The sequence below is a fragment of the Hetaerina americana genome, unplaced genomic scaffold (assembly GCF_022747635.1).
Source record: "Hetaerina americana unplaced genomic scaffold, ioHetAmer1.1.p SCAF_5, whole genome shotgun sequence".
NCBI lineage: Eukaryota > Metazoa > Arthropoda > Insecta > Odonata > Calopterygidae > Hetaerina > Hetaerina americana.
The window spans coordinates 38,673,678-39,827,110 of record NW_027287095.1 but is presented as its reverse complement, the minus strand read 5'-3'; the positions used below and the strand labels follow the sequence as shown (position 1 = coordinate 39,827,110).

Genomic DNA, 1,153,433 nt, shown 5'->3' with positions numbered 1-1,153,433 from the left:
ATACTATAGAGTTTCTTGCGTGTTGATTTATTCGCTAATTTCTTTAATGTTATTACTGAGAGGAGGTAGCCTTGTATTTTTGATATTTTACATTTTTGCATGCACGTAATGCACATATTTACATTCATATTTCCTCGGAGGATCTTCTGGCGTTTTTTCTACATTTATTATTTTCGCTGTAATGAATTTCAAAAGGAATTAATTTACGATAGTGTGGCAAAACACATTTAAATTTCAAAAAAGATTTCATTTGTTCTAAATTACATTAATGGTGACTTTTTCTCGATTAGATTGCGATTTGCATAATTTTTACCATGAAAAATTGTAAATGTTTACATATCTGATTAAACGAAGTAATATGGCACAGATGCTTTACAGAGGTTATTTTTCAAATCAGGAGAGGATTAAGATTTTTTCAGTCTAGTCATTTTTTCTCTCTTCAATTATTTTGAAACTAATTTGAGAATTAATAAACGTTTTTCAATGCTTCATGAGCCTCGTTTTTTAATTACAGCAACCAGATGACATGAACACTCTTTTTGAAAATTGATTCTGGGTACTCCCAATATTAGCCGAATCATTTCATCTTTTTTGCTAAAAGTTCTGATATTCATAGCATTTCGTGGGGCATCTTCTTTGCGCCTTCATGATGCAATTTTGCCGCTTCAACGTCTTCTTTAAATATAATCTGCTCACCTAAGGAAAACTATTTATATTTGTCCTCCTTTGAGTAGATTGTGACAAAACGACAGTACTTTTACTTAATATCGCCCGTTGGCAAAATTCGAGAGTTCGATGCTGTGGAGGATTCCATCGCTTCTTAATACCATCTTTCCACCGCGGTGCAGCTCATTGTTTTTCGATATGGTGAGTGATTGCTTGAGCAAGTCCGCTTATACAACATACGTACTTAAACCAATAGCGCCTAGATGTGCGTACACATCCCATGTCGCGCTCGTCGTCTCAACCGTGGCTTGTCCCTCCTCTCTTTTTCCGTCATCCCCTCTGGCAGTTGGTGTATTGGAGAGGCAATAGTTCAACGGGGTTTCGCGAGGGCGACGGAAAGGGTGAGGTCTCGGTGTGGGGGTTTGCGGGGAGAGTGGGCGGCGATAGGGGAGAAGAGGTTTGGGGCCGGTGAGTAAACAATGCGCACAGATAAAATGAGGAGAGCAGGCAGGCAGGCACGCGTCCTTGCTCCACTTCTTCATCCCGACCACCACTAGTGTCGCTCCGTGCATTCGCTCCCCTCTCCCCTTCGCTTCCACCCCCGCACAACGCTCCTGGCGCCGCCCTCGGTCTGCCTCGTACCTCACATTCCCTGTCCGAAGTCACCTATCCGCCACTTTTGTTGAAGGCAGGGAGGATTTTACCGGGTTAACTCCCTCGAATGAGTCGCCCGTCCGTGTGTTGTGCGATATTAATTGACATGCGGAATACCCTCTTGAAAATGAACTGGATAATAAGCATTCGTGATGAGTGGCAGATTTTAAAGTTGTAATTCGCTCTAATGGGAATGGCAGAAGGTGACTGATCGTAAAGAATAAATACCCGGGGTCATCCCAAATCTTAGAAACATAATGGGGTCTTTTCTTCAACTAATTGTTGTTCAACATTGGTCTATAAATCTCCGGAGGAATGTTCTGGGTTGTCTTTAATTGATATCAACGGAACGTAAATTTTTTTAATTATCAATCACACATTCCCAAATTACTCTAGATAAAAATCAACATCGTGTCGTTTTGTGACTATTTGGATGGGCTTAAAGGATTTAACGAAATAAAAGGATTCCTTGGTGAATAAGCGTATATCATACACCTTTGTACATCTCTAATTACATTTAAACGTGAATAATATTTTCATTATCTTAATAAATTACCCTTTTAAAGACTTCTTTTGCAAAATTCCAGTTTCTCATTCAACGGGTCACCATGGAAGGTGAGCGACGAGTGATCGAGGGCGAATATTTAATACGCGGTAGACCTCTGGAGAAGTGAGCGGTTCTAAAGTGGTAAAAGAATTCGATCTGGTGCAATACAAGTGGACTGTTTCGTGGGATAAGAAAAGCAATATTAACAAAGAACAACGCATACATTTTTATTGTGGCATGCTTTTTTTAACCTGTCATCATGGCATTGTTTTTAAAATATAATACTAGGGCAAGGTGCGGTTTTATATTCCCTCTCTGGAGTATTTCCTTTGATATTTTTTTCTAATATGGCTGCTATGCATATGGAAAGGTTGGATAATTGTCGAGTTGCACTTATTTTTTTAATGCCGTGGATGTTGTTTAGTCACGATAGGCTATTAGCCTAATTAAGCCATGACAGCGCTAATGTATCCATAAACGTCATGTTAGAATCATGCAGTGCTGCTCTATTTATGGCTCAATTCATTGCTCGAGTTGGAGATCATATTTGTAGAATAAATATTCAGAAATAAAAATTCAAAAAGAAAAAGATTAGAAATGAAACCCCTGACAAGAAATATCTATTTTTATATTATCATGTACATATCATTTTTATTGAAAAGAGAAGAAACAAATAATTACTATATATTTATACCTTACCTCGAATCGATTCATCTACATCTACTCAATACCCCGCAAGCCGCCGCAAGGGCGTGTGGCGGGGGGTGTTAGGACACCACCCGTAATTTAGAAAGGAAAAAGAAAAAAAAACCGCATGCAATAATCACAAAATCATATACCAAAAAAAAACATGGCATACATTCATGCATGAACACTTACACCCCACACACATGCAAACACTCAAACTACCAACTAACATACGCATGCACCTGAAAGTATACCTAACATCTCTATAGTGTTTAATTTTGTTCCGACTTGTAAATTCAACGTTTTTAATATTTCTAAAGTGACTTCGGTTTCTTACTATTATGATTTCTGATTGTTCGGGGAAAGAATGATTCTTCATCATCAAGCTTCATCATTGCTTGATGATTCTTCATCATCAAGCAATATTCCATTACCCTATATCTGTACTCCAATATTGTTTTCCAAACATTTTTGTTGCACAAATTGGCGCTAACTTAGAGCACTATAACTAGTGAAATTGTTCTATTGTTTAAATTTAAGCGGTGATAATTATAGACTGGGTTACATGAAACCTTACCGCATTACATACATATAATTGCAATTATCTCTTATGCCGTTCTAATGATGTGAATATCCTGAGGCCGTATGTCACTAATGTTACGAAATGTATACAAAATACTCCAAATCAATGGTCATATTCATGAAAAAAATATTGTGTTAAATTGTTTTTTAGTTCCCCAAAGTCAAATATTATCTCAATCTGTTTGCCAAAATTCATCATCTGCTGTTAACATCTTTATTTGTTCCACATGGGTTATTGCGAAGGGTGGGATATTTCCTGGAAGTTAATCACACACACACACTCATATACATATAATTATATATATGCACACACACATGCATTTATATATACTATATACACACACACTCATACATACATAAACATATGTATGCACACATTTAATATTAATATCCTCATCTCTGTTGGAATAAATGAGTAACTATTTACCCCGGTGGCGTTTCCTTTTACACTTTTCCCGTGCTTTAATTTTTGAAAACGTGGTCCACACTAGAATAAGCGCCGTTTCAGTCCTCCTTCATCTGTACCCCCTAATCAATTTTTCTCTCTTCCTTAAAAATTAATATATAGAAAATAAATTTCATCTCTGTCTCTCTCCCCATCCCCACCAAGCTTGCCATTATGAGAAAGAGCGCGGGCGTACACGCGCTCTCGCAGACGGTGAAGGGAAGGACCGTGGGGAGATGGAGAGAGCGAGAGAGAGAAAGGGAGGGAGACCTTCAACACATACCCCTGTCACCGACAGGCATTCATGTCCCCGGGGGCAAAGGGCTTTTGAGGAGAACTGAGGAAAACGAGGAATCAATTAATCCTCTCCTTTTACGGAGCTCAAACCCTCCCCTCCAACCTCCATCCCCCTTCTACTCTACCTGACCCCACCCACCCCCGTGCTCCTTCGCACCCCGCTTCATCCTCTCATTCCTCACCCCACCAACTCTCCTTCCTCTCTCCCTCCCCCGAAACTCAGCCTCCGCAGTGGGGTCTTTATTTCTCGACCTTTTCCCTCTCCACCCACCCGCTCGCTCACTCTTCTCCACCTGCGGACCATTTCCATTTTCCGCGGGGTACCGCGCTTCCCCTCCTCCTTCGGGCATCTTTTCGTCTCCCCCCCCTCTTCCTCCCCCCGCCTTCCGCACCCCCTTCGGCTGGCAAGAGGGACTTGTGGTTTTCTCCTTGGTCGATATCTGATAAGCGTGGTCGGCTCCCTGTCTTCCTCCTCCGCCGCCCCCCTCCCTGTCACAGCCTAGGTCTTTCTCTACCCGCCCCAACCGAGTGTATCTGAGTGTCCCTCCAATGGAGTCGAACCCGCGCACCCCTACCCACGGTCTCCCATTAAACGGCGCGAGCGTTTCCATGGTGGGGATGTCATCCGATGTCGTCTCCTATGGTCTTTCCTGTAAGTTGAGGGGCTCCCATTGTTATTGGGGTAATCTTTCCGTTTCATTTGTTTCAATTAGATACGAAACATTCCACGTCGCGGGTCAGTAGGTCAACGCGCCTTATACTTGACGTGCGTTGGCCTGGGGGGGGGGGGGGGTGAGACTGCTAATTTGCTCCTAGGCCCGAAACCCGTGGCTGCTATTTTTACTCGAAATTTTGGTCAATCGACGCGTGAACTTTGTTCTGAATGCATTATCTGGGATACGATTGAGGTAATCATTTCCATCGTCTCTCGCATGTGCTTATCATTTTGCTGCAAATAAATCTGAAAGTTCCTATTCTTGAGTTCTTCATTACAAGTAAAAATGAGGAAGGTATGCACAACGTACATTCCGATTTAATGTGTAGACAGTATATGTAATGCTCACAAATTATGAAAGTTTACTTGTACTTGTTGGATTGTGCATTAAAATAGCTGAAAAATGAGAAAAAAGTGTGTCGGTTGGTACAGAAACCCAGCGTCAGAATCAGCCCATTGGTTTTAAGTAAGTAACGTTGTACAGTTTGGCGTCGCACCCGACGAAAGGTTCAGTGCACCTATGTTGCCTAAATCGAACCAATGTTGACTGAATCTACACACCTACACGAAAAATGAAATCAATTGGGACGCCTGCATTACAGTGGATTCCGTCTGTTGAGGTCGTCGAGCCTGAGTCCTTGGCGTGGGAAGCGCATGCGCTGATCGCACCAACGCTCAAATTGTCTGTCGTGTCTTCTTCCCATGCACAAAAGTTTCTGATTTGATCCCTATTACCGAGGAGAATCCTGAGTGTACAGAGTGAAGTCCCTCTCCTCGGCCGGAAGGTTCATCTCTTGCAACAATTTCAGTGTAAAAATCATTCGCCTTGACCAGGATTGGAACCCAGGTCCTCCAATGCCCGATTGAGTGATTTAGCCAGTGAAGCTATCGCGGCGTCCTCCTAAACTCTGAAATTTTTAGGAGGACGCTTCGATAGCTTAACTGGCTAAATCACTCAATCGGGCATTGGAGGATCCGGGTTCGAATCCCGGTCAAGGAAAATGATTTTTACACTCTGAAATTGTTGCATTGAAATGCACATTAGCGGATGACTCCGTTTAAAGTTACTGTTGCTGCATCTCCCGCAGTTTTTTTGGGATTCATCTCCTCCTGGATTCTCCTTCAATTTGTTCGCTTTGCTCTTGGGCAGTACATATAGGGAAGAGTAGGCTCCTAAGATGAAGATCCTGTGGAATAATTCAATACAGCGATGGTAGTGGGAGAGAGAAAAAATAATAACGTTGATGCATGATGATATATATTCATGCATTGGTATTATTTATCAAGAGGCGGTATTGGTATTTGATTAGTATAGACAATAGTAATAAATTTATCGGTTGATGAGCACCACAGATACTTCGCTTTAATGTCACTACTCTATTGAAGAATTTGATTGCAGACGTAAAGTAATTTCGTACTTGAATTATTCGACATCAAGTTGTTATTATTTTACAGCTTTTTTTGCAAGACTGCAAGAGTTGTAAATGTAAAAAAAGTACTTTGCTACAGAGTCCTGTAGCAAAGTAATCAACTTGAATATTGGCTTGAAAGGTGAAGGGAAAGTTCACTTAATACTAGGTCCAACAGTATGTGGTATTCATACATAAGCGCTCTAGCCAACGAAATTACCATATCCCCTGTAATTTACGGCATAATAAGCGTTTAACTAATAAACTTAAATACAAGCCAATGGATAAAAAGACATTCTCACCCCAGAAGCACCCGTACTAGGAATACGTGTAAATATCTCACTAAAAATAATTACCCATGGTCGAAATTTCCTTGTTCTTCCATCTCCTTTCGCGGTCGAGTTATCCATTTAAATGTTTTCTCCACTAACCACCACCACCACTGACTATAGCGTTTTCTGCTCATTGGTTTCGTCATTTCCGAAGGGGTTGAGGTAAGAGTTTTCGGCGCAACGCGAATTCTGGTATCAAGGAAGAGGGACATCAAATTAAAGGCACACCTAACCTTAAATGGTAAAAACGACAGCAGCAAATAGAATACGTTTTCTGTGTAACTCTGGTACGTAGTGGGACAGCTGATAATATTGGTATAATATTGGTATAACGGTGGTATTGATTGAAATAGGAAAGAACTCTTGAGTGGTGGGAAAGGGACGCGCGTAACATCAAATTTGTGATTGAAACTCAGTGACAAAGTGTAGCATGAGGAAGAGGGAAGGTCTCACGGATGATTTTTAAAAAATGTATCGGAAAATATGGAGATTTCTTTATCATATCCAACCAGTTGGCGATGGCCAGGCCAGGAATCAATTTTTCGAGTTCTACAGGTCCCGCAAAATAAGTCGTGAACTTGATATAAATTTTTCTGGAGCAGGTGCCCTAAAACCCACGAAGCAAGTGATAAGTTTGTGAGAATTTTCCGCGGAAGGCTCTACATTTACAAAGTAAAAGTGCTTGTGAATTGATTTGTTGCTTCGAGAAAGGGTCCACTCGGCCCTCTGCCTCGAGCATTTCCCACGCTCCGCATCGTACCCCTACCAGGGAATGGCAGGTTCCTCATATTCTCCCCGAGGGTGAAGGGGGACAACAGAGGCGAGTGGGCTTAGTAGGGCTCCCTCCTCCTCCGGCCTGCGATCTGCAAAATGTAGACCCTAATCGATAACTCACCATATCGGCCTTTTACTTTTTTTTCTCCCTACCCCGTATACCCAGTGTATGCCTACATTTTCCCCCGGTTCTTCCATTGTTTTGTTTTGTCAATGCATTCCCCTCTTATTCGTCCATTAGCCCTGCTTTTCCGTTTCCCCTTTTCTCCCCCCTACCCAACCCCGCACTTTATTTCGTTCCTTTCATTTTTTCCTACTTTTGTTTTTCATCCGGGGCAGATTTCCGGGAAAGGGATGTAGTTCTCGATTTTATTCCAAACACTGTTTTGTCCCGTGGCCCATTGTGGGCACGCTCTCTTCGCATTGTCCTGGACGGTTTTTTGTTTCCTGTTTGTTTTGTGGCTGAGAGTTTTGGGTCCTCCTTCCTGCGGTATCGGGAGATACTTCTTAAATTATGCATTACTCTATGTCTTCCTGTTATCAGGATGTATGAAACTTTAAAAAAAACACACTTTTTCACTCTATTTGGAGGAAACTGATAGGTAATTTCGCCATTCAATCGTCTCCTCGAATTTTATTTTAAGCCCAGCAACAGTTATTCCGGTATTTCGAGCCCCACTGGTTCTCATACATGTATGTATATGAGGATGTCAGTAGAATTGGTGTATTTAAAATACATATTTAGCAGATTGGCATACTTAAATAATTGGGTAAATAATACAGTGTCCTTTTCAAATTTTTGTGCCAAACCTAAGATTGTTGAAAACCTAAAGTCTAGGTGAATGATTAATAGATTAAAATTCGGATATCTATTCGATCCTGAAGTTAGATTTCACTTTATAACCACTAATATTCTACTAATCTAATAATACTAATTAAAAAATAAATAAAATAGCCATGCACGGCGTTGGACACATGAACTGGACTATGATAAGGTACGCTAATCATCCCCATTATATTTCTATTATACCTTGTCCACATATTGGAGGAAAGATTAAAAAATAAATTGAAACATCGTTCATAGAACAAGTTCCAATCGCATTCAATCCTGTAAAATGCAAAATTCGAGGATAAATTCTTTATGAATGCCCATGTGGATGTTCACCTTTCAACTTTTTATTTTAATGCGTAAATAGGTTTGGTGCTTTCATCCCAACTAAATGTCCCAGATGTACGAAAATACCCTATAATGATACCATGCGGAACCATGCCTATTTCAGCATGGAATAAATATTAGGACATGAAAATTGGGATTTTTTCCCGTGCTCAATTAAAAAGTGATAAAATCCTATATCCTTATGTGTTTCCTGTTAACCGAATCTGTTAAATCTGCAGATATATACTGTATAACATACTTATAGTAACTTTTTATGCACCTCATAATTGTAAATCACGTCGGCACTGTAAATAGTATGATTTTGCATACCAACCGGAGGTATTTGTCCATAAAAATAAAAAATACTAGTCCATTGAGATAAATGGTCTCCATGCTAATGCAGGAGCTTCGGTATCGTGTTTTTTGTGACCCCTATCCCCTCTTGCTGCAGCCATGGACATCTAAGTGTATGGCTGATTATCTTCATTGAAGTACTAAGCCATACCTCAGCTTCTTAAATTATTTTTAATCGGATCAAATGTTAGAAAACAATTGAGAATTTTAGTTGAATAATGGCATTCTATTCCATATATCAATATTTATTTAATTAACCATCAAGCTGACGACAATGTCTTAGGGGTTGAATAGAAGAGGTGGAACATCGACGGCAGCCTCATCCTACCCTTATCAAAAGACACTTAAGAGTGAATCAGGTGGACTTCTTTAAAAAAATAATATCTAACTTGATGTGAAATATGAAAGTTTGATCACTTGACATACGAGTAAAGAATGATCTCTTTTTTCGAAGGTAAAGAAAAAAAGAGGCAGAACCCAGAAAAATGCATCATTTTTGCATTATGCTTCCCTTTTAAACGGGGCCTTAGCACGAAACCTTGTAAACTCATCTCGGCGTCTGTCCTATCTCCCCGCGATAATTTCAAGTCAACCTGCCGGCAGTTGCATCGAGGGACGAATCCTTCTTTATGTCCTCTTCGTGCGGCGAAATCGATAAAACGTCGTCCGTCGCTGCCTCCGAGACTACGATGTTCTCTCCAACCCTTTTTACCACGGCCCCAGAGTTAATACTGCGGTAACGAGGGAATGAGGAGGATGGGGACGGGGAGGGATGGTGTTGGCGGGTGCGGGGGAGGCAACGCGCTCTAGAAGGCAGCCATTCGCCGTTGCTATTGCGATGCTCGTTAATCATTTCCTCGGCGACGTTCCTTGCGACGGGCACTTCACCCGCGGGGTGGGAGGCGTGGATTCTGCTTTTAATGTCTTTTAGCGGAAAGTTCGCTCGGACGCATTGGGCGCGAGAGAAAGGCTCCTCTTCGCCCTAATCTCTTGTTCTAATCTTTTTTCATTCTTCTTTCTCTTCCTCCCCTCCCCCCCAAAACCGCCAGCCCCTCTCTTTCCCTTCCTATCCCTCTCTCTCCACCCACACGACGTTTTTCGCTTCGTTCATCCATCACGTCCTCCTCCCGCGGATGTTCTCCGCTCCCTCACCGCGATCCCTCCGACGTTCTCACCCAAGGTTCCTCGCACGTACTCGGGGCTCGAAAAAGTTTCCGTCGCCCTACTCCCCCAGCTACGAGAGAACTCTCGACTCCATACTCAACTCCCTCTCCGTTCGTTCGGTGGACCCCCCGGACGGCCCCGTCGCTCCGTGGAAATAAGTACACCTCCGACGACCTGTTTTCCAGTGGTGTCAGAATATCCTCAGTTCGTCTTAATGGCGAGAAAAGAAAATCTCCCCTCCCTCCCTCGCGGGCATCCCGTGGGTCGTGCGGGGATGGGTGGAATGGGAGTCGGGTCGGTCCCTATCCCGGGCAGCGATCATTCATCTCTGCCAGGTATCCTTCGTTTTTTTGCTCACTTTTACGACATTTTCATTTTTGACCGAGCAAAAAGTGACCTCCCCGATAAGTTGACGGATGCCTCAAAGTTTACTCGAGACGAAGACGGTTGGTCGCTCCTGATGGTTTCGAAACGTTCCATAAGGGTGCACGGGGATTCTCTCGGATGCGTCGATGGATATTTTTTTCCCCGTTTTCATGTAGGTCGTCCCCTTGCGGGGTCCCCGAGTGACGTCGCATCCCCAAATCCAAAGTTCAAATTGATTCAGCCTGGCGAGATTTACGTCTAACTCCCATCAGTTCTCCTCCCTGAAGTAAATCTTCACGTTCATAAATTATTGATGAGGGCAGTATAAAAAAAGGGTGGCTCTCATCACTGGGTCAGTAGGCCAATTGAAGGCTAAGGAGAAGGATACGGTTTTGCGGCTCTAAAATCACTTATCCTCAAGGGTCAGACTTTTGCTCCTGCGAGATTTTTTTCTCGGTTCCTATGGGTTGAATTCGGAAGAATTGCATCCTTCTAAGATATAAAGACACTTGTTTGTACCATCAGGTTGTACGCCAGAGCTAAAAATAATGGGAAGTTGAAAGAAAAAATGATTGTCCACCTCTTAAGGCCGCTCTCTTTGTGGACACGATTGAAAATTTATCAAAAATATATTTGAAAAACGTAAAAGCAAAAATTAAAAAAAAATTTTCTCCTCGCAACATTGTTCACAAAGGGCACGCTAGGCCTTAAAGATTTTTAATCCTATTTTTTAATAATTTTATTGTAATGGCTATAGGTACGTACCCCATTTATTTAGAATGGAATGTATAACCTGAAAAATATGAAGGAGAATGGTATTCATGCGATTAGTTTTAATGCAAGCGTTAAAATTTAGCAATCTCATTTAATTTCATATTTGTTTTAATTTACGGACACCTGGTGGTTCGTACACCCCTTGTCGTCTCCATAAACCTTTCGCTTTATCGTCAGATTTCCCAGGAATCAAATGATGAGTTCAATAGAAATTTCATCTAGCTCTCTGTTTCGAGTGACACCACTTCATGCTATACATTTGAAAAGGAAAGATAAGGGAGTGACTTGAATATTGAACAATTTATAAACGTTTTCTGCCTCAAATGAGTGATTTTTTATCTTTTGCTTCATTATCTCATTACCCCGGCATCGATCCCTCAATTTTAATTTTAGTGGATAGTTTTGAATCTTATAAGTACATATCTATTTTTTTAAATTAATTATCAATTTACCACTCTTATGTAGTCAGTGTCGCGCAGAAGGTATTGATTCATCATTTACGCCGGTAGATAAAAATAAAATAGAAATTGACAGTCCTTTGAAGCCTTTTTACAAAGGGAGGATGTCACAAACGATGAAGGAGTCATAAGCAATGACTTGCCCGGAAGAGACCTGAGACCTGGATACTGGAATTGAAAAGGGTAAATCAATAACTGGCACGAGTTTAAAAATACAACTAAAAAGTATGATCGGGAAAAGACGTCTTCGGGGTGAGCATGAGTGAAAAATAAATGAGAGCATGAGAAAGGTGGACCTTTGTTCATCAATGAAACATTGATTTCATTTGAAATGAAGGAGTTTTCGATGAAAACTTGCGAATTTCCAAGAATTAAGTAAGGTTCGAAGAGAGGCGTAGAGAGATATCATTTTATTACAAGGGAACCAAAACAAAAATATTTAAGTGGCATCTTCACTTGGGGCCAAAAATTACTCCTCTTTCCCCTTCGTAAGGGTCCTAAAGATATGAAACCCTACCATCCTTCTTCCTTATCGGCGATATCATTGATTTGAAATCACCACCACCTTTTGTTGTAAAAAAAGCAAATGTTGATGTGACGAAAGGAGTATGTATTTCATTATGATTACTTATATTTATTCAATAACGTGTTCATACCGATAAAATACGCTGACTTGAAGGGCAACTTACTTTTTTCGTTTTAGTGAGATTGGCATAAATACAGCGAAACTAAGCAGGCATTCAGAAAAATTTTAATTTACGCGCAAATAATTATGATAAAATAGTTTCATTAGTATTTGTACATGCACACGTCTTCTATTGCTCATCAATAATAAGGAAAATATTTTCCTCTAGAGCAATTACTGAAATGATGCAATGATAAACTTTACGCAAACTTCATGCTGAAACTCCCCCCACACCATTGACTCACATTAAGGAAAACGTATGATATGGTAGATCCATTACTCCTATCCCCAAAGCGCTTATGTAATTAAAGGAAAGCCTCCTTTAGCGATATATGATTGCAACTTGTTAAAGGTTTCCACTACTCTTCCCTTAAAATCCTATCTGTTTCCACATCCATTTCCATTTGGACTTGCTTCCCCCGCCGTGCACCGTTGGTTAGCGGGCGAAGTTTATAAGCAGATGTACGACGTTGCGTTTTCGAAGGGTGGGGCAAAAAACGATCAAGAGACTCGCGTATGATGCATGATATTTGTAAGGGAAAAATAAAGAGGCAAAACGGAACGCCGACTGAGTGGGTCAACGCCCTACTCCGTCGGGTCTGCGCTGGAGTTAAGAGTTCTGTGAAACGCAGCGGTGCTTAAAAATGTAATTTGCGTATTGCGTCATATTTTCGTGGATCTTCTCCGTTAATACATTTGACCCCCCCCCCCAGTTCTCTCTCTCTCTCTCAGTTGCCGAGTTAGTCGAGTAAGAAGCATTATATTAAGCAGGCAGCGCGCCACCATCTCGCTAGTACCTGTCCCACCGAATCCTTATCACCAAATTTTAACTCCAGCGTAGCGTTAAGGAGTCATGGTTGTTTGGTGAGGGAAGCGAGATGGTTTTGGGGCCCATTCGCCTCGCGACGAAACTAACCGAATTATTAATGTTTCCTGAAAGCTCCCTCAGGCGTTGTTGCAGTCCCGCCCGGTTACCGTTTGCTAGTCACGGAGGATTTGGGAGTTCTTTGGGTGGTCATTCGCATGGTCCATCTCTCCTCATTTTTCGTTCACTCACTCCCGTGCGGGTACATTGTCTCTTTGGAATTCCGAAGTATTCACTCTGCCCGTGTGACGCAATAGGTATCGGAATAAACATTTCCGATAAGACTTGGGGGTGGCACTATTTTTATCGCTTATTGAGCCAATCAACCGCGAGCAGACAATTTCTTAAAATAAGTTTGCTCATTGTTTCTATTTCCAGTGTAGACCTTGTTATATCGAATAGATTAGCGAGAAAAAAAATCTGCTCTGGCTACAGTGAAATTGTGAATTACATAACGGAAGGTATATTGAGTGTACAAAACCCTAGATAAGGTAAGTGATTAATCATGAAATAATCCAGATGTACATGTGACAGGAAAGTTAATTTGGGTGCCATTAGATTTAGGGGGTGCATTAAGATAGCATTTAGACTTCAGACGTTCTTAACTTGAGTGTAAATCGATTTAATTATCATTGAAAAATTTCTTTTCCTCTGGGAGTGACAGTTATAAGGAAACCTCTTGTGGATTCGTCACATCTATGAATGAAATGATAGGTAATTGAACGGCATATTTACACACTATAATTATAAAGCACTAAGTTTAATGTGTGGATTTTCTTGCTGTTAATCTCTGATTCCATCTGGTATTCTCTGAACTAGCCTTTAGCTGATTTATTGCGAAGCGGAAATATCCCGACGTTTATTTCATAAAATTTGGCACGCGCTATTATGAATCGTACATTTTCCTCCTCCATCGCGGTCGAGTGAGAGGAGGCAAGATAAAATAAGGAGAATTAGGTTTAATGTGGCAATATGTGGAAATGTTGGCGGCCTCCTATGACCTTCTCTCTCTCTATCTCCGTTCTTCTCCCCATTGCCCTAACTTAATTTCTTCTCCATTTCCTGGCAGTTCCCCTTCTCTCGGGAAATGTTTAGGCAGGCCCCGCCGACTTTCCTCTGCCATTTCTCGTTTATCCATATTCCTTTTTTTTCGAGTTTCACTGCCGCCCAGACGGATTTCTGTCCCTTCTCTCTTTCTCCACAGCCACTACCTCGACCTTTCTCATGCCACTCACTCCGCATTCTTCCTCTTTACCTAAGTGACCATCCGCTTATTAAACCTATTATCTGAGGCTGTGTGAAACGTCGACACATCTATAGCATAGCCTTAATATGCAATCAATGTATTTCTAATCAACGATTATATATATATATATATATATATATATATATATATATATATATTTATATATATATATATATATATATATATATATATATATATATATATATATTTATATATTTATATATATATATATATATATATATATACATATAGATGATTTCGTTGACGTAACCCGGAAGTGGCGAATAGTAAATTAGAGAGCAACAAACAATATAGAAACACAAAAAAAGGATCACTCACACGTTATTTCTTGATCATTTGGACGGAATTCTGCTCCGTCTTCATCGGAAGATATATATATATATATATATATATATATATATATATATATATATATGCATCGATATGTCGAAGTTCAAAATTTGATACTGACCCCTTGACCATCCGTCAATATATAAGTTTTCGACAACATCTGACACGAGACGTCTTCGGCTCACTCTGATACTCGTCTTCTTCATCATGCTTCGAGGTTCTCTGTTGTCCGATATATGCGGCACTATTAGACGTACATGGTGAACAAAAACAAAAACACAGAAATACATAAAAAGCAAACCTTTAACCTTTCTCAAGGGAGAGAAGGAACTGACTTCTGCTACTGTCCGTTCCTTTTCTCCTTTGGGAAAAGCGGCAGCGCCACCGAAAATTAGGCATACGCGTGAGTTTTCTTTTTTGTATGTTTTGTATGTATTATATAGTATATATAAATATATATATATATATATAAATGTATATATTTATACATATAATGTATAATTATTATAATCTAACATCACTTTTTCAAAATAAAGATGTACTCTGTTGAATGTTATCAAATGTTTTGTACGACATTCTTCATTTTTTTATTTTTCCTGACTCGGCGGTTCTTCGAAAGGGATTTTCCATGACATGAAACTGGAATACTTCAAACAGAATTCCCACATTTTATAGTATATCGAAAATTTTATATTAGCACAACCCTTCCGTTGTGCTTGCCCAGTTCACAGTAAGAAATACTGAACATTCTCTTTGGGGACCACACACACGTTGGGAACAGAAGACTTGCACCAGAGGCGAGCTTCTTCGGGTTGGGTTTCGCAAAATCGCGATCCTATCAAGATAATCATTTTCAAGTGTGTTCCTCGTCCAACCAATGCCCCAGACCTAACCCCAATTGCTCTTCTCAATTCCCCGATGTGAAGAAACACGTGGAAATATTTTTTTTTTAATATTCAGAAGAGGCATGGACGAGGTGGAAATCCTTTAAATGACAATACCTGCAGCTGATATATTACTGAAGTCATATGAATGAAACTCGTACCACATTTAAATTAGGCATTAAGCTATTAATATTACGCAAAAATAAAAGTTTACCCAACGTAGCAGGTGAAAATAAAATTATGAACATCTTACTGAACAGCCTTCTTAGAGATAAATTCAATTTAACGTCATCAATAACTCGTAAAACGTCCCAAAAATTTATAAAACTATAAATCGGAAAGCTCCTATTAAGCTCGTGCTTATTTGGCTTAAAGGAGGGGGAACTGGTGTCGCTAATGGAGTGAGAGCGATGTGGTTCTCAGTGGTCCGGTGTGCGAGTGAGATGGGACTGAGCTTCCTAAGGCTCGGAAAACATGGAGTACCTGGAGGAGTAAGGTAAGTTCATAAAACGAGGGCTCGAGAATCCCATGGGAGGGTTCTTTCGGAGTCTTCTTGTTTCTTGTCACCTGTGGATGGAGCGAATTCTTGGAGGTCGAAAGCGGTTTAGAGGTGGCGTTTTGGGATGGGGTGGGGTTTGGGATGGAATAGAAGGCGTGACTGCTGACGACTTCACGCCCACTTCCTTTCCATCAGCCATCTTAAAAGGCTATAAATGATTCCTTTCCCTATCTACCCTGGCCCCTTCACTTCTCCCACTCCGTTGAATCCGAGTCGCGTCTCCCCACTGCGCAATCTGCGCCGCCACTAGCTCTTTTCGTCACCGCTTCCATTAAGTTATGCCCCCAGATCCGAGTAAACATTATCAAGGACTCGGCTTTAGGCAAAGCACGTTTTACGCATGAATGTTTTAAAACGTCTGCGGTCCATTTCATGTAAGGGGTTTTATTTCTTGAGTTGATCCGTGGAGCAATTCATTCATGTACAAAGACCGTCTTTCATCAGCAGGAAACTTCATTAGAGTGAGCGTATCACAGAATAGGATTCTCGATTATGAACATCGCATTTCAACATCCAAAGAATATAAAAAAAATTCGGATTTTCCTGATTGCGTGTTCAGAGTTTCGTATTAGACATACTAGGTCCGTACAATAAGTATCGTGACTGTTTCGCGGTAGCCTCAACGGAGCGATGGATGGGGGTCCGACCGGGCCCAAATTTTGGACTGCGTCTAGGAAGATGAAGATTTTCTCCACAACGTTATTACCTCAAAGGATAGCTCAAAAGGAGCTCAAAGGATATCGGTTCGACTCCATCGAGGCGGTTCAAGCGGCGACGACAAAGGTTCCCAACAGTATTCCGGAAACCGATTTCCAGCGGGCTTTTGGCGAGTGGTAGACGCGCCGAACTAAGTGTATCGATGATTGAGGAATGTATTTTGAAGATTATTAAGTAATTGTAATGATAACTGCAATACATTTTGATTTTTTGAACCAGTCCCGATACTTATTGTACGGACCCTGTATACCCGCTCTAAATTTTAACACCCGACACATTTTATCTGAAGTTTGAACATTGGCAATGGTATGACTGTGATTTATCTCAGTCGATATCACAAAATGGAATCGCCGAAGGAGTATGGTTCAGGCATCAGACCAAGCCTAAGAAGGGCTCTTAAGCATTGAGGTGTTTTTCTCAAATTTAGAAAAAAACTGAGGAGCCCAAAAAATTAAATTTTATTGAATCCCCGTTCACCAAAGACCCCGGTTGGCGCTCGGGGCATTGGAAATAATCTTACTGACGATTAATCGTTCAAGAAGCATCAAAGAGGAAACGAGTTATTTCTTATTTTTGCTATTTGGTCCATAGTCATTGTATAGTTTACCTCGTGAACAGGCACTTATTGACATTGAACTTCTATGGTGAAATCGGCTTTGTTGCTATTCTACAAATATCATATTTTGTTAAATATAATAATGAATCCCTTCGCAGTGTTAATGAGACGATTTTGTCGTAACGCAGTCATGACTTTTAAAATAGCTTCCTTACTTCAACCCTCTCTGCTTCACTTAGAGCGCAAACAATTATTATAAAATTAAAGTTTATGACGAATTTGTATTTTTCAAAGTAAACAATATTCAGAAGTACTCTTGCGATGGGCGAATTTTTATCCTCGGATTAAAACTTTAATATTTACGCATAATACTCATTTACGATTTCTACCGTAAACTCATTACCTTAATTGACCATTCTAAATCGGTTTTTAAATGGAGGTTTTTATTTCCGAATGGAGCGACCAAAATTTCTATTTTTTCCCATATTTTCGGACTATGATTTCATCTTCTCAGATTGTTCCACCGTGGAAGAGAGAGTAAACACCACCCCCAGTCCTCCCCTTCGTCATATTTCCCTCCCTCTATTACTCACCCCAAGCACGGAACTTAACCTTCAGGGTGCGAATGACCTCAATTTTCGATGACTTCTCGCGCAGGAGACATTATATCCGTGCCGCTTCGGATAGAAGGAAGGTTTGTCCCTACAGTAAGGCGTGTGGGTGGGTGGGTGCCGCTCGTTTGCAGCATTGCGACAGGTGAAAGCTCGTAAATAATTTGCGACTGGCCGGAGAAAGAGATTCCACGCAGGGGAAAACAGAGAGTTTGGGAATCGGGTGACGGTGCCGCGGCGAGAGTGTCGGCTACATCCTCATCTGCTTTCGATGAAAGGGACTCACTTCACGGCGCTGGACGCCGGCAAGATAGCCTAGTGGATGGACATTAAAACACTGACTGCGGACGAACGTTTCATAACAATACGTTTTAACTGAAATATGATTAGGAATGATCAATCCAAAAGATCAAATTCTAAGGATTTATTTATATGACAGCCATTGGAATCAGTTGAGATTGGATAAATCTATAAAATCAAATCCATGTTATATCTAGTGAGATTGGTTATGTCTGTCTGCTGCTGGGTCGATTCGGATGACTTCGATTGTTTGAACTCGAGCATATTACTGTTTTTATTTAGATTTCGATTAATTTGTTCGAGTATTCCGCTTTTTCTGTCACCTTAACAATATTTACGCGAGGTCTGTCCCAAAATCACTTTTAGGGATTCAAATTTCATTCATGGGAACACTTCATCTGTGATCCCTGTCCAACAAAACCTTCACTCTTCCAAGATTTTAGTCACTTCTTGAGGTCAAAGGGCGTTTTGAACGTTCGGCGTCTTTAAAATCTTCTCTACCCTCCCAATACAACTTGTGCTACTTAAATATACCCGATCTACCCATGGCGTTATAACCATAAGCTGGCTTGAGCATATCATTGGTATCTTTTCAGGTTTTGCTTAGTTTCACGCAAAATTTAATGGCGAAGCGATGTTCCAATAACCGGTTCATGACAGGGGGTAACGAGGTCACGTTATAGAGGTTTCGCAAAGGAAAGAATCACATTCTGCAAAGGCTGGGAGGCAACTGCCACCGGCATCTTGGCTTTCCGAGACTTCCCTCAATGAATACAGATAGAGAAACCGCCGTCCCTGTATCCGGGAAAAAATAAGTCATACTACTTTAGGGACAGACCGTATGTTGTGCTGCTTCGGGTCATGTCTTGAAAATAGATGCGGACTGAAGAAAAATGTAGGTATAAGTTCAACCTAAACCTAACTCAAACAGTATACTACCCAAAGAATTATTGCTAATGTTAGGTAAAATCCATCTATGATGTGTTCGCTTACACTTTATCTCCTTCTAAAGAGCAGAAATCATTTATCTTAGGATTTTCATGCACAGGAAAACCATACATTTCCTCATGAAATGTGGTGTACTAAAGGCTTGCCCAGGAAAAACCCTCGTTATACTCGCTTCAGCAGCACAACAGAGTTTTTCCTGGAGATTTTTCTTTATTATTAGCTGTAGTCAACCGTCTAGGGTTGGCTTCTGGAGATACCTCTTATGACTGAACTCCTGACTGAGTCATGCCTAACAAAATATAAAATACTTTTAAACTCATTTTATCTTAAATAATTCTCTAGGAGAGCATTTAAGAAAGATAATTCAATTTCCAATGCAATGAATAAAAAAACCTTTTCGTCTGTTCGTAGTGCTCGTTCGCAGCTCCTTGCAGCGCCAGCTTAGGATTGGGATTTTGTTACGTTATGTTCTCTTTTTATGTACAAAAAGTTAAACCCAAATATGGGCTGTCACATTCGTTTGTAGTTGAGAATGGGAGTGGAGGTTAAGCTGAGGAGAAAGCTGGAGGAGAAAGAGAGAGAGAGAAGCGAGACATGTGCGTGGGGCGGGAGGTCAGAGTGGAGGGAAAACGGGGAGGGGACGCGTCGAGGGTTAGAGCCGGGAGGGTAAGTGGTAGCGGTGGTGGGATCCACGTCGTCTTGGCTTCAGGTCAGAAGTGTTCAGATGACCCCGCAACCAAGCGTGGGATCTCGTCTTTCCCCGCCGTCATCCCCTCTCCCCCTCCCCTCACCGTTATCCCTACTCCGCTCCCTCCCTCAGGACTCCTAACGCTTCGGCATGCTGCTTCTTCCTACTAAGGATACCTCCGTCGCATTTACTGTGTGTGTGCGTATATATAAATATATATATTCCCCCGGGTCTCATTTAAGTTTCTTTCCCTCCGCCTGTTTGACCCCGATTTCTGGTCTACTGCAACACCGCTGTGGCTGCAATCTTTAAAAAAGACCTCGGCCGCCTTCCTCCGATTAAAGACATCCGCAGACATCACTGGAACATTCGATTGTCTCCCTGAGGGGATTCCTCATTTTCCATCTTCGAGCCCATCCCTTTAATCCCATCTGAAGGATTTTCGGCTGGGGATCCACTTGGTAGACTTTTGATGAAGTTATTTCTCGTTAACTCATTGGTTTTTGATTGACCCTGGTCGCAAGGATCCTATGGTGTCTCTTTCCATAACGTCGAGATGTTCAATTGATTCCCATTATATTTCAAGATGAGATTTTTTCTAAACACTCCCATTGAGAACAATTACCCTGCATTACTATTGTACAGTGTATTATTTACGTGACAACGAAATTGCTACTTATTAGCCAAGCAGCTGTATAATTCAAATCCATGATTTTCTGGTTAGCTGGAATTGACTTTCAAGATCATCAAATGTATTGACAGAGTATTACCAGTCCTTCAGATATTGAAATTGGCTTCGTATAATAAATTTATACCTAAATCTACTAATAATATTAGTAGAAATGTTCATATTTTCCATTTACCGTATTGGATGAGGGAGGCTCTTTTTCTCTAGTATCCCTGCTTGCAAAGCGCAGAAGAACTCCTTGTGTATCTCAAATAATGATACTCTAATTTGATTTACTCAGCTAGTTTTTCAGCGACACGTTTTACGCTAAATATTAGGGAGCAAATAGTAGTTGCCCTTTTCTTTCCAGCATTTCCTCATAATTTTTAGTGTTGGGAAATGTCGCCGCTACTTCCTCGATATGAGCGTATTTCCATTTTGTCACCTGATCTATCTTTCAATCTTAGCAATAATAATGGCTAAGTTTTCGTTTTTAGGTCCAACCATCCCCACTAAAACTATAAATAAACAACTAAAACTAGATATAAACAACATGTACAAACATATATATATATATACATACATATATACATACATACATACATACATATATATATATATATATATATATATATATATATATATATATATATATATATATATATATATATATATCCCTCCCCGGACTACAACCTTGACGTGCTGGAAGGGCTTGTGCGTTCCGATGACCCCTAGAGCTGTGCTGGCGGGAGTAATAATTATTGCTCCTGGTAGGGTCACCCATGCCAGATAGGTCGAAGGTTAGGAGCCAGACGAAAGGTAGTCCACGCAGCGTCTGTTCCTCAGTGAGGCGGCTGCAATGGCGTCTGACCCCAGTGGGGCGGCCAGTAAGTGATGGTGTCACGTTAAAAACACTATTGAGGAAGGCAACGGGAAACCACCTCAATTATCATTCCCTAGAAAAATATGATGGACAATAGAGATCATTTGAGTCCTGGCAACCACGGGGCTCGGCCCAATCGGCCGTGTGTCGTGCCCGGCAGCGGGGGAGGCAAGGCTTCCGCGGTCGTCATCCCACGAAACCCTTGCAAGGGAAAACCAGCAGCAGCAGGACAGAAGACGCAGGAGAAGAAGGCAAAATTAGTTAGAATAGGAACGTGGAATGTTAGGACAATGATGAGGACAGGGAAATTGGAGAATGTTAAGCGAGAGATGGAAAGGGGAAATATAGATATTTTAGGTCTATGCGAGGTGAGATGGAAAGATAGCGGGGATTACTGGAGTGATAAGTATAGAATAATATACAGCGGTGGGGACGAGAGCCAACGAGGGGTTGCCATAGTATTAAATGAAGAGGTAGGAAGAAGCGTAGTCAACATAGAGCAGGTAACGGATAGAATACTACTAGTGGAGATAAAAGCAGAACCGACGAACTTAGTTATTATTCAGGTATACATGCCACCGAGCAACCATAAGGAAGAAGAGGTCGATAAGATATACGATCAGTTAGAGGACATGATCGCGTGTGTTCCAGCAGGGAAACATTTGATAGTGATGGGGGATATGAATGCGACGGTAGGCGAAGGAAGAGATGGTGATGAGGTGGGCGACTACGGTTTAGGCACGAGGAATGACCGCGGGGAGAAAGCAGTTGAGTTCTGCAGGAGACAGGGGTTAGTCATCACCAACACTTGGTTTAGACACCACAAAAGACGCAGGTATACATGGAAAATGCCAGGTGACACAGGAAGATATCGGCTAGATTATATCCTGGTTAGACACAGGTTTAGGAATAGTGTGATAAATTCCCACAGCTTTCCGGGAGCGGATGCGGACTCAGACCACAATTTAGTTGTTATGAAATGTAGCGTCCGTTTCAAAAAGATAAGGCAGGGGCGGCGAGTTAGAAAATGGAATGTAGAAGCATTAAATGGGTTGAAAAGGAAGGAATACAAACAGGCGGTAGAGAAAATAATGGAGGATGGTAAAGGGCTTATTACTATCGAAGAAGAATGGGAAATGATCAAAAAAGGGTTGTCTAAAGCCGCAAAAGACACTATTGGAACCGTTAACTCTAAAAGGACTCGTAAACCATGGATCACGGATGAGATGATTACAAAAATGGATGAGCGGCGAAAATGGAAGAATATAAATACAGAATTAGGCAAAATGAAGTACAAAGAATTGAACAATAAATTGAGGCGGGCAACAAATAAAGCAAAGGAAGCATGGTGGAAGACGCAGTGCGAGGATATGGAAAGTCTCCAGAGGAAGGGCGAAATCGGTGCGCTGTACAGCAAAGTTAAATCGTTATCGGGAAGTAAGAAAGGAAGAGCTATGCTAACAGTTAGAGATAAGGCGGGTAAGGTAATAGTTGACGCAGGAAAGATCCAAGAGAGATGGAAGGAGTATATAGAAGAACTGTATAGTAAAGAACTCAGACCAACACAGACATTGAAAAAGAAAATGACGTAGAGGAAGACAGCTTAGGTCCAGGCATACTAGACAATGAGATAAAAAGGGCATTAAGGGAGATGAAACTAAATATGGCCGTGGGGGTAGATAACATTCCCGTGGAACTTTTAAAATGCTTAGGAAAATGTGGGAGGAAGAGGCTATATGGGCTGATCCGTAGCATTTATGAGGAGGGAATCTGGCCGGAAGACTTTGTGAGAGCAGTTTAGTTCCGATTCCGAAAAAGGTAAAGGCCACGCCATGTGAGGACTATAGGACAATTAGTTTGATATCCCACGCAGCTAAAGTTGTTCTCAGGATCATAAACAAACGGATAGAGAGTAGGGCAAATGATTACTTAGGGGATGATCAGTTTGGGTTTAGGAAGGGGAGAGGTACGCGTGATGCCATTGCAGTAATGAGGTTATTAATCGAGAGGAATATAGAACACAACCAGGAGGTATTTGCCCTTTTCGTAGATTTCGAAAAAGCGTTTGATAGGGTGAATTGGGAAAAACTAATGAGTATATTGCAGAAAATAGGAATAGATTGGAGGGAAAGGAGGCTAATCCGCAACCTGTACATGTCTCAGACTGCTCAGGTGCGGGTGGGAAACGGGGAATCAGGATGGGCAGTGTTAGGAAGGGTGTAAGGCAGGGTTGCCCATTATCACCGTTGCTGTTCAACCTGTATGCAGAGGAAATGATCAAAGAGGCATGGGAAGAACTAGAGGTAGGAATGAAAGTGGGCGGGGAATTCGTAAAATCAGTTAGGTTTGCTGATGACCAAGCTTTAGTTTGTCAGTCAGCCAAGGGGCTGCAAGCATTGCTGAGTGAATTGGAAATTCAGTGCGACAGGTATGGGATGAGAATCAACATTAATAAAACAAAGGTTATGCGATTTTCTAGAAAGAAAAATGGCAAGCTTAACATTAAAATAGGAGTGCAAAAAATAGAGCAGGTAGAACAGTTTACGTATCTCGGTAGTATTTGGACCAACACGGTCAAAGTAGTAGGGACGTAAGGAGAAGAATTGCGCTAGGCAAAGAGGCTTTCACGAGGAGGAGGGAGTTGATGACGGGGACTTTGAGTAAGGATGTTAAGAAAAGACTCGTAAAAACTTTGATATGGAGCGTAGCTATGTACGGCGCGGAAACGTGGTCATTGAAGCAGGAGGATAGACGTAGACTGAAGGCTTTTGAAATGTGGGTGTGGAGAAGAATGGAGAAGGTGAAATGGACAGAGAAGAAAACAAATGAGGAAGTACTTGGTATGGTGGGCGAAGAGAGGGGTTTGTTGGGAGCAATCCTATGGAGGCAGGAAAAGTGGATGAAGGGGGTGTTGACCGGGAGTGGGATGTTGAAGACTGTGATAGAGGGTAGAATGTTGGGCAAAAGAGGAAAGGGAAGGAACAGGATAGGGATGTTGGACGGGATGAAGGTAGGAAGAAAGTACTCAGAGATGAAGAGGGACCTGGTGTAGAGTAGAATTTAGGGTTGTGTTTTGTTAGTAGTCACAAAATATTTGTTTGGTAGTTGTGTCCATCGAAAAACCTACCTTAACCGGCAGATAACCTTAAAAAAAAAAAAAAAAAAAAATATATATATATATATATATATATATATATATATATATATATATATATATATATATATATATATATATATATATATATATATTTCTATATAACGTGGGTCGCGGTAGTCCAGGGGCTAGAGCGTTGAACTGCTGATACCTGGGCAAGGGTCTCTGGGTACCTGCAGTTCCACCCAAGCTATGTGATTTTTCGGGGTACCAGATCTTCCTGGGGAACCATAACCGGTACAGGGAAAGGAACTGGCCACCCTACCCTGATGTGTGAATTTCACACGCCTTCGGGCTTAGTACTGGGTGAACTCTACCATCACCTACTAAACCGACCTTCGGGTTGACTACTTTGTTTATAGTTTTTTATATATATAAGGTCAGTCACAAGCGCCGGGGTGAAATATAAAACTTGGAAACACAAATTAAAGAGGCACCCACAGAATATATATACATACGAGACATATGTACATACATTGTAAATGTGTTTTGTGTGGAGATGAATGATTAGCTGGAATACGTATGGGATTTAACAATTAATTTTCTATCTTCCTCCAATTCCCGCACCATTATTTAATGTGTACCTCAACATTTTAGCATTTTGTATATTCGTTTAATGCTGTCTAAATTCGTGGAATTTGGAATTTATTTGAAAGAAAATGATAATATATGACTCAAATTCGTCGCTTTTGACAACTCAAAACATAGGAGTAATGTTTATTTAATTTAAATAACTTTTGAGGAAATGAAAAGGGAATCCATTTATATTTTATAGGAGAAACAAGCTTGTAACTGACCTGCATATTTCCTGAAGCCACACATGCAAGCGTATGTATCATATTTCTTGAAAATTTTATTTTTCATATGTGTTATATTCCATAATAAAATTCATGCCGTCTCTATCGGTCTTTATTTTGATCAAATTACGTGGATTGGGGTCATTGCTGCCACAATATAGTCAAGAATTATTCGAAGTTGGCAACATTAAGGTCTACATATCCGTGAGAGACACGGTGGAAAATAATGTCAGAAAAAAATATTCTGTCGTATTAAAACACAAGAAAAACGAATGCTCCGGACTACCGGTGGGAAAAAATGTACTTTCGGACGTGCCGACTTAAGGCGCTTCCCTTCCATACCCCAACCCCTCCCTCCCCACGTCTTAATTCCTCCCAGCCAATAATGCCTAATCTACAATCAGCTGCTTAAGGAGTTGGGGTTGGAAAAGAGAGAGAGAGAGAGATTTCTCTTTTTAAAAAAATCTAGGTAATTTCAATCCCTTCCTATGTCTATATCCAGACCCAGCCAGCCCCCGAGACATCCTCCTCTCATACCCCGTACACTTCACCCCTGCACCTTCTCGACCCCCACCTCCCCGCCCACCCCCCGTCTCCAGAATTCCCCCGCATCCGTGCACCTAACCCTTTGAAACGGGGGTGAGGAAAGGGGAACCTCTTTAATCGTCGTTTCCAATGACGAGGGGAAGGAGGAGTGGGAGGGGCTTTTTTAACCGCGACGAGATGAGAATTTTAATGGAGTGCACGGGAAGGAAATGAGGCCAGGCCCTTCATTCACCTCCCAGTGAAAACTCCCCCTCTTCCCCGCAGCCTCAGACTCTACCAGCTCTTTCAACCCAAGTCCTCCCCCGAGAGATAAAGAGGGGGGGAAGAAGAGGGAGGCATGCACACATCCACTAGCCCACGCACACAAATACGCAACTCGTGACCAGCCTAGGGCTGTGCGACATTGCGATGTGTCGATGGCCTAACGATAAAGCCGTTAACTCAGTACGGGTAACTCGACGGAAAACGTCAAGTAGTGATGGTGAGTAGTCGCTCTTACCTCCAGCCTTTCGTGAGGAACGCATTTATGATGAAAACTATTGGATGCATTAAGCAGACGACTATTATTATTTGGCAGTCTACATTTTGATGTAGGTTTTGGATGGATGACCGACTTAACGGCGCGACATTTCTTTGCTTAGTCTAACTACATGGGACATTTCTCGTAATTTTAAAGGAATGCTGTAATTATTTACAACCGTCTCGGAGAGAGCTGTAATACAATTACAGGTGAGAATTTAAAGAAGGCCGGCTAAGATTGTAAATATTAGGTTCCGGGCTAAATAAGAGTCATGTGGAGTACCTAAGTAAGAGCTAAAGGAGAGACACTGGAATAGGGCTCGTTTTGATCGCGAAGGAAACTAGAAAAACTAAGTATTTAGGTATGTATTTACGAGCTTCTGCTGACACCGATGGAACTATTGGGACCCCAAACTGTAATTGTACACTAAGCTATCTGAAAAATCTGAGGGGAATCCCTTCTTTACTGATGAGTTTTTAACGTTCATCCTCCCTTTAACACTTAGCGATCGCAACAGACCCGTAGTTTAATGTTCAATATTTCTTATAGAATCGCCAATACCTTTAGGAACGCTTCAGAATAACGTGTCATTTCATAAATCTTAATAGTGAAACGCTGGTTTCCTTCAGCTCCCTGGTAATATAATGGGATCAATGGAGTAATGATTTCTTATGCGGAGAATTATGGTATTCCAATTCATGTATCAAACCGCGGTATAATTGAGGATTTGAGAATTGATTGATTACATTAAGCAATATCGTTAACTCAAGAATTGTTCATTGAAATGGATTAAATTATAGCAAATAGAGAGCTGAACTCCATGGTAGATAAATTTCGTCAAACCGCACATCCCCGTCGCTTACCTGATGCGAGTGCGATTAGGGCGTTTGCGATACCAGCCATTTACTCGTAAATTGGCATTAGGACGCATCAGCAGTTTTGCGATGCTCGGAATTAAGTCACCCTCTTATCCTCGAATTTGATCATGTGCAGCCGTAGCTACAGTCTACAGGCTTAATGAAGGGGGCACTGCCCTCAGACGTTTCGATAAGAGAAGATGCAAAATTTTCTTTGGAAGCTAGCGATAAGTGGAGCGCGATTGCTTGCCCTTTGTCGGAGGGTGAGATAGAGACACGGAGACCCGGGTGGAATGTATTTTAAGAACCCAGAGAAAGTAAGGGTGGGAATTAAGGGCGGACAAAAGGCTTACAGGATGTGACTAGATGAACATAGGAATGGGAGATAAGCGGATTTGCAATCAAGGTGAAATTAACATCCCTTCTCCTCAAAATCCCGCACGGTAATTAGGCTGTCTTCAACGGAAGGTTTAGTATTTGAGTAAAATATATTGGGATCTAATATAAAACGAATTGGGAATTTTCTCAGTTTTTGTGAATTCCAAGAAATTTAGATAATTTCCGTGAAATCTAGTCGCTAATTTACTACAAGACTCAAGTTATACTGAATGCCTTGTGTATATCGATATTTGTAACTTTGCAAAATGAGGAACTAAGAAAATGTAATAATTTTATCTACCTTCCGTTGGTCTGAGGGAGTTATGATTCTGTGCATAGGTCTAATTATAAACAATTGAAAAATAAACCTGTAACGGGGAATTCAAGAGCTTCATGTCAATCACATAATATATATCTCCCCTTATTCTCTGTTAATATAAGCACTACTCTTAGGATTTTTAAAGGAGGTATTACTGCTTAAAGTTAATTTATAATTTTATTTAACGAAAGTAACAAAAATGAGAGACATTCAATATAACTGTCAATTGAAGAAAAGGAAAATATATTATTGATATGCCAGAAAATAATCACCGTATATTGCATCGCATTAGTCGAATTTTAGAATAGAGAAAATTATCTAAAAATGTTGAATGTACTTATGCGTTGTCGGATAATAAGTCGAGTCGAGTAACTAAGCTGAGAAAAAGGTCAATTAATTTTGCCCTTCCTTCGTGCTAGGTGACCGACGTGTTAAATTAGATGATTTGATTCTCAATAACAACGTTCTCATTTTTTTCTTAAATTGGATGCTATAATTTTTGTAAGTTTTACATTTTGGGCCAAGAAATTAGAGATTCCCGCCGCGCGCAACAGTGTATGATTTAGCCTGAATTCTTCATTGAAAAAGTGAAGGTCTAAGCCTTATTCCACCAATGAATAAGTCGCACATACTGTGTGTATCAAGTATATCCAAATAATAATGCTATAATAGAGAAAAACAAACGAAATTAGACATATATGTAATAATACTTAGATGATTAAGACTTATATGATTATTGAAGCTGAAATGGAATGGAATAACTATGGAGAAACTGCATTACTGAAAATGTGCTGTAATTATTTTGGGGAGCGTTCACTGAAGTACACTGAAAGTAAGTATGATGCCAGCAAACCTCGTCGAGTTCCGTTGGGATACCATAGTTTAACCTGCTGTCCATAGGCGGCTCATTGTTAATCCCAGGAACGTATATGGGCATTTGGAAAAAAGACAGAATCGGCGGAAGCAGAAACGCAACCTTTGAGAACCTGAGGTTTTCCTTTTTTCAAACGTTTTTATTCGTCTTTTCCAAGTGACGGTAAATTTTAATTCTATTTATTGACCAATGTCCTTGAAAATGGCATCAACGGTTGATGAAAACAGTTATTTTTCATGGTGTTGTTGATGATGATATGAGAGTAACACAAGATACAGACTTTGGGTTCCACATAAAGCGCACGTGTATTATATGTATATCACGTATGTTTTAATAAATTTTCACTTCATGGTAGCATCTTCTGTAATATATGGAAATAGTTAGTCTCCTGATTCGGGAAGATGCTACAGTCGAATATCACTAGTTGGAGAATAAATATATTTTCTGTGTGAAAGCGAATTGTGTTCATTGTGATACTTTTCTATAATCGTGAATGGAATTCCACAAAATGTCGTCTTCAACCCTCTCACATTGTGTCGTTGACCTTATCCTTTCTTCTAACAACCACCATTTAGAATCCAAGGAGCCCAAATTGACGAAATCATGACAAGAGGTGGGAAAATTTAAGTCTCTTATGTATTAATAAAACAGCTCTGAACGCAACGTGTGAATAATTGAGAAATCTGTGTAGGTGGTATCAAAAGACCACATTCAAGGTGTCAGATGATAATTTCCTACCATAAAATATTATAACCCCGAATAATTTATGGCGAATCGAGTTAATAAATTAATTTCTTGCTTGGTGTCTTGATTTTAGATAAAACAATATGAGGAGAATGAGAGAAGAAACTATGAGGAGAAACCGGGTTCTCACGATATCTCTAACGTGGGAGAATTGCATTTATTTTTCATTTGAATATCACTCGAGAAATAACCATTAATATTAGGTACTACGCGAACATTTTTACTGCCTGAAGTTTTAATATCGATTTATGGGGACTAATGGTGGTTTATAATAGGAATTCATTACACAAAATATCGTTCACGGTAGCTGCGTCGTGAAAATTTCGCGTTGGTTGTGAGAAAACTTTGTTGTTTTTCTCTCTCCCTCTCCCGTTCTTCACTAGTTCATTTCACTCCTCCGCTTGAGAAAAAAGGTTCCGGCCTTCCTTTCCCTTTAGCGGTTCAGAGATTCCGACTCATCGCCGAGATTGCGATCTCATCAGCTTTAGTTAATGAAACATTACCACGTCGAGCTCAGCACCCAACCGATCGTGGGATAGCGTAGAGAGCAGCATGTTGACGCCTTGGTTGCCTCCTCCTTAGCGTGAATGGGAGGTGAAGGCCCTCCCAAGTTCGTCTCCAACGCTGCGATTGATTCCACTTATACTGCCTGCATATCGTGAATGTTTCTTTTGTAATACCTACCGTTAATATGTTGAAGGGACGTAAAACCGGCTGTTGAAACGAACAAGTTTCGAATGACTGAATCAGTACTCCTAAAATGACACCGAACATGCAAAATAAATAAATTAATGGCGGTGTGTGTCACTACCTTTAGAGTGATTCTCAGTAAACAGCGAGTGTTTTTGTGAATATGTGTGTGTGTGTGTGTGTGTGTGTGTGTTTGTGTGTGTGTGTGTGTGTGTTTCATGAACAGATAATGAATACATGATCAGATTTCAGCGTGAATTGCCACACTTAATTGTCACTGCTTAAGTTTTCTAAAAGAATTTTGCAATCGACATTTAATTATCCAAAAATTGAATAATATTGTCGGTGATTTCTTTGAAATCTGTAAACATACGTATACTAATCACCCGTCATTTAGATGAGAGGAGATTCAATCCCGATCTCACATTTGCAGGGTTGGTTTAAACAGTCAAAGTCAGTTTATTTCAGTTCATTTAAAGATGAGGTGTGGCGTAGAATTAGTGGTCGTTTAAATGTTGAATAAAACGTACATGGCATTTTGTACCGAATGAAAATTGTTGGTGTAGTCAAAGGAATCACTCGTATATCCGCTCCAGAATCGACCTATACCTACGAGCATTTCGCCGAAAAACGAAAATTCCATTGTATCCAGTGCACATTGTGAAGTCGGAAACCAGTTGCATCCCATGTTTGCTCATCAGTCATCTACCAGTTCAAAATGCAATACATTGCAATACGTTTGAGGAGATGAGATAACAAGAGTAAAATGTTATGCGCCGTCGCTTCGGGGTATTCCCGCCCACGAGAACGGCTAAGAAAGGATACAATGTAAGGTACGACTGAATGAGGATAATTTCAGTGGTTAATAATAGGCATTTCTTCAACTTCCCCAATCCATTAGCGTGATTCGTGCCGAAAATACTTATGATTTGAAGGATCAAATATTTTATTAGGATTCAAAATTACCTCCCACAGCATACTCAAGAGCCGTGCAGGATTCCCACTCTAGGATACGAACGGTCTATATACGATTGATTTAATCGCTATATATCTGAAGAAAGTTTGCTGCATTATCTTTAGTAAGAACCAAGGCATGCATACATGATTATTAGTTACATAAGAAATGAGCATGAAAAATATTTATATTTCATTCTCAATGAAGAAATCAAATTACACATCGTTATTGTATTTTACCTAGTAAATACATAGGTTTTTAAAATTCGTCGAGCAAAATGATTCGCTCTGGAAAATTTAACTTTATTATTTCTCAATATGGTTCATTTATTTCATTCTAGGTTTTCTACCTATTTAAATTTTGGTTTTTGAACGATCTCGAATACCTTTTTGAATTAAGGTTCACATGCAGGGACTTGATATATCCAGCTGAATCGAATCCCTGTATAATTCTGGATATCAGATATTTCCGAGAAATTATAGACTGTACCTTTAATTTAACTGATCATGAATACTGGATACCCACGCGCTACGTATGAAGCGATAACATTATACCTGTATATGATTATGAAATATATGATTTGCAACAATACAAATTGTTTTGCATATTGGAATGATGCTCTTATGACATGAGTATCTAGAAGAAAATATTTTTAGTGCTTGTGGTAATAAAACGATAGTTATGTTTACTAATGGTCAAATTATACACATTTGAATTGGTAGAGTTGTCGTTTTTTCGCATTGGGCGATTCGTGTAATATGGCAGAGAGAGTCCAAGTGAAATAGAATGGTTTTATTTTCTTTTTTCGTCCACAAACCCTCCGAGAAACCACAAATATTTGAGTACCCCACTTCTGGTTCTCCGTTTGCACCCAAGAGATCCGTTTAAAATTTAAACCTGCCGACAGCCCTCAGGGAAAGATCGTCCCTTAGGAACTCTCACCACCGGAGGCATTCCAGATTTCGATTTTTATAAATAAAAGTTACCTTTATCTTACATTTTTATGCTTCACATTGGCGTTCTTTATATGTATGTATAAAAAAATATATATACGATATATACTCTTTCATATATAGAAATAGATATAAGGAAAAGGGATAGGAATACATATCGTCCTTTATATGTGTTCCTATCCCTTTTCCTTATATCTATTTATATATAAATGAGTATTTGTTCGCCGTTTGGCGGTATTTCGCGTTTGAATGTGTGTATGTATATATTATTATAATTATACGGCAATCTACCGGTTAAGGTAGGTTTTTGGATGGACACAGCTCCTAAATAAATAAATAAATATTTTGTGACTCCTAGCAAAACATCTACATCAGGTCCCTCTTCATCTCTGAGTACCTTCTTCCTCCCTTCATCCCGTCCAACATCCCTATCCTGTTCCTTCCCTTTCCTCGTTTGCCCAACATTCTCCCCTCTATCACAGTCTTCAACATGCCAATGCCGGTCAATACTCCCTCCATCCACTTTATATATATATATATATATATATATATATATATATATATATATATATATATATATATATATATGTACATATATATATAGTATATATGTATGTATGTATATATGTACATATACATATATATGTATGTATGTATATATGTACATATATATATATGTACATATATATGTATATATATACATATATATATACATACATACAATATATATATATATATATATATATATATATATATATATATATATATATATATATATATGTTTTCGTAGACGTAACACGGAAGTGCCGAATAGTACAATACACAGTAATACACAATATGGAAACACAAAAAAAGAAGAACCCTCACACGTTATTTCTTGATATTTCGACGGAAACAATCCGTCTTCATCTGAAGATATAGAATTAATGACTGCTCAGCAGTCTCAGCAGCAGTTCTTCTTCTTTTTTGTGTTTCTATATTGTGTATTGTACTATACATAGATATATATATATATATATATATATATATATATATATATCAAAACCTACATAACTGGTAGATTACTTAAAATAATATTATCTGTATTTTTTGTTTAAAAAACGGATCTATTTTCTTCTTCCTTTGAAGGAATAGTACTCTTCTAGTTGTAGTTCTAACCAAATATACCTTATGCGTATGCGTACTGGATAAAACAATGAGAAAAAACGTTTATTCTATAATATTTACGTCGATTCCATTTGAATACCTTTTTCAATCCTCAGGGAATGAATCGCAGTCCTCCAAACTGATTACCCAATCGCTTTTCAATGATTCACTTCCGTTAAATTTTATATAGGCCTATAAAAATGTCTTGGTGATTGGATGTGTTCATTTTCCAAAGCTCGTTTAATTGGGTTTCTTTGTCAACTGTCAAACAAAATTTCTCTTAATAATAAGCACAAATAATCTTTATTTGTAATCATAAAAATGGTTGCGAAAATTAAATATGTGCATGAGGCCTATGTAACTATTTCCCTGAATACTTCTTTGCATTTTTAAGCAATGAAATGATTTTTTATTGACTAACCATGATTGGCCCTTCCAGAGTTACTAGTTCCGTTCTCCTTTCCATGTACTAACTTTCAGGAGCCAATCCTTTTTTACTATCTGTATTATATTAAATGAGATCTGGATGGCTTAGCTTAGTCGCTGGACTACGAATTTCAACGTTTCATCTTGAAATTATTAACAATATGTATTTTTTCCCATTTCCCAAACTCTCTCCAAATGGCCTCAAATCTCTATTGTTAAAGCAGTGACAATTTGTCTGCCGTATTGCAAATAATAAAACTAAATTTCGAAATTAAAGTTTTTTTAAGTCTGATTATGAACTGTATCTTCAAGTCATATTTATTGATGGGCTGAGTATAAGACTTATCGCTCTGTAAATAATTTCATAGACGAAATATTTTGAGTCATTTACTACCATGTGTATACAGGGGAAATGCTAGCAAAATTTCTATCAATATCCTCTTGCCGCGACCAAGGATGGTCCGCGTATTAATAAATAATGTTAAATATTTATAGCCAACTCAGAACTTTTACTACTACTACTGCTCATTACTAATTAAAATGAACGAAGTTGCTTCTACTGAATTTAATTATCTTTAGTGCTACAGAGTTTATCTACACCATCATGGTTAATGTGGAGTTTTGATAATTAAATTAGCATGTACATGCATTAATGTAAAAAGAAATGTTTAAATGTTTTGAAAACAAAATATTTTTAATCCATCGTAAAACCTCCACTGACATGAAATTTTATGCAGAACGTTAATTAAAGCGAGTATTACAAATTTTTGTTCCTCGTACTGCAAAAAGAATTGACAATCGACATAAATAGGCATATGATGCAATGGAATATTTTACGTTTAAGAGATTTCAGAGAAATTATGTAAATGTTTTACATCGATTATGATTACAACAATTTCGGATTGCACTCAGAATTTCACAATAATCATGCTCTTAGTGGAAGACTGATTGATGATTGGATAAACTGACTGAATATGTGCGGCAGGTGATTGGGACTTAAAATACATTGATTTTTAGAAAAAATTAAGTATTTTCTTTTGCGAAGGGGACAGATTCGAGAGTGCATCAAACGATTTTCGGATCGTCAACTGCTGATGATGCTCCAGAGATATCCAGGTGAATGACGAAAATCGGGTTGCTATTGATCACCATATCAAAATACGTGGTTATTATATTGGTCTAGAGCCATGCAAGTCTTCATTGTGAAAGGAACGTACGCGAACAGGTTTGCCCGTTTACATATTAGCAGGGTTGTCGTAAAAAGACGTCAGTATGTACGCGGATGACTCAAGTTAGGAAACACCGTATTTTTCTCATGCATTAGTCGTACGACTGGGAAAGGGCGTAAGGAAAATAAATACTTTTACTGATTTCCAAAATAAAACCTTTTATGAACCAAGAGTTGAAGGAGTGATTACGAGATACGTTGATACAGAGTCATTCGAGTAGCAGCATTTGAGCCCATGGGGTGAATTTCCTTATTGGAGATGTTGCAAGACGCGCACTCAGGTCATATCATTATCTTAACTCGAAACATTACTTTGAAATAACACAAAAGCGCAGAATAATTTGCTACAAAATGTGGAATGGAAACCCCGCCAGTGTTAAATCATTGTGTTATAATTCAGAAAAAATCAAATTTCGATGAAAAATATTAAAAATAAAATAGCAAAACTGTATACGTAGATTGGTGGAGTGGAAGAGGAAGAAAATGAAGTTTACATAAAAATAGAATGAAATAACAATCTTAAAAAGAAAAGATTTTAAATAATTACAATATTCAAAATAAGAAATGGAAAAGATGGAAAAAGTTTGAAAAATAAAGTATAATATTTTTCATAAGGAATAGGCAAATATTTTAGCGAAGTTGAGAATTGGTCATTTACTGTACATGTGTCCTCATTACAAAAGCAGCGCACACCTCTTTACTTATTTTCTGCAGACGTCATTTCCACCTTGCTATTTGACTGGCAGCGGAGAACGCGCACCGAAATAGTTTGCATACAGGGCTTCGACGCACCCAGTCAATTAGTGTAGATCACACTTTTAATGAATCTAAAATAATCTACACTAGATCAAACCTATAGCGAAGGAATCATTTGTGTGATTTCAACGGCGGCATCTTGGAAATAGACCAAATCTCAAACAACAGCGGCATAGCCAGAAAGATACAGAACAGCCCTGGTGCGAAAGAGGAAAAAAATTGGCATATTAAAGAATTTTAATTCCATTCGTGGTCGTTGACCTAACCCTACCACACGAGCGCTTGCTGCGGGATCCATCTGTGTTCCGGGGCCGTGTGGATGAGAGCTCCATACGAGCAAATACGCCCGACTACGCACGATCAGTTAGTTATTCTCACGACTGGCCTAATCTGTGCCCGAGCGTATTTCAGACGACCGTCACCAGGTTCTATTTTGTGGGGATAATAATTCCCGTTCCGATCACACTCGGCGGCGTCCTCTTACTCCACCCGGGCCGCGGAAATCGCTTCTCCGAATCGCTGGATCATCGAGTGTTGCGTCGCGCTAACCGGCCCCTCCTCACCCACCCTCTCTAGGTCATCACCTCCCGACCCCCGTCCACCCTCATCCTGTCGTCGTGTGCCGTTTGGTCGGACGTCGAGATAATCCCTCAGATCGGTCTCCACCACCCATCACCGCGAGTACGGATTTTGAAGTCTCTATACACTCCTCCTGTTATGCCGTTCCCGCAGCTTGCACTACTAGGACGTCAAAACTTCTCTGTAGTCATTGCTTGATCGCCAAGTGTCCATCCACTCATATGTCAAATATGAGGATGACAAAAGAAGGGGAGAAACGGTAGATATCCGTCGGGAAGTTTCCCTTGGATCCGACCCGAGATTCCGCGACTTATGCGTTCGATGTTCGTTTTGGTCGCGTAGCGTTTAGCTTCGCGCACGCATCAACACGGACGAGCTCGAACTCCCGGCGTTCCCTTCCAGAGCTGCGCAGTACTCGGAAGCGAATATCCCGGAATCAGCGAGTCCCCGCGAATGAGCAAGTCACTTAAATTGATACCTCGCCAAGCAGATGGTTCTAACAGAAGGATAATGTATGCACACCAAGGCGCTCAAATCGGCGGGAGTAGTTTTGCGACGTGCGTCATTCGCATTGACGGGAATATTCAAATGTATTCACTGCAGTTGACTTCAGTTTGGTAAGACAAGTAGCCTTCACGTGGACTTCTCAGTTGCTCTTTTCACCGTCGAATCGAAACCATTAAAATTTAACCGAATTGTTGTTTTTAGGTTTTTTAAATAAAAAAAAATTGTGTATTTTTAATATGAAGGACTCCGATTTGATGGCGATCTGTTAGAATTATCCTCCAAAGAAAAAGTAAGAGCAAAACGTTACTTATCGGCGTGACTCTCTCGGAGATGGTGATGCACGCTTTGGTTGTCACGGTTTTCGCAACAAACATCCTGGTTCCAAAAGAATGAGTGTTTTTTTACAGAAAGTTTAGCACTTGAAAAGTCTCAAAAGTAGGCCAATTTGGGAAGATTAGTTGAATCTAAGCCCCCCTCTCCACTCTCCAATCTTTTAAGACGCCAAATGCTTCCTGGAAACGAGAACTTCTTCGGGAGGTCGTCTTGGACGTGGAGAAGTGGGCGACGTTTTATTTTATTTTTTGTTTGTTGATCAGTTTGGAAGGAAAACGGGCGGAAAAACACAGACCAAGGCAAAGTGGATTTCTCACTTACTCGTAAGTTTCAAAATCCTCCGTATCCCCCTTTTTCGTAATATTTTTTGCCTTTTAAAGGGAGACGGGACATCTTACACCGTGATTCTTTTTGCTTCTCTCTCTTTCTCTCCAACAATTCTCGTCTCGTGCGAAAACTCTCCACCTGAAGCTGTTCACACCACCACCCGTTTGAGGGAGATGGGAGGGGGAAGAAGGGACGTGAGTGACGCGACGAAGAGGTGAAAGTATGGAAAATGGGCCGGAGCGGACCATTTCGGAATTATTTTTTCTTGGGTTCTCTTCTCTCTTTCCTTTTTTATGGAAAAAAAATAGTCAAGATATTAGCTCTGTTATTTTTATTTCCTCCTCTTTCCTATCCTTTAGAATTCGTGGCACGGCGCCAGATGAGAACCTCCCACCATTCCCTTCCCATCGCCCCTTTCCGCATCCCTACGAGCGCTGTCTATCTATCCCCGACTTTTGTCTCCCTCAGCGGGGCCAAGTTCCGGTCCGAAAAGATCACGCCCCCGATCGTAAATTCGCGACATATTTATTGGCCGCGCAAGTTGTATCATCGGAGGAGAATATCGAAGGTCTTCACTTACATAAAGATACCCTTTTCTGTTTTTATGTGAGTGGGTGTAGTATTTTAAGTTCTTTTGTGTGTGAGAAAATATGTGTATGAATATACGTTCTTTCGGAAGTGCACTGTTTACTCCTCGTCCGTTCCACTACTCCGTTTGACGTCTCTTTCTCTTTATTTTATTTGTTTGTCTTAATATCTGAGACTCCTTAACCTCCTTAAGTCTCGGCGGTCTAAATCCCACTCATACATTTTGTTTTTTTTTCTAATTATTTTTTCCCACCCGGACGACCCGAAACCAGAGTATGTTTTTTGCTCATCATCACAAGTTTTTCTCCAGTGGATGAAGATATAAATATGACGACATCCCTTTAAATAGTTGGATGGGGAGGTATTATTTACGCGTTCGAGTGCGCGTGTGTGCTTTGGTGTTCCTTAAGGCGTTTCTCTTTCGCGGGAGCCGGCGTACCTTTTTTATCTTGCGAAGACATCTAGAATCAGTGCCTTTACACTGGCTTCTTATCTCTTTATTTTATGACGAATGTTCGGTTATTCTCCTGACCCTAACTTGATTCTCCAGGCTGATGCGCATGCAGCGAGATTTCCTTCACACCCTTCGCCGGAAACATCTTACCGTAATTGATACTTTTGAATAAGTAATATAAATTGACGTGAAATCGATATTCGTTAGTTGATAAACCTAATTCAAAACCACTGTGTGACTAAAAAACAATTATTTTTCTTTCGCGTATTTTCTTTTTTCACATAATTTCATTTATCCACTGAGAGAACGAAGAGCAGGAAATATTAAACCTAGAAATAATAGGATTTCCTTGTTTCAAAAAATCATTATTTTCTCCGTAATCCTAAATCTACGTGCTTTGTATTGTAAGTCCTCATTTTGAACGTCTAAACCAAAGAGGTCGTCAAAAACTTGAATACATACTCATAGCCAGTATTAACTTTCTACATTTTACTCCGAATAGTCATTGTAACAATCCTATCGCCATTCTTGTTCAAACGAGACTCTCCATCATAGGCTGTTCAAAGGCTGTCTTACCCCGCCACTGTCGGTCTATCGCCATACTTCTTACATTCAGCTTGAAGAATGCGTTAGAACCTCATAGCGAGGCTCTGCCTCCTTTCATCTTATATTCATCTTATTTATCTCTTTTCCTTGCCAACCAATTTGCACCTTTCTTTGTCCGTTTTATTTCTCCTTGCACGAGTAGTCTTTGGCCACTCGCACCTATGTACATAGGATGACATAGACATGTGTACATAGTCCCAAGGATTCAGAGCTATTTACTCAAATCTTGTAGGTTACCCATAAACACTACATTGAGTGAAAATATTTAATCTTTAACTTAAGGAATTCATGTTTACATTTAAATTTTCAGTTCGTGAACAATGATCTTCGTCACACGGTTTATGGGGCAGTTTATATACCCGCAGTAGTGAACTGGAATTGGTGAAATCATATGGAGGAAGCGAATAGAAATTATAAGAGGAAATAGCCAATGCCCATGGTTGAACGGGATTTTATCCTATTTAATAACTTGATTGTGCCTAAGGTAAACTTCTTCAACTCTTGTCAACTCTTGATACCATATTTCACCCATTGCTTTGATTTCCTATGATTTTTAATGTTTATAACATTCTCTGCACATTTAATTGAAGGTGACTGTTTCCATTTGTGTACATAAAGAACGACCCACTTAGTTCAGCTCGAAGGCTTGTGTCGTGTTTTACATCATTTCTGGATAGTGTCATCTCAGCAGGAGAGTTTGCTCTTGACGTGTTCTTATCGGATTACTTCACTCATGCGTTCTGAGGTGATACGCATTATCAAGTGAAGGGATTCCAGGAATTCCCTATTGAGTTTCCTATCCATCCGTCGCAGTCCCGACCACCAAAGAAATTCTCCCTGAGCTCCTAGACGTCTAGGCCCTCCATGATCCTATTTCGTTGGTGAAGTCATCCACTTACTCTCTCTCTCTTTATCCCCGTCTATCTTCCCCCATATTGTCTCTCTAGAGCTATAAACTCACACACAAGCACATTCAGGAGTGTTTGTGAAGCCATGTTTCAGCCCTTCATCCATAGTCATGCGCTTTATCCTACCATTTTCCTAGCATCGTCGGGGACCGCACTGTCGCTCGGTCCGATCAATACGACTTCAACGTCATATTTATGCGTGGGTTACCACCCTCGAGGTAGTACCTAAGTATTCTGAAGTTGATGTTAAGTTTTGAAAATCGTTGGTGGAATATTATGAGAGAATTTCACGTTATTGAGCGAGTTCAACGCACAAAGTTCCTTCGTCTTTTTATCTTACGTTTTATTCCATCTTCATGCATTAATATTTTTTTTTAATGTAGGCATGTATCAGTTTGCATGCGAACGTCGTATTCGCGTTTACTCTTGAGGAATTTCAGTCGTACGATCTAACCGAGGAGGTAACAAAATTCATTTTTGAAAGGAACTGAGTAAAATAAAACATGTTTTCATAGCAATGAAGATTGAGATGTCTTGAATCCGATATTTTTTTCTTTTTCATTTTCCCTTGCATTCATCGACGGTTGTAGATAGAAATAGGATGTTCCTTCTGTTTTCTTATTGCGTGGCAGAATTATGCAAAGAGAGAGGCCCTAAGATGAGGAATCTATTTGACGATCATGTAAGATCTCCCATATATATGCATCGCCCCTGTAAATTTCCTCCCAACTTCCCGTGTTGTTTCGGGAGAGAAGCAAATGGGAATCATTTATCCCAGTTTCTCATTAAATGCGTCTGTTTATCCTTCCCGGCTTCTGCTTCTTCCTCCGTTTTCACTCGATATTTCGACCCTTCCGCTTACCCCTTTCATTCTATCAGCTTTTCCGTCTCCATCATCCTGTTTCAACTCCTAACCAATTGAGTAGCCTTCCATGCCTGGATCCATAGGAGGGTGCTATGTTCAAGTTTTTGAAACAGCGGCAAACAAACCTACGCTGAAATACCGTCAAAATGATTCATATTTTCAACGCAATGCGTACTTTTCCCGCGGGGATGTATATGAACCAGAAATTTGCGAATTCTTTTTCAGCTGTTATGCTGTAAATGCGTAAAGATCGTCCCTTTATTGGCCAATATTAGTTTCGACTATTCATTGTGGAGTTTCACGTTGTACGTTTCGTTAGTAGACAGTAGATCATCTTGGGTAGACTAGACCAAAAAAAGGCATGCAAGTTCTTCCTCAAACACTGAGAAAAACCTCGAAGTTAATTGCATGTTATGACAATAGTAATTTCAAGAAAATCATTAATATCCGAGTATCGTACCAAAACCTCTACCGAATGAATTAATAGCAGAGAATTATGCTCAATAAAGCGATTATGACTGATATCGACAATCCATCAACAATAATAAATGAAATGAAACATCTCAATGCCCTTCATAAAATCGCTAACGAAAAAATGACCTTATAATATCATTGTGATGAACAAAAAAAGAGTTGTAAGGGTTTTCCTAAAATTCTCTGCGAAACTCACCGGGAAATGAAAATCCCCAAAGAATAATACTACCGGCCATAAGGCCTGTGAGGTTAAAGAGTAAGCAAATTTTCAAAAATATTTATCAGAGAAAGCTTATATTGAAATATTTTATGGCCATTGCATGAATATATGGCTTGAACTAATATTTTTTTCTTTCACATCCTTATCGCATCACGTGCGATGCCTTATAGTGATGGCAAAATAAACATCTCCTGAGTGTGTCCATTACCAGCTGGTGAATTGAGTCCCTTAAGCGCGTTGGGTATCGATGGAAAGATGATTGGTGAGCGTATCGATTCTATAACATGCATCGATGCATCGCCACCCCTTCTCGGAGGATCCCAGCTCTTTCAGCCTTCCGCCAACCCTTCATCTCAAATCTTCCCGGCCAACTCCCGACTGCTCGATTCATCCCCCCACCCCCCGAACTCACCGCCAGCACTCCCACTCCGACCCCTGCCCCCCCCTTACTCCCCTCACCATGGGCTTCATTCCTCTCTTCTCCCGAACACTCGCAGCAATTTCCATGCAAATTTTGCCCTCCCGCACTCGACTCTCCAGAGTCCCGCGGAGCGTCTCTCACGCGCATCTCCCGGGACCTCCCGTCCCCCCTCGCGAAGGAGCGGTAACGCCAGTGGGGAAAAAAAGCCGCCGCCTCTCGGTTGGGTGCCGGGTGCAGGTGAGAGGTAGGGGGGTTGAGGTTGGGGGGGGTTAGAGAGGAAGGGATGTGTGAGAGTGGGAAGAGGTAGAGGAATTCGTAGTTTGGGAGAGAGGACGGAGAGGCGGGAAGGGTAGTGATGTTGCAGTGCTTAAGTAAGGTGCGAAGTGAGATGGACTTGAAGAGTCGGATAGCGGACGATGCCGATGGAGTTTATTTTTCAGAGGCCGTGTGTATGCGTGTGGTGAGAGTGAAAAAAGAGAGGGTAGAGAGAGAGAGGGAGAGAAAAAGAGAGATACAGTAAGGGAAAATTTTTCCTGGCTATTCCCTTCTTTTCCGTATCGGGTCGAGTGCCGTTGATGAGTACGTAGATTTGAGGGTGATGCGGGGAATATTCTTTGGTGGTTGAGGGCATGAGCGCCAGGATTTCTTTTACGGGGACGCGAGCGTGGAGGAGAGTATTTTACCCGATCCCTTTGGCGGACATGTGTTGGTGGTGTTTAGGGCCATGGTCCCAAATGGTGTTGTATGCATAAGTTCCTTCAGCTGGCCGGAGGTTAGCTAAAAAAATAAATTCACCGAAAATGTATTGCAGCAGCGTAGTCCACGAGGAAAATAAATGCGCGAATCACTTATTCGCTAATAAAGGAGATATTTGGTAGGTCTCACACCCCTTCCTCTTCAGCGCGCTAAATTTTTACCTCCGCAATGGATTTTTTACTTACCTTTAAACTTTCTTTGAGTTTCGCAAACTCTCCTTTTATGAATGTTTTCTTGATATTGTGTAGTTCTTTCAAACTATCTTTTTCTCATTTTATTTTTTTCTCACCTAAATTTCGTGTAATATTTAATTCCATTTCCCTTCTTCAATGAATTTATTCCAATTAAATGGATTTACCACTTTATATATGCATTAATATGGCATCTTTAAATGTAAGGTATAATAGATAGCCATAAATAAACCACGGTTGGCGAGGTAATTTTGAGCAAAAGAGGAAACTATATAAAAATGTTAACTACGCGAACATTTTCACTGAAAAGCATGCTTCCAAAAAAATTATCCCCGGGCATAGGCGTAGTTAATTACAGCGGTGATGGTAGCTTTCATGCCGTCAAATGACCATCATCTTCATTTACCACGTTTCAGGCAAATACGTCCTGATAGTGTTCTATATTCCTTTCAATTAGCGATCTCATTACTGCAAAGGCATCGCTCGTGCCTCTCCCCTTCCTAAACCCAAAATGCTCATCCCCTAAGTAATCATTTGCCCTACTCAGTATCCTTTTGTTAATGATCCTGAGAACAACTTAAGCTGCATGGGATATCAAACTTATCGTCCTGTAGTCCTCACATGATGTAGCCTTTACCTTTTTCGGGATAGGAACTAAAACTGATCTCACTAAGTCTTCCGGCCAGATTCCTTCCTCATAGATACTACGAATCAGCCTAGACTCTTCCTCCGACATTTTCCTAAGCCTTTCATTAGTTCCGCAGGAATATTGTCTACTCCTTGGCCTTATTTAATATCATCTCCCTGAATGCCCTTTCTCTCTCATCGTCGAGTGTGCCTGGGCGTACGCTATCTTCCTCTACGTCATGTGCCTTTTCTATGTCCAACTTTGTTGGTCTAAGTTCTCTACCATACAGTTCTTCTATATATTCCTTCCATCTCTCTTGGATCTTTCCTGTTTCAAATATTATCTTACCCGACTTATCTCTAATTGTTAGGAAACTTTTCACTTCTTACTTCCGTATAGAGATTAAACTTTCTTGATTAGCGCATCATTTTCGCCCATCCCCTGCAAACTCTGCATATCCTCGCACTGCGTCTTCCATCAGGCTTACTTCTTGCGTACTTCCTTCTGCCTAACTCTGTGTTTACATTCTTCCATTTCCTTTTCTCATTCCCTTTTCTAATCATCCCGTCGGTGATCCATGGCTTTCTTGTCCTGTTCCCATTAACAGTACCTATAGTTTATTTTGCGGCTTTCTATATCCCCTTTTTGTTATATTTCCATTTTTCCTCGATAGTACTCACCTCTTTTCCCTCATCCATGATTTGCTCTACAGCTCACTGATACTCCTTTGTCAATCCAGTAAATGCTTCTACATTCCATTTCCTAACCCGTCGCTCCTGCCTTACCTTTTTGAAATGGACGCTACACTTCATAGCAACTAAATTGTGGTCATATCCCGCATCCACTCCAGGGCATTGATTACGCTAAACCTGTGCCTAACCATAATATAATCTTACTGACACTTTTCTGAGTCCTTTCCTGAGTTTCCATGTATACCTACGCCTTTTGTGGTGCCTAAACCAAGTGTTGGTGTTGACTAACCCCTGTCTCCTAAAGAACTCACTTGCTTTCTCCCCATGATCATTCCTCGTACCTAAACCGCAGTCCCTCACCTCATCACCATCTTTTCCTTTGCCTACCGTCGCATGTAGGCATCTATCACTGTCAAATCTCCCATCTCTATCAAATGTTTCCCTGCAGAAAGACTTACGATTATGTCCTCTTACTGATCTTATACCCTATCGACTTGTTCCTCCGTATGGTTGCTCGGTGGCATGTATACCTAAACAATGACCAAGTTCGTCGGTTCTGCTTATGTCTCGACTAGTAATATTTTATCCGTAGCTTCTTCTATGTTTACTATGCTTCATCCTAACTTTCTATTCAATATTATGGTAACCCATCGCTGGTACTCGTCCCCGCCGCTGTATATTATTCTATTACTGTCACTCCAGTAATCCCTGCGATCCTTTCATCTCACCTCGCATAAACCTAAAATATCTATATTTCCCCTTTCCATCCCTTGCTTAATATTCACTAATTTTCCTGTCCTCAGCATTGTCCTAACATTCCACGTTCCTATTCTAACTACTTTGGTCTTCTTCTCCTGCGTCTTCTGTCCTGCTGCTGTCGGTTTTCCCCTGGAAGGTTTTCGTGGGGTGACCGCGGAAGCCTTGCCTCTCCCGCTGCCGGGCACGATACACGGCCGATTGGGCCGAGTTCCGCAGTTGCCAGGACTCATATTCTCTAAATTCTCTCGTTCTTGGGAATGATAATTGAGTTGGTTTTCCGTTGCCTTCCTCATTAATTTTTTTAACGTGACACCATCACTGAATGGCCAGACGCCTTTGTAGCTGCTGAGGAACGCTGAGGAACAGATGCTGCGTGGACTACCTTTCGTCTGACTTCTAATCTTCGACCTATCTGGCATGGGTGACCCTACCAGGAGCAATTATCATTACTCATGTCATCATATCTCTTGGAATAATCCGAACGCTGAAGCCCTGCCACCACGGCTGTGTTGTAGTCCATTGGAGGGAGGTTGAGATAAAATTATGGGCATTTTAGATTGAATGAAAATAGTAAGAAAGTATGCAGACCTAGAGAATGACTATGAACAATTTTTGTAGTTACAATTGGGTTTCAGGTATAATATAATTTAGGACTTAGGATTTTAGTTATGTGTAGTACTAACACCGATTATAAACATGTCCTTACTCGGGAGACTACTCCAAATAAATATGATTTTAGAACTCTCAACTTACTCCCAACTAACACTCTTATTTTTCGAATAGATACTTTAAATATAATTGTAGCACTGATACTATCTGAGCTGTCTTGTGATCCAAATACGCTGGGAGTAACTAGTAAATTTGATATTTTCATTCCCATGGTCCGTGTATGTTGTTCCTGGTTTATTGTTCACTTTGGCTATCTATTATTGAAGTTGGTTTTGTACCCATATTGCCTTTAACGAGCGAAATAATTACAGTAGGGCACCATCTAAAATTCTCACGTCGCTGGATTATTTTCCCTCACGAATTGGGAAGACGCCTCTCTTTTTATGCTATTTTCCCCTTCGAGCCAGGAGCACCTACTGCAAATCCTCCGCCTGCAATCCTACGCCTCTTGCAAATCCTGCCTCCATTCTCTAGGACCGTAGCGAAAAATAATAATACACGTAGGGAAAAAGCCTCTTGAAAAAAATACCTTTCCAAGTTGGATATCCATGAATGTTCTACCTCACCGCTTTCCAGTACATCACCCCAAGGGAGATTTTTCCTTCCTTTCCTCTCCAAGAAGTATATGGGAATGAATCGGTTTAACGGAGCTTGGAAGGGTCTGGATAGAGCGATGGATATTACTTTGGAATATCGGAAGTAAGAGTGTACCCCTGGATCAGTCCTGGGTTATAAATTTGGAAGTAGTGCAATTCGATTTTCTGGTGACTGGAGCCTACTCTAACCAAAGTTTTTGTATGGAATATTTATTTGGAGAAAGTAGGATATATGGCGGGACGACGATAGTTATTAATACGATTATAGAGAGAGGTGACGTATTCGCCCAATTAGAAGCCCGGGTGGAATTGCAGGGAAGGCGTTATGCACGTGGTGTAGATAAGTTTGTTATTAGGATTTGGAGCTTATGAAGTGATTTTTGGGTGAAGGATAAGGCAGAATTTGCATAGTGGGCGGTTGCAAGTGGATTGAGGGGAAGAAAGAGGAGGGGATGTGCACGATAAGGGCTTTGTTGATTTGAGAATGTCGCTTACGCTCACAAGTCGTCTGAAAGACACGAATGGGCACTTAAGAAGAAAGCCTGACGTCAAATCTGTCATGGTTTATGATAGGGTAAAGTTCTTTTATTATTTTTTCTAATTGTATGGACGCCAGTTAAAAAAAAAAGGTTTGATGAAGTAGACATTTGCAGAATTAAACGACTCGGAGCGTCTTGTATTCAAACAGTTTCCATGATGTTACGCAGACGGAAACGTTACCATCTACGGAAACACTGCACTTCATGATAGATGGTTATTAAGGAGTCTCTTTTAGCTGGCTGACGAATAGTGTAATTACATTACATTCCATGGATATTCTGATGCAAGCTCATTACTTTGGGTTTCGTAAAGGTATATCAGCAAGGTGGAAAACTGCTGTTGACACTTCTTTTGTAATTGACATTTTTCAGCATGAAGAGAAACTCATCCACCTCGTATTCCTGCAATTTAAAAAACCGATAATGCAATTTTTGAAGGCATTTACGGATCCAGAAGCAATGGACAGGGATGATTAGCGTTCGTGGGTGAAACAATAGGGAAGGTGAAATTTTCCCAAAAAATTCTCTTCCTCTCCTTCTTACCACTAGGCTAGACCTTGATCTTTTTGCTTAGAAAGAAATAAGGTACTATAAGAATGCGATAAATTTAAAGCAAAAATAGCGGTCATCACAGTTTTTATTGCACATTAAAACGGATGTATCACCTAGACTGATTAGCTGTTTGGGAAGGTATCTACATCATGCTCTCATGCAAGGAGTGTTGTGCATGCTTTCCCTGAAGTTCAACTCACCTATTCACACGCCATATAAATCAATCGCTTTCAGAAATTGGTAATAGTTCAATGGATATATCCCCCGTGGTTGTGTGACTATTTACACTAGATCAGGTTGTATCTTACTCGTGATGCACATAGGCATAATACGTAATTACACATTCGGAGTTGTTATTTCCGCTGGTGGTTACATTAATAAATCTAAAATAGTAAATCGGCGAAGAGTGGTGAAAAGTTATGCATTTGCTGCCAAGCATTAAACACCAATTTAAGGTATTGTTTTTTTAATTTCATTGTCAGAGTTGTTGGTGAAGAGCCTATCTCTCCAGCATTAATTCTTTCCTTCGAAGATAGTATCTCTTTCAGGGACATCTCTACTAAAACCCACTGAAGATAACGTCTTCCTCCTCTTGTTTGGCATGGATTTACGGCTTTCGTGTCTGTCCATGGCTTAATCCCGGTTCTCGTAAGAAAAAGAGTGTGGCCCCCGACCAGCTAATTCGCACAGGGATTGTCACTGGTCCAGTTCCATCTCTTACGATCGGGATCTGTTTTAGCCGTTACTTACGGTGGAGGTGGTGCCATTGATTATGCGCAAGGTGCCTGGCATCTACATTACAATTCTCTTTAAATAGAATTGCGGGAACTTTTCGTCATCGGGTAGATCGGGCTGTTGATAATAGGGACGCCGATGCCGTTCGACGCTTGTTTACATGTTCTGCTTCATGTTGCTGACTTTCTGGAATCGATTCAAATTGGCTTCGTGTCAAACATTCAGATGATATCGATCGTAGTTGGGAGGAATAAATTTTTTTCATGAGTGCTTCTCGAAGAGAATGATATTCGAATGCTTATTTAAAGTTTTGGCATGCATGATGTTTTGCACACATCGCATGATTCGTTGATTAACTCGCAGTAACTTTGAGACTTTTTAGCTAGATATATTTACGGTACTCCACGGTGGCCTTGGGAGAAGGCCTGTGCTATGTGGTTTGCATTCCATTGAGAACAGGACTTTCATAGGCTTTCATGAACAGCAGTCGAATTTTGACTCTCTTCCTGCGATCATTTAGAGACATCTCCATGGGTGACGAAATATTATATATACTCCTTCAAAGGTTTATTTCGAAAGACATTCAAAAAGGATGATAAATAATTCTTCATCTTATCTTTACCCTCATAATCGTAATGTTACAAATTCCACTTACAGTTAATCGATGAGGATTTAATGGAAAATCTTTTTCATTTAAAAATTTTCAAACTTTTGCTAAGAAATCTTAGCGCCATTACGGTATTGTGGAAAGTGCTGAAATTTCGAGCAGAGGGAAATTTAATGGCTAAACGTAGCGGTACTAAATTCGAAATCGATTTTCATTTTCTCTCTCTTTTATGCATACATATTTTAATTGGAGGATTAGCATGAATTCCATCAAGTATTGTTATTTGAAAATGGGTACACTTGAAATGTTAATTAAATGTTTGAAAATTGCTCTCGCATCCTGATGTGTCAACACATCTAACTCATACCGATGGGCCGCGGGCAGCGTAATGCTGATCATCGAGGTAGTCCCTCCAGAAGAGTTATGAGCTTGCTCAGTGAAGTAAAAGCGACCCTGAAGTTTTACAACGGGTATGCTAAAAGTCAGAAACCGTGCATATCCGACTTTCATTAGTTTTAAATATGATTCAGATCTCATAAAGAAATGTCCACTACAACTGTGAAAAATTATTCAGCTCTTCATTAGTATATTCTTCGTTGTTTCCATTTTTTTGAACGATCATATTTTTGATTTATGCGTTACTCCTGTACAATGCATTTTTCCGCGCTTTAAGGAAATAATAGGCAGGAAAATTCGTATGGGCTCATGAGATAATATGCCCCCACGTTGTCTCCTTTCGAAATTGAGTTATGTTTTTTCGAGTACTTTGTTAATACTTTGTTCAGATATATTATGAGACCGATTTAGACTCAATCTCTGATTACCAAATCCGACTTCTCAAATTTATCATATTTATCAAACTTGGCGTACTTAGCTCCATGATATATTTGGAGATTATGAGATTCGTAACATTTGCTTATTTCATTTCCATTTCTGGTTTCAGTTCCTGTTGCGTTTTCAGATGATTAAGCTACTCATAGCACTTTTGCTATTAATGTTGCCATTTATCCCTGTCTCTATATAATGTCAATGAAACCTATCAAAATTTCAGAATTATCATTGCTAATGATCATAGCGAGTTAGAATATCTTATCATTAATCAATGCGATCATTTTTAGCGCTGAGTTTTTCTTATATTTTTCCCTTTACTCTTAGTAATTTTTTCATATCCCTTTTATATACCCAGGCATCTACCCACTCCCTCATCGACCCCATAACTAATTCTTATTCGTTAAGTTTTGCTTTTTTTGTGTACCCGTAGTTCATGACCTTCAACCCCGTAAAAAATATTACTATCCTTCAATGTAGCAGAGATATTTTTCATTCGAGAAGTCACCGTATTTTGATTTTATTGCGAAAATTATTTGACAAGCGTTTAATTGAACTTGAAGTATCTATTTTTTTGTAAAACATTTCATTTGTGATCACTGTTCAACTCATGATGCATATGGCTCGTTTGATTTTTTAGCTTTATTGGGAACTCATTTCAAAAGAACACAGTATTTTAAATTATTCTCTGGGGAAGTCGTGGAGAGAAAACAGCAACAGTTTTCCGAATAAATGTTCCCTTATAAAAATATGTCATATTTTCAATCACTTCTCTTTGGCTCGTTTTTCACATTCATTAACTTTATTTTTAAATTGAAAAGATGTGCCACGTTGTTTTACCGTTTATCCCGAATGAATAATGCTGAAGTCGTTCCTGAAATATGAATTTCCCTATAAGTGGTCGGTCCTGAATGCCCTCCTCGCATTTGATAACAGGAAGAGTCAAGGAAATAATTTATCCAAAATAATTGCATAGTCGTAAATGGTGCCAGGTAATGAAGACTAGATGCATTAAAAAACATTGTGAAAATAAATCTATTTTTTTAATTGTTTCATTCTCTTGTATGTTTGTTCTGAATGATAATCAGGGAAAGTACAGATGGAAAAGATTTCCTTAGTTACCACTGCTAGCACTGATAAAATGGTTAGCGTATCCTATGCCTGGGATGGTGAACCTTTGGACGATTGAGTGCTAACGTTTATGTACGTAATAAGAGTATACTCTAAGATCGCGCGTCAACTCTTCGAGTGGTCACCGTGGAACGTCCCTAAGCACCCTCTCTCTTTGTGCACGCCTGTCATAGGTACGCCACCCCCGTTCTATGTATGGTGTAACTTACAGGCAAGGGTAGAATGGGAACGTATTTTACACGCTTGTTCAGGCTAGTTGAGCGGGTTGCCTTCAATATAGGATACAAAATCGGTGTCTCATCTTGAATTGGCATTTTCGGAAAATATTAATAATGATCTCAAATAATGACGATGAAGAAAAACATTTTAATTTTTAATATTTTTAATTGCAGGCGACAATTTATTTTAATTAACATAATTTAGATAATAACTTTTTTAAATTGCTCTTAAGAACTTAATATTGTATTTCGTATTAATTATGTTCTTTTATTTTTCAGGTAAGTACCAGATTATATCCTGGGTCCACCCATTAACGTCCGATGGTGATTTGGTGAGCATGCATGAATTCAATTACGCGTAGTGACATCGAGTATTAAAGTTAATTTTTAATTTTAAAAATTATTTGGATTTACCATAGTTTATTCATTGGTTTTTTATCTCGGCAAAGACATTTAGATCGTATTCTTGGGAATATTTCCGTTATGAAATGCTTCATTTCAATCTTATTCTCTTATTATATATTATCTCGAACCCATAAAGTGGGATATATTTCACCCAAATCCCAGCCAGCATCTCCTACATTTCTTGTCTAATGATCACTGTAGACAACTAGTTTCATCGTAGACACTCCCCGAGTGCTTCTTTAATATATTTTGATGGAGACAAAATTTTACTGTCACTAGCTCTTTGCTGTTTTTTCTTTAGGGAAACAAGTAACGTTACATCCACAGCGACCCCGTAAAAGTGGACAAACGTTTATCACGTCTTTAGTGCTTTTATTGCGCCTTTAGTCCTTATCTTATATCAGGAAACCCTGCTTTTCTTCCCCGCCGTCTCCCCACTAGAGAAAAAAATGCCAAACGAACGGAAGCTCTTGAACAGACTGTTATTACTTGATCTAGCAGAAGAACGTGAAAAGAACGCAGGAATAAGCGCCCTTATAGATAAAGGCGCATTTGAATCTAGCGACGGAGAAACGACCTCAAAATATGCCGGAAAAAAGCCGTTGTATTCCGATAATTGTGACATTCTCCAACTCTTCCTTCCCCTCCCGACGCCCCTCGGTTTCCCTCCCTCTCCCACCACTACCACTCACCCCTTCCCCCCGCCCACCCCATCCAGCGCGCGTTATGACTGCTGCGCAGTTTTCATCGGTGTCTGCGGAAAGATCTCATGACTCCGTATTTATTTCTCAGTCTCTCTCTCTCCTCGAAACCCCCTTCTCCTCTTTCGGCCACACTAAAGGTGATAGCGCTGAACGCGGCGAAGCGCCCCGCGACTGCAGCGGCGAAGAAAAAAGAATGAACAAAAATTCATGAGAGAAGGAAGACGAGAAACATAATCTCCGTCGCTGACAGACGGAATGGTTAATATGTGTACGTTCGTGTATTTTTTTACGTGTGCTTTTTTATGCATACGCTCTCGAGGCATTTAGTGGGAATGGTGGAATAGATTAGGATGCATATGATGAAAAACAGGGTTGGTGGGGGAGGTTGCAGATTTTCGGCTAAAAATAATGGATCCATACCGGGAATCGAACCACGGAACATGTTTCGGATTGATGACCTCACCTCTGTCTCACCAACATTGAGTTTTCCCCTATTTGTGGATCCTATGCCTTTCCTTCATTCCAAAAAAGTACTCTGAGAATATGTTTAAGCTGTTGGGTGTAATTTCCTCATGACAAATTATGAACAAGTGTACACTATTTATGTATGTATGTATATATGTACTATTTATGTATGTGTGTATATATATATACACGCGCGCACCATTTATAACAGGAAGATACGTTTTAGTACAGATCACATATGAGGAGACGAATGGGGGTTGGCTAGCGTTTCGCCTTCTTCAGATGAAGACAAGTCTGATGATGTTGACGTGATCGCCGAAACGATAGAGAACGCTCATGGGGTGCCCTCTTTTCTGTATTTTCTGTGTTTAAAAGCGTTCCTCCTGTTATCTATAATTTATTCATATAATATATTAATATAAATATAAAATGTAGGGCGTTTCGTGTTATATTTTGTTTGTTGTTGCTAAGTGTCCCATCCTCAAGTTCCTGGGAGTAACGCCAACCATGGAAATCGGAAATTCTGTTGGAGAAAGGACTAAAGTTGTAAGTCAAAATATAACCTGAATTGCGATCTGATATCCAATCAGTAGAGATGATATTACGAACATATTTTCGATTTTGTTAGTTTGAGTGCCATGAGTGCATATCATTACTTTGCTCCACGCCTGTTCATGTATTCTTGCGTACCTAAGTACATACATGACGGCTTTGACTTACCAATTTTATATTTTCGATTGATCAGCAGTATCGGATAGAATTGGGATTCGGTATCTTTCTCACTATCTCTACTTTAACTTAGCTCAATAAATTTGTACATTTAATAGGTTTTTATGAGAGCAGTTTAGTTAACAGAGCTGCTCGTACTCTTTACCGTTAAGGATATGCCAATTATTGTAATTATGCATGCACTAACATTCTGGGCACGGGTGCAACATTATAAGTGAACTTGGTGGCGCCAATTTCTAAGGATAAGATCCTGTACTTTTGATTTATAAGTAATTAAGGCTTAATTGCAGTCGCACTAATTAAATTGACGAAGAGGAAACTGGTGACGGAAAAATTCCTTCCCGAATCCATTACTCCATGCTTTGATATGAAATGCTTTGACATTATGCTTGTGACTTTATGGGTGCCCTTGTGCACTAAGCAGTCTGATTTAACGTCACATTTTCAATACCGTGTTTATTGCGCGGACGATGTATACTGTGTGTCAATGTGCCAATATATTACTGAGAGTTGCGATGGAAATAGTTTAATTCCATCTAGTTAGTTTAAGTCCATCCATTAATAATAGTTTAAAGCACCATCAAACTTGTAAATTCCTTATTCTTATCATTTTATTTGTTCAATAATTTCAGTTATTTATAATGTTAGTTTCTTTATACAATACACAATCTCAGGCGTTACTTGCAATTTCCGCTGGACTTTTTATTTTTCACGACCATGGTTTTTTGCACGACCCTGATTTTTTGCACGGCCATGGTTTCGTTGCAATGCGTCATCAATGATGGTGCTGCATTGTAACGAAACATTAATCGTAAAAAATAAAACATTCCTGTGGAAATTGCAAAGTTATTCTTCATTCATTTAATAGTTTCTTTGTCAGATATCTTTTACTTTGACCAGCGATTTTTGGAATATAAACCTCCAATAATTTTTTTCTTAATTACCTTATTTTACTGATTTCATCGAGGATTTTTTTTTCTTTGCTGGAATAATATTTTCAATACATTTTAATGGAAACGAAAGATGTGAATATTATGTCTGTTAAAAATGATGAGTGATACCTATAGTTATTTCGTTTGCCTAATTAACTTTGTATTCTCGTAAATAAATTGTTCATTTCCTAATTTAGCCTCCTGACCCTTCCTTGAAAAGACCCTAGTTGCTCTAGTATTCCGTTGACGTAATTGGAGAATAATTCCCGATTCTCTAGAAGCATGTCCCTCCCTGCCTTTCCCACTGTTATTATCTGATTGCGCTAATGAAGGCGCGTTTGCAACATTTTTTTCTTTAACTTTATCCCTTATTTTTAATTTGACACACTTCTCTCGTGTTCTCATTTTGTTTCCAGATTCATTTTTATTTTCCTCATGATCTTTAAATGCTAAGCTTTTCTCTTTGCTTAGCGAGGCATCAGCCTTAATTGGGATGAAAAATGAAAAGGAGTCTCGGAACACGTTGCTTGGCACGCACAAGTAGGCACGAGACGTAGGATGATCGCACGTTTCGTGACGTGCGGGATATTTTTCTTCAATCAAGGTCCTTTTTTTCTCCTTTCCCTCCAATAAATCTCGAGCGTTTCACCTCGTTTTGAAAAAAAAAGAGATTCAACTTCCCTGAGTGGATTCAGTTTTTGGTCCAATTTCGGAGTGAAAGTTGATAACCATCTGTCAAGTCTTGTGACGCATAGCCATCGTCGACTTTTTTATTGCCTGAGGTAAATTGCATACTATATGAATTAATAACTCCCTCACTTGCCGCAAATTACATAGATCTGCTCTTGGAAGTGTTATTTTTTCGCAAATCGGCAAATATTTTACTACCGAAAATCGGCTGGATTCCAAGTAGCGTTTAAAAATTGATATCCAATAAATAAAGACGGGTAGTATTTGCTTTAGAAAAAACATTTAGTCAGCTCATCCTGTCTCAACTTCGGTGTTTCAGTTATATATTTTGGATACCGTTGAAAGCTAAATCACATGCCAATAATCTTAAGGACTCTTGGACATTATATTTTGACTTATATCTGTCTACCTGAATGTTTATCTGTACATTCAGTTGTTACTTAAGGCTACAAATAACACAAATGATGTTTCTAAATAATTCATTATCCAGAGCTTTTTGGTATGATGTGTAATGAAATGAGAAATTCAAAAAATCGGTCGAATCACATTAAAGGTTTTTCAGGGCATTTAAGTGTTTTCTATTATTTTCAGCCTATCCGATTACCCTCTTTAATGTAAAAGTTGATCGTTTTTTTACATTTGGCATAAATCCATCTCGTATCTTGGACATCAAATATTCATACTCTGCTCCTAATGTAATTTTGTTTTGGAAGAAAAATTCATTCAGTTGTGTTGTCCAGTGAAAGTTTGTCAGAGAAAGAACATTTCCTCAATGTATCAATTTCTCAGAGGAGTGAATCGTAAACTTGCCTCGCGATTCCAAAGGCAGAAGCAAATGAAATCAGGAGAAGCATCATAGAATTAAACAAGAAACCTTATTAGTCAACCTGAAGGTTGCCTTGATAGGTGAGGATAGTACTCACCTAGTGTATTAAGCACAAAGGCTTGTGAAATTCACACACCAGGGTGCGGGGGCCAGTTTTCTTTCCCTATACTACCTATAGTTTCCCAGAAAGATACCAAAAATTACACAGTTGACTGAAGCTAACCAAGAGGCGTTACCCGGAATCAAACCCGGTCCATTAGGTCAGTAGCCAACCACTCTGCCCACTGGACTACCTCGCCCCTACAAAAGTAATAAAAAGAAAGCTTCTGGGAATTTAAAGCATATATTTTAAACTTAATTGTCTATAGAATTTTGTAGGGTCGACTTCTTTTCTTTCATTCAACTCCTTAATTAATAAATAAAATTCCTATGATATTGTTTCACATCATTGCTCGCGATATCATGTTTCTTTTAGGTATTTTGTGAGCTTATGATGACACCTAGATTTGAAATCTTTTTGTTTCATAATGTCTCATTTATAATCAATCTGCATTTTGGTTACTTCTTTTCCTAAAACTCTGCCATAAGGAGAATAATGATTTTTCAATTCTTGCGAGTTGCGCAAGAGGTGAAGGGTTTAGCCAAGGGGAAATATCAGTGGAGAGACGGGCCAAGACAGTCCTGAATTAGAACTGTATTCAATTGTCAAGGAAAAACATAAGATGCTGAAGCCTTACAAGCAGGAATAAATGAATTTATTACGACTAGTTTGGCCACAATGTAGCATATTCGGCATCATCTGAACGAAACCACTCGTTAAATATTCATTTATTCCTCTGTGAAAAGCTAAAGTATATATTTTTCCTCCTCAAATGTAATTCTATGAAGTTTCGGCCTCAAACATCAGCCAATGGAAAGGAAGAAGGGAAGAGTCAATCAAAAATGCATGAAAATCCCGTCTTAGGCGCAGCGTTCTACCGTATGTAATGCGGAAGAGTAGGAGAGGACTTTCCCTCCCTGTGCGCTCAATTTTCTGAGCTTTCCGCCAAATTCGGGTCCTCCCCATCATCCCCTCTTAGAAGAGACTCTTGTTTATTCCTCTTCACTTCCCGAAGCCTTCCTCCTCCTCTCTTTTCTATTCAATCCCCTCTGCTACCCATATCCTTATTCCGCTATGTACCCCTCTGGCACGTCATCTTGCCTCCTCACATCATTTCGAAACAAGAGTCTTCCTTTTCTGCTTCTCCCGGAGCTCGAGCCTTGAGAGTTTCATTGTCATTGCGTTGAAACGTCGCTCTTAATACATCCGACAGAGACCATAAAAACCAAACCCACTTCTGAGGATGGTATTTTCAGTTGGCCTTAATATTTGTCCCTATGATATTTTAAGACTTTCAGGCCACTCGTGAACGTTATTTCCAGTTACTCGTTAACGTATCTTGATCCTAGTTTTACTGCACACATTCCATTTACTAGCTACGATTGAAAACATTTTTTATGGCATAGTCAAACGTTAATTATCTTTCCTTTCATGGCGGTTCGAGTTCCTAAGAGTAAACTAATTTGTTTCCTTGGATTTTGCTAAGTTTATCTCGTAAAATTAAGACATTTTTCCATATCGCCGCACTTTAGTTACAACCTTCCTCTAGGATGCAACGCTTTGCCGGACCTCTCACTCCCCTTTCAAAATCGTGTGGGCAAATCTCGAGGGGACCGTTTCTTACAACTAAAAGCCCATTTTAGGGTCATGTTAAATAGCCTTAAAAGGGTAATGGATATACGGAGGAAGAATTCAGTGTATAGTGACAAGAAATATTACACAATTATGGTAAATGAACTGCCATAGATTTTGAGAACATAAAAAATATTTGAAAGTTCTAATAGTAGTCCTCGAATATGTCTAGTATAAGGGGAATATTGGGAATTACGAAGGAATGTAGAAAACTGGAAAGTAAGCCTCACAAAGAGATCTCAGATGTGATAATTTTATGAGTAGGTCATTTGGATTTTTGTTATCAGGCAGCAATTAGTGGTACTATTTTAAATTTTAAATGCAAAATAAACTTTTATAAGCAATTGCATTGTTAATAGATGCATGAATTGGAGAATGGAATAAAAATTTTCACTCGAATAAGTGTCGGCCGTTACTGAATTTATCAACTGGAAAAAATGAATTTCCTTTTTATAAATTCTTTTATGCTTTAACAGTTTGTAAACACAAATCCTTATCCACCTCTTTCATGCAAAAATATGGAGTTTTTCCTCAAAACATTTCTAAAAATGTAATCAAATCACAATGTGAATGGTATACACAACCACAATGTGGTGGCTATCAATTTTTGCCCTAAATCCGGAGAGATATACTCTATCGGTACATGCGAGAATTTTTCCATGTTTTTTTTTGACGATAAAACATGAAGTAATGATTTATCCTGCATTACTGGTAAGTCAAAGATTCAAGCCTAGGTATTTGAATTCGTGTCCCCGTGCCGCAAGCGCATTTTTACGTGCGAAGAGAAAGGCGGCATTCATTCGTACATTTATTACCGAAAGGTGCAGGAATAATGTTTACGAAGAAATATATTCTTTTCCCAAGTGCTTATTTCTACCCCAGCTCGCAGTCTGCATGGTCATCAAGTACTTCCGAGTTCTCCCGTTGCTTCAATACCCTGACTTGCCCGCCGTACCACCGCGACGGTTAATCATTTGAACACACTCCGCTGATCCCTCGAGCACCGCGTTCGAAAGCCCCCCCCCCCGAAAAAGCTTTGCGTGCATTTCTTTTGATTAATTTTCCCCCTAACTGTTTATTTGAAAGTTCGTTGGACAATCGCCGAATAATTCACGCTCGATTGAATTATTGAAGTCGGCGGCGCGGCTATTTCCGTAACAAAAATAAAAATCGTTTATTCCTGATTTTGCTTCGCGGAAATGTTTGTTTTCGTCGACAGCGGTCGCAATTGATTTTTAATCTCGGACTATTCTTAAGGAAATCTTTTGATTCGGCTTTTTTTTATGATTGGCAAGTGCATCTCGATTACGGTAGCTACTGTATTTTTTTGATCGAGTCACATCAAACAAAAAGGTTATTCAATGAATTTTGGTCCTTTCGCGAGCTTTACATATGAGGAGATATTGCTTGACTTTATCATTGCCCATGTGAAGTATTCAGAATTATTAAGGATCGCGAAACCCACGATTACATTTGAGCCTTATTATGACCAATTAGAGCCTCAAATTAGACCTTTACATGTATAAATATGTGTATATAGATATATGTATAAATATGTATGTATATTTTTCATTATGGGTATATATAATATGTATTTTTATATAACCATAACCATTAACGCAGTAATCAACCCGTAGGTCGGTTTGGTAGTTGATGGTAGAGTTCAACCAGTACTAAGCCCGATTGGAGTGTGAATTTCACACATCAGGGTAGGGGGCAGTTCCTTTCCCTCTGCCGGTTATGGTTTCTCAGGAAGATCGTAACCGAAAAATCGGGTGGAGTGCCCAGAGACTTGCCCGGGAATCGAACCCGGGCCAAGCGGCCAGTAGTCCAACGCTATATATTTGTATATAAATTTGAGAAAATACTCCATTATATCAGATAAATGTAATTCTGATTTGGTGCGCAAATGTAAAAAAATGAACATTTATAAACCCGGATATTGTAGTTTAATCTTTGATGTTTAATAGGCAAATCTTATATGAGTTTAAACAATTATTTTTATGGAAGTCAGAGGACAATTAATAGGGCATATTAATGGTGTAAATATCTCATTTCGATGGAAGTGAACAACTGTAGACAAGATGGGGGAAATGATTTGATGCAGTAGGGTGTACATCGTGCAACTAACGAATGATTTTTACTGAGAGTGGCTACATAAATAATTCTTGAATACTCTTTTAATCCCGACGAGATTTAAATCCCCACAGAAGGATAAATTTAGTAATGGAATGAATAAAAATCATGGAAGGAAGAACGAGAAGCGCCCAATGAACTTAATGAAATACTTAGTGGAAGAGGTACAAGAGAAACATGGAGAATAAATACCCTAGGTTTATTGATGGATAACAATAATACTGAGATATTTGTTTTTGTATTTTAGACTATGGATTTTTAACGGACGGTATTTCTCAGAAAATTTTAGTTACTGGAGCACTCCGCAAGAAATCAGTCAATTCCAGCAGCAGTGAGTTCACATCGACAACCGCAATTTTTGTCAGATGTAAATGACTCGGGCGTGTGATCCAGCGAATTAATCACTTCTCCTCGTCCTTTGAACATAAAAATAGAAGCATCCGTTCTCTGTCTGTCTCTCTCCCTGGGCAACACGTCCTTTCCAATTTTAGGCTCTAGCTAGGGTTTGTCTTAACGGTCATGCGTTGGAAATTTCGCAGAAGTCGAAACAGGGAAATTGTCTTTCGGTTTTACAGAACTCCCCAGCAGGTACCCCTGCAGATATGCTGAGGGGGTTGGCATCGCGGAAAAGTCACCGGAACCGTTTCGCCCGATGCTTCCCGATGAAAGAGGGTGTGTTGCGCAGTGGGAGGGCCAGCGGGGGAGGATTGGATGGAGGAGACTAGAGGGTTTCTGCGTGGGAGGGGAGAGGAGCGGGAGTGGGCGGGCGTGGGTTGATGTGTCGTCGGGGTAGCGTCTGGATTCCCCGTTTTAGGCATCGTTGGATTTCCCTCCCAACGCCACCGTCGCCCACCCCAACCCTACCCCCTCTGTCACCCTCCCACACCTCCCCTTCATCATTCCCCTGGATCCCCCTTGCTCGTCCATTAGCTGCGGGGGCTTGTTTTTGCTCGTCAGTTTGATGATCGCCGTACGCGTATATTTACTTCATAGCTCCACGCTTATCAATGCGCGTGTGGACCCTCGTGTGTCAACACCGCATTCAGTCGGAGAGTTAATGTTCTCCAATTTTTTTGAAGAGGCCAATTTTTTTCCTCCCCTCAGAATTTTTGTTATTCTCTTGGTAAGGGAATGATTTCTTTGATTTTTGCTTTTTCAATGAATTTTGGTTGATATTTGTTGCATTCCGACGATAATTACTCTGATGTCTTCAGCCCAATGGGTATTCTATGTATTTCTTCATGGTAAGATCTCGGAAAGCGGTATCAGCCAATCCGCTATAAGTTGAGAATAGTAGTATAAATGGTTTAAAGTAGCACAGAATAATTTAGAACAATTTTACGAAAGGTTCCGTGAACAATATAGGTTTAAATTGTTAGGTGTATGTAACTCATTAAAATTTTTAATTTATATTTCCATATCATGTAATTTTATTCATGTAAACGTGTACTTATGCATTCATTATGTAGTGGGTTTTTATTTCATGGTCGTCCCTGCTCACCTACTTTTGGTCCGATTCTTGGGAAATAGTTGTTTAGTTATTGGATTACTAACAGCTCACATTCCCAGTCTCAAACTGTGATTTGAGCGTCCTTCAGAAGTGTAAATTCATGTTCCTGCCTCGTACACAAAATGTTCTTCGTGTAAGCAAGCATATATGCTCTCTTTCTCTAACTTTCCGGCAGATTTGAGTCAAATTAAAATATGCGAGGCGTACACAACTACTAGTCTGAACTCGTAGTCATTTGAAGATCCCAGAGAAACATTCTCCTTTATGGGGAAATAAATGTATCATTTAATTAATTTGTCATCTTAATGAAATATTCCCTATTTCAGATACATACTTGTATTATGGACCTTTTTCGCTGACCGACTTTAATTACCGAGGGTCCTTGTTGAAATTAATAGGAAACCGTTTAACTAGTACTCAACCATGTGGACAAACTTCAGATAACAGTTATGCGTAGGAGAAGAGGCGGTAAAAGTTGACTGGAGATGTTGATTTGATGATCACGACAATTTGATGATTTTGGTGACTCGAAATTTTATATAACGTTATCTTATGTAACTTTGATGACGCCATTTCACGATGACCCGATAATTTCGATTCTAAATAATTTTTCGAAGATAAGACTGATCCAATAACATGGTAGTTAAGCGGAGGCCACAACAGGTGTTGACTCGGTTGAGACCAGTTCACTAAGAAGGTCGACTTGTGTACATTTGCCCACTCTCATAAGATATCTGTGTCAACTACGGCTGAATTCGATATTTGAATCTGACACCATCCTGTATCGACCCCTAGGTGAATTCGATTAATTGCGGTCAAATGCAAAGGAATTGATTATTTCGGAGCGGATTAGTAATTGGCGGAAAAGGTACGTTTGTATTCACCGTTTGTTTTAGTTTATACGCCGTTACCACTCGAGAAATGTGCCAATATTGTGAACATGGGGATATAATTCCACTCTCAAATCGAGTCGATTTGATTTTCGTTGGAATAGTAATCCATCTGTTAAAAATCCAGCTCCTCTGCGTACATTTAGGGAGAGCGTGACTATCATTCCATCGGTTCGACGTCTCCCCGAATTCGAAGGTTTTGATAAATCAGGGGTTCCGAAGAACCGATGGTTTCCACGATTCGATGACAAAGTGGTTTCGATGTTACGATATTATCTGGGATTACCACGCTACAATGGAGTCAATGGCGAAGATTTCGTCCATCAGGTATTCCCACGCCTGCCGACCTTTCTTCCACCTATTCTCGCTCTAAAAATCCCTCTGGTAGTGCGCTCATCCCAGTAGAGACCCACGAGGACGCTTCCGGCACCACATCCACCACCGCCGCAGGCGCCGACGACTTAAGTATCCATCCCCCTTAATGCACACCAACTACCACCACCAACACCATTGCTCTCCTCCTCCGACCACGCTCCTCTCCGATCCCGCCTCCTCCTCCCCACTCCTTCGCCGATGGGGCGGGAGAGGTATGGGGGATGAAATAGTTCGGCGGGCCCTGGGATGAGGTATGGGTGGTTGAATGGAGGGGGCAAAAAGGAGGAGGAGTAAGAAGGTGGTGGAAGGAAGAAGAGAATTAGGTCGACGAACCTCGACCATAAACATTGCACTCACATTCAACCCGCGCGGCGCGAGAAACAAAAAAAATCTCTCCCCCTCTCTTCTCCCCATAAGCCCCCTACTCTCTCTCTCTCACTCTTCGCTTTTTTCCATGCTCTCTTCACCATTTTTCCCGTCAAACCGACGGAAAAACAGATCCGAAGGGAAGAGAGAGGAATGAACGCCTCATCAAGTAAACGCGGGTGGCGGGAGTGAGGAGAAAGGGAGGGAGAGACGGCAATGTATATCCCGAAAAAGAATATTTCTTCAACCTCCCTCTGCCTGCCTCCCCTCCCGACATTACCCGATCTCCTTCCCAACCAACCCCCCCTCCACACTCCGCGTAGCTACATACCCCACTCTCCTTTCTCCCCCACTCTCGACTTTTCGCAGTCATTCCCCGCCTACCTCTCCACACTTGAACCCCTTTCCTCGGCGAGGAAGGGGTTTGGAGGCGTCGGCCGAAGGGGGGTGAGGGTGTCAGGGGGCGCTTGCGTGTGAGCGCCCCTCCCTCCACACCCACCACCACCCACACCACCCGGAGAGCCCAGCGGATGGGAGGGAGAGGTGTTGGTTCGGCGGCGGGGGATGGAAGAGGGGCGAGTGGCGGCTTGTACGGTCCAGGACCCGGATGCTGGGTGGGGAAAGACAGGGGAGACCAGGGAGGGAAAGGAGGATAGGAGAGAGAGGGGTATTTTCTCCCTCTCTTCCTCTGCTCTCCTACCTCTCTCTCTCTCTCGCTCTCCCTCTCTCCCCCGCGATCGATTTCTCTCTCCCAGTCGGCAACAGCGAGTTCGGGAAAAAGAGCAGGGAAGGAGAGGGGGGATTTGGGGGGGGGTCGGGGATCCCCCTCGGAGAGGAGGAGTGGGGTACCGGGTGGTTTCGTTCGAGGGGCGGGGAAAGGGGCGGCGGAGCGACGTCGACGAGGTCTGGAAGGGAAAAGGGGGCTGGGGAGGGGGGTTGTGGGGGCGAAGCAACGCAGGGGGAAGGAAGTGGGGGGGGGGCAAGGGGGTTGTACTCGGGTGTTGGATGTGATGTGCCGGCGGGGTCATGGTGGTTCTCTCGGCTGCGGAGTAGTTTTGTTGTCGCGGGGATGTGTGGGGGATCCCAATGTGAGAGGAGTGCGAGGGGTGCCGACGGAGACAGAGGATTCATTTCTACGGAATTAAGGAAAATGAAATATTTAGGTCCCATTCTTTTGATATTAAGACGTTCGACGCTGAGTGGTGGGAGAAAAAGCTCAATTCAAAAGCATTGAATTTGCTAGCAATTAATTCAACCGTATGGACTCAAAGAGGCGTATGAAAAAGAGTAGCTCTTTCGAGAACATTCAAGAAAAGGGATTCTAATAAGCCATAGCGTAGCTAATAAAGAAACTTAAATATATTTTGGTAATTTAACAAGTATTAATCGGAAATGAGTAATTTCACTTTAAATCACATTCGAATGCATTCATTTCATTGCACCCACTTGTTAGAGGTTTCCTTCCGAATTGTATTGCCGCCGCCAATCCCACTGCAGCCATTTCTAAAGTTATTCCTTTATTTTGGTGCCAAAAGGTATTCTTTTAATGGATTCTTGTATCTCTTTACAAAATATCTAATTGAAGAAGAGACTACTCAAGCTGTATAGCATTTTGGATATCACCCTTGATGCGAAATGGAATTCAATTTATACATGCATTTACCTCTCTTTTTTACATGAGTCTGTTATCAAGACGTTCATTGAACAATTTCTTTTATCTTTTAACAAAATGCCTTATTGAAAATGAGACTACTGAAGTGGTATTAAATTTTGGATATCACCCTTGATAAAAAATGATACTCAATTTTTATATGCAATTTCATATGTCTGTCATCAAGACGTTCGAAGTTGTCCATAAAAATTTTGGCGATTTGTGTAATTTTCTCCCACTTTCGCTCATTTTAATAACACTAGATACTGTCTGTAAGGAATTGAAAGTTTTGTGAAAAGGACCAGGAAATTTGACTTCTGCCTAATATTGAGAAGCAATTTGTCAAAAATATTAATTATATTTATAATCCAAAAGACCCCACGCCACCTAAAAGCTCATACCTTTTTCCGCAGAATTAAATTTTCGTGCCACGACTGCAATATTCATATGGCACTTAAAACGATCCTTATCTCGATCAAAGCGTGTCTTGATGATATTTCTAGTCGATACGAATCAAGTAAATCTCCAAATACCTTATGCGTTTATATTATATTATATTATATTATATTATATTATATTATATTATATTATATTATATTATATTATATTATATTATATTATATTATATTATATTATATTATATTATATTATATTATATTATATTATATTATATTATATTATATTATATTATATTATATTATATTATATTATATTATATTATATTATATTATATTATATTATATTATATTATATTATATTATATTATATTATATTATATTATATTATATTATATTATATTATATTATATTATATTATATTATATTATATTATATTATATTATATTATATTATATTATATTATATTATATTATATTATATTATATTATATTATATTATATTATATTATATTATATTATATTATATTATATTATATTATATTATATTATATTATATTATATTATATTATATTATATTATATTATATTATATTATATTATATTATATTATATTATATTATATTATATTATATTATATTATATTATATTATATTATATTATATTATATTATATTATATTATATTATATTATATTATATTATATTATATTATATTATATTATATTATATTATATTATATTATATTATATTATATTATATTATATTATATTATATTATATTATATTATATTATATTATATTATATTATATTATATTATATTATATTATATTATATTATATTATATTATATTATATTATATTATATTATATTATATTATATTATATTATATTATATTATATTATATTATATTATATTATATTATATTATATTATGCGTGATTTGTGTATTAACATAGAAACATCCATTTTTAAGTGAGATATTTTTATAAGTGTGCCTATCGTAAGTGTGCCTATCATAACTAATCGCTACACTGCAGAGGAGAGGCGTAAAATATCCACCAGGAGAGAAGTGTTACTTGGGCCTTTTTAATATGTATGGTTTAATGTTGGAAGGATTTAATTTGAATACTCAGAAGAATATATAACCATATTGTGGCATGTCGGAACGCATTATGATAAGATAATTACGTGTATTAGCACCAAAACAGAAGGTCAACGACCTTTCCTTTGGGATACTGAACTGTCGTTTCTTCTAAGTGCAAAATGGAAAGCAGATATATAGATTAAAATATTTTAGATAAGGAATCTAACATCAGCAGAGAACAGAATGAATGTTTTTTAGATTGTCTACCCACTACCATCGCCTTTAGCGAGTGGAGAGGCCGCAAAGTTCCGCGAATCCAAAAAATTAGATCGTCCGATCATGAACAAGAAAACATTATGAGCTAGATTTTGATATCATTGGTAATTTTTAAAATTTATTAGCCAACACTCTGTCTATGACAACGCCTGCAAGATTCCAGACAAGCATTGTATATCGCATCTATTCGTTTAGTTTGTCCTTTCTTCCATCCTTCCAAATGTCTGCTCACCTGATACATATACGAGGAGATATATATTAAATAATGGAAATTAAAAATCTCATGAATCCGATGAACGTTTGCGATATCCGGTCCAGGTGTAGACTGATGACTCGCTATTTCCATCGTCCTGGGTAGGCGTTGGTTATACACGTTATATGCGGGGTTTTATCTCTCGAAAATTTTTAAAGTAAGGCCATGCCGATGCTTCACATATCTGTAGATAATCGGGTTAATCACCACTCTAATAGCTGAAATTGAGAGTCATTAATCATGAAAATTTTAAATTATTCCTAGATAAAAATTGTAGAGAAAAATTCGGTTAGGTGAGGCAGTACCAGCACCTGATCACGATAAATTTTTCGTAATTTATCCTAAAAGATTAAAATACGCCACGCCTCGCAACTCATGAAACATTTCGTATTACCCTCAGGAAAAGCAAGAAAGTAGGAGTGATATTTCCACGGAGCAATATTTCAGGATTAAGGATGTTTTCCGGCCACAGTATTTCGGATTAGTGAGGTCAAACTCACACTTTACGTAATAAGATCAGGAAAAAATGGGAGATTGGCGGACGGTGAAGAGTACAGCAGGAGAGTTACCCGTGTCAAAAAAAAACGAGCACTGAGAGACAGAGGGATAGATTTTTTGCATGGTGGGGGTTGGCTGGTAGGAAATCGTAGGGGGATGGGGCTTAGGGAAAGGCTAGTTTAGGGTTTCAGGGTGAGAAATGGATATTACGAATACAAAAGAAAGAAAAGAATGCTACAATTGTCCCCTTGAAAACTGATAAATAGGATAAACATCAAAGTTAGCGTGACAATCTCGTACTTTTTGTTTTAGCAATCTCGTACTTTTAGCACTGATTATTGATTAAGGCGTGGAAAGAAAAAAGGGAGAGGAAGAAAATAGGCTGATTTTGTGTAAAATTTCAAGAAACTGCGGGAAATGCCGCGACAGTAACTTTTAACGGAGTCATCCGTTAAATGTGCGTTATAATGCAAAGATTTTAGAGTGTAAAAATCAATGCAACAATTTCAGAGTGTAAAAATCATTCGCCTTGACTGGGATCCCAGTCAAGGCGAATGATTTTTACACTCTGAAATTGTTGCATTGAAATGCACATTAGCGGATGACTCCGTTAAAAGTTACTGTTGCGGCATCTCCCGCAGTTTCTTTGGAAGTGTAAAAATCATTCGCCTTGAATGATTTTTACACTCGGAAATTGTTGCATTGTGATTTTGTGTAGTTTGTACCACCGGTATACGTGTATGATTATCTTTAGGTATGCACACACTTTTTTCCGTAAAAAATAACCACAGATGCGTGGCATACAATGATAAGTAAATCAAATATTTACTCCCTCGTGCGAAAGTACATAGTGTTCAGATGAGTTCTGCAAAAATTTAATGATAATTCAGCTTGTCTATTGTCACGGTAAAAGTTCAATGAAGAATCAATATGAAGACGAGAATCAGTCAGAAGGTGATTGCAGGATAGAATAAGCCTAACCTTCGTCTCTCCTCTTTCTGACCCTTCTTTACCGAGTGTTTTCGTGGTAATATGTCAAAACCTTTTAAAAGCCTGCCATCTCCCACCCATTCATTGAAATGATCTCGTAGTTAATTTTATATTTTTGCATCAACGAAGGCGTAACTTTTTTTGCGGAATCAATCACTAAGAAAACGCAATATTATAAGCGTATTGATATAAGCAATCGTAGCGGTGCATAAGATTTCAAAAGTGAAATATAAAAAATATTTAAAGGGAATGAAATCAAAATTCTTTTCTCCTCGATGATCAGTGTTAAAAATTTACGCTAACTCAAAGCGTCAAATCTCTAAAATTAGTAAATAATAATTTATAGATATCAATCTATTTCCTTCCTACTCTAGATATGCAAGAATCAAACTCCTACCAATAGTGAAATGTGAACTATGCTCTTTTTTCACTTCCTGTTATCAGTCCTGTATGCCTTCGTAGGTTTTGAAAACGTTTAGAATTTTAATCGCGCCGGTCTTCCCTCTTATTTTGACTATGTCAATAAGAAAATAATCATAATTCATCAATTGGAATCCGAGCAAATAATTATTAATGAAAATCCGACATGTGAATAAATACGCCAACGTAAATGACAATGACGATTTTGTACAATGGGAAACCTTGGAAGCCCTAATGACATAATGTTTTTTTTTCATTTTTGAAAAAAAATCCCCTTGTCTCCGAAAGTTTAATATTTTTATTTTTTTATATTTGATTTTTCGGCATTGCATTATGCGTCAATGAGCGTTTCAGCGGTTAGTAAATATTGAATAAGCGCCGGGATTTTTGACCTTCATTAGTACGTGGAGTACTAACATTTCATTTTTTGTGAACACTCTTTATTAAATATATAATTTAAATTTTGATCGAGCTGGATAAAATGGTGAGAACATTCTTTCAATGGGTTACAGAATATTTTTACATGACTTTCAGAATTGGGAAATGAGTAAAGGGTTTTATAAGATCAAATAATGCGTAACTAAATGGAAAGGAGAGTTTGCAAACCTAAGTGTAGAACGTGTTGCTCTCCGTTAGATGGGCATTGGACATTTTAGGGGCATATTTTCAAAATGCCTGTTAGGGATCTTTGTGTAGACCTCGCACCTGGAGGCAGGGTCTTATTCTGCCGTTTAGTTTGAATGAAAGCTTGTGACGATAGTTGAGGGAAGGGATGAGTTTCCCCATTGGATTAACTACGGAAGAGATTAGACTAAAGAGATATATCCACTTACTGTTTTGATTTCATTTGGGGGTTCTTTTGGAGATGCATTTGACTACGTTTGAATAAGCACAGGATTCTGCTAATTTATTATTCTAACTCAGTAGATGTCAAGTTATCGTTTTCAAAATGAGTGACATCCACTAGCAATCCCAACTCAAGCTGCGTTGCCTGAGTTTCGTGAATAGAAAATAGAAAATAATTTGAGAGATAAAGAAAATACCAAGCAATTTTTACTGTAAATTTCCCCGTCATAATTTTCTCATCATGCGGCGTTAAATAATTTTCATTTCCATCATCTTAAACAGCAGGTTATGCAAAAACAATCTCGGGGCTCCTATATTTTTTTTTAATAATTCAAACTGCGTTCTTTGTATCCTCTCCAAATTTAGAAGCACGCAAAATAATTTAATCTTCTGGGACTCCTAGCCACTAAGGTCATTAACCATGTGAAATAATTTCGAGTGACTAGTAAATGATACTCTTAAAAAATATAACTTTAGTAATTTTTCAGCCCATTAATATTTTCTTAGTTTTCTTAGGCGCCCACTGGAATAGGTTCGCATATAACCCTATACTCTAATTCCATTCTTAAATGTATTCTTCGAGGAATCATTTCACTCTGAGTTTATTTTCTCTCACCGTTCATTACATGGTAATAAACTAGAGTAGATATTTATTTCTGTGGATTATTTTTTTTCCCCGACTGGGATGCCGCCAGCACGAATTGAGACCGCTAGATGCTTCTCATTTACTTATCTGACTGAGGTTTTCAAGTTGGCAAATAAAATATTTGGCCGCTCCATTCCCTTTTACGACGTTCTGCTTTTATTTCATCGCAATAAACCAAGTGGGCGGATAACCGCAGAGCTCATGAATGGGAAATTCCGCATGTGCCTGCCAAGGAAAATTTTCCGTTTTGCCATTTCACAGTAGTGGTCTGATAGATCATCGGCAGTTTTAACACGGCGTAAACATGTGGTCGCCTTTCAAATAATTCGTTCCCGTGTTTGCACTCTTGAATTAGTTTGCTTAGCAGTCAGAGAAATGTGCTTCCCTCGAGCAGGTTTTCGTAAAAGGGAAAGGAAGGATGTGATGATGGCAGATTCCAAGGAGAATGATGTCTTTTCTTCCAGCAACATCACAGTCCAAAGAAGAATTCCTCTTCCTTAGGCCGTGGCCAAACTTTGGGGAGTGCAAGTGCGGTTTTGATCCAGGGGTTATGGGGGCTCAATGTTGAGTGGCCGCTGTTGGCGTCTCCTTTCCCGCGGCCGGACCTTGGGACGCCAGATGTCACGCTCGCGTGCCCTCCGTATCGTGCGAGGAGCAAGCGTCGCCGTTCCTCTCAGGCATTGTATCTTTTCCTTCCCGCCTCCAACTCGAACCCCGCCCCCCCACCAACCAAGCCTATTCCCCTTCCCCTACGTCGCCAGTCTAAACCCATCGAGGTGCGTGACGTCGAATGCTTTTCCGTGTCGTCTTTCACGTGCCTTCACCGTTTACGAACGATCTTTGTTGGGTTATCCCGCGCGCTAAATGCCTAAAATCCTTCCATTTCAATCTGTGGAAATTTCCCGGATTTATCAGCTTCGTACGATGGAGGAATCAGGGAGATATTCGTTCGCCCCGTGTTGTGTGTGAGTGTGTGTGCCTGCAGAGCTGGATACACCGCCTGAAGGTCTCTATGTGGATAGAGATGAGCGCATGCTTACCGAACTTGTTAGCATGCGTCGCGAATGAAGGAGTTAACCGTCTGCCGAGGGTAGACAACGCAGTGTGTTTTGTAATTCGGTTCTCACAAAGGGCTAGGCTTGGAACTACTAAACCGAAGCTGGCCGACCTATTTATTCATATCCTTTCGTTAATTTATTGGAGATATATCATAGCAGTAATTACGTTACATTCCGTTTTTTTACACCTGCTGTCACAAACATTTCATTAGCACTTATTCTATACCAAGAGGTGCTTAAAATAATATTTTCCAAAATTATTACGGTACTGACATAGCATAAAAATTTCTTCCCGTTGGTTCTTTCATAAAACTTTTACGCTCTACGAATTATTCTGTCGCTCTTACATTTATGCACATAGGAAAATGAATAAATACTCCTTTTTCTCTGCTTACGTCAGGATGGGTGGTTTGAAATAGGTTGCATAGGATATGGTTCGTGAAGCAGAGGAAATTGCGTTCGCTTAATACCGAATAATATGCCGGTGTTTTAGATTTCTTAAGTATACACCAGCAGCAGGTGCAGGACGTGTACACCTTACATTAACTACCAAAGCGTGAAGTGGCATGATTCAATGATCGCTTAGCGTAAACCTCGTTCAATCGACCGTTTCATGCATCCTTTGCCGTTGGCACGTTCGGACGAGAATGGCGAATGATAAATCTCGTTCCAGAGACAACAGTCATCTGTGATTGTAAAAATAAGTTAGATGATATAATTTTCTTGTAATCATAAGGGCTAAAAATCGAGAAAGTAGAAGAGTAATCACTAGAGTGATGATGCTGGCTGAACACCCTTCGATTTCATTTTTAAACCGACACATTAAAAAAACTAACAGTCTGAAACATGCTATGGCAGATTGATATATAAAACAATAGTTCTTTATTTGAATTCATACAGGATTGCACGTTATTCCATTGGATTTTAACTTTCATATTATGTCCGTGATCACTATATTAGCTGTGAGGTGTTTTTAAAATTACCTTTGAAGACTTAATGTGCTCAATAAATTCTAGAATACACTGTTAAAAGTTTTTTTTTAAATTAAGAACAACGTGTGAAAAGACGGTAAACGTCATTGCTGAGGGGTTGAATTTTACCCATATGAGAAGCCATAAAATACTGTTGTGGCATATCATCTTTACTTCCCGTAGGGGGCAGTGACACCACCGTTCCTTATATGGCATCGACTTTAATAATAAGCTATCGCATCAAAATCATTTAGTTAGCACTGAGTATTTACGAATCTTGACCAAGTAACCCTACTAAATTTCTTGGGGTAGCTTTAAATGATCTTCACTCGACTCTTGATTATCTAAAATAACATAGGTAGTCTAACGATTAGAAGTAGTAACACATAAAAAGTAGTAACAGTAGTATCTGAAAAATATTCACAATTTAGTCGACATCCAAACAGTTCCTCCCAGTATCATTTCTAGTTTTCCATGCCTAATATCCGTCTTTCTTCCTAATAGCCTTCATGCCATCAAAATATTTATTTTCTTCCTTATTCATCTCAGTCTATGCAGACATGTCCTTTCTGTCACTGCCCTCAGGAAAAAGGATCTCCAGAATCACGGAGCGTATCGAATAATTTCTCCCGTAAAGGTAACAAAATGGCGTTCCCGATTGGAACCTAGACTCAGCATTACGATTTGGTTACAGAATTAAAGCTATGCGATTAAAAGAGCTCAGGTTTGATCAAAGAAATGGTTCTCTCTCGTTGCCTTCCCTAGGAAAAAAAATTTGTGCGTAGTGAGCGTTCCAAAAAACTTCGCCAAATACGTAGCAAATATTCTGAAAATTGATGATAAGGCAGCATAGCTCAGAAAATTATTCCTTTGTGAAGATATTGTGGGGGTAGGTTATTCAAAATTGAATTCTAAATGGGTGCTCAATTCTGTTTTCCCGCAAGCATTGCCAACCGTCACTGTGGCATTTTGTCTCTGAATTTGCATTCAGCCTACTTCTCCAAGTTCCTTACTCCCCCCTCTCATCCGTCCCTTTTGCACTGTTCGCCTTAACTCTGCGTTTCTCCTCTCTCAAAAACGGCGTGGTAAACCCATTTCTCTCAGACGATAGTGGATAACTTCAAAAGTAAGTATACCCGTCCCCGAGATGAGTACGCTTTGGTGAAGTTTCCGTTGGGCTACTGAGCCCAATTCCAGTGAAAAAAATACAAAATTCTACCTGCACACTCTACATTTTTTTCCCGTTTTGAGGAAATCAAATAATCAAGTTTACCAAAAACTATCGATACCATTTGCAGCTCACCAGCACGTTGCGCCAATCATTTGTTTTTAGTTGTGGTGAGGGAAGAGTGAGGTCAAGGACGGTAGGGTGGGAGATAAAACGGGTTGATACATGGACGAGGTTTAAAACAAAAGACGGGATAAGCAACGATACCGAATTGAAGAACAATGCTTCTAACAGGAGAAACCAGATAGGGAATTTCAAGACAACTTTCATGAGATTTTTTCTTTAATTTAATCAAAATAACTCAAGATGTCGAACTCACAGAGAACGATCCATTTTCGAACCTATTCGTTAGATTCTCAAAACGGTTTCTTTCCTAATTCTATCCCGGAATAGTGATACGTTCGTATTCTTTGGCATTTAATATTGAGATCTCGACTGGAAAAGGAAAGTTTCGCATATCTTAGCAAGGAAAAGTTTCGCATATTAGCTAGACTCTGGTTAGTTCACCAAGAGCAGGGGCAGGGAGAGAACCCTGGCCGTCTGTGGATAACTTGTCCATCTCTAACGCTAACTCACCGATTGATAGGCAGCAAGTGAAGTAGCTTCCAATGTTGATTCCGATCTTTTCTGTAAAACCTTGTACTTCTCAAGTTCGAGGCTGCGAGTTGCGATGTCTGGCAACGTTTATCGTCTTATCAATCTAAATATATGGATGGCAAATCTCCGTGACTAGGCCCTTTTTCCACGAAGCAAGACGCGTTTCGCGCTTGCAAGTTGTGCAAAATAATATGATTCAAATGCCTCGGTCAACGCGTGATAATGACACGAGGATATCCCACAAGACGAAGTGCTGAATTTAGAGAGAGAGAGTGAAAGAGGGAGGGGGGGAATCCAGCATCCCCCGCGCGCGATGCCGTCGACTGTGTTATCACCGTTTCGATCGCGCCAGTCGTGATTGTTTCCCTCCCCTTCGTTTTCGGTTCAGACGTTTCGAAAGCATGGCGCATTCTCCTCCCTTATGAACCCCTATCCGTCCACGCGCAGTTTGAAAAAAAAAATAGAATGGAGAGTCGAAGGAATTATTTCCCGTCGAGCCACGAGAAAGAGGGTGGAAGGTGAGGGGGGGTATGGTTTGAGGAGAAGGGGATTGGGGGGGGGGAAAGGCGGAAGCCAGGGACGTCGTCGACGGAGACCTTTTTGGATCGTAAACAAATGGTCCCCCTCCTTTCCGCGGGTCTGGATCTGAGCGTCGGGCGGTGCAGTGGAGGGCTGTGTTGAGAGTACGATGTGGCGAAGGGGAGAGGAGCGGAGGGGCGAGAGGGTGCATGTGGTTGGTACGTGAGGGGAAAGAGAAAAACGGTAGGGACGGAGTAGCCGCGGACCTCGAGGGGAAATATCGCGAGAGTGCGTCTATGTGCGCGTGTTTGTGTTTACGAGGGGAGGAAAAAATGAAGACGAAGGAAGTGGTATACGTGCGGTGGAATGCCGTAAGGAGAACAAATGAATTAAGAAAAGTGCCATTCTCATACCTGAGCGGCAACCTTTCTCTCGAAAACCACTTACTGGTCAGCTCCAACCCGTCAGCCTATGAGATCAGGCAGAGAATTTAAACGCCTGATCCAAAAAAATTAAAAGAACTATGCTGAAATAGGATTAAGTTTTAAAGTCCATATTATTATTATTATTATAGGTGGTCTACCGGTTAAATTAGATGATGGACACAAGCTACCTAACGGTACAGTTAAAATTTCCTTGGCTCACCTGACGAGCCAACCCAACATCCTCTTCAACAATTAGCCTCTCTTCATTTCATATCATTTCACAAATGCTTTAAAAAAGAGCACGGCCCTCGATGAAGATTGTCATCATTTGGTATCAGTGATCAGGAAGGGTAATCATGTCTCTTTTTAAGTTAATAAATCAGGGTTGGGGACAAAGATACTCTGCATATGCTTACTCTTCTTAATCAATAATACAAGATAACGACGATGTTCGTCAAAACCAATCGTAATTTTTTTTAAATGTACTATTTAAATGAATCGATTGCTCACAGTCGTGCCTGAAACCACCAATTATAAAATGCAAGCTTTTTGTGAAAATGATCAACAATTTAAAACTAATCCTTGTCATCTATAGTTCTTTAACATTTCAAGGCCTCCTCAAATTTTTCTGGTTAATTTTCAACATGAAAGCCGTGGAAATGCTATAAAAGTTTTGTCAATCCTCAGATTCGTGGAAACCAAATTTTTAAAAAAATTGCACAAGTGAAAGTCAGAAAGCAAATGGTACGAAAGTTGATAGGGAAAAAGTGGGTGAAGAAGACACCCTTGCCCTAGAGGGGCTCACTGCAATTTATATGTCGAAATAAAAAATATTTTGGGTAGGATACCTTAATAAACCTAGGGAATTCTCATATCCGGAATAGAGGTAAGCCTGATCGCAAACCTCGCCATCGGTAACCACAATCCCTCCGATAAATGTATCAGTTATAAAGAATTATTTTTTTCATTTAATGGGTCTTTAAACGAAATGTAAAACAGGAATAGCCTCTTTTCAGCTACCTCGGCTGCACTTATATCAGATTACAATCCTTTCTGGGGGCCCATCGATGAATTTTGTAATTAAATAATCAGAGGAAGCTGAAATGACATCGGCGCTAGTTGTCAAAAAGTAATGTAAAGGAAATTAAGTGTTGATAATTGCATAAACTAAGATGAAAACCTCTCCAAGGGAAAGAGAAAAAGCTAGGCGAAGACTTACGGAAAATGCCGACCCCGGTGGCGGCGGAGTAACGTCCTCGTCTGCTATTCCAAGGGTCGCGGGTTCGATTCCCGCCTGGGTGAGTTTTTATCTACCTAGGGCTTGGGTGTTTGTAAAACGTGTTCATTGTTATCGTTGTTAATAGTTCGATGTAAAGGCCAAAATGTGCTGTTTTCGGACTTATACTAAATAAATAAATAAATAAATATTTGGCCAGTCGAGTTTACTCCTGTAAATGCAGACGGAACAAGAAAACAAACTACACGTACTGATTTGTTCAAATTTATTTAAATAAATATATATTCCCCCATATTCCAAAGTGCATGTTAATCACTACTAAACAAAGGAGAAGCACCTGATTACACCAATCTTCGCCAGAAAGATCTTCATGCCATCTTCGAAAAATTAACAAATAAATCTGTAAATCCCTGCTGTTACACCTTGAAAAAGATATTACCCGAACTCTCCCCACAGCATGCAAATGTAGCGGCTTGAAGATGTGATGTAGCTGTAAGGGTACGCGTGTGGATGAATTGTTGAAAGAGAACAAATGAAAGCAGGAATGAGAGTGCGGCGATGAAAACAAGTCCTACTCACACTCATACCCAAGCGGCATTCCCTCGAAAACCACCCCACTGCTCCACTTACAAACCCCTGCGGAATTGCCAGCAAACTTCCCCGCCTTTCCACTTCATGACCCCTATCTCCTCCTCCTCCCCCTTCTCTTCCCTTTGTCTCCGTTTCCCTCCCTCCGAGCGGGAAGGAAAAGTGAAAAAAAGACGGAATTCCCTTTCTCGTCCCCTCCGCTTCTTCCCAAAGCAGTCTCCCGGCAACTCACCCCAGACGTTCTCCCTCCACATCCCACACCACCCAATCCAACTCCCCATCTCTCTGTCCCACCCTTTGACGAACATTGTTGTTAATTTAGCACTTTTTTACCTCTGGGTTTGCATAGGTGGCGATGGCTGATTCGTGTTTACCTCCGTGAACTGGGAACGAGGCACTACAACTCCGAGCATTACAGTGCCCGCAAAGGAAGCAGCTAGACTGAAATATACTCACGTAAAATTAATTTCAAACCCTTCTAAGGTCACATGCCTATTTTTCATAATCTTTCCGTGCGAATTTAGAACAGTTCGTAAATAGCCGCTCTTTCAAAATTGGTGCAATAAATATTTTTAGATGGATTTTAATATGCCAGCTATATTTTTGTCTTTCAAGTTCTTTCAATTTGACCTCAAATTAAGAAAGGAAAGAAAGATATTAACTTCTGGCCAAAAAGGTTTCAGCTCGCTGAATTATTACTTTTTTTGGAATAAAATGTGCTAACTATTTCGTTCACTATTCAATTAAATCCCCCCTTACCTTTTTATCGAATTTTTCGATATTAACTGCTATTATCGGTCAGTTTTCAAAAGTACCGAATTCGTATATAAAATATTTCATATGAAATATATCCGAATGAAAGTTAGAAATGCGGTTTCCTTGAATTCCATGCGTAGCATTTAGATATGCCCACCAAGATATTGTCGTTATCAAAAATTGAAGGTAGAAAATGAAATCACCTGGTTGTGGATTATTTCAATTCAATTGATTTTTTTTCATCTTTAATAATGCAAATTTATATTTAATGTTCAATAGACAGTTTATTTGTTTATTTCTGGGGATTTCGTGGCGTTGAATATTCAGATCAGATTAAAAGGGAATTAAATGTATTTCTATTCTCAGCTGGAATAATATAATTATGTATGCATATGGCATTATCGTAAATATATAAATAAAGCCTTAGACCACAATTGTTGTGTGACACAATATAAAATGATTATTCAAAAAAATGATAATAACAAATGGATAAATCGACTTTAGTAATTTCGCCCCAGTCGGATGCAATCTATATTGTTTAGACTTATTTCGGATACTACTTACAAGGATGGATATGCACAGTTAACTAAAATACAATTGTTCAATATTAATTTTCTTTAGCTAGCTATTTGATATTAATGTCATGATTATTTGGCTCCACTATTTGAGAATTTCATACTCCAGATTCAGCAATAAGCATGAGGTAATTGAATCATAATAATTTTCTACAAATATATGCCCGTAATTTGTGTGTATATATATATATATATATATATATATATATATATATATGTATATATATATATATGTATATATATATATGTATATATATATATATATATATATATATATATATATATATATATATATATATATATATATATATATATATATATATATATATTCAAGGTAATCCACCGGTTAAGGTAGGTTTTTGGATGGACACAACTACCAAACAAACATTTTATTACTCCTAACAAAACACAAAATCCATCATCCTACTCTATATCAGGTCCCTCTTCATCTCTGAGTACTTTCTTCCTCCCTTCATCCCGTCCAACATCCCTATCCTATTCCTTCCCTTTCCTCTTTTGCCCAACATTCTCCCCTCCATCACAGTCTTCAACATCCCACTGCCGGTCAACACCCCCTTCATCCACTTTTCCTGCCTCTATAGGATTTCTCCCAACAAACCCCTCTCTTCGCCCACCATACCAAGTACTTCCTCATTTGTTATATATATATATATATACGAGGGTCATCCGGAAAGTAGTACCCGTTCGTGAAATAAAGACACAAAAGTAAATATTAACAAACATAAAAAATTTTATTTGAAAGAGGATACTTTAAACTACTTCTCAACATAATCTCCAAGCAAATTAAGGCATTTGTCATAACGTGTGACAAGTTTCTGTATTCCTGCTGCATAGTCCTTCGCCGCCAGCTCATTGAGATACGCGAGGGACCCATCTTGCACAAATTTTTGCATAATGCAGATGGTGTTTAACAATTTCATGAACAATTGTTCGAGAAACATTGGGAAAATGCTCACAGATGTCATCAATTGTGACGCGCCGATCGTTCCTCACGAATTCGTCAACTGAGCTCACCAGTTGGTCTGTAATGACAGACGGTCTCCCCGAACGCTCATCGTCGTGTGTGTTCCCCCTCCCCATGTTGAAGTTGCGACACCACCGCCGAACAGACGACTCGTCCATTACATTGTCTCCATACACCTCCTTTAATTGGCGATGAATATCACATGGGCGAACGTTTCTTGCATTGAGGAATTTAATCACTGCCCTCACTTCACAACTGGCGGCGTTCTCAATTTTTTTAAACATTGTAAACAATCACAGAAACAACACAGGCAATGCTAGCGTCACGCAACTTGGCTCAGAGAAGGCAGACAAGCTACTGAAGCTATCTGACCTCGTCCAGCGGCTACTCGCGTCATCAGCACTTCATGCGGCACGAACGGGTACTACTTTCCGGATGACCCTCGTATATATATATGTATATATATATAAATGTCTTATAATCCCCCGATTATCCTTATATATGTGAAAATCAATCTTAAGAAATTTGAATCGTCGAATTTCTTACAATTGATGGTTATTGGTGCAGCACTTCAACGCTATCGCTGATTTCCGCATCCCCAAACGGAACATTCACTCAGAGCCCACTTTCCAATACACACTCCCCTTTCTTCCCACCCGTCCCCAATGCTGAAGACCCTAATCTTTTCCCGGACCCCCGGGGGGTTACTTCTGTTCCCTTCCCCTCCCCCTCTCCGGGGGGTCATCAATTCAGCTTCTCCCTCTTGCAATTCCGTTCTAGCGAGAGCCCCTTGAATGTTATGTAGCACGCCAGTCGGGCTTGCGCAACAGAAATTTGCACCAAGCGAGCCAGGCGACAACTTCTAAGTCCTTATGCCATTCCGTGTTTCTATATTTCTTTTTTATATTTCCTGTTTCTCGTTTTGTTGCTTCGTCCAATAACTTATAGTTTGAATTGTTTGAGATGTTATGCGGAAAGATCGAATTAACCAAGATCGGCTATGCATTGTGAAGTTTAAATGGTTCATTACTTCTTGTAACGCGTGCATCGCACTGTTTGATTAGAGTTTAATTTTGTTTCATTGCTTTGCATTTTGAGAATTGGAAAATATTTTATGTTTCGTAAATAAAAAGGTGAATTTAACTTTTCATTTTAGGTAAGAAAAGGTTAATTTTATTTCATTGCATTACAAGGATACCTTTACATTACATTACAATACCTTGTTTAAGGTATTGTAATGTAATTTAAAGGTATCCTTGTAATGTCCAATCACCTCCAATTTAATATAAGCATAAACAAGGAGGAAATTAGAATTTTTGTAGGTCGAAGAAAGTGCCCGAAGACAGACATGATAATTCAAGGAGTGAAATTAGAGCAAGTGAAATCCTTAATCTTCCTAAGCAAGAGTGTGACTTGGAATCGAAGAAGCTCGACCGGCATCAAGGGAAGAGACTGGCTCAAGCAAAGAAGGTGTTCATGAAAGAGAGACGACTGCTATGTTCAAATAATCTGAAGTTGCAATCAAGGGAGCAGTTCGTCAAAACATTCTCATGGAGCATCACTCTATGGATCAGAGGCATGGCAAACTGTAAAAGTGAAACGGCGAATAATAGAAGCCTTTGTAACGTGGTGCTGGGAGGAAAAGCTGAAGATGAAATGGGCTGAAAAATTGAGGTAGAAAATGCATATAAAAGGGCAGATATGGAAAGGGAATTTTGGTGGACTCCAAAAAAGAACTAAATGGATTGATTGGACGGAATTTAAGGCACAATGGATCAGTTAGAGTCATAATTAAAGGGAAAATTGAAGGGAAGAGCAACTGTTAGGGGGTGAGAGAATTAGCGATGAATAGAGAATAATGGAGAACTTCAGTAAACTTATCTTAGGATCGAGATACTGACACTGATAATTTAAGGTACATCAAGTAAAGTACATGTCAGAAATGTAATATCTTTTATGCCCGCAAGTGATATGAAATTAAAACTCCAAGAATTCTTTGACAAAGAAAAAGTTTATATTGAAGTAATTCCAAAGCTATACTTTAAAAGTGGTAAAATATGTCGAAGCAACTAATTTTGTCCGTTTCAAATCAAATCATTATAATGTTTGTATGTTTTTCAATGTATAAAGAGTAAATTTATCTTATCTCTAATCTCATTTGATACAAAATTACTTCTCAAACCATAAGTTTTCTTGTAATAATGATATTCATTGGCTGGCCATTTTCATTTTCCAATTCCATTTTCTCCGTGCTCTACTTATCTGGCGTCAATTTGGTTTGAGAATTTTATCTAGGTACCATAAAAAACGAGCATCTGTGTTTCGACCAATTATAATGAATCTTCAAATTTTAAAAACTCCGCAAATAAAATCTCCTTCGGTTTATCTTAAGAAAAATGAGCATGGAAAATGTGTACATTTTCCTCGACTCGAGACTGTGGAGCTATGCTTACATAACCTCTTTTATCGCCCCTTATGCTCCTGAAAATCAACAGTCGAGTCCCACTGAAGTAGTATCTTGGGAGAGCGCGCGAACCTTAAGCAGTTCAAGTGGTGCATTGCCGTTCTTCTATTTTCCCGTGTTTCGTTTGAGCCGCGGAGAGTCCTCGAAAAGGACCACGTCGAAGAAAGTTGAAATGAGTACGCACACCATTAAGTCGTTCGGTCTTTATGTGTGGTCTTGCATTTAAAAAAAATACAGGAAAGAGAGGAAATAATGTTGCATTCCCTTAGCAACTTAAAACCAACTCGAATGCCGAGGGGAATTATAGGGATTTTTGTGAAAAATCGAGTGAAAATATATTCGAAGGATATACACTGATATTAATTAAAGATCCTAGTGTTTAATGTGGGCGTAACCTCCTGAACCGGTTAATCAAGTGGGTAAAACTCGCAACGCATAAACCGAAGGTCATGAGTTCTAATTCAACCTTGATCATTGAGTTTTTGCGACGACGTTTAGTCATTCAACATTACTGCTTTTATGGAAAGTTTTATCCAGACATGCTCCAAACCCGGAAGAATAGAGAAAACATTGGAGATTCCGGGAAATTGAAGAATAAATGAGAAATGAGGGAAATTCATCGATGTGGACAGACACGCAACAATTTCAGAGTGTAAAAATCATTCACCTTGACTGGGATTCGAACCCAGATACCTCAATATCCGGTCGAGTGCTTTAGCCACTTAAGCTATCGAGGCGTCCCATAGCTCGCCTCGACGCCTCAATAGATTAAGTGGCTAAAGCTCTCGACTGGATATTGAGGGATCTGGGTTCGAATCCCAGTCAAGGCGAATGATTTTTACACCCTGAAATTGTTGCATTGAAATGCACATTAGCGGATGACTCCGTTAAAAGTTACTGTTGTGGCATCTCCCGCAGTTTCTTTGGAAGTGGACAGACATTTTGGGATTCGAATACTCCGTTGATGTGACGATTATTCGTCTAATAGTCGCTTAGTCGCTTTTATATTTTTGCAGTCATAAATCAGCCCGCAATCACGTATTACTTCTGACACTCGTAATGTGATACACTCTGTGTTCAAAGAAACTGAGGGAGACACCGGGATTGTAACTTTCTACGGAGTTATCCAATAAAGTGCATTGAAATGCAACCATTCAGAAGCGTAAAAATCATTCGTCTTGACCGGGGTTTGAACCCGGATCCCTCGATGTTCGGCCGAGTGCTTCATCCAGGTAAGCTAACGAGGCGTCGTGCCTCGGTAAATCATGTTATGCGCCATGTAAATCACACTCACTTGAAATATCTTCCAAAATAATCAAAGGATTCAGTGGAAGAACATCTTTAGAACAATATTAGAACTCGCACAAGCCTTTTTAAATCTTAAAAAAAATTGAATATCATCTACATATATATTTTAATTTGTTTATGCGTTGGTAGCATGAGAAGGAGCATATGATTTCTTCGAAGAACTTTGATAAGGTGAAAATATTGCTCACACAATTAGGTGTAAATTTGGTCCACGTTGCGTGATAGGTTACCATTACCCTGCAACTAGGCCTTCATTGGAACCTTGCCATGGCATTCTGTTAAAGTCCTGAGTCCGCCAGCCTCTATGGCGATAGGGTAGGATCCCGAATCGCCGGTTTAATTCTCGTATAGGTGGGTTTTCCCCCACCTTAGGCTTGGTTGTTCATGATTCACCTTAATGTTCTTTCTTGTCAAAAATTTAATGATAACGTACATTATCGAGTTTGTACATCTGCGTATCGAGAGAAATATTAAAATTATCATAATACAAGCCTGAAGAAAAAACTTATGAACATCCATATGGTATGTGGTTAATAATTAATTTGAGCCAGAATTTAAACGTATATATTAAATCCCTGAAGTTTGAGTGGAAGATTATTGTGCTGAAGCCCATAACCCTGTGTCATTGTTGATGATCCCTAGGAATATTTTATTTTTTGCCATTTACGAGTCCATCCCATTCTTTCTGTTCCATTTCCTCTTCATTGTGGTCGCTCTCTATCTCTCCCCACCCCAACCCTATCCGACCCACTCCAAGCCGCCGCACGCCAAGTCCCTGGTCCCCTAACTCTCACGCTCCCGGCGAAAGGTCAAAGAAAGGCACAGCCGCCAACCATTGATCTCCCTACCCTCGCCACACGTCTCCACACACACACATACACATGCCACGGAGAAGGAGACAAGCAGGACGTCGTCTATAACCCGGGAGTGGTCGGCAGGGAAGAGAGCAGTTAGAGAAGGGAATCGGTAGGAAGATGTTATTGATGGGAAGTGGGGTGGGTGTGGGAGAAGTGGAAAGAGAGGGAGTACCAAGGAAACGGGGATGGAGGAAAATTGGAGGGGTTGACATTGGGGAGAGGGGGTGTGGTTCATCACGGGATGGGGAGGAAGGAGGGGTAAGGGGTGGAGGTTGGGAGGAGAGAGTAGGGGAAAGAGGGCTGGTGTCTGACACTCCCGCTCCACTCACGCACCCCCCTTTTCTCCCTCCGGCACCCTCCCCTCTCTCCCACCCATTCCCCCCGTGCCCTCCCCAAGGCTCGTCATTCGCACGCGCGCGCGATAGGCGGAAGTGATAGTATACCTTCCTACCAGTAGTTCGCCGACTCACACCTGAATATGACCTCCGTGGCGCGTGTTAGAAATGCAGTCGTTTAATGCTTACATAATTCCGTCGCTACCTGATGCATTAGCGACCAATGAGTGCATCAGCGTGACAGTCAGACACGTGGTTTCGTGAATTTGACCCGGCAGACCCTTCGACTGAGTGGTGGCAGCTGTGCGAGCTAGAAGTTCACGTGCGTTTTCAGCCGACCCCTTATTTAATTTTGCCGCCCGCCATCGAGTCATCAGCGAAGTTGCGGATTCATGAATTTGTTTAAAATTATTCCTTTCTTGTACAATTATTTCCGGTTACGCCAGTTAGGATTCGTTGTGGTCTGCCGCATTTGGAGATGCCCTTTTTTTTAATCCTATTTCTCTCCTTTGTGTCAGCAGTAATTTCGGCTTTAAATTTGTATAAATGGCTTAGTTATAATTAGATTCAATTGTACCAGTTATAACCTACCGAGTTTCGCTGTATCGTGGATGTAAATGCATTATCCCCATGTTGTGAATACGGGCAAACCAACACCTCCAGGTAAGCACGATCTCGTCATGTTATTCGAAATTGGGCACCCAGTTTTCGGGGAGTTTGGAATTCAAACCACGAGGAGGAAAACGCTTTCTGTGGTATAATTTCATCCAAATCCAACTTAATTCTCGGCAATTCGGTTGAAATGTCAACCGCGGAACGAGTACTTCCCTACATAAATGTCGCCTATCTGAGTGCACTAAAATTATCAAAAGTCATTGTATATCAAATCCATGCCTATCATTCCATTGAAACTAATGTTACACCCTCAAATGCTGAATATATGAAAAAATTAATTACATCCTGTCGTGTTTCGTCATTATGATGAGCGCTTGGAAAAAATATTGCCAATATAAACAAATATACCAATAAGCGGTTGTGAAGTCTGAGTCAGGTGCTAGGCTTTCGATCCACACTTCAATTTTATTACTAAAATATCCAAGTGAAATTCAAGTTGAAATATTAATTATCACCTCAATTTACGAGATGTTGGTAAGTATTCTAATTATTTATCTTTGGATGTTATTCCTGCAGGTATGTGCTTTAGTTAGCATATCACAAACCTTGATCACATTGGAAAAAACCAATTGAGCAGGAGTAGTGCTCTTTCAATTGATGAAGTAAATCTTTATCTGGACCAAGAGTGTAAGATTGCAAGTAGTTACAGAGTAGAATCGAGGAATTAGGGTGACGTAACATTTGACGCACAATTTTTTCCTCCCTTACAATGCTTTAGTTTGTAAATCTACGTCCAATAAATACCCTACAATCCACCGCGAAGGTTTTTAGCGGGGGCTTAACACCACCTGTAAAAGAGAATGCTACTGAATGCAAAACAAACAAACATGATAATGCCCACCCCCTCAGACGTATTTATTCATGCAACATTTTTTTAACTTACGCACTAACAAATGTATATACAAGCAACTAATATACACGAGAACATGCACGAATACGAACGAATTTTTTTTACTATTCATACTATGACATAGACTTTTTACTATTATGATTCCTGATTTGCCGAGAAAAGAACGAATATTGATATTTATCTGTCCTGGAGTTTTCCTCCCTTATCTTACCCTTGTGGTATAACCTGCCCAAATAGTGTGGAGCCATGTTAAGACTTGCCAGAGATAGAAAGAGGAACTATTGACTGTCCACCAATGGAGCAACGGCGTTTTCTTCCCGATTCCGAGGAAACATTTAGAGAGGAGAAGAAATATCAACCGGAGATTAATAAGCGAACGTCAGCAATTATTTCATTTTTTCGCGGAAACTGTGGCACGGCTCCAAGAGAATAATTCTACTCAACACATGATAGTGATATTTTTCATTTTTTCCCTTCCACCACGTCATAATTTGTTCATTCGATCAAGTGACATTGACATTCAAAATTTACGACTGGTGTCCGGTCGAAGGCCCACGTTCGTCCCACCTTGCGCTCCAATGCTACTGCGTTGCTATCAATGGTATTCTCTTTGTGCCCTCGCCCTTAAATTCGAATCTCGCTTTACATGTTCTCATTGGTGCCCTCCTTGATGCGTGTGTAGGCAATCTTCCCGGCCTGGCCTGTTGGACGTTGAGCGAATATGCATTCACCTGAAGACCCTCGAGCGAGCACCGGCCCCTTGTATTTGCGCACCATAATGTGATGTGGGATCCTTTCGTCTTGCGCCTACCTCGCGAGAGTGTTCCGAAGTTGAACCGGAAGCTCTTTTATGGTGGGAGTTTGCCGGGCATGACCAGCGTGATGTGACGCTCTGTGTTCATGGGCTCCTGAATGCGTAGTCATTGTTTCAAGCTCTCCGCGATTTCAGTTCCCTCCCGTTGTGAAACTCCTCCTCCACCAGTCGGTTCAATTTGGAACAGTCAGCCAATGAGCCTCCATCATTACCACCTTATTCTTATCATGCTATGCAGTCTACCTTAGTTCTCAGATGTTAATGTACGTAACGGTAGAAATGTTTGATAAAATGTTGAGGGCAGAATTTCGTATGAACAAAATTATTTAATATCATACCAAATCGTTTGCCTTATGTCTCTCACGCACGCGGGTAGACGCTTATGTATTTAGGGATATCTAAAAAAAGGCATTTTTTCGTAATTAATTTCGGAAAGATAACTGAAATGAAGAGAGAAGAAACTGCAATTACTGTGTCAAATGTGGTAATGGCGTAGATGGAGTCAGCTATTCTTATTACTTGCCGAAATCATATTTTCTTTTGAACAAATTAGAAGCACTGAGCTTCATATTTATACTTATGATATTTGATCATTAGATTTTATTTTAAATTCTCATTTAATGCACATCTGAACGAAAGAGTTAAAGAAGTTCCTTTTGGTGCCATTTTTATATGTGGTTGGGCATACTATGACATCTTATACTGAATTTTACAGATCCGTGCCACCATTGTTCGTTCAATCAAAGAAAATGTTACTTATTTACGGTTCTACTCAATAGCAATAAATCTCCCTTTCGAGCGTTTTGACACTGTAACAACACAACTTGAATATCACCATCTGTAGAAAAACCTATATATTTTATTTCATAAACTCCGGGTATTTCTTAGGAATAATGTTCATTTCGAAAATCTTCAGTGGCAATGTATGTAAATATTCAATCTTTAATGCATATTTACTCATTGAATTGTGTTACTACCACCATTCGTTGAAGTGCAGGCTGTTTTGAGTGGTTACCATTTCTTACTCGGAATCATACTCACATACATCCGAAGCAACGAATGTTAAAAGTAGGTTCCTTCGCATAAGGATATTTCAGAAATTCATTTAAAATGAACCCCGAGATCCCTCCTAAAGAACTCCAGAATTCATCGGTCGGTTTTAACCCTCCATGCTATTCTAATATTTAAAAAATAATATCATTAACCCTTTGTTCCGAAGATTATCTCTCTGAAACTCTCCATTCTTTCCTATCCAATGTTTAATGCTCTTACGGCCTGGTTGCTCTTCCGGCTTACGTAAGACCAACCATTTCAAGACCTTTCCCTATATTTCCCCTTCCATTGTGATCCAAACAAATCCGTCGAGTCCAAGCTTCAAAATTGCCCGTTCTCGTTTCATTTGGTTTAACTTTTCCGCATAGCCCTCTACATGGTCTTTTCTCTCCGTTCTACGCTTGTGTGCGCATCGTCCCCTCTCATTTCAACTGTGATCTTTAGATGATTTTTCGCGTTCTACTTCCTTGCGTGTTTTACCTGTTGTTCATCTGATGTATTTTATTTATTAGATCTACCCCCCACCATCGGAAATGATGTGAGAAGAGTTTTTGGACGAACAGAAGGGAATTCTCGGAATACAAAGGCGGGTATCTTATAGCTTGACCCGGAACCGCACGGCCATATTAAAATAATGTTTCCAAAAAAAACCTCAAGAAACCCCTAATCCCGGCAATGATTAAAGTTTGGTTAAATATGTAATTAAAATGAGCATAGGTGGGTGGATATTTGGAGAAGTGCTTCGGTGAAAGAAAGGCATTTACCCGAAGCAGAGATTTGATGAAGCTACGCTAAGTGTAGAGTTAAAGAAAGGATTGATCAAGAAATTTAATGTGAAGCGTATCAGTGTCTAAATTTGAAACCTGGTCTCTGAGACAAGGATCAGTCTAAGGATCAGCATCAATTGGTGGATTTTTGAGATGTGGTTGTGGAGAAGAATTGGGAGAATTCGTTAGGCAAGCAAGAAAACAAACACTGAATTTTTAAATATGGTTGGCGAAGAGTGGTAGTTGCTGAAGGAAATCAGGACAAGGTTGAAGAAGTGGAACGTAGGAATATGGGAAGGCAGTGGAATGTTGAAGACCGTAATCGAAACGAAAACGTTAGGTAAAGTATATTTCAGAAATATGGTTCAGATTTTAGCACAGAACCAATTCGAACTCGTTACTCTATTTTCCTGCTCTGACAGAATGGTCTTGAAAGCAACTTTGAGAAATTCATCGCCAAGTTCATATTGCACAATATGCGACTCGATACCAGAATAGTATTCTCTATCGACATATATCAGAAACTTCGTCTTAGTGAAGATGTCATGGGAATAATTTATCCAAGATTAGATAGAATATAAACCCTCTTTTTGGTCTCCTATATGCGTTGCCGCTCATCTGATTTCTCTTCCGCATATTTCTTCAACACTGCCCTTCCCGTCTTCCACCCTTCTATAGAAGTCCTCGTTTCTTGCTCATCTGTCCGTTCTACTCTCTTCAGCTACCAACCCATCACTATATTTAGAGGGTCTCCATTCCCCCCAGTGTAATTTTTCAATGGCCCATGCCAATAGTACATTTAGAATTACTCCCACCGCACGAATGTCGTTTCATCTTGTTGTTCCTTTTTGACAGCCACATATTTTTGGATATGATTTTGGATTTTCAAAGAAGAGATCAAAATTAAATACCGAAAGAAAAGTAATTAGCATAGAGCGAGTGTATTAATGTGGGGAAAAAACTATATGCCGATGGTAGAATTGAATGCTCATCTCTGACACTCTCCTGCGATGTTTTCCGAAATGACGTGCGTCTGCATTTGTCACTATCTGACTTCATTTGCTTATGTATTTTTCATTCTTCCCCTGCTCTCCGCAACTCCCACGTTCTCTTCTTACCTTATACCTTCACCTTCTCCGGCTGCAAAATTTGAAAGCGATTTCTGTCGTTTACTTGGTGTTTATATTCCTTCATTTTATTTCTCTCTATCTCTGCGTTTTTCCATCGAAGAATGAGAGGGTTCCTTCTTCGCTCGCAGTAACCCGACCGACCGACATCCGTATCTCCACAGAACTGTTGTCCTCGTGTTTCTGCTGATTGCAAAGGGAGTGAGTGGTAAGATGAAGGTTTCGTGCCCGCAGTCGTCAAATGTGAGGGGGGAGGGAAGAGGGAGGGATGGGGTAGATGACCGGATGAAAAAATCACTCGAGACCAGCCCGGGAAAATCGCACACGCGAATAAAAGACGAGACAGCCAAGAAGATTCGTACCCTGACGCTCGGTCGAATACATCCCTAATTCTCCTTCCTTGTGATATTCAAAGGAGAAATTCTCCCTTTTCAACACTCTGGGACTTCCTTATTTTTAACTTGTCAAAACATTGAGTTCAGATTGGAATGAATTATATTTGGACACTTGGGAATTTAATTCTCAAAGGAAAGAATGGTTCGCGTTAACTTAGGCTTAAATATGCACCTTGTATATCAAATGCAACTCTATGAAATATTTTGGTGCATATTTGAACATATAGCTAGTTTGTTAGCTTGTGAATAGTGGTTATAAAATACTAATTCTTTAACACCCGTGGATAAATATTTAACTTCTCTTGAAGTATGAATTTCAGCATTTCCCAAGTCATCAAAAATATTATATAAAACATCACGTATCTAAAAAATCATGAAAACTGCAGTAAGTGGCTGTAGTAGATTCATCATGGTGAAACTTCATCCATTACTATCTTAATCTTTCATCTCTGACTATTGATACAGGAGTGCAGGTAGACGAGGATAACGATACGAGATCACATTCGCCGCCGCCACTTTTCAAGCAACTATACCTTAAGAAACACTCGACAGAGGAAATCATTTCGTCAGCATCAAAAACTTTGCTTGAATAATAACTGAAAAATATGTTTTTACGCTCAAAAAATAGCAATGCCAATGAGACTGTAGATCTTCATTCCACGCCAACGATCTGATTTTGAAAAAAAGTGTAGGAAATATGGCTTTAGTAATAATCTTTTTCCTCCCGTTGTTTAAATACAAATGAAAATACCGTGGCTATACTGCGTTCAAGAAGGCGGTTCATGCGCCCTCGGAATCCAGTCGTGAGGTGATCAGCTCCCGAACACCTCGCGTTCCACTCTTACCACTTAGCAGCTCATATTTTGTTGCCAGATTGAGATACCTTCAGTGATTTCGCAGATCCCTTGAGGCAATTGGAGAGGGAGAGGGCGAAGGGCGGGAAATTACATCTACAGCTATACTATATAATACCCCGCAGAACGCCGCCACCGGTCATGCATTCCCAGCCATTAAATCTCTATGCAGATATTATTTTGATCATGCACTTGAACAAAATTATTCAACACGAAAGAAGCTACTTATATGCAAACATATTCAATAACATGATTATTCAATTGCAGGGGGCATTCAAATCATTCGGGCTCAATGTTATAAAAATGGGTCAACTTAAAATCCATGTAGGATATACATGTACACAAAACATATACACTACCAATGCTATACATCCTCTTCGTGCCATATCATGCTCATATCTTATTTTATCACTAATATGCGAGGAAAAAAAGATATTTAATATATCCGGTCTACTATCTATCTCTCTGATTTTACGCATGTGATCCGATCTACCATAGTAACTCGAGGCTTTTAATGTGTCTTAAGCATCCTCGCATAGCAAAGAACAAAAAGCGGAACGATTACGCTCCTTTGTGAGTCACCCGATGAGACGCTTACTGTATCGGATGATATGCCATTTATAACGACCTTTTGTTCGCAGCCGACTAAAAATTTATGAATTCAGCCTATTACGCACTTATCTATCCCGTAGCTTCCCTACTTTAGGAGCAACTTCCTATGAGGAACTTTGTCGAGTAGCTTTCGAAAATCTAGAAATATAGCGTTGACTTGAGCATTTTTTTCGCTCTAGACAAAAATACCATGGACGATAAATTCCAGCTGCGTCTCGCAAGGTATAACCTTAAGGATGCCGTTTTCGTTTTTTATCGGTAAAATCTGGGAATAGGGAACTCCATGTTTGAATTAATAACTGTATGCTCGAAGATTTCACGTGAGATGGATGTGAGGGAGATGGGTCGGTAATTGCCAGGGTCTTCTCTATCCCCTTTTAAAATATGCGCGTAACATCGGCTACTTCCCATTCCTTAGTTACTGTGCGATCATTTAGGTATTGGTAAATATCAGATCCAAATTAGCAGCTACTTCTGGGCCTGGCGATTATTTTGGTCTGATTTCTTTAAATTGGCGTTTGATTCCAAGAGAAGATATCACAATTTTAGACATAGGGTCATGGAAGCGATCTGATAGAGACTCGAATAATTGAGAAAACTCGAATAATAACGGTGAAAATAGATTTTTAGGGTACTAGTTTTTTCTAAACTGGTGGTAATTTTTTATGCGTTGCTACTGAGGGATGGCACGGTCGACTTATTACCCTGATCCTCTACACATGGAGGGAAGAAACGTAAGCGTCTCAGTAGGAAAATTATCCATATACCCAACAAGACCATTCCTTCCCTCATGATCTTATTCATTTTTTTCCTTCTATTACTTGATACCTGGAAGTCATCCAGCATTCCCTTTTCATCTTTCTTTGAATAATTCCTTTTCTTCAATAATTTTCCTGCCTCAAAATGTTTCCTATTATTTTTTCTTTTCTTGTGAGTTTTCCTTATACATCTCCATAACTTCTTATTAAATGCCTCGTACCTCTCTGAAGAAAAATATCCAAAACTTAGGAGAATAATATCCATGGAGTGCAGAAACAATCAGTTTTCTCTGCATTTATTGTAACGATTTAAATAGATTTATAGCAGGCAACATTGGCCACCCACTCTTGTCACTTTTATCTTGATGATTCTTCGGTAATACTACAGTTACGGTGCTTTTAATCCTCTCTTTTCTGGTGTGACTCTCGTCTGTGTCAAATACGTGCATAAAATAATTAACTCATTGAAAAGGCTTCTGGTATATGATGATATAATATACCTTTTGAAATTGTATCTTCGGATAAAAATTATTCATTCTTTGCGGTTTTTTCTTGCCAAGCGGATACTACTTCCAAATTGACAGAATACTTCCTCTTGTTTATTACCCTTAATTTTATTTCAATATTGTCTTCCTTTCATAGACTATAAGATCGACACGAAAGGGAAACATATCTACAAAAACAGTGTCGGAAAAATGAACTCGCGAAAGCAAAAACTGAATAACTCATTCCGATACGTATTCCCCTCCAATGTTGTCTCTTAACGGTGTAGAGGGGGAATAACAAAGGGTGTCGCCCTTTTTACATTTTCTCATTACGGGTGTGTGTTTGCTGAAGAGAGAGAGGGGTCGGTGGTAAAGGGGTGAAACACGGATTGTGGGTGCCTATTACCAAAAATACAAAGTCGTTTCCTCCCCCGACCAATCTCTCTGTCTCTCAAATATTTATGCTTACTTTTTTCTGAAACGGAAACACGGTGCACAAAAATGTTCCATAGTCATATGAATGGTCATATTTCAGCTGAGAGCCATTGATGGGGTCTTATATATACACGTGTAACCACAGTAATCAACCCGATTGTTGGTTTGATAGCTGAGGATCGAGGTGACCTTGTACTTGAACAGCGTGCGCCATTCAAGCGTCTTGATAGGGGTTAGGATCCTATATCCCGAGTAAAATGAAGTCATATGTTAATTTCTTAGTCTTTATTTTTCGGCTTCTTTCACAGTCGACAGTGAGGTTGATTTATTTATTCCCGGTTAGCTTAAGGGAGGTATCCCTGTTATCATTTATATGTCCCTTAATTTAAAAGCTTCGTATTGAAGTTGGTAGAGCGTTCGGCTACTCCAAAGTTCGTACTGGGGTGATGCCCGTGGCCGCTCCTAACCCCCCCCCCCCGTGTTACTCCCTGGGAGTCATCTTCCTGGGAAACCACAGATGGCACGGGGAAAGGAACTAGCACCTTCCACTCTGACGCTTCAACCTCACTTGCCGTAGGACTTATTACGATGTGAGCACTGCCCCCGCTTATCACACCAAACTTACGGGTTGATTACTGCCGTGATTCCCATCTTCCGGTTCTGTGGCAGGTGATGCCTAACACGTTGCGCCCAATGCGCCAGAACTACTCGCAATAACTAGAGCCCCGTTCTCGGATGATCAAAATAGCATCCCCTTCCGCTCCAAATCCGCAGGGCCACCAACCGAATCCGCTAACTTGCCCCTTATCCAGATCCATTAGCCTTTGAAATGCAGCCGTAATTCGCAAAATTTATTCCATAATTCGATCTAAACTTGGGATGGAGATATTTTTTATGCATATTTTAGATAATTTTTATTATAAGTGATGTCTCCTGCGATTTTCATTTTATTTCTTTGCAGTTAATAATTTAAAAAAATCTAGAGGGTCATCCGGAAAGTAGTACCCGTTCGTGCCGCATGAAGTGCTGACGACGCGAGTAGCCGCTGGACGAGGTCAGATAGCTTCAGTGGCTTGTCTGCCTTCTCTGAGCCAAGTTGCGTGACGCTAGCATTGCCTGTGTTGTTTCTGTGATTGTTTACAATGTTTAAAAAAATTGAGAACGCCGCCAGTTGTGAAGTGAGGGCAGTGATTAAATTCCTCAATGCAAGAAACGTTCGCCCATGTGATATTCATCGCCAATTAAAGGAGGTGTATGGAGACAATGTAATGGACGAGTCGTCTGTTCGGCGGTGGTGTCGCAACTTCAACATGGGGAGGGGGAACACACACGACGATGAGCGTTCGGGGAGACCGTCTGTCATTACAGACCAACTGGTGAGCTCAGTTGACGAATTCGTGAGGAACGATCGGCGCGTCACAATTGATGACATCTGTGAGCATTTTCCCAATGTTTCTCGAACAATTGTTCATGAAATTGTTAAACACCATCTGCATTATGCAAAAATTTGTGCAAGATGGGTCCCTCGCGTATCTCAATGAGCTGGCGGCGAAGGACTATGCAGCAGGAATACAGAAACTTGTCACACGTTATGACAAATGCCTTAATTTGCTTGGAGATTATGTTGAGAAGTAGTTTAAAGTATCCTCTTTCAAATAAAATTTTTTATGTTTGTTAATATTTACTTTTGTGTCTTTATTTCACGAACGGGTACTACTTTCCGGATGACCCTCGTATATTAGTGTATTTGTTCGCCATCCGCAAACTCGTGTGTCCATTATCAGCATATCTTACACTATCCTTAGTCCTAAAATTTATTTCGGAGATTCATCCGCTGATATTTAGGTTTTGCTAATATTTTGCAAACGTTAAAGTTATCATGTAATTTTGGGCTTAGTGGAAATCACAGGCCATTAGTGCGTGTTTAGTTTATTGCTCGTGGGTTTGCAAATTCAGATTTAGAATAAATCATACTAGAAATCGCGGGATATCACATCCATAATATTATTGGGTGGTATTAAGTAAGGAGTCTCTGCAAAAAAGTCCACCTTTTATGTAAAATGTATTCTTGCCGTTTGGTAAATAGCTAATTAAAAATTGAGACTAATCCAAAAGAATGATATTTGTATTCAACAGAAAAATATATAATTATGGCTGGAAGTCACTTCATTATTCTGTTATCTGGCTCTTACTTTTTTACAGATGAATTATAATAATTTATGTTTGTAACAACTTTCATAGCTTACATTAGATAGACGTTATTGTTAAGAAGAATAAAACCTTTATCCGGCGGAGGGAGGAGATTTGACATACTATAATGATGCTTTTAATGTAGAGAATTTAAAGTGGAGAGTGCCGTCAATTTTTACGAGTAGGTAATTAAGGGAATTCAAAATTAGATTTAGCAAACCTGAACATGCAAATATACGCTCTTGTCAAGAGTTTACACAACACAACTTTTATTTGCATCATGTCTATTTCTCGTCTTCGCCGTGATAGGCATACATAAGGATTTTCCCTTTGATTTTTTTGGTTGAGTATAGTTCATTCGATGCTTCTTACGGCTGAATTAGTAGTGATTAACGTCGACAAATGAAACATTTCATGTGTTAAAATTCATTCCTGTAGATGAGATATTTTTCGAAACATTCCCTCGATGTTAAATTATTTAAGAAATCATCTCATCACCCCGACAGTTGCGTTTTTACGGTTTGACTTCAACCGAAATTCTTTGTTTGCCCATGAAACCTATGTGAACATGCCGTGTGAATACGTTATTGTGTGAGCCATTAATTAGTCGATTCAACATTTACATAATAGACGTTAGAGAGTTCTCTCACTGAGTTTTCCTAGCTGCAAGAGATCAAACACGTCACGAAGTTGGTCGTTGAGCGTCCGCTCGTGTGAAGATGAATACTTATTTAGGGTTTTAAAATGTGTGAATTCTCAAGCAATCTCGACATTCCATTATTTTCTGTACAAGCGCTAAAGTGGCGTCAATTTTCCGTAGCTCCTCCATCGGCTACCTACCTCACTCTTTTTATTTTTTGTTCTCTATAGGGCCCGTATATTTTCGCCTCCAGGCTTAAAAGGTGCATGTAGTCGTGACTGAACTGTGGCCTAACTGTGTTAAGAGATTTTTTTTTAATCTCCTTCCCACGGCTGGCGGGATATTTTCTCGTGTGGGAAACGGATCCTTCCCGCCAGGGCAAGTTTTTTATAGAAGGAAATTCCTAAGGATATTTGACTCTGAGTCTGATTCGTGCAACTTGCAAAATGTATACAAAATTTATTTGTACCCCTACTCATGTCGTGTCTTAAATTCTTTTATTGCTAAGGTTTTATAGCTGTGTATCAATTTGGGTACGGGTTCAAAGAGTCCGTCGTGATGCCCAGCTTCTTTGACCTCATCTCCAATTTACTTCCTTGAAGAAGATGCTAAGTGGTCTAACATGTGATGGTGGAACTTTAATTCGTTCTGAAGCGTAATTCAACAGTTTCATTAACTGACACTATGCAGTTTACTCTTTCATACACTGTTCGATTATCCTTCTCAACTAAATGAAATTGTCCTCTTTCGTGTTTTTCTCTTTTCATCTAGAGGTTATCTCATTGGAAATAAGTGTAATAATAGGTAGATACACATAGAATACAGTTACCCGATTTTTCACTATAATTGTAATAATACTAAGTTACGTACCGTAATTCTAATGTATACATTATTTTGAATTCGTATTTCCATTATTCATTACTGAAATATTTTTCACTTTGGATGAGTTCTTAGACTTGGAGAATCTTATTTTATTAATCCTCATAATTAATATAGTGCGATATTCAACTGAAAATATCATTATCAACGTTAATAAATCCCTTTCCAATGATTTCTTTCCTCCTCATTCATTTAGGGTTATGTTAGAAATGAAATTGACTCTCAGTGTGTCCAGTCAAGGAGAAATGATAATGGGTCAAAAATTCCTTCTTGTTCCATATAATCTAATGTCAGTCAATCCTGCTTACGAATGCCAACCTTCATCCTATGCGCTGTCTCAAGCAATCAAACTTGGGCGACTTGACAATCAAAACTGATATGATCCACTCTCGATAATGGGGCAGTAGTAATGTGGTCATGGCTCTCTCTCTCTCTCACTCTTACCATTCGCTTCTTCTTCTTGCTCATACCATGTTGCCAAGTCTGAAGCCCCATGTTTCATAGCAACAGTCCAAAGCAGCCCACACATTTTCCATCTCAACTGATGCGCGTAATTATACTCGATGGGCCGACTGGGGTCTTTCATTCTGAAATGTATATTACTCTCAAAGAATTTGTACCAATTAAATTTTCGCCGTAATTAAAATTTAACACTTCCGAGACTCCAGTTGAAAAATTTAGGCTTGTAGCGACCCCTGAAAATGTCGATTAATACTGCCTTTAATGGGAGATTTTGAGTATGCATATCAAGGATAAAATAAAGCATGAGAATAAGGTAAATATTATTTCTCTCCTTTCATAAAAGATTATTTCTTCGGGTAATATTTTAAAATAGCTTAACGTACCGACACATTGACGATTGTAAAATGTCGTACCATTTTTACGTTTCTCCACGCAAATTACCATGCATTCTTACGGAACTATTTTTTACCCGATTAATATACGACACCCCACACTGTTCGAAGACGCATATTTTTCCCCTATGCGCAAAATAATCACGGATGAAAATTTTCAATCCAACTTATTGGCGGTGTGAAAAAGTACAGAAAATATATTGAGTAGAATACACTTCCGGTTGCATGTAAAATTAGTAATTATATCACATTGCTTTTCGATTGCTAGGAGTTCATATCGCTATTAAAAGTTAAGAAAGTTGATACAATTGACTTGATGAGATCCTCAGCCTTTAACCAGAATCATCTTTAAATGTATTAATAAATAAAATATACCGATATCAATCCACACTGCGCAGTTTCAGTCGGCATCGATAGATCTCTTTATTGTACTTGAACACTGACGATGTATCGGCATTTTTTTGCGATTTACCTCTTGAGTAAAACGATGGCTTTAAAACATTTATGGGTAATAAATCGGAATTTTTTTCTATATCGACCATATTTTACTCTTAGGTACTCGAATAGTATGCAGGGTTGATGGGTAGTGTGAATTTTGCGAGAAATCGTTTGGCAATTTGCCACCTTCTTTCCAACCTGCCTATTTTCCCTCCAAGAGTCTAAATTCCTCAGTAGACGTCGGAAGGGGTGCGGCGCTTCGTCGCCATATCACACAAACACACGCGGGTACCTTTGAGAGGGAATTCCGGTGAGGAAACGGCTGGGTTCCCGAAAGGGATTGTTGCGTTCAAGGTGTGTGCGACAGCCGGAGGGGCAACTTCCTCTACTGCTACTTCCGGTCCCTCCCTTGCCTCTCTCCCTCCCCTTCCCTCTCTCCCTCCCGTAGCAAAAACCCCGAACCCTTGCCCATGACCTCCTCCGCCCGAGACCCCATTCTCCAAGCCGATAAAAAAAACCCCGCCCGCCGGCCAACTCTTTCGCTCTTTATGCTGCCCGCCCACCCCCCTCTCCTCCCTTTTAATGCCATTCCTGTGTCGCTGCGGTGCCATTACAAGGCTTGTGCCAACCCTTTTTCACCGTTGCGCCCTCGAGCCCCCCAATATCCATCCCTTCCCGACCTTTTTCGTCCTTCACCCCTCCAAAGAGCAGAGCGAATTGCCGGCACAATGTGTTGCGAGGTTCCCTCCCCCCTCCTCCTCCTCTTCCTCTCTCGCCATCATTTTCGAATCTCTCACCTGCTCCTTTCATTCGCGCTCGGCGGACTTCCGGCCACGGGGCGAATGTTTTCTTTCTCTCGCCGGATCGTCAGCGAGCCCCGGGATCGTTTTGTCGCGCCCCCTCCATATCTCCTTTCTGTCCACCCTGCACACTCTTATCTTCATCTGCAGTACGTCAGTGGCGGTTTAAGGAGTAAGCTTCAGTGGCTGAAGCGATAATAACTTATATAAGAACGCTAAACGATTTTATAATTTGATCCATCTAGTCCATAGGTTGCGTTTAAGTTTTTTAAATAGACGTAATTGGAAATCCACGGCTGGGCAAAATGCTTTCGTGCTTACTCTCTTATCCTGTTCATGAAATTAACACTGATCCATTGTTCTTTTGTGCACATGTTTTGTTTATCACTGCGGTTCGGTTAAATCGTATTATTCGATAGTCATTTTTAATAATCCCATAGCGTGTGCGGTCAATTTGCAAACAATGTATAGATGGAAAAAGTTAAATTAGCATACTAGTATACACGTAAAACAATTCTTACCATAGGCGCATGCTAAAAGTAGCTCCACACTTTCAATTTGGTCACTGCATTTGTAGAACATTTTCCACCGGCCGTGAAGTGCCCTCGCATCATACTTCAACAACCAGGAAGGTTTTACGAAATAATAACCTTTAAGTATTATATATCTCCCTCATAGTTTGCACAGATTTGGTATTGCGATTGAAATTTGATTTCATTCGGCCCAATTTAATTCAAGCAATACAAACTAATATCTCGGCAACTCCATTCCCGAAGTTTTATGGAGTTAAAAATATCCATTGTCATTTTCCTTTTAGTAAGGCTAGGCTCACCTTTTTCTGATTTACAGTGAAGCAACACAGAAAATTTTTCAGGAATGTGTTTTATATTTTTCTGTTCCTCTGTTTTTAATTATAATGACGTATGGGAATGCTTTCAAAATGAGTGTAAATATGGAAACAGGATCGGTAGCATTGCCATTTAAGAGGGGCAATTATATAATTCCTCGTTTCATCTTTATTACGTGCATAGTTTACCATCTCATGGTATTTTATTCTTTTTTGATAATTAGTGTATGTTTCAAATACTTAAACTTCAGAAAAATATGTTCAGCGGGTAAAATTAATGGACTCCACACACTGGTTTTATGGAATCACACTTCTTTGGGGGGCTTTTCTAATCGATGTTTAACCTGTTCTTCATGCCTATTATTCATAAGTGGATCAAAAAAGGGGATCGGGATTGGTGCGGTGGCTATCGTACTGGCTTCCCACCCAGAGGGCTCGGGTTCAAATCCCACCGGTGTTGAATCTTTTTCAGAAGTATCTCGATCCCTACTTGAGGTGCTTTGTGGAGGGCACTTTGAGTGAGTACGCCGTCCGTCGGATGGGACGTTAAGCTGCGGACCCCTTGGCGCCTTTCTTAAAGGGTAGGTTAATGCCAACACCGGGTTTCTCTCCACCCTTCATACTCTCCAGTCCATCCCCTATGGCGTGAATGCCCTCAGCAGTCGATCGCCTCCCCTAAATACTACTACTACTCGTGGATCAAAATATGTGATGTAATTTTTTAAATGAGAAATAAAACAAGACGTGTGTCTATTGTATGATTTCAGAAAGAGATTGTTATTTTATAGCATATATTTTTATGCTAGCTTTTTAAATCTAGTATCGGCCTTTTCCCCATAAAGCCTATCTTTTCCCTGAAGTTACTACATAGCTATATGAATGGTGATATTAATGATGGATGAGGTTTGGTAACATTGCAGTCTATATTAAATGGTCTCATATATACACTCAGCGTCGCCGAGATGAGTGACGGTATTTTAAACGCAAATACGTGAGCGTTCAGATACTTTTTTCAACTACCTTGAATCCGTCCATCCAGAGGCTCCTTTGCCCCTCCCGCATTTTTTTATATTGGTCACCCATTATTCCTTATAATAGCATTTGTTCATAAATTTCAGCCCCTAGTGCGTTTATTTATTTTTCTTATACTGCTGCTCTGTTACACTGTGGTTTTCGACGCGATGCGGTTTATTCATCTTCATTCAATCGCTCTTATCGCGCATCAATGTTGGTAAATTAACATTAGACATAAAGACAATACTTCCCGCTAGTAACAAAAGCATTAACTCGATAATGAATTCAATTTCTTTTCATTGATCATGCACTTTGTTTACATAATCAAAGAAAGTATTGAAACATTGAAATAAATTCCTTCTGGTTTGCTAAGCCAATCGGCAGATTTTGGCTTCACAGCAGATGTGAACCACATAGACGAGAAAAAATTACAAGATTATACAAAGTATGTAATTACATATTGTTTCAAACATAATTTTAAACTATCAGCTCCTCCCATGCAACAACCACATTTTATAGACCCTAATTGCGACAATTCATTAGGTAGTTCATGAAAAAGTAGAGTTACAGCCACCTTCAATTTTATTTTACCCTGATTAGTGTAGTATTTGTTTATTTTAAACTTCTTATTATCCCTTAGTGCCCCAAGTATAAACAAAGTTCCTGATTGATCAACATTTCACTGTTATTCGGGATAGGGAACTTGATATTCTGCCTCGATTTCGTCCGAATAAAGAGGTTTTTTCCCGTCTCGCAACGATTCACCCCACCTCATCCCTCCCCCATTTTGTACCCTCTCGAAAGAACTACCGCGTTTAACCCATCCCCTGCCACCATTCCCCTTCTCCTCATCCTCCTGCTTTACCTGTTTGCCTCCCCATTCCGATGCCTCCACCGCCGTCACCACAGCACGCGAAGGGAGAGCACACTCTCCTTCCGTCGGATTCATGCTTCAAGGGGCGCAATGCCGCTTAAACGGCGCATTAGTGTGTCCAGCCTCGGAGACCGCGGGTGGGGGAGGGGTGAGACGGCGGAGGGGGATGCGGGGAAGGCGGGAACGGGGAGGAGGGAAGACGGGGTGGTTTTGGAGGAGGAAGGAGGAGGTAGCCGTCACCGCCTAACCATTCACCTTAACCATTCCTTCGGTCCCTTTTACTTCCTGTGCTGATTTACCTTCGATATTTTTTTCTCCTCCCACTCCCTTCCCTCTTCCTCCTCAATGGAGTAAGAGAGCGAAGGGGCCTCCCTTCCTTCCGACCAACTTCCTCCTCTACCTCGTTCTGTTGTCGCCGCCGCACATACACCGGTCAGGTGTTTCGTGTCCGTTGCGTAATTGCCCACCTACTGATACGTATATGAATTCGTTCCCTCGCCTTGAGGAAGGTGTGCGCGATAAGCGTTGCGGTCCGCATATTTTAACCGAGAGGACGTGCGTCGCCATAGGTCCGCGTTGAGGTCGTTGCCTCGCGTGGAAAACCGCCGTCGACGGAGAATACTTCGCCCTCAACTGAGAGGAGGAGAGAATGAAAAAGTCGACTTGCAGACGGATAGTCTCATGAGAAGAATCGTGTCGATTAACATCTCGTCCATTAAATGCCGGTCTTAACTTTGTCGCTCAGTTTACGAAAGGAATGCCTTCCCGACAGCCATATCACGGTGAAGTAGGAGGTTTGGAATTACCAATAGACAGGCCAGCATATTTGTTTTGCCCTATCGTGAAAAATTATCCTCCTATGAATAAGAAATTTAACTTTTCAATGACCTTATGCCTATGCGTGCAATGTGGATGATTATCACGAATGTGGGTTTCACCGATAAACTTATCACCTTCAGCTAACAATGCCATTTAAATAACATTACAGTCCTTGTTCACACGAGTTTCACCCGACATACTTGTATACATGCATTCTGAGTATAGTGTTTACATCTAATCTGCCATGAGCAGCAAATATAATTAGCGATCCATTTCATCATGTCGTTTACATTATGGGTGTACAGGAATAATATTTCACGATATGTCTATTCCACTTTTTGCTGTCGGAGGCCATAATTTTTTCTGAATATATAATTTTTGTTAAGTCTCCTCCCATCCTTGTAAATTTCGAACGAAATATTAGTAAAAATGAAAGTGACGCAGGGTTTACTCCTATTATTCAGCCTCTCTTCTTTGACTCTATGCAGGAGGACTAAATTAAGGTTCACCGTAGATATGGGGGGTGTCATTCTGTGAAGAGTGTAACCTGTTTAAAAAGTTTGAATAAGCCTCGTGAGCTTAGATAACAGAAAGGAAAAATTATTTTGGTAGCCATTTAACAGCCTGATCACGGAACCCCCCTCCTGAATCGGACATTTTATCGGGCAATTCATTTTTCACATCTCTATTTTCAGTGAGGAATAATTGAGCAGAAGTATGAAAAAATTCAAATTGCAGTTTCAGCTAAATTGAAGAGTAACCATGCCTGACATCCTTAGTTCACGAAATTCTCCCAAGGTGAGAAGGACTATCATAGAACTCCGCCAATCACCTCCGCCGAAGAAATAGTTCGTGGCGGAACTATTTCCTCAGCGGAGGGCTTAAGTGAACCTTTGAAGCCAATGTTTATAAAAATGAAAACTAGGAAAACGTAATAAATGTCGATGACATATTAAGCTTCTTATTTCATTCCAGAATCGCTTTAAAAACAACTTCCTTTCGTATTCACTGGTGCGTGTTACGTGGGTGAAGGCACATGAGGCGAAAGGGCGATAGCAAGATTCCGGAAGGCAACGCTTTCTTCATTCTAATCGAGTACGCGAAAATGATTTCGTCCGGATAATTGAAGGCATTCATCTACCCTGTCTCTCTCAAAAACGACGAGTATCCTCTGGCATATTAGGCGAGGAACGCTACGGCAACGGTTCCTGGCAGCGGCGAGTCTTAAAGGCAGAAATTGCTGTCGGGAGTAATGGGGGTAGTAATAATAATAATAATCATAATATATCTCACTCTCACAAACCCCCCCCCCCCCTTGCGAGTGTTGAGTTTCTCGCTCAAGCGAGCTATGCGCGGCATCCTCTACCGCCAGCGTTAACTGGCTGCTAAAAATACAGGAGCGGTTCCCGCACCCGGTAACTATAACGCCGACAACAATAGCCTCGGAATTCTTGACTTGCGCATCACTTTTGCACAAAACCCTTTAACCCTTTCGTCTCCTCAACACCCTTTTTTTTCTCTCACCCCCTCATTTTTTTCCTACCCGTTCCTCCACCTCACCCGCCGCGACCCTACCCCATAAGCCTCCTTCCGGCTCTCTCGCGAACCACCTTATCTTCCTTTTACGCCTGCTTTTCTCCTCGCTCGCGACCCCTTCCCCCATGTCCTCCGTAACCCTTTCCCCCAAACCATTCCCCCTCAACTCAAAACCATCCCCCTCATCCACCCGGCCATCCCAGCTTACCCCACCGCCATATCCCTTTCCCTCGCTTCGTGCTCCATCCACCCCCCGCCCCCTCCTTCCCTTCTGACCCTCACACGCAAAATCCCTCCCTCAACCCCCCGCCCTTATGTCCTCGCTTTAACTTTCCTCATCCCTCCCCCACTTTCCCCAGCCACCCGAGTGCGCGTAAGCTTTCGGGCGTTTTAAAAACGTCCTGAATAATAATTAGCCTCGCTTCCGGTCCTGACTCGCACATGGGCGTATACCTACCCTACCTGCCTGCCTGCTTGTTCGCCCAGCTCGCCCGCTCGCCCTGAACCTCCTCTCCGGTCTCGTCCGCTCTTCCTTCTCTTCCCCCACCTCCACCACCACCTCAGCCCCAAGCGCGCACTACATTTTATTAAAAAAATAATAAGACAACTTTCGAGCGGTAATGCCGTTTGCCCCGCTTCCTTTTTCCCTCCTCACACCCCTTTCCCCTTCGACCCCCAACCTTCTTCTCCTCCCCGCACCCCTCACCTGACCGCCCTTCATAATGAAAACTCCGGAACCATCTTTTCCTTCGCCACGCTTGCACACACTTTTTTGTCCTCCCTGAAGTAACAGCATCCTCCAACAACGCAGTGGCCGTCATTACAGCGTACGGTTATGTAACTTTAATCTTCGTTTCCTTTCTTTATGAGTGCTTTGACTGCGTCGTATTCAATCACTATCGCCCATTTCACCTTCCCATCACGATTTTCCATCATCCGAAAATTTTAAGCCCTGCTACCCTGTGCTAGCCATTGCATTGCGTCCCTCGCCGCTTGTTTTTTTAATAAAACGCCCGATTGCTCCACTGGGAAGACAGACATTTTGATTAGGGCGCACCCGAATTAAAATTGTCAAATAAATAAGATAAGCGATTTACAGTTCTGTTTTCCTAATGCGCAATGCAGTAGTATCCTCCTGCTAATACGAGTTGATTGGGTTTCTATGGAGTTTGCGGAAGATGTATTACAAGACGCATCGGCGCGGTTAGACTTCGGCCATGTTTCGTACACATGATATATTATAGATCATCCATCATCGCTGCTTGGGACTGTAATTTTTACAATCCTGTACCTTGTGTAGTTGTTTTTTTTTGCCGTCCACATTTTGGGACTTTGGAATTGATGGAGTATTAGATCATACACTGCATTAGTTCGCAAACTTGTGTGAGAGTGCATAGCGATCCCTTATTATTGAGGTCAATTAAAGAATATATTCCTTAGATGTAAATTTGATTGACCTTATCCTATGGTTCTCTAAACCTTGTTTCGATGCATAGTTTCTCGATTTTCACCACAATGGAATGGTTCCCAAATGCAAGGGCAAAGGGAGCTTTTGTGTGAAAAAAATCGGTTTTAGAATCCTATGATCGAAAGCTATTACCTAAAATTGTATTTTCGAGGTGCATCGACATTCTTAAAAAGAGATCTGTTGGTTTTTTTCCCATCCAGATTTTGGGACTTATGAATTACTCGAATTAGTTTCCCAATTTGCAGCGCAATGGAATGTGTTTATGACGTAAATGGAGGTGGATTCATTCCCTGGGTTTTCAGCCAGATTTTTCCCAACAAATTGGGACATGACTTCCGAACTGTGTGTCCCGACTCCCTGGGACCCACCCTGGGAAGTGCCAACAGATATAGAAAAAGAAAATACCTGTACATAGTCGATCTAAAGTATTCAATTTTAATATATTCTAAAAGTTTGTTGATTGGTATCGCATTATAGATTTTCACTAATTAATTCAAAGTGGTAAATTTAAAAATGTTTACTCTTTTGTGTCATCACTCTGCTTGCTACCAATTTCGACTCATTTTCGAAAGTACAAAAAAATTAAAGAGCATTCCAATATTTCAATTTTCAAATGCTTTATTTATATAGAAAATTAGGGAAACGAATTAAAATAGTTTAAGGTTAAAGGGAAGTCTGTACGAAATGTTTGACAATACTTGGGAGCCCTGGAGTGACAAAAAGATCAGTTTTAGAATCCTATGATCGAAAGCTATTTCCTGAAACTGTGTTTTCGAGGCGCATTGGGCATTTTTAAGAAAGTGTGTTTAGCTTACGAGTGAATAAAATTAACTCAATAACTGATGCAAATTTAACTTTTTCGGAGGAACACTATTTAAAATGACGCATTAGCAAAAATTATTTTTGCGATTGAGATAACCGTTATCTTCATAGAATGGACAGATGTGACTAGATTTAATACCCAGGAAAAATGACCTAATGACTCAGAAAATGCAACCAGTATGCATACAATACTAATTGATACTTGAATTTTAACTATAAATAATATTTTTTTAGTCAATATACGACCATGTATACGTAGACACGTTACTACCTGGTAAACGAACTAAGCCGCGTCAGGGAGAGCGTGCAAGTACCAAAGAAAAGGCGTAGGGACTCCAAGTGGTTTCCAGCACGTTTTGATTGCGAACAAAAATAAGTCTCCGGATCTGCTTGTTTTGAATGGTATTGATTGTTTAAAGTACCCCAGAAGAAATGACCAGAGTACCACTCCGAGGAATATTTACATAATTAAATACGTGCTACACGTAATGTTAGTCATTGGCTAGCATCCGAAGATCGCAGTCCCGTTAAACATGTTTATATTTATATCAAGAAAAGTATTAATTCCAATTACATTTTCGCTAGTGACGTCTAGAATGAAGTCTCTACTGTCAAAGAGTACAAACACTGTCGAGAACTATTTTCAATTCTCGCTCGTAGAGGAAGATCAAGAGGGGCACTAAGCAGTGAGTGCATGGTCCAAAGGTTTCTCGGGTCTCTTCTTGAACTCGAGCCGTAGCCGGAGCTCATAAAGAGTAAGTCGTTCATCCGAACAATTTCGCTTTGCGCCGTAAAGGGATGCGAAGTCTTCTGGCCTCCGTGTCGTCGTCCGCGTTCGCTGGCTGGACGAGATCTCCCCCGCCCAAAACAGCTAAAATCGTCCCGACCTCGAGTGTATTCCCGCTCCACCTCTTCTTGCCCTCCACTTCCCACCTTTCGTTTACGCATCCCGTCTTTTCCATGCAAGTGTGTCACAAAGGTGTGCGGGGACGGAGATGACGCAAACCCGGGATGGGAGGGGGGAAGAACGGCGGTAGTGACTCGACTCCCTTCCCTTGAGTCGTCGGCGACCGCTTACACGCTCTTTCTCTATCTCTCTTCCCAATCCTCCCCACTCCTCCGGGATATTTTCATTCGAGTGCCGCGAGTTTTTTTTTAACCTTTCAATTCCCCGCGGAAATTATTTTTCATGTCCTTTTTTGAATGAAACTGACCTCAGAGAGAAAGAGATAGGAAGAGAGTACAGGAGAAAGCAGCAGAGTCGGGGGTGTGCCGAAGTTTTCAGTGCTTGAAGAATGGAGGGTGTGTAGTATAAACAGTGATTCTCACAAACGAGGGGGTTTGGTAGTTTTAATGTGGGTGAATTAGCATTCGGTTTCCACCCTCTCCCTCCCCGAGGGCGGTTGAAGCCGCTGGGGTGGGAGCGAACATGAGGAGAGGTGGAAAGAGTCGCCATACTACCTTGATCAAAAAGTTCCCGGAATAACCACCGTGTGGCGCTCCCATCGTTCCGATTTGAGTTCTGTTTTTTTTTGTTAAATTGGTACATCTGTTGTTGATATTCCCTTTAAATCTTAGTGTCATAACTTGACATTTGCAAAAGTTACGTAGCCAAGAGTACATCTATCTCTGTGTGTGTTGGCGATTTTTTACAATTTCAGAAATGGATTTAAATTTGCAACAACGAATTTGTATTAAATTTTGCGTAAAAAACGGATTTAGTGGCGCACGGACGTTGGAAATGTTGGAAAAGTGTTTCGGCAACGATTCTCTAAAAAAAACGGTCGTTTACCAGTGGCACGAGCGGTTCAGAAGTGGTCGTGAGTCAATCGAAGATGATGAACGCAGTGGCAGACCATCGACATCGAAAGTCGGTGAAAAAATTGATAAAGTAAAAGAAATGTTGGTCAATAACCGCAAATTAACCATCAGAGAAATAGCGGAGGACTTGAACATTGCCTATGGATCCGCCCAAGACATTGTGGTTAATGATTTGGGTTTCCGTCGTGTAGCAGCAAAGTAAAGACCTCAATTTCATGCAAAAAAGAGACCGTGTTGACGTCGCAAAAGACATGATTTGCGAGGCTGAATCCGATCCCACATTCATCAAAAGGATCATTACTGGAGACGAGACGTGGGTTTATGAGTACGACACGCAATCCAGACATCAGGCAAGTGAATGGCGTTCGCCAAATGAGCCGAGACCAAAAAAACCACGTCGTTTTCAGTCAAAAAAGAAGGCAATGCTGACGGTTTTCATGGATTACAACGGTGTAGTGCATCATGAATTTTTGCCAGAAGGCCAGACAGTAAACAAAGAGTATTATTTGGGCGTTATGAGACGTTTGCGTGAAGCAATTCGCCGAAAGAGACCAGAAATGTGGGCAGAAAACTCGTGGATTTTGCACCATGATAACGCACCGTCGCACAGTGCTATCATTATTCGTAATTTTTTGACGAAAAATGCAACAAATACCATCCAACAGCCACCGAATTCACCTGATTTGGCTCCCTGTGACTTCTTTCAGTTCAATCGAGTTAAAAAACCATTACGGGGAACGCGTTTTAGCAGCCGAGAGGAAGTAATGGAAAAATCGCAGGAAGCACTAATGGACATACCGAAAACCGACCGTAACTTTTTCAAATGTCAAGTTATGACACTAAGATTTAAAGGGAATATCAACAACAGATGTACCAATTTAACAAAAAAAACAGAACTCAAATCGGAACGATGGGAGCGCCACACGGTGGTTATTCCGGGAACCTTTTGATCAAGGTAGTATATACATGGCGGCGAGCATGTTTTTGGAGAACGAATGAAGGGTGGAATGCGCGAAGGAGATATATTTCCGCGCCGAATCCCAAAACAGATGTTCTCTCGTCACTCGGGCGAGGTCCGTGCGTGGGGAAGATGCAAATTCATTCCATTCACTGACTCACGGGCTCTCGCAAGGTAGGCAGGGAGTAGGTACTCATCCGCTCGAGAGGCCATCCAAAGGACATAACGGAAAGGTAGCGGTGAAATATGTTTTTTTGAGTGTGCACACGAAAGAACGCCGACGCCGCAACTTTTCGAGAAATAAGGGCTCCGCAGTGAACCGTAAACAGTGGTACATATCGTGGGAGTCTGCATCCGGATGAAAATGTGCTACATTACATTGCTGATCGCAGCATTGCATTTCAATCGTGTTTTCATTGAAGTTCTTTGACCCACGGCCTTGTTTTTTTGATGCAACGATTTGAATTCCTATCTTCATAACTTTCAAATATGAATAGGTACTTTATAGGATATTTATAATCTATAATTTCAGGTACGCCAATTTTATGTGATGTTTCAAAAAGTAAGCAATCCTAGTATTGGATTCAGCTCTCCAGTCGCCTATACTAACCTCTCTTCGTGTTCATATTTTCCATTTCAATGTATTCTATTTACTATTCCTTCCGAATTTTTCCACCCTACCACTCACGTTGCCTCCCGCAGTTCTTTCCAACAGCGTAAAACGCCTCCAAATATGACAGATGAGTCGCGTTTTCCTTCGAGTTCCCTGCTTTTTCTTCTAAAAGAATACTTAGCGCTTCTCTGGCTATTCATGCAACGTCTGCGTTGGTTGTATTGTTCTTCCATTTGATCTCCATACTTCTTCAGCACCACTCTTCCCCTAATTCCAATATTCTTTTAGTTACTTGTCTCACCGTCGTGTGTCGCATTCATGGGATATGATGATTCCTCGATGAATTATTTTCTTATTTTTATTTTGCGCTGTTATTGGATTTTTCTTTTAATAGAAGTTGTATCTTGTTGGAATTTTGTCATCCTTTTTTTGCTTGTGCTATTCCACTATAACCTTATTACTTTTTTCATCCATGGAGGTCCCACTTCTAAAATAAAAGGGCCTTTCTTATTTTAACATTACCGATTTTTTCTAGTGTTGCATGCTACTCTTTGGCTACAGACCATTATTTTGGCTCCATTTTTATCTTCATGTTGGAATTTAAATATAACCACAGCCGGCACAGAGAAAGGAACTGGCCCCCCTACCCTGATGTATGAATTTCACAGGCCGTCAGGTTTATTACTGGGTGAACTCCACCATCACCTACCAAACCGACTTTCGGGTTGACTACTGTGTTTATGGTTAACATACTACCTTGATCAAAAAGTTCCCGGAATAACCACCGTGTGGCGCTCCCATCGTTCCGATTTGAGTTCTGTTTTTTTTGTTAAATTGGTACATCTGTTGTTGATATTCCCTTTAAATCTTAGTGTCATAACTTGACATTTGCAAAAGTTACGTAGCCAAGAGTACATCTATCTCTGTGTGTGTTGGCGATTTTTTACAATTGCAGAAATGGATTTAAATTTGCAACAACGAACTTGTATTAAATTTTGCGTAAAAAACGGATTTAGTGGCGCACGGACGTTGGAAATGTTGGAAAAGTGTTTCGGCAACGACTCTCTAAAAAAAACGGTCGTTTACCAGTGGCACGAGCGGTTCAGAAGTGGTCGTGAGTCAATCGAAGATGATGAACGCAGTGGCAGACCATCGACATCGAAAGTCGGTGAAAAAATTGATAAAGTAAAAGAAATGTTGGTCAATAACCGCAAATTAACCATCAGAGAAATAGCGGAGGACTTGAACATTGCCTATGGATCCGCCCAAGACATTGTGGTTAATGATTTGGGTTTCCGTCGTGTAGCAGCAAAGTTGGTGCCAAAAGACCTCAATTTCATGCAAAAAAGAGACCGTGTTGACGTCGCAAAAGACATGATTTGCGAGGCTGAATCCGATCCCACATTCAAGGATCATTACTGGAGACGAGACGTGGGTTTATGAGTACGACACGCAATCCAGACATCAGGCAAGTGAATGGCGTTCACCAAATGAGCCGAGACCATAAAAACCACGTCGTTTTCAGTCAAAAAAGAAGGCAATGCTGACGGTTTTCATGGATTACAACGGTGTAGTGCATCATGAATTTTTGCCAGAAGGCCAGACAGTAAACAAAGAGTATTATTTGGGCGTTATGAGACGTTTGCGTGAAGCAATTCGCCGAAAGAGACCAGAAATGTGGGCAGAAAACTCGTGGATTTTGCACCATGATAACGCACCGTCGCACAGTGCTATCATTATTCGTAATTTTTTGACGAAAAATGCAACAAATACCATCCAACAGCCACCGAATTCACCTGATTTGGCTCCCTGTGACTTCTTTCTGTTCAATCGAGTTAAAAAACCATTACGGGGAACGCGTTTTAGCAGCCGAGAGGAAGTAATGGAAAAATCGCAGGAAGCACTGATGGACATACCGAAAACCGACCGTAACAAATCGTTGACCGACGTTGCAAATGTCAAGTTATGACACTAAGATTTAAAGGGAATATCAACAACAGATGTACCAATTTAACAAAAAAAACAGAACTCAAATCGGAACGATGGGAGCGCCACACGGTGGTTATTCCGGGAACTTTTTGATCAAGGTAGTAAAGGTGTCAGTTTCGACCTGAAGACGATACCTGTAATATTGGCGAAACTGTTGTCTATTCAAGCCAACAAACGCGGTGAAAACCCGAGAAAGAGGCAGAGCTCATCGAATGCATGACGCGGAATCCTCCGACCCAACGTTTCCTTTTTTTCTGGGCACTGATATCTCGAAATCTTCACCATCGTCTTTATCTTCACTATTGTCTTTTATTCTGTTTGTGCGATCATTCCATATCTTTCTTTGAACTTCAGCCCCTTTTTTTATTGGTGTTATTTTAGATACCTCTCATATTGTCATTGTTTATTCGATCGCTTACTTGTTATTTTATCAAGCATTTACTTATCTAACTGATGATTATAAAATGTACGCATTGATAAATTACGCATACTTGAAAAGATTTTATGTATACTTGAAAATATCCCCCGCCACACGCCCTTACGGCGGCTTGCGGGGTCTTATGTAGATGTACTATATTATGTAGAAATGTATACGAGCGATGCAAGACCATCTGTTGAAAAGGTGCTTTTTGATAAATGTTTTATCGTTTGAATCTACTTCATTTTACAATTTTCAACCATTATTAAATTGCTCCCTGTTAAACTATTATGTGTGGTGGATCTTAGTAATCGCCATTAACTATAAGAGCCAAACAAATGATGAAGCGTTAAAGCAGTGAAACACTTCAGGTTGATTACTATGTATATATATATATGTATACATATATATTTTATACACATATATATTTGCGACGGATTTTTTCTGTCCGATTTGAAAAGGTTAGCTGGTGCTCAAAATTATCAATTGAGGAAACTATACGATTTATTTTTAAGCCTGTTTCATTTTGTTAAACATTATCGCTATACACACAAGTGGTTTTCTACATAATACGTGGAAAGAGGGCCATACATCACATATATATCTGAGCTTATTTTATTCTGACGCCATAATTTTTACGATAAATGGATAATTTGATTTAATGTGTCACCCTATCTCTAGTATGATGCTCTTCGTCTTGATTGAAGCAATTCGGTATTTACGACCCTTCCAATTGTTCCAGGTTAAGTAAAGGTGTTAAGAAAATAACATTATTGTAGAGCGAAGTTTTGTATGGATCGGAAACTTTGTTTTTGAGGTAAGTGGTAAATTTTAGATTGGAGGCTTTTGGGATGGGAGTGTGCAGAAGAATAGAAAAATAAAATGGACGGTAAGGAAAACAAACGACGATGTTTAGGCTTGAAAGAGGAAGAGAGACAGTCTGTTTGGGAAAATTTGAAGTCAGAACAAATGGATGCCGGAAATGCTGAGAGGCATTGGGACGTTGAAGGCGGCAAGAGAGGGGAGAATTCTGGAGACTCGATGTAGGGGGAGGAAGAGAATGGTCTTTTCGGATGGCATTAAGGGAGGTAGAAAGCATGCTGACCAACAAAATGATTTATAATAGTGTGTAGTGTGGGATTTAAGGGTATTTTATGCTACGTCAGTTAGATTACAGGAGTAGCGCAGTTTGTACTGCCAGGGTTCATCAAAAAGCTACCCTAATCCGGTAGACCATTACTATTAGTAAAGGAAATCCGCATCCGTTCTGAGTTCAAATACAACACTAAAATCTTTTGGCAATTACCCTATTATTCTGTATATCGTGAGTTTATTACGCAGAAATTGTAATGGGTTTTACAAACAAGGAAACACAACAGTTCTAGCTACGTTTTCAGGATATTTTCCATCGAAATCTTTCTCGAAGTACTTCTCCGAGTGTTATTCGCTCGTGAATGCTGTTTTTGTTTGCAGCGCATATAGGAATGGAATTCAAAATATAATGAGTCAGAGTCAATGCTAAGCCAACACCCGTGGATTCGCGTTTTTATTTTGGCATTGTGGGTGAACGTTCTCTCGCTTATTTTTGTGTACGGCCTTTCCCGGGCAACATTCTTTCGAAAGCGGATTCGCTGAAGTCCCTGGGCATCTTTTCCGCTACCCTGTCCCTACGAGACCGTTACGAGCTGACCGTCGGATCTTAGGGTACACTGGGGATTCACACAAGGGTGCTGATCACGCTACCAGGACTATTATTATTAAACCATTTCCTCGTGGCCTCCCTTTCTGATACCTTCGGAATCTCAGTATTTCATATTCTTCCCCTCAAAGCATCCCGTGAAGGGAATTAATCAGTTTCAGGCGAAGAGGTTATAGGAAACGGATGGGGAGGAGTGGTAGAATAGGAGGAGGGAATAAAGGTACTTATCGGTGGAAAATAGCATTGTTTCCTCAATTCCATTTTGACATAATCAGCTGTTAGGATAAAAATGGTACACAAATCAAGTATATATTCAGCAACTAGCTCAGAAAAGTGTTTCAACATGAAATGGCTTCGTATCACATTTTAATTTTGAGCATTTTGTCTACTTTTCCTCATTTTCATGTCATGGAAATATCAGGATATATAATATATATATATATATATATATATATATATATATATATCCCTCCCCGGACTACAACCTTGACGTGGTGGAAGGGCTTGTGCGTTCCGATGACCCCTAGAGCTGTACTGGCGGGAGTAATAAAAATTGCTCCTGGTAGGGTCACCCATGCCAGATAGGTCGAAGGTTAGGAGCCAGACGAAAGGTAGTCCACGCAGCGTCTGTTCCTCAGTGAGGCGGCTGCAATGGCGTCTGACCCCAGTGGGGCGGCCAGTAAGTGATGGTGTCACGTTAAAAACACTATTGAGGAAGGCAACGGGAAACCACCTCAATTATCATTCCCAAGAACAATGTGATGGACAATAGAGATATTTTGAGTCCTGGCAACCACGGGGCTCGGCCCAATCGGCCGTGTGTCGTGCCCGGCAGCGGGGGAGGCAAGGCTTCCGCGGTCGTCATCCCACGAAACCCTTGCAAGGGAAAACCAGCAGCAGCAGGACAGAAGACGCAGGAGAAGAAGACCAAATTAGTTAGAATAGGAACGTGGAATGTTAGGACAATGATGAGGACGGGGAAATTGGAGAATGTTAAGCGAGAGATGGAAAGGGGAAATATAGATATTTTAGGTCTATGCGAGGTGAGATGGAAAGATAGCGGGGATTACTGGAGTGATAAGTATAGAATAATATACAGCGGTGGGGACGAGAGCCAACGAGGGGTCGCCATAGTATTAAATGAAGAGGTAGGAAGAAGCGTAGTCAACATAGAGCAGGTAACGGATAGAATACTACTAGTGGAGATAAAAGCAGAACCGACGAACTTAGTTATTATCCAGGTATACATGCCACCGAGCAACCATAAGGAAGAAGAGGTCGATAGGATATACGATCAGTTAGAGGACATGATTGCATGTGTTCCTGCAGGGAAACATTTGATAGTGATGGGGGATTGGAATGCGACAGTAGGCGAAGGAAGAGATGGTGATGAGGTGGGGGACTACGGTTTAGGCACGAGGAATGACCGCGGGGAGAAAGCAGTTGAGTTCTGCAGGAGACAGGGGTTAGTTATCACCAACACTTGGTTTAGACACCATAAAAGACGCAGGTATACATGGAAAAAGCCAGGTGACTCAGGAAGATATCAGCTAGATTATATCCTGGTTAGACACAGGTTTAGGAACAGTGTGATAAATTCCCACAGCTTCCCGGGAGCGGATGCGGACTCAGACCACAATTTAGTTGTTATGAAATGTAGCGTACGTTTTAAAAAGATAAGGCAGGGGCGGCGAGTTAGAAAATGGAATGTAGAAGCATTAAATGGGTTGAAAAGAAAGGAATACAAACAGGCGGTAGAGAAAATCATGGAGGACGGTAAAGAGCTAAGTACTATTGAAGAAAAATGGGAATGTATCAAAAAAGGGTTGTCTAAAGCGGCAAAAGACACTATTGGAACCGTTAACTCTAAAAGGACTCGTAAACCATGGATCACGGATGAGATGATTACAAAAATGGATGAGCGGCGAAAATGGAAGAATATAAATACAGAATTAGGCAAAATGAAGTACAAAGAATTGAACAATAAATTGAGGCGGGCAACAAATAAAGCAAAGGAAGCATGGTGGAAGACGCAGTGCGAGAATATGGAAAGTCTGCAGAGGAAGGGTGAAATTGGTGCGCTTTACAGCATAGTTAAATCTTTATCGGGAAGTAAGAAAGGGAGATCAACGATAGCAGTTAGAGATAAGGCCGGTAAGGTAATAGTTGACGCAGGAAAGATCCAAGAGAGATGGAAGGAATATGTAGAAGACCTGTATAGTAAAGAGCTTAGACCAACAAAGTTAGACATTGAAAAGGAACATGACGTAGAGGAAGATAGCTTAGGTCCAGGCATACTAGACAATGAGATAGAAAGGGCATTAAGGGAGATGAAACTAAATGAGGCCGTGGGGGTAGATAACATTCCCGTGGAACTTTTGAAATGCTTGGGAAAATGTGGGAGGAAGAGGCTATATGGGCTGATCCGTAGTATTTATGAGGAGGGAATCTGGCCGGAAGACTTTGTGAGATCAGTTTTAGTTCCTATTCCGAAAAAGGTAAAGGCCACGTCATGTGAGGACTATAGGACAATTAGTTTGATATCCCACGCAGCTAAGGTTGTTCTCAGGATCATAAACAAAAGGATAGAGAGTAGGGCAAATGATTACTTAGGGGATGATCAGTTTGGGTTTAGGAAGGGGAGAGGTACGCGTGATGCCATTGCAGTAATGAGATTATTAATCGAGAGGAATATAGAACACAACCAGGAGGTATTTGCCTGTTTCGTAGATTTCGAAAAAGCGTTTGATAGAGTAAATTGGGAAAAACTAATGAGTATATTGCAGAAAATAGGAATAGATTGGAGGGAAAGGAGGCTAATCCGCAACCTGTACATGTCTCAGACTGCTCAGGTGAGGGTGGGAAACGGGGAGTCAGGATGGGCAGTGTTAGGAAGGGGTGTAAGGCAGGGTTGCCCATTATCACCGTTGCTGTTCAACCTGTACGCAGAAGAAATGATCAAAGAGGCATGGGAAGAACTCGAGGTAGGAATGAAAGTGGGCGGGGGATTCGTAAAATCAGTTAGGTTTGCTGATGACCAAGCTTTAGTTTGTCAGTCAGCCAAGGGGCTGCAAGCATTGCTTAGTGAATTGGAAATTCAGTGCGACAGGTATGGGATGAGAATCAATATTAATAAAACAAAGGTTATGCGATTTTCTAGAAAGAAAAAGGCCAAGCTTAACATTAAAATAGGAGGGCAAAAGCTAGAGCAGGTAGAACAGTTTACGTATCTCGGTAGTGTTTTGGACCAACACGGTCAAAGTAGTAGGGACGTAAGGAGAAGAATTGCGCTAGGCAAAGAGGCTTTCACAAGGAGGAGGGAGTTGATGACAGGGACTTTGAGTAAGGATGTTAAGAAAAGACTCGTAAAAACTTTGATATGGAGCGTAGCTATGTACGGAGCGGAAACGTGGTCATTGAAGCAGGAGGATAGACGTAGATTGGAGGCTTTTGAAATGTGGGTGTGGAGAAGAATGGAGAAGGTGAAATGGACAGAGAAGAAAACAAATGAGGAAGTACTTGGTATGGTGGGCGAAGAGAGGGGTTTGTTGGGAGCAATCCTATGGAGGCAGGAAAAGTGGATGAAGGGGGTGTTGACCGGCAGTGGGATGTTGAAGACTGTGATAGAGGGTAGAATGTTGGGCAAAAGAGGAAAGGGAAGGAACAGGATAGGGTTGTTGGACGGGATGAAGGGAGGAAGGAAGTACTCAGAGATGAAGAGGGACCTGATATAGAGTAGGATGATTGATTTTGTGTTTTGTTAGGAGTAATAAAATATTTGTTTGGTAGTTGTGTCAGTCCAAAAACCTACCTTAACCGGTAGATTACTTAAAAAAAAAATATATATATATATATATATATATATATATATATATTTATTTATTTATAATATGTGCTTTTCTTCAAAATGCACTGCGCACAAGTACGTTTATACAAAATAATGCAAGTGTTACACTTAATTGTCATAAATAGTTGGCTATTTAACCCTGATAACTGTGTAAATCTCTGTCTTTGCTTCATTCTATTAATTCCAGGATCCTCATTTAAGAAACAGTGTTGAGGATGTAACCAATGTAAATAGGTACTAAAGTACAATGAGGTGCCAGCCATGAGTTGCTAAATGATAAATACTTGCGAATATTGGATTGTAATTTCCGATGTAATGTAATATCATAGTTTGATGTCAGGAAACAATTATTTGGATGTTAAAGCACCATGAAAGTGGAAAATATTACACATTTTCTATCTTTCTCGAAATGATGATCTTATAGCCGAAATATTACGAACATATCAAGGAAGTCATTTTAACCGCAATGGATATGTATACATTTTGGTGGCTCAAATCCTGGCGCAGAGTCAAAATTGATAAAGATTATATTGAAAAGGAGTTCACATCATTCCTTACCAACTTGGTATTATATATAAAAATCAAATCGGGTTAGTTCTTATGAAAAATTTGCGTGTATTAAACCAAATCCACGAAAAGTGCTGTGACCCTCAAATGAGTTGAGAAATGTAATGAAACGTTCTAATAATTATTGAAAATGTGAATTACACAGGATTTATTATTATTTCCACCCTTCCAATTTATTTATGGGGTATGTTCTCGATGTATTATGGGTAATTTTCAACCACTGGTGAAGGCACGTTTTTGACATTTTGCAGGAAAGCGAGAAAAGGCAAATGACGCCACCCCGCATACCACATGGAGTAGTTTGAAACTCCTCATGCAAGTCCAGTTTTTACTTTGAATAAAGTCGTACAGTTTAAAAAAATGTATTTCTGTGACGCTTTGTCATTTCGACGAAACGTTTGTATTGGAAATTTAAACGATCCAACAAACTTTTGTCCGAGTGTAAAACACAAAATTCCGATACTCTCTGTCCCGTGAGAACAGAGTTGTTTCAGCTGGACAGTCGGGAAAACACAATAGAATAACAACAGCGAACGCAATAGCCGCCTTTATTCAGTTTAGCCCTCGGAACGTACCAAAAAAAATAGATATAGTGGCGTCACTTTTGGAGTGACTAGGAGAAATGTCCCCTGTTCCTATCAACGCTACTGTGACCTGCCTTGAAAATAACAGTAATCTAACGAAACACTGGCAGATAAATAAATTGGAGCCCACAAAAAACACAGCGCTTTACATTATTTTAGCAGTGGGACACTTCCACCGGCGACAGCCTGAAAAAAATTCATTACATAACCCGTACGGGGGCGCGCTCTCAAAGGCAGCACGCCCCGAGCGAGCGCAAGTAGGGAAGGCCTGGGAGAAAGAAAGGCCGGGGAAAGTCATGGCGCATGATGGGGGAGGGGAAACAATAGAACGTGACGTGTGCGAGGTGCTTGCCTGGTGCGCTCTCTGCTCCCAAGGTCAGAGCAAAGAGCGCCACGGGAGCAAACGCGGCCGATTGTCCACCGCTGATATAACCTATTTTCAGTCAGTCATACGCTTCGAGCTCTTTGGCAAAACCTGGAGCACGATAGCGGACCTTCACAAAGCGCACGAAATGTCGTCATCGTTAATTCCGCGATGCATTGCAAAGACGCTGCGTATCACAATCTTCAAATTTCGAGTTGACGAGGGTATTATTGGTAGTATGAGACCAAGTAAGACTAAGACTATCCTTATCTCTGTACACAGTGTCTTGCCAGGCGTGTAAAGGGTGCATGGCGTATGTGTTAGGGCACCAGCAATTAATGCATAAATACTCACTTATTCACACCTGCTCGTGTATGGTACCCTGCAAGCCATCGCTAGGGTGTGACAGGGACAGGTCCAACAGAAGATGTTCAGCATCAAAAATTAAGTTTCTCTTAATCCTAATTTATAAATAAACAAAGTAAAATTATTTAAACACATGAATTTAGATATGATGATAACTTCGGTTAAATTAACTACGTTATCTGAGTGTAAAATACTTCTCTGCGTATGCGAGACGTGCTGCTAGTGACAAGAAGGACAACACAGAAAGTAAATTGAATAATGACGAAATGCCAGACTACTTAGAGGATAAAAAATGTAAAAAAAAATTTTCTCATAGCGCAGTCGTGCGCAGTTTGATTCTTCGCGGTTTCTGGGAAAAATGATGTAGTTGATCTGTCGGTTAAAAGTTATCGTACATAAATATACGAATGTATATTTCGCATACATGAACACGTACTCTTACATTTAGGTCTGTTTACATCATGCAATAATGAATGTCCTCGAACGAATTAGGAAAATTTTCTTTTTGATTTTGTAAATATAAGTGGTTACATGTGAATTCGTCGTGAAAATTTACAGGTATCATGCAAGGAAGGAACAAGTATTTAAACCTATCAGTGGTGGTATCTATCGCTCTTATTATATCATTGTGGTCACGTCTGAAATGTCGGGCAGTAGTTATTCCCCCGGGGTCTGTAATAAATTCGATTGTTCTGAACCTCTCATATAGTCTTAATATTATTTGCTCTTGACAATAGGCGTTCCCATCGTTTAGCCATTTATCTCGCTAGCATTTATCATTTCACCCTAGTCGCAAGAACCCTGACCGCAAACATAGCGAGAGTGGAAAATCGCGCCATGGGTAACGATGGATAGCTAGTACGACGAGAATAAGTGATCTACATGTACACAATACCCCTGCAAGCCGGTGCAAGGATGTGTGGCAGGGGGTGGTAGGTGACCAGCCATTCTATATACATACATTCACTTGATTGAATGAGTAATTTTACCCTCGATAAATATAAGCGGCGTCCATTGTTGCCGCATCTCTTCCTTGAACCTGATCGAATCCAAGAGCCAAAGACGAAGGGGTGAGAGGATTTCACAAAAATGGACGCCTTTTCACTTGAATGGTGGAGACGGAAATGTTCCACACGAGACGCTACGGACGTCCATGCACGTGGTCTATCCTGTTTCCGAGACTAATGGAAACAGTACTCTCCACCAGAACCCCACTCGTAAGAGTACTAATGCAGGAGCTGTTGAATTGGACAGAAAAGAGCTTTCTTCCCCAGGCGTCCTCGCTCTACTTCCACCATTCCAACACCCCTCCCAGACAGCAGCCACCTCCTTTCTCCCCACCCCCTCCGGCAGCAGTAGCCCTTAACCCCCAGGCCACTCGTGCCCCGAGATCATGGGCCACTCACCCCGTCCAGTTCCTCCAATCCCACTCTCCCCGAACCCCCTTCCAGTTACAGCAGCCATAAGCTTTACCATCACGTCCACCCCCTTCCTTTCGCCCCCCCACACCACCCCCTTGCCCACCGATCCTCCCTCGAATGAGACTGACTCCTTGCAGGCCCCCAAGGGGTGACCTCACCTAACCCCTCCCCTCTGACTGTATGCGCGGGCGCCCTCCAAAATCCCCGACCTCTATTCCTCCTACGCAAAACCGCATACCCTTTCCCCCTCTTCTTCTTTCTCCCCCCCCTTCAGCCGCCTGCATTGTTCTGCAAATCCTCCCTTCCCCTCTCACCTTACAGTACTTCCACATTCTCCATTCTGCTCTCCCTTTCCGCTATCCAGTCATTCCTTCGTGCTCAAGAAAATCCACGTCGTCTTCAATGCAGTTTCTTAGGCCTTGTGCACGCAGTATGCGCTTGTTTGGAAAGCGTTGATAGCGTTTGATTACCATACTGGAATTAATGAATGCTTAACCTCCTTTCACGAGATCATATTTTTTTACCGACTCTCTTGCAAGAAATACAGTGCAAGAGATTGTCAATGATGTCGTAAACGAGGATGCAAACAACTTCATGCGACTCAGTCACCAGATCTACGAAAAGTTCTTAGCCAAAACTATACGTCCCAAGACATGGTTCATAGGACACACTCAGGGACATGAAACTGTTGATTAGAATTATACGCAGTGGAACCGTATGTTTATCGTTCACATTTTACGAGCAAATCGCCTTACTCTATTTATGCTTCAATGCCCCGACGGTAAGGGAAACGTTTTCCTGGTGTATTTCATCTCGTGCAGAGTGCGCTAAGTGTTATTTAATTTTTTTCGAAAATTCTTGGATCATGTGAAAGCTTCATAAATGTTGTGATTCAATTCTTTGATGCTGAATCGCACGAAATATATGTATTCATTAACAAAATATCTTGTTCAGTTTTTCGTGAAACCTTTTGTTTACATATGTTAAAGACTATATTTGACGAAAAACACCATAGCTGCGAAAAGCGAATCCGCTAAGGACCCATGACGTCATCCAAGATTTCAAGTGGCTAATTTCGAGACGTGAAATTCGTTTAAAGTGTAGGGAATCTGCATGGTGCGGTGGCTAATACAGGTTTCTGCGGTCTGTAAGCTGGTTTCTCAAGTTATGTGATCCTCCAGATTTTCATGACCATTACAGGTTTGGTGGCAATCTATAATATGGTATACTCGTACTATGCTCGTTTTCGTTCTCTCCTTTACAATATGCGAGCCTCTTTGTTGGCTAGATTAGAGACTTGTTTTAATTGGGTTTAGCGTGTATGCGTGTGCACGGTGGGGTCGGTTCTTCTTCGGGTGACCGCCTCGCACGTGGTTTTCAACTTCACGTACTTTCTGCCTTCCTTTATTCTGTTCAACTTCTCTTCTATCTCTTTCTCTTTAACTCGGAAATTTTACTTTTATCACAGTATTCAATTACATCGCCACAAAATCCATTTTTCACGCCCTCTTTGAATTTCTTCCAACAACCTTTCCATCATATCTAGAATATCCTCGTTTGAGTATATTTCTATCCATTTCACTGCTCCTATCGTTCTCCACACCCACGTTTCAAAAGCCTTTAATTTATACTCATTCTCTTGCCAGTATGACCAAGTTTCCGTGCCACATTCCACTAATCTTTTCTTAACATCTTTACTTGACTTACCTGTCATCAAGTACCTCCACTTTGTAGAAACTCCTCCTTAAGTATATCCTGAAAAGGTGATCTATTCTAAATTCTCCAGTTTATGCACCCTTTAATCTATCAACTTTAATCTATATCGTATCGTTTTTTTATCAGGAGAGCCGTATTACTTGTGTCGTTAAAACTCCCGATTTGAAGCCGGGATACGTCACTGGTCAGTCGGTTCATCTAATCCCCTTCTACCACGCAAAATCACTTTGCGCAGGGTAAATTATTACTCCAATTATTGAAAGTAGTGATTCTAATTAAATATTTCGTTCTTATTTTGCTGATGCACACAAACTTTTGAGTCTTTGTTGCGACAATCGAAGCCGAAAGGTTATCAATTTCCTATTTAGCCGTCGACGCCAATATGTATTGTCGCCCATTTACTCATTGTTGAAGCTCGAAACGTGTAAACACGTACTCCACAGAGATTGTTTGTTGCATTTGATGACGCGTTGCGGGTGCAAAATTCATTTTCGTTGTCTCGATTTCGTCGAGATAAAAGGGACCTGGGCCGTAAACGCGCATTCTACTTAAATTCCAATTACGGCCTTTGTGTATCCCCCGCTAAAGGATCACACTCGCATAATATCCTTTTTGATGAATTGCCGAGGGATGCACGAATTCCTTCCGCTTCTTTTGTCCGCTTCCTTGCAGCCACTCCCCGGTGATCCTCTCAGCGCTCCCTCGGCGTTCTTTGTACGTATCCGCTACCGTCGGCTGCCTCCCTGGCCGAAAAAGGGGGGCCTGCGGATGGAATGCGCACCTCCATTCCCCACCCTCCTAGACTCTTAAATTTTGAGAAAGTTTTCATGGCAATTAAGCGATGGAATGTTTGAACAGGCCCAAATTATGGCCGAAAACGTAATTTATTTCATTTCTGCGACACGGGCAGATCTAGGAAATTCCCGAGGAGGTTGGGGAAGAGAGACGTATGGAGCGGGTGGCTCAATTCATTCTCTCCTGCGTTTTTGGCCCGCACACTGGAGAACTGAGGCATATGAATCACCTCCATGGTCGGACTGTGACACGGCCTTCTCCTCTTTTTTTTTTAGAACGTATGTTTTATTTCAGGACTCCTCAGGGTCTTTATTCTACACCTTTTTTTTTGAAGAAAAGAGAAATTAGTTTTCGTAGTCGGGTAAATTGATGATAATTTCCCCTCAGTATTTCTGTAGCATTTTTCTGGTATTCACTCCGCCTTGCAGTTCTGGAGAATGGCTAGAATTGTAGGAATTGAAGGGAAAATTTAAAATGACCTCACGTGTTTTGTGCGCATTAGTACAATTGAAATATACTCGTACATTGAAAGTGTTTACATTTTATGGCGGATGTCATTGCGGCATGGAAAAATCATTCAATATGTCAAAATATAAATCGCAGTTAAGGAACATATTGAAATGAAATAAGTAACTTTGTAATTCCACACACACACACCTCGTTCAAATATTTTGTGCGAATGCCATAAAGTTACACCGGAGGCAATTTCATGAAGTTAAACATGTTTGAAAACATTAAAAAACCAATTCATATTTTTTCGATGAATATATCTTATCATACCGAGATTCATAACTTATTTATACCCAGCCATTAAAGCAATATACATTCTAAATTATTATTTCGTTTGTGCACACGAAAAATAATTTCATTTACTCTCTTGTGAAAGGGATCAATATTTCTCAGTAAATGAATGTTTTCTATCAAACAATGCATATACAGCATGAATGTAAAAATATTGCACATTATTGTGTTTACAGGTTATGCGATTTTCTAGAAAGAAAAAGGCTAAGCTCAACATTTAAATAGGAGGGCAAAAACTAGAGCAGGTAGAACAGTTCACGTATCTCGGAAGTGTTTTGGACTAACATGATCAAAGTAGTAGGGACGTAAGGAGGAGAATTACACTAAGGAAAGAGCCCTTCACAAGGAAGAGGGAGTTGATGAGAGGGACGATGAGTAAGGATATTAAGAAAAGACTCGTAAAAACTTTGATATGAAGCGTAGCTATGTACGGCGCGGAAACGTGGTCATTGAAGCAGGAGGATAGACGTAGATTGGAGGCTTTTGAAATGTGGGTGTGGAGAAGAAAGGAGAAGGTGAAATGGAATGAGAAGAAAACAAATGAGGAAGTACTTGGTATGGTGGGCGAAGAGAGGGGTTTGCTGGGAGAAATCCTATGGAGGCAGGAAAAATGGATGAAGGGGGTATTGACCGGTAGTGGGATGTTGAACACTGTAATAGAGGGGAGAATGTTAGGCAAACGAGGAAAGGGAGGGAACAGGACAGGGATGTTGGACGGGATGCAGGGAGGAAGAAAGTACTCAGAGATGAAGAGGTACCTGATTTAGAGTAGGATGCGGGATTTTGTGTTTTTTTAGGAGCAATAAAATATTTATTTGGTAACTGTGTCCATCCAAAAACCTACCTTAACAGGTAGATTACCTTAAAAATATTGTGTTTACATTGAAATGGAAAAATTGTGGAAGGAAATATGTATACACCATTTTCTCATTGTATGTAGATTATATCTACATCTACATAATACTCCGCAAGCCGCCGTAAGGAGTTTTATATCACCAGCCATGCCTACATAATCATTAAATCTCTACGCAGATATTATTTCGATCATACACTCAAACAAAGTCATCACGAAATAAACTAATTGCTTGTAAAGATATTCAGTAACGAGGACAATATTCAAACCATGCGGGAACAGTGTTATGAGAATGGGTCTTTAAGATGTATACATGATGTTGACAAAATATATACCCCACCGATACTAATTATTCTCTTCGCTCCCGCGAATCAATACATGTGCATTTTAATTTTTGACAAAGTAAGATGTCAAATAGCAGATCAAATTACCAGTAAAGGAGATTAAATATGAATATCTGGTCCATAAATGTCTGATTAATTTTGGAATAGACATATCCGGTGCATAATACCTATTTAGACGTAATAATACGAGACGGTCGTAATAATAGACTTTTAGACGTAATAATACGAGTCTCGTGCATAGAGATGGCGCGACGTCTTGGTTACATAATTCATCAATGTGTAGTAATATTGCCGTGACATATATTTATTCTTCAGAAACTTCAAATATTATCAACCTCTTGTGAATTTTTTGTAGCTCACCTTCTTTTGTAGCTCACCTTCAATTATCTATCCGCTCTTTTGGATAATTTCAATCATAGATAGTGTGTAGCTACTTGTTATGAACTTGGTACCTGGTTACATAATGTTTTTTTCCAGATTAATGCCAAACATTGTTTTGAGAGAGACAATATTATTCCAATTGAAATAATTATTTCAGTTATTTTAAGGTATTTTTTTAACATATATGGCAGAGATTGCAATGTTGAGAACAGACTGATCGAAATTCGGAATTTAGGAACCGTCTTCTAGCCTAGACCGAAAAATTGGTGAGATTTCTAAATTTTACATAATCATAGGCAATAGGGGGTTCTAAAAAATCTCTAATGGAGACGCATTTTCATTTGTGAGCAAAAATAATGGAAAAATCTTTTTTTCTACAAATCGATTTGAAAATCATGTTGAATTGAAACTGATACCACCAATTAAGAGGCTGAGATGCAACCTACAAAAGCTAATTGGCTGTAGCACGTTTGCAAAATTAGTTTCTGGTGTCCAAGTATTATTTCTTTTATTAAAACCAATCTTATACTCTGATTCAGGAGTAGCATGCCCTCCTCCTTAGGTACAAAGAGACATCCCAATTAATATTAATCAAGTAGTATCACTGCTTTCTCATAAATGTATGCCATTTCTTCCAGTCCGGTTTTTCCGCATATCTCTCAGGCTCTCACGATTTAAAGCACAGGTGCCAGGACAGAGGATAATGAATGAAAGTTGCAAAGGTCCCATTCTCGAATTTAAATTTGTTTCCCCGAATTTACGGATGTTTTCAGAACTAGAGAAAGTAAAATTTCGCTTGCTTTCTGAGTTATGCTTTGTCAAAATAAACTACAGAGCTATAGCTAGATTGAAAGGGATAATCCTCCCTGCTTTTCCCCTCCACGGCTGCACTGAACACATGCGAAGCCTATAATCTACCGCAAATATTGGCTGAAAACATTGCACGCAAGGACGTCCCCACTGGCGCAGTATCAAAGGTGTGGCATGTGGGCGTGTTCTTTTGCGTCGCTACTCTCATTCTACCCAGTGCGGTAATGTCTTCCATAGTTACGGCAAACAGCTTGGATTTCATTTGGCGCGAGCGGAAAGCTACGAAGAACAGCGGGATTTTATTCATAAATTATCTCGAATGAATCACGACTTACTGATACACGTGTGAACATGAAACGAGAGGTTGTTTGACTTGTTTGTTCACCCACATTGCGTCTGCTTGATTTCTCTTTCCTCTTCCGCCGTTATGCATTAAATTAATATTTTCGTAGTTATTTTAATATGCTTGCTAAGTTACAATTCAGTATGCCACCATGAGCCCTTTAAGTTAATGCATATCGTACCAGTGTTGCTTTTAATATGTAGGCCTAATTTTTTACCAATATTTTATTGGAGTGTAGCTTTTGGTAGATTCGTATACTGCTTATTATTTTGAGTCATTGCCATTTTGCCGCCAGAGACTTCCACTTAGAATGATGAACCAAATAAGTTGAATATCATCAACGTTTTCTTAGAATATAATGAGGTGTATAAGTGCTTCAAACCGATCCTGGAGAAGTTATTGTCCGAGCTTTCCGCAGTTCTCGTTCAGTTTTGGGCTATATTTCCCATTTTTTTTAACATTGCCGTGGGTTTTTTCCTCAACAGAATTAATGCGGAGATGCATGAGAGTGTGACCCCCACCCTTAAAATTGGCTTCCTTCCTTTTGACCTTTACGGTTGACAAGATACTACATGAAAATATGCTGTCTTAGAGATTTTTTCTTGGAGGAATGGATAAAATGATTTTGGAAAGTTCACGCATTTCCTTTAATGACTTATTTAAGGTTATATCCGTTATTCTCTTTCAACGTGAGTTTGTCGCCTGTGTGTACTGCAATGTGACTGATTAGTATAACTACTCTTTGAGAAACATTTTTTTATACATCACATTTTTTTAGTCGTTTATTTTTTAGGTACCTTTCGGTCTAAAGATACGCATTGTTTTACAGATGACTTAAATTACTGAGTTCAAGCTTGCTATGGGTGTGCGTAGTGATTGGTTGTTGACTTCCTTTTTATTAGGTATCTCCGTAAATATATCTTTCTAGGGCTCTATCTTGCATACTTCAATTAAACAAATGGAGTTTCTAGTGGACTACTGAAAACTCTTTATAGAAAGCTTTTGTGATATTTTGCATACTATTGATATAGTGCATAATTGATGCTTTCAGGCGTAGCTTTATGGAATAGAGTCACATTGGTAATGAAAAAATAGTAATTATGTGATTCCATAGAAAATTTATTTCGATGCGACTAGGGTTTCGACGTTCAACGTCATCTTTAGGTTGAAATTACTATTTCATTTCATTTCCAATCTGATATAGTGTAGAGTTATCTTGGTGCTTGATAGTAATGGATAGTATTAATCATTGTTAACAATATTATATTTGTACCTATCAAGCCGCCAATTTCGCTCAGTTCAACGTCTTAGCTGAGTTTCAACGTTGAATGCAGCCAGGTATCATAGTGTTCATTTTAGTGTCCACCTTGGTTGAAGTGAAGCGATTGAAATTAAGAATAAATTATCGAATGGCCTTTCCATACTTTCAGAAAATAATTCGAGTGGAAAAATACATCTCAATCGACTACGTGAGAATCTTAAGCTGGCATCATCGCGGATAGACGAATGTTTTACAGACGATTAACATTTGAATCATTGCGTGTCTATTTTTTTTCCTCCGTTGCCTTTGATGTTCTAGCTCCGAGGGTGATTGAAAGGGCAAGGGGAATACTCTTAGAAGCAGCGCTAACGTCCTCCGATTGAAGATTTTTCGTCGTCATCCGTCGTGCACTTCGCTGATAATTAAAAAGTCGGAGAGAAATCGCCTTTGCCTCCGATAACGTCCACTTATTAATAATGTCGCTCTTTCATCTTCGTACGTGCGCCCTCTTTCCTTAAGAGTGGGGACAGCTCGACTACTCTTTTAACGTTTTTAAGAGGTTCCGAACGAAATGGCTTCTGGCTTAATCTTATCTGCCTGAGAGTCAAGCCGAAGATGGATGCCGTGCAAATACCCTCTCCCATGAGAGCCGGATAAAAAGGCGATGAAGTCATCGTCGAGATTTGATTCCAAGCATTACTGCCTTCGTGGCGAATGGCTTTGCCACCTTCCATACCACCTCCCCTTATTTCTCTCCATTTTCCACCACCTCCTCCTTCTCCTATTTCTCTCTCCCTCTCACTTTTTCTTCTAAAGGAGAAGTGAAGGCCGGCGGCTGTTACTCCGCTAGCCATTCTGTCTTTGGAAATCCTTTCTGATACTCGAAAATTTGAGGCTCTCCTCGTTGTAAGTGACGGCTGCGTATTTAACCCTTTAAGGTGAAAGATAATACTTCGCAGCCTTTAAAATCTCTGAGGATAATAATTCGTCGTAGCTTTGAATAATACATTACTTTTAGCTGAAATGGAAAAATATGAGTGATCATTTAAATGGTGCTGTTATGGGAAAACAATGTATTAGTTCTTAAAATATAATGAGCATATTTTCTTTGGTTATTTAGGATTAAGATGCTGCGGTGTGCAAATTATTTCTTTCTAAGTGTTGTTTTCCGCTGGATCCTGGAAAAATTTACAAATAAATATTTATGAATAGGAGAGTTTTTTAAATAAGAGTCGAAAATATTTAATAATTCTTGAACTTATTGAAAACTTAAAATCTAAGCGTTCTACTTGGAAGAATTTGAGAAGGCGAGTGTTTTTCTTTTGTGTATGACCGTTTGATTGATGTGATAAATAAAGCGATAAATAAGATAGTTTCATTGGTAAGTAGAACTGCAATATACCTACGGGGTAGTTTTACTTCGATGAGGAATTATACCCCGTTAACTATAAGGTCCTCCGTTTTTACATGCGCAGATGACATTACATACGTACTCCAATATCTCTTACTCAAGCCTTCCAATTTATCCTTCCCGAACCCTTACTGTTTTCAAATCTCACCCTCTTTCGCTTACCCACTGAGAAAAAAATATATCTGCTAAAATATCTTTCGTGGATATTACGAAACTATTTTCTAGAGATAAAGCGTTCAGGCCTTTACCAGAGCTGGGGACATCCACATTATCATTTCCCTCAAGCAAATACGTTTCGAAAATGATTGTGGGGATTTTATTTCCCTTCTCTTTCCTCCACTATTATTTAATCTCCTTTAAATGCCACTTTAAATTTATCACATAAGATGATGATCATATTTTCTAATTTAGGAAATGTACTCACTATGATGTGGTAACCCTCGTTTTGAGTGATGAGATTTTTTTTTCGTTTTCCACGCTGAAATGTATAGTTACGAGGACATTTTATATGCAGCGAATATAATTCATATTCAAATAAAATGACGTTAATATTTATGGACAATTGCAGTTGATAATTCTTCAGAAATCATCATTTCATCGCCAAAAAATTCGTGAAAAACGACCGACTGGAATTTAAGTAATTTTTAAATAGTAAAAAAATACCAAGAGCAGTTATGCTTTCCCAAAATGATTATGAAAGAATGAATTAATCGTAATCCTTTAATTCCATGGAAACAAATTAAACAATGACGAGAATAATACGATCTATTATCCTGGAGAACCACAGTTACTATGCCTGTAAAAAGTTATTTCACGTATAAATTGTACCAACCTTAGTTTTAGTGCCATTTATTTCGCACAATTTTTAATGTCAATTTTTCATTTGATTCCCTGTTGAAAATTCAAATAGAATGCTGAAAAATATTATCAACATACGCTTATTTTTTTGTCCTAATAATTTACGAATAGAGTTCAACATTCGGAATAATGCGTTTAATTTGTTTGTCGGGTGCTTCATTTTTGTGCCACAAGGCCAAGGGAAAACTTTTTTTAAATGCTTTCATAGCTTATTTTGTTTCGACAAGATGATTTCGAACGACAAAGAAAATATGAATTAAGTTTCAAAGCTCCCAGTTTGTTTTCGCCTTCATGGCTCGGAAAAAGTCTTAATATTTCTCTCGGTGAGAAAATTGAGTTTTTTTTATAAGGAATTTTGATAATTGAAGGAGGCTCTATATTTCCGGCCGGGAACATATCTTTGTGAGATGGACCTTTTATTCTTCTTCCCCTGTTAGTTGTGCTACGTGCCGCGTATATCTCAAGTCCAATTATTCTTGCAGCTGCTAACACAAAGTGGCCATAAATTTCAATTCCCCAGATATTTCCTCGCTTAACGTTAGGAATGCTTCCGCCGTTATAGGCGTCGCGAAATTCGTTGAGGTTACCAAGGGAACTCGAGACGTACTCGTCGTTCTGGAATGGAAAATTGTGTAGCATGGGCGCAATCAGAGATGATGTGTTTCCTTTCGGAACGAGGAAGGAACCCTACTTTCGTTCATTCTCCGCTCGTTGGTAAATTCCTAAAAATTTTGCATTCTATTCTTGATATAGCTTTTTTGTTCGACATTCCTTTTTTCAGTCAATGTATATTTTTTTAATTTAAATTTGATTTAAAATTAATAATACTTAATTTTTATCGTAGGATGTGTCCACGACGAAATTGTTAATTGGTTAATACACGCTGATTTTTTTTTTTAATCCCTTCCATTGCCGAGTCGAACAATGTCATCATTAGAAATCACTTAAAATCAAATCCAAGAGTATGTTTTAAATTCTAATGGCTGACTTAACAGATAATCAATTGAATGAGACTGTTTCCTTTGCACGTTCATTCATTCAGCGATTGACTTTTGGAATTAATCATTGTAAAAAGGTTTCTACGTAATATGAGTATCGTATGCAAAATTTGATGGGACGAAGAATCGTTCTTTCACGAGTACTTAAGCTCTCTCTTTCGGTATTTTCTAGCTGTTTAACTACATATATGAAACGGCTGCATTGACCCATTCAATACATCATTGATGTCTAAGCCATTTCAAGCCACTAAGAACTTTCATTCTCATGCAGCCGAAAACTACTCCAGTACGAAGAATGAGTGAAAGAGCTGGAACAATTCACTACATCGAATTGAGCACATCGAATTTTCAGTGAGATGTGGCTCACATTCCAATTGGTCAGCGATCATGGTACCCTGCAAGCAACCGCTAGGGTGTGTGGCAAGGGGTGATTACACGCCAGACTACATTTGACACAACAACTTTCCCCATAGCGCGGTCGGACAATGTTATTCCGATCCCTTATCATCCGTGGGAAAAAAATGACATCTTAAATCTGTTCTACACTTAATCTCTCCAATTTTATTTACATGAACTCTCCCACCATAGTGCGATGGGGCTAAAACACATTTGCAACATCACCATGGAAGAGAAATCCTTTTAATTTATGCAAGAGATTTAATCTTAATTTAACCTTCATTCTGTGAGAGATTCTCAACCTAGCTCATATAACAATTTTGATACGCTAATCAGTTCACCATAACAACGTTTTTCAAATTTAGCTCCTCTACGCTGCATGCTATCCATCGATTCAGCATCGTAGCTAGGCGTCGTGCCAAATTTGGTGGATAAATTCAACAGCTGAAATTTGTGCCGTTTGTTCTTGCTCCCCGGTGAGAAACATGCCTGCGGAGTATGCCTAAAATGGTATGTCGAGTCATATCTCATATTAATTAGTATCCTATCAAACAATCTGATGGTTTTTTTACGCATTTCCCAACCTACCAGAAAGTAGCAAGCTGCACTCATCTCAGCGTTATGACTTTTGTAGTGTATGCAATGAATTTTTCGAATGCGAGAATTTAGCGCTGCAATATGGGTACTGCTGTTGCCTTGGGCACTATATCGTGCGAGGCGAAAGCTTGAAGTGGCCAACTGAATTAAATTTGTATTCCCCGCCACCATCTTCAGAACCCAAGGAGTGCGGGTTGCCGGAACTAGTAGTCACCACAACGGTGATCATATCCTCGGTGATGTCGAGGCGACGGTAGTAAAGCACTATGTTCTCATCTCTTCGTCCCCTTCTGGACGGCCCATCCACTGCTAAACTTTCATTCGTCCTCCTACTTCCCCCAAATCACACTTTGTCACCAGGAGGAACACTAGCCAATCCTAAAATTACGTCAAACCCGTCCATGTACTCCTACCCGATTCTGAGTTTTAAAATTCTATTATTATTACCGTTTACTGTGCCTGCAGTTGGCCATCTGCCATGTCTCATTTCAGAAAGCGAAATCCACTCACTGCATCGTCGACTTTTGTGATCACTCCGTTAAATTCGGGGTTCTCCGCGAGACTCCTCACTTCCCGTAGCAAATCCCACGATAAATCGCGAATCTCACAGTCCTTTGGGCTTTACCTCCCCCTTTTGGGAGTAACGCTTTACGGGGTGAGCTCTTTCCCGCTAGAGGGTCATCTCACCTTCGCAGTCCAAATGCGATTGCTTTGATTCGAGGAGGAAGAGTCGTAGTAGAGGGGCTGAAAGAATAATTGGCTCTTTCCCATCATTCCAGTACGTAAACCCTTTATCCTTGCTCTCTTCTCCGCCGCCGCCTATCCCTCCTTCCATTCTTCCCACCCTATCCATTGATGAAGCCCTCCCACTCCTATTTAACCCTTTAAACTTCACCCCCTCTCCTCCCTTCCTTTTTTTAACCCCTCTCACTTCCTCCCGCATTGTCTCATCCCTTCCCTTCGCCATTATTGTCCACAATCCATCCGTCATTCAAGCATCTTCCGGCCCATCCGAAAAATGTCCGGAGACCTCTTCTTTCTCCTTAGCATGCCACTCTTCCGTATTCCTCCCGCCCCTTTCTCTTTTCTACTCTTGAATTCCCCGAATGCTTATAGTCCTCTCCTTTTATTTTTCACCTTACGTTTTCCTACTCATTGGAGTCTGTCGAGGACTGAACTGTGGTCAAGTGTTTTCCAAGTTTTCGGTACTTATATTTTTTTCCGAGTAATCAAAGGCATTTCTCCCTGTAATTTACACAATACATCCCCAAAAAGTTTCAAAGTTCCACTTTGTATTTCAATATGTATTTGTAGACTTAAGTTTTTGCCCTTGGAATGCTATTCTGATGTCTTAAATTGTAATATAAAATTCTCAGATTTTATCCCAATAAAATGTAGGCAAGAAGTAAGCTGCACCAACTATTTCTATAGCCGTTTGTGCAAATTATATGATCTCATAAACTGATTTTTAGCCTTAATCAGCAGGACCAAGTTGTAAGAGCAGTAGTATTGATATATAATTATATTTATGATTAATTAGTAATTTGAGAACCACAGTCATCCAATCTATACATTGAGAGATAGAATAATAACGTAATGAATGTATTAATTAAAAAATGATAATACTCAAGACTTTTATATTACGGTGGTCATAGGCCACCTTCATCCTTCATCAGTGTACGAGGAGTAATTCTTTTTACTATATTTTTTATGGTTTGAATATGTTTTTTCATACGCTTGCATTTATCACTATAAAAATATACAGACATATATGTGTAAGTATGTTTATATATATATATATATATATATATATATATATATATATATATATATATATATATATATATATATATTTATATATGTATTCATTCACATTTTATATATGTATTCATGGATATAGCTGTGCAAGGAAAAGGGATAGGAGCACATATAAAAGACGAACACAGGAATGGTGGGATAGGTGGAATCGAGAAGATCACTAGTGCACTAAAGTTTCCTTAACCGGTACTTTGACCACGGATCTTCGACTTTTCGGGCCGATGCTCTTAACCGCTTGAGCTATCCAGGAAACGTGAAATGTACTCACTGAGTTCAACATCACATAGCAATCTCCAAGTTTCATACTTCGGTTCTCATCCCCATCGCTCATTTCCATTTCCGCCCACTCAGATTTATGTGCACTGTAAGTTGCCCCGCAGCTTTGATGATTTTCGACCACCTTGGCCCATTCAGGTGTTGGGATCCCAGGTGGGTGTTTTGGCTCGCGCCGGTGACTCCCAGGAGTCTACACGTAGTCATATGAGTCAACTCTTTCGTGCCTGTTACGGGATCGCCGCTCCCAAGTTCCGGGAAATTCCATCATTGAGCACGACGGAGGGCAGATACCGCGGATGAGATAAGTTTCCTCCAATGCTTGGCGGCTCGATTGCTCTCTCTGTCAGATGGCCCAGGCGATGGAATTCACACTCGGTACGAGCGTTTTTTGACATGGCCTTGGCTCGAGGAAACAGTGTCCCGCAGCCGGAATCAGGCGCGCGGCGCTTTTGAAGTCCGTCCAAATTCCACCATCCTAAATAATTCGTAGTAATAAAGAAAGATTCTCTGGTCATCAACCCTGAAGTTGGTATATTGGAAGAGCGGGTGGGGCTCAATTCCTGCATACCTTCCGAGACGTGTTCATCGCCGACGACGCTTTCTTATCAAAATACTGTTACCAATAAATTGCGTAGCTGGACTTTACAAAACGCCATTGTTTTTTTATTTCTGTCAAGTGACATTTTAGGCATATAATTCTTTATAATCATGAAATACTTTTACTGAATTCTCTTTCTATGACTAAGCTATATCACTCAAGACTTGAGACAGGGAGTGTTGTCCAGGGCCAGTAATGGAAAAGGGGAAAGGAAGACGTGTTTTGTTTTTCCCCTCTCCTTAATGTAATATCAAGAACAATATAAGGGAAAAACTAACTATCGATCATTGTGGTCGAATCTCTCTCATTTTGCCAATCCCGAATATATACACACGTAATAAAACTTGGGAGTCATGAAACCCTCTGACACACGTACTAGTGGCGGCTGGCAAGTTATGAAATAACTGGGTACGCATTTTTTGGCTGTACATGTGGTAGGGAACTTTTAAACAATCTCTTAAATCCGTAAATAAAATTGCAGCTTTAATATCTTTTCAATGGGCCTACTTTATCTTCAAGTTCTTATTTCACTTTTCGCTATCGGTCAAAGATTGAGTTGTTATTATGCAACGAAGTATGTGTTTTCTAATCAGTTATTAATGGATGGACTTCTTCTTATTGTGTATTTGATTTTATTGTCGAATCCATTGTATGTCTTCACTCCACATTAGGTCGGATATAATATTGGCAATCAATTACTCATTTGAAATTTTCAGAAACTTTCATGTTTCTCAAGTCTGTTCAATTGTTATTTTTCAAACATTGTTTACTGAACATTATTATTATTATTTAACATTAAATGCTACTCATCATTCGCAAATACCGTTACATTGGTTTGAAAGAATTTACGATCCATTTTCTTCGCTTTTTCTCCAAAAATGTTGGCTCTACGGCGAATAACCTTCCATCGGTTTTATTTGCTTATTCATGGAACGGTTCACTTTCGTCCCTATGTTTACCTAATCTTAAAGATATTTTTCCAAATTGTATAAGCGGCTCACAGGAACGGTTCTTACTTTAAAATTCTATCAGATCGTTCCTGCTTTTGTTTCCATTTAATTCTATCAGTGCGTCTACATTTCCGTTTGCAATGTCCCTTCCCCTTTAAATTCCTGTTGAAGTTTGATTTAAAATCAGAAACCACTGAATTATGATCCGCATCCACTTCCTTTCGAGAATGACATTGGAAATGGATACCATTTTCGAATCGCAGAATCGCATCCACGTCGCTTTCCTTGGAAGACAGATGTCTCATGTGCGGAACGGTAGGTCCATAGCCATAGCAAATCGCGGAAAATACCGCACAGCTGTACCCAACAGCTTATCGTCGGTCTCTGCTTCAGGTATCGCCATCGATTTGGCCATCGTAAGTGCGAACATCTCTCTACCTGTACATTGGGATTTGCAAAGCAATGGCGCACCAGGGCCAACGTAATATTCAAGAATGGTAAATAAAGAAATTGGCAATTTTGGAATTCGAATACCAACTTGTACTTTAATAGTAATCCTATTAGTCAAGAAGTGTGATAATATTGTTTATTTTCTCGAAGCTACACTTTTGCAATAAATCAAACATCTACATTTTGTATCCAAGATACCAGTTTGGTCTGACGCACCTTCGTGTCAACAGCCAACTGATTCACCCCTCTCAGTTTGGGAAGTGCCAAAAAAATGGTTCAGAAAAATCTTTGGTACTTAGTAGCGGATTACATCCGTCGGATGATACTTTAAACTTTCTTGAGTTATTTGACGTCTTTTGCTAAGAGGAAGGCTAATGTCAACGTTGGGTTTACTTTTAATTTTCCTCCGATTACTAAACAATTTATCCTCCAGTACTCATGTGTGTTCTTAATGGTTCAAAGAAACTCAGGGTTTGGTCGCCCCCCCAGGTTCAAGTTACTTCCAAATGTATCTTGGAATGTGCCAAAATAGCTTAATAACCTTAGCTATATCTATTTCAAGCTTTCCTGAGTATTTTGACGGAAATAGCGTCGGGATTAATGATTTGAGACATCGCCTAGTGAGGGGTCCGTAGCATATGGACCACGATTGAAACAATGAGTCGCTGCGCTGCTGAATGTGTATTTTTATTGTGCTTTGTATCCATGACGAATATTCTTCTATTCACACGTGCTTCTGTCGTTCAAAACTTAACTGCCTGGCATTGAATACCAACCTAGTCCCTACCGTCAATAGTTTATGGACTGCCAGATCCTAGTACGATATAAAATGATCATCACTATGCCATCGAGTCAGTGACAAAGTTGCGAAAGTGAGATATTATCAAATTTAATATTCACATAAAATTCAATCCCCTGAAAACGAAGTTAAAATGGTAAATTAGTACACTGGCTCCTGTGTGCATCTTTATCGAATTTCAAGTAATATCGAATTTTGTGCTTCTATTAAAAGAAAGGCATTTATCTCTGATGAAAAATTCCTTTTTACATATTGGAGAAACGATAAGCTGAAGCTATAGGATACTATAGAGATGAAGCTCAATACGTTTTGAATTGCCATTGCAAAATTGTCCAGGAGCATTCGCACTACTGTGAAATGTATTCATTGTCATCATCATAGCTATCAAATACGAAGTTAAAAAATATCTAACATATTGCATACATTTTTCAATCATAAATATGTTCAAATGAACCCGAATCTCATAGAGGAGCGGAATAAGCCAGACGTTAAAACAGGGACTATTACTGTATACGATAAGAACCGTAAAATAAAATATAAGCAAATATGCTGATAGAAAGTTGGAAATGAAGAGAAAAGGATACAAATGCAAAATACAAATAATTTTATTCATGCTTATGCAAATCAACATGAATAACGATCCAACAAGAGCAGAATGATAATAAATCAGTGAAGTAATAATCTCATCAGCTCACTACATCCAAATTTTCTCCTTACGAATGAAATATTGGTTCAAATTAATGTCAAAGCTTATAAAACCTTAGGGGAGATAAGAGAAGAGCGATCCTAGTAGTAGTAGTATTTAGGGGAGGCGACCGACAGCTGAGGTCATTTGCGCCATTAGGGAAGGATAGGATAGGATGAAGGGTGAAGAGAAACCCGGCGTCGGCATTAGCCTGCTCTTTGCGAAAGGCGCCAAGGGGTCCGCAGCTTAACGTCCCATCCGACGGACGGCGTACTCACTCAAAGTGCCCTCCACAAAGCACGTCAAGTAGGGATCGAGATACCACTGAAAAATATTCAACACCACCGGGATTTGAACCCGGGCCCTCTAGGTGGGAAGCCACTACGTTAGCCCCCGCACCATTTCGATCCCCAAGAGCGATCCTCCCGGCGTTTCCTTCGGCAAATGGTCCTTTGAATGTTTGTGTAGTTGTATACTTGCGTTCCGTTGTGTAGCCAATTGAATTGAGCGTCATAGCTCCAGTGTTTCTTATTTCGTTCCGTCTCTCAACCCATTGGATTCATTCCCTCCTTTTCTCACTATCACGTTCGGAAGAGCGAGATGTAACCCGCTACAACTCATCGCCGGCGAATCCGCCGCCGTACCCGCCCGCCGATTTCCCCTCCTCCCTCCCCCTCTCATTACACGATTTATTCCCCTTCCTTTCACTGTCACCCGCAGCTCATTACGCCACTTCCACCCCCGCTCCCCTCCGGTATATTCCGGACACGTTTTGAAAACCTCCCCATTCCCACCGCTCACCAACATCCTCCATGCAAACACATGCACAAGGGCTGCAAACACACGTCCAGCAAAAACGAAAGTGGCGGATAAAAAATGCCACGGCCAATTTTTTGGGGAACTAAACCGCTTAAATTAGGTCATTGTGGGAATCGAATTTAAAAAAAAAGAAATCAAATCCTTCAATCGCCGTTGCTCGAGGTGTCAATTTGCGCTTTTTTACCATCCCTGCGGTTATCGCCTCGCCATTTTTTTTTCTCTCGCGAGAGCGAAAAACCGCGGTGGATTGACATTTTTCAAGGACTCACCGGGATATTTTTTGTCTACTACTTTTTTTTTTTTTAATTCCTTCAAAGCTCTTGCGACCCTAGAATTTTTTCAAGGTCCCTTCCAAATGTGTTCGTGTTTAATTTCTGTCAAGCTGATTCCTGCTCTCAAACTTCCAAACTGGGTGTAAATTAGATGAGCATATTTATTTCAATATCCCCACCTATTTGATCCCCGTGTTATGTGGACACTTAACGGAAATAAAAGGCATATAATCACTAGTACAAATAAATTGAAAAAGGTCAGACTTATTGTTATAGTTATTTTAGACACATGTAATTGATGATATGACTAATGGATTATTAATTGTCTTAAATTATCTTATTTTACTTTAGTCGTTTTCTCAGTCTTACAGCATCTGGGGATAAGCATTTTACAAACTGAATATAACAAAGAAGGGGCCTCTTTGTCATGACCTACTTTCCTATGTATGCTCTTAAAACTCAAACACTGTTGACGTAACTCCAGCCGAAAACGTTTAGATGTTGAAATCAGATGCGTAAGGAATTCTATAATTCATTCAAATAGAAATTGCAAACTTTTTCGAGGAATATCAGGACTGAATGATGCTAAGTGTCATGGAAACTGGCTGGAGATAAATCCTGGATAAGCTAAGTTTCAAATTAATTTGAAAAAATGTCAATTTTAGTGGGGAAAATGCCTCAAATGTTGATTTATTCCTTTAAAATAGACTTTTTTCTCTATGAAAACTTCATATCGTAATGTCTTCAATGAAGATTTGTAAATACAAGGAATAAAAATCACGAATAAGGAATCCAGAAGAGAGGCAGAAAATGATTGAAAATGAGGAGAATGAAAATATGAAATTTTTTTCTCTTGTTAGAAAAGTCGCAGTTCAAATATTAAATGAACTTTCAGTGCGAATAATGAAAACTCAACGAAATAGTTGAAATCTTTTTACTAGAAGGTTCATTTTCCCTGAAATGAAAAATACCAAGGAGTGGCGAGAATGCAATTTTTTCTACTTTTTCATTTGACCTTTCTTGAAGAAATCTGATTTGATAACCAGATCACGTGTTTGAACACGTGAACAAAAGCTCGCGCCCATAATCTTAATAAACGCCCCAACTGCCTTGCTTTGTTGAGGAGCGTTGCTACGAAGTATTTGTAATTAGTTTTGTCACGGATAGTAAAACATGATCTCTTTGTAAATGGTGGATTTAGCGAAACCAGAGGGACGCTACCGGACGAAACTGGACGAATATATTTGTGGGCAAATGCCTGTGCACGATTCAGCTTTCTCGCCTTAACTTACGAGGAACACTTAGATCTGGACGCTCCATATTTCCGACTACCTATACGCATTTATTAGTAAGTTTCTCGTATTAATTCACTTAAGACCAGTTTCATTACACTGTGGTATTCCCTAGGATTACAGACGAACGCATTAGTCTCTTTCATAAAAATTATAGCAAGGCCTAGTAGACCGATTATCTCAGAACTTTACCTGAATTACTATATTGAGTAAAATCATTCATCAATTTTTTTTAAGATTTAGAAAAGAAACACAACTACCTTTAAAAAGATTTGAGTTGCAAAAAAGTTTTTTTTGTTTTCGAAATATACCTACACTTGATCTTCTTTTCATGAAATCCTTATTGAATATAGGAAATTTTTTATTTCGTCGTTCATTACAACATTCGTTGTTTCCAAGGGAAACCCTCACTAAAAAACTATTTTTATGACATTACGAAACACCGTAATTACATGATTAATTAGGTATTCGCAGTTGAGGCGTGTGCCAATGCAGTTAAAGGTATGTGTAGACAAATGCAATGCATTTTACTCATACTCTTGTGGCACCCTTCCCTACCTATTAGCTGAACTTTCTTTATCGGTAGTATTAATCACTAATCACCATATTTTATTCTTCATACGACATTTAAGTTCTCATAAATCTGTTTAAATCAAAACAGGTTTGCTTTGTTTGTTTGCAGCTGTCAATGTGTCTGTAATGCGAGATAGACTGCTTTCCTGAGTTCTCACTCAGGGAAGACTCTTTGAGTGCCACTCTCGAATTCATGATCTAGCGACTTGAATTAATTCAGAATTAATTTCTACTTATGGTTATGACTTGTTTTAGACGCTTGATAGGTGATATTGGCCCGTAAGTGAAACTCAAATTGAAAATCAAATGGTTCATTTTGTTTATATTGTGATTGGTCCTTCAATATAGCCTCTTAAATTATTCTCCATGTGCTCATACCAAACATTTTATCATTTATCTAGTAATTGAATGTTATGTGCGAATAAATAAAATATTTTTCAACTTTGAGGGAACCTCAAATACCTGTAGAAAAAGTACTCCTGTTCGCCATATAGTCCACTAATCTAAATCATAGACTTCAACCCGATTCCGTCCGCTTGATAGGTGAAGGTGGAGCTCAAGCCTAACAAAGCCCTATGAAATTGAAACATCATGGGTTAAGGTACTTTCCTAAGGTCGCCTGAGATTTCTCAGATATCATCCGCTACGCCATTCCTATACTGGTGTAATCGTACTTCGGTCGCCTCGCTTTATCTCAATATTACACTGCGAAATGAAAAGTGATCATTGGATTACCTCCGTTTTGCGCGGGAAAATTTGATATCGTAGTATCACTAAAATAGGTGCATTTTGGTTATACCTGAGATAGCTTAGTGATTATTTTTTCGCCAAAAATTATTTTCAGATAATTCCACGGGGCGTGTAGGAATAATAATACTTATGAGACCAATGGAATTATGAGCTTAGGAGCAATGTCCTTGCGATATTTCTTCAGTTTGGTTTCTCTGTTGGTTGGAGGGAGAATGGCAAAAAAGTTTGCAAATCCCTTTTCGGTCTCAAGCCGTCCGTCGTGCACGGTAGCAGGGAAGTCGAAGGGGGGCGTGCACACTTCGTCAGCTTCCGTTACTTTTCCCCTCGTACGCTCGCTTCCCAAAGAAATCACGAGAGGTTGGTTCCACGTCAATAGCCCTCAATCTCCTTCTTCCCTCAGTGGAAACGGAAATGGAAAACTTCCCGGCGTGCCCTCGCCCCCAGAGAGACCTCTCTCGCCTCCTAACTCCCCACCCACCCCCCTTCTTTCCCGGCACCGCTCTCTACATCCCCTCCCATTTCATTCGCTCTCACACGTTTACAATGGCTGATCGACATCCCCTCGGACAACTTTCAGTTCTTCTTTCCGTCCGGCCTCTCGCAACCGCCTGTGTCCCGAGTCTCCTTCCCACCGCACCCTCCTTGATACCTGCACTGCGGTCTTCCGCCTTAGTGCCACGCCACGCTTCTCCCTGTCCGTGGGTGGGCGGAGTGCGGTGGTCGGAAGGGGTAGGTGTCCTCCGCGCCTTCCTAAATTGGCCTTACGCCTTTAATTTATTACCTATTACATCAATTGCCTTCATTTACTGTGCGTACCTCGCCGTGATGGTACCCTGTGTACATTTCGCTTGAATGTGATGCGTGGTTACAAATTCATATGCATTGTATTTTGCATTTGTATTCAGATTAGTTTTCCGTAGTTATGCCTCATGCATGTTACGTGACACTATCTGATCGTGTGCTGTGTATGCCTGGTGTGGATACACCCCCTGCCACACACCTTTCCGGTGACTTGCAGGGCATTATATAGATGTAGACGTAAAATAGTGTACGGATGTAGTACTGCGGTATAAAAGATGGAAAGTAAAGTGCATCGACAATTAGGAGCTAAGCGGCGATTACTGGCACGAGTTGATTGAAATCTGAGTTCACTTGGAAGGTCGACTTTTACCTGTACTACATATACATATGATTCTCCGAATTGTGAAGGTGATATTTGGAAAAGATTCGTTTACACTCGAATGCGGAGCGTGGAAGCATGCTGGTTGCAATTAGTTGTAAGGTCCTATGTAGGAGGCTTTGGAAATTTGGGGTTGGGGAGGGTGGAAAAGTTAAATGGGCAGTAAGGAAAACGAAGAAGAATTAGGACATGGTGGGAGAGGTTTGTTAAAAGAAATCCAAAGGAGGCAGGAATGGTGAATGCAGAGCATTTTAATTGGGGTAGGAATTTCGAAAAGCGCAGAGGGGAGATTGGTGGAGACATAGATTCTCGCAATGATATACCTGTAGAGAGGAGAATGATTGGCAGGCGAGGTAGGGGGGGGGTAAAGGTTGGGAAAAGAAAGGAAAAGACCTATTGGGTGAAATGAAGGGAGGAAGGAAGTATGCATAATTGAAGAAGGGCTTATTGGTTCCTTGTTTTAAGGCTGTGTTTTGTTATAAGGCTAAGAAATGTATCGTTGTTCAGTCTGTGTCCATCCAAAAACTACATTTGTTGGTCTGATTAAAAGGATATGTAGAGTAATTACATTAATTTTCAAAAATTTCCCGCCATAAATCGTCACAAGCTTTGCTACATTGAGGAGTTGTCTAGCGAGTGCCCTGCCCTGTCAGATTTATTAACCACATCGTTATGTTGCAGCTTGATGACTTCAGTATATTGCAATTAGGTATTTAATTATCCCTCTCAAGTGATTCCCATTGGCTGATGAGTAAATTCGCTAATATTTTGCATAAATTCTGTGGATGCATAGAATTATCGTCAAACGGAATGGAAGTTTAAACTTTTAATTTTTTATTGAAATAAATAAAAAAATCATTTTCGTAATTAGTGGTTTATATCTGGCTGCATTTTCAAAGATATACATTATTAGTATGAACCCATGAATATGTTCTCTGTCCAAAATAAATGAAGTATCGGCTGCTTAGAACTCAATTATTAGAGTTCCATGTTTATCTGCTTTAAATTTACAACAAGAATTAGACATATTGCAAATGTTATACATTATCATACTATATACCTATGTACGTATTTTATCATATACATGCCTGTGATATTCCTTCATCATCTTTTCGGCTAAATACTCGTTGAGCACCTAACAGCTTAGGAAGTATCAGCGATATATATATGCTGTTCATTCCTCTTTGTCGTATGCGTCGGTTCAAAGGATTCAGCGAGAACTCCCATAAGCTTAAGCTTGGAGCTAAGGAAAATATATCTTCCATAAAATGAATGATTATCTTGTTCAAAGGTGGAATTCATGCGTTCCGACTGTTCGATTCAGGTTCAAAGTCGTCTGTAGAAGTAGACGGGAGAAGTCATCCATGGGGTCACGTGAAATTATCTCTCCGAAGGACAGATAAGTGCCGCCCTCCGTGTGCTTGCTGAATTATGAATGGATGTGCATATCCGTGGAACTCTTCCATTGATGGCTTCTGTCTTGCTCGAGTGCCCTCACGCTTCCAGCGTCGAATTGAAAGCTATTTTCCAAGGAGATAACCTAATCCGAGTCGGGGAATTAGTAGTAGATATCCCCTTGGGTCGATGGCACTTCCATATCTGTACAGCCTCGCAGCCAGTGATGATGATTCGTCTCGCATTACAATTCCTTAACCCTTAATTTCGAAATTATTTCGATTGACATCTTCGTTGGCGTCAGAAGGGGGGAATTCCCGAACATGACGTTTTGAAGTTTATGGTTTTAATGAGGCTTTCTTTCTCCTCTTTTAACTGACGATGCCTCCATTAGACTTTTCATTTACATTTCCTATCGAGAAATCCTTTTATTTCCTACAGCCCCGCGGGATTACGACACTTTTAAAAAAAAAGGGGGGAAATGCTCTTCCGCTTAACCCTCGAGGTAATGTCTTTTTATCTTTAATTTTATTAATTTTACTGCCATCAGGACCCTTAACGACTAGGAGTTTTATCGATCCCTCAAAACTGGAGGTTTTAATATTTCATTTAACGACCCCATACGATCGGAAGAGTGAGTTATTGCCTTAATTTCGGACCCAAGCGACTGGCCGCCTCCCTCTTCCACCCTTCTTCCCTTCTCTCATCCCTCTGCCTTCTCTCCTTATCTCTTCTCTTTTTCGACACGAATTCACAATCTTAACTGGAATGGCAACGTATTCCGTTCAAGACAGAATTTCGCTAGATATTTTAATTTTTGTGTGTAATTGTGGGAATTCCACGGCTATCTTTTGCTGGCATCTCAAAAATCTTTTCCTTAAAATTGCACTCGTTGGTCTCCTTTGATTAATTAGAAGGCAGCTGGCTCATATTACTTGTGGCGATAATTTACAACGAAACTTCAACTTGGATTACGGTGCGCCCGCTGCTAATTTCTGCGGAAATTCTTACATTTTGTACTATATTTCTTCGTGTCATTCAATGAAGCCATTTTTTATTTCTCTCTGTAGCATTGAATATCTTCTTGTTCTTTTAGTTCCATTCGCTGTTAATGAATTATAAAGTTTCAGGCGTAATATGGTGGAAATCATTTATTATGAAAGAAGACACTTTGATTCCCCTCATAGAATTTTTTTAGATTACGGCCTAGGTTTCGTTACAGCGTAACATCTTTAGGTCGCTATAAAACTGAAGATGTTATACTGTAACGAAACTTAGATCGTGATATAAAATAATTCTACGTACGTGGGCAAAGTGTCCTCTTTCATCCATTCGCTGTGATGAATACAAGAATCATTTCACTTCTGGGTCAGGAGGGAATTTTGCATAGGTAATTTGGGAGGAGATCTGGGAAAATTTAGACGCGCGTTATCGTATTCGCTTAAGGCATATTACGTTTCTTGGAATGACAGGAGCGACTCCTTTCATGGATGGTTGCATTTTAGGCATGCATCAAAGTGAGCGGCCATCACGAATTCATGCTTCGTTTGCAGATTACTACCTATATGTCGCCGCAGCTGTCGGAAACATAGGGTGCTATCTAGTTGAGACGCGGCGCGAATCCTAATGGCCATTATACCTGAAGCCAAGAGTGGATATTCTTTTCATTCATACTTGTTAGCCTCGAAAGATACGGACAGCAGTATCCTGAGAGTGCCCGAAAACCGAAATAAACTTAGGTTAATTGATTTTTCTGTAATATTCGTGGCTTGCCCAATATGGTCAGTCATCGCTATCATTGTTAAGCGGGGAATATACAGGTAGATTCATTTGCTACGCCTTGAATCATTGATATATAAATGAAAACTAAACTTTTTAATACCAGCGCCTAAACAGGATAAATGTAGTATGGTTATTTCAGAATGACTTTAAGAGGCTTTTATGGGTAACTTATCCAGGAATGGCATTTCCTAGAATTCAGTCAATCAAAATATTACGCCTTTTTTAAAGGTAGGTTTTGAATGATCCCTAAGGACCATTCATTTCCAAGTATTGTCGGAACTTATTATTCTTTTCTTCATTTCTTCGTAACTTCTACATGCCTTTACGCTGTCTGTAAAATCCACACTCTTCCTTCCTCTACCCCGATTCCACGATGTCCCTTCACTCACCACCTTCAACATACCACTGCCTATAATGGGAAGAATCAGCCCCAGCCGTACTCATAGAAATGGGCCAAGGATAGGTGAGGGAAATTAGAGAAGATAGATGCAGTAAATCAATAAAAATTGTAAAAAATAAATAACTGAAAATAAAATAATAAAATTCTAAAAATAATTTAAATAAATAGATAACGCAAACGGTTAGAACAATGAAATGGGAAAAAATGAAATAAATTTATTTGCATTTTTTCCCATTTCGTTCTATTTATTTCAATGATTTTTAGAATTTTATTATTATTTTTATTTTCAGTTATTTATTTTTTATATTTTTTATTGATTTACTGCATCTATCTTCTCTAATTTCCCTCACCCTTCCATGGCCCATTTATAAGAGTACGGCTGGGGTTGATTCTTCCCATTATATTCATACGGCCGTAGTTACCGTTCGCTTTATTTACAATACCACTGCCTTCCAATTTTTCTCCAGAAACTTTCTCGGCCTTTTTTGGATTTCCCCATGTTACTTCCTCTCTTTGCCCACCCTATATAGAACCGCACATTATCCATCTTCTCTATCCAACTTCTTTTCTCCTTTCTCTACCACACCCATATCTTAAAAGCCTCCCATCTAGGCTCATCCTCTCGGCTCAAGCACCAGGTCTCACATTCATAAAGCACCACGCTCCATATTAAAGTCTTAGCTAATCTTGTCTTCACATCTTTATTCAGTGCACTCGACATCAATTCTCTTCTTCTTCTTATAAATGCGTCTTTTGCTAACGTAATTCATCTCCTAATGTCTCCATTACAATACCCCTTCTCCTCGAAAATACTGCTCAGATACATGAACGGCTCCACCTGCTCTGGTGTATTCTCTCCTTCTTTAATATTTCACATAGCCCTCCTGTTTCTCCAGAATTTCATTCATTGTTTTCTTGTGATAAACCCTCGTACTATACCTCTCACATTTGTTCCTGTAAATCACTCAGTAACAACTATAATCACTTGGGTGTGTGACCCTATTGCTTCGACATCTGCAAGCCTAGCTGACTTGATCATCTCATCGCCCACTTTTAGTTCCGGCTCCAAACATTCCCCATGTTATTCTTACCGTTTCCTCAACATGTATGTATGTTGAAAAAGCTGTCACTTTTTCAGCTGTACCAGATCTTCCGGGGAAACCATAGGCGGCACAGGAAAAGGAACTGGCCCCCTTTACCATGATGTTGGCATTTAACACGTCATTGGGCTTAATATTAGTTGAACTCCACTCTTTCATATCAAACCGACCTTCGATTTGATAGCTAAGGTATATGTTGAAAAGTTACTGCGATCTTCGGATTCTAGAATTAAACCCACTATTTCATTATTAATGCAAGAAATAAAGTTATTCTGTTTAAAGTAGTTTGCTTGCAATGAGGTGAAAAACCAGATCTATGTACTCGCGTTCCTATGGAGATATTTTTAGGCAAAAGAAAACAAGTTAACTTGGTTTTCTCAATCCTCACCTTCTTCAAAAATAGGTCTAGTTAAGAGTAGTTCTCATAAAATGCGTGATATTATCCCCGTAACGTATATACGGGTGACCATCCCGTTGAATATTAATGGCCTTAAATTGATATTATTCATCTCTTGTTTCGGTAGGTGGCAAGGCGCGCGACGGAGTAACCTTTCGCTTTCTTCCTTTAAATCATTTGATGGAGTTTTTTTTTAAACAAGTGGGGGATGGAATGGAGTGTTTTGTTTTAAACGAGGATATAACCTTGAATATTTATGAATCTAAATAATAACCGACGCCCCTAGGTTTCCCAGGCTCGTGGCTCCGTAAAATGGGGGCATCAATGGACGTGGAGTCAGGAGTAGGGTGAGGGAATGAGGCGTCTCATCAGATCCCGGGTTGGGGGGGGGGAATGCTTGCGCGTTTCCATCGCCGGGCTCCGCTCGCTCCGGCCCCGGCGTTCGCGGGGGATCGTTTCCGCTGGGACCGCCCGCGGAGACGCCGCGAAATCGGTAAGTGTTGGGGGAGGGGTACGTGTGCGTGGGAGAGAGGACTCGTATATGCACAACGAGGCATTTTGAACGCATCGCACCCAAGAGATGGCTTCGCGTTAAATTTGACTGCGCACTCGGGTTCGGGAAGCGACTTTAACGCGGTCGGAAGGCGCGATATCGAGTGGAGGAGCTTTGGGGTCGGAGACGACGGGAAAAATAAGGGGGTCCGTCCCCATATATATCCCCAGAAAGTGTAGGAACCCCCTCCCCTTGCCACCCCCCCCCAATCCACGAACTCTATCTCGCAGGGAATTTCGCTCCTGAAGAATGGGGTCTCCGGAGGAGGAGAAACTTGGGTAGGGGGACGAGGGTAGGCACGAGTGGGGGAAGCTATGGAGGGGAGTCGGTGAGTGGGAGGAGGGGTTATGGAGGGAGGAGAGGAACGGGAGGCAGGAAGGCGGAGGTGGTGCAGAAAAGCGAGGAGAGAGGAGAGTCTCTCTCTATCTCTCTCTTTAAAAGCGGAGGAAGCTAGAGGAGGCGAGGCGGGAGGGACGGTAGGAGGGAAATATTCGGGCGTGTGGAACATTCCTCTAAGGACGAGCATTTCTACAGGAACCACAGTAGGCTTGACGCGGAAATGACCTCAAGATGGGGAGGGGGGTTGAGAGGGGTTGGAGGGGGTGGAAGGGGACGAGGAGGTTGGGTGGTGCCGGAGAAAGAGAAAGAGAGAGAGGTAGGAAATGAGGTTGATGTGAAGAGCAGGGGAGGGAGGCTTAAAGCAGGGAGAGGGAGGATTGAAGGCTTGATGATGTGGAAGGGGTGAGTGCTCGCATGATGAAAGGACGGAAGCGAATAAGGGTGTAGATTGGGAAAAGGGTGGGGAGAGGGAGGGAAGGGGTGATGATTTTGTGCATCAGACCGGCTTGACCTTCGTGTGCTGCGTAAAATGAGCCATTTCTTTTCCTCACGAATCAGCTGTGATCGAACAAGTAATATTCTCCGGGTTATGCCCGCGTACATCGATTGAAATTTCTCGGCTTTTAGTGCCCCCGCCTGCGAAATGACAACGAGTGTCTCCCTCGCTTCCAAATCATTGTTAGGCATAACCCTTCAGAGGAAAATAAATATTGGGGAACTTGAATCCCAAACTTTGGCGTAGCTGGTGGGGCACAAATGATTCGTCTACACCCTTCTACCGGTAGCATCGCAAAAAGATATTTAAAACTCTTCTTTGTAGAAGGTGCAATGCGTCTATATCTCCTTAAAATACTATATTCAACCAGATGTTGGGTAATTTATTCGTAGTCTGTCCTAATTTAGTTTGTCTTGAATGATACTCAAACAAGTCTTTATCCACGTGCCACCGAAGTAGGAGTTCCTGTCTACTTCTTGCAAAACAAGTTTATCAGGGCAAGTAAAATCATTTACACTGATACTTTTTTGACCTGTTTTCAGTTCATCGTCCCATGTTTTGTTATCGTGAATACCTGCAATCTTTCCGGCGTGACTCTTTTCCAACTGGTTTTTTTCATAAAAATTATCAATTATTCTGATAAAGCAGCTGTCCCAGTTCTGGACAAAACCAACTGGACAACTCCTGCTAAGGTTCCTTATCCCATGTCAATAAGTTTATTATCCGCCCATTAAATGAAGTAAGAAACTGGACGGCGAGCATATTATTCATTGAAAGACTGGTAGTACCTATCCTTAAAGTGAAATATCTGTGAACTTCTTTCAAAAAAATTAAAAATCATATCAGAAATATATTTTGATATGGTTTCACTCTATGTGTTTATATACTAAAAAACACCCAATGAAGTATGTATACTATAATTCTTCCGTTTGACGATAAATGTGAAAAATAACTTGAAGAGAGACGAAAGCTGACTTTAAGCATGGCCATGGAATGAAGAAGTTGTTGGACAAAATTCAAAGAAGGTAGAGAAAGGAGGTGAACGAAATATGGAGAAGTAGTGAGATTTTGAAGCCCAATTTTAGACCACCTGAAAGGTAATCATAAGTCATGAAGAAATGAAAAAGAACATATGCGTGTATATATATATATGTATATATATATATGTATATAGTATATATATATGTATATATATATATGTATATAGTATATATATGTATATATATATGTATATGTGTGTATATATATATATACATATATATGTCTATATATAAATATAAATATTTTTTTTAAGGTAATCTACCGGTTAAGGTAGGTTTTTTTTTGATGGACACAACTACCGAACAAATATTTTATTACTCCTAACAAATCACAAAATCCATCATCCTACTCTATATCAGGTCCCTCTTCATCTCTGAGTACTTTCTTCCTCCCTTCATCCCGTCCAACATCCCTATCCTGTTCCTTCCCTTTCCTCTTTTGCCCAACATTCTACCCTCCATCACAGTCTTCAACATCCCACTGCCGGTCATCACCCCCTTCATCCACTTTTCCTGCCTCCATAGGATTTCTCCCAACAAACCCCTCTCTTCGCCCACCATACCAAGTACTTCCTCATTTGTTTTCTTCTCTGTCCATTTCACCTTTTCCATTCTTCTCCACACCCACATTTCAAAAGCCTCCAGTCTACGTCTATCCTCCTGCTTCAATGACCACGTTTCCGCACCGTACATAGCTACGCTCTATATCAAAGTTTTTACGAGTCTTTTCTTAACATCCTTACTCAAAGTCCCCGTCATCAACTCCCTCCTCCTCGTGAAAGCCTCTTTGCCTAGCGCAATTCTTCTCCTTACGTCCCTACTACTTTGACCGTGTTGGTCCAAAACACTACCGAGATACGTAAACTGTTCTACCTGCTCTAGTTTTTGCCCTCTTACTTTAATGTTAAGATTAGCCTTTTTCTTTCTAGAAAATCGCATAACCTTGGTTTATTAATGTTGATTCTCATCCCATACCTGTCGCACTGAATTTCCAATTCACTCAGCAATGCTTGCAGCCCCTTGGCTGACTGACAAACTAAAGCTTGGTCATCAGCAAACCTAACTGATTTTACGAATCCCCCGCCCACTTTCATTCCTACCTCGAGTTCTTCCCATGCCTCTTTGATCATTTCCTCTGCATACAGGTTGAACAGCAACGGTGATAATGGGCAACCCTGCCTTACACCCCTTCCTAACACTGCCCATCCTGACTCCCCGTTTCCCACCCGCACCTGAGCAGTCTGAGACATGTACAGGTTGCGGATTAGCCTCCTTTCCCTCCAATCTATTCCTATTTTCTGCAATATACTCATTACTCATTATACTCATTAGTTTTTCCCAAAAATATAAATATATATATATATATATATATATATATATATATATATATATATATATATATATATATATTTATTTATATATATATATATATATATATATATATATATTCCTTTATACGTGTTCCTATCCCTTTTCCTTATATATGTTTCTGTATATATGAGTATTTATTCGCCGTTTGGCGGGATTTCGTGTTTGAATGTGTATTTGGCCAATGTGGCTCATCTCTTTCTTCTGGCTATGCGTGCCACGAAACGCACTGTTCTTTTCCTGTATGATGTTGTATGAATTCTAACCACTGTCCTTTCCTCTTGTGTATTGTCTATTTCTCCTTTGGTGGGTGAAACAGCCCCCTGACGCCATCTCTTGGCTAAAAGAATCGGGGCGCTTGGCGACATATAAGACCCACGGATCTCAGGGTAAATTACATATCCTCGATAGCTGTGATGTCCGGTAGCCACCCGGTGCCGGACACATTTCGTCCATCGTTGAAGAGTTTTTTTTTCTGAATGACTGATTGAATCGATAATTTCAACCCTGCCATTGATAATTTCTTACAATACATAATTTTCCTTTGCTAGCTAAAATCTCCCTCCTAATATCTGTGGACCTTGTCTTCCTTTCTTTTTTCTTTCTAAATGTTAATGGTCAAATGTACGAGTATGCGTCTGTATGCATATGCTTATGTATGTGCGTGTGGATGTGCATTTGTGCGTATGTATGTACAAGTGGATATGTATGTGGGGTATATGTATCATGTATGTATCCATGTATACACTTATACTAAAGAAAAACATGATATACCCATAATCTGTGACCTGATATTATGCATAATGCTAACAAACTCTGTAATATTCTGAGCCGAATAAAATAATTTATATCATAGCTCAAGTGGTTAAGAGCATCCGCCCGGCAAGTGGAAAGATCCGGTGTTCGAGTCCCGGTTGAGGAAATATTTTTACTCTTGTGATCCGTTCGATTCCGCCTTCCCCACCTCTATTGTGTTCGTCCTTTATACGTGTTCCTATCCCTTTTCCTTATATATGTTTCTGTATATATGAGTATTTATTCGCCGTTTGGCGGGATTTCGTGTTTGAATGTATATGTGTATATATATATATATATATATATATATATATATATATATACATGAGTGTGTGTGTGTGATGAAATCAATAGGAGGAAGTTCTTGCGTTAGATAAAAGATACCGTTCAAAAATCTATCTTCAATAAGTAGAATACCATGAATGAAAATGAAATATTTGCAAAAAGAATACTTAAATTGAAAAAAATGGTCTTCTTTAATTCGACCCCAATTATTTAATAATCCGTAAGAAAAAATACATTTTCATCGATGAAAAAGTCAAATTCCTACTACCAACATTTACAAAACTTCTAATTCTGTTTTAGATTTAATAACAAATTCGTTGTCAAATGTAAGCGTTACTTTATTTCTATTCTAGTGAGGTGTCGGGGAAAAGGTGAGCATAGCAGGGGAAGAGGGGAGGACTATTACGAAACGCAATTGTTCTTTTATCATTGAAAGAAGAAAGAACATTTGAAAACCAAAACGCGTTAAAATTTCTGCGTAATTTGTTAATGCAAAATTCAATAACTGTGAATGTTATGTTCTTGCCTTTTGATTGGCGATGGAGTGTAAAGACAGAGATAGAGTTAAGATTGACGGACAGGCGAGTTAGGGGAGGAAAGCAGTGGATATGTTTGGCGGAATGACGGGAGGCAAAAAGTATGCGGCATTGAAGGTTTTATGGTAATGCATGGGGCCACGTTGCGTAGTGTTAGGTGAGACTTAGAAAAGTAGCGGCGGTTGGTCAGTGTCTCCATGCAAAACTTACTTTAAATGGTAGAACACCGGTAATGGTAATGAGTTTAGATAGATTGTGATATCACGTCTCATATTCTCAATGGAATGCGATTTGATTCACGATTTAAATGACAACTCTTACTCACCCTTTCTGCAATGGGATATAATTATAAGTGTCGAGCTTTTTGAAAAATAAAACTTGTTATTCTGCAACCTTACCTTAAAAAAATTTTAATCCCTACAATATTATATTTTTAAATTCATTTTTGGATAACCTTTTTGGTTTAACTTAAAAAAAAATAGTACATTTTTCGCCTCAGTGTTTCTTCCAACAGATGAAATGCCCACGAAATATGTCCGTTTCAGTTCCTACTTCGGGGCAATCTCTCGGTAGTGTCAGGGCTTCTACCCTGGACATATTTAAATAAGTGCCCGCGCTAGAAATTATTATCTCATTTCCTGTAAATGTTTAGTGAATATGACTCCATTAAAGTAAGCACTTCTAAATGGCGTTTCAATGCGGGTGCGATGCGTGGTGCTTGGTGTCCTAATGGGCGTGCGTGGGAGGGGGGGGTCTGGGTCGGATGTCAATGGCAAGCGATTTGGGGTGGGCCTCCGGGGGAAATGAGAGCGGGAGTTGAGAGTACCGGGGTGATACATATGTATACATAATGTAGTGCTATGGTTGCCGGTGAGAGGGGAAGGGAGAGGGGAGGTGCACGTGCATGCTACTATATGGGAGAGAGATACTTGCAAGGAAATTGCGCGCCACTTTTGGAAAGGGGTTGAAGAGAATCAAAGGTTAGCGAAGGGACTGAGGACTTTATTAAGTGCTGAAGAAGAGGCGATTAAAATGCTTCCATTCACGTTTGAACTCCTCCAATGCATGAAGACGCAAATGGGAAAAATGAGTTTATCGCGGAAAATTTTCAATCATTAAACTCTATAAACGCTTAATGTATAGCGAGGTGTAAAGATTCAATTTGAAATTCTGTCGTAATTTACAGGGTAGACATAATCACCTTTCTCAGTCATGATATATGAGTATTTTAACAAATCATCGATTGAGCAAAGACGAAGGTTTTTTTCATTTTGCAAAGTTACTCATATGAAACACTTCGTATTTTTTATCCAAGTGCCATGAAAGCACTTGACCCTATGGAAGATATTTTTTTTAATTTTTGTTCATAGTATCTTCTTTTCCTGGTAGGCTTTTCAGCCTGATTTATTTTACCAATTCATCATGGTCGCATACGTTCTTTTTATTTCTTCCAAGGTCGTCCAAAAATTCCTCTTCCTGAGGTCTGCAAGTTTCTCGAATTTCTACCGCGTTTGTTGCCTCAGATTGAAAGCAGTTACATAAGGTGCACCTGCTTGAAGAATATTGCCGACAATCTGACGAGACCTATGGGCAAAATTCCTCCAAGTGCACACTAAAGAATAAACCGAGTACCATGCCCTTTCGGAATGCCTGAAATTATAAAAAAAACCTGCATATATCGATGAAATAAAACACTTTGCTTTTCTAAATTGAGTATTTATTATTACGACCTAGCGTTACGCTTATTGCGACCTAAGATGTTACGTTGTAACGAAACCTAGGCCGTAATAAAAATACTCAATGTGGGAAAGCGAAGTGTCTTCTTTCACCATGAAGGATATCCAGCATGTTAGCCTGATGATGTGTTATTTACCTGCAGATATCAATGGGCGTCCGAATGGAGAGAATCAGGCAGCTAAGGAGAAAAAGCACTTCAGCTTATCCATCGTCTACGGATATGCATGGAGCGAACCAGGGCATGACATCAAATTTGAAGAAGCACGAGTAATATCTAAAGAGAAACGATGATATCCTAGATTGAAAAGAGAGGCAATTCGGAATAGGGAAAGCACCAAAAACCTACTACTGATAATATGGGATATCCACCATTTAGTCCGTGGAGTTCTCCTGCAGCCAATCAAACAGCAGGCAGCGATGAAATAGAATGGCCTATATAAAGGTGGCAGGAATTGTAGAAATATACACGTACTTTCGACCTGAAGACGATACCTGTAATATTGGCGAAACTGTTGTCTATTCAAGCCAACAAACGCTGTGAAAACCCGAGAAAGAAGCAGAGCTCATCGAATGCATGACGCGGAAACCTCCGAAGTAACGTTTCCTTTTCCTTCTGGGCACTGATATTTCGAAATCTTCACCATTCCTATTGTCTTTCATTCTGTTTGTGCGATCATGCCATATCTTTCTTTGAACTTTAGCCCAATTTTTTATCAGTGGTATTTTAGGTACCTCTTATATTGTTTTTACTTGTACCGCTTACTCGTTCTTTTATCAAGTATTTACTTATCTAACTGATGATTATAAAATGTACCCATTGATAAAGTAGGCATACTTGAAAATGTATCATGTGTACTTGAAAATGAAATATGTATGAGCAATGCAAGACCATCTGTTGGAAAGGTGCTTTTTTATAAATGCTCTATCGTTTGAATCGACTTCATTTTACAATTTTCAACCATTATTAAATTGCTCCCTGTAAAACTATTATGTGTGGTGGATCTTAGTAATCGCCATTAACTATAAGAGCCAAACAAATGATGAAGCGTTAGAGCAGTCTAACAAGCAGCCAGTGTGCTTAAGAAAGGGCTCAAAAGCAAATGGAAAAGTGTGAAAATCTATTTTAATGATTCATTTCTCTATAGAAAAAATAAAATCGTTTATGTTCTTTATCCTCCAAAAAGCATGCACGGCATTTTTATCCCTCCCCATTTATTGTATCCCTCCCCATTCATCCCACCTTAAGTAAAAACATGGGGTCGATGAGTACTAGAAGAATTGATTCCTTTGTGCCCAGTTTATGAAATTAAAGAAATCGTCCATAGATAAAAAATGTGATAACATGAATATAGTGGAAAATTACTAGTTGAAAATTATGCCAGCCGTGTAGAATAAATATGGAAAACATGAACATTTGTTCATTCTCCCGAGTACCCTTTCAGAGATCCCTCATTTAAATTCGTCTGAGAGGTGACCCTGAGGGTAGCGTGTTTGGTTACTCTCAATAAGGTCTAGTTTTCAAACTCGGGTGATTCCTAAGTGTAACCACAGTAAATCTAAGTTCTGCGACTTCCTGGGCACCAGAACTTCCTCGGAAACCGCAGGCGACCCAGCGGAAGGAACTGACCACGAACCTTGAATGTGTAAATTTCAACGCGTTGAGCTCATCCATCACCTGTTTAAACGACCTTCAGTTTGAAGTAGGCTATTTCGAACCTATGAGACAGTAGTACGCGTTCATCAAACCTGAGTTTCTACATTTTTCAAAGAATACTGCATAATCTAATTCGCCCTAATTATTCAACGTATCCATGTAAAGTTCAAATTTCTCTCTGGGATGATATCATGCAAATGAACCTCTTCAGCAAATCGGAGTGGCTGGCACCCCTGTCCGAAAGCTGACCGCGGCTCGTGGGTTCTGCACCGCTGGTTAAGAGCCTTCTTGAAGATGCGCAGGTGAATAAATTAAATTGTTTTTCGCGCATAAGAAAGTTTAAATTTCCCTGAGCACTTGGATAAGCAGTCAAGGTAGTTAATGCGTGCAGATAGAATTCATCGGGCGTTCACATCGCAGGAGTCATTCCCGGCTTTCTCCTATCCATGTTTGGAAGATGGGAATTTACGAACGAATAGTCTCTTCCACTATTGTTTTTTCCAAATAAACAGTTGTGACCTATTCTAGATTCTCTTACCGTTGCTTCGATCATTTTGAATGATAACTGTAATGATTATGATAATTTGTAGTTATCTCATCTCTATCAATACGTGAATCAATTGCAATGTGAGTGAAATTAATTTTATTTTGGCTCAATTTGCCTTTACATTTTACGCCGTGTTAGCCCCGTTAGCCCGTCTACCGGCCAGGGGTTCTCGACTTCAGGCCTGGTTTATGTCTCTGGTCGCCCCAAGTTAAAAAAATATCCAAGCCTGATGATTTTCTGGAAAAGTTTTGTGGGAAACCTCAGGCGTCAGAAGGAGAATAACTGTCCCTCAATGTGAGAATTCCGCGCACTGCATGGCTTAACAATTAGCGCAATGTGAGCTCTTCTCTCCTCTTTAAAAACGGGCAGACGCTTGAGGGTATTCATATAACGTTTTTTTCTAATTCAGTCCCTCTTATTCCCTCTCGAACGAGGTGGATAAGAATTGTTTCAATTCTGTCCTCCAGTCTTTTTTTGCATGTACCATGGATGCCAATAGTACAAGACTACAACTTTTATCTATATATCTTAATATGAAAATGGAGGGTGTAGACATCTAAGATATGTCATGAATAGCATCTACTCTACAATTATCCTACAATGCATTTTATTTGAACGGTTTTGTTGACACTTTATTGCTGGGCCATTAAGCCTGTTTTTCTTTTTGGGTCTACCAGCACTGCATGTATTTTGGTGGTAATTTTGAGGAAAAGGGTCATCGTAGTGTGTGCATTAGGAGAAGAATTGCGTATGTAAAAGAAACAGTAGTATAAGAAGAAGAGAATTTATGACAGTACACTGAGTAAATACGCGAATAAAATAATGCGGAAAATTTAATATGGAGCGAATGGATATGAAAACAGGTTTGTGTGCCCAAGGCATGAGCGTAGATTTATATAGGTCGTAGATGTATAAGTCTATATAGATGTGGGTGTCACGCAGAATGGAGAAAATAAGTTGGACAGGGAGAAAGACAAAGCCTGAAGTTTTATATAGGTTGGGCGAAGAGAGGAAATTACTGGCGGAATCCGAGAAAGGAAGAGAAATTGAGTGGGTGGAGGAAATATTGGAAAGTAGTTGGATGTTTAGGACGGTGATAGAAGGGAGAATTAGGGTGAGCGAGGTAGAGGAAAAAAGAGGTAAGGTTTTTTACACGGTACGAGGGCAGGTAGAAGTTGCGAGGAAATGAAGAAGAAAACTATGTAGGCTAAACAAGAAGTTCTCGCGATAGGGAGGAGATAATAGGTGTTAGGGACAGTCCAAAAACCTACCTTATTAGGTAAAATGCCTTGACTGAACCGCTGTCTATCCCCGTCGTGCTGTGTCTCGGACGTTACCCCTCTATGCCATTGTTTCCATCCCCTGGTGCTTAGAGTATAGCAATCAGTGCGCGGGTATTAGCAACTTTCTTCCCTCTCGCGCTACTTACAAGGTACGGTGGGCCCGATCCAACCTATGAGAAGCCTATAATCGCCCTCGTTCGCCTCCACTGATATTCGCCTCGCCTTGCGAGCACTGGAGATTAACGAAGTCACGACATAACATGCTACCTTTTCTCGATTCGCCATTCTCCGCCGTCTCCTTAACAGGGTGGCGGCGTTGGGGGGAGGAGGAGTGTTTTTGGACCGAAAGCGTAAAAATAAACTTCTCCTCCACGATTCTATTCCTGCTTCTTCGGGAATCGAAAAAAATGTCCCCCTCATCTCCTTTGCACACTGGGCTCTCTCTTTCTCTCCCTCTCACTCCCCACCGAAAGAATAAAAAATGGAGCCCTCGCTAGTGGAGGATGGGTAAGGGTAGAGAGAGCGAGCGAGGCGTTTGACCACCACATTCAACCGTGTCTGGAGCCCGCGGCGTCTAAATTTAAAAACTACCGAACCATCTCTCTCTCCCTCCCTCCTCCAATCTCCGTTTCCGCCCCATCTCACCCCCCCCCTTCATAGCTTACCCTTCGCCCGTCCAAACTCAAACCGTCTCCCACTTCCCCGACTCCTCCCGATCTCTAACGCCCACAAATGTCTTGCCAAGCCCCCTCCACATCCGGAAGGGTGGAGGGGGCTTGGGCCCCGATGCTCTGGGGGTGACGGAGGAGGTTCAATCCTGGGAGGAACTAACTCCCAGCTGCTGCTTAAAAAAGGGTGCCGCGACACCCTCAAGGTGCCCCGAATTATTTATTTCGTATTTTTTTCCGGAAGAGACAAGATGGAGAAGTACTCGATGGCAGTAGGGGGATGGTGACCTTTCTCCATCCATTCCTTTCAGTGCAAAGTTAAGAGGGTAACGTCACGTGAGGAAAGCAATTTGTTTTCCTTGATCTCGCTTCAATTCGTATATTTTTATTGTGGATGTTTGAACTTTGAGCGTGGAAATTTACAATTTCAATATTTGTTACTGTTTAATGGAACAAATAATATGAGCACACTTATAAATAAAGTTATTGTCTATGCGGATTCTTAAATCAGTATTGTAAAATCATAGGGGTAAACGCAGGATCTGTTTGCAAGGAAAAAGCGAAGTTTCAACGGAGTTTTTTCAGAATAGATGGGTAGAATGCGACAAATATACCTAATTCATTTTGCAAATGTAGACCTGTGAAATTTTTAGATAACCTGGTATTTCGTAAATGTTCCAGGGTCCATACTTTATCCGTTCATTAATATGCATATTCTCTCCCTAAATGTTGCAGATCAGCTCCGTTTCTCCCAAGTTAATTACTTAATATTAATAATTTTTTTTCTCAATGCCATTTTCTCTAATATTTGCGTTCGGTATACGTATAGTCATGCCACGATTAATTGTGTCATAGGCATGACTTGTCAGCTTGACTTTCTCCTAAGTCGTGAGGTGTAATATTTGGCAATGAAACCACCGTTTCATTCCAAATGCATTCATGTATCGAAAATTTATGTGAAAGGCTCTAGTCGAGAACGAAATCCTACTAATCCTAGTTTCTGAAATGATTCTGTACTAAGACCAAAGGCATCTGCTCGAAGTATTTACAAGTACATCATCCATAGAACAGCAGATCAGCAACAGACGTCAACCTATGGCTTTTATTCAACTTGTGCTTATAAGTGGTTGGGTTTTATTGTTCACTCTGTTTTATAGCAAACGCTTCGAGGGGCAGAATTTCGTCGCCAATATAAAATCCTTCCACGGCATACAAACGGTCTCTGCTCCCACAAGCTATTTTCTTGACTTTTCTGCGAGCTCGTTTAAAGGACGAAGGCAGTAAAAAAGGGGAAAGAAAAGGCGAAAGAGAGAGAAAGAGAGAAATTTTTGAAGGCCCTAAGATTTTTAATGTGGAATCCTATTCATGCGATAGCTGGGAAGAGCCTAGAGATCACCCTTGATGTTTGGGTGAACGTCTCCCGATGATGAGAAGAGTATCCAGATTAAGTGGCGATGCCTTGCAGCTTATTTATTTTTCTCTCTTGAAGACCGGCGGTCTTTCAATGCTAAGCCATGCTCATCCTTGCCCTTCAAGTACCGAGGAGGGAGGGAGCAAAGTTATCGCGAGCGCTACAAGGTTCTGAGGAAAGAGAGAGTTTTTAAGTTTCCTGGCACTTCGCCACGCCTCAAAACGGAGTTATGGCTCGTCATTAATAGGTTGATGGTGCGTGGCGGTGATTATTCGACCGCGAACAACGCGTTTGGAAGAAGTAAAACAATCATCGCCTTTTTTTTTGGTGCTGCTCAGTGAGTGCGCATCTCGCACCCTCCCCCCTCTCCAAATGAATCCTTCACTTAGCAGTTTCGCCAGCGGTCTTGCGACCAGTGTACCCATTTTTTTTGCCCTCGCGAATAAACGGAACGATTGCCTGGACGAACTTCCATCATTTCACCTCGTTGTGGTATGTTTTTGCAGAATTTGGAAATCCTCAACTCCACAAAAAGCTGAACCGGCGCGAATGGGATGACATACCATTCCAGGGAGTTGAGATTCTTTTGGTCGATTAATTCAGTTATACCTATACAGTTCCCGACAAGCCACCGCAAGGGTATGTGGCAGGGGGTGTTAGGACACTACCATTTTATATATAAATATTCACTCATACGTTTACATACATACATATATATTTTATCTATTTATTAGGTAATCTACCGGTTAAGGTAGATTTTGAATCTACACAACTACCAAATTAGTATTTGGTTTCTCCAAACAAAACAAAATCCAACATACTACTCTAAAACAAGTCCCTCTTCACCTCTGTGTACTTCCTTCCTCCCTTTATCTAGTCCAACATTGCTATCCTATTCCTGCCTTTTCCTCGTTTGCCTATCATTCTCTCCTCTATTAGTCTTCAACATTCCACTGCCGATCAATACGCCCTCCTTCCATTTTTCTGCCTCTCAATGATTTCTCCCAGCAATCCCCCCTCCTCGCTCACCATACCTAGCACTTTCTCATTTGTTTATTTATATATATATATATATATACATATATATATATACATTATATATATATATTCATATGCATTACATATATATGTGGGTCGCAGTAGTCCAGTGGGTAAAGCGTTGGACTGCTGACCGGAGGGTCCTGGGTTCGATTCCCGGGCAAGGCCCTCTGGACACCTGCAGCTCGCCCAAGCTAAAGTGATTTTTCGGGTACCAGGTCTTCCTGGGAAACCATAACCGGCACCGTGAAAGGAACTGGCCCCCCTACCCTGATGTGTGAATTTTCATACGCCGTATAGGGCTTAGTACTGGATGATCTCTCTACCATCACCTACTAAACCGACCTTCGGGTTGATTACTGTGTTTATGGTGTATTTATATATATATGGTGTATATATATATATATATATATATATGTATATATATATATATATATATATATATATATATGTATATATATATATATATATGGTGTATATATATATATATGTATTTATATATATATGGTATATATATATATATATGTATATTTCTATAAATACACCATAAACACAGTAATCAATCCGAAGGTCGGTGTGTGTATATATATACATATACACACATATATGCCTATGTTTCAAATTCATACTTACGCATGCACGCCTATCTGCATCATAAAATAAAGAGTGAGTTCGATTAATTATAATGAGAAATATCTGACTTATTAAGAATACCAATTCCTTAGGGTAGGTGCAATTGCAGTTAGTGTTTCAACTGGGCAAAAAATACGGGTATGATGCTCGTCTACGCCGCTTAATTTGAGTGGTTAAGGTGCACAATCCTAATACGTTCCGGTGTCATTAAGAGTGCATAAAGCGCCCCACGGACTTAACACTTAATTTTACCACCACAACATTAGACTCGAGATCCTCCGCGTACCGCGACATAAAACGTACCTAAATGAACATTTGTGATGGGGGGAATGGCACATGACGAATAGGAATGAAATGGAATGAATGGGTCGGCGAGAAGGATGAGAAAATTTACTTGTCTGTTACGGCGAATACAAAATCTGAGGGACGAAATAAAATGAAACTACGTGAAACAAGGGAGGGCATAACATTTGCGGAAATGGGCAGGGATGAAAATCAAATAATAAATTATCGAGTGCGTCGTTGTGGTGGAAACAAAAGGAAATACTTTGGGATTAGCGACCGTTTTTGGGCCACTATCTCGAAAGCAGTTCACCGTGTAAACATTTGTTTGGTGCCATTTCACAACTCCGTTTTAATAAAATGCAGGAAAAAACTAATTTCCGGAATGTAAATGCATTCCTATAATTTTCTCCGCTTCTTTACGATGGCAGCGTCGTGCAGATTGATGGCACCACTCTGGATTTGAGCGAACTGAGTATATCACGAAGTAGGACCGAGTGTATCCGTAAAGCAATCAAGATGATGGAGAATATGGGAGGATTCTAAGAAGAACCAGACCTTGTACGCTGATCATTTAGAGCAGGGGTGGGAAATACAGAGTTCTTCAGAGCGCTGCCGGCTCGCCTCGCCCAGCACGTGAAGACGGCGCAGACCCGGCGGCTGCGGGTAATGCGGAGGATCTAATTTTCCATTATATACAAGGGTAGGGCAAGTGAAGGCAGGTGACTGAGCACTGGAGCACTCGGAAAATTTTCCTTCGCCCCTTGACACCAGCGTGGAATCATAGTGTCAGCCTCTGTTGCTTTCGCTTCCCGTTAAAGTTATCGCGAGAGTATATCCGACGTCCCCTCTCAGTCTCCCGTCCATTCGACGGACGAAGAGCTGGCTCCTGTTTCCTCCTCGCGTACTTTTAATGGCCATTTTTTAGCAGATCTGGGGCGATATCTTGGATTTACTGAACGGGTGCACGCAAGCTCTCGTAAACCGATAGGTATTGAAAACCCTAATACCGTTCTTCATATCTCGCTGTACGAAAAACAATAAAAGCTCATCTCTGGTGCTACCACGAATCATCGGAGCCGGGTCGCAGTACCTTTGATCAGAAACTTTGGCAGATGAAAATCGCGTTATTGGTATGCATAGTGATCCATGATTTCGTCTCGAGTGTAGGGTGATGATAAATTGTGAGTGGATGAAAGCAGTGTAAACAATGTTTATGAGATGTCATGGAGCTCCTTCAATGAAAGAGATAAGGAGATGAGCCTCGTCTCCAAATTTACGACGATCTTATTAATAGGATTTTGTTAGTCCAAGGTCAAAATTGGGAAACCAAAAGAGAAAGAGATCTATGGAATTTGCCGCTCTGTCAGAAAAATCAGTGTCTTCACTCAATACCTTACAAGCTGTAAGATGTATGGTCCACCTTTTGGATGTGATGGTAAATTTTTAAATGGATGCATGAGGAATATTTTACAGTTTGGTCCATTTATAAGCGACATTCTCCTACTCCTCTGTTGGGTCGCATAATCGGAGGTTAAGATGCTTGTATTGTGATCTCTCCTCTTTAATTTCATTCAGGGTCTGCCCAGATATTACACGTACATTACCTGTACGTCCAAATTAGGAGGGGTTAGGAAAGTGAACAATTTAATTTACATGATGTTTCCAACTTTAAATTTTTTTTTCTTTTATAAGGGGTTGTCAAATGAAAACCGAACACCCGCAATATCTCACAGAATCCGCGCTAGCAATGGCAGCACTGTTGTCACGTATCGATATTACCATCGCTGTGGTAGGGGAGATGCATAGTGACGACTAATAGGCGCACTTAGTTGTTGGGTTATGTTCTTATTGGTGCGCGGACTGGTATAATGTGTTCGTCCGTTAGGTTTTCATTTGACTGCCTTTCATATACAAGGCTTGTATACGGAGGCTAAATTGGGTGGGTGTCACCTGCTAAATGTTATGGATCCCGGGAAATTTGTAGCATGGGAGAATTAGTGAGAGACAAAATGACAAGAAAACTTGATGCATAGCATATGGAGAACCATCTTTCAGAGCAGATCAACGTTGGAAGATAATCTACAGGAATAAGATCTTACGAGCCCAGTAAATATCTCTTCACCAGTGGTAGATCGTCCAGTGACAATTCAGGGGAGCTGCGACTTTTCCCCAGTCTCAGTAAATATATGTATGTAGTTGCAAACAAACACGGTTGTAATGTGATGCAGGGGACAGAATGTTATAATACGTGATATTCGTTACTCGTTATACATGCGCTTGTAGCAATATTCACTCACATACGTACACACGTTAATTAATATATACTTAAGAAGAGGTGATAAAAATAACAATTATTAGTATTCGCTGTGAATAGGCAGTGAGCAATTTAATCAGTAAATATATGGATTGCATACATACACCGCACCGGTTATTACGCCGTCGTTTCATATCGCGAATTCGGATGAGCAAGGATCTTATTTCCTGGCGCTATAATGGTAAGATATTTGGATAAAAATATTGTGAAACAGACGTATCTTTTCGAATTCCGCTCAGAGGAAGATTTTTACTTGCCTATTTTAACCGCGATATAATAATTAATTAAATGCATTAAATAATTCATTAAAGGCATTTTCCCTTACCGATTCCTCTCGGTATGCTTGTAATAGGCGAGATCCTGTTATAATCATGATCTGCTTAAATAAGTTTGAATGTAGATACATAGGTATATTTTATGGCGTTCTTTTGTAACGACTCGCACTAATTATTTTCGAACTCGATCATTTTATAAATCGGAAAAAGTAAGATACAAGATTAAAATGCAAGCTTTGTCATAAAGTATAACTAAACACTTACCTGCTAAGTGATTTAGCTAGTGCAGAAATGGCACCAATGTGTACCGGCTCAGAATGACATAAAAATACCAAGTACGGATATCATAACATCTGTCAATCGAACTCCAATGAAATTCTAATTTAAATGTAAACAGGTTTCACCGACACATGCAGATGGATTTCTAGCATTATGTGCTGGCACTATTGCTCTCTCAGATTTCTAATTGAATGGCAGAAACCGTTCCTGTCCGACGCCGTCGTAACATATTTTCCTGAGAAAAGATAGAATTTAAAGCAGGGCGATGATGTTGTTGTTAAACCCAGGGCTGCAGCCGATAAGGGTGAATCTGAGTGATTCGCTCGGAAGGAGCTGTCAATTCGGTATCACGGTGACAAACAGCTCGCTCTAATAAAATGATCACTTTATCATTTTATTAGAGCGAGCAGCTTGGAGGTCCTCGTAGAAACAGCTACTCCTGTTCCTCAGGAATAGTGACTACTGCCAGGTGAGTTTGAAAATGCCCCTGCCTGCCATCCTTGGAAATGAACAGTAGGGCCACGAACTTTTGCCAACCCGTCGATCCAATAAAAAAATGTTCACGTCCAATCTTTCACTTCGTAGAGAAAAAAATCTTTCACCTCCTCTCCCCGACACCCTTCTCCACCTCTCTTGCATATACCCGGGCACACCTTTGTCTTCCCACGTCACCGGGGCCTCTGAGATACAGCACGCAACCCAAGGGGCGCTGGTCCCCCCATACCCCTCAAATATTGGCCTCCCCTTCCGACCGCCCTCGTCGTAACGTCTTACCTCGTTATAATAGCTCTTACGGGTTGTACCTGTAAATTGTAACAATATTTTACATGAGTTGACACTCAACGCTTCTCTCTCTCTCTCCCTCACACACATACACACAACCTAGCAAATGCAAGTGAGTACTTTTATATGCTGACGCAAGAGGGATGAAAAGAAAAAATATTAACATAAGTCATGTACGGACAACAAAAAATTCATTCCGGTAAATATATGCAATACACGTAAACACCACACCCCGGTTATGACGCCGTACTGACATTTCCCGGCTTTGGATATATCGCTGTCCTTACTTCCACTCTATCTGCTTGCAATGGCCGAGGCCCAATGATACCCGTACTGGCATACTCCCTCCCCCTCCACACGTTCACCAGGCTAACCTTCTCCGCAGGCATCGCGTCTTCTTTACCGTCGCATACTTCGTCACTTCCGCCTCTCTTCGGGATGCGAGCGCCGTGACCGCCCACTCGCATGGAAGCACGCACCATCCGGTCCACGAGACGCATCAAGGCTGCAGGTGGATGGAATTAAAAAAAGAAATCGCGCCGATTCCCGCTGGCCGGCTGCCTGAGCGTCCCGACTAATTCGATCGAACATTTCCGCGTTTTTGTAGGCATGTACACGTCCGAAATCCGTTTGAGAACACACTTAAAAATTCCCTTTATTCCATATTTGAGTCTTATTGCTGGTGACCGTAAGGCGGGCTTCGTTCCGATGTAGCGTCATCTACGGTTGAAGCAACGGCACTCCTGGATTACCGTAATCCTAATCCTATGGGATGGATCATAATAAACAATTCCCTTAGCATTATGGGATCAAGGTGCCGACTCAAAAAATACCCGAGTCTCTCTTGAAAATAGGGCAAAGGTTTTACGACCCAGGCTTGAAAAATCCCAATGCTGGTACGGAGTAGTCGAGGTTAGTCAAACCTCAAAGCGTCGCAACATTTACGTGTTTCGTATATTGCCGAGGCACGATACTTTTTTGCCTCTCCTGTTTAAGCCCTCAGGGGTGAAGACGCGGGTAAAAATGTGACCAGCATATTTTTTCCCATTGATCTGGTTGACTGCACCGCCGACCTTTAAAGGTGATCGACCCGGGAACGTAAACAACGAGTCCAGGTACACTATTTAAGACAACAAACAAGTCAAAGGGTAAAAGAACTTTTCAAAGGATTTGATTCATACTGCAATAAGGAAACATTTCATTGATAGTTCAGCCAACATTCCGTGGAATAGATCTAGTCAAATTGCAATTATAAAATATTAATCTACAAATTAATACACATAACTATAAAATAAAAACACTAGATGGAACATTGATGTACGACTTTGATTTTTTTAAATCAAGGATTATGATTATGAAGTAATCTACCGGTTAAGGTAGGTTTTTGATGGACAAAACTAAAAAATAAATATTAGCAAAACATAACCCAATATCCTACTCTACAAGTCCTTCATCTCTGTGTACTTCCTTCATCCCATCCAACATCCCTATCCAATTCATGCCCTATCCTCATTTGCCAAACATTCTCCCCTCTATTACATTCTTCAACATCCCACCGCCGATCAATACGCCCTTCATCCATTTTTCCTGCCTCAATAGGATTTCTCCCAAGAATCCCCTCTCCTCCGTCACCACACCCAGCACTTCTTCATTTGTTTTCCTTTCTGTTCACTTCACCTCCATTCTTCTCCACACCCACATTTCACAGGGCTTAAATCTACGCTTATCATCCTACTTCTTCTACTTCCTACAGTTACCACGTTTCTGTACCATGTGTAACTATACTCCATATTAAAGTTTTGGCGAGCCTTTTCTTAGCATTACTCAACGTCCCTATCATCAACTCCCTCCTGCTTATGAAAGGCCCTTTCCTTAGTGCAATTCTTCTCCTTACGTCCCTACTACTTTGATCATGTTAGTCCAAAACACTTCCGAGATACATAAACTGTTTAAACTCCTATTTTAATGCTAACCCGGCCTTTCTCTTTCTGGAAAATCGCATGACCTTTTTTTATATTTAATCATTCTCATCTTGCATACTATATACTACCTTGATCAAAAAGTTCCCGGAATAACCACCGTGTGGCGCTCCCATCGTTCCGATTTGAGTTCTGTTTTTTTTGTTAAATTGGTACATCTGTTGTTGATATTCCCTTTAAATCTTAGTGTCATAACTTGACATTTGCAAAAGTTACGTAGCCAAGAGTACATCTATCTCTGTGTGTGTTGGCGATTTTTTACAATTGCAGAAATGGATTTAAATTTGCAACAACGAACTTGTATTAAATTTTGCGTAAAAAACGGATTTAGTGGCGCACGGACGTTGGAAATGTTGTAAAAGTGTTTCGGCAACGATTCTCTAAAAAAACGGTCGTTTACCAGTGGCACGAGCGGTTCAGAAGTGGTCGTGAGTCAATCGAAGATGATGAACGCAGTGGCAGACCATCGACATCGAAAGTCGGTGAAAAAATTGATAAAGTAAAAGAAATGTTGGTCAATAACCGCAAATTAACCATCAGAGAAATAGCGGAGGACTTGAACATTGCCTATGGATCCGCCCAAGACATTGTGGTTAATGATTTGGGTTTCCGTCGTGTAGCAGCAAAGTTGGTGCCAAAAGACCTCAATTTCATGCAAAAAAGAGACCGTGTTGACGTCGCAAAAGACATGATTTGCGAGGCTGAATCCGATCCCACATTCATCAAAAGGATCATTACTGGAGACGAGACGTGGGTTTATGAGTACGACACGCAATCCAGACATCAGGCAAGTGAATGGCGTTCACCAAATGAGCCGAGACCAAAAAAACCACGTCGTTTTCAGTCAAAAAAGAAGGCAATGCTGACGGTTTTCATGGATTACGCCGGTGTAGTGCATCATGAATTTTTGCCAGAAGGCCAGACAGTAAACAAAGAGTATTATTTGGGCGTTATGAGACGTTTGCGTGAAGCAATTCGCCGAAAGAGACCAGAAATGTGGGCAGAAAACTCGTGGATTTTGCACCATGATAACGCACCGTCGCACAGTGCTATCATTATTCGTAATTTTTTGACGAAAAATGCAACAAATACCATCCAACAGCCACCGAATTCACCTGATTTGGCTCCCTGTGACTTCTTTCTGTTCAATCGAGTTAAAAAACCATTACGGGGAACGCGTTTTAGCAGCCGAGAGGAAGTAATGGAAAAATCGCAGGAAGCACTGATGGACATACCGAAAACCGAATATAAAAAATGTTTCGAGGATTGGATCAAGCGCTGGCATAAGTGTGTTGCAGTCGATGGGGATTACTTTGAAGGGGACAATATAGATTTAGATGAATAAACTTGTATTTTTAATTTTCTGAATAAATTCCGGGAAATTTTTTATCAAGGTAGTATAGCGCTGAATTTCTAATTCACTCAACAATGCTTGCAACCCCTCGGCTGACTGATACTAGAGCTTGGATATCAATTTGAAATTAAGGGCATTTCATTTTTACTTTGCGTTTTTACCGTATTTAAATTTCCTATGGGCAATTATTTCGAAAAAGGCACCCAAAGCAGGGACACTTATGAAAAATTTTACCACATTCAATTTTCGACCCCGTATCGTTGTGGTTGGAAACCAGTGCATTATCTACCGCGCCAGTCCGATCCCCCTACATTAAAAAATGGAAAGTGAATATTATAACTGTTCTAATTGTGACAAAAAAACGCATGCCCAACTACAAAATCGAAAATACATGGGCCGTTACCGATACTTGGCTACTTATTCTCGCATATAGTGCGCATGTATGTAGAAAATCTGCCGTATGTGCAAAACTCGCGTCGTTACCATATGCGTATATTAATTAAAGAACTTAATATGGAATCAAAATCTAATTACATGCAAGTTGAGGAAGGTTTATCAGGTGTCAGTTTCATTAGTTTTTTTCGGATTTCTGTACGCGTCGACAGCATTTGGCTGCAATTCGCTTGGTCGACCCAACACCGAAGCAAATATACCGTGAGCTAGGGGAAAATGGCCGAAAGTCGTCTCACGGATCGTCCGATGTGGCTATTTCCCAAGAACAAATGTGTACATACGCAAGGACCGTTGTGCATCTCTAAGGAAGTTCTCTCTCTCATCTCATCTTCTTGCTTCCTTTCCCCTCTCAGTGAGAGAACTATCTCCCACCCTGCCACCGGACCTCCCCGCCCGCAAGAGCCCCTCCTCTCCCACCCGCAATCCCCAATCCCCATAATCCGCCCGCTAGATGACGCTGAATCAAGCCCCAAACCCGACCCCCATCCCTCCACTTCCTCATGACGAAAGTAACTCACGCAAAACAGCACGGCTCAGGAAATTCCCGGTTGGAGAAGAGAGATGGTTGCTTCAGATTAAAGTGAATGAGCCGCGCATAAAAAAATCGATAGCCTCGCCGAGGTATGACCCATTCCAGTGAACTCATTACAATGGAATGATCGTTACCGAAATCTGGAAATCGCGTTTCGGGTTGGTAGGAAGTAGTAGGAGCTAACAGAGTGATCGGCACGCAGTTACGTTTCCCTAAAGAACCTCTATTCTAGATTTTATTTAGATCTGTATATTTTTTTGTTTGTACTCATGCGTGTAATTTTTAGGTGACTCGAAATGTCTAGCCGCGCTTGAAAGTTTTTATTTTATTTTTATCGATTTAGAAAGTAAATGAATTCTAGAGATTGGAGTGGCAGAAGGTACTTCAAAAAAATTCACGCGCCAATCAATTCGTAAATTGATGCGATGAGTGGTGGGGTGAATCTCACTGCGTATTAAACCCAACTGCGCATGACAATCACATATTGAAGTGCAGGAGAGGAAGTTGCTTTCCATCCGCCCACTGTTCCCGAGATAAGTCTCACTACCCTCAAACCACAATTAGCTGTGTGTATGCAGGGTAATTGGCCGGATTCAAAGACTAAGATCAACTGCAAATGGCTCAATAATCAATTTCTTTCTAAACAAAATAACTACTGAAAACAACTCTTTGGGCACATTATTGGCCATCTCTCCTTGATATGCTTTCATCAAATCTTGAGTTATTTCTTTCCACAATACCATCCATGCGTGTACCTGTCGTATAAATATGTTTAATCTTTGTATTTTCCGATTAAGTTTTAGTGTACAGTGTGTAATTTTCTATTAATTTTGTACATTGTTTCATCAATATACTATATTTCGCACTAACCTAAAGTCATTCCATCATTCACCGCAGATTACTAGCTTTTTCAATCCAGTCTATTTAATCATTGGTCAATGTGGGATTGTTCATTCATTTTTATCTGAGCGACTGGTCCGAATTTTTCCGGGTGTGTTCATCTCAACTTTCCCAGATAAAATAATTTTGTTTCACAAAATAATTGAAAATACCTGTTTCTTAGATACAACCTTGCTCTATTTGAGTCATTTTTGAAAATAAATCGATCCTTATTAAGCCGCAGGATTCGGAAATTCAGCGTTCCCAAGGATTTCGTTTCGTGGTCGTTTATTGTTGGATCGGTGAGGTTGCACATCTCGAAGTAGAAAGGTCCGTCGTGCGGCCATTACTCAGGAGAAGGGTAACACTGTTTTGTTTTTTTTTCCCGGGTCCCGAAGCAATCCTTCGTCTCAGCGTGATTTACGAGCGAAGCCTCGTGTATTACCGGAGTATGGAAGGAATTGGCCCTAGAAAATTATCTGATCGGGAGTAGATGGATAGATATCGATCCATTTTATGAGTTCGTGATACCACACTAGGGCAAATTTCCTTCCTCTCCCCTCCCTCCGCCCCACGAAATTACTGGCTCCTTCGCACTGATTTCCGCTCTTCCGTCATCATTAGCCTTGGGTAATTGCCTTCGAGAGAGCGAGCCGAGCGATGGTTAGCAAAATATTGTTTTGCTAGCTTCAATGACAGAGGTGATTGAATTAATTTTCGGCTTATTTAATGGATTCGCGGTCATCCTCAGCAGACGCTGTTTCTTTTCCATGATTTACACTCAGTTCTGCAAACTATATGCGTAGAGACAAAGAAGAGAGGTAGATAAGGACAGGATTAATGTATGTATGTATTTCGGACTGGCCTACTTACTTGTCCAATATTTATTACCGACGCAGTTTATCAAGGATCCCGGAGATGCTATGGATTCGGAAAACGTTTATTTTGTATCCTTTGCCATCGAGTATTGTTTTCTAGGAGAGCAAAACACGATGAGGAGAAGCCTCGATATCTCCGCAAAAGTGATTGCGGCTTTACTTTCTTCTCTCTCACCCACCAGTTAGGCACAGAACCCGCGCGCTCAACATTCGATGGAGACTTGGCTCACAATCAGAGCGGGGTCAGGTACCGTGGGGCGATTCGCTCCACATCGCCATTTGCTAAGAGCCAACGTGCTTCATTTAATTATCTGCAAGTGCAAGCAATTTGGGAATATTGTATGTTGAGCGTTGATTCCGGCACGAAAACAGCCGATTTGCCGAATTGGCCGAAAATCTTACCCGCCGAATCACCTCGTAGATTTATAAGAACCCAGTCCACGATTTTCCCACCCGGGATTCCCGATTTAGGCCAGATCACCCCATCGTATATCCCGGCCGGTGGATGGGTGGGGATCCGAGGGTTATGCGGGGCAAAAAGGGCAATTAAGCCCAAGAATTCCCGAGTGCTCCCTTAAATCTAGTCCCTGGTGCTGAGGCTGCTGAATTCACTAGATAAGCCAAGGCATACATCCCGAAGGAAGGTTTGATGAGTGGGGGGTAAAGCCTGCCTGGTACTAATTGTAACCCCTATGTCCGTGTGACAAACACGTGAGGATAGAGGGGTAAGTTCCTTTCCCTACCTCGTCCAGTGGCGGATACAGAGCTTGAGGTCAACCGCCCTTCACATTTCATACAGCATCCATATTATGATATTTTTTCTATTTTGCGTTTCCATTATATTTTTTAAGTAACAAGAACCTAAAGATCAAAGTCAAAAAATCGGTAAATATTGTATTTCCTCAAAAATTCTGGAAAAAAAGGGGAAATGAGTCAATTTATTTGAAAAAAATTGATATTCTGATATGCGTATTGTAAACGTTTTACGTATGTTAATCAGGAGTTCCCTATACAACGGCTTTCTTTCCTGTTGCGAGATCAGTCAGTGTTTTCAATAGGTAATCTCGGATTCTGTTCTTGGGAAAAACCGGAACAAAAGTTGGACCGACTTTGTTGCCCAAGCAAAGCTTTTGAAGTGTGATCCACGAAAACTTCGTGATCACATTGCCAGAATATGGGGGAAAAATCAGGAAAAAGGAGGATGTACAAACTTGTATTCGTTGGGAGAGAGTCGGGAATAGGAATCCATAAAATGAGTGAGTACCGTGGCTATAAAACCAAAACGCCCTTCTGGTTTGTGAACATTCAATGTAAACGCAGAGACCGGTAATGCAACGGAGACACGCTGGATCTCTCCCCCACCTCCCTCCCCCCCCCCCACTGCCGGGACGTGTGCGGTTTGAACGTAGTTTTATTTACTATTCTTCACTTAGCACGCTTTTAACTTACAGTGACTCCCATGGTTTACTGTTCACTTAAAGTCCGTTTCTGATGAAAACACTAAGTAAACATTTCATTTACTTCGCTCTGTTAACAAGCTGGAAATAGCGCAATTCTGAAGATGAAGCTTCTTATCCATCTTTCCTTCTTGGGACGACCTTCCCCCATTCGTTCCCCATTCCTCCATGAGGTTGGCTGGCTAAGTCACCGACTGGAACGAACGAGATCTTATCAACGACGTGTTTTTCGGCCAAAACTGGCGTTCTGATGACCATAGAGTTATAAAAAGGTTGGCTTTTTATACCTCTATGGTAGTGACTTAAAAAGAAAAAAATGTTTCAGAGAGCAGGTACTTCATGAAGTTTTTAGTTCCGTAAACCTCCGAGCCAAAAGTTTCTTTCCCAGGGGTTTAAAAAGTGGATTTTTAAGAGCTTTGAGGTAAATGGATTCATTGGATGCGTGGTTCGTTCTGAAGGTCATGGAATAGGTTATACTGCATCATAAATCTATTGCATAAATTGAAACAATTGGTCTCTTAGGCTGTGATGTTTAAAATGTATTACTAATTTCATCGTACTGTGGTAGCAGAGACTATGAGAAGAAGATTAAAGAGATTTCAGGTGCCATTTTTCACGCGGATGATAAGGGTAGAGAATATCTGCAAATGACAGCACTAGGGAAAACTTGTGTCCTAAGTAGCACCTAGAATGATGCTTTTAGCCAGCCCTTATTTCATGTTTTCTTTGCTATCGGTTCGTCTTGCATGCGCAGTGATTATACTTCGATATCGTAGTGCTTATACCTTTGGTTAACATTATCTCCATTGTATAAAATACGTAAAATACTAACAATAAAGCGAAAATGAACATAATATTGCATGCCTTCAGTGCAATCACCCCATGTTACACACCTTAGTGGTGGCGTGCAGGATACAGATAGTTCACTAGATGATGTAGAGAGTTATAGATTAAAGGAAGAGACATGTCATTTTCCACACTGTTTATACAAACACTTGCGATCGGTTGTAGCTTAATGAAGCATCTACTGGCTTAATTGGTGTGAAACTGATATCTCATCATCATCAAATAATCAAAATATGGCATCTAGTCTTTGAAGACTGGAAAAAAGGTGGAACCGGTGCATGGCATCCAATGGGGACTACTTTGAGGACCATCAAAATGTGGAGGTTGAATAAATTTATGTTGTTGAAAAAAATAGTGATCGGCCTTCATTGAACACCTTTCGTAAATGCTGTGGAAAACTACCTCCCATGTCCGTCCTTACTTTGAATGTGCATAATTTTCACAAAAGTTACGATGAAACAACTGCTAAATTTTTAAGATGTTGAGTCGTGTTTAAGATTTTAAATCGTTTCTGCCTGCTTGATGGACGATAAAATATTTTTTTTTCAATTCCAAAAGTCGGCTTCTTGGTTGAAATTGAGAAATGACTGCGCTAGGGGGGAAAAGTATTGCGGGTCAAAATTAGTATGGCGTGCAATTAGTCCCCCCGCCCCCTTGCCTCACAGCCTACCGGTGGCTTTCAGGGTACTAAAAAAGACTAAATAGTTTCATAATAAACATCTGGGAGGAACGTTATAATTTCAGGCCTATAACAATGTGGAAACTTTCCATTTATGAGAGAAATGATTTAAACATTTGTTATTTCCGCCGCACTATTTGTATTCATGCGACCCGGGCTCCGACACTTAGCGTCATTTTCAGGTGATGACACATTTGTGTCGCCTGAGGATGACGCAAAGTTTCGAAATCCGGGTCGTGTCAATAGGAATAGTATAGTTGAAATCGCGAATGTTAAATACCGATTCTTTCCACCATCTGGGAGGCCTGGGAACCACAAATTGTAAAAATTACTCTGATTCAGCGGATCCGTGCAGCGTGCCGTGCATAATCGCGCTGTTCGAGCCTCCGGTTATCAATTCAATTGTGTCAGACGATGTCTCAACGCCACCGGAGATACCGCAATGGGCGGTTGCCAAACTCATAGCTGTTGGCAGGACTGATTCCAAAATGGCCGCGCGCCACCCGGTCGCGCTTCATCGGAGCTTTATCTGAGGGTGCGGGGGAGTTGCGTGTCTCAGCATCAAGGGTCCTGATCCGGGAGAGAGTGTGGGGGATAGGTGTGAAATTCTACCCCGCCCCAAACTCGTCGCCGCGTGACAATGCCTCTCCTAGCGATACCGTTCCTCTTAGTCCCATCTTCAACTGCGCCCTTAAAACAAAAGACGAACCCCTCTCGAGGAATCGCGTACCCCTCCGCTGAAACCTAACCCCCTCTCCTCCCCCCCCACACACACACACCCCGATTCCTTATCTCTTCTTCCCGCCCCCCTTCCCCCCGGGCCGCTCAGTTCGAAAGCACCTTCTCCCTAAATGCCAACTTAACGTTCCTCACGCGACGGTTTGGCCTATCAGCTTTGGTCTTCACTCGGCGGATATATGGGTTCCGCTCAAGTTGATGCGCAATTGCGAAACTAATTTTGTTTTGGGTGAGTAGTGTTTTTTACTGTTTATTTTATCACGGAGATGGGATGATTGATGGAGTCAGTGATTTCGGTTTATGAGGGTCTTAGAGAAATTCAGGAAGCACGCCAGTAATTATCTCCATTTAACTCCCTATACTCCCTAGTGATATGACTGGATGGGTTTAAGGATCTATTCTAGTTCCGTTAATCTCCCAGTACGTGAAATACTCATTCCCACGCATTGAGACGCGTGCATTGAACATGAATCAAGTGTGCCTTTCTCGCGTAAGCCTAATAGAACGCTAACCTGGTCTTAGAGAATGAGGGAAAAAGTCAATACTCCAGGCGTTACGTTATCTCGCATTTTCAAAAATGTTAAATGGCCTCTTTAAGTTTAAGAGAATTTACGCGATGGCGTTGTAGATAAATATGTAAAGTGAAATCGTTTTGATTGATTAATAACAATAATAATCCTTTACCAGAAGGCTTCTCCCGAAATCTTAAGCCTTGGCTTTTCCAACCATTTATTCTCTTCCATTTTTCCTTCCCTCTTATATATTTCATCCGCTAATTCCCGCCAATAAATCCCAGCAAGCTGTAACCCTTCCCTTCGCCTGATCCTTTTAATATCTTCCATTGTTTTTTTCCCTCCTCCTTAGTTGATTCACGCCTGAATTGCATTGCACGCCTGAATTACAAGCCTGGTCATTGAGTCAGTCAGATGACTGACTAGATCCACCACAATCGAATGACGAAGTCCTTCATTGCAAGTTCCTATCAATTGTAGAAATTCCTGCGTTAAACCTCCCGATAACTAATCCCTTACTTCTCCCGCACCAATTAATGTTTAACATCCTCTGTCACACCTTCCTAAACCTAGGACTGCATTATACTGCAAAATATTTTCTTGGTGTTCTTTCGATATTACACGACGAGGTTTGTCCTTCAATGTAATCGTATTTTTTCCGTATCACGCTCCATCTCAGCGGTATCTTATTCCAGCATACTGACTTTCATAAAACGGAAATCGAAGTGATGAAGATAAAGGTATGACGAGGAAAGTTGATCCAATATATGTCCAATCGCTCCGAAATATATTAATATGTACATGTGGAGCCTAGTTTGTCGGTGCGAATCGACACACCGGACGGAAATTCGTAGATGTGAGCAAATGGCTTCAAAACTCCTCAAGGTCAAAATGTTGCGGGCAGTAATTACGGCTCGGATTCCACGTATTTCATTCACACCAGAACGTCGAGATATCGGCCCTTCTTCGCCAAGTTCAACTCGGATCCCTCTGCGACGATCAAAATTGGTTATTAAAAGAATTAAATTTACATTGTTCATATTTTATTCCCTTAAAAACCAGTTTCGAGCCATATACCACAATCTCATCATTCGTATATACCTCAGGCGTGCGTTCCTATATGCTGGAACCGATAGAACCGAACAAATAAGCCACGGGATGCATGTTATACGCCCTTTATGTGACGGAAAAATTCCACAGTGTTGAGCTACCATCTTTTTATTTTATTCCAAAATCTAGCACCGTAGAGCTCCAGTGGTTTTCCCTTCCGCACCGTCCCCTGACCAGGCAGGCAAGCCATTTCACTTCGATCCGCACGCCACCGCCCGCATGGGCCCACCCGCGTGCCCTGTGCCCTCGGCCTCCTGCCCACCCCTTGCCGCATCCGACCGCAGGAAGAGGACGAGGAAGTGAAAGGGGAGACTGGGGGAAGTGAGATATATTTCGTGCTCTTGAGACGGTCGGGTTGAGCTGGGCTGGATGTCCACGGGTGGTCTCTGATCATTACCACTCCGCACGCGTACCTTCGACTCTGAGAGGAATTTGGGCCTTCGTTTTAGGTGCACCGCCACCGATTGCGTGATTTCGCGAAAAGTGCGGGGTTAAACAACTCTGGCTCCAGTCAAGTTTGGTAATTTTCGGAGCAACAGATTTATTCGTGAAATTTTCCCTACCATTCAGTGTTCAGCTACCAAGTGAACCTTCATCATTTGATTTTTCACGTAAAGGTAACTTCATCCTTATTTTGCACCTTCAATTAAATCTTATAGATTATTTTTCTTCGGGGCACATTAAGAACAAAAGTTAAGGATCAAAATTAGGAGTCTACTGAAATGACCTCCAAAACTTCATGGAAACATTTTATATTTCGCTGGAGTACATTTTAGGGTTCCATATTTTCACTTGTCCACACTTTTTTTTGCCTTTATTGGCTTCCATGCTTCATTATTTAAACTTGTGTATTTCAAAACGCCATCATAGATTTTTTTTAATGCGGGAAACGTCGAAGCAGTAACTTTAGCGGAGTAACCAGCAGCATAGGCATATGTGAGAGAAATTTTCGCAGGGAAGAAATAATTCGCCTTGATCGGAATTCGAAACCGATTCCTGGTTGAGTACTTTCGCCAGTTGAGCTACTGAGGCTCTTCCTGTCTAAAGAAAGCAACTACGTCGTTACCTTTAGCCTCGCTGTGATGCTCTTCGTGACACTCTATGCATGACGGCTTACGGTAACTCGTCTTGTTCCTCTAAAACCCGTAAAAATTTAACGCAAAAGAGAACACCTAGGAGGCTAAACAGGAGTTAGTACCCTATGAAATCGAGGGATCCGGGTTCAAATCCCCTGTCGAGGCATTTTTCGAAATGTAAATGTCTCGCAATTGTGCGCTATGATAGAATTTTTATGTTTTCCGAATAATTTTATGGAAGAATGACTTTCATTCATCACTTCGAGGATATTCCATAAAGTGAAAAACACCGTTACTCAATATACACATGCGAGGACTTGATTAAAATTAATGAAGCCGATGCAATAAATGCATTAATTCTGCGTTATATAAATGTTTTCCATCGCGACTTCCTTCCCTCCCGATGTGCATGCGTGAGTGAATACCTTTCTCCCTAAACCTGAACTAAACACCTTCGTTTTCAGGCCGAAGTTTCAGCGGTGATAATTTTGTCCTTGACTCGGAAACCAAGCAAGCGACTCACGTGGTGAGGGTTCTTTGGAGGTCAGCCGACTGTTGACGCAGCAGACCTTTGCAATCAAACTTGGTAATTAGGTTTCGATCATTGTTTAAAGATGACCCTTTCTCGATTCAATTCCAGTGTCACAATTGTTTTTACTGCCTGTAATATAACCACCATGCGTAAGCTATTCTTTGCCTGCGAATGGTTTCACAGTCCTGGGTCAATGGAAACCCACTTTCACTCTTTTCTCCCCTCCTGTGCCACCATTACCATCTCGGAGGATCTCTATCAATACTATCCTAGCTCACTAACGTCATTTTGTTGTTGCAGAAGTATTGTAACTGGCGTGCAATGCGTCTACGTTTGTCAGTCTTATTTTTGAGAGATTACTTCTTTTAAATTTGTCGCATCTCAGATTTAATGCTTGTCGAAGGAAATGAGCGTGTTTCAATGCCAAAGTTCGTGATGGAAGGTATCTGTGCTATGCCAAATATGTATTCCTTCCCGGTTTACCACTGAATATTCCAATCTCTGTATTTGATATTTATAGTTAGTTTTCAATGCCTTACTTCTTGGGCAATGATACAATATTATTAAAGTAATAGCTACGTCTAAAATTTTCCTTAATAGATGATTAGGCATTTGGTTTATTCTGGTGAACCCATCCCAAATCAGTATACCAAGGGCGCAGGGAAGAGCATGAGTGGCTTGATACATCATTGGGCAGAGCATTCGGCTACGAGTTCAAATACGAGTGATACTCCACGCTTCAACCGAGCTCAGTGACTCCTACGACGTCAGAACTTCCTGTGAAAATGCAGGCGAAAGGTGAAAGGAACTGGTTCCCACTACTCCGGTCTGTGAATTAATCACGTCTTAGGGTTTAGTAAGAGGTTCCCAGCTTTTTCTTCACCAATCAAACTAGCCATCGCGATCCGTAGCTCCATGTTCATTGTCGTGTTTTTTTATGGACCACCATAAACATGGGAAAGTAAAATAAACTCTTTAAACAATGTACAGGAACTATCGCTATGTACAATTGGTTATAACTTTCCATCAGCATTTTCCTAACTCATTTTTTAGCATGTGACAACCGAGGAATAGAGTTCATAGAACAAGGGTGAAAATTACTCTCAAAATTTTCATCGCCGAGGTCACTTTTTTTCTATTAACTGAGCGATTTATGAAAATAATGTTGTCGATGAATATTTTAGCAATTTTGAGACTAAAGCTGGACCCGAAATAGTTCGCAAAATTGACCTCAACCCTCGTACACTCTTGTTAGCAATGCCATTTACGAAAGTGTATGTTTTTATTTCTCTTTCAGCCACCAAGATCATGAATTAACTAATGGCACTAATAACTATATCAAACGCAATAACTTCTGCCATTTCCAAGTGTTTAGCAATTATTTCTTTAACTTTGAAACTTTGCATCTTGTTACTCTCTTAATACAGTGAACAACTGAACGAATGGAATAAATCGAATTTTAATGAAAATGTGAGCAATGCTCTTTCTGAAAACTAAAAGCACTGATCTTCGGATTACATTTGATTGATTAGGTGAATATTTTCTCGATTCCTTATCCTTTATATACTCAAATAACAAAGTTGTCACCTTTGAGGAAAACATTCATTATTTCTTTAACGTACTTCCCGAAGGTTGTGTCGGTCTAAATCTACCGTTTAATCAACACACGGTTCAATTTATTCCCTTTTCTCTTTCAGAATCGGCGATTTTCCAATATGTATCGTGATCTGTACTATTGAGTTAAACCTTCTCGGTGCTTTAAATTGCTTTCTTATAATATTTTGCTTTAAAATAATTTCAGGTAAATTCCAAGAAACTGCGGGAGATACCGCAGCAGTAACTTTTAACGGAATCATCCGCTAATATATATTTCAGTGCAACAATTTCAGAGTATATAAATCATTCTGAGTGTAAAAATCATCAACCCGGTCAAGACAAATGATTTTTACCCTCTGAAATTGTTGCATTGAATCACGGGTAAACTTTGCTTTTAGTTACTGTTAACAATCCCTCTTCTGGCTTCACAACTGAGTAGCTAGATGCTTATCTCCAACGTTGACAAGAGTCACTTAGATGTATTCGTGTAATCACTTCATAGAATTGCTTTTTCACTGAAAACTCACCTCCCTAATTATGTAGGCAGGACAGACAATCACCTAAAAATAAGAGAGATAAAATTGCCAAAAAGATAGAGTCAGACATTCGTTAGTCCCACGCACTGTTCGCGACAACAAGAAAGGGTGAAACACTAAGACGGAAATGTGTAAACAAAGGCGAAAATTGTCCGAGACACAAAAGCTGCATTCCCGCTCAGCTCGCTTCATGGTTGTCGTCCTAACGCCACCTGCCACTCGCCCATCAGCTGGGTGTCGCATAGATAAAGGTCTAGAGCGAAGGTATTCATGAATTTTTCATCCTGCACAAGTAGAATACTAACTGGTGATCAGTGACAGCGGTGCATGGGAGTCCGCCCTTTTTAATCCTCATTTGCCTTCTTAGTGCAGTGTGGTATACTATTCATAATGTGTGCAACGGGTGTTGCATGAATGGTGTCCGGTAGCCCCCCTTCCACTCACTCTTTCAGAGGATTGCGGGATGCCATGTGTATGTGGAAGTAGTGGAATAGAGGTAGAAATGGCTGGTAACCTAATACCTCCTGCCACACGTCCTTTCGACGGAATGGAGGATAGTGTAAAGATATAAATGAATTATTTCGTGTCATTAAATTTTAGGGAAATCTATGCCTCGCCTACAGTCTTTCCTGAGTATCAATGTATTTAAGAACGTATTTCTGTAAAGAAGCATTGAAAAATTTACTTATCCTCTTATATTCGATACAGCGGTATCCAGACTGATTATGAGATGAACTCCTTCAGTTGAATTATTATTTAAAACATTACTTCTATGTGGTGTTACTACCTTGATGCGGGTGGATATAATCATTTTACACCTTCTTGCTTGTAAAACTTGTTAATCTGTGACCTACTGTTACCAAGTCTGTCCTCGGATAACGCTTTTGGAGTGAAATAACGTCAGAATCTCGTTTTGAATCTCGGAGAGCCTGAGAAATCGAGATCTCAAAATCGAAGAACGCGGGAATCGCGCTAATACTTCTTTGCTATTCTTGCGATTTTCACCGAATGTGTCAGTCGTAAAGACAGTGGAGTAAGGGCGTGGAAATTTGCACGTTTTAAAAAAATAACAAAGACTTATATTTATGAAGCGAACACTTTTTATAGATCCCTACATTAACGAAAACTTGAAATGACATTAATTTAGTTAATTCAGATGGGAAAAACAGTCACGATTTTGATACATATGATTTTGTGGTTCGATTGAGGGAACCATGTGATTGAGGGAGATGTTAAGAGGCCTTCAAGAATCTAATCGGAAAAAAGAGAGGGTCCGAGGACGGACTCGAGAACATTGGGAAACGGCCTTAGAAATGAATACCTTCACATCACTACGCCTCGTCAGTTATTCGTCATCGCAGACCCATGCGGAAGGTTCATTACCCATCACATGCGGTCATCACTTCCGTGCTATCTCCGAGGGCTATTAACTGAAGGGAGCTTTTTCTTCTCGCGGACTGGCCTTCAAATGCATCTAGATAACGCGCCAATGACCTTTAAAACAATGACATCATTGTAATGCGGGAAAATGGATTCCGGAGACGCTTCAGAATCGTTCATCCGGTTGCAATTTCAACGCAGTTTCTAGGATAATTATTCTGATTGCTGCGATTCTAGGGCGTCCCTAAACGTATCCTGTTATAAGTGCTCCTGCCGAGCATATATGGCAATGCTACAATAGGGAAAACTCACTCCGTGAAAAAGCTTGAGTCGAAGCGATTATTGTCCCAAGCCCGCCTATTTCCTGTTGAAGTTTGTTGAAAATTTAGATATCATTCTTACATAGAAGAAGATGACCTTTTGTTGGAAATAGTACAAAAGTCTTCAAGTTAGGGCAAGCAAACCTCCTTTGTATATCGGGAGAAGAATTAAAGTCTTTTCCTGGTAGAAATGTAATCAGATTCTATTATAATAGAAATTCTTACGGTACCTTTCATGACTTCTGAATTTTTCTACGCTATGTTTCACTTGGAGTGAAAAGGGTTTTGATCAAATTCCTGCTGCCGTTTTTCCTCTAGAATTTTATTTTGCAGGATGCACATATAGTATATTTTTAATGGGACTGATAATCTTACTTCCTACTGAAATTTATCGGCATTTTCGAAAATAAACAATTGGTACCAGGCAAAAATTCGATAATTATGGCATTTTATTAGTATTTGCTATGGTATGAACGATCTGAGAGAAAAGAATGGGATTGCACTTGCTCCCCATATTTGTTATCACTTCAAGTCGTTTGGTCCATCATATGTGTGTCTCTCATACATTCTTATCACCTCGTGATCGACTTACTTGGTGCTTTGAACTTTGTACATTATTCCGACTCACCGACCTTATCGGCTTTAAAGCAGTGTCCAAATGAAAACCTGGTAGTGGTTTGACACCTCCAAATTATAGGGATGAGCTTAATATATTTCTCTGATGAAACATTGATTTTTGATATGGTATTCCTGTGGATGGTTTTACCGTAGCATTGATTTCCGAACAGAGATACAATTGCCACTGCGTTGAACGTTGAAAATAAGGGTCGTGTATTTAAGACTCGCTCATGGTCCAAGAGGAGCAATCTCTCTCTTGTTAAAATACATATATATATATATATATATATATATATATATATATATATTTATTTATTTATTTATTTATTTATACAATAAACATTTAGTCATTGAAACAATGGGGCATATTCGTATCCCAGCGCGAACCATTATTACAATGTCCCTCGTATTGATACCTTATATTATAATAATATACCTCCTATGCAAAATGGTTATACATACCTTTTATTTTATCAAAATGAGCTCCATTAAGAACACCACCTCATTAATTAAATTGGCCAATGGACCTTAATTGTTCTAACGGTTCATTTTTATCCTCCTCTCGTTCCGATTGTATTCGTTCAGTGAGTAAAAATATGAACAATTGAAAATGTGAATGCTCTCGCGATGAACAGAGAAAACATACTTGGAGTTCTACCCGGATCCAAATTGAAAACAAGAAACCAGTGGTCTCATCCAAGCGTGTGCAATGCACCTTAGACCCTTTTACCTTATTTCATCCATTACTTTTATTTACAGAGATTTCCGTAATCATTACCCATCCAACTTTCAAAAAGAAACTACTTCCAATCAGGCATTGGAAAAATTGAAGAAATTTTCGTTGAAAAAATAATTATTTATAAACAGAAGAGCAGTGGTACGTACGAGTATATCAACGGAGCTCCCATGGGAAAGCGCTTTTACAAGAAGGCCGTTAAGACTTCATGCATTTTGAATTTTTTTCACGACATTCAATTAGCCATCCTTTTCTTAAGGTTTCCATGGCGCTACTCGATTAAAATATGAGTAACCGATTAGATTAGGGATATAATGCTGGGGAGATATATTTAAATGGCCTTCTTCTATTCTTATCTAGAATGGAGGAATTCGTCTTTTCACGGACGTTAACATGACGACTTCTTTTCAAAAGATAGCCCCAGATATTCAGTCCCCGCAACAAATGCAGATTATTACTGTCACAAAATTTTATAAATTAGATTCACCGTTATCCCTAGTCGAAGCCCGCTTGGCTTGCGCTTTCTTACTGTAGTAACAGCATTCGTGAATTTTCCTCTTATAAATCAGATTGGCAAACAACTCTCAAGAAACGCAATGTTTTCTTCAGAAACGAGAAATCTGATTTATTCAAGGCAGCGAGATTGCCGTAGACTTTCTCTCAAAATTTCTCCGAAATCAAGGTCTTTTCAAATCGTCCCCCCCCCCCTCTCTTCTTCCGTAACTCCTCTCTCTGATGACAGAAATTAACACTGATCCTCCTTATTCACGGGATCTCTCTTATGGTGATTGCATGCAAAATCCGGGTCTCGGTGTGCGAAACGTTGGAATGTAACTTTATTACGGTTTCTGAGTGACTTAGCTCGTTTTGGTAACTTCCAACGGAACATTTTGGAACCTATAAACACATCAAGTGTGAATTAATTGTTAATATTCTCGTCCTTGGTCATTAAATTCCCGTTATTTTAAGTTCATTCCGAAAAAAGCACTGAGCTAAAAGAGCCCTGCTACTATTTTGTCCTGCTTGTTTGTTCATTTATGTAAACAAGCAGAAATTCTGAAAAACACACGATTTTCATGTAAAATACCTTTGGACTTAAGCTTTGTTTTCAATTGAGCGGAGGTATCTGATTACGTCGCTCGAGAGAGAGATTATATGCGGACCCGTACACCACTTACACTTCGATATTGTTATAGCTAAATAAAGTTTTGATTTTGTTCTTTTTGCGTAGTGCTTTCAGTGACTCAAGAATTTGGTTAAAATACCTCCAAGGTAACAGCTTTCTCGCAGATATAGCGAATGAATCGGAAATCCCTTAGAAAAAAGGATTCCCCATCTCACTCGGTCGGATCTTGCACGTGTGGAAATAGAAAAGTATCGAATTGATTTTTCCATGTCTCGGAAACTACGATTCATCCAAGAGTCAAAACTATCAAGTGTTCTACACTTGATAGTTTTGCCACGATTATAGTCTTTGAGGGATATGAGTCGAGAACTGCAAGTTTTACAAAATTACTTCGTAATTGATCTTGCGATTCCTAAAAGATTTAAAAGAACGTCCTTTGAGTTTGAAGTGCGCTCTGCCGTCATGTAAACCCCGAAGATCGGAGACGGATCGAATTGTGGGCGTTTCTCGCCATCTAAAATGGATACGATCACCATTCAGAGGTGATTGGAACATAATGTGGAGAGGAAATCCTGAGTCGTCTCGTTCCGGTGGGGAAAAGATCCCCATACTTTTTGGCTCTATTTGTCGTAAATCGCCACGAGATTTCCTCGACCAACCGACCTATCAACCCTCCAGGCTCCTTGTGATGCGGCGAACGGACTCGTATCGTTTCGCCGCCTTCGTCGATTTCGGGTCGTTCGGCTCCGCCACCGTAACCACGGTGGCCCAAAGCGGTCGCTCGACGACGTGACGAACCGTGACCGTGTTTTTCTTTTATTTTTGTCGTCTGCCCGTTGGTCAGTCTTGTGGCTCGGGACGAACATCGTTTGCGGGAGCAAGGGTTGGGTCTTGATGAAATTCGGTCCATCGAAATTCCAAGCGAGTGCTGCCGTTTATTTATTTTTTCTCCCCCCGATCTCAATTTTTTTTCCTTGATAGCGGTCCAGGACTGAAAGAACGTGGACGCCAAATTGGTGTGGTTGATTTTCTCTAACCCGTCCTTCATTTGTGATCGTCCCTTGCAATTTTCATGAGTCGGATGAACGTAGTTGGCGCATTTGCTAATGACATTGCTTCGTAAATTTATCATAAATGAGTAAGATTTGTTCCTGTGACCACCGACGAATTTTAATATCCTCTTGAAACTCGTTCCAGGATAGATTTTAACACTCGTAACTTTTGAAATAAACGTCGCTAGCCATGGTTACTTATTATTGGAAAGGTTCAATGGTATCCTAGTGACGTTATGAAATGCTGTATCTTGCATTGCAATAACTGACGGCAGGCGACAAAAAATTGATGCGCGCTCAGCTCGTATGAGTAGCGATAACGTGAATCCGCCTTAGGCGTAATCACTCATTTTTACACCGAATGCACAGCCACGCTTAATGCACCTAATCTTGAAGATATGTACTCAATAATTTGGGTGCGTAAACCTTTTGCAATTTTTAATGAGAGTTTGTTGCATTTATTTTCTGCGTACTCGATGACGTAATTCGCACTAGATCGACAAACGTCTGGTATCTTATTTGTGAGCAAAAATCCCCGACGTCTTCTCTTACTGGCTTTGTGCCTCCTGATCAACGACCCACGATAAGATATCCCAATCTCATATGCCCACCTTGCTGTCAATTCCTTTTTTGCCAATAGTCCCCGCAATAGCTTGTAACTATGTTACGGCGTGACAACTGGGCACCATTCTAGGAGTGCGCTCAAATGCAAAGAACTACATTTATGATTCAGGGATGGGTATTTATTTCTCAGCATCGGATTGAAAATGAATTTAATTCCGGAGGACGTATTTTTATTCTTGGAAAATGTTATCTGATGCAATTTTCTTTGCAAATGTTAATTCATATGCTAGATATATGATGACGTGAATACGAATGGAGTAGGAATAAGTAAGACGGAAACATATTTTCTCAAACATCCAAGCCCTCTTCTGAAGTCTTCGTATAATTTTTCCTTTTTATTCAAGTAGTTGTTGAGGATCTTTGCCAAAGCGATGGAATTCTTTCTCTCGTCGGACCACATTTTGTGCCCGCGTCCAGCGTACGTGATTCGGTTGAGACAAGTGTCATTTGTGGCTCCTAGACGGTTCAACTTAATGCAGAGACCCCTCCTGATTCATCTATCGCAATCAATATATGCCGCAAACGAATCATCTAAAATTAAAATTCGTTTTTTTCTCTTCCACACCATAATCCGCACAATTGCATCGACGGTAAAAGCATCATACCATGTGACACTGTCCGGTCAAAATTTTAACCTCAATATTACTTATGCGATTCTGACATGTCATAAGGGTGCAGGGAGTGGGGAGGTGGACGTGAGCACTGTGGTGGTGACATCACACGACCATTGACTGTCTCACTACTCCGGCAAACTTGTAAAGTGTTTTTCAAATCTGGCTATTACATGGTAGAAATAAATTAACTCATTTCCCATTCCCACCAGGCTCTACTGGATATTGAAATTGCTCATTCAATTTTTCCTAGTCTTTCTAAATTAATGAAAATGATAACTTCTAAAATTTCAAAGTTGAGCCTGTAGCAATCGATTTGTATGCTATGAAGTTTTTCGGAGAGAAATTAGGAACTGGCAGCCTACTCCTATAGCATGAGAACTGCATTCTTTGTCTCGTAGCGAGATATTTACCGAATCGAGCATCCATTCCTTCGGAAATGCATTAATGACCATCCAAGATTCGAAAACTCCAGAGTTACCAGAGGCTACTCCTGAAAAGCAAGACCTCATATAAGTGACCACATGTTCCATGTTTTTGGGTGGTGCTTTTCGATTTTGCGCCATTTAGGCGTCTTTGTTTATTGTCAATGTAAATTCAAAATGATTGATGAGCGATTGATTCTAAAGCGTGAATTAGACAGTTAAATCATTATTAGCCTAACTCTTGGAGCATATTGCCATAGTGAAAGAAATGTTTTAGCAGCTGTAATCCTGACCAATTAGGTCTGTTATTTATTGTTTCCCTTAAGCAACTTAAAAATAAAATATATAAGCTTATTTCTACGTCTATATTTCCCGTTTTTGGTCTGATTGATTTAGTAGACTAAAACAAGAAAACACTATTATATTCCATTTATATCTCAGGAAATTTCAACATTAGTCCCCGCGCAAAGCCTTTCGAAATCATTAATTTATGCGAAAGGACATTAAAATGCGTATTAGAAATATTTCGAAGAAAATGGACTAATATAGTGTTATGAATTGGACTCAAGTATTGTAATGTCTACTACATTCATTAGTCCGATGTTGGTTTGATGCATGTCATGCACCTAATTGAAACTTATTATGGAGGCGAGTACGTTTTAACTTCACGCATCCCAGTTTATGAACGAGACAATCTCTTTCGTGTAAATAGTGTCTCTGTCTTGGAAAAATGGTCCCAGTCGTTTCCTCAAGTTTAAAGAGAATGAAGGGAATAGTCTCTTTTCTATGGGTGCTTTTAGGATTCCGAGACCGGCTGGTGCTATGTGTGCCGCCGTCGGACCCTCTCGCGAGGGAGAGAGAACGATGTTTACTTCGCGGCACGGTGTACGCGCTTCTCTCTCCTTCTTCTGTTTTCCCTTCCCCCACAATTGCCGTCGGCGCTCTCTGATTGGCTAGCTGGCTGCTCGCCCGCCGTGTGCATCCTCACGGAGCCCTAATGAGTGGCCTGCGAGAGGAATTCCACGCTGGCGATCACAATCTCCTAATTTTTGTTTCTTTCCTCCCGTTCCCATTTTTTTTTCTTACATCCCTTTCTCCTATTCCCTTCAGTGACTCCTCTATAACGACCTCATCCCTCTCTTCCTCCCTCCACCCGCACCAGTTCCTTTTGCCCCCTCCTTTTCATCCCCACCCTAATTCCTGCTCGTTCCTCTTTCCTAGCCCTCCTACACAAACGGACGTCGATTGTATCCGTCGCCATTGTTTTGTTTTCAATTGTTGCTACTCCCGTAAAAGTCTGCGCTTGTAAGAGCCGACGAAATGCTTTGTTGCGGCATAGTCCGAGCATGTGTTTCCGTAGAGATTGCTTCCGAGATCAACAATTCGAAGACATTGGAAAAAAAATCGTTGAAACACAGAGTAGGAGGAAGGAACTTCTCCGAAACAAACACTGTGATGTACAAATGCTCAGATAAATTTTATCTGTTCCCTTTTAGGAATTTAATTAACTCAGTTTTATTAAACTCCATTATCATTTTACTTCCTTTTAGTCCAAATTTCTCGCGTTGATTTGTGAACGTATCTAATTAATGGTTTACTGCTTGATGTTTAATCTTTTTCGTCAGAAAATCCTGTCGGGAAAATTGCCTAAACTACTTGCGTCCGTCTTTGGAATTTGATCGCTGCTTCGTAAATATAATTGGTATAATAGTACTAATAGTACTCTATGTGTGCTAGGAATGCCAAAGGCTTGAGGTGCTTCTTTGACAATCAAATAAACATAGAGATCACCGACCACCCAAGTCTCGGTTTCGACATATGTAATTCCCCATTGCCAAGGTGTCATACATTCGTAAAGCATGTTATATATCATTATTTCAATACATTTTAGTGTTTTGCCATTGTTTTCACTTCATGTATCTCCCTCGCATTTAATCTTGATGGGCGAATGAACTGAAAAGTGAATCCATCTGGGACCCGCCTTTCAAAGTCAACATTTAATGTACGTATTCAGCTACATTGCTTTCGCAAAGAATACCAATGGGAAATAATTTACTTCAACGCTGTGAATTTCCGCATTTCACTGGATGTGATTTAGAATGTTTGACGTTAACTTTTAAATTGTATCTCTGAGGAACTTTTATGTTCAGTTGAAGCCTAGGAAACCGGGCTTCTGCATGATATTTTATCAATGATTTGGAATATTTCGACGTTTATCCTATCCATTAGCAAGAATTGACATCTACATAAGATTGCCCCTTCACTTTTGCACCTTCACGTTTTTTAAGCGCGACTTGAGACAGGGAAAACGTCTACCACAGACGTTGCAATGTTCCATATCAAAAATCACAAACAGTGAAACTTACTTTTATCCCTGGGACTTTATGTAATTTTTCGTCTCTAAGTATTTTTTAGCAGCTACCTCTGTCAAATGAAGAGCTGAACATCCCTCTTTACATGGATAGTGCATGCCCGGCATGGAAACGTCCTGCCGTGCACCATAGCGGGTGGTATTCCAAATTCTATGTCGATATTTATTGATTAACGATGTAAAATTTATTCTTAACTTGTTTATTACATCCAAGCAAGTACAGTTGCGGGTCACCGCATGTGTAGGTTTCATTGTTTGAGCGGAACGTAATTCTGGGTTAATATCATGATTGCGCTGAACTATCCTTGAACTCATTTCATGTCCTCTAGACGTAACTGTCAAGGTTTCGTTTCGTCAGTTAGGTTATGTTCTATACCACATGTCCTTATTCCCAGGTGGTCGCAACACATAGAATCAAAGAGCATTGTAGTCTTTATCACTCAACGTGTCGAGCGCCTGTTTGTATAACTACAGATATAGCCATCTGCTCCAAGGTTGCCGATACTTTCAAATTTATGATTTCATTCACATAGCTAGATGGATTCATCAATTAAACTGCGTGCGTTTATTCGCATTGATATCTGCAATATGCGTGGAGCGTTGCATACACTACGGTGTAGACTATGGTGCCATATATTTCATTAAAAAAACAATTAACAACCAAACTCTTCTTTTATCAAAATATCTCTTCGTTAAAAATACGTACATTTGCGGTGTTGGAGCGGACAACGAGCAGTGAAAATCTTTATTCCGGTTCGTATCCTTCCGTATGAAAAACAAATTCCTCTCTCCAAACTAATAGTGTGCCAAGGCGTCAACCTATCGATGCCTTTGACCGTCAAACTTTAGTGCTTGGTGACTTTCGTTTGTTTGTTTATCTAAGCTCTCCGCTCGTGCTCTCAATATAAGGCTCGCACGAGCGGTAGAGTGAGGCGGATGAGGAAGTGGAAGGGATAAGAGCGCCCTCTCCACTCGCGGGGGCGTTGGCCGGCAACGACACCGTTTTGGCAAAGGGTTTTGGATCATCGCCGCCGCCAAGGCTCCAGTCCATTCCCCCTTTCTCCTTCCCCGCACCCTCCACACTCACTCCCCTCCCCCCTCTCTCTCTCTCTTTGAGACCCGCGATTCAAAGGAAAGAGGATCGATTCGAATCAAGTCACGTGGAACGATTCAAACAAAAAAATCAACTTTTTCAGAATCGATTGCAAAGGTTTTCGATTCCAGTCGTATCACCGAATTAGTCGTATAGAAATTTCCCGTTTCAAAATCGATATCGAAAGGTAAAGCTTACATTTAACTGTCTCGTTTTGGTCGAGGCTGTGACTTTGATGGAAATGGGGTTCTAAACGATGAAAAGGAATCATCAACACGGGCTATCGATCCGAGGATTGGTTTGCGGCAGCTTTCTTTACCATTGTGTTCCCTGTCAATTTTATCATTCCTTCATAGTTCCTTGCACCGAAATTTTCCATCCCCTGCTTATCGTAGCTCAACCTTAGCCTTTGTCTGCGTTTTACTTTCAATAATGGTCTTCATTGAACTGCCGTTCCACAGGAAAGGTCTAATCAATTACCTTCTTCTTCTTGTAAGTGTCCTCCATAGGCTGCTTCTCTTTTCGCCCACACTTTTTCATTTGTTACTCTTTCCAGCACCTCCAATCTTCTTCTCCCCCTATGGTACTATTGGTCAAGTCTCACATCCTTAGAAAAGTAGAGTCCATGAATAAGTTTTAACAAATCGCTTCCTTATATCTGCGCTTGTACTATTTGTCCATTAAAGTTGCTTGTCTGGTAGATCTTTCTTCTTCATTCCTATTCTGTTTATTCTGTCCCTCATGCATCTTCCATCAATGGTGATCCTGTTCCATGAATAGTAAAACTCTTCACATGTTCCATGTGTCTGGATGCAATCTTTCATTCGATGAGAGTGAATATTCCTGCAGTCCGGTTCTCAGTTCAGTTTTTTTTTTAGTTTAATCTCTAAAAAATCTTCTAGAGTTTTACGATACCGTCTCGGAGACAAATATTACTCGATATCACCGTGCCCTTGCCCATAATGAAACCCGCGGAATATGAATCCTCTATCATGCTTTCAAGGCGAAAATTTCGTACCTTTAAATTTCTACTTTGCTTTTTCATCATGCGCAAGTTCTTCGCGCAACACACACGGACAGAGATTAATTTACACACATAGCCGAACAATGGATATGCTTATGTATAGCGTGATAAAAAATGTGTACATAACCCGATCTTTTTACATTATTTTGCTATTATGATAAATTCGATCATATAAGGGTTTAGATTTTTATTTAAATACCTCGATTACTGCTTTCGAGACGTGGCCCTACCAATTATGCATATTCCTCTTCTTTGGATATACTTCGGATTTCGAGGAAAAACGGGTTGTAATGCGTGCATAGGTGTTTTATTGACAAACGAAATAAGGAATCGTACTATTCAGGGATTTGTATGCAGATCAAGAAAACTAGATACATAGTTTTCCTAATAGTAAGGTTTCCGGGTATAGATATATCGGTGCCAACAGTATGGGCAGTAATCTTAAGTAGTAGCACCAAGATCAGGAATATTTGAGCATTGGGAATATTGACCCTGATCGCTGAAAGTGTCATGTGTGGACGAAATATGAAATCATTTTTTTTTCAATTAAAGCGAAAACCGTTTGTAATGTAAAATTGGAAAATCAATAACTGATCCACATATGATAACAAGAAAACTATATCTATACCGTTACATCGAAACCAATGTGAAGTCAGAAATCATAGAAAATGCTACCTCGTTCATGATAATTTTCTATCATTTCCAAGTTATGATTGTCCCCACTTATATAGTGGCATATAGCTCTTGGCAATTACGGACAGTTCTTTAAGTATGGTCACATAAGTAATCGTATTTTCTCACGGGTACATAGGTACTGTTGTTTAGGTAACGAAACCTAGAGCAGGAATACTATGTATTTCACGATACTTAAGACATCAGTACCGAGACATTCCCATAATTGTTGTATCGACACTAAACCCTAGCTGAAGAGATTGATTTTCGGTTGAATCGAATCGGAATCGTTCATATTTTGCTGGCTCCCACTCCGACCTCCCGTGCGAACTCTTCACTCCGCGCCCCGCCATCCCTCCTCCTCGGCCCCCGCGATCTCCCGTGCGCCACTCGGCGAGAAGTGCATCCAGGTGACTCGGCTTCTCGGCCAAGTTTCCTCACCCCTCCACCCTCAAAACTCTTCCCCCCCATTCCTCTTTCTCACCCTCCTTCCTCCCAGCCATAACTTTCCTTCGTTCATGAGAGGGAATGTTCGGGAATGCTATCCGGGGTGGTGAGAGGAGGTGGCCAGCGGGGATCCCCTGGCTGGCTAAACGAAAGGTTTTGGCACGTGTCCCCTTTGTTGCCACATCTCCGTTTCGATGTCCCCTCGCGAGAATGGCGTTAACTCGTAATTTGGGCTATTTGACTCGGTGTTGTGCAATTACGTGCGGTAATTAATATTTTTATCTCGCACCTCTTGTTCTATTCTGTAACAAAACGAAACTCAAGTTCTCCGGTCCAAGTCCTGTCGAAGACATAAATGTGGATGGATGTGAATTATGACTGGAATATGAAAATAAGTTGATTTGAGGCTGAAGAGCTAAAGAGAGGAGTTTTGAGAAAATATTATCGGAATCTGTGGGGATGAAGGCTGCAGTCACCTACATTTGAATAGTAAGATTTAGGGAATTAATTTAAAATTTGAGGGAGAGCACAGCATTCTGAGTACATTAGTACTACCATATTACCTACTGTCATTTTATGAGTCCATACTTAGCTATCTCAGAATCACAAATCCTCAGTAAAAGCAATCTGTCGTTAAGAATGGGGAATGGGAAAAAAATGAGGTTAAAATGGCGACGTTTCGGGCCATACTATTGCACACGAAAAATGGAATGTCTAAACGTCCTGGCAAATTATTCTATTATTCTTTGTGGCCCAATATGCAAATTGGACTTAACATAAGTCGTATTATTTTATTTATTTTATTTTATTATATTTACACATTTATTATTTTTGCACATTCAGCGTGAGAAAATATCCATTACAAAATAGAATCCTTCAAAAATTCCACAGTTGTATATGCATATGTAAGTTGTAATTGTTGATATATTGAATGCTTCTCGTATCCAAGATACAAAATAGTAGGGCAGGTAATATTTTTGAAACAGTATTCTGATTGCAATCTGTATCTTTCCTTTTTCTCGTTTGAGGATCCATAAATTCGCTCAAACGTACTGTCGCAACGGGTTTTGGAGCAGGTGGAAGGAGCGCCACATATGAATATCACTCTCGGAAATAATTCACCGTCTATATTAGAACGAAGAATATAAGATGCTTGAAAATTGTTCGATGAATGTCGGCGTAAATGCTAATTGGGCGGTCCAAACGTATCATGTGACCCTCAAGTTCCGAGTATCTCGTTATATCATCAATATCGTTCAATTCCACATGTTTTTATTATTTCCTACTCAAGGACGAATGTGTCATAGTGACACTTGACTCTGGATGTTGCGTAGGACAATATGATGGCAAGTTTTAGGGAATTGAATCTCTCCAATGGGGGATAGCATTTAAGGTATGTATCACATCACCGTCAGAGGGTTGGCGTGGTTCGGAGGGATGTGTCATAACGTGAGAGGTGAGATGAGTCTGGGGTGAAACCCTCTAAATCTTCCATGTTGTGCACAACAGATGTGTACCGTAAATTAAGCTACGTACTTAGCACTTAATTTACGTGCTGAGTTAGCTAACGTGCGTTGATTATGCATAACTTGTTAAGTTTTGAAACTTACTCCAAACATCTTTAATTCACTGGTATCTACTATGTCCCACGGGCGAGAAAAGCATTCTTTGTTAACTTAAAAGTTTGATTAGATTTTGAAACATTTTCTACAGGATTATAGAAAAGGATGGGTGCTGGAAGTTTGTTACCAAGAGTAAAAAGGGAGGGAGTGTCAGGAAATGGCAAAAATATGAGACGAGGGGGAGGGGAAGAGGGCGATGGGATGGGTATTTTAGGTACTCAGCCCACATTTCATCGATGTTTTCCCGTTCCGCGTCTATGTAATTGGCAATATACCATTGTCATCTGTTAATAATTAAATGACTTATCATCACAGCAATCGTATCGATTCTCGATTCAAACTATCAAATTTTTTTAAACTTCAACTTGGTGACTAATCGTGGATTAATGATTTTTCATTGCTTTGTTGGCTGGGCCGTCGTTGATTGCAGATGATAATCGTCCCGGAATAATCTCCGTGTCGAATTTAATGCCTTTGGGATTAAAAATGAAATGAACTGTCGATCAAGTCATAACCTGGATTGGAAAATAAAATATTGTGCGAGCTATATGTTTCTTCCGTGGTTTTTGAAGTCGACGCCTCGGTTTGGAAACCCGACTTTGCCGGATTTTTCCGTAGCATTCAGAGTCCTTATTGGATACCATTTGGAAAGATTTACACTGACCTATTTCCTCCTCCGTAAAGAACTTTAAGCTGAGTACTACATTAGACCTGTTCATTTCAAGTAAGTTAATGCCTCCGTCGATTTTCTTTTCGCCCTTTCTCGTTCCCTTAAATCATGCCTACCACTACTTGCCTTTTGTAGAGGTAATAGCACAGTTGGCCCCAGTAGTACCCTAATTGCCGCAACTGCCTCATCTAAAAGTCAGAGTAATCAACTCGGCAGTTAAAAGTAATGGCCAACTATTACTAATAGCTGTGAACGTGAAAATTACACAACAAGTAGAGGAGAGTCAGATGGTTCGTCTTTGGATAGAAAGATCTGGCCCTAGAAAATCATAAAAACCTAAGTAAAGGTAACCAGTATCGTCATACTTGGATCTGAATATGTAAGCGTTTGCCCCTGAGAATATTCAATATGATAGAAAAAGTTTTACTATCTCTTTATCCTATAGAAACTGAAATGATGATCCAAAAATTACACTTTACCTAAATGTCGTATCAGTTTCTGAGCCCATAATATATTTGGGATATAAGACGTTGGACTAAATATGATAAGCAGGCTCTCAATAAATCCATGGAAGATCCGTGGAGCAGCATTGACGATAAACGTGTTTATCAAACGAATATTGGGGAAATTTGCATGCACTCGTATGGAATAGTTAGGAAAGGTATTCTTTTGAGCTAATTAGACCTCACCTAGAAAAAGCGTCAAGAGTTTGGGGACCACGGACCTCTGCGCAGGATGAATTCATTTCCGAATTAAATAGGGCGCAGAAAACATGCCATTTCCGTAAAAAATCATTGCGTAGGAAAAGATGGATTCATTGTTATTTAATAGCCTTGGTTGTGAGCCTCTGAAAGCATGAAGATTGTATGCATGCCTTTAGATAATTGTTAATCATTCCAGTTTAACACTGAAACAGAAGGAATAATTTTAGCCCCGCATTACATTGATTGGTGCGCCCGCAGCGAGAATTTGAGACAAACTGTCTTCCAAAGAGAATGAGGGAAGGTCTCCTCCTACATTTCGTGATCACAGCACTTGGAAAACACGCGTACCAAGGCACACACACCCACACACGCAGTAATAAACCTGAAGATTAATTCGATAGGCGAGGGTAGAGCTTACCAAGTACTAAGCCCAACGGCATGTGAACTTCACACGTCAGGTAGGGTTCCTTTCCCTGTACCGCCTGGGAAGATTTCCCCGCCTAGTTTCCCAGCCAGTCATCAAACTGCGAGTGGAGATGGTGAGGGGAACACAAGGATGGTATCCATAGAATAATAAAAACCACGGTTATCAACCCGAAGGTTGGTTTGAAAGGTGAGGGTAGAGCTCACCTAGGACTAAACCCAGCTGCTTGTGAAATTCACACATCAGGGTAGGAGGGCCCTTTAATTTTCCCGCGCCGCCCATGGTTTCCCAGGAAGATCTGGCACTCGAGAAACCACAGCTTTCATAAAGCTGAGGGTGCCCAGAGGCGTCCCCAGTAATCAAACCCTGGCCCTTCGATCAATAGCTCAGGGATCTAACCACAAGACTACTACACCCCACAAAAGGCTAATAATAATTTCTCAAATGATTGGTAAACTAACACTCCCTACTGCACGCAATTGTTTTGGCTGGCAGGTAAGATGTCAAGCGTAGAACTTCGCAAAATCCATTAATGGTATATGGAGAATCTAAGCAGATTCAATTGGTTGAAATACGTATGATAAAGTTATTTACTCATTCATATTAAAGATACTCTGGAATGCCTATTGTTGATATTCCAGAAAAACTCTTCCACAAAAAAAATGCGTGAAATAACCAAGAGGTTATGCCTGAATTCAAAAGAGTTAAGTAAACTTTGAAGGCGTTATGAGAATAAAGGTCTAGGCAGGACTCCAGTCGTGTTTTCTACAGTTTGACTACCTAAGTGATGTTTCCCCTGAAAATTCTTCACCCCGACTAACGAGTCGAGGTCACTCCTTCTGCACCGTTTGTGCCCCCCAATCGCAGTTCTCCGTAATGTCATACCTCGCACTCCGAAGCGTCCCCATTGGAGACCATGCGATCAATCCCGAATTGAAAAATACGAGGGTTTCCTTTTTTCCCACCATAACTTCCCTCGCGATTTCCAAGATTTTCCGGACGGAGAAGAGGATCCCTCTGGCAAAGGGTGCTTAATACTCCCATTCGAACTCTTCCCCGGTTCCCTGGCGTATCGATTCGTGAAACAAGGGGTACCTCAAGGCGACTACAAGAACGTTATCTCCGCATCCTCCCCAGATTCCCCTTCCACTCCCACTCACGTCCACCCCTCCAATCTAAGAACTCTTTCAAATTTTCTGTATGTGGGTCGTCAAAATGCATTTCGTTCGGGCATGTCGGATGTGGAAAAAAAAAATCGCAGGGAATGTGTATGAGCGCGACCTCGCCCATCTCCGCGGATTCACAAAGGCATCCTGTCGGACCAGCCCAGTGCAATATTTGTGAAGAAGACGGAAGGAAATGAATTTCTTCGAATGGGATCCCTAGTCGTGGATTCTCCCCGTTCTGTCCCGTGGAATATTGAGTTCAGGTGAAATACGTTGGTCGTAGCCTCCGGAACCATTTCGCTTCCCCGTCTCCTGTGACGCCCTCATCCCTCCTCCTCCTCGACCCCCTACCCACTCCCAACCACCCATCTCCCCGTGTCCCCCATCAAACGAAAGTTCGCGTTAAACCCTTTCGGTTTCCTCGCTCCAAAATGAGATTCGGTCCTAAGATGGTTTTCGCCCATAGCCACCTCATCTCTGGTGTGTTAACGCCTCCATCATTGATGTAATTTCCCTTTCAACTCCGAGGACCTTCTTTGGAGGAAATTAAACGCTCTAATTATACTTCTTGCCCTCGTATAAAACCATGGATGTATTATGAAAGAGGCAAATAGCTCATGAATTTAGGTTGGTAAGTTTTTCAGATGTAATTCATGACGATTTGAACTCCTTTACTGACTCAAACGTACTGACAGAAGGTTGGTGCTTGTAATTTGATTAATATTACTTCCAATATTCCAATGAAGATTTCAAGCGCCAACCTGTTATTTTGAGAGAGTAAGGACATTATTTAAATCAATTTTTCTGTTCCTATTTTTGAACAAGTGAAACAATAAATTCAGCGAGTCATTTTTTATTTCTAAAATCCTTGATGAAGAGAATAACATAGGTGTATATTTCAATAAATAACTTTCAGAATATTAAAAAAAATTAGGTCTTGGCAACACAAAACGTTGGGTATTAAATTTACTTTGATTATATATTAAATATTACAAGTTATTGTAAGCCGTGCATGCCATTATTCCACCATTAGGGAATGAATGTTCATTAAATAGATGTACCTACAGTAATGATATCTTCTTCCTCTTGATTCAAGCCATTCTTCGATTTCGCCGTGAATCCAAATAATATCCGAAGTTTCCTTAGGCTTTCCTGCTTCCTGAAAATTTATACGCACAAATTTTCGAGCCAAAGTTCCGCTATTCTGTACCCCTTTGAAAGCATGCATGCGTACATCTGCTCACTACGGGGAGGAACAAGGGGACGGGGATGCTGGGTTAACAAAAATATCCCTGACTATTAGAAACTTCTTCCTAATTCTAAGCGGCGAAGACAGCAGCTGAGATTCTTCCATTAAGGGAAAAAAAGAGCAAATGAAAAAACAAACCGAACAAAACCACGCTGCCGCCCCCTCTTATTCTTCTGCTGTGTGAGAGGAGACGGAGGGAGGAGGCGCCACCATCCTATTGTTTGATCTCATCTACGGACGGAGAGGGGGGAGGTGCTTTTCTTGTTTTCTACTCTCTTCTCCTCATTTGCCTTCCTTTCCTCCATTCCATCCTCCGCCACTCCGACAACATCCCCGTCCACCCCCTTCACCGACAACCTCCTGTTACCCGCGGTACACGTGAAGGCATTCTCCCTCACTTTCTTTTTCTCTCTCTCCTTTTTCCGTCAGTTTATCATTCTCCCTAACTCCCTCCCTCATTCTCTCCATCCCTCCCCCCTCTTCGTCCATTTCTCTACTCTCAACGCTCCCAGAGCATCACGCGGCTCCCCGCTCATCTGTTTATGAAAGGTTAATTTGTTCCGATCCCTCCACCTCGTCCTCCCCGCCTCTCACTTCGTGGCACATCGCATATCTTCGGAGGCGTGTATACATCCATCCCTTTCCCATCACCCCCTCCCCCCCACACACACCTTCCTCCAGTCCACCCTCGAATTTTTCCCACCCTCATTTCCCATCCTCTTTCTCCTCCCCGCCCTCACACTCGATCCTATTGCGGCGTGCTCCTTCCTACCTCATCTCCTTTCAACCCCTTCTCACCCGACCAACTCCTCAACCACTTCACTCACCCTCGTCGCATCCCGCCAAACGCGCACATTCAAGTACGTCCCCCTCCCCCGAAATATCGTTCATTTTCTTCCTCGGAACAGGGGTTTGGAAACGAGAGTTGGCGAATGGAGGGATGGACGGCGGCGGAGAATGCGGACCGTGAAGGAAAAATAGAGATTGTCGGCAAGCGGTGAGAACCGAGAGCCCCCGCCTCGTCCCGTGTTTTGTTCCGTCTCTCCTGGACGTCGGAATACTTTTTTCTGTCGGGCGCACGCCTGATCCGTAACGTCACGTTGCGGGAAAAAAATTGTTGCGCTCGTAAGTGTACTTGCTTGGCTGATTTTTGGTAGTGTGTACCGTTTATTTAGTTCCTTTTCCGCCGGAGCATCTGTTAAAATCCGCTCCGCTGGACGGCAGTGTTGTCTCCTTCACTCAAATTTCTGATTTACACGTCCGGAAGTGACAGACGCAATACAGATTGCCTCGAACAAGTGGAAAACCAACGTGCTTTATGTTTTTGTGAGCTAATTCTTTGAAAGTTTCAAAGTCTGTATTAAAGTTAATAATTTTCACATTTCCCGATGTATAGGACCGCCTCGATGGAGTCGAACCGATATCCTTTGAGCTCCCTTTTTATTCGCGGAAACAAGAAAACGTCATGTGGTGCCAGGTCTGGGCTGTAGGTAGGGGTGAGGCAACGTTGCCCCGCCGAATTTCGTCAGCAGCTTCTGCACAGCAATCGCACCCTGGCACGTCCCTCGCCCAAGACTTTCGGCACCAGCTTCGCGCACACTTTCCTCATCGCAAGATCCTATGTTACAATGGTGTGGACGGTTCCGACTGAAAGGCCGGTCTTCTCACTGATAAGGGCGATGGTTAAACGCCTGTCAGAGTCCAAAACGTTTTACATTTTGGCCACCTGAGCATCGGTTCGAGCGGTCGTCGGGCGTCCGACGCGACCCCATAAGCCTGTTTAATGAGTTCAAAGGTCTCAGACGCGGATTTCCCGAGTTGAACGCAAAACTTCACAGCGTAGCGTTGCTCCACGATACGCTCCATGCTGGCGCAACGACACCACAAACAATCACGTGTCTAAAAACTCCACCTCCTGTCTCAACGTATGCCCGGAGGCGACTGAACTAAGTGCGCCTGAGTGGTGGAGGACCCCTCTACCGAGCCGACAGGTCGAACCCCCATCCACCGCTCCGTTGAGGCTACAGCGAACCAGTCACGATACTTATTGTACGGGCCATATATTTAGTATTCAGCGTATTTATAGCATTCTCATTTCATTTTTGTTTCTGTTTATGTTTGCATGTCATCAGTGATACTTATAATTCTCAGTATTTTCTATCAAATTGATGGCTAATTGTTCTTAATAACTACATTTTAGATATACTTCTTTTTCTTCAGGTTGATAAATGAAGATAACAACGAAGACGTTAGTCATTCAAGTCGCCCATTTTGATTTATTGTGATTCATCCATAGGCTTCCTTAACTGTTGGGCTAACCAGGATTGGATTTCGGTTCATTGGACCGAAATAATATTCATATTTTAAGCCTTCAGCTTCCATTCTCTACTTGTTGACAAATGTCATAATTAATCAAAAGGGAGCAAGTTGCTCTGAGTTGTGATGATATCCGTAATACTATAGTTGCTGTTGATTTTTTTTCGCGTTTATGTCTCAGAAATCGATCTGACACCCTGAATATAGGTTATTGTTGTCCACAATCGCCGTTTTCAATTAAAAATCCTCCTTAGTTTCTATGAGTCTCCTCATTTACGTCAGCTATCTAAAAAATGTAAATTATTCCACAGAAAATTCACTCCCTTTATTTATTTACATTTTTGGAAATCGTGGCTACGTAGGCATACGCAAATTCTCTTATGCTGAAATATTTCTTTAGATTAAATAAATGCGAATATTTTCAGTGGCGTCAATGACGGAAAGACCATGCACCCGTACCTTTGAAATGTGTTGATTTCCTTTTTTCTGCATCATTTTTGTCTGATAATAATTAATTTCTTTAAAATTAATTTTCCTTCGCGCCTACGTTTCACTTTTCTCTCTCATTACTTCGAGGTTGCCACACAGTCCAACATTTTGCGGCTCTGAAATTTTAGACGCTCGAATGACGTTGGCGAGATGAAGTTTCGAGTAGAGGAGAAATTTTAAGGCAAAGCCCAGTACGAAGCCCTAATTCCACGGCTACTATAATTTGGCATACGTCTAATTTATTTCCGGCAGAAAAAAAAACTCCAGCTAAGTGAAATAACTGCCTGAGTGGCTGAATGAGCAAAGTCAATGGTGCCGTTTAACTGTCATGCCTATATTTTATTTACTTTCTACACTTAATATAAAGCAATTGTCTACACGTGGAGCTCATGTGTATTAACCATCCCACGAAAAAATTTTCCCAATGCTCTAGGGGATCTGCTTTAATTCTATGAGCGTTAAGTTTTTTTCTAATGCGCTGTGAGATAATACGTTAACTTACAAAAGGTAATGTAATTTTTGAACATTTCAAACCCTGACATGTGGTAGTGAACGTAAGCTTTCAGCTAGGAAAGGTTTTTTTTATGAGGTAAAACTTAACTAAAATCAAAACCTCTGCATCCAATTTTATAGTAAAGACCTTTGCCTTTGACATGTTGAGTGACTCTCTCTCTCTGTCAAAAGGAATGCCTGAAGGGACGTATCTTTAATTTTCTGCTCCCGCCGAGGATTCCTTCCCTAATCCGAACCGCTTTGTAGGATCCCCTCGCCGGAGTTACAAAGTTGCATTAACGAATATAATTAACAGATACGTATCCATATATGTACATATGTATGATATAATTATTAATTTTGATAGATCTGGGTTTGACTCACTTTGATTGTTCATATTTTTTTCTTTTCTGATAGTATATGAATTATTTTCCCTTGTCTGATATAAGACATTTCAAAAACGTATTTCCTCTGAAATATAATGCTCTATTTTTTAACACGACTTCGAATTTTCCTCCTTAAGCAACAATTGTATTAATTGTGGCGTTAATCTTGTATTTCCCTATTTTCAAAATTATCCGACCCTAAGAACTACCACTCAAACCTTATTGCAATTTTGTTCACGCTAGCTATAATTACTTCTTCCTTTTTAGGTATGACTTCAGCTATAGCTATAGCATTAACTTCATAGTTTGTCGCTGGAAAAATCCTTTTCATCATGTCTTACGGTGAGCCTTGTTATGCTTATTTATTCATGAAATGATAATTTCTTTTCAAATCAAGAAAACAAGGAAAGACTTACGATCAATAAATATAAATATAGATGCTTACATTTATGTTTCCGGCTTGAGGGAATTGGTTCAAATCGATAGGACTCCAGGGTAACTTAGTCCATTGTAAATTATTACATGGTAGTCGTGCTCTCCTTCCGTATCCTCACCTCCATCCCTCCCTCTAGTTTTTGGTCGTAGAGGGTGGGAAGGGAGGGGAAGCGAGAAGGTGTCTCTGTGTGCACACATGTGCGCCGGGACGGGAAGGGATGCGGGAAGGAGGATTTGGCGGGTGTGGGGGGGAGACTAGTAAGGGGGAAAAGGGTGGAAGGAACGGAGGGGTGGGGTGGGAGGAGGAATTCTTCCCATTGGCTCCTTTCTCGTACGACCTCTCTCCTGGAACGTAAAGCGAATCGATAACCAGGAGAATGGAGAGAGAGAGAGAGAGGGATGGAGTTTGGGAGGGGTTGTGGAGCAGGAAGGAGGGGGGTGAGGGAAAGAGGTAAGGTTCTCTTTTGCTTCCTAGCTCCAGAGCGACGAGGAGGGATCTTGGCGGGAGAGGGGCGAGGCGAGGTGGCAGGTGGGAGGGAGCGAGCGGAGTGGGGAGAGAGAGAGAAAGAGAGATGTACGTGTGTGTGTGTGTGTGGTGAAGGGAGGGAATGGAGGGAGAGATCCCGTGCGGAGTCCTTGAAGGAGGGAGGGGGTGTGGGAATCCAGGAGTTGGTGCTCTTTTCCCAGGCCGGTCGGGAGTGGGATACGTGGTCGTTCCCCTCCTCTCCTGCCATCCCCCGCCGTCCTACCCCGATCCTCCCCTCCCCAATCCCTTCTTCCTTCCGCAATGCCCCCTTCCCCTTTTCTCCCTCCCCCGCCCACTTTCCTCTCGTCTGTACCCTTCGCAGTCTACCTCATCCCAACACATTCCCCCACCCATCCGTTCGCCCCGTCACTTGCCTAAATCAGTGTCTGAAGTGTCTGCTTAGGATAGTATATGCATGTGCTCAGGACGGAGAAGGGTTCAGCCCAGAGGCGCAGGGCGGAGCGGAGTCGGAAATGGGATGTGAGGTGGAGGGAGGGAAGAGGGGTGTTGAAGGAGAGATTAATAATATATTGGATAGAATAATGGATGTAAATTCATAATTCATGGTTGCATTGTAAATCCCCGCATTTCGATGGGACGTGACCCATTAAATGTTCGCCCTGAGACTATGATAAGTACTCGTGATGAAATATGGAGATTTTTTTGACTAGTCTCAATGCATACAGCAGCCCGAAAACCCGAATAATTTTTAACTTGGAGAAAATATACAGACGATTGTTAACTGCGCATCAAATTCGGCTCCGAATGTCTCATTTTGGAATTACAGCGACAGAGCTTTGTCTCAGATAGAGCCAGAGTGATGTTTTCGGACTAAGGCTAAATAAATAAATAAATAAAAATATTCCAGATCGTGAAATATCTATGCCCCTATCTTTTATTTTCTTTCATTTATGTATATTGCTTCAATTGATATTGTATTGTGCCTTTCATTGGGATCCTTTTTTGACCTTGAATTATCACAATAAACGTCCTCTATTAGGCCCGAGGATGGAATTATTTCTCTAGGCCCCCAACCATATTTTAATTGAAAGAGTTTAGCAACATGGAAATAGATTGCATGAAAAATTGTTGTACGTATCGTTGAAAACATATTTAACGATATTCGAATGCGTGTTTACCATGGTCTATTAGTTCCATCTAAAATTGTATTATCATAATGCATTCAGAAATGTCAGGGTGCTTTCATAATTATTTGCACCATCAAAATTAAATATTTTTGGAGCATCATGAAATATCTTTTCTTTTACCTTCACACTATTGCTAACTCAAGTCAGTTGTGTTTATTAAGTGAATCACTTTTGCACTATTTTGCCCACAAGAAAAATTTTCACTTTGTTGAAACAATCAATTCTCTTCCAGGGAAAGAAAATTTAACATTGATCATAGGCTTGCTGTAGGAATGTTTGAGATTATCTCCCTGTTAAACTATTTTTACAATTTTAAACATAATTTAAATGCAAAATCACCATGTCTCCGTGATTTGGCGATAAGAAAAGGCGTTGCTAACTGCTGGTCTCCCTAGTCTAGTGTTCACAATGGTTCACTTAGTGCCATTGCGCTGACCTTTCATAATTATATGCGAATTATTATGCATCACACTGGTGAACGATTGACAGAAAATATTTGGAGGTTATTAGTCAATGTTAGCTATTACGAAGGCTTCGAGCTTTCAACCACCCTTCAAATATCTCTTAACATCCCATTAATCTATCGCATCGCCCTAATGGGAGGTTACCAGTCCTAGATTTTAAAATATTCTTATTTTACAGTAGCCACTCCACTTTCATGCAATCTATTAGTTCCTTCATAAGTTCTCTATGACATGTTTTCATAATTCATTCTTGATCTTCCTCCTATGATATTCTACCCTTCCGTAGTTTCTTCCATTATGGTAATCAGATAATTATTTCTCCTCATGATGTATGCAATTAGTTTTCCTCTCCATCTAACTAGTTTCCTCCGAGCACATTATTCACTCACCTTCCGAAGGATTTATTTATTATTCAGTAAGCCTATCTTTATTAATTTCATCTTTCTTGTTGCAGCTATCTTCATGCGCCCTTTCTTCCTTTCTATTAGTTCGCTAAATAATATCTCGCAGAAAATTGACTCGGCTTCAGAAGTTTTGTGAACCGTTTCCTGATTTCATTTGCTTTTATCATTCGTCCAGTCAAATGAATTTCATCATGAAAAACAGCTGAGCATTAGATATACATTTTTTTATTTTAGAGATTAATTCCCATGGTTGTGTGTGTATCCACAATTTTATTCTGTCGTGACTCCGAATTGTTCAAAGGAAAAAGGTTGCTTCGTATTAGTTTGTAAGGCTGTCAATGTGCCTTTACTTCTCATTTCAAACAAAGCTAACAATTTAATTGTGAGTCAAAATTGTTTCCCCGTAACGCTTATGAAATCTTTTTTTTCCAGTTGATCAGAACTTAAATATAATCTCCGTTCCTTTTGCAGTTCCTGTCTCAGATTTACCAAGATTCGCTCAGCGCGTTCTTGTTCGCTCTTAGCAATTTTCAAAGTAACGGACAGCTTTCTACGGAATTAGTCTGGGGAAAGGGCATCTGTTTTTTTCGTTAATGTTTCACAGACTGTCTTTTCGTTTATTAATGAAACGTTTTCTTCTTTCGCACTCGTTCCCTGATGTTTGAGTTACTTCAAGACGATGTCTCACTAGCATGAAGAGCACCTCAATTCAAATTTATCTTTCGAATATTTGCACAAAATCCCTTTGATGTATCCACTATTCTGCGGTATGCAGTACCGCAGGTATTTCTACGCGTTTCCTCGTAAGAGACCCAGTTTTATGTTGAATGGTGATCCCTTAGTATTATACTCACCCCGGTAAATTTATATCTTCCACTCCGAGTCCAGAGATGCAAAAATGATTTCTTTTTCCGCAACCGCACCGTTTTGAGACATCACTCATGACTGGTAGCGTTCATATAGTGGAGATCGCTTGACAAGAGGCCTCAAAGTTATTTTATCTCATTGATTACGTTCAATATTCGACGATATTATCAGTGCACAGATAGATTCTAGAAGAAAGATAGAGAAAAGAGTAGATAAATAACGTATGCATTGTTTTTTTTCGGGGCTGAGAGGGGGAGAGTTGAAGAATGGAAGTTTCGGTAATCCGCCTTCTTTTCCTCAAAACTTCCTTGACATCACAGGAAGAAAGTTCACAATATCTGGTTTTTTCTCTTTCCCCCCACACTCATCCTCCCACTCCCACCCGCCTCCCGCTAGAGATGAAGGCTTTCGTTTTCTCCCTCGCGAAAATTATTTTTTTTGTTAATTTTCCCTCTCCTCTCTTAAGAAAGATGTAATTAAATCACAGCATGCGGCATCATCTCTCAGAAAACACAGCTCAAGGAAAATCCGCCAAACCGTGTTAATTAAATTTCCCTTCGGAGTATGTTTTCCAATCGTAATGTGCTTGTTAGGGAAATGTGAAAATATTATGTTGATTCCTTCCCCTTTCTCTCGCAATACGCGGTTTAACATCCTTTCTCTCTCTCCCCCCCCCCCATTCTCTCCATGAAACTGGGATAATGAAGAGGTATTCACATTTAAGACCTATGGAATCTCACTCCGTCCCCTGAAGAACGGTATCATACCCGCCATTCTTCGAACAAAGTCTGACTTGTCGCAATAGTCCCGCCAGAAAACTTTCGGAAATATATATCTTCAGACCCGCGGGCCTTTTTGACGACTTTATGGATCTCTCGGGGATCTGCGATGAAACGCAACGTTTGTTCTCTTAGTTGCCCCCGTAGATATTTCTTTGGGGCGGAGTGGAGGGGACTTGGGTGTCGAGTCAGTTTTTAAAAAATAAATATAAAATACGAGCATCAGTTCTGCTGGGAGAGCTCTCCGCTTGAGAGGGTCCGTTCTTCCCCTCCCTCTCTCTCTCTCTTGATTCATGCGTGAGGTTGCCTAGGAATGAAAATGCGCTGAAACGCGAGGAGCTCGCAGGAACGCAATAAAGTTCAGTTCGCCGCCCACTTCTCCGAGCCACCCCTCCTCCTCCCTCAACCCCCGCATCCCCCGGCGCGAGAGAGGACCGACGCCCCCACCCCGCCTTGCCCCGCCGACTAGTAGGATATTGCATCGGTCTTTCCGCGACGGAGAGGCGTGCGAAGTGAATTATGCTGTGACCCAGTTATTCCTTCGCAACGCACGTACATTCTTCCTCCTCCTCGCCGTGTGAAACAAATGCAGCCGCCGCTACCCTTCTCCCCCTCCCTGCTTCTCCCACACCCCCCTATTGCCGGCCCCGAAGCCTCCAAGGAATTTGGATCGAATGACAGATATGCCTCCGCGCCTTCCCGTCCCAGCCACCCCTCCACGACGCGCGCGGCGCTCCCGGAAGGCAGAGGGGATGGCAGAGGTGGGGTTAGGGGGCGCAGCAAAGGCTCGCTGCTCCTCCCTCACCCTCATTCCTTCCTTCCCCCGACTCCTCGAGAATTCGTTCCGTTCCTTGGGCGTATGAATTCCCAACTCGAGGAGTAGGAAGTTCGCGACCCTGGTAATCACGCGCGTCTTGTTCGCGATTTTTACACTCCCGAAAGGTCAGGGTGGTGTGTACTAACGTGGGAAATGTAGATATTCGAAAACGGCAGGAAAATTAAGTGTAAAATCTTGGAAATGAAGAGAATCTCGTTTAAATTACCTGAATTTCTTATATTATTTTAGTAGAATCTGATAAAAATGCACCATTGTCACAGTTTTTATGAGAATATCCGTGTGTGTGTGTGTGTTTGGCGGTATTTAGCGTCAAATTTTCACATAATTTTGAAAATTCGTCATATATGGAATCGTTTGGCAATTCCGAGATTCGCGTGGTGAAATACTTTACCAAATACAAGCGCCTCTACATAACTTCGGAAGTTTAAGGAGATTGCAGATCCTGCGAACGCTAGTAATCTACTGATTTGAAAGAACAAGGGCTCCAAAATTTCCATTTAGATTAAATTTCCTCGTTGAAAATTCCACAAGAAATATTTTTATTTTTGACTCGGAAACCTCGAAGAAATAAATGGATCTACGTAAGTCTATTTGTGTAGTATTTACAAGAAAGTGGTTCTCAAAGTAAGAGAAGTTAGGGCGCTTCTCTGCTTTAGGAGTCACGGCGAATTCATGGAGAAGCCTTAATTTATAATCAATCTTAAGTATTTTCCGTAAATGATATATTTTATTTATGCAGAGATAATATTTCTTATATATCTATATAAAATGCATTTAAGTGCAGAATACCAGACATTTTAACCTAAGTAAAAGCTTACTTTTTGCAGATAAAAATTTATATTAATTAAATAATGAAAAGTTTTCAAATTTCTCCAAAATTTATATTAAAAATCTCTATTGATAACGTTTCATTGATATAAATAATTGATTATTATTCCATAATTAAAATTTCTTACACAGCGGGACTCCACCAGGTTGAAAATCTAAATTCGATGATATTTACAGGAAGAGAAATCGCCATTGGTTGTTTTCATTATTTGCATGGAACATCAATCTTTCACGGAAAAAAGTAAGCCTTGGCGAAAAAGAAATATTCACCAAGCAAACTCGTTCTATCAATACGAAAAGAGTCGTTGTATTAATAAATCTCAAGTCATCAAATTTCTCTGAAAAAACAAATTGCATTAATTAAATGAATCCTGGGATCACGAGATAAGTTTTTTGATGTTCCAGGGAAAACGTAGATATACATAGTCCAAATCGGGAAAAAAATTCCCGGGAAATAAGGACTAAATGCTGATAGTTACGGACATAATCATCATTTTATTTCTTTTATTTTACGCCTGATTAACCATCAATAGTTTGTGGTTCCCAGCAATAAATGTCATTCAAATAGATGAAACAATTGAAGGTTATGTTGTTCCACTAAAGTAATTGAAAATATAAAGGAACTTTTCATGGATAAATTCGCAAATGGCGTTAAAAATACATCAGAAAACTGATATTTTGCATGTGTGTGAGAGAGAAATACCGATATTACTAGACTACGTATTATTGTATTTTTAGAGGTATTTGTATTCCAAGTGGTTACTAACTTCTGAGGGAAATATATGCACGAACACGGGAAAAAATTGTTTAACATACCTCTGTATGTAATATAACGAATGAACAAAGTAGAACTTTTTTACTTTTAAGCCAATTCTTAAGATTCCTCTTATATACAAATCAAATTCCTTGCTTATAATTAACTTCACAATGATAGATAGATTCAGTTCGTTCCTTTGACGACCTTGGGTAATTCATTGCTTTGCCTCCATGAGATCATACGATACCACTCGTATTACTCAACAGCGCCTCAGCCATTCCTGGCAGAATCTAGTCGGCAAGTCTTTGATAGCCTCTGACCACACGTACGCGAAAACAAATAGCGCAGTTTAGGGTCCGCATTTCAATTTTTATGAGTATTTTTGATTCAGTTACAACTCTGATCATAGGCGTTTGTTTACACACTATCTATAACCTCGTGGTTAGAATATTCGCAATTAAAGGTTGTTGAATTCGATATGAAAACATGAAATGCGCGATTGTTCTCCCTTGCAAATAAATGGATCCCCCACGTAAGAGGTAAGCACTTTTTTTTAGGATATTCAATAATTATTTGTCAATTATATCATTTTGACGTGCTAGACCAGTAGTTAGAGAGTTGGGCTCCTGACTGGAGGGCCCGGGTTTGACGCCTCGGAGAACCCTTGGCGGCACGGGGTAAGGAATGCCCCCCCCGCACCCTGAAGAGTGGATTTCACACGCCGTTGGGTTTAGCACTAGGTGAGCTCTACCCTCACCTATCAGACAATCCTTCGGGTTGATAACTGTGGTTTATATTATTCTAAGCATACTCTCCTTATAATCTCCTCACCCTCTCCGCTCGAAGTTTGATGTCTGAGAAAAGAATCCATAAACAGCATATCTCTGTTTTACTGGCTAGCGATTTAGTATTATTTAGATATGAAGCAGGGACTCTTTAGATGACTCTCGATCTTTGCCAAAATGTATGTGGATAGATCCTCCGGCTATCACCAGCGACTTAATGCGCGTGCTCTTGACGGTTGTTTTCGATTGAGGAGTTTTTTTCTTAATTTTGAAATAATTAGAGCGACTCCGTCAAAACTGAGCATCGACCATGCACGAATACTTAAAGTTTCTCTCCTCTCCGAAGGTCACCGCAGCACTGCTAACTCAAAATCGTCTGCCCTTGAAACACTCTTACCGTATAGTCTTGGAACCCGGACTCGGGTGATTTCCGGGAAATCTCGTGAGACCCGGAAAAATGGATTGGAACTGACCCCAGTGCTCCCATGCCTTGGTAAATCGTACCGTTGCGGAGGCTAGTGTTACAAGCTAGTGTTGCATGCTGTATTCTTTGTCGCCATTTGGAGTCGTCTGCAAATAACGTAACACTTCTTTCGGCCACTTTAATTTAACCCTATCCACATAGTCGCACTCGGTGACTCAAGAACGAATCAACCATATTATTTTACTTTTCGGCGTGGAATTGTTTTCTTGGCGTGACGCTTTAAAGTTGTATGGCGTCATATCGTCCGATAAATATCTGCCAGTTTACCGATCCCTAAAAAACTGTTTAAGCAAAACAAAGAAAATTTTAATACAGTGAAATTCGCCGAAGAAAATGGGAAAATTTCGCATTCTGGTCTTTTGCCTATAAACAGAGCAGGTTTAAATATCTTTTAGAAATATTTTAAAGGAAGGTTTTGCACGTTCTCTAACGACTATTTATTTTTAAGTATCGTGGGAACTCCTCTCTTTCTTTCTTCATTTCATCGTAACTTCGGCCTGCCATCATTCTGTCTAAAAATTCACTCTCCTCCTTCCTCCACCCGAACGTTCTTCCTTCTATACGTAATACAGGTATATCCTCCATCGTTCAATATATCCTCCTCCGTCCACTTTTTAGCCCTTAATTGGATTTCCCCCGAGTAACTTCCTTTTCTCAGGCATCCTACTTATAACCTCCGTCCAACTTATTATCCCCGTTCTCCATCAGATTATGGCTATGGAATTAATTATTTCGATTTATATCCAGAGTAAAAGATATTCACCAGCCAGGTTTAAGCTGCCAAAAACGAGTGGGCAAACGATCGTTCTAGCATTAAGTGGTTGAGGGACAGATTACAGGTTAAAACTTTTCTAAAGTGGTCCTTATTAGAAAAATGACGCATTAGACTTTAACGGTTATATGGGTCACTTTTACACGAATACTGGGTATCCCTGTTGGATGACTAACGGCATAGTTTTGCCACCTCTGCCGTGAAAATCCCCCTGAAGAGCGAAATCGCTTAAGGATAGAGAGCGAGTGAGAAGGAGAGAGTTGGCGGGAGACGGAGAGTGAAAGGATTGTCTTGGAGAGTGGCAAGAAGTCGGCGAGAGGTGGAAAGAGTTAAGAGGGGGAGAAGAGGGGAAAAGGGGGTTGGGGTGCGTGAGGGAGTGTGGGGAAGCCAAAGGAAATCCTTAAAATAAATCGCGGCTCATCAGTCCGTCGCGGCTCGCCCCTTCGCCGCCATTTCTGTTGGGAGTGCTAGAGCGCGTATGGCCCATCTCCCTCGTCGGCCCCTTTCGTTCCCTGCCCATTCTTCTTCCTGCGGAAGGCGAAACACCACTGATGCTCTCTCGTTTATCTTTCTCTACCCTTTCTCGGTCTCCCAGTGTTCCAGGATTGTACGGTGCCGGAGAAAACCTATACACACTAGAAAATCTAGGGATTGTCATCCTAAAAATACATCGAAATACTTTTAACTATGACAGCGAAAATCAATATTGAAAAAATGTTAATTTTTTAGCGATTTCCAAATAACTATTATGGTCCAGGTTTTACCCCTTGGATGTTTTCTGTTTGAAAAGAAATATTTTGGCAAATTTGTTAAGAGCACTAAAATGTTACTTTTGGCGAACCAGAATTCATGCCTCGACTACAGCATGATTGTATCGAAGTCACAGTGGCCATTAATTACTTCACCATGGAATATTTCCTCGTATATTTAAATTTTGGTTTTGCTTGCAGTAATTCTGGCAGTTGTAGACACTATGGGGATAGTCCAAAAAAACCAGGCACATTATCGAATTTCTTCATCGAAGTACCGACGGGTAAATAAAGGAAATGTAGTATGAGAGGTTTCTTATTTTAGGAAGGAGAGAAAGTGTGGGTTCGGCGTTGGCATAACCTAACCTATTCTTAACCGAAGGCGTCGAGTTAAAATATTAACGCACAATCCGACAGGCGTGCTGCACTGCATGCGTGCTGTGCTACATGGCACCCGAATCAGGGTTCGAAATACCCCTAAATAATCCACCAGGATTCGATCCCGGGCCGCAAGATTCCACCATCGAAGACCACTGCGGTGTGATCCGATCCACGAGCATTTAAACCATCGTCAATTCATTTTTTTGTGCCACTCTTTTTTTTTGTGGAATGATAAAAATTGGTGCCAAGCGTCGTCTGCAAGGTCCACTCTTATAGAGAGAGACCTGACTGCTTGACCAGTTAAGTCCAATTATGATCGTTCACTTCCTGACCATGAAAAGTAAAATAGTGTATCAGCGAAAGATAAAAAATATTAATTTATTGCCATTACATTTTGCCATAATTTATTTTAAATTGGTCCACCCTTAGATCCCTGTAAAAACTTGTCTGTGAAATATAGACATTTTCAGCTGGTGGCAAAATATTTCGCCATATCAATTCTTCAAAATTCATTGCCTGCAAAATCAACTCAGTTTGATATGTGTGTGTGTGTGTGTATGTGTATACATATATATGTGTGCGTGTGTGGATAATTATGCAACAATTACGTGTACCATGGGGCGTTCTTTTTTTATCATTCCACTCGATAGAACGCACTTCGGAGATGCCATATTGAAATTTTCAGAATATCTTGAATAAGCGACCCTGAGGCCGGAGCGGCGTACTTACTAAGTATCTACTTTCTCCCTTCACACTGGTGCCCTTTGTGGAGTGCTCCTTCTCTTCCCCGTGGAATCCACCGCCCGTCCTTGTCCAGCGTTCCTTTTTCCCTTCCGCGTTGTTTGGAGGATGGGGGGAGGACACCAAAAGAGGGAGGGCACCACCCACGTGGCCGTGGATGGCGTCCTCTGCCGGAATGAAGTCCCCCACAGAGTCGGAATCACGAGCTCCCGGAAACGTACGTTATGTTTGCGTGCATGTGTGCGTTCGTGTCCCCACCGTGTGTGTAGCACGTGTCGTCATCGCGGAAGGTTTTAATTTATTTTTCATTGTGGGCCGGGGATGGATGGTTTGGGTGGACGGGAACAGGGGAGTTGGACGATAAATAAATACCAACCACGCTCCTGGCGCATGTTGAGTGTATCTTTTTCTTCCCCGTCTTATTTTCACAGTTGGGGGTGGTATGTCACGAGTGAACGTGCACGTGCGAGTCTCGTGACATATTGTCGCCCTCGTCTAAGATGGTCATTTGTTTATTTTTGCGTGCACATCCCTCAAGACAATTACGAGGCACCCATCTCAGGCGGACAATGATCCACTTCGATTTTTGGATCCAACTGGAGTAATCCGCAATTTTCAGCGTTCCAATAATTGCCTTCGTTGGCATCCATTGAGTTTAGTAGAATCAATTTAGTTTTCTTTCAGTTTATAACAACGAAAAGAGACACAAAAAGGAAAATGGTGACAGGAAATACATTTGTACGCTTTGCAATCACCTCAAGTCCGGAGATTACAAATTTTGCTTTTTCGTAGCGGCTCTAGGAAGGAAAATTCATCTAGCGGGTCAGGACTAATTTGGATTATTCTTCGTTATCTCTAAAGGCTGGAGTTTATTCAGTTATATTTTCCTAATACAGTGGGATGAATGTACAAGTAAAAAAATATATTAAAGGCAACATTAATGCACTTATGAGTGTTGGCAATAATGTGCTGTGGGTTTGGAAAGATAAAAATATGGACCAGTGGATACGTATGACCTAGTGGTGGTAATCGAATTAGGTGTCAACGGTCGTTTCAAATCATTCAGATTAGGAACCCTTTAGAGTTGAAAAAATTAATACTACCATATTAGGAACATTAAGTGGGCCTTTCTGCGAGGTTAGATTGGGAGGAGAACGCCTATTATATATTTAGAAAACATGATATTAAATGAGTAGTGTATGATGATACCCTAATTATTATCGGATATAAGTTTTATATCCTGATTTCATGGATCAATGAAATTGCTTTTTTAATGGTTATTCAAATACTTGAAGGCACAATCCAATCAATTTCCTTTTAAATTATTTCTAGAGATAAAATCTTTATATCCATACTGAATAGAATTGAAGGGCGTTGAGGTAAGTTTGGGGAAAATGTGACTGTCCGTTTGCCGAAGTGGGTCCCGGCTCAGATATTGGTGATGCGTCACAGACCTAGTCCAAACTGTGTTATTTTCGTGGAACCAAACTTTTATTGGAAACCGCAAGCGAGAATAGCATCCATTTTCCTAGGGTGAACTCCATCTTCCATATCAAACCAATCCTCGGATAGATGATCATGATTTTTAATAGGGATACTAGAACTTATATTTTAGGGGACGATTTGCCGGAGCATTAGTAATTGTGTGGATGCTGGTATCGCAAGGAGGCGTTGATAATTTTCCCGGTCAACATTTTCACATCACTGGATGACATCGCATATACCTTGGGACTTGACTAATCGAGATTTGAAAACATTTTACGGCATGCAAATTTTGCGCCTCCCCTTTCGACTCCTTACGTTGTACGATGCATAGGTATATTTTATAGTCTGCGACTAACCTCTTGAATTTATCGGTATTACTATCGCAAAAAATATTCCTGCTATCTCGAGGATAGTTATCGACTTTAAACTATCAAAAATATCCTACTTTTGACATTTCTTCGGTGAATTAGTATCATTTGAACACGCCAGTTGCAGTAGAAATCACAATAACCTGTCGATCAGTCTTAATTTCTTCCCTCAGGAGAGGGAAAAGGCGAGCTGTGACTTAAACCTGATTTTTAGGTTAGTTAACCTACCACCCTTGCATACCATCCTAACCTGACTACGTACAAAGCTTTCTTTGTATTGGTACGGTTTTCTACTTGCGTGGAACGAGAGTCAGCACATTCTGATGCTCCAAAAACACCATTAATTTGTCTGGATCATGATTTCGCGGTTGAAGAGTGTGGAACTTTTTCCAGCTCCCATCTCGTTTATAAGTGTTAACCTGTGCTATGGTCGCGACACCCGATTACAGAAAGGTAATATAAAGAGTTTTACTCGCGTTTTTTTTATTCCTAATATTTAATCAATTCTTCAAAGCTTTCTTGATTACCTGCATACTACACTTAGTTTGAAGTTCTTCCACACCGGTTTAAATTGAAAATCTTTCTGCAGGACCAGAGCATAATATACGAGGGTCATCCGGAAAGTAGTACCCGTTCGTGCCGCATGAAGTGCTGACGACGCGAGTAGCCGCTGGACGAGGTCAGATAGCTTCAGTGGCTTGTCTGCCTTCTCTGAGCCAAGTTGCGTGACGCTAGCATTGCCTGTGTTGTTTCTGTGATTGTTTACAATGTTTAAAAAAATTGAGAACGCCGCCAGTTGTGAAGTGAGGGCAGTGATTAAATTCCTCAATGCAAGAAACGTTCGCCCATGTGATATTCATCGCCAATTAAAGGAGGTGTATGGAGACAATGTAATGGACGAGTCGTCTGTTCGGCGGTGGTGTCGCAACTTCAACATGGGGAGGGGGAACACACACGACGATGAGCGTTCGGGGAGACCGTCTGTCATTACAGACCAACTGGTGAGCTCAGTTGACGAATTCGTGAGGAACGATCGGCGCGTCACAATTGATGACATCTGTGAGCATTTTCCCAATGTTTCTCGAACAATTGTTCATGAAATTGTTAAACACCATCTGCATTATGCAAAAATTTGTGCAAGATGGGTCCCTCGCGTATCTCAATGAGCTGGCGGCGAAGGACTATGCAGCAGGAATACAGAAACTTGTCACACGTTATGACAAATGCCTTAATTTGCTTGGAGATTATGTTGAGAAGTAGTTTAAAGTATCCTCTTTCAAATAAAATTTTTTATGTTTGTTAATATTTACTTTTGTGTCTTTATTTCACGAACGGGTACTACTTTCCGGATGACCCTCGTATAAGCTGAAAATTGGATTCATGGAACAATTTTTTCTACATTGCATAGGTTCACCTCTTCAAGAATTTTGAAATAGCTTTCAAGGAAAGATAATGAGGGTAATTATTTTCCAATCGTTTTTAAAAGCCATTCGAACTGTTGAGTTTTTAAAAGAATACCTTACCCTTCTGAAGTCAAGGCTTTCCTTACTTTTATGTTTAGTTTTATTCACTATATTTGAATCTCAATATTCTATACTCATTTCTAAAGAATTTTTTCGCTGTAGAGATTACGTCGATGCGTGTAGATGAAGTGAGTATGATTTACCGTTGTCATCATTTATAAAATTGGATTATTACTTCCTGGCTATCATACACCGTAAAATTCTAACATGGCTGGTAAGGTCTAAGTCAATCAGTGGATTATAGAATCATTCATTTGATAATATCTTTATTATAAATAAAATATTTCTCTTTAGTAGTTTGAGTTCTCCATTTCTCTCTGTTTTTATTCAGATACCATTTTCCGTCTGCTGTCAATGGAATGCTTATTCAAAACAAATGCATTATCTTAAAATAGCTTACTTGAGACCTAATTGTATATTTTTACTTTTACTGTTTTAATGTTTTTGTAAAATAATGAAAATATTAGAACTCATAACTTTCTTGTTTCTTTACTTTGAACTAATGATTAATAAGCTGAAAATATAAGCTTATTGCAAATCATTTTTCGCTGGATTACTGGCTAAAATAATGCAATAATTAGGAAGCAACAAAATTTATATAGTATTTAATAAACCATAGAATTATTTCTGGATATTTAAGCCTCTATAATATTGATAATATAAATAACGAAGCTCGGATTACTCGTACTGTTGCCGAAAATACACTCAAGGTTTCCCTCTTGCGTTTGTATACAATTTCAAAAGAGTTAGCTGTCTAGCAGGAGAGGATTTTGGGGATCCTTGCTCACCTCTTCAAAAAAGTACCATTCGACACTTTGTGAAATGTAATGGATTTCGACGGCTGCTTACGATTCGTACCGCACTCTAAACACATATCTTCAGATTTTTAAATATCCTTTTCATTACATCGTGGAAATTTTTATCACATACATATAAATAATATACATATATCTATATTATATATATATTTTATATTTTTTATATAATATATATATACACACACAAATATCTATAAATAGCCATGAGAGTCTCATGGATGTGAAGATATCAAGATAGCATATATATATATATCCCTCCCCGGACTACAACCTTGACGTGGTGGAAGGGCTTGTGCGTTCCGATGACCCCTAGAGCTGTGCTGGCGGGAGTAATAAAAATTGCTCCTGGTAGGGTCACCCATGCCAGATAGGTCGAAGGTTAGGAGCCAGACGAAAGGTAGTCCACGCAGCGTCTGTTCCTCAGTGAGGCGGCTGCAATGGCGTCTGACCCCAGTGGGGCGGCCAGTAAGTGATGGTGTCACGTTAAAAACACTATTGAGGAAGGCAACGGGAAACCACCTCAATTATCATTCCCGAGAAAAATATGATGGACAATAGAGATATTTTGAGTCCTGGCAACCACGGGGCTCGGCCCAATCGGCCGTGTGTCGTGCCCGGCAGCGGGGGAGGCAAGGCTTCCGCGGTCGTCATCCCACGAAACCCTTGCAAGGGAAAAAAAGCAGCAGCAGGACAAAAGGCGCAGGAGAAGAAGACCGCATTAGTTAGAATACGAACGTGGAATGTTAGGACAATGATGAGCACAGGGAAATTGGAGAATGTTAAGCGAGAGATGGAAAGGGGAAATATAGATATTTTAGGTCTATGCGAGGTGAGATGGAAAGATAGCGGGGATTACTGGAGTGATAAGTATAGAATAATATACAGCGGTGGGGACGAGAGCCAACGAGGGGTTGCCATAGTATTAAATGAAGAGGTAGGAAGAAGCGTAGTCAACATAGAGCAGGTAACGGATAGAATACTACTAGTGGAGATAAAAGCAGAACCGACGAACTTAGTTATTATTCAGGTATACATGCCACCGAGCAACCATAAGGAAGAAGAGGTCAATAGGATATACGATCAGTTAGAGGACATTATCGCGTGTGTTCCTGCAGGGAAACATTTGTAGTGATGGGGGATTGGAATGCGACGGTAGGCGAAGGAAGAGATGGTGACGAGGTTGGGGACTACAGTTTAGGCACGAGGAATGACCGCGGGGAGAAAGAAGTTGAGTTCTGCAGGAGACAGGGGTTACTCATCACCAACACTTGGTTTAGACACCACAAAAGACGCAGGTATACATGGAAAATGCCAGGTGACTCGGGAAGATATCAGCTAGATTATATCCTAGTTAGACACAGGTTTAGGAACAGTGTGATAAATTCCCACAGCTTCCCGGGAGTGGATGCGGACTCAGACCACAATTTAGTTGTTATGAAATGTAGCGTACGTTTCAAAAAGATAAGGCAGGGGCGGCGAGTTAGAAAATGGAATGTAGAAGCATTAAATGCGTTGAAAAGGAAGGAATACAAACAGGCGGTAGAGAAAATCATGGAGGATGGTAAAGGGCTTAGTACTATCGAAGAAAAATGGGAAATGATCAAGAAAGGGTTGTCTAAAGCCGCAAAAGACACTATTGGAACCGTTAACGCTAAAAGGACTAGGAAACCATGGATCACGGATGAGATGATTACAAAGATGGATGAGCGGAGAAAATGGAAGAATATGAATACAGAATTAGGCAAAATGAAGTACAAAGAATTGAACAATAAATTGAGGCGGGCAACAAATAAAGCAAAAGAAGCATGGTGGAAGACGCAGTGCGAGGATATGGAAAGTCTGCAGAGGAAGGGTGAAATCGGTGCGCTGTACAGCAAAGTTAAATCGTTATCGGGAAGTAAGAAAGACAGAGCTATGCTAACAGTTAGAGATAAGGCGGGTAAGGTAATAGTTGACGCAGGAAAGATCGAAGAGAAATGGAAGGAGTATATAGAAGAACTGTATAGTAAAGAACTCAGACCAACAAAGTTAGACATTGAAAAAGAAAATGACGTAGAGGAAGACAGCTTAGGTCCAGGCATACTAGACAATGAGATAGAAAGGGCATTAAGGGAGATGAAACTAAATAAGGCCGTGGGGGTAGATAACATTCCTGTGGAACTTTTAAAATGCTTAGGAAAATGTGGGAGGGAGAGGTTGAATGGGCTGATCCGTAGTATTTATGAGGAGGGAATCTGGCCGGAAGACTTTGTGAGATCAGTTTTAGTTCCTATTCCGAAAAAGGTAAAGGCCACGTCATGTGAGGACTATAGGACGATTAGTTTGATATCCCACGCAGCTAAAGTTGTTCTCAGGATCATAAACAAAAGGATAGAGAGTAGGGCAAATGATTACTTAGGGGATGATCAGTTTGGGTTTAGGAAGGGGAGAGGTACGCATGATGCCATTGCAGTAATGAGATTATTAATCGAGAGGAATATAGAACACAACCAGGAGGTATTTGCCTGTTTCGTAGATTCGAAAAAGCGTTTGATAGAGTGAATTGGGAAAAACTAATGAGTATATTGCAGAAAATAGGAATAGATTGGAGGGAAAGGAGGCTAATCCGCAACCTGTACATGTCTCAGACTGCTCAGGTGCGGGTGGGAAACGGGGAGTCCGGATGGGCAGTGTTAGGAAGGGGTGTAAGGCAGGGTTGCCCATTATCACCGTTGCTGTTCAACCTGTATGCAGAGGAAATGATTAAAGAGGCATGGGAAGAACTCGAGGTAGGAATGAAAGTGGGCGGGGAATCTGTAAAATCAGTTAGGTTTGCTGATGACCAAGCTTTAGTTTGTCAGTCAGCCAAGGGGCTGCAAGCATTGCTGAGTGAATTGGAAATTCAGTGCGACAGGTATGGGATGAGAATCAATATTAAGAAAACAAAGGTTATGCGATTTTCTAGAAAGAAAAAGGCCAAGCTTAACATTAAAATAGGAGGGCAAAAACTAGAGCAGGTAGAACAGTTTACTTATCTTGGTAGTGTTTTGGACCAACGGGGTCAAAGTAGTAGGGACGTAAGGAGAAGAATTGCGCTAGGCAAAGAGGCTTTCACAAGGAGGAGGGAGTTGATGACAGGGACTTTGAGTAAGGATGTTAAGAAAAGACTCGTAAAAACTTTGATATGGAGCGTAGCTATGTACGGTGCGGAAACGTGGTCATTGAAGCAGGAGGATAGACGTAGATTGGAGGCTTTTGAAATGTGGGTGTGGAGAAGAATGGAGAAGGTGAAATGGACAGAGAAGAAAACAAATGAGGAAGTACTTGGTATGGTGGGCGAAGAGAGGGGTTTGTTGGGAGCAATCCTATTGAGGCAGGAAAAGTGGATGAAGGGGGTGTTGACCGGCAGTGGGATGTTGAAGACTGTGATAGAGGGTAGAATGTTGGGCAAAAGAGGAAAGGGAAGGAACAGGATAGGGATGTTGGACGGGATGAAGGGAGGAAGAAAGTACTCAGAGATGAAGAGGGACCTGATATAGAGTAGGATGATGGATTTTGTGATTTGTTAGGAGTAATAAAATATTTGTTTGGTAGTTGTGTCCATCCAAAAACCTACCGGTAGATTACCTTAAAAAAAAAAAATATATATATATATATATATATATATATATATATATATATATATATATATATATATATATGAATGCTCGCATTGTACATGAGCAGATTAGAATAAGGCATTAATTAAACTCAATCTCAACAGCAATGAATCAAATTACCGCATCATCCACCGAACGTAATATTTTTAGTTCTCGATTTGCAAGTCAGGGGTTAATTTTGGTGCTTAGTTACCTATTGCAAGCACCTGACTTCTTTTTTTTCTCCATTGAAATCGATCTTCAATGCAACTACATAACTCAAGGCGACCACGTCTCCCTCATGAGTGGAAAGCGAAGGGATCAAGTAAAAATAACGCCTGACATATGCCCGAGAAAGTTTCAACCCTTTTTTTTTAAGATGGGATCCCCGAGTGCGCTCGAGTGTAATATCTCTTTGTGATTGGCCCCGCGTTCGAGGGTCATGTGTTTGAAAGGGCCGTCCGATCCCTTGAAGATCGCCATAATTTTTCTCCACCTTCTTTTTATCTCCCTCGTCCTTTCTCTTCCGTCCCATCTGCCCCTCCTCCCCTCCTCCTCCTCCTCGTGCAAGCGTACCCCTATCATTTCGGCGATTTGGAAAATAAACGGCCGGCCGTTGCGTACACTCGGTGTGACTGCTTTCAGGGACCCCTGGCTGGCTGGCATTTCCATAAAATTGTAAGATGTTGGATGAGACTTTCCCTCGTGGAGGCGAGGAGGTCTATTTAACGGGGCTCGCATATTCCGCTGCCACGCCCTCCACACGCTTGCAAATTCTGACGCTTACGCCGGCCGGTCCTCTCTTGCGAAAGTTTATTTTGATTGGCAAAATGTTTGCCGTCCTACCCGCTTCCCTCGACCCCCTTCTCTCGTCCCCACTCCTCTGCTCTGTCAACCTCTGGTATGACCCGGGGGGTTGCCGTCGTAAGGCGTGTGCCTTTATCTTTGGTAGATAGCGATACTGTTCCATTATTTTTTTGAAATATTTTGTGAAAAAAGAATTATTCCAATGTACTTTTACATGTTCCATTATTATAATTATAGCTAGCTAACCAATCAGGCACAGAAAATATTCGGGTGGATCCTAAAAACTGTTACGCCAGTAGTAAAGCACGCAAGGCATGAATACCTTAGCCCCAGCATCATTTCCTTCTTCATTTTAACATATTTTCTGTTCTCCACCATACCGTACAAAATGGTTGCTCTTTTTCTTCCTCCTCATCATTTTCATTACGTTTTCTTTTCCCTCGCCGGCTTCAACATCTCATTATCTTTTAATATCTCCTCATTCTTGTTTTTTGATTTCTTCAAATTTCCCCCAACTGATTCCTCTCCTCCTCTTATCGTCCCTAAAACCTCTTCGTTTTTCTGATTGCCTGTTCATTTTATTTCCTCCATCTCCGTACGCACAACCAAAAAACCTCATATCCGCGATCGTTCTTTTATTCAAACAGCAATGTGGTGACCAAAACCAAAATCCATAGCACGTTAATTTGGATATCGCGCGATAAGTTCAAGTCAGATTTAATGAAAAACTACTTATTTTTCACTAATATTTCGGAACACGACTTGAATATCACGCATTCGCTTTTAAACCGAGCACCGATTGGGATAATTACGCTAAGTTCCTAATGATATATACATACGTTGCTTATTAGAAGAATTGCCCTATATGTCAATTCATTACTTCAACTCTATAAACTATGCCGCTATAGTTATTTATATTTATAATTATATGTGTACACATTTTCAATATCAGTGCATTTTAAAAAAAGAGGATGTATTTTAAAAGCATCGGTGCATGATGATTTTTAATGCGTATTTGCTGTGTGGATCTCGAACGTTTGAGTCATCAATTTGCGTCCAATAACCGTGTTTACTTTCACGGTTCCTTGAACACTAGTGATTCTTAGTTACAAACACTAATTATAAAATCCAGGCAGTAAATTTTAATACTTTTCGTGTCCTCCTTCCCTTTTGTCGCTCGCTTCATATTTATGAATCACTTAATGTACGATTTATCGCTGCTAAAAGCGGGATTGACCAAGAAACCTTGACGCAATCCGAAGATTAGTTTGAAGAAAGTTCACATGTGGTCGGTTTGCCTGGTGGCACAGTTAGGTTGTCCACTCTTGCTGGCAGAGTAGGCGTGGAGTCAACTGCGAGTATGTATGTATATTGTTTTTAGTTTCCTTTAATGAAGTTCTGAAATGTGTCAAGGACTATTGGTCCACCTTGGGTGGCTGGATAGGAAAAGAAAGCGGCGACCCATACGTCGCCAATACGTGGCGATATTCGCTCGCAGCCTCTCGAGATAACTTCACCGGCTCGATTTCTACGAAATTGCGCTTGGTGACTGCTCTCCGTGAACTAATATTGGAGAGTAGCCAATCACTGAAAGTGTGTCGCAAATTTTGACGAGAAGTCTAGCGAAAACAAAACTTCCATTCTAGAATTGTTAACATTTTTTTCAATGCCTTCGCCTTTCCTTGTGATAATATATGGTTTTGCTACGGGTCCTCTCTTAGACGTATATCCTGACGTCTTGGAGCGAAGTTGCTTATATTTTGGACCAATACTGTCCTTTTTTCTGCTGTTGCCTCAAGGACGTGATATCACCATATTTACTTGATCGTGTAAGGGTTTTCTATTCGTTTATACATTGGAGTTGTTACGCATAAATTCCTGATTATTGCTATTAGAACTGGTTTTGTCTTCAAACGTTTTCAACGCATTAACATATGACATTTCTACTTTAACTAATTACTTTTTGTTAAGTGCACGATAGTCTCACCCCAACAAGCCTTTGTTCTGTCTACAGTAGTTTTTCATAGCATTTTCTTAACCTTGCATTCTATTGGATCATATTATACTTCGGGAAAACTGATGAAAACAACTCAAAAAGTATAGCAGTGAGCTGGTAAAACGCCCTTAAATTACTCTGAGATAGATTGAAATGGATGCGGGGTATCAATTGAGTTTTACGTTCCTTCAGAGAATTATATGTTAAAATAAATAAATTTTCAGTATTGAAAATTTTGATTAGGATTTCATCATTCAGTTAAGTTATATTTTCGTAAGTGGTGTTATAACTCATATTAAGACAGTATATTCTCCCTTCATTTCTAAATTTCAGTTCAGGCCGCAGATTTGTTTCCGTCTTGGTGAAATCAGAAGAATGTAGTGCTTCTTGATTGTTCTATTTATCGTATTGCAACATTTTTAATTTTTAGGAAACTAACCGAATTAAATCTTCACAGAATTACAACGCTTTTTCGATTCATAACTTCTAGTTTTTTTCTTCCAATTGACAGTAAATCCATCAATGCGGTCCGTTCAATTAAGTGACGCGTATACCTGTACATGTATATCTATCTTAGTAGCCCCTTAGATGTAAACTTTATGAATAAGAGTAGCTGTCATTATTTTTTAAAAAATCAGAGGAATGATATTGTTTCTCCGTTTTCTTTTCAAACAATATTAGAATAAAACTGCATTTTGCCATACAGAAGTGAGTAGATAAGAGAATTCAATGAAGAGGCGAAAAACAGTTTCAAAGTATTGATTCAAGTTTTAAAAAATTACACCACTTTTTGGGGGACTTTGGAACACCACGGCTTGCTGAATTAATGTGAATTGAATTTGCGGTATCTTTTGCTTGCGCTCTTGAAGACCATAATTCACCGTGCACAGTAAAATTTTGATCAATTTCGCTTCCCATAATTCATCGAACAGAATATAAATCACAGCCCCCATCAGGAAAACGTGTTTTCAAAGTTTAACAAATATATATATATATATATATATATATATATATATATATATATATATATATATATATATATATATATGAGGGTCGCGGTAGTCCAGGGGGTAGAGCGTGGACTGCTGACCGGAGGGTCCCGGGTTCGATTCCCGGGCTAGGCACTCTGGGCACCATAAAGACATAAAGTGATTTTTTCTTCCTGGGAAACCATAACCGGGGCAGGGAAAGGAACTGGCCCCCCTACCCTGATGTGTGAATTTTCACACGCCGTATAGGGCTTAGTACTGGGTGATTTCTACCATGACCTACTAAACCAACCTTCGGGTTGATTACTGTGTTTATGGTTTAAATATAATATATATATATATAGCAAATATAATATAATAAAACAAAATATAATAAAATATAATTATATCCTTCCTCCCTTTATCTAGTCCAACATTGCTATCCTATTCCTGCCTTTTCCTCGTTTGCCTATCATTCTCTCCTCTATTAGTCTTCAACATTCCACTGCCGATCAATACGCCCTCCTTCCATTTTTCTGCCTCTCAATGATTTCTCCCAGCAATCCCCCCTCCTCGCTCACCATACCTAGCACTTTCTCATTTGTTTATTTATATATATATATATATATATATATATATATATATAATATATTTTCTATATATGGGTCGCAGTAGTCCAGGGGATAGAGCATTGGACTGCTGATCGGAGGGTCCCGGGTTCGATTCCCGGGCAAGGCACTCTGGGCACCTGCAGCTCCACCCAAGCTAAAGTGATTTTTCGGGTACCAGGTCTTCCTGGGGAACCATAACCGGCACAGGGAAAGGAACTGGCCCCCCTACCCTGATGTGTGAATTTTCACACGCCGTATAGGGCTTAGTACTGGGTGATTTCTACCATCACCTACTAAACCAACCTTCGGGTTGATTACTGTGTAAATGGTTTATATAACATATATATATATATATATATATGTACGCATATTGTTTAATTCAAACGTATAAATATATAAATATATATATATATAATGTGTTTTATATCTATCTACCATAAAACACATTATATATATATACAATGTGTTTTATATATATATATATATATATATATAACACACATACATATACACGCACGCACGAATCTTCCAAATAAAATCCCTATCCTCTGAAAAAATACCATACGCATTGCCCCTATAGAATAAATTCCGGGCGTATCGTTCCTCACGACGTGAAGTCACATTCTCGGCTCATAATTCGATGGTGTCTAATAATCTCAAGATGGGATCTCCTCTAGCCCATGGAGTGAGCGTAGGATTTTGAAGGATTTGCGGAAAGGGGCCTGCGGAGGAAACTGCCAAGAAATCATTCCCGAGGGTTTTTTTTCGATTACATTTCTTTAGAAGCCTTTTCTTACTTCTCCTCTCTCTCTATCACTTTTACACCAACCCCGGCCCCCCCAAAGATTTTCCCGAAGTCTAATCGGATGGAGGCTTTGCCTTGCCTTAAATCCATTCTGGTTTGATAGGATGGCTTTCTTTCGTACAAGGTTCCTTTGTGACGTAGGATTTCAATCGCACAAGAAAAAGAAGAGAGAATAAAGTTGGTAGAGATAGCGACATCGGCCTGTATCCAATGCATTTATTGATGGCACGTCGAACCTTAGCTTCCGTCCTTTAGGATGACCGAGACTGTTGTCCCCTAAAAACCATTGCACCGAATTCAGGTACATACGGGCCAGAGCTCTGAATGGTTTTGTTTTTAAGTGATGATGAGAGCAAGCTGCGTGAAATCAAGTTTACATGAATTTTATAGACCCTGCTAGCCGAAATACGATTCTGCCGATTTGCGATTTATAATGGGAAGTATCAGGGATTAAACTAGGTTAACAGAAACAACTTAGCAACTCCTTTGGAATGTTTTGTAATAATAAGGAAAGGAAGAGAATCTTATAAAACGAGTATAAGATGAAAGAGAACTCCAGTTCTCTCAAAATCAGAATACCAAAGATTCGGTATCAAGTAATAATTCAATGATTTCCTGTTCCAATAGTGGCATTTCACATATTTTAAACATCGTTGAAAATTGTAGCAAAACTTATTCGATTTCATAGAGTCATCATGGGCCCATCTCATTAACCATCGAAGGAATGACGGAAATTCTCTATGAATGAATGGAGGATGGATTTGGAAGACGATATCATGTAGCGGAACTGCAGCTTGAAAAGTTGGTAGTCCTAAAAAATTCATATATATCGTATGCTCTTTTTTACGTTGTCTCTCTTTTTTTAGACGGATTATGGAAATTCTTTGAATGGAGCGCTTCATACTCATGTCGACGCAAGACATAAAAATAGAAAAATGAGTCATTATGGTTTAACAAATCCGGAAATGACGTTTCAAGAGGATTGCTCTTGCTCCCTCCTTTGACGGCAATAATAGAATAGCCTAGGGCAACTGGCCGAGTCATGACTGAAGAATTCGTTTTCCCTTCGAAGAGAGAGTTTAGGTTGGACACCAAATTTTGGAAGTCGGTCTCGGGTTAAATTGAGTCTAATGCATTGAAAATGACCGAAATTTATATTTATAAATCGGTATTGGAACCCTTAGTGTCTATAAATTGAAATTTTAAGGCATATTCTAGCGGTATTTTGCTCCATGATTGGGTTTAGCAAAAAGCATATTATCTTCAAAACAAACATAGTAAAAAAACTTCTAGTTGTACTACCCACTTATTTCATTGCATGGGACGCGTTTTCACTCCTAGGCGTTATCATCATGTATAAACTCGATTATGACTGCTAGACGATGAAACGCGTTTCATGAAATAAAACTAGGGGGCAGTACAACTTTTGGTTATGATCTGTAAGAGATACTATTCCACCGCTTCTCACCTGGCGCAGGTTAGATTACACAAGCGGTTTAGGTTTACAAGATTTTCCAATAAATAACTCACAGTATTGATCAAGATAACGAAGTGTAATAAGAATTTTTAATAAATATTGGCCTTAATTGGCGTCTACTTCCCGCAATTGAATACACCGAACGTGATTCGTTTTGATATTATGGTGTAAGCAGTTGAAACTATCATTTTAATGAAGCGTTAGTGCCCATAACCAAAGATACTAAGTATAAATTTGCCGTGCTTCTCCAGTCAGTTAGGGTATCGTCGCTACTCCCAGCTTTCATTAACCTATGCAATGTCACCAAATAACACTGTCTCTGTGTTGCCTAATATTCCCTAATATGTCCCAAAAAATCAGATCGCCTACATTCTGAATCTACATGGTACCCTGCAAGCAATCTAGGATGTGTGGCAGGGGATGATTCCACGTCAGGCATTTAGAATCAATATTTAGTTTTGCTTGAATGTTAGTTACCAGTGAAAATGCAAAGTATTAAAAAAGGACAGAATAATAACAATACGAGTGCATGAACTACGGTAGCTTAGTGCAAAATACTTCCCTACACAGGAGCTATTATTAGCAGGTAGAACAATAAAATAAGCGCAACACGCAATAATTTTGCGCGCATTCCGACATAACATCTTGTTCCTTTAATGTAATTGTCTAAAAGGACACCTCGGTAGCTTAACTGGCTAAATCACTAGGCCGGATAATGTGGGTTCCGAGTTTGAATCTCGGTTAAGGGGGGTGATTTTTACACTTTGAAACATTTGCATTGTAAGCATATAAGCGGATGACCCTGTAAAAAAAGATATTGTCGCGGCAACGCCCGAGTGCCCTCCACAAAGCACCTCAAGTAGGGATCGAGATACCTCTGAAAAATATTCAACACCGCCGGGATTTGAACCCGCGCCCTCAGGGTGGGAAGCCAGTACGTTAGCCCCCGCACCATCTCGATCCCTGCGCATGACTTGACAGTGTGACTGATTTCATTGGAGTTAGTGCTATCTATGATTACCTTGTGTACACGGCCATTTAAAAAGTCTTGAATCCAACAAAGGGTATTTTTACCTATGCCACGTACTTCTAACGTTGTAACTTGCTATGAGACACCTTGTGGAAAGCTTTTTAAAGTTAAAAAAAACCGTGACAGCAAGGACATTATTTTCTCCCAAATCCAAAATATAAACAAAAAGCGCAGGCTGTCTCTCTCTGGATCTACCTTTTCGGAAACCGTCCTGATTCTTCATCCATTAATCCTGGCTCTCGGGATGCCTGATAATCGAGCAGGCAATTATATGTTTCACAACTAAATGATATGTATGGAAGAGAGAGATAGGTCTGTAATTACACGTTTCCTCTGTCTCGTCACTTCTAAATACAGACATTACATTAGTTATTTTCCAATCATGGGAATTATTTGAAGTATTAGGGACTTCATAAGAATAATCTTGTGTTCATCCAAAAACCTACCTTAACCGGTAGATTACATAATAATAAAAAGAGAATAATCTCTGGATCCGGTGCCATTTTCGAAGCTACTTCCTTACATATTCAAGCTAGTATTTCTTTGATCCGTGTCGGAAGACTTATTTGGGTTAATACTTATCAGCAGGCGTTCTTGTTCCACAAAACCAAATTTCAATTTCCAGCATCGAATGGAAAACTGATTAGGTAAGCTTTTGGAGACATTTGGTAAGAACCTGGTGAAAACGCTTTGAAAGAAAGAATTTTAAAAGTTAGCTTTTTTCTGAAATGCTAGTTTCTCTTCCGCATTTATCGTTTTTGAGAGATTCAATTTTGACTTATTTCCATGAACTTCCCTATCATAGCATCAAAACACTTTAGAATTTTCGATCAAATTTCTGCATGATTTTTTCCATTTGAAGTCCTTTTAACGTTTTTTAAAATATTTTATTGGCATTGGGTTTGTGTGTATATATATATATATATATATATATATACTTTCGTAGACGTAACACGGAAGTGCCGAATAGTACAATACACAGTAACACACAATATTGTAACACAAAAAAAGAAGAACACTCACACGTTGTTTCTTGATATTTCGACGGAAATAATCCGTCTTCATCTGAAGATATAGAAGTAATGACTGATATGTGTAAGTAATAGTAATGTGCTGAGTAATGACTATATATATATAAGTGTGTGTTTTTTCAAATAATCGTGAATAATCTCATTCCGTTCGTCGCTAGAGACATTGCATCAATTTTTCATTTTGGCATGGCATAACCTTCGACGCTTAAACAATTTCCTAAATTCTGCGTAATACGATTTATGTTCCGAGTAGTCTTTATTGAATGACTTGGAATGAACTTGTTAACTGCAGACACTGTTTTTACTGTTATTCGGTGGAATTTCTCAGAATCAGAGCCTTAAATATTAGTTGTGGAATTGCTGTGTATCTATTTTCTATATATTGTTAACCGCTGGCTACGTGATGCTGAAGAAATGAATCAACTTATTTTCAGTATTTCGGCATTTGCTAACACTCTCTAAATTATCAAATGAACTCTCTGACATGCATTTTTAGCCATTATATTCCTCTTTTTTGAACTGGTAAATTTTTTATAAGCTTCACATTTCTGACTTGACTTAGAGAATATTTAGCGTTTATTACGTTTTGGTCGCTAATCCCTTTCAAAACTCCAATAGTAAAGACCTTTTCGGTTAAGTTCGTTGCTAACAATTCAAGGATATCATTTCCCCTAATAGAAGTGACAAGTAGATCATGGAGTTCGGGATAAAAGAATGTGAAAGCGCCTTCAAGTTGTCTTCTTTTTTACCCCCTGTTTTAAAACTATTTGTGCTCCAATCAATGGATGGGACATTGCAATCACCGATTATTATGTCTCGTCCAATGTTTTGGAATGATAAGCTTTTGATTCACTCTCCTAGTATTTCAGTGGTTCTAGTATTGAGTTAATTATCCGGCGTCTGTAAAATGCACTTACGTTGATTCTGTTGAATTGACGACTTTTAATTGGACACCAAATACTTTTTCAACTATTATCTGGAATTATCTCAGCTCTGCTATCGTACGAGTTCTTCACTGAAATAAGGATTCTATATACTCCACCCCTGATTCTATATACGCTACCATTTCCGTAAGCGTGGGGTTTCTTTGTTCGATAGCTAATGGATGAAATGTTGTTAAATTCTGTCGTATAACTACTGAAAGCATTGATCTCTTCCTCGAGAGTTAAGTCGAGGGTTGCGAAACTTGGCAACAATGGGCACCCTTTATAAATGTATGGATTGAAAAGTTCTGCCACGGGCATCAAGGGTTTCTATTACGAGACTTCGCGATCAATCTGTATAGGGTGAAATGGTGTTCATTGATGTCGCTTTTTATTGGAAACTTCGATCTGCTTTTCCAACGAAAGACCGCTGGAAGGAAAATTGGTTAAAAATGGAAGCCTTTCCATGGGATACGTGTGAGTCGAAAAGTTTGGCAAAAGACACTACTCCGGACGGGCGCACCATTGGAGTGGATCATGTTCGTGCTAAATGTTGGGAGCAGGAACTGAGCAAGTCCGATATTCCAACTTTTCTGGGGGAGCCGATTTTTTGGGCGGATCTATTTAAAAACTTGATGACGGGAAAACTGGATCTTGCCGCTCAATAAGCGTGGATCAGCATCTGTCAACGTGAGAAGGAGGTATTTTGAATACATTGGGGGCAATCAGACAATGATGTTTTCTTCGTCTTCTCATCACCTTCGTAAATGGGTACAAGAATAACCATGGTAGGCAGACTTTATTTTCTTTGAATTAAGTGTAAGTGAAATGTTTACCTTGATCCATATTTTTATCATTTGAAATCTCCATTACACTCGTTCACGATTTGGTTGCAGCTGCGGATCAAGAATACCTCTTGGGAAGGCTAATATGTTTTATTTATATATATTGTATGTATATATATAAACCATAAACACAGTAATCAACCCGAAGGTCGGTTTGGTGGGTAATGGTAGAGTTCACCCAGTACCAAGCCCGACGGCGTGTGATATTCATATATATATACTATATATATATATATATATATATATATATATATATATATATATATATATATATATATATACTTTTATGACCTATTTTCTAACAAACAAATTTGAAAATCGTTTTAAAATTGAAACTAAGCACGCTAATTTGATGCCCGCAACGCAGCTTGAAGTGAACAATTTTATGCTGGGGTTACGGTTGGTATAGAAAATTATTTGCGGGCATATAAGGATAATATTTTGAATTTTATTCAAGCTAAAAACGTTCCCCAAGGGGGGTGGCGATACCACTCCTTTGTATTCACTCCTGCTTGGTTGGCTATTAAGTCATAAGGGACATCAAAATCTTTTAGTCATTGAGGAGGGGAATGATCCACATTAGGTTGGGAAACGGGGGTAGAGAAAACGAACCAGAAACGCTCTGTAACCAAATGAACACATTTTGTTTGTTTCCTCGTAAGATCACAATCAGACGTAAAAATAACCTAAAAAAAGAGCGGACTTTCGTCGTTCTCGCATTCTCAGTTGACCAACATTTGATTCCGCTCTCAGGGAAAGAGTGTGTTCAACTTCCTCCCGACCGATCGCAGTCATCGTACTGTCGGACGCTGAGCAGCCCCTGATGTGAGTGGCTGTTGTTCTAATCGTGCGTGGGGAGGAAAAACCGCAACGTCCGGCCATGGAACAATAGCTGGCGGGCAAACTTAAGGTTGCCGCTTGCGTGTTTTCCTGTGAGCAAGAGAGAGACATAACAATTTGGAATACTGTCTCGGACTTAATGGTTTCTGGGCTGAGTCTACTAGTTTTTCGAACCCCCACCACGGAAGTGATTAAACGGTGCAATAAGAATAATACCCCCCCGCCACTCGATCCCCAATCGACGCTCCGTCTCACCCCTGCTCAAGTTTCATCAGTGGCACAATTTCGATGATTCTGGGCGAAATCAATACGCTCCACATTCGTGTCCATGGTTTTATTTTTCATTCCCTTTCTTCTTATCGATCGATCGTGAGTGTACCTTGAAACGGGACTACTACGGCGCGGGAAAATCTGGGAAACCGACGAAAGTTGGGGAATTGGCGAGAGTTTATTTCTTCTCTGAAACTTTGCGAAATTTATACCGGTTGTCACAACTCAAAGTGTTCGTTCGTTATTCATTTAAATTAGGTATCTTGTTAAGTAAATGTTAAAAGTAGTGTTACTTGAATTTTTCTATGGTCCGATTTGATACCTTTAAATTGGCATAATTTTGTAAAGCAAACCGACCTGGAACACTATGATAGCGTCCTTATGGATGTCGCCTCATCATTAAATACTAATCTTATTAGTAATGACTTCCATTCCATTTCATTTTCACTCCATAAAATATGGAAGTGTAATGATATGGAGGTATTTTTTTCTCGTGAAATATTTAGCAATCGATTATCGTGTATATATATATATATATATATATATATATATATTTATACATATATACACTTATATATATATATATATATATATATATATATATATATATATATTTATTTATTTATACATATATACACTTATATATATATATATATATATATATATATATATATATATATATATATATATATATATATATACATCCTATACCTGTCGCAATTTCCAATTCAGTGCAACAGGTATAGGATGAGAATCAATATTAATAAAACAAAGGTTATGCGATTTTCTAGAAAAAAATTCTAAGCTTAACATTAGAATAGGAGGGCAAAAACTAGAGCAGGTAGAACAGTTTACGTATCTCGGTAGTGTTTTGGACCAACACAGTCAGAGTAGTAGGGACGTAAGGAGAAGGATTGCGCTAGGCAAAGAGGCTTTCACAAGGAGGAGGGAGTTGATGACGGGGACGTTGAGTAATGATGTTAAGAAAAGACTCGTAAAAACTTTGATATGGAGCGTAGCTATGTACGGCGCGGAAACGTGGTCATTGAAGCAGGAGGATAGACGTAGACTGGAGGCTTTTGAAATGTGGGTGTGGAGAAGAATGGAGAAGGTGAAATGGACAGAGAAGAAAACAAACGAGGAAGTACTTGGTATGGTGGGCGAAGAGAGGGGTTTGTTGGGAGCAATCCTATGGAGGCAGGAAAAGTGGATGAAGGGGGTATTGACCGGCAGCGGGATGTTGAAGACAGTAATTGAGGGGAGAATATTAGGCAAACGAGGAAAGGGAAGGAACAGGATAGGGATGTTGGACGGGATGAAGGGAGGAAGAAAGTACTCAAGAGCTGAAGAGGGACCTGATGTAAAGTAGGATGTTGGGTTTTACTAGGGGTCACAAATTATTTTATTAGTAATTATGTCCATCCAAAAACCTACCTTAACCGGTAGATTACCCAATAGTTATATATATATATATATATATATATATATATATATATATATATATATATATATATATATATATATATAATTTGAGGTGAGAAATAAAAAAATATATTATCTTTCCTTGATATGCTAGCGTCCGAATTAAAAAAAATTATAAATATTCTTTAACGGGACGAACACTTTCATCGGTTTTTCTGATCATTCGAAATTAACAATTGCTCAAAGAACATTGGCTGCGATGAGATTAAATGCTAAGTTCTTTAAAAAGAAGGTGTATGAATTTTAAAATATTTAATATTAGTGAGTTCACGAAGAGTAAATAGATTTTTGGAGGAAATCAGGAAATATTAAGTGATTAGAATAGCTGGCACAAAGAAAACATTCGGAAGGCAAAAAGATTCTATAGCAAACAACAGCACTCGCTTGATATCAAAAGGTTATTCTAAGAAACTGCGGGAGATACCACAACCGTAACTTTTACCGGAGTCATCCGCCAATGCGCATTACAGTGAACATTGCGAAACTTTCTTCCTTAACATGTGTATTGGACATGCCTTGTAATGGAGGTGAAGTCCGGTAATGACAGTTACAGAAAAGGGAAACACACGAGTCGCGGAAGTAATAGAAATTTGATCTCATCAAAGAATGAAGAAGTTTGATGGTCGTAATGAATCGACGATATAAAAGCTTTTATTCCTAGGAAGTATAGGAAAAAATGTCTACTGAAAAGACCGCGGAGATGAGACGAAATTTTAGGACTAATTCCAAGTATGTCCAAGGAAACATGCTATGCCCTAAAACTCCTGATAAAACCTATCTGCCGAATGCTATTCTCATGTCACCTGTCCTCGGTCCCGATCCTCAGCACTTCTGAATACACTCATGTCTTAGCCACCACAACCACGAAGGGTACTACTGATTTACCGAACCAAGTCCCGCCTGGAATTACGTTACCGTGGGAACTCCACGAATGATTAAATCGCATTAAAAGCCTGCGGAGAAACAGTGCATGCAGGCCTAAACCCGTAAGTAAAAATTAGGGGAGGACGGCGAAGGGCGAGTTTAAAAAAAATACAATGGTCCTCGGGGTGAGATGCGATCGGTTCGCTCGTCAACGTCCGTCCTCATCACCCACTCACTCCTTGCATCCCTTGTTTTCCCTAAACATTCAAGTACAATCCCCTCTGTCGCTCCATCGGTACTCCCTCTCGCCTACCACATCAGACGTCAAAACAACCCTCCGCAAGCATTTTATGTCCCCAAGTTATCCCCCCCAGTTTTTCTCTCTCTCTCTCTCTTAACGATCCAGCCCAAATCTACCCCACAACAGAGAAAAACCAAAACCCCTCCAATCCCACCCCACTAAGTCTTATCCCATTTACCCCTCACCCTCTTTTTTGGTTTGTGGTGAACCCACCAGGAGGGGAGCAGGGCGGGGGGATTGGGACTCGGAGTGGAATGAGAAAAAAAATTAAACACGGATGTATGTGTATTCCAGCCTACACGCTACTGGGTGCACACGCGTACGTACGCATGTCGGCCGAAGCAAGGAGAGCAAAGGGTATGGGGCGGGGGTGTGGGTTGGCTTCCGTGCCCCTAAACCCCGAAAACCTTTGGGGGGGGGGACTTGCGGGGCGAAGGGGTAGAGGAGGAAGTAGATGTTATAGGGAGGGGGTACTGCTGGCAGTAGTAGGAGGAGGAGCTCGGAGGGACAGATGCGATTGGGAGTAGGAGTAGGGAGGCCGGCTGCCAGATAGAAGGGAGAGGGGAAGCTCTGAGGGAAATGTGCGTGGAGAGTGAGGTGGGGCGGAGCGGGGAGGACTTTGCTGCGTGAGGTAGGGTGGGAGGGGGGAGCGGCTGCGAGGAGTGAGAGGTTTCGGAAGGGGCGGGGGGCAGCGGGCAGGGAGAGGTGGGGGCCCGAAGAGGGACGGAGCGGGACGATGGTGTGGGGGAAAGGTGGCGGGGAGAGAGGATTTTCCCTTCAGCTGCTTCCATTGGCAGTCAGTCGGCGGGCAAACTCCGAGCCTCTTGCCTCTCTCTCTCAGCAGCTGCCCGCGCCGAGCGGGGACGTCCAGTCGGGAGGCGAGCGTCGGACGGCGAGGTTCGCTTCGTCAAGAGTCTTAGGGAGTAAGCTCGTATTTACGTGTGTGTTTGTGTGCTGGGAGGGACAGTCGTATGTCATGCACAGTACCCGGCAGTAGTCCAGCCATTCTCACGCTTGGGGAAGCGAGTTCGTTTCGCCGAGGATCGAAGAGAGCGGGCGAACCTTCCCCGGTTTTTAGTCATTTATTTTTGTTTTTTTTTTTGCTTCGCGTAATTTCTTCGCGATGCGATCAGTCGCGGAGATGACTAACTGCAAACTCGCGGGGACTAGAGACTCGTGAGGAATCCCCTATTTTTAATTTCTCGTGGATTTATTCCTCTCTACCTCACCCCGTTTCGCGAACGGGAGGCCCGCTCGAGTGTGGATTGTGAACTCTAGAAAATGCCCAACAAGTAACTAACTCTTCGAGGGCGGATGTGTGTGTGAAGCGTTTTTTGGTGAATTTAATTTTTTCGATTTTTGTTCATATTTTGTTTTCCTATTGGCATTCGGGATCGAAAAGAAAAGTTCCCTGGAGAGCAAGAATAGTACTAATTGGGTTAATAAATCCTGAATTTATAGTACGCCGTGCTTTCGACGAAAATAGTGTTGACTCTCCGTCGTTCATAACGCGGAGTGAAGAAAAAGGAATAATAATAAGTGTGGTCGAGGAACTCGCGAAAAACAACGAAACGCCGCACGTGAAGAATCCAAAGTGGAACAAGGAGTGAAGATCAAATTTTCATCAACCCCCCCTGTTTTTGTTTTCTGTGCGCCGTGTGGATATTTCGCTCATCTCTCTACGACCGGAATTACCTACACCCGATATTCACACCTCGTCCGGAATACTTCATCGACGACCGGCCAGGAGACCTGTGGAGGGAAGCCAGGAGGCACGCATATACCGCGAGGAGGGAAGAAACAAACCCTCCGCGGGGAAGTGCTCTTCTCTCTGAAGAGAGCGCGCCGAGTACGACGACGCCTCTTTCCACTTCACTGAGGCCATGGGAGTAGCGGGCGTCGGGAGTCGAGGCGGCGGCGGCGGTGGAGGGCCCCACGGCGGGGGCGGTGGCCACGGCGGGCACGGTGGTGCCGGGGGCTGTGTGGGACTCAAGGGGGGTTGCGGCGGAGGCGCCGGTGGACCCGGGGCTGGGGGTGTGGGGATAGTAGTGGGCGGAGGCGGCGGGGGCGGCGGCTACCACCCCTGCGGAGGCCACCATCACAAGTGCTGCTGCTGCGGCGGGGGCGGTACGACGGTGTTCGTGGGTGGGGGCGGGGGTTGCGTGGGGGTGGTTTCGCGGCCACACTTTTGTCCCCCGCCCAACGCCCAGCACCACCACCATCATCACCACCCGCCGGCACCCCCACCGCCACCCCCGCCACCTCCTCCGCCCCCACCGCCCCCGACCACGTCGAGGGCCCTCCTAGTTCCCATACGGTCGAAGATGAAGGTGCTCAAGAAGATCCGACTCCGCCTCGGACTGCGTGAGTACACAAGCTAATACACTGATAGATACATATCTGTCTGCTTATCGTATAGCGCGCTTCGCCCCTCGCTCAAAGGGTGGTATTCCCGCTGCTTGGGGCTATCTCGGTGGGCCTTTAGAAAGGTTTTATGCTATCTGAACACTATCTGCGTGACCCCAGGTTTCGGCAACTTTTTTTTCTGTGACCTTCTTGACTCCGAGGTGAGATGTTTTCATTGTGCAAAAGGAACCGCCAAGAATATTCAAGGTCTCGTAAATCACCGGAGAAAATCTGTTCATTTAAAAAAATATATAACCTTAGCAGGTAGACAACTGTCGCTAATAATATCCTTCTCTTTTATTTCACATTGGGGTTTTTTAGTCAGCTCTGTCTTCGGCGGAAAAATTGTCGAAATTGCGTGGAAACTATCGGTTAACAATGAATAACGTAAAAATATATAACCGTAGCGTCTAACTAAAGGTCTTTTGAGTTTCACTCTTCAGTGATATTTATGTTTATATTTCGAACTCCCTTGTTTTTCTCCGGGGGAAGTGGTTTCTTTTTACCTAAGCGATAGGATAAGGTCTTATTTAACTCAGTGCCGGCCGGGAGGTCGTTCGTAAACTTGACACCATCTCGGGTACCATCGCCTCTAAACCCTCATGCGTCCGTTTTTGCTTAGCTCTGATACAATTATTGTCTATCTCTTGCACGGTTATGGTCACTGAATGAGACGGTTGCGACCTGATAGAAAAATCCCAGCAAGTGCAAACTCTGGACATTCAGCTCGGTTTCATTTACAGTCTTGCACAGTTAGCGTCCCATTCATTAAGCCATCGTCGAGCCCCGGATGACTTAGGCCAATTGACTAATTTTTTATTTATTCGTGTGCGTGACTTCTTTGTCCATCGCCGGGAAATGCAGACGTGCACAAACTTTGATGTATTTGGTTATCCGTTTTTAGTGTCTTGGGAGGAAAACAACTGTGGCTATCGGTCTGTTCCTCTATTAATGAACAGTCTCATGTCTGAATTCCTAGCAAGGAGTCACCGGCAGTGTTTATCCGTGTTGTTCAGTCGCTTCCTACGCGCGTTTGTTGTTTTTAAATAGGGATGGATTCGACCATTTAAAATTTTTTCCTTTAGGTTAGCGCTCTTCTCTTGGCTTGCGTCTACGTAATAGTTGTATATTGTACGCTGTATATTTAGTCTTGCTGGAATCCCTCTTCCTCCGACATCGGCGCTTTCCAAGTTTTGCTTCGGATCGAGGGGTTCCGCTGAGGAGCTCCTTCCCCAAACATTCTACTTTGCTGTGATTTTGTAAAGTGATATGGTAGGAGTATTTCCGTATGGAGTACCTCCTCCTCTTTCGTGAATAATGCTCTTTAATCATGTACGCTCACCTGAGGTTCATATGAACGTATCCGTTTCATTTTCCGCCCAGCGTTTCTTGCTTTACATTTTTATTCACTGAAGGTTACTTTCATTGAGAAGTAAGAGAGAGAATTGATGAGAGCTATTCGTTGGCTCTCTTGATGAATAATAGTCAAATCAATAGTGGATCCAGACTAGTGCTGTGAAAATTAAAGTTACAAACTGCTGTGCCTTTATAAAGAGTGTGTACCAATGTTTTCGTTGGAAGTTATGGCTTTCCAAGGTAGGTATTTACTTTCCACGTCCCACATTTTGTCTTCGGAAAGAGGATAGATGACCTCACGAAGACCATACGCTTATACTTGGCCTCGAAAGTCAAGACTTGCTTTTATCTTGATTTTGCAATAATTGCTGCGAATGAATGAGTTATGGGATTGATCATCGCGATACCCTTCACTCCATTACGAGTCAGGGTTTCTCCCAAAGGATGACTATCTCGCATTTGCTTATAAAGCAGCACCACTATTACTTACTGGGCGCATTACGCCACTTCTGTTCCCACCGCCGAACCACGAACGCAAAGCACTCATTTCCAACCATTGATTACTTCTCTCCAAGTTTCCGTGTACCTTTGTGCATTTGGAGGCGTTTATCCCGAGAGAATTTGGCAACACCCGCACGAAGGGTCGCTCAAATAAAGAGAGAGGGGGGGAGGGGTGGAGGGAGAATCGGGAGAAGAGCTCGTTAATATTTTTTTCCCCTCGAGATGATGAAAAAAAATTCCCTTTTTCGTCACGCGCGCCACTCGTTCGCTACGCGAGGAGGAAGAAATTGTCCATCGTTTGGCAATTAGCGATGGGAAGTGTCACCGCGGTGCTTCAGACGTGGGTGATGGGAGTCATTGAATGGAAGTAGATTTATGGCTGGATTGAAATCATAATTTTTTTACTGCCGTCCGCATTTGAAATGAAATTGTTTTTCATTATCCGAGGCCCCACTTCTATTTTCCTAACAGATCGCCCGGTTGAAATTTGAAAAAAAATGTTAAATCGGTAGATTTGGCAAGTGAAGCCTAAGTGTTTGAAAAAAATGAAGGATCAGAAAATCATGAAAAGTAAATTATATTAATATTGAGCCAGTTGATTGCATGAGCTCATTGTTTACTTCAATCCCATAGCTCCATCTCTCACTCGTCTACCTTTACCAATGTTTATCTCTCTCTCTCTCTCTCTCTCTCTCTCTCTCTCTCTCTCTCTCTCTCTCTCTCTCTCTCTCTCTCTCACACACACACACACAATGGATCGTAAGTGGCTGGCATAGGATGCCTGCAACTTCGTACGCATGACCGCTCATTTCCAAACAAGACAGAAGACTCCCAATAAATTTCCTCATCACATATTTCCCTGGAGAGAACCATTTCCGCCTATTAATTTTTAAATCTACCCGAACATCTCAATCAATGGCGATTTCGGAAAACACGTAATTGGCCAGCTTTCAACTTTCCATTTCGATAATGTTTTATCAAAATGTGATTTTCGTCGTGAAAAAATACAAATTTGCGCTCTCTATATTCATAAAACAGTGTTCGATTATCACGAATATTTTTTCGTACTTTTGGGTTGCTGGAAAAAATGGGCTAAAATACTTTATGCATGCATAATGCATGAATAATTTTAAGTGTCGCAAAACATTTAATCGATAACCGCCCCTCTTTCGGCTGAAGGAGCTGATAATTAAATACATCTCTTGCCCTTCGTCCTTTTCGCAGATAGGTTATTTTGTTTATTGCGGGGGAAGATTTTCTCAGAAAACGTTCCGAATCATTCCCGGTTACCCCCACTCTTCCCTTCACGTCTGCAGGCAGATGTGAGTGGTCACCGAGGGACCTCTTCTCATTATCCCCCGATTATCGCCCGCTCACTCGCTCTGGGTGGGGAAGCTGACGCTCTCGTGCGGGAAGCTTCGCTTCGGCGCCGGGCCACCCACCCCTCCTCACCTTCCCGCACCCACCACTCCTCACCTTCCCGCACCCACTTCCGCGTGCTTCCTTCCCGCGCTTCTCCCTCCGTCCCCGTGCCGTCCTCTCTCCGCCATCTCTCCTTCCATTCCTCCCTTCCTCTCTCTCTCTCTACCCCCGGCGTGAGCCGTCAACCACCCTCTCCCTCCCGTTCCCCCCGGTCCTCGCACCCCCGCTCCCCGTTCCGTCCTTCAGGCACACCCTACCGAAACCAAGTGGGAGAATTTCGAGAGGACCCGTTTGGCGGCGCTGCGCGTCCCGGCGCCGCCGCCGGCCGCGCCCACTTTTTGGAGTGGCGAATTAAGTGGTGGGGTGGAGGGAGGAACGTTTTTTCGGGGGTGGAAGGAAGAGGAGTGAGATTGTTAAGGGTTTCGGATGGGGAGGTGGAGTGAGTGGGAAAGATAGGGGAGGGGGCGGTGGTCGGAGAGGAAATGAAATAAAAAGGCGACAGAATTCTCTCGGCGTTAATGCTTCGCGCGGAGTTGATAAAGAAAGAGTTTTGAGGTGGTTTCTTTTTGACGTTGAGGCTCATTACAGTTTGGATGTGCTCGCGAAAGAGCGCAATTTGGATGGTCGCCGTGCGGTTTTCACTTCTGAATCATCTTCTGAGGAATTGCGAAGATTTTTAGTCAACTCTGCCATGCTATCATAGAGACGCTGCAAGGGGAATCATTCCCCTTCCCCATCTTTGGATATTATTTGGGTCTGTCGTTCGATCTCTTGGGGAAAACTTAAAGGAAATTAATTCCCCCGCCACCATGGCAGGATTCAAAGGAAACCCCTGCCCTCCCATGGCTCTTTCACTTTTAGATCCCAACAAATTTTCTCCCCAAGGTACTTGGAGGAGGTTGGAAAACAGCAAATAATATTGCCACAGTGACGATATTAAAGGCTGATTGCGAAAAAAAATGAGGAATGGCAATCGCTTGTACGAATATTCAGTGTCGATAGCATTGAAATATAACTCTGCCTGTTTGGGTAAAAGGTCATTAATCATCCCCTCTATCTCACTTGAAATTTATTTTCCGGATAATCCGTACACGGTGCGAATTATCCGGCGAGGATAAAAAAAGAGATGTTGATACACGAACTGATGAATTGAAATATTCGTTTTTTTTCGCGCCACCCGCGATTGTAGCCCATCTCGATGTTGGTGCATAACTGCGCTTTTTCTCCGTCTACCTGTGTTCTCTGGACATACTTCTTATATAGTTAATTCGCAATTCCTGGATGTGATCCCATTCTCCCTTCTCTATGCCCTCACTTTGGGAGAAGGCTTCGGTTGGTCGGAATGGTACGTAAGGGTTATCGTATTTCTCGCACTGTCATCAACTTCCGAAGGGGCGATTTGCGGTTCTTCCACGTTCTTAGCAGCGGGATAAAGGACCTGCGGACCCTTTTGCCGCTGTGTCTTTAAGGCAGATTCACAGAAAACGAGAACTCCATTCCTTCACGCTTGCGGGATCCGCCATTCTCCCTCCAGTAACCGCATCAAACTGTACCCATTTCGTTTGTCATCCTGTTTCACTTCTTGCTCCTCGGATTGCGGGTACGTGTGGGAACGGCGCCAGGGATTGCCTCGCCCCCGCAGGCACCTCTGAGATCTGAACGAATTCCCGCGGTGTCGGTGTCAGAGCCCGAGAGATCCTCCCACTCCGGATACATGGGAGTGGGGTGGATTTCTCCGTAGTCGGTGACGTATTCACTGCACATCGTCATAGGTATTGCATTCAAACATAAAATTAAATGACAAAATCAATGGGCGAAACCAAGTCGTGACATAAGCCCGTACCCTGGGAATGCGTAAAGGTTTTTGGTGGAATTGGTGGGTGGTGAATAGAAATACAGATGTGTGTGATCTTGCTTGCACGAATATCCCGCTCCTGGGCGAAATCAGGGGCGAGTTTGCGACATTGGTCGCACAGAGAATTCCCTCATTTCTCAACGGCGAGAGGCCGAGAATGCTCCCGAGTCCCTGATCGCGAACGGTAACTTATCCGCAGAAGTACTCACGGTCACGCATGTATTTCGAGGGGGAAGGAGGAGACTTCCCTTCTTGACGAAATCAAACCGCATTTCTTTCTGCTTCGATACTCACTTGCTTGCACAATTTCCGATGATGCTGCTCTCGGAGCCCATCGTGCTGCGCGGATAACTTGCGTGAGAGCGGATTCCGTAATCACTTCGTCGTTTCCCTTCCCGGACATGCGTGTGTGACTGGCAGTGAGAATGCTTCGAGACGAGAAACGGGTTCGGGTGCGGCTGAGTCGAGTGCGTCTCACCAAGAGGTTCTCCCATTCCGACCTTGTCTTGCGCCGCGCCAACTCGAAGGAAAGGCGCGCGGAACGTGTGTACTACCCATTCTGGGATGAGCCCGCGAGCCGGGAAAATGGCAGAGAGAGGATGGGAAGTTACTGAGAGAGACCGCGAGCGAGTAAATCTCTCTCCTCTGGACGCGAGGGCGTGCGTCTCATTCATACCTGCACCCGTACGTGCGCGGCAAGCAAGCTTCGCCCCCACGCTTCGCCGCCTGCTCGCTCTACACCGCGCGGAAGGAAGAGGGAGAGGATAGGGCGAGGCATTTGTGTAGAGGGAAAAAATACATATAATGGTTTGGCGGGAAGGGAAGTTGGTAAGGGTATGTGGAGGGGGCGCCGGCGCGGGGGGGGGGGGTATGTGAGTTTTTGAGAGCGAGGGGTGGTGAGTTAGCGGAGGGGTTAAGGGGAGCGGGGAGAGGCGGCCCTCCTGAAATAACCGCGAGTGTTTTTAGGGAAGTGGTGGGAAGAAGGGATTTGGGGTTGTTTTGGGGTGGAGTGGAATGAGGGAGGGGTGGGGGCGCCTAGAAGGCGAGTGTTGTGGATGCAGAGTCCCGCGGGTGGAGGTTGGGGCTTGGGAGATGGGGATGGAGGGGAAGAGGGAGGAGCTTGTGCTTTGCGTCGATGTCTTTTCGCGGACGATTTCTTCGAATGTCGATGTCCTGGGCAATACTTCAAATGTCAATACCGAGAGCGAGGTGTGTGCTCTCGATTGAGTTCAGGCGCAATTTCAATACCCTGCCGGAAGTGGAACAAATTTCACTTTTGTTCTTTACTGAATAATATCATACTTCCAATACATCATGGGTTAATGTCTTACATCATGTGATGCTCGTCATGCATTAGAGAAAAGTATGTTTTTGAATACGTTTTTATTCGAGCTAATGATAAGAAACTTTGGTAAAATGCATTTTGCTCCGCAAGCATCCACCTCCGCGTATACGATAATTAGGTTTTTTAGCGCTAAGTTCTTTTTATAAATAAGGCGATCATGAAATATAATTCAGCACCTTCCATTCCACGAGAGGATCTTCAACACCGCCCGTGAGCCCTGCGGATTTTCGCGTGATTGGTTTAAAATGATAAAACCTACGATAATGTCCTGACATTGATTTTTTTTCTTAGACATTTATGGGCCGGGATTTGGTATTGATTTAAGATTTCTATTATCGTAATTTCGGTGCATCAGCGCGTGTCCGATGTCTCAGGACGATGCTTTCAAGTAAGAGAATAAAACAAAAACTGTGAATGTCTCTCTCGCTCTTTCTGGACCCTGAGTAGTCGAGCGCCATCCCCCCGCGGCTGAAGGAGGAGGCCCCCACGGCTCGTGAGTGCTCTCTCCTCCGTCCCCCAACTCCCTTTGCCCACCATAACCCCCCCCCCCCGTTAACCGCCCTCCATCTTCTCCCCCTCTAAACTTTGAGGAGAATGAATTGAGAGGTGGAAGTCGGGTTTCTGTCGGTGTTTGAGAAGCGCCTCTGGGTGAACTTTTCGGAGGAATCTCTTTATCTCCACTTTTTATCCCGCTTCCCTACCAACCTCGTCGTCTCGGATTGGGTGCTGCATGAATAATAATTCTCTCGTTCCCAGGAAAGAGAGCACTCCTTCTCTCCCCATTTCTCTCCCTCTCTTCCCGTTCGCGCTACATGCGTAACTTTTGAAGGTGAAGACAGAAATTGTTTCGAGTACGGTCGAAATTCGATGCTCCCTTCTCTTACGTGATGGTTGCTCTCGACAGGTAGCGTTTTATTTCTCCGTAGAGTAACAAAATTTCCCAAATATGGTGGTCTAATCATCCTGGCGACCGATTTGTGCCGGTTTTATTAACGATTAGCGTGGTCCAATTTTGCATCTCTCGATTGTTGAATAAGGATTGAATTTCCTGAGGGGCTCATGGAATGAGTCTTAAGGATGCGTCACGCTGGTTCGTGATGGGTGGGAACGAATCGTTCGGTGGCAGAAAAATTACCTGTGGTGCATCTTCGCTCAGGGCTATCTGCCCGAAGCGCATTAGAAATCACGATGAACCGTATCGATGAGATTATATTCAAATTGGGGTCATTGAATAGCCTAAACCATTAACCCGAAAAGAAATGAACTCATGATCACTTTGTACCGATAAGCCGTGAAATTCAAACATTTTTTTGGGAGATCAGTTCCTTTCCCAAAAGTACCTGCGCTTCTGGAAAAAGTCGGAGTACTTATCCTGCAATAAATGCCACAGTCTAGTAGTGGTGGGAGGCCCTAATTTGTGGGCGTTAAAGATATTGAGAGATAAAAACAATTGTAATTTTCCGGTAATATTATATACCTGATGACACTGCCTTGGCTTTGAAGAACCTTGAACGCAATAAATCACCATTGAAAATCGCACCTTTATTATTGCCTAACCAAGCCTAGGTTTAGCTGGAGTCATCCAGAAGCGATTTCCAAATTTTAACCCGGGTCTCGCTCCCTGATAAGCATCCGACGTTCTCCATGCTCGGCTGCGACCCGTCTAGTTGGTAACATGAAGCCTTGTATGCATGTAACAGCGCTAAGATTTAATTTCCCGTACACGTATAAAGTGACAGAGGAAAAAATGTTGTTCAGGCGAGTTAGGGGAATGAAAAGAAGAGGCATGTTTGACGTAATGAGAGGAAAGGAAGTATGTAGAGTTGAAGAGTAGTTCATTGGATTGCAAGTTTTAGAGTAGGTATTTATTTAGAGTCGTCCTCGGTGTTTCTTTGTTATGTAGCAACGCTCATCTAGTGGATTCGTCAAAAACTTACCTTAATCGGTGGAATACTCTTAATAACATGCATTATGCTCCTTGCTCCATTGGTCACCACTGGGATCTCCATTCCGCCCAGCTTTGCCCGATTCAATCGGAATGCACACCGGCAAACTCCAGTTCCCAAGAAGTTGGGTTCACGTCACGAGAGTCCCTCGTATTAAAATAAAGCGCGTACCTGCACCCATCTGCACGCACCGAATGCCGTTCGGTGAATGATGCGGTGACGTCAGCGCTCCGGCAAAGCGTTCTGCGAAAGCCGTCTTCTCTCGCACGAGGGCGAGGGTCCCGGGGAAGGCGGCGGACCCCCAGGGGAGGAGAGGAGGGAAAAGAGGTAAAAGCGTCGTCGGGAAGCAGGGGGAGAGAGATGTGGGAGGAGGAATATGTGAGTATTGGGTGGTATTGGTAGGGGGAGCGCCGTGATTCGCGAGTCGCCCTTAGGACGGAAGGGATGCCGGGTGTTGTATGAGTGGGTCCGGGTGATCATCGGCGGTCTCATAAATCTGCCTCCTACGCGCACATGATCTTCCCAAGGACCATCGAAAAACATCCGCGACGGTTATTTCCGTCTCATCGGTCCCACGGAAGGAAGTGGCGGCCGGTTTGACGTTCTCCTCCACCCCCTCTCCATCTCCCCGCTCCCTCCAAATTTTTCCCACGTCTTTCGGGAAGATTGAGCACGAGAGATCTCTCTTTCTCCACCCCAATTTGTTCTCCTCCCGGCGACGTTCCAGGGCGTGAATGAGCAGGCGGGACCCCACGGTCGCGCGCCTTCCCTCTCCCCCCGACCCCCTCTCCGCATTCCTCCACCAATTTCATTAAAACTCCGATACCGTAGACCCTCCACCTCCATCCGTACCCCTCACTCCCACCCCCCCATACGCCCACCCAGCGGCACTCTCCGTGAAATCGAGGGAAACTTCCTGGAGATTCCGGGTTGTTTAACCACTTCGCTATTTTTAAGTGTTGTTTCCACGGAAACGCCCACCCGAGGCGTGTGCCAAGGAATTAGTTTCGATCGGGAAGCGACCCGAAATTTCTTTTTTTTTCTCTCTCTCCCTCTTCACTTTCGCTGAGTTATTTTATTTTCCTCGGCGGTTTATCTATTCGCGTAGTAGTATTCAGAACCCAGGAGAAGGACTTGATGTTTTATTAATAATTAAGGATTCCTGTGCGTGCCCTTGGGGAAGGTCTCGAAGGATCTGATTGGTGAACATCCCGAAATAGGTTCTGGCCCTCGGGAATTTATAAAGCTCCTATGAAATATTTGCCACCAGTGGTGCGGACCCATTCGTTTTCTTTGCCAACCAGCTCGCGTGTTTCATTACCTCTTGGTTGTCGTCACGAAAGAATGAGTGAATGCAAGCCGTCGAGTTTCCGAAAGAATAATCGATCGTGCATGATGTATTTAGGAATGATCCCGTCAGTTATAAAATGAATAACATTACGAACGGAATGACAGGGAAATGATGAAATTGGCAACATACGAGCAGAATCAGCATGAAAAATTGACGCATTGGGTCTTAATTGCGGACAACTCTTTACAAAACGATGAAAACTACTCATAAAATACGTGTATGCTTAATAGAAAGCATAATCATGAAATGACCAAAAAATGTTCCAACTTCCGTTCTTTTTACTTCCATAATACCACGAGTTTTCAATGACCTTGAGTGAAATCCACAGTTTATTGGCTAATATAGAGAGAAAGGAGTCAACTTGGATCTTTATGTAAATCACTCTGTTAACTTTTCGTATACGGAATCGATGGCAATATTGCACAATTTTCTCAGCCTGAGCTGTCTCAAAAACCCCATGGGTAATATTTCTTTCAGTGCTTCCCGTTTCCGCTCAATTCAATGTCTTGCATCCACTTGGGACGCAGTTCCCCTCGCCTTGAAGGCGTGCCCTCTTTCGGCAAACTCACGCATAAAAGCCAGTTCCGTGAAAAGCCAATTGGCGTCGGGCTTCGGCCGTGCGAATCGCAGTAAAAGCGGATATGGGCCTTGAAATGGCGAGGAAGGCTGGCTCAAGGGGTGAACAATTGACTTCTCTCCCCTTTTCCTCCCCTGCCGCTTTCCTCTCCCCTCTCTACATAGCTTCCTTTGTGCCCCGTCCGTGCACAATGCTCCCGTGAACTAATGGAAGGGTGGACACCACCATTTTCCTACCACTTAGCAGTCAGTCCTACCTCACATTTAAAACGACCATCTGTGTGCGTGCCTTCTGTTTAGAACTTAAGAACGCCAAAGCCTTCCGTCCCGATCAGTGCCACTAAACCCTTCTCTCATACACCTCAACTTTGCTTCCGAGTAAATGAAGTTTCGATTTCCTCGGAGCTGTGCAATATCCGCTTTCGCCTTTCTCTCTTTTAAAATTATGTCCTGGGAGGAGATCTCACGTGGAAAATTTTCGCTTCCGTCGTCCTGCCTCGCGTGATATAATCGCCGAGAAGTCCGCATTCGCGAATTAATGATTATCGCGATGAATTTTGCCCGCTTCGGCGAGCTTCAGGAAACTGACATCAGTCAACTCAAAGACACGAACGTTTCATCACTTTTGGAATCGAATTGGCTCAAAGGAGCCCTTAGGAATATTTCAAGCTTTTTAAGGGAATAAAAGGGTTCACAGAGCAAAGGGTTCACAACCCTTTGCTTTTCGGTACTCTCGAAACTTTATCACGCTGCACACAATGGCATTCCAGAATTGAGTCCAATTGCATGAGTTGGATTTCATGAACGGTATTCGGGATCTGTGATCGGTTTCCTTTCCAAAAATAAAACTCCTTGGACCATTTTTAATGACGACATGACCTAAAACGGAGGGCCTCTCCCAATTCAGACGCGGAAGGTATCCATTACGCCTTTCGTAAAGAATTACCCGGATCAATTTGCATGTAATATCTAGTAATTTGCGCGTCCTCCAAATGTAACATTTCCTTTGGGGCAATTTGGTGGTAAAATCGAGCCATTCCGAATTCCCTTGACTCCCAACTTCTCCCATCACTCAAAACAGTTGGGACTGACGGCCCCGGGCTGTAAATCACTGAAACTTGGGGCATAAAAAAGAAGCGAATCTTAACGATGGTGAGACCTTCGTTTTTAGAGCGCATTCCCCCCCTCAGTGGTTTGTTCTTTTATGATTTGCATTTCCGGTGTGTGCACTGTAAAGCGAGAGTGCTTAACCTTGGATGGATTGATCTGGGTGGAGTACGAAGAGTTGACACAGCCCCGGCCTCGTTGAATCTCGAAGGGTTTTGGATATTTTTCTTAATGTTTTTTTCAATTTTTGTACTCATGTTGCGTTTCCCATTCATCATTACTCGATTTGCTACTATTATGTTTACGTTTAATTATCTATCCATATTAAAGAGAGGAAAAAAAAGAAATAGAGATCCATTTATTTTTATTTATCCCCCTCTTTAGCTCACTTTTATCTAATTATCGTTGTCCTATTCTTTCATCTTACCAATTGATACTATATGTGCAGTATCATCCCAACGTCGTTACATTGCTGCCCTGATCATCTTGAGTGAAGTATGTCGCCAGAATTTTACAAAATATTTCAGTGCCTCCACCAATACGTATATTAATTGTGCTAGGTTAAGAATTAGATGGATCCCTTCATTGCTCATTTCCGCAATACTTCTGACTTTAGCTCTCTTGAAATCGATTAGTTTTATACTATTTTCAGTGTGTAGCCGCCTTCAATATTTCAGGGTCCTCTAATTTGAAAGGCACTGAGTTCGAGATGGGAGGGTGAAGCGGGGAGGGAGGATCGCATCCTATTCAGGCGCCGCTCCACAGATTAAAAGCTAGCGTTCGGTGTGCCCTCCCTGTTCTCGCTTTGACTTCACTTGCCTCCCCTACTTCCCTTCTCTCAGTCTTCACGATTCCCATGGCGTCTGGAACACACCCCACTAAGCTCCCTCACCTTGGTCGTTTTTAAATCCTTTTCGGCTCTTTCCCCGCCATCCACTCTTGTTTGTTTCCCCGAGTTCCCACACACGCCCACCGACCGTTTTACCCATCGACGTTTATGAGTTGACGGCGGATACGTTCCCGAGATGGTGGGGGGAGCGAGAAGGAAGGGGGCGGAGGCGAGGTGAAGTGTGTGGGGGGGGAGTGTTGGCCGACCCCCTTCGACCGCTCCGCGGACCGTGGGAGATGGAGCCGTTGTGAGAAGACGCAGAGATTTCTTGAGAGGAGAATCGGCTCCTTTTGGCCTTTTCAATTTCGTTTTAGTGTGTTTTCTCTCTTACTCTCTCCAACTTCTCCTGTGCCTCCCCTTCGTTTCCAGAGGTGCAAAAGAAAGATCGAAACAAATTCCTTTGGTTTTCTCTTTTCCTCCTCCCATCCCGGATCTCCCTCCGCGGTTTTTGTCAATGCGCTGAGATGAAAACAGGGATTGCGAGCCACGACCCCACCGTCCACGGATGACTGCGAGGACTGAAGGAAGTGAGAGAGAGAAATAATTTGTCCAACTTGGTAGACGACCGACACCTCAGTGTTACCAGAGTCGTGCATTTTTTATAGACTCCGAAATCATGCTGAAATCCGCTTAGTATAGAATTTTAGACTGGAAATTTATAGTCGGAAGAGTGTTTTATGTTGTATCGATTAAATCGCCTGTTTACGCACTTTAACCTCTTGAAGAAGTGCACGTCAAGATGATGTTCTTGTGGTGGACTATTGCCTCGACAATTGTCATGTTCCGCCCTGGTTTAAGATGTCATTTCGTTTAGATGTTATAACATTTCACTATTTCTAATTCAGTTTTATGCTATTTAATATTCCGGTTCGAACATGTAATCCAATGATTGAAGAGTCAGTGAAACTTGCCGACAGATTTACCAGACTTTTACGACCTTCCAAAATTTTAATGGAATCGTTCCTGTCTAAAACTCCCACGAACATAAACTCAATTGTGGTCTTAATGCGAGAGAGGCAAACTAATTTTGCCTTGGAGTTACATGGATGATTCTCAGCAGGTCGTATGAAAGCGATAAAAAGGTGAGGCTTTCCGACAGTACCTCATCCTTAGCCCGGCTAATTACGGTGCTCGGTGCCACAGGATTGATGATCTCCCTTTTTCTTCCCCAATCGATTCGGCAGAATTCTGCGCATACGCACTAACCCGCTTAAAATTATAGTACTCACAACGTTCGTGTTTACGCTGTGAGTTGCGATCGTAAGAAAATCGGTTTCGGACGATCGACACTGGTTGGGGGAAAAAATCGTTCCTAAACGACCTTTAGGAGGGAGAGTTTGGAGGGTAAGGGGGAGTGCATTTGTTTTCGTCGAATTTCATTCTTTCTGTGACAGACACTAGGTCGAACCCGAGACGACGGCCGGTCTTTTATGTGCACGTGCCTCGAAAAGGGTGGATTGGGGAGGTGGGATCGAAGAATGTTCCGCGGTGGAGGTAAGAAAGTCGATATTGTTGGGTTAAGGTCGTACCAAGTGTCGGGTGAGCTGGGGAATGGGCGCCGTAGTGGGCGGGTGTTGCCAGCGATGAGATAATAATGCGTGGAGGGGCGGGGTGCGAGATAATAATGCGTGGGTGTGACCCGAGGAGGGGCTGGGTCAACGACGAGATGGGAGGGTGAAGAAGAGAATAGGTTGGTTGGGGCAGGACTCAGGGCGAGGCGGTTGGCGTTAGCGGATCAAAGAGGAAAATCACACATTAGTCCCATGGTTTGGAAATAGGTGGCGCGGAAAGATTTACCCTCTTTCTCGAGCACATCGCATCATAATGCTAATCCACATTACCCCTGTTACATTATTACCTATCTATTTAAAAATAAGAGTCGCAATATTTCATAGAAAAATTTTCGATACTAACAAAAATTTACCTCTGGATGGGTTAGGAATATTTTCCTGTCTACGAATATGCAACACTTCCGTGAAGTGAAGGCTTAGTTCATCCAACTATTGGCATCGTAAGGTATTTAAAACTTGTTGTTACCATATCTTCGAATTCCGCTCTTCTATTTTTATTAAGAGATTCCGAATTCAAGGAATTTATTTTTCAAAGAAACTATGGGGAATGTCGCCGCAGTAACTTTTAACGGAGTCATCCGCTAATGCCCATTAAAATGCGACGATTTTCAAAGCGTAAAAATCATTCGCATTTATATTAATTCCTACCCAAAATCAAGAGGACGCCCCGGTAGCTTAACTGGCTAAAGTTTTCGGTCGGACAAAAAGAGGGATCTGGGTTCGAGTCCCGGTCAAGGTGAATGATTTTTAAACTGAAAAATGTTGAATTTATTTATATTCGATATTATTATTTAGCTCCCGGATTAAAGCTCCCTTAAGTATTTCCGAGAGATGATACCCAGTAACAGTTAAATTGGGCAAAACGTCACACAGTATCCATCGGTCTAAATGGACGAATACCTGCTACTTAAGCTCATTACAAATGGAGATCGCCCCGAGCCGTACACAAGTTTGGATGGGATGGAAGAAGGCATGGCGGTCGCTATGGTGGTCGTGGAGAACCAGAGCGACTGATTTGACACCCGCTTTGATCGTGATGAATTGGACGGAGGAATGAATGAAAAGAGGACTATTGCCGTGGGATGAAATTAGTGTCCCAAGAGGAAATTGAACCCACTCAGAGAGCCGAGTTGCTCCCTTGCGAAATATGAGGCACGTACATCTATATACATGCATACATGCGAGTTTAGCACGATCGAATCACGAAAGACCGAAACATCAATCAGACATTCAACCGGAAAAAAAGTGAAATCAGGGGAGAAGAAGAAAAAAAAATGGGAATTTGGTTCACGTGCACACAGAGGGGAGAGAGCGAGGGGAGGGTGGGGATGGTGCGGTGGAGCGCAAGAGAGGGTCTTCTGTTGGAGGGAACGGGAAGATTGGAAGGCCGGGGTGAGTTGAGATAATGGGATTAGAGGGGAGAGATAAAAGGCGGGAAGGAGGAATGGGTGGGGTGAGGAAACGGGATGAATAAGTATGTATACATAATGTACGGGGATGAGAGAGTGAATTAGGGTGGGAAGGATTCACTCTCTCTTTCTCTCTCCACTAGTTCGCGGCGGGGGGCTTGGAAGAGAAAGGGATGGGAACGACCCACGGACGTGCTCAATTATATACGTATATAGACGTACATTCACACGCACATATATTTGTGGGAGGGATGGGGAGTCGTATGGAGGAGCTTGTGGTGCGGGCAGGATCATTTCGTCGGCAGAAGGGAAAAGAGCCAGAGACTCGTGAGGAGTGGGTATGGGAAGGGAAAAGGTGGCCGTGGGATGAGGGAGAGGCTGAAATGAGATTGGAGAGTCGGAGGGAATCGTGAAGGCATACGAAAACTAATTGGTAGTTGGTGCGATGCCCGGTCTCTGACCTGGTCAAAGGGCATCCCCGCTTAAGGTCTTCACCCTCTTTTTTTATTTTTGGTTCTTGTCCTCCCCGCCTGCGATCCCTCTTCCTCAATTTTCCATCCCTCTCTTTCCCCTCTTCCCCCTTCCCGTCATTTCCAGAGACCCCGCTCCACTAGGCATTTCCCTTGCAGGTATCGCGTCTACCTCCCAGTCCATTTCCTCGGAAGTCGTTACTCTGTGCTTGTCTATCCCTCGGTCTCTAATTTTCCAAATGCCCTTTAATGAGTGGCGTTGTCAATGGATTGCGTGCTCATGATTCATTGCGCGGTCCCTGGAAGTGAGAAGGGGCGGCGGGCGTGGAAGAAGAAGCGCTGCTTTCTTCTCGGTCGGATCACATGCTGGGGAAAGTATACACATTTTTCTTTCGCCGCTGGGAAAATGAAGTGTGACCCGTGATGCAACGAAATGGGATGATAATCTTCGTATCCCCTCATTTTTCCCCAGCCAGTTCTCAGCGCTTGGTGAGGTGTAGCCTGTGATAGTGTGCGCAGTCCGTGCTATGGCTCCGAGCAGTTGCCCTCGGAGCTTGATTCGATGCGCCTTACTCTCGAAGCCATGTGCTCCTGGCAATGTTTGACACGACTAGTTAGATTTTTCGACTGCAAATTCACGAGTTCACTCCTCAAGAAACGTTGAAGTTTTAATTTCGGGTCCAATAAACGACCTGACGCTCAACACTCTTCGTTCTGTGAAATGCTTACCTCTTCGATCAACTGTACGCTCGCTATCTTTTGGTCGAGGTGGATCAAGACAGTGGGGGGTAGAGTAAGCCTCACCGGGAGATCGTCGGTCCCTTGGCTCCTCTGAAGACTGCGAGCGAAGCTCATTCATTCGGAGGGAGGTCGGCATACCGGGGTGGGTGGCATCTCACGTCTCCTGGAAGGCTTGCGCGCGGTGGCGTAGACGATGATGATGGACCAGTCACGGCGTCAAGGTCCCAAGGCTGTTCTTCCCGCTATATCCTCTAGCCCTGATCCCTTCGCTCGTCGTTTGGAGTTTTTTCGTATCCATCCGCGCCCCGATTTTCTTCACGTTTTTCCCCGAAATTCCCTTCCATCCGTTCGCATCCGTTCCGGCCATCTCCCGATCGGAAAGTTCGGCGTTCCGAAAGAAAGGTGTGAGAACGGGGGAGGGGGGGAAGGAAGGAGGGTGGCGGTTGGATGGAAGTGACTCTTGTCTGTGGGAGTTGGGATGAGGGGGAAAGAAAATCGGCCGTGCCGAACTGTGTGGGGAGGGGGAGAACCCGTTGCTGTTGAACGGGGAGATGGCAGAAAAGATGAAAAGAAGAGGGACTCCTTAGCGTTTAGTCGATAATTAATGATTTCTATCATCCCTTTCGCATCTCGTGCGTTCCAGAGAGTTCGTCTCCGGCTTCCATTATTTATTTAATTTTTTTTTTTAACGGGAGGAAAATTCGGAGATCGTGAAAAGGTGTTGCGCTCAAAATCATTTCCTCTTGCTCGATCCTCACGGTTGGGTCGTTCTCTCCGCGAATGGAGAGAAAGAGACGTATCCAGTATAATTAATGTCGACTCTTACAGCCGTCGACCGAAAGAGTAGTCGCCTTCAGTGACCCAAGGATGCGACCGGTCGTCGTCTTGCGTTAGCTTAGCGGTGCGACGTCGTTTCAGGACGGGGGTGCAGTCGAGCGGAATCGAGAAGGAAAAAAAATAAAAATATTTTGACCGTCATTCGGTTCCCGTAATGCGGAGGATTCGGCGGAGGATATTCCTCGACAGGAGGGGGGAATCGATGTGTGTGGGGGGAAGGGGGTAAAGGGAGGAGACAGGGTGGATGGAGATGGTCGGTCTCGTCGGGTGGTAGTATTTCGGGCACGTTCCCTCCTCGTTCTGCGATCACGCATTCGCTCTCCTACTTTGCTTGCGCGACTCCACATCCGCGTTTGCTGGGCCGTCCTCCCCCGGGGGTGGAAGGAGGAGGGAGTGGGGCAGGAGCCGTTGTTTTTACGAGAGGCACATCCTCTCTTCCCTCTATCCGTTCCCTGTCTTCCTCTTTTTTTCCCTTCCCCTTCCGTTTCCCTCTCTTCTTCTTACTTCTGTGCATTGTGTCGGATCAGTACGTGCTCCCACGTGGCCCGAGCTAATTCTGTCTCCTTACCACTTCCTCCTCCATACCTTGGTGTTTTTTTGGACTCACATCTCCCTCCCATCCCCCTTCCCTCATAAAAACGAGAGCAATGAGGGGAGGGCAAACCCTTTGGCCTGCAGTTTATCATTTCTGACGGCGCGCTTCGCACTTCGTTCCCTAGCGGTTCGTTTCACGGCCCGCGGGGGCCGTTCGCGGTGGCACGATTTTTTTTAACGGTCCTCAGGAGCGGTGGAGTCGTAACCCCTCCCCCCTCTCCCCCATTTTCCTTCAAGCCATCCTCAGCCCGAGTTGATCACGGCCGCATCGGTGATGGCGCTTTACCGTTTCCCCGTTCCACTTCAGGGGTGGGCGCAAATATTACAATTATCCACGACGGGCAGTCAAAAGCGTGGAGAGTAAAGTGCGGGAGAGAGAGAGGGGGGGAGCGGGGGGCCGGTTATTTGGATTCCCGGGGAGGAGTGGACGAATTTTTACCCCTCGCATCCCCCACTTTTATTTGTTTCTTTTTTTCCTCCCTCCCGACAGAGACTTCTCGTTGCGGAGTTCTCTTTTGGTACGAAGCCAAGGCAAAGTGAGTCCGTATTTCAAGAAGAGGAGAGGAGTCGCCGTGCACCGAGGGGGGGGGTGAAGTTGGTTTTTTTTTTAGGCCGAGAAAAAAATGCTACCGGAGGCATAAATTATTTATTCTTTATCCTTTGATCGATCAATTAAGGGAACTACCTGTTGCTTGAATTTTTTTCCTCTCGCGCCCTCTCCTTCACTTCCCCCTTCCCCACCCCACCCCTCACGCCCACCCTCCCCTCCCCCCCGTGAGTTCTCCGGTTCTTTCGTTCCCCGGTGCGTGAATCTCGCGTTAACGACTGTCTTTCCTCTTTCTTTCTGGCGTGTCAGATTTCGGAAAGCGGGATTTTTGTGGGTGCTCTCCCCCCCCACTCATGCATTTCTCTCGAAGGGATTTGCTACCCCTATGAGGGTGAGGGTTTCTCAAAGCGGAAGTAACATCGACGATATGAGAGATTAACAGCAGTTTTTTTAAGCACCAACTGATGCGCGTTCTAAATTATTTTACCGGAAAATTATCACCTAGGTAAGTGAACCTTTGGACGAAAATGAATCTCCTATTCCTTTCAATCTTAGTTAATCACTTTTTGTCGGTTTATTCTGATGGTTTCACGTGTGCAGGAATATGTTTTGGCTCATTATCTCTGTCCTCCGATCGCGATTAATTCTTTTTTTTATGCGTTCGCATTCCCACGAGTGCCAACGCTCCATTGTTTTGTCGCCGTGAAGTAAGGTTGTTGTTCATCGGTGGTTTTCATTGTCTCAAATCCTCCGTCTTTAAACAAACTTAATGGAGTGAAATGACCGAAATACGCAGGGGAAAGGTAAAGTCCGCGAACGATTAGCATTGCGAAAGTGCATTTCGTCTCCGATGGTATTTATTCCTTATGGGACTGGATTTATGCCCCTCATTCCCATCCCCTTTCGGGAATACGCACGAAAGTGCAGCGATTGGGTCTCTCCCTCGCTTCAGAGCGGCAGTCCATTATCGATTGATCGCAGACGGTGGCTTCTCTTCTCGAACTTCTTGTGTTTCGGCTCACTCACAGGATTTGCGAGTGAGAAGGAGGTGCAGTTGTAGGTAGAGTACGGGTGACAGTTCACGCTGCCTACTTTTTTGCTTATCACGCATAGGTCTCGGCGGATTGGCGCCGCTTGCGGCGGGCAAAGGGAGAGAGGATGCGCGAAGTACGCTGTTACGATGTGAATTTGACATTGACGTAGTCACGTTGAGCTTCCATGTCCTTTTTTGAAGAATATCTGAGGAATGAAAAGAGATAGGGTACATGCAAAATTTCATAGTCGTCAGTGTCGCATATGGAGATATTATCCATTCTGATTGTGCCCCGATTGAGGATGGTAAAGAGGAAAGGGGTTTGCGTGTAAATCGATAAAACGCGTAAAATATCGACCAAATGCGCGGAATCATAATGTCAATGCGATATCATCCTTGTGCGTGCATCGCGATGTCGGCATAATTTACGCGGGGATTGAAGGGACGAGAGAATGGTGAGAGAGAGAGAGAAAATGTTTCGCTCTCCGCCCTTCTTCCTGTCTTTCGCCAAGCTAGGCACGAGTGTGCGTTCCAGGCAAGGGAAACTCGGATCAATCCGGATTCCTTGCCTCAGCGGAACGAGAGGAGGAACGAGGGAGGGAGAGATATAGAGGGGGGTACGGGAGCGAGGGAGAATTGCTTTGCTCTCGGCGAGAGATTACACGTCCGTGCGAAATATACACACTCACACACATATACGCGACTGCCTGCGTAGCTCGGGGGGAGAGGGTTGATGGTTTTAGACTCGCGTGCTCACTTCCTGCTGCAGGAAACGGGACTGTTCGGTTTGGTGTGGAGGACGAGTTCGGGAAAAAGAGGATACGAGGAGAAAGACGTTTGAGAAGGAATTAGAAGAGAGAACGGGAACCGGAAGGGACGCTGATAATGAAGGAAAGAGGGAAAAGGATGGAGGAGTGCCGGCCGGGAAGGGGGGGGGGAGGTGGATGCCGGCGTGAAGTCTGAATGGTCGACGGCGTTGAGAGGGTGGGGGGAAGGAAAGGGTGCTTCTCGAAAGCTAAATGTCGGGGATAGTGTTTCCTTGAGGGTGAACGAAGCCAAGGAAGGAACTGTTGGAGGATTCTCATTTAAAGGGGAAGGTAGTGTCTACAGTTAAGAATCCAAGTGTTATCGCGCCGTTATTTTCCTCGTGCTTACAAAATCTGTCGATATTTCAAAGAAAATCATCCTTTACATAGCGCAGTCATTCCCTCGCTTGGATATGCACATATACTTATACACACACACACACACACGCGCGCGCGTTGCCATGCCAATTCACCACCTTGCATCAGATAAACCAAAATAGTGACAGAATAAGTGAGTTGCCCAGGGACAAAGAATATCTCCTGCGAAATGTGGGACATTAAGGCCGCACTGTTATTTGCGTCGCCTCTCCGCCTTCGATGCCGTCGATCGATTTATGAAAGAAAGGAGGCCGTGAAGATTGTTAACCTCTTTAAACCAGTACTCAGTTCAAATCTGCGTTTCAAAATTTCGGCTTCTGTTTCGTATCTTTTTGGGTGAAAAGTTGTTTTTGTCGCCAAATTTTGTACATTTTGGCAAAGGGAGCAGATCAGTGTTTACGGTGGAAATGCGGTAACAATGTATGCCATACCGCGCTTTATCGGCCAAATCATTCCGCAATAGATACCAAAGTTTGGGCGCTCTAACTTAGAGAAGGAAAATTTGTGATTAATATATCATTTTCTGTGCCAGTAAATATCCGCCAGCGACCCGCAGGGCATCGCGAGAAAAGTTTGTCCGGATTCGTCATGGAGAAGTTTTCGAGAACGAAAACACCCAAAGCGTTTTGCTGTTTCTTTTACCCGCAAAAGTTCTCTCCTTTTCAATAATTCAAGGCCCGAGTGGTGCCCTCGTTCCATTATTCCTTTAACCGCAATGGTATTTCAAGTCTCCAAATTGGCGATTTTTTTATTGCTCTGTGAAAAATCATTGCTTCAGGTAATGCCTTAGTGGTGTAACAAACGGATGCTTTCCCCCCGTCAGTGATCATGCTGATTGAGCTCGCGGGGAATGGGAGGGTTATTCCTGAGGCCGGGGAGAGAGGACGCTCACTTACATGGGACGCCCCAGAAGAGGGAGAGAGAGAGAGTGACCTAGGGAGGCTGCCCGTCCTTCTGCGACGGCGGTGGACGGTGGCGTCCTGAGACCGTGGGAGAGATCGCGAGGCGGCCCGGCAGGCGACTCTTGCCGTAGCGGAGCGATCATACACCTCCATTCCTTGGAGGAGCTCCTCCTCCCCACACTCTCTCCCATTCGTCGTCTATCCCACACCACCACCTCTACCTCCCTCCGTGGCTCTCTCTCCCTCCGTCGCCTTCGATTCCGTCCCTGAGTCTTGGTGCCGACGATGCGGCGGGTCGGTCGGTCGCGGTTAGAGAGGGCAAACGGTATCGCACGTTGGGGGCGTAGGCGACGAGGGAGAGACCGACTCTCGATTCGCGTGCTGTTGAATCCTCGGCCGGGGGTTCGTTCTCTGGGGGAGGACACGGGAGGATCTGTCGCGGGAAGAGGGAGGGTGAGCGTGACCAGGAAATCGCGATTGTTTCCCGGCATAGCCTCGTCGGCAGACCCAATCCCCTTCCTTTACCCTTTGCCTCTGATGCTCTCTCCCCGTTCATTCTGCCCGCCCGTTTTATTTCCTCCTCCGGTGAGTGAAGAAATGATATGATAGAAATGTCGGTTCTTTCTGTCACCAACCTTGCTGGTCTCGCGCTCTTATTTTGGTGCCATCATTTGGAGCACCATGGCTACTTTGGGGAGGCATTCGAGAGTTTTACTGCATCTTACGTCGTACTCCCAGATGATGGAATAAGAAAGACAACACATTTTGCGAAAGATTCAGTTCGGTATCGAATTTATCTTCGGCCATTACCGGATTTACATGATGCTTACAAATTTATTAAATATGATAACCCCAAAATGAGACTTTGTTCTTATCTCAGAATATATTACTCATCCTTCATTACAAAGTGCGATATGTGAATCGAACTGATAACGAAATTTTAGTTAGAAAAAAACAGTGAAAATGACTAAAATATTTTATATAATATAAAAAGTTTTAATCGACATAAATATTTGTAATAATGTTGGTTTATAAGGGGATGTGGTAGTCCAGTGGGAAGAGCACTGGGTTGCTGACCGGATGGTCTCGGTTTGATTTCGAGTGACGCCTCCGGGCACCCTCAGCTTCAACCTACCTGTGCGGTTTTTCGAGTTCAATATCTTCCTGAGAAAACACAGGCGGCACTGGGAAGGCCACTGCCCCCCACCCCCCACGATTCTGATGTGTGGAGTTTACCTTATTCTCTTAGAATAAGGTAAACTCCATCCTCAACTATTGAACCAACCTTAGGGTTGACGACTGCGGTTTCGTTGGGTTGGTTCAAAGGTATTCTTAGATGAGATTCCATTTTGAAACAGAAATTGTTAGCATTAAAATATATATATTTATTATTTGCTCCATCTCACATGTGATGGGGATTGTGATCACACATGTGATGGGGAGACAAAATTAATATCCAGTAGGCAAGCTACCTTTTCCGCACATCATCACCCTGGCTCTGCCAAAGTCTCGAGTAGCGTGATGGCCGAAACGCACCCATTACTTCATGATATCCCCACCTTGACGATTTATCATAGTGCCTAATTCCGAATGTCACAAGTGGTATTTAGCTTCCGATCTTTAAGGCATCCTCTTCGGCTCTTGTAAGTTAATACAGCCGAAATGTTTGCTGTTCACTTTGTGCCCCTTCTCTTTCCCTCCTCAGCTCTTTTGACTCGGAGCCAACTCAACGGCATTCCTCATTTTCCTATTAGCTCCTCGCTCTGTTTACACTCTCCAACAGGTGTGTCCCAAGCATGCGGATGGACTGAAATCGAAGTAAGAATTTTTCATGAAATACCGCAAATGCGCCGTACCTCCCCTCCTCCCTTCATGAGGAACACACAGGGCGGGCGACTGAGAGGGTGGGGATAAACTCGAGAGGGAGGCACAGTCGCACGCCCGTCAACAACAGATACCTAACACGCGCTCACTTAGGCCCCAGCGCACATATGACGATCAAAGGAGTACTTCGAGTGAGGTAGTACGCTGCAGGTATTTGTTCGACATCCTACGGAAGAATAGCTTCCTCTTTTTTTTATCTTGTTTGAAGGCTAAAAAAAAAATCGACGACCGCTTTGTCCCATGTCTTTGTTCTTCCATCGGCGACCCCAGTCCGGCGTCCTCGTCACAAAAGCAAGGTTCTCAATGATAAGAGGACGAGAGAGAAGGAGAGTGAGAGAAAGAGAGAGAAGGTTGGGAGTTGTGGGAGGGCCTGAAGGAGGGAGCAAACCTCCCTTTTTCTGACAAAGATAATCCAATCGTTACCCTTCTTTTTTTTCCTTTCAAATCAATGGTGCTATTTTCTCAGTCAGTTCGCGTTCGACCGGGCCTTAAAGCCGACGAGGTGGGGTGGATTCTAGGGCTAATGTGTTTAATCTACCAAATTAAAAAAAAGAAAGGTAGATTGTGGGGGGGGGAGAATTGGTGAGGGATCCGAGAGAGTGCATTGACGAAATGGGAACGCTCCGCCCGCCAAACCCAAACCCCTTGCGCCCCTGCTCTCGCCCGCTTACCTCCCATAGTTGAGTTAATGAAGATCTACTTTTATTTTTTGGGATGGGTCCGCAGCTGTCCGAAATCTGTTGGGTGACATCCGTCTTCCCATTGCTATCTTCCTTCTTGGGAAAGGGAATGGAGGGTGGTGTGGGGTGAGGAACCATTTTGGAGAGATCCGCACGAAAGAAATTTTCCTTTCTGGTGACGCGCGGGTCCGAAGTCCCGGTCGTGAATGCACGGATGGCGCGGGAAGAGGTCGCCGGGTGTCCGAAAAGAGGAGTTAGTGCAGTTCGGGACAAAGCGAGTTGGCCAGCCATAAAAATAATGGCCCCAGGACGGTATTGGTGGTAATTATCCACTTACCGACTTCTCTTCTCCCCCGCCTAGTAGCGGCTCGACGCCAGTCAGAAGATCACAAAGGCGATCCAGTGCTGCCAAGTCAATCCGAATTATTCTCTCGGGCAATGCCTCCTGAATTTTTTATCCGATCAATCCCGTCCCATCCTTCGCCCCCCTCCCCTCCCCTCCCACCCGTCCTCTCCAAACGTGCGTCTTCAGTGCCTTGCATGTGACACTGCCCGAATAACCATTGTATTCGTATGGAGACCGCCCCGTTTCCCCCTCGTGCCCTCCTCCTTCCCCCCCCCGCCCTTTCGACTACTCCTCCCCATTCCCTTTCTCTGTCGAAATCGCCGACGGCAGCCCGCAGCAATTATAATTTAAAAAAAAAACGAAAGGTCTGGTGGACGTTCTTTCTTCTCTCCCGTCTCCGACTGTGGGAAAACGTCGTCCTCGTTTGAACTTTCCAATCTATTAGCAATTCACCAATCACGGAAGCGGGGAGCTTTCGGGATAGCCGTGTCGGTAACATCAAGGGAAATTAGGGAGGGGAAAGGAGGGGGGTGGGGGAAAGGTAATATATGTGTCGGTCGGTGGAAAAAAAATGCGAGGAGATATTGATGCTCTTATGCATGCATTTATTCTTCCGAAAATCTGTTCTTTTTTTTTCCTCGTCACCGGAAATTTTTCCTCCTCAAAATTAATAAAACTTTCTTCTGAGCGTCCTCCGTGTCGGGACTGCCGAGATAGAGGAGAATGCCGTCCAAATTCCTTGTATCAAGCATCCTTCGAGAGACTATTGAGATTGATGACGTCATTCGAAGGATATTGTGCGTAAAATTTGATAACAAAGAACGATAGTGTGATCAAGTTTGGGGAGAACTGCTTCCAACTGGGATCGCTCTACTTTTTCCTGTCTACCATTGGTATTATTTTCTAAAAACGAGGTTAGTTCTACATACTTAAGAAAGACCTACAATCAGCGTAGTCCTTTCTATATGCTGTTTTCCACTGTAGTGTTGAGAGTGACGTCATGGAACTTCATGACGGCGTCATGTTTCCTTCGGGTGAGTTAGGTGACGAGAAGAACGTCGATGCTACGAGTTTTTGATTCCGAAGGCTGCAACACAGTGCTAAGGGAAGAGATTTAAGAGATTGAAACACAAAGGGAAAAAATGCCGCGTGATGTCACGCTGAACTGAGAGCAAACGTAGTATAATTCCAAGAGCCACCATATCATCGTCGCGAGGTCCCGTCTTCACCGGCTAAGAGCGGATTCTTCGGAGAACTATGCCAAAGAGGGATCGTATCATACACACATGCATATATACAATACCTCCGAGCGCCGGAGATAGGGCGTGTGGCGAGGGGTATAATGCCACCAGGCATACATGACTATGAACATATATTTGCTCAAACATATGCTCAAACACGCGTACTCATACACAAATGGCTCACACGCCTCTGAGCATTGTGTAACTTTTTACTCAAAAATTAAATTTTCATTTTAAAATAAATAAACATTCGTGTGATTGGTTCCTGTTTTGTTATGACCGTGTACCGAGCGATGGGAGGAGTACTTGAATCAGTCGTTGACAGTGCCTATCTCTATTATTTTATTCCGGTATTTGAATATAGCTCTATAATTTGGGGGTCACAATTATTTCAATACTCTTGTCTGGACGACAGTGGGGGCTGTGCGAGGATTGTCGAGAATAGAGAACGGAAAGCTTTGCCTAGGCCGGAAAGAAAGGTTTCTACGCAGAAGAAGGTGAGAGAATGGAGAGGGAAGGAAGTAGGATGGAGAGGAGGCGGGGTGGGGGGCTTTCTCTCGTGAGGAGCGGCGAGGTCGGCCGGAGCGTCGGCGGCGGGCGGGCGGGTGGGAAGGAGAGGAGAGGAGTCGGGACGGAGGAAGCGGAGGGGGTTTCTCGCGGTCATGATAGGAAGGGAGGAGGAACACACTTCTCGGCACGCAGTCAGGAGGAACGCTGGTTCGAGCCGTGGGAACCTTCCCTCTCGTCTTCCCCCCTTCCACCTCCCCTCCCGTGCCGACCATTCCCCTCTTCCTCCCCGACCGCCGCGTTTCTACCCACTCCCACCATCCTCCCCCATCATACGGCTCAAAAAGGACCCGACCGTTTCTTTCAAGTTCCCTCCCTCTCTCCACTTCCCCACAGACGAAGAGGGGGGTATTTCCAACCTCCCCCCCCTTCTCTGCCCTCCCCTACCCGCTAACCCGTACCTTAACCCTTTCCATTCACGTCTTCTTCCCCTCTCCTCCGTATCGCCGTCCTTGCGTCGTGTTCTCCGTGTGTTTTTTTTCATTCGTGGCGCGGTGGTTCGTTCGTGTGTGTTGTTTCTTTATTTCCTTTTAAATTTCTTCTTTATGGCGCATTGCTGAGCGCATTAGAGAATCATTGTGATAGTCATGGAATGATGGTCAGTGTTAACGAAACCAAGGTTGCGAAGTTTTCTAGATAGAGGTTAGGTTAGGTTAAATATTAAAATTCTAGGGCATAATATGGAGCAGGTGGAACAGTTTACCTATCTTGCGAGTGCTGTGGGCAAAGATGACCAAAAGTAGTGACATAAAAAGAATTGCATTAGGAAAATAAACTTTCGCAAGGATACGGGAGTTGATGACAGGGGCTTTAAGTAAGGATGACGAGAAATAATAACGAAAACTTTGCTATGGAGTGTAGTTTTGTACAGTGTAGTTTTGAAACTTGGTTTTTGACGAAAAATGATGGGTTTAGATTAGAGGTTTTTGAGATATTCCTGCGGAGGAGGATGGAAAAAGTGAAATTGACGGAAAGGAAAACAAACAAAGAAGTACAACCATAGTTATGGAGGGGGAGGATAGAGGGTTTTTGGGAGAAATCCAGAGGAGGTAGGGAAGATGGGTCCAGAGTATTTTTATTGGTGATGGAATATTGAAGACTGTGATAGAGGGGAGAACGTAAGGCAAGCGAGGAAGGGGCTGGCTAGGAATAGACAATGCTAAACGGAATGAAGGGTGAGTCTTAGATATATATCTGTGTTCTGTGTTCATCTAAAACCAACCTTTCACGGGAGGAGACCAAATACTAATAATAGCCACACACTAGTGCGTACCGTCCCACCAATAGAGAGCATCCTCGCCTCCCGTGCATATGCGTTCTCCCTGGCATGCTTGTGCTTCTTCTCTCGTGTTTTGTTTTTGCGGGGGTTCGGGAGAGAGTGCAAACTTGTTGCGAACGGAGTTCCGTCCTCACTGAGTCCGCGGTGTTTTGCAGGTACACACTTCACCCCTCTCCTCCGTCCAGATTTGTTTCATTTCGCGCGTTCGCACGCCCATGTTCTTCCGCCCCCCCCCCTGCCGCCCCATCCGTTCGTTCCCCGTTTGTTCCAACCGATGCTCTCTCGCCCTCTGCACCTCACCCCGGCCCGCTTCGCGAGTTCCACGGAACTGTCGTACGGAACCGAGGATCGTGTTCGATTTGCGTCGAGAGACGCCGAAGGGCATCATTGCACTAACGTGTTCAAAGAGCTACCACAGTGGTTCATTTTTTATTTCACTTGTTCGTTTCCCTCATTCGCGGAACGCTTAATTGGGTTTTCGGAAAAAGAGCATCAACTCCCGGGAGAAGTGGTCGAGTCTCTCTTTTGGAGCTCTTCCTCTACATAAGTCGTACATGCAATAATGATAATAAAAATAATATTTTTGGTCGGCTTGCCAGTTGAAACTGGACGAGGGCGAATATAAGTCGTGTGTCATTGCCCGTAATTCTTAAAGACACCGAGAAATTTCACCTTGCTATTTCGTGTGAAATATGGGTATTTTTTAAATGAATTTTCAAAAAGTCTCCCTTTGAAGTGTTCCGTCGAAAAATATTTTATTATGGACATGGAGACACCAATTTCTCGACAAATTCGAACCGGCACCCATCTCTCAAAGCTTAAAGTGAGTTGATAAGTCCTTGTATTTCCACGTCCGGAGTCTGCTGATGTAAATAAATGATGCAGCACTTGTTGCTTGCCTGTTTTACACAATATGCAGATTTGTGAGTTGCAAAATTGTATGTTACATTTCATTTTATTTTCCGGGGGCTTGTAAATCGAATTTTAGCTTTTGAGATACCTGATTTTACAGTGATAACAGGCATTTTTCTGGACAAAGTGTCATTTCTGTTCCGTGTCACATCTGAGTCATCCGCGTATTGTTTGAAATCGAGCGTCCGTCGGTGTTCGCAGCTAGTTCGCTATTCTGAATGATGTCGTTCACTTTTTTTAACCCGCCTTTCGCGTTCCGGACGGCGGCGTAGAGAGGGGAACTCGCCGGTCATCTTTCGACACCCGAGCGGCGACGCGGGTCGTAAAAGCATCGGTATTCATCGTTCGGTCGACAGCGGCGAGAGGTGGGCGTTCCTCCGCTTTTATTTTTTCGTTTCTTACCCGTACATTTTCAAGGGTCCCGTGATTCGTGGAAGCGGGAGGCAACTGCACGTGCATTGCCCATGCGTGAGGGAGATGAGCGATGTTGGGAGCGATGCGTCTCATCTCTCTCTCTCTCTCTCTCTCCCTCCCTCCCACACACCTCTCACTCATCAGTCAGGTGAGCGGCGGCAGTCGGAGGAAGTTGTTCAATTGGTGAGATTCCGGACGATCTTCCCCTCCCGTACCGTCGCCGTTTGGGGAGCCTCGAAAGGATTTTACGGATCCACTGAGTTAAGAGGGGCAATGGGAGGAGTAATGGGGGCAAATTTCGGTGGCAGCTAAAACATGCAAATGGTGAGCGCCGATCTCATGGATTTTTATGCGTCCAGTAGCACGCTATGCCTATTATCTTGCACGGAAATAATATTAGTATATCAGGAAATTTTTTTCACCTCAAGTCCATTTCTTGGCTCGTATTTTCTACGACGCCATAACACGCAGGAATTAAAGTACACATCCACCCTTAGGTAAGCGATATGGAGCTAATAGAAACATAACTATTCACACTCTTACCAATATATTCTTCAATACTAGTACAACTTGTTTTCTTTCATCTTTAATAGTCCTCGAGCGATGCTACACTACAAGTTTAATGATTTAAAAAGCATGTTGATAATATGTAAATCTTATGGGCACTAGAAACCAGAGGTATCCTCTTACTTTGAATATTATTTCATATTATTCATCTTCATGAGCAAAAATTAAATCACAGTGTGTGCACTCCAGGAACATGTTCCAATTCTTGCGGAACGGGACTTTGAGATGATTGCGTAATAAATATACTCTGGTAATGTCTGATGGTTTGAGTGAATTATCGGGTGTCTTTTGAGTTTACTACTTTTCATATCAAACTAAGAAATGTGAGAGCCTGATTTTATTTTACGGCTTTGTGTAAGCGAGAGTAAGTGCCACCATACGCTTGGTAATCTATAGGTTTTATGGGAGCATAGTCTTAACGCTGGCGTTCATAACAAGGCATTTTGACCCAGTTTAAACACTTGCGAAACTTGTGAACACAACGAAAAGTTATTTGAGAAAACTCGATAAATGTCAGAAAGTAATGATTAAAATAGCCATTCGGTCCCAAAAGGATATTATGAAGTGAAAATTATTCTTAAGTGCAACGAAAATCCTATGCCTTTTTCGAGGGAAGAAGTCCTTTACCGACTCTATGTGTGGGGCAAATGGGAGGGCGAGGCGATTTTGGAATGGGAAGAAAATTGGAGGAATGAGAAGATAGGTGGCGAAAATATTTCCCACGATCCTCTCTCGGAAGTTTTTTTTCGCATTGATTGCGGTCCTTATTCTTCTCCGGCGAGCCACCCCTACTGCCCTTCCTTCCCTCCCCTCCATCATTGTCATTCTTCCTTTATCTCCCTCTTTCACCCCTCCTGCTCTCTCTTCTTTGCTGATCAATCCTCGAAAGAATCGGTATTGGGAAGGGGGGCTGGGAGGGACATTATTCACCACTCCCTTACCTGAGGTGGAGGCATCCCCCCCCTCCTTCGCTCCCTCCTCCTCCCCTTTCTCCCTTTGCCCTCACACATCCCGCACTCCTTCCCCATGGGTCCCAATTCACCCTATACGTCCTTTCAGTCATTTACGGGCCAGCTTTTTTCCCATGGGGTAAGGGTGTGTGTATTAGCCTTCACCCTCGGGTTTTCTCGGGCGGGATGCTTACAAGGGAGGAAGCAGGGACGGAAGTACAATAGGCTGGGGGACGTTCTAGGTAACTTACGTACCTGAAGATCTCACAGAACTTGGATCCATGGTGATTGGCACAGCATTAACAGGTCGAACCCATTTGAAGCGTTCCTAATGTGTCAGATTTAGAGCATATAAAGGTTGAAGATTTCAGTACCCTAGTGTACCTTTTAGACTTGACCAAAATTCTCTTCCGATGTTCAACGAATAATTCACATTTTCCCATTTGTCGTCGCCATCCTACTTCATTGAGTAACGGTGCCATACCTAAAGGCAGTTAAAGCTGAAGGGGGATCTTTCCAAATGAATAAAATCGACGGCCTTCGGATTGTTTAACTGACACAAGTATAACAGGTTTGACCATCGGCCTTCGTGTACCAGGCGACTTGGACTCATTTCCGACCGAGTCAGTCTCTGCGCTCGTATCTCCTAGTTTCGCAATCACCGCCGAAGCCCCGATGCCCCAGATTTCGAACTTATTAAACGTTATTATATGTGTTTTAGCAATCCCCCGTGATGAGGTTAATATGGGATGACTCGACTGAAATCGTAGCATTGACTTCGCGAGAATAACGCTTGCGTACGTTTATGTGGTACCAACGTTTCTTGGGGTCATACACTTTATTTTTTTTATCGGAGTGTCATCAGCGGAAAAGAAAAGTTAAGACGATTCTTTAATGCGCATTCGTCTTTTATCTCTCGGTGATGGGAACGATATTGTTAGGAGAGAGAATGCGAGGTGCGCCTATTCTTCCTCTTAGGGAGGAATAAAAATTGACCCCCCCACCCATCAAACCTTCCATCTCCTCTCGAGTATTTTTCCTTTCCCTCACGATTCTCCCACGCCGCAGCACCCGCGTCGAAGGGAGAGTGGGAAAGGTGAGGGAGGAGAGCACCTAAGTAAGCGGGAGTAAGAAAAACGAAACGAGCCGGGAGAGAAATAAAAAAAAAATGAAGAACAAAGGGCGCTCGCTCTGCTCACTCACAAGGTAGCGTCGTGGGCAAAGTTCGAGTTTGGAGGCCGACGACCTTACCCCAGCGAACCCACAAAAACACGCATCGCTTAAATTTTTTCCCCTCCTAAGGCTAACGAATACGCATTCCCGCGCTCGGTAAAGGGAGAATGCCTTCAGGCGGCGATCTCTATGCGATGTCCCACGTTACATGTTTTCGTCGATTGAATCGAGGTTATTTGTCGATGTATCTCAGATAAAAAAAAGGTGATAACCCGCCTGTCAAATTCGCGCAATCACTTGATTCGCGTAACTTTTTGAATTATGCTGCATCGCAGTCGCTGATTTGTTTTTCTGAGCACATACGAAGCTGATCGTACGTTCGTAGACCACCTATTGGGACATTGGGATACACGATGTCGTAGTACTTAAGACATCGTGAAGGCTCATACATGTATCAAATGAGGTAAAACGCTTGCGTCGGACTAATTAACTTATTTTTGCCAAAAATGGGGTTTCTTTATATCATAGGGTGGGACCTGCGCCGATTAGTTGCGTAGGTGTCGTTACATTCGTCGTAAATTACTTAAATTGGTTTCGTTCGGCATCTCTAAGTGAAGCCTCAGATTAGCAAAGATGAATATACTACCTTGATCAAAAAGTTCCCGGAATAACCACCGTGTGGCGCTCCCATCGTTCCGATTTGAGTTCTGTTTTTTTTGTTAAATTGGTACATCTGTTGTTGATATTCCCTTTAAATCTTAGTGTCATAACTTGACATTTGCAAAAGTTACGTAGCCAAGAGTACATCTATCTCTGTGTGTGTTGGCGATTTTTTACAATTTCAGAAATGGATTTAAATTTGCAACAACGAACTTGTATTAAATTTTGCGTAAAAAACGGATTTAGTGGCGCACGGACGTTGGAAATGTTGGAAAAGTGTAATATATAGTATTGTAAAAATGAATAATGAAAGGAATACGAAGTAAGAATAAATGTCTTGTTCTTGTTTTGAGGATAAAGATATTTGTTCCTCTGGTACCATTACATTTCATCGCATCATCTAGTTGTCAGCACAACCTATTTCTCTCCGAGGTTTACGATAAGCGCCTACGCCTTCCTGCTGATGCGGCGCCTACGCATCCGAATTTAAGAAACTACTTCCATCTTTCAACTGAATTTGCGTGAGATATTCGCGAAAAAAATGTTCTTTGTTGCACTGACTCAGCGTGCTGTATCGTCGTCCGCGATTCTGGATTTTCGGCACCTTGCGACTGCTGTTCCGGGTCATTATTGACTGTATAAGGGAAAGAATGGGAGAATGATTTTTTTCCTACGCCTTTGCTCGCAGCCTTGAAGGCTGGCTTGTCGTCTCTGTCTCCGCCCCTACCCCTCTCTTCGCCCCCTCTGTGTTTATCGTGGTCGGTAATTCCTTTGTTTTTTCATTGTTCCTCTTCGAATCGGTTCTTCCGCTGGAGGACCTAGTTCCTTTCGAGGTAATGGGAGGAAATGAAGAGATGCGATTTGGTCCGAAGCCAATTGTTGTTTCCGTTGAAAATAAGGCTCTCGAATGTTTCCTTTATCAATTGCGTGACTTCTTTCATGGGGGATGAGGTTAAATGGGAGGATTACTTCTCCTAGATCGTTAGCGGAGAAGGTTAGGAAACGGTTTACATCTTCCCGAGAATCATCATCAATCGAACGTACATATTTATTAATTTTGTCAGGTTGTTACATTTTTTTTGTATTTTCCCTGAAAATGGTACACATTATGGTCCAGCCGCCTAAATTATGTGCGATTCCATCTGGAGCTCCTCCAGTTTTGTTAACATTGGATACAACTGGAGGCACCTGAACATCTTGGTCTCGTGCGTTGTCTCTGACCTGCAAATGGTACTTTGGATTGGATATGGTGGCACGGCAGGTCTATTTCTTAGAAGACGTCATCAGGTATGGTTCAGAAAATATACGAATATCTATTATGGTAGTCTACCGTTCAAGATTGAAGGTTTTGGATGGATACGGACTAACCATCGCTACACCTCTAAGCCTTCCTAAACAAAACACAACCTGACCCGACACTGCAACAAATCCTTCTTCAGTTTCGCATACTTCCTTACTCCCTTCATCCCAACCAAAATGCCTATTCTCTCGTCCACACTACCTCGCTCGCCTAAAACACCCTTCTATGTTTCAACATTCAATCACCAATCAAAATACCTAGCAAAAACATTTCCTGCCTCCTGAGGATTTCTCTAAACAAACCTCTCTTTTCTCTTACCATTCCTAGTACTACTTAGATTGTTTTCATTTCGAATATTCATGAATGAATGTTACAAAGATATCTTTTGTTCAACATTGCGCAGATATTCCACCAGGCAACGCCTGACGGCTTTTATTTTTTCTATTGAGACGCCTAATGGTAGAAGTTTGTCTCCAAGGGGCATTGGCCAATTGCTTGAGCATGGGCATTTCGGGAAGGGAGGAGGTACACGGGCAATATCAGCGTCGTCCGGGTGTGGTGGCGGCGGCATGTGGTTGCGGCCCGCTTGCGGCGTGCGGGTGCCTCCGGCGAGTCCGCGCTGCGGTTTCCCCCGAAGCCCGGATGCGCGCCCCCCGAACCTCCAGAGCCCCTCCCCGATTCGGAGACCGTTGCTCGCATCCACTCACCCTCCCTCCATAGTCTCCATCCGGTTTCCACTCCTAAACCCTTTTGGTCTTCAAGGGTTTAGGTCCGGCCCCACCATGCCACCACCCCTCTTGAATTTCAGCGGGAAGGAAAAAAAATACTTAAATATATCCCCCACTTCCCCGTGCGCTCACGTTCTCCACGTCATGTTGGGGGGAGTTGCCCGCCCCTGTACTCACGTGCAAAGACTCAACCCTCGTCCCTTGCCCTCTCTCCGTAGCTCATGCGTCCTTTTCCACGGGGAGGGTCCTTTGTTACCCATCCCCATCTCGCCATCACCGGGCGTCGTTCTCCCTCTGGACGTCGAGAGGTCCATGTCGATGACTGCGCCAGATACCTGCTTGGCTTCCGTGGTGGTCATTGTTTCCCTTAGGAGCTCCCTCTGGTGATTTACGGTCCAACCCCCTTTTTCCTGTCCTCGCCGCTTAATTGCTTCCTCGCGAAACAGGGGTAGCGCGATGGCTTAAGTTTTGCACAGCATGCGTGTACGCGGACACGTGCGAAATTTGGCTACAAAATTGCCTACGGACGCCGTGCGATTTCCGAGATTCTCATATCTATCCTTGTGACATAGATTATTTTTGCATCCAACAATGCGATTCTCACGAAATTATCTTTCTCGGGAACTCCTTTTCGCTAATTAAGAGATATTTGAATTTTTCTTAATGATTTCGTGGAAACGTCCCAAAACAGTTCTATATATATATTAACCACATTTTTACGCACCCGAAAGAGCTGATCGGTGAGTTTTACGCTGAAAATCTACGGAAGTCAATTGAGATGTGCGAATTTAATTTTTTAGCATTCTGCAAACCCCAAAGTCAGAGTGTATGGCAGGGGGTGCATGCACACCAGAATAATTTTGGCCGGAATGTTTTGACCCCTGCCGCAGTCAGACAATGTTCCCATATCGTGGAAAAATATCTATGCACAACTCATAGTGGGAGAGGAAACTTTCCTAAGCAGGAATCGAACTCGCAAGCTCCAGTTGACTCGGCCTCAAAAAAGGCAAGTAATTTTTTTCCAGACTTGAAGGAGCTGGAGGCTGGTGGAGTGCGTTCATTGGCGAGGCGAAGCATTCCTCGAATTATCTCCGGCCGCGAGTTCTGCGTATTCGGTGACTCGGCCTTTCGCGAGGAATCCGACATGATTCCCAGGAACATGCTAACGATCAACCCGAATTCGTGTTTCTTTTGATTTTTTTTAAGAGGAATACTTTCCCCTGGTCCGGGTTACCGGGAAATGGGAGTGTCCCGCGTACACTAGTGTGGAATTCCGAAGGCGTTTGTCTGCCGGGAGGGGAGTGACTTGGAGCCGGTCTGAGGAGCTGGATGGAGGGGTTCCATCCGTGACTCCGTCTCTCTTATTTCTAGTTAGAGTGAATCTCCCAATCCTAACCGTATCGCAAACCCTGGGATAATCTCTTCTCATGATTAAACCGTGGAGCACTGCTAAATATATTTCGGTGGGAATTGGAAACAATAATTGAGGGGCATCGTTGAGAATCTGTTTCCTTCGTAGCTATGGTAAACGCTGCACAACCCAAAGTACGAAGGATCGAATCGTGGGTACAGTAAATGGCCTTCGAATGATAAACTTTCCCAATATAGTCACCATTTTGTCGGTCCTGGTATTTTTTTGCGAAATCCAATTCTGCTGATTCATGTAAGATACGTTCCGAATTATTGAACATGACTTAATATAATTTTGATGTTCCGAATTATAGTTTAGTTCATGGCTTCTCGTACTTTTTTGCTTGGTTCACAATTATTCCGATGTATTGTGGCCATAAAAGGTACAGTTTTAAAATATTACAAAACCACAACCCAAATTTCTCGAAGAGGTTTTTCGGGATTTCCTGTATCAATACTTCACACCACCACCACCTGAAGGTTTGAGGGTATGAAGCAGATTATTTTGTTCGCCAAAATCGAAATGAAAATTTACCCACGACACTGATCAACCAGCAAGCTACTCCAGTTCTTCCCAACCTTTTCCATTAAGATTGGCGCATTGTAATCTCTTCCCTCCTTTGCACCACCTCCGCCCACTTAATCAAGGGGCACGCGCTCATTCTCGGATCGGCCACTTCCTGGTATTTCCCATCCTCAACCCTCCCTTCCCTCGGTGGTAACGACTAGGACCGCATTTCCTTGGAGAGAAGATGAAGGAAGAGAATTGCAGGATAGTAATTGGAGGCCTTATCGGTGATTAATTCCCCGAAGCAATCTCGGGAAACACTGCTCTCGTCTCTTTAGTCAGAAAGATATTTTTCCTGGTCTTGTTGCAGTGAGTACATAAAGACTGAGTTCTCGATTACCGTCGCCGTTATTGCTTTGTTTCATTCCTCAGAATCAACTGACGAGCAGGCGGGTCTGGGGACGGAAGTATTTTCCGAGACGCATAAATATAGCCGCGAAGGGAGAAAAGGTCACCTCTGCGACAATACCCGAGTGAGATGCTCGTGGGGAAATGAAGTCTTAAGGGGAAACATTCTGACAGTAAGAAGTCTTGTGAGGTTACCGTCCCCCGGCATTGTCTTCGTAATTCACCATCCTCCCCTTGTCTGTTTGGCATTAGTTGCCTGTACTCCCTCAGCCTAGTCGCGGAAGATTAATGGATGTGCAACATTGAATTACAAAAAGTGAAGAGGAAATACTCCAATGTTTCTAAATGTATCATTATTTTTTTCAAGTCTCACACTGCTACAATGTAGTATCATCGTCCACGTTTTTTTTCGATTCGTGCCAAAGGGAGACAAGAGGCGTGACCTCATCCGATTGTTGCCCGGGACATTAATTAATTATGCCCACGGCGTTTGTTGGAGGAGTGAAAAATTTTAATGCCTCGAACAGCAATCGCATGACCTCATGCCCCGAGCCTCTTTTCATCTCGGGAAAGGGCCGAGGAAAAAGAAAAGGCACGCCGCGTGCGTAAATTATCGATGAAAAGACCCTCGGGGGGGGGGGGGAATAAAGGGCGAAGAGATTGGCAAAATTTCACAGCCAATAAACGCTTTAATAATTCGGGTTATTCTTTGAGGAGGGAGTGTTTATCACTTATATCTGTGTTACGGTCTTCCTTTCACGCGTGCCTCGTGAAGTTCGAGGCGGTCGGCGTTTCAGCATGAGCCGGGGGGTCCCGACCGGCTTTTACTCGCCTTGGCGGGTCATTTCACGCCCGGGGGGAAGGACATTGCCGCGAGTTGAAGGCTGAATTACCACTCCACCTCCCCTCAAACCGGGCGTCCGCTCTCTCCCCCCCACCACTAGCAATCCCTCCTCTCTCCTTTACCCCACCCCACTGCCTCTCTTCCTATAACTTCCTCTGGAGGTCCCTTTATTTACCTTGACTATGTGACGTCAGCCCACGCGTTTGGCCGAAAGGACGTGTTTTCCCCTACCTCCTCCCCTCTCCTTCACCTCGTTCTCCGCCCCTTTCTCCCCCCCCCCACACCCCATACTCCGATACACACTCCTTATACCGGCACTATGGTCTCTCTCCCTCTCTCTCCTATAATGGAATTTCAACGGCTTCTGCCTCGCCCCATCCAGACGGGGTGTTCAAACTCCCAACGGAAAAGTTTTACCTGCCATGTTCTATATCCGTTGAAAGCGTCGTGTCCTCGCCAGACGCGTATGAACCCATGTGCTTGCAGGATCCCGCGTGGTCGAGTGTCCCACTTGGTCCGGTCCCGCAAAATCTTAACAGTGGGTCGAAGTCATCGGAGCGAATTAGAAATTTTAGGAATCGAAAGATCTGTCGTCGTCCACTCTTAAGGCGATGGGATGCTGCTTTCTCGTCTCGAATTCGGCTGAATCCGACTCGGGCTTGGTTCTGCGAAGTATTTTCCTCACAAATGAGTTTTCGTCAAAATCGCTAAGGCGCTTCACGCTTAGTTTTTTTTCCAATCAGAAAAAGGGATCTTTCTTGGGCTCGCTGTGAGTAGTCACTGTGTAATCGGTTGAGGGAAATTCGTTTGAATTCTTAGTAATATCATATTAGTGAATGCGTCATGTCTCCGGAAAGTTTTTGAAATTAATGAGAGGTATTAATTTTTAATGATACCCTGGTCCATCAAGGTTGAAACGATAAGAAGCTGAGAAATGGTATTGTAAGAGATACGATGGGTACGTTTTACGTCCATTATTATTAATCAAAATGGCATGATACTATTTCACACAGTTTTATTTCACAGTTTTAGTAATCCACCGTTATGAATTTTCTTATGTGGGCTGCTGCTAAGCGGCAGAACAACACTGTCCGACCGCGGTATGGTCATATTCGAGTCAAAATTAGTCGGGTGTCATCCCCTGCCACACACCCTGGCGGTGGCTTGCAGGGTACTGGAATACATTTAAAATATGATAAGGTAGTTAATACTCTGGCTCGGAAATCCAGAAGTAACGGGTTCGAATCTCACATAGAACATGTATGTATGTTGACAATACACGCCATATTGTTTATTCTAGGGTTATTTTCTTGGATGGAATAGTACGATGTATCTTTAGTCATTGGAGTGGATACCTAAAACTAAAATCTACTGCGACTAAACGGAGCTTATTGCCTGGAAATTTGGCAGAAGACGTTTCAATTATCGGTCCATACTGTAACAGGTATTGGCCCTTGCTAATTTTGGCACATCAGATGTATTATCCTGTTCGCAAGTGACTCAAGATCTGTGTGATATGTTTCGATTTTTATTTACTGCGAGTGAACTGTGTGGACAAGGCGTTACGCTCGAGGGTCATATTGTTGCATCATATGGCCTTCTTCTCTCCCCGGGTTACCGACCCTCTGACGTAAATTTTAGCATTCGTCCCGTCAAGTTGTCTCTACCCCTATTGCAGCTTTGACATTACCAGCGATTTTTCCCCATCAATCCTACAGGTTCAACTTCGAGTGTGCAACTCCCAGAGAAAGTATGTATGTGTAATGAATCGTCTCTACTAGTTTATGACTCGCTGGTGACGCAACTAACTCGAGAAACTACGGCGCAGCGATGATTTATTCCACCGTGATTCCGTGCACTTTGCCGGGCCATTACCTCATTCACTCTCGATGTTCCGAACGAATTCTGTTGACCAGGGTGTTGGGGAAAAAGGGGCGGAATTCCGCGAAAAAAAATAACGAGAGACCGTCGGCTTACAGCCGTAATAGTGTAATTTGTGGTCGACCGTAATCGCATTGTTGAGGGAAAATGAGGTGGCGGGCCCCCAATATCATTGCGGTTGATGTGAGACCGCAATGGAAGGGCGGAGCTTATGGCCTTTCTCGATTTCGACGAAGTTTTTCGTGCCGTACATTCAAACTCAAAAAAATCTCGAACTAGAAACGTTAATAATTTTCGTATTTCGAGAAAGGGAGAGTATTCCGATCGTTTACTGTGCCTAATGTTTATCATTGAATGGACGCGCAAACAAAAGAGTGTTGATTCATCCAGGAAAATTATTTTTGAAGATTAAATATTTCCGATGCTAATTTGTTTTTAATCAAACTTTTTTCATTTCGTATTGCTCGCTTGGAATTTTCGTAAGCTTTGCTAGAGAAGGAATGATTGCGTTCTATTAGAAATGCGAAAACAATGACCGTACACTACGAATTCATCGTTTATGAGCCTCAATCAATGGAATTGTTCATGCAGCTTATAGTTAATATTTCTGTCAATTTCGCAGGAAATTATGGGAACATGATCAAATGCCCCGATTTGCTCCGCGTTTATTACATTTCTACCATGAAACTTGGGGGAGTTTTCGACTTCTACGGTGGTGATTGTGATATGGCTCCCAATTATAATTCTAGTTGTCGGCACGCAAGCGCGTTGACTAGAACCATGGGAGGATGCAGGTGTAAAAAAAATATTTTAAAAAAAGAAAAAATCCTCCGCGCAGTCGCCGTGGGGGAACCCGCATCCCGGGGGGCGACAAAATGGGGAAAACCCGTCTCGTTCGACAACCCGTCGCATGGGCGTCACTTGCGCTAAATTTCTCTCAGAGCGTCCCTTTTTTTCGGCGTCAAACGTTTCAAACTCCCCAGATTCTTCTCCTCATCCCATCCCACCGACTTTTGCCACGCGATAGAGAGAGAGGAAAATAAAGAGGGGGAACTTTATTTTATTTTTTGCAATTATTATTTCCTTTTTCGCGCCAAAGCACATCCCTTCCTCCGTCCGTTTCCTCCTTCATCCCCCCCTCTCGCCAAACCTCCCCCTCCCAACCCCCCTCCCATCCTACCACGCACTCTATATATTTTTTCTACTTCCCCCAACCCACACCCCTCGAGGCTGCTTTCAATCGATGGGTTAATCAAAAAGGGGATGAGGTATAAGGGGGAGGGAGACACGACGGGGAGATGGGCGCGGAGGGGATGAGTGGATTGGGAGGGGATGGCGTGGGATGGAGGGGTGGCGATAAGGACGCCCAGACTGATGGGCCTCGGACCGACGAAGGGAGTCGAATCGCTGATCTCGATCGATATATCGACGACTCTCGTCACGTCCGTCCCTCGATGCTCCTCCTGTCCGTTATTTCCCCTCCTCCTCCATTTACCTCCCACACCTCTGAATGGCACTTCTGCCCCCTAGCTACCACCCTCACCGGCGCCCTCTCGCCTTCCCCCTCCCCACCACCTCCGCCTTTACCCAGCGCTCTAGTCTACCTTCTTCACCTTACCGGAGAAAATCATTTAATGTGCGTAGTGGCACCTTCGTTAAGCAGCAAGACGGTCACGGGTCTTCCAAACCGTCATCCTTAACGAACGACGAAGAGAAGTAGTTATCCGAAGAGCACTCTCGGCGTTATTGTTCGAAACTTCAGACGAAAGACACCTGACTCTTCCAACATTTTGAGCAATGATGGAGTGCGGGGATATTCGGAGGCACGTTTTATCTCATTAGGTAAAACTAATCCTGGTTGTGTTGCGACTCTGGAATATGTGGAGTAACATGTATTTTTTTTATGTATCTTTTTTTTAAGTGCGTGGAAAACGCGTTCTTTTCGGATGAGCGGGGGGGGGGAAGAAATGAGAGAAGCCATCGCTTATGTATGCGCACACGAGAAGAACCTGTTCTGATTCGATGATTGTTTTTTTTGCGTAGCGGGGGCGGTCGTCAAATGTGAGACCTGTGTTGATGTGCGCAGTCATAAAAACAACTGGGTTTCCTATTCGATTGAGGCATAAAATTATTTCATGCGCTAAGAATTTTCCCTACACTCTCCTCGTGACCTTTTTTCATTCCTTTCCTGATTTTCATCCCCTTTGGACTTAAGTTTCGTCCGTAAATGAAATCACAATGGTCGTTATCGTCAACTCGCCACTCCTCACCTTTAACACTGCGTCGGGTTTCAGAGAATTGCAACTGAAATGACATCGTGGCGTTCCCTTTGCCATAATTCCTGCGAAATTCTTTCCTTAGAGCATTGGTTGAAATTCGTCTGATTTATTTACGAGCGTCATGTCGTCCTCGAGATATTCGTGGGTCTCCCCAAGTGGTTTTAGCACCCGCAAAAAATTATTGCATAGCAAAATTTGCGGAACTGAATGGTCGTTCTTGCGGCAAAACCAATCTGCCTGCTATGAAGTAATCGTAAATCTTCAGCTTCAAGGACATTAGGGTTCGTCTGGTGATTTAATTCACTTACCTCTTTACCCACACCAAACGGGACGATGTACCAGATCTTCCCCTCCACCACGGGGTGCGTGAAGTCGTTTGCGAACGGTGCCCAAAGATCAAACGCCACCACTAGGTTGGTACATTCTTTTTCATTGCGATCTTGTTTCGCCTCAATCTCTACCTTCCTTTCTGTTCCTCACTTTCTCTCTCTTTCTCTACTTGCCTTTCACTCTTTCCCCTACTCTCTCTAGTTCCCTCTGTCTCTCTTTCTCTCTCTCTCCAGCACACTCACTCCCCCATGTCTCCGCACAGACATGCGTTTCTGATTGAGTGCTCTTTAGTCGGGGGATTTTTTTCTGGTTGATCTCGGTGATAGAATTCCCAACCGTGGTCGGTTTTACTCCTTCCAGTCCTCGCTCTACTCTTTCGAGAGATCGATTGATTTCTCCTTTCGTGTGCACATCCATTTCTACACGCCGTGCCGCGCAATGGGAGTCTTCCAACCCCCATCGTTTATGTAGGTACATGTACACTTCTCTTTTCACTCTCCTTCCTGCCCGGTCTCGATTTTCCTTCCCGCGATTGCGAGCAGAAAGAAACCTTCCCTTCCCCCCAGTCTCCATTCCCTCCCTGCTTTCTTTCTTTCTCTCTTTCTTTCTGGTCCCAAGCGCTTTCTTCACGGCATCAGGTGATTGCGACGACTGTCGCTTGCCTGCCCATCTTCTATCCCCACGAATTAAAGCATTTCAATAACCACCTCGTGTTGAGGGAATCGACGAGCCAAATGCTTTCTCTTATGGTTGGGAATGTGTCAAAGTTGGAAGGCTTCAGGCGTTCACGAAAGAGGAAATATGTCAGGGTCCAGGGGTCGATTATCTTTGTTCGGTCTTTGATTCGTTGGTTCTTCGTAGCCCGAAGCATTAGTGGTATTTTTTTTAAGGGGAAAAGAAAGAGTATGGTGATTATTTTACTTGCTCGGAGAGAGTATTCTCTCTGTCTCTCTCCTCTTTGAGAGTCGACTGAATTTTTTTCTGACCTCTTCCCTTTCTTTTATTTTGTGAGTTTTCCACCGTCGTCAGATGCCAAAGAGGATGGGTATCACGGGACTGGTTTGACACAGCTTCCCGCTTAGTGTTTCTCTGCCGTTTTAACCGTTTCATCTTTTCAAGAGTCCGCAACTCGACCCAGTCTCACCGAAACATTTTCCGTACATTACATCCTCTTCCTGCCCACGGTTACATCCTCGTCCTCCAAACTTCATTCCTTTCATCGACTCCTTGAAAGTATTTATATTTTTTCGGAAATTTCATTTCGCGGCGCGAGATCAGGGAAGTGCCTCCAGCGAAGGTACGAGGCTCACCGAGTCTTCGTTCTGCCATCCGTCCGTCCAATTGTAAGTCTGTTCGTTGCCGTTTTAATTGCGAGTTCTCCATTAGCGAAGGGAACTTTCGTTCGACTCCATTCACTCGCTGGCTGTGCCCATGTTAATGGACCCATACCCTTTGAGGAGCCTCATCGCCGGGAACTTAGCCTCGTGGGCGGAAGAATGAGGGGAAGTTGCGAACTGCCTTCGATTAGCGATGTTAATTGGCGGAGGGGAAACGGAGCGGAATTAACGCTTTTTCCTATTTATTTCTTCCACGTCGCGAAACCGAAAGAATGCCTCTGGCCCACTTCAAGTGTGTTCCTCTTCGACGGGATCGCGTCATTCCCGAACGGTTCCGTGGGCTCGTAAAAATGTCGGACGGAAGAGTCTTTTGGTTCGTATATTTCTTCGCACGCCTTTCTCATCTGCGATCAGTTTGATTTCCTCATTCTGTATCGAATGAAAAACAAAAAGTGACGCGCTGGGATTAATCATCGTTCCGATCTCGATGTAGGACTATTAATCGTCGATATATTAAAGTGTCCCATCCTCTGGAACCCCGGGTTCGAGGGTTTATTTTTTCACCCAGCACGTTAGGAATAAAAATAAAGGAAAACTTGGGCAAATATTGTTTGTATTGGGCAACATCAAAATCACGGGGAGTGAGATGTCGCAACCTTGACGTTAACTAATTACGAGCGAAACGAAAAATGAAATAAAAAGAGATCGTTCCACCCGAGTTCCCCCCTCTCGACTCTTTTCTCTTCTCGCCTTAAAAAAAAAAAATAATCCCCCTGGGCGTCGTCCATACGTGACCTCCTTCCTTCCCAGTCGCCTGCCATTGCACTCGCTCACATTCGTATATACAGTCGTGCATACATACATATTTATGTGTGAATAAATCTTTTCTCAATCCTCCTTATATCTGCCTTCCTCGCTGACCTCTCATTCCCTCTCTCTCTCTCTCTCTTGGACACGGCTGCATCTCTCTCTTCGTCCTTGCCTTCCTTTCAGGAGTGGCCGAAGAGTTGTTGTTGCTCTTGCAATCTCTAAGAGGGTCGCTTCTTAATATAGGTCGGGCTCATGCGGAGCACAAAAACACAACGCTCCACAATCGACCCTCTCTCACCCTCCCTCTCTCTCTCTCTCCTCATCTCACTCGTGGGTATCGCATGACACCCCTATCTTTAATGCCCGATTCCTTTAAACGCTCGGACGGACATTCTCCTCGCTTCCAGTGGCAGAGCACGATCTTAGTAAAGGGTGATAGAGAAGAAGAAACTGTCCGCGTGCGATACCGGCGGACCGAAATGTCGAAACGTTCACAGCTAATCTCTCGTGATTTTCAATGGCAACAATGATCGGTTTCAAGCACCCCCTTCGGAACTTCAATCTGGGATGGGTTTGGGTAAAGTAATGTCTAATATTGTAAAGTATATAAGTAAATTTGACACAATTGTTATGTGAATGAAAACAGTTATTTTATTTTTCCATTATTATTTTTATTACTGACGTGCCGTGCGAGCGGAGGTTCAAAAAGTCATTTTCGACTGTATGAAAAGTCATGTATGAGTTTTCATTTAGTATGAATTTCCAATAACTAGAGTCTGCTACAGTATCTGTTGTGATTACGAAAAACTGATGGTTTTTCCTGGTCATGTTTTAGTGGCCATTCGTAGATTAAAATTTTTCTAATAATACGGATTGTATACATTTCCAAATGCATGGAATGATTCCAACTGATAGCAAAAGTACATGTGGGTAGGGAGAAGGGAGGGGTTAATATCTTCGCCCATGGTCACGCACCTACTAGTTTCCTATGTGGTCGAGAAAGGCAGTGAATGAGACGGAGAACTTCAGGGAAGCCAGGAGTATGCGTTTTGCTCACTTAAGCCCCACATTTGATTGAAATTTTTATCGACTTTATAGGCTGGCGAGTGATAGCAATTATTAAAAAAACTTGAAAGATAATAATCACTGATTGCGCCATGAATCCCATCATTTCGTTGGTCATTATAAAATTATATGCTTCGAATGGCACAGGTGTACAATATTCCTTCATTTTCTCTCTTTCGAATGTCCATTGAAAACATCGAAGACTACGTATCTTCTTTTTCTACCAATATTTGCTCCCGTCATTACCCCGAGTAAGTTAATTACTCCTCGCTGTGTTCTCTCTCTTTGTGTTATATTTTCTTCGGTCATCCCGTTTTCCCTGAATCTTAAAAAAATTCGGCAGGCATTCGAACAATTCCGCCATGGTTAAATTTTTTTATCCGATGACATTCACGTTTTTTTTAGTCACCAGCTTGCTACGTGTTCCTGTTCGTACAATCTCTCGCGTCGGCCACAGAAGCGAAAACCTTCGGAGGAAATATTTGTTCGAAATGCCGTCTTTACGTGTTTCATCGGGATCGTTTCTCACTCCGCGTCTTATGCGTTCCTCCGTCGACCGCACGCCTTGGAGGTGTGCTTATTTCGAACTCGATCTTCGCCGATGCATCCATTTCCCTCCCCCCCACCACCCACCCCCGCCAAACCTCCCCTCCCCACAAATCCAATTCATTGCCTTTTGCTCATTTTCCCTCTCGCATTTCTCCTCTCATTTCCCCCCCCCCAACCTCCCCCATTCCCTGCGAACCTTTCCCCTCTTCTCCCTCCTCCCCTATCGCACTCTCTCTCCCTTGACTTTAATACCGTGATGGCCATGTAGGGCGCGCGATGCATCACGGCAGCCAGCCACCGCTCTCGCTCTGCCTGCTCCTTGTTTGGGGGGGCGGGAAGGGGGAGGTGCACGCATACGTTGTTGTTGAATCATCCGCGTCTCTCGTGTCCCCGTCTCATTCTCTTCCTCTCCTCTGCCCTTCCCCCATTTTCCACGTTCGGTCCCCTTCTCGTCGCCGCCGTCGACCAACGCATATCTCGATCGGCTCTCCCTGAAATGCCTGTGGTGATTTATCAAGAAGTCGTGACCAAGTTGGCCCCCATCACGATTCAAAACTTTCGTATAGCACCTTTGAATATCTTTATCTCTTTCCCTCGGATTCACTTTCCTCTCGACTCCAGGTACCAATGCATCGTGCATAGAACTGCGCGCAAAATAATTCCTTGATCTCAAAAAAGAAAATACTTTGTTCTTCCGCATATACTTTATTATTCACGACCTAGGTTTCGGCTTACAAAGTCATCAGTCAGAGATCAGGTGATGATGACTTTGTAAGTCGAAACCCAGGTCGTGAATAATAAAATATACGTGGAAGAACAAAGTATTTTCTTTTCCGATATGAATTGCCTCCAAGATTCATCCGAGATTTCCGTTCTTTTGCGTTCAATTTGGACATTATCATGTTGAATAGTTTCCGAATCTTTCCACAGACTATTTTTCATCACTTACAACTTTTATCACTCTTGAAGCGTCGGCCAATTTTTTTTAAATTCATTATTTATTATCCATGCTCTCATTGGAATAGCTGACAAACCCAACTGATTAAAATATTTTCAATCCCTTAAGTTTTCACTGCAGAACTACACAGCGGGATCCTTCAATTTTATTTTCGTCACGTCGCGTTTGTCCGTTGGCCCCTCTCGAGTTCGCCGTCATTATAAGAGCGTTCATTTTTTTTTGATCGCGCGTAGCCTAATGGGAATTGATGGTCGACAGGTTCAAAGAGTTCCCCATGTTCGATTCCAGGACAGAAAATTGTCCAAACCTTTCGTCCCTCATTGCGAAACAAGGGCTCATTTATCTCCCATCGGCGGTCGTTGTCTTGGGAGAGGACGTGAGATATCCCCCTCCCCCCTCTCACTCACTTTTAAACGACTGTCGGTGGGTGGGGTGCCCCACTGCTTAGGGAGGCGGAGAAAAGAGATTATTTGCATACCCACTGCCTTACTTTCCTGGTTTAATTCGAAACCGGTGTCCGACGCCCGCTTGCGCTATCGTTTGTTATCGTGCTCCCTTCGTTAAGGGCGCCCCAGTTACTTCCGAGCCCGCATCTAATTTTACTCACCTGCAGCCCTAAAGCATCTCAAAGACGTATTTAAAACCGACGTCTCCCTCCCTTTATAGACCACCATGTCCTCCGCGAACTTCCAGCGGACTGAGTCGTCGCTCCTTAAAGGAGAATTCTCTGAAATATTTTTTCATCTTCCCCACGACTCTTCCTGTGCCATCTCTTTAGTCCCTGCTGACATTTAACCACCTTTCGGTAATTATTTTTTTCCTCCCACAACCGCCCATCTTTCCCGGCGCTTAGTCGTCGCGGACATTTTTCTCCGTGCCATGGGAGCTCATTTCCAGTTGGCTTGGAATTCCGTTTTCGTCGAATAGGATGGGAGGGAAGAATCTTGAGGACATAGGGTGATTTTATCCACGCTTTTTGAATCCTTAGAGGATTCGTTTGTCTTTCAGAGAAATTGTGACCTGGTCGTTTATTTTATATACATTTCCTTTTGGGGTGAAGAAGTGGTGGTTTTTCTTTAATTTCGCCCCCCTTGGTCTTTTTTCTACGGTGGAAGCCCGACAGAAAACGTTCGCCATTTCATTCGATAATCATCCATCGTAAAGATCCACCCGTAATAGAAACAAAGCGCTACTTTCTATTTGTTTTCTCTCACTCCGCTCCAATTCTCCTGCGATGCATCGAATGTGACGTGGGATATCGCGTTTCGACGTTAAACCGCAGACGAACGCAACACGTCGGTCGCACTGTGACGACAATGTGGTATTTTTCGGTTCGCATTCCTTAACATTGGAATCGTACATGATTGTTAGCGCGAAGTCGGTGGCGTGGGCCGCAGATCTGCATCGAATACAACAGTTGTCATTTCGTGCATTTATGGCGAATTGAAGTTATCATTCGAATGCGATTTCGTCGATTCCATCGAGATCCAAGTTCAAATCTCATCGGGAAAGTTACAGATAAAAAATCCAGCAACCTTCCTCGCTCTTCGGTTCCGTGAACTTGTGTTGAGAATCCTTCCCATTCTGCCAATCGCCCGAGCAAGGCACAATCGTCCTCTTCCTCGTCTCGCCAAATCTCTGTGGTTGAGCGAGCGACGTCGGGCGGCACAGAGCAGAGCCTAGCGGGCTGCGTCGTCGCTCGGCTGGGCGAGAGAGAGGGCGCTCGCAGCCACCACCGCACGCACACAACACCCTGCTGGCTTTCTCGCGAGAGCGTCAGACGGCCGAGCGTCGCCAGCGAGCGAGGAAGAGAGAGAGGTGTTCTGTGTGGCGAGAGAGTGAGTGAGCGAGGGAGAAAGAGGAGGAAGGAAGGTGGTTCGTTCGCTCGTTTCCCCCCCCGTCCGTTCGTGCAGCGCTACCCGAAGTGCCGGCGGGAGGGGCGAAGAGGCGGCGGAGGAAGGAACCGACGACCGGAGCGAGCCCGTGTGAGAGCGTTTCCCACCGCCGTCGCCGGTGGTGCGCCTGGTATATAACGTGGGCACTCAGATGTGCCATCCCCCCCGTCTGGCAGCAGTGAGTCCGTTGACGACGCCAGCGTCTGAAGGAGCGGCGGTTCCCATCGCCCCGCGAACTGTGTTTGGTCCGTGCCCCGTGGCACGGCTATGGAGATGGAGATCAGGTGCAAAGTGATATCCAAGTTTTCCCGAATCCCGCTACTAGGTAAGAAGGAGGCAGTTGACAGAATTAATTTTTCTCTTGTCTGTGTGTGATTCCAATGCGCTCGCTGATCGCTCATACCGGCGTGTTTGTGTACGAATGTAAATTCATCGCCTCTTCGTCGTTATCACCGCGCGCGCAACGACGGTAAGGGCTACAATCCCTTCAGTTAACCGCCCCCCCCTTTCCCCATCGCGCTTCTCACCCATCCCATCGCGTCTGTCAAACGCGTCTTAAACATCCGTTTTGGGCAGGTCGGCCAAGCAGTCTGAAGAAGAAGAAAACCTTTATTAATCCATATCATTTTCTGCTGGGATTGGTCGCTTCGTTTTCTTCCATCCCTCTTTTTTTTCCTCCCTCGACTCCTTTCCATGCGGATCGTCGCCGTAGTCTGCTGGTTATCGAGCGCCGCCGCTGAAGCCTCGTCCTCGCCGTCCAAATTTCTCCGTGTTCTTGTTGTAATTTCAATGATTTCGCTCACAGCTGAAAAATCTCGATTAAAGACGAGCGGAGCTCGTGCGCGGTTAAAGTGGCGGAGTTCAGCGGGTTCATTCTTCCACGGCGGTGGGAAGCGAGTTTGCGTCCCGTGCTCCCGTTTTTTATGCTCTGTGCCCAGGGCTAATCTTTATCGGATTTACTCGAGCATCAGTTGAAAGCAACGTGTTGAAAGAACACCAGGGACTACATTTAGCGAAACATTTTGGTTACTGGTTTGTTCAGTCTTCATGGCATTGAATGATATCCACTTAAAAACCTTCGGAACAAGGGGTGGATGGAAAGCTGTAGTAGCTGATAGTTTTTTTTTTAACTCTGAGGAAAGCTGTCGTTTTGCCCTATCACATTGACAATCTGCTAGGTTTTGAACGCAATCTCGAAAAATATTTTCGTCGTTTCCCTTTGCGAAGGCGGAGATTCATTAAATATTCGTGAATTCTCTATTTTCAATGGATTAATGAACGTTGACAATTGTGTTCTCAATTAAAGCTGATTATGGTTTAGCCCTTGTTATTCTTACAAGAGTCTTTCACTGTGTTTGTTCTGCAAAATTTTCAATTCATTGTCCTGTTCTTGTTTGATAACAGTTCCGAAAACTGCGTTGCCATAATACTCTTCTTGTTTTATGTTGCAAAATTCATTCCTGCTGAACGCCTTTTATATGAAAGTTGACGTTTCTGCCTTTTTATCCTCCTATTTGTGTGTTTCCTTCCGTGAAATGCATCCTTGAATGATTTCTTCTCCTCCTCTTTCGGGCCTAGAAAAAAAAATTTTTCTTCGCTTCGCGGCATAGTCTTTATTTTTTTCCGTTTCCATTTTTATATTTCGAAATTTTGCTGCAGAAGTCTCGAAAATGTAATAATGCCTTTCAAAACCCAAGACATTTCTTCCTAATTTTTCCCGTCCGTTTCGGTTATGAGTGTGTCGTGTCTCGAGTGCCATCGACACGAGAACAAAGCACTCGCTTGAGTCAGGTGATTATATAACTTGAAATGCTGTCCCTCCCACCCTCATCCCCCCCCCAAATCCAGCCGTAAGAATACAACCTAGGTCCTCGAGGAGTTCTGGACGCCATGCAAATGATGTCATTTGTGCTTGCGCGTTAATATATCTTGCACCGAGGAGATAGAACCGGCGATAAAGGTGCGCTCGCTCGTAGTCAAAAGACGCTAAGTGGTTGTCCAAAGGGTAGACAATCGTAATTCCTTCTTGCGGGGTCCGTATCGGTGGTGTTTGTGGTGTGGCTGCCGGCCAATTTCTTCATTTCGGTGTCTATGCCTTTTCCCGAGGAAAAAGTGTGTTCAACAGAGGGGTGAGGGTGTGGATAGCGTCATCATCTTTAAAAGAAACCCACTCCACCCCCGCGCCACCCCCCTTCCCCCCCCCCACCGCCATCCGCATGTCGCGTCCTTTGGTGATTGCGAATCAATGCAAATATATTCTCGGCGCTCATTGACCGCGCCGTTTCCACGCTAACAAGTGGACGTTGCTATTCTCGACTCCGCCTGACTGCGACATGTATGCGCCCCGCGATGGCATGCCACTAATGGCGAGGGATGGGGGGTGACGTTCCTCCGATGTAAACAAACGGCTCGATATTTCACTCCGGATTCTTGGGCTGGCGGATATATATTTTTTTTTTGCGTCTCCCAAGACGTCAACGCCCGCCACCGAAGTTATCTCCATTTTATCCCAAGATAATCCTTGATGAGGTATTTAAAAAAATGTTTTTGGTGCATCTTCTACCTCTACCCGTTTTGCAGACTCCCGGTCAATTTCTCGGGTTTCTTTTTCTGTCGTCGGTATCTCATTTAAAAACCTGTGGCAGTAGATTTCGATTTGAAGTCTTTACTGCGGCTTAAGGTGATATTGCACCGTTAATGTTCCTTGTTCGCCCCCAAGTTGATGTTTACGCCGATACCCCAACAACTTTACGTCCGCATCGAGCTTTTCCTTCAGTAGGAGATAACTCGAGGGAGACTACATTGGCGATTCTTTCTACGATTACGAGTGATTAAATGGAATGAGAAAACTATAAACTATTAGGGCTAGGAATTTTGGTGACGCCAAGGAAAAAAACAACGAATGGCCCCCATTCTCAATTTCGGGCAAGCGGACCATAAATTAAGGAAAAGGGCATTGTGGAAAGGTAGAAAGTTCAAATTCCAAAGAGAAATTATCAACTACGACACTGGGGTTTCCAAAGCTATATGTTATCAACCTAACTTCTCCGACCATCTAATGCGTTTTGCGTTGCATCTAGTTTTGGCAGTGGACGTAAGAGCGCTCCACTGTGATGAATGCGCATTGACTGAATTGTATCGTAAGCCGCGTTCCTCTTTCCTTTCCTCGCCTCTTTTTCATTCCAGAGGGTGCCTGATGCGTTTTAAGTTAAAGACAGCAAATTTGCCATGAGCACACTCTCCATTGATCTCTTTAAACGCTGGTGAACGTACAACAAACTGTGAAAAGGAGTCTATAATCTGTACGCGGAGCCCATCCTTCGTCTCCAGTGAACTGTTGCTGTTTAGAAAAGTTGTCAAATGCGTGACGAATATAAAAAAACATCCCGCCCCTCTGAACCACTCAAACACGAAATTCCATTTACCTTTTCTATTCTTGAGGAGGGTAATTTTAACGATACTGGCACGGCTGAATCTCGGGGTAGTGGTAAAATTCAATTGCTTGGAGTAGTCGACGGGAATTTTAAAAGTTATATCGACCTTTCCACGATGTAGAAAGGCTCTTTAGTTTAATCGGCCCCAGTTCCGGTGTGACCGCTCGACTGTTGTTGATATTCCATCCTCGGCGACCGCGGTCAACGTACCCAACCCCACGACGAACTCGGCTATACAAGTACGGGGGAGTATTTAATTGTAATTGTGAGGCGCCTGGGATCTTTACGGTTCTTCGCCGCATGCACACCCTCTCTCTCTCTCTCTCTCCCCTCCCTCGCTCTCCCTCACGAGACGTGGACGACGCATTTCAATTCCGCTGGCGTCGAGACGACCGCCGTCTGCCCTTCCTCCATTCACGACGACCAGACCATCGCCTCATCACGCGCGGGTCATCGCGAAGCGTTAATTATTCACGTAGTGGGAGGGGTCGGACGGGCGAGGGGGGGGGGTGGGAGTTGAAGAAGGGAGATAAAATGCGAAAACGAGACTAGAATGCCCGAGGCATCGGATTGTTGTGGTGGCCAGTGTACTGGATTTCTACTCGGGGAGCCCGAGTATTCTAGTCCCGATAACTCCGGTGGTTTAATCCCAGATTTTTTTCACTAGTACATAGCCTAGGGATTTTTCAGTGCTCGTAGATCCGAGTAGGCGGTGTGATGATGAGCATTTCAGGTGCGGTAATACCTATGCCTGTGTGGACGTCAAAATGGAATGGTGGTGTCTTTCGTTTTGGGCAGACTAATGTCGACACTGGTTTTTCTATCCTTACGGAACTTTACCACTTATCATTCATTCAGATCCGAATAGGTATTTTTTTCGGGTAGAAAGGGAGCCTTCTATAAACTGAATTCACTGGTTCAGGAAGTGACGATAAGTACAATCGCCGTTTCCCTGTGTTGCCAAATTTATTTTAGCATCCTTGATAGTTTCTATTCATATTAACTCGGGGAGTTTGAAATTCAACAATAGCTTGACATATCTTGGAGTAATTCTTTTCTTGCCAGACACACTAGCGTCTTTGTGTCTATTCTACCAAAAATAAACGACAGGATAGATGCTCTTCGTTCATCCAGAAATCGACACTATTCAAATAGTCCCAAGGATGTTTGAGATCTCCCCCATCTTTCCTCTGTCAATGCTGTAAGCAAGAAACCAACTCTTTCCGTCCTCGAATTAAATAGCTTATTGTTCTACGTACGCTTTCTCCCCGAGGAGTTGTCCTTCTGCTTCAATGCGTCGAAAAAAAATGGTGCGGCCTATTAAACGAGGCGACACGTGCTGGTCGCGTATGCACTCCATTCCATCTCTTCCTTCCCCCCCACCTCGCTCATCTTCCTTCCCGCTTGGTTTGATTTCATTCCTCTTTCGAAACTTTTTTTGCCTCCCTTCTTTCTCCTTCGAATCTCCCTCCCCTTCCCATTTCTTCAGCCCTTCCTCAGTTTCGGTTTCCGGCGGATGTAGCGAAGTAAACCCGCCCACCCACCGCCCTATCTCCTCCACCCTCTTCCTCTTCCCCCCTCGACGGTCGCAGTCGCCTCTGAAAACACAAAGAGGCCCGACCGGCCGCCAGCCAGCCTTCTTCGCTCGCGCGCTTCGGTAAAAGGGGGCGTAACATGGCCTCTTCTCTCTTTCGGTTTCCTCCTCTTCCCTAAGCTCTCCTGTCCTGACTTCCTCTGCACGTGTCCCATTTCCCCTTCCACCTCCCCCCCCCAATCTCGTTTTGGTAATGCGGGAGGGGGACAGGGTCCTCAGAGCGTAATACTAGTTATCATTGGGAGTAATGGGAGGCGCGGAACGGAAAGGATTTATATAAATGCGTCGCGTGCTCCGTTCTTCCGCCTTCGAGCGGGTGGGTGTGTGGAGTATGGTATAAATCACGGTAACCTGTATGGATCATCGGGGAAACACGTCGGCATCTACCTACGCTCGCTTCTCTTTCGGCAGGACGTTTGCGCGTCCCGGAGAATTTAACTCGCTGGCCCACCTCCTCAGGTGCGGCGTGGCCGGGTGGACACGCGTAGATTTTCGAAGTAGACCGTGTGAAATTATTTGCGTCGTCGCGGAATGAGTGAGTGCCGATGAGCGCACCTTAGTGTGAAGTGTGTTTATAATTTAGTCGGGAGTGTGTTTTTGAATTTCCCGTGGGATCATAGAGTTCGTTTGACGTCGCTAGCCGATTTTCTTGCACACACAGGAACGGGTTCACTTTTTTTTGCGTGACATCATCCCATGTTTTCGAACCGCCGCCAGCTGCGCGCACGGACGTCTTAACCCACGCCAAACGTCTCGCTGCCTTTCCCCATAAATCCATCCGCCTATGCGAGTAAGTTGCGCAGAGTTTCCGAAAGGGGGTAGGGTAGTAATCCCACCGTTCTCACTCACCCACCCTATTTCCACTTTCCACGTGATTGAGTATTTTCGAGGTCCCCCTGGTTCTAAAGTCTTCTCGAAAGATCGAGGAGACCTGTCTTGCGCGGGGCAGACTATTTGCCCTCCGGATATAACCCTGGAGGGTTCTTTCTGGCCTGAATCAGTGTGCGCTAGTCGAGTCTCATTGCGTGGCTGGCTGGCTTTGAGAGTTTCGTTTTGGCCGCGATATCTTTTCGCTCGAGGTGCATCGCGAATGGGTGGTGGGCGTCTTTGAAAGGGACCTGGGGGCGATGGATGTGGTGATGGGGAGAGGAGGGTGCGGCAGCCGCGAGATGGGCGAGGAGATCGGCTCTGCACCTTTCGTGTCTCCGTATGCTTCCTCCGATGAAGGTAGGGGGTTCCGGAACCATTGCCAGCCACATTCGCTCCCCCGTTTTCACCTAACGGCGGAAGCAGGGAGTCCTTTAAGTCCTTTTAAAAATCCCTTTCTCCGCCTCCCTTTCACGCCTGGAATGGTTTTTTTCCCTCTCCCCATACCTTCTGGTCTCCCTCGCTGCAATCTATTGGTATGGCCCTATTTCCGGCCCCATGCCCCTTTCCTACTGCCCCATTTCCTCTTTCAAAGCCTCTCCCCTTCCTCCCCCCCTCTCCCCTCGTGGCCGTGGATCTCCATTTTGCCCTCGGGTTCCTGTTTGCTCCTCGGGGACCATCCCTACCCCCTCATCCTATCACTTCCCCCCTTCCGGTTTACTATTCGAATTGCATATTGCCTATGGGGCATCAGTTGAACGTGCACACTCCATCGTATTTGCTTCGGTGTGCATGTGATGTTTTTCGAGAGGGCTGAGAACCCCCCTCCCTCTCCGCTCCCCCCTCACCGAAATACGCCCGTGTCTCACGCCTCTCGCATTCCGAGTGGAAAGTGGCGACTGCCGATTGTGGGTGGAAGGATGGCGGACGGCACATGGCGTATAGGTAATATGAATATAGTGAAATTATGTGATTGGGTGCGTGAAAGCCGACAGAGCTTTGTGAAAACGACCTTTGTTTAGCTGACTTTGTCGTCATTCCGCATTCCTTAACTGTCGCGTATAGATTTGGACGAACATGAAGTTACTAGTTGCCGTATTTTGATTATCCTGCGAATATTTCAAAGATTTCTTTTATCGCCTCTCTCATGTTGGTAAGGCGTTTAGACACCCATCCAGAAATCGGTTAATCCCCATAAATAACATCCCATTGTGAAGAATATCATTTACTGCTGGAGTTTGGCGTTATATCACACCCCTGCATATTAAAGTTGTATTCCTGGCATAGTTTTTGAGAGGGCAATTTCAATATTTTCCATTCAAGAAAGATGGTGGCGGAACTTTTCTTCTTTGGCCTCAGTCAAATTTGTAGCGAAACTCAGGAAATGCTTCGCAATCGTGGTTCAATTATTTCGTATTCCCAACCCCGCTCTCTCTCTCTCTCTCTGCGGGTTTGGTTGAATGCAATGCTCGCGATGAACATGTGTGGCAAATCCTCCGGTTCATGGGAGAGTGAAAACTCTCCTCCCTAAAGCTTTACTCCTCGTAGAGGAATTCCGCCGTGGTGATACCGAAATCCTCGACTCATGTTTGTTATTCAGAATTTTTCGGACCGGTATTTGCGACGGTGTGCATCATCGTGAAGCCCAACGACTCCCCCTCGAGTGTGGTATCCCCGGTTTCTCGTCATCGCGAGGTCGCGTGATTCAGTGCCCGCGCGGGGGTTGGGGGCGGGGGGGGGGGAGTGAAACTTGGTCCTGAGCCATTTCAATGCAGTTCTTTCCCCTCATCATTTCTCACTCCCGTTGTTCCAGACTATTTTCGAGCGTCGGTTGACGTAAGGACGTTTACCCATGTGCGTTGCCAATACGGGAGGAGTCTGGGGATATGGGGGGGGGAATTGTGTGGGAGGTGATCGCCGCGGTGGGTGGGTGCGTGAGGTGGGTGTACTTCTCTCTCTCGTCTCGTCGGGTAGAATGAACCTTTGGCGGTCGCCCCGAGTGGAGCGAGGGTGGGGGAAAGAGTCGTTGTTCTAACACGCGCACCTCGGCGTCCGAGCGGTCTTCTTCGCTCACGACTCTGTTCGAATCTCATACCGTTGTTGTTGTTCCAGTTTCGTCTCGACTAAGCGCCGGCGTCTGCCATCTAGCGGAGGATAGTCGAAACTATTCTCCTCGCAGGAGTTCCGCGAAATTTGATTTTTGTTTGTTTTGCCTAGAGAAGCCTTGACGAAAATTTCTTGGATTTTACAGGCTGTAATGCCTGTATGTACTTGGTCTGATATACATGTTTCCGTACCACCTGAGACTTTTCCGTCATTTTTCGGGTTCTCAAAGACTCCAATAGGAACAGGATGTCGAGGACGGCACGTGAAGCCGTCAAAAATGCATCTGTCGCACATTGTGACAAATTTAGTTATCTCACTTACTGTATTTTCTCGTATTTTGCGTTTCGGTAGGTGGGCGTGTCTTTTCTTCTCGCGCAAATGTAAATTAAAGTCCTATTCCTGTTCAAGGTGAGAAAAAGTAAAACTTTGACATCGTCTGCTGATTAGGAGGGAGCTAGCTGGAGACTCATGAATTCAGGAATAGTTTAAACCGTCGCTATTCCAAGGCATGATTTTTTTTACGATTTACTATAACTCCGGGAGTAAATATGTGGAGAGATTAGGGAAGCGTAGTAATTGCTCAGAGTGTACTTTGCGTGTTGGCAGTTTTCGAATTATTTCGCTGTCCATGTATTTAAGAGAGAAAATGTTTTGAGGGTTACGTCTGGTTTTCACGCTTCTCTCCTTACTTGGACGTGACCCTGTTCCCTAGCAGCGAGCAAACGATCGTGAGAGAAACTCCTCTCCCGTTCGCCGTCACTCATCTTCTCCCATTCCCTCCCCCCCCCCCCTCACCCCTCACGGAAAAACGTCCCGACTTGAACGTACTTAACCTACAGCTTGCGGGGAGCAGTAAGAGTGGTGTGTTTACTCCGAAATGTGAACACAAAATACGCCGCCCCGGAAAATGTTTTTAAAAGCATTTGCGTCCCCCCCCACCTTGATTTTTGTTTGCCCCCTGCCCTGATTCCGAGTGGCGTGAGAGAGTGTTTTTTTATTTAATATTTGCAGCGAGGTTGCCCTGCCGTTCGTGTAGCATTGTTTCTCCGCGGGTTGTACAACCGAGGGACCTCGGGATTTTGAAAACGCGTCGAACTTTTTTTGTAAGTATTGTGTTTTTTTTTCGGCGCGTCGCTTTCGTGGACGTCGACCGGAAATAATCCATCACTTTAGGGGTCACGTTGTTGTTTTGCCTCGATCGCGCTCAATTCCACCGACCAACGTGGAATCACTGCCAGTCTACGTCAGTGGGTAAACGACCCCGCAAGGAATGAGGAAGGATGAGGTGGATTAACGCGACGGTGACTTGACGTCCCGAGTTAATGCGAAATGGAGTGATTTAATCATGGTCGCGGGTGACTCGGAACTTGAGTGAAATGGCATCGTCCCGTGTGAGGTTCCGAGCTCGTCTCTTCCCACCTCGCTACAATCACCTATATCATTGATAGTGAAAATTAATTCATGAATATTGAGCGAATGGACTTTTATTTTTGGGATAAAGTCAGCCACCTCTGTGTAAGAAATTTAAACCAATGGGGAAGTAGGAAGGCATTCCCGTCATCTTTTTAAGGTGTCATCAAAATGGGTTATCGAACGGATGATTGATAAGATGCATGCAGCTTTCAAAACTACCTTTTACCCTGCCAATGTCTTCATTCCCTCGTGTTTCTTTGAAAATACTTTTTTTTGTTACCTGCTTCTCGCAGGTCTCCCTTGACCTCACACTGTCATTCCTCTCCTCATGTTTCCTTTATTCATGGTCTTCAGTGTGTTATCGTCCATCCGAATTTGTCCTGAATATTTCCCTCTTTCTTGTAAATTTCTTACCTCGTCTTCTCTCTTCACCATCTCTTCGAATTAGTTCATTTCGAGACGCTATAAAAAATATATTTGCTGTGGGAGGTCCTGTTGCCCCCGGAATCGTTTGTCGGTTTTAATTATATTATTGCCTGATTGCCATGTTGTTTTTCTATTGGCTGTGGACATGGAGTGCGGAGTCACGTGTCATTTTCTTCGAGAAGGCCATCCTTTTCGCTTAACTACGCGTCCTTCGCACGGAGCATGCAAGGGAGTGGAAGTGATCAGGTGCGGTGGCCGTGTATCCCCTAGCCCCCCCCCTGCAAGCCGCGCGCGCCTTTGCTTTAGACGTATCAGCGGGGAGAGGGGGCAGGGTATCCTCCACCCTCGATCCCCTCCCTCATCGAGTGCGCCCTCCTCCCCAATCGATTAAATTCGGATACGCGTCTTTCAGATGGACCCCCGCGCCCACGAGGGGAAGAGAGGGAGAACTGGTCCTTTCCGTCGCCGTTCTCCTCTTTAAATTAAAAAAAAAATTATTTTATTTCTTCTCGTGTCGCTCTCGTCCCATGCGTTTTTTCCCTCCCCCAAGAATTCCCTCCTTGTCTCCCCCTCCCTCACTCACCCCACGGCCCGGGTTCAAATCCCGGCGGTGTTGAATATTTTTCAGAGGTATCTCGATCCCTGCTTGAGGTGCTTTGTGGAGGGCACTTTGAGTGAGTACGCCGTCCGTCGGATGGGACGTTAAGCCGCGGACCCCTTGGCGCCTTTCGTAAAGAGTAGGCTAATGCCGACGCCGGGTTTCTCTCCACCCTTCATCCTTTCCTATCCATCCCCTATGGCGCAAATGACCTCAGCTGTCGGTCGCCTCCCCTCAAAACTACTACTACAACCGACACCCGCTTCTCCGAATGCGTCGCGTTTCTTTTTTTTCGTCCTCTCCCGTCTCTCTCCCTCTCCCTTTATTTTTTGTCATCATTCCTCCTCCCCGTCCCCCCCTCTTTTTCCTCTTTTACATCCCCCTTTTGTTGTACCCCCCCTCGGTGGGGGAGAGGAGGTAGGTAGGTATGGAGGGGACATGCTTCTTCCTACCAGTTGCCACCCGCCGGAGTATCAGAGCAGGGCATGGAAGGGGTTGAAAGGGGGGAGTGTGGGTAGTTGGTTGGTAAGGGATGAAGCTCCGAGCTGGTTGCAGTGCAGGAGCGTACCTACCCGGTTCGGGTGTGTGTGTGGAAATGTTCCCCCTTCTCCTTTGCGAGGGGTAGGCGATGCACTCTGGGGGTAGGTTGTGGCACAGGAGGGGGGATGGGGGTTGCCAAGGGGTTCGGATGTACCCCAGAGGTGAGAGTGAGGGAGAGGGAGGGTGGAAGAGAGAGAGGGATCCTTATGCATCTCCCTCTCCCTTTGCCTCCCATTGAAGGGTTTAGGAGGCAAGTGTCTGTCTGCACCCGTGATATAAGCTCCGCAAGCACGTCTCCACACAACCCTCTCTCCCTCTGCTCACGGCGAAGAGGCAGGGTTCGAGCCGCCTACTTGTTCTCTTTCGCGTCTCACCTCCTCTCCTCACTCTCCCTTGCCTTCTTTGTAAGGTTACGCTTTCTCGGGAAAGAAAATTGATGTGATTTGTTTTTCCTTCCGTTCCCGATCTTAACCTCGGGTAGGAAATTCACTCGCAGTCCGCGTTCGGGGATTTGTTGTTTTCCCTCACCGTTTGAAATGGTGTTTATGATTCGTTTATCTTGACATAATCTGGCAAGATTGTTTAAAAATGGGTGTTTTCTAGGAGGATGTTAAACTTTTTCGTTAATAATATCTCAAATAATGTAATTTAAAACGAATTGGACTTCTTCAATCCTTCTTGTACATATAGTCGGTTCTTTGTCTGTTGAAAAATACTATATATCCGAAATTGACGCGAGTTAAATGGAAAAAGCTGTTTATCGGCGAACTTTGTTATTTGTATATCCTCTGTGTAATCGCCTTCAGTTCGTTTGATAGCGTTTGAAATTAAGTAGGTCAGCGGTTCTCTATCGGTGGCCTGCGCGGAAAAAAGTTTCCGTCTTATTTGGGAATTTTGATATCGAGGTTTCCACGCGCTCGTCTCACAAGGCTTTCGTCGTGTATCTACGTCAGTCTCTTCGAATGAATTTCCGAGAGGAGTCAATTTTTCTCACCTTCCCTTAAAAAAAGGCACTTCCGATCGAAAAGGATGCGGGGACCGCCGTGGGCGTACATTCTCTCATCTCAGGAAATCTCCCTCCCTCCCCCCGTTCGCCCAGTTTTATTTTAAAGGCTTTTCGCAGCGGTGTGCCGCTCGCGAGACCCCATGCGTTTTCATGGCGGTCGCGCGGGCGTGATACAGAAGAGTGATGGAGAGAGGATGAAGGGGGGAAGAGTGTGTCTGTGGAGAAGTGCGGGGGATGGGTGGGCGGAATGTGTTGCCAGTCAACCACGTGTGGGCATAATATCGCACGGACAGCTGCAAGCCACGCGCGCGCGTTCAATACATTTGGTTCAACAGCAGAGAGGGGGGACGCTGCCGTGGACGCTTGTCTCTTGCACCCCCTGCCCCTCCCACAAACCTTTCAACCCCCCCCCTACCCCCCATATCCTCTCCCCCCTTCCTGTCAGGCCCCCCCGTCCACCCCCTCAACGCAGCTCCGCGAGTGCCTTCGCTCTTGCCCCTCTCGCCTCCACCCACATCGGATTCGCCGCGACTTCAATTCTCCCGGAAACTCGGGACGCTATTCCGGTGATGGAAAAAGTGTTTCGGGAAATCATCTCCCCCTCGAATGTTTAGCGCGTGGATCGGACGGGTGCATTATCGTCGTTGGCCCTTTTTTGGGGTGCCGACCTCTTGTCTTTGCCTAACGGCCCGGATGCGGACATTCCGGAGGCTTTTAAGTTCCTTTCTCGCCTGATGCTTCGTTCCATATTCGGGTTGCCGTGAGAGCTCGCCAGTACGTGGTGTGAGGGAACGTTAAACTCCGGTCCTCTCTTTTTCCGACCCTCGATGAGAGTGGACCAAGGGTGATGATGTGTTTCTCTGCATGCTTTTCCCTCTGGCGGATCCCCTCCTCAACCTCTAAGGCCCTCTCCAGCGGCGGAAATTATAGCTCGAGTACCCCAACCGCAGCGACTTCTGCAGCCGAGTATGCTTTGACTCATGAGCGGTGGGTCGAACGGATCGGCTTTTGCACTTCTGCATCTCAACCTGCTCAATAGCCTGCAAGAAGCCACGAGGGGCGTATGGCGGGGGGTGTTACGGCACTAGTCATTTGTGCTCAAATTCGCGTTCATGGACGTGCAGATGAATATTCATTTGCTCTTACACACAAACACGCTTACGCATACACATGCATGGTAAATGCCTATGCGTGTCTTGTAATAGTAGGCGTTTGTCTTAAAATCTTTAAATTATTTTATATAAAATAAAGATTTTCGGGTGCTAGGGTTAGTGTGTGGCTGTGTATCGTCCGAATGAAAACTCTTTTTGTTTCTGCTTAAAGCTATCGTAACATTTTTTTAATAATCCACTCGCTTTTGAACTCACTCTCGTTGTCATTCGATGGGGCTTTGCTTTGGAATTCCCTGCGGAATGGGAGTGGAGTAATATTTGGTGTACAAACATGGTTGTTCCCTCACTCCATCCCTCCCCACGCCTTCGTGACTCGGGGGATGGGGAGAATCGAAGTCTTGTGCGGGGGAGGGTTGTAGGGGAAGAGAGGTGGCTGGGGAGAGCTAATGGTCGCGATCCGCCGCGGTTGCTAAGGCGACTCCCCCGCGCCACCCCCACGCATCTCTCCGTCTCTCTCTCTCTCTTTCCCCATCTCTCTCTCCCCCATTGACTCGTTGTCGATACGACTTAAGCGATCTCGTTGCGGGCAGTCGAAACCTGTACGTTACCTGCGTATCCGTCCTCTTCTTGCACGCCGTACAAGCTGTTAACCTTAGCCTCGTAGCGATGCCTCTCCGTCAGAGACCAGGTCGGGCGCCGTATTGGCAACGTGTGCCCCCTGGTGGGCGTCCTATTACGGAAATTTTCGACCGATACTCGGGCATGGGGAAGAGTGGCGTCCATTGCTTCCCCGTTTCCACGATCAAACACTGTCGAGGCAAAAGCGCGTGGAGATTCAAAAAACGGCATCCGATGCCTTTTCACTCCTAATGGATGGATCGAAAAGTTCTATGATATTGAGATACCCAGGTCGGTGTTTTGGGGGGAGGGATGGTTTATGGTCACATTGCGCGCACCCAAAAGGTGTGTCGTTCGTGTGTTTATTTTTATTGCTCGTTTCACGAGATCTGCATTTGTTTAGGTTTTCGATGCAACTCTTCTCTAAACTTTTCGGGCCAACAGTGGATTTGGTCGAAAAATATCGTGAAGGCCAATGTTCCTTGAGTGGTCTCCTCGCTCAAAATGCATCGCGGGAAGGTGGATTAGAGATTTTTGTGGAAATGGCGGGTCTTCGCACGCCCTTCCTTTGTCAGAGACCTCCCGCGCCGGAGAGACGTCGGACGTGACGCGATGGAGTAACCTGTACACGTAACTAAGGGACGAGATGCGTTGTGCAGCGTTCGCTCAAGTCTACTTTGATCCACCTCCCTCACGCCCCTTCCCCTATCCACATCGAACGTCGTGTGTGTTTATTTTTTTGTTGCTGCCGCGTTGAAAATGCTTCCCTTTTAACCCGCAGGCGACCGAAAAAACGCTCCGCTTCACAAAATCTGTTTCGCGATGCGGTTCTGTTGCCGCCCCCCTGTCTCCCTCCCCCCCCCTCACCCCACCACCCCTGTCGCCCGACCCGCATCCCTTTATTTCTCTCCCTCACTCCCTCCCCAATCCGCCGTATCCTCCCCTCCATCCTGGCTAATTTTCCACTTCCACTCGGATAAAAAGAGGACCCGGCGCTTGTGAGACAACCGCTTGTTTTTTTCATTATTATTTATTTTTCGAGTGTTGGAAAAGGAAAACCTCTCTCACTCTGGAAAAAAATAGTGAAAATTGGACCAGCCCTTAGCGATAAGTGGCCCTCTGGATCAGAGGTGACCTCTTCAATTTTTCTTTTCCTCTTCATCGTCTCCCTTGCTCGGATGGGACGTCTTGAGGTGCTGGGGCGGGAGGGGTCGCGAGGTTCTCGATACGCATCCTTTAAAAGGTGCGTGCATGACAGATGCAGATGCATAAATGTATCATTGTAGCACTCCCCGAGTGGTCGTTAGGAAGAAATAATGTATTCGCCGATAAATAATGCGTACCATTTTAATATCGAATCAAATGATCATGTTGATATACACGAAAAATGGCGATAACGAATGGATGAGCGCAAGCCTCTGTTTTAACTGTCGAATATCATATTCTTTGGTTGGAGTCTAGTGCCTCGCAGATAAAAAAATAGCCCGGGGGGGGGGGGGCTGGGGGTCAGGATAGGTCGCAAGTTGGGAGATACCATAAAGAGATCACTTAACAACTCCCTGACGAACATCCTCAAAACCCTTACCAGCCCATCGATTCCCCCCTTAAAACCCCGATGCTCTCTTCTCTGTAACACTGCCAGCACCCCATCGCGGGGGTTTTACATTCGGAGGGAAGAGTCATTTTGATTTTCGCCCATTTGCCCGTTTCGCTTATTCATCGTTGCTCTATTCCGCGACCTGTTATCTCTCTTCCCCACCCGTACCCTCACCTGTTATCTGCCCCCCCCCCCACCCTTTCTCGACCCTTGGTCTCCCTTCCGCATTATATGCAACTAAACCCTCGTCCCCCCCTTACCTTCGCCACCTGCCTCCCTCCCGGCCCCTATCTCCCTCCGCGTCCCTTTTGTCACACATTATCCCTCAGCCCCGTCCTCTCGCACGAAGCTTGAACACATGCGAATCTCCCGATCCTCCCCTACGCGAACCACCCTCCCCACTTGGACTCCCTTGTTATAGCCGCCCCTGCGCCCATCTCCCTCCCCCTCCCACACTCCCTCGGCCCCCTCAACCTCTCCCCTTCATCCGCGGAAACTCCCCGACGGGGTCTGCGTCGTCATGGCAACCGTCACCCTGGTTACCGGGGTTTCCGCGCGCGTGATGGTGTTTTCTGGCCCTGCCGACGCGCGGCGTTGTATTGTCCCCCCCCACCCCCCTTCCCTCAGCCTCCCTATAGCCTACCCGTGCCTGTATACATCCCTCTACCTCTCTCTCTCTCTTGCTCGCCTGCCTCCCTTGTGTTATTGCATTACAGAAAAATTCTATATATCCGTCTAACGGCTCTGTATGGGAAGCGGCCGTATAATTTGCGGTTTAGGAAGGAGGGACGGAGGGTTAATGAGTACTGAAGTTATCGCTGGAAAAATTTTATCAGCCTTTTTTAACAACTTCTCCAAAAAGGGGGGTTCCTTTTATTTTTGTGATTTCGCATGTGCTGAGAGAGCGAGTCAGAGGGAGAAACGACTCGATAGGGTTGATGGGATTGTTAAACGAAAAGGGTTCGGTAGGGAGAGGGATGGAGTATTATTTTTTTTTCGGAGCGACATGCAGCGGGTTATATTTTTGCTTGTGTTTTTTTTCTTTCGTGGAAGAGTTCGGAAGAGACGATGTCGTAGGAGGAGGTAAGAGAAAAAGATGGATTTGGGGGTGGAGTAGTTTGTGAAGGAGGTTTGGGTACAGTGTGTGGAAAAGAGAGTGGGGAGAGAAAGTGGGTGGAGGAAGAGAGGATGGAAGAGATTTGGGAGGTTGGTTGGTGGTCGGGTTCCCGCGCTCAATGAAGAGCGTTTGGTTGCTATCCACGTATTGCGACGGATTTTCCACGCTCTCCCCCGTCATCCATCCCCCTCCACCCCCGGCCAGTCAACCCTTTCCCATTCCCACCCCTCCCCCCTTTGCCCGCAACTCTTCCAACCCTCTCTCTCCCATCCCCCCTCCCCCTCGGGCTTCGCCTGCATCGCCATCAACCCGCCGTCCCCCTCTTGCCCCCGCCCCCCTTAACGTACCCCTTCCTGGCCTCTCTCTCTCTCTCTGTGTCGGTCTCCGCTCACTGCCTCCCCCCCTTCCACCGCTCTCCGTCCTACCCCCTCCACTCGGAAGCTCCCTTAGCAACTAAAACTCTTCTCGCCCTCTCCCCCCTTACAAACCCCCCTCGGCTCTCCTTCACCCCCCCCTCCTCCCTCGCCGCACCTTTTTCCATACCCTGTCTCCTCTTCGAGTAGGCACTCATTTGTTTGAGGACTATTTTTCTGACCCTAATGGGCCCTTCTCTTTTTCTTAGACATCGAGTGATGTTGTTTAACGAAGGTTTGTTCTGTTTTTTTTCGTTATTCGGTTGTTTGACGACTCGTGTGCTGGCGTTCGAGAGAATCCCGTCGTAACTAGGTTAATTTGTATCGAGCAGATGAATTTCGCGTGTCTACTTACCTAGAATGTCCTACCGGAAGCGCAACTGCCTTGTTTGTACGCGTTCGTTACTAAACCCCCGCACTGACATTGATGCGATAAATTTTAAATAGCCTTTCAAATTTAAGGGTAACTTTTCCACTTGCGCCATAGTGGGCCGTCGCCGTGTTGTTGAGTGTTGGCTTTCGTTCATTTTGTCCTCGTACGCTTGTAATTAGATATCTCGATGTATTTTTTTTACTACTAGAATAAACTAGTCTTTTTTCCTGTTTTCTCCGTTAATGCTTATTCAGTGATTCAATGCTGGGGCAAAAGGTCTGCCGATTTTTATGAACCGACATTTTCTTGGATCTCCTTTGTTAAAAACCGTGTAATTCATCCTGAAACCCGACTCTTTTTCCATTCTTTGCGTAATTGACTAATGTTTGGGGTTATCCGAATGCGAGTTTATCCATTGTCCTGTTTCTCTTCATCTCAAATCCTCCTCGCGGTCAACGTATGATTTCCAAGGGACCTAACCAAACGAGGAAGCTTTTGGAGACTTCTTCCCGAAATGAAAGGATATTAGAATGGAGCACGATTTTGATGCTCGTTATTTTCTTTGCCGAAAGAGAGGAAGTTTTTGGTGGGCTTTCTCTGCACTCGTCGGGTGTGTAGTCAGACGTAAAAGTCAGAATTTCGAACGATGCTTGATTCGGTTGTGAATTTGGACCAATTCCATTCACAGCGATCCCCGATTCGATTATCCAGGACTGATTGATTATGACATTTTTCCATCCTTCATCGATGAATGGATGGAACTTTATTTATTATATAAATACAGGATACTAGTGTCATTTGTATTGCCCGCCACTGAAAGCGCAATACAGGGTAAGTCGAATAAACTTTCTAAGCTTTCAGTTAACAAAGTGTAATGATTTTTTCTGAAACTCGATGTTTATGATTTTATCGAAAATATCAATCTGCTTGCGTCTGGATGTAAAAAAAAATGTTTTCTTAAGGAGCAACCTGGCAATTACTGTTGTGAATGTGACCATGGACGCTAAATCATTTGGGTACTTGGTAAAAGAGTTCAACTGAAGATGGAATGCAGTATTCATGAGCATTTCGGATTTGCATCTGAGACTAAGTTCATATTCCACTCGATACAAGGCGACTAGTGAGATACTTAATCATGAAGTCTCCTACTTTCGGCGCGCTTTGAGTCAAGTATTTATTGATTTATTAGTTGAACGCGTATGTGTCCTTAGCTGTGGTAAAGCCCCTGCGAATGTTTTCGGTATTCCATGGTGAAAAATGTACGTAGTCCAAAAAAGCACTGGAGATAGCAAGCAATATCTCCCATTCCCCCTGACCCCTCTTAACTAAGCTGAGAAGAAGCCTAACCCAATGAAAATTAACGATTTGCTGTCAAAAGGGGAGACGGAAGGTTTTTTCCACGGCACTAGCCCACCTTCCCCGCCGCACGAATGCTTGGTTTGTGCAAAGGGGGGAATTCTGCGGAGAGAGATACCTGTGCTAACAGCGCGTCGCTGTTATTATTATAATATCTATTGTTTTGTACTCATATGGTTATTTGGTGTGTTGCAGTTTTTTTGAAAATTTTCTTCTCTTCTCTCTTCCACAGCTCAATTTTCGGGCAATTTGAGTAGCTCAAATGCTGTTGCCGGGGGTACGAACAACCTGCCTCCCCTCCTCTTCCATCCGGTCCACGGGGAGAATATCAGGGTGTCGGAGTGCGGGGCTGTTGCGAGGCGCGTCGAGAGCTTCTGCAAGGGCCTCACGTTCAGCAGTCGACCCGTGCGGATAGCAGAAAAGGTAAATTGTTATTTGGCTACGGAATTGGTTTTGCATGGGCTCTGATACTTTTTACTTCTGAGCCCCAAAGACCGATACAATGTGACAAAATGTATCCGCAAACCTCTTGTTAATTATGAAAATAACTCATTCTTAAGCTAAACATCCTTTATACCTCCCTAAATTCCATCCAAAATACCTAATCTCCCTCTCCTTTTCCCTCACTTTCCAAGCATTCATTGTCCCCTCGGTTACCGTATTTGACATCCCATTGCCTCCCAGTATCTTGTTCATCCATTTGTCTTGCCTATTCGTATTTCTCCCTACAGCTATCTCTTCCCCCAAAATGGTCTAGAACATCATTTTTTCCTTTCCACCACCTCATCTCAAACATATGGCCACCTGCAAACCTCCTGCTTATCGAAGTAATATTTAAGCGAATAGTTTTAATTTCACCTTCGATTGAGAAATAGTTTTTGATTGTTCTCGAGAATTCATGCGTGTCTTTTTTTGTCTTCAGGTGTACGTGAAAATCATCGGCGTTTCCAACAACTGGAGTGGAGTCATCAGGTTCGGCTTCACCGCCAATGATCCCAGCACCTTGAGGAACGCCCTGCCCAAATACGCATGCCCAGGTGTGTATGTTGTGCGTAGCTCAAACGTTGAAAGCTATGAGTCGATGCTGGGGTGCAGACGCATGGGCTTTATATGTCCATATTTGCTGACGTAGTCAACAAACCGGAGCTTGGAAACAATCATGTCATCATTTAAAACTGTAATGAATTGCGTTGCGTAATTTTTTATGCCTTCGGTGGTGAATCGCGACGCTTCTCAACATTTTTGCATGAAAATTCATAACTTTAATTAATCTAATGCAGATAAAAAACAACTCGCGTGACGAGGCGGAACACGAATGACCACTGTGAAATAAAAGTAAGGCCTCAAGGTTTTGCAACGAATGGCCACTTAATTGAGATGCTTTTGATGATTAGTAATCAAAGAACTTCCTCGAAATGTACTCCACTATAATGTCCTCTGGACATTCCAGGAGTCTATGCGGAAGTGAATCAAAATTGGTGGTCGCCCAAGCTAGAAAATCAGGTCATGCGTCACCCTATTCATCTCTGATGGCAAACTGTAATAACGCTGTTCCCTTTATTGTTCTCGGCAGACATGACCAATAAGCCTGGTTGCTGGGCCAAAGCCCTTGCTGAGAGGTTCGCAGAGGTGGACTGCGTGTTGTTCTATTACGTCACCCAGACTGGTGATGTCCACTTCGGAATCAATGGAGAGGAGAGGGGAGTGTTCTTCACCGGTGTCGAGACCCGCGGTCCCCTTTGGGCAGTGTTGGACGTGTACGGCAACTCCACCGCGATTCAACTCCTGGGTAAGTAGAGCCTTATCCATTCTTTTCTCGACTTCATTTTTCTCTCGTGCGTAAAGTCCAGGGTGCGGCAACATAACTTCCTTTTTTCTAACGCAAAACGCTTTCAAAAAAGGAACTTATGTTGCCGCACCCTTAACAATAGGGCGATCTTGTTTTCTGCTCAGATAAAAATAACTACTTTCAATCAATGATTGATGAACGATATTTACTGTGACACTTCATTTTTGGGTAATTCGATAAGCTTTTTGATTTTTTAATGAATTTGAGCATGATTTAGAAGACTGTCATGGATTTTAAAAAAATGCCAGTGTACGGTATGCTTAATTTACAAAATGATGCACCATGTAATCAATTCTTTATTTTTTAAATCGGCAGTTATTTTAATTAAGTTCACATCTAATGGCTAGTGATCATAAAGAATGAGATCATTTTTAACTATTAAAACATTTGGTGTAATAATCTTTTTCAATGAATTCCCCAGATCGAAACATTGCTTGCATCCGTGGTTATCTTGCAGTACAGCAGGGCATATTTTCTTGTTTCAGATCCACGGCAGCAGCTCAACAATTCTCGCCGAATCCAAGCCCCTTGCTCGACTTCGTCGGGTGTGTCTGCCTGTCAGCAGGGCCCATCTCCGTCTTCCTCCACGTCTTCATCCTCTTCCTCTTCCTCATCCAACATTGGTATGGTGGACACGGTCTCAGATGTGGACCGCATCATTCCTTCAATTGCTTCCCTAAGCCTGCAGCAGCAACAGCACTTGCAGGTACACCTTCAGCAGCAGCAGAACCTGCAGAGGGCTGCGATGGCGGAGGGGTTCTCACCCTCTGCTGTAACTCCTACTGCGGCCGCTGGAGAATCCGTTGAGCAAGTTCCTGTTCAGCTTTCTCGGTTCCAACCCTCTGGCTCCCACTATTCGCCATTGCCATTCCATAGGTGAGAGCTTCACTTGGGGATTTTTGCATGGATGGGCTTAATTTTTTTCCACTCGAGTGGGATAGGAAAAGCGAGAGAATATATAAAAAAAGTCAAGAATTTTGATCTCCAATATAGTCTAGAAAACTTTTTCCTGGACCCTTTCATTATCGTGATAAACACTTGCCTTTCATAATAGATATTTTACTTGTAATTATGTAGTTTTTGGTATTAGTCTGTATTATTATTTTAAGTTAATTGAGTTGCAAGTTTAAAAGAGGTATTATATTTTACAGGACCCGTGGAAGAAATGTTCGCCTAAGCAATGATAGATGTGTTGCTAGCCGTTTAGATACAGAATTTTCAAGAGGCTACGTGTTCACATCAAGACCAATTGTCCTTGGTGAAAAAATTGTCGTTCAGGTAAATATAAATGTTTTGGTTGATTACTCATAGCAGTTAAATGTTGATCAAGTCTGGATTCATTTAAAAATTTTTATTATTTAGATGATCACCTTTTTCAAAGTAGTGCTTGATTCGATTTTTGGTTTAAAATGGAAGATAATTGATTGATTAATTCATTTTATTGTCTTTTTGAACTTGCTTTTACTAACTATCAATATTTTTATTTTCATAATAGGTGTTGGCAACAGATGCAGTTTATGTTGGTGCTTTGGCATTTGGGCTGACGTCATGTAATCCATCCCAAATACCAGGAGGAGGAGCTGACCTCCCAGATGACTCTGACCTTCTCCTTGACCGACCTGAATACTGGGTTGTGAGCAAAGATGTTGCTGGGGCTAGGCCTGAGAGAGGAGATGAGATATCAGTTTGCGTCACACACCTTGGTAAGGAAATTTCCATGTAACACAACAAATATCCCCAGGTTAATTCTTCGGATTTTAAAATTTAATTTTTTTATGAAATATTTATTATGCCTTCAATTAAATTTATTCTCTCAATTTCAGGTGAAGTACTCATATCTAAAAATGGCTCACCACCTGAAGTAAGAATGCATGTAGACCATACATTAGAACTTTGGGCATTTTTTGATGTTTATGGAACAACTCAGAAGATACGTATAACTGGAAGCTTCATAGAACCACAGCCACCTACGACATCACCATCTCCTGTGCCTCAGATACCTTCATCAACTTCAGGTAAAGTATTCTAATGATACCCTTCACCCAAATTGTAAAATCCTGTCTGACAAGTAATCTGCGGAGAAAAGTTAACTCTGAACCCAAAGCATGGGATGCTGACAAAATTATCTGCACTGAGATGGTTAAGGGAGCCTTATGATTTCTAATCATACTAGTCTGATTGTAAATAAAACATTCATGAACTTTTCAAGTCAGCTAGCTGGTGAAATGCATAGGGTATTTGCGTGCTATTTTTCTAGTTCTGATGGTATTGTCAAATAAAAATGTGACTAAAGTAAAAAAAATGCATTCTTATTTTATATGAACCCCTCTTCAGCCCATTAATTTGTGATTAAATTACAGGAATGTCTTCCTGTGTGGTGTCATCATCTCCAGCTACATCGTGGCCAAATTCACGGCCAGGAGACCAGCAGTTACAAGCTCCGAACCTGAGTAGGCTCAGGGTCTGCTTGCCTTCGTCTTCTGACCACCCAGCCCCCCCACCATATCATCCAGCTCCGAGTGTTGTCCTGACACCCGTGACTTCCATCTCCGGCACCACTAGTCCTTCTCCAGCGCATCCCAATCACCATCCACACCATCATTCCTCACACCACCACCACTCATCATCACACCAGTCCTCCTCGCCAGCATCGTCTGCATCACCAACGCCAGGCAGTGGCGTCCTAGTTGTCAACCTCCCTCCTGCCCAGTCAAATTACCTGAACCAACAGCAGCAGAGTCAGTCTTCCCAGCAGTCTCACGGGCATGGGGCTCAGCAGTCGCATCAGGGATCGCAGCAGCAGTCTGGCCACCATCAGAACCATCGCATGCCACACATGTCGTCCTCGTCTTCCCTTTCTGTGGTGGCAATACCACCCTCAGGCTCTGGGACGCTGCTCTCAACTTATAGCCATACTTACATTGAGGTGAGTAAACTCGGCTATTTGCTCTGCGGAGGATGTTTCCTCTACCATCGCCAGCTCTCAAAGGGTGAATTGAATTAGTTGGTTCAAGGGGATGATTTCACTTCCATTTTTGCATCAGGCAATGAAATTGATTGGAATAGGAACCCACATTGTCTAGTAGGGAATTGATGTACCACAGGGGGAGTCAGTCAGCTGCATTTTAAACCGTGGTATGTCATTTGATAACTCTTGAAGTGCCTTACATCGGCAGTGGATGGCAATGCCAAAATCTCTTTCATTGTACTTAGTGCAAATGAATTGCATAGTTCCAGGCATCATTAATTGGACATGTAGCATATAATGCTGGCCGAATAATTGTAATATTCCACTAGTCATATAATTTATTTCTGACCAAGCTTCAAAAGTATTATAAGTAGTCTGATCTGAGGATGATGTGATACATTAGAACCTGGTTAGAAGTAAGTTTAACAAGTGGAACATTGCTGTAATTTGGTCGGTAATATGTCTATTACAGATTCGTGTGTGGCCAACCAATTTTGATATTTGGTACTACTTAGAGCCTAGCTATAATGAAGTACCTTTCTATGTGTTGTCTACTCCTGAAGTCTTTAAATTTTAGAAAGATACTGCACACTCAATTTTGATTTATAAGTTCTCAAAATCCCACGGAATCAAATGGGTACATACTTATATTCCCCTAAAAGGATGTGATCAATGCTAGGACTTGGTTAAAAAATGCAGGATTGAATCCAGTGTAAGATTATATAATCTTGTGATATCGGAAGAAAAGATTTCTCCTCTAGTTGGATATCTTACTTTGGTTTTGAGAGAATAATTATCACCTGAAGAACTGATGTTTATTAGTACAAGGTCATCATGAGAAATTATTTGATGCTAAATTTTGTTTAACATGATTCATAATACCGTTTTACTAATCTCATGTTGGATTTTACAATAATTAATCAACTGGGGTAATCAGTCAAAGTTCTTTTTAGCCAAACTACTAGTGTTTTGGCATTACATGTGTTCGGAATTGAATTTTTCTAAATGTCTTTTTTTTTATTCTTTAATCCCACAGCCAGTGTCAGCCACAACCTCATACTCTACCTTGGAATCGAGTGGAGGCCGTACTGGTACCATGATGAGTGGTGCCGGAGGAAGTGGTGGTGCAGGGAGTGAGTGCTCAATTTGCTATGAGCGCCCAATAGACAGTGTACTTTACATGTGTGGCCACATGTGCATGTGCTATGAATGTGCATTGCAGCAGTGGAGGGGCAAGGGCGGCGGCCACTGTCCTTTGTGTCGCGCTCTCATCAAGGATGTCATTCGCACGTACAAATCCTGATAGCATTCTGCAAGGCGTGGAGGGCCCTCCACCAGGAAAAGAGACCGTGTTGTTGGTGTAAATATCTCTGCAGGAAGGAGCAATTGTTGACATTTTGCAAAGAGTGCGTTGATATTTGAGCTGAAACTCTCTCTTGAGACGGTTGAATGGTGGGTCTTGTGCTGTGGAGTGGAAGGGCAATGAAAATGAACCAAACGGACCCTTTCATGAAGAGATCTATCTGTGGATGGTTTATGGCCTTGAGAGTGAAGTGTGAGTGGTTAGCCAATGCAAGCTCGACCAGTTGGCCGCATTGCGGAAGACTCCAGCTTTTATGTGAGATACCAGTGGTTGAGCTGTGACATAGAGATAGTGCCTGCTTTATAAGAATGCCAGTACTCCTGTCTGTTAATAGCGAGAGGATTTACCAAAGATGATGTGGAAATGATACAAGAACCTTGAACCTTTTGAGATATATTTATTGTTTATTAACATCTTTCTATTGATATTTATTGGACTTAAATTCAAAACATTCTAGTCATGTCATCGTACCTTCATTGCAGTCCCCTTCTTTCACTGAAGAGAAACTAAGGAAGTAATAGAACAGGGATGTGATTTAGTCCAGAGTTGTGTGCTCTTCTTGAACATCATATGGCTTAAGACATTACCTCCTTCCATTTTTCCTCTATTTTCTTTCAACTTTTTTTATGTGACCAAAAAAATAAGAGCCATGACCCTTAATTGGCCTGGTTTCATGTTCCCATAAGACTTTAAAAAAAGTATTTTGTATGTTTGTGAGCCCTGTTCTAAATGTTCCTGGCTGATTCCACCCTCTTTCATAGACTTTTAATACCTCCCTTTGGATGGGATAATTTTTATTGTGGAATTTTGAGTTTAATTGGGTGTCTTCTTTGTGAACAAATTCTTACCTAAATGTTATAATCTCAATTCTGAGGTAATTTATTCTAAGCCTACAGAAATTAAATTAAATTTGATGAATAGCAATCATCTAACGGATTAACGACTGAATTTCATCATGCCTTGGGATTGGAAGCATATTTACCATTGAAAATTTTGTTTTGGTCCCATGTTGAATTGAAAATCAAACACGAGGGCAAAAAATACGAAATATATCTATAGATGTGAAACATGAGGAGAAAATGATGTGTAATTTGTTTTAATACCAGTGTTATTTATGCATTGTTTATGCCAGAGTTACTTTATTTTTTGGGTAGGAAAATTTATGATTATTCACTGGTGGTTTTTATATATTCGGAATGGAATTGTGAAATCACAGATGGGAGATTCATTTCTAGTGTCTTATTTCATTATTTTTTTGTTTCGTTCACTTGATTGAAAGAGTCTGAGATCTTTTATGAAGCTGTCACAAAGCTCAAATTTGTGGATAGTCATTAGAAACCCTGTATTTCTCAGCACATAGTGTACTCATTCTTTTTTTTTTTTAATATATTTTGCTGTTAAAATCTAGTCATGTTTGGGTGAGGGTAATAGTATCTGCAAACAAATGATGTTTGTATCTCCCATAAAGAGTTATTTTTTTGCAGACATTACCTTTATTTATGTATTTTTTCAATTGAAACTGCAAGATTAAAATCACCAGCAGGGCTATTTTTTATTTGGGAAGATCGAGCATTATTTTGATATATTTTTTGGCATGCGAAAGGGATTCGGCAGATATTGTTTCTGTAATTTTATAATTTGACATCCAGTGGCATTGGTGGTGGTTGTCAAATGCTCGAGCAGCCAACAATTTAAAGTGGACTATTCTGTATGATGGAAAAAAGATGTCTTCCCACTTTAATTCTAATTCTGCCAAGAGCAAGTTGTGACATCCTTCCTGCCTCTCCTCAGCTGACTGTTCATCATAGTGCAATGTTTTCAACTAGCTCATGTATGCAAGTGATGTTGCTGTAGAGTTGCACTAACTCTCATCCTTACAGTACATGATTTTTATCTGTGCATTGTAATGCCTGTCTTGGAGCATATATTTGTAAGTTTTCAGGTTGTATATCTTGAGAATAAAAAATCAGTTTATCATGAAATTCCTTTTTTTTAATCCAATGAAAAGAATAATAAATGGCTACAAAAATATTTAACAAAAATAAATGTCATATTCTAAGTAGGATGACACATAACAGGTGACTATTAATGGATGAGAAAAGCACTGGATTTCAGCCTCTTCCTTTCACCATATCTGCAAAGAAATAACATAATGGCTATCATTAGAATTGACTACTTATTATATAGTTTTTATAACAAAATATTTAGTTTTCTTTGCTCTTCAGATGCCTTGTGTAGTCAGTGTAGTGTGTCCATAGGGTACATATTGATAATTCTTACCTTGACATCAGGTTAACCAGGTGCTGAATCACCAGAGTTTGCACATCGCCCATACCTAAAGGGCAACTGGAACCTACAACCTTTGGGTATGCAGGCAAGCAAATTACCCACCTGACTAACACTGGAGGCAAACACTGAAAAATCCATAGTTAAATGCAAAATAAATGCATATGTATTTTGGGTTTGGGTTAGTTCAGTGGCTTGTACTACTTCTCACCTTTAGTGTCTGGGTTCGAATCCCGGTGGTTGTAGAGTTTTTCAGAGGAATCCCAATCCCTACTTGGGTGCCATGTGAAGGGTACTGGAGTATGGGGTACTGGGGTAATGGAGTATGCCATTCATCCAATGTGATGTTTAACTGGGCGATCCCTTGGCTTCATTTGTAAAGAGTGGGCTAATGCCAAATCTCAGACAAGATAAGCTGGCTAGAATAATTGTCCCCTCACAAAATTACTTCTTCAAATGAAATAAGTAACTTTGTAATTCCACACACACTTTATTTAAAAACACCTGATCTCACACGCTAAAGACAAATTTCCCAAAGACAACGAGGAGCGGAGTGTATGAATTAAAGTGCCCTTGAGTGTTCCACTAAATACGAGCATTGTATGTTGGGCAAACGGGATGGAAATTTAAAGAAAGGATAAAGGACGACAAAACATGTATTAAGAATTGTTTATAACATCTCTCTTGGCCAAGCACCTCTTTGAACGTGACCCCAACTAAAGTGCTTTGAGACTGGAATTCTCCATTTTGAAAATTTACGACCGTAGACTCAATGCCCATTGCTAGAATGAACTTGCTAATGAAATTTCGTATCCCTCCTACTTCCCCATCCTAGCTCTATAACTCTTTCACCTCCAGTGCTCCCTACAGGGGATATCCCCCTCCCAAACAAACCCCCATTAACAGCCAATGATTGACACTGATTGCTGTACTTCCCTTTCCTTTCCCTGCCATCCACATTTTAACCCTTTTACCTCACTCGAACCAACCTCCCCATCGCCTGCTCTGAAGGCATATACACAAAGTTGTTTTCTGTGAGGACCACCTGATGATGACATCAAATGTGAAAAATTAGGTTGTGTTCTAAATGAAGCATATGTGGTATGACAAAGTTACTTATTTCATTTCAATATGTTGGGTAAATTCCATAAAGTTAACCTGAAGACAGCAAATTTTAATAAATTACTTTAATTAATTACTTTTAATAAAAAATTTCTATTGTGCTCAACAATTTCTTTGCCATAAGCATACAATGCTGAAGGCAAGTTCTCCAGAAGAAGTGTATGCTGCTGACCTACTGAGGTAGATTAACAATACTTGCTCCTGAAATTTATTCTACATCTTCTGGGTAAGATTTTAATTTTTGACGATTTTTTTTAAATTATACATTTGTAATTTCACTGCCTAATGTTTTATGGTTTCTAATATTTCAGCCACAATGGAAAATCTGAAGCTCCAGTATCACTCTAAAAGAAAGGAATATTTCACTTAAAAATCATCTTGCAATTGGTAGTGATGATGCTTGAAGTTCTTTGGATAATATCGACCTTGTAAAGCAGTTTTAACTGGGATCATGGAAACATAATGGCTTAAGTGAGTACAATGTGTATTTATCATAGATTAACTATTTTGATGATATCCCTCCTATAATCATTGAGTTACATTCACAGGTCCTGAGTCACTGAACATGGAGGACAGTTAGGATATTTCAATAAAAAATTCGATAATATCTTCCTGTTTAGCCAAAAATTATCAATACAGTTTCCTCCTTCCCGAAAACCTCCTAACCATTTACCATACATTGATTTTCATATCATACCAACTATATTGGTTTTTTAAATGGTCACAGCAATTACAATAGTCCCTGTATGATAGGCTATTTAAAACTTGATCATCCACAATTCTAATTGATTTGAAGAGTCCCCCATCTACTTTCGTTCTAGTCTCCAGCCTTTCCTGTTTCTCACTAACAATTTCCTCAGAATATATATATATATATATATATATATATATATATATATATATATATATATATTTCGGCACTTCCGTGTTACGTCTATATAGATATATGTGTATATATATATATATATATATAGATATATGTGTATATATATATATGTATATATATATACTATATATATATAGTTATATATATATATACTTATATATATATACACTATATATATATATATATATATATATAAAAGATTATTAAAAAAAGAGGTTAAAATGGGTATCCCCATCATTCCCTTTGCCTAGTACTGCCAATTCCAACTCTCAGTTTGCCATCAACACCCATACAGTCTGAGACATGCACATGTTTGAATAAATCATCTATCTCTCCAATCTACTCCTATCATCTGCAAGATGTTCATTCATTTGCCCAGTATTTTTCTTTTAGAGTCTGTATGCCCAATCTCTTCCTGCTCCCTGAGAAATATCTCACTTTCATGTACAGGACACCAATTTAGCAATTCCTTTGTAAACTTCCCATGTCCTTGCAGAGTCCTCCGTGCTTTTTTTCCACCTTAATTTACCAACCCAGTTTATTTTTCTTTATTTGCACTTTCTTATTTCTTCTCCTGTTTACATTATTCCATTTTCCTCTCATTTATATCTCTATTCATCTCATCTGTAATCAATGGTTTTGTGATTCTTTTCCTATTTACTGTTCCATAAGCGATTAATCCAGGTGTTCCCCAGGACTCTTGTTCAGGGGCCTATTCTGTTATTTCCATATATTAATGATCTCCCATATAAACTTGGTAATATTCCCCATTAATATCCTGTGACACTAATATTATATATTTTCCTATGCCTCTACTCAGGAATTCGTTCACCATTGCAGTTTCGCCACACAGAAAATCAATTCGTGGACCCATCACAATCTTCTTAAAATCAATGTCGAAAAGTCACAAAGCAAGATATTTGGTCTCAAAACACACCTACCCTAGTGCTAAATATTCCTTTAGATGGAAAAAACTTTGCCTCAGGCTGAGTCTGCCAAATTTATTGGCTTTAACTTAAACTCCCAACTTCATTGGGATTGTAGACATTCTTTTGATGAGACTTATCTCATTGTATTTTCTTATTCACAATATTTGTTTCACTGCTTCTGACGATTCCCATTGACATTCCAATTGTGATTTGAACAATACATCTTCACTAATAAGGCCATCCAACCAACTGAAGTTACATGGCTTTGCAGTCTCCTCACCGAAGATCAGAAGTTCCATGAACTCCCTTTTATGTGGATCCTACCATTCAACCTAACTGGAATGGGTGGCCCTACCAAGAGAAATTATCATTCATTTCACCAGAACAGATCTAGGTGCCATCAGAAGGCACAATCCCTTTCACCAAGTCATAATTGTAATTAATGGGGAAGGCAATCTGGTTATAATAATCCCTAAATGTCCACTGAACAATTTTGTGTTATCTGGTTAACAAACCAAACTTCCATTTTTTACTAATCACCATTCAATTCTTCCTAGGGGCTATTTTTAGTCAACTGGGAATTATTGTTCCATCATAATGCTATGAAAGATTGTGAACTGCTCCTGGATGTAAAATTCTTTGAAAAATAATACTTAAATATTCTTTTACTTACAGGTAAACCCCATGATAGTTCAAAATATTGAAACTTTGAATAATGATAATAAAATGGTATTAATTTCTGATGAAAGAAAACAGCTGACCAATTAATTAGTTGTAACTGGAAATGCACATTGATCATACAAAGTACCGCATTTTCCAATCGATAACGTGCACCCAGAACTTGGTAGTTGACATGAATTCGTACAGAGACCACGCGCCCAGGGCTTCTCATCTTGAACGTATATAGATGCCACGCTTCTCTAATAAATGGTTACAACCAATGAATATATGAAATCATAATTACATGTGGCTATATCTACCGTAAGTACACAGAAGATAAGAGCCAGGTATTTAAATTCATTCCAACACATCAGGATCAAAATATAAACAATATTCACAAGCCAACACAATATGCCGCCTTCTGCTTTTTCGCTATGATGCTTAAGTCGAAACGAGACACAGGTTTTTGTGCCCTTTTATTTGCCATATAAAGTAACCTCCAGCAAATCAAATACAAAAAAATAAGACAATGAATGAAATAGAATTTTCTTGTTTTATTTCACTTTGTTAGTATCGGCTTTCAGCTGTTCTACACACACACTATGAAAGTGCCGCCTACATGGTAATTGTTTCAAACGTGAATTGAGTTAAGTTTTTGTAATAAATAATTTTCTCAAGATAATTACCCATGGAGAAGAAAATAGCATACACCGATGTTTAAGCTAGAAGCCATCATTTTCGTGAAAGGAAATCGCGAGGTGATTTCCTTTCACGAAATAGTTGGGAAAAGTGGATCATGCCTGGTATGAAAGACTACACAGGATCGAGAATGATTAAAAGTGTGTCTTTTGAAGAAATAAACCGGTGGATCCTGGAAAGTTGGTAGGAAGTTAGAGTGTCTTGTGTAAAAAATGGATTTGAAAAAGCTTTTGGCAATATTTCAACGCCAGTGCTAGGAGATGAGGAAGAGTTAACTTCGGAGAACGAACTCGGTGATGTGCCAGGTGAGATAATAAATGCATTTAATTGTGATTCAGGTGACGAATTTCTTGGATTCGAGTGATCGACCTAGGCTGCCATATATTTATACGTACGTGTGTATAATGTGACGCACTCTCCGATTACGTGAAGTACTATATATTAGAATAAAGATGTACTACGTATTAGATTAAATGAAGTAAAGAAATTATGTTTCTTCTTTATCTCATGGAATTGTGAGTTGAAATAACTGTAAAAGTAGCAGATCTGTATGAAAAAGAATGCAATTAGAAAGGTAGGCTTTCAGACTATTTTTGAGACACACTTCTTTAAATTATTATGTACATGGGTATGTAAATGTTTGGGATCTTCAATTTTCATTACATAACGCGCATCGTCATTTTTTCAATCATCTGAACATTTTTGTATAGATGCGCGTTATCGATTGGAAAATACGGTAAAATAAATAATAAAACACTACCAGACCAAGCTTGGCATCATGCAAGATTGCTGTATACAGCACTGTAATCTTCATGACATTATGGATCATAGCTTGTCAAGGTATGTTTACCATTTTTTTTTGCTTTGCTGAATATTATTACCCGATGGTACTTTTGCTGAGGTATCTTAGCTCTTGACATTTATAAAATTATAATTACTCAAGTCCATCATTACCTACATATAATTTAATTAGACTTTCAATAGTTGGGATGAGATTCTCAATGAATTTGGAAGGCTAAGGTAAGCTTTATGGAAGGAGGGAATATACTGTAATAATGGATTGGTTCACGTATTTTGGCAGAGTTTTGTGGGAAAATCAGCTTAGGAAGAGAAGAACTGTTTTGGCAGAAGAATTTTTCACAAGAATAAGGACAATGACAGAAAAAACTAAGTAAAAAAATTAGCAAAAGATTAGTACGGCTGCATGGTTTGAAAATGTGGTTTTTCAAGCAGGAGGATGAGAGTCAATAAGAGGCTTTTGAGAGAGGTGGATGCGGAGAAGAATTTAAAAAACCAGTTGGACACACATAAAAGATAAATGGTCAAGTTTTAAATATAGTGGCAGAAGAGAGGATGCTGATAGATAAAATTCAAAGGCAAAAAAGTAGTTGGAGGTAATATGAGAAACAGGAGGATGTTGAAGGTTATGATAGAAAGAAGAATATTAATTAGGTCAGTGTATATGTGTGTATATATATATATATGTGTGTGTGTGTGTATATATATATGTATATGTATATATTTATGTAATGTATCGTCCGCTTAAAAAAGATAAGGCAGGGGCTGCAGGTTAGAAAATGGAACGTAGAAGCAATAAATGGATTGAAAAGGAAGGAGTACCAACAGGCGATAGAGGAAATAACGGAGGATGGTAAAGAGCTAAGTACTGTCGAAGAAAACTGGGAAAGTACCAAGAAAGGGTTATTGCAAGCCACAAAAGACACTGTTGCAACCGTTGACATGAGAAGGACTAGGAAACCATGGATCACGGATGAGATGCTTACAAAGATGGATGAGAGGAGAAAATGGAAACAGAGTCAGGCAAAATGAAGTACAAAGAGTTAAACAATGAATTGAGGTGGGCAACAAATAGGGCAAGGGAAGCATGGTGGAAGACGCAGTGTGAGGATATGGAAAGTTGGCAGAGGAAGGGTGAAATAGTTGTGCTGTCCAGCAATGATAAATCTTTATCAGGAAAAAAGAAAGGAAGATCTATGGTAACAGTTAGAGATAAGGCGGGTAAGATAATAGTTGACACAGGAAAGATCCAAGAGAGATGGAAGGAATATATAGAAGAATTGTATAGTTACAAACTTAGACCAACAAAGTTAGACATAGAAAAGGAACATGACATAGAGGATCATAGCTTAGGTCCAGGCATACTCGACGATGAGATAGAAAGGGCATTAAGGGAGATGAAGCTGAATAAGACCTTGAAGGTGGATAACATTCCTGTGGAACTACTGAAATGTTTACGAAAATTTAGGAAATTGGAGAGGAAGAAGCTATATTCGTAGTATTTATGAGGAAGGAATCTGGCTGGAGGACTTTGTGAGATCAGTTTTAGTTCCTATTCCGAAAAAGGTAAAGGCTACATCATGTGAGGACTACAGGACAATAAGTTTGATATCCCACGCAGCTAAAGTTGTTCTCAGGATCATAAACAAAAGGATAGAGAGTAGGGCAAATGATTACTTAGGGCATGATCAGTTTGGGTTCAGGAAGGGGACAGGTACACGTGATGCCATTGCAGTAATGAGATTATTAATCGAGAGGAATATAGAACAAAACCAGCAGGTATTTGCAAGTTTCGTAGATTTCGAAAAAGCGTTTGATAGAGTGAATTGGGAAAAACTAATGAGTATATTGCAGAAAATAGGAATAGATTGGAGGGAAAGGAGGCTAATCCGCAACCTGTACATGTCTCAGACTGCTCAGGTGCGAGTGGGGAATGGGGAGTCCGGCTGGGCAGTGTCAGGAGGAGGTGTAAGGCACAGTTGTCCATTATCACCATGGCTGTTCAACCTATTTGTAGAGGAAATGATAAAAGAGGCATGGGAAGAACTGGAGGTAGGAATGAAAGTGGGCAGGGAATTTGTAAAATCAGTAAGGTTTGCTGATGGCCAAGCTTTATTATGTCAGTCAGCCAAGGGGTTGCAAGCATTGCTGAGTGAATTGGAAATGCAGGGAGACAGGTATGCGATGAGAATCAATATCAATAAAACAAAGGTTATGCGATTTTCTAGAAAGAAAAAGGCTAAGCTAAACATTAAAATAGGAGGGCAAAAACTAGAGCAGGTAGAACAGTTTACGTATCTCGGTAGTGTTTTGGACCAGCATGGTCAAAGAGTAGGGAGGTAAGGAGAAGAATTGCACTGGGTAAAGGGGCTTTCACAAGGAGGAGGGAGTTGATGACAGGGATGTTGAGTAAGGATATTAAGAAAAGACTTGTAAAAACTTTGATATGGAGCGTAGATATGTATGGCGCGGAAACGTGGTCATTGAAGCAGGAGGATAGACGTAGACTGGAGGCTTTTGAAATGTGGGTGTGGAGAAGAATGGAAAAGGTGAAATGGACGGAGAAGAAAACAAATGGGGAAGTACTTAGTATGGTGGGCGAAGAGAGGGGTTTGTTGGGAGAAATCCTTCGGAGGCAGGAAAAGTGGATGAGGAGGTTTTGACTGGCAGTGCGATGTTGAAGACTGTAATAGAGGGAAGAATGTTGGGCAAACAAGGAAAGGGAAGGAACAGGATCGGGATGTTGGATGGGATGAAAGGAGGAAGAAAGTACTCAGACATGAAGAGGGACCTGATGTAGACTAGGATACTGGATTTTGTGTTGTGTTAGGGGTCACAAAATATTTATTTAGTAGCTGTGTCCATCCAAAATCCTACCTTAACCGGTAGATTACCTAATAATAATAATAAAATATATATATATATATATATATATATATATATATATATATATATATATATATATATATATATATATATATATATGAATTATAATGATAAATTTAAAATATAGCAGAAAGATTGTCTTTTCTAAGGTAATTATCCAAACCATGTTGTTTTCTCTGCACATTTTAGCTGCTATGACTAAGAGTAAATATATAAATTACTTTCATCACTTACCTTTCTTTTCTTGATATTCTATTTTTGTTCAATGTATGCAGGCGCTTATCCGGACTCACTTTTGTACATTTATCACCTTCCTTCTTTTTCTTCTCATATTTTTGTCTTCCTCTTTTTGTAGTAATTACTGCAAAAATGGAATTTTCAATCTATTCATTTATTTATAGTCTGGAAATGTTATTATTGTTATTTGTATCTTTCAATGGCTTGTTGAAACTAATTTAGTATAGTGGGCATTGGCATATTTTACATTTAACGCTACACCTTTTCATAGCTCATATACTTGCCAACTACCTCATTGGATACCATTAATTTCAATGTTTTCCTCATTTAATGTAAAAAGCCAGAATTTTTTGTATTCATATATAACCTATGCCGTTCATAATGTTCTATTGATATAAACCAAATTTTGAATAGTTATCTACCTTTCAAGACATTTAGGGCTCAATTGGTTAAATGATATGTCGCCCCTATGCACCATTATTTTACCCCTTGGTGCATCACACTGTCACTAATTTCGATAATGAATCTGTCAATGATTCGGAAACTGAACAGAATACATTTAAAAAATCTCAATTCAAGTGTCAAAACTCAAAGAGGTCCCTTTGATGCAACAAAAACAACATTTTAATGCATTAGAGTCCTAAATATCGTAAACATTATAACACACAAACTTATTTGTCTGAATACAGGTGAAAGTATTCTTTAAGTTTCCTGGCTATCACTCTCCTTCTTTATGCATGTGTTTCAAATGTAATTATATCAAGAGCTTGGATTAAATGCCGATTTTTTTTAAATTAAAAATTCTATTGAACCGAGAGAAAAACTTTTAAAAAACGTACCCAGATAAAATGGGTTATTAGGCTGGTAAATTGTATTTTATATGAAATATATAAAAATGAAAAGAATGAATCATCTGTGTCTACTTCAATCATTGAGAAATGTTATAATATAGTAATACTTAGTGTTTGACAGAATGAGAAATGAAAATGAAGAGGATTCAGATGACCATCAGAATTTTTCATCAAGATATTTTTCTGCCCATATCATTTAAATCTCATTAACTCTCATTATCTCCTTCATTCATTTTAATAACTTCCCCTCTTCTCCTGCCATGAGTTAAGAATTTTTTTCAGACTTCACTATTCAAATAATTTTCTCCATAACCATATTTCTCAGGTCTCTGCTTCACCTGCCTCAAATACCAAGTTTTCAGATCATGCAGCGCGATGCACCATATTTGTCATTAATAATCTTTATTTAAAGTTTATAGATGGCCATCTGTCCCTTTACACTTGGTGGAGTATTACTTCTACCAATTTTATCAGGGTCTGTTTTTTCAACTTCAAGTTTTGGGAGTCATCATACTTTTAGTTTTGCTGGTTTAATTACACTAAATATTACATGAGAGTTGTGCACTTGAGTTCTCGAACATAAATGTGGATGGTAAAAAAAAAAAATTATACTTAGTGGCAAGAGAAAAATAAAAGACTAATTTCATTCAGAAAACTCTGACATATACTCAGTTAAAAAAAATTATATTTTGATTCTTTTTGCCATCCTCTACAGTTAAGGATTTTTTAAAAACACCTGAAATTTTCACGTGACTTGAAATGCATCATCACGATACATGAACACGTTAAACATCCAGTTTGACATATTGCCGTATTTTCCCATCGATAACGCGCACCCAGAACTTTGTAGTTATGATGAATTTGTATAGATACCGCGCGCCCAGGGCTTCGCAGTTATCTTGAACGTGATAGATGCCGAGCATCTGTATTTACAGATATATATTTGCGTAAAAATTATATGTAGTGTGTGTAAAAATACGTCTGTTTGGATTTTTTCAATTTTCATTACATAACACGCATCGTCATTTTACCGATCATCTGAACATTTTTGTATAGATAACGCGTGCGTTATCGATGGGAAAATGCGATAATTTAAAGTAAATGCAAACATTTTTCTACATCTTAGTGCTGGTCAATGCATTAAAACATACATTCAAATATAAATCCTATTCGTGGAGATGAATACTGATAAATTTTATCCTTAACTAACCTTTTGGCAGTTCCTTAAAACACTGAAAGAAAAAAAGTATTGGTTAGAAAGTTAAACATTTCAGTAATGGAAGGATAGATATAATACAATGCAAAAAATTTTATATCATTTTAGTATCTATTGGATGTATTGATATTCAAGAACAGTACTCTTAGTTTACTGATAACTAGGCTCCAATGCAAGGTTTGTATAAAAAGTATTGGTAAAAGCTGAGTTGAGGGTCTGCTTGAGAATACCTTCTGCAATGCATTAAAGAAGATCCCGACTTTTCGGACGATCGTGAATTGGAACCAGCAGACTATTTCCTATTCTCAAGAGTGAAATCCTCCCTCAAATGACACCACCATGGGACCCAAAGTGCCGTCAAAGAAGCTTCCACGAGACCCCAAAGGACCTTCCGGAATCCTCCTACCAGGGAGCCGTCGAGTCATGGAAAAGTTGTTGGCAAAAGTTTGTCCATGCTTAAGGGATATATTTTGATGAATTTGGGGCATTATAGCAATAACTGAAATCTATTTTTCCAATAATTTTTATACAAACCATGCAAATCTTGGGGCATGAAATTGCATTTTGACGTACAAACCAGTGTAATGAAAACACTTACGAATGTGGTTATTTTACCTTTGAGTCTTCAATGATGTTTGACTTGAAATCTACAATGTACCCATTAGAATCATCTTCATCCCATTCTGGTCCTGATTGAAACCCCTCATTTTCTGGGGAAGGTGGTGCATTGTAGTAATCATATGTCTCAAGTGAACAATCCTCTGGAGACATATACTCAGAATCTAAATCAATATACACATTTATTTCCCCCTCTCCTTGTAAAACTTCTTCATACGTTTGATCTTTAAGATTCTCTATAAGAGCTGGGCCTGACATTTTCCTGAAAAATATATGATAACATCATAATGGTCAGGTGTAATGGCAACAAATTTTCTGCCTAGATTAAGAATACTAATTGACCTACATCTGATCCATAGAAGCGGTTACAAATAATAATGTGACTTGGTGCTAAACGAATCTATTTCAAATACAGTGCTTCTACAGTCTTCATACTTCCATAAAGCCAGCAGTTTACGATGGGGTGATGAAGGAGCTGGCTAACAAGCCTTTCACGTTGGCCACTGACTGCCATTGCAACATACACATTGAAACGTGATATGTCAAATCTGCATAGGCGGGAAGAACTGAGCTGATCACAGTGAATTCAAAAATGAGTATAGCTGCATCGAGACACTAAGGCATTAGGAAGCATGCTTTTAGGTGGCTAAATGTTAGGAGCATAATGAAAAGGTATGCAGCAGTATTGCCATCTATGTAGCTAAGAATAATCAAATGATATCCAAATGTAAATATTTTGATAATTAGGATAGTTTGTGCAAACATTTGTGTGTAGTTGAAAGACCGCGTAGTTCTGAGTTCAATCCACAATTCATTTGGCAGTATTTTACATAATTTTTCGATTTATATTTTTAAATTTAGTAACTTGAGAGATTTTTGGTGCCAGGTTCGTATTCGTTTTTTCTTATCGGACTATAGTCAAATTTATAGCTTATCCAGCTTCTATATTTTGCTTCATTTATTTATTCTGATAGTATTACATTTCAATAATTTACAACTTTTTATCGTACTACATGGTATTCTACTTCAGCGGTAATTTATCCTTGTCATTAATTGTTTTAGGATATGTCTAGTATCGGTTGTAGTTAATTGATATTCATGCGTAATTTTCCTGCTAAATGCTTCATATTTTTAGGTTAAGCTTTGTGTCAATTAAATGTATATCCTGCAATTAGTCTTTGTCAGCGCATTTTCATGGTTGCTGGCTTTATTACTTTGTGGGTTTACGCAGTGAAACGGCGACTCCTTTTGCGAAGGTTTGGCGAACGACCAATGAGTACCCAGTTGCATTCATGCAGACAACTACATTTTTACTAAAGGCATTACTAAATACTTAATCTCTCAAAACACAACATTACGCTCGATGATTATTTTCCGTATTGCTTATATACCAAAATAAGATTTAACAAACACACAAACGAGGCGTGGATACAAACACGATGACAAAGGCAAATGTTCTTAGCCAAGAAATGAGGCACCGAATAAAGAAATATGTTCTTACCTCTACATTTCAAATATCTGCATTCAATAATTTGATAAAATGAAGTTATTACGAGAGTTAAACTACAGTCATGCGGAAGACACCAAATTTCTCTTGCCTAAGGAAAGCTCCGCCTTTCCCCACCTCGCGTAAATAAAGCCTTCGTTTTTTCTACAAATAAAAGAGTACTCTCTCAAAGAAATAACGAATGTTATTGTAGCTAACATATATAATACACTCCTGCCATCGCGAAAATTCTTCTACCAGTTGTCTCGCTTTTAGCACTTTGAATTATGGCGTATTTAGGATACACATATTGTGTCATAAATCCGGGCCCCGGTGTTAGGTAATTTACCGGTTAAGGTAGGTTTTGGATGGACCCAACTACCAAATAAATATTTTATTTTTCCTAACAAACCACAGCCGAATATCCTGCTCTACAACAAAGCCCTCCATCTCTATGTACTTCCTTCATCCCATCCAACATCCCTATTTTATTCCTGCCCCTTCCTCATTTGCCTAACATTCTTTCCTAACTCATAGTCTTCAACTACCCACAGCTGATCAGTATGCCTTTCATCCTTTTTTCCTGTCTCTTTTATGATTTCTCCCGATAATTCCCTCTCCTTACCTACCATACTTAGATCTTCCTCATTTGTTTTCCTTCAGGTCCATTACATCATCTCCATACCCACATGTCAGAAGCCTCCAGCCTAAGTCTATCATCTTACTTCTGTGCCATACATTGCTACGCTCCATATCAAAATTTTGTTGAGCCTTTTCTCACCATCCTTACTCAACAACCCTGTCATCAACTACCTCCTCCTTGTGAAAACCTTTTTACCTAGTGCAATTTTTCTCCTTATGTCCCTTCTACTTTGACCATTTTGGTCCAAAACACTTCCGACATATGTAAACTGTTCCACCTGCTCCAGTTTTTTCCTCCTATTTTAATGTTTAGCTTAGCCTTCTCTTTCTGGAAAATCGCATAACTTTTGTTTTATTTGTATTGATTCTCATCCCGTATCTATCGCACTGAGTTTACAATTCACTCAGTAATTCTTGCAACCCCTTGGCTGACTGAAAAACTAAAGCTTGGTTATCGGCAAACCTGATTTTACAAATTCCCCACCCACTTTCATTCCTACCTCCAGTTCTTCCCATGCCTCTTTAATCATTTCCTCTGCATACAGGTTGAACAGCAACGGTGATAATGGGCAACCCTGCCTTACACCTCTTCCTAACACTGCCCATCCGGAACCCTTGTTCCCCACTCGCACCTGAGCATAATGAGACATGTGCAGATTGCAGATTAGTTTCTTGTCTCTCCATTCTATTCGTATTTTCTGTAGTATATTCATTAGTTTCTCCCAACTCACGCTATCCAATGCCTTTGCAAAATCTATGAAACAGGCAAATACATCCTGATTGTATTTTATATTTCTCTCGATTAGTTATCTCATTACTGCAATAGCATTGCGCATGCATCCCCCCTTCCTAAACCCAAACCCAAACAGATCATCCCCTAAGTAATCATTTGCCCTACTCTCTATCCTTTTGTTGATGATCCTGAGAACAACTTTAGCTGCGTGGGATATCAAACTTATTGTTCTGCAGTCCTCACATAATGTGACCTTTATCTTTTTTGGAATAGGAAATAACTGTAGCATCTAGGTGCCTAAATTTGCATCCTCTTGCTGCCTAACAAGGTTGGACACCATTCAAGATTTGAAATTTGAAGAAAAATGTGAAAAAAATGTAATTACTACAGTAAAAATGTAAAGCAGCTTTGTGGATTACCCATGCTCTTTTCAACTCAATTTCACCACAATCAATTCCATTCCTAAGTTTGCACACAGATAGCTTTTAATATAGCATGTGTGTGGCATCCAAAATTAGAGTCTATTTAATGATTTTATTAGTTTTATTTTCAAGCTGTTTTCAAACACTTTCTGCATTCAGAAATTCTTATACTATTTATAATTACATTCATTAAGTTGACAGTGCCCAAAAAGGACCTATGTGGGTTGAACCCAGGTCCTATGGTCAGTATCCCAGCACCATTGTACGTACTACTATGCCCCAATATATTACTTAGATTTAGATGGTACTAAAGTATCTCTAAAACTTCCAAATATAGTATACCATTTTGTGATCATGCAACAATACCAGACACTGCTTCCAGTGTCAAAAAATTGCAAAAAACAATGTTAATACTATTGAGTGAGTTTGTTGGCTACCATAGGTATTTTTTTCAATGGGTTTGAAAGTGGACCATTCAAAATCAAAAGTACTCCCTTTAGGACAATAATTCTTCAATTATCTCTTAACTCACTTTCAAATAACTCAAACATTTTCCTTCTCTTACGAATCACTCTCTGGTGGCATCCAGATAAAGAGTTCAAAACTTGACCACCCTTTTGTCAGTTTTCATGACCTCCAACTCTTCTAGAGATGCCTGAAATCTCAAAAACCACCCCAAACTGTTGAAATGTAATAAATTATAATATTTTCAAAAAATATTTTTTTAATATTACCTACCCATTCCTACTCATGGATTTCATAGGTCATAATATAGGATATTTTCAAAAGAAAATTCATTTAAATATTATCTACCCATTCTTACTCATAAATAACTGGATTGCATAAGTCATATTTTTATGAGGTGATTGATTTGTAGTATTCAATACTGTAAATGACACAGTTTCAGACATAACATGGTAGAAATCCTTCATGATGAAAGAAGACACTTTGCTATTTCACATGGAATTTTTTTACCACGGCCTAGGTTTCGTCACAGCATGACATCATCACCTGAAGATGCTACACTGTAACAAAACCTAGGTCGTAATAAAAAAATTAAGTGTCTTCTTTCATCATTCAATGCTATTAAGTTTTTCTATTGTGAATAACAATTTTTGAAAAAATTATGCTGAATATGGCAAGGAAAATTAACATTCTGAAGAAGAATTATCTTTCATAGTGTTCAAGATATTCTGCCTTAAGGTTTAAAAGTTACTAATTTTTGTCCAACTCCATCACGGATGTGATTTTTCCATTAATCCTCTTGGGTTTTGGGACTGAGTATGATTTGTTGATTTAAATTTCATCGGCCCTTGAATTGTTAAAGAATTGTTACTGCCGAAGTCATCCATGAATACAATTTTTTGAAACACTTTCATAAAACTAGATGCAGAATTTTTCCTTTCCTCAATTTATGGTATAAAAACTGTATAAATCATGTACTTGTGGAACTCAAAGAAAAGAAATTAAACATTCGGACCAATGGCTTGTTCACTATAGCATATCCCCTTATGTATTTGCATGAATACCCCTCATACCCTTCCCCTCTCATGCCAACTCTGTATGTCTTTTCTGAAAGGCACTGGATTATTAAAAACCATAAACACAGTAATTGACCTGAAGGTCAGTTTGGTAGGTGATAAGGGTGACCGGGAATTTAACTTGGGGCATCTGGTCAGCAGTCCAACACACTACCCCTGGACTACCATGCCTCAGTATTATTAAGATTTTTATTTGCAACATGACTGAACCACATATGGGCAACAGAGGTGAGAATTATTTACTGGTGCATTTGAAAACCACCAATGAGTGGTAATTTTCATAGCGTTTCACTAGAATTCTTCACGAGCTCACAAGCGTGGTTTGTCGCGACACTGTGACTAAATCAGCAAGAGTGATAGAGGTTGAGAGAGATGTGACTGGACGAATTTTGTTTAGAGCCATTTATTGAAGCCCACTCAGTACTATTATTTTTAGTACCCTGCAAGCCACCAGAAGGGTGTGTGGCAGAGGGTGAATACACACCAGACTAATTTTGAACCAAATATTTTTAGCCCTAATGTGGTTTAAAAACACTATTCTGATCCCTTATCGTTCATGGAAAAAATGGCATCCTAAATCTATCTGTTGTACACGTAATCTCTTTAATTTCATTTAGATGATCTTATCGTAAAGACTGTAGAAAAGTGCAAATATTGTTTTTCTCATAATTAGAAGGTCTTGTCTACCTTAGCATGGTTGAGCAAATACTACATTTACAACATCATTCCTAAATAGACATCCTTACAATTTATGCCAGAGATTTAATTTGGATTCAAGTTTGATCCCTGATTGATTTCCAGCCTGGTCTCTATGATAATTTTGATTTACTACCAAGTTTATCAAAACAACATTTTACTAATCTAGCTCCTTTATGCTTCACGCCAGTGTCCAATAATCAATTCAGTAATCAATCTAACTTCATGAGAATCCCTATACTAGGAGTACATTCAAAAAGAGATGTAACTAGCAAAACATAACATTTTTCTTTAACCTTGACATCACATTTACCCAGTACTCTTCTAATAAATTCTAATTATTAGTTAGCTTGTCCACATATTCCCCGTATGTGCCCCACCCAGGATAGATCGTTAGTGAGGGTGATGCCTAAGTATTTAATCAATTCCACACATTCAGTGTTCCTGATGCAGTAGGCGTTCGGGAGAGGATTTGTCCTTATCCAAAAATTCATCCAAATGCACTTTTTTAAGTTTAATCCTAATTTCCAAGTATCGCATCAGCTTTGTATAGCGTTTAGGTCATCTGATGAAGCTGCTTTGTCCTCAGGATCACGGATATCTCTGTAAACCGTAAACCACTGAGTCGTCCGCAAATACGAAACTTATCTTACCAGTGACAACGGAATCAATGTCGTTGACGCAAAGAAGGAAAAAATTGGTCTGATAACACTTCCCTGGGGAACACCTGCAGCGACATCTACTGCATTTGAGCTAACTCCATCTATGACTACTCTTTGTACCCGGCCATTCAAAACGTCTTTAATCCAACCCAGGATATTTTTATCTATGCCATATGCATTCTAGCTTTGTGAGTAGTTTACTCTGGGGTATACCTTGTCGAATGCTTTTTTAAAATCTATAAAAACAGCGTTCGCTAAAACATGGCCTTCTCCCGACCTAGCAGCTTTTTTGCGGCCGCAGAGTTTAGTCATTATTTAAGTGTATATATAAGAGCGACCTTATGGCAAATCAGAATGAACGAGTCATAACGGAGTTACTTTTTTAAGGCCCAAGCTTCTGACTTTATATTCGTACCTAAACATCCAAGGATAAAGTACTACATTGGTGACGACTGATTAAGGGAACTTTTAAGCATACGTCCTAAACTGGAGGGTCCTTTCATGAAAAGAAACAAAATATAAGACACATTATCAACGTAAGATGTTCACAGATGACTGTCAATTGCTGAGAAAATTCCAGGAAAAAAGGAAAACATAGACATAAGTAAGTATCTCACTCACTCACTAACGAAAATATATCACTAACGAAAATGTATCATATCTGCTCATTTAATTTGTTGGGCGAATGAAAAGAAACGTAGCCAACTATATACAGCAAATGCGACGTTTTTACCTTCTATCCTGACGTTTCCCCAACTGAATCGGTCAAAAGCGCGCGTAGTGAAAGCCTAAGAAATACTGAGGAGGCACATATTTAAGAATGTGACTCACTCGAAAAGTTAAGCGGGCGGAGTTTCTTTTAGAAATGCGTGGGAACTCGCAAAATGAACCCGGCAAAAGAATGGATTTTAAAAGGCATTTCATTTCACGGGCTACTTCGACGCTAGTTGTATAAGGGGATTAGTATGATGGAATCGTTTACTTGGCCACGATGAGTCATATTTTTAAAGTCGACAATCATGATAAGCGCGATCGAATAGCAACCAAGTATGTAGTGGTGGATCGATCCTCCATTTGGTTCAGTTCCTAGGCAGCGGGTCGTCTGTTGCTATTTATTTGAGGTTACTAAAGTGACGCGCGGCAAGTGACTATTAAGGTTGTCATTTAATAAATGATAATAAAATACTTGTACTTACTATTTTCTCGAGATCGCAATCACTCTTTATAGGAAAGTAGAAAAACTCTGCGTGAGAAGACGGTGATATGTAGTGGATGAAAATCGTTTCATTCACTTTGGGTCGTTTCGTTTTCACCACTAGACTGACCAGATACGGGAATAATAATTTTGACGCTTGATGCTGAAGTTCTTAAATAATCCTTTCCTGATTCCGTAATAATGCCTTAATGAAGCTTTTCGCCTAGAATGCAATTGGCTATTGTTATTTGGAAACCTTGAAAATATATTGTCAATCAAGGAAATTAATGAGTGATGATTAAATGCCTTGACTTTCATTATTATTATTGGGCAGTTCGCTTAATGCATTGTAAAATGAGCAATTTTGTCGGTGGTTGATTGATATTAAAGCAAATTTATTCCTGTTTCGATTACTCCTAATATTTCATTGTTTCGCCTTGAATGGGATTGAGAGAGTATAAAATGCCTACGTAGCAACCTAAAAAAAAGTCTACTGCTTTTGGGAAATTTAATTATTTATTTCAAAGTTCAAATAATCCTTTTGTAAAACCCATGAAATTTCAGTAATTCAGAACAGATGGTATTCACATTTGAGCAGCTAGCACATTTGTTCGATAATCGTGAATATACTTTTATCTGTATTCCCAAGAAAAAGGGAAATTATTAATTTCCGATTACATCTCTAATTTCAACGAAACTGCGGGAGATGCCGCAACAGTAACTTTTAACGGAGTCATCCGCTAATGTGCATCTCTAATGTTTGAAATAAAATTGTTTTAATAAATTTCATGCGAGATATTTACCGGTGAATCAATAGTGGAGTTCGGGGGCGTTTATAGGCAATGACACCCAATAAAAAAGTCGAATGAAAAACAGGGAAGTTGATATTGATGAAGAATTGGGTGAACTCCTTTGAATAAAATAACAACAATGTACTAATGGTTCTGAATATGAACCTGAGTTCTATGAAGACAATGTTCAGACCCGTTTTGTGTTCAAGAACCTACGTTTTTCCACCGTGAGGCCGTTGCTTTTTTATATTCCGTTTACCGTTCAGAGTTGCAATCAACACAAAATATTTCCTTTTTAATTAGAACAAGGTGAATTGAAGGGAAATATAATTATAACATGTATGGAAAGAGAAACAAATATATCATAGATTTTTATTGAATAGTTTTCAGCGTTACTTTGTGGAACTTACATGTGCGCAGGATCGGTAAAGTATATAGTCGATAAACTTTCACAAATTATTTTTTTTATAAATACCTTTCACCCCTGAGGTATCATTCTTTAGAGTGTCTCTTCTGGCTATTACTTTTGCTTGCCATACCTAAATCTTGCAGAAACAATTTTCCAAAAAGTTGTAGGTATGTAGATAATTGTCTAAAAACCTGGTTGGGTACCGATGTATACCACTGAAATTAGTTTTTTTCCAGGTTAATTCAGGACTTCCCCATATGATAACGCTGAGAGTGAGTTAGAGAGGGTATGAAGAAGCGTGAAGTAAATTGACGATTAACCTACTCCTGAAGAAAGGCGCAATGCGGTTCTTAGATCTTAACTTCTTCTGTAATCACTTCCCTGCGTCGGCTGTTGATTCGCAGTCATTCAAGTGTTTTTCACTCGTCACTGTGGAAGCGACAAGAATGCCCCAAAAATTTTCCGAGAATCGAACAAGGAATGTCAACTTGGAAAGCCAACCACGCTTATGTCAACGTCACAACTGCATGCCACGTTGATTAGTGGCTACGTTTGTAGTAGTAGTAGTAGTTTTTAGGGGAGGCGACCGACAGCTAAGGTCATTTGCGCCATAGGGGATGGACAGGAAAGGGTGGAGAGAAACCCGGCGTCGGCATTACCCTACTCTTTACGAAAGGCGCCAAGGGGTCCGCAGTTTAACGTCCCATGCGACGGACGGCGCACTCACTCAAAGTGCCCTCCACAAAGCACCTCGAGTAGGGATCGGCTACGTTTGTCATTAATGAAGAATCGTTTCAAAAATTTCAACACTAGAGATTTCACCTTTTTTTTGGATACCTCTGTTGCCGAAAATAAAATTTTTCCCCATGCAAATCAACTTAGGACACAAAACGCACATAGAGAAAAGCAGTACCGAAGCAAATTCTGAAACTTAGAGTAACGTGCTTACTCGTTGATCCCAGCGGGTTCGGAGACTGTGAGATGATCTTTTCTTCGATTGCTTATCACTTACACCCGGATATTAATCTTTCTATAATCAAAGCCCCCCTAAATCACAACTTTTACTTCGGCAAGGAAGGTAAAAAACTCATTAAACCCCGAAAAACTACCTGAACATAACCTAAACTTTTAAACTGGGATCACATTATCAGGTAATCCACCGTAAAGTCCTAGTAGCACGTATTATCACTGATTAATCTCATTTATCACGGTTCTTTGACAAACCAGCGAACGTCTTCGTCACGAAGAACCATCGCATCCTTTTTCCCATCCTTCTTTATCACCCCTCCGAAGTGCTACAAGTACGTCCGTGCTTGCGGTGATGCACCCGGAAAGAAAATGTTCAGGATCGAATCTCGGTCTTTGGAAAATGGTGAAACGCTCGGACCGAGGACAAAAGGAATCGGATTGGCGGAAAATTTGAAAGAGAATCCGGAAGCATTTCAGCTGTACACCAGAGGTGTTCAGGGAAATAAATCAATAGTTACTTCACTCAAAAACGATAAAGGCGAAAGATTAACGAGCAGTTTGGAAAAGGCCAACTTATTAAATTCCGTCTTTCAAAGCGTCTTCACCAATGTCTCACATAATGTCTCTGTTAGCTTACCAAATTGGGCACTCTAATGCCAAAAATTTATATTCCATATAATGGAACAGAACGTTTGCTGAAAAATATTAAGCCTAAGAAACCCTCCGTGTACGATCAAATAATCGCTAGTATATTGAAGGAATTTTTTGAAAACAGTACAGACCTGGCACTGAAGACTATTTCCTGCTCCCTTAAGTGAAATCCTCCCTCAAAAGACACCGCCATGGGACCCTAAGTGCCGTCAAAGGAGCTTGCACGCTTACTCTTAAGGGCCTTCCGGGATCCACCTACCAGGGAAGGTTTCAATCGTGGAAAGACCGTTGGCAAAAGTATCTCGACGCTCAAGGAATGTACTTTGAAGAATTTTGAGACATTGTTGCAATATCAAACAGATATATTTCCCTATAATCTTTATTCGAACCATGCATAGTTGCTAGTTCCACAGTGGGACACCTGGACAGTCAGGAGTTGTTATTGATGCATAACCGGCACGGTTTCCGAAAGGGTATATCCTACGAGACACAACTTACGATTTTTGTTCACAAATCCTTAGTTCGGGAGAGAGCGATGTCCCAGTGGACGCGTTTTTTGTTGATTTAGAAAAGCATTCGACAAAGTACCCCATAGTAAACTACTCACAAAGCTAGAATGCATATGGCATAGATGAAAATATACTGAGTTGGATTGAAGACTTTTTGAATGGCCGGGTACAAAGAGTTGTCATAGATGGAGTTAAATCTAATGCAGTAGATGTCGCTGTAGGTGCTCCCCTGGGAAGTGTTATCGGATCAATTTTTTTCCTTCTTTGCGTCAACGACATTGACTCCGTTGTCACTGGTAAGATAAGTTTCGTGTTTGCGGACGACGTATTGGTTTACGGTTTACAGAGATATCCGTGATCCTGAGGACAAAGCAGATTTATCAGATGACCTAAACGCTATACAACAATGGTGCGACACTTGGCAATTACAATTAAACTTAAAAAAGCACGTAGTCATAAATTTTTGGAAAAAGGCGAGCCCCCTGGCCGAACACCTACTGTATTGGGAACACCGAAATGGAATGAGTAGGCTCAATTGAATACCTAGGCGTTACCCTCACTCACGATCTCTCCTGGGTGGGGCACATACGGGGAATATGTGGACAAGCTAACAAAAAATTAGGATTCATTAGAAGAATAATTGGTAAATGTGGTGGAAATGTCAAAGAGAAATGTTATCTGTCGTTGCTTAGGCCTCATTTAGAAGATGCTGCAAGTATATGGGAACGAAGTTGGATTAATTGCCGAATAGGATCGCGTGCAGCGTAAAGGAGCTAGATTTGTAAAACGTTTTTACGATAAACTTTGTAGCGTATCAAAAATATTAGAGCTGCTAGGCTGGAAATCCCTCACGGAGCGAGGGATAAATTACAGATTGAAGCTCTTGCATAAATTGGAAGGTCTCTTTAGCAGTGATGTTGAAAATGTATCATCACCCCAATCGTACTGCGGCAGGAGAGATAATGCTACAAAAATTAGAGAGATTAAGTGTAGAACAGATAGATTTAAAATGTAATTTTTTCCACGAACGATAGGAGGTCATAATAGCATTGCTCGACCGCGGTAGGGTCATGTTCGGGTGGAATTATTCTGATATGTATTCACCCCCTGCCACAAACCCAGCGGTGGCTTGCAGGGTATGCATATATAAATAAATAAACTGCATTAGCTTACTAGCCATCTAATTAGATTTGAATTAAAATGGCATACACTGTTTATAAATCAACATTTTTCTGTCTTTCAACGCCATCTTCAGTATTATGTTTTGTTATAGGGGCATGCATGGGGGGTTAACCAGGTGCTAAAGATTCAACAAATGGCAATACGTGTTACTGTATGACCGACTCGTTATCTAGGCAACACTGCAAACCACTTTTGGCTTGGTTAAAATATTACAAATTGTATTGCTTGTAAATTTATAGTAATACAATGGATTTCAAGAAGCGATTAAATACATTCCCCTCAAGGTCAAACATCCATTAACGTAGCACCATGACTACAGGTAGACTTTACAGTGCCTCAATGCAGACTGGACAAAGACACGGGTTCAATTTGAAAATTTTTGTATTCTATTTTTTAACAAGCAACGATAAATAGCCAGAAGTACTTTTCTTAGATTCACAAATGTTATCTCTTCCTGGCTCTCATCCAACGCTCTACAACCTAGTGATAAGTATTCGTGCGAAGGTTTCCGCTGCGTTGAACAGCTTGTCTCTGCACTTCCGGGTTCTCCATCCGCATTAGTTATCTTCAGGTGACCACTGCTTCGCTGGTCATCCTACCTGAGTCTTTAGGTCGAAGGCTGCGTCACCTTCAAAGTTAGCGGAAGTTCAAAAGAATCACATATGATAATTGTTAGGGAAAAAATCATGACTGCGATGAATTATTTCTAACGTGATTGAATCGATACGAGGTAAACTTAAATTTTTCATAGATATGAAAATTTTGTTGAATAGGCTCTGCCAAAAATATTGAAAAAAATTGACTCACCAAATTATTATTTGAGAACGCAGAATTAAATTATTAAGTATTGTATCAAGCTAATAAAGATTAAAAATCAATGGAGAGAGTCGAGTGTGTGGATCCCACTAAATTAACAATTATTCATCTGGAAGAATGGTTTATACCATCGTATTTATTGCTATACATCAATGCTCTGGCGAACATACTCTCTCGATCGCAAGCTTTTAAAGTAATTAGCGTTTAAAAGCAGCCATAGGGGACGATTTTTAAATATTAATGATTTTTCATTTCAAATACAGTGCCCTCCCTTATTGTTGCATTCTATCAAACACCAACTGTAAATGTTCATTAGTTTCATTAATGTCGCTAATGTAAGGAATTTTTAGGAGGCCATATGCGAAGGCTATTCATTACAGTATACATTGATTTTCATCAGGTTATACATTGATTATAAGTTTGATACTAAGAAATAAACAGAGGAACAAAGAAAAAAGCATATTTGATGCTATTTTTTCCTAGTAGGAAAAATATTTATTGCAATGCTTGCAGGTAATTTTACGCAAACATTTTTTCAGGCATATTTACATCCGGTAAGTCATGATCGAAATTATTAAAAGATATTCACATAAAATGTTTAAATATTTAGGCTAAGAATTAAAGAAATTAATAAAGTCCACTCACATAACCTAAAGCTGAGAGGTTTAAACGTCTTAGACGTCCAAACCCGGAGGCCCTCGTGATAATTTGAATCTCCGCTCAATACGGAAAACGGCTGTCATATATTTTTGTGAGTTATCTTCCTGAAAATGGATGCGCCCTCGGAACAGCATGGTAAACGTAAACGGAAGAAATCTTTTCTGCAGAAGGCAAAAAGTTATGGGAAAAAAGGGAAATTTGGTCGGGGAACTCACGTGAGTGAGGATGTTTATCAGTACTTTGTTCGCGTTTTAGAAATGTCACGCCAAGATTTTTCGTCTGAAGATGATAAGGGTAAGCATTCTTACTTTAATAGTTTTTCTTGCATAATATTATTGAAGTTCTGTATTTAATAGCCCAAATTTATTAGAGGTATTCGTCAATAATGCCTTCGATGAGACAGTTGGAGAAGAAATCAATTTGTCCTGCAACCAACTAGTTTCTCGAGCTATAGAAACTCTTCTTCCTTCGGCATCCACAGAAGTAATTCAAAGGTTTACTAAGGCTTTCAGTCAAGACTTACGCCCTCTATTCGGTGATCCGTTTGCAAGCCACGTACTGCAAAAATTGCTGCTGATTGTAGCGAAACAAACAAAGGTAACGTATAAACATGACAATTTCAGGCTTAACTTTGTGGAATTCCCTCATGATGATGGTAGAAAAAGAAACTTTGCACTTCCGCATGGAGTGGATACTTTTTCTACCCTCAACATAAAGGAAACATAAGTTTTTGACCTTAAATCTATGGTGTTGATGTCAAAGACTGAAGTTATTAAGTGGTCCTTCATTGCAGGATTCGTTGGTTGGGAAAGGTGATTCCAGTGGTGTTAAGGATGATTGGGTGATACGTGTTGGCCGTTTTGCCCTAAATAATCTGGAGGATTTTGCATGGGATACGTACGCAAATCATGTCATTAGGACAGTGCTTCTTTGTACTAGTGGCGGAAAAGAATCTGATAATATGTCAAGTAAAGGGGGAGTGTTAAGTGCAAAAAGTATGGAGGAGCTAAAGAGTGAATGTGAGCTGCCAACTCAGTATGTTGACCTTTTGAAGGACTACCATCGTAAGCTCAAAACATGGCCTCAGATTGGTGGTAAGCTTCTCTATTGTTAGGGTGCTTCAAGGTACTCGAGCATACTTTGTGGGATAATGTTAAGTCTTAACGTTTCGTTGACTCCTGTGTTCTTTCATGTACGATTTGTTTTGATTTAGATGGATGGAATAATTAAAAACTTTATTTTTCCATCATAGATATGGCATTTGAGGGAGTGACATCAGGACTTGTGCAGTCATTACTGTTTGCTTTAAAGAGGATAGGAGACACAGCATCGTGTGATGACTTTGTGCAAGTTTTAATCAAGGAATGCTTCAAGAAATATGGAAATGGTGACGAGGAACTTTTCGAATGTGATTATTCTCTACATGTGCTTGATTCTGCATTAGCCACAGGATCTACGGATGTGTTTAAAAAAATATTTGAAGAGTGCCTTCAAGGAAAGATTGCAAAACTTGCCATACACAACAGAGCTAATTTCACCATTCAAAGGCTTTTTGACTTCTGTCCAGATAAGGAAATGGTATGTATGAGATTTAATATACCAGGGTTGAGTGCATTTTAATTTACTGCTTATCAACTTAGTGGTTGGTTTGATAGACGTTGGTCGAGTTTCCTTAGTACTTAGCCCCATGGTGGGTGATAGTCACTCACCAGGGTGGATGGACATATTCTTTTCCCTGTGCCAAATATGGATACACACGGAGACCTGGTACCTGAAAAATCACTGAGCTTGGGTGAAACTGAGGGTAGCGAGAGGCATCACCCAGAATCAAACCTGGGTTCTTTGGTCATTAGCCCAGAACTTTACCCAGTGGGCTACCACCTCCCACATTTCTATTTACAAGTTAGCGAAAATGGGTGCTAAATTTCCAGTTTCAACTATTTCAATGGCATAATCAGGCAGACAATATTGAAGAGAAATCAATATAATTGAAATAACAATATTTTCTTTTTTGGTATTCTTGCTATTTGCAAACTTAACATCATTACATTTCTTAGCCATTTCTAATCAGATGCAAACTGACACCCTACACTAAATAAAAACACTTCTTCAATTCCATGTTCATTCTGTTATATTCATTACGTACATCGTGCATTTCCTTTTTCTCCCTCTATCTTGCTTGTCTAACATACTTTCCTTTATCACATTCTTCAGCTTTCCAGATATAATCAAAAGTCTCTGGTCTGCCAGTCGTCTTTGCATTTCTCCTAATAATCCTGTAACCTTCACGACCATGCCGAGTGAATCTTCCTTTATTTACCTTTCTAACTTTCAATACTTCTTTACATCCTTATTTCAAAAGTCTTCAAACTACTACTGTCTTTCTTCAGAGACCAAGTTTCCATGTTCCACAACACAGCAATCCATATAAAAGTTTTCCGTAAATCTTTTCTTAACGTCCTTACCACTGTCATCAACTCCCTCCTTATTGTGAAACCTTCTTTGCTTAATGTGTTTTTTCTTCTCGCATGAGTAATTTGAAGTTCTCGGAATGAAATAGAAATAAATGACTGGCCTCAGTGAAACATTTTTATTTTTCAATGTAGCCTCCCTGTACACTAATGCACTTGGTCCAGTGATGTTCCAATGTCTTAACCCCATCCTGAAAATTAGATTCCTTCAGGCCTACAAAATATCGGTCTATGTTGGCTGTTAGTTCTTTGTTTGAAGAGAAACTCCGTCCACCAAGGAAAATTTTAGGCTTGAGGAAGAGATGAAACTTGATGTAGCAGAATAAGACTGGTAACAACCATTAACGAAAACCATCAGCAAATTTTATCTTAGCTGTAAGATTTTCACTAGTTGTGGGATTTGAACCAGCGGCCTTCGACTCAACAGGCAGACACGCTACCTCTGGTCTACCACCGTCCTTTATGTCCTTACTATATTGCAAATAAGTATTCCGGAGCATAAGCTATCCCCATCTACACTCTATTGATGACTAATTTTCTTACCTAATATCCTTGCATATTAAATACCTACTGTATGTATTCTACCCTTCTTTCTGGAACCTTTCTAAGATAAATTTATTATTTTCCTGCCTTATCTTTGACATTGTCCATGGATTTTCCTGTCTCACTTCCTGGTAGTATATTCTCCTCTCTGTAAAGCACACATATTTTCCCATCCTTTTGTATGGTTTATATATCTTTACACTGCATCTTCCATCGTGCTTATTTTGCCCTTTTTACTGCTCCTTTAGTTTCATTCGAGGCCTTTAATATTCCTTTTTTGATATTTTCCATCTTTAATCTATTGTATCCATCTCTCTATCCACATTTGTAATTTTTTCAAGTGCCACTAGGTACTCATTCTGTTTTGTTCCATGTCATCATATACGTGGCCTTTTCTTCATCCCTGTGGTTACTTCTTACATGTGCACCTGAATAATGACTAAGTTCTTTGGTTCAACTTTTACTTCTGCTAATAATATTCTATTACTTGTTTACTCTTTGTTCACTTCACAACTTCCTACCTTTTGGTTCAATACTTCTGCCACCCCTCACAGGTTCTCTTCTCCTCGGCTGTGTTTTACTCTATAATTATCGCTCCAATAATCCTCAGTGTCCCTCTATCTCACCTCTCTCAGCCTGAAAATTTCAGTATGTTCTCCTCCTCCTATTTTATATTTTCTGATTTCCCTGTCCACAAAATTATCCGAACACTCGTATTCCCTACACAATCCTACACAAGCAGTCTTCTTAGTTTCTTCTGCTCTTGATACTGCTTTTTAAGGATTTTGTGTGGTAACAGCTGAGGAATCCTCCACCACCACTGGTGCCTGTCACAACTTTTGGCCCAGTAGGTTTAGTCTTGTAGTGTCCAAAACTCTTCTTAATTGTGCCTATCATAAAGGTGTGGAATAAATAATTGAGTTGGTTTCTCATTGCCCTCCTAGATAGTATTTTCTATGTGGCACTGTGACTGTAAAGTTACCTGAGGTTTGATGACTTTGTGGGCAACTCACTGAGGAATAGATGCTGAGCAAACTCATCTTGCTCCCACCCTTGTATCTATCTGGCCCGAGCAGCCCGTCTACCAGGTGCAATAATCATTGATCACATGAGCAGAGCTCTAGTGATCATTAAAACACTGAAGCCCTTTCATCGCATCAAGGTTGTTGTAAATGAAAATAGAATATTGAAAATAAATTTAATATTAAATCGTAAAATTTTACGAATTGACTTTTTTACTACCGTATTATAACGTGGAGATTTTACCAAGCAACACCTGAGAGTTATCATTTTATTATGCATTTCTTTTCATATGCATGGTTAAATAATTATAGATTATGATGCGAGGATGATTACTATGTCAAACTATGTCCAGTATCTAAATGCTTCTAATTTTAAAACATTGAAATGTGAGGTGACCAGTTTTCAGGCACTCCCAATTAAAAACATTTGTTGCTATGGTACATAAATATGTATTTGTTTTCAACTTGGTGAGGTATAATATCCCATAGCTATTGGAGAATTTCACGAGAAATAAGCATTTGAGAATCAATGGTCATTTTTCCTTCTCTTATAAATTGTTTTGACCTTAACAAATATTAATGTACCTCAACTCTGATTCTTCTGCCTTGTCAATGATTCTTTCTTCCAACAATTTTCCTTTCTCCATATTCTTCCCTGTTTTCAAGAACCCAATGCTCACTGCCCTCCATGATTAAGATAGAAAAGGACTAGTATTAAAGAGTTGTAGGTGTTGTGATGTCATTGTAGAAATTTTTTAATCTTGTCCCTTTTTTTGAAACTATTTAGCTGGAAGTGATATTTGATGAAATCCTGGAAGCAGATGGTGGTCTAAGTGCCATTTTCTCGAGTGGATATTTTGGAGTTTTCACCAGTATTTCACGTGCTTGTAAGAGACTTGGACACAAACAAGGGGTTTTCATACAGGTAAGAGAATTGTTCAGCCTTTGCAACTAGTCATCTGTTTTGGGGTACTCCTTGCAATGCTAATGTATGAGTCACTTCTAAAGTCTTATCAGCCATTTTTTCAGGCAAACGGTTAAATTTGATGAAGTAAAAATATAAGGTGATAAGAAGTAATGTTCTCTCCTGATAAGTTTTATTTGGGTGAAGTAGAATAATTCTTTTGATTGTGATAGATTTTCATGGAACTATAACTTCATATCTATAATTAAATTGGCTTAAGCATTACAAAATAGTGTACCTTGCATGAGGCACTATGAAGTCCCTTGGTATGGCAAGATGGGTCAATGATGAGCTTACACAAGTTGTCATGAGAAGAGGAAATACACTTGGAGAAATTTTTTTACCACTTGAAGGGATTGGTCTTTTAAATCAAAATATCAATTGAAATGAAAGTTCGTAAATATGAAACATTTATTATAATTAAACTTACATGCCTAGTCAGTTGTGGCTATAGGAAACTGAAGATAGATTTTCCAAATTATAAAATTTTCATTTCTTTTTTTTTGTTGGCTTAACCTTGTTGAGAGACAATTAGAGTGTAACCTTATCTTCTAAAAAGAAGGGAACACATTAAGGAAAAGATTAATCTGTATTAATGTCATGTTCCTGCTATGTTTCCCTAAGTTACAAAATGTAACAATTTGGTGGACTTATCTCACCAATGCAGCTGCTCTAGGGCTAAAACCAATGTTGATTAACCTAGAGCTCCCCAGTATGGTAGCTTGGGTTTTGCAACTACTGAGAAAAAACCGAGTTCTCTTCTGCTCCATTAATGGTAGTGGAAACGTCTTTGCTGTTATCATAAAGGTGGTCATTGTGGCGTATTATTCTGAGACTGTTGCTGACAGTGCTGGCAGTTTTTGATGCAATTCGGAAGATCCATAATGAAAAATAAGGATAATGCTGGACCAGGACAGATGAACATGACAAAGGCTTAAGGGACTCCATAAAGAATAGAGACCCTCCTTTGAGACATCCACTGCCTGGCATCAATTATTCCACTAGAAGTAGAATCAGTTCCACATGGAGTTGGAAAAATTCATTTAGAATAGAGTATAAGTATGAATAGTTCACAAGGTCAAGGCCTTATTGGGGTCAAATGACATAGAACTCTGACCTTTTATGTATCAGTGGTGAAGTGTATATCCTCAGTCAATTTGAGGAATGGGGACTGCATGCTGCAATGTTTATGAAAACCACATTAAAGGTCTCAGAAGGTTGCTAGGATAATGTTGAACAGTAAAATTAATGTTATATGGCCAAAACAGGAAAGTCTGGAAAAAAGGGTGCTGGAACCACTGGTGATTTTCCTGGCCCTGTAATGCTTTACTATATTAATTGAGCCATTGATTGTTATCTTAATGTGCAATGTATACGTGATATAACTTTGATTCATTCGACTCCAGTCTTGCATCAGCAGAAGCTCTCCATTAGAAATAATGAAATTATAATTGGGTACCACCCACATGTAAGTAGCAGAGCAATTGCTCATGAGACAAGTTTGTTTTTGGTGAGTTCTGTGAAATCACTCCATATAGGGGAATCCTTTGACAAAAATAATAACCAGGAAACAAGCAAAAATGCATAGTTAGGTAGCAGAAAGTTGATTTCTGAAATGCCTCCAATAAAGCTTCCAGATGCCCATGGAGAAAACAGGCCTTTTAAATGTATAAATAAACATTAATATGTGAACATATAAAATAATTTAATATGTATTAATTTTATATAGAATTGCTATTTATCACAAAGTTGAATATTTTTTTCTTCTTCATTATTTTCATTGAATGAATACATTTTTAAATTATGAAACATATTCCTCTCACCCAATTCACTGTTGTTAGATGTAGGAAATTGCTGTTGGCTTGGGTAAGGGATTTTTTGGAATTGGAAGACTATTGAAAATTCTGCAGCTCCAATAGCACTTAGGAACGGATCACTTTAGACCTGTTGAATCTGAATTAAATTAGCATCGCACAGGTAATTGGGTGCCTGGATGTGCTCTCACCTCAATCACTTGGTCATACTTTTAATCTGTGCGTGTAAGTTTTATCACACAATTAATTTCATACCCAGAGCCAAAGCTTAATTTTACAATTCCATGAATGTAGTTAATCCCTTTTAGATAAGGGTCCCCATGATTTTTTCCATTTTTCCAAGTCAACTGTTATATTAGTAGATGATAGGGATCTATTCATTTAGCCCTCTCAAAATTGGGCAAATTTCTTAAGTTTGAACATCATTTTGAATGTTTTTCATCATGACAAAAACCTCTACTAATGTCGTAATGTAAAACTTTTGAAAGACCAATAGTAGCATAAAGTAAAGTTTGAATTTTGTTTCAATCTTCCCCAACGAATGCATAGGTAACCAAATAATGATGGGTAGTGGTTATATTACCATACTGCCTTCTGCTATCAGGTCTCTTATTATCAGCATTAATTAAAAAGAGTATGTTAGTCAAGTTGATTGGCATAGTATATTTTTACATGGATATTTTCATTTCTCTTTCCCTAGAATTTAATGAAAGCCCTTGATTGTTACCAACCAGAAGGTCGTCAAGTGCAATTTGTCCCACTTTGCTTGCAAATGGTTGCTTTTAAAGGAGATGAAAGCAAGGAAGCCACTCGTGATAAATTGCAAGTTAACCTGCATGGATCTCTTATCATCCAAGCCATGCTGCATTTCAACAAACCTATCAAAGTAAGTGTGGTAGATTTATGTAAAATCCTTTTTTAGTTTTCTAAAATAAGAGTAAGCCATCTATGTATTTCCATAAACACAGTAATTAACCCGAGGGTCGGTTTGGTAAGTGATGGTAGAGTTCACCCAGTACCAAGCCCAACAGCATGTGAAATTCACACATCAGGGTTGGGGGCCAGTTCCTTTCCCTGTGCCAGTTATGAGTTATGGTTTCCCGGGAAGATCTGGTACCCAAAAAATCACATAGCTTGGGGGGAGCTGCAGGTGTCCAGAGAGGCTTGCCCTGGAATTGAACCCGGGCCCTCCGGTCAATAGTTCAATGCTCTACCCCTGGATTACCACAACCCACCTATCTATGTATATATTAGGGTAAAATCTGTTATAGTTTTGTATAGAGGACACTTAATGTTCAAAATGGTCAAAAGAAAAGTGGAAATTGTCAGTATTGGACTGTTTACATAGGCACAGGAAAAATATTGGAAATCGGAAAATAAACACAGATACAAGAAGAGAATGAACAATATTACCGATACTGATAGCTGAAGATTCATATTTTGAGTTTGTCATCAAATAGCTCATTCATAATGTAATATAACTTGCTTTGTAACTTTTTACACACGTTTATTTAAAAAGTAAATAAGAAAATAATAGATTTAATTGATTTTCGAAGTGTATTGTAAAGTGGGAAAGTAGAATGGTGAGGTCATCACATAGAACAGGTTAGGATTTGACCATTTAGATGGATATTCCCTCTGCTGTGGGTCATGTAATTATGGGAAGTGTTATTTGTCATGTACAGAGAAGGATTTTTTCCAAAATAGACCAGTGTAGGATTTATTGCAAGTGAGAGAAAGGCTTTCAAGATACTCAAATAATGACTTACCTGAAGATCTATTGGATATACCAAAAATAGCTTGAATTGATTGGTTTTTTAATGAGATGGCTCTAGACTTAGGCCTTGAATTAAGCCAGAAGTCTATACCATTTGAGTGATGTGAGTGAATATTGGCGTGGTGAAGCATTTTTAAGGTTTTAGTCTAGGTTTGTTGTATTTACTTTCTTAGCATGTAATTATATGTACGAGGTTGTTCGAAAGATGATTGCATGGTCCAGTTGAGTTTTTCACATAAGTGAAGGCTCTGGAATTTTACTGTCAAAGAACATTAGATCATATGGTTGTTAATTTTTAATAATGGGCTGCGTAAGGGGGGGATATTTTACAATGGAGCTGCTTGAAACTGATTTCATTATAATTTAACATGAAATATCTCTCTGACACCAAAAGGACGTGTTTTTAATATTTTTTTGTGCTTTTTAATCGCATAGATGAAATATCATCGGAATTTGGGGTAGAAGTAACATCAGCATACAAAACAACAATTCTATTTGGTGAAGAAAGAGTTCATTAATAAATAAAATAAATAAGAGGGGCCAAATGATTGATCCCTTAGGGACATCAGAACTAATTTCAAGTGGCACTGATCTGAAAGTTCTTGTTCTCATGTGGAACTCACATCTTGTACATCCTTATTTAAAAGATACTTGACAATTTGATATAAGCCATGAATGGGCTGTGCCTTAGGGTTTTCAAGAAGTTTGCAACTCCTTCATGGTAGGAAATGTGAGGAAGTTATATTGAACGTATTTGCATGGAGTTTAAATGCTTAGTGAAGGATGTATGGAAACCACTACCAAGTTTCAACCGGTACTATTTGTATGTTGCACTTGTTGTAATATCCTTCGCAAATTGAAACAGCAAAGCAAACATTCCTTACATTGGAGGGTAATGGCAGATGAATGATTCAAAAGGGATGTAAAATACATTTATTAATTTGATCTTGCTGGCATTGAATACTCAGTAATTTTGACACAAATTATCTTTTTTACATGATTCTCATTCTGTGAAATAAATGACATTTAAAACTATGATAATTGGATATCACTGTCATATTTACATTTATGCTCATGTATTCATTCATCAATTGCTGATTAACTTGTATAATGTTATTAGCAGTGTTTCAAGGATTCCATCATTTTTATGTTTTTTTTTAAATTTCATTGATCATTATAGTTTAGATAACTTTAAAAGTCATGGCACTAAAGGCTTACTTGCTATTATGGAATTACCTCGTCACTAATGCAAAACATAATAAGGGAAGTAATTTGAGTAATTGAATTAATTCTCCCTGAATTTTTTGAAGTCCTCTATTGTGTCTGTTAATGCTGTGATTGGAAGTTTTTTAATGTTTGTACTATTAAAAGGCATTTGGTTCATTGTCATTTGGGCATAATTTTATTTAGCTTTATAAGCAGGCCAAAACTAGTTATGTCCAATCATTCATTTTATTTTCAAGTAAGTAACAGGGCTAATATTTATGATTATGTTGACAGTTGTGAAGGGCCAAATGGGGTAATAAATCCTAAAAACTAATCTTTTCTCCATGTACCCTCCTTATCTAAGCTTCTTTCCTCCATTACATTCTTCAACATTCTGTCACTGCTCTCAATATTCTCTGCAACCACTTTTCCTGCCGTCTTCAAATTATCCCAAAAAACTTCTCCCTACCCATACCACTTAGCCTAGCATCTTTTCGTTTTGTCCCTTTCTGTTCATTTCATTTTTCAATCCATCAATCTGAAAAGGTCACAGCTGGAAAAACGTCATTTATATCCTCTTTACATCTTTACTTAAGGTCCCTGTCTCTTTTTACAAACTGTTATGTGATACAGTTTTATCAATGGCCTTTCTTCTGCTTTACCCTTCTTTGTCTAAAACACTTGCTTTCTAGTCAGTGAAATTGTTCTACCTACAGTGGCTTATGCCCAGCAATTTTCATGCTAAACTTAGCCTTCCTATTTCTTGAAAACCTGAATGCCATAGGAATAATTCTCCGTTAGATAAGGAATAAGTTTTTCATCCCATACAGAACCAGTGTGATAATTATGTATTATTATCCATGTTTTATTTAAACCGAGTTAAATGAGTCTTAGTTTTACCAATTATCTGATCCCATTGTACTCAAATGTGTCCTTTTATGATATTTATCTAATACTAGTTTCTTTTAAGATAATCTTTCTCCTAACAGTCATTTGTGATTACAACCTTTTAATAGCCTGAAAACTTTTAGGTGATCAACAGCTTATTAGAAATGAAGCCACCAGATCTTCAGGAAATCTTTTGTGATCCCAAAGGGAGTCACATAATGGATGCCTTCATGGAGAGCAAATATATTGGGGCTAAGAGTCGGGAGAGGCTTTTCAGGTGGATGATGGTATGTAATTATTCCAGGGTTGGTATGCACTATAGGGCTCAAAACTTCCCAAAGATGAATCGGAATAAAAGCATTCTTTCAGGGTTAAATCCATGTCATTAGAATCACCTTGTTGGTCGATATGCACTCAACAAATTAATAATGGTGAAGTAAGATCTGGTGCTTTCCCAGCATATTTGCTTGATGAAGTTTTCTTGGGTCTTCCACCGGGTCAGTGGTTCCATGTTGGCCTACATGGAACCACTGACCCTGGAGGGCAACATGGAACCACTGACCCGGTGGAAGACCCGATAAAACTTCATCAAATTGGTAATGGCTTCTGGGACTCTGTCTCCTAGATTGCAAAACTGTACCCTAGAAGTCCATTTAGTTTACTGTAGTAACTCATTACATTATTGAATACATCTTGGACTAACTATTAGCACTTTGTTACTGTGGATATCATAAGTATGAGTTGGTGGTAAAAACCATGAAGATATGTGAATTTCAGTTTTTCATCAGTATGCATACTTAAGTAATGATTCCGTGTTATTTTGTTTCTATAAAGAGAGATCATAATATTTATTTAGATATGGTAATTCTAATGGCGGTTTTCTACCTGTACAGATATCGTGTTACTAGGCATATTTGAAAATTAAGGGCCTTTTTCTTGTATTAAAATATTGCATTAAAGAATGCATGAAGCACCATCTATTGCTTGTTTTTGAAGCAACTAAAGCCATTGTTTTGATCCAATGCAGATAACAATGTCCGCTAAGATCATTGCCCCCGCCAGTTGCAAAGAACATGCTGTGATTCAATTTTTGTGTGCAAAAGGATCATCAGCTGCCCTAATTCATTGTGAGTTGTGCCTAGTTTATAGTCCTACTGTAATAAGTGAAGGAAAGGTTAGATAATGGTGTCGAGGCTTTAAAAATGGCCACACAAATGTGCATGATGAGGCCCAGTAATCTAGACCAAGGAAATCATTCAATCAGGACCAAGATCTGTGGTCTGATCGACGATTAGTGCTCTGGCTGATAAGTTTCCTCTAGTTGGATGCACCACTATATAACCAATTTATATGGGAAAGCTTGGATATCACAAATTGTGTGAAGGTGGGTTCTGAAAATTCTCACCGACCAACGCAAAGAGCAAAGAATGTTGATTGGATGGGTGTTTTTGGACTGCTTTTCGTCTTTTTGATCACCCACCCTACAGTCTTGACCTGGCACGTAGGAACTATTTCCTCTTCTTCCACTTGAAACAGTGGTTTGGTGGATAATGGTTTGAAGAAGACAAGGAACTCGAGACCACTTTTGTTAACTAGTTCAATTCCTTGGCAGCAAACTTCTATGTTGCTGGCGCAGCAATGCAAAAAGTTATTAAAAGTGAATGATAGTAATTGTGTAGATAAGTGAGGTAGAAAACTAAAACTGGCAATAATGACTCCTTACAATGAATACATTTTTATATGACCAAATGGACCTAGCTTAATAACCCTCACATACAAGGTTTGTATGAAAAGTATCGGTCACAATAATTTCTTGACTTGCGTGTGAAGTGCTGAATTTGGACCATTGGTTAAGTGTGCACATTAGCACAGATTGTATTGGATTTAAGATGACAGTGCACACAATTATCACTGAAAATTTGGCATTGCAAAACATCTTATGATAAACTCATCTCGAAGGTATTGGTGGACTACCAAAGGCAGAATCGAGTTTCTGCTTGTGAAGACCTACAACGACATTGTGACGATTTCCCAACCCCATTATAGTCCCGTCCTGGCATAAGCAGACTATTTTCTATTCCCAAAAGTGAAATCCTCCAAAGGACATCACCATGGGGCCCTAAATGCCAGCAAAGAAGTTTGCACGCATACTGTTGAGGACCTTCCAGAATTCACCTACCAAGGAGCCTTCAAGTCACAGAAAAGTCACTGGAAAAAGTGTGTTGGCGCTCAAGAGATGTATTCAGAAGAATTTTGAGGCATCGTAGCTATATCTGGAATAAATCTATTTTTCTGAAACTTTCCCTGTTATATGTGGATGAAGGCTTCTCGGGTTTCGCACCAGGTCAGGTTGGGTAGCACCAACGTTTTGACAGCTAACTCCGCCATCGTCTTCAGGGTGAAGTGCTTCACCCTGAAGACGATGGCGGAGTTAGCTGTCGAAACGTTGGTGCTACCCAACCTGACCTGGTGCGAAACCCGAGAAGCCTTCATCCACAGTATTCGCCAGGAAAGCCTCAGATCATTCTTCCCTGTTATATATTAAATAAACCATGTAATTTGGCATGATGTCATTTGTGGAGAACTTCAAGATTGATGAGCCAACTATTTTATTGGATTGAAAAGTCAGTTCAGCAACTTAGAAATTTTAAGTATAAGTCTTAGACAAATAATTGGCCAAATGATTACTCATATCATATGGGTTATCATATCATACAGTATTCTATAATTTAATATGGCCTAATGATAAAGTAGACTGATTGTTGCAGATATATATGTAACTCTGTTAGTGTGGAAACTCCTGTCAAAAATATATTACTAATCACCAGCCATTCATATGCACATGGACATTTGCATTTATAGGAAATGTCTGGTAATGTGTACATTTTAAATTAAAGCAGTCAAATCATTACAATTAAACCGTGAAACACATTCCTCCTTTATAAGAGAATATATATCTATCCTTAAGATTACTTAATAATAATAATAATAATATCTCCTCTCATTCACTTTAAACTTTAGGGAAAGCAGCATATGAGTATTAATGTCCATTCTTGTAGCTATCACCTATGGGTCATCTTTTGACGTCAGCCATATCGTGCATACCTAAGTTTTCTATGTACATCCTTGTCGTACAATGTAACAGCCCTTCAAATAACTCAATTCTATGAAGAGGAGATCTCTTGGAGTTGATGCTAGCTAGGTGTTAGGAGAACCCTTTAACTTTGGATCAAAGATGCTGATGTTATGTATGTTCCTAAATGATCCAATTGACTTCACTGCAAGGGTGGGCCAGTGTTAAATATTAATTTTTTCTGTGTTTCAAAAGATGGCATGCTAAAACAAATAAAATGAAAGTAAAGCCTAAGAGGACTCTTTACACCATCATATGTTGATGCTCTCAACTGTGGCAATGCAATACCAATCTAATTGTATGTATTTATATAAGGGGTGGGAGAACTGTTTTACTTCAGTTTTTTCACAATTCAATCAACCACAGCAGTGGCTGCTTTCTTGGTTAAAATTCTGTTAAATGTACACTGTTAATCTATTTTTAGGATTAAAAATCATTATTTACACTTATGTAACTGACATCAGGAATGTTAATTAAATGAAATTACGTTTATTAGCATATTATTCTGATAATATTTCAACTATATTAAATGAGTGTTTAATAATTAAACATGGGCATCAAACAATTCCACAAAGTGAAGCCCGAAAGTGCAAAGTATATTTCAACTTGTTCCGTAACATCTTCAAGCACTGCAAAGAATCAAAGTTATGAAACAAAAGTGTATCCAGTGGTATACAGTGACAGAAAGACTGTATGTACAGAAACCAGAGTTAGAATAGATCGCAACATGCTATTAATTGGCAATTCTAAGAAAGAAGAACATTAATAGCACACCAGAAATTAGCTTTAGGTGCACTGAATGAATCCTTTCTAGTTTGCTGGTTTAAAAATATTATATGTAATGCCAAGTTTTCCAGAACATCAACCCCAGTCTTTACCAAGATTCTGAAGAATGAAGGACTCAAATAGCAAATGGAGCATTTAAAATATTTTGGAAGAACACATTAAGAAAAAGTATTGTGTTGGCTAAATTGGTATTTGTAAAGTGGAGAGCTTTTGTGGAAAATAGGCTAAGTGTACATGTGAAGGAAAAGACAATAGACTATTATATGGAGCTCTGGCATATCTTGTATGTTTCTTAAACCTGGTCTTCGAGGCGAGGAGAATGAGCATAGATGGAGGATTTAGATATGGGCATGAAGAAAACTAGAGAAAAGAAGTTAGGGGGCAAGACAAACTATGATTTCCAATAAAATTTGTTGTTTCAGGCGTAACTTTATGGAATTTGAATAACATATTGAAATGAAATAATTTACTTTAATTCCACACACTTAATTTAAAAAAAACCCGACTCAGGTTTCGATGTTGAATGTCATCATCAGGTGGTCCTCATAGAAGCACGCTGGCTATATATACCTTCTGATCATAGGAGGGGGGTTGGTCAGAGAGGGAGGGAAGTTGGAGGGGTAAAAAGGTTACAATGTAGCTGGGAAGAAAAGAGAATTACATCTTTGACTTAGAAGAGTGGTAGGTCTAGGAGTGGGGAGTGGGAGAGATACAAAATTTTGTTGGCAAATTCATCTTTCCAACAGACACATTTCAAAATTTCTAACTGCTCCGAAGCATCGAGCCTTTGACCTTTATTTTCAAAATGAATTATTTTTGTCACAAAGTCACTTTTGATGAGGTGCTTTGCAAAGAGGGATGTTATGTTCTTATTTTTTACACATGTTTGGTGTACTTAAATTCTTTCTTTAAATTTCCGTCCTGTTTGCCCAATATACTTTGTGTTACATTCTGAACACTTTAACTCATACACTCCACTCCTCTCGCTTTTGGGGACTTTGTCTTTAGTGTGAGAGATCAGGTTCTTAAGGCATGAACATCTGTAAAAGGCACATTTATATAGCCAGCATGCTTCTATGAGGACCACCTGATGATGACATTCAACGTCGAAACCTGGGTCGTGTTTTTTTAAATAAAGTGTGTGGAATTACAAAGTAAATTATTTTATTGCATTTCAATCTGATTTCCAATGTTAGGAAAGTTTCCTATTGTAATGCCAATAAATTGAAATATCCTTATGGCTTCCATTTATTTGTGCTCACTGCTGTGCTTGAAGTTTATTTCTACCCTTAAGCCCATCATTCAAATTATCCAAAATTTGTGCACATTCCTGGTTCCAAAGAAACTGCGGGATATGCCTCAACAGTAACTTTTTACAGAGTAATCCACTAATGCGCATTTCAATGCAACAATTTCGGAGTGTAAAAATCATTCGCCTTGACCGGGATTCGAACCCGGATCCCTCAATGTCCGGTCGAGTGCTTTAGCCAGTTAAGCTATCGAGGTGCCCTCTTTCAAAATTTCAGAGTTTAAGAGGATGCCTCGATAGCTTAACTAGCTAAAACACACAACCGGACATTGAGGGATCCGAGTTTGAATCCTGGTCAAGGTGAATGATTTTTACACTCTGAAATTGTTGCATTGATATATTCCTGATGTGTCATCCAGTAAAAGATACTACATATCCAAAAATTTCATACTGCATAAAAAAATAAACCTTATGTTAAGTTTCCTTCTATGGTAATTGATCCTTTTGGCAATTAATTTTAATGTAAGGGAAATTAATGAGAACTGTACATCTTGACAAAATTTCCTTATTTTAAAAGTTTTAGTGACTCATTTTGCTTTCTTCTAGGGCACATATGTTGCCATGGCCACTTCAAAGCATGGGTCACGTAGCATGGAAGCTGCATGGAAGCAAATGACTGTCAAATTCAGGCAAACTGTGGCAGGCGAGTTGAGTGCTCGAGAGAGTCAATTATTGGCAAGTCCCTTTGGGCGAATTATTGCTGTGTTGGCCATGCTTTCACTCTACAGGCGGAGTGTAGAGGAATGGCGGCAGGTTCAAACGGGAGAGGAGAAAAAACGGGAGATATTCTCTGACATTATTGGCGTATGTGATGAACCTACTTTAGGATCTTCCTCAAAGGGAAAGACAAAAAGTGACTGCTAAGAATTTAATTTGGTGTGATTTGGAAGCCGATACTTTAGAGCATCAATTGTTTTATAGCAAATTAATTCAATGGTTATGAAGGAACATTTTCAAGTGTTTCTTATTGTGAAATCAAATAATTATTATTGAACTGAAACAAATATCTTCTTAAAAGTTTTATTTGATTTTTTAATGTTTGGTAACCTTTTAGCAGCTCATATAAATGCATATCTATGTGATACCTGGAACAGAACCTGTCTGAAAATTACCCAATTATCTGGAAAATTGAGAATTCCAGAGAAAGTGAGGGAATTTATTAGAGAGTTGGGTATTTTTATTAAAGATATTATCATAGAGGTTATTTAATTGAATTAAAAAAACCACTGAAAGCTACAAAAAATTAAAAGAAATGTTAAGGGAAAAGGACCTTGTGTAGTCTCTAAAAGTTACTGTATGACGTTCCTGAAATTCTTATGATTTTTACTAGTATATGAAAACTTTATTATTGTACTTGGAAAAAAAAGTAAAACTCTATTTCTTTTTAATGCCCCTTTTTATAAAGCAAGGCTAATTGTGAGGTCTGATGTAGAGCTCTTTGCTATCATATGGTGTTAGAGATAGATGCATAACTGGGGATCAAGATGGTGAGGTGTCTATTGTATTGGCTTCCCACCCAGAGGGCCCGGGTTTAAATCCCAGCGGTATTGAATATTTTTCAGAGGTATCTCGGTCCCTACTTGAGGTGCTTTGTGGAGGGCACTTTGAGTGAGTATGCCATCCGTCGAATGGGACGTTAAGCTGTGGATCCCTTGGCAACTTTCGTAAAGAGTAGGCTAATGCTGACGCCGGGTTTCTCTCCACCCTTTATCCTTTCCTATCCATCCCCTATGGCGCAAATGACCTCAGTTGTCGGTCGCCTCCCCTAAATACTACTACTAGAAGCACAATTTTAAAATTATTATTCATCTTCATCAACATATGACATAATTTCAATCTATATTGTAGTATTATTTTTATCTTATATAAATGAGTATTATCGTTGGAAATACCTAGTTAAAATTTTGTGAAATATTTGTGCCCCAGGTTACTGTGTTCATTTTACCCAATCCTTCCAACAAGTAATTATGTCATGCAATACTACAAAGGGAACATATAAACACTAAGAATGACATCATGTAGGCGAAACCCAGTTTTTGCTTCTATTGTGATTGATTAAATAAAATGGAATGAGAAAAACAATAATATTAGGTGTCTATTCTACCTAAATAGCTCATTAATTTTTAACTGTGAGAAATTGCAGTAGTGGAAAAATTTTTTTTTACCCTCTCTCTTACAGATATGGTCTTTTGCTCATGATAGTTGATAAAATTTCGCATTGTGTGAGAGTCAGAAAAATACTATTTTATACATTTCTGCCGTGAAACTTGAGGCACCCAGGTTCTGATTGAGAGGCTGAGGCATATATAAATTCACCTGAATGCTTCACGTATTTACACACCATCAATGCGTTTAAAAAAGCATGCTCACCCATAGATTCAAAATAACCCCAATGGATAATCCTTGCTGTTTTTGCTGTCTCAACTACCCTCTATCTAAAAGTAACATTAGTGACAGTATGGATAGCAGTGCAAGAAGTTATAACTGTAGCCATCTGTTGAAGTTCTTCATGCTCATACTCCATATGGAATCAAACCTGCAATCTCTGGCTTGGCAGACTGAGATAATGTGATCCTGCTGTATCCGGGGCCGGCATTGGTTTCTCCTGTGGAAAATGTGTTTTTATGGGCAGCATTTAGGAGGGCTCAGAGATTATTACTCCATCTCAAAAAAATGGTTAAGAATCAGGGTGTGAAGACTATAGGGTATACCAACTTAAGTATACAATGTTTTACTTAGGATTATCAAAAAAGGAAAGAGAAGAGAACAAATGATTTCTAGGGGGATCAACACTTTGATTTCAGAGTTTTTTCAGAGGGAGAGTTACTCATTATACCATAGCTCTGTGGGGTCACTGATAGAAAGAAATAGTAAATACTACAGCATATAATTATATGTGTGGATGTGCTTATTTGAGTATATTGGGTAGATATAATTACTGTATTACAGAAGATGGGAGGGATAAGCGATTTATCTACCACCTGTAAATTCCTCAGACTTCTCAAGGTATGTGTGGAGGAAGGAAAATCTGGATGGGCAGCGGTAGTGAGGGGAGTAAGAGAATGAAGTCCTAAATGGAGAAAAAAAACCCTGGGTAGTTTTTTCTCCATTTAAGGCTTGGGTGTCGTAATTGTTTCAATTATTATATTATTGTTGAAAGTCAGATAGAAAGGCCAAAGTGCTGTTTTCGGATTAATTTGAAATAAATACTGTTTACAATAGTGCGGAAACATTCTCTGTGCAAAGTGCCATCTTGGCTCCTTTGTTTCTTCGCCAGATTAGCTTGAATCAGCCATCTGTAGACTCTAGGTCGTAAAGTTTTGACGACACTGGCGAAGTCCCCGAGTCTTATATTCTTCAACTTTTCCCGCTGTTAGTAGCGCACTAAACGAGTTCCCCTCATCCACGACGGGTGTCGACACAGGCACCACGGGACGAATCCCCCGACTGAAGTCGATCGGTCTTTGTGGTGCCCGGAAAATACAGTCGATAGAGGTCTCTGCGTCTGAGTGAGTGGCGGGAGGGTTGGAGCGTGGAGGGGGAGTTCTTTGGGAGGGAGGGGGTGAAGGACGAGGATGGGAAACTCCTGGTGACGTCATGCCGAGACACCACACTATCCTCTCTGTAGGTGAGCAAGACGACGGGGGAGGGTTGGAGGGGGAAGGGAGTGAGAGAGGGTGGGGGGACTGGCGCAAAAGGGTTTTCAAGGCAGTCTTCACATCCCAGTCTTTGTCGCGGTGCCGTCCGTGGAACATCGTATTTTCAAGCGGTCGCCGTAGATCCGCACGCGGCTACAACCCAGGACTCACGAATTCATTTGTTACCAATTCGACGCCGCATTCTCACACCACCGAGAAGCATCCTGTTGCGAGGGGCAATCATCGGAGTGTACCTCGATTTCTGGCTTACGATTGGTGAGTACTCTGGCAACGTTGTTGGTAGTGTGTGTGTGAGTACCGGGCTCTAGGACATCTATTCAGGATTGCCAGGTAGGCCCCTTCGTTGACCTCGTCGGGAAGGCGTGGTCATTGTCATTCCAAAGGCGGCTATGTTGTTCTTCGTTGTGTCCTGACCATTATAAGGTGTTTGTGGTGAATATCGCGCGTCTTATTTTACCGGTTAGCTCAGTACGGTCGTAAGGAAGGAGTTTTTAGGGGCGAGGTCATGAAAACGAAGGGGTTATTGTTGGCCCATTGAGTTCTGCTAGTTGGCATTAGTTTTATTGTGCTTACTCTAACGATTTACAAAAAAACCGATGCCTTTTTAGCGTACGTGTGCATATTTCATTTAGCTCAGCGTTGGAGGAGTTGTTTCGTTCTTGAAAAATGCGGTCGTTCTTGTTGTAGCATATTGATTGAGTGAAAGGCCGGGAAAAATCCATAAAGTTTTCTTGTAGATTTAATATCTTTCGCCGTCCATCTCAGGGCAATCTTTACGTCGTCGTGTTCCTTAGTGTTTATGTTATTATGTATCTCACAATAATTTGATGTTTTTGGGTAATTGTTTCGGTTACAGATTCCCCGTTATCCTTTTATATGTTGTTGCTGTTGGTGCAACCCCCTTGAATTGCAAGCAGAAAATTTTCAATATTGCATAATATTAGTATATGCATATGAAACGTTGGTTTTTTTCCTCTCGGCTTAATATGTTGGTAACTTATTCATTCTCACATGGCCGACAGTTAACCTCTTATGACATATCACGTGTGCAATTCAGTGTTCGTTGTTTGGCTACTCCGTATTAGTCTCCACAACGGACGTGATGGTATTTTTTAGCGCTGCGCTGAGCGAGACTAATGTTTTTGAATACGACGTTTAATTTATACAACCCAATCACACCTGTGAACCTTCTTTTTACGTATCACAACTGAAAACCGATTCCTCTGGTGGAATTGTTGCACTGCCGAGACAGATGCTGCCGGCCGGCCGGCCGGCTCTTTCTGTCCCATACGAGCGTACGTATATGACGAGCTGCTAACTCCCCTCTTCTGCTCTGCGCTTGCCTTCTCTTTTCCCGCGTGCATGGGATTCTTTCTTTTTGGTTCTCACAAATTTTCCTTGACAATATGGCCCCGAAACGATTTACAGCTTCAAATCCCATTCGCGTGCCCCTCGGTTTTCGCGGATTGTGATTTTATAATCCAATGGCGAGCACGGTTGGAACGTTGTTTTAGTTCTTTAGAACTTTTTTCATTCAGTTTCGATCATACGTTAGAACTTAGGGTGAAATGCTGACGCTACATTCCTCGAGGAACTTCTTTTAACTGCACTGAAACTACAAAATCCTTGATGCTAGATTTTCACCAAATTTCGCAGGAAAGAAACTGCGATATAACCGAAAGGTGTAATTGCATTAGGGAGCTTTAAATATAATAAAGAGCTGAGAGTAATGAAATAATAATTGAGTAAGAGTTTACAGTACTTCTTTAGTAATATACTATTATTTTGTTTGGGACAATGTGTTTTAGAGCTTGAGGTATGCAGAGGTGTAATTTCTTTTTTTAGCTCCTGATTAGTCGCAATTAATAAAAACAGCTCTACATGGCTGTGTGCAAACAGAAGTAAAATGAAATTAGTTGATCGAAAATATTTCGCTTTAGGCGAGAAAGCATTTTTTAATTTAAGGTATTGAAAAAAAATAATTTTCTTGGTGGCCTTGATACTGTCCTGTTTGTTTAATGCAGAAAAAATAATTAATATAATATTTTAGAATTTAGCGTAGAGGGGAAATTATTCATGTAGCTAAGATACTTAGAAATATGATTCAGATTTTTCATGAGAAGATCTGTTAAGTTGCATACATTTCTAGCTTGGTAGTATGCAACTCGAAGAAAATTACAAGAAATGGTGGTGATCCCCCTGTTCATTCCTCTTGGATCTGTTAAGTGGTTGCAAATTGTTTTGCATCTCATGAATTTTTTCTCTGTATATTTTTCATGCATAGTACGTGACTTATCTGTTCGTGTGCTGTGCATACCTGGGGGTTGTTACGTAATTCCTAAGTTGCCCGATGCTATTCTTCGGACGGCATCCGAAAATGGTATCGGTACTTATTCCGTAAAAGCCGCCCGCATCACCATTGGCAAACGGCATTGGGTACGACCGATGCCATTTCTGATGCCACGGGAGAATTAAAGGAGAGTGATGTTAATGCCTTATGCATGATGATCCAGGTTGATGGTAGTTTGACTAAAGAAAAACATTCTTTCGAACAATTTGATTGGTTGAAATGATAGTTCCCTGCAATTGAAAATCCACAGGCGCGGATTATTTATGTTCTCTGAATAACTATATAGTTTTATTTACATAGTCATGGGTTCACTTTTTTCAATCGTGTACCTCGTATTTTATGATCAGTATTTTGAATCGTTAATGGCTTGTGGTAGTTAATACAGTGTAATATGAAATTGTGACAAAATAAATCTTTGGCCCTATTTTTTTTAAGTATTGTCATAGGCCCTTCATATTTATTTGCCTTTGCAAACATCACTCATGTCACAAGCCATTACGGAAATTAGAAATTTCAATTCGGAATTGCATCAAAAAGTGAAAGCAACTTGAGACAAACTTAAAGTGCAGTAAGTTTCTTTCAAATTGAAACTCAAGAAACTCCTTCTAATGAAATTTTATTATTCATTAAATGATTTTTTTAATGACTAGCAATTGCAGTGCATTGTGTTTGTGTTACATACTTTAATGCATATGTTCTTTTTTAAGCATGTTCATAGCGTTGAAATATACCTGTATTTTGTACTTTTCCATGTGTTTGACGACTCTTTTACCCATAAGACATGTGTGACCAGCGGTCAATAAAAATATTATTATTATTACGGTTTTAAAAGCTGACTGTCTACCTGGCACGGAATTTCTGTCTAGCAGCTCGCTGGTATCTATCTTCAGCCATTAATTTTAGTTCGAGCAAATGTAGCTTGTTTGCATAATGCTATTTTGTTGACTTTATCCGGCAATAATTGAATTCAAATTTCATTCCGCAAAAGTATGAAATTATTACGTTATTGAGCTATATTTCGTTACATATTCCAAACTAATTTTGTTAAGTAATGGTTTACAAACATATGTAGTCATGTTGCAAATTGTAATGTACCGTGGAATTTCTTTATGAAATTGGCTCAATTACGAGTTAAAAGTTGCGGATCGGTGCCTCTATCTTAATCGAAGGTATGCCTCAAATTGCTGACTTAGGCATATAGTTATAACGTTAGTGGTACGACCGTTATTATTAATGATAATCCACCGATAAAGTTATGTTTTTGAATTAACGTGTAACGGTTCGATAATGTAAATGTTTGCATGTATTTACATGTATTTTACATGTGTATACACGCATTTACTTGTCTCTTCAACCAAAACAACCTGACATTCGACACTACAATGAGGCCCTCTTCAATGAAGTATACTCCTGACATTTCGTCCATCGTTCCAGTCTTTTTCTTTCCCTTTCCTCGTTTACCTAACGTTCTTCCCTCTTATCACAATCTTCAATATTCGTCCCACACTACAAAATGGTTCAATTGATTCTGTAATATTCTCTTTAGAATTATTAAGACTCACATTTTAGCCTGCAGCAAGCGAATAAAAATCAGCCGCAGCAACTCCCTGTATTCTCTTTAATATTTATGTTTACAATGTGTGCTGCACTACGAATTTGACTACCGCAAAGCAATGCTTTATCGATGCTATTTCAGCGATGCCATTATGTGACATCGCTGCGTTTACGGTGTGGTTTCAACGAGTGACAGCGTCGGTATTGTCTTTTGTCACTCGTTGAAACCACAACGTAAACAATATTGCCCACAATATAAATGGATTTCTTATTGAATTACATATTCTGGTACGTTCACTTCCTGATAGCTGGCCTGTGGATCTTGGGGGTAAAGTCGAAATTTTACCGAGCATGTGCATGACGTTTCAATTATTAATGTACATTCATTTAATTGATAATTATATCCAAAGTGATGTATTGTGCATTGATATAGAATACATAATTTGGTTTTAATGATTTTTTGATTTGGTGCAATATAACGCTCAAATTATGAATGGGTGGTGGCATCGTCAGTGAAAAATATCTTTAAAAGGCAAATATTTACATTAGTAATGACTGCAGTTTTCAGTCTAGTTTGGAATGCTATTGTTATGAGGTCACGATATTCGGGTCATTTGCGAAAATTATTTGTTTGACATATTCGACCGTGAAATGGCATCCATTGTTGTCGCATTTTCACCGTGAACACCTGCGTGCTCTTTGAAACATGGGTGGCGAGGGACGATGTTTCCTAGCAAATGAATGCCCTTTCACTTGACGCTCGTCGCTCTACAAGTTCCGTAATAAAATCCCAGTTGGCGAACTCTACCTCGGGTCTACCTGCTCGTATGATTTATGTACGATGAATATTATAGTAGGGAAATGAGACAGAAATTCTGTGAGGAGAATAAATGGAAGTGACGAAGGCCGCAATTGGTTATAACAGAACCCTCTGCTCTTGGAGAATGATTATTGAATGGAGGAGCTAAGGAAAAATATATAAATGAAAATGGAGCTTAGCTGGACGAGCTGAAACATAAAAAAAACATGGTGGCTCCAAATGTCGTGGGAGATTAAGCGAGAGCAAACCTGGAGGGTATGATCCAACAGGATAAGCCACTCAAACCATGAAAATCGTTATTTCGACGCGAATTTAGAAAACTGCACGAAAAAAGTAAACTAGGCGTGAGTTGTGGGTTCGAGTCTATAACTCGACCATATTTTCGCATCTCGATCATTTTATATAATTATGAGGCTTTCGAGAGTTTTATTTACTCGTGTGAAAACACGTCGGAGCTACTAACTACCGATAGTTATAGAATGTTTCCTGTCTTTGGAAATTTCTACATCTACGTAAATACCCCGCGATCCCCCAAAGATGCGTGTGGCAGGGGGTGCAAGCGCAGAGTGGGATGGGTAGGTATAAGGGAGAGGAAGAGTGCTTAAAGAAAAGGGAAAAAAATCAATAAAAAACCAAAAAAAGACGCGAAAATCCATGTGCGTGCTAGCGGAAACCTTATTATCAAACAAACGTTTATTTCACCGTTGTAAAATTCCTTTTGCATGCGAAAAAAGGAGGAAATACAAATTTTAAAGCGCTTTGTGGCATGATTGGAAAACTAGAGTGGCTTAATAATTATGTTCAAGTCGATTAGTAATGTAAGTAAGATATTTAAATCATTCAAATCAAATAATATGCCGTTTCAAATGGACACATTTCAAATGTGCATTTCATTTTCTGTCGGTACTGGACATTTGTGGCGTCAGAGGTTAATAATGTTGCATAATGTTTGCTGTTTTAAGCATTCAGATTTTTCTCGCGTCAAGATTCATCGTTATGCGACTCGGATGCAGTCACATAATGCGAAGTCGTCTTGTGGCGATGGCATTCAACAGAATTGCACAGCAGTTGTGTTTATCCTTGTATCTTCTCTTTATCCTGATATTGAATTCTTTCTCGTCGGTGCACCACTATCATGGACTTTTGCTTTAACCTTTGCGTGATATCTGGAAAAAGGTCAATCAATGAATAAGAGCTTTAGCTTCATTGCCATCGGGTAATCACTGTAAAATTTAATCTCGGAGAAATAATTCGAGCAATAAATAAATAAGAAAAACAAAGCATGGGTGGAATGTTTTTGACATGTGTGCGGCCATTTGTTTAGAAAAATATCCAAAGAAGATGCACATTTTGCAATGTCAACGTTGACCGATCGCCACATCGCGATACGATGAACGGGAACGAATGGCGAAATCCAGAAACAATTCTTAACTCTGATGGTGGACGTGGAAATACTTTTCCCCCTTAGCGCGGTCGGACAAGGTGATTTCTGATAACTTATTGTTATCCTAAAGAATATCATGTATTTTTTTGGTACCCAGCAAGCCACCGCTAAGTTGTAAAAAGAAAACGTTACTATTTATGCAAGAGATTTAATGTATAATGTAACCTGCACAGTGATTCCCATTCCTCTAATAATTTTGAAACTATACTCGATTTATCGTAACAACATCCGCGTTCTACCATCTAGGTTCAGTAATTATAAATTTACTGGCAATGAACTTTTTGACTTTTTTTATGCATCAAAATACCCTGCAAGCCACCGCTAGGGTGTGTGGCAGGAGTCCGTGATCTCAAGGAAGTGGTTCCACGTATCATCGGTATTTCGGTGATTAATATTATTCTTAAAATTTGCAAATTGACTCTTTAGCCCCTTCCTTTGAACGAGTAAATATTTCTTTTAGGCTTCCTATTTCTGACCACATACAGCGAAAACTTTTCATTTACTGCCCGGTCGTCTCTAATTCCTTTATTACTTTCTATAGATTTTCAGAGATAGGTAGACTTCTTTCGGGTATGTTCGTTGCTTACAAATCAAGAATATTATCGCCCCTAGTTGAAGTTTACTGATATCCTAATGAATCCAATTTTTAGGATTAAATCCTTTATTATTAGTTTGTTCCTATATTCCCCGTCGATAGACATAGATTGGAGGTTTTTGAAATGTGGGTATGGAGAAGAATGGAGAAGGTGAAATGGACCGAGAAGAAAACAAATGAGGAAGTACTTGGTATGGTGGGCGAAGAAAGGGGTTTTTTGGGAGAAAACCTGTGGAAGCAGGAAAAGTGGATATAGGGGAATTGACCGGAAGTGGGATGCTGAAGACTGTAATAGAGGGGAGGATGTTAGACAAACGAGGAAAGGGAAGGAACAGGATAGGGATGTTGGATGGGATGAAGGAAGGAAGTACTCAGAGATGAAGAGGGACCTGATGTAGAGTAGGATGCTGGATTTTGTGTTTTGTTAGGAGTCGCTAAATATTTATTTGGTTGATGTGTACATCCAAAAACCTACCTTAACCGGTAGATTACCTCATTATATAATATTATATTCTCCGTATAGTTTCACCCAGGAGAGGTCGTGAGTTAGGGTAACGTCTTAAGTATTTAATCGAGTCTACACTTTCTATTTCGGTATTTTTAATGCAGTAGGTGTTCAGTAGGTAATTGCTCTTTTCCCATAAAATTCAACACTAGGCACTTTTTTAACTTTTATTCTTATTGCCATATGCCGCACCGGCGTTGTATAGCCATTAAGATCATCTGCTAAAGCTGCTCTATCCTCAGTATTAAGGATATCTCTGTAAAAATTTTTATTTCATTTTGGGATTGAAACAATTTGTACTAATTCATGACTGTTACCATTGCTAAGTTTCGTCGTCAAGAGACCAAAGCCTTCGAGGCCAATTACCGGCTATTATTGCGAATTGCTGCTGCTATGATTTTAAATTAATGGCACATGCAACACGAATTTTCGACAATAGTTATTGATGGCACTGTAATTAAACAATTGGCCGAAGTTTATTGACGAGATGCAAACGGTGATAATTGCAGCCATCGTTAAATTCATATTTCCAGGTCATTGAATTATAAAATATGACCAGAATGAGTAACTAAATCTCAAGATATTCATTTATATGCCAAGGTAGAACAAACACGCAATTTGAATGTGAGCGTGAAGTTTGTATTCATATTGCAGAAAAAAAGATCTGCAAATTTCACTGAATAAAATATTTAAAGTATTTAATTTGTGTAGGGAAGACAAAATTTCTGTTTGCACGTTTGGATTATTGACGAGGCCATCAACCGAAGGGGGGGGGGGTTTCTCGGGCGCAATAATGTATTTTATATATTTTTTATTTTAGTACCCTACAAGCCACCGCTAGGGTGTGTGGCAGGGGGTGATGACACACCAGACTAATTTTGACCCGAATATACTGCGGTCGGACAATGTTACTCTGATCCCTTATCGAAACACTAATCGCTAACGAAACATCAGGATTTATAAGCAGAGTACTGGGTAAATGTGATGAAAAGGTTAAAGTGAAATGTTATCTTTCGCTGGTTAGGCCTCATTTTGAATGTGCTGGTAGTATATGGGATCTTCATGAGGTTGGATTGAATTCTGTATTGGGTGCAGCGTAGTGTAGCTAGATATGTAAAACGCTTTGATAAACTTATTAGCTTGTCCAAAATATTAGAGGAGTTAGACTGGGAATCACTCACGGAGCGAAGGTGAAATAACAGATTAAATCTCTTGCATAAATTGGAAGGATTTCTTTTTAGCGATGATGTTGAAAAAACGTGTGGGTCGCAGTAGTCCAGTGGGTAGAGCGTTGGACTGCTGATCGGAGGGTCCCATGTTCGATTCCCGGGCAAGGCACTCTGGGCACCTGCAGCTTCACCCAAGCTAAAGTGATTTTTCGCGTACCAGGTGTTCCTGGGAAACCATAACCGGCCCAGGGAAGGGAACTGGCCCCCCTACCCTGATGTGTGAATTTCACACGCCGTATAGGGCTTAGTACTGGGTGACTCTACCATCACCTACCAAAGCGACCTTCGGGTTGATTACTGCGTTTATGGTTTATGGTTGACAATGTATTGTTAGCCTCATCGTACTCGGGTAGGAGAGATTATGTACATAAAATTAGAGAGATTTAGTGTGGGGCAGATAGAATTAAGATGTCATTTTTCCAACGAAAGATTAGTAATCAGAATAATATTGTCCGACGTCGCTAGGAGGGAAAAGTATTTTGGGTCAAAAGTAGTCCGGTGACTAAATCACCCCCTGCCACAGCCTAGCGGTGGCTTGCAGGATGTTATGTAAAAAAATGGAGGCACGGAATAGCGGCACAACTACTTGGGTCGGTATTTTTCGGTACCAGGAATGTTAATTAGTACGTGTACTAAACAGATTGTTATGCGCGCTGAAAATTCAAGACATCAGAATTAAATACGAAAAACATCCTCCCGCGGTTGACTTGGTTTATAGAGCACCACGAAGAAAAAAAACCATAACTGCTGCTATTTTACATGTCAAGACCGGTTGCTTAGTGGTGCCCGTCTTGCTTTCGAGGTCGAAAATGTTTTAAGCCGCCAAGTCGCACGTGTTGGCATTCGGAATTTTTGGACTAAGTCTAATGTACAAGGTTTTTGATTGGAGAGAACGTTACTGATGTAATAGGTCCATCTTTATTTCCAGTTTCATTCGTGTCGCTCACCCTTCATCCTCCCCGGCGGACCCCCCGACCGTCTCCAGTATGGGGGACGTGCCTTCAGTAGCCTCGTCCACCCTCAATTCGCAATCAGTCTGATCCCCCATGCGCCGGGAGAGCGAGTGGGCCGTTGCCCGTGCACTGAGGCGCTACGATATTTTTAGTTCAGTACTCCGACATAATGTCGCTGCACACTCTTACTCACTCTCTCCCTCTCTCGTTTTTTTTTAAGTGGGCTGCCAAGTGTCCTCTTTCCCCTTCACTCAGTCGTTTTATTTCCTAGTAGGTTATTTACTACCTTGATCAAAAAGTTCCCGGAATAACCACCGTGTGGCGCTCCCATCGTTCCGATTTGAGTTCTGTTTTTTTTGTTAAATTGGTACATCTGTTGTTGATATTCCCTTTAAATCTTAGTGTCATAACTTGACATTTGCAAAAGTTACGTAGCCAAGAGTACATCTATCTCTGTGTGTGTTGGCGATTTTTTACAATTGCAGAAATGGATTTAAATTTGCAACAACGAACTTGTATTAAATTTTGCGTAAAAAACGGATTTAGTGGCGCACGGACGTTGGAAATGTTGGAAAAGTGTTTCGGCAACGATTCTCTAAAAAAAAACGGTCGTTTACCAGTGGCACGAGCGGTTCAGAAGTGGTCGTGAGTCAATCGAAGATGATGAACGCAGTGGCAGACCATCGACATCGAAAGTCGGTGAAAAAATTGATAAAGTAAAAGAAATGTTGGTCAATAACCGCAAATTAACCATCAGAGAAATAGCGGAGGACTTGAACATTGCCTATGGATCCGCCCAAGACATTGTGGTTAATGATTTGGGTTTCCGTCGTGTAGCAGCAAAGTTGGTGCCAAAAGACCTCAATTTCATGCAAAAAAGAGACCGTGTTGACGTCGCAAAAGACATGATTTGCGAGGCTGAATCCCATCCCACATTCATCAAAAGGATCATTACTGGAGACGAGACGTGGGTTTATGAGTACGACACGCAATCCAGACATCAGGCAAGTGAATGGCGTTCACCAAATGAGCCGAGACCAAAAAAACCACGTCGTTTTCAGTCAAAAAAGAAGGCAATGCTGACGGTTTTCATGGATTACAACGGTGTAGTGCATCATGAATTTTTGCCAGAAGGCCAGACAGTAAACAAAGAGTATTATTTGGGCGTTATGAGACGTTTGCGTGAAGCAATTCGCCGAAAGAGACCAGAAATGTGGGCAGAAAACTCGTGGATTTTGCACCATGATAACGCACCGTCGCACAGTGCTATCATTATTCGTAATTTTTTGACGAAAAATGCAACAAATACCATCCAACAGCCACCGAATTCACCTGATTTGGCTCCCTGTGACTTCTTTCTGTTCAATCGAGTTAAAAAACCATTACGGGGAACGCGTTTTAGCAGCCGAGAGGAAGTAATGGAAAAATCGCAGGAAGCACTGATGGACATACCGAAAACCGAATATAAAAAATGTTTCGAGGATTGGATCAAGCGCTGGCATAAGTGTGTTGCAGTCGATGGGGATTACTTTGAAGGGGACAATATAGATTTAGATGAATAAACTTGTATTTTTAATTTTCTTAATAAATTCCGGGAAATATTTGATCAAGGTAGTATTTCTTTTCCTGGAGCACTCTTCAATTGTATCCGTTAACGCACAAACGAAGGTCGAGAACTCGTGCAGATCGCTGGGATGAGAAATTAGTAAGAAGTGAGGGTTGGTTGGTAAATACTTAGATCAAGAAAACTAGGAACTAGTACTTGGAGCAATTATCTTGGGTGCCGGTACCTCGGAAGTGTTGTCTTGGGCAATAATCCTAAGTTCTCATCGGTTAGTGGGTACTGGACCCGTAATGAACGCTGTTAAATATGTATACAATATCGGTCATTTTTTCACTAGTTGTTGAGAGTTAGTAAATTTATGGAGCAGCATCCTTAGGTGGGGAAGTGGGAAATCATGTGCTGAAGAACGCCGGAAACGGACGAAATATTAACAGTATTTTTTATTCTGGCACAAACCATATGAAATATTAGATCGGCATTAGGACCTGAGGCAAGAAAACTTAGCACCGGCACTTCGGTTCCAGTATCTACTCTGTATATAGGTCGAGAATCGTTGGCACCTACACATAGGTGTATTTATCGGCACCTAAGATAGTGGTACTGGTCTCTGATAAGGATTCTTTTAAGTTTCTTGAGACGCTCCCACTCCCCACCGGGTCGTCCCAAAGTACGGAGGAAGGGGTTCTTTGGCGTAGTCCAATGCAGAATAGTTAGCCATTTTGCTGTCGATTTTCCGATGCTGGCATGGAAAACGGAGTGACGCTAATCACCATTTCGTCATTAATTTCAAACTTCTCCCGTTAAAAATATATTGCCTTTCCCCGATCCCTCCTGCAAAGTTTTATATTCTAATCAATATTCTCGCAAGTTTTGGTCTCTCAGGCCTCAAGGACGCCTGGGTACAAAATTAACACTTTTTATTGCCATCTGACGTTTCAATCGTGAGCAATTGGGGCAGTTTCCTTTTGACGACGTTACAATTTTTTTGTATCTCATTCCACCCCTTGCCGAATTTCGCCGAACTCCAATCCCCCCACTCCCTCGGTGGATGACGTCACCCATGGATGGGTTTTGTGGTTTTTTTTCTATAGGTTTCAGAGCGCTGGTTTTGAAGATCGTCTCCTATTCACTTCTGCATGAAAGAATTTACCGTTAATCAGGCGTAATGCCATTACGTCTGAGTGTTCGTTTACGAATGCTAACTAGTGAAATTTTCGTAGAGTTAGCTCGTTCGCAATTCTTAATAACCTCAAGAGATTGCTGACTCACTAATTTATGCCATATATTTGCTTGATCGCCCGTTGAGAATGGATTTGTGAAAGAAACTGGGTCATGTCCCAGGGTCCAGTAACCCTCAAAATAAATTATTCAGATAATTTTAAGAGTGCGAGATGAGAGGGCAAGTGAGTTTAGCAGACAGCCCGTGGAAAGCAACTGCTCGAGTGATTCCGTTGCCCCGACAGTTTGGCTGACCGGAAACTGCTGGACTTCTGAGTAAGAAAAACATAAATGAAAAACCTCACCAATGAATACCTCTTTATCGATGGATTATTTCACTTAAATTGAAGTAGTGGTATTTAGGGGGGACAGCTACAGGGTTATGTGCGCCATTAGGGATGGACTGGAAAGGATGAAGGGTGGAGAGAAACCCGGCGTCGGCATTAGCTTACTTTTGTCGAAAGGCGCCAAGGGGTCCGTAGCTTAACGTCTCATCCGACGGACGGCGTACTCACTCCGTCCAAGTACCCTCCACAAAGCACCTCAAGTAGGGATCGAGATACCTCTGAAAAATATTCAACATAGCCGGGATTTGAACCCGGGCCCTCAGGGTGGGAAGCCAGTACGTTAGTCCCCGCACCATCTCGATCCCCGCTTAAATTGAAGTTAAATTTCATTCCCTGCGCGATTGCTCTTCTCTACTGATAATCGAAACGTGCAAGTTTTTGACAGAATTTCATTTATTATAATAGGCGTACAAAGTTGTTTCATACACGTAATAAATTGTGTTCTATAAACGTACGCTCATGGGTATGAGTTGAATTAAAACAGCATGTGTCTTTTCAATTTATTGACTGATTTCATTCGTTTTTTTAGGTGAGAGTTGGAATTATCCTATGCATATTCAGTGGCAGTGTTTTTCTCGTATTGAAGCATATGTTATGCAATTTAGACATAACATGAAGTATTGCAAATTAGAATGCCCGTGGAAGAGTTGGACATTTTTGGAAAATTCAATGTGCCCAACCCTTTTTCACACAATGCCTCCCGTCATTTGCATGTCAGGTATTAAATGGTGTGCATTAGATTTCCCACGAATGCAAATGTGTTGCATTGAATTCCTCCTCTCGCTCTCTATCGTCGTATCTACATTTATACTAAAATATGAGGTCTTGCCGAAGAAATAATTATTTTACGCGAGATTTGGCATTGGATTGAGCGTATCTTAACGGAATCTATCTAACGGTATCTAAACCGACACGTGTTTCCTTGAAGTTGACTCTTGCACGCCAGTAAATGTTCCCTATTATTATTTCAGTCTTAAGGTGTATTAATGATTTTTGTCCGCCATCACAAAGGGCGTTTTGCTTCATAACGTGAGCAAGTTTCTGAAGGCCTGTGCAGTGAACGAAGCGAAATATAATGGGGAGCTTTATCTGCGGCTGCTAGCGTAGTAAACCTCTTGAGATTATTTCTGTTTTACAGCGTAACGATAAAAACGTGGCTTCGTTCGAGTATTTGGAAGGGGAATGATTTCATGTTATAATGCATCGGAATTTTTTTTCAATGAAAATTTCATTTCTTGTATTTAAACGTTGAGAGGAAATTCAATGCGCTTTGGAGCTTTTTTTATCCGTCAATCATAATTACTAGTTGGTCATAATTCGTTTGGGAATACTTTCACGTTATTTGGGATTAAGGAAGACTTATTTTTTTCCATTCCGATGTAATGTTCTCCTATTAAAAAATAAATGATACTGTGGTAAACGTCCTAGTTACGTGAACATTTTCCTCTCCTGAATGTGTATATTTTAAATAGCTTGATTGACGGTAAAAAATTTAATTGGGATATATATAATGGAAAGAATATTTATAAATTTTCTCCCCCAGATATAACTATCCAATCCATGCCGCTTCTGATAACGATTCAAGTCAGTGGAGATAAATATAATACATTAAAAATACATTTTCGATATTGGTCTATTTGGGTCTGGAGATATCTTTAGATAAAAAATGTCGCTGAATTCACTTTTTGGAACTGTGACAAGTTGGAAAGAAATTACTTTGTAATATTCCACACAATACCTCGACCGGCCTCAAAGAGCAAACACTTCATTTTCAGAAGGTTTTCACACCTTTCTGATCGGCGTAGGTCTTATATAAGCCTACTGAATACGTGGTGGGAAGAGGCTTTGGGAAAGGGGAGAATTTAGGGATGGGGACGCTTTCAGAGGTGAAAAACCGCGGCCAGGAGAAACGTCTGGTCAAGTCCGCAGAAGGAAAGGGGGAGGAATATGGGTGTTGAACGGTTAACAGAGATGGATTCAAATGAACGAATCCATTTATCAAATTGGAACCCAGTATTTTAGAATGAAAAACTATAAACACTGTAATCAACCTCAAGGTCAGTTTGATAGGTGATGGTAGATTTCACCCAATACTAAGCCCGATGACGTGTGACGTGAAATTCACACATCAATGTAGGGGGCCAGTTCCTTTCCCTGTGCCGGTTATGGTTCCCCAGGAAGATATGGTACCCGAAAAATCACACAGCTTGGGTAAAGCTGAGGGTGCCCAGAACAACTTGCCCGGGAATCGAACCCGTAATATCTGGTCAGTAGTCCAACGCTCTATACCTAGATAACCGTGTCCTTTTGTTTTAGAATATACGTTAAAATTTAAAAACTATAAGATAAATTTGCGCCAATTTATCTTAAACAATTGAAATTTGATGAATGGGGCTTCTAAATTTAATGTTTATTGAATGACGACTCATTGTCACAATATTAAAAGGACTTTAGATGTTCCTTCACTCTTACGCTCACTCTCTCCAGTCTGATGAATATAGGTAGGTAACCTTGAGGTATATGTAAACCTTGAAGACACGGTCCTACATGGGAAGATGTAAGCCAAATTACTAAAACAACTTGTCATTTTCTAAACGTGTCGCACGATATTTCGACACCGACTTTGAGGACATTTTCGGTTGGGTCAATGGATTATCGTCCTTCGTCGCGCTCTCTCCCGCCACCTTTACCCTCAACTCCCCCCATAAAACCTCCTCTGAGCAATGTAAATGGTAATTTTTTCACGAGCGTCGTGCATAAAAATTAATCGCATCACGCAGAGTTGATCCTGTCGTCAAGCGAGAGAGATTCTGAAGAAGCTATCTCTCGCTCTGCGTTATTCGGTGGATGTGTTGGCGGAAGGGGAGGGGGGTTATGCTGGTTCACTGTCACGCCTTCGGACAGAAACCGAAATCTGCGGCATCGGGGAAATAGCTGCCCCGAAAGTAAAATTGTGTTTAATTGAATTTGATGGTTTGAGGCTCTACCTTATGAAAATTTATGATCACCGAATAGATAAACTTGGTCTTTTTTCTCACACAAAAAATTTATTATAATACTACTGATTTCGACGCATAGGGTAGGCATCAGGTATCAAACCTGATGATGTCGCCTATGCGTCGTAACCGGTAGTATTACAATGAAGATTTTTTTTCGCGTTATATACTGTCGCGTTAGATACTGTCGTTTCATGTACCATTCTTTTCAAGTGAATAATTACTCTACTCCTTCTGAAGCCATTCCCACACAATTTAGCGACGAAAACTAATTCGATACATACCCTTTTTCTCCGGCATAAGGAAGCATATAGAACGTGGTGAAAGTGCCTTTATTAACGAGAAAATCGGTGAAAATGTTGACAATTTGGACAAACCAGTGAAAAGAACGTGTAACAGCGATTGTTATCCTTAAAATATCATTACCGCACATATAGTGATAGATATTATAATACTCATTAGATCAAGTAGAAAGTAGTAGAAAGACTATTTTGGTTTTAACTATCTCGTCTCCAGAAAATGACCAGAATCTACTGGATTGTTCCAACGTTGTAAACGGAACGATGCAAGGGCCTTCGATACAGAGACACAAAGAGACACGATAGCTCTTCTCCTTGGGCAAAAGAGAACTTAATCTGAACGTGCTTTTCTCACCAAGAAGAGAAAGATATTAACAAAAAAAAGCACGCTAAGATAGCCTACAGGGTCCCGGCGACTTTTCGCGGAGCCTTTCGATGAGATTGGGATGGAAAGTAGGGGCCTTCTCTCTGCCGCTGCATGTTGGTGCCTTCGGGCGAGATGGAAGGGCTTTGTGGTACCAACGAGCTCTGCACATCTTCATTCCAATGACTAGACGTGGATGCGAAATTTAAGTAATATTTCGTGGAATGCGTTTCACATTTTAATTTATTAATTTTCTCGATGCCTTCAGTACGCTTGGGATTCCGTTTCAACGCACATAGTTTGACAACCGTCAATAAGAAGCGATTTGCTGCAGTCCGCGACTAAATCTATCGTTTTACCACTTAAGGTAAAAGTGAGACCGAGATTGCGTCCGCCACATTCGTTGTGAAAATTGCGAAAAAAAATTTTCGAAAGTAATCACCGAGATGAAGATCAACTGGAGACAGAAGACTATTTCTTACGATCGTAACCTTTTTAATTCCACGTCTATCCTCCAAATGAGGCCCTGAATCGGTTTGATTTTTGAAGGTTTTCGGAGAAAACTGAAGGCGGACCGCGTCTTATTTTTTTTACAAATTTCGGTCATTCTTGGACCCCCGTGGTATAATTTTTTAGTGCGTGAGATCTATTGAAAAAAGATATGCCATACCGCACGTGCCATTCATCTTACGAGAGACCTCGTGAAATTTCGAATTCCGGGCTTCAAAAAAAAAAAAGAAAGAAAACACTTGGGCACTTCGGTGCGCGACTCCGGGAGACTCGGAGCAAAGCAGTCACGCTTGACACCGAGCACGTGTTTGAGTGACACCGGCACGGACGCAAACCGGCACGGACGCAAATCGCGTAAAGACGAGGATGCCCTGTCCCGCTTACTTCCATTCCTCCTCAGACCTTCCCCACCCCCCCAACACCACCATATTTTCGTGTGGGTCATGCTGAAAAATTGACCGACATAAATATAAAGATATGCGATCCGTTATCAGGTTGGGTTTTGGTTTCCACTTCAGGGTTGATGTTATTTCGAAGAGAAGGGGCTAAAAATACGGGAAAGCTCTAGGCGACTGATGGTTTAAGACCTTCGATAAGGATGGGTTCTTGAAGACGTCACGGATACATCGGTTGCGAAAGTTTCAGTCGGTGTTGTGATGCGCACTTGAGTCAATTGCTTTACGCAGATTACATAAGCACAGTGGGTTAAATTATTCCATTTTTCGCGGGTTTTTACAAAGCGTACCGCTGAAGCGCAGCTCTTAGTGATTAAATTCTAAAGAGACAGCGGGAAATGACGCAACAGTAACTTTAAGCGTAGAATAAAATAGTATTATGTCGGCACAGTTTTTTAGGAATTTATATAGAGTACCTTTTGGCTACTAGTCGCAACCGTGCGATAATGTTGAATTGATTTTGTATTCCAGTGATGTAACATGAACGAATAACGAATGAACACTGAAGATTATCATATCACTGATAAGGATGTTGCTTTTCATATCTTTAATTAAAAATTATGTGATATCTGCTTTTTTAATTCACCAAAACAATATTTTTTGTTAACAAAATTTCAATAAAAATTAATCTTTTTTTTAATAGTCTCTACGATATCATGCTCGCTTCATTTAGCCAGTATTGTTTTGTTGAAGTCTGTGAAATTTAATATTTAATGTGAACATTAGTCTTATGTTTTAGGATTGGATTACATTGTTCAGGGCATCGTTAGGGTTGTATTTTTTTCGAATCGCATTGTCAGTGCGACGACTTTCTGAAAGTGACTTTGTTTAGGTGCTTTGAATAAGACTCTTTAAACCGTCTGGAACGTAAACATGACAGTTTTTTTGGGGACCCACGATACTGATAGGAACCCGCATATCTCCAAGTTTTTGTGTTCTTTCAGTAAGATAAAGATCTCTACAGTGCCTAAGCTCATGCGATAAAATTGTTATTGTAAGTCATGATGATCTTCGCAAACTTCAGGCAAAACTTCTGCCACCAGGTTATTGTTTAAATCTGAATTTCCACAATACAGTTGTGTAACGTGCTGTGTTGGTATCTATGACGGGATGAACCTTGCGAATACGAGAATCGCAACTTCGCGCCGTTGAGAAAGAGAAGTGGTGTGATATTGCAGTAGTTCGTGACAGGTTTGCAAATTTCTTCCCGAGTGAAGCGGACAACCTAAGCGATGATGACTACTAAAATTGCATTTGTCTCTGTCTGAAGGAAATTTTTGTGCGGTAACTACTGTGTTTGTGTCAGTAACGTCTGCATAATGTTCAGATTCGTGATTACTGCGAATAAATTACGAGTTAATTGCAAGCTGTTAAAATTCAAGGCATTTAATTTTTAATACTTAAAGATTTGCATCTATTGGAAGTGCCATGAAGTAATAATAGTTCACGTGGCAAAAGTGACCCAGCCATGGTCATTACCACGCTACGCGTAATGATGGAATGAATGCAGCCCTTGAGGTTAATTTCATTTTTTGTGTACTCCCTAAGTTTGTTGCGTAATCGTTTTATTTCGTCATTCCACAGAAATCGTGGTTATGAAAATATCCGGGTCTTTATTCATTGCAGCCGACGTAGGGACAAAATGGTCTGTCTGCCATGTTTCTTGATTAACATTAACTTGGGCTCTTGTTGGCGCGAGTAATTTACATCGGACGTCTGAATTGGATTCTTGTTTCATCATGAGAGGGTATAATATGCGGTTAATGGATTGAAAGTAGCGTTGCTGTGCAATAATCGATGAAGTGGGGACCTTGAAGACTTTGCGCTCTGAAGAGGATAAATCCAGGCTCTTCGGAGTCACTGATGCTTATGTAAACACCGGTTGGCGTTATGGCTAGAAAGAAAAAAGCTTTTCTGGCCGCGGTGAAGTAATGTTGGCATATTATTAATAATAAAATTTTCAGTGATTTTTAAATTATTATTTCTCATCTCTACGATAGTGTACATTATTTTCTAAAACATCTATTTTAACATATTGAAATGTAATGAAATAATTGACTTTGTAATTCCACACACTTTTGTGTGGAATTACAAAGTGTGTGGAATTACAGTCAATTATTTCATTACATTTCAATATGTTATGCAAATTCCATTAAGTTACGCCTGAGACAACAAATCTATTTTAACGTTCCCTGACGGAAAGGATACATTTAAGATTGTGGCTGCGGTCTCACGAAAATTGTAGTTTTAAAATTACGAAATTTCCGATAGCTCGAAGAAATTGTTTCTTTCTAGCCCAAATTGGTGTTGTTTATTTATTTCATTCGTTGTTTTTGTGTTTGGATGCCACTGAATCCTCAGTGGTCCTCGCACCTAAGCGTAAAGAACTGAAAATCCTGCGCAGGGCAGTTTTCTTGTGTCGTTATGTGGAAACGACTATTTTGTTATTGTGCATTGAGAATGCACCAGCCATTAGATGAAAATCGCTGTCTGAAGACCCACGTTAACTATATCCTTTGGAGGAAATAGTGATTATGGTGGATGTCTGTGTATACAAACAATGGGAAGTAACTTGATCTATTGGAGTACGCTTTGTAAAATGTCCTATCCTTCCCAGAGAATTGCTTAAAGATGGATTTCACCGAAGCGGCATTTCATTTCCGGACGGTTAATTCACTCGAACCTCTATCTGTCCAAACGTCTCGCGTCACGGTTTCTATCCCCAGACTCATTGTCATTTCCGACTTAGGACTTTGACGGATCAGTAGCGGCAGTGTCGCGTCTCTTAACGTATTCCTCATCCCCAGACCGATGTATGGAAAAATTCGGGTTCGCTCCGCGGGTCGTTTCTCAACCGCAGAGCAGTTTCGCAATATGGCGCGCCTCCCCAAGGAAGAAGGATGCCCCGCGATAATGAAAAGTCCGTCTCTTCCAGTCACCATGACGAAAAAGATTGCGGTTGCGGCGGCCTCGCGTAAAAAAAGAAGGAACCCGAGATAATGGTTTTCCGATAGCTTCTCACAAGAGGGGAAACTGGAGAGGGTGGGGTGGGAGTGCGAAATTGCGGAACATGAAAGGAAGGCGTTGTGCACTGGAACTGCGTCTCAAAGGGGCTCGCCAAAATCGTGCATTGGTTTATTACTTGTTGGAAGATTCTTTAAGGATGTACTGCTCCATAATTTGCGAATGACTTCCAATCGGGAGGCTAAGAACATCAGTATAACCGTATAGTAGTGAAAGAGTGGCCAAGGTGCCTGGAATAATATAAACTCTGGTAATATTTTCGGACTGGAAAACTCGGAAGAGTTTCGGTATTTTCGGTGAACAACAAGGAAGAAAGGGGTTCCAGAGCGATGTGTTCGGACTGCGTGACGTGGCGTTCCAACACATTTCCGGACTATCCTCACTAATGCCGTGGCGAATGAACTATACGGATTGATGCACAGCATACGTAGCTGTAGCACTGCGTTTCTCTCTCCTCTTCCCTTGCCCATTCGATAACCGCCGCTGCTACCGGCTGGCGATGAATGGCGTGGAAGTGAGAAAAGTTTTTTCTTATAATTGAGAAAAGCATGCTTTGAAAATGGTGTCCCCCATGGAACGTGCGCTCGATTAATTGTTGTATGAGAAGCAACTTTCATCGTAGTTATTGCTTGATTAAGAATTGAAAGTCGCTATAATTAAGATTTCTAACTAAGACCGTCGATTCCTGCGGAAGTTAGATGCGCCTAGACCAATGAAGATGCTTTAAAAAAGTGCTCTTTCGCGATGCTGTTGAAAATGTATTTTTAGCCCCGTTGAATTACGGCAGGAGAGATCATGTTAGTAAAATCATAGAGATTAAATGTAGAACGATAAATTTAAGATGGAATTTTTCCCGCGAACGATAAAAAATTAGAAATTATCTTGTCCAAATGCGTAAGTGAGGAAAAGTATTATGGGTCAAAAGTAGTCCCACGTGTACCTGACATGTGTGACCTGTGTGTATCTGACCCTGCCACACACTCAAGTGGTGGTTTGCTGAGGATTGTCTATTGTAAGGAAACGCGCACGTTATACCTAGTCGGAGTGTGAGTTTCGCGTATAGTTTAAGAGGCTCGCATCCTACTCGGCTGAAAACGGTGTATGAAATACTAAAAGCTACTAAGGGAGTTGTAGAGCGTGATTCCTTTCCCTATGTTATTCACAATTTCCGGGATGCGAATTTAGATGCCCATAGGATGTGAATTTGAACCACGATTTGAACAGGGAGCGCTTCGAGTAGTGGTGGAACTCCTTGAAATTCCTTGCCATTCATCGGGAATGGGATTAATTTTAAATATTCGCGTAAGCCTGGATATGCTTTCACCATCGCCGTGCGAACTAAGTATGGCTAATACGAGTATCCATACCGTGGGCGTCAGTTTTATTTGTTAACAAATATTTTGGGGCTTTATAATTTTTTCCAAGGGTAAGAATATCGTGTTTCAAGGTAAATATATTGTTTTTTTAAAGTAAAAACTATTTATATAGTAAGTCTTTGAGAAAGATGGTCGATTCTCGTGAAAATGGAATGCGAGAGATTCCTCAGGAAGTAGTATCAGCGCGTATTATATTGATCCCAATATTGTCCGTATAAGTGTGATTTTCTGTGGTTCATCATTTGTCTGCATCGCTCAAATATGTATTTCCGGTTTTCAGGAATTCAAGGATCACTGTTTTTCCTGCATTTAGTAACTAAGATTCCGCGATAGTTATGATTAAGATACAGCTAGCTTAATTAAAGGATTTTCGTTACTGTCTTTATTACCTTACAGGATAAAGGAAAAAGAAACACTTTGTTCCAATCCACCACTTTATTTCAGGTACGACTAGTTTCGACGCGAGGGCGTCGTACCTGTCGTAACTAGTCGTACCTGAAATAAAGTGGTGGATTGGAACAAAGTGTTTCTTTTTCATTTATTAAAATGAACTTCCACAAAGTTGAGGCTGAAACTATTGAGATACCTTACAGGATATTTTTAGCCCATTCGATTTGTGTACTCATTTCCATTGAGGAGTCTTTATTGCATGGGAGATACGGCTGAACATGGTGGAAGTATATTTTTTCTTAACTAAATCAATATGTTTGCATTTTTAGCCGTTTTACCTCCAACGTAGCTGCGTCAGTTGTAGTAATTCCCGCTATTAACTAAATTATAAGTGAAATTACGTTTCATACGTGTACTATTTCCATTAAATTAAAGCACTTTCCGCATAGCTGTACTTCGACATTCGCTTTGCGTAGTGTACCCTGTAGTGTACACTTTTTGATGAACCTGCGAATCGTGGAGTCTCATGTACTTATACGGCGCCGTAGTTTGTAATTTTTTTTACGAATAACCTCTCAAAATGCAAAATTTTCTGCGAAAATAATGCCGTCTCTATATATTAGACATGCTTTTTTTGGGAGATTAAAGGAAAACTGGAATGTCGTGCCGTCGTTACTTTTTTGTAGGAACTACTTTTCGTCACGAGAAAAGTTGTTATGCGTCCGACTGTCACGTGTCGGACATCAATCTTCTGTTTTCAAACAACTTCGTGTGGATCGTTGGAAAGTAAATGTCTGGAGTGGGTTGACATACCTACGCTCCGCTTCGAATTTTGAACTTTTATTCCTCTCTCATTGATCCTCGAAGCTTAGTAGTAAATCGGGTTTCCGTCGTTTTCAGAAGAATACCATGTAGACACGTCATTTTCAGTGAATGTCAATCTGACTGATATGTTGTAAAAATTATTATTACCTGCGTCATCATTTAATCTGATCCCTGAAGTCCCCCTTTTTCTCCAGTTTTTTTTTTTTGAAAATCCCTGCGATATGCCTCCTTTCAAAGATTTTTTAAATTACCAAAGGTAAAATTATATACCTCTGAAAAATTTGCTTTTTAATGTTGTTCTTTTAATCAAATTAGTTACATGAGTTAACGATTAAGTGATAGTTAAAGACAGTCAAAATCAACTGGCTTTTATCTCTGTCAAGGGAAATGTTTCATTTTAGTCGTAGCGCAGTGAAAAACAAGCGAAATTTTCTTAGACATAACCACATTCTTGCCTTTGTAAATCATTATGCTCAATATACTTAACCGAAGAGCAGTCGAGCATGTCGGTGATCGTTGGTAGGGTTGTTGGTGATTATAATGTGTAACGAAATGCAATGAATATTTAGTGTGTATTGTTTTAATGTCGAATGTTGTTTTGTGTGTTTTTTAGCCATGTCCAAGTTTCAACAATACTTTTTTAGTTATTCCATTTCGAAGGCTTTGGTAAATTATACACTTCCTTCCTCCTTGATGATATTATTTTTGGCTGAAACCTATGGAATTTGTGGTAAAAACCACCTCCATTATAATTTAAAGCATAGTTCAACGTTCAATGACCGAAATTATTGTGCTTTTGTAGATGTCATTTAAAAAAATCGCGCTAAATACGTGTAGTATCCTCTTTACGTATAAAAATCGTTACGAAGGTCGTAATTCCGAATAGTCCTATTCTACCATCGAAAATTGTCTTACACCTTGACCCTTATTGTATGGCATACATATTTTACCTTGGAAATATGGTAAGCATCAGCACTTCTCTATTGCCGGAACAGTATTGCAGTTACAGTAGGATGTCGATGTTGGCTTTTTCCATGAGACTCTCGAGACATCATTGATCACCACGCAATGCTCTAGTCCTCTATCCTCTTGGGAGTTCCCAGCGATATCCGTCGTTCTTCAGAGAAAATCTTGGTCTTGGCGATGCACCATCCCGATAGCCATCCGCGATCCCTTCTTAATAGTGCATTATTCATCTGGTTGTCCGAGTAAGAGTTGCAAATAATTTTCAATAGTTTTGAAGACTTGATTCTCCTCACTGGGTAGGTACCTTTCAAGGTGAAACCTACCATTTTCTCTCACCCCATTTATCATTCTGAAATTGGTTTCGAAATAGATTGATGATCGAAGATTTCTCGTCTATAGTTGCGTAATAGAATTGGATATCAGCCATTCATTAGCCATTATATTTTACTAAATAGCTTTAACTGTCATGCAGAGAGAGGGTGAGTGAAATTCTTAAGGTCGCGTATCACATCGGTCGACCTTAGACAAAAGAACATCATTTATTCCTGCCGTCCTAGAGTTCCGCGTAGCAGTTTGGAGTATTAATCATAATTATTTTTTGTTTTAATGACTGGGGAAGGTCGATTTTGCCAAAAAATTTAGCCCACCCAATTACAGTTATAGAGAACTACTAAGGACCATGGATGTTCATCGTATCCGAAGTTCTATAAACTGAGTGAGCTAGAGACAATCGAAGGAGCGCTAACATAATCAATGTGGTTCAAATGTATTGACTGACAGTGAAACGATCGATTCTATTCAAATCAAATTCGTTAGCATGTGCATTTATATCCTACCGAAATAAGAAATTAGAAAATCATATTCCTGCTTGAATGTTTTTGAAAGGTTTCTTTTCGGCGAATAATCATGCTATATCGCTAATCTTTCTTGATGTGCCCGTTTTTATGTTCGTTGAATCGGAGTTGAATGTTCATAATATACGAATTGTTAGCTCACTGGAATGAGGAAGCAGGCTTACAAAATACAATTAACCACCACAGCCTGAAGTTCAACGCATCTCAGTCAACTCTAGGGAGATTTATTTTGAATAATGTCGTTTTCGCTATAAGCAGTCACCTTAATTCGTCGCTGCGCTTCGGCCTCTTTGGAAGACTGCCTTCGAGGTTGGAGCTTCCGCTGGAAGATGCGCTTCACCTTTGGAACCCTTTTGGATGTCCGCCTCGGCTCATCCCTTCCTATGCTCCTCTGCAGTTAACCAACATCTTCACCCTTAGCCAACTTCTCCCATTTAATTTTCATCAAGGTAGTCTGTAATTGTCCGTGTGGTAATAGTCTCGAATGGATCAAAGCCGCTCCTTGTTCCTCCTCCGTCCCAGGCTCCTCCACCACGGCGTCACCCGTTCTCTGCCTATGCTTGGTTTAGTCGCTCTTGGACGGTTTTGACAGCCTCCCCCTGTCTCGTCTACCCCCGGCGCCCGTCTGCGATCCATTCCTTCGCACCAGTTCAAAAGGCCCGGTCCTCGTTTGCGGGGTTCTTTGGGGAGGAGTCCAGAAATATGTATGGCCTCTGGGCGCGTGGGCGACGTCGTGACTCAGCACGGCAGGCGTGTTATGTAATGAAACAGGTAGGGCAAAATGAATAAACGGAATGGAAGGGGAGGGAAATTCAGTGGAAATACGGGTGGTTTAGTGTAACTTGATAAACGACGGCCTGCTTGATGGCGGTTCGTTAAAACATCACACTTAAATTTGACTTTGATTAGCTAAAAATACGTTACTTCCCGAACGAATCTCGCCCTCCATCGCTGTTGGATATTTCTCGAATCTAGTATAGTCTTACGGGATTTCTACGACGCTCATTTAAGTATGGATAGGAAATGGACGCATTGGTCTTATTTTCGTGAACATGAATGAAAAATTCTCTTTAATTTTATGCTTCCATGTTCAAGAGTATGAAATATTTTTCATTTCTAGTCTCATGGGCGAGATATGAAGAATATTTCGATGCACGATAGTTGTTGTTAGTAATGTTGATAGCAGAATTTCGTTTCGTCCGTGTAAGGGGGTGGTAAAAGTTGATTGCTACCATTGACCGCAGCTAACCCCCGTCTTCTGTGGGCAAAAGCACCAGGCACCTGTATTTCTTTATGACATTAACATCGATATTATTCTACTGGGGCTTTAGATGATAATTTAAGAGCACCTAAGTTATAAGTTCTGATTCTTTATAGTTCAAATTTCCCATAATATTGGTCCAGTACTAAATATTTATGAGTTTACGTGGCGAGTGACTCAAACCGGATAGAGAACCAGAGCTGATTGAGCAAGAGTGACTTGTTTCAGCCAGTCAAGATTTTTCATAATTTTTGTGGTACGACGTAATAATTGTGCATCGCGAGTAGAGTAAATAACCAGACTCGGTTGTGATAATGGAATCGTATTTTCCAAGGCAAAACGCCATACATCAGCACTTCACTAAAAAAATGTTCTCCGCCATGTTTCTGTCACCATTATAGCCATACTGAGTAATAATTTTCTTTCCTCCCAAAAAAAAACCCATTACGTCAACCGACGCTATTTCTCTTGCCAAAAATTTTTCACGAAAATGGGAAAAATGTGGTTTGATTTCCCTAAAATTACTCATAGAATGTTTTTTGTTTTCTGCTTCCCCACACATTTTTTTACCCATGGAAATGGCTGGTTTCTGTTGTTCCATGAATTTGGCTAAAAAAGTATTCCCTACCTTTGATCTCAATGGACCTCTTGACAGGTGAAACAAATTGTGAGAAACCACGCAAGTGGTAATCTCCGTGTGAATTAATTGCAAAAAATGTTGCTTCCGCCGAGTTCAGAATTGAAAAGGGAAAGGAAAGGATTGGACATTATTTCGATGAACGGAGAAAATACAATGGCGTCACTATGTCAACTTTCAAGAAAATATAATTTGTGTAGCTCAGGTTTAATACAAAATTTTTTTCACCTTTGGCATTCGGCCGTTGTGCATGTGAATAGCCCATCGACTAGATTTGTGTTTCGTGCACCTTATATTTACGTAAGTCATCGACAATCTCTTTTTTTTCTCTGTGTATAATTGATTTGCCGTTTTTGTTGTGAAAGAGAATGATTACGAAACTAGATGTCATGCCATACAAAGGGAGATGTATTTTCCTTGACTGCGTGAAATTTTCCCCCAGCGACGCCGCGCGAACTTTGACCTCGGGTCAACCAGTTGACAAACTACCTCCTCTTAAGTGCCCACCATGTTCACACCGTTTGAAATCATCGAGGAGGGTAAAGGAGGGAATGTGACAAAGAAAATGGAGGCCGGAAAAATGGATGAAGGGCGTATTGAGCGGCAATGGGATGTTGAAGACTGTAATAGAGGGGAGAATGCTAGGCAAACGAGGAAGGGGCAGGAACAGGATAGGGACGCAAGACGGGATGAAGGGAGGAAGGAAGTACTCAGAGATGAAGAGGGACCTGATGTAGAGTAGGATGCCAGGATGAGTAGGATGTAGGATCGCGATACTTGGTTTTGTACAATAAGAAAATTCTTTCGTGCTTTCCGGTGGATAAAAATCACTGTTATATCACTTGGAACCATGAACCCAGCTACTCGCACATTTGAAATTGTGATTAAAAAAATTTATATTAAATAAAAGTTTCTTGTAAAATAATTTAAATAGGTTTTGGGCTAGTCAAGGTATGCAACGCCATTCGCAAGAATGTCACCCCTTGCCGCAAATCTGATGAGGCCTGCGTGAGACTTTTCCTGGTTGCTGAACGTTCCTCTTTATCTTTCCATCTTTTTCGGGTCCCTTCGAGATTTAGTGGCTATTTATAAACGGATGAAATGTAGCCCTCGCCACTGATGGCCCCTCCAGCTATCACATTAAATGGGCACATGTGCCGGCTTGTGACAATGTCACTTTTCGGCTAAATTTCTAGTTTTCAACTGTTAAATAGTGGCACACGACGCTAATATTCCTTACTTTATGGCAGTTGTGATGAAACGATAAATACTTCATGATCGGCGAATTGTTTCTTCTGACATTTAGCAGATTGAAAATATATCTGTGGAAGTCATTTTAGTCGTAACTGGCAAAATCACCATTTCGTCGTCTCTTGTTCTTAGCTTTGTGAAAATCGCTTAAGTAATCCCTGCCTGAATTACTTTTTCTCATTATGTGTACTTTTATTAGCCACTTCTGTTGGTCTGCTAATGATGGTTTTGGCGCGTCAGGAAAGTGAGCTTCATATTTTTAGGTATGACAATAGATGTTATGTTATATTTTGAATGTACTTGTGCTAATTCGTACGTTTTGTGTTGTAGAGGAAGTGCTATTGCGTCATGTATCTGATAGTCATTATGTTTCCAATTATTTTTGCCTCATGGCTGATTGATTTGATTTTCACGTGCTATGGAAACCTTGAAGAATTGGAAAGGTAAAATGGATGGAAAGGAAAATGAAGTGCATGTAGTACAAGGCATTGAAGGGTTGGAGAAAGGATTGTTGGTAGAAATCCAAAAGAGGCAGAAAAGGTGGAATGCAGAGCATTTTGATTGGCGATAGACTATTGAAGACTTGTGATTAAGGGGAGAGTGTGAGGTGAGAGAGGTAGGTGAAGGAAAAAGGCATATGTTTGACAGAAAAAAGGGACTTAGACTGTATGGGGAATTGAAGATCATTTTATTATAGTGGAAGTGTCCGGTTGCATTTTGTTATGGGAGGCTAAGAAACGTAGCAATGTTCAATCTTTGCCCATCTAAACCTACCTTAAACGATAGAATATTAAATAAATTGGAATTCTGAGAGGGAAAGAGTGTCAAAGGGGAACCCCCGTTAAAAATTGAACTCCACAACTCTGCATTGCCGGTCATTCATTATCCTATTTTGTCAAGAACCTATTCCTGGCGAACTTAATGATAATGGTTCTCAAGAATATTCTACTTTCCTCTCGATCATTTAGCCTTTCTACAATTCTTGGTAAGAGATTATTTTTTCTGCTCGATAATCTTCTCTTTAACCCTATGTCAATGTGTAAAAAAATGCAATTTATTATCGTGTGAAAATGTAAATTCAGTAATAATTGATACGAAGACTCATTCATGTAATTACGGGTGAAAGATGTTTGAAAATAATTCATTGGGGAGCTATCACTGCATTAAGTTGATACAGCGATCCAAGAACATATTTCTTTCGCAGCATCTTTCAACTTTTCAACCGCTGCACGATCCATAATGACTGAGGAAGTAATTAAAACTCTTTTCCCTCTGCCTGCGCGATACCGTCCAATCGACCGTCTCTCCAATCTCCGGGCGGTACTCCTCAGTTTTTCATTTCTCTTAGGCATTGCAATCGCTTTGGACGATGGAGTAATTTCCATCAGACGTGAATGGCAGTTCCTGGAATGTAAGGGAACGCTGTACGACGTCATTGAAATGCGTCAATAAACCCTGGGAGATTTTTACTTGATTTTGTGCGCGAGCTAGACCGTGAAAAATTCATCATTGAATTTATGCTGATAGGTTGATCGGTTAGGTTTTGATCGAATGTCAACCTAATTTACCACTCTTCTCAGTATCTTATAATTACTCCCTACCTTGATGTGTGAATTTAACACGCCGTCGGGCTTAGTATCGGGTGAGCTATACCATCACCCACCAAACTGACTTTCGGGTAAATTATTGTGTTCATTATTTTTTTATCTCACTTAGGTAACACCAGTAAAAAATGTTGGGAAGCTCTCCATTACACGTTTAATGCGTTAACAATTACATTTCGTTCTCAAGTAATTAAGCAAAATATACTTGGTCTCATTTCGATACGCTCCTTGGCCCATGACTCTTAAACTCTTAATTCTAGCAGCAAATTTCTTTTTTTTCCAGGTAATAATTAGCTGACAAAGTATGCCATAGATCTACTTCTCTATTTAGTTGATTGTGAAAAGAGAACACGCCATATTTATAATTGGGGCGTTAATATGAAAATCAACTTTCGTGCGTCACACATTTGGGAAACCAAGTCCAAGAAGGATATATTGAACTGATTCCAAGAATGGAGGAAGCGTGTTTGCATTGGATGAAGCTGAATTTCAATATCTGTTAAAATTCATAAGAATTACCCGATAGCCCGATATTACCCGAATTACCCGATATTGTCTTATTTTTTCCCACTGCCATGGAACTGAAATATTAAATTATATAAATGGAGGATTTTCTACTTTTGATTGGCCAGTACAGCACATCTATGGAGTATGGCGCCGGGGCAAGAAGTGATAGTTTTTTAGTTTGAACTTCATTGACTCGACATCAGTCCGTGATCATCCCCAGGCGTGCGAAGGATTTAAGGAATTGTTTTTAAGGACCCAGAAATACCGCCATAGTAATGGAAGGGTGAATATGTGGAGGGGTTTGCAGATTGAGATGTTGATCGCGGATTTGTTTGGAGACCATCACATAATTGTGTTCGGCCTGAACCTTATTTTGTCGTCAAATAAATGTCACGTCCGTCTTCGGTCTTATTTTTTCATGTGTTATGGCTTTCTTTCGACCGCCACCCTTCTTTATCCGGCGGTCATTACATTTGCGCGAGCCAAACCTAACCCCTACTTGTCGATATTCGCTTGTCTCTAGCTAGTCCACCCTTCAGTTCTCTGAATTCATTATCTCCCTCTCTCCCTCTCTCTCTCTCTGGCCTTTCCCTCAGTTTACCTCATCCCATTATGCAAATTCCCCCACCCGCAACACCGCCCCATTCCACCTGTCCCACGTCGGTGGAGTGTAAAGAACGGGAAGGGAGACTGGGGGAGGGAGGGAGGGACATTTATCCCTCCCCCTTTGTTTCATGACCTTCCCACACCCCGTTCACTTTATGTCTCGTCCTCGTCCAGGCGACCGGCGGCTATATAGTGGCCGGGGTGTGGAAATATCTTTTTTTTTTTGCCTCCCCTAACCCCATCCCCGAAGGCAGTTGCCCTGTATACATTAATGCATGTACGTAATATGTATAAAGCTTCTGTCCCTTTCACCTCTCTTTAACGGCTCTCTCAAGTTCTTCCGCGCGTGAATAAATGAGACACGAAGACAGTGATGTGTCTGGACACTAGAAGGGTGTGTGTTTGTGGTATTTTTTTAAATTATTAAGGGGGCTCTGTCGATGTGGGAGTGAGAGGTTCGGGAGGATGAGGGCGGTCCCCTTTCCTCCATCCCTCCTGTCACTCATTATGTGAGTCCCTACGCTCTCGAAGTACCAATTCATCGCTTGCTTGCAAAATATGTAGCAAGTACGTAAATATGGGTGTGAGGAAGGAGTGAATTTGCTGACAATGAATTTTGGATTTGCCGTATTTTACATAGATGTTTCCCCTCACAATTTTGCTGTTTTGGAATGGTAAAATGTTAATTTAGTTGGGACAAAAGATATTTTGTATTAAAGATTTTATACATAGGTCTAGAATTATTGAGTCACCAAGCCGCAAAAGCCCCTGACAGTCGAGTGTTTGAACGGCCATAGTTCCTGTACTAAATACGAAATGCCAAAATTTTGGAAATGTTAAAACTGCTTGCCAGCCCTAATGAGATTTTGCGCGGGTAAGGATGGAGGAGTGTGAAGGTATTTGATCGAGTGGTCGGATTTTCTACTTGATTCTCAGCAAACAATGTTTTCAAACTTTAAAAAGACTGTATTCACTTAGCAAGGTACTCGAACCGGAGAATTGGAAACGGCGTCGTTAGAAACCTTGATTATGTCATGTATTCCGCAAAATTAATTAAAGCTTATATTTTAATTAGCTGTTCTTAATTAAGGGAATTGCAGGTTAGCATTAGTTAAAATTAGAGCTTGTGAGTTTTTCATCGTAATAATGGAAGAAGGTCGTCCCGTTTTACAAAAACTAATACTCTAGATAAATATGTTTTCAGGAAATTGCTATTATAATTAATTTTCTATGCATCAGCCGAACGTTAATTAGTGTTGGTCTAGAAAACCGTATCCTATTACTCTACTCGTTGCGGTGCTCATTAGTAGAATTTATGGGCGTATTGTCGAGTGCAGTGACCAGACTGTAAAATGAAATAACATCCTCACAAATCGTGGAGGAAAATTAGGGATTTTTTTAATTGCAAATACTTTGAATAAGGTTGAATTTTCTTTCCGGGTGGAATGTGGAATGTGTTTTTGTGCGAATGCGAATTTTTTTGCAGTTTATGTTGCGTGAACGAGTTAAGAACATCTGCGTAACAGAAGCTAACCGCACTTTTATTTTTTCTGCTTTGATTGCGCAATTCTTTTTTTATCAAGGTTATGGTGGTAATAGCGGTATCACAAAGCTTTCAGCTCATTAAGACCTCAAAATCTGACCAATTTTGGGTCACAGGAGCGGGTATTTTGTGTATTTGTTTATTTTGTTAAAAGATTTGTTTCTGCTTTACAGCGTTGCAACTTCGGCAGCGTTTTCTATCCATTTTTGCGTCGCCATTTTGCGATACTCTCATCACTGATTCGCCATTTTCAGGAATACAGTAAAAGCAACGTCCTAGGTCGCGAAAGAAGGGAAAGAAATGGGCATTTTGTTGAAAAATATGAAAGTGATTCAAAACTTGAACCTGATGGCTGCTTTGAATTTTATTCTTTCTTTTGAATCTTGAAAGCGTAAATGCTTGTCATCCTACTAGAATAGCTATCAGTTAAGAAATTTCACGAAGTCTTTTCAAATAATGTTTTCGGAGTCTATTATTCTTCATTCCGCTTATGCCAGCATTATAAATCATCAACCGTCGAGGTTGACGGCATCCAGTCGAGTTCGCTCAATAGAAAAAGCGGTAGTATTTAAATTATGTATGCATAATGTATCCTATTGCTTTGGTTCCCATACCATCTTCTTAAATTATATTCCAGATTTCCTTTTGTCCGGGTTAATGAATTAAGTGTCGGAGTTATTGGCTTTGAATTCAATTTGATGATGATGAGAAGCTGGGTGCTTGAGATATATATTTTTTAAAGATTTTCTTTCAAAGTTAGCTAGCGATATAATCTGCTATTTTGCTGCGTTGTTTGGTACAGCCGTCAGCAATATCCGAGCTTGACTTCAGTAATATTGTGCCTATGTAAGTAGAATTCGAATCGAGGTTGATAAGATCGAGATGAATAATGTTCCTGATAAAAAAATGTGTCCACTGTAAGCATGTGGTGGATTGTTGATTTTTTTTTATTCCATTCATGGGTGGGGAGGTTTAATTTCCATGCATCGTTCTATAGGTCAGGGTGTAAACATTTGAATTTACGATATTTTATACCCGTTTTCACCCAAATATGATTACTCAGCTTGTGTTTATACTATTCGAGCTGGAAAAAGAGAGGGCCGCACGCGATTTCCACGAGCCTTTCGCGGCCTTGTGAGGGGTGGGGAATGGATTTTCCCATTCAGAGAACAAAATCTGTGCAAATTTGGTGGCGTCTTCCTTTCTGCGTTCCCCCCCACGGCCTCCTTCCCCCTCTGTGTTCGGTCGTCCAGGAAATCCGTCAAACCCTCCTAAAAGAACTTCCGTGCTTCGTCCCTGTTATTACGACGACATCGCTTTCCGTGGGTTTTAGTAATTTAATCTTTGACCCTCTTCGGCCTCCCGTATCAGCCGTTCCACGGAGTCCCAATGTTTTTATGGTCGATAAAACCCTCCTGGATTTTTGCTACTGCCAGTTGCTTTGTTTACAATGGCAGTCCATCAAGGTGACTTTTTCGAAATTGCTCGAATTGGTAGAGTTGAAATAGACATCATTTTTGTGTCGAAAACACCAATATTTATTATGCTAGTTTATTATGCTGACATAATAGTTCTTATGTTGCATGCGACTGTTAGTTAACACCTTAAGACTTTATTTTTAAAAGCTATTTTTTTTCCGTACGATTCATTATTTATGTTTGCATGGAAAAAATCTTTTATATAATCGAAATTTAGCCTCTTCTCTGTTCATTTTTTTCCGATAAGTTTGAAGGTTGTGTTTCGGTTTTTAACTTTTAACTTAAGTTAAGATTTTAAATCTCTCTCACTCGCAAATGATATTTTCTCCTTGTTTTTTTCTGTTACTTGTCGCGTTAAAAAAATAACATGAAGATAATTGAATGTATTATGAGATGAAATTCTAATATGAGATATATTTTCACTGGGGACGTACGGAGGCAGGCGGACGCGGACGCACCTATTTCATTGCATTCCTCAATTTCCCGGACGGATATTTCTCAGAAAGATATCCCCTAATTTTTTTGATGGCAAGTTAGCCGTAAGCTTTGGTTCCCAACTGACACTTATTTTAAGTTAGAGGATCGTTTGTGGTGGTGGTTATTTACGGATTACGAAAAAATGTTTGCATGTGTTTTGTTCCGTACCTGTATATGAATTGTATTCCAAAAAAATGAAGGAGACCAGGTATCTTCAATTTTAATATATGTACTTGTTCCAGAGATAAGAGTTCACGGCCTAGATAGGATTCTAGTTCAGGGCGTACAGAGATGATGATAGATCGTTGTGTTTTTCGGCAAACCATAGGGAAAAATGAAAATTTTCCTCTTGGTGACCTGGTTCCGTGGCTAAGAATTCCTCAAATTCCGTATTTCCCCTTAGAGGATTACGTCGGGGAAGATTTAATAAATTTCTGTCGGAGAAAATTCCGCACCCTTCGGGCCGAAACTCCTGGGGATTGTAGGAACCTGGGAATGTGTCCGTAGCACAATAGCTGTCGACGTAGTAGATTTGGGTGCTTCGTAAAATAATCAGAAGTTCTTCGATTCCCATTTTAAATCTTAAGCAATATGGTATTACGTTGACAGCTGTGCCAGTGGGGAATTTAATCTGTTACTCAAGGAAAATAAAAAAATGGAAACATTTATTTCACTTGCAGCTTAAAGTCGCACCTGATTTATGTGATAGGTACCAAGTTTTCGCCGATAGGAACTAAAGTCTCATTAGTTCGCTGTCTATTCTTATAAATCTACACTATATATACTCTGTAACCATCTGTAAATTGTTATGCCATTGATTTTTTTATTCACTTACGAATATGAGTGCCTCGTAATAAGGTTAGCGAAGCCAGATCAAACTTCATAAAAATAATTCATAAAATGTTTTTTATTTATGCCTTTTTTATGATCAGTTGAGCATATAAGAGGGCTAAAGGTGAATACCCATCTCGATACATTAATTTACTTTAAGGCCGTAGTTTAAATAGAAAAACAAATTTAATTAAAATTGAATGTAGAACTCCAGCATTCTGAAGGTTAAATAATGAGAAAAATTACGGTCTAGACTTTGAAAGCTCGATTAAACTGTCTTTTCGTATCCTTGGCTTATGATCTCTGGATTTTCTGATCTCATTGCAATTATCGGATTGTAAGTGCTTATTACTACGCAGTTTATCTTGTGAATCGTTCCAAGAGAAGGTTGTGTATGCAATGTTTGCTTTAATGACATCCTGGGTACTCCAGGGTTGTACCTCTGGAGAGATACGTTTGAGGCTGTGGTTTTCTTAAATAGTTAATTATCAATGTAAAAAATCATTCCGGAGAGTAATGGAGCCGACCGAAGGCGTTCATTATCCCATCCTTTTGGGCGCATATATCTGAAATAACCGTAGAGTGACGACTAATTGTATGCCTGAGCTGTCTCCGTTGCAGCCTTTGAATGGACAATTCATGTGTCTTTTGAGAAGAGGAAGCATGAGAAGCCGCCTCGGATATTCATCCGGTAGTATGGCTTGGGCCGTTCCACCTTTATCGACCGGTCGCCGTGGTTACGCCAGCTACGCATTTACAGTGAGAATTTATTCTTTATTTCTTTTTGCTTTTATTAATTCCATAAAGCCCTCTCCCACCCCATCTCCTTCACTCAATATCCTCATAACACTCTTTTTCTATTCTCTTTTGGTAACTACTAACCAGTTTCCGGAATGGGAGACAAATGGAAATGGTTGTGTGCATAGAAAAAAATGATTTTAATAATGCGTTTCAGAGGCGTGCGGCAATAAAACTGGAAAGGAATTCAAAATTGATTTCAGAGTCACTCGAAGCCATTGAAAAATGAATTCTTACTTCAGAGATTTTTTTCACAAGTGCGAGAATAGTTATACCTGCAGAGATTTTTTCACAAGTGTGGTAATAATTATACCTACTATTGAAGATCTGGAATTAGTATCCATAATCCTTCGCCGAATATTGTAGGTGAAACTTCAGTTTGAAGTTTCCATAACCTCACCTAAACGGTACCTTAACTGTATGGCAGTCGAGAGTATTTTTAAGATTTTTTGATCAGATGACATTCTACGTATACATTCTCGTAGTAAGTACATAAATTAATTCTGTCGCCTCACATAAGCATACAGTAATATACAGCTGAGAAGATACCCTGCGAAGGGTGGTAATAATATTGAATTAAAATGTAGGAAGAAGGGAGATAGGTGTGGATTGGAGGGATAGGAGACTAATCCGCAACCTGTTCATGTTCATGAACTCTGTTCATGACTGCTCAGGTGCGGGGGGAGGATGGAAAATCCGGATGAGCATTGTCAACAAGAGAAATAAGACATGGGTTTCCATTATCACCTGTGCTGTTAAACGTATATGTGGAGGAAATGATTGAAGAGACATAAGAAGAACTGGAGGTAGGAATCAAAGTCGGTTGATTCATGAAATCAGTTAGGTTTGCGGATGATCGAGCTTTAGTCTGTCAGTCAGCCAAGGGCTTGCAAGCATTGCTGAGTGCATAGGAAAGTCAGTGTGATAGGCGTGGAATGGGAATATATGTAAACAAGACAAATGCTTTGTGGTTTTTTGAGGAAGAGGAAAGTTAATTTAAATATTAATCCAAGAGTTCATGAACTAGATTTGGTGGAGCAGTTCTGTTTGGAAGTGTTCCGGACCAAGATAGTTAAAGTAATAGGGACATTAGTAGAAGAATTATGTTATGTAAGTAACTTTCACATGGAGGAGGGAATTGATGACCGGGGCTTTGAGTAAAGGTGGTAAGAAAATGCTCGCTAAAGCCTTGACATGGAGTGTGAATATGTGCTGCGCCGAAACATGGTTGATGAATCAAAACGGATGGCGTAGATGGGAAAAGGGAAATAGTCTGAAAGAAAAAGCACGAAGTACTAGACATGGTGAATAAGGTGTAGGGATTCTTAGGGAAATCCAAAGGAGGCAGGAAAGATGGACGCAGAGCATTTTGAAGACAGTGATATTGGGGAGAACGTTCGGCAGACGAGGAAGAGAAAGAAATACAGGATAGGCGTGTTGGACCGAATGAAGGGAGGAAGAATGCGACATTGATGGAAGGGTTTATTGTAGTGTCAGATGTCAGGTTATGTTTTGTTAAGAGAGGCAAATAAATATATTGTTATGCCGTTATATAGTCCGTTCCCATCCAAAACCTAACTTAAACGGTGGAATAATAATAATAATAATGATAACATCCTCCGAAGATTACTGTATTGCATATGAATTATTGGTTTCTTAGGGCTATTTCACTAGTCGATAGAGAAAAACACGTCCCCTGCTACAGTTAGTCTCTTGATTGTTGCCGTCATCGTTGATTTGACTGAAAGTCATACTGTATGTTCATCGTGTTCGTGATCTCTGCCCATTTGCTCCAGCAATCAAGGCGTACCTCTGGTTGCTTGTTTGTTTGATGTAGTGCAGCCATGTATTGTTTCAACCCAAAAATCAAAATTTATTTTTTGAGAAATGTATAGTGACTCATTCTAGATCCCGAGCCAACTATGAATGCGCCTTTGGTATACCTGCATTATTTGGATTTTGTTTCATGACTGCATCGCGTGCCCATTGATCAGTTAGTTCAGGGTAACCGTGTGGAGGTGGGTGTGGTTGACTGGCATCCCCTGGTTTAACTGCTGTCGCTCTCGGAGAATTGTACCGAAGTCTCCGTCCTTGGGAGATTTTTTTCCGGTAGTTTTCGGGGGTTCTTCCAAAATCAAGGTTAAAAGGCGTCTCTCGTGTGGGTGATTACAGGGCTCGAGGGACGGCTGTACCGCAACCCTTTTGCCGTTGCCTTAGGGGAGAGAAGCTTCGTTCTCAAGACGTCGGGCGGGCGTCTCGCATAGTGGCTGGGTCGTTGTCTCTCGCTCTCGTCTGCGCTCAAGGTTGAATGGCTCTGGCCTCGTGCTCACAGAATTTTTTAGGGGACACACGAAAAGGACCCGGCCTCTCCTTGTCCTTCAAGTCGTCTCGAGCGTGATACAAATGCCGTTTTCTTTTTGGGAACCCCATAGGGTGGGTAGCCTCTCACAATTCAAATCGGTGTCTCATCGTGTGGGCCTCGTAAAGGTAAGCTTCAGACGGTTCTTGATTTGCTGTGAAATATCGTGGAATTATTGTGAATGATTGAAAAACACCGCCTTTTCTCCTAAAGGCCTTCATACTAACCAGAATGTCCATTCCCTTCTTTCTACTTTCTCATGTGACTCAAATGGTCCCGTATATTAGTTTCCTGGGTAGCGCAATCTCATTAAATGAGGAACACAAAGTATTTTTCCACTGTTCTATATTTTGATACTACTAGTTTCAACGCTTAGGCGTCATCGTCAGGTACCTGATGATGAAGCCTAAGCGTTGAAACTTATAGTACCAATATATAAAACAGTGGAAAAATGCATTGTGTTTTTCGTTTAATGAAAAAGAACGTCCACAAAGTTGAGCCAGAAAACAACCAATACATAGCTCAATCTCTCTTCGTGTCGTCTCTTCAAATAGCGTTTCATTCTCAAACACTAACTGACTCTGTTAATATTCTTTAGCTTTGCCCCAAACTTATATTTTCCGCCTTTTTGAAACATCCCGGAAAACTCCCAAGTATGTATCTTTTACTTTTTAGTAAAAATATTTGTTGTGACCCTTGACAAACAGATGAATAAAGCACGCTCAACAAATGACTCTTTCGCGATTTTAACCTTGTCGATTTCCATTTTTAATCCAAAATACGGTTCAAGCATGTAAATAGCGATTTCTTAGGTATCTGCCTGCCTGGAAATAAAAAGTTGCTCACTGAAGCCTATTTAGCTGGTGCTGCACCCCCTGCCACACACCTTTTTGGTGGCTTGCAGAGTATTGATGTAGATGTAGATTTATTACTGCTGGTATATTTATCTGGAAGTAGGTGTCTGCTAGAAATGAGTGACAAAGTTTTTATTGGGTAGTTCAATTACTGCTCTTGCTGGACGTCTCCACACTAGGCATCGACGATTCTGTGAATTATGGAATTGATTCTATCCGGTTTATAAAAATGAAAAACTTGCTACTGTTTGTGGAAGACCGGAATAAATTAAGCTGGAGGTAAGACAAGAGGAGCTGTCAGGGTTGATGTAATTAACACTGATAGAGAAGAATTAAGTGCTGCAGTAAACCAATATTGTGATTGAAACTCTGATTATGATGATAATATTGAACTCGTCCTCAGCCTTAACCGTTATCCAACCATAATATTTGGAGAAGTTCTCGGAGGGAATTCCATATAAGGACATAGTATTTGTATGCAATTCTCGAAATTCCATCATTGACCTTAGTTGTGAAGCTGTTTTCGTAGTGTTTCCATCATGAAATTTTGTCAATTTGGTGAGGTTAACAGATCTGTAAAACCTGCACCGAATGACTTTGAGGTTACTGAGAACGCTGTACCAATATTGAGAGGGACGAATTTTAATCTGATAGTCGTTTCATGTTTGAATTTTACTCGCCAGGTATAAGACTCGTATCTATGTAGACAAACATCTGAAGCTACTGAACGGTCGTCACTTGGAATCACGCTTAATTTTATAAATGTTTCCGCACATAAACGCATTGTCTGTCAAATGATAAACCAAACCACAACTATCAACCCGAAGATTGGTTTGATAGGTGAAGGTAGAGCTCACCTAGTACTAAGCCCAGTGGCGTGTGAGATTCACAGATCAAGTTAGAGGGGCCAATTTGTTTCCCTGCGCCGCCTATAGTCTCCCTGGAAGATCTGTACTTATTATATCACGAAGCTTGGGTGAAGTTGAAGGTGCCCAGAGATGCCCCTTGGAATCGAACCCGGTGCCTCCGGTCAGTAGCCCAGGGGTCCACCCATTGGACAATCACGTCCTCCGTCAAATGATAAAATATGCAAAAATCTTGGATCATGAGTTAACCTACTGCTGCCGGCGTAAAAGTTCGAAAATGTTTGAAAAGGAATTAGACACCGTTCAGCACGTCCAATGACACCCGTAAAATAATGGTGATTCGTGCGTACTTCTGTTTACGCAGCAATTTTTGTGGAATCGCGTGCTAGACATATTGAGGATCGCGTTCACGGAAATGACAAAAGAGAAGAAAACTGTTTGCGCTGGTTACCACGTGGTAATTGAACTCTCCTTGTCATTCGTATCTTTCCTTAACGATTGCCTTTACGTGCGTGGTGTTTGTTTCTCTATCGAAAACCAAGTGCGTTAATGAAATTCACGCGTTCTGAAAAATCCCTCGTGTCATTCAGCGTTGAGCGGACGAGGTTACTGACCGCGTCCTGACCGACAGTGGACATGTGGAAGGAAGTTTCAAATTGAGTTCCCTCTCTCTCTCTGTTTATTTGTACTCCTATGCCTTCCTTTAGCTGGTGGACAATCCAAAATTTTGGCGGATCCTTCCCGGCTGAATGAAAAGGCTCATTTGTCTTCCCATCCCCCGCCTTCCCGTGGCATATTTTTTCTCCCGCTTTCTTTCGATATTCAGTGACCTCGCTAGGGTGACACTCGTGTCGCGGAAGGTTATTCTGTCTTTGCCTTGCGGGGACATCTACCTCGAGTGGATGACTATTGGCCGCAGCTATCTCGGCTCCCCGCATGGGAATGAAGGGAAGAGGGGTGGGGAGAGATAGAAAGCTGGTATGTGTCCGTGGTGTGTGTGTGTCAGCCTATCCACAGTCCTATTCCAGAAGCATCACTGTTGCGGGCTGTTCTTTTCGCGGAGCATGACGTAATCCACTCTGGAAACGGAGAGAGAGAGGAAGAGTTGAGTAGGTACTCCTTTTTCAATCTTTTTCTTTTTTCCCGCGCTGCCATAAACGCCAGTTGTCACCGTGACTTGCGAGATTGATACCGAAGCCCGCATTAGTGTCTAAATTGGCGGTTTATGAGCCACAACTTGTAAGATACATTATCTCCCCTTTCTGTGATGTTTCGTAGAGATAGATAACATCTCTTATGTCCTGATGTGTCGTGGATTTTAATTGTTCTCATCGTGCTTTTCCGTGTGAATTGCCGTCGTACCCTTGGGCGAGGGTTTGGAGGCATTTATCGCCATTACATAAATTATAAGAGATTTATCACAGAAGGAAGTTCGGTGTTGATTCTTCGTTACGGATTCTGATGAGGTTTTAAAGTGGCCACTGCGGAAAGCGGTAAGTGGATACAAGTGCTTGTTGCTTATGGGTACACGTGGCATCAGACTTCCATGGTGACAGTCCCATCTTCCCCTCACATGGATGAGGTCATTTCGATCAGTCGGAACTCTTTCGGCAGTCGACGTAAAAAATTCACGGCGGCCCGTAGATAGTGTTTCAGGCGTCACTTCGTGAAAACTCTTAATATCTATATTTGTTTTAAAGTTGGTGTGAAGTTGAATGGTGATTTAATTTCGCAGCCGATTGTCCGTGGTGGTAGTATTTGAGGATACAATTTGAGCCTTCGAACTGTTTGCGAACTGGCAATTCGGTGAAGCCACTGGGTTGAGTCATTCGTGATGGGCGTTGATGCCACGAACACTCTTGACTTCTGGAGTGTCTTGTACGGTACTTGAGGAATTATTTAGTTCGATGGGAAATGAGTCCATTATTGCCAAATAATGCTCCTCGCCACGTCTTGAGTAGCAATTATTGTTTGCGGCAAAATTTCGATAATAACTAAAGCCAATGCGCTCGGAATCTTCCGAATTCCCTACTGGGAACCAGGCTTTGGACGTCGTTTTGAAATATACCCGTCAGCTTATTGTGTTCTATTGTTTTCTTGATGATGAAAATATATATCCCTACTGAGTGGAAATTTTATAATGTGCTGCTTCAATATGCCAACTATTGTATTATCGGATGCACTAATATTCAACCCATCGCAGTCCACAGGCCATTGGCATCTAGTGACATTTAGATCCCAAAATATGCTAAAATACAGGTCTGTAAGCAAGGAATCCTCTTGGGATTCAGGCCGGAGAAGCTTGACTGTTATCCTCGTGACCAGGATGTGTGCTCGCTGCTTCACAGGGCAATGCTTCGATTCCCGACGTAGATCGCAGATCTCGGAGTGATATTCATGAACCTATTGAAATGGATGACCTTAATCGTGGGAGCCCTAATTTCTAACAGTTTACCACCCTCGCAAAATATTCGCAGAGGCGCGAATCAAAGCACACGCCCTTGAAATGGGTTTATGGAATGGGACTAACGTACGCAAGTGTTGAGCTTCTCCCGTGCGCTCCGCGAAACAGGTTGTAGGCGATGAAGGTCGGCTATTAAACCGGGTCACAGGACTTTGTTCGCGGTTCTTCGACCTCCGGTGGTCATCGAGAACCAGTACAGGTCCAAGGATCGCTGTCTCCGGGTGAAGAACAAAATAATTACCAAAATTGCTGAATAAGTTCGCGGACATGCCTTCAGTATTTACGTACTCCATTGACCATGATTGGCCTTTGCACACTTCTTCTGAAAAACCTCTTTTGGGAATGTCAGGGAAATTTATGAGCATGGAGACGTAATTACCAAGCAGTTAAACGATTTCGATATTGCAATTTGTTGATTGTTCCATTTTTTTTAAGGTTCTCAACGTGTAATTTACCGCTGAAAATTTCATGGAGTTAATTGTCCTCACTGTGTGGCCTTTCACTTGGATTAATTTATAAGTTGGACTTCGAGGTTGAGAAAAGATAATGACACTATTAAAATTAGCCGAAGCAGGTTCGTTGGTGTTTCTGAGAAACAATTTCGGCTGTTAAGTGTTCGATTTGCGTGTCCGTCGAGTTCAGCTGTATCGCATGCCGTCGGAAGGGAGTGGCTGTCTTCACAAGACGAGAAGTAACCTCGAATATTAGATGTTTGTTTGACGATGTGAGTGGAAGGTTTCATATTAGATATTCCTCTTCCCCATCACAACAGCCGATGGCTCGTAATTTGTTTTCGAATGCTTTTCATGAAAAGCTTCCATTTCCATTTCCTTGACGGCAGAGAAGAGACGGCTGGTGAAACTTGACTTGCTGGAAATTGGATTACGCCTCAACAGGAAATAAAATTGCTTGCATGTTTCATCAAATTGCTTGTCCATTCCTGAGTATCAAGTGTCAGAATACGTTATTGGAGAGTCCAAGTCCGTGTGTGTGACTTTGCTATTAATGTAATTCTTAGCCTCATAAGATTTCGCTATTCTCAGAATTCGCGATATATAACTTTTCCACGAATTTTCGAAGGTATTCCTAATAATGGAAGGAATGCGTATCTGAAAAATTTCATTGAGTATTCTTTTTCTCGGACAGGTGAAGGATATTAAATCCTGCAAGGCGACACCTAATTGCTCCTGCGGCCGGGCGAATCTTGATGAATGCTCAGGTCTGAGATTCTCTTCCGACTCCGTGCATGAGGACCTCCATGCTGTCATAAAACACCGCGAGTACTGTTAAAAGTGGGCTATCCTATTAACTCTGACTTTTTTAAAACTCATGGAATTCGGAAATCAAGAATATTGGCCGGATAACGTGTTATATCATGTCTGTAAAAATAAAAGATGAGACTGGTTTTTCTACGCGTGAACTGCTTGACGAATCATAATCAGCGAGGTGTCACCTTCTAGCTGCGTCTGTGAGATGTAAACCACCGCCTTGCTCGTGGCTTTATTTCGACTTGTCTCCGCACAACGGCGATTCTTAACGGCTTGCACACTTTTGCTTGACAAATTCTTTTGTCGGTGAGAATGTAGGTGTCAGAGAAGTAGCGCGTGTGCATTGAATTTAGTTTTGAATTTGTTTTAACCTAGGGACAAGTACAACTGAAACTTACGGAATCTTAAAAAAACTTTTCAATAGGCATTCGGCAATGAATCAATGAGTGGGGCACAGTGTTTTCGTACTGCCGCTTCCAGTCTGGACGAACCTCGACCGATGAAGAACCGAGAAGCGGACGACCATCGACGTCAACAAACTACGCCCACGTCAACAGTGTGAATGATTTAGCGTGTGCAAACCGTAGGTTAAGTGTCAGGGAGATTGCCAATGAATTTGACATTAGTGTTGGATCGTGTTTCACCATTTTGACAGAAATTTTGGGAGCGATCGACAGCCAAGAGCTGTATTTTTAAGGTGATATAAAACATGTTTAAAGGATAACTAATAAATTCAAGTATTTATTCAAGCAGTCTCATATTTCTTTTGAAAAGACCTTGTAAGTACATCTAATACTCGAGGCGCCTTGGGGTTATAAATACTGGAGTTGAGAATTAAAAGTTAAGGCAGTAAACTCAAACCAAGAACAAATCATCGCACCACTCTGTTCGCATGGATTAAGCTACCATATAGCTTAATAGGAGAAGTAGAGCCATTAAAGTTCATTCGGATCGGAGGACATCAAATGCCTTTAAAGTCCTCTCAAAACTTAAAAGAGACTTAGGATTAAAAAAGCCGCGGGACAGAAAGCTTGATCGTGGGGCGTACTGATTTTAAGCACCAGATGTTGTATGTGTACCGTCAGGCCTCCACGTAGTAATGCCCATAATAGGCCCGGTAACATTAATGTTGCACGCGGAAACCTTTATTGAACGACAAAAAAAAACATTTTAACCTAAGATGATCACAATAAGTTTATTGCCAAATGCCCCGTGGTGAATTCCAACGTATGTGTTCTGTAGTTTGATGATAAAACTAATGGTAACAGTGGAATTGGGAACACCTGAGAATGTCTAGCTAGAGATGTAGACATTACTGCGTACTCGTATGCCTTGAAGTGAGAAAAGTGAACCATAAAATAACTGAAAACGTTTGAAGCGGTTATTTTTTCATTTTACTGTTTCATAGGATGATGGCCTTATTGAATTTCTTTAACCTTCCATACCTTCCGATGCTCCGTCAAACTTTCACCTGGTTGGTAGACATTTAATATTTAAAAAAATGTATGACGTTCATTTTTACGAGTAAAAAACAAGTTTTCGCGCCGGTTGAATCACTGAGGTGTCAAATGATTGAAGTATTAGGTGTAAAATATTTTAGCATGAATACATATTACTATTTGGTAGTCTTCTGTTTAGGGTAGGTTTTGGATGGGCACAGGCTAAAGATCGCTATATTACTGAACCTCGCCTAGCGAGGCACAAACACACTGCAAAAAACCCTACTTCTATTACGCGTAGTCTGTCTTCCTTCAGTCCCGCTAACATGCCTAAGTTCTTCCTCCACATACTTTGCTTGCCGAATGTATTTCCCTCGCCAATCCCCAATCACAGCGCATCTTTCGTGTCCCCTATGGATCCCTGCCAACAATCCTCCCTCCTCCCCCACTACGCTTAGTACTTAGTTTGCTTTCCTTACCGTCTATTTTACCTTTTCCATCCCTCTCCCACCCGCATCTCAAAAACTTCCGATGTATATAAGTCTGCTGCGCCATCTTGCCTCAGCGACCATGTTTCCGCGATGTGCAAAACCCTGCTTCATATCAAAGTTGGAAAACATGAATAGAGAATGTATCGAAATCCTAAAGAACCTCATTTTGAGTATAAGAAGACAGTGTTCGGAATGGAACGTCAATCGATTTCTAGCAATTCAACAATTTAAAACAATCTTAGCAGCAAAAGGAAAAGGTTATCCAAAATCGAAATCTGTCTTGATGCTTTAAAATAATACCGTTAATAACTTCTCCTTTCCTCCATCAAGTAATAAACAGTTGAGCCATTTTTAGCCCGTTACAATGGGGAAATAACTTGCCACGAGTATCTTTATGGCACCCATGTACTCGTGAAGCGCTTATGATTTAGCTTAATTGTTCGAAATGCATGCACTCAAGTTTGAGACGTTTGAAATTCTTACAATTAGACGCAATTATAAAACGATTCTGCCAGCGCCGAGACTCCTTATGGAACCACTCGTGTTAGGCCATATCAGTGACATTAAATTACCCAAAAAAAATTAATTCTTCCCTAAATTTCACTTCATAATCATGGCGTACTAAAGAAGAGTGCTAAAATCCAAGGAAATGCACTCTATAGACTAATATAAGTAAACTGTTCCAACTTGAAAAAGTGTGTCATCTGCCGAATTATGTATTTAAATTCTGTCACTCTCCGTTATATACGTATCCATCGAGTTAGTTTATCGGGGGTATTGTTTTCAAACTCTTTCATCATCAGTGTAATCATGTCTTAATTAGTTCAAATTCATAAATTTATATGATCTCGTCCCTCCCCGGACTACAACCTTGACGTGGTGGAAGGGCTTGTGCGTTCCGATGACCCCTAGAGCTGTGCTGGCGGGAGTAATAAAAGTTGCTCCTGGTAGGGTCACCCATGCCAGATAGGTCGAAGGTTAGGAGCCAGACGAAAGGTAGTCCACGCAGCGTCTGTTCCTCAGTGAGGCGGCTGCAATGGCGTCTGACCCCAGTGGGGCGGCCAGTAAGTGATGGTGTCACGTTAAAAAACACTATTGAGGAAGGCAACGGGAAACCACCTCAATTATCATTCCCTAGAAAAATATGATGGACAATAGAGATATTTTGAGTCCTGGCAACCACGGGGCTCGGCCCAATCGGCCGTGTGTCGTGCCCGGCAGCGGGGGAGGCAAGGCTTCCGCGGTCGTCATCCCACGAAACCCTTGCAAGGGAAAACCAGCAGCAGCAGGACAAAAGACGCGGGAGAAGAAGACCAAATTAGTTAGAATAGGAACGTGGAATGTTAGGACAATGATGAGGACAGGGAAATTGGAGAATGTTAAGCGAGAGATGGAAAGGTGAAATATAGATATTTTAGGTCTATGCGAGGTGAGATGGAAAGATAGCGGGGATTACTGGAGTGATAAGTATAGAATAATATACAGCGGTGGGGACGAGAGCCAACGAGGGGTTGCCATTGTACTAAATGAAGAGGTAGGGAGAAGCGTAGTCAACATAGAGCAGGTAACGGATAGAATACTACTAGTGGAGATAAAAGCAGAACCGACGAACTTAGTTATTATTCAGGTATACATGCCACCGAGCAACCATAAGGAAGAAGAGGTCGATAGGATATACGATCAGTTAGAGGACATGATCGCGTGTGTTCCTGCAGGGAAACATTTGATAGTGATGGGGGATTGGAATGCGACAGTAGGCGAAGGAAGAGATGGTGATGAGGTGGGGGACTACGGTTTAGGCGCGAGGAATGACCGCGGGGAGAAAGCAGTTGAGTTCTGCAGGAGACAGGGGTTAGTCATCACCAACACTTGGTTTAGACACCATAAAAGACGCAGGTATACATGGAAAATGCCAGGTGACTCAGGAAGATATCAGCTAGATTATATCCGGGTTAGACACAGGTTTAGGAACAGTGTGATAAATTCCCACAGCTTCCCGGGAGCGGATGCGGACTCAGACCACAATTTAGTTGTTATGAAATGTAGCGTACGTTTCAAAAAGATAAGGCAGGGGCGGCGAGTTAGAAAATGGAATGTAGAAGCATTAAATGGGTTGAAAAGGAAGGAGTACAAACAGGTTATGGAGGAAATCATGGAGGATGGCAAAGGGCTTAGTACTATCGAAGAAAAATGGGAAAGTTTCAAGAAAGGGTTGTCTAAAGCCGCAAAAGACACTATTGGAACCGTTAACGCTAAAAGGACTAGGAAACCATGGATCACGGATGAGATGATTACAAAGATGGATGAGCGACGAAAATGGAAGAATGTAAATACAGAGTTAGGCAAAATGAAGTACAAAGAATTAAACAATAAATTGAGGCGGGCAACAAATAAAGCAAAAGAAGCCTGGTGGAAGACGCAGTGCGAGGATATGGAGAGTCTGCAGAGGAAGGGTGAAATCGGTGCGCTGTACAGCAAAGTTAAATCGTTATCGGGAAGTAAGATAGGAAGAGCTATGCTATCAGTTAGAGACAAGGCGGGTAAGGTAGTAGTTGACGCAGGAAAGATCCAAGAGAGATGGAAGGAGTATATAGAAGAACTGTATAGTAAAGAACTCAGACCAACAAAGTTAGACATTGAAAAAGAAAATGATGTAGAGGAAGACAGCTTAGGCTCAGGCATACTAGACAATGAGATAGAAAGGGCATTAAGGGAGATGAAACTAAATAAGGCCGTGGGGGTAGATAACATTCCCGTGGAACTTTTAAAATGCTTAGGAAAATGTGGGAAGAAGAGGCTATATGGGCTGATCTGTAGTATCTATGAGGAGGGAATCTGGCCGGAAGACTTTGTGAGATCAGTTTTAGTTCCTATTCCGAAAAAGGTAAAGGCCACGTCATGTGAGGACTACAGGACAATTAGTTTGATATCGCACGCAGCTAAAGTTGTTCTCAGGATCATAAACAAAAGGATAGAGAGTAGGGCAAATGATTACTTAGGGGATGATCAGTTTGGGTTTAGGAAGGGGAGAGGTACGCGTGATGCCGTTGCAGTAATGAGATTATTAATCGAGAGGAATATAGAACACAACCAGGAGGTATTTGCCTGTATCGTAGATTTTGAAAAAGCGTTTGATAGAGTGAATTGGGAAAAACTAATGAGTATATTGCAGAAAATAGGTATAGACTGGAGGGAAAGGAGGCTAATCCGCAACCTGTACATGTCTCAGACTGCTCAGGTGCGGGTGGGAAACGGGGAGTCAGAATGGGCAGTGTTAGGACGGGGTGTAAGGCAGGGTTGCCCATTATCACCATTGCAGTTCAACCTGTATGCAGAGGAAATGATCAAAGAGGCATGGGAAGGACTCGAGGTAGGAATGAAAGTGGGCGGGGAATTCGTAAAATCAGTTAGGTTTGCTGATGACCAAGCTTTAGTTTGTCAGTCAGCCAAGCTGCAAGCATTGCTGAGTGAATTGGAAATTCAGTGCGACAGGTATGGGATGAGAATCAACATTAGTAAAACAAAGGTTATGCGATTTTCTAGAAAGAAAAAGGCCAAGCTTAACATTAAAATAGGAGGGCAAAAACTAGAGCAGGTAGAACAGTTTACGTATCTCGGTAGTGTTTTGGACCAACACGGTCAAAGTAGTAGGGACGTAAGGAGAAGAATTGCGCTAGGCAAAGAGGGTTTCACAAGGAGGAGGGAGTTGATGACAGGGAATTTGAGTAAGGGTGTTAAGAAAAGACTCGTAAAAACTTTGATATGGAGCGTAGCTATGTACGGCGCGGAAACATGGTCATTGAAACAGGAGGATAGACGTAGATTGGAGGCTTTTGAAATGTGGGTGTGGAGAAGATTGGAGAAGGTGAAATGGACAGAGAAGAAAACAAATGAGGAAGTACTTGAAATGGTGGGCGAGGACAGGGGTTTTTTGGGAGCAATCCTATGGAGGCAGGAAAAGTGGATGAAGGTGGTTTTGACCGGCAGTGGGATGTTGAAGACGGTGATAGAGGGTAGAATGCTGGGCAAAAAAGGAAAGGGAAGGAACAGGATAGGGATGTTGGACGGGATGAAGGGAGGAAGAAAGTACTCAGAGATGAAGAGGGACCTGATGTAGAGTAGGATGATGGATTTTTTTTGTTTTGTTAGGAATAATAAAATGCTTGTTTGGTAGTTGTGTCCATCCAAAAACCTACCTTAACCGGTAGATTACATTAAAAAAATATATATATATGATCTCGTAACGGTTTATCTCAAAAGCTCGGGAAGAAATTGTTTGTCGATATCAGCAAAGAAAAATCTTGTTGACATCGTGACAAGGAGATATTTCTTCATGATTCTTGGCGTGGAAAGTTCCGAAAGGTAATATTTTTTATCTTGAAATGGTGGCAATGAATTATGACCGTGCGTCGGTATCTTGGAATCATTCGTCGTGGATGACTGAATCACTTTGGTGTTTATTTCGTGTTGGGACTTCACTTAATGAAAAAAAGTGTTTTAGGAGAATACGAGTAAAGTAGTAAGGACATTAAAAAAATACTTTTTTCCGGTAAAGTATTTTTTACAATGAGGCGGGGGAGTTGACGACAGGCACCTTAATAAAGAGGCAAAGGAAAGATTGGTGAAAATATGATATTTAGCGCTGTATTGTTCGTTGCGGAAACTTGATCGTTGATCCAAAAGGACAAGCGTGTATTGGAGCCTTTGTGATTGTGGGTCTGGGGAAGAATGGAGAAAATAAAATAAACCGAAAAAAGCAAAACGACGAAGTTCTTGGCACAGAGAAAAACAGAAGGCATTGGAAGAAGCCATGGAAGTGGATGCAGGGGATATTGAGGATGCTGACGACGGCAATGGTCGGGAGAATTTTTGGAAAGCGAGAGGGAGAGGAAGGAAGAGACTACTCGGGTGAAATTTAAAAATGGTACGCAGAGCTAAAGAACGAGTTAATGTAGTATTGGGTTTTAGAATATTTTGTACTATGTTCACCTGGGTTTAGGAGTAGAATTACTTTATCAAAGGAGACATTTGCAAGAAGAATGCAATTGATGACGGGTGCACGAAGTGAGGATACGCAGAAAATACTTAAAAAAATACTTAAATGTAGAGCGTTGTGCTGAATGACTGTGAGAGTTAGTCCTTGAGGTAAGAGGATGGTCGTAGATTGGAGGCTTTTGAGATGTGGGTGTGGCGGAGAAAGAGGAAATAATTTGGACGGAGAGGAAGACAAACGCTAAGATTTTAAATAGAAATAAGAAAAACACAGATAAAGTGGGTGGAGGAAACATTGACTGGCAGTGACATGTAGAAGGCCGTGAGATGGGGAGAAGTTGGGTAAGCGGGTTAGAGGAGGGAAGGTTGTGGCTTTCAAGACAGTCTGCAGGCAAGGAGAAATTATGAAGAAAGAAGTTAATGCAAAGCAAATAAATAGGAAGTAAGAATTGAATAGTCGTTGGGGACCAACCGAAAACTACCTTTAAATAGATAGAATACCTTGATAAACAGTGATAAGGAACTTGGGGACACTTATCGTTATCCAATCAATTTATGTGTGGTTAGGTACGTGTGCAAAGTGTGTTCAATAAATGACGGGAATTTTAGTTAATTGGAAATATTTTTATTTATTCGTCTATATCAATGTTATCCCCTTCGAAGTAGTGTCCACTAGATAATTTACGCTTATGTCACCCCGTTTTCCCAAGCCTGGAAACACTTCTGGAACTCGATCGTTGGTGTAGAGTTAGGCTCTCTCAGCGATGCGTTTTTTATCTCGTCTTAGCTTGTAAGGCGACGGCCCTTAAAGGTTCTCATTATTTTTGTGAACCGTTAAAAGTCACTCAGGGCCATGTCGCGCACGAAAATGGAGGCGAGGACAAAATCTAAGTGCTGTTTTTGGCCAACATTTCATGAGCAAGCGGTGAGTAGGTGCATTATCGTGGTGCATGAATGAATTGTTTCGCCACAAATACGGGCAGTTTATTCGGGTGACTTCAGAAGAACGGCATTGAACTTGTAAGTAGTCGTCTTTATTGATCGTTTGACCTTGTAACACGAACTCATGGTGCACTATGCCTTGCACTATGCGAAATTACATAATATCCCTTTAATTTATGAACACACCGTGTATGTATCCGACTTTTAGGCTATCATATATAGTACATTAAACGCGCGCGTCATGGTTCCATGCTGATCTTAACTGGCAGAATTGATGACGCACGGGGTGGCAACTGCTTTTAAATTCCAATTTATGATAATTAGGTTCTAGGAGCTTCCCCGGACGGAAACTTCGTACGTTTTTGTGAGAGAGCCGCCATCTCCAAGGTGGCCGGATCGATTTTTAATGCGAATACATTTCGATGAAATTATGTATTTTCCCTTAAAGAGCTTTGAGATAAACGTCGGTGTTATATTAATGAGGGAAACTAGTATAGATCTTTCGGTAATTCAAGGTTTAAAAAGAAAAGTCATATCCTTTTGGTGGATGATAAATTTCTGTTTTTTATATCCGTTCTTTTCCGTTAGAATTTCATCGAAAATGGATTTAAAATATGTATAGTTTTTTTTTTAATCGGTGCTCATTGCCAAATTTAATATTCATATAAATTCCTTTAAAGATCTCTTTAGTGTATTCAAATTCCACGAGGATTCAACGGAATATTAAAAAGTTTTCATTAATACTGGAATTCGATATATTGCTCCCTTGCTTTCTTTAAATTCTCGGGCATTTTTTATTTTCTCTCGATAATTTGAAATTTTTTTGAGATGGGCTGAGTTTTTCACATTTTCAAAGTTGAAATAAGAAAGAGAGAACACGAAAGCAATGAAAGACTCGGAATTACCGCCCCAGTCCTGTATTAAAATTCATACTACGCTGTTCTTCATTCGTCGCAGAGTTCTTCCGGGGCGGTGCTTGAAGCTGTATCGCTGGATGAAACTAACGCAGATGAAGCTGACGAAAAAATGGGAGGGAAGGGCACGAACATAAAAAGCTATATCCAAACCCTATTTCGAGTGCGTCATTTTTGTGGTTTGCAGGCGATGGACCATGGGGCGACGCGTGAGTACTAATTTAGAAAACTCTAAAAACTCCCGGATTTATTTTAAGGGTTCTCTTCCCCGCGGGATCGTTGTTCTCGTTAATTTACTTCTGTAGCTTTGCGTACATATCACATCATATCTGCGGACGACTTCCACACACTGTTGGATTCATCCGAACGAAAACGCCGCACAGCGATAGCGCTGAAAACTGTGTCGCAAATAGCACAGCTACGGGGTGATGATTATCAGTTTTCCGAGTGTAGTTTTGTACGCTCCGATTGTGATTTGATGTTTAGCGCGCTTTGGGTGTCTACCCCAAGGTACCATTCCCATGTCGATGCTGAAATATTTTTAATGCAGATTGATTCCTTGACAAAAGTCGTTTAAAAAGTGCGGTAAGCTGTCGATTGAAAGGATCGTCCCGTCCTTCAAGAACCTTGCGCAGGCGTTGTGGAAATTTCCTCTCGCCTCTCATTCCCAATTGCTCTCACGTTCGATCGCCTCTGCTGGATCAGGCCAGTCGGGTACGTCACTCCGTCTTGACGGGAGCAGTGAGGTGAATCGCCGCCACTGGCAAGTGCGCTTTGGTGCGATCATAATGCCACAATTTTTAGACATGTGTTGCATAACCTTTTAAGTCAGGGACACCTAAAAGTTAACGTAAGAGTAATGCAAAAGTTTTGTTCTGACATCTCCTTTCATCCATCCATTTTCCGGAGGCAGTCAAAACTTCGACCTTTTGTTCGATCGGACAAAGAAGACTCGTTCTCTTATCGTAACTTGAATATAAGTATGCATTTCATTTGAAATAAAAGTCATCGGGCCAGGATGGCTCGCTCAGTTTGCCATAAAGCTGGAGTAGCAAAAAGTTTTATTAAAATTCAACCATTTCCCATTTCATTGGGCCTTAGTAATATTGGTTGTAAAAATGTTTTTGAAAAGTCTTTTGACAGCTTCGGATGCTCTTGGTTGTTCAAATACTAGTTCACCTAGGTCCCATCCACCTCCAGGGTGAAAATACGTCCGACTACTATTTTTGGCCGGGTTTAAATATTCCTGCCGGTCTTGCACTCTACCGTGAGTACGGAAGACTGTTTTTGGCTCCGCAGTCAATGCACCCCCTCCTCCCCCCACCCTCGCCCTTTTTCTCTCGCACTCTTCCGCCAATCCGTCCAAGGTAATACGACCCTCCCTTTTTTTCTCCCTTTCGTTGCGTTTAGGTAACGAATAAGTAAAGTGGGGAAGACCCTGGGGCAGAAAGGGTAATTCATTCCATCTATTAAACCTAGGTTTCTCGACTCCCTAACGGCCAAAGTATCGGCCGACGTCTTCTTGTTTATCCTACCTAATTTTTTTCTTGATTTCTCCGTAACCTATGCCTGTCTTCTTGCTGTCTAAAAAACCCACACCATCTTTCTCTATCCCCGCTTACCCAACGTTCTCCATTTTGTCGCGCTATCAGCATCTCACTGCCTTTCAATATTAATTCTCCACCCATTATCTTTGCTGCCTTTTTCGAAAGTCTTCTGGCAACTCACTATCTTCACCCACCAGAAGTAAAACTTGTGAGTTTGTCCTCTGTCCATACTTTTTCTCTCCATTCCTCTCCTCTTCCACACCTCAAACGCCTTCAATCTACCCTCATCCGCTTGCCTCAAAAACCCAAGTCAAAGCGCGTCCATTAAACGCTACTCACCGCATTTTAAGTTTTCACTTCTCTTTTTCCTCACATCTTAAATTAGTGTACCTGGCATCAATTTTCTTCTTTTAAAGTTTCTTTCGCTAACGTAGTTATTTTCCCGGGGAATATTTCGACCGCCCACTTCCCTCTCTCCTCGGAGGGTGGGGATGGAGTTGAAACCCTCCCCCTCCCTCCCGTCTCCTTCCAGTAGGGTGGTGGCCCACCCCTTCTACATCTTTCATATCGCCGCCTCCTCACCCTTCCCTCGTCTCTCGGTCTTCCCGATGAAAAGAAAAATCCCACCACCACTCTATCGTAAGATGGAGCGAGGGAGGAAGAGAGAGTGAGAGAAAAAGAGCCCGCGGGAGAGAAGTCGACGAGGAGGAAGGCTTCCTTACTTGTTTTGCTCGAGCTTCACATCAATAATTACCGAAACCTTTCCCACTCTTTTTTTTTGCCTCGCTTGTTCCTTTTCCGCCATTCGTCCGCCACGGTGTCTCTCCCTCCCTCCCCCCGTCCACCACAATTTTCCTCTTTTTTCTATCATTTCGTTTTTGTTATCGCTCTTGAATTTTACGGGACATCCATTAATATTTCACCGATAAAAATGTTTGTGCGCGCGCTACCGTCTTCCGTCTCCCCCCCCCCTCCCCCCCGCGCACTCAAAAGCAATAAGGCAGGTGCTGTCCTCTTATCGAATTTTCCTACGGTGGCGTGTTTCGGAGAACATCGTCGACCGCATGCCTCGATATCCCCGCATAGCTTCATGCCATCATTTGCAAGGATAAGTTGCAGCAATGCGAACTTTTGTTTGTTTTCGAAAAAATGTATTGACTATTTATTTTTACGCTCGGATAGATTCGATCCGGTGAATTTCCTATGGTAGCAGTCTTCTGGGTTCCGCATACACCTTAGTGATGTCGCGCTATCCTCCTTCGTGTACTCCGATAACTCAATGTGAAGCAAAAAAAAAGGCGAAGGCAAAAAGGAGGCAGGAATTTTGACCAAGGAAATCGCTCTCTTCCTTAATAATTTTGGGAATAAAGATGCTTGAAGGGAGCACATGAAGGGTCGTAAGAGTCATACTGTCGTGTGAAGTGAATCATCGGTTATCGATTTTATCAATAGCAGTCATTAACCCGGAGGATGGTTCGATAGGTGAGGTTGGAGATAGCAAAATATTTAGCCCGGCGTCGCGCCCGGGGCGTGTGAAATTCACTCATCAGGGTATGGAGACCGGTTCCTGCACCCTGTTTTGCCCAAAATATGGTAACCGAGAAACACACAGCTGAGGCTTCTGAGGGTGTCTAGAGGCCTCACCCGGAATCGAACCCGGACCCCTACTGCCAGCAGTCTATATCTATACCCATTGGACTACCACGCCCTTGTTATCGACCTCTCGGCCGTCAACTCTTCCTGGCATTGCTGCGGAATGTCGAGGTTGACTTGTTAAATACATAATACGCTAGTTACTGCCCGTGCGGCGTTTTACGTACCGTAATAAAGTACGAGCTGGCAGCGTGAAGTGGGCGTTACTCCACCCCATCCCATCCCTCTTCCCTTTTCGCACCCGCCCTCGAGCCCCCTCGGCGGTCGTTCCATTGTCCCCATCACCCTCTCGAAACCCCTCTTGGTCGATTCGGAGAAATGAGCATTTTTCTTCGTCTCTCCTCCTCTGCGACCATCCATTAACTACGTGACGTGCTTCGGGGCGGGAGTCGTGACGAGCGGCCTCTTACGTAAGATAAAGAATCCCGCGGTGGGGGAAGCGCTTTAATCCGTCACGTCCCGCACTGTGTTCGACTGCTATGCGAGTCAAGATTTTCGCTCATTGCCCTTCGATGTTTTCCGCTAAAATGACACGATAAACACGCCTCTAGTCAAAGAATGCGGGAGAAATCTTCTCCGATGATTCTCGTGTTTTATGTTCATTTTTGTATTTTCAGTTAACAGTCAGATTTACGTGTTAAAGCCAGCAAGATTAGCCTGGCGGTTACCTGGACGTTTAATCTCTTTATTATTCTGTTTCTTCTATTGGCATAGTTTTTTAGCTTGGTATTCCTTTTTGTTGAAGTAATGATGACTTGGCAAATAATTAAGCAATTGAATTGAAAACAACTCATCCTGATACTTAGGCCTTGCGCTTGATGCCAGTAAGACCACATTGATTATTTAGAGATGAGGAACTATAGATGAACGGGAGATGCGAAGTTCTGGAAAAGCCTACGAGTGACAGGGATGAATGTAGTTGGTTTTTCAAGAATTTCCAAGGAGAAAATCGCATTGCTTGGGATTTTTTGGTTGGGTTGGCCCAAAGGCTTCGTCCGGGATTGGAACTAGCAACTACCCAAACGCCCTACCGCTCTTACTAAAATCCTGAATTACTGTTTTACTTTGGCTCATACATGTATTACTACACGCATCGTAATTGCTCGACCGCGGTAGGGGTGGGAATATTCGGGTTAAAATTAGTCTGGTGCGTATCACCCCATGCCACACACCCTAGCGCTGGCTTTCAGAGTTCTGAGAAAATGAAGCTATCAAGTCTATATACTTCACTATTTTGAGAGACTTTTGTTTTTATTCATGTTTGTACGTATAGCCTCCTGCGCCGTGAATTTTGGAAAGATAGTCTCATTTTTTGCCAAAACACCGCGAGGTTAAGAGTAACGAAAGCAGAGCAGTAGGCAAATTAGCCAACGTAATCGCCCAGGTAGAAAATTTTATGTTTGGAGGCAATATACCTTTTAATGGAGTCTGTAAGACTGTTTTGAAGTTGGAACGTAATTTTAAATGCCTTATTTCTTTAATTAAGGTCATTTTATATCAAGAGTTACCTCGTCAGTTACTCGCTACTTGATGGACTAGCGAGAAGTCGTTACTGTAGTAGTATTCCGGTCTCGGAAACCACTGGAGCGACATGTCGGGAAGATAGATTCTCTATTTTCATCGGCGAAGGAATGCACAAACATTTGTCCCAATAGCGCATGGCTTCTAAGGGGCACGGGTCTCTTTTCGAATGTTATAATCATCTAGCCACACACTGGGGAATATTCATTGATCTATTCGTGGTTTCATACCGGATTTCCTGTATTGAATTGTGGGTTAATATACTTCCGAAACGTGGGGCGCGGTAGTCCAAGGGTAGGGCGTTGGTCTACTGACCGGGCAAACTTCTATGGGCACCTGCAGCTCCATCCAAGCTATGTGATTTTTCGGGTACCAGATCTTCCTGGGAAACCATAACCGGCACAGGAAAAGGAACTGGGCCCCTTGCCCTGTTGTGTGAATTTCACACGCCGTCGGGCTTAGTACTGGGTGAACTCTATCATCACCTACCAAACCGAACTTCGGGTTGATTACTGTATTCATGGGTATATACTCCCGAAAAGGCGCAGTCGTTGATGAACATTTCCGTGAGGATTTGGAAGAAAAGGATTTTATTTTTCAATTGCGTGACATTGGTAATAATCTGGTAATTTTTACTTTTTTAAATTTATTTATGTACCCTACAAGTCACCGCTAGGGTGTGTGGCAGGGGGTGAATACCAGACTAATTTTTACCCTAACATGACCATACCGCTGTTGGGCAATGTTATGATCTCTTATCATTCGTGGGAAAATGACATCTTAAATCTGTCTGTTCTACACTTAATTTCTCTAATCGCCATCGTGTATCGCCAATATCATGCTTTGTTGAAAAAATTGCTCGGTGAAGAATGACATTGTTTCCTAGAGGTCAGTTGCCGCATTATTCTGTGTTAAAACACACAAGATCCAGGCTCGATTTAAAATAACTTTTCCAAAAATACTTCCGAGAAAAGTGTAACGATGGTGCACTTTGAATTTGGTGAACGTAATACGCAAGCATGTAATGAACCAAGTGGATTTTACCAAAGGTTTTTTTATCGTGCTAGCTTATTATGTAATCCTAAGCCCGAGATAAATTTATTATAAGTTCTTATAGTTTAAAGCTTCTATAGTAAGATTTAAGTGTATATACCTGTAGTTTTGTGTAAGATCATAATCGACATGGTTTCCTAGGTTATTTATGTCTTACTCCCATTCCATGCGTGCGTTGCTTCTCCTACCTTAGGTAAAAATTAAACTCCTCTAAGGTTGTCTAGGCTAACATGGTGAATGGCCTATTTCCAAGGGTGTGATTCACGCTGAGTGTATACTATTACATTGTAAATATATATGGCAGTCATTGTATGAGAAATACAATATTACATCTGCATGCCGGAGATACGGAAATAACGTTGGTGATGGATTTTTGCAAGTGTGTAAATTACGTATCCAAGACTTCAAAAAAAATTTTTAATTCGGGAATTTTATATCAGTTATACCGACGTCGCCCTCATGGATGTCGTATGATTCTTGGTAATGCATTTCTATTTCGCTTGTTTCTGAGGAAACGGAAGAATGATCTAGCATTGCCTCGTGCGGCGGTTCTTCTCTTTATTTTTAATGGAATTGCCTCTCTCTATTTTTCTTCGCTTTTACAATTCATCTTCGGGTACGTCGCCAAAGCTTTCCGTTCCCGCGGAGTGAGCCCGATATAGGTCAAGGTCGTCTGAAGTCACCCTTCCTCCCATTTCCATTTTCTCTTCCCCTTGTCTTCTTACCCAACTCGCACCCCACCCACTAGTTTTTCCTTCCGTTTCCCAGTTGTACGTAACTTTTTGGCCTCAGTCCCGGTGTCATAGAGTAATTTACCAAACAGTTGTTGTGAATTCCAAGTCAATTGAATAACTCCCACGCGAGATCCGGGAAGACCAGAGGATGTACTGTTTTATTTTTTCTGTGGGTTTCTGTTAATAGTCTCTCATTAACCGCGTAAAATATTAAAGTTTCCTTAAGTCAATTAGTATTAGTATATTAATGGATGCCATTGTCAGTCTAGGAATTCTCAAGTATGGGCTCTTGAGAGCTGGGAAAAAGTTCGGGGTAAGGTTGAGTAGAAACTATCACTTTATTTGTAGTTCGAAATTTTCGCTTGTCGCAAGGAATGACTACATCAGGTGTTGATAGATTTTTTATTGCGTTTCGGCACCGTCTCTTGCGAAAAGAAGTTGAATTTTGAGGCATCGAGGAGCTGTAACGGCTGTTTACTCATGTGTTATCTTAATAAAAAATTGACTTTGCCAGCTTTGAGTTTTATGAAAATCAAATACAAAATGACTGATGTTTTCTACTTATAATGGAGACATGGTGAGGAAGTTTCCACGTTTGCCGTTCGTCAGTGCGCATTTCAACGAATAAGCTGCTTACGTTTCCTACGCCAACCTTTTCCGTGAATGCACTTTCAAGGAATTTTATTTCGGGTGGCGTAGAGCGTCTCCATTACCGTTTGATCGGAGTTAATATTTTGAGAATAGAATTTTGAGAGAGATTGGCGTGTGTACGCCTATATATAACTTGACAACAATTCGCACTGCCTATCTGAGGGTTTATCGAGGAATTGAAAGCTTTACCTCACGAAATTACAACACTCTCTTGAAAATCGTTTACGGGTATCGTCTTTTCCATTGGGTGTGAAATTTCAGGTCATCCTTCTTGCAGGGTTTCCTCGTGATGTCCTAGTGGAATGGCGTTCTTGGTTTCTCTACGTTTAGTTAATGACAAGTTATAGGATACATGTGCATTCCATTTGTGGTATGGGTACGCGTCATATGAGATTTGACTTCGATCCGTGTGCAGTGTACATTAACTGCTTAGTGTTTTCTGAGGCATGTTGTTACACTGCCCGTACGTGTTCGGGCGGCTTCTAACTATTTATTACATTATTGATTACGTAGATCGTGTACGTGATCCCCAAATTATTTATTTTATTTATTTATGTACCCCGCAAGCCACCGCCAGGGTGTGTGGTAGGGGGTGAACACACACCAGACTAATTTTTACCCGAACATGACCCTACCGCCGTCGGACAATGTTATTATGATCCCTTAACGTTCGTGGACAAAATGTAATCTTAAATCTATCTGCTCTACCCACAATCTCTATTTTTTTTTGACAAGATTTCTACTATCGTAGTACGATGGGGCTAATTATAAATTTTCAAAATCATTGCTAAACAATGCAGTAATATTTTAGGAAACTTGAGCATGCTAATTGAATCTCTTAATGAAATTAATTTTTCTGTCTACGATCTTTTTAAGTAATAGCTCCATTGCAAAATGATAAGTACGGTAATCAATAATTAACTCGATATTCGTTAATGCAATGAAAATTAATAGAGCGGTAGTAGCAGGTTAAGAATTGTTAAGGTAATTAAGACAGGTGTGAAAACCGTATGGATAACCCTGGCAAAGATGACTATATAGAGGCTAACAATTTAGTTTACGACAGATGAATTAGCACTGTAACGTGGGAGTAATTATCACCTCGAAACTCACACAAATAACCGTGATTCTCGATCACACCCTGCATACAGTTCCGACAAAAATTGTATGCGTGGTTCACCGTTCAGCATCATTCTTGGTCGTACGTACGTTTAAAACACTTGAAAGTGATTTTCGGAGAACCAAAATTTATGCTGTTGCATTCGCTCTGGGATGTCACCTCATACCTCGAGGCTTGTTTGCCATGCATGTCACGTGGAATAGAATCCGGATAAGATCTTCGTTCCGGCACTCTTTCATGGAGGACTTCTTGACGTAAAGGATACTTCAATGGTTGCATTTCATTTATTCAGTCGGGGGGTGCGCACTCGGGAGATCTCCTCTGACGCCGCTTGTCCGTCCGGGAACAAACAGTCAACGGAAAGAGAGACATTGCTACCAGTCAACCCGAGGTCGGCATTAGCCTACTTCTAAAGCGCCAAGGGGTCCACAATTTCAAATCCAAACCGAAGGATGGCGAACTCATCGTACTCTAGACATAGCACTCGAAATAAGGATCGAGATACCACTGAAAAATCCTGCGCTCCATCATCCTGACATCCTGAAAAATTTTTTTAAATATATTACGTCCTTTCCTATTAAATGATCCTTCGTCTTATTTCCATAGTTCTGTATGTTGTCACTGGAAGTCTTCATTAAATAGATGGAGTCGCATATGAAATTCCATCATCAATGTTTGTCAATCCTTTAATATGAAGTTTAAAAACGCCGCATATGATGCCGGAGAATAGTGGTGTCGTTCACCCTATCGCGTGATCTCATTTTTATGCAAAAATTGGGTTGACGGATGCAAATAATAATTCGTGGCAAAAAAATCTTTTCTGTGAAATCGTCCCATAAAACAATGCGTAAAATGAAAATTAAATTCCATAACGTTTATCTCCCTCTCGGGAAATACTATTGCTTCGTTCTGGAATTGATTTTCAGCATTTTGCGTCGTTTTCTCCGCCAAGGTTCTGAGATATTATCGACTTAAAAAGCCAAGCCGCTAAGTCTTCAGAGTCCCTCAAGTAAGGGCATCATGCAAATTGGCACACCACATTCATCCTGAGGATCTTACAGTGGGAAATATACGATCAAAATAAATGCCATAACGATTACCTTCTCTTTAAATAAATTTTTGATGCCGATTTATAAATTATATTTTACATTTTTCTGTATAAGCTTCAAGATACATTTCTGTAGGTTAATGCGTTCCGATGAACGTATGCCGGATATTGTTATAGTTATCAATATTGAGGTCCTAAAATATTTCATTCGAGCGAAAAGTTCGTGCACAAGATTTGACCCCTGTGAGAGTAAGAGACATACCCTTTCAGAAACACTCAATATTTTATTAGCAATTTCCAATTTTTTGTGTTATAAAAATATTCGTTTTATCACATTTCATTTGTAATGTATGTAACTTTGAATGCCTTATCTATCCAATAAATTCCCATATCAAGTTCATATTTTCTAATCAAGTCAATTTCTTTTAATACTATTATAATGCGGCTGATTCTCCGCTTTATAATTGATAATTATCTTAAATTCGCTTTCATTATTTTACCGTATTCCAATAAACTGCGGGAGATACCGCAACAGTAACTTTTAACGGAGTCAACCGCTAATATGCATTTAAATGCAAAAATTTCAGTGTAAAAATTATTCGCTTTGACTGTCAAGGCGAATGATTTTTACACTCTGAAATTGTTGCATCTTACCGTTTCCTTTATCGACGTCTTTACGCAGATAACTGTGTGGCAAAGCGTATTTAAAGCGTTATTTCGATAACACTTTTGGCCTGAAGAACGAGTGGGTACTTCTGATAGAAGTAATTTACTCAGCACTTGGTGATTCCCAGTTATAATCCATGCGGAAAACCTGCGATAGGGTGACCTGAAATATTTCCCTAATTGGGAGTTAGTATTTTAACAATGGCTCTCAACTTGGTTCCAGATTTGGTTTTACGCATCGTAAAATCTGTAACTGATAAACATCTACCCTAATTGACTATTTTCGATCCAACCTCATCATTTACTTTAGAAGATTATACATAAACATTCTTAAGATTTTAACGCATGTTTATTCGATGAATGTTTTGTTTCACGCTCGTCTGGACGCCGGGTAAAAATCGTTCACCAGGGAGGGGGAAACTGTGGAAATTTGGATAAAAGAACTGTGTGTTGGGGATCCACTTCCACGGACGCGGTTGGACGCTACTTATCAGGTGTGATGTGCGAATAGTCGGGCGATATTTAGAATGCAGGCCATCCTTAATCGAAGCGTGTGGAAACCACGGGCCTTTTGACTCGTTGCTTGGCTACATTGTTGTTGTTTATTTTGCGGTTGTGCGGTGACGAGCCCTGATCGATGGTGCATGGTTCCGCGACGGCGGCGAATGGCAGTCTGTGTATGTGGCGATATCGACTGCAATCGACCTGGCGTCTGTTATTCAGTCTCTCTCCCGGAAGGAGTCATTGTCATCGAGGTACCACGGATGGCTCAGCAAGAGCTGGGCCGCTCCATTATGTTGCTGTCCGATTGTACTATGTTGCAGCTTCGTCACTGCTTTTCTCGGTCGAATAAGGAATAGGGGAGTGGTGCGGGGTATTTTGACACCTGGGTGTTGGCGGAAAGAGAATTGAGTGATTGGTTTCCTTAGAGGATCCGTGGGCGTGGGAGGTAAAACCATCCGTTTCTCAAACAGGCCACGTCAGAATTTCTTTCCTGCCCACTCGCAGACTTGATGGATTCGTTTAATTTTTAATATCAATTTTCGCTGCTATCATTCTGCCAGCCATCCTTGGAATGTAGTGGAAATTTTATGAGGTTAGTCTATCCCATTTTTCCCTTAGTAAAGGACACTGATTGATGAAAGTGCTCCTTGAGAAGAATGGACACTAAATGTGAATTGGTAAATTCACAGAGTTGCTTTTTCATTTTTGTCTAGAAAACGAGGTATCGGCGGATAAACTGATTGTGTCGTAAAAATGAAACAAATTCAAGGATATGAAGTAATTTTTTACCCTCTTTTTAGGTTTAGTTTTGAATTTGAATATTTGTAACGGATAAAATCCTTTCCTGCTTTTCGTTGATTACATCCTGCCCTCGTTCTTTGACCATTTAATTTTTTTCTAAAAGTAAATCCTGCATAAAAGTTAATTTCTCATCGCATTATTGAATGAATGTGAAACTTGGTTATTTCAAGATTCACACTACAGTCGACTAAATGCTATACTATACTCTTCATGGTAACCAGCAAGCCGCCGCTAGGATGTGTGTGAGGGGGTGATCGCACCCCAGTCAGTCTTCTCTTGACACGAAATACTTTTCTCCACTAGCGAAGACGGATGGTGTTATTCTGATCCGTAATTGTTTTGGGAAAATTGACATCTTAACTCTCTCTCTTCTGCACAATCTCTCTAATTTTATTTACATGATCTCTCCTTCCGTAGTACGATCGAGCTAATAAAACATTTACAACATCATTGCTCTAGAAACCTCTTTCCAATTCATGCAAGAATGTTAATCTGTAATTCAACCTTGGCTCCGTGAGTGATTTCCTGCCTCGAACAATTGCGATACTCTAATTAGTTTATCATGACAGCGTTTTACAAATCTTGCTGCTCGGTGCTGCCCGCGATCTAATTCTGCGATCAATCCAAATTCATGAGGATACCATTTATACTTTCAGTACGTATATTCTCAATGAGGCTCAGCAATCTATGCCGTAGGTTCCCAGTTTTGTGAGTAGTGCTATTGGGTACTTTCTCGAAACCTTTTCTTAAAATTTAGAAAATCACGACCCCTGGAATATTTCACTATAATGAACAAAGAGGTAAATCTATCTCTCGCTCGATTTACCCTTTCGGAATCCAAGCTGTTTTTTTATCAATAGATCTTATTGCAGCTATTATCGAGCTATCGAACTCATTGTCGATTGTATTTTCCCCGACCTTTCATGATATCGATGTGAACAAAATAGACCTGTAATAATTGCGATGAGTATGGAGTACTCGAGGATAGGCAAAGATAGGATGAGGTAAGGAATGAGTTGCGTTATGAAAGAATGTCACTGGTTAAAGATTGGTATGAAAAATATGTGATACCCTGGTTGTATCATGTTGAAATAATGGATGAGAGTCGAATCACCAAATTTATGAGAGTAGAGTGAAAGGAAATAATGGGTTGAGACAGTCAAGGGCGAATGTGGCCGAAGAGTCTCTCAGCACAGGGAATGTTCTATTTCAGGAAGAGAAGAGCCTATATGGAAAAATGTGCGAGGCGACAGAATCAAAAGGATTGTATATTATGGAAGAAATCAGTGAAAAGGAAGTTTCCTGTTATAAACCAAAATCAGGCTTTGTGTTTGAATGTACAAGGAACAGTTTGAAAGGGATGCACTTATGAAATGCCCATTTTCATCTTACACTCTTGGTTGGAATTTCACTCAAAAGCCTCTTCTGCATTTTTCTGAGAGTAAATTAGGCTTGAATTAATTTTTCCATTGGAAACTCTGCATTTGTATTGACAGGAAGTTGTATGGTCTATCTTATACAAATTTTTATCTACGAATTCAGCGTAGAATAAATCATTAATAAATTACCTTACTCTGTCCGATGAGTCACCGTAAGACACTCGGTTATTATGACAACGTTTGTATTACAGAGTTGTCGGAAAGCTTTTCTTCTACGTTTCGAACAATTTTTCTCCTTTGCCTGTCATACTTGAGAGGTCGCTCAGTTCAACTATGGTTCATCAATTTAAATGCTGGTCGGGAAGAATTACGGTTAATGTTTTTAAACTAGATGATATTAATATTATTTATTATCTCAATAGTTTCAGCCTCAACTTTGTGGAAGTTCATTTATTATTTATTATTATTAGTTAATCTACCGGTTAAGGTAGGTTTTTGGATGGACATAGCTACTGATTAAATAATTTGTGACTCCTAGCAGAACACAATATCCCACTCTACATCAGGTCCCTCTTCATCTCTGAGTATTTTCTTCCTCCCTTCATCCCGTCAAACATCCTTATCCTGTTCCTTCCCTTTCCTCGATTGCCTAACATTCTCCCCTCAATTACAGTATTCAACATCCCGCTGCCGGTCAATACCTCCTCCATTCACTTTTCCTGCCTCAATAGGATTTCTCCCAACAAACCCCTCTCTTCGCCCACCATACCAAGTACTTCCTCATTTGTTTTCTTCTCTGTCCATTTCACCTTCTCCATTCTTCTCCACACCCACATTTCAAAAGCCTCCAGTCTACATCTATCCTCCTGCTTCAATGACCACGTTTCCGCGCCGTACATAGCTACGCTCCTTATAACAGTTTTTACGAGTCTTTTCTTAACATCCTTACTCAACGGATATTAATATATTGACATGATATTTCATTACTGGACAGGCATTTTATGAAAATACTATTTAGACGAATTTTCAACAATTTGAATTTCAATATTGTTTACAATCATAATTGACCAGGCAACTAAGTTTGTGGACGGTAAACCATCTATATAACGATTTATAATATCAATCGACGAGTTCATCGTCCAAGACTAAGCTAATAATTTGTAATTATAAAAGGAAATTTTTCTCGAATATATTCCCGTATAACATCATGAAATGAGACTTCTGAGTCAGGCATTACGATTATAACCAAGCAGCTGAAGAGATGACTGTCATTTTGTTCATTCTTCATTGGATCATTTTAGATAGGTCAAGAGAACATTTTCCCCTCCATTTCCCTTTTCTTTAGTAATGCAATATAATATGTGTATTACAAGTATATTAAAATATTTCCTGTGAATATTCTGCTTGTTTGCCGGTAAAAATCGCGCAATTTTACTTCCATAAACGAGCGCTCGCGAGAGAACGATCAGCCTGATGCCTGGGAATATGTACGAAGCTGTCAATTTCCCCGCGCTTCCTTGTAATGATTTGATATCCCTGTTATCTGTTCGCGTATCAGTTCAATCCACCGTCCAAAGATATAATCCTTTCTCTTTGACTACGTTGCTTAGTCGTGATGTGTCAATGATTTCGCAGCAATTGCCAAGCTAGGTATCGGTTTATTTTAGTTAATGCGTTTCTGAGAAAGTCAATTGTTTTTACTGGATATTTATCATCTTACAGCATGTTTTATTCAGCGAATTATATAGGTTAAATCCCTGGTTACATTTAGGGATGCCCGTAACAACAAGTTATGGTAGTTCCAGAAGGAGATTTTGGGAAAATTCAATACCCCATTATCTTGTCATGTTGATCATCATTTGAGACATAATTTTCTGCGTCTATCTGATTACGTAAATACGGGGGGCCCCCAGGATCACGCACCGTCCCGTCAATGGGCAGAGGAGTATTTTTTTTGCAGTGAGGAGTTGAATAACGTCCTTAAACACATCGCCTGTACGAGTATATTCGGATGCGAGCGTAAATGCCCTTTGGTACGGTCCAAGGAACGATGCATACTTCCCGCGGCAGTTTCGGTCATTGCTCCGGCAGCACTTTGATAAGGACGCTTTCTTGCCGATAATGGTCGACGAGCACGAATCAATTCTGGAATCGACCCCCTCTCCCCCCCTCCCCAAGCAGTTCGCAACTGGGGGCTTCGACGACTTTATCTCGCGTCCACTTCCTACGCACGCTCTCAGCCTAAGTACGTAGATAATGTGCCGAAGTTATAGCACTCCCCCCATTTCAGTTGTTTCCTGCATCCGATTATCTCATTTACGTACATTCACCAGCGACGCCTTCCTGCGGCTCATTTCGCCTCATGCTCACCTCATCGAAATATGAATTTCCGTTCAATGCGTGCGCAATACGTTTTCCTGCCACGTTAAGTAGAAGGGATTTTAATTGCCCTTTCATAAGAGGATGTTCAACGAAAAATGCATACGAAGGTCGCATTAGGAGCTCCTCTTGTTACAGAAGCTCTTTTCATGAGTCTTCTTTACGCGGGGTAAAGCTTCCTTCAAACTCTGAAGTACACCTATTGGGTTTAAATTGCTATATATATAATGCACCATGTGTACGTTGAAACGAAGGGCAAATGCCCAGCCAATAGGGTTTCTGGTCTGGTCTGGTACTGGGTGCTTCTTTTAAGGCGTCACGCCAGCTTTATTCTTATCTTCCGCGACCACGGCAAGAATGTGAGAAACTGGATATTGTATAATCGATGAATTAACCTAATGTGTGATAGCATACTCTTATGTAATGGGCTTTAATGCGTACACATGACTCTATGGCATGTCATTATAGCTTTTCAGATAATACTGCTTTAGTGTCATAGTTTTCGTGGGTATTAAATCTATGGGGATGAAAGTTCATGTTATTGCAAAACAGATAAGGTTTTATCGTCAGGGCGTGAATAAAGACTTCATATATATATTATATATATATATATATATTTTATATATATTATATATATATATTATATATATATATTATATATATATTTTATATCTATATATATATACTTTATATATATATTTTATATATATATATATATTTTATTTATATATATATATATTATATATATATATATATTATATATTATATATATATATATATATATATATATATTATATATATATATATATATATATATATATATCTGCCGCGATTAGTTCCGTATTAGACGCTAGGATAAGAAATTATCTCAGGGAATAAGCGCTGGTTTGCTGTACGGTAATTAATTTTGTCGTTCGTACAATTAATTTTCGCTAGGTTAGAGTCATCTGTGCTCACTTCGTCTACGGCCTGAAGAAAAATCTTCTTTAGTTCGGTATTTTAGGTGTCAGCATGGGTTCATTTAGGACATATTTGAATGCAAGATGGTTTATTTGGCCAAAGCTTTCATGGAAAAAATCTTTTAACCTCTCAGAATCGGTAGAAAATGATTTGTGCCTACACAAGATTAGTGAATTGAGGTATCATTGTTCTTACGCGTGTGTCTCATGTTGTGTCAGCATGGTCATGGTATACTTGTTTTGCAATTCTTCTCGACAATTTTCGCTTAAGTAATCCAATTTTTAAATCCCCTATTTTTTTTGTAAGAATTCCTTTAGCCCCTCGTGTGATGATGAAGTTCTTGCTCCTATATTTCGTTACTTCCAGAAATTCGTTCCTCTACCTACTTTTGGACCAATTTTTCATCCCAGTTAGGACTAGCTAATGAGGGTTGTCTTTCTACACCGTGACTAATTAGCAGTGTTTCAGATATGGCAGTCTTATTCCTTCTAGACAGGGTTAATTATATTTTGGGACTAATTTTAATTACGATCCCCGTCCGATCAGGCGTTGAAGGGTTAAAAACTTCGTGTACCTATTCTCTCATTATCTCAATTCTTCCCAGTTCTTTCTACAGGTCAGAAAACATTATAACTACAGGCATTATAATTTTTTTTAATTTATCCTTAATCTTAATTACCTCTGTGAAAAAAGTAACTTTCTAGAGAAATTTACCAGAATTATTTCAGCACGCTTTTATGTTAAATACGGACAGTGAATGTTACATTAATTTTTGTCGCAACATGAAAGCAAGCGTGAAAATTCCTTCTGAAGATCTAGTTGGTTACTAAACCGTCAAACATCTGGTGCGTAACGTCGCATCACTTGCTATCAGCCTGCTTGAGCACCCGTGGCTGCGTGGAGTGGCCTGCAGATGGCCGTGTGAGTCTCGCTGTCATCTAACAGCCGCCCACTCGATAGCCTCTCACCTCACACCCCCACGGCTTGCACGATTCCCTGTGTACCTGTCGCTAGATTAATGGATACTCAGGTTATGACATGAACCTTGAATTCCGTATTTACGCTGGGCAAGGCCTTTGCTACCCAATCTCAGTCTTCGCAAATTATTTGGTTTGAGTTTTACTGTAGTCTGTTTCCAAGTCGTAAAAAAATGCTCCGCTCGTTTCTTTCTCTCGGGGAATTGTTTGATTGGGATGTCTTAATAACTTGATCCATATTTGCAAACCTTGACCCGGTTTTACTAACAGAAATCGGCGATTGATTACGTATCATTTATTGATTGCGTTTCATCGTAATCATTTCACCTTCGCAGTTAATCTTTATTAATTTATAAGGGAAATTTGTTAATAATTCAATTATTTCTGCCGATATTAATTTTCGGATTATAAGTCGTTACTTAAGATCTTTTGAAGATCGTCTTATTGGTAAATTCAATCGCACTTAAGTATTTGTTTCATGATTGCCGATACACAGGCTGGGGAACGGCGAAAAGTTGGTAAAACCTGGCCTCTTGTCCAACGTATATTTGTATAATAGAGTCTGGGAAAACTCCGCTTTGAACTGTTATGTCCTTCGCCATCCGAATTTTAAAAAGCATTAATAGCCTGCAAAAATAGTAAAATCCTATTGCCAAATCCATTCTATTCCCTGTAAGTGATGTGAGAACGACCTTGATGGGTGACAAAGTTATTTTATTTTTTGAAGTGCTCATTTTTACTGTTATGATGTTAATTTTGAGAAGAAATATTTCCATTGTTTTTTTAATATAATTGCATGCCTTTTCTGGCTAGGAGTAGGGCATGGACGGCTACGTCTGAATGCCATGCGAGGAGAGCCTCTTTTTAAATCGTCTCATAGAGGTATTTTTCCACACTCCTAAATAAAATGTGCCCATATCGTCCTCATTCAAGCACCATTATTTCAAATAACTTCAAACTAATAGGAAGTTAGTTGGGCCTCATTATTTTTGTTAATATCCATTTAAAAATTCGCAAATGTATCCACCATCAGTATTGCCAGATTTGAATTGGTTCATTAATTCGAATAAATTATACATTTAGGACACTTAACTGCTAACTGAAGTATCATAGTTTCAAATATCGGTGAATCCTACCACCTTATTCGTAAAAAAAACAGCTCTCCGACTTTGTTGATGTTGAATATGCTTGAGCCCATCTCGGTAATTAGCCAGAAGGTTAATTTTGATGCTTATAGTTCACCTTATGGCATAAAGCATGTGAAATGCATGCATTGGGGATAATGGGGGCGGGGTGAGTGCAGATCTTTTCTTTGTTTCGACTGCAGTTTGCTGTGGAGTCCTGAAGAATAACTCACATTGTCTGGCTGAGTCCATAGTCATAAATCACCCTGACACTTTACTGGGGGACATCCAGCCCTCATTTACTATGACAGTTTACCGAAAATAAACTTTCCTATTTGGTTTCCGTGAGAGAGAGAGAGAGAGGATTTGGAGCGCGGCAAGTATCGTCGATTTTTTCCTTGGCTCCACAAGTGAAAATAAAGCATTTCAAGGGAACTGAGATCACACCGATGAATGGGACTTTTGTTCCCCGTAGCCGCCCTAGTAGTTTCGCAACTAATCCCGAGGAGACGAGAAAAAGATTTCGGCGGAGCCGCCGCGTCAGTTCTTCCTTCGCTCCCAAAGACGCATTGCATCCTTCCCCTCCATCGGAATCTACTTCCCGAAAGCCTTATTCTCCCTCCCCGCCGAGTTGTTCTCGTGCTACACACGTTGTCTGGTCGCGCTGGCGGGTGATTCTGGGGGAAATCCACAGGGTGTCTACGACGGAGGGAGGTGTGGCCACCAACGCAAATCTCTCTCTCCCTCTCGACGAAAGCATTTCAGGATGCGTTCCAAAAGCAATGCAATTGAATGTACCGCTCCGCTCCTATTGGTCGAAGTGGGATCGAACCATTTGGAGTAGGTGTGGGGGACGCTAAGCTTTGCCGCGAAACCGGTCTCAGTGCTCTCCAAGCTGTGGAAGCGGTAGGGCGTCAATTATTGTACAGGTAAATCTCTGCGCGCCGTCCGTGTCACGAAAAAGAATGGAATCGACGATCGAGCAGCGTTACGCGATTACTTAGTTTTGTGCTAAACCATAAAAATCTCTTGAGGAGACTAACAAAATGATTCGTGAGGCTTACGGGGACTCTGCTCTGTCCTACTCACAAGTTTCGAGGTAGTTAAAGGCCTCAAAGGAGGGCCGGGAAGAGGTTCACGACTAACAACGCCCTAGGTGGCCGTCAATCAGCAAAACCGACAACAATGTGGCTCGTGTGCGACAATTGTTAGTCTCTGACCGTCGATTGAATATCAAGATGGTTGTCAATGAACTGAAATTGTCATCTACTATTGTGTTTCGCATTGTTACTGAAGATTTAGCGATGAGGAAAGTGTGCATTCTGTATCCTGTATCTTCACCGCTGAACTTCCTCCATCCCATCCCTCTTAGAGGGCATAATAACGAATGGGCTCCAGCGACGCGAGACCGGTGCGATAAGCTTTTAGTACGCTGTGCATGCCGTCATGGTCAAGGTTACCTTTCAGTTTCCACGCTTGCTCCTGGAGGGAGCGACTGCTTTTCGATCCGCCTCTCGGGATCCTAAAAGAAGACGCACGCGCGTTGCTTCCCCTCGTCGCTGTGTCGTGCTCGAGTGCTTTCATTTCAGGTGTGCAGTGGTAGTTCGGTCGCGTGGAGAAGGAAAGTGAAACGTCCGTTGGCGTTGGGTTTCGGTAGATTTTGGTTTCACCGAGTTGAGGTCAACTTTTCTCGCCGATGTCCATTCTCGGAAGGAATTGATCAATGACTTCGTGTTATAATGTGAGCCCTTATCTTTAAACTGTGAGTATCGATGAATTTGCCATACCGTAATAAAAGTATTCGTTTTTTTTTAAATTTTCTCTACCATTTCCTCACCTTTAAGTGTAGGGGTTACTTATTCCACATTTTTATATAATGAGTCTTTCAGATTGTTTCAAAATTGGTTTACTGTTTTCAGTCAGCGAGGGCTAAATGACTTCAGTGCTTTCGGGTTCCTACCTTGTTTAAATTGGAAGTGTTTTAAGGGAACCCAGGGAAAAGCATTTTCAGGTCATTTTTGGATCGAATGAATGAATTTTTCAGTAAAAACTGGTCTCTGTTTGAGTATAAGCCCGTAATTTATGTGTTTATATATATATTTTATATATATATATATAAATATATATATTTTATATATATATATAAATTCTGAACTTCAGTTCTGTCCCTCTCCTCCTTGATAAAGGTGGCAACGACCACCGAAAATTCGAAAAATAGTGAGTCTCTTTTTTTGTGTTTCTGTGTTTTTGTCTGTGTCCACTAGTGCTAAGTGTTATACATTATATATATATATATATATATATATATATGTATATATATATATATATATGTATATATATATATGTATATATATGTATATATGTATATATATATATATATATATATATATATATATATATATATATATATATATATATATATGTATATATATATATATATATGTAATATTTCTACTGAAGAGATTGGTAAGGTGCGTGTCGTCTCTTGTGTCAAGGAAACCTGGTGAATATATTGAACCAGATTGGTCACCGTGTGCGAAAGCGTTTCCAAGAAAACATTTGGAGTGGAAAAAACTCGTTGTTGAACAAATTCCAAGAACCTTAACCCCCCTCTTGATTGGCGAAACTGGAAATAAAACTTTGAAAAGAAAAAGAACCTCTCTCTAAACTCGATCCTCAAGATAACTGAGGCCTAGGCCAAACAGTATTTCATGGCCACAGCTCCCTTTTGTTCACGAGTGTGTCCGTATCCAACAAGTAGTTTCCGTACAACTCGTAATGCTCCTCAGATTCTTCCCGGAGTGAAGGGGAATGGGGCGAAAGTCTCTTATAAAGTTTCTTATCAATAAACAAATATCATCCTTCCTCTTCTAGTTCTTTTTAACGACGTCGAAATAACGGTACACTGAAGAAATCGTCACCTCAATTTGACCTTAAGCTTTTCAGTTTCCAAGAATTTAGCCCGCTTCATAGCAGTAGTATTTAGGGGAGGCGACCGACAGCTTTGCGCCATGGGGGATGGACAGGAAAGGATGAAGGGTGGAGAGAAACCCGGCGTCGGCATTAGCCTACTTTTAACGAAAGGCGCCAAGGGCTCCGCAGCTTAACGTCCAATCCGACGAACGGACGGCGTACTCACTCAAAGTTCCCTCCACAAAGCAGCTCAATTAGGGATCGAGATACTTATGAAGAAATTCAACCCCGCCGGGATTGAACCCAGGTCCTCTCGGTGGGAAGCTAGTACGATAGCCACTGCACCATCTCGATCCCCGGCCGCTTCATCTACAGTTTCCTGCATGTTTCGTGAGGAAATTATGGTTGAATTATGTCAAGCAGCAGGAACGGGTTATTATATAAGCGCCAACAATAATTTATCATCTTAATTTTAGTTTTTATATTCCAATGCGAAAGACAACGAAGTCCACCGTCGCTAGCGGGAAGAGATACTCTGTTCCTGAAAATAAGCCCTTTCCTCGTGCGCATTTGAAACGGGCTCGCCTAGGTGTGATTGGAGTTGCATATATTCACGGCGACGTTCCCCCGGTTCTTTGTTTTGGGTGTGCACTGAGCACTCGGAACGAGTGGGCAGAATACTGGGCAATGGGGGAACTTCTAAGGTTTGGTTGGCGTTTCGACTGCGGTCGAAATTAACCGCTGCCTGAATCTTTACTATTTTAAGATTAGGCGTCGACGAATTTGTCTATTTTTTTCTTATTCACTTGAGGGAGGCATGAAAACTTACATTTATTTATTTGAAATCTGAATGAGTAGCAAATCAACCAATGGTTATCTTGGTATTAGGCTTTACTTAGCGGTCGTAGCGAAAGAAGAAGCGAATGGTATATGCGGAGATAGGGTGATATGTGTAATAACTTAAATTTCCTTTGAGTAAAGAAAACAAACAAAGTTATCAACCCGAAGGTCAGTTTGATAGGTGATGGTAGAGGTTGCTAAGCCCTACGACGTGTGAAATGCACACATCAGGGGGTCCATTTATTTCTCTGTTCCAGTTATTATTTCCCAGGAAGCTCTGGCACCCAAAAAATCACATCTCGGGTGAAGCTATAGGTGCCCTGAACGTTCCCGGTAATCGAACCCGCGCCCTCAGTAGTTCAGCGCTCTACGCTTTGTCTACTACGTCCCATTTACTTTGAGTAGTAAACGTAATTTGAAAAGTAAATGAAAGAAACGTTTGATGAATTAAAGGAACAATTTCTAATAAGTCCGATGTGGGATTGCAATTGGAGTTACGGCTTTGAGAGTACATTGTCATTGAATTTCATCATCAATATGAATTTTCAGCGAAAATTGTTAATATTATCTTTAGGGCTTGGGTCTGCATTGGGAATTACAGGAGCATAAGTTATGAATAAACATCATATCACTATCATTTATCCCCGAGAAGAATTTTTTCCGTGCAGCATAAATTCAACGCAATGTAATGAATTTAATGTGTGTGTGTTTAGAATATATGATGGATGACAATGAGGAAAACTTCAGCCTTTTAGCGCGAATATAACTTCACTAGTTATATGCCAATTATAATATTTAATTCCAATGCACTTTTTACTAATTTAATTTCACGAAACAAGAATAATTCACGTTCTTGATTTTTTTCCGTTGGTACAACTATAATAACCACTTTCCGTGGTTTAAAAATGCTATTTTCAGGATCTTGAGGCCCCTAGAGGGTTGTAATGCGATTATGGAGCCTCGCTTTAAAAACTTTTAAAGATTTTAGGTAATCCCAGAATAGCAATACGAGGAATAAGATGACTAATTGTGTGCATTCTTACAATGTCGTGATTTCTTAATAAAAGCATTTGCCACTTACTTTCGTGAGAGGGCACTTACGGTAGAACAGTAAGATTCTTCGAAATGTTGGCGGTATTGTGACGACTATTTGAAGAGCTTAGTGATTATTAATGTGAGAACTGCGATATTAGTTCTGGATATTTATTTTAAGAACTCCATCTGCATCAATCAAACTTAAGCAGAAGAAAAAGACCCTCGATCATTAACATAAAGACATTTTATTGAAATATTATTACGCTGTCTATTTGAGGAAACTTGATCACTTTTACTAATTTCTTGTGTGTGTCACCTCATCCTTACATACGTATGTCTCACCTACTTCATATCCATATATTTTCTTCTATTTTCTTCGTATTTCCTTGACCACATCGACTCATGAATTTTCTGTCTACCCGTGCTCTTTCGTAAAATTTACTCTCCTCTTGAGTCGCATGACCAAACCTGCAACACTTTCTTCTTCCAGACTTGGATTAGAAAATGCTTTCAATACGAGTATCTGAAATGTAGTTAATTATATGCCCAAAAACACACATATAGAGGTAAAATGATTATCGAACTGCAAAAAGTTCTCTCATAAAATCCCTGTGGATCTTAAATGAACTGAGTTTTGAAGAAGTTGAATTTTATTTGGCCATAATAATATTTTTTTCTTTTTCGATTACTATACAATCCATAAATCTTGTTCTCATTCGCGCCGCATCGTCGGTCTACTAATCCTTAATGCAATATATGGGATTTGGATCCAATTACTTCTTGACTCACGTCATGATAATATAATGGTATACAGTATGATGCAGCTAGGTATTCCCCCGGGTTTCGGGATTGTGCGGTGGCTAATGTGCTGGCTTCCCAGTCCGATGGTCCGGGCTCGAAACTTGAAGGTGGCACGAATATTTACTGGAAAATCCATCCGTAATTGAGGTACAATTTGGGGAGTCCTTCAGGTGGAGTACGCCGTCCAGCGGATTAGACGTTAATTTGGGAACCCCTTTGGTCCCCTTGTTGTTAAAAGTAGGCAAATTCCGTTTCCTGTCCCTAATATAGGCAGGAAACGCCAAAATGAATCGATTCTTTCGAAATTAGTGTGTGAAAAATATTCATAATCAGCTAAAAAAATGGTATGAGCGCGAAAAACAAACAAAAATTGCTAGTTGTAATGGTGACAACCTTGACTATATCATAATACGGTGGGAAATTCGTCTGGGCAAATTATCTCTCCATCTGTCTGGGTGGACGAGATGATAAGACGACACTTACTCGCGACGATGGTCGACAGGGTGTACTGGGAGTTGGAAACGCCAGCAGAGCACGCGGGATCGCTTCGCTTGATGACCATTTACATTAATTTTAGGATTTCCCCCAAAACCCCTTCACGATGCCTTGATAAATGTCCTCCATGACTAGTATTCATCATTCGTATGCTTCTGGCCTCAAAATCGTGCTCCTACCGCTTTATAATGTAGCCATGAGGAATCGTGATTTTTTTAAACGCCCTTCATGATCCCCCCAGATTTCAAGAAGACACCTTGTTACGCCGGCGCTTTCTCATTGTGGGAGTTAAGATTCTTTTTCCTGTTCACTCTCTCGCTATACACGTTTGTTAAAATTCACGAAACAACGGGAGCATCCTACTTGCATCCCATGACATTCGTCTGTTCGCTCCTATCCCTTTCGGCATGTATTTTTCCTCGTGGCGAGGAGTTGTTTCTTTTGGTATTATCGAGCCTCTTTAAATCTGTGCACGTCTTATTCACACCACACGGTTCTATTTTGTCAGCGCATTGCTATATGAGCGACACTCGCAAGGTTTCTCATTTTTTTTCCCCGTAGCTCGTTTCAACGGTTCTCAACAAATTCTTTTGCTCTCTCTCTATCTCTGGAAGAATTTCAGTTCTATAAGGATCCACTTTCGAAAAAGTTGGGTGGACACAAGGAAAAGTGTCCTCGTGGAGTTGAGGTCGTCCATTCTCGTTCTTTCTGAAAGGTACACGGTCTCGCGTCACCACCACTCAAAGAGCGAAGGCTAGCCGGGTGAAGCCCAAGCGCCCCAACTCCCCACCCCGTCCACCCCATCGCTCCATTACCTGTTTCCTTTTGACCTCTATAAGACAGTGGTTCCCTTCTTCCTCCATCTATCTTCCACGCTCCCTGCTCCCTCTCCTTCCTCTCTCCTCGGATGGGCAAGCTCTCCGGTTCCAATTTCCCCACGTGCGTTATATAACCATGTGTTTCTATGCTTAGTTTCCGAAAGCTTTTTGATTGGCCATCCTTGTCTTGTCCCCAAGGTAGAGGGGCCTCTCGTTTTGGGATTCTTGATCTAAAATACACCTTTTTTTGGCACTCAACGGAGTCAATTAACACAGGCCATGTCATGTGGCCATATCATGGCGATCTTTAATGTATTTTCACGATCCACCGAAATGATACGAGCTCGTATAAATTACGTGAAATGCTATAGTATTGCCTTAAACAAACACTTGATGCATAACGCCGCGGAATGATGCAGGAAGCTGTGTGAAATAATTTGTGTTCTGTGAATTACTGTTGGGTGTAGAAGTGTTTGTTGCATATAAGCGTTTCTTAAATTTTATCGCGGAAAGTGGGAGACTTGTGAAAAAATCGTGTGGAGCGTCGTTCGTGTTCTTTGCATAATTTTAATTTTAAAGGTAACGTTCCCATCTTGGTTTCCAAGTTACAGATTGAGCCAAAGTATTTTAGCTTTCTTCATTGTAACAAGGAGTGTGCAGTGCTGTCAACCGTATCATCGAATGAAATATACCAGGTATTTCTTAATAAAAAAACCATAAACACAGTGATCAACCCGAAGGTCGGTTTTCTTAATAATGAATCGAAAACGTAATTTTTATGTGCAATATAGTCTGATAGTCACTGTTTTAGCAAAGCTTTTTTATGCTATTTATGCTTCTATACTGTTTTAGCAATGATTGTGTATTCCAATTTTTCGTATCAATCTTTCAGTGATGATATTTTAATATACAGGGTTCGTCCGGAAAATAAGTGTACTGAGCTCAGGAAAAAATATTTATTGCACTTTTACATATCTTAAGCTAATATTCCTCAAAATAGGACCCTTGTGAGTCGATACACTTGTTCCAGCGGCGTTCCCATTCCTGGAACGCTCCCGCGAAGGCATCATCGGGAACCTCTCGAAGACTCGTCGTCGACCTCTTCTCTGCCCTCCACGAACATCTTGTGCCACCGAAAGATCATGTTTCTGGACATGGCTGACTCCCCGTAAGCCTGGTTAATCATACCGACAGTTACGGTAGACGATTTCCCAAGCTTTACCGCAAATTTGATGGAATAACGCTGCTTCGGCATCGCGTTCCGTGACGTGGGTCGAGCGTGGAGGTTCGCGTTAACTGAGCTCCTCACTACACCACAGCTCAGAGCCGACTGCCTTTTTCAGCGTCGCTTGCCAACATACCCCCCTCCAATCGCAGCCCGTCAGAGCGGTGCTGGGCGCGCCCGGAGCGGCGGGAAAAAATCAGTACACTTATTTTCCGGACGAACCCTGTATATCTAAGACTCACTGTAATTCACTTTGAATATTTGAAAATCGTCATTTTATAATGTTTCTGGATATTTTAAAAACGCATTCCGTTACTAGTCAATGTTTTCATATAGTTCATTATCGGCCCTTTATTCCTCGAGTTAATCAGATCTTCGGATGCGGAGGGGACAAGAAAGTACCGCTGGTGTATACGTATACGTCGTAAAGTAACATTTCTCCCTGTGAGGATGGACGTTTCGTCCTAGTTGGTCTTGAGTTACGCTATTTTGTGTTGACTGAACTTCCGCATTCCTGAAGAAGGTACAGTTCTATTTTAAAACGCTTAGGTTGGCGTTTAAAAATCGGCATCGGGTTAGGATCATATCAAAATGGTTCCGTTTCCCCGTACTGAACTGCCACCATTCCCCGATATGCTTGGAGGAAGTGGATTCTCGCTTCTGAGCTTGGAGTAACTAACGCATCACTGATTGCATCGTCGGTCCATTTATTCAACCAATCCACTCAAATTTTTCCACTGGGGAACGTAATCGACCTTTTTAAATTGTCTAATATATGATTAATCGTGCCCTGATTTGAGTTTGATAGAGAGTATTATTTTTAATATAATAATAAAAAAGCATTGCTGTGGTAAATCGAATTATTGAAATACCGAAACCACGAAAAGGATAGATGGAAATTTAGTTATTGTACTGCATTGCCGAAACATTCGATAAATGTTAATATTTGTTTTTGAAGGGGATCGAGATGGTGCGGGGGCTATCGTACTGGCTTCCCACCCTGGGCCGCGGTTTCAAATCCCGGCGGTGTTGAATATATTTCAGAGGTATCTCGATCCCTACTTGAGATGCTTTGTGGAGGGTACTTGGACGGAATGAGTACGCCGTCCGTCGGATGGGACGTTAAACTTCGGACCCCTTGGCGCCTTTCGACAAGAGTAGGCTAATGCCGACGCTGGGTTTCTCACCACCCTTCATCCTTTCCTGTCCATCCCCTATGGCGCAAATGACCTTAACTGTCGGTCGCCTCCCCTAAAAACTACTACTTGTTTTTGAATTAAATTTGTTATCAGAATGATCAGAAATGCTTTGGCGTTTAGACTTAAATACTCAGGCCCATACATACCCTCACTCACGACCTCTTCTGGGGGGACATATACGGGGAATATTTGGGCAAGCTAACAAAAATTAGGGTTAATTGGAAGAGTACTCGGTTAATGTGATACAGAGGGAAAAGAGAAATGTTATATTTCGCTGTTTAGGATTCATTTAGAATGTACTGCTATTATAGTGGATCCTCAAGAAGTTGGACTGATTGCCGAATTGGATCGCGTGCAGCGTAAAGGAGCCAGAATTGTTATGATAAACTGGGTAGCGTATCAGAATTATTTGAGAAGATAGGCTGGAAATTACTTACGGAGTGAAGGTTAACTTGCAGATTTAATTCCTTGCATGAATTGGAAGGATGCCTCTTTAGTAATGATGTTGGAAATGTAGTGTTGCCCCATCGTACTTCGGTAGAAGAGATCATGTCAATAAAATTGGAGAAATTAAGTGAAGAAAAGATAGATTTAAGGTGTCATTTTTTCCACGAACGAAGAGGGATCAGAATAACGTTTTTCGACCGCTGTAGGGGTAAAAGTATTCGGGTCAAAATTAGTCTGGTGTGTATTCACCCCCGGCCGCACACTCTGGCGGTGGCTTGCAGGGTACTGAAATACTAAATAAAAAATACTTCAATAATATAGATCGGTTCAATCCTGTGGCAAATTGCTTCTTGCTGGATTCATATCAGATTCCTCGGGTTACGGAATCCCAACAAATTAAAGGTAATAGCATTTTTAATTCACATTCCTATCCACACACATATATATATATATATATATATATATATATATATATATATATATATATATATATATATATATATAATGATTGTCCGGAAAAACTCATACGAGCGGCACAATAATGGGCTGACACAACATAACACAAATAGAAAAGAATAGACACATATAAAAGAACACTTACACGGTAAATTGTTCGAGCTTTCGGCCCTCTCAGGGGCCTTCTTCAAGAGAGACTGAAAATATGCTATGGATCAGGAGAGGGGAAAGAGTTATGGGCGTGGAGGGGAGGTGTGGAGGGAATGCTGGGAGGGAAATTAAATATGGCGGTTAAGGGTGGGAATTTTGAAGGAACGGAAGGATAGTATGTAGGCGGATTCACGAGTTCTCACCTCTATGTTGGTAGCTGAATCAGGTAGGGATTCTAGGATGCTGAGGGAAAAACACTGGTCGAATGAAAGGTTGTGGGAATTAGCGTGTGAAGGGATAGGAAGAGAAGAGAGTGAGGCAGAATTACAGGAGTACCGGTGATTATTCATTCGGATGGATAAGGGGGTAATGCATTCACCTATGTAGAAGGAAGTGCAATGTTTGCATGATAAAAGATAAATAATATTTTTTGAGAGGCAATTAGCGTGGGAACGAGGTGGGGGGGCTATGAGGGGATGTAGGGAGAGGGGAGTAGGCATAATAAGAGGACAGGTTTTACATCGGGGGCGGTTGCAAGTTGGGGAAATATTGGGAAATTTGTCACGGGGGGCGCCAAAGGGTTGGTGGATCTCAGAAGGTTTTTGAGATTGGCGGGTCGTCTGTATGCGATAGATGGGCATTGGGGTAGTAAGGATGAGGTCGCGTCATTGTCATGTAAAATTGGAAACAGTTCTTTAAGGAGGGTTTTCAGTCTGTGTGATCCGGGGTAATAGGTGGTGCAAAGGTTGAGTCCTGCGTCAGATGTGGGCTTGTTATTGTGTGGTGTGTGTGGTCGGGTGGAACGGTGGATTTTATTTCGTAGCAACTTTTCTGGGTAACCGCGTTTGAGGAGTGCAAGGTGTAGATTGGCAAGGTATTTGTTGAGAGTGGCTGTGGTGTTGCAAATTCGGTGTCCGCGGATAGAGAGAGAGTTAGGAATCGAGCGTTTCGTGTGTTGAGGATGACAGCTTGTGTGGTGTAGGTATTGCTGATGGTTAGTGGCTTTGATGTGTACTGAAGTAGTGAATTTGTTGTTTTGAAGTAAGATGTCTGTGTCAAGAAAGGTGATGGTGGAGTCTGAAATGGAAGAGGTGAATTTAACCGTGAAAGATGAATTTAAGGCGGATAAGAAGTTGTTGAGAGAGTCAGAGCCATGTGTCCAGAGAATAAAAATATCGTCTATGTAGCGGACCCAGAAAAGAGGTTGAAGGGGTTGCTGTGACAGGAAGGTCTCTTCGAGATGGCCCATGAAGAGATTGGCGTATGATGGTGCCATCCTCGTTCCCATCGCTGTGCCTTTTGTCTGTGAGCTGTTAAAATGCTTAGGGAAATGTGGGAGGAAGAGGCTATATGGGCTGATCCGTAGCATTTATGAGGAGGGAATCTGGCCGGAAGACTTTGTGAGAGCAGTTTTAGTTCCGATGTTCCGAAAAAGGTAAAGGCCACGTCATGTGAGGACTATAGGACAATTAGTTTGATATCCCACGCAGCTAAAGTTGTTCTCAGGATCATAAACAAAAGGATAGAGAGTAGGGCAAATGATTACTTAGGGGATGATCAGTTTGGGTTTAGGAAGGGGAGAGGTACGCGTGATGCCATTGCAGTAATGAGATTATTAATCGAGAGGAATATAGAACACAACCAGGAGGTATTTGCCTGTTTCGTAGATTTCGAAAAAGCGTTTGATAGAGTGAATTGGGAAAAACTAATGAGTATTCTGCAGAAAATAGGAATAGATTGGAGGGAAAGGAGGCTAATCCGCAACCTGTACATGTCTCAGACTGCTCAGGTGCGGGTGGGAAACGGGGAGACAGGATGGGCAGTGTTAGGAAGGGGTGTAAGGCAGGGTTGCCCATTATCACCGTTGCTGTTCAACCTGTATGCAGAGGAAATGATCAAAGAGGCATGGGAAGAACTAGAGGTAGGAATGAAAGTGGGCGGGGAATTCGTAAAATCAGTTAGGTTTGCTGATGACCAAGCTTTAGTTTGTCAGTCAGCCAAGGGGCTGCAAGCATTGGTGAGTGAATTGGAAATTCAGTGCGACAGGTATGGGATGAGAATCAACATTAGTAAAACAAAGGTTATGCGATTTTCTAGAAAGAAAAAGGGCAAGCTTAACATTAAAATAGGTGGGCAAAAACTAGAGCAGGTAGAACAGTTTACGTATCTCGGTAGTGTTTTGGACCAACACGGTCAAAGTAGTAGGGACGTAAGGAGAAGAATTGCGCTAGGCAAAGAGGCTTTCACGAGGAGGAGGGAGTTGATGACGGGGACTTTGAGTAAGGATGTTAAGAAAAGACTCGTAAAAACTTTGATATGGAGCGTAGCTATGTACGGCGCGGAAACGTGGTCATTGAAGCAGGAGGATAGACGTAGACTGGAGGCTTTTGAAATGTGGGTGTGGAGAAGAATGGAGAAGGTGAAATGGACAGAGAAGAAAACAAATGAGGAAGTACTTGGTATGGTGGGCGAAGAGAGGGGTTTGTTGGGAGCAATCCTATGGAGGCAGGAAAAGTGGATGAAGGGGGTGTTGACCGGCAGTGGGATGTTGAAGACTGTGATAGAGGGTAGAATGTTGGGCAAAAGAGGAAAGGGAAGGAACAGGATAGGGATGTTGGACGGGATGAAGGGCGGAAGAAAGTACTCAGAGATGAAGAGGGACCTGGTGTAGAGTAGAATTTAGGGTTGTGTTTTGTTAGTAGCCACAAAATATTTGTTTGGTAGTTGTGTCCATCGAAAAACCTACCTTAACCGGTAGATTACCTTAAAAAAAAAAATCCACATATAATCGTTACTTATCTACCAACGTCCTCGATGGGTTGCGCTATGAGTAAGTACTAGGCTTTGATATACCCTATAAGACGTCACCTAGACATTTTAAGGAGAATTATGATAGTTGCCATTGAGGTAAATTTTTACGTTGGGTTGTGTGACTTAAAAAGCGAATTACTTTTGTAATGATAAGTTAAACACGTTGTTTGTAATTATTTCTGCTACCAGATCTTACTATTTCTGCTTACTTTGTAGCGAATTGTGCGTAGAAAAAACTATTCCTAGCGTCAGCGAGTTCAACAGCCTAACTTTCCTTATGCCCACCGTATTCCTCTGTAACAATACATTGTAAAAAAATAAAATAATCTGTAAAAACCCATAAACCATATAATATTTACGCATTAAATGGGTCGCATCCCAGATGTTCTGATGATTGCGCGAGTTGTTTGGAAATTTTTTAAAGGAAACGTTGTATTATTTCCTTCGTTTAATTCAAAAACTGAATTTTTATAATTTGTGAATGTCGATTACAAGTGTTCTCCATATCTTCCTTCAACCTGACCCCTGCAATACCGCAATGGTGCAAATCATATCAGTATTCTCGCGCCACTAGGATAATGCCACCACTAATATTCTAGTATTTTATTTTTTAGCCGAAAAAACAATAACTTTGTACGTAAAATCTTGCTCCCGCGGAAACAGCGTAGAAAATCACCGCTCTCAATTGGCGTATTATAGATTCAAATTTGCCCATGAATTACTGGCTTCTGGAAACGTCTCCAGCTTTTTTAATCTTTCTTTTGTTCCCTTAAGGAATAGGTGTTCGCCCGCTGTTAGTGTGCAGCAATCCTCGTGTTCCTCTCGCTTATTCTCCCACTCTCTCCATTTCCTTTCTTCGCAGACCTCTGCTTTTAGGGGCAAAGTGGATATACCCATCCACGTTTGCGTGTTTGGGGCAGATAAAATAAGAGAGTTGGTCGTGTTGGCAACCGTATCGCGGGCGAATAGGCTCTCGAAGCGAGTGAGGAGATGGATCAGTGGCCTTCGCGATTTCCCTGAAATCCTGCCTGCTCCTAGCGTGTCCTCTATCTCTCTTTGCCGCTCCTCTCTGGAAGCGTGAGGGTGACGTGGTCGTTTTTCTCGAAGCGGCCGCCCCCATTTACCGGATTTCGGGTGTTGGGTAGGCGGAGCAAGTCGAGACCCGTCCCTGCGACTCTCTTTTCCTTTCCAGTTGCGTGTCCGAGTTGAATCTATTTCGGAAGGTGTGGCAGGCTTAATCTGGTGTTATTTCGGGCCTTTTTCTCGTTGAACTACGAGGAGTTTATTAAATTGTGACGATGCTAGAGGCCAGTGCACTCCAAATGCCGAATGGGGTCGTACAGCTGACCCTTTGGGGGAGTTCGTTGAGATTACCTCAATACCTCCGATCGTGTGTCTGGAATTCCAAAATGGGTTTCGTTTAAAAAAAAAAGAATGGATGCGAGATATTTTCGTAGCATTCTCTATTCGTGTATTTGGAATCTGTCTTCATGTAAAATAATATGCTTGAGTGGAAGATCTCCATTGTGATAAGCAGAAGGCAACCGTAGCGTAAATTAATCTTGCCTTTTACACTAAAATGAATTCCTTGATATTATTTTCCCCCTTAGAATCTAGTCCTGAGTTAAAGCATAATTCTTTTCACTTTGGCGCCATATTCAGGTGGAAGGTTCGTTAACCTTCAGGGATGATAATGGTTCGTAAGTCTCTCGGAAATTGTCATTTACAATTATTTTGTCAATCTGGTGGTGCTATTGCAATAGAAAAACCGCATTTCCGTGTGATTCGGCATACCTTATTTATCTAGGATACATTGGGAAACTTTCCTTTTATAATATACAATTAAAATTGACGTATAATGAGTTTGAGTTGAGAAATATGTCAATGGGGAAGCCAATCGGAAACAATGAAATTTTATATTTTGGACGCTGTCTGTGTGTTGCTGATAATTCCGTCTCAGGTCACGTCGACAACAGGCATAATAAGCAAAATCTGGTGTAATATTGCTTCCAATTCACTTTGTTCCGTTAGCATATTGGTCGTTTGCTGCCACTCAAGGACCCTCGACATCCATTTTGACCCACTTTACACTCTGGGAAAGGCATGGAAACAGAGTGAGAAGGACGAGAGCGAGAATTATTTTTTTAAAGGCTCTTTTCGATCTCGACTTTTTTGATCGCTCAAGGATCTCCCCCTCCGTACGTTCCCATTGTTTCGATTGGGCATCAGCCGTTTTCTCACGGGTTGACATTCTGCTCGGCCTTCTGTCTTGTTCTTTGGTCATTGGCCGTATATTCTTTCCGCCAATCCTTCGCGACAGATTGACAGGACGGAGAGAGCTCGTGCAAAAATAAATGAGTCGGTCTGAAATATAGGGCGGGCAGTCGTCCAATTCTCCAGCTCCTCGTGCTGCGGTGCTCTTAAATTACATACTACGGCCCCGTCTTTAAGTGTCCGTGGCTCTCTTAAGAACGAGAGTTAATTTTTTCCATTCAGCCAGGTTTAACTTTTTTTTCGTTAGCGGTCTCCTAATGTGTCAAATTAACCTCTCGAAAGTATTATCCTTGCATTCTACCTTATGGTTACCTCGGTAATCTTATTTCATAGAGAGAGAGGAGTAATTTTTTATTTATAATGACGTATTTAGCATTGATAATTTAACAATGTTATTTGTTATTTTACAATGATTTCGTTTGCGTGGAGAGCTTCAGCAATGAAATAATTTATGAAAGCATAATTACTTGTGCCTACATGACAAGAAAATATATCGGTCAAAAATTAAGAGGAAATATTTCTAAGCAGTCATTAGTCCCTTTTGTACGATATGGTTATTTTCAAATATTTTCCACTAGTTGCAGCGTGCGTCAGATCGCGTGCGCTCATTTTTTTAATTTTTTTCGCGTTTTTAAGTTGTATACGAAAGCGCTCAAGAGGAATAACATGCAAGGAATGCATGAGCAAATTACGGTTTCATTTGTTCTGAAGTGGAGAAGTGGCAGCTCGGTGGTTAAAACGCTGGGCTACCACGGACCACGACCGGAGGGTTCGATTCCCGGGAACGCCCCTCTACTTCACATAGGCTGTGTGAATTTTCGGGTATTAGATCTTCCTGGGAATCCATTTGGCGTCACACGTAAGGGAATCGACTGATGTGTGTATTTCATACGCCGTTGAGCTTAGTACCAGGTGAGCTCTACTCACCTATCAAATCTACCTTCTGGTTTGTTAAGTGTAGTTATGATTTGTTTTGAAGTATTGGGTCAGAGTGGACACTCATTCGAAAAACATTGGGATTAGTTCGATTTCTGAAAAACAAAGGTTTGGAGAAAATTGGAAACATGGGTACATTTTTGTTTAATTTGGGTTAATGATACCTAAGATTGATATCTATTAACGATTCGAGAATTCCCAATGAGAACGATGGCCCTTCCAGTTGTGAGACCAGCTGGTGATCAGCTTAGGCCACCGCGATCGCGGACAACAGCGGAAGCCAAGACTACACACGTACTAGAACCGACTCCGGTATACCATTGGAACGCGGGGAAATGGATGACTCACACAAAGTTCCTAATCAGATTCCAAACACTTGGGGAAAAAACGGGGAAAAGAGGACATGCTAAACGGGAATACGTCTGAAAATGGACCCTAGAAATTAAGTGGCCACCCTCAAGGTCGTGAATAAACCTTTTTTGAAAACTCTGTTCCATTTTCTCCACAGTTTCTACTACTACTGCTGCTAAAAATTATTAGAACTCTCATTGAATTAAATCTCCCGATATTCCACATTTTTCATAGACCACAATGAAATTTTGCTGATAATATTTTGGTAAAAAAAGTAGTTTAAACATCAATAAGAATTTTCTCAAGTATCCGGGGCTGTTTTTTGTTTGAAAGAATTGCCTCCCTCTCACGAAATAGTGCTATTAGTGATTCATCTCGCCCATTATACTAGAAATTCTTCTAAAGCGGCTGGCTCATTAACAGTGTACCGCGGATTAAAAAACTACCTTTCCAGTTACAGGTAACTTTATTAAGCATTTTACCTTTGACCCTCGTTGGTTTCTTTCCGAAGCACGCTCTCCTGACGGCCATAAAATGTAATTAAAGAAAGGATGACGATTGAGTTCAGGGAACGTTTTTTCGTGCTACGTATAGCTCTCTCAAGATCTTTTTATGTGCCACTATTACTTTCTTTTGCGTGGAAAATTAAAATCTTTTTAATCGTCTTCCCTTTTATTCTCCTCATTTACATCGTTCTACGTACTCATTTTTCACTGCTCATAAAGGCGAGGAAGGGTGTCTTCCAAACCCCATTGCCTGAGCTGAGCTCTTAGGACGAACTGTAGCCTCACTCAAGCCCGCCTGTGCGGAGGCAATGCGGGATGATGAAGGCAGCTGGAATTACTGCTTACTGACTATCGTTACGTTGGCTTGCGCATAAAAGCACTTGTTATATATGTGCACCTGGTGGTACCGCCCACCTCCCGTGTTGCGCAGTCGCAGGACCCCGCCAGGATCCAAAGCCGAGGTTAAGAGAGTCGGTAAAGTAGTGAGTTGAGCGTTATTGTTCCGTGGGAAGAGTTTCTGTTTAAATACATATAGGGAACTAGAGAGTTTTTTTTCTCGTAAAGAAAATGTTTCTCATTTGATCTCAGCCTCGTATTTAGACCTTCAGTATAGAGTGTGAATTTCAAATAAGCAGAATACCCTTCAGGAATCGATAGGCGGAATATTGATATGGTGTTCGTTTAAGACGAGTCATTAAGATAAAATCAACTAACTTATCTAAGACTGGATATAATACCCATTACTTCTGTGCATTTGAGGATTTCAGTTTGTACGGTGGAGTGTGGGTAATGTTGCTATTCGTGATCCTTTCTCTCTGTATGTATTTGCGCCTTTCAACATCCCTTTCGGTTGAGAGATGATACTTCGAGAAAAAAATAAATCGGAAAAAAATGAGTTACGAGAGGATTAGACCACCAAATGGATGATCATCCTGCCGGGAAGTAGGTACCTTTTGCACTGACGGCAGTGAATTAATTAGATCAACTCCAAAACTATTGTTTTACTCACCATTAAGGTCAATGATTCTCCGGGGCACAAATGTCGGTCCTTTCCAGGTTAGTTTTTTGTTAACTGAGTAAAAGAAATTTTTATCTCTTTTGATAGTATTGGTCTCTAAATTTCCGTTATTTACGTGCGTATCAAAACACATCCGCCGTCGGAATACCTTGGAAAGCAATTAAAAATGTCTATAGGCTGTACATTGATATATCTTCAAACCATGGGAATTGATTATAGATTAAGGAAAATAATCCTCGTGATGAATACCTTGAAAGTGGGTCAAAAGAAAAGAATATCGAGAAACCGACCTCTCTATTAATACGAATATAGAATGTTTTTTTAAAACTGCTTTAAGATTGAACTCTAATTAAATTTTCAAGAAAATATTTCAATGCAATGCTGAGACTCAAAAACCGTCTTACCTGTCATTAATGGACTTCATTCAATCTTTTACATGCCGTCGGAAAGTTCTGTTCTCACTTCATTTATTTCCGAATGCCACCCTGTCCTTGCCATCACGATCTTCGCGCTTAACCAGTTCCGCGTCCTGCCAACGAAGGTCGATCTTTGGTTTACCGCGTGTAGTTCATATCATTCTCATTAGACCTCTGAAGACAGATCGTTTTTATTTCCAGACCTCGTGGGTTTGCGTAATTTTTTGTGCCAAGGTTTTTCAAGCCTTCTTTTGTTATTCTCAGTTGTTGTGCTAAAAAAAATTTAGCTCATGTTGTGTAAGCATGTCACGTTTTGTTATTAGCCGCAACGTAAAGCTTTGAAAAGCTATTCAGAATTTGGCTTATTGAATTTAGACACTGTTTGAAATGCAAACAAATGTGAATAGGGTAAGTGCCAGGCCCAGCCAAGCAACATTAGATATTTTTTACTTAATTCTACAAACAATATGAAAGAAGACCTGAGAAAACTCAGCTTATTCGTCCGACGGAGATATTGTTGTAGGCGGTCGTAATAATTTTATGTTTAAAATCCGTGTACCATCTCTGGCGACCGCTGAGATCTGCTTTGGTCTCCCCGAAGTATAATCAAACTTGACCGTCGTGTTGATCAGTCTGATATCAAATTGAAATATCTGGCCAGCATATATTATCTCATTCATATTTGAGGATTATTCGGACCTACTGATTGACGAAACTTTCTGCGAAATGAAACATTGAAATTGTAAACACAAGTTTTTATTGTTCGAATACTATTATTTTTGCATGCTCTTGAGTGAATTGGAGGGTAATGCATTCTTCCGAGAACTGGGAATTCTTCTTCCTTTTTATCGGGGGTGGAAAGCGCGTAAGTTATAAGAGCAATGATAAAAGTATAAATTAGCTAATCGGCAGTAAAAGTAAAGTAAAATGTACAGTAGAAAAAAACGGTTGGCATGCTTTTGTTTGCGTTTTTGATTCTTTCATTGTTGCATTCATGCGAATTTTTGACTTATCGTTAATCATACATGCTTATTGAGTGCGCAATGTTTTATTTGACAAAATTTGGAATATATTCCTCCTCGAATGATATTACGTGAAAAATTTCAGCGTCAGGCAAATTTAAAATTTGTGATCATTTGCACACTGCCCCGATAATTCTTGGATTGGAAAAAATTGGCCCCATGAATTCCTATGGATTTTACACTCATGAAAAATTAACTCTGTAATCATTGCACCCATGCTTCGTTGTGGAGTCTATTTTAGTGAGAGGAGACTATCTTCCCACCCTGTCGTAATAGGTAAGTAGCCTTGTAATAGTGCAGAATTGCGTAGAGACAACGGACGAATTAAAGTAATGATATCTAATTGATAACATGTATCCATCAACTTAGCAGTAAGTTTTTTATTCATTAGGTATGCCCGAAGGTGCTTTTTTCTTCTTCAAGAATTATTTGATGAGTGCATAATATTGTTTGGCTTCGTTTTTAAAGGCAGGATCCTTCCTTGTCTCGTCATATAATAAATAATTTCGCGAAACTGGATGTCCACTGGTGCATAAACTTGATTATTCGCTGAACACATTGAAACAAAGATAGTGATGATATTATTGTTTTTTAATATTAATTACGGAATATGTACTGACTGTACGTTTTTTTAATTACAGTTCGGAATTGAACAAGCAGTATTCATAAAAGAAGAATTATTTCCTGTGGATTTGAAGCTGCATCTATCTCGAAAGCGCCGAAATGAGAGGATATACCATAACAAACTGTGTCCCTGAGAATGCCATTTATAAGGAAGTGGTAGTTGTCGGTGAGTGCAAGATTTCTCCTTCCTTCGAGAAGGAAATGCATTGGAAGCGATGCTCATGGTCAGACAAGTCTTCAAAGCTGTAAATACATTCTAATATTCATTAAGATATTGTTACCATTATCAATAGTTAAAAGGTCATTATATTTTCATTAATCATTGTATGGGTATCGCATATTGTTATATTTTGAGCTTTTTTTTGGCCAATTTACTGGAGGTATCTGTGCCCGATACGTTTATTGAATATATGTACATACAATTGGGTACTTGGGGAAAATTAACCGGGTGTGTTGTATGTACATACGACCTTGATCAAAAAGTTCCCGGAATAACCACCGTGTGGCGCTCCCATCGTTCCGATTTGAGTTCTGTTTTTTTGTTAAATTGGTACATCTGTTGTTGATATTCCCTTTAAATCTTAGCGTCATAACTTGACATTTGCAAAAGTTACGTAGCCAAGAGTACATCTATCTCTGTGTGTGTTGGCGATTTTTTACAATTTCAGAAATGGATTTAAATTTGCAACAACGAACTTGTATTAAATTTTGCGTAAAAAACGGATTTAGTGGCGCACGGACGTTGGAAATGTTGTAAAAGTGTTTCGGCAACGATTCTCTAAAAAAAACGGTCGTTTACCAGTGGCACGAGCGGTTCAGAAGTGGTCGTGAGTCAATCGAAGATGATGAACGCAGTGGCAGACCATCGACATCGAAAGTCGGTGAAAAAATTGATAAAGTAAAAGAAATGTTGGTCAATAACCGCAAATTAACCATCAGAGAAATAGCGGAGGACTTGAACATTGCCTATGGATCCGCCCAAGACATTGTGGTTAATGATTTGGGTTTCCGTCGTGTAGCATGCCAAAAGACCTCAATTTCATGCAAAAAAGAGACCGTGTTGACGTCGCAAAAGACATGATTTGCGAGGCTGAATCCGATCCCACATTCATCAAAAGGATCATTACTGGAGACGAGACGTGGGTTTATGAGTACGACACGCAATCCAGACATCAGGCAAGTGAATGGCGTTCACCAAATGAGCCGAGAGCAAAAAAACCACGTCGTTTTCAGTCAAAAAAGAAGGCAATGCTGACGGTTTTCATGGATTACAACGGTGTAGTGCATCATGAATTTTTGCCAGAAGGCCAGACAGTAAACAAAGAGTATTATTTGGGCGTTATGAGACGTTTGCGTGAAGCAATTCGCCGAAAGAGACCAGAAATGTGGGCAGAAAACTCGTGGATTTTGCACCATGATAACGCACCGTCGCACAGTGCTATCATTATTCGTAATTTTTTGACGAAAAATGCAACAAATACCATCCAACAGCCACCGAATTCACCTGATTTGGCTCCCTGTGACTTCTTTCTGTTCAATCGAGTTAAAAAACCATTACCGGGAACGCGTTTTAGCAGCCGAGAGGAAGTAATGGAAAAATCGCAGGAAGCACTGATGGACATACCGAAAACCGAATATAAAAAATGTTTCGAGGATTGGATCAAGCGCTGGCATAAGTGTGTTGCAGTCGATGGGGATTACTTTGAAGGGGACAATATAGATTTAGATGAATAAACTTGTATTTTTAATTTTCTGAATAAATTCCGGGAAATTTTTGATCAAGGTAGTATATTTAAACAATGTATGGCATTTAATTTCGGCTCGTTATTTTTGTGTACTTAAAATTTGTCGTGAAATAATATCAACGGAGTGTAATCCTGTTAATCCGCGCAAAGCGGGTCTCACCCAACCTTCGGTTAGCCGAAAGGTCGCGGGATTGTATCTCATGTAGAGGGATTGGTGGCGTGCTCTCCTGAAATGGATTTTTCTCAATCGAGTTCATGGTTTCTGAAGCTGAAATTCGCATGAATATTTTGTCGTTGAATGTATTAGTCATTACCTTTCATGTTAATCGGAAGTTTAAAACAGTTTGGGTGGTGCGGTGTCCATCAAAAGCGAGGATGAAAGTGTGAGGAAGGAAAACCAGCTTCGCCGCACCTAAGCAACCTCGCCCTTAATGCACCCCTGAAATGAGAGAGGTGTGAGGGAAGGTCGTAGTTTCAATTCGATCATCGAATTTGTATTCAACCGTGATTGCAGTTATTCACGACTGTCGCGAGGGATTCCTCCTCGCCATACCAACCACGATCGCATAATCAGGAGTTGGGATTTGTATCGATTATGATGAATTCCCCTCGACTGCTGTGGTTGCCGACATTCCTGTCCCACCAGCAATGTGTGAGTTTCGTGGGAGTTGACATATTTTATTCAGTGTAGGCCAATAGGAACTGCTCCCATCATCTTAGTGATCAGGTTGCCATATGGTGTATTTTAGAAAACTTTGGTGCCGTGATTCGTTCACTCACGGCAAACCAACCGCTAGCGGCGGATCAATAATGATTGTCAAGCATTCTCATTCCAGCAGGGAAGAAACTCGCCGCTTCATCTATGCTCCGAATAATTACACGATGCGTCATATAGCTCTCCTGTCGCCGTTTCTCGTTTCCGAGTACTCTGTTGATGGGTTCTTGGCAACGAGATGGGGGCACACTTAGGCCTTTTAAGTTGTTAAACAGAAGACTCTGGAAAAAAAACATTTTCCTTCTCCATCGTAATCGTGACTCGGCAACTATTCTCCTCGACGGCCGTTGGCGTGCCGAAGTTGGTTCGCCGCTCGCAAAGATCGTCCTCGGTAGCGCGAAGCTGGCATCCACTCAACCTCGTTTGCCTAGGCATTTGAATTCCGCGTCAAACTCTCGTCGCGCCGTCTTTATTTTCATTCACTGTCTTTATTGCCATTTTAATGCAATTTAGTGGAAAGCACAACTTGTAATATTCGTCTTGTGTCGAGGTTCCAGTCCAGTTACTGAGATAATTCCTGCTTAATACGCAATCAGTTTTTTCTTTTAATTCGCTCTAAAAAAGGGATGATGATAATAATAAAAATATTATTTAGAAGGGAGTCTAATTCCGCAACTCCTCAACTATATTACGAATCACAATAGGAATGTTCCAAAAAATGTGGCGATTCAGGAATAAGTAAATTTATAGTTAGACACCTTAGAATCAAACGTTTCAATAAAAATAACTTTGGCACGTGAAAAATAAATACGATAATAGATATTAAAATACCAAATTCCCATCCTTAATGGTGTTAAAAGTGACGCAACACGTTGATAGCCTTCTCCAGTTCTATCGTAGCAGTTGATCGCATACCGACCTTATTTCGGCCTCCTCAACGCGTCCATCAATTGGAGATACAATGCAGCATGAAAATTGGGTGTCGATATGACTGCACCTGAAATGTATTGAGGTCTTTTCATAAAATCATGGCTGTCATTAGGCTAATGGCTGAGTTTATAATTCCGAGCTTTATTTGCATCATCTGAAGGTGTAAGAATCATATTGACACGTATAAATTTGAGAATTGAGAAATAAAATTCGTGATTTCAGGCTTGACTTTGTGGAGCTTATCCATTACGGAATTGGAACATACATAGTCAATTCGTTGGGAGGGCTAAATAAAATGTTATCCCCTGGCGCTTTCAAAAATTTATTTGCCAACAATGAATCAGCAAAATGCGTATTGATACGGTCACAATCTCTTACTTTTCCTCGATAGATGCTTGTAAGGATATTTTAAATGTTAAATGAAACTCTTTTAAAGGGTCGTTGAAACGAGACTAGTGCTCGAAGTGGGAATCGACCCAGCGACAACCTTGGCTGTTGTTTTAAATTCGGCGTGATGAAAGGTAAAGTATCGGGGCACCAATCCTGGGCGATGGTTCTCGAATCCTTCGGAGAAATCCAAGTATCCATGTCATAGGTCATACACGTTTATCTCCCTATTCGCTCTAGGTATGTAATCAACTGTGAGCGATGTAACTTAAAGATAGTTGTTTTTCTTTCTAATATCAATCATTCTTAATGGATGGAGGTTCGTTCGGGTGAAATGGGCGAACGATAACATCCACAAGCGGCATTCAAATTCTTTTAAAATTGTTTGAAGCATGGGCCACAAGGGCCCTAAGCAGACTATGCATTCCTCATCCCGAACTTAGCGATTAAATATTCGATACGTAATTGGTACGGCGGGAAATGTTCTCAAGAGGTTAGGAAGGGTATCCAATGTTTGATGAGTCATGATCTTCTTCTCCTCTCCCGCGGTCCTCACAAGGAATTCGTGCGATATTTGAGGCCGACCTCACTACACGCTGTCTTGAGTCCGCTGGCAAGAGAGGTCGATTAATTCCAGAGTTCCTCATCTGCGCCAGCAGCATCTCATGTGCGGTGTAGGCCCCTTGTGCGTGTTTCGATGGGAGATTGGCTTCAGAACGGCAGCCATCCAATCGTCTGGAGAGGTATTCGTCCCTCACGTGTTCCCGATATCCTCCTCTCTTCGTCTCCTTCCATCACCTCCGCCTTCGCTCTGCCATATCCCCGGACTCTACTGACCGAAATCCCGAGGAGGATCCATCAATGCAGGGTGTACTTACTGCTAAGCTGGGAGAGCGAATGGTCTCTCGGTTCAAATGGGATATGCGGATAAAGTGAAGTGCATTATGTGGGCTTGGCCAGTGGGGCAATTCCGATGTGATTGGGACTAATCGTGTAATGCCCTCGGCTCAAATACTTTGGCAGAGCATCCGAATAGCCTCGTCGCCTGATGAATTTCTGTTAGTGGTGTCGACGGCGCTATTTAACGTCCAAGACACGAATTCGGAATTCCGTAGGTCCGTGTGCTATCATTATGAAAATGTATTGAAGTTAAAATCTAATTTATTTGGTGTACACGTTACTTATATGCATTACGAAAACTGTCACTTTCACCTTTTTTTTGTAAAAAATCTTCTGAAAAAGGGAGAGGGATCTTTTGTGGATAGGATCATCGCGAAGAAGTTAAATTTAAAGGGCTCAACGGTCGTAGTAGTCTCACGCACGGATTCATGCTCCATAGAAAGGAACCTCCTCTGTGTTGTTCGTGTTTGATAATTGAGAATTGATCGGTATATTTAATGTACGGCGATGACAGTCTACATGCCAAAAATTGTCGCCAATTGGTATTTAGCATGTTGGCTTTCTTCGATGGGCCTCTCTTATAGGTAAACTGTATTAAGGTGAAACCCCATCGGCAGACAACACTTCAACAAGCGTCTATGACATGCTGTTGACGCGCCTTCGCCGTGCCGTCTTTGCCTGGCGTTCTGCCGTGGCGATAACACCTCACAGAACGTGTTTTTCGTTCGGTCAAAGAGACATTCAAAATCGCAAAAAAATTATTTAACGGTGTCGACATGTAATTTTCAACAAATATCCTCGCTCCATTAACGCATGTAATGAGGTGGCTGAATATTAGACCTGACTAAAATTTTTAAGGATAATATTCCATGACATTAATGAGGTGGTATTTGGAGAAGTTGGGTCGCGGTAGTCCAGGGGTGACCGGAGGGCCCGGGTTTGATTCTCGGGCAAGCCTCTCTGGGCACATGCAGCTCCACCCAAGCTATGAGATTTTTCGGGTACCAGATCTTCCTGGGAAACCATAACGAGCACAGGGAAAGAAACCGCCCCCCCTACCCTGATGTGTGAATTTCACACGCCGTATAGGGCTTAGTACTGGGTGAACTTTACCAAACCGACCTTCGGGTTGATTACTGTGTTTATGGTTTATTTAGAGAAGATAACTTAATTACACACGATATGAGTGGGGGAAGTTTTTTTAAGAGAAAAAACCAATGAGATTAGATAATTCAAGTGTCTGAATAGCTCTCCCGAATTTTTTGATGCTACTCGTATATTCCACCTCTTTCCTAAAAAGAAAAAAATAATAAATCCCCCTAATTTATGAAAGTCGGCTGAACCCACTCTAGTCATTTCAATGCAAAATTTATATCAATTATTCTACAGCGTGTTGTTCTGTGATCGATCTGAAATTCGATAGTTTATTTTAGATGCTCATTCAGGATCCCAAATGGTTAGTTGGCCAACATTTCTCTACGCCGTCCCTCCTATCCTTCCACGCCCACACACCTCTCGCCCCCGCTTCCCGGGATACAAAAATGTGTATAAGACGGCACTTGAATTTATTTTGTCCCCTGGAGATGATGTAATACCTCGAAACCGGGCCGTGCTATTAAACTTATCTAGTGGAAAATTGTTACTCTATTATCTAAAAATTAACTCCTTCTGAATGTTGGCGTGATTGAGAATATGCGTTAGTGAAAGTGTTTCCTCCACCGTGGAGAAATTTATCTGTTGGCTCATGCGTCGGTGCAAAGATTCGACTTGCTGAATGATTACTAAGTTAACACTGCTAACATAAGAGGAAAATGTATTCTCTTTCGGCGATACGAAATATTTAATTACTTATGCCAAGCGTGGCTACGCAATTCAAATCACAGAAAACGCTTTTACGTAGGATGAGGAATAATTATATATCGCCTAAAATTATATATGTGTCGCCCAAAATATTCCTAAATTGGGAAACGATAGGCGGAAAGTAACATGATGAAATCGCTTAAACCAGACAGTCAGCCGAGTTCTTCGAAATTTACGGCGCGCTATTTCTTTTGGCAGCATTCCAGATGGGAATGGAAAAAATATACGCGGTAATGGAATCAGGGAATCGTCCAAGCCGTTGCATAAGTTCATAATAGTGAACTTGAGTGTGCAATTGACCCTCCATGAACCTTCTTTTGTGTCGTTCGACTGGTTTATTTCGGTGTAACGAGAATTTCCTCCCAAGGTCTGCGGTGACATAACCCGTAGTGAATGGGACGTGGTAGCATGGGTTTGTTTCTCTTAAGTTCAACAAATAAAATTTGCTAGAGTAGTTGGATTTTGCCCAAACAACTCCGTTTTTACGATACCAGTTTTCGCGTCGATCACTTAAATTCTCCCTTAAAATGAGTTCGTTTCATCGTGATGGTGGGGATGCTCGACGTCCAACTGAGCAGCAGAGTGGTTACGCACGAGGGTCAATTATTCGCCTTTGGGAGTAGATAATTGCACACGCACGAGGACAGAGAGAAGCTCGGCAGCCGGTGACAGTGGAGTCGGCGCCTTGAGGGCGCGTGGAAGGGATTGGAGTCACGGTCAAGGTCGACGTCCCCCCCCCCCCCCCCGGGCTTCCCCCCTCTCTCTTTCCTGACTCCATTTTTCCCCCGCGAATTTTGATCCCGCGCCCCTCCCCTCTCCGCGGCGATGCTCGCTATCTCGATCACTCACCATCTTCCTCTCCAGCCACCCTCCCCCTCCCTTCTTGACTTCGTCATCGCCTTATCCCTTTCAGCGTACCCACCTCCATTACTTTCTCCCGCGTAGGCCAGAAGGCGAGTCCTCTCGCGGCAGCGATCCGAAGTATATCTTCTCTACGCAGGATGTGTACTATGAGGGGGCAGGGGTGTGATAGAATCCAGAAAATCATTTCCGATACCCGGCTCTTGTGACCTTGGAGAATACATTACAGTGCGTTCCCGCGAACCGATCGTACTATTTCAAGTCAATAGGCTCAGTCCAAGCGAATTGTATTAGGATTGACGCTTTTATGTCGAGCTGTGCATCTAGGTGTGCATTTATGCATTACGAGTCAATTTAAAAAATCTGTTACTCTTATGCTGAAAGTTTAGATAAAGGGGAAATTTTTAGTATTCCTTCGAGAAAGCGTTTGAAGCTAGGTTTATGTTGCATGAAAAAGTGATGCATCTATAGCGCGGTCAGCCGGCTGTTTAGGGCCTGAGAAGACGTGCCTCGTGGATGTTTCTTAAGAACCTAAATAAATACCTTGCTTAACAATCAACAATATCTTTATGGGTGATGGTTCTCAAAATTCGTACGCAGACGTCATTGGCAAGGCGTTGTAATCATGGATTTCTTACGAAATTCATTTCTGTCGAATGTGTCAATGATCGAATGCACTGTATAAGCAATTGGAATTCACTCTTTGTGACAAACTGACTTGATAGCCTTTAACAGAGTTAGAATTATTTGATGAGTTAGAATGATGTATGAAAATGAAAAAAATTCAGATAATGGAGGTGATGTTAAACAGTAGCGTACACTAAGGAATCTAAGAATAGCATACTTTTCTACGCATGCGAGATGAACTGTTAATAACCAGGAGAACGATACGTAATTTGATCCGCGGGAAAAATGAAATCTTAAATTTGTCTATTCTACACTAAGTTATCGGGGTATAACGCTGTGCATGCAGACAACTATTTACAATAAGATACTTGTACAAGCAGAGTACATCTTTGAAATTATAGTGAAGATAGGACTACAATATAACCATTTAAATACCCTACCTCATCCTTCACCCTTTCTAACTAATGCTTGTACCCCTGCCGCACACTTTTTTGATGGATCATTTGGAATGTTTGTAGATGTAGAATCAATTCTAAATGAATGCTGCGGAGGACATATGATTACATTTTTTAAATGTAATAAATAGATAGATGAAGTGCCCGTAGACACATGAATGAATGATCAATAGCATGTAGAAATATGCAGTGTACTTACAGGGGCTGTATTCTGAAGGACTAGTGAGCATTGACAATTAATTACTCCTCTAGCAACCTCAGTAACGTATCTCTGGGCATGTGCCTAGGCCTACAATTATGATTTGAGAGAAATCTTGTCTCCTATATTCAAAGAGTTACTTTATGGAATGTGCTTCCAACTATCAAGAATACCTGGAAATATAAAGGATTTGTAAATAGGTATGGAATTCCAGGTAAATTCAGGGAATTTAAGGGAAATGGAAGATAAAATTGCATCAGGTTCATTGTCTTTGACCTCTGTGACAGCATGTGGTGCCTATCTCGGCATTTAATAAATCAAGGCTGAGTCTATAACTGCTTGAAAGATTTTAGATTCCATCTTACTAAAATCTAATGAGATCATAAAATTACCTTTTGAAGGGCGCTAATATATTTGTAATCATAAATTTATAAATGAAGATGCTTCATCCTGTCATTGTATTATGAATAATAAAGTTATATTTGTAGTGAAATGTTTGAAAACATATTGTGATTATTTTTGAATGTAAGTTCTTGTAAATTTGTCTACTACTTTGGGGCAGAACTCATTTTATTAGCATAAGACCATTTTTTAATGATGAAAATATAAAAAAGGGTTTATTATTAAAAAAGAGATGTACTGCCTGCCAAGAGGTGTAAGTTTGTTACCCGCTGCAGCATGATGCTCAGGTTTGTCAAAGGAATTTTAGATACTGAATGATTAAAAACATAAAATTACCAAAGTTGTTGTTGCACTGAATACAGTTAAAGTACTTTAAGGAGTAAGAAAGATTCACTTCTAAAACTGGAATGAAATTTTGTTTCTTTCTTGAAATGCATACAAACTTATTTAATTTTTTGTTATAAAAATTGCTTCAACAAATTCGATCATTTTATCCTTTTGATTTTCAAAAATATACTGGAAAAGTATACATTGTACAGGTGCAGATAAATTAATAAATGGTTAAAATTAAAGTGTTTCACTTTTCCGCTAAATAAAAGATTTATTATGATAGAAAATTTGACCTTCTGAGCCGTCATCAGGTACTAGGCCTTCCATCTCTCACTTGCTGATGCTTCAGTCCGGCAAACTGTGTGTCACTATAAAAATTCCATTCAATGGAAAAGTGTAGTATTTTCAATTGTAAATTATAGACTTGTTAAAGTTTGTAACTTCAAATCTGAAACTGTGAACTTTAAACCTATTATATCTGAAGTGGTCAATGCAAGTCAAATTTTAAGGAATGCCATTGCTTTTTTGCCTGGTAAACATGAAAAAGTCAGGAAATATTGAAATGTGGTATAAGTGGCAACCCTTACCTTTCTTCCTATGCAAAACTATAAGTTTAATACCTGGGCGAGTAGTCACAAAAATGAATGTTTAATTTTTTTTATGTTAATAGGAAATGGACCTTCAGGAATCACTCTATCACACATTCTTTCTGGGAATTGGCCATATTATGCAGGCCACAAATTACCTGAAGGTTTGAAGCAACACAGTCGACCTGGGAGAAATCATAGACATCACGGACATTCTGGCATAGCTGCTGACTCATCACCATTGCCTTCAAACCATAGTTTCAACAGAGTGAATACAGATGATGAAGATGAGGATAATGCTAAGTTTCCTGTTAATCATCCCGATGAATATCTTGCCGCTCGACTAAGGGACTCACCACCAAGGTCCTTGCTTCTTCAGGACTTGAAGTTTCTGTCTCAGGTATGAAATTTCTCACATTTTTATACAATTTTTCGTTTTTCATGTGATCTGGTATGATATGAGAAAATCAATAGGGTAGAAAATTGAAGAGGGATTTATAATTCATTTTTGACATAAAAAATTGGCAGATAAATTTAGCTCCTCTTCCACAGCAGAATATTTTCTTTCTTCCTCACAGAGCAACCTATTTTTCATGGTGCAGTTGTCTTTTCTAATCTGTTACTGCTTTATTATGTATCCTAGCATTTGTTATGATAGGGCATACTCTAATTCTTCCTCTTTTTCTCTCTCTGCGGTCTCCTCTCTTCAAAAGAGTGAGCCTAGGAGCAATTCACCATAATAATTTTGCTGTGAGCATTTTTATTATTTCCCATTATGATCTCACAAAGAATTTGGAAGTCATAATTTTTTCAAATGTTAATAATTTAAGTTACATAAAAATTCACAAAACCTATTTTTGCATGCAGCATAATGAATATTTTCATATGGATGCGTAAAAAGTTGTAGTTCTCAAATAATGATGATTCTTAATTATTTCTCTATAAATTATATGGTGTAACCAACCCATGTACCGATGAAGGCCATGCTACCTCGAATGATTTTAATTGGCTGTTTCAAAAAATGGTGATAAAAGTACTTTACCCTCTCTCTAGAGTTTAATTTGGGCAAGAAAGTAACAATGCTACTAGCTATCTATATTGTGAATTGAAATAAATGTATACCTAATAAGCCGATGGATTATCAATTATCTCATTAAATGATCAAAGCTCATTTCTTCACATCATACCCTGATATATTGGATTACTGCAGGTCTATGATCATGTCATTTGTGGAAAGTTTTAAAATCTGGTGTAGCGAGTTGTTTCTATCAAACAGGCCTCGTTTTTCTCCAAAAGTAATGTCCCCATTTCATGAAGCAAATCAATTAATAAGGGTTGGCTGGATACCACCATGGTGGTATCCAGCCAACTCTTTTCCTTTTAATGGCACCCTGTATGAATCCATGATGAAGAGAAGTTTGGGAGACTTGCACTTAAGTTTATGTGGTCAGGAAAGTTGCACTGCCATTGGTTGTAATATCATTTTCTAAATGTTTGGAAGAATGTTCATTTTTCTAAGGGATTGTTTTTTCAATATAATGTTCACTGCAGGATACGTCAGTGGCATAAGCAGTATTTATCTATGCCACAAAATGATTTATTTTAAAAAGTGGGGGATCGAGATGGTGCGGGGGCTAACGTACTGGCTTCCCACCCTGAGGGCGTGGGTTCAAATCCCGGCGGTGTTGAATATTTTTCAGAGGTATCTCGATCCCTACTTGAGGTGCTTTGTGGAGGGCACTTTGAGTGAGTACGCCGTCCGTCGGATGGGACGTTAAGCCGCGGACCCCTTGGCGCCTTTCGTAAAGAGTAGGCTAATGCCGACGCCGGGTTTCTCTCCACCCTTCATCCTTTCCTGTCCTTCCCCTATGGCGCAAATGACCTTAGCTGTCGGTCGCCTCCCATCAAAACTACTACTACTTTAAAAAGTGGTATGTTGTCTTCTCTTGTTGTTCAGGTACTTATGAGAGAAATTTCATGATTCACTTCTTAGGGGCCTGAACTCTTGTTTTCCTCAGCATCACTTGTGGTGGTGGTGATTTTCAATTCTAATTTCTATTTGTGCAACCTTTTGTCTTCCAATAACTTTAGGGCCTGGAGGGGCGCTCAAGGAATCCCATTTCTTTGTTGTTTGATGCCCTTTCTCATCCTGGAGCTGACATGGGATTGGAGATGCCATCCCTACTTAAGTGGAGGTATCACCCCAGCCGTAGAGTAGATCATATTGTTCTTGGAAAAGGACCTCCTGGTGGATCATGGACTGTGAGTCTTATTTTTGTTTGTTGGAACAGTTTTTATGTAAACCTCATAGCTAACGAAAATTCTCCACAATCCTTCTTTTACTTTGACCCCATGACCAAATCAGATTTAGAGTTTTATGCTGGAAACATTCAGCTTAGACAAGGGAGGTAAATAGAAGAGTAAGATTTTTTGAATGAGGAATGACATGTGTATTCATGCCACATGTAGCTTCCACAGTTCATCTTGATAACAGAAATTTAAATTTTTATGGCATTGGTGTATTGTGCAGTTATTCCAATTACACATTAATAAGGCACTTGGAGGTGGTTCAAACTATGTGAATTTGTAGCTAGCAGTTTGATATATCTTTTGAAATTTTCCTTATTTCTTGACTTATCAGTCAGTTGTGTTGAAATAATGTTTAGGAAGTTAATGTTGTTTATCACTCAATGATTAAATGAGTTTTCAAGCAGTCATTATAATTGTTTCATGTTTCATTTCAGTCCATGAACAGCAGTATTCTTACTATAAGTTTGGGTAGCTGGATGGAACTACCTGGTTTAGACTTTCGTACCTGGGAAGCTGAAGCAAGATCCAATGCTGGGGGCATGTCTCCAACAGGACCACGGGATGCAGCTCGTGCATCTGCTTCAAGTGTGGCTTTATATTACCAAGACTATGTGCATCACATGAAGTTGGAGGACAATTTCCAAAGTGGCACTGTGGTCACAAGTGCTCAACCCATTCCATATCCTTCATCATGTGTTGCTTGCTGCCGAAGAAAGTTGGAAACAGCTCAAGAGGATGGTAAAAAAAATATTATTTAAATATAATATTCCTCATAAATTTTAGTGATGTGCAGTCTTACTCAGTTGGCAATTATTTTGCTTCTTTGTTATTCCTCCTTAACATTCTTTGTATAATCTAGGCATCATACTTTCAAATGGGAATATGTATGCTTAGTTATAATCTAGTTATGCACTAACTTTTGAGTGCCAAATTCTTAAAAGTTATTTCATAAATATAATTGTGTAATCTAGTTCTATAGATTATTAATCTGCCAGATGTTGGCATTTTATGTATTGATCAGTATTCCAGCATGTAGGGCTTTATTTTTCTGTAAAATGATTGCACAAACACCCTTCACATGATTCCTTTTGTGGTAGGCACTGTCAAGAGAAGCCTGGTATTAGATTTTGAAAGGAAACTTTTTATAACTATTTACACACCCTCATAACTTTGCACACTTGTGTCACCTTTATAATGTTCATACATTGTTTCATTCACATTCTTCTGTCCCTGGAACTTTAAAAAGGAGGATAATCTCATAAGTAAGGTCTTCAATTTGTTTAGAAAGTTTTTGTATGCTCATGTCTTACTGGCTCGCCACTATGTGGTTGAGGAAGCTTTGTACCTCATCATCATTGCTTGTTATGGGTGATGAAGCCTGGATGTTCCACTTCGCACCTGGGAACAAACAGCAATTACAACTGTTGGCATCAAAATGGCAACTATTTTGGACTCAAATGGGGTACTTTTGGTTGACTTCATGGCACTTGGAACCACAGTGAATGCTGAGAGGTATTGTAATGTACTTAAACAATTCAAATGGGTAATTCAGAACTGGGGAAGAGGAATGTTGAGCAATGACGTAGGCCTACTCCACAGCAACACTCACACCCACATTACCCATCCAAACTGTTGCTATCCTGCAACAATTTGGGTAGCACATCATCAGTCACTATCATCATCAGACTTGGAACCCAGAACTACCACTTGTTTCGTAAGTTGAAAGAACATTTGGCAGGAAGGCACTTCAATGGTGATTATCAGATGAAAGATGAGGTCCAATGCTTTGTTGATGATAAGGTGATGACGTGGTATGATGTGGGAATATGAAAATTGAGCAGTCAAAATGGTGATTGCATAGATAAATAGAGGAATGTTCAAGCTTTCAAATGATACATCAATTATTTAAAATATAAGGATTTTTCTATTTATAAAAAAATTGAAGGCCCTATTTTTGGAATTATCCTTGTAATTCTGGAGCTTCTTCCACTACATTCATGCTGCTCCACTACGATTCATATATTAGGGGCAGTCAAATGAAAACTGAACACTTTCCATAAAATAGTCTGCTAAAAGTTAAATGCTAGCTTTTTACATATCGATACTGCCATTGCTGTGGCAGGAAAACTGCTTAGTGACAACACACAGGCGCACACATTTGTTGGGTTATGTCCTTGTTGATGTGTGGACTGGTTGTTGTAGCAGGTGTTCTGTTTTCATCTGACTACCCCTCATATCGATTTGCTGATTCAACTCTCATCCAGTCTCTTAACCTTAAGAAATGAGATTGGCAAGCTTTTTTCATTATTGTCAAAAGCCAAGAAGTCTTCCAAATTTCTTTGTGACCCACTCATTCCTCACCATGTCTCTCCTGCCAAAAAACACACACTGCATTTAGTTGTCAGTTATGCATATCCTTGCACACTTAAATTTCTTTCATTTGATATAACTCCAATTGAATAATGAAACTGATACTTGATTAGGCATTTGATGCAACTAGAATAAAAAAAGAAGGTTCAGATGCCTATGGAAAAGCAAGATTGCAACTGAAAAAGATTGCTTTAGAATCTTGCAGAACGGCATTGGTATGTACAAAATGACATCAAGGCTGCCGTGTTGCATTTTCTCAATCTAATAATTCTCAAAAAAATTTACTTATGAATAATATAGTTTTTATGCATATAGTATATTTATGATATGCCACTACTTCATTTCCCTGCTGAAATCCAATGGACTGTTTTGATATTAACTTCAAACACCAAAATAGTCGACCCTTTAAATGGGAATGCATGTAGCAATAAGCATAAGTGGTTTAAAAAAGTGAAAGACATTCGAAAATAAAATATTTTACCTCCTCTATCTTATTAGAAGTCATTATTTTTCCAAGATGGTTCTTATCATTTTAAATAATTAAAAATATCCTTGCAGAAAACTATCATGTCTACATTTACTGTTACTTGTTACTTTTCATTTTAAACTATTTAAAAATATAATTATTATTTTGAATTAAATTTTTAAATGAATTTTTACATGTGTTTGTAAACGAGATTGATCCCTCATAGTATGCAATGTTGAATTAATGGGTTGTCATGTTTTCTAAATGAAATATATATATTAACATTGGTTAAAAGATAGCTGAGACACTTAATATATAACTTTTGTCCTTTACAGGATGTTCTCCTGAGAAGTATTGGAAACCTTTGAGTGAGGAAGAGCAACAGTGGTGGTTATCACCATCATTCGACAGTGAAGATAAAGTACAGACTTGTCCGGAAACGGGGGTTTCTCATGCATCTAGCCCAACTCTGTGGAGTGTTTCTGGTTACCAAATAGAAGAGAAAATAGATGAGGATGGAAGAGTCAGTGAGATCTGTCATGACTTCACGTACATCACTCCACATTTAGTACTCGCCACAGGTTGTGTGGACCGCCCCAATCGTTTAGGCATACCTGGAGAAACACTCCCATTTGTCATGCATTCCCTTAGAGACTTGGAGCGGGCCTTGGAGGCCTTGAGAAATGGCTCTGATACGGGTGGATTAGGTGGAATAAACTCAGAAGATCCTGTTCTCATTGTGGGAGCTGGGCTGAGTGCTGCAGATGCTGTACTGGGCACACGTTTTAAAGGAATGTCAGTTCTTCATGCATTCAGGAAGCCGACTGACCCTGGTGCTGCTTCATCATCTGGTATTTTACTCAAGCAACTCCCTGGACACCTGTATCCTGAGTATCACAAGGTTTTGCAGATGATGTCGGAAGGCAGGAATGGGGGATCGTATATAGGCTATCAAGCACTGTGTGGGGGCAAGCTTGTGGAAATTAGACCAGACCATAAAGTTTGTCTGGCTTTTGAAAATGATGATTTGTCTGATGAGAAAGAAATCCATAGGGTTTCATTGGTGGCAATTCTTATAGGTTCCAAACCTGATCTAAGCTTTCTATCTGGCATTGGTCGACACCTGGCATCTGGCTCTTATTCCTCCACTCCGGTGAGCATTGATCCATACACGCATCAATGCCATTCAGCACCTGGGCTCTACGCTCTTGGTCCCCTTGTAGGTGACAACTTTGTACGTTTCCTTAAGGGTGGTGCACTGGCTGTTGCTAGTCACATCCAAAATGAATTAAAGAATGAACAACACTGTTTAAATAGGACACTTCCCTCCAATTCTGATCATTCCTGAGTTTGTACATGAATATTTTATCTTATTTGTGAAAATAATTAGCAGACTCATTGTTCTTATTCCTATAGCAGAGAGGTTGTTGGCATTTACTTTTATGCTAATAGGGTTTTTTGAGATAATGAGTCTTGTGATAAAAATATCTGTGATTATTGCAACTGTAGATTACAGGTGTTCACCAAAGTATTACACTTACAATATGCTGTAAGTAGATTGAAATTAATGAGCATGTTAATAAGCAAGAAGCCCACTATTTTTGTGAGCATTATTGCGATAAAGAATTGAAGAACTGGTAGTAATTCCATCTAGTCTCAGTAGTAATGCAGTAAAACACTTGAGATTTGCAAATTTGTCACAAGTCATTGAATCACAAGAGGAAGTTTTGTAAAAAATATTATTTTGCAAATTATTCAGGCAATATATGTTGCATTACTTGCTCAGCATTTTTTATCCTATAAATGGTTTTAATTATCAATTAAATGATGATAAGTATCAAAATCACAGTGTGTGAAGTATTAATAAAGTTTGTGTAATTTTATAATATCATTTTTTAATTCATCATAAGAAGTAGCGACAGAAAATAATGAATTTTATATAATTTTATCACAAAATAGAAAGCATGTGAGCATTATCTTTACATTAAATATCCCTTATCACTCGTTGAGTCAAATAAGTTATGCCTAAATTATTTGGTGTTATCATTCCAATGCAACCATTATCTGTATAATTTGACCAACAGAAATTTTTGCATAATTTTAAAATAGCTGTAACATTCACGGTGTATTGTAAAACCCATTTCATAATGGTATTTTTCAGTAACAATATTGCAAAAATGTACTGTTTGAACTGGTGAGTTATCAGTTATATGGGTTTTAGAATGATAAAAATGCAATTTGTTTAAAAAATTGTTGGATCTTTTGTATGATATTTTCTACTGAAAGAAATAGTTTTAAAAGATGTTGTATTTTATTCAATTTACTCTCCCCCTTGTAAAACACATGAAAAATGCTTACATAGAGATTTGGAATCCTTTTTTTCACATTTTGACTGTATACCAGATATGATAATAGAAAATTATTCAAAATGCTGAATGGACAATTTACAGAAATGGCAGTAGTTAAGGGTTTAATAAGGATAGGATAAAAGTTTCGAGTACATTCCTCTGATTAATGAAGTACAAATTTATACTTGTGCACAACTATTTAAATTCTTATTAAACACCATGACTAGCTTAATGAAGTTCCTACAAGGATGACAATGTACCTAATTTTGACTCATTTAAAAGTTGCAGCATATGATTATTGGAAAGAAATAGTTTATTATATTTTTGCATGTCTGGTTTACCGAATGAATAAATAAAACAATAATAAACTATTAAAAGGGTAATTGAAATTCATTCTAACTACTTATTCACCTTTTCCCATTGATAAAACAAAATAAAAAGTTGAAACTCAGGGTAAATATACATAATCCTTCCACACAGTTTTTAAGAATAAAATAAAGTAAAATTATTCAATGGTTTTCCATTCCTTAATTATTCCAAATTAAAACCTGATAGCATTAGAATTTTGTATGTATATATGTAAGGATAGGGACAGATTCATGTGTGCAAAATGAATTCTATGCTAGAAAATCTGATAAAAATGAATTGATCTTGAAGTGAAAGTAATTTATGGTTAAAAGATTTTCATAGAAGTTTTTGAACACATTAAAGTATTTTGTCTCCATTAGCATGTCCCTTGTGACATGGCTACAACCTAGATGTGGGAAAAAGCTTGAGCATTTCAAATCAAGCTGTATTGGTGGGACCAATTTACATTGCTCTTGGTAGATGAACCCATGTTGGTGCCAGAGAAAAGGTAGTCCACGTATCTGTCCCTTAGTGAATGGCTGCAAAGGTGTCATTTTGAAATGAATATTGAGTAAACCATTTCAGTTAAAATAATTTAATGAATGAAATGATAGAATTACAACAAACATAAGAATGATTCTTGGAAACTACTGGATTCAGCTCACCTTGGTGACTATCAAGCATCACTGGTGTAGGAAAGGCCTCCGTGGCCATTGCATAAAATTCTTGAATATATGATTTTGCACCAGAGGAAGGGGACAGATTGAAAAATATCAAGCAGGAGCTGGCGAGAGAGAAAAATGGAATGGTGCAAAAACTGCACTAGGTGAGATGAAGGTATTATTGGGGAAGGAGTTGCAGAGTAACATGCAGCGAAGGGGAAGAGAACCAGTGTGAAAAAGCAGTAGTATGAAATGAAAATTTTGAGGAAGAGTTTAAACATAGAGCAGGTGAGTGATGAAATTCTGTTGGTGTAGAGAAAAGCAGGTTCAATGAACTTTGTATTTATTTGGATGCATATGATCTGAACATTTCAATAATCACAAATTTAAATGAAACTCTTGAATGGGTTGAACTCTGTTTTTATTGTATTCAGGTTGAAGCTATGAGAACCACCATTACTTAACTTAAACAATAATATTAGGGGATTGGGATGATGCTGTAGCTAATGTACTGGCTTCCCATTGAGAGGAACCAGATTTGAGACCTGAAGGGGGCAGATTTTTTCAATGGTATCTGAATCCCTACTTGAGGTGCTTTGTGAAGAGCATTTTGGGTGAGTGCACCATCTGTCAGATGAGACATTCAACTGCAGACCTGTTGGTGCCTTTCGTCAAGAGTAGAGTAATGTGGATGCCAGGTTTCTCTCCACCCATTCTCATTTCCCATCCATCCCTATTGGCATTCCTGGCTGTCGGTTGCCTCCCCTTGAGCTACTACTACTACAATAATTGAGTGTTGATAGGATTTTTGGTGACCAATTTTTGCTTTATTTTTATATCATTAACATTTGCCAAAGCCAAAATCTAAAATATTTTGCTGCCCACTTCCAAGTGATATATATTTTGCATGGTTGCGTAATTTACCTGGTAGGGCCACCAAGTTATTCATATTATCCTCAATGATAAGAAATTAAATATTCATTAATAATGTGAAGAATCTCACTTTTTGTGGTTATTCATTCTTGTCAACCTGTCAAACAATATAAAATTTATTGCTTCTTGATAATTTAATTTGACATGCCGTCAGGCTTACTACTGGGTTAACTCTACCATCACCTACTAAACCGACCTTCAGGTTGATTACTGTGTTTATGGTTTATAAAAAAGGGAGTGGCAGAAAGTTTTTTAATTAAAAACAATATTTCAGAATGCCCTACAGTATTTCTCTCTTTCTCTGCTGTTAACAACTATTTCTGACTGGTAAAAATGGGTTTTTTTTAAAGTGAGATGTTTAAACAAGGGTTCATCTCTATTGCTTCCTTATTCCTAAAGTTTAAACTAAGCTGCCCCATAAATGGATATATGACTGAAGATTTTCGACTGTGAGAATTCAAATCAATGTTTCCAACATGGGAAGACAGTGTAGGCCTCATGCTCATTTTGCAAAATCAACAGATATTCATAGTTTATTTTGTTTTATTTAGTACCCTGCGAGTCACTGCTAGGGTGTGTGGCACACCATACTACCCTGGACCCAAAATATCTTTCCTTTCTAATGCAATTGGAAAAAGTTATTCTGATCCCATATTGTTCATGGAAAAAATGACATCTAGAATCTATCTGTTCTCCATTTAATTACTCTAATTTTACTGGCATGATCTCGCTTACCATAATACAATGGGCTAATGATGCACTTCCAACATTATTGCTAAAGAGACCTCCTTCCAATTTATGCATGAGTTTTAATTTTTAATTTAACCTTCGCTCTGTGAGTGATTCCAGCCTAGCACCTCAAATAATTTTGATACACTACTCAGTTTATCATAACAACCTTTTACAAATCCGGCTCCTCTTTGCTGCATGCGATCCAATCTGCCAATCAAACCAACTTCGCGAAGATCCCACATACTGGCATCATATTCTAAATGAAACCCAACCACCAAAAGATCACATTTCTCCTTAAACTTGTCATCACATTAACCCAGAACTACTCTCATAAATCCTAACTTTTTGTTAGCTTGCCCACATATTCCCAGTATATGTTGCCCCCAGAAGAGGAGGTCATGAGTGAGGGTAACAACTCAGAATTTAATTGAGTCCACACATTTCATTTTGGTGTTCCTGATGCAGTAGGCATTTTTAAGTTTAATTCCAATTACCATGGGCTCCAACTACATTGTATAGCATTTAGATCATCTGATAAGTTGCTGTGTCCTCAGGATTACAAAAGAAAATATAGGAAAAGTGCAAGTTGGGTCTCGCAGGATCTGCCTTTTCGGAAACGTGCTGATTTTTCATGAATAACTCCTGACTATTGAGGTGTCTCACAATCGAAGCAGCAACTATATATTCTATGACCTTGCACAATATAGATGTGAGGGAAATGGTGCTGTAATATCTTGGTTCCTCTTTTTTGCCTATTATAAATATAAGTGTTACATTAGCCATTTTCCAATCACCAGGAACTTTGTGATATTCTAGCAATTTGTTAAATATTATTTCTAGATATGATGCAATTTCCAAAGCTGGATCCTTAAATATACGAGTGGGTATTGCATCATGCCCGGAGGATTAACTAGGCTTGATATTTTTCAGCAAGCTTTCTATTCCATTATATGAGATTTCAATTTTGGGCACCAGTCGACCAGCATCAGATGATCTAGTAAGCTATCGGAGGCATTCGGTGAGATATTAGTGAATACGGTTTGAAAGTAGGTATTCAGTAAGTTAGCCTTTTCCAAACTGCTGGTTTCTCTTTCGCCTTTATCATTTTTGAGTGAATTAACAGTTGACTTATTTCCCTGAACTTCTCTGACGTATGGCCAAAATGCATTAGGATTCTCTTTCAAATTTTCCGCCAATCTTTTCCTTTTGAATTCACTTAACGGTTTCTGAAATTCTTTCTTGGCATTCACCCTAGATATCTTGTAATCATGAGTCGTCTCATTCCTTTTATTGCTAGAGGTATCATTCCTAACATTTCATCTTGGGGATACATAGCCTTTGAAGTCATAATGATTTTCTATTATCTGTATCGTACCATCTGGGTTCGGCATTATCTTCTACTAATTTACTTGGAATGAATCCATTGACTGCTGATTGTGTGATGTCAAGGAAGTGATTCAAGGCACTAGCGCACACCCCATACTACAATTAACCCTTTTTAATTCTGCAAACATTACAAGTATATCACTCTTCATTCTGTCTAACATGATTATACAATTCCTCTACCAATCATGCTTACTGAGCGTTCTCCCCTCTATCACAACCCTAAGCATTCCATCGCCAATCACAAGGCTCTGAATCCATCTTTCCTGCCTTCTTTTGTTTATTCCTTTCAATACTCTCTCCCTACCCACCAAGTCGAGCACTTCCTTGTTTGTTTATGATTTCCTTGTTTGTCCATTTTTTATCAGGAAACCTACTGGTTAAGGTAGGTTCTGGATGGACAAAACTACCAAATAAATATTTCGTTTCTCCTAATTAAACACATCTCAACGTCCTACTCAACAAAAAGCCCCAGGTCACCTCTGTGTACTTCCTTTCTCACTTCATTCCGTCCAACAGCCCTATCTTATTCCTGCCTTTTCATCGTTTGCCTAACATTCTCCGCTGTGTTACAGTCTTCAGCATCCCATTGCCGATCAATAATACGACCTTCATCCATTTTTCCTGCCTCCTTAGGATTTCTTCCAACAATCCCCTCTCCTCGCCCACCATACCACTTGCACTTTGCACATTGGTTTGCCTCATTGGTTTCCTTTTGAACCATTTCACCTTCTCCATCCCTCTTCACATCCACATTTCAAAAGCCTCCAATCTACATATATCATCCTCTTGTTTGAAGAGACAATCTACATATATCATCCTCTTCTCTGTCCATTGAGGAAAATTTTGAGCTGGGAAAAGAAATAGAAATCTGATGGAGTCAAATAAGGTGGGTGTGGCAATTATTCGTATCTTGGTTTATGTACTTTTGCCACTGCTCGTATGTGGACGTGCATTGTCTTGATGAAAGATGACTTTCTTCCTTGTGAAACCTGGCATTTTTTCGTGTATCTTTTACTGTTGTTGGTTCAGGGGGTTAGCGTATTATTTTACAGTAATGTTTTGACTTGTGGAATGATTATCTACCGGCGGAATCCCTTTCGAATACCTGGAAATTTATATACCGGCCGACCGTATTGTCTTTGCTTTCTGTGGTAATGGTGAATCAACATTTTTCCACCGATTTGACTGCTGTTTTGTCTCTGGGGTATAGTAGTGGACCCAGGTTTCATCTGTGGTCACAATCCGGTGCAGAAAATCTTGTTGATTGCTCTAAAAACGGGTAAAATATTCTTCGTGAATTTGCATTCTAATGCGTTAAGAGTTGCGGCACCCACCTAGCAGATCATTTTCTCATATCCATTCCATCGTTAAAGTGAGATATGTCCGTTCAGATGGCATCTCTGCTGTCTTTTGGTCTGATGTCAGAGAGATTCAGGGAAATGAGGCTTCAATTAATTCAGTCAAAAACGATATAGGCGGACGGGTAACTGACAGTTATAACCGACTATATAATAATTAGTTCGATAGTGAGACGCATGGATAGTCAAGAGTTATTGATGAAAAACCAGTACAGTTTCCGAACGGGAAAATCCTGTGAGACAACTGGCGCTTTTTGTTCGTGATATCCTTCGTTCGGGAGAGAGCGTTGTTCCGGTGGAGTCGGTTTTCCTAGATTACAAAAACTTACGGCAAAGTACCTGATAGTTAATTATTCATAAAGCTAGAAGTCTATGGAATTGATAAAAATACCCTTGATTGAACGAAACACTTTTTGAATGGTCGCTTATAAAGTTTAGTCCTAGACGGTGTTAGCTCTAATGCAGTAGAGATCACTTCATGCGTTCCCTATGGAAGTGTCATCGGACCAGAGCGTATCAAAATTATTAGAGGAGCTAGGCTGGGAATCACTAACGGAGCGTAAGGTTAAATTGCAGATTAAACCTCTAGCATAAATCGGAAGGAGGTCTCTTAAGCGATGACGTTGAAAATACATTATTAGCCCATCACACTACAGTAGGAGATATAATGTATATTAAATTATATATATATTAAGTGTAGAACTGATAGATTCAAACTGACATATTTCCTACAAACGTTAAGAGATTAGAATAACGTTGTCCAACCCGGTTGGGGGGGGGGGAGCATTTTGGGTGAAAATAGTCTGGCGTGTAAGCACCCCTTGCCACAAACCCTAGCGGTGGCTTGCTAGGTACTATGTAAATAAACAAATTGATAAACTCCCCGTCTATGTAGACTATCTATTTAGGCCTGGTGACTCTATGCATTGGGCAATCTGGAGATATTAGCTCATCGAAGTAATCATGTAGTACACTCTGGTCCTAGAAGTGATTGCTTGAGATTTGCCTGGTTGTCTCCGTGGCGAATGAAGGGGATTCATCTCTCGGCACCGAAAGGAGTAGTAGTAGTATTAAGGGGAGGCGACAGACTGTTGAGGTCATTTGCGTCATAGGGGATGGACAGGAAAGGATGAAGGGTGGAGAGAAACCCGGCGTCGGCATTTGCCTACTCTTTACGAAAGACGCCAAGAGGTCCGCAGCTTAACGTCCCATCCGACGGACAGCGGACTCACGCGAAGTGCCCTCCACGAAGCACCTCAAGTAGGAATCGAGATACCTCTGAAAAATATACAAAACCGCCGGGATTTGAAAATGCCGAGCCCTCTGGGTGGGAAGCCAGTACGATAGCCACCGCACCAATCCCCAACCCCAAAACGGAAAGGATAACGAGGCGAAGGAATGGGTTGTGCATATCCTTTTCAAGTGCGCTTGGGTAAGGGATGTGTGCACAAATGTTTACCCGAGAGATCATCTAGTCTCAGAAATTATGCAGAAACACTCTATAGACCACGGCGTAAAATGTATTTAATAAGAGACAGTGAATTATGGAACATTGAGATGTTAATCGGTGACTACACTGTTAATTTGGAGATCCCATCTGCCGCATTGCATTGTGGAAGCAGCAAGGACTAATATAATTAAAAGTTGGCTCCTTTAAAAATAAATTCCAGAATGTTACATTTAGCCCGCTGAATCACTGTGTCATCCGTTGCCATTTCTACTATTTTCCATTCTCACCGTTCCATCATCTCTGACCATCTCGGTTTCTTCCCCTAATTGTTTGACCCCTTGCTTCACATTCTCCGAGCACGCTTCAGGGTGTGTCTTCACCTAACTCAGAATCCTAAGGACTCGGAATGGTGACCTCGGTTGGATTCATTAGAATTTTCGAAAGGTGTGTCATCGCCACCCGTGGATTCCTTGGAGCAAAGGATAATCGAATCCAACCGGCCTTTCGAGAATAAACGCATTGTACCCTCACCCGTGAGGAAGAATTTCGGAGGGGCGGATTCGCAGGCCCACATCGCCACCTTTCGCATGACGGGTGAAACACACACTCAATCGGTTAATGCACTTCTAGTGAGACGGTGAGAGCAGGAAGGGCTGGATTCACTTCGCGGAGCAAAGAAAAGGTAAGATCATAACGATGTCTTCAACAGTTCAAGAACTGAATATTATAATTCTGAACGTCTGGGGAAAATATTTTAGCGATGTGTGCTCAATTCTTTTTCGATCTAATTTGTATTCTTCATTTTCACAGACTTTATTATAAAGAGCCGAATATAACGTAACACGTGATTTGAATCGGAGGTGAATGCGTGGGACATCGGTGAGTAAATTGCACTCTTTACCAATTGTTCTACTTTATCATAAGATATTGTTAAACATTTGCTCACGAATCCGATTAGAGGCAGACTCCGCCTTAAATGCGATTATCTTTCCCAAGTACTCTTTTCCAACATTTTCACCTCCTCGATTCATCTCCCTCCCTCCCTCTCGCAAAGTGAAGTGGTGGTCAATGGTTTCCAAGTAGGCCCTGTAACTATTGAGACTTAAGTAGTAGATTTTAACCCTCGAAATTCATTTATTCTACGATCCCAAATTACTTTGAAGCTGGTCTTCCAATCAATGAGATGGTAGATCAATAATGTAACGTTCTACTTAGATTTGAAGAGCGCAGAATGAATTATGCGGACTAGCGCGTTTTAAGCTCTTCATCGTGATGATTGAGAAGTAGAATTTTACTTTTGTCTATCGAATGAGAGCTATTAGAATTAAGTAAAGAACTAAAAAAGCGGTAATATGCAATATTTCGAAGATATCTCCCTTGAATGATTGGACACCTAACCCTAATTACGGATCCAGTTCCACCCAATGCTTTGAAGGTACTACATTAATACTCTGGGTGTGGAGTTTAGTCTCCAAGCAGTTTTCCCCGAAATGTTCGATCTTCTCTCCGTAATCAGTGGTTTCTGCTATTGAAGGAAGCGATCGTGAATGACCTCCGTATTATCCAGTTCGGCTCGGCGCACACTCTTTTGTGCAGCCAACAGAATACATTAGAATAAGTTAAGTAACCAAGGTGAGGATAGTTTCTTCTACGAAGGTAGTCTGGAGAATCGGACGGCAGATTTCTGCTGAAAAGGATGACTTCATGGAATTAGCTTCGCCCGCAGTTCCTCCCTTCCCCTTTGTCGTTCAGTTAGGGCATAGCAGAAGGAAGACCGAACGGGGAGGGGTGGGGGGATCCCTCACGCTCCCCGACCCTTTTCACCTTACATTAAGCGATGGGGCCTGCTTTTCGGCTTCCTCTCGTCTCGCCCTTATAATCCTCTTTCTAACAACTGTTCAAATGCGATGCTGCAAAGAGGTGGAATTGAGATTCAAGTACGGTTCCTCTTAGACTAAACTGAGACCACACTTCCATCCGATTTTACCTAAATCGACCTGAAGACCGCCGCAGTCAGGCATGAGCGAACTCCATTTGAGCACGATGTGTACGAAATTCAAATGTAAAATGTGTTTGAAGTCCTAGAGGCCTAGCCATTCGGTCAAAACACGCCATCGACCCATCCCCAAAATGCCGAGGAGGAGAGGCAATGGCAAACTCTCCCGGCAAGGGACTCGATCCCTAGTTAAACGGGTCCGACTACATATAGTACTCGTTGCTACACAGTAAGCTCCACCGTGGCTTATCAGACTGGCGCCTGTACAGACGAAAGCCATCGGAATTAGATGCATCTCAGTCCATGCGATATAGCTGCTAGATGGAAAAGAGGGGGCGCTGTGTTAAGGTTATCTACTTTGTAGACATCAGATTTGCCAGGGGCAAATATTCTTTTGTGTAATAAATCTCGAGTGTGAAAAAAGGATTATCGACAAAATTTACTGTGGAATATTTACTTACAGTGATAGAGAAGGAAGTTGTTCACGTGATACAGTAAAGCGACTGCATACGATATTGCTCCAAACGTGAACGTCTTCTAATATCATCATTTAGTGGCCTTTTATTTCTTGAACGTAAATCCACAAATTTACGATAATTTGTGGATTTTATTCTTACAAAGACTTTAAACGGGGAACGATTAAATGAATTCAAATAAGCGTCATTTCCCGTCATCGAGTTTGCATATTACCAATTCAAGTTAATACTAAGCGGAATCTCGCTACGAAGCACTTCACTGGGTGGTATCCCATCGCACTCATGATGATGGCCCAAGGTCAAGTCTATGATGTTCACCTTAGTATGTGCAGGGTCAGACGAGTCGGGTCGGCTGCTACGCCAACGAGATGGTCCCAGTCAGCGAGGGTAGCCCAAACGCTGATACGAACACTTGTTTCTGAAGGCGTATCTACCGGTCCTAGACGCTAGGCACCATTCGTCCAATACGTGTGACGTCGATCGAGTATCTATTCAAATATTTTAAGCCTCCACATCCACATATACTAAATACCCCGCAAGCCGCCGCAAGGGCGTGTGGCGGGGGGTGTAAGGCCATCACCCGTAATTAAGAAAAAGAATTGCATGCAAAAGCCACCAATTTATACAATCCACAAAGAAAACATGGTATAAATTCATGCAATCTTCACTAAGATGAGCGAGATCTCACTCCCTATTATGAAAAATTCGTATCTGTTAATATTAAAAATACGTTCTTGGAACATTTCCTTTATTTTTACCAACAATGAACCTTCCCTCTCAATTTATTAATTTCTAAAAATAATTACGAATATTTATGTGATAACTGGAACAGAACCAAGAAATCTTGTGTTTATAACCCTTTGAACCACCACCCTAAAGTCATTTACTATAGCAGGTTCATGACTAATCTCATCCACTCCAACCTGTCTCAGAAAATCTTGTTCAGTAGAAATTAAAATATAAATGGTTTGATATTTTAGTAAATAATGTTTTCCTTGATATTGTAGAATGTATCAGTATCTTTGTTATTGTACAAATTATATTTTTAACATCATGGTTCATTCATCTTCTTTGTTCGATGGGTCTTGTCCCAGATCATAACAAATATTTATTGTATTCTAAGTTATTTTCCTCATTCTTGTCATATTCACATTTTTAAGGCCTCTAATATTGTTCATAGACTTTGCCTAAAAGATGATGTAAATAGAAGATGATTCTAGAATGAAACTAAGTAATTCTTCTTCTCCTTTTACTCTTCTTATACTCTTTTTGGTGTGTGCATATCCTTGGAGCTATGGAAGATTGGAAATCATGAAGGAGAGGGAAGGGAAAGGGAATATGCTGTATGCCCACCGACCACCCTTCATCAATGTGGTGGGATGGATTTCCTTTTCTGCTGTGTAAGTTCCTACTTATGCTAATTTATTGTACATATGGTCTATTTAATGATTGTTGGCACTGGTTGAAATAATAGTTGGCTGAAGTGATTTTGAATTTTCATTTGCGAATCCCTATGGCTATGATATCTTGACAGCAATTGCTTCCGGAAGGATTTTTCCTAAAGAAAGAAAACTCTTTTCCTCTCCGTGCCCTAAATTGACCATCAATGTTGAGTTTTCTGTCAACAGATTGAACGAATGGTTATTTTAAACCTAGAGATTGCATTAGATATACGAGCAGAAAGACAAATCCTCTCCAGAGAATTGCATTTCCAAAAAAAATACTAAACAAATTGTTAAGAATTTAATATTGATCATACAAAAATATGAAAGACGCACCAATAATTGAAACTATTATCAAATTTAATGTAAATAAATGCCCATTGTGCTACATTTATACAAACAAATTTGCATTTTTTTAGTTACTTCAGCTTCATTATTTGAAATGAAAATAACTGACACAAGTTAAAAAACTGAATATGTACATGAAAATTTTCAAGAACTGGTGTTCATATTTCACAGAAGCCTTCAAGTAAAGGTCTTAAGGGTAGGGGTTACAGTATTTTACAAAATGCCTGGGGTGCATTTTTTTGTTTGTCAAGTATATTACTCTCACGCACTGATATTTTTAAAGTGTACAACTTTAGAGAAATTTTCTTTCCAATTAGTACCGGCATAAAATGTGCTCAAAAAGTAAGCCAGTTTATAAGAAAGTTTAATAATAGTCGTAGGTCATTTATTAATGATGGCAAATTTTTAGTAGTTGAAGACCTGTAAATAAGAAGAATTATTTATATGTTAAAAGAAAATCCTCAAGTCATCATTCCAATTTAAAAAAAAAACCTGTATCCAATTGAATTACATCAATTTTACTGAGTCAATTGAATTGAAGGTATCTGTCATCTGTGTCAACTACCAATGTTTAATCATTTCTAGTATCCATTGTTTTGACAAAAATCATGCAAAATGACTTCAACCGACTACGTTCAACTAATATTCCAATAAATTAGATTCCACTTTCTGTGATCACGTAGGGGTCAGGGCCAAAGTGAATGAGAGTAACGTACAGAAATGTTTACAAAATTTCCTGGGATTATGATTATCGAAATTGAAAACTTTAGTTTTATTTTATTTGCATTATATTCAGAAGATATAACTTGAGCATCCTTAGTTAAACAATTAAAAATTTACTTATGTGATCTTAATATCAAAAGTGACATTGGTTATAATGAATCATAATCATTATTACAGGTTAAAAGTCTAAGGATTGGCTTGTAGCAGCTCCCCAAACTAAATCTTGTTCCCTGCCAATCTCCTCATTCCCTCACAGCTAGCTCCTTGCACTAATATTTCCAACACCTGCTTCTCATTTTTCATCCTAGGCCTGACTCTCCTATTCTTCCCCTTTCTATGCTTCCTTCAATTATGGTCTTCAGTAAACTATCTTGCCTTGATATGTCCAATCAATTTCCTTCTCTGTAAGTGTCCTCCATAAGCTTCTATCTTCACCCACAGTTCAAAGTACTTCATTTGTTACTCTAACCATTTTGTTTTCACCATTCTTCTAGAGCATCCCATTTCTATCATCCCTGTATCTTCTTCTGTCATCCATAGATTTGACATGCATATTTTTCAACGAATCTCTCCCTTATGTCTATAATAAGACACTTTGCCATAGATACTTGTATCTACTGATGGAATACTTCTTTCAGCATATGTGATCTTTCCTGTTTAAATATTCAAAATCTTCCACTTCCTTTGGTGTATCTTTCTAGACTCTCATTTAAAGATCATCTTCATTGAGATGGCTACAAAATGTTGATTTATTTGTATTCCATTCATCTGGAGTTAGGTTTTTTAAAATCCCCTTCAGCAGTAGTGGTCTTGTAGGATATTATTTCTTCTCTGCTAGTACTCTACTACTACTACTATTAGTTCTTCTCTGAAGTAATGCCATCCACAAATGCAAAGAATGCTTATCCTTTCTACACATTGTATTTAATTATTTACTTGAAATTATTCTGTGCATTACCAATGAGTGTGTTAAAGATCACGATTGATATCATTGAGTAAAGGACCTCACTCTCATATTTTAGCTTTTATTTTATTGCGTCTGCATTAACTGTTACTCAACACTTATTCAAATTCAATTCAGGGAATCAGTTAAAGATCTATTGGTGAATTATTGAGATGAGTTAGTTTTTAAATTAATAATGATACACTACAAATAAGATTGCACTATGATGATGGGATTACTATTTTTTCTTCATTTAAATTTGACTTGTAAACCATTTATTCAAAGAACTAATCAGCGATCACATTAAGTGGAACCTATTGTAGGTGTATCCTGAAAGTAGTTGCATATCTATTGCCTTGTCTACAATTGTCATTTAAATGTAGCTTTCAGTGATCCCCGAAGTTTAAGTGCTCAGGTAACCCTCAGCTTTAAGCATCCAATCATGATGTTTAAATTGCTGATCCATTAAAAATTTAGACAATCAGCCACTTCAGAAGAGAGTACCTTCACTTTATTCAACAATGTGGCAGTTCTTTATGTGAAGAATGTCTTCTTTGTGATTAGTTTCTTGGAGTCCCTATGTATTTATTTGTGGGCCCAAGTTTAATAAACATATAAAATGGTGACTAACAGAAGAGCTATTTTTCAATTTTTCTTTTACGTAAAAATATTTGTTAAGGAAAATATTTATAATTATTCTAGCATAAAGAATGAATTGGCAATAGTTAGAAACTCTCCACTAGCACTTAAAGGGTATTCACTGGAAATAACTAAATAACTTTAAATTAGAAAGCTTTAATTTTATATATTTTCATGAATGGAAGAGTTTCAGGGCTCTAAGTATGTGCAGTCATGCAATTAAAATGTTTAAATTGTTTTCATATTCATAATGCTTCAAGTTTAAAGTCTATATGTAGAAAGCATTTTATTTAAATATACATTCAAATAAATAGTACATTTTAAAGGGCTATAATTTAGACAAGGCAAATAGGAATGGCATTATAGCTAACTGTATTCAACATCTCTGTATGATTTCTTATAGAGTTGAGTGTACTGATTCAGTGCTATTTTTGAAAAATGTTAAGTGCTCACCAATCGTAGATAATGGTGCATTTTTTTAAAACTGTTGTCCTCAAAACTGGGTTTATAGAAATCCTGGAAATGCTTATATCGTGGAAGGTGAGCTTCCAGTGTATAAGCTTGCATTGTTTTGTTTAGGTGACCATGAAACTTTTTGGTGCAATTTAAATGTTGGGATGCCTAACCCTTTTGATGGTGAATATTTCCTGTTAAAAATTCAACTTTTGGTGGCCATTTTAATACTTATAGAAAAATACCTATGTCAATTTCAATAATTATTCATGAATACCTATTTTTCATTACACATACAATTAGCAAGAAATGATTGGGATGATTATTTGTGTTATAACAATAAACCTTTAAATATACCATGAGTTATTAAACAAGGAATGGTGTTCCAATATGCAACCAATATTACCTTGGTGCAATAATTTTTTTATAAAATATGTTTGACAGAATTTTCATATATACGTTTTTAAACCAGTCTCACTATCCCAAGGAAGAAATTCATATCTAACTGGACTTAAGACAACTTCACCTATTCTATGCGAATGTATCAATAATCAATAATAATTTAAAATAGGCATTGCAGTCATTAGTGAATATTGTAGAGTAAGAATTTATATTTTGTATGATCGATGGAAAATTAAATTTAATTTATGATTGATTTATTTTCACATTTGAAACTCTTAGTACCTGGCAACAATGTGATAGTTAAAAGCTCGTAGGAGGTTCATCACTTGAAATTTCTTTGCAAATAAATATACCATTGGGGAAAGTATACTCCTTTTATTGTTTTTGATTTTTTCAGATATAGATTGCATTTTGCATTACTACTCCAGCCAATCACTGATTTCATTTATGTTTGGAAGACAAGTTGCAAGCCCAGTTTACTCTTTCTAACATTAATTATAATTATTAATAAAAATACATGTGCAGATAGTCAATGCCAAAGGACACACAAATCCCTAGCATCACAATCAAATGTGAGAAAATAGCATTAATATAAATAAAAAAAATAAAACTAAGCTGCTGCTTACTAAGATAATCCGCTACTTACTAAGTTAATCAGAGCAAATACGGATGAAGGAAAATACCCACGTTTTTGGTTATTTCCCATTTCCTCCTCAACTTCTTTTAAGTAGCCCTAATTCTGATGGCATGATTTGACAAGCAACAATGTATCAACCACTGAGCAGATTGTGCAAATGGCTTATAAAGACTCCTTTGCTTTGGCATTACCATTTGCCATTGGGCTCTGTTTTCTTCTCTATTAATTCTTATTTCACCTCATTCATTTTATTCTCTTCATTCACATCTTGTCGTGTAGTTGCCTCTTTTGTATATTTTATTTCTCCAAATAAGAGTTTTTTTGGTGACTTTTTATTTTCATTTTTACTTTGGAATGAGTTCATACTGAAATAAGACTGTTAATGACTTCAAAAACTTATCTAGGATATTTCTAGAAAGACTTGAGTAGGTAATGCTTTATGTTCAGTGCTCTGCAGTTTTGGTTCAGATGAACTGAATCCTTTGAAAGAAGTCTTTTTAAATAAGGAAACTGTTTATAAGATTTTATAACAACTGGGAACAGTTCAAACTAACATATGGTAAATGGATTGAAATTATATTAGGTTCATATTTGGAGATTTTTTTGGAATAATAACATAAATGTCATTCATTCCCCTCTTGCGAACACTAATTTCAACAAAAGAATTCTTCTCCTAATGTTCTAAATGCTTACACCTATTTTGCTACACAATTCTGTGTAAATACCGGAACTGCATAGACACATTCTCTTCTACCTTAATGTTTAATAAAATATTCTCCATCTAGCACTTGAGATGAGTGGCATTTGTAACCATTGATTTTCCTTCCCTCTTCTATCTCAAATGCCCTGCTCCTGCCTCTGCCTTTTTCTCTTCTAATTAGGCAACAATGTTTGTTATACAAGTTTCCACTCCTTGCAATCCCTTCAAAATTTACATTCTCCTCATTCTCTTTATATTCTTCTTTGCTTTTAACCTTATCCTCATCCTTCCTCTCCACTCGCGCTTCTTTTCTCTGAATCCTTAGATTTCATTGAATGGAAATAGTTCACTCCATGTGTGGAGTCACTTGCCTTGATTTGCTGTTTGTAATCACTACTTCTTTCATACCTCTACGACATAATTGAACTGCCTGGAAACAGTCTTGGGAGAAATTTTTTTACCCACTTGGTGAGTTCAGTTCAACCAGCTCTCGTTTGAAATACATTCTGACATTGGAAAGACACATAACTGGAAAATATATCAAACATAGTTTCATGCTTCGGAGATTTATGCAATTAATGCCACCTAATGGTACTGTAGTGTCACTCACTAGTGGTGAATACACAGCCCAATGTTTCCATGTAAAATTGTCGATTGAATGTAAATTAACCAAATAATAAATCAACGCACAGCATTGATAACACACAGCCTCGCACAACCTCTGAAATGAGTACCAATTTGTCGCAATTTTTCCTTAGCAATATGTGGACATTTTATTTTCCAAATCTAGCACTGGCTCATTTATATCTTTTTCTAAGTTTATAAAATTTTTAATGGACAAATTAATATTTTTATGATCTAAGATGCTATTTGATGTTATATGTAAAAAATTGTTTAAAGTTGCCATAAATGCTATTGATTTGTATTATTTTTAACCTTTTGCATGTTTTTTATATGTATATTTGTGCTTATATATGTTTTCATTATTGTTTTTCAATGTTTCATTACATTGTTTTGCTCTTAAGTATTGATGGTGTGCATACAATCAATTGAAATGCTATCACCCTTAATTCTTTATTGGAGTGAATAAACGGCACCAACTTTTCTGGTTGCTAAGAACATCTTCTCATTTGCCATTCACCAAAATGATATTGCAGTGTATTACCCTAATATGCATACATAGTTTAATTGAGCTGAAATGACTTAATCATTCCGTGTAACATAGCATCGTTTTTTGATGTTGCATCTACAGTAATTGATGACCTATTTTTATTTGAGATGTTGTATTGACCAGAAGAACACACCCTTAATAGCATCTTTTAGTATAATTAATGGTTTCTGGCATAACTTTATGGAACCGATTCATTATAAATAAATGAAAGGACTAACTTTGTAGTTCCACACGAAAACGATTTATTCACACGACCCAGGTTTCAAAGTAAAAGTTCATCATCAGGTGAGCTCTCTACATTTGCAGCCCTTCTTATATATACAGCCAGGGCGGGGGTGGGGTGGAGATAATCAGGAAGGTTTGGGAGGGGTAAAGTCAGGATTGGTTTGCGTGCCGGAGGGGAGGGCAGTTTGGCGTCCCCTCCGCGATGTTGGTGGAATGTGGAGCGGGAGGGAGAAGTCTACATTGTAGAGCTCTCGTGAGTCAGCGGATTAGAGAGGGTTAGATGAAGGGGAGGGGGGGGGGTGTCATCGGCCACCGTGAGGATTGGGACTTTAAGGAGGGGAGAGTGGGAGGCATACAGAAATTCGTTAACAATATTTTCATTTAAACAAACACTATTTAAAATTTCTAAATGTTCTAAGGCGTCTAATCTATAGCCTTTGCTTTCAACATGTAAAATTTCGAAATCAAAATCACTTTTATGGTTATTATCAATCAAATGCTTTGCAAATTGAGAGTTCATCTTTTTATTTCTTGCACATGCTTGATGCTCCTTCACTCGTTCTTGGAATTTCCTCCCTGTCTGTCCGATGTATATTGCCCCGCAATCGCACTTTAGTTTAAGCTAAAGTGACAGGGGAAATGATCAAAGAGGCATGGGAAGAACTGGAGGTAGGAATGAAAGTGGGCGGGGAATTTGTAAAATCAGTTAGGTTTGCTGATGACCAAGCTTTAGTTTGTCAGTCAGCCAAGGGGCTGCAAGCATTGCTGAGTGAATTGGAAATTCAGTGCGACAGGTATGGGATGAGAATCAATATTAATAAAACAAAGGTTTAGCGATTTTCTAGAAAGAAAAAGGCCAAGCTTAACATTAAAATAGGAGGGCAAAAACTAGAGCAGGTAGAACAGTTTACGTATCTCGGTAGTGTTTTGGACCAACGGGGTCAAAGTAGTAGGGACGTAAGGAGAAGGATTGCGCTAGGCAAAGAGGCTTTCACAAGGAGGAGGGAGTTGATGACAGGAACGTTGAATATGTATATTAAGAAAAGACTCGTAAAAACTTTGATATGGAGCATAGCTATGTACGGTGCAGAAACGTGGTCATTGAAGCAGGAGGATAGACGTAGATTGGAGGCTTTTGAAATGTGGGTGTGGAGAAGAATGGAGAAGGTGAAATGGACAGAGAAGAAAACAAACGAGGAAGTACTTGGTATGGTGGGCGAAGAGAGGGGTTTGTTGGGAGCAATCCTATGGAGGCAGGAAAAGTGGATGAAGGAGGTATTGGCCGGCAGTGGGATGTTGAAGACTGTAATTGAGGGGAGAATGTTAGGCAAAAGAGGAAAGGGAAGGAACAGGATAGGGATGTTGGACGGGATGAAGGGAGGAAGAAAGTACTCAGAGATGAAGAGGGACCTGATATAGAGTAGGATGATGGATTTTGTGATTTGTTAGGAGTAATAAAATATTTGTTCGGTAGTTGTGTCCATCCAAAAACCTACCTTAACCGGTAGATTACCTTAAAAAAAAAATGAATGTTCTGGCTCGTGTTAACCTTGTTAGGTTCAAAATATCTCATTTTTTGTCTGCCCAACCAGGGTATTTTGAAATAGTATATTGTATTGCTTTCAATATTAGAATTTACTTGTTTTTACCCTGGGTTGATTTTCTAAGAAAGGTAACTTAGTCAGTGATCAGTAGACCTTTTAGATATTTGAGAAATTGTGTGAAAATTACACTGTCAAATACATCAAACGATCCAACTATTTTCTGCAACGCATAGGGCCTGAAGTTCAAAATACAATTACAATTCTAATTTCTTAGAATCCTAAGATTTGCATGAGCGTCCCTTTTAACAAGGGGACTATTTTGTAGACTAAAGATGAATTTAGAAAGCTTGGGCAGTCGCCATTAAAAAAAAAAGACTTGCATGGAATTGATGAGTCAGCATTAGTAAACAAGGTGAAATGGAATGTTAGGTTTTAAATTTCATTTTGAACAAGAAAAGTATAAAAATAATGTATCTTAGTGTAATATTTACTGTCGCAGTTCTTAATTTTTACACCCAGTGTATATTTTGTTGGATATTCTCGTTGTTTCCTTTTGCTGGAGAGATATTTTCAAGCTGGAGCACATTGTTTTATAAAGTGGATCATGGGTGCTGACAAGGAATTAGAATGATATAGTCGTGTTTTGACATTTTATACATCACTCCACTCTGAAAAACTTCATTCTGCTTCTGACAATTTTTGTTAATTAAATTAGAATATTTTGTTAAATTACTATAACCGGCATCCTTACTTTATCTAGCGTAGGAACCTGTTTGATGAAGGAGCACATTTAAAATCACATCTACATTTTTTCTATGATTAATTTCAAAGGTCTTCAGATAAGATGTGCTCACATTGGGTGACTCGCTCTTCTGTATTTTTTCTTTCATCAATATTACGCCCTTCTTATGTGCTTATTCACATGCCAGGTAATACATTTTCGTGAATGTCTATTTCATCATTTTGTCACTGTTTATTGTATCTTCTTGTGTATCATTGCAATATGAGGGTGTTTCTGCATAACACCTGACAGCTACAAATTGAGGAACTGGACCCCTCTTTTTCATTCTTTGATTGTGAATTGCACACTCCCATGTACCTATTGCCATTATCAGTCTGCGATCATCTTCTGCTAAATGCATCTCTCTTGAGTTGTAAAACTTGCTATTTACATAATATGCTACTTACATTTACATACTAGGTTATAGTTAGCACCATATTTGCATATTCCTTCATTTTAAATTCTCTTCATGAGCACCATGTCAGTCATTCCCCCAAGTTGTTGCATCCATTATCCCAGAGGATTAATTCAGTATCCATGGCTTTACAAGAATGAATTTCTCTACTGCATCATACTTAGTCATGTCATCAGAGGATCCTCCTGAAAATATTTAACCATTCACAGAACAACCTTGGCAATGCGACTCCAACAGAATTTAAGGGTGATGGCATTTTTCTCTGAAGCTACTTTATTATTGTATTATCTTTTCCACAATGCCTTTCATTGCAGGGGCACATGAAGTTAACCCTCAACCAATGGAATGCCAGTTGGAATACTTGTACTTTTTCAGTTCATCCAGAAATGCAGAGCCAGCAATGGGTGCTGGTTATTCCAGTGATGTTGGACTATCCGTACTCGAAAGACAACATTGCCCTTGGTGCTTCAGCAGCAGGAGGGACTAGAGGACACCACTTTTTGATGTTCCCTATTTAAGGCAGCTGTCAGCAATGAATAGAACATAGAAACTATTTACAAAGCAATTGAATGCTGGTCATATTCTGGGAGCAGTTGACTGCTGCAGGTGGATATCTGGAACTGTTGTCTAGTGGCTTGAACAGGACTTCTTTGATTTAATGTTTGGAACCACTAGATTGCACCCCTCTAGGAGACCCACTTGTGGAAGTAAACTGCTTCTGGTACACCACCTGCATCTTTGAAGGTGTAAATTGTTTTTGTTTTGTTCATAGTTGACAGCTATCTTGAGGGGAGGAACACAGAAATTTGCTTCTCTATAATTTTGTAAATAGAATGTAATCATTTTCAGGTCAAATAAAATTTTTTTATAAACCCTATTAAAATTTTAATTACCAAAGTTTCAACGCTGGACAGAAGCTGCTTTTAATTAAATAAGACTTATGGGATATTTTAAGGCTTTTTTTGACCCAAAAAGCAGCAAGATTGGTGTAAATATGCCATTTTTAGCCATATTTTTACTTTTCTTATTATATTTGCTCAAAAAATTGTATAATTCATGAAATAATTTTTTTATCATCATGAGAGATCATGCATTATATATTATGTATATTGTTTGGCCAGAAGAAAAGTGGGCAGTAAAAATTATTCTAAGTCCAGAGCAAAAAATTCCATGGCCAGGGTTGAAAAAAAATCAAATTGTTCTAAACAAATATTTATTTACATAGTATGAGTACATAGTTTCACCAAAAAAAAAGACAAGGTTAACATTTACAGGTAAAATATGCTTACAACCATGCATAGACATTTATTGGCATGGCAGCTTGCAATACAGTGGTTCAAACATAGTTGCATTAAGTGATGCACAGAAAAGATTCCATTGAAGTTTCAATGGAAGCATTCAGAAGTAATGTGCAAGATGGTTCCCTTTATTCAACAATTCACTATGATCAATTTGGCAGCAGCTTTTTAAAGGTGGACAATGCTGATAATGGAGGTACTGTAAAAAGAAAAAAAATATAATTAGAAGAACAGACAACCAAAAAAGTTTAAGATAATTAGCTGACTATTGTTGGAAGATATTTATTATCATTTTTTATGTCCATTTTGTTATTGATATTTTTCCATCATATTTAATCAAGATATGTATTGATAGTTGATTTTGACAAATTGAGAAAATCTATACATTAACTAACTGCAGAGGGAGACTAACAGCAAATTTCAATCCTTTTCTACAATAACACTTTTTTCCACAATAAATTGGAGAAATACTTCTCATTTCAATATTTTAAGATTCTTTAAATAAATTTTAATTGTCCCAGTAATATCACATCTGAAAAAATGGTTTAATTTCAGGATGTTGAATCTATCATGAATGTAGCCGAATACTAACTAATGTAATAACTATCAAAATATGATAGCATGCAACCAATACAAGAAGGGATTTAAACAGGACAAAATTTTTACCCCGTTAAATATGCATTCAACTACCATTGCGACAGTTTACATTCAAGTAACATTAAGTGACCTCAGATCAACGTAAACCCAACTTAGTTCCTACTTCACTGCAATTCATTAGGTTCCTAAGAATACCTAGCATTAAGGGACAACTACTTAATGATGATGAGAAGCTTTTCTAGTTTTAACTGAAAAGTTGAACAAATAACCATGTGTTTCCCTAAGCTATTGATAAAAATGCACGCACCTATTCACCATAGCATTTAGGGATTCAGTAAATCTCTATGACGAGAGAAAATTTAATTACTACAAAAATGGCCAAACGGTGTCTGCATTAGAGACTATAAATTAAAACTGATCTATGCGGTGCATGCATGATGGTTCTGCAGGGCGACTACCTATTTAGACTAAACATGCATGGCAGTTACCAAACATTAATGGATTAGAATGGCCTATCACAAATTAACTAGATAAAATGAAAAATAAAGAGCACTGGGGCAAGGTAGGTATGTTACAAAAAGATGGCTTTTGAAAATTTAAAAAATACACAACATTTATTGTATATAACATAATAAATACCTTGAATTGCAAATACAACTATATATGCACAAGGAATATGGAGTTTGACAAATTTAAAAAACAAACTTCAATAAACAAATAAAATGTAAACAAACCAGCAAAATATACAGAAAGTTATTCATAGTAAAATTCAAAGACAAATGCAGCAATTTACCCTAACAGTGACAAATACAATATCAACTTCATGGAAATCAGTATGGATTTCATTAGACTTCGTAATTAGTTTTGTCGGCGATATCCGAGATGAGACTAACAGAGTTAACTCGACACACCCATGTTCCTCTAAATAATTCACAGGATGCCTTTGTTTCGTTGGCATTAACCAACTGAGCATTTGGTAGCTAATACAGTTGGGCTCCAAAATGAATGCTCAAACAATAGCGATGGATAAGAACCAAACTATTATCCACTGGATTGGAATGTTTTAAAACAAATCTGCCCTATATAATAAATTTAAGTTGAATGAACTAACAAAAATTTGGAGATCACTTTAAATTCCATTATTTTGAGCTAAGATTGGGCAAATCCTTTAAAATGTTATAAAAAAGAACAAATCATGTGATTAATGATTAACCTGTTATGTGGAGCAAGCAACAATATCTAAAGAATAAAAAGCATTTGAAATTGGGATGTCCTAGTTATTATGCACTTTTAGAAATTTCAGAAGTTTCCCACCAAATTGAATGCAAGTACAGTTTTTAACACTTTTATGGACAGGTGAGATGTGTCATGACATACCAATAAGCAGATATAGAGTGCCTAGTAATTATTTATATAGCCTAGTAGATAGATTTATTGGGTCTATTAGTATAGACCTGATTGGAAGGGGTTCTCTGAATTGTCTAACAAATGGCTCATTTACCCAGGGATTAAGGCAATTACTCAAATGTATATGGTAATCCCCAAGCTGCAAGTTACATCCACGTTCAAGGATTTCTTTTCCTAAATTCACTGAACCTAGAGCAACATCCCACTTAGCACTTGATAACCTCTCAACAGCATCCTCCTCCCAAGGGTGATTAAACCATAAACAGTTATCAACCGGAGGGACTGTTTGATAGGTGAAGTACGTCCACTCAATTCTATGCACAACTGCAAGTGAAATTCACACATCACGTTAGGGGGGCTGATCCTTTCCTTGTCGGCTATAGTTTCCCAATGAGTGCTGGCACTCAAAATGTCACAGCTAGAGAAGCTGAGGGTGCCGAGAGAGGCATGCTCTGAAATCAAACCTGGCCTGTCCAGTCACTAGTCCCAATGCTCTACCACATCCGACAAAGGTGGTTAAGGAAAAAAAAATTGATAGAGAATGCGGTTGATGAAGGCCGATAGGTAGATTAACTATTAACCCATCAATGTTTAAAGCAGGCCCACCTTTTGCCTAATCCGACTGGACATAATAGAATAAATTGCTGAAATCATGTGCAAAACAAAACAAAGAGTTGGTATCTAAGCAAGGTGAATCTCAATCCTGTCTTTTAATCAAAATTGCATTCAGTTGCATAATATAACCCCACATGCATTTCCGAGAAGAATGTTTTAAGGCCAAGTTATCGTAGTGAGTAAAACCTGGTTGAAGGTATTCACAATGGAGGAATGTGATTCACTCACAGCAGAACTTTAAATATTTTATCCGAATGTAACGAAAGTAAATTTACCTCAATCCAATCCTGAATGATTTTTCTGATGTACTTTCCAATAGACTATTTTAAGCATTATTATAATAAACTTAAATGAGCATTCTTAAGTTATGCAAAGGTAAAAATGAATTGACAGACTAATATACTAAATGATTTTGCTCAAAGTAAAATGACTGATGAAAAAGTGAAAGTTAAAAAGACACCAAGTCAAAGATGACCTAGAAGGAAAAAAGCTAGAAGTTGTAAAATGAATTCTTTTAAAACATGTACCTCGGAAAAATAATTACTGCTCTTGAATGTTCTAGGAAGCTATTTCACAGACTATTTGTATGAAGAGCAATAATACAAGAATGACTCATTAAAAAAAGAGACTAACAATTGGGTTTGAACGGGGATTAAAACAAGGATGTCTTAATGTAAGCTACACCTACATAGAAAATATTCTTTTCCTCTTGTTACAAATAAAAAAAGAAAAGACAAGTGATATTTTTCACTCTTTTACGAAGAAAACATAGAAATAAAAGCTACGGAATAACTTGCAAACAGAACACTATTTGCATTCAATATTTTCTGGCTCAACTTTGTGGAAGTTCATGAAATGAAGAAAAATTTATTTTTCCACTCTTCTTTAATTTGGAATATAGAACAGTGGAAAAATACATTTGTGTTCATTTCAAGAACACTATTTGCATTAATTACTTTCTTTATAGATGAAAGGGAGAACAAATGAATTTTTGTTTCGGTAGAATTAGCTGTCATTTGGCCTTCAGATTATTTTCACCCACGGCCATTATCGGAAACATGACGACCATAGGTCAGCTTTCGGAATATTTCAAGTTTTATTTAAAATTCTATGAAACGCTGAGAAAAAATTATGCTCCGTCGCCATGTAGGTACCTTGGTCCCCTTTTTCTGAAATTTCTCCTAAGTCGAAAGCTAGCCCTATTTTAGAGTATTCTCAAAAAGTCATCAATCATTATTACGCGACTGCCTAACTTAAGTCTTAGTTCAGTTACCATCCATAATAAAGTAGATGAACAATTGAAACAAGTGAAATTGATAGTATAAATAGATTGTTTAACGGTCTAAATACATGCCATATATACCTTTAATGCCAAATCTCACGTGATTGTAATATGAAAAAGGCACATGAAGCTTCTACGATTTTAAACTACAGTGACTGAAGTATGTCTGTAGTTTTAAAATATTATATTCAAGTTACCGCACAACTATATTTCAATCTTTTACTCTCCATTATAACTCCTTTAGCATTCTTAACTGGCTATAAAAATAGATTTTTTTAACGCAAATTTTGAAGTGGGCTATACATTAAAACTGACAAACATCAATAATGAATCCATTGAGGTCTGCGGAGCAGAATTTCCGAGAGGAGCTTTTTATTATTGCCAAATTCAGTTTTTAGGAACTGTCGTGCATATTTATTTGCGTATTCTTCTCATTGAATTGGGCATGCATTAAAAGAGTATATAAAAAATAATTACAGTATTCCGAACCTTATCATAAAAATTAAACGCGGTAATAATTCCATGTGCCCTACAAACGAGTTACCTACGCTGGGCATACGAGCTGCAATTCCACAACTTACTTGTAATGAAGCAAAATAAGAAAAATTACAGACTTCCCGTTCTTCAATAGCAAATAAATTCAACTATTTTAAGCACGCGCACAAGAAAGTGACCGATACATTTAAAAAATTATATGGGATGAAAAAGTAAACGAAGACGCGACGAAACAAGTCCACAATAAAGTTTTAAATTATTCTCCTTTTCTATTTTTATAAATATTGTTACTTGAAAATTAGTAGAAGGGGTCACTATGGATTAATTCGGGCGTGGTAATCCCCAAGCTGAAAAATATGTCCAGGAGTTTCAGGATTTCCCAACCTAGAGATACATTCCACTTCTTATACATTTAACGTAGTACCCCTAACGGAATGGTGGGCAGCAGGCAATGATTCAACACTAGTCATGCAGCAACAACTAAGTTTCTTAATTTTTTAGTTATTTTAGTGCGTGTGCGCGTAAAGTAATTCAATAAATTTAAATCATGATAACTAAAGGTAATCCACTTAGTCATATAAGTGAGATTTCTCTACGTATGCTGCGGTACTTGATACTTCAATAACTTTCGCGACAGTGTTCTACAAATTGACATCATTAAGGAAAGAAAATAAATTGCGAATGTGTACAGTGATAGTGGACTGAAAAAATAACTACATGATGGGTCAGATTTTGTTCTCAAAACGCACCTAAAACTACGTTATTTTTAAGAAGCATTCAAGATAAATGTTCATTCTTTTATTTGATTGACAATGTGCAGAACTAATTTCTCACGTCTTGTACAAATAAAAAAAAACAAATAAATTAGAAATTTTTAAGTTAAAATGATACAAAATTGAATGCGAAATTGCTGACAGCAAAGGTTTAATTCCCGAAAAATATAGTAATGCTTGCAATTTCAATGAAATATGCTTCCTTAAAAGAATTCCCTCTAGTTACCACTAATGGTAAAAATATTTTCCGTAAATAAAACTACCTCCTGTTACTAGCAGAGGTGGCTTCTGGATAGCGCGACTAATAATGCACCAAGAGAAGACCCCAGTGTTAAAAAAGTATCAGATTTCAATTATTTCTACCAGGAATCATGTCTATCTTCCAATAATTTTGGGAAACTATTTAAAATATGTATTCAATCACCATTTTGCAATGGATTTCACAGATAGTTCCTAATACTACGTTGTAGAAACCAAATGGTCTAATTACGGAAGACCAGTCAACTGTAGACTATTTGTATTGCGAAGGCCTTTAATTTTCCAGACATTAAATAAACACTTGAATAATTGTCAGACATTCAATAGTTACATATTTTCAAATATACGTGCATATGCAGTCATGGCATAAAAATTGATTGAAAAATTTACCTCAAGGGTACTTACTTTAAGAGATATTTTGATCACGTTTGATTTAAGTAATGCGTTAAATGCACTGAACTAAATGAATCATTCTAGTGAAAGCTCGAGTGGAGGAGTACAGCACTTAAGATAACATTTCAAATAACATCACCACATTTCTCCTTCAATATAGGGCATTGGGAAAGACATATTAGATGAGATTGCCTTGCAAGTAAAACAAAATGAGAATGAGGTTTTCATTCTTCCAGGATTAATGTTTATCTTGCAAAAATTTTGGGAAACCATTTAAAATATGAATCCCACCACCATTCTAGAATGGATTTCACAGGCGGATTAAACTATCCTTAATTTCTTGATATCAGATCACTTAGGTTATGGCATGCCAGTCTCAGCTGTTCAAAAGAACTTTTTTCAACATTGAATAAACAGTTCCTTAATAATTGTCAGCCAGGCAATAATTTCCAATTTTCAAACAGACTTGTCGATGAAATCATTGCGTACAATTATTTGAGACAGTAATTCAAGGGTCTTCATTTATGATAATAACATTCTATTCGAGAAACTCATTAAATACGCTGTACTAATTGGGGAATCAGTCAAAATGTAGTGTGCTTTCCCAGCAAGGTAACTTTCTTGAATTTACAATAGTCCATGCTTGTTCAAGTAAAATATGGGCCATTCTACACAAAATTGAACTGAGCACTTTCCTTGATTCTGATAAATTATACATATAATTAAAGATTTAGGAGAAAATGGGAAATCTAAATTAATAGCTTGATATCTCAGATGTCTTTCCAGTCGTTTCAGTTCAAACTTTCCAAAAATTTTCTTCGATCCAAATTCTTCCTAAAATATACTCCCTAAAATTGAAATATCCCCTTAAGTAATCAACGGTAAAAATGGCTTCTAGCTAAAGTATGAAGTTGACGAAACTATTCATTAAACATTTTAAAAGAGAATCAAATTTTTTTATGTTGTAAAAACTGGACTTCCTACATTTTAATTTAACTTTTCACTGCTGTCCAAAATTGTTAATGCTAATGCGGTTTAATCTACTGATTCTTCACCTCCAAAGTTAAAACATCATTTGAATCATGCTGAAGTATGAGATTTAATTCACATTTGGCAAGTTTTCGTTTGCAATATTCACGATAGGCACGTGACATTTGACTGCAAAAATAATTCCAGCATGAAAAGTTACTAGATCCGCTTATTCCGACGCATTTCCACGAATCTCGAACAGGCTTTAAGGAATACACAAGGAACCTAGTTTTCCAAGTAAAATACTTAGTCTGAATAGTTCAGTCACTGGAAAAGAGAAAACTTGCACCTTCCGTGAAGTAGCGTCAAATTTCGCCTCTCCCAGATGTCTAGTGCTTAGTGCCACGATGCCTAATTCAGTTTCGGCATTACGATATGCGTGCACAAATTTATCCTTTCAAACATGTACCAACATGATTAGGATATTAATTATCTAAGAAAAGATTAGACAAGATTACGAGAGAAATAAAATATGTCCAGGGCAGAATTCCACCACCGCGGGAAATGCGTTTAAACGATATAACTTGGGTATAAAAGTAAGTTTCTCAGGAAACTCACCGATAATCAAGAATACATGGCCACTTACTTGAATTGTCCGAGACACCAGTGATCTTCCATCTCTCTCTCAGAGTAGTTTGCGCCGCACAGGCGTTCGCTCACTATCTCTCTCTTAACTACACCAGCAACGAACATTACCTTCCGAATGATTGAATGACCGCATAGAAGTCTGATCTCCGCCAGGGCATGAAGAGAGTAGGGGGGAATGGTTCGGCGGATGAAGAGGATTGGTGGGCGAAGATAAGAGGTGGCGAATGGTGAGGTTTTTAACTCCTGTGGGGGAGGGTAGGGAAGAGTGAGGGGGGATTTAGATATGGGGGCAGGGAGATGGGTGGGGGTTAATGGAATATCCATAACACAGAAGAAAGAGTCCAAGAGTGGGTGAGGAAAGAGTGACATAAACAGCTGAACGTGAAATTTCATGAGACAAGCATAGAACTAAGCATGAAAAACAAATAAGCGGCAAAAATGAAGTAACTTACGACAGAGATTGGGACACAATGTTCTTATTTGAGGTATACACACTAATTAGTACGCAAGGTATATCGCAAGTGCAAACAAAAGAGCATTTTCTTTCCTATTTTTCCATAAAAAGGACATGCAAGCGAGAGGAGAAAGATATAGATAATAATCAAAACTAAACGGTCACGATAAATTTTTGCAGAAAGATTGCCATTAACTGCTGAAGAGTCACCAAGAAGACCAATAACGCAACTTCTTGGATAATGAACATGCTCTAGGTGATCAAAAGTTATTCAAATTTTCTGCCGAGTATTATTCAGTGCACAAATGTTAACAATAAGGTATTTAACACTGAAAGAGTAGTATACGTTTCAAATATAATTGGGAATTTTTCGATTTCCTTAGGTCTAAGGCGTATTCATTTGGACTGTAGCGTGATTTTCATCCCATTGTCTGAATAACTATCCCCTCTAGGTCGTCTCCGAGCAGACGAAATTTACTCCGTCGGGTCCGATTGACTTGTCAAATATTAGACTGGCTTCCTTTAGGGCGGGTCAGATTTCTACTCGCATCGGCCGGAGGTTTGTTCAAAATGACTCGCTAGACAAAGTCACTGACTAGAAGAGTGCATATTAAAATTTGAACGGAAATGAAAACGGGCCCACTACGACATCGCTTTGAGCGCTTGGCTGTTCGAACCGACTTCACACAGTGTCCTTGCAGTAGGCAGATGCGGGAATACCGAGCAGGCTTCCTTGGGGCTATCGGATCCCGAAAACCCGCCCACCCTCCAGAGGCACATGTGGATCAGATTACCTAATCAATACCTTGATACGCTTTCATTCTTGGTCTCGGAGGTCGTACCAATAAATCTCTCATTTCTACAGAAATTCCTGTACAAAATTTTCAATCTGCTCCATATAGACTAAGTCGTCTACTTATTTTTATAATGACATTATTCGACAGTGCTCCATTCTTTCATTTCAAAAACTTTCAATCGTACAGGATGTATGCTCAACATCCTATTCCAACGCCCAGGTTTTGAATCCAGTCATCACGAAACCCTTCACCTAATTTTTTTACTCACCAAAAAGGAAACTTATCCACCTTCATGGAAGGGAGTAGATTTAATTTTATTAAAAATAATTCCATATAGCCCAAATTAAACCATTATTATCCAAAACTCACATCACATTGTCCAATGCAAATTGTTTTTAGTTGATTGCTGGAGAGCTCTTTGTCATTCTCAAGATATCTCTCAATGTTGGCAGCGAGAGATGGTACATTTCTGAAAACCATACAAATATTAATCACAATGTCCCCAATCCTTACACAGAATCACATCTACAATTCAATACTTACCAGGAGAGAGACAATCCTGCATCATCGCCTTCATTTCTAAAAGCTCTTAAGGGAGTACTTTGCTCCATAAACACACTGAATAGGTCATCAACAAAATCTGCCAATATTTTGAGAAGGTTTATAAAAATATGCGACACAAGTACAACTTCACATCTCCTAGGATATGAAGCACCAACACCCATGTGTTCTCTGAGCTAGTAGTTTGACATCAATTTTATTCCTCACTTTAGTTGAAGAAAAGTTCAGTTGTGTTGTTGTCACCTTCAGTTGGCCCAGGAACCCATCTGTCAGCATAGGGCTTTCGTATGCAGGCAAATAGAAGTACTACTTAGTGTCCTCTTTCAATTTAAAGGAAAAATAACTGTTTTAGGAAATTTCCTAGCATTTTGTGAATTCTATTAGAAATTAGGACTCTTGTCATGAAGTGGACCCTGGATCCTATGCTAGACCATGAGCATAGAATTTGCACGTGCCGTCAATTAGAGGGAGTCCTATTTATTGTACTTTGTCAAGTTTAAAGAGAAAAATGCTCTAGTCTAGTACTTAGTGAATTCTATCTAATTGAAAAGATGACTCTCGTCATGAATAGCAGGCCCTGGATCCTATAGATGGGGTATTTATGAACTAGATGTTTCAATTTTGATGGTATGTGCCTTGTTTACCTAGAGCTGGCAAAGGGTGTCAATCTTACTATAATTATCCTTTTCAAGGAGACTTACTGGAAGTTAAAGAAAAAATAGCTTAATTAACATAGTAAAATAATATTTCATCCATGAATACAGCCTCACCCTAACCATCAAATTATTTTTTCCCCGAGACTGAGGGGCTCTGAAAATAATAATCTACAATTTACACAACCGTAGGTAACCAGAAAAATCAACACCAATCGAGAGATTATTACAATGCCAGGAGCATTTTTCTTGGAAATTCTTTATACATATTAATTCACAAAGACATTTTTTATCAATATCAAATGCACAAAGTACACAAAAACATAGAATATCAAAATACACTTATCGGATGCATAAATATGTTTTCTAATTCACACTTGAAAAATACTACAAATATTATGTTTTCCTTATTTACATGTAACAATAACTGACATTCAATTGTTGGATGTTTAATCTAATCTTAACTGTAGATTATAAAACAATGAAAGGTATAAATTAATTATGCAACAGCATAAAATAACAATTCTTATGATCTTCTTGATTTAGTAGTCATGGAAGCTTTAAAATTTGTCTGGAACAACTGTTATCGCCAACTTGTGTTCAGACCAAACAAAAGTTTGAGGTAGGCACATCTGTAATCAAGCAGAAACATTTGGGTCAAAATGAGGGTGATATTACAGTGTATATTAAGTTTTAGCATTTTTATGATATGATTTTTATTCATTCATTCATATTCTAATGATTTTTTATTCATTTAATTTTTAAGCTGCCCCATTAATTATTTTTTTGGATGTTGTGCCATTGACATGAACATTTTATACCACTTGCAAGCAAGGTCTTTGACAACTACCAAAATATGTTAATTCTAATATCTTCAAAAATCGGACATTGCCAATTTGACCAACAATACAATACCAATAATACAGGGTGGGGAAGAATGGAGTTACTAGTTTCAAAAAAATCACCGAAGAGCGTGCAGGTAAATTAGTGGAGTGGGAGTAATTGCATTAGCTGGGGGAAAGAACATCATTTTTAGTAGTTACCATGCAGTGGTCTAGTGAACATCAAGACTTTGCCATAGAAATATTCTTTAAGAACAAAAATAGAGTGGTGGCAATGCAGAGGGCACCGTGGTCTGGCAATGAAGTGCACTTTCACCTCTCCAGCTCAGCCGCCCGTCGTTCCAGCCAAATCCTGGAAGAACAATTTCCTGGCTGCCTGATCTCCTTAAGAGGGGACATTCCATGGGCCCCTCAATCCCCAGATTTGAGCCCATGTGATTTTTTTGGGGATATTTCAGAGCTGAGGTTTACAAATTTAAACCAAGGATCTTGGAAGTCCTTAAGGAGGTAATTACAGATGTCGTTGCTGGTATAATGCAAGATATGCTGATAAGAGTTTTCGAAAACTTTTTTGAATGACTCATCATATGCATCGCTCACCATGGTCGTCACCTGGATGAAATAATTTTTAAAACCTAATGAAAAAGAATGGCACTGGATGTAGTTTTCAGAAATAAAAACCTTTTTTAATTAGATTGGTTGGTTTTTTTTACAATTCACTCGTCAAATCAGGGAGTCCATTCTCCCCCACCCTGTACAATAACACCTTCATTTAGCAATAGGATAAACATAATTACAGTTCTTTATAGAAGTATAAAAATAGAAATATAAAATGTTTTATTGAATACATAGTTTTTTATTACCAAACTTCACTTGGCAGTTTACTTTCTCATATTTTATTGTTAATAGCAAATTGCCAAATTAATTCATCCATGCATGCACTTAATGAAATGGGAAGGTATTTTTTTTGAGAATATGAATTTATTAAAATTTTTTGCACTCAAAAAACACAAACTGTAAACAGCGTAGTATTTTGCTTTGTTTAAAATATACCAGTCCAATTCCAGATATTCACTTGGTATTTAGTAAGTAGTAAGGTCATGTATTCTATAAGGTGGAACTGCATTGAAAATATAATTGATACAGTGCCTAATCATGGATAATTATTTTCATTTGGCGAAAGCTGTAACTTAAAACAATATTTTAATGTTTTGAAAACTCTGCATTTATATTGAAAGAGGACGGTGAAGATGGGAAACCTCAACTGTGACATGGAGTGAGGAAATACAGATATGTTAAGAGTTGAACAAAGTGAAAAAGAAAGGTACCGAGGATTAATGAAATCTTTAAGATTAGGGTCCACCAATGGAGTTCAATATTTATTTATTTCGCAATAGCCCGAAAACAGCACATTTTGGCCTTCACATCGGACTATTTTCAATGATAAAAATGGACACAATTACAAACACCTAAGCCCTAGGTCAAGGAAAACCCACCAAGGGTCGAACCTGCGACATTTAGGTTGGAAGATGAGGATGTTACCCTGCTGCCACCATGACCCGATAGATAAATTACAAATAGAAAGTTAAAACAAATCGGTGCAACCACAACAGTACTTTCTCCAAAAATATTGAAACACTGACGAAAGAAAGCATATGACACTAATCTTGCAAAGTTAATTTAACATGAGGGATGCAGTAGTCAAAAGATTGAGAATGAAGTAACTGCACTCTGAAAGAGTTACTTCTTATAAGGCATTCATATAACTACTTGCCTACGTCTTGAATTATTATCAGTACAATGATGAAAATACTTTTTGACCATTCCGCTGTGAAAAAGGTATCACTTCAATGTCTATGAGGGTGATCCGAAAAGATTTTGGCCTGATGATGAAAATGACAATTTATGCTTTAAATTTTTTTTTTATTTTTCAACATAATTGCCTTTAATATCAATACATTTCATCCAGCGGTGTTCCAATGCCATTATCCCATCTCTGAAGTGTTCTTCTGGAAGTGCAGCTATGTACTTGTCTAAAGCCATTATCGCTTCTTGAATGGACAAAAAACATTGACCAGTGAGGAACGTTTCTTTTCTCTGCATGCTGGCTTTGGTTTCATGAATTTTTGAGTCCAGTTTCATTAGAAGGCTAGAGTAGTACCCCTCAGTAAGTGTTTTGCCTATTTCATGATAGTAGATCAACAGATTTCCTTCTGCAACCCAAACCACCGACATCATGACCTTTCTCAAATGACACCGAATCTACCTTCTTCAGAGCTGACCAACCGGCCTCTATCCATAACATGGATTGCTGTTTTGCTTCTGACATGCACGTCGCTTGTCACATATCAAAGCATAAAATTGCTCTTGCTTTTTTTTAAAGCGTGGCAAGCACTGTTTGTTAAATGTTGTCTGAATGTGTTTTTGATCCAAAGTGAGCATGCGTTGCACCCATCAAGCTTTGTCATGTGCAATTTCTACGGCAAAATGTAACTGATGCATTCTTTTGATATCTCCACATTATTAGAAATTCTATGCACCTCCATACACCGATCTTCTAAAATCATATCGTGCACTTTTTCGATGATTTCTGGTGTGGTTGCACTATTAAGAAAAGCCCTTCATGTGGATCATCTTGGCTGCTTTCACTGCCACGTTTAACTTTAGTTTAGAAACACAGGTCACCTGCTAGTCATTACCTTGGGACATATAGATACCACAAATTTTTATGTATGCTCTTTCCAAGTTTGCGTACGTTTTACTGCTCAAATGCAATTCTGACCTCCTTACACTAATGACTGAAAATAGAATATCTTTTAGGTTAAATACCTTCATTTCATTCTCAGCAGTGTCACTCTCAATAGGCTCAATTCCACACTCTGGTGACAACTTTATCAGTTTATCAAATGCTTCACCCATCTTCTCAACCATTTGATCATCAATCAGCAGCTGAAGCCAACCACCATGGGCTGCATAAGGGAATTCAGCATCAACCATTGTTCCAGTAACTGAGGGTGCAACTAGGGTGATTGCATCATCCCCTAAAGCTGCCTTGAAGGTGAAATGGCGACCATGCTTTACTCTTCCCCTGTGCCAAAAAGAAAAAGAAGACAAATTATGTAAACTGATACATATTATAGTTTCTACCTTTAATGTGCAGTGTCTCAGGCTTAACTATGTGGAATTTCTCCATATTGCAAGGTATGATAAAAAACTCTGCAACTCTACAATCCGTAATTAATTAACACACAACCATGGTCTTGCTGCCATGCAGTGTCATCACGTCCCTGACCATTGTGCTAGACCTGTCATTGTAAATTGTAGAAATGCTGAGTTTTTTACTCTTCCTTGAAGTTTAATGTGCAGTACAAGAAAGTTCACACAAATCAAAACTCATATAAAAAGTATCGGGACTGAAATTTCACTTAACAAACAATTACCACCTATGTTCTGTAATGATACACATAGTTTAATAACTTAAGACTGTTCCAAAAATATACATTCACTCAACTGCTAATATGACACCAATGTCAACAAGCGCTTTGAATGCCTTGGGGAATAATTTGTCTCTGAAAAGATATGTCAAACATGGGCTGCTTTATCATTTGCATGATTTTCAACAAAGCAAGTATCAAGGGAACTAGCATAAAATGATTAAATTATTTGATAAAAGTAACAGTTTTGGGTTTTACTTGGTTCCTTCTTCAAATTCTGTCATCATAAGGGTAATAATATAGGCACATTGCCATTTCACAAATTGGTTAATTGATGAACAACCAAAACCATGATGCACATCAGCGAAACTATAGTTTTGTGTCAATAAATTATTTAGAGGATTTATTTAATGATTTTATTGGCATGAGATTGAGGCTTTATAGCCCCTTCTTCCACCTAACCCCTATAAATACATGCATACATGAAAGACAATTACAAACGTCCACAGCCTAGGTGGAGGAAACCCCACCTGGGTGGGAATTGAACCCATGACCTCTGGGATGACAGGCAAGGACGTTACCTTGCTGTATATAGGGCTGGCTATGCTGGATCATGAAGTCTCCAAGCATATATGACTTATATTAAATTTTCTTAGGATAATAATACCTTTTTTTTTGTAAAGTAGTAAGAATGTCATCATAAGAAATGGCAAATTTGAAAATCCACCCAACGTAAAAACTATGCTGAAAAATTATGCACATGCAGTTTGAATCAAAATGCACCCTCTGTATATATTATGTAATAATAGTTTAAATATTTTCTGCTTTCCGAACAATGTACATTGAGACTAAATAAGCTGATGTATTCTTTATCAAACAATAAAATGAAACAACTTACCTCAGCGCAAGGGGAAGGATGCAAGCTGCTTCCAAATTTAAAGTGATATGAACACCTTCCAACCTTCGAACTCGCAACAGCTCTGTGGATTCCAGGAGTCCAGCCCCAGCACTTTCACGATCATATGACCCCCTCAGCCGTGTGCTCCTGGGGATGAGTTGATTAATTGTAGATATGGAGACAATACATCAAAGGAAACATTACTTGACTTAAATTATCCATTGGAAAGTAAGAAAATGTATATCAGCACTTCATTACACTTACAATACGTAATAAATATTCAATATGAATATACAAAGGTGCTTTGTCTGAGAGTATACACCGTCACCAAGAGAAGATGCATGGTAAGTCTTACACTCTATTATACACTATTTTAAGCAATACTTACTCATCCACAGCATCTCCTTGTTTCATGAATGACCTATCAACTGAAGGAACAGCAGGTTTTGGATCTAAGCCTCTCTGGAGCTCTTCTTTGATCTGCCTTGACTCTGGCTCTGATATCTTTGGAGGCTGTAAGGCCCATGTTGGGGACTCAGATCTTGGCTCCTTCTTGATCTCCTTGCCCAATGGTTTCTCATACATGGAGTCTGAGGGTGAGGGGGAACGCATGGAGGAGGGAGAATGTGTAGGCGATGCCGTCATAGCAAAAGAAGTGTCTTCTGTCCAGGCACACCACCTGGCACTCACTCCACTCAAGTTAGACCCATCAGTTTCTATGCCATTCTCCACTTCTTCCAGTGCACTTATGTCTATCTCAAACATGGTCTCACCACGGCGCATGTCTGTCACTAACCAAGGACCACCGGCTCTGAAAAATTTCACTATGAAAATGACTTCTTCCATAATACACCCAGGAAAATATCCCTTAACTTAATTCCTCATCATTGCAGTCAACACTTTCTGTTTATAAAATGTACCCATAGGAATAAAAGTACACATGTAGGTTTTCCCTGGCTAAAATCACAGAGTCAACTATATATTCATTTTATTCTGCTCACTTCAGCTTTTAAAACCATGAATTAATAATAAATATAGTGGGGTTGTAGTGCAAGGTAGTGTAACAAGCAAGAATTACATTAATTCCTTTCAATTTGAAGACACCAGGCGAGTCTTTTTACATTATTTAAAGCATTTAACTTTAACGGGCTAAAGTAATTTCCAACATTTAAAAATAATGTACACTTCAATATGAATTTAACTAACAGGATGCAGCGACAACTCATGGCCAACTTAAGCATGAAAGAAAAATAACAAGGATGAATGAGCAGCAATTGAAAAATGCTTCAAGATTGGTTCATTTTTGACATTTTCCAATTCTTTAACTTTATCGTACATTGCAATATGGAAGCAATATTTCAAATCACCATGGCAAATTTTGCTCATTTCTCCCAGAGTGGAACTCCGAAAACTTTCAAAACCACAATATATTAAGTCCCACAGTTTAAATTTTACACCCACAATAGAATCCTTAAAAGTAGAGTGACATTTGAGATTTTTGGTCAAATCAATTGAGGAATTTAAACAATTACATCCCACAGATTGTTTTAATATGATATTATCCATATACTATTCGGCGTAATTTCTGTCCCATAAGATGCACTCGCATATTACGATGAACTTTGATTTTTCAGGCTAGAATTCACAAAAAATACTAGGATCACACAGAAAAGGATAAAATATTTCATTGCTAACACTTTATTTGAATAAAGCGGAATTGAAAATGAGCAACTGTATCAATATTTATTCATTGCAGAAGCCCAGAAATGTGTCATAATGCTAATCAAAAACAGTTACTTTTACACTGGGAGTTTCAGGGACTTTCCTCATACCCAATATATCCTCACTTACATCTAGCACATTGCTTATGCCAAAGTTTTTACAAATCTAAAATAGTCTCAATTAATGGCTTCAAGTTTAAATGAAATACTGTTTGATAATCTTCTCTCTTTAGATCCCATGAGGTTATTTTAGTTTTTAACTTTTTATGCAATACTTACTTTCTGTGTGTAAAAGCAGACATGAACACTAAATAGAAAGGAAGATATTATGCATTGAATGACACTCTCATACTACTTAAGGTTGGGTACCTGTAGACACAAGAGTTTATTGGGAGAGATACAATGTATTAGTATAGGGGTGACCCCATTTGCCCAATGTGTACAAGTTTAACACCACATGTGAGATAAAACTAAATTGCATACATTTACGACTTACCAGAGAATTTTTTTTGGAAGTAAGCTCACGGAAAATGAAACCTACTGCGTATTATAGGCTCCAAATAGTGTCATTATCAAAATTTTGACTTAGGCAGCCATTTTCTATGCCTGAAGTAAGAAAAAATACTTTATAATAAGTATTTTTCCTGGTAAACCAGTTTGTAAAAACAAGTATAGGATGAAGATATACAGGTACACTCTTGGCCCATGTGACGCAGGCTGATTTTAGAGCATATTATTATTACGTAATCTACTGGTTAAGTTGGGTTGTGGATGGACTCAACTACCAAATAAAGTTTCTCCAAACAAAACATAACCAACATCCTACTCTACAACAAGTCCCTCTTCATCTCTGTATATGTACTTCCTTCATCGAATCAAACATCCCTATCCTAGTCCTGCCCCATCCTTGTTTGCTCAAAATTCTCCCCTCGATCACAGTCTTCAACATCCCACTGCCGATCAATATTCACTTAATCCATTTTTCCTGCCTTCTTATGATTTCTCCATACAAAACCCTCTCCTCACCCACCATACCTAGCACTTCCTCATTGTTTTCCTTCAGGTCTATTTCACCTTCTCCAAATCTACATTTCAAAAGCCTCCAATCAACATCAATCCTCCTCCTTCAGTGACCATATTTTCACACCATACATAACTATGCTCCATATCCAAGTTTTGATGAGCTTTTTCTGAACATCCTTACTCAACATCCCTGTCATTAACTCTCTCCTCTCTGTGAAAGCCTCTTAGCATAGTGCACTTCTTCTCCTTACGTCCCAACCACTTTGACCATTTTGGTCCAAAACACTAATGAGATTCATCAACTGTTCCACCAGCTCTAGCTTCTGCTCTCTTATCTTTATATTAAGCTTAGCCTTTCTCTTTCTGGAAACTGGTATAAACTGTTTTATTTATATTGATTCTCATCCCATATGAAGTCAAAAAAGTGCATCTTATGGGGCCCGAAATACTTTTCATATAATGGGAGTCCAAAATAAGTGACTCTGCAGATGTGTGAATCAGAGATAATTATAGGTAATCACCCAGGTAGTCGCCTCAGGATTTCTATGACACCAGGACCATTCCAGCGTTGAGCAGCTTTCAGCTCCTCTGCACACACACCCACTATCTGGACAAACTTTACACAGCCAAAAGAAGTTTCCAAAGGGGTGTTCAGCTGAGGGTCTTCAGCCATTAGCATATGTCGAATGCGAGATTCGCTGCCATCTAGAGGACAGTGCCATGATACATGGTCACCAACACACAATGTGTTCTCTGAAAGAAGAAGAATTTATGTACTCACTGCATATAATACAGCACATGCCAATACAGAAAAAAGTAAATTACCTATGCTTCTGAGTTCAACAATGTAATATAAAATAAAATGTGATACACCATAAAGATGGGTTAAGCATGGTTCATTTTATTAATTCTTGCAAAAAATATAATTTCTAAGGTCTGCTTCTCTTTACGTGCCCACCAGTGAACATTTTGTTTACATTGAAATATTGATTAGGCATATGTGTAGGTTTATGTTGTTGCAATTATTGTTTTCAATTGAGAAGGAAAATAATAGTGAGTACAGATTATATTTTGTAAGCTAACAGAAAATGTCAAAGTTGGATAATGAATTATAAGTGAAAGCAGCTTAATAGTATCTGTTCATAATATAAACCTCATAAACTGCAGAATAATAAACTCACCAATCAAATCTGCCATAAAAGCATCACGTTATTCCTATGGAAGCATGTTAGATTGAAAACATAACATTATGAGTTATTAATTACAAATTACAACAATGATTTCTCTGGGCACCATTCCCAGAATCTATTGAACTATTTTCAAGTCCCTGGAGCTTTCATACGCCAGGAATTATAATGATAAATCATTTAAAGATTCATGGTCATCTATTATTCTTTCATGTGAAAAATTATTTCGTTCAGAACTTTTCCAAATGACAAGATGAACGAACGTATTTCTTCATATGATTGTAATATGACAAGTACTCTGAGCAGAAAGGAATATATGATAAACACTATGAACATAATGGATATTTAAAAATTACAAGGAAAGAGATTTTAATGAAATTTACATGAGAGGCCAACAGCGAGGGCCTTCAAAATATGTCCAGAAATGCACACATACAACTTAGCGTTAATGGAGAAATGTATGCCATAAAAAGAAATTAGCAAAACACTTAAGGGCTAAAGATTGTACCAGTGACTTTATTATCCAGCATGTTTTATTTCTGGTGGAATAAGAACAAAGATGGATGCTTCGAAGCAGCTAGAGATAAGGACAAATTTGAGAACAGGGTACCAGGCCAATGAGTCAATCTTTTCAAGTGCATTCCTTCTCCTCACTTGATGCTCCTAATCAGAGCGGAAACTCCAAACTTAAAGCCTCATCCCTTACTCAGATAGAGCTGAACACTCCATACACTTAACTGGCAACCACATGGCCCCCACTGCATCTCCCTTTCCTCAACTTTCTTACCCAGACTTCTCCTTCCCAAGGAACCTACCCATCACCACACCCACCTAATCACCTGAGCATTCTACTTCACCTGCCTCCCCTCCCTCCATATGGGTATATACAGACGAATTAATCAAAATATTGTATTTAATGATTACCCAATGAAAACTGAAATATTGGCAACAAAATTTTGTGAACTAACATATGGTGCTTAAATAAGTTCAAATGAAGGGATCAAGGCTTGACCCTTGAACCTTCAAATTCAAAGTTATATGCCCCATTTGAGGTGTCAGGATAGCCCACCAAATGCACTTGGCCACAGATCATGAGATCACAGGCTCCAGTTCAATCTGCATGCAACTTAATGGGAAACGTTAAGTAGCAAATGGAAGAAGATGGCCATCCTACCAAGTGATTTTGCCTATTTTAAAATTACATATCAGGATAGCTCCTAGAAACGAGACATGCAGAGGTTTATTTAGAGAAAAGGGTTTTGGAAGTCATGTTTTTCACCATCAAATAGAGCTTTTTTGTGCATCCAGGGAAACTGGATTGTCATTCTGTCTGTCTGATGACTAAATTGACATGACAAAAGTAGCAGCATTTTCATTGAACTCTCTTTCAATGAAGTTATTAAATAATTTATATACCATGTCTGTGGCCTCAAAAGCCTATCTAGCATTAGCTAAAACAAGTATTATAGCTCTGTTTTTATCCTACAAGTAAACCCTGTAACAAGCAGCCACGTAGTTACAGATAAGACAATATTGACTATGATCAAAATCATTGAGAAACTTTTCTTTAAATTATTGCAAAAACCCAAATAAAAATTTAAATAATTGAGAAACCAAACTAAGGCCAGCTTACTGTTCTGGAAAAAATATTTTTGTGATATCAACCAAATGATTCTGACAAGAGAGATAAATGGTCATTACAAACAAAGCCCTACAGAGTTCATGGCGTTCACAAATCTTTGGTGAAGCTAAAGATTTCCATATGCATCACCTAGGTTTGCACCTAAGACCTCCAGTCAACAGCCAAACATTTACACACTAGACAGTATGAGTGTATGTGCAGGTTCTCTTACGATCCATTCTTGAAAATTTTATTCTGTAATGCTATCTTTTGGTGAGTTGTCACATTAAGAGTCACCAGACTTTCTGATCTGGCTGTCTATGGATTTGAAGTGCTAGCATCGTTGAATCATGCGTTCTGATTGTTAATGTAACAGTACTCTTCTGACATTCACTGAAAAATTGCGTTTGAGAAGAGTTCAGCATCAAATTTTGTTTCAAATTAGGCCATACAGCCGGAGAAATGTACAAAATGGGGAAAGTAGTTTATGAACATTTTGACAATTTATGATGTTTTATGATTGTTTGAATTACTCAAACCTTTTTGATAGTACACTCTATTTTGAGAGGGCATAAATGGCACTGAAGACTCTCTGAAGGCATCAAAGGTGAGAACAAATCACACAAAATAAAAAGTGAAAAAAAAGCCCTAAATCCTCGCAACAGCAAGATTTGTTTTTGAAAAACACATCAGGGAACTTTCAGGACTATAAAAAATTAAAGTGAATTTGACAGTGAATTTAGACAATTTGGGCAAACAGAAGTACTGCACATGGTTTGTAACGCATGCCCTTCATTCCATATCATCAAAAACATACCAGAGTGGAACTCAAGATTTTTACAGAACAAGACATGTTATAGTTGACCCAAATTGTATACAAAACTGATTTTTATTGGTGATGGATGATGGTTCTTTTCGTGCGAACATTTCACAAAGTGGCTGAGTACAGTAGGATTGACCCCAAAGAAATTGAAACCAAAGAAAGTGAGCATGTAATGTGTGGGGGAAATATACCACTAAATCTTTTCTTCAATTCCAAAGGAATAATTAATTCACAAGATGATAAGACATACAACTTTGATTATTATTTCACGCCTCAACTTTTAATGGACAAAAAATAGTTCCAATTCAGCAAGAAAATCAAGAGCAAGGTTCCTGATTGCTACTACATGATGATGCCCCAGTCCACTCATCCAAGATTATATGTGAGATTTTGGCTGCATCTTCCATATACATGAGATTTGGCTTTAGCTGGTTATTCCCAAAAGTTTAGTCCGAGATGAAAGGAGACCATCATGACGCAATACAATACATCCAAAGGGAATGTACCATGGTTTCAAAAGTGGTTCCACAAAGGGAACACAGCAATTATTTTCAAAAAGTTTTAAATCGATTCCACCAATGCGGTAGCTATTCAGAGGGAGACTATTTTGAAAAAAAAATAGTGAAATCCTGAAGATAAATTCCAGCCTTGTTGTTTTTGTGAATACAGTCCTAACTGAACCTGAAGACTATCATGACATCATCTAATAATAAGTATGGGAAAAGTAAATATGAATTACAGCACTATCTGAATGGATCTTTGAAAAATGAAGGGCCTTAGAGTGAGAGTGCACAGTGGTTGAGACATGGAATGCATATCCATGGTCCATGTCATAAGCCATAATTGAATTCTTATTGATGCCAATTCATTTTTATATTGGTTATGATACTTCAGTCTTTTATTTTTTTGAAAATTACTTTTAACCCAGGAAAGTGGCAGTGTGTTTTCATGGTTAAGTATTATTAATTATTACTGGTTTCAGTAGTAACCAACAGCTAACAAAAACATATCAATTGCAATTTTAACCAAAACACCCATTACGGATAGCAATTTTGCCACTTTTTGTAATTGTAAAATACATAAACTTTAGAAATAAAAATTATTGCATTTATTGATCTGATTAAGGTGTACTTCATTTCCTCGTTATATTATATAACTTATAAGTGAAGGACAAAAAACATTGGTTTGACAGGTCTATTTGACTTTTTCTCAAGCTTTACATTTTCCGTACCTGAATTAAAAACATATTTTGCTAGTGCTTGCATTAGAGCTGCCGGCCAGGTGGGTGGAGCAGTTTCTTCCGGTTCCCGTTTGGCACGGAATGTCAGTTCAAAACCAAACCCACTGGGTGATCCAGGCACCACTGGTCCTGAGACATCATGAACACGGCCATCTCCATGCAGGTCTGACAGACCAAAGCTATAATAAATAAAATTCTTTTTAAAAAATGTAAACAGATCAATAATATCCTATGTCTAAAGTACTACCGGAGCAAGTTCTTACAGGAAATAATTGAGTCCACAGTTTGTTTGATTAATGAATAAATAATTATACTGATTTATCACCTGATATAGTGCCAGTGTGGTGGTATATCTTTTTCAGGAACTCCAGGATTAGCATACATGCTAATGTAGTCCAATGGATCTGGACCACCCAACCTTAAAATAGAAAATAAAAATTAAGAGAATGTGCCCTAATAATTAAAATATTATTTTTTTCTTGCCATACAATCTTATGAGTTTTGTCAAGTAAATTTCAGAGTTTTACTGTAGGGTGTATATTCCTTTAATATTTGACACACCTCCATAGTCAACATGACATACACAACACATAAGGAAACATACTTCAAAGAATGGAAAAGATTGCAAACCACAGATATTAAAAAACATCAGAAAAAGCCAACATTACTGAACTCATCGCAATATCAGTTCATGTCCACCAATGCCCAAAAATCTCCTAAAACCTCACCACCACCAAGGATAACCTAATACTTCCTGTCTTCATAGTGTCTAGCATGGTAAGATATAGATGAACCTTCATATATCCTCAAAGTTATTTGAATTTTTTATTTATTGACAACTAACCCTTACTTTCCATATCTCCCTCCACTCCTCACCAGCCACACTTGATCATGTTGTGAGTGGCAGTAATAATATATTAGAGCATAAATATGCCACTCCCATCATAATAATGCTAGAATTTTCTTCCCTTTCTTCTCATTGTTCACCTCACTCATTTCCTATCACCTTTCTTTCTACCTTGGTATCTGAAATTGATTATCTGCTTCCATTGTCGTAATCAACATGTCTTTTAACTTAAAAATTCAACCAGGTACAATACAACTAAACAAAGAGAGATATATATACCTCCTTCCACATAACCTCATCCATTCTCTACCAAGATCAAGAAGGTACTGAAGATTCAATTTCAACTTCCCTGCATTTCACACTAAACCATTCCCCTTGATTTCCTTCCTTAACTTTTCCATTTTGGCCAAACCAGCCCAATAAACTTATATTGGTTACACCTATGGGGTCCTTTCATAGGATCAAATTTTAAGAATGATGATATTATTTTTGTGTGCACAGCCTCAAATCTTTAAGTAGAATGAATGTTCTAGGGGAAGAATTTCCAACACATACGGCCAATTTTCAACTTCAAAGAGAAAGTGAAGTAAGAAATATATGAATACATGAACAAGAAAAATAGGGAATCTAATTGGACAAACCATGGGACATTACAGTTTATTGAATATCAAAATCGAAAGACACATTTGGGGGGGGGGCTTGGGAAGAATTACAGAGAAAGTTCAGTAAGGAATTCAGAGAAGCAGGCGATAGAAAATATAATAATGGAGAAATGAAGAGACTGGCAGGTAGCCTGCATACTAATTTTCATATTCATAGATAACTATTGCTGATGGTTGCCCATTTCAGGCATATTATATGAGTATAATATTACTTTCAAGAAAAATGAGCACAAATATGATTTGTTAAAATATACATGTGCTTTAACTATATTAATCGATTTCTTGGGAAATTTTTCAACCAATATTTTTATTGGCACTTCCATTAAAATGAATAATGTTAATGAATAAAATACTACAACCTCTTGTCTTCATAATGTTGACCTTAATACACAAACAATTGGGGGAATATCTAGTCCCTCATAATTGAATACACACTTTCATTCAATCGGAAATTATTGGGCGAAGGTGTCTGAAAAACAACAGGGCGTGATAGCTAAACTTCTATATGATACCCTCTCCTCATACTACGGTCCATTCGTGGCATAAAATCTGTAGGAACATTAGCCTCTTTTTTCCCCTCTTAAAATTGGGAGTGAATAATTTTGCCACCCGAATTATGTTCGGCACTGTGGTAGTTAACAAGAAAATTTGACGAAAATGCACAAGGCACACCGGGCATCGTGTTCTTAAAATAGGATACGGGCGTCTGGAAAAGGGGCGTGTTATAGATCCTTCTGCGAACAGATGCGAAGTTCACTCAAGCATGAAAACATATTTCTGGTCGCCACATCTGAAATAAACTAACTGAATTCCCAAGAAATATCGCAGGACAGAATACAATTCTTAAAACTCCCAATAGACCGACTTTAGGCAAACATTAAATCGAGGCCTATACAATTGAAACTTTTATTGTACTTCACTTCAATTTCAGGAAAATATTTCACCATGTGATTGCTCAGGTATTGATTTGTATGCGAATAATAAACGACATCACACTCAAAGAAGCAATGGAAGTGTCTACGCACAAAATAAGGTACGTGATGAACAAAATGACTTAAAATGAAAAACCGTGAAAAAATAATCAAAATAATAAACTGAAGCATTTCATGAACTCCAAATCCGAGACTGATACAGGAAATGTATGATACAACAGTTCAAAGAAATGGTATTTCAAGCTTTGTTTACAAAACATTCCATGTTTTGCATAAGTAATTTAGGTACAAATGAAAAAATTGTACTTACCAATATTTCACGAGGGCTGTAACTTGTAGAGGGTTCGGTTGATCAGGATAAAGGTTTTTACAAGCGGAATATAATGCTTCCAAGCCCAATGGAGTCGGTGGCAATACATTTTGAGCAATACCCCGGGGAATAACCTTCTCCCGTTCCTCCATTTTTAATTGGAAGACCGTAGCCGGACCAGCCGGAGCCAGTCTTTCTTGAAGAATTTCCACATTCACTTCATAGGTGTCACTACCCATGTGTAAACAACTGCAGGAAAAGCAGTATGGTCCAGTTATTGCCCACAATCAAAGAAAGAAAGCACAATTACCAGCTGTTATTTACAAAAACAAAATTGAGCAGCAGTCTTCATTGGAAAGAAAAAAATCTTCAGAGCAAAGCACTGAGCATTTAAATCGAATCGATTTACCAGAAATGAGCGCACTATTTAAAAACAACATAAATCAAACTACACGATTCATATCTTTTACATCCAAATATATTAGTATAATCCGTTCAAATAGGTACACAGAAACAAACATACAACAAATATTAGATTAATACTGAAAGAATGAGGTAAGCTGTACGCCAGGGTCCGGGGAATGTTCGTCCGATAGAAAAAAACTTTCCATGTTCACTGGGTATTTTTCACTTGTTGACAAAAAATACTTTATATTCCATATAATTCTTGACTAACAGAAGAATATCCAACACGGTTTGAGGAAGAATGACTGCTCGGTGTCAATACTGTTGATGCTGCCAAGTACTGCAACGATAAAAAAAACAATACATTATAATACATCCCTTTGGTAACGAAGATTAGAAAAATATTGATTATACTCCCGAAAAGAAAACCATAATTGTAGCTTTTTAAAAAAGCCAACTTTAAAAAAAATATGATCATATATTTTTAAACACAGGTTTTTCCTTGGTTAGAGTCGTTTCCGATGTGTAAGGGATCGTGATTACCTATAAGTGAGCCAGATGTCAGGAACTTATTTGCATTTTTGGAAGGATGAAACTTAAGTGTTCCTATCGTGGATTACGCGTTATCGTTCTTGGTATCTGCAAGAAATCCGAGGATATAAGAGTTAGAAACCATGCCAAATAATTCTCAAAACCATCGGGCTTGTGCCTGAAAGCTGTGAATACGAGAGTGCACAACAGTGGATAATTGAAAATGTATGAAAATGGAAGAATAATTTTTATCTTGAAGCAGATAAGTAATTAGGGGGCGTCAATCACAAAAATTAAAATTAAAATATAAAAATCATAATTAAAGCTACTCATCAGAATTAGCCAGAATTCAAAATTATCGTAAATTATCATAAAAATCTTAATAGATATGTAAATTTGTACAATACCGAACCTGAATCAAAATCATATTTCTGTGAATAATCAGATAACATCCTTTAGAGCCAAAATTCTTTGACATTGATTTGAAGTCCTAAAATATTGGTTAATTTGGTCATCGACTAAAAATGCAGTAAATAAGAGATAATTGAGCATGAAATTTTGCATATTCGCTCAAGATAGAATTAATTTAGCAATCAATTAAGCATCAAAAAGTTGTGGGGTGGACATTTTTTCCTATTTTTGGAAAATTAGGTGCTGTAAATTGATTCCTTTTTATATTTGCAGCAGTCAATCCATTCAAAAATTTCCATAAATTGTATTCACTATCAATTTTGCAACCCCAACACGAAAAATTATACAACAATGGACACTACCATATTCGAGAAGAATTGCGAATTTTGCAAATGCAATTATGAATTATCTTATGTTAATTAAATGAATACTTTCCCATTTTTCGAATATGAATTCGACGTAATGATGAATATTTAACAAATACTTATTATATCAATCAAATGCATACCGATGGAACTTGGTTCGATTGCGAATTGTTTTTATAACTCCGCTAGGCTTTCTGATTTATATGCACCCCTATATTACGAGCACGCGCCTTAACTCTCAAGTCTACTCCCATATTCCGAAACTTTTATCCATATATTTTCCATTATATTCTTCCACTTTACAGTGTTGAACGGTTCCTAAAATTCCAAGGAACATACAGAAACATCCTGATTATATCATGTAATCTTCTCCATTAATTCCAAGTAACTGCGGAAGATGCCGCAACAGTAACTTATTGACGGAGTCATCCGCTAAAATGTATTAAAATGCAACAATTTCAGAGTGAAATTGTTGCATTGTAATAAAAATTTAAAAGACAAAGTGATCTACGCCAAAGCCATTGTTTGCACTATTTTTCAACCTAATGCGTATAGATAATTTTTATAACTTAAACCTATCTACCCACAATCCAATAATTTCAAAAGTAATGAAGTATTACAAAGGAACGTAGAACTTTTATCTATTTCTATATTTACATTACATCCTGCCACGGTGTTGAACGGTTCCTAAATTCCAAGGAACACACAGAAGATCATGCAATCCTTTCCATTAATGCCAAGAAACTACGGGAGATGCTGAGATGTCCCCTTATGCAATTCAGGTGAGTATCCTCCTAAAGTTTTTGGGTACACGTTTATGCCTTATATATTTTACCTCAAATATATATTTTCCCTCAAAATTTCGACTCCTCTAGTTGTGAGGGGGTTAGCTTAAACCTACATTCTACAAGCACTTGACTTTCTTAGACGACGTTATAATCTGACTAGGATGCCTGATGAGCGTTTCCTGCGTTGATTTCTTCGAATTGCAAATTGACAGCCCCGAGAAAGAAATGCTGTGATTGTAAGCATCAAAATCTTATTCCCATCAATCATCATGTATCAAGACTTCATGGGGGAGTGGTGAGTCAACGCACACAATCAAGAAAGAGGGCGTCAGCCGCAGATCTCTTTCGCAGCCTAAAAAGGCAAATATAGTATACAGACCGTAACGAAAGAGCGGTATCGTAAATTTTCTATTTGGGGGTGCCTTCCCAACCTAAAAGCTATGACAATACAAAGAAAGAGCGCCATCGAAAATTTTGTCTCTCTGCGTGTCTACTAAATTTAAAAATTATCTCACCAAACATATTTTCTTAAACTTGCGTGATGACGGCATTGATGCAGAAAGCATTTAATACATACGCAAAGTAACATATTTTTGCAGTAAAAATCGTAAAAAAGCATAAATAGGTCATTGATTATTTATGCAAAGTCAAATGCATTGAACATTTTTACGGGCTCAGAAATTAATTTGGTTAAAGTAAAATTCTTACTTACATGAAAGTCTTAACCTACATTCGAACACTTTTCCTATTTTGCATTAACTGTTCCATATAACCTCATGTCTTTTCAACGGAAATACTAGCGATTGGGGAAGAGGATCAAAGTATAATGTAAACGTTTACCGGGGTTTTATCCCGATGTTATCAGAAACAACTTATAGAAATAAAGAGAACTGAAAGAGTGGGGAATGAATATACACCGAAAAATAGAAGGGAAGAAAGCGCTACAGAATGATGCACGAAATTAAAAAAAATGCGCATTGGCAGTGACTCGGAACAATGGATTTGCAAGAGGAATAACTGTAGGAAAAATTGATGGGATACTCAAAATAATAAAATATTCGAGGAAAGTTAACACATAAGTAAGAATAGGTAATTGGAAAAATTGAGGATCGTAGTTAGAATGGAAAACTACGGAGGGCGTTAAAAGAAGAATTACGTCAGTTAAAGAAGCTTTTACAAAGAAATTGGAGTTTATGGCGGGCAACTTAAGAAGAGATATGAAGAAAAGACTGGTGAAAATTTTCGATTGGCGTGTAGTTTTGTAAGGATCGGAAACTTGGTAGTTGAGGTGAGATGTTAAGCGTAGATTGGAGGCTTTCGGATGCGGATGTAAGAAAGAACGGAAAAAACAATGTAGACAGAGGGGGAAACAAATGGAGAAGCACTCGGCTTGGCAGAGGAAGAGAGATAGTATTGGAGAAATTAAAAGAAGAGAGGACAAGGGGATGCATGAGAGACTGAAAGGTATTGAGATGCTGATGACGGTAACTTAGGGGAGAATGCTGGGTAGGTAGGGGGAGGAAAAGAATAGGCATTTTTGCGAAATTAAAGGAGATAGAAATCATGTAGAGCTCAGGAACGAGTTGCTGTTATATGAAGTACAGAGAATATTAGTATTATATATAATAATGAGCAAGGAGGATGGCATTTTATCATGTTATTTAGGGCTTAAGAGAAGAGTTGTGTTCAGTGGTAAGATCCATCGAAAACCTACCCTAACCTGACAGACTAATGCTAATATCAAGTGGATAAAATCTTTGAACTGCAGTAAATGTATTCCCGTCTCTTTTTTTCACGTCCTATTCCCTTCTCTTCCCATCAAGATCCCTACTCAGGCTCCACCGCAGAGGATGGACGCTGTTGCGTGCGTGTGCGACCTCGAACTTCTTTGCTCGCATAGTTTCCGAGGCAGAAATTATAGTGCCATTAGCAACTGTACTCATGCCTTCTCGGCATCGGATTCATGCCGCCGTAATACATCTCATGGAGCACAGTTCGGTGATGAGGGAGCTCATTTGGCACTGCAAATGTCGACTATTCCAACAGAGTAATTTTCCTGAGTGCGAACAATATTAGCATATAACGTCTAAAGGTCGATTTTCCATATCATCCCCCTCCTACTCTACACTTCCCATTGCAGCGTAGTTCGAGCAGCGAGGAAGCGGAAGCTGAGTCGGTTAAGCTACTTCCTGCCTCCTCCGCCTCCCTCCCCGATAGGTAGTGTGCATTTCCAGCGCGCCTAGGGATTGGTGCCGGGATTGGACTCGGTTTAGGGGGGGGGGTTGGGGGCAGGGGAAGAGAGGTTCCATGCATGGAGCAGTTGTGCATTTGGACGAGGGATGTAAAACAGGGTATCAATAAAAGACCCGTGTCCAGATTGGCTGACTTGTCGTATTCCCCCGGGTCACTGCTACTCGTTCCGAGTATCCCGTCCGCGGATTTTACAGCGGCAAATGAATCCCAATAAGAACGTGGGCTCGAATCACTATACTATAGTATGGAGGAAATAAAAAAAAGAAACAGGCAATCGAACTGATTTTAAGCTCCAATTTTCCTTCCGTACATTTTGTAATTATTAAAAACTCAGTTGGGACGCTCGGAAGTTTTTAAAACTTAGGATTTTTCCATTTTTGTTTTTTCATTAAAGCGTGCCTATTGCAACAACATATTCTTAGCCAAAAAAAATCTGTTGTCTCTGGCGAAACTTTATGGAATTTACATAAAAGAGAAATAAAATGAAATTTTTGACTTTGTAAATCCATAAAATTTATTTAAAAATACGACCCAGGTCTCGACGTTGAACGTCATCATCCGGTAAATAAACTGTGTTGGAATTACAAAGTCATTAATTTTATTTCAACATATTCTTGGCCTTCTTCTGTAGCGCAATTGAAGCATTTGAAGTCGCAGGTAGAGCCCGGTTAAAAGCCACATCCAAATGCCATTATCTAACCACAAAAATGTATTTAATATGAAGGAAAGAATTCTCCTGAGGTAACTGTATTTTAGGGAACTTTTGCTTCCATACCCCCATTCAAAATAAAAAAATTGTCCCTGTGGTAGAAACATTTCTATAACGCTAATAATTTGTACTTGGATACAACAATATTATCTCTTTTACTAAGTCTTTTACCAATAAATTTGACGACACATTTATGCATGTAATGAAAGTCTTCATTTGTACTTCATGTTCTAATCCTTTCTCTTTCCAATTCTCAGCCTAGGTTTTTCTCTTCCACCGTTGTCATGATTTTTGAAATGGAAAAATCGTAAGAATAACAAACGAGAACACAATAACCGTATTTTCGGTTCTTTTCTTGATTGATCACCTCCCGGAAGATTTCAGCCGAGATTATAGCGTCATATCTGTCTAAATGCGTTCTTCAGGAACGGACATGACGTTATGGGAAAATAAGCTAAAGAATCAATAGCAAACGTTTGGGGAAGAAGATAAATGAAACATTTGGTAAAGAATTGTCTGGATTTAGAAATAAGATTGTTTTGTTCACAAGCGAGAGTGTGGCGCCATAGCGTTAATAAGAACTCCAATAGAAATGATTATAAAACTTCATGATCAAATGAATTTTAATTTTATTTTATGATAAGAGAATCCGCTAAATGGTACGTAAAAATGTATTTTTTACGTTGCGTTTTCGAGTATAGAGTTGTACACTATCTGTACTCCATAATTCTAATAATCCGTAATTGTACGCTGAGAAATTATTTAAGAGATACTTAAAGGACATAGGGATAAAAAGCGGCGAAGAACTGATTTAATCAGTTAGCAGTGTGAATGATAAAGAATTAGTTGACTAGGCAGTCAAAAATATTTTTTTTTATTTTAGAGATAATTACAGGATGAATATGAGAGGTTATGGTAGGAAGAAAACCAAGAAGAGGCAGGAAGTAATGGCATTTAAAATGATTACGAATGTCATTGCGAACAATTTGGAACACTTTGTGATTATGTTCGAAAAATATCAAAGGAGTAATATTATACGAAAGTAAGAATAGGGGTTAAGGCGTAAAGTATTGAGCAACGAAAAATTTTCAATGAATTTCATCTTTTTTTTGTGACATCGCAACCTGTCTAAACGGAAGCAGGATAATAAGAGACTTTTAAAATTAATGATTTTAATTCGATGTAAAATTCTACCCATCTAGATACCAAAAGAGCAACATGCAGTAAGCTACCCTTAGATGGAGAGTGAAAAATAGTGCTCGAAATGGCAGAGGAGGAGAGAGAATCGCGGAAATTCGAAGGCAATAGAAAAATTGGATGGAGGTAGTAGAGAGATTTTATGAGATTAGAAAAACTGTGATGTAGGGAATATCTGGTGAGAGTTGAAAAAAATGAAGTCTTGAAAACGCCAAGAAGAATGCTAGAAAGTATGAACTGAGGAGAGTAAGGGTATAGGCAAATCGTTCTGTTTGTCTCGTGCGAACGGAATTTCTAGTGATCAAACTAAAGCGGTCACGTAATGTTACCACCTATTTACAACTACAAATATCATGGTTTGATTTAAATTGTAAGCGTTTTACAAAAATGTTCCATCTTTGCTGTATTCACTCTTGGAAGAAAAACTTAGGGAGACTAGAAAAATTGAAAACTTTGGACGAGAGAAGGAGAAAATTCAACCGTATTTCAAAAAAACGCTTAAGCGAAAGTTGCAAAGTGAACAAAGTTTCCTGTTTGACAGGAACGACAATAGTTTTCATAGTATATGATGAGATAAAATTGAACCTAGGCCTGATGAATTACGACTTCCCTAATTTGGCTTCGATTATGCTTGGAGACTAAGCTTGATTATGGATTGGAGAAATCAGCCAAAGGAAGAGAAAGCCAAAAAAAAAAAATTAAGACGCTCTGGGAAAATTTCTCAATTCTGACGATGGGGATTTTTTCAATGATGTAAATTGCATGGAGAAACCAATCGAGGCTCCTGAAATATTTCCTGGAGAACTGGCGAGACTTAACAACCCGAGAGACCTCAAGCCTCAAGTTTTTGACGTGGAAGGAACTTGGATTAACTGGAAGTGAATTTACCGGAACTATTTAAGGCAGTGTTTCCCAAACTTTTGTGATCCACGACCCAACAATTTACAACCCGGAGTTCCAGAGATACACCAAACTTTTCCCCCTTTTACTAAGGGGTATATTTTTATATATACACACACACTTAGCTCGAAAATCTGCTGGATAGGAATATAAATATCCTCCGAAGCAATATATTTTGAGTGAGAACTGTCTGTTATCACACATTTCGATATTAAAAACAAGATTAATGATCCCGTGATTCCCATGAAGGTTTTATTATTATTATTATTAAAATTTACATGTGCAGAGAGACTGTCAGGTGGCACACAAGTCCCAAGTAATCACGAAAGATAATAAGTAAAATCAGTCAGTAATAGTGAGTTAATAGATTGAGTGAGTTTATAGATTAAAATAGTTATAGGTATGACTTAAGTAAATGTGAGCAGTTAAAAACAATAGTAATTATTTAAATTATCGCCATAGTTCACAATGCAACTGACCGAAAATATCATCTGCGAACTAAACTTTTGAGGACACAAATTTCTGGAGGGCATTAAAACTGCATATGACAATTACATTGGTTACTTTTCAAAGACACAAAAACTTAATCTCAAGAAAAATCACAAGGAAAAAATTATTTTAAAGAAAATATAAATAAAATTGCAACATATATTATCCCTATAATTTGAAGATATTTTATCTTGGATTATGTTTTCCAGGATTCAGCATAGATGTGTAATGATAAGCAAGCAATCATTTATTTTCGAACAGACTCCAAGAAGGAGATTGTGGTCAATGTAAGAAGCACGATCAATATAGAGTTTTTATAAATCTTACATTGGCATTATTTTCGGAGAAAACAATTACTATAATGTTAAATGGCTACCTTAATGAGCAATGTACAAGTAATAAGAATCCCCCACCATCACCACTTTGAAATAGGTACGAATTATACGAGAGAAGTGCCCGAAACACTGAAAAACTGGTCGAATAAACAGCGAACCAGATAAAATCAATCCAAAATATCCACTCAAGTTGATTGAAAATACTATTCCATTAATCTAATTTTATTCCATAAATATAACAAACTCGATTTTTGTAGTGACAAATACTTTTCCATTAATAGCAAATGATATGTATGCTATAAAATTTCGTTTAAATAATAATCTACATTTCACTGTTCCTTCTAGAAATATACATTCGTAGTTTCGTCTTAATGACTACTATCATAGACAACTTATAGTGGATATTGCAATCATGTCTCTTTCAAATTTGAAATAAATAATCCTTCGAAAATCGAGGAAAGTAAACTTTTAAATTTTGAAATTGAAATTTTTATTATTTTCTACGTAAAAATATACGTTAAAGAAATAGATTGATGGAGGTTTTAATTGACTAAGTTTTTCCATGAGAAACAAAATCGAAGAAATTTGCCACCAATCGACCAACGAGGGAACACAGGAAAAATTAATGAAGAGGTTCAGAACCGGAAACAAATTGGTGCAAAATATAAATGAATAAGTGAAGCATGGTGGTGGATAGAGAGTTACTCTGACCATTTCTTGAAATTAAAGCAAATGATGACACATGTCACTTTCTGGTACACTTGGTTACATGAGTAGTACATTATATTCACATATTTAAATGGCTGTGTGAAACGTTTCATCGCGCCGGTGTGAAACCAAAGCCAAAAACGCAGTATTCAACAGAAGCGTAGGTTCGACAGACACGAGTGGCACTGATTAAGCCGTACTCGACGTGTGATTTTCACATGGCACCGATATAGCATGCCTCTGCCGTCTGTGTATTTTCAAGCAAAATTTGGAGCCCGTTCCTCAAAACTACAAGCTAGTTTACCAGTCCTTGTAATTTGCGAATTCGGAGTTTGAGACAGCAGTGAATGGCGCCGTACTTATTACTAGTCTACACCTTAAACGAATTTGAAAGTTTTCATAGGGCTTGAAATTGGACTTGTAGGCGTGCGAAACGGGACCCTGGTCTCAGAAGAATAGCACTGCGTGGATGAAGCTGCGGGGACCCAGAGGCTTCACCCAGAATTAACGGTCGTTGGGCTACCACGCCTCATTATGGCCAAAGCAAAAATCTTACTAGGAGACTCATGCTAGAAGAGTCATACTAGGAGAATTACTTAATAGGATAAACGAAATCTCTCTAGAATAATCTTGCTTATTTCAATATGACTCCTTTACTTCCAAAAAAAAATTATATGGCTACCGGGTTAACCGGAGGGGAAACTTGGAAGTTTTTCCCTAAATTCGAAACTGTAGTTACCCCCCAGGCAGTTTTCCTTTTCTCCGAAATCCGTTCGAGTGAGCGAGGTTCTCGGGACAAGGGTGGTCTGAAAGGACCCAGGCGGTTGAGAAGTACTCGGCCGTAAATTGCGACACCGACTGCGTTCCGTCCACGTAGGAGAGATATGCGAACGTGGTGTGCCTCAGGCTAGGTTTGATGACCGCCCATCGGCGGCTCGATTCTTATCGCTAATGCGGTTCGAGTCTTCGTTAAACCGATCACGTATCCTTATTCCCTTTCACTCCGGCTGATGGCGGGGAACGAGGCGTCCTCACCTCGCCAACACAATGCTCCCGACTCCATTCACGGGTCTCCAATGATTTCTCTCGAGGAATACGCATTGATACACCCAGAAGAGAAGACGCTTCCCCACGTTTATTTCTCGCGTGCTGACTCCGAAAACGACAGATATATTTTCCCACATCGTGAAATGGATAAGAGATAGGAAGGCGAAGGCATGTGTAATCATCCATGACCTCAATCTTCTGGCCGGCATGTGACGAGGGTCAGGCCTCTCAGTCTTCCTGTGGCGTGGAGGAATGCGGCCGGGGGTTAACCCAGTGTGGTACAGATACGTAGCCCAGGAGTAAGTGGAATATTTTCTTTCGAATGCCGGCGCCGAAGTCAAGCGAGTGAGCTCGATTATTAGCGATCTCGATCGAAGAGTATGGATGGAATCCTCATTTACGTCTTAATAAATACGTGTATGCATGCCCCTTCGAAACTAATAAGACGAAATTGGTCCGCTGTGCAGGAAGGTCCGTCATAAAGTAAGAAGTCAAAGCAGCGCAATTAAGTAAGAAGGGAAAATCCACGTAACATTTACAGTAAAGATTCAAGAGAGATGGAAAGAATAAATAGAGGCTCTTTGTGGTAAAGTTATTAGGGCAACAAGCTTAGACGTAGAAAAAGAATGTGACTTAGATGGTAACAGTTTACAATATTTCCAGGCATATTTTATTGAAAGATTGCGAGGGCCTTACATGAAATGAAATCAAATAAGACTATGGGGTTAGACACGTCCCATTCCCGCGGCAATAATTAATGGTTCAGGAAAACGTGGATGGAAGAGTTTTCACGAGCTAATTGGTATTATTCATGAAGTAGGGATTTCGGCCAAAGATTTCGTCAGATCGGTGTTAGTTTCCATTTAAAAATAGGGAAAGGTAGGACTACAGAATGTGAGGATTACAGAACTTTAAGTTTCATTTGCCCACATATAACGTGGTACCCAGACACAACAACGAGAAGATGGAGAGGAGGGAAAATGGTTACTTACAGGCTGATTAGTTTGGATTCAAAAATAGGAGAGTCATACGTGATACCATGGCAGCTCTGAGGCAACTAATAGAGAGGAACATGGAATACAATCAGGATACATTTGTTTTTGTAGATTTCGAGAAGGCGTTTTATAGAGTGAATTAAGGAAAATTAATCAATGTATTGCAGAAAGTAGGAGTTGATTCGAGGGATAGGCGACTTATCTCCAAACTGTACATTTCTCTGACAGCCCAGGTGGGAATGATGGATTGAGAGATGGTTTGGGCAGGGTAAGAAAGAGTGGGTGGAACAGGAGTTCATATTGCCACCCATGGAGGTAATGGTGAAAGAGGCATGGGAAGAGCTGGAGATAGGGATGAAACTTGGCGGGGAATTCATAAAATCAGTTACATTTTTGGATGATCAAGCTTTAGTTTGAAAGTCAGCCAAGGGGTTAAATACATTGCTGAACACACTAAAATCGATGAGTCAAGTAAGGGATGAGATAAATATAAAAAAACAACGGTCATGAGGATTACCAGAAAGAGGAAGTTTAAGTTTAACGTGAACATAGGAGAGCAAAAACTAGAACAGAAGGGACAGTTTACATATCTTGGCAGAGCTTTGGACCAAGAAATTAAAAGTGGAAGGAACGTAAGAAAAACGATTGGGTTAGGCAAAGAGAATTTCGCAAGGAGGAAGGAATTGATGACATGGACGTTGAGTAAGTATGTTAAGAAAAAACTAGGTATAAGTTGTATATGGAGCGTGGTTTTGTACGGCGCGGAAATATAGTCGTAGAAGCAAGTTAATTAGCGTAGATTTAAGTGTGTGTGTGGAGAGGATTGGAAAATGATAACTGGACAGAAAGAAAACCAAAGAGTGAGGTCCTATGCATGTTTGGGGATGATAGGGGACCGTTGGCAGAAATCCAATGGAGGCGGGAGGAGTGAATGCAGAGGGTTTTGATTGGTAACGGAATGTTGAATACTGCGATAAAGGGGAGAACGTTAGGCATGTAAGGAAAGGGCTAGGCACATTGGACGAAAGGAAGGAAGTATATGGAATTGAAGATTAGTTCATTGTAGCGTCCGATATCGGATCTTTTTTCAGGAAATAAAATAAATGTATCGTTTTCAAGTCTTTGTCCAACCAAAGCCTACATTAAACGGTAGAATATCAATGATAATATGTTATGTACGCATAACTCATCAAAATCAGTGATTCTTTCGTCAAATAATTGTTCATACTACGGTATACTTATTAAATTATTGAAAGTATTTGGACTTTGCACAAGGGTTTTTAGTTCAAACTCGGTATGTCTTTAAATATGTTTTAAATTCAATTCGCATATTGTTAACAGTGGTCCATCTATCAAAAGTAGGTTTTATCATGGCAATGAAAAGTTACACAATACCTATGGGAACGCTCACCGATGAAAATGCGCTGAACTAGCAACATGTTTTCCTGGCTTCCGCCCTTTGATTTATTTCTCATTGGTGACCCTGTCATGAGTAATTATCATTGTTCCCACGTATACAGCCCCAGAGGTCATCAAAACACTCATGTCCGTCCATCACGTCGCGACTCCAGTCCTTTGGGAGGGCTTCGATGCCGAAAATATTTCGTTATGCTATTAATGTGCGGTGTTTTGTTTAAGTCATGCTTGAGACTCACATTTAAGTGCGACACAAAATAAAAATCGATTAATAGTAAATGAAAACCTTTATGACTCTGTAATTCCACAGGTACTTTATATTTACAACCCGGGCTTCGACATGTTATGTCATCCTTAAGTGACAAGGAAGCATTTACATTCAGTTCATGTACGTTAGTAAGTAAGACCGTGGGTGGGGAGGGGACTTTTGACCAATGTCGGTTGGGAGGAGCGGTATGTTGATGTCGGACGTCGAAACCCGAGTCGTTAAAATTAAGCACCGGTAAAATTAAAAAGTTGTGAAGGTTTTCTCTTTTACCTCCACAATGGAGAATATCCACAAAGTGAATACCGCGAACCTTATTACTACATTATTTGAATTATATAATGTTGACTGTGAAAGAAATGAAGGTTTATATTCAACGATGGACGTGAGCACTTCATGCATATGCGTCAAGTAATGGCAACAACCGAAGGAAGACACCATATACTAAAGAAAACTGTCCTTGTATGATTTAACTTTCACATTATTAATAGTCAACGCCGCCATATGAATTAGAACAGTTTACGCTCCAATAAGGATTGTAATAACCTGCTTAAGGCATATGGAAGTTCAGCTTCTATTTAAATAAACTCATTTCTTATGAAATACATTGATTTTAGTGAGATGGTTCATAAATTATTATTCGTTTCTAAGATAATGCCTATTTTACATTTTTTCGAATCTAGTTATTTTATCACGCAAGTCTTGCGCGCAAGTCTTAAGTAGTCTGAAGGGACACATTTTTATCAAGCACTTTCTTCACTTTTTTAGCTTAAAGTAGGTGTATCATCGCTGATTCCCGTGAATCACCACTCTGAGACGATTATGATCAAAGTTTACAGAAACCTACCAAAACCAAGAAGTCGAAGTCAGGGTTATTACACTCCCCTTTCTCAGTGCTACCTAAATTTGCAAGCAAGGCAATTTGAGATTACCGCAAATATTTTGCAAGCACTGATGTACGCGGTTAATTTTCAAAATGCTTGCGCCCTTGGTGCCTTGCGTTCTAACTATTTGTGCTGTAAGTAGCTTCAAATTTTAATGAACGCGTCACGGAATATATTACTAAGGAAGTTTAGGCTTTTTATTGTTTTTATACTTGCAACCCTGAAATTCGTGATTTAATAGTTGAGAGGGGAAATGATAGAGATCGTTATAGGAACTTTGCTCCTTACGAGGTCAAGAAAGCTGGTCGAGTTTTGAGTTGCTCTGATGCAAAACATGGATGCTTGGAAACCTTTTTTTTTTAATTTAATGCGTATTGATAATTACTCGCTTCAAGAAGAAGATTGTTTCCAACTTTATAGAAAATATCATCGGGACCGTTTAGAATTCCAGAAAAGTTCCTCATCAATCGCATCATTCCATTTATTACAAGTATACTAGTCCCGACACATATCGTTCTATCGACAACTATTTGGGTAGCGAAGTATAGAGAAAAGCTTTCGAAACATGGATGTGGTGTCGCGGTACAGCTGATCTTCATAACTTAGTGTTATAGAGTGAAATTCAAAGTTGGAGGAGTTTGAAGACCTTTAAGATCTTTGTAGATAGGCACTAATGTCAGAATAGAGATAAGGGTGATGGCCGGTCTTTTTCACGTAATTCAGTATTGATTTGATGCATGCGACCTATGATACTCAGAGTATGGGAAAATATCAATGAAGGAATCATTTTAAACGCCACATAACACTCAGCCATTGCACGAATTCTGAATAACAACAATATGTTTTCAATGCCAGATACAGAGGATTATATTATAAGTGCCATAGAAGATGAACTTAGGGGTAGAAATAATGGTATAAAAGAGGTGAAACATTTAATTTAAAGTAAACATGAATTTATTAGCAAGAGATTACCAAATATTGAATATTATAATCCTTTCATTGATCTAATTTGTTTATTTGAATTGAAATGTTTATGCGAAATGGAATGCAAATAAAACACCACCGGATCCATATTTACCAGACACTTCGGGTTACAAAAGTCAATGAGAGACCATCTCATCAAAGTAGACAAACAATAAAATTCCTCTATTTATTTAACAAAAACAAAACGGATAATTTATCGGATTTCATCAAAATTCTTAGGCTCAATTTGTAGGTAATATTTACAAAGGTTACTTGCTCTTTGGTAGAGAAAAATTTAATTTTAAAACCTTCTTCAATTGATTTTTATTTGACCCAAAATGTTTTTTTATATAACCTAACCGAAAATCACATGAGATGTTTTTTGAATCATTAATTTGATTCAATTACATAACAAACCACGTTTTTCTTCACCATATTATACACTTATTGTAAAAAAAACTCAAAACGAAAAGAATAATTTTAAAACAAAAACTGTCGAAAAGTAAAACTATAGGGCAGAGAATAGAACGCATACTCTTACAACGATAATTGAACCGAAGGAAACTTGAGTTACCCATTTAGGACATACGATACATTTCATATGCATTTTGAAGCATATAAAATTAATTTACAAAAATACTAGATCTAGTTTGATGCGTTTCTCCAGAACAAAAGTCTAAAGTTAATATGTTGTATAACATTACTTGGAGCCATTTTTTAGCAAAATTTTTTTAACATTTTTTGCTAAAAATGGCTCCAAGTTTACTACCGTTATAATAGTAAATTTATTAATTATGATGAATGAGAACACAAAAAAATTTAATCCACTGTTTAATAACCCCCCGCTACACGCCCTTGCGGCGGCTTGCTGGGTATTATGTGGAATAAAGGATTGTAAATGTCGGAAGGTTGCTTGTGTTTAAAGGTCTTGAAATTGTACTTTAAAATATTCATGGTGTGATTTGTTTTTTTCAGAATAAATTTATTGCACATTATCAATTAAACATGCGCTCTAAGCTCCCAACTCTATGAAAATACTCTATCAATCTACTTACAACTCTATGCGGAGAATTCTTTCGCTGTCTGACGGGATAAAAAATCGTTTGCTTAAACTCTCGAAATTTCTGTTGCGTTAAATTTATATTTAAATTTTAATTACGAATGAAAAATTTACTTACCTTGGGTTCCATATTAAAGGATTTTCCAGTCAGCTGGCGTTATTTGAATCGGATATCCTTCCCTGTTTCAACATCGCTCGCGTCTGTCTCAAAATACAAAATGTGTTTCAATAAAAAAAGGCAGTTAGCCAACAAAATACGTCCGGGAGATAGCACACGGAAAAATTTCACCTATACTCTGGATTACATCGTAATTTATTTATTTTTTTCGTCCTCGTGGGCGGAGAAAGCTTTTGTTTTCTTTTCCCATCCTCGCTTGCTTTGTGGTGGGGTGTCGCACACAAATCTGAACGTTCATAGGTGTCGCCACGGAAAAAAATACTTTGAAAAGTACTGACGTAGAGGAACCAAAGTGTGCACAGCATCCACTACCGAGACCGAAGGTAAACTCATAAAATTTTGGTAATCTAAATTGCAAGCTGCCGCGAACCATACCCCAGAAATAGAGAGCCCGGCGTGCTTCCGCCGTATTAAATAATATTCCGGAGCCCGCAGGAAATATTGAAACGGGAACCGACCTAAGAGTCCCGAGGGGTACTGGAATTTGGACTTTGCACTATGCTTTCGCTACCAGCCACTTTCACTCCCCGGAGACTTTGCGTCCTTCTTTCTCTTCCTCCCCAAGGCGGGAGGGAGTAGTGCCGGTGAAGTGGAGACAGAAGGGGGGAAATAAGGGTGCTTTTAGGGAGAAGGAAGTGGTGAGAGCCGAGGGGAGGGAGGAGGAGGACGAGAAGAGACAACGGCTTGCGTGAAATTTGGACGTAGAGGAAGACATTAATCAAGGTGGAGAAGGTGAAGAGTTTTTGGGGGTGTGGCGAGAGGGCTGGAAAACAAGGGAGTGAGTGGGGGAATGCGTGGGAAAGGAGGGAAAGAAAATTTAAAAATGCAAATAAAAAGTTGGCCAGTTTACAGAAAAAAGAATGGGGGTGAAAGTATCACTCCACGAAAATTAACACGGCGAAATATAAAGATATACGGGTATCTTAGCATAATTTGAACTGAATAGCCTTATTTACCGTGTGGGATTATGCAAGCGTTTTTAAGGATTTCACGGCGTCAAACAAAATTAACTTCTCATCCAGGTTATTTTTTCGGATCAACAGAAGCATAGAGAAAGCAATTCATCTACGAGAGGAATATTAGCAAAAACATTCTCACCTCGTGAAGTCAAATATTTTCCTTCTTTCATATTAGTTTATTGAATTTGAAAAATAAAGTGTTTTGCGAGTATCAAAATTAATGAATGCTGACCATCAGATAACAAAGAGTTGCCATATGGTATTCGCGTTAATTGTCCAACTCGTTTCTTCTTATAAATTCACGTGCAACCAGCAATGCTACACATATTATAGAAATTTCATTTATACGCTAAATTAATACATTGTTAAGACATAATAATTAAATGATTATATTTAAAGTAACGATTACTCGTGAGGTCTCATGAATGCCATAATTCATTGAAAAATAACAGACATTAACGTTACATGGAAATAAATCTTAGAAGGAGAAAATATGGAGAATATCAACTTATAACTCTATCACTCTTTATAAAAACAGACGTTTCAGGCATGATATGGTGGAATATCATTATTAACTAAAATTTGGCAACATTTTACATTTTTTTATTTGTGGAAAGTATTGCCAATTTTTTTATCTAGTACTCTTGTAATAAATACCTAAACCGTTTACTATATTTGCACATTTTTTGACGATTGTAGGTTGTACTTCACTCGTGGTTTCCTCTTACTAACTATATTTAAAGCTTGGTGCAATTATTCTGAACAAAATACTCAATAAATCGTCATTTTAACTCACCAATGATTTCAAATGTGGGCCATTGAAGTCCTAAGACCGAGGTGAAAGATCTATTGTCACGAATAGCAGGAAATCAACGTAAAAATGATAGTTAATATCATGAATGACTGCTAATAGCAGTGAAAATATGAGAGTGTTGCTTCAATAAAACCATGAGAGGGGCCCTTAAGCAATTCTAATACATTGCAGGAGAATTGGAAAGATGTTTGACCGCAGTAGAAAACATCGTCAAAGTGCAACCCAAGAATTCAATCCAGTAAAATTCTTCAATCATGTTAAAAGTCAGCCGAATTTGTTTCATGTCTGCCTTTGAAATTTCAAGGAAATGAATTCCAAACAATATCAGTTTCGATGTAAGATAAAAAAGTATACATTTTTAAAACTGTAATCAGATGTTAGCATTAAAAATTTTGCTAAAAAACTGAGATTTTTATAAATGATCAAGTTTGGATTTGAATAATTAGTATTTCACCTTCTGTATATCATACACCTTTAGTCATCGCCATTGCTAGAATAATCTAAGGGGGCGCTATTTAAAACAAAATAATGAAAACTATATGAAAAAATTGTGCGTGAAAATTGATATAAAATACTATTCCTCCATCAACTTCCCTTGAGAGCACTTTTCGGTCCGTACTAAAAAAATAATTTAGACATGGGCTAGTGTTCTGTGCTTGTTTTGGGATGGGTTCATTTCTTTTGAACTGAATATAGAAATCAAGAGGGTGGATTTTCGGGTGTTCAAAGAGTACCCCCACTGACTCTGACTTCGTTCGCGTGACTGTGAGGAGTCCTTCAAAGAGAAACTACGTGAAATTTATAATCCAAGTGCGTGCTCCTTCTACACGACGTACTATTCATGAAACACAATCTAAATACGGTATACGAGCGAAGCTTCGGTCGAATATCTACGAATCAAACCGGCGATCGAGACGTTTCACCTTTGGGCGCCCTACTCGCTGCTTTTACGTACTGTGCCAAAATGCGCCCTTGACCAGTACGGAAAACATAGAAGAGAAAGACAGCGAGCGTCATCGAATGGTATATGAGACACCTGGCAAGAACTGCTCTTAATTAAGGTCACTTGAAATGGGTCCAAGATTAATCTCATTTTCCCTCGACGAACTCAACAATAGATAAGAATAAAAGGGAGCAAGGTTCGACATTCGAGTTCGATATGCTTCCGTTTATTCCATTCCTTTTAAGTTTCACTTCGTCTGTCTGGTGACTATTTAATCGCGTTTGCTCCGTGTCTATCCTGCACTGACGTTCTCTTTGATACGCCGCTCATGGATCGAACGGATACCTTTTTGGTTTTCGTCTATCCATTAACCTACCTACCCTCCAATGAGAGGTCGGAATTTAGCTGCAAAAATTGTACGACAGTAGGTACTCCATGGGAGGAGTAGGGTGTAAAATATCGAGTGATTAACAAAACGATAAAAACTATTTCATTAAATGGTAAATTCAAATAAAATGATTTCATGAACATTATTTTTATAATATCATATAAATGAGGTTCTTCTAAGAATTATTAAGATTTTCATGTCACCTGTCGTAAAAATATTTTGAAGACTTAACTCGAGAATTATTTAGTGTGCGAGATCAGTTGAACTTTGCTGAATATTATTTATAATTTAATAAACTACAATGCCAATAAACAATAAATATAACAAATGTATTCACACACGATACAGTAAAAAAATGCGGCACCTAATATGAGAAATACAATAGAAAATTTCCAACTTAGAGATGCAAATTTGAGATACATAGGCATGCCTCATACATGTCTATGTAACTTTTAATAAACCAAAGCATAAAGAAAATAGCACTGCAAGAGTTTAGTTATTTACTTTATCCTTGCGAAAGTGGGATTCGGCTTTTTAATCATTGAACAGCGAAAATTAATCATAAGAAATTAATTTTGGAGAGATTGTCTCAGCCCTTTCATTATATTTCAATAGAGAAATTTATTTTCATTAGTAGAAGTGAACACACTCGCCTAATCTTACGTAACTAGACCGCACTTATTATTTTGAAATTTAATTTTTTGAACTCATGGTTCATAAAGACTGATGGGATTTACAATATACGCACATTCTCTGCTCTATGACATATATTTTTCACCAGTATTCTTAGTCGCTTAACTAGGAAAATTAATTGCTATCTCCTCAATGCTATCAAAAATTCGTCCCAGCAATATATTTTCATTTGTAATATCACGATAATTTTAGTGTCGCCTTCGACGAAAGCGCGGAAAAAGAATAATCAAAATGTGTATTATGAGGTAGATTGATTCGGTAGACAGGAGAAAGTAAAAAAACAATGTAAATTTCTTGGAGAAAAATTTGGGGAAGCATTTAAAATTGAAATTTTTTTAGATAAATGAGCTAGGAATAAAAAAACGGCAAAAGGTTTGCCGATTTGAGAATATTAACGAAGGACAGACAAAATTAGTAGTTTGTGTCTTCTGATAAGTTCCTGATATGTGTGCTTTGGGGTCCACCACAAGCCACGGGACGAAAATGGAGGTAATCATCATATCGTTGCCACTGAATTAAAAATTTTTTGGATCCCTCATTGGTGACCCTTGATATAACAAAGCTTTGATTAGGTACAGACCTGTATAGCTTACTGAGCAAGTTCATTCTTATGATTTTTTTGAAGTATAATTACTTATAAACACAATTTGGAAAGTACTAAAGCCTAAAAATATCAGTATGATTCTTTTTTAAATCGTTAAAATCATGTTTTCAGCGGGTTACTTTTATGCGTTGAAAGAATTTTATCAATAACTTAATAAAATGACAAACATCGATACATATTCATCGAAAATCTGGGAAAAATGCTGATGAATTACAACGTGAAAATATCGTTTCCAGTCCATAGCGTGACGGATGGATATTGCATTCTCTCTACTACAGGGAGATTTTCAGTGACTTTTGCCAAGGCCTCTCTCATCGGAAGTACATCACGAGGGTTATGGATAGCCTCCGGTGGGCTCCTTTAAAATATCCCTCCAGACACATTTATACTTCATGAGTTAGAACAATAATCGGAGAATTTCCACTATTCCAAAGATTTATTAATACCGGGAACAATATTTGTTTATCAGATTGAGTTCATAACTTTTGCCCACATGGAATAGAATTTTCTATTGTGAAAATTATTTTATTTACTCAAAACGTTAAATTTATGTCATCACGTATATGCATCCTGTCACATACTGGAAACCTTAACCTAGAATGATTTAGCGAGGGGAAGGAATATTAGAGAATTCTACATCCTACATGCACCTGGCCTGTAATATCACAAATGCAAATTTGTTTGACGTAGGATTTGTGGATTAAACGAATATATGAAAAAAATACATGAATAACTCAACTGTATTTCCCTTTTGGCGATGTATTTCTGTGCAAACCGCGTTGACATTTCATACGTCTTTGTTACGAGGTTTCTCTATGTAAAACTGCGCTTTAACCATATGCATTATATTTTATGCAGTTGTTTGGTCCACTTAGGTGTTCGACGGACTGTCATTACGCAGTAAATAATCATAGCACGAGATGAGCTGATCTGACGCACCAATACTAATTTTCCATTTCTGCGGAATTGCGAGGAATTTCACAAAAATTAAGAAGGGGAAGTCGGTGAACAGCTGTAATGGCTTTGGAATTTCCGAAAATAACACTATCCACTTTGCAGATCACCATCAAGATATGAAACATCAGCATTTATAATCTACTTGCGGGTGAACATTAAGTTACTGCTAAAGGATAAGTAGACGAAAACAAGATTCCGATCACTATTCCAAATCCAAAATCTCCCAGATTCTTTGGTCTCCCGAAAATACACAAGAGTGACATTCCTATCCGACCTGTGGTGTCCAGTGTCTCGGCGCCAGCCCACCTTCTTGCCCACAAGTTAAACAACCTACTCAGGCAATTTACTCTTTTTTCCCCAAAATACGGGGTTAAGAACTCATACGAGCTCGCGAGTAAGTTGTCGGACATGGTTTTACCGTCGAAGTGTGTTATGGTGTCCTTCGACGTCTCTAATATGTACACCAGCATCCCCAGAATGAAAGCCGTCGATCTTGCCGAGATAGCCCTCGTTAAAGCCAAAGCACCACATCCAATAACCAGTGAATTGTGTGAATTGTTAACCCTGTGCGTGAACCAGAGTAGTTTTTTGTTCAACGGGGAACATTACAATCAGATGGAAGGCTTGGCTATGGGCTCTCCTCTCTCTCCTATCCTGGCGGACCTTTATATGGACAATTGGGAAAGAAACTTCTTCGCCTTAAACCATCCCCTCCAAAAAAATGTGTTTTCCTGGTTCCGGTATGTGGACGACATCTTTTGTGTCTGGACGGGATCCCCCAGGCAATTAGACAATTTTTCAACCATGTTAAATGCTTTTGATTCTGCCATACAGTTCACGAGGGAGCTAGAAGCAGACGGTACTCTGAATTTCCTTGATTTGACGTTGAAAATAGTTAACCAAAGGTTCGACCTCTCGATATACCGGAAAAAATGCTACTCCGACCAAATTATCCACTCCACATCCAGGCACCACCATTCACAAAAACATGCAGCCTTCCATTCCATGTTACACAGAGCTTGCAACATCCCAATGTCAACTCACAACAAACACAGAGAACTCCGCATTATAAAACAGATTGCAGTCAACAACGGCTACCCTGAAACATTGATTGACAACATGTACAACAGAAAACAAACGCAAATAGCTCGGAATTCCATATATCACACACCCAAACCGGACACGCACCAATGGCGAAGAATTCCTTTCCTTGGCCATCTCTCACTCAGGACACAACAAATACTCGCAAAAAACCATATCAAAGCCGCTTTTTACAATTCACGTACTTTAAAAAATATAATAGGTTCCACTAAAGACAAAATTGACGTCATGCAACACAGCGGAGTTTATAGACTCAATTGTACAGACTGCAACGCCATCTACATTGGACAGACTGGGAGGACTTTCGACATTAGGATTAAGGAACACCGTTCATGCTTCAGGAAGAAAGACAACAGATCACAATTCGCCAAACACCTCTTAGACTACAATCATTCCAGCAATTTCACAGCAGACATTTTACACACAGAAACGAAAGGTCGGCGGCTGAACGCTCTGGAGGAGTTGGAAATTTGGGAATCCCTTCAGTCCGGTAATCTTGAGGTGGTTAACGATATCCTTTACCTCTCGCGTTCCCCTCTCCTTAATTTCTTGAATACCACCCCACACCATCCCCTCCCCCACCAAGGCAGTGACAGTCACCGACCCTCCGTTAATGAGGGTCAACCGTTGCAAACAACCACCCCCCTTTGTACCGTCTGCATCCATTAGTTCCCCCTCACTTTCCCTTTCCCTTCACCCACCAATGATTGCTACCACCCCTCTCCCTGACTTCCCCTACCTGGCTCCTGGCTATATAAGTTGAATAATTTTGTTATGTTGTACCTGAAGATGATGCGCAGCATCGAAACCATGGTCGTGTTATATTAAAAAAGTGTGTGGAAGTGCAAAGTTGTTTTTTCTCTTTCTTTCACCTCACCATGAAAGAATTCCACCAAGTTAAGCCTGAAACTGTTAGATTCGTCTCGTATTGTGCCGGTTCAGTGAAAGAAGTTTCACTCCTACTGGAAGAGTCTTCAGGTCAAAAAGGAACCTGAGCCTGAAACCTTTAAGATGTTGCTATAAGAAAGGAAGTGAAACTATCGCCCTCACATGAAAAAACACACGAGACAACAATCCGGGAAAAAGTATGAATCCACCAACAAAGCGTCTCAAAAGCCTAACTCTCGCCGGCCTCGGTGGCGGCGGGGCAACGTCCTCGTCTGCCAATCCGAGGGTCGCGGGTTCGATTCCCGCCTGGGTGGGTTTCTTCCACCTAGGGCTTGGGTGTTTGTAATCGTCTCCATTGTTATTCTTTGTTAATAGTCCGATGTAAAGGCCACAGTGATGTTTTCGGACTAAGGCTAAATAAATAAATAAATAACGATCGACACAATAAAACCCAAATTCTTGAAATGAATCTCGCCTCTATCCTAGTTTTGAATGACTCCCGATCTAGTTTCTCCGAAACTCCGTTACGCCTATCTTTATCTGGTAACACATCTTCACTAAAGTATCATTTGAACCAATGCAATTATCTACATACTACTTTCTCATTTAGATCCCAAAAAAATTGCAGTGTATTCAAAATTAGGTTTGGATAGTTCGAAGTAAATCTTTTAATTTAGTTCTTCATAAGACTACCCTAATACTAATGTAATGAAGCAATATCTTTTTAAGAGCGTCCCTGCATACGCGTAATATCCGTATAACTGTCTTTACCCCTCTACATTACCCAGCTCCTTTTTCTATTCCGAATTGGAAAGGTCATTTGATGATGAAGTTGTAAAAGGTTTCTCGATTCACGACCAGTGCTCTTAATCGCAGGAAACTGCAGTGCAGACTTTTTAGAAATAGGGTACCTTGCTTTCTTGCGTGGGACGTGAGTGTAAAAGACCAAGAATCTGGGGGGGGGGGGAAACGGGAGAAAAGGCGAGAGATGATTCAATTCTACGTTGGTGGAGACTCCATCGGTAGTGAAAAAGGACCGCCAAGGAAGCTTTAGAGCAGACGGGCTGAGGGAGGCGAGAGGAGACGGCAAGTCCCCTCGTGGCTTTTGCCTGAACGGAAATATTATTGGAGACAGTATCGGGAAGTAATAAATAGATAAAGAACGTACTACGGCCGAGTGCATGGAAAGAAAGTAAAACCCAAAGCCGTACACAAGTAGTGTACGGCTTTGGGTTTTACTTTCTTTCCAGTATCGGGAAGCTTCGGGCGTCCGAAATTTCTCATAGGAATTTCAGTTATGCCAAGTATTTATTTTGAATTTTATTTTAATCACTGAATCAGGAATTTGAACGTAGACGATATACAATGAAGGGACTGCGGCAATATACGCATTAATAACTGTTGACGCATTGATGTAAGGTGTAATAAAGGTTTTGTAAGAACGTGGATTTTTTCATAATGATTTCCAAAAAATAAAAAAATGTATCCAGGGAGTCAATATAGTATAAAGGTACTAGATATATAATATTGAGGCGGTATCAATCGATTGTAGGGAAGATGCAGCATTTTAATTTCATCTAATCTAATGAAAACTATGAAAAATTCGGTGGGAGGGAGAGTAAAAGGCTGAGCAATGCGACGAAGCTGAGAAGTTTCTTCAGCGTTTATTGGACTCTTTTGTTCTCTGATAGTACTTTGAATATCATTAGAAAAAATATTTTAACCCTATCACTTCCTCATACTGAGATTTATTAACGGTTTTATCAGTAAATGCAGAGTAAAATATTCCCAATTTGATGTTACAATGCCTTAGTTTTCCCACACAGTTACCATCGGGCTCTATGGCCATAAGGTTTTATAAAAGAAAAAAAAATCATTGCACATTACAGCCAGGGTTCGCTCGCAAAAAAACATATTGTCTCTTTTCTTCCTCTCTCAGCTATTTTTATCCTTTTATTACCTTCTTGAGAAACCAAAATGATTTCCCCAGACCGCAATATCTCCAATTTTCATGTTTCATCAAGCATCATTTATCTTACCCCACCAAATCTATCGTTATTGAGTTCCTCCTCTCAGACCAACCAATTTTATTGGCTCTTCGTAAAGTAAACATCGCGAAAGATATTTTGTAAAATGAAATTGAGTGATTCAGTTTCGTCTTCGAGGAGGTTTACTACTCACATACATAGGAAAATTTAACTAAAAATTAAATTATTAGTTTGTTATAGAGTTTTATTTTACATAGTTTTTCCCCTGCTATTTTCTAGTTCATACTTAGATTAGTTTCTGTTGACAACAATATATTCATAAAAATTAAGTGCATAATTAGTTAAATCGTGATTAATGTAAAATTATTTATTCAATGCATATGCGTAATCACAAATTGAATAACTTTATCAGCGAAGGGTTGTGTTCATGTACTTGGCGCCACCTTCACTTTCCACTAATTACCTAATTTACTCCTCTTTCCTAGAATCAAATTTCCAATTTCAGCTCCGTTTGCCTTTTTGGTCTAATTTCCTTCTCTATTCCAAATCCTCGTTTACAAAAACAACCACCGTCACCTTAATCCCCCAGGTGGAACCTTTTTACTGGCCAAGTGGTGGGACATCGTATCCCAGAATTTGGTGTATCGACTGCAAAGTGCAAAGACGTGGGAGATTGTGTGTTTGTCTGTGTACGTGCCTGGATTCCAGGGAGGGAAAGACTGCAACAACTGAGCACAAGGAGGAGGATATTTGGAGAGGGAAAGGGAACGATTGTGCATGGACGAGAAACGATTGTGCAGGGCTGGGGGAAGCGACCCTCATCACACCCCCTGGAAGTTAGGGGGTGTGATGAGGGTCGACGCGGTAGTTATTAGTGTAGTGCCAGTGTAATGCTAGAAGGCGCAGCAGTTTGGGTGGTGGGGTGGGGGGTAACACAAGGAGCAGTTGATAAGGTCCCCCCAATTGCGGGCCGGATCTTCGCGACGGCGCGGGCTGGGTGTGGGAGTGCGCTGACTTCCCTCCTTATCCGCGGCCTCCTTGTACCCTAACTCACCCGACAACATCTCCGACTCCGCCACCGCTTCCACCCTCGCCCACTCGCCCATTCAACCCCCGCACTTGTGGATAAGTTTGTCCCCTAATTTGGCCCCTCCCAGAACTGTTATCCCGCGAAAGTAGGGGGCCAAGTTTGAGGAGTTCTCAGTTGGTTTGCGAGGGTGAAGGAGGGCTGGAATGAGGATTCCACTGAACCATCGGTCGTGTTGGACGCTCGTCGCTATTGCATGGCGCTGTTTGGTGGCAGCCGGAGGGGCAGACTACTTTCGCTAGCTTCAATGGCATGCCGCGGGGTGTAAAAAACGTAAGAATACTCGACCACCTTCGTGGAAACGATTGCTATTAGTACTGAAGGGTTGTCTTATCACAGTGCGACTTGTTTTTACAGTTTGATCTTATCACCAATGCTATAAATGCTCCGATGCTATATACCCATTCTTAAGAAATTAGCAAAAGCTCAATGGTTAATTTAGGGAATAATCCAAGGTCAAAAGAAGATTAATAGAAAATGTCTTTCTTGAGATACTAGATAAGCATTATGAAGCCCGATTTTACCATCCAATCATACCATTGTTACTAAATTATTTAAAAATACTGACGACAGCCACCATTATTAATAGAATCTACCATAATTTACGAGGCGCCAATTTGTTTAGCGGCGTCTTAATCTAATGGCAAAGACGCTTGGCTTTTAATTCCTAGTTCCAAACCGGTGAACAACTATTGTTAACCCAATAAAACTCACAATGATGCGATTTTTTGGATACTAGTCATTTTAGGAAGACGGGAGACATGGAAAGGAATCAGTTCCTCAACCAAATCCGTAAAAGTCACAAGGGAAAGGCTTAGTTTGAGGTAAGAACTATCATGAAATTTAAAAATAAAACCTTTGATTTCATTATTCAGTCGGATTTGAGCTGAGAAAAAAGTTTTCTGACCGACTGCTCTCCACCATGCACTTATATAGTACGTAAGAGGCGCCCATACGTAAACGTGTAGCGTAAGACCAATGCTCCACTCGTATTCGCTTATATTACAGATTCTCGTGGGTTGACGCTTGAGGCGGGTGTTCTGACTGCTAGAAAATTTCAAGACTTCTATTCAGGCAATAGATTATTCATTCTCTGGACTAAGGTCTTGGCATATCGGTGGACGCTCCTTTTCGCTGAAATGGTCGTTTCCGAGCCTTCTATTAATTAGCAAAAATGATATTACAAATTTCACATGATGTTAAGTGTTTTCCGAAGCCAGAATCACAAAAAAGGACTTTTACCTAAGTAATAATGTTTATATGCATCCAAATAACTCTAGGTAAACTTACAAATAATATAAATTGGCATGCATGTGCCAGCCAAATAAAGCTCCCGTTAATTTTCAATGGGTAATTGCGCTAGTAATTTTGGTTTTAATTATCAATTGATTTTTGGGTTTACAATTTATTCTTTTGGATTGATGTATCATGAAATTTAATCCTATTCTATACATACATCACGAAATTTTTTCGTTAAGTCAGAAATAATTGTTTTTATGCCCTGCATTTAATGCCCGTCATTGCGTTGAACTCCGCTTTCATTTCGCGTCAATAGTTCAAATTACTGGTGTTTCCGTTTGAAATTGTATTATTCATATGAAACCCTGGAATTTACAGCTTATGGTGAATAAATAGAAAAAAATTGCAGTCGTAATGATTTTGAATTACTAATATCAATTTGATAATTGAATATCCACATGTCCTTAGCAATTACGAGTTTCGTTCAAGTTCTAAGGTATTCCAATTTTGCCTTGCGACTGTGGTTAGATAGAAATATATAATTGAAAATAAAAGATACAGAAAATAATTATAATTATGAACATATAGATAGATGACTCTGAGGTGCACAGCATTTTTAAAGCTACCACTGGAATGAGTAGCGTTTTCAATACTGGAAATGACGTCATTTAGTGTACAAGGACAGCGTGTTATCATCCGTTTCTTTACTTGTGTGCCTTCAAACCCATGAAAATTTATTATCAATTGAGCGATACATGTGGCAGAGGTATTATGGATGCGAAAAATGTGCGTTCTTGCTCTCGACAGTTCACAAAAGTGTGACAACAAACCCAAGAAACCTCGGCCACAGGATCAGTCAGTTTTTCCAGTGGATAAAATGGCCCCTACTCAAGCGTTCTTGGTTGCCATGGAATAATGACGCTGTGAAAAATGTGTACGTCTACAGAGAGATTATTTTGAGAAATAACATACCTTTGAACTTTCTGCTGTGGGTAGTTTGACAGAAAAGGAGATTGTAGAACTTAAACGCACCTCGCACCAGCCTCGTAACATTCATATTGGACCTTGCCACTAGAAGAAATCAACACTGCTCACGCCCTAGTATTAAGTACTTTCGGAAGTGGCGGTCATACGTCTTCTGGATCGTCTCTGATGAATATGTTTCACATGATATCCTCACGCATTTCAACTAAATGATAATTTACAATGGTCATAATGGAAATACGCAGGGCTATTTAGAAAGAAAAAGTATTTTATTTTGACATCGCGTGGGAAGTAGGCCGGCGAACGATGGAATGATACAGGCTCGCAGGTGATATCACCCTTAACTACTTTTGAATATTCATCGGAAGTACGCGTTCAATATTCCATCCCGGCGCTAACGTGATCATTCCCATTCCGATCTGGGTAGGAACGGCGAAAGATTTTGATCGCACTCCAGCTTGTGCGGGCGCACGCAGAAAGCGAACGGGATATAGCACTTCATAAATTTGGCCCGCGGGGAGGAAAAGATAGAAACGAAAATTGGAAAGGGAAGAGAAATGGTCCCGCAATGGTGCCCTATGACCCGCGCGCCAAATTCACTTCCAGCGGGCCGCGTCGAAAGCCTTCCAATCTTTATCGGTCCCTCGCTTATTTCTGAATGCGCGTGAGCCTTTCCAGTCGAAATCTCCACTATTTTTTATTCACTTTAACTCTACAAACGCACGCCCATGTGTTTGGTCCCTTCCTGCTCTTTTCTCTCGGATCAAACCTCGCCGTTCGTCTGGCCCTCCTCCTCCTCCGCTCCTTCGCTCGCTCCCCACTCCAAGATATCTTCTATTCCCACCCACCCTCCGCATATCCCCTCTCAGCAAACCACCCTCTGGCTCCCCCACAGGTTTACCTTGTATTGTACTCCTGACCCGATTACAATCGTCCCCCCTTCCAGCGGTTTGCATTGTCTTCTGTAATACATAAAAAAAGGACTTGCTCGAACCCTTTTCCTCAGCTCCTCCTTGTCGATAAACCCCCTTTCTGACCCTCTGGCGAAAAAAGCAATTATCACATCGTCTCTCGATCATGGAATGAAAGAATTGAACCATTCTCTAATACTCCACCAAGAAAAGCCAAAACTCTTCGATCATCTCTCCACCACCTTTTGCTATGCTGCCAGGTTCAACGGTGATCATAAACCTGTGATGAACGGAATGAACCTTCATTTTTCCTCCTTGGCACGCGCACTGAAATGTCTTTTTTAACTTTGGTTTCCATCCGTTTTACTCAACTATTTCAAGGATTTGTTTCAAGAGAAAAACTAATCTGTAGGATGTGAGGCAGGAAATTTTTGGAAACACCGAGAATCGGAAAGACTTAGATTTTATAGTATTTTGGAGGTGATTTTCAGTAGTCTCGGGGGTAAATATTAATTTGCTAATTTTTTATTGAGGTAATGAAACTAGAAACTATGGAAGTCGTGATTATCCCAAAAAATATAAATCTGCGTTTAATTACTTCGTTAAATGTGTGACCTGAAAGTAAAATTTGTCACTGTCAACGAGGAGAGAAAAACTTTGGGCCAAACGTGTTATACGAGTGCTATACGCGTGGGACGCGTGGTGCAATAGTGCAAATGAAAACATACATGCATATTAGGTCCAGAAATACTAGGCAGGGAAATTATAAATACACTAAGGTGAGAATAAAGTGAAGATAGCCCAGGGAATAATTGACATAAATGCAGAGATTTAGCACGAAGTTGGCAGAAGAGCTTTTAAATGTATAGAGTTTTCAGGATTTACAATGGAGTAGGTTGGTAGAAAGGCTTCGAAAAATCAATATTAATTCCTAACATTAAAAGAGGAAAGCATTAAGTGAGGGCATGAATTGTATTTTAATTTCAGGTGTAGTAACAGTAGCGGTTTGAATGAATTAAAAAAATTAGAAAAGGTTAAGTTAATACTTGAAGAAATATAATTTTTAGTTCAAAATGGAGAGGGCATGGCCGAAAACTTAGTAGTACAAAGAACAATCTGACACGAAGAAGTTAAAAAAAAAGACCGGGCAGTTTTGTTTAGTTCGTGTAGATGGAAAGATCGTCCGAAAGTGTAGGGAACGTGATGCGTAGGCAGAGGAATGAGAGTCCATAATCACCCGTGCTATTAATTTAAGTTAGATGTTAGAGGTAATTAATTTAAGAGAGATGGTAGTCAGGTACGTAATACTTCTTAGTAACCAATCAGCCATGATACCAGAGCTTGACCATTTTGAGTCATTGCTGACCCTATTACAGCTGAAAACGAATATTAAAATAGTGAGATTATAAAAAAAAGGAAGGCTAGGTACGATAAAAAATCTAAGTAAAAAGCATATATTAAAGATGGTGATACGATCCATGTACAAGCAGAGGTTGTATTAGAGCGGTATTTTCGGCAAAAATAATCACGCAGGAACGACCAAAATAAAAAGGTTTTCAGCAGAAAAATCCCTCGCACGAAGACTCGCCTGCATGGTCCTGGAATATAGCCCTCAAGGAGTGAGGCGTAGAAGCAAAGGTTTTGAGTTAGAAGTATGGATAAAAATGATGGTGATAAAATGTACGGGATGAAAGGCGAGCATAGAGGTGCTAGGTATTGGTAAGAGTAAGAATTTTATTGGGAAAATAAAAAGAAAGCAAGAAAAGTGTACAGAGGGGTACGGAGAGGCAAGGAATGTGGAAATGGTGACCTAAGAGAGGTTTTGGGCATGCTAGGAAGTTGAATTAAAGCTAAATCATTCTGGACAGCAAGAAGGTGTATATATATATATATATATATATATATATATATATATATATATATATATATACATATATTTATATCTTGTTTCACTTAGGTTCAGTGGGAATGAATTTCGAGGTAACTAACTTAACTTCGAGATATATGAAAACTTGTATGTACATTGAGTATACTTCCAGATAATAGTGAGGAAATAATACCAAGAGAAGCAAATGGAAGACAGAATAATGGAAATGCAATGGTAGAGGAGAATGGTAAAGATCAAATGTATCTATCGAATGACAAATGAAGAGGTAATACTAAGAGAAGGAAAAGAAAGAAGCCGGACGAACATCCTGAAAAGATGAAGAGGTTATCTTATAAAACACATTTTGAGACACGATGTTCTATGAGAAAGGATGGTTCTGATGAAGACAGTTTTCCGGAGAAAAGTGAAAGGATGAAATGACAGAGGAATATCCTGGATGATATCTCGCATGAAGTCGACAAAAGAATTAAGTGAATATAGTACCACGTCAAGTCAATCATTTTGATGACCACTGACTAAAGCTATAAAATCCGAAATTGTTAGATATGAACAAAATTCTTTGACATATGCGTGCACGCCTGAGAATTTCTTGTACAGTCTCCTCACAAGCCAACCATAATACCTTGATCTATCATAGCTATCCTGACCTACGCATTGTTGAATTACCTGGATAAATTACATCCCTACAAACCGCAGATTCCATTCCTATATGCTATGATCACACGTATACATTGGATCTTACTCTCTCTCTCTAGCTCCTCTCCAGCCACTGAATACCCCCAAAGAAATAATATAAAATATTTCTTATACATGTATACGACAGCCGACCAGAAAGTAACTTACGTTTCGGTCTAGCGTTGCGTTGGGTAGGGTTAGGGCCACCCTTTTGGTGTCTAAACGTCCCTACGCTCAGTCCGCACCCTACTATGGTAGTGTGCAGACTGTGGTTCTTCTGCGTTGCTCCCTGCGAACTGTTTAAATGTATGCTGAAATAGGAAACCAATCCGAGAGTTGTGAAGTGTGATATGCGATTGGATTTTTTCTGGCAAAAAAACCACAAGCCAATTGAAATTCACAGGCGACTTGGTGAAGTGTACGAAATAAGTAGACGTAATTATTAGTGAAGGCGGAGTGATTGGTACATTCAGTTTAAAAATGGTCGCACAAATTTTCAGGACGATGGCCGTAGTGATCGGCCTAGCTTATTGACAAATCAACGAAAAAATTCGTGGAAATCGCAAATTCACGATCACGGATCTCTCGCTAGACGTGACTTGCAGCACAACGATGTGGCGCCATATTGCTTACTGGTGTAAACAAATGGTTAAAATGTATGGCTTCAGATTTGTTCAGAGATGAGATTTACCTTGTAAAAGCTTGGGTAAAAGCTTGTGTATCGCAATGATAAAGGCCTACATTCGACTGGTGACCATGTAGAAAAATATTTTAAGAATGTGCCTTTCAAATATTTATAATAAAACTTTGTCTTGTCACTAGGTTCATATTTTATTTCAAAACGTAAATTACTTTCTGGAGAGCCCTCGCTGACAACTCGCGGGCTTTTGTATTGCAGCGCACATTTTAAAAATGAGCAAAGCAGTGAGCAAAGTAGAGGGACCACAGTCTGAAAATTGCCACAGCAGGATGTTTCGCAGCAGCTGAGTTCAATCACCAAGATTAAGGTTTAGAAACCAAGATTGTCGCTCTAACCCTACCCACCGCCATTCTATGCCAAAACGTAACTTACTTTCTTGACAGCCCTCGTATAAAGAACATTTTCATTTTAAAACGCTCCTGTCTCACTACTTGCGAAAATGGAAACCAGAATTAGGGAAGATTCCCTGAAAACCTCCTCTCCGCCTTATAATCACAATATATATAAGGTAAATCGCATCACTTCCAATCCCAAAACGTTTATTGATCACCTCTAGAATTCCTTTAAATTCCTCGCTCCAGCGCGAAGTTGCCATTCTAAGCGACCTACTTCTCGCTGACCCATCAGTGACATCTCTGAGAATATATGAAAGCGGTCGGAGTTTTTTCTCCCGCAATAAAAGTGTTTTAGTATTAAAAAATGGTTAAGGAAACAAATTTGGATACGGGCTTTGTAAGTTTTCAAGGAAACATAACTTGTTTGGAATCGAAATAACTTCTGTTTTTTATTGCTCTCCATAGATCCACTTCATTTCTGCAGTTAACCTAAGCAGCTCCCACATTTCATGTTTAAACTGTTTTAAACCAATCAATGTCTTAACTAACTTTCATTAAGCATATTACCTTTTGGCTCAGGAAATATTTCCACTAGTGCCAATGATATATCCCATTTGGTAAAGATTAATTTGATAGAAGCCTTCAGCCGCTTGCATTATTTTCCTTCCAGCCCGTCAGATGACAAGACCACGGTTCTTCTGCGTTCTCTGTAATAACCTTAAGTTCATTCGTGGATTTAGCGTTTTTCATTCTGAGTTCAAATTTACCGCATTTTAATCGGGTTTTGTCTCGGCTTTTGCTATGTATTGACTACAGAAAATAACTAATGATGTATGGAGGATGCAAAGGGAAAAAAGAATGACTGTTACGTCTATACGATACTATTTACCTCTACTGAGCCCTTTGTTCGGGTACGCCATTATTTTTCCACTAGATGAAACGAGAAATTGAATATTTCCTGCTCCATTTTCAACTGGTAGGCCACCAAGGAGTTTGGAACGATATTCCAGTATTCTAACAAGATCTCGGCTATTGAGAACAAACAATGTCGATTGAAAATATTCCATTTTTTTCTCAAAATGTCAGGGTCAAAACGATCAATGTTTTCCGGGTATACTGAGCAAATATGTTTGCCAACTGAACGAGCAGAGGCTGCATTTAAATGCCAAGGACTAAGATATGTGTATTATTGCACAGTTTGTCCAGTGCGTATGACATTTCCCTGGTACTGACGCCTTCCTTCTTCCATGATTCTTGCTGTATTTATGAAAAGATAATTGATCAAAGTTTTTAGCCGACGGCCTTAGTATTTTTAAACAGAATTCGCAAGTTGTGCCAGTATTTATTGTTTTTATCAACTCAGCATGAGTATATGTTTGTTAGCTTGCGCAAGTAAGGGCGGCCGAAAATGTTTTTGGATAAAGGTACACATAGCACATTGCTGCACTTACCTGATAACACGAATTACGGATATCACGAGCAAGTGCCTTCAGTCCCGGGCATCTCGTTGTCACCAGTTTGACTGTACTTCAAATATTATGGCTGATAGTACTCCAATGCTCAATGAACCCAAAGACTCTACATGAACTAATAAGTAACATCTCTTAATACATAATCGTTTAGGATATTCATTTAACACACCAAATTAAATTCTGAAATACTGTAAATTCATACCTACTCGGTCACGGCTCAAGAAAAATACTTCTATTCGGTTTTTCCTTTAGCAAGTGTTAATGCAAAGTAAGCCATTGAAAGAAGATATATAAAACCTATTGAAAACATGACGAATATGTTAATTGCACTGGAAAGTGATTTCATGCCCGAGGCTTCTTTTAGATAGATAGATAATGACGGAAGATGATGGATAAGATGGATGTACAGCTTATAATCATTGAGATTTTAAATACTTAAATGTATATCTTATAATCCTTGAGGGAGCGACCATTCCTTACACTACTTTAACAAACTTCAACTAGTTAAATAATTCAAAATGATTAAATAAGTTCTCCTTCTTCTTCCTCAAATATATGAGTTAAAATATATTAACTTTCTTAATTCTATAGTGATATAATTAACAGTCATATTTTAGATCATATTTTATAAAAGGTATTTGGTCTTAAACAGTCTGGTCTGACGGATATAACAAAATTAAAAAGAGACCAATTTTAAAACTTTTTATCTTTTAAAATTTGGAGCTTTCTCCAGGTGTCTCAGTTACCAAATCCGACACCGATAGTGTGCACGACACAATGTATTCAAAATTGCCGATAATTATTTAAAACAAACGAAAATATTTTTCATAACGATAAAAATCTACCTTCTGGTAGGAGGAATATTTTCTGGATACTTCAGGGTCTCTTTCGGCCAAGATTACGGGGATTATTATTTTGGAGATATATCTGAGCCACAAAAGGACAAAAATACAACCCAGGAAGGGACGTAATCGGCCAACGATCGAGACGCATTACATAGGGATAACGACCTGAGCCCAGAGGTAAATATGAATTGCGACGGGATTTAAAATTCAAAAATCTCAAGTTATATCCCGAAAACGTAAAATTAACTCCACTTGGATATTCGCAAAAGAAACGGCAACCCTTTAAAAATAAAATTATCATCAGGCGACTCTCATTTTCCCCGAAACTCTAGGACGACGCCACAGCACCGTCCCTTTCCAGAAAACCCATTTGCTCCTTTCCCCGACTCACCGGAACGACCAAGGATGCGCCCCACACCAACTCCTTAATTCCTCGAGAGAGAAAGAGATAGTGTCTGAGAGAGAGAAAGAAAGAGTACACCTTTCAGCTCACAGGCTGCAGTGTGTTACGTGCATTCCCTCGAAAGTATGTGACGAGGAGGCGGGGGAGAGGGAAAGATGGGAGAAGCAGCGTGAAGGGGATTGGAGAAAAGAGCGAGGGTTAGAGAGAGAAGATGAGAACATCAACGATTCCATTTCGAGCCAACAGATGTAAAATCAATTTGGGGAAACCTCCTCTACGGCCCTCCTCTTTTGGCCTCCGTACCTCCGGGAGAGCTTGTAATGTGTGATGAAAAGAGCAGAAACGGCCAGTTGAGGCAGGGCTACGGGAATGGAGGGTTACAAGGAGAAAAAGAGGAAGAAAAGCATGCAGATAAAGAGGTAAAGAGATAGAGAGAAAGAGGGAGACTAAGAGGAAGGAAAGAGGAAGAGAGAGGAATGTAGAGAGTGAGTTAGGTGTAGAGGGAAGGGGAGAGAGAGAGAGAGAGAGAGAGAAACTTTAGAATTATACACACATTACGTGACTTTATTTGGAGCTGTTTCACTTCTCCCTCCTCTCCTTATAATGCTTTGAAACAATGGTCAGTATCCCCTTTCTATTTAGTTAACTAAAAATCCTGTTTTAGATCAAGAACGCCGTACGCGTATCTTTTATTTTCCCTAATCATTATGCGTCACACCGAAGTTACATGTAACGAGCAATCTCAATGTAAAAAGTAAAATCTCCGGGTCTACTTCACGGCGGATAACATAACGTCTCCTTGGAGTACAGGAAAATCCGCAGTTTCAATCCGCTTGTTTTACGGTAAAAGCATAATTATATATATGTATATGTATATATATATATGTATGTATGTATATATATATGTATATATATATACATGTATATATATATATATATATATATATATATATATATATATATATAAATATATAAAAACACAGATGTAGATTTTTAGAATATAGAGACACAAAGAAAGGACACTCACAATTTGTTATTTTACGTTTCGACAGCACGGCTGTCGTCTTCAGAAGACGACAGCCGTGCTGTCGAAACGTAAAATAACAAATTGTGAGTGTCCTTTCTTTGTGTCTCTATATTCTAAAAATCTACATCTGTGTTTTTATATATTTGTGTGTCGCCGAAGAGCGATCCATTTCGAAGATATTTTATATATATATATATATATATATATATATATATATATATATATATATATATATTACTTTTTGAAAGTCTCACGGACATGAATAATAATGTATAACACTTAGCCCTAGTGGACACAGACAAAAACACAGAAACACACAAAAATAGTGAGTCTCTTTGTTGTGTGTTTTTGTATGTGTCCACTAGTGCTAAGTGTTATCCATTACATACATATATATATATATATACACACACACATACGTGTGTGTATATATATGTATGTATGTATGTATACATATATATACGTATATATATACATATGCCTGATATATATATATATATATATATATATATATATATATATATATATATATCAGGAAAATCACGAGTGCAAAAATATTTCCCAGACCGCGAGATGAACTCCGGATCTTTCGAATTGCCGGGCGGAAGCTCTCACCACTTGAGCTATTCAGGACACGTAATATATTTTTAAATTCGTGATTTGCCTGATTTCGCCTTCCCCACCTCTATTGTGTTCGTCCTTTATATGTGTTCCTATCCCTTTTCCGTTTATCTATTTCTATGTGAATGAGTATTTGTTCGCCGTTTGGCGGGATTACGTATTTGAATGTATATATATGTGGGTGTGTGCGCGCGCGCGTGTGTGTGTTTGTATGTATGTATGCATATGTATTTTTTTCCTTTTCTTTTTGATGTGCTAATGTGTGCATAATGAATTTGTGTCTGTCTATATGTATTTATGTGCATATGTGCATGTAATTTTAAATTTTAAGCCTGATATAATATGTAATCGTCTACGACGATGGGTTAAATGGAAGAAGGGACCACTAGGTCTCAATTTCGCCCAAATAAAAACCTCTATCTATCTGTTCCACATCAGGCAAATAAATCTCCCAAATGAAGACAAATTTGGAACTTGCTCTCGATTTCTTCATGCTTATAGCCGTTTGTTTCGTAACAATTATGACGATCCCACATTGCTCCTATGCAGTGCATCTTCAAAGAGAAACCAGACCCGTTCAAAATCACCCGGCAGTGCATGGCCCCAGATGGAGATGGCATATTTTTGGACAAGCAATGGAGATAGACGCAGAAATAAAGAAAGGAGGGACAGGGAACGGGAAAAACCAAACGGGAGCGGAAGACAGAGAGAAAGTTGAGAGCAGGATTTACATTTTTTTTCACTGCCTTTGGGCATAAAGTGAGAGAGAGAGAAATGTGAAGAGCAGAGTGCGTGAGCGTGGCTAAAGTTAGAAGGAGTTTGGGGAGAGGGAGGCTTGGAGGGGTTGGAAGGACTCTCCATTACGTAGAGACAAGAGTCATACTTAAAGCATTCATTTATCTGCCCGCCAAAAAAAATGCGAAGAGGGCTTGCAAAATCAAAATACAGTATTAAAAACAAGTGATATTTGGCAGAATTATAGAAACTGGCCTGGAGGAGGGCAACCTAGGGAATTGGCGATGTCCCTTTTCAACTCAGGGGTTAAGAAAAACAGCAATATGATGTCGAGAAACGCGATGGAATCATAAGTGCATACAGGAAAGCACAGGAATAAGTAGAGAGAGAGTAAATTTGGAATATTTAAAGTGAAGGTTGGATTGTATGAAAGAAAAATTTATAATATTAAACTCGCCTTTTACATAATGTATGGCAGTTAATCACCATTGATTATACGCTTTTACAAATCACAATTTCAACGGTAAACCACTTCGGTTTCAATATATCATCATTATTAAAATGGCGATTTTAAGCCATTGAAATACTGATCATGTGTAAGTTTAAAGATCCTGCAAAAGAATGAGGAAATAATAATACTTCATAGCAATTTGAAAAAGAAATTGAAATAAAATGAGCACGAATAGTTAATAAACAGAGCACAAATACAAAGAATTACGAAATAATAGGTATATAAACAAAGAAATGGAAATCGAAGACTCAAATGAGCTAAGAGGAAAGTTAAAGATTGCGCGAATGATGTTTTGCATCAAGCATGTGCTCTGCAGGAAAAACTTTAATTATTTTTCTCCAGAAAATGTTTTCAAGAGTGATGCATAAATGAATCTATCTTTAATTAACTAAGAGATATTCCAGAAATATAAACAGAAATTGCTTCACCAATGATCTTCAACCCGTAACACTTCATGTACAACTACTTACCCGTACATTTATTTTTTCTGATATTCAGAAGTTTTAATATATAATTAATGAAAAAAAATTCAAACGTTATTTTTAAATCACCAGTTTGGCAAACGTCCATCCGTTTAATGAAAATGTGATAACTATGGAGAATACTTGTTCAATTATAAATTGACAAAAGGCTTAAACTTCAGCCCTGGGAGCTGTTTGATATCGATACTTCAAAATAATTTTGATACCAATTTATTTGTTGAAGTTGACCGAGTTTGGGATCAAATGCAAAATTCATTTATTTGTTAAATGGAAGGATTATACGATTAAAAGTAATTTACAGGTGATTTACCATAGGGAAATAAACAGTTCACTAGCTTTGTTGATAAAAGTCACCAGAATATCTCCAAATGAAAATCATTGAAATGAAATTGTATTTGAAGCTTTACCGCGGGAAGAGCAAGCTCATTTAATCTGCTCGAGGGAGCAAAGAGACAGGGAAAATCATGAAATTAACCTGAATTTGAGAACTCATACTTTAATAGATTTTGTCAAGTACTCATTACCAGGTTATATTCAAATCAGATAAATATGAGTTAGTGAAATTTTCATTAAATTTAATTTCAAATATTAATACCTAAGTTATAACGGGTTATTTTTGAATTTGAATTTTCTAGAATATATTTTGGTTTCTTCTATAGTGCTCCTTTATAATAGAAAAAATCACTAAAATATTTTCATATTTCTTGTGCTATTATATTACTATTTAACATATTCATTTGAAGATATATTTGTTTCCGAATTAGTTTTGGGCAATTAAATTAAAATCCAGCAAGCTAGGTGAGCAGTTGGACAACGGATATTCCGGCTAATGGGCAGATTGCAGTACGGAGTTACGTGCAAATTAGGCTGAAAAAACTTTATCACTTTCTTCCCCTTCATATGTTTTTAAACATTTCATCTGTCCGGATGGCGTCCAAACGCTTATCAAAAATAAAGCAGAATAGCAGATTAATAAATAAAGTGAATTCATGGAGTTGAACTAACGCTAAACGCAAATCCAGCTGATAAAAGTATCCAATTAAAGAGTCAAGAATTATTTGGATATTGATACGTACTTAGGACAAAGATCACATTTTTTTCCTTCGCACTATTTTATCAGAAATCTTTGACCAAATATATAGAAAATAAAGATTGATAATTTCTACTGAGCGGGAACGTCTTGGAAATTCCCGTCATTCCTTCTTTCTGAGTGAGGGATAATGCTTTGCCCGAAGTACCTCTTCTGTACAACCTCGGACGATATTACGTTAACATTTGAAGCGAAATATAAGACATTTTGGCTATACCCCGGGCGCAGCATTGTCTGAACCCAAGTCGACCACCTCATTTATCAGCCGGCTTTGAATTACCATCGCGTGGTTGGTTGGTGTTAAAAGGAAACCACATACCTTCTCATAAAAGCAATGAGCGAGATATATCCGCATCAATCATGAAAGGAATAATCACTAAAAGGCTAAGATGAGAATAGAGAATGGTTTACGACATTCCTTCGTAGAATAGCTGCCTAAAGCGAAAATAAGGGCCGCATTATTGAGATAATCGTCGAAGTTGGAATTCCTGAACGTGCTAGCGATTCATAATTAGTACCATTTCATTTCCATGCAGAGTAGATATGGCTTCAAGAAGATATTTTGCCTATATTTGCCTTTGCCTTGCCTATATATTGCTTTCATGATTTAACTTAGTCATTCTCCGAGGCTCGTCTTAATTACTTTCTTCCAGAGCAACCGGTAGTTTGGGGAAGGGACACCCTTGCAAAGTTTTCATCCATTTCCCTATCAAAAAGTATTAAGATTTAGAAATAAATAAGAGATAAAATATTCATTCGCTCCCGTATGTAAGCTCGTCGGGAAGTCTAAACTTTTGGCTTATGCTACAGATATATAGAGATCAGCCGATGCTCGCGAGTGGCGGTCTGATATAAAGTTAATTTCTTAAAAATTAAAAAGAAGTGCTATAAAAGAATCTTTTACGCTAATTACAATATTTCATCTGGTGATACGAGTATTATTAAACGTAATATTAGACGCTCGGTCATTCCTGTGCGCATCAGTTATTTATAAATATGGCATTGGTGAAGAATTTAAACTTCCTTCACTAGACCGCAGTTCTCTCACAGAAATATCTTGACAGACATAATTCAATAAATTCCTCATATAAAATCGCTGGTCCGAAAAATATCTGATCTTTAAACAGTTGCTCCATAAAACTATGGCCATTCTTATTTAATCTTTCGTTCGAATATCTTTTTACTGTCATCTGACAGGGACGAAATAACCACACCTCTGCCATTCCCTATGGGTCGAATGAGGACTCAGTTATGCTTCACATGGCTTAGATTTTCTAAATCCATATTACCTACGCCTTAGCATGATATTACTATCTTGGAAGGACAGTCAGTTACTAGCAACAGTTAAGTTGCAACATAATGCAAGATAGTGACGCTAGACATATAAATGATATGATTGATATTAGCACGGAATTTGTGGGCAGTATACAATTAAAATTAATTTTTTCAGTTGAGGAAGAGAAGCACACCAGATGGCGAAAAAGCACAAAGAATATAATTAATTTGATTGATAATTCTTATAATATAACTTATATTGATATTATGCCGTGGTAGCGTACGTTTTCATATGATTGTATTACTTTAGAAATTACTTTATTTTAAACAAAAACTCGGGAAAAACAATTTTATAATTTGGCATTTTCGGTTGTTCTTAAGGTAAAATCCACCTTTAAAAGTACTCATTTCATTTTATGGACCTAAATTATGATAGTAAACATTAGAAAATTCAGCAAAAAATTGCTTTTATTTGAAACACACTATTGTGTATTTATATACTGTAACAATAACCTAAAAAATATTTACAACCATGAGAACGGAATTTCTCTATACAAAAAGAAATATTTCAGGTTTTTCTTCAAGATATAGAATTGTGAAATTTAATAATTGGATAAAACTCCTGTAATTGGCGACAATTTTGGTAGTTTTTTGCCAAAGTAATTATAATTTTGCTAAAGTAATAATGATTATACTGCCAAGCAACAATTACTTGTAAAGGATTTCAAAACAGTATAAAAATGGAAATAATCCTTCTCCGCTTTTAGGACCGTCGTTTCTTTCTTAAATACTTCGTTAGGATGCAAATGGAAGTTAAAAACAGTGAAAGAACAAGAAATTCATCGCTCCAAGCGCCGAGGGAATGAGTGTAATATTTTAAAAGCTTGACGTCCTCGAAAATAATTCCACTTTCATACACTATTCTCGAAGCGGCTTGGTAGTCTAGTGGGTGAAAGGTGTCCGGCCACAAATAGGAATAATACAAGGTTTACATAAAAAGTATCGGTAACAATTGTCCCTGACTTCTGCGTGAAGTGCTGAATTCAGACCGTAGGTTAAGTGTGACCACGATTGCAGATCGTATTGGCGTGGATAAGATGATAGCGCAAGCCATTACCACTAAAAATTTGCGAAGCAAAAGATCAGGGCTAAACTCGACACGAAAGTCTTGACGGACGACCAAGAGCAGAGCCGAGTATCTGCTTGCAAAGACCTACTGCAACGTCATCGCTTCGATTCCCCAACAGTCCCGACTTGGCACCAACAGACTATTTCCCATTCCCAAAACTGAAACCCTCACTCAAAATACACCACAATGGGGCCCTACGTGCTGTCAAATAAGCTTGCGCATGCAACCTTAAGTACCTTCCGGAATCTCTTTACCAGGGAGCCTTCGAGTCGTAGAAAAGCCGCTGGTAAAAGCGTGACGAAGCTCAAGGGATGTATTTTTCCCGATACTCTTTCTAAAAACCATGTGCCTCAAGTTAATCACATTTTTATTGAAGCTGTGTGACTTTGGCCTTCTATTCCACACATGCTTCAGCTATTTTTCATTTTTCGATCGGTATTAAAATTGATTTAACGATTTCACCCATTGACTAGAGGTTTGAAGTTCGTCACCTGGCGTCTCTGGACAGCAAGACTAGGTGATATTTTGGGTATTTAATTTTCTTCTGAAACCGCAGGCGGCAGAAACATAAACAAGGACCCATTTGCTTGCGAGTGAATATCACTCATCGTAGGTTAGTACCAACCTTCGTCTATCATATCGGACTTTAAGATGTTTACTGCGTATAAATGGGTGATTGTTTAGAGCTTCGTTCTGATTTCTAATCAAGTTTTATCCCAATATGTCTCCAAAAACGAAGGCGAGTGATAATTTGCACATGACATATAATACATGGATAAAAATTCAAATCGACTATGAAAATTTTCTGAACAATTTACGATTTCTTTACAATTTATTTCGTCAGAGTTTATTTATTTCAAAAAATTCTCAGGTCAAGAAAAATATATAGTATACCTATATGGCTTAAGCGGAAAGACAAACAACTTGGGAAATTAATGCCTTAAGCTATGGAATTTCATTTAATAAAAATATAAAATGTCCTTAAATGATAAAAAAGTACTAAGTCTTTATTTGATCTATACACTTTTAATTATTAGTTCATTAGCATTATCCCATTATATTTCATGCCTTGTTTTTTCCCAGATTTAAAAAAAATTAACAGAATCTGACCCTCTAAATGGAAGAAGGGTGGAAAAATTTGTCAAGCGTTGATGGAAGCAGCCGAAGAATTCCCATGTGTTAACTTAAAATTTAGAAGGGATAGATAAACAGCTAACCTTGTTGAATGAAATTTCTATTCGGCATCGAACTGCACTGAATAGCGCCCAGACTGGTGTAATTACGTATGACAACAGAGCGAAATGGAATGAAAAAACAAAGGTGGTCACAAGTATTTACAGGAGAATTTTCGAACGAATGTAAAGCTGATGGATCAAAAATCCATCGCGTCAAAAGACAAATAGCGGCCGTTGCAATTGCATGTGAATAAACACACAATTTGATTTGGTACCATCGGAATTTTGGAATGGAACTGCAGACACGAACCGTAAAGCGGAAATGTGAGTTATTACAGCTTTTTCACACGCGAGGGAACGCGCCAAATTAAATCCCCCGCGGTTCACTTCAATCCGAAACCACTGGAAACAGATGTAATTCTATACCCGGTACATGCGCTTGTTGTTGCTTTAAATTTAGGGATGTATAGGGTATAACTTTAGGATGGCGACCAATAACAATGCTACGAACTCGAAGGAAAAATGTTCTTTGAATCTGGTTGAGAGGTAATGAATTTTAATCAAGCTAAAGAGATTCAATATGGATGACATTGGCAAACTTATTTACCGTAGGAGATCGGTATATTTATTCCAACATTGGCTATCTATTGCAAAAATACAATGTCTACTCCTCAGAAATATTTTTTAAGAACTAAATATAAAAATTTGATCATATTAATTTGGTTACGTGGGGTGTTTTAATTAGTTCTAGACAACAGCTTAATAATAACCATGAATAAAATCATATTTGATGGACCTACGAACGACTTGGTATTTTCCGACGATTTATTATAACTCGCAGGAAGTACTGAAAAATGTTAATACCGACTGCGGCATCTAAAATATTTCATAGATAAACTATATTCAGTACATAACCAACATTTTAAGATTCCGAACCTCCAGTCATCTAATTAAACTTATTCCGCGGTGTGATTAATAACCTTTTGGAGCCAATATTCCGCCTACATTTCTTTTGAATATGCTTAATAAAGAGTTTCGTGTAGATTGGTGATTCAGAGATCAAATTAGTGGAAACGAGATGACTGTTACGAAATGGTAGAATTTCTCTGCCTGACATACCTGGCTAGGCTTCGCCCGCATAGTAGGCCGATGCCTTCTGCGTCTTCTTCGGCGACAGCAAACACAGAGTATTCTTGCGAAGGCGCTGCAAAGTAAAAAAAATATTGATTAGGTAATAATTTTTATTGAAACATTACACACATGAGGTTACATAAAATAAGTCAGTCACATTATCATTAAATGTAGACACTAGTTTAGATTACATTTTAAATCAGAAAGATTAATCAATGTTAGCTTACCAAGGCTCATGGACACTGAAAAAAATAAAGTTACAGTTCTTATTAGGAATTAGTCTTAGATGAAAATAATGTAAAGAAAAAACGTTTCAATAACTGAAAAGGAAGTGGTAATAATATAAAGTAAAAATTACCAGAACTCTTAAAATTATGATAAAATATTTGACCTAATTATCGAAAATAAGTTTCTGATTAATGAAAAGCTCAGTTGGAATTTAAATATTCCAGCTTCACTTTAATATATAATGAATTCAAATAATGAATCCGGTGTTTGCCAATTTTAAATGACACCCGCCCATGAAAATGATCCTCGAAAATTAGCATCAATGATTATACACTTAAATTCAAAGTTTAAGAGAGCGTGTGCCTAAGTAAATAAAAGACATTTTTATTCAAGTCATAAATTGTACTTCTCATTTGATCATAAGCATGAGGGGTCTCGAGTCGTCTTCAGATTTTCATAAAACAAGAGGGAACGAATGACAGACTACACACGTACACATTTTCAGTTTCCAGCTTATGCGGAAGGAACGTTAGAATTTGCGCATATAGGTCTCGGTCCGTCGCTCGTACCCAGAGTCTATGAATAATTTGGAAGATTCTTCAAAGCTGAAAATATTTCATGAAATTAAAGCGATGGAAGGATGAAAACCAGAGAAAAAAAATTACACGAAAAATGTTTGATATATTCCCAATTCCATACATCAACAGCTTGTCAGACTAAATATTCAAGCATCGCAATTACCTCCACCGCGATATACGGTTTTGCTAGGTCCGTGCGCAACTCTTTTGGGTTCCAGGAAAACTTCAAAGGAGTGGAGAAATATACGCTGGTTTCAATGCGCAATCCCCCGAAGTGCAAACGAGATAGGAACTTAAGTGAAAAGAGGGAGAGATAGAGAGAGAGAGAGAGAAATGGAAAAACGAATATTAATCTAAAAGGAAGAAGATACATGGAGTGAAGCGAGGGAATCAAGGATGAGAAGGAATCGGAGTAGATCAATGGGTTCTACTAATAGAAATAGAAGATAAAAATGTATGGGTTTTTCGACTCATACATCGGTTGAATTCGGTTTTCCATTTCCACCACCTAGTACAAAGTTCTCTTACGCCCTAGGGCCCATTTAGCAATGAAAGTCAGTTTAAAAGCTTTTTATTTCGACCATAGAGGCACTTGTGATGAAATCAAATCTGTTGCAACGGTCCAATCATGTATGCTTTTCACAATATAAGTGGTTTAGAATGTTTCATTAACGATTGCATTTAGAGTACTTCCAAATTAAATTTTAACATTGCGAACCGGGTTCTTCATGGTTTTACTTTCTAACTTTCCCCTTATTTTGTCATGGCTCCTCTACTTCTGCCTCTTTGCTTTGTTAATGGATGACTTTCCCAATGTATTCTATATACAATAATGATTAATGCTCGATGTGGTGGAACCGTTCGTTAATGGCAGAAGCAAACACACTAGCTGTTTTTCACTTTTTTAAGTCTTTATCATGTATTTTTTAATCAAACTTTTCATGGGATGCATCATTTTTAAGTTTAAATAATAGTTCCATAATTAATTTATGTTCATTTATTCCGTACAGTTCTTAATACAGCCTTACCTTTATATACGAGGGTCATCCGGAAAGTAGTACCCGTTCGTGAAATAAAGACACAAAAGTAAATATTAACAAGCATAAAAAATTTTATTTGAAAGAGGATACTTTAAACTACTTCTCAACATAATCTCCAAGCAAATTAAGGCATTTGTCACAACGTGTGACAAGTTTCTGTATTCCTGCTGCATAGTCCTTCGCCGCCAGCTCATTGAGATACGCGAGGGACCCATCTTGCACAAATTTTTGCATAATGCAGATGGTGTTTAACAATTTCATGAACAATTGTTCGAGAAACATTGGGAAAATGCTCACAGATGTCATCAATTGTGACGCGCCGATCGTTCCTCACGAATTCGTCAACTGAGCTCACCAGTTGGTCTGTAATGACAGACGGTCTCTCCGAACGCTCATCGTCGTGTGTGTTCCCCCTCCCCATGTTGAAGTTGCGACACCACCACCGAACAGACGACTCGTCCATTACATTGTCTCCATACACCTCCTTTAATTGGCGATGAATATCACATGGGCGAACGTTTCTTGCATTGAGGAATTTAATCACTGCCCTCACTTCACAACTGGCGGCGTTCTCAATTTTTTTAAACATTGTAAACAATCACAGAAACAACACAGGCAATGCTAGCGTCACGCAACTTGGCTCAGAGAAGGCAGACAAGCCACTGAAGCTATCTGACCTCGTCCAGCGGCTACTCGCGTCGTCAGCACTTCATGCGGCACGAACGGGTACTACTTTCCGGATGACCCTCGTACCTTTCCTCTATACTACCTTTTATGATTTTATATTATTGTGATTAATGTGGTTTGTTACCAGTTGGTTGTTTATCAGGTGGTAAAATACATTTAGATTACTTTCATCCATACAATTTCAAACACACACATACAATTATCATTCATGAAATATTTACTTAAAAGGGCTCGAATAGTTCTGCTAATATGTCGTTCCAATCAACGATTCTTTCGTCGAGAAATGAATTATGAAAATATTATTCCTTTGTAACTGGCTTTGTATTGATGGCCAATTCTACCCATAAAATTTGGGTTTCCTTAGGATTTCCTTAGTTCCCCCAAAGCTTTTTCTCCTTTACGTGTATGGAACATTCCACTTCGTTTTCCTAATAGTTTTTCAAGGTTTCCAAGTTTTTTTTAACCATCCTAAATACTTGGTTATATAAGCACCAATAGATTTGCAACCATGCCCATTTGATCTTCAAAAGCCGCATGAAGAACCAGAATTTGAAAATTTTATTTCTTCACTGGTCAATTAATTTATCAATGATAAATTTATCAATGATGAATATCTCCCAACCATCAAGTCGTAATAAAGAAAAATGCCTTCATACAATTATTCCTTTATGCTGTGGTTTTTACATCGAGCGATGTCCGCGCACCACGTCCGCATTCTTGGTTGGGAATAATCTGCATTTATTTTCCGGTAAAATCCTTCAAATCAAAAACTTATTTAAGGAGGGCGGCATCGGGGCGTTTTATCATCTCTCTTCGTCACACAACTCATGTCTTAAGCAAATATTTTCCTTTGAGTTGAATTCTACTTTTTTAACTTTTGCTTAATACAGTCTAACCTTATTCCATTGGTTCAATTATGTCCGTATTTCTTCTCGTTACCTTCTAAAATTCAAATAATGAACTGGAGAAACTAATTCGTTCAATCCCTTGTTCAAATTTTATTTTTACGATTAATGAAATCCTAGAGTCTGATAAATCGGCTGTTTTAGTACAATTGCATTAATATATTAAAAATATATGTATAATATGCCTAAATAATCATCAAAACTGTGGAAATATATATCCATCCGCTGACCAGTCAAAGAGAGCTCATCAGGATCTACCTGTAAATACGTAATGTTTCTTCTGGTAGCTCAATAAGGACAGTCCAATCTTACAGATTTCAACCCATTTATCATCAATTCGCATCGTCTGCACTGATGTTACACGAGGGGTATTTTTCTCACAACCTTGTTTTTTTTGTTGAACACTCCAATTATCCTGCACTTTAAAGTTCGTTTCCGAAACCTTAATTGACATGTGTTGCTCATATATGCATCCCTCCAATGTTTAACTTACCGTCTTCAGTTTGAGTTATAAGTAATACGGTTTATTGTTTAAATATCAGGATATGCATAAGATCAAACAGAAAATAAATAGTCTAAATAGTCATTGTAAACAGAAAATTTTTTCTTTTCATCCAATTATTTAGCATAAGCAGGCATAAAATATTGAAAGAATAGTTACGCAAATTTTTAGTTCTCTCAAGTCATAAGAAATGCCTCTCCAACATACGTTTTTGGGAAATTTTATCGTGAAAATTTGCAAGTTTTAATTTTAAGGCACTGTTGCTAAAATACATACCTATTTTCTAAAGTTAAAAAAAAATTATTATTGAATCGACCAATGTAATTTCAATTCTCAGGTGTGTTTGTCGATCTGAGGTAACTTTTAGGTCTGTATTTATTACTATAATTAATTGTCATATGAACGTGCATGAAATATTTTTAAGGTCTCACCTGATTGAGATATAATAATGTAAGGCTAACTTTTAAATTTATGTTTACAATAAATGTTAATAGAATACATATACATCTTAACTTTAAAATAAGACATAAATATAAATATATATCTTTTAAAATATATATATATATATACATAAATATAAATATATATCTTTTAAATAATAAAAATATTAGAGGATACCCTGATTCTCTCCTCCATAAAAAAATACTTAAACATTCCTACACCCCCAAGCCTGCCCCAACCACAGACTCCCAGCCTCTCTCAATCTGTACTACCTACTTCCCAGGCATTCAGTCTCTCAAATTCATCCTCAAAGAACTATTCCCCATCCTCAAAAATCACAACACTTCCTCCAACCTTCTTCCCAAATGCCCCTCTGTCACCTTCAAACGTCCCGCCAACCTAGCAGATATCCTCAAATCCACCAGGCCGCTCTCAAAATCCCCTCACACCCCCAGAGGCATACCCACTCCATGTCTCGAGCAAGATGCAAAACCTGCCCTATTTTCACCACTCCACCCCACTCCATCCCACCATTTAACTCTCTCCCGCCCTTCCCCTATTCCTCTTGCACTTCCAAGAATATTGTTTATCTTCTTACCTGTAAACTCTGCCCGTCCTTTTACATAGGCCAATGTTCCACACCACTTAACATTAGGATTAATAACCACCGCCCCTCGTGCAATCCCTTCTCCCCGTCCGCGGGTCTCCCCATCCCTAAACATGCTTCCCATCATAATACCCCTTTCAACCAGTGTTACAATGTTTCCGTCCTAGCGTCCCTTCCCACATCCGATAACCCTATAGAATTAAAAACTCTTGAAATGGCATTCATTTACATCTGTATGGCCTATCAGCATCCGGGCCTGAATGTCGTTCACTGATGGGAATGGCCAAAATTTGTTACTTTGTGGAAGCAAAGCATATCGGGGGGTGGACACTGTGTTTTTCCGAATGAGTTTTGGTGTACGTGGCCTTTGTTTTGACTTGCGAGGTCTTGATCAATACTTTGTAGGTTGAAACCTGGGTCTCGTATGTTGCAGTAGTTGCGGTGAGCATGTTGCTCTATTTTCCGATTTTGTTTCATTTCCAACCCCTCCCTCTCCCTTTCCTCTCCCCAATCATTCCTCTCACCCCTCCTTCGCCTCCCGTTCTCCCCTTCCCCTGGCCCCCTTCCCTTTCTCTCGCACCCCTCACCTCAACAATTCCAGCAGTCATTACTTCTATATCTTCAGATGAAGACGGATTGTTTCCGTCGAAATATCAAGAAATAATGTGTGAGTGTTCTTCTTTTTTGTGTTTCTATATTGTGTGTTACTGTGTATTGTACTATTTGGCACTTCCGTGTTACGTCGACGAGAGCATATATATATATATATATATATATATATATATATATATATATATATATATATATATATATATATATATATATATATATATATAGACCATACGCAAGGTCCGTGGTTAAAATTACGCCCCATAAAAGTTTTTTCCGGTTGTGGTCCGCATCCTCCCACTTTACCCACCAATCCTGTGTCTTTCTGTCCCTTTTCATTAAAAATATATGTATATATATATGTATAATATATATAATCCCTTAATGCCCTTTCTATCTCATCGTCGGGTATGCCTGGACCTAAGCTAATCTAATTTTCCATATCTAACTTTGTTGGTCGAAATTCTTTACTATACAGTTCTTCTAAATATTCCATCCATCTCTCTTTGATCTTTCCTGCATCAACTATTATGTTACCCGCTTTATCTCTAACTGTTAGCATAGATCTTCCTTTCTTATTTCCCGATAAAGATTTGACTTTGCCGTTCAGCGCACCAATTTCACCCTTCCTCTGCAGACTTTCCATATCCTCGCACTGCGTCTTCCACCATGCTTCTTTTGCTTTATTTGTTGCCCGCCTCAATTTATTGTTTAATTCTTTGTACTTCATTTTGCTTATCTCTATATTTACATTCTTCCATTTTCGCCGCTCATCCATCTTTATAATCGTCTCATCCATGACCCATGGTTTCCTAGTCCTTTTAGCGTTAAAGGTTCCAATAGTATCTTTTGCGGCTTTAGATAGTCCTTTCTTGATACTTTCCCATTTTTATTCAATGGTACTTGGGTCTTTACCATCCTCCATGATTTCCTCCATAACCTGTTTGTACTCCTTCCTTTTCAAAACATTTAATATTTCTACATTCCATTTTCTAACCCGCCGCCCCTGCCTTATCTTTTTGAAACGGACGCTACATTTCATAACAACTAAATTGTGGTCAGAGTCCACCTCCGCTCCCAGGAAGCTGTGCGAATTTATCACACTGTTCCTAAACCTGTGTTGAACCAGAATATAATCTAGCTGATACCTTTCTGAGTCACCTGGCATTTTCCATGTATACCTGCGTCTTTTGTGGTGTCTAAACCAAGTGTTGGTGATGACTAACCCCTGTCTCCTGCAGAATTCAATTGCTTCCTTCCCGCGGTCATTCCTCGTGCCGAAACCGTAGTCCCCCACCCCATCACCATCTCTTCCTTCGCCTACCGTCGTATTCCAATCCCCCACCACTATTAAATGTTTCCCTGCGGGAACACACGCGATTATGTCCTCTAACTGATCCTATATCCTATCGACCTCTTCCTCTGTTTGGTTGCTCGGTGGCATGTATACCTGAATAATAACCAAGTTCGTCGGCTCCGCTTTTATCTCTACTAGTAATATTCTATCCGTTACCTGTTCTATGTTGATTACGCTTCTTCCTGCCTCTTCATTTAATACTATGGCAACCCCTCGTTGGCTCTCGTCACCCATCTGTATATTATTCTATAATTATCACTCTAGGAATCCCCGCTTTCCTTCCATCTCACCTCGCAAAGACCTAAAATATCTATATTTCCCCTTTCCATCTCACGCTTAACATTCTCCTATTTCCCTGTCCTCATCATTGTCCTAACATAACTGATATACGTAGATTTTTAAAACAAAGAAAGGACACTCACATATGTAGTTTTGACGTTTAGACGGCATGGCCGTCATCATCAGAATGCCGTTCTCGGGAGAAGAGCGGAGAGGATGAGTGTGGGGAGCGATTAGGGTAGGAAAGGTAAGGGACGAATACGAAACGGGCAAGATGGTTGGGAGGGGATATATAGTGGGTCACTGGATGGATTCAGTGGGCTTGATTAAGTCCGGGAGGTTTTAATGACTAGCGCTCCCAGATGTGTGCCACCTCGCGTGTTCTCAACTCTATGCTACTTTGAAATTTGGATATGGTTTCAATCACCGAAACAGAGAAGCAGCCATCCATAGTTTGGCTGTGGGAAGCAGTGTAAGTAGGGATGGAAAAATTGAGGAAGATGGGAGATTTATTGGAATAGCGGTGGTTATTCTTCCTCAGGTCAGTTGATGATCATGGATCTTGCGACTCATCTCCAATGATAAGTAATAGTTCCAGAAGTCGGACTGTGCTTGGTTACAGATTCCTAAATATGAAGAACCGTGATAAAATATCCATTATCCGACGTGCTAATAACAGTAACGAGAGCGTGTGCGCGATATGAAGAACTAGGTTTTGGCCCCTGGTCTCTTAGGTAACGTGATGATAACAGGTCATTATTCTAAGAGGTAGATAGTATCACTGAATGAAGAAGATAATACACGGTGAACAAAGAACAGTTTACGCGTGGGACGATACCACGAGAGATGTAATGCTTATCCATGACCGATCAAAACTTCCCTTTTAGTGGTAGATTACCTGCGATGATTTTGACGTTCGCATTTTGTCAATAAAGGTAATGCGTGTTGAGCTCACATATTTTTATGGAAATATTCATTTGACTTTGGAAATGTAAAAACTATATCTCTGATACAGTAATTGAAACTGTATTTTCCCCTTCCTTACGAGTTTCAACAAAAAACATATTATGGTGATAAAGCATTAATCCAAGAAGGTTATAAAATAGATAATCTTACTTCTATTGGTTTCAGGAGTCTATATAAATGGTTTACTTACTGTAGCTGCCTATCTGAAGTTCCTTAATGACGATCTTAAGGCTAATTTCAAAGAAAAAACACGAATTCCCTCTCTATCACACCTTTATGAATGCAAAATCGTCCCAGCACCTATAATGCGATTTAAACTAACGCCTTCGGGCGGTTGCCGTAACCTGGAAAGACGAAAACGAAAATTCACGACTCATTACAGCTCAAAAAAAGTGTGAGAGAGAAGGTGGAGGTTAAAAATTAACTTGGGAGTCTATTTCGAATGTAATCTTGGAGACAAGTCTCAAATTTGAAACCTTCGGAGGAGTGGAGCGAGACCAAAGATGAGGATGCGGTGTATGAGAACTGAGCTAGCGAAAGCACTTTGGTGCACCCGGACTCGGCTTTAAGGACGAGGGAGAGAACGTAATGAACGAGGAGAAAAATAAGTCGGTTTTCGAAAAGACGAGGGTGAAGTGGAATGGAGGGAAATGAACACCGAGTCAGAAGTTTCATATCTCGTGGAACGAAACCGCAAAAAGATGTCGACTCGCACTCAAAAAGCGCTTTTATTTATTTTCAACCCCCTCCCCCCCGGTGAGCAATAAGTAAGCCGTTCCTTCACGAGAAATTCTGAGAGCGGTTGGGGGGGCGGGGGGGAGAGCAAGGGGCGAGGAGGTAGGGGTGGAAGGATCGTGATGAGACAGATGGAGTTAGAGCACACCATGAGATGACTTTTTTGGGATAACTCTCAGCGTTTGAGCTTGCTCCTCGAAAGGAAGGTGGGGTCGAGAAAATTCCCGACGGAGTCGACAAGAGCTTTAGCGGACGAGTGGGTGTGTGGGGATAATTAGGTGCGGTGGGCAAGATTGAAAGTTTTGGGATTTCGGAGGACGGAAGGGTGAGGAAGGGGACACACGGGGACGTATGAGGACGGCACGTGGCAATCACCAGGGAATAGATCACCAGCCGCGATGCAGTAGTCCCAGAAAAACTCGTTGGATGAAAATAAATAAACCAAGCGAGTATGGGAAACTGAAAAAAAGCAAGAAAAATGCCCTCGTGCGGAAGACGGCATAAATCCCAGCCGGCCATAAAATCACGGGAGCGCAATGCGCGAGTTGCCTCGGTACGTGTCATCACCCGATGTGGGACGGATGAGACCGAGCAATGCTGGTGTCAACCCTGCAGAGGTGATTCCCCTCAACCCGTAAGCTGCTGGAAATCTAATTGCCTAAGCAGAGTCAGCGGATCCTCGGCAGCGCGTATTTATTTACATGTGCGCTTAAAATATTTGAAGGCTGCTTTTGACGGATGCCTGGTCGGCCCTGCGGAGGAATCACTTACGGAGAGGGAAGGGAAGACTTCAAGTCGAAGTACATATTTTACATAAATGAGAAATATTCTGCACCATTAGGCTGTCTTATATATATATATATATATATATATAAATAAGTATTTATTGGTGTTTCTTCTATAATTGATTTAAAACTACGATATAATTTTTCCCCGGTAAAACAATCATGCAGTTTCAATTAAATTTGAAAATAAAAAATCCGGAAAAATGACGTTTGCGATAAAAAAATCAAAGTTTTTCACCAGCACCGGATTCAAATTTTTTCTTTCCGGTACGTCAAAGAAAACTGCCTCTGAACTACATGATGATAATGCTAAAACGTCTTTATTGGGGCGCAACTGAGACTGCGTTGTCCCTTCTTCCTTCTAACTTTCCTACAGTGATAGAGATCGGAAACGATGATTTTTAGTTTTATCCTATTTGTGATTTTCCTCAGAATGAATTTTCGAGCTGGATTTAATGTATTTTTTACCTGTTGACCACTTCGTTCTTCATGCTCTCAAAGATAACAGCAAAATGATACAAGGCGCTTCCCTACGTCCTGTCCCACAAGCTGGGATATTTATGAGCGAGGTTATCAAGGAAAAAGTTCTCCCGGGTTATCAAAGAAAAAGTTCTCCCGGAGCTAGCGTACAACTTGTGGATCCTGGAACATTGCATAGTACCCACAATCTCAATTTATTTGCGTGAATGGGAATCTGATGAAACAAAATTTAATATATAAATCATATATTTTATTGTTCTCATCAGACGCAAATCACGGTAAACACAAAAGCTAAAGGGAATTAAAAAATTAAACGCAAAAGCTGTATAAATTAAGGTGACAATATCCTGCGGGAGCTGTTAATCCTGCTCAAAAATTTAGTCTCGTCCATAGAAAAATATCCAGGGTAAAATGTTTCTGAGATAATTTTCTGTAGACGTTAGCATAATTTCTGAGCAGCCTAAAACCTTTAAACAAACCTTTAATCACCCTTTCTCTTTAAACATACTGATACACTCCTTTTGGAGAGTTTGAGGTAAAAAATAATACTTGAATTTTAAAACGCTTTACATGTTTCCACAATAAATTTAGCATATAACAAGACCATTTCGATGAATTTAGAGGATGAAAATGTATCGACTGGTAACTCGTCGAAACAGACCGTGTTTTATATAAAATTAATTGCGAAAATATAAGAAAATTTAAAAAAAGGAAGATTTAATTTTTAGTTCTATCATTGTCATGAATACCACCATCTCTTGTTCTCGATCGACCATAAAATCATACAGGTAGGTAAGTATGAGCTGGAGGAAATGTACGTAATGCGATCACGCTGATTCTGAGGGAATAATTATGTTCTCATATTGGTAGGCAAGAATACAATGAAAAGTAAATGAAAATAAACTATCGTGCAAACTAGCAGGGGAATTTTTCTTCCACGCACATTCATGATAATAAAACTGGAAAATATTAGGCATGAGCATTAAAACTATCTAGATGCTACGTAATTTTATTCCCTGCTTCATGGCAAAAAGAAATTTCCCTCAATGACTAGTAAAGTGCCATCTCCTGCCGTTAATGGCTTACAGTGCAATATAGTTGTAGATATAAGTCCTTGCACATAGTAGATGCAAGTCCTTGCATTTTTTTGTGGAAAGTAGTACTCATTGTTTCGTAGAGCTCGTATTTTATCCGTCTGCACAAATTGTCTCACAGTTCCTAAACAACAGCTAGGGACAGCTGAAATGAGAACTAATGTTAAACAAATAAGCGAATTTGCATTAAGTAAGTGAATAACAAATAAATAACTATAAATTTTGCGCTATCATAAATATGCAAGCAAACACCGTGTTATGATACTGTCAAGCATAAGGGGTATTTATAAAAAGAACCGTTCAAATCAGAAGATCCGCAAGTGATGGTTTACTTCATGATAACCACAAGTGAGGCACAGACTCAAAAAATCCAATCAAAAAGTTAACTCTTCCATCGAAAAATCATGAAAATCATAAAAATAAAACAATCACTAGATCCCGGGTGATCCCAGTGCCGATACCTGTACAGAGGAGTTAACGTGGCCGACGAACTCCAAGCATTGGGATCATTTATAGTGCTAGGGCGAGCGTGAAGGAGCAACTCGAATCAAGGGTACTCCCAGAGGAAAAATAGAGCTGGGAGCCTCAATTGGGACTATATAGTCCTAAAGGCACATGTGTGTGTGTGTGTGTTTCTGCAGATAGATTGGCTGAGGGAAACAAGAGGAACCTCTTTTCCAGGAAACAACGATCCCAAAAAAATAACTAAGGAAGATTTTGGGGTAGAAGAAGGGGACGGCGGAGCGTAAAGGGCGAAGAAAGTTTCAGCTGCGGGTGGAGGAGGAAGGGAAGGACAGGATGGGACGGAGAAGGGCCCGCGGTGCAGGGGGGCAGGAGACGTTAGGGTTAACGGAGCAAAATTTCCTCAGGATGGAACGCGAAATATACGGATGAGGAGAAGATAAGAATAATGGTATTTTTGGCAACCCATGGGAATTAGGTCCATCGAAGTCTGTACTGAGCATCAACAAATGCTTTTCGAGTCACATAAAAATAGTGACGAACTTTCCTGATGAGTACGTAAATACAATGTAAAAGCACGTAATTATATTACTTATACCCAATTGCTCCTTTGGAATTGATTGTACATTACTTGGACGCATATGGATTCATATCCAAAGCCAAGATCACATGCGTTTTACAATTTTCGAAACCGGTATATTACCTTAAAAAATGCAGGTTACATAAACTGTCGTACTCAGCAATAAACATACAAGTATTAATAATAATCGCTGTGTAAATATAGGTATTCTTAGTTCAATAGTTTCAGCCTCAACTTTGTGGAAGTTCATTTTAATAAATGAAAAAGAAACACTTTGTTCCAATCCACCACTTTGTGGTGGATTGGAACACAGTGTGGATCCACACAAAGTGGTGGATTGGAACAAGTGTTTCTTTTTTATTTATAGGTATTCTTCATAATTATGTTTTCGAGGAGCAACCAATATTAATTATATTGGGTTTGAAAATCAAAACTGCAATAAATTTTATGTAGGATTTTCGCAAGAATTAAGGTCAATTTTTGTAAACCAATAGGCGTTAAAATAAGGTTTCGACAAGTTGTTGATTCGAGAGGGGCTTTTAACGTTCAAGAAAATATTTCCTAAGAGTCAAAGGCACGAAGTCACTCATAGATGGGGAAGAGGCGGAGAGAGAGAAAAAGATGAGGGGTTGTGCAGAATTCGGGAGTTGTAAGAGGAGATGAAGCAAGAGGGAAGCAAGTGACAGCGGCGAGGGCTACAACGAGGCCTCTGTCGATTCGATTGCCGGAGCTAAACTAATTTTTGAGAGCTCAGCGAGTTGAAGGTGGAATTGGATCTAAAGGTGAAATGGCACATGCCCACGGAGGGTGTTCGTCCTGCGCTCATAACGGTGGTATTCGAAGAGGCGAGTGCAATGAAGCGTGTGGGGAAGGATATCAGGGGGGAGGAGGAAGGGAACGAGGAAAAGGGGGGAATCTGTGGAAGCACCTGGTGGGGGATTAGAAAGGTGAAGGGGCGACTGAGGACACGACGAGCTGACATTGTGCAAGAATAAAAAAGAAGACGACCTTTATCGGACATTAAATTTTGAAGTGGAAATGGGTTGCAAGTCCTCAAGTATTTTATTCATTGGACTATCTTTTGTGGACCATACATTTTACGCGGAGGGGGAGCAAGAGAGGACATTAATTCAGGTCATACTGGGAAGTATTTTAATTTTTTATTCAAGAATATAATATGATTAAGTATAATGTATCCAATTCCACTCAACTTGTATTATCTCATTCTCTTTCATCAAAAATATGCCAAAATTATGCAATGCAGAAATTACACATTTTTCGTGCCTTTTTATTGCTAATCAATAGTTTCTTTGCGTCAAATCAGCAGACGTTTGGAAAATTTAAGCTGCAATGGAGCATCTGGGTGGACTGGGAAAGGGTGAAAGATGGGTGTATCAAAAATTCATTCAGATACCTTTCCAGTTCGGAGAAAACGCCTTTACAAAATAGGACCTACATCCAACTCTGAACAGGTATTCAAAGTGCTTAGTTTTGAAAAGCATTCACGAGGACAGTGGAACATTTGGGGTTATGGGAAACAACTTCTCTCTTGTAGAATGCATGACTTTAGTTAGTCATGGTAATCGCCTATGGCTTGGCTCTTGGGAATTTTAAAGCTTTCATTTGGAAAATGGGGATAAATGGAGAACCAAGTGTTCGCAGAAAACAATGTGCTAAAGGAACGGACTCCGCCATCTGAACGAAGTAGGAATGAGAAATGCAAAGGGAATAAGTATCAACATTCTTCGCCATGACGACAGTACGAGTACTACTTAAATTGTGAAAATAAGCTACTCTACAGACTTGCTACTGTATGTCAAATGAAATTTCTCACAATGAACGGTGGGTGGACAAACTTTGACCAATCAAGAAACAAGGAGAGTATTTTGTCCCCAGAGAGAAGAAAAGACCGCAGTAAAACTAAACTCTTAATTAAACTGGAAATACCTACGCAGCTACGTCGGTGGATATTCCTTAAAAATCTGCTGACAAGTTTATCGAAATGTTTCCCTACCGTCTAAGGAAGGAGGCATTGGGGAAGAGAGAAGCTATGTTGGAATTTTCGACGGAACGGAAGAGGTGCGGACGTGGATGGAAGTTGTCGGCCGGTGGAAAATGAGGGGAAAGGTAAAAGGACAAAATAAAAGTTGCCACATTGCCAGAGCTTATTCCGTCGTGACTCGGCGAAAACCAGATGGCTAAAAATGGGACGTACGAGTACATGTGCGAGGCGGCTCCAAGGGGAAAAATTCGAACACTCTATCTATTAATGGCGGCAAAGGTGATTCACTACGCCTGAAAGAGATCATTTATATAAGAAATTAGGCGGTTCAATTGAAAAAATTAAAAGGAATATGCAGATATTATCTGGTCTCGAAGAGAGAAGTCCGGACTGAACTCTTAAGCCCGATCCAGTGCACTTAACCGTTTTTTTATCTTTACTTTATTCAAGTATAAAACTTAAACTTTATCGAAGCCCTACAGTACAAGGAGATACAAGGCTACCGTACTCGAAGGATCTGGGATCGAATCCAAGAGTAAGCAGATAATTTCAGTGGTATCCTGATCTCGACTTGAACTGCTTAGAAGAGAGCACTTTGAGTGAGTACGTCGGATACTCGCAGGACGTTAAACTGCGGACCCCTTAACTCCTTTGGTACAGAGTAGGCTAATGCCGACGCCGGGTTTTTCTCCACCCTTCCTCATTTTCCATCAATCTATTCCTATGGCGCAAATGACCTCAGCTGTCGGTCGCCTCCGCTTAAACTCTTTCTACCTACACTGCAAGATTTGTATAAAATGTATCGGGAAATGTTCGGAAAAATAGATTTATTTCAGATAATGCCTCAAGATTTTTCGAAGTACATCCCTTGAGCGTCGATACACTTTTGCCGCTGACTTTTTCACGGCTCGAAGGTTCACTGGTAGGCGGATTCCGGAAGATCCTTATGGGTACGCGTGCAAGCTTCTTTGATAGTTTTTAGGGTCACATGGTGATGTCCTTCGAGGGTGACTTTAACTTTTGGGAATAGGAATTAGTCTGCTGGTACCATGGTTGGGGAATCATCATGATTCCGCTTTTCGTCAGGTAGTCGGTTACCTTAAAGCAGGTGTGGCTAGGCGCACTGGGTGTCTGAGTGGGTTCAGTGCATATCTTTTGCATCACTAAAGTTTTAGTGATATGGTGTGCACTGTCATCCTATCGATGCCAGTACAATCTGCGATCATGCGTGCACTTAACCGACGGTATGAATTCAGCATTTAGCGCACAGTTGCACGTCGTCGTCGGTTCTTGACATTTTAAAGAGCTTGTCCCACTTGAAAACTGCTGTTCGTGACATAATTTCATCCTTAAACATTTGGCAAATCATGCCCAACATCTTCGTGTCCGATTCCTCCAGGCCAACACAAAATTTGATGGCTTTTGCTGTGTAATCGTTCGATGCATTTTGCGCTAGCACAGAGTCGCTCAAAAAGGATTCACAGCAAACACGATCTAACCCAATAAAACGCTCGCAGGCGATTAGCGCTTTGCGCGTGTTAGAGGTCAGATCCCCAACCACCAAGCCTGCGCGGTGCGAGTGCGCTACAACGCTCAGTCTCGTGAGGAAAAAAATGTTGCCGATACTTTTTATCCAAACCATGTAAATTAGGAGAATATACGTACCACGCGTGTAAAATGAGATAAAGACAATGATTAACAGATCTGATGACTAGTTTCTTCAACATAAATATTAGCTCTAAGGGAAAAAGTGGATTGTTTGATTTATTTATGCTCGCACCGGACTAACGCATCGATTGGGCAAGTTTAATGGTCGTCGAGGAGAGTGAACTACTCAAATTAGAATTCTGCTACGGTATGATATGATTGCAAAAGGACCTCTAAAAACTCAATTGCTGTTAAGAATTCTTCACAAACTTAAAAATGTTGTTACTTTCATGTAAATCGCGATAAAGTTTCACAGAAATTTGACGATGACTAATAAAATCCATAAAAATGCGGACGTGAATTGTTAAATAACTATAAATGGTTAAATTTCAGCCAGCAGTCAAGAAAACCAATCACATTAAGAATCGTATTAAAATGTTTAAATTAAAATCTTCATCGACGGTATATTTTTTTTCTCTCCGTCGCATATTTGATGCCTTATTCATAACCTTTGTATACATTTAATATTTATCTACAACAAAATTAGCTCGTTGTAACATATAACGTAGGAAAAGGCGCTTTGATAAGTCAGACAATAGTTATAATGGTCATATGTCTATGAATGAATCGAACAAAAATTTTATACTCTGCACGTTATATTTATACCAATTAAAAACCGACGAACAATTTATATATATATATATATAGACAAATAAGTCTTGGCCACATTACGAACACGAAGGTCACCATTTGATAAAAAAAATAAAAATGTGAAGAAATAAACAGTGCCAGCTGGGAACAAATGCCGGTTTTAATCCAATTTCCCCCGCAATTCACCCTCCATCCTAACCACTTTAAGCACCCACACTTCCCGCCATTCCATCCCGACAACCTATAAACTAAAGAAACTCTTGATTAATTCGCCTCTTGCCCAACTTCCTTCTAGCCTTCCAATGAAAAAAATACGACAGCTCTTCACATTGCCTGGAGCATTTTTTCTGCTCATGGTTGAAGGCGATTGATTTTAGCCAGACAGTATAAATATACTGTATAATATAGAGTATAAATAAACTGTGTCGTCATGGGCCAAGACACCGAGTGCTTCGTCACTAAAATGGCAGAGGTTGTTCTTGGGATATCATACTGGTTTTGGATACTTATTGCTTGGGTATTTCTGCTGGAAAAAAATAATTTATAAATACTTGATCATGTTCAGTACTGAAAATGCTAACCAAGTTTTACGTCAATCTGATAGCTAATTTCTGAGATACTGAACTCTACCTCCTAGAAAAGCAGTCGTGTAAGAGAGACAACTAAAATTTACGAGAGCTATTAGGTGTTATTTTGCACATATATCGCAAATGCTAAGCTATTTGAAATGGAAACATTAAATGCGTGACTATTTCATTCACAGCAAACCGGTGCATGCATTATCTCTTCGATTCTAGGCACCCTATTACAAATAATAAATAGGACTTTTCTGCGTTCCCATTAACGCCGTGAATCATGCAGGCGCATGAACCAAGATAAAATTTGTATGAATTTATCATTGCGTGTCGCGAGTTAAAAAAATATTCTTAATTTAGGGCGTGATAGTCATTTTCGAGACATTCGAGGGTGCTCATACACACACACACACAGAAGCGCAAGTTCATGAATACGTATTTTGCAGAGAGGAAATCAGGGGACGGACGTCAGTCGCTGAGGGAGCGGATGTGGTGAGTGGGAGGAGGGTGAGGGGCCTAAAGGGAAGGACGGGATGAGGGACACATGTGGGGTCAGGAGAAGGGGGGGAGTCGTTGAAGGGGAGGAGGGAGCAGTCGCTTAACTTAGCAACGCCCCCGAGTATTGGTAACAACGCGGAACTTGAATTCGATTGTGGCTGGCTCGCCTTATATCTTCATCCTCTCCGACCTCTAACCCCCGGCCCCTTGGGGGTAAAATTCCCGAATTCCCAGCCTCCGTTATGATTCTTGACTCTGAGAGAAATAGGTAGGGAAAGGGGGTAAAAGAGGGAAATAAAAAACATTTTACTCACTCTCTCTCTCCATGTATACCCGTGTGTGTGTTTAGATATTACTCGTATATATATATATATATATATATATATATATATATATATATATATATATATATATATATATATATATATATATATATATGGACGCAACTACCAAATACATATTTTGTGACTCCTAATAATACACAATCCAGCAACCTACTCCACATAAGGTCCCTCTTCATCTCTGAGTACTTCATTCCTCCTTTACACCTCTCCAATATCCCTATCCTATTCCTACCCTTTCCTCGTTTGCCTGACATTCTCCCCTCCATTACAGTCTTCAACATCCCACTGCCGATCAATAATCCCTTCATCCATTTTTCCTGCCTCCATAGGATTTATCCTATGGCACCTTTCAAAAGCCTCCAATCTACTTCTATTATCCTGCTTCAACGACCACGTTTCCGCACCGTACATAGCTACGCTCCATATCAAAGTTTTTACGAGTCTTTTCTTAACATCCTTACTCAACGTCCCCGTCATCAACTCCCTCTTCATTGTGAAATCCTCTTTGCCTAGCGCAATTCTTCTTCTTACGCCCCTACAATTTTGACCGTGTTGGTTCAAAACACTTCCGAGATACGTTAACTGTTCTACCTGCTCTAGTTCTTGCTCTCTTGTTTTGATGTTAAGCTTAGCCTCTTTATCTCTGAAAAATTGCATGAGTTTTCTTCGATTAATATTGATTCTAATCCCATATCGATGGCAATCAGTTTCCAATTCACTCGGCAATGCTTGAAGCCGAGCAGGCTGACTGACAAATCCGCACTTTATCATTAGCAAACTTAACTGATTTTACGGATTCCACTCCGAAATTCATTCCTACCCCAGTTCTTCCCATGCCTCTTTGATCATATCCTCCACATATAAATTGAACAGTACCAGTGACATTGGACAGCCCTACCTTATACCTCTTCCTAAGGCTGCCCATCCGAACTCTCCGTTCTCCACTCGCACCTGAGCAGTATGAGACATGTAGAGGTTGCACATTGGCCTCCTGTCCCTCCAGTCTATTTCTATTTTCTGCAATATACTAAAGAGTTTTTCCCAATTGACTATATTAAATGCCTTTTAAAAATTTATGAAACAGGCAACTACGTCCCGATTGTATTCTATATTCCTCTCGAATAGTGTTCTCATTACTGCAGTGGCATTGTGCGTGCCTCTCCCTTTCCTAAACTCAAACTGAGCATCCACTAAATAAGAATTTGCCCTGCTCTCTATCCTTTTGTTGATGATCCTGAGAACCACACAATATATATATATATATATATATATATATATATATATATATATATATATATATATGTGTATATATATATGTGTATATATATATATTGTGCGGTGTATGTTTCTATAGATATATATGTAAGTGTGTTCTCCATTACTATTATTATAGGAAATCTACCTGTTGGGGTAGGTTTTGGATGGATACAACAACCAAATAATTCTCGTCTCACCCAACAAAACAGCCAATATCCTGCTCTGCAACAAGCCCCTCTTGATATATATATATATATATATATATATATATATATACACATACACCATATATGTACCATATATATATATATATATATATATATATATATATATATATATATATATATATATATATATATATATATATATATATATATATACACATACACCATATATGTACCATATATATATATATATATATATATATATATATATATATATATCTATATGCATATACACGCACGTAAAAACCATAGACACAGTAATCAATCCGAAGGTCGGTTTGGTAGGTGATGGTAGTGTTCACCCAGTACTAAGCCCGACGGCGTGTGAAATTGACACATCAGGTTAGGGGGGCCTGTTCCTTTCCCTGTGCCGGTTATGTTTTCCCAGGAATATCTGGTATCCGAAAAATCACATTGGTTTGGTGGAGCTGAGGGTACCCAGAGAGTCTGGCCCGGAAATCGCACCCGGACCCTCCGATCAGTAGTCCAACGCTCTACCCCTGGAGTACCGCCACCCATATATGTATATAAATAAATAAATAAATAAATATATATTTATATATATATTTTACCGCAGACTAAGCGAATTTGCTACGAAGGGATTTACGAGTTGCCTTTTCCTCAGCACCACGCTGCCGCGTTTTTCTTTTCCCTCCATGTCCTGGAAACATGAAGGGCAGTAATTGTGTCATCCATAATGAATGAGGGTCGGACGTTAGGCGGACCCTTTTTATTTCAACGCTTTCGTAAAGGTCTATCGGACTCTGCGATGTCAACGAATTTCGGCGGTTTTGAACTGAAGTTTGTCCCTTTCATGCGGCGAGGTCTTTTCGAAGATTCTGAGCGCAAAAGCGCGAGAAGGTGGCGTGTTATTAGGTAACAGAGAGCAGCCATCACGTGAGAAGCATTCGTCGTCAGAGTGAGGCAGCCAGAGGATTTGGGAGGGGTCAGGAATGGCCATGCAGACTACGAAGGCGTTCGGACATGCAGCCTGCACGGCTATCCATTAGTTTTTTCCGCATTGTACATCTACATCCACCCGAAGTGGCTAAGGGATGGGGAACGACAGTATTTGAATTACAGTCACGCAACAGTAAACTGGTAGCATCGTTTTTATTAATTTTGCTTCCCACCGGGTATTTCAATTTAAAAAAAAACCCACCGCAATGAAATGAATGGCAACATGGAGTCTGTTCTTTATGCAGCCATCAAACCTACTTTGATTGGATCGAAACAGTTTTCGTTGCTAAGGCTTAATTTTATACATAATAAACAAGAAAATGTATTAAAATTCAAATAAACTGCGTAAAATACCATAAAGTTAGTTTTACTGGAGTCAACCCACAGATACTAGAATTTTACAGCGTAAAAAACATTTCTTATCCCAGGGATCCTGTCTCCATGAGTCAAGGTGAATGAGTTTTACACTTTGGAATTCAAGCGAAACATACGCGTTTCTAGCGGACTTATGAAACGTACCTCCGTATTGTTCTTCTAATTCTGGACCTGACTTTTCCAAACCTCGAAAACCCGTGAAGAAATAGGATTCGTCTGCATTACGTTATCATTATATATTTCCTTCGTACGGTGAAGCCCGTCATCCGATTGTTACAAAACCAGCTCGCAGTACATAAAGCTTTGCCAAAAAAATTATGTGAACATAATTAATTATTATATAAGTATCAACAATACTCATTTTTATTTAAAGAAAAGAATTGCAGAATGGGTTTCTTTCTAGATCCTAGTCTCACAAGGACTCGAGCGGATTTATAGAGGGAATCTATTCGGTGGGCAACATATTGCCTCAAACAATAGTATGAAGATAAAAAGTTCATAAAGTGCTCATTGTTTAGATAAATATCAATGATAATGGGCCACATTAAGAAGTTTTGGGGACAATATAAGATAGGAAAATATCTAAAACATATATAAATGCAGTTAAACAAATGTCATTATATCATTCTCCACATCCGCAATCACGAGGTGGTTTGCAGTTTTCACGAGACATGGGCAATCAGATTTAGTTAATAATGTGAATAATATAGGTAATAATGTGTCTTGAGGATTGACATGGTAAGGGGAGTTTGGGTGAAGAGGAAAGAATAGGTCAAAAGGGTTTTGAGTTATCCCTTCCGAAACATGGAAGATCACGGAGGAGAAAGTGGCGATAGGGGTCTTCAAAGCAAATGGAAAGCTTATGTGATGAAGAATTTGGTGGCGAGATTTGTGAGGGACGTTAATTCTTTCCCCCCTTGTCTTGTTGTGATCCGGTAAATGTTAGATGAAAAAAGTGGTGAAACGGAGATAATGGTAGAATGCGAGGAGGATTGAAACAGTGAGATGAAGTCACAGTAGCGGCAGAGAATGCAATGGAGAGATGGAGCTATGCAGAGAGAATGATACGAAATAGAATGAAGCGTTAAGGGAAATGTTTAGACCAGGCGGGATGATTGCCTCATTGAAGGAAAGCATGATGTCCTGTTCTACGGTTTGGACTTGGGATTGGTTCTCTGATGGCGGGCGCATTAATGGGTATAGTGTGTGGGCATGGTTCCGACTTCAGTTTGTTTGCTCGCGCACGGGGAGGTTATGGAGCCAGGAGAAACGGGAACGAGTCTCTCTCTTCACGCGCATCATTAGATGCCGATTTGGAGGTACAATAGAGTGGCGCTCTCACATTGAATATAGGACAGTGGTTACGCTGTGGGAGGGAAAATCTTTTAAAGTTCCGGAGGCAAGAACGATTTATTGGAACCTTGTGCTAACACTGAGTAAAGTGGTGGTAGGATTGAAAATTGGCCAGTTCGATTCGATATGTTTGTTACCCTCGGTTCTCAAGCGAGAGTGATATAGTATATCGATAGCCTGTGTGATATGACATTGAAGCAAGAGTTGAACCTTTAAGGATGTATGTCCACAATTGTGTATGTGCATGTATGGAGAGAGAATAGCAGGAAAGAAAAGGAGGAAATAATAAAGGAATATTATTGTAGTGTAGAGATAAAGAATCGATGGCAGAAAAAGCTATCGGGAACGAATGAGGAATACGCATAGAGAAATATGGTTTGAGAATGTTGAATTCCAATAAATGAATGTGATGCCAGCTACCAGTCAGGGACGGACGAATGCAAAACCGAAATGGAAAACAGAATAAGTGACTAGTATAAAAACTAAGTGAATAGAGGAAAGAAAGGTGTGGAGGAAAAACGGATATATATGGAGCGAGATAGAGGGGATTAGGTAATAGAGAGGAGGAGAAAGGGAGAGATATCAGAGATCCAAGGGAAGCGAGAAATTGGTTAAATAAGGCAACGGCTAGAGAAGAAAAACCTTTTCCAGAACGGAGAGCATTCTAAAGGACTTTTTACAGCCAGGAGATCATTTAATCATCATTTAATGAGGAGCCTGAAGAGCAAGCACCTCGACGGGTTGACGTCAGTGGAATGGAAGCAATGCCTTCACCGCGCAAAGGCTACGTGGCTCCGCAAGTAAGGCAAATATTTTCATCGCAAGCTTATTTAATCGCACTTATTTCAGGTGAAGTGGTAAACACGACGCAGTCGACGGGGTTTTGAGGGAAGAGGCGGCATGCGTGCTTGGAAATGTGAGAGCGGATGCATATCAGAGAATACGAAATGGTGCGCATGTAGAGTTGCAGACTAACAAATACCACTTGGATGAGAAAACACGATGTTTTTTTTGGATGTGCATTTTAGAATAAAACATTTCAGAGGTGACTTAATCAAATCAAACACATCATTTCTCAAAGGTTTAGTAAAACAAATTTGGCAGTAAATACCGTTTTATTTGGGAAATAATTGTGTGTCTTCATCAGATTATTTCAGGGCTATTGCACTTGTAGAGGGGTAGTGTTCGATTCATGTGGGTGAGCAGTTGATTTCCGACTGAAGAGATTATTAAAAACGTGACTGCAGTTCGCCCCGTGTCTCCGTTGATATAAGTATGCTGTGATTACAGTCATTAAGCCGTAGGCCTCGTGCGCATTTAATAGCAGGTCACTGCTGAAACAGGCTTCTTTCAATTCTCTCTTCACTCTCTCTAATCCATAACGTTCTCCTAATAAACGCATTTCCTTAATGTCGTAAATGATCTCAGCAGTGGAGAGACTCGTAAAAAGGAACTTTCGGCTACGGCATCGTGCGTCACAGACTATTTTATATTCCCAAATTAAGTTGCAGCCGATACAGGGAAATTTCAAAATGGAAAAACCGCAAGATATTTTAATCATATGTTTCAAAATTATTTCTCTGAGATAAAAATATTGGGTACTTTTACTTCAAAAAGGTTTTCCAAAACTACCAATTAGTTTGAGACAAAGGATATGATAAAAAGGAAATTAAATCAAAATAGTTAAATTTTCCATTGGTTTGATTTCAGGAAAAATTTTATGGCATAAAATGCTTACAAGTCATTTTATCCGCAAATTTTCAATTACGAGGGTCATCCGGAAAGTAGTACCCGTTCGTGAAATAAAGACACAAAAGTAAATATTAACAAACATAAAAAATTTTATTTGAAAGAGGATACTTTAAACTACTTCTCAACATAATCTCCAAGCAAATTAAGGCATTTGTCATAACGTGTGACAAGTTTCTGTATTCCTGCTGCATAGTCCTTCGCCGCCAGCTCATTGAGATACGCGAGGGACCCATCTTGCACAAATTTTTGCATAATGCAGATGGTGTTTAACAATTTCATGAACAATTGTTCGAGAAACATTGGGAAAATGCTCACAGATGTCATCAATTGTGACGCGCCGATCGTTCCTCACGAATTCGTCAACTGAGCTCACCAGTTGGTCTGTAATGACAGACGGTCTCTCCGAACGCTCATCGTCGTGTGTGTTCCCCCTCCCCATGTTGAAGTTGCGACACCACCGCCGAACAGACGACTCGTCCATTACATTGTCTCCATACACCTCCTTTAATTGGCGATGAATATCACATGGGCGAACGTTTCTTGCATTGAGGAATTTAATCACTGCCCTCACTTCACAACTGGCGGCGTTCTCAATTTTTTTAAACATTGTAAACAATCACAGAAACAACACAGGCAATGCTAGCGTCACGCAACTTGGCTCAGAGAAGGCAGACAAGCCACTGAAGCTATCTGACCTCGTCCAGCGGCTACTCGCGTCGTCAGCACTTCATGCGGCACGAACGGGTACTACTTTCCGGATGACCCTCGTAGATAATATGACAAAATTTGTTTCCAGAGATGGGCGCCATTAAAAATATTAAAGGCATTTTTCCTGTTGCTCAGACAATAAATAAATAGTTTTCTTTGTCACGACACCTCATTCAAGTAAAGAAATAGTGAATCATCATTGCTAAGATGGTAAACACGTTTTGAAACCTAAAAAATTTTTCCTTGTGTTGAAATGCTGATACTGCTTTTTCATTAAAACAATATTTTAACCTCTAGAATGTAACTAAGTGTAGTGCATTGGTTAGCGGGACTTTGGTTCCATTCATCTATTTTATGCAATGCGTTTAGGACTGGCCTCATGAGGAGGTCGTTCGAGAAATTATAATACACATATCCAAACGGGGAATTAACTCAAACTTGTCCGTATCACTTGCCATTGAAAGAAAAAAGCAGTCGATAAATTGGGGAAAATCAATGAAGAAGATCGATCAAGAGGATGGATTTTATTGCAAGAAAATGACACGGAAATGGGCAATTGGGGAGTAACTCAACAACTAAAAATTAAGACGCAGGTAATATATATATATATATATAGAAAGGTGCCTATTAGTCAGGCAGATACGTATAGCAATGTTTATCTTATTCCTTTGAGTAAGCAGTTCACTCATCACGATTTCACGTGCTAGCGAAATAAGAAAAATAAAGCTTTACAATAGCTATGTGCTTCATGGAATCGTAAACGCTTGTGACAGCATAAGAATATCGACATTAGCCATAAAAAAATTCCAAGACTACATCAGAAATCAAATCTCCAAATACCTGATTTTAGTATGCCTTTTTCCGTACGTGTTACTGATCATCAATACTATTATGCTTTCATATGTACATTCCAGCAATGATTAGGGAATCATCACCCAAACTTGAAACAGTACTTGAATGCTGGGTAGTAAGCATAATTCATTGCCAGTATAAAACCTCTTGTTACGCCATGTATCTTTTTAATCCACTCTACATGCAACTGTATGATCCATGGTGAAAACTGCCAAAAAAATTAATATTTTCTAAATACTCAACCACCAAAATGTGATTAAAGTAATATGTGACGACTATAAAAATTTAAGATACCCCTTGTTTCTTTTCCGATTAAAATGTTGCTTATAATTGCACAGAAACTAAATTTATCACTCAAAGGAGTGAAGAGAAAGCCATTTTCGGTTTTGAGCTTGGAAGCATTCCTAATTATTCCTTCGGTATTTTCCATTACGCAGGAATTAAACGCTTATCAATACGTGTCTCAATAAATGTTAGAATCTACTGAATGGTCATACTTCAAAACCACGGTGACTATTAAAATAACATTTTCAATAATTTCTACCAGATCCATTTGAACGTTGGGCTTAAACTCTGAAGATAAATTTTATCCAATATGTAAAAAATAAATTCAGTTCACAATCTGCATCATTATTTTCAAATTTTGAGCTAACCAGTAATTTATTTTTCTGCATCCTCCGACTGGGTGCAAAGTTTAATGGTTCACTGGAAACTATTTAGTTCCACCATCTCTATTAATACCCAATAGAGATTTGTGCTGTCTTTAGTTTAGAACGAGCTCTTTTTTAAATTTATGCTAAATAATATGTTAAAAATTAAATAATTATAATATTGTTTTTGTATTATTATTTAATGCAGAATAAGTATAGATAGTTTAATGTCAACATGATTGTTTGCAAAAATCAGATATTGGAAAATTTATAAACCGAATCAAAATAAAAATTTAGAGTATTTTAGAAAGAATATTACATAAATATAGCATAAATTAATGAGATAATCTTCAGTATCATAAATGTTATCAGAACTACGAAAAATATCGATCCTAAAACAGCGGTTCTGTAGAAGCGTACGCTATCCGGCCATTAGGTCAGATACCGTATGCTTCATAAAAGGATATAACCCGCCCGGGTTCCTCATTAAGAGGGCCATCATTTAAAAAGATATTTCTTAGCTGCACTCGTGACGGCAAAAAATTGAAGCGCACAATATTTTTAAATCATTCTTGCGCATTTGGGTCCATAATTAAGATGCAGCGGAGATGTGTGAAAATCCAAGAATAGCTGACCTTGACTTACAGACATTGATGATCAAACGGCCTTTTTTAATTCTTTCATCGTCAGTCATCATAGAGCGGCACCTTTAACCTAAGGTATTTCAACTCGGTAGGAATATATTCAGAGAATATATTTGCGCACTTAAGTCTACCACCGGTTTCAGATAAGACGCACAGCAGTCATAAAACATTTACAATCTTTGGATGTGTCTCTAGGTAGGTAGATTCCATAAAAAATACAAGAAATTTGCATGAGTCATGAAAAAATATCTTGAAGTACAGCAATTTGTCAGAAAAATTTGCTGACACAAAAATATCTCCAAATTTTTTCTACAAAAATTAGATCTCCGTCAAGTTAACTTATCCAGGTGGTGCATGTTTAATGCCGCGTTAAAACTCTGCTGAATGCCTAATTCATAGAGTCATGACTTCTTGAGAAAAGTGGTACCCTTAGCGGTATCCGTGATGAAAGGAATTGAAGAACACCGCTTTTTCGAAATTATCACTGCGCATTTGGTTCCATAATTAAGGAGCAGCAACGAGAAAAGGAAATTCAAGAATAGCTCGACCTCATAAATGCTGAAGAGCAAATGTACTTTTTTTTTATACCTTCCCGTTATTCGAGACATAGCGGCGCCTTCAATTCAACGTAATTCCGGGGAGTCGTAAGAAATACGTGGCACAAGATCACGTAAGTTTAAGACCAGTTTTGAATAAGATGCATGCATTCATTAAAAATTCATAATTATGAGACGCACATATCTCTTGACGCGGTGGAAAAATGTCTCACGGTGCAGGTTTAATGAAAGGTGCAATGAAGTATTTCAGCCCTGCATGGAATAAATTGATAAGAATGCAATGGGAAAAAAAATTAATTCATAAAAACTATATTGTGTTATGATAAAAAATATATTTCTAATATGCTCGTGGATGTTAGACTTCCGAAATAAACATTTGTTGTAGATAGAATGCAACGCATTAATGTTCGCGAGGTTCAAATGAATTATTATAAATAAATTTCAATTTCGATCCTCATTTTATCTTTGCTAAAGTAAAAAAAAAACACTTCAATCGATGTGAAAAAAAATCAAATAACATATTTAGGTGTGATATGGTGGAACTGTTCCATAATAACAGAGAAGAAGGCTTCTACAATTTTGAATTAAATAAAAATTTATTATATTTTTAACTTGAAAATGATTAAGTGCATCGAAACTGATCGTGAATATACATTTTTATTTAGTGGAAAATTGTGGTAGTCTTCATCTCTGCTATTTGAGAAAAAATCCATAATGTTAATGTTCTTGATTTGCAATTATACATAAGTGCTATTTCGGTTTTCGTTTGGTGAAGATAAATCACAGTTAAATTTATTCACGCACTAGACGGACCGGCAAGTTATAAATCAAAAGTTTCTAGTTTTACGTCAGAAATGATCCCAGATAAAGTTTCCAAGGGTAAAAATACGTCATACGATGAAGTATAAATGCAGATATTTTAATTTGGTACGAAATGAACTGAAAGGTTTCTCCAAACCAGAAGCATACAGAGAATTCTAGAATGGTAACATGAGAGTACCTACCCACGATGAAATTGAATTCTTACGTCATCTTTCATTCTTCACAGGACAATTTTTAGCTAGTAAAGAGAAGGGTAATTGGAAACCCACCATCTGCCATAATTCTCTCCACCGTAGTTGAAGTGGAATTAATTCTCTCTGCAACGATACCACGATGAAAATTAAAATTTCCTCCTCGGATGAGTTATACTGGGTTATGCATCACACCTGATACTAAAATATGGAAATATCCAATTGACAAAAAATCAATTACTCGTGATGATAAATGATAACGGCAGAATTATTCAGTCTTTACCTCATAATTTTATGTACCTATCCTTTTGCAAAATATCATTATAAAATCTGACTCGTTAAAAACGACGAACCTACCAGTAATTTTGCTCATTAATATTTCATCAAGTGTACGTGCAAGATATTATCCGAAAAGCAAACCAAATAATATTTTGATTTATAGTTATGAACAAAAAATTTAATCAATAGGCAGTCGAAGAGACAAATTCAAAAACACTTTTCAATCGGTAGGTAACTTAATTCCATTCATCAATAACAATTGTTGCAATTTATTATCATTTCATCTCCTGAAACAGCTCATAATAGCAGGAACAACTCTGAGTGGAAAGAGCGAAAATTGTCACATCAATTGAACTCATCATTTAATCTTCCCTAGAGAATTCTGTTTCAAAGGCTAACCCCACCAGCTGGTATCGACCACCGCAAAATCTATTCAGGAAGAACCAAATAGTAGGCTACAGCATGTAACGAATCATAGTTTGCCGCAGCAAATGGTAAACTATTGCGACATTACGAAATCCGCCAGGGTTCAGATTTACAGTTTCAGTAAATGTTATGTTAGGTTGCATTTATACACTTCTCAATATTTCTTAATAAATTGGCGTATTATTTAAAATATTTTATCAGAGAATAATGGATTAGCAATAGAAAATTTCCACTAATGAGAGTATTCGTGACTGAGTCATAATAGAAATAAAATATTAGCAAAATTATTACACGGAATTCACTTTGAACGGCTCCAAAACCTAATCTTTGTTGTAAGAGAATAGAGAGGATCTTTTGAGATTTTGGTACTGATTTTAAAAAGCTATATGCTCATTTGTAAAATACTATTGTATTTTTCATTTTAAACAAAATAGTCAAAACTAATAGAGCAATCGTAAAATTTAAAATCCAACCGTCTGATCTACGTAGAAATGGTCTTGAAATGTATTTTTTTTAAGGTTATGTGGACCATTTAATGTTGCCTTACTAGTCTGTTACATAAGTTAGGCAGAATGGTGGTAAGTGATTTTGGACTTACCTGTAGATATTATCAAAAGGATAAAAAAGAATTCAGGAAAGTGTAAAACGCTGTAGTGAATTTTCATTAAAATAATGTCTACAAGCATACAGTGGTTAAAATATTAGAAAATCACGTTTGATATCGCATCATGTGATCCGTGAGTGCAAACTAACATTATCTTAAACCTGCAGATCTCCACTTTTCCTTATTTTCCGTTGATAAATATGAAATAGAACGATCAAGGTTTTACGCATAATTGCCCTTCAATAAAATTGTATGTTGACATGTTGTGGTGGTCTCTTTATGAGATAAGTATTTTCGAAGTAACTGGTATTTGAATTTTAGTGCCCTCAATTCTTCGCTTTATATCCCTTACACACTAAGTGATCGAAGAGGAGGAAAATCAAATATGACATTATTTTTTTAATTAAATTATTATTTATTGTTGAAACCGATACATGCGGTCTCTCCGGAAAGGATCATTTTCTTCTAATTCGTCAACGTTAAGAATTTCGTGCTGTTGTTACGGGAGACTTGCTCCAAGCCGTAAACGATGACCCAGGTTTTCTAAAAAAGATTACAACCGGAGATGAGTCATTGGTATATGAGCTATGGCCCTGAAACAAAAGCCCAACCTTCCCAGCTGTCGATTGACGAGATAAAGGAGAATGCGACGAGGCAGCTAATGACCATTCCGAAAAAGGACTTTGCAGATTGTTTTGAAAAGTGAAAGAGACGCCGGGATAAGTGTGTGAGGTCTCAAGGAGAGTACTTTGAAGGGGACTTAGACCAAGATTGTTCTAGCTAGGCTATTTTTCTAAAAATATTGTATGGTTGTATCCTTTACGGACTGGTCTCGTAAGTAGCAGAGTGAAAAATTGGAAAAAAGTCGGGAATACTCAATTGCTTCGAATATTCGGATAGTAATAGGGAAAAAGGAAAGAATGTTTTTATAAGCCTGGAGTCTGATATGTAAATCGGGAATTTGCATTGAGAACGATGCTCCTTTTCGAAGCGAAACCGTTTGGCGCTAGCCGTAGGCTAGCTAGCGCGGGCAGATCCTGGCAAAAACCGAAACTATTGTAGATTCGACTTAGCGTATACCAGTGCAATAAAAGCGATGGAGGCTTATGCTAAAAAATGTCTGGAAAGATTTCCAATACTTGGAGAAAAATCGGGAAAAATAAAAATTCGCCGGGAAATATCGAGAATAGGAAACCAGAGAATGAGTGAACGCCCTGGTTAGTCTCAACGCGCTGTCGCTGGCGTCCAAAACCTTTTTAAAATGCACTCACATAGTCGTAGATGTCACGGATGACATTGACACGTTCGGTCTGCAGAGAAAATTTCCTCGTTACATGCATTTAAAATATACCAACATTTTGCAGGAAATTCATTGTGAAATTCGGTGCAAAAATCATTTACCATGATCAAGATATGGCGAATGATTTTTACACTGTGAAATTTATGCTCTTCGACGGTCATCAGCGAGCGACACGGTTAAAATTTCTCCCGAAGTCATTTGAATTATTTTATATTTTATAGTAACGCTCACGGTAATTTTGGGTTATCGAGGAAGGGAGGAAAGAAAAGTTTTAATAATTAATTAGACAAAGAGCAGCGTTAAAAAGACTTGAAGATGGAAAAGGACCAACAAAGTAGTTCTCGTGGCAATTCCTCAACCGATCCCATGACAGAGTACTCAATCAGCCAAGGAATGGTAGGATTAGGGCTGTTGAGTCCGGGTACAACCTGTACATACAGACTATAGAGTCATAATTACAGATTCGTGAATGCATCCCAGGGATCTGTGTTGTCACGACTGGATTGTTCCAAGGCGTGTAGCTTGGCAATGGACCCCCTAGCGAGTGTTGAATGTCTGTTCCCGACAGCGGATACTCCTACATGGCTTTGTTCAGAGATTCCTATTCGATAACTTCCAACACATGCGAACAAGATTTTATTTTCCAAGCACGTATTTCCCGAAAAAAATATAAATAAAATAATCATTATGTATTTAAAAAACTTTTTTTAAGAGTAGCCGATTTTGAAAATCGGTACGAATTTATTGAATGTAACTTCCGCTGATTCAAATGGTAATTTCACAAGCATAGTAATAACAATAATAAATGTTTTAAAATGTCTACTAATTTTTATTTTTAAACCACGGCGCTCTCTTCTGAAAGTGGCAAAAATATCATCGATTTGTTTTATTACTTTACACAAAAATCTTTTTTAATTGAACCACATATTAAAAAATATAATATCCCCGAATTACACAATAAAAAAAAATTAGTTTATATACCTTATAAATAGCCTTCAAGTCACTTTCCGGTGATTGAATGGGGATTAATACGCCAACGATAGGCATTGAAAAGAGACTGGCTCCTTTGGAAAAGTTGCTGCTTTTCTTTCGGCCGGAAGAGATTGATTTGATGAATAGGGATGCTCTACTCAAATCTTCTTTAGGTTACGAAGGAAACTTTTCTCGCTAAGATTGGAAATACTGAACATGTACTCAAAATCCAGTCTGACAAGATGGAGTTGGCATGGAAATCCTTAGAACACAATTGTATGGATTTAATATGAAAATAAACAGTTTGGATTATTTTTTTCTCAGGATCGAACCTCTTTCTTATTTGATCGCATGGCATCACAACAGCCTCATATATCATTGAAATAAATGAAATTCTGTACTATCAATGCCAAGGCCTACTTACTACAATTACAAGGCCTACTACAAGGGAATAAACTAAGGAATAACTGATATGAATGGTACGGTTTCATTTATTATGGTAGACAGTGATCTTTCTCACTAGTGTTGTTTTAACTCTTACGTTTTGGACCAAGGATCGGTGGTCATTTCCGACGAATCATTCAAAACTTTGATCAGTTATTCATCATGGGGTCCATTTCCCGCCAACTGAATAATAAAAAAAGCAACGCCGTTAAATAAGGTAAAAAGTAATATCGATCGCCTGCACTGCTCTATTTCAGAGAGGAGCAACAATTTTTATTTTCAGATATAGAGGTCCTATTTTAAAAACTAAAATTGTGACAAAACCCTCAAAGTTTAAAAACGATATAAAACTACTACTTGTACTATTCGGTAATCTTGTAGTAAGTAGCCATGTAGTATTTAACTCAAAGGTTTAAGAAGAACAGCCTCCAGCAATGATGGATTTAATTAATAGCTCTTTCCAAGCGCGATTTTTGAACTCAACAAATCCAAGATGAAATATTCCAACAATTACTATAAAAATATTCCATTATTTATACAAAATTTCAACTTCTACTCAATTCATAACAAAATGCTTAACGTTAATAGTAGTAAGACATGGCTGCTTGTAATGTAAGCCGTAGATCTATCAATCTTGATGGTTATTGCTAACGAAAAAGGTTCAAGGACCAACAAGGCAAACTCCACGATTACACTCTCCTGTGGTCACGTATTTTCTTCTAGGAGCAGATCATATGATTTTGACGGTTAATCGAGCTTTCCTTCCTAAAGTAATAATATGGTAATACAGAATACACAAGTCAGACGCAGAAAGAATAAGGGCCGATTGAAATGGTTGCCTCCAACTAGGGAGGCAGATTCCTTGGTGAACATATTGTTTTAGGAAATATCGTCATTTTTTATGAGCAAGAGGCTATTGCATGGGCTCTTATGGGCCAAACGATTACATATTACGATGATAAGAGGGCACCAGAAAGCCTTGACCACGTACATAATTTAATATTTGAGCGGCTCTTGATTTGATGTTGATGGATTCGTTGCTTTGCTTATGGAAATGTAAAAGCGGTATATTGCTCAAAACGTAATGAATAGTGCCTCCCAATTTCCAATCCCATTTGCTTTTGACTTTGACGAGCAGCCGGCTGTGCGCTTAATATAAAATAGCGGAAGGTATTGTATATCTCAGGATTAGAGAGGAACTGATGTGGATATCATTATTTCAAGTGTGAATCATTGGGGTTCATCCAATTGCTGTCATTGAAAATGAAGTTTTTGACGATAGGATTTAGAATAAAAAACATAATAAATATTTTAAGCGGTTTTCAATGGAATATATATAAAATTTAACTTCCAATTTTAATGATTTAATTAATATATTTCATAAATAGTAAAAGATTGTGAAAAGTAATTTAAGCGGTCTTATTTGTTAATATATATAACTAAAAGGGATATTTGATGCCATAATGCGTTTTATGTGATAGTTACAACAAATTATGATGCATGTATTTCAAAATGGGACATTTTTTTGATGGTATAATCGCGTACGTCTCATAATATTATCTTATAGTAGAATAACCGCATGTCGTTGAAAAAGTTAATGAAATTCCACAAAAAGTTGGGAACTGATATCCGTTCCGATGAAAGCGGATGCTTAAATATTTCGGATAAATAGGAATTTATCTTTGGTTATATCTACGTTTAAAAGCCAACGAGTATTCAAACGTCAACGTGAGACTTAGTAATGAGATGATAGTGTTTATTTTAATGCGGGAAGAATCAACTTGCTGGCTGTGCTGTGCCTTGAGATGGATTGGTTGCACTTTATAGAGACAGAAGGTATAGCGAGCAATGTTGCCCGCTCACGTTTTCCTTCACACTCAGCAACCTCGATCGACGTCACCTTGATCCATCAAATTTTGGAAAATTTCAAAAATATAAAGTCGCGTGCGTCCTCACGTGTAATAGAATTTTTAGGCATAAATCTTGGGAATGTGAATAATTAATTGCACTTTTGTTAAAAATTCATCATAATTTCATAATAAACATTTTAAATATTTATTTGATTCGGACGGTTACTCATTTAATTTTCCGTAGTATATGTTTATCAACTATGATGATGAAATGTAAACTTGAAGTTTGTCGAAATTCAATATACAGGTAACTGTTATAAAGGAAATGCCAGTAGTATACCATGACGGAATCTTGCACTTGGTATTCTTAATCTCACCTTATCTAATATAGCATATGCATGTATATTCTCGGTTTCTACTACATGGGGTGAAAAATAGGGTAGTATAATCTTTCGCAGTTGGCGGATTTTCTCTATCAATTACAACCAAATGAATTTCACTTTAAAATTTCCAAAATGCATTCATACACTCCATGTGTAGAATTAATGCATCCAAGGAGAAGAATAAACGGTATTATGGCTCTTCTAGGAAGGACGAATGCAAAGAGTTTCCTTAAAAGTCAGCAATATATTCATATTCCAATGGCTTCAAGAATATAATCATTGAGTAAATAAGTATTGCCAACAATAAATGCTTAAAATGTAGTTTCGAAGTTTTAATTTCTTTTCGAGACGAGGTTTGGTTATTAGCGATTCTTTTTGGAGGAAAGGGTAAAATAGAAGTTTATTTCTATAAGGATTTCGATCATAATATAAAGGATTAAAAATTGAAACTCATTAATCATGCAAACTCACAAATCCAAAGGCGGAAAGATATCGTCCCAGAGAATCGTTTCCCACTTCGCTTATCGTCGCTTATAAATACCACCAAAGAAGGTAGAACGCGTTAGATTAATTACAAGAAGTTCTCAGTGGATGACAGACGCAGAGCTAAATAAGAGCTGGTAAAAAGGATCACAATAAGTTCCGAAAATTGAAAGGGTCTGCGCACAAGAAACAATTTATGAGCAAAAAATTTTGAATGTCGTCGCCGTGAGAGATGGCTCATCTTCGAGAAAAAAATTTCAAAACAATCCACCCGCAGTTCAGGTCAGAGTAACATTTTAGCTGGGAAGACAAGCATAATCAACACGTGCGGAGAATTACAGAACGACAGATCACCTTTTTCCCAGTTCTGAAGTCAGCTAATTTGAAGTTCAATTCTTCAGCTCATTTTTTGTCTCTCAATTCGATGTCTAAGTACTTTTTCTTTCTTGGATGAATGGCATATACGTGCATTGATCTATTTCAGAAAAGGACTAATTTGTAGCGGGTTGAAATCAGCGTATGCATTGGGAGCTCGATAATTTGGTAGTAAGTCCCCAGGCGGAAGAGAATTATTTAGAAATAGGATAATCCACCTTAACCTATCTGGCGCACAATAATAGCCCGAGATTCATTTATTTTTTTGGGTGGGTGATAACGATTGTATGTCATTTCAGTAAGAATACAAAAGCCAGGTCTGTTGCTGCTGCCATCGCAGCTCTAACGCCATTTCTCGGGAATTTCGGTTTGCTGTGATTAGTTGAAGCATCTAAATTTTAAATGTGCTGTTGATAAAATTTCTTTCGTGTGATTGGAAGCGTGTAGAATCAATTGAATTCATTAGGATGTTTACATGATAAGATAAGGGCATATATTGCCTATAATTTTGATTTCAATCTAGAGGTCGGCTATTCTAATGAAGGCGATAATATTTATAGGTTTTTGGAAGCCAATGACAAGTTAAAAAGGAGAAAACTTTACAGTCATAATTGAATTTAAATGTGTTTATCATGAATAATGCATTTATTAATAACGATAATCGTTAAACGGCTAGTTAAATGTGCAATAACGTCAGTGTACCCTTTTTAAAAGTGGAAGAAGTCAATGGTACATGCCATATATGGTATTTAGATGATTATTTAGCATCTTAATTTCAAAATCGTTTGCAAAAGCTGAAACCCTTCACCGTATCTGAAGATTTTTGATAGATAAACATAGGAATTAAAATATATAAATAATAATCCAGTATCCTGATTGTAAGTTATTATCGTGCTAAATATCAAGAGAGACTATGTCAATCTATCATACAAAAAACCAACATCAAACATCATAGATTAAGGGCATATACATTGTTTGTATAAAAAGTATCGGAAAAATAGATTTATTTCAGATATTGCTACAATACCTCAAAAATTTTCAAAGTATATTCCTTCAATGTCGACACAATTTCGCAAGCGGTTTTTTCACGACTCTAAGGCTCTTTGGTAGGCGATTTCCGGAAGGTACTTAAGGGTACTCGGCAGGGTTCTATGACGGCATTTAGGACATCGTTGCGTCCTTTGAGTGAGGATTTTATTTTTGGTAATAGGAAATAATCTGTTGGTGCCAAGTCGAGACTGTCCAAGAAGTCAGGGTCTTTTTCAACGCGTTACAGACGACCTACACAAGCAGACATTAGACTCTCCTTTTGGACGTACATCATGACACTCGGGACGAGTTTTGCGCAGATCTTTCGCATCCCCAATTTTCAGCGATAATGGTATGCACTGTCACCGTGTCAATACCAATACGATCTGTAATCGTGCGTACACTGAACCGAAGGTGTAAATTCAGTACTCCACGCCCGTCAAGTTGCACGTTGTTGTCGGTTCTTGACATCGACAGCCGTCCAGCGCGGAGCTCATCCTTTACACCCTCTAAGCCATACTTGAAGAGCTTGTGCCAATTAAAAACTGCAGTTTGTGACCTGATTTCATCCTTGAACACTTCAAATCATATCCAACGTATTTTTACCCGATTTCCCCAGTCTAATACAAAATTAAATGTAGTACCGCTGTTCGCTACGTTTTGCGTTTGCACCGAGTAACTCGAAGGGGGTCCACTAAAAACAGGATCTAACCTAATTCGCTCGCACGCGATTGGCGCGTGTTAAAATTCAGGCCCTCACCACCGAGTGCACTGCGACGTATAGATAGTCACGTCAGAAAAAATTGTTCCCGATCCTTTTTATACACTCTTTGCACAGTCGCGATAATAATGGGGCAACGCACTTTGCCTGAGAATACTATCGGGAACGGGAGACCAAATGTCATCTGATCGCTAAAAGCGCGTCAGATACCTGGAAAAATCTAACAGTCTCATCATGAAACCTATGAGAGAACAATATTTGTGCAAAACTATTGCTCATGAAACTAAATACTAGGTTTATTAGTAGTCTGTTGGATGTCACGCTGTGTTTTGTAGGAGGGACAAAGGAAAAATCGTTGTGCAGCTTGTGTCCTTCTAAAACCTACCTTAACCAGTAGAGTACCAAATCAATAATTAGTAGTCTTCTAGACGATTTCGACTGATATAGTCAGATATCCAAATTGAAAGAATAGAGGAGCATTATTGTAACTCTTTCTATCTTCATATTTATCACAGCTCACACAATTTTTAAAGCTTCCATTCTTTATTCCACCATGATATTTGCCAACTGCCTTGTATTAAGACTCCATTTATCTTTCATGTACTGCAAAACTTACTTCCTAAATTATAATGAATCAACGGAAAGTCGATTGCCAATGGAAATTTATTCAAATTCCTCACCAGACAATGTCCACCCATCAATGTAGATGAGAGAACTTTTAAAAATTATTTCATTAGGAGAAACAACAACTATTTCCGAGTCCTCCTGTTTCTGAAAGAATGCTCTAAAACTTTTTTAATACCCCCAAAGTTTAACGCCCGGAAGTTATCAGGCTTGCAGGTGGGGCGAATTGAAATGTAAATTTAGAAAGCAATCAGTCATTAAGAACGTCGCCTGTTTCGGTCCGACGGTCGGTCGCAACTTCAAAATGTAGATGGAGTGCACACCGTGAGCGCAAGCGGATGGAAATGCGGATTTCTAGTTTGAAAAAATTGATTCTCCCTGCGCCTTCACAGACAAGATATCGGGGATTTCGCGAGGTTGGGTAGCACTACCGGGAAGGAGAGGGAGTATTATGAGGGGAAGGAGGAGGAGAGGTTCGACCAGGATTCTGGTCGCAGAGTTTCCCAATTATTCCCCTATTCAAACAATCCCACAATGCCCCGCTCTCGGGGATGGCCGACAATGGACTTGGAGAGGATTTCATGTCGCAGTCGGCCTGGTACTGAAATGCGGAATTTTGGCGGTTGAAGGGAGTTTTTGGGGATGGACAGGATAGAGAGAGATAGGAGTGGGATCATACGGAAAATCTCGCTTTTGATTCATATAGCTGAGGAATGGTTCGTTTAGTTCGAGACGCAAACCGGAAAATAAACTTTACGCTTCATTATTTCGGGATTACTACGCTCTTATTCTCGCTCTTTCCTTGAGCTGCTTTCAAGGAGGCGCCGCTCTAATGAATCCCTATTGAAACCATCTTTATCGAAGCCTCGAGCTAAGAAGTATTTTTCTAAACAGTAGATTTAAAAGCATCACCATGTTTTAATCTCCATTTCAGCATTTTATCTCCAAGAATTTATTTTTTCATAATGAATTCTATGGCACTCGGCTCAACTTTATCGAACTTCATGGTGAATTGTGAAAAATAAAAACTTTTTTAAGTTCCAGTGATTTTTATTTAAAACGACTGGTTCGTCAAATAGTTGACATCATCGGGGGATTCGTCGTGGACATGCGTTGATAATGTTTCAAATGTTCCCACGTCTGATGTATGCAAAAAACAATGTAATAATATTTTTGGTATTCAAAATCATATATATTAATACGGTTAATATTCTCCAAAGTTACTTCCAATACAAATCCAATGTATTTTATAATGTAATTACCAACAACCATTCGTTGTATGATCACTTATATTAGTCTTTTATATTCAACTAAAATATGGGCAATCTCTCTTACTCTACTGCCATCTGACGACGGAGAAAGAAAACTTTTTTTCGGAAGCCGCCAATTACTTCCTTGCATGCCGACCCGCCCTAATGGATGAAGTCACGGACTCCCCAACACAATAACGGGTAATTATTTTAAGAACGGCCATGAGGCGGACCTACACCCGAAATGTACAATGGACCGAAAAAAGATTGATTACAAAGATAGGCATTGGTTATGAACCATTCGAATGTGGATAATTCCTAAGGAGGAAAGGAGGTTTCGATGTATAGGAGATCTTAACTCGACCCCTGATTGTGCACACGTGACATAATGAAAAAACAGCGACCATGGGCGAGAAAAATTAGCACTAATGCCTTTTACGTAAGATAACATGTATAAGAGTTCATCTGGTTAATTTTGGGATAAAAAAGGATATGTGGCCAGAATTGTAATACTCCTGTGCTCACGTAGAAGTTCCCAAATGTTATTTGTTTTGAAAAGCTTAATCTTAACCCTTAAATAAACCCAACGGAATATATAAAAAACTCTTTATTCTTCTCTGGCAATTTTGCAAATACATTTCTAGTGACTGAGGATATTCATTCTATATTAATAAGAGAATAATGACTAATTTTACACAGGTAAGAACTGTCCTAGTGTTAAATTGTTAACATATGGCGCGAAGACACATTTCAAAATAACTATCGATGACTTGTTTTTTTAAACCGGTTTATCCGTGCAAAAGTATGAAGAAAATCACTTCTGGGATTGCCTAAAAAAGCGCACTAAAAGGCATTTATTTAAAATTGGTGGTTGATATAAAAATATGAAGAACTTGGGAAGAGATTAAAATTAATTATATAAAATACCAATTATATTTTAGTCTTTCTTGCCCAGAGTTATATTCATTGCAATATTTTTAAAGTATAAGACGACTAAGGATAATATTCTTTTCAAGTTTCTCATAGCATAGGTATGTATTGTCCTAGCATTTCTCATAGTAACAATGAATGAATGCACATATTTAATGTTCAATCCCTTACAGTCAACGAATATTAAGCAAGAAAAATGAGATACAGCTTAAGTTATGTCAACAACACGTTACGCTATAGCTTGAAGAAAGTATAAGCTCCCTTATTTATCATGAACAGATAAATTTTTGTAAATTGTATATTTTTGTAATTTTAATATATTTTATAGAAGGAATTTCCACCATTTTATTGGCCGTAGAACGAAGTGTTTTAGTTTAACTGGCGGTAATAGGGAATATTTAGAGGAAAGTTTATTAATGGAAACTATTAAATTATAGAAAAAAATTATTCCATGAATACACTTATTTTTAAAATGTTTAAAGTGCAATAAATTGGATGAAATTTTTGTCGAATAATATTGTCTGTTTTTTAATTGAACTGCAGTTGATGGTATCTCTGTTCATTCTCACAAGTAAACATGAAAATAAGATAATCACAGTAACTACAGTAACGCACGAAATTAATCGCAAAAATCTTAGGGCTTGGTGGTTTTCATACAAATTACATTGATATCTCGTGTAATTTAAAAATTATTATTCGAAATAATTTTTACTCCAAAAATATATAACAAGCTCTAGCGCGCCTAAGGTTTTCAGTAAACTACACGCATTATTTTTTGCTAACTGGAAAATAACCAAAATCACATAATTTACAATCATGAGTCCTCGTATTTGCCTGTATATTGAAAATTTTTCTTGAAGAAACCATCTTAAAAAATATATATCCAGAAAAGGAAATGACGAATATAGTATATTAATGTAGAAGCATATTAAGAAAACAAAACCTTTCATTTCCATTCGAGAGGAGAATGCTAAGTGAAGTTTTGCATGTCAAAAGCCATAGCTGTGGAAACACGCATTATATTTCGAATTGGATGCAATGAGTCAAGGTAGACTACTCTTTAAAATTTAGATGACTTTATAAGACCACGTTATTAGCATTAAATGAGAAAACATAGATTATATCCAGAAAAGCGGTTTTGGACATTAACAGGATGAAACATTGAAATACATTATAATCATCACAGCGAGGTCTTTTTCCTCATGAAAATGACATATTCATATCAACTGCATGTATATGAATGAATACCTCGTACATACGCTGACGTTAATATGCTCAGATATCTATCGTGCATTCTTCTCATCAACTGTTGTAGCTATAACCCCACAACGAGGGGTAAAGTCATGTCCCACCTCTTTCTTGTCTCGCGTCAGTTCAAATTAATCTCGTAGACGATGTGAAAATGTATTCTTCTCACCTTTAAATATGAGGATTGACTAGGCAGTGAAAGGGAATTTGATTTTGAAGCTGAATATCAAGGACATGTAAGGAAAAAAATAGTCCTGTGCCAAGCTGAATAACGAGAAGTGGAATCTTGGCAAATTGATCGAAAGTACATACATTGAAGCTGGAATTATTCTTTCGGCAAATCGACTTGAAGTTGAGATATTCCGTATTAAAAAATCGGGCTTCTCTCTCTTTTTTCATGAATAATAATTGAAGAGTAGGCTGAGCTAAACTTATAGATCCATCTAATTCGGTCTGAAAATTAATAATAACTAAGAAGATTGAGGTGTTTTAGCAGAGTGGACAGAGGCTTGGGTTACTGAAGGAATGAGTTGGAATCGACACCCCCCCTAATGCATTTGGATAAATTCCATCTGAAATCAAGCGTGATTTTCTGGTTATTAGAACTTCGTAGGAACCTGAATCTGGAACTCAGAATACTACATAGGAAACAGGATTTGGAAACCTATACCCTGATTGTGTAATTTTACACGCCATATAAATTAGCTCGGGAAGAGCTTTAACTTTACCTGCCAAAAGCAACTCTTGGGTTAGTTAAAATTGTGGGGGAGCTGAAAAAAAATATCAAGTGCAAAGTTTTATATATGGTTGCCCTTGAATACAATTTTGCGATTGACACAAAATTAGTCTAGAAAAAGATTATTAGGTGAAAATTGTCGGTTTCAGGGATTTTAGAACGTTCATGTTACCAGATTGATTGAGGGTCAATGAGTAGATTCCTAACTTCACGCAGACTACTATCCAACATTAACTTCTAGCAATCTTTTCATATTTCGATGATTACTCGTACGTATGCAATATGTAACCCTCTCTGGTACAATTGAATGACTAACGCCATGCATTCTATGGAATTTGAGTCATCACCAATAAAATTGTAGAATTTATAAGGGAAAATGGCATATTAAGATCGATGCTAAGCTTAAAAAATGGCATTCTTGTAAAAAAACTTCCATTGCAAGAGAACGCAAAAATGGGTAAGGGTTAGATTGAAAAAAAATTAAATATGTTATCGTTTCGCAAAACTACATTACAAACATTTGATTGGGAATATAACCAACGATCATATGATTCATATCCCCGCCTTATTGTTTGTATTGTTGTATTATCATTGTTTCCTAATTGAAACGAAGGTCATTGCATATTTTGCAGGAAAATTCCTTTGAAATTAAGAGCGCTATTTGACATGGATATAAATACTATTTGATGAGACAAATGATAAGAATTAATGATTGGGTTGTATCTTTTCCGAGACATATCTTCTATTTCCTTGGAATAAAATCACGAAATACGCCAATGGAATGCATGAAACAAGCACTGTGAGAAATGTTCCAAGAACTGATTTTTTCATAATGATACACATAGAAAACTCCAGTGACGACAGTTCCAAATGCATAAAAAAGGTTCGCCGATCTGGAGAAAGAATTCGATGTGCTTGCCAAACAGGTAACCTATGCACGCTTTCCAGTCAAATGATTCTCTATCCGCGGTTTGCGCGATACCGTCTCCTCGCTGTGAACTTGATAAACCACTGCACGAACGTTTCCCGTTGCGTCGGGCGCTGGGGTGGTGTGAGGAGCGATGCACCCTCTCTGAGGGAGCGGGAGGAGGGGGAATGCAAGGAGGGCGCCGCTCCACCGGCCTGCACCACACGCTGCACCGACATCAATGCGCGAGTCGTGGTCTACATTTTCGGCCGGGCCTGTTGCCGCCAGCAAAGGGAGCCTCCCGCCAGAGCCCTCCTTCCCGCCAATCTTTACGTCCATCCGGATCGATAATCGATTGATGTGGATGGTGTAGGGGAAAGGGGCGGGCGGAGAGGGTCGTCTAGTGGGAGAATGGATCCGCTCCCGGTGGCAAGAGAGATTTCATCTCGGGAGCCCGGTAAGGCAGATGCTGTGGACGATATCCTATTGACGGGAGAAATATGCGAATCTCATGAACGGGTCCATTTCAATTGAAGGTAAATAACCTTACAATATACGACTAAATCGTAAAACTCATTGGGAAACTGTATGCACAGCTCACATATATGGAAATTTTTAATGAATATCATAACATTCTGAGTAAATATAATATTAGGGCATAATATACAAGTTATCGTGAATTTAATTGGTAAATGGTATTACATAGGTCGTAATTTTCTGATCTACAACAGAAGATCATCTTTCCTGTTTAAAAAGGAGATATATAGAAATAGATAAATTTAATTATATTTTTGAATATTCTTACATATGCTTGTATGATTAAATGGTTCAATTTAGTATCTCGTAAAAACAGTTCTGGGAACAATGATTCGAAACAAAAGTTGATCAGTCTAACGTGAACAAAAAGCAATTTCTAAGGATTGGCAGCAAAACCCGCTGCGGGGCGGTTACATTAATCAAACCAAGTGGAGAGAAATAAAATCAAATAATAATATGCTTCAAGTTTAGGTGTATTACTCGCAATTTTTTTATATCCCGACTTCGTAGTTTAATGCATATTCGTACGGTACAAGCGATGTTATTATTTTAAGCACGTGGGATAGGGAACCTTTGAGTGATAGGAGGTGGAGGTGGGAAACCGGCGACGCTTTTTACGCGCGGGGACGTGTGGCTTGTACCTACGCGTGGAAATTGCATGAAAAAAATAAGAGTCGCAGGAATGATAAAAAACGGAAGCGTGAAGAGTGGCGAGGACGGGGGTGAGTGGGAAATGGAAGAGGGAGGAAACGCGGGGAGGGTGGGATGTGGGCGAGGAGTTAACGGGTAGTAAAACGCTATTTGGAACACTTCCGGCGACTGACATCTGAGGGAGCGAGGGATGAAGGTGCGGAGAGAGATGGAGAGGGGGGAAAAAGAGAATGAGAGGAGGACGGGATGGGGATTGAGGAGTCCCGGGAAAGGGGCGGGAGGAAGCGGGCCCTCTACGCATTCCGTCAACCGGTTGCTAAAAAGAGAGAGAGGGCTTTCTCTCTCTCTCTCTTCCTCTCATACACCCACTCACTCCTCCTTTTTTCATTCCGTGTCCATTTTCTCTCACTTCTCTTTTTTATAAATTTTTTGAAAAATTCGCCCCACCGCTGCTCTCCCCACAAAGCCCATATATCCTTCTCTGGGCCGAGGGAAGTATTTGCGGGTTCGTTTCCCACCATCCTCCCCTAATAAAAGCTCCCCCATTTTTTCTCCCAATAGATAAAGAAAGGGTGCGGAATGATGGTGGGGGGGGGGGGGGTGGGAGAGAGAGAGAGAGCAAAAGCGGTTTAGCGTTAAGGGTGCTGCCGGTGACCACTCTGGCAAAGGGGTAGAGAATGGATACAGACGTGCCCGTTCATCCGGAAACGGTTATGATATACCTACTCTTGTAAATTAACGAGCTTCTATCATTTTCCTGGCATTACGGAATGAATGCAATTGCTTATTAATTTGTCTGATGATCAGGGCAATAACACTTTTAAAACATTGTGCATATTATATTTAAACTTTAAAAATATTATCAATTCACACTAGCATGTAGACTTTGGGTAAACAGGAGCACATTTATAGAACAATTTCCATCGTGGATTTTAATAAAGCCTAGGATATTTAGAGCAGAGGAGAATCCCCATACATGCCTTTTATTCTTTTTCTTTACGTATTATCTTGCTAACATTAATAGATAACGAAGGTTATTATTCTAATCAACAATCGGTATTTCTTTCGTATGAGAGAGGTTTAATTGATTTTTCAGATTATTAACTAATATTATCATAGTAAATTATTAAAGGAGGTTATTTGGGTAATCGGAAAGATGAACGCTATGGGACCCACAGTTATTGCTGCAGGATACCATAGATTCAAAAATGAAACGGTGATAAATTTACTTCTGCATTAGAAGTTATTAGACTTGGACAGTAACATCGTGGGCGGTTTAACTCAACGAAATAAAATGTTTCACGCACAATTAATATCCTGAAGGGTATGAAACGTAATATTCAATAGAACCCAACGTTCATATCAGAAATTATAATTTGAAGGCGTGAATAAGCGCTGACATAGAAATCAATCGGTTATTCTATCGGTCAAAACTATCATCCAAGTAATAACTTAGATAGAGATAGGGACTATTCAATTTTTGTATTAAATTTACGATTTGAACAATTAGTCTCTTTAAAAAAATGCAAGTACAAGCTGGATCTTAGAATTCAAATTATAGTAACAATGAATTAATTCAGGGAAGCGATATAGGTTAGGGCCATATCTTAAGCATTTCAAAAACGAGTAGGAAATCATAAAAGAATATCGTTAAATGCAGCCATCATTTTCACAGACATAAAATTAATCGCGCTCATCCAGGCCGGAATGAAACTTTTTAATATCGCAATCGTTTCTCACCGAATTGAATTCCTTAAAAAAAACTTACGATCCTTACCAAAGATAAATTTTAATAGACAAATTTACAGCAACAAAAACAAATATCACTTGTAATAGATCGAAGATAGCAAATGACATACAGACCAACGTATATCCTACTTTCGAATTCCTGCCTAAATATCCAAGTGTAAGAATTTATTCAGGGTAACTTTTAACAAAAGTTACCCTGAATAAATGAATAAAACGAAATGAATAAAAATTGTTCCAAATTTATCCAAGCTTAGTACTTAAAGTCCATCATAGTATTAGTAGTACTATTTAGGGGAGGCGACCGACTGCTGAGGTCATTTGCGCCATAGGGGATGGACAGGAAAGGATGAAGGGTGGAGAGAAACCTGGAGTCGGCATTAACCTACTCTTTACGAAAGGCGCCAAGGGGTCCGCAGCTTAACGTCCCATCCGACGGACGGCATGCTCAGTCTAAGTGCCCTCCACAAAGTACCTCAAGTAGGGATCTTAAAATTATTCAACACCGCCGGGATTTGAACCCGAGCCCTCTCGGTGGGAACCCAACATGATAGCCACCGCACCAATCCCGATTCCTCCATCATAGTTCCAAAATGTGACTGTCATATTCAAGGTGCCCAGAAAATGACAATGCTTTGTTGAAATCAAGATCGTTCCTAAAGATTAAGTGAGAAAAATGCTAAGCAATGTTTAACTATTATGTTGAGTTTCAAGGAGAAAATATTATACAATTTCCACGTCCCTTACTCTTCAGGAGCAGGAAGGAGAAAAAAAACAAACAAAACTGTAGAAATAAACCATATGGATCATAAAAATTCTCATACAGATACAAAACTCCTTCCTGTAGCTCTTGAAGTTTGCCATTTTTTATATTAGTTTCATTAACTTGCGGATAACCTACCATTATAGATAAAACAATTAGTAAATATGTGGCATGCCACATCGTTTGAATATTACTGCCCCAGTCAATTAAACGAGCAATCCAATCAAAATCTATTGATCTGCTTCTGCTGTTGATAATCTTAAAAAATATTCTCATCTCCCATTATATCCAACCATGATAGGAATAGCAGTGAACGTAGAAGAAATATAAAGATATAAAGGAGAAATTGAACTCAGTTCAGAAAAAGAGTTTAGGCCATAACTCGAAGGATATACTACCAATGTATACGCTAAAATTCTGTGAAATACTTTCACAAAATCTCATGTGTGACGAGTTTTTATATTTGCGCAAGGAGCTAAGCACTCACAATTTTTTATTAAGTTTCACACGTATTTGCATCACACAGTGTTTAATAACCAAGAGCTCGAAGTGATTGCTCAATTTTTTCATTCTAAAGATGAAACCATCAACAATGACATAATATGAAGGTGAACAATGAAATAATAATTAAAGAAAGTGCGCCATAATGCACTCGCACTCTTGGACAGATTAAGAAAAAATGATTATTTACGCTGACCCATTACACACGAAAGACGACTCTAGCCGGAAAGAGACCTTCTTTTATTTTAAGGGAAATACTCGGAAAAGAATGCCGATAACAAGCAGCAGACTTCAGTCATACTCCTTTTGTTTCCTTGAACTGGGTCACGTAGTACGTGTACCGTGTTCCGCACAGCTGCCCTTGGTGAGCTTTTCATCCTTCAAGATTGACTGATTGGTGCATCTGTGTGCAATCGGGTTAAGGTTAGTGCACAACTGGGGACCATTCTTCTGTGGACTTGTTTCATCTCAAAGAATCGCGTAAAATTTAGCGCGTGGACATTGGAAAGAGAAACATTTCCAGCTCGTTTCATAGGAAATATATTCAAAGATAAAATGCCTATTTAATGATATATATATATATATATATATATATATACAGATATAGATATATATATATACACATATATATATGTATATATATGTATATATATATATATATATATATATATATACAGATATATATATATATATATATATATATATATATATATATATATATATATATATATATATATATATATAATCTTCGAAATGAAACGCTCTTCGTTGACGCACAAATATATAAAAACACAGATATAGATTTTTAGAATATAGAGACACAAAGAAAGGACACTCACAATTTGTTATTTGACGTTATATATATATATATATATATATATATATATATATATATATATATATATATATATATATATATACATAGTGAACCTCATCTGAGCTTCCTTGGGTTTCACTATACATTTCATAAGCCTTAAAGGATTACCAAATCTACATGTTCTCTGGGCCTTAATGGGGATTATTTTATTAATTGATACGACCATAAAAGTTCTGCCTAAATCCATAGTAAAATCAATCAATAGTAAGAGATTATCTATACCCTCCACGTTGATTATTATATTCAAAGTCGGTCTTCGCCAATATACACTCGCTCCTAATACATTTTAGCATTAAATTGAAGCTTTTACGTATTTCAAGATGATACTTTCACACTCTATTCCTGTCCAGAATGTCATCAGAAACTGTATTCCAAACCTGAATCCCCAAAAAACACTATTTTCGGAACATCTATTCTCAAATGTCTCTTCTTTTCTTTCTTTTTTGGATGAAAGTGTGACAATTGAATTCATATTTTAATTGTGCTGCGGATCCTTATTTCCCTCGCATAAGTATATCCAATCCATAGGTCTATTATGCTTCTAACCCCCAGCCATTATTTTGCCAGCGAAGCTGTATATTCAAGCGGATCCTGCAGGACTTATTATCCTCCGTCGAAAATAATCTTTTCTTTTTTCAAGCAAGGAGTCAGAACTCCAAGGAATCGCTTCGGATTTTACGGTCAGTAGGTCTGAATTTCTCGCTCAAAGTTTTCAAACTTTACGCGATAAACATTTTCTCAGCATCGAAGCCCTCAACTCTCAAAGTTCATAGGTTTTTCATTCTTTTCATGCTTTTCTTTTTCTACTGATTTGGCTGAGGCAGGATTTCGTGGCATTTAAACAGTGCTTTTCTTAAGTAGGGGATTGACAGCAATCTCCATTAATCAAATTTATCCCCTTAAAGTTTATGACTTACTATACAGTTATACCAACCAAGATACATTAATATTGACCATGGATAGGATATCTGGTTTGAGAGGGATTTGAGCATGGAACTTTTAGTTGCAGATCAGATATATATCACCAAGCCATATTTTCTCTAGGTGGAGATCCCAGTAAAGTAAACATGGACGCGTGGAAGCTAGGTAATTGGGTGGATTCAGGCGTTATTTATCCAATGATCACTTAAAAATTGGGAGTAATCCAACTAATATCTCATCTTGATGCTTAACGCAAGTATATGAAGGTAACGAAACGATCCCATTCATATAAAGTTAAATGACTGATCTAAAGACAGCGATCTGAATGTTATTCCCAACGCCGTCAATTATACTTCGTTAATGCAGAGGGAGAGATTTTATCGGATATTTGTGCCTCTGAGGTTTAATTAAGAAATATCTCATGACTCCATTCACAACACTAGATCCTTAAGGCGACTATTTTCTCCAAAAATGCTTTGAAGAAAACAACCGAGGAATGAATCCTATGCCTAATTCTCCCTTCAACAAGCGGATGGCAAAGTTCTCAAATTTGGGATGCAGATGGCGTTTCCTCTTGGTCCTTGACGATTGTTGAGTGTCTTGAGGAGAGGAGCATCCCTTCAGCCAACTTCAACGTTCTCCCTTTGGAAGTGCTTGGGACTAATAATACTACCGAGCCAATTCACGTCGATTCCTATCCAGATCTAATTGAAATCAAATTAGACTACTCCCAGAGGCAGGCTGTATCGTCCGGGGAAGATGACTTCATTTCTACCACAACTTTCCTTCCACCGCAGTCCCTTAAACGGATCATCAGAAGAAATTGAACTACATTCAAAGTTCAAATTTATGGAAATTATAATTACGAAAACAATAGAATAAGAAGTGAGGACTCCGAAGAATTTATTTCTGCTGATACCTCAACAAACTCGCATAAAATTCCTTTGTAGCTTATTCAAGAGTTTTTCTCCCTTGGTAATTACATATACTATATGATTAACAGAGAAGAAGGTAGTTAAATTAGCTACAACATATTTGATAGAATATTCTATTTTACATACAATCGTTTATAGATCACCAACACGTTTTTAGCACAGACAGTCACATACTTGATTCTATCCAAACAACGCTGTATTTCCAATCTTGATGGACATAAATTTGAACGCAAGCTAAAAAGGCTATACAAAAAGCTAAAAAGCCATGCAAAGGCTAAGAATTACAAAGCAAGCAGGTAGTTTCAGAGAGGAAGATAAGGAAAACATTATTGATTGACCGAAGGACTTCAACAATAAAAAGTACGCGTTTTTAAATCTCTGCTATGCCCGTAGCAGGATAGATTTTCTCCAACAGCTACGCCACTATTATTCAATAGTTGTGAAAATTTACCAATCATTAAAATACAAGTAAACGAATAGTGTTAGTGACTCTACAGGCCAATTGTGTGCAAGTTAAAAGATTGAAAATTACAAAAAATTTTAAAATGAAATTATATAGGGTTAATATATGTCAATAAAATTTGTGGAGGAAAAGGTTTACTTTGAACTCAAATAATTACAGCTGGGAAATTAAAGGCTATAGCTAACGTGTAAACATCTAATTTGTCATTCCTAACGCTTTTTAAAATGTAGAATTGAAAAACACTCATCCTTTTTTTTAAACGATAACCATTAAGGGAATGACTTTGCTGAGTTTAAAAATTTCCTGCTATACCATTGCGTTACAGTTTCTCCGTTTTGTTACTACTTAAATCATCAAATTATAATTAACCAGCCGTAATGATCGTCGGAAATTATGGGGTATAATTAGAAATAAAAGTCATGGTCATTAATAAAAATTATTTATTTAGAAAGAAGACTGGTTATATTTTGAAAACATGTTATATTCAAATAATGGCAAAAATATTTTATATTTTATCATAAAGTACCCGGAGATAAAAAGTAAAAAAGATCATACGCGTAATTACCTCCAGATTGGCAAATATAGGCATAATGGATAACGTATTTATGCTCCACGTATTCTATCAACGTTTTATGCATACTTCTCTGCTAAGTTAATGTATCAGTAGCAACTGGTCTCAAATTTTATCCAAATACAATCACGTAAAAATCATCGCTATGCTTCATATTTTCTTGCTGCTGAAGAGTGACTTTTAATGGCTGCAGTGGTGATTTTCCATTAATAACACCATATCATGAAACCAGTGATGGTTTTATTTAGAAAGGTTTGGTCCGCACCGCGTATATACAAGGTCTGTCCCAAAAGTAGCAGGAGTGAGTCTATTAAAACAAATTTGTTGCCCAAATTGATACAGGGTTCGTCCGGAAAATAAGTGTACTGAGCTCAGGAATAAAATTTATTACACTTTTACATATCTTAAGCTAATATTCCTCAAAATAGGACCCTTGTGAGTCGATACACTTGTTCCAGCGGCGTTCCCATTCCTGGAACGCTCCCGCGAAGGCATCATCGGGAACCTCTCGAAGACTCGTCGTCGACCTCTTCTCTGCCCTCCACGAACATCTTGTGCTACCGAAAGATCATGTTTCTGGACATGGCTGACTCCCCGTAAGCCTGCTTAATCATACCGACAGTTTCGGTAGACGATTTCCCAAGCTTTACCGCAAATTTGATGGAATAACGCTGCTCCAAAAACTTCGGCATCGCGTTCCGTGACGTGGGTCGAGCGTGGAGGTTCGCGTTAACAGAGCTCCTCACTACACCACAGCTCAGAGCCGACTGCCTTTTTCAGCGTCGCTTGCCAACATACCCCCATCCAATCGCAGCCCGTCAGAGCGGTGCTGGGCGCTCCTGGAGCGGCGGGAAAAAATCAGTAGTCAGTACACTTATTTTCCGGACGAACCCTGTACATTCACTCAAAAATCTTCGAAGTAGCACCCTTGTGCGCCCACGAAACTCTGCCGGCTGGTTTTCCATACCCCGTACACCTTCTGGAAGGCGACGTCTGGAATGCTATTCAGCTCCCTCGTAACGACATGTTGTAACGATTCCCCTTAAGTGGTGTCCTTTCAGCACGGATATGAGGTGGGGCAAGAGGAAGACGTCTGATCGGGCATAATCTAAAAAATTGGACCCTCACTCAAATGGTCCAGAAGCTCTGGGCAGATCCGCGCGCGAGTTTCCTTTTGCTCGTCCGGGAGCACTTTCGGCACAACATCGCACAAACCTTTCTCATGCTCGTTTTCGGGCACAACTGGATGTGCATAACTTTTACAGATGCCAAGTTCATCAGAAACCATGCAAACACTTAATCTGCGATCCATGTCCAACATAACTTTGTAAGATATTCGCCAAATTTGGAGGTCGAAAGGGGCCATGAACGTTCGGCGTCTTCAACATCTTCTCTACCATCCCGAAACAACTTGTGCCACCCAAAAAAACCCAATGTATCCATTAAGTTGTCACCATAAGGTGCTGTGAGCATGTCATGAGTCTTTTTCCCAGTTTTAAGCAATATTTGATGACGTAGTGCTGTTTCAAAGAACGGTTCATGATTGAGCGTAACGAGGTCACGGTATAGAAGTTTCGCAAACGAACGATCCGTACTTCAAAAATGCTGGTAGCCTTATTTGATACTGCCCTCCCTCGAACCCAGCAAGAAAAACCGCCTCCCTTCCGTCCGTCTATCCGTGAAAAAATAAGCTCTACTATCCTTGGGACAGACGCTGTATTTTCCTTTTATTGAACATGGAAAATCGAAAAAACTAACAAAACAATGATATTGATAGTCGGTTAAGTTCATACTTCAGTTTTTCGTTGAAATAAATCAACGAAGAACATTCATAGATACGAGTTGGCGAATGCCTCAACTTTAAGGGAAATCATACAACCTAATAATCACAGTAATCACTAGCAGGTTAGTTTTATCACACCAAAGCCCGCGGAGAGGAAAAAATTACGCTTCATTGTAGGGTATCAATTTAGTTATGGTAGTAATAATATTTGATTTCCTAGAATGACTCACCCTTTCATTTATTTCATGAGGATAATGTATTGAGGCATTACATGAACTGGAACTTGATACTCTTCGGTCAGTCAAAGTTCTACCCAATCAACTACTGCGCTATATTTAATATTGTGATGAATACGTAATTCAGGAATAGTGTAACTTGTTCCTTTGCATCTTTATAGAATGCCAATTATTAAATTTGACCAAACGCATGGTCGTGTATTAAAATAAATGATGAAAAATGTTGCCATATTAGAGTAATTCATAATTAAATCGTAAAAAATATATTTCCTCTATCGCGATATGTCTATATGATATTTCTGTTATTAACTAGACTACACTCAACTATTATTGGCCAAGGGAAAATTCAGCCTAGTCTCGAATTATACACTTAAAACCATATGGACTGCCGTTTACTATCTTAATTAAGTAATGATAGAAGTCTTAACATGTAATATAAAATAACCTGAAATGTCATTTTTATGCACGACTGAAAAAATAAGTGAATTAATAAAAAATTAATGATAAAGATGCGATATTAATAAATGAAATTGTAAATAAAAATAAACAAACTCAACTTTTTACTGGATAATATATTCCATAACGACTTTGATTTTAACGAATTATACCAAAAACACGAACAAAATGCAAAAGTTGATCCAAATATTCGTAAAGCGATGTAGGACAAAACTCAAACGGCTTCGAGGTAATCATAAAATGGCGGTTCAGTGGTCAGTGGCGTTAAGAGCGTTGTTGAATTATTTGAATATGTACAATACTAAAAGATAGTATTTATTGGGTTATTTTGAATAAGCCAATTGGATTCTAAAATATCGCGGCCCCAACAAAGCATTGGAAGAAGAGTTTATTGTATTAAATTAAAAGTACGATTTCATATCAAGATTTTTGCACTAAATGTTCATTAAGATTGATGACAAAATGGCTACTGATGGCGAGGAGTTAGGAAATGCCTCCGCCAACTGTAGTTTCATTAACACCAAAGCAAATTTCAGTCGATATTGCAGGTATTTTGCCACGATGTTTCCAACCCGGGAGACGGAATGCTTTGCACGTGAATTCCAGGAGTAGCACGCGGCCTGTGAAACTCGCATCAAACTTGAGTCTAGAGTGGCAATTATGCACGATTTTGTCATCCTGCGGTGTAATCTAGCCACCCATCGTCACCTGTCGCAGCATTTCAAAGTAGTCGGAGACAATGCAGCCTGCGAGGGACGCATTCATCTTCAGTGACCCAGGAAGGAATTCCTGTATTTTATTTTTACCAGGAAACAATTTGCAATCAACTAATCGGTGAAACACAATGGAATGAAATGCTTTACAGTATGAATGGTTTTATGTGTCAGAGCTTGTTTCTTTATTAAGTTGATAAAATAGTTTTGCAGAGATTTCACAGCTGTAGCTAAAATATTCTTTTGAATTGCTCCTTAATCATCTCATCATCTTTCATTTTTCTGCCACGTGGTAGTTACACTAATGGTTTAACTCTATGTCTTCCTGTCTTAAGCCATTATTTTAAATTATTCGTATTTTATCCCAATCATAATCATGTCCAACATCCTATGTTTCTTTCTCCTTCGTACTCTGAAGTATTGATTCGTACTCATATTTGATTATTTTGATATTTTAGTACCCTGCAAGCCACCGCTAAAGTGTATGGCAGGGGGTGAATACACACCAGACTAATTTTGAGTTCCCCTTTATCACATTCCCCTTCATTAAAGGGATGAGATCGTTATGATTACAAAATATCTAGGGTGAATGCCAAGAAGGAATTTCGGAAAGCGTTAAGCGAATTCAAAAGGAAAACAAACCTACCTTAATCGTTAGATTACCTAATGATAATTTCTATAAATAAATAAATATTTATATATATTTACATATACAAATCGCCCACTTGTTTTAAATTGCCATAAATATCACCATCAAAACCAACTTTGAGACATGAGGTGAACACAGGATATTTTTTACCGACTTTTGTGCTTAAGGAAGAAGAGAAGTTGGTGAGAAAAAAAAGAATGGAATAAACTATTGTCGTAGAAATGGGTTTTCCAGCCACCCATATCCGAAAGCAATTCAGCAAAAGTTGCTTCCGCACATTCTGGCAGCAAAAACTTTCCTGTTGCTACACGAGAAAATAATATACATTCCTCTGATTCTAGGGTCACCAACTTCGCCACAGAGCGCCAATCAAGCTCAACCTCTGTTTTATCTCGGGTTGATATTTGAGAGCCCCTTTATTTCCAATACTGCTACACGGACGAATTTTGATGAACTCATGCTGCGGTAAAACACTGCTATATTGTATAGAAATATTATCGCCTTATTTTACCGCTGCCTGGAGAGAGGTAAAAGGGAGATATGAACATGGCAAGAATGAGACGAAGAGAAAATACAGCGTCGAGAGAGACTGCATCTCAAATGGGCAGGATAAATGTTTCAAAATTTATTGAGCAGTGAAAACAAGTAATTACTCTCCATCTATTGATTTTAAAAAGACATTATTTTCAGAAAATTTCTATTTTTACTATAAAGAGGATGCAATATTCAAACATGATAAAAATTTCGCGTAATTTAGTGGTTTTTTCTTAATAGGTAATTAAGCTCGCCAAACGGAGCAATACTATTTTAACAACTTGTCCTATCAATCATTATAAAAATTCATTTTCAACTAATGAAACGATAGGTTACATATCGCATATGAATTTTATCGTAAATTTATTGTTTAGACACAGTACTCGTATGAAGCTAAATTCAATAGAGCTGTTTTCAGATGGGTTTTTCCGCTAATGATTTGAACTGGACTCGTTTGTAGTAGTTCACAGTTGAAAGATGTTTCTGATAGCTGATAGTTTTCAAATAAATGGAAAATGTTCTTAAATATTTGAAACTTAATTAAATACTTGATCAACTAATTCGAGCAATGCATAGAATAAAATTTATAAATCAAGAAAATAATAGAATCTACATAATGGGGGTGCAAACAACAGAATTGATTTTGGGATATCGTTGAAGTCTAAAAGGATTGAGAGGGGCAAGTATTACAAAAAGAAATCGCAGATGGCTTAAACATTTTGAACATTTTTATAAGCTCATTAAGTAGCGGAAGAGGGAATTGTACTCGTGACGGAAGACGAGAGAGAAATAAAAATTACCGCTCAATCCTTTTGAGACGGAAATGAAAGTCTAAAACCTTCCAAAAAGTATTTAATACCTATACAAAGCACTAATCTACCCCTGCTTGATCATAAAATTTATAGAAGCGGAAGAAAAACGGAGAAAGGTAGGAACGTTGAAATATATACCTGCAGGGGAATTCAAGTTAAATGAATGGGAAAAAGAAAGTCGAAGTAATGAAAGAATGAGGGTAAGAGATATTTTTTGGATGTTTGGTGGAATTTAGATAGAGATATCTACTTTAAAATTGAAAAAGAAGAGATTTTTTTTAATCGCGACGATTCGTAGAACGAGATTCCGTTTAACTTATACCTAAGGAATTAACCTGAGTTATTGATTCTGAAGAGAGAAGCTAAAACTGAATAAACGAACATGTGGGAACACTCAAGCCGAAAGTCTTTGCTGTTAAACTTTTTAATGCTAAAAAATTTCCCGCATCAATGATCTAACTATTCCCACTTTTGCAATAACCATTATGAAAATAACATATGACATTGCATCACATTATAAATTCATTACACTATCTGAAGCTTAGGGAAATAGACCAATATTTAAAAGTAAATACTAAGAGACATAGAAGAAAAAAACTCTTATATTTAAGAAGAGCACCTGATTTTGAAATAAAGTGGTTAACAAGGTCCGTAAAACGGTGGCCAAACTGTTTGAGACGGTGGTTTTTTTTCTAACGGAAGGCGCTTGAAAGGACGATAAGGGATTAAGACGGACAGCTGGGGAGGGATTGATTGATGTCCAGGTCACAGCGTGACGGGGAAAGAGGCCTGAGGTCGACCCAAGGCGATCAAAGCAGAATCAGCATCCTGATAAAAAAAAAGAAAATCTGTTGACTAATGGAATGATAAATTTGTTCGGACAGGTTTCCTTTGATTGCAACTCTGATAACAAGATGAGATTTTTTTCGAAAAATGCTCGCATTAATTTCTGCTGGCTGCCTAGAAGCACAAAAAATTTAGCGTTCTATTACCTACTTTTACCAACATTTTTTATCGCCCGGCCGATAGTGAAAATATTTAAAAAAACGGATTTAAAGTTTCATAACAGTATCGTGATATTAAATATCTGATGACCAGAAATATCATGCGTGAAATATTTCTACGGTCGCATATAATTTTTAAAGAACGATCGATGAATAGTCAACTGTAACATCATTTAGTATTTCAATGGAGTTGTATATTCTCAGTACATTTTATGGGTGAAAATAAACATTAATAAAACTAATATACTAATATTAATACTCATACTAATAACTGATTGTGATTAGTAGTATCATATTCAACATGCCATATGGCGTGTGAGCGACCATACGTTAGTTGCCTGTCTCATCCCCAGGGTAGATTAATCGGATTTCAGGTCTGATGGCGAGATAACTTACTTAGCTCATGTTCGCAATGAGGCATGTGTGTGCGTCATAGTTTCCCTTTAAGCATGTCGTCTTATTCTTCCACCGCATTAGTGGAATTCATTAATTGGCAAAGGAAAGTATTATAAAACGTATAACGTGTTGTGAACTTCATTGTAACACAACATCCCGAAGTAGTACCTGTAACATATTGAGACGAAAACTACTGAAGGATCTTTGTACACTATGCATTTTTTACTATATTTATACTAACTTCCAAACATTCTGTTTTCCATAGCACCATTTTTCTCAATTTTCGTCCTACTCAATGTTTCTAACTCCTCAACCAAGTCAGATTTTTGCGGACATCAAATTGGAATTCCATTTTTATCGTCAACTTATCATGTAAAATATTAATTGCCGTTCCGGTTGACACACCCACGGCCTCTGCTACTTCGCGCACTTTCGTTCGTCGATCAGCGAGAATCATGGCGTGGACCTTTTGAATGATTTCCTCGGCAACCACGTCTGCCGGGCGCCCTGGTCGCTCCTAATCAAAAGCAGATGTTCGCCCACGTTTAAATTCGTCGAACCAATATCTAACTGTGGTCATAGATGGCGAAGTATCCCCATAAACAGCATCCAAATTTGCTTTTATCTCTCGCATTTCTTCCCATCCAAAAGCAAAAAGCGAATTTTTTCAATCTTAGAGAAAATCACGAAACACGTCTTACTTGAATGGCTGCTAAATCCAAATTAACCTTTAAATCAGTCTGAAATTTGTTTCACTGTCGTTTGATAGATGGCAGCACACGATGATAACTTAAACTTCCCTCAAGAACGCCCTTTGTCGTCAAACACAGGTACTTATTGAACCGCCCTCGTATCTCTGATAAAGTTAATATACTAAAGTAAGGAATACTATAATGGGCTTATTATAAAAATGAACGAATCAAATTTTATTGGACAATGTCACGTTATCTTTCTCGTTTCACTTTTAAATATTGTACAATTATATAGCAATTACTCCTTAAGTTAAATAAATTCCAAAGCTTTTGATTTGTGCAACTGAATTATTATTTAATTCATATTTTCCAGGAACTTTTAAATTAAAGCATACGAATACTGTTAACTGTGCGCTTAAGATGTACATATTCTCGAAATTTAAAAACTGCGATCTTACCGTTCAAATAATCCCTCTTCAGAATCATATCACAAATTATTCCTCGGAAGTTTATCGAAAGCAATTTCATTTTTAAGTATGGATTTAAAAACTTAATTTTTACCAGATACAATATTTGTTTCACCACAATAACTTTGAAAGAGATCGCTTTAAATCATTTCAAAAACTTAAAAAATACGGATTAAGCGAACGGTAATAGCAGTAAATTGACTGTTAGTGAAACTAATAAGTTACTAACTAGGTAATAACGACAATGAATACATGGTCCGTTACCTGGGAAATAAAAATAGGCTTTCTTAACATCAATTCGCACTAATTTTATTTCCCTAAGAGTTGGTATAGTATGCCTCATTAGTAAAAGATTCACCTTTATCAAACCGATTAAAGTTTTTGTATCAATCTCAACTGTGTCCCATTTTACACTCACGCTAATATCGCTGCTTGTGTAGGTCCTCTAAAATTATCATAACAGACATTTTATGAGTATTTTGATTAAATTTTAAAGGCTAATGCTTCTAAATGCATATGCATAAATTCTTTCCAATAACAGATTCGATATGGCAGCAGTTAAATCAATTGCGTTTTTTACGAACTGCACTCAGTTTATAAATGAATTGCATTAATTTTGCTGGAGTATTTTTTTCTTTTTATTTTATCGGATTTTTTATTAAAATATACCAGGCTTCATACTTTACCTTTTGGAGAGCACTACCTGATTCAAATCTGACTGAAATGAAAAGAAAAACATCCATTTCCAAATTCAACAAGTGAGAGTGGGAAAAAACGCGCAACTTTTTTCTGATAATAATATTGTGGACTTTATTTTTCTTGTATATTTTCATGAGGTAATTTTAATCCTCTCAACCAAAAATACGTGTCACAAAATGAAAAAAACACTAAATATCTCTGCATCTCTCTCTCTCTCGTAGAAATTTAAGGCAATTGCCACGAAGCCATTGTTTTAGATTAAAATGACGGAGTACATAATTTAGTTTCTGGATGATATTTTCAGTTGGTGGAGTGAATTATGCATTGAAAAATTTCTCACTTTTGCAACAAATAAACTGATCTCTTTACGGCAATGAAATTTGTACTTATAGCGCAAGGAATGACTAGGTCTTACTTTATTATAATTTAAATAGCGGTCCTTAATATCATAGTATCCATTCATCCTACTTAACTTAACTTCGACGTATTTCTTGTGGTTATCTTTCGCAGGTTTCAAAAAATATGCTTCTGTCTATTTCTGGCGTTGACCTTTTCTCATCACGGCTCATGCGGAACAAAAAAAATGGCAGAAGTTCGGGTTGTTCCAGTGCGTTGAGCATGCATTCCGTTTGATAATATGGTCGCTACTCGTATCATATTTTTTTCGGAGATTGTTGATTTTTTTCCTCCCGAGTGGATGATTGAGGGTGACTGGGAGAGATACCATGGTGAATACGAAGCCGATTGCACGAAAATATTTTATTGTCAGTTATGACTTGAATGAGAGACTCTACTCCGAACGAAATGGAGTCACTGCAGTTCTTTCAGCGCAAAATCCTCATGTTGCGATTAGCCTTAGTAAAATATTGCTGATCAAATGATGCAGAAATTATTTCAGCTTGATGATAATTCACGCACGTATAACAATGACACTTCGAAACCTGAGGTGAAAATTCCACCAATATCCCATCCAAATATCCGAAATACAATCACCCTTCGTGGTCCACTCCATTACAATAACTACTTGTTCGACATCTAATCGGATACTTTGGTTGGGAAGTCGGAATAAATTGAATGAAAACTAATTATCGCTGCTTTATCCTAATCGCCTTATTAATCACTAATTATTCTTCACAGGCTCAATAGGCGGTAAATAATTGCATATCAATTGAGAAGTCAGTAGATATAAAATATATATAAATAAAAAAATATGAGTAATATAATAATGCGAGTAATTGTTTGCCTCAACAACGCGTACTGAATCGTCTCTATGAATTTATTGTTTCTATTTCTCATCATATTTAAATAACATAGAAAGGGAAAATCAAGTAAATTATATTGATTTGAAAGAAAAGCTTCAATAGTTTTTACTGATGATATTTAATCCCTTACTTTTTTATGATCATATGTAAAATTTGAAGCACTAAGAAGCACGGAGTCAATGGCGAGAATAGAGTACGCTTAAGACTAAGTAATATGACATGAACTCCTGTGTTCTAAATGAAAAAACCTAATTAGGCGTGAAAAATAAATAAGATCCCAAATATTCAATTATTTTTGTGTACTTATTATTCATATTATTAATGAGCAAAGAGATGTTTGATCACACTATCGCAAGTTTGATAAATGTCAGGTTTAAAAACTTATTCCTAATACATATTCATCACACGCTTATATCAAACTAACGAACACTCGTATAGACGATAAGAAAAGTTAAGATTATAATCAGGATACGCCATAATGCTCTAGATGTCAAAATAGTCTTATACTGCTACTGATATCATTAAAAACAAACAATTCTCTACCACGTCATATTGGTAATATAGTTTGGATCAAATAGGGTATAAGTTAATGGTGATTGAGCCACACATAATTAAATAACTTATTCTTACTCAAACTATTAAGACTATGGCGAATAACGTAATTTGTTTTTGTAGCTTTCTATTCCAAGCGATCTTATTACTTTAGTGATTATGAGAGTTTGTGACTTTATCAATTTACTGCTATCGGCAGTTATTATAGGAATCAAAACCCGGATGACTTCTTAAAGAAGTAAAACAGTTACCGGAGTTCCCACCTGCCCAATAGTCTCCAATTCTCTAGATCGTAACTTAATTCAATCTCAGAAACGTTGAGAATAATATTTGAATTTATGACACATGAGGTATAATCTCTATTAAAATACATTTGTGAAGAATTATTCCTCAAATTAACTTCGCCACACATTTACGAGAAAATGCCATTTTTAATATACGAGGGCTGTCCAGAAAGCAACGTTTGTGTGTAGCGAGCGAGTTGGCCGGGGTAGCCGAGTGCTTGCTGTATCGACTCACACGCTAAGGGAGCGTGCATCGAGCTGCACTACGCGGCCTGCGTATCTTTTATTTATAGTAGCGAGTCTAAATGAACAATACAATCTACAGGTTTTTACTGGCAAAAAACTACATAACTGCTGACACTCATTGGAAAATTTGTGCTGTGCACCTACTAAGTGATGAGTGATGGTATTGTACGTCAGTGGTGTTGTTAGTTTAAGAATGAACGGACAAATGTCCATGCTGTCTAAGAATAGGCCACCCAACAGTTCACCGTCACAAGGCTAGACCATCCACAACGGTCTTCGTCGTGAATATTGGATGCGGCCATTTCTAAACTGAATGCACCATTGCCTTACTCAACCATCACTCATTATTCCGTCCGGTACATCTCACAAAGTAGCCTATGAATTCCAATTGGCTCGTGGTTTTTTGCCAGTAAAAACCTAATCACAGATCGCATTTCACAACTCGTGGGATTTTCTATTGCAGCGCACATTTTAAATCTCGAATTTCACCCTTTTAGTCTTAATTCTTCTACAGAAATAAGGGCACAATGATAAAACTAAGCTATAAACGACACTAGAGAGAATCTGCATTAGAGTTTTTATTAGAGTATTTTGAGAGTAGAGATCCTTAAATACAATGACAGACTGAATGGCTGAGGGGAGCGCTCTACAAGAGGCTCCCGGTTCTCTTTCAGAACCATTAAATAATCTAAGTTTTGTCCACTTATAATCAATTCGAAATTATTAAGATAGAAAGCGAAGTGTAAATTACATTGTGACGGTCTTATCACAATAGAATTTGAAAGCTAAGCGCCATTTGCTCTGACAGATAATTTTAATTGAATTTGATGTTTCATAACACAGGCTACTATGACGATGTTTTTCCCAAAGGATGTCAATGAAAACTTAGAGACACAATGGTGGTGAAAATGTGAGTTTCCATTAGAATAATCCGCGTCAGAAATTTTGAACAGTATAATACTTCCTTAGTAAAAGTTGCACATTATTATTTGATACATTACACAACTATTTTAAGTATTTAATAACCAAGACGCAATGTTTAATTATGCTTATGATGTCTGCGTAGAATGGAAATACTATGCCATACGAAATAAAATAACAGGGAGGGGTGCCGCGATAGTTACTTTAACGGAATCATCCCCAGGTGAGTGCGGAAATGTTTTACAGCATAAAAGAGATTCATTTTGACTGGGACTCAACCCAGGTCTCCTCTAACAACAAGAATTTCCAGAATTTTGCATAACAAGGGGACGTCTCTTTACCTCAATTAGTGGAAACACTCGGCCAGAAATGTAGGGGAACAGGGTTCGAATGCCTAACAAGCAAATGAATTTTACACCGAAACACATCTGTTTGTCATATGAAATGCATTCAGAAGGTGACATTTTTGAAATTTCTCTAAGTTTCTAAAAAAAGGCCACTAGAAAATGGGTAAAGAGTTTGTAGATTTTCCGCATCAACTCAAACTTCATTTAAAACGCGTAAACCTTTAGCAAAAACCAGACTTCGCTAATTTTGCGGCTCCTGCACTCAACCCTTTCTCCGCAGAGATTATTCATGGGTTTTGAATGAGAGAAAGAAAAATAAGAGATCAATTTTCATGCCCACATATTAGGCAAAAACAAAATTGTAGACTGTAATGAAATTTATACCAAACATAACCCCTATTAATATAGTATTTTGAGAGAAAGTAATATTTTGAAGTAAGCTTTTGAAGTGCATTTGATAAGGAAACATAGGTACTGAATAAAACGTCTAAATGTTTTATTTAAAATAAAATTCTAGAGAGTTACTGATCAAATTTAGTATTTAACAACTTGAACAGCTAAATTTAGTGAGGGTAAATCCGGTTATTGTGATTTGGAGCATAAAAGCATAATTTTGAGACTGGAACAAGATGCCAAAGCAAATGGAAAAATCTGGCAGAAAGAACAATCTGGCAAACTCAAAAGTGTATAAATTTCCGGGTGAACAAAACTCCCTTACCCCTCCTTTGGATGTTTTTCTACCACCCCCACCTGCGAGAAGATCTCAAGAAAATAAATTGAATTCCTCGAATTCCCAAGCCAAGAGTCTGAAGGGGGAATGAAAAAAAAGAAAGCGGGAGAAAAATAAGAATTGGGCGTGCTTGCTTTTGAGAGGATTAATCGATGGAGGCGATGGTTTTAAAGTTCCTCAACCAATGAGGAAACGTTTCGCTCATTCATTAACAAGGAAACAGGAGAACCTTTCGGAAAACAGCTACACCAGCGCGACGGTTTGCACGGGATTGCCATGCTCGACCTGCCGATAAGACCAAAGCAGACGAAATGAATGGGGCAGCGGGAGAGGTAAAGATGTTTCGCGGAAGAAGAGTTCTTAAGATTGAGCAGACAATCAGGAAAGTAAGATAGGTGGGGAATGGGTAAGAGAGGGAAAGAATTGGAACACTGTTAACGCTGGACTGGGGGGGTACCGGGAGGGAGAGGTTGGGGCGCAAGAAACGGGGCCGAAGCATCGTCTTAATGGCGAACATTAAGGAGTGATACGTTCCACACCTCCACATCTGTTCCACTTCAAACTCCCTCGGCCCTATTCCAGAGGAGAAGGGCTTCAATCCTTATGGGTAGACCTCACGTCCGTTTAAATCCCTTTGGACATCACTTACTCCCTTCCGAACGCTCTCTCGTCTAATTCTCCAAACCTTACGCTTACGCATAGCGGCTTGCACTAGAACAAGTGTTTCTTCGGAATTTTCCAATGTCTTACTGATTGTGCTAAGATTTTAGCAGATTTATTTATTTATTTATTTATTCAGTATTAGTTCGGAAACAGCACATTTTGGCCTTTACATAGAACTATTAACAACGATAACAATGGACACATTTACAAACACCCAAGCCCTTGGTGGAGGAAAACTCCCCCAGGCGGGAATCGAACCCGCGACCCTTGGAATGACGAGGACGTTACCCCGCCGCCACCGGGGACAGCTAAGCACAGCTAACAAGCACTCTATTGTAAAAACAATGTGCTAGCAAAATATATATGAAATTCATTATAATACTGACCAGCGTATTTTTTATAATTATTTCCATTTTTTGTTGGCGTTTACGCAATTGGTTTGTTGCAGATTTTCAAGATATTCTCGTTTCTACCGATCCTATGATTCGTTGAAATGTCTTTGTATATTTTTCACATAACTTATTTACTCTGACCTACTCTTTATTTCCCTCTTTAATTATCTCCTTCCCTCTGTCACGTCTCAAAAAATATTTATCTCACCGTGTGCCTATTATGTTATGTCTTCCTAAAATTCATCCATTCAACGAACTCCTCAATTAGCACCGCTCTGCAAAGGGCTTCATCATGATTCATACAATTAAAACGCGGTTAGCTACCGTTCTTAATAATTCTCACCTTATCTTAATAATTCAACGATGTAGTTTAGCCTTCGATAGCAACTATAAGAGGGTATATAGCAGTCTTTTCCATACAATTGGAGGTATGGAAAAGAAACTTGGCTGTTTCGGGACAAGCATAAATGTCTCATGAATTCCTGGTTCATACGGTACTTGAGGAGTGTTTATGTCCCCAATAGTAGATATACCAAGATAAAATTCGTATACGAGTAAACTTTCATTTCATGAGAATACATGAAATAATGTCGTTACATCGGTAGTGGCATGAAAGGAATGAAGACATATATACATCAGTGCGGAAGAACCATTCTACCGTGAACTTGTGTTCGCGGGAATGGATGAGAATTAAATCAGGTGATTAAAGATGTTTGAAGGGAGGGGTCAGTCAGAGATGTACATTGTCAATCAAGAGACTCAAAGTGGGGATTAATAAAAAATTAAGGGCGAGAGGCGTGTGTTAACAGTGAGGAAATACGACAAAAGCGAAACGAGCATAGGAAATAGGACTATACGGAATTCATTTAGAACGATTAAGTTTCATTGCGTTGCCTAAGATTAGGATAGTATGGTCAGTGAATATCTCGAAAAAGAGCGATAAGAAGTGTAATGTAACTTTGCTGACTTCTCTAAATTTGATCTCACATATACTAAAAAACACTGGTGTATGAATGCTTACTGGTCAAGCCATTCCTTTTTAGGGCGCTAAAAGTCTCATTTGCTGTTATTTCAGAAAAGCTTTTACCATTCCATTTTTCTCATGGTACTCTATCATTGCTTATTTAAATACCCTCCACCTTTCTCATGTTACAGTGAAGCCAAGCAGCAAAACAAGGAGCCAGAAATACGTAAGATCTAGTAGAGGTTTAAAGAGAAGCTCGTGGCTAAAAATAAATGCATACACAAGGAAATAGTGAAACACCTGCGAAAGTAACGTAGCTTCGGAGAGAGTGAAGTACAGAAGGAAGCGTTCACAAAAACCTGCATTCAGCAATACGCGTCATTGGCATTTGCCGGATTAGAGAAAGCCTTTGACAACGTCAAAATGGGGAAGATATTTAAACAGCTGGAGTAACTTGACTGTGCTATAATGATAGAAGGTTTAAATATCATAATAATAGGAAAACCATTTTGATATTGATATGGACAAAGCCATAGATACTAATGCATAGACGACAGAGAATGACTTATTCTTAAGACTTTCTCGTATTGAATGCAAGGAAGACCTCTTTTGCAAAGATGAGGAATGAGAAGGAATATGAAGATAGCAAAAATCCGAATGTGCTGACAAGAAAGAAGCATTTGAGCAACTTTGGACCAATTAAGTTCTTCATTAGTCAGAACGTTGAGCATCGGAAAATCAGAGGATAGGCTTTGATATTTGGTGTAAGAGGTAAAATAAACATAAATTAAAAGGAAGGTGCAGGAATAATATATCTAGAATTGTATGGAAGATTAAAAATAAAGAGTAATGAATGTGTTAGCTTGTGAAAAATTCGAGCAGAAGGTCACGTTGCCAAATAAAAAGGTTGTGCAAAATAATTGGTTTTTAGTTTTACAGGAATTGAAATAGGAGAAGAATTAATGAATGGCTGTGGTAGCAGGATTTTTTAGACTCACTTTATTGTGGGTGATGACGATAGATAAACGTTTCATATGGAATTGAACGTGAAGAATAACATGCTAAATTACGAGATTTTGCAATTAATATCGCCTTATTAGCAGAGGTTGATCATTAGTTGATAGATTTGAGGAGTGTTTGCAGTTAAAATTAAAACCAATATCAATTCGCACCCGTATGGACGGGGAAAATTATTAGACAAAATATTTATCAAATTAAAATTTTTAATTTACAATGGCTTTTGCGATAAATTCTGACTATGGAAATGCATTTTTAATTACTCTTCCTCAAGTATAATTTCTAGCTTAATGAATAGAAGATACTAAATCAATTTTTGCCCAAAACACTCTAATTAACTATCTATTGTCAGTAAGAACAACTATGGACCATAATTTGAACGTATTATTTCCCTAGAAATTATTATAACAAAAATTCTCAAAAAGTAATGAGTCATTATTTTCTCGTCCTTTTAAGAAAAACTGTTGGTAGCTTTATGTTTAGCTACCTTATAAGCTCTGTATTATAGAAAGAGCTTCTCACAGCATTTTTCCCCTCTGGTGGCATGACCAGGTAGCAAAATGGGGAAAACAATAAAAATATGAAAAAATTGCCCAAGAAAGCTCCAAGAAATTTCTTCGACTATATTCCATCGGTTTTTAGAGAGCTCAGGAGCATTGGAGGCAAAGAATATTGAGTGAGGGAAAAGTGGAGGGAGCGAAGAGATTAGGCTATATAACGGAGAAAGACTCTAAAAGAAAGAGGGAGGCGGGAATGGAAAGAAAGAGAGTAAAAGATTCCCGCTTTTCCCAAAAGAGGCGTTCCACTAAAGATGATGTGGAAAGGAATGGGACTTTGGAAGTAGTTGCGAAGGGTAGAGAAGGAATTGAACGGGAAGTGGACGGAATTGGTACCGGGGAGGGAGGTGGAGGAAAGGACTCCCTGCCAGGGTCAAGGGTGGCCAAACTGTTCCGAAGCTGGACTCACAAAGAGTTTGGTTAATGGTCGGGAAAGTCGGGTGATGGGGCTATGGAGAAGGAAAAGAGGATTCCGACTGGATTGGGTTGGTTTGACTGGGCACTGATGGGTTTCCCTTGTGTTTTTGAGGCAACGGAGAGGTAGAGAAGGAGACGATCGCTGAATTTGTTGGGGAACGGGAACGAAGGGATAGAGCGTGGGGAAATGCGGACTAAGTAAGGGGGTGGGGCAAGGGGGGAAAAGCGTGGGGTTAGATTATTCCGTTCCTAGGTTTATGATATGCATACTAATTAGCAGCCAGTACAGAAAATGGGAAGCATATGCTGAAGAAAGAGATTTCCATCTTCAAGCAACTAAAATTTAGTTGAAATCGGGTAATCGGGCAAACGGATCATATGCTGTGTCTAATCCTCTAAAATGGTGGAGTTTTCATTAATAAGCAATAATTTTTAGTGGTAGCTAAGATTTAATTAAAAGACAAGAATTATATGACATTCTTCAATGATTACTTCCTTCTTCTGAATTATGAATCGAAATTATGGACCTGTTTCAACTTCGGCCATAATAGTTGTGAGTTTTAAACTTAAACAATACAATAGATAAAATTAAATTACATACTTGTGGGTGAAACTTGGCTTTAAAAGCAAATTAAATTTACTCATGGCTCCCTATACAATTTGATATTGCTTCTCTTTTGGAAGTTAAGGTTCATTTATTGGAAAGAGATCTAGGAATCATTCGCTGAATTCCAATCATAAAGAAAACCTGCGTATTTTAATTTCTCAGCTTTTTCAGAAGAATTAACTAGGGAAATCTCTGCGACCAAAACATACGTTTATTTCTTTAAATCGCTACAACAGCGATTATGAAGAACGCATTGGTCGAAAATTCTCTTATTATCGTCAAACATGGACTTAAATTAAAATATGAATTACCAAGTTTTACGCTCATGAGAGTAAATGTGTGACTGCTGGATGCTGGATGACAGAGCATAAAATATTAAAGATTAATTGACTGAAGCTACTACCCGGGCAACCGCCAAAACCTTTTTATATATATACACCCGAGGGCGATTCTAAAAGTAAGGTCTCCTATGTATTTCATGAAAAATCAAATTTATTGTCATATTTGCGTACATCGTTGGAAAGGTTGAGCATTTAGCTATTGTTCTACATAGTTGCCTTGACGATCAATTACTTTTTGCATCTTTCTAAGCAGCTTTTTAATACCGGCGTCTTACCTATCTCCCCCGCGTCGCAAAGCCAACTCGTGACTGCTTCTCCGATATAAATTCATCGTCATTTAGTGCAAGTGTGCGGTGAGAAGTGTATGAACATCAAAAATGTATGGAAATGGTACAGGGAGTTTTTTCATGGCCGGGAAAAGGTCCAAGATGAGCAGCGGTCGGGGCGGCCGAGTTTGCCGGAATCAACGGTGGCTCCAATTGACGAGATGGTGCGCAATAACCGGAGAATTACCCTTAATGAGATAAAGGAAGGCCTTATTGAAGAGATTGGCTAATGTTCCGGGCAGAATATTGTATCGGAGGTCCTCGGTTACAACAAGGTGTCTCACCAAAGGAGTGTGTTTGCATCATGACAATGCACGTCCACATGTGTCACATCAAACGACCACCGTACTCCATGAATTCCGCTCAAATATCATCAACCACGCTCCTTACACCCCGGACGTTGCCCTCAGCGACTACCACTTGTTTCCTGTCATCAACTCCCTCCTCCTTGTGAAAGCCTCTTTGCCTAGCGGATTCCTTCTCCTCACGTCCCTACTACTTTGAACTTGTTGGTCCAGAACACTTCCGAGATACGTAATCTGTTCTACCTGCTCTAGTTTTTACCCTCCTATTTCAATGTTTAGCTTACCCTTTTTCTTTCTAGAAAATCGCATAACCTTTGTTTTATTAATATTGATTCTCATCCCATACCTGTCGCACTGAATTTCCAATTCACTCAGCAATGCTTGCAGCCCCTTGGCTGACTGACAAACTAAAGCTTGGTCATCAGCAAACCTAACTGATTTGACGAATTCCCCTCCGACTTTCATTCCCACCTCCAGTTCTTCCCATGCCTCCTTAACCATTTCCTCTGCATACAGGTTGAACAGCAACGGTGATAATGGGCAACCCTGCCTTACACCTCTTCCTAACACTACCCAACCGGACTCCCCGTTCCCCACTCGCACCTGAGCAGTCTGAGACATGTACAGGTAGCGGATTAGCCTCCTTTCCCTCCAATCAATTCCTATTTTCTGCAATATACTCATCAGTTTTTCCCAATTCACTCTATCAAACGCTTTTTCGAAATCTACGAACCAGACAAATATCTCCTGGTTGTGTTCTATATTCCTCTCGATTAATAATCTCATTACTGCAGTGGCATCACGCGTACCTCTCCCCTTTCTAAACCCAAACTGATCATCCCCTAAGTAGTCATTTGCCCTACTCTCTATCCTTTTGTTTATGATCCTGAGAACAACTTTAGATGCGTGGGATATCAAACTTATCGTCCTGTAGTCCTCACATGATGTAGCTTTTACCTTTTTCGGAATAGAAACTAAAACTGATCTCACAAAGTCTTCCGGACAGATTCCCTCCTCATAAATACTACGAATCAACCCATATAGCCTCTTCCTCCCACATTTTCCTAAGCATTTTAAAAGTTCTGCGGGAATGTTATCCACCCCCACGGCCTTATTTAGTTTCATCTCCCTTTCTATCTCATTGTCTAGTATGCCTGGACCTAAGCTATCTTCCTCTACGTCATGTTCATTTTCAATGTCTAACTTTGTTGGTCTAAGCTCTTTACTATACAGTTCTTCTATATATTCCTTCCATCTCTCTAGGATCTTTCCTGCGTCAACTATTACCTTACCCGCCTTATCTCTAACTGCTATCGTTGATCTTCCTTTCTTACTTCCCGATAAAGATTTAACTTTGTTGTACAGCGCACCGATTTCACCCTTCCTCTGCAGACTTTCCATATCCTCGCACTGCGTCTTCCACCATACTTCTTTTTCTTCATTTGTCGCCCGCCTCAATTTATTGTTTAACTCTTTGTACTTCATTTTGCCTAATTCTGTATTTACATTCTTCCATTTTCGCCGCTCATCCATCTTTGTAATCATCTCATCCGTGATCCATGGTTTCCTAGTCCTTTTGGCGTTAACGGTTCCAATAGTGTCTTTGGCGGCTTTAGACAACCCTTTCTTGATACATTCACATTTTTCTTCGGTAGTACTTAGCTCTTTACCATCCTCCATTATTTTCTCTGCAGCCTGCTGGTACTCCTTCCTTGTCAATCCATTTAATGCTTCTATATTCCATTTTCTAATCCGTCGTCCCTGCCTTATCTTTTTGAAACGGGCGTTTAATTTCACAGCCACTAAATTGTGGTCAGACGTAATTAATTAATGCAATGAAATTCCATTCTTTTCAACTATTATCCTGATTTGAATTTTTGAATTCATGCATGATATAATTTGGTCCAGTATAAATGATTATTAGATCCATTGCACATAATTAAAACATAGGAATGCCACATTATGAGCCTAATTGTAACTAAATCTGCGATTGTTTTAACGACTATTCAAGCACAAATTGTCCGAGGGAACCTAAAATATTGTGTCCAACTGTGCTTTATTTTGAAGACAAAGGTCATTATTTCAGTTTTAATATTGTTTTGAAAATAAATAGTCTTAAACCATCGATAGGTTTCCCTGATGCAAGAAGAAGCAGATGAGTATGGATGACGCAAATAAATGAACGCGAATAAGCATACTTTTAGGAAATGAGTAGCCCTGCGTTTTGCTATATGCTTCACGAATACGATCATGACAATTTTATGTTTACGCAAATATCATTCATACCATATCAATATACCTTTTGCTCAATAACCTTTAACGAAATTTCAGTAGGGAGTAATTGCTTACACGAAGTAGATTACTTTCATGTTGGAATTGAGTATTTTTAACATAATATTTAATAATTTAATAATTTTTAACATAATTTGAATGAGGAATAATCCTACATATAAACATGCAGGCCGAGAATTATTGCGGAACGAAGATCCTTATCCCTAATTTCATTTTTTCAGGAATCATACTTACACTTTATGTTATATTATATGGTTTTATTTTTAAACCTACATTGCGACTCGCACTTCAAACTTGTATTGTGACTTCATTTGTGACTTTTATTGTGAATTAGATATATTTGCTAACTTCTCAGTTTAGGTAGAATACTGTTTACAAATACTTGAGGCATAAATCGGGATGCCAAAATGAAAAAAAAACTCATAGTTCATGTGTTTTTCCTTGTGACTTGGAAAAATAGGAATTGTTTGGCAGCATGGGCTGATATATTTTCCTTAAGGGAAGTTTCAGTTCTTCATTTGTTAAAGTTTAATCTCTTTCATGCATCTTTTCAGAAAAAGGAAAAAGTAAGTTATTTACTTCCAGGAACTTCTTGTAGAACTTTTTTTGCGCTCTTTCTTACGTAATGTATGCATTGGGTAGGGTATTAATAAGAAAAGGGCATAGATAAGTAACATGAAATCCATTCAGTGCAGTGAGTCATGTTAATCAATTGCATTTATTCAAGGAATAAAATTGCCGATTTTTAATTCAAGTCCTTCGAGTCCCGCTCTTCCGCTGCCCTAAATAATGTTATACTAGCAAAATGATAAAGCACTTATATAAACAAGGTCTGCCCCGAAATTAGTTGGACTGAGTCGATTAAAAAAATTTGTTTCCCGAATTGATACATTCACTCAAAAATCTTCGAAGTAGCACCCTTGTGCGCCCAAGAAACTCTGCCGGCTTGTTTTCCATGCCTCGTGCACCTTCTGAAAGGCGACTCCTGGAATGCTGCTAAGCTTCATCGTAATGACCTGCTCTAACGATTCCATCGAGCCGTGGTGACGTCCTTTCAGCACCGATATGAGGCGGGGTAAGGGGAAGTAAGGTTAGGCATAATCTAAAAAATTTGGATTCTCACTGACATGGTCGAGAAGCTCTTTGCAGATCCGCGTGCGGGTTTCCTTTTTTTCACCCGGGAGCACTCAAGGCACCAACATCGCACAAACCTTTCTCATGCCCGTTTTCGGGCACAAGTGGATGTACATAACTTTTGTAGATGCAAAGTTCATCAGAAACAATGCGATCTGCGATCCCTGTCCAACATAGCATTGTAAAATTTTCGTCCCATTTTGAGGTCGTGAATGTTCGGCATCTTTAATGTCTTCTATACCATATCGAAACAACTTTTAGCACCCAAAAACACCCGATATACGCATGGCGTTATCACCATAAGCTGCCTTAAGCATGCCATGAGTCTTTTTCCCGGTTTCACGCAAAATTTGATTGCGTAGCGCTGTATTGGAAAATAGCCTGTTCTTGACGGAGCGTAACGAGGTCGCGTTTTAGAGCAAACAAACGATCCGCACTTCGAGAAGGCTGGGAGTAAACTACCACTCGCCTCCAGCCTTCCCTGAGACTCCCTTCCTTGCACCCAGCCGAATAAATGGCCACCCTCCGTCCATCTATTCGAAAAAAACCAGTCCTATTACTTTTGAGATAGACCTTTTGGATGGCCTTGGAATCATTTTCATTTGAGAAAAATTTGGAGCTAGATAGTGTGACATATGCGCGAAATTTACGATACCTTACAGTCAAAAATTCTCTTTTAAGGTCAATAGGCTACAATTTCAGAGTGTAGAAATCATTCGCCTTGACCGAATGATTTTGATACGCTGAAATTATTGCATTGAAATGTAAATTAGTGGATGACTCCGAAAAAGTTACTGTTGCGGTATCTCCTGCAGTTTCTTTGGAATTTGTCAAATTTTCTGCTAAAAAAAACTTATGAGAATCATTAAAATACTTGCATAGATCTCTTTATTTACCCATTGCACATTCAATGAGTGATATCAAATTCATTCTTTTGCCAAATAATATGTAAAATGCAAAGGAAGTCAATAGTTAAACTCTTAGATTGATGCTAATAAATTAACCATTAGGAATATGGAAGATAAAATGCCATCTTGGTTTTCATACACAATGAAGAAATTTCTCCAAATCAGAAAAGTACAAATTTTTCTCACAATTTTTTCCGGGTAACTTTCGGAGTTAAGTGAAATTTTCATCTTCAAATACAACTTTCCAGTTCATTTCTGCGTAGTAAATTTGTTTTGATTTTCACCTTTATAATATTCTCTCATTTTTTTCAGTTTTTAGGAATAATTTAGAAGGTGAAAGCCCTTATGAGTAGGTGATACGATATTATTTTACGGCCTCGTGCAATATTTACTCATTGAAAATCCATCATTTTGGTGCAAGCGTCCGCTTCAAAGTTTTGACTTCAATCCAAAATGGTTTCCTTTAGGCCAAATTCCATCAACAGTAACTTGAAAGGGATGATAATAGGTTTAGTAAACCGAAAAAAGTAGTAAACCTTTATAATTATATTTGTAATTTTATTTTAAGTGAAATACTAAATAAACAGTTTTGACCTCATATATATGACCGCAGGCTGAATTAAACGTCGCGTTACTTAATAACCTCGATGCATCGGTCAATAATCATGGACCTCTAAGTTTACATGCGACGAAAAGGTTGAATAATTGTCAACGCAATAACGGAAGAAACGCTGCGAGAGTGGAAGGAGGGAGACAAAGGGAGAGAAAGAAAAACGTATTAGTGAGTAACAGATGGCTAGCAGTCAGCATGGTCAACGGGAGAGAAGGAGAAATGCGAAATGCGTGGCAAATTATTCTGAATCACGCTTCCATTGTAAAAACGAGCAGGAAGACAGTGCGCTCTGAGCCATTTTAATTGGAAAACCCTTTCGCCAGTGAGGGTCAGCAATTTATTACTTAGCTACTCGCTACTAAATGAAATTTTCATCCCAGCGTCGTGAGTTTCACGCGCCCGTTCCGTCGTGTATGAAACGGGGTTGATGCGCGAGCCGGAGATAAGTAATTATCACTTTCGCGGTGGCTAAAAAAAATTGCAGATAACTAAGTGCATGACCGTCTAAAAGGACAGCATATCTCATAACTTTGAAGGAAACTAAGTATAGACTTCGTCAAGTCAGTGTAACTGAGTAACTATACAAGTATGTAGACCCTTTGTGACCGAGATCCCAAAGTAATGCAATTTTTTTAAAAAAGGGCGATAAAATAATTTGGCTGGGTTTACATGAAAAAGAAGAGGCATTCAGATCCCCTGATTAAGAAATTGCGGAGCATTTCCCCGTATCTTGATACATTTCTTGTGAATTTAAAACTATGCACTTGTAACTTATTAACTTGTATCTTTAAATATTGACATTTACATACTACATAGCTGTAAAAGCTTCTAATTTTTACTTATACTAATATAATAATAAATAAATGTAATATAAAAAATGCGAAACTAAAAATCATCCCTCATAATGATGATGTTGCTAAAGGTGTCTACGCAACGAAACTGAGGGTGAGTATATGGACATTTTCGGCGTTTCTACATAAAACTTGAACTGGTTCCTGGTTTCGTAAATGAGAGTTGTTGTTGGAAATCTCTCTAATCGATTAGTTTGAAATAAATAAAGGCAGGCGTAACACAAATGAAAGTTAAATGGTAGTTATAAGCTGCTTATTCATTACAACAGAGAATATTAACCTGATTTTTCTCGGGGATATCCCAAATTTCTTATTAGAAGTAATTTGATCTCAATCGAAACCACGCAAGTAACCTATCTTGAGATATTTATACCGATATTGATATTCTCCTTTAGAACTAACATCTACGAAAAGACCACGAATAGAGCAACCTTCCCGTTCCAAAGGACTGAACACAACAAATGAGAGGTTTTGTGATCAAAGCGTGTTGCCTTTAGAGTGAGATTTTCAACAGAGAATATGGCTGTGAAGCAAACTAGACATACATCTACGATGCAAATGATGTAATGCGATAGTACTTCCTGCAACTGTCGATAGGTTATAATGCAGTGAGCGGCATTGCAGTAACAAGCTCCGTCATTAAATCAAACTACTCCAAAGCCAACACGGTGCTGACAGATTGCTAGCGTCGGGAGCATGAAATAGAGGAGATTCAAGGTATCATTCTACATTGATGGGGGGAAAAAGATTAAGGTGATGAAGACACAGCGAGAATTGAGAAATAAATTTACCCATATGTGTGAACTTGAAAAGTGTGTGGAATTACAAAGTCAATTATTTCATTACATTTTCATAAATTAGATACTTTTAAAGATTGGATATCAATTTACGGATCCAAGGGACAAAAACGCTTACAGAATGTTATAAATTGGCAGTAAGAAAAAACCCACACACAAGTGAGAAAAAATAATATTGCAATAAAAATCTCTGACAAGCTCGAGTATTCCTGATTGAATGTATTTGTTGTCAAGAAGTAAAACTTCTTTGAAAATAACTGTTAATGCATTGGCATTTGATAAGCAAAATGACGACTTCAAATATAACTATTATAATAGCCTAGTACAGGATAAAGAGGCACAGCTTTCCTAAATATACAATTTATAAACATATTGTTCCTAAAAACTGAATTTTTCCAATTGTAAGATGAAAACTATTGAAGAATTAATATTAATTCACATAAAGGAAATACAATACGTAACTTCTAGGTTTCCGAAAAAAATATTACTCGAAGAATAACAACTATTAATATTCAGCCGTAAAAACTCTTATCCGGATGGAAATATTGATGGTTGATTGTAAAGAAATGAGAAACTTGTTCGAGCGATTGAAACTCGGTAATCAGTTCATTAATTTCATATGATTTCAGGACCTACTAGATTAACTTCCAAAATTATGGGATATCGGATGGATAGAGATGATCCAATAGCAACTTTTATAATTTAAAATGGTCAAATGTATGATTTATAACGTCAAGGAGTAATTGGTAGACGATTCTTCAATTTGAATGTAATGGTGTCCAAAATATATTTATATGGCATAATCACATGCGCACGGGTTCATAAGCCAAAGTCATTTTTCTCAGATTATTAACCAGCCGCAAGCGTTACATAATCCTAGTTGTGCTCATTAACAAATAAGATGATTATATTGTTATCAAGTTCGGTCGGATCTTTATTAAACAGAAAAAACCCTAAACTTAACTTGTTAACTTGTTTACCTGCTATTTGAGGCAAATTTAGTGTTTCATTACTTTTTACGCTGTAATCTCCACTGAGATCAACAAGTTACGTATTGCGCCACACGTGTTTAACAAAAGCATGAATAAAATATATTTTTGAATGAAATTGCTTCAAATGAATTTTCAGCTTTAATTAAAACACTTCCTTTGATCACGCTCGACAACTTTGGAGCAAAAATATTGCAATGTTTCCCCATCTCGAATTTTAGATATGAACATAATACTTAGCACGTAAAATACTACGAAGTGGCGTCCACTAAAAGGAACAAAATAAACAAGAATGTTTAACGGAAACATGGGCCCAAGTTAAGCGACATAAAGCGAATACTGTCAAACGAGGTTCCCATATTTCGTGATAATGCTGGTTGAGTGGACCATTTCACTCAATCGTATGGTACGGTTGCTGCAGGAAACCGAATGCGTTTTAGGAAACTTCATCCTTTACTGGATGGGTGAGGAGAGATGAGTAATGCAAGTGTCATATCACCATCCGAAAGCCATTGCTAGCTTCATAAATGAAGATAGAAGCCGAATAAACATCAATACAGTTTACTGACCGAGAAATAACAGCATCGAGAGTTATGCTTTATATGCTGTTTCTCGCTATGCAAAATAGTAAAATATATTTCATTTAAAATTTTCACAAAACCTAATCAATGCCTTAAAGTTTCCCTTTATATTCATTTAGATGTTCAATACAATATGAATTAAATTGCTTTTTTCTCGTATTAAATTGCAAAATCATCAATTTTTACTATCAATTTCTAAATACAATCTCACTAATTTGAAGTATACTAATTTTGAAAACTATTAACATATATATTAAGGAGTTGTTTTCATGGAATATGGAAACCTGAAATTAGAATGAAACTCGATTAAGACACTTGCTGTTAATTTTGGTTTATTGATACCTATTATTAGTCTCTTATACCCAGACACGCAGTGTAGCGACTGATATTCTGAGCAGGAAGGAAGACAAATACAGACTTCGAGGATTTACGATTATGTTCCTAAGATCGATTTACTTATCATGGGCGTTGTTTTGAGCATTTCTGATTCCAGGTAACACACATTATATGATTATCATAATGAAATTATCAGTGAATACTAAACGGGTGTGTTTAGATTTCAACTATTGCTGGGAATGAAAAAACTTTCCGAAGTGTCGCATCAAGATGATTTAATATTTTGGAAGAGTATTCATAATGATAGAGTATTTGATTGAAAAAACCTAAAAACACACGTATCACATAACATAGCAAAAGGTAAATCAGTTCCTTCAAAATTTTCAATGGAGCAAAATAAGAAAACTGTAGTTCAATGCGACCGATTTATATTAACTACATTTTTACCTTCCTTCAGCCTTCATGTATTTCGGGAAATTGTAGCTGAAGCGAAGCGACAAATGAACAGCTCAGAAGAATCGTTGCACCATTTACTCACCTGAAATAAAAGAAAAGTTTTTTTAAGGTCATTAATAAATAAACAAGAATTATTATTTATCAATTTATTAAAACAATGACAAAAACATTAAAATTATTTTTAAAATATGTTGGAAACATAAAGGCTAGACGTTGAATCGAAATCTTCCCTAACACGAGTTTATTGGTGAGATGGTATCTTGTTTGGACACTTTATTTCTGCATTTCTTCTCTATCCCTTCGGGATGTGACTTAAATGGTGGTTTTGATTCCCCAGAAATGTGGCATTGACTTGAACCGGATCAGACCCATGTAAGAAGTGACGAGTCCATATAACGCAGAGAGTAGTGGATTTGCTATGGTAAATAAAACCACAACTTTTACCAACATACCCCAGAACTGTTTTCACCTGTTCAGAAGTTAATATACACAAAATTATGTTGAAATCTAAGTTTAGGTATTTCACAAAAGAGATAATGCGTTGTTAGGTCGTTGATTCTTGCTCAAATGCGCTTAGATTATTGTATAGAGGTAAAGATATTTTTGATAGACTAAATTATGGTTATGCACCGTTTTAGGAAGAGCTCAATTAAATCACAAGTTTCCCGGTAGAGGACGCGAATTGAGATCATGACTTAGTAGCAATGTAGTGTAACGTCACAGTGAAGAGGATAAAATAGGGAAAACGGATGAGCAATTGGAATGAAGTATTGACGAGGACAAGAGACGAGAACCGGGAGGTAGCAGAAATTTTGACGAGGATAGGGAGAAGGGCAGAGAAGAAGAAAGATAGAAACATTTCAAAAAAGGGACGTGAACGCCTCAAACAATCTTTAAGAACAGTTTGTAGAAACTGAACAATATATTCATGGATTGCAGAGATAGTTAGAAAAATTGGCGCCAAAAGAAAATGAAAGAAACTTAACATACAATTAGGGGGAAGGAAGTACAAATTGATCAATATTAAACTGAGTCAGGAAATAAATAGGACAAAAGATTCGTGGTGAAAGACGCAGTGCGCAGAAAGGCAAACACACGATTAGGAAGTGAGAGCGGGAAATTATGAATTGAACAGAAATTATGCAAAAGAGGTGAAAAGAACACATCAAGGAATTACAAAGTAAGGATAATGATTAAACCAGCATGTTAAGGCATACTATATAAAGAGAATATTGCGCAATTGGGGATAGCTTATGCCCAGATATGCTTGAATACGTGATAAAAAAGGCATTATTATTAATATAATTTGGTAGTCAATTTGAGGTAGGGTTGCGATCGATGCAGACTCATGATTGCTACAATTTTTAGCTCCGTTTAAACAACACAGCCTAATTTCCTATGCTACGATGCACTACTTGCACATGAAACTGTTCATAAATCTGGGTAGTTTCTATCTTTATTTATTTTGTCCTTCGTATCTATAATATTCCCCCCTTCCCCGCTTGTCTAATGTTCGCCCTTCTATAACAGTCATCAGCATTGTATAGCCAAACAAAATACGTTGTAGATCCCTGTTCATCCTGTATCTTCCTTTCCTGCATTCCTTAGATTTCTTTCAAAAATCCTCCCTTCTCGAACAGCATAGCGACACGTCTTTGTTGATTTTCATTTCCGTTCATTTGGCCTCTTCCATGCTTCTACACACTCACATCTCAAAAGCCACTAATTCACGCATATCTTCTTACTTCGACGCCATGTCTCCACATCGTACAAAACCACTCCTTTTATTAAAGCTTTAATTGATCATTTCTTAAAATTCTTATTCTACGTCCATCATTTCTCCTTTCTCCTTAAGAGTTCTTTTCCTAAAGCTATTCCTTTGCTGATGTCGGCGCCACTTAACCCATATTGGTCCGAAACACTTCCAAGATAGGTAAATGTTCTAACTCTTCCAAATTTTGCCCTCCTATTTTAATATTTGCATAAGTTTCCTGCTTTTCGGATTAATCATTTTCCTAGTTTAGTTTACATTCATCTTTATCTCATACCTATCACATTAATTTTCTATTACAGTCAGAAATTGTTACACCTTACACGACTGGCTAGCTACAGTTTCACCATCTGCAGAGCTAACTGATTTTATGAGTATCCTACCGAATGTTATTGAATTCTCAAGGAATTTCTATCCACGCTGAAAAGCACGGGTGATAATTCGCACCTTTGTCTTAATCCTTTTCCTAAGACAGCCCATTTTGACTCTATAGTCACCACACACACCTTAACAGTCTGAGACGTGCACAGGTTGCGGAAAAGTCTCTCTAATCTGGCTCCTAAACTCCAAACTTAAACGTTCAAATAGTAGAAAAAACCGGAGCAGGTGGAAGACTTATCTTAAAAGTATTTTGGACCAAGATTGTGTAAGTAGTAGTTATATTGAGATAAGAATTACGGTGGACAAAGCAGCTAGCATGAAAAGAAGATCATCACAGGGACTTCCTCGAATAATGTTTGGACCAAGGTAGTGTAAGTAGTAGTTATATTGAGATAAGAATTTCGTTTGACAAAGAAGCTAGCATGAAAAGAAGATCATCACAGAGACTTCCTCGAATAATGTTTAGTAGGAACTCAAGAAAAACATTCATATGGAGAGTCACCTTGTACCACGCAGAAACTTGATCGTTGAAGGAAGTTGGTAGACCGAAATTGGATTTTGAGATGTGCAAGTGGAGAAGGAAGGAACAGGTAAAATGGACGAAAAGTAAAACGTTAGAAGTAAGCAATAAACATGGAGGGTAAGGAGAAAGGATTGTAGGAAAAAATCGAAAGAAGGCAGGAGAGGTAAATGTAGAGCATTTTGAATCGGCAACTGGATGTTTTCGATTGTGATTGAGGGGAGAACGTTTGTAAGTGAACAAAGGGGAAATAGGTACGAGCACAATGAAGAAAGGTACAATGCTTTCGGAATTAAAGAGTCTACTGTAGTATTGGGTGTAAGGTTGCGTCTTAATTACAACTAAAAAATGTCGTGGTGTTTAGTTTGCGCTCCAGTAAAAATTACTCTAAACTCCTCACTAAAATTTTTTGAGTATATAGCTGAGAACATTGGCAAAACAATCATAAAAAACTGTTAAACTTATGTGGTTTTAAACATGAGTTTAAGCTGAAAAAATTCGGAGAAGATAAACCAAAATGAAAATTCTATTAATTGATAAAGAAATAACTGATTATTTTTTTTATTAGGTCTAAAGTTCTATCTTCAAATATTTCTTCCATGGAAAATATGCAAATACATCTTAAGTTTCAATATAGATAATCCCTATAGCCTACAATCATAACCTACTATAAATCTCTGCTCTTTAGACTATCTCTTTAAGTAAGCATGAAAGTTAAAACCGTGTAATCATACTTTTAGAGCTAACAATGCATTAAAATAAGTAATTGTCAATTAAATTAGAATTCACCGTCGCTCTTCCATTGTCTCTCTGATAATGACTGCTCAGACATATGGTGGTACTCAATTATTCAAAACTGTATGATTTATTGGGCAGTAAACGAGTAAAAGTATTTAATAAAATATTCCAATACTTTGCTGTATCTGAAATGGGTTCCGATGGAGTTCTTTAGCTGGATTAGATAATAGAATATTTATATTATTACTTTTTACATCAAACAAAGCCTTGAAACGATTTTCATCAATATTAATAGTAATAAATTAGTTATCTGGTTTACTTTCTTAGGTGAGAGAATTTGAATACTAAGTTCCATAAAATTGGGAAATCCCTAGTAACCAAGTTGTTTTCTCAGAATTTAATATCATTGGATAATAATATCGTGTCAGACGAAAACCTCGCAATGTCACTCACATTTTGACACTCATCAATTTAATTTAAATTAAATTTATTTCAATAGATGTGTTTTCAAGAACTCACGTGAAATGGTGACCCGAGGAAATTATTAATATGAGTGAGAGGAGAAGGAGCTCCAGATGTTTCGTGGTGTTAGAGTTCACCACCACGAGTTGGATTTATTGCCGTGTATGAGTTCACAGCAATATTTAAACACCTATCAACGGCAATGCGCTCAATTAATCAGAGATGAAATTTGCCATATGAGCTATCAATTCATCCTGAATGTCATTTTGTCGTCAACAGAAGCCTCTATCTTTTGCATTTCTTTTCAGCTTATATCAAATACATATATTTTCACTCTAATCATTGCCCAGATCTCGTCCAAATATCTACTCCTTGGTCGATCTCTTTTCTACTTTCCTGTGCAATATTTTAACATGGGTTTTATATATCTTTATTTTTTTATCTTTACTAATATACTTCAAACATATTTTTGATAATGACAAAATATCTCCGTTTTCTGCTTCTTACACACATTATTATGTTCGTTGGACAACATTATTGTGCTAGAGAAAAATAATCCGTGCAAATTAATTCTTTACTGATGTGGGACTAAGGGAATTTACTGGTATTGTGCATATTTGATCGATATGAACACATTATCACAATTCATTGTAATGCATGTTTGGAATAAAAAGCTTGTTTTCCCAGTGCGACCATTTTTTTCTTCTGGCGAGTATAATAACATGAGACTTTTTTCACCAAAGTTCAACAACAGGTCTAGAAAACTTCAAAGGGTAGCCATTGTTTTTAGGGGTAAACATAAATTTAAGACATTTTCCTAAAAATAAAACTGAACTCAATCAAATCAGGTTATATTGTAAATAATTCACACTAATTCACATATTCAGGCTTGGGGACCAAGTGTTAAAAAGTGGTACTGATCATGCTAGTCTTCATTGTTTTTAATTTTACCCTAGCCAAAAATATTCCACAATATTCACCGCTGGAGTTGCTACTACTAGTCAGAAACAATGTTTTAATATCGCAATATTATGATTAAATATCTTGATTATTTTAAAATATGGCTGGAGAAAGATAGGTCATTCTTTTTCCACAAACTTCCATTACGGCTAAATAAGTTTCATTCATCTTGTTTTCCTTTGGTAGATATAAGAAATAATTCTCCTGTCTCTCCTATCTATTCCCAATTTCTTCACTGACTTGAATATCAATCTCCAAATTACCTATTCAAACACTTTCATCTTACCAATGAAAGTTCAGCACACTTTCCCGGTCATTTTCAAGTATGTCTGTATCATCAGCTTCAGAATAGATGTAACCGATTGAGTCTGTCTTCCTTTTATACATACAAACTACTATGTACTAATATTTCTCTATTTTTCCTTTTGATTCGCTTTATTATTGCACCATTCAACACTTTTGAGTGATATCAAAGAAATAAATCATTCTGTATTAACTAAATTCTATTGTACTACAATTCATTGGCAGATCTATGGTTATGCATGTCAAAAAGGCATCTGGTCTTTTGTATAGATGACGAATACAATGGAAAACATAAATAATGTCTCGCTTAAAAAATGCAAAAGCGACGCACTTTCATCCCGGACGAATAAGGTAATGTATGGGGCACAAATGTGGTTTATAAAAGAGGTTTTTCGCATGAATTAATTCAGGAGGCGGCCATTTTCATTGTTAATCATATATTTTAATTTATGATTAAAATTTCCGTGAGTAATTTCAGGCCAAACAATATTAGTTTGAGCCAAAAAAGAACACTTTTGTCAAATTATAAGAAAGACAATTGAACGACCAAATTTAATGGAACGAAAAACGCATGATTAAAAATTTCGACATTAATTTCTGAGCTACCACAAGTCTCTTACATATTCATTAGCTGAAAGGGGTTAATAAAATTATTTTCATTTGGTTGACACGGTCTTGCAATAAGAGCAATTTACTTTCAACGATGATTTTGAGCATTTATTAACGTGAATAGATGAAGATTTTTATATACCTCTTCTCTGAGATAATATTGAGTTAAATCCTATTGAATTAAATTAATTTACCATTAGACTCATCAAATTTGCGTGTTTTCAGTTATTTCCTTGTTCTATATATAATAACACGTCTCTCAGTGTATCCGCATACTGTCTCGGTACTATTATTCATAAAGATCTAATGCTTGAATTAATTTAAAGCAATAAATACTATTAAAGCTAAGAATTAAGCGAACCGAAGAGAGGTTAGGTTTTTGCTCTTAAGAGCTTAACTAAGATGTAGATTGCAGACCCTGAATCCCCAAAATGAATTCTATGGAACAGTAAACGGAGTTTTTCTTCGCGAGGAATTTAATTTTAGTTTCTCATACAGACGTGACTTTGTAGAGCCCCTATTGTGTATATATCCCTGAAGAAGACTAGCAAAAATGAGAATAACCTTGTTAAACTGAATTAAAATTCAAAACAAATACTGATGTAATTTATATGCTTTTAAAATACCGTTTTAAAGTTGATTTTAGCAATAGGCTTTCTGGAGAACGAGATACTAAAATGCAAACACAAATTAGACGTTTCGTATTGAAATAATGGCTTTAGAATCGAGGTGAATAGTGAGCAATAAATTAAAATGTAACATTTTAATGCATTTTCAGCGCAAGGAAACTTTTGTCGAATTAATTAGTTTGCAGTGCCTTCTTCATATTTTATCCCTACGTGCCTTATTCTTTATTTTATTGTTTCATTTCCTGCTGTGTGGACACTCAGGGAGAGCTAAAAAATTATAAATGACATGCCTTAGTGAAGAATAAATAATTAAATTAATACATTTAATGCGTATCATTTTCATTGCTCCTTCGCCAAAATTGATAAGCAAGGTTATTCTGCCAAGGCTAGATAAATAGTTAAATATGTAGCATAAAAATCGTACCCCGTAGATTGTAAGTACAGGGTAGATCATTGATCCCAATAATTTGCAACTATGCTTATACCCTAAAAATAATTTCCAAGGGGGTTACAGTTTTTTCCATACTTTGAACATTGGTGCATTTTGATGATTTCCATACGTTGTTCCATAGCTCGCCGAATTTATTAGGGAATGTACCAGTGAGCTAAGTTGCAAAAACTGCGCCCTTAATAGTATTCCAAAAGCATCTATAAACAAGAAAATACCATAAAATCCGGAATTTTATGGAGTTTTGATGGCGCCTACGGAACGTGTTCAAAAATTCATTCCATTTGTGAAATAAATCAGATTACAATTATCAGCTTTGACATTCTAACTCTCCCTCGCGACTAATTCAGTTTTCTCAATGAAAATAGATTATGCATGCAAAGGGGGTCAAGAGGCAAATTTGATTCACTTTCACTCTCGTCGACTTCCTGCCACGATTATATTAATACCACCAACTTTTCAATTATTCCATAGTATTTTCATGTTCTTTTTGTATCCGGATTGAGACAATACAAGGGTGACCATGCTCTCGACCAAATTTTCGGTTTACAGAGCATACAATACAATGCTGAGGGATGGAGTTGAGTCTGTGATACGCATCTTGAGCTTCTGCAAATCTGCAATATGATCTTTCTATGATCTTAACAATCAGTACTCTGGAAGGTAAATGAACTAGTGAATTCTCAAGCATACATTATGGGTGTGTTTCTAATCATAAATTAGTTAAGAGTAATAAGGTTTTGGACACTGCGTCTTTGTCTCTAGAAGTGAAAACAGCTTCAATTAAGGAGTTTTACATTCTATAAAATATCTAAAATAATTAGATAAATAAAGCACGAGGAGAACGGTCTAGCAGATAGTAAATAAATATATAACAATTCTTCAACCCGATCGGAAACTCCTAACTATTTGACAGAGATATATTACCATACTAGTAAGTGCTTCAATAGTAATCCATAGCTTAGCTTTATTTTAGTTTCCTGGATTCTTTATCGCTCTATTAATTTGACTCACCTTCCAGCATAAGATTGGCTGAATATGAAGTTATTGGGTTTAATTTTTTTCCAGAGCATTGACGTAGTCTTGTAACATGAACAAAAAATAAATAAAAACAATGTATGATTCGGATTTGTGGTTTTACTCTCGGTGGTAAATTGTTATAGCCATAAAAAAACACAAAAATAAAAGTATTTCTCTGTCAGTAACAAGTAAGCATATTGGTATTTATGCAATGTTTTCGCTCTTTGTGCTGAAGTACACTCAGGAAATTTGATAAGTGTATTTTTTATTTATCTAACCGATATCCGAGAATATAGATGTCTTCTTATTGGATTTTACTCATCTCTTATTAAAGTTTCTAATGCAAAATCGTGCTTAGGCGTAGGTTAACCTAATGAAGCAATATATATTTGAAAATTTCAACACTCATTTTTTATATATAAGGCACATAGTCAGGCGGAAGATCATTGACATGAGCCTAGAATATGCGATATATATGCTATATATACGTTGGATAATTACTGTGACAAAAAAGAAGTTTCAAAGGTTATGGCGAATGTAAAATACATAACATATCTTGGAAAGAACGAATTATTCATTAAAAATTGTGATGGTACATTGAAAGATTTACTTTCATAGTATAGCTTCATTTTTGATAAAACATACATATTATAGAGAAAAAAATAAAGTTTTCCGTTCTCCACAACTTTAAGCAGGAAAGAAAAGAATAACAAATAATGGGTAAAAGAACCCGACTAATGATATGTCGTTACTTGAAGGATAAAAAGTTATAAATCCATTAAAAATTACATAGATAGTACTTCGGATATAACAATTTGATGCAGAAGAGGACCATTTTATCTTCAAAATAATCAACTGGTACGCGTTTCCGATTAAATTGATAGATAATTCCCTTATTAAACAAATTATAAAATTGAAATCTTAAATTTGTGGGATGGTGAATGTAATATAGTTATTTGGAATTAATAATAATAAAGCGCACATAGGTATTTTACATATTTGTTTATTGCATTTTTACAACCATAAATTCCAAGAAATTTTTATTAGTTTATTCTAGCAAAAAAGCAGTTGCGGATAATTAGCGTTGGTATTCGAAGGACTTGAGAATCCAGCATTGGGTGAAATGGCCAAAGAATTTAGCAAAAACTTACAACTGTACCGTAATTTGGTGAGTGGATTTCGCAAAACATTAGGTCGCTTGTTGACCTGAGAGGACAGCGGTCCTCTTTCTCATGAGTAAAGGAGGTGGTTACAGTAGTCGAAACACTAACAGGCGAGGTAAAGCTTACATTAATAGCTGCTTCACTGCACAGAGGCAACGGGAAACCACTCGACATATATTGCATACGTGAACCTGAATTAGAATTTAACAAAGTGGACTGGAATTTGACGCTGCGCATATAAAATGAAATTTAAATGTAATGGTCTAAATTAACGAAGATTGATACGAGTTCCTTACCAAGAGAATCCAGTAATTGTGCCTTGCGAATACACGAAGAAAGGACAAGAGGGTTGCGATTTGTGGGTTACAGCTAATAAAGAATTACCATTACCATATTGATAATCAAATAGATTCTAGTTTGAATAAGGAAAGGAATGTAGGAGTATTGACACATGCAAAATATGCAAAGCACTGCTACCCAGGTTGGAGAAGAAGTTCCAAAGTTCTTCTCCAAGCAAAACTCTGAAAAGAAACTGGATATAGTTAAAAATATGGTCTTTGAGACCACAGGAAATAGAATAAGCGAGTAAGAAGTAGTAATAAAAATAGGAATAATCAGGAAAGCTTTCCATAGCTACTACTTATAGCTAATAATAATACTTCAAACTTAAGAAAGAAATTCTTAAAAACTGCTTATGCAAACTGATTATGCATAAAATGCAGTGTGGTACATTTAAGAATAGATGGAGATCTTCTTTCAACGAATGTGAGACACAGCAGGAAGGCAGAAGAAGTAAGAAACACAACAGAACTACAGACACAGCAGATAAAAGAGGTCAGAGGTAGTGGAAATATGGCGCGACAAAATATTTAAACAAAATAATATGAATTAGCGGAGTAGCATACGAAGTAGTGATTCGAAGATAGGGCGACGAGTGAAGCTTATGAAAGAGAGAAGGAAAAGTTAAATCATTGGTCAGATTCCGAGATAGGATAGTTTACTGAAGACAGTCAAAAAAGAATACCAGAGAGATCATTAGAGAAGAAAACAAGAATGAATTACAAGAATCGAGTGAGGGATGATACCAGCGCAAAGAACTCAGAGGGGACGAAAAGGCTGTTAACATTAATCGGTAGTGTTTGGATGAGGTTGAACCAATTATAAATGATGATATGCTTTACACTTTTAGTCTTTACTATGTGGCATTGTTTGATGTCCATATTAAAAGAGTTTGTAATTTTCCAAAAACTTAGGTCACAGTATAACGCGTTTCACTGACTTGCGGCATCATCAGGTTATTAACGTATCATAACTTATAGTATATCCCATATAATTTACGTTTATAACATTGAATCATTTCATTCAATAACGAATTTTACCTTAACATATATATTTATTTCTTTTTTCTTCCTAAAATGACACCAAAACCGTAAGATATATAGAATTCAATAGGAAATGCATTTGAAAAAGTCTAATATTATAATTTCCGACGATATAATCTTGTGGCGTGAAATTTAAACGTAATTCATTAGAAATAGTAATAACTGTTCTCACTCACTTGGCTCAGTGGTGCTAATGCAGTTATCAACGAAAAGCGTTAAACACCAGACATATTATATAGTATTTCTAATATCCCATTACTCAGCCAATGAAAGGTATCGTCATTAAATTATTTTCTTTTGAGGAATTATACTAGCTGTTTGAATAATAAATAGTCACATATGTGAGTAAAAATAATGACGTAGGGGAATGAAATAACACCAAGGAAGCAAATTTTCACGGTTGGCAAAGCTCTCTCTTCTCTCACTCTCTCACCGTGTCTCTCTTCCTCCTACCTCTTTGTTTCCTCTCCATGCTCACTCAGGCAAGAGCATGAGCGCGCACTGGTGAGATTGCGTTCCGCCATCGCCATCGGGCATTCTGAAACTACTACTAATCTGAAGCCACCGAGGTTGGGTTACCTACCTCGTACATTGCTCGCTGTTTCCTCTCGCGTGGATCAAAAATGTCCGATGGGTTTCAGCACTTTAACGGCCAAAGAGCTAAATTTCGGAACTCTAAAACTTAAAGAGTGAGGACATTTTAATTTTCTGCTGCTTCGGCCCCCGACGGCCATTGAAGCAAAGGAATTAGCCGATTCGATTAGAGAATGTCAAAGAGTCCATCGCTAATTTGATCGCTGGCGTTCAAAAGGCGAGAGTAATTTTAATTTTTAGGATGAAGGAAATTGGAAAGGGTACTTCTCTGTAAAGTCCAAACCTTTTCCAGAATTAAATTAAGAAATACTCGATTTTGATTACTTTAAGTTAATTATGTTTCTTTAGCTGGAATAATACCAACAACATAATTTAACATTGGTATAAATTATAGATAAAATAAACCTATTTATCTGAGACACAGTTCTTTAGAAATTGTGGTTTTATCACAAAGGAATAGGTGGGATTATTTTATTTACTGTAAATTAATAATATTTATTAACAAATGATTTTTCTTGCACTTCAGAAGCGTCTAGGTGGTCAAATTTGTTGATCCAAGCAAAATTATCGTTTAAAAATTAGGTAAAATTTAATCGCATGTTTTTATTGTAAAAAGGTGTTGAAAAACATGGATGTTAGCTTTTCATAAATTTATGGATAAAATTTGTAATATTTTGGTCCTCAAGCATCGACAGCGTGTGTTATACAGGGTGTAATAATGAACGTGCCTTTTTTTAATTTTTCACTACGGTTTTTATATACGTAGGTATAATAACATTTGTGGGAAAGGTTTCAATTTCCGAAATAGTATATACATGAAAACGTTTCCCATAGTGAGGAAGAGATGATTTCCCTCCTCTGATTTATTATCATTAAGTTAATTGCGTAAATTCCTCTCGGGTCCTACACCGGGTTATATCGTCCTATTGGCCGACGTTTCGATGTACGACTCGGTCATCGTCTTCAGGGCTTCTGAACCCCTGAAGCCAATGCAGATTCAGCGATTCAGAAGCCCTGAGCGAGAAGCGATTCAGAAGCCCTGAAGACGATGACCGAGTCGGACATCGAAACGTCGGCCAATATGGACGATATAACCCGGTGGAGGACCCGAGAGGAATTTACGCAGCTGATACGCCGGGAAAATCCAAATCCATTAAGTTAATTGCTTACCGTTTTATCTTTTCTGAACTATTATTAGGGTTCTAAATTAAACAGTCAATAATTTTTCATTTTACTTTACACTTTTCTGAGTGACTTATACCATAACAGTTTCAGGCTTAATTTTGTGGAATTTCTTCATAATTAGGGTAGAAAAAGAAACTTTGCACCTCCACATAAAGATGTAATACTTCACACGACCATAGTTTCGATACTGCGCATCAGTTTCAGGTGACATACATGGCAGACCTTTAAACTTACTCGTATATAGCCTGGCTCCAAGAGGAGAGGAAGGTAGTGGGAGTAGTTGAGAGAGGCTATGTTGAGTACTAGTGCAGCAAACTATTAGTCGGCTAGGGGACCCCCCTCCCGAGGGTTTTTTTCCGCAATGGTTTGACCCGTATTTTACATGTATGGAGCAGTCCATGGTCATCCTGCCTTGGTGGGGAAAGGTTTTGGAGTCTTTTAGGAAATTTAAGAGGGGGGAACGGGAGAGGCATATTGTTTCTCTGACCACCTAAAATCTGTCCGACGGAAGGGATTGCCAAATTTTGAAAAATGTTTCATGTATGTCACCTGATGATGATGCGCAGCATCGAAACCATGGTTGTGTGATGTATTAAATCTTTACGTGAAAGTGCTAACTTTCTTTTTCTACCCTCAGCAAATAATACCAGTTAGTAGGAAAATAAACTTCAAGATTAATGTAATTCGTTAGGAAATCGTGATACACATTTATCATTATATTTTCAAAAGGCAATTGGCGTAAATTTTATGGTATTTAGTGGAGCTTGAGTCTACTTATTCTACTGAAGCATGAATGATTGAATATAGATGACTGAAGAGAACTTTACAATTATAATAGTTTAAATCTTTTAATATTAAGTAATAAAATAAGTTGATACTTATTTTACTACTTAATGTTATTAGAATTATTACATACAAGGCATTTTCATAATTTTTTCCGAATTTTTACCCCCGAAATGCTAAAGCATTATGATGATAAGTGTGTTGAAGTAAGGAAACTGCTGAAAGAAAGTTTTATTTTGGTTGAAAAATTTAATACGAAGGAATAATATACCCGTTAATTTCTCTGGTGTATTCAGAGTACGATGAAAAAGGACATGAATGGAAATTGATATTAGGCATTGGTGATGTTAAGGACTTGTAATACTAGGGAATGAGGTTTTACTGAGGGGAATTCAGGACTGCACACATTTTGACTTTCTCCATTAATGGTTTTAGTATTCTGGTCAATAATAAAAAACAACGAATTTTTAAGTATCATATATATGTTTTTGACTTCTTGCTTCAATAATTAGAAATTTAGGTTAAATAATAAATGATTTATCATAGGGTGGTATGACACTGGGAATGATTAAATTGAAGTACTTCTCAACCCTAAGTTAGATTTTATTGAAATGTAATGAAATAATTGACTTTATAATTCCACACACTTTATTTTAAAAACATGACCCAGGTTTCGACGTTGAACGTTCAACGTCGAAACCTGGGTCGTGTTTTTAAAGTGTGTGAAATTACAAAGTCAATTATTTCATTACATTTCAATATGTTATGCTAATTCCATAAAGTTACGCCTGAGACAACAAATTTTAGATTTTATACTTGGAAGCAATAAACCATTTGCCATGTCAAATTGTGCGTTTCAATTTCACTATGGGCCACGTTTCCCTATTTCATCGGTACGTTCCCAGGTGTCGCCCATATAACCGCATAGTTTGTTTTAGGGTGTGAATTTCCAGGAACCCCACCTTAATTTATATCCTGAGCTTTGCACGAAGCGGAAAACTGGTAAAGACATTCTACGAGGCATCTGGTAGAATGAAGCAATGCTAGCTGACACAAGGAAAGATACAAATTTTGCAGCAATATGCAACACGGTTATACTCGTATTTTAGGTTAATTAGGGATTTCATTAGCGTTGGCCAGGTAAAATTAACTAAGAAACTGCCCCATATATTGATAATCACTTATTGTCCTATACTACTATTAACAAGTCTAGATATCACATGATTATTTCAGAATTTATGCACATTTACTGTATCATTTTAAAATTAAAGTAATTTTAAAGTTGGAAGTTGGAGGTCAGGAGCAGCATACTATCACACTTGAAATGGTGTGCTGCTTCTGACGTTCGGATATTCTTTAAGAACCAGTGCACCAACTATATCGAATTTTTGTGATCGGATTAAATTAATTTTGAGAATGGAAAGTTGGTGAATTTGTAAAATTTGCAGAAGATTTGAACTGTTGACAAAATACCAACCCTTGAAATATAAATACGATTTTAAATCATATTTTATGAACACATATCGTTAAGAGACTATATTTTGCGTGAGGTGATTTTCATTTAGTGCTAAATTTATCTAGTACATACAACCCAATAATTATATCAGAATAATTACGTATTTTATTAATGCATATTTATTAATGTAAATACAAAGTTAACTTTATGCCGACTCTACATTAAACCAGTATAATAGTGCACTTCGTTCTTTCTTCTGAACGAGAGTTCCGCGGATTAATTTAAACGGTTTTTTTTAGCTTGATCAACCAAAGCATCCTTAGACCTTAGAATAAGGTGTGGTGAAATAAGAATAATTTTTATCTAAAACACACGCTGCCACAGGGCAAACAATATGCTTCATTGGACCGTCTTTACGCATTAAAAGACTTTTCGGAGGCACGGCTATCATTTCAGACGCATTACTCCACGCACATATGTCAATCCCTTTCTCAAACACCCACGTCCTTAACTCCCACATATTCCGGGTTTCAATTTCTTGCCGTTTGCCACAGCTTCGTGCTCTTCTGCGATAGCCTTGTAAGAATTCCTCTCACGGCGAGATTCTCCACCCGTAAACTTAGGCAATTTGTTTGACTCCGCCGTACTGCCGGTCGTCTAGATTGGCTCAAGAAAAGACTTCAGAGGGGGTAACGAAATGGTCCAAGATGCAGGAAGACACAGACTCGGAATAAGAAAAATGTAGCTATGTAGGCGGAAAGTGATAAATGTTACGGACCTAGAATGAAGGGCATTTCTTCTCGAAACTCAGAAAAAGGATGAAGTCCATCGATAGTCGTGGGTAAACTCTGTTATTGCCATTCGACAATGATTCAGACTGTCACTTCTTTGAATGAACTTTATTTCCGTCAATCGGCTTGGTTACTAAACTTTCAACAGCCATAGAAAAACGAATGTTGTCTTACTTTTTATTATGTTACATGTAGTTCATTTTTGCTTAACTTTATCTCATCAGAGTTCGTCGTAGTACGCTTGGAAAGGTATCATCTTTTCTTGACCTTGTTGACGAACAGGCCAACAGTCTAGGCAATTATTTCAAAATATTGACTAGAGTAAAACTATTTCTTCAATGCAAATTGGAAAAAGTATACATTATCATAATTTTCATATTTTACCATGCAACTGCCTTTGATGTGCATCAGGTATATTTAACTTTTGTGAAGACATTTTTGAGACTAAATATTAATTGATGAAAACGGAGTAGTAAATGTTTTCACTGCTCATTCATTGTGCCAACACGACGGAAGAAAATTTTTTTTGCAAAATAAATTATAATTATTTCGAAATTGCAACTTCAAAAAGCACGTAAGGGGGTTTGTCCAAGCAATTCTTGGATTTGAAAAAAATACCAACGTCGAGAAAATTCAGGTAAACCTCGGACGTGACATACACTGCGCGTATCCTCGGCTTGAGCAAAAGGAGATGTGCATTTTGGAACTCGCTGGGTCGTGACCGGAGAAACAAGGATGGTCAGAGTAAGTGAGCGAGAGAGAAGGAGAAAGAGAGGATGGGAAAAAAGAAGGGATTAAAGAAAGGGGACGAGGGGAGCGGCGTAACCTCACGCCTATCCGCTCTCAAAAACCACCCACACCCCATCCCATCACCATCCCCTGAAGCCATTTCCGCCACCTCCCCCTCAAAATCCCTCTCCCATCCAATTTGAATGTGTTTCCTCCCTGCAGGGGATGTAATAAAATGGACTTGTTTTTCTTGCGATCCCCCCTCCGCCCGAATCCTTAACCAACCGCGCGTGAACGGTGGGGCACGGAAAAAAATATCGATGTGAGGGGATGGAGGTGGTTGAAAAAGAGGGGGACTGCGGGAGGGTGGAAGAGGCAAGGGGGAGGGAGAGTTGAGTGGCAAGAGCCAAGGGTGTGTGTGGTGGGCGTGGGAGGAGTGAAAGAGAATCACCACCAAAAGGAGGGGCGGGTAGAGATAGGGTACGGAAGGAGAGTGAAGGAATGAAAGGACGCTTCCAAGGACTTTATTCGCAGGGTTCCATTTGTTATTCATCGCCTTTTCCTCCCTTCCTCGAGGGAAAAGTGTTGAAAAGAGATTTGCCTTCTTCCACCCTCCCACCCACGAACCCACACCATTCTCCCCTTGAGAATTGGGCCGGATCCATTCAGGAAATAAAATTTCATAAATTGAAAAATTGGCTCTCAAACATATTCATTCCGGCGATCACGGAATCACGAAATTTCCGCCTCAATCATTGCTTGCTTTGATAAGATATTTGCTAAGGATTTGAAAGTCTCTCTCAGTATTCCATACCTTACTTATATTTCGTTTCTAAACTTTTTTAATTAAGCACATTCATACCGATTAGCAAGCGCAACACGATTTTCCACTTTCATCGCTTTTATTTATTGAAGGAGCTTACTTACAGCTTGGAAAAGTCATTCAAAATTTTTCCAAAGTTGTTGAAACAAAACGAAAAAGTAAGTCGATTTTAATTTTGAAGCGAATGGTTTATTTATTTTGTTCGAGAACTTGTGAGAAATAAACCGTAAACTTTGCGTGTGGCGTAAAATATGTGGATTACTTGAACGTGGAGTTTATATGTTCCATCCAAAATCATAATGAGGAACACAAGATGGACAAACTCTACAAATATTTTTCACAGAACTGCGGTTTCTTACAGACGAAATACATTGTTTGATGCTTTTTTAAACTTCGGCTGAAAATTAAAAATAAAAAGGAAACAAATCCCATTCCTTGAGGTTGGAAGGATTCATTAAGCAATGAACGCGTGATTATATCATCTTACCTATTAGCTTATTCTTTAAATATGTGACAACGATCGAAGACAAAAAAGCATCTGATTGGTATAGCATTTTCATTATATTTTAAGCTTTATTCAATTGAAACTGTTTACGATGCAGATGATACAAATTAATCAGTGGTTTCGAAAAGGTGTAATTTTTTAGAGCAATGGTTGTATATGAAGTAAAGAGAAAATTACTAATAGTACTGCCAAAAAAATAATTATAAAAATTATAAGGCTCTAACTCTACATAAAATTTATTTGAATGCAGATATAATTTGTTTCCAATATTATACACCATCATCTACGATCGACTCCTCCCACAATGCTCTTAGCCTCATTATCAACACCTACAACACGTTAACGTGGTATCGGGGCAATCTCATTTCAATCTCCAGTTCTGAACACTTTTTATCTTCTTTCTACGGAACGATTCCCAAATCTCTATCTTAATTCACTATCCCAGACTTCTCTTTCAATTTTTTTACTCTGGTTTCATTCTGCCCTCCATCGCTTATCATTAATGCATTCCGGTTTCTAGCCACGTTTCCCTTACTTATTCGGCCCACATATTTAACAGAACGCGTCCAGAATGGAGAAGTCCAATATGCATTTCTTACGATACTGAAAAACATCACTGCGGCATAGCATCATGAAGAGAAAAAATTGATCACATTTATTGACAATATGGCGTCTGCTCTGTTATATCTCTAGTAAAATGATTTATGGAAAACATTGGAGTAAAAAGGTATTGGAAAAATCATCTAGGCTGAAATGAATTAATAAACCTCAGTAAATTTTAATTCCTAGAGCACTCCATGATTCAGCTAAATAACATGCCACACTCCCATTGCAAATTTCATTTGTCCCTAAAGAATTATTGAATTCATTTTGTTATTACTACGTACAATTTTAAATTAGCAACATATTTATGCAATAGATTTATTATATTAAACAAGTTACCAAAATAACTTATTTACTAAATTAAAACAAATTATTTATCACCACAATATATTCAAACATATGATTCAAATGCCATTTCAATACTTATTTACAACGTGTTAATTCTTTTCTTATATTTATTTCTTTCAATTTACTGAGAATTTTTTCATCTTCAGTTTTTAAACAAAGCCCTTGGGCGCTATACTACTTATTCATTTGTTAATATTCGCGGTGAAAAATTACGTTACACTTAAATTAGACGCTACGCTAATAACTCTATAACATAATTCTTTTTTCGATTCAGCTCGTCCCATCACATTTCACATCGTCGGCATCACGACGCAAACTCCTCACTCACTTACACAGATCTTCACGGACAAAATCTCCCATCCCTCCCCTTTGCGGGATCTTGTTCACAAATCCCGTTCCCGAAGATCCCTCTACTCGCCATACTATTCAAACCCAGAAAACCTATCCCATTTCTCTCTTTCCCCAAGACCCTATCTCACTTCCTTTCTGCACACACAAGGTTTCTCCTTCACATCTCCTCTTCTTCAGACTTCTCATTCCTGAGCATTCAGTGCGCTGCTTCCACTACTTCCGCGATACCTAGGCCGGGGACTGCGATGGGTTTCAGCAGCCATCCCTGACCCGTCCCACCCGTCCGGGGTAGAGGAGACAGAGAGCGGGGAAGAGAGTGGGTCAACAGAATAGAGGAAATGAATGGATCAAAGAGGGAATCCAAGCATGGTGGACGCGATAAATCTACCCTGGTCATATAAATTTTGGATTTTGATGCACCAAACTAACATGGCACCGAAGCCTTCAGCTTATATTTTATGCAACTGTAGATGGAAAATGTGGCAATGCCATCTCTAAACCTGTGGAGATTAATCTGGCAATGCTAGTGAATGGATGACCTGACAATGAGTTATTCTTAAAAGAAAACGGTATTGTTATTGATATAGATCCAAAGATAAATTGCCCATCATCGACCCGATGCCGCAGTAAGTGGAAATATATAGTTTGTCAAGGCTTCTACGAAATTAATAGGAAATAATATGAAGATTTTGCAATTAAGCTAATTCATAAAAACCTTTTTTGAAAAATATATTGGTATTCAAATGGATCAAATTACAAAGAAAGGAGAAAAAAAACCTCGCATCAGGAAGCAAAAATAGAAGAAGTAAATCATTCACAATGATAGGAGAATTAATCCATTATTTTATTCATGAAATATACGAACAGAGTGACTATAATATCTACCATCAATACCGTCAGAGAACCCACCGCTCATAGTCACTTAATCAAATGTTACGATCCAAAAGACTTGCTTAATGGGAGGAAAATAAAAACAACACTTTGAATGTAGAATCACGAATTTATTTATGCCAAAGGTAAATATTTTCCACTACTTACAGTACTGCTAGCATCTCAATGACATTCTAAGATAATGTAGTCAATAGCTCTTTAATTTGCAGAACAACAGTAAAATACACAATTCAAAGAGTGCGAAACATACTAACTGTAAGAAAAAGAAACATTTAAAGAACATGCATAGAAATGTTGGCATACAAGTAAGGAGAGGCTTTTAATCCACTGAGACTGTTTACGAAGAGCCTCTTCGAGCAGCTGGATATTTCTCTTCTCCATTCAACGCAAGTAAAATTCACTCTTGCCTTTTCAGAAAGTGATTCCCTTAAGTCTTACGAGCAGAATGCTTCTGAGATAACAATTGACTCTCCAAGGTTGACGCTCTGCTCTGTCAAGGGATTAAAATTATCGTTAAATCTGTCTACATGGGCTAAAACGTTTTACCTAGAGAAGTCAAAGAGGATACGGATGAAGACTAAGCAAGCTGAAATAAGATAAAACTACGTATGAGTGATTAATGCCGGAAATGCCGAGAGCGATAGAATTAAAAAACCGCTTCATTATGCACTGGTTAATAGGAAAATGTCTTGAGTGACTTATCACAAAGGCCAATAAAGGATGAAATATAATAGACAAACCTCCTGGAACTACTTTCATCGAAACAGGGAATAAATAGGAGAGATTTTTCCGACTGTAAAAATCCAGTTTTTAAACTTTGCTACGCGCCGAATTGTTGAAATTAAATGCATATCTATAGATTACCCAGACAAACACGGGATGTTTTGGGGAAAACCTTGGCATATTTCAAAATAAGCCATCTAAGAAAATTTACAATTTAACCATATTAATTGTAAGACAATTTTGTAGTATTTGAAACAATTTGATTTTTACATTGTCATTTCCTATTATGGATGCTGGCGCAAAATTTCCAATCAAGTGCTATTTTTATGAAATTCTTATATTGCTTCATTTGTAATTTAAATTTGAGGTTAGAAATATTCTTTTGTGGTCTGAAAAACACTCACCTGGGGAGAATAAGTTTTATTTCGTATGCTAAATTATAAGCATATAATTCTTCCACATTCTTCCAGTCGGTACTAACCCATACCTTCCAAAATATATGCTATATTTGCTCGAAACAACATTTCAATCATTTACCAAGTTCCTTGTTTAAATGATCATTTAAATTTCAGCATTGCAGACTACTATCTGGAGGTATGTTCAAAATGCATTAATATGCGGAAATAATAAAATAAGTTTCTTCAAATCATCCCAGCATAAAAGAACGTGTTTTCTGAATACTAAGTCTAACTTATGGTGATTTTCAGTATTCCACCACGACCGGTTTCATTTTATAAATCACTTTAAATGAATATATGTACTAGGTACATGTATATTATATGCATATATAAATAAATAAATAAATATATATATATATATATATATATATACATATATATATCCCTCCCCGGACTACAACCTTGACGCGGTGGAAGGGCTTGTGCGTTCCGATGACCCCTAGAGCTGTGCTGGTGGGAGTAATAATAATTGCTCCTGGTAGGGTCACCCAAGCCAGATAGGTCGAAGGTTAGGAGCCAGACGAAAGGTAGTCCACGCAGCGTCTGTTCCCCAGTGAGACGGCTGCAATGGCGTCTGACCCCAGTGGGGCGGCCAGTAAGTGATCGTGTCACGTTAAAAACACTATTGAGGAAGGCAACGAGAAACCACCTCAATTATCATTCCCAAGAAAAATATGATGGACAATAGAGATATTTTGAGTCCTGGCAACCACGGGGCTCGGCCCAATCGGCCGTGTGTCATACCCGGCAGCGGGGGAGGCAAGGCTTCCGTGGTCGTCATCCCACGAAACCCTTGCAAGGGAAAACCAGCAGCAGCAGGACAGAAGCCGCAGGAGAAGAAGACCAAATTAGTTAGAATAGGAACGTGGAATGTTAGGACAATGATGAGGACAGGGAAATTGGAGAATGTTAAGCGAGAGATGGAAAGGGGAAATATAGATATTTTAGGTCAATGCAGGTGAGATGGAAAGATAGCGGGGATTACTGGAGTGATAAGTATAGAATAATATACAGCGGTGGGGACGAGAGCCAACGAGGGGCTGCCATAGTATTAAATGAAGAGGTAGGAAGAAGCGTAGTCAACATAGAGCAGGTAACGGATAGAATACTACTAGTGGAAATAAAAGCAGAACCGACGAACTTAGTTAGTATTCAGGTATACATGCCACCCAGCTACCATAGAGAAGAAGAGGTCGATAGGATATACGATCAGTTAGAGGACGTGATCGCGTGTGTTCCTGCAGGGAAACATTTGATAGTGATGGGGTACTGGAATGCGACGGTAGGCGAAGGAAGAGATGGTGATGAGGTGGGGGACTACGATTTAGGCACGAGGAATGACCGCGGGGAGAAAGCAATTGAGTTCTGCAGGAGACAGGGGTTATTCATCACCAACACTTGGTTTAGACACCATAAAAGACGCAGGTATACATGGAAAATGCCAGGTGACTCAGGAAGATATCAGCTAGATTATATCCTGGTTAGACACAGGTTTAGGAACAGTGTGATAAATTCCCACAGCTTCCCGGGAGCGGATGCGGACTCTGACCACAATTTAGTTGTTATGAAATGTAGCGTCCGTTTCAAAAAGATAAGGCAGGGGCGGCGAGTTAGAAAATGGAATGTAGAATCATTAAATGGTTTGAAAAGGAAGGATAACAAACAGGCGGTAGAGAAAATCATGGAGGATGGTAAAGAGCTAAGTACTATCGAAGAAAAATGGGAAAGTATCAAGAAAGGGTTGTCTAAAGCCGCAAAAGGCACTATCGACACCGTTAACGTGAGAAGGAGAAGGAAACCATGGATCATGGATGAAAGGATTACAAAGATGGATGAGCTGCGAAAATGTAAGAATGTAAATAGAGAATTAGGCAAAATGAAGTACAAGGACTTGAACAATAAATTGAGGCGGCAACAAATAAAGTAAAAGAAGCATGGTGGAAGACGCAGTGCGAGTACATGGAAAGTCTGCAGAGGAAGGGTGAAATCGGTGCGCTGTACAGCAAAGTCATATCCTTATCGGGAAATAAGAAGGGAAGATCTATGCTAACAGTTAGATAGAAGGCTGGTAAGATAATAGTTGACGCCGGAAAGATCCTAGAGAGATGGAAGGAGTATATAGAAGAACTGTATAGTAAAGAACTCAGACCAACAAAGTTAGACATTGAAAAAGAAAATGACGTAGAGGAAGATAGCTTAGGTGCAGGCATACTAGACAATGAGATAGAAAGGGCATTAAGGGGGATGAAACTAAATAAGGCCGTGGGGGTAGATAACATTCCCGTGGAACTTTTAAAATGCTTAGGAAAATGTGGGAGGAAGAGGCTATATGGGCTGATTCGTAGTATTTATGAGGAAGGAATCTGGCCGGAAGATTTTGTGATATCAGTTTTAGTTCCTATTCCGAAAAAGGTAAAGGCTACATCATGTGAGGACTACAGGACGATAAGTTTGATATCCCACGCATCTAAAGTTGTTCACAGGATAATAAACAAAAGGATTGAGATTAGGGCAAAAGATTACTTAGGGGATGATCAGTTTGGGTTTAGGAAGGGGTGGAAGTACGCGTGATGCCATCGCAGTAATGAGATTATTAATCGTGAGGAATAAAGAATACCACCAGGAAGTATTTTTCTGTTTCGTAGATTTCGTGAAAGCGTTTCATAGAGTGAATTGGGAAAAACTGATGAGTATATTGCAGAAAATAGGAATAGATTGGAGGGAAAGGAGGCTAATCCGCAACCTGTACATGTCTCAGACTGCTCAGGTGCGAGTGGGGAACGGGGAGTCCGGTTGGGTAGTGTTAGGAAGAGGTGTAAGGCCGGGTTGCCCATTATCACCGTTGCAATTCAAACTGCATGTAGATGAAATGATTAAAGAGGCATGGGAAGAAATAGAAGTAGGAATGAAAGTGGGCGGGGAATTCGTAAAATCAGTTAGGTTTGCTGATGACCAAGCTTTCGTTTGTCAGTCAGCCAAGGGGTTGCAAGCATTGCTTAGTAAATTGGAAATTCAGTGCGACAGGTACGGGATGAGAATCAATATAAATAAAACAAAGGTTAAGCGATTTTCTAGAAAGAAAAAGGCTAAGCTTAACATTAAAATAGGAGGGCAAAAACTAGAGCAGGTAGAACAGATTACGTATCTCGGTAGTGTTTTGGACCAATACGGTCAAAGTAGTAGGGACGTAAGGAGAAGAATTGCGCTAGGAAAAGAGACCTTCACAAGGAGGAGGGAGTTGATGACGGGGACTTTGAGTAACGATATTAAGAAAATACTTGTAAAACTTTGATATGGAGCGTAGTTCTGTGCGGCGCGGAAACGTGATCGTTGCAGCAGGAGGATAGATGTAGACTAGAGGCTTTTGAAATTTGGGTGTGGAGAAGAATGGAGAAGGTGAAATGGACAGAGAAGAAAACAAATGAGGAAGTTTTTGGAGTAGTGGGCGAAGAGAGGGGTTCCTTGGGAGAAATCCTATGGTGACAGGAAAAGTGGACGAAGGGCGTCTTGACCGGCATTGTGATGTTGAAGACTGTAATAGAGGGGAGAATGTTAGGCAAACGAGGAAAGGGAAGGAACAGGATAGGGATATTAGACGGGATGAAGGGAGGAAGAAGGTACTCAGAGATGAAGGGACTTATGTAGACTGCTCGGCCCGGATGCAGGATTTTGTTTTTTATTAGGGATCGTAAATATTTATTTAGTACCACTGTGTCCAACCACAAACCTACTTTAATCGTAGATTACCTAATAATAATACACAAGCACACACCTTTATACCTAGTTATACATTGATATAGAGAAATATAACTCCTGATACAAATTACTATTATTATTGAGATCGATTGATCAAGCAACTACAAGTATTAAGACGAAGGCCGACACTGGTATTGGCCTCCGGGAAACATATGAAATAAATAATAGGGTGATTTAAACGATAACGGGACGGAGTAGTTCCAATATCAAGAAGAAGGAGAAATAATTTGTTACAATAACCTTGTTTCATAAAAAATTTAAATGATCATGTCTTACGGATAAATTTTACATATTTATCAGCAGTATAAAAAAATTTTCATTAGATTCGATTGATTTCAAGGGATATAATGCGATTTCAATATAATCTAGTGCGAATGGTGAATGATATTGGTGTACTTATTGGTGGATACATGCGAAATTAAAAAACATATCCCAATGAGTATTCCATGATAGACAGTAGAAAAACCGTATCTAGAACACTTGTAAAAAATCTCATCTTACACCATATACCTAAAAGAATAACTACGAAAAGACGGAAATTAGTCAAGATAAGACTTCTCCTCACCGAGGGAAATAATCGGCACAAACAAGCGTTTCTCGTGAGCTCAAACAAATAATTGCGTGAAAAGTCTCACGACGAAAGATAAAAAGATAATAGTTTAAGAAGAAAAACTGCATTGATTACTTTGGAAAAATCCCTAACAGTTAATGAAAGTCCCTATTCATCGTCTAATTTATAACATAAAACTCAGGTTGCTAAATATTTACCTTTACCTTAGATTCGAACGATATAAACGATATTTAAATACCCTCAACTTATCACCTATTTCGATACATAATCTTCCAAAATTCTCAAAAAATTCGCATTTGATTCATGATGCACTTGTTGAAAGATACCATTTTGGCAATCAATTTTATAATGTTTTGAATTTCGCATGAATGCAGGATTTTTTATTCAATGATGACTAAAAATATCAATATAAAGAGGTTTTAATAAATTCGTTCCAACCGTCGTGGTTTTTGCGTCCCCTCCCCTATTTTTAAAGATCAGATCAGATTCTTACCATGGTAAAAAACAATTGGATATTAGATAAATAACCCAGGGAATAAAACCTGTTTGTGGTTTTCAAGACAATATATGTTGATGAGCCCTGAAAGTTAAAAAATAAAATCACTCAACTCACGTAGGATGGAAGGTGTTTACGGGAAGAGAAATGTGGATAGCAGGACGAAGAGATACAAGACAGACGCGGTGGGAAAGATTGAGAAGAGTATTGGGAGGAAGAGTGAGCGTGGACTGAACGCAAGCAAAAGAGAGGAGGGAAGGGAGACGTTTTAGGGAAAAAGCATGGAGAGGAGTAGGGAGAAATGTGTAATCTGCAATTCCGCGGCCTCACTCGTCCCGGAATGGCCGAGGCATCACACGGAATGCCTTCCCGCGGGGTCTAAATTAGATGGAAAGGATATCACAGTGGGGTGTGCGAGTGAGAGAAAGATAGAGATAATGGGGCTGGGGGAGAGCGAAGGAAGGTGGCAATATGCTGGGGGAATGTACACGTGTGTGAGTGTGCTAGTGTCCACGGAACTTGATGGAGGGTTCCGCGTTGGAAGTGAAGAGTAGGGGAAGTGGGAGTGGGCAGTGGTGACAGAAAGAAGGGGGAGTAGCCGGGTTAAAAGAACGAGGATTGTCGTTAGGGAGGAGGGGAGACTGAAAAAGGTGTCCTGTGTAAGGGGTCGTGCGCGACCGACAGCATTGACGGGAGATTTTTTGTGGGGTAGGATCGGTGGGATATGGCGAAAACTGGGATAGGGTTTGGGATATGCAGACGAACATAATGGGATAGGAAAGGCATAGCCGGGGAAAGAATTAGATGAACACGATGAATGAGGACACGGCAAACAAACGTGTCTGTCATGAGGAGAGGAGTGGGGGCCATGCGGGGTGATGGTATCCATAGGAAAGGGCAAAAAAGGGTGGGGAAGGAAAGTGGGATTTCAGGTCACGTGGAACAGATAGTACTGGCCCATTTTCGGGAGGTGCTGGTTGTACAACGCCGCGTAATGGAAAGGACTCCGGCAATAAGCATTCCATTACAAGAACCTAAAGAAAAATTAAGAGATCCTTGCACGTTTCGTGCTGGAAACGTAAAAGCATTAGCAAAGCCTATGAACAATAAAAGTCGCAAATAATCTAGTTTCTTCTATTCTGTTACCTTTACTAGTATATTAAAACCTAAAAAGTCTCAACAGGATAACAGTATTATGACATGAATTGCTAAAAACTAGTATTTCAGTTAAAACGGAGCTAAAATTTATGATTCATTCTCAAAAGCTTGTTAACGTACAACATTGTAGCCTGATGAAAGTGTGACGTAGTTTTACTGACTTTCATGTACACTGATATATTTTTAAACAAGAATATATATTAAAACTGAATTATTAAGACAAAGCAACTACTTAAAGAAGTTACCTTGAGCCAGTGTAAGGGATTCAGTGTGGCTCAAGGGAATACTATATAACAAATTTTAAAAATTAGAAAATGGCAAGTTAAAACTTTTTTACAGAAGAGTTATGGTTAAATAAAAAATGGGAAACTTGATAGTCTAGAGGTTAAACCGTTCATATAATTTACTGAAGATTCCAAGTTTCGACTTCAGGTAATATCCCAATATGCTATAGTTAACCCATGAAGTAATATTCTGGAAAATCAAGGGTGTCTAATGGAACGGAACTGGAACACAAATATAAATAATTTCTTTGAATTTTTCATCCCTTTGGATCTGGTGATAAGTGAGCTATACTCTCACTTAACTATTCAACATGTGTCACTTTTCTGACTTTTATTGACAAAAACACCAAATTTTCAATAAAATGTTTGGAAAATAACTAAATATAAAAATATTTATAAATAAACAAAATACCGAAATAACTGGAAATAAATAGAAATGATCACCTTCTTAATGTTAATACTATCTAGTTTTCATGGAAAATCAATATACTATATAGTAGATTGATGGACTCCATATTTGGTCATCTTCCTACTATTGATTTGACACTTAATTCATTTTTTCTTGCCAGATATTCTATTCTAGGTAGATATTTTAAATGCCATGCAAACACGACTGCACTTCTGTATTTATCTACGTAGCCTCAGTTTATCTATAGAGTCCTCAGTTAATGAGTTGTCTTATCTGTCCAACTTGTTCCAGTCATATGATGTTTTCCGGAGGTATTAAAGCATAAACTTAGCGCACAGTCATGCAGCTGATGAGAAAACACCTTAAAGTTTGCGAAAAGTTAACTTTCTATTTCAGAAACTACAACATGTTGGCTAGGCGTGTTTGTGAGAAGAAAAAAACGGAGAGAAACAAAAAAAATGAAGCGTTTTTATCGAATTTTATGAGACAATCAAGGAAAATGGAACTACAAACTATCTTCACCGTTTTCATGATATGAATATATGCTAATATGTGCCACTGATTGCACGACACATTTCAATTATAAATTCCAATAGGTACATCCAAAAAGCAAGAAGTGAAGTTAAATGTCTTAATTCTCAAATCATTGCAAAAATGAATTAATTTATCAAATACACATAATTTTGAAAAATACATGTGGCCTTACTGACCAAAATAAATTTTACTTATCGAGGACTAAAGATCGCTGGGCTTTTAATCACCAAAGAAACTTCTCTCGATGACTTCAAGTTTAAACTGGAATGGAAGATTCATAAATAAAAATCTAAAGAAAGAGACAGGAACACTGCAGAGGGGAGAGGATATAAACGACTCATAGCATGAGCATCATGAGCAAAACAATTTAATTGAGACAATCATGTTTCCTATAATATTACCAATAGAAGAAGAATGAAGAAAATTAGTCCATTTTTAAACCCTACTAAACGCAGTAATGGGATGATTCAGATGCTGATAAGGACTCGTCTGTGTGAAAGGCTATAGTCGAGAAGAAAACGGTGAGAAATTAATATAATATGTGAAGGAATACGTGCTAAAATTTTAGCTAGAATATAAAATGGTATGCTTTCCATTTATATGCTCCTTTAAAGAGGCCTTTGGTAAAATGTTTGATCAAAAGGATTCTGACCTACTAGAATCAGGATTTCAGCAAGGTTGAACAATTCGTAATGGAAATAAAACAATGTTCCTTGAAAATTGGTTTCCAGAATGACGATGAAATGGCAAAAGAAAAATATACGCCTTCCTTATGTTCAAAATGGAAGAAACAACTACATAATTTGTTCAATTAAAAAACTTAACTTGAAATTTTTTTAAGTCCTATGAAATCAGCGGGTATGTAGCAATGGAAAGATAAAAAAGAGTATAAACATTAATGAGTATTGAAGAGAAGAAAAAGGAAAGAAAGTTCATAAAGGTTTGGTCCAAGACGACTAAAATTATGGGACCCCTCATTAGTTTAGGCTGTTGAATAGATAAAATTCGCAAAACGTAAGTAAAACGAAGACAAAATTTGACGAAAAATTAGAACAGCATGAATTGATTCCACAGTAATAAATCACAAAATAAATTTGAATCTGCGATCACTAATACTCATGGTTTATTAAATTCAATCATTCGGTGCAATGATGTGGAGAGTCAACCCCTTACCCAGTATTGCCGCCAGCCCTACGTGGGTTTTAAACTTGTTCTTGCATTCAAAATATGTCACCACTTGGTGATATTTCATAGTCACAAAATGGCTGACGCTCTTCAAACACTTCACTCAATATTTGAACCGAGGAGCTACGTTCAGAAGCCGAAATCTCCACTGAATTAACTACTATGCCAAAAATAAAGCATGAGAACATATGAAACTAAAATATACCTGTGGCACCTTCCCGAACGCATAAATTAACTCTTTGTTCTGTTTTATTAAGAGAAACACTCTATCTCAATAGTTCATACATACCAGCATGCAAAGGCATGAAATCACGGCTAAAATACTTGGAGAGCGACATGTTTAGCTCTACACTACGGTGGACAAAATTCAAACGAGGATTAATTTAGGAAATTATGACCCCTGAAACAGGCTCGACCTGGGAAAATCAGCTAATATGATGATGGACAATATTCCACTACTTCATGCGATTTATTCTTTTTCGATGCCAACGGAAAAATCAACAAAGGAGTACTCCGGCAGTTGAGGAAAGTCCAAGGGAAAATAGGCTGAGATGGGAGGAAATGGAGTGAAAGAGAGAGATATGTTTATGGGAAAAGGATGGGAATGTGGACAGTTCATGTAAGGAAAAGAAAATAATATAATATTGAGGAAGAGGAGGGGAGTTGCACCCGCGAACGGAATCGGGGATTGGCAGGGGCGGTGAGGGAAAATAGTCCTGAGAACGAGGCGGGATACGGAGGTATTGGGGTCGGCATTGGGGAGGGGGGCGGGGGAAGGGTTGTTGAGGGAAGGTGGAGGAGCGGCTGGAAGCGCCAGAGGTGGATGAGTGGGTGGGGGATGCGTGGCTGTGTGGATGGAAGGGAGGTTAAAGGAAGGAGTACAAGAGTGGAGGCGTGAAAGAACGGATTCGGTAGGCTGTTGACGACGACGAAGGGCTGTGTTCTTTTAGATGCCGTGAGTTTCCATCGGCCCGGGCCGAATGGGCGCGGAATCCATGGAGGAAGGATGGAGAAGAGAGATACAGAGTGTGCCAGGGAGGATAAGAGGGGATTGTTATTCCCAGGGGTAGAGAACACTTACAGCCTCGAAGTGCACTTTTGTTATGTATAGATGTTTAGTTCTCTCCTCGTCTCAAACAAAGTTCCACCGAGAGAGCTGGAACAGGCACATGACGAATTCCTCAGTCTCAACAAAGTAGAGCTCATTAGAGAATCAAGGATTCTTTCCTTAAGTTTTACATTAATCAACTAGCACCATCGTCTCAAAATTATTATCCCCATTGAGAAAAGTTTATATATATATATACCTCCCAAGGTACATATACATTCAAACAAAAATGGTGAACAAATTTATTGACATGGAGATAGATATAAGGAAAAGGGATAGGCACACATTAAGGACGAAAACACAGGAGAGGTGAGAAAGGTTGAATCGAACAGATCATGAACGTAGAAATATTTTCCTAGACCGGGACTTGAACACCGGATCTTCCCACTTGCCGGGCGTATATATATATATATATATATATATATATATATATATATATACATACATATATATAGATATATATATATATATATATATATATATCTATATATATATCTATATATAAGACCCACGGATCTCAGGGTAAATTACATATCCTCGATAGCTCAAGTGGTTAAGAGCATCCGCCCGGCAAGTGGAAAGATCCGGTGTTCGAGTCCCGGTTGAGGAGATATTTTTACTCTTGTGATCCGTTCGATTCCGCCTTCCCCACCTCTATTGTGTTCGTCCTTTATACGTGTTCCTATCCCTTTTCCTTATATATGTTTCTGTATATATGAGTATTTATTCGCCGTTTGGCGGGATTTCGTGTTTGAATGTGTATTTGGCCAATGTGGCTCATCTCTTTCTTCTGGCTATGCGTGCCACGAAACGCACTGTTCTTTTCCTGTATGATGTTGTATGAATTCTAACCACTGTCCTTTCCTCTTGTGTATTGTCTATTTCTCCTTTGGTGGGTGAAACAGCCCCCTGACGCCATCTCTTGGCTAAAGAATCGGGGCGCTTGGCGACATATAAGACCCACGGATCTCAGGGTAAATTACATATCCTCGATAGCTCAAGTGGTTAAGAGCATCCGCCCGGCAAGTGGAAAGATCCGGTGTTCGAGTCCCGGTTGAGGAGATATTTTTACTCTTGTGATCCGTTCGATTCCGCCTTCCCCACCTCTATTGTGTTCGTCCTTTATACGTGTTCCTATCCCTTTTCCTTATATATGTTTCTGTATATATGAGTATTTATTCGCCGTTTGGCGGGATTTCGTGTTTGAATGTGTGTATATATATATATATATATATATATATATATATATATATATATATATATATATATATATATATATATATACACTAGGTGGAGTTCATCTCTTGCACTATCGAGAAAGATTACGAGGAGGGTGCCCATACAAAAAAGGCCAACATTTGGGACTCTGGGTACACTGATTACATTCCAATAAAAAAACGACAGCTGAGTAGAATCAAAATTTCAAAAGATCGGGTAGGTGAAACGGCTGTTAGAAAAATTGCCAGTTCACAAAAGAAAGTGCTGGGGCTTAGTTTCTACCAAAAGTAAATTAAGGGTAACGAATTTTTCTGGGCATTGCAGTACAGAGTACTTAATGAGAAACGATGCTCTGAATTAAATTGGCGGAAGAAGAAATGATTGATTCTATATTGATGAATTTGAAAAGGCGTGCGCCTTTAATTAATCACCTTACCTGGCATTAATATGAAAGGATTACTACGTCTTTAGTACGTTTGTATTTCATAACGCATGTTGTCGAACGCGAGATTTAAATTATCCCTTCAGAATTTTGTAATTCATCATTCCCTACCAAGAAGAAACTCATTACCTAATTTTTTTTACAGATTATTAAACCCAAATTTCCTCAGTCCAACCTTAAGTTTTCCATCAATCAATAAATTCGAATTTCCTCCCTCCGAGGTTTTTTTTTCATTCATTATCGACAGACCAGTTAAAAGGAGGAAAGAATATTAGGAAGACATCGATAATTGCCCATCCTTGTGGATTTTTAAAAGACTTTATACATTAAAGACAACTTTTTCAATTTACTTCTGCGGCGTCAATTACTTTCCACCAACTTTAATTCCGTCAAAATAAGTTTCTTACGCGTCTACCTACTGAAATAATCTCTTCTATCACAACTGTCAACAACCTTCCCCTACATTCACTTTTTATTCGAATTTCTTTTGCCAACTTAATCTCTTTCCCTTCCTTCTGCACTTCATCGTTTGTCTTCCTCTCTGTTTGGCTTATTTTTCCAGTCGTATTTTTTTCATCCAAGCATCAAGTTTAATTCCATCTTTTTTCCTCAGGTCTCGGGTTTTCTAATTATATCACAGCATTATTATTATAATAGAAACGATTAAACATTCTTTATCTTTCTACTTAGAGATCAATCACAAGAACATTCATTTGAAAAGAGTATAATACATAATTTGAACGTTCAAGAATTACGCGTAAACAGGAGGTTTTGATAAGTTTTAAAAATAACGCGGTAAAAAGAGGTTGACCATTGTATCTACTAAATTATACAATTTAACTGAAAAAAGGAGAAAATATCGGTTTAATTAATTCTAAAGAGCTTTTAAGTATGAAGGTCTTTGTTAGTTTATTAAAGTATTCACTATAATTTGCAATTCTTATGGGCCTAAAAAATAATTTCCACATCGAATGAAACTAACTAATGCATGTTTTAATCTAATGATGTTGAAATTCAAAGATAAAATGAGATGAAAGCTGAGACAATCATCAAAGAGATAAGGGCAGATGTTATAACTAAACTCTAAAACTATCTACCAAAGATCTAAAGAAGTGCATGTTTATTTTAAAATATTTCCATGCACTGTTGCGTTCAGATTAAAAATAAATAAAAACAATGGACACTTTTCAGTAAGGTCGATCTACGAAAATCTATCTGCGTGATAAAAGGCAATAGTTTTATTTTATTACAAAACCCCACTTTGTATCGAACAGCGTTTTTAAATAATATAGTTGGTGGTAGCGTTATCGGAGAAAAGCTATCAGTGTACACATTCCTGTAAAAAAATACTTATGGCAACACCTTCGGTTCCCTTCGAGTAAGTGGTTCATCCTGTCAAATGCAAAGGTCCCATCCACGAAACTTCGTCGAAGTGCTTTAGAGCGCTGACGTTTCCTCGACAGCAATTTGTTAAAATGACCTAAGTTTCAAAACTTTTACTCCTTATTGAAGAATTAATGGTTTCAAAAGAAGTAGCACTTTTAACGGTGTCCTATTTATTTTCAAAATCCGTTACGGTCTTCACAATAAGTATCTGGGCGAAAAGTTTGGCCTCAAATGTACTCAAGACTAGTCGCTGATGTTTCTTTGGGGACTCGTTTGTAGTAACATGCAGAAAGACTTTTAAATGGATAACCCATAAATTAAATTATGCCAAAATGTTTAAAAATGAATAACGTTTTAAATCGAGTTTGAGAATGACACTTATGAAAGATGGATACCAGTAAATACCATTAACCATGGCATCTGAATTACGCTTAGTGCAAACGCGTTCTCATGACGTAGGACTTAGTGAGAAGAGGGAGAAAAGCGTGCACCATATTCAACTAAATAAAGGGTAAACTAAATATTAACTAAGCAGCAACAGAAAGTACAATGTGCTACAGTCCTTCCGGTGGACGGATGACTAACTTCTTTTCGGGTTACCAAAGTTGAGTGTCAAATTCAAATGAAAATGCATCCCCGTGGGGGAATGAAATTCGACCTCTCAGCGAGGGTATTAATTTTTTACCTCGGAATGAACACAGGAAAAAATGTTACCAATTGGTGATGTATATGCCGATTTTTTTGTCTCAAAATACTCTTGTTGGCAATGAAGACTCGGAGGCAGAACTTTCAAGTGTTGACCTTGATTCTGGTTACCTCAAGGCTGGCACAAGTTGCATAAGTTTGAGTAAACTGATATTCTGGGAAGCCGCGGAGTGCGCAAGAAAAGAATTAGCCTGCCTAAACGGATGCATAAATTTTACTGGCATTTGGAATTTAAAAAAATGATAGATTACCTCACCAGGGCTCTCCTATTTAACCAAACTACAGGTTGATTATTGGCAGTGAATCACTAAAATCTCACAAATGAACTAGTCTTAATTCTGTCAAATATTGCAGACAAGCCCTTTTATTAATATTTTTGCGCAAATATATGCAAACATTATGATCACCCGAAAGCCATCGAATATATGGACGCTTAGTATCGGGCAAAAGACACTGTGAGATTTACAGATATTTACAACATTGCCAATATAAAGCGATATTGATTAAGTCAAAAGTATTATTATTTAACGTTAAGCAAATGCTAGACCCGAGTTTTCAATCATAGAAAACATTTAACTTATCGTTGCGTACAAAAACCAAAATTTATTCTATCAAATAATATAGCTTCAAGAAATTCGGATGGATATATTTCCTGAAATACCTTTAAAGGCTATGTTTTGATTACTTTAATTAGTGTCGAGATTTTCAACTGAAGTCTCGAGTAAGAAATGATATTCTACAATTAAAATTGTGTGAATAACTAGTGTAGTGAGTTAAAACCTTTCCCAACTGGATTCACGCACTGCACCCTCTTGTAAGTAATTCGAAAAAGATTTCATTGAGGATTTTTGCACTTTCTTCGTTCGGAAATTCGATGGCCTTCCAAAGTTATGATAACGGGGCATGCACAATTCCGGTACCTAGCATATACACCTTTAGCAGCTTTCCTGTTCCATCTAAAAAATTGACCAGAAGCAATTCAAGAAGAAAGATGTACGCTCTGCGCCGAATAGGCATCAAAACTTATCAGAAAGACAGTCGTTTTGTAATATGGGAATTTAATTAGGTCCTTTTGATAAGGACCGTAATACTTACGAAAAACATGTTTACCGTTTTAGTAAAAAAATTAAAACCGATGCGACCTGATTCCCAAAGATATGGCACGAAAATATACCAGCGAAGTAGTTCTTTAAGTTTTGTGGGAAATGCAACAAAGTAATAGAGTCAAACACAAATATTTGAAGAAAGTTCGCGGGAGACGATGGGACCTTACACTAGTTCTATAAACTCCCTGGTGCAGTGACAGCTGGGTCTAATGCAAATTCAAGAATATTAGCGTAACTTTAGACCTACCCCTTACCCCTATTCATTTCCTTGAAATTATATGGGTAAAGATTTTAGTTCTGATTAACCTTGAGAACTTAATGAAAAACGATGAAAATGAGCTTACCCTCGTTCAATTAATTTGAATGGTAAAAAGGAAACAAGCATAAATCTCAATCTGTGGCCATTACATTGAAATGTTGATAAATTTAGACCATAGCAAATCTTAAGAAATATTCGGGTCTAATATTATACTGGAGTAAATTTGATCGACCTGCAGCCGTAATAAAAATTGCAACTTCTTAATCAAACAAGCATTTGTCGAAAAGAACCTCTGATTTTGGACAAATAGAAACTATTTTTGAAGAGACTTTAATAGCCAACTATAGCCCTGCAAAAATAATAGAGTATTTACTTCTGCCCAATGATTTGAAATAACAATGCTTTCTCAAATGACTTCGTAAAATATTTAATGTTTCTCTTAAGTATGAAAGTTATTGTTTTAGTTTGTTGGTGCGTATGAATGGCTATATATGTATACATATATATGTTCACCCAAACATGTTATTATTATAAAGTAATCTACCGATTAAGGTAGGTTTTTGGATGGACACAACATCCAAATAAATATTTTGTGACTCCTAGCAAAGCACAATCCAGCAACCTAGTCTACATCAGATCCCTCTTCATCTCTGCGTACTTACTTCCTCCCTTCATCTCGTCCAACATCCCTATCCTGTTCCTCCCCTTTCCTCGTTTGTCTAATATTCTCCTCTCTATTACAGTCTTCAACATCCCACTACCGATCAATACGCCCTTCATCCATTTTTCCTGCCTCGATAAGATTTCTTCCAACAAACACCTCTCCTCCTCCACCATTGCTAGTACTTCTTCATTTGTTTTCCTTTCGGTCCATTACACCTTCTCCATTCTTTTCCACACCCACATTTCAAACGCCTCCAATCTACGTCTATCCTCCTACTTCAATGACCATGTTTCCGCGCCGTACATAGCTACACTCAATATCAAAGTTTTTACGAGTCTTTTCTTAACTTCCTTACTCAACGTCCCTCTTTTCAACTCCCTCCTCCTGGTGAAAGCCTCTTTGCCTAGCGCAATTATTCTCCTTACGTTCCAACTACTTTGACCGTCTTGATCCAAAACACTTCCGAGATACGTAAACTGTTCTACCTGCACTAGTTTTTGCCCTACTATTTTAACGTTTAGCTTGGCCTTTTCACACACACATAAATAAATAAATAAATAAATAAATAAATAAATATATATATATATATATATATATATATATATATATATATATATATATATATATATATATATATATATATATATATATTCATTTGAACAAATCTTTATGACTTAAATTTAAATTTTTTAAAATGAAACATTGATGCATGAACCCAAAGTTATTGTTGGAATTTAATTTGAACAACGGAATTTCAGTCTTCTTAGAAATAAAATCAGTGGAATCGCATTTTTTTCAAATAGTGGCAGTTAATTACATCAAGGGCAAGCATCTTATATTTCAAGTAATGGCATGCTTAATTATTTGAAATTATAAAATAGAGTGTATATAAAGTATTGCAAATCACGATTAAAACATATGAGTAAAGCTTACCGGCTGGAGTCTGTCTTGGGAAAATCTACATTCAAATCAAGTGGAAGTGGCGTTTAAGATACCATTGTCATTATCAAGAAACTATTATCATTAAAGGATTACAGTATTTTTTCACCGAATACATTCGTTGAAAAGATAACCGAAAGATAATAGACCAGACGGGTAGAAAATGTTGATGTTTCAAAATTTTGTTTTTACAGGACAAGGATTCCCTATAGAGGAGTAGGAGGTCCAAATCAATTATTTTGAACTTGCGGCACGTAGTTCTTCGGCTTTGTCGTCCACAAATCCTGCTCGGAAGTTAGCCTTTTCAAGTGAATAGGAGATTGTGCTGAGCAGCAAAAACGTGACACAAAGAGTTTCTTCGGGCACCTAATTAGAGAAAATTTCAGCTAAGGTATACATTTCCTTCAAGGCTTGCTTGATCTCACCAATGGCAGTAGGTAATTGTCAGTGTACTACGGTGAAATAAAAGTTTAGCTTCGTAAAATATACTCTGCAAAACGCAGTAAACTCATGCTTGATTGATTTATAATTGGATATCCCCATTAACTATATTTTTACATCAAGTTTCCTGGGTCCTTATTTTGAAAAATATTGTCATGTTAAATTTGAAGTGAAGCTTCGGGAAAGAGAGCTGATGTCCAAGCAATTAAATATATTGTATCTGTGGCGAAGAGATGAAATATCTTATAAAGACACTAGCTTGAAAGAAAAATTAGTTTTCCAATCAAAAAACAAAACAGTAAGTTCATTACGAGAGGATTGTATCAGTTTTATTAAATCATTATCACTCTTTAAGCCGCATTGCACGCATTGTTATAACGAATCAAAAAGAGACATCTTCTTTAAGCCCCTTTGCAAGAAGCCTAAAATGTTCATTTGTTAGTAAGTTAGTCGATAGTTGAAATCCTTAAAAATCTGTTTTTGAGAATAATGTTTATAGCTTTCTTTGGTTCTCTACTTTGAATTAATTAATGCCTTTTCTTACCGAAATCAAGGATATTTATTATTCGTAGTGCGTCTACCATCCTGTGGTACCATGAGATATTAGTTATAAAATAATGAATGAGTCGTAGAATACTTATAATTGAAATAAATGAAGAGGTAATAAGGCACTAAAACAATTTCGTACGAGATTCCATCGCATACTCGCCCGGGGTATGTTCCACATTGCGACACTAGCAATTTACACGAGTCCAATGCTATTTGGATGAACTCGGCGAATCAGAGTCAGCGGTACCCTCGACCGGTCGGAATCTATATTTAGGACCCGAAACACTCACCCTCGCTAACCTTTCATCCCCCACCCACGAAAACATCCCTCATGACCTCACTCTGTGAAATATCCCCTTGCCCCCATGACATAGGCAGCCCGGGATACTCTTCTCCGGCCCGAAACGTGAGTAAAGAGGGGTTTTGCCGGGGGTGAGCGAAGGAATCGAGGGTTGGAGGCTACTCGGGGTCTGGCGTGGGAGGTGACTTGCGGGGGAGGAGGTGGCGGCTACGGAAAGGGATGGGGCGGAGGAACCTTTTCCCTCCTAGAAGGGGAAGGGGTGGATGCGAATGCATTAGGCGCGATAACCCTCGAGCACAAAGACCCCACGCGGCGTGAATACTGGGGGTAGAGAGAGAGTGTATGAGTGTGTGTGTGTGTGAGAGAGAGAAGAGACGCATGCGCCGAGTGGAGACGGGACTTTGCGAGCGACAATGGCTGGGAAGAGGGAGAGAGGAGGTGGACTGGGGGCGGAGCGGGAAGGGGATGGCACGCGTGGGTATGGGAGGAGGAAGCGGCTACTCCCGACGGGCGACGATGGGGTGTGTGTTTGTATGTGGGCCCTTAGGCATCATTCCCGCTTCGAGTGGGACCGCAAGGGTCGCCGCGAATTGATGGGCCAACGGCGGGCCAGCTCCTTTGTGATGTCCTGTTCTGCGTGCCGGGGGAGCGGCGACGAAATGCCGCACGCCCATTGTTGCTTCCTATGCGAGCGGTGGGTAGTTCGAGTCGGGATGGGATTGGAGAGGGGGATCTTGAATGCCTACCTATTAAGCCCGCTCTGGGACTGCGTTTACGTGATAGCTAGCAAATAAGTGACGCACGCATGGTAGGGGGCTCGGCTCATTGTGGCTGCATCAGTGTAAATTAATATCTTAGGGTCCATCGAGCCTATTGGTCTTGTATTGATTCATCACCCCTCTTAATTTAGGCACGTTTATGACCCCATCTTTTACATGAATCATACAGGAATATTTGCAGTACTGTGCTGACTTTCACGGACGTTGGTTTAGCAGTCGAATTAAAGTCGATATTTAGTAATTTAAAAAAAATAAATTTATACCTGATTTTTTTTAGGTCAGATTAATTTATTTCAAATACATACGTAAACCAAACAATAGTACGTAGGGGGCAAATTTTCTTTGGAATCCAATCAGAAAATAACGGGCTTACTTTATTTAACCTCCCAAGAGGCTTAAGGGGGCATGATATAGGTTTGTTTGACTGTATCTTGAAGAAAGTTATTACCTAATCAGTGGAATGAACGTAAGAATTACAGACCAAATTGAATCCACGATAAGTTTAAATCCTTGCTTTAATCATTAATTTCCTAAAAAGAGTAATTGTCATTAATGTTGTTGGTGTACATATAACACAGGGATTTACTTTAGTCAAGAATGAATTTTGATGAGTAAATTGGCGAATATACGTTAGAGCCATAATTTATCTGTTGTTGGTATTTATATATTCTTATCTTTTTCCATGAACATTCTAAAATTAATTTTCTTTGTTCAAATATGATTTACTCATACTTTTACTTTTCCCATTACTCTAATACAGTTACCCATTTAACACTATTAAAAACATCAGTTTTATACTTGATTTTGGAAACAATAAAAATGCAAACGTAACTATCTTTCTCCAAGAAGAAATCGCCGCTACACAAAAGAATCCATTCGAAACACGCCAGGGAAAATGTCACGACAAACCAAGAATTCTCCAAATACACTACGCGTTGAACAAGAATTTCTTTCGTGAAGCGGCGAGTTCTCAACTCTTGCTTCACCTCGAAATGCTCTTTCACGGAAACCATTAAAAGTTTATCGTGCGATCTATTTTGCCACCGGTACTTTGAAACTGAAAACGAGTGAAACAAGAATTCTTAAACAATCTTATCATGAAATAACACTCTAGGTCACTCTCTACGAAGAGTGTTTTGTACTGTCTTGAAATGAAAAGGTTGCAATGAACATGGTGGAAAAATATATTTGCAAATATATCGCCAAGGAATTGCTGCACACGCAAAGATTTTACGATTTATAAAGAGCTGATGCCTACGTTGATGAGTAATGCACATTAAAGTGTTGTGACTTGCAATTTGCAATCAAATTCTGTTCTCAAATTTTTATTCATTTTACTACCTAACCACGCATTTGATTATCCATCACTAATGCTTAATAATGTACATTCATTTTAGCAAAATATTGAATATCATATTTTTCATATTATGGGAGGCTTATTTTTTACGTTACGTTAAAGAGTATTTAGTTCGCCATTAAGCACCATTCATCAAAGAATTCCATTGCAGTCCTCGTTAATGAGTACTAGGAAATAAATATGCGTTTTAACTATATTTCATTAATGCTTACATTCATATTTCTCGGCCATTTTGTCCGTACTAAGTTGTAGGCAGAGTTCTGCTCTATTTTCGTTATTCCGGCTTTCAAACTTGTTCGATGATGAGAGCATCACTCCATCTTTTTTGTTCTTTCTCTAAATCTTTTTCCCACTGGAAACTTATCTTGTCCTACTTTTGCCATCCTTTACCGCCGAAAGTGATTCGTATTATTCCATTTGCGCTTTCTTTTTAGGGTCCATTTGTTAATGCATTATACAATACACGCCTTTCTTTGCTTATTAACTTTTGAATAGTAGTAACAGTAGTATTTTTCGTAGTAAGCCATCTCAACAAATATCATGTTCTTCCTGTTTATGCTTGACTCTTCGCGATATTGGCAAGTATTGGTCTTGCATAAGCTTTATATATATTTGATGTATTCAACCACTTACTAGCAAATTGAACCTGATCAAAGTACAGATTATTTGGAAAAACGGATTGAATTTTCTGCACTAGATTGATGAAAAATTGGAATTTGACGAAGATTGTTATTCATGACGAATTTCTGCTATACTACTGTAACGAGGAACAATAAGCATTTATACGCGAAACTCTTTTATCAAAAGTCACCACCGAAACCTAAATATCGATTGGTTTTCCATGAAACGTACTCAAAATATAATGAAATAAACGAGCGAAATTCTATTTTCAGAACAGTACTCTGATAGAGGTAAGTGCATTCGTATTTTTGACCTACAGGTGGAATTAGACCACCGGCATATATGGGAATTAATAATGCATGTAGGCGTGGGAGTATTTTCGTGTTATGTGGGGTTCATCGGAACGATACAAAAGATTTAATTTCAAATTTTTGTGAAGACTTCGGTGTTGATGAATAGTTCTTTTCGAGATTTCCTCCGCGCATAATATTTTTCGACCCACCGGTTTAGCCACCATTCTATTCGGAAAGTTTCAGGTGCAATTTTGTTCTTTTATTCGGCCCATATAGACTCCGCTCTAGCGTGACGTCCGTGCCTATTTTCAACCCCTATTATTGACATTCATCAATGCTTTTTTCTTTTTGACGGTGGAAGACAAGTTTACAAACGTTTGACAATGTGTGAAACGAAAGCTCGTACGTAATTTTTTTCCGATTAAGTCTTCCCTGCTGAAATTTTCTGGTTACTTAATAATTTTAATAGCATCCCTTGTCAGCTTCGGGAAACATTGGTCTTCTTTCAACTGCGTACTTCGCGTTTTTTGGAATCAATGTTGTATATCGGTTCATCCGAAGAGTGTTCTGCGATTGCCGATAAAGGATATATCGACTTACTTTGACTCTTACATGATCTCACAGGCGGTATTTAAGCGATCTCTTAAGTGTGGCCTATATGAATACTTTACATAGCTGTATTTGACCTCGGATACGCTCCTGTATATTTTTGTTAGTGAATGATCTCGCGTCTTTCATATGAGGGTCATTAATTTAGTGACCCTAGTGGTCCTTGTCACTGCGTCATACGTGCCGAGAGCCCCGTTATTTTTTTCTGACTTGCCCCCTACGTACAGGATTATAATGTTCACATGCCGAAGCTTTTCCTTTCGCCATTTAATATAATCTCACTCATTATAAAAATCCTACGATGATGATCAAATACTGTTATGCCAATGACATTGATGATATACCAGGGATGGTTTTTAAAATGAATTTTAGTTAAAGTTTGTCCACTAATTTGGATAGCACTAAAAAATAAAGGTAAAAGTAAATAGTTCCCAACAAGAGCAATACAAGAACAAACAATCTACGGAGTCTTTGCTTGTATGTACTCGCCAAAACAGAGAAAGTACATTTATTCTTTTTCGTAAGAATTTCTGAAGTTGACTTGAAACACTTTTGGAAAAACTATCAAATTCGTCTCAAAATTTAATTTTTAGATCATTAAATTAGGAGTTACACGGGCGAGACCGTGAATGATATAACCGCAAGAACCTCGAAGAATACTGTTTAAATACGAGAAAAGTTACAATGATAATAATATTGTTGATTTACAATATATTTTTCATATTATTCCGATCATTTTTCTTTCACCACAGAACATAAAACCCCAAGAACTACGTGCATCAGTTTGAGTAACAATGTTGGTAACAAAAGCGTCTTCAAAAAGTAAAGTTAACTTTTCTGAAGCCTTTAATTTAAATTATGAATGATTACAATATATTTATAATAGAATTCGGGGAATATAATTATTTTATCAGAAAAGTAGTAAAGGGATATCACGTACTCTACAAAAGTGTAGGGTTAACTTCCCTACCTACACTGGCACGTCATGAGGTAGATCTTTCCGTTCCCACCAAGTATCCCTAATTTACCTGGATACTTCTCTACTACCTTTTTTCCAGATATAATGCAGATTCATGTAATGAGGCGTAATTGAAAGAGAATGCCCATAGTCATTATAAAGCTCCTTCTGAAGCTACGCTATTTCAATGATGCCCTTTGAAGAGGTCCAATTTCATTGTAGGGGAGAGGAGAAGGCTAATAACAGTTTCAGACCACTCCGCAGTCGATCCTCCATGACTCTGGAGTCAATTTTATCGCATCCATCTGTAGGGCTTCTCGGAAACATTTCCCTTTATTAAAACTCTCCTTTTTTGAGTTTAAAAATACCATTTCATGAAAGCCCTCTTCCCTCCACAAAAAAAGCACTGGCTCGACATGCGGATGTCGAGCTCTACGTTAGAATTTTCAGCTCAGCATCACTGCGGAATCTTCCGGTCGTCCAGTCATTTGGTCGTGCAATGCCCATTGTGCCAATTTCAAAACTACCGCAGTGCCTATCGATCAAATCTTTCAAGTCAAATGCGAACACGCATAGTAAAAAAAAATAATCCCATGAGTTTTTTCCATCTTAATAAAAATAAGTGGATTTTAAAACATCATAATGTTATCTGACCATTCCTAACGATAGGAACTATACAAGTGAATTGAATTAAAATAAATATATCTTGTCAGGTAATGAATTGGAAACAATCAATAATATTGATAAGTGCCAGTGCAGCAATTTAGAATTCCTTTCTGGGGAATAAAAAAATTCATATTTTAAAATAATTTAAGAAATAATTCGTATTATTATTGTTGAACTCAAGTTACCTTGTACTGTTAATCGGAATGGTAACATTTTTCATGCCCAAGACGTAATTGATTTTATAATTAACTTATTCACACGTCCCGTAGCTTTTTAACACCGTTGACGTAGATAATCTAGCAAATTTTATCAAATATTACCCTGCCGCCCAGAACAAACCTGCGATCTTAAGAATTATTACATTGTATATTTACATGAGCCACGCCTATGAAAGGAGAGACTAATTTTGAGCTTTATATGTTTGAATATTTGGTTATTTTATAAAATAATAATGAAAATAAAGATGTCCTTTGATGAGAATTATTGAGTGTAGACGGTTTGCAGATTCATCAGACATGTGCAGGGTAGTATGTCTAGCGATCTATCCTTAACAATGAGTTTTACTCGTACATCTTCATGAGCAGTCTGTTTTTTGTCTCGTATTTGTCGATTTTTTATATTTTTAACTTACTCCAGTGTTTTTTCATAGGTTTCATTTAGAAGAAAAATTATTCTGTTAGTATATAGGATTTAAAGATGCAAATAAAGAAAGCACAGGGAGAAGCATATGTTGCGTCTATGATAAGCCACGTTAATACCTAAGTACCGCGGTGGTAATTAAAAGTTATCATCAGCTAGACGTACACATACCTAAGAACATTGGTATTTGCCACCATTCCAAACTTTAGGTTTTTAAACGCCAAGATCATGGTCTGAAAAACTGAAATTTGACTAAAACCAGCATCTATCATTTTTATGAAATATTGAAATTCTACAAATGGTATGTGACTTAATTAAGTGGTCCACTTCTGTCAAAACGTTATTATGGAATTTTTTGTTGCACAAAAATATTGTCCGAAAGAGATAAATTACTCAGCGTGAAAAACTTTTCAATCGAGATGAACCACAGTGAATGAACTAAAAATTAAGACTTCAAATGCTTGTAAATTATGCGTCAGAATAAGAAATAAATAAAAACCATACATATTATGGAAACACAAATACAGAGAATAATGTATTTAGGGAATAAATGAAATAACAGACAGGAATCCATGGCATTGCTACTCACAATGTCTTCTGACAAATCTTTCGGCACTGATTTAGTACCTGGCACATACATGATAGAAAAAATGAAATTGTAAGTTTCTTGACTAATACAATTTTGAACATAACACTAATACAATGATATTTTTTGAAATCAACTTAATGAGTCAATAATATATAACAAAAGCGTAACACGGCATTTGGGATATTGAATCATCTGAAATAAACAAACGGTGTTCAACAGCATGAAGAATCAGAATCCGGACGAGGAATTTTTTCGTACGCTGATGGTCATGATAGATGCAGATCTACGCATTGTAGATAAATAGGAATAGTTCATAAACGCTCTAATGTAGAAAGTCGTCATCTTCTTGAAACTATAAATCTTAAAAAATATCCCAAAACATAAATCTCCTTTTCAATATTTTCTTTTATTTTTCAGCTCATAATGCTTCTCACATCCGTCATACTGTGGGTATAAAATATCCATTTTCTTTTTTCTCCACATCGCTTAAGTAGCATTAACCATTCTATCATGGCCTTCAATATCGCATTACCTCCTTCAAACTTGTTATTGCCTTCTGGGTAACTTTCATAAGAACTCGCTCTCTTCTTCTGCCGTACTAAACATTTTCATTTCATTTCCTTGATCCCATCATTTCCATCTCTGACAATATTATCTACGCTCATCTTATTTTTCAAATGGCCTAATTATGTAAGTGCTCAACGTTACGTTTTATACCAGGATTGATATTTAATACGGAACCAATGAAAACTTCCTCAATTTGGATGTTTATTCTCTGTTTCAATTATTTTTAGGTTTTAAGATAGATATATCACCATTATTTAATGAGTTAAAGGTTTTGTATCCAAAGAAAATGTTTTTTTTTCATTAATGGTGATATTGCTGGAGATACATGAATGTATGCCGTTGTGGACTTTTGGTGTGTTACACACGCCAAAAGTCCACAAAGTCTCACGTTGGCATTTCCCCTCTTAGGTTTTTATATTTACATCAACTGGGCTATGATTTTAATTTACGATGCTGATGCACTTGTCATAAAAAAGTTATAGTTTTACAACAACTTGAGGAATATATGTCAATTGAATACTGGAGCAGTTAATTTGATCCATAGATTTAACACATATCAGCGCTTAGAGTAACCATGGTGAAACCCGTTGAGAAATTTTATACCTTTAATAGATCTAAGAGTTTGAAAAAGATCAAATTAAAGCTGAAATGAAAAATATACCATGATATATAAATATAATATAGGTATAAATAAGTCGCAATTTGCAACAGTTGTAATCACTATAGTTAATTTCTGCATGAAATGTTATGAATTATATGTAATTTATGAATAATAACTCAATGGAGATAGGTTGAATAAAATAAAATTGTAATGATATGCAATAAAATTCCATTGGAATTGATAGATACTTCAGAGAACGAAAAGTTGAAAGATTCAATATCGAATGTAGAATTTACCACGAGACTTGTGCCTTGTGGCGGCTGGAAGACTTAACCTAAATGTTCCTCGTACTCCGCTTAGGAAAATATCTATTGCTCGTAAAAAATTATTTAAGAAAGCAATATTTCTTATCATGGCCTCATAACTGTCACGCGTGTGCTTCTTCACTTTTCCACTCCTTGACGAAACAACTTTGAAAAAAAATGATGCCAATGCTGGGACCACGATATTGACTCGCTTGCTCTACGGTTCCCGATGAACGCTTTATTTTCACGGAAAAGACGGCCATATTTTTAACTTTAAAACCGCTCACATTGGCATTCTTAACGGTGACGGGCTGCCAGAATCATAAATCTAAAACAGAGATTTATTCCTTTAATTTCCGCAAAACTATGAGACAGAGAGACGAGGAGAAAAGTAACACGAAAATTTCGACCTGGGTGTGAGGAAGCTCAAGAATGTCACCAGAGGCTGCTGTTTCCCAGGGATATTTCTTAATTTACTCTCGGAAAGTTTTTTTTATATTCTCTGGTCATATGGAATGCCACATTTTGAGGATCCGTTGAACTTTTGGTAAGAGACATGAATGAAAAAAATGTCCTGAAATGGTGTAAATACGGGAGATTAATTTAAATTCAATTCATTCATATTTTCAAGCGGGTGTATGCGTGAATCGGAACAAGTTTGATAGTTAAAATTTACCTATTAATAGAGTTATCAATTGCAGATAATTTCTGCATAGCCAAATGGAATGACGCTTTCTTAAGCACGTCAATTCCAGCAAAAAAATTCTCAGAAATGTAGATAAACGACAATGTAGTGATGCGCGATGTGCCGCTATCCAATAGCATTCTGAAAAACTGTTAACTTATCTCTGAAGTTATTATACCAACGACCGGTCGTTATACGTGCTTCGCAACAGATGGTCAAATTGAATATCTCGAAAGATAAATTACTTTGCCAAATATTTTCGTCCAACAAAGGTGGGGCATTTTTACTCGCGATATTGATTTAGTGATATACTGACTGAACAATATAACTCTGCTCGTTTTCCCTACTTTCCCGGACGAGCGCTTAATGAGATAAGCTACATTTTTTTTTAACCCAGAGATGATTCGATTCCTCTTCGCGACCATTTGGTATTTGCCCATCTATTACGTAAATCGTGGCATGTTATTTAAGAAAAACCCACTTTTCTCGCTCTTCGAGACAGTCACAAAGCTTTGAAGGAAGAATTTGGAAATTTTATTGGGAAAGGATTGCCCGCGGTAGCAAGGCCTTGTCCTTGAGATGAAAAGCCTTCGAAATTCCCGAGCGGTTTCTTTTCCTGCGGGAACGTCCATCACATTGCCTGCCGGCAACTAAAGAGGTCAGAATCCGAGATTTCATATGAATACCATTCTGAAAGTCGCCCAATGTCACTGAATATCGCCGCGTGATAATAGGGTCAAACCTTGTATTTTCACTTTTTCATATCCTCTAAAAGGAAAAGTTTCTACCCACCCAGAGGCAACCAAGGCTGTACCCTGATTTTGACGCAACTTCGCCATTCATTAAAACGTGAGAACCGTTCAGGAGTGTAAATAAGGGGTGCGTAAAAAGAAGAGGGATCAACCTTAAAGGCAAATGCGAGCTGTGACTAAGAATTGCCATGAAGTCTTTATTTTAAATATACTCAACGAATAATCTTGGAATGAGTAAGCAGGTTAAGAATCGGAAGAATCGACGTAAAATTGTTTCAAAGGTAACAGAATTTCAGGCAATAATCCCCCTGGTACCGGTATGTAGAGTTTAAACTGATTCAGAGTGCCAGCTGCCGACATTTCGATGACTAACTCCGTCATGAACCTCACTGTTCCGATGAATCCCTATGTATTTCTAGGTAGTGGTGTAACAATGTTTCAGTATAGATGCCTACCTATAAGTAACAATATTAACCTTGGGTAATACAGGCATGATAAGTGCTTATTTTGAATGGTATTTCCGCCAGCAACCCGCAAAAAGAGTCCTTTTAAAGGATTTGCCCTAATAGTCACATTTTTAGTTGACACGTAACCATAAATAGGACAAATCACTTCTTTCGAGGAATCAATTACTTTAAGGGCATTTGTGAAAGAGTGAATTTGATTTTAAAATGCATTATCGGGTTTTATGGTCATAGTAATACTCTTCATATTGAACGTATTTAGGTAATAAGAAGATTGTACGATCATAAACTGTCTGCTCTGATTGATGATGAAAGCTATTGTGTTCCATAAATAATTTATTCCAGTATTTCAACAAAAATAATGCTTGAGAACCCTCCTACAGTGTTTTGGCTAATTTATCTAATGCCGCCTCTTCATCATATGGTTGGCATACTATATTTTGCGCATGTTTCAGAAACTATTATTTTGAATAAGCCAAAAAGTACCAATTTTGATACCAAGAAAACCTTATTTTAAATAAAATAGAGCCTAAAGGTGTAAAAATTATCTAACGCATTCTCCCCCGCACCCCATAGATTTTCTTGATTTAAAATACAATGACTGTTAGTTATTTCTCCTTGGCTCATTATTGCATGCGAATTATTTTGCGAAATTACTTCGATTTATTACGCATCGGGCTTTCCTTTATAAGCCTTAACTTAACAGAATGAGCTATTTCAAATCGAAAATTTATTATTGGCCTTTAGTTTTTTTCTTTTAAAGTGGAAATACAAGTTAGGAGAATAAATCATCTCTAATGTTACATTAGGGTTTTATTAATTTGACAAGTGTACATAATCCATTTGATATAATATTAATTTTATAATATGCGGAATGAATATCGGTTTAATACGAGGGTCATCCGGAAAGTAGTACCCGTTCGTGCCGCATGAAGTGCTGACGACGCGAGTAGCCGCTGGACGAGGTCAGATAGCTTCAGTGGCTTGTCTGCCTTCTCTGAGCCAAGTTGCGTGACGCTAGCATTGCCTGTGTTGTTTCTGTGATTGTTTACAATGTTTAAAAAAATTGAGAACGCCGCCAGTTGTGAAGTGAGGGCAGTGATTAAATTCCTCAATGCAAGAAACGTTCGCCCATGTGATATTCATCGCCAATTAAAGGAGGTGTATGGAGACAATGTAATGGACGAGTCGTCTGTTCGGCGGTGGTGTCGCAACTTCAACATGGGGAGGGGGAACACACACGACGATGAGCGTTCGGGGGGACCGTCTGTCATTACAGACCAACTGGTGAGCTCAGTTGACGAATTCGTGAGGAACGATCGGCGCGTCACAATTGATGACATCTGTGAGCATTTTCCCAATGTTTCTCGAACAATTGTTCATGAAATTGTTAAACACCATCTGCATTATGCAAAAATTTGTGCAAGATGGGTCCCTCGCGTATCTCAATGAGCTGGCGGCGAAGGACTATGCAGCAGGAATACAGAAACTTGTCACACGTTATGACAAATGCCTTAATTTGCTTGGAGATTATGTTGAGAAGTAGTTTAAAGTATCCTCTTTCAAATAAAGTTTTTTATGTTTGTTAATATTTACTTTTGTGTCTTTATTTCACGAACGGGTACTACTTTCCGGATGACCCTCGTATAATCGTATCAGCATGATACTCGTACGCAATTTTTTTCGACTCAAGAATTGTTGAAATGCCTAGCAAAATGCTTTCGTCCATTATAAATTTTAAAAACTTAGTCATGACTAGTGCTTCTAAGTAAGAAAATATAGGATTAAACAATACAGAATGCGAAAATAGTATTCCATTTAAAGAACAATTTAAAAAATGGTTATCAAACAGGCAGAATGTGTACAGAGTTTTGATGAGGCCATTAATAATATGAATAAATCTATATTTAACAAGAATTACTTCGTACATAGGAGAAAAGTAAAGTGTGGCATCTGTAAGTTGCAAAAGAGCTTCGCGAGCCGCTAAATTCATTACATAGTGACGAAAACTTTTGACGCCGCAACTTCAACTGAAAAGCGGGAACCAAGAAATGAATTCGAAGGTGATTAGATGCCTTGCATGTATGAACCTGTGAAATGGGATTTCTGTTTGGAAGTTGCAGTTTCCACCGGATATCTTCGCCCAAGACTTTCTCGAGAGAATAAAATTGCTAGCCTCGCTCTCCACCCCAACTATTTCAGCCTTCCTCCACCCTGCCAGTCAGTGGAAGAAAGGCAGGTTCCATTAGTATTTCCCCCAGTTCAAACCTTTTTTTTCCAATCTCTATCTCATTCCCTCAGCCACTGAAGCCTTCAACTTGAGGCTTATTTTCCCTTCTTTGCTCGCTCACAAATCGCACCACACGCTTCGTCACTTAAAGGCACCTCGCACCCTTCCTTCCAAACTTCCTACTCTCTCATCGCGCTTCACTCCCCGGCCCTCCACATAGCTCATATAGTTTGGGACTTCGACTTCCCGTTCCCACGGTCCTTTGTTCAGCCCTCAGATCTGACGAAGTAGATGTGGGATACACGAAACGACCATCATCAATGAAAGAACCGGGCGCTCCTACCACGTCTCCCGACTCTGTGATGAAGTGATCAAGTTCGGCCGCAAAAAGCATATACGTCGAATTTTCTCTTCGGTCCATCCATTACTAACTAAATATGTATTCAGGATTATGTCTTGATTCTGCCAAATACAAAATACGGCTTTTTTTTGTACTCATAACTTCTAAATTTCCCGCAACGTCGTCATAATACTCGTAGATAAATATACTCTTATGTAATCATAAAGCAGGAGGAGAAATTTGAAAAAAAAGTCAACACTTCATTTTGATTTGCACCAAAAGACTATTTCTCAAGGAAAACTTCTATAAATAGCACATTTCGGAAAAATTATTTCATAATTAAGGTTGTATTAGCGAACTTATGCTTGTGTACCGAAGATACAATTCAAGCAGAACAAATGTTAGGTGAATTTTATCCTTAATTTCCTTTTTCTATTAAGGCGGTTTTTGAAACGTTGGTGGTAATGAATATGTTTTAATTATGGAAGACATCATCCCAGAATGAGGTTATTTCAATACACATGTACCTCTTTTATGTCTTATTTTTATATTTTTGAATCATGGATTTGATTTATATTCATTAAAAAATACAGATACAAATGCTACATTTCTCATAATAATGAGAACAAAAATAATTACGCTTAAAACCCTATCACTCATATTTAAATTTTAATTAAATTTACAGCGCATTGGTCGTTAATGGATACACTTCCTTGGGGCTCACTACATAGTATACCTCAAGGGACGCTGAAGATTGCAAAAAAGATTAAAGATCACGTCTATTGGGATTATTGGAATTTATTCTCAGGTTTTAAAGAAATACAAAACATTCATTTTAATTTAGCGGAGGCAGAGTTAGTTACCCCGACCTCGTAGACATCGGGGTGTAGGTCCGAAGGTCGGTTTTATAGGTGATGGTAGAGTTCACCCAGTACTGAGGCCGACGGCGTGTGAAATTCTAACATCAGGTTAGCGAGGGGGGGGGAGGTTTCTTTCCTTGCGAGCCATCTATTGTTTCCCGGGAAGATTTAAGCCGAAGCTGAAGGTGCCGGGAATCAAAACCGGACCCTTCGGTCACTAGTCCAACGGACTGGACTACTGGACCCCTGGACTACTTTGACCCATATACACATAAAAGTCTGTCTGTTATATCTATTTAAAATACTCATATTTTATTTGTGGTTAGTTCAGGATTGTATTCCTAGGCTAGGCACATAATTCTTCAGATTTTAAAAATATCGTTATTCGTGAATTCACTGCAGATCTCTGAATCCATGGTCAAAAGGCTACGACTTTCAAATTTTTAACGAATGCGCCCCGGAAGATCAGAAAACTTATTCAGTCTTACAGTTGAGATGGAGGAGAAAATAAATCTGGAGGTGAACCCAATTGAATACATCGGTCAAGCTAAGATATTATGTAGATTTCATGTAGAAATGTAGATTTATGGTAGACAGAAATAGACAAACGATCTGCTCTATAAAACGCATAATCTTACTCTAGTAAAATATGTAAAATTTTGAAGAATCAATAGAATAGAATATAACATTGAAATATCAATAGTCATCTTGAATATACGATTTACAAAGAATATACGAGGGTCATCCGGAAAGTAGTACCCGTTCGTGCCGCATGAAGTGCTGACGACGCGAGTAGCCGCTGGACGAGGTCAGATAGCTTCAGTGGCTTGTCTGCCTTCTCTGAGCCAAGTTGCGTGACGCTAGCATTGCCTGTGTTGTTTCTGTGATTGTTTACAATGTTTAAAAAAATTGAGAACGCCGCCAGTTGTGAAGTGAGGGCAGTGATTAAATTCCTCAATGCAAGAAACGTTCGCCCATGTGATATTCATCGCCAATTAAAGGAGGTGTATGGAGACAATGTAATGGACGAGTCGTCTGTTCGGCGGTGGTGTCGCAACTTCAACATGGGGAGGGGGAACACACACGACGATGAGCGTTCGGGGAGACCGTCTGTCATTACAGACCAACTGGTGAGCTCAGTTGACGAATTCGTGAGGAACGATCGGCGCGTCACAATTGATGACATCTGTGAGCATTTTCCCAATGTTTCTCGAACAATTGTTCATGAAATTGTTAAACACCATCTGCATTATGCAAAAATTTGTGCAAGATGGGTCCCTCGCGTATCTCAATGAGCTGGCGGCGAAGGACTATGCAGCAGGAATACAGAAACTTGTCACACGTTATGACAAATGCCTTAATTTGCTTGGAGATTATGTTGAGAAGTAGTTTAAAGTATCCTCTTTCAAATAAAGTTTTTTATGTTTGTTAATATTTACTTTTGTGTCTTTATTTCACGAACGGGTACTACTTTCCGGATGACCCTCGTATAATTGTAATGGAAGACTCAGGGTAAGCCAAAATACCTTACAATGAATAGAAAAAAGTTATCTCAGGTCGTCCAGAAAATTGTAAATACAAATGAGGTCAGCTTTGATTTTATTGCATGAAATTAACATTTGAATCGTTTATCATGACCACTGATATGATCTCCCCTTGGCTATATCTAATATTTACAGTAAAAACTACATATAATGGTTAAACATAAGTCAGTTATGGATCTTTAAGAATTAAGTTTGCTGTGCTTCAGGAAATATAACGGAATAAACAATACATCTCACAGAAAGCCAAATAATATCCAAGAAAACGTAGCATCAAAAAATGGCAGTTCGAATAATACCTACTTTAATGATATTTGGACACATGTAGATAACTCTACTTCCAACTGTAATTGAATTAATTAGCTGCAAATTTCTAGTTATTACAGCAATTTAAGGATAGCGTATTTTTTTAAATATATATAATTTAATGTCCAAACGAGCCAGTCTCGTACCTCGTATTTGGGATACGGTTTGATAATCGATATTTTGTAAAAGGCTTATTTACAGTAACACTCTCATCTCGAAGAGTTCAGAAAACGCCGACTAATGCGTTTTATCTGGAGCATGCCAAAAAGATAATTGGCTCAAAATCTAAAGGCGAGGGCAGAGAATCTTGGCAAACTCCGCAGTCAGCGGGAGTACTACCGAAGGCAAGTGACACAGGAAAGAGGTCGAATTCAGCTACTCTTAATTTCCCTTAACTTTAATCCTGTTGGAAAAAGGATCGGAGATGATTCTTAGCCGTCAATCTCTTTCATCAAATTAACTGAGAACCATCAATTAAGTCAGTTAACGATTTAAGTTTTATTAGATTTTCATCTTTTCTTTTCTTCTTAAAGGTTACGCAAAAGTTAGTACCCGTATTAGAATGAGTGCAAAATTAAATTTCACCAATTTGGTAATTATTTGCTCAATGATTTAAGAACGGGCTTTCCAACAAGCGCGTGAAATACAGGTAAGGGTAAAGAAATGTGAGTGCGGATGCGCATGAGCAATAAAAGAAATGTTAAATGTATAAATGCTCATTTTAGTTTTATCCCCATTCTACATCTAGGCTTATCCTAAAAAACAGGATGTCACAAATATTAAAGCACTATAGAATATATGGCCGACAAACTCATCTAAAAAAGAATTGCCGCCTTAACCTCTCCATATTTTATTCCTTCATTCATAATGCCCGTATTTTTCTCCCTCTTCCAAGACTTCTCTGAATTCTTTGTCTAAAAAGCCCCAAAGGTCACAATGTATGAAAATATCTATTCCACAAGCTTTTTTTTCAAATTCATCCCTTAAACTCCTTTTCTTCCCTCATTGTTTCCCATCATTCTTATATCTAATCGTGTTCTTCTTTATCTAAATTACTTTTCCAATCTATTCGGTATTTTAAAATTAGAGGTGATGTTTATGAATAGTTCTCTAACCGCAACACCCTCATTTTAATCGGTGGGCGACATGTGTCGGATACCTTGTTGTCCGTATTACTCATATTTGATTGATGTTTTGTGGGCTGCATATCTTTCAATCAATACTTGCGACCTGGCAAAGCTGCGGAAAGTACCACTATACCGTCACGTCGGGGTGAGAAGGCAAGCATTGATTCACGGAAACGTTTAATACATATGAAATATTGTATCAAAGCTAACATTATAATAACTTTAAACAAACAATTACCTTGTAATCTACATTTGTATTATAGTTAAGTTTTTAAATATTTGTCTATGGAGTGTAGCCATAATATGAGCAATTGCGTTTACTTCGGTAAAAAAGTGGATTCCGAAAAGTTCAGAAACTTTACCACTAAAGTAACGATTTTATCACACACAAAATATATGCGCAAGCATTGTAATTCCTTAATATGTTATATTCCAGAATTTACTTGAGTTAATATTAGTCCATCAGAGAGAAAACTGAGGACGATAATTGGTTGATTACCATTTCGAAAGCTATAAGTTAAAATATTGATTTTTTAATCAAACTAACATTCTGTTTTACCTTCATAATCAAAAAGTAAGTTTCATTACGCTGCTGGATCTTCAGGAATAGCATTACATGTAATACATTCAAATATAAATGTATATAGTCTAATTCAGGGTGATGGGAAAGAAAATTCTATAGTTGGGAAGGGGCAAGGAAATGGATTGAGCTAAATTAGGGGAGTCATGCGCTGTCTCTGGGTTAATAATTGTCTAAGTTACGCTATGCTACCGTTTTATTTCCTTGGATATATTTCTTTACCCAATTATTCAAGGCCATTTTCAACCTTATTTTCAACATATATCTGGAGTAAATGGTCAGCATGAAATAGAAAGACCTCGAGATAGGAATAAAATTCGGCGGGGAATCCACAAAATTATTTCGGTTTTTATTAACAAACCAAGACCAAGAATTAGTTTTCCAGTAGCCCAGGGGTTACATTCACTGCTGAGCGTATTAGGAAATCAGCTTGCTAATTATAAAAATAGAGATTATGAGGTTTTCGAGAAAGAGGAAAGTTAGGCGAAATGTATAAATAAAAGGAAAAGACTTGAGCAGGTGGAAAATTTGCCTATCTTGGATGTGATTTGGACCAAGATTGTCAAAGTATTAAGTATTTAATAATAACGCAAGGCAAAGAAAATTGCGTCAAATAAGAAGGTTAAGAAAATATTAGTAAAATATTTGGTATAGATTATAGTGTCTGTGCGTCTCGAAAATTTTGCCGTTGAAGCACAATGATACGCGTGGATGAAGGTTTTCAAATGTGGGAGTGAAGAAGGATAGGAAAGATAAATTGGACGGAAAATAAAATATGCGATAGATAGGCATTGTGGGGGAAGAGAGGGGTTGTTTGGAGAAATACAAAGAAAGGCAAGAAAATTAGGCGTAGAGCATTTTGATTGGCGATGGAACTAAATCGATTTCCAGATAATCTGTCGTACGTTTTTTGTAAAAAGGCGTCTGCACATCAGAATGATACACAGGGTTGAGGATACATGAATATAGTCAGCCAAAATAATTATAATTCATTCAAATGAAAAGTCATAGGACATTTGGGATTTCACGGTGATAAAACTATAGTAACTGTGTCTGAAATACAGTGTTTGTGCTCCGTAACAGTTAAATATAACCTACTTTCAATGGTATCAGGCTTGACTACGTGAGAATTCTTCTCGAGGAATGAAGAATTCAAGGTATTTATTTTCCACACACATTTTTATTTCAGGTACAATTAGTTGCAGCGTATTGGCGTCAGCTTCAGGTGCCTAAAAATGACGCCCATTCTTCGAAACAAGTCATAACTCAAATAAAAATGTGCGGGAAAATACGAGTTACGAGTACGAAAATACTCGTACCTTGCATTCGTTATTCCTCAAAATCTATCTCCATTTAATTCCAGAATATGGTTGATGTAAGGGAAAATTATATTTATTTAGTGAATTTTTTAGGTTATAACGATAACTACCAACGAATACCACCAAATTACAGGCAGTCATATTTAACATCAGCATACGTTACACCTGCAGAATAACTGGCTAATAGCCATTAATCATGGACAATCATTTCTTTTGAACATCAAGGAGCCCGATTTTAGCAACATATTTCTCCCGGAGAATTTTTAATGTTCTTTCAAGTCTGATGGTGAAATGAAAAAACAGTTTCCTTTTACGGACACTGGTATTCATAAAATAATAAGGGAATTATCCACCGCTATGTTTCAAGTTACGTGATTTTCCCTCAGGAAATTTGCCTCTTTCTATACTCACGATGGTGTGGGGAAATTAAATAATATCCGCACTTCCCTTTACTTCTAGAATTATTAAAAACCTTTCTTTGTGCCGCAAAATGAAGCAATGGGTAACTACTTACCAATCATAGATTATTTTTCTCAAAGTTTACGAATTGAGTAATGTACTGCAAGTGGCTTTGTTTATAATCACGCAAGCATACATTTTAAAATTAAGATTATATTAAAGAATTAAATTTTTTCGTTTTTATTACAAAGACTGTTTATTTGCTGGAGTATATTTTAAAATACACTTCGAGGCAGCAATATATTTTTTTAATCATTTAAGCATTATTTATCAGGGAGTGTGTTTTTTATTAACTATAAGTAATTACTTGTAATCAGGTAGCGTACGTAAAATATAGTGAGTCATATTGCAGTTGAAATAAATTTACAAATTCATTCTTTATGGAAATTCATTGAAATTTTGTACCAAACTCCCATGGGTATTAATACTCGGTAAAACTTCCATTCATCAGCATAACTAGCTTAGAGGCCGTAGCAGATACATTAAAAAGCATCGAATAAATCATATTTCGTAAAGAATAAGTTTAAAATAAATCAAGAGAATGCAAAGGATGTAATAATGCATTTAAACTGCGATAGCTTATGTGCAATTTATTGCAAATTATGAAGTATTTCCCGATTAAACCTGTAAAAGAGAAAAATGACAATTGTTGTAATGTCAAATTCCTGCTAACCTTTTTTTAGCGAGCATCTAAATAATTCTTATAGTTTTAATAAAGATATGTAATATTAAAGTAGGTCAGGTTGAAATAAATTCTTTGTTTTTTATCTTGACCACAAGTCTAAATCACAAATGCGACGCATAAACGCAGACACCAACGGAGAAATGATGATATGGTCCAATGGGGATCTCAAAATATGCGTTTCCTTTGAAATGAGAAACAATATATATTCCTTTTAAAAAAATTTTCCCTCACAAGTCGCAATACTGGGCACGAGGAAAGTAAAAACAAGCAAGGAAAAAATTATCTCTATTCACGAAAGAGGACTTGAAATCCCAAAGCATTTAGGTTTGGCGTAGAATGCGTAAATAGGTAACCCAGAAGATCAATCCCACCATTTTCACGCATGTTATTTCTCATGCTCGTTTTCGTTTCTCGGTGCAGGTACACCTTAAATTGATCGCCATACCTATTTCTACTTCCAATTGGTCTTCCACTATAACCTGATACTGGTTTTCCATCATTCCTCTCCTCCCTCAAACATGAAAGCAGACTTTTTTTCTAATTTTCTCTGAATGCATGTGAACTATCAATGCGGAGCGATCGACGAGTGAGACCTTTCACATCAAATTTCTCGAATATTGGAATAGTCTAGCTATTTAACGGTAAAATTCAGTATGTCTGGAACTTAATGGTATTTCTAACGATCCAAGGTCACGGAAATAGAAAGATCGTAGGTTTTCGAGTCTCAGAGATCGTGAGTATTGTATTCGCTTTATTCGATTCTATCCTCTTTAGAGATTGAACTCAACTGCAGACTCATGTTCGATATAAAAGCATCCCATCAAAGCACCACGTCCCTTCGAGAAAGCTGTATTCTCTTGTTGACCCCTGCAGTATTTCGCGATGAAGGAAAACTATTTCGTCCCGCGTTTTGCTCAGGAGCAATATAGGGACCAAAAAGGAGAATAATTATGAATTTGCATTGGTGTGAATGGTATAAGTCGAGTGATATACGCCAGTGTCCCACGATTCGGCGTAAGGTTTCTCTCTTTTCTTTTAAAAAAGCTTTAGGCAAGAATCTCTTAGGTATTACAGCGTAAATAAATAAAAAATTAATTTTTATCAGGCAATATTAGAATAAAACTTAATTGACATATTATAAATCGCATTCCATGATCGTAAATGTAATTTCTTCAGAACATTAAACATTTTGTGACGCTAAAACAAGGTGTAATTGTCGTGAAACTGGCCAAGTACAAATATTATTAATAAGAGAAAAATATTATTAAGCATCCAATTACATGAACTTTATTCAATATTCATTGAGAAATTTAAACCATAAGCATCGAATTTCTACGCATATTTTTGGGTATGATAGGGTTAATTTAGCAGTAATTGGTAATTGTTGATATCCTTTCTTCAAGTGAATAAGGGATATTCCACTGGAAGAAGGGCTAGGAGTATTTTCTAAAAGGCTTGGCATAAAAAGATGAAAATTATGCAAAGTAAATCCTAAAAATAATCTCTCTTTGGAATAATAAAATATGTACAATATTTTTTAAAGTTAGAATTACAATATTAAATATAGTACATCTATTTTCCCATTAACGCCTAATGGAAAGATAAATAGTAGTAAGGAATGAATATAACGGGGATTTTCACTCTCTGATACTGTATATCTAACGTATAGAATTTTATCATAGAGATTACCGAAGAAACCAAGTCCTACGGGTGATTACTAATGAGTTGACTTATGAAGGTAAATACCTGAGATACCGTTGACTACTCCTTTTCGATTTTTTTAATTGAGAAGAGGTCATCTTTACATTCGCTTCGTTGCTAGTTTCTTTTAAGGGCAATTTAAGACCTGCGAAACGTTTGCCAGGAGTAGGGGAGGATCAAGGAACGATCCACAGAGATCAACCCGACAGTTGGGTATGACAGGTCCATCACCTGTCATACCCAACCTTTTCAAGAGTTCATCTATTACCAAGTCTAACAGCGACGTATGATATTCACGCATACATGTTAGAAAAGAGGAATTCACGTTCGTTCCTCAGGCACCTGTGAGTTCCCAGGAAGATCTTATACCATAGAATCACACGGCTTTCATGAAGCTTAGAGTGTCCATAGGTGCCACTAAGAATCACATCCAGACCTCCAGCGAAATTGACGATCGCTGTACGCACTGAAACTCGAAGAATTGAAATCGAAACATTTATTTTTCAACTGCGGTAAAACCTTTTATGTTGAAAACGAACTCATTCGATAAATATAAAACAGTGTGGGGTGATTCCGGTTGAAAGCTGAACACAGCTTCCCATGAATATCACCTAACATTTATTTTTATAATTCTCGATTTCTTAGTCCCTAGGTAAGGAGGTAATTGCGCTAGGTAAAGAGGCTTTTACACGGAGGAGGGAGTTAATGGCAGGGATTTTGAGCGAGGTATTAAGAAAAGACTCGTAAAAACTTTGATATGGAGCGTAGTTCTGTGCGGCGCGGAAACGTGGTCGTTAAAGCAGGATGATGGACGTAGACTGGAGGCTTTTGAAATGTGGGTGTGGAGAAGAATGGAGAAGGTGAAATGGACAGAGAAGAAAAGAAATGAGGAAGTACTTGGTATGGTGGGCGAAGAGAAGGGCTTGTTGGGAGAAATCCTATGGAGGCAGGATAAGTGGCTGAAGGGGGTACTGACACGCGGAGGGATGTTGAAGACTGTAATAGAGGGGAGAATGTTGGGCAAGTGAAGAAAGGGAAGGAACAGGATGGGGATGTTGGACAAGATGAAGGGAGGAAGAAAGTAATCAGAGAGGAAGAGGGACCTGATGTAGAGTAGGATAATGGATTTTGTATTTTGTAAGGAATCACAAAATATTTATTTAGTAGCTGTGTCCATCAAAAAACCTACCTTAACCGGTAGATTACCTAATAATAATTGAGAAAACCTGATGTGGATGACGATGCAACATTCACCGGAATGACTCCTTTATGAAGTCATGCGCAGTGGTAGTGAGATAACGGTTTCTTTAACATATCCCCAAGTGAATTTGCGAAGAATCTTGAGTATTTATATTCCCCACGCGCGTTTCGAGGAATCCAAATTGATTTAAGACTGCAGATGTGGAGAGGAGAGAGCAAAGCAAGGAGTTCTTAAAGACTCATCTATGGAAAATGAGTTAGGAATTACCGTCTGCATTCAGGGGGAAAGTGGCTCCGAAATGAGAGAAAGAGAGAGAGAGAGCGAGCGATAGAGAAAACGACCGATCGTTCAGCGCGAAGGTATATGATTGATAAAAAGGAAGTGAAGCAATAAAAACCGTTCATTTGAAGAGCGGCTGCGGAAGCGGGACTAACTTTTCATGTGAAATGCCCTAGCAATCCAACTCAGAGCGGAGAAAATGTATGCGTGTTATAGCCAACGGTTGTTGACAAACGGAAGCGATGGAAAACGGGCGTCCCCATTTCCTGCAAGCAAAAATACGTATATGAAGTGGAAGGGGAGGTCGACGAATTCTGCAATGTGTTCAACGTCTTGTCAAAATCATGGTCTCAATGGACGAGTCGCGAATCTGTAATATTCGCCACACGATCAGCCCAAATCCATATTTACTAAAATAGCGACGGCTGGAATTATAAAAACAGAGTGAATCGGCTTATGGACGAAACAATGTGACTCTGCTATCATTCTCCCCTGTGATAATTTGGCTTAGCCATTTGGAATTCGAGAAATTCTGCCATAATGTTTAAATTCCAACCCTTTGAATTGGCAAATGTGCGCTTTTCAGAATAGGAATCCAAGTGAGGTATATTGCGATTGAAGGAATGATACTCTCCACTTATCACTACGGATTGCAGCAAATGACGCATGTATGCATATATACATATAAATATATATATACATATATATATATATATATATATATATATATATATATATATGTATATATATATACACACACATATATTGTTACAGAATTTTTGGAGATAAATTGAATCTTTAAGTTGACTAAAAGGCAGGGTACATACAGTTATTATGCTAAAAGAGGAAATTAATTTCCTGAAATGTCATGTATACATGTATGTATATATATACATGTATGTATGTACACAAATATAAATATATATATGTGTATGTGTGTTTCTATGTATACATATACATACATATGTATATATAAATACACACACACACGTCTGATCTTTGAAAATACCAATCATGATAAAACTAAAATTTTAGTATTAATATTTGGAAATAAACGGTTATTTTCTCTGGAATAACTTTCCAGGAATTTTATTAAATATAAATCCTTATTTTTAGTTCCTTACAAATCAATTTTTCATAGTTTATCCTTGAAATTTGTCTTTGTAAAAACTATAGCATTAAAGAGCAATTAATATTGCCTTTCGGTAACTGATGGAGTTTAAAAAAGTAACCTAGAAATACGCTTTCACCAAATGAAACTATATATTTAAACAATTTTTTTAACTCCTCGATACGCACCCTTTTCCTGGTATTGGCTCTAGCTATTCCCTTCAATAAAATACAAATCCCTCTCACTCCTTATATCTTACGGCACGAATTTTTCCCTATCATATTACTTGACGTTTTTCTATGGGTCAAATGTACACTGTGTTCCATTATCTCTTGATAAAATTAACAGAAAGCACGCGAAATTAAAAAAAGAGAAATGGTACTGAAAATGGCGATATTCGAACGGTGGAATAGATGGCACAACTGAGAATTTAAAGAATAATACAGCATATATACAAGTAGCTTCAAATACCTACTTTAGCCTCGAGGGAAGATGAAAGGAAATTCTGCTCAGTTCAGCGTATCCACTTAAGCAGATTCTTTTCATTGGTGGAAGAGGATGCTTGCAAAATGAGCATATCCTGCTTTTGCTGAAGGGGAAGAATGGGAGGGTGCCTAACGGTTTGAAACTCGTCTTAAGGACTGGCACGAACATCATATGAGCTCTGCAGATAAACTGACAGGAATATCTTTCTTTTGAAGAGGACGAATATATAAAATGAACCATTAAAATACATAAATTTACAACATGAAATGGCTTTTTAAAAATTTTTATCACCGATAGATATTTTTGAAACTTGCTGTAATACTACAATATCCCATTTAAAATCAATGAAGAATCTATCAACATTAAATCATACCCCAGAATTCACGTTGGTACATGGGTAAGCGTGAAATTATCTGCATAGATTACCTCTGGTAACGATGATTCTAATATATACTAAAGTTCTTAATTGAGCACGCTACTGGCAGACTCGCTCGTTAGAAAATTGTGTACTTAAATTAGCACCACAAATCTCTCAAAATTAGAATCCATAATTTAACTGCTGCCGTCTATAAAATAATTGAAAAAGATATAAATATAATAAAAAATAAATAAATAAAATATATATATATATATATATATATATATATATATATATATATATATATATTCATTACCTTAAAGTGGGAATTCCAAATTAAATGATAGAATTTCAACGACCTTTAGGTATATTTTCATATGACAGTAAAAATTAATTACATTCATACGGTTTACCCATTAACCTTGTAAATCTGGAATACAATCACTGTATTACTGCTAATTTTCCTACAAAATAATGATATTAGTAAGTAGTGATGATTGATTCTTTTCTCTTTCTTTTGATTAATTATATATCATTATTCTCACAACTTATCCCAACAAACGAAAAAAATTACGATGAAAGGAAAACACTTCCCCCATGAAATAAATGGCGTCGTGTCAACCAATGCTAAGAATTGCGGCGAAAAAACGCTTAGGAATTCAATTCATAAAAACTTCCGAAAAGACCTTGCTAAACGAGTGACCTACAGTAAGTATTAAGAACATAAATGAGACAACCCGCAAGAGATTTAATGAAAGTACGATAAAATAAAAGAAAAGAAGGTCATCCCAGCCGTGGAAGTTTTTCCATTCCGTAGTGATTCTACAGAAAAAATTGCAAAGAAAAGTTGTTACAAGTTTAAAATCCGGGGTGTGACGGCACTTATTCCCCCCTTTTCTTTAATTACCTGTGCTTAACATACGGCTACTATGGGATAATTGCCAGGAATTTTTTCTATCCTTGCCCGACTACGAAATACATCGAGACTAGGGCACCCTACGAGGACAGGGGTTTCAAAATTTACATACATCTGAGGACCGAAATGGGGGTTTGGCCGGTGGCGGAGGATAATCCTCTTCTAATTTTTTCGGGACTCATGGAACTCTCCAGTCGTTCCGCCCATTAATCCAACGCGCAGAGTTGAATGTGTCAAGTGGTGAACCCGCCTCTGCCCCGGCGGCTCACGGCAGAGCTCGGAGATGGATGGGAGGGTGTAACATTGGGGTTGCGGTTCCATTTCACGGCTGCTTAAGTTACCGGACCTGAATTCTATTGGTCACGAAGTGCAGGGGGTCGTTTTGAACTGACTTGCGTACAATGGGGAGAGGGGTGGTGGTACGAAGCAGTTGCATTGTGGAATCGGATTTACAGCAGTTTTGGCAGGATTTGTCACTGAGCGGTTGGGCCGGTGGTTTGTATTTTCCGCCACATCGCCCGACATATATGTTTTGCGCAATCAAGCGGGCATACGGGACACAGATCTAGAAAGAATTAAACGCATGAAACATCAGATCAAATATACAATTCCTTGTTCTTTTTAGCAATATATGAATGCACGAGATTCAATTTACGTTCGTGTTAATAATTGCAATCGTTGAAATACGCATGGTTTACCAGACTGGAAAGAAGGCTCGATAAATTTTTTAATATTTCACAGTAAAGATGTTATGCATCAATTTCTGATAGTCAAAAAAATAAATCCAGGTAACATTTATGTTTTTGATACTTAGTAAAAACCATGGATTAACTCTATGGAATAATCCACTACGACCGATCTTTTCAAATCGGTGTGCTCGTGGTGATATGGAATTTTAATTTAATATATTTTTAATATGAAGAGAGATATTAAAAACGAATTTAAAAAAATCTTAATTGGTATTTTTTGCATCGGATTCAGTAATAATCCTATGAAGACGTTTTTTTACATAATGATTGGTCTTCTTCATGTTCACCACTACTTATCGATGAACAGTCACAAAAATTGTTCGTTAAAAATAATGATCGGTGACATGTATTCCTGAGATTTAGGAAAGTTGATAGACTCTTACTCCTATACTCTTTCTAGATCCGATTTCCTTCTGTAAGACGGCTGGGAAATTGAATGTTGATAGAAGCAGCAATAAGTACTATCTAGCTTACATTCACCATTAACCTCTGCCATTTGAATTAATATGTTGTAAGGGAATCAAGATTGACATTATGAAGCACAGCTAGAGGGGCAGGGATGGCCAGTTAAAGGGGCAGTCAAATTTGGACAGGCGTACCTCAACGGTTGTCAGCTCCCAACAGTAGAACATCAAACGGAAGGGAACTTAGATGTGAATTCAAGGGCCTAATCAAACGCCGGCTCACGTTCCCCATGCTCTCTGCCAGTTTCAAAGAAGAGTTTTCACCATTCGTCGATATATATCTAGCGGCGACGGCAGCTGTTGCCCAGGCCTGCACGGCGATGGGATCTTCGCTTCCCTTCCATCCAGAGGACGCGGTCTAACCAGCCGCCTCTCTCAGGCGTTTCCCTGGCAAACCACCCCTTCCCCCCCCCCCCGTGTAGCACTCGGGGGACTGCCGACATCGACCGCCTTCGGAAGAGGGAACGGGAAAGACCCTGGTTCCGCTATCGAAAGCGCACTTTACGATTGAGAATAAAATGACCCAGGTGGGGAAGGATCAGTGGCTCTCTGCCCTCCTACCCGCTGGACCTCTTACTCTTCACGCTGGCTCAACCTTATTTCCACTAAAGCGATTTGTGAATGTCTTGAAATTCTTTTTTCATATTAAGACCAAGTAAGATAGAAAAAACGGAGATGCAAAAAAATAACATTTTGATCATCCGCTTTACAAAAAAAATCTTGGTAACGTTCATTCCCAACCGGGGATTACTGCAAAATGAGGTCATGGAAATAACCTGAAATGGAATCCTCGGAGTACATGCTTAGAATGTTGGCGTTTCAATTTCTGTATCCCGCGGAAACGAGAAGGAAAAAATTCTGCCTGCATTAACTTAAATTTGTGGAGAAAATTTGCCCTAGAATGCCAATATCATTATATGCTGACGGAGTAGCGGTAAGTGGTCAGAGGATAAGACGGGGACAGCTGCCGTTCAAGAGGTTAGCCACTTACCAGCTTCTGTATTTCTGTAAGAGTCTATTCCTTTGGTGAGTTATCTGCCAGGTAAAGATTTGTAAGGAAATTTTGGTTGATCTGAGATGTAAATAATTTTCTGCTGGAAATTACTACTCTTTTTTATAAATTATTTTAATTTAGCTTTTAAAATTAATTAATCCATTAATTTAATTAATGCCATCACTCAGGGAATACTATTTAACCTGTACCCATCCAGGTTTGAATATTCAAAGATTTTCTTCCCGAAAAGACTTTGATCAATGCGATTTGCTTTGAAAAAAGATTTCCACAACATTTAATCATAACCACATTAGTTATAATGCAACATAATTTCCTATTTTTCATATATTTCCAGATAATGATGGTACATAAGTAATTGATTGACATTAAAAGAATAATGAAGATATTAGAATTACCAAAACACAATACATATGAACATAATATTATAACGTTCCATTACTATTTATACATTAGGAAGCGTAGTGTTGTAAGTAGGTTTTCGTCGGGCACTGACTGAAAAACCATACCTTCAAAATAACTGTTGAGCAACTAAAATGAAGCAGAAAAATGTGACTACCAGCAATTATTTGCGAATATTTTGTTAAAGGGTGACCCATTTGATAGAGCCCTAGTCCTATCCATCACTCCACAGCGTAAAAATTCGCTAATTTTCAAATTAAATGTAGACAACAACAAAAAGCTCATAATGAATTAAACATCTGTCAAAATAAAATTCCAAGATGAAGTTTAGAGAGCCTCTGCGTGAAAAGGGGAGAGATAGCAATTTTTGCGTCAGAAATTTTATCGAAGCATATTCAATACAACTGCCAAAATAACAGCATTTAATGTGGCCGTCGATCGATGCTTTTAATGGAATAATTTAAATCCACCATTCTTGACGACAAATATATTTCTTTTTCTCTCCTTCGCCAGCTCCTGCGCGGTTGCTGGTGAGAATGCGTGACTTTTTTATCAGAGCTTGGAAGTTTAATAAACAGTTGGCTACGATGGATTGTTTGTCGGAGTTAATGAAAAATAAATTGTTAAAAATGAAAATGGATTTTATATTTAACCATTGATTTCCAAAAGACCTACGTAATATGCTGTTATGACATAAACATTTCAAAACCAAAGCAATCTCGAAGAGAGATTACAGGTTTCTGTAGAATTCTTAACAAAGCCTTAACGCGAGTAAATTTCATATACGCAGATTAAGGATCCTTCGCCCCCTACGGTTTATGAGGAATATCGAGCAAACCCACAAAGCTTTGGTAAAATTGTGAGTTTATAGTCACATGACTTGAACCCTAACCCTCCGGTAGTGGCCGAAGTTCCACCCACTTATATACGAGGGCTGTCCAGAAAGGAACTCACGTTTTGAAATAAAATATGAACCTAGTGACAAGACAAAGATTTATTATATACATTTGGAAAGAACTTTCTTACACTATTATTTTATATGTTCTAAATTATAATTAAAGCATCATAAGGATACCCATGGTTCAACGTCTCTAAAGAAATCTGCCGCCTTAAATTTAACCACTTCTTTACACCAGCATCCAATTCTTCGTCACTTACAAAGCGCTGTGTTGCTAGTCAAGTCTTCATCCCTGGAAAGAGGCGGTAATCGCTCTGCGTCAGATCTAGACTGTACGGTGGATGATCAAACACCTCCCAACCAAATCCATTAAGGAGCTCTCGGGTGCAATTAGCCGTGTGTGGACGTGCAATGTCGTGAAAAAAAAACTAAAACTCGGAGCTAAGTTTCCTCCGACGCTGATTTTGTACCGCCCGCCTTAGTTCTTTCAATGAATCGCAATATCTATTCGTGTTATATTTTGAGCTACGTTTTAGGCAGGGACCAGAAGCACACCGTCAGTGTCCCAAAAAACAGTTTCATAACCTTTCTGGCTGAAAATGTTTGCACGAATTTTCTTAGTTACCTAGGAAAACTTGTGTCTCCCCATTCCATCAGCTGCCTTTTAGCCTCACAATGGACATGCTTTACCCATGTCTCATCTCAGTCTCAGTCTCGTCTCAGTTGCGACACAATCTAAGATTGCGTTACCATCTTTGTCATAGGCTTCGAGGAAAGTCAGATACGCAGTGAAACGCTGTTTTTTGTCGTCTTCCGTCAAGATTTTCGGACCCCACCTCGCATAAAACTTGTAATAGCCTGGAATCCCCGCTACAGTTTCATTCAGTTGACTTCGTGAAATTTATAGAAAATAAAGCAAGAGATCTGAATCGTAAACCGATGATTTTTATAACTTTATACGTAGACTTCCATCGTCAGTTCATCTGTCACAAGGTTTGTCCGACCACTGCGGCCCTCGTCGTTAACATTCATGCGACCATTTTTTAAACTGAATTCACAACTGCCTTACTCCGTCTTCACTCATTATTTCGTCTCCGTGCACTTCATAAATTTGTCAATGAATTTCAATTGGCTTCGGTTTTTTGCAAGTAAAAACCTATTCACACTTTTTTTCTTAAACATAGGACCAAAGCATTATTACGCCAAGGTTATTCTTTATATCTATCTTCATGGTGCCCGGCCAGCCACCGCTGAGGTGTGTGGCAAGGAGTGGTTTAACAAGAGTTATATAAGATCAAAAAATCAAGTTTTTCTAAATTTTAATAACAACAAATGCGTAAAATAATTCAAATACCGTGATAGATAGAACAAACTACTGCTGTATACACTACGGTATCGCAATATGAAATACTTCCGAAGAGATTTACGACACGAGCTGCTAATAAAAACAAGGTCAATAAACAGTGGTCATTACGCAAATGTGTATCAAGACTTAAAATGGGCAGCGAACTGAAGAGGGCAGAGGATTAACACATTACTATTTGAATACATAAAAAGAAAACTAAACCAAAGCGCATGATACAATATTAATAGATATTACTCACATTGTGAAAAGAGGAGTACTAAACGGAAAAATGAGAAAAAATATCACCGACGTGTGGTCCTTCTTCATCACTGTCGGAGGCAGCACATTTCTAGACAATGGAAATACTTCCTCACGTCCAGTAGCACGATCGATTCCTCGGCGATAGTGAGCGCTTTGTTTTGCAACGTTGCGTTTACATTTTAGTTCGCTAGAGTAAACAATGCCAATACCTTTCGCTGGACATTATGTATTTTTTGCCGAGGAAAATTCCTCCGTTGGGAAAGGCCCACCCATGCATCTCCCCAGGATCGACCGTGAGCGGGTCAAAATCACAGAGAAAATCAGGAACGGCCCAATATCATCATTCCAAATCGCTCTTCTCGGGATCGTCTCGTCCGAGAAATGCTGGGATCAAACCAGACACTAATAATGGCATGAGGTCTTAAAAAAGAGGGGTGAGGAGAGAGTTCCATGGTAGGCATTAAAAAAAAGAAAAAGAAATCTTCTTATAATAATTCGCGGCACTAAATTTTATTGAAGACCATTACTAGGGTGCCCGAAAGTCGTAAAATCTTAGAAATTACTATGCGCGCAGGAAAAATTTTATTTTAACCTCATTTTGAAGGGTCTTCCATTTGATGGGTTGCATGATTATAAAACAATACATAATTTTTCACTATAACCTTGGTGACGACGCATAAACGTGATTGTGATCAGATACAAGGTTTGTATAAAAAGTATCGGTAACAATTTTTACCTGAAGTGTACGTTAAGTGCTGAATTCAGACCGTCGGTTAAGTGTGCGCATGATCGCAGATCGTATTGGTATTGAAAAGATGAGTACACCATTATTACCAAAAATTTGACGATACGAAAGATCTAAGCTACACTCGTACCGAAGATCTTGACGTACGACCAAGAGCAGAGTGGAGGGTCTACCTGCGAGGACCTTCTTCGACTGCATCGCGACCTTTCCCCAACCCCCTTAGAGTTCCGACTTGGAACCAGCAGACTATTTCCTATTCCCAAAGTGATATCCTTCCTTAAGGGACACCATAATGGGAATCGCCAACCGAAGTATCGTCAAAGAAGCTTGCACGCGTACTTTTAATAACCTTCCGGCAATACCCTTAAGAACCCGCCGTAGTCCAGGAGGTAGAGCGTTGGATTTCTGACCAGAGGGGCCCGGGTTCAATTCCCAGGTAAGGTACTCTGGGCACCTGCAGCTCCACCCAAACTACGTGATAGTTTGGGAACAAGATCTTCCTGGGAAACTATAACCGGCACAGGGAAAGGAACTGGCTCCCCTACCCTGATGTGTGAATTTATGTCTATCTCTATGTGTTTATGTTTAGATTTGAATGTAACTGTAAGTTTAAATGGCTAATATAATATGTATATGACGATGGGTTAAATGGAAGAAGGGACCATTTGGTCTCAATTTCGCCCAAATAAAGACCATTATCTATCTATCTATCTATCTATGTGTGAATTTCACACGCCGTCGGGCCTAGTAGTGGGTGATCTCTACCATCAACTACCAAACCGACCTTCGGGTTGATTTCAGTGTTTATGGTTATGGATATATATATATATATATATATATATATATATATATATATATATATATATATAGCGATGATATAGAAGCACTCACACGAGCAGTATAATATTTGGACGGCACAATAGAACACAAATAAAATGGTAACACTTAAAAGGACACTCACATTATAGATTGTTTAAGTCTTCAGCCTTCTTCAGTATATATATATATATAAATAATAATAATTATATATATATATATATATACATACACACACATACACATGAAGAAGAAATTTAGGCACGTAAAAGCCATTATATTTGTATGCAACCGTTTAGGTCACGGAGAAAAGCTTTCCGCAGTACGCATGACTTGGTTTTGGAATATGAGAGAAACTTTGAGTACAATAGGCAATTTTTTTGCAAGGAGTGGAGGAGCCTCTTCAATGAAGCTTGCAGGGAAAAATTACCCAGCAGCACTCACGGGAAGCCGCAGTCTGAATGGATTCAATTATTCATTTTCTTTCTACCTCACCACTCTCTCTCCCGCTTTTCGTTTCTCTTCAGATTACCTCCACTCACTCTATGCTCTCTTCCGTCATCCCTTTTCCAACCACCTCCGTGCTCTCACCCCATCCCTCTACAATACCTTTCTCCATTTTATGCTTCATTACATCCCTCCCTTCCTCATTTCTCTTCCCCGGAAACACGCTTTATAAAAATAACGTGGACACATGAATACCTGACTCTCCATAAATCTCTCCATTTCCATTAAATCTCACTTATCCACAAAATATGATTACTTTTTATTCATTTTATTTTGCTTACAATACTTTTGCCACCGTTTTTTGAAATTAAATTTGTTAAGGACAATGGATACATGGGTACTGTCCAACTTAAACCAGTATCATGACGAACAGTGTTTGAGGGTAAGGATGGTCAGGAACAGGAGAAAAATTTAAGGTTTTTGGTCAGCAGCACGGTTCGGTGAGATACTATTACTTTTTACCAGTGTAAATAAGGATTAGTGGAAATTTTTATTAGAGCAGCAGTTTTTTCTGATATCATATATTTTTTTATAATTGGAAAGATATAACTTTGATTACGAGTGATTTGAAGGCCATAAAAGGGTTACTCGCGTTAAATAAATAATGAAATAAATTCAACGATTGTCATAAATACCCTTTCTTAATTTTTATGAATTCTAACACCGAACTGAATATTCTGTTCCTGAGGTATTGAACCTATGAGCGATCAAACAGAATATGGAGACATAATTTTGCTACCTTTCTTCTGCCGGAATGAGATTCAGTAAAAAAGATGAAACTTAAGATATAACGAAACTTAATATGATGTAGCTTTGAATTCTCAGAATGTTAAATATAAACTCTGGAATTCGTGTCATGGACGCGTGCTCAAGTCGAGGCAATTCTTAAAGCAAATCCTAACTATCCATTAGCTCCTCTGCAATAATTCCTAAGTAGTATTCCAAGGAAATTTAGCAGCTTCATCTTCTTATTTCTTGACAATTAATACCGTCCAATGCTTTTAATGCAGTACTGAACTCAAGTTGTTTCTTGAATGAGTTAAATTTTCCCAAAAATGTAACGATATCAGAGAGGATTTGCATTCTTTTGTAGCTGAAATAAATGAGTATAAAATAAAAGTATTTATATAATAACTATATTAACAACAGTGTAATAATTAGTGATATTATTTGTATGGATTGACATACCAAAATAAAGATTCAACTCAAGCATTCAAAGCCAAACGATATATTGTGCAATCATTCGTTTGTGTCCAACAAGCAGTCCCCGACGGCCAAAACGATTTTTATTTTCACAACTTTACATCATCAAAATGCAGTCTCAAATAAAGCTTATGTAAGCAGGAATATAAGGGATATAGAACGTAGAGTGTTGTTTTGGTTTAAGATTAACGTTTCTCTTTTGCACCATATTTTCCTGAGAACATTTGTAAATATTTGGTGGTACCTTTTGCCTCACGCTATTATTGCGTGATATTCTTGCGCAAGAGATAATTAATTGGTTTTATCACCAAAATGGAGTACCCTCGTAGAAGCGCATTAAGTAGACTACAAAGCTTGAAATCGTTTAGTCGGTCAATTCAGTAAAATAGAGAAAAAAAATCATAACTCCTACAAACTGCTCTTTGAATGGTTTGCTGGTACTAATTACCTATTGATGCAACTCCAGTCTTTTCCGAGCTTGCAGTAGGTATTGAAAGAAAACTGCCAGGATTAAACTCTGGAACCAAGAGGAAATCTTCCACATAGTCGGCCGTAATTACGAATTTATTATCGAGCCTACTTGGCCAAAGCTCAAGAAAAGATATTTTTGCATAAGGAAATGGGTCAAGAAAAGAAGGAACTTCTGTCCTTAGGAAGATATTGTGCTCGAAGCGCAATTTAAAGTCTGTGAAACAAATGAAAGAAAAAATTCTCCATTCCGTGAAACAAGCAAAATTTTCTTTTTTTTTGCTCTTTGATTTTATGGGATAAAAAAATGCAAGAACTCTCCTCTCGAGATCTACATGTTGGCCAAGAAGAATGAGCCAGCACTCAAACAATCATCTGAATGAAAAATGAAATAGCTGCATTCTTTGAAGTCTCTAATTACTGGAAAAGGTGGAGTGGGGTTTTAACCAAAAGATGGAATATTGCCAGTGTTCAAACAGATTGTCCTTAAAAGGGTTTGCTCAGCAGTGACTGGTCGGTAAACTGTAACGTTAATTTTATCATTCTTCCCGTGACAGACAATTAATTAGAATGCGGGAAAGGACACCAAACGAATAATTGACGCCTAGCTATTTCATTTTGTGTTTCAATTACCTCTCATGAACTTTGCAAGTTTATATTTTCTATTTAACAAATATACTTACGATTCTTTAATAAAACAAGCTCCTTGAATGTAAAATGACAATTTGACGGATGAGAAAAATCAATAGGCATTGAGATATTACCTTCTCAAATTTTGAGGAAAAAATGTTATTCCAATACTCGTACATGGAAGAATAACATACACTTAGCAGGCTTGGTAAGAAATAACAGGAAATAAAAATATGTTGCTGTTTCTCACCTGCATTATTCAACATCCACGTGCATGTAGAGGAAATGATTACCATCACGATGACAGGAGAGAATAGGGTAAATATTTTGCTTCGGAGGATGAGTATTCGATCGTGTTAAATGGAATTAGCCAATGGAGATTTTGAAAACAAGAAAGGTAGATTGGAAAGACGGAAGATTAATCAAGGAACTCTACATGGAACAAGGCAACATGTAGCTCAAATGAAACATTGATAGAGTGAATAGAAATGAATAGTGGAGTGAGATAGGGTTGCTATCTTTCACTTGCATAATTCAATATATATAAAGGATATGATTAAAAACCTCATAAACGGAGATGATAAGCTTACGGGGTTAGAGGATAAGCAGTATAAGATTTAAAGATGACATGGCGTTACATGATTTGCAGTCTTTGCAAAAAGGTTCGCCGACATTGGAAAAAGAAATGGGAGAGTATGGTTTAAAAGTAATATTACAAAGACCAAACCGCTGAAAATGAATGGTAGAGAGAGTATGAATGTAAAAAATAAATGGAACAGAAATGAGAATGGTGAAAAGTAAGGAAATCTGGGAAGTACGGTAACTGAAAACTTGAAGAGTGATGAAGAAATTAGGGCAAGAACCGCCATGTAAAAAGAAAAGTTCAATCAAATGAAAACGCGTCTATACAGAGTCTTGAATAGTAGCTGAGGAACAAAATAGTGCATTACTGCGCGTGGAGTGTAATGACTTATAGATGCGAAACGTCAACCTTGAGTAAAAGAAAGAAAGAGAGAATTGAATATATTGAGATGTTGACTTGAAGGGGGTTGGTAAGAATAAGATGGGCGAATAGGATGAAGAATGAGAAGGTGCTGAAGAAGACTGGAAAAAGAGAGAACTCGCCACAATCCAATCCAAAGGAAAAAAGAAAACTGGATTGAATATATACCAAGAGGAAAATGAATAATACAAAGAGCGATTGAGGGAACAATGGAAGAGGATAACAAAAAGGGAAGAAAGAGACAAAAAACGTCAATGATATCAGAGATGGAAAAAGTAATAAAAGGGTGGTCTGAAAAGTTTCCGACCTAACAAAGATACAAGACATTTTTTCTGAAAATTTCTGAGGTTGGAAACTTTTCAGACCACCCTCGTGAAGTTACAAAAGATCAGAAGGAAAGGACAGAAACAAATGGAGATAAAAATGGGCCATGCCATGTGGTAGAAAACTTGATGTGATGATGAAGACCGGGTTAACAAGAAACTTAAAACCGTTCGACGGCATTTAATGGTCTTCCATCAACAGGCGTGACAACCTATTTTACGCAATGCAAATATTTTAATTTTCGTATATGCCTACAATGATTGACGCCCGGTCATTGAATGGTAAATATTCATATGATTTCAAAGGAAGTAATCCAATGGCGTTCAGATTTATGATTAAATAAATTTGGTTGTTATTACAATATCCTAAAGTACTGAGAGTAAACTTAAAAAAAACAGTCATGATGTAGCTGGATAAAGCAATATCTTAATACAGCAATCATTACGGCACTGAGCCGTGACGAGCCAATCCATTCAGGAAAAAAAAACTCGGTGTCGTAAGGGAGTCCAATTAATCCACGAACATTCATTCAACATATGCGCGAAATAAATCACACGTGCCACCTAAATTGCCGTGCCATTGAGTCTACCTAAATTAGTTCCAGCTGGAAAGGGATTCCGCGTAAAAATGTCGCGCAACTCCTCTCAAATTCAACAGATAGACCTCAAGGCAAATCTCTGGCACAACGAAATATGTGCGGAAATGTTTACGGAAACGAACGGGAACGATATCCCCAACTCCCTTCTTGGGAAAAACAGTATCACCGCAGCATATGGTATTAAATTTTCAATTGGAATTAATCCTACACTCTCCTTGATAGCCATACTTTGGCAATTAAATACGGAGAAAATGATTTCACTGATGGAATTTTATGTTAATAATGCTATACGTAGAGTATACTGGTCGATTTATTTTGGTGGGTAACGCGTTTGCCTACCAACCCAAAGGTCGATTCGAATCTCGCCTCGAGCATGGGCGTTGTATCTGGTGATTCGCCCACTGGGAAACCTAATGACCAGCAAGACGTAGCTTGGGGGTGCACGGGTCAACGGAGGCGTCCCGAGGGCTAAAATAAATACGAGGTACATGAATACTAGATTTTTAAATAAATATTATATCAATGTCAGTTCAAACATATTGACTTACGGGTAATGCCATCAAAAGGAAACTTGAAACTCTTGAAAAAATAGTTCAATACAATGGCACACTTTGGAGATTCCGAATATCCGAGCAATATACCTTGACTTCGCTGAGGAGTTAAAAGAAAATAGACATTTTAATCGGTTGGTTATTTCCCAAATGTATCGAAAGATAAAAATCTTAAAAAACAGAGTTCTTGCTACACTGCAGTGAAACTTTATTTAAAGTTACACCACTCCATGCTGGTATGAATACTTTGCGTGTAAGATCGCTTCTCCTGTAGATAAACTCTTCCGAGAGTGATTAATGGTGAATTGAGAGGGGTAAGCAAATGTTACTTATAATTCGTATAACATTCAAATAAATATATGTAAAATGTAAGAGCCATCAGACGGTTCGAGAATAGGTATTGATAGGCCTACTGAACATAGTTAATACACCTTCATTTTTATAGAAAGGTATTAGTGATATTGAATGTTAATTACATCATGTCAGATGGTTAATCTCCTAATGTAGTAAGAATTACTTTATTTATATTTATTTTTTGCCAGAAAAACAATGGCAATGGTATTATGGGATGTTTGGATCATTATTTATTTTAATGGTGAATACAAGATGCATAACTGGTGACGATAACTTCAGTTTTAAAGGAATTTAAGATGATCAGGCGAATAAAATCTCAATATTAAATTTAAATTTTGTCCATATATCAGTAGCCGTCGTTTCCGTAGTTGAGTCGGCGATTGTCATCAGGAAATTAGGTTACTTACTAGACGTCCCGAGCACGACGGCAAGGTAAGTCATCAAAACGTCAGCAGCTGAATACCTGACCTCGTGGAGCACCCGTGAACCCGTCCCAGGCAGGGAAATCCAGTGAAAATAATCCAGCATAATCCAGTTATAGGTATATATACTCCCGGGACGGGATTCCTACACTGAAAGCCACAGATGTCAGTCCAACGAGCGTGTCACATGCCATGTTAGAGGTACTGAGTCGAGTTTAGCTTAGAATTAATTTCAACATACTATCCTTCGGGTTGATTATTGGAGTTTTTTCATTTACCGTTCGTTTAATTTGACTTACTCACTATTGAGCGCAAATTCTCTTTAGTTAGGTAAAAATAATTATCATTATTTTACCAGCGATAAAATAAATATTACTGGCGATTGATTTAGACTCCATAAAATTAATGAAATAGATATTTATTATAATTTTATCCCTAATATCGACTGTAATCAGATCAAAAATTCAGATTCTCTCTTCCCTAGAATTTCAAGTAAACTGGAGGTAATTTATTGCGAATTCCATTTAAAATTACCATGTCACGTTCATAAAGCGTAATTCAAAATAATTAATACTAAGGAAAATTACTTGGCGAAAAAAATAGATTCTAGCATCGAAATGAAAAAAAAATTGTTTTAGGTCATTATTGCAGTGAATTCATATCCATCCTCTGCCTGTCGGCTGTGCTTATCTATTGCATGGTCCTCAAAATAGAAACTTCGATTCGGCTGTAGTGTACCTGTATAATCCACAAATAAACAATGGTACAACACAACATAAACGGTGACGGCAATTTAAACGTAAACACAGAAATTAAAGCGTCGACAAGTAGAAGAATTCGCACGCAGTGGTCTCAAGTATGAACACGCCCACTTTTGCCGCTAGTAATAATTTGCGTAAAAGGTGATGCCTACATGCTCAAACCAGCTTAACAAACCCACTCGGAGGACTTGAGATCCGATTCTCAAACTTCGATCAAGTCAAAAGATTTACATGATAATGTCTTAAATGATCGTAAAATCGAAAAACTCTTAGTCAAGATTCTTACTGAGGACATTATTGCATTAGTGAATTGCATTAATTGCTGAATAAATAAACTGAGTTTTTTTCACGCAAAAAAATGATAAATTTATTAATTCAGGGATCATGAATTTTCACAAAGTAGAATCTCAAAACATCGAGTTCTTCGATTGCAATAATTATTTGTTAATAAAATTGAAGCAACAGCCAGTGACGGTACTCTAGTGGTAAAAAATTCCAAGAATCAAAATAATCTTCTTGCAACGGCTTGATGAATTTCCTGAGTCCGCGATTACCCTATTCTATACTTACCCGATGGAGAAGCTAGGTACGCCAGGTACCAGGACACGGTCGGTTATTACTAGTGATACCAGAAAAGGTAGATGAAACAAAAGAAAAAATCATGAATATGGATGCCAAACCCTTAAGGGCACCTTTAAAATTAACGTGCTTCTCCCTGAAGATAAGTTCATAAATATTTAAATTCAGTTGAGAGGTTCCTGGTGATTTAAAAAATATTGAGAACATTTTTCAACTTTTTAAAAAAGCATTCTCAGTAGAAATACCCATAAAATTGCTGTTGTGGTCATCAATATTAAGGTAGGTCAGCACAGCGAGTAGGGTAAAACGTAATCAATGTTTAACTGCGGTGTCGGAATAGAAACGCAATTAAAACAAATAACACGAAATGCCTATTGCCACATTAAAAAAAGCTAATACTCATATATTTAAACGGTTGATTGCTGAAATAAGACCGCTTGTAATCCATGTATAGCGGATTTTAATCCCCCCTCTGGCATGTATGTGGCCTTTAAATTACGATTCACTGTTTTTGCCCAAAAGGTTCAACATAGTTTGGGACGTTGGAGCACCTTTAAGTCGAAATCTCAAAAAAGTTGTAATATATCACGTCCATTCCAATCGTTAAAGAGATCTATGCCTACTTCTGAAACCATTATTTAAGCCCCTTCCTAGTTAAAAATCCATCATTGTAATAACCTAATATCTTTTAATATTGTTTAAAAATGTATTTCTCATAAAATATACGCAGTTTAAAACCAAAAATCATCAAACAGTTCAAGCGTTCATGAGTTCAATGGAAGTGAGCAAAAGAGAACTCGGGTGCAACGAAGAATCTCAATGTGTTAAAGGGCGTTTAGAAACGATTCCGAACAACTGAAAACTCGTTGAACACATCGACACGCCGTCGATATTGACGAAGAAAAATAAAGCGTAGCCGCAGGGAAAGGGTCTAGTGCCATTAACCGAGGAAAGAAATCTTTGCGTGTTGAGGGCGGGAGGAGTGCGCGCGCGTGAGGGTATTGGAGAGAGAACACAGGTTTATTTCTCGGGTTTTCAAAGAGAAAAGCCTCTTATTTTTTCGATTTAATTGCTTTAAGGCGGAAAGACACCTACTCCACCGTCTCCGCACATGCCCCTCCGTCGGTGGAATTGTAAAAAAAAAGTGCTGGAGCGTCTGCGGAGTCTCGTAGGGTGAGATTCTGCTGGAGAAAGGGAGGAAGAGACAACCAGGAACTTTTTACTCAATCAATTAAGTTCTCTTCCTCCGCTTCCATCCAATATTTCTACTAACCCTATCGAATTTCCTCCTATTCTCTCTCTCCCCTTCCCTTATTCAATTCCTTCACTTGGCTTTGCAGCATCTTTGCTAATCGAGCCCCACTTATCTCCCAGGGTACTTAATGGTGTCCTAGGGAACCAGTTAAGAGGGACGGGATAGATGGACAGGTCGAATCGAATTAGCATTGATGGATGTGCGGTGAAATACAGTTAAGGCATGCTACTAGCGTAGAATAATTAGCTTAACAAAGAATGACAGTAATGATATCATCAATCTGAGCAAGGAATTAAGCTAAATATGAAGGGAGGCTCGTAAGTTGTAAACAGTGATACGGGGAAAGCTTTCAACAATCTCAAATTTAAGAATTTTTCCTGTATTATTTTAAACCATTTTAAGGTCCCTCGAATTGAAACATTGGTTCTCATCAAGGTTTAAATGGAAATTTGGAATAACTATTGAGGTTAAATACAGGGAATTACATGCAGTAATGTGCATGTATCTAGAGATAGGTTGATCACTTTTCAAATTCTCAAGATTGGTTACTAGAGAAGAGAAAAAAATACATGGAAAAATGAGAAAGCTGAAGCTATGTGTGTTAATCAACAATTTCAATCCCGCCGCCAAATCGCATTTCACTCGCTTGTGAAAGTAATAAAGTCGCATGACTTCAATTAGGAGTACAGAAGCCACTTACGGAGAGAGCTGGTTATATTAGTCCCGACGTGCATGCAGGGAACAAGTGCAGTCGGAGACTGTTGTCTCTTTACTACCGTGCATTTCCCTAGAGAAGCGCTAATGCAATATAAAGGAGCTATTTAAATGCATCCCAGAAGTGTGAGCTCTCGCGACCTGCTTTCTGGATAAAGACTGAGGAGGCTTAGTTGCGAAGGATATGTGAATTTAGAGGTGGTAGAAATAATGAAGGAGGGTATATTCAACAGAGTCAGGCGAGATGTTGTGGAAGTTCGTCATTATGAGGAAAACAAAATTTGCACTTTTCTGTGTAAATCTGTGGCAAAATGCAAATTTTGTTTTCCTCATTATGAAGGTGACCTTAATAAACCTGTGACAAATGAAGAGGATGAATCTGATACAGGGTAGCGATCATAGGATGAGTTAATTATTTATTTGGCGTTATTCAGTTCAGCAAATTTGAATTTTGGCGAGACCATGCTGGCAACATATTAAGTGAATGGTTATAAATCATGTTGCTTGCAAATTTTAAATCTAGTAGCAAGATTTCCAAGTAGTAGTAGTTGTATTTAGGGGAGGCGACCGACAGCTTAGGTCATTTGCTCCATTAGAGACGGTTAGGAATGGATGAAGGATGGAAAGAAACCCGGTGTCGGCATTAGCCTACTCTTTACGAAAGGCGCCAAGGGGTCAGCAGCTTAACGTCCCATCCGACGGGCGTCGCACTCACTCAAAGTACCCTCCACAAAGCACCTCGAGTAGGGATTGAGATACCTCTGAAAAATATACAACACCGCCTGGATTTGAACCCGGGCCTTATGGGTGGGAAGCCAGTGTGATAGCAACCGCACGAACTCCACCCCCAAGATTTCCAAAAATAGTAATTGAGAGTATTAGATACCAAGTACGTAATATTTTTTTCTTTTTGCCGTATTTGAAGGTGGGGAGACATACACATTCACTAGGTAGTATTATCCATTCGCTCTATAACTACATCTACGAGTATGCCTCACCTTAGAAACCACCTCCGCAATACTCGTAGAATTCTAGCCTTTAATTACCTATTTACTATGGGTCGGAAATTATGAAGTTTCATAAAAATGATAGCCTGGTATTCACGTTTTTTGGCTTGGTTTATTGCTATCGCGAATTGCGCAAAAGAAGTGCTTAGAGATAAATTCGAGAGCTCTCCACCTTCCTAAAAGTATTATTCCCGTCTCTCTTGCCTCTCCGTTCAGCGAATCTCTTAGGAATATCACAAGTCAAAATTTGATTTTTTACACAGGACTCGATTACATGACATGAAGGGTTGGGATACGAGTATTAATATCATTCTTAGTTACGATTCCTATATCCTAGGCTTCTTCATTGTGTTTTGGCTTTTGTTATATAATACTTCGTTACTTAAATGAGTAATTTATTAATTTATTGATAAATTAAAACATTACTTACTTAGTACTTTATTAATTTAGTTGACTCATTTGTTCTAATTGTTCAAGCCAGTTTATTAAATTCTTGGTACCAAAATGCGTACCCGCATATTCTTTTATTTTCATTTTACATAAAAGAATGGGACACTTTGTGAGAATTTAACGTGTCTACGTTACTTAAATCAAATGCAGTGGATAAACAGGTGCTGAATCAATTTCTCACAAACCTAAACAGATCAAATAAAGTTTTCATCCACATACCTATAAATGGACTGATCGTTTATTGCTTGTACATGCTTTCGTCAGTATCCACCAAGACTCAAAATAAATGCAATCTTTTTTACGAAATCAACCCTATGCAACTTCTTCAAGTGCTTGGTAAAAAATGTGAACGCTTCCAAAATAATAATCAAGCCTCACGGGAGCGCACTGAACAAGTTTTTCAAACATATGAGGATTGATGACCATACCATAACAAGCGTTAATTCTACGGACTTATTACCATACCTATATCATCAGAACGATGATTGTGTCCTCAATAAATCCATTAAATTTCTTCCTTTTCATTCTAAATAACCATATCGACGAGGTATTGCAGTTGACCTCTATACTATATCATATCTTGAATCGGGCTGCCGGTAAGATTATCCGAGCAACTAAAAAATATCTTCCCACACGTTCGGATCTCTCCCACAAACCACGCCCGCTTCATCCCTCTCTCGCCGAACGCTATCTACGAGTATCCTTCCTCTTCTCCCATTCCTGCCTCTCCCACGGGGCAGCACTCGGTGCATTCCTTCCTTACCCCAAACCCGCTGTACTATGAACTCGTATGCAGCGTCAACAGAGTGGAACGTGGAATGCTTAATACTTTCTCTCAAACTCACGGGTGAACGCGCCAGCTGGAGCGACTCCTAAACCGGCGATGAGCGTGAGGGTGTTCTTTTGCCTTTCGCGGGGATGGGGGCAATTCTAGGACGGGGCATGAAAGGACGGCTCGGAAAAGGTCAAGGGGAACCGTCTTGGAGGGGGAAAAGGTCGCGATCGGAATAAGAAGCCTCGAACGAGGGTGAGAGGGTGGGGCAAAATATTATTGCGTCATAATCACCATACCGATTCAGCATTGTCAACATTCATCCCAAGGATAAAGAAACTGCGACAAGTGGCTTTGTCTTATATTTATTTGACGCTGTACCCGAATTGGAAGCAGGAGCACGCTATATCCAGCGTCCTCTAGTACTTAAAGGTGCATAAAAACCTTTGGGACCGAAAATGAACGATTTTAATGAGCTCCATATAGACGGCGATTCGGCGCAACATAAAATGCAATTCGCTAAGGGAGCATCTGTAGGCATGCGAGAAAATGAGGCCAGGCTCACTGGGGCTGTGCGACACCACGATAACGTCAAGCGGAGGTGGATATTAACTTAGACGTCGATCCATCGCCATTTACCAAAGACACGATGGAAATATCGTAGCTGATATTAATGCCAAGGATTGTATTGATGTCAACATCCATATGATTACGACGTCAACATTGATGTCCACAGAGAAGTTGATGTCGAGATGTAGGCCGAAATTGTCACCTGGAATGGTTACTGACAGATCTTTTGTCAAAAAAAATGTTATAAATGCGACAAAGAAACGAGCTGAAAAAGTGCTTGAGTAGTTTATGATTCGTTTTCAACTTTATTTAAGCATGTTTATTATATTTAACTATACCTAAGGATGTTTATTATAATTTCGTATAGTGCATTGCATTACGTAGTTGTAAAATGATTTAAATGGTTCTTTTCCCGTGAGTAATGTCCTTACATTCTATGTGGGGACTGCGTATTTCGCGGTGAGCTTTCTATGGCTATGGTACAAACGAGGTTTATAGAAGTTTAAACATCAAGTGAGGAGTCGAGGCTTACTATTATGTTAGCGTGTGTAGCGTGGTTCCATTGGGTTCTATCGTGCCCTCAAGACAATTGTGTCTTCTCCATTCAAGAAGGATTGGTAAAAAATAGTAAAAATTAGGAGACGAACAAATTGATATGGATTTATTTTATGATATTTAAAAGAACTTCAAAAGAATAAGATTTACCCAGCCTTTTCACTCCAAAATGATCCAAATGGTGCAGAGACTATGGCGTTTGATAATATAAATCAATGATCACTCACCCGACAGTTTATGAGGGCATACCTGTAAGGGCTGCTACATAACGAGAAGAGAAGAAATGAATGTCGCGTAACGTCCGATAGAAGAGAAAATTCAAATGTCGCAAAATTAGAGGAACTTGGTTGGGAATAACTCACGGAGCAAGGGTTATATTGCTGAGTAAAGCTCTTGGATTTGGAGATAAATTGGAAGAAGGCCTCGTTAGTGATGATCTTGAAAGTAAATTATTATTATTCTACAGTTCATTCACTCACAAACGATGAAGGCGAAAGAGTAACCACTAGCTTGAAAAAGGAAAACTTAATTAATTCCTTCTTTCCAAGCGTTTTTATTAATTTCTCACCAATTATCTCCGATAGTTTCCAAAGTCGTTCCCACGCCCAAAATTTAAATCCCAAATAATGGAATTGAACGTTTACTAAAAAATTCAAACCCTCCGAAAATTTCAAACCTAATCAACTACAGGCTCCCTTGTATTAAGAACCAACATCAGAAATTGTCATGCATCTGGAAATGATATTTAAGAACTCACTAATGGATCACAGGGTTCCTAGAGATTGGAATACCTAAACTTAAAACAGAGAGTAACACCTAAAGTTAAATACGGTCACAAGGAAGAACCAAGCAATTAGAGATCTAGCGCCCTCACATTCATATCATACAAGTTAATAGAATATATAATTGCTAGTTCTATTGTGAGACACCTCGACAGTCAATGGATATTAATGAAAAACTAGCGCGGTTTCCGAAAGGGTAAATCCTACGAGACAAACCTTACGCCTTATGTTCACGATATCCTTGATTCGGAAGAGAGCAATGTACCCGGGAATGCGATTTTTCTAGATATTACAAATTAGCTTTGATGTCTCTCATAGTAAATTACTTACAAAGCTAGAAACAATGGCACAGATAAAAATATCCAGAGCTGGATTAAGGCTAATCTGGTAAAAAAAGTAGTCATATTTGTTGTTAGCTCTAACGTAGTTGAAGTCTCTTCAGGTGTTCCCCAGGGAAGAGTTATCGGGCCACTGTTGTCCCTTTTTTCGTTAATGACATTAATTCCTTGTTTATAGGGATATACTTGTTTATTTACCGACGATGCAGTGGTTTACAGAGATATTCTAATCCTGAGGATAAAGTAGCTTTAGCAGATGACTAAATGTTATACAACTTTGATGCGACACTCGGCGATTGCGGAATGCGGAACATGACAATGAGAACTAACCTTAAAAAAGAGAATAAAGATGAATAATTGACAAAAAACAATCCCCTGCCGAACACCTACTGCATAAGGAACACCGAAATAGAAAAAGTAGACTCGATTCTTTAAAATACTTAATCTTTACCTGCACTCACGATTTATCCTGGGTGAAACGCATACGGGAATGTGTAGACTAGCTAAAAAAATAGCATTTATTAGAAGTGTTGGGAAATGTGATGAAAAGGTTAAAGAGATATATTATCTTTCGCTGGTTAGGCCTCATTTAGCATATTCTGCTAGTACTTAGGATTCTCATTATTTGGACTAATTGCCCGATTAAATCACAAGCAGCATAGAGGAGCTAGATTTGTGAAACGCTGTTGGACAAGCTGAGTAGTGTATCAAAATTATTAGACGATATAGGTTGAGAAACATTCATGGAGCGATGGCTAAATTACTGATTACATCTCTTGCATAAATTGGAAGGATATCTCTTTGGCAATGATGTAAAAAAAAATTTTATTAGCCCCAACGGTAGCCTTAGATTAGCCTACGGTAGAAGAAATCATGCCAATAAAATTTGAAAGATTAAGTGCGGAAGAGATAGATATAAGATATCACTTTTCCCATGATCGATAAGGGATCAGAATAAAAAACGTCTGTCAGACCGCGCTAGGAGAGAAAGGTGTTTTGGGTCAAGGGTAGTCTGGTGTGTAATCACCCCCTGCCTACCACCCTAGTAGTGGCTCGAATGATACTAAATAAAACTAAAAAATGGAAATAATTATTTCCTTGAACCTCTTCGGCATGGGACCAATAGCTTTTGGACTCTCGTTTTAATTTTCAGCTAATCTTTCCCTTTTGAATTCGCTAACGTTTTCCGAAATTCTTTCTTGGCATCACCCTGGATATCTCGTTATAAGTTATCTCATTCCGTTTGTCATTAGAGATATCGTTCCTTATATTTTTCAACTTGGCGGGACATATCTTATGCTGTCTTAGCGTTTTCTTAACTTCCGCGTTTTACCACTTCGGTTCCGTGTCATCTTTTAAAAATTTACTTGGAATGGAGCTCAGTATTTAGGAGTTTACTATCTTTCTCAAATTTTACCAATGAAGTGTGTGACACTTTTTAAATCAATGTAGCCTCCGTTTTCAAACAAGTAAATATGCTTATTAAATGAAGAACACAATGTGTCTTTCCACTGTCCTTTATTCACGTACAACTAGTCACTACAAGTGTACCTGATGATGACGCTTAAGCGTTGAAACTAGTTGTACTTGAATTAAGGACAGTGGTGAGATACAGTGTGTTCTTCATTTAATAAACATGAACTTCCACAAAGTTGAGCCGGGGACAATTGAAGTAAATATGCCTTTTATGGTTCGTATTCCAGACCTAATTGGGGGAAATCTTAGCATTCACTGCTCTGTGGTCGCTAATTCCATTAATACAGGCAGTTTATTTTCTTAGAATCATTTTACACATGTTTGCTGGTAAAAATCGATCATATAATATAATCGATAAATATGATTCTCCCACGTCGGCGAAGTGACATGTTGGTGCATGAGACCCAACATAATAGAATATTATAGCCACTCGCCGGTATTTTTGTCATTATCCCCGTTTTAAAAGTACATTTTCGACAATAAATAGTCGGAACACTGAAATCTTCTCCAATGTAATGCCTCGTTCGTTGTTCTTGGATGAGAAAATATTGATCTGATTGTTCAGTTCTAGTTTTGCATTAACTACATATAGGTGGCCTGTAAAAAACTCAGTCATAGATTCATTAGGATTGAGGACTTTTAATTGAACACTTTCTAAACCTTTATCTGGAATTATCTCATCACTGCAGATGTAAGAGCTCTCAACTGCAACAAAGACACCACTTTAGATTTTATTTACTCTGGCATTTCTGTAAACAGAAAAACAACTTGGGCAAAATTTCACTTTCGGTGATTTTTTACAGATGTCACAATGCGTCGCAGAAAAATTGTACCTAAAAAAATGTGAATATGATACTTATCCCGAACTCGTACGCTAATTTACTCGCTAATCGACGCTAGTATTATTCAATACTCTTGTCGACATTGATTCGACCTCGACCATAAAAACCGGATTGCATTGTCGGCAATCACAATATCGACATCAACAGAGATTTCTGCTTCTAAATGACATCCTGCAAGCCACTGCTGGGGTGTGTGGAAGGGGATGATTACACACCACGGATATAACATCAACATTGAATTTTTCTTAATTTTTAGAAAAATAATGTATAAGAAAATTAACATATTAAGGAGGAGTAGACATTGCAATAATGCCATCGCATCGCTGCATCAAAAATCTGATCTCGCACAGTCCTACTGACAAGGAGGTTCTTACAGTATGAAAACTTTTTGAAAGTGAACACGGTCTCATTTTTTTATCTATGGAGGCGTCTTCTCATTCTCCCATTAATAATAACTGATAAAGGTATTTTTAACTTCTATCGTCAACGATCATCCTCTGACTATTGGTAGAAACCCAAGGACGAAACATTCCAGTGAAACCTCGTGTGAAGGACGCATTCAAAGAATCATGCCATCTAAATAGATAAAACTTTTCATTATAATTAGAGATGATGATTATAAGCAATGGACCAGTTCTCAGTTACTTTGGATAGTCTCCTTCGTCTGAGATTTGCTCAAGAGGGATATTTCCGTTAATCCTCCTCTGCCAGGAACCATTATTTGTAATTTAATATAACGTTGCTTAGTAAAAGTTAGTTTGAACTGTTTCCCAGGCTACTGATAGAAATGATTTCGTTATATTAAAATGCGATATATTTAATTCTTCGAGCAGTATATATAAGAAATGGCAGTATTTATCGTTATTATTTGTCAATTATCCATAAAATAAGTTTATTTAATATTGCAGAGAAAAAAAAGAGAAAAAAGAAGTATGGAACAGGAAAAAATGCTTCATATTTGTAATACTGTAGATGGATGACGAAGAATATATGAAAATACGAGCGCGGGTTGAAAGCAAAGAGACCGAAGCTGGCGTAGGAGCAAGAAAAGGTAATAGACGTGTTACGCAATATATGAATAGCACCTAAGGCGAGAGGCAGGTGAAAGCAAGAAGCCTGTGGAAAGCGTAAAGGAAAATGGGAAGAGGGTGAAGCAAGTGAGTGAGGTGAGATGCATTAAATAGGGTCCGTCGCGCCGTGCTCCAGTGACTCTTTCTCCGAAAAATAAAGAATTAAAAATTTCGACCAAAATACGAGTAAATTAGCGAGTTTCCAACTTTTGCTATTCCCCATAATATTACCAAAATTTTTAAGCCACCTACTCAAAAATAAAAGACTCTTGATGATGAAGATTAAAAATTTTAAACTTTAAAATATGAAGTCGAGGAATTTTTTTTCCCCAAAAACTTTCGTTCACAACTTATGACAAGGAGCGTGAAAATAAAAAAAGATGAACTGCTTTTCAAGGAGTCTTTGAGGACATTTTTGTTTATTTTAAAAATTTCGTTGTAGTTGGTTAACTGAAAGTTTTGCAGCACACTGCTGCAATGATATGATTATTAGCGTAAGATGGTGCGGTTTAAGTTGCATAATTTCGTCATTATTAAGATGTCATTGCTTAATAAATATATGATTATAGTAATCTTGTCTTATATTCATAAAAAACACTACAAACAACTTTTCCTTTTTTTTAAGTTGTTTAATTCTGCATTGAAAATATGATCATAAAATCAAATTAGCCTCTCATTATTTTGTTTGAAAATCTCACATTAACATTTATTTAATCATTTATGTACTTAATTTTACGATAGTTTTATCTTAATAAATCATATCTCGATATATTGGCTTTTTTAAAGTTATTATAGAGTAAATATGCCCAAAAAAATATGGATTAGGCTAATTATTTTTAACTGTTGACAGAACTATTAATTTCGACTAGGTCTAGTTTTTAAGATAATTTAAAGGTACAAAATGCTGGACAATTTTCACCCAAATCCAACCACAATAAACGATTGGAATTGAAATTTCACTCACGGTCGAATATGTGCATAAGAAGCCTAAACTACGAATACTAGGGGACTCGAGAAGAATAGTGCACTAAAATGAATTGTGAAATTTTTTGACATGATTTACAAACGCTAAAAAATTCCGACCGAGGAAGCAAGCAACGCAATGTTGAAACTTCATGATGTTATACCTAATATACAATGACCTATGGAAATCAGTTATGGAAAAACAGAAAGCGGGTGAAGGACCAAAGTGAAATTTCATCATGATAAGATAAGACTAACTCTTTTAGAAAACTTGCATGTAGCCAAGGGGCCCCATAACGAAGGAAAACAGAAAGATAATTGAATGTACGTAAAAGAAAGCTCTGACCATTTCGCAAAATATATGGAACGTAATCTATTTTTAACGCCAATTTAGAAAGAAACACTTGAAAATTCTAACGCCTCACATGAGTGGCACTCCTCGGTTTGGTTAGTTTATCAAAAGAAATCATTATCAAGCAACGATATGCTATAGGATGCTTTAATAAGGCCATTAGTAGACAACCGTCTGGAATTCCAAAACAACATTATGTAATTTGAAGTATCTTCTTCCGTAGGATGCCTTCCAAGGTTTAGACAAGTTTAAGCATAGTTAACTGATGAGACCCTATATGGCTAATCAATTGGATACGATTGTTAGGGTGAGTACGCCGTCCGTCGGATGGGACGTTAAACTGCGGACCCCTTGGCGCCTTTCGTAAAGAGTAGGCTAATGCCGACGCCGGGTTTCTCTCCACCCTTCATCCTTTCCAATCCATCCCCTATGGCGCAAATGACCTCAGCTGTCGGTCGCCTCCCCTCAAAACTACTACTACTACTACGATTGTTAGGTCCCACCCAGAGGGCGCGGGTTCAAATCCCGGCGGTGTTGAATATTTTTCAGAGGTATCTCGATCCCTACTTGAGGTGCTTTGTGGAGGGCACTTTGGGTGAGTACGCCGTCCGTCGGATGGGACGTTAAACTGCGGACCCCTTGGCGCCTTTCGTAAAGAGTAAGTAGGCTAATGCCGACGCCGGGTTTCTCTCCACCCTTCATCCTTTCCTGTCCATCCCCTATGGCGCAAATGACCTCAGCTGTCGGTCGCCTCCCCTAAAAACTACTACTACGATTGTTAGGTTATATTAGGTAGGTAATTTTATTACACAAGCTAGAAACATGCCTTCTATCCTGCTCAGGATAAAAGGGCAGGAGTATCTCACGAGACGATTCTGGAATTCAACCTTTTCTGTCATTGTGTAAACATCAAATAAGCCTATCCTCTAAATGAGCGGAGTCAGACATGTTCAATAACATGATAAAAATCCAGCTGCACCTCCAAAGGGGCAACTTTAAGGCAAGCTACTCAAAGTGAAGAATCATGAACATGGCACAAGACAACGGCTCAGCAGAGCATCAGGTTAAACCTTATCTGGAGACGTGTATCATTTATAGTATTACACGAGTCATTTACCCGGCATACATTTCATGCGAAATTTATGCTATTGATTTCTATAAAAATCGTAAATGTTAACAGAACGCAAGAATATAACGTTTGAATGTCATTATCTCATGTATTATCAGTTATAAAACAACACAAATGCGTATCATACATTTTATTTGTTTGAAGTAAAATGAGTCTAACCATTTTAGAAAATCTTGAATTAATTCCAGCGTAGCCGTTTCAAAGAGGAGGGGACTGAGATTTAATGTTTCAGTTTTTCACGGAGTTGATGCCACAAAAGACGCAGACCTTTCAGGCACGCTCAACACACTTGGAAAACTACCGAACGCGCAGCCGAAGTTGACAACGAAGAAGACAGAAGAGCTTTCTACCGACTATGGCACACCTACTTCATTCCTATTGACTTTCAAATTATCACGAGTTTGAAACCTTACTCTTACGGAACCCCAACTCGTTACGCTAAGTAAAACGCAATTCAATCGAAGCAATTTTTACGTCTAGCATGCTCTTAACATTAGTTCTCTTACATCACATGTGTCATTTTGCGGTTCAACTCTTCCATGCATTCGTGATATTTAATTCTAACTCCTGACAACAAAATTTTGGGCATTATATTCCACCCTATCACCCATATGCATTTGTTAAGTAAAAAAATAATCAATAGCATCTCAAATATGCTGCACTGTCTAAATGTGGTAGCTAATTGTATAATTATAACTACCTAAATTTTAATCATTAAGCAAAACATTTCGGCTAGGGAAAGAATTAGGGTCAAATGACCAATGTGCTTTCACGACGAGCGGCTTTGTTACAAATATTCGTTCACGTACTAAGGGAACGTATTTTACGAATAATCAGCCTTTAAGTAAAAAATAATCTTAATTAAATATGCACGGAAGCTTCGATCAAAATGAACGCTCTACTAATACTACCACACGCTTATATTGCAGTGAATCAGGCAACCTAAGAGTTAATATTAATCAAAATATCAATATCCTAACCCGTAGCATGTTTTGAGTAGTGTGGAGATCCTATGAGTAAAAAATATTTTCGGACGGTTCCCGGGTTCGGGTGCGGCCAGCCATGGCAACACGCCGACCCGGTACACTGAATCGCAAGTGGTTTCTTTTATGCATGAAACTGAGATATTAAGTGTAAAACAGAAAGATTAAATATTTCATTTTTCCCACGAACGATATGGCATCCGAATAACGTCGTCCGTCCGTGGTCCGTGGGAAGGGGGGGGGGTAAGTATTTTGTACCAAAAGCGGTCTGGTGTGTAATCACCCCCTGCTGCACACACTAGAGACGACTTACAGGCTGCCATGCATTTTAGCAATTAGCAGAGCAATTAGCATTAATACAACAGTGGTGATTTATTACGATATTATTGATTAATTACATTGACGATATATAACTGATCATTCTGAGCAGGCAGAATAGTAACATTGACCAACTATTTCAAAATACAGTGAAATAATAGTGACTTGTCAGGTATGTTAAACCAGTAATTATTGTAGTATATCCAAAGTCCAAAAGAAATTATTCACACTGAAACCTCCAAGGCTGAAAACGTTGGCGTATACGTAGCCTCGAATTCCTTCACCCATCGTAATAAATGTAAATTTTCTCACATTAGAGCGAAAAAATCAACAACAGTAACCATATTATAACAACAATCCCTATGAAAACGATAAATATAATTTTATTTCTCTCGAAATAATTTTTTAAGATGAAAATGGCTATGGAGAGCTATAAACCTGCTGCTGCTCCCAAATGTAATTGGACAGGTAAGGGGAGCCCATCGGTTTTCTGATGACATTTTAATATTCATAGTATTCCTGTTGAAACATCTGTGATGTATTCGCTGAGGTTTCTCGCGTTACAACCGTAAATCCTTTTAAAAATATTCAAACTGCCAGATTTGATCGTCAATTTGAATAATATAGCATTTCCTGCAGGTCATTCAAAATTAATATTTCAGGCTAGCGTACTTAATGCTGAGCCATAGCTCGCCATAAAATCAACATGAAAACATTTCAAATCTTCTTCAAAATAATTTTACATCATCTTAAAAAATCGTTTTTTTTTTGCGGAGAGGCATATATACATGTACTGAGAGTCTATACATAAATCAGCAAACGATCAATACTTTCCCCATCATTCCAATGAAAATTTATGGAATAGGTTCATCATATGATGACGGTAATATTCCTCCACACCAGAGTATGACATATTAATAACTGTGATTTTATTGTATGAAAATCAAGACTGTTGCTCTGAACTGGTAGCGAAAGATGTACAAAGTAATATGTAAAATGGCTTGTGCATACCTATTGTGGAATCATCACTTACATTATCAGTGACCTACTGTTTTTCCTGTATATGTAGAAATAACACTCTAATTAAAATCTCCTAGGGGCGACTCAATTTAATGATAAAATAATAATTTTAAAACAATCTTCCCTGCAGCATTTGATACAGAAATTATAAGTGCATTTTCTTGGAGTAAAATGAGGCATTTGCTAAAAAGAGAACCACGATATCAAAATGCAGAAATTTCAGCGCGTTAAAAATCATTCACCTTGACCGAAATGGTAGAATGATTTTGACAATTATAAATTTCTGTAGTTTAATTCATCTTAGCGGATGACTCCATTTAAAGTTACCGCAGCGGCATCTCCCGCAGGTCTTTGAACCACGATATCGATGAAAAACATGGATATGAGTTGAAACACTGAATTGAGGAATCCTTAAATGCTGTGTGGATCAAGCATCTTCCGTGTCCTCTGGTAGTATCGCTGGTTTTGTAAATACTTACTTCAAACAACATTATTTAAAGAAGTTATGTCCTTGTTGACGAAAAAGAAATGTTATCACGTCTCTTCCAAAAGGTTGACTAATTAAGTGCGAGCGTACGTGCGTGCGCGTACTGCCTATGTCATCAAAAACATTTTTACACAAACTCGGCAGCGTGCGGGGGTATACATGCTCCTTAACGATTCAAAAAACTCTCCATTTCGCTATGTAACTACGCGGTTAATGTGGTCCCGGCCAAGAATATTTAAAAAAGGACCTCTCGCCGTGCCATTTCGCAAAATCACATTTGCTTACTTTAGATAATACCTGCGCATCTGGCAGTTTGTGTAGAAATGGGAGGGTTGACCGACAAATAGGTCTTAATACCCCTTTAAGACGAGATCTCGCAAGACTGGGTTGCCTCCCACTTCTTCCCTCCTTACACTCCCATTCCCTCCGCCATCCACGGCACGTCTCATCCTCCCCCTCCTCGTTCCATCCGCATGGATTCCCACTCTTCCGCCTCGTCGTCTCAGCTCAGCCTCAGGGGCGTCGGCCGAGGGTGAGTGGCGGCGATGGCGCTCCTCGGGGGCGAAGGGATATGCCCAGGTGAGGGAGATGAAGAACGATGGAAGCGGGGTAACAAGGCAGAGAGAGGCAAGAACGGGTGCAGCGGGAAGGCAGGGAGGGGGGAGGGTAGGGAATGGGAGGTAAGGCTGTAAGTCTTCAGGTTTAGGAAGGCGAAATAGAGATAAAAGACCAAAGCCAAGATGGACAGAAGAAGATTAAAACGAAGGGGGGTGGAATTAGGAAATTCTAGTTCGAGCATTTCCGTAGAACCGTAAAATATTAAAGAGCGAATGAGTGAGGCGAGGGTTAAGTTTGAATGGACAAGGGCTGGAGACGATGAGGGATTTGAAAAATGTTGGTTTGGAGCTTTTGGAAGAAAACTGTGGAATGCTTCAAAGTGAGTAAACTCCATTCATATTGTTCTTCGCGAAAAAAAGTTATGAATGACGGCTCGGAGTGTCTTCCGTCACAATCAGAGTAGAATATATCAACGATAATATTCTCAGAATGATTTGGGAGCACAAAACGGGATAAAATTTCAAGGGTATTCTTCGACTCATCCGAATCTTTCATTTTTCACGCTGTGAAAATCAATAATTGTTAGAAGATAAACTATTATTATTTTCATATTTGAAATGATAAATGAGGCAAAATCGGATACATTGATCTTCTAGTTAATATAGAGGAGCTATTTCTAACCAGATTGACTTCGGTATTAAATTTCCACTCTTTTAATACACAATGTACCATATGAAAATATTTGTCGTATTAATTTTAAAATAGATTTCCATGCAAGATTTTATGAACAAGGAGTCGTTCCAAAGAAATGACATAACTCGATAAATTATAAAAAACGCAAAATAAATATCGATTGTTTTTTGCTGCAACAACATTGAAAGCTAATTGCCGCAGTGGTCACGAAGTTGCCGGATTTGATTCGATAAAAATGAATCGACAAATGACATTAAATTCACGGAAAATTGCGATGATTATTCAGACGAAAAATAAAACGTAATTCTTAAAGAGGGCACAAGGAAATGCCTCGCGAGATCCCTGATTAAGTGAAAACCCTTCGCTTTAGTAACGACCGACGGAATGAGATGAAAGGATCAGAAAATAAATTCCTTAACGCGATAAGCTCTCTTGAAACCAAGAGCAGAAACGGCAACGATACCATAAATTTCGTCTCCACTTTTCCCAACCGAGGGAAAAACAAACTACTCGAGAGGGGGACTTACGTAAAACGCCTTCGCCCCTCTATGTGCGTACTCGTATACTTGCAGATGTGAACGCCTATAACCTTGACTGTACGCATTTGTTTGTGCGCGAGTGATCCAAAAAGGGTGTCGGCCAGAATTCATTTCATCCGAGAAAACATCTCCTTAATATTCTGATCTTTCCGTTTGTGCGTAGGTGAATGAAAGATATTGGGTTAAGCTCGCAACTCCCTCGACCGAAAGGAGAAGTAACACGTCCCTCCTGTTCCGGATAACGAACTGTAAAGACTCCCTTCAGCTATTCCACTTTTATCCAGCTATGGCTCTTTAATCATAATCAAATCTTTCGATTTCTTAGCGATACATGATAGAGTGGAAAGCAGGCCTAAACGTGACGAAATTTCTCCTTCTGATACCACTTTTGATATTTTGGGCCTGAATAATTTTGAGCCTTTGTTTGCACTACTTTTGATAAGAAATAGATAGTATGCTCACATTTTTATCCTTCAGGAACGGCCCTTTTTCATGATTCATCAGTCACATGCATCCTTTCCCGTGGCGGTCTCCATAATTGTCGTGCTCGGAAAACGATTTCATTTGGCAAGATTTATAGGAAATCAATAAGCACTCAAATAAACATATTTTCATCTCAATGCTTTCATCACGGAGATTCAGCCCAGGAAATAATATGAAGATTGCTTCTAAAATAGTTAATAGTACAATAGAGTTCACTACGAACAAAACCCTGACACGTGTGAAAGACCCACATTCAGAATGGGCTGGTCGCCTTTCTCTGGGTCAGCGCTGTATTTCCCATGAATATAGTTCTGATACCATGGAAATCAAATCGTTAGGATTTTGGAGGGTTTATTCAAAAGTATCCCTCGGGATATGATTTTAAAAATATTCTTTTACAATTCTACCACAGATAAATAAGCCACACAAACTGGAGTAAAAATGGTTGACAACTACCCTAAGGCACAGTAATAAAAAAGAATTCCCTATACGTATACAAATAGTGTATAAAAAGTATGGGGAACAGTTTAGGAAAACTAGATTTATATCAGATATTGCTACAATGCCTCACAATTCTTCAAATTACATCCCTTGAGCGTCGTCTCACTTTTACCAGCGGCTTTTCCACGACTAGAAGTCTCGAAGACACAAGCTTCTTTGACGGCACTTAGGGTCCATTGTGGTGAGGGAGGGTTTCACTTTCGAGGATAGGAAAGAGTCTGCTAGTGCCAATTCGGGGTGTTTCAAAAAGTCGATCTTCTTCAGCGCGTTGTAGAAGTTCTTCGCAAGCAGACATTCGACTCTGCTTTTGGTCATACGTTAAGACCTTGGGGACGAGTTAAGTGCAAATCTTTCGTACCGTTAAATTTTCACTGATAATGGTGTGCACTGACATCATATCAATAATAATCTTATTTTCGATCATGCGCACACTTAACCGACGGTTTTAATTCAGCACTTCAGGCAAACGTTGCACGTTGTCGAGTCGAGCCGAGCCGAGTCTCTAGACAGAGGTCCACTAAAAACACGATCTGACCTCAGATTAGAAAAAAATGTCCCGGGTATTTGTATACAAACCTTGCTTATCTTAGTAAGGCGGAGGGCTGCTGGACAAGGCAACAAGAGAAGAAAGGTCAAGTGAGACAGGCGGGGACATTTTGGTGGTCATAGGATATTAGATGCTTAGAAGTGAATCATCCCCATGGTTATTTTATAAAGCAGTCACATGTTCTTTTGACTTGTAGTATTAACATTTTCACTTATATGTTCTATATACAAAATCGTAATAATTTTTACAATTAAATTCATTTACCAATTTTCTTCGAAGGGTTCACCTAGTACGTATTTACATATTATAATCGTTTTCCTCAAAGTACCCAATTTGTATTTTAAAAGACAGTGCTTCTTAAGTTGCTGCTTTGGCATTGACACCTGGGTTGTGTAATTATTTCATCTTTGGCCCCTTTGTTTAAGTTTATCTATTCACCAAATTCACAAAGCTGCGAAATATATGTTTTATTCTGTATTGCCGAGGGTTTGAGGCCAGCGACTGAACGGTTTTAGTACTCGGATACCACGAAGTATTTTGGAAATATGGTATAATTTTTTTAGTGACTCATGAAAATAACTAATCCATTATAAAATTTTTATGAGTTGAAAACACTCAATTAGGAGGCAATCAATGTCTATAAAATATTATCAAGAGGCATATGACTGCTTTACCAATATGAATAATAAAGTGGGCACTTGCTTCAAGCTAATACCGATTAGTTACTCATAAGCGCAATAATTAAAAGCATCGGTGATGAAGAAAAGATACAAATTTCAAGGGCTATTCATAAAGTCGACATAGTAGGCGTAATGAAAACAAATTGGGAAGCAGAGCCGAGCGTAATTACTGTTCAACGAATATTTGGTCGTTGAAATTCATCTCATGGGGAAGCGAGAAATTATATACTAAACGAAGCCTCAGCAGTATAAGATAATCATTTAATATGAATCTTTCATTGCTATATATCTATAACGTAGAATAATAAAAGAATTAAGTATAAATATTTCTTCATATCTTTGAGTCAAATTTTAAGCTGAAGGAAAAACTCATTTAATTTAAGTTCATGTGCAATAAATAACGATTAATTAAAAAGAAACACCTCTACGATCACTTAAAAACAGCAAGGGCTTAGAAAATGTCCAAATTTTATCCTGTAAAATGTTGATTAAGGGTTTGTTCACATCACGTTTTAATCATTTAAGGATTATCATTAAATATAGCCTAGGAAAGTATGGTTTTTTAAAGCATTCAGCTCTACCTCTAACAAGCGATGGGTATTTTATAATTGGCGATAGGAACGATTGTATCGATCCGTATTTGCCCTTTGGATTACTCGCTCAAGCAAAGAAGGATCATTACGTTAATTAGCCAATTAACATTTTTGTCGTAGAGTGTAAAAGAACGCAACGAAGAAAGGTCAGCATGTGCTTTCAATTTTCAAACCATTAATGACATTAAAGGCAACCCAATTTGGAAAATAATACAAAAAATAGATCTTAACTCTAGGTAGAAAAGCTTCCACGAAACATTCTCATTTCTTCCGCACAAATACTTTCCATTTTTCGGTTGCGTTAATCTGCTGTACAATTGAAGTTCATGGATAATATGATTCATAATCCATGGCCTTGGGGAACTGTATTTGCTTCTTAGCAATTACGTCATTTCGAGTTCCGCCAAAGGGATGTACTATATGTTTTCAAATGAGTTGGTTAAATGAAAGAAATAAACCGACAAACCAATGTACGTAATGTTAGGCCAATTTAGACTACATTATTATCATGATGAGCTTTAAGGGGAATTTCTCTCTAATAACTGTTTTACGAAGGCGATCTCAAGCCTAAATACCGTATTTTTTGTCTTTAACTGCTTAAATTAGATAGTCAATGCAACAATTGACCTCTTATTACCCCTTCCCCCTGTATAAAACCGGGACTAATTTCCGGGATTAATTTTTTTCTTCTTTTCTGCCAACAAATTATATTAGCTCTCAATCATGGACGATATAGCGAATTGAATTATATAAGATCAGCGTCCTTAATCGGGGATTAAAAGAACATCAACAACCGTGGGATACGTCCATTCCGCATTCACCCACGCGTTGCATGAGGGAAGCCCAGACTTACTAGCTTCAATGTAAATGCATTACAAAACTCATTAACTTACGTAACACTGGTAATTACGTAGAGTTGAAGTACCGAAAGGAAAAATTACATTTTGAGACTGCTAAATTTCCGTCCTGATTATCCTGAGGGGTTCAATCTTGCCTTATTCACACCACAACGAAAATTTACAGCTACTATTGCAATAAATGATGAAAATTCACATTTAAGCTAAAACTAGCACGACAGAATTTATGGACCGAGTTGGCTGGGAATGTTTCCTGGCGCACAAAGCATATAATTTCCCTGCCCCGAGACATTCAACAGTGGGTAAATTCCGCATTTGCCCACCCGTTGCATGAGGGAAGCTTATAAGTTAAACCCAGTTTGCATCTCAAATATCCTGATCTAATGTTTTCCTTTATTCGGACCGTCAAAGTGATAAACATCAGCTTTCACATAATTTTATCATTATTATTAATCCCGAGCCACCTTGAAAACTTCTACAAATAATTATATTTATCTTTAAGAAGAAACAAATATTTGGGAATTTATTAATATACTCTAAGACAATTTATCATTGCTTCTGTCAATATTATTCCATTTTACTTTGCTTAATATTTATAAAATGTTTCCGGAGAATGAAAATGACCTGGGGAGTTATGAAGTCCATTAATATGCTCTAATCTTTGTCCCATATTCAGACAACTCACTTTGTGATAACGCAAACTGGTCTGTGTGTCGTAATTTTCACGCAGCAGTTCCTGGTTAAGAAAACGTAGCTTGAAATAAAGCAGTAACTGTACAGTATACCTTTACCGATGAAAATCAAACAGCCAAGAGTGTACAGTACTTTCACAAATTAAATAAATACTTTCACAAATTTGTATGATTTACTTCCATTTAATAAGAATTTTATGCAAAAAACAGTACACGCTATGCATTCACCACATGAAAAACCCCTTAGCGAAAAAGTTATCAATTTTTTTTCCCCGCAGATTTAATATATTCCCTGACTTTAGGGGCTAATATTCAAGTTTTCTTCCGTATAATTATATGAAAATTAGGTATCTAAATTCTGTGTTCACACAGTTTCCTTAGGTTCTTATATTTGGTAGTACCTACAGCCTATACATAAAATTTTGAGCTAAGTGAAAGGTCCTACCAATTTATAGACTTAAGCCCACAAAGGAAAAAATAAAATTTATTAAAAATTTGAAAATAGGTCAAACATTTTAACTTCAGGTATCAGGTGTGACTCTAGCTTACGCGAAGTTCTATTTATAATTATCATACTATTGAAAGCCCGATACTATTGAAAATATAAGATTCTTAAAATCGAGAACTACTATGTAAAAAGATACAAGTCATTAAGAGAATTTATTACAGAAGTCTAAGTACTTCTCCAAAGAAATTTGTTAAGTTTTACAGAAAATAAGTTTTATTTTCTTTGTACAATCTCGATTTATAATCACTTTATTTTTACAGTAGGAATTTAGAATTCCAACCGACATTTTAATTTAACATGAATTCTTCTCAACTTGATCATGCAATTCTCAATTCTTCCTCGCATTTCTAATTTATGTTCATGCAAAATATCGCATGGACGTTATTCAAACGTTTAATATATGTGAAAACCCAATTTGAATCCATTTATTTTTATCGCATTAGTGCTGAAGATATAACATTTTAAAATAATTTTGGAAAATTCCAAAGAAACTGCGGGAGAGGCCGCAACAACAACTTTTAACGGAGTCACCCGCTAATATGCATTTCAATGCAACAATTTCAGAGCGTAAAAATCCCCGGTCCCGGTCCCCAGGACCCCGGTCAAGGCGAATGATTTTTACACTCTGAAAGTGTTGGATTGGAATAATTTTGGAAGCAGAATTATCCATTAATTCAATTTTTTCTTATCTCTAATTATGCCTTAATGCATGATAATCATCCTGAGATACTGCAATTATGTATTTACTAGCACTGCATTTCTTTTATAATGAACGATTCACTTTTGATACTTAAAAAAATTGATAGATACATTAAATTCACAGATCCATTGGAAGATTATTGAAAATACGTTATTTCTCCTTGTTTTTTCAATTTATGTGATGAATTGAGCACATGCAAAAAAATATATTTATCAACTTTCCGTTTTTACTTTGAAAAAGCAGTCTTTATTTTTCAATTAATTACAGAAATGTACTCGTAACATGTCTAAGTTTTGCACTATGGGGTCTAATAATGCCCCAAAAATCAATCGAGATGTTTGTTGCAAATAGTGCTATGGCAAATACTCAACGACTACAATTTGTACAATATCATCGATTCCTACCTTCTTCCTTCATTCCTCTCCTCGTTCTTTTCACACGTTCGTCGGCATATTTCAAAAGTGATTTGGTTGGAATTTCCTACACTAAGCCCAATCAAAATGTTATCAATATTTTTAATAATTTCACCACTAAAATTGTTCATCAACTTTGATTCAGACATTTCTCGGTAGCAGGAGTTTTTATGTAAGACGGGCGAAGGACTAAATATACTTTTTTCGCTCTGGAAAAAATCGTCCGCTCTCCGCAAGTCCTCTCTCATTCCCTTCAGCCCCGCTTGAGGGTAGGATTCCTGAAATGCCGTTGGCATTTAACCAAGAGAATCAGTGACCGAAGGAGTGTGTACGCCTTGCTTCCGCATCGCCTCTTCGAAGATACCCCTCCCCCTCACGGGCCCCTTTCAGGGGGGCCGGATCCCCAGGGTGTAATGCCTGGCACTCGATTCTCGGCCCATTAATTATCCTTCATCACATTCTTCCTCCCCCTTCCCACGCCTTCACACTTCCTCCATTTACTGGTCACGTCATCCCCCTTGGTTAAGCGCGCCTCCTACCCTACTCCCGACCTTCGAATCCGCCCGTCCCTTCTCCCTCCAAAGGCTTCCTCAACTTCATTGTATTCTCTTCCGATCTTGCGTATCTTCCGATCTACCTTCTCTCGGATCCGCACCATCCGTCACGGGTGCACGCATTTTAGTCGCTTTCATCCGCGATTACGACCTTGCGTCGGCGTCTAGCGAATCTGGGGTAGGATACCGCTCATCATGATAAAACAAAATTGAACGGCATTCCCCTAGACGTATAGGCACGTACGCGTAACACTGCGTGACACGCGTGGAATGAACTGAAAGGAATTCCTCAGCAGAAAAACTCTAGAAAAATATTTTTACTTGAGTTTTCATATTTTTATTTGTGATTAGTTTGAAACATATTTCAGATCATAGTTTTTCCACCGGCGAGTATCATGTACCTTGAACTTTAAATTACCCCACTGGAGGCAGGATTGTTTGTATTTTTAAGTACCCTGTAAGCCACCGCTAGGGTGTATGGCAGGGGCAGAATACACACCAGACTAAAAGATCTTAGATATTTCAGGGGAAAACTAAAACCATAAGCAATAATATAGTGAAAAGAAATTGATGACAAAAATTAAAGAGCAGAAAGAAAACATGAGAGCACACATCAAAGTATTAAAATATTTTTCACTAATTTGGTGATGAATAAAAAAGTCAAAAATGAAAAACGCAATGATTGCCGAGACCATCACTTAAAAGTTTTGGAGGCTTCTTTATGCTTATGGTTTACGTGTTAACTTAAATTGTAACATTATTAGGGGAGAGGTAGAGTGGATATATAATATTAGGCCAAATGGTCTTGTTTGAGCCCTTCTATCTACCTGTAAAAGAATAAAACAGTTAACTGTTGGGGCTAAGGGGCCTTAACTTTATTTGAAATTTAGCAATCAGAAAATTCTGCACATCTTGGATAACAACGACCCACGGAAAAGTAAATTTTAGTTAACTGAGAAAGATAGGATACAGTGTACCAAAGCAGTAAACAGAGGATTGTAATTGACATAAATATAGATCATGGTAAGTAAGCTTCTGTTTTGGTAATTATGAGAAGGGATTTTACAGAGTAAAGAAGATTCCATGAGGAAGACCAAGAGACAAGAACATCAGAACATATTAAGAAAGGCATAAAACAGAAAACTCAGCGGTTGAAAGAATTAACTTTGAAAGAGATGAATGGAGGGCTGCAGTCAACCAATCTTAGGATTAAAATACAGATGATGATGATAAACTTATGTATATATGTGGAGAAAGTGAGTAGAATAGTCCGAGAAGAATGACCCATCCAAAGGAGCACTGATATAGAAAAGCACTAGCATGGATATACGAGTATCTTAAAAAAGGCTTTATGAAATTCTACGTACGAGTATGAAGTTTCAAGTTTAAATGACTGTGAGACTTGGGAAATAGCAGGTGCAGAGAGACGATTGTTAGAAATATATACTAGGAGTATACTAGGACAGACCTGAGTTACCAATTAAGAAGTCCATCAAAGATGGAGTGAAAAGAGAAGTTTTCGAGAGACATCAATAAGTTGAGGGTGGCCTTCATAACTGATCCTTGGGTATATTCCAAGGCACATACTGGAGGAAATTATACAAGAGAAACGTCCTCGTCAACAAACCCAGAGGCCGTGGGTTCGACTGCCACCTAGGTTGATTTTCCTTCACCTTGAACTTGGGTGTTTGTGCTTGCCTTTGTTGTTATTTTCTCGTTGTTTCGTTCGTTGATTGGGTCTGGGCTGATATTGAACTTACTGTGTAATAACAATGTTTGCTTAAGTTTAAAATATAGGCTTCTAATCCAGACTTGTTGACTATTCCGCAGTACCCCGCTTTTGTCAGACAACTTTGGCTCTAATCTTGATGTTTAGTTTTGCGTGCCAGTTCAAGACATTTCTATTGAGTTAAGAACCAAAAATAAGGCCCTCCATGTGTTGAAACCTTTGCTAAACTAACCGTTCCTACCCCTTGGCGCACGTGCTGAATGCTAATCTTAAGGTGTCTTGCCGAAGTTTCGAAAATCCCCGCTTCATTCAGTTTACTGATTCGGCCTGTGGAAAGAAAGCTTTGCCTGCACACATCGACTTCATTCTTAATGATTGATTTGATCAACGGAAACCTAATGCAAATGAACCAATAGTACATAAATTCTTCATAGTTATAACAACTTTCATATTTATTTCGTATTCTGCAAGCATAATTCTGGAGCATAATTAGGTCGGTCCTAAATGAAATATTTTAGAGAACTTTCATAATTTGAGCGAACGACTTGGGTGAATATATAAGCAAGAATTAAAAAATAAATTCCAATGATTTTTTAATTACATACAATTTTGATATCATCCAAAATATTTCATATTACTTACAGTATATGATTCATATGATTAAAAATAAAATATCTAAGAATAAAAAGTCGAAAAATAGAAAGGCTGAGGAAAAAATGTGAAAATCTTCTAATGATAGATATTCTGAACTTTTCTGAAAATGCAAGTTTTTGACAGATGAAGATGAGGTAAATTTAATTTTTTAACAAGGATAAAAAGCATGAATTACTTTAATAAAATTTAAAAAAATATTTTATTTGGGTGATGATATATCAATACATGCGGGTGGCGGTAGTCCAGGGGGTAGAGGGTGGGACTGCTGACCGGAGGGGCCCGGGTTCAATTCCCGGGCAAATCTGCAGCTCCACCCAAGCTATGTGATTTTTCGGGTCTTGGTCTTCCTGGGAAACCATAACTGGCGCAGGGAAAGGAACTGGCCCCCCTACCCTGATGTGTTCCTTTCATACGCCGTTGGGCTTAGTACTGGGTGAACTCTACCATCACCTACCAAATCGATCTTCGGGTTGATTACTGTGTTTATGGTTTTTTTATATTTCTACAAAGATACCTGAATGCTAGAAATATATTCGCCAAATTTGCATTGAATTACATTTAACTCCGAATATTTTACCTTCTAACTGATGAAGGTAAAGTATTCGATTCATTTTAAATGGCCATATACGAAGACTAACCAAAAAAATAAACTATGTTTCGGCCTAGCGTGGCCTCGTCTAGCGCCTCGTACACAAAAATAATTCTCAAGAGTTGACATTTTGCTATCGTGCAACAAATTTATTAATTCTTAGGTAGCCTAGCGAGCTAGGCTGCTGTGCTGGAACGCCAAGGTTCGAGTCCCGGGAACACCTTTGAACTCTCAACTTCAGCCAGACTATGTCATTTTTCGGGTACCTGATCATCCTGGGGAACCAAAGACGGCGCAGGGAAAGGAACTGCTCCCTTACAAGGACGTGTGAATTTGACACACCGTTGAGTTTGATACTGAGTGAGCTCTACCCTCAACTATCAAACCGACCATCAATTTGATAATTGTAGCATACAGTATACAAATGTAATGGAGGAAAGGATTAAAATTTACAATTAAAATTGGAAATAAAGCGAATTAATCAATCTTCCATTGATTTTACCACAAGGGAACGTATTCGTATTTCCAACTTGAGCCGCTGGAAATAGCTAAAAATTAGCATATAAAATAATAATTAAGTTATCATAAATTTATGTCCTAACAATGACTACGCAGAGAAAAAGACTGATATTGTATGTGCATGCGTTAATTTTACTTTGCGTGGAGCTTCATACGAGATGAACTCTGCCAACAGTCATTAAACTGAAATTTGAGTTGATGGCTGTGATGGTGGATTCTGATGAAAATGAATTATGTAAATGACGGCAACTTTCACAAATAGGTAACATATCTTTGGGGGCCAAAAAAGCTCGTTTTCCTTAAACCACTTCTTCAAAATTCCTCCTGGATTCTCCAAAATATTTAACTTTATGGCCTATTAGGTATACATAAATGATAATGAATTTCCGAAAACTCTGATTCGTACACGACGCATATCATTTCCCTACTCTTGAGCTGCTTCCATAAAAATTCCTCCCGAACAAGTTATATTTTTAGCGCATCCCGATACACTTCAGAAATAGCGTGTGGATGGTGAATCACTCATATCACAACGGCATCGGTAGTGTGAGGACACACCATCCATCTTCGCGGTTGAATTTCTTCCTATCGCCCGTGTCATATTGACGTGAATCGAGAATATCCATTGGTCCTGGATGCATCGCTTCTTCTAAATGCTCCAGGCACATCCATGTAGTTGATTTGAAACGTGCAGTGATGTACACATGATTTCAATAAGACCCCGAAGTGCAGAGCTTAGGGGGATGGAAGACGCTCCGAAATTGAACCAAGGGGAGCAGGGGGAGAGAATTCTGGGGGTGCCAACCTCCGAAGGAAAAATAAGGGATGAGGGAAAAGAATCGCGAGAGAGGAGGGGGCAAATTGTTGAGTCCAGGGAAGGGAGCGGACAGGGAGGGCTGATATTAGGGGAAAGGCAAAGGGCTCTCGCAGGGAAGATTCTCGGGGAAGGGCTGGGGCGTGCGGAGGCCCGAGGTGCCATAAACAGGTGCTGAGCGAGGAGTAGGCACTCAAAGACGCCGTTTGGGAAGAAACGCTGAAAAGTTTTATAACTCTTTTTCCACCCATTTCCCAGTTATTACCGGGCAAAATTATTCAGCGTTTCCCTAATATATGGACGTCGGTGTTTAGTTTTGTAGCATCATCTTCCTCGTTCAAACCCTTGTTCCAGTAGTAGTAGTTTTGAGGGGAGGCGACCGACAGCTAAGGTCATTTGCGCCATAGGGGAAGGACAGGAAAGGATGAAGGGTGGAGAGAAACCCGGCGTCGGCATTAGCCTACTCTTTACGAAAGGCGCCAAGGGGTCCGCGGCTTAACGTCCCATCCGACGGACGGCGTACTCACTCAAAGTGCCCTCCACAAAGCACCTCAAGTAGGGATCGAGATACCTCTGAAAAATATTCAACACCGCCGGGATTTGAACCCGCGCCCTCAGGGTGGGAAGCCAGTACGTTAGCCCCCGCACCATCTCGATCCCCCCCTTGTTCCAGGGAGTTAAATGCGGACCATAGTGGTGCCATCATTACCTTTGTTCAGAACGTGTACTAGTGATCACTTCATCATAAGACTTGACGTTGCTTTTGCGGTAGATAAATATATACTTAAGGTTAATAAATTTGATTTCAGTAGGTTGTAAAACAGTGAGAGATCATTCCGAACAATAAATAATATTTTTATCTCGCCAAGAATATCGATTATACGAATTCAACCATCCTTACTTTCATCGCTGTGAATCCTATTCAAATTGAGACGGTTTCAAAATCCTTCGAGTTAATATCACTGAAGCCTTATATGCATGGAAATCTAAGCATATATAACTTTAATTCAAATTAATTAAAAAAATGAAAATTACATCTACACCATTATTGTTTCATAGAGAAAGGAATCGGATTTTCTTGGAATTTACACAATAGAGATATATCTCCCGATAATAAAATGTACATCCGCAAGCGCTAAAAGAACTTGAAAGAATAACACTTATGCTAATACTTCTTATTAATTCAAACCCAGCGATACACTAAAAGAATCATGTGCCGTAAAATAGCATCGCTATAAAAAAAGTTACTAATTAATCTGGAAATATGATAACTAAAGAGTATTCCTAATTCCTCAAGAGTAAATATTCCCAACGAATTTTCATTTCAGTATTACCGAGCCCATTACTCACTCAGTCCCGCCAAAAATCGCCAATCTATATGCGGTATCCACCAAGCAGATAGAACATAGCCACTCTCGCATTGGTGACAAATCCATTAATTTAATAAGTTTATTTTATTTGGGTAATTTAATTGGAAAGATGAGTCCTTCTCAATATTAGAAGCCACAGTGTTCGAAAACATTGCATTTACAAAATACTCGCGGCTATTATTCTTTTATAATGCACAGGTTCCTATTGAATGATATGGGATAAAAATGTTCTTTGCCCCAAAAAATAATCAGGTTAAAATTTTCTCCCTATATTCCAATGTATAGTAAAAAAAGAAAAAATAGAACTACATATTCGAAATTATAATGTCTCCAAATAAAAGAGCATCCCTTCCTCGGTACCCGGGGTAGGAAAATTTTCAGAAACAATGCATGAAAAAATAACAAAGGATGAGTGTTGGAAGAGAGGGGAAAAGCGTAGTTATATTAAAAAGATGGAGATCATCCCTAAGACGAGTTTCTCCTGGAAATGTCTCGAGATTCTCACTGAATTAAGTGGATTTCGAGGAATGTCATCTTGTCTTGCCTTTTTTATTGTGAGGAAGGAAAATAATTACTTTTCCCGAGGTGAAAGTGGGAACTTTAATTAAATGTAAGTCGGTGAACGTTTTTTTGTGAGAATTAAGGTGAGAAAAAATACGAATTGGTCGGAACCTAAAATTGACAAGCGTTGCGTCGTTTAATTACTCATTATTATACCTTGTTCTCTCATTAACTACATTGCGCTGATAATATCTTAATTATTAATGTACATATTGCTATGTATTGAGTTGTAACTTTTCCATTTAAAAGAAATGTATAACTTGTGAGGAAAGTTTACTTTATTGTAAAATAACACATTACGCTATTATTTGAGAATTTTAAAATTCTGTGATCAGCTTAGTTAATATTAAATTTTCCAGCAACCAGCATTTCCAGCAATTCCTTAAAATGGTGATATGATAACCTCATGCGCTAAAGAATGGTCACGGCATACCACAACGAATCCATGTAAATACTTATGATTCGAAACGTGAGGACGGTTTCCATTGAAATTGAAATGTTCACTGAGAAGCTATTATAATATACTGTCCTCAAAATCTAAAAAAATCCTGTCGGGCGAAACTATAAGCACGACTTGAATGAATATTAAAAAAAATTGATATTTAAAGAAAATTCCTAGAAAATCTATGACGAGTCAAAAGGTAGTCTTTTTCTACATCCCATTAAACTCATGGTGTCATATGTTCGTCTTCCCATTAAAATCTTTATTCTTCGATTCAAGCAAACTTTTTTTTGATGCAAAACTAGAGATAATCACAAATTGGAGTTTTTGGGCCAGGAAATGAAAATAAATCACAACACAATCATAAATAAATAGCATCCATGAAACACGACCTTTTTGCATCAAAAACCTATTTGTTGATACATCAAAAGGTAATACCTGATAGTACACTTTTGGAGCCTACACATCTATAAGTGCGATAAAAAATTTCGTTTGTGACTCACGATGCCGTGATAACGTAACAATAAAAAATGTGCTGCTATAATGTTAGATAGGTTATTGACTAGAAAACAGTTCCAGCAAAACTTTTTGAAACGATTGCTTGTTTTATGAAAAACATTACTCTGCACCGAAATAGATATAAACCTAAACGATAGCTTTCACGCTGCCAAAATGAGACCTTTGGAGAAATGTATTATATTGCTCAATAACAAAGAGCATTTCATAGCTAACCACCGACATTATCAAAAATAACGTAATTTTATTACAACTGACTTGAAAACATGAAAAAGAGAAGGAAACTTCCAAGTATTGGTAGAATGCACGGAATAATAATGGAGTGGTGAGCTGCTGCCAACCAATGTCATGATATATGGCCATTGATACTGATAATAGCAACAGCTGAATTAAAGGTTTTACATGATCGAATAAAAGTGATAGGCTCCCGAAGATATAAATTACAAGGAGGTGCGCAAAACGCAAAAAACCTTATATTAAAATTTATGACTGATTTAAAAAAATTCGGTCATTTAATAAAGGATAATATTGCTTATTTTCAACTTATCTAAATTGTGTGCACTTTTCTGATTCTAGTACTAGAAAGAAGACAAAAACGTAAATATTTCCGGGAATATGTAATGAAACTTATTCTCAATGTTGCATTTAATCCAGAATTATCAATACTTTATTTTTGCGATAGTGTAAATTCATTTTTAAAACCAATTAATCTATACAACACAACCCTTTGCCTAGGAAGAAGCCGGTGTACATTGAAGGATGAAGGGACATTTCACTCTCAATCTCGCCCCAGCAAAGAATTTTGCTTACGAGTACATTAAACTTTAGTAAATATTAATTTCTTCGAAAGAATGTGGATGACGACACAATACTTTATCGAAATTATAAGGGAATAACTTAGCCAATTGGAAACGCTTACAGATGAAAAACTGTAATCAACGCCATTAAGGTAATACTGATTTTTATTATTTTCAATGAAATACAGTACCATGTGAAAAATGGGAGGAAAGAAGCATTTTTTAAGACGCAAATTTTTTCTGCCCGAAACATTACAACATCCGCTTACAGAATCTTTCGCATCATTATTTCCCATTTCTGGTTTTGTCTTGGGATTATTCGTGCAAGTATTTGCGCGTAAAAGTTGGGCATGCGAGCATAAAGGGAGGCGTATGTTATCAAAGAGCAGGAAAGGAAAATGTCCCCAAAAATGAAAATTCTTCGCTTCAGCTTAAGTTAGTTCGACGGCATTGAATGGAAGTTAGAAAATAATGGACGAGGGAGGGAGAGAGAGAGAGAAGGGAAGTGGAGTAGAAAGATTTTTCGGATGACCATGAGCAGAAGGATGACTCGAGGGGAATGAGAAAGCGAGAGGCGAGGGTTTTCTCGGAAGCATGAAAAAATAGAAGTGAAAGATGGAGGAGAGTATTATGAAGGAGAACCCGAAGAGAAGAACGAAAGGTCGATGGGTTCGCGTTGAGTCCTTAACTCTACAGGAGCTCATCGTTCAATATACAGCCCACCTTCAAGAAAAAAATATTTCCGTCCCTTTCATTAAAAAATACGGCTTTTGTGTAGCCGAAAGAGGCGATCTGACCTGAGGATATTGGTATGAGTGGGGTGGTGGGACAGGGAAGGAATCTCTCATGGGAAAGAGAAGTCGAGGGAGACGCCGAACGATTTTTCAACCGATATGCAAGCTGTGTACGCGGGGCCTAATGGAATTAAGTCCTAAGAATTGGCGAGGGAAGGAGATGGTTGGTTGGAATTAATGCCGCACATTAGGGGACTGAAAACGACATTCCGCATCTGCCAACTTTGCCGCAGATTATAATAACGCCCCCGTCCTGGGGCCCTTATCCCTTCGCCTCCTCTTCCTCCCCTAATTGATCCCTAGAGCCATCCCCTCTCAACAAGATGTCCCACTGCCAGGCGCAGCACTGCACAAACTTCTGTACAGGCTATTCGTTAGCGGGTATCTTCATTAAAGTTGACTTGTAAAACTGAATTTCTCTGGAGGTAAAACAATGTTCGAAGCAAAAGTGCCGCTACATTTTGCACCCAGAGTGGCGTCCTCCCTTGAAGCTTTAGTATGAGGTCACCGGTTTTAGTTTACTATTTACTCGGCATTCAATGGATTTTAGTTGTACTAATTTTTCGGACTTGAGTAGTTCATTAAAACGGCTTAACATTAACTGATAATTTCAATGAAATTCATGAATTATTGTATCCAAAATATTAATTGATAATGCACATATCAATAAAATAATCAAAACGAAATGCATTGAATTTTTATTACCAGATCAACACTGAATAGGGTTATTTAGTAAATGATTTCACAGGAGAGTAATTTCTGTGAAATATAACAACGTCCGTTAGGACTTCTTGGATCACTAATGAATGGAAAAAGAATGGAAGTATAAACTTAAGGGTAGAACGGATTCTCAAACTGAAAATTAATTGATATTGCGCCCATAGCTAAACATCCACCATGTCTACGGTCTACGATGTCATTCATTTCAAAAATATCAAAATTGTTTTACATATAACTGATAGATTCCAAAGAACGCAAAGGGACGCCTCGGTAGCTTAAGTGGCTAAAGCACTCGACCGGATATTGAGGGATCTGGGTTCGAGTCCCAGTCAAGGCGAATGATTTTTACGCTCTGAAATTGTTGCATTAATATAACTGATAGGATTCAAACTTCACAATTAGATTCTTCAATGGACGACAGTAATTTAGGAGACATTTCAAAAGATACAATTTAAATTCAGGCATCTGATACTTGTGATCTCGACTAAATATTAATTTCTCGATTATGTAGTTTTAGTAGTAACCCTTTGGATTGACATTGAATACGGGAGTATTGAATTGAATATTGGAGTTAGGTGGACAAGTGGCCGAAGACCCATGGATCAACCTTTTCCTGTATCAAGGGCTCATCTTTGCTAAAAACAAGCATTCCTTTTCCGAATAATTGTACGAGTGCATAACAAAGACTGCTATCATAGTAAAAAACAATAACATCAGATTTTTTGGAAAAAACGTCAACGTGGTGATTCGCTTTATAAAATACTAAGGAGTCCGCAATTTTGGATCGCCGGCATCGGACCGAAGTTGCTACGTCGCTTTCTAGGATGCAAGTTTTCACACACTATGACTCTTGGTTCGCTGCCAAAATAGACGCGAGGTTAAGTAAAGTATTACAGGTCACAAGCATATATTATTCCGTTAAATTTCACCCATTACCATCCAAAAGTTGTTTATTAAGGGAAAGACGGACAAGGTTTCTCCCTACCACGAGCACTTGAGGAAACCTCTTTAAAGGCATGGCAGCCTAAAAAACGGACGCCAAGGAGGCTGGGTCCGGGTAGAATATCCCGAGAGGGTGTGAATGTGATGAGACTAGCTGAAGAAAATTCATGGCGACAAACACCGAGACCTTCGGTCATGTGAGAGGGAGAAGAAGGAGCACATTAAGATGGGTAAAAGGAGAGAAGCGGAGCGGAAGTGAGAGGCCCTGGGCAGTGGGTGACTTTTATAAGAAATGGAACGATTTTAGCATTTGGTTTTACTCTGTCGTTCTTTCTTACGTAAAATCGGCTTTGTAAATGACCTCGGTGAATTTCTGCTAGTTAATTTTCAATTCCAATATTTGTTGCTGCAGTCTTTCGCACTAAAATGTGACGAATACAGGAACCTCTTTGACATTTCTTATTTTCTATAGTACTTTATAGATTAGGGAACGAATTTTCAGAAGAAGAGTAGAATATTGTAAATATTAGGCAGTATCCTGGTTACAAGAAGAGGCTTTAAGAGCGTCTCTAGTGTTTCTTAGCATGAATATTACTGTTTTTGCTGTTATTAATTCTTCAGTTTAAATACTTTCTCCTCTCATCATTTGGTCAGAAGCCTCTGTTGTTTTTTTTACCAATTATGGTATAAATAACTTTATTTACATAACGTTTTTAATGTTGCACCTCCTTTACTTTCATCTAAATTTTCTACTTAATAAAATAATAATTCGTCGTTATTTCCTTTCTGTTTCTGTTATACGTTATTTCCGCCACTCAAAAGCTTCAAATCCACAATTATTTTCCCCCGTCAAACACCAAGTTTTGGAACCATTGAACTCTCTATTCCATTTATTAAACTCGCTTTTATTCAAGTATTTGTATATTTGTTTGTGCACCTTTTACCACCTCACTTCAACTTGTGAATGATGTTTTGAAAAAGATTAAGGTTTTATGCCCCTTCCAATATACTAAATCTAATACCTGATATGTTTTAAGTGTACTTAGTTATTAAAGGATTATGTTTTAGCTGGGTACTACTATAATTACCACCATAAGATCACCGTTACCTGCTGTTTTAATGAGTTTAAACATCATTTAACTCAAATTTTCTTTAGAAATCACAGAACCTCGAATATTTTCATGTTATTATTTTTTTAATATAAAAAACAATTATATATGGCGATGATATCCAATCTTCATCAGCATACGAGTATGAACATTGTAGCGCAATCGAGGAAGAAGGGAAATGGGTTGAGGGGGGTCAAGAGTGGTGGCGGGGGAATATATAGGGGATTGGGAAGTTGAGTCCCACTAGCGCCCAAAAACGTTCAAACCCACGAGTCCTCGCCTTGACATTGGTAGCGGTTTCAGAGGGATTTTTGTATCGATTGGCAAAAACAGTTGTGGAACGGCCGTTTATTGGAGGCGGAACGGATGAGGATAAGAAGAGTGGACACAGAAGAGGATAAGTTGGGAAAGCGGTGATGGTTTATGCGAAGAGAAAGGGAAGTTGTACAATTCCCTTTATAGAATGAGGGCACCAAAGTTACTAGTGTGAACGAAGACCACTTTTTTGGAAGAGAGCATTGGCGAAGGAACGCATTAGGCAAACGATGTGAGAGTGTGGGGTATTGAGTTTGGCTTTTTAGTTCGGAAAGGAAAGGATAAGGGGGCATTTTTGTAGCGGGGCGGTTGCAAGGTGAGGAATAATGGAGGCTGTATAGAGAGCGTGTCAAAGAGATGATGGATTTGAGGATGTCTCTCAGGTTTAATGGCCGCTTTAATGATGGAGAAGGCCCTTTGGCAAGAGGGAAAAAGTGGTATTACTGTTCTTTTAAATAACTTCTAGAATCTCAAGCACATATTTAAATTTGTTTGCTACAGAAAAGTTGGCAGTGCCAAGTTCGATGCAGAAACATTAAACGTGGGTCTTAGATAGTATTTGTGTCACGAAGGGTGAACTTCTCTAGTTTTTTGGGATCACTAAATTTCACGTAATCAAGATTATAATTAGTCAATATAATGGTGCAATCCGAGAGTATCTTTTAAGTTTTTGTGTCCACCAATGAGAAGCTAAAGATAAATGGCCGACAGAGTGAGAATAGGAAGACTGTTATGTAAGTGTACACTTTTTTGATAATCTATAGATATTTCAAGAATGTGTTTTAAGAAGAAAATGTGTAAAATTAGTGGTTTTTGAGACTGTATGCAAGAATAGCTATGGTGGAGTCAAAAGTAAGAATACATTTAAGGAATAAGGCCAAATGAAAGCTTGAAATGAAAATATTAATGACACATATTGCCTTATATTAAAGGGGCAATTATTCGTAGCTTTAAAACAGTCCTAGATTTAGAGGTAATGGGAGGGGGTGGGGGTGAGTCAGAGAAAGAGACAAACGCATGTTTTGAGAGGAATCGGAGAGCATGATGGTGATCGGATGGAAATAATGAGGTGGTTACTTCAAGGGACAGTGAAGCGACACTAAATCGCCAAAGCTGGAAGTCTTTATCTTCTGGCGATATCGATGTGATTCGCTGGAGGGAGAGAAGAAGAGTCTGAGCTCGGAAATGAAGGTGCTGAATAAGATTGGTGTACGCTTGAATGTGCACGAAGGGAAACTAAGAATTCAAAGCTTGTTTATAGCTGTGGAACACGCAGAGAGAGTTGAAGTCATGAGTAATTTAAAAGTCGATTAATCGTGGTGCGAATGAAAAAATATGAAAGAAACAAACCAGAGTGTAAGAAGAAAATTTATATTTTAGAATATAAAAATATGCGAAGACGTTTGAATTTAAAATTCTATTACCTAACTACTATAGGTATGATTAATATATTCCAGGAAAAGAACCACCGTGGTAAAATAATTACGCTATATTGTTCTGTTCATGCTTTCATGAGAAAAAGGCTTTAGCTAGTCTTCCGTAGACATATCGGAAAACAGCAGACTAGGAAAAATAAAGATAATGCTAAGGATAATTTGTAAAGTCGTTAAGATAAAATGGCTTCATTATAGAAGTTTCCATTACCATTTGGTATGTAATACACATTTGGAAACAGTCTATAATGATATCGTAAAATGGGATATCCTATAAAAGACAATTTAAACGGAACAAAATCATGGTGACTAGAAAGAAAAGAGGTTTATTACATGTGCGTATGGAAATTTGAATCTAGCACAAAAAAACCTCGTAAAGCGTTGCGATTCCTTGACCTCCAAATGCACATAACGGACTAAAACGCTGATTCAGCGAAACGGTTATGGGAAGTAAATTTAAATAGAAGAACTTTGAGAATTAGATTTTTCGTGATTTATCAACCGTAATTTTCAGTGGCAATTAAAAGACACGACCGTGACACACTGACTACTAGTAAAAAACAAACGAAAAAGAGAAACGAGGTATCCTGATTTTACGTGTTTTCCCTCGAGGGCACCAGAAAAAGGAGTAATTGAGTAATAACGGTTGTCAAGGTTGGTTCAAGGGAGTAAGAGATTGATAGGAATACGGCACGTACTACATGCAAGCATGCTTTGAGCTTGTGGCGGCCGAAGGGGTGTAGAAGAGATAGTGGGAATGCCATGGGGACGAGCCGGAGGGAACGGAACGAGCGGAAGGGAACAGGTAGCGGGGGAATAGGGAGAGATATTTCGGGCGGAGTCGAATGCGAACGGATGTGATGAAAGGGTGGCATTTCCACTTTCCTCTCCGTGAGACGGTTAGAGGAGGGAAAGAATACGGGGAGTAACAGAAGGTGGGAACGAGGGGAGATCGAATACACGAAGAAACTATGCTTCAATCCCATGACCTCTTCGTCGAAAGCATCGTCCTTACATAACTTAAGGCCATTTTCCGATTTTGCCCCCATTTCGCCTAGCATAAATCCGTAAGAAATGAGTCCACCTCCGTCCACACGTAATTATGGATTCTAACATTAAAATTCAATAATCAAACACGCAGACATTTCTAAAAGAAACAAAAAAGTATACTTAACCTTGACGAAATTGTATTTCGATAATATTAAGGACAAGGTCAATCAGGTATTTATAGCAAAAAATACCCAGCCTTGAAAGACAACTTCGATAGATATAAAAATGCGCAAACTATGGTGAAACAAACATTTCTAAACTTAGGTTGATGAATCCATAAATAGTTCTGAATTATTTGTTTCAATGGTGATTTTTTTGGAAAATGTCTTCTTTGGTGAGGCCTATATTTGAAATCCTCTCTAAAAATAGCTAAAATAATGTAGTAGTACAACTTGAGATTCTCACTGATTCTTCCCCCCCCCCACAAATTATAAGGAAACGTTATGTAACGGCACACTTACTCCCTCCAGAAACCTTACGTAATTTAAGTACAGACCCAAGGCACTCGTCGGCAATGAGCCGAAATTCACGGGATCCGCGAGAGTAAGATTTACACTCACGGAGGCCATCTATGTCATCCATGCAGGCTCATGGGAATAGAAGATTACGCGATACTCATTTTTGCTCTCGCAGACTTACGATCAAATACAAACTCCTGGATCTCGTCAGTCTCCTGGTAGAATGTCTGAAGCTCTTTGGTACATGTTATCCTTACTCTGTGTTGGTTGCCGTCAGTTCCTGCCAGCGTTAATAACTGTACCTTCCGATACATACTCGTATATTTCCATACTGCCAGCAAACACTCTCGTTGGTGGTTGGCTGCACCGAAAGAGGGGCGCTCAAGAAAGAAGAAAAGGGTCGAAGAAGAAAAAAGAGAGGAAGTTGAGTTGAAAGGACTCTTCTCCTCTTCTCGAGTAGGTTGACACTCTCGGAGGGAGTCACTCTTCTTATTTTTTTCCCTCCACGGCGGGCTCCGGTAAGGGAAAGGGGAAATGAATACCTCATGCGGATGGTGGGGGGTGGGAAGCAGTTGGGGAAGTGCATTGAAGGGAGTGGTTGGTGGAGGGAGTATCAAAGTTGAAAAGGGGGCAAATATGAAGAGAGGTCAGGTGGATGGACCTTCAGACTCCCGGAAAAGAGAGCGATATTTATCGGGAGGAGTAGATAGCGCATGAAGAATACGGAAAGAAGCGCTCCCAATTCTTACCCGAAGAGGAGAAAACGCCTCAAGGGAAAGACATTCTAGTTATTTCGACTTCACGGAAAATATTACGCTTATTTTTTTTTCATTAACTCTAGTTGGGAATGAGTCAGGAGGCTCACCCCTTGGGGGAAGTGGACGCGGAGGATCGCGAAAACGCGTGGGTTACGAGTATAAGTGCGTGCGTTTATTCCAGAGCTTCAATTCGGGACTTGACTGCAAAAACAATGAGACGGGAATGCGCGATGTGAGGGAAGGAATTTTTTTTAAGCCCTCCAAGGATTCCATTTCCAAGCGCCTAATACAGTTTATACGAAGTAGAGCGCGAACTTACCCAACTCTTGCAAAACTCCTTTCGGAATTCGCCTTGAATTAAGAAGACTTCGTGGTAAAACTGGTTATGTTATCCAGTCATAAAAAAGAACCTACTTAATTTAAGGCAATATCCGTTCTTTCCGGGCATGAGGCGACCCAGTGTTCAAATTTAGGTCAAGTCGGATATTTACTACAGGGAACTTCCACACACAAATTATTCATTTATTTTGTTATACAAGCTCTCAATTTGTGGACATAATGTAATGAAAATAAGAATAAATAGTTATTGCTTGATCCCAAAGGATATTATAGAAATTATCCGCCATGTTTATGTTGAGCATCTTAAATTCATGATGAAATTATGGTAAATATTGATGTAGTTTTATAAATTAGGGCAAACATATATACCCTTAACGTATATACCCATAAATTCAGGGCAGTGCTTGTAGGTATACAACTAACGATTAAATTTCTAACTCGAAACCACAGAGGAGTTTTAATTTCGGGAGTCGTATGATGCGCCCCCAATACCTAAATTAGTTGCAGTTTGTCGGTCTGAGAGTCATACGTATGTCTCGGCAACCAAATGAAAATTCGAATGAAAGAGAACCTCTCAAATCGCTCTGTAAAAACTATAAAATGCAATGTGAATCCTAGACGACCCATTTAAATTTGTTTCATATTCCGTCTAATAAACAGAAGACTAAAAATACTGTGGTACTTCGCCTTGATGATGGGTCATTTCTTAAGCACAAGTGTTCGGAACCTCCTCAACCTCTTGCATGTATTATATTCTCCACGGATCTTAATTTTCCTCTTCATTAAAATCCCACGCCTACCTTAATTTCTGTTTTGAAATTCACATGGGAAATTGATATGTAGTCTATTCTAATTGGGTACCCTGCTTTTAATAGCTAAATAAAAAATCTATATTCATTTATTATTATACATTAAATGACTTATTAGCGTCAAATTTGCAAAAAGCCAATTAAGGTGAATAAATTAGTTTTACGATTTTTTAATGTCCTATTTTAGCTTGCAATATTTAATTCACATGGTTCTTGCAAAGTATTAGTGAAGTTCAATGTTGAATATCGTTTATCAGGTAGCAGAACGGTGTTGAGTACACGTAATGTTCAAACCTACCATTCACTGGAAAAATCCGCCTAAAAGCAATGGTAATTACAACGTTACTCTCAACTCCACTGTTTAAGCAGTTTGATGGATTAGTCCTTTATGGACACCGACGATTAAGGATATGTCTCTAGATGCACGTCACTGAGCACGCGCCGTGATTTACTCCATCTGACTAGAATGTGAGTTCGAAGAACGGTTTATGCCCTTAACAAGGATGGCCAAGTGCAGTGTAATCGGCCGATCCTCGAGTGGAGTGTGCTTCAAATTAAATTTTCAGTACATCGTCAACGAGAGCGCTCACTAAACAGTTTCATCGTTAAAACCGAGCTTGGGCCTAAGTGGCGTTTCCGTCTGCTATTCTCCCCTCAACTTGCTTCTGTGCGTTTAGCCGATCCCATCCCAGGATGAGTGCTTCACTGTTTTACTTTTATTTTTAATACCGATTATGAAGCACACGATTAAAATACACGAGATGTTTCTGATGAAAATATAGTCCTTCATTCTCTTACATTAGATAAGAGTGAAGTGTTTTCGCATACTCGAGTGTGCGCTTGTTACACATTCTTGAAAAATACAAATATGATTTAACGCTCAGGTTTCGATTTGCCTCATTCAATCAAACAGAACAGGCATACAATGAGGTTCGGCAAATTGCATTTGAAATATAACATTTTAATACTCGATAAGAGCAGTAATATATTTCTGAAATTTTTTTTTCAATAGTTGTTACTGGTAAATGTCGCTCTTTTATAAAGCCAGGAATTAACCACTTTTACAATTCTATGCCCCGCCTTACACGATAACACAAAACCCTATCACCCCGCAAGAAAAAAAACCATTATTCAGCTATAGAAAATTTCGATTTCTAACCTTCCTTCATGTTATCTAAAATGCCTATTCCTTTCATTCCTACCTAGATTAACCTCTTTACCCACATTAATCCCAGATCTTCCTCTCTATCACGGTCTTCAACATTCATAAACCTCTCGATATATACTGCATTCAGCTCAAAGCATTCGGTAGAAGTAGTATTTAGGGGAGGCGACCGACAGCTAAGGTCATTTGCGCCGCTTAGGATGGACAGGAAAGGATGATGGGTGTAGAGAAACCCGCCGTCGGCATTAGCCTACTCTTAACGAACGGCGCCAAGGGCTCCGCAGCTTAACGTCCCATCCGACGAACGGACGGCGTATTCACTCAAAGTGCCCTCCACAAAGTACCTCAAGAAGGGATCGGGATACCACTGAAAAATATCTGCCGCCGCCGGGATTCGAACCCGGACCTTTTGGGTAAGAAGCCGGTAAGTTCGCAACCGCTCCATCCCGATTTCCTTAAAGCATTCGGATCTCTTCGAAAACACCCAACCATTTAGAATAAGACAAATCCATATTTTGCACATATTATCTTTTCCGTTCATTGCCTTTAAGCTTTAGCAGTACCGACTATAAAAAATCGCCTTGCGTAAGACATTGATAAAAATAAATCAGTTTCTTCGGATAATCAGTTAAGGCCAGCTCATTTTTTCATTCAGATTGATATTAAAAATGATCGATTTTTCATACGCTGGTGGATAGTGATTCAGGGTTTGGGATGAATTTAGGCCTTCTTTCTTGTATCTTATAGCAGTTATAGCATATATGTATATATAATATATGTATATATATATATATATATATGTATATATAATATATGTATATATATATATATATATATATATATATATATATATATATATATATATATATATATATATAGTATATATATAAACACACTCACACCCGCACCAGTATAATTATGAATTTTTCATTTGACTTAGATTGTTGTAAATAATAGAATATAATTAATGTTTAAAGAAAATTGGAATATTCTCACGGTATGTTCATAAAGAAAGGGCCTTTAAGTCCCATTAATTGGGGCGTAAATCAAAGGAATAATGCGGTAATATCGCCGTGAAAGATGAGAGAAATGACCTTCATTAGATGGTTATGCCCTAGATAACTCCAATGTCATAACTCTATCGTGGAGTCAGAATGGGATCATCTACGTTTACCACTCCATCTCCTCGCACTTGCGGCCTCGGTTTTAAGCATCGCGCTGCACGAATAATGGCTTGGCCATGGTTAGGCCGAAGATTAATAATCCCGCCAGCTACGCACGGAATTAATCTGGTAATAGGAATTGCGATAACCGCTGAAAGAAGCTTGTATCTAGCATTCATGGAAGAGAGAGCTTCGATGATGTACCAGAGGCTTAGGAAGAAAATACTTGTAATTTTTCCCAAGGGAAAGAGAAAGGAGCTGTCTACCTACTTACGTCGGGGTAGCAAACTAGTCAAGAGATATAGCAGCGTTGCCTCCATTAAAAGTCAAACGATAGTAATCAACCGGACGTAAAATTCAATAGTGAGGGTCTGTCTCAATGGCTAAACATAAGAATTGTACCGTTATTTTTATTTGCCATAACTTCTCACCCAAATAAAAGGCATATTACTACACATAGCTCGCAATGGCGATGACTTAGTGACGGCTGGGACCATTTCTCTTAAAATGTGGTTGGGGGTGCGGAGGGCCGTGGCAATTGGGTCAACACGAATAAAAGAAAGAGATAAGGTCTTTCGGATTTTTAGCCGAGCCGGAAATAGGGAGAAGGCGAAAAAGCGATGGCCGCCCGTCTAAGGGGCTAGGGTGGGGAAAGAGTGTAAACGGGAAATGACGGACTGGAGAATGGAGGCGGAACGGATATTCTCGCCTCTTCGTAAAATCCATTTTTCATCCTTCCGACATAAGCTCCTTGCATAGAAAATAGCTTTCTCCTCCTATTTGGCGAGTGGAAAAAGTTACTCTGAAATAATTTTTTCCTTAAAATCTTATTAGTACCTTGACGATCGGTCATTTGGGCATCATCAAAAACTTTTGAACTGATGGCAAACCAGATTAATTTTTTTTTTTTAATCCTTCCAGGTGGACCAGAATGAAGGAAGATAATGCATCTATATTCCGTGCTGAGCTGGATTCTACGGAAGTGGCCATAGATTAAAATTTTGAGAACTACAATTTTTTGCAGTATATCCACATTATAGTTCCAAATTTGTTTCAGATAATCCATTTACCACAGACCGTATTTCATAAAAAAAACATATCAATGACTGAAGAGCCACTCTTTGCTTTTGAGTGTCAATGAATTCTTCAGAGAAAGTTTGATACAGAAAAACAAAGTCCTGTTTCGTAGAGTTATATTTGAAAAATCATAACTGTTGAGAGGGTAAAAATTTAAGGGATCAAATTACATGTAAACAGTAGATTCACATGTGTTTATGAACACATTCTGACTAATGAGAGCTTATATCTTTTTTTCCACTGTGTCCTTATGATGAATTTCCGTTTTTCTGTGCAGTTTCATGCATACAATGAAAGAGAAAAGACATACTAATAATAATTCAAATTGATTCATATACTTATTTTATGATGACTATCTTATTAGTTATGCAATCTAACTATAGTAATAAGTTTAATATTTTAACATATAAAAAGTGCCGCAGACACCTCCTGATTGTCTGAAGTGCGAAGGATTTTACGTGATTATGGTAATATCTGATATTAACACGGTCAATTACTATTTAAGTTACTAAAGATATCTATATAATGCTATAAGCATCTTACACATCAATTCTGAACGACTGCACTCGGCTTATCTAGGCTATCTCTTATTGGCAATGGTTATGTTGTAGAAAGCATGGAATTCCACTTTATTATAAGAAATAAATAATTAAATGGAGCTGGAGAATTTCATTTTGAAATTCCCAAATTAAATTATTCTAAGAGATTACGTGCACTCTTTTTCTTAATAAACAAAACTACATTATTATAATTTTTTTCTTGAGATATCCGTAAAGCAGGGAGGTCATGAATACTTGAAGAGCTTCCAGATTAGACAGGCAAGGAATATCGATTAAAAAATTCAAAAATTAGAATTACTAGAAGATAACCAGCCAAATATACTATATACTTATCTACATTTGTATTTTTCAATAGAGTGAGTAGAGAAGTAATTAAAACAGATGTGGTGCACAGTTTTGGAAAAATTCAGAGTAAGTCGATTGTTTTAGGATCATGGGCATTGAGAACTGTTTTATTTTGGGAAATAAAGCAATATTCTACTATGGTTATTCAAGTAAACTATTTTATGTAGGTAATTTAAGCTCTTTTCAATTCATAATACAGATGTAATTTAGAGGATGGAAGTAGACTGAATGGAATATTACGAGTGATACTATATGTATAATGAAACTCTCACTTGATCAAACTCTTCTGGACCAAAATTATCGCATTTTCAGAATGGAAATATTTGTTAAAATTCATAAAACCTTTTTTCAAAATTGTTTTCCATGAAAGATAAAACATTAAAAGGTAGAGTCTTTTCAACCGTTTGAAAAAGTAAATTTAATATACATTTTTATAAGAGAGGAAATTTCCGGAGTCAGTCTCACCTGAGGTGGAGTAGGTTAAACAATTAATTTTGGAAAACAGAAACGTACAAATGATGGCGGAAAAGGCGCTTCTATGGCCATCCTTAGAACACGCTGTTACTCCGGTATATTTGGCCACCTTGTCCCGAGGGATTTCCTCCCATGAAGTTTGTTCAAACCAGTAGATTCTACACAAACTCGACGGGAGACCAACAGAAACAATGTTTGAATGCGTACTGTTCCCAATGGAATGCAGTCAGTAGGGCAAAGCAAAGGAATTCGAGGGAAAAAGGTGAAAGAAAACAGGAATATACTGAAGGGAAAATGCATGCGGGTAAAGAGCGAGCGAGTTACGTGGCGAGCGAATTCGTGAACCAAGCAACTATGTGCCTGGAGATTGACTAATGTTGAGCGTATTTTACTTATTCCACAACTTCGTTTAAGAACAAACTTAGGAGCATTCAAGTTTTTAAGCAAAACACTTCGAGGCTTGTATCCCTTTGGGCTTTATTGTTAGAATCTCCACGGCTGTTCTAGTGTGACACATGAGAAAAAACAGTTGTGTTTTAGATAATATAATATCATGGAAATAAGGAAGCCTCTGTATATTCCGGACTCAGGTTTGAATAAATACACATATTTTCATTATTATTTTAAAAATAAAATTAAAAGGTTTGCACAAATTTATTTATATTTCAATCTAAATTATGACTCGACTTACGGTCTCTTCCTCTGGTTACCTAAACGATGCAATTTAACATTTTAATGTATTCTTTATGTTGATTTACCAACTAGCATACAATGGACGCTCACGTTTTGTGTGCAGACACCGGCATAACAGATGACAGACTATGTCTATAAATTTCGTTCCGCTTTTTTAAAAGAATCCCCAAGAGCAAATTGCCGGAGAAGGATAGGAAATAAAAATTTTAGTCTCTTTTCAATAGAACAAATTAATTTTATATCTACTTTCAGCATTGACCTTCCGTCATAAATGTCACGACCGGTGAATACGACGGTGAGGGATGATGGATTTTCTGTTTTATCCACATTTACTCTGACGTCATAGAAGGTTTTATCTTACCTTTCTCGAAAATCTGGTGGTTTAATGAATGTATAAAGTCATGAAGTCAAAGAAGAGGTAATTTCTCGGCGGTCAACGAGAGTAGTAATTATGACTACCACGAATGATGGCGAATTCTGGAAAAATATCCACGACACAGGTTAGGAAGTAGAGGTACAGGTATTGTATTTTTACGTGAGAAGCGGAAAACAACCCAGGGAATTACATATCTGATGGGAGTTGGTTAGATCAGCAAATGCGTAGGTCAGATAAAACAGCAGAGTCCGATGCTCCATTAATTGGAGTCAGAGCCATCAGAGCACGCTTCTCGAAGCTAGGAGTCAATTTCTCGGTCGTCCAAAGAAAAAATAAAGGATACTTAAAACAAAACTTACATCGTAATTTAGTCGTAATAAGTGGTTGGGCCCCTCATCATCATTATAAAATGACAGGAAAAATTGTAGGGACTTGCGAAAATTTTCACTTGCGGTTTTGAGAAATGGGTCGGCTCCAGGGTTACGGAAGGGGAGTCGATCATAGATGTCTTGATTGACAACTCGAGCATACCAAACTCTCGCGTATTACGAGTGGGTAACCATATTGATAGGAAAGTAACACAATACACAGACTTTGCGTTCTATATTAAATATTTTTTTTCTCAACTAGTTTCAATACACTGTGATATTTTTAGGAATCTTCATACTACTCCATTAGAGTGGCACAAATTGAATACTAAATAGACTCTTTAGGATGCAAAGTAAGTCTGTTATTTTTCTTTCCCAGCATCATAAATGGGATTAAACTCGAATTGAGTCTTGGCCTCCACTATCACGTAGAAAGTGGTTGATTAGTATGGGGGATCGGGATGGTGCGGAAACGACCTCAGCCGTTGGTCGCTTCCCACATTCTATTACTACAAAATCCGCTTGGCCAGTACCACGGGAGATGATCATCAAGTATCATTTATGCAGTAACATAAAAAAATATAATGTTGATAATAGTGAGGTAAAAAACCCGGAAAATAACCGCCTATTCGTTCCAGTTCACCTAGTGGGTGACGCTTTCACCTGCTAGCCCACCAGTCCCGTGGCTTCGATTCCCGTCTCGGCCATAAAAGTTACCAACTCTGGAGATTCGCCACTTGGGACACGTGGACCGCCTCATTTCTCAGGGTTACAAGTCTGCATACAGGTCCTAGTAGTATCCACACATGGAGTCTTCCGATGGTAATAAACGGTGCGGCACTTGTCCCTTGGTTCTTCTAATTGCTTGTTTAACCACCCCGTTTGGGAAATGAGACCCTGTTGACAAGCCATAAGGGGCTTAAGATCCCAGGGCCAAACCTTATACACATCCGGAGAAGAAAGAAAATCGAATCATTCTGTGGTATAGGGACACCCCAGGGTTTCTATTGCGGGACGTTTCCATCTTTAAGTTTAAAATTCATACCGCGTCGTCGAATTTCGCACCTCGTATCCTTTGACTCGAGAATCAGATTATTCTATGCCCGAACGAAACACAAAAACAAAACTTTGAACGAAAAATTCCGTTATGGATGGCCGGAATGCCATGCGGATAAATCATCAGCCCCCTGCATAGGGATAGCTATCCCGAGCGTGCACTCCGGCCGCGGCTGAAACCCGCACGTGAGCCGCATCGCACCGAGGCTCGCCTTGGCGTCCAAGGGGGTGCCTTAAGAATTCGATGAACGATATATGAAAAAGCTGCAATGGGTTAAAGGGATGAAGGAGATTGGAAAGGGAGGTGGAATCTCGGAGTGGCTTCTCTCTAAAAGCCATCTTCAGGAAAAGTAGGCAAATTCATCTGTTTGAGGGTCATTTCGACGATCCAAGGAAAAAAATAATTTTTTTGGAAATACTGATTTGGGTATTCACTTTGAGGGCTCTGCGATGAATTGAAGTCGCTCAAGGAATGCCTCGAAACGATTTTGGGTGGAGCAAAATTAAGCAAATTAATTCATCAACCTTTCACGTTGAAATAACAGTGAGATGATTTTAAATTATTCAACAACCATATCTAAACCTGCTGAAATATCAATACAAAACGGATCATGCAAACTGCTCCTTAAAAAAATAAATTATAATATATTTATAATTTTAAATTATTATATTTTCACCAGGAATGAAATTTGACATGGAAATAACGTGATTAAAAATGGCTATTACACTCATTTAAGTTAAATTTAGTTGGTTGGGTATCCATGCTCTGGGGACGCGGACAATTCCCGCCCTAAATTGTTCATCAGAATGTAATTCCTAAGTTTTTTACATAATTAATTATTTTTAAAACTTTGGAGAGGTATTTTTAAATGAAATTTATTCTACAATTTCATTCTATGAGTTTTTGGATGGAAAGTTATTTCCTTTACTTTCAGCTTTACAAAAATAAAAACTAGGAAAATAGAAAAAGTTAACAAATATTTTGTTGCAACGTTGTTGTATGCTATGAATGATCGATATTAGCTAAATATTGATGGAGTAAAACTCTAAACGAACATACTCAACATGATACCAAATTTTCTTCGAATTAATCAAATTACAATGAGTTTTCATCACCACGTTTATATACCTAGCCACATCAACTGCAGGGGAAGCCGAGCTGCCTTACTAAGGTCCTTTAATTGGAGCTTCTAAGATTTTCCGTCCCATCAAGGCTTTGGTAAAGAGTAGTCGACCCGGAGCGATGTCAACTAGTTGGCCAATAATATATACCAAAAAGCACGACACCTCTTAATCCACCGCAAGGTTGCATGGCGCCATTGTCTCATTAGAATTTTCTCAAGTGTAGAATAAGTCGTGGTGACTTCATCTTTTTCTGCCGTGTTTTTCCTTTATGCTAAAAAGCTACGAAATTATATCTTCAGGAAATTAGTCTTCGATACCAGTTGTTGTTATGCTGTTTCTAAATTTAATTCAAGAGTAATATTCCGCCAGTTACGATGGCGTTGTGCCGTAATCTCCCCCTTCATACGGGAGCTCACTGCGTGCGTTGACTTATTCGCTGATATCCCAAACAGCGCCTGTAGGTCAAAGTGACCGACCAGAGAGAAGCTTCAAGACGGGATAACCTACATAATGAGTGTCAAAATGCAAGTCCCTCACTGAACTGATATGAACTGTAGCCCATCACCTTCGATCTGAAGAAGGTGATTGGAATATAAAGGAAACTAATGTCTACTGAAGCCAAGGCACCTGCACAAAAGTCTGAAGAATTGAGACATCAGTCCCACTCAACGTTCCAAAATAAATCTTGGTACGTGCTGCGTAGTAATGGTTCTATCCAATTTGAATAAAAAAGCATGTGCCTAGAGCATTGCGAGGAAATGATTCAATTTTGAAACACTCACATTTTATTTTGCGTTAGTTGAGGTATTATAACGAGTTTCTACTCTGGAAATGAGAAGGTTTACAATATGAAAATAAATGCACGAAGCATGCACGTAATCAGGGAATTGCTCGCTCTCATGGTCGTAAACGCAGCACATCCCTGCAGTTCCCACGCGCTAAACGTAAAACTTGCTGTTGCCTCCAGCGAGATATTTTATTGAGCAAAGCTTTTCTAAAATTTACCATAGCTAAGACCATATACGCGTTTTTCATGGGGAACATATTTATATAAGAAATTATTTCGTCAATATTTACCTCCCTAAAGTAAATTATATGGTATTTACAAAAAAAAACTAAAGGCCGTCAAACCTTATTTCTCTCGTTATTTTTTTAAATACGCCATAAGCTGGTAAAATGAATACATGGATTTAAGAATAAAAAATAAATGAAAAGTTATTAATGTGGCGATTAAGATTTGAGTAAAGAAGTGAAATATGCATCGGTAATACATGAAAGACATTTACGGGATATGAGCTAAATAAAACAAACCTTAGATTGCCACGGCATTTATTTTGTCATTAGCTTTAGTATCCCCAGTTTAAGACCTCATATGATATGAAAATAAAATCTATCAAGAAACATTTTTTCACTAATGAAAATAAGCAATTTGAATCATAAACTGCCTTCCTCAGATGTCATGACAAAATGTTTGACAAAAACAAATAATATCATCTCTTCCCGCTACCTAATTGCGTTCTTAATTTCCTCTACGAGGCATTTTTTTCAAAATTTTCTCGGAGGGTAAATGGATATCCATGCGTCTATTTCTGTTCCTACTAAAGCATATAGCTACTCACTATCTTATTCAAAACATAACTTATTATAGAGTAAGGAACTGCCTCTTGCTAAATGTGACGTTCATTTTTCCTATCAATAGGTATATCACCTTCAATAAAACAATCTTTTGTCTTTTTAACAATAATTTTTTTAATGCATCCCAATGTTTGCGTACATACAGTATTCCCATATTTGTTTTCTTTACATAACTTTGAACCAAATAACGCAAATTTTCTTCTACCATTTCCGAGTTATAAACGGACTTATTTGCAAATAGAAATAGATTTTCATGAAATACCCTTCCGAGGAGGAGGAGAGTGGTATTTCTTACTACCACTATTTGGGTCGGTCATACCGCCAAGAGAGCATAAAATGACACTGTTATTGCTGGATAAATATTAGTCACAATGGTATTTACGATGTTTCATGTATTGCAAAAATTTAAAAAAAACATTCACGCGATTAATATGCTAGAAAAATGATCTTCGCGGATTAAATGGCATTGCGCGTTTAAAAAAACCGGATAATCCTAAAGCTAATTGAAACTCTGTCGAAATAATAACGCAGCAATGAAATTTTGGCATTAAAATATCTACCATTATAACTACATTAGTTTTAAAAAATAGAAGCAAATAATCAAAAGTTTAAATAAATTCTTTAGACACTTTCCAATTCTCTGAGAACAGCGTCGTTGTAAATGACTTAACCAGTTCAGATATTTTTTATCAGTAAACATAATGACAGTGAGTAACTATTAATACATCAATATGCTTGTTAATGTATGCATTCATTATTTAAGTACTCTATTCTGGTTTGGTTTATATGTTTACTCGTTTTATTTTTGGAGAGATACTTTTTCTATAAGAGATATTAACAGACGAAGATCATTAGAGCGGATAATTTTAAACAGTACTCACTTACTATATAGCCGCTTGTTTATTTAAGAGCATGTTAGATTATACCATAATTCGTAAAACACATTTTATTGTTCATTTGTCTTCATACTTTCCTACCCTCTGATTCTTTCAATCGTACATATGGGATACATTATTTACCTCTGGTTACATGGGATCCCAGTCTCGCGAGTGAAGACCAACAATCCATGTTTCCTGTGCTTTGCTCTTTTCCTATTTTTTCATCTTGATGATTCCCCTCCATTCCATACTCTATGCATGACCATAACCATCAAGAAACTTTCTTCACATAATTCATATTTTAAACACTGACTTGGTTTTTAACGTGATTTTGTTTTCTCGCCCATATTGCGTATATGTTACCACATTTAGCGCGTCTCTACGCTACTTCTGGTATCTGTATATTTACTACCATCCTATAATTTAAGAGCTAGCACAACAGTACAGAGACATTTGCTATTCTTTTGAAAATGATTCATTATTGGTAATAATGTGCATAATGACTGCATGCCTACTTGGTTACATACGCTTGTGGTAGAATCCTGCATTAATTTCCGCACTTTTGATAAAGAAAAGGGTATGCTAAAGATCACACGCCCACCATTTCTACACCTTAATCATCATTTCAACACAAACGTATACGTAATGAAATCTTTATTTTATACATTAAAATAAATGTCTTTTTGTATGCACCATATTTCTTTCCTTATTTATTTTTACTTAAGTATTAATACAATATCAAACATTGTTAACAATTTAATTGAATTTCCAATACATGGGCATAGAATCGTTAACTTATGCATGTACATACAATTTGCACCAACAGCATTAAGACTCATATCTGTACACTTCACCCCATATTCTTGTCCATAACTAACTCATGAGTAACATAAAATATCAACTATTTTTTGCTGCCAGATAATTGTTATGATAACGAGTGAAAATCGCATGTTCTGTAACTGACGTATTTCTCATATGCCTATCGTGCCTATCATACTACTCAATATAGGACCAGACACAAAATTTGCTATGAATCCTAGCACACACTTTAATCTTTCAAGAATGAGTCACGATATATCCGCATAGTTATCCTTCTAGTACCAAACATCACAGAAATTCGTTATTTTAATGTGAATCCATAAAACCTGCCATAAAAATTCACTAGAAACATGCATTTTACTGTTTAAACCATTCTGTTATTTAGTAATTTTTTTCTTCACAAGAATTAAATATTGGTTTAATAAATTCAAACTTGTAACTGGGAGTCAAAAATATACTTTTGGCAACTGATAAAACGAAATGAAGTAATAAAATTCATTAAGAAATTTGTTGTAACGAGTCTTCAGAAATATATGCACAGAGAAAAAGTCAAGGTTTATTAACCTTTGGGAATTATTGGATACGGGACAGGGATTGCGGGAGGAAGGAATAAAGGAAAAGGAGGTCGTATAGACCTTGCACGGCCGGAAGCGGAAGAGAAGCATTTAGGAATTAAGATGAAGCCATGACTAAGAGTTGGGGTTTTCTTTGAAAGGGGTATTAGAGAAGGGCTTCCAGGGATAAGACCTTGGGAGCGAAAGAAGGTACACCATGGTCGTAATGATGGAAAGGGTAGGGTCTTGAACAGGGGAGGAGGGGAATTAGGAGTTAGTGGACGAAGAAGAGGAAGGGAAGGAGAAACAATGAGAAATACGTCAGTTACAGAACATGCGATTTTCACTCGTTATCATAACAATTATCTGGCAGCAAAAAATAAAAGCGGAACTCTGTTACTGCATAGAAGAGTCACACGCGGCTGACGCAGGGTACTCTGTTTCAATTGTTTTACTTCATCCCGGGTAGAGCAGAAAACCCGACCCTGAATGTATCCTCTCTCTCTCTCTCTACTCTTTAAATCTGCCTTTCGCAAACTGGTATCAAAACATAGTGAACGATGCAAAATTTCAAATACGGAAAAAATAAATCATTTCGCATATCATTTAGCTGTTCGGTAACGCTTAGGCTAACGGTAGTAGTTTGAGGTTTCCCCTTACTATAGGCATCGGTTAAGTCGGCTTTAGAGTCCTCCTTGCTCTGAAAAACGTTTAAAACACCAAACATCGAATCAGAAGCTAGAAGAACTCTATTATATTTCATGAACTGCGATAACGCAGAGTTTCTCCCAACTAATTCTACACTTGCAAACATCTATCCACATGCATTCTTTCCCAACTTATTCTCGTGTTCATAACGTTATCTTGGAGTACATTATTCGCCAGTTTGTTATTTTACCTCTACATTTTTTGGGGAACAATTATTTTTTTCATAAAAAAAAGATTTTCCCTCACGTTATTCACAAAATTTCTACCGCACGCACTACTAATGAAATTCTAATTAATTTTTAGTGGTGGACAGTACGTTACCCTACATGCCGGAATACACATTAGCAGATAGAGGAAGGCCGGGGATATTATAAGAGAGGTCGGAAACTTTTATACTACGTTGAAAGTGGCTCGAAAGCATATATGCCCAACCATCCACGAGCAGATATTAGATCGAGAAGTTGCTAGGCAACCAGAAAATAGAGAACTATTTCCGTAAAAATGTGAAACCTCCAAGAGTGGGTGAAAGGGCCAGAAGGCGGAGGAGGTGAAATGTAGAATTGAACTAAGAGTTTGAAACTTCGACCGAAAATAAATTAAGGATAAACGATTTTTATTAAAAAGATAGAGGGTAGGAGTGAATCAGGGAGAGAAAAGGGACGATTTGGAGTGGGTTATTTAGGAAATTGCGTCGGCAGGATGGGAAATAATTCGTTTTATCAGGGGAACGAGGAAACGGCACCGCCCACTCATCCTTTACGCCCTAAATCAATAGGAACAAAGCAAGTTTCGATAACATTAGGAAGCAATGAGAGAAAAGGGAACAGTGAAAGCAATATAAACATGTTGCCATTTTTTATTGCCAAAGCTAAAGCCCATTTCCATTAATTCCATAGCGATTGCTGACTCGATTAATTTTGGGTCCATTAATTCTCGATAATTTACATACATCTCCGTCAATTTCAAGTGGAAAAAGTAATTACGCCTAACCCTGATTTTATTATTCACAGACACCTAACGTTTATTCTTAATTTGTCTTCGATATTTTGAGATATACTCTTAAATGCTGATGGATTTTTTACGCCTATTTGACAAATAAATTATAATAATCAATCGATGGCATAACTAGTGCTGAAGGAACTTATTGGAGAATTATAATTTACGAGTCCATTTTTTCCTCGAATTCTAATTAATAGAATCAGCATGTAAAATTAAAAGCTAATTATTTATGAATTTAATCACTTTATACAAAGAAACAGGATTATAAGTGTTCAATTGGAAAGTTTAGGAAACACCTCCACTCCTAAAAAATTTTAATCATGTAATTATAATTGAAGCCACACAAAAAACCCTTTCCTTAAGTTATGCTGAAAGTTATCTTTACGTTCGCAAGTTTTGGTACAGCAAGAAATTTCAGTTACTTCTAGGTTAATAACGTCTGAAGCAAGAATGTTAAGCCAACGAAGTAGACCAGATGATAGGGCACATTGTGTGAAATATTAGGAGATATCCTTAGGTCGGTTTGGGGATCGCTATGACCACAAGCCACCGAAGACTTAGAAGCTAAAAACTAGTCAATTTCAATAACTTTTTACCATAATTAAAGTTAGATGGAATCCTCTCTCTTTTTTTGAAATTTTAACCTTTTTGAATTTGAGTTAAATTTTTTGATGAGTTATCAAACCTACTGAGATAGAAAGGATTATATATGTAAACGCCTCTTAAAAACAAGTGATTATCAATAGAAGGACATCAAATACAAACAAAAACCAAATCCTTGGGTTTTTGCATTTTTAGATATCACACCAGGATAACTGAGTTATCAGAATAGTGTTGGAACTTTACAAATAATTGCACCTAATTCTACTTATCTACTTAATTATTGCTCTTTCTTTAGCTGATCAATAATTATCACATGCAAGTCGACTTTGTGGGAAATCAGTGATACCTATATGGTTCAATTGCGTTGAACGAACAAATTCTCAGATGTAGGATAGAGAAAACCTGAAATAGGCCTTCAAAAGAAAACCAACCTCATCAAATTGACCTTCAGAAAAAGATAAACCAGCACTTGTAATCGTAATTAAGGGACATCAGAAAAATAGCAAGAAAAATTGTAACAATAATTATAGCATTGTGGTAAACAGAACGAGGGCCATCAATTTGTGAAGGAAATCTTGGAACGACAAGATCTTGGCATCTGTAGTAAATCCTATGCAATAAATCACCCCACAAAAGAAAGAGAAAAACAAGAGAATGGAGGTGGGAGAGCAGATGAGTAGCAGCGGGGAAGAGGGGAATGCCACAGAGAGTTATAAATAAAAAAGGCGAGTCGGGAGGAGAGCAGTGGGGGGATGAGAGGGGGCGATAGGAGGAAGGATGTAAGGAGAAGAGATATTAGATAGGAGTATGGAGTGGAGGCGATGAGGGAAAGGAGAAAGGAGCGGAGGAGTAGTGGTGAGGAGGCGGAGGTATAGAGGGGAGTTCGGGGTAGAGAAGAAACCGGGATGGAGAGTAGGGTGGAGGAAAGGAAAGGTTGAAGAAGAGGAGGGGTTAAAGAAGAGGGGGGCAGAATAAAAATCGAGGGGGGGGTGGAAACGGTGGCGGGGTAGTTGAAGGGGAAGGAGAGGTAAGGCTTGGAAAGATGGAAGGCTGGGGGAATGAGGATGAAAACGGAGGAGCACTGGGGAGACGTCAAGACATAGTCGCGGTCTCGAGAGGGCGGGTCTAGGAGAACGGGGGGGGAGAAGCTGAGGCGATTCTGATGGGGCGTCAGTGGGGGAGAAAGGAGGACGGATGCTAAAGCTGCGGATGCGGATTGCTCGGGCGGGTGAGGGAGTCGACGCCCCCCACGCTTTGGACGCCCTTTTGCCTAACCCCGCACTGCGAGAATTTTCTTGATTGACGGGAGGGGGAGCCCTCTTTCTCCTTCTTCCTCGCACCTCTTCCGACTCCCGCCCTCGCACTCCGAACGAACGTCACCCCTTTTAAACTAGCAGCGGTTTTAAATTTTTGCGGAAGAAACACTACGCTTATTTTTCTCCCGGCGGGACTCCTTCGTTCGGCATTATTTCTGTCCCATTTTAATCTCGGCTGATGATCTTGTCGATGTTGACTCGACTGGGGCCAATGGGGAGAGGAGCACCTCGGGGAATCGAGAATTTATTTGAGGAAGGTAAGGGGATGAATTGCGTTTCATTTGCGTAAGTGCGTGTCCGTTTGAAAAATAAGTGGATAAGCCGGAGAAGTAGAATATTGCCACGGCAAAAATACTCTTTTTCACTGGAGTGTATAATTTTTTCAAAGCGATGATTAACGTAGGCATACAAATGGCAGAAGTCATCGTGGAATCTTCGCCCAAAATGTTGTACACGGTTTGATATTTTGAATTACAAAGGTAAATATCGACTCGAGACAAGACCTACACATTCATCCTATTAGTTTATATAATTGTGAAGTAAGCAATCTGTGCATTTTTGAAACTTTACAGGAATAACCTTGTAAAGCTTATTACAGATAAGTACACAAATTTTACGCTGCATTTCATTTAGGCCAATCGCTTGTTAAAAATACTCTTCTAAATAAATACATTCATTAATTCCTCTAAGTCATGAAATATAGAGTTATGCACGGAAATTTGAAACTAAAATTACAATAAAGGACAAGTTTCTAAATTGTAAATGATGAATAAAAAATACATAGAGGGGAGTAGTGCATTTTTTAAAGCTGTGCTAATATATAAATGGTATTGACAACAAAACTATATTATCCTGATTAGTAGGTATTAGTTGCTGATATTTTATGAGTTATATCTTATCAAACTTTTTGCTACTTGAGTTTAAAATATCCCAAACATTAGCGGTGAAGAATTGTTTACATTGTATTTAGTGGAGCTCAAATCATTGAGAAAAGGTAGAAGGCTGGTTTCCTCTGATAAAATTATTAATGCGACAATATTATTATTGTCACATTCAAAACTTTATAACGATAACGTTCATTACAACGAGTTACACGGATTAGGAATAGATAACGGATTTACAACCTATCACAGCCAATGAATTAAAATAAACCAAATTACATGGAATGACAATACGTTCTAACTACGTTGTTAAAAATAGAATACTAATTTCTATCCATAGGAGACAGATATAAAATATTCACAACATATATTTTCTCAAGAACATTTTTTCATTGTAATTATCGATGGGGTAGTGCATATATCAAATAATTTGATTGAATAATAACAATAATTTCATCAAATAAATGAATTTTTTCTACAACCTATAGGGCATTTTAGCGTCAAATTTTCTTTTCACAAGACACATTTATATAGAAGAGATGTTAAACTCAAATTCTGGTAAGTAGATATGTCCATTACTCCTTTTAAAAATGAACACAAGAACAGTTAATGCCAATATGTATCAAGAATACATCAATAGAATTGTATCAGCTATTAGTCGGTAACCGTGAATTTTTTTCTTGAGGCAGGAGACTGTACCTTGATTCTATTTCACAAATGTGTTTTAATTTTATTCAGGTAACGCAGATCTATAGCGTTAACGATCGTTAATCCTAAAACTATTCCATCATGCGGGAAAAGAGTACAGAAGATTCGTAAAAAAACTTTACAAGAAGCTCCAAGTAAGCATTTTTCTCTCAGTTCCTACTTGTTGATTTTTAAAGCCTTAATGATACCTCGATGGCATTGTTTGTCGTAAGCATCCATCAACCTCGATTCAATTCACCGTTTTAAATTCAATACCCTGTATATCACTGCAAGGCATTTAGGACCTGCTAAGATATTGGAAAAAAAATCCCGATATTAAATAGAATAAATATGAACCATACCTACACGAGGAGTGAAGAAGAATATTTATGAACATTTATTTTTCCACTAAGATTTAGGGTGAGGTCGATATTTACCTGCGGTCACACCTCTTTCGGAAGGCCTATTTATTTACATTTCATCCTGAGGAAATATCTCCTAAGTTTTTTCCTGCAACCGAGAAGTTTTTCGCCGTAACTCTCTTCGTCCCGACTGAAAAACAAACAAAGAGGAGTTTCCAACCGAGACGTGACCAAAAAAAAACCAGTTCAACCCATGAACTGCAAAACAATGCAAATGAATCATTAGTATCCCCGAGACGAAGGCCGAGTCGGAATAGCTGCGATGCTCTCATTCCCCCTCCCAAAAACTCTCTCCCGGAGATTGGTTGGAAATCCTTTAATATCCCGTTTTAATAAACGGTGCAAAAAGAGTTACGAGTCTCGGAGGCGAGTCGGTGGACTTGATGAGCAAAGAGGACTGCGCAGGCCAATGATGCCATGCGCCCGACTGCAGGGGGGGGAGGGGAACGCAAAGCGATGCGGGTGAGGGGGAGAGAGCGGCCCATGGAGGATGGGAAGGGGTCGGGAAGAGAAGATAGCATTTACAAGAAGAATTATTACGTCGCGCGTCGAGAATTTTTTGGATTTCCCAGTCTGCCTACTTCACCCGCGCCCCCTCGACCTACCCCTACCCCTTTAAGTGAGCCTCCCTCCATCCATTTCTCGTACCCTCAATTTTTTTTGCTTCCACGCCGCATTTTCAGGCCGTCGGCCCCTCCTTCCTCCGCCCTTCTCTCTCCTATTCACTGTTTCCACTGATACGGAGGATGAGCGTGTGGTTTGGAGGAGAGGGAGGAAGGGTAGTAGGGTAAGTCATCTCCCGACCACTATTCCCTCCAGTTCTCTCTCTCTCTCTCTCGCTCTCGAGTTTCTCTTCCCTCCCCCAGACTCACCTTCTGGAATATTAAAGCTGAGCATAAACAAAACAAAAGGGGCGGATGTCATCCAGTTAGAAAAATAAAGGATTTTGAGTCTCAAGCGGCCACCCACCGTCCTCCCGCAAGGCCTCCTCTCATCCCCCGGCCTCGTCCGCCCACTTTACCCATCCTTCACCCCCGCATTCCCTCCAATGTCCTTTCCCCCCGCTCCCTCCCCCGCTACCTTTTGCTGTCTATTCGCTCAAGATTTTTTTCCGAAATCTCCCGACATTTTTCTCCCTCGCCCCCTCTCTACTTTCTCTTCTTTTTTTTGTACACTTTGTCCCCGACAAAAACTCATCTCAGTGAAACGCGAAACCAATTTGGGAACGTTCAGTCTTTTTGCGGTATATTTTTATTTCTTTCCTTTTTTTCAAAGATGTCTCTTTCCCTACGGTTAGTCACGGGCTTGTTTGTCAATTGTACGCTCGAAGAAAATACTATCTGTTTACTTTCCCATATCATAAACGAACGAATCATTTTGAAAGGAGCTTCCGTTCTAATTGATTGGAATGAGTAATTAAGAAGAACGCTTAAATATGAAGTTTGCATGTAGTAAAATCAAACCAGTCTTCGGGACCTTGGCATTTACTCATTCACCACCTGATGATTATGCGCAGTATCGAAACCATGGTCGTGAATTATTAAATCTTTAATGCGGAAGTGTAAAGTTTCTTTTTTATCCTTATCATGTTATTCAGCTGAAATCTTTTAGAGATATAATGTCTCATTTTTCATAATTACTTATTTATGACCTGGTTTAGTTATATTAAAATAGCCCTTGCATTTTACTACTATAATAAGTGCATTACCACCGTGATGGCGACTGGGTTCTAAGAAATTAAATTTGAAAATGAATTACTTAATTACCTATCTTCATCACTAAACGAATTATCCAGACTCTCAACCGCATGGCAGCATATGAAGCACGTCTAAAACTTTATTTTCTTACGTGGCAATTTTTATTTTTTCCGGTTCATAAGTAAGTCCAATATTCAATATGTTAATCAAAAACTGGCCAAATGTGAAAGCTCCTGATGAAGATGGTGTAGCACAGAATTCAAATTGTTTCAATAGTGCTTTATAGACACGTATGTATAACAAATAAAATGAGCGATGATGTATATTTTCTCAAAACTTTTACGATAGAAAATTTCTGCAGGGGACTCAAAATTCTATTATGGTATGATATTACTAATTCTATTTACTCGTTTACACAAATGGAAACGCATACAACTTTTTTAAATACAAATTATGAGATAAAACTCTCGTTAGAATTAATATATACCTATTTTACCTAAAATCTTCATTTATAGCTCTCTTATTTTATTCTTGGGTGGATGGATACTCGTAAAATGGAATTCTCAAATTCACTAATTAGAAAACATTAATATACTAAAAGCAAATAATTGATTGAAACAAGAAAATTACTGAGGCTATTTCTTGAAGCAGAAATATTAGCTATATTTTTTCTCATTTGAATTAATTCGTATCACATTTTTCAATTCAGCTCATTGAATAGTAAGTATAACCTACATTTACATCTATATAAATATATCATGGAAAGATAATCTAGTTTTTAAAATTTTCTGCTCTCAGTGGCGACTTTCAAATATCTAATTTTCACCAAGAGACAATAAATACGCAAAAAATTGACATATCCATATTAAAAATACTTGGTACTTTTCCACAGATTCCCACAGTTTCCAACGTTTTCCACCCACAGAAGTCAGTGAAAAAGTACTAAGTGTTTTTAATATGGATATGAAATACTTCCAAGAAAAGAAGCCTGAAACAGTAGGAAAAATTGAAAATTAAATCTAACACGACAGTGCAATATTCCTATTGGAGCAGATTTGAATAAATTTAAAGTGGCAGTGAAAACATTGGCCAGCATATTGATTGACTCTTTTTGTTTCTTTTCAATTGTTCGTAGTAGTAGTTTTATGGGAGGTGACAGGCAGTTAAGGTCATTTGCGCCATTAGGGCTGGTTGGGAAAGAAAGGGTGGAGAGAAACCCAGTGTCGGCATTAGCCTAATCTGGTCGAAAGGCTCCAAGAGGTCCACAGTTAAACGTCCCATCCGACGGACGTGGTACACACTTAAAGTGCTCTCCATAAAACATCTTACGTAGGGATCGGGATAATTATTATAAGTTAATCTATCGGTTAAGGTAGGTCTTTGAATGGAAACAACTACCAAATAAATATTTTGTGACTCCTAACAAAACATAATCCAGCTACCCACTCTACATAAGTTCTGTCTTCATCTCTGAGTACTTCCTTCCTCCCTCCATCCCGTCCAACATCCCTATCCTGATCTTTCCCTTTCCTCGTTTGCCTAACATTCTCTTCTCTATTACAGTCTTCAACATCCCACTACCGGTCAATACCCTCTTCATCCATTTTTTCTGCCTCCATAGGATTTCTCCCAACAAATCCCTCTCTTCGCCCACCATACCAAGTACTTCCTCATTTGTTTTCTTCTCGGTCCATTTCACCTTCTCCATTCTTCTCCACACCCACATTTCAAAAGCCTTCAATCTACGTCTATCCTCCTGCTTCAATGACCACGTTTCCGCGCCGTAAATAGCTACGCTCCATACAAAAGTTTTTACGAGTCTTTTCTTAACATCCTTACTCAACGTCCCCGTCATTAACTCCCTCCTCCTTCTGAAAGCCTCTTTGCCTAGCGCAATTCTTCTCCTTACGTCCCTACTACTTTGACCGTGTTGGTCCAAAACACTTCCGAGATACGTAAACTGTTCTACCTGATCTAGTTTTGCCCTCCTATTTTAATGTTTAGCTTAGGGATCGGGATGTCACTGAAAAATATTTGTTTCCAGGACTTGAACCCGGGCTCTCTCCGTGGGAAGCCTTTGCTCCTGAATCCTAGCTCTTAAAATTCTCCCTAGGAGTTTAACTGCTTTTATAAAAAGAAATAACTAATTATCTGTTGATAATATCCGGATACTGGACCATCCTACCAAAAATAAGGAAAACCAAAATTTCTGTAGATTACCAATTAGTTACAATTACAGACCTAGGTAAAATATGTAACCTGTGATGGGCTCGATCTTTGGCTCGCAGTTATAATTCAGCAATAGTCATAGCAATATGTTTGAAGGCAAGACATTTGAAAAGTAAATAAGAGAATGTGCAAATATGCAGTACAAATACTACAGTGTCCAATCAGCTGGCTAAAATATCAATTTCTACATCATCAAATAAAGTTACTGATCGGATTTTTCAATTTTATGTTACCTTTCAATTACTTGAAAACTCACTGAGGAGAGAGAAGAAATTTAACTGCAAATCTACGATGTGTCACACTAAAGACAGAATTAGAAGGAGGACATTGAAGCTATAAGCATTGTTATTTCTTCTGGTCTTGAATAAAAAAATTTGTTATCAGCGAGGGGACATGAGAACTTGTAATTGTTCCATGCATGCAAGAAATAATATATAATTTCACTCAGTATTTCGAGCATTTTACAATTATTGATGGCTACAAGAATATTTGCAGATAAAGTTAAAATGGCGTATTGTAAATAGTTATCTTGAATTTCAAGCGGCACCCTCTGTAATAGCTCTTTTTCAAACGTTTTGGCACAATCAATTAAGAACAGGTAAAGGCATTAATAATGATGTACACGTTGTCCTAGGGAGGTGCAAAGACATTAACTTGAGAGAGTACAAGTCATGTCACAATTGATGACACTGTATGGCATTTCAACTTTCTGCTCCAGAATACTTATAGATGTCATTCATGACTGCATCGTGAAAACAATAATTTTATAGTGCACAAATCTTTCACCGTGACCGTGATCCCTATAGCTAAAAGTTATACTGGCTCCATTTTGTTGGTTATCATTTTATGGTACCTCAGCCTTTAGGGCTTTTACAATACCAATAATAAATGAGGAAATAGATGTAAACAACTGCTTTCACTGGTCATTGCAATTAGTAGTTCATTGAAAGTAGTTTTCCTACTTTTTAAGGTATAAGACCATAGCTTACTATGGTCATGACCCCTATGTTAGCTTTTGAATTGTTTGAACAGCAACGCATGGAAAACTAAACAAACTTTCCTCTCTATTGAAAATACTCAATGCAATGCAATACCTTAAACGTTGTTGCTGAATTTATCTTAGTCTTACTCCTTTGATGCTCTCAATTTTCGAAGCTTGCTAGTTAAAATGAAAACTATAAATCGACTAAATGATTCGAAACGCATTGCGCGGTTATAAATATATATTGCAAATTATTTAAATCTCAATAAAAGGTTTTCGCATGTACCTTTCACTTCAGAGATTCGTTTCTCCATCAAAATAGAATGAAATAGAGACGCTAAATGGTTTCATACAAATGAATTACGATTTCATAAGGTTTGAACATTGGTCGTTCTCCCAGGAATTTTTTTACTGCCCTTTATTTCCCCCCCTCTAACCACATTTTCCTTCATTTCATTTTCAAAGACTTTTTCCATCCGTAATCTATTGTGGTCTCTCGTCAACGCATTTTAATTCAACCTAATTTCCTTTGGGCCCTGAAAAGGATGAGAGGGCAAAATAGAAATGATGTGTTTATTCTGATACATATAATTATCCAGCCTTTTAATTCTCCATATCTCTCTGGGTTTCATATTGTGTAAGTACGTTCATTGCTAATTATTTGTCATTTTTTGGTTTCAAAATTAACCATTTTCTTCAGTTGCCTACTTCATTTTTAAAACTCATTTTATTTTAAATATTAGCTATGCAGACTCGGTGGCTTTTACTAGTTAATCGAAAAACCTTTGGATTTTAAGTTGCTACAAAAGAAATACCACTGAATCTCGGTGACTGTAAAGGAGAGGTATGGGGAAGCGTTTCTGACCCTCCAGTTGTACGCCCGGGGTAATTGAAAAATTATTCAACTCACTTTTTAATGAGGGGCTAGCAGGACTGCAAGTATTTAAAAGCTCATAAGTATGGCAGACGGCTACAGGTTGAACATAGCCACGAATTCATACACGTAATGTCTTTCCCAAAGTAAATCTGCATGCTGAATAACTTTGGGTATATTATTGTGTCAGAATTTAATTAGAGAAATTTCAGAAAGCCCTACAGTTTCACCTTAATTTACCCTAACCACTACTTTAGCTGCCTGATTGGAGTAAGGTATACTCATTGATATGATAATTCGTGTTTTGGGAATTTTTTTATTTACAGAATTTTTTCTAAGCTTTCGTAGCTGAAAAATAAGTTAATATAAAAAATATTAGCTAATTTATAGATCTTTTCCTTGCACAAAAAGAGAAAAGAACATTTATTTCTGGGACTCTAAATAAATGTTTTCTTTGATTTACACAAGGAATGTATGTAGTGCAGGCACCATCGGATTTATCAGACAAGAGTCGACTTCAAGGTTACCGACACCTTTTAGCGTGTGATGCAACCCACAATAATGCTAATTCCATAAAACTGCGGGAGATACCGCAACAGTAACTTTTAACGGTGTCATCCGCTAATATGAATTTCAAGGCGAATGATTTTTACACTGTGAAACTGTTGCATTGAAATTCATATTATCGGATGACACCGTTAAAAGTTACTGTTGCAGCAGCTCCCGCAATTGAAATTGAACTGTGTAAGAGTAAGTGACCCTTTCAAAGACGAAATGACGCATATTTCTCTTAAAACAGCACATTAAAATTATCAATATGCAAATAAATAGGAAAAAAATTTACTCTTCTCGGTGCTAAGGTTAAAAATTCTGTTTTTGAAAAAGAAAAGGGAAATTATTCTGGCACATATTAAAAGATTAAATTTTACTTGCTCTGAATTGCTCCAGAAATTTCAATTTATGTCGTTGATAAACTTCAATTTGTTAAAACTCATATCTAACAATCTTCAAATTACTGCATTAATTGCACTCTCTAGGATAATACCATTGATGCATGTTTTTTTTCTTGATATTAGTGAACTCATTTGTGTTGTTATTTCATTTACCTAATCATGTATTCCTTAACTCAATGGTATTTCTTTTATAAAGAACAGTGACTTAATTACTAAAGAGTGGAATTGCATAGCATTTACTTCCAGCCTTCACTAAACTGTCTACCCGTAGTTTAGAATGAGTAGCACGACTGAAGGCTTATTTGAGAGGCGTAGATTCATATCGATCCAATTATCATGAAACTAGATTATTAGAAAAATCAATATAAAAATATAATATAATTCATGGCTCAAAATACCACGTCATAATACATAGTTCAATGCTGTAAATGTTTAGAGGCGCACTTTTCTAGGGAGAAACATGCGAAAAGACTTGAACACAATAAAATTATATTGTAATCGGATGCTGTTCTTCCCATTCTCCATATCGTACAAGTCCTTCTCCTCGGTTATAACCTTGACGTGGGGCAAAAACTAAGCCATCCATACTACGAAGCTTTTAAGTTTTCGGATAGATATCCATATTCATTACTCAGCCATAATTTTCATAAAACATTTTAAAATGACTAGTTTAAAGTTTATGCCAGCATTTGATATTTAACTATACAACTTTTGGATTTTAAAATAAGATAACAATACTGTAGAGATTTATGTAGGTAAAAAATCTGTCATAGAGAGAAGATATAAATAACCGTTATATTGTTAGGATATTAAGAAAAGGTTTGTGAAAACGTTTATATGGAGTGTGGTTTTGTACGGCGTGGAAAGTAAGACGATAGATTAGAGGTTTTTAAAATGTTGGTGAAGAGGTGGATAAAAAAGGTGAAATGGAAAAAGAGGAAAGCAAATGAAGAAGGGCTAATCATAGTGAGCGAGGATAGGGGATTATTATTTGAAATCCTAAGGAGGGAGGAAAGTTGAAAGTCTGAGAATTTAGAATGGTGATGTGATGTTGAAGGACTGATAAGTGGAGAGAATGTTAGATAAGCAAGGAAGGGGGAGGAATAGGATAGATATATTGAGAGAAATGACGAGAGAAAGGACGTATGTGGAATTGAAGAAGGGTTTAGTGGTAGTATTGGCTATCAGCCCGTGTTTCCTTTGGAGTATGAAAGAAATGAATCGTTGGACCCTTGCTAAACATGTGTTCATTCAAAATCTACCCTAAACGCAGATTACCATTAATAATCAAACGAGTATGAACTGAGAAGACACAGAATTAAGGAGTTTACCATACACGTTCAAGGAATGTGGCTCAAGAGTGAAAAGAAGTGAGACGAGGTGAGGTGGTGAGTAGGCCCAAGACAAGATGTTGGGTGAAATTAAAGTGAAATGGAAATCCCCGCTGTTAATCAAAGTTTTTGGAGTGAGGTGGGTGCGACTGGGAAAGAACCTAGGCACAGAGAAAGAAATTAAAAACTCTCCAAAAATTGTTCGCAGAAACAAATAAGGAAGGGTCTGTTTTACGCATAGCTTTTCCACTGGGTGACAGTTATTTAGGAATGGTAGGGAAGAGTCTTTAAAGCGTTAGGGGTTAGAGTGGGAAAGGGGAGGGAATATATCGAAAATTATTATTTAGAATCAGTTCCAGACGGATGGATTGACGTTACGGTTCGTGGATATGTGCAAGGTTTCGGGCGATAAAAAAGGATACAGTGTGATACGCTGAAGATCACGGCGGTCGATAAGGAAATGTCAGATGGCATAGTCTTGGGCGAGCGGAAAGGGAATGGGCGGGTGTGGATGGAGTGAGTTTGATGTGCAAGAGGGAGTGGTTGGGAAAACAGGAAGCAATGCGAGGAAATGAAGGCGGAAACCCTCGAGAGGTGACGTGGTCGGCGTGCGATGCGATACTTGTGGGAGGGCAAGCCAGCCGACCCTTAAAAAAATTCCATTTTGGGCAAACCTGGGTGAGCGGAGACTCCTATCCCCTCCCCTGGTTGGAGCATGCTTAAATAGCCTTCATATTCGATTCTAGTGACCGTCGAAACCCTCGATTTGTGGGGCAATTTCGATCCGCTAAATTGCCCTTTTCAGCCACTTTTTTGTTTCCATGAGGTACTACAACCTTTTGAGGGACTAACGATAAAAAAATGTTCATTTCTCTCCGGGTGACTTTGTTTCTTATTGTAGGTACCTACGTGCATTTACTACTGATGGAGTCATCGATTCGATCGACTTTCCATCACATGGCCTCCTTTACGTAATGCCAAATTTAAACGAATGGGGCCGCTTCAGTCAGATTTCTATTTTAAAGTATCTAAAAAAATATGCAAAATGATTTTCTAATTAGCAATATCTATTCAATTATATCATTTAGTCGTGTAACATGGATGCATATTCGTATATTAAATATTAAAAATGAATGGCATAACACTCGGCAATGTCTTCGACATTGCCGAGTTCCTATCCACACAAATGCCTAACTCAATTCTAATTTACCTTAAATTTAAGAGTTGGATGTGAAATTTAACTACAGAATACCATCATTGACCAATCATTTGTGTTCAGGCGTTATGCAGCTAAATTCAGCGTTCGCTTCTTCTTCTTCGTTGAATTGAATCCAAAAGAATGGCAGATAAATGTTTCAACGTCAGCTTGTTAAAATGCTGATTGGTGTTACCCCTTTTAAAACTCCAGGGGTAACAGAAGGGTGCCGAGCTTGGTTCTCTATCTACTACCTGTACCAAAAATTGAACTTCTTCGTCAGTCCCTAGAAACTGACATGTGCACTTTGAGAGCGAGAAGTCAACATTTTCACAACATAAGAATTAATTTAAATGGCTACATAAGATGAATTAAAAATCTGCAATTTTATTCTATGGTTACTAAAAATCGTTTTTCTCATTCGACCCAATAATCTATTACTTCAGATTGAACGTTGCAGTTTGATTATTGCATGCAACATTTTTAACTATCCCATGTCAATACATTGGTGCATACATTTCTATTACTTTTGCTACGTTGTACCCTGAATATATGTATATGATTCTTTCAAGATGGTGACAAAATGAACTTTAAGCCATCTTTTCCCTTTTTCTCTCAATATTTACACAAAAAGATCCATTACAATAATATAGTAATATTCTGTTGACATCCTCGCAGTAGTACCTTCGGGAAGATATATTTCATATTTTAAGCTAAACTTCAAACTTTAGGTTAAATACTCATTGAGTGAGTTTCTAAGTTTTCGATAATCCCTGAGATGCACATCAAAAACAGTAATTTAATTCATAAATTGAATGATCACGATGCATTTATCGCTCTCAAAATTCTATCAGGGAAGCGGTTTAATTCTAAATTAGGCAAAAAGTGCACGGTCTAAACTACCTGGCTTTGCACCTCTATAAATTATGGATTGAATTAATTGAAAGGCGTCATATCATCAGTATATTTAAGTCCAAGATAATTTTATATTTTAGGAGTTGAATTATCTCAACAGCATATTTTGTATCCTCACAGTCATCCACCAAAGATCCCTCAAAATTCTGCCTCCTGAGTTTTTCCCTCCATTATTCTCCGTTGAAATTTTCTTTGAAGCGCGACAAAGCGAAAAAAATTTCGTTCATTTAAGCTTAACGGAAGAATTTTTGCGACAAATAATGCTCGCTCTTGCGGAAAGGAAGAGCAAACATTCTTTTCGTACCATTACAGAACGAGACGGGAAAGGTAGAAATGTGAGAGAGGAGATGATTTTTGGAGCCGGAAGGAAATATGCTTTGAGATTAAACAAATGAAGTTTTTTTATGATAAAGAGTAAGGAAGGCGGACGAAAGATTTCAAATTTAATTACTCAACATCTTTGTAAGAATAACCCCTTCAATTTAGTAAATCTTTGCGAGAAATCAGAATATTAAAGAAGCGAAGGTGAGAAACTGATGAAAAGTCGCTGTGGAGTCAACGAAAGCACAATTTTAAGACTCATTGAACCGTAAAAAATAGATCTGAAAAGGGGAAGGGAAACAGGTGGTGCTAGAAATTAGTCTGAGAAATAAAGTTGGAAACATCTAAAGGACCTTTAGGGTATCCACGGGTGAATGGACATCGGAGATTAAAATGCCCCCTCCCGGGGGGATAAAATAGAAATTAGTCACACTAATGAAAAATAGCAGAGAACTGGAATCAGGGAAATTTTCTGATAAAAGCCTCAACCGAGTAAAAGAAGAATGAGCGTCACGATGTAGATAAAGGCACGTAATAAAGGAGAAGGGGAAAAAAGGAAGAGCGACCCTTAGATTTAATGCGAAAGGAAATTCAAAGTAAGAAGTCAGGGAAGACAATAAGAAGGATGCTGCCGAATAGACGAGGGCTGCAGCAGGTCGTTCGACGGAGCGGAAATTCGCAACATGGAACCTCGCGGGGGAAACAGAATCTTTGAGGGTTATACAAATACCATGATAAACATATCAGAAGGTTGATAATCGTCTCATCAATGCAATATGTGTAACTGTGAAAGTAATACCAATAATTAATAGAAATGGGAGGAAAAATGAGGAATTGAAAAGGGACTCACTGTTATACCCGATATCAAATGGTGTTTTCTTTGTGAGGAGCAAGTAAATATATTGTTGTAGTATTGTTTAGGCGTTCATTTCAAAACTTGCCTTAACCGGTAGAAAACTAATATCAATAATTTGTCCCTCATTGGAGCATAATGGAGGTCAATGTTCAAAATTATGTATTAAGGTATCAATGAATAAGAATGAAAAATATCAATGAAAAACCTTTAGGAGAGAAATCAACAAGATATTTCTGACATATTAATACAAAATTTTAACCTCAAAAATGCATTTAAAATATTTTGCTTTCATTTTACTCCCCAGAAAAACATAATATTTAGCTGTAAAATACTGATGCGTTTATTAGTTCTACCTAAAATATCGAGTAATTTAGTGTACGAGAATAAAAAAATGCAATTTTTATTCATACATTGCTATCATGCTATTTACAAAATTAACGTAACCATTTTGGATAGAAGATTTTCACAATTTAATATTTACTGCGCATAACCATTTCAAAGGACGACAAATGATACGAAATCTTTAGTCCGCTCTTGACGATGTATTCAGTAGGAACAACGAAATTCTGATTCACAACAAATGCTCAATACGTAGAGGTTATTTAAAAAACTATACTAAGTAAACAACTGCGTCTAACTTCGTTACTTTTATCAAATAAAAATAGTTTTTTTTTCTCTTTTTGCGTCCATCTTAGAGCATACAAGATGGTTTATAATACGATTTGAACTTATTTTTCGTACCTAAGTTCGGCAGCAATGGAAACATAGCAAAGCAATTGTAAAAGAACAGGTGGTATGGAAAGGCACCCAGGTATATATTGCTAAATACAGATGAGCCTAATTTATGTTACTTATGGTTTCCACTTATGGTACTGTACTATCTCTGTTATGGCTCCATCCATAAAACGGAACGTCTGGTTTATCCCCCATTCATAGCTGGAAGTCATACGATTTCGGTTATCTCATAATAAATTATTTACAGCTATGGAGGCGAGCGCGGTAACACTCAGTTACTTGGGAGTACTCTCTAAATCAGCTCTTAAGCACGATATAGAGTGGACAAATCTTAGCACTAATGCATGAAGAAAACTTAATGCATTTCAATATTCCTAGATAACAATGATCCAAACACTAAGACGTGGAAAAATATGCACTTATTTACTGTCATTCTGGACGAACACTTACTTTAAATTCATCATAAAACCTAACAATGAAAAAAGAACTGTTTCATAAATTCCAACTAAAAGTACATTGAAAATACATATGCAATGAATTTATGCATGAATATAAGGCATCAAGAGTGATAATTAGTCAACGTACTTCATCGGTAACAACAAAGTAAACTCTTTTTCTCCTTTGAGAAACAAGTACCCAGAAAAATCACATCACAAACATAACTGACTAGATAATAACGGGAAAGTTTTGTCAGCATATTAATAGGGCATCTATTAGCACATTAATGTTATACGTATTTACCAGAGTTGTCCAGAAAGTAACTCCTGTTTGTGTGTAAGAAGAAATGGGGAGAGCCAAATGTTTGCTGTATTGCCCCGTCACACTAGGGCAGTACGCCTCGACCTGCAATGTTTGAAAGGCCACGCCGCTTGACGCTTGTGTACAGTAGTGAGTAACTATGAACAATACAATTTGAAATTCCGCCAAATGTAAAATCCGTTGAGTGATTTTTAGGGGTTTTTTTTGAACAGCAAACTTGACAGCTACAGATCGGAAAAATTGTGCTGTGCACCAACTAAGTACTGAGTGGCAGTGTTGTTAGTCTGCTGTGTCGTTCGTTTAAAAATGACAAACGTCCAAGATGTCCAGTCTGTGGCGAACAATGGACTGCTCCATAAATGAATTGCTCCATTAATTAATTGAAACATAAAAATGGTGTATTACGGTATCTGAGTTCTTTATAAAGTTTGACACATTTTTAGGAGCCTGTTGCATGGAATCCTGACTAAAATGTTACGCTACCACAGGTTTTGTGTTCGTCTCGAAGATCTCCATGATGCCGTCATCGGTTGACTGCACTTAGGTGGAAAAAATAGTAGGAATTTACAGTTTTGAGATGTAAATAATAAACTGGCTTAATATATTCCAGTGTTTTTTAGAGACTAAAGGAGGTTAATTTCTGAACAGCTCGTATATATTTTGAATGGGAAGGATCGATTTAAATCCACGCTCGGAATCAGTACGATTTTTCACTTCTACGTTTAAAATAATAATTAAATATTGAAAGAGAAAAGATTTGATCGAGAAATAATACACGTAAGTGCAAGATTACGTCATATTGTTATAATTTAGTATGGTACTTGAAGGGCTACCCCAAACTCAGCACAAATTCCCAAACCAAGTTATATTATTCCCAATACAAACAGTTCTTGCTTCAACATTTGAAAATATTCTAGGGTAGTTATTTTCTAGCAGCAGTATGGTTAGAAGGACGAAATACATACAAAACCTACATCTATCAGCTTAGATTTTCGTTAAGAATTATCATCCCGTACGGTTGGTGGCTTCTAGAATATACCATAAAACACTTAAGTCATTTCCCTAACGATTTGGGAAATTTTCCAACTGCTCCCTTTTTTATTACATAATATTGCTTTTAAAAACATATGCGAAAACAAAATAATAAGCTAACAAGGATTCTCGTTAGACTTCAAATATGAGATTATACTTTATTAAATCTCCTCCTCTTCGCAAGCATTCTCCGAAGTATTTTTCCCTAAATTAAAGCATAAGTAATCTCGGCATGGTGATGCTTCCTTCCCTTAGTTAACAGAGCCAAAATGAAATAGTAATTTCACAGAAGCTCGGGTAGGTAATGAGAGAAAAACGTGAAAATCATTAGCCCCAAGTGAAAACATTGTGCAAAGAAGAAAAGGTTCTAGTTGAAAGCTGAGACTTGGAAGATCAAAAGGGAAGGGTCTGAGGAAAAACAGATTAAAATGGGTCTGGGGAAAGAAGAAAGGAAACAGGTGGGCAAAGTGAATGGAGAAGGGTGACAGGTAAACAAACTACATCTTAGGTGAGACTGTGACCACATGAATTTTTCATGTAACCGTTAGTGCGTGAGAGTAGATATAAATGAACCACTTTGCCACCCAGGGGATCTTATTCACCTTCCACGGAAAAAAAGAAAACTTTAAGAAATCTTGAAATGCTTATTTTATATCGTGCGTCACTCGAGGAATCTTTATTCGCGTGTAAATTAAATAGCAATACTACCCAACCCCCTAGTTCTATTCTTCGACGCATCTGTTGTTTATAATGGCGTACGCGTAATAATAAAAACATGTTGAATGTAACATTTGCGTGTAAAATCATTTAAAAAAGGCTACATCCCCGATTTTAGGAGAACTAGGAAAAAGCGAACACGATTGCTTAAACGGAATTAAATGGTTTGAAAAACACAAGAGTGGCGATATTTTTAACTCGCTCTGAAAGACCTTGGTGACAATAATTCATAGTGCAATTAAATATGACCTAAATGTCGTCAAGTATGCCGGCACTACGAGATTTTTCACCCTTCCCAATTACCGGTACGGCGGTGTATGCCCACAGACTTTAGATAATGATAGTAACTGAACGCTTCAAAAATTTTTGTGAAGCTGGAAGATAAAAGGGAAACAGAGAAGGGGGAATGCGGTAATAGAATAGAATATCCACGGCGAAAACTGTGGCGAGTTAGATAGAACTATTTCATTTGCCATTTGCGCCTCTGGTTAAAGCTCTACCGGTAAAACCAAACATAGTCATCAAAGAGTGCAGTTTGACGAGTAATAAGCGATTCTTATTCTCATCATAACAGAGAAGGTAATGTTGAATGAAATCATTGATAAATTTGTACAACCATGAAGAGACGCAGGTGTTAAGAAGGTAAAAATATGAGCTATAGGGGGTGTAACAGGCAAAAAAAAGGTTAATGGTATTGTTCACAGCCTTGAAGTCGAAAAGAGAAAGATCACGTATTAGGATCACAGGTGGTTTTGAAAAACACATGGGATGAAGGGAACGAATGGTCGAGGGAGTCATCTGGTGCTCGGGAATCGGAAAGCAACGGCGAATTTCATAAACCAGAGGCTCGCAAAACAAAAGAGGGACGGAGCACGAGAAAGTCCCGACTGGGAGATGCTGCTGTAATTCAATGAAATTCGAGGAGGGTCTTATCATCACTGGCCATATTCCTCACAAAGGGGTAACGGAGCAAAGAAGAGAGACTCTCCTACGTGCCTAGGAAACACGTTTGCTGATACGAGACATACTGTGTCCCCCCCGCAGAAGAAGCATGGCGGAAAAGTCCGCTGCTTCCTCTAGAATATTCGGACGTGAAGTGGGTCGTGGCTTACGCGGGAAAAGGAATGCGGGTTGCTATTCCGCAGTCTGATTTCTATAAAAAAATAAGAGGTATATAAATAGTGCGAATGTGGAGGTTCATCCCTTCTCGGGTGTCAGGTTACAGAAGGAAATAGATAGAAGCAGAGGAAGCCGCTCGATTCAAAGGAAGACCAACGCAACCAGAGGCCACCTTTCTATCAACAGTTAATTCGGTAAACCATGACTACTATAAGGGTGCAAGTATATCATCACTCTTTTCTTGATCCTAAGGGAGTCCAAATTAAATTTATTTAAATTGTGATCATCACTGAAATTCATTGCAGCATGCTAATTCCTAAAGTTAATAATGAAATATAATATTTAGACCTACTACTGAAAGGCAAATAAATAAATACCGTCATACTAATGGTGCACTATAAAAACTGTCTCACCATTATCAAGAAGTTTCTCAACTTTAGGGAGTAAGCCATATTCATTCATTACAAAAGTTATTAAAAAAATTAAATTTTTAAAGAACATGTTGGAATTTTAAATTGAGCTAAAAATACCACTTTTTGCTTGGTCAAATTGTAAAAATTATACGCTGTTCCTTATGAAACTTATAACAGATAGGTTTTTCTTACTTTAAACGAATGAACGCGTCCCAGAAGAACAATCTTGATGTGGTGGGAGGGCTTGTGAATTCCGATGACCCATAGAACTGGGCTGATGAGAGTATTAATGATTGTTCTTGATACATGTAGAATCATCCATGCCACATCTTACACGTACGAGGGTACGAGCCAGATGGAGGGCTATCTGCGAAGGGTCTGATCCTCAGTGTAGCGGCTGCAAAGGTGTAAGCCCCTGTGGGTTGCCATTTTAGTGATAATGTAACGATAACATTACTATTAGAAAGACAACGGAAAACCATCTCAATTATTATCCTATTAACGGATCATCGACAAAATGATTAGAATAAGTGCTAATACGTGGGACTCAACTCGCCGGGTATGTCAGGCCCAACAGCGGGAGAGATAAAACTTCTGCAGTCGTCATCTTACGAAATCATTGCAGAGCGAAAGCAGAAGCACATATTAACAAAGCAGTTAACATAGGGACTTGGAATTTTAGGACTACATTGGAAAATCAACAAATAAAATCTAGGAGATGGATAGAGGAAGTACATGGATGGATAACGAGGATTAAAGAAGCGATAATTACATAGTAATATACAGCGGAGGGGAAGCAAACCATAGATGAGTGGCAAAAGCATTGAACAAAAAAGGTAAGAAAAAAATCAAAAACGATGGAGAAAGCCAGCAAGAAAATTTTATTAGAAAGAGTAATTCAGAATCAGCAAACTTGGTCATTGCTCAGGTCCACATGCTAACAAGCAATCATAGGGAGAAATGAGTCGATAGGGTATACGATGAGTTAAGAGGACAAAATCGCGGGTGTTCCTGGAGGGAAACAGTTGATAGTTATTGGAACGCGATGGAAGGATGCGAAGGAACAGACGGTATTGACCTGGGGGACTGTGTTTTAGGAAAAAGGAATGTCTGTGGGGAGAGAGCAATTGTTCTACAGGAGACATGGGTCAATCGTCAACAATCATGATGGTTTAAACATCACAACAGGCGTAGATATACATATAAAATGTCCAGAGATTCAGAAATATATCACTTAAAATATATTATGGTTCGGCCCAGACTTAATAACAGAGTGATTGATTCGCAGTCTCTCGGGAGCAGATGCGAAATCATGCAATAATTCAGCAGTCATTAAGTGTAACTCCAAATTCCAGAGGATAAAACAAGGAAAACGGTTGAGGAAATGGAATGCAGAAGCATTAACCAAAACAGTAAGAGTGTGGTATCCGTGGAATGTAAACAGCATAAATAGTAAGTACGGGGAGACGAATAAAGTAGAGGGAAAATAAGAAGTAATCAAAAAACTAATATCGAAAGTTGCAACCGAAAGAACATGGACAGTAAATAGGAAAATTAGAAGGAAACCATGTATTACGGACGAGATGATTTCAAAAATAAGCGGAAGAACGAAACAAAGACTCAAACAACATAATTGGGTGGAAGAAAGGACAAAGGTATGGTTTTTCTCAATTCAAGATTACAGTGAAATATTCGACCATTTTCCACCGGGTCAGGGTATCAGCTGCCGGCATTTTGATGACTAGCTCGTCATAGTCAAGTTTGTCAAACCCCTAAGGACGATGGTGGAGTAATAACCAGCAAAAGATAACAAGCCTCTTTAGCCTTTCCATCATATTTCCTCAATATTCTTCCAATTAATTCTAATTATTTGTTAGCTTATCCACGCGTTTGTTTCACCCAGGAGAGGTGTTGAGTGACTGTAAAGCCTAAGTATTTAATTGAGTCTACACCTTAAATTCCGGTTTTCCTGATGCTGAAGGAGTTTGGGAGGGAACTGCTTTAATTCCAAAAATTCATCACTACGCACTATTTTAAGTTACATTTTAATTGCCAAGAGTCGCAACAACGAAGTATAGCATTGACAGCATCTACTAAAGCTTCTAGATCCTCAGGAAAACAGAAAACTCTATAAGCCACTGCATCGTCGGCAAATGAACGTATATTACTATTATAACGGAGATACTGCCATTAACGTAAAGAAGAACTAAAAGGGATTCGATGACACTTCACTGGGTAAATGCTACCGGACTGCGCATCTAATATCAATAATTTTAGTGACCTTAAGAGATAGCAGAGGTCGATACTTTTTAAAATTCCATTATAATGATAAAGAAGTTACACATAAGATTGCGTTTACACCGAAATGATTATTAGCATCAACTATTTTCACGACATTGTAGTATGTAGACCTGATGCGGCCATGATGTAGTGAAACTAGTCGACAATGAAAAAATCGATTCTGTAGGACCGCAAAATCTTATATGTTATTCCATATAATCAGTGGCCTTTTGGCAAAGTTTTCATAGTTTATATATATATATATATATATATATATATATATATATATATATATATATATATATATATATATATATATATATACACACACACATCCGGAATGGGTTCGTCCGGAAAATAAGTGTACTGACTCCTGAGCTGGGCGCGCCGCTCCAGGAGCGCTCAGCACCGCTCTGACGGGCTGCGATTGGAGGGGGGTATGTTGGCAAGCGACGCTGAAAAAGGCAGTCGGCTCTGAGCTGTGGTGTAGTGAGGAGCTCTGTTAACGCGAACCTCCACGCTCGACCCACGTCACGGAACGCGATGCCGAAGTTTTTGGAGCAGCGTTATTCCATCAAATTTGTGGTAAAGCTTGGGAAATCGTCTACCGAAACTGTCGATATGATTAACCAGGCTTACGGGGAGTCAGCCATGTCCAGAAACATGATCTTTCGGTGGCACAAGACGTTCGTGGAGAGCAGAGAAGAGGTCGACGACGAGTCTTCGAGAGGTTCCCGATGATGCCTTCGCGGGAGCGTTCCAGGAATGGGAACGCCGCTGGAACAAGTGTATCGACTCACAAGGGTCCTATTTTGAGGAATATTAGCTTAAGATATGTAAAAGTGTAATTAATTTTTTTTCCTGAGCTCAGTACACTTATTTTCCGGACGAACCGGACGTATATATATATATATATATATATATATATATATTATATATATATATATATATATATATATATTATATATATATATATATATATATATATATATATATCCCCCCTCCCCGGACTACAACCTTGACGTGGTGGAAGGGCTTGTGCGTTCCGATGACCCCTAGAGCTGTACTGGCGGGAGTAATAAAAATTGCTCCTGGTAGGGTCACCCATGCCAGATAGGTCGAAGGTTAGGAGCCAGACGAAAGGTAGTCCACGCAGCGTCTGTTCCTCAGTGAGGCGGCTGCAATGGCGTCTGACCCCAGTGGGGCGGCCAGTAAGTGATGGTGTCACGTTAAAAACACTATTGAGGAAGGCAACGGGAAACCACCTCAATTATCATTCCCAAGAACAATGTGATGGACAATAGAGATATTTTGAGTCCTGGCAACCACGGGGCTCGGCCCAATCGGCCGTGTGTCGTGCCCGGCAGCGGGGGAGGCAAGGCTTCCGCGGTCGTCATCCCACGAAACCCTTGCAACGGAAAACCAGCAGCAGCAGGACAGAAGACGCAGGAGAAGAAGACCAAATTAGTTAGAATAGGAACGTGGAATGTTAGGACAATGATGAGGACGGGGAAATTGGAGAATGTTAAGCGAGAGATGGAAAGGGGAAATATAGATATTTTAGGTCTATGCGAGGTGAGATGGAAAGATAGCGGGGATTACTGGAGTGATAAGTATAGAATAATATACAGCGGTGGGGACGAGAGCCAACGAGGGGTCGCCATAGTATTAAATGAAGAGGTAGGAAGAAGCGTAGTCAACATACTACCTTGATCAAAAATTTCCCGGAATTTATTCAGAAAATTAAAAATACAAGTTTATTCATCTAAATCTATATTGTCCCCTTCAAAGTAATCCCCATCGACTGCAACACACTTATGCCAGCGCTTGATCCAATCCTCGAAACATTTTTTATATTCGGTTTTCGGTATGTCCATCAGTGCTTCCTGCGATTTTTCCATTACTTCCTCTCGGCTGCTAAAACGCGTTCCCCGTAATGGTTTTTTAACTCGATTGAACAGAAAGACGTCACAGGGAGCCAAATCAGGTGAATTCGGTGGCTGTTGGATGGTATTTGTTGCATTTTTCGTCAAAAAATTACGAATAATGATAGCACTGTGCGACGGTGCGTTATCATGGTGCAAAATCCACGAGTTTTCTGCCCACATTTCTGATCTCTTTCGGCGAATTGCTTCACGCAAACGTCTCATAACGCCCAAATAATACTCTTTGTTTACTGTCTGGCCTTCTGGCAAAAATTCATGATGCACTACACCGTTGTAATCCATGAAAACCGTCAGCATTGCCTTCTTTTTTGACTGAAAACGACGTGGTTTTTTTGGTCTCGGCTCATTTGGTGAACGCCATTCACTTGCCTGATGTCTGGATTGCGTGTCGTACTCATAAACCCACGTCTCGTCTCCAGTAATGATCCTTTTGATGAATGTGGGATCGGATTCAGCCTCGCAAATCATGTCTTTTGCGACGTCAACACGGTCTCTTTTTTGCATGAAATTGAGGTCTTTCGGCACCAACTTTGCTGCTACACGACGGAAACCCAAATCATTAACCACAATGTCTTGGGCGGATCCATAGGCAATGTTCAAGTCCTCCGCTATTTCTCTGATGGTTAATTTGCGGTTATTGACCAACATTTCTTTTACTTTATCAATTTTTTCACCGACTTTCGATGTCGATGGTCTGCCACTGCGTTCATCATCTTCGATTGACTCACGACCACTTCTGAACCGCTCGTGCCACTGGTAAACGACCGTTTTTTTAGAGAATCGTTGCCGAAACACTTTTCCAACATTTCCAACGTCCGTGCGCCACTAAATCCGTTTTTTACGCAAAATTTAATACAAGTTCGTTGTTGCAAATTTAAATCCATTTCTGAAATTGTAAAAAATCGCCAACACACACAGAGATAGATGTACTCTTGGCTACGTAACTTTTGCAAATGTCAAGTTATGACACTAAGATTTAAAGGGAATATCAACAACAGATGTACCAATTTAACAAAAAAAACAGAACTCAAATCGGAACGATGGGAGTGCCACACGGTGGTTATTCCGGGAACTTTTTGATCAAGGTAGTAGAGCAGGTAACGGATAGAATACTACTAGTGGAGATAAAAGCAGAACCGACGAACTTAGTTATTACCCAGGTATACATGCCACCGAGCAACCATAAGGAAGAAGAGGTCGATAGGATATACGATCAGTTAGAGGACATGATTGCATGTGTTCCTGCAGGGAAACATTTGATAGTGATGGGGGATTGGAATGCGACAGTAGGCGAAGGAAGAGATGGTGATGAGGTGGGGGACTACGGTTTAGGCACGAGGAATGACCGCGGGGAGAAAGCAGTTGAGTTCTGCAGGAGACAGGGGTTAGTTATCACCAACACTTGGTTCAGACACCACAAAAGACGCAGGTATACATGGAAAATGCCAGGTGACTCGGGAAGATATCAGCTAGATTATATCCTGGTTAGACACAGGTTTAGGAACAGTGTGATAAATTCCCACAGCTTCCCGGGAGCGGATGCGGACTCAGACCACAATTTAGTTGTTATGAAATGTAGCGTACGTTTTAAAAAGATAAGGCAGGGGCGGCGAGTTAGAAAATGGAATGTAGAAGCATTAAATGGGTTGAAAAGAAAGGAATACAAACAGGCGGTAGAGAAAATCATGGAGGACGGTAAAGAGCTAAGTACTATTGAAGAAAAATGGGAATGTATCAAAAAAGGGTTGTCTAAAGCGGCAAAAGACACTATTGGAACCGTTAACGCTAAAAGGACTCGTAAACCATGGATCACGGATGAGATGATTACAAAAATGGATGAGCGGCGAAAATGGAAGAATATAAATACAGAATTAGGCAAAATGAAGTACAAAGAATTGAACAATAAATTGAGGCGGGCAACAAATAAAGCAAAGGAAGCATGGTGGAAGACGCAGTGCGAGAATATGGAAAGTCTGCAGAGGAAGGGGGAAATCGGTGCGCTTTACAGCATAGTTAAATCTTTATCGGGAAGTAAGAAAGGGAGATCAACGATAGCAGTTAGAGATAAGGCCGGTAAGGTAATAGTTGACGCAGGAAAGATCCAAGACAGATGGAAGGAATATGTAGAAGACCTGTATAGTAAAGAGCTTAGACCAACAAAGTTAGACATTGAAAAGGAACATGACGTAGAGGAAGACAGCTTAGGTCCAGGCATACTAGACAATGAGATAGAAAGGGCATTAAGGGAGATGAAACTAAATAAGGCCGTGGGGGTAGATAACATTCCCGTGGAACTTTTGAAATGCTTGGGAAAATGTGGGAGGAAGAGGCTATATGGGCTGATCCGTAGTATTTATGAGGAGGGAATCTGGCCGGAAGACTTTGTGAGATCAGTTTTAGTTCCTATTCCGAAAAAGGTAAAGGCCACGTCATGTGAGGACTATAGGACAATTAGTTTGATATCCCACGCAGCTAAGGTTGTTCTCAGGATCATAAACAAAAGGATAGAGAGTAGGGCAAATGATTACTTAGGGGATGATCAGTTTGGGTTTAGGAAGGGGAGAGGTACGCGTGATGCCATTGCAGTAATGAGATTATTAATCGAGAGGAATATAGAACACAACCAGGAGGTATTTGCCTGTTTCGTAGATTTCGAAAAAGCGTTTGATAGAGTAAATTGGGAAAAACTAATGAGTATATTGCAGAAAATAGGAATAGATTGGAGGGAAAGGAGGCTAATCCGCAACCTGTACATGTCTCAGACTGCTCAGGTGAGGGTGGGAAACGGGGAGTCAGGATGGGCAGTGTTAGGAAGGGGTGTAAGGCAGGGTTGCCCATTATCACCGTTGCTGTTCAACCTGTACGCAGAAGAAATGATCAAAGAGGCATGGGAAGAACTCGAGGTAGGAATGAAAGTGGGCGGGGAATTCGTAAAATCAGTTAGGTTTGCTGATGACCAAGCTTTAGTTTGTCAGTCAGCCAAGGGGCTGCAAGCATTGCTTAGTGAATTGGAAATTCAGTGCGACAGGTATGGGATGAGAATCAATATTAATAAAACAAAGGTTATGCGATTTTCTAGAAAGAAAAAGGCCAAGCTTAACATTAAAATAGGAGGGCAAAAGCTAGAGCAGGTAGAACAGTTTACGTATCTCGGTAGTGTTTTGGCCCAACACGGTCAAAGTAGTAGGGACGTAAGGAGAAGAATTGCGCAAGGCAAAGAGGCTTTCACAAGGAGGAGGGAGTTGATGACAGGGACTTTGAGTAAGGATGTTAAGAAAAGACTCGTAAAAACTTTGATATGGAGCGTAGCTATGTACGGAGCGGAAACGTGGTCATTGAAGCAGGAGGATAGACGTAGATTGGAGGCTTTTGAAATGTGGGTGTGGAGAAGAATGGAGAAGGTGAAATGGACAGAGAAGAAAACAAATGAGGAAGTACTTGGTATGGTGGGCGAAGAGAGGGGTTTGTTGGGAGCAATCCTATGGAGGCAGGAAAAGTGGATGAAGGGGGTGTTGACCGGCAGTGGGATGTTGAAGACTGTGATAGAGGGTAGAATGTTGGGCAAAAGAGGAAAGGGAAGGAACAGGATAGGGTTGTTGGACGGGATGAAGGGAGGAAGGAAGTACTCAGAGATGAAGAGGGACCTGATATAGAGTAGGATGATTGATTTTGTGTTTTGTTAGGAGTAATAAAATATTTGTTTGGTAGTTGTGTCAGTCCAAAAACCTACCTTAACCGGTAGATTACTTTAAAAAATATATATATATATATATATATATATATATATATATATATATATATATATATATATATGTATATTCTTGCGGTAACAAAATGATTATTGCCTCCATATACCTGATTTTGCGGGGTACCGAGAGATATCTTTACACCATGAAATTCACTCATTCTGGCCATCAAAACCTCTCGCAGTATATTAGAACATTTTTTTCAACCGATCTTCCACAATGAGCTAGGCATACATTCCACACCATAATTTATTATAATGTCTAAAATATCGTAGTGGTGGTAGTGGTGAAAGTATATGCTTTGTTGTTTTTCTGAAATCGCTCCTTGAACCTTTTAACATCACCGTTACGGAGTAAAAAAGTTTCACGCTATCCATTTCTTCGCTTACAAATCGAGCCCATGACCTCTTCAGTCATCGTAAGAATCAGTCGGGCCATCAAGAGCGTGATACATGTGATTTATCGCTTAAGGGCGGTCGCGTTATGGGTTCAGGTACCTCTTTTGAATGAATATTTCCAAGCCTGGAAAAGTTCTACAAAGAGCTCGAAAATCGCTGAAAAGTGAAGTGAAAGAGTAGCAGACAGAGAGAAAGAGAGATTGTGAAGAGAGATAGGGAGAGAGAGCGAGAGATAGATGTAGGTGAGGCCAGTTTGTGTAGTCATGGATGGATTTCGGGCACGGGGAAGCGCGGCGTGACGGAAAGGAAAATGAGATATGGCTCCCGAAAGGCCGTGAGAAGGAGGAAGGAGGAAAGGGTTACTCTTGGAAGAGGGAAAGAAAGCAAAAGGGGTTCGTAAAGACCGGAGTGAGCTGAAAAGGAGATTTTCTTTGGAAGCAGGGAGGAAATGGGTGGTGGCTGAGCTCAAGTCACCGGAGAACAGGAATGAATTATCGCGATCTCAAAGAAATAAGGCGTCGACGCATAAAATCCAAAAAAGTAAATTATTTTGAAGCTTTCATTGGATTCAAAAGAGGTTTGCTCAATTTCATACTTGGGCATTAAATTTCCGAGTGGGATATCTTGCGTTCGCGTGAAAATTAATTTAGCCTGTGCGACAATGACCCTTGTGAAGAATTTAAATCGTTGGTAATTATTATCCCATCAAATGACAAAAAACCCTATCTACACATGATCTAGATTCAAATTAGGAATCAGTGCAATTTGTCATCATCAACTGTTAAGTAATTGAAGAAATTTTATAGCATATCATATGTTTAGTTTGATAGGTTTTGTTTGTTTTTCAAATCCCATTCTTTCTTTAAGTCTCGCATATTACTTCGCTTGTAAAAACCTTAGAAATATTATTCTTGGCCCTTAATCACTTAAACTTACTATTTTAAGTAATCGCATTAGCAGTACAGTTAGATATTTTCAGGCAGTTTTATATAATAGCCTAATCTTGATTTCTCTTTTTAATTTTTCTAATTACCTTCTATTAATTGTGGCAAATATTCTTGATCCACATTGTAGAGAGTACAGCGCATGAAATTAAAATCCTACGTTTAGTGAAATACGAGAAATTTATTGGGTTTTTGAGCTAAAATATTTCACATCAAAGTAAAAATTACGGACTCAAGCGGTGAGTAGATATCATTAAATCAGAATATTCTGGAAGTTGTTAAATTGAACGCTTACATTATAATAATTATAAAGCGTCTTTATTGGAGGTGAGATTAATACCAGATTTTCCATTCTCTTACCTAACCTCTAGCGTAGATATCACTCTTGCTACCGTCATCATAATCTTCACCGGAAAACGTCCAAAGGATTGAATCTCTTTTCAATCGGCCTAAGGTATGTGTAAAAAGTATATGAAGTTTTTGGAACAAATACAGCACCCGTGAGCTCAAACGAGTACATTGTTTCTTCTAAGAAGGCCAACTTGGGCTCCCGAAAATATGTAAAAAAAATTACAATTAAATGTGAAATTGTTGGGAAAGGAATAGTTCAGGTAACATAAAATGACAAGTGACCTTCAAAATGCAAATTGATTTCAAGAAAAAGATAGCTAATTACTACTGTTGTTGCAAGTTATTCTATTGTATTAATTAGATTTAAAAAATAAGTAGGATTAAAGCTTATTAGTCTTATTGTTTATTACTATTATTTGATAGGTAAGATTTGTATGAACATTGGTTGTGCATTCCTGCACTTCTTAGCCTTGCCTATCGAAGCAAAACCTGACACCACATACTACAATAAACTATTCTTCCATCCCGCAATCAGACCATATCCCTTCTTTGTATCCAACATCCTTACCCTATTCATGCCATTACCTTGCTTGCCTAAGGTAAATCGTTTGCCTTTCCATGATTTCCATTTCACCGTTACTACCTTTATCCACACCCACGACTCACAAGCATCCAATCTAATTCTATAATATTGCTTCAACGACCTAAGTTTCCGAGCTGTACAAAACCACACTCCAGACCACATTTTTCGCTTGTCTTTTGTTAACCTCCTCACCTAGCGTCCAATCTACTCCTATCTTTTGTATATTGCTACTCAACGTTCTCTATCAGACACCCTCGTGAGATCTTCGTAACAAATAAGTAAATTCTGAGTGTACTCTTTATTTCTAATAGTGATTATCTTTGCTATGTCTTCACACGTATCTCTTTCCTTCCTGAACCCATACTGCTCGTCCTTCAAGTAATCATCAGACTTCTTCTCAATTATTTAATTGATGACCCAAAGTACTACTTTTGCTGTAAGTGATATCAAACTAATTGTTCTACGAGTAATCTAATGCGATCATATTTTGGGTTGACAGCTAAAAATTATCTGACACATCCTCCCTCATATATGGGCTGCGAATTTTCCCTTAACTACTCTTCCTCCCGCGTTTTAATATACCTGCAATTAGTTCCGCGGAAATACTATCCATCCCCAAAGAATTATTTCATTTTAATTCCCTCAATGACCTTTCTTTATAAGCTATCACTATTCTTTATTATACGTGCATGTTCCCATTTTTCTTCTTCTCTTCCCGGCTCCCTGTCTTCACAAACTGTATGAATTGGTCACGCTGTTTTAAATCAGTCTTTAACCAAATTGTAGTCCAACGATATCTCTTTACATCCCTAAGCATTTTACACGTATACCAACGTTTATTATGGTGTTTAAACCAGGTGTTTGTGATGATTGAACCCTCTCTCAGACGAAACTGTACATCTCCCCGAGGCTATTTTTTCTTCCTCTATTCGTATCCCTAGCGTGAAAAATACTCGTATGCCTGTTCACAAAGTTTAGGCTGAATTAATTTAATTCTACTGATTACGGCTTTGTCCTTTCCTTAAAAATTTATCGGTAACTTTCTACCTCATAACCAGCCATAATCTTATCCAAATTTACGTCTCAAAATCAGGCATAAATTGTAGAAATGCCTTGAAAATAAACGCATGAGTGAGGCTATACATGTAGATATAGTCCTTACCATCAGGTAAAGGAACAAAAATACCTTCTCGTAATTTATGAATAATTGAAAACTCAAGGAATATTTCCTCCTCGTGGGAAAAAATTACTATACCTCTTATTAATCCATAAGTCCATTAAAAGAATTAAGGGTTTCTATGGATAGAGCAGGACGTAATTTCTTGAAATATGGCGGTGTTAAAATATGGCTTCTGTTTTCCGGGCGTTAGGTTTTTTGAGTTAAAACTTAAAAAGATTATTCTCATAGAAAAATATATTTAGCACGCAGCAGGTAGTTGGGGCAGAAAAAGACTTAAAAATAAAAAGTACAACGTGAGACTGTTGCTGTCTCATCCAGCATACATTAGTGAATAGTGGCATTGAAATCTCCCGGCAACTAGAAAGTCTTTGAGAAAACCTAATAAGTATTATCCCTTTTCTCAAAATATTCTCTCGTTTACAGAAATGATTGACAATTTTTGTTCGAGAAAGGAATCCAACCATTTTGACTAAATAAGACGAGGTTAAAATAGATCGAAATTTCATGAAAAAAACAACTAGCGTTCTGGGATACTTTCTTACTTTACATTTAATAAAACCTGAAAATTTTAATTGAGATAATGATGTGTCGAAACTTAACCACTAATTGTTTACGAGAAAAAAAGGAGGATCTAAAATCTGAAGTACATCATTGCTAGTAGTTCATCAAAACCTGTTAGACTACAACCCTGCATTCTTGCCTCTCCAATGCCAGCTTTCTAAACTCAAGAGTTATGGATATTGAAAAATAATTAATTATTCTATGGAATACAGCATATTTAGAAACTCGTTATATAATTTCAATCAGGAATCCGAGCGAGTGACAACTTGTGAAAAAATAAACATTTTCCCTTGAAGAAATTTCCTCCGATTATGCATAGGTTTTTTAAATCAAATGCTGTTATTGGGATAAAATGTTTCCCTAAAATGTTAAAAATTCTATTGAAGTATAGATAGCGTGTGTCATGAGAGAAGACGGGAATAAATCTCATTCTCCCGAAAGATCACAGTCGAAGATAACCGAAAAAGAAACTTCTGGTTTTCAATACGAGCAAAACTGAAATGACTACATCGAAAGTGAGACGAGGGGGTGAGCTTTGAATCATCTAAAACTTTCTATAAGGAGAGCACCACAAGATCATGATCGGTCCGGGCCTCAATTAGTGAGATTTATCGAGTCGTGATGCACAACACAAGAGCTGTTTTTCGGCATGGCGGTGAAATAAGGGTGAGAAAAGTCGATGAATCCGATTATTGTAATGAGAACAAAGACGACGAGTGATTAGAGGTATGTGACTCGCACGACTGGATGAAAGGGACTATTTTAAAAAAGCGGTCAAGACGCTAAGGATTATGACACTCATGAAACCGAATAAAACATGATGACGAATGGTTGAGGATTTCAGAGACCCAGAAATCATGCCTATATTTTGCATAAGAGCATTGAGGGTAATGTCTACTGTTTATTTTTCTTGAGAAAATTAGGAAGAATCCTGGGAGTGGTAATTTCATATTCCGAGATGAGCTAGTTTTTCTTGCTGATTTTAACAAAGTACGAAGTAATGATTCGTGACACACTCAACCCTTACTAAACGCAAATTAGAAGAAATAATCCGTAAAAAAGCCTCCAAACAACATTAGTCAATACAACGTGATTTTGCAGTTTGAGGATGAACTTGGTCAGCTTAAATGTTTTAAATTTAAATTAAAAATTTAAATACTTAAACCGAAAAGGTCTGAGAAGTGAGTCGAGAGAATACAAATATCAAAAGTTGTGATATTCCTTTTTGAAGAGTCCATCAGGAAAGAAAAAAGACCGATAAAATAAAGCGAACCCGATTAGGTTCTCACTGTTTTGCAAGTATCTATCAGTTCGAAGTCACTATTACCAAGTATGACACAGCATTGAGCCCGCGAAAAAGCTTAAAGAATTACTCCTAACTGCTTCAATAAAAAACATTCAGGGGCTTATTAACAAAGTCGGTACCAAAACGGTAACTTTACTGGAAATGCTTAGAAAAATAAAGGAAGAAATGATAGGCGCGTGCACAATGCCGCCCTTTTTAAACCTTGCCCTCTTTACCTTAGCATTCATAAAATGAAAAGATCTAGTACTAATATTTCATCACTTTAAGGATTTATTGCTTTTATTTTCAACAAAAGGCATGAGAAGTTTGCGATGAAAATCATCCAAATACTTATATATGTATATGTCATTTTAGAAAAACCTTCATTTTCTCTAAAATATTACATGCATTGCAAATACTCACTGCTATATGGCAACTCGAGGAAAGGGAAGGAACAGGATAGGGATGTTGGACGGGATGAAGGGAGGAAGAAGGTACTCAGAGATGAAGAGGGACCTGATGTAGAGTAGGATGTTGTGTTTTCATAGGAATCACTAAATACTTATTTAGAAGCTGTGTCCATCCAAAAACCTACTATAACTGGTAGATTACCTGATATAATAATATGACAAATATTAGCGCATAATTCATCGTCATTCATCAATATTTTCGGGTAATCGCAGTGTCGATTAATAGGGCTATCGATAAATCTCCTGCCAAACCAATTTTATTTTCAATTCATGTCAGCATGCAGTAATTGCAAAGGAATAAATTTAAGTAAGATAGTATTTGTTCAACATTTACTCTGGAAAGACTAAGGTCTGCCGGATTATCTTCAACTTTATAGTTTGACACCCATGATTGAACCAGCACAGACATATTATAACCTAAGATTCACTGAACACCCAACGAATTCTTACTCCGATTACTTACAATGCGACGTTTGTGATGAGATGAATGGGCATGTGATGTGGATAAAGACGGTGAAGATGAAAACTTACTGGTGAATAAACGTGTGCTCTTGTCTTGTGGCACAAATGGCCTCAGCTATCGGTCACCTCCCATTAACTACTATTCTTTTCTTGTCGAATATCGATTTCATTTTAAAAGTACTATGAACAGCAAAGCATTAATAATGTTGTCCGCAATCAAAGAATGTGGTAGATTCATATTGATTGATTATTATGGCGTAAAATATCGAAAAAAAATGTTTGACGGTCTTTTCATTTGGTCTCCTGAAAAACTCTCAAAAGAAACCTGAAGCGAAATGTTTCACCACTTCTACCAGGAGACTTTCGCCACACTATCTCCTCCGCTTAACTTCGAGCAATCAAAGGGCTATTTCCTGTAGATGAATCACCTCATTAAGGTTGTATATCTCTCATTTTCCTTGGGATATAGTGCTGTTTTATGGTTGTTTGCTGGAATGTAGCAGTAAGCAATCCAGAGGGACAAAAGAGGACAAAGTTTACGAGCTGTTTAACTCGACGGAGCGAGTGGAGAGGAGAGAAAGGATGAGAGCTCGGTATTCCGTCCATTGCAGCACAGGCTATGCGCTTTTGTCTTCTCACCATCGCGGAGCGAGAAGACAAAAGCGCATCAGCGGACGTCGCACAGCAGTCGCTCTTTATGCCGCCTACTTTTGTCGTCTTCCACCAGTTGGGTGATATATTTCGCGGCCTTTCGTACACTATATATTCGGCCCTCTATAATCAAAAGCTCTTGCAGCCCTTACGTTTATTTTGCGCAAAGAAACGTACGAGCTGCCGCAACACATTATTCCCTCTCTCTCCAAGTCGAATGAAAATTCACATCTTTCACAAAAACCTAGTTTGGTGTATTACGCCAGGTTAACGTTAATTACGTTAGGAAAAATCACTACGTGAAAAAGTCAGAAATTATGGAGAATTTTTTGCGCTTTCCAAATGTATCAGCTCTAATGTCAATAAAAATACTCAAGACAAGTTGCGTAGATGAAGAATTTGAGGCGAATCTCACAGCGAAGCAAGCCATGGAGTGCTCAATTTTTAGATTCCAAAGGTACACGAATTATATAAAGAAGACGTCATTAAATATTTCCCAACTAACCTTGGATTTCGGTCGCTAATATGTAGCTCTTAATAAATAATATGAGTATTCGTTCTGCTGAGATCAATGGAACATATTTTATTGTAAGCCTAATTAGCGTCACACGAAATGAATTTATTTTCACTGCCAAGAAATGCCTAATTTTTTCATCATATGATAATTATTGGATCTAGGTGATACGAAGGGTAAGAAGATACATCGGCTACATCGGCACTTACCTGACTTCTTGCCATGTTACGCCTACCGTACAGTAGAAAGCTGGCCTGGCAGTTAACGCGTAGATTTAAAGCAGGACCGACGGAAAGCTTAACAAGGCGGCTTATGTGGACACTAATCCATTATGGGCTAAACTCGAGTAACCTTTTTACTATTCTTCGACCATTGTAGAATGTGTTTTGCTCTCGCAAAATGATCAAGAGTTCGTTTCATGGGAATACTCAATACTCATTTTCAAACTATAAGCCTGAGAATGCGATTATAAAAAGTCGAGCAAGTAGAACAAACTTTCATGTAACGCTAATTTATTAAACTATATCTAAGTTTTCTAAATATTTCTGAATAATTTTGCACAACTGAAATTGTACGCACAATATTTCCATAAAACAATAAAAATTACATATAAGTAGAAACAGTACCGTGGATATTTTTTCAACGTGTTTCCACATGATATTAAAATAGTCAGTTAATATGCTGATTACATTTATTTGATGAAAGATTATTCCTGAGACATTGAATGTCAAAAACTAATTGGTACGTATTCCTGTAGTTAATAAAGCATGATTTAAGATAAACACTACAACCGATTTATTGCTGTATATATATAAACACTACAGCCGATTAATAAAGGTACCACCAGAAGGGAAAGAAAGGTCCTCTACTGGTCAAAGACAAATACAAACCTTTCTCTCCCCGGTCATAGCCATTTTGTTGGCCAAAGAATCGACATAGGAAAATGTCGTCAACCGTCATATATAAAATGGTCTTGAAATTAACTGCTCTTCATATTATTTAAAACTTGTTAAAAATAAACGCATCAAACCTTTAAAAAAAAGTTGGCATAATCATATCGGACTACTATTTCTTACATCAAGAGATCATTTCTCGATACTATCGAACAAAAGTGAAAAACAAACTACCGTCTATCGAATAAACCAATGTTAGTTTACAAGTAGTTCTCTCGAATTTTGTGAAGAATTCAAACAAAATGTTACCCCACAAGGCCGGATGAACTCGAAACACGATCGATTAACATAAATCTGGCCACCTGAAGAATTAATATTCATGCCAATCAACGGATTCCCTCGTTCAAAATTCATCAGGCTAAATCAAATTTTAGCCATATTCAATGAATATGCGATGTCCACATTATGTTGTCCCTCATAATAAAGAGATATGATTTGATTCACAAAGCGTTAAAGGAGGGAGATGGCGTTCGTTGGCACGGGGCGGTCAGGAATAAAAGGGATGAGATGTGGATGGTGTGGTTTTGATGCAGGGTTCTCTTTCTACGGTCTCTTTCCGCAGGTCGCGGAAACCTTTCTGTCGACGCCTCTCACTCATTTTAGCACTCGTCGCCGCAGCGCGTATCCGACCGTTCCGCAAGTCACGCGGCGAGTTGATTCAATGGAACACCCGCCCACCCCGTATATCCTTTCTTCCGATGCTCCGATTCTCCTCGTAATGGGTGAATGGAGCGATGTGTGGGGGGAAAGGCGTGCGTATCCCTGAGGGGAAGCGTTGATATGAGGGCCATAGCTCGCGGATACGACCACTGCCCATCATTCACGACGATTCCGGAATGCCATTACCGCGTCATTTCGAATTTACGGGCAACTTTCATTGGGCACCGCATTTGTGGTTCGATGAACCTCAAAGACGTCTGATTGGATGAGTTACATCCGCAACATATCCATTCCAATTACTCCAGGAGGAATATGTTTTTAAATTTCATGTCTGCTTCAGCAAAGTACCTGGAACGCACAATTAATCTTTCTGTAAAGTAAATCGAAAGAGTCATATAGTATTTCTGTCGCATGATCAAATTCATAGATTGCGCGGGTGAATTGAATTAAAATGTCACAATTCAAAAAAGCTGTTCAAATATCATTGAATTTCTTTAAAGAGATAATTCTATTGCCTTAATAATTTAACAACATTGATAAATTATTGCCTTGAACTGTCAATTCAAATGAAATAAATAATAAAATAAAATTAAGAAGTATCAAATTATAAAACTAGAAGTTAACTCAACACGATCCGTTAAAAACTGACTGAGGTACATAGGAGAGTAAACATTTGTAATAAAAAAATAGGAAGCATAAAGCATTAAATCTTTTAAAAAGTTGTAGGTAACTCACACTTAGCTGTACATTTTTAACATAAAAATTTAAAAAATCTATAGTTTATGCTTCACTTTAAACATTTAATGCAAATGTGCCTCATTTTGGCTATAAAATATATTAGAAAGGAAACTTGAAAATACGCAAATATTTATGATGATTTTTAGCTCCTCTTCTTTAAAATTTCTACAATGACCGCTTCCTGGCCAGCAAAGCTCAAAGCTAATACATATTATATACGCGGTCAAATGAGGAAATTGAATTTGCCTCTGACAGAGAGAATTTATTCCGAGCAGAATTTATTTAGATTAGCCAAGACCACGTTAGGACGTGAATTAATACGAGTCAGTCTCCATTGACGTGCCTCTAAGCTAGCACCTTAGAAATCTCTTTAACATGCATGGTCCATCCAAAGATAAAAATATTATGGATATATTTTCATGGAAAGCGAAGGATAAAAAAAATCAAATTGTATCTGCATTTCATTGAGATAGCGACTACTACATTCTATCATATATTTGCCTACAATGCATAAATTAACATGTTTTAACATGGACAAATATAATTTCATTTCTTGGATTAAAAACAGACAGACTAGAGCCAATTTCGACCGGAATTTCAACAAGCACTCCTGTATCATTAAGTCTACTCTCAGATCCCTCTTAAGATTTCTAGTATGATTTCTTTTAAGGTTCTTTCGGGTCTGTCGTTTGGAAATACAAACTTGAGTTTCCTCTCTTTGAAAGCTGTATGCACGAGTTGGCCTTCTGTGAGGGCCATCATCCTCCTTCCTCCCTTTGCCTTTCCTTGAGAAACCTATGGGTCTACTCATCCTTCTCAAGATTGTTTTTTCGGTCAAGTCCTACCGTGAGTCCTGTTTCTGGGTGGTAGTTTCCATTCGGACCAGCACACCAGAAATCTTTGTTGTGAAGTTACGTGTATCTTGTGGGAGCTGTCTGGAATACGTAAATCCACACGAAGTCTATAGAGGCATCAAAACTCGTCAAAGGAATACCTGCAGATAGTGCATACCAATCATTCAATATTCTAAAAACAATGAAATAATGTTTCATTGATTTAATTACGAAAGTGACATGAAATCATTCGCCAATTATACAGGGTGAATTTTTGAAACGAAATATATTAGGAAATTATCCAACCAATAAATTTATGAGTCACATTCATGTGCTGGGACTCGAAACTAAACAGATTCAAAGAATTAAGTGGAATTTGCACGAAACGGTCGTTCACATTCCGAATACTCTTTTTAAGTTCCAATGGTTTTACGGGAGAATGCAAATCCAGTAAATCCAGAATACCCACAATTCCGATAAATTGGGATTATCCAAAATTTCACAAATTCCAGTTTATCAATTGCTATCTACCAAAACCAATATAACTTAGTAACAATAACAGATAAAACAAGCTTCCGACACGTAGTGCAAACCTTGCACTCAATCTCCAGCTTATCCGACGGAATTGCGAGAGAATTCTGTGAGGGGACTACAAACAATGCGTCAGCTGACATTGCAATGCGATTGCACTAAACGTTCCGGACGGCGACCAGTTAGTGCCAGCAGTACATTGTGATAAACATCATTGCTAAGACAGGATATGCGATTAAGTCTTTTCCATTCGAACGAGTTACCTCATAGTGAAAGTGAAAAAGATTTTCCATGCCCTGTAGAGGTACTGCCCCAGTATTTATGGAAAAAGTCAGTGATAACGGGATAATTGAACCAATAATTACATGTGGGGGCATAATTTGGGGGGAAAAGCTCTGCACAGCGGAATCCCAAGGAAAATACAAAAAGCGAAGCGTTCTCAACTCCGATAACACACTGCTATAACACTCTCAGCCCAATAACTCTAAACATAATCGCTTTAGAACCTTCGTCAAAACACATCATCCTGGAACGAGTAGCCAGGAAAGAATTGAAAAGGACGGACACAACCAGCTACTTAGGAACCGATTTAAGAAGGGAAGAACACCATAGAATCAGCATAGTCAAGAAGACACTAAGCCCTCTTCAGCGAGAAGAACCGAGAGAATTAGTGGAATAATTCGAAAAAAGGAAGAAGTAACTTTGTTATATTCCCCAATTTTTAAATCAAGAAAAGCTTGGGACTAAAAATTACGGAGAAAAATCTCGCAACTGCTAGCTGAACGCGGTGATCTTAAAGCTTTCCTCACGAAGATAGGGGAAAAGAGGAAAACGACTGGGGAATGCAGAGTTGCAGGCACATTCGCCCACAGAATTGGCAAATGTAGCACATTTGTGGTGTGGAGATCTAAACTCTGGCATTAAACGGTCAACGAACATAATCCACACACAGTGAAACATAATGTTGCTTAAAAAATTAAAAAAATGATGAACTGTGTAATATGGTCCCGGATTAAGGGGCAGGAAGAGTAGAACGAGGATGGAGACGAAGATCACAACGGTTTCGTGCGATAAAAAAAGAAAGGACTATGGTGACTAAGTTATACGAAGACTCAGTTTTAATTGTGGCACGAAGGCCGCTTAACAGTAAACCGGTTGCATGCAAATGTTAAAATAGTACCCAACATTGTTTATTTTAGTTCTTTTAGCAATTGATAATGTAATATATTTTTCAAATGCACACACTATCACAAATGTATGTACATCATTACGAGAACTCTTTCATTTCGTTTTCTTTGGTTTGATCAATTCTGTAAACGCACGATTCAGAGTCCAAGTGCAATATAATGTATTTAAAATTCCGTTTATATGAACCATATCCTCTTTACGAATGAAAGTTCAAAACCTTAGGTTGCTAATCATAAAATAAGTAGCTTTGAATTTAATTCCGGATACATAACATTCTGATCTATTTTCGAGACATAATTTAATAAATTGGACAACTACTCTACGCACGGTGATTCAAAATGGTTTGATTTATGTGATGGGTTAATATATTTATGGATCGGAAGCAACGACTAGTCCCATTAAATCACTTACGTGAACGGTAGACGCCTGGTAATAATAAAACTATTTCAAGACAAAGGGTTGTCTAGTTCATTCCACAGGTGATATATATAGAGAGAATATGATATTGATTGACACTTTCGAATATGTAAGAAGCGTCAATGGCGTGGCAGGTGACAGATGAAGAAATACTAAAATCTGAGAGAAAAACACAGAACTCCCGTTGAAATTATCGAATTCCTTTAAAGGCAGCAAACGATTGAAGCCGTGATTTTTAAACTTCTACCTGACAGGAAAATGAGTTCTTAGTCAAATAGAATTAGTACGGATGAATTCCGAATTACTCATAGGAATGTTAACCTTATAAACTAAGGTAAAATTTATAGAATTTCAACTTTGAATAGCATTTTGAATAAATCAGCAATCACTATTCTATCTCTTTAGAAAAGTTCACAGTTGCGGAATCGGAAGGCGATCAATGGTGACACAGTTTTTGTGCACGACTTTCATCTCATCCTTGAGAATTTTAATAATTCGGGCGAGTGATGACTGATTCATTAAATTTTAATGAGAAACCTTGGCGATGCAAAAAACCATTGATCAGTTGATAGGCGTGTTGGTCTTTTGGCTGGAGAAGGACCGGGCTCGATTCCGGAGGATACCTCTAGAGAATTCTGTAAATAATTCAAACTATGCGATTCTCCTTGTGCCAAATTTTCCTGAGAAACAACTAATAGCTCAGGGAAAGCAATTCTAATCCACCCCGCCAGCCCGAATGAGTGAATTTCAAACAATATAGGGCATTGTGCCAGTCAATTTCTAGCATAAACCACCTTTGGGTTTATAACTGACTATTGCCTGGATTAAAGAAAGAGTCTTAAGCAAAGTAAAACAAAACCTTTAACGCTTACGAGATAATAAATTCAAAGACCCAATGAAAAATATCGATAAAGAATTCGAGCTCCGTTGACTGCGCAATTTTAATATCAAAATCTGGAGATAAATTTGCTATATAATTCAAACGTCCTGGGTGAGAGAACATTGTAAACACCGCTATCACTATAAAATAAGAGGGATATTTTTTCAAATACATTCAAATGACAGTTCAACTTCTTTTCCTATGTAGAATCCATGATAATATTACAAAGAGAGGGATCGTTACATTAACACAGGAACACGTATATCCACTCGACGCCCTTATTCACGATTGTTATTCCGAAAAAACCCTGCCACACATTCATGTGGTAAATACGAGGTAATTGTGGATTGATTAGTAATGTAATTGAGGCTGGCCTCATTTCTATTTAAACAGAAAACGTATGATGCGTCGTTGTTTAAATGGCACCATTAATAGACAAAAATTAACGATCCATTTCCACATAAATATCGTACCTACTCGAACCCGCATACAACGAGATAAGATTACGATTTTTTTTTTAAAAAGTAATCTACCGGTTAAGGTAGGTTTTTGGACTGACACAACTACCAAACAAATATTTTATTACTCCTAACAAAACACAAAATCAATCATCCTACTCTATATCAGGTCCCTCTTCATCTCTGAGTACTTCCTTCCTCCCTTCATCCCGTCCAACAACCCTATCCTGTTCCTTCCCTTTCCTCTTTTGCCCAACATTCTACCCTCTATCACAGTCTTCAACATCCCACTGCCGGTCAACACCCCCTTCATCCACTTTTCCTGCCTCCATAGGATTGCTCCCAACAAACCCCTCTCTTCGCCCACCATACCAAGTACTTCCTCATTTGTTTTCTTCTCTGTCCATTTCACCTTCTCCATTCTTCTCCACACCCACATTTCAAAAGCCTCCAATCTACGTCTATCCTCCTGCTTCAATGACCACGTTTCCGCTCCGTACATAGCTACGCTCCATATCAAAGTTTTTACGAGTCTTTTCTTAACATCCTTACTCAAAGTCCCTGTCATCAACTCCCTCCTCCTTGTGAAAGCCTCTTTGCCTTGCGCAATTCTTCTCCTTACGTCCCTACTACTTTGACCGTGTTGGGCCAAAACACTACCGAGATACGTAAACTGTTCTACCTGCTCTAGCTTTTGCCCTCCTATTTTAATGTTAAGCTTGGCCTTTTTCTTTCTAGAAAATCGCATAACCTTTGTTTTATTAATATTGATTCTCATCCCATACCTGTCGCACTGAATTTCCAATTCACTAAGCAATGCTTGCAGCCCCTTGGCTGACTGACAAACTAAAGCTTGGTCATCAGCAAACCTAACTGATTTTACGAATTCCCCGCCCACTTTCATTCCTACCTCGAGTTCTTCCCATGCCTCTTTGATCATTTCTTCTGCGTACAGGTTGAACAGCAACGGTGATAATGGGCAACCCTGCCTTACACCCCTTCCTAACACTGCCCATCCTGACTCCCCGTTTCCCACCCTCACCTGAGCAGTCTGAGACATGTACAGGTTGCGGATTAGCCTCCTTTCCCTCCAATCTATTCCTATTTTCTGCAATATACTCATTAGTTTTTCCCAATTTACTCTATCAAACGCTTTTTCGAAATCTACGAAACAGGCAAATACCTCCTGGTTGTGTTCTATATTCCTCTCGATTAATAATCTCATTACTGCAATGGCATCACGCGTACCTCTCCCCTTCCTAAACCCAAACTGATCATCCCCTAAGTAATCATTTGCCCTACTCTCTATCCTTTTGTTTATGATCCTGAGAACAACCTTAGCTGCGTGGGATATCAAACTAATTGTCCTATAGTCCTCACATGACGTGGCCTTTACCTTTTTCGGAATAGGAACTAAAACTGATCTCACAAAGTCTTCCGGCCAGATTCCCTCCTCATAAATACTACGGATCAGCCCATATAGCCTCTTCCTCCCACATTTTCCCAAGCATTTCAAAAGTTCCACGGGAATGTTATCTACCCCCACGGCCTTATTTAGTTTCATCTCCCTTAATGCCCTTTCTATCTCATTGTCTAGTATGCCTGGACCTAAGCTGTCTTCCTCTACGTCATGTTCCTTTTCAATGTCTAACTTTGTTGGTCTAAGCTCTTTACTATACAGGTCTTCTACATATTCCTTCCATCTGTCTTGGATCTTTCCTGCGTCAACTATTACCTTACCGGCCTTATCTCTAACTGCTATCGTTGATCTCCCTTTCTTACTTCCCGATAAAGATTTAACTATGCTGTAAAGCGCACCGATTTCCCCCTTCCTCTGCAGACTTTCCATATTCTCGCACTGCGTCTTCCACCATGCTTCCTTTGCTTTATTTGTTGCCCGCCTCAATTTATTGTTCAATTCTTTGTACTTCATTTTGCCTAATTCTGTATTTATATTCTTCCATTTTCGCCGCTCATCCATTTTTGTAATCATCTCATCCGTGATCCATGGTTTACGAGTCCTTTTAGCGTTAACGGTTCCAATAGTGTCTTTTGCCGCTTTAGACAACCCTTTTTTGATACATTCCCATTTTTCTTCAATAGTACTTAGCTCTTTACCGTCCTCCATGATTTTCTCTACCGCCTGTTTGTATTCCTTTCTTTTCAACCCATTTAATGCTTCTACATTCCATTTTCTAACTCGCCGCCCCTGCCTTATCTTTTTAAAACGTACGCTACATTTCATAACAACTAAATTGTGGTCTGAGTCCGCATCCGCTCCCGGGAAGCTGTGGGAATTTATCACACTGTTCCTAAACCTGTGTCTAACCAGGATATAATCTAGCTGATATCTTCCCGAGTCACCTGGCATTTTCCATGTATACCTGCGTCTTTTGTGGTGTCTGAACCAAGTGTTGGTGATAACTAACCCCTGTCTCCTGCAGAACTCAACTGCTTTCTCCCCGCGGTCATTCCTCGTGCCTAAACCGTAGTCCCCCACCTCATCACCATCTCTTCCTTCGCCTACTGTCGCATTCCAATCCCCCATCACTATCAAATGTTTCCCTGCAGGAACACATGCAATCATGTCCTCTAACTGATCGTATATCCTATCGACCTCTTCTTCCTTATGGTTGCTCGGTGGCATGTATACCTGGGTAATAACTAAGTTCGTCGGTTCTGCTTTTATCTCCACTAGTAGTATTCTATCCGTTACCTGCTCTATGTTGACTACGCTTCTTCCTACCTCTTCATTTAATACTATGGCGACCCCTCGTTGGCTCTCGTCCCCACCGCTGTATATTATTCTATACTTATCACTCCAGTAATCCCCGCTATCTTTCCATCTCACCTCGCATAGACCTAAAATATCTATATTTCCCCTTTCCATCTCTCGCTTAACATTCTCCAATTTCCCCGTCCTCATCATTGTCCTAACATTCCACGTTCCTATTCTAACTAATTTGGTCTTCTTCTCCTGCGTCTTCTGTCCTGCTGCTGCTGGTTTTCCCTTGCCGCCAAATTTGTAATGAAAATAAACCCACTATTTCAACCAATTAAATAGGAACTAAAGTTTCAAATATTCATGATGGCACACGCGCTGATCCGCCTCCCCAAGCATAACCTTTCCGATTTTCAATCGTTCTATCCGAAATACTCTAATCCGATGTACCCATCGTACATCCGATTCCGCAACGCTGATTACCGTTTTCATTAACCTCGAGGGACAATTCGGGAAACAGTTGTTGCGGTACAATACGAATTCACGAATGGGTAGAGAGCGGGAACTGGTTTTGAACCCCCTCCCTCCGGTGCCTTTCGGTTGACCACCGCGAGGTACGGCTGGTCGATATTCCGCCCCTCATAGCAACACGTCCAACACGCGGGCTGGGAATGCATTCGGACATTAGTAATGGGGGAGGGTTGCAGCGTGTGCAGGTTTTCCTTCTCTTTAAAACCATTGCGGTCTTCGGCCGTCCCACCCTTCCGTCAGGCGGACGGGGTGGGTTGATTACGGAATGAGGGGTTGAGAATGAGGGGGTGGGATGTTTTTCCATCCTCTTCCTTGCATGAAAATCACCGCATCCGGCCAAACGAGCCGATGATCCGACTCGCGGAAGACTTGCAATTAGTACGGCGTCATTCACTCGCGCAGGAAGGGAATTTAAAATGATCGAGCCGCCACGCTTGCGGAAACAATTCAAACGGTGTATTTCCCTTTCACTCCCCATCCTCTTTTTTTTCCTGACTGTCCGGCAGTGGATGGACATAGGGAATAAAATTTACAAGCCATAAAACCTCTGCCGGTCCTCTCTCACTCTCTATCTTCCTCGCCTTACAACGCCTATTTAGCGCACGTTTCAATTTCTCACTCTCACTCATTCTCTGCCTAATAGCTGGTGGGACTGTGGAGGCGATTCACCGAATGGAATGAATTGCTGCGACTTCTCACCCATTTTATCAATAAGCTAACAGAATTCATCGCTATTTAGCGGTAAAAATAACATTGGAATTGTACCCTGGCCCAACATGATTTGACCGCTGTTTAGAGCTAATACTCTAATTATCTTATAGGCAAAATGATATGGATGAGACATTTTAAATGGATTATTATGGATTGTGGAAATGGATTATTTGCCTGAAAAATACTGCGGCAATCAGAGGACTAAATAATGCAAAAGCAGAACCTACAATAAAGTTGAAAATAAAATGTTGGTGATGAGCTTGAATATGTCTCAACTATGCACAGTCGTCCCTTTTTAATACATTATAAATGAAGTTAATTACGAAATTCACAACAACTAAACCCATATACAGATCAATATTTAAACTTTTTAACCAGTCCTAACTCTTCACTCATGGGAATACACTGAATTCGGAAGGGGTAAAGTAAAAATGCAACAAATGCCTAATATTTCATTCACCCAATGTTAACATTGAGATTTTGAAGATTTATTTTTAGCAAACTTTTTTCTTTCACCTGAAAGACTAGCGGATTTTTTTTATATCCTTTTATTACATGTAATATGCCTAATCTAATGTGATAATTAATTTAATTCCACTGACCGGAGGGAACGGGTTCGATTTCCGGGACCATAAGCTTCGCCCAAGGTGTGTGATTTTCGGGTGCCAGATCTTCCTGGCACCAGACCTGGGACATAACGGATCCTTCTACCCTAATGTGTGAATCTCACACGTCGTTGGCCTTAGTACTAGAAGAGATCCATCCTTATCTATCAAACCGACTTTCGGGTTGAAAGCTGTGGTTATACCTATTTTTTTAAATTATTTACCCAGCACACTGAAATACAATCAGGCTAGCAGCCAAAGGGAAGTATGAGTTAATAAAGGTGAACATCTACGCATCGTAAATAAGGCCGTCTTAGCTTCTAATACGAGTACTAGCAAACGCCCAGCATCAATTAGTAGACTAATTCTGTCCTGTGAGTGCATCGACGCCTTGTATACTCATCGAGCACAATTGATTGAATAAGTGATTTGAGTACAGATGTACAGTAAAAACCTTTCAGAAATACGTTTCTGGTCTTAAAAAAATCTTAATTTTACGTTAAATTTCTGGTCATTTAACGAAACCTATCGGTTAGATATGGGCTTTGTTACAGTTCACACAAATTGCATCGTTCGAACTATCGCGTGGAACCCGTACGGTTTTCCCCAAATTTTTCCTTCTTCGATTCTCTGTACCTTTTACCTTCAATCATACCGTTCTAAGATGCCTTTCTCTTTCTTCATATATCAGACTTGCTTAAAATCCATCTCTTTCTATTATGGTTCATCACTTATTAACCCTCTCGATATTTTCTCCTCCCACTCTTTCTGCCTTCTTCGAATTTCACGCGGCATCTTATTCTCTTTGTCCACCAAATTTATAATTTCCTTGCCACCTATCAGATCAACTTACTTTTTCAACTCTGGATATCAACCATGTCTCTAAAGGTTCGAAATGATTCCCTAGGCGTAAAAACAGACATCGGATACATAAAACGAGCACTACTTTTAGCATGACACTAGTTTTTACTGAGATTTTATTTACGTTTCTACACGGTGCACCAGCCTAGAATTGGTGTAAGGTTCTTTTAGTCAAACTCTCACCTCATCAATATATTATTCCGAAAATTTTCTACCAGTTATGATGTAAAATTATGTAAATCTGTAATATTATTATCTATTCCCATCATCTTATTCGACTTCATTTTCTCTATCAATCCTTCGATCTCAATTATAGTATTCCTGGAGTAAAGCAATCCACGTTATGCGTCCTAATCCCTTGCTATATTTAAGTTGACGGGCCAAATCCCTGAGCAGTAATTTTTTCTACGCATTTTTCTTAGTTTTACAATAACCGTATCATCACTAGATAAGAAGTTGTCTTGTATAGCATCTCCATTTCCCAGTCTCTGATGATTCTCCATATCCTCGCACTGCTCCTTCCATCATAATTCTTTGGCTCTAAATGTTCCTTGGTCAAGTTTACTATCTACCTCTCTGCACATTTTTTTCATCTCCAAGTTCATTCCGATTTCTTTTCTCTCCCATCCTCATAATAATCTATCGAGTTGTTCATGTCTTCTTAGTTCCCTTATTGATTGCCGTTCCAATTGAAATCTTTGCTGGCCATGATATTTAATTTGTATGGTCTGCCAACTTATGCATGGAGTCAAGTAAACAGAATACGAGGAAATGCATGTACTTAATAAAAATTTGAGGTTAAGGAGATGAAAAACGATTCCTGAAATTTGAGCTGTAAAAATAATTATTTAGAGCCTAATAATTTAAATTTTGCGCAAAAAAAAGAAAACTTAGATCCACTGCAATCTCAAATTAAATGATAAAGTGAGCGGAAAAAGACACTTTTTAACCCATTTACTTTTATGCTTCAAGTATGGATTATTTATACTGATTTAAAGATATGCATTATTTTGCAATTCCTCGGAGAGCACCTCTATGTTATGCATATGTGATAACTTTCACAATATTTTAAATTAACTGTCGTGAGAAGTTCAAAGGGCATCGGCCATTCGTTATTAGTAACCAAACGTGGCTCCACATAACAATAGTTGTGTGTAGAACAGTCCCATTTGCTCTAACCAAACGACGACGCAGTACGAGGCAGCAGTAGTGGTTGATATCAATGATGCACACGCCTGGTTCATGGATAGGTATAATAATGGCCTCATGACATCAAAGCACGTACCCAGGAGGGAACCCATGTACTCAAAAAAACATTGAGGCTCAACGGGAAAACCCATAAATTCTCCCTTCGGGAACAGTTTTTGCCTTTGGCCACGTACGACCCGATGGGTACGCTCCCATAAATGCTAATGTACATACAATGTTACAGGATACTATTTTGGTAAAACTTGTTCCAACCATTTATTATTCTACATTTTACAATCAGTATTCCAAATTAGACGTAAGAAACGAGAGGAGACAATTTTTTGTGACGGAATATAGTGACTGGTTAAAGTTTCAATAGATCCTTACCTGGGAGTGAACACAATAAACGACACTAAATGGTACCACATCAGAGGAACACATTCAAGTACGAAAAGGAGTCTCAGTCAAAACTATGCACACGTCCAATAATTGAACCAAAATGCAATTGTAAATGCTTTCAACTTCATGTCGACAGAATTACGCGGCCCTTTGGTATGACTGTTTTCACTTCATGTGGTGAATAGTTACCCAGTTAACAGACTCCATCTTATACTATCATATATGTATTATTTAATTATAAGATACATTTTTTGTACAATAAAATGAAAGAATTTCCGATGGTAAAAAATACTCGCAGTAATTTTATTATGTTTTACATTTTCAAATGATGTTTCAACATTCCAGGTGATGCATATGAACATCTGCATTTTCATTCCATTTTCTAGAACTACTGTTGTTATAAGTATAATGAAACCCAATTGAAAAATGAGGCTCGAAAAATTTTTCTCACCAAAGATTTAACTTCAAATCGATACATAACCACGACTGCGACTGTTCGTTAAATAATTAAAATTTCTTTCCCCATAAATTAGTTGTAGTTGTGGTGAAGGATGATAAAAGAGGTTAATTTGAGCAAGGGTTCTGAGCAATAATGATTGTTAGAGTATGATCCCAATACTAGGAATGAACGTTGTACAATTACCATACCTAATTCAGGGTATTTGTGAGGGGTATGTCTGTACCGTCTAAATAGTACGTTGCTAAGTCAAGACTACGGCGTTTGGTCGGCTCGATTTCTGCAATATCCATGCACGATCCATTTTATACGTTTTGAAAGGGTTAGGAAATGCATAAATGGGCTGTACTATAGCATAATAATAATGTAATACTTAATATTCTCCATTCCTTCTACAGCAGTATATAATATATTCTTAGGATTTTCACAAAATGGTATGTTTAAAATACTTCAGTTTCAGCCAAAATTCAATGTTAAAGAAAAATTATATTTAACATTAGTGATTTTCACCATACTATTTTTTATTCACAGGACCCGGGTTTAGACACTTTACGCCATCTATAGGTATTATAATGCTCAAATGCTATGTGCATACAATGCGAATAATGATTGAATGCTCGTATACTAATTTATTTTAATCCTCGAATTTTCTATTTTTCAATCTCTATTTTTTTAAATAATCTAGACCTACTGCTATGCTTATCATATTTTTTTTATAAATTTAACTTCTGGTCACTACACACCCTCTATAATAAAATGAAATTCACTATATGAGATACATAAATAAGAGAAAAATGATACCGCTTTAATATCTTCGCTACAATCCTTCAGCATTCTAAACAAATATAATTTACCTTTTCCCCAAGATCATCAGTACTATTTAAGCCTATTATGCCTTGTAATATTTAATGAGTGGCTAAGATTATTTTATTTTCCATAATCTTACTAACTTCATAAATATGGTCATTTTCAAATGTTTTTCCATAAGGTGGGACCAATTCCTTGAAACGAGGATTCATGATTCATGATGACCCCAGAACACTTCCAGGATTTATGAACTATTTCTCAGGTCACCACTAGATTTGTGTTCTCTCGTTCAAAAGGAGATAGAAAAGAAAACATATATGTGATAGATAAGGAATAAAAAAATTGAGAAGTACTCGTACATATGGTGAAAATACGAATGAAACGTTCATTAACCATGTGAAATCTGAATTCTCTGATGGAAAATTGATTAATAAATATTTATGTACACCCCGAGCAGAGAAGAGCGGACGGGTCACCGCAAGGGAATTTCAAACTGAGGTAATCGTTTTCAACGCTCGGTCAAAATGAGAATATTTGAATAAGTGGAAAAGAAAAGAAGCTCAGCCAGCAAGCGGACCTGAAAAACCCAAAAATTAAAGTCAGCAGCCGATATACATCTTCACCCTAACTGATTGGTTATACCCCTCGGCGTACACAGGAGAAAGAGAAAGTTTTTAGGACAATTTAGAGTCCCTTTAGAACACATACTAACTTTAAAGAGGACAAAGTTCATTGTGAGACCTATTTAAAGTATTATTTTATAATGATATTTCCAAGATCACGAAATTCACGTTATTTAGTGAAGAAGGAAAGTGTGATGAGAGGAATAATAAATTATAGTCATTAAAATTACAACACAAAAACCAATCATAAAAATGCTAACAATAGCTCGCAAGTGATTCACACAACCAGCTCTAGTAACATAAATGTAGTTCTCCTGTTGAATAACATTTCATTTAAATGGAATCGATCCATTTGACTAATTACGGGCCGATGGAAACTTTTGGGGAGACCGTTCATTGGTTCTAAGGCCGAAGTCCGTCCACATAAATGTCTGCCTGCCTTCCCTACACTATTGGTTGCTTTCTGAAAAAGGGCATCACACGATTCCTGTAAGAGTCGAAACAAAGGGAGGGAGGGGCAACTCAGGAAAAAGAAACGATAAAAATGAAATAATAAAAGAAGCCAAAAGGTTGACAAAAATCATCGGGGTGAGGAGGAGGAATGTCCGCCCCTTCCATGATTTTTTATTCTGTCGCCCTCTCTAAAACAGCTTTTGTAAGGCTGCCATGCGAGTGATTGGCTGAACAGAGGTGGAGCAAAAGGAAGAGTTTGGAGGGTGGGGACTGCTCTGCCGGATTCCCGCTCAAATCGCCCGCGAGGACCCGGATGGCAAAATAAAGACCCTCGCGCGGGGGAAGAATAAATTCGGGGGACAAAGGCGGGCAAAACGGGCGTTGCATACCGGGGAGACGAGAGGAGGGAAGGGAGAGAGGGGAGCTTTAGGAGGCGCTGTTTTTCCCCGTGTACCACAGATATCTTTGGTTTCGTGCGGACGCTGAAAACAAACGCATAGCCTCCGTCCAGAATTTCTCTCACGCAAAGCGCGTGGGCACCCAACAGAAAGGTTTGCGATTTTCAATGAAGAATCAATTTTTTGACGCTGCGATATTATTAGCCTCAAGTTCATTCACGCGGCTGTGCTTTCATATACATGAGTAAGCGGCCGACAAAAGGCGATTCAAAATCACAAAAATAAGGAAGTTGGTGAAATTTACGCCTAGCATGTTGGACGTGAATGAAACACATGTTTAAAGCATGTATTATGCTATATTTTATATAACATGAGTAGAAAATAACCTTTAAATGGAACAGGTAGTGAAGATCAAGATCTTTGAAGCACTCGTATTTAGGCAATAACGGGCCTCTTTAGAAATGAAACTTATCGAAGTTAAAACCTCCTTGTTTTGTGATATGCTCCTACGATCAATACAACATACATGAGACTAAGAGTTCCCAATAAAGTGCCTTAATAATAAAATAATTATTTTATCACAATTTATTATTTAAATGACGATAAATTTTTAAAGTAATTGGTTATTTAACATTTTCCACATGCTAGCGATTAACGAAATGGCTGTAAGAATTACTCTAGGTCCGGGGAAGAGTAAACGGGGAGGAAACCTCATAGTATTGGAAGATTGGAACGCTGTGTTCAGCGAGGGGCGAGAGGGAAGTACTGTAGGATTCTCCGGATTGGGAAAACGAAACACCGCGGGAGAAAGAGTGATAGAATTCTGTAACGAGAAAAACATGGTGGCAGCGACCTCCATCTCCGATCAACATCCGAGAAGAAGATTCACATGAAATATTCCTGGAGACAGAGCACGATGCCAAATTGACAACATCCTTGTCAGGAAGAGAATCAAGAACCAAGTTAAGACGTTCAAGAGCTACCCCGGCGCAGATATAAATAGCGATCACAATCTTGTGATCATGGACAGCAGACTGCGGTACAAGAAGATGAAGAAAGAGACACAACAACCCATATGGAACATAAAGATCCTGGAAGAAAAGAGCGCAAGAGAAAAGTTCACTACGGCCAACGAATGGGAACGAGAAGGAAATAATGAAAATATCAGCACGCAAATGACGGAGGGTCGATGGAAAGAAATGAAGGATATGATAACCAAAGCTGCAGAGGAGCTCCTTGTGAGTTAGGTGGAAATATTTAAGAAGCCATGGATAACAGCTAAAATAAAGGGTCTCGCAGAAAAAGAAAAAAATACAAATATCCAAGAAATGAGAGGGAAGAAGACCTTTATAAGCAGTTGCGGAACCAGATCATATAGTAGTACAAGAAGGCAAAGGAAGAATGGATAGAAAGCTGCTGTGAGGAAATCAATGACAACATGAAAAAGGAAATAGTGAGATGGCTTATAAACTAGTGAAGAGGCGATTCGGGGAAAGAAAAACAAAATAGCAAATCATCCGGGCCTCTGATGGAAAAATACTAAGAGACGATGACAACATTGGGAATAGATAGAAGGAATACATTGAAGTACTCTATCAAGCTCCCAAGCCATTTGATTATGGCTTAAATAAAGATGAAAGCATGATAGTTAAAGACGATCTGAGTCCGCCAATATTAAGAAATGAATTAGAGAGAGCCGTGGTAGACCTGAGAAACAAAAAGGCACCCGGAGTTGACAGAATTGACTGATAAATAATCAAGGCACTCGGGGTCAAATAGAAGGATGCTCTCTATGGAATAATCTAAGATAGCTACGACAGCGGGAAGATACCAGAAGACTTCGAGAAAAGTATAATAAATGCAACACCGAAGAAACCGAAAACAGATAAATGCGAAGAACACAGAATATTCAGCGTGGTGACTCGAGCATCAAAAATCCTTACTCGGATAATTAACCGAAGAATAGAAGGAAGGATAGAAGGAAACCTCTCAGAAAACCAATTCGGGTTCAGGAAAAACCGAGGAGCAAGAGAGGCAATTCTCAGCTTGAGAGTTCTGGCCGAAAAAATGAGACACGTAAATAAGCCATTATGTGTGGCATTCGTAGACTTGGGGAAGGCCTTCGACAACGTCGCATGGAACAAGATGTTCAAGATACCAGAAGCGCTTGGAATGGACTACAACGGCAGAAGAATTATCCATAACCTCTACAAGAATTTAGTTACAACAATGTAAACGAAAAATGGAAGAAAAATAGAAGCCAAAATAAACAAAGGAGTTAGACAAGAATGATACCTCTCGCCCGATACATTCAAAGTATATCTGGAAGAGGCAATAAAAGAAACGCAAGAATTGGGTATCAAAGGAGTCATGATAAATGGAGAAGAAATCAACATGTTCCGGTTTGCAGATGACATCGCAGTAGTGGCGGAAACGTGAGAGGACCTCCAAGTAACTCTAAGGGCTATGGAGCAGGTACTGGAGGAATATAATATGAACATCAACAAGAATAAAACTAAAATTCTTGTAGTGGAAGAGAAATTCTGAATGCAGATATATAAGATTCCACGCAGAAGACCATGAGACATGTACATAGGACAAATTAAGAAGAACATAAAACAGAGATGGTATCAAGGATTGAGGGATTTGACATTAAATAGAGAAGAATGGAGGGCTGCAGTAAACCAATCCTAGGATTGAAATACTGATGATGATTAGATTAATTTCCAAATGCCTTACCAACCACTGGAATTTGAACTGATTAAACACTTTTTATGGCATACTCAAACCTTTAAAAGTGTAAAAATCCGTTCAAAATTGGAAGTTTTGTGTGTCACCACTTTTTCATCATCACGGATTATCATTCAGAAGAACGTTTTTAAGCTCTCCAAACTATCCTGTTTTCTGCTAATCTCTGATCTTTGAAGCTTCTAAGAAAAGAAATATCTATATTATATTTGACATCGATTCACTCTCATCCTTCGGAAAAAAGGAATTTTTGCTCGCAATTTGTATGTTCCGAATATCATACAACTACAATAAACCCTTTTTCAATTCCGCACGATTCCTTCCTCCCTTTATTCCGTCCAACATCCCTATGCTATTCTTACCACTTCCTCGCTTACCTAACTTAATCTTTTCAATCACAGTCTTTAACACTCCGATTCCCAATCAAATTGCTCAGCATTCAACTTTTCTACCTCCTTTGCATTTCCTCAAGCAATCCTTTCTCCTTCCCATTATACCTAGCACCTCTTCGTTGGTTTTTCAATCTGTCAACTTTACCATTTCATCCTTCGCCATACCCACATCCTCCAATTGCTTACCATTATGCTGCAACGACCGAAATTCCGCGCCCCTAAAAAACCATTCTCTACATCAAAGTTTTGACAAGACTTTCTTAACATCCTTACTTAACGTTCCTGTCATCAATCTTATGAAAGCTTCTTTGCCTAACGCATTTCTTCTTCTTATTTCTCTTTTACTTTGAACCTCTATTTAAGATAAGTCAACTTCTCCAAATTTTAGTTTTAGCCCTGCTTTTGAACTTTTACTCCCTCTGTATCGAAAACCTCTTTACCTTTGCCTTGATTACTTCTATTTTCATCCCAGATGAAATATATAGTACTTATCTTCTAATGAGCTCAGCATGACCTCCAACCCTATAGCTGGCAGGCTAAATTAAGGTTGTTTGACCTAACACTTAATTGATTTCATGAATTTACCGCAGACATTCACTTCTATCTCCAATTCATTTCATATCTATTTTACCATTACCTCCATATGTGCGTTGAAAGAACGGGTGACTATGAACACCGTTTTTCCTAATGCAGCCCATAGCTGGGGGATGTCGCATCTCCCTTTAATTTACTCCTATTTTCTTTAATACTTTCATAAATGCTACCCAATTTTCTCTATCGAATATAGTCTTGAAACTTACGAGACAAATAAATAAATCCAGGCTACATTACATATTCCTCTCTATAAGTCACCTCATTACTGTCATTGTATCACGCGTGTATATACTTTCTTAACCCAAACTGATAGGATAGTCATCTAAGTAATCAATTGACCAACCTCTTCCAATCCAATTGACCACATCTCTTATTGATAATCCTTAGCAGTTTGAAATCAAATTTATTTTTCTATAGTACTCACTTAGCCTGTCTCTTTTTTGGGATGAGAACTAATACTGATCTGACAATCAGTCAGTTAATCGTCCGGCCAAATTGATCCCTCATAAATGCTGCAAATTAGCAAAAACAACTCTTTCTCCCATATTTCCCTAAACATTCATTAGTTCTGCCTTTTCCTTGATTTCAATTTCCTTAATGACCCTTCTATCTTGCAATCAATCATGCTTTGACATTAACTATCCCCATCTACGTCATATTTTCTACATTTTTTCTAAGGTTTAGAGCATTATATCTTTACTATCTAGATTCTCTAAGTATTATTTCCATATCCCTTTGATCATTGCTGTTAATGAATAATATTCCTGCCTGACAGTACTTTTAACTTTCGGTATAGTGCACTAATCTAATCCTTCCTCTTAACATTTCCTTATTCTCGCACTGCGTCTAACACAACACATTTTTCTTCGTATTAGTTTCCTGCCTCATTTCATAGTATAACGATTATTTTTAACCCAAATTACTATAGTTTTAGAACGAATTTAAAACTTTTCGACATTCATCGTTCTTTTTGAATTTACGTATCGGATAGCATGAATGCCTTCCCCGCCGCCAACTAATATACTCCTTGAGCGTTCGACAACGTACAGGCTTGATCTTGTAGCCTAGGTAAATTCAGAAAAATTGCACTAAGTAATACCTGTAAATCGCATATCACTTGATCGAAAATCCAACTTTGCAATGCAATTTCCAACGAATAGCTTAGGGAAGCTCCTTATCTTCGGTAATAAACGTTTCGTTGAGCAGTTTACGCATTAGGGTGTCGACCATTTATGCTGAGATTATTGTTACATGGTAACATGTTGTTTCGAGCAGTATATCATATTCTATAAGAATTTTTACCATTTAGCCCTGTAGCCCCCTCATTCATTTTTCTACGTGCGAGAGGAGTTTAGACGAAAACGATCAGAAAGACATCGAATAAAGCCTAAACCTCTATCGCTACGCGTATACTTTTTGTATTATCCGTATGAATTCCTATCACTGGCTTTACTTTTCTCCAACTTCCCTTGGTGTACTGTTTTATTTTTTTCCAACCGGATATTTCTCGCCACCCTTTCCCTCCATCACTTGCATATCCGTTATCATTTCTCTCCCCTTTTCCTTTTTTTCTCTCTCATCTTGTTTAATCCATGTCCCCCAACTACTCCCGCGCCATCCTACCTGAGACATTGCCACTCTTCTCGACTTCCGTTTAATTCTCCCTGAATTCTCCATTCTCTCCAATTTCCTCCACATGTTCCCATCCCACTTCTCAAGCGGCGGGCCGACGCCCAAGAGTCGGGACGCTGGAGTCATTTCCCATGATCCCACTCGCTGCGGGGAGAGAGAGAGAGAATTGGCAAATTTTGGAGGAAGCCATGACACTTCCTAAGTTTTAAAAGGTTTCTTATCAGCGTTTTGATATACGTAGCAGCGAAGGTAGCAGTTTTTTTATTTCCGGGGCATATATACCTTTCCCTATTCCAGAAAACTTTATGTTGGGCCATATGATATATAAGTGTCCACATGCAATAAGAGTATAGGTTATGAATGTAATATTTTGAGAAAATTACTGGTCCATCACCTCCTTAAGAAACCTACATGAGATATGGAGAGCATTCATTTGCTTTCATACGTGTGATAACATTGAAATGTGTGAAAATAAGATGCTCAAATGCTCTTGAAGATGTAAATACGGAGAAAGGAGGAAAAGTAGGACATCGAATTCTGGTGATAAAGAAGTCATATAAAGTTTTAGGATTTCGTCAGACGAACTCTAACTATGTGCATTTATTAAGTGGACTGCGTAGACAATAATGTAAATTCTAATATTTTTTTAACTGAGAACAAGTTAAAACTCAATGGATTTTCCAAAGAAACTGCGGGAGATGCCGCAACAGTAACTTTTGGTCAAGGCGAATGAGTTTTGAACTCTGAAATTGTTGCATCAATGGATTTTGTCAGGGAAAATGAATTCAAATCTTTTTCCTGTGACAAATTATTTGTCTCTCATAACAAGGTGATGACGTAAAACAACGAAAAAGTTGATAATAAACCCCCAAGCTACAGATAGAAAAGTCATAACTAGGCGATAATGGAAACAACAACCTCTGGATTGGCAAGCTAAGCCAGGAGCCCGCTCCTACCGACACTCACAATTTTATAAAAATTTAATCACCAACGATTTTTTTTGTTTTAAGTCAAAGAGCTCACTCATCGAAATCGGAATACCTTTCGAATTGGGCGCAATCGTTTGCATGGTCGGGATAATTAGAGGTTTGTTTATGATTTTTTAGGATAGATTTGCCTCGAACGTGTCTATAAATTGCTGTACATGCTTTATGAAAATATTGCACGCTTTATTGATAAAATAAAGTTATGATGAAGCCGAATTATCTTAAAGAATAGATAAAAAAATAAATTTCACAGTATGATGACAGTTTTCGTAGTCTGATTCTGGTAGTTCCGTGAAAAACTACTAAAATATTTGAGAAAAGGATACATTAGTAAGAATACATGAACATCTTAAATACAACTATAGCTTTATTATAATTAAAACACTCAAATGATAGGCAATTCACCCACTCCTACGCTCACGACCAAGCTATTCTGTGCGTTTTAATTAAGACTTTGTAGTACGTAACAATGTTTTATATAGAAGAATGCCATCCTCTGAAGAGTTTAGATTTTCTCCCCACACCAAAGTTTCCCGTGTCATCCTACTGAGTACATAGGGCACAACAAGGATTATGGACTTCCCAGCCCTCGGATCGATTTGAGTTCTTTACTTGAGGAGCTTACTTTCAATCGAGCCAAGGAAATGAAGAAACTGAGGTGCAAAATTTGTAGCTTGTGTGAATAGGTTATTTACAGAGATAAGACATAAAAAGAGGACAATAATTAAAAAATTTTCCACAAATAATTTACAATTTCTATCATAAAGCTAACATTATTCACTAAATTTTATAAGAAAATCAGCAGGTTTCTCATTCATCATACAGAAAAAAACTTCTCCGCACAATAGAATTAAACGCTAATTTATTCGCTAAAAGTATCTACTTAGTGAAGAATAAAATTCCGTGATGGTTTTTTTAATTACGTCGATGTTAATAGATAGTAGGATAGTATCAATGGTAGGAGAGCACAGCTTGATTCCAATTATGCCTCGGAGAACATTATTAACAAACTTAAGTAGCAAAAATCCTCAGCTAATTGGCAATCAATATCCAGGCCATCATGAGTAAGGAAGACAAGGTACAACACTGGTAAGAATCAAGACAAACAGCAAGGTAAAATTAATAGCCCCCCCTCAAATTGGGTCGAGAGGTTGAATAAAATCCCTTGTACGCCCGAAATAGAAGAATGACAAAGAACAAAGCACTTCCATCGACAATTTCTCCTTCCCATTACGCTCTTGATATTGCCACCACTCATACTCCTACCCTCTTATATGCCGTACCTTTTTCCTCTTCACTTCTTTCCTCACACATTCCTTTTAGTGCACCATTTCTCATTTACTTCCAATCTCTCTCTTTCCTCTGGTGACCCCTTCCCTCCACTTCTCGACATCTACCCCTCCCCATAATATTCACTACGCTCCCAAAACTTCCCCTTTCCTCACGTCTCTCTCTCCTCTCACATGGGCTCTTCTCTTGCCCCTTACCATCGAACCGATCTCGCTCCTCCACGCTCCGTCCACCTACACCAATCCTCTCCCACCCCAAACTCTCCCTCCGCCGCTGCCGTCAAAACCGACAATGTGAGACAAAAAAGTGGGCGGGAAGGGCTTTCGCTCGTCGCCGTGTTATTGGGAAAAAAGGAAAAAGCGCGGTGAGAGAAACAGGGACGTGTGGGGGGGAGTGAGGATGAGGGGAAGTAGAGGGAGAGAGAAAAAATATACGCGTAATAAAAAAATGAGGTGAGAATGAGAGCTCAATAGTCGTCAGTGTCCCGAGAGAGGGAGAGAGAGAGAGAGGGAGGGATAGAGGTGAGGAGGGCAAGGGGAACGAGGAGAGAGAAGAGCGCGGGGTGGGCTGGATCGAGGAGTGTAGGTCGAAGGATGGAATAGGTTTTGGAGGAGGTATAGAGGAAGGAAGAAGTGAAGCTGCGCCTGAAGAGGGTGATACATGGGCAGGGAGGAATGGAAGGGGAAGATGCGTCCGCCTTCGAGCGGGCGAGGCCGGAGCCTAGGTCGGTCCCACGGAAGGGCGGAAAGGTGTAAGGAACGGGGGAGATGTGGGGATGGGACCCTAGATTGGGGAAGAGGATGTGGAAGAATGGTGTGGATGGGAGAAAGCAGAGAGGGAGGGAGGGACGGGGCGGGGATTCCTTTGGCCGGGATGCGGTGGCGATGGATCCCCTGTGCCGGGGAGGATTCGCTGTGGAATTAAAGGTAGGGAGGGAATCGGGGAGTATATTACTGGGGGCGTGTGTCAAACCGTGCCAAGAATAAAAATCGAGGGATGGGAACGGCGGAAGTGAAGGATGGGTGGGGGGCGTGGTGATGAATCGCACGGGGGATCTTGCTTAGTGGGAAAATGGGGGGACGGGTGAGGAAGGATGTGGGAACGTAAGGAGGTATGGGGATTAAGGGGATGGGTCGAAGTGGGGACGGAAATACCCTACGCGACACGGAAAAAAATAGGGCTAGTCGAACATTATTTTTGCGTTGGAAAAAAAGTGACGGTTTTAATAACGTACGAATCAAGGCTTGCCTATTTTGTCAATTCTGAAGGGTTGTATTTCATTGACTATAAAAACAACTAACTTCTATCTTCATGGCCAAAATTGAATTAAATTTAAAGGGGACTCATTTACAAAATTCCATAGGGAGGAATTTGAAATATTGAAATTTAGTTAAAAACCACCTTGATATTGAATTTAATAGTCCAAATGTTTTTGTAGATGGTAATATTTCCCAAAGCTAGGATAAGAAGACTGTGGTAATTACTAATTTTGCAGTAAAATTTCCTCTTCTATAAATAGCAAGCAACATTTATTAAGGAACAAATGGCGTCTAAATGAATAAGTATTGACATTTACCAGCAATATTAACTTTAACACTGTAATTTTTTATGAATTTACTAAATAAATAATATCTCAACTGATGAATCATAAATCTTAGTCTGGTAAAGAAGTTTATACAACTATAAACTTTTGTTCAAGAAGATTATATTAATAACTCTATATTATTATTTTATTCTGAAAATAAATAATCTTACTCAAGAAAGAAGTGTTAATCAGCCACATCTGACCAACATTTTGAACATTATTTTGAATATTATTAAATAATAAGTAAGACTAAGATTATTCACATAAATGGTGTCACCGTGAGAATTAGGAATCCCAGGAAGTAAACTACGTCACAGAATAGTAAGGAAAGGCATTATAAAACTATTCCGGTCTGGAGAATTTTGGGGTGATACGGATCAAAGTTAACTTCAGCCAAGACAGCGCACAGGTTACGTCATTGGAGCGCAAAAAGGTTGCATCATCATTGCACGCTAAAATTTTCCTCCCTTCAACCAAAAGGCGAGCCCAGACACCTTCGTACCAACTGCACCAATGATATAAAAATGCAAAGAACATTTTGTTTGCCCTCAGTGAATCGTATTGAAAGCTCTTCTTTCTTTCCCACGAAGAAAACTTCACGTCAAAAACATATGCTATTCTATTTCAAGAAATAGAATTTCTTCTTGGGGACCATTTGAGAAAATACACGTTAATATGCATACCTCGAGAAAATAGTGTCAAAGTGATCAATTATTTTCAAAAGTCATGAAATAACGGAAAAAATTAATAGAATATGTAAATACAATTAATAATTCAAAAATGCTAACTTCAGGCCATGGGCAAACATCCTCCCCATAAAGGCGATAAGTTCCTCATTTATTTAGAGGAAACTGCGTTTCAATATTTATAATTAAATGGATCGGTAAATTCAATAGTTAGGTTAAATACTTTCATATTAAAGTAAATTAGTAATAGGAAGAAGACCTGAAAGAAAACCTTACAACTCATTGAATGTAATAAATTTTCGCAAGCATTAACAGTGCCACAATTCACAAGAGCAATGAATAAAATTATATAGATTCAAATATCTTTAGACGGCCAAATATTCTATTTAAAATTCGAAAGAATACGCGGAATACAATACATTTCAACTGAATATGAGCATATCCATTTTGTACATAAACACATATCTGTAACTCAGAATGGTGAAATATGCTCTTTCCTGTATTTATATAATATCCAAATAGTTTTGTGACACTAAATAAATACCTATGACTAACTGCAAGAAAATCTAATGCGTTCTTAAAAATTACGTTAACTATTTATGATTAATCCAATAAGAACGAAGTTAAGATTCCAGAAAAAATTGGGAAATATTATAATTTTATGTACACCATATATATAGATTTAGGTATAGATTTCAGATATTTCTCCAAAGAAATTTGTAATATTTCGCAATAAAAGGTATTGATATAAAATCTGTTGGAATTCTAGGAAATTAGTGGGGTATAAATGTACCCAGTGAAAATATCGTGCATATCCGCTCGTAAAAAATATGATTTGCTTCATTTTTTTGTCATAAATCAAGTTGAAAGGTCGAATTACTTTAATTTCTATCAAATTATTGAAAAGAAGAACTCTAGAAATAATCATTCGCTCTCTTACACATAAACCTAGTCTAAATATACTTTACGACTGGTTCACCACCTGCAGGCGATAACATAACTGTAAACATTTATGTTCCATTCACATCTACTTGCCAAAACAGATTGAGCCTACTATCTAGCTAGATTTACCAACGTCGTAGTAAACAGCTATATCACTAATTTTGAATTGAATCTTTGCGATAAAATATTTCGAATATTTTGCTTCGCTTTTATTTATTTCCTTTATTCTTACCATCAAAAAACCAATAATTACTACCGTATCTCTTTACGTATCGTGAAATTAATAAATCACTGAATGATATCATCCCATCGCAATATCAATCCATGAGTGGAATACGAAATCAAAACGCGACCTCCGATATAGCGCGCGAGTTTCTAACATACCGAACCAACCGCAATATTAGTTTTAGTTCATATTATTCACCCGCTTTTTTTCTTTGACAGTATATTAATTAATATTATGGATTTATATTCACGACTTTTTAATCGAATAATATAATGGTAATTAAAAAACCAACAATACCGTGAGAATAGCACACTTTTGGCCGCACATTTCAATTTTATATCTTTTGTCACCATTATACTACATTTAAAGATAGGTTTTGATGAACATAGGGACAACACACAGTTAATCTTCAAAACCCCAAACACCAGGGCACTTAACAATAAATACAAAACACCCCAAACTAATATAAGCATTTTTTTTACTTACTTTTGCATATAATCTACACCCCTTCACTCAACCAGAAATGCTGTATTTATTCTCCCTCTGTACCCAGCATTTTTTCCGTCTTTATATAGATCAATTAGATATACTAAATACTGAGTAATTGATATTTACAGAGGACCACGGTGTCCTAATGCGACCTTATTGCAACCGTACTAAGTCCCTGGTCAGAGAAGGAAAATGTCCTGCGCTCTTTTTCGAGCTGGGCATCGGGGATATTTTCGGATGTAATCCGCCCATTCGAGAAGACATTTTGATAAGGATACTGAAACCAAAATACAAAATGGAATTTTGCCGAGAAGATATATAAAAAGCGATGCTGACGGGGACATCGAAATGCTGATTGGATTAACACACCAGACACTTCACTCACCGGAATCGTCCGCTACTCCCCGACATATCCGCCTTTCGATCGCTTTCAACTTTCACTTCTTTTTGGCTCTCCTCAACATTTCGCCCTATCACTTAAATTTCGCCAACCCCAAAGGAATAAAGGTTTACCGATAAAATATTTTTTAACCCAATGGAAAGGCCAGCAAGGTTGCACACATGAACAGCGTTTTTTGTTCGAGTGTTCTCTTAAATCCTTCTACTGGTAAAATTTATACAGTCCGCTCGAAAATACGTTACCCTGCCAAAGGGTTACGATATGGTGGGATTAATAGGAAGATAGAAAGGGAGAAGGAAAAGGATAAAATTCAAGGTTTTAACTTACATAAAAGGAAACCGAAAAACGTAACAGAAGTGGGTTTCAAGGATATTACGGAAGGAGAATCGTATTAACATCAGTATCAAAGTAAGGATTTTATTTATGTCATCGCCTTCGGTATTCTAAATAAAATGTTACTCAAAGTAATTTTTTGTTGAGAACTTAATCGAGCATCTTAAAGATTCACTTTCAACGATAGTATTGAGATAAAAATGGTATTTCAAAAGAATCCTTTCTGTGAATATAACCATTTTGGTCGCTGTCACACGAAATCGAGTAGAGAGTTATGAGTTTGAGAGCATGTCAAGGGTAACAAAGAATGATTTTAGATCCAAATCATACTGCTATTATCCGCGGATAAATGAAAACATGGTAATCAAATGTTTGAAATGGGTATTTGTGTTGTAAAATGCTATCATTCATGAAATTTATGATACATCTAAAATGTTTCAGTTCTATTATGAAAATATTACACAATTTAACAATGTTTTAATAATTCTTATGGACCAAAACTGTATTATCCAACCAACAGTATGAACCAATTAATTCAAACTAGAATAATCAAATCTATGTCCTTCTTGAAATAAATTATGAATTACTCCGCGATGCATTAAGGGAAATTACCCAAACCTATGTAAACTAAATGGATCGTTTTTCAACAAGAGTAAATATCAGTCAGTATACTAATGATGATGTCATAGCTCCTTAGCCCGATCCTTGCCTCAGAGTAAACACACAATATCAATGATCATAGATATATCTATGTAAACCCTTTGCTACATTGTAATAAAATATGGAGCAAAGAGTTTCTTTTTTTTATCCCCTAATTTCAAACCATTCCAGTGGCGAAATGACGGGACATAGTGTGAGCAACAAGACCAGAGAAAAGAAAATATTAATCATTCCACCTCACAATTGGTAAAATTCAGAAATTTACTTATGCTATTCAGATAGAGAAGCCTGCATAGTAAGGAAAAGCATGCATTGTCAATGAAATTTTTATATTCTAGTATGTAAGCCCGAAAGGATCTGCATTATTGTTCAGGGACCGACCAAAATTTACCCATAATCCCTAGATCACGTCTCGCGTATATATGTGTGTATATATATATATATATATTATTATTATTATTGTTATTATTATTAGGTAATATACAGGTTAAGGTAGGTTTTTGAATGGACACAACTGCCAAATAAATATTTTGTGACTCCTAACAATAATATATACCATAGTCACATATATATTTTCCAAAGGTCTCACCCCCTTCCTCCACACCACACCTCCCATCCACCCAAAACCCCTCCCACCACATCCATGCATATTATTATCATTATAAGGTAATCTACCGGTCAAGGTAGGTCTTTGAATGGAAACAACTACCAAATAAATATTTTGTGACTCCTAACTCCTAACAAAACATAATCCAGCAACCCACTCTACATAAGTTCCGTCTTCATCTCTGAGTACTTCCTCCCTCCATCCCGTCCAACATCCCTATCCTGCTCTTTCCCTTTCCTCGTTTCCATTCTCCTCTCTATTTCAGTCTTCAAAATCCCGCTGCCGGTCAATACCCCCTTCATCCACTTTTCCTGCCTCCATAGGATTTCTCCCAACAAACCCCTCTCTTCGCCCACCATACCAAGTACTTCCTCATTTGTATTCTTCTCGGTCCATTTCACCTTCTCCATTCTTCTCCACACCCACATTTCAAAAGCCTCCAGTCTACGTCCATCCTCCTACTTCAATGACCACGTTTCCGCGCCGTACGTAGCTACGATCCATATCAAAGTTTTTACGAGTCTTTTCTTAATATCCTTACTCAACGTCCCTCTCATCAACTCCCTCCTCGTGAAAGCCTCTTTGCCTTGCGCAATTCTTCTCCTTACGTCCCTACTACTTTGACCGTGTTGGTCCAAAACACTTCCGAGATAGGTAAACACACACACACATATATATAATAAATTATATAAAATATATATAATAAGTTATATAAAATATATACAATAAAATAAATAAAGTAAATATATTACATGTATGTATATAATCTGATGGAATCCACTAGTATATAATAATACTCTATTAGAAATTACGTCCTGTGAAGGAAAAAATCAAATAGTTTAAATTCACACAATTTTCAGGCATAATTTCTGCATGTCTATATTTCCTAATATCATTTAAAATTAATGCCTTAAAATTAGGTATTGCGAGTGCCATTAGATAATAAATGGCAAAAACCATTTGTAATTACAAATCAAATTCCACGGTTCAAACTTAAGGTTGCCTTGCATGTAAAAATAACGTTAAAATAGTATCACTTCAAAGAACAATTTTAAATGATTGAATCATAAAACTCTTAGATAGAAGAAACAGACTCTGGCGTCACTTGGTGGAAATTCTTCACATCGAAATTAAATTTTAAATACTTCGCCTTTCCACATAAACCACTTTTATTACGACCTAGGTTTCGTCATGGTATAACATCATCAGGTGATGATGTTATACCATAACGAAACCTAGATAGTAATAAAAGTGGTTTATGTGGAAAGGCGAAGTATTTTAAATTTAATTTCTTAGATAGAAGGTAAAATTAGTGATGGAATCCATTTCGAATTAGAACGTGGTACGTAATCGGTAGGCAATACGATGTTGCTTAAGTTAGGTTGGTTGGATGTGTTACCTATAAATTAAAAAAAACAGAACACCCTACTAATTCTTCAACTCACACAAAACTCTCATAAAGGCATTAAGTTTTAAAACAATTCCTTATTATTTTTTTCTTTTCTAACTGAGATTAAGGGATGCTTCCTTTCCTCGGTGTGAAAGTTATGGCAACAATAACACTTCAAAATGAGTTGGGATCCTGCCAACTTTGGCTTGTAGGGGATATAATAAGATATTGAAACCTCATACAGCCCTGAAGACTTTACTCTTTGGCGTAAAATGGATTTTTGGCATTTCTCCAGAGGAAAGCAATCTCCTTTAGTAACTATCACCCAATGATGAGCCGTTGATTATTGAATCTCCTCGAGTTATGATACCATACGCTTGATGATATGATCACTGTAAGCAGAGAGCAGAATATACGAATGTGGGAATGTAAGACCGAATAAAAATTCCTTTTCCTTTCACAACATCTTACATGTATTTCATCATGTTTCAGGTGTTCAACTTAAAAGAAAGAGTTCGAAATATTGTATGGAATCCATAATCTCAACGTGTGAGTTTATTTCTTAAGGCTATCCCTTCAATTATTTCTAAATAAAAATGGGAAAAACTAAAATCCATATATTTGTATGGGAATCTACATATATCTTCTTTTCGGGCTTTTAAAAATGTCCCTGGAATAATTCTGCCAATAGAAATGATACTTGTGAGAAATAGGCTCACATCCGAAACATCTCAAGGAAGTTCAATGCCTATATTTCCTTAATTCAATGACGTTTTATGGGGCACGAAAAGGGCATCGGCTATCAGTGCGCAGTGTATAAGGAACATAAAATTTTTTCAGAACACGTTTGACAATATTTCATCACGTGCTCTCGCTCGAGCGGAGGGAGTTCCTTGAGGTTTTTTTTGCCTAAAAAGACGTCTTTCGCAAACCAATCTGTAACGTGGAAATCGATAATATCGGGTGAGGAGGAAAGCCGGGAAATGAAGATGGAAAAAAGCGTAAACATGCAAAAACTATAACGGAGGAGGGAATATATAGTGTTGGTTATAGATAAGTTTTTATAGCAAACTGCGGATTGCCTAAACGTTGATCATCAGAATCAAGGAAGGCGGAGGAAACACTTTTTCCGCTTTCGCTTGCCGTGTTTTTCAAAAGAGTCCTCGGTTTCTCCTTCCCCAGCAAACACTCTATGCCAGTTATTTCTTGTTCTACGTTCTAACTAACCGCTCAACTCTTTTACTGCGAGTCCTATGATCACACGTGCCATTGAATTCGATCTATACATCCTTCATCATACTTAATTCAGAAGTAAAACAATCGTAAGTAAAGGGCAAGAACCACTCATTTATCATAATAAAACACTCTCGGGTTAAGCAAATATGCTGTCCATTTAGTAGAAAAGCATTGCATTAATGTATATTAAGACACCCTTAAGACTATTACCATAAGACATCCTTAATACTATTTCAATTGTATTACGTAAATTGGGAGGGTACAACTGAGAAAGTCAATTAGGTAACTATTGACATCAACCTAGAATTTGGTTAAATGATCGGATATGAACCTCGTCTGACAATGCACCTAAATAGAAAGCAAATTGTTCCTTCAAGGCTCAAGTGGACAAAATCTAATTTCTCCCTTGGAACCATGGACATATAAGAAGAGGCTAGTATAAAAATTGAAAGAAATCGGTTCTGACTAAGGTTATGAATATCAAGAATCACCTCGGATTTACCCTGGCAGGAGGTTTGAGTGCTTCGCGTACTCCTGAGTCCCCACCTTTATTCTGCCAATATGTTATCAAACCTAAAATATAGGCAGGAAAGTAATGAAATTTCAAGAATTTCATGGCGTTTCACTCAGGACTTAAACGAGGGAGACATTTAGCTGCCTTAAAATACATTTATCCCCTATTTTTCCAAAGTATTTCACTGCACACATAATCCACCCTCGATTGTCTTATTTGGCTTAAATCCAATATGAGTATACTTTTATAAACATACTACATAACAGACGCATAGTTAAAACATCGAATTCATCATTAAATTTATGCATTCTGCTGGATACCATTATCGTAATAAGTTAAGTGTGGTGATAAATTATTGACTTTCATTGCATTTAATAAATTTAATTATCTAATATATAATTATACTACTTCACACTGCAGTAACTACATAGTGGCAAACTACTCCTCTTAAGGTAGCTACATACTTCTCCTTTTGGGAGCACATTAAGTTTAAGTAAATACAATGTCAGCCTCTTGTGAATAACCTATTGCTGCTGCAGAATCACATAATTCTGGTGGGGTTTTGGGCACTACTGGTATTTCTTGGGTTTAATCAGAGTTGATTTAGCATAGGCATTGATGTGATATCAATCAGAATACCTTTATCAAATTTGGAAAAAATGAGCAAATGCAAATCATTATTTACGACAAAATTACATTGACATTTTATTGAATAAAGAAGTCCATGATTGCTATACTTGCAAAATAGTTGATCTTACGGCATAATTTAAAAATGTACACCCACAGCCCTAATTATTATGCTGGGTTTAATTTTTTTTAAATAATTTGCATTCAGCATTGAAAAATTTTCTGTATTTAAGGAAGCAGTACGAAAATATCTTGTGGGGTAATGTTTTTATTCTGTAAATGAATCTTAAGGTGCATAATTAGTATGTATTAAATAATAATCACATATGTATGTAATATATTAGCTGACTTAGTGTGTACTGGAATTCCTGGAATGAATAGAAATTATTATTTTTATTGTTGTGGGTCACGATAGTCCACAGATAGAGCGCTGGACTACAGACCGGAGGGCCCAGGTTCAATCCCCAGACAAGCCTCTCTGGGCACCTGCAGCTCCACCCAAGCTATGCGATTTTTCGGGTACTAGATCTTCTTGGGAGACCATAACCGGCACAGGGAAAGGAACTGGCCCCCCTACCCTGGTGTGTGAATTTCACATGCTGTCAAGCTTATTACTCTACCATCACCTACCAAATCGACCTTAGGGTTGATTACTGTGTTTATGGTAATTTTTAAATTAAAAAACAATTAAAGAACATTGAATTCCTTTTCATGGTTATTTAATTTTATCAACACTGACTTAAATGTTTGCTTCCCTCGGAAGTTTTCAAATCATTTAAGTTTTTACTGTACTAGGCTTCCAAGTATCCAGTTCTTACTCATCTTTTCGCGGATTTTGCCAGTTTGCATCGTTTACCGCGTACAAACCTTCATCGTACCATCCCTCAAAAAAATAGTCAGACCAGCTCGTTAAAGAAGTTTTACGTCAAACCTACTTCGCCAAAAGAAATCAACATTCACAATTTCAAACTCCTCAGAGTCATTAGGCTTTTTTGTTGGTCTCACCGAGTCACAGAGCTGACGATGAGACAGTTCCACACGGAACCGGAGGATATTATTACCTAGGGTAAGAATGGCAGGTGAGGTACTTAAAACACAAAAGTCAGCTCATGCGTTAATTGCTTTTCCCTCCTCGTAACCTCAGAGAGTAAAGGAAGATATATTTGAACAATGACAAGGAGTGACGGAGTAGAGAGAATAGCCGAAAAGGAAAGGTTAGTTGTTATAGGAAGAGACGAATATGAATACTGTGCTTCTTATACTTGCGAAATACCCTGAGGGCGCGGGTTCAAATCCCGGCGGTGTTGAATATTTTTCAGAGGTATCTCGATCCCTACTGGTGCTTTGTGGAGGGCACTTTGAGTGAGTACGCCGTCCGTCGGATGGGACGTTAAACTGCGGACCCCTTGGCGCCTTTCGTAAAGAGTAGGCTAACGCCGACGCCGGGTTTCTCTCCACCCTTCATCCTTTCCTGTCCATCCCCTATGGCGCAAATGACCTTAGCTGTCGGTCGCCTCCCCTAAAAACTACTACTACTACTTGCGAAATGATTTTTATCGTCGTCTTCATGGCAGGGCGTCGATTACATTTTAAAATCTTATACTAGAATGAAGCCAACAAAACGTACATATGCCTTTAATCTAGCACTTTTGAAGAAACACAGGTTTTAAGAATTCAGGAAACCCCAAAAAAACTGGGGTTTCACAACCCAGAGCTTGGATTTCTTTTACCAGCCGCCCCCTCTCGGAAGGTTTCACCAGGCATCCGGATAAGACGGAGCCATATTTGCCATTACACCGGCGGAGAGATATAATTGACTTAAGTTATTGATAGCCATTAGTGTAGAAAGTTTGGAACCTGAACATAATTTAAAAATCGAAAACCGAGGCGAAGCGCCAACTTAAACCCCGTAGTTATCGCACCCGAAGAAAAAGTCAAATCTCCTTATATCACTCAATCACAGGATAGTTAAAATTTGATGACTGCCAATTGTTAATTAACGAAGAAAAAACAATAAAGAAAAACTTAACAAAAATAAAATATTAATTATCGCCGTATAAAATTATGTTTGCCCTTCGTAGTAGGATTGTAATATCTTGTTGTAGAATATCTAAATTTAACAGTAAGTTGGTAACTCACGTAGCTCGACATTCCCCGACATACCTGTACATGTATAGTATCATTTCCGATAGCTTGAAAGGTATTACCTCATACCGGTTTTCAGTTCCCTCCCGCACACCTCCGCGGCCATCACTTGGTGTCCTTGTGAGTCCCTTGATCCAAATGCCTTTACTGTAGTTATTGTATGAACATATCATGTCTCGCAGCAGATGATATCCTCCCACCTCAACGAAATCATCTTAATGTTTACTTGAATTTTTAACGATTTTACCTTATCGCAAGATGCATCCTCGGAATGCGAAAATTGGTAGCATGTAATACTCGTAACCCATTCCGTGAAAAAATTTAAGCAGCATAAGTAACTGCAACAATTTCTAGGTTCAAACATCATTCGCACTCGGCCGGATATCGAGGGATCCGGGTTTGAATCCTGTTCAAGACGAATGATTTTTTAAACTTTGAAATCGCTGGATTGTAAAACGTTCTAGTGATAACTCCGTTCAAAGTTATTGTTGCGACGCCTCCCAAAATGTCTTATCATTTAACTGCAAAAACACATGATTACATATTGTAAATTATTATCACTTACCAAATGAAGGAAGAATTTGTGCGTCGTGCGATACTTCAGCTAGCTTTTAGTTGTAAATCAATGTCATAGCATGCATATGTAATTGCGTTGGTGGAAAAATTGACAACAAACGACCAATAGCAAAGGATAAGTTATTTTTTAGACGAGAGACATATAAAAACAACATGCGTTTGGATATGATTTAAGATGAAATATCACTTTAAGCTCGGATGAGCAGAAGTACAAAATAAATATACTGCCTTGAAACTGGCACTATTATAGCTCCGGCGAAATAGAAAGATTTTCGGTATATAACTCAGCCTGGTTGAAAAATAAGGAAATATGTGTAGAGGTAATTCAGAAGAGGTGTAGAGGTAATTCAGAAGAGGTGTGGAGGAAAAGCAGTGGATGAAGCGAAAAGGAATATTGAAGAGAAGAAAGAAAACTTGGAAGAAGACGTTGGTGGCATGGATCGAGAGAGCGAGAAGGGCAAAATAATGGTGCCACGCCCAGGGGGGATCCTTTGAAGGGATAGGTTGCCACGAGGCCGATTTCGGGAATCAAGGCATGAAAGAAATAGTGACGAGAATCCAAGATTTTCAATGCTGCGATGGCACTGAATAGTACCGGTTCCAAGGCACGATCGGCGGTTGGGCCATCATTGAGCCCAATAGTACCTGGGGGAAAAGCAGCTGACTGCCAAACAGCTTGCAAAAAGTCAAAACGAGGAGCCGAAAAATCGGTGAAAATGCACTGAAAACTTAGGAGGAGAGGCGTCTTGATTCGGTAATTCCAGTGAGAGGTATCCGAATCTATTTGAGCGAGTGAATGACTGGAATAAAGGTTAGGGGAGCAAAGCAAAGACCCGGGATGAAATTTCTTCGCAAGCAGCGACACTATTCTCAAGAGGACGACGACCACGAGGGTGGGAGTTTTCTGAGAATTTTCCGAGGAAGAAACCGAGAGATGAACGAAAAGCTGGAATGGAGAAGGATAGGGAAGGAAGAGATTACGGGGTAAAAGATGACCGAGTATCGGCAGAAAGAGACAAATCAAGGGGGTGGAAAAGGGGCTACGAGATAAAACATAGGACATGAGGCAAGAAAATTGGTTGTTTCAGAAAAAATTCATCGTGCATCGATTTGTTTCAAGCGCTCGGTTTTCCCATCTTCGAGAAGAAATGCAGGCATTCATCCACGCGTCTTTATCATAAAAGATTTTGATGCTATAATTTTTTTATGAAAATAAGTTTGTTATAATATTCCCTATGCAGCATTTTCGGATCGTAGCGTAAGAAAGCAAGCATATCGATAAAGTAGCAGTAGCAACTTTCTTGATCGCCATAGACTAAATGCCATGCTATTTCATTTAGAGGTTACCTAATCCTCAAATGCTTCCTCCCTATGTTTGTTTCTTCTCAAAATAGAGATAAAAACGTATATGTAAAATATTTTCTGTTTAAAAGGAATAATGATAATTTTAAATGGTAAAAAATATTGACGACCTTTTCGATCACAGATATGAATTAACATAACTTGAAAAATCATGGATTCTACGAAAAAAAGAGCTGTCACACCATTTGATAAAGTTGTACACAATGGTCGGTTTCATATTAGCCATTGGTTCCAGGCAACTCCGCCTCTACTGAAGAAAACTCAAAGAAATACTATTAATAAGAACAAGCATGTAAGTTTAGAACCAGGGTTATTTCCTTAGGTGACATTCCTGTAATTCTCATAGTCCGGTCCAGTACAATAGATACTGAAATTTAGCTAAACACGCGCTTTAAAATGCACGCTTTTTTAGTCTGCGTTCATTAAAAATATACCTTAAACTGTAAGATACCACATAACAATGAAATTAACACTTATAATTAGGTTGAAAAAGATCAGTAAAAAATGTCAATGTTGATTGGTGAAAAATAAACCAAGAGCCATAAGGCTAGCCTTATAATGAGGCCTTAAGACTGAACTGACCATTTAGATAGCGGCGCACGTACCGAGCAAAATAACTCAGTGAATTACTCCAGGTCAAGAGAATAGAAACATGAGCGAAGTGACGCGGGGAGCATTCCACACCTGACACATTTTATCTTCTCGGCTCATTAATACGGCAAACATATTGGTCGGAAAACATGGCTGAATGGAACGATTCCTGGTTATCGAAGGTCAATAAGAAAGCAAAAGTCCCGTGAGGCCATGGCGGGACGATTTTTATGCTAAATACGAATTATATTAAAATCGTTAGGAGGCTTGCGATGCGGGAGGGCCGAGTGTGGATAAGAGATAAGAGACCAAATGGGGCTTTTGCGGAGTAGGAAGAGCACATAACGATAGTAGATAAAGGAAAGGGAGGTGCGGTTCAGTGAAGACTAGGAGGCGAAATAGGCGGAGACGAAAAACTAAATGATGAGTGGAGACGTGGGGGTGGGAGGGGGATGAGAAGGATAGGGGGGCGCTCGGGCGGGAGATGTGAAAGGAGATGGCACACGGCGAAGGCTGGTGCCGAAGAATGGGCGAGTTTGGGTTGCGAAAGTCGGTGGAGCAAGAGACAAGCAGGCGTGGGAGGGCATCCTTAAAAACCCTCCCACACAGCCGTTGAAAGGAAGAAAGCTTAAGATTCTATGAAAGAGTGTGTATGTGTGTGTATGCGCGGCTCGCTGCCGCCAGCGTATTGTTCGGTCGAGGGCTCTCCACATCAGCAGTCTCCTTACTATCACCCCGCCATCTCTCCAGGAGGTCTGGAAGGGTGTGCCACGTGAAAGGTGACAGAGAGACCAAACCTCAACTCTCTCCCTCTTTCCTCCCATCTCGCAAGCCTCTGGACGAAACAAAAACGAAGACAAGCTGGGTTCTTTACAAAATGGATTATTATTTTTTTTTGTTTTCGATTCCACCCCCAGATTCCCTCATTTCTTCCACAGCTTCCTACACGCTGCATAGCTTTTCTTTATTTTTTTCATAAGGATGCATCGGAATAGTGGCGCATTAATGGGTTTGTACTTGTGAATTCACGGGATATGCCTACGGAAGATCCCACGTCTTGCATCTCTTCACATTTTCGTGCCGTAATTATTGCATTATTTTTCATTAATATTTTAAATGAATTAAGAAACTATTTCAGCTCAATTTTTTTCAGTGGATCTAACATTTACCGTGTCTCATTCAAGGTTTTTAGCGGTTGCAATTTTACACAATACGGACATTGTGGAATATTTTGCAATTTACAAGCGTTTCAGCATTTTGTCTGATTGATGATCCGCAAAATACTTTAAAGATTAAAATAATTCTCTAAGCCTGTAAATCGTACAAAGAGGAAATATATGAACAACGATTTTAATATTTGATTATATAATACGAAATATATGGCATCACTAATTACTATCGCTTAAAATGCAGGAATTATTATTATATTAACATAAATTGACATTAGTCCTGTGATAGGACTGAATTTATGTTTTTAATTTAAGAATACACCAAAATTAACGATTTATTTTCCACGCTCTGAACCATTTCCTCATTGGTTACTCTCTTCTTTTCCATATCATGAAATATTCAGCATTAATTGAAAAAATAAATTGTTATTCCTATTTGATCTGAAAATTAAGGCTTCTAAAACTTCAAAATATTAGACTCACATTTTAATGATCCACTTAAATTAAATGTGAAATAAGACTTCTTTGAAAAAATACGAGAAATGAATCCTACAATACATCAAAGATTCCTAATTAAAAATAAGCTATTTTCAAACTTTAAGCCTTAACTAGTCTTAAACGAACTACTTAGGTCCAAGGAACCGTTTAAAAAAGAGAAGAGCGAATACGCAGTTAGTTATTTTATTATACCCATATATCCTTAGTACTATTATCACTTAACTATATTACAGTTAAATACAAAGCTGAAATTGAATAGTTTATATTTAGAGTTGATTAATATTTACTTAAACGTAAAAATGAACATTTTCTTAGTGGTTGTACTTAAAATTTCAAAAAGTATTCTGCAAAGTCGCAGCTGAATTTATGCAAACAATTAAATTGTCTATATTTTGAGATTATAAATTTAACTGGGGTATAAATTTGATTCCAAACGTCGTTGAGAAAGAAACAGCCTACTTAGCCTTTAAAACACAACAAGAATAAGCATAATAAAACAGAGTGTTGAGAATCTTGGTCTGAAATATGCCCCAAAAAAATAACATGCTTCCTCACGTTTTCCCCCGAGAGAAATCCTGGAAGCCAGCTTCACTTTTATTTCAATGGCTGAGAAAAAGCTTCCTTTATCGCACTAAACATGACTCTCGAGACGGCAAAACGGAGGCGAGCCACGAAAAGAATGAGACTAGTCAAGCGAACGGTTGCTCCTTTTCTATTCGCGAAAACATCTTCTGCTTTCTGAACCAACGGCAAAGTGATGCAAGAGGAATTCTCGGGGTCATTTCTGAAGGGAAAATGAGAAAGAGAATTTTGGGGAGGTGAAGGGAGGAAGCGCTACGAATTATGGACTTAATTAATTACAACTAGAACGGAAAGAGGGGGCAAGCGATGGAGAAATCCACGCTGAGATACATATGCCTTCCCTTCGCTACTTCCGGGGTGAACAAAACATTTATCCTTTTATCTATAACAAAGAGATGTGCGGGTCATATATTTTTGAAAAAAGGAACGAATAGGGATCGAGAAAAATCTTTCAAAAAGTTTCGGATGGGGCTATAAAAACTACTGCTGTGGTGATTGAATATTTCCGAAATAAAGAGTAATGACATAAAAACCGTTACAAAGTAATACTTTTTCCTCTTTAAATTCTTGTATCACTGCAAAATTATGCTGCATGTTCGCATGAAGTACGTATGATACCCTATTTGGTGCATAGCATTTACGATAGAACGAAAGATGAGTACAAATTGAAAAAATAAAAATATTTGTCGAAAAAAGTTTATCCTTTAAAAGCTGTCTGCTCTAGAAAAGCTTTCTGCCGTAGAGTCTTTGTCCTTTTAAATGTGAACAAAATCCGGAATCGGGAGAACAAGAGGGAAAATCAGCAATCAAAAGCACTTAATCAGAAATAAGAGCATCGCCTCGTGACATTCTTTATTCAACCAACTCAGCCTTCTCCCGAAATTTTGACGAAACAGATGATTCCGGGAATGAGGCAAATTTGATAGGAGGAAACTGCTGCAGAGGAAAGCAATTCTCCCACCTCCGTCGAATTTAATTTGAACAACTAAAAATAATGGCCAGAGTGAGCAGTTTACCATCACTTGAATGGAGGAAATATTGTTGAAGAGTATTATATCTTCAAATTTATTCATCTGCAATTTCTCAATCTTAAAAAATATGTTACAAATAAATATGAATCATCAATATCCCTAAATCAATTGTTTTTCTAGTACCCCTTTGTTTTGCTTCTTTATTGCGTTCCGGAATACTCGATGCCTTTCATGTTCCGGTAATGAAATACGAACTGCCCTAATTGAAATTAAAATCATGTGACAACGGAAATCAATAATAAATAGCCTAGCCTGACTAGTTTACCCTAGTCACGAACAGTTTTTCAGACATCATATAGCAAAAGCATGTATGTATTGACTGGTGAATGAAATATTGATGATCTAAAATAGACAATTATGCATAATTAAACTATTCTGCAAGTATACAGTCCAACAAAAACCATCGAATGCTCAAGGCAGACTATCGATCTGCTTTCTGCTTTGGAACTACGACTGTCGCGGTTGGTTTTGGAAAAGGCACGAGTGCCTTTCTTCCACTATTTGTAAACCTAGAAGATTTGAATCTTCACGGGCATGTTTCCATCTGAAGTATGAAAATTAAAATAACCTGCAATCAACATTCTTCATAAAACATTCTGATGCTGAAAACGGCTGCCACGTATTTAGTACATGCCATCCCCACTAAGTTGAACTCATTGCCGAATTAGATCACGCGCCGTGTAGCGGAACTGGATTTGTAGAACGTTGTTATGGCCAACTGAGTAGCGAAAAAAATTATTAAAGGGACTAGTTTGGGAATCACTTACGGAGCGAAAGTGAAATTACTGATTAAATCTCCTAATTAATTCGGAAGAATGTCTTCTTAGTTATGATATTTAAAATGTGTTATTCTGCCCATCGTACTATGCATGGTAGTCAAGATCATGTCAATAAAATTAAAGAGAGATTATATGTTGAACAATAAGATTTAAGATGTAATTTTTCCCACGAACGATGACGCATAATTACTCTGGTGTGTATTCAACCCCTGTCAAACACCCTAGAGACGGCTCACAGTGTACTATTCAAGTACGCACACAAAAAAGTCGTCAAGAGTACACTTTTTCAAGTTCAAATCTCATTACTCACCAATGTTGTATTGCATTAACGTCATTTGCTAAAGCTACTATTTTATCCTCAGAGCTATGGATATCTCTGGAAACCACTGCGTCGTAGGCAAATAAGTACATCTTACATCAACCAAGTAGTTACCGTCGTAAACGTAAAGAAGGAATAAAAGAGGTCCGGTAACCTCTCCCTGGGGAACACGTGAAATGACTTTTATTGCATAGGACTTACAAATTTTAAGACTACCCTTTGTACGCGACCATCAAAAAAGTCTTCAATTCAGCCCAAGGTATTTTTACTTATGTCGAATCGAAGAAGACGTCGCTTGATAGCCCATCTCTCGTTGATAGCCAAATACCCAAAAAAACGCAAAAACGCTTGAAATTACTTAATGGATAATGAAAATATATTTCCCTGATGCAATGAGTTCACATTACTTAATTTAGAAACTACATGTCTGACTGTGAGAAAGGCTGCGTCTGAAATATATCTAATCTGAGAACTCCGAATTTGTGGGCATATCGTTAGCATCGGAGTTTGCTATTTATTTTCATAAAACAAAGCATTCCAACTCAATTTGTTAGAGAGAATGCGTGACTAAATGTGACAGCGATTGCGAACGAAAAAGAAATCTTTGTCAAGGAAATCCGAGAAAGCCCAAATCAGCGGCCACCGGATACGTAATCTGGCCATTGAGCGGAAAACAGGCAATGGGACTCTTCAAATCCGCCGCGGGACGTCTGGAGATGGCCCAATCTACAGAAATTCTCACGGTCTGTCAATCCTGGCTACCGGAGTGACTTAATACGCACAAAATAAAGGAGACAAATGGTAACAATAATTACGTTCAGATGCTTGCAGTCAACATTGATAGAAAACAAGGTATTTCTACAGCGCATATAACTGGTAATAAAAGAAGAAAAAGTGACAACCAGCGCAAATTTTTGACCTTTTTAGCAGTGGCATTTAAGTGACGTGCATTGAAAAAGTGACGTGTTTCGAGCTCAGTCCCTTTGTTCCTCACCACTCGACCACTTACAATTAGTCTCACCGCTTCCTTACTTACGAGGCCAGCAGATTATGGGTAAGCGGTAGGGCTGAGATATTCTCCCCTTGATCATGTACCCGGTGAGGCTTTCTTTTTGCGGTTAGGCTTCTGCTAACCCACAAACCTCCACGACAAAACCCCGCATCGCCTCTTTCGCTCGACACTCTCCTTCACTCCCTTTACCTCAAGTCGGCAAGGGAGCGAGAGAGAGTGTGTGAGGGTGGTAAAGGTGGGGGTTATGGTGAGGGTGGGAGGGGCAAGATAAGGCCCCCGTCGCCCCTACCGACCCCATATGCGCTCTGACGTCCCCTCCCCCTTCACCCTTCCGTCTTATGCTCCACCTCCTCCCTTCGTCACCCTCCTCGTCCTGCTCACCTTATCGAGGATGATCCTTTCATCTCCTCTATAACATCCAGGCCACCTGAACCCCCTTCACCGCCTGGGCGGATTCTTTGCCTTCCTTTATACAACTCCGCTCGATATCCAACCCTTCCCAAAAATCTTTCTTCCTCCCCTTCTAATATATATATCCCTCCCTTTTGCCCTTTCAGTCACCCCTCTCCATCTCTTTCATTCTTCTCTCGACGATAATTTCTATCTCTTTTTTTGCGACAGAACTACCGCAAAATCAATTTAGCCCATAATTTTTCCAAGCCAATAAAAATTATAGTAAGTTTTCGGTCTTCTCATCTTCGATTTTATTCATCGAGGAGCTAAATTTGATAATAAAAAATAGATATGGAATAAAAGGGTTATGAGATGAAACCTGGCAACTCAATGATCTACGTATATGCATTTTGGTATGCACTGAATTTCACTTCAAAATATATTACAACGTCCGACGATTGGTTTTGGACGAAGTTGAACCCGAACTAATAATCAATACGGAATGAGACATTTGCACATCAATGGCGATGGCAAGCTCTTTTCGTTTTGTGGTTTCCCAGAAAGATCTGGTGCCTAAAAAATCAGTAAACTTGGAGAATTTGGTTGTCCAGAGTTACTTGGAACCTAGTCTGATCTTCATTTAAGTGACCCACTAAGATGCCACATTCCTAAGTGATTACGAATCGGATTAAATATCAGAATATTACTTTTTACTGATTTTTATAAAGATATCAATACAAAACAGAAGATTCTCCGAGCATTTTCCAGATCTTCTGGGCTACCAAAAGTTACATGACTTATATTTTCGTCAGTAAAAAACCCCCACACGAAATTATATTAAGCTAAGGTTTAAAAAAGAGCAGAGAATATTATTGATGTTTATCCTAACGGAATTTACCGTTTCGGAAAATTGAGCGGCGGAATCTACATAAAATTAATTTCGATATATGGCTGATTTTCTCGGACTTAGTATCATGCTTATCTCGAAAAGTCAATAAACGGTCAACAATTACGAATTAGCTCTAGTTTGTAGGTGCGTTAGTTGCTGATGAACCTATGAATATATTTGAGAGTAGGTTCTAGTTATCCTCGCCCTAAATAAACAATAATTGGAATTCACCTATTAATTAGGCGGCAGCCCATATCCGGAAGATGTCCACCTGTAGTTCCTATTAAGCATCCAAGAGGAATGAGAGCTCACCTTACTTCATGCCATGTAAAATGAAACTCATATTATTGGTGAACGCCTTCATCATTTCGCAATCGTCCCCTCTGGTGCCGCCAATTATTAATGTGATACATCTTATGAATAAAAATTCAAATATAGAATTCCATGATGCCTGTTTATAAATCAGTTTTCTTTCCTTTATTGCTGCTAATGTATAAGACAGTTTTTGAATTTATTTCCACAAAATCGAAGGCTCTCCAAAACGTCACAGCTAGCAGTCTGGCAGCCCGTAAAAGTCATATCATTATTTCCCTTATTTCTCCAATTTCGTCTGCTTTAATGTTCAGTGAGAAATATCCACTTTGTTACATTTATTGTTCATCTCTATTTTTATGAAGAAAGAATGAATGCTCTCCGGATAATCTATGTGCAAGACAGAATTTAAGATAAAGGTCATCGCTATAACTTGTACTCTATTCTGCTTGACATCGAAAAGTTGAACTCTATTTAAATCAATATTTATCCCTAATATGTATGTTAAAATCACGTTTTTCTGAAAATTTTCCCTGCCATGTCAGGTGGATTATAATATTTATGTGTTCGAGTAGAAGATCTCTCTTACTATCGTTTCGCCGTTTCCCTACTTAGGAGTAGGCCCGCACACGTTTTTCAAAAATAACACTGCTTGGAACCTTTATAAATCTCCCATCTGAGGCTAGAAATATAATTTTTTAAACTTTAGAAAATGAAAATTTGCTCATCGGTATTTTACCTAATACACCAAGAGGAGAATTAAAATCAAAACCTTTTTAGTTATTTTGCAACATCTCGTACATCAAATTATCACCTGGACATTCTTTCGACAAACACCATAGTCTGAACTTTTTCATTTTCCTCCGCTTACCTCAAGCTCTTTAAACTCGACAGCTCCTTCCTTTCACCTTCCCTTAGGGCGTTTATCCAAGATACGAAATTGTGGAGCCGCAATGTCTAGGCAGCGTGAGAATACATATGCTAAAAGATTTTTAAAAAATGAGGTGTCTTGCGCAAAAAACTCTAAACCAAGAAAATGGCTTTCTCATTTTACTGCCGAGTAACGCGGGCGGCAAAGGTTCATGGCCAATGGATAATTCATGAATTTTTCAAAGTCCCGGAGTTATTTACATGAGGATTTCGAACGTTCAAGAAAATTTATGAAGCGTTTTGAAAAATGTACCATTACTGCCATTTTTGGGTCGACTTTTATTTTAAATTTAAAATAACTTTTATAAAAAATTGAGGAAAAAAACTTTTAAAAAAAGCTAGGCAATAGCTGATAACAGTCCACTTGCACCTATTGCTTCTGAATGTGTGCAAAACTACCGAATTATTTTAGCACACTATTATTTCTATATTTAAGATCAAATAACCGGCGAGGTTTAAACGGGATTTGAAATAACTAATAACATGGGATAGAATAAAATGCGGCATTTAGACATTGTTTGGAAAAGGCTCCATTCCTCGATAAGATTTAAGTTTAACAGAATTGTGAAGGAAATTAAAAGCATCATAAATTCATTGTTATCACAATAAGTAATACCTTAGGTTCTTTTTCTAATTCACTGCAGTGACTCACTCGCACAACGTACAATTCTCCAATTCCTCACTTCACACTCTCATTCTAAACAATCCTTACGCACGAAAGACACTTTAAAGCATATTTATCGTCATAGTAAAACATGGCAGATTTTAAATAAGGGCTTTTTATGAAATGTTACGTTATTAATTAGTAGACAATATTTATTTTGCCAGAATTTGAGATAGCAAATTTCACATGGAATGCTAAAAAGTCACTCGTAAGAGCTATATTTTTTCTATGACGTCTTAATGTAAAGAAGAATTTATTACCCCTCACTTTATTAAATATAGAATACGTTAGGAGACCAATGGTGGAATCGGCGCGCGGTATGTTCGAATACAATATTATACCGCTTGAGAATCTTCGACATTCGTTATCATCCTAAATCTCCCACATTATTTTAAGTATAAGTCGAAAAAATAATGAAAATATATATTTTGCCCAGTATACACATAAAATTCAAAGTCTTTTACTTACTAGCACTAAAAATTCATTTCCGTTTGTTGGCAAAGAAAATTATACATCGATAAGGATCATACTCGCCCAAATTTTAATCCGCTATGCCTGGTTATTTATAACATACAATATTTACCATAAACATCTCCTATTCTTTAATTTTTGGCTATTGGTATATCCTTAAGTTTGAAAATACCTTCTGAAAATTTTACCATGAGTGTGTCATTAAGACGTGTGTTAAATAACGAGTCAAATGCAATGAAAAACTGCAAAAGGCAAATTTATGTAGAGGGTACACGTATGAAATTCTTCATGCCAAATATCTGAACAGCCTTGTTGATTACTGAATAGCGTGACAAAGGTACATTTCAATTGATTTTTTCTCATGTGATGAAAAATGTCTCACACTGGAAACATAACTTACATTAAGTTTAATGAATATTCACATAGAAGCTACCTCGTTGAATATAATAACATATTCATCTAAAACTTGGGCGATTTATCAATTTTTTTATTTTTATTGTGACTCTGACATTATAGATATCAGGTCTGAGTAGTTATATCTACTTTGAGCTAAATTTGAAGGAAAATATCTTTGGATTATATTAATGATCTTGCATACTCCACGTGAAAATATTTACCAAGGCAACGGTAAGATTAAAACTTTTTTCATTATATCACCACTGGGATCATTTTTGTGCCGTTAAAAGCTGAAGAAACAAATAAACCTTATGATATTGCATAAAATTCTTTTTGAATCTAATAATGACATTTTTTCAGTTTACTCTCTACATAAAATGAAAGGTCTCTCTCCCGAATCGCGAATTGAAAATCATATTATTGTCTATTTTTATAGAACCATATTCACAATTTAAAATAAAATTTATTGTCAATTAATAAAACTAAAAATTCCGAATTTAAAAGATTATAACATCATTCAAGGAAAAATTAATCATTAAAGAGTGGTCTTAAATGTTTCAACTCAACTTAATGGCTTCAAAATATGTATGGCTTGATACAAACGTAAAACCATTGAACATTAACCGATTCAGTTCAGCTATAAAAACCAAGTTAGATTGACCGGGAGGACAAATATTACACCTGCCTTGCATAACTTTTAACCTTTTCCCAAATTATAAAAATAAGACAGAAAAAGTAAAATATACCACAGCTATTTAACAAACTAAAAAAATCTTCTTCCTTGATCTTAAAAATGCGTTGAATTTATTTTGTGCTTATATATGCTTGGCAGGGCAGTCCACATTTTCTATATCCAAGTAAGATTTAAGGCTGGTCCACTGCAAGTCCAAATCACTTGCAGTGGACCAGCCTTAAATCATTTTTACCCTTCATCAATTGCTATAGAAATTGTGAATTTTTTTACGTCATTAGCAAGTATAATGTATAAGAGGAAGGTAATTGTCAGAAACAATAAAATGAGCAAAATTTCTTGAAATAATTTTGGATAAAAAGGGTTACTTACTTCATAAAATGTCTCAGGTTTCCTGTTAATATATTTACAAATTAAATAAATGAGAAAGTAACTGTGAAATTGCATTTTTACTGCTGAGTTTACTAAAACAAGCAAGGTTAACGATGTTCTTATTAAAAAATTATGACATCCTTGATTTAGTAATTTGATTTCGTTTTATTATTATTTTATTAAAGATTGTATTTCTGGCTAAATTATTCACGTTTTATGAGAAAGCTGCTCCCTATTTTTAAAAATCCGATGCTAAGCATTTATTTACTCGAAGACGAACTGCTATTTCGGTTGATTTCAACGTTTATTTAATTCAAAACAGGGCAAAGGGTTTTTAAAAATACCAATGGAAAAAAATTGTTCCGATGAACATCGTAAGATTTATTAATAAAATAAATTACAACGACATCAATTTATTTACTATAAATTGAATCCCATTCACTAATTAGAAATGGTGTTATTCAACCAGAATTGTTAATTACAAATTTGGCGCAATATTTACATCAAATTATTGTGAATAACTGATTGAAGCACTCTTCCACTTGATACAATTTTTATTTTACGACCGGGTTTCGATGTGTTACATCATCATCAAGTCTGACAGCATCATCAGGCACCTGATTATGTTGCAATACATCGAAACCCGGTCGTAAAATAAAAACCTTTATCAAGTGGAAAAGTGCTTCGATCAGTTATTCATTATGTTCGACTTCCACTACAACACGCCTGAAGCTACTCAATTTGTTCAAATTATCGTTTACAAAAGATGCTGCTCGATGGTACACCTAGTTCAAGGATTTTCAAACTCTTTTATCAATGGCGATGTTAATTTTAAATTTTAGCGATCTAAAGAGAATAGTAGGTTATTGTAGCTCGAATAAAAATAATGGTATGTATTTAAATATACGGAAATGCAAGGTCAAGACCAATACAAGGACACCATGGACACAAAAACAAGTGATAAATGTATGATATTAAAGGCAATTAAAAATGTGTCACGCCATATAAAATCACGATGAAATTATTGATCAAGTTGTTTTGCAGAGAAAATTTCGGTTTTTCGAATTTTAATACTAACGACAATCATTCATTAGTTACCTACTTCATACATACTTTAAATATGCCTCGTCGACTGTACATCTCTCGAAAGAGTCGAGCTTGATGTAGAGTCTCACAACTAAAAAATTTAAATTTGATATTACGAGGGTCATCCGGAAAGTAGTACCCGTTCGTGAAATAAAGACACTAAAGTAAATATTAACAAACATAAAAAATTTTATTTGAAAGAGGATACTTTAAACTACTTCTCAACATAATCTCCAAGCAAATTAAGGCATTTGTCATAACGTGTGACAAGTTTCTGTATTCCTGCTGCATAGTCCTTCGCCGCCAGCTCATTGAGATACGCGAGGGACCCATCTTGCACAAATTTTTGCATAATGCAGATGGTGTTTAACAATTTCATGAACAATTGTTCGAGAAACATTGGGAAAATGCTCACAGATGTCATCAATTGTGACGCGCCTTCGCTCGTTCGATCGTTCCTCACGAATTCGTCAACTGAGCTCACCAGTTGGTCTGTAATGACAGACGGTCTCTCCGAACGCTCATCGTCGTGTGTGTTCCCCCTCCCCATGTTGAAGTTGCGACACCACCGCCGAACAGACGACTCGTCCATTACATTGTCTCCATACACCTCCTTTAATTGGCGATGAATATCACATGGGCGAACGTTTCTTGCATTGAGGAATTTAATCACTGCCCTCACTTCACAACTGGCGGCGTTCTCAATTTTTTTAAACATTGTAAACAATCACAGAAACAACACAGGCAATGCTAGCGTCACGCAACTTGGCTCAGAGAAGGCAGACAAGCCACTGAAGCTATCTGACCTCGTCCAGCGGCTACTCGCGTCGTCAGCACTTCATGCGGCACGAACGGGTACTACTTTCCGGATGACCCTCGTATTAACATTAATTAGGAACCCTCCGATTTCAAGGGGGTAGTATGCAATCTTTTTACATTCAATTTAAAACCAAAATCGACTAATCGTGAAACATGCTAAAATTCACTGGTGATTGTTACTACACTGGGGATACTTATCTACATACGCATATATTTATACGCTTCCAGTAAGTCACCAAAGAGAAATATATGTGGTATTTTTATTCATAGATGAACTGAATAGTTTTCTTGGTTATTCCGTATCTCTTCCTGTCAGCTCACACTCCAATATAACCTTACGTACAGGGCAGATTTAAATTTCTGCCTAAAACTGACGCAGTTCCATGTAGTGTTTTTTAGCCTAACATATTTTTCTCTATTCACTAAGTATATATGAATTTGTGGTCCCTTGGTGTATAATTTCATTTCTTCCGTGGATAAATTTTCATTTTACATGGCGACACTTGTAAGCATGGATATATACATAGAACATTGGGAAATATTCGATCAACTTAGAATACGGAAAACTTAAAATCTAGAAGGCAAATTTCAAGGCAGTTACGTTTATTAGATCAATACTTAAAGGATAAGGGTGTGCACATATTTCAATAGATATTAAAAAATTGTGCCTGGCATTTCAATATTTGAGTGTGATAAAAATGAAGTTATCTTACAAATATGTCTTCACTGTTACGTTTTTACCATTTTTCACTAGATATGCATGAAATTATTCAAACAGAATATTTTCCTATCAAAAATCGTTTTCTGCCACGCTAAAAATGCAAATATATCTCCGGTAAAATTCACTTCGGTACCCATTTATGCATATCTCTCCTAACTCTTCTCTGATCGTTGTCAACAGAATCGCTGAGAGCGAGCGGAAACACGGACTATATTTTTTAAAACATGGATTAAAATGGTGGGAACACGACAATTATAAACAGGAAATGAATAAATAGATAAATACTAATAGAACAAGACGAATGCAGTAAAAACGGGATATTTATACAGAATGTAATTAGTAAGGAAGACTACACAGAATTTTAATAGGAAAACATCTGTTTCCTAGCCTCATAAAATCCAAAAACAAAGACTACCTAATCTTAAAAGTCACAAATTGACCGATTTGTTGTGGGATTGAATAATAAAAATGTAGATCTAATAGATATTTAATTAGAACTGAAATGTTTTAATTTTCTGCCCATCATTAGACTGAAGTTAGTAAATTGTTGTGATAGAACTTAGAATGTTATTACCAAATGTAAGAACCTTACGCAAAACCTTTTAATTTACATATAAATACCAAATTTCCCAGTCCATATCCATGGTAATAGTTATAATTTTACTAAAATTTAATATTCTACTGACGAACATTCATAAATCACTTACTTCTAGAATGAAATTGCATCCAAATGAGAGAAATAAAATGTCACATTTTTCGTAGTAGTTTCGTGAATTTTTGGAATGACTGCTGAAAATAATATTCTGAGGTTCTTATAAGTTATGCCCATATTTAAGTATAAATTACCGAAGGTTATTTTACGGACGTAGAACTATTTAATCAATATTATTATTAGAACTACCATAGTATGTATAATAATATAATGGTATTTCACAAACAATGAGAGAGTTTACGCTGCAGTTATATCTGCATTCACCATCTAGTAAAGTAAGTAGGTACTCATATACAGGGTTCGTCCGGAAAATAAGTGTACTGATTTTTTCCCGCCGCTACAGGCGCGCCTACCACCGCTCTGACGGGCTGCGATTGGAGGGGGTAATGTTGGCAAGCGACGCTGAAAAAGGCAGTCGGCTCTGAGCTGTGGTGTAGTGAGGAGTTCTGTTAACGCAAACCTCCACGCTCGACCCACGTCACGGAACGCGATGCCGAAGTTTTTGGAGCAGCGTTATTCCATCAAATTTGCGGTAAAGCTTGGGAAATCGTCTACCGAAACTGTCGGTATGATTAACCAGGCTTACGGGGAGTCAGCCATGTCCAGAAACATGATCTTTCGGTGGCACAAGATGTTCGTGGAGGGCAGAGAAGAGGTCGACGACGAACCACGGCCTGGACGCCCATCAACGACACTCACCGACGAAAATGTGCGAAAAGTTCGCGATGTACTAAACTCTGATCGTCGTCTTAGTGTTCGGATGATAGCAGAGCAGTGTAATGTGCCAAAAACAATAGTGCACGAGATTATTAAGCAACTACAGATGCGAAAAATTTGTGCAAAGTTGGTGCCGAAAGTACTCAGTGATGATCAAAGACTCAATCGTTTGGAAATCGCGACACAACTTGCGGATCACTGCAAAAATGATCCACATTCTTCAGGACTTCTTCCTGTTCCCGAAGATAAAGAGGAGTTTGAAAGGAACGCGATACGGGACTTTGGACGCCGTCAAAGAGGCCGTGACGACGTGTCTTAGAGAGGTTCCCGATGATGCCTTCGCGGGAGCGTTCCAGGAATGGGAACGCCGCTGGAACAAGTGTATCGACTCACAAGGGTCCTATTTTGAGGAATATTAGCTTAAGATTGTAAAAGTGTAATAAATTTTTTTTTCTGAGCTCAGTACACTTATTTTCCGGACGAACCCTGTCAGTAAGGTTCGATTGAAATTTCCATACACTCATATAGAGGATAGAGAGAGCGCCAAGATACGTTACCTGACTTACGTTACTTGGAGTGAAGCTACGGAGTTCAGAGATGTCAACAGACTTTCAACCATATCATTGAATAGGCTCATAAAATGATAATTATTTGGTATCTATACCTCATTAATAATAAATCGTTGCTATCATTGCATTTAAAATTTTGTTAACGATTTGAACCGCGAAGTGAAAGTAAAATTAGGATGCTCGCGGATGACACGGTGATCTATCGGGAGATATCTGGGGATGAGGATCGTTTTATTCTAGCGCAGGATTTAGAATGCATTACTACGAGGGTCATCCGGAAAGTAGTACCCGTTCGTGCCGCATGAAGTGCTGACGACGCGAGTAGCCGCTGGACGAGGTCAGATAGCTTCAGTGGCTTGTCTGCCTTCTCTGAGCCAAGTTGCGTGACGCTAGCATTGCCTGTGTTGTTTCTGTGATTGTTTACAATGTTTAAAAAAATTGAGAACGCCGCCAGTTGTGAAGTGAGGGCAGTGATTAAATTCCTCAATGCAAGAAACGTTCGCCCATGTGATATTCATCGCCAATTAAAGGAGGTGTATGGAGACAATGCAATGGACGAGTCGTCTGTTCGGCGGTGGTGTCGCAACTTCAACATGGGGAGGGGGAACACACACGACGATGAGCGTTCGGGGAGACCGTCTGTCATTACAGACCAACTGGTGAGCTCAGTTGACGAATTCGTGAGGAACGATCGGCGCGTCACAATTGATGACATCTGTGAGCATTTTCCCAATGTTTCTCGAACAATTGTTTATGAAATTGTTAAACACCATCTGCATTATGCAAAAATTTGTGCAAGATGGGTCCCTCGCGTATCTCAATGAGCTGGCGGCGAAGGATTATGCAGCAGGAATACAGAAACTTGTCACACGTTATGACAAATGCCTTAATTTGCTTGGAGATTATGTTGAGAAGTAGTTTAAAGTATCCTCTTTCAAATAAAATTTTTTATGTTTGTTAATATTTACTTTAGTGTCTTTATTTCACGAACGGGTACTACTTTCCGGATGACCCTCGTAAATGGTGTTCTAACTGGGGATTGACACTAAATTATAATAAATGTTCAGTGGTAAATTTCTTTAAAAGATCAACGGGATTTGCTTACAAATTAGCTGGAGGTGACCTAGCAGTTGTTGATACGGTAAAATACCTAGGTGTTACATTCACAAAAGACTTAACTTAAGGGACTCACATACGTAAAGTCTGCGGTCAAGCATATAAAAAATTGGGATTCATTAGACGCATTGTCGGCAAAAGTGACTCGAAGGTCAAGGAACGTTGTTACCACGCTCTTGTAAGGCCTCATTTAGAATACGCATGTAGCGTGTGGGATCCGAGTGAAAAAGGTCTCATTCGGAAAATTGAGAAGGTTAAACGCCGGGCAGCCCGTTTTGTAAAAAATTCCTCCGATAAAACGCAAAGCGTCACCGAAATGCTCATGGATTTGGGGTGGGAATCATTGGCAGAGAGACAATTCAATGCAAGATTGAAATTATTAAATAAATTCAGATCCGCATGTTTCAGCACCGAGGTCTCGCAAATTATTCGTACTCCTACATACATTGGTCGCTTGGATCATGCATATAAAATTCGGGAAATAGATGCCAGAACTAGCCGACTTAAGGACTCCTTTTTCCCACGGACAATACGGGATAGCAACTGCAGGGTTATAGATAGCAAAAATTCCACTTGCCACCCTCAGCGTCTAAAAAATAATTAGTTGTATTTAAATGCATGCTCTTCCACTAACCTTATGTGTTTTGTTATAATAACACATTCTTCCCGAATGACCTCATTCATGTTCTGTTCATCTGTTTTTAAGTTTCCCTTTCAATCCCTCGTCCCTCTTCGCGGGGGTAAATTCCTGCTACCTGCAACGTTGGGTCGCATTCCCTGCCTTTTAAAGACTCTTTGGGGGCAGAGTGTTTCGTGGTGCATTTTCATGTGGTGTTTCAATTTCTTGCTTGTTGTGTCCTGGCTTCCGTGTTGTAGGATGGCTTTCGTGCTGCATCATGGGGTGCAGTTTTTTAGTTGTTTTGCGGTATATGTGTTTGCATGAGTGTTGGATGAAGGGATTTTTGCATGAGTGTGTGCGCTGCTGTGGGTGTAATTTTCCGTGTTGTTTTTTTGCATGTGGTGTTCTTCCTTTTTACGGTTGGTGACCTAAAACCCCCCGCCACACGCCCTTGCGGCGGCTTGCGGGGTATTATGTAGATGTAGATGTAAAATAAAATAACGAAACGAATAATTTTTCCATGGTTTTCGCCACCATCAATCAATAACCACCGTGACAGAGGACTTTGCGAATGAATCAATTCGCAAACTTCGGATGCATTTATATTGACATGCAAAACTTCCAGCTAGAAATATCCAATATTCATGCTAAATAATTACATCAAAATATGCGAATATAACCATGCGTAAATCTGGCTCATCTCTGTTGTAGGCAGTCGAGCGTAACCGTCAAAATGTGCCTCGAGAGATTAGACAGTCGTTTATAACCTAATCAATATCCTGGGATAGTATAAAAATGATGTATAAAATATATCATAACTAATGATAGCTTAAACCGAGAGATAATGTGTAGGCTTCTTTCTCTGCTTCTGCGAACCTTGACAATTTAATCCCAAATCATTTTATTTTTGTTTTTCAAAAGGAAATATTTAGGAAATAATTCATCTTGAATTAAATTTTAGCAATAATAAAGTAATATTATCAAATAATCTGACAGATACTCAAAATTTCCGTTTTTTAGTTGATTAAAAATTATACTGATTCATTTTGTGCCCACGATATAATATGCCTCAGTAATTTACAGCTACTGTTAGTTAGGGTGCAGTCACTAGGGCTGGTTAGGTTTATTGGCACTAATGCTACATTGCACCTTTTCGAGAACGGAAGTCATGATGTCTTTGCTGAAAACATAATACAGTGCGCTTGTTTGATATACTAAGCAGTCAATCCCAAATGTTACCATACCAACGTTCTGCAAACAGCTCTCCACGGCAATATTTGCCTTCAGCGTGAAATGATCGCCGAATACTAAACATGGTCGATGAACTCATGTACGTATTTTAGCAATCAGGGGGAATGCTATTACATAGATATACTTTAGAAAAAGAGCAGCAAAGCATTTATTTACCTAAATGTGTACGAGTATTACGGTATTTTCAGCACACGAATGCTGAAATATGCGCTAATTTGAAACATACTTTTCTTCAAATTTAAGACAATTTCCTGCATACAGTTGCGTATACAGCAAGTACAAATAATTGAATATCACCATAATATTTTTGCGAATGAATTTCTTTGCAAACTTTTCCAAGACACAATTTTTATATCATCTATTTCCCCGCCGCAATTAAACAGAAATCACAATAAATTTAATAACACTAGACTCAATGACTTATTGTATAAGTACTCCTGCGGTTCTTCTTTATGAGCTCAAAACTATGTTCTCATTATTCCTCTTAATCTGTCAATAAACTTATTCCCATCAATTAACACTTGATCAACTGCTACTTCCATGTGAAATATATTTGTTCCTCGGTGCACTAAAATATATATCTTACTGATGCGCTCATAGCTTTCACAACCCACCGTAATGCTACTGGAAACATCCCATTAAGAGGAGACTTCTCCTAAGAGCCATACAGACGTTACTCTCATTCCTCACAACCTCAAGTTTCTGAATCTTGTAATTTACCGCCAGTTTAAACTAAAAAATGGTGATTCAACTGGTAATATTTACCCATTACTAGAACAACAAACTTTATATTCCCCAAATGTTATTTGTATTGTAGAAAGAGTGGGTTCCATGAGTTCGTCAGGATTACAACAGCATGGACTGATAAAATTGTATTGTTTGAGAAAAATTAAATGAAATTTCTTTAAATCACCTCCTAATTTTCGATAAATCTAATGCTGAATGAAATCTTTTAGCACTTATTAATTAGACAATTGTTTACTTATCGTAACTCCTGCAGACAACTGGAATGTCAACCAAGACGTGGAGCAGCGAAGAATAGGAAAATGCAATTGGCGACTCACCTGAAAGACATAGAAAGGAAAATGTTAGTTCATATACCTCATGATTTATTTCGGCTATATTGGATGAATGTGCTTCGAAATAACATAAGTTATTAGCGTCAGCAGACTTCTATTCATCCTTTTGCCACACACAAAACGGAACTTTATATTCCGTAACTTTGAAACTAGAACAACCACATAAAACTTTTACTGAAGAGTAGGCCGAGCTGTCTTTCCTATATTACGCACTTTCCATATTTATGGTCGGATGTAGTTAACTGTAGAATGTTGTGGGTGCATATTTTTATGAGAGAAATCTAATCACAGAACCAAAATCATAACAATGCTACCACACGATAAAGTTCTGATAGATCAATTGGTTTCAAAATTGGGGAAAAATCATGAAAATTGGATTATATTTTTAAAATTTGCGATTTTGCATCGCTTTTAACCGTTCATTCACTTTAAGTATACATTTGAAAAAATTAGATAATTCTTGATGATAAATCCTCAAAAATTGACAAAGACAATAACAAAATAAATCATGTAAAAACCGTGAACGTTCAATCAATCACCACAGAAATTTAGATTTCAGTCTCGATATAGCAGGTCGTATATCCTAAGTTACTCGTGATTTATTCATATATATATTTCAGAGTTAGACTCGCTTCATCATTGAAAACGATCCCATTGCGAAAAGGATTTGACATCATAACATGAGAAATTGATATCCGATGACAAGTGCATGCTTTAAAATTTCAAATGATACTGTTAAATTAAGAGAGAAACTAAAACAACGATTATTAAATTAAATAATATTTAATTATTTTCAACTAATTTATATCCTTCTTTTAAAATATTAAATGCTTAAATATTACCTTGAAAATGTTAACATTTAAAATACCATTTTCAAAGAAATTGCCACTAGTATTTAATGAGGCATACATGGAATTAGTATGAAGTTCTTTCGGTGGGACAAACCAAAGCTCTGGAATTCGAGTCAGTATTTGATGTTATGTAACTCTTCTAAGAAACTCCCTCGGAAACTGATAAGCAAGCAATAAAATGCTTATTTTGATCCGATTTCGCATGCATCCCACCAATGTTCCCAAAAAATTAAAAAGTAAATCTCATTTAATAAACATCACACCTCTGTGGATTTATGAACTTTTTTATGAAGAATTTCATGTATCCATGGTATCGGCATTCAAAATAAATACTTTCTTCGAATATTGACGGAAATTAAAGGGCATGATTCAGGAAGGGTGATTACTTTTTCTTAAAGCTAAAGTATTTACCTAAATACGAAATTATCATTACTTGTTAGTCTATTATTTAAGAGAAGGTTTTGGATAGGCGCATGAGTAATATGAAGTTAGTTTGTTTGTATTACATCATTTCAGACTTTGTACACATGGAATATTATTCTCGACAGCCGATAAATGTATTTTGCAAATACTAGCTGATGAAACAGTCATTTCATAAATAATTAACCATTATTTGGTCTAAGTCTATCGTTTAAGAGCAGATATGTCTTGAAAGTGGTTTGGACCAAGACATTCAAAGTAGTAGGGATAAAAGGACAAGGATTGCGAACAAGAAGCTCGCACAATGAGGAGAGAATCAATGGCGATGTTTCTGAGTAAAAGTGCCACGAAAGGATAAGTGAAAAGTTTGATATGGAGAGCAAAACTCCAAGGCGGGGAAACTCGGTCACTGGCAAAAGACAATAGACACAGATAAAGGTTTCTCGAAATTTGCTCAGAAAAGAAAGGAAACGGTAAAACGGACGAAAAGGAAAACAGGAAAGCACTGAGCACGGTAGGGGAGGAAAATTAGAAGGAGGAAGAAAGGTGAATGGAAAGCACTTTGACTGTCGATGAAATACCGAAAATGTGATGGAGGGGAGGTGGCCAGGTAAGCGATGAAAATGACGGACAGGTATTTTCAACAGAATGAAAAAAACATGCGGAATTGAAGAAGGGCTTGAAGCAGTATAGGTAATCAGGCGTTGTCCTGTCAGGGGAAATCAGGCATCCAGTCTGTGTCCATAAATTACCTAACTTAAACGGTATTCTACCAAATACAACTCTATCATTGAAGGTAATTCTTGAATGGACACAGACTTGACACTTTCGTTCTGCCAAATCTTGTCCAAAGAGAAAAAATCCGACAGCGCAAAATAAAACTAACGTCTACTGAATTCCGCATAAATTATTTGGCCTTTAATTTTGTGTAATAAGCTCATCCTCCTCCTATTACATCGACTGTATAGCGTCTGCTAATGCAACACAATATAAAAAATCCAATTACCAATCACAAATATTTGCGTTCACCAGCCTTCTGTAACCCTTGGATATATCCCGAACGCCAAACTTTCTCTTTGTCTGTACTGCTTTCCGTCCATCTGACCTCTTTATCTCCCTCTAAATCCATTTTTAAAAAGACTATAATCAAAGATTACCACCTTACTTCAAGGCTCGTACCGAGGGTTGCCTATCCCAGGTTGCCTTCATACTGGTTTGCCGTGATCGACTCTTTGATACCGAGAGTGGAAAAAAGCACCTTTACATTTGAAGACTTCTTTTGACAAAGTTGCCAAAAGTGGAAGAAACTGTGGGTCCATCTTTATTTACCTTTGCTTTCGACGTGGAGACTCGCTTGGAAAAAGAGAGCCTTACAACTCTCATACAGAATTATTATCTTCGTTCTGGCCAATGCTTTAGTAAAGACTCGATGTGGGGAAAAACTCGGTACAGGCCTCAACCTCCGCATTTCGCAACATCAAGCGCCACATTAAAGTATTCACTTATCCTTTCTAAACATCTTAAATAAATCGCATTCACCAACTCACCACTCCCTGTTAGAACCAATCGGCCTATGCTACTGCTCATGTAACATTTCAAGCATTTTGACCACCCAGGTTGAAAACACTTCCGCAGTAATGGAACAATTTCAGAGTGTAAAAATTATTCGCCTTGACCGGGATTCTAACCCGGATCTCTCGATGTCAGCGCTAGTGCTTTAGCCAGTTTAGCTATCGAGGCGGAAATAATGAAATTTTGCGAAGGATGAAATTTTAGGGGCTTTAAAGGAACAGGATGTTGTGACGAAATACCGTACACACAATGTCACAGGCATTCGTAGTCGTGCGCGCCACAGTCCATGAGGTTTCCAGGAAAAGGACGCCTCGATAGCATAACTGGCACTACTAAATTTTTGCATTAAAATGCATATTAGCAGATGACTCCCTTTAACGTTACTGTTGCCGCATCTCCCGTAGTTTCCTGGAACTTTCCAAGTATTCAAATAACTATCACACTGGTTTCCTTACCAATTAGACGTGATTAAATCCTTTTGTTGGCAGTTTAAATAAAACATAATCAATTTATATAATTCCATGTATTCCCCAACTGCCTCAATTCATATATCTAGTACTCCCCATGCTCCTTTTACAATCCTGCAGGTGTGTATGTGTGTATATATATGATACCTGTATAACGTGGGGTGGAAAAAGTTCGACCGATATCAAGCGAAGAATAGCCCGAGCTAAGTATAAATGAAGAAGAGGCAATTACTAGGTTCAAAGAGTCTGAGACTGCAAACAAGGATGCATTTCGTCAAATCTTTCGAGTGGAGTATGGAACTTTATGAATTCGAGACTTGGAACATTGGTGAGCAAAGGTGAACCAGCAAAGAATAGAAGCCTTTGAAACATGGTGCAAGAAGAGAATGTTGAAGACCAAATGGGCCGACAAAGTAAGTAACGAGGAAGTATAAAGAAGAGCAGAAGAAGATAGGACTATATGGAGAACTCTACAGCAAAGAAGAATAAAATAAATTGGACACACATTGAGGCACAATGGATTGATTAGGAATATAATAGAAGGAAAAATAGAGGGCAGCTTTCTACGAGGAAGACCAATAAACACATACATACATAGGAAATTTGAAAAAGGACGTAAAACAGAGAAGGTACGGCGGGGAAACATGGTCACTGAAGCAGGAGGATAGACGGAGACTGGAGGCTTTTGAAACGTGGGTACGGGGAAGGTGAAATGGACGGAAAGGAATACAAATGAAGAGGTACCACGAATGGTAGGCGAGGAGATTGAATGAAGAGGGACTGGTAGACTAGGATATTGGGTTGAATATTGTTAGGGGGAACAAAATATTTATTTGACAGTTTTGTGCAGCTAAAACATACAAAAACCGGTATATTTTCTTGTGTGTTCTTATATTGTTTATATATATATATATTATATATACATATACTTATACATACATATATATATATATATATATATATATATATATATATATATATATATATATATATAAGGTGAAATGGACAGAGAAGAAAACAAATGAGGAAGTACTTGGTATGGTGGGCGAAGAGAGGGGTTTGTTGGGAGAAATCCTATGGAGGCAGGAAAAGTGGCTGAAGGGGGTATTGACCGGCAGCGGGATGTTGAAGACTAATTGAGGGGAGAATGTTAGGCAAACGAGGAAAGGGAAGGAACAGGATAGGGATGTTGGACGGGATGATGGGAGGAAGAAAGTACTCAGAGCTGAAGAGGGACCTGGAGTAGAGTAGGATGTTGTGTTTTGCTAGGGGTCAAAAATTATATAATTAGTAATAATATCCATCCAAAAACCTACCTTTACCGGTAGATTACCTAATAATAATAAATAAATACATATATATACATGTGTATATAAAACAAGGAATTCCATTAAAGTTTGTTTTTTTAAAGCATAAATTCACCATTAGCTTTCGACTACACGGAGAACTAAATAAAGGCTAACAACAATCGTTAATTGAATAATATAGTTATGTGTATGGAACAATGCTGCGCAGAATTACCGTACCACATTTTTTTATACACAGTACGTAATAAAATGGAATGCTCTGCATTGCTTGTGTATACCCATTTATTTCTTGCAAAAAATGTTTGTAACATTCATGGAGGTATTTTGCAATATGATTGATAATGCATTTGGATGGTTAAATAAAAATATCCAATACGAAAAAAATACTTAATCTACCTATATTAGATACAATAATAAATGGTGTATCTAATGGCTTTATCAACTAGACGCCCCACTACATGGGAGAAGCATGAACAAAAAAATTGTAAATAGGAAGAGAGGCATTCATCACCTTTAATTAACCTCAAAACACTCTCAATAGATGAAATAACAAAACCGTTGCATATTCTAATTACAAATACTCCTGTCATCTCAGATAAATTGTGGAAAGTTATTTGACATAAAATTCGCCACACAAGATGTTATAGTGACGGTATTAATGCTTTGCAGATTATTCCTAATTCCAAATGTGTTAAATATTTAGTTTTCTTCTATATAAGTCAATAATTTATGACAAATATGGTAAAAGCATATATAAAACACCTTTTAAAATTCAAGGAAGTCTGTTCAACGAAAAAATAGCAGATGCAACTCCATCCATGAAATACGGTGAAATGAATCCCAACCGTAAATATTGTCCATGGAAGTTATTGCTCTGCAGTGGGAAAAATTTCCTCGTTCCTATGTCTTATGTACGTACCAAGGCCAAGTTAACGAAGAGAATTATGGCTACTGCTACGTTTTTATCTCAGAACTCTTTTCACATTGCACAGACAACGAGCGAAATTCTCACCGTATATAATAGTTCACAACTAGACTCGCAAAGCATCGAACAAAAAATTCTGGAAAAAGTCCAACGTATTCCTGAAGTGAATGGGGAAGAAGTATGTTCCCTGAGATGTTGAGGCGTCGGATTATGGGCAGAGTACAGTAAGCTGCTTCTACCATTTGCTCCTTAGTGGCTCTTATCCATATCGCTTGTTTAAGGGCACAGGCATGTTTCTGATTGATCCTTTGGCGTGTAGCATGAGTTTTAGCTAAATTACAGTGATAACAACAATTGCTAGCAGTGGCAGTTTTTGGCTGATTTCTTGACACAAATATCAATTACGGTAAAATCAGGCACATACATTCTTTGTAATGAGGAAATGGGAATCAAGACAGAATAAAGACGGCCATGAAACGCAGTAAATGCGATTATTAAGTATAAATTTAAAAGGTCTAAACTATATAAAGATCACTAAGGAAGGATTATCTGTGTTTTAACGTTGTTTTTTTATGATTGATAAAGTGCATGACGAAAAAATAAAACTAAGGAGATAGATCTTAGATGATAATAGGATATAGTAAAAATATCTGCCAGTCCTTCGTTTATAAATTGTCAAATAAAGTTTGCGAAATTTTGAAACTTTTTGAAAGTCGTTGAATGTTAAAAGTTTGGTGCATTAAGTCCATCCATCCAATTTTTTATGACAAAATATACAATGAGAAATGGAAATACTAATAATGCGGAAGAATGAATCAACTTATTTCAGTAAGTAGATTAAAAATTCAGTGGGTAATAAAAAAACAAATAATTAGTAAACAATAAAATGATTAACTAAAAACAATAACATTATTTGAAATCAAAAGTGACACTTTAAGACATAATTCACTTGACATCCTCTCATTTAAATTTTCTCTAAACCATTCCAATATTGGCACCATGTACGTTAAGTCATGAATAGACTCTCACGGGCAGATCCTGTTTTATTTCTCAGCAATTTACCTTCCAAACCATTTCGAGAGTATTGGACACATCTGGCGAATCCTTTTTCCTTGGAGAAATGACTCCCTAGGCCATTTTTTTTACTCTTTCCGACCGCGACACTTCATTTAAATGTCCCCATTTCCACAACTCAAATTTTCCCTTTCAGGATCGTAACACGTTCGCATTCCCTTGCATTACGATTGATTCAGTTTGACCTTCACCTCACGGGTAACAGGAAAGAAAAAAATGAAATCCACATCTTTATTTTCAGCTGATAACTTTTGATGTTAGGCATATGCTATTTTCAGTGCGTGCTATTTTCAGTGCACAAATACAGAACTGGATAATGATTTTGATTATACGTGAACAAAATGAAAATCAGTGATACAGATACGTAATGAACTTATGTGAGCCAAGTTCGGATGTATGGCATCATAAAATTAAATTCAGGAAAAATTATGTTCATTTTACTTTTCAATAACATTTAAAAAGGAGATAGTTACTTAAATAAAAAAATTGCGAGGGTTGAAACCTGGCAGCAAAGGATATCCAATCTGAATTTGATAATCCCGTGACCAGTTAACTCAAATTATTCACAAAACAGCTAATCAACTCATTTGACAGATGCCATAATAAAATAATTGAACAGGTAGATCACCGGAGGGCGAGTATAATATAATACAAAAGGGGGCTACCTTATGGACATTACACGTATTAACATATACATATATTAGGTCACAAATTAAATAATACTGGAAATATTGATAGTAAAGATATAATAATATCATTTTATTGTCAAACAGTACATTACATAATACCCTGATAGTCACGGCTAGGGTATGTGGAAGGAGATAATTACACGCCAGACCACTTTTGAACCAAAATATCTTTCCCCACTTTCGCGGTCAGACAACGTTATACCGATCCTGTTCGTGGAAAAAATGGCGTCTTAAATCTATCTGTTGTACACTTAATCTCTCTTATTTACTGACATGATCCATCCCACTGTTATACGATGGAGTTAATAATACGTTTTTAACATCATCCCTAACGAGGCATCCATCCCATTCATGCAAAAGATTTCTTCTATAATGTAACCTTCGCTCCGTGACTAATTCCCAACCTATCTCCTCTAATAATTTTGATATAATACTCAGTTGGTCATAACAACGTTTTACCAATCTAGCAACTCTACGTTGTGTGCGATCTATTTCGGTAAACAATGCAACTTCATGAGGATCCTATATACTAGCAGCATCTTCCAGATGCAGGCTAGCCAGAGAAAAATAACAAGGCTCTCTAGCCTTTTCGTCACATTTCCCTACAACTCTCCTAATAAATGTTTTCAATAATCTTGTCCAGAAATATGTTTCACCCTGGAGAGGTCGTGACTGAGCGTAACGCCTAAGTATTTAAGTATTGCGTTTGGTCACGATATGGAAGGTCAGACTAAATTCCGGGTGACTCGGGACAATCAAAGTCTCCAAATCGGCGAAATATTTTGGAATCAGACCTTCCTGGGAAAACAAAAAGCGAAAGGAACTGACCGTTTCCATTAATTTGCAAATTTATCAGTCCGTATCGATTATTTGTAGGAGTTGAACTTCATCCTAAGCCAATCTTCGGACGTTGTAACACATTTTAGAGTGAAGTTCATAGTAATACCATGATGCACATATATAACTTAGTTGCCAGATTTCATCTTATGGCCCTTGTATTCCATTCCCATTATTTTATAATCAGGTTAAGCTCCTTGATGAATAAAATAGAACGTGGGAAAACCAAAGATATGCTATAATTTTTCCTCCTTAGGAAACAAACAATAGCTTATGAAATAGTCTATGCATTTTCATCTTTCCTTTAAGAATCTCCAGATTGAGTTAATTTTTTTGAAAATACATCCACATTCTCAAAATATTACATATAATTTACCGAGAAATAGTAGCATTCACCTTTCCCTTATATTTTCATTGAAATGAAGTTTCTACGTTCACATTATGCAACTTTAAAAAATAAGTTTTTATTTGCAGTTAAAATATTAACTTAATATACAGGGCTACAGAGTGAGCATTTATGATGTTCAGGGATATTTTATGCATTAGGCATAGGATAGGACTTGTGAGTATAGAAGTGGGTAGTCCCTAGGCCATCAGAAAACTGCGTTAACCTATAGGACTTCTACTATTATTAGCCATAGGAAATATCGTCAGGGTTTTAGTATCCAATGTAGTTAGTAGATGATGGAGCTTATCTTATTTCGCAACAACTGATACATATATAACATGGCCGAAGTTTCTAATTCCCTCGTTCAGTTTCACGTTGCGTTGAATGTCCCGAACAAAGTCAGAGAAATTTCTATTCCTTTGGTTCCTCTATTTTTGATATTTGAAATAAAGTATTTTTCATGAAATACAAATCCCTTGCTCTTATTTTTACAGTGACTGTTGATAATTTTCTTAAATTATGCCTCGAGTAATTTGGAGTAAAAAGGGCTAAAATTCACATTCATAAGTTTACTGGTTAATGCAACTGATGCGCTAAGCAGACCTTCTGCGGAAGACGTCGCAGGCAAAGATGTGAGAAACTTCAGCTTCCAACAGCTCAGCTTAACACGATGAAAACTAGAGAGCGCGTCTTATAATCCTTCAGTCGACTCCAGTGGGATTAGCACGGGAAAGCGGTTGGACAAGCGATTTCCTCGTTATGAGCGTATTCTCAGAAAATGAGTCAGGAGTCTTTGAGAAGATTTCCAATATAGTTTAACCATTAGATTAGGGAAAGAATCATTAGAGGGAATAAAACACCCCAGGATATTGCTTTGCCTAAAGATTCTGAAAAATGATATCATTTGAAATACAATTTCCTCCATAATTATCTTGTTGGAGGCAAAACAATTTTTCAAGGCTAAAGTTTACTCTTATTTGAATCACCTGACTACAAAACGGTTTTTCAGGGAGACATTCTTGAAGAAGCCGAAAAACATTATTTGTATGGCTTTCGCGGAAAGATAACTTTACTTGTTCATTTATAAATCATTTTCTCAGAGAGTCCTTATATCAGGAAATTCGAGCGATTCCGATGAATAACAAAAGTAGGTTAGTAGGTAGTTTCTTCCTTCTTACTTGCATCGCAATTTGTGTTGCGCTATTTTAAAAAGGGTTGCGTTATTTGATTCAGTTTATAATAGGTATGTGACATTTTTTAAGACCTAAGTATACATACTACCTTGATCAAAAATTTCCCGGAATTTATTCAGAAAATTAAAAATACAAGTTTATTCATCTAAATCTATATTGTCCCCTTCAAAGTAATCCCCATCGACTGCAACACACTTATGCCAGCGCTTGATCCAATCCTCGAAACATTTTTTATATTCGGTTTTCGGTATGTCCATCAGTGCTTCCTGCGATTTTTCCATTACTTCCTCTCGGCTGCTAAAACGCGTTCCCCGTAATGGTTTTTTAACTCGATTGAACAGAAAGAAGTCACAGGGAGCCAAATCAGGTGAATTCGGTGGCTGTTGGATGGTATTTGTTGCATTTTTCGTCAAAAAATTACGAATAATGATAGCACTGTGCGACGGTGCGGTATCATGGTGCAAAATCCACGAGTTTTCTGCCCACATTTCTGGTCTCTTTCGGCGAATTGCTTCACGCAAACGTCTCATAACGCCCAAATAATACTCTTTGTTTACTGTCTGGCCTTCTGGCAAAAATTCATGATGCACTACACCGTTGTAATCCATGAAAACCGTCAGCATTGCCTTCTTTTTTGACTGAAAACGACGTGGTTTTTTTGGTCTCGGCTCATTTGGTGAACGCCATTCACTTGCCTGATGTCTGGATTGCGTGTCGTACTCATAAACCCACGTCTCGTCTCCAGTAATGATCCTTTTGATGAATGTGGGATCGGATTCAGCCTCGCAAATCATGTCTTTTGCGACGTCAACACGGTCTCTTTTTTGCATGAAATTGAGGTCTTTTGGCACCAACTTTGCTGCTACACGACGGAAACCCAAATCATTAACCACAATGTCTTGGGCGGATCCATAGGCAATGTTCAAGTCCTCCGCTATTTCTCTGATGGTTAATTTGCGGTTATTGACCAACATTTCTTTTACTTTATCAATTTTTTCACCGACTTTCGATGTCGATGGTCTGCCACTGCGTTCATCATCTTCGATTGACTCACGACCACTTCTGAACCGCTCGTGCCACTGGTAAACGACCGTTTTTTTAGAGAATCGTTGCCGAAACACTTTTCCAACATTTCCAACGTCCGTCTTCTTTTTTTTTTTGCCAAAACGTTCCCTCTTGACGCTTGGCTTGCAGCTGCCCGATGATTTAATCATTCAGCTGCTGTGTTTGCGGCTTCTTAGCCCGTCGATGAAGGAAGGTCCAATCAACTCCTTTTCCTTTTCAATGGTGGTTGGTCGTCGTCCCGTCCCGTTGCTGCTCTTGGGCGTTTGTGCCTTTCCCAGGAGACAGGTTTTAAGCCGCCGATCGACCGCAAGTGCTCTTCTTTTTTGCCTTCAAGCTCCTCGTAAAAGGCCGTCGCGCGAGTCTTGATGACATCTCCAATGGGCGCAGTTTCAGTTAAGGCGTGGAGAATTTCTGCGGCATAGTTCCAGCCAAGCCCAAGTACACTGTTGAGTGCCCCTCTTTCCGTTACCTCCAAGTGGTGGAAGGCCGTCTGAGTCATTCTGCCACTCCATGCCGGTGAAGCGTACATCAAGATTGGGGGAATTGCCGCCACGTACAGATACGTCTTTGTCTTGATAGAGAGGGACGGTGAACGCAGCAGCGGCGAGAGTTGTAGTCGTCTTCCTCTTGCCTTCCTGGTGGCAGCGAGGGCGTGACTTTTGAATGTCAGTCTTTTATCCAGTATCACGCCTAGATAGGTCACCTCTTCCTTCCATGGCGCCTCCTCGGGGCCCACGAGGATTTCTCCTGGTTCTCGCAGTCCTCCAGGTGAAAAAAGAATCGTCTGTGTCTTTGCGCTGTTGACGCTGATTCGCCACAGGGCGTACCACTCCAGCAGTTTGTCTACTGCTCGCTGTAGGTATGTTGCCGCCATGTGTGCTCTCCGCGAAGTGGTCACTATTGCTGCGTCATCCGCATACAGGGCAACCATGGTATGTCGTCCAAGGTCTACCGGGAGGTCCGCCGTATATAGATTAAAAAGTATCGGTCCGAGCACCGATCCTTGCGGCACGCCTGCGTGGACCTGTTTCGGCTGTGACAGCGCGCGTCCCCAGGCGACACGGAAAGTCCTTCCTGTCAGGTATGATGTTAGCAAGCGGCGCTGCCAATTTGGAAACCGCTGTATTGCAAGTTTTCGCCTGAGACCAGCGTGCCATACCCGGTCGAAGGCTTTCCTGATGTCAAAGAACGCCGCCGTTGAGCAGCATCGCCGATTGAATCCGGCCGTCACCTGTTCCACGAGACGGACGAGCTGGTGTGTGGTGGAGTGTTCCTCTCGAAAACCGTACTGTGATGCCGGCAAGATTGAGTAGGCCGCCATGTGCTTCAGGAGATGTGGCAGCAGTACCCTCTCAAGCAGCTTTCCCAGGGTCGCTAGCAGGGCGATCGGGCGGTAGTTCTCTACGTTCCTAGCGGACTTCGGCGGCTTCGGCAATAGGATGACTTTTGCCGATTTCCAGATGGCCGGAAAATGTCCCATGGAGAAGCAGGCCGTAAAGAGCGTAATCAGGTGAGTTGCGAGCGAGACAGGCATCTGTCGAAGGGCCTCGTTCGGGATGTTGTCCTCTCCTGGTGCTTTCTTGCAGCGTAGTCGTCCAAGGGCTGCTCTCAGGTCGTTTTCGGTAACCTTCGTTACCGTCATGGTGCCCTCCTCCGTTGTTTCATCCTCTTCAGGAAAGTCGCTAGGATCATCCGGTACCAGTGGATCCGGAGTCGACGTGAAAGTGGCCTCCAGCGTAGTTGCTGCAAATTCAGCCTTTTCGTCTTCCGTGATAAGAGGGCCACCAGGTGAGTCGATCGGTGGGTCGATCCGAATGCTGTGGCGAAGAGAAGCTGCCATTCTCCAGATGCTCCCATCTTCGGTTCGGAGGGAAGCAACCTTCCTTTCCCACGTCGTCTGCCTGTGGTCCTGGATGAGCTGCCTCACTTCGGCTCGTTTTCTTCTAAACCGTGCCCCATCCGCGGGACATTTGGTTCTTTGAAATCGTCGTCGAAGCCGATTTCTTTCGCGGATGCGGCGAAGGATGGAATGAGGCAGCGTCAGATGTCCAGAAGGGCGGATCAGTTTTATTGGCACGGTGTTCTGTAATGCTTGGTCCACGCCAGCTGTTATGACAGAAGCATATTCGTCCAGCATAGCTTGTGACGTCAGTGATGGCGGCTGTTCCGGTAAAATGTCGGACAGGATCTGCCTGTACCCTGTCCAGTCTGTTTTGTCCAGGCATCGCACCGGCCGTGGGGGAAGTAACGTTGGGCAGCATCCCAGATAGGCGCAGACTGGGTAGTGGTCGCTGTCCAACGTCGGTGTCGCCACGAGAGAAAGCGAACTCGTGAGCCTACGGTGCAGCGCAATATCTAAGACGTCTTCGCTCCTGCCGTGATGCTGATGCGTTGGCCCATGTGGACCCGCGACGCGTACTCCGTTGTTCTGAGCCCATGTGAGCAGCGCTTCACCCCGAGGGTTCGGTGTAATTGAATGCCATGCAGCATTCTTTGCATTTAGATCCCCGAGAAAAAGCGACGGCCGTGACCCGGAGAAGATGACTTCGAAATCCTGTGTGGCTAGAGGTCGTTTTGGGGGGAGATAGAGTGACCCCACTGTGAGAGAGCCGATCGAAGTATCTACTTCAATGGCTGTCGCCTCTAGATGCAGTCGAGCTGGTAGGTCAATTTTTCTAGCAGCCAGGTCAAGCGAAACGAGGACCGCCGTGCCCCCTCCTCTTGTTTGCCGGTCATCCCGGTAAACTGCATAGCCTGGAACGCCGTATGAAGTTCCAGGACGGAGATGAGTCTCTTGCAGACAGACGATTGAGATTCTTGCCTTCCGTAGAAAGGCAAGCAATTCAGGGGTCTTTCGCTTCAATGCGCCGCCGACATTCCATGTGGCTAGGATGATAGATTTATTTAATTCTCGCCTATGGTCCATTTTGGTTTGGGAAAATAGTGGTAAGGGCGACAGTTAAAGCTTGCAGCTGTTGTTGCAATAGCGCAGCAGAGGACGTCAATGCTTCCAGGATGGAAGAGAGGGATGTAGCCAAAGTTGGAGTCGGCATCTGCGAGTCTGCAGCCCGCCTCTTCTGGAGAAGAGGAATTTTTATTTCTTCTGCTGTCTCCCTGGCGACCGGAGCCGGCGTCGAGAGTGGAGGAAAGTCAAGATGCTTGCACATGGTCAGACGTTGGGTTGCGTTGGTTGGGTCTCCCGGCTTCGACGCGTTGAAGGTACCAAGCGTCTTCTGTTGAGGAGAAGGCAGCTCTGTTTCAGCGGCGGTGTTCTTCGCCCCCTGGGTTGGTGCGCCTTTCCTCCGGAGGCTAGCCATCTTCATCTCCTTCTGTTTGGCGTAGACAGGGCAGGTCCTGAAAAATGCAGGATGGTTTCCTCCGCAGTTACAGCAACAAGTCTTCTTCCTTTCCGTATCCGGACATTGGATGCCTTCATGTGCACCAGCACACTTGTAGCATCGCGGGGCTGCCGTGCAGTTGGAAGATGCGTGTCCGAATCGGGTGCACCGGTAACACATTTGTGGCTCCCTGTGCTGATATTTTGCCACCCTGACACGGGAATTGCCGATGTATCTTATGGCAAGCATTTCTTTTGTTTGCCATTCAGGGTTTTCCTTGACAACGACAAGGAAGAAGGTTCCCTGCCGCACCAGATGCACTCGTTCCACCGGAATCCCCATGGCGTCCATATCTTCTTTCAGTAGCTCAACTGGGTAGGTGCACGGAAGTCCACGAACCGCGTAGAAATTGGCTCGTAGGGATTTCGGGCCCCAGGTCGAGAATTGTGCATTTGACTGCACCAACAGCTGCTTTATGGCCGCATAATCAGCCGCAGTCTTTAGTTGAAGTCTCGTCGAGTCGGTTGTATGGATTGCAGTAAAGGACTTGTCCGTTGCCTTGGATCGGACAAGTTTCAGCAAGGCCGCGTGGTCTACTACATCGTATATGATGAGTGCCGGGGGGCGTGGTTCCTTTTTTCGGCTTGCCGGGGATCCAGATGGTGCAGATGAATTTTCAGCCTCCATCGCCACGGGAGCAGAAGAGTTGTCCGTGTCCGGATCCGTGACGAGCGGTGAGAATTTATTACTCGTACTTACCGGGCGCTTATTAGTTGCTTCTTCAATGGAAAGGAATGGTGCGCTACGCTTCCCGGCTCCTCTGGGATCCTTGACGTGTCGCCAGTCGTCGTTGAATTTCGCGGCAGGGGCAGACGGCCCGTTCTGATGCATGGAAACGTCCATATTTAGAGCGCCGGCAGTATGAACAGGGTTTGAAGAAGTATTTTCCAGCTGCTGGTCGAGAGGAGTCCTTATAGTGTCCGCTGGCAGCGGCACGATGTCCATATTGGGCGCCACCGGCGCCTTGCTTCGCTCTCCCTCGATTATTTAATGATGTCAGCAACCAGGGTTAGAAGTATCCAGTAGAATATTCCAAGGGAGGCGTACGTCGAAATTTCTGTAGGTATATCCAGGTCTGATGGTCTATCCTCCGTCTCCAACGTTCCGAATCCAGGTGATGTCAGGTCACACCAGGTCTCCAACCAGCCCAACGCCAACCATCAGGTCAGGTCTCCCAGATCCCCCTCCAACGTCCGTGCGCCACTAAATCCGTTTTTTACGCAAAATTTAATACAAGTTCGTTGTTGCAAATTTAAATCCATTTCTGAAATTGTAAAAAATCGCCAACACACACAGAGATAGATGTACTCTTGGCTACGTAACTTTTGCAAATGTCAAGTTATGACACTAAGATTTAAAGGGAATATCAACAACAGATGTACCAATTTAACAAAAAAAAACAGAACTCAAATCGGAACGATGGGAGCGCCACACGGTGGTTATTCCGGGAACTTTTTGATCAAGGTAGTATATAACTGATCTAAGTGAATATTCAATTATGTCTACCAACAGATATTGTTAAAGCCTATGTTCCAAATTTCAATTAGATCGTTTTGGGCTTCTAAAATTTGGATTGCTTAATTACATTTGATGATGTGTTAAATAACTTAACACATAACAAAATGTGCCAAATAACATTTGACTCTAATAATAATACGGATTTTACAATGTGATAAATAAATTTATTTAAATTTTTTGGCTGATATTAGCTGATATGATGGATTGAATTAATCTAAATAAATCGCACGAAAGAAATAATTGAGTTTTGTGTGTGTGTGCCCAAAACCTACCTTACAAGGTATAATAAAAGACATTAATAATGAAGGCATCAATATTTTGTCTTGGATATAGTATGGCTCAAAATTTAACTTTTATTCCATAACCTTTTTATTAACTAGCTATTTAATATTACAATAATTAAGTAAGAAATACCATATGATATTGCGTGAATAATAAATAATATTTTTTAATGATGAAAAATTACCACATTAACGGTAGTGGAAGTAGCCATAGGAACGGTGTAAAATCTCCCTAATAAAATATGCGTCTAAAATTTTTCAGAAGATATAATTATTATATTTACACGCTCGGATTTGCAATTAGCGGGAACAGAGTAGGAAGAAGAATTGTTAACAACCCTCTGAATTTTACAAACATGCGTACTAGGATGGAAATATCAGTTCTGATCTTGAAAGGATATTACGGTAAAATAATCGAATCCTAGGTCAGTTTGTACACCACCAAACAAGCAAGAGGAACCTGTTCGCTGAATAGCGATTTTAACCTCGAATGAATGATTTTCGTTCTGTCAAGCTGCATGATTAGGCCGATGTACCCCAAAATCGCTGAGGATTGGGCGTTTAAACCACGCAGCCAAAACGATGCCCAAAACCTTAAGCGGATTCGACCAGATGACATCCAAAAAAGTTTATGTGGATGCGGTAACCGAGCAAAACTTACCGTTGCGAGTAAAATAGTTGCTTAGTAGCACTCATTTGAAAATTCTAAAAAATATTTTGGAAAAAATCTTTTCACCAGTGAAAAACCAGTTTACTCTTTTACTGTAAGGAAGCTAAATTGAAGAATAGGGTACGACTCCTTTTAGTCAGCACTAGACATTCTGGTAATGAGCTAATCATTTTGAATTATCATCATATTTACTGATGGATGGTATTCTCTTCACCTCATACGAATCTCATAGAAAGCTAAAATCCGCGATTCAAGGTAGGGTAACGAAGCTGCGGATAAAATCCTTGTAACTAATTTTCAATAGTATATATATATATATATATATATATATATATATATATATATATATATATATATATATATATATATACATTCTTTCTTGAAAAATATGGGTAAAATATAAACGAGTTACTTATTTTCCACTCCCGACTTTGAAATAGGTGGTCGTTCCACCGAAGTGTTTTTTTACCCGTGTATTTTTTGTCTAGAGCATGAATGTCTTGGAGTTTGCATGCATGTATACGTATATATTTGGGTGAATATATATGTGTATAAGGAAAAGGTATGAATGTATTTATGTGTGTAAATTGCAAATATTTTATAAGGTTGACACAGTTGTTGGATGAGCACAATGAGAAAATAAATATTGTGTTTCTTTTAACAAAACACAACATATTACTCTGCAAAAAATCTCCTCTTCATCTCTGTGTATCAGTACTTCCTTCATCCCGTCCAACATCATTATCCTATTCCTGCCCGTTCCTCGTTTGCCTAACATTTTCCCTTCTATTACAGTCTTCAACATCCCACTGCCGATCAATGCGCCCTTAATCCAGTTTTCCTGCTTCCTTATGACATCTCCCAACCCCTCTCCTCGTCCACCATACCTAGTACTTCCTCATTTGTTTTCCTTTCGGTCCATTTCACCTTCTCCATCTTCTCCTCGCCCACATATCAGAAGCCTTCAACCTACTTCCATCATCCTGCTTCAGCGACCACGTCTCCGCTCCGTACATAGCTACGCTCCATATCAAAGTTTTTACGAGTCTTTTCTTAACATCCTTACTCAAAGTCCCTGTCATTAACTCCCTCCCCCTTGTGAAAGCCTCTATGCCTAGCGCCATTCTTCTCCTTACGTCCTTACTACTTTGACCGTGTTGGTCCACAACACTACCGAGATACGTAAACTGTTCTACCTGCTCTATTTTTTGCCCTCCTATTTTAATGTTAAGCTTGGCCTTTTTCTTTCTAGAAAATCGCATAACCTTTGTTTAATTAACATTGATTCTCATCCCATACCTGTCGCACTGAATTTCCAATTCACTAAGCAATGCTTGCAGCCCCTTGGCTGACTGACAAACTAAAGCTTGGTCATCAGCAAACCTAACTGATTTTATGAATTCCCCGCCCACTTTCATTCCTACATCGAGTTCTTCCCATGCCTCTTTCATCATTTCCTCTGCATACAGGTTGAACAGCAACGGTGATAATGGGCAACCCTGCCTTACACCTCTTCCTAACACTGCCCAACCGGACTGCCCGTTTCACACCCGCACCTGAGCAGTCTGAGATATGTACAGGTTGGGGAGCTTCAAGTACATGTACAAGCTTCTTTAATCATTTCCTCCACATATAACTGATTATTATAAGTTATTGTCCTGTGGTCCTTGTAGACACCACGTAACCTTTTCCATTTTCGGAATACGAATGATCATCATAATTTTTTACATCATTTATATAGGGACATCCTTCCAATTTATGCAAAAGATTTAATCTATAATTTAACCTCCGTCCGTGAGTGATTCCCAACTTAGCTCCTGAAATGGCCGCACTAATGTTCACGATGAAGTGCACAGTTGTCGGCCTAGCCTTGTGACAGTGGAAATTAATGAAAAAGTTGGTGAAAATCGCCGATTTTCCATAAGGGACCTCTCGTTAGACGTGGCATGCAACACAAGGCTTTGACAGTGACGCATCATTAAATGATGGTGTAAACAAATACTTCAAATGACGACAGACTTCATCTGATGGAATTGAAAAGCTGATGAATCGTAATGGAAAATACCTCAATTTGAATGCCGACTATTTAGAAAGTTTAAAAATTTGCCTTTCAAATGTACGAGTACATCTCAAAAACTTTGTCTTGTGATTTGGTTCATAATTTATTTCTAAACGTAAGTTACTTCCTAGACAGCCCATTTGACAACTCACGGGATTTTCTATTGGAAGTGCACATTTCAACAGTTCGCAGTGAGAAAAGTTGAAGAATTATAGCCTGAAAACTACCACAGCAGTGCGTAGTGAGTGTAGGGACGTTTAGACACCAAGATGGTAGCTCTAGCCCTAGCCACCTCCAATATAGACCGGAACATAAGTTATTTTCTGGAAAGGGCTCGTATATAACCATAGGATATTAAACATATTCTCCATACAAGGTCCGTCCCAAAACTAGTATTGTTTATTTTCTTCCGGAAACGGATGGGCGACGGTTTCACTGGCTGGGATCGAAGGAGGAGTCCCAGGGAAGGCTGGAAGCCAGCGGCAGTTGGCTCCTAGCCTTTGCGGAGTGATAATCGTTTGTTTGAGAAACCTCTACAACGTGACCTCTTGATGCTATATCATGATGCAGTTATTGGAACAGCGCTACGCCATCAAATTTTGTGTGAAACTGGCCAAAACCGGGAAAAAGAGTCATGTCATGCTCAAGGCAGCTTATGCGATAACGCCATGGGTAGATCGGGTGTTTTTTTGTGTGGCATCAGTTCTTTCGGGAAGTTAGAGAAGATATTGAAGACGCTGAACGTTCAGGACGCCCTTCGAACTCCTAAAGTGACGAAAATCTTGCAAGAGGGAACGCTTTGTTGGACAGGGATCACAAATTTCTCAACTCTTTGCAAGGTTCCTGATGAAAATGGTATTCTTAAAAGTAATGCGCATCGATTTGTGACCGAAAACATGGATATGAGAAAGGTGTGTACGAAGTTGGTGCCGCGAGTGCTCTCGGACGAACAAAAGCAAACTTGCACACGGATAAGCCGAGAGCTTCTCGATCATGTGAGTGGGGATCCGAATTTTTTAGAAAATGCCCCACCAGGCTTCTTCCTTTTCTCCCGCCTCCAATTAGAGCTTAAAGACGTCACCATGGCTCGATGGAAGCATTACAACAGTAGTTACTTCGTACTACTATTGTAAGAAAAGCGGTATGTGGACGTACAAGGGTTCGAAGGCTTTTGAGTGAATATATCAATTCTGGCAATAGTCCTACCACTTCTGGGATGGAAAATAGCAGTAGAAGAGAAATTAAAATGTACTTTTTTAAAGGAGTCTTAAGTTGCGTAAATTGAACTCAGCTGATTTATGTTTAACTTTTACCCCACTATAGGATTTGAATCACAGTCTCATGAAACAAAAAATCACAAGAAATGATGAAGAAATCTTTTCCAAGATTATTCGGGTCTCCCACCGGGTCCACGTTCGTAGGTTTGCCGACGTTTCGATGGCCGAGTCGTCCATCGTCTTCAGGGCATGTCGTTACTCAGGTATTTGGCCGCCTTAAGTCTTCACAAGGAGCTGCTGCACCTTAAGAAGACTTTCAGGCAAAATGGCTACAGCGAGAGAGAAATCGCCTTGGCGCTTAAAAGGACCGTCAAGCCTCGGGCCCCCACACCGAAGGAAGCCGAACCAAAACCACTGGCAAGGGCGGGTCTACCCTTTGTCTCCACGGTCTCGGGCAAGGTCACGAGAATACTGAAGAGGTACAACATCGACACCTACTTCCGTCCCTGTAACAAACTCAGGGACGAATTAGTAAGGGCAAAGGACCCCTGTGGCCTCATGACCCCTGGAGTATACCGAATACCCTGCGAGTGCGGCCAAGTCTACGTGGGAGAGACCGGAAGGACCATTGCTACAAGGTTAAAAGAACACCGGAGACATCTCAGACTGTGCCAACCTGAGAAGTCGGCCATTGCAGAGCACAGCATCATCTCCGACCATAGCATTCGGTGGGAGGAGACAAGGGTCCTTTGCCGAGAAGAGAAATTTTGGGAAAGATTGACTAAGGAAGCAATAGCGATCCGGCTCGAAAACAAATCCATTAACCGAGACAGCGGATACTCCCTCAGTAACGCGTGGAAACCCATTTTGAGGAACATCGAGGAAAACAAGAGGCGGAAAGCGTCCGACCAATCAGACGTGACCTGAACTCCCGACCAAACTATATAAGGCGGCCAAATAAAAAACCTTTAACCTTTCAATCCGTGCGTATTCCGACGAAATCTTCACACAAATTCTTAGGGATACACTTCGACTACAGACTGACATGGGCCTCGCACGTACAGCATGCCTTACATATCGCTCAGGGCACAAGAGCACTTCTGTCTCCACTCTTGTGCTCCAAATCGCGCCTCACGCACCAAACCAAAATAAGACTGTACCTTTCATATATCCGTCCCAGGATGCTGTACGGTTGCGAAATTTTCGGGAACGCGACAAAAACAGACAGAATACGCTTAGAAACATTCCAGAATAGAATACTTCGCTACCTCACAAACCAGAGTAAACTCGTCCCAATACAAGAGATCAGAAACGCACACAAAATACCTAAAATTCACGACTTCATTCGAGCACAAGCTGAACGACTCGAGAGGTCCCTTCCACAAAACACGCTTACAAAGAACATATGGGATTACTCCCTACATAGAAAACGCCGTCCGAGCTACAGACTGCCAAAAGAAATTCTATTTCGGTAACATTACCGAATTCTTTTCTATGACTTTCTTTTTTATAGATGTTTCAAAAATTATAAATGTATTTGAGCTAGGGTTAATGTTTTATGTTCAAGGCATTGTGTAACTGCCATTTTGTTTTCATTGTATGTAAAAAAAAAAGGAAAGAAGAAAAAAAAGTTTTCTTTTGAAAAGAAAAGTTAAGAAAAAAAAAGGACAAAAAGAAAATTATATATATATCCAATGAAAAAAAATATATATTAAAAAAAAACAGAACAAAAGAGAAAAAAAAATATCTTATATAGACAATAATTAGACCAGAATATTATGTTAATTTTAAGTTTTTAGATTGATAAATGTTTTTCCGTCCTGTTGACGTGTTTTTGGGCAAAATGTATCGGCCCTTAGAATTAAGCTAATTTTAGTCCTTCCTTTAAGATAAGGCCAATTGCCAACCCACTAGAGGTCTTTCTTTCAATTTCTCCTTCACTAACACTGGAAAGGTACACGTTCGTCATTTACACATTCGATCGCCATTTATTTCCCTGTGCACACTGCACATACACTGCCGCTGAAGGGGTGGACGTTGTCACACCGAAGCAGCGTCAAAACTGAGGGCAAATGCCCATTCATTAGGGGATCTGGTCTGGTCTGGAGTAACGACATGCCCTGAAGACGATGGACGACTCGGCCATCGAAACGTCGGCAAACCTACGAACGTGGACCCGGTGGGAGACCCGAATAATCTTGGAAAACATTATTCGCCGGGAAAGTACCAGATCATTCTTCATGATGAAATCTGCATTTAAATTCTGCTATCGAAAACTTTGGTATACCGAAGAACCATACTATGTACCTTTGTGGAAACGTTCATTGAAGTCCACATATTTGTGGCTAACAGAACCAGAAACAAAAAGATTTTGAAAGAGTACGTGGGGGAAAATAGATAATAGTAGCATTTTCTTCCTCAACACCATAAACCTGCTGAAGTTGAAGGAAATACAGATCTTTAATAAGACATTAGGGGAGGATGGAATTTTCTCCTTTTATCGATGCAAATTAAATATAATAAACTAAAACTGCATTTGCGGAACGATCGAAATGCGTAATGATGAATGAACGTAAAATAAAACGGAGTCTACCCGACTGACAAGAAAGGAGATGTGCCAGAGCTGCACAATTGAACCTGCCCACCTTCAATTAAGGAAGTTAAGAAGCCCATTTAAGCCGGAATCAAGGAACACGCGCAGCAGACCCGGGAGGGGACCTTGAAAAGACCGCAGGCCATTATGGAAGAGTGGAATCCTTTGCACCGCCACACCCAGCCTCGTATTGAATTGCAGACTGTGAGTGGGGCAGGGATGGAAGGAGAGATCCCATGGGCGGCGGGTTGGTTGATCGATGGGAGTCGACTGGGAGTAGGAGTGGAGAAGGGATGAGGGTGAGGGCTGTGACAAAGAAGAAAAGGGTGAAAAGGAAGGAATAAATGGGAGCAAGAGAGAGAGAGATATAGAGACGGAAGATTCCGGCAAACGAATAAATTCGTCTTCCCACTCCCAGCAACCATCTACATTACCAGATCTTCCGCAAAACTTCCCTTCGCCCTTCCACTCACACCTTAACTTTCACCAAACAAAATCTTGCTTCGTTACGTTAGCTAGCTCATCTTTTCCCGTTGTTTTCATCGGCCATTTAAAAAGCAGCGCGTTCTCGCGTGCACAAAAAAGCGAGAAAGATTTATTGAGAGAGTTTTAGAGCCTTTTTCGCATGCCACTCACGTTGCCGCGTCCTCCGACATTTCGAGCACGTTCGAGGTTCGGTATGTCGCACGCTTAAGCGAAACCAGTTACGGGAAATTATTGACGCGGAGTTCATGGTACTATTTATTTTTGCACGTACATATATCTCAAGGGAAAAAACCACAGTTACATACTTAAAATTTAAACTAATATTCCCCTTAGAGTAAGTATACTTGGGTCAAATATTATCTGGAACCGTATCATTGGTATGATGAAGAATAAATATAACTTAGGAGATACGTTACATGCACAATAATACGGTTATCACAAGTCCAATTAATTTTTATGGATATAAGCACACTGACATTTTGCCAAAAAAGATAGTAGCCGACCATTCAGCCATAATAATTTAGCTGAAAAGAATCATTTGTACTAAAATCGCTAAATTTCCGGAATTTTCAACGAAGGAATGCCATCATTATTCCAGGTTAAGGAACATAAATGCGAATTTTCCTATTTTTGCCACAAAAACTCAAGTACCCTGTATGCAACGAATCGATTCGAAGTTTATGCTGGTCATATTCAACATTTATTCTACATACCCATGTTTCATTTCACATTACTGATCAAATAAGAGAATTTTTACGTACCTTCATATTTTATTCATCAGATGAAGTAAATTTTTTAAGTATTCATTCTACCGCCAGCAACTTCTCTTTCGTGAACCACTTAATCCTTTCATATTATCTTGCATATTTGCAAACTTCTGCCAAGGTATATAATATAAAAATCAACCACTAGCTCAATTAATGCACAATTTACACTCACTAAGCAAGCAGTCTTTCCAATTTCCTTATCAAACAAAATGATAATGAGAAATTTTGTAATGCTTCATTCTCCTGTATTAGAGAAGTAGCAGGATAGAGTGTCTGTGGTTGAATAAGATTGCGCACTTAAGTTTAAGGCGCACGCAGTTTTTTGCAGAAATCTCCTTGCATACCGCCAATTACGAGGAAGTGGCTGAGGCAAATATTACTCGAGCTGAGAAATTTCAGTACATTTAAACGCATTCATTTTTTTGGAATTACATTATCGTATTAATTCAGTTTTTCCGCGAGCCTTGAGCCTCTTGAAATTAGGGAGTACATTTTTCCCGGTGCATCAGAATAAATGTGGTGCTATTCTGCATGCCACAGGACTATAAACTAAGTATGAACCTCTGTGCAATTATGAGGACTATGAAATTAGTTAGGTTTCGCAGATTCAAAGACTTCATCCAATTTTCTAAGCATATAGTTTAGTTATCTTGAAAGAATCACTCAGCGCAGTAAATATATACCAAAAATGTTCTTTTATTGCTTTATAAACGAATTATACGAAACTAAAATTTTATCAAAGTAAAAATACTTTCAATAGATAATAAATTTTTCAGTGGTAAAAGTTAGTTCAGATTAATCATATAATAAAAATAGATATCATTTTCCTTTTTTAAGGCTGGAAGGCCCTCAACAAAAAGTCCCCTCTTCGTTATTCCGCCTAGTAGTAAGTGTCACGTAAATAAACAGTAAAAAACGAGATGGCTTAATCCTTCTACGCTGGCGACAAGAAGAAATGTTTACAACGTTTTACTATCAACGTATTTAGTTATTTTCAACGAGGAGTACATTCACACTCCGCATTCGTTTTGTTCAATAGCCTTGCACCTCAGCTTTCATACCCCTCAGTGCTATTACCAAATTTTCTTGAGTACAATTTCCTAGCTTGATCTTTCACTTTGTTTTCACTACAATCTCCTAATTAGCCTGATACAACTTTAGCAGAGTTTGACCCAGTATATGCTATGTTATACCGGAAGTTCATTTACTTACAATCATTCAGGTTCACGAGTCACGTCCGTCAAATGCTGACATATTCTTTGCTATTGAAACCTTTGTTGCACAACCTGTCATGCCAACTTAAACGTCATTTTGCTCTTTCGTTTCCCCACCAGAATTCTCCATTGCGTATTCTTCAATACGATATTCGTTATTCATTTCTTAACTGCTTCTATTCTTAGAAGTCGGATGCATCAACACTTTTTTCCGGGGGTTATCCTGCTTCGCATTAGATTGCGTGGAAGGACAAAGAACAGCGCGGCGAGAAATGATGTTGTCTTTCAAATCCATAGGACTGTGAAATTCGGAGAGAGAGGCGCAGTTGGTGTGTGGAAGCGGAGGGAGGAGGAAAGAGTAGGGAGGTGAGTTGGATGGGCATGTAAGGGGGAAGAGGAAGGGTGGAGATGCGTCACCCACCAATTCGCGTTCGTTTAAAAGGGAAAGCAGAAGTAAAAAGAACATCTGGGCGAAGGTGGGTGAGGTGGAGGAAAGTCCGAGCTTCCATTTTTCTCCCTCGCACCACCCCAGACATTCCCTTCTCTTCCCCATTTGACCGCCCCACCTCCGCTTTCTCTCTTTTTCTCCCACTTCCGCTCGGTATCGTGCTCTGCGGTCGTAGAGAGCGAGGGCTGTCGGTTTCTAACGAGAGGCGTGAGGGATATAAATGCTCGAGTAATTGCGGGAGAGGTAATAAATCAAAGCCGACCACGTGACGGGGAGGTGCGGGCAAGGCGATACGTCCACCCACGGGAAGTGGCCATCATCGCCGTCATCATCATTCCGGGGTGCGGGTGGATGGGCGAAGGTGCGGAGAAAAGTGGGTGGCCTATGGAGGGAAAGAAAGGCACCCGTAGGGACCATATTTCGCTTTTGGTGGCACTCATCACTGTGCATTGATCGGGCGAGTGTTTTATTCGTCACAAACGAAGAGAAAGACGTACTGTATCTCGCTGAACCGACGCGAATTGCACCAGCGTTCATTGTCATGCCACGAGAGAGCGCTGGTTATCATGGCTTCTGAAAGGCAACATCAAGATAGGCACAATATGTTGACCTATGACGCTGTGATATAAAAAGTTATAATCTATTCCATTGCCATACTATCCAACGAAATATATCTATCACTATTTTGGGTTATATTCCATAATGGAAACATCCTATCAGATTACAGACTTTCTCAATAGTTGATGATAACTGGTCGTAGTACTTTTTCACTTAATATATATCAAGTGGAAAAGTGCTAAGATCAGTTACTCATTATATTCGACTTCCACCACGTCACGCCTGAAGCTACTCAATTTGTTCCCTGCAGTTAGTCGATTGTAGATGAATTTGAGGCATATATTTTGCACTTCCCTCGTCTTAACGCTTCTCAAGGTTTTTCATAACTTTCCCATACATAAGAACTGTCAATAATGTAGCTAACAAAGTATATGAAGTTAAATGGTTCAGAACGGCGATGCACAGTAGCGTTCGAGATTACTTGACCAAATATATTGACAGCCAAACGCCAATTATCTTCGCTAAAGCGCCAATTTTCAAATATATGTTTATCGCAAAACAATGGATATTGACCAAAATATTGTTCAAACTTTATACTACCAGAACTTTTAGTTTTCTGAATCTGCTGTGGAATGGGCAGGTCCAAGTATAACCACTGGTATTTTTTGCTAGAAACAATAGCGAAATTTGAAGGGTTTAGATTAATATCAGGACTTGAACAGGAATCCAGATTGCTCACCAGGACCAGACCAGAGGCCAAGACATTGATTTACATTCATGCGTTCATTTTTAGGAAAGTCTAATGATGGATAAAAATTCGCAAGGGGTTAAATAAATTAACGAAAAATATAAAGTAGAAAAATTAAATTAGAATATTAGTTTCCACCATACAGTTTAATAAAATCTGCATTTATTTCTATATAAATTGAAAATAAGCAAATACTTGACAATATGAATATAGAGAATTTGTTACTTCTATTGTTTAAATTTTCAAGCGTTATTAAAAATATCAATTGCATAGAAAGCAGTTAATATTTTCAAAAGAGTATCTTCTCGGATAAAATTTCCGCGGAAGCGTTTTAAAAAAGTAGCAATATGCCCACAGAACTCCAGCTTCCCTAATGGAGGTTTGATTGACGTAACACGCATACCAGCCACGCATCCGCTAATGAGTTCACATTCAGCACTTTATGAAACACCTTGCTCACAATGTCGATAAAAGCGTGCAGCTACCTAATTTCAAAATTATTTCTCCAGACCCCTCCCACAGGATATAGTATTTTCCTTCGTTCTAATTAGGTATTTTCCGCTGGTATACCTCCGGCATTTTTCATATGTTAAAACATTGTTCCTTCACTGCAGGTGGTTTGAATATTCCCGCTCCCATGTGCATCTGAAATGAATTCGCCTTAAATTTCATCATGAAATACTTTTGAATTAGTTATTAAAAGTAAATTTCCCTTAAGATTCTATTTATGTGCCTTGGTGAGAGGTCTTTCCAAATGGGTCAGCAATTAAGGGAAGTTTTAAGGCTATTTAAAGGATGGAATCCCGTGAAGCGTGCTATCGAAGGACAACTTGAATTCCAATTATCAACAGCCCTTACGGTGCAATCCCGATTTAAGCACAGCACCAATGTAAGTGCCTGGCAGGGATTACTATTCAAATAATACATGAAAAATTAGTTTAATTGATCGCGCCACCTGACTTTTCGTGAAGCACCACTTGTTAACGGAGTATAGGAGGATTGATGGTTTTACATGGGCACGGTTGGCTATGGTGCCGAAATCGAGTCAGTTATCCTGATATGGAAATGATTCAATGCCAGACTTTGTTACCGCAAACGAACCTCTCCTCTCCACCCATGCATTAATTGATTCACCATAGCTTATTCACTATTCCAATACTCAGATCGTTTTTTCCTTCAAATTGGGCGTGGATATTTCTCCTCTGTTTTGACATAAGTGCTGCAGTTAAAGCAGCTACAATTATGGCAATAAAATCGCAGGGTTTACCCAAATTATAATCCCGCATGCATATTTATATAACATATCTATATTTTATTAAATAATTATTTCCTCCTTTAATCTAAACAACAGTTAACAGTCTATTTTTCTCCGTCCAATACTAAATCTTTTTCGCCATAGTTTGTTTACACTTTGCGTACATTAGTACTGGCATATATTTTTGAGCCTTAAATTTTTTTCTAAACCCATCTCATTGTTCCTATATTTACATTTCACCTTAATGTCGAATAAGATGCTAGATACATACGTTAATCACGAACTCACAATAGAAAAAACTTAATTAATCAAACACTGAAACTTTTCAAGAACTGATAATTTCGATAAAATATCACAATATTTTTTTTATTAGGATTGCCAATGAGCTCTCCAAATTTTATTTCTGACAGAATCATCATTTAAACGCAATATTACAGAGCAACTAACTCGCGTTCCAATGGCTGTAATGCGTAGAGATTCCTCTGATTGTCACATTTGAAAACCCTGCTCCCCAAAGCAATAAAACAGTACATTATGAAATGTAATGGCAAGAATTGCGGAGCCTCTTTTGAGCTCGAAGCCCCAACATTACGAAAGGCTATGCGCTTCATTGAACGGTGCAGATTAATATAATAAAAGGATAGGACATGGATTAGCTCCTATGCATCGGACAAATCCATTACGGAACATTATGTCAACGCGGCAATTTTCCGCGATCAAATGGGAATACCATGCCATGTCGAGCGAAGTACCATCGCTATTGATCCACCAAGATCTCATTCCCCGGAATTTATTTGCCATCGCACAGTGAGGACGTGACGGGAAAACGACTATATACAGGGCAGTGTACTAGGACAAACATTTAATGGAGGTTTTCACCAAGTACGGGAACACCACGAGAAACGAGCTTGAAGCACAACCACGCACGGACTTGGCGAAAGCAGCAGAATAATTGATGTGGAAGAAGGTATTATTTTCTTTGTTTCGCTCGCATTAAGTCGTCAGAATGACATCGTTACTTATTTTAACCGGTTGTACTTAACAGCTTCTCTTTGAATACCCTTTGATTTTTCGTGACAACTTGATTATCTCATGTACAGTTCATTAAATTTACGTTCAAATACAGCCAAACTCTACAAACAAAAATTTACATATGTTGTGAATGGATATATATTTCTCTATCACATAATTTAGTGATGACGCATACATTCATAATACTCTCTCCTCAAAGAAAGAAAGTGTAGAGGTAGTGCATGCAACATTTTTAGCAATCAACGGAAAGCCGATTAATCACTCAAGATGACTTAATATGATGATATATACCTCGAGAGGGTATGAAAATTAATTCAGCTCCTCCGCCGAAATAAATTTGTATTTTCCGATTTTTAGGGACAAATAAGTAAATCAAATGGGTACATTAAAACTCTTCCGTCACCTGTACGAACATTTAAAGCAGAGTATAGCTATTATATTCTAGACTCTGGAAGCACCTGTTTAGCAGTTATCTGCGGTGCTGCTCGAAGTATATTCGAAATGACTTACTGTTGCAGATAAAAGGCGCAAAAGTCGACTTAAACTATAGGAATCCTTGATTTTGCACTTAAAATACCCTTTCTCAACTTGGTTTAAAACCGAATTTAAATTTCACCTAGGTTTGAAAAAAATCGCGAAGGTAAACTGTTATTGGAGCAATGAAAAATATTCAGCAAATGCGTTTAAATGAAATCATGAAGCTGAATTAGGTGATATGTATTGCCTGATGGGCCTTAATGAATCAGAAAATAATCGAAACTGAAATTATAAAAACACACCCATTTGAAAATGCAGGGACAATTTTTTGAAAGATCGAAATCATTCCTCTAGTTAATTCATTATAAGAAAGTAGCCTTAGTTTGTACGAAAGAATATTTGGTAAATACCGATGGAAGGAGTAAATGATTAGGGCAATATAATTGAATGCATTCAAAACAAATGTCCCCGAAAATGCTCGTTCTCTCTTCCAGTTAGAGGATTCACCAAAGCCTGTGCCCTGTATTATTTCGTTGCAGACAGTTTAGACTTTTTTGTTTAAGAAGATCACGTATCCTAATAAGTCAGGGTCAAAGATACGTAATATTTAAGTAATTATTAAGAGAACTCTTAATACCGATTCCTTCAGTAATTAACACATCCAAGTTTTCACATATTCTGAGCTAACTATATTACGGAAAATTGGATCTACGCAAAGTATATAATTTTATATTTGACATAATATAATTGGTATAATTAATATGAACATGAGACGAGTGTACTTCATTGTAAATTGATACCTAAGTTTACAGAGAAAATCGTGGCAAATAAACGAATATAATTTGAAAGGTCACGATTGTTTTGAATGCTTACATAAAGTGCAATAAAGATAGCTATATCATTGAGTTCTTTTGGTGAAAGATTTACTGCTGAATATTTTCATAATTTTGTTAAGCAGGTAAGTATAACTAAAATATTTTAATTTTGTAATTATTACGTATTAAAGTTGAACTTTCATGGGTCATTGCTAACAGCGTGACAAGTGCATGCCTGAAAGCCGTAATTCATGGTCAAGTGTTTGCATGAAAGATGATGAGACAAATGATAAGACATGTTATATTCCAAAGATGTTCCTGAAAGTCGTTCAGTAAGGAGCCATTGCCTTATCAACAGCATAATAAAAGGATAAGTATGAACCTGAAAATATGATAAAATATCTTTTGGTTTATTAAATGAAGAACACAATGTATTTTTCCATTGTTCTAATACATTGTATTCCCCATTTAATGGGCATAAACTTCCACAAAGTTGAGCGTGACACAATTGAATACATATCTTTTGGTTTCGTAATTGTGTCAACTAAACGTCTAAAAGTCTTAAAATCTAAAATTCCAAGAAACTCCTCTAAATGTCCTCAACTTAAAATCTCAATTGTGGCAGGAAAACTTTTAGAAATATACATATACATAATGAGCACTATGAGTTGCGTATGTCCAACCTTATGACATATTTCTGAAAACCATTAGGAATGAATAATAATCAACGAATAATGTTAATAATTTCAAATTATACCAATAATCATGCATAGAGCAGATGTTCTTCCTACAGGGATTAATGCTGGGTTTCGTGAAAATACATGGATGTCGCATTCTACTTTAAGTTTTTTTAGTAAGATATTTTAGTACCCTGCAAGCCACCGCTAGGGTGTGTGGCAGGAGGTGAATATACACGAGACTAATTTTGACCAGAATATGACCCTTCCACGGTCGGGCAATGAGCAAGTTTAAATAAAAAGAATTTTATGTCCATAAATTTGAGCCTATCTAAATCAACATAGCCATAATAACCTTTCATCTCATGATAGTATAAACAAACTAATATTGAAATGCAAATAAGATTATGTTTTTATCTTTAATGGTACTTGACTTCCGTACCGTAGTTAATTACACTTATTTCCATAAAAAGCACGTTTAAAGGTGATGACTTGAATATTCTCTTGCACAGTGACAGAAATCATTAGGCATGTCTTCCGTAGAGACCCATCCACTACTATATTTCCACTAATTTTGACTACTTCCGGTTCCTTCCAGGTCCGACGTATTTGTGACGCTCCTCAGAATTTGTACTACTTGCTCTAGTTGTAATACGGGCGTAATATTGGCAATTCGTCACATTCTGCAAACATAAAATGGAAGGGGAGTAGGAGAGATTCTTCTATCTTCGCTTAAGGTGGGAAATTACATGCTAGAAATCAGGGGTGTGAGAGTAAAAATATTTTGATAAGGAATAAGTACGAATGATTTCAAGATAATTAAATAAATGTATAATTAGGATATTTCTAAAGAAGTTTAGGGTGAAATGGCAAAAAATGAGGGAAAGGTCACAACTACGAGTATAAAAAGAAAATTTTAAATTTTTGTTCTTAGTAGACTCAGGATGTGTACTTTCTAATGTTTGCTTTATCACGGTAGTTTTTTGGGTTTAATACATGCAGGACCGTGGTTAAAGGTGAAGAGTCAGTTGTGGTCAGTTATCGAATATTAGTCTTCAAGCTGTAATTACCCTATGCAATGATGATCATTATATAGATGTAATTCATCAGATTCCAGAAGGAAATTTAATTGGTAAAACGGTTCACAATTTTGAGGGTAATTTATATATCAATTGAACATTTCGACAAATATCACAATATCATGCATAATTGTAACCACCTTGTACGTAGCAGTGAATAAAATAGCACAAGACTGTATAGAATGGGAGGTTGAACATCATGGAGTTGTTCACAAGGGAAGCTGGATTCTGATGGTTAAAACTTGAGAACTGTTCGGATGTGTGTAGACTGTGCCGTGCTCTTTTTACAGTCGCTTGTGGGTCTTCATTCCAGTCCGTTAATTACGAAGAGCTAATAGCCGCGAGCTATATGGCCATATGATACGGTTGGGCTTTTAATTAGACGAACGTATTTTTTCAACTACTGCGATTTTTTTTAGTTGAAGCTTCTTTTTCCTGTAATTAAGAGGATCTATAATAATATGTATAACAGTGATGGCCAAAAAGAATGCTACATTGGTAGTATTCCGTTATTGAATCCTCAGAAATACGAACCTTACTATTCTCTGGCGTTTGAACATAAAACATTTACAGATTAACCCTAATACTCATCGTACCTAGTAAAATAAGAACTGTATTACAATCTTCAGCGTATATTCAACTAAACAAAAAATAATATCTCCAAGGGTCTCAAGATTATGGTTCAACAGTAGAAAGCAGTTTTTCATTATGTTTTTATTACTTTGTATTAAAAACAAAATCTAATAATTGTAATAATCAATGATTTAAAAAGTTTAACCTGTTAAAAAAACAATGAAATAAATATTGAAATTAAAACCCAAATATTTTAAAATGTAAAAGGTGTAAAACACTTTAAACTGAATATTGACATTTTCTGCATTAGATTTTATGTTCTGCAAACCTAAATCTCGATATTTCCTGACAAATACACAGTAGGTCAAAAATAATAATTAATAAACTATTCAGGCTGGAGAACATTTTAAATATTGAAAGGGAATGTTTAAAAATAAATCACCTTGTCTATGAATGTCTGAATAAATCATTTCTCTTTTGATATCAGCGGAACCCTAAGTCGATGAGTGATGAATTTATTTGCAAATGCAATGGTTCCACATGCGCCTGTATAGTGGATATCGTACGCAAAATTCCACGAAACATGTTATATCTCAACGCCACTCACAGATTTATGACTCACTCAGCAGAAATCAATAATTCGTCACATGATTCCAATTCCTTACCGAAATAACTCATTTTAGAGGAAACTAAGCGTCGGTTCGTTATATCACTCTGGATGTTCATATTTCACTCTAATCCTACTTGTTCGGTGACAGAATGTCGTATATTATGGTTCCGTCTAACAACTTCAATTCAAAATTTGAATTTTAGAATAGCCTACCAACACAGAGCCGCTGAGGATCGCATTTGCCCAATCGTCTTTAGGACTTTCTTTCTAAATAGGACCTTATGAAGTCCCAAAAGAGCCGGAATAACCGAGATGAAATTTTTTTATTGAAATAGTAATTTTGGAAGGCACTCAATTAAGGTCCAAACTCATCGCTTAGAATAGGTAACTGGGTAATGATAGTATTCTAACGATCGCAAATTCGGCATTACTCCTTGTGCAATGACCATTACAAGTGCGTCACAGAAACTAGGCTACAACCCGAATATCCACGACATGTGAAGAAAAACGTTTATGCCAGATGAGCAGGGACCAGAATACTGCAAGATTAGAGAAGCATAATGTGGGGCTTGAAAAATATATTGATACGAAATTTCGCCTGATATCAAAAACAGACTTTGTACTTGTACACGTTTCCATAGTATAATCTGGGATAATTATAAATTTATGAATTCTATAAAAAAATGTGTTAAATAGGATAACTTATTCCTTTTGGAAAAAAAATGATGGACAAACGTAAATTCCTTATTACTTTTATGTGTAGTTCCTAGGAAATCGGTCCCACCATAGGTACACGTGTATTGGTAATTATGACAGTGACTGCTGCAAACATGATACTCCCACAACTATCGGTACATTAAAAATTAGAAATTCCACTTCGTTTGTGGTCTTAAAAGAATCTTACATAAACAAGGAGAACTTTCAAAATTTTGTCCGATGCAGATATTTATCCATCTATTAATTTTATATTAATTACCATATGAATCCAGGAAGTCAAATTACCCTTTGAAAATTTAGTGAAAAAACGGCTGTAAATTTTTGAATGAAAATTTAAAGATCTTTAGGTTAAACATGATAATACGTTCACTCGGTTTCCAAAAGGATAACGATAAATTAAATCAATTAAGAAAACGATAAGTTAATATCACTCTTGAATGGGTCCCCCATATATTACTGACAATACTAGACTAACTTTTATACTAGACTAAATTACTGACAATACTGGATACTAACATCTTTAATCGAAAAATTAACAATAATATTTGTCTTTAGCCATTCGCTAGGAATAAAATTTTAACAAACCAAAGGTAATTTGCCAGTATTTAAAACATTTTAGTTGTATTTTTTCCGCGAGATCTAACTGGACTGCTGAAAATATATGGCAGGTACATTACACACGCTAAAAAAGATGAAAACTCCTTGGACTTTGCAAATCCCATTCTGTCGCGGACTTCCTAATATACTGCCCATCGTCATTTTCCGGTAAGGATTCATAATACGAAACGAAGAGTGGCGATCCATTAACCAAATTGGTCGAGTCGCTTAAGCAAACATTTCAATGATTCGTAACAAAGAGCCCGACGACTTACTCACGACTTACTTTGAATTTATTCAAGCTAAATCCATTCGCAAAACATTCTTTCTACCAACAGGGATGTAAAAAACTACCCGTGTTGGCAAGTTTGGGTGTTAGCCGTTATAAAAACACGTCAATTGTTGGATAGACGGCCAATTAGGATTTGTTGGGTGTCGCCAGAAAATGAAATCTGTTACGTTTGTTTTAATGCAATTCTCCGTTGGAATTGAATGATTAAGGTGAAAAAGTGAAAGTAGTTCATGATATATTAAGGATTTAACTGCATATCTTGGGAACGTTGTCGAATGTTTTATCCCTCCTTTTTCATTATCCAAATTTATGACATTCGGATAAGGAAAATAAAGACTCTTATCAAACCAATTGGCCTTTACTTGCAATGCAATTTCATCGTTAAAATACATAGAACTTCCCAGCATGTGATATCTACAAACAAGGACACAACGAACTGTAGTGGACAATGTTAAAATAAGAAATCTAAAAGATAATTACAATTGGAAAAATATTATTGCAGTGATGCCAAATAGTTAGCTATTTCTTTGCTCATCGATTCTGCCAGTTGTCAAGTATTGACTTAAGAAACAGTTTTCGCTAAAATTTGTTTTCATCTCACAAGATGGATGATTAAACAATTTTTTCATGTACCGCAGAAGTCCCTCATAATTTTAAATAAATGGTTAATAAGATCATATTCATTTAGTTGAAGTGCGGTAGAATGCGTGGAATAGGTAGCTATGGAAGTGAGGAAGGCAGAGAGAGTGTTGGCCATGGAGATAAGGAATTCCTGCGGGTCTCTTTTGAGGGAGGCCCAAGCTCAGTGAGGGAAAGATACGCCTTGAGGGAGTAGTAGGATTGCGGAGGGGGAAAGGTAGCTGCGCGTTGAAAAGGAATGGAAATCTGAATATAATAGGAAATGTGGATAAAAATTAGGCCTAGAATCTTGTAGAAGAAAAAGCTGCAGAAAAAGGGGAGTGCGATAAAGACCGCCTGCATGATTTCTTGCCGCTCTACAGAATAGAGTATGGCTTTTAATTGTACTAATTCCACAAGGATTGTATTCCAACGAAATATATCGAGCATCGTCTTTTATTCTTGAAGCGTGAGCACTCTCAAAAAGCTCACTACTGCTGAATGGTTCACGATGGTTTTTGCTCTTTTTCCATTTAAGATGAGAGGAGACTATACGACATAGAGTGAATATAAATATTATCCTAATAACTATAAAATATTACACTCATTATAATGAGCAATATAAATAATATGTGCCACCTTCAAATATTTTTCCGTCAATCATAACGTCTTTATTAATCATATGGCATAATTAAGGCAGATCTGTTACTGCTTCCTGCCTCATCCCTAACAGGCTTAATTTTGGGAGATAAATTTGTCTACTTTCATATATTCCCTAAAATGTGCATTTCATTTGAAATTTAAACATTAATGCAAATAAAGGAAAATGAATGAATGGATTATTATAATTTAAATGTCAGTTTTCCATTATTAGGAAGGGTACGTCAAAGCGGTCACTATCAATATAAATGAATGTGCTCAACGTGTTCGCTAAATAATATTAACGTTTATTTTTTTAAATTACTTCAAGATTTAGCTTATCATCCGGTTTTTAACATCAAATCTAAAGTTTGGGGGAAATTTTTAGTTCGTATCAACTGGAAAAGACTTTAAATAACGTGAGAATGAGTAGAAATTAAATAGTGGACCGTCATATAGCGTGAATCCGCATGTATGAAGGTCTGCATAAAGCATGTAAGGCTTGAAGAGTAGCATAAAATACTAACCGGATCAACAACACACTGTATAGCACATTTTAAATCGTACTGCCACCAGGTTTATAACCTTATCATAAATTATCTCTGTTGTGAGAGATAAGCTGAAGGCAAACGTGACAAAACGATGACAGAAATCAAGAATGGAAATTAAATCAACGGACAATCACTTCAAAGATAAGACGGTGACGAGTTGCTGCGGAAAAGAACGTTTACTCCATTGGAAACTGATAATTTCTGTTTTTAAAAAATGAGTATTTACTTAGGAAAAATAGTAAAGGTAATGCAAAGATATCGGTTTTTAGAGGAAAACCACGCAAATCGTTTTGGTATGAAGCGCAGAACCACGACAAATTCCCAAGGACAAGAGTTTTGTTCGCCCACGCAGATCTTCGGCTCCACACAATAAAAGGATGGGCGTCTCCAAAAGGGGGGCACAAGGGAATCTTGTTTAAGAAAATTATTGAGACTCCGACCACCCCTTGAGCGATGGATTTTATTTCGCGACGTGGGTTAAGATCGTTGACCTATTTTATGGAGGTTGAAGATGTAGGGAGACTTGAAAAAAGGAAAGGGAGGAAAGGAGAGGGTAAGAAAGAAAGAGAGGGGCGTGGTAGAGGATGGAGTAGGAAAAGGCAGGAGTGCGAGGCAGAGAATATATATGAGAGAAAAAGAAATGGAGCGCGGAGGATATAGGGGAAGACGGAGGTGCTGGAAGGGGATGATTTAGCGCCGGTGACGGCACGCCGTTGTGAGAATATTCGAGCTGAGGCATCCTCCAACCTCTAACCCAGCTCCACTTGAGATTAAAGAATAACACTTTTCCCACTTGTTCTTTATCATAAAAGGATGTCCTCCTCCCTCACGTTTCTTTGCATATAGAATCAACGCGAATAACCTGAGGAATATTGAGTCGGAGTAAAGTAAAGTGGGACCAGGAAGGAAAGTTACACAGTCTATAAATATATATGTATACATTTGCCGGAGGTAGTTTACTCTTGGAATCAGGAGTATACTCTATCCGGAGTATATTCGAGAGGAACCATAGGGTGTAATGTCAACGAGATATTTTTAGCGAGCGAGGGAGTTTATTCCCAGTGAGAGGACTGCTATCCAGGTCCTCGACAACATTTTATCACGGGTGACTTTACACATGTGCGTCCTGGGTTAGATAGGGGTTGGGAATTAGAATCCAAAGCATAGCCAGAATTAAACATAAGGGAGTTTAAATGCAAACCAGAATGCCAGAATTAATCTAAGTAAGATGTACACGGAAGACATGTTCTTCCTTCATCGCAGTACGAATAAAACTTGTAGACTGTTGAACTTAATTAAAGAGCAGCTAGAAATAAGGCAAGAATAAATCGGATGTTACCAAGTCTAGGAAGTTTAATACGGTTCCTCCTAAATATTGCCTGGGAGTCTATGTGGCAGTCGTTATCCTTCATGCATTGCAAAGATTCAACTAGTTACTACTTCAATCGTTTCGCAGAATTGTTTAATCGGTGAAGCTTTGAATTAAGGTCGACATAAATTCGCTAAGAGTAGGAAGGCTATTTTCGTGCTCTGTAACACCTTTAATTTATTAGGAGTTTCAATACTCAGTAAAACATCACAGCAAACACAGGTTAAAGTGCTCCAAGGAATAACTGAGTGATTTGAACCGAGGGCGAGTATCGCACCGTTATACGCACACACAATTCACCCGGCAACGCGCCTGATCTTAAATACACATAATTTACTTCCTTAATTGTGAGGAAAGTTGGGATCCACCGGAATTTTAAAAAAACTTAAACAGCCTTATTCCACTTACAGCAAGTGTCACTATTTCCACATGCTGGAATGGAAATGTTACAGTGAATGAATTCTATAGGATGCGCTATTCAAAATTTGAGATGGTATGTTAATTGCGCGGTTTAACTCAGCAGAAATCAATTTTTGAAATAAAGGTTATGTATTTATTTTTCATTTTGATGAAATGTGCACTCCATCATTGCTATCTGTGAACCACAATTCCTTTAAATCACATCAAAACATTAGTTGTGAATCTGTGTAACGAAATAAGTCATGGAAATGTAGTTCTCGAGATCAGATTTTTGTAAATGCGGGGTCAAATGGAAACAAAGGAGAGAGGGTTACAGAGATTCTTTGTGGCGCTTACCGCTCTGCCTAAATTGCCTTATTTTGTAACTCCCAATTTATTTATCCTATCCGGTTGTAGTTTCCTTCTCTGAAATTATCCTTTCTTGAGGATTACACTGATATGGTGGTTTGTGGCCCCACACAGATAAACCCAAGAAGCAGGGTTACTTTATCGTACATCGATATATCACCACTGCCCTCGGTTAACAATAGCCAATGTTTATACGCATCGACTAACCTCGATAATTTGGTCTCTTCCGGAAAATAAACCAAGTTTAGTGTTTGCTGACAATTTTCCTAGATCGACTTAAACGTATTTTTAAAAAATTATCATCCTATTCAATTGTCGATTTCTGCATTAATAAAATGTTAACCTTTAGAGAATACGCCTCAAATAAACTTTGGGCCATCAGGGAAACATCATTGTAAAATGAAATAATAATGTGATGAGCTAAAAAAACTTCTCAATGAAGTCCATGGTGATCAAAGGCAAGGACATTACTAGAAAATTACATAAAGCTGAAGAAAAGATTCATTATAAGAAAATAAATAAAATTTGCTGATGGGAAGTGGCGCAGTTTAGCATTTTAAAAGGAATGACATACGAACAGAAAAGGGCACTTGAATCGGCCAACTGGTTCGTCATTGAAATGCTAAAAACTAGAATTGATTTTTAAAGTTTATATGCAGACAAAAAATAGAAAGAGATACAATATGAGACGAAAGACGAAAAATTCAACTGATAACTATACGTGCACATTATAATGAAACGTCAAAATTTATAGATTCACGAGCCTTAAAGGCCTCGTCGAATCTTTTAAGAAGCAATAACATGTGAAATTTTTAACCTTATCTTAATGCAGCGATGGAAATTGTTGAGCTATATACATTGTTAGTTAACTTGACTGATGGAAAATTCAGAGGCCATTGTGTTGCTTTTGGATAGAAGCTCCAATGCTGATATTTAACCAGCCGGGTGACCTTCGATGAAGAACCCCGAACCCCTTGTTAGATATTCACTTGGCAAAACAGGAAGATAGCGGTAGATCGAGGCTAGGCAGTGATCATATGCATTTCATCGCGATCTTGATTTTGATACAACCATGGGAGCCGTCTTCCGAAAAGTAAACACTGGCTTAGGGATTTTATCACTAAGAAAAGCCTTAGTGCCGAAAAATTTCAAAAAACAATACGATGCAAAATTATATCATAAATCACGATAAATTGAAAACTACTGAATGAAAACTTAATGCATTGATTGAAACTTATATTATATATATATCGATTTTCTTTAAAACAAAATTCAACAAGCGGTGATTAATGGCGGCTTCAAGATTGTTTTCTTGAAATATTAAGGCGTTTAAAGTGGTGGAAGTTATATAACTTTAAGATCGCAAAAATCGATATTATACCAACAATTTTAGCTCAATTTTATGTAAATACTTTATCTATGAAAATTCAAGTTCGGGATTATTAATATCATCAAGTTTCTTTGTTCATGTAAAATACTTGGATTGGAGTAGGGAAAGACTTTTCAGTGGCTCTTGGTATGAATCCAAGCTAAATATATTAAGTAATACCCGAGAATACCCAGTTTATACCCGAGAAAAGCGCTTTAATGTAAAATTCAATCCCCAAAGTATTAATTAATTGGGACATTTATTTATAAGCTAAGATGCATTCAGAATCTAAATAATCAATAAAGCAATTTAACCTACTGTTACAGTAACAGAAACAATATCAGAAAGGAACCCTCGTACAGTACATTTAGCTCGTACTGAACACTTAATATTTGCTGTTCATTATTATTTGCTTGACCTCACCAAAGAATTTCAATTATCGTTCAGGATTAAAAGTTTATCGAAGTGTGGGGATTGATTACCTCAATATTTTCCCAAAAAATATTTTTCCACTGGCCTTTATATCGCTCAAATACACCCTTAAAGAAAACTCCTTAAACCTCACTCTTATCCTTGACCCCAAACGAACATAAAGCCTCTCCCTCTTCCTCTCCCTACTGACTGGTGACCGGTGTTTCCACACGCGCACCCTTCTATCCTCCGAAGTCTTCCGTTTTATATTCCTCTCCTTGTATCCTCGCATAACACGACCTACTACATTTCCACTTTCTTCTCAACTCATCACAGAGTTATGCTATAACTCGCCATGCATCGATATTTTCGATCCCAATGCACAATAATGAAGTAACATCGCATCACCTCATTGAGTTAAAAAACAAGGCGATACTACAATGCAAAACACGACATTAAGATTTATTATCTTAATATGCACCCCCGGTGAAAAATAAAATGTGTGCAAGAATTAATTTGGATATTGAGCGTGAGTATTTATCAGTAAATCATATCAACTAATTATATGTATATATATAAATATATATATATATATATATATATATATATAGTGTGTGTATGTATATATATATAAATATATATATTTGTGTGTGTAAAGATGTGTATATATATATATATATATATATATATATATATAGTATATATATACATATATATGTATATATATGTGTATATATATTTATATATATATGTTATTTTTAGATGTAAATTATAAAAATGTAAAGTAATTAAATCCGTGTGAGCTCATTCCTCTATCTATAAATAATGCAAACTTTTCAATAAATGTCATTCATCAGGGGTGCGAAGGCTAAAATATATACCAGGACTAAAGGGAATATTATGCCTTCTATTTACGCTACTTTTTCAAATTCAGCAAAATTCAATTTACACCGCAAAGCAATGCTCAAAAGTCGTACGTCCCGCAGACATACCCTCGAGACATACCGTCCACTCCTCACTTCCATGCCTCAAGACTCTCTCTCCCTCGACTGCCTCTCTCTCCACTCACCATCAAAAATTCACTCTCCCACGCGTTCCATTTTAATCCCGTATTTTACCGCGATATTCTCTCTCGATCCGCCGAGCGTGCCGACAGGACGTCGTAACACACGAGACAAGGGAAGGAGGTCCAGGACGTGCAGTCATATTTTGTTCATTTCTACTTCATGCAGCCACCACCCCTGCTGCTGCTCTCGAGATTCGTGTAGACCTTTCGAGAGGTGATGTCGCCGCCGTCGGGCTTTTCCCAGGCGCGCAATCCTCTGTAATGTGGTGTTATCGACCAGTGCCACCAAATGGCCACGAATGCTCTCTGTGCTCTTGTACCGGCAGTCTACTTTCCAACTCCTTCGTTCAAATTTGCGCTAATGCAAATGATTGATTGAAATATGAAATAATAAATTGACATTCATCATTCTCTGAAGGTGAAATTTATTGTTATCCTTTTCAGTATTTAATTGCATAATAAACCTAATTATTACTCAACACCAAAGTTTACGTATTTTGACGTAACATATCAATGAATGAAATATTTCCAATGCTAAAGTATAGAATGTGATCAACAATTTAATTCATGTTTTATCGAGGAAATTTATACTATTTCAACTATCCAGGGAAAATTTTGCAACAATTTTTACAAAATATGCAGATGATGAGGTATTTGTATGATTAACTAATATTTCTATTACATAAGCATCCACAATGACTTGATGAAAAATATTCCCAAGAATTTCTTTAAACATATGAGAACATAGATTCATGATTTAAATACTCTCAATTATGCATTCCCAAATATAAAAATCTCTTTGATTTAAGGGAAACTTAAAGTGAATTTATAGCAATCACATGAAGAAAAGAAAATGAAACCGATACGATATAGCAAAGCATTGAAAAGGAAAAAGTAATTGCATTTCAAAAACAATTAAATCATTGGAAGAAGGTGAAATAAAGGTCAAGGGGAAATTACAGATTTGACAGATTTTAGTGAAAAAATTTAACTATAATGATAAATATAGAAATAGATCCGAAGAGAAGAGGTCCTTGCTTAAATCTGTACATATTTCCCACTTAAAAAAACATAGAATACGGATTTAGAATTGGGATTTCAGACTATCTGCAGGGATTTAGTCTGAGGTGCCCATGGTTTTTACGAGATACGCTGATAAAATTATAAGAAAGGAAAGACCTAAAGATAGGGGTGACCGTAGGTGGCAGGTCAGTTCAGCGAGCTATATTAACTGATGATAAACATTTGCCGGAGACAATAGTAGACGTAATTATTTCATCTATGACAGGATGATCTGTGCGAGAGATGCGGGAAGCTGAGAATTCATAACAAAACAACAACAATAAATTCTCAAAGGAAAGATAATTAAACTAAGAGATTATTCAAAGGAATATACCTCACCACATGAGACAATGTAAGCATGTATTTTTAATGCAAACATTCAATAAAATTAATTTTATTAGAAGAAGAATGCGATACCAAAAGGATAACAAATTGAAGAGTAATAAGTTCCGGAATTCTTTATTGAGATGGAGATAAGTGTTTAGAGTATATATTTTTTCTAAAACGATACCTAATACTGTACAGACAGTATGCTAATAAACTTGATATTTAAAATTTAATATTTTCGAATAAAAGAAACTTGGTAATTTTTTAAAATATTTTTGTTGTCTTGAAAAATCGTGCAAACATTACAACTGCGGTTGAAAATATAGAGTCGTGTGGAAAATTACTAAGCATCTTATATTAACAAAACGTAAAAAAAATAGATAAGGAACTTCGAAAAACAACAGAAATGTGGATAATAGATATGTCGGAGAAATCGAAAGCGTTAAACGTTTTAAAAATCTTTCGACGGTGACAAAAATGGAGGAATAGGATTTCGAAAAATCACTTCTTCAATGGAAATTGCGGGATGAAACTCGACAGCTGAAATACGAGTAGATAATTCCCTTAGGCAAAGTATAGTTTCTAATATTCTTGCTATTAGAAGGCCTACAGAACCTTCTTCAAAGGATCGCTCAACTTTACGTGGAAAAGAACGCCATAGTTAAATAAGAGGGTGGTCCCAGAAGTCCCCGACCCAACAAAGAAAATACAAAATATTTTGAACAAAATGTATTTATCTGTCAACATAATCTCGTTTCAGCTCTCTACACTTTTCCCAACGATGTTCAATAAGTTCGATACCCTTTTTATATTGAGAACTGTCTTTATCCTCAAAATAGCTATTAACTGCCGACATCACTTCTTGGAAAATCTTTGACCATCGAACCATATTTTCAAGTTTGCGAACAGAAAATAATCTAAGGGGGCTAAATCTGGCGAATAGGGTGCATGAGGTGGCAATTCAAACTTTAATTCATAAGTTTTGGCCATTGCAATAACGGATTTGTGAGTTGGCTAAACACTCAATTGAAACATCTTCACGGCGCTGGTTTTGCTCGAATGTGAGCAAAAGCGACACCCATCTTACACACAGCTTTCTCATGTCCATATTTGAAATGCCTACCATGTCTACTAGCTCGTTCACTTTGAGTTGACGATCATCCAGTATCAATTTGTGGATTTTCTTCACCGTTTCTGAAGTCGTCACCTTATTTGGTCGACCAATGCGATGATCGTCTCGACAGCTCGCACGGCCTCGTTTAAACCCTGCTACCCAGTATTTTATTGTTGTAAACGAAGGAACAGACTCACCCGGAGTAGAATCCAGTTCAGCTTTTATATTTTATAAAGTTATATATTATATGTATTATATATCTGAGGCGTTTCAAATAAAAATATTGTATCACATAACAATGACCAATTTTCTCCATTTTCACAAATTCACTGAACACGTTCACTACTGATGGTTGCCAAAGAAATGCTGAAAAGTCTTCAAACTTGAAACATATACTTTATAGAATGCGTACTTTCTAATAGAGTGATATTATTCAAACAACTACTAACATCTCTAGATCAGGCCGGGTACTTATGGGACCACCCTCGTAGTAAGCAAAATTCTTAATTACAGTGCTAAAAATCACTTAATACATGTAAACGAATGATTAAAATTATACATTGATTGCCTAATTTTCCTTTTAATTCTATTCGAGCACCCATAAACAACCACCAATGCCAAAAAATACGTACCGCGTAATTGACTGCATGATTTTTCGAATGATAAATGGAACTTAATACGCGCTATGTAGTACTTGGTCGTAGCATACAACCAAGTTACCCAATTTGAAAAATATTATTTATTCAGATTTCAGTCACCGTGGAAGAACACGGCATTCACACTGGATTTCTAAAGTAAGTATTAGATCATATAGAACACCCATTATTAGCAAAATATTTTATTTCAATTGTAAAAACTAAAGGAAGTCAATGAAATTTTCATAAAACTGAAAGAAAATTTTCATTTTTAAATTGCCATTAAGTCGCAACCAAAACAATATCATAGAGTCGTGCGCTGAAGTATCTACCATTTACCTGTCCATGGATACGGTTTTTTTTTCTTCAAGGCACACATTCAGGCTTATGCAGGTCGAGGTAGGAGTATTTCTATGGTCCCTGTGTGTGTCATTGACAAATTTTTATACCAAACCCATTAAGATATCATCTTACTGCCCATCGTCTAACTTTTGCGTAATATATTTAAGCTATAAATTAAATACTATGTTGAATTTAAGATAATCCAACTACAAAATGCTTCATATAGATCTTTATTGCGGTCATATTTCAAGTGTCTCTCGACAAAATTACAGCTTCCTAGGATCAAAATCGATTTCCTAAGAACTCACTTCAAAACATTCAAAGGATTTTAGGAGAATCGTACAATAACCTTACCCGAGTAGCTCACTGATTTGAATTAAAATGCATCAATTTCAAAGCATGAAAATCATTCAACTTGACCGGCATTCGAACCCGGACTCCTGGATAGCCAGCCCAATTTTATAGTCAATTAAGCTACCGAGGGGTCCTAAAACACTTGGATTTTCTAGGGACTTTAAACGAACGAGACGTTACAAAGAAAACAGTACATACCTATGTACATGTCACAAGTATTCGTAGTCGTGCGCGTTGCGCCATATTCCACGAGGTTAAAGCCAACGTTTAAATAGAAACATCCTTTCCTTTTGACCACTTCAAATAACAGTAAGAGGATGCCTCAGTAGCTTATTTGGCTGAAGCACGCGGCCTAATACCGAGGTAGTTGGGTTCTATTCCCGAACAGGGCGAATTATTTTTAGATTGAAATTAATGCATAATAATTACCTTAAATGCTTGATATGCTGTAATAAACTATATCTGAAATACCTCCACATGAGTGACTTTAAATATTGAGTGTCCAGGGAAATTACTTTCCTTTCTCTTTATTGTGATTAATTAGTAATATGTGAACAATAAATTGACTTACTTAAGAAAATATTTTCTAACAAACATCTTTCCAGTCGAGGTTTTTGTATTCTAAAAGTTTTCAATAAGCTATCGAACGTAAGGGAATGTGAGACCGGCAATATTTTTACGTCGTTTTAAGTTAATGCTTAAAATATAATATCATTATCATATGTACTTATAACTAGTTAACAGCCATTTTAACTGTAGCACTATTTCCTAATTTGGAGCAAATGATACTTCACATATTTCCAACAAAAAAACGTCTGCTGTCTAAAATGGTGTCATGCTTTTCCAATGACAACCAGGTTGATGAGAAAATATTCCCGTATTTTTGTCCTGTCATATAACTTTTGCCTCTTTTAAAATTATGGTAAACTTTCAGTGTTTTCATCAATATAAAAGAAAGTTTCATGCATTAAACTAATGAAGTATTTCCGTTTTTTCGACTGCTGAGGTAAGCGGATACATGAACCATCTGGATGACAATTCTGCACTTCTAATGTTTGCGTCAGCAGATCAATAGCCACCGTAAAACAGCGTGCCATTTTCTTTTGGTATTTTTAGAACCATAATGTTTCTTTTTAATACATCTTTATAATTGGCTGTATTTATTTTTTTTTAACCACGCAATATTTGCAGCTGGGAAAAACCTTTTAACTCGTGCAAACACCGGAGGGATCCTTCCACAATCAGAAAAGAAGGCTCTCAAAGAACAGCAATTAGCGAAAGTTACTGCTTTCCTATTGCACCTCGAATCTCTCAAATAAAAACTTGGCCCTAAAAAGCTCAATGAACTGGTTGGCGATTAATCAAAAACGTCACTCCACTTGCATGGAAAAGATAATTGCGCGCGAGAACGAGGAAAACACTTCGGATACGACTCCGAACCACAATCATTTATCAACTCACGCCGGACTCGCAATAAAAACATCTTCCCTCCTCGGGATTAAAGGATAAAAAAAGAAGAAAGATAAAAACCGGACGAGTGAAACATACTTCGAGTTAAACGAACACGTCGATATATCAAGGCTTATTAGGTCGGAACGTGGGAACCGAAACAAAATTCTTTAACTGAAAACGTTTTATGAGGCGTAAAAGACTTATGACAACAAATTCGTGCATTATGGACCCCCGTGCAGGAGACTTGAGTGATACGCGACATGTAGGCCTTCATCAAGTACACGAGAGATCATGGTTAGGGAGCAATCCACGTGGCTCTTCAAATCTACCACAAAACCCAAAACTCCCCTTCGCATCGCTTTTTCCACATACTCCCTGCCTCGAACCCCCCTCCACAGCGATTTCTCCTCTCGCCTCCCTCCGTAAACCCGGCCGAGGTCACTCAAAATGACCATGTCCCGCGGTTTCCGTTGGATTTGGGAATGAATGGACAACTGAGGCGACATGCGGCGGCTCAAACCCGGAGCAAGGAGGGACGGGATATTGGCTCGCTTTCCAAGGCACCCCCCCCCATCCCTTGAAATCCCCGCTACATCCTTCTCACTCCCTCAGTCATTCTCCTCTTCCTCCCCCTCTCCTCCTCTTATTCCCCAATTCGCACAAACCGTTCGTCCGCTTCGCTCGGTTAATCCCCACGCTACACCGCGACATGGAGTGCGGGTAATGGCGAAAAAGAGGGAGAAAGGAGAGTATTGGATGGAAGTAGGGATAGAGAGAGATGGGGAGGAAAAGCGAATGAAAATAAGAGAAAAGTGAAGCAATAAGAAGAGGCAGAGATGCGAATATGTAGCGAGATGTAGCCACAGGGATGTATGTCGAATGAGAGAGGGACAAAGGTAGGATGAAAGAGAGAGAGAGGGTGTGTGGGGGATGATACGAAACAGCTGACGGGAGGGGGACGAACAAGCGAGGGCTCTGCAAGGTCGTATTTTTGACGATACCCTTCGACCAGAGGGCTTTGGAACTGCGCTGCAGAAAGGTCAACTGGAAAGAACAACCGGAAACAGGTCGCCCCACTGGAGTGCGGAGCTGAGTCACAACGCTATCGAGCTACGGACACGGCATCACATTAGTTTGGGCGGTCTGCCCTCATCGAACGAACGGCCGTTTGCTTTCTCGCAGGAGACTCGCGGGTGCTCGCGTACCAGGTCCTTTATTTTTAGCTCACAATTTCATGGCTTTCAACGTGGACGGCAGTCTCCATTTTCCCTCAAGACTCCCAAAAGTCAATACTGTGGACACACCGCTGTAATGTAGCTATCGGATTCCATACAAATAGATATATAATTGCAAAAGCACTATCGTAAACTTTTTAATGCGCCCTTTCCTTTTGAAAATTAATAATTTTAGGTAAAAGAACACGGATCTCATTAGACATGTTTTACACTAACCAATTTTACCATACCCAAGATAAGTTTTCATGGTGGACTTCACATATATTTACACTATAAACTACCTCGCTAGCATTTTCAAGGACGTGTGGCAGGGGATGTTAGGTCACTCACTGCATATGGTCGTTTAGCATTGGGCTCGTAATTTGGATCATCAGGGATATAAATGCTAGTACGTTATTATGATATGTGTGTGAAAAATCTTTAAAAAGGACTAAAATGGAGAGAGAATGAGTGTTTATACGCCATGGGACATACCTTTCTACGCATTATATTAAGGAGCGTGTTAGACCTATACATTTCTATATTATGTCACTCCACACTAATAAAGATTTCGCTAAACATAAAGAAGGTATAACTGTAATATAATCACCAAGGTTACGACTGAATTGTTTGATCTGCATGTAGTCTATCCAACAGATGTCATCATATCTGCCCGATATATCTTATATTAAATAAGAGAATGTAATAAGTAGTTCTCGGATAATTGATTAGGAAGGGCATTTTTTTATAAGCAAAACCCGCTGAGTAAGAGCACTATTCCATGCTTTCCAGTATTTTATTTTTTACCTTTCACGTAAATTTTCACCATCAACTTGAATCAATCAGTGTGTTTATAGGTTGGAAAAATCTGGCTATTCATGATATACGAATCTGCTCACGTGGAAATGGAAAGGAGATATCGGCAAAGTAGAGTGTTGACCTACTGTATAAGGACTTGAATCCAGATAAAAAGAGAAAGTAAGATGATCGTCCAATTTCCCTGGACTGAAAAATTCCAGAAAAAAATCGATTTTTTCCATTTTGCTACCTTCGGTTCTTCTAAAACGGAAGTACCTGTAAGTCAGTGATCGAGATAATGCGGTGGCCTACGTACTGGCTTTCCACGCAGAGGTCCCGGGTTCGAATACTAGCGGCGGCAGATATATTTCAGTGGTATCTCGGTCCCTACTTAAGATACTTCGTGGAGGCCACTTTGAGTGAGTACGCCGTCCGTCGGATGGGACGTTAGGCTGCGAGCCCCTTGGCACCTTTCGAAAACAGTAGGTTAATACCGACGCCGGATTGGTCTACACCCTTCATCCTTATCTCTCCATCCCAACATTGATTATAACATTCAAAAACACAAAGAAAGGAATGAATAACTGATCGTAGCACTTTTCCACTTGATAAAAGAAAAAGAAAATAATGGGCACTCATATATGTAGTTTTGTCAATAAGTATATAATGATTAAAATGTCGTCAAAGTATCGTATCGTAAAATATTGTATCGTCGATTTTAATGATACTAGGTTTTTTGGATTCATCTCAGCCCAGGACAGCAGAATAACCATTAAAATATCGTTAAAGTATCGTATCGCTTCATCAAAGATCCGATCCAAACGTCCGATGTAAGGTGACATGTTCCAGGTCATCACGATGTGCGTTCTACTGATGCTCTTAGCCGTATTTATACAGTTCATCCGAAGAGTAATGAATGCTTCTATTTGAGGTTGTTAATGGTGACTGTTCGAGGGCCAACATCATGTGAATCACTACGAACTGTTAATGGTATTGTGTGCCCAAAATTTCGTGCTGCATGTCAAGGGGTCAATTTGCTTGAACACGATAATGGCTGAAGCAACTATTTCTGCTTCTCCAAGTCAGATACGCACATTATTTGCTACCATTCTTCCGACAAGTTTGCCATCCAATGCACGTGAAATGTAGAACGAATACAATGATAACATGTAAAAGGACATTTTACATCAAATTCGTGTAAGTTCAAGAAGTCTTGAAATTGAGGTAAATGAGGAGATGCAGAATTTGCTGTTGATTGAAGACATGTGTTACCTCATGTGCGGCAGTTTATTAGTGAATTAGGAATGCCAGCGCCAGATCGTGCAATGAACGACGCGTTTAATCGAGAATTGGAACTTGAATATGATCGACATGAATTGACCAATCAGTTCAATGACGAATGTACCCCTACTGAACCCCCAACAGAAGGAAATGTATGATACATTAATGTAGGTAATTGATGATGGGAATGGTGGCTGATTTTTCCTGGATGCCCCTGGTGCGACTGGGAAGACATTCCTCATATCGTTGCTTTTGGCCACTGTTCGCGCGAGATCGGACATTGCGGTAGCTGTTGCTTCTCCTGGTATTATGGCCGCATTGAAAGAATACCGTTCAGCTCATTCAGCGTTAAAGTCTACGTTAAACCTAGAATATTCTGAACAAGTGACATGTAATATTTCGAAACAGTCCGCAATGGCCTCAATTTAGTACCATCTAAAATCATCATATGGGAAGAATGCACGATGGCTTACAAACGCGCATTGGCAGCGCTTGACGGGACATTGAAAGATCCGCGCAATGACTCGAAATACTTTGGTGGCGCAATGATTTAAATATCTGGCGACTTCCGCCAAACACTGGCAGTCATTCCAAGATCGACTGCTGCCGATGAAATAAACGCTTTCCTAAAATCATCAAATCTATGATGCTATGTGAAGAAACTTCAACTGACAACAAATATGAGAGTTGCATTGCTGAACGATCCATCTGCTGAATATTTCTCCAAGCAATTTTTGACTATCGGTTATGGCCGTGTTCCTGTCGACGAATCGAGCGGATTGATTTCATTTCCTCGGAATGTTTTCAATTTCGTTTCATCGAAAGATGAGCTCATCAATAAAGTGTTCCCGAACATCATTGATAACCACAAAAATCACAAATGATTGAGAGAGCGAGCAATGTTGGCGGCTAAGAACAAAGATGTGGATGACTTAAACTTCGCTATTCAGAATTAAATCGTTGGTACACTGCATTTATTCAAATCTATTGACTGAGGAACAAACGAAGACGAAGCCACCTATCCATCTGAAGTTTTAAACTCCTTGCATGTGCCTGGCTTACCACCGTACAATTTACAGCTTAAGGTTGGCTCGGTGGTCTTGATGCTTCGAAACCTAAACCAGCCAAAACTATGCAGTGGAACGTGTTTGGTGATAAAAAAAACTGATTATCAATGTGATTATACATATATATACACACCCAAATAAATTATATGTATATATATATATACACCCAAAAAAATTATATATATATAAACCAAAATAAATTATATATATATATATATATATATATATATATATATATACATTCAAACACGAAATCCCGCCAAACGGCGAATAAATACTCATATATACAGAAACAGATATAAGGAAACGGGATAGGAACACATATAAAGGACGAACACAATAGAGGTGGGGAAGGCGGAATCGAACGGATCACAAGAGTAAAAATATTTCCTCAACCGGGACTCGAACACCGGATCTTTCCACTTGCCGGGCGGATGCTCTTAACCACTTGAGCTATCGAGGATAGTCAATTTACCCTGAGATCCGTGGGTCTAATATGTCGCCAAGCGCCCCGATTCTTTCAGCCAAGAGATGGCGTCAGGGGGCTGTTTCACCCACCAAAGGAGAAATAGACAATACACAAGGAAAGGAAAGGACAGTGGGTTAGAATTCATACAACATCATACAGGAAAGGAACAGTGCGTTTCGTGGCACGCATAGCCAGAAGAAAGAGATGAGCCACATTGGCCAAATACACATTCAAACACGAAATCCCGCCAAACGGCGAATAAATACTCATATATACAGAAACAGATATAAGGAAACGGGATAGGAACACATATAAAGGACGAACACAATAGAGGTGGGGAAGGCGGAATCGAACGGATCACAAGAGTAAAAATATTTCCTCAACCGGGACTCGAACACCGGATCTTTCCACTTGCCGGGCGGATGCTCTTAACCACTTGAGCTATCGAGGATAGTCAATTTACCCTGAGATCCGTGGGTCTAATATGTCGCCAAGCGCCCCGATTCTTTCAGCCAAGAGATGGCGTCAGGGGGCTGTTTCACCCACCAAAGGAGAAATAGACAATACACAAGGAAAGGAAAGTACAGTGGGTTAAAATTCATATATTTATATTTTTACTCTTGTGATCCGTTCGATTCCGCCTTCCCCACCTCTATTGTGTTCGTCCTTTATATGTGTTCCTATCCCGTTTCCTTATATCTGTTTCTGTATATATGAGTATTTATTCGCCGTTTGGCGGGATTTCGTGTTTGAATGTGTATTTGGCCAATGTGGCTCATCTCTTTCTTCTGGCTATGCGTGCCACGAAACGCACTGTTCCTTTCCTGTATGATGTTGTATGAATTCTAACCCACTGTCCTTTCCTTTCCTTGTGTATTGTCTATTTCTCCTTTGGTGGGTGAAACAGCCCCCTGACGCCATCTCTTGGCTGAAAGAATCGGGGCGCTTGGCGACATATTAGACCCACGGATCTCAGGGTAAATTGACTATCCTCGATAGCTCAAGTGGTTAAGAGCATCCGCCCGGCAAGTGGAAAGATCCGGTGTTCGAGTCCCGGTTGAGGAAATATTTTTACTCTTGTGATCCGTTCGATTCCGCCTTCCCCACCTCTATTGTGTTCGTCCTTTATATGTGTTCCTATCCCGTTTCCTTATATCTGTTTCTGTATATATGAGTATTTATTCGCCGTTTGGCGGGATTTCGTGTTTGAATGTGTATTTGGCCAATGTGGCTCATCTCTTTCTTCTGGCTATGCGTGCCACGAAACGCACTGTTCCTTTCCTGTATGATGTTGTATGAATTCTAACCCACTGTCCTTTCCTTTCCTTGTGTATTGTCTATTTCTCCTTTGGTGGGTGAAACAGCCCCCTGACGCCATCTCTTGGCTGAAAGAATCGGGGCGCTTGGCGACATATTAGACCCACGGATCTCAGGGTAAATTGACTATCCTCGATAGCTCAAGTGGTTAAGAGCATCCGCCCGGCAAGTGGAAAGATCCGGTGTTCGAGTCCCGGTTGAGGAAATATTTTTACTCTTGTGATCCGTTCGATTCCGCCTTCCCCACCTCTATTGTGTTCGTCCTTTATATGTGTTCCTATCCCGTTTCCTTATATCTGTTTCTGTATATATGAGTATTTATTCGCCGTTTGGCGGGATTTCGTGTTTGAATGTGTATTTGGCCAATGTGGCTCATCTCTTTCTTCTGGCTATGCGTGCCACGAAACGCACTGTTCCTTTCCTGTATGATGTTGTATGAATTCTAACCCACTGTCCTTTCCTTTCCTTGTGTATTGTCTATTTCTCCTTTGGTGGGTGAAACAGCCCCCTGACGCCATCTCTTGGCTGAAAGAATCGGGGCGCTTGGCGACATATTAGACCCACGGATCTCAGGGTAAATTGACTATCCTCGATAGCTCAAGTGGTTAAGAGCATCCGCCCGGCAAGTGGAAAGATCCGGTGTTCGAGTCCCGGTTGAGGAAATATTTTTACTCTTGTGATCCGTTCGATTCCGCCTTCCCCACCTCTATTGTGTTCGTCCTTTATATGTGTTCCTATCCCGTTTCCTTATATCTGTTTCTGTATATATGAGTATTTATTCGCCGTTTGGCGGGATTTCGTGTTTGAATGTGTATTTGGCCAATGTGGCTCATCTCTTTCTTCTGGCTATGCGTGCCACGAAACGCACTGTTCCTTTCCTGTATGATGTTGTATGAATTCTAACCCACTGTCCTTTCCTTTCCTTGTGTATTGTCTATTTCTCCTTTGGTGGGTGAAACAGCCCCCTGACGCCATCTCTTGGCTGAAAGAATCGGGGCGCTTGGCGACATATTAGACCCACGGATCTCAGGGTAAATTGACTATCCTCGATAGCTCAAGTGGTTAAGAGCATCCGCCCGGCAAGTGGAAAGATCCGGTGTTCGAGTCCCGGTTGAGGAAATATTTTTACTCTTGTGATCCGTTCGATTCCGCCTTCCCCACCTCTATTGTGTTCGTCCTTTATATGTGTTCCTATCCCGTTTCCTTATATCTGTTTCTGTATATATGAGTATTTATTCGCCGTTTGGCGGGATTTCGTGTTTGAATGTGTATTTGGCCAATGTGGCTCATCTCTTTCTTCTGGCTATGCGTGCCACGAAACGCACTGTTCCTTTCCTGTATGATGTTGTATGAATTCTAACCCACTGTCCTTTCCTTTCCTTGTGTATTGTCTATTTCTCCTTTGGTGGGTGAAACAGCCCCCTGACGCCATCTCTTGGCTGAAAGAATCGGGGCGCTTGGCGACATATTAGACCCACGGATCTCAGGGTAAATTGACTATCCTCGATAGCTCAAGTGGTTAAGAGCATCCGCCCGGCAAGTGGAAAGATCCGGTGTTCGAGTCCCGGTTGAGGAAATATTTTTACTCTTGTGATCCGTTCGATTCCGCCTTCCCCACCTCCATTGTGTTCGTCCTTTATATGTGTTCCTATCCCGTTTCCTTATATCTGTTTCTGTATATATGAGTATATATATATATATATATATATATATATATATATATATATATATAATATATATATATATATATATTATATAGATATATATATATATATATATATATGTCTATATTCATTCAATTTGATATTGATACAGGGAAAAGGGATAGGAACATATGTAAAGGAAAAATTAACGAGAGGTGGGGAGCCGGGAAACAAACAGATCACGAGTGCAAAATTATTTCCTTGACCAAGACTTGACCACGGGTGTTTCGACTAGCCAGGCCGCCTGTGACGTTTGGTAGGTGATGGTTGAGTTCACCCAGTACTAAGCCCGACGGCGTGTGAAATTCACACATCAGGGTAGGGGGGTCAGTTCCTTTCCCTGGGCCGGTTATGGTTTCCCAGGAAGATCTGGAACCCGAAAAATCACATAGCTTGGGTGGAGCTGAGGGTGCCCAGAGTGCCTTGCTTGGGAATCGAACCCGGGACCCTCCGGTCAGCAGTCCAACGCTCTACCCACTGGACTACCGCGACCCACATATATGTATATGTGTGTGTGTGTATATATATATACATATATATATATACATATATATATATATATATATATATATATACATATATATATATATATATATATATATATATATATACTACCTCGATCAAAAAGTTCCCGGAATAACCACCGTGTGGCGCTCCCATCGTTCCGATTTGAGTTCTGTTTTTTTTTGTTAAATTGGTACATCTGTTGTTGATATTCCCTTTAAATCTTAGTGTCATAACTTGACATTTGCAAAAGTTACGTAGCCAAGAGTACATCTATCTCTGTGTGTGTTGGCGATTTTTTACAATTTCAGAAATGGATTTAAATTTGCAACAACGAACTTGTATTAAATTTTGCGTAAAAAACGGATTTAGTGGCGCACGGACGTTGGAAATGTTGGAAAAGTGTTTCGGCAACGATTCTCTAAAAAAAAAACGGTCGTTTACCAGTGGCACGAGCGGTTCAGAAGTGGTCGTGAGTCAATGGAAGATGATGAACGCAGTGGCAGACCATCGACATCGAAAGTCGGTGAAAAAATTGATAAAGTAAAAGAAATGTTGGTCAATAACCGCAAATTAACCATCAGAGAAATAGCGGAGGACTTGAACATTGCCTATGGATCCGCCCAAGACATTGTGGTTAATGATTTGGGTTTCCGTCGTGTAGCAGCAAAGTTGGTGCCAAAAGACCTCAATTTCATGCAAAAAAGAGACCGTGTTGACGTCGCAAAAGACATGATTTGCGAGGCTGAATCCGATCCCACATTCATCAAAAGGATCATTACTGGAGACGAGACGTGGGTTTATGAGTACGACACGCAATCCAGACATCAGGCAAGTGAATGGCGTTCACCAAATGAGCCGAGACCAAAAAAACCACGTCGTTTTCAGTCAAAAAAGAAGGCAATGCTGACGGTTTTCATGGATTACAACGGTGTAGTGCATCATGAATTTTTGCCAGAAGGCCAGACAGTAAACAAAGAGTATTATTTGGGCGTTATGAGACGTTTGCGTGAAGCAATTCGCCGAAAGAGACCAGAAATGTGGGCAGAAAACTCGTGGATTTTGCACCATGATAACGCACCGTCGCACAGTGCTATCATTATTCGTAATTTTTTGACGAAAAATGCAACAACTACCATCCAACAGCCACCGAATTCACCTGATTTGGCTCCCTGTGACTTCTTTCTGTTCAATCGAGTTAAAAAACCATTACGGGGAACGCGTTTTAGCAGCCGAGAGGAAGTAATGGAAAAATCGCAGGAAGCACTGATGGACATACCGAAAACATAATATAAAAAATGTTTCGAGGATTGGATCAAGCGCTGGCATAAGTGTGTTGCAGTCGATGGGGATTACTTTGAAGGGGACAATATAGATTTAGATGAATAAACTTGTATTTTTAATTTTCTGAATAAATTCCGGGAAATTTTTGATCAAGGTAGTATATATATAAATATATATATATATATATATATATATATATATATATATATATATATATATATATATATATACACTTGATAGAGTGAATTGGGAAAAAATAATGAGTATATTGCAGAAAATAGGAATAGATTGGAGGGAAAGGAGGCTAATCCGCAACCTGTACATGTCTCTGACTGCTCAGGTACGAGTGGGGAACGGGGAGTCCGGTTGGGCAGTGTTAAGAAGAGGTGTAAGGCAAGGTTGCCCATTATCACCGTTGCTGTTCAACCTGTATGCAGAGGAAATGATTAAAGAGGCATGGGAAGAACTCGAGGTAGGAATGAAAGTGGACGGGGAATTCGTAAAATCAGTTAGGTTTGCTGATGACCAAGCTTTAGTTTGTCAGTCAGCCAAGGGGCTGCAAGCATTGCTTAGTGAATTGGAAATTCAGTGCGACAGGTATGGGATGAGAATCAATATTAATAAAACAAAGGTTATGCGATTTTCTAGAAAGAAAAAGGCTAAGCTTAACATTAAAATAGGAGGACAAAAACTAGAGCAGGTAGAACAGTTTACGTATCTCGGAAGTGTTTTGGTCCAAAATGGTCAAAGTAGTGGGGACGTAAGAAGAAGAATTGCACTAGGCAAAGAGGCTTTCACAAGGAGGAGGGAGTTGATTACAGGGACGTTGAGTAAGGATGTTAAGAAAAGACTCGTAAAAACTTTGATATGGAGCGTAGCTATGTACGGCGCGGAAACGTGGTCATTGAAGCAGGAGGATAGACGTAGACTGGAGGCTTTTGAAATGTGGGTGTGGAGAAGAATGAAGTAGGTGAAATGGACCGAGAAGAAAACAAATGAGGAAGTACTTGGTATGGTGGGCGAAGAGAGGGGTTTTGTTGGGAGCAATCCTATGGAGGCAGGAAAAGTGGTTGAAGGGGGTATTGACCGGTAGCGGAATGTTGAAAATTGTCATTGAGGGGAGAATGTTAGGCAAACGAGGAAAGGGAAGGAACAGGTTAGGGATGTTGGACGGGATGAAGGGAGGAAGGAAGTACTCAGAGCTGAAGAGGGACCTGATGTAAAGTAGGATGTTGTGTTTTGCTAGGGGTCACAAATTATTTAATTAGTAATTATGTCCATCCAAATACCTACCTTAACCGGTAGATTACCTAATAATAATAATAATAATAATATATACACACACATATGTGTGTGTGCGAGCGTGCGAGTGCTTGTGCACACATACACGCACACAGAGACACACTCACATATAACCTATGTATGTGTATACACGCACAGAATTAAGTTAGGCGTGAGTTTTAGAGGAGTTGGTTGGTCGTTGAATGAATTGGGTATTAAAAGTGGGGAGCGCTCAGTGGAGTGTTATTTATGGGGTGTGGAAAAGGAAGATGTTCAGGTGCAGGAGTGGGGTGGCAAAGAGAGATGGATGGATAGAGTTGAACGTAAAAGAGAAAAGGTGCGTGGAGAGAAGGACGGGTGGGTTTCGGGCGACCCGCGATAGATAGTAAAGGGGGTTTGGGCTAAGGCGTGGATTTGGGACGAGTGGGGGAAAGCTGGTAGAGTTTTAGAGAAGACGATGAAAGGCGTGGGCAAGAGAAGAGAAGCGGAAAATGAGAAGGGGGAGTTCTGTTATACGCGCGGGCTGTAAATTTCTGGAAGAAATGGATTTGGGCGCTCTAGTTAAATCCGGAAGGGAAGGCCTCGGAAGCTGCTTCTAATACGACGCGCAATGCAATATGGATATGCTTGATGATTGATGACTGAACAAATGATCGGGTTATAGTATAATATGGGATATGTGTGACACTGATACTTTAAAAAGAAACTGATGAAGATTTTTACTGACGATTCCAATCCAGTTAGCTTGACAGCTGCGCAACGTCGGTTGGAAAATATTTACTTAATGAGAAGGAATTATTTTACCTGCTATATTTTACCAAGCAAACCTTTCCATTGAGGAAAAGTTTAACAATATATGAATTTAAGATGTAGCATATAAATTAACTAATACTGATCAATGCAACAATTTCAGAGTGTAAAAATCATTCGCCTTGACTGGGATTCGAACCCAGATCCCTCAATATCCGGTCGACTACTTTACCCAGTTAAGCTATCGAGGAGTCCTCTTAAACTCTGAAATTGTTGCATTGGCGGAAATTGAAATTGCACATTAGCGGATGGCTTCATTAAAAGTTACTGTTCCAGCATCTCCCGCAGTTTCTTCGGATATTTAACTAATACTGAGTAAAGAAATGATGCTGTTTTGAAGATTGTAATTCCAGTAACTGTAGGAAAATATTGCAAAACAAATATTTTACTTCATATACTGAGATACGACTTAGTGAATGCTAGAAATAATACCATTTATAGAATAGAATTCCGATGATGGCTTATTTGGTTTATAATTACGTGATCAAGATAAAGGCTGCTTGACTACTCCATGGCTACTTTTAGTTTTACACAGTGAAAGCCGATCGTATCTAAGCATACCGAGGCTATTCGTGACTTAAATCATATGATATATTTGAATTGTTAATATTTCATTTGAACTCTGAATATTCTAACTGAGATAAGCTTCCTGAAGTATATTTAGGTCAACGATTAACTCAAATATTAATATCCCATGAGTACACCCATTGTTCCGCAGTGAAAGGTTGCGCTATTTTATAACTTTGGATTATCTTTCTTCAGTGAGAAAATTTGTAATTTGATTTTACCAGCTTCAAGAAAATTTCTTTAATTTCCAGGTATATTTATGACTTTGTTTAACTTTCCAATAAAATTTTGCTGACAGCTCATCTAACAGATTAACCAGATTGTTAGAGAATATTAACTCCTTTCAGATCACTAGCTGTTTCGAGAATCAATTTCTGGGCATCCAAAGCCAAACTCTTGGTTTATCTTGATTTATCTTTTTCTTAGAGAGCTATTTCAACCCCTTCGAAGATCCTTACGAGAGCCTGTAAGTCCTACATCAGCCGAAAATCCTAACGACTCTCCCCTTTCCAGTTTAGAAACACTCCCTTACCCCTTGAAGTGCCTGATTTTTCCCGACTCAAAGGGTTTATACACGATATTTTCATTCAATGCGTGGTTTGTAGCGAGCGTCTAGCGTTAGTTTCATACCCTTTCAGGAAAATTAAACCGAAGCATGCCGTGCAAATATTAAATCGAAAATGAAAAAAGAATTGTCTTGGCTTTGTTAGCCTTCGAGATGAATATTACACTCTGGATGGAGGTAGCTCTTTTGTGATTCCCCATCCATCTTCATTCAATAATATTTAGACTTAGTCGTTAAGGCAAATCTTACAAATAGTTGAAATCACTGATATCACAAATGTAAATTCAAATAATAAATTCTATATTTCTCGATAAGATGCCCTGATGACGCGTGCGCTTTAATCTCCGTCGTAAAATAACTAGCTTTACAGTGAAAGGTACGAAAGGAAACTTTATATGATGTTCAATTCTAATAATACAAGATATCTAATAACATTAAGTAACCGTCGCTGCTCAACATGAAGAATAAAGTATAAATAAATTCCTATTGTAATTCTATGAATTTGAATTAAAATTCATGTAGAAAATATGGCCGGCAAGAAGTAAAAGTAAATTTCTATCTTGCAGGTACTTACCTGCAACTATACAGGATCATTTTTAGCACTTTTTATAGCCCAGTGAATTTTGTCGTTTCAGGCGTAACTTTATGGGATTTACACAGCATATTGAAAGAAAGAAGTAACTTTGTAATTCCACACATACTTTTTTAAAACACGACGTCATCACTATGTACCTGATAATCGTGTCCATCGTCGAAGCCTAGGTCGTATTTAAAATAAAGTGTGCGTGGAATTATAAAGTTACTTCTCTTTCAATATTTTATAGCCCGGCTGAGCATCTCGTTGTTTATATCCCTGGACTATTATATAATTTAATATTCTATATTTTGTTATGAAGTATGTAGAATGAATTAAGCGGCACGGATGGGATCAGAATTACACTGTTGGTTGCATGAGACATTAATTCAGCGCTAATTGTCATTCGACGATAAGTTGCTTTAAGGGCATTCCCACAGACTTCATTGCTTTAGAACCCAATTTTCACTTAATTAACGACGAAATGAATATGCTTTAAGTAATTCAAAATCTCTATGTATTTGTGATTAACATTCCTTTGCACAATTTATAATTTTTTAATAACACCTCTCAAGGTTTTGAGCTGAAAGTATTTCGAGCTATGTGTGTTGCTGTATGTGTTTAATTAGATGAAACGTACAATGTCAGCCAATAAAAAAAACATTTTCTAAAATTGAAAAGAAAAATGAGCCGTTTATCCGAGTTCATGTCCTATATTAATATTCTGGAATACTACAGCTTAGGTCAAGGGATGATGAACTTGCAGCGCTCGTATTCGTCCTTGGACGGACTTAAGAGCACGATCTCGTTCTAATTTCGCTTCCTCAAGTGAGCTTCACATTCAGTTTCTTTTATGGGACAGAGCGAACAAGGAAGTACATTAGATGATGTAGAGAATAGTGACGTGTGAAGTGGGGCAGCAGTTCTCAAGTAATGAATGCTACATTGACCCATAAACTACCTTTAATATTAATTTCGAACTGTACAAACCGCGCGGGTTTAATTGATATGTAGTTACCACTTACTCTGCAAAAAAATTGCTGGTGCTTCAAGTGTTGGCAAATGCTTGGTATATTATTTTACTAATACAGGATCGTTAGCTACCAGCCTAGGGAATTTTGCTGAGCAAATGTTATCATCCATTACCTACTGTACTGCCTCGCACGGCCTGTTTGAGAATATTTTCGTCTAATACCCTCGAAATTGAGTGCACTCTCTTTATGGAACCAATATTTGGAAGGGACTACATTCGAGAGAGACAAAAAATTTGGAAATGCGAAAGGTAAAAAAATATCGAGCTAATCAACTCAAACAGAGAAAGGTATGAGCGGTGGACGAGGGAATGACGGTTTGCTGGCACAACAGAAACCAAATAAAAAGGACGGTCAACATCAGTGTTTTGTAGAACATCCACGAGGGGTGGAGCTCAGAAGATAGGAAGCAAAAATGGGAAGGGAACTTGCCTGGAACCAATGATTGGAAAAATGAAATCAAACTGCGTAAAAACCGAGATGGTAAATAAAATATGCAATGAAAATAAGATTCTCGGTTACGACTACTTAAAAATCTCATGACATATTCCTTCATTCCCAGTTTCAATGATCCCAGATCAAAGCAGTGAATAATAGAATTTCGTAAAGCCGTTGGGAAAAGTAATCGTGGTGAAAGTCTAAGAGCTCTTTGAATGGCCGAATAAACAGGTTACACGCAGGAGCATTGCAAAACAAATCATGATTCTCGAAATTCATATTGGTGTAACTAAAAACTAAGCAACTGTACACAAATGGAAAAACTGAATTTTAGTCAATTATTTTAAATATATTTTAGCTGAGCGCTGAAAATTTTGCTTTAAGTGCAAAGCACTTGGTCATCACTCAGACGTTTAAATTTTATTATTTTTGACTTACTTGTTATAGTATAAGGTTATAAAATCCTTTAACACGCTTAATCATAGCCCGTAGATACATTAAAAGCCATTTATAATGTAAGCTCCATACAATAATTGAACCTTTGCAGCTAATCATCCCTGAACAGCGGATGTTCAAGGAAGCTGTTCATCGACAAGTCTTTTCCGATCAAATTGATAAGTTTCATTTGCATTTTATATTAAATAATAAATACATTTCTCTAGATCATTTTGTAGTTTTAAAAAGTTTTGCAAGTTCCTAAATTTGTAGTTTTGCAATAGATTAGTACTACGACGAAATATTTGCACGAAATTCTTCGACCTGACTTTTAGCTTACACTTCCAGAACATTATGTATCCCACATAACTAACTCTATGAAATAATGCAGTTCTCCGGTTGGGACGCACTAGAGTACCAGGTTTTCACAAGGAATTTTGACCCTTGAAAATATAAAATATTTCTTTTGTAGGTCACCATATCCAACCAGCCTTACGGATATAAACTGTTTCCCCCGTTTCTTAGAAGAAGTTACGGCGAAAACAGTTTTTGCTTTTCTTGCTCTGTACGAGATCTCTACAGTAATCTTGTGAAATATTCGCAGAAGAGAAAATGATCTTTTCATAATTTTAAGCTACCATACATACTCCTCTGGTATAATATGGGCTTCATAAATACATAGTTACAAATCATGGCAAATCTAGCAAATATGAAGAACTTTAATAAATTAATTTGACCAGTACAGTATATTCCCATTTGATTTACCGTACATTTCATTTCCCAGGCGAGATTGTTAAGCTTCTAGAGCTCAATAAACGAGCATAGATTTTTTTCTAAGAAAAAATTTCGTATGGGACGCCTCTCCTAGGTTAGTAAAAGATTAATGGTTCAAATGAAATTCGAGCGTATTTACTATTTACAATGTAATCTACCTAAGCTTTGTTAAAGTCGCCAAGTGGAGAGCTTACCAATCTTTTTCAAGCATCCTGTCAGAGTAATTTATGCCCATATCAAAAGGGGACACTGCACCCAGTGTGTGACCAGATATTATACTAACTTGCTTAGAAGATGATGCAAAAAAGACATTTTTTGATGGTTAATACGTATTTTAACTGGAAAGCAGGCGTTTTATTCTACATATATGAGCTTTACGAAATGCATTCCTCACGATTAAAGTTTAAAATTAACCGCGAGGCTCAAACTTAGAATTCATTACAATTACACAGAGTGTTCATATTTAAATCAAAACATTATATGACATAGCATCGGTAAAGTAAGATTTGGTGCTTTCCCGGCGTATCTGCTTGATGAAGTTCTCTCGGGTCTTCCACCGGGTCAGGGGTTCCATGTTGGCCGACGTTTCGATGCCCGACTCGTGCATCGTCTTCAGGGATGATCATCATCCCTGAAGACGATGCACGAGTCGGGCATCGAAACGTCGGCCAACATGGAACCCCTGACCCGGTGGAAGACCCGAGAGAACTTCATCATAGCATCGGTAGTTAGAACCGTGAATTCATTATAACCAAGGGATCGGAATGTAATTGAAATAATAACTCAATAACTAACTTAACTGCGCTGTATGATACGACAGAACTTCTATTTGTAAGTCCTAATGCCAAAAAAGCCAAACCGAATCCCAATGATAATACGACCTCTAAGGAACCTTTTAACACCACCGATGAATGATATATACACCTAAAGTTTTATGTTACAAGATGGAATCCATCGGCTAATCAATAGAATTTTGAGTGAATTACTCGCGTTAAAGTAAGAAAGGCGTGAACAGAGTGAAATTATAACTTGGAAGACCGTATTCTTTGAGCATATGTAGCACCTTACAGGATCAGAAAAAAGCATATGTTTAACAGACAGAAAGAAAAAAAAATCATGACATGTTAAAGTATATTGAGATTTGTGTTTACACCCAATTTTCATGGTTCACACGTTTTTCGACTGCCCTCGTAAAATATAATTACTTCCCTTTCCTTGTCTCCCAAGACCAAATACATTTTCAATTCCAATATCTATTGAAGAACCAGCTCGACAACATTTAGTTCGGGGCTAAAAAAAATTACAAACACAAAAAGCGATGCACTTCAAACACGACGAATTAGAAAAAGGATCGCATTTCAGTCCCGCCTGCGTATATGCGTGGGCTAGGAGGGTTGAGAGACTAGAAGTTGGAACCACTCCAAAGGTCGTTTTCCCTCTTGTTTGCGGTTGACACCACTAGCTCTCACGACTTAATACTAAGCGGCGCCCTATTCGTATTTTACAGACCTTAACTATGCTATCAAATATTCCTCAGAATGATAAGCTATGTTTTTTAAGGATAAATTAAACATCAAGTAGTCGCTATTTCAGAAAATATCTAATCCATTAAGTAGTATCACCATCCTAATAAATTAGTAACGAATAAATACTCGCAAAAGCCGATTTAAGTGCCAGATTTATTATACAAGGAAAGCAAGAATGAGAGCGATAAAATGACTACAACATTTTTTAGTTAAGGAAAACACTTGATGATTGATGTCGAAAATATGCGATTTATATCTCGACGATAGCTACAGAACATCCGTGAGCGAAGATTTTCATGATACCATTACGGCATGATCTAAACTGTAATTACGGCAACTACTCGGAAAAGATGATATGAAAAACATATCTGCCGATATTCTGACTAATTTTTCAAAGCATTCCATCTATTTCCTGATTCTTTAATAAAAAGCCTTTCTATCGATATTCTGATTTTTGACTTTCGAGATTAAAGAATAAATAGGTAAATCCCGTAATTCAGAGAAGAGAAAGTTTTTCTCCGACGCTGGATAGGAATTAATGCGAGCATAAATCTGAAAGTGGCCCCTTAGTTCCGACATTATTCGCCCAATTTGGCATCGGCTTTAATTACATTAATGGAAGACAAAGAAATAACAGTTGAAAAGATGACACAATTTCATGAAAACCTTTACCGCGTAGAGGAGGGAGGGGGTTTGGAAAGAGGTAACACCGTGTAATGAATTATTCAGGTTATATTTCGCCAACCTTCCCACCCGCCCCACGACCTCCAGCGTCATCCTCCCAATAAAAGCTGTCATTATTACCGAAGAGGCACCCGTCCGTTCAGCCTTCTCCAATTACGTAGCGGATGCCTAATGAAAAAATCGATTTGAGCGAATTACGCGCCGTTTCCAAGGCAGCCAGCCATCCGTCACTTGCGGATCTGGCGGTGAGGCAAGAGTAGGGAAGTGGTATGGAAAACCAGGGCGAGGTGTGCACGGGAAACGGAACTAGCCTGCAAGTAGAAAGAGGAGGAGCGGAAGGGGAGCAGAAGGGAGGCGGAAAGGGAAGACGTTACGCGGATGGCGTACTAAACTTCCCCTGGGGAAGAGGACACGAAAACAGTGGCGCTTGCGGTGGGATTACTGTTTGTGAAACGACGTTTTCATGCACTTATAACAAAATCGTGTTCCTTTTCCCAAAGCCGGGGGAAATCCGACGTAGGTTTAAGGGGAGAATTGGAAATTAGGTTGGTGAAGATATTCAAATGGATAAGGCGTTCATGCCAGACTATGTTTCAGACACGGATTTTCAACTAGAACGCAAGTTTCCGGTTAGATTACGCTGAGTACAAAACAGCTACGAATAGGTAACCGCCAGTTAACTATTACGATTTTATGCGCCGAATGCGAACGGGATGCAATATCAAATTTAAGTACACAAAAATGCCGCATACTACGGTCATGTGCTTATTCGGTCTGTTTTACCCACGATAAAATGCTAAAGCTACGGCATTAGAGTAGGTAAGCATTTGCGTGACAGAATAGTTAGTTTGCTAATAGTTGCATCAGGCCAAAGAAAAATTGATTTGAATCACAGCAAGCTTCTAATACGAGAGTTTTTATTCCTGTAGTGTTTGGCAATTTAAATCTAAGTGGAATCCATAAGAATCTCTTACGAAAAATTCATATTTAATAACCGAACAATTACTTTAGTCTGAATGTTTGGCCAAATAAAAGTCAGCAAATGCAATGATACTATATGAATAAGAGGAGAAGAATATCTAGCGTTTAATTGATTGGTGATTTCTAATGATTATACTTTTGACCGCTTTTCTTATTCATCCTTTGGAATAAAATGTTTATTAATTGTACAGAAATTCTAAATAGAAATAATCATAAATTTCAAATATAGTATACTTTAGACACCCTTTGATAGAATGACTTAAGGGGCGATGGGTTCCCCACTCTCAGAAAATAATACATGATTTTAAATGGAAGGAACCATCCATAGTTATCACCCCAAAGGCTCATTTGATAGGCTATGGCAGATCTCACCAAGTACTAAACACAACGGCGTGACATTCACACAACAGGTTAGGGGGCCACTTCCCTTCTTTGCGCTGCCTAAAGTTTCCCCGGAAGATCTGTTCCCGAAAAATCACACAGGTTGGGTGAATCTGAGGGTACCCAGTGTCGTCAGTAGTCCTGCGCACCCAGCTCTACCACTAGACTACCACGTTCATATTGGATAGAAAGACAACGATATTCTGTAGCTGGACCATAATAGGTTAGGAATGGTTTTCTGGCTCGTAAATATCCTAACGTCAAAGGCATCACTCACCCTCAAACATAACCTCTATTATCACCCACATTTCGGAAGTTTAATGCGTTGGCAACAAGTAACTTAACATTCCAGGTGTTTCTAAGAAATTGGCCTTAAATAGTAAGATATAAATAAAGATTTAATGCATTTATTTTGAGCATGTAATTCAATCTTCACCTAGAGGAGGGTTTTCAAAATAAAGGCGATCAGGTAATTTCTTGAATAGGGTGAAATTGATGTTGAAAACTTAAATATTCTTCACTTGTACACTATTTGAAAAGCTCTTCTAAGATGTAATGGTCCTACATCATAAGGGTAATCGTATTGATAATTTATTCAGTGCCACTTACTTGTGGAAGTATAAGGCAATCAGCAATAACAGCTGTACATTTTGTAATCGAAAACCCTCACGAAAAAGGCCATCAACAGTGCTCAGCTAAATAATGAACAATGAATTTAATGAGTAAAATTTACATAATTTCGCTATGGTAACAAAAACAGAATCAATTAAACCTTTTTTTTCATCTCTCGTAATTATTTCATAACACACAGTGCTATAGTAAGTATAGATAATGGCTATTGTTCCGTTAATGATAGGACACCGCCAACGCAACCACTCATGCATTCATTCAATAAATATTATGTGAAAGACCAATGCACTTCAATTAAAAGCAAACGTTTTCTTCGACCAAAATAATCTCACATTGAAAACAGGAAGCCCTCTCTCGTTCATGCACTTTCGCCCGCACAAGAGACATCAACGGAGATAAATCTTATCGAAATTTTCTCTTGAAATACTTATTCCACAGGAAGGAAATTTTATAGTCCAAAAACATAGTACCGATAAATGGGACCACCAAAAATAAAAATTAAGCAGGTATGCATAGTGATGAACTTCTATAAAGGCAAGTGAATGGTGGAGACTACAAATGTATTTCGCTGCGGAGAATGATCACGTGACGTTTCGAGAAAGGGCAGAATTTCTGGAGACAGAAAAAGATTGCTCAGTTTCTATCAAAGCCTGGGTTGATGAGTTGGATAATACCTACCATTACGGTTTGAAGGCTGTGCAGAAGAAGATAGGGGTGATGCCCCATTTGCAGCCACTGAGAGGGTGGAAGGGAGAAGGTCAAGGCCAGGATATCGGAAACGTTGGGATTGAGTGGCGTCTAAGGTGTAGAGGGGAAAATATTGGATCGTTACTTGGGGAATTGAACCATATCGAATTGGAAGTTCAGATTATACTCGAGATTCGAAGTAAGTAGTTTGTCATAATGTTATTCAGACCGATATATTTTAAATCTGAATCCTAAAAGAGAAGTATTTTTTTTAATAATTCCAAGCCCTCGAAGAAAAAGATATCCTAAATCCAACTATCCGAGTAGTTGAAACTCGTACAATACAATATAAACTGTGAACGCTCTGTCTTCCCCACCTTCACGTTACGAGAGCCTTAGCACCGTTTTAATCAAAACTGATTATAATTTAAGAAATATCTGAACCCACAAAAACTTTTCCAGTCCTTTTTCTTTAATGGATTAGCAGAAACACATGGGAGAAACTAAAAGGTAGCGCGGAGAAAAATAATAGATATTTTGATTCCATCGGGGCTTTTGTGGACAACAGTGTGATAAAATACATACAAAAAAGTAAATATAATTATGGTTTTTAAGGAAAATAAAAGGGTAATCACAGCAGGCTTTGTTATCGTATACTAATTAGTAGCTCCAGGAATTCCGTTGCAATGAAATAAAACTTTGTCATGAGAGTCTCATTTAGGAGTCATGTTTTCCCCAGCCACTGGGGTGGATTTCGAAGGTACACCATTCCCTACGCATTCCATGCACACATCCCTTGGTCTTCCTCTTTGAGTCTTCCCTCTCATCCTCTCTAATATTATTTTTCTAAAAAAACCATTGTGTTTCAAAGAGTGTCTCATAAATTTGGATCTTCTTTTACTTTTAGCCCTCCATATTTTCTATTCCTTATCCACTCAGGTTTATATTTATTTATTTATTAAGTTATATTTCTACTAACCTTTAAATTTAAACTTCACCATTTACTACCGGAAGTTTTCTTGTCCAAGTGGTCTACTAATACCATAAATGTTTCCAGAAGTGTTGAAATATGTAGTTCTTTTAGGAGTAGCTTAAAGCGTTGCATTGGTGAATTTGTGAGTGAAGCACATGTACCCTCATAATAATATCTTCATCCGTATTTTCCACTGTAGAAATTTGTTGCAGTTATTGCTAGAAGTGGTTTCGGACGTGCAATTTTGAAATGCATATCATAGATCTCCGTTCTTTGCCAGCAGCATTACGTGAGCGTTCATGTCGTTACCGTCTTTTCCCGTTCGCAGTTGAATTTTTCCTTACAGGCATCCTATTCTCTGACTACGGAGTTTTTCCAGGCTTTACTACGGAGAAAATTTGATGGAAGCAGGGAAAAAGTACGAGGCTGGGATGGGAAAACTTGACGCTTAATTAAGTGCCAAAGAGCATTTTTCAAAGGTAACCCCGTTTCTGGAACCTTTTACCACTTAACCAGAAAATATTTGACCACACATTGTGCGCACAATGGCAATACGGAGGAGAGAGAACGGTGATTACTTTCTTATTCAAGGCTATTGCGAAATTCTCGTTGTATTGCTGTATAGTCTCCTTGGTAGGAGAACTATTTTATGATTGAAGCCGTTATGTAAAAACATACGCATTAATCCCCTGTGGTGATAAATATTTAACTATTTATTTCAAATGCACTGTGTATGTTCACGAGCTTAAAATTCCTACTTTCGTTTTTTCTATATTTTTTTGTTTTTGTTATTTTTTTAAAAGTCGTCAATCTCCAAAAAAATAATATTAGAGTAGCATGAATATCTTTACATTTGTATCTGTACAATAATAAGCGAGCATCGAATGCATAATTGCTTACGCAGAATTTTACGAAACCTCGTTTAAATTGCCTTTAAAATGAAATAAGCGAATTAAAACGATTATGTCAATAAGTAGCGGGATTAAAATAAACCATATTCCAAGAATAGTTCTAATTTATAAATTCAATTAAAACTATTTAAATCTTTCTTTAAATCTTGGTTTTTCTATGAATCATACCAAAACATATTCATTATAAGTTGATTGAGCCTTCAAAGCTGAGTGGTCCACGTAGACAACTCTAAAATGGCTGTGAAAAACCTTTTCCTGGTAGTACAGATGAGAAACATTTTGTGTTCCTGTACAATATTGTGCCCGTACTACAGAGGAAAAAAGATTAACTTAATGTGTTTTATGATTTATTATTGCCAAAATAATTTCAGTAATAATCCTTTAAAAATGTGCTAGTTTCACGTCTATGAATCAGTCAATTCTGAGTAGACCTCAAAAGTGCACATTAATGCGAATGACTCATTTGAGACTACATAAGAGCTTAGACTATATCTGTTGCCATCTCCTGCCTGCTTCACTCCTCAATGTGCTTCAGCCGGTGCTAAATTTCTGCAATAGTATTCTACCTTCACTACTTTCAAATATTCAGACTAAATTTAAAAATCTTCCACTCAAATTTTCTCCAGGCTTTCTCCCTTTTCAACTTTCCATGCATCCACTCCTTTAAGGATGCATTCAAGACAAAATAGTTCACTTTGTTTTCCTTAAATCCTCTCTCAAATACTATTGCGACTTGTCTTCACATATTCCTCCTCCCAAGCTATCAATTAAAGCCTCACTTATCCATATTCTTAAATATTTGAAAATAATCAAATAGCCATCTCATTCCTACATAACTTAAAGTTTGGCCTTAAAGCCTAATCCATATGTACCACTTATCAATCATTAGTAATAGGTGGAGGAATATTTCGTAATTCTGATGGGCGCTGGTAAATTATTTTTCATTTTACATTAGGTCCGTTAAAGTTACCACTTATGGCTCAGTATTAAAAAAATATTTATTAGGTTTTCCCACTCCCCATGGGCTACAATTTTGATGTGGTGGAAGGGCTTGTTCATTCTGATGACCCGTAGAGCTGTGCTGGCAGGAGCAATTATATTGCCTCCTGGTAGAGTAACCTCTCGGTCGAAGGATAGGAGCCAGGCGAAAGGTTGTCCGCCAAGGGTCTGACCCCAAGGAGGCGGTGGGTGAGAGATAGTGTCACGTTCAAAACAACTTTGAGGAAAGCAACGGGAAACATCTCATAAACCCATAAAACCGATGATGGATATTTTTTTGATTAATTTCTGGAAACTACGGGACTCAGCTCACAAACTCCGGTAGTGAGAGATGCAAGGCTTCCACGATCGTCATCTTACGGAATCCTTGCAAAGCGAAAGAGACAGCAGCAGGACAGAAGACTCAGAAGAGAACCAAATTAGTTAGAATAGGAACTTGGAATGTTATGAGAACGTTGACCATAGGAAAACTATACAAAATGAAGATATAGCTGGAAATAAGAAAAGATAGATGTTCTAGGGTTGTGCGAAGTGACACGGAAGAATAATTTGGATTACTGGAGTGATAGCCATAGAGTACAAGTAATTTACAGCGGAGTGCAAGAGATATAGTGAAGGGTAAAAATAATATTAAATAAAATGGCAGGAAGAGTAAACTAAACAGAGCCGGTGACTGATAGAATATTATTGGGAAGAGTAGAAGCTGAACCACAAAACTTCAGATATTGTTCCGATATACATGGCTCCAAGAAATTGAGTGTATAAGCAGGAAGAAGTCGACAGGGTATATGATGAGTTAGCGGATAATTGCATGCTGGTGTGCCTGGCTATTATTACTGATGTTCCAGGAAGAAAACATTTGGCAGTGATAGGGGTATTGAACACGAAGGTGGGCAAAGAAAAAAATGATAGGGAGGTAAGGGACTTCTGTTTAGGAGCAAGGAATGACATCATGAGAAAGGTAAAGAGCTATAAGAAATAATGATTAACCATAATGAACATTTGGTTAAAAACAGAATAGGGGTAGGAATATATGGGAAAATTCCCGGGGACTTAGAAAAATACCAGTAAAGGACACTGATGCGGGCTTAGACTACAATTTAATAATAATTAAGTGCAGCGTAAGTTTAAAAATGATAAAACATGGAAGAGGGTTGAAAAATGGAATGTAGAAGCATTGACTGAACTGGTTGAAAAAAAATTGCCAACAATTCAAACGTTGCAAACGAAACTACAGAAAGAGTAAATAGGAAAAGGACAAGAAAGCCATGGATTAAAGATGAAATAATTAGAATTACAAATGAGAAAATTTATGTGAAATTGAAACAGAGATAGGTGGTAGAAAGTACAAAGAATTGAATCATGAGCCAAGGAGTGAAACTTCACGTAGTACGGCTAATTGGCAGACGTAAGACGCATTGGCAGGCTGTGGAAAGGTTTATTGGTGCGCTGTAGAGTGAGATGAAAAATCTATCAGGATGTAAGAAAGGGGAATTAGTGCAAATATTAAAGAAGCTATGAACATTATTAACAATTTATTATCAAGCCAGGAAAAATTCAAGTTAATTTTAAACATTAATAATTGATAGAATTTGATCTATAAGACCAAATTACTAAGCCAGCAAGCTTAGACATTAAAGAGAATAGACCGCAGTTGAAGATAGTGGGAGGCCGTCCCTCCCTTCTTTCATAATCGCACTTTTCTATAAAACTAGACCACTTTGGTTTGCCGTTACTTCCACAGTAAGAGTAAAAACAAAAGGTTTCCCTACGGATATCAGACCAGTCGCACTTGCTTCATGATTTCTATCTCCCTGGGCGTATTGCTGAGTACATTGGTAAAAAGCGAAGAAGGTATGTACTCCTATGTATTCTTTATCCATATTACCACTCCAAAGAACTCATCTCAACCTTTCTTTACTAGTCTTGCCACTCACATGCGATAAAATATTAACTATATTATTCTTGGAAACCAAATTATTATTTCAAAGATCGTAGTTTTATGAAATTCGGTTCAGCTTATTTAATAGATGAAAAAGGCTTCGCCGTCTTCCCCATTAACACAATATAAAAAATTAGATCTTCATTAAAATTACGATCGTTATTCAAATGTGAAAAACCTGAAGAGACAGTTTCAGAGTACTAAGTAATATCTTAGATGTGTATCGCATTAAAAAATATTGTATGTTGAGACAAATTGCAAGATATCAAGTCGAATCATACCATATTTACATATATTCTGGAACCATCACATCTGTACAGTAAATAAATAATTTCATACTGATATTCTGCAGAAAATTTTAATCCCTATATCTCTGATATTTTATGATAAAAGAGGATATCATCATAATGAAAACCAACATCGAAACCCTTTTTATTTCCATTACTCGCCACTTGACACTCAACACTAGGCATAACTGTGCCTGAATATTTCATTTCCATAGACCACTTTTAAATTCACCCGGTCGTTTCCATTTAGATACCCATCCTTTATCCGTTCCCCGTCTCCTGTCACAGTGTCTTCCTCTTCCTCCTGCTTGCCGTACGCTGTTTGCATTTCTTTTCCTCAGTCACTCACCTCTCTCTTCCCCCAAACTGATCACCCTCCTCCCCCATGCAGACCGTCCTCCAGCTCCTATCCATCAAGCGGCTCTTCCTCCGAATCTTCTTCCCGTTTTCCTTCCCTCACCCCCGTTTACTCTGAAGCCCATCTTTTCTGTCCTACTAACTCCTCCTCCCACGCCATCTGTCCACAACCCTTACTCATATTTTGAAGCACTGCTACTTCTCCCCTACCCTCGGTCTTTTAGTCTCCTCCACCCCGTCCCGTTCTTCCATCTCCTTCTCCCTCTTCACTTCTTCTTCGCCTCCCTTCCTCCTTCGCCCCTCCACCTCTCTTCGTCTCAACCCCTCCTGTCAACCACTCTACCCCTTCTCCTCCCGCCAACTTTTTTCACCTACGTCTGCATATACATCAAATTCTGCAGGCACCCTAAAGTTTGTTTGGCAGGGAATGGAAGGGCCTTGCTCTGACTTTAATGAAAAAAGAAGCATGGAGAAATGAGGAGAAAGAAGTGAAAGGATGAACAAAGAGGAAAAATGAGAAACTTGGGGAGGGAGTGTGTGTGTGGGAGAGTATTTTTTTTCTAGGCGACACAAAAATAAGACGCAAAAGCAATTTCCGTGAATTTATGCATGTGCGTTATGCATGTATGTATAAATTTCCGACGCTACTCATACTAAATAAAATCTTGGAAAAACAAATGGACGAGAAAACAGCAAAATTTTGGAATGGTATCTTTTGAACCGCGAGAATATTTTTCAAAACATTTATACAGGAAAACGCTGTATGAAACTGCTTTACTATATGCTGCTTATATCTCACCAAAAGGAAAAAATACATACACCTTTTCGTCTAATTTCGGAATGTTAAAGTATTATAATATTCGAGTGCCCTTTTGCGGAATGACTTTGAAAAGGAAACTTCATAATATAATTATGTAATAGTAATTCTAAAACTAATAAAATAATAATCATCACGGTATTGGTTATTATACTTAGGGTTTTTTGCAATTGTCTGCGACAGATAATTATAAGCTATAGTACGGAGTAAAAGATACCCCAAATCAGCAAAATAAAATTTTCTGTAACCGGAATATTATTTTTTTAAACTGTTGGCTTTTGAATTAAAAAAAATATTTAGTTGGATTAACACTAAGTTGCTATGCAAATACCAACGACATGCAAGTTTAGCACTTCCTCGTTTGTTTTCCTTGCTGTCCATTTCACCTTGTCCATTTTCCACACCCATATTTTAAAAGATTCTAATTCATTTCAGTCATCTTGTACCTAGCAATCATTTATCCGCACCATATTAAACCACGTATCATATAAAAGCTCTAAAGTGTCTTATACTAAATACATGTCTTAAATTTTCTGAAAATCTTGAAGTACATTAGGGAAAAAGAAATAATGGAATAATCCAAGTGGGAAAAGGTCCGGAGTACATTTCAACAAGTATATATATACTTGTATGTGCGTTATATACTCGATTCATAGATGTATTATTTGAGAAACTAATTAATACAAAAAGGAATATTGAATGAAAAAATATGGACTACTATGAGGAAAAGAATAGGTACGAAAATTCGAAACATATTGAGACGTGATGGACTTTTTAGGAGCATAATTGGGGGGAAGATGAAAGGGGAAGGCTTCGCAAGAAAGACGATGGGACAAAAACCTACGCCTAGTAAAGAAGGCCATCATAACTGGAATTAATTAGGATCAAAGAGGAAAGAATGAACGGTTTCAGTCAATCACGTCGATTAAAATAATGATGAGATTCAAGTGCCACTGGGTTTCTATAAGTTCCTTTCTAGTATTATTTCGCTAAGCCAAACCTATGATTTATCGTTCTTGTATTAAAATTATCTTAAACCATAATTACTAAAATGAATTAAAATTAGCACAACATATTGGAACAATGCTAGAACCCGCCCATTAGAGTACAAGTCATGGGGATGGTAGGTTAGAGGGTTAGAGTAGGATTACGAGTGGGGAAAACGGAAATTACTGGGATAAAAGCAAATTAAAAGCAGGAAAGATTAGAGAAAGGTGTAGGCATGCAGTTTGTGGCAGCCATTGGAGAAGGGTATATAAGGAACTGTACGCAGTTACAATAAAAGATCAACTAGATTTGTCCAAACTTTCACGTGAAAAATAAATTATTACTCTAACATTGGATAACACAATTGAAACACTCCCCGTTCACTTGGATAGCAATTCAGTCTGATACTTTAATAAAGGAAGGAAACAATTTTTCTTTTGCAAAACTTACAGGGCACTACGTATATGAGTTTATCAGATCATAGGAGTAATATTTGAGAAAGTTTTTCTTGGCCTGGACTACCGTCTTTGCACGAGTTTATTTCCTCAACTCTGCACCACAACAAAACTATAGTTTTACAAAAAATGGACTTACAGCTATTCCAAAATAATATTTAATGCCAACCGTGGTTTCGGCCCTGTGTGTTATCATCAGGTGACGGCATACAGTGGAAAAATGTTCGGAACTAAATATCACTTACAGAATTGCTGTGTAAGCCACGGCATTTAAATTGTGCTTTAATCTATAAACGATTTAAAACTTCTAGCGAACACTACGGTAAACAAATTCATTACTCCATGAAATTATAATATATACTAAGCGACGGTGGCACGCAGTCACGCGCCAACATGGTGGTCTAAAACGTGTGCCGTAAATGTATGTAAAATTATGCACATACTCTCATGTAGATGCAGGAGTCCTCCAACGGATGTGTGCGTATTTTCGCAATTGTAAATTCACTTGTAAGTATGCCAATAGTGACACAGGCGGGGAAAAAAAAGGAACCGAAGTAAGCAAGGACACACTTGCCAATGATGGGGGCGGAGTCGAGAAACCTGCCCTCCTCGACTGCGAACCAAGCGTGAGTTTCGGCCGCTGGACTCCTGAATCAAAGGGACGGGAGCGATGAAAATGTTGACACAAGGTGGGAGGAGATGCTGGAACGGGAGGGACGAGCGATAGGGGACGATTTGGCTCATTGCTTGGTCGTACACACGTGTCGCAAGCGTGTGGGTGTGTGATGCGCTGGGATAGTGAGGGGTGACGGGATGAATGGCAGTGGGTGGGCGGGGAAGGAGGAAGGGGAAGAGGTAGTGAGTGTGTGTGTATGTGTTTATGCACGCGAGCGGATTTGGCGGAACGGACAAGGAACCCCGCAATGACGACCACATGAAACGGTAGCGAGGCCATAAAAACGTCGATGACACACGAGAGGATGCGAGGGGAGAGATGCAGCGGGTGGAATTTCCTCCAAGAGGAAGAGAATAAGTCAGAAAGGAGAGTGGGGAATTGTGTTGAGTGAAGTTGCGTAGAATCAAACCTACTTCAGCAAATAGAAGACTGATCAATCAGAAAGCGGTAGGTTTAAAGTTATGTACGTCTGAATTTGATGGATTGACATCTGACTTCCACTATAATAGAGGAATAATGTTCTGCACATTGAGGTAGTACGCCATGGGACAAATTTCTGAGCAACTAGCCTCAATTTAGCATAAATAACTTGTAGTGGAATGATAGGCACGTATAGCAATGATATTGTATGCTAATTGTGCAAGGAGGGTAAGAAAGTGTTTGGAACAGGTTTCAGTTTCCCCTTCAAGTCATATTCAGCAAAGCAATGGAGTTATTTACAAAAAATTAATCTAGCATGTAACCAATGGCACCAATTTGATATTCGAAACAATTTAAACCTGTAAATATAAATTATTTAATTTCGAACAATCCTCTATATTATAGGTATATTTTCACACATGTTGGTTAACTTCATCTACGCACGGAGTAACCATAATGTTTAGTAGGAAGACTTTATATTGAAAATAATTCCTCCAATTGAAATATTTAAAACACTAATAATGAGCCCTTAAGTCATTCTTTTAAAATACTTATCTGCTATAAAAAAATGCGTCGATTCATTCTAAACGGGTTGGCTTATATTTTTAGGCAGCCACTAAAAAACTTCAGAAAGAGAAAAAAATATATTTGAAGCTACATTCTAAAATTCTGGTAACACTAGATTTGTATTTCAGCGACAGGACAAATACCTATTGTGTATAAAAGAAAGGCTTCGTCACAATGTGAATAAAATATGCAATTAATATAAAAGCGGAATCTGAATTACGAAATTTGACAAGGGGCGCTGTGCAACATTTGCTTTGGAGAAGTATTTTGAATGGACGTAAGGAACGGGTTTTTAACCACTTTTCCATCCTAACTCTCGATTATAACCTGATATATACAATATTTTAGCATTCAGTAAGTAATAACATTTTTCCTACACAAATTTAAGAATTGTAAAATGGGTCATTCCATCGTAAAATATGAACACGAAAGCATTTTTACTGAATTCAATCTTCATAAAACAGAAATAGAGTGAATTTATCTTCATCAAAGTGGATTTACATAATATCACTTTTGTTCAAAAGTAACTTCTTAATAACTTCCAAGTTAAAACTCTCTTACGCGTTTCCATTTGGATTTAATATACTTGTTTTCACCTTGTCCTAAAAAATACATGGTATTCAGAACTTTCCAAAGAAAGATAAAGGTAGAAACAAATAAAAAAGGGTTGATGTCGAAAGATGATTATATAGATAGATGCTGATACTGATAATTAAGTATAAACTGATCTTATTTGAACATAAAATATACATTATATTTCCTTAATAGGGATACATATCTAAATGCATTCCAAAAACGCCAAGACAAATATGATGTATGACCTCTTTGAAGCGAACAAAATTTGCATTAATATTCGAGATTAGCGATTGGCGGGATTTATTGGGGAAGGGAGACATTGGGAAAAGAGATATTGTGCCCGTCATTTCCTCGTTTTCTAGATGAAAGGGACCAAATATTGGTGTAATGCCCATGGAATACACCAGTTATTACGAAATTGTTAATTAGAAAATCCACCGTCACTGGGACTCGTATACGAGCCCTCGGAAAATAGAAGAAGTTCAAATTAGGAATAGATAAGGTAGACAACCTTTCAAATTAGGAATAGATAAGGTAGACTACCTTTCAAATTAGGAATAATAGGATAAGGTAGACTACCTTTCAAATGAGTGTTCTAGGAATTTCTGCTATCGAAAAGTTGAGCGGCATGATTAATGACACATAGCTAATAAGGAATGGTTGATTTCCCTAGACGTTGCTTCATTGTGAGAAAAACTAAGATGAGAATCAGAAAAAAAACAAGAATCACACATGGCTAATCACTTTGGTGTCGCATGGGATCACCATTTTTTCTCCAATATTCTGCGAATCTCGTGAAAAAAGCTTTTTCATCAAACTAACAATCACTCAAAAGGTTCTTGTCCACAGATGTTCTTGCTTGCTTTAGCTTAAAGGGGAAATGGGAATGCGTGTATTTCTAACATGTTTGCATACCTATGCCAACGCACATGGGCACAGATTTCAAGAGAGTGTTTGAAAATCTTTGTATTTATTGTTTCATCAATCCTTCCGGAGGGTAAGTTCACCAATTCATATTTTACTTGCTAACGTTTTCGGAACTTGTTGGAAAGTATCAGAAATATTTCCCTGGAATAACCGGTCTTCCTAAAGAAAAGTACGGCATTCCTTCCAAATGGCTGGATGCTACTCAGCACTTACTACTTCTAAAGTCGACGCCTTATTGAATAATACTCGCATAGAAGAAGGATACAGCATCGTTAGGAAACATTCAGTGAAAAGGATTCAAGGAACAGACAGTGTGAGTCGTGGGTGAATAGAGCAGAGAGAAAGGGGAACAAATGATAAGACAATTAAGTGAATGAGATGAGGGTTAAAAGCAGGAATTAAAGGATAGTGTGGTCATGGGGGAGGGTGATTTCAAAGGCGGGTAATTCGACTTTGGTGAAAATAAAATGAATGGAATTCGAGAAAGGATAAAATAAACAATTGAAAACATCGGGGTCATGGAACACCTTACTACAGTAGTGTTGGTAATATTGCATTGAAAACTTGAATGGTGATTTTCCGACTACTTTTAAAAATTAAGTAACATTTATCTTAATCAGTGAGCTTGGGATTTTACTATGTAATAGAATAATCGAATGAAAACAATTGGAAAAATAGTTAGGAATCTTGAGAAACGCAAAATATAGTTCCGTACCTTGTAATCCATGGGAACTTACCAACGAAACATTAACTAGTTAAAGATATAATTCCCATTCTAAAACAATGAAGAATGACTCTAGTTATATCTATTTAAATATTTAAAAAACTATTAATCACCATTTGTGTTGCATGTAAGATATTTCCGCGAGAATATTGCACTTCTAAAATTCAAGTTAGAAAGAAAATGGTTTCAATAGATGTACACAGGACAAGCTTGTGTAGATCGATCTGGGAACAGTGAAATGTAATTGATAAAATAAAGAGAATCTTTATTCAAGTCTATGCCTTGAATCGTAAAACATAAAGTGATAAAATTTTGGTGGGACATTAACCGAAGAAAAAAACTTTTGTGGTTAAATCTGCAATAATTTCACGTCGGAAGCAAAAACCCGAGGGTTTAAGGATGTATCACCGTTAGACCACCGATCGTTGATAAAGGGAGTACCTACCGAAAGGACGGAGAAGGAGCAAATGAGGGTGGAAGGTGGAAAATGGGAAATAAAAAGCGGCGGAGAGAATGCAGGAGCGAAGAGGGGGCGAAAGGAGGTGGAATACAGTGACAGGTGATAAAAAGTAATCATGGTTTTAGATTGAAGATCAAAAATAGACCCACCGGTGGGTTGGGAGAGAGGATGGAACGGAGAGGATCTTGTATTGAGACGAGATGGGAGTCAGGATGTGCCCTCTACGGGGCGCAGAAGGGGTGGTGGAGGCGGGGGGAATGGGGATGCGGGGAGAAGTGTGAGGTTGCGAATCGAGGGGACAGGAGTGGAGGGGGAAGGAGGCAACGGTGACGAAGACTGAGAATAGTGAAGGAAAGGAAAAAATTGGAGAGAAGAAGAGGGGGTGGAGAGGAGAAGTGGAGAATGGGGTGGCCATGGGGGTTTTGGTGGGTTATAAGGAGAACTGTCGAATCGAGAGGAAACATTCTGCAGGAAGAGACTAGGGAAGTCGGATTTGAAGATGGAGAAGGGGAATTTTGAAGTAGTCGGCGAGGGAGGGACATGGTAAGGGGGAATAAAACGGACAACATTCACTCAAAGGTGGAGTCTGGAAAATGTACACCGTTGGAAATATCGTAGTACTTGTATCGTCTGAAATATAAAATATGGTATGGCAAGCCGTTAAAATTAACTTTATATTTGTCGATGCGTTCCCGTTTCATAATGATTTCTATTGATGTTACTTGTGGAATTCGTAAAGGAAAGGTCAAAGGCTTTTTTGCCTACCCAATTTTAATTAATAGGAAACAGCACCATGTTTCAACCTCATTTATCTCGCTAATATTTCCTTGCTCACCGCATTTGTTTTGACAACATCATACGGAAAATAACTTGGCTTACATATTATATTACATATATTTTGACTTTCGTTACATGTTATATTACAAATATTATGACTTCCGTTCAGCTTCAAATTCGTATGGTTTGCAAAATATGACTAAACACTTTAAGAGATCGTTATTTGTGTTTGACACAGGTGGCAATTATAGCGATCACGTAAACGGGATTATATAATCAATAAAATAATCACCCGTATCTAATTGCAGCCCTTTGTATCTTATAAAAATGAGAAAAATAGAAATAATAAGTTGGATTTAACTGTACCCGGCTATTATAGTAGCTACTTTCCTTTATTTCAATCCTTCATTCTAACGATTTTAACATCCTCCGGACTGTCTTTTTTATTCCAATAGCACTTGTGTTAGACATTGTCATTGATAGAATCGACTTTAAAAATATCTAAATTCAATACAAAAATGACTAAATGGAATTACTTTTTGGAGTCATTTTTTTCAAGAACAATAAGAGACCAGAATACTTGTAATCGAAATCCCTCAGGAGTCAGCTCGACACAATAAGTATTAACCTACAAGATAGGGACTGCGCATGGTTATACTAGTATAATTACATTTTTTTTGCAGGTTCCCCCCGCCTTACGCCATCCATTTGAAAAACCCTAACCCCCTCATCCGTTACCCTTTCCTCCTCGTGCTGCACCCCCTGCCACACAACTTTTTGGTGGCTCGCAGGGTATTGATGTAGATGTAGTAGATACCTTGAACCATCCTGCTGTAGATGTTTTATTAAAAATAAAATAACACTTTTACTACAGCTATTGTTGAAAATTAGTAATTATGATTTTGGATTTTAATTTAATTTATGCTTAAATTATTTTAAGAATAACTATTAACTAAGTGAAAGCTTAAGTTGTGAATGGAGACCGCTGCGCTGGCAGAAAAATTAATTATGCGAGAAAATTTTCTTTTTATGTTTAGACCGAGGATGCTTCAAAATAAGATAAATGGAACTGAATTCATAATCTCTCGTTTCAAGTTGGATAGCTGCCAGCAAATATTAGTATTGAGACTGTTTGTAATTCAGTTAAATTCTTGACGTCTCTTCTCCACATGAAGCTCTAAGTCCCTCAGAAAAAGTAGTATCGCATAGTAGAGAAGAAATAGTGTTTTCCACAAATAGCAAAAGGTTTTCATTCTTGAACATCATTATTTTGTACTAATCTGAGTGACTATCCGCCAATAGAACCTAGGATTAGTTGAGCTCAAGTTTTGCATAAGTAATGAAACCAATCATATTTTAACGCGGATATTTATGCCATCATAATTTTCATAAGATTAATGTTTAAAATCAAATGTGGGAAAAAACAATTAATGGTGGAAATACCACAATTTCTGTAGAAATAGTTGTGTAATTGGTACAGCAACCCGACAATGAAGACGGCAAGACGGCCGTACCATTCATTATTCAGATTTCGTTTAGGAGTCATGGAGTTATAATCTAAGAAAAAAATATAGATTGACTCCAGCACTATTATGAAAGGAAGCTATAGTTTTGTAGAGAAAGTTTTATTGTGAGGAGGAATGCATCATAAAATAAATTTAAAAAATAAAAGTTTAATTTGATAATGGAATCAAAGGGCAATATACTATTAAACCGAAGCGTTGCATGAGAAGTTCGTGAAGCTTCTAAAAACTACCGTTGATAAATTTAAGATAACAACAATTCATTAAAATCTACGCAAAAGAAAATAGAAAGAAGAGAAAAGAATAAAATATTTTCAGAACTAGTGTGCAATTATACATCTAATTATGCACCGGAACAATTTATATTTACTTCTTCCGAGATCAAATCGTCGAACAGTAAAAGTTCAGCGAAATAAATACGTTGAAAACGTTCCGAATTCCCAAAAAAGCTATTGCCTAGATAAAATAAACTTAAAAAGGAATTTTCTATTGAAACTACTTTCATCTATCACGCAAGTTCAGTGCGACCCTGTTTCTTGTGTAAACTACCTCTCCCTTAAATATCGAAAAGAAAAACATGTTTGGGCATACAGACGTTCATAATATATGTCATACAGCCATTTTTTATTATAATTGTTCAGGCATAACCAATCCTGTTGTAACATCATATTTACGTGTACAATCGCCACGGAAAATGATCAGTTTAACGAATGCGAAAAAATAGGCATATAATATAACAGCCTTTGTTGCTCCTATTAGTTAAAATGCCACGAAACAACAAATATTCCTAGCAGTTTTGGTTACGAGAGACTTTAATTGTATTTTCTTCAAGGCGAAAGAAAACTTGCAAAATAATTTTTAAAATACATACATTACCATTATGACCATGGTATCGGAGTCGAAGTTTGTAAGAATGGGGCCTACCAATGGAATAAGAGGCCAATATGATAGCGATGAGTTTTTAGCGTTTGATGCTGGGAGAGGCAGATAACCTTTGAAGGGTTCAAGGTTTCTATCATATAAAATGGAAGGAGTTAACGAGGAGTTGGCATTAACTGCGGATTTGGCGTAGAAATCAAGATGTAGCAATGCACTCCTAATAATTAAATGTGTCCACTGAAAAAATTGGAGTAAGGAAAAATAGAGAAAGCGGATTTTTGTATTAAGTAAATTTTTAGTAAAATTATATAATAATTGACGGGTATTTATTCGAATTTTGAATTTGAATACTGGAGCCGGGAGGCATGAGAAAATGTATCATTTAATGGGGTGGATCTATTGAAAATATAATATTTGTTGTCTAACACTCAGTGCCAGACCCTTTAAATGTCAAGGCGATTGCAATGTTATCGTTGGATGATAATTTGCTTAGGGTAAGAGTTGCGGAGCGAAAGGGGTTTTGGGAAATGGGATTTGGCGACAGTGGGAAAGATTTGTTGACTATGTACATAAACAATATCCCCGGGGATATACTATATATCCGTACGCTACACCTACACATTCCTGAGAGTTCTTCAGAAAGCGTTTGACAGCCGTCGCGTCACTTCTGGCCGGAGCTACTACCCAGAAAGCGCCCCGGGGAAATGACTTCCTGCCTCCTCACTCCCAGCCAGGGTTCAAGTGTTCGCGCTCTAAGGGGATTAGGGAAACGGTGAACCGAATCGGCCGACGAGCACTTGCCTCGCCTGAGCTCCTCCCGACCCCACTACCCGCCAGCCTCCTTCCCACTTCCAATCTCCTTCCCTACTTTCTTTGCCGGGCGTTTTTATTGTCTTTCCTCTCAATACTTCCAACGAGAAAAATAAACTCAGGTCGTGAGAAACAACTCAGGTTTCTCGAATTTTACATCTTAGAAATTAAGTATCAATCACTTAAGTCGAATTTGTATTCGTACATCGTGGTTTATGTTGGTTGGTAGATTGCATTATTTGGTTTAATTTGGATAAAAGAAATAGTAGAACGAACCTCCTATTCATTATGGAGAAGTGATGGCCAACCGTAATTTCTCACAGAATCAGTGGAGGAGCTATTTTACGAAAATTTTGAAAGAAAAATATGCGGTACTTCCTTAAACAATTCATTTCATTGATACTTATTCTCTGTTTAAAAACTATTGCTAGGAATTTTAGTATAATTCGTCTTAGATACTCGCTTTTAGAATTCCGTTCCGACATAAATCAAAATAATTGGCAGCTAATAGAGCTCCTATTAATTTTACCGCTAAAGGAGAATATGCATACGCTCCCCCAATTCTGAAAAACGTCAACTGCTTCCTGTTTTCATCAGACTTGTTGCGCTAATAGGCACGTCAATCGTCCAGATAAGCTTTTTAACTTTAATTTTCAGGGCGTTTATTTCTACTAGAGATGGTTTTGATAGCCATTTCTGATTCTAAATTTTCGCTGCTCAAGCAAAGTTGCATCATCAAGAGAAATGAGAATTTTTTAATTACATATCTTTGGTAAGGGATTCTCCGCCGAATTTCTTGTTCGTTACAGGACTCCGACGGAATTTCCTTGACCTCCTGACATTGCTGGAAGGCCGTAATCTATTGGTTTTTATCCTACTGAAAGTCTCCCGGTCCTCTCCATCATCCCATGACCATGGTCCGCCATTTGCCATTCCACCAACTCAAACACAAGGATGTGATGTGTGGGTTTTCGTTGTTCTTTCTGAACCTTTTTCATGGGTGGCTGACTGTTGCCATCGTTTAGATTTTGGTTTTATGCCTTATGTTCTTGATTTCTACTACCCCACAAATTAAATATGGTGAATAAAATGTTTATTGCTAGCACCATTTTCCTCTAATTTTAAAATAATGTGGTCTTCCTTGAAATTGCCAGCTTATGGCGGCTTATTCTATGTGCTTCGTTTAATACTACAATTCCATGGTCTTTCTGCCTACAGTAAACTAAATGTCAGCGAGATTGGACGGTCCGTGAAAGTCAGTTTTATTTTTATCATCAGGATATCACAAAGAATGTTTTTCTTTTCCGATTACGATTAATACTTTTATGTTTTAAGACACCTAAGGGACGAAGGAAAATAACTGTAGCATCAAAAAAACTAATTAATGTCAACAGCTCATCCTAAACTTCTTGCGAGATGAACAGGGAGGTGTTTAATCACTTGGTGACAATATTTCACGATTTAATGTTGAAACAATTGCATTATATATTAAATTATATTATCTTATATATAATTTTACTATTTATACATAATACCCACGACGTCTTTTTATAAGGTAACATTTGTCTGGAATTATGAAAACTAGAAATGGCCCGTCAACTTTCAAGATACTCTATATTGATCGCAAACTATCAAAAATAACTTACGCCAGGTGTAACGAAACATGCAATCTTCTAAAAATATTCTAAAACCCTGTAAAATATTTATCAAAGTTCAAGGTAAAACCCTCTACTATCACGTACATAAATCTCTCCTACTTTAATTTTTAATTCTAGATTTTAAGTCAGTATATTTATACAAACATATACATTTTTTCTTACATACATATATATTCCCTTTGTTAAAATGATAATTTTTGACTTATTATATAAAATAAGAGTTATTATTGTTAATATTTAATTTCATGCAAATGACTTTATCTAACTGTATAAAAATATTTTCCCATTTTCTCTTCGGCTAAAGGCAATATTTCCTCTTTTTTTTCATAATGCCATTAGTGTCCTTAACCGTGGCATGCACTTTCTATGTATGCGGGCCCCTGCCTACAACCTCGTCTCCTTTATTGCTGTGACGTAGAAGGGAAGGAGGGTCTCTGAGAATGGCTTTTCCGAGGGGATAAATGTATGGGAGGGCGTCAGCAAAATAAAACCGAGCAGATGAGCGGCTGTGAAAAGAACAGCAAAATGCTTACCCTACCCTCAGCTTGGCTAGAAATTCACTCTAGCACATAAATATCCTGACGACTTGCATTTATTTAATTGCTCGTTTCCCACTTTCTTTAATCCAGTAAGTAGGGATCTTATTAGCGTATGAATACCAGTGGTCACGACGCCGAAAAACGCCGTAATGTCAGGTAATAAATGGAAATTTCATTTTCATGACAATTCAATGAAAAAATGGTCACTCGATTGTCTTGTCGAATTATTTTCTGAAAAACTCAAATTGTAATTTATGCGAATCGATATTGATCCTATAAATTACGATCGTATGATCGTTCGTAATTTATACGATGTACGTTGCTTTCGATTACTCAGTTCATAAAAGGCCATGCATCCATTTTTTATTATCAAAGCGCGTTTAAATCTCAGCGAATGTTGTTCCTGTTCCCTTTTTTAGGGTTGTATTCCCTCAAACATAGTAAATAATCGATTAAGTTTTTTTTTCGAATATCCCCATTGAAGTGCGATCATAAAATTTAATGTCGAGTTTCGGTGTAATAACCTCAAGACCCAGTCGCCACAATGAAGCTGCGGGCTACTGGAAAATGAAAGGGAAAGTATAAATACAGACACAAGGCCTAATCTGCAAACAAAAAAGCATACAATCCCTCGCCTACAGAAGGAATCCATTGCTGAGTGCATGTCATTATGTTCACACAGCAAGTGCACCATCAGACGGATGGCGGAAGTGATTCTCTTTAAGCCACTTCTTGTTTGTTGGAATAGCATTGATCCACGTACGCCGGAAACGAAAGGGTGTTCTTTTTTTCAATGGCCACTTATCTCCAGTCATGGAAAGTTGAGGTCAGGCTAATGCAAAGGTGAGTCGTGGGACTGGATGTCCATAAAAGGGAATTTTAGAAAGAGCAGGGCGAAGAGAGGGTACGGGGGAGAATGCCGAGATTTAAGGGTCTGAGAAATGCTGGTCTAAGGGCTGGGTAAGTGAGGAGGAGGGATGGGGGCGAAGGATTATGCGTGGGATACCATTTCTTCTGAGGTGATACCTCAGATGGAGAGGACGTACTTGTCATTTCGCGGGGATAGAGCTGTTTGTTTCCAACGATGCAACCTACAGAGAGTGGCCCTCCACGGAGGGGTGAAGTGCGATATGAGATTTCGCCGTATGACTAATGACTTGGCGGCGGAGGGGGTCACTAAACTCGGGGAGGTATTTCCCTTTCATATTCACCCGCCTGCACATGACCGCCGGCTTAATTTATTTTGCTGCATGGTATATGGAACACGAATTTATAAGAGCGCCGAAAGACCGCCTTTCAGGACCTCTATTTTATATATATACTAAAGTTGACGTACGCACTAGAGATCCGCAGGTTGTAGGGGTCCCAATCAATAATTGTAGGTAATGACCCTAGAAATACTCACCAAACAGAGACTATATGAAGGTCAAAATTATTACATTAATAGACTACGAGAATCGTTATCCCAACTAACATAATATCATCATTATTTGAAAGTAGTAGTAGTAGTTTTGAGGGGAGGCGACCGACAGCTAAGGTCATTTGCGCCATAGGGGAAGGACAGGAAAGGATGAAGGGTGGAGAGAAACCCGGCGTCGGCATTAGCCTACTCTTTACGAAAGGCGCCAAGGGGTCCGCGGCTTAACGTCCCATCCGACGGACGGCGTACTCACTCAAAGTGCCCTCCACAAAGCACCTCAAGTAGGGATCGAGATACCTCTGAAAAATATTCAACACCGCCGGGATTTGAACCCGCGCCCTCAGGGTGGGAAGCCAGTACGTTAGCCCCCGCACCATCTCGATCCCCTCATTATTTGAAATAAAATGCTTCGACCCAGATAGCACTAAAGGATTGCCTATTAAGAGGACGAGAATGCTTTGAAACTGACGTGATTTATATTAATATTGCGTTATAATATTACAGGGAAATAACGTTTGCAGTCGAAGCAAACGAGAAATATTAATGGAAAAATTAAAACGATACAATAATCTCAAACGAAGTACATTTATTAGTGATGAAGGAGTTATACCGCAAATAAATGGACTGTAGAAGAGAAGAGAGTAAATCTCTTCAGCCCCTCAGACTCGAAATCTTTCTTGTCATTTACTTTGAAACTGGCTCCTTAACATTGAATTTCAAGTCCAAGATTCCTGTTCGCTTTCTTTTTTTGTTATGAGATTCCCAGAGTGACTATTTTCCTTTGAAGAAAGGAAATATGTACATCCGAAAACACACGTGGCCCATTCTAAACAGTTGCCTCAAATAGCATGGAAGAAGAGAAAGAATTTCTTCTGCCCTTAAGGCTACGAGAAGGAGAGTGAGATGTGAAACGAAGTCTCTACATTTTCTTGTTCATATCTTGTCTCCTAATAAGGCTTTCTATTAAATTTTGGGAGCTTCGGAAGAACTTAATCGCTTAAAAAGGATATTTCAGCCTATACCGCCGTGTTATGCGAAGTGCGTTTATAAGATTACCTTCACGAATGAGAGTATCCAATCAAGTGGGACAAGCGAGGAGAACAGCTGCTAGTGAAGCAGGAAAATTCTCTTTTCTGGTTCAAGATTGGGTGCCGAAAATTAAATGTTGCAACTGAGCAAAGCACACCAACGACCGTCAGCTAAACGAATATAAAAAAATCCATAAACACAGTAATCAACCCGAAGGTCGGTTTAGTAGGTGATGGTATAGTTCACCCAGTAATAAGCCCTATACGGCGTGTGAAATTCACACATCAGGATAAGGGGGCCAGTTCCTTTCCCTGTGCCCATTTCCCAGGAACATCTGGTTCCCGAAAAATCACTTTAGCTTGGGTGGAGCTGCAGGTGCCCCGAGTGCATCACCCGGGAATCGAACCCGGGACCCTGCGTTCAGCATTCCAACGCTCTACACCCTGGACTACCGCGACTCATTAAACGAATATATTTTATTTAAAAAACTCCTAGTATTATATAACTTTCTAAAGTGAATATATTCAATAAATCAGGATGCATGGAAATTATCAACCAAGTATACTACTGCACGCCCCTTGATTCAAGGAAATAGCATACAAAATTATTTTAATAAGTAGAATTACAGCGCATGAAACTAGGCATGTAATATGCTATAAAGGTTCTGATGATGATCCTTAGAATGAAAACCTCCCTAATGGCGTAAACATCGCATTCATCGCCTTCAGCTTCGAAATCGACAGTTCCCTGATCAAATCGAAGAAAATGTTCCAGAGGTCCAAATTCACTTAATGAAATCAATCTTTTGCGTTTTCTACTATGAATCTGTTGTGTTTTATAGAGGTGGATATGAATAAAATGGCTTTTTGCGTATATAGGGTGCGTTTCAATGGTAATGCAATTAAACTTTTCGTTCCGCTCTCATTGGTCAGAATGGGATCAAAAGACTTGAAGTAGGTGAGGGGGATGCCAAGCTTTTCCGCAAAATCCGTCTTAGTATTCTTTAAGCTGTGAGAGCGACAGGAAGTCAGTCATTGTAAACCTCTGCGCGCCGACCGTGTCACGAAAGACCAACCGAGCGGATATTTCAAGTGAACTTTTGCAACGTATTCAAAATGAACCTGACTATTTGAACAATATCATCACTGGTGATGAGACCTGGGTTTTTTAATACGACCCAGAAACAAAACGCCAAAGCTCTGAGTGGCACACCGACCAGTCCCCCAAGCCCAAAAAGGCAATAATGAGAAATTAAAAGTTAAAACAATGCTCATTGTCTTTTTCGACAGTGGTCCATAAGGAGTTTGTTCCTTAAGGTCAGACAGTTAACGCTGCCTTCTAATGTGCTGGAAAGAGTCCGAAAAAGGGTTATAAGGACCAAAAAAGACATCCGCTACCTGGTAACCCCATGACACGCCCTGCCGCAACGCACTTCGAGTCCGTGAGGGCCTGACCAAACACCAGGTGCCAACGCTGCCCCACCTCCGAATAGTCCTGACGTCTTTTTCCTCGTTTGCCTAACATTCTCCCTTCTACAAGTCTTCAACATCCCAATGCCGATCGATACGCCCTTCACCCATTTTCCCTCTCTTCTTATGATTTCTCCCAACAAACCCCTCTCCCCGCCCACCATACCTAGCACTTCCTCCATGCAGTACGACCTTGACGTGGTGGAAGGGCTCGTGCCTTCCGATGACTTCAAGAGCTGTGCTGGCGGAAGCAATCATAATTGCTCCTGGTAGGGTCACCCATGTCAGATAGGTCGAAGGTTCGAAGCCAGATGAAAAGTAGTCCACGCAGCGTCTGTTCCTCAATCGGGCAGCTGCAAAGACGTCTGACCCCAGTGGGGCCGCCATTGAGTGATGGTGTCACGTCAAAAACACTATTTAGAAAGGCATCGGGATACCACCTCCATTATTATTATTAAGACTTTTGTTATGGACATGAATACATGTGTACACATGTTTGCGTGCGTGTATTCTCTCAAGCGCGTGCGCACACACACAAATTACATTTCTGTATACATTTCCCGCAGTCGTAATATGGGAAAGATACCGCACATCGCTGCGAATTGGGCAAATGACGCAGCTTCCGCCTAGGGGAGTGAAAAAAGGAGTTTTCATGCCTCCAACCAAAACTCTATGTCCCTTCCCGGTGCCCCAAACCCCAGTCTAAGGCCTCCTACTCTCTCCTTTCCTCGCAGCATCCCTGAAAATGAAATCTTGAGCAGCTTCTCTCCTCCTCCTGTCCTTTTCCCCCGTCTCTCTCCTTCCCCCCTCCCCGGGGGGAGTGAGAGACAGATCGACGACGATGGCAGGAGGAGATAGGAGAATGGGGAACAAAAAAGGGAGGGGATGGTTAATGCTAAGGAATGGAGATGTCGCGCCTCCCTTACTACGGATGAATGTAGGACAAAAAATACAATCTGGGGGAAAAGACTCGTCGAAAAAAAGCCCGAATGCTTTCAAAGTAAATTGAGTTTCATCTAATTACGACAGCGTGCTTTGTTTGAGGATACGGGGATAAAATCTAGACGCATCTTTGGCAGAAAATCCACCGCAAAGGTGAAATCATTTACGTGGGTTCGATGGAAAATAACTAACTCGTGTATATTTTCCTGTGCATAGTTGAAATGGAAATCGCTCGGTATCAAAGAATATTGGTCATTGAACTCATTTTTTACCGATGCAACTTTCATGCGGTCTAGCAATTGAATAGATTTAGCCATGGATTCATTACACCTTAATTTTAAAAAGCTGGTTTGTAAATGGATGTTGATGAATAGATTGGTAATGGAAAGCAACTTATATAAAAATTATGGAACTTGAAAATAGAAAAACTCATGGGGGGAGATGAAATCTCTACGGGACTGCTAAAAGGTTTATTAGATAATGGAAAGAGGAGTTTTTGTTATTTATTCATAGAGTTTATTAAGGAGGAATTCAGCTAATTTGTAAGATTTCGTTAGATCAGTGTTAGTTCTTATTGCAAAAACGACATAAAATAAGAATAAAACAAAGTAAGCATAAAAATTAGTTTTATTTCACATTTGGTTAAGGTGAAGAGTAAGACATTTGACTACTTAGGGTATGATCAGTTTGGGTTCAGCAATGGGAGAGGAACACGTAATGTCATAGCAGTCATTAGATTAGTAATATAAAGGAATCATGAGAACAATTAGGATATATTCGTTTCTTTCTAAGATTTCAAGGAAGCGTTTGGAAGGGTGAATTGCGTTAAATTAACGAACGATTTAGAGAAGATACGTGTAGTTATAGATTGGTGATCCACCCTTTTACATGTTTCACACAGTTCACGCACATTAGGTGGACCGATATTCAAGATAAGATTGTATTGGGAAGAAAGCAAGACATCACCTGCGCTTTTCAACTTTTTTAAGGAGGGAATGGTGAATGAGGTAGGGAAGAACTGGATATTGGAATGAAAGTCGGTGGGAAATTCATATATTCACTTAGGCTTACTGATGATAAGCTTTAGTTATACTATAAAAGGTTACTATCACTGCTGAGCGCTTTAGATAATCAGTGTTACAAGGATTGGGTGATATCAATGGAAACCAAATAAAGTTTACATGGTTATCAAGGAGCAAGAAGGCAAATATAAACGTTAAAATACGAGGGAAAAAAAGACAAGGTGGAACTGTGAGTTCTAAAAGTTTTATGGACCAAGATGATCTTAGAATTAAGGACATCAGAAGAAGAAATACGTTAGACAAAGAAGCTTTCTCAATCTGAGAATTGATGATAGGGACGCCAAGGAAGAATGCTAAGAAAAATAGTAAAAACATTGGTGTGGAGCGTGGTCCTTGTACAGCTCGAAAACATGTTCGTTGAATCAAGATGGCGGGTAGTTGGTGGCTTTCAAAATACTTGAGTTGACAAGGTTGGAAAAGGTCGAATGGACAAAGAGTAAAATAAGCTGAAAAGAACTAGCCAAAGTGAATGAGAAGAGAGGGTTCCTGGGATAGATACAGGGGAGGCAGGAAAACTGGATCTTAACTTTATAAACAAAGATAAAGTTTTTCTATTCCTAAAAAGAAAAACGCTTGCATTTCACCATCTTAAAACTAATTCCCAACACAGTGGATTAGGAGACTTTTTTATGATGTGGAAGCGACTAGCACTGGACCAAAACCCCTCAAAAAGTATTCACAAAAATATTCAACACTGGAATTAATATTAAAAAATTAATCGGCAAAGGGGAAGCTTACCTACACCACTACTTCATGAGAGTCACAATTATTGCATAAATATTCTTAAAAAGTATAAGGCTCTATATCAAACTCCCACTCGTAGTATACATCAAGTATCTAAAAAAAACTAGTAGCTCCTTGAACTATTTTTTATCTAAGAGCTAACTCAAAGGTTAATAAAAAATTTGAATGCGTAAATTCCTCTCGGGCCCTCCACCGTCCATATTGGCCGACGTTTCGATGTCCGACTTGGTCATCTTCTTCAGGAAATTTGAAATACATTGATTTTTCATAGGTTAATGCGCAAGAAATAAACACTACACATTTAAAATTTTAACACATGGTATTAAAGAAAATAGAGGTGGTTAACTTATTTGGTGAGCCAGTTGGTTTATCTTTTTAGAAATAAATACCATTTTCTGCTCATATTGTCTTCAAAATTCCTAATTTATAATTTTGAACGCACAGTCACCCTGAACGAGAAAATACCACCATGGAGATAACGAAAATGGGAGAGAGGTATGCTAAAGGAGAACGGATTAATTAGCTTTCTTTTCTTCGGGTGAATAAGGCGTAAGGGAATAAAGTAATGCGAAGGGTTTCGAGGCGTAAGGGTGCTGGGCTCAGACAGCGGGAAACGGAGTGCGAGAGATGCGATGAAGGGATCGAGAAAGGAATGGGAGGTGTTAGGGTGAGGAAGGGGGTGAAGGAGGTTAAGGCCGTTGGAATGGAAGAGGGGAAAGAACGAAGTATGAACGAGGCTTGGGGGAGAAGAATCCATTATTGCCAATGCGCGCACTGTCAACTTCAGGGCAGAAAATTTGAACGGAAGGAATACGTCTTCCGAGGTTCACATCTTTCAAATCCCACGCAAAAAAAAAATCAATAAAAGTGGTATCGCGTGTCGGAGGTTGATCGAGACGACTCCTCTATTAAATGCGACATCTTCGATTTGGAGGCGTGGAATTTCACGACACGTAAAAGCGTATTAAGCTTACTGAGTACAAGAAGTCAGTACCAGGAGAAGTGAAAGCGAAATTACTGGAAGAAAAGAACTTAATTCATGGAAGAAGTGCAGTTGGAACTTAAAATGTAAATTTGTCTGACGCAAAGTTTTTTCTTAAACAAGATCGAAAAAAGGGTCTTGCAGTGACAATTGGGCCGAGGAGAATACAGCATGGATAGGAAGTTACTTTAGCACGAGACTAGATTGAATAGGAAGGAAGGGATGCTGACAGAAGACACCAGTGGGGATGAATACCAGAATATCACAGGATAGTGGATATTTGGTAACAAAAAAACTAGCTATTAGGACACCAGGGTACGATAAAAGCGTCAAGAATTCGTACCCACGGCCCATAATCGGTTTTATGGGACAAAAAAGAGCAGAGAAGACATTTTTTGAAACCACATAGATGAAAGTTTTTGTACAAGCCGGATGGATTTGAATGATAAGAAATGAATTTGTGAACCTCTTTATTTTTCCTTAAGTTAATGAAATGAAATACCAAAATTAATTCAGAACGTGGGCATTAATTATTCGTATTCATTTAAGGACATACATTTATGCTTTAGGCTTGGATTTTATATAAATATTTGTATGCATATGTTTTATATGTATCTATGTGTGTGTGTGTGCGTGCGTGTGTGTGTGTGAGTAGGTGTATTACTTAAGGCATTTAAACACAGAAACACAAAGGAAGGACCCACACATATATAGTTTCGACGTTTCGACCAGACCAACGTCATAATCAAGTAAGATCGATAAAATACGTTAATTCCATTATTTGTAATGCATTAGTATGGCATGTGTTGCACATGGCTGTAAGTAAACTTTCCAACAGTCGATGGGATTCCATTTACTTGTTCAATTATTTCATCAACTCTAATTTTTAATTAAAAATCCTTGAAGATAGGATTAAACAAACTACCATGTGGAAAATGGTAGTGCCCATTTTATTTAAAGTGATGCGAGCATCGAAAATATTTTCAGGTGAAAACTGTTCAGTTATATAGAAACTTTTTACGATCAAATTTTCAATTTCTTTTCAATAAAAACTGCGTTGTGGAGAAATTCCATACACCTATGCCATTACTACCAGTTATATTCGCCATCCAGTATATAACGGCATAGACAGCACGGAAAACGGAAAGGCCAGGCTACTCTACGTTATTATTAATTCAGGGTGAATCTAAACCTCACGCTGCCCCGCCGTAGGGTGACACAAACAACGTCACCGTGGTTCCCCTCAAGAGTTGCTCCATCACACAAGCGGATTGCTACGATTAACTGCGGACACCTTTCGACGGAAATGTCAGATCACATCACTCGCACCACGCCCCTAGGTGAACTCATCTACTTTACGCGAAGGGTAACCCCCCGGATAAAATAGACATCGCGAACACGTCCAATTTCGTTGGAAAAATAATAGAGAAATGATGAAAACAAAGTAAATGGCTTGAGAATGAAAGAGGAGGCAAGGAAAAAGTCGGGATGAAGGGCAAGGGATCACGGGAAAAACAGGAGACAAAAGAGGGGGAGATGAAAGAGGGATTTTTGTGTTCAATGGCACGAACATTCACCCGCACGAACAAAAGAGGGTGGGAGGGAGGGAGGAGGGTGCGAAGAGAGAAAGATATTGTTGTTTCCCTTCGAGGAGAGTGAGGGAAGAGGGAAGGAAGTATAGAACAGCGCCGTGGGCCGGGATGAGCGGAGGGCCCGCCAGCGAAGGAATGGGACGGAAGATGAAATGGGGAAGGAGTTTTAGATGGCCGGAGGAAGGACATTAGAGGGAAGAGGCGGGGGATGGTATCTAAGAGTGTGGGGGAGAAAAACGTTGAATGTGAAGGGAATGATACAGTACGGGGAACGGGAAGGAGTGAAAGAAAAGTGAGGGATGGCTGATAGGAGGAAGAGGGGTGTTATGGATTTGCAGAGAACGGTGAAACGTATGGATGAGAGATGAAAGCGAGCGATGAAGCCAAGGGCAGTGAGGGAGGAGTAGGGTAGGGGAGTGTACGAGGAGGGGAGGTAAATAGGACAGGAGCGAAGAAGAGAAATAAGGTAGGAAATTATATAAAGGAAGGAGAGAAAACCCATGGCCGGGTGAGGGAGGGTTAAGGACAGCAGGGTGAAATGAAAAGATGAAGCCGGAACTGAGAAAACCAGAGGCAGGGAATAGAGGGTGTACAGAAGGGGAATTGAATATCTAGAGAAAAATCATCAGCTCGCACACCAAGTAATGCTCGAGGTTGAGTGTTACCTTAACTCACAAGCACAGGATAAAATTCACAAATGGTCACTACCCTGCCGAACGGCCAAGTGGAAATGTTAAGGAAAGACTCGACTTAAAATGGATGTTCTCGAATCAGACCATCGAACAACGACAAAGCAAATTTAATTTATGTATTTTTCTCGAATGGTAAAATATATTACGCTTAAAAGAAAAGAAAATGATAACGGAAAGTCCAGCGTTTCAAGTATTATGGTAGCCGACGGCAATATGGAGCCAGAGGGAGGAAAGAGATCGAGTCGCAATAACGACACGGGAAAGGTGGCAGCGGGAGCAGGTAGAAGAAGAAAGTAAAGGAATGCTGTGGGCGGTGAGGGGATTAGGAAATTCTACCAGCGGGGAAGGCAAACGGCGGGCTGGAACTGACGAGGGATAAGAGCAGGGGAGAGAGTAGGGAGAAAGAAGGCAGGTATGGAATGCAAACGTGCGGAGAAATAGGGAAAGAACGAGCAGGGACAAAATGAGAGAGGTAGAGGATGAAGAAAAATTGTCTGGTGGAGAATACGGTGGAATGAGAATATTGGTGGAGGAGGATCTTGGGATGGAGATGCCCTGAATTGGAATACGCTGGGACAAAAGATGGGAGAGTGGGGGTATTTTCGAAGGAGGGGACCTGAAGAAGTCGTCGGAGGAAAGAAAGGGATGAAGATAGGACGGGAAGAAATGAGGTCGAGTGCAGAAATGAAGCCATTGAGAAGAGATGACAAATTAAGTCTGCCGAGCGAGAACTAGCACCCACTTGCGGCACTTACGAACGAACTCTGGGCGTGTCCACCTCGGGAGGAATACGGAGTGAGAGAGCAACGGCTAAAGGGAATATCATAAAACCTGCCGACCCGCAGGAAATTCATAAGAAGTGAAAATTAAAGAGATGGCTGAATTACGGGGGAAATGAGCTAAATGTAAATTGAGGCGGAACCGAGACGGAGTTCGTCGAGATTATAATGGGAATGAAAAAACTTCCGCTCGGCATGGAAAGCAGGAATTAAAAAAAAGAATAGGAATATATAGAAAGCATGGTGACGACACGGCCTCAGAAAGACGTTAAGAGCTTAAAACCTATATTATAAGATTAAGGCCTTGGCTTTTCCACGACGGGACGACATAAAATAAGATTTTTACCCCGCAATGGTCATTTATTTGTTTTTAGGAGCATTTAACGTAAATTAAATGAAGAGTCAATGATTTTTCAAATTAATAAATGTAATTTTACGATTAGCACTACTTTCCACACACTAGATGCAAACTTAAAAATTTTCCACTATTTATGACCCGATTGAAGCATATATTATCCTGCATAATAAAAGTTTGATGTTCATTTATTCATTGTGTATCTATAATAAAAAATTGAATAATTAATCTTTGCATTAGCTTAACACCTGTATTGCAGTTTTTTGGGAGTATACTTGCTTTAATATAAAAGTGATAAATATTTATCTCGTAATATTTTAGATATAACAGTAACACCGAAGTGTCCAATAATATTTACGTGAGTACAAAAACGAAACAAAAGCATTAAAGAAATTAAGATTATAATTCATTATGTGAACCAAAATATTAAAACATGATTCGTATTAAATAAATTTAACTATGGCTTACCTACCGATTTTTATACCGAAGCATATCTTTATCACGAAAAAATGAAGTTACACTCACAGAATATCTGTGGACTCTTTTTCAATACACTCATGTTTTTTTCTAACATTTCGATCGTTTTTTTCTGCATGGCATGCCTTATCATTCACGGAAGTTTGAAGGGATGAGCACGTATATATAGATGAAAAAAATTTAGACATTTAGCAAAAAAGATCTATTATTAGAAAACTTAGAGAAGCACAAAGACCCTGCCTCTTAGCAATTAGCAAAGGTTACTCGACAATCAGCACGGACGCACTATGTTTAATTACCGGACAACCACCTCTAAAATACGAGGTTATGGAGAGAATTAGCATAATCGAAGTCAAATTGGGCCAAGGCACAAAATACTTCAACTCCGAAATCGAACACAATCACGCCCTAAGCAAAAAACAATTAAAAGAAATACTCAGGGAACAAACAATTCATCAGTGGAATAAAGACTGGCTGCTGCATTCCGATAAGGGTATTCACACTAAAGAAATATTCCCAGACGTCATTGAAAGGCTAAATATAAAATTCAAGCTAACTAAGAAAGCGACGCAACTCCTATCAGGGCATGGAAATTTTGGACACTACCTCAATAGAATAGGAAAATCAAGGACTAATCTATGTAGTACCTGCCTAACCGAAGACACCGCTAAGCATAGAATAGATGAGTGCCTACAGTATGAAAAACCCAGACATGAAATTTGGCACAGTATGACTTGTAAGAAAACCAAGATGCGTGAGATTTTGCTATTTTGCCTTAAGCATAACAACGACCAATTATTTAAAATGGTGCAATGAAATTTGATAATTGTAGTGACATTGGAAGTTGGTAAATTAAAAGCTTGATAAAACTAGTAATTGTATTGCTCGTTTATTGTGTAAATAAAATTGTATGTAATTGCTATTTTAAGTTAACGTGTACTATTTTCCCTCGGGTACGATCAAAGGAAAAAAAAATCTTGTATGACTCTGTAAACTGAAGTGTTATCATAGAATAATATATTTATTTCTTGTAATAATTATTATCTCTAATTGTACTAAATTTGGGTTGTACATTACTTCTGTAGTTTAATGCTACTGTGTCATCTTGTTTGATATTTCTTTTTCTCATATTGTGTAATTGATGTTAATTATATCAGAACACAAAAGGGGGATTAAGCGAGAGCAGGAACCCCCTCAACATATCATGCTATTTTTCTGTATGCTATTTTTTTGTATTTGCTTCCGCAATAAAAAAGGAAAGTTGTGATTGAGGAAACTCCTTCACCACCTTGCCTTATTATTATTCCAAGAGCTTCGTGTCTATCATCCAATGAACGTTGAAACGCAAAGCAAAGGATTTCATAAATTAACATAAGTCTGTTTAGAAGAGTCACGAAAGAACTTTGGCTCTTAGGGCAATTATGGACAACGGAACGTGAATTGATAATAGAACAAGTATCCATAAGACGAATAAAAGAAAAGGAGAACTAACGGGTATTCAAGCCAATCGTTCATTCACTAAATTCGATGCCGATAGGAAGAGAAATCTTCATATTCTGGATAGTACAAAATAATTTAGGCAGGAGAAACCATCAAAGCCTGTATGAAGATAGAAGATGGGGTTCCGCGGGAAAATCTGTGCAACAAAATAACGAAGAATTAAGAGAGAATTGAAGAAATAAGAATCATTCTCACACATTACCTTCAATGCCTACTCAGGGAAAGTAATAAATGATGACACAGGATATTCTACAAGTAGGAGCAGCAACGATGGAATAGTCAACATAGGCATTTCATTATGTCAGCCAAATATCTCTGCCTAATGGGACGGAAAGATTATCTGACGTGGAATATATTAATTTGGTGGAGGTTATGAAAAAGGAGAACCTCAATTCCGTTTCTCATTGATACAAATCAACAAACAAATGCTAAAAAATAATAATAATAAACGTTAAAAAAACTTTTCCAGTAGCTAAATGTGAAATTGAGGCGTGATATGTTTATGCATAAATATATTGCTATTAGATGGCTCCATATGATCATTCTAAGTTCCTATAAGGACTTTTGAGCTAAGATGTAGCTTAGGTAAACAAACCCTAGAAGATAAACGTAACCAAAGCTCTCATTCTGCCCCGAGGCAGAAAAAGAAATGACAAAAATAATATAACATTGTGGAATCAAGAACAACAAGAAATGGAGGAACTCAGTTACATGAGATCTTTAATCTGAAAGAAAGAAGGAAGAAGAAATTTCATAGAATAACTGAAAAGGAAAAGAGTTAATTCTGATAGAAGATGTGTACTTGCAGTTAAAGTTTAAGTAATAAAATTATTTTTATTTGTAAAGCACATTAATTTGTTGCCATTTCAACCAAAGCAGTCCATCGTGGAATATTATTTTTATTTTCATCCATAGGAATAAGTAAGGCAAAGCCTGTGTATTTTATTCACTTATACAAGGGATTAAATTACATCTATGCATTTGTTCAACAACGCGATACTAGTTTTCGTGTTTCAAAATTAACAGAAGGGAAATTCAAGCATGCATTATACAGAATATTTAATTTTTAATCTTCATTAAAACAATAAATGTTAAAAAACCAAGAACATTAAAGGAGCTGGTCCTAAATAAATTTTTCATTTATTACAGCCAATTCATTAATTTAAATTAAAAAAACCAAGGCAATTTAAGTCAGTCTCTCTCTGACGCTAGACAAAGAATAAAATCTGAACTACGATTCGGGAAAAGTTATCCCTTATCCATGATGCAATTGATAACAAAGGCTCTAAAGAAAGAAACCATTAATATTTCACGGCAGGGAAATATTGCTGTCCCGGATAATCCGATGACAGGAATAATGAATTCCGTATTGAGGGATAGGTCCAACGATCGAACGTCGAATCGGATTTGATGGGACAACACATCGGCCCGATTCGTTTTGATTTCGGAATCTCTGAGAAGATTTTATTCCAGCAGTGACCTCAACGTGAAATGGTAATGTATTCCGAGATCACTCCTCAGGACGGCAGAGCTCGCATGCGATGATTTCGAGGCTAGATAGACTGACTTTTAAGCAAGCATGGCTGTATTCTGGGAAAATTAATTAAGTCACGGAAGTTTTTTTCCAAATTTACTTCGTAGTTTGCATCGGAAAAATCTGGGTGGTGGTTTCTTCATTCAAGTACTCTTTTGTTTATACTAAAGAGCACACATGACATATAAGTTCGAAATTGGAATCGCTAAATCTCTTGCTATTTCAGAGCAAGCTTACAAAAAGTTATCTGATTAAATTGGCTTGCGTAAAGCGTTTTAATAGATTCAATACTTTACCGTCCAGTATTTTGTATGTAAACTTCAAAAATTGTAAGAAATTGCCGAGTCTTCAAAATATATTATTGCCATGAGGTAATAGTTGAATCAGCTCTATAAAGCCAACAGCTTTGTTTTCCTTAATTCTAAGCGCACAGAATTAATTATTTGAAGAATTATCGCTAATTTATTTGTATCATCATTACAGATTGATTAATGAGTATATAATTCTCTGAGAAAACTTTTCACTTGCCTCAATGACGTCCCCGGGAATATATTTCTTGAGAAAGGCTCTTAATACAAGTGACTACTGTCTTTAAGCGACAATCTTGGACGATCAATTGACGATAAAAAATTGATTTTAGCTAGCCTTTAATGAACATATTGTAATCGCCTTTCACTTTATTTCATAACAAAATATTTTGCCCACAGATTCAAGGTAAATGATGAAACTGAACAATTAATTTCAAATTTCACGTTCGTAAACAGTTGTGAAATATATTTGCTTGATTTATACATTACAAACTACAATAAAAACATTTATTCATCATCACACTCTTAAATAATCCAATCTGAGGGTTCACTGCAGCCTTTAACTCTCCCCATTCTATTGCCAGATCTTTTTTGCCGTCACTTGTTTCTTTCCCGTCTAACATCCATCAATACTCAACCTACATATATCTGTGCAGGCCTTGCAGGAGCCTAGTTTTTATTTTCTCCTCTTTTTTGCTCCAACAAATGCATTCTGCGTTCTAGTACGCTAAATCCACTGACTGATCTTTTTCCTTTCTTCCCCAATTTGTTATTCCTCTTATAATATTTATTACAGACACTTTCTCATTTATTGTTTCTTATTTCTTTTTTTTGCTTTTCCAATAGATAATTTCTCTGAGTCATAAAAAGCCGAAGTATACACGAATATTTTCACGCATGAATTTGGGAATAATCCCTTAACCTATATAATAACTTAACTACCCCAATACACTCGACGCTGTAGTGGCGTTGGCACAAGTCGAGGAACGCCACACGCCATGAATTGTTGCCTTTAATAATTTTTGCTACCAACAGTAGTCTTTCTTATGTTCTGTTTTCCCGTTCTCTAATTTTTTCTGAAGAGTCTTTGATTTTCCCCTCAATCCATAGGCTAACTTTTTTATTCAGATTTTTAGGCAAATATTACAAAACATTCAACCGTTCCGTTTTCCTGATATCCTTGCGTAATAACCCTCTTTGGTGCTTTAATCATTACATTCCTCCAAAAATACTACGGCAATCTTTCAAATTTGTAGATTTGATTATTCCCAAGTTTCTTTTACCTGACCGTTGTTTTCTCTTTTCTGCGTCATATCCTTGGCCAGGTCATTTGTGCTACGTTCCACTGCCAAATGCTTCCGTGGAGACGGTGAAAATAAGTTAGACGTAGGTTTACGCCCAACATCATCAGTATTTTAATAATAGGAATGGCTAACTGCTGTAAAGACTCCGAACTTACTAATTCTATCCACCTTACTTCCTTGTAGATCTTACGTCTGAAATCCTTCGATACCAGGCATTTGCCTATTGGTCCTTCTCTTGTGTCCTCCTTTCTACATGCATATATTTCCACTTATTTTATGTTCCTAGCATTGTTTCTCAGGATGTGTAAATATCCATCTGATTCTTTTTCCCTAATGATTTAGTGAAAATATATTTTTCTACTGTATTTTTTTCTATTTTAATATTAGCAGTTAACATGATATTCAGCATTTGTCTACAGGATTAGGTTTCGTAGTCTTCTATCCTTTAATGGTCCGCGTTTCCAATGTTTCATGTGCTGAATGTCATTCTCAACACGAATGCTATTTTTCACATTGTTTCCTTTTTTTAGTAATATTTAATTTGGGCATTGGAACTGCCCTTCGCGGTAAACTCATGGAATTGATCCATTATGTCCTTGATATCCGTCAAGTTCCCTCCATCTCGCTTTCGCCATCGAGATTGGAGGACATCTCTTTTTTTATAAATATTTATAGTCTAGGGTAAATTTTTACACATTCGGAATTAATTGACCATTGTTTTTTTATAAATAGCTATAAGTGACATCTTCATAAAAAATAAATGACGAAAGAATCTCAAAAAACAATTACCCGCTTTGAGCCTATTTTACGAAATTCAAATCAAAATATGCAGTGTCCCAGAAATCATGGTTTTAGAAATATATATAAACGAATATTCAACATTTTACGATAAACCAAAAATTGTCGGTTTATTTAGTTACCGAGGCATACCGCAAACACGGTTTTATTTTCTGATTCTGTCAAAATGTTTATGAATGCGTGAAATCAAATAATTTCTTTTTACTTTACCCTACTACTTTAGCAATAAAAACAGAACTTTTATCACACAATAATCAAGGTAATATAAATTCATTGGTGTTTTTGCGCTGAAAACCTTACGGAAAAATGATAGTATGTGAGCATTCAAAGAGTTAAAAAATATTAATATTTTTCTCTGGGGTCCGTCGATAAAGAAACCAATAAATTTATACCGCAAGTATTATTCGGAATAAATCAAACAGTTACTAATAATAGTTATATTAAATTTATATTCAAATAGATAATTATTTAAACTAATGATTAGTCAGAATTACTGGATAATTTATCACTTAATATTTTCATATTAAAGGTAAACTCACTAATTAAGTGTCTCTCGTGGTAACCTGGAAATTTTAGAAGATATTTTAATTGAAGAAGACGCGTCCCAGGCCTCAATTTAAATGCTCCAAATATTATCGGAAGATCTTCATTCAAACAGAAATCGATCGCCTAAATTTTAGTTTCTCACTCACTTAGAACAAGGCAGAATTTGTTGACAAACGCAAAACTTCGGATGCTGCCAAGTCTCTTTGAAAACCTTGGAGACTTAATTTCGGGTTAATTATCGCCTGTAAGGTATTTTTTTTTCAACCAAGCAAACTTATAAAAGCGCCAGCGTATCTCCCAGCGCTTTTAGCAACCCTTCCTTTATCACTCCCTTACAGCGGATCTCTCTGTCACTCCTTTTGCACTGTCCGCTGCTTCGTCTCGCCTTCGCGTACCGCCAAAGACACCTCAACGCCCTGCTTCAAATATTCCTCACCTTCATCACTACGCGCAACGGAAATTCAAAGACTTTAGCGCGGAACGGTCCCATTTTCCTTGTCAGCGCTGAGATGATTTTAATGAAGTAACCAAGTAATAATTTATTACAAATATCATATCACATAAATTATGGATTTAAGCAATTTACAGATCTTAATGATTCATGTTGTAATGTTTATTCCAACTATTGTACCGATCACATTTCCTTCCCGAGGAAATCTCTTCCCCTTCCCACTTATTGGTGGCTAAAGCTGATAACATGGAAATTGCCAAAATTTCTATTCTCCATGAGGATATAAAATTAACTAAGTTATATTTTGCATTATCCACTTAGAATGTACATGTTTTATGCTTGCTCCACATCTATACGCTGATGCAAACAAAAATTTAATACAAAATTTCGGACACCTTGAAATCACTGTAAACGATGCATCGTAAGCATCTGTAAAGATACATATGCAGTAAAAAAATGCTGAAATAGAGCAGTCAAGGAAGCATAAAAAATTAATACTTCTAAAAATTACATTCGAGATTACTTTATAACTCAACGCAAATTTTATATTCGGTGCTCAAACGAACAATAACTACCAAAACAAACTACATCGATAAACATTAAATAAAAAAAACGATTCATATTTTATTTACTGTATTTAAACTTTTGAAATCCCTGCCACATAATATCAAAATATCCGGCAATATATCACAATTAAAAAAGACCATGATGACTTATATCTCTCTCAAGTCACCTTTTTACGTTAACAATGTGTGAACTTAGAACTTCATAAACTAATATTCAATTTGGTATTGCTTTATATATTCATACGTGAATTGACCAATTGGCGTCTTATACCGTTTTATGATAACGGTATGATAATTAAAATATATTTCATTTAATACCTTTTGTTTAAAATCCTTTCGAAAAATGCATGATAAAATGAATCTTTTTTTAGTTATTTCCTAGCTATTAATTCAGTAGTTTAGGCTATAGTTTTGGAATTTAAGTGATTCATTGTTTTTTAGCATTTTATATATAACATTCATAATGTGAATGCAATTTTGTTCTTATAGAGCTTTTTCTAAAGAATAAATAACTTTTTTCAATAATAGTCCTTTCCTATTGGGGCCTTGTAAGAGTTGGAGGCAAAAAAATGAATAATTATCTCTGTGTTGAAGGGTCTACTACGTTTTACTTCCAGACTGGCAAGTATGTGTGGGATTAGCTCATGATGCGATTAAAATCAGGCTAGTTTCATTTTTGTGAATAGTTTTCTGTGATAATAAGTCATCGCGTCTTCCAGGATCACCGTTTCGGAATTTGCAATAATTTTTCACGAGTTGCGTTCATTCATGGCAAGTATGTTCATAAATTCCGGCATAAATAAAGACTACCTGTGTAGGTGATTAGGTTTCATTTTTCATGTGATCTATATTATTGACTGACCTAAGTACGAGACTTTATGATAAACAAATCAATAAAACCCAGGAACGATATTAACAAAAACATTTGTAAGAAACACCAGAGGCAACATCTTGCTCGGGTTAAGGAAACTACTGATTTTTCCTGTGACGAACCGAATTTCTGGTGGTAAGATGCGCATTTCTTAATCAAACGTAAAATAAAAACCACTACGCTATACTTCATGACGTCCAAACCTCATAGTAATTTACTTTGACATGACCAAGCTGCTGCATGGCAATTTCCAATGCATTTATACCGACGAAAATGAGTCTGCATCACGAAGAAAGGATAATTACGCAAAATAAGGGCAAAATAAAATTTGGAAAAGAGATGAACTCTTTTGAAGGAGCTGGTAATAAATGCTTCCGCGATTTCGAAGAGAGACGAATGTATCTCACCGATTTCCTTTCAGAAAACATTCGTGATGACTGCGAAGGAAATAACGTGGAGGAGAATACGTTTATCGCAATACCATCTTGAGAATTTAAGGAAGGTTTACACCCTGAAGATATAATATACGAGGTAAGGCAATGGAGGCGGAGATGTAAGGACTCATTATTCCTGTCGCAGGTCGCAATTATTCCAGATCACGACTCCATGAACCTCTCTGACCACCTCCCATTCTTCCATCTGCAGGTCCGCTTTCTCTTGCTCCCCCTAAACCTTCGCGCATGTGAAGTGCGAGCAGGAGATGGGGGAAGAGGTAAGCAAAGAGGCGGAATAATACCGGGTTGAGGGAGCGTGGAAATAGGCCGGTGGGGGTGTTCTCAGTCAGAGGTCAGGATCATGTCCCACCGCGGCCCTCTTCTCCCAGCGGAATGGGAACGCTGGGAGGGGAATGTGGGCAAGAAGGAGAGAAAGGAAATTCCACGCGGTGTTGGGTCACCAATTTTTTCTGCCCACATCGTCGGCATAAAACACCTCCCAGAGTTCCCACTCCTTCCGCAGTCCCATGTAAGGTAATTAAGCGCCCTGGCTTCCGTTTCTGGAGGTGGCCATAACGCCGCGTCAAGGTTAAAATAGGGATCTACCAAATTAAATAATGTCCGCTGGGAATCCCCGTCGACCCCTGGATATGATTCCCGTATTATGTCTAATGGGTGAGGTTTAGCGCGTGCAAACTCGCTTTCGCCTCCGCTGCTAGGCGGGTGAGAATAATAACACGATTTCTGGGGGGACTGGAGAGGCATTTGAGGCAATTTTGAGGTGTCCGTATTAACGTTTTACCCCAGCGTATGTTCGGATTTAATCGCCATCACGCGATGCGTGCCAGCTTCAATATCCAAAATATGTTGGTGAGTGCGTACTCATAAGTAGTTAGTCTGGTATTTCTTCAAATGAAAAATTCATTTTTTTACAAATTCCTTTCTTGACATAAATACTTCTCTTCCATTCAATTCTTTGATTTCATTATTTCCTTAGATATCATGGAATGGTAACCATTTCACTGTATGAGCGCCAATTGATAGGGCGCTATGTATAAAAAGAAATAAAAGTTTTTTATGACATAAGTTTAAAATATATAAAATAATACATGCTTCCCGGATGATATATAGATGGCATTAGCTGTTAATCGTTCTTTCATGTTTTAAATATTCCGTTTGAACTATTCACAATCACATAGCATTAGGAAATAAGGCTGCATTAGAGCCTTGGTTTAACTAATTCGTTCGTTCGTTTAACGAATACAATATTTCACCAACGTATGTTTTCTTTTCATACAGATTGCTCTAGAAAGGAACAATAAGATATAAATGAAAATAAAAGCCAACTAAATATTAAATAGATTATTTATGGTATTTAAAGATTACTATAAAATTGGATTTATTATTCAGAATCTTCCGTGTCAACTCCAACCCTCTGAGCTCTGCTGAGCATTAATACTCCGAAGGGCAAAGACTAATGGTAGGTCAGTGTTATCTGTTATTTGGGGCACATTTATATTGTTTTTACCATGCCATATCCTTCCAACATATTTCCATGGCAAATATTTTTATTCCTCTCCGAAATGACAAATAATTCTACAACAAGCATCATAAGTACCAAATGGAATGGAAAAAAATAATTCCAGGTTCAAGATGTAAATCATGCAATATGACGGAATGGAAGAAAAAATCGGTTAGAGCACGAATTCATCTTTTTAATTGGCATAAGAGTAATTTGATATTAGTATGATAACCTTTTACTCTTCTTTTGACTCCAGAACATTTTATTTGAAGCGCGTATTTCTTTTTAATTCGAGGCATGTCAACACATCGATGATAGCACACTGGGCTTTTTGAGTCTCGCGACCCTCAAAAGACTTTAGGATAAGAGATAGGGTACAGATGACGAATGGATGCGGTCATGAAATGAAATAGAAGAGCAGGTGGGAAAGATGTTGAAATACAAGGGCCACCTCGCCATCTGGGTTTTATAGGCAGCAATGGATCGGCGTGGAACAAAGCGGATTGAAAGCGTTTGACGGGATGGGTGGAGCCAGCGAGGGAAAGGAAAAAAATGCGATGAGAGAAATAAGCTTTAGGTGGAAAGTCAAAAAAAATTAATGGATCCTATTTGCCCACTGATTAGAAACCTACGGCGCGCCACTGAAACTTATGACTCCGTCGAAGAGATATATATCTTTCCTCCCCGATGCTAAGAGGCCACTATGACCCCTGCCAGTACACATTGCTCTTTCTAAGGGCATTTGGAGAGACCTCTTTCATACATAAATCACGTGAAAAACATTCGCACTATGTCTGGGAAGTTTATTTGCATATAAAATGTATTAAAGTGAAGGACGAATGAAGTATTGGTAAAGTTATTAAGTCTAGGTTTATTTCACATTTTTGGATAACCTATTCAGAATACAGAACTTAATTTGAAGTAAAATTTTACAAATTGAACTTAGATATTATAAGTCAGCATCCAATTATAACAGCAATGGATAGCGAAATCAGGTATGGTCAGCTATTTTCATAAACTTTATTATGTATAACCTCCATACTTAAGGAGTTTTTATTTTGCAAAATAAATTAATAAATAATTACCTGTAAATATTTGGTCATCAAAAACACATAATATCAACTTCCTAAGGCCACGGTTACGGATTGTGAATGTCCTCTCAACTCTCTGTTCAATGTATTAAGCATAATTCTAATTGTTTGTTAATATCATTCCCTCCTCCCTTTTATCATCCTTCTCCTCGTTTCCCTCTTCGGGAAATAGTCATATTGTTTTTCCCACACCTATGTTTTATATTTCCTCCAGGATTTAAGAGGAAAAACTGATTTTTTCTGTGGTTCTATTCATCTAAAAATATTAATTATACTTTCTTTGACTCAAAGCTTTAGAATATTTGAATTCCCAAACAGTGTCAATTAAAGTAGTAGGGATTTTTGGCACTTTCTCTATGAAATGAAAAATATTGTCACAAATATTCCGATTATGCCCTGATGCTACAAGATGCTTTGCACTTTGACGACAACTCACGATTCTTTCAAAAAAATCGACTCAAAATTATCTTTTGTTATTTGAAATTGCCACTGTGACAAGTGTCTTGCTATTAGCACAACAAAGTCTATGAATCTACTCCCAAATGTTAATGCTACCTCCAGTTATCCTCAAATAAATGTGTTTAGCTTTCAGGGAATACCAAAATTCTACGAAAAACAATTAAAATTTCAGTAGCGGAAACGTCTTGCGTATGCTGAAGGTTTAAGTAGTATGTAAGAAATACGGGTTAAAGATAAATATTAGTACATCTACAGCACTCTTTGGAGTCTTGGAATAAAAGGGTAAAAAACAAATACGTGAGCAAAAAATAGGACCCAAACAAAAGTCTCCGAAAATGTAAAATACTTGGGTATACATGGTCCATTTTGAAAGTAATGCGCATGAATTTACATGACGCGACTATCTATGGGAACGCGGTAAAATCGGTCGGGAAATATGGTGGGGGCTCTGCTCTTCCAACGCATTTGATCGTCAGTTTGCTCCGAGCAGTCTGAGTTCCTTCGCATAAAGTTTGTTTTTCTACTTTGTAACACGGCGCGACAGAGCGCCCAGCCACACGTCCTTCATCGCTACCAGTAACTTGGCCCGGAGCACCCCGGTGGTCCCCCAGTCCCGACTTGGCTCCGTGTGCCTTTTTTTTGTTTCCACGACTGAAGAGAGAGCTGAAAGGAAAGCATTGGGAGGCAGTGGAAAACATCCAAAAACATGTTACAATGTTCCCGTCGAGGAGTCTCAGGGGGTGTTGGACATGTCTCCGAGTGTGTATTGATGCAGGGGGAGAGCATTAAAAATAATTTTGAGCACATGTACAACTACGATCAATAAATCTATTTTTCCCAGAGAATGCGCATAGTCTTTATAGTGGACCCTGTAGCAATGACATCCAACCTTTCACAGGGTACACATATCAGAAAAATATGCGCATAAGCCTTAAAAAAAAGCCAGGTTTCATCAGACGGGTTGCAGGAAAATGCAATAAAAAGGTAAGACAGAAGTGTAACGATACTTTCGCTTTGCCACCTATAGAATACTGTATTGTAAGTATTGGAAACACATGAAACAAAATCTTGATTCAGCAATGAAAACTCTAAAGAGAAAACCAACCAAATTTATTAAAAATTTTCGGCAAAAAAGAGGCATGACGGGTAAGTCGGAGAAATTAGGTTCAACACCCTTGATTCATCCAGAGAGCTGACCTAGAAATAGACTTTTAGAAAGGTATGGGACCTCTGAGTATTCTTAAGACGCCGTTGGAATCAATATTGTTATGGCACCGAAATATACTATATAGGTACGAGGGTCATCCGGAAAGTAGTACCCGTTCGTGCCGCATGAAGTGCTGACGACGCGAGTAGCCGCTGGACGAGGTCAGATAGCTTCAGTGGCTTGTCTGCCTTCTCTGAGCCAAGTTGCGTGACGCTAGCATTTCCTGTGTTGTTTCTGTGATTGTTTACAATGTTTAAAAAAATTGAGAACGCCGCCAGTTGTGAAGTGAGGGCAGTGATTAAATTCCTCAATGCAAGAAACGTTCGCCCATGTGATATTCATCGCCAATTAAAGGAGGTGTATGGAGGCAATGTAATGGACGAGTCGTCTGTTCGGCGGTGGTGTCGCAACTTCAACATGGGGAGGGGGAACACACACGACGATGAGCGTTCGAGGAGACCGTCTGTCATTACAGACCAACTGGTGAGCTCAGTTGACGAATTCGTGAGGAACGATCGGCGCGTCACAATTGATGATATCTGTGAGCATTTTCCCAATGTTTCTCGAACAATTGTTCATGAAATTGTTAAACACCATCTGCATTATGCAAAAATTTGTGCAAGATGGGTCCCTCGCGTATCTCAATGAGCTGGCGGCGAAGGACTATGCAGCAGGAATACAGAAACTTGTCACACGTTATGACAAATGCCTTAATTTGCTTGGAGATTATGTTGAGAAGTAGTTTAAAGTATCCTCTTTCAAATAAAATTTTTTATGTTTGTTAATATTTACTTTTGTGTCTTTATTTCACGAACGGGTACTACTTTCCGGATGACCCTCGTAGATTCAACCACCGGGATAAAACAAGAGATGCGAGCACCATCACAGAGATATTCAACTACTAGTTCTCCCTTCGTACGATGCGCAATCATAAAAAAATCGAACCCAAGCATCTGAATGTAGGAGTACTTCCTCAAATACAAATAAGTAATGATTTAATAATTATCGCATAAGGTATTTTATGATGTTTTTAGGGAAGAATGGTAGGAAAACGTGGAAAGGGCAGGAATAGGATAGGGATGTTGGCCGAAATGAAGGGTGGAAGGTAGTATACGGAGATGAAGAGGGGCTTGTTGTAGTGTAGGATGTTGCGATGTATTTTTTTAGGAGAGACAAGAGAATAATTTCATTGTTGGGTCCATCCAAAACCTATATTAACCGGTATATTACCTATAGTAATAATTCCTGTATTTTGGCAACCAGCTTTCTTTGTTGAAAGATAACTATGGATTTGTAGAACAACCCTTAATTGACACACCAATTTAGAGGGTCCAAATACTTGTGGCAGTTGGCTCCGAATATTGGAACATTGGCATGGTTTTTCTAAGTCAACCCTGATTTCCTGGAATTGCCAAGCTTTGTTTTCTTCCCTTTCCCTACGTAGCAATTCTTGATGTAGCCGGATCGCCTACGGGTCTTTCCTTACCTTCCCCCTCTGGTATAAAAATACCTCGCCTGTTGGCCGATATTGATTAAATATTGATAGATCAATTATAACACATCTATGGCGGTTGGTTTTTCTTCCCATTTCCCATAAAGACGATTTACTCTTATCTTTAGTGGTTTCTGCCGCCATATTTGTCGAAGACATTCCGTCCGATGTGTAAATTTAATATTCTGTGCTAATATTTCGATAGGATAGCGAAATCACATAATACAAAAACAAAATTAAATGTACCCTATAGTGTTGTGTATATAGATCAGTCATCGAACACATTTTTACATTGTGCTCACAATTTATGCAAATTACTTAGAGCTTTTTTCAATCAAATGCATTGTCATAATAAATATGAAACTCCAATAGCCTTCTAGCTATTGGAGTTTCATATTTATTATATATTACTAGCCGTAAGAGCTCATTCCTATCAATAAATGCATTGTCAATACATATTTTATGTCTACATGTTATAGCAGTATTAAAATTATCCCTAAGCAGTAAGATTTGTGTGGGTATCCCGAAGAACCGAAACGTCACAATTATAATATTAAAATTCATCAAACAGTGTCCAACATGTTCTTTGCCAACTTTCTGTCATGCCACATATGTAATGAAAATGTTTTATTTTGACATTTTGAGCCTCTCAGATTGTCTTTTTCAATTAATTATTATTAAAATAAGAGGAGAATACATCTAGGACGAAAAATTAGATATCCATGGGGACAAAATTACATTGTAATTTATAACCAAAAAACAGGCTATAAAATTACAAATTACAGTAATTTATTTAAAATATTCGTTCGCTAACCATGGTTAAACAAATTTCTACCGACATAATTAGAGGTAGGAGAGGAAATAACGAAAAACTAAGACTCAGAAATTGGGTAATATATAAAAGCATATATTTATAAAACGTTTGATGATTTCATATAATATGTTTTCAGCAAAGAGATATAATATTAACCAAAACCACTTTGTCGCGAGTAAATTTTTTATTCCTGTATTTTTTAATTAATGATGAGTCACGCCACGATATTTACTCGTATTCATTTATCAGAAAGGTAAAATATCCTTTTAATTTTTAACAAAAATCGAATCAACCAAGGACTTAAATACTTAATTCACGAAAATTCAGCAAAAAGTTACATTCTTCATGTACAATTCTAAATATTGCCTTATATTAGAATTAAAGGAAAATGTATTCTAAGATCAGGTTAATTCGTTATCGACCGACGAGCACTCATTTCCAAATTATGTACTATCAAATGCACACACAGGCCTAAAATCTTATATAAAATCACCCGAATCGTTTGATCGCGTGATAGGTTACCTACATGCTCGTTATCTCCCCATTGAATTAGTTCTGCTCTTCCATTATTACACATGATTATAAATATTTATGCAATTAATGTGCCTTGATTAAAACAAAAATTTAATTACCGTTGTCAGTAGAGGCATGCTACTACAATTTTCGTAAAATTAAGAACAATAAAAAGGACAATTTATTTACAACAGGAGGGAATTCGTTTCTTTTACTTCTCTAAAAAGTCTTATCTTTTCTAATATTCTCTCCCCGTTACCCTACAATTTATATTCTGAGAGGTTATCGTAACATCACTCAATTAACCAGCGTCATTAAGTCTCCTCTTAGCCCCTGATCCATCTCACTAGAAAAAATAATCAAAAGTAATTAATTGATTTGATTGAAGAATACTCAAAATTACCGTATATCGGCCTTAACAATATTTCTTTGAAGTATTTCTAATAGTACATAACCAAAAATTAATATATTTAAAAATTAAATTAACACACTATACGTACATTGAAGGAGGAATTATAACATAACCCAGACACATGTTACCAGGTAGAACTGAGCACAGGGACCAAGGACAGGTACACAATAAGTGCATCGTTATTCACTATGTTGTGAATTGCACAAATTCAGGGTATAGTGCATAATGATAAAATGGTACGCATCATAATGTATGCCATTTTTCCTACGAATGATAAGGGATAATAATAACTTCGTCCGATCGCACTCGGGGGAAAAGTATTCGGGTAAAATTAGTCTGGTGTGTATTAACCCCCTGTAACACAACCTAGCCGGTGCTTACAGGGTATTATAAAATGAACAAACATTGAGCTTTTCACATTCCACTTGGGATATTTTGAAGCATATACGATAGATATTTTTAAACAGTTTTAGATTAAATGTAATCCTCCACTGTTGGTGTTTCATTGAAACCTAATTTTAAGACGTTTTTCTTGAGGTAGAGTGTTGGCTACATATGTAGGTGTTTCAACCAAAGGTATCCCTCCAATTACCATATAGGTAAAAATTAAGATTTATTAATGGCAATTACCTATTTTAAAGAAAAGGCATTACTTTATAATGAAGATAGTAATGATATAATTTCTGGCGTTTCTTGTTTTAGAAATTGGATTTTAAGAGGAGTTAACCGGTCAAGTGTATATAGTATATAATATTGTCGATTACGTTACTTTCTATAACCGGTCTGAAGGTAATCAATGGCACGGTGTTTAGTTAATCATGTTGATTTTTACTTCAAAATTTCTCTGCCGAAATAATTTTTCTCTGGAAAATATTCAAATTTAAGGAATAGAAGGATGTTTTACTCAATTTATAAAATAACACAAATATTTTATTGCAAAGTGAGCACCACTCATCAAGGTTTTAAACTTTTGAGAACTATTTTGGCCACCTATTTAGCAAATTATGTAAAAAAAAGTCCTCTGTTATATGATTTCCCCTCTTTCATCCCAGGACCCTAGATCAACCAAACCGGATCCATGATTGAGTATCGCTAAAATGGATACAAATGCAATCACTTAAAGGAGCACGAGTAGTCTGACATACTATATCACCGATAGACTAGGCCTGTTTTCGGTTTTTATTATTTTTTTGAGAAAAAAACCTGAGCCACATGTTCAGGGATAATTTAAATAATAAATTCACTAGTAGCAATTTTTACCTCAATTATTTATTTAATCGGTCGGAACTTGATTTTTCAAGTCCAAGAATGATTAGTAAGTTCACGAATCATAGCTTAAAAGCATACGATTTACTGTGTAATTAATAGGAAATGTATCATAAATTCTTAAAGTACCGGAACTTCCAGGTTTCTAAATCACTCTCAAATGAGATGTTTTTCCCGAGGAGAAATGATATAAAAGGAGTCCGCGATACGGCACACTAACTATATTGCATGACGGAGGAGAATTTTTCACTTCCCAAAGCATCATAAAGGGATGAAAAGTGAGGGTCATTAAACTGTTCCATCAACGTTTTAACTAATCCTGTCGACATTTATTAATATCTGAGTAATTTTGCGTCATCAATTAATTTGTTAACATTCGCTCACGTGATAGAGTTCGAAGCCATGACCATTCACCCACCAGAAAAGAGAATATCTCCCGATGCAAGCTCATGGAGATAGTGGTCGAGAGCAGGAAATCGGGCTACGGTGAAAAGTTCGGACTCCTATTTCTGGCAACTAAGGAGCTAATGGCATGGAATAATAAAGCTTGATAGTGCAGGAGGTTAGGCGGGCCATGAAAAGGAAGGGAGGAGCTATGAAAAGTGAAATGGCAGGCCGGGAGAGAATAAATATAGAAATGTGGGAATGTGGAATGGGAGGGAGGGGCCCATAAAGGAAGAGAGCCTGGTAAATGAATGGCCGTCAGAGGGCACTGGGTGACCCCTCTCTTTCTGTCTCTTCCCTCAGTTGAAATAAAAGACGACCTTTGGTGGACATGGCATAGGGAATGGTGGGAGACGAGAGGCGAGAAACATTTTCGGAGCATAGGAGGGTTTGCGGGCGCAGGACTAGGCGGACGGGGTTGAGAGGGATCGAGAGGAGGGGTCGGAAAGGAGTTTTAAAAAAACACGCAGAATGCACACTCGGACGGAGGTAAAATGGAAGCTGTGTAAAGGATAAGGATGGTAGAGGAGCAGTTAAGGAGGAAAGAATTAAAGGGGATGGTGGAGAGAAGAGGAAACCATTAGGAGGAGGGAAACACAAATACTCCAGAAGCGAAAATAGAACAGACCAATTGCTGTTGTTTTACATAGAAACGCCTCGTTCGAGAAAAATTCACCACTGTAATGGTGATAGGTAACGAACTCACCTGTTTTTTTCTTGCGGTCTCGCCACCGGTTGTAAAAAGTTATATCAGATATCCTGCTTGTCAACACCTTGGATATTAATACTGTGACCGAAACATTACTTTCATCAACACCAGCTAGAACGCAATTGACGTTGGGGTAAATCTGTATTACGGCATATTACGTTAGCCAAAAAATCAGTTCCTCAGAATATTTTTTACAAACCCGTTTTGTAAATCTGCAAACCGGAATCAATTCACGAACCATCCTCGTGGCATTTTATTGAGGAATCATTTGTCTCCTTTTCGGAATTATTTTAAATACTAAGTATTCAAATTGTCCTCGAAGGAAAATTTATTGTCATTTTCTAAAACGTTTCTAACTGATTTCTCATTAATATAGCTAGTTGTCGTTGAAAATTCTTTTCTTGAATATAACTTTAAAAAATGAATACGCAAATGTGCAATGAAAATATATCGCAAAGAAATCTACAGCAAAATTAAGAGTTCATTTTTTGGTGTTGTTGTAAGCGTTCCTAACACGGGGAGTTAATGCTACGAAAAAGCTTTCAGCCTACCTGGAAGTCACGCGATATGGAAGTTTCGAAATCAGAAAAAAAAGATAATGGAATCATTCTGGCCACCCTAACATTTCCACTTCTTCCATCAAATGGTTATGCGCCTTGTGGGGCACGATTGTTACTACTCTAAGTGTTGCGCGGGGTAGGGTACGTGATATAAAGTAAAATGAAGAACTAAAGAAGGAGGAATTCGGACCCAAGGGGGCCTCTTGGCAAAGATATGGTAAACGGAGTGTGGGAGCATAAAAAATACACAATATGAGGTACAAAGAACACCCTGGAGATCTTGTGGGAAAGGGTTAAAATGGCTTCAGACCATTCGCGTAAGTAAGTGATAAGGCATGCATATTTTAAAGGTCCCTGTCCCGAACTCCTCCTCCTGGATTGAAATTTATAATTCATCGGAAAAACATGTCTTGAAAGGCATACATGGTTCCCATATTTGCGTTTCTCGAGCAAACCGTCCTAAATCCATCTCATGGAATCTTGGTATTGCCAACTCCCTCTTCATAAAAATTATCCTCGAAATTCGAAAAAAATCTAAGTTAAGCCAAAAAAGCGTCATAAGTACTTTTCTTTCCTCCATGGGTTTACACAGAAAGACTTCTAATTTCCTTTTCTCACCGGATGAAGCAGAGGGAATTTCATTCATTGGTATTTCATTAATAACCTCCATATCCAATAGTATCAACATTCATTGTCTACATATAAGCTAAAATGTTTTTAGGAATTATCCATCCGTTTTTCACTGTAATTTGTCATACGATGTCGTTTTGCATACGCCTCACTTCGCTATCAATTACTGAACACAGTTAAGCATCGGTCATCTGGTCAAAAGACCAGGAAGTGTCGGTTGGGACAGAATCTGATGACAGACCCCGACTTGAGATGACATTCGGTCATCTGCAGAGATCGACCTCCGGCCAGCTAGGGCTGAGGATTTAGCAGATTCCTGATGCCAGCTCTCATGAGGGAGCAGTCACCCTTCGCTGATGTCCCATTAATTACTCCCTACAACTCTTCGTGCAAGGGTCGCTGGCAAAAGAGATAGCACTACCCGACGCTCCAACTTCCTTAACTTTCGCCTCAATTTTAATTTAACGTAATTAAGGTCATTAATTATACGGAGAAATTAAGCATCCCTAAGGTTTCCATTTCTGTTCTCCCCTCAACCTCTGAGAAGTGGTTCTACGGACCAAAACAGGAAGTGAACCGAATGGGAAAGATTCACAGCTTAAAATCATGTTCTAACCAACCAACGTTGATAAACTTCCTTAGAAACAGTGAAATAAATTACAACTACAAGAGATATTCGTAATTTGAGTGTGCCCATAAAGTATTGTTCATTCCAGGGATTCTAACAGAAAAAGGTAGGTTTCTTGCAGTCCCAATGAATAATAATCAAAAACAAATCACGACTACTTACCCTTGCTCCACCAATAGAGGTATACTTAAGAGCGTAGAAATAGTGAGTCATAGGGAGATTTTTGGATAAAAATTTAACTGGCATTAATAAAGAGGAGAGGTTAGTCGAATCTAAAATTCTGTGCGTATACGCATTTTTAATGCCCGGAGGGAAACCGAGGTAATCAAGTTGTATATTTATTTATTTAGGTAATCTACCGGTTAAGGTAGGTTTTTGGATGGACACAACTACCAAACAAATATTTTGTTACTCCTAACAAAAAAAATATCAGCATCTTGCTCTACATCAGGTCCTTCTTCATCTCTGAGTACTTACTTCCTCCCTTCATCCAGTCCAACACCGCTATCCTTTTTCTTCCCTTTCCTTGTTTGCCTAACATTCTCCCCTCTATTACAGTCTTCAACATCCAACTGCCGACCAAGACGCCCCTAATCCATTTTTCCTGCCTGCATAGGATTTCTCCCAACAAACCCTTACCTCACCTACCATACCAAGTACTTCCTCATTTGTTTTCTTCCCTGCCCATTTCACCATCTCCATTCTTCTCCACACCCACATTTAATAAGCCTCCAGTCTACGTCTATCCTCCCGCTTAAATGACCACTTTTCCACGCCGTACATAGCTACAATCCATGTCAACATTTTGACGAGTCTTTTCTTAATATCCTTACTCAACGACCCTGTCATCAACTCCCTCCTACTTGCGAAAGCCTCTTAGCCTTGTACAACTTGTAGCCTTGGACAAACACGGTCAAAGTACTAGAGATATAAGGAGAAGAATTGCGCTAGGCAAAGAGACTTTCAAAAGTTGGAGGGAGTTGATGACAGTGAGGATGTCATGAAAAGACTCGCTAAAATTTTGATATAGATTGTAGTTATGTACGGCGCGGAAACGTGTTCAGTGAAGCAGGATGATAGAAATAGATTCGAGGCTTTTATAATTTGGGTGTGGAGAAGGCTGGAGAATTTTAAATGGACCGAAAGGAACACAAATGAGTAAGTACTAGGTATTGTGGGTGAAGTTAGGGGTTTTTTTGGAGGAATCCCAAGGAGGTAGGAAAAATGGATGAAGGGCGTATTGATCGGCAGTGGAATATTGAAGTCATAGAGGGGAGAATATTAGGCAAATGAGGAAAGGGTAGGAATGTGATAGGGATGTTGGGCTGGATAAAGGGAGGAAGGATGTAAACAGGATGAAGAGGGACCTGATGCAAAGTAGAATGCTGGATTGTGTTTTGTTGGTACTCACAAAATATTTATTTTGTAGTTATGCCATCAAAACCTACCTTAACCGGTAGATTACTTAATAATAATTCTCCTCCATACCCACATTTCAGAAGCCGCCAATATACGCGTATCCTCCTGCTTCAGTGACCAGAGAAGTTTAGCTGGACACAAATAACTGTTCATACACATGAGTTCCTTATAACATAAAACACACAGTGCAGCGGAAACCTCTGAATTACCAGTTTACATACACCCAAAATTTTAATGCGTAACTTTCATTGTACTTTCATTTTGATCTGTTCATAGGAGACACTTGTTCTTTAATATTAATTTTTGACGAAATCACAGTTAGTTCATTAATGGCTTCTTCATTATTAGGAGCATCATTCGAATTAACTTATCTTTCCTTTGTTTAAATTCCTATATTGATTAATGGATGGCTTTTAATAACTTTAAGATTCTGCCAAAAGAATTATAATTGGTGACATATGTCATTTTAACGCAAATCTGAACAATCTGTGCCATTAAAATAATACTGTAGGCTAAATGCTTTGCGGATAATTATGCTATAAGTTTCCATCCGAAAAAGTTCAAACTTAAAACAAAACAGACTTACTTGGGAAATGAGTAATATTCCCACAAAATAATACGTGTTTTAAAGCGGTTTTTTTCATTTTTAAAATCAGACTTGCGAACTAAAGAATCAGCTCTGCTTCATAATTTGGGGAACTTTTGATAATACCTGTAGGTCGGTCGGGATGAGACAGCCAAAATAAGAAAAATACGCCATCTCGTGAATGAAGGAATAAAAGAATAGACAGTACTTTTTATAGCTAATTTTTTAAATATTTATACATAAAATACGCCCTAATGTGGAGTAGAAACTAATCTACACTAAGCATACAATACGAGTCAACGTCATTCTTTAAACAATTTTAGTATATTCCCTGAAATAGTAATCTTTTTTGATGGTTTGGAAACTTGGTCCGTCCAGCTTTTAAATTTCTTGTATATTTTTCCGGATGCAAAATAATTCCAGTTCCCCGGAACACCTATTAACTTTCCGAGGAACAACAGTGTTCCGCGGAACATAGTTTTGGATATCCTGCCAATGAGTATCATTAGTATTGAACTCTTTAACAATGTGTATTAGGATTTCATCAATACATCGAAGTCGTAATGGTATCTGGACGTTTCTTGTTAATCATTCCAAATATACAATCTGCGGGATTACAAAAATTAATAATTCTCTAGAAGATTGAAGTGGTTTGAAGAAATTGCTGAAAAATAATGCTTCTGCAATCTGGTATCAGAGATTATCGTACCCCTTTCCTCGTGTCACAGCCAGCGATAAAGACACCAGAACCATTTGCAGAAAAGAGAAAGGTTCTGAAGGTTGAATCGGATTAAACGACTTCCGCAGTACATCGGCAAAATGAAGATAGTAATTTAACACCATTTAGGAAACTTTTATATTTATCTGCCGTTACTTCTTGGCAAGAGGATTAAGGCGATAAGAGTAAAAATTTTTTTTAGTTTCGCCAAAAATGCTTTTTGTTCCCAAGCAAAAAAAACCACCCTCGAAATTTTCCATGGGTACGTGGAAAATTTAAATTTAAATTTAAAAATACACAAAATTAGAGACCCATGTCTTTATTCTGAAACTATTCTATTCCTGCTGCCTGTACCAAGACTTCAGCCCAAATTTTACGTTCATTATATGTCATAGTATAAATTTCCTAATCTAAATTAACAGCACCGTGATTCTGTTTAGCCATTTCATCTGAATTCTGAGAGGTTATGCAAAATGTATGTTGCAGTGAAAAGTTTGAAATTCGGTATTCTGGAGGGTAATACCTTTTGCCCGCCACTATCCCTGCGCCCCTTTGGGAAACAGATTAAGATTAGTCGGAGTATATCAACCATGCCAGAAAATATAATTGCTACACATTCCTCGAATATGTGCTAAAAAAGTAATTAAAACCCTATGACTCACGTTTGGTTCTTATGCGTTACGAGCCTTTCGAAACTAGAATGTTTTTATTTGATATCAAGTTATTGTTATCAGCAAATGACTTTCCTTCTCCTTTTATGCTTATTAGTTCAGGCCCGCGAGCTTCAATGGATAGCGGAAAGAGAAATGGTGGTTCTATCTTTACACAAAATACTATGAGCCTCAGAGCTTTTTCCTTCTGAAAATAAAGAATTTTGAGAATGGAAACGGCTGGAAATACTCATGAATAATAAATTGATACTGTTGTCCAACAAACCTCACGCACGCGCATTTTCTTAAAGGCGGATGGACGTAACGAAAATAGAAGCATTTTTTGGATCTCTTTTGAAGGTAGTTGAAATGGAATAATTGTTTCCTGATCGAAAGTTTTTATTAGAATTTCCAGCATAAAGTTCTCCGATTGCATTACTTTAGACCTTTGAAAAAACCTTATTCAGGCGAATAGCATGAAGAGTTTACCATTGCCTCAAAGAACTATTGCATCAGTGCCAGGGGCAGAAAAATAAAAGTAAAAGTGGCAGGGCAGAATAATACTAACAAGTCAAGAAATCCGATAAACTAACAAGGGCATTTGTGAAACCACCACTGAGCGCTTTGGCCAAGGAAAGGTCGAAGAGGAAGAGAAAATAGATTTAGAAGGAGAAAATACGGTAAAATATGACCCAATCTTTGGTGAATTCTCTTCTGATAGAGAAACCACACTTTCTGAGTATTTATGCCGTTTTCAAACAAAACCATTGGATATGTGTCCATTACGCCTGGAGCACTTGCCATGTGCAGTAAATACTATTCTATCGCTAGTTATGGTTTAAAATAAAAGTATTTCTTTGAAAACATAGCAATACTTTTATAATATTGCGTTTCTTATAAATATCGAACGCTTAAATACCTCAATGTATTAAGAGTTGATTTTTGAAGGACTCCCGAAGATTGCTCATCCCATGGTATTTTAGATACTATGTACGAGCACATATCTCGTACATGCACATATCCATGCCACACCTGACCCTTTGCTAAAGACTCTAATAGCCTGAATTATATTAAACTTTGTGAATTTAAACATGTCTGGCTAAACCTCCCATCTACATAACAGAGCACAAAAGCGTCTGGCCCAGTGGATATGCAGCCGGGTCATATAAATGCGTCAGGGAATGAAATAAACTCAGCAAGCACAAAACCCATGGCACATGTGTGGTCTGCGGGAGAAACGACTCCTGAAGAAAACCCAGTTATTAAGAAATGTGTAATGGAATTAAAGGAAACATCGCTGCACCCGACAGTGGCTGATCGAGCAAAAACACCTCAATGTTTTAGTTGTAATGAAGTTTTGTTCATCCTACAAAATGATCATGCATTTAGTAGAAGCATTTTAGAAAGAAATGGAGGGCTCAAATCATGGTTCTCATTAGATGTCGGTGATCTGTGACTAAGCATTTTCTTGCAAATCATTATCTCTAAATAAAGCCCATGGGTTCAGTGAAGATTTCATTTAGGTGGAATTGTTTGTAGATGATAAAAATTACTTTTTCACATTTTTCAAATCTTAATAATATTTTCCTTCCGAAGCATTTCCAAAGTACTCGTATTAATCGCTATACTATTAAGCATAGCTTATCTTTTAAAGTCAAATATCACGGGAGTTTATTTAAGCAGACTGATTTGGATGGTAATTGCTTGGATGGAATAATAACGCATTAAGTTTCATGGCATCCACAATCACTGATTACAGTCATCATAACATTATCAATGTTCGCGGAGTTTCAAAGAAAAAAGCAAATTTCAATGTACGAGGGTCATCCGGAAAGTAGTACCCGTTCGTGAAATAAAGACACAAAAGTAAATATTAACAAACATAAAAAATTTTATTTGAAAGAGGATACTTTAAACTACTTCTCAACATAATCTCCAAGCAAATTAAGGCATTTGTCATAACGTGTGACAAGTTTCTGTATTCCTGCTGCATAGTCCTTCGCCGCCAGCTCATTGAGATACGCGAGGGACCCATCTTGCACAAATTTTTGCATAATGCAGATGGTGTTTAACAATTTCATGAACAATTGTTCGAGAAACATTGGGAAAATGCTCACAGATATCATCAATTGTGACGCGCCGATCGTTCCTCACGAATTCGTCAACTGAGCTCACCAGTTGGTCTGTAATGACAGACGGTCTCCTCGAACGCTCATCGTCGTGTGTGTTCCCCCTCCCCATGTTGAAGTTGCGACACCACCGCCGAACAGACGACTCGTCCATTACATTGCCTCCATACACCTCCTTTAATTGGCGATGAATATCACATGGGCGAACGTTTCTTGCATTGAGGAATTTAATCACTGCCCTCACTTCACAACTGGCGGCGTTCTCAATTTTTTTAAACATTGTAAACAATCACAGAAACAACACAGGCAATGCTAGCGTCACGCAACTTGGCTCAGAGAAGGCAGACAAGCCACTGAAGCTATCTGACCTCGTCCAGCGGCTACTCGCGTCGTCAGCACTTCATGCGGCACGAACGGGTACTACTTTCCGGTTGACCCTCGTAATATTCCGTACTTTGTTACGCATATTCCGCTCACTTGGCAATCAAGTCTATTTTAATGACTTATAGAATCTAACGACCTCATTTTTAATTTACATGCGTAAACTGCATATGGGGATAAGAGAAAAATAAAACAATTCAAAAATTATCCAGCAATAAAATCTAGAAAGTAATAAAGTTCAGTGCACTTACGATGTATTGATATATTTCCTAGTGGACATTTGTGAGTTTCCTCGCCACTATGCCCTAGAGAAGAAAATGGAAAATCAATGACAGCTATCTTGCCACCTCCCAAGGAATGAGCATGGCAATTCCATCCAAAGCAGTGCTCCAATACTAATAGCCCAATAATTAACATAATCAAGGGATTTCCAGGAATGGATGTATGTGGGGATAAGCAAACAAGAAGGGGGATTGGTGGCGTGAAAGAGGAGACGCGGCGGACGAATGTCTGAGATAGCATAAAGAGTGGAAGAGAGGTGATTAAAAAGTTTGTATGCGGGCTGCCCCATCCTCAAGGCTTATTCCTCTCCCTTCAAGCAGTGAACAGATGGAAAAATTGCAAAATAAGGAACAACACAAAGCCTGTCAAGGGAGGATGACGCGAACGCCGGAAAAAAGAGTTCTACAAAGGCAAGAAGAGGGCAAGAGGCCGGAGGGAGAGAGAAAGAGTGCCCGGGTGAGTAAGGATTGGGAAAGGGACCAGGCGGTTTTTGGCAAGCTGGCTTTTCGGATGGCAAACATACATACATTGCCCCAGAAAGTGATGTGTCCATTCCGTTTCCCTCTTAATAGGATGGACTGAGCGCAAGGGAGTAATCAAGGGGATTGCCTCGGCTCCGATCTCCACTGGGTTCCAAACAGCCGGAGAGGGAGACTGGAGATTTGGGAAGGGCTGCATGTCAGCGTCGCGCTTAGACCTTTTTCTCTCTCACCCTAACGAACACGATGGACGAACACCCTCCTCCCATCGTCCTTCTAACTCTTACTCACCTCCTCTCGTCCTTTCCATTTTTGCGGATCACACTCGATTTTCCTCTCGAGGAAATCGCAGCCTTTTTTACTTAGTAGGAATTTAAAAAAATTACAATCCGTTGAAAAAAGGGACACCCACTGATTTTTAGGAAAAATGGAAATAAAACTATTTTTACGAGATCCAATTCGTCGAGACAATCGGCAAAAATAATATCCATCCTTCCGCTGCTGCTTTAAATGGATTCGGGGAATTATCCACATGTTTTCCAAGAAATACAAACAAGTAACTAGTTTCACTAGCTTCAGTTTTAATTTTCTTAGATTGCAAACAATAAAAATATACTTCACCGAAAATTAACAAATATTTTTTCCCTGAAGTTATAATTACATATTCTCCGGGACTTCATCATTAGACGAATCATCGAGTCCATATCTACAATCGTTTGTTCAAACATAATTCTGCTATCTAGACAAGACGCCGCCGCTATGCGAAGGACGGTACATGATGTCGGCTTTCTTTTGCCGGCAGGTGAGTACGGCTGAAAGACTTAATATCCAAGTATTGGGAATTATGTTAGTACTTAAAGCTAATTCTTTAAATGAATAGCATTGAACTTTTGTTTTTTTCATGGTCCCGCGGAGGCACCCGAAGAATAAATGCTATTTATTATAATTCAACAATTTTTAAGGGGTAAAACTCACTCCCCTTGACCGGGACTCAAACCAGGATCCCTCGTGTCCGGTCGAGTTCATTAGCAGGTTAAGCCACCGAGGGGTCCTTTTACACTTCGACTGATTTTTACTTTAAAAATTGTTATATTGTAATGCGCATTAGCGAATGATGAATGTTTGAAGCTCCTTTTGTATCATCCCCTGCAGTTTCTTCGAATATGTCAATCATTATCTTTCGAATTTCAGTTGAAAATATTTCACAAATGAAAGTATTTCACGATTACGAATCAGCAATACTAATTATAATATAGTTTATACCCGATAAAATACAAACACTCATAATGCCGAGAGAACCCAAATGAAATTAATATTATATTTTTTAAATCTTGTCCCATTTTTCCAAATATTTCACATTTGAATACTAATAAGTCCAATCCACACTTTTAAATCATTTCAAATAACACAATGAAAATAATATTGTTATTTATAGCACAGCATCTGTCGAAAGTAGTCCAAATATATTAAGGTCCACAACACGATTCCCTTTAGGCCAATTCTCCTCACATAATTATTTCGAAGGAGATAGCGAATGAAAGAAATCCATTAATAGCACCCAAAATTAGGAAAACAAGTATCATAATGTTTTGGTATACGGACCTAAAAATAAAATAGACACCTTTTGATTGGGAAACTTCTTTACTGAATTTGATGTATGTATCTCGTACCTAATGTGAATGAGTATATGTTCGCTACATGGCAGGTTTTCGTGTTTGAATGCATGTATTTATGTGTGTGTATATATATATATATATATATATATATATATATATATATATATATATATATATATATATATATATATGCTTTCGTAGACGTAACACAGAAGTGCCGAATAGTACAATACACAGTAACACACAATATAGAAACACAAAAAAAGAAGAACACTCACACGTTATTTCTTGATATTTCGACGGAAACAATCCGTCTTCCTCTGAAGATATAGAAGTAATCATTACTTTACTTTCGATTACTTCTATATCTTCAGAGGAAGACGGATTGTTTCCGTCGAAATATCAAGAAATAACGTGTGAGTGTTCTTCTTTTTTTGTGTTTCTATATTGTGTGTTACTGTGTATTGTACTATATATATATATATATATATATATATATATATATATATATATATATATATATATATACGTATATATGTTCGTATTAACACACTGACTTTTACATAAGTTTTTTCGGGTCATTGACCTCTTAAGCAGTCTCTTAATTCCATCTACCTACAAATCTCTAATCCTACTCGTGCTTTGAAGAAGAATGAAAGAGCTGCCACTGTCGATTTAGGGTAATAAAGACTAGCTTGCTCCCTAAGTTATGAGATATGACATCTTTCAAAAGTTTCGCGAATAAACGCTACGACTAGCAAGTAATTCTCGAAGCACGTGCAAGAGTGAATTAATCTTTTTTCAAATTCTGTCACGTCTTTGAAGCATTATTTCATATTTTTCCCGGGGATCAACGAGCTCATTAAATTGTCTTTGAATAAACAGTGTAAATCAAGGTAAAATTATGAGGAATTTCTTCATCATTTCATGAAACGCAAAAGCCAGTACTTAAAAGCGATCCAAGGCCAAAGAGTGAGCCCCTGACTGCTAACCGGGCAGGCGGCGTCATAAACATGAGAGCTTCAAAAGGAGTAGAACGGTGAATTAGAACGCGAGGTAAGAATTCAGAAGTCTTGATGAGGCAAGGAAATTGCTTCGCAAGAATCACGGCTGATGGGGACCCTTTCCACTGTTTTCAAGTCGTTATAGGCCACGTCATATTTTCAGAGGTTTTCTTTTTTCCCGTGTTTGCTCAAGATTTCTCTGCTATTACTGAAGTTTGAAAACTATTCATTGTAGTTTCTCAGAATGACTGGTAAGCAGGTCCTGGTAAGATTATGAAATACGATCTATAGAAATGCGCACTATTTAAATCGTCCTTTTCACTACTTAATGTATCTCTTATCCCTCTCTAAAGCAAAAAAAAGAGTAAATATTTTTTAATGAATGAATTCATAGATGAAATGACACCATCGCTCGTGATGATAAATATTACAACGCATGCAGATAATGGGATAAAAATATCTTTAAATGTTTCAAGATGATTTCTTGATATTATATATTTATATATTCAACACGTTTTTGCTATATTTTATACATCCATAACCATTAAAAAGACTTATTTCCCAATTATTTTTAGCTTATTCTTGTCAGGATTGTTCTGTATACTAGCGATCTATTCATCACTGATCATAAAATACGACACATGTTGGATATATTTACCAAAAAAAAGCACCCTTTGCTTCTCCTTAGAATTCAGTTTCACGTCATTGATTTGTTCAGCTTGACAATAAAATATTTTATTCATTTTCTTTATAAAATAATAGTGCATATACTCAAATATTTCTATACTTCACTGATAAGTAAATTTCCTGTACACATTTCCGTATACCGAAGGAAATAATTGCTGACCCGTTGGTTCAACTCTACACATACAGATTAAGTGCAATATAAGCGAGTTGGTTCGACAAAAAAGCAGTCTATGAGTGAGAGAATTAATTGACAAACACTCTGAAGCTAAAGGACTTTAGCCTGGGTAATATGGGCTAAGCATACTCTGAAATTCTTTGAAGGTGCCGTATTGAGCAATTACATTTTTATTAGCAGTAAGGTATTAATTGTAAAATGGAAAATGAAATTACACGGAGAGAACACGAGAAAAGAAAAACCTCCATATTGGAAGTATTGAAAAACTCTTGCTTTAATTAGCGAACGTTCTAGAAATATAAAATGCGACATATGGCAACGAAGATTTGAAACAATATGAACAGCTATTAGTTACAACGAAAAGGTTGGATGATTATATAGGTTATCTAGATTATATAGTTTATAGAGAAAGGATGGAAAGATTCTAGAAAGAGAATTTTGAAGATAAATAATCATAGAAGGCCAAGACCCAGTTGTTTAACGCAAAAGATTTCTTAGCATTGAGACAAGAACCTATAGAAAACGTACTCCTAGGATTTTGGGAGATAAAATTTTAATGCCTTTCCTTAAGATATTCCTTAATCTTTCTCCACATGAAAGAAGAAAAGAACAGCCAATAGTTGGTCAGTACTGAGATATAACCCCTCTCTTTGTAACAAATGGAAATTATTATCAGAAATATGTAGAATAAGGAATAATTGAAAGAATTTCTTAGACAAAGATCATATTGCTTAAGAAAATTATACTTGTGATCAGGGTCGCTCATTTTACAGGGCGCTGAAAGGACCAGTCAAATGTTTGCCTTATTCCAGATGACGAAAATAATTGATAAATTAGACGGATAAAATGTTAATTATCTTCAAGGAAATATGTAACGGTAGAAAAACGTTTTTCATAGTGTATATACGCGGATGAAAGTGATGAAATTCGGCCCCTATGCGGAGTTATCGATTGTACAGAAAGCCATACAAATACAATAGTTCATTTGGATGCATAGTGGCTAATAATGTTTCTCAAAGTCAGCCGATTCACATGCTTTCAAACAAATATTATTCCAGTTAATAGAGCACTGGTTTTATAGAAATGTGTAGGCATGAAATTTCCACTGGTCTGTGGTCTGATGGGTCTAATTCCCTACCTAAATAGTAAGGTGCTTTAGAGATAAAGATGCTGAAAGAGGTGTTGGTAATATAGGACAATTTTAAATTCAAAATGAAGGTGACAGCTTTAGCCGATGTTTATCTCAAAAATAAAGCCTAATAATATTAATGATTAAATCTCTGGCATAAATTGGAAGTATGTCTCTTTAGCATTGATGTTGAAAATATATTACTACCCCCATCGTACGACGCTAGGAGAGATCATGTCAATAAAATTAGAGAGATTAATTGTAGAACAGATGGATTTAACATATCATTTCTTCCACGAACGTTAAGGGATTAGAAAAACATTGTCCAACCTCGGTGGGGCCCTATTCAGGTCAAAACTAGTCTGGTGTCTACGAGACGTATGCTCATCCCTGCCGCACGCCTAGCGGTGATTTTCATGGAACTAAAATATCTGTCTCTCTAAAAGCAATGGGTAGAAATGATTTTTGTCGGTTAAAGAGGAAAAGAAACTCGATTTGGAAAACACTTCAGTAGATATTTAAGACGATTACACTTTGATCACTTCCAATTGGCAGGAACTTCAAATCAGTAGGTATATTCCAGCAAAAATGGAGACAATCACGCACGCAATGCGGAATTTCTTTAGGTCCCTTTTCCTTATGCCCAGACTTCCCTTGAAGGGTATAATAAAGGCATTTATGGCATGAGTCCGAGGGCGTGTTGACGACGTAATTGCGTGGGACGAGAAAATAGGTAGTATTGCTAAAAACGAAAATATCAGAATAATAATAAATGGTGATTCAAGGAGTAGAGGAGGATGGAGAAATATATCAATTGCTCGTGAGGGAATGCATAAATTGCCGGGTAGTTTTTGGCCGGGATGGATTAGCGACACCATTTCTTGCTTGCAATATTTCAGCATCAAGAAATATAAACATTTATAGAAATTTAATAAATTTTCCACCATTAGTATTAATTTAAAAAAATATCTTGCGACTTATTATTAAAAAAAACTACAAACACAGTAATCAACCCTAAGGTCAGTTTGGTAGGTGATGGTGGAGTTCACCCAGCACTAAGCTCGACGGCGTGTGAAATTCACACTTCAGGGTAGGGGGGCCAGTTCCTATTCTTGTGCCGCTTATGGTTTCCCAAGAATACCTGGTACCCGAAAAATCACATAGCTTGGGTGGAGCTGCAAGTGCCCATGCCCTGCGTGCCCTACCCTGCAGGTGCCCCCTTGAGTGCCTTGCCCGAGGATCGAACCCGGGCACCTCCTCTCAGCAGTCAAACGCTCTACCCCCTGGACTACAACGACTTATAACTAAGAAAATATGTTTCAGTAAACTTGATAGAATGTTATATAGTAAACTATAGTATGCTCAGAGAAGCTCATTTCACGATACATCTTCGACGCTTTTCCCGTCTGAGGTCTATATCCCCACTTATTAAATTTTCTAATTTAAGAAATGGTGAACTCAGCATTTTAAGATGCTTCATGAAAGTCAAGTTTATTTTTCCATCCCGTATGCCACAAAAACAAGATTCAGCTGATATTCCATACTGCTATCCATATATTTATTTACAGCGATTTTTCATGGCAATATTTCAACGTTACCATAATTTTTCCCACTCAGAGAAACGCGTAAAATATAATGCTTTCATAGTTACATTTATATAGGCCAAAATATTTTTTTATATTGTTATTAAAAGTAAAAAATGAAGCTTTTAAAAAGTTGGAGAACAGGCACCTTAAGTAAGCATGTATAGACTAGTGAAACCTTTAACATGAAGCGTATCATAGTATGGCTTGGAAAGTTGGTAGTTAAGGCAAGGGTATAAGAGTAGGTCGTAGGATTTTGAGACATGGGAGTTAAAAATAAGATATATAGGAAGGAAATCAAACGAATCAAAGAAAAGAGAGTTGGGAGAAATTCGATATATTGAAACAATATGAAGGAGAGATACTCGGACGCTATAGGTTGTGAAGACGGTGATACTATGCATAAAAGAAATAGTGATACTATGTATATATTAGAAAAGGATTATTTGAGATAAAAGGAGTATTTGGAGATAAAAAAACGAGTTAACTTAATATATATTATGATATCTAAGAATATTTTTTGTCGGGTTAAAAATTGCTTACGAGCACAATAGTATGTGAGGCCAGGAACTAATGGAAAGCTACCCTAACCCTGTAGACGGATGCTTAACTAGAGAAATAAGTGTTGTCATATCTCACTTACATTTGTTGGCAAACTATGCAGAGATTATAAAGCAATAGCATGCTAAACCGCGGAGCATCTTAAATTCGATTTTTTGAATTTAAGAAACTATACGTATGAAGTGTAAACTCAGCGATCCTTGCATACATGTAATGGACTACATCTACTTAATGAGTTTTTTACTAAAAGTAATCGTTTTCCCACTCTATACTCATCCAATATTGGGAAACAACAGTAACAGAAGTCCACTTCGTTACGATAAGTGAGAGTTGAAAGTTTCGAAATTAGTCCCTTTAGTCCATGAGTATTTTTTCATGAGAGGCCCCTTTTTCCTGATATTTATTAATCATCATTGCGATGTTCAGGCTCGGAATACGCCCCATTCATTCTGCCCAGTGTCGGAAATGTCAAGCTCCTACAATAAACCGTTGTAGCTGTTGATTATTACTAAATGTTTTATGAGCTCGTGAAAGTCCTTAACTCGTTAAAACCTCTTTAAAATGATCAACGTGTAGTAGAATGGCGATCGATTCGAACAAATGAGGCTGAATTGAAAATTTGATCAAACCTTAGAGCAATAACTGATCATTTGCGCTTCATTGCCTGATTTTTGATTTCAGGATAATAAATATCCAAACTGAAGACAGACTATATTCTCACAAAAAGTCAATTAGGAGTTTTATGAATCGAACTGAAATACTGTATACTGGAAAGGCATTGCGTAGGCTGTGCATAAACGACAGGAAACAAAGCATAATAACTATTAATGATTAATGGATGATGATTGCTAATGCTAATGAAAGCACATAAAAATATAGCACTTCTGGAATAAATGTTTTAAAAGTTAAAGATTTGATTTGAATAAAACTGGGACTAAAGAAATAAAAGAAAATAATACTATTTTGAGCCGGGAACAATTGAATATTTAAAATAATAAGAGTTCATTTCAATCGACTTTATGATAACTATCCAGTAAATGCTGCTTATGGTGTGCTCTGAAGACTTACTTCTCGCTTTTATAAACACTTCCTCCAAAAAACTAATGCCCTCAATTCGAGTACATAATTTATACTCAGAAATGTTCACCCGGCTTTGATCTATTTGGCCTGTACCAAGACGTCAGAAAAATTTCACATTTAATAAATGTCAAAATTCGCGGAGAAGTTTCCTGATCAATATAAAGAATGCCATGATTTTGACTGGTTAGTATTTTAATCTGAATACTGAAGGGTTATGCAAAAATTGTGGCGCAATGAGATTTTTGATCCCCATTGGAATTCGGTAATCTGGGGGCTAAGTCTACTCAATAGCACCATCGTCCCTGTGGGAAATACAATTAGGTTTAGCCTAAGGATATCAACAGTACTAGAATATGTAACAACAACAGATTCCTCGAATATACATATACTATATACTTGATGAAAATACACATTCTTTGACTCTCCTCTTGGTCTTATTCAGAAATTTTTCTTAGCAGGCCACTTTGTCTAGAAATCAAGATGAAACGTATTCCACCTTGAACTTCCTAAATTTTAATTATCCACCTGGCATTGGCGATGGACCTCCTAGATTACTGGAGTCTATTTCGTATCTTCGTCTGACATATTACTATTTTTTAACAAAAAAAGAAGTGCTTCCATTCAATGGATATCCACGATTTGAGCAAATAGTGTAACAAATTTTGTAATGAACTATTGGCCTAATAACACTATATTTACCTAATAACATTCTATGAATCTTTAATAGCTTATGATATATCCCATCTGTTTACAAATGCATCTGCATAGCTCGTTTTCCGCCTGGAAGTATAGAAAACACTATTCTGATAATTCATGTTAATATAAAATTGCTTCTTTTTCATCAAATCAACAAGTTGACTGCATTAATATAGACCAAACTAAAACATTCGATAAATTATTCCCTACCTCGAAATATGGAAGTTATTTGATATTGTTGCTTGTGGAACGCTAGTAACTGATTCGAAATCATCATACCAATGAAATAAAATGGTGAAACTATAAGTCTCCTTTGTGAGTCAATCTGGAGTTACACAATGCTCTTAAAGATACTACTATGGCCCTTATTTATGTATTTTGGTTTTTAATGGAATAAGATACAATTTTAAATGTTAAAAGTGAAACTTATACAGGGTCGCACCCAAAGGTGGTAGGACTGATTTTCTCTGGCGCGAACGGGGCGGTGGAGGGGGGTCTGCCTGGCAGGGTAAAGTGAAGGTGGCTCTTAGCAACAGACCGACACCAACCTCAGTCGCCTGCGGGCTGTCGTTGAGTGAGGACACCGTTTTTAGTGAAGCAAGTTTTTTGTCCGCGTCGAAAAACAAAATGAATCTGAATTTAGAGCGATGTTATTCCATGAAGTTTTGTGCGAAACTCCGGAAGACGGCAACTGAGACCCTCGATATGATCAAGCAGGCTTATGGGGACACTGCCTTAAGCCGTTCCACAGTATTTGAGTGGCACAAGTTGTTTAAAGAGGGTAGGGAGCTCGTTGAAGACGACCATCGCTCCGGACGGCCGTCAAAGGCGAGAACCGACAGGAATGTGGACAGAGTGAGGACACTGCTGAACACAGACCGACGCTTAACCAGTGAAGAAATTGCAGACCAGTTGGGTCTGCCTGCATCCAACGTACAACGCATTATTTCACAGGATTTGGCCATGCGCAAGGTGTGCGCCAACATGGTGCCGAAAATTCTGAGTGTCGACCGACAGGCAAGACGTCGTCAGGCAGTTCCTGGCCAAATACGGCGTTGCCACGTTGCCGCACCCGCCCTATTCTCCCGATCTGGCACCACCGGACTTCTTCTTCTTCCCCCTGATGAAAAGACAGCTCAAGGGACGACGTTTTGACTCGATAAAGGCCGTTCAAGAGGCTTCGACGAGGGTCATCAACGGCATCCCCAAAGAAAATTTCCAGCGGGCGTACGGGGAATGGGAGCAACGTTATACTAAGTGTGTAGCAGCTCAAGGAGCATACTTTGAAGATTATTAAGTCGATGTAAGTATATCGTCAATAAAATTCTTGTAAAAAAATCAGTCCTACCACTTTTGGGTGTGACCCTGTATTTTATCATTTGGATCCTACCTTAAAATATTCTAATAAACGAAATCCTAATTTAATACAATACAAATTGGAATATAATGGCTTTTTACACCATTTAATCAAACACATACTACAATGCTCTGTTTAGGTCTGGAAATGCTCAGTTACATCTCTTTCCACAATAAAGTCTCTTACAAAATGTACACCGTAAACTCAGCAGAGCCCCCTATGCGCCCAAAATTCAACGAAGGAAAGCTTAATGATAAAATTCATATCAATCCTATTACGGACTCAGCAATGAATATTATTGGTGTTATCATGCCGAGCACAAGGAAATTTCAACAGTATATTGGTATTATACTACTAACAACATTCGTAAAACGTTAACTATTATTAATATATGTAAACGTTAAAAAATGCCTCACTATCCTGTCAAAAATGAAAACCAATTGAGCGCATCCAAAATAAAAATTTCTCAAATATGTAGTAAATGAAATCCAGCAACTGAGATCTACTGCTAAACTTCCATGTCCTGACTCTATTCTCTCGTGGCTAAACAATCTAAACATTAATTTGGAAAGCATTAATGTCTGGTCTAAATGCACCTAATATTTTGCAACATTTTTATGTTTCAAATCAAAACCTGCGAACAAACAATTCCTTTCATATTTATTCAGCAGTTTAAAGTATAAGAGTGGTAGCACCATCATCCGTGGCAACTCACACGGCAAATAAAGCAAAATATTGATTTTGACATAAATTCATAACTCTGCATTTAATTAATTTTTCTCTTGCCTCAGTTTTAATCTTTCCCTTATTGCTTGATCATCGAGCCATGCTAAACTAACTCCTGACTTTGTATTATTATTTTAAATAGTCTTGTTTTAATCCCATAATTTATCTGACTGTATTTTATTGAAATTCATCTATATTAACATTTGGTTGCGACGTTAATCCAATAAATAAAGATATTATTATTGTTTTTCTTCAGATGGGAACGATTAATGCTGACATTATTTGAATTAACTTATTAAAGTTTCATTTATTTTATTTAAGAAGACTATAGTTCAGTTTTAAGTTTTAATATACTCTCCCGCGTAAAGGTCGCATTTCTGCAAATGAATTTACAAGTATCGTTTAATTTCCAGTTTATAGAATCAAACGTGGAATATGCTCTTCTTTCACTGAAAGAAGTTATTACTTCATCATCATTAAAAACAATCTCCCTCCAGAAAAGCCACACGCCGCATTAATATTCGTCGTCGATAGGTCTATTTAATAACAGCTTCAAAAACATTCCATCCGTATACTCATCAACTAATAGAAAAATAAATACATTCCGGTTTATTCACCTTGAAGTAAGAGATAGTTTACAGTTTTATCCGTTTTTTCTATTCATAAAGAAAAGCCCAAAACTACTTCCATCATAATATTACTCTCGACGGACATTTAAATATTTGATGGCGTCAAAAGTTATCTCCAAAAGAACGAACTTGAACCTTAAGGCATTTCATATAATAGCAGCGTTTACAAACTACTTTTAACTAATGAGTATACCTCTGCCGATGATCCTTCCACTTCTCCAATAAGAAAAAACAATTTAGAAAAAAATAGACCCCGAAGTAATGCGTCGAATCCGAGATCTCCGGTCCATTACTGCGCAATCGGAGGACCTTTTTTTCCCCGCAATCGGCCCTCTCGCTCTCTCCAAAACCCTCACCCTATTTCCGCCACTTTAAGTAATGGAGTCCTTTATGACGTCACGCCTGGAAATTACGGTCCCATATCGCAGTCCGTTCGATTCCTGCGCTAAGGGGATGAATTGAAGTGATTCGTTTTTTTTTTATTTTGCTTCGTCAGTGTTTGGCAAGCTGAATGAGTACTGTGTTTATGCAAATAAAACAAATTCAAATTTATCTGCAATCCCATCCACGGGATCTCTACAATTACAAAGAGTTAAATTTAATGACTTCTTTTAACTGCTTTCATTAATATCTCTAGTGGACGTCATTATTTTCATGTTTGTCCCACTTAGGTTCTATTTAGGATTGAGGGGATAATTTAATAGCCTAACTTTTGTTTTACCCAAACCTACATGCCTTTACAATTGAAGGCAAATGGATTCCATTAGGACATGGCTGTGGGTTTATATATTTTAGGCTTCTAGCTAAATCACAGGAGGCACTGCTTTAGCATATGGACAACAAAAAACTACGGGAAACAATTACGATATTAAGCCTTAATAAGATATACTACCTTGATCAAAAAGTTCCCGGAATAACCACCGTGTGGCGCTCCCATCGTTCCGATTTGAGTTCTGTTTTTTTGTTAAATTGGTACATCTGTTGTTGATATTCCCTTTAAATCTTAGTGTCATAACTTGACATTTGCAAAAGTTACGTAGCCAAGAGTACATCTATCTCTGTGTGTGTTGGCGATTTTTTACAATTGCAGAAATGGATTTAAATTTGCAACAACGAACTTGTATTAAATTTTGCGTAAAAAACGGATTTAGTGGCGCACGGACGTTGGAAATGTTGGAAAAGTGTTTCGGCAACGATTCTCTAAAAAAAACGGTCGTTTACCAGTGGCACGAGCGGTTCAGAAGTGGTCGTGAGTCAATCGAAGATGATGAACGCAGTGGCAGACCATCGACATCGAAAGTCGGTGAAAAAATTGATAAAGTAAAAGAAATGTTGGTCAATAACCGCAAATTAACCATCAGAGAAATAGCGGAGGACTTGAACATTGCCTATGGATCCGCCCAAGACATTGTGGTTAATGATTTGGGTTTCCGTCGTGTAGCAGCAAAGTTGGTGCCTCAAAGACCTCAATTTCATGCAAAAAAGAGACCGTGTTGACGTCGCAAAAGACATGATTTGCGAGGCTGAATCCGATCCCACATTCATCAAAAGGATCATTACTGGAGACGAGACGTGGGTTTATGAGTACGACACGCAATCCAGACATCAGGCAAGTGAATGGCGTTCACCAAATGAGCCGAGACCAAAAAAACCACGTCGTTTTCAGTCAAAAAAGAAGGCAATGCTGACGGTTTTCATGGATTACAACGGTGTAGTGCATCATGAATTTTTGCCAGAAGGCCAGACAGTAAACAAAGAGTATTATTTGGGCGTTATGAGACGTTTGCGTGAAGCAATTCGCCGAAAGAGACCAGAAATGTGGGCAGAAAACTCGTGGATTTTGCACCATCGCACCACGCACCGTCGCACAGTGCTATCATTATTCGTAATTTTTTGACGAAAAATGCAACAAATACCATCCAACAGCCACCGAATTCACCTGATTTGGCTCCCTGTGACTTCTTTCTGTTCAATCGAGTTAAAAAACCATTACGGGGAACGCGTTTTAGCAGCCGAGAGGAAGTAATGGAAAAATCGCAGGAAGCACTGATGGACATACCGAAAACCGAATATAAAAAATGTTTCGAGGATTGGATCAAGCGCTGGCATAAGTGTGTTGCAGTCGATGGGGATTACTTTGAAGGGGACAATATAGATTTAGATGAATAAACTTGTATTTTTAATTTTCTGAATAAATTCCGGGAAATTTTTGATCAAGGTAGTATATATAATTCGCGGTTCGAAAAATTTTCTTGGAATGCACATATCTGGTAGGGTTAACTTTACGGCAAAAACTTAATCACCTTCCCGATGGTTATTATTTTACCTATCTGCACATCTTACATTTTTCTAATCATAGGTAGTTTGAAATAACGTTGCCAAATGTATGCTTGAAAGATTATGATATAATTTTATGCCGGATACCTGAATAAGACGGAGCAATGCAATAAAAGCATTTAGTTCTATGAGGAAAAATCTGATTGTGTCACCCTGCCGGAGCCTTAGTGTCTGACCACCCTACTAGACCTAAATACCACATTATCTACTGCCATGAAAATATCAGCTTAAGTAGCACATTATTCTAATTAAATGTCCGAGTGGTAGATAGATGGAAGCCCAATTTCGTAGATTGTACCTTTTGCACCTTTTGGAGAAAAAAACTTTGATAGATGGCAAAGGTTCCGTTTTCCTTCCGCTGACAGATGGTCGAAAATCAGGTGTGCTAACCTTTGGTTTGGTTCTAAAATGGAACAGACAATTTATATTCTCCTGGTAAATTGTATACTTTATAATTGCCGAGATATTTCTCGCGGCTTTAAATATCTTGTATATATCCATGTATTCCAAGATAACCGGTATTTAACCATTGGTGAAAGTATGTTCCACATTAGCGTTTTCCATATTATAATCTAAGTTCATTCTTATGGCGGGAATTATAAATTTCATTAAGAAGGAAATAATGATTCCATTTTGCTGTAATTTACCACAGCACATTCCGCGTATTTTTTCGACTAATTACTACAAATGACAATCTAGCTTACCATCCATTTGCCTTTATAATGAGTAACAAGTACCCACCGTTTAGTAGGAGAATGCATAATAAATGTTAATCATGAATGACAGGTCTTTTCTAGGTGGTAAAGTAATAATATTTGGTTAAAAAAATAGACATTCGTCGCCCTTTTGCTTGGGAAGAAGAATTTTCAACAGGAAAAGGGGTAAGAATACGGATTTTAAAAAGTTCGTCATGTCTCACGCTTATTCTTTGAACATTAACAGCCATCAATTAAAGCGGCGGCGAGACTCTGGAAGGTTTGATATGTTTCCTTTCCAACCCACGCAGCGTCTCAATCCTCGAATGAAGACGACATTTCTCGCCGGGACGGGAGTCGACCCCAAATAAATAGGTCTCTCGAATTCCCTCGATAACAAAAGAAACCATTCCTTTCATGGCACTCTAACCCTCAGAGCTCCCTCAGACCTTCAATACCTTCTCAATTCCCTTCCCCACGTCCCAACCTCTATCGTTCTCCCCCTCCTCTACCTAACACCTCCTAGTCTCTTCTGCCCCCGCCACACTCTCTCTCCTCGTCTCCGCCGCCCCCCCCCCACCTTGCATTCATTTTCAAACCGATATCCGACTCATTTCCGCCGCCATCCTCCCTCCACCTAACGACGGAGAGCGTGATGGTTTGAGTCGCCATCGCCCCGCTCCGCTCCCAATCTGTACCCCTTCCTGCCGACTCTAATGCTACTTTCATTTCTTTCCCACCCTATCACAACTCCTTCCCCCTCTTCTCATTCTCACCCTTCCGCCCTTCATTCCTCTCCCTCCCCTCAACTTTGCCGTCCGTCGCACAACAGGAGCCCACCCTATCTCCAGAGCAGAATGAGATTGGCATTCCGAATTTTCAAGTATAAATTTTGGCAACCAAATTCCCTCCCCACGCCTTCACATTCCCAACCAACCAGCATGAAAGGTGTACATAAAAAAAGAGGGATTTTAATGTCTCTTTCTTTGCGTCTCCTCCTGAAAACTTCACGAATTAGAATAGCAATATATTTCGCAGCTTTTGACACATTAGGCTTCAAAATGTCTCCCTCTGAGACGCATAATAGCATAAGGCGCGATTTATTTTTGCGGACGTTTCACCTCATTCATTATCCCACGTCTTTCTCCGCAAGCCATAATCATCGCAGATGGCAAGCGAAACGACTAATATTCATTTCTAAAGCGGGAAATTTTAACTTTCAAGGTTGGAGTTTTTGCGGCGCCCAAAATTTATGCTTCTCGGAAACGAGTCGAGGAGCAAGTAGTCGACCACGAATAATGGAGCAATTATTAAAATTGGCTGGATTGCAAGGAAGTCAATTAATTTGAGAACTCTTTTTATTTAGTAAAGTTTTCATTCAAATTACCTAATATACTAATCAAATTGGTCCACTAAAATTTATAGCCGCGTATTTAATATTTTCTTATGCGTAGCTAATTCTCTCTATTGATGTGAATATTTCCTACATCATCAATCAAAAATTAATTTTGCACAAACACCTTTTATACAAATTATATTGTATGCAAGATCAGAATGCTAGTGTAAAAGGATTATGCTTTGGGCTTCAGAATTACTAAATTACCTAATCCAGTTTTATTGGGAATATCTATGCTAAAGTGCCTCTTTTAAGCAAATTAAGCCCAAAATACTTTACCTAAAATCTGATATTTTTTCAATTCAAAACTAACCGAATTTTACTTTAAGAACCCACATGAACCTTTAACCAGGTCAGTGTGGGTAAATTTATCTCAAATGCGGGTATAAACATTATGTGTTATCCCTTTAGGAGACTGGAAGCCTTTCCCGAGTTTACATCCCCGAAAAGCTCTGAGAACCATTCAATTCCTACCGTAGATAGACTAGGTGATACCATTATCCTCTTATTCGGGTTTCGGATCCTCTCAGCGTTTGGCACCCTGAAAGCGAAGAAGATAAGGCTAACTTTCAAGCGACTCAAAGTTTACCATCCCCAGAAAATCCCAAGAATGTGTCGCCAAGCGCCGCTACTCGAACTAGCGCAATTATACGTAAGGATTCCACTATCTGATGGGAGTAAAATTGCCTCGAGAGACAGCTATGCAAATACAATTTTTGCGAAGACGAACTTTGCCCAAATCGATGAACCGCGTCTCAATGACCTAACAGGTTGACGTATGTATACATTATGGGACAACAACTCATGGAAAGCTTTTCTCCAAATTGCATGTAAATTTCAAACAAGGGGAAAATTTCAAACTGGAGGAAAATATTTGCATTGTTTCAAGACTATTGCACGGGATTTCTAAGTAGGAACGTGAAAGAGAACGACAGTCCGCAGAATTTGGAGCCCTTGGCTTCATTCTCCATCCCTAGGCATTACGGGTTGACACAACTGAAGCATTACAATGGAGACAAATGGATAGCGAGATGGCGATGGGAAAAATGTTTAAAATATGTGAAGGGTCCTCATTTTGGTAATTACAATAAGTAATACCCCTAGTGCTGTCGTTATTTTTTCTTGATAAGACAGCAAAAAAGCACCCAAACTCTTCAATTATTTTTTCAGATACATCTCCCTTAACCATGTTCTATATTTATGATGTGGGAAATGAGTTAGAATAAAGTAGATCTGAACGCTTTTTCCTTTAATTTTATTATAGGCCAAATTAATTTCAATTATTTACGAGCTACTATGATAGACAATTAAATCATCTAAACAATGTACATCCTATGAGATAAGTTATTTTCCAATTGTTACGTGTTAATGTTATCTTCATACCTTTCATTTCACTTGGTTATCAGCACATTGATTTATGAAAAACTAATTAAACAGATTTTATGTCAGAGAATATACGATGTGCATATACATTCAAACAAATGATGCGTTTTTAATACCTTCGTGAAAGTATAAAACTTCTCAAGTTTAAGCATTCGTATGACATCTCTCTGCTCAAAAAAGACAAATCACTTCAAGATAGCTACAATATAAATATTATGGAAAACCTAATAGTTCGGATTAGTAGTACCACAGCAGCGTGCATAGAAAAATTGCTTCATTTTCCTTTTGAATAAAATTAATGATGCAGAGTGATGGGATAACAATATATTATCTAGTAAGAATAGTATTTTTTATTTCTCAGAGAGAAAATCACCTCTATTAGAAAATGAAAGCTTGACTTCAGAGAAAACACGTGTGACTTTATAAAGCCTCGGCGCCATAATTAAGAACCGGCAGCCGTATTCTAGAAACTGTAACTTCAAGTGGTAGCATTATGAACGTTTTCCTCGCGGAGAATTTTATCGTAGACAGGAGAACATGAGCGAAATTCATCTTGCCGATTTTTCACACCTCTTACTGACGACATCACCATTGGTTCGCCATACCCATGGGCGTCGCATAGATCAGTGATGAGAAATCCAGAGTCTCCTTGCCGCTCAGATGAAACATTGCGAACTTTCGATTTCGTTAATGCACCATCACTTCTGGAAGCTAAAGGATTGGCCCTCACCGCCTCCGCGTACCAAATAGGCTTGGCGGAAACGGCAGGGAATTTCGCACAAAACGAAGTCGATTCCTCATTTCCCCTCGAGAGAACACCTTTGCGGCTTGGGTGCTTTCACGTCGTATTTCAAGGAAGAAACGAGGACGTCGTGAAACTCACTCGGTTGGGTTGCGTAAGAGGACAAATTTGGAGGTAACGCGGAGTGACTATCGCATATGCTAAAAACTCTTCTCTACAGTAACAAATACGTCGTTAAGAGAAGATTTATAATAAAATAACGGCAAGGTTGGAGGAATGTGGGAGGAGGTAAGAAAAAAGAGAAGTAGGAAGGATAATTTAAAGTTGAAAGATAAATAATAAAAAGTTTTTCATTGCAAGAGTTTTTCCGCTCCCTGCATGGTGAGTTAAAATATTGCCTCATTTTTCCTTATTTTAAAATATTTTTCCATATACCTCATGATTTTTCCTACGAGACTGTTATTACACATATTTTTTACATTGATGCATTTCGATGTTGATATTCAACATCATCCAACTATCCAAACATTATGATCCCTTTTTGAAAAATACCCATGCATTTCTTTGAGAAGTCACCGCCTTCCGAAATACGTGGTTTCAAGGCGGTTAGTTTAGCGATAGAAAATGCATAATTTTATTGAGCATTCCTTAAAACTGAAAGAGCATGATTACATTTGTTTTGGAAAATGTACGCACGAGATGAACATAAATAGATGATAGAACTAAATGCCTTAAAATTTAGGACCTATCAATAAACGTGAAATGATTTATTTAGATTCAAAGTAAAATATAATGATTAAAGAATATCAAAACAACAAAATCTTTCCATTTCATTAATAATCGTTATGTTTTACTTTTGTAATAAAATGTCACAAATGTCTGCCTCAATCATTGTCACGTCAAACATTTAAATTAAAAAATACCTAAGATTTTAACCATACTTCCGGTTAAGTAATAAATTGAAGCCTCTGGAGTTAAGTTAATTACTGAACACCAATCTGCTCATTTGCGTTCAGTTTGGGAGGCTCTGCACTATTCAGAGCGATTTACTGAAAATTTAAATCAATTGTTTGATCACTGGATTCAGTGAATGGCTCGTTTATTTTCGGGTAGGTTTATTTCGGGAAAATACTTACGGATTTACTTTCCATACAACGGTAAAAAGGCATGAGAGTCTTCATTAAAGAACAGTCCCTTTGGTCTATTTGAACAGGGCTCTGGAGTGGACCTTGACCAATAAATCAACTAAGCAATTAAGGACTGCCAAACCCTTTCGTTGGTAAAGAGTCGCATTTCTGAATTGTTATGCCGAGATTAGTTTGATTTTGACTAAACAATTATGATATTTTATTTGACAGTTCAGCTTTATCTTTATAAAAAGCAAAAAACACAGTAATCAACCCTATGGTCGGTTTGATTAATGATGATAGAGTTCACCCAATACTAAGCCCGACGGCGTGTGAAATTCACACGTTAGGCTAAGGGGGGGGGGGTTCTTTCCCTGCTTTATCTTCATAGGGAATTAATTTTTTGTGAACTTACTTATCAACGTTCATAAACTCCTTGGCACAGTTTTTCTGAGTGCTTTATTTTGTAAAATTTTAATAACTTATATTTGACCCTAGTGGAATCAAGATCCATCATGATTTATATCTATAGATGTTTTGTCATCATTTATAGCCTAATAATTTTATTCATCATGCATTTTTTGATTTGATATTTAATGATAATTTAATATGAATTAGATTATAAATCACTTTGCTAAGAGAGAAAAATTAGCCCTCGATACATCCATAAATAATTTCTCGTATACTAGTATTCCACAAAAGCGAACTGTCTGCAAAATTCGAGAGTTTAATATTAAATCAACGACAACCTAAGAAGATTTTAGGTTATCATTGATCTTTTAACTTTTTTTCATAAGTAACTTAACGGTGTAGGCACATTAGTTGAAAGTACATAGTTCTGGGATCATGTTTCTATTTCAAAGAAATTCTTAAGAGACGAAAGGCAGTATCTTCAGTTTTTATGTTGATGAATGAGGCTACCATAAAGGAATATAACTGTTTTGAAAGCAGTACTACTTGTTTTGGATTTAGTATCTAATTATTTACATTCATAAAAACTTGTTTTTATACATAATGGATAAAAAAATTGAATTAAAATGTAATGAAGACATCAATCCAGATATTTGTTTCTTTCGTCAGATGTAAAGTCCTAAAAATGATTTCCTTGCATAAAAGAAATGAAAACAATTTTAATTTTTTAATGCATAGTAAATAAGGGCTACCGTAGAGTTATCTGTTTTAAAAATCGGAGAACGAGCGGGGAAAAGATTTTCAATGGACCATTATAGATAAACCGACAAAATTTAATGCTTAAAATTATAATATTGTATTGCTTGATATTTTATATGCGTTGCTAATAAACACCACAAATGTTAATTGTATTTTATCCATATTAATAATTGTATATAGTCTACCATAACGCCAATAATTGTTTATTATTTTCAGGATAAGGGCTAGGGAATAGAATTGTCATACACGTAGGATTTAAAAAAATTATAAAGAATGAGGAGTTTGATTAGACATTCTCCAAACATTTAAATCTAGCCTTTTACCAAATTTTGTTTATTTTCACCTTAGGGTGCTTCAAATATTTGACTAGTGGCAGAAAACCAGTAACCAAAAATAAATCAAGATTCATGTTATTTTATATAAATGCGTATGGGTATTAGCACAAAACAGGTATTGTAATAAGCAGCAATGGGTCCAAGGATATTATTTTCAGGTAAATTATGGCTTATGAGCAGAGTGGTGTGTACTCATAAGGCCCATCAAAAATCTATTTTTTCGGCTTAACTACCACAATTAAAAAATAAAATATATGAAAAAAGTCCACCAGTTTAATATTTGGCAGCAGTTTATGGTAATATGCTTAAAAATAGGGAGGCTCATTAAAATTTCACTTTCTCAAATATAGATGTACTAATAAAGCCTTCGGCAGAACGTAACCATTTCAAAGTTGAATAAGCAAGCTGTACTTTATCACTCATATTTTACATCACCGAATGTAAAACTTTGAACGATGAAAAATAATGTGAGATAAACTTAAAGCACATTACATAGTTTAGAACAACAATTTACAAACTTTTATCACGGTTACCAATCCAAAGGTTGCTATAATACATCAGTGTATAGCTCACCTAGTACTCTCACCAAACGGCATATAACCTTAACGAATTAAGGTATGGAATAAATTGCTGTACCGCCTATTGTTTTCCAGGAAGATCTGGCATCCAAATAACCACACAGCATGTGTGAAGGCGAGTGTACCCAGAGGAATCCCCGGGAATCAAACCAGAGCCCTTATTCAGAAGAACTTTAACGGCCCCTGACTTTAATTTACAAATTTCATGATATGAAATTAACAATTCAAGTTTCTTTTGATGAACTAATTAAAGCCATTAAAAATAGTATACATGTACTCTTACACATGAAAGAACAAGCTATTCCTGATTTGAGAGATTCCATACTTAATGTATGAAAACCAAGGTTGAATTTGTCTTAAGTTCATAGAATATTCTTTTTTGCACTTTTTAAATTATTGTTTCATCCTTGATTGCTATCAATCAGGATGGCATTCATGATTGTTTGCCAAGTCCTTTTACAAACCACACGACAGTTGCAAACTGTCATATTTTAAATGATGAAGGTGCCGCGAGGACAATACTACCTAGGTAACTAAGAAAATCAGCCAAATTCAGCTTTTCTTTTAAACTGCCAAGGATCACGACTAATAAGAGACCACGAAAGAGGCAGGATCCATAAAGAAACAATCGGATAACATGGAGATAATATCAGACAAAATCTGCCTAATGACAGTGAAAGATACAGGAGGAAGCGTCGGTTTTTGCTGCAAGGGTAGGGTAAAGGGAAAATATTCAGGGGTGAAAAATAAAATAGGGAAAGGAAACATAAGAAAACTTTTATTACAAGTACGATAGGAAGAAAGAAATCACACGGGGGGAATGGAGAGATATTGAGGATACGACATGTGCTAAGTAATAGTGCATCTGTAATTGGGTAAAATATTAATTTTAATTTTTGAGTAATGGAAGCATGATGGGCGTTAGAATTATGTGCCCGATATTACAGAAAAGGGGGAATCCGCAGCTAACCGGAATGAGCAAATTTCGAGGAGATTCGTTTGGAATAAAGAATGGGGGATGGAGTAAGGATTGATGTAGGGTCGCGGTGAGCGCTGGGACGACGAAATTGGGAGGGAGCAAGAGAAGTTTGTCGGATGAGGGCGGGAAGAGGTAATAGGGACGCTGAGAGAATAAGAGGAATGAGCGAGAGGGGTGAAAGGAGGAAGGTAAGGAAATGTGAGAGGAAAAGAGTGGAAATGGCGGACGATGTTGATGGAATACGTAAATGGGAGAGGGGAACCCTCTAATCGTGGTCACAAAGACTTGCACGTTTCATTGGACAAACATTATTAAATGGGTTCTCAGCGATATTTTTCGCTCGCTAGGCCAGAAGTGTCAATTCGCAAAAAGACCGATTCATCATGGAGGCATTCTGCATTTACCTCCTCACTCGAATCAACGAATTTTTGTGGAGAGGTGCTTTTTAGCATATTTGTGCCAATGAATATTTTTCCTATATTTCACCATTCAAGATAAATTTATCATTCATTCTCTTTCAATAAATGGGTTTCTTTGAATGTTGACATTTTTTAATAAAAACCTGTTTTTTTTTAATTATCTCACAGAGTACTACGCATTATTATAATTAATTTAAGACTGCAAACATTTGGTAGCTTTTAGTTCGGTACTTTTTTATTTGCACACTACATTGTCATTGCTCTTCTTAAGTTTAAGCGTAATTGATATGAAGTAAGTTACTTAAAAATTATATTATTAAAAATATATGTTTAAGGTAAACTTCGTTTCAAATGCCAGTAATTACATGCTACTTCTTACATTTAAACCGACCAAATACAAGGATAGGTATTTACAAGTTATTATTAAATTACTATAGAAATTCTTAAGTGCCAACTGTTTTTGTGAATTGGGAGAACCTAGATATTTGTTGTGTGTTACACGTAAAAAAAATGAATATGCAAGTTGTAGGGATTCAAGCTTGTAACTCTTATAGGAGTATTACAGCAAATCAGACTGCGTGAACATACGAAGCCTAAGAGGGTGACTAAAGTGACGCAATGAAAAAGCCGGTGAAGGCAGCGTAAGAGAAAAAGTTAAAGGAGAAGGATTTTGGTAAATGGTGGCATAGAACCCCAAAAATGGGACGAAGAAGAGACAAAGTTGGAGAAGGAGACTCCTGAGAGTTCTTAAGTTAAGAATGGCGATTAAGAAAATTTAGGAAGAGACTTAACGCGGGAAACGAGGTAAGTAGAGGATGACGAGGTTACATAGCTAGAAGTGAGATTCTCAAGCTACTGACAAAAGAAAAGAAGCACAAAATCTAGCTTACACTTTATTTTAATTTTTATACGACATTTTTCGTTATTTCAAAGTATTACATTATAGACAAATGTTTCAATTACATTATTTGGGTATAAATGCCAACATAGTAACAAATTACGAGTCTGACAAATCATTAAACTTTTCAAGTGAGTTCGGGTATTTCATTTGAACTAACGGTACCTCCACTGGTTAGATTAAATATAAATTCCTATGTTTCTAAACCAGAAATTGTGTTGACGTAAAATATCCATATTTTTAGTGGCAGTATCAGCGGTGAAGAAACTTAATGAAAAATTAAGCAGGGCGTTCCGAGAACACTTCTCAGGAAAACTGAGCATTACGAAAACCATGCTTCCGCCTTAAGTAGAAGTCACGGACGCTTCGGGGCCGAAGCGTCCGTGACTTCTATTTTTTTCATCTCTCTTTACCGTATGTACCAACTGGACGTTCCCGAGGCCACATAAGTGAAGCTAACCATCGAGTATTTACAGAGGGAATTCTCATAATTGAATATTGTTCAACTTGGAGAAGTAGAATAAGCGGCCATTTCTTCGCAGTATATCTTCTGGGTATTTTTTTTTTGGAATCATGAAATCTTTATCCGCGACAGGTATCGTATAAATAGCTAAAAATCTTCGGTTATGCTTGTTTACTTACAATATAATACCAATATTTTGACAGTGCACAGAAGTCGCATGTAATCACTTTAAAAACCTCAATAAGGACCGACCGATGAATACGTAATATAATATGACTAAAAATACTCAACTAATAATAACCACGGGAGCACGAAAATTTGTAAAACCAGGTGAGCCCTAGACATGCAAAAAATTTCCCTCACATTAAACGCAGAGTATTATTCTCCACGGAATTCAAAAGTGCAAAAAAAATTCATATACTGGTCGGCGAGAAGGCAGGAGACGAAAAGGAAAAACGGAAATTTGTGTGATCAAAAAGATGAAATAAATCAAGGAGCAGAATAAATTAACTAAAATAAAAGGTTTGGTGGCTTTTAGGGTAGGTAACGGGGAAAGAGTGAGAGAAGAAAAAGAGTGGGCTTGATTCCCCCACGGGTTCAATGTGAATGAATAAAAAACACACGAGTCTTTTCGGAGAGCCTCGGAAGGCATTAAGGAGACAAAAGAAATATTTAAAAAGTGATGAAAAAAGTGTGAGCCTTCCCTTAGTGACGAAGACGGTCGTCCTTAACATCCATCGAGAAGCTGAGCGAATCTTTACCCCCTTTCTCGCCCCGATAGGAAGAAGGGGTCACCCTCTCCCACTCCTTTCGGTCCACCATCCCCCCTCCCACCATCCGTCCTCTGCTCGAATTTCTCATTTTCTTGCTCGGTATCGCATTATTCCCGAGGGGCAGGATGTTCCACAAAACCTCTTCATGCCCTAAGCCCCCTCGCCCCATGTCTCGCCAACAATCTACCCTAACCGCCCACCCCCCCTCTGGCAGGGTTGAAGCAACCACTTCCCCCGTCACCCCTATCCACTCACCTGCCCCACCCTATTTTATACTCCCACCCCGTATCTCTTTCTCTAAAGAAAACATAAAAATGTGACGAAAAAATTCCGACTTTCTCACATCACTAAAATCCCGCGTCTGTAGCTCCTATAAAAAAAAGAGTACAAACAAATATCTCCCTAGCGTGCTGGTGAAACCATTCCATGCATCCTTCCAGGAATTATCTTTTTGTTTACGGGATATCGAGACATTCAGAGGACATGGTGTCGTTTTCATTTGGAAATGCTATCCATGATCTGCAGATGAGAACTCGTCTTATTTCTGAAGAAGATAAAAACGTGGTAATGTGCAAAATACAATAGAAATGAGCCTTCAATCAACGCAGTTTACCAGAATAATACCAACACCTGTTCGGTTTAATAGGTAAAAAAAAACCTATGGACTCCGATGATTCGGCCCGGAATATCCGACAGAACCTACTGTTATGCCCATATATTTTCGCCCTGGATTACTTTTTCAGGTGAGAAATCAATAAGGAAAAAATACTTTCACTCGATACTATGCAACATAAAAAGTAAAACTAGAAGGATTTGATACCCCACAAGTTATGCACAATATTTGACAACTTTCATAGCCGCTAAAAATATCATAGAATATTTGATTTCGAGTATTTCATAGGGATTGTGTCGCTGGGGAATCAATTTTGGATAGGTATTGCTTGCACAAGAGTAACAAAGAGCATATTAAGTAAGGTTCTGATACGTTTTTTTCTAAAGTAATACCTCAGCCGAATATAAATAATCATGCAAAGTCAGTTATCATATTAATATTTTTGTTGGAGGATTCATTGGGGATACTTCTAATTACTCCTCGCATGAGTAATGATTAGCTCTTGATGTTTTCATTGGAAATGCATAAGCTAATTCAATACGTGGAATGAAAGTTATTGGACGTTTAATCTCATAAAAGCGGAAAAAATGATTACTAAAAAGAAAATTAAACCCCAGAGGTAGTGTAAAATGCAGACCGGAAACTATTTAAAGCGCGACGGAAATGTCTACCCGTCTTTCAAAAATATGAAGAGCACAGATAAATGTGTGTGGGAGTATACCATATCTGAAATCATAACTTTTCCACTGAAAAATTACCCTGATTTGATCTGTTTATGTTGGAAAAATAATTACCTTTGATTTTGTAATACCTTATACTTACAACTACCGTGCACCTATTCGCCTCAATTATTCGGAATTGGTCTCACTTCCGGGGACGTAGCATATTATATATGTATTTGTTAATTTCTCACTTCAATAACGAAGATGTATTCAAATCATGAGGAGACTAGGTAAAAACTAATTAATTCACAATAGGGTGAGTTTGCTTGCAGCACAAAAATTACAATTAATTAAGTTTTCCAATGCAAGAAGTATAACTTTCCAGATTTAATGAATACGGTTACATTCATTGAGCACATATTTTATGCTTTGAGGATATAGTGCCGAGTAAAAGCGGCATTTGTAGTTTGTGATATTCAGATGATTACTCTGGAAAACATTCCCCGCGAGTATTCGCAACTTTTCACACGAAATGAAAACAAATCAGATGTAATTAAATGATTCCATTTTCTAGCGGGAGTGTTTTGGATAAGCAACGAACGAGAATTTTCGATATCAAGGTCAAAGGCAAGAACATATAAACGTTTGAATCACAGGCGAGGAGCAAGTTGGTAATTTGAACCACCAGGCTTTTAAGGGGCTTTAGCGGAGCGATTAGAGGCGCAGAAAGGAATACCATTAAACCTCGAACGAAGACTGCTTACGATCACCCACGCGTGAGCACGTTTGGGAGCGACTGAGATGAAAGAGCGATCCGCCAGCGCCGAAATACAAGAGTAGAGGCATGTACTGCTCGCATTATTCTAATTCCTTTATTTATCCTTTCTCTCCTGAAATTCCACTTCCATTGCTCTTCTCGCACCATTTCTACTCTCCTGAAATCTCACCCTTTGATTTTATGCACCACATCCCTTAAGCAGTAAATAACATCGCCCAATCATACGAATGTATAGCATGTTGCAGAAGGATAAAGCTGATGTAGCTTTGGCTGAAATAAACTTAATATTACTTTCGCACATTTCGACGCATTATTCCACGCATATTCGCATCAATGATTTTTATTGCGGTTCAATTCTACGCGGCTTCAATCAATTTCAAGCATCATAACCAATATGACTAAAAAATTTCATAGAGTAATGGTCATGATTGTAAAAATCCCTAAGTTTTCATTACTCAACTTTTCATACATTCTTATCTTGTTTGCAAGAGTATTAGGAAAAAATATATAGACAAATGTACACTGCATATATTTTACACTTAATAATTACTACGAGAAAGCATCCAGATCAGAGAAGAATCACAATTTCAACGGATTTGACCCTGAAAAGGAGTTATCATTCATTGGCATTTGTTTATATCACTGATATTTTGTCATGCATCGAAGAACTTGAAAGAAAATTCGAATTTCAGAAAGTGTGAAATGAGAGATTCTTGAGACCCGTCATCCCACCAACGAACCACCCGAAGACAACTTAAAGAGGTGGCTGTGTAAGCCAATCGAATTTAATAAGGCCGTAAAGAAGGATACCTTCGAAATACATCGCCGTCAGAAGAGGAATCACGACCATATAAAATTAATCGAACATTGATCACTGGACATAAGAGCACGATCAGAGACAATTAATGTTAATCGGCGTAACTTGATGAATCGATTTCATAATTGAAAAATGCACAGTAAACTATGTTAATTTTCACAAAACACAAGTTATGACCAATGTAATTGTTAATATAACTGACCTCAAATTCAATGATAGAATAGTTAGAAAAATCGCTTTTAAAAAATTTTGTTTTGCGGGACAAAGTTTAATGCATATTCTTCAATGCGTACAGTTGAGTCCCAGGTTGAGGAAGTACAAATACTTCGTACAGGGTGCGGCAACATAACTTACTTTTTTAAAGGTGTTTTGCTTTATAAAAAAGAAGTTATATTCCCACACCCTGTAGATGCATTTATTTTTTTTAATTATTGTGGTACAACCGGTTCCATCATATATGTAACTTCTTCAGGTACCTGGACCTGAACTTAGGGTACCTGAATATGATTTCATGAACGTGGTCGTAATGTTATTAAGATTGGTGAAATCTGCGAAGTGTTCTAATTCCTCAAGATGTGATTTCACAAGGTTAGTCTGCTGTCATTAACGGTATACGAGAAAGCATATCCGGTAAGAATGTATTTATACGCCTACATCATTTTTAAATTAACCCTTCAAATTTGATACTATGATCTGTAGTCCTAACAGAGAGATACAGTCAGGCATTAAATTGTACGTAAATTCTAGTCGTTTATTTTTACGTTCTGTGGGACTTGGAATTTGATTTAAAATGTTTACGTTCAATTAGACATAAAATAGCATTGTAATTTGTGCGCCTTAGCCCTAATTCGACGTTTTCCAGCCAAATTAGCCCGAATTCGAGAGCAATACCTTTATGTTTTTGGCCCTTAATGTTATCGATCAACTTAGCTGGTCTTAGGCTGCAAGTGTGAAGCTTAGAAGCAAGTGTGAAGAAAATCGAACATTCTTTCTACCACGGCAAGGGACTACTACCGAAAACAATATAAAACTCAAATATCCTACCAACGTCGATCGAGGACCTGAAGGATTCAAAAACCCATTTTTACGACGATCGACTACTAACCCAAAGGTAATTCAGGAGAATAGAGGTCGTCGCCTTCGGCGCCTAAAAAAATTGGTAAATGAGAGGGAGCTGAGGTCTCCGGAGGAGGAGGACTCTGACGCCCTCCCTTGGGTTATCAAATTCGCAGAGGAGGTTAGACTTTGCCTACTCGACGGCGACGCGGGACTATGCTCTTTTGGTAGTCTCCAGCTATATCAACCCAGGCACTCCGGACGAAACGATAGCTAAAAATATCGGATGCGTGTATTGTAAAGGTTGGATGAAATTTGATCGGAACGCCCAGGGCAAACACCACGGGTGAGGAAGAGAGAGACCCCTCCACTTAACGCCGCCAACAAATACATAGGTGGGAAAGTAGATAATGGCGAAGGTGAGAAGAAGAGCGGGACGCGGCCTGTATACATTCAAGTATGATCCATGGGCTTTTTTTCATCGCGGTAAGAGGGGTTTACCTCCAGTTTTTTTCATTTTAAACATATTTCGTTTTAATCACGATATACAGCGGTTTCCTCACGAATTACAGTTTGCCAAGCTTAATCAAAAATATTTAAATGAGAAAGGATTTACGTTGCATGAAGAATATGATATATTCTTTCTTCTGTGACTTTAAAAAATATTTTCGGCCATAATCAGCTCCAGAGCCATTACTCTCAAGTGTAGCGAAAAAGTGTGTGTAGTTACTGGAGAAGTTAAAAAAATGATTTACCTGTTGACATCATACCATAAGTCTACATATAAAATTAAGTCAAGAGGAAACGACGTTCATTCGAACCCGCAATCCAGTAAGTTGGAGATTATTTACCAAAACAACTAATACTACATGGCCAAACCTTTTTTTAGAATTATTAATTTGTAAGGAAAATTTTTAAAATGCTTTGAACCCATATACTTTGGCGCAAAGGTTTACAAACTAACATTAGACATATTTGAAATACTAAAATCATATCCTCGTTAATTTTCGTCCGATTCTTTATGAAATAAATGATATGATGACCATTCTAGATCAGCCAACGGGATAATTTAACCGGGAAATAACGTGTCTTCAAAATGCCATTCATTAACTGTGATAAAATTGTTATAATGCACCTTGATTGGTAAAATGACTTGGGAAATGCTATGAAATGTAACTTGGCCCAAATATCCTTTATTCTTTTTGCCTAAATGTAGTTATGAATGTACGGTATTTTCAAAAACGAAATAGTTATCTTTAAAAAATGGTTGCCTATCAATGTATTAAAACATATTTAGCTTAATAATATTACTCCATTTATTAAATAAAACTTTGAGCGGTATCATTGAAAAAAGTGCTTAGAAGTAAAAGCTCGTATTATCACGACAAAGTGACGCCCAGCTCATGAGAGTAGATAGTGCTGGACTAGAGCACGCCATAGATTTTTGGTTTCGCCTAAAACTTCGTACACACCAAGATATAATTTGTTGACACTGTCGTTAACCAACGCTAATGGCTAAAAAGTGGGTATTTATAAATGAAGAGGACTTTTTTCGATGCTCATAGCCTTATATATCCTGATTAGATGATTCAAAATATTATGAAATAGATGTAAACTTTACAAGTTATTTATATCTAACTTGAAAAATGGACGAATCATTACATACAGACAAATCACGTTCCAAATATCGGGGTTTAGAAGTAGAATAGCATGAACTACACTTGTAAAATCTTAAGAGCATAAAAATGATATCGCGGTGACAAAGAATTTTAAATATCAATAAAATCGTATACGATATAAAACTACCAAAATCTACTTCAAACGCAATCCTATATTTTCCATAATTCTTATTCGATCGTCGAGAAATATGCAATAGATGTATTATTCATATTCAAATTAACTGCCACAGATTATTAAAATCAATTAATACATGAATGTAAAAATGTTACGTGAATGCAGAGAAATGCATGACTTGTATAATCTTTACATGTCCTGGTTTTTGAAACAACAGGAACATATTCGTCAGTGAGAAATCTCCCACTCTATGGATCCTTCTCTCTTAAGGATAATCCTGTGTTCAAAGAATTTCTATTCGAATCCCGGTGAACACAAATAATTGCATGCAGCATCAAGAAAATATCCCGCAAATAATTGAAATCTACCTTTGGACATAATATTATTCCATGCACTTATAAAGCCATTCACTAGTGCATTTTGTGTATCCTAGGAGGGCTCCTAGGTTTCCTATAACCTATTACAAGGACTCGATCATTCAAAGGATATATGTCCACTGCATTCACACTTGATGATCGCCATTAAAACCAATCCAAGCATCGTCTCCCACTTCACCGAACTACAAATCGTGTGCGAAATGGGATAAGGTTTGTCTAACCCGCAGGGATCGGCTTAAATCAGACAATGCCGACGGATTTCTAACGTAAAATATATTGGGGACGTGATTCACATTCAGACAAAGGGCTCTGGAGGTAGCGAAAGAATGGAGAAAAAGGATTGGGCAGGCGTAGGAGATAGGATTTCCGAGGGAATACTTCCGTACTACGGACGAGGTGGAGCCTGGGTTGTACGGCCACCCGGGCAAGATAGAGAGCATGTAGGTGATGTATAACTGGAGGGGAAAACCGAGAGGCATTCACTCCCGCAGATACCGAGAATTCCGGGATGATGCTCGGCCACCCTCCAACCAATGAAGCCTCAAAATATCTTCAGTCCCAGCCTGAACCGACCCCTCGCCTCGTCTTTCACTTCTTTTCCCAGGTATGCATTCAACTAAGTCGTTATCGCCCATTCCTTGACCCGCCAGGTCTTGAGCTTCCGAATTTCCATCTTATATTTTTCTCTTTCTTATCTAATCTCCCTCTTTTGTTCGCTACAGACCTTTGCCTCCCAGTCTTTTTCGATAAAGATAGAAGAGGCGAAAGCCTCTTCTATCTTTAACGTCTAAATAATGGACTAAAATTGGTTTCTGTACCCCAAAAGTCTTCTGGGGTCAAATATTTTCACTTTTTCCATTAATTTAGCGTGGATATATTTATCATCCATACTGTCAATATGATTCCACTCCGATGAAAAATAAAAATATCGAGGAAGTAACATGCAATAAAAATACCAATACATAGGAATTACGTTTTCATTTTGAAAACAATATGGTAGTATTTGTTACAGTATCTGGATGACCCGCTTTTTGCTCAGGACACAGATGACAGCCGAAGTTGTCTAAATAGTAGTTCTGCATTAACTGACCATAAAAATATCGGGATTTGTTTTTGTTTGCAATGATATATATTTCCCGATAGTGCAATAATAAGTCAAAACACTAGAGCCAAGTACGCAAGACTGATCAAAGGCAAATTAATAAGATAAATTCTGGTCTGATCAATATCAGCTTAACATTATTATTATTCAAATGTATTATATAATTAATATTAATATTTAAAACATGCAACAAAAAATACATTGAAATTTTTTGTAATAAAAATTTATTTTCTAAACATAAAACACAAAGCGCGTACAATCATTTATAAACAAACGAGGGCTTTTCCTATTGCTGTTTTTAGTAAAATATGTAAAGATTCACCTATTAAATAATAAATATGCTGTAATAAGCTTTTGACAAATCGAGGCCTAGCTAAAACGCTTTCTCGCATCAAAGAACGGTTGATTTATACCATTTCATCGCAATTCTTATGAGCGTTTTCAAGAAGAAATTGGCAAGATATGCCCACTCCAAAGCAAAGGCGTTTTGCATATATAATTCTTAATGTTAACTTTGTTGGCAGAAAAATCGATTATGGTAACTAACTAGGGGCAAGAAGCCAATTTTTTGTCAATTTATTTTTAATAAACTCATTACGTGCAGAGCTTGAGTGATACAATTTGACATTTAAGAAAAACCTACAACGAAATTTTTGAGCTATTTTATTGCACCTACATAAACTTTAATTTTCCCTTCATTCAGAATGGTGAGTCATCTAAACGATTACACTGATAATAGACATACATTTGAAACAAGATATTGTAGTTATACTACTTTTTAGAATGACTAATGTCATTGATAGTGCACAAAGTGTATTTCGTAATTATTATCGCCAATCTGTTTTCATATTTAAAAATTTCAAAAAACTAGAAACATAATGATAAAACATTCAGCTAGATGGATTGTTATCTGATATTTTAATCACCAAATATCCAAATATCCTATAATTCGAGAAAAGTACAACAAAAGAGTTTCATTTTAGCATTGAAGCAATGTTCCTCCTTTATTCAACTATTTGTGCGACTATGAGAATAAAACATTTGAAATTAGAAAATAAAAGATCAAGGATATTAAAAGTTTAAATTTTCATTTAGAATTTGAGCATACATTGATTATTCCTTGGTATTCTAGGCTAGTGAGATTCTCTCGGTTTTTCTTTTCAAAAGAGCATGCCGTGTACATGTAAATAATGTGAACTGCTCGAATAAATACGTCAGCTGTATCCATACTAAAAAGAAAGACTCGTACTTTTCCACAAATTTATTTATTTAAATCTGTGGAAAAAACGAGTCTTTCTTTTTAGTATGGATATTAAATACTTCCACGAAGTGAAGCCTGACACAATAGAATATATACGTCAGCTGTACATAACAACAATACTTTGATCTCTCATCTTTTTTCTTTCAAACGATAATGCCCTCTTGTCAAAAATTAAATGGTCATCTTAATAAAATATTATTCATTGATATTATATTTTCAAGAGGTTACCGCATAATCTATCATGCATCTACCAATCTATTTCCAGGAAGTTACAGAAAGTCATTATGTACCAATAAATAAGATTTATTTCATTAGAAAAGATATTCAAGTTAAGGGATGGATTGAATTAAATGGATACCTGCGGAGCAGGTGTACTTTCAGTCACACGAGTTTAAAAAGAAATACTAAAAGGCATTCATCTTTACAATCAAATATCTGATATGATCCACCGTTTACAATGATGTTAGACATTTATAAATAGTTAATAGCACTATTTTTAAATAGGGAACATTTCCTTCCGTTTGAAACCGTGTGCTGGCATGAATCAGACTGATTTAACATTATTTAAGCGATCCAAAAATGGTACTTTTAAGTAAGACCCATGAAATATATATTCCATCGAGATTACTCACTTAGAATTTTGATAAACTAATGACCTTGATTAATTAAAGAAATTCTAGTAATCAATGAAAGAATTATATGGAAGCAAAATATTCAGCACAATAATTCCCTAAATGATAAGGAATACGGGCTTCTAAAACCTAGGCACAAGAATGATGATCGCGTGGAAGGAAGCGGAAAATTTTCATCGTGGAATCAATGCAGTTCGCGTAATTAAATATTTTTAACCAGTCACTATATCGGAACTTAAACGTGAGTATTAAGTCGACGAGATTTTAGATATCTTTCTTCACAGGTTACTTTTTCATATTTTTTCATAAATATTATCAATGAATTATATTATTAGATTTGTTTTCAAAATAAAATCGTTTCTATTCCGTTCTTGAGATATCTTAAAAATAGATTGTTAACGAGTGTCCTATAATAAATGCTACTAACCGATAAGAAGGCTATCTCAATTTTACTTCTTCATTTTAATTCTCTAGATGCAAACAAACTATGAGGAATTAACGCGACGGTGAATCAGCTAGCGCTCGCTAGCTAAAATCAACTGGCGACGATAACCCTCAGTAAGTACAGGACAGAAAATACATAATATTTAAATTAATGACAATTACGGGAGTCGTCACAACCATAACAAAAAATCAAGGTTCCAATTCAACTAAAAATTTCATTGATTAAATAGATTTATCGAATGCCAATTACTGAAATATATTTTCAATACATTTCATTGCGCAACATCTGATAAGGAGGACGTGTTGAATATTTTGTTTCTCATTGCAAAATTTGTGAAAAATCAGGATAACTTCAAATATGTTTATAAGTTTAAAGACAAAAATAATTTCAAATCTTTAATCAAAAATACTTTCAATTCAAATTTATAGGGTTTTTGTTATATTTACGTCGAAGCCAGTTTTTTCCACGGAAAATATTTTGTGAAAAACATATGGGCAGAGATGGACATGAGAAACCTCATGAAATGTTTTACACTCATTTCATTAAACATGCATTAATATTTCGATTTCGACTATTTATTGACAATAACTATTACATTCTGCCCCATTTAATGCGGATTCTTTTATAAAATCGACTAACGAACAACCCACGAAAAATGAGTTACAATGCATATCCTGTACGCTAGTCGCTGCTTTGCGACTGTCTCAAAGCTTCAGACTCCTCCTAGTATTGATTATCAGAGAGTGTAGGCGTATAGGGAGGGGTAAAAGGCACAGATATCTATGCAGCACACTCAGAAATTGCACGTTGCAGGCCTAATCAAGAAAGTTACTGAAAGGATTACCTATCTGGAACGTCGCTTTCAGGAATCCACTCGCGTGAAGGATTAAATGGATCGGAAGCAAGAACACAGACCGCAAAATAATTCATAATCAGAACCTGTTCTCGTGAGGAACTTTGAATACGTGAACACTCAAGGTATTACTCGGCATGAGATTCCCTCTGAAAAAGAGGGCACGGGCTGAATGCCATGCCAACATAACAGAGTGACAAATGCTTTCTTTAAATAAAAAGTTGATTCGGCGAATAAAATTGGATTGCACAATCGTAGTGTCAAAAGAAAAGTAGAAAAACTATGTGAATTTTTCATAGCACGTAGTCAAGGTGCCGTGCAGCTCAGACCGCGCAAGCAGAAGGGAGTGACAGGATGTCTTGATGATGGCTGGGTGAGAGTGAAAGATGGGTGGGCGATGAAGGTAAGGTTGGGGCAAATATATGGGAGGGAATTGAATGCTTTGCCTTCGTCGGGACTTATTTATTGAGGAAATTTACCACCACGGTCGAAGAAGTTGGTTCACCAAGAGATTCTAACATAGGCCTGGGAGTGAAATATCGCTCAAGAAGCACTTCCTTTGGCGTATTTGCAACACTGAGTCAAGTTTAGTATAAGGAATGCGAAAAGGTTCACAAAAAGCACGAATAATGCGCGAAAAAGTTTTGTTGGAATAAAGTTTGATAAATCACTTGGAAAATACTGACAGGGGAAAAGGAAATAATCACAAAGCTCACTTACCTCTTAAAACATTTGTAATAACAGTGAGAAACGAATGTAATATTTAGCTAAAATTTGATATCATAATTTTTCTTTTGCGAGAATATCTATAGTTTAAAATTCAATTACATGTGTGAATGAAGTAACAGATACATAGCTAGAAAAAAGTTGGAAAAATTCCAAATAATTCCTTTGCCTACATTTTTATTATTGAGTCCGAGTTAGCCCATTCCTTAGATATCTTTAATCACACGTTTAGTCGTCGAGATCCATTGGGGAAACTGGCCAAGATTTAAAATCCTCATCTTCGAGATATCGACAAGTAAAAATTATTGGAGCGTTGGTTCCGGCGATTGGAAAGTCTGCGTTGCCTGGGAAAAGGATAATAATTATCCTAGTGTGGTACTAATCGCTATTCAGATAGTCGATAAGTTGACTGATATCTAGTCACTGCTTTCAAAGTAATGATTTTTACGAAATAACTGATTTTGTCAAGCACCTTTTCTTAAGTGAAAAATGAGTTTCAATGAAAATCAATTAGACAATATAAATTATTTTCGCCTGCACAATTATCCTTCTCGATTTTTATCATAGAAAAGACAATTCATGATTCTTGTGAAAAGTTTCAAGAATAAAGATTAGTGCACTAAAATGCTCTATAACCATTTGGAAATTCGCCCGTATCTCCATTGTATGTCCATAATTTGTCCAATTAATTCATAATTCAAATGTCTTGTATACTGTCCAAAAAAAATTAACGGCTAGTGTTTTTATATAACAACAGTATGTGTGGAACAAACTACAACAGTATGAGCGTTGTAAAAATGATATTTCAAATTTTTCCTAAAACAAGCAATGATAAAGTATTGGAGTAAAGAATGAAGTATTGCATTGGGTAATGAGAAATTTAAAAGGAATTACCTTAGCCACAAAAGAAAAAGCATATAAGGTACTGGTTATCCCTATCCTAGAATACTCGAATATAAGTCCGTTTCGTACTCGGGAAAATACCAGTCAATTAGTTACAGACACAGTACATTATTACACACTCTTGCCAGGGTGCCAACAGAGGATCCTTCGAAACTTGTTCTTGAATATCTAACTCCTGACATTTTTCTTTTTGTCCCAACCCTCGACAATGCCAGATTTTATATGATTAGGAAAGGCCATCAAATGCAAATTCATCGCAGCAATTTTGCTCAACCGCAATTTCTGAGGTATTAACAATTATTGAATGATTAAGAACAGGCCACCTATCACTACTTTATGTACTTGCGTGTACAACGCTGGAATTACAAATAAGTCCCGCACACCTCTGCTGCTCAGCATTTCTATTTCAGGTCCTCATACCTTTCACATTCTCTTTTATATCCTATAAAACTCATATTCTTTTCCTCCTTTTTTCACGCGCTCTTAACATTGTCGCTTTTACCAATATAAGAAGCGTTAAACATCCTCTTACCTCTCCAAACTTCACTTTTTCTCCCTTTCACGGATTTTCTCCAAATATCCCCTCCGGTTTCCGACTTATCTAATACACCTACATCTTCATTTTTATCCAACTCATTTCCTTCATACCCACGCCTCCAAATCTTCCCCGCCCATCCTATTTCCTCGAGGACCAGAATTCTAAGTCACACAAGAATACGCTCCATATTCAAATCCTTCTTCACCTCTCCCTTTACAACTCAGCCTTCTTTAATCAGCGATTAATTCCTACTCCTTCGAATATTGCTTCTTTGGCTAGCGCGATTCTTCTCCTTATCTCCTCCCTATTACCTCCACAATGTAGCTCATTGCCGCGGATCGTTTTTTGTTGTTCTTAATTAGTTATTTCTTTGGATTAAAACATTGGCCTTTGTGTTTCTTGTAAATCTATTATTGCCTTCGCTATCTTAGGATTCATCTTATCCTATGCCTCTCATATTGATGCTGAAAAATATGCTCATTACAAAAATACAAACCAATCATTTGCTGACTAACTAAATCTTGATTATGTACAAAATGAACAGCTGCCCGGCTATTTTCATTCTTCTATCTTGAATGTTCAGGGATATAACACTGGTTTCTCGGCAATAAGGTCAAATAATAAAGGCAAAGGAAGATATATTTTTACGAAAACAACCCTCCTTACACGCTGTGAAAATACACCGCGATCTCTCTTTGAATACTAGGAAGCCTAACTATAATTTGATTCTCGTAAGATTCAAAATTGAAGGCTTTAAGACAGTCCATTATGTCATCTTAATGAATCTCCTCACCTAGTCCAAAACCTTTTGCTTTCGGCACTCAATGGGTCAAATTCATAGTTTATTACTTTGCATCCTAGAAGTACAAGAAAACAACGGAAACCTTATACTCGTTACCGATACCAATAGAAGTTCCATAGAGATGAATTCTTGAAAAACTACAGTTTTCAATTTTTATAAATAAATTTTTGTTAGAGTACGTATTTCCTTTGATCACTATTCCAATATTTTACCCTGATATGTCTGATTAATTGAATATGGAATACATAAGATAATTCCTGTTCAAGATAAATTAGCGATAACTCTCATAATAATCATGCTCGTGCTAAAATAAAATCGGTTGACACAAAGCTTAAGAAAGTTTACAGATGGTTATAGGATATGTGACGCAATAAAAATGCCTATTTATTTAGTCTAACAATATGTTAATCATAATGCTCATATTTCCAAGTGTTCTTTTACCCAGTGCATTGAAGAATCGTTCATTGCATCATATCGAATCTATTATGCATGAGACTAATCACTAAGAGATGAGGTAAAATGTGAAATGTACGCATTACTCCTACATTTGTTTTAAAAAATGTCAAAAAATAGTGTTTTCTACACCGTATCGATGAAATTTATTGCAAAAAAAATTAATAATTATCTTCACGGAAAAAATCATTAAAATTAAGGTCATATTTTGCTGGTTTTGTGAAGTGTTTTGAAACCCTACGATCCAAGGGCCCTGAAAGACAACATCCGGGTAGAAATTGCCAACATACCTGCTGCTATGCTGGTAAGGGTCATGACAAATGCCAAAAATCGGCTTGTTCAGTGTGTCCAAACTGATTAGATTTTAAAAACTGTGTAAAACAAAACTTTAATTATGTACCTACATTTAAAAAAATAATAAAAATATTCTGTTTCATAAAATGGGTTTTATTGTGTTTCGAAAAAAGAAAGATATGTTGCCGCATCCTGTTTTAAACATTATGGAACCCGGAGCAATACATCTAAACACAGCTCATTTTTAATTACTGTTACAGCGTCATGCATACTCATTCACATGAATACCCATTCTAATATAAACCCTAACATGTCTTCACTTCAGCATTCGTTGGATGCTTTCTCTAAACATTTATTGATGATTATTTCCACAATTACTACAACATTTTAAGAGTTTAATATAAAACTTTCACCCCTCTAATTCTCGCACACTGCAACTAACTCATTATAGGAATGAGAAATAGCTGCTCATGAGTCAAATTCGTTTTATAAAAACGACACGCTGCAGCTTAAAAATATATTCCTTCCACAAATTCGGGTTAATTCGATTTTATTTCTTTTCGAAAAAATTAACATGAGATCCATTATATATTTTTCCTTCCAATGTGGAGAGGGAAAAAGAGTAAAGAGAGAAAGAGAGCATGTAGGCCACTCCGCCCTGTCCGACGAAATCCCTAGAGCTCGAACCTGTGGAGGACGCTCGGCGGGAAAGAGGCTGTTAGCGGAGATCGAAGAGCCTATGATGAGAGGTTTAATTTCTACGCACCATAGCATATTAGTGAATTTATTACCATCTCAAACTGAGCTAAGATACAGAATAATAGCGAGACGTCCCCATCAAGGTTATGAATACTTTCCTAAACTGAACACAAAAGCAATTTGAATAAATGTATGCCTCACGTGAACTCTCAAAAGGGGCCGCAGTAGGCCTCCAAAATATTAACCTTCCATTAGCTTTTTTCCAGGAAATGGGTAAAGGGAAATGGATTAAGAGGAGCAGAATGCACACAGAACAGGACAAAATAATTGATTTAGGGGGGAGGTTGAATAATGATGAAAGACCCGCGGTTCAATTCTATTCCAACCCTCGATTACTTTTAAGAGGCAATCATTAAGGTGAAACAAAACGATAAACGCCTAAAATTATCGGCAGAAGTCAAATAAATTTGAAGGTCCATAATTTTACTAAGGTTATTATATAACAAAAAATATAAAATAATTTTTAAAAGAATCATACAAATACCAAAGGTAAGACGATTATGTTAAGTTCATAATAAAAAACCACAAGCTGACAATATTACTAAACGAATAATATATAAATCCATATTACACACCACTTATACTCATTTTCCATATGGTGGCCAAATTATTCTATTTCATAAGATTGTCGTTGAGAATAGCTTCTGATTTTTAATCAACAGTACAATATTAATGCCTACATCTACATAGGCCAAATCATTAACACCTAGATACAGGGTCGCACCCAAAAGTGGTAGGACTTATTTTCTCTGGCGCCAACGGAGCGGTGGAGGGGGGTCTGCCTGGCAGGGTAAAGTGAAGGGGGCTCTTAGCAACAGACCGACACCAACCTCAGTCGCCTGCGGGCTGTCGTTGAGTGAGGATACCGTTTTTAGTGAAGCAAGTTTTTTGTCCACGTCGAAAAACAAAATGAATCTGAATTTAGAGTGATGTTATTCCATGAAGTTTTGAGCGAAACTCCGGAAGACGGTTACTGAGACCCTCGATATGATCAAGCAGGCTTATGGGGACACTGCCTTAAGCCGTTCCACAGTATTTGAGTGGCACAAGTTGTTTAAAGAGGGTAGGGAGCTCGTTGAAGACGACCATCGCTCCGGACGGCCGTCGACGGCAAGAATCGACACGAATGTGGACAGAGTGAGGACACTGCTGAACACAGACCGACGCTTAACCAGTGAAGAAATTGCAGACCAGTTGGGTCTGTCTGCATCCAATGTCCAACGCATTATTTCAGAGGATTTGGCCATGCGCAAGGTGTGCGCCAAGAAGATGGTGCCGAAAATTCTGCCATGGTGTGCTCGTCGTCAGACACCTCCTGGCCAAATACGGCGTTGCCACGTTGCCGCACCCGCCCTATTCTCCCGATCTGGCACCACCGGACTTCTTCTTCTTCCCCCTGATGAAAAGACAGCTCGAGGGATGACGTTTTGACTCGATAAAGGCCGTTCAAGAGGCTTCGACGAGGGTCATCAACGGCATCCCCAAAGAAACTTTCCAGCGGGCGTACGGGGAATGGGAGCAACGTTATACTGTGTAGCAGCTCAAGGAGCATACATTGAAGATTATTAAGTCGATGTAAGTATATCGTCAAGAAAATTCTTGTAAAAAAAATCAGTCCTACCACTTTTGGGTGCGTCCCTGTATGCCCAACGGATACTTGACTACATTAGAAAATTGTGTCCCTTTTAGCTGTAACCTGCCGGCTTAGGATTGGTTTCTTAAGAACCCTGGGACTATACACTGCTTTACTCGTAAGTTCTCACTAATATAACAAAAAAATACTACATACTGTATTACAATAAATCAATCCATAAATATTGCATTAAAATTCCCATTATGCAAAGTACACCTTGTTTACTTTCGGCGAGGAATGTAATATCTTTTGTCGGATTCGAAAATAGGAGGGAATGGTGCAACGTCTAAAATATTTTTTGCGCATTATCACTTTCACATATTACTTTTGTGTGAATAACTTTTGCGAATCGGAACTGTCTTCTGTATAACTACTCTTACGAGTAATGTTCTCTAATGATTCCAAGGAGCTTTAATGATCGCGTAGTTTTGGTTCCAAAGCTCAAAAATTAAAGAAAATTGATAACGTTCTTTTTTCTCATTGTCTAAATAACAATTTCTCACAGTCTCAATTGCCACCAAATTGGCTGAATTATCGCGGTTTAAGTACTTTGGTAAGGAGCTTGAAATAACCACAGATAAAATTATTTGTTACCAATTCAAACATTGATCTTTTCAATACCTTCTAAACACATAGGGGCTTCCATAATTAATTTTTTCGCATCGTTTTGAATTTATTTTAGATAAGTGATTACCACATGCCTAGGGACTTCCGAGGGACTCTCACTTGTCACTGACCACGGGAAAATTTGTTGAAATAAGTATTTCCTCAATGGTCTTCATAAAAGAAACCAAATCAATATTTCCTGGTCAAATAACAATATTATGTGGCCATCAATGAATTTTACCCTTAGTTGGAGGGCTTAGCTGGGCTTTATTTATTTTCATATAATATTTTGCAGAGGTGCGGAATTAAATTACACCACGCTTTCTCTGAGAATCATTTTTTTATTTTTTTTTATAAATTATTTCTCCTTTTTCATTAAATTACGCTGCAAGGAATTGAAACCTTTGAAATACTGACTCCAACCTAATTTCCATCAACATTTTATATATTTTCTGCACCGCCATTCATGGAATAAATACTCAAGATATTTAAGAAAATATTAATTTATTTTACCCCTGATGCTATTTTACTAATGCCACATCGCCCTGTGATTTTAAGCATTATCTTTTAAGAATCTTGATAGAAGATTCCATGAAAAAAACTTCGAGGCTAGAATAGTAGACAAAAGGCCATGTACCACCATCAAACTTTGCCGTAAGCCTTATGTCATAGAAATTACAATAACCAACTCGCTTCCAACTTAGTTTGACAAAAATTGTGTTATCCTATCACTCGGTCCAATAACAATTGAATGTTAGTCTACGGAGATCGTGGCTCCAAATTTGGGGGTGCTATTGATGTAACATTTGAAATGGCTCTCCATTACGGCCAATTATTGGTTGCAGTTGTACTCAATCGACTGAAGAAGAACACCCTCCACATGAAACACGCCGTTTGAAATCAAAGATGATTACGGATGAGGTTCTGAATTCAAGGGTGACATGATGGATTGGATTTTTTGTCCGTGTTAAATAATTAAATAAGGTTTTTAATTTCATCCACGTTCTGATAGCTTGGGCGAAAGGAAAAATAAACAGCGGTTATTCATAATCAACTTCCATCATACAGAAAGGACTTCTTTTCATTTCCGTTGTTTATTTATATGCCCTATCTACTAAATCCCTCAAAATATTTTCTGTCAATAACTCTGAGTAGCCTTTATTTTAGTAAACATAATTATATTTTGCGTTTCCTCAGTAAATCAGCTAGTGGCCCATCAATTTTTTTATAATGATTAACATTTTGTAAATCTAACCTGTGTGCTTCAGTTTTATAACTTTGGCTAAGTCCAAACCTGGGCATTGCTAAAGAGCCTAAAATTATTTACAGTCAGAATATTCAAAAATTGATTATTTTCTTCCACCTTATTTTGGCTTAAGTGGTTAATTTCACGTTAATATTTCATTTAATGTTACTTCAATCCCTGCAAAAGCTTCAGCTCACGAGCGCTAAGCAGTTCTCTTCTATTTCTCTTGATTTCTCACAAACTTTGACCTGATTCATGGGTGCACCCAAATTCACTAAGAAAAATAAGATGCCTTCTAATTTAGACTTGCATGCGTTGTAAAGAAACCATTTAACTACACACAATTCATGTGGAAGTTTCTTGCACGATAGGTTCCATCACACAAAATGTGATATTAAAATTCCCCGTGTGGCATAACTATTCTAGATATTGCTATTATTTCAAATATCAATATCAAACCAAATGCACTGTTGGTAAAAAAGATGATGCCTCGAGTTTAGTCCCTGTGACCTAGCCCCTTTCGCCCACCTCGTTACATATCCTGATTTTCCCCGCAGGCTCATATCTTGAGAATTCAAGCCCATTTCCAGTAGAGACAAAATCGGGGGAAAGGCGCTGCTTCGGCTCCCCTGAGGCTAAGATTTTGCTCTTTGGATTTCCATAACCTCACAGAGAAATTCCACTCCATCAGCTCTGAAATTTCCTTCAAATATCACAAAATCGCTACCCTAGGATTCCTCCCGAAGCTTTCCGTCCTTGAGCCGAGAATTTCCTGGTGTGTGTCGATATACGAAACGCCACCTGTTGATGCGTGGTGTACTTGAGTCATTCCTTCAGAGGTGGAAAAATTCCATGGAGGATTTGACACTTAAAGTATGACATTGAAATTGCTTTTTAGTTTAAAAAAATTATACACAAAATAAAAAATCTAGTGAATAGGGCATTTTGCTAACTATTTTTACCTACTTGAATATTAGCTCTGCTTCCTCGTTTTTTGTACCAAAGAATCCAATGGACGAATTGACTATTTAATGAAGCTGAGATGAAAGTGTATTCAAGCATGGGAAAGATTGATATCACTATGGAATATGTGAGACAGATTGTAGAAGAACAAAGAGCGTCTGCCATATGCACTAAAATTGAGAATGTAGCCTTACGTGTATATAATATAAAATGAGAAAAAGAAAATTTAAGGCAGATAACATTCATGGGAGATAGCATACATCGAATAGAATAGACCAATAAAAGAAGAAATTCTGTCATAAGCTATAAATGCATGCCTACATGGAGGTAAGTTAATATTCATTCCTATATTAAACAGTGCTACATCTGGCATATAAATGCATGTTTTTAAAGATTGTTTTCTGATTTATTTGTTCATCCGTTTATTGATATAGTGGGTCGCGGTAGTCCAGTGGGTAGAGCGTTGGACTGCTGACCAGAAGGTCCCGGGTTCGATTCCCGGGCAAGGCACTCTGGGCACCTGTGGCTCCACCCAAGCGAAAGTGATTTTTCGGGTACCAGGTCTTCCTGGGAATCCACAACCGGCACAGGGAAAGGAACTGGCCTTCCTACCCTGATGGGTGAATTTCACACGCCGTTGGGTGAAAATGGGTGACCTCTTTCATGACCTACCAAACAGACCTTTAGGTTGATTACTGTGTTTATGGTTTTATATTGATATAAGAGCCTACAGATAGTTCATAAATATTTAACTATCCAATCTAGATACAGCTTTTATATTTTTATTAGATTAAGAAGTAGTTATAATTTTGTGTAACCATTCCTCCTTAAATCAACATTTCAGAAAAAACTCCTTCCTGCATGTATTTCTGGATACAACTGAAGATTTCTTTTTAGCGGTAAGACTTGAATAAAGGAGCAACAGGAAAAATGAAATTGGAAGCATATGAATATAGTGCTCTATGAGGATGATGAGGATCGCACGCACGGATCGAATGACCAAAAAGAAGTCTTACAAAGAGTAGAGGGATGAAGAAATAAGGTTATTTCACATTCCATGGAGAAGAAGCGGTTAACTGAAAGGAAGATGCTCCACGGTACAAAATACCTTACGCACCAAACGCAATCACTTAACTGGTATTCAAGTGTTAGGCATAAAATGACAGGATGACTGTAGATATGAGATGCATAAATAAATGGACAGTTAAGATAAAATAAAAGTTTGAAAGATGCAGTAAACTAATCTCAATTTGATGACCTCTGATATTATTGAATAAATATTGTAATTGCGGATAAATAGAATTATGCATCATGAGACAGCTTAATTTATTTATCGTAGCATATTTTTTAGCTTCTTCTTCATTAAATAAACCGTGTCGTTGTTGAATCTAAGAAAGTTGAGACCTGAAATTTCAGATGACTTTGTATGGTAAAAAAATTGACTTAAAGCGAGATATTTGTATACAATCCGAACGTACGTTTTATGGTCGTGGTAGTAATAACGTGACACCAAGTCCTACAGAATGTAAAACAAAAGATATAGGGGAAACATCTATCCCGTGTCTTTGCCTTTCACGTTAAATACATAACTAATGCCTTAAGTAGAGTGTTATAGCAAGGTGTACACAATGGTGCAGGCTTGGAGCCATAAGATTCAAAGATATGACGAGATGAGCGATCTCTGAAAGTACTACCCCTTGCGATATTATACACTTGTTTTACTCTGAGGAAATTACAATAAATACAATACCAAATGCTTAAAATCAACGCGACGAATAATCCAAGTATGCATTAAGTATAATCATGATACATTTACTTAAACATTGATATTAAAAAATGGTAAATAAATCTTTTCTAAGTCCCAAATATTAACATTTTAAAAGAATAACATTTAATACATCATACTGAGAGGTTAAACAAAACACTCTCATAAACTTCTGAATGAATATTATCAAAAATAAAGACTTTCATTAGATCATCTGACGTCCAATATTTACTATTCTATATTATTCTAACCCCTAATAATAGAACTTTATGGATCGAAAAATACTAGGATATGTCTCACCAAAAATGAAAAAACTCTTTCAAACTTAAAAGTTTTTGGAATCAAGCATCAGAATCAAATGTGAACAGAACATTCACGTTGCAAAAATAAGGACATTATAATTTCATTTTTCAAAAGGTTTGGCTAGATTATTGGTCAAAAATATTGGTAAAACTTTAAAAGGCATTGCTAAAAATAATGTTAGCAATTTCCGTTTTAGTAAAGACTTAATGATCTCTTTATTAAGATCAGAGATATGAGTAATATTCACACGTCTACAAGTCCATTAAAAGTAATTAAGAGGACCTACCTAAATCTTCATTTGTATGAAAAAAGAGTGAGCGTTGGCGCATGGAGAGAATAGTTAATGCCGATGAAAATGCCCATTGAAAAACTATTGTCTTGGTGTGCGCATGTGACGATGCTTCAATAATAAAAATGGATGTACATGTGTATAATAATAATCATTCCTAGAAAGTTACAGTAATTGTCTATATTTACTCATAAGGAAGTCATGTTGGAGTAAATAGGCCAGGTAGCTAAGACGTAGGAAGGTAATGCAGTTAAATGAGATTAATTAGCTGGAGTCCAGTAAAATTAGTGGACAAAATAGAAAGAAACACTACGGGAAAAGACCTTAGGCAGCCTGCAGGAATAAAAATATCCCCGGATAATTACTTTACTCTTGGGAAAAACGAACCTCGGAGAACATTCGGATTTAATAAGAGATTATACGGCTTTGGAATGAAGACGGGAGTTTGTGCAGAATTTAAGATCATAAGTTTAATTTCACAGTCAGCAAAAATAACTTTGAGAATCATCTATTAAATTTTCCAAAATACTGCAATTAAGCACCTAAAAGAAGATCCGTTATACAGTTAAGAAATGATTGGAGATCACCTAACCGTTACTGCAATTATAGGCATAACATAAGAAATGAACATAAAACACATTTTACTCGGGGTTGATTAGAAAAAACTTGCCAATAGTAGAACGGACCTATTTAATGGAAGAATCACGTCATTTAAAGGTATTTCTGCTGTATTTTTGAGAAAAACGTGCGTAGAATTAGGGGAACTAGGAGAACAATTGTTTTGGCGCAAGAGTATTTGCAAATGTAAGAGAATTGTTGGCAGGTTAACCAGTTCAGATATACAGAAAATAACATCGCGTATTTGGAAATGAAACGCAGTGTTATATAGATACAAAAGATGAATTTTAGGGAATGAGGATGAGCGTAAATTTGATGCTTTGAAAGTGTTGGCAGCGGTAGAAGAAAATAAGTTGGCAAGCGATAATTAAAGAAGTGAGCAAAGTCAAATAAATAAATTAAGAGAGGCAACGTAGAAGGGCGATAACATGTTGGAGGTCAATAAAGAGAAATACGAGGTAAAAAGAGAAGGGGAAGACAATATGCCCTGGGGAGGGAATGAAGGCAGGTTTGATAGCAAGTATGAAGAACTGAATAAAGAAAGAATAGAGGACAAAAAAGGCCACACGCATTTAAAACTTTAAAAAACTGTCAAAAACCTACCTTTTATTATAAAATTACCAAGAATGGATGTTCACCGCTATTCGCACACAAGGGATCGGATTGGTGCGGTGGCTAACGTGCTGACTTCCTAACCAGAAGGTCTGAGTTCAAATCCCGGATGCGCCAGATATCTTTCAGTTGTGTCCCGATCCATAATTAAGGTGCTTTGTGGAGAGCACTTCGAGTGAGTATGCCGTCCGACGGATGAGACTTTAAGCTGCGGACCCCTTTGCGCCTTTCGTCTAGAGGCTAATGTCGACGCCTGGTTTCTCTCCACCCTTCATCCTTTCCTGTCCATCCCCAATGGAGCAAATGACCTCAGCTGTCGGTCACCTCCCCTAAAACTTCTAATTCATGTACGATAAGGGAAGCATTACATTTTCATGTTTAGCCTTCTCCTAACTTCCACTGAAGAAGGGAGCTGTGTCACTGAAAATTGCAATCAACCCTCGTGCAAGTTTCTTTCCTCATTGTGCTCCTATGTTGTTTTATTCCCGTGTCATCTTAGTGACAAACGAGGGTAGTTTAAAATGTTCTCGGTATCACCACCAGACGTCAGTGCTAGCGCAACAAGTTTCCCGCTTAGTGATAGGTAATCCTTTATAACTAAACACGCAACGCATCACTGCTCTGTGGAAGAGATCTGTGGTGCGAACGCCTCTCTGCTGTGGCTCCCGTGTAGTGTTTTCTAAAGATGGAAAAGATTCAGATTCGAGCAGTGATTAAATGCTTGGTAAAGAAAGGTATGAAAGCAAAGGAAATTCATACCCACTTTCATAACACCCAGGGGGACGCTGCTCCTTCACATTCAACTGTTGCCAAGAAAAAAAAACGAGTTAAAGTTTGATCGTGACAGCTTGGATGATGATCCCGCATATAGGTCGGCCAAAATGTTCCACAACCGTAGAATTTATTGCAAAAGTGCCTTAAATGGTCATGGAAGATTGCCGACTGAAATTGCGAGAATCGCTTGAACAAATGGAATGTCATCTGTACGGGCATTTCATATTTTAGCAATGGTATTGGATATGAGAAAATTATCTACTGGATGAATGCCTCGACTTTTGATGCAAGATCAGAAACGCATCAGAATGGAAATTTCCGAAAAATGTTTGACCTGTTTTAAGAAAAACCAATAAGATTTTCTGCGCCGGTTTGCGACCACAGATGAAAATTGGGACTACTACTACATTCTAGAGACAAAATTTTAGTCAAAGCAGTGGAAACATGTTGATTCGCCGTCACCAAGGAAAGCAAAGGCAATACGAGCAGCCAGAAAGGTGATGCTTCTGTTTTCTCAGTTGCGAAAGGTATTCTGTTGATATATTCATCAGATTCAGGTGAGATGTAGTGGAAGTTCGTCATTATGAGAAAAACATTTGCACTTTTCCAAAGATTTAATTGTGACGTACGACGCGTTTCAGTTCATCGAACCATCTTCGTCTTGTACCTGAAGATGGCTCGGTGAACTGAAACGCGTTGTACGTTACAAATAAAACTGTGGAAAAGTGCAAATTTGTTTTTCTCGTAATTCTGTTGATAGGTTATCTTCCCACTGGTCAAACAATTGCAGGAAAATAGGAATAGATTAGAAAGACTGGAGGCTAATCCGAGACCTTTACATGTATCAGACTGCCCAGGTGAGAGTGGGTGTTATGCAGAGGTGTAAGGCAGGGTTGTCCATTATCACCAGTGCTGTTCAACGTATATGTGAAGGAATTCATTAGAGAGGAAATAATTGGGGAAAGAAGGAACTCCTTGGTGAGAATTCCTCTTTTCCCAGGGGAAGGTGATTTGACAACCGAAAATTTGGAATTCGTGTGCCTGTCATTTCTATGTGTTGCTCTGGAAATATTATTCACATCCGAGACTCTTACAAAATAGTATATATATATATATATATATATATATATATATATATATATATATATATATATATATATATTCAAATATATATCGATAAATAATACTGAAAGAACTATTTGAGTGAAATAAGTAAAGGAGATGGTGTGAATGCCAGGTAGAAGAGGACGGGCGGGAAAGAGGTTAGGGGATAGAGGAAGGAAAGAGGGCATGAATAATGGATTACTCAGCGCATGGCGAAATCAAGACCAATACAGAGGAGTGGGGGAGAGTTGGATTTCATAAGGCCGAGGGGCAAACCGGGTACCGGGCATGGGTAAGAGGGATCTGGGGTTGGGAGGGATTTGAAGTGGTGCGTCTCGAAGAAAGCCATTCTCCCTCAATTTTAAGCGTTTAGGAGGGTTTCGTACACTTCAAGGAAGAGGGATTGGCTAAAGTTATGCAGCACTGCCAGAGTGAGGAGAAGAGAAGAGAGATCGTTTGGGGGGAAGAGGGGTGCGGAGAGAGGAATGAGGATTTCGCGAGAAATGATGAGTTTCGCGAGGAATCGCAATGATCTATCATCTCCCCTCGGAATCCACCACGAGGGTGCTTGACAGGAATGGGTAGCTCAAATACGAGCCTTGATGACTAAATTTTAGGCTCTATCCCCAGCAAACGAGCTCCAGGTAGAGGAAGTACCGCACACACACACACACCGTTGAGAGTTGTCTGTCATTGAGAGTGGGGTTTACGTATTTCGAGTGACATAGGTGGCAACCTTATTTCAAATCACTCTGACAATCAACATAAAGCAGTTTCATCTGGTTAAGTAAAGAAGTGGGGAAACGCTTTCATGAGTCATGATATTGCTTGTTGACTATATATGCCAATTCCATTGGCGGTTGCGCAATTACGTTTGTGTCCAAATCCATAAAAATGGCAAAGTATTTTTCGAGATATCGCAGTATTAGATAGCACCTACAGAAGTTTCACCGTTAACTTTTAAATAAGACAAAATACAGAAACGTTAAAACCACTACCAAGCAATGTTTCGCATACAATTATTTCAATTCAGCATTTAATATTCACAATATCCTAAATTGATGACCTTTTGAGATTTCTATTCCTGGGGAAATCACAAAATTGGTAGAAAATTAAAATATATATCATAAAAATATATGGACACTATATAAGTGACCAAATCTTATAAAGTGAAAATATATACTACCTTGATCAAAAATTTCCCGGAATTTATTCAGAAAATTAAAAATACAAGTTTATTCATCTAAATCTATATTGTCCCCTTCAAAGTAATCCCCATCGACTGCAACACACTTATGCCAGCGCTTGATCCAATCCTCGAAACATTTTTTATATTCGGTTTTCGGTATGTCCATCAGTGCTTCCTGCGATTTTTCCATTACTTCCTCTCGGCTGCTAAAACGCGTTCCCCGTAATGGTTTTTTAACTCGATTGAACAGAAAGAAGTCACAGGGAGCCAAATCAGGTGAATTCGGTGGCTGTTGGATGGTATTTGTTGCATTTTTCGTCAAAAAATTACGAATAATGATAGCACTGTGCGACGGTGCGTTATCATGGTGCAAAATCCACGAGTTTTCTGCCCACATTTCTGGTCTCTTTCAGCGAATTGCTTCACGCAAACGTCTCATAACGCCCAAATAATACTCTTTGTTTACTGTCTGGCCTTCTGGCAAAAATTCATGATGCACTACACCGTTGTAATCCATGAAAACCGTCAGCATTGCCTTCTTTTTTGACTGAAAACGACGTGGTTTTTTTGGTCTCGGCTCATTTGGTGAACGCCATTCACTTGCCTGACGTCTGGATTGCGTGTCGTACTCATAAACCCACGTCTCGTCTCCAGTAATGATCCTTTTGATGAATGTGGGATCGGATTCAGCCTCGCAAATCATGTCTTTTGCGACGTCAACACGGTCTCTTTTTTGCATGAAATTGAGGTCTTTTGGCATGCTACACGACGGAAACCCAAATCATTAACCACAATGTCTTGGGCGGATCCATAGGCAATGTTCAAGTCCTCCGCTATTTCTCTGATGGTTAATTTGCGGTTATTGACCAACATTTCTTTTACTTTATCAATTTTTTCACCGACTTTCGATGTCGATGGTCTGCCACTGCGTTCATCATCTTCGATTGACTCACGACCACTTCTGAACCGCTCGTGCCACTGGTAAACGACCGTTTTTTTTAGAGAATCGTTGCCGAAACACTTTTCCAACATTTCCAACGTCCGTGCGCCACTAAATCCGTTTTTTACGCAAAATTTAATACAAGTTCGTTGTTGCAAATTTAAATCCATTTCTGCAATTGTAAAAAATCGCCAACACACACAGAGATAGATGTACTCTTGGCTACGTAACTTTTGCAAATGTCAAGTTATGACACTAAGATTTAAAGGGAATATCAACAACAGATGTACCAATTTAACAAAAAAAAACAGAACTCAAATCGGAACGATGGGAGCGCCACACGGTGGTTATTCCGGGAACTTTTTGATCAAGGTAGTAGTTTAACACATATTCATCCCTGAAAATATTTCAATTTGGCCCGGAACATTTTCCAGAAAGAATTATTTATTTATTTATTGACATATCAAAGCAGCAATGAGGAAATTTCACGCTACCTTTAATTAAAATCAATAAAAGAGCAATAGCCTTACTACTTTTCTCGGTACACTTTAATATCTTGCGCATTAGCTCATATAGACACTCTTCATTTCCATTTCACGAAGTTATTAGACGAGGTTTTATTTCCTTTTCAATGATTAACTGTTGCTCATTATTTTAAATACGATATACTATATGTATCGTATTCACTCGTATTTCTTGTTCGTTTCCTTTTCACTAGCCTGATCCCGCTTGTAACTCGAGTGACGATTCATCAGTAGCTTTTGATTTATCGGTCTTGCAGAAGATGGTCATGTTTTCGAGTACAAATAGACTTCCTGAATTACTTTTCCTCTTACTTCATTGATGACATATGTATTTGAATGATGAGATGCTTTATGACATAATGAGGGAAATTCATAATATCTTAATAAAAACATATTACACCATTTATTTTCACTGCCAAGTAAGTCCAACCATTCAAATATAAGTATCACATTTCATCAAAGCATGATCGTAAGGCGTAAGGATCGTCTTTTAGTTAAATAATGGAAAAAACTGGTGTGAGAGGAGCGTGTGTTGAGGACAATCTAAGGAAGACAGAAAATATGAATTCAAAGTAATTGGACGGGCGATGGGACGCTGAAGGCTGTGTTAGAAGGAGCATGTTAGGCAAGCGATGTAGGGAAGGAAAAGGATAGATATGTTGGAGTGAGTGAATGAAGAGAGACCCAAAGTATTTGGGATTGAATGATAGTTTAATGTAGTGTGGAATGTAAGGTTGTGACTTGTAGGAATTTTAAATATATAGTACGGCGATGAGAAATCTTTGTACATCCAAAACCATTTAACATGACCAACAATTACGTGCATAACCATCATAACGAAATGTTTTCCAGGTCTATATTTTTTTACAGGGGACTTCAATAACACATTTAAGTCACAGTTCTTTAAAGAGCATAATATGAATAACTACTTCAGGAAATTTTAGTAACATAATGTTAAGCCTAACTCCTAGTCGTTCCTCTAAAATATATGGTGAATAAAAGTCAAGCCTCTAAGATATTTGCGCCCTTGATTTTTCTCAAAATAGCAGCTCAGTGACGTAGACGAGGAATTGATCATTTACCTTCGAAATTATTTTTTTTAATCCAAGTTAAATAATGAACTCTTTATATTTACACATAAAAAGCCAAGTTTGTAAGGAGTACGACTTTTTTTCTATTAATTTCAAAATATGTGCTGAAAACGTGAATCATACTGTGAGAATCTGAAGTGCAAATTACGGAATGCAATACGAAAATAAATGCATCAATACGCTAATTTTAGAAATGAAATCTTTTTAGACTAAACAATACATATTCGCCGTGGCAAGTACCTTGAGTTTTATGAGAAAACTCTAAAACGTTAGAGCAGGTCCGTCAATACCATTTATATCAAACCCAAATGTTTTCCACAGGATATAGTAGAAGGTAAACATATGATCGATACATTCTCGAGCTTGACGTGCTGGAAAAAACTATTTCGTCCGAACAATGCCAGGCTTGCGCAAGGTATGAATCTTCTTCTGGATAATTTATATCCAGCAAAAAAATCTCAGCTTGCTCCACTCAATAAAACCAATTGACGGTGTCCCAAATTAAAAAAACTTAAAGAACAAAACTGATATCTGGGCCAGAAATACAGTGTCAGCCAGCAATCGATATCTTTCCAGTTGTATGCGCTATTCATTATTATATATATATTATATATCGTATCAATCAAATGAATACTTCCCCAAAATAAAAAATATATAATTGTTTGTTTATAATTTCTGCTCCCACCCAGGTAGTATTTTTTTGCTAACGGCAAATTCCCTGCGTATGGATCCATTACGTCTCTCTATACTGAATCCCCTAAGCCTTATAGTAAAACCGAGGAATCTTTGAGAAAGCAATGAAAAATTCTCAACTATTTAATTTCAGCGCATAAAGATATTTATGGGTGTATGGAGTGTTTATCACGAAAAAGAGAGGTTCATTAACATAAGCCTTGCAACCGCAAAGCCTTTGCAATTTAGCCCAACTGAAAAATAAAATTGTTAGTTTTCTATCGATTAAGTGTAAGAGAGTGTATTTGTTTTTAAATTATGAGAACAGCCCCTAATAGCCACTTCAAAAACTCTGCAACGTAAAAAAAGATTCCATTATACCGGGATATTGGTCCAGTGGATGTATTTATTCTAATAATTCCCTTATACAGATAATCTGTGCGGGTTCGATTTTGGTGGACAGTGAAATGTTAAATGAATGCTCAAATGATAAAGTTGCCTTTAAATTTTGTGATGAACAATTTCGAAAATTAACTAGATCCCCATTCGCGTATATACGGCCTCCATCGGAATTAATAAATATTCTATAAAAATGCTTCCATGTTACGGCATTTCCTTCCCCATCTCAGTATTGCTATGGTAAAATAATAAAATTACAAAAGTTGTGTTCCATTCCGCTTTGCGTCGGGAGAACACTTAGCTTCCTTCTAATAACAAGTAAACGAGAAAATGTGTACGAGGTAATACTAAATATATAGGAAAATTTGATAGAATAAAACACAAATGCAAATTAACGACCACATGCAATTTGATTCAATAATGAATGCGTTATCCATTAGTACAGTTAACAAAAATATCATTCGAAAAAGGCAGGTGAGCATTTATTTTTGTTGATGCTTCGACTTCCCTCATCACGCTCATTTAAAGAAATAAAACTCCCCAAATAACAGTTCGCAAAAATGATTCTCTTCGAAATTTTCAAAATAAACGTCACTTTCCCAGGACGTTCGATATATTTCTCTTAATTACAGCCTTTGTCTCCAGGAGAAGTTATATTTTTCAACAATACATTAATATAAGAAAATATTTTTCGTCGCTCTTATAATGAGTATTCTAAATCATTTATCGACATATATACGAAAATTACAATACAGTATATGAAATGCTTACTTAGACATCGTAGATTTCATTATTATATTTGAAGGCATTGTATAGTTCTAAGTTGTAGTAAAAAGTAATAAACGACGGCAGGTCTGCGAAAAGCATGGGGTCTCAATGTACGCAATGAGAGCTAAGAAGGATGTAATAAAAAAAGTCAGCACTTTTTGCAGGATTCCTTGTTATAGTCACTTGCTCTAAATATGAGCTCCCTAACCTCTTGGCTTGCGACTGGATGATATTTAGCACAAAATTCTTGGAGCCCCTTTAAACAACCTTTTCTTTTAAGGCCTTATTCGCTCCGTCTAAAATATACCCCGTGCAAAGGAGATACGTCGGGTGCTGATGCCATTGCCACCTCTCAGTCACGTAGTCCTTTTCTCACCTAACACCCTCGCACACACACCTCGTAAAAATGTACGACGTGCTGGTCAGAGATCGGCCGAGGACTAAGGCTGCGGCGTCTTGAAACCCGGCGGAAAAGCTACGGCAGCAGGTCCACTATAAAATATTACTGAAGATAAAAAAATTAAAGCGAATTTCGCGTTTTAGCACCATATTTTGAGAAAGATTTATCTTCTCAAAAAGGAAAGCCACCATGTTCGCCTGGGTTCCTCGCCGGTGGTCCTCAAGGAGGATATGAAGGATAATGCCAGAGACTCGAGTGTCCACCGGATGTCTAGCCGTTTCAGAATAATCTCGCATTCAAGCGCAGCTTTTGAATCAAACCATAAAGAGACGCCGCACCACAAAATAAGACGAATACCACCTAAATTGTTTCATTGCAAAATCAGAAGATGGGAGTGAGCCACATTCTTTCGCAAATTGGGATCTGTTGTCATGCTGCTTCACATTTATGCTCGGTACGTATAATTGTATCAAACGTAGCATTGTAATCAATGGAATAGGTCACTGAAATTAGGATTCCGGGTAAAAATCCGAGTGATGCACATGGAAATTATCAGATTTCGGTTATAGTGTTGAGATTCACTGAATGCCAGGCCTTTGGACACAATATTTACTACAGAAAAATGGACTTGACCACCCAACTTTAAATGTGTACATTTCACACGCCCGTAATATTTACTATTATAACAAGGGGATCTTAGTAAAAATCAGCCCCTGGGTCACCTATGCGATATTACAGTATGCAAAGTATGACAGCAGCTTTCAGGTTAAAAATAAAATACAATTCTTCCGAAATTATATTCACTGAAGGAACAAACAGTTATTGACAAATTATTTTTTATCAGGAGCATTCTACCAATTTAGGGGATATTTTCAATGTAGAAAGACAGTACACACTACTGTACTCCTGGGCCCTGACTATCACGACAAAAAACATACTGTTACGCATACAATACGCATTACAATAGTTCGTTTTTTAGCTCTGTATATTCTTTCTGCCCCCATTAATGTCATCCAATATACCAAACATTTTCTCCCTCTAACTCGCTTTCTCGTATTATCCCCTCTTTAACCGTTTTCATCATCCCATTACCTCTAAATATTAATCAATAACCATTTATAAATAGGTACGTATTGAAAGAGTTGAATTATCCAAAAAACTTAATAAAAAAACCTTTTCCCTGAATACAATGATTTCCGAATTAAAATTGACTAAATTTCATGACTGAATAAATCTCTCCACTGTGAAGTACAAAACTCTGATTCGCAAACGACTACTATTTAAATTGAGCTTCCATTTCGCGATATTATAAATTTTACTTGGCGGAAGGTCTAAGTTATTGACTCGCTAACCGACCAACACGCCATCATACTTCAAATTCAAGGAAAAAATAATAATACACATTTTGTTGAATGCTTTGGATAATATTTTGCATTAAATCGTAGGCAATTAATACTGAATGAACACCAAAGAACGTAGAATTAGAAGAAAGTTTACCTACGCCAGAGGTTCCCGTGGTACGTCATTTCGTTAGTAGTTAACTCTTAATCCATGATTTCCCGTCACCCACCTGAACTTAAGGGAGCAAATGGAGGAATTTTGATCGAGCTAGGGCATCCCGGGAGTTTGATGCGAATTCACGGAACAGGGATGGAATTTTTGCGGAACCTCCGGCGCACTTGGACGTTGGTAAATGGCCGGGAGACTTGGCTGATGAGGGCGCGCAGGGTTGGAGGTCGTGCGCGGGGGAGCGGTTGGGGAGGTGAGGTTGAAAGGGAGGATTTCAGGGAGGGAGAGCCTGGGATGAGGTAAGCGAAGGGGTGGGGTTTGCAGACGAGGGATATTGGCAAGTGGGCGGGCGGGAGGAGTTTGGGGAGGAGGAGAGGGAATGCGAAGGGAGTGAAGGAAGGGATAAGAGGGGTGTAAACTGCACCCTCCACCGAACCCTCCCCTCTTCTCTTACCCCCGCTGGCACTTTCCGGACCCCCGCACGAATAGCAATTCATCACCCACGCCTCGGCACTCCGGAGAGTTCGAGGGAAAAAAAAGACGCAAGGGGATGGACGAGGGTAGTCGAGGAGAAAATGATTCTGAGGGGAGGCAGGCAAGAAGGATGCCGTCGGAGGAAGCGAGAAGCACGAGAGGGTGTGTGTGTGTGTGGCGGCGGGGGTGGAGATTTGGCGGGGAGGAGGGGATCGAGGAAGAAGGACAGGAGGTGACCGTTTGGGGGAGGGAGGTGCAGGGGCGCCGGACGGGGTCACCCGAAGAAAGGGGTGAGCAGAAGTAAAAAGGGAAAGAAGGACGTGTTGGGTGGCGAAGGAAAGGGATGGGGGGCGTGTTTCGAGGCGAGAGGAAGTTTTGCTGTTTGCCACGACGGCAATTGCGCCCGCTTCTCCGCCTCAGCTTTAATGTGAGCCATGAGTTCTCAACGAGAATATTGCGAGGGGAAAAATGGACATATCTAGCTGGATCAAAGAATTTAGGTCAACATTTCAAAAAATTTCAGTATTATTGCACACGTGTAATAGGATGGCAAGTAAAGGGTTGCAAAATATGTATTCTTTCAAAATATATTTAGTTTCAGACAACTTGCTGTTCAATTAATTATGGCTGTTTTATGTTATGAAAACGAAGGATTGCATTCTGGTTGAGAAGGCCTTTTACTATTTTTCCGTTTATATGAGATTCATTAGTACCCAGGACGGCTTCCCTTCAAAAATGAAAAGTTCATAAAATGACCTCTCAGGCTCGTTATCCATTATGTTAGCACATCCCTTGCCAACAATATCCATCTCTTCAATATCCATTAAATGAAATGACTCATGTAGTAATTTATTTACATGGATATTCAAAACAAAAGTCAGTACGTTCTCATATTACTGTTTTTAAGGAAAGGTTTTGAAAATTAATCAATTAGTGACATTAAAATAGCGACCGTATGCTTCTCTCAGCAGCAGCATCTAGTTATGGAATGATATTTATTTTGATGAGCATATGAAAAAGTGATAGGTAATAATGACTGTAATTCTTCACCTACAATGCAAAATGCATGCTTTTTAATCAATTATAAAAATTAGAGAAAAAATAGAAGAACTATTACAATAAAGTCCAGTAAAAATAACTATAAGGTAACAAAATAGCATTCAAATCATCATTTTTTCATTTAAAAATACGCAATTATACTCCATAGCACTTCGTATACTTAGATATATCAGATAAAATAAATCTCGAGTGGTTGAAAAATTAGGCAAATTGTAACTCTTTGGAAACCTCAGTTATTCATTACTTTTAGGAGACTTGCTAAGGATAGAGTGGAACGAAATCCAAATTAATACAAAACGCATGCGGATAATTAAATATCTGAACAATGGAACTACGAGGGTCATCTGGAAAGTAGTACCCGTTCGTGAAATAAAGACACAAAAGTAAATATTAACAAACATAAAAAATTTTATTTGAAAGAGGATACTTTAAACTACTTCTCAACATAATCTCCAAGCAAATTAAGGCATTTGTCATAACGTGTGACAAGTTTCTGTATTCCTGCTGCATAGTCCTTCGCCGCCAGCTCATTGAGATACGCGAGGGACCCATCTTGCACAAATTTTTGCATAATGCAGATGGTGTTTAACAATTTCATGAACAATTGTTCGAGAAACATTGGGAAAATGCTCACAGATGTCATCAATTGTGACGCGCCGATCGTTCCTCACGAATTCGTCAACTGAGCTCACCAGTTGGTCTGTAATGACAGACGGTCTCTCCGAACGCTCATCGTCGTGTGTGTTCCCCCTCCCCATGTTGAAGTTGCGACACCACCGCCGAACAGACGACTCGTCCATTACATTGTCTCCATACACCTCCTTTAATTGGCGATGAATATCACATGGGCGAACGTTTCTTGCATTGAGGAATTTAATCACTGCCCTCACTTCACAACTGGCGGCGTTCTCAATTTTTTTAAACATTGTAAACAATCACAGAAACAACACAGGCAATGCTAGCGTCACGCAACTTGGCTCAGAGAAGGCAGACAAGCCACTGAAGCTATCTGACCTCGTCCAGCGGCTACTCGCGTCGTCAGCACTTCATGCGGCACGAACGGGTACTACTTTCCGGATGACCCTCGTATTTCCAGGGATATACGACTTTTTGCACATAAAAATTAAACCCTGCCTGAATAACCTTCATTTACACGTTCTGCTTTTATTTTTCCGGCTTGAACTTTTATTTACGACTGGCTTGCGAGTCGGGAAACAATATATAAATTCAATTTTAATTGTTAATAATGTAATAATGTGCTTTTTACCCTTGTCAAAGCACAAATAGAAGATTTTCGAGGCTATTTTAGTTTTACTTATTTTAGTGATTAATGCCATTTGCATTATAACTGGGCTTATAATCTAAAAAATTACATCATTAGTTGCGTTATTAAGTAAAGACAAAATTTTTAACATTATTTCTTCATTCAGAGGAATAGAGAGAGATAATTTGCGTCTGAAAGCAATACCGATTTATACGATTCTTTCACTAATAATGCATATTTTGGTCAATAATTCTCATTTTAGTCTAACAAATTAATATATATAAAATGGAGGCATGCATATGTGAATGCCGCTTCACACAAATAGCAACTGCAGGTAACTATTAGCAGTGCAAAATAAAATAGATAACTAAGTTAGGTATGATGTAATTGAATTCATTGAAATACACATGGACATTAAGGTAGGATATTGAAATATACCCAAAAATAATATTTCAGAAGGTATGCCTAATTTGTATATGTATATATATATATATATATATATATTATATATATATATATATATATATATATATATATATATATATAATATATATAATATAATATAAATAATATAACGTTTGAAACAAAATTGAATATTGTTACAATTGAAAGTTATTGCATCTTTAGAATTTTAAATGAAAAAAATCGTTAATTCATTACTGAAGATTCCACGACAGACACATTAATTTTTACACACATATTTTAATCTTACAAAAGGCATGGGAACTTTGGATCAAAATTCTTTTTACGAACGTGGAGTTACATCGTTGAGCCGCTGGAGTTTTCAGTAATTAAGATGAGTTACTTTCAAAAAACTATACGGAGGGTATAACAAAGGAATGCATTTTTGGGTGAAGGAATTCCGAAATATAATAGAAGGATTCACCGAAATAATGGTTTGTAGAAAGGAGCTCCCCCCGGGAAGGATTAGGCGTATTTTATAGTCAGAAGAAAAAAGAGAGCACAAGAGATTAAATCTTTTGGGATTGAAGAAATACCTCGATTAAGTCCAGCATGCCAAATTGATATCTAAGCTCTGATAAACTTAGTAAAGATAAACACGATAAACTAATTATTTTCAGGTCTATCTCTTTAACCACGAACAAGGAACAGACAGCTCCAATGAGATCGAGCTGGTTCAAGTCTACAAGAGTTTCGGGCAAAACACCATCGAAATTTCTTCATTAATCATTACCTTCCCTTGAACCTACTCCTTTTCCAAGGATAATGTCGTTTTCTTCTAGCATGTATAATTGATTAGTTTATGAGGTTGAGTTAACAAAATTAATGGCTGTGTAACTTTCCTTTCTATTAACTCCCTTAACCCCCGTTTCCCCTCTCCACCACCACCCCCGCACGCGCTCTCAACACCACCAGTTGCAAATACGCGAGTTTCTTATTTTTGTACGAAGTTTATTATTATAGTTTCATTGTTCCTAATAAACTTAAGTAATTTTAATATAAAACATAAGAGTAATTTATGTCATTGTTTCCTGGCTTAAATATTTGCGGTAATTTATTCAGTATTAACGAATCATTTGTATCACAAAATACTTTCAAGCTCGTTTTACATAATTTATGAATGATACATGGATTGTGGTCTAGAATTGAATGGTTAAACTTTATGTTGATACCTCTGAAAATAAGATGACAAAGGAATGAAATACTCCTAAACACTGGATATGAAAGAGTTCAAATGAGTGCCGCTGGCCATGGAAAATGTCGCCTGACATAATGCAAATACATTCATACTGTTTGTTATGCACGAATGAGATTCCTAGGCTTTCCTAGAGATTGACTAAAGCTATATAAAAACTAAAAAAGTTTGTAACCCGCGGAACCCGCATTGACCCGCGTATTCAAACACAACACACTCAAAATAAAACAAATTTACTTCTCTCATTCTCATAAAATTCACTCCCACGCTTGGTTGACAAAACTTTGACAGTTTCGCATATGATGTATGTTTCTTTATATCCTTTCATTTGATTTCAAACCAAATAATAAAATTATAAATTATATAATAGCCACTAATTATTTGTTTGTAATACATTCAGCCCCTTTAACATTCCTGAGATGTAAACGGGTAATCGTGATGGTACGGGGGCTAACTTATACTGACTTCCTACCAAGAGGACCCGGGTTAGAATCCTTGAGGTGGCAGATCTTTTTTGGTGGTATCCCGATCCCTACTTAAAGTGCTTTGTGGAGAGCACTTTAAGTGAGTACGCCATCCGTAGGATATGACTTAAAGTGTTGGACCCTTTGGCGTATTTCGTCAACATTAGGCTAATGCTGACGCCAGGTTTCTCCCCACCCTTGCTCCATTTCCATCCATCTCTAATATTACCAATAACCTCAGATCTCGGTCGGCTCTCCTAAAGCTACTTCTACTACGAGGTATAAACATAACCTGATGGATATTTTATCCATTTAGACCTCAAGGTCAAAACAAATAAAATTCAACATGCAATTTTATGCAGGTGAAAAAAATATGAACCACTCGTATTAGCCCAAGTATCTCTCATCCTTATATTCTGCAGATGCATGCGCCCCAGAAGGGAATGTGGAATATTCTTAATTATAGAAAAATAAAAAAGGCAAGAGGCACATTTTGAAATTAGCCCATATTTAACTATTATCATGCCTTACCATTTATTTTATTTATTTTAGTCCGTTATAAAAATGGGGGCGATTATGGTGTATTTAATTTCGCTAGGTTATGTTTTTGGGCAAATTCGTCGATCGTTCGCATTATATCTGTCATTGAAAATCCTTCGCTATCGTTCCATAAGTTTTTCTAGATGAAAGATGAATATTGTATCTCTAATTCAATAAAAATTTACTAATAATGTATAATAGTTTTACCTTTTTTAACTTTAAAAATAACTATGTGGTGCCATAAACCAGATGACAGAAAGCTCCTGACATTTGATGTGTTTTTTCAGCGAATTCTTTCGCGTCAAAACTGTCATTCCAATGTCTAAATGCACGTCGAGCTGCAGCAATACCGACGTCCGAGTTTATTATTTTCTCTCGCAGTGTCTCTCACCCGTTCCCAAGCCTGTCCGATTACGGGAAAGCCTTCCAAACATGCTAACCGTTTTAAAATAGAAGTGTACGGACTATAATGAAAATGTTCTGTCAATATCAGACGCTTTCAAGGAATTAATTTTTAAAATACCTCTACAAACACCTTGGCATTATTGTAAAATCAGCTCTCTATTCAAAAAAATATAGCTGAAAAAATGATTAATTTGAGACCATTCTTCATCATTCAGTTTTAGAGATGAAAGGCAAAGACTTGGATTACTAGGTAGTAATGAATTACTACGATATGTGTAGAAATTTCTTTGAATCTTAATTTTTGAGATCGTTTTACCAAGTAATTTAAATATTATTTAGCATACTCTTTTTTACTAGAGAGAAAAATAATTACTGATTAATCAGCAGATATGAAGTGTCTTACTCTAATGGGAAATCATTTTACCCGTTATCCATGCTAAACGATCGAGATTCTGATATAATACTAAACGATGAACTCCTGGAAGAAAACCATTGCAAAAGCCGAGCGAGAATATGTCGAGGTACCTTAAACACAATATGTTTCAAGGGCGTGTCATGGAAAAATCTAAACTGATAATGAAACTGCGTATGAGTCAATTAAAATTACTCTCTAACTACATGAGATCCAGTCAAAAACATTTCATTTGCGACGTCGAAAGCACTCAAATGGAAATATTGATTCGAAAACACAATTTGACTCACTCAATGAATAGATAGTAATGGATGAAAGCGCTTACGCGGAACCAAATAATACTATATGCACATATCCGTTTATATTTTAATGCATTCGCTGTTCTTTTAGTATATTTTTCTACCTCAAAACGCTTCCACTGTAGTAATTATACGCAAGCATTCAGGAAGATTATTTATAAAATAAATGGTGGTAGTTGGTAGTAAGATGATACATTAATTATTCATAACGCACACATTTAAACATTTTATAGCAATCATATCATGCGAAGTTTAGCACCAGAATCAGCAATTTCGCATATATTCACGGTAGGATGACGCTACCTTAGGGAACATTATGATGAGTAGAAAACATACTCAACAATTTCACAGTTCTCGATGGCAAGAAATTCTCCCACCGCCCGCGCTCCTAAACCAATCCTTGTCAAATTCTCACTTATTTCTCTTCATGGGAATCCCGTTTGACTAGTATTTGCACCATTCGCAATACACCATAGGGTGATTTTTAAGCACCATGAGTAATTTTTGCATACACTTACTACCAGATACTCAGTATGCTCTCACATTTGATGATAAGATTATGCTAAACCGTAATGCAATGCAACCTTAAAATATGTAGGTAGTTGAAATATATGTTTGCTTCCTCTTTTTTTACAAACCAATAGCATTTTTCCAATAGCAAATACTGTATTTTAAGTATGTTATTACCATCGTTTTGGATACCAAAAATAAGAAACTGAATGCTCTTAAAACGGTTATATACCTTTTTCATCGCCGTTTTCCATTCTTCAAACTCGACCTCTTCCTCGAAAAGCCCGAATTGCAGCCTTGAGGTGGCTTCATTTCCAATTACGCCCTTTCTTCGTGCACGTCCCGTCACGCGCATTTGTTTGCCCCCGACTGCCGCCTAAAAGCCCCCTTTAACATAATTCTCACGTTGAGTCGTTAACACGACGCGAACCAAGAAAGAGAGGGAGAGATAGCGAGCGATTTACCGTCATTTGAAGGTGCACTTGAGTTGCCTCTGAGCGGAAGAAGCTGGAGGGGGGTACGCATGTAAGGTGGGGGACGCGAAAAATAAGACGGGGAGGGGGGAGAGAGGACGCGGGAGGGAGAAAGGATGGGAGGATTGGATACTGATGGTCAGGGAAGGAGGTGGAGAGCGAGCTAGAGATGGAATGCTGATGAGAAATGAATGGGTTTCATTCAAGGAAATTCAAAGGAAAGGGAGGGAGAGAAGTAAGCGGAGTGGTGACGCAAGAGAGCTGAAGGTTGTACCATTAAAGGTAGCGAGAGGAGCGCGCCCGCTTCGAGAGAAATGGGAGAATTCCGAGGATGGGAGAGAATGTGGGCAGAGACTGAAGTTGGAGTAAATAAAGAGAAACAGTTTCAGAGGAGTTCACAGGGAATAGCAAAAGACCAATTTGCACAAAGGAAAGAGTATCTTATCTAGATCTAATTTGCGAAAAAGCTAGAAGAGACGAGGTGTTGGAAACAAGAATGCGAACGGTAATTTTTTCCCGGGCGTTCTATAGAGCCGTTTTGATGAATGATTGAATGTTGATGTATATGCATGTGCCTGCGTATAAACTGTGCACTGAGAAGGTGGAATAGTAATATTATTCGCTTTGATGGTGGCATAGTAATATTATATACATAAGTCACAAATAAATAAAAACAGAGAACAATGGCCTTTTATATTCAATACGTAATAAATTCATATTTTAGCAAAGATAAAATGTACTACAAATAAACAAAACCCATACAAACTAGCAACAAAAATGTTGATCACTTAGAAAGAAAAGAATTGGGAGTCCACGGCTTTTCTCAGTCAATAGGAAAAAGCACAACAGAGATTAAAGGGGTCAACCGAATGTTGTAAGGCGGAGAGTGAGTTGAATATCTATGGATAAATGAATGAAACTTTGCAGCTGCATAAACGTACACGTAACTTATAAATTGTATTCTTACACTCTTTTATCCTCGAGTGGACGCCCTATTTACTCTATCTTATTAGAATTTCTAAATACTTTAAAATTATCATTGGTATGAAAAAAATGACGATCTCCCACCTTTATTGAGCAAATATGTAAATAAATCATAAGTAAGAACGCACCTATCGTTAAATATCAGAGTTGAAATAGGAAAATATTTAAGTTTAATTATAACGTTTCCCATTTTGGAAGTGTCTTGGACAAAGATGGTCATAGTAGTAGGGATATAAGAAAAAGAACAGCGTTGACAACAAAGAAATTTTCACCAGAGGGAAGGTCTAAATGACGGGGTACGTATTGCAATGAGGTTGAGAGAACACTAGCGAAAACTTTGAACTGGACCGTCTGTCGTACGTTAAAAATTTGGCAGTTGAAGTAAGATGATATGCGTATATTGAAGGGCTTTGAGATATGGGAAAAGAATGGAAAATAAAAGTGGACGGAAAGGAAAGCCAACGAAGAAGTACTAGGCATGGAGGGAGGAGAGAGGATTTTTCAGAGAAATTTAAGGAAAGCAGGAAAAGTAAATTCCGAGCATTCTTGCTGGCCATGGATTTCTGACATCTGTGTTAGATGGGAGGATAATAGGTAAGCGAGGTAGTAACAGAAATGGATAGATATATTGGACGGTATAACGGAGATACACGTGCGTGGTGTCAGGCTTTGTCTCGTTAAGTGACACTAAGAAATGTAGGAGTGCACAGTTTGTATCCATCTAAAACCTAACTTAAACGGTTGACTACCCAATAATAATAAAATAAGTAAAACACAATTATTTCCGTGGATGGCCATAGATTAACCCGAAAGTCATAGTTTCATACGAACTCATTCGCACTTGCATTATTTTAATGGCGTCGGGGTTTCATGGCTCATCCCACACCTGTTTTAGCCATCATACTACTAGAAATATTTTATTTGTATTACGATAATTGCTTCATTCGGTATTCGTATTAAAGTATTACAGTGCGTTAGAGCGCATTTAGAAATTTCGACCTTGAATAATAATATTAGTTATTTTATTTTCAGGCCCGGATTAATGATTTTATTTCCATTTTTCTATAATTCATTTTTTGCGTCATAAAAATTTTAATGCTGTAATAATCTTATTCCTGACATTTTTGTGTTCTCTGGTAATGACCAATATGAAACAAAAATAAATTACCGAATACTAAGAGTTAGGTAGTGGCAATAATTTGGCTGTAATTCACGAGTCTAGGTTAAACGGGATACGCAGACTGAAGACAGGAATTAGAAATAAAAATGTGATCGAATTGGAGCGAAATTTAATTCGTTGTGTTCTCCACTAACCTCATTTTGCTTTTAGAGGCCCATCGTCAAATAAATGCTGGGTAACGAATTTAACGATATTTATGCCCAAACAAGGCGCCGAAATATACCAGCCTTTCGCTTTTATTGCACTTCTTTTTGAACACGAAATGTACGCAATGTCTTTTCTTCATCGCTCTTATTGTGTGTGCATTCCACATCTGGCCACGCTGTTTCATTCTTCATTAAGCATAGACATTAAAGACCTTTAAAGTGGGATTCAATTGTTAAACCAGACTCCAATTTTTATTCTAGGTAAGTTACTACTGAACCATTCCCTAAGGGAAACTTTCCATGAAAACGGTATGGGAGCGTGTGACAAAGGCTCATTGTACGGCAGAGAGTTGAAGAGTTAAGTTGCGATGATTTTCTGGAGAAGGTAGGGGGAATGGTAAGGTAATATCTTGATGTCAATTCAAGCTATCCCGTTAGAAGCGTTGTACGAGTGCAACTCGTAAAATGTTTGGTTTCTGAAAGCCGAAGAGAGATGACCAACTATTTTTCGAATGATGTCATATCAGGGCTTTTTAAAATATCGCATGGCTACATTTATTTATCACCCACTAAACATTTCATCCGTAAAGAAGAAAACTCTTCTCTGACATGGGAGTACTAGATTTGGGCTAGCGATAGCATAATTGGTATTCCTGTCGGGTAAAAACTTGAATGCTATGGGACGGCTTCATAGAAAAAAACCATAAATGGGTTTTTCAAGGAGAGAAAACATTTTATATTTTCTCGTATATTTATTTTGAAAAATATTAGCACGTCGGTTTCTCATAAAAATCATGTTGGATTGAATCCAAACTCGATTTCAAGTCCTTTGCAAATGTTTGTACAGAAGCCAACAACAACAGTACTTGTTCGAGTATGTATGCGCAAACTGAATACATTTCCAAACAAAAATGTCCAAAGAGCGAAAACCTTCTTTGCATAATGCTACTCTTTATGCAAGTAGTATTCATATTTTTCTCTTATTTGGTGCACATTCACGTTAGTTTTTCGGGGAAAATAAGCTGAGCGAATCAAAATCGCGGATGGGCCCCAAGTTTCGCCTCTGATCGATATTTTGAGCAGCAGAAACAAGGAGTAAGTATCAGAGGCCGCTGACCCAGTTTTATAAAAAAAATTCATATGGCCGAGATCTGAACTCTGGACCCCTAGAGTACCCGGAACCCAGAATCTGAGCCAAAATTACATAGGGTTTATTTGGCAACGCTGCTTTTGTTAGTCGTCTGTCCCCTTGATTCTCTCACACTACAGAAGAGAGTTGATGTGAAAAAATAGGGCAGGAGACAGTGACAAAGAAAAGATGAAAACCGTGTGCGGAATATAAAAAATAACATAAATTGGTAACTCGAGATTTTAGATGATGGCGACCCAATTTTTTAATTATTCAACTTGCTATGGTCGATCATCTACGTATTCCTTTAAGTTATACTATCACTGTCTTGGCCTTTAAGGTTGTTAAGTTTCCCTAAGGGCGCCTCAGATCATTAAATTCCAGCAGTATAAGATTTAAGCGTTCCAAAAGTCGCTATAAAGAAGCAAGCCCCATATCACACCCTTTCCTTTCGACTGCTGAAGTTTCGCCTAAGTGCAGTGCTTTCAAACAGATGTCTCCATTTGGGCACAAAAATTTTAATGAAAATAACTATTCCGTTGCGCATATTTTGCTTGAACTACTTCCAGAGTATCGTGATTTGTTTTTCATTATGACTAGCAAGGTTTTCCTCCTTTCACTGTACAATTTCGTGTCCATTGCCATTTTGTACTTTCTGAGTCTTTATTCACGCCGACGCTGGGCATCTTTTGACCCTTATTCAACTATCTCTATCGAATTCCCTATCTGTCAGTTACCCAAATTAACTCTCGATCGGTATTACTACTACTTTTGAATCGTATTACATCTCGTGGGCGCTAATAGTAATGCATTGTGCCAACAGTTTTATAATATCTTCACCAGAAGACATCAGAACTGATGTCATAAAACTTGGTAGTGGTGTGAGACCCACGATTGCCGAGGTCAGGCCTTAAACTCCACTTGTGACGGGCCTTGATGACTAAGGAAACGCAGGAGGCTGGAAGGAAGTTCAAGAAAAATCTTTCGTTTGCTACATCCTAAGAACGAACGTTTTCCAAGTGCGCGGCTGTTAATAAGTGCCGTGTAACGATAAATGTGAATTATTGAAAATACGAAGAGGAAATGAATGAGGTGTGCAAAAACGTGCATTGCTTACTAACATTTGTTTAAGATCATGCATACACCTACGGAAGAGACTATTACGACTGTAACGGGCGGATTATTGCCAATTATATCGGGAATAACCTAAGTTGTAAACAGGAGTTCTCAGGCGAAGGATCCATGCTGCAAGAACAACTCGTACATAATACTGCGAACTGGTAACCTTGCTTTCTTCAGTTGCGATTTATGAGACTGACTAGAACATCAAAGAACTGTAAATGATTGATTAAAATTAATATTACTGAAATTTATTTTTTTCTTTAGCAATTACACTAAGAGGGTTAATAACCGACTGGCCCGCTTAAAAAAATTCAATTCAGTTTTAATTTTATGCGAAATGGAATCAATCAAAAAGTAAATCGGCCTCAATTCGTACCTCTTGATGGCAAATCACGTCATCATACATCGGACAGGCGCGAATTGCGCCCCAGGGCTATGCCTGGGCACGAAGCAAGAAGCAGTTACGGTAATTGGCCTCCGAGATGAATTGGGGGTGATGGCATCCACCTCCCTCCCCTCCCTAATTCCTCGTTCCCCCCACTGCGTGAGCGGGTTGGCTGCCGGAGTCAGGAACGACTGAAGGGCGGTTGGGGCAAAGGTAGATGGGAGGGAGGACGAGTTTAAAGAAGGGGGTTATTCGGGGAGGGATATAGGGAAATGGCGTGGGTCAGAGGGATGAAGGTGAGGGAAGGAGGAGACTGCGCATTCTCTGAGAGACAGAGAGAGGGACAGACAGAAGCCGCCCGATTTAGTTCTGTGTGAAGTAGGATCGCATTTCACGGGGTGAGGGTTTGATTGGCAGGGGTCGTCGGAGAAGATGGGAGGAATGCGCGAGGGAAAGGGGTTTTTCGGGAAGTTTAGCTCCGCATCCACAGGAGATGCCAGGTTAACGGTCAATACCTCAACGGGCTCGGGAGGAGATTTCGAGCAGGGCGATGTCCCCGAGGACGATTAGCGGGGCCGTACTCCGCTCCCCTCCCCTCCCGCTCCACTAAGCCTCTAAACCATCCTCAGTTTGCTGCTAAATGGATGGCGACGAAGGTTTCTGAGGGGCAGGATCGGAAGGGGGGAGATGAACGCTGTTCCCTTCCCCAATTATAATTCTTGAAATGGTATAAGATGAAAACTGAGGGGTCGACGCAATCGCGTTCGATTCAAAATGGCAGTCGACTTTTATTTTCGCATTTCTGAGGAAACATCTCGATCACGGCCAGAGTGCGGAGAAATGTAATATCCGACACCGTTTCGATCACCGCCGAGGTGATTGGATCGAGAGAAAGATGTTTCAAAGGTTAGAATGTAAAAAGCCTGGCGAAAATTTTCAACAGCTGCACTATTTATATATCTGTCGCCTTGATTGGGCGAGGTTGAGACTTATAGTCCCTTCTTCCACCTAACGCTTTCACATTAAATTGAAGACAATTACATACAACCAAGCCCTAGACGAAGGAAAATCCACCTAGGCGGGAATCGAACCCGCGACTTTTGGGTTGGCAAGCGAGGACGTTATACCCCCGCCGCCGGGGCGGGCGAAAGTAAACTATAAAATAAAGAAAAACTATAAAACACAGCGTAGAGCAATGTATTCATGTGTTATCCATTGGTATACAGATCGATAAAAAAAACAATGCACACATCAGCTTAATTTCATTTCATACTTCATGCATTCAGTAATAACCTCAAGATTCCATTCATGCGCTCTCGAATGCAGAAAATAACTAGGTTTCGACCGCGGTGCATCAAAAATCAGACAGGTGTGTCTGTTCACATGCATAAAGCAGGTCTGATAAAGGATACGAATTTTGATTGATCACCGGAGTATAAACGCGTGAATTATAAAACAGATGCGCTGGTAACCACACTGATCTAATATCACACTTCGTATTTCTACGGATACAACTCGATCGAGGTCAGAGCGCGGATAAATGTAATATCCGACTGGTTTCAATCACTCCCGACGTGATGGGATCGAGAGAAAGACATTTCAAAAGTCAGAACGTGAGAAAGGCCCACCGACGGTTCACATACGCCGTCACATCATGGCGCTTGAACACACATTCATAAATGTGGGTATTCCGGAATCATTGCCAAACTCGCCGTCTAACCTCAATTTCATCCATGACTTAATTTATTTCAACCATTATTTGGTCGTTTCATTCATTCACTATCACATACACCGTAAATTTAATTTAGGTCTTGGTTTATCAGAAACAAGTACGCAACAGATACGAATGTTAACATGCCAAAAAAAGTGAAAATAGTTCAGTGGGTGACGATAACGTATATGACCACCAGTTATTGGATGTTTGAAGATAAAAGAAATTCACATAATACCTAATTGATTTAATAATCCCGTCATAAGAACGGACATCACAGGAAATAGGTACTATAAACGGTAATCTCACAGGTTATGGTAATCTCACAACTGAATCATTCGGGAAATTGTGGAAGTGATTCGCGCACATGGAGTTCACAATTTGAGATTGCCATCCACGAAGACTAATGAAAGTGGTCCATGAAACGAGACTTCCGAGTGTAGGAGGCCAACAGAATTTGTAAATCGAAGAGCCAAATGTCCTCTCCATTCTGTCAGCGCTTGTACTTGCTTCATTAAATATTTGCTTTCGTGTGATACACTCGTCCAAAACTGAGAGAAGCAGACAAGCGTAGAGAGTCAACCGTGATGAATCAGATTTTCTCTCTTGCTAAGGCTAAAGGAAAATGTCAAGAGAGGTAAGGGCAAACGCAGACATATAAATCTCGCGTGTGTTTAAGTTAAGGAAACTCGTCCAGTGATTTCTAAACCATAATGAAATTTTATTCTCTACATTAAAATGATAGAACTTGTCGTCGTCATAATTGGAGTAATAAAATCGGTAAAAAACTGAAACTTATATTCATATTTTCCAAGTACTTCCGGTGAATTATATCGGCTTATAAACGGAAATATATTCACTGATGAATCTATATCGTAACAGCTCACTTTGGTTATAACGAGAATAATCTTGACAATGTCTCTTTTTCATTGACGAGAGAATGGAACGAAGTTCAAATATGAAGAAGAGTTAAAACTACGCAAGGGTGTTTGCTCAGGTATCTTCAATTATATCCATGTAGATGTATGCTATTGTGTCTGTTAGACGAAGCTAAAATGTACCGATGTAAAGTAAGTGTCCACTCAAAACCATTCTTAAGCGGTAGACTACCAAATAACAAAAATAATCTAATGACCCAAACAATTATACTCGAAATGACTACCTGAATTTAACAGCATCCAGGTTAACTCGAAGTATTCCACTACCGTTAGGGTCATACTCACCGTGAACGAGTAGTCTCATTCATATGTTTTGCCTGGTACCCTTACCTTTACTCGGGAACTTTTCATTACAAGACGCCGAATAAAACAATCGTAAAATCGAACGGGCGCAATGGAACTGATCATTTCCACAAGGGTCACGTTTGCAAAAATATAAAAATAGAGCATCGAAATCAATTCCTTGCGCGGGTATCCGATGGGAACAGGAACAATGCGACTATGTGGATTTCCGACCCGCCTGTCTGAGCAGAAGGAGTAGCCTTTCTACCCCTTTCACTGCTCCGAGCCACTAATCTGCTTGTTTCTCTCCCGGCGATTTTCTCCACTCACCCCCGCGAGGCTAATGACGCCTCACACTCCAAAGCCTCCCCCATCCTTTGGCCTTCTCGAGTACGATCTCTCGTCTGTATCCCATCCTCCCTCCCCCAAACCCTTTTTTTCATTGCTCGGACGTCCCTGTGTAACGCCTCTGGTTCGAACGTCCGAGTGCGTCCCTACGGTGGAGAGTACGAGAGACCGAGTTGTCCGGCGCCGGGTGATCGCAAAATAAACACCCTTGTGAGTATGAGCCCGGCGAAAATAAAACGGCAGGGAGAAATTCGACCGAGGAAGGAAAACACTTCCCACTTCCCCAATTTCATCTACCTGTATATCAATCTTGAAGTACGTTGAGATAAGGAGAAATGCTTTTACAAGAGTATACTCATAAAGCATGGCATCGCATCGTCGGATTTTGAATCCTTATCCACGTTATGTTGATTTCTGAAATTCCCCGCCTCCATGTATCCTTATACTTTAAATCCGAGTGAGCGAACAAAATCCTAAAAGTGATTATTTTGATGGCTCAAGACGGCCTTTGGTACTCGGGACGGAAGCAGCAGGATGATGGTGCGATTTTGTTTTTTTAAAGGGATGCTTAAGCGTACATAGGCGTCTCAGGGAAGGAGATCCCGCCTTGGCGTAAATACTTCACATTTTTTCCGGAAATTTTCGTCGCGTGTACATTTTGGTGTTCAGTACTCGTCGTTATATACCCTGTTGGTTTCTTGTACAAGTAAGCCTGTCTGTAACCATTTCATGCGAATGGAGCATTGTTGTGTTCCTTCCCTTCTTCAGTAAACGGGTTCTGGACAATAAGTAATACCTATAATCCACTCTAAAGGCTTAACCTTAGCAATTAATTTTTTAAGACAATGCACTGAAATACCAACGTTCGTTTTGCTAACAACCACAATTGCGCGCGTATATCTTTGCCTATATTTTCACAATTCACCACGAAATTAACGTAAAATGAGTGTGTGCAATGACTAAACATGTTAACCTACAATTAATATTAATTCAAAGTTAGATTCCACTAATAATATCATGGTTAACTTCCATTTATTTTAAATTGCATGAAGTGGGAGTTCACATAAGAAGAAAAATTGGTCCTAATACCTTATTTAATCCCATTTTTCCAGTATTGTCAAAATATCAATGCAGGCTCATCATGTTCTCATAACTCCTTTTTTTTTGGAAAACGTATTAGATGAAAATTATAAAAAGACTGCAATGGAGTTTCACGTACGAGAATTCTCCAAAAAATAACTTAAGTTTTGAAATAAAACATCAGTCTAGGAGCAAAACAAAGTTGTATTACCAATATACATTTGAAAGGCACATTCTTAAACTATTTTTCTACATAGCCGCAATTCAAATTAAGGCATTTATCATAATGATACCCAAGCTTTTCAATTCCGTCTCCGAATAAATCTGCCACTTTACATGTAACCACTTGTTTACGCCAGCATGCAATACTACGTCACTGTCCAAGCGATGTATTGCGAGCGAGCCACGTCAAGCAAGAGAACCGTAATCGTAAATCGGCGTTTTCACGAATCTTTCCGTTGATTTTCACCAGTCAGCTCATCTGTCACAAGCATTGACCAACATTTGCGGTCCTCGTCGTGAGTATTGTTGCGGCCATTTTTCGTCATATTAACGTTTGGAAGCATAACCAAACAGTGTGAAGAAATATATAACAAACGCACAGTTCAAAATAGTTAGGCCATAGATATTACGGAAAGCGCTGACAGCCAAATAAGCTATTTTATCCATGCCTTAAATGGAGTCCAAATTAAATCCCTATATCTTAAATTCAACCCCTTAGAGAACATTGTACAGAAATGCCCTGTAACTCGTTATTTTTACCGCCAGGTTCTCATCCGTGGCGAGAACCTGACGGTGGACATGATATTAGGAAATCAAATGCCATTTCAACATGTTCAACGTACTCGAAGTTATAAATCAAGCAGGTGAATATTATCGCACTGAAAGAAAGTTAAAGGACTGCCCAATCAACATGTTTCCGTCGAAAATTTCCTTGAATTCTATGATGAAAATGGGAGTTAAAGTCGTAAGCGTTGCTTGACTCTTAAGCAGGCATTCCACATACATGCTCTTCATTACGCATTAATAATAATAACAATTTCAACGAACACCTTCCTACTACCTTCATCACTGAAAATGAAACTTGAAATGAACAACTAAGTAGAAATAAAATTCATGTGTAAAAACTACAATATCGTCGACTGATACCACCTTCATGAAAAACGGATTTTCCTCGTTCACTTCGACATACACATTGCATTTAACTGGATGCCATTACTTCATAATAATATCCAGGGAGAGTTTCAAGCTCTTCGTATTATTATATGCTAACCTCCATTCTGTTAATGAAATATTGTTCTTGATCACGGCCGATGTCATTAAGATTTTAACCCTCATTGAGTCTCGAGCCCATTATTTTCATATTTTTAAATAATGAATATTCAGGCAATTTTAAGAGTGAGGCTCTTTATATTTCACTTTGTTTCAACTCAGTATACATCAACACTAAAATACACTGATTCCAATCTACCGGCCGATACTTCAAATTACTTTGCATGAAGCTGTTTCCAATACTCTAATTCACTACCACTTCCTTCGCGCTATCAGAAAATCAAAAAATTTGATACATCATGAAAAATATTCTTCATACTTCCCATTTTCTTCACATTGATTGTTATTAATGATGTCCAAATCAATATATTGATAAACGATACGTGAGGCAATCTGATGAAAAGAGATAAATAGAGTACTTAAGGAACGATGATTTTCCTTTCATCATTTACGATAACACATTGTAAAAGATATTGAATCATAAAACAAATGATTCAAAAAAATTACTTATCTGTGAGGATTAGAAGTTCAGAGATTCAATTGAAAAATATTTAAATAAATAAACCAAAATATGCCTTCCAACCCTCCCAAGGACTACAACCTTAACGTGATGGAAAGGGCTTGTGCGTTCCGATGGCCCCTAGAGCTCTGCTTGCGGGAGCAAAGATAATTACTCCTGGTAGGGTAACCCCTGCCAGATAGGTCGAAGTTTAGGAGCCAGACGAAAGGTAGGCCACGCAGCGTCTGTTCCTCAGTGAGGCGGCTGCAATGGCGTCTGACCCCAGTGGGGCGGCCGATAAGTGATGGTGTCACGTTGAAAACACTATTGAGGATGGCAACGGGAAACCACCTCAATTATCATTCCCAAGATTTAAATAATGGACAAAACAGAGATTTTGTGTCCTGGCAACTACGGGACTCGGCCCAATCGGCCGTGTGTTGTGCCCGGCAGCGGGGGAGGTAAGGCTCCCGAGGTCGTCATCCCACGAAACCCTTGCAAGGGAAAACCAGCAGCAGCAGGACAGAAGACGCAGGAGAAGAAGACCAATTCAGTAAGAATGGGAACGTGGAATGTTAGGGCCATGATGAGGACAGGGAAATTGGAGAATGTTAAGCGAGAGATGGAAAGGGGAAATATAGATATTTTAGGTCTATGCGAGGTGAAATGGAAAGATAGCGGGGATTACTGGAGTGATAAGTATAGAATAATATACAACGGCGGGGACGAGAGGCAACGAGGGGTTGCCATAGTAGTAAATGAAGAGGTAGGAAGAAGCGTAGTCAACATAGAGCAAGTAACGGATAGAATACTACTAGTGGAGATAAAAGCAGAACCGACGAACTTAGTTATTATTCAGGTATACATGCCACCGAGCAACCATAAGGAAGAAGAGGTCGATAGGATATACGATCAGTTAGAGGACATGATCGCGTGTGTTCCTGCAGGGAAACATTTGATAGTGATGGGGGATTGGAATGCGACGGTAGGCGAGGGAAGAGATGGTGATGAGGTGGGGGACTACGGTTTAGGCACGAGGAATGACCGCGGGGGGAAAGCAGTTGAGTTCTGCAGGAGACTGGGCTTAGTCATCACCAACTCTTGGTTTAGACACCACAAAAGACGCAGGTATACATGGAAAATTCCAGGTGACTCAGGAAGGTATCAGCTAGATTATATCCTGGTTAGACACAGGTTTAGGAACAGTGTGATAAAGTCGCACAGCTTCCCGGGAGCGGATGCGGACTCTGACCACAATTTAGTTGTTATGAAATGTAGCGTCCGTTTCACAAAGATAAGGCAGGGCCGGCGAGTTAGAAAATGGAATGTAGAAGCATTAATTGGTTTGAAAAGGAAGGAATACAAACAAGCAGTAGAGAAAATCATGGAGGATGGTAAAGAGCTAAGTAATATCGAAGAAAAATGGGAAAGTTTCAAGAAAGGGTTGTCTAAAGCCGCAAAAGACACTATTGGAACCGTAAACGCAAAAGGACTAGGAAACCATGGATCAGGGATGAGATGATTACAAAGATGGATGAGCGGCGAAAATGAAAGAATGTCAATACAGAGTTAGGCAAAATGAAGTTCAAAGAATTGAACAATAAATTGAGGCGGGCAACAAATAAAGCAGAAGAAGCATGGTGGAAGACGCAGTGCGAGGATATGGAAAGTCTGCAGAGGAAGGTTGAAATCGGTGCGTTGTACAGCAAAGTTAAATCTTTGTCGGGAAGTAAGAAAGGACGATCTATGCTAACAGTTAGAGATAAGGCAGGTAAGGTAATAGTTGACGCAGGAATGATCCAAGAGAGATGGAAGGAGTGTATAGAAGAACTGTATAGTAAAGAACTTAGACCAACAAAGTTAGACATTGAAAAAGAAAATGACGTAGAGGAAGACAGCTTAGGTCCAGGCATACCAGACAATGAGATAGAAAGGGCATTAAGGGAGATGAAACTAAATAAGGGCATTAAGGGATATGAAACTAAATGATTACTTAGGGGATGATCAGTTTGGGTTTAGGAAGGGAAGAGGTACGCGAGATGCAATTGCAGTAATGAGATTATTCTCGTCGAATCGAGAGGAATATAGAAAGCAACCAGGAGGTATTTGCCTGTTTCGTAGATTTCGAAAAAGCTTTTGATAGAGTGAACTGGCAAAAACTAATGAGCGTATTGCAGGAAAAAGGACTAGATTGGAGGGAAAGGAGGCTAATCCGCAACCTGTACATGTCTCAGACTGCTCAGGTGCGGGTGGGGAACGGGGAGTCCGGATGGGCAGTGTTAGAAGAGGTGTAAGGTATGGTTGCCCATTATCACCGTTGCTGTTCAACCTGTATGCAGAGGAAATGATCAAAGAGACGTGGAAAGAACTGGAGGTAGGAATGAAAGTGGGCGGGGAAATCGTAAAATCAGTTAGGTTTGCTGATGACCAAGCTTTAGTTTGTCAGTCAGCCAAGGGGTTGCAAGCTGTGCTTAATGAATTGGAAATTCAGTGCGACAGGTATGGGATGAAAATCAATATTAATAAAACAAAGGTTATGCGATTTTCTAGAAAGAAAAAGGCTGAGCTAAACATAAAATAGGAGGGCAAAAACTAGAGTAGGTAGAACAGTTTACGCATCTCGGTAGTGTTTTGGACCAACATGGTCAAAGTAGTAAGGACGTAAGGAGAAGAATTGCGCTAGGCAAAGAGGCTTTCACAAGGAGGAGGGAGTTGATGACGGGGACTTTGAGCAAGGATATTAAGAAAAGACTCGTAAAAACTTTGATATGGAGCGTAGCTATATACGGTGCGGAAACGTGGTCATTGAAGCAGGAGGATAGACGTGGACTGGGGGCTTTTCAAATGTGGGTGTCGAGAAGAATGGAGAAGGTGAAATGGACAGAGAAGAGAACAAATGAGGAAGTACTTGCTATGGTGGGCGAAAAGAGGGGTTTGTTGGGAGAAATCCTATGGAGGCAGGAAAAGTGGATGAAGGGGTATTGACCGGCAGTGGGATGTTGAAGACTGTGATAGAGGGGAGAATGTTGAGCAAAAGAGGAAAGGGAAGGAACAGGATAGGGATGTTGGACGGGATGAAGGGAGGAAGAAAGTACTCAGAGCTGAAGAGGGACCTGATGTAAAGTATGATGTTGTGTTTTGCTAGGGGTCACAAATTATTTAATTAGTAATTATGTGCATCCAAAAATTTACCTTAACCGGTATATTACCTAATAATAATAATAATAACTAATTAAATGCCATGGCTTAAATAGCAAGAGATTCTCAGAGCAAAGTGGCATTCATAATTACTGGTTCCAAAAAAACAATACCCAGCATATTCGTAAGATATTGCCTGTACCTCTCTCAAAATCATCCTAAGGGAGGGAAGCCGGCGACACCCCAAGTACACCCACCCCCTCTGAAAATTATCTTTAAAACTAACTTATTTATATGCCTGTCATAGGAATATTTCAATTCTTATCCTTCGATTTGCATACGTATTTACTATTTATCCTTTAATAGGAAAATCGAATTACAACTTCACTAGAAATCATATGATTTCACTTAAAAATAGAATGAACTTATGAAATACATCCCAAGTCTCGGCTACTTAAAAATGCTATGGACATTTTAAAGGCGATAGTGAGCATTTCTCCTAATCTCAATGAGAGAAGTGTGAGCTTTATATTTAGAGTACAGAACACAGAATTTTCTAACGCCAGCAATTTTTAATAAATATAGCAAAACATACTCAAATTTGGGAACTCAAGTAAAAATATATATGAGATGAATTTCGAGTACAAAATTTGGGACACTTGCTTGTGAGTTATTCCCGCAGTTATTTGAATAAATGAAAACATCCACTATGCCGTGAAATAGTTCACGTCTTATAATAGTTCAGGTATTATAACTGTATACGTAAACAATGAAATTAATTGATGAAATACTATCTCAAACAACCTTGGCTTCAGAAGAGTCAATGAATGAGAGTGGTATGGGTATTTTTGGTAGGTAGATATGATCTATTTCCACGAATCCAAACATCAATGAAAACATAATTTTTTTTTGCTTATAGCAGCGCAAATATATTAGTAGTCAGAAGTATTTCAATGCCACAGGTCGTTGGCCATAGATACATTTTGGTCTTTCCCAAAATATCTGTACATAAAATAACGCCGCCCTTGATATTTATGATTAAACAATGCCAAAGTTTTTCGCTATAAATTAGTCTTTCTCGAGAAAAATAATTGATATAAGACTTGAATTAGAATGAATGCTGCTGTAGAAAGAATTTTCATTTTTCAAAACATCTGAATTACTGGTTTTGATGAAATGAAAATATAGCATTTGTGATAAAAACAATATCGAATCGGCTAAAATGCCTTTTCAGGAAATTAATTTGAGCCATTGGGATGAGACTCGAAGAGTTCTCGGTTAACGATATTATATGTGCATCGAATAATTTAGGTTGAGCCATTATATAATTAGTGAGTTTCGCGAAAATTATATTTCTGAAGGTAATATTTGATGAAGGTGCCTGTGCAAGACACAGCGATTATTTCATCATTTTTAATGCATTTCAGTTTTGAAGCAGGAGTTCTAGAATACTATTCTTCAGATAAATTCTTCTTGGTATTGTCCAGAAAAACTATTATCACAGCTTCTAAAATACTTCCAACCTATTGCCTGCAAAACATTTCAAATTTATTGTATAACAAAATTGTCATTTATTTTACAATTGCTACGCCAAAAATTGCATTATTTCCCCATCGGAGGAAACTTACTACTCGTCTGCATACTCCGGCTTAATTAAGAAGCTGAAATATATCGATTATCGAGCTTTCACCTTAAATCTTCTCGTCTATTAGATTATGAGGATCTGATTCATGGCGTTGTTGGATACCGTCGCTCATAACTTTAAATACGAGGCATGAGAAATATTACAAAATGATGGCAGTTTGCTTTTTCCTGTATATAAATATTATAAAAAACTAATTATCGAACAAGAAATAAAGACTTACACAAAAGGGCACGATTCAATTCAGAAGAAAGAGATGGGAGTTTTGAAGCAACAAAAATGCGACTTATTTTGTACAGAACTTGGAATAACACATAATTTGAGTACATTATACAGAATATACTCGTATAATTCATACGCATGGCTGAGTAAATACTTATGTTGGCACCCCACGATATGGGTATTTGTACTCTTGAAATCCTCACTTCTCAAGAAAAAATATTTTAGAGAAATACATTAATGAAAAGCTTCTTTTTGTCAAACCTAACCTCGAATGACGAATCAACAAATGATAAGTTTCTCTGTTAAACTGCAATTTTCAAATCGAACGAATTGTGACATATTAATTTGGCAATAATTATTAAGATAATTTTACTGAAGCAATAACACAAAGTGTGTGGAATTTATAAATCATTCATTGGATATTTCCTATTTTGTCGAATAAACTCCATATTACGGCTGTATCTAGATTTGCGAAACAAAATAATATTTTTCAACTCACCGTCTGAAGTCCCGGCTCCAGCAGGCGTAAATCACTGGATTCATGCTGGAGTTAATCCATCCCAACCAGGTCACGATGTCGCCAATGAGCTGCCCGTGCGGGAGGAGACACTTGGGGCAAAGCGCCGACAGCAAGTTGACCACGAAGAAGGGCAGCCAACACACAATGAACACCCCCATCACTATCCCCAGCGTCTTGGCCGCCTTCTTCTCCTTCGCGAACCTCGCGAGCCTCCGGCTGAGCGACAAATTGTTCTTCCCCCCACCGCCCCCGCACCGCCTCGAGGTCGTGGTGGGCCTCCTGAAGAGGCCCCCACCCCCACTGCTCCCCTCGCTCCCATCGGCGTTCTGGTGCAGCAGCTGCCTCCGGGTCGAGCAGTTCCCGCCGCCCCTGTGGATCCTCAAGGTCAGTTCAACGTCCCCGCCGCCGAACTGTTGGGTCACGTAGCTGCCCGAGGAACCGCTGCCGCTCCCGCCGCCGCCGCCGCACGATCCACTCCCATGTGGGGCTCCGCTCGCCACCTGCTTCGTACCCAGGCGGAGACTTCGGGTCTGAACCACCGCGGCCCTATATATCTTGCAATACGTGAAGGCCATGACGAGCAGGGGGAGGTAAAAGGAGACAGCGGACGAGACGATCAGGTAGGCGGCATGATCGGTGAAGGGACACGTCCAGGGGGGCGCCTCTTCGTCTCCCCTCACGGCCCTCCACCACGCTATCGCTGGGAACGAGATGGCGGCGGAGCACAACCAGACTCCCGCCACGAGAACAGCCGCCCTCGGCCTTCCCATCCTCGCGGGGTATGCTAGGGGATCTCTTATTGCCCAATAGCGGTCCAGCGACACGACACACAAGTTCAGGATGGAGGCTGTAGAAAGGAGAACGTCCAGGGACCTCCAGGCGTCGCACGCGTCGGCTCCGAACGGCCAAGCCCCTGCTAGGGCCTCTGTGGTGGCCCCAGGGGGCATCACGAGCAGGCCTACCAACCCGTCGGCTACAGCGAGAGAGAGGACGAAGAGGTGGGTGGGAGTGTGAAGCGATCTCTCCCGGGCGACGGCGGCCACGACCAAGGCGTTCCCGAGGACCGTGACGGCGGAGAAGAGGAGGAGCAAGGCCCCAAGGGCGGAGCGGCCCGGCGAGAGGGCGTCTGGGGGCCAGGCGAGGTCTTCGGCTGCGATGCCCCCTCCGCTTGAAAGGTTCTCCCACGTGGCGGTGGTGTTGCCGGTCGCCGAGGCGACCGTTACGGTTGACCCGTCCCCGCCGTCTTCCGCGAGGGCGGACGTCAGATTGGTCAGCACCACGCCGGCGTTGGCTCTGATGGTGGTCGTGTTGGTGGCCCACCAGCTCCCAGGGGCCACTGCAGCTTCGCCCGTGGAGGAAAGGAGAACAGGAGATCGCCGCGGAAGATCGTCGTAGGCATCTGGGTCGTCCGCTCCGACGATTGTCCAGTTCGCCCAGTATTCGCCACCATCGTAATCGTTGCCTCCGAGGTACTCGGAAGACCTTTTCTCCCGGTCTCCCAGAGTAAAACTGTAAGAAGCCATCGGAGCGTCTTATGATTAGTTGAGCGTTGTCAATTTGCGAATATCGGAACCCTCAATCACTAGAGAGTAATCCTTGAGGTTACACATAGCGGAAGATGATTCACCCTGTATTTTGCATTATTATGAAATCTCATCGTGAATATACTTCATTGTTGCACGATTGTTAGTCCTAAAGCATTTATGATTTTCAGATTTCCGATAAAAATGTTCTTCGCTTCTATCGGGAGAGCATTTTTCGTGAGAAAGAGGCGATAATTATGTAATTCCTTTTCAAAATCCTTTAACAATGAAGTGTTTCGCCATGTCGTTCACTGTTTTCAGGAACAATTTCACTCATATTCGCAGACAAATGAGATAACACAGCACTGTTCGCCACTTCCGAAGTGTTTCGCAACTAAGAACTATCCTTTGTGCAATCTCAAGAAGGATAATGGATTGTGGAAACATATAACTCTGCGGTCAAAGCCTTACCATTAAATAATGTCACAAGACTCGACGAATAAAGAGTACAAATATATAAAAGGTAATATTTCACAGAATACAACTCCTTGACTTCTTCCCTAAGGCGTCACGTTCGCGTTGCATTGAAGGAGACGAGAAAATCGAAGGTTGCAGGTGTTCTCCCAGCGATAGGGTAGTAGTCTTCCGCGGTTAAAAATAAAATTTCTTTGGAAAGACACGCGAAGGTGTCACACGCACGTACATATTCACCAGGACATCAGAATACACACAAAGATCCCACGCCGGTCTCGATTGGTTTTTTCACGACACTGATTAGGTAATTAATGGTAAATGACGGTGAAAATTTTGAAAAAAATTGCTAAACATTGTAAACACTTTAGCAAAATGGTCCATATGGCTCTGGCTGGAGCAACTACCAAAGTTTGTTCAAGGTTCGCAATGGGGTGGCTGTAAAATTATTGAACAAAACTCCTCGCGACTAGAACTTTCCGATTCCCGTTTAAGAAGAAGGTGGAGGGATTTTGATCTAAAAACTTGTTTTTCTCTATTCCACACGTGGGCACCCGGTTCAACTTCTTACACGGGCAGAAGTTATTCAATTCCATAAAAAAATCAACTTGGAGAAATTTATGCGTGATAGGTGATAAAGAATCAAAAATAATGGTACCATGTATACGAGCCCAAGACGATATTTTTACACACTAAGTTACTTTATTTTTTTTATTGACACGACTAACTATTAATGGCTTTGAAAACGCTGCTCATCTCGATTTCTAATCTACGGTTTATTGAAACAATCGTGATATAACTTGCTAAAAATAATTCTAATTATTGGAAAAATTCTATAATAATAAGGAATTTCAAACTAAATGTTCGCCTATTAAAGCCATACAAATTAGATCCACCACAATTACCATGACAGTTGTCCTGAAATTAAAATAAGAGAACTGAATGCGGCATTGTGTTATTTGAACATTCAAGATATTAATTTTCTGTGAAACAGTAGCCTTCGATGCGTTTAAACAATATAAATAAAATAAGAGAATATAATTATCGGAATTAGCTCATGAAATTAATGGAATGGAATTAACTAGCGAGCGATGAGGCATTTCGATATTCTTCGTAAGTGAAAGGAACTAAAGCAGTCCGCAGTGAATATTCACTAAGATCTTCACCGCACGTCTCAAGTTGAGACAATGAATACACTGTAAGGCGTGTTAAAGACACTCATGAATGTTAGGGAAAAAGTGAAGTCTAAAATGTTGGATTATTCGTTATTCCCATAGGACGTAATGTCACCAATCACGAATTCTCGTAAACGCACGAACAGGAAACGTGAATTTGAATGTAATTTAAAATACTGGAAAGAAAATTGGATTGAATTTAAATTGGTTCCCAGGTGTTTCCTCCCTCGATTATAAAATCAACTGACGTGTACCAGGTCGCTTGGTTTAAAAATCATCCATTCACGAGTTTTACAGGTAGAAATATGGAAAAAATATCGTTATGATTGTCTTTGCATGATAAAATCAGTCAAAATGTGATTATACAGTTTTATTGTACCCAAATTTTATTTTTTTAAGACACCTGTTGGGAAATGCGCGATTCACATTTATTTTACTTAAAATTAAAATACAACGCCTCTTTTTTCTTCTCCACTTTAATCCACGCTCATATATTATCTGCTACCATAAGCTAATTCTAATTAACCGATGAGTAAAACCCTCCCTATTAATCCAACTTTAGCCTTATATCATTAGAAAAGTCATTAGTATCAGAATTGAAAATGTTTTATCAACGTTTGTCATTGCCCCGAGGGAAAAAGATTTTACTGCAAACCGTTGAAAACTTCCTCCAACTTCACGAAAGCGCTCTCGCTTTTTCCCAGAGGTGGAAACTGCAGCGTTTTCAATACAGGGACATGGAGAAGCAAATCGTTTCACACGCAACTGCACTATAACACATTTCTGCTTTTTTTTATTTTCCGCTCTATATTCCTCGAGAAAGGTCGCGGAAGAGCAGAGCAGAGGCTTAAGGAGTCTTTTGGAACTGTTCCAAGAATATCAAAGCCTCGATCCGAAGGTCGCCTTAAAGGGAAATCTGCATCGAAGAGGAAAAAACCGACATCGTAAACTGTTTGAAGAAAAATGAGTTTTGATACGCTTGATAATCCTATGCGATAATTACTTCTATTATTATTATTATTTATTGATGCTCAATGTCAATAGGAACTGAAATAACTTCAGTTCGAGCCAAGTTTAAACAATGGAATAAGAAGTTCACACTCCCAGGGGCAATTTAGACGATAATCGCCACACAACTTGATACTTTTCGTTTAAAATCAAAACTGAGTTATGAAGATATTATGAGGCAACCGAACCTTTTCTTTTCTTGTTCTCCATCTATTGTAGCCTTATATATTCTAAAATATTACTAGCAGTAAGCCGTGGCAGCAAAAAGGTTTAAATAAAGGTGGTGATTTACATCAATTTTGGACCAATTAACACTACCCTGGTCAACAATGAAATTCAAATATTAATATATAAACCGTGAAGTAAAAAAAAATAAGTAGAAATATTAATCTAACCTAAACATACATTAGTTTTGCTTAACTGCTTCCTGCGGAATTGGCCAAAAATTCATCAATAGCTAATTATATATTGATTGCTAGTGATATGTTACAATACAAGTATATCGGTCAACTAACACTTCTCTTTGGTTTTGTGTATGCAGAAATTTATATTTTTATAATTTTAAACCTCAGGGAAGGACCTACGATAGCGCCAATCTAAAACGTGCTTTAACATCAATTTCTCGTATAAAGGAGTTCAATTATCCAATTAATGCAATGTAACACCCGACCGAGGCAATTGTATACATTAAATTCTAAAATCGGGATCACTTTCACCACTAATGAACTAATGTAAAAAAGTTTCAACGCAAAATTTTGACTAATTTAAGTTAGCAACACAAATAAATTAAATTCAGTTAATTCCTGTGAAAAAAGTGTCAGCACGCCCAGATGAAGTTTCCGCAATATTTTACTCCAAATAACTATCGTTTTCCTAGTTAATGACACATGGGAAAACTTTGAGAGACTGCTTCGATGTAAATAAAAAGAAAACATCCACCTCTCCTCAGGTTAAACTGACCGGCTTGTCTTGAAAAAAAAGCACTCACTCAGTTTGAACACCATCTCCACACAGAATCGTTGAAGAAACCAGACTAAATTTCTCCGGCGAGAGTAAACAAGGATTTCGGAAATCGGGAGCGTCAGGAGGGGACGGCAGGAGAGAAACAAATATCGGAAACGGCGAAATTATCCGCAGACACGGAGGGAGGAGAGAGAGAGGACTCTCTCCCTCCCACTCTCCTCGAAGTCGAGAGTGGCGGAGAGCCGATTCCTTTTCCCTCTCTCTACGGCCGAGAGAAACAAAAACTCTCCTCCGCGGGTCGCCCGACGTTCCGGAAGGATAAGCGAAGAGAAACCTCCTCCGCTGCCCAGGGAACGCAGACTCCCCGAGCGCGATCCCCCAGCGTCCGCGCAGAGCGGCAGCGGACAGATGAATGAGAGGCGGCTGCGAAGCGCGGAGTTTCACACAGCCAGCCGGTCGAAGAGCCACGGTGGGCGCGGGGAGGGGGTTTGGACGCGGGGTGGGGGTTTGGACGCGATGAGGGGAGGGAAGGTGGCGTCTCCCCCTCCCCCAACACACACACCCCCACTCTGAAATAGGGGCGGCTAAGACGCGGGGCGGACTCTGCGAGTTCTCCTAGGCCCAATTCCTCAACGTATTCCCTGTCCTTCCCCTGAAACACCCTATTCAACCCCTTGCTCCCCAAAAAGTTCATCCAGAACTACATTTCAGCTGCGTTTCCCGCAAGAGTCTTCTGCTCTCCATTTCTTTTATGTGCTGGAGGGCCCTCGTGGAAGTCTCGAAACACCTTTCTTCCTCCGAGCCGCCGTCCCTTCCCCCCATATCCAATACCTCCTTAGGTTTCGCACAGCTGCGTGTGCAGCAGGAGTCCATGTCACTGAATCCACTAGAAAAGCCTATTTCAGGGGATGAACGGACTCCCTCCTCACTTGCTTTCTACCTCACTCATTTCATCTTGGACTTTTGCATCTTGCCCTGCTCTCATCAGTGCTCAGCAGCACTGTCTAATTTTCTGATTTTCTACAAGCAACGGCTGTGGGTATTTAGCAGCTCTTTCTACCTCCATATTTTACCTCCTTTCTTGTAAAATAAACAGGCATTTCTGCAAGTAATATGATGTAGCATAGTGTTATCTTAAGCACTCTATTAAAAAAATTTAAAATACACATAAATTGTAATGAAATTTTGACGTGTAATTTTAATACAAAGAGAACTTCTTCTCCAATCTGCACGAACTAGATATTTTGTTCAAAAGACATTAACTCTCAAAATTATCAAGGTGTTAATTATGATAATACTCGTCGTAGAAAAACATTTTCTCATCGTGTTCATTTATCTTTTTAATACTCCATCAAATGTTACTGATTTGCTCTAAAAATAATAATTATCATTAAAAAATAAGAGCAGGCACATATAACCAAATCAATTCCTACGTTACAGCTTTCTTACAATTCACAGGGAAATGGTGGTAACCACCAGGCTGAAAAGTGAATGGATTACTTGAAAAAATACACTAAAACTACTTTAAGTTTCTGAAAAAATTAATACCCACATCACGGACATTGTTTTAAAATATTAAATTATACGTTGATAATACCTGTACGTGCATCGAACATATTACGGCAATTTATGATATTAAGTTCGAATGCATTCCTGGATATTTATAATTATAGGAATAAATATGTCTCAATTTTCGCTCTTTTTATTAAGATAAAACATTATTTTTGCCATCTTTTGAAATATAATATGCCCTATCAAGGATAGGATTGTCGATCTCGGATTCACCATGGTCTTATATTTTTGGATGAATAGGTAGCTGCTGAATAACTGCGCACACGGTCACGTCATGAGCATTAACATGAAACGTTTTGTAACCACTAACCAAATTAAATAGAAAAATGCAAAATCCGACCTCAATTATATAAATCATACAGGTTTATTGCGAATATATATCATAATGGATCTGCGCAGAAGTTCAAAATATGCTGGTTATCAATTTCTGTCGCAGGGGCAAGGGTTAGTCGCAAGTTATTTATGCAAACCGTGCTTCCACCAAAATGTCACAAATGGCTTTAACACAGAATAATGGATCTTCTTCCAACTTTGTCAACTATAAATGCATCATTTTATAAATGATAATATTTTTCTCCTCGTTAGTCGTATCGAACATTTATTTTGACTCATTCGTCATAAGTCTTAATCTGGTTGAAATTAAAAAAATTACGAGATTTTAAATTTCTAATTACTTCCAGATTGATTAAACATTTATAAAAATCTTAATATTATCTTTTCTAACATTTTTTCCCTACTTGTACATTTTCGCACATTAAATACCTGTACATATTAAGTACAGGAAAGTCAAACGGAAACAATACACCAAATTTTAACCCACCTCCATGTTACGCACTTTTCATCTGCACTTTTCCACGGTGCCATGCAATAAAACAATAGGGACAAATGTAAAAGTATTAATGTAGGGACAGTTTGGACAAACTTGAATATTTTACCTCATGCAAGTGAGATGTTTCCACCTAGGATTTCTGGCTGTACAACAGTGTCTTACCAAGATGGCCGCCTACACCAAAAGGGATCTTTAAGGTTTTGTCTCGCGATAAATTTATAGAAGCTACATTATGAAAGTTTTAAACGATTATTTATTTCTGAAACGGTTAAACAACAATAATTTTCATGTATTTATTACACTGGGTTTCGATAAATGATAGTTACTACAATTCGGCATGGTACAGTCATTAAAGATATTGCTTCTTACATAAACATTCCTTCATGTTTAAGTTATTTCTTGTATTGAGTATTTAATATTATTTGAAATTTCCGATGCGGTGGACTCTAGTTATGCTCTTTTAAAGCACACAAAACCAATTCCATGCGAAAGATTTGATCAATCATTAATCAAAGATTTTATCAATACTACGTTTTATTTTGATGACGTCGTCATCTTTATAACAACTTGATTCAATAATACCCTGCATGGCCCGTCTATGGCAAAAAAGCGTGAGTTTCTGTCAACAGCAGTCCATTTTCACGGATTACATTAACGGTTTTTGCAATGGTTAAAAATCAGGAAGACGCTATTGAATCTGGCTTATATTCAGCTTGCACTTATTGAAATCATCGATAATTAGGTTGCTGTCATTTCGATCGTTATTCAACTGTTCGGGTCGCTTTTACAATTTCCCAAGTAAAGATATTTATTTGGGTAATCGCAAATAATTTATTATAGCCTTTCTTTCCGTATATAAGAGTAGGTATTTCTTAAATAACAGTTAACCTAGAGAAAAGCACCAGGCATTACTACAATGCCCTAAAATTCCTAAAAGTGCATTCCTTGACCGTACACACACTTTTGCCAGCCACTTCTCCACGACTCAGAGGCTCCCTGGTAGGCGGATTCCGGAAGGTCTTTAAGAGTACGAGTGCAACCTTCTTTGACGGCCCAGGTTCCCATGGTGTTGTCCTTTAAGGAATGATTTCGCTTTTGGGAATACGAAATAGTCGGCAGGTAAAAGTTAAGGACTTCTTTAACGCGTTACAGAAGGTCCTTGCAAGCAGATGCTCGACTCTGCTTTGGTCGTCCGTCAAGGCCTTCGAGTCGGGTTCATCGCAGATCTTTTGCATTTCCAAATTTTCAGTGATAACGGTGTGCACTGTCATCCTTCAATACCAATACGAACTGCGCACACTTAACCTACAATCCGCATCCGCTCCCGGGAAGCTGTGCGAATTTCCTAAACCTGTGTCTTACCAGGATATAATCTAGATGATACCTTTCTGAGTCACCTGGCATTTTCCATGTATACCTGCGTCTTTTGTGGTGCCTAAACCAAATGTTGGTGATGACTAGCCCCTTTCTCCTGCAGAACTCAACTGCTTTCTCCCCGCGGTCATTCCGCGTGCCTAAACCGTAGTCCCCGACCTCATCACCATCTCTTCCTTCGCCAACCGTCGCATTCCAATTCCCCATCACTGTCAAATGCTTCCCTGCGGGAACACACGCGATTATCATTGCATTCAAAATATTAAAGAAAATGTCTAGAATACCTTCCCAGAATTAGTTAACTAAGAGAAATCATACCACAATCAAACTTCCGTTCAATGAAAGTGGTATCATAAATGAAATACTCGAACATACTAGCAGTCTTTATGGAAAGTATTCACCAGAAGCACATCAAATGAATTTAATCTAAAAATTACCTAACAAATCCTTACACAATTATAAAAACCAACATCAGTTCCTGGATGTTGAGGATGATAACAGAAATTCACACGGAGCCAGAGAAATGCACGTGTGAAAAAAACCTCTCCAGGAAATTTGTTTTAAAGCCACATTAAAGACGTGCTTTGGCCAAAAAGATGGGAACTCAAATGCCTTTCCATGGTTTCCTGTTTAAGTTGATGAACCAACGGACGTCAGCATTGATCCAAGCTGCTCATCTTCGTGAAGTATATTCACTCAGATGGCATCACGTAAATAAATCCGTTTTATCATGGACTAGAAACAGACCCAAAAGGTGAAGATAATAGAGTACTTTTTCGAAACTGGAAATCAACAGCGGAAATTAATGAGAAGGGTAGAGCATCGGCTATTTGGGTTTTCAGACACAGGTAAAATATTCTGCTTCTCTAGGACAACCTGTGTGACAATAGCTAGACATTTGTCAATGAAAATGTGCCTAATCGGTCCTGAAGTGTCATGAGTGAATAAACCCCGAAAATTCACCTTATTTGCCTTTAAATTTTTACTTTTACTCGGTTCTCCTCATCTGTTCGAAAGATACGTGTTTTACGCTTTCTTAAGGCTCTTATGTATCAAAACAGAAGCAAGAAGTAGACTTTAGTATGATGTGGGATCAGTTGCAAATGTTGAGTCGAAAATTCGGTTATTTAGATGCAAGGTCAACCATAAAATTGAATAAGAGGATAAAAGTTAACTCATAGAACCTTGTTTCGATGTATTGTCTACACCTTGTTTAAAAATCATTTATGTGTTAATGTGACTGAAGGTCGCAGAAAATGCAACTATCATAAAATAAGGTCACGACACAAAAAAATCGGAAAAATCTGTCATAGGGTATGAGAAGAATGAATAGTAAGGCATTAATATTTAAAAAAATATCTTTTGCTGAATATGCAAGCAGTAGCACATCTAGGTCAAGTTCTCCATATGCGGAAAGACCGTAGAGAAGCCGAGGACAATGGCATGCGAACTTTAAAAGGGAAAGAATACGGGCGGGCTGTGAAATGTCTACACTGGATATTGTTTACGCCCGCAGCTTTAAGTCGAGATCTCGATACATTCGTATTGCCTGGAAATTGATTTTAGTGAGAGAGATGAAACCAAATGCAAGAAAATTTTCAATCATTATCTTTTTCATTTTTCATAAGATTCACGGCTCTAAAATTAGTAAATTTTCTTCAACCGCAGCCGCAATTACACACGATTCCTGTTTATACTACCAGGAAATTTCAGGTGTATCCTTCACTCGATTCCTATCCATAGGAAAATTAACATTGTATATCATTTTATTTCCGATGCTATCGAAAACATACCAAAAAGCCGCTAGTTTTGTGTGCATTTTTGTAATATTTGTATCTTAATATTTTGCGAAGTTATCTTCTGTATTTACGCAAAACAAATAAAAGATCTAAAAAGAATTGGCATCCAGTCGATTCCGTTTTTTGGCAAAAAGGCTATTTCTTAATCCGCGGTTTAATAGCAATCTTCCACGAGACATTTTACACCGAAAAAACCAGAACGGTCTTTCAGTTCATGAATACAAGTACTAAAACAATCCAGATATTTTAAACTACCGATTTAGTATTATATTAAGCTAAAATTTATATTTTTTAAATACGCCATTAGTAGTAATACATATTATGTATATCTATTAAGTATAAATTATAGGCATTAAAATAATGAAAGATAGAGTGCATATCTATTTAAATGGGAAAATTGTTAAATAATTGGAAGTAATTTTTTATTTTGTAAATATTAATACCTATTATTAAATTTAGGCGCCATTTCATTCTTAAATACGATTAAATAATTAATAAATTCAAATAAAAAGACAATTATACCCTCCTAGAATTGATGGCAGAGATTCTGCCTACATTTATTAAAAACAAACCATTATTTGTTCATATATTGTAAAAAACGTTTTTCTCAATCAACGCGGCTATCCAGTTGCTACCTAATACGGTACTTTCTCCAACAATTCAGCAATAATAATGGCATATTATATATATAATCCACAAAGCTTTTCACAGAAAAAATACGAATTATCTTCGAAATTTGGATAAAACAAGAAACATTGCAAGTATGGATCCATATTTTACCCTGAACCTCAAGGAAATAATGGCTTAGTTGTTTCCCGTTGCCTTCCATGAAGGCAGACATATTCCCAGCTTAATTAAGCCGTTGGTTTTGGTCAGAGGCTGTTTGTAGTCGATCAATATGAATTACACGCTGCGTTAAGAGTTACTCTTACCTTTTATCCTCACCTTCAACCTAACCGGCGAGGATGGTTCCAGTAGGAGCTTTTGCTCCCACCGGCATTGCTCTCAGTCAGTCAGAAGGACAAAGAGTTATATGATGTTGACACAGTTAACATTGGAGGAAGGTACGAATAAATGAAGAGAATGACTCAGGACAGGAAGACATGCAAGTCTAATATGAGTAAACATGCCAAGAGGAAGAAAACCAATGATGATGATTGATAGAATACTTGATCAAATACAATTAATTACAATGAATTAATGTAATATTTAAAACAAATTTATGTACATTCCTAAAATTGAAATCCAAGAGAAACCTCCATCAACAGTACACAATGCTGTTATTTTTTTTGAAGGAAATGATTTGCTTGCGTAGCCGAAAGGAATGATTTGAGTAAAATAGAAAAGTGTTGAATTCAGTTATTTACAATAAAGACACGTCAACAAAGATTTAATGAGTAAAACTATCCATTAATAAAATTTTGGGCGGGGAATCACAAAGGATGTATTGAAAATGAAATTTCGAACCAAGCAAGTTTTCGGAGAAGGGTAATTCAAGCTAATAGTTTTGGCTGACAGAAATATTTTAATAGTCTTTAGACCTCCTTAAGACGAATTAATTTTGCGGAAAAAAGACAACTTTTCCCGACTTGCAATTATCATAGTGTATCACACGAGGGCAATGGAAAATCCAAAACAAAAGTAACATTTGCACTATGTTCCACGATGACATACATGCACAGCAATTATTACTATTTTTTAAGTATTTCAAGCATCAAAAATAAGTATATGACTACCATAGGATGTCCTTCATTAATAATCCTGACTTTTTCATGCAAAATGTGACGTTTAGTCATACCTGTATCCTTTTTTCACTGTATCCTTTTTTCAATAACTGAAGGAATTCAACATTCATAACGGCTTTCAAATTTCTTTGAATAAAATTATAAAATTTCATCACAAATTATATTTAAGTACCATTTACATTTTTAGATCTAATATGCAATTAATTTTTCCGGCTATTTTACTTTTTATTTGGGGATTTAATCCATGAAAACTAATCTTCCATATCTGGTCCCATCAGCACAAATAACCATTAATCACATTTAATCAAAGCAATATAAGGGTAAAAAAGCAAAATATACGCAAAAACTTCGGTAACTTGATAAAATTAATAATATATATGAACAAAATGTATTAACGTCGACATTTAGCGCTAAAATTTTAATGTACCTCAAGCTTAACAAAACTGTCTACTGCTTTCAATACTGTATTGCTTTATACGAGCCCGTTACATTTTCATCAGCGAATTGCACTGCAAATTCTATTTGCTTTCAATGAAAATTAATAGGTGAATTTTTGAGACAAGATCAGTTCAATTGGGAGAGTCGGTAGGAAAATTGCATAGGACTCACAGATGCAGTAGATATTTGGAATTAATAGTGTGAACTACGTTAATCTATCTCAAGGAAAATTGCACGAATAAAGGGGTTTCAGCTGTCATTTACTTTAAAAATATCAAACTATACGTTTTTCAATGTGAAATTTTACCTGATTATAAATATAGATCTGGCGTAATAGTTACTACAAAATTAGAAGCAAAATGACGGCGATGGCACTATTAAAATAATTATTATTACGCAAAAATAACAAAAGACAAACGGGTAATCTTAGTTCTACGCAACGACCTTAATTCCCTCACGAATGGAGTGGCATATGAAGCCAAACCATGCGTCACAAGGCAGTATTTGAGCGCGGCGGAGATGATAGGAAAACCCTTGTTGAGTTTGGTTCAGAATCTCATGGGTCTCGAGGGAAATGTAAATGAGGGAACGGCGTAACAAGCTGAGGGATTCCTTGGCCTCGCAAAGTAAAATCTTATGCCGCAAAATAGAGCGTGAAGCACGTCGCTAAGTAAGGACCGAGGTTACACGCGGGAATAAACTAATAATATCACTTTTACATCAGTTGAAAAGTTCTCGTCCGCCGAAATGGCTTCCATTCAGAAGATAAAGCCCTCGAAGCCTGAATCCGGAGAAAGAGCATGTTCCAAAGTAATTCTGGGAAATATGTTTTTCCTTGCATTCCTGAGTCCTCTTCCGATTTCATAAAAACTATTTCAGGAAAACACTCATTGTTATCCACTAAGAACATCAAAGAAGAAGTACTCGCATTAATGATACATGATTGAGCATGATGAGTTTTGCAGAAAATCAGTAAAATCTTCTGATTTTCCGTTGCTTGATATGCTATAAAATGCATATTTTCCCACAATTCTCTCATTTCTTGGAGCTTGATTATAGTGATTGATATTTCAATAATGAATTAGTTTTAAGGAAGAGAAGTGAAAATGCTATTGCGTTAGGCAAAGGAAGAAAATTATGCAACCCGCAGTAGAACAAAGACCGCGAGGAACAGAACTCATGGGGGAAATAATTAATGACATCGGGCGTGGCGTTTTCTACAGCACTCACTCAGCTCCTGTTGAGGGTTGGGATATTTTTATGTAGAATAAAAAATCACCATTTCATTAATTTTCTGCCTTCACCGATTTTTCAACACGAAGACGTGAGAACTTTTACAATCTTGATTATCGCGTGACGATCTCCGTGAAAGTTAGAAAAATAGATTTTCCCAACTCAACAAGAACTAGTAGTGGGTCTATACATTCAAGAAGACAAAAATACGAACTAAATTGTCTTCACGAGTCAATTACTCACCTGAATAATAGCGAAGTACCAGTAATTTGCGAAATTTCTGAATTGTTATATCAAGGAAGATGTTCCATTTGAGTGAGGTGAATGTCGTTAAAAGCCATATATTATCCGTAATCCTTGATCTCATCCTAGTTATATTTTTGTTTAATTAATTTTATGTAATTTCACTTGTGTATGCTTCCGAAATTCCCCTCCAGTATTCCATTTCAGTTCCTGTTTAGATGGAACTTCAGTTGCTTCGTAAATTTTGATTATACCCAATAATTTTTAAAATAAAACCAAATTTAACGAATATTATTTGGTAATGGGAATAAACAGCGCATTCAATGAGATTCACCACACTGTATGTAGGAAACTCAGCAGCTGCTTTCCTTAAAAATCCCTATAGGGGAAATATGTAATATCTTCACGTGATGGTTGAGACGGAAGTGTTTATAGGATATTAGCTCACTTGTTGGTAAATTTAAAGCCAAAAAAATGAACAGTATTTTGGGATCTGATGTAGAGAAGGTTGCTGGATTGTGTTTTTAGGATTCAAAAAAAAATTGGAGTTGTGTCCATCAAAAACCTACCTTATCCAGTATATTACTTAATAATAATAATATAACGATAGTATATCTGTGTTATAATGTCAATTGGCATGTTCCTAATCAACTTGCATAATTCTTTTATTCGTTCTTCGGTGGTAGTCTAGTTCGCCGGTTAGTCATTAATTTCACCCTAGCAGGAAAAGGTGTATTCAATAACTGGATAACTGTTTTCAAGAATCCTTTTCCTGGCAAAAAGTTTGGTCAAATCCATTGGTTAACCACTTGTGTGATATGCTCACTCATGAAACACATAATTTATACCAATCGAAATAGGCAAAGTATTTTAATGAAACATGTAAAAAATTGAAAGATGCTTTTAGTAAATTAGCTTTTGTCCATTAGATCTTGTAACCACGCCCACCTTAGGTCAATCAACTTCCGAGAAACCTGCCGTTTTTCATTAAGAAACATGCTAAATGCTTCCGTCACATAAGTGACTTTATTCGTTTTGAATCTATGCTAACCCATCAACCACCACAGGCTAAGTCGGTGTTTAATTTATTTACATACTGCGATATTTTACTCTTGTAGGTGCTCAATCTCGAACCATTTCCACACACTTTCCCACATTCACCTCATGTGAGCAGCTTGCAAAACAAAATGTGCGGATTAATTCATCTGAAAGGTGTTATTGCCCCTTTCCACAAATGATGATTTCAAATGGCCACAATTCCCTTCTAGTATTCCATTTCATTTCCTGTTTAGATGGAGCTTCAACTGCTCCGTAAATTTTAATTATACCAAATAATTTTTAAAGTAAAACCAAATTTAAAGAATATTATTTGGTAATGGGAATAAATAGCGCATTCAGTGAGATTCACCACACCGTATGTGGTAAACTCAGTAGCTGCTTTACTGAAGAATTCCTAAAGGGAAAAAATGAAATGTCTTCGCTTGATGGTTGAGACAGAAGTGTTTATAGGATATTAGCTCAATGATTGGTAAATTTAAAGCCAAAAAAATGAACAGTATTTTTTATATATCCTATTTCCATCTCACAGCTCTTATGTGATAACTGAAAACAATGGGAAAGGATTTCGTACGTAAAACCTTCTTAGTGAATTGCATGGCATGAGAAAATTTTGAATGGATTTGTCGTAAGAAATAAAATATTCACTGTAATTTACAATCACGACTTGTGAAAAGTAATGTTCAAATACATTAAGTTGAATCTAGCAAGAATCTAGGGGGATCCTAAAAAAGTAGAAATGGAGTTAAAAATGTTTAATTGCACCCCTTCTCTACAAGAATTTAAGAACTTGGGGTAAATAATTGGGAAGCGTACCGCCATTGAAATATTGATTGGGAAAATATTTAACATAAAACTCCCTCATTTTAAAATATAATTATGAAGCTATTTTTAGTTTTTATTTTTAACCATAATTTCAAAAAAAATTAATTCCTGTGGTTGTGAGTAACTTTTCCAGCTTCTTTTACGGCTTTGAAAATTGCGAAAAATGTTTTATTTCATACATTCACTACACGCTAATTTTAACCGTGTCATTGATTACATTTCGAGAAATTTTAAACAAGGGTAATTTTTTCTCCTCTGTTCATCGCTTTATGACCTTATAGATCTAGCTAATGATAAGCTTTGATTAGGTAACTAAAATAATGAGCCTATAGATGAGCTTATAATATCGTGTTAATGATTCCATTATATCCACTCCTGAAAGTATTCCGTTATTTATAAGTATTTAAATATTTGTTCTTTAAAATCAAATTAAATTTAACGTCAATACAATACATAACTGTAGCAATCATAAATTATTTATTAATCCTTTTTTGTTACTCGGCCCTGAGAAGGTTTTGCTACACTAATAAAAAGAGAATATACAACAAAATGCCACTGAGATATTAAAAGCAGCGAAAAAAAAGTTATAATTCAACGTCAAGAGTGTTGATACTCAATAATCTTTTCTGCATAACATTAGAATTTTGGGTGGTAGTTGTAAATAGAGAGCCAGCATTCATCAATTGTTAGGGTAAAATCATTCAATGTACTTAAAAATTTTAAAGAGATGGTAAATAGTATGGAAAATAAAATATTTTCTATTTATCCTTCGCAAATCCCCAAAAAAATAATAATATATTTAGCCTGAAAAATTCATTCCCAAAGTTATTTAATCCATATACGTGCATTCATTAAAACTATTTATGGAATCATTTCCATAATTTAAATTCAATCTACTGAGCCGTCAAAATAACCGATGATATAACTTTAACTTCATCTCCATTTACTTTTATTGGACAATTTTGATGAACTTAGACTCAAATGTCTTTTGCTAATACAATATGCAATTTAAGTTAAAAATTAGTTTTGATTACCATACCATGATTCTACGGAAAATATAACTAGATAAAAATATTTTTGTTAGATCATCACTCTATACCTGTAGCTAAATAAATAAATTCCTCAAAAAAGTATCTAATATTTTATTTTTGTCCTTTCCGGTAAAATTTCAAGATCAGCCGAAAAACGTTTGGTTGAAATTGAAGAAAAAATCACATTTAAAATTTGAATTTACTTTCATTTCCAGATTAAAATATAACCATGGGACTATAACTGATGACACTCTGCATTCTCGATTATATTCTGGAGAGTTGATAGCTGTAAATCTATTTCTATTTAAAATAATCAAAGTTGAATGATTAGGAAAGTTTTTCCTCAACTATCGCCCCGAGGAACGGTATTTCTATTGTGAAAAATGTTTTACAATGGAGGTGTTAGGCTCATTTAGAATGGAGATGCTTTGAGAAAAATACAACGTTTTCTCCTCTTTTTGATAATTGTAGAACAGATTTTTAGGCGTGTAATTGGATTCCATAAAAGTGGCAAACGCGAGGAAAACAATTCTTTTAATTTAGTGAAATTATTTTGAAATGTTTATTTTAAGTTAAGACTCTTCAGTAAATTACGGATGTCCAATAAATTATATTTCTTTCTTAAATCATAAAAGTCATTTCTAACCAAACAGCCAAATCAATGCGAGTAAAATTTTAATCGTACATTTTTGTTATTAATTTTTATTCTCTAAGTCTTAGTAAATTCAATGCACTTGCATGATCAGAAATTAACAGTGAAGTTCGTCTACGCAACTACTGACAAACAGGAGATAAAATAGAAGCAGGAAGATGTTTATAAACTCTACCTTATTAGAATAGGCGAAAACGAAAATATGCCAGACTACAAAGAGAAAATAGTATTAAAATCGCATATACTATACATGTACGATACGGTGAGTTACATGAAAGCTTTCTTGAATACTATTTGAACAGATGCGGTATATATAATAGGAGCAACACTGAATATATTATTAGATCCTCTACAAATCAAGCTAAGAAATTCAACAAATCAATCTTTTCTTTTCTGGTAATAGTATTAACTAGAATTAGGCTGTATGGTGAAACAAAAATATGTATCGTAGATGCCCTGAAGAAAATATCTAATATAACTATAAATATGAATTACTAGAAAAACAATGTCTAAATCAATGCAGAAATAATAAAAAGTTGTTGAATTGCGAATAGTATTGGAATAACAATATCCTAGCTTACTTTTGTCGAACAACCAAAGGCAATGTGGCTTTAATAACCGGGCACCAGAATTATACGTACTTGTTCGGATGCTCATTTTATTATTTATGGATGTAAAGTATCATTCTGAATGCTTTAAATTGTATTCGCTAAGATCTAGAGGCATTCACATTTTTTTTCTCTGAATCTACCAACAGTCGCAATAATGATTTTTATATGGCTGCGTAGATTTTCGCGGCGGTGGCTTGAAGAATTCAGCATGTCCAGGTTTTCACCGCGTTGTTCTTCGACCTGAAGACGCCGGATGAAACTTCGGCGAAACTGTTGTCGGCTTCAAACAACAACGCGGTGAAAACCCGGACATGCAGAATTCTTCAATGATTTTTATATTTCGTAATAACGAAATATAAAAAAATATTTATTTTTTCTCGAGCCAAAGAGCAAACATATATTTCCCTCAGCATTATGTCCTGCACATACGCCAGCACAGTAAGAATCAAAGCAAATCATCTTTTATTTTTTAGATACCTACCTTGTTATCAGTCGAAAGTTGTAGCCGAACGCCCTTTTCAAATATCAAACTCAAGTAGATGATAAATTGCTATGCGTTTAAATCGGTAATTCAAAATGCGTTGTCTAAGCCGAAAAATTGGGAGAAAGAGTACGAGATGAAAAGTATGGGAGAAATGATATCCCCCACTAATTGTTGAAAGGAGAGGGTGTTTGAGATCGGGCTAATCCTCAGTTTTCCCCGATAACACTATTACAGTAGACTCTTAATCAACCGAGCAACTGCGGACAGAATCAAATATGGATAATCGAAAATTTAGGAGACACTTAAAAACTCACAGTAATCAACCCGAAGATTAGCTTGATAGGTAACGGTAGAGCTCACTCAATACTAAACTCAACGGCGTGTGAAATTCGCACATTAGGGTAGGGAGACTGTCTTTTCCTGTGCCACCTGCGGCTTCCAGAATGGGTAGGTACACGAAAAATCACATAGGTTGGATGAAGCTGAGAGTGTCCAGATGCGTCACCCGTAATCTAACTTAAGCCATCCCACCTTACTGGTAAGTTGCCCAGTCTTCTATCCCCGGGACTAGTGCGCCTCTTCAAGCAAATCAGATATTTTCATAATTATACTTTGACCCAGATAACTTCGATGCATTATTCAAACAGTACCACATAGAACTATCTACATCAATATTAAAAGAGGTACGCTTATACTAGTACTCATTTCGAGTACGCATTGAAAAAGTTTAATTTTGAGCGAATCAAGAAACTAACTCCCTCTTACCACCGTCTTCGATATAGTCCTGTTCATACACATTTCTTTCCGTCACATTAAGGTGTTTCATCAGAAATGCCCGTCTGCTTTTAAGGATTATAATTTAACTTGCCTTGAGAGTCTCCTCGCCCAAACTCGCCCATAGATTTATCGACTTACCTTTTTTTTAAAACCTTTCACTTAGTCTTTTTACGTACATTAACTAGGTAAGTAACAACCTTTCGTACTTATAAATAATTTGCACATATGATCCATATAATTTCAGGACTCGATATATCCTCAATTTATTTCTCGTTATATGGTCACTATAAACACTCCCTATCTACCCCATTACTAACGAATTAAGTCAACATTCCTCTTATTTAACCTGCTTCATTTCCATGCGTGGGAAATCTTTTAAATTAATGCCAATTTGGAAAATAAATTAAATTTTTGATGAAACAGAAATTAATCATATGCAGTACATAACTGTCTAGAAAGTGTTCAGATATGTTGACGGCATTGACGACGACAAGGTTGACCACTGGGCCAACTTAAAATTGTTTCACAATCTCACAATAAGCTTTATGACGGATTCACAGAAGTGCTTGATCAAATGTAGCATTTCCTTTCCGCAGGAGTGCTCCCAAAGAATAAAATGACGTTTCAAAGTCGAAAACCTCGTCCCTTCATCATTAAGTAATATCAACGCCTTAAACCTCTTGAGGGCATTCGCCCTCATCTTTACTGCAACGGTCTCGCCTCAAAGATGAAGAATTATAGTCAAGGTATCTCATCGCGGTCGTTTCAAAGGTCAATTGTGCTTCATTTTCAGTTTTTTATTGTTTTGAACTAATCGTGCGAACAACCGCTACCACGCCTTGTGAGATGGACAGGAGGAAGTGAGGGGAGAGAAAAAGAGAGGGAGAGGGACGGAGAGAAATAGAAAGAGGGAGGGAAAACATAGTTTCTGCGCTAGGATTTGCCATATTTGCAACTCTCTAAGCAAAATTTCCACATTAAATCGTTTTTTTTAGTTGTACGCATATATTGCTCAACAAAAGTAGTGGAATATTCTTCACTGCCTTATTTTTTGGGATAATGAAGATGCTCTGTAGCACATAAAATTAAAATTTTAGCAATGTTGTAAAATATTTTAACGGATTAGGTAATAAGATACAAACTTGGTTGCCATTGCAAAATTCTAGTCTCTGTTTTATTTTCCATTCATTATCCCAATCCTTGCTTTATTAAGGTAAACATACTATAAGCCTCGTTACCATAAGTATCATCGTACAAACTAGATGCCTTCGATTGCGAGAATATATGGTAAGTGAAAGGTAAGTAGCAAGATACTTATGACCGGGTTAGAAGGGAAAAGAAAGACAAAGGAAAATAAAAAGCATACTTGAGGGAAAGAGAAAATATGAGGAGTCGATTGCAATAAAATTAAAATGTGTGTAAGTCTCTAAATATAAATTTAAGTTCCTCGGAACCTGCTTTTGTTTACGTGGTCCGTTCATATCGTACCCTTTGTGACGTTGTGCTTGGCGCAGCGTCACTTGCCCAGTTCGAATACGCGCGCCTCTCTCGCGAGCCGTAGAACGGCGGGGCGCTATCTGTTGGCGCCGACAATGTATGTAAGAAAAAAGAGGAGCGGAGCGCGCCGCGCGCGGAGAGTGACGGCCAACACGTGGCAAGCAGAGTTCGTTGTGAGATGTCCGAGAGAGAAGGTCGTGTGCTATCATCGTCGAGTCACCGACAGCCTGCGAACACCGGGGGTGCGCGTGCCAGCAACCGACCTCGCCGTGTGGGCCCCCCGCAGGCCCCGACCGGAACATCGGGACCCAGCAGTCGACAGCGAGGCGGCCACCCAACATCGTGGCCCAGCAGGCGTCGGCACCGCGCGTCATGTTTGCTTGGGAGCGCCCACACCTTTTCTTGTGATAATAAATAGTTCTTATGAAGTTTACTCGTCGGAGTCCATTTTTATGCGCCTCCTTGCGTCCCTCGTGATTTCAGCTGAAGAGCCGCTGCCCACCCCGGGGCACATCAAAGGTGAGCGAGCCCTCCCCTGGGACGAGGAGTGTGATGGGCCAGGTGACAGCCAGCGGCGTGACTCTGCGGCTAGCCATGCGGCTAGCCTGGCGCCCTCAAAACAAGTAGAGTCACGGCCTCCCTTGTCTCGCGGTATCGGGGAAAATTTATCTATAAATTAAATACCGCGTCACAAATGGCGCCCAACGTGGGGCAGCCTTTCTATTGTTGTGCGAGAAAAGTGACAATTATATTTCGAGAGTGCGCATGAGGTGCGAGTGTAAAATGGCGTCGCGTCGGCCTTGACGAGGCAACAATGGTGTGAAGGAGAGCGAGCGGAGTGATACCGGCATGGTGTGCAAAGCGTGTGTGTGAGCGGGAACGATGCGTGATTAACATCGCGCGAGCGCCAGTTATTACGTACAGCTCTTTCGCGAGCGGTATACAATTTTTCTATTTGATTTATAAATTAGTCCTTTTTTTTCTTTCGCTATACATTTTCATGAAATTAAAAAATTTAAAATTCTTGGTGAGGGAAGCAGTAAATAAGAGATTATAATTTCTACTCAATCTTTTGTACTTGAATGTGGTTTGTGCGGTTGCTTTGAGTGGTTGCTTGGCGTTGAGGGTGGGATGAAAGCTGTGAACATTCCCGAGGCGACTTGTTTCCAGTTAAGTTGCGGAGGGACGATCGGTTTCTAAGATTAACTACTATTATTGGCGTGAGGGAAGCTCCGTGCGTGGCCACGTATCCCCAGAGTGGCAGAGGATCCTTTGAAAAGAGGAAGTGGAGTTTGTAATTTTTGAATTTTGAGGTTAGGTTATGCTTTTAATATAGAATTCTGATTTATTCTACCCTATTTGTTATAATAACTGTAGAACAGGGAAATATCTTTAGATTAGGATTAAATTTTTGCAGTAAGCGTATTTTAGGTTAGGTGGGGCAAATCCTTTAATTATTCAATAGGTTAAGAATTTTCTTCTTCCTAATTTACAATGGAGGGTGACACTGGATTTTTGGCGAGATATCAGAGAGATATGAGGGCACTGCTACGGCATTCAGCGGTAAAGGCAGAATTTGAAATAATTAAGCAAATGAGTGAAGAAGAGGTGGAAAATGAGTTGTCAAGTAAAGGACACTCCTTGGTAGGGCCACTCTTAGTACGCAAAGAGCGATTATTGCGGGCTAAGCTTCTTTTGGCACAACCACGGTTAGGGACACCATGGTCAAAAGAATTGGACGAGGATGTGCAGCCTGACGATGTAATCCTCTCAGGAGCTCTACACGCCTTAAACTGGGACGAAGACCTAGAGGCAGGGCGGAAAACGAAAGGAGCATGCAGTAAGGGGCATAAAAAGAAGCACATCGAGACGGAGAAAGTTGCCGCAAGCGACGGAGAAATTAATGAGGAACTGAACCCCATTCGGACCATTACAGCAAACGCAGCGGGAGGCCCTCAGCCCAAACTGCCGCTGATGGACTCATATGATTTTCCGCCGCTGGGGGAAAGGAAAGAAGCGTCAGATTTGACCAGAGAAAAGGAAAAACTGCGCATTCTGCCTTCGGAAGCGAAATTAAATCAGAAAGAGATACCAGTACAGAGCGACCGCAACTCTGAGGAAATAAAGGAGTTGCGGAGTCAATTGCAACAGCAGAACGAGATGATCAACAACCTAACGGATGGACTTAGCCGAATTTTACAAAAATTGGGCAGTGAGAAGAACGATAAGGAAGTGAACTTGAGAAAGGGTTCCAGGAAAAAGTATCGGAGGGAAATAACATCCACTTCGTCATCTTCTTCAGAGTCGGAGGTAACGAGCGGGTCGTTATCTACTGACAGCAGTGATGACTCGGACGATGCATCAGGGGACGATGGACATAGACAGAGCATCAGCTCTGAGTTAGGAAGGGCCAGTGCTCCGAGAAAATTGGCATCTAAATCCAAGAGACATCGTACGAGCTCGTCACGCTCAGCTGAGATCTCGCAAAGATGCATAAAGGCGTTCCAGAGTTGGAAGCTTGAATTTCGAGGAGACGGCAATTCAAAGGCAAGAGAGTACCTCCAGAAGTTGGGAAACATCAGAGCCAGCACTAATGCCTCGGATAGCGATATCTTGAAGGTTTTGCCGTTTACTCTTCGAGATACCGCTTACAACTGGTATGCGGCCACGGAGGAGTACATCAAAGACTGGAATGACTTTCAACGACGATTTAAACAGAGATTCGTCGAAGAGTGGGACGAAGAGCAAGTGATGAGGGAAATTACCAATAGAACCCAAGGGAGGAAGGAGAAGATAGCAGAATTTATAGGAAATTTACAACATCTTTCTAAATATTTGAAGAAACCGTTGTCAGAGAGGAAACTGCTCAAGGTCGCATTGAGCAATCTACTTCCAGAATATCGAAATGAGATAAAGGATCGACGACTTAAGACGTTGGATGAGCTGATGGATTGTGGTCATAAGTATGAAAGAAGAATGGCAATCAATGCTCGTTATCATGATCCTATGCCAGCTAGCGAGTCGCTAATCACGACTGGCGCTTATGTGAGGAAAGGAGAAGAGCAAGGATCGAGAAAACTAGCGAAAGTAGGGGCCCTGGGGAGTAATGTGGAGGAAATGAATAAGAAGACCAGCATTGTTAATGAACTTCAACCCAATGAGGTCAAGAAAAAGTCCATCGCGGATGGAGGAGGGAGAATACCGCCCACTATGGGGAAAAATGGCGAGCCGTCCTCTCCGAGAGAGGTCACGCCCAGCTCCTCTGGGGCAGGTTACAATGGCCGATGGGACAACCGGGCCATAACGAGACGTACGTTGTCTAGGCCTTCACAGGCGAGAGACCAGGGACCGGGCTTTGACGGAGCTTGTTATTCCTGCGGAGAGTCGGGACATAGGGTAAATGCGTGCCCGAGAGTCCAGTGTTTCAGCTGTGGCGCAAGGGGGCATATCAGTGTCAATTGCCCCAGTCGACCTGGAAGGACACAAGAAAAGTGCCAACTTTGCGGCAAGGTCGGCTTATTGGCAATTAATTGCCCTAATTGCAAACACCTGTTTACTCGGCAGGAAAACGGACAAGCGGGGAGTCGCCTAGCCCAAGCGGCTTCCCCGCAAACCAATCCGTCGAACATAAATCGGCTGAATTAGATTTAGATAATCATAGGAATAAGTCGATTAGGTTAGGAAATGGTGATTCGATTTTGGAAAAGCCGAGTTGGACAGCCAAATTCTGCGAACCAAATTCGATCAAGGGAGATGTAAATAGTGGAATAAAGGATTGTATAGAGAAAGGAAGGGAGATAAACTCAGATGGGCCAGATGAAACATCTGCTCCTGGGTCGAGTTGGACAGCCAACATCCGCCACCCATCTGAGGCGTTGGCAAAGATCAAGGATGAAGAAATCTACAGATCGAGGTGGACAGCCAACCTCTATCGATCTGGCCAATGCAATGGAGCTATCAGGAAAAGCTCTCCAGCTGAGCAGTCGAGACGGACGGCCGACCTCCACTGCAAAGCTGATATTTGCTGTCCAGCCGTTGATTTCGCCGAGCCGAGCGGGTCAGCCCGTCTCCGCCCACCAAATCAACCGCATATGGGGCAGAAGGCGCATTGGTCGACGGAGTCAGCTCCGCTCTGCCAATCCGTTAGGTCGGGAGAAAGCGAAAGGGTCAAGTCTTTGGTAGGATCGAACAGGCCAGCCTGTCTCCAGCCGCCAAAGCAAGCAGAGAGTGAGAGAATGAGTGAGAGGCCTCAGAGCATCTCGTCGGTGCCACAAAGCCCGCCGAGACATGCGTGGAATGTAGATTCTGCCCAGTCGCTTCACGCGGGCCAGAAATCAGAAGAGGAGAGCGATTATGAGAAATTGCCTCAAATACTGTTCACTCTGGATCGGTTGTGTTCCAACAAAGGGACGGGCAGGAATGAGTCGAGTGAGAGTGTGACATACCCTGTAACCATTGAGGACAAACCTGATAGGCTGTGTCCGGTTCAGGGAGGGGGAGTCGGCGTGGAGTCCACGCCTAGAGTGAGTTTAGCGAGTGTGACGGCAGGGCTAGTAATCAATAAGGAGAAGAGCGAGTTTTGTTGTACCAGGGCTGCATATCTTGGATATCTGTTAGACGCAGAGGGACTTAGACCAGATCCGGAAAAGATAGCTCCAGTCGTGAATTATCCAGCACCATCTAACCTCAAACAACTAAGACGATTTCTTGGTATGATTGGATGGTACGCTCGGTTCATAAAGGACGATTCGGAAATCAAGCTTCCATTGGTCAAGTTATTGCACAAAGGTCAAGAGTGGGAATGGACAGAGGAACAGCAGAAAGCGTTTGAGACATACAAAAGGGCCATTACAGAAGCCCCGGTCTTGGCAAGGCCGGACTTCTCTAAACCCTTCATCGTACAAACTGATGCGAGTAGTGAAGCAATTGGAGGTGTTCTTTCTCAAGTGAATGAGGACGGAGAACATCCAATCGTTTATGTCAGCCGAGTTCTCACATCAGCTGAGAAAAACTATACGACGACAGAGAGAGAGTTATTAGCTATTCTATGGGCCATAAAAAAACTAAGGCCTTATTTAGAGGGCTACAAGTTCCTCGTGATCACAGACCACTCCGCACTTCAATACCTGCGAAATCTCAAGGAACCTACGGGTAGGCTCGCGAGATGGGCGCTGGAGTTGCAGCAGTGGGACTTCGAGGTGGTGCATCGTCGAGGTAAAATCCATGATTTGCCTGATGCACTATCTCGTATGTACGAGCAACTATCTGGCGAAGAGAAGATCGCTGAAATTACGGAAGTAAAGGATGAGGACTACCAACGCAGAGTCGAGGAAGTCAGCAAATATCCGGAGAGGTATAAAAATTGGAAGGTCGAAGCGGGCCACTTGTATCGTTACAAGTACGATGAGCTGCTCGATCCAATCGCTGATTGTGAAGAGGGCTGGAAACTCGTGCTTCCAAAAGAATGTCGAGAGCGGGTCATAAGGGATGCCCATTGTGAACCTTCATCGGGCCACCTCGGAGTGGAAAAGACATTCGATCGAGTCGTACGAGATTACTATTGGAGAGGGGCCTATCACGACATTCACAACTTTGTGAGGCAATGTCAGGACTGTCAACAGTTCAAAACGTCGCAGCAAGCGCCTCAGGGACTATTGGGTAAAAGAACGGTAGAGAGACCATGGAGCGTCGTAGCAGCAGATCTCATGGAGTTTCCGCTTAGCAAAGCCAAGAACAAGTACTTAATAGTCTTTCAGGACTTATTTTCAAGATGGGTGGAGCTAAAGTCGGTCAGAGCTGCTACAGGGGCCAACGTGGTTAAAGCACTTGAGGAGCTTGTCCTATTTCGCTGGGGAACGCCGGAGTATCTCTTGACAGATAATGGAAAAGAGTTTGATAACAAATGCGTAAGAGAAGCATTGGCAGAGTATGGAATAACGCATACAACAACGCCTCCATACCATGCTCAGGCAAACCCAGTGGAAAGATCCAATCGAACGCTGAAGACGGCCATCGCGATGTTTGTAGAAAAAGACCATAGAGACTGGGATCAGCATTTACACGAACTAAGGCATGCAGTCAACACCGCGAAGCAGGCCTCGACTAAGATCTCGCCAGCCTACTTGAACTTCGGAAGGCATCCACTGCCAGTGAAGAGTTTGCGGCGCGAGCTTGAGAAGGGGGAAGGCACAGAGAGCAGATTGGATCCACAAGCGTGGAAAAAGAGGGCCGATAGGTTAGGCTTATTACGAGATCTAGTAGCCGAGAACATAGAGAAAGCTCAGGAAAAACAGGCGCGAGCGTATAATAAGGGTAGAAGAAACATCGAATTTAATGTAGGAGACCTGGTAATGCGTAGGACCCACCATCTGTCCAGTGGGATTGATAGGTTTTCAGCCAAGCTAGCCCCTAAATTTGAAGGACCAATCGCGATACTAAAAAAACTGTCTCCAACAGTCTATATAGTAGAAACGCGTTCCAATAAGCAAAACGCGAAAGTAGATATTGGTGACTTGAAAAGATATATAGCACCAAGATCCACTCGTCAAAGTGGTGAGTCCTCCGAGCGCCAAGCCCACGGAGCACACTCTCAAAAAAAATTCCTTATGAATTTTGGTATTATGCAATAGGTCAGCATTGTGTGTTTGCCTCATGTTATCTTGTCTGTGTGTCAAAGTGAGCGATTTATTTTTCAATGATGTGAAAATCTCTGTCGGACATTATTGTTGTTATGGCACATAGCCCTTGAATTGTGGTGAATGAAAGTTTGCAAACGAGGTGTGATGTGTTTGAGCTGAGGACGTACTGCCTTTTATAGAGTGAATTATCTGAGCGAGTGATGCTTTTGTTGAAATTTTGTGAGAAATTCCCTTGGAATGTATGAAAGATTCATGCCAAAAGTTTGTTCATACCAAATGTATTACTTGATGTTCATAGAGAATGTGGTTAAAATTAGAAAAAGTTGTGCTATCCATTTTCTATCCAATAGCTGAAGACAGAATCTCAAAACTGAGTGAACTACTGGTAGAAATCTGTGAAATTGTTGTTATTATATTGTGTTCATAGGTTTCAGTTGCAGGCTCGTTTGTAAGCGGTCCACTCGGACGAGTGTCCGGCTTAGGGAGGGGGTATGTGACGTTGTGCTTGGCGCAGCGTCACTTGCCCAGTTCGAATACGCGCGCCTCTCTCGCGAGCCGTAGAACGGCGGGGCGCTATCTGTTGGCGCCGACAATGTATGTAAGAAAAAAGAGGAGCGGAGCGCGCCGCGCGCGGAGAGTGACGGCCAACACGTGGCAAGCAGAGTTCGTTGTGAGATGTCCGAGAGAGAAGGTCGTGTGCTATCATCGTCGAGTCACCGACAGCCTGCGAACACCGGGGGTGCGCGTGCCAGCAACCGACCTCGCCGTGTGGGCCCCCCGCAGGCCCCGACCGGAACATCGGGACCCAGCAGTCGACAGCGAGGCGGCCATCTTCGGCTGCCGCCGAGCGGCCACCCAACATCGTGGCCCAGCAGGCGTCGGCACCGCGCGTCATGTTTGCTTGGGAGCGCCCACACCTTTTCTTGTGATAATAAATAGTTCTTATGAAGTTTACTCGTCGGAGTCCATTTTTATGCGCCTCCTTGCGTCCCTCGTGATTTCAGCTGAAGAGCCGCTGCCCACCCCGGGGCACATCAAAGGTGAGCGAGCCCTCCCCTGGGACGAGGAGTGTGATGGGCCAGGTGACAGCCAGCGGCGTGACTCTGCGGCTAGCCATGCGGCTAGCCTGGCGCCCTCAAAACAAGTAGAGTCACGGCCTCCCTTGTCTCGCGGTATCGGGGAAAATTTATCTATAAATTAAATACCGCGTCACACCTTTCACAGCAAACAACCAATAACAAAAACAATATCCTATTCCAACCATTAAATACGTTCAAGATATTTTACCCCATAAAAGTTTGAGCATGGTGGCAGGAACACATACAACGGACGTAATGATAGCAAAATTGGTAAACGAACTAGGTACATGGAATCCTAAAACAAGAATACTTATTCTAAGACTGCCGTTTTTTCACGTCTATGCGAATTCAATTTGGTTCTGCCAACCTATGCATATAAACGGGAATTGAAAACCATAGCAAAATCCTTTTAAGGGTTTTTACTTTATAGGTTTTCAAAACAACTTGACCGTGAGGAAAATATTCATCCCCGAAAAACACTATTTCAATTATTAAAAATATGGCGACGAACGCGATTACGTTAACGTAAAGGCCACATCTCCGTCATAAATGCTTTCCAATTTTCAGCCACTCGCCGTACTACAGGTGAAAATTGCATCTAGTGCTGTTAAAAAAAATATTTTCCCTAAACTAAGCCATTGATCTTTGGGATCAGGAGGAATAGTGTTCAGTGAGGCGTCACCGTAGCGAGAAAGTAGAGGGGAAAGAAGCGAGACTCCTACTGCCCTTAAAAGATTAATTCAGTTCGTTAAACTCAAATTTGTCCGTAAGCATTGGAGCTTTAGACGCCTCTTACGATCCTCTTACGTCGTTTTTCTGACTGAGTGCGTTCATCGTCAGCTTTTTCGCCCAATTTTTCTCCTTTAAAATCCTGTTTTCAGCGTCACTTTAGGAATAAAATCCATCCGATTCTAGGCTTCAACGGAATCAACAATTTTATGCAAGCCTTCACACAATTTTTTTTCAGATTAGAAGTCGATCGAAAGGAAGAAACTGTGAGGATACGGGATATTGTAATGGTGGATTAAAGGGCTGAGTTGCTATTCATCGCTAACTTCGCTTCAACTTTCGCTAAGCAAAGCGCGAGAACTCAATCTCATGATCTTTAAAGAATTTGGCGTGCCCTGCATTGGATACTCTATGAGCAGAGATAGGGATAGAAAGAAGTAAAGGCCAATGGATAATTAATTTCTCCCATTTTATATTATCCAAATAGTACTTATGCGCTGTCTCAGTAGCTTCATTACTGCTTTTTGGAAGGTTTAAACAAGATTTTATAGCTGCTCATTTTTATTAAATGCTCATTTCTATTAAGGTTCCTATTTTTTTGAGCTTTATAAACATGAATTTTTTAATTTTAGTTTGCACATGAGAGGATCAATTACAGTTAGAATCAATCAAAGTTAATTACTTGAGCTATCAAGTATTTGTAGCCGGCAATGAACTTAATTCGAATACCTTGCGGAGATAAAGATTGAGTGGAAGTCATCCACTTCATTGAATAACAGCCTTCCGATTAACTCCCCAACTTTGAATCTTTTCTCTTAAAGTATTATTTTTATTGGTTATCTACCGGTTTAAGCAGGTTTTGGATCGATAAAAGCTACCAAATAAATAAATTGTCTCTACTTACAAAACGCAAGCCCAAATCCTACTCTACAACAATCCCCACTTCATCTCTGTGTACTTTATTCCTCCCTTCATTCTATCAAACTGTCTCATTTCTGCCCCTTTCTCGCTTGTCTCATATTATCCCCTCAGTCTTCATCATCCTACGAATACCTCCACTCAATTTGCTCTGCATCCATATTCACTGTCACCTCATGCTTATTCTCAACAATCCTGTCTTTTACCCTTGCCATATTTGCCACTTCCTCGTTTGTTTACCTTTCTGTCCATTTCACATTGCCCACACATTTCAAAAGCCTCCAATCTACGCCTATCATCCTGCTTCAATGACCACTTTACCACGCCGTACATAACTATGCTCCATGCTAACGTTTTAATGAGCCTATTCTTAACGTGCTGACTCAATTTCCTGGTTATAAATTCCCCCCTCTTTTTGAAAGCTTATTTTCGTAACGCAATTCTTCTCCTTTTTTCCTTACTCCTTTGACCATTTTGACCAAAAATACTAAGTTTTTGCCTTCCAATTTTAACATTTATTCTCATCCCATATCGGTCGCACTGAATTTCCAAGGGGATCGAGATGGTGCGGGGGCTAACGTACTGGCTTCCCACCTTGAGGGCGCGGGTTCAAATCCCGGCGGTGTTGAATATTTTTCAGAGGTATCTCGATCCCTACTTGAGGTGCTTTGTGGAGGGCACTTTGAGTGAGTACGCCGTCCGTCGGACGGGAAGTTAAGCCGCGGACCCCTTGGCGCCATTCGTAAAGAGTAGGCTAATGCCGACGCCGGGTTTCTCTCCACCCTTCATCCTTTCCTGTCCTTCCCCTATGGCGCAAATGACCTTAGCTGTCGGTCGCCTCCCCTCAAAACTACTACTACTGAATTTCCAATTCACTCAGCAATATTTACAACCCTTTGACTGACAGACGAACTAAAGCTCGGTTATTACCAAACCTAATTGATCTTATGCTCTGTTTCATGTTCTCAATGTTCTCTTAAATATACAAATTTGTATAATTTGTAACGGTAGCAATATTTTCCTAACGTGTGCGTTAAGTGCTGAATTCAGACCGTCTGTTAAGTATGTGCATGATGGCAGATCATATTGGCATTGACAAGATGACAGTGAACACAATTTTAACTGAAAATGTGGCGCTGCGAAAGATCTGGGCTAAACTCGTCCGGAAGGTGTTGACGGACAACCAAGAGTAGAGTCGAGTGTCTGCTTGGAAAGACCTTCTGCAACAGCATCACAACGAATTCCTGCCCCCTTTAAGTCCCAACTTGGCACCAGTGGACTATTTCCTCTTCCTAAAAATGGAATCCTCCCTCAAAGGACACCATCACGAGACCCTAGTGCTGTCAAAGAAGTTTGCATGCGTACCCATTAGGGCCTTCCAGAATCCGCCTATCAGGGAGCCATCGAGTCGTGGACAAGCCGCTGGCAAAAGTGCTTCGACGCTCAAAGGATGTACTTTGAAGAATATTGAGGAATTGTGATAATGTTTTAAATAAATCCATTTTTCCGAAACTTTTACCGATACTTTTTACACAAACCATATATGCTTAACAAAGATTACATTCTATTTTCCCCTATATCCGTTATTAATTTAAATTTACGTTGTAATAGTCCCTCTATGGCCCATACAACAAATATATACCCGAAATCATTCTTTGAAAAATTTGATTCTCATTTAAGATGTCATGTTACCATTGTTTTCAAATTCCATGGACGACCAGATCGCTTGCAATGAGCGGGAAACCTACATAATTTAACATGATTGAGCCTGATCTGCATGGGCTTTGATTTAGCACTTGTGATGCAATGCAGTCAATAATAAAAATTGGTCATTTTAAACGTTTTATTCGCATTCATTATAAATATGCATGAAAACCTCATTGCATTAATATTCAAAGTAACACCCGCCAGTAGTGATTAATTACACCCATAGTGGAATTTCTGTCTCTTCATTCGCATTCCAGCAATGGACAAAAATGCAAATTGCAAGCTTAAAAACTTAATGTGTTTTTGGATCAATTACTTAGAGCAGAGTAATTAGTTCATCTTATTTACAATAATATATTTTGGAAAAAATTAGGTCTCTCATCAAGCCAACATCAATTAATTCTATAGTAATTTTCTTCGATGTATGTCTCAGCTGACCTTGAATATAATTACACGAGCTTCATTAATTACAACAGTAAGCGACATTATTAGAGCACAGAATTGACATTCAAATGTGATCAGTAATTACGTTACTGCTATTTTTATTATAGATAAATTTATGCGAGATTATTATACTTAAAATGTCATAACACACATTTAATAATCCTCCCTCTGACTAATCATTAAATCCGATGTAAATGAAAATAGCTGCATCCATAGGGTTTCACTCGCAAAACTCGATCATCGATTACTGATTCAAATTAATGCCGTATTCATTCGAACCACTGGTTGCATCGAATACTTCATGCCGTAAATAATACATGCAGGCTTGCGTGACATACGCCCGTTAAATATTCTTTTCTCTGCCGATTTTTTGCTACAGAGGGTTGACGGTATGGCCAGAGACCCAGAACTAAATCCCCAAGTCATAAATACAGAATACTCATCTGCTAGCACCCTACGAACGTTGCCTGAACCATACCTCAGCCATGATCCACAGGGCGGCTTCGTTTTGAAAATAGGTCACGGCAAAATAAAAAATTCGCAAAGAAGCATCGCAAGGTTCGTCCAATTTCATAATCGAAAATTTCAATGCGTTATTTCCAACGAATATGTATATGTGCGTGTATATATGTAAATGCGTGTGTGTCTATGTATGTGTATATATATTATTATTAAAAGGTAATCTACCGGTTAAGGTAGGTTTATGGATGGACACAACTACAAAATAAATGTAATTCTTAACAAAACACAAAATCCAGCAACCTACTCTAAATCAGGTCCCTCTTCATCTCTGAGTACTTCATCCCGTCCAACATCCCCATCCTGTTCCTGCCCTTTCCTCTTTTGCCTAACAGTCTCCCCTCTATTACAGTCTTCAACATCCCACTACCGATCAATACGCCCTTCATCCATTTTTCCTGCCAAACGTTCCGTCCCAAAACCACTCCCACTCCCTGCAAACAACCAAGATGCAAAATATGTCCTATTTTCAAAATCAGAATCCCATCCGTCTCCCACCTGCTTTTTAATTCTCTCCCACCAATTCCCTAGTCCTCATGTACCTCCAGCAATGTAGTTTACCTGCCTAGAGCCAACTTTGCCCAGCCTTTTATATTGGACGGTGTACCAAACCCCTCAATATTAGAATCAAAAACCACCGGGCCTCATGCAAGAATTCTTGCCTGATCGGTATGCTCCCAATCCCCAAATACGCCTCCGAAAACAGCACTCCCTTTGATAAATGCTATAGTGTATCCATCTTAGCATTCCTCCCACCCTCTGATCATCCACTGAAACCCCAAACAATGGAGTAAGCGTTCATCTGGCTCCTAGATTCCTGGAATGTCCCAGTTATTAATATTAGAAATTAATTACCCCGATCTGCACATATTTTCATCCCCCCTCCGCCTCCATCACCTTCCATATTATCCCCACCCTTCTAAAAATCCCCCTCCTAACTCTTCCCTTCGCAAGCCTTTCCCCACCTTCCCCTTCCATCCATCGTTTCTAGCCCCGTAGTTTCCTTAGTTACGTCCTTCTCTTCCTTGAGAAAAGTGGCTTGGACCACCGAAAATTCGAAACCGACTGAGTTTCTTTTCTTTTTTCGCGTCTGTGTTTTTGTCTTTGCCCTCTATAGCTAACTTCATATACATTATTATTCACGAAACTTTCACAAAATTGTTATATATACATATATATATATATATATATATATATATATATAATTTATATAAGTATATATATATAGAGAGAGAGCGCGGATACCAAACGAGGTAGTGGTAGGCATATTGGGAGAAAAGTGAATCTTACCGTGAGGAAAACCTAATCATTAGTGATGGTAGATGAAGAGAGGTGTTATGAATACGTTAAAGCTAGTACATGAAGTACAAGATAATGCAAGAAAAATCGGGTGCAAATAGAATTCTGGGAAAGGTGGTAGAGGGAAAGGTGGACAGATATTTTTAAGTGAAACAATAGGGGGGGGGGAGAAAGTATGTTGAATGGAAGAATGGTGTTACAGTGATTAGTATCGTATTAGGTAAGGCTTGTAAGTATAGCAGTAACTGTCATTTAAGCCCATTTAAAGCCTATCTTTACCTGTAGACTTACATTATTAATAATAACACACACCTACGTCAACATTCGTCTCCCATTCTATGGTTTCATAGTTTGCTAGATTGTGATGGATATGGTCAAAAAGAATTTTTCCCTTCCCTTCCAATGAGTCAGTTGGGTAGAGATTTTATAAAAATGTGAGTACGCAAATTTTATATACCTAAATAGGAACTTAATTATTTTACTAGATTCATTCGAGTGCTTAGAAATGAAATTACAAAAAAACAAATACTACCCAACCGTATTATATGCCGCTACACTTTGGTATTGAGTTATTTTTTAAAGTCTCACTAATAATTTCGATAGATAACAGACAAACCACATCACGCAAAAAAATAATCTCTTCGAATAAAATAGCAACTAAACAATGAAAATAGATTTGATAGTTTGATTAAAAAATGACGTCTAAGCATGAATTGTAAATCTAGACAAAAATCATTTTTTCAATCAATAATTGATTCAACAGTTAAACCAAAGAAAAGTGTGAACTTTACTCCTTGGCTTGGACATTTTTCATATTTCTTATACTTTAACGACCGATTCCCTGTGCCCAGTAGATAAAATTCTTCTTGTGTGCCCAGTAGATAGGAAAAGGATGGAGCAACTCATTCAACCCAGACTCATGAACGTTTTATGATTTTGGCTATATTACTCCATCGATCCTGAAGCTAAGAAATAAGGAATTAATTTGTTCTCCAACAGCGTTGATTAAATTTTCCTCTTAAAAACTCATGACAGAAACTGCACTGGTTTAGGCGAGAATGAGGTGAATTTACGAAACTTTTCTGGAAGAATAGAAAGGGTAGACTGAAAGTAAGCTTTAGCATATTATTTCAGTGCAGACAAAAAGTATTCCTCATAAGTTGATATTTAACTTCTTCAATGTTACAGATCTATGGACCAAGCACTGGGGGAATATAATATGAACATCAACAAGAAGGTGGGTCGCCGTAGTCCAGAGGATAGAGCGTTGGACTACTCATCGGAGGGTCCCGGGTTCGATTCCCGGTCACAGGGAAATGAACTGGCCCCCCTTACCTGATGTGTGAATATTCACACACCGTCGGGCTTAATACTGGGTGAACTCTACATATCCTACCAAACTGACCTTCGGGTTGATTAGTGTGTTTATGGTTTTTTATGAACAAGAGGAAAACGAAAATCCTTGTAAGTGCAAGAGAGAAGCTGAATGCAAATATCACAATTCAAGGGATGAAACTTGAGCAAGTGGAATCCTTCATCTACCTGGGCAGCAGCATAACATGGGGTGAAAGAAGTTCGATCGACATCAAGCGAGGAATAGCCCAAGCTAAGAACGCATTCATGAAGAAGAGGCTATTACTATGTTCCAAGAACATAGCGCTGGAGACAAGGAAGCAATTAGTCAAGACTTTCGTGTGGAGCATGGCCCCTTATGGTTCCGAGATTTGGAGCATTGACAACGTGGACCAGCGGAGAATCGAAGCCTTGAAAATATGATGCTGGAGGACAATTCTGAAGATTAAATGGATATGGTAAGGAATGAGGAAGTATATACAGAAGATGAGCAGAAGAGGATAGGACTAAATGGAGAACTCTACGGCAAAGAAGAAATAGATGGATTGTATACACATTGAAGCACAATGGATTGATTAGGAATATAAAAGATGGAAAAATAGAAGGGAAGATTCCACGAGGAAAATCAAGAGACATGTACATAGGACTAATTAAGAAGGACGTAAAACGGAGAAAGTATCATTGATTGAGGGAATTGACATTAATTAGAGTAGAATGGAGGGCTGCAGTAAACCAACCCTAGGATTGAAATAATGATAATGATTAATTTTATTGATTAGCATGACATTTATTAACGCACTTTTTATAATTTGAAGATTAAAGTATGTATAATGGGAAAATAAAGCATCAGACTAATATGGTTATGTTAAAGTTCCAAGCACTGATTTTGTTGGATAACACGACAACACAGGGAATACCATTATAAAACCGATAAAATTCAACTTCCTTATTATTTTATTTCCATGCATCCGATGACAATTATGGATCCCATGCAATCTACTTATTTTCTGAAATCCTCGGTATACACACAAGTTCCTGGAACAGTTTGCAAGGAACGATATTTAAGTTAAAAGTAAAACTTGTGGAGGATTTGGATCCTTAGGCATATACCCTAACAATGAGAAGAAGAAAATAGGGCTACCAGTTATTGTTATTTAGTTAATTTAATCAAATTCCAACCAACAAGCAAAATTTACCGGTAACTGGTTGACATATTTCGGAGTAAATCAATAAGTCAGCTATGGCAGTTGATAAAATAACAGAAAATTAAAAATTACGACCTCAAAATTACAATTCTCTCGCCGGGAAACAATTCAGTACCACTTCAGCTTATTCGGAGCATGCAGTCTAATATTGAACGTAGTAGAGCTAGAGAACGCACTTACTGCTAACGTCAACTAAGGGCAATTAATTTTTAAACTTCATGGATGACGCATTAAAATACTTTCCTTGAATTAATGGAGCAAATTAGACTGCATGAGGGGGCCTGACGTTTATACCGAGACAGCAATGCAAACCGAGCACGGAATTTCCTTTCATAGAGCGACCTTTTTCCTTTCAAGCACACATTTTCAAGTCGACGATGCCGCAACAGGTTTTGTTTTTTTTCGCGGAATCAAGGCTGGGTAGGGAGGTGAGAAAGGGAGGGAAAGGAAATATGATCCAGACCTGGAAGTGGAAAGAGTATGGGGTGGGACGGAGGAGAGGAGCGGAGGGCGGCTTATGACACTGAAGCAATAAACTAATTGGCAGAAAATAACATCATGACGATGCCAGAGCGAGACTGAGAAAATCAGATTTTGGAGCCACTTACTTTTCGCGGAAGGTTCAGAGCCTCTCCGCGGTTATTTATGAGCTTCCGCAACCGCTTCTTCAAAATACTCACTCGCTTCCCCAATTTTAATTACCGTTGATATAAAGACTATTCTGACTAAACTATATTTGTAAATTCGCACCTCTTTGTTTAGCCATTTAAAAAATTCAAATGAAACAGTCCTTTAAACTGCCGCTCACAGTAAGTCATAAAACACACTTACGTGTAGATATTGTTTTGCAATTGAGATAAGCGGTTGAAAATAAGCTTGGAAATAATTTCGACTATTTTAAATTCAATGAATTCCAAGTAACATCGTGTGTCTCCAAACATGATGTCATAGTGCCTATTTTATTCTTTCTTTACGTAACATGACATCTCTTGGAACTTTACGTGGCATTAACACCTTTGCAATTAGTGAACTTCGATAATTTGCCAGCACAGTAATTTATAGAGATATCCGTAGTCCTAAAGATAGTGTTGCATTAGCAAATGATCTAATAAAATACAACGTTGATGAGACACATGGAAATGAAAATTAAACCTTAAGAACTACATAATGATGAATTTTTGGGATAGAAGGAGTTTCTCTCCAACGCCTACTGGATCAACAATAAGGAAATTGCTTGTAAAGACTCTGTTAAATACTTAGGTATAACCGTAACTCAATTCCTCTCTGGGTGAGCCATATACGTGGAATATGTGGAATGGGTAGTAAGAAATTAGTTTTAATTAGAGGAGTATTGGGGAAATATGACGAGAGATGCTGTTTTTCGCTAGTCATGCCTCATTTAAGATATGCTGCGAGTAGATGGGATTCATTCGAAGTCGGTTTGATTGCCGAATTAGAATCTGAGAGGAACCAGACGGGTGAATACTGGTTGCAATGAAGGCAGTACCGTACCTTGAGCTTGAGATTCAATAGGTTGGGTATCACGGAGCTAAGGTAATTACAGAATATATCTCTTGCATTACTTGAAAACTGGTTTCCTCAGAAATGACTTTGTAATGTATTATTATCCCATCGTATTACGGCAGAAGACGTCATGTGAATAACATTAGAGAGATCAAGTGTATAATCAACAAATCTGCAATATCATTACTCCGCGACGATAACATATCTGAGCAACAGTATGGAGAAAAATATTTTTTCATTCAATGTAACTTAGAATGTTGCCGTTGTTTAATCTAGCTATTATTTTTTTTCTTGTTGTTAGGAGGACGTTTCACCAGGGTAGAGAAGCGTAGAAACACTTCAGTGTCTAGTTCTAGCAAAATGGCAAGAACTAGACGCTGTAGTGTAAGAGCTATAGTAACCATTACCCGCATTATTTAAAATATAATATATTATAATTGATAACTAATATTTAAGCATGATTTAATATTGTTGTTGAATGTCAGCTGTGAAAAAGAGTATACACCCTTATTTTCCTTCTCATTTGGATAAATATCCAAATCCAATCTAGATCCAATTTATTTTAATCTTCACAGATATCTCCTGATTAATTATGGATTAATCATAATTTCTTTTGTAATCTCTTCACGAACTTAGGGTTTTCTTCCATTTACGTAGTTTTATCTTATTTTTAAGCTAAATTTCACTTTAATTACCAGAGTGATTTTTCTTTCGTTTTGGACCCTTACGATGTTGTGAGAAGAGGGAACACTCTTTTATCTTTCTTTAAATAAAAATTAGTATTGCATTATGTTAGAGTAAAATTAATAAAGGATTGACTATAATTAAAATATAATACGTGAAATCAGTGGTAATAGGTAATTGAAACGATATTGTTAATTTTATCACAGGCTGCCATGATAATAACAACAGCATCACAAAAAATCCATATGAACAAGCCCTATTAGGACACACATTTCTCAGTATCCCATAATTTCAAATAAATGTTGACAACGTGATATTGGTGACGTAAAAAACCAGAAAAAATACCTATTGTCTTGTCTTCCTTCCGCCACTCTGAATGAATGCATTGTTTTCTCGGAACATATTCCAATTCTGAGAATTTCCTGCCGTAGGTCGATCAGAATGAAAAAATGACTGATCACGAAAATCCACGAAAAGCGCTCTCCGGCTTCAGTTAGCGGACGATCATATAATGAAGCATCCTTTCCAGTTTTGTAATCACGTTATAAAAACATGACCCTTCCAAGAAATCGTATTTAATGATTCCGCGAAGAGCACTTGATTCGCCCTGTCATATGAGGAAGGCATATTGTATACAAAAAAAGCACTATTGTCAAATTCCGAGGCGAAAAGATCATAACAAAGAATTGGAAAATGGATATCAATCGAAAGCATCTACAATTGTCTCTCAACTTGATTTATCTCCTTGGAAAATCCTTAAAGTCAAAATAAGCCTTTCCATTTTCCCTTCCGGGAACTCCTCCCTGGTCTCTCAGGATCACAGGTCAAAAAGGTGAAAATCCTAATCAACAACTCACCTACCCAGGGCGACGGAATCGATGGTAGTTTCACTTGGCTTTCTCCCTCACCGTCACTCGGGAGAGTGTGAGCGAACACCTGGTGAAGCCCTTTGCCGGAAGCCTCTTTTCTCCCACACGCCCAGAAAGACACTAAATCTTTTTAACTGGCAGAAAACGAACCCGCATTTTCGTACGACTTAACTTTCCGATGTCCTCTTCCACGAATATGTAGAGCTGAATACATCTGTCCAGTTAATTGAAACAACATGTTATTTAATAAATGATCACCTTAAAAAATATTTTAGCACAGAAATATAGCCCGGGAATACCAAACATCTGTTCCAAATCATTTTTAATGAAATGGTAGACGTATGTTGCTGTTTTCCCTAATTTAAGTCTTTATACAGGGTCTTTCCCAAAAATAAGTATATCTATAATATCGTCTTTGACTCAAAAGGCGTAATCCACAAAGAGGTTTTGCCTCATGGACTGAGGGTAAACCGTTATTTTTACGTGGAAGATCTCTAAAGGCTGCGAAAAAGGGTACAACGTGTTAGGAAGGATCTCTTTGCCAACTGGAGACTGCACCACTGCAAATCCCCGTTCCAAACGGCATTACTCGTGACCGAGTGAGTACCTGGCCAATCACAAAATGACAACGCTATCTTAGCTGTCCTACAGCCCCGAATTGGCTCCACCGGACTTCTTTTTATTTATAAGAATGAAAGGAACTTCAAAGACAACCATTTTGGAACTCTGGATAACGTCAGGTCAACAAGACGAGGTGCATTAATGAGGTTCTCGTCGATACCTTCCAAGAAGCGTATCGCGACTGGCATCGGTGCGTCGATGCACAAGGGTACTAGTACCTTTATGAAAGCTAGTAATTTCTGCAATGATTTTTTTTCCTGGATTTATTCGATGTGATTATTTTTGGGACAGACCCTCCATTAAATTATTTACTCACAATGCTTGAAAACCCTTTTGTGAAAGGCTATATTTGAATGATTGATAAGACAGGGAAAAAGTAATTTACTTTAGCGTAAACGGGATGCTAAAAAACATAAATGATAGCTCATTTCCAGTAAAATATCATGAGCCTTTACGAATTCCAAGGATAAATTGTTCACGAAGTCAGCAAAACATTGGTTTTTCGTTGATATTTAGCCTAATTGAACTCTAATATTCCATCCGATCAAAAATATTGTTGATTGGGTTAAGCGGCATAAGATATTGCTTGTAAATATTTGAAGGAATGGATATAATAATAATCAAGGTCATACGGATGCTTTTGGCAATGGATTCCTAGGAAATGGTTATAGGGATTTGACAGGAGAAAAATGAGAGGATGATTTTCAAGATCGTCGTTGATCCCGGTCGACGATTTTGGCGGCAGTCCATCAATGCAGTTACACAGACACTTAATTTAGCTTCTATCCGAGAAAATCCATTTGCATTCAGTTGAATTAGCACCGCCGTCCCGTGTATTACGGCGAAATCCGGATAAATCGGTGATTTCGAGTGGGCAAGGAATACAAACCTCGCGTTCGCTCACCTTTCTGCGAAGTCGCACAGAATACGCAGAGGTAAATGCCGAGGCTGGAAGGGGGGCAGAGAGCCAGCCCTATCCGGGCAGAGCGGGAATACGGACGGAGGAAATCCTTCTTCAATGAACGAAGGGACTTGAAAATGAAAGAGTGGGTAAACGACAGGAAGAATGAATGAACGGATCTTCATTTCCCACCCCACACGAAAACGAGGGCCGGGCCCCTCCTTCTCTTGTCTTCCCCTTGTTTAGAGGCGCGGTGCTAAATTGAATTCGGAAATGAAAGTCCGTGGGAAGTCTGGCTTCCTGGAAAAGAGGTTTCTGCAAAAATGATGGGAAAGAAAATGCTTGGATGCTTCTGCAATATAAAATGTCACTAGGGTTAGCAAAAAATATTCTATCCAAATAAAGGATGATTAATTTAAATGGGATTATTGTTGCGACATCAGCAGAAAGCTTCAACCCTTCTTCTGTTATTTAAGCTATGCATACTTTGCGGAACCATTATCTTTCGAACTCGCTCCCCAAAGTATAGCATCACAGAAATATTTTTCATGAAACTGAATTAGGAAATATTTATGGAGTCTATTTCAAAGCTCTTTTTAACACGGAACTTTTCAAGTTGAAAATATAACATGGAAAGAGTATATATTTTAGGGGCAGATAAAAAGAATAGTATGAAAGCATTGAATAAAACACTTTTACAACTTCAGCTAACAAGAATTTAAAAGGTTTTACTTGAATTCCACACACTTGGAGTCGAATAATTAAGCCTTATTAGCTTTACACAAATGGTGGATAGCACTACACAAACTGCACGACATTTTTCGTTTTTTTTCCTAGTTCACATCAATTGGTAAATGTGAATGAAAATAAATTGCCGCAGTTTATTAGTATTGTTGGAGAATTTGAAATTATTCATGGCAAATGGCTGCGCATTGCTATTCAGATTCCTTCATAGAGCCATAAAATTTATTATCTATCTATTACTGCCAATCAATACGAGTGTGTTAGCAAAGAAAGGCTCATAGCAAATGGCTCATAGATTATAGAAAATTAATTTTTCTATGGTCTCTGAAAAATATAACACCTCCATGCATATTTTTTAAACACATCTGCACACTAGAAACACAATCTGATCTACCTCCTTTAACTCCTCGTTTACACTCAGTTTCCTTCCGTCATTTTGAAATAATCATCGTTTAAGTTCCCATTGTGTTTGCCTAAACTTATCTCTCGGACAAAATGTTACCATATTCTTCGCCGTAAATATAAATACCATCCATCTAATTGCAAGAGTAGATGCGTGTATGAGTCGCCACTACCTTGAAAAAATCTTTTCGTAGCATCGTATCTGGGAAAAAGAAATAGCAGTACAGAAACGAAGATAACTGCTCCCCTGGAATAACGCCGTCGTTTATAGTTATCGCGGGCCTTTCTTCCTCACTCTGTCGTCATAAATAATCCGAGAAAAATGGTGTTAGGCTTTCCTATCTGTTCGGATAGCACTCTGGGGAAGAGGGGTAGTAGGTGAGTTTCACCCGCCTGACCATATGGCCACTGATAGGTTAGTTATTCGTCGCATTCTCGGCAAGGTGTAGTTTTTCTACGTTAAAGCTACGTCAATACTTACTGGTTACGAAGATATGATTTGCGTATTTATGAGTGATGCATTAAAATGGTTCCGATACCTAGAAGTAAATAGAGGGATGGAAATCGGTTAAAGCGCGGCTGTCTTAACACGTGTGACCCCCCATCCCCCGCCATCCCACCTGAAATCCTATGGACTTACATGGGAGCGGTGTACGGAATAACACGACTTGGGTTAGCAAACTTGCTGATATCCTTCATTAAATGGCCAATAAAATTGCACTAATCGAAAATTTTGTGAAGGCTTCCATTTTTAAGAATACTCATACGTTTCTGTTCAAGATTTCATTCCCTACTATGATTGTGACGGTTTAGCGTTGCTCAATAACTGAATACGTGTTTTTAATCGTCCAAAAGAAATAACGCGTAATACGAACAGGTCAATAAGGTCAGGTCAGATGAGAAAGCCTATACCATCCGAATTAAAAGAGCGAATAGACCATCTGGAGAAGTCGACTGGAAGGGGTTGCGTTTGACACTAATACGAATCAATCCTGAAAAAAATCCCACATATTCACTTTTCCCGCAGAAGAAAACGAACAGCCCACGTATCTCTTTTCTTCCACCAACAAATTATACCGTGGGCTTCTTCGCACCGATTTCTTGGTGTCATTCTAGACAACCAGCTAGCTTTTCAGCCGCACCTCGACTTTTGTCGTCAGAAAGGTAATGGTCTCAAGGAGCCTCCTCGGCTGCCTTTCCCCCGTGATTTCTCCTCTGGGTCACGCCGACAGGATGCGACTTTACAGATCGATCATTCGCCCGCAGTTTCTGTACGCTTGCCCCGTGTTTGCCATCCGGAAAACGCTTCGGCGTCACCTGGAAACCATCCAAAACAAGGCTGTTCGGTCGTTACTCCAAGTGAGTCGTTTCACTAGGATGGCCGACGTGCGAACCGCGCATAAAATCCCGTCCGTCGCGGAGTTTATTCGCTCGCAAGTCGCGTATTTTAAATCCCGCCTCGCACCGTCTGGAAATCCGCTGCTACTAACCATCTGGGACTATGATCCCGGAGAGAAACACACTTATACACTGCCTAAAGATATTACTCGCCCATGAGTCTATTCTATGTCTTTTAATGTTAAAATTTCTTCATAGTAATTAGCCGCTCCACGGCCGGACGGATCTCTTCCTCCGTCCTCTAAGTTATTTTAGTATAATTTTATCCTCTTCACGGTCTTGCTGTCAACCGCTTCCTCTTGCCCAAGTGTCATATCCCGCTGCGGGAAATGGGCAACCCTCGCCTCCGCTTCCTTTTCGTACCGCTCTATGCTCAGAGTGTGCCGGAGGGCAGTTAGTGCTGTTAGTGACGTTCTTTTTTTTCTTTTGTAAAAAGCCGTTCCCTGTCGGCTTTCCTTTCATGTTAGATAAAGAATTCATATTTCATTCCTAGTTTTAAGTTTCTTATTCTCGCAAACCACACTTCCAACCTCAGCCATGTTTCTTTCTTCAATGCCATGCGTTTCTTATGCACAATGACCCGTAAAGGTGGGACTTCACTCACCGGGCCGGGTTTATACTTGCCCGCTTGGGCAGTCAATGAACATTTGTGTGTACGGGAAAGAAATCCCAATTAGAAGTGTACCCTGGGAACTACTTTGCCTATTCATTAATTGGCATAAAAGAATAATATTCTTACTGCAATAAATAGATAAATTCAATCATAGAGACATAGAGGAATGAAAGGACTCTATGATTTCACTGTAGATTTTCATAAGTGCGTCTCCTCAGCATTTATCCACACCCGCAACCGTTTGACTGACGCTCTCTTGCCGAAAAAAAACCTCGACTGAAGAAGATGAACTGGGGAAACCTCGACGTGCACCAACGAATGCATATCATCTTGGATAACCAACGAGTGGATCTCCGATCGCCCATCCCGACACACGCTCTAGATTCTCTAGCTCTTTCTTAAAATAAAACTATTTCCTCTTCATCACCCTTTTCCTCAATGGTTCTCAACACACCCTCCACATCCACTTCGCAATCCTTTTCTCCTAATTTTTCCCTATACCCTCCTCTTCCCACTTTCAATCCTCGCCACACCGACCTCAACCTAGCCGACTGATAGTGGAGAAGAAGGACCTTTGTTTGCCGAAAGCAACCTCCGACCTCTCCCCCACCTTCCGTTCAAGCCTCCCCTCTTTTTCTCTCTCTCCGTATCTCTCTTTCGACGGTGGACTACTGTTTGAATAGCACTCACACCACCCTACCCACCACCACCACGACGTCCCCTTATCCTCCCTCTTTCCCCGATGATTCCACTCCCTAACCCCTCGACAAACCCCCTCCGCTGCTCCCTAAGCCCTCGCGCCCTGAGGGCCGGCCTCGACCCCCACACGGCCTTCCTTACCCCTGCTTAAGCAGTCCCCTCCTCCACCTTCTAAACCATCGCTCCCGGAAACTCTCACTCTCTCTCTCTACTTCCCTTTTCCCGAGAAATTCCGGGGAATATAGGAAGGGCGCACGTTAAGGAGAGGGGCGGAGGGGGGTATGGGGAAGAGGTTGAATGGGAGGGAAAGATGGAAGCGGGTGGGGTACCCACACACACACATGCCCGAGACCCCGAATGGGTGGGAGGGCGGAAGGATAGTTTGTGTCGTGCGTTTCGACGGAGAAGAGTTCCTTTTGTACGCACCTGGGTGTGTGTGTATGTGCGTGTTTGGCTCCTGGGAGGGAACCGCTAGTCCTCTCACAAACCTCCTCCCAACTCTCTTCCGCCGTTTGGGATGTGAGACCGAAGAAAACAGAAAAAAGGCAACCGGAAAGTTGTGTGGGTGGAAGGGAAAAATTGGGGAAGTGGTAAGCATTTCTCTCTCGATATAAAGTTCAAAAGCAAGTTAAAGGGGATACATTGTCTTCCCCAGAGTTGGGGGGGGGAGGAATTGGAGTGCCCGAGGCGTGCGTGGCGTGGGTGTGATGTGAGATGGGAGTCGGTGATGTCACCAAGAAGACGGGAATGGAAACGATTGAAGGCAAAGGGACATGGCAGGTGTCGCGAGGGGAGCAAGCAATCAAAATTACCACTCCCATTCATTAGGGATATGAGAGAGAGACGGTAGAAAACTACACCGTCTACTAATGATGGTGCATAATCGCTCATATGAATCACAAGGCGTTGAAACTAGGAAAGGTTCCTTGATTATAGTAAGACTTTAATCCCCCTTAGCGTACGATATACCTCTGAATTATAACTAGTATGAATGTCGTAAAGGAGCCTGCATTTAGTACAGGTGTCATTACACTTTCCCCTTAGGAACACAATATTCTTGGAAAACTAATCTTAGAAGATGTCATTCGAGCCTATAGGACGGTCAGTGAAACTTTATTCCATTCATTAAACGAATTCAAAAGCATACATTCCTCCCATGAAGGCAACGTAATCAAAAAATCAAGTTTTAACATCTTATTTCAATTTTTTTTAAACATTAAAGCAATATCATGCTCAATTTACTATAATTCCATGTCAAATTTGGGTGAATACTGAAGATACATCTCAATTTGGGTGAATAGTTATATCCTTGATAATATGTGGGATAACAGCGCGGAAGTGAATAAGTACCACTTCCATGAAAATATGATGGTAGGGTTAAACAGAGTAACCGTTAATTACACCTATCAATCACTCGGCTTTGGAATCCAAAAAAGTTAATAAACCGCGGTAAATCTTGAAAAAAATTCATTTAACTGTGTTGATCATTCCATGCCTTTAAATAATGTTATTGGTATTCCAAACCTTCTTTGTTCAAAATGATTAATTAATATACCATTCTGGGGAAAAAATACCCAGAATATATATTACAGTTAGCAACAAGTATTTTTATTATATAATATCAAGAAGGCTTTCTCATTTGAAAGTTTGCGTTGATTCTTAAATATGATACCCATGTTTAATTTCTAAGAAATATGAATTTTTTCGGTGTGATTGGCTTAAGAATTCATTTTTTAGTTGAAAATTGGAAAACACCTATTCTGGGTCAGATTCAATCATTGATGTTTCATTAATATGGAATTTTATGCCATATTCTCAAAATGCCAATAAACCAAGATCCTTCTGATTTATATTTGAATTTCTCAAATCTACTAGATAGAAAGTTTTCAACATGCCTTTAGCTACCTTACAATATTCAGACTTCCGTAATCCTTGTGCAACCAAACGGAATTGGTAATACGAGGTCTGCCCAATAAATACGCGAACTGAGGCAATTGAAACTTTATTTTGCAAAATTTAGTCTGCATCGATTTTGTCCCCTTCATCCGTTGCTATTCACTTATTTCACCATCTTTTGCACTATTTAAAGCACCCTTGGAAGTCCTCGGCAGTTAGGCTTTTTAGTTTTCTCGTCGTTTCTCGCTTTATTTTGTCCTACTCTTCCTAGTGATGTCCCGTCATCACATTTTTGCATTTTGGGAATAGGAAAACATCATAGAGGGCGAGACTTAGCAAATAAGAAGGATGATCATGGATGGTGATTGCATTTTTTGCCAGAAACTAGCGAACTATCAATTTTGAATCAATGCAGTTGGGCACGATTTTTACACACATTTTTTAAACCCAAATGTTCGGTTAAAATAGTGTGCACTGTTGATTTTCCGAAATTCAGTCCATCAGCTATCATTCGGAAAGTTTTTAAACGAACAGTAAGGACAAGGGACCGCACGCAATCAATGTTGTCGTCAACACAGGTGATTGAAGGTCATGCCGGCCTTGCGTCATTCGTGGCGTCTTGTCGGCCATCTCTTAAACGCTTAATCCACTTGAAAACGGATCTTTTCTTCAGAGCATTATCACCATAAACAACTGTCAACATTTCAGTAATTTCTTGATAACATTTACCGCACATCACTAAAAATCTTGATGTTGATTCTTTTATAAAAAAATATATCGAATTGGAAAAAAATACGCTCGCATAAAATCCACTTATGCTTCAGGTGGCACGAGAGTACGTTCCCTGCTACGCTTGACTTTTTCATTTCCACTCTCCGAACTACCTTTCCATCTTGCTTCAGTTGCTGGGAGAAGGTTAGCCCTTTCCCGTCCCGTCGCGCAGGAGACGGACTGCAAGGTGAGGGAACAGAGGACGAGGGTGATGACCAAGAACAGCTCGATAGGAGGGGAGAAAAGACGAATGAGGGACATGAAGAAGAGTGGGAGAATGCAGAAGGGGGGAAATATCCAAGAGATAGACACACTCGAACTCACACTGGCAAAATTTGAATCATTAATTATCTGCCTGAATGAAAATCATACGGATACGATAGCCTCCATCCTTGCGGAAGGAGTAAAGGAGGCTCTGAATGGCACGCGCATGGGTGTGAGAGCGCACATCCCTCCAACGCAGAAACCGGACTGCTCGAGGTGAATCAAATTCAAAATAATTATTATGGGTATCTAATTATTTTGAATATTTCAGGGGCTTCAAGCGGACGAAAAAACCTCTTCCCATGGACAACTTTAATCCTCCACCTAATCCTTCATAGATAGTAGACTCATAAGGACACTGCAGCTACCTCGACATCTTTCGAGTAAAAAAACCTTCTGTAGAGCGTTCTGAAGTATTTTAACACATATGCTACCACACCATTCGTACCACTTCATAAATTGCACGCTGGGATTTCTTGCATCAATATGAATTAAATACGTAAATAGATGCTGATCCACTAGCTATGAAAGACCGCAAAATTAATCCTTCAAAATTCAAACCCGAATATTTGCTTAGAAAGGTCTAAGAAAATCAAACAATTGCAGTAAATATTCGGTGAAAAATAAAATTTCCTCTAACAGATTCACAACGAACTTTTTAAAAATTTTTCCGTGTGAGACTAATTTTCGTCGCATGGTTTCGTTTGGTGGTCTTTACTCTAACTGAATCTAAGCCTGCATTCTAATAACGTTTTAAAAAGTTAAACATTCAAACTCCTTGGGTTCTAAAATTCAATATTGTTCGAAACAAAAGAGCACGCATATTATATGGGGGTGACGGAAAAGATTTTTAACTCTTATTACCTTTTCATTTATCTGATTTAACTCCACCGACAGTGATAACATTAAGAATTAGATCTAACAAATGCTCAGTTCAATATTATTTATTGAGGTTAATATTTACAAATGCAATGTATTACTGACTCAGATAGACAACATGATTGAGCATAAACGATTGATGGACAATGATGTAATATCCTCCTAATGGGAGCCATCTTCAAATGTGGCAATATTTTTTGCACACTTTACCAATGAAATTATGGAATAACGATCACCTGCCGTAATATCGGAAAGAAATAAAACAAATTTGGCCAAATATAACCTATTTTCTAATATGTCACCATATGTCCCGGTATGCAATGAACACAAGGGATCTCCTGTATCAAGTGAACATCTGGAAAAACCGATCCCAAGAGTAAAAATGAATTATTTATTATGTGAATCATAATGTAGATTGTTAAAAGTATTACCTTAAAATCAAATATCGATCGTTACTCTTCATATTCTATGCGTTACAAAAAGCATCACTGAACATTCTAATCTATATCCCAAGGGGGAGTGAAACATTATGACATACTATATATTAATCGACTTACATCATAGAAAGCGAAATAATAAATGCAATTTTTATAGGTGATATAAAAGGATTTAAGTGTCTTTATGATTAAGTTCCTCAGAAGAATGCCTTAAGTTACAAGAAAATAAATATTCACACCTAACGTGACAATGAGAACTCACTGCGGGTCCATATTCTTTCCTCTATTCTGAATTCGTTAGATTTCTAGGTCTACATATTATCGAATCGGTATTCAACTCCTTGGGGGAGCATTTTCTCTTGCATTTATAAGTATATGAAAAACTATAACTCAGACGTCATTTTTTCCTCACCACTTAACTCTGAGACTAGACTGAAGCTTTAATAATAGATGGACAGCATCAGTAATTGCAAAATTATTTTTTATTGTCAAAGCTTGGAATCAGTATAAAAATTTTTAAATGGTGTTTTCATTTCTCTAAACAGTTTTTAACTTTGCCGGCATAATTCCCAAAGCAATAATAAATGATGAAATAATTAACATCTTAAAGACCAAAAATACGAGGACCAGAATCATTAAGTAAATTCAAATCTCATAACAGTAATTTACCATTCGTCTGCGGAACCCAAAGGTGACAGCTTTTAAGCGCTAATTTTTCATTGTATCTACAGATACGTTATTATTCAACCTATAAACCTGATGAAATAAACAATAAATTAATACTATTGGTCAATAAATTGAAACCAGATCAAAATAAAGGGCTTAAGCTTTAGGAAACATAGACTATTACTTAAAATAAAAATCACCAAAGACCCATAAACTTAGGCACAGAAGCCGTGAAATATAAATCAATCGAAAAATAATATACGCTGCTGCCATAAAAATTCTTTTGCTTGATAAATGTAGAAAATAGTAAAATATTCCGTAGAAGAATGGGCGAACATAGTACTAATTTAGCCCGGTAACTGATTTGGAAGGAGAGCATCCTCGAGCCTCAACTTCAAAACAATTCATGCAGAATGTACATATTTTCTTTCTCTCTTTCAATGATATCTTCTACGCAGAAAATTCAAGCATCCATCCCTTGGTTTGCACATTCTCTTCTGGAAGCCCCATGTTAGTCCATGGAAGTGAGGGCTGGGAGGACCGCAAGAGGGGAAATGGAAAAGAGCACAGAAATCGTGCGCGATAGGGAGCAGAAGGCGGCGATCTGTTCTTCCTCGGCACAAAAAAAATCTCTTCTTTCATTCGCCGGATTATTTTATTCGTCTTCTATTTTTTTGTTTGAAGGCGTTTGCCTCGCCCGACATCTCAAGCGCGCAGTGAACTCACTCCATCCATCCGTCACAAAATCCACCTCTTCTTCCATCCGCCCTCTCAACCCTCCCTCTTCCCCGATCCCCTTATATTCTTCCCACTACCTGACGCCATCCCCTCTCCTTTGCCCCTCTCGCCCACATATCCCACTAGATTCCTCGCCTGTAAAGCTCCTCTCTCTCTCTCACACCAACTCACGGTTTGACGAATCACTTACAATCTCCAGGATTCCCTGCGCCCCTTTTTATACAAATATGCTCCTCTCTTAGGCTTCCTCCTCTGCTCCATCCCGCGCTCTCCTCAACCCCAACTGCAAGCGATCGATATTTTTAGCCGATAGGGACTTCGTTCCGGAACATTGTGCTTTTTTCTCGATCCTTATTTTTTCTCCCCATCATATCTTCTCCCCAGTCTCACTTCTCCCTCTGCATTTCTGCCCCTCGCTGTCTTGCTCATTCTTACTCACTCTATACCTCATTCGATTAGCTTATTCTTGGTCCATATGAATTACCGTGAAAGTAAAATCATAAGGGAAAAAGCTTCAAAGAAACATAACACATCATACTTTATTAGTTTCGGCACTGACTTCTAAGATATTAATCTTTCGCTTCAACCAGTTTCGATGAAATACTAAATCCGCGAGATTGAAGCAAATGAGCGTGCATAATTATTGCAACATTTTCGAATGTATGCCATACTTAAACTCGCTGATCTTCCCCAGGAAACAAAGTGAATCGACAAAATGTCCTTTATTCTTAGGGTGAACAGAAACAAAAAATTAATGAATCCTCTAATTTAAAATTTTAAGTTAATTTCTTAACTCTCGAAGTGAATTCTTGGACTGTGTCCTTAAAGCGTAATAAAACGGTAGGTAAAAAAGGTCACGCAATTGACAAAGTAATAATTGCGTCAAACGGCAAATCATCAATGTGCATTCGAAGCTGAACAGTAGAGGAACGAAATTAAATTTCATTCCTTTAGGCAATTTATCTAGTTTCCGTTTGCTGCCCGGCGGTTTCATTTCCCTGCCACGGATGGCTTCATCTAAATCGGACATAATGGGACTGTATAATCGTATCAAGAGCATTAAGGAGGGAATGCTCTTTCACCTTGCGTTGGCGTACAAAACCTATGGGCAACTTCTTATCAAAAAATATCTGAGAGCAATCCTCCGCAACATTTTTGTTTTCATTAGAAATTAGAAGTGGTTGTGTATGTGAAAATTAATTTAGGGTATTTTTGCGCTCGATAACTTAAAAACTTTAAATCTGCGAGAAACCAATTTTTAAACCATAAATTATTTATTTCTAGTGAATTTTGGAAAAATACTGCTGGTTCCTTACGCTGCTTTACACATTACACTTTTTTTCGTATAAATTATACGTTCATACTTTTATTTTTATGAGAAACTCATGTTGATTATTTTTAGATATTAGCATTAATGTGCCAATGGCAAACGGAGGATGAATATAGAACACGATAAATGCAACATATTGAAATTAAAAATATTTAGGGGAATTGAAAGGCTAAATAAAATACTCAAATCGCTTAGAATAGAATAGATAGCATACATAGCACATTTAATACTTCATATTACGATGGCGCAAGCAGTAATTGCAAAAAGGAATTAATCACTGGTACTCCAAGTAAAGAGGCTACGAAAAGATTAATAAATGCAGCATGTAGCTTAGCCCTTTATGGATAAGAAACCCTATTGGAAGAATGCATAAAAAGAAAAAGGAAGATAAGAGGCTTTCTGAATGAAACGAAGAAAGATTAATCCAACAAGAAGTGGACAAGTAAAATAATGCTGGGTAAGCAAGAGTAACTTCACGTAAAATTTAATACGGACGTAAGAGTTCTAAAAAATCATCAAATACTCCTATTTATTACCCATGCACATCCTTTTTTTGTGATTGTAAGTTATGTTTATCAAATACTTTTAAATATTTTTGAAACCTGCATCCTAAAATTGTGGTAACAGAAATGCATCCTATCGGATAAACCGCTCAAAATAGTTCAAAAATATATGTTAAATTACACAGAAATATAATAAATTGTACAATAATTTCTATGGATTAGCCTTAATATTTCCAAATATTTAGTTAATCGACGACATATCAACTTGACATCCTAACATACTTTTAATTTCCCGCATGTATTAATAATGTACGATGTATATTCTGTGAGGAATGACTAACTAACTTTCAAACAAAAATAAACCCAAGCTTTCATTGGATTTTCTGGAATATTTTGTTAACTCATTATCCTAAAAAAAAGAGGATTCGATGCGAAACACCTTCGTGGTGAGATGTGATTGAAATAGCAACCACGCGCCAGGGCTGCAAAATCAGAACAACGTGTGGAGTCCTAGGCCATCTAGAAGAGCTTGTTAGGCGGATATTTTGCTGAATAACGCAGACCCGAGCAACCGTTGGACCCCATTTGGATCCACCTGATGGCATCTTGCATCCATCTCCCGCCGGCAGAAGTCATGTGCCGAGTGCCATTACGGCACCGAAACCGCCGATTCACGTGAGAGCACGAAACGCCACCTTTTCACTTGAGACCCCGCGCCCCATAGCAGATTTCCGAAGAGGAGGGAAGAAGAAATGAAGAGAATGTTGTCCGCCCATGCCTTGGTTTCAAACGTTATTTGCAATATGACGAGATTGGAAGAGGGGGGGAGGTTAGGTGGACCGTTGAAAAGAGGCACCGGGCGAAAATGCAACCGAAGTCTAACACTGCCACCTCAACGGAAAAAGGGATTGCAATCTGGAGGAGAGAGGGGCATGCCTCGTCAACTATTCCCATTCCCGCGATCGAGTGAAGGGAAATGTGGAAGGTTGCCCGTAGTCAGGGCGAGGAAACTTCCCACTTATCCCAAATCTCTTTCCCTTCACCCATAAGTGATGTACATGCAAGGTCTTCTGCTAGATGGAACGGCTGAAGGTTGGTCTTCTGACGTCAGCTGCGAAATTATTGGAATCATTTAGCACGAAATCACGGTGATCATTTTAATTAAAACACAGTAAAAATGAAAAATCAAGATATTAAAGCTTATTTTACTCTAATATACTCTATTATCGACCCAGTAACTTTTTCAAATCCAAAATCCTAGGCATTTGTGATAATACTTTTTTTAATATTCTCGTTATGTGATGAATTTCCCTCAAATTAAACTCGATTCACTTTCCATTCAACACCTATTATTCTTGAAAATAAAATAATGATTGAACTTCCAAAAAAAATTCCATGCTTTGTGATTGCAAAAATTATTCAATGAATAAACTTGCGAAAAGCAATTAATGAAATGAAAGTTAACAGGATATAATGGATAAAATGCTTTCCCTGCGTGATATGGTGGAAGTTATTCATCAAATGGAAATGTGAATAACGTGGTGAACTCCTCAGTGAATTTTTATTGATACGATCTAGGATTCGACACGCTGAGTAATTTATTCCTATCAGGTAATTTATTTACATAATTGTAAGGTATTTCAATATATATAATTATCAATTGTTTTCATTTTCGTGAATATGATACATATGCATTAAATAACTAGGAGATGTTATGCATGCTTCCTAATTTAAACACATTTATTTCCTATCCATAAGGTAATTGCACGTGCGTGAGATGGAGTGAAAAGAAAGTTTAATAATGTTTTTTTCACAAATTTATAAATGTATTGACGATGATTTATGATTGGAGAAATTATGTGTTTTCACTACGCGATTGAAGTACATTCTTTCCTAGTTACATCAATCACTAAGCAAACTACTTCCTACTCACAAAAAGTTCTCAAATCTATCAGATCGTCATTAAATGTACGATATTATAATTCATTTTTCATAATTTAATCCTTAACATCAATCCCGGTGCTTCAAACGCTTTCTACGTGTTCCATATTTTTATTTTAAACATAGTATATTTGTAATGGTGGAATTCTGTGTTATAAATGGTTGTAGTTAATCTTTCTTCCCTTTTTTTGTATAACAAATAACTAATTTATTAGGAGAATTAACCTTTGTTTTGAATTACGTCTTCCTCCAACATGTATACAAAATAGTGATTAGGTCATTGAACTTACGAAGTTCCTAAAAACATTACTGTGAACCTGAAAACATGAAGGCAAGTTGTGAAAAGATTAGGTTTGCATGATGCATAATTAATAACGAGTAATGGATGAGTCAAGACGCACTGATTGAAAGAAGAAAATCTCAGGTTACTAGGGAAAATAACGGATACTGTAAATCGATCGAAATTAAAATTCTAGGAATTTTTCATTATTTTTTCTATTGACGATTCAAATATTAAGAAACAGTTGAAATTGTTATTCCTAAAAATAGATAAACGTTATCAATTATTTGAGCACCAAATGTGAGAGCGAACTCTCTCTGAATGGATACGATTGAAATTACTACAATAAAATCATAAGCTCCGAATAATTGGAAAAAAAATAAAAAAAGATAGATCCGTAATTGACATTTAAGAACCGAATGACTGAGGTACTAGCACGTGTTTCAATCAGATCCAAAAATGGATTTGAATTGATTGCTTCGCAGGACTCCCAACGCTGCTCACGCAAATTGCCCTTTCCGCTCACCATCGCCGCGCCTTCAAACTGACTCCCTCACTTCCTCCCACCGTAACCACGTCCCCACCCTCTGATGCTAAGAATTGGATTTTCGGCAAGGGGGACCCTAGCTGACTGGCTGCTCTGTTTTCATTCTCCAAACAGCGCAGAGCCACTTATCCAAAGCCTCTTTTTCTACCATCACCAAGTCAATCTCATTTTAAAACCCTCGTCATTTCACCATAACCTTTCACCATATAGGAGGGAGGAATAAAAGTCCTTTCAAGGATCAACACCTGTCCTAATTCTGCCCTAAAAATCCAAACATTCTAGTTTTACTAATGTTATGTAAACTATTTCATGGCTTTCTACGTTTGAAGCCATTTTGGAGCAATGGACTACTACTGATTATGATTCATGTACATGTTACAAGCTGGTTTCTCTGGAATTTTTATTAATTAGGTTTATTATTTCACCCCATGGCTGACATCATATCGAATGGTGAAAATAAAACAAAAACACAACAGGTTAACCACCAAGCTAATCGGGTGAGCCCCATCGGGAATATTAATAACCTAAATATAATGCGGATAATAATCAATTTAATGCATGATGTGAATTCTGTGGTAGTGGGATGGAGACTATTGGAGCCTAACCCTAATTAAAGATGAACATGAGATATTTCTCTCGAATTTAAAATAACTAGAAAATGAAAATTAAAATAGTGACGCGGGTAAATAAACTTAAATTAGCATTGACAATATCTATAGCATGGTTTGCTCACTTTTCTTGCAGAAATGTACACCTCTAAGAACATTTGGTAAAAAAAATATGAAAAATAATATAAATTAATGATGATAACAAAAAATTGCCGTTTTTTACCATATGTCTAATTTTTTCCCATAATTGGAAGCGTACGTAAATCTCGAAAAATTTATTTTAGTACTTTAAGGTTCTCGTAGGCATTTAAGAATAAAAACATTTTCAATTTAACTTAATTATTTATCGAAAAAATTTGATTTCTTTAATTTATACTCAACTGAGAGAGATTTACTCCAGCATAAGTACATAATATCCTGGACAAAAAGGAAGGGTTGCTTTAGAGATAGACTGGAGTGTGTGTGGGAGAGAGATTACCTTTCTGGGAGAGACAATGTCCCACAGGTTGGCTTCCATCTTAGATCACCGTTCTAAGCACTCAAGGAAGAAGGAAGGATCCAGTCTTCCTGTTTGCCTTATCTAAGGGCATTCCTGCTCCCGCTTACAGGCACGTGACATCTCTGCACAGGTCGCTTCATGCCGACTGCTGATCTAGGGAGGAAAATGAAGATAAGTTCCCATGGGTGCACTCAAGGAAAAATAGCACACTTTTGTGATCATTAACAAAAAGTAATTATTTTATCGGAGCCGTATTTTCTAAAAGCAATAGAAAAAAACTAAAAAACATTGTTCATCTTTTATCAATTTAAATGTTCCATTCTGTGAAAAATAATTAACATCGAACGCAATAATTAATATCATGCACGGAAATATTACTACTTGAAGAATTTTGGACTTTTTCCCATGTAAAGCTGGAGTTTAATTTTAGCGATAATAAGAAATCATTAAATAGCGACACTACTGAGGACACAGACGCACAACTAAGAAACTCACTGGAATGAAACTACTACTTTTGACTCCCGTAAAGGACTAATTTCTCGGTTAGTAAATGGTAGATTTATATACAGGTACATATACTAGTACCCCTCTCTGGATCGTCATCTAAACCTTTTATAACTGGTACAGATACAATCACGTTATGAGAAGTACAATTATTTGTCGTTGTGAAAAATCAGTCAGTAATTGTGAAATTGTTCCTAAGAATATGACTCTATGACAATAAAAACTTTGGAAAATCATGTATTTTAAGTGATTCCATTTGGAAGAGTCAAATGAATGCCAAAAGGAATAAAATGCTCACTTTATAATTACAGCCGTCATTATTTGTAACATTTCATGGTTTTATGGTAATGACGTGGAAACCAAAGCTCAATCATCCCAATGGAAGCTGCAGCACAAGCTAATACTGAAAAAAGCGCGCCAAGTTCGGTCGAATGAGAAAGCTTTGCTTACAGTTTTCTTCGATCGTAGGGACGTGGTGCACCATGAGTTGCAGGTAATGCGCAATTGGCGCGAAGCAATCCGCCACAAACGCCCGGATTTGTGGAAGAACAAAAATTGGCTTTTGTATCATGACAACGCCCCTGCTCACACATCGCTACTTGTGCGCGAATTTTTGGCCAAAAGCAACACACTATTGTTGCCGCAGCCACCGTATTCCCTAGATCTGGAACCCCCAGTGACTTTTTCTTGTTCCTGAAAGTGAAGAGGCCCATGAAAGGACGACGCTACGCTATGATTGACGAGAAAAAGACAGCATCGTAGGAGGAGCTGAACAAGATCACAAAAAAATAATATTTTGAAGTGCTTCGAGGATTGGGAAAAACGTTGGCACAGATATCTAATGCGGATTACTTTGAAGGGGCTAAAATAGATATTCATGAAAAAATTAATAAGTTTTGAAAAAACATTAAAGTCGTGATACTTTTAGAACAGATCTCGTTTAATTAGGATTTATAGAGGAATATGACAATCATATATTTTTAAAATAATGGAAATTAACATAAATACAAAAACTATACTTAGCACTGAAACTGTACAATGATAAGTTAATATCTAGCATACTTAAATACTATAGTAATAGTCCAAGGTAGCAAGTAACTGGGGCCTTAATGAAGTAAATCCTAAAAACATTCAAAAACAACACTAAAAATGTCTAAAAATAAATCACTCCACTCAAACGTAAGGGAAGAATATATAGGTGCCATGCAAAACGATTATTCACTTAGTTCTACGATTAGTTAAAAACCATTCTCGCTGAATTGAGGCCAATAACAAGCCATTTTGATCTGTCCCTGTCCCAAGTAAATTTCAAGGCTATAGGCCAATTTCATCAGAGGACCGAAATTGAGGCAGTTATGCAGTAGCATAATCAAAGCAAACATTTATTTTGAAACGAAATCGCTGAAAACAGCGAACAAAATTGTTTAAAAAGGTTAAAAGCATTCAAATGTATCGTAAGAAAGTGATGAAGTTAGAGTCTCTGTTCGTACGAATCCATGAAACCCTAATTCAGTATTCAAGCGCGCTTTTAGCTAATCTGTAGTGAATGGCACAGAACATTTATTTAATGATCCTGCCTATTTAATAGCGCCAGTATAAATGGCTTCGAAGTAATCACAGTTTAATTCCATGTTCCACATTTTTATAGGGCAGTTCATTCCTTAATTCGCCAGAAAATTCCATCACCTAGAAGCAAAAGGTAAAGAATGTTTCTCTATACATTGCCTTGTACATTTTTATCCACGCTCATGTTCCATTTAATTTTTCTCAAAGAACAATCAACACCTCCAAAATATGTGTCACTACCGTTACCCGCTTTCTCAATTTTGACGCTATGGATGCAGTAGACGACGGCTCAGTAATTAATTCTCCAACCTTACAGAATCCTATGTAGATTGAAAAATATTATTCACTATGAAGCTAGATTAATTCTACAACATTTAGACATATCAGCTGATCAATGACTTTAATTCTGAAAGAGCTAAAAAATTACTGACACAATCAGCACTTCGGACTGATGTCGTAAACACGTTCAACTGATTCCTTTAAACTTGCGAATGTCGCCACAATGGTTGGAGAAGATACATGTGGATTGCATCTCATTACACAGCTCTTCGTTGAGATAATTCCTCGACTTCTTAGTGAGTATTACCATGATGTTTTACTCATATATCTCTGATTAATTACCCACATTTCAAATGTATCGAGAATACAAGATCCATCAATGTGATTACAAATCAACGTCCAAGATGATCACGAATTCATTTTAAGACTAAATATCGCCTGGGCTCTTTGAAAACATCGCAATTTCTCTGGTAAGAGATAAGCACATTCATCTAATCTGAAACATAAAATGCAAAACTATAACTACATATAAATCGCAACTTGTCATACATATATAGGCAAATAAGCAATAACTATGCAATTCTATTTCACCAATAATGGATCAATAATAATATGTTCAAATCAGGGTTAAAATGATCTAGTTTCTAGATTAAGTGAGACATTTCAGAACTTCGCAACATTCTTTACAAGTAATTCAATGCAAGCAAAGGAATTCATTAAAGAAAAGTTATTTCCAAAGACTAACTCATCAAAGATTGCCATGGTGGCTAATTGAAAGACTTATCAAAATGGAAGACTTTGGGTTTTACAATGATACCCCAACTATATCTGAAGACAGTTTTCCCTCTATCAAAGATTCATAGTGACATTCATAATGCAATGAAAGATGTAAATTTGCAATTTTCCGAATGCGCAGATAAAAAATGTTCCAATACAATATTTAAAAAAGAAGTCGATTACTGATTACTTCCGGTCCTCTGTAACTTTAGTATGGTCGTAAAATACATTGCTCACCTGTGAGATTGAGCCCACTTTTTTCTTCCATTTGTTTTTCATGGAGTAGTAGAAATTTCCCGGGGCGGTAAAGTGGAGAGAGGTCGAATCCCACACTCGGAAGGGAAAAAATTAAAGCTTCCCGTTTGCCGGTCGCCTTTTTCCCTGCTTCCCATTCCTCTAGTTCCCATTCATTTGTTTTTCTCTTCGCTCTCTCAGCCTGCATCTCTTCCCACTTTCAAGGCACTCTCCATCATCCTCTCTTCCCTCCCATCATGCCTCCTCCTCGTTTACCTCCCATCCCAGTCTACACTCCTCGCTTTGCTATTCCGCTCAGCCCACTCCCCCAACCCACTTCCACCAACCAATCCACCCTCCAAAAACCCAATCCCTCCCTCCCTCTCCCATCCGTCACAATCTCCTTCCTCCGCCCGGCATAAGGGTTTGTCCCTTCGTTCTCTCCCACCTCCAAACGTTCTTTCACGAGATAACCTCCTCCTCCAAACTCGACCAAAGTGTTCGCCCCAGCCCGTATTGCTCCGTTCCTCGCACCGCCGTGCCTCATTAAAGGGAACGCATCCCGACTAGTTTTGAGCCATATTCAGTCCCGTAACGGCGCCAGCAATCGGCTTCTGCTCGCGATCGGATGTGTTAACCGCAGACTATTCAATGCGTCTTCCACTCCCAAGACCTGGATCAATCTTCGCACATCGACGCTTTGAGATAAGTTTCAAGCAACCTTCACCATCCCTATGTGTACAATCTAAGATAAGAGGAAGTACATTCTAAGTATCAGATGGAATCTCTAACTTATGGGATTTCTAAACCGTAAATTATTCTTAGATATTTCGTCCATCTTTCCATATCGTTCGTCAGTATTGGTATTTTCTTATTTTTTTTAACCATAAAAGAAAAATGATTATGAAACTATCAAAATATACAGCATCAATCTCTCCTTGAAGATATCGCCGCGATTTTTCAAGATGTTTAGGTCCATGTGGCTATGGCAGCCCATTTCTCTTTAAAAAGATAAATTTCTCCAGCCATGATAATTACATAGACGTTAAGATTGATTATTTAGCGTTTTATTTATATTGACATAAGCCTTCTCATATAAACGACTAGGGCAAGACCGCAAATCAAAGGTACTTCTGATGAAATTGTTAATAATTTCTTTTATTAAGATGTAAATAATTCGTAGAGGTTTGGTGACAAAAGAAATATTTCATTCTCTAAATGCTTGTTAATCCTTGCTGAAATATTCTAAATGATAGTTCAGCGTATAAAGCTATCTGATTAACCAATTTGAGATGTATCAGCCTTTTTCATTCGTCCAATAAACATATTGAAAACTGTATGGTTATGCTTAATATGTTACCTATTTTAATAATAATAATACCAGGATCTGAATGAATAGAGAAGAAATCGAACTAACGAGGAGCTTGAAATCATATTTTGTTTCCTGGACAATTACAATTTCTGGCCAGGTTTCCTAGGCAATTACGTATCCATCTTTTGAACCAAAGCTCGCCAAAGACTTTTACTCATTAGCCAAACAAATGGATTAAAACTTGTAAATAATTCTAGAATTTATATTTTTTCCCGGAAGAAACAATTTTCGTGAAATAAATTTAAGATTTTCCTTCAATTGATGAGACAATTTTATTCTCGTATACTCGAAATGCTTTCAATTGTTAATGCATGACTTCGAGGAAATATTCTCATTCCAAACATCCATGTTTTCAACATTGAGAGTTGATCACATCACTTCGTATCATAGTAGGCCATCTAAATTAAAAAGGATAGAATAAAATGACATATTTATTCGTGAAAGATAAAAAATCGGAATGTGACATCCATCCAATCAGAATAGATTAGCAAGGAAATGGTCCATATTCGTTACAAGTTTCTTAGCTTTAATAAAAAGAATATTCAGCGCTTATGAAATAAGTTGATTTCTTTATCAAAATTGTTACTTCTCTAATTGACAAAACCACTACATATGGTTTATTTTTTATGAGGTTGCAAAATTAGGCTTTTAATTCATTAAATAGGATTTAACTGGCATTTGCTTTTTTGTTTAAAATTTCTCTCATAGATCTCTACGTCCGCGTATACATGAAATCATCCGTATGACTTATAACTACAAGGGACAAAATTTACCTCATTCTTACTCTGTTATCGGTAAAAGATTTAATTCAGGTCGTTTATGCCTTTGTGCGAAAAAATTAAACTTTAAACCAATTTTCTTAAGAGAATAACTGTTTGTAGGATTTGAACTTTTATTTCTTGAATAGTCTCCAAAATCAGGCGTATCATCACAAGAAGTATAATTCGAATGGCATTTAAGGATGCATATCTCCAATTTAAATGTTTCAGGGATTCCTATGTGCTTCTTAAGTCAATAATTAAATGATATGTTGAAACCAATTAACATCGTAGTATATAATTAAAAATTGACAACATATTCATCAGTTACTTATTGAATAAGTACCTAATGAATTATATTTCTAAAACCGTTCGGACCTCACGATTTTCCCAACAACACGACCTAATCACACTAATGTTAATCCGCTTTAACTCAGATCACTCGAGGTTTAATTTTCGTGAAAGTAGTGAAATATATCTCTGGCTTTCTTGGAAAAAGAGAAATCACCCTCTTCATCAAATTTACTTCTGCCTTGAGGAAACCGCAGGCTATTATTTTTCCCAACGAAGAAGACATGGAACGGTTGCTACTTCTAATTTCTCTTCCCTAGTGCTGTTCCTTCGTCATCATCCATCTTCCAACCACCCTGTATCTCTTCTCTCTTCTTCTCTTGACTACTTTCGCCTGCCGTTCCCACATTTCATTTTCTCTCAATTCCCCATGCCTATCCAGACACCATTCGTATACTACACCACCGTATCTCCATTCCAGACCCTTTCCCTTTCCACCCTCATCTTAATAATAGGTAACCGCAGAAAGATACCTTTCCCGATGATTTTTCGTTGCTGTCATGGAAAAGACACTTTTGATGGTTTACCCTGGAAGATATATTCTTTTCCCACGTGACCTGGGAAAAGGCCTTTCAGTGGAAAGGAAAAGATTAAGAACATGATGGAATGGAAGAAAGGAAATTAGGACAAGAAGGCCAGAGTATCGAATGGAAGAGAATACTAAAATTGATACTCCTAAAAACTAGGGGACAATTATTAGAGGGCATTCGTATCATGAATTATTAACGATTTAAACTTTAGGACATTAGTCTTGGATTTCGCAGTGACTAAAACTTCTCCAATTACTCATGAAAACTCAAACTAACGAGGCCCAATAAATTTCAACTTAATGACAATTCTGACGAACGATTTCAGAAAAGTTTCTGTGCATCAGTCAGACATTATCTACAGTTCTTAATACAGGTCTCTTGAAAGCCTGTTTTCATTTGGAATTGTGGAAATACTTCCCTTAGAAATAATTTAAGATATCATATATCTTGAATTATATTATCCCCTACCAACTATGTTAGCGTGATTATTCCTCTCAAATGCTAACATTATTGTATATGGTTTATGAAAAATGTCACGATCAATAAGAATAAAATAACTATTGTCTCATTACTAACTTGCCAATCACCTGTACAGTTGTGAATTTTATACTTATTTTGATATTTGAAAATCATTGAAATGTATACTAATTAAAATAAAATAGCATAAAGCAACCGAACAAATATAGTCATAAATATTTGATAGAAGGTATTCTACCTATTTTAAAGTAGCTGTGATGGGATGTTAAAAGAATATATATTCGTACATGCATATTGATTCAGTGGTTAGAGAACTGGACTGCTCACAGGAGGGTTCGAGTTCGATTCAGGGTGGCACATCTAGTAACCATCAGCTTCACCCAACCCGTGCTATTTTCCGTGTCTTCCTGGGAAACCGCGGACGGTACGGGGAAAAGAACTGGCCTCCCCACTCTGATACGTGAATTTCACCTACAGGTATTTGGTGAGCTCTACCGTTAACTATAAAGCCAACTTCCGGTTTATTTACTGTGAAAATGGTTCTACCTACACAAGGAACACAAATAAAATAAACTTCTCACTAATAATTCCTCTCATTAGGTTTTTGGATACGCCCCTACCTGCTAGTTGTCACAAACATGTGAAAGAGATCCTCATTTTTACCTAATAAGTTTTCCCAAGCTAAAAACAGTGCCTTTTTTCCGTCAACTATCCAAAGAGAAAAGAAGGCACAGAATAAGAACTGTATATCAAACCAAATATCCTCGTTAACAAAGAAAATCCATTTGCGTGACTCTAATTAGGCAACGTGGGTTCTCATGTAAATGTCAAGAAGATATTCAGAAGGAAATTAAATGTTTAAAAACGAGGAGTACCAACAAGAACCTCATATAAAATAAGCCATAAGTGTCACCATTTCTGTCACAAAAAAAGTTCCTCATTGCCTCTTGGAGCTATATAAGTGGCGGTGGGAAATAAAAATTAGTAATTTTAATTCACTATTCTGCGCAAATAATCCAATAGGGCATGCTGCTAAATCAAAGACAAATAATTTTAAGTGCGCCAGTATTATTCCTTTTCATTCTGGCTAATTTTGTTAAACAAATACTCATAGTAATTGCATAAAATATTTTGGGAAAATCTATTCCTGCAAGATAAATCAAACCCGAAAGTCTTCTTCGGCCACCGCAGTAAAAAGCTATTGTGGACGACTTACGGCATTCAGAGGAAAACGATCTTAATCAGAGAAACCTTTAGCGACGTAAGGTTCAATCGTCGCGGCTCCCTACCCTCTGCAAAGACTAACCAAATCTTTTGGCAACCTTGGACAGAGTAAGGGAGGGATGCCATCAGACTCTATCGGGTAGGAAGGTCAGCGCACAACTGGAAAAAGTCGGCAGGGCTGGGCGGGGGGTGGGCGTTGGGAGTGAGAGTGGAGAGTGAGTGTTTACTAAGGCTGGACTAACTCAGCAGAGGAATATGAGGAATGGGATTGGAGAGGAGGAATGGGGGCGTAAGAGAAAAGGATGAGCGTGAGTCACGAACAAACAGGAGTTGAGATTAGGATTCAAGAGGAGTGGGCAGCCGACTAGATGTTGTTGAGGGTGAATGAGGTTGAGTGGATGTAGATAACTCCCGCAGTTTTGCAACGACTGAAGGAGAGTAGGCGGAAATAGAGTTGATTGAAATGAAGGTGTATCAGGGAAAGGGAGAACTCAAATTGGAATATCTCAAGGCCGAATGGGTTAATACGTAAATATATCCTGGAAAGTGCAAATATAGGCTTTTAGGGAAAAAATTAAAATGCATTTATCACGAAAATAAAGCATGGTAATCGGATGCTCATTTCATTCATCGACTTTCTGAATCAAAATCTTTTTTAATTTAACATTTTCTTGCGGTACAGCCGTTGTGCAGCTCTTCGGGAAATGTTTGTATTTTAAATGGAGCTTTTCCATGAGCCAACGAGGAAATCAATTCATGAGGTTATCGCATCCTTGGTCACCAAATAAGTTTATTAGGCAACCCAAGTAAAAATGAAGGATTTAAGAATCATTAAAACATTTAAAATTTCCAAGAGATTCTTAAAGTTATTATTATCTATTTATAGGACTCAAGACAGTGATTACAATTTCAAATTCCTCATTCTTATTACACCGATTGTTTTATTAATTCACAAAAACTATTAACCTAGTTTTTTTTTAATTTAAAAAAGAGACTGCCAGAAATTTGCTTCGTAAATGATTGAAACATAATATATTTGGACCGCTTGACATTAAGTGTAATTTTCGTTCCATTTTTGATGATTTGGATCCATAAATGCGCAATATACTTTCAAATCCTTTTTTAATAAGATACTTTTTCTACTCTTACCTAGGTAATTCAACAAAGAGTTATTCCATTGACTAGAAGTCCAAATAGAGGCTTTTAGGAAAAAATATTTTTATTAAATAATAGAAAAATTATTTTAATGAAGGATTTGTTGGACAGTCCCTGTAAACTATTGAACTTGTAACATACTTCGCCCATGTCCGAATCCCATATGCATCCTCTCCATTTCCTTCTCCAGTTCATATTATCGTCAAACATTTTTGTCATCCAAAATTCATATACCCTGACTTCTTCCCTGAATGCCCAGCATTATTCCTTGTTTCATATTTTTCAACCTTGTATCTCCTCCTTCCACTTCCTCTTCAAATTTCTAACTCTTGCCAATTTTGGACAACTACTTTACTTTAATCAGCCTTAACAACACTTTACTGTTTGTATAGGTAACCATAAGATTTTTTTAATTTTTAACCATGTTAGCATCTTAAATTCTTCTGGCTTACTCTCATCATCTTTCCTTGAAGACTATACCACCATGCTACGTTTTGAGCAAAAATATTTTCTTTTCGTCTTTACTCAACCAGTTTCATTCTCCATGTTAGAAAAATACTTCTAGTTTACTTACTTCTACACTCAATTCACTCTAAAATACTAAAACATTTTTTAACTTCCACCTTCTTAAATTCGTCCTTTCACATTTAAGTTTAAATTTGCCTTTCCCGCCTCATTAGATTATCATAATTTCGAATTATAGACATATATTATATCAGTAAAGCATTTTATACGTGATTTGCCACTTAAACGTTAATGTTTGACTATATGTGTATGGTGACAGGAAACAACGTACAAAATGAATAAAGTCTTAGATTTTATTGGGTTCCTAAACTAAGTGATTCTGGGGAGAAACTGCCAAGGAACATTCATACACAAGAAGAAGGGGATTGTCAGTTCGCACTGCTTATCTACACAGGAACAGAAACAGGATGCATTCATTTCACAATAATCTAAGATATGAATCAAGAAATTATGATCAGATCACGCTTCAACCAAGAAGGTGGAAAGATAAAGTGAAAACGAAAAGCCTTTTGAACTAAGGGGGGATGGGAATGGAACTTGGTCGACCACGGAGGATAGTAGGAAAGTGCCGGCAGGATTTAAAACAAGGGGATTTGAGGGTGGTTAGAAGGAAGGAAAAAATAATGGGAGATAAAGAGAAAGGAGTGAAATAAATACGGAATGAGGCGACTTCTAATTGGACACGAAAAGTTTAGAACAGGGAATATTTTGTACAATTTTCATGAGCCAGACTATTTCATCAGCAGCATATGGTGGTGTGAATTTTTAAGTTTTGAATAGCTCAAAATTTTATGAATAGTGTCTCATCCTCTTAAGTTAAGAAAGCATATCATATTCCCATAAGTATAGGATAATGCACGACTTCATCTAACATCCGTTTTCAAGGATGGCTTTCAGTACTCATGAGAGCGAACTATAATTCTTTGTACGTCACATTCACCGTTTTATACTTAATATGATAAAAAATTCAGGAATAAAATTAGGTAACACCACGATTAATAACATTAATAAACATAACGGGATATTTCAATGACAGCAACGCACTCATATTAAATATTTGTCTATCAAAAAATCCGTGCAAGTACAAATCAAGCCAAATATTTTTGTGAACTGAGTTTTAGTTTACTGGGGTATATTAATATGCATTACTGTTCAAAAGGTTCTCCCGTAGCAGTTTATTAAATATATTGAAATTATAAAAAATCACTGCAAAAAGTATTAAAAAATACATCGAGACTATAAAATACAAAGGGATATGAGAATTTTTTCTTAATCCCTCATCCACTACGCTCAGTTTCACCCAAACACTTTTTGGAAGGATCGAAAATGAGGTGCGCACCTACTCACATTAGTCTTGATCTTAGGGATCCTTCATTTTCTCCCTTATTTGCTCCAACGCCCCACTCCTGCCGGCTCTTTGGCTCCTCGGTTGAAACTGAGGCTTTCAGAAGAGGGCCTCTTCCAACGACTCTTTCTCACGTACATTCGGCATGCCCTGCTCTTTCCCATACCCACTCCACGAGCCCTCTCCAATGCCCTTCGGCAGCTCGCACACGCATTCAAAACGAAACGTGGTTGACGAATGGCAGTGAGTAAAACGATACCGCGATCCTTTCACCGATTGGAGTGTCCTAATTACTCCTTGGGGGAATGCGTGGGGTTGATCATTAAAGTTGCGCGGAAAGTTCTCAGGCAATTCCGTCACGCGAGCTGCTCTTGACTGATCGTTACCGGCTGATACATTACGAGAAAATAATTACTAATCGATAATTTCAAAACTAAAGTGTCAGTTTATATAAAGAATGTTGTTATTTCCTTCATATGGTGTTACTTTTTCATTCCACAGTTGACTTCCTCATTCAACTCCTCAGTTTTTGAAGGAACTTGTCATTTGAGCAATTATTACCGTGCCGGACATTAACCTTATGAGAATAGAGTTCTGTACGCCATTTCTCCGAACAAAAGTACACATGGAGATAAAAATCAATGCCAATGTGTTTATTTGCATAGGAAATCATTATATTTTCTGGAAATAATACATTTTTACGATGATGTTTGCAACCGTCCAACGTTTTGAAGCGGTATTTTAAATAAGGAAGTAGTACATATACTAAAAGCATTGCGTAACACTACCCAATAATATCCAAAGCCTAATTTCATTTTCTTAAAATCTTGAGACCATTTTCAGGTATATTCATTCAAATTTCTTAAACTAAACTTATGATATCATGCAAAATTCATAGTAAGTGTCGACTTTTCGTACATTTTCGTGCGAATAACAAAAAATCAAAAACCCAACAACAAAGCGAAGGAGATTACACATTTCACCTTTAGACAATTGGACGAGTAAGATTGGTCTTACTCAAAGAAAATATTTTAAAAAGCGTTGAAGTGCTATTCTCGCCGTTTATTCCAACGAACACATTTCATCAGTCGTCTACTGAGCAAAAAAGGAATAAAATATATTAATTATCCACACCTAATATGACTATGAAATAAATTTCAGCAAATTAAATCCAACTAATCAACGTTTTGGGAGTTACAGAAGGTTTTCATAGGGAGATTATTTTAGTGATAGGTATTTTACCATTTTAAAGTATGTTTAAGTATAGCTAATTTATTTACTCACATTGATAATCGCCAATTTTAAAATAATATCTTAAATTATTTATAAACTTATAACAAAAATATGTATTCATATAATGCGTCGATGTTCATCGAACATCATGTAACGTCGATAGCAGACCTAAACTACTCCATAAAAGATCATTTCCGGAAATAAATCAAAAAGTTATTTAAATATAAATGGGGGTGAACCTTATGGTGATAGAACATCTATACCTACCAAAACCTACATTTACATCATATTCCCAGAAACAAATCAGCAGAAATGTCTCGGATTAGACTTTGCGCAACCAATTGTTAATTAATATACCCTATTTAATTAAGCTAATAAATGTCAACCCTTGTATTCAAAGGAAGTAGATTGTGATGATTTGAGCAATCTTCAAATGTAACCAGCTCAATGCCACACTCAATACTTGAGCGTGAGCCTGAATCCCGAAGAATTCCCAAAGAAAGACACTTCGTAAAATCTCTCTATCAGGCAACAAAATCTCCAATTCCAATATCATCATGGATTTTATAGATACCATTCTATTATTGATCCTAGCCACTGCTTGAAGAGAAAAAATGCAAGAGATTTAAATGTGACACTCAATCCGGGATATATTTTCTGAATTTATTGACTCTATGTTACTATCCCTAGGTATCTCTAAATAGATGCAAATAGGAAAATGGGTCAAAAGTGCTAAAAGGAAACTCAAGTGCAAAAGGACTTTCTGTATAATTACCTTCCAATAGTTGAGAACTATTTCACTTCCCATGACCAAAAGGTAACTTTTACCACTGCGAAAATTACCTATGAAGCCTTCAAAGTGACGGAAGGCGTTGAGATGAGCTCCAGGGATCATTAAGGGTTTCCAGGATAACTTTGTCTGAATGCGACAGGTTGAGAAGGTGATAAATTGTCACCGAATTTAAGGAGACGTGTCAAATACTCTCTGCAACTGATTCATAGGCCTGCAACAACCAATATAATATCAAAGAATATTTGCAGTAAAATAGAAGAAGAGCATTTAGTTTGAAATATCTGATTATAACAGGAAACGAAAATGTGACTATGTGCATTTAGTATTAAAACAGAAAACAGGAAACCTAAAATTAGAAATATCTTTCTTTCTAAAATTTTCATAAACTGAGAAGCCTCACAAATTAGAAATATTCTGATATTGTGAGAGATATATATACGAGTACGTACCCAGGTGATCCAAGAAAATATTTATTTGAGGGTAAAAAAAGCCATGCTATTAAACTAATCTCCTTTTCTCTCCAATTTCAAGCTTTTCTAAAATAGTTCTTATCCATAATGAAATTAAGTTCGAGCACAACAAATTTTTAATTTTACATAGCTAGTTCTAACCAGTATATTGTTTAACATAGTATTTACAATTGAAAGATATGTACCCCTGAAATAGAAATTTAATTTACTGAAGGATACAATTCTAAATAAGCTGCGCATAAGCTGATACTTCAAAAGTAAAGTGCCCCGTTCCATAATATAGAGTTATTTTTACATATATTTAAACAACTGCTTGGAACTTAATCCTGGTTAATTTGTCAATTATGAACTCGAGATAAAAACGAAAGTCGACGGGGGATTCGTAAAATCAGTAAGGTTTGCTGATGACTAAGCTCTAGTATGTCAGACAGCCAAGGGGTTGCAAGCATTAATGAGCGTATTGGAATTTCATGGCGATAGATTTGGGATGAGAAGCAATATATATAAAGCAAATCTTACGCGATTTTCCAGAAAGAAAAAAGCTACGCTAAATATTAAAATATGAGGGTAAAAACTAGAGCAGGTGAACAGTTTACGTATCTCGGAAGTGTTTTGGACGGACACGGTAAAAGTAGTAGGGGCGTAGTAGGGGCGAACACGGTAAAAGTAGCAAGGAGAAGAATTGCCCTAGGCAAAGAGGCTTTTCCAAGGAGGAGGGAGATAATGACAGGGACTTTAAGTAAGGATGTTATGAAAAGACTCACTAAAACTTTGATATGGAGCATAGTTATGCCCGGTGCGGAAACGTGGTCACTGAAGCAGGATGATAGAAATAAATTGGAGGCTTTTAAAATGTGGGTGTGGAGAAGAATGGAGGGGGTGAATTGGACCGAAAGGAAACAAATGAGGAAGTACTAGGCTTGGTGGGCGAAGAGAGGGTTTTGTTGGGAGAAATCCTAAGGAGCAGGAAAAATGGATGAAGGGCGTATTGATCGGCAGTAGAATGTTGAAGACTGTAATAAAGAGAAGAATGTTAGGCAAATGAGGAAAGGGAATGAACAGGATAGGGATATTAGACGGAATGAAGGAAGGAAGTACACAGAGATGGAGAGGGACCTGATATAGAGTAGGTTGATGGATTGTGATTTTTTAGGTGTCACAAAATATTTATTTGGTAGTTTTCTCCATCCAAAATCTACCTTAACCGGTAGATTACCTAATAATAATAAGAGGATGGAAACATCAAATTAACTTAAAAAATTAAAACGATATCTACAAAATTTTGATATTCACAGTCTATTATTCATATTCAAAGCCAGGTTTAGACTTTCTGAAATGTCTCGTTTAACGGAAAGTTAACTTTAAGCTCGAATAAGGCCAAAATTTATGACCGCTAGTTCAACAGAGAACGTGAAATTGCTTATTAATTGGTAGATAGTGTTAATACGGTTACAATATTCAAATTCAATTATAAATATTCTCAATAGTTTAAAAAGACATATTTTTCAGTAACCTCCAAATATGTCAACACTCGGGTATATTGGGATTGTATTTAACTAGCCATTATAAAAGAGGGCCTAAGTAAATTTAGTTTAGTGGGCGTGCGAAAACTACCTCCATACACAGCACATTAGGTGAACGCATGTACACAGATAAGTCCCCTTTAAGACCTATGCTAAACTTCATGCTCGGCAGTTCTGAGTTGTGAAATGCATATACTTAAGGCGCAACTAAAAGCATCCTTTTCCGTAGTATTTGAAATAATTTTTAAATCAACCATCATCCACAGCTTTTAAATCTGAAAATTCTCCCCTTTTTTTTAGTCAACCTCTGTGAATCAGATTCTACGCGACCGATGATGCTTTCAAACCCAATGATATGTTTAGTGGGGCAAATGGTAAAATAAATCTCAAAGCGTCTAATAATCTGATTGGGCATGTGTTTAAGTCTTTGTGTCACCTGAAAATTGTACCCACACACCATCATTTCAGAGTTAATTATTCCTCTCATCAATTTATCTCCTTTCCTTATTTGTATTAATAAAATGATAAATTATTATTCAGATTAATGCATACGCACTGCAAGAATGACTTTAGTGAAACTCAATGCGCTAAGTATTTATTTGTTCGTTTAAAATATTTTTAACTCCTCAGGAAAGAATTTTACACAAATTAAACGCATCCAACAAAGGAATTGATAAGTTTGGCCGTCACTGATATTTTAGACCACAAATGCAAGAGCTAAATTTTAAGTCCTCAATTAGAATCACGTAGGCCATGATTCTTGAAATTAACATAACTTTGTAACACTTTTAGGCACATTTAATAACTTTTAAATTCACATTAAGCTGAGCTAATTTTACAAAATTACTTTTTCTTTCTAATGTATTTATTTTTTCTGGGAAAAAACACTATAGTAACATAGCCGAGAAATGTGCGGAAGACAAAGCGCACTTATCATATTTAGATTAAAATTAGTTTAGGGCATAACGCGATTCACACACCCGAATTCGTTAGTTTTATTATATAACTCTTATAATATATTCTAGGTGAAAAACACATTTTTTTAGTATCTGCCAAGCTTTCACTTTTAAACAAGAACACAACAAACCAATCAACCAAAACATTTAAATGCCGTAGCAAAGCCTAGCATTTGTTAATCCAGAAAACGCCATAAATCTGTTCTGAACATCATTCTTTTAATGGAATGGGAAACAATTTTGCCACAAAACGCTAGCGCTTACACAAGTGTCACACGCCGTATTCGACCAAAGTCTAGTTTTTGTTTTCCCCTTCAATGCCCCCATCACCACTTCCCAAACTCCTCTTCCCCAGCATGTCTCACGTCCTCCGCCACCCTCCTAACCCACAAGCTTCCTCAGATTGCACTCAGCCAAACCATTGAGCCAATAGTAAATGGGCTTGTTCCTTCCTGTACCTCGCCCTATCCCCCAAGCAAAAGCCTCGTGAGTGTCCCAGGACAACTGGTCTCCCACCCTATTTCTCACCCTCTGTCACTGTCTCTCCTTCTCCCAATTTCCTCATCTCTCTCTCTCTCTCTCTTTTGTACCTATCCTCCTCTTCACTTCCCAAACTCGCTGTCTTACTTAACGGGCTTTTTCGCAGTAAAACTCTAAGAACCTCATCTTTCTTCGTCAATTCGTGCACATCGTTGATTATATGTAAAATTTTACATGGATATAATAGTATGTTTATGCAAAAGGAGACAATTACGTTTCTAATATTAAGAAACATGAATATCATTAGGAATATTCGTAAATCAGATTCTTCAAATGAATGTTCATGGATAAAGCTCGATAAAACAAAGTTCAAGCGATATATTTTTATTTTAAAATTCATCCAAACATAAAAAACCTAATATTTTTACAGGATTAGCGTTCATAAAATTGACTACAATTTATGAGTAAAATGAAGAGAATTTATTTGCAAGCTTTTATGATCCCTGCACCTAGAGACTAGGTTCTCACAATATTTATTTCTATAATGAAATTCAATGTAACTATTCCTCCTCATTTCAAGCCTCCTGTTTGCACTTGCGTCTGAAACAAATAATTGAAACTTGTTCACAATAGACACCATAATGATTAAATGTGTGCCAGAGGTCACAATTGCAAGGTTTTATTTTGACATTTGTACCAATCTGGTTGCTTTTAAATTAAAATAAGATCTCCAGTTACAATGAAATGAGAAAATATTACAACAATTAATTTTTTGCAAACGGTTTTTATTAAATAATTATTATTTTTAAAACTATTAACCATTAACTTTCTTTATACAACCTATACCCTTCTGGATTATATTTTTTCGATAGCATATAACATATCATTTTATTTCTAACAGTTAGTTATTAGCACGATTTTTCGCCGGTTTAGTTTAAATCAAGGCTATTCCAATTGATAAATGCATGGACTGTTAAGAAGGAATGATTTCAGGACAATAAATATAAGCGTGTTTTGACGTAACTTGAAATATAATATAAACTGCTTAAACCTAAAATTGGAGAATGAATTATTGTAATTGAAATAAAAATTTGCGACGCATTAGTCTAGCATACGTATAAATGTTAAGGCAAAATCTCAAGTTCGTATAAAATGTTAAGGTAAAATCTCGAGTTCAAATTCGGCCGATTACCTTGAAAACAAGACACAAAACCCAAGCTACACTATTTTTTAGGTGCGAGGATTGATGTGAAAAACAAAGGTTGCAAAGTTTCAAGACTTAAAACCAACACCCTGAAAGTGCTGTTTTAATACAAGCATATTTTTACACCCATACATCAAATACCTTCTCTATCTTCAATCGTATGTTTTTATTAATTGACCAATACACGGAGTTTTTTCAAAACGTAACCTAGCGATATAGGTAGCAACGTATTAGTATTTTGTTTGACTTGTTCATCGAAAAAGATGATAATTTTTAAACATATCGATATTAAATAATATTGCCTTTTTAAAATAATAGCAACCCACAAAATGAAAGACAATGCATTTATATTATTAGAGAGATAATTCACTTCCGGACTTCCAGATGCTGCCTTATTTGAAACTTTGTAAAGATCTCATCAAGTATAGTCCGCACTTCTTGGTTCCATTGTAAACTTGGAAGTATAATTCATGCAGCAGTTTCGTGCACGATTACATACAGCTAAAGTACTCAAAATGAAAGTAAAAACATATTACTTCAAGATTAGTTTTTTTAAATCTTGCTGATAAAACGCCTCAATATTTTGTGGGGAACATGAAACGCTTGGGTAATTGGTGTCTGATCCCCATTCTTCTTTAGCGAGTTCGTCCTTGGACAGCAACACAAAAGAAGGGTAACCTTCCAATCCTCTTATATTCGTACTGTGCGCTGATAATGTGCTTCTCATTCCACTCTTCTTTCTCGACATTCTTCAGCTCATTTCTTTTTTCATTCCCCTGCCAGTTATTCATCATTTTAGTGTCCGACCTCATTCCTTCCCACCTCCTCACTCTCGCTACCGGGGGTTTCACTCCACCTCCACCCCGCGGTCCTCTCCCCTCACCGTCGTAACTATTCCACTACCCTCGCCATTCATGCCGTACCCAGATCTCTCCCGCTCCCTCATTCGATCTCATTCCCCACTCCCACCCCAGAGGAAGAGCCCTTCAACTCGGTCCAAACTCCTCGGAATCGCAATTATCAACGACTCCCCCCCCCCGTTCATTTCTGCCTGCGTGCCGACAACGACGCGTGTGCGTGGCCCTGAAAACCCCTCTCGACCCACGCCACACATAATCTGCCCGGCCATTCCTCTCCAGAGAACATGGCCCGCGTTATGCCCCGAAGTGGAACTCAAAACTCCTCCCGTCGCCTCCCTTTCTGTCATTCTCCCCTCCGTGCCCTTCCCCCTTTTCCGCTCATTCTCCGTTCCCTTCCCTCCAGCCTCGATCCAATTCTCGCACTCCCTGCTTCCCTATTCCTAGGCGCCATCTGCTCCACTTCCAACTGCCTTAACCACCAATCCCTTCTGACTTAGTGCAGTTCATACTACATCAATATGTTATGGCCCAATGATCCAAGCACTCTATGGAGCCAGCGATCGCCGCACTCACGAGATTATGCCAACGAAGAGAGTTGGTAATTAATGTTTGACAGCAGATGAACGATGAAGTGAATCGGTGGAACTCAAGAAATTCGGTGCATATCTCCATAATTCGCTGTGAATGCCGTCCGTTGAGGAGCAGTGCAAATGTAGCAAAGATATTACGTATAATAGAAGGCAATGTATGGCTAAATTGGTTATAAAAAGACATTAGAGCCGCTCTAAAAATTTTGTGTACAATAAGTAGATTCAACCAATGACATTCAACCCTTTAGGAATATTTGTTGATCTTTACAAAATCATCATCCTCTGTGCAGACATGCATGATTTTTTTTCAAAATATTACACCATAATTCGGGACAATCATTTTTGCTTTCATGACGCAAAAAGTATATATACGGTGGCATGTGTAACTATTTTTACTAATAAAATTAATTATAATTTTTCTTCATTTTTATGTCATTTGGGATATGACATCAACAATATCGCCATATTTGGTATTTTTGTGTCTCTAAAATTGCTAAGGGATCAAAATCTAAAAAATTTATATTTTGCCTCTTGTGGTATTATCGAAAACTGAGCTGTGTTGTATTGAACTACTAGGAATAAAAAGCTTTCATACACCTCCAGGAAGACACATGCTCATCCTACTCAATTAAAAGCCTTGGGAACACGTCTGCTAATGCGAAAATTCACAAGGCTCAGTTAGAGGACTCTTTTCAACAGGTGCTGATGAGAGTGGAAAAGGCGGGAGGTTGAAAAAATATCCATACTATGCTCGTTTATTTATACCCAATTTGGCCACTGAATTATTTTTAAATACTTTTTACTGATGGATGGCAGTGAGATAAATTAAAGACATTAAAACGTTGCAAAAGTTCACTTGAAATTTCCGCTCGGTTGGTCTTTCGGGTTACGGTCAGCATGCAGAGGTTTAGAATAACTGACATCCTGCCGCTTCCACAGCTTGGAGATCACTGAGACCAGTATCGTGGAAAAGCTTAGCGTCTCCTTCACCTGAGTATTTTGATTCCACTTCGACTAATAGGAGCGGTGCGGGAAATTGAATTGCATTACCGTTGGAAAGTATCCTTTATTTCGAGCATAGCTCTACAGACACCTTTTCCTTGTTTTAATTTACTGTTTGTAATTTTATTCTGCGATGTAATATACTTTTAAAACACCTGTTATTTCATCTAAAATCAATTCAATTCGAAAAGATTCACCAAGGAAAATCTCGATCATTGGAAAGTACTAGGGATTCCTAAATACGCTGCTCATTTGGAAGTCTGGATAAAGTATGAGAGTTAAATTTTAATCATTTTCACTTCACAATTGCAAAAAAGTGCAGTGCTTGAAAAAATCATCAAATTTTAACTTTTAAAAATATTTTTATTGAAACTTGTGCTCGATTTTGTTATAATTTCAAATAATGTGAGGGGAGAACGAGTACTTGAATCTGTCTGTGCTGGTATTTTTCTCTCTATTTTATACCGGTGGTCAAATCCACTTTCATACGTTTATTTTGGTGCCATTATAATCCCCGCTGTGCCACAAGACAACTTAAGTTTACTGGATTTCTCTCAGAGTCTACTTCTTGCCTGCTCTCTTCGGTAATCAAGAGGTTCCCAACCTATTTGCTCCAACATAACAGTCACCTTTACTCTCTTTTCGTAGCAATTTTAAGAAAACCCAACGATTTTTTTCCGAAACTTATCCAATTTCTTAATTAAAGTTTCCTCCCATGGATCCCTAACACTTTCCGCGTATTTCACTGTAGCCTGATTAAAGCGGAGTAATACCTCTCCGTTTCCTTTTCATTACATTTTCCTTTAACCCGTCCAATGAAACCTGACTTCTTTAAGGCTTACCCTATTATATTCTCCCGATGTACCCAATAAAATGTTTGAGGTCAGAGTAATAAGCAAGTAATTGAATTGATCTAAGAAGCTTAATTCGGTCTGCTTTATTTTATAATTCACGTCTTGCTTTTCTTTTCTTTAATTCCGAACTTTAGTGCTGTTCATTTTCTCACAAATAATTCTAACCCCATTCCTTAAACCACTCCAAACCCAGGCTTAAATCGTTTGACAGCATCAGTTCGAGATCAACCGATGTCCTTATTCTCTGTAAATTCTGGTGTCTGCAGGTAATCGAAGGTTTTCGCAAACGTGAGAGCTTAGGCCATTAATTTTTGTCAAGAAGACTAGGGGCCCTATAACACTTACCTGTGGTACTCCATAAGTTACATCTACCTCATATGAACTTAGCCCATCAACGACTACATTTCGTTAATGGTTAGATATGAATTCCCTCATCCAGCTGATCACTTTCTCATCAATACTATAGCATCTTGATGTGTACATCGATTTCTTGTGAGAATCCTTCTACCTTAAAGAACAAAATTAACGTATTAAATTTCTAATTATATTCGAACGAATAAAACGATGAACTTGACGAAAGATTGACCTGAAATGTCCAGATATGTTTCTTAAAATGTATGGATGGGCCTTACTATAGCTTCGATTCTCGCATCAACCCGCTCCAGAGCTCTCGTGACTATTCAGTGAATATCGAGCATGCTTCTCCTATATCTCCTCGCACCAATGACAACATTCGCTATGGCCGCCAATGCACACACCATCACTTCGAATCGGGGATGCAGAAACGGAACGGTAATCTAATGTCACCGGGCTTCAGGGGGCTGAAGCTAGGATCATAACTCGCACCTGCTTATCATTTAGTTCTTTTAACTACGGATAGTCAATATTATAGGCCATGTATTCTCAATAAATTATATTGAAGTTTTCTTTCTTTAAGACCTAAATTGAGTTTTATCAAATTTTCCCCCAGTTGTCACTGTTGAAGTTTGAGACTGCAAAAACTGAGAGTAAAAATGTAATTTTTCATAAAATATAACTAGGTGAAAACTACAATTTCCTGGTTCGCTGACTAACTAACGCTTCACATCGCCCATAAGCCATTTTTCCTGTGTTTTACCAATTACTACTCCGACCTTGCATAGGAGTGTGTATGTGTATGTGTGTATATATATATATATATATATATATATATATATATATATATATATATATATATATATATATATATATATATGTATATGTATATAATATATCGTGCCAATGGCAGTGGTAATATTAATTTGGGGAGGAGTAAAACTGACAGATGAAGTAATTTGCACCATTAGTGATAGCTGAGTAATTCGATAGAGGTATGATTTTTAAGGGATGGAGGAAGGGTTGAGAGAAACTCAGCATTGGTATTACTAATCATAACGAAAGGCGCCAAGGTGACAACAAATTAACGTCTCATCTGTCAGTTGATGAGCATCATTTGAAGTACTGTCCACAAAGCACCCCTAGTTGGGAATACAATACATATTACTGAAAATCCCACCAACGCTGGCTCGAAACTGGGTCTTCGGGGTTTGAAGCTAGTGAATCATCCACCGTTATAATCTACATCCCTGTACAACAATCATCATAAAAACCGCCCACATTTGGGTCGAAGAGTTTGTATGATGTTACGACATATATCCCGGAGTCTAAAATTAATCCTTGTTCTAAATAAAGGATGAAGCCAGCATGATTAACTGGTTTTATTCATGTATGCACGTGTTTAAGCCATTAATATTTGTGAGGAAAATCTTCACCATCTATATCTACAATAACTGCTCTACTCTCGTATTGAACCACCCATTAATTGCAGATTGTGGATAGTTACTCTTTCACTGTGATCTTTGCTCAGAGAAGAGGAAAGACTTGCATTGAAGTTGGTTCAAAATATCTTCAAGAAAAATACCATTAGTTCTCTTCCAATTATTAGTAGTCAAAATACATTTATCTCAACGCACATTCTCTGGTAGATTTAGCCTAATTATGGAAATATGTATAGCCTGAGTGCTCTGATGGCAAGTATTAGATAACATCAGTTTTTTTATGAAAAAAATAAATTAATTTAAAAGTATCGAGTTGAATAAACATAATGTTAGCATTACTTCCTTACTTTAGAAATATTATCATTGTTCACATTACAACGTAGTTCTCAATAACACAAGTACCATTAATTACGGTAAACTTCTATTGTGTAAGTTAATATTTGACTTGCATATTCAATATTATAACATTATAATGAAAAAACTGAAAAGAGTGATTCACCTTAATTTTTAATTTAATTTGTTTTTTGTTATGGCAATTAAAACAGGCATCAAACTTTTCTCCACCAGATGTTTCTCATAAGGCGATTGTTTCTTTTTAAATTAATAAGGCACTCATTCATAGCTACCACAATAATATTATCTGCCATGAAGAAGTGATTTGAAAAATATGGACTGCTGAGCGTAAGATTTTAACATTTTTCGCATAGCTATCTATCCCTCCCGGCTCTATTCCATAGTGTTATCACACGATAATAAACTCATTGAAAATCGAGGACACTGAATTTCTACTTTTTGCTGCGAGTTCTATCTGTTTGTCAAAATCTGAGGGAAGAGCCACCACTTTTTCCGCAGTCGCTCCCTACTTCAGAATCAGAAAACGATTTTCCTTTATTTTTTCCCCATTGAGCGCTGCTGCTGATCCATCCCTGCTGGTGACGTTCTTTCACGACTGCATCAATAGCCAATCACGTTGCGACCTGACCCAAAATAAAATACTCGTGACAAAATATTTCTATGGATCGTCGCTGCTGAGGAAAATAGTACGGCATCAATACCGGAAACGAACTTGATGGGTTAGTAATGCCGTAAACCTGTGTGATAACGCTAACTGCAGCATACGTATCATCCTTCTTTTCCAAGACACAATGGATTGCATTCGCTTCTCTTTAGGTTAAATTCAAAAGGCTATTTCAAAACGGTCTGCGTTTTAAAGATGAGCACACTGTCCGAAATCCAATAATTTGGACGATAATAGAAGAGAAAAATTCTTCTTTTTGAAAGAATTCTCGGAATTTTTGCATATTTTTAAATATAATCTTGATGAAATATTTCTAAAATAAATCAATATGCACGTGCAAAACTGGGTTTACTACTATTTTTGAAAATTCCTGCACTACTAGACATATCTCTGAACGGTAAATAAATATGGATACCCACTACTTCTGCATGAAAGCATTCCTTATTTAAACACGCCTTCCCAATACATTATAATGTGATATGACTATTAAAACATTTTGATTCAAAAACTAAAACCATCTTTAATAAAACTCAGACCTTAGGAATTCTCCATTGGAATATTGACGGTTTCTACCCTATTTTAGGTAACCGCAAAAGGATAAATTAAATATTTAATCGAACAAAATGGTTTTACGGTTTAAATGTATCGTTAGAAGCAATACTTCATTTAATTTCACGCAACGCGTACGAGTTATGTAAAATTAGACTTCCTTCACGTTGATAAACAATACAAGTAATATCTAACGTGGAAATTTAAATTTGGTGAGTACTGTAGAATATATAATACGATAATAGAAGGCTGGATGAAAGTAACTAACCTTCTCTCACTTAACCATTACGGTCGCTTTCGATCATGTCATTCTTCTTGTCTCTACCTTGACATCCCTATCCCTCCTCCTTCCCAATTTCTACCCCGATCCAACCTCCGTCTTCAAGTATTAAATCTCTGTGAATTCATGCATTTTCGTATTTGCTTAGGGACAGTGTATTGAAACGCGTTGTGTCCCTAAGTCCAATAAAATTGTGGGAAACACAAAGGTCTTTTTCACTATGGAATGGACTGGAAAATACGCGATTATGCTCGCATATGCAAAATTTTATTTTTGGTTTCACCACTGAAAACATTTATGTCCAGTTATTTTGCCTAACTAAATTGAGAAAATCTCAAATATGTTTATTGAATTTTCCTTCTTTTACAGCCACTATCTTTTGAATTGCACTCCCAGATTTATTTGATTATTTTTATCAATTAAGGGTACATGATATTATTAGACAGACAAATATTAATTTGTTTAATGATCGTCTTGATGACTATTAATAGCAAGCACTGGAGTTATTTAAATTAAAGTTCTTCCATGTGAATTTTATTTAGAATATACCTGGGGGTCAAGTATAAAATGGAAAATTTAAATTAGAACCTAAAGAGAATCATGCTCTTGCACGGGAGTGAAAACAATATACGTCCGTCAATTTCGTCTCTCGGACTTTTATTAAGGAAATTATAACAATTTTCAGCGGTACTAAAAACAATACTATATTGCTGGTCTGTAAATATTTTTTTTATAGTATTACTTCGGTCCTAGGGCTGCATTTTTATCAGTATGTCAATAGGAAGACAATTACAGAAAACACGCTAATATAATTCTATTTTTATTTTATCAACTGAAAAATTTTACCACACTGAAAGGGGAAGTATTTCATAAATTGTATTCACTTGCTTGACATAAGTTAGAAGATTTAATAGTGACGGAGATAAACTAGAGACATTTTCATGGAATAATCTGATAATGTATTCATTAGTATGTATGCTAGTGCATTCTCCCTAACGCCATCACCATTTTTTTCAAATTCCTAAGTAATATTTAACAGACCTAAATACAATAACTCTACCGAACTAAAATACGTTATAAAATCCATATACATCACTACGCATAGCAGTGGGATTCTAATCATTTCCTTTCAGCCTAAATGTTTGCTGCCCCTACCATATCTCCTTCTTTAGCTCTTCATGCTTTCTAACACATCACCCTTCTCATAGCCCAATAAACCTTTTCACCATTTAACAAGCATATCCCTTCCATTGCTATTTCAACGACCCTCCATCCTCCAATACTTCTTTCATCCACTAAAAGTATTATTTTAAGCTATAATCAATGCGTATATCAATGAATCCAAACGGATAATTCTATGTGAGGTGCAAATAAGTGCTGCCTAAAAATCAGAAATCATTCGTGCCGCCAACTTGTTCCTATAGTAATATGTAATACAACGTCATTTTAATTGCTTATTTTTTATTAATCATTAAAAATAGATATTCTCAACATCTATTAGTATGCTTCAGAAGTTCACGAAATAAATATGGTCCAACATCAATCAAATTTAACAACAGATTTAATGATTCGCGCGGAAAATCCGTTGGGCTACATAGATATAGTAGTCTGAATGTACCAAAATGGTGCGTTAGCTACTGCCAGCAATGCTTCAACCCGATTTTGTGGCTAATATAACCTTTTGGCGTTTCAATTCGGTCTTAACTCAGAGATAACCCGGAATTTATAGTCCCAGAACTATCGCCGGAAGCGTTTTAATGGCTTGAAACTATTACTCATTTGATGTTGACCTGAGTGCCTGTGGCGCAACTCATTTAACGCTTAGGAGACGATTCAGTTATCATGTACGAAGTAGGGCAAAGTAATTTTGCTTCCATATAAGGATTAAAAAATAAAATAGACAAACATAAAGTGAAATAACCAGTCTTCTTGGTGACGCCTTGTTGCTTAATGGAAACTTATACATTCTGAATAAAAGTAAAAATGTTTTTTAAACATTCAAGTTTAAAATCTTAACCCTTACAATAGCGGCATTTCAAATATATTTTCACCCTTTTAGAATGTACGCTAGTATTCACTGTGACTAAAATATGATTATTACATAATGTATAGCAGTTAAAGGCCAGAAGACAGTTTAAGTATTCATAAAATTGATCAAACGTACGTTTTTCCATCCTGTAAAAAATTAACAATCATTGGGAGAAAATAAAAGTTTTACGGAGGAACGTTGACATACAAATATCATGTATTATAATGCATCAACTGGAAGTTGTTGTAACGACTTTTCAATTTAAAAAAATTATATTCAAACTTTCAAATTAATTCTTAAATCAAAATACTGTTTACAATATGCAGGCAGGCTATATATCGAAATAAACTTTCATATTTAGCGCATTCATCTAAATTTGTACATTTTCTTTTCATTTTAAAATGAATCGAGCAACTCATTTAAAAGATAATTTTTAATGCACAAGCCTTACATGACGTGGCGTCAGCATGGATATATAAAATTTAAGCCTGCAATTCAAGAAAATAATGTTAAAAATTCAATTAAAATGAATTTTAAAAGTTGAAATAATCTGAAACTGCTAAAGGGTTATCCAAAACTGTTTCCCAAAATCGTAAGTCTCATCCAAAGCCCAAACAGAACTGTTGGAGTAACGTTATCCAGACTTATTCATAAGTAGTTCCTATGGGGATTTATTACAATCCAATTTAGATACTAATTGTAACAGACCTCCTGTTAAGAGTTATATAGAGGCTATAGTGCGCAATATATGAAAAACTATAAAAATAAGGAAGCAGCAATGTCAATCTTTGTGAGGTATTCCATGTATCAGAGAGTAAGGATATTATTAAAGCATACCAGGGAAGAATATAAGCTTTCGAAAAATGGAGGGATTCCGAAGTCAAATGAGCAAATAAAGTGATAAACGAGTTTTGGAGGTGAATAGTAGTGGAAATCGATACAGAGCGTGGCATAGATATATGCGCCACGAATCACAATGGACTTTTGTGAATATAATAGAATAGAAAACGGAACGAAAGGGCCCTGGAGAAAGTATAGAAAACAAATATTTAGGGAAAGTTAGAAGGTATGAAAGGAAGTAAAACGACCACGGCAAAAAATATCTAGAATGTACAGAAAATTATGGAAGGCTATGATCACGTTCAATATATTCCCAATCTTATATACCATATATATATATTTTTAAATAACCTGAACATTCCTGAATGAATTATTATAAGTCGAAAAGCTAACGCATGTCCCCGTTTTTATTTTTATTTTCCATGTACCCCGTTAATTGCATCAAGAAGAACATGAACCTATTTGTATCTTTGCAGACAAAAACATAAATAGAAGTATAAAAAGTAAATATTTTCCGAAAATGGGAATTTGATGTAAAAAATATTAAGAATATTTCAAGTAACATTGAAAGAAGAAAATGTAGCAGGAAGAAAAAATATTGCGGCAATAACCCAATTTTCCCCCACCTCCTCTGTGATTCTTCGTCATCCCACATCACCGTTCCAATCCATATTCTACGGCATCCTACTACTCTCTGTCAATTAACCCTGCTTCCCAGTCCTATAGCCGATTTCTCCACCAAGCGTGAGGAGCTGTCATTTGTCAGGAGTAAACTCGACTCACTCGTCTCTCTCTTTTCAGCTCGGGCAGCATCTCGCTTCGACCCCTCTCCCTTCACCCTTGCGACCTATCACACACGCTGCCGTTCCGAAACACGCGACAGCCACCGTTCGGTCGTTTGTCGCTCACCTCCGTGCAGCGACGCTTGATATTCCCCGAGCCCCCACTCCATTCTGTCGCCGTTGGGTACAAAGTCGACCGTGTGCCACACTACGGTGCGCCTAAAGTTCGTCTCCTGTCGTCCCACCAGAACTCCCCCTCATTTAAACCTTTTCTCTTCGCCAGGGCCTCACCATGGACTGCCGAAAAAAATTCGCATGAGAGGGGAAAGGGAAACAAACGGAGGAGGAGGAAGGAGCATGGAAAAAATTGCGGGGATGGGAGAAAGGCGTTAACGGGACGAGAGGGGATGGAGCGAGGGAACTCGTGGGAAACTAACAACGGGTAGTCGGATGAGGAAGATAATGGAAACACATCCGTGCCACTTGGCGGTCCCACGAATACAAAATCGCATCTGTCTCCAGGCTGCAGCGAAACGCTGAAAAGCAAAAGAGAAAAGAAACTCGCTCTTCCCTTTCATAATCTTCCTTCCACGTCCTCCTGCCTGTCTGTCCATCCCACGTTCCCCTCCCCCTCCGCCCACTTGGTGCCTTTCCCCATTTTTTTCCTTCCGGCAGTTCTTCCACCCGACCCACGCACACATTTGTTCCCTCCCGCCGCACCCTTTCCCTTAACGTCCTCCACCCCCTCGCACACATATCCCCATCCCTCCCAGTCTATCTCCCACGCTTCACCTCTCGATTCCTTCCACCCTTCGTCCACCCCATTTCCTCTCCACATCCTCTCTTTCTCTCTCCCGCTCCATACTTCAAACCCTCTAGGAAAACGCCGTTGGAGTGGGCTCCCGCCGCTTGTCCCGAAAATTGCTCGAATTTAAAGTTACGCTCCTGAGATGCGGCTTTTAAGGCGGAGAATTGTGGAAATTTAAGGCGACTTCTCTCACGAGCTCTCACTGCCACCAGTTTCCCCCAAAGCCGTCCTTGGGGTTGGTGACTGCGGAGTGTCTCAGTTGGGGAATGGAAGAGGGGGTGGGTGGTAATGGTGTGCGGGGCCGGTGGTGGAACGAATCAAGGAGGGTGGTTGGAGGTTAAGGCAATTTCGCTGCACGAGCCCCGAGGCAACGATCCGGAGGGTGAAATGCGGTCCGAAAGTACGCTCATCGTGGTCCTACTGTGACCGGTGACTTCAAATATGGTGCTCAGGGCAACTCGTCGAATAACCCTGGTTTATAATTCTTCATCAGTGCGAGGATATGGCTGGAAATCTCGTGAATCTTATCCTCCTCCTCTCCCATTCCGCGTTCAAGACCGAGTGTCGCACACTAAATGGAAGGCCTAAATATTTTCGAAATCTCAGCATCGTCAGCAAAAACTTCATGGTTTCAAACATTTCAAATTTATCATGATTTTTTTTTTAATTTTCAAAGGTTCATTACATCAAACTTAACTCTATTCTAGTCAAATTTGATCGCTCACTTGCGTGATGCACTGAATCTAATATTAAATTTATTTAATATAGTTAATCTACCGCATAGAGAGGGTATCCATGGACTACTAAAGAACTATGAAACATTCTCTTCTTACTCCTTACTTATTTTTCTTCATCATCTCTTGCCTCCTCCTTTAAGCAGTCTAAAATTTTCATTATTTTCTGTCCTCTTCCCCGCTTATATTCTTTCTTTACGCCCCAACACCCATTCACACTATCACCTTTATCCTCATTCTTTTCCCTCCTTGAAATTCCCTAACAATCTTTCCTCTCCATTTTTCAATGGCATATATCTTGAAAAATCCTTCAACTGTCTTTCTGTTCATCTTATTTCGCCATTATTTTCCATACTCATATTGTAAAACTGTTAAGTATACATCCAAACACGAACTCAGCCGCGTTTAATAATTTGCTCCTTGCCCTAAACGTCTCCTTTCACAAACACAAGTTTTCTCCATTGTCAATATATAAATATTTTGTCGAATTACTCTCCAAATTTGAAAACTGGTCCTCCTCACCTGAATTATGTCCCCATAAAGTTCAAAATAATATTTTTACTTCTATTCAATGCGATTACTTATGTTTAATTCTGTTTTGTCTTTAACAAAAACCTAGATATCAATTCTCACATGCTCTCGACAATAAATGAAATCCCATCGAAATTCGCTTAGGTAAAGATTAATATCAATTATATTTAGCTGGCTCCAGAAC

At 39.0% G+C, this 1,153,433-nt stretch overlaps 6 protein-coding genes and 1 long non-coding RNA gene across 9 annotated transcripts; 4 read left to right on the top strand and 3 right to left on the bottom strand.

Moving 5' to 3' along the window:
• The first annotated feature begins 238,111 nt into the window (after positions 1-238,111).
• neur (E3 ubiquitin-protein ligase neur) lies at positions 238,112-313,575 on the top strand. 2 transcript variants are annotated; one of them, XM_071592183.1, is made up of 10 exons: positions 238,112-238,215; positions 305,671-305,861; positions 306,361-306,475; positions 307,012-307,227; positions 307,773-308,163; positions 308,439-308,565; positions 308,783-308,990; positions 309,111-309,302; positions 309,648-310,213; positions 311,292-313,575. In XM_071592183.1, the coding sequence occupies exons 1-10, from the start codon at positions 238,176-238,178 to the stop codon at positions 311,556-311,558; spliced, it is 2,313 nt and encodes a 770-aa protein (XP_071448284.1). In that variant the 5' UTR covers positions 238,112-238,175; the 3' UTR covers positions 311,559-313,575. The 2 variants fall into 2 exon arrangements, with proteins under 2 accessions (XP_071448284.1, XP_071448282.1); XM_071592181.1 differs by lacking the exon at positions 238,112-238,215 and adding an exon at positions 286,816-287,193.
• Positions 313,576-313,626: 51 nt separating this feature from the next.
• Positions 313,627-325,236, bottom strand: LOC139694349 (uncharacterized). Its single transcript, XM_071592853.1, has 5 exons — positions 325,153-325,236; positions 324,804-325,068; positions 324,183-324,204; positions 322,119-322,245; positions 313,627-313,752 (listed from the first exon to the last, which is right to left on the bottom strand). Exons 1-5 carry the CDS (start codon positions 325,161-325,163, stop codon positions 313,704-313,706), a joined length of 474 nt encoding a protein of 157 aa, XP_071448954.1. The 5' UTR covers positions 325,164-325,236; the 3' UTR covers positions 313,627-313,703.
• Positions 325,237-338,280: 13,044 nt separating this feature from the next.
• On the top strand, positions 338,281-356,092 carry LOC139694301 (nucleolar protein 9). The gene is made up of 8 exons (XM_071592778.1): positions 338,281-338,464; positions 338,541-338,767; positions 338,964-339,264; positions 339,423-339,748; positions 342,994-343,131; positions 345,685-345,870; positions 348,999-349,142; positions 354,630-356,092. Exons 1-8 carry the CDS (start codon positions 338,281-338,283, stop codon positions 354,945-354,947), a joined length of 1,824 nt encoding a protein of 607 aa, XP_071448879.1. The 3' UTR covers positions 354,948-356,092.
• Positions 356,093-357,822: 1,730 nt separating this feature from the next.
• LOC139693880 (oxidative stress-induced growth inhibitor 1-like) lies at positions 357,823-466,265 on the top strand. The gene is made up of 6 exons (XM_071592196.1): positions 357,823-357,997; positions 448,434-448,582; positions 458,498-458,814; positions 460,506-460,676; positions 461,159-461,462; positions 463,896-466,265. The coding sequence occupies exons 2-6, from the start codon at positions 448,516-448,518 to the stop codon at positions 464,906-464,908; spliced, it is 1,872 nt and encodes a 623-aa protein (XP_071448297.1). The 5' UTR covers positions 357,823-357,997; positions 448,434-448,515; the 3' UTR covers positions 464,909-466,265.
• Positions 466,266-473,395: 7,130 nt separating this feature from the next.
• On the top strand, positions 473,396-486,460 carry LOC139694331 (uncharacterized). 2 transcript variants are annotated; one of them, XR_011702119.1, is made up of 4 exons: positions 473,396-473,459; positions 473,588-473,656; positions 476,542-476,649; positions 486,048-486,460. It is a non-coding gene; the product is annotated as an uncharacterized lncRNA (long non-coding RNA). The 2 variants fall into 2 exon arrangements; XR_011702118.1 differs by having other exon boundaries at positions 485,987-486,460.
• A 10,582-nt stretch (positions 486,461-497,042) lies between these two features.
• Su(fu) (suppressor of fused) lies at positions 497,043-512,589 on the bottom strand. The gene is made up of 8 exons (XM_071591967.1): positions 512,413-512,589; positions 509,987-510,079; positions 509,653-509,840; positions 505,312-505,543; positions 502,435-502,857; positions 502,047-502,193; positions 500,544-500,802; positions 497,043-497,504 (listed from the first exon to the last, which is right to left on the bottom strand). The coding sequence occupies exons 1-8, from the start codon at positions 512,562-512,564 to the stop codon at positions 497,433-497,435; spliced, it is 1,566 nt and encodes a 521-aa protein (XP_071448068.1). The 5' UTR covers positions 512,565-512,589; the 3' UTR covers positions 497,043-497,432.
• Positions 512,590-512,891: 302 nt separating this feature from the next.
• On the bottom strand, positions 512,892-1,067,680 carry LOC139693962 (dopamine receptor 2-like). Its single transcript, XM_071592329.1, has 4 exons — positions 1,066,307-1,067,680; positions 1,065,789-1,066,219; positions 557,350-557,434; positions 512,892-513,157 (listed from the first exon to the last, which is right to left on the bottom strand). Exons 1-4 carry the CDS (start codon positions 1,067,330-1,067,332, stop codon positions 513,062-513,064), a joined length of 1,638 nt encoding a protein of 545 aa, XP_071448430.1. The 5' UTR covers positions 1,067,333-1,067,680; the 3' UTR covers positions 512,892-513,061.
• Between the last annotated feature and the right edge of the window lie 85,753 nt (positions 1,067,681-1,153,433).

What these genes read in the sequence shown, in the direction of transcription:
- neur (XM_071592181.1), top strand. Translation starts at nt 287,136, where the DNA reads ATGGAGATGGAGATCAGGTGCAAAGTGATATCCAAGTTTTCCCGAATC. An exon ending in TTCCCGAATCCCGCTACTAG is followed by an intron (nt 287,194 to 305,670) that starts GTAAGAAGGAGG and finishes TCTCTTCCACAG; the next exon opens with CTCAATTTTCGGGCAATTTG. An exon ending in AGTTTGCGTCACACACCTTG is followed by an intron (nt 308,991 to 309,110) that starts GTAAGGAAATTT and finishes TCTCAATTTCAG; the next exon opens with GTGAAGTACTCATATCTAAA.
- LOC139694349 (XM_071592853.1), bottom strand. An exon ending in ACATCATTGAAGACTCAAAG is followed by an intron (nt 324,205 to 324,803) that starts GTAAAATAACCA and finishes TTTTTCTTTCAG; the next exon opens with TGTTTTAAGGAACTGCCAAA. An exon ending in TTTTAAGGAACTGCCAAAAG is followed by an intron (nt 322,246 to 324,182) that starts GTTAGTTAAGGA and finishes CCATTTTTGCAG; the next exon opens with TAATTACTACAAAAAGAGGA.
- LOC139694301 (XM_071592778.1), top strand. Translation starts at nt 338,281, where the DNA reads ATGGATGCGCCCTCGGAACAGCATGGTAAACGTAAACGGAAGAAATCT. An exon ending in AACAAGGGGTTTTCATACAG is followed by an intron (nt 343,132 to 345,684) that starts GTAAGAGAATTG and finishes CTCTTTCCCTAG; the next exon opens with AATTTAATGAAAGCCCTTGA. An exon ending in ATTTCAACAAACCTATCAAA is followed by an intron (nt 345,871 to 348,998) that starts GTAAGTGTGGTA and finishes GAAAACTTTTAG; the next exon opens with GTGATCAACAGCTTATTAGA.
- LOC139693880 (XM_071592196.1), top strand. Translation starts at nt 448,516, where the DNA reads ATGAGAGGATATACCATAACAAACTGTGTCCCTGAGAATGCCATTTAT. An exon ending in ACTTGAAGTTTCTGTCTCAG is followed by an intron (nt 458,815 to 460,505) that starts GTATGAAATTTC and finishes CAATAACTTTAG; the next exon opens with GGCCTGGAGGGGCGCTCAAG. An exon ending in CTCCTGGTGGATCATGGACT is followed by an intron (nt 460,677 to 461,158) that starts GTGAGTCTTATT and finishes GTTTCATTTCAG; the next exon opens with TCCATGAACAGCAGTATTCT.
- LOC139693962 (XM_071592329.1), bottom strand. Translation starts at nt 1,067,332, where the DNA reads ATGGCTTCTTACAGTTTTACTCTGGGAGACCGGGAGAAAAGGTCTTCC. An exon ending in TGGAGCCGGGACTTCAGACG is followed by an intron (nt 557,435 to 1,065,788) that starts GTGAGTTGAAAA and finishes TTTACTTTGCAG; the next exon opens with CGCCTTCGCAAGAATACTCT. An exon ending in TGCGGGCGAAGCCTAGCCAG is followed by an intron (nt 513,158 to 557,349) that starts GTATGTCAGGCA and finishes TTATCGTTGCAG; the next exon opens with TACTTGGCAGCATCAACAGT.